Here is a 1,153,433-nt window from a genome sequence, read left to right as displayed (position 1 = left end):
TATAAATTGAGTATAGAATCGTAGCATCATTTATATACTTGACAGGAGAACACTTCCATCTCTCAGAAATACATCTATTTTCAAAATGTATATATAAAACTGAGGGTTAAGCGGGGCTATTTCTATTTACCAATCTCTCTTTTCTAATTACCATAGGTCGACATTGAAATTTCAGTATATGAAATAAAATATGTTTCCAACAGATTTCATATGTTCTGTGGGACTAGAGGAATATATGTTTAATGAACTGAAACCACAATAAATAGGAAGAATAAATAACACAATCTGCTTTGCTGTACTGTTGTGTAAGGTGTTCAAAACTTAACAGAAATATTCTGGAATGAATAAGCTTTCAGCAGTGCAATGTGCATAGAATTCATAATCAAGAAACACTGAAAAATTGCATAGAAACAAAGTAAAGCATCTGTGATTGATAAGAATATGTTAGATTCTGAAATAGCTAAAAACGTGACCTAACATACATAGATGAGCACACACACCACCCTTTCTCTATATATGTGTGTATATACCATATATATGTAGTGAAATCCAACTGAATGTGACAAGACTGATTATTTTTCTTACCCTGACCACTGTAGGATAGACTAATGGGATCATAGCTCTGTTCTACAATTCTGAGAGATTTGCCTTAAAAAGACATTACACTTGAAGTTTTGAGTCTTTAGTGCATTTTCAAGGGATCAGTTATTTTTTTCCACAGTAAGATACTGGTTTCTTCAGAAAAAGGAAAACAGACGATGGGCGACATATTATTGCATAGTGAAAAAAAAATGTGGATTTCTCTTACAAAATATGTTCTTTGTTTTTCATGTAATGTAGAATCATAGAACTTAAAGCCCTTACAGTGTTAGGTCTCCTAATGGCAAATATAATACTAGTTGCAGTTATTTATTTCTTCTGACCTTTTCGCTAGTATTCAGTCACATCATTTTGACACATTGAGGTAGGATAATTACAAAATTGAATTTTTTTTGCAAACAAAAATCTTAAATTAATTTAACCAAAGTAAGAGAGCTCTGTTTAGTACTGCAGTGACTGAGACTGTCAAGGAAGTATCTTGCCTGAAGACCCAAGTATAACAAGTAGGTATGTTTGAACAGGCAAGAAGGTAGGCAATTAGTTTCAATGGTTCTAAATTATTATGCAGCCATGAGGGGCATCAGACAAATACATAGGGATTTGTTCTGTTAAACTGTAAGGTTGTTAGGTCTATCATATATTCTCTTCCTACCTGTTTGCAAGCCAGTGTTATATTCCTTTCCCAGATAGAAGTGTATATGTGATGCATAAACAAATAGTACAGCAGGATCAGATACTTTTGGTCAAACATAACTCAGCAATACAATCCCTCAAATCTTTACATGCATGTTATAGTCATGTTCATTCAACTACTATCTGTGGGCTGTTTATGAGAAGATGGGTTAATTTAAGTTACTCAGATAACTTATCTTCAGCTGTGCATAGTTTGCAGCAAGTCCTACTTTTCTTTTTCAATCCTCAGTCTATTGAATTTGCACTTCTCATGTTTTTTCACATGAAATTAAATACAAAAGACAAATATAATCGCTGTATTACAATGGTTAAGCACATAGCTCCAACATCACCAAACACTTCCATATACCTCCATCCTATAAATTACATTTCATGTGAGTTGAGACAGAAATTACTTATTGTTTGGTTGTGTCTAGTTATATTAAGGCTATACTGCTACGAAAATAAGTATCAGCTTATTGATAGATAGACTATTTATATTTAGTTTGGAGACTGAAGTTTCTAAAACTCCTGGAATAATTAATCCTGCTGGTCTGTCAGCCTGAAATGCTGAAGAACTGAATTATTTGATCCAGTATCACTTTTATGAATGTTGAGTGGTAACCTTCTCTGTTCTTCTTCTCCTGGGCTTCAGAACGGGCACATGATTTTTATCATAAGCTGCCTTATAAATAAGGAATCTCAGTTATCAAAATCTCTCAGGCATGTTACACCATCTGCCTCATGTTATTGAAATGTCCCATACTATGGTACATTCAAAGAACATCGGCACCTATTCAAGACTTCAAAGTGTTGCACAGCTTTGTGGTATGTCATTCTTAAAGGTATCTAGAATATATTGTCCTATTATTGCTTCATTTTTCCAAAGGATAGTTTTATCATTCTCATGGGTTTGGCACAACCATTGAAGAGGAAAATCCCCGAAGAGATTCATAACAGTCTTCTTTTATCATTCAAGCCTCATGCAGCTACAGCTTTCCTTTTTTCACAGGGTCCTGTAGCCTGTGATCATGGCTCAAAGAACAGCCTGGGCATCACTGATTGCCTTGTTGGAGCACAGAAGTAGCCACCTGTGATTCACAGAACAATTATTTGCTGGGTTTGTTCAGCAGCATCATCATACCATAAATTCCTGACATGCTTGGCAATTTTAGGCAATTTTGACTAATGCCTTGGAAACTACAGAAGCCTGAGTCATTTCATTCCTTTATTTCATAGAGCCTTTGTATTTTCAGAAGGCTATTAAAATCCCACCAACTCTTGTTTTACTTCCTATTCTAAGACAAACTTTAAACACCAATCCCAAATGTAATGATAATTCAGTGGTGGAGCAAGGAACCAACCTCTATACATTTTGTGAATACCAAGAGTTTGGTTGGCCTTTGGTGTACTATGCATTAACATCATCTTGTTTGAAAATGCCTTTTCCTGGCCAGCTGCTGCAACCTGGGAACAATTTGCCCATTAAGACTGTAACTCACACATCACCTGGAAAGCGAGAGAATAGTACAAGACTCTTGTCTGTGTGTGCTATAGAGCAAGACCTGACTCTTCACCAAGAGCAGTTAGCAGTCAAGTGCAAACTGGCCGTTATGGAGTTAAAGTAGGAAAGTTGCACAGAAACTAAAGGCAACATAAAGCTGCCAAAAATGGCTTGACCAAAATGAGTGAGACATCAGGCAGAAACTGTTCAGCAAATTGGAAATCGTGAGTCATTAATGATGCATATTGTTCAATTTACAAATTAAATTAATTGTGTTAAAAGTTCACTGTGGTGAGTCAAGTAATTTTTCAGCGTACGCATCATATTTAGACCCATTAAGGAATTTCTGTGGATGGAAAGTGAGCTGTTATTTGATGATTATGTCTCTTTCCTAAGAACCCTAAATTAAATTTTTAAAATGTCAGGCAAATTACCCTTGTGTGCATTTCTGAGGCACAAAAACCTTTTAAGGGTGTTATTTCTTCATCTGGTAAGACCCTGCTATGCCTGAATATACACAGCACAGTACAGCATCTGGCCTTTCAAGCATTAAAAGCTTCTGAAACTTCTTAGAGGATAAAGTCATTATGAGGTATATTTTAAAATTAATCCAATAAATTAAGCAAGAGCTTATTCAATTTACATTTACAGTTTTTCCTGGTGCACAGTTAAGAGAGAGGGAAAAAGATGGCATTGCGTTTGATCCCTGCTCATTAACTACTGCACTGGCAGTGCCTTTATTTCTTTCCAGGCATTAATTTGTTGGTTTGTTCTTTCTGGTTTAATTTTGAACAGCTATTCATTTTTCTCAGGCCAGTACAAAGGGAATAAACCCTTTGAATGTTTTAGTGCTTTACTTCTGTATTTTCATTTTCTGCATGCAAAAAATATAGTTCATATTAAAAGATCTTACTGGAGAGAATTGCATATTAGTGCATTCCTGTTTTGTATTAGATTTCACACTGTAGTCCTGGCTGTATCAGCTCCTGTTAGGTGATGCGATGGTTTCCATGTAGAAGACAGATTTTCATCTGGAAGCTGAAGAAGGCTTTCTCTCAAAGTTCATCATCTAATTTCTCCTTACACAGTGAAATTAGCTGGCAGAGGAGTTTGTGAAATTGCTTTCACTGGAAGTACTCAGAGCAAACCTCAACATTAAACTGTGGAGGTTTGCAGATAATTAAATCAGTTATTAAGATGAAGTGGCAGACACCTAGGGAGATGCAGAAGATTTCTCACCAAGGAACAGCACACAGTTCACCTCAGCTGGTGTTTCTTTATAATCCCTGAGTCACAGTCTCTGTGGTAATACTCTGATTTGAAATCTGATTTGATTCTATTCTATTCTAACTCAGCTACCAGACTGCTGATGGTTCATCACTATTCCCTGACCCTCTAAGTAAGAAACAAGAGTGTAGGTTTTTAGAAGAGAATCAACTTTCCATGATAAAAAAAAAAGAGATGCTGCAAGCATCCTAGTGTGAGGAGTCGTGAGGAAACTGCCAGAGGAGAAGGTGGGGAACAAGGAGGACCATTAGGATGAATTTAAAACACAGTCAGGATGAATTGCTTTTGAAACCCATCAAAACCTTTTTCAAATGTAGACACTTCCATGAAGTTAGGCAAGGGGCCTACAGTGATGCTGGAGAGGGACACTTCATCAGGAACTGTAGTGACATCATAAGGGGTGATGGTAATTAAACAAGGGAGATTTAGGTTAGATATAAAAAAAGAGCTCTTTCTTGTGAGGGTACTGAGGTGTTGTCACAGGGTGCCCAGAGAAGCTGTGGCTGCCCCATCCCTGGCAGTGTTCAAGGCCAGGTTGGACACAGGGGCTTGAAGCAACCTGGTTTAGTGTGAGGTGTCCCTGCCCATGGCAGGGGGTTGGAACTGGATGATCTTAAGGTCCTTTCCCACACTAACAGCTCTGTGTTTCTATGATTCTAAGTCTCCTGAGCCTCCAGAAAACCCTCTGTCAACGATACCCATCATTGATGCAGTTGTGGGCAGTAATGTTTAGCAAAAGCTAAATTTTGGTTTTCAGGGAACACTGTACTTTAATGCCTCTCAGTGGCTTTTTTGTTAAATAAAAAACTCTTTGATTGTCCTGTGACTATGAGCAGCATTGGCCCACAAGCCATGAGATGATAACATCCGATTCTTCACTCCAAAACTGGCATTTCTCTCCATGTGCCAAGTGACTGTTATTCCACAGCAAAGATTTCTGTTTTACAGGAGTGACTCATAGAAAACAGTTGGGTGGAAGACTATAAATATACATTCTGAAAATGCCAGAATATGTCTGTCTCACCAGCCTGTTTCAAAATTAAAGTGTACTTCTTGTATTGAAGAACAGAGTCCAGGATAGTGGATAATGAAACCTCCCTTCCTGTTTACTGGGAAACAGAGCTGAGCAGTAACTATTATTATGCCATTCTGACATGGAAATTTAAAACTAAGGTGCTTCATCTTAGCCACATCTTAGGAACCTTTCATGTCAATAATCACACCAGCATGTGCTAAAATATGGTGGTATTAGCTGTCACAGCATGAATAGGGTGCAAAGATGCTATTTTTGATTCAGTCTGGCAAGTGAAAAAGGCAGATACTGAGTTAATAATCAGGTCCAAGATTAAACACAACTGTTCTTAGCTTCACACTGGATGGTGGATTCATGTCGTATAAATTCCTCCTGTCTACATGTGAGGAGGTGTGGATGTTTTTATTTTTACCCATGTGTGTTGTGAGCAACTTAAGGGGAAGACAGAACACTTATTTTTCCCATTTTACTTCAAGAAGTGATTGATTCATTCCAAAAGCAACAGCTATAAGCTGATTTTAACTGTAACTAAAATGTATGTATATTGTGTGTATAGCTTTGGTGTGTATATTCTGGCTGGTTTCACAATGCATCTGTAGATATATTTTTACAGGTATTTTTACAGATGGTAATTCTTTCCACAGAAATTAGTAGTATTTAGTGCTGATTAGGAACAAATGGAATACCATATGAAAAGAGCATGCAGATTGCTGCCAAATACTTCATCTCTCCTGTATAGGATAATAAAGATTTCTACAGATCAGGGTATGACTGTTGGTGCTCCATGTTTTGTTGGTGCTATTTGGATAGAAGGAAAACAGGAGGGTCTGTGTATGTGGCAACTCACCCTGCTCTTCTTGCAGGGTCCTGGATGACCTTGTCATGTCATTAAGCATCTCTGTTCTCACCTGTATGGTGTAGTGGGAGCAGCCTCGAGGCCAGCTGTGTAGTAACACAGCTCATACAGTTACCTTCCGTCTTACTAATATTACCTGGAGGGAATACAGATACTACATAGGGTAATGACCATATTTTACCTGTTGCTCTACACACACTCTCAATATCTTATTTTCCTAGGATGAGGATGAAACTTTCAGAAATCAGTATTTGGGAGCCTATGATTCTATACAAAGAAAAGTGTCACTACTCCAGTGATCAGTAGTTTAAATGAAAGTGTTTTGTGGCATCTGAGATACCCTAAAGGACCCTGTCTGGTTGCCAGCTAGCACTCTGGAAAGACAGAGGAATCATGTCAGCTCATACCAGTCAGCTCTATTTGGATAATCTCTGATTCCTAATCAGTGTCCCTAACAGATATTAAGTAGAAAATGGAATTTAACCTGAAGATTTCTCTTTTATCTTTAGAGATTTAAACCAGTTTCTGAGAAAAGTCCTTTAGAATGCCAGTGTCATATTTGTCAGCTCCATGTAGATGGAATTAGAGTAACTTAATTGGAATTAAACATCTGTTTGGGCAACTGAGTTGTATGACAGCTTCATAAAATTAAGTAGTGGGATTCAGCTTGCTGTTTTAAATGTCTGAACACAGGAATCTACATGTGGGCGCAATCTGTGGGTTGGGTGATTACTACATAGAGTGTATCCTGGTAGTACACCAAGAGGGGGTTAGAGAGCTATTCAGCTTACCCTAAAGTAGATTCTTACATTCATTCAGTCAGATGGAATTTATCTCTACATGTCAGTGAGTAAATCACTCAGGGGCTTGATAACATTGCTGAAACAGTAGCTTCTACTGTCATCTCTTTCTACCTGACTGCATTAAGTAGACTTCTCACTGAGTTAAACAGGTTAAGGTTTTGTGTAGATACATCTTTACTTTGCATTAATTTGATCTTTCCCTACCTGACACTGTAGGCTGTGTTACAATTGTAATCTATTCTCTACTCTGCCTTATATTGCTCTTGAATCTGTGTTTAGAAGTTTGCCTGCAGTTCAGTGGTGTTATTCCATAGAATTATAGAATCAGCTAGGTTGGAAAAGACCTTTAAGATCATCAAGTTCAACTTTTACCCCAGGACTGCCAAGTCCATCACTAAACCATACTTTGGACAAAAAATGTGAAGTGCTACCTGGGGAGAGGTGAAAATGTATGAAACTTTAGGAAAGAAACTTTGGAATATAACAATATATAACTCAGTGCCTAAAGGAGCAGCTGAGGATGGAAAACAGAGCACCTGTAGGTCAAGGAGCTGAAAGTGGATTACAAGGAAGTCAGTGACCAAAGGGAAAAAATTGCATTTCTGGCAGTACCTCTTGCCAACTGTCCTTATAATAAAGAATTTGGAGGATTCAGATTCAAGCTGCATTCCACTGAAAATAATGCCAAAGGCAATGAAGATGTGAGATTTCTATGATTTTCATTCTGAGGAGGAATTATCTCTCTTTATGGTCTTTCAAGCACAAGGGAGAGAGTGAGACAGCTGGAGACACCAGCTTGAAGATGCCAGTTACTACCCACTCTGGAAGTCGCATGGAGGGCACTTAAAAAAGAAATGATTTCTGATGTGGCCATAAAATAGGATTTATTTTAAGCATGTTTTAAATTTAGAGGCATAGATAACGATGGTTCTATTGTTGTAGCTTCAGCCTTTGGGGTAACACAAACAGATAAGTTACTTCCCCAGGTAACCTGTCCAAAGTTTAAACCCCTTTGCAGTGGGTTGGCCCTGGCTGCATGCCCTGTTCCCCCAAAGCTGCTTTGTCACTGCCCTCCTCAGCTGTGCAGGGGAGAGAAAATATCATGAAAGGCTCGTGGGTCTAGATAAGAACAGGGAGAGGTCACTCACCAGTTACCATCATGGGCAAAAGAGACCCCACTTGGGGAAATTTGTTACCAATCAGAAGCTAAAGTAATGAGAAATAAACCCAAATCTTTACATACCTCTCCCTCACCTCTCTCTTCTTCCCAGGCTCAACTTCACTCCCCGGTCCCCACTTCCTCCCCTCCAGCAGTGCAGGGGGATGGTGAATGGGGATTGTGGTCAGTTCGTCCCATGTTGTCTCTGATGCTCTTTCCTCATCAGGAGAGGACTCCTCACACCCTGTAGCCCCGCTGTTACCAACCCCTTGCCATACAAAACCAGTACACCCAGTCCTGCCCAAATGCTCAAAACAAACATGCTGGTATGCTCAGATGCAAAAAAAATATTACTGCTTTGAGAATAAGTATTTTGATATCCACTCACAAGTCCTTCTTCCTCCATTGTACATACACCTGACTTTCAGTCTTGTATCCTACCACCCAGTCTCCCATTGTCCCTTCAGATTCTCACAGTAAAAACTTAACTTGAAACACATTTACCAAGTACTGCAAAAGCTAGCTACCATCCAGATTAATTTGCCTTTTCAATTTAATCAGTGTTTTGCTTGAGGTAACTGGTTTCATAGAGTTTCTTTTTGAGATGCCGTTCAAAGCAGCATATCACAGAACCGTATGAGATGTAATCTACAGCATTTTATCTTTGCATGCGATAAGGTACATTTCAGACTACTGCATCATATCACTGCGTGGGGTATATTTTATGGCATTTTATCATACTGTTCAACATATGTATTATAAGGCCATTTATGTAGCCATTTCATCCAGTAAAAAGCATAGCCTTTTAGCAGTAGGTAAACTCTTCAGAGGGAATATTTCAGAGTGTAAGCTTAAACACATGTGAAAGTACAGATATCATTGGGTTTTCATTTATGCATGGCGTATGCAGGCAGCTTTTGTGATGGCTGTAGAGAGCTCATTAAAGAAATCTGACGAGGCTTATGGAGGGTTCACCTTGTTCTGTAACATCCATTTCCCCAGCCCGGTAAGTTATCCTAAAGGTGATAGAGTGGGATTCATCTGCTGGGTCAGGTCCTATGTTGCAATCTTCCTGGACCACTAAAGCCATTTGCTTAATCTCTACTCAGCAGTATTCAGTCACCATTGCTTAGGCAGACTCCCACAAATACTTTGTTTGGCTTTCTGCTGATTTTTTCCTCTAATCTTGTCATTTGTAGCAGGTCCCAGAGGGTGACTTGTACATGAAGCACCACCCCGAGGCCCTTTAGATGGTTTTGTCTTTACAATGGGTCTGGATTCATATTCAACAGGATTTAAGGGAGACAAAGAATCATCTTTGCCTGGTTTCTTCTTGCTGGAGTTAGCCTATATGTTTCCATCCCATTCTTCAGGGAAAACAGTTAATTTTCTGATCTGTACAATGTCAGGGGGATTTGGAGTCCACATAAGTACCACCTTAACCTTTTATTCCAATTAACGTTTCCTTTCTTTTTCTTCCAGTAGCTGTTTCTGTAGCTGCTCAATTTTCAAAGGCATTTTTAATTCAGATGCCTTTCTGCTTTCTTTTATTTCCTTTAGGTCCTGTTCATTTTATTGATGGTCTTCCTATACTGACATGTGTTTCAAGGTAGGTGCCTAATATTTTACAAATAATTCCTTTTCCATACTTTATATAGCTCCTGGCTACCTTTTGCTCTTCTTCCACATTTTTCCAGTCATGCCAGTTATTATGAGCCCATTCTTCTGAGAATTGGGTACTTCTGAGAATCTGAGAATCAAACTTATTCCAAGCTTTCTTAAGTAATCCATGATACTAATTACCATCCTGCTGACTATGTGAATTTGTCGCGAATGATTGGTTTAGGTCACTCAAACAATGACCATCAGAGGTACTAGCAAAAGTGGTTTTAATGTGGCGTTGTACAAGTACAACTTAACAAAGTCCAATGGCAAGGTTTACTCTGTTACTTACTACATAGATGAAATACACAAAGGAAAATCAAGTTAGAATCAAGATAGAATGATTTACACAGAGACCAAAGATACAGCAGAGTAAGGGAAACCCTCCCACTGAACGATCAGGTTCAGAGTTGACACCCGTGCTTTCTAAACTCCTAATGGAGTATAGGTTTGTCTAGGTACAGTCTTAGTCTCAGACTTAGATGATGGTTTATGTCTAAAAGAATTGCCTACACAGATTTCATTAGTATTGTTTTAGCATGTTATCAGGAATTTACCAAGTATCTGTTGTGAATAAGAGATCTCTCCACCTTCAGTAAGGAAGGATCTCTCAGTAAGAAATCTCAAACCTTGGGAGGTGTCCCAGTTCAAGGAGAGAGACACTGACATGCAGTCCAGTTGCAATTTTAATTCAAACTGCACTCATCCAAAGATCTGTTGTTAGCAGAGAGGTTTCTCTTCCTTAGGAAGTAACCCTGAGAGGTGTCCCAACTCAAGAGGAGATCACCACTGTGCAGACTCACTACCTGGCATGGAGAGCTCAAAGAAGGCCCACTTAGGCTGTCCTATTTATGGGATAAAGTGATTGGTTTATAATCAAACTGCTTGTGATGGGAGAGGTATGCATGAGACATCTTATATGCACAACTTTCTTTGTTCCTGATGAGTCTTAGAAAAGCCACCCATTATCCATGTGTTAATTGTATGATTCGTGTTGCAAGCTCTTATGCAGGGATGCTCACTGGGTTATTCATGCTATTTGTGGGTTTCCCAAGGGAGTTCTTTGTCTGGCTCCAGCTCAGACCTTTATATCCTTTGGAACCTGTGCCAAAATACTGCTACTTTGTGCTACATCAAGCACATCTGTCACAATACAGCAGAGCAGAGCAGAGATGAGGAAGGAATCTCAGAACACTGCTAACCCTTCTGCTTCTGACAGTATGCAATTCACACATTTGTCTACAGGAAGTACAATAGAAAGTACAGCAGTTCTTTGCAGTGTGTATTCCATTACAAAACACCTATGTCTTGTCTGTTTTTCCAGCATAGATGAGCTCCATCCTCAGAGCGTTTTGTAAGGGACCTGGTTACTGGCAGCCCAGGTAACATTTAGTCATCTCTCTAGATTACTAAACAAATAAATAAAGTGGTTTTTTTGGTCCCACTGATAAGGCATTTGTTCTGCCACCATCAGAAAGGCCTACAAAGCTGCAGTTCCACAGAGTTTTAAAAAAAGTCATAAAAGTAATTATGAAATAGTTCATGCAATACTCGGGAATTATCTCCTTAAATTCTGAGAGAATATTACATAAAGATTAAAATAAGTATTCAAATCATAAGTTTAATAAAAGATTAAAATCACAGAAATGGCCAAAGTGAAATTATCTTGAAATATATCGTGAATTATTTCCTTATATTGCATAGAATATTAATGGAATTTTATTCCTCAAACGTTGTAGTTTTAATGAAGCTTCATAGAAATATTATCAAAATGTCAAACTAAGCATAAAGAAGTAATCATAGGCACAAAAAAACCCCACGTAACATGAAAGTTTCTTTTCCATACCAAAAAAATGTCTTTTAAGAGTATGTTTCTTAAACTCGTATATAAATAGTATACTTGGAATTTTCAAAGAGCTTTTGAAAACACTTCTCTTCAAAGGAAACTAAGTTGTCATGGGATAAAAAGTCATCCCATGGATTAACTACTGATTAATGAATAGGGAAAAGAGGTAGGAAATAATTACAGTTTTCACAATGATGAGAAGGTGGCAACATAATCCCAAAGGATCTATACTAAAACCTGTGCCTTTCTGTGTGTTCGCAGGTAATCTAGAAAAAGATATAGATAGTGAGCTGACAAATGTTACTGATGATTCTAACTTACCCAAAGGAGGAAGAGGGGAGAATGGCAGAAGGAGATCACGGCTTTGAGTGACTGGAAAATAAAACGTGGAATTAGATAATGATAAATGAATATTCCTTACATCAAAAACCATGACGTAGAACTGGAAAATGTACAGAAAAGAAAGAAGCAAAGGGTCACATACATGCAGGTATACAGCAGTGTCTGTGTAAGGGATCGGCATGTATAGGATTTTAAACTTTGAAATGGAGCAATGGAAAGTGCTGTGAACAGAGATCCTAAAATTGCAGGGTTTCCATGTTTTCCATCAACTAAATTATGTCCATCAGGTAAGGACTTAAACTCATCTGAAAATAAGGATTCCTTTGAAAATCAGTAATTGGGACTTTCCCAGCTTCTCTACATCAGCCACCCTCATCACTGATTATGCTCATTTTTGCACTTGTTAAATGGCATCAGGCAAAGTTTCTACCTCACTTAAATGGTCAAATTTCTTGTCTTATTTTTATCTGGAAAAAATAAGAAAGCTTGTACATATTGCAACAAAAAACTATAGGTCCAACATCTGTTTTTTACAGAGGGAGTTTGCAGAGCTGTAACTTCTGCAATGTCTCTCCTACACCACATAAACACGATGCTATAAAAAATAGATCACCTCATGAAAAATCTCTGCATACCACTGTTTAGAATCCTTTCAACCTGGACAAGGCGAAAGAAAGGGTAATTGCTCAACTGATGCAAAACGAGGCTCAAGGCTACAATTATTTAAACAGTGATGCCTGCTAGCCATGCCTTCAGCTGCTGAACAGAGCTGCTTTTGGTCCTTGCTTCAAGTAAACCTGCAAGGGACTGAATATATTAGAACCAAAAATGTTTCTTTTTCATTCTGAGTAAAGCTGTAGTTACATAACTGATGAAAGAATGAGTTTGCCTGGAAATGCTGCATAAACAGTAGATCTTTACTTGTTATTAGAAACAAACCTGAAAGCAATGTTCCAGTCTTTCAGATTACTCTTCTATAAATTGGTGGGTTTTGGTAGTTTTTTCTGTGTGGTGAAACTACCCATTCTTTAATTATCTTTGTGGAATTTCACTGGACTCACTCCAGTGTGCTTATGTCTCTCTTGTACTGGGAAGCCCAGCACAGGACAAAGCAATCTAGGTGTATCTCACCAGTGCTTTAGTAGAGAGCAAGGATCACCTCCCATCACCTCCTAGCAAAACTAGCAAAACTCATTATAAAGTGAGTTTATCCATTTTTAAAAAGGTCTTGTATTATTTATCAGGATTCTTATGAATATAGAATTGATAAATGGTTCTGGATTGTTATCTAGATGTCCATCAGCAACACAAAGCACTGCTGGCTTTAAAAGAAAGCTTGACAAATGCCTATACTACCAAGAAACAGGTGTGAAGCTAGATATAAGTGTAAATGTAAGGTGTTTTCTTAATTGATTTCTTCATCTGTTACTTCCTCTTCCCTCATTCTCTTCCCAATGTTTTTAGAAAGTGTATATTTTCAGGAAGTTAAAAGCACAATTATCTTTCTTTGCTATTAAGGAAGATAAATAGCAGTGTTATATGAGATGATGGGAATAGTATGAAATGAAAGAGTAGAAAAAGAGTCAATATGATAACATATTTGATTTAAATACCTGAATTGAAATGAGTGCTGAAATATAAAACATAAGGTTGAAAAATTCATACAGTTCATATGCTATCCGTACTTTGTGTTCTGGTACCACCTAGGATTCTCCTTGTGCAAGGTGCAGCCCAGATCTAAGACAAAAAAGCATTCTGTGCTCCCAGGTAACACAGATCATGTTCATTTGCAATTCATTTGAAGGCTTCACTGCTTTCCAGAGATAGCTAATATCTGTATTTATTAGGAGATTTCTTGTAATACTTGTGAAATATCTAAAATCTTAATGTACGCAAAATAACTTTGATGATAAAGTCCATAAATTCTCTTTATTATGATGTCCTTTATAATTACAATCAGTGACTTAAAGGCTATTTTGAGACAAAGGGCATCCAAATCTTCATAAAATTTAAAGCTAGAGATGGTGAAGGTACTATCATAAGCATCTAGATGGCCCTTCCTTTGTTGGCCAAATCATTTCTCCCAATGAGAGAATCCTGTACTGATTCCAAAGATTTGAGGTTAAATAAGAACATGTGTAGAAAAATACTCAACCATAAAAATTATCTCAAAAGGTCTGCATTCTAACTTAAGCTGTCAAAAAGGCGTCTGGTATAAGCTACACAAATACAGACTCCCTCTTACAGTCAGTGATGTTCAACCACATGAAAATAGCTGTCTAGGCTGGATGGAACAAATCAGTGCAGAAATACCTATTTTTCTAGATAACTACATTTTTGAAGTCTAAAATTATGTGAAATGCATCCCTCCAAATATGAATTTTTAGGAGTTTGTCCTCTGCATCCATAGCAAGGTAATTGATTATCTGCCTTCACTGCCTGGAATGGGATAATGAATTCTTGGCTCCTAAGACAGGCTAGATGGAAAGATTCTCCCACCTCTTCTCACTTAAATGCTTCCTAAAGATCACAGGCAGCAAGTAGCTATCTAACAAATGCATGCATAAGCCAGCTAAGCAATAAATGGTATAAGTACAGAAGCAGCTACAGAACAGCCTGGGTCTGCTTGAACAGTTGTTAAGAGCAGAGTATCAGGAAGGAGCCTCCAGCACCTGCAATCACTCTGGCACAGGTTGGTTATCAGAAGGAGAAAGCTATTGTATGATAGGAATTGTTTGACCAAATTCTGTGTTCTTTTGTTAAATACATGCTTTACTTTTGGAGTGAGTCTTCAAGCTGAATACACAATATGAGATTTCTTAAATTTTAAGAGCTGTAGGGTAGTGCAGAAGGAGGTATGGGACAGTTTGCAGAGATGCTTTGATAAATCCCAAACTGGAGAATTTTCCTCCTTTTGTACAACTTTGGGCTTTAGTCCCTGGGACTTTTTATTTTCTATTTCTTTAATTTGTTAAACTTAAATAGCAGTAAAAATGTTAAGGAAGCCTAAAGAGAAAAGTGATTTTGTGTTATAACCATTCCAGCAAACACCTGTGAACTGTTGAGTTTAATTGGGTTACAGCTGGTGTAGACTGTGTGTGGAGAGAGGGAACAATGTGAGTGAGGAGGTGTTTAATGACTTATTGCTGTGTACTTACAGTGTAATGTCTTGATTGTTTCTAGCTATGCCCTCTGCTCCCAGCTTCCTTTTTCACAGCAACAGATTGGAGCAGCCTGGACAGCAGAGTAACAGTGATTTAGCATGCATAAACATTCCTCAATCTTTGTAAAATAATGAGTTTACCATAATAATGAGTGTTATTTGAGCGTGGAAGTTGAAGAGGGTTGGGACAGGAGCAGGAGTTGCCATATTAATTTTCCTCAGCCTCTTTAGACTGTGGCCTTCAATAATAGTAATTAAGGTAAAGGGTAACATGTTTCAGCTATTCTCATGGGACTTCATGGCAGGTGTATGGTTCAGGCCATGCAATCAGGATGCAACAAGGAATGAGCATAACTTCAAAGCCTGCTTGTTGCTGCTATATGTTGATTGCAGCCCTATCACACTTACCGTCTTCAAATTCTTTACTCAGCCAGTGATTTCCCAGTAGGTGGAAATGTTTTTTATGTGTTTCTATATGCACAGCTCTATCTGCAGCAGATGATGGTCCTGAGGAAGTGCAGTTCAAAACCAGATGAATTTATTAATGCAGTTCAGAAACTGGTATATTCTGTACCTATTCATAGTTTGTTTAAATTTGCACTATTTCTATATAATATGTTTTAACACACACACACACACACACAAATATGTGCAAAAATCAGTGTTAGGCAGAATGTCAGCTTAAATCATCATCATGGACCTTCCTGATCTTAATGGAATATTAACAAAATGTCTACCAGAGGCTTTCAGTACATGAGCTACATCAAAAAGTCAAGACAATTGATACAGAAAGTCACTAAGAAAGGACAATCCTGAGAGGGTACTGAAAGGTTACCTATTGTAATCATACATCATACCTTTCAAAAGCCAAACCCATTGTGCTTCTTGGCCAAAAAAACCTGAGTAATAATATGATGAAATAAGATCTATTGGATTGCAGCAGAGATATACAAAATATGTCACCATTGAACTCCTCATAACCATGAGATTTGATGATGAGCTGATTTGCTAATTATACTATGACACAGAGAGAATGATTTTCTGAAATAGGCAGACCCCATGAGGCATTTAAGAAGAAAGCTGACATGCAGTCTGCTGTAGCTTCAGTTTCTGAAACCATTTGAGGTCTGAGCTATTGTATGCAGAACATGCTACAGCAGAGTATCTTTCAAGTACAAGAGCATTGTCACAATCTGCCAGTTCTAAAATGAAAACTAAAATGGCCCCACTGATAATTAGATGAACATCTAACATAGGTGGAATTTCAGTATACGCAGGATATAATACTTACTCTTCTGTTGGTTCAGAAATGGGCTAAATCCTCATTTTGCCTTTGATTTTTCTTTCTGATTTGCTGCATTATTTCTACTTTCTCTCTCTAAAGTTTTTAAATGCCATTTAATTCAGTCTCCACTATGGACTGGGATAAAATGGTCATAGAACATGTTCTGATTAAATTCTCAGGCTTATACATCATGAGGTGAAATTATCCATTTGTAGACTTATATGCCACCTTTATCAGGAACTCTGCACACCCAGCAGACAGATCTTGAATAAGTGAATATAGAGGCAGTTGGCTGTGTCTTCAACAATGTATTTTTGTGAAAACTCACTTGTCCAAATGAAAATCTAGCACCTTGGAAGACAGCGTGTCTATTTTACGAGCCTCTTTGGATAGCCTTGAGAACATTTGCATTCCATTTCAGAACACATAAAGCAATGAAACCATATGTGTTGAAACACTGACATGTCTTCTCATTGAAAACAAAATCTGTGTCTTTATCCTGACACTTAGCAATCTCTAACTCTTTGTCCTCTACAACAGCATCATAAGATGATTCAGGATGGAAGGAACCTCAGAAGGTCTTAAGTCCAACCTGCTTCTCATCCAGTCTGAACCTTTCTTGTTTCATCTTATGTTTATGGTCTTCCATTTTCCTACTGTATCTTCTCAACAAACTGTCAACTGGTACTGGAAGACTGATATCAGGTATTCCTAGAGTCTTGTTTTCTCCAAGATAACAGACCAATTCCCTCAGTCCCTTTTCATTGATCTTATTAATGTCAAAGCTAACAGATGGGTAGATGTCAAAGTTACTTCATCATCCAGTTTTGTTACAGGTATGCATCCTTTGTTCATGGGCTCACCCATGTAGTACTTGAATGGATGAGCTTAAGCTTTGCAGCTCAGTCCTGCAAAAGTGAATGGAAAATTATGAAATCAGTGTCTCACAGAACTTCATAATTACTGTTTTCATCCATACTTTTCAAAGTCACAGAATCCTAGAAAGGTTTGGGTTGGAAGAGACCTTAAAGCTCATCCAGTCCCAACTCCAGGTTCATCCAGTTCCTTTATTCCTTTCTTAAAAATGGGGGCTATGTTTGCCTTTTTCCAGGCAGAGGGAGCTTCACCAATGTGTAGCTACTTTTCAAATAGGATGGACAGTGACGTAGTGACATGACAGTTCCTTCAGGACCCTCAGATGTGTCTTATCAGGTCCTATGGACTCATGCACATTCAGGTTCCTGAGATGGTCACATTACCAGTGAGTCACTAAAACATGGGTTCTTTTTAAATGGTGAAGGACGGACAAAGTAGTAAGGAGCTATTTTTAAATCTCAAAACTGCAGAATATCTCATTGAGAGCAGGGCACTCTGTACCTACGTACATGGTGACTGCTTAGCTGAGTTGCAACCTTTCTCCACATAGCAAGGCATTTCATAAACACAAATCAGATTGAAATGATTGAATAGAATGGCAAAGTTTCTATTTATTTTGCCAGGAATTAAAAAAAAAGTAGGTTTGAATTTAGGGATGCTTATTAATTATCAGTAAGGGCAGCTTAGAGAAAGAAATTACACTACACTTCAGACAACTAATTTAAGCCAGGTGAAGATGACCCTTGTCAGAACATCTCATGCCTTTTTAATACATTCACAACATTAGTGATAGAACAAGGGGTAACGGGTTGAAACTTAAACAGCAGAAGTTTAGATTGGATGTAAGGAAGAAGTTCTTTATTGTTAGGGTGGTGAGGCACTGGAATGGGTTGCGCAGGGAGGTTGTGAATGCTCCATCACTGGCAGTGTTCAAGGCCAGGTTGGATGAAGCCTTGGGCGATATGGTTTAGTGTGAGGTGTCCCTGCCCATGGCAGGGGGGTTGGAACTGGATGATCTTAAGGTCTTTTCCAACCCTAACTATTCTATGATTGTATGAACCTGTGATGAAAACATCTTGGTATGTTCTTCTCTTCTTACAAGATGCAGGATGTGGACACATCCATGACATTTCTTAATACTCAAAGGAACTGGATTGAACTTCATTCCAGTAGAAAGGGATTTAGGTATACTGAATTAGATTAGTATAAAGCAGGGACTACTTGAAGGAAAAACCACATCGTTTACAAATAAAATAACAGATAGTGACATTAATTGCTAGGCTCTGTTCTGCCTATTAAATATTGAATGAAGCAGCTTGACAGATGATTTTATAATGATGCATGTGGGATTTTTGGTCATGTTTTTATTTCTAATACACTCAGGATCTCATTGGCCTCATTTGGTTTGAGCCTTTGTAACGTGCAACTTGTTATCCCAGATCAGATAACTAGACCCACCGCAACAATATTTTATCAGCTGCCAATAACTTACAGCTCAAAAGGACATAAAAATTAATATTAACAATAATGTAATAATCAGCTTAATCACCTCACCTCCTGCAGTTGGAACATGAGAAACGTTTTGCTGTGGCAACTATTACTAGCACACTGACAGTGTGCTGTTATAGCAGTCAAATATCCTGATGAGCATCTTGTGGTTATTTATGCTCTCCATCTTTCTGATCTTCCAATTCTTTTCTCTTATCTTGTACTTTGAATACAAGGTCTTTAGAGACATGGTTAATTTAATGTAATAGGATAGGATTGTATTTAATAACCCAGGGGATCTTTCACAGTCCCCATGTTCCTTCTTTGATGGTACACAGGGTAGTTATTAGCTTTGTTTTATGGAGCTTCTGAGAAATGACAAATTTCAGTATTAACATGTCCATAAGGAGATTTTTCTTTTGTCAATCCATATAGAGTATGAAAAAGCTAGATGCCAAGGAACAGGGACATATGCAAGGTAACTAATGTAAGAATTCTAGTTTTAGTAGGATTTTAATGATTTACTGAGGTCTCCGTGCCTGGGGTTTCTTTTAGGACTTGACCAACATCCTATTGAGGTCAGTTGTAGTCAGCAAAAAAACTGAACTTGAAGTAGTAACCTTGACTTTAAAGCAGTAAGGGCTTCCACTGCAGGTAATTGAGCTCATGTCAGCCTAATGCACAGATTGCCTGACTCTTCATCAGGAGACATTAGGAAGATTTCACTGAAAAGCTTGTTTTTAAAACACCATTAAACCCTTAAAGGAAAACAACATAAAGGACAAACACGTAGGAAGAGTGTATCCAACATAACAAGCCTGAGAGTCTTTTTGTATGGGACCTAATTAAATTATTTACATGATAAAAGAGTTCTAACACTGACATTGTTCCATATGAACTGTTTTGATATTAAAATATTGCAACAAAAATGTTCTGAACATCATGATGGCTTTTCTGCATGTGCCCTCACAGTGCAAAAGCTTCAAAACCAGCCACAATGAAAATGTTTTTGGACAAAAAAGATTCAGTATTCAAACTATACTGCTTAGGTTTCCTGCCTCCAGTGGTCATAGGGGAATTACCTGGATACAGAATATTGATTTGCAGGTCATTCCTATGTACACAATACTGCATGACACTGAACTAATGAAAATGCAAATTTGTCTCAGCTCTGCTACATAGGAAATATAAACTGAGGGAAAAATAATATGAATTCAGTTTTTATGTCTTATCCCCAGCAAGTTCACAAGTGCGATCCCCAAGACAAATTTTGCTGTCTGCTTCCCTCAGAACAGTATATCCCAGCAGGTAGTCCCAATGTATTTCTGTCCATTTATCCTTCAGCTTCATCTTCCCAGTGCTGTTTTGCCATATTCCCTTGTTGTGTTTGAGACATTCTTCACTAAAACCTCATGTGAACACTATTCTACAATGTGTACTATTCTAGTTGTTTCTCCCACAGCTCCTTTGTTGTGTTGCCTGCCAGACCCATGCAGACAAATGCTATTCAGGATGGTTTTGAGTGAGATTTACAAGTTTCTCTACAAAATGACTGGCTACTTATCTAGAGTTCAAGAACTGAAATATGTGTTCAAGAAAAACCCGATAGCAAAATATTTCAAATTCAAACTTTAATCATTACATTTAGCAACTTGTAAGTTAATTACACATAACATTGTTGGAAACGTGGACTTCCGTTTGAAGTGCCTTCAGTGCTTGCTAGATTTCTGTGCTAATAACACTAAGTATAATTAGTTCTGTTACCACCTGTAGTATACTAATTTAGTTTTGGTCTCATCCCAGCACCCATCTGTTCATGAACATCAGTTACAAAAGCCTGAAGGCTTCTTGTAGTGTGCCAAGTTCAGGTGTATACATGTGTGTATTATAGTAGATGCAGAATAACTGATAGATAATAGCAGATGTAGAATAACTGATTCAGAATATTTGTCTCTGCTGGGATGAGATGGCTACAGTTCTGCTTTCTGAATGAATAAAACCTTTCAAATGGGAACCATGTCAGTGTTCAAGACCAGGTTGGATGAAGCCTTGGGTGATACGGTTTAGTGTGAGGTATCCCTGCCCATGGCAGGGGGTTTGGAACTAGATGATCTTAAGGTTCTTTCCACCCCTAACTATTCTATGATTCTATGTGGTTGAGAGGCCTGTATAGTCATGGATAAGGTTCTGTTAAACCAAAAGACAGACTGTTGCATGACATCAAAAAAATCTTATCAAATGTGACATGCAAAACCAATTTATTTGCACAAAAACGCTTATACTGAATTATAATGTAAAAATGCAAGTCAGATTCTTGTGTTGAAAGAAGAATGAAATGAAGTGTTCAAGAAATGCTTTAAGGTCTCTTCTACTTCTGTAAGAGATTCACGCCCAGATAAGTTCTAGAGTTTTCATTTATTATTCTGTTAGACACTGCACAACAACAACAGAAGAAGATTACAATAAGAAAGGTCTCTGGTATTAATAGAAAAATGGGAGACATGCTCTGAAATTTAATTTACATTCAACAGCAGGCAAGATAAAAATAAAAATATGAAACAAAACCCAGGGATGGAAATGCAAACATTGAAAATTAGCCTGTAAATAAAATCCCCTTTTTATTTAGTAGTAAAACCTTACCAAGCAAGAGCTTTAACTTCTGCTGCACACATCAGAAAAGATCTAAATTCACTGCTCTAAGTAGACTACCATATCAGTATGCACACAATATTTGGGTTTATGTGTTTCTTATGTAAATGTGTTTCCAACTTTATAAACAAAACTGTAATTTTCCCCATTTTTTCCAATAAAACCCTTTTACTTTAATCTTCCACAGTGTTTAAAGTGGAGTCAAGTGCATTTCACACTCAAAGTGCAGCACTTACACGAAAGCAAAGATTTAAAATAATTCAGCATGCAGAAACAATCACTCCCTGGTTTATCTTCATATCTTAAGAATAGTGGTATCTTTGTCATTAAAGTAAAAGAATCAATTTGCCTGTGGCTAGTCGCAAGCATGAAAAGAAAGACAGAGATATTGCCAAGGATGATCTACATCATTTTGTCAAGGGGCAAACCCATAGTGTTTGGACATTCTTGTAATGTCTCAGTGAAGATACTCAAAGGATAATGAAGTAGGACTACAAAAAGCTCATCATGGGCACAGAAGGTGCCATCAGTATTTAAGTGAATTGTCACTTTTTGATACCTGCAGACTGAGTTTTCACAGATACCTGGAGAACTTAGACTTTTAGGGTTTGAATTTTGAGATCCAAGCATGCTTAACCTTCTGCAAAGCTGTGCAGATTTCAGAACCAATTTCTCAAATGAAAACATAGTTTTATTACTCAGTTTAATAGTTTTAAATTAAAGTTGCCAATCTGTCAGCTTCCAAAGATGTGAATTCAGTGTTGTGAATTCCAGCATTACTATTCAATATCAAATCCTCCCTGCAAGAAGCACTGAGTATCTGATATATAGAACTTCTTCCTCTTCAACAAAGCTGAACACACACACTCTTCCCCTGACACCATTTAAATATCTAAATGTTGGAAGGATTAGTCTCTGTTAATTTTTTGTATTTTCTGAGTAGAAGGTGAGATCTTTTTTCTGGGTTTGTTTGTCTATTTAAAGAAGCATTCCCTGTTGAATAGATTGAGAAATCTGAGGAAGATATAATTGGATTTGTGTCTTGGCTTTAAAAATTGATGCCATCATTAAATTACAGACAGTATCTAGACATCACACATGCAAACAGTGCAATTGCAACCCCTCGATATATAATAAGGTATTCACCTTCAAGGTTCTCTTCATGACCAATAGCACCCTTAAGTTGTTGCTTGGATGCTTTCACTGTATTATAAATAACTTGATCTCACCAAGTCTCATATGCCAAAGTGCATTTAATGCAATTAATATTTATGTTCTGTAAGAGGTTCAGTTATCACTTCACCAGATGGCATTCAATAGGAATTGATAGGAATTCTCAATCCAACACAATATGTGTAGAGACACAGGCTTGTAAACAGAAATCTGTTCATGACAGACTTCAATAGTAATCTCTCTTCTCACATCTCTAAAGCCCCTGAAGCTCATGGCAGTAACTGGGGGACTGAAGTTATAGCTTAGACTATTTCAGTTGGAAGGGACCTACAATAATCATGTAGTACCACTGCATGACCAATGCAAGGCTGACCAAAAGGTAAAGTATGTTGTTAAGGGCATTGTACAAATGCCTCTCAAATACACTGTCAGGCATAGGGCATGAACCACAAAGGTGGTGGTGGGGACTGAACCCAGTTCCGTTTGGATCAGAGTTACACAACCTGACCTCTCATCCAATGGAGATTTCAGTAATTTACTCCTAATTTACACCAGAATAAATTATATGAATCTGCATTTTCAAAAGATTATTGAATTTTAGAGCACATTTAAGGCTAACATAAATGTCAGTGTTCAGCTCCTTGAACTCACAGGTTTTGGTGCTGTTTAGGTAAGTTTTTGGTGGTTTTGTTTGCTATTAGCATTTGATTCTTGAATTTGGTTCAGAAGATAATTTTGGTCAGCCTCAGAATACAAATCTCTGTTAGGATGTATAGTTTTCCTTCCTATTTATGACTTCCATAGTTGTCAGAGTATCTTATTTCCACAGTTATACCTTTTCTAACCTCAAATTAGTAAATGCATCTAAAATAGGTACCATACTTTACCCCTTTACTGAAGATACAGGGCATGTGGATCTGTGTCTGGATGATGATCTTAAGTGATATAGTTTAGTTTCGGTCCCTGTGAGGAGGACTGGAGGACTTAAATGATCCTTATGGGTCCCTTCCAACCTGAGATATTCTATGATCTATGATTCTATGGTGGTAGCAAAATTTTTCAAACAACTCATGAATCTGGGGAGCAAAAATTAAGAAGGTTATAAGTGTCTAAATAAAAAAAAAATCAAACCTTGTGAAAAATTGTATTTCTAGATTAAAGTTTTCTGAAGTTATTCACTGAAAAATTAAGTGCCCAACAACCACTGGCTGCTTTTGAGAACTGTGTCTTCGTACTATCTCGTGTTCATTGCTGTCATCTTTTCTGATTCCTGCAGAAATCTCACTCAAAGCAGAACTAAGACACTCTGTGGATCTGTGCCACAGATTCAATACAAACTGAATGATCTGAGTCAAACAGAACTGCTGTGAGCCTGGCATCATTGCATGCCACTCAGACCTGAGTCCTGCATTAGGTGTGGGAAGTACAATGACAGGGATACTGCAGTCTGCCAGGAAAATCACGGAAAGGCATAGAATAGTGCATAGAAATTAACAAATGTATTTCTAAGTGGTCAGGAATGCATTTGGGAAGCAGTTTTTCAGGGGCCACAAGAAAGAATAAATGTTTTTCTTTTCCTATAATATCTCTGATTGTCTGATATTCTGCCATTCAGAGAAATGTGTATGATCTTTTATTTTCTGTAGTAAAGTTGTTAATGTTGTACACAAATCCTCACCTGGATTTTCTTGCATTTCCTTTATTGCTTGGATCTCCAACAAGGAAACCCAAATGGAATCGTATATACAAAGATACAGAATCTGTGGGCAAACAACTTGTATCTCCTTTCTTTGTAACTGGCCTCTTACATATCCTGTTGCCTATCATACATGAGTATGTTCCACTTACTCCCCTAAAAAAGATTTAGTTTCACCTTAAATAGGGTAATTTACCCTAGAAGTAGGAAATGACAATATGAAAATTAATTTTTCTGCAGGACTGGATGATTATTGTTATTATTGTACTAACGCTCAGCAGTCAAAGTGATAACTCTGAGAAATGGCATGTGTTATGAAAATAACTCTCTTTTACTGTATACATTATTCATGTGTGTCCCCCTTTAAAATCATCTGGCACATAGCCAGGAAGGCTAAGTTCACCAAAGAGACAGGCTTAGAGATAATATGTCATTGTAGCCCTTTGCTAGCTTCGTAATAAATGTTTTAATTACAGAGTAACATCAGACAGCCCAACATCTGGATAAGATTTAATTGTAATTCTTAATTTTCACGACTCAGTATCTTCAGCTGTGAGAGAGTTGAAACACTCTCAGCTAATTATCTCTTGCCATTCAGTGTTCTGGAAATACATTATAAATAGAACTTAAATTTTTAAGGTAGTGTTACATAAAAGCTGGGACTGTACTGTTCTGATTATACAGCTAACAGTGTCCTTTGAAATAGAAAAATGCCAGATTTGTTAAGATAAAGCATGAAATAACAAAGTAAAACACACCCTCATAATGACCTGTCTTCAGTGACATCTTGTAGTCATTTGTCTCTTTAAATGCAGATAGATATTTATTGTAGAAAAGACAATGCTGGCTCCAAAACTTGAGGCAAATTTGTCTTGATGCTTTAACTGTAAGCAGTTTGGGTCCATGTTGGCCTTTCTTAATGTGTTTCTAAATTGTGTGGATCAATAAGATAACTGAAGCATCCATGATCTATTGCAATAAATTAGCCATAATAATAATAACAATAATAATAATTATTATTATTGGAAGGATGTCTTACGACACTTACTCATAACTTAGTCTTTACTCTTTTGCACCAACTTTCCATAAAGAAAGACAGAAAGGCCTGTCTATGAGTAGGCTTTGGTGATTTTTAAAGTCAGATGTACATTAAAAAATTTAAAATATTTTTACATTGTAAAACAAAAGTAAAAAAAACCCAACTTTTTATATTAAAAAATGTAAAAACCTGTAGAACCATAAACCCCATATTCGTACTTTATTTTATATGAAGCACAGTCAACTGAATGCTTTGATACCTAATGCAGAATGGTCACTTGGAGAGGAAAGTAGTAAGAATTTCTTGGTGAAATTTGTCATTATCATTTTCTGTGCATTTGTCAAGCTTTTGAATTTTCATCTGGGAAGGATATGTGTGTGCATGTTCAATTGCATGTTGCTGAATTCCAGGGTAACTTATCTACACACAATGCAACAAAATAAATGCAGCTTTTTCAGGAGGATGCTGTATGCTTTTTGATAGCCTTCAGCAGTCACATTTTGACAATACAAGGGTAGGCATCTGATTACTTACATGTTAATTATATGGAACAAATTATTACAGTGAATTGGATATATGCCTTTACCCTTCAAACTAGATTGCAGATAGAAGGCTCTGGGGAGAACTTGGAGGAGCCTTCCAATAACTAAAGAGGCCAACAAGAAAGCTGGAGATGGGCTTTAGACAAGGGCCTGTAGGGACAGGACAAGGGTAATGGCTTTAACCTGTCAGAGGGAAGACTAAGATGAACTCTTAGGCAGAAGCTCTTCCCTGTGAGGGTGCTGAGGCGCTGGCACAGGGTGCCCAGAGAAGCTGTGGCTGCCCCATCCCTGGCAGTGTTCAAGGCCAGGTTGAACACAGGGGCTTGGAGCAAGCTGCTCCAGTGGAAGGTGTCCCTGCCCATGGCAGAAGGTTGGAGCTGGATGAGCTTTGAGGTCTCTTCCAATCCAAACCATTCTCTGATTCTATAATTCTATGATCTGCCATCTGATACTTTTGAAAGAGGTTCTGCATGCTGTTCTAGCTGTTCCAAGAGAAAAATGAAAAGACTTCTGCAATTTCAGTAAATCACACTAAAGCGGATAAAAAATTATATTTATTGCTATTGCAGAAACCGGTAAGACTGTTCTTCCCTTGCTTCATGGGCTTCCTTTACATACTTTAAAACACTTTGGAGACTTTTAAAAAATGAACGGGATAGAAGGAAAGGAATATGAAGTCCCAGTGTTTAAATCAAAACTAAACTGATTATCTGATTTAGATACACATGACAAAAATACTTTACTGAAAGTTATAAGAAGTTTAGATCTTTAGAAGACCCATTGTGTTTACCAGCTAAATGTAAGAAAGCAATATAATGTAATGTGATGCATCCAATAGGTTCATATCTGCATGCTTTAAAAAAGCAAAACCAAGTTTAAATTTATGTCCTACATTACAACAGACCACCTGGAAGTCCTTGGAGCCTGTCAGTTTAAATCCTAAGAAATCTAAGCTTTCTCTCACCGTTCTAAACAAGAAGTAACAAGGCTTATAAATAATATAGGCTAAAAGGATATTCAAAGGGATGCAAAAGAGAAAGAAATGCTTTATCATTGTGAATAAGGAAAAAAAAATCTGAAAGATCCTCTTCCCTACCCTGTCACTTTGTGTTTTTCTACCATCTGTCTTCACAGACCCCAAAAATTGGTCTATTAGTGAAAGCAAGCATACCAGAAAGGTCAAACATGAGAGATGAGAGAGGAAGACTTCCCTATTACACTGTATGGCTACAGACTCTGCAACATTTTGCTCTGTGCTTGTTAGAATGGGAAAAGAAACAACAATGAGAAGACAACATGAAATGGATAATGGTCTGGAGAAAAGGAGGCTGAGTAGAGAGAGACCTTATCATTCCCTTGTAGATAACCTGTAGGAGGTTGTAGTGTGGTGAGGTGATGGTACAACAAGAGGAAACATCCTCAACATCATCAAGAAATAGGGGATGTTTAGATTGGATATTAGGAACAACTTTTCACCAAAAGGGTTGTCAAGCACTAGAACAGGCTGCCCAGAGCAGTAGTAGGCATCAAGGGCATCATATAATCTCTGAAGGTATTTGAAAGGCACGTAGGTGTGGCACTGGAGGACATGGTTTAGTGACGGACTCTGCAGCATTTGGTTAATGGTTGGACTCCATGATCTTAAAGGTTTTTAATTTCCTACCTGGGTGATTCTGTTATCTTATAAATAACCTCAGGTTTTGTGTTTTTACCCATATTGTTTGAATTTTGAATGACTAGATGGAGGTTTAGGAGCATGCTTGGTATTCTTTCTACTTTTGTTTATGGAATTAGGTGGCAAATTCTTGTTACCCAGATTTTAAATTATGAATTTGTTTCCAATTTCTGATAGATGTTTATCCCAGAAGTAGCTACATTTCATATTATCATTAAAAAGTCACTGAATACATCTCAGGAGACATTGGGACAGAACAGGATTTATAAATGGAATATCCTATTAATATTCTATTACGTTAATAATATCTGTCCAACTGAATCACAGTTATATTTTGCACCAGCTTTTAAATGTTGTTTATTTTATTTTGATGTTCAAATTCCCATTGTGTAGAGCTGTGCTAGTTTCTGTGTGCTGCCTTTTTGCTGTTTATCTTTGTGTTCAACTAAATGTGTGATGGATAAATTTTTGAGCTGGAGGCAGAGGTATAAGAAACAGAAAAGTCTAAGGCAAAATAATGATCTTGACATTGTGTCCAAAGCTTAACCACATTCCTCATTTAATTCCAGGTTCCATCTGATTACACATTCACACACTGCTGGATGCTTGTTTATCTGCTTTGACAGTGGGTCCAGAGGAGTGTTCTATGAGCCTTAATTGCATTAATTTATCTACATTGGGGGCCTTTTCTGGGATTAGATTTCTCATCAGGTTCCAGCCAGACCTCTTCACACTAGTCACTTCACATTTGTATAAAATATGTGCTGCATCATCAGATACTCCACCAGGTTTGAAGAGGCAAATAATAACAAAACTAATAAGAGGGGATCCAATTGCTTCCACTTCTAAGTAAAATAGAAATAACCATATCTGTGATGGAAACCTGCAGAAGGTGAAGCAATTAATGTTATCCGGGCTTTGGAGGTTATTTAATTATTCTTTTCAGTATTGTGGTTATTATTAGATGCAGGCACTTTAACTCTAGGTTTTCTGTAGAAACTGTTCCCTTTTTTACAGATGTACCAGAAAAAAAACTAAGGTAACATTCCAGGGATTTCTTGTGGACGTACGGGCTATATGTCTCTGGTTCTGATTCCCATGTGAGTCTGGAGCTATTTTTTAAAGTTGAAATTGAAAGAGTAGTAGTCTTGGTACCTCATTTTGGATCAGTTTTACTACTCTTACCATGATCCCAGTGTTATCCAGGAATTTTCCTGATATTGATAACTGTTTTGGACAGAGTCTTGGATTATATGGTCCATGTCTTGGATTATGTGGATTATCGGCATCGCTGCTGATGGCAAGGGGGTTGGAACTAGATGATCATAAGGTCCTTTCCTACCCAAATCATTCTATGATTCTATGAGAACTGACTGTATCTAAGCAAGATAAAATTAAATCTAGGTAGATTAATGAATCAAAGGCTAGAAAGGGAACAATAGAAATGGTGATAAAGTTAATTATATGAGGCGACACTGAAAGTAATGCTATGACCTATTGCATAAAGCAAAATAGTAGAGCAAATGTAGAATGAAAATCCAGAAGCCCTGCAGAAAAGAGGAAAATAAGAATTGTTTTAGAAAGAAAGAGGAGATCCAAGAATAAGGGAAGCAGGTAGGGAAACTGGAACGATGGCAGAACAGAAGTGTTTGATGAAGCGGTGGTTGTTCTTCTCCAAGTAGCTCATCAGTTCTTTGCCATAGTTGTTTTTGAAAATCAGTAATGTATATATTGTCCATCTATGTCACCTTTTTTATTTTACTTCAGTCAGTGGTCTCCAGCTGGAAACCTTAATGTTATAAATACAGAGTATTGTGTAGTTGTGAGTCACTGAAAGCAGCAAAAGCAGATGGAGTTTCCAAAGGAAACCTAACGCTAACCTACAGATGGTGAGCTCTGTGCAGACAGCAGGATTTCAGCTCCTGAGCAGTACTTCCTAGCAAAAGCACTTTGCTCTGGTGTCTCTGCAAAGTTTCCAGGGAAACTAATGGCTAAACAGAATATGCACAGACTGTTCTCTGAGATGGAGACATTATTTTCATAGATTCACAGCTCCAGCTAAAATTTCCCAGAGGACGAGTGAGCCAGAACAGAAGAGCTTAGATGCTTACACTGGGATTTCGGTGGCTCATGTTAGTGTAATTTCCAGCTTTGCCAGCTCACCTGTCTCACAGAGGAATAATCTAAACAATTTGATATTACACTCTATTACCCAGGATCTCTAAAATGAGAGAACTTGTAATACTCTTTTAAAAAGAGAGAAAAGATAGGCATAAGTTTACAAGGCACTTCAGCATTGTAGAGGACAGAGGAAAGTGTTGATGGGCAAGCGCTACTTTCCTTCAATTCTGATGTCAAGTAACATAATATCCAAAACCCCATGTCTCTGCAAAAAATGAACAGACATCACTCTGTTTTGCTTGAAATTTTAAGTCTTATTTTCATAACTACTATTTTTAATAGCTCATGCAGTATCTTTTGTTGGTGTTCAAGAATATATATATATATCTCAGTCAATAGATTCTTTCCACTCAGAATATTAGTCCGAAAGTCTATTTTGTAGTCATTTTTCCCAGATACATTAGATAACATAATTTAAAAGGCACTGAAACGCAGTACATACCTTAATCTTCGTTTTCAAGCTAGAAACCTCATCCATTAGGTTACACCGTCATGCTAATACTGTTTGCTTGATAACTTAAAAAAACTTAAAGTATTCTGCACAAAGTCAAAAAGTAGTTCATTAAAAGAAATTCAGAGATATTTACCTCCTGACACATAGGAATAGCTCATTAACTGGTGATTAAAAGAAATCTGAAGATGGCAGAAGTTACAGCACTGAAGTTCCTGAGCAGTCAGAAACTAATAAATCCGCATCCTGCATGAGATTTCATTCCCATTACTCCTGCAACTAATGACAGGCATAACAAATCTCAGTTTGTAATTGTGAGAGGGGTTAGGCATCTGACAGATGCAAAGGATCAGTTTTATCAAGAATAAGATGGATTTGGAAATACTCCAAAGGAAATCTGAGACTCCTGAGGAACCTCTGCATCACAAGTCATGTTGTCTGCAGATCTTTAGGAAACGGGAATGTCATAGGGAGATGGGGATAACTCAGTTTATGTTTTCAATGCAAGAGTCAGGCTTGAGACTTTAATTTCCTTTATACATTCAACCATAAATAGCTCCCTTTTATGATTAAGCCATCCTGCTCACAGGAATATTGTTGCAAAGTAGTGAATTTGACATAGCATGCAGGTAGTAATCTCCAGATGGGGCCATCTCTCCTTGTCAAAGATGCTGAATACATTAAAAAGGGGGAAAAAAAGGGAGAAAAAAATGTTCATCTTTAAATGAAAAAGCTAATTTAGCTTTCTGCCAGAAAGGCCATAATATATGACATGAAATTAATACCGGCAGTGAAGTAACTTATGGGTAGTTTATTACTGATTTAGAATCAATACTGCCCTTCAGAATTAAAAAGAAAACAAAATGAAGAAAAAAATCTGTGCGTAAATAACAGCCTGAGCCAAAATTCTCCCTTATCTGTGATTCTCCCATGCTCCAGTCCTGCATTTGGGATATTTGGACATTTTCAAGAGACTTTATTTCTGAGAGACCTGTGTCTTATCATAGACTGTTATTTTTTGTGACTGTAATTTACTGTAATGATATTCATGTATCACTGACCTTGAGTCTGTAGGCCAGAATGTACATCTGATCAGCAACTCTATGTTCAGAATAACAAAATTAAGGTTAAAACCAGACCTGCAAAAGCCAGACTAGAATCAGGACGGAAATTGCTGCTGGATGTACCTTACTTGGCAACTTGCTAAAGGCAAAAATTAATATATAGAATCATAGAGTCACAGAATAGTTAAGGGTTGGAAAGGACCTTAAGATCATCTAGTTCCAACACCCCTGCTTTAACCTGCTTAGAGTAAAAAATTATCATCAGCAATTCTTACTGCTGAAAAGCATTACTCTGGAAGCGGGAATTGAACCCAAAGTGAGTGAAGTCTAGTTCAAAGACATGATAGATAGAGAGGAGCTGGATATAATTTAATCACACTGTAAAGTCAATATCTATTTGCAGGAACATTTACTGTTTACTGTAATTTCCGCAGGCTTCTTATGCAAAACTTTTTAAATAAATGCTGCAAAGCAGCATAGACTCTTAACAGGAAGTTAAATATAAGAGTATAGATATGGAGAACAAGTACGAGAATTTATATTGCTTTTGTTAAAATTATAGTGGGTAGCTAAGATGTTTGAAAAGACACACACAAACTAACATAAGAAAGCAATAAAATAGGAAGATAAGTTTTTGGACTTATTACTGTCTAAATTTATGGTCCATGAAATGCATTATAGATTTCAAGCCATATCTTCAAGTGATTTAAATTGATAAATTTCTAGGGAAAGGAAGAAATCCATACTGAATTCCACTGTCTCAGGATCTGCCTTACACAGAAATGCCAAGTTTCCTTCTTCACATTCCTGTCATAGGTCACATCCAGGGAGAGAAGCTGACTTTCCCTCAAAAATCAGATTATACAAGGAAGCTGATCTGAGTTGACATGATTTGATTTGGGCTAAAACATTAATCCAGACTTCAGCTGCCAGAGGCTTTTAGATAAATAGCACTTAGCCCACTTATACTGAATGGGGTTTTTTAAAGGAAGGACTATTAATTGGAGCAGTGTAGAAGTGTAAGAAATCTGCAGAGACTTAGGATTCATGTGACAAAGTCTATGAAATACTGCTGTCTTCATAATTATTGTATTGATGTTTGAAATGGGATATGTGTTTTTGTGATTGCGTTAGTGACTGTACTTGTGGCTCTTCTGATGGAGTAAAAAATATGGTATCTAAAAGCACTGAGAAGATAACAAATAGTCTAGGCTGTTTAAAAGGACTATGAAGACAAAAGTTATTACTCTATTTCAAATGCCTGTTCTGACCTGAGGCAGCCTAAAACATTAATCCAAGACAGGACAAGCATTATGACAACATTTCAGTGCACTGGATGGGCGATGTGGTGCCACGTTGCCAGCAGTCAGATGTGCTCCTTACCTCCGATATATCTTCTCTGAAATATATTTGTTTGGAATATGTCATTGCCCAAGTCTCTCATTAGAGCTGGTTGTTACCTAGATAACAGAATCTTCTGCTAGTTTCTCCCTAAATTAAAGCAGGCAGACCAAAAAGAAGTAACTTATTGTAACTAGGAAAAGTCTGCAGTTTGATATCCTTGGTTTAGAGGGCAGAGTGTGGCATTTTACTCACAAAAGAGAAAGTAAAACTTTATTTGGAGAAGGATATCAGCAAATATTGGCCACAAAAAGGATTAGAGGGCTGAAGCGCTTCTCCTATAAGGAAAGGTTGAGATAGCTGGGGTTGTTCAGCAGGCAGGAGAGAAGACTCCAAGAAGGCCTCATTGTGGTCTTTCAATACTTGAAGAAGGTTTATAAGAAATATAGGGGCAGACTTTTTAATTAGGCCTGTAGTGAAAGGACAAGGGTTAATGGTTTTAAACTGAAAGATTTAGACTTGATATAAGGAAGAGATTTTTCAGTATGAGCATGGTGAAACACTGGACCAGGCTGCCCAGAGAGGTGGTAGATGCCCCATCCATTGAAACATTCAAGGTCAGATTGGATGGGGCTTTGAGCAACCTGCTCTAGTGGAAGGTGTCCCTGCTCATTACAGGGGGGTCAGACTACATGACCTTTAAAGGTCCCTTCCAACCCTAATCATTCCATGATTTCAAGGTCTTAAAGGAGGTTAGAAGGAAAGAACAGAGATACAGTAGAAATAACTTGTGTTTATTGTTAACACCACAGTAATGCTTTAAGGCTGTGATGATGTAAAAATCCACTGTGTTAAATTCTGAACAGTTCCATTTGTATATTCTAAAAAGATACAGTGCAACCAAGAGCAATGGAGGACCTTTATTCTTTTTGATTACAAAATGAATTGCATTTCCTAGTGTCACACAAAGAGTCTACGGCAGAGCAAGAAATTTGGTTTTCTAGAGCTCAGGTAACAGCCCATCCATAAAATGCTGAATGAGTAATTAATGTTCTTTGGGATTTCCAAATTACATTATATTAAAACACTGTTCAAAAAGATAAAATTACCATTAATTTCTGTAAAACTGAGGACACTGACACCTAGCTTCATTTTGCCCATATGTCAAGAGCTTAATCTCGGGGAATATTAAGAGCTCCTTGCGGAAGATCACTTGAGACAGGTGATTCAAAGACTAAGTGGGTATGACAGGTAAGCTGATGGAGGTGTGTGAAAAATGTCTAATGGAAGTGTTAAACTTCTTCCTAGATATTTTTAAATCCTAATATCTGAAACTGAACTTGGACACTGAAACTGAATCACCCACACTGAAAAAACGCCATTTTAGCCAGGCTGAGGTAATGCTGAATATACACTGGCACTGTGGTTGAACAATGTTAATTTGTGTGATGGTGTAGGTGAATGGAAGGTCCATTGACTTCGAAGAGCTTTGCATAATCCACTGGTCAGGATTAACTGGATATAGCCTCTCAGGCCCTCAGCATCTGGTGAAGAAAGTCTGCAAAACTTGCAGTTACAAACCTCAGTCTTTATAAATTTAGATTTTAAATTCTGCAAGATATTTGGTTGTTTCACTACCTGTCAGCCAAGAAATCTATAAAAGAGAAAATCTTTTTGGAATAAAAACTCTTGGAAGCCATGTCTATGCAGGCAGACACAGAATCCCTTCCAACACAAAGTATTCCGTGAATGTAGAAGTCTTATACTTTACTGTCCAGATCTTATACTAAATTTACACAAATAAGTGCTGTCCAGCTCCTAGGACATCTGGTTCATTTTGGGAACTTGAATAGGTCCTTTCCCACTTGTTTGTGTTCTCATTCTCTTCATATAATGGTCATGAACAAAGAATTCACTTCAGTAATTTCAAGTTCTGTACATTTCCATTGTATGTCCTTTCCATCTTATACTTGCTCAATGTTTAATTGCTCCTACTGCTTCCTATGGGAAGGAAGGGAAGATTTGAATCTTTTGAATTACCAACTGTCATAATACTAATAGCCTATTTCTAAAATTCTGGCTTATTACATTACTATTTATTTACAACATTAAAGCAGTGATCATTCTATCAATTCATTGTTCTATTGAAAACTAAAACCACAGGTACTGTAAATGCAGAAATATTTAGTTTACATGTTATTTTTATTAACAGCAAAGAAACTCTAATATCAATAGAACTTTCATGAGATATGTAAACACAAAAATCCCCCCTTTGCCAAAAATAGCTCTGGTGACTTATTGGTAACACTAAGAATACAAGGAAGATTGGTTCATTGAATTTGTGATTTGAATTAATTTCAAATATGGCTTAGATAAGACAGAGTCAAGGGTATATCTGCAGCTATTATGGACAAAACGTTGGTCAGGGAAAGGTGAGAAAATAATGGAAGTATAAATGGCAACATACCTGTGAATAAAATTGGGAAGATACGATTTCTCAACTAAAAGTTTTCTGAAAACTCAAATCCTTGACCACCTAATGAATCCCTTTTAGAAAGAGCAAATTATTGTGTAATAAACTTGCAAAGCTGAAATGTACCTTACCTGCATTATGATGGCATATTGCCGATATTTCAAAGCTGTCATGGAAGAATTAATCTTTTTCACACCTTTAGATACTAATTTTGTAGATGCAGCTCTATCTGTTGAAATATGCACACACACACCTGAGATATATGTATATAGCATCATAGAATTGTTTAGGTTGGAAAAGATCTTTTAGATCATCAGGTCCAACAATTAATACAGCACTGCTAAGTCCACCACAAAACCATGTCCCTATGCATATATATATATATATGTATATATATTCACACACATTATCATAGAATAGTTAGGGTTGGAAAGGATCTTAAGATCATCCAGTTCCAACTCACTGCCATGAGCAGGGACACCTCACACTAAACCATGGCACCCAAGGCTCCACCAAACTTGGCCTTGAACACTACCAGGGATATTTACCACTTCCTTGGGCAACCCATTCCAGTGCATCACCACCCTCACAGTAAAGAACTTCTTCCTTATATTCAATCTAAATTTCCCCTGTTTAAGTTTAAATCCATTACCCCTTGTCCTATCACTACAGTCCTTATTGAAGAGTCCCTCCCCAGTATCCCTGTAGGCCCCCTTCAGACACTGGAAGGCTGCTATGAGGTCTCCACGCAGCCTTCTATTCTCCAGGCTGAACAGCCCCAACTTTCTCAGCCTGTCTTCATATGGGAGGTGCTCCAGTCCCCTGATCACCCTCGTGGCCTCCTCTGGACTTGTTCCAACAGTTCCATGTCCTTTCTATGTTGAGGACACCAGAACAGCACACAATACTCCAGGTGAGGTCTTCTGAGAGCAGAGTAGAGGGGCAGGATCACCTCCTTTGACCTGCTGGTCACACTCCTTTTGATGCAGCCCAGGATACGGTTTGCTTTCTGGGCTGTAAGCACACACTGCTGGCTCATGTTCATTTTCTCATCAATCAACACCCTCAAATCTTTCTCTACAGGGCTGCTCTGTATATAATAATATAATATAATATAACATAACATAACATGTAGAAACTATGATAGGTATCATATAATAATATTGTATCATATATCATGTCATATAATATGTCATATATATAATCACACAACCATAGAATCATAGATATAAATTAAATTGCAGTTAGGTACTTTTTCATTAAAATTTATATGTGAAAGAAACCTTAAAGTTTAGGATTTTGTTCTTTTTTTTTCCTGGAGAAGGTTAGTTTTATTACTGTAAGCATCTATTTTGCATTTTTTCTCCTCAAGAACATGGATGTGGAACTGTCTATTAAGTTTTAAAGTACAAATATTTTTAAGGCCAACAAAATTAAGGTTTTGGAAATTACTTTTTTGGAATGGTTCTTCAGTTATGATAAGCTGTTTTTGAAAGCTCTGGCAGGCAGCCTCACACAATTTCTTGTTAAGGTGGTTTATTATTATAGCCCTGTGTGTAAATGAAGGGAAAAAGGTGACAATTTGCATGGGCTAGAGACAGTGAAATTAATCAAGGTTCTCTGTGGTCTGCCAAGATAAACAGGTAAGAAAACTATTAAACTGCACATTTTTACTATTAACAGCTATTTGCCATTTTTAAGCAATAGAAGATAAATGGAAACAGGAATCTGTGGTGTTCTTCACCATAAGTCAGGAAATGATGAAGTTTTTCATATCTCCTGTCTGATGTGTTTGTAATGATATTCACCTACTACCTAGTGTGGTTTTCATCAGTGAACTCCAAAGTGTTTTCAGAACGGGCAATCTTTAGAAAGGTCTGAAAAAAATTCCATCTAAAATATGTTTTCATTAGGTTTTGCATAAGAAGGAAAAATGAAACCATTTTATTTCCACCAATTTTCCCACCCTTTCAAGTAGGCTTGTCACAGACAGTGCAAACTACATCTCAGTTTTATACCTTGTGATACTTTGTGTTGGCACAGACATCTCAATTTCCTGAAAGACAGAGTAGGAATTGTCAGTTTATTTACCATTTCTTTCAAACTGAGCTTTATTCAACAAGATTATATGGAAATAACTTGGTTTTGAAGTAATCAAGATATGGTTGTAGTTAAGGACTTTACATGTGTAAGTATTCTCTGGCTGCAAAAGACAGTGATTAGTGTAGGGAAAGATAAGGGGAGTATGCTCAGGTGCCAAAAATGCTTGGAGAGGATAAGGAAAGGTCACTGTCAGGTCCCATGGGTAAAAGGGGATTAAGATTTTATAAGTTAGCTATTGAAGAGACAAAATCACCTCAGTTCTCTGATGCTCATGTAGCTCCCAATGCATGGGCAGTTCCAGAGATTGGGTTATCTTGCAATTTGTGAAAGACTGTTTCTTTATTTAGAGTCTGAATATTTTATTATTCTATGTCAGGGAGCGGAAAGGTGAAAAAAACCCAAACTGAGCCATTCACTATAGTCAGAATGCTTTTTTCGCTGACCAATCTGACAGCTGAAAAGAGCTGTTGTCAAGCAAGAAGGAGGAGCAAAAATACACCTTTTTGAAAAAGAGAAAGGTTTTCAATGCATAAAAGAGATTTTTGTGTGTGATATGGATGCAGAATGCAGTGTTTGATGACCCTGGAGATGCCCTCTCCTCCTAAGATATATGACACTGTCTTTTATACTTGTCCTGATGGAGTAAAGGACTATATTTCTGCAGAGCTCTTGCACTGCAGAGAGGAGACACATGTAATGATGGCTTCACTGCTGACTGTGTGCTGCTAATAGGAACTGAACTGGAATCTCCATATTCATTTCATAAAGGTCAGTGAACAGATATCACTGCAATACATCCTTTAAGCCAGAGGGATCTGATTCAATGTTGTATCATTTTAAGTTTAGGTCAATTTAACTTCTCTGAAATCAAGCTGACACTGAAATCAGTTAGAAATGGCATAAAACTGGAAGAAAGTAGGGCTGAGTCATACCTCCTTATTTTCACATATAGGAGCCAAGTGTTTACACTGGCTTCAGCATGAAGCCAGAATAAATGTGGAGATATAGAGTAGGTTTGATGACTTCTCTGAACCTGTACCTCAGAAGGCATGTATCCACACAAACCAACACCAAAATGCAGTGCATACACACATCCTATGAAACAGAACCCACTGATCACACGAAGCAGAAGCTGCAAAGTCGCATTAATTTGACATCTTTTCCTTCATGAGTTGTTCACAAAAATCTGCAAAAAGTTAGGTAGTGCTTTTAGGGAAGGAAGTGTTTGTGGAGAGAACATGTTTGCTGGTATATACAGCAGGTAAAAAGAAAACAAATGCAAACAAAATACCCTAAAAACAAAAGCAATATTCTCTTTGCCTACTTGTGATATTAAAAATTGATCAGGCAACTGCACACCTTCAAGCCTGAACTACTTCTGCAGATTGTTGTCTCTCTGAATTAGTGGTAAAATCTTCAGACTCTATGCACTGAATTCATACTTTTAGTGATGTGCAGTCAAGCATGGCATTTCTTTGCGATGGAGCCCACTGGTCTTATTCCCTTATCAGTCATAGAGGTAGTGTTTAGGGCTGAATACTAGTAAGTACTGAGTCAATATCCACCTATGAGTACTGCAGTACTACCACATTACTTGGAAAGTGATGAAATTACTAGCCTGTTTTTTCTCTCTTCTGAAATACATCTAAGTCCTGTCTTAAAGCACTGCAGTAAAAGAGTGTAAGTGTTGGCATGATATACCATGCACTTAGCCAATTTGTGAACTCTAAGTGTGTTTTAAAGATTATGCACTACTTCTATCCAACTGCAGTAAATCTGGATCAATAAAGGTAGAAGCCCTCAATATTTTGGGGAAAAAAAGCAACACATTTTTCTTGCACATTTGAGGATGGAAACTCTTGGTTTCCTTCTCCCTTCGTATACCCAATGCACAGAGTGAATTTCAATAAAAGTTCAACTTATATTAAATTAATCTTTGCCTTCTAGCTTATCTATAATTGGTGACTTACTTAGACTTGATCTATTCTCTGCCATCCCAGCACTGGGAAATACTTTGTAGGTGTGTTTTGATGATAGAACTGTTGTATATCAGTACGTTGTTACTGTTGTATAAAGGCAGAAACTGAGGAGCAAATCTTTCCTAATGCCATGAAAGAAGCCTAGGGCAGAAATAGTTAGAGAAAGCAGGACTGCCAAATCACAGCCCCTTTTCCCTTTGAAAACATGCAATGCAAATAGTGAAATCCTGCAATACTTCCAAGAGAATAGTTTGAAAGCTGTGAAGACTGCAGGTATGGCTGAATACCACCTAGGACACAAAACTTGCTCATGTGAGAAGTTTTTACTCATTCAGGTAGTCCAGTGAAAGACAATAATAGTGTTAAACAAGGAGTGTTTTGGGGAGCACAAGCATATTGGGCTGGCAAATGTAGAACTGCATATCCAGTAGTTGTTTTTAAAAGTACTTGCTTGCACAGGGTGGATTCAATAAACGGCTAAAACCCTTACAGAAACCACAACTAAAACTACATCAGGTGCTAATTCTCTGCTACAAGCTTACCCATTTCTATTTCTCTATTACAAACTTACTGATCACACTATATGCTATACATCATTAATTTAAATATATTGCAAAGTACAAATGTTTAAATCCTACGTTCCCTATGCAGTTAATCAGGAAAGAGAGGGCCTGAAGGAAATGCTACAATGCATAGTACCAAAGATGTGCTAATCTGGATCAGTAGAGTGACCAAGAATTAAACACTACCTTGGAAAGAGGTACAGGCAGAGAATGAAGATAGAACACTAAAGGAAACGGTTAGTAAATGAACTTATGATACAGGGGCTATGTCTTGCAAACCTTGAACAGGAACAAAAACAAAACCAAGACATACCTCTAACAATAAGAAAAAGAGAACTGCCAAAAAGTCAAAGCAGTAAGAGGATGCCAGAAGCCTCACGGTTGTATGGATTGCATGTTCCTTTTGTAGGAACACTTGTATGAACACTTCAGAACAGATCTCTTCTAATGTATTTCCCTCTCCTACAGGAAATGAGGCAGAGAGGGCTCTTCATGGAAATGGACCGCTAAAGGAGATGGTCTGGGATTGTGAAGGAGTTTGGCTGGCAGCAGAATATAAATACAAGACACAGGGAAGAAAAGTACTTGAGCATGAATTATATTGCTCTTGCTGGCCTTTGATTTTTTTTAAATTCTCAGATACTTTCCTATTTTATCCCAGAAATATAGAACTGGGTGGAGGGGCCAAAAATATTTCAGTTTTTCTGCCTGTTTGAAGTAGGTTCCTGTCATTCCTAAGAGGTGTTTGTATAACCTGTTCAGAATGATCTCCCATGTTGGCAACTCCGCGGCTTGTCTGCTCAATATATCCCTGTGCAACAGAGCCCTGACAGTCTTTTTGCTCCTAATATTTAACCTGAATTTTCCTTGCTATAAATTAAACACACTACTCTTGTCTTACCTTTCAAGAAGACTGAAAAAGAGAATTTCTTTTCTTTCTGAAATAACCTTTGGGGGGATTCTGTGATAGCTGTGGTCTATAAGCAACAGTGGGCTATGAGTAAAAGCTGTAAATATCTAAAAGGTGGCTTCAGACAGACCAAAACCCAGGGCAATTCTCTCTCTTTTCCTGCGACTTTGAGGAATACTTTTATTGACATCTTTGGCATTTAGACATTGAATTTGCCGTTGTAAGATGTGCCCCTTAGTCAACTTGAAAAAACGCTGTGTGTGATTCTCATCCGTCAGCTCTCTTGGGGTTTATGACATCAACACAATCTTCAGTTTTATTCTCCATATGAGCTTGATTCCCATCCCCTATCTTGTCATATGCCAAATCTCTTCTTTCCTGCTTCTGTCACTTATGCTATCAGATCTCAGAAAGTCTACAACACTTTCTATGTAAATACAGAATAAAACACCACTTTGGGCATCCATCCCTAATGCCTTTTCCTTTTTTCCCTCCAAATTTTGTTTGCTCACTGTTCTTGTAAGAGCAAGTAGAGTTGAAAATGTGCACAGAATGAATTTTGTTCAAACACTTCTGCATTTTGTTTGGTTGGTTTTGGCTTTACTCACCCTTGTAAGTCCTCATCTATGGTGCTGCACAAAATTTGTTGTGACACAACAAATTCCTCCATGTATCTCAAGACACATGAGCTCTGTAACACAAGATTGTTGGATGAAGTCTTGGGTAATGTGGTTTAGTGTGAGGTGTCCCTGCCCATGGTAAGGGGGTTGGAACTGAATGATCTTAAGGTCCTTTCCAACCCTAACTATTCTATGATTCTATGTTAGATGTGGGGTTGAGTTAGAAATAGAATTGTCTGCCTTACCCTGAAACCTGCTGGTATACACTAAAACCTGTCTTGCTACTTCCCCTCATTACCAGGTTGATACAATTGAATGAGAAAACAGCAGAAATTGGGCAGAGAGAAAAAACAATTATTGAGCATGATGATCATGACCTCACAATTGCACTGTGTGCGTTCATCTCTGGGAAAAAATGAAGGTTCAGTAAGAGGAAATTGTCACAAATATAGGGTCATGATGGAGAAACAAGTTTTATCACTTGATTTTCAGGGTTTAGGCTGACATGGTCATGACATCTCACACTGGTACATGTATCAATCATTCCTCCACAGCACAGAAGCAGCTACCAGCTCCCCAGGGCAAGAGATGTATAGACGTGTCACAGGATAGAAATGACATTTCACCCTATCTTTAGAAATGATTTCACTGAGAAACTTCTCTAAATAGCACAATACCAATTTGTTTCAAACCACTAAAATGCTTGGCAGCAGAATGCATACTGAATTTCACTTACAAGATTTTGAAAGATACTGCATGTTTTACTCCTTCCTTTTCCAACAGGAAAAACATGCACGTTTTTTGACTGTGCAAGTAGTTCCAGTGCAGCTGAAATTTTCCTGTACCAAAGCACATGATGCTGCCAAGGAATCTTTGTCTATATTATAAACTAATTCTTCTTTGTGGCTATGAAAAATATGGAAAAACTATAATTTACATGCAAATATTTTTAGTGTAGGATTCGTAGTTCTCTCTCCTTTACCTGCAGTCACTGTGAATCAGTGTGTATATATGTATATGTGACTACATTTCACACTGTAGTCACAGTGAATCAGTCATATTTTCTACATTCTACATTATATTCTACTACATTCAGATAGCCAGATTATGTTTACTACATCCCTGCTTAGACAGGTACTCTTTTTTCCAAGGGAGGTGTTGCAATACTCATCCCAAAGGAGACTGCACTTGTCCACAAAGATTGCATAACTGAGTTAGAAATACTAAGTTATATATTCTTAGTTAAAATGGGTGGGTACTCTAATAAATCGTCTATGCTGACAGATACCTCCTGCTTTCTGTAGCAACTGAATGAACAGATTCACTCAGTGTAATTGGAGGATCTACCTAGAGGTGGAGCTAGGATTAGGGTTAAAAGAGAATACAAGCTTCTGATTTCAGTCCCAGTTATATTATTAACTTGCAAAATTAAGCCATGTTTTCATCTAGGTATAGGTCTGATCTCCTCTCTGCTTGCATCCCCAGGAACATAAGAAACAGCAGTTTCCTGATGAGAAGAAGATTAGAGGGAAGAATAATGACAATTCCAGGAAAGCAACACTCCTCCTGTGCTGAAAGCTGCATAAGGCAGGGAGCACAGTACTAACCCGTGACTCCAGTAGTGCACTAATACCGATTGTGCAAATGAATGTTGATTGTATAAATAGCAATCAGAATATTTACTTTCTGTCATGATTTAGCTACAATACAGTGAGAAACATGACAATCAGGAAAGACAAAGAGCTACACTAAGCAGATGATTTACTGCTTGATAAAACATTGGCATTTTTGATGATGCAACAATCAATACATAAGTCTCCAAGACTTTAGTACAGAGCTGTTTATCTATGCAGAACACTAAGGGTCAACATTGTTTAGTCCAGTGTCAGGTATGGGTTGTGTAAACAGCTATACAGAAAAAAGCTAAAAGCAGCAAAAGAGAGTAACTATCAGTCAGTCCTGCCCGATGCTAGCCATACATCAGTCACTCATTCCCCTGCTCTTAGGGCAGGAGGATGGATTGCAGCAAAGACAGCTACAACTCGGTGTAGCACTGAGCAGCCCAGCATGGCTTTAAGTTTCTCTTCCCCAGTTTTGCTGACTTCTAGAGATGGAGCAAAGGGGTTGTAAAAGGTGATGGGTTTGATCTCCACAACTGTGCCAAACACCATCATTAGTAAGATCCTTGTGAGCCTATTAACTGTAGATGCAAGATTTCTCCTGCTCTTATGAGGAAAGAGAGAGTTTTTTGCTTTGTCCCAGTGGGTAAATGTGGACAGACTTTAATGAAGTAGACCACTAAATGGACAGCCTTTCCCAGAAGTAATTTTTCTTCCTTCAACCAAGAGTTGCATCTGTTTTTTTCTCCTCCTCCTCCATTGTTGTGAAGCACTGAACAAATTGCTGTTGATTTGGTTCATTGTTTAATCGTGGTAAATGCTCCATCCTTGGCAGTGTTCAAGGCCAGGTAGACATAATCTTGGGGGAAATGTTCTAGTGTGAGGTGTCTCTGCCCATGGCAGGGAGTTGGAACTGGATGATTATAAGGCCCTTTCTGACCCAAATCATTCTATGGTTCTATGATTATAGTTCTGAAAATGATGACAACCTGGAATACTAGGTTACCTGGAATGACCTTTGGAAATTCATTCCCTACAAGTTAAACAGATAGGTGTAGAAAAGTTGCTATTTTGGAAAATATTAGTTTAAATTAATGCTTCAATAAAGCGTTGACTTTATAGCAAATCCTCATATTCTGATGCATATACACAGCAAAACGTTCCAGATAAGCTCTCTGGCTGTAACAGAAACTGCTCTATTTTCTCCCATGTTTTCAAATTCCAGAGTAAGAGGCAGACAAGAGAAAAATGACCTAAAGTACAATGAAAGCTTTTTAGTAGTTTGGCAGTAAAACAGATAACTGCAGTTAGTTAGGGAAGAAAATACCAGCTGTGTTGGTTTAGAAATGAGGCTGATGTGCTGCTTGGCGCAACACGATAACACATACAAAAGGTCTGCCATGAAAATGGAAGTTGGCATTTCTGGGCTATTTCTATGTACATGGTTCCTACAGGCGTACTCACACTTTCTTGGGTCTGAGTATGCCTTAGCAAACATGTCATGTGCCCAGTTTAGACTAAAGATCTGTAGAAAACCTCTGTACAGAGTCAAAATCCCTGTGTATTGCCCCATCCCCAAGACTATGCTTTGCTTCTCTCCCTTACCAAACACTAACATCTGTTATGCAAGGTGTGGAAGGAGGCCTTATTAATCAACCACAAAGTACATTAAAGCATGCTGTCTAAGCACCTAAAGAACTTGTTTATACAAATGATCTGCTCCACCATAAGTGATGAGGTCAAGAGTCCCATTTGTTGTGCTGTGCCATTTTATTGATGCAGCAGGATGCATCAGCAACTGTAATTTTGTCACGGTCTGCTTTCCATTCCTCCAAAGGATGATCACTCTTGGACTGTCAGATGCATCAAGTATCCCAGTGCATGATGCATGTTTGATAGAGCGCTACCTTGGTCATTAATCATGCATGGAGTTAAATTTCCTCTGTCAATATAGTAAATCTGCAAGGACAAGAGCATGTTATCAATTTATATTGAAGAAATGACAAAAAAAGTGGGTCAGTGAAAGGTTGCTTTAAAGCAGTTTCTTAAAATTAAAATCTTACTGACTAGCTAAATTTCATAATATGATTTAACTTCAAAATATTTTCCATAGCCTGTTAAATGCCAAGTCCCTTTCTCAGAGTGTAATATCACTCTAGGCAGAAAAAAGGATGATTCTAAGCATTATCCCATGACAAGATCATTGGCTATGGCAATGAAAGTTTCCAGGGTCTTTTGGGTTTTGGAAAACATGTTTGAAAAACAACTATTTTGACAAGAACAGTTACAAATCCCCTAAACTTTCAATAGTCATTCAGATTGTCAACAGACGCAAAGACTGAAATAAAGCAATATAAAATGTCAGGCATTTCAACTTTACATTCCTGTATCCATTTAGTGCAAGAGTCAAAAAGGTCATGAAAAAATCAAATCAACTTTAATAGCTTCAAAATTCAACTTTCAGAATTATGGATGATTAGTATTAACACAAAAAGATTTCTAAGGGAAGAGATCTCTTTGATCTAACAGACAAATGTATAATGAAATGTTATGGCTGGAAGCTGAAGGTAGATGTATTCAGAACAGAAATAAGGAAAACATGTTTAAGGATGAATATAATTGACCATTGGAACATTAGGAAGACAGTGGATATTTCATCACCTGACATTTTGGAATCAGTTATTTTAGTAAAAAAACACATTAGTACACTTACAAGTGGTTATGAATTTGATGTGGGAGTCAGCCTGGTGGGGAGGGTAAAAATATAGACAGATGAGGAATATCTGTTCACAGATACAGTATCCTGTTGCTAATGTAGTACATCTTTTTCCTCCTTGTATATTCTGCTTATTATAATGATGAGAGCAACTGTCCATTTCTTTTTCCTTACTCCCTATAATTAATACAGCAACAGAAAAAGGGTTAATGCTATTGAAGGTATGTCATCATCAGTAGTTAGTTTAAGGAGCTCTAGTAAGAGACAGAGTTGTTCATAAGAGCATTATTCTGTGACACCAAAAAGAGCAACTGACATTGAGTACTAGCGATGATGATACGAAACCTTAGAGGATGTCCAGGAGGCAGTAACGAGTTTGTAGGATAGGTCTGGGAAGTAGGGACATTAGTAAATATGGTAAATGTCATCTGCAGTAGTTAAAATTAAGAATGTGGATATTGTTCTAGCAGAATCACTTTAAAGAATGGTTAACTAGTGAAATTCTCATCCTCTGAAGACCCTCTGCTCATCTTCCTGTGGAACACTTGAATAATCTCAGCATGCAGCCTTTTCATTTGCAGTCTGTTTAGTTTTTCACAGAAGGAAATTCATGTGAAACAAATAAAATATTTATATTAATGTTAATTTTTTCTTACATTCTCAACTTCTGTACTGAGATACTGGCCAATGTTAAAGAAATCCCACAGCATCCATCCAAAAAAGGAACATTTAACCATATCTGTAGTAGTTTACCGTATGTACAAAGCCATATTCATTTAAAAACTGCTGAATTCAGCTTGAGTGTCACAAAGGACAAACAATACATGATGATTTATTTAGCTGCATATCTGATAAGGGCTCCATGTGTAACAGAGAAAAGGAAGCTTTCAATATTCCCTAAATATGACAAGAGAAAAAAACAGCTTAGGACCAAAGCTGCTTATTTTGGGAAGGATTTTTCTGTTTTACTTTGTTTCTTAGTTGTCCCTGTAAACTATTATTGAACCAGAAGTAACACATGTGACAGTCACAAGCTTGAGCAGTTTTTCTATATTTCAGTTACTGGTTTTGAGTGGAAAAAAAATGAGTCTGCTGATCCCAGGGTTGAGCAGGATTAGATTGATGCCTCTATTCTTTGTGCTAGCAAGTGACCTTAATTCACATATTCTATTTATTTGAATAAATTGTATTTTTTTGCTGCACTGATTCAGTATCATGTTTTTTAAATATTTATGGAAGAAGCCTTTACATATATACAACTGATGTTTGTCTTTGGGCTGCTGCCAGAGAATGAGAAGTGTATTGAACAATGAGTTTGGATTATGCAGGGTTTATTGCTTTTCTATTTTATCTCTTTCGTACAATAGACAGAAACTTTCATCTATTATAAAGTACAATACTGTTTGCTCCACATGATAGTATTAAAGACTTACTAGAGTTTTTCCCTAACCCACCCTGTCATTTCTAGTTTGAATTTTCCTTTATGCATCTACACATCTTTTTTTAATAGAACACAAATATTCTGCTATTTCCTAGACATCCCATGTTCTCCTAAAAATTTAAGAATGTCACACTCCATTCAAGTGTCAGGATGAAGACATCTGGTTTAATCTCTCCTTCCTGTAAGTACTTCTGACTCCTTTTTTGTCTGTATAATTCCATCTTACAAAGAACCTTTTGCAAACTAATGTTCTTAAGAACACGGTAGATGAAAACAGCTCACCTATGGCATTATAAAGAAATGAAACTGGCAGTGGGTGAGTATCTGGGGAAGTGAGATATTACAGAGGAAAAGAAGTAATTTAACTACAATGAAGCAGCCTTAAAGCTCAGAGCTGAAATGTAAGATAATGAATTAAAAATGAGTAATATGTATTTCTTCTAAGTGAGCTAAATTCTGTTTAGAGCTACCACATTGTCAGTTCTGAAGAAGGTGTCTGTGGAAAGGATGCTAAGACTAGAAGAGTACTATTTTTTCTCCATCACTGGGCATTTGACCTGGTCAGTGCAGGTCTTAGTAAGGACAAATTGTGCAGGTGGCTTCCTGTAGTCTTTCTATTAGTGATTTAGATCTATTGGGCATTGATCAGGAATGATGAATTAATCACCTTCAAGTTGTAATTGGTGATGGTTATTTGCATCCTACTGCACAGCTTTGTGTCTCTTAGGTAATGCTTTGTCCAGGTAAATAGGAATAGGAACAAAGTGAACAGCAACAGCATTAATAATAATATACAACTTATGTGGGAGCTTTGGGTAACAGCTTCTCAGTGATATATGTTAGAAAACTCATTAACTAATAGTATGTTAATTTTCTTTAGCAGGCTTTATAAGGCATTTCAAAGGTGATGATAACACTTCCAGTTTTAACATTTAACCATATAAACTGTAAAAATGCCTGATATACTAACATTCTATGAAAAAACAGAGCATAGTGAAGTGGAGACAATAATCACATGAGGGTACATATACTTTGCAGTTTGCAACTGTGGCTAATGATTTCATTAAATTTACAAACCTAACAAGGCAAAAATTGCCACTGTGAAAACTGCCTGCAAAAACTGCGAATACATTTTACAGAATTTACTGAAAAGTAACAGTCAGTCAGTGGAATGTGTTTGTATATTCACATGACACATCAGGATTGAAGCTGATAGATATACTAACTTGGGAACAGTATTATACATACATTTCCTTTCCAAAGAAAATCAAAGAGGATGTATTAAAGAGTTCACAGAAATAAGCTGAAGATTTGAACAAAACAGTAAACAAAGCAGACTTTAAAGAGTTAAATTAAGAGAAATTCTGTGTGTGTCTGAAGGCTGTGTACAGAAATGAGTTACAGAATAGAATTATAGCATGGCTTGGTTGTAAGGGACTTAAAGCTCATCCAATCCCAACCCCCTGCCCTGGGCAGGGACACCTTCCAATAGACCAGGTTGCTCCAAGCCCCATCCAACCTGGCCTTGAACACTGCCAGAGATGGGGCAGCCACAGCTTCTCTGGGCACCAGATTCACCTTGTCCTTTCAAACCCCTTCCCTATGACTTGGAGGACTGATGAGAAAGCTTCCTGCACTCCAGCATCCTTGATGACCCCTACTGCTCAGTAATCCTTCTTGACACTCCCATGGGCTGCTCCTAGCAGTATCACTGGTGCCCATGTGAAACAACAGCAGTGGATAATACTGGAGTATGAGGTTTGGTAGTTTGGTGACTTCTCTGGTATGATTCATTGATAAGCAACACAATTCTCTAGAGCTGGTAAATGGGTGCCTCTGTGCCCCTCAGAAAAGTTGCCTAATAGTGTCCATCACCCATCACTCACTCTTAGTTTTACTGGTTGTTACATTGGCAGCAGATTGGGCTGCCATACTCACCCCCAGCATCTCTCCTGCTGTGGTGGGTCTTCCTACTTCAGTCTTCAGTGCAGTGAAGAGGCTCTTCAAAGAGCTTCAGGGGAAGTCTTCCTCCAGCAGGTCCTTGCCATTGCAAGCTTCCATTCCTCTGCATTATTGGCCTTCCTCCCTTCTGTGTGTGCTATTAGGGCAGTTCTTGGCTATCTGGCTATGGGTCCACTGCAGACTTGGAACCAGCCATCCAGCTACTTCTCAGCCTCTCTGATGCTGTGCAGCCTCCTCACTTCCTCCTGCAGCTCATTCACCCACTGCAGGAGGTCCTCCACTAGGGCACACCATCTGCAGGCAGGTCTGCTGCCCGTCCCTGCCCCAGGAGAAAGGTCTGACATTTCCTGCAGACCAAGGTCTGCACCGCAGCCTCATTTCAGCAGCTCCATAAGTGTTCATTCTTTGATAAATGGTAAGATTTGAAATTAATGAAAAGGTAGTAAAAGTAATTAGATTTTCCCCAGCGTCTTGGGAGTGACTGTGATTTTGCTACTGAGCTCAGATGCTCTTGGGAATGGGGAGAGACAGGTCTTTCTGCCTCTCTGATATGCTGATCTTTTTCAGTGCAATTTAAACCATCTTAATGCCAATAGTCTAAGTATGGTTATTGGAAACATTTCAATCAGCAATAGATAAGCCAAGAATTTCTCACATGAACACCCCCCCCCCCCCCCCCAAAAAAAAAAAAAGGCTACTTTTCTTCAACCTCCTGGACCACAGCTCTGTACAATTGATTATTCTATTGCAAAAAGCATAAAAAGAGAGAAGATGAAGAAACTTATACAAAGCTAAAATCTTGCCCCTACCTTCAGGGAACTAGACTGTCTCCAACAGTATATTTGATGGTTTTATTCTAGAACACTGACTCTGACTGATAACTGATGTTCAACCTATATAGTAGAAGCTCGCTGCTTTTTACCCTTCTGACCCTCGGAGCAGATGGATGGACACCCACTATCAACTGAGATACAAATATTTCTTCTTTACATTTTATATATCTCTTCCCTCAGAAAATAAAAACAATTCCTTAGATATTGTCTAATTACTACAATCAGACAAGTAGCAAAGTCTAGATAGGTAACAAAATCTTTGCTAAGTGAAAGAGGAGTGATTCTGTAAGGATGCAATAAAATATGTAATAAATAGCACAGCAAAATGCAAGAACCAAAATTCATGGCTTAGACATTAGCAAGAATCATACATTATAAAGCATAAAGCAAATGGCTTCTTTACTTTTGTTTTAATTATAAAACCAATAATATTTCAGTGAGAAATTGCATAACCGTGCAGTTTGTAAATATCCATTAATGGAATTATGAGCTATTGTTCATTTTTATTTGTTCTGGTTTATTCTTTCCTTCTGTTTTGGTTGGAAAGAAATCAATTTAACAATGCAAATTAATTCTACATTTACATAAAATCATTCACCAATGTGATTTTTTAATCCTACCATTAAAACATATCTTGCAGTTAGGAATTGCAGGATATTTCTGTGTATATAATAGGTACTATATAATTATTATTAACTACTTTATGACTCAAAATAATGAAAAGCAATAAATTGACACTAAAAGTTCTACCCAGCAGAAATATTTGACACATCCTATCCTTGTAAACCTCCATTGCCACACAGTGGTTTGGGAAAACTGATCTTTATTCTAAAAGTAATTTATTGCAGCTAGAAGAAAAAGATACATCTTAACACACCTTCCTTCCACCCCTCCCTTCTTCCAGGCCTCAACTTCACATCCCAGTTCTCCAGTTCCTACCCCCAAGTGGTGCAGGGTGATGGGACACGGGGACTGTGTTCAGCTCACACATCTCTGCCACTCCTTTCTCCTCAGTGGAGGACTCACACTCCTCCCCTGCTCCAGCGTGGGGTGCCTTCCACCAGAGACAGTCCTCCAGGGACTTCTCCAATGGGAGTCCTTCCCATGGCTGCAGTTCTTCACAGACTGCTCTGATGTGTGGTCCTCACTGGGCTGCAGGTGGATGTCTACTCCACTGTGGACCTCCATGGGCTGCAAGGGAACCTCTGCTACAGTACCTGAGCACCTCCTGCCTCCTCCTGCACTGACTTTGGTGTCTTCAGGGCTGTTCCTCTCACATACTTTCACTCTTATCTCTGGCTATAGTTGCTCAGGGCTTTTTTCCCTTTCTTAAATGCATTATCTGAAAGGCACTACCACCATCACTGATGGGCTCAGCCTTGGCCAGCGGTGGATCTGTCTCAAAGCTGGCTGCATTGGGTCCATTCTCACAGAAGCCACCCCTTGTCATGCAAACCCAGTACATAGTCACAATGGAAAAGAGTGGCTAAAGCCTGGAAATTGAGCTCTACTCCTTTTCTCTTTATGGTTGATAAGAAATGCCAGAAACTGAACTGAAAAGCTTACAAAGCAAGGATGTTCAAACAGAATTTTTCATCATCATAAATCATAGTTACCTCAGCTACCATAGTGAACAATATTACTGCAGAATCAAATATACAGAAAAAACAGTAAGTTGCCCTAAATGCAGCAACCAAGCCTTACATATCCCCATCATATGCAGGATTATCATCTACACATAAATATTCTACGGGGAAGCACTGAGTGATCTCAGTCTTATCACGTTTTATGGATATGCACCATATGGATGAAGGGGAAATGTCTACATTGACAATAGAAATCACTGAACAAACAAAATGTTATCTCTGGGGCCCAAAGACAGACAAATTTACATAAGAAATGAATTACAAGTTTTAAGATGAAGGTTAATTAACCATTTCAAAAGTTTATCCAAGAACATGATCAGTTCTATCAGCTAAAATCTCCAAATCAAGATTAGATGCCCTTTTAAGGGATATTAGCAAGTTTAACCAGATGATTTTAGGGAATTATTATAGGCATCAATGGATAAAATGTTATGAGCAGAGTATTCTGGCTTTAGAGTGTATAAATGTAACAAGGAAGGCTTAACAATAGTGGACGATTTTTCAGACGAGACTCCCACTGATATGGAAAATGACCCAAAAGCTAATTGCAAGCATAAAATATTATCTAGCTCTTGCCAAATATTTGCCTAAGTGGTGTCTTTTGCTCTGGAAAGACTACATTAACATGTTCTCACTTCGCTGTCTTTTGCAATTCATAAATCAACACTCATAAGATAGAGAAATAAGGATAAATTAAGAAAAAATTGATCTGAATGCATATCTGAATACACTCAGGGGGAGTGGGCTGTAGCTTGGATATTTGCCTATTCCTAACTATGATTAATGCTATAAGTGAATCTGAGAAGGTTTGAAAGTTTACTGATGTAAGCATGCAAAAATATTTGAGTTTAGTTGAACTTGTCCGTAAACTGGGTTAGAGGCATGATAAATAAGCTTTCCCATAAGAGCTTCCCTAATATATTTTGCCATGGCCTACTTAATATCATTTTCATGCTTTATACTAAAGATATTTTTCATTTATTCTCTTTTTGAACTTTATACTTCTAAAGAGTTGTTTGGGGTTTTTTTTCCTGATGTATACTAACAGATAGTGTATTTGACATGGAATCTGTATTCCTCCACCTAGTATTATTACAGATGCATGACATAAAGTTATATAAATGTCATCTAAGCCTCAGAGGAGCATGTACTCTGGTTTCTTGAGCCTAACTTTGCGTCTGAAAGAAAGTCAAATTAAGACTTCTAGAAGTGATATGTACAAAGAAAGCAAAGAAACTGGCAAGGTCAATAGTTCTAGCTATAAGATGTGTGTGAGCATTAAGCAACACTTTCTAAGACCTTGTATAGCAGCACTTTTGCTTTGGGATCAGGTTCAAAGCTGCTTTTGTATTATTGGGGATCTACATCCTTGTTTCAGGTTACCTCAAACTTTGGTCATGCTACCAATTTTCTCTGTGTTCCACCTTGACATTTTCCATCTCTCAGCACAAGATGCCTCCTGTTCAGACTTCCTGATTACTTCACAGTGTTCTTGAAGAGCCTACTCAAACTCCTCTCATAGTTCTTATATCACCCAGTCAGTTTCCTATATACCACAGGCCACTTAATGTCATTGAATTACCTTTTGAGTGACATAATTCACTTTCTATTCCATACACTTGTATAATTTTACGGCTTTCAGAAGGCTGAGAAGTTGTCTCTGTTTTTGTAGTTCTATGCAATTATTTTCTGTTAAGGATTTGTGCTGTATTTTGAATTTATATTATTCTGTTTCCAAATTCCATCCATTCTATCTGATTAAAGGTCCTTTAATACCTGGTACTTTCTTCAGTAAGTGTGTTTATGAGCTCCAGTGAGGTAATCTCTCATTTTTAACAAATTAGTCTCTGCCTTTTACATCAGGAATCACAGTCACATCATTGCTCAACAAGTTTGATTTCTGAACTCTTAAATCTTTATACCTTTTTATAGATTTCCAGCAGACAGGGTCTCCCATTCTGCATGGCTGGCATTCATTGTTCCATGATCTCTACTACTTTATTCAGCTGTGCTGACACATAATTTGATCAGGAGATCCAAAGTTACCAAGTAAAACAAACTACTTTGTGTGGTTGGTGCACCCCTACTTGTTTAATGTAACATGAATCTTTGGGTCATTTCCAAATTCTATCAGGGGTAGTTTCAGATCTGTCTCTGTGTGCTTGATCAATATATTCAGTATCGTATAGGAGTATTTGTTGTGAACACTTCCAGCTCAGTGTTTCCTTTCACCTCAATCTTTTTGACTGTGAATTTAACCTAGAAGACCTTCAGGAGTTTCTCTTTACTCTGACAGGAGAATAGCACAACGGATTAAACGTTTGTTGATGTCTCTAGATAACACCAGAATTATAATATCACATTTGCATTTTTGTAAAAACTAAGAAGAATTTGGTCCTTACCGCATGGCACTCATCACACAAACTGAAACAAGCAAGAGCCATTCTGGACAAATAAAGCTGGAAGTTACACATTAGATTGATGGTTTGGCTTAGCAAGGGCTTTACCCACACTTACTACAAGCACGATGACCAAGGGCATGTGGGATATGCAAAAACTGGTTGGAAAAAAGGCAGCTTAGGCAATCAGGAAGTGTCCAACCAGGACTGACATCTCAAGGGCAGTCATGAGCAGCCCATGCCCTGGTCCGCCCGCATGCAAGGTTGGATCTGCAGCTTCCCATGCAACTTGTCACCTGCTGTTTCAACCCTCACCTGTCCATACAGACAAGTGAAAGCAAGCCCTTCCAGCCTGCACAGTGGATTTTTTAGGTGAGGGGAGTGTGCACAGAACTGTCCCCTTTACACCTGGGGTTTACGTGCCACGACGTCACGAGCTTGGACAGTGACAGCAAAGTCCGCAGGTCGTAGGTTTTGTAAGAGTGTCCTTGTCTTAGATGGAAGACCTTACAAGGCTAGATGGGCTCCATCTAGACATCTGGGACACTGGCAAAAGAAGAACCTGTTGAGTTTGACTCCAGTCTGGTGCTGTGAAGAGACAGGAGAGGTGTAGAATAAGTGGGAGGCCAGGCACGTGCTCTGCAACGCAGGACGACCCACACATGAGATTAATATATGCAGATCAGCACATTTGCTTTACAACTGCAGTCTTTGCAAACATGGGAGAGAAAACTGCATTAACAGCAGCTGACAACAGGTAGGATCATGACACAAGTCTGCGGCTCCTGAATTCAATTTGGTCACGTTAAAAGTTGATCTAAGGCTGTATCATTGCAGTCATGAGGCAAATTTCAGGCCTGATATGATTTTTTGGTTGTTGTTTGTTCCATAATTTTATCATTTATGCCTCATACATCAGAAGGCACAGATGACCTACAAATATACAAGTCACAAAGAGCATCTGGCAGCTTTGTGCTCAACCACCCATCACTGCATGCATCACTCACAAAATAATATAGGCATACCTTAGGGCGCTGCTATTCACACCAGCAGCTGCTTCAATGTTTCTATAAGGAATACAGATTTTCATGGATTTTTAGTTGGCTATAAAACTTGCCTTTGTCCCACTGGTGACTGACTGTCATGAAGGGGGTTTTAGTGTTGTTTTAAAAGGAAAATAAAATTGACAGATTTTTAAGAACAAGAGCACCAGCTGTATGTAAGTATTGATATCAGGCAAGTTCCTCAATGCAGCACACAGTATAAAGCCTGAGTTACAGGGCATTTACTGGTTTGTTTTCAGGACCCAGTGATTAATTCATGTTTTGTTATCAGCTGTTCTAAAATCACAGAGCAATTCCCAATATGCTAAAGCAGAGTGGTTCTTTAGATTGCCATGTCAGTGGTTTCTCCAGTAAAAGAATATTCCAGTACTCAGGCTAGAACACGTGAATTTACTGCTCTATATGTAGGCAATTAAAATGCTGAATAGCTCTGTTGTATCTATTAACAGAACCTTAAGAGCTATTTAGTGAAGGTGTCTATTGACCAGCTCTTTATCTGAGCCCCATCAGCTACCATTGGAGCTTAGGGTTCAGTTCGCTGGTTGAAAGCATCTAGCATCATTTGAGACACCCTACATGACCTGCAACCACCAGTCCAGAGTATGAGTATCTTTCATGGTCATGTATCATAGAATCATAAAATAGTTACAGCTGGAAAGGACCTTAAGATCATACAGTTCCAACCCCCTGCCATGAGCAGAGACACCACACACTAAACTATGTCATCCAAGACTCCGTCCAACCTGGCCTTAAATGCTGCTGAGGATGGAGCATGATGCCACAGATCTACTACTGCTTTTGAAATGGCTCCAGATGGCTGGTTTTCAGCAACTGACTCAAGACTCTCACATACGTACATCCACATTTAGATGCATCAGAATCTGCAAGCCGAGTCCCACCCCAAATTTTCATGTTTCTCCTCAACTGGTAGAAGTACTAAACCATACAATGATAAAAATAACAGGAACTTTTGTCCTAATTTTGGTTGCAGGCTGATTTTGAAGTCAGGAAATGTTTTAGCATTCATTTTTTTCCCTGCTGAATGTTTGGAACGGGGGATATTCCAAACACAGACTGCTATTCACTGCTTAATCTTAATTAAAAAGCTCCACTTCACAGTGGCTGTGTGTCTGTACATTTTGTTCTGGTTGAAGTAACTAAAAAAAATAGTAGTCACCAGTAGATAGAAAACACAATATATGTTGTTTCCTTAGATGAACCATCTTCCTGGAACATTTCTGAATAATAAAGTAGTCACAGCCTGTTATTGTGACTAGTAAGAAAGCTAAAAACTTTCATTTAAAAATGCCAGAGCTGTGATTAGCAGTTTTATGTGCAAGTCTTTTTCTGGACTGCTGCATGGCAGTGGTCTTCTCCAGAAATTCTTGATACAAATGACCTGCAAAGTCACAAGTGAATAAAGAGATGAAAGACAAGATTATTTTGGAGAGTTGAAAGTAGTGTGTTGCTCTTCTCTATATAAAATCGCAGTTCAGCAAATCTGGCTATTGGGGTCTGCAAGAAAAGGTTTTCTTTCCCTTCTCCCTATTCTCTTCTCACTTGCTTTTCTACAAATATCCTCCAAAACTTCACTGAAGTTAATGAAATGTCACCAAAGTAAAAAGAATCAATTTCAGTCCATTTATGTTGTCTCACATTTGATCTTCTTCTTGACGTTTTACTTGTCTTTGTCTTCCTGTCTTATTTCCCAAGAGAACAAAATAAGCAGGACCAGAGTCCAGTCTATCACTGGATTTTTACGCCAGTATGAAGCCATTTATTTCAGCACTTTATGCAGGTATGAAATTTGATTTATAATGTTTGGATGTTCACATCCACAATGTGATAAGTTACAAAAGAAGCATGTTTGAGAGAAGTTAATGAGCTGAGATTCACAACGTTATTTTTCAACTTCAGGTTTGTTATGGATTTGTTTTTTATTAAATGTCTGAGAGATAAGGTATAAAGTTTTAAGATTTTAGAACTGAAAGATGGAAAGATCTTTACCTGCCATGACAACAGCAGATAAAGTATCAATAATTTCTGTTTTAAATACAATCTGAAATTGGATTTCTTTCCTTCCATGATAAAGTTGATAACAAAGCAAAATAAAACATTCCAATAATGTACATTCCATATTTCTGAGAATAAATATGATTACTTTGATGATCAACCTGGAAAATGGTTTCATGTACAGCACTAAAGTAGGCAATGATTTGCAATCAGAGAACACTAGAACTTTGAATTAAAATTACAATATTAATACGGTCCATTGCCTCTGCCTATTCCTTATGTTATTACCTACAAAGATCCATTTTCTTTTGGTTTTGTATATGAAGTTTTTGTTCATATCATGAAATTAAAATATAAATTCATCAGCCTAGCTTTGATATTCCTGATATTTAAAATTCCTCTGAAATGTTTTTGAATAATATGTCTTCCTAAAGGATGCACATACAACATTATGTCTACTAATGTTGTGTGTGCCAGTAGTTGCACTCAGCATTACTAGAATGCTATTCAGAGTACAGTCACATTTAACCTAAGAAGGACAGCAGAATTTTTCTACAGCTATAACACATAGTTTAGATTCATTTATGGAAATTGTCAGATTCAGTTAAAATTTTAATAGAAAATGTTTCAAATAAAACCACCAGGCTCCAGGGGTGGGGAAAGAGTTTGAAGGATGCATTCTAAATAGGGTTTACCATCAGAATCCAGTATGTAGTATAGAGTTATGCAATATGAAGCTTTCAAGTGTATCTGTCTTGGACAGACTTCTGTTGATTGGTTCACTCTGTATACCTAGGGGGAAAGAGGAAAACTAAGGGGTTTAATTCTCACCTTTTCACCAAAGCATGCTTGAGTAACACAGAACAACCATCTGTGAAAAAAAACAAAGGTTTGGGAAAAATTTTCTTATGGCATCTAGGATTCTGTGCCTTCAGAAAGATGAACCATTTAACATTCTGCCAATGAAAACTGTACAAAACTTTTCTTGAATATATCTACTAAACTGGAGAATCTGTTTTGTTAAACATTTAACATGTATCAAGCAAATTTAGCCCTTTTTTTTTTCTTCCCATAGGGCAAGTAACAGTTTCCTTAATGTAATTTATTCTGGTCCCAAACCAACTTGGCATTTAAACATGTGCATAACTTTAAATACATGCTTAGTCTCCTCAAAGACAGTAAAGCTTCTCACATGTTTGAGTAGCTTACTAGATGGGGACCTATAGGCCTAGTCCAATTTCAAGCTGTCTTTTCATTTATTTTAATGAGTATTAGATTGGATGCTGTATGAATTTATTTCACCATTGTCATCTTCCAGTATTTTCCCCTAGGGACTGAGTGCAAATACTTGAGATTCAACATGTGTTGCTCATCACTTTCAATTAGAAAATATGCCACGTTTCCTATTTTCCTGTTTTTTGAATGGGTGAACACAGAAGGACTTCCCATAGGATTCCTTCCAGATTTAAATCTCACCTTCTGGAGATGCTCAAATGAGGCTTTGAGTTTCATTTGCTGTGAACATTTGTGCCAGTAAAACTTTATTGTCTGGATGTGTGCAGAAAGGACATGTGAGCATTTGAAACCCCTCACTGCTAAATGTTTTCTACATCTTTCACTGCTGCTAATGAACAGATGAGAGTTGGCTACAGGAAACAGCCAGAGAATTTAATTTTGTCAGTCACATTTTTGAATTAATTATTTGAAGTTTCTCTAAATACTCAAGTGGTGAGAACTGTATGGAGGCCAACACAGAATAAAATCTTTCAAGTTGATACCAGCATTCTGTTCAGAGTGACAACAGAGATGGCAGCCAGTGCCTCACACAAAGGAATATATGAAACTGAATGACAGCTGACAGAAAATGTTTGAATATGCATTAAATTTGGGAGAGTAGTAAGGCCATTTTCTGTTTAAACTCTCACATTGCACAGATGAGAATTGTTAAATAGCTGCCACATTCAACTTCAGGCACTCAGTTTCAGTGGTGAGAAAAGTGTTTGTGAAGTGTTATAAGCACACATGAGTTGTATTCTGAATGATTGTATTTGATGATAAAACTTGTGGGTAAATAGATTATATGTTTTCAGGGGAAAAATCTGTCTCCAAGAGGGGATTATATAAGACAGAGTTTATATTTATCCCTACACACAAACTTAACGTATTACAAAATTCTACAGAAATACAAGCCAAAATAATAAGTTCGCTTTACAGACATAAATCATGTGGTGAAGGTGTTTATGTCTACAAATGAAGGAAGGTCCCTTTAAACTTGAATAATTAGAAGCTGGAGAGCAAGGGCATAGATGAGTAGAAAAGATGAAAAACTGTTTCGTGTGGAAATAATATTCTAAAACCTGGGTTATCAATCCAACAGGACAGATTCCCTAATACAACAGCTACCTTTTAAATTAGCTCCTGTAAATTAACCAGCTCTAGTAAACACTGGCAGGATCTTATCACTGTAATGCACCATATAGTCTACAATATTAAAATTCCACTAAAGAAAACTTAGTGTGAGATAAGGCAGATGGGAATTTTCGTTTAACATTAATCCTGATGACAACCATTTCCACTTTGCTATTGAAATTCCCTCTTTCCAACATTTTCATTCCCAAATACAATACAAACAACATGCTCTAATCAATCACATATACATCCACCATATTTTTTATAGAAGTCCCTGTATCTTAGATATATAAACCAATGAAGATAATTTATCTTGCCACTTGCTTTGCAGTCTCAATAAATGAAAGAAGGTAAGGTGGTACAGAGAAGTAGCAGGTAAAATAGAGAGTTTCAGGGACCATAGGTAGTTTCAACACTGACTTTTGAATTCAGGATTCATTTAATGATGAATCACAGGTGTTGATAACAATCAAACATAATCCAGTCCAGAAAATGTTCAGGTGGGGTAGATGGTACAAAGACCTGTTCCTAAATCCCCAGTGTTTACTCTGAATGGACATCAAAATCTGTAATTATATTTTATGGTAAGCACCTCCACGCTGGTCTACTTATCATAGGGGAATTATCAATAAGAGTAGTTAGCATTTAATATCTCTAAAAGTAGAAATGCATCAGATCACATTGGCAAGTCACCAAGAGAGGTTTTAATTCAGTTATCTGAGCTTGGAATGGTGATTTTATGACCCACTAAAAATGAGGGTGAAAGGACCCAAGTGTTTTCTCCCAGTTCACCCTTAAACCTTCTAGTCACTCTTATTTGAACTAGTCAGCACAGTAATCAAAATTCATTTATTCCTAATATGTATGTAGATGATTTCACTGATCTCTAAGGAGGCTGGCATAGTAGGGAACAGAAAATGGCTCTTTTACTAAAAATAAGGGCCCTTTATTCTGACATCTCCCACACAGATCAGTATAATGGTACCACTGCAAGTTTTGCTTAGAACATGATTTGATAAGAATATAAGTTTCTTTGATTTTTGTCTTTTTTTTTCTGGAAAAAAAAACAATTTGACATAGCTACTGCATGGAATAATTTTCTAAATGAAGACAGCATTATGTTCAGTCTCCATCAGAAGATGCAACTGGACATTTCAAAAGGTGAGGAGAATATTAAATGTGAAGGAAAACCAACATTTTTATCACAATTCACAGTGACAATGGAAAAAGATGTTATGGAAAATATATGTAAAATGATTGGAAAATTAAGCTCATGTAACAATGGCTCTGAAAGAAACATGAACTAAGAACTACGGTGTAAAAAAGGGAGGATAAAATGCAACTGTTATGCAGGCAAACAAGAACAAGGGTTCAATCAACTCATGCAAATGCAAATCAAGACATTTAACATTTTGAAGAAGAGCAATACAATGCAGCAGGAAGAATTTGTAGACAAGAACATGTTCTGGGGACCTGATGAATTCCACCTGAAAAGACATTCACTTATGTTAACCTCAAAAAGAAATATTCAGAATGAGTCACGACTCTGTCTGACTTCACTGCATACAAAGCAGGTGCTAGTACCTATGAAGTATTACGCTTAGAATAGGAAGAGGAAAAAAATCCTTATCAAAGGTATCCTGAGTATACCTACAAGAAGAGAATTGTGTTGCTAACAAAGCATTTGCTTTTATTACTTGCAGGCATGCCCAGGAGCTTAAGTCCCAGGAGTTTAAATCCTACAGTCTAAATTCTGTGGTGCCACAATAACACCAAAATCAAAAACTTCTCACAGCCTAAGAAGAAGAAATTAGTTAGGGCTGTTACATCTCTGTTGTAGCCAAACATTAGGAATAAGACTAGGGAACAAAGTGTGATATTAAAACAAAACCCCAGGACCTTTTCTATATTTACCTTTCAGTTATGTGCTAGCTATTGACAAACCAACCCACACCTAGGAAAATTTCACGCGTTACAATTCATACTTTATGACATGAGATGATCACCTCTTCTATTAGATAAAATACCCTTAATACCGAAACAGGATTTGATGTGTTTCGTATATTTGAATAAACAACTATTACTATCTCTCTATTCACTCTAAAATGAACAATGCTGTAAATCTCTTGCCTGCTCTGGACCGACCAATGCACATGCAGAAGGAAGACTGAATGTGAGACCTGGGGACAAGAAAATGCTTTCTAGAGAAAGAACAGAGACAGTTTCCAACAACACATAAGATGCCTAGGAAAACCCATCTGCCCTGACCAGAAGCATCCGAATCTTCAGTGAACGTGTAAGATCTTCTGTCCATATTGACTGTCTTTGAGGTATTCAAACTCTGGTCAATATATTGTCATCACAGAGTATATGCATTATATATATATATATACACACACACATATATATGCAGTATATATGCATTAGATGACATAATTCTGAATGCCATACTTGAATATGTCCCTGTCTGCCAAGTCACTGTGATATATGCTTTTCAGTGGCAGATTTGGCAGACCACTGGCATTTTGCTTCTTGTTAGCCTCACAATAAGCTGCCTTCTTCTGTAATACCATGAGGCACCAAATTATTCAGTTATAAATATTACAAGGCTTTTAATATAAATATTATAACACTTTCAGGAAAGGCATGTGCTTTTCAATTCCATGTCAGTAGATCCTTGTGAATACAAGCTTCTTGGTACTCAGTATTCTTCATGTTTCCCTTGGTTTTAAGGTTTCACATATGGAGACCTCTCCTGTTACAACATGTCCTCCCTCAGCAGACTACGTCTCACTAGATTATTTGCATGAGAACAAATTACAGTTGCCATTGGGAGGCACAGTGATTGAGCCCTTATAAGATATCTGGTTTCCAAATAGATTTTCCTATCTTTCTAATTGCTTATTGCTCAATAGGTTTATGTAGACAAGGCAAATTTATGTCTGATTTCGCATATACTTAAACCTCCTGCCTATGCATTCTTCTCTTTTTTACAAAGTTAGTCGTGTCTTTCAGATAAGTTTGGTAAAAAACCTCATTTACAATTCCTTGCAATTCTTTTAAGAAGAAAATGTTTCACAAGAAAATAGCCGTTTCCATGGAATTTTAGTTAAGAAAAATGTTTCAGGCTGAGATACATTTCTTTTTGTCAAAATGTTAATTACTTATATAAATGTATTCTTGCATAGAAATATATGTTCTGTACATGCCAATGCATTTATTTCTTATGTATATCCATTGATAAAAATGAGTCAACAAATATATATAGAGAAAAAGAAACAAAGAAACCCAACTAATCAGTAATTTGGTATTCTGCTTACTGCTATTATAGGCTATGAAAACTGTATTTCAAAATGTGTTCTAAATTAGGTGTATGTATTCCAGGACAAATATGCAGGATAGAGATTAATTTGCCTTGGATGGATGTTCCATATTTCATTATTGTTTGTTTGTTTTAATATATCATTGATTTTTGTGGAAAAGTGGTTGTCTTTAGTACCAAGGAACACGCCCACATGCAGTGCTATGTTAATGTATAGCATGGCAAACTCGGAGCTATTACTCTTACGTTCATACTCTTTATTGTCACCTTGCTATTTTGCATTATTACTTGTCAGTTTAAACTTAAGGTATATATTATTTTGACAGTAAATTCACTTTCATTTTAAATAGATAATGAAAAACAAGCTAAGGAAAATGAAGATCATTTAATTAGAAATTAAAAACAATAACTTTCTAAGTGAATAAAAAAATCTACAAATTTGAGTTAATCTAAAATTTGTCACAACATAGTTGCAGATATAACTGGAAACTATCAAAAACACCACAGGATTTTTTCTGTGTAAGAAATTCATGCACTGTTAGAGAGTAGACTTATCTTGTTGCTACCAGTGTGAATGTTCAGTCTTACAGGGTGCACAGCAGCATGCAGAGCTGCTGAGATACTTCAGTGGGAGTCAACTAAACTAATCACTGCAAGCTAAATTTTCTCATGCTTTGATTTTTTATTAGGATCCATTAAACATCAGTTACGCTGCACACTCAAAGAGGTCTCCAAGCGAGTGAACCTACCACCTTGTCATAGAAACACAACAGGGCAGAAGCATATAAACCCAACTCTGAGGGACCTTACCCCAGCTGAGTTTCTCATAATAGCATCATAATAGCTTATAAATATTTAAAACTATTCCATCATCTGGGGCAATGCGAAGTGAACTGGGAGAAGACTTGAAGAAAGTCAAAACTGCATAGACTACAGAATAATGTGATCAGCTTATAAATAAACTCACATGATTTAAGGAAGAGTTAGAGATCCAGAGGTATTTTATGGGCTTTACCTGCCCCATAATACTGGAGAACAGTGAGGATTAAAATACAGAATGTCTGAAATCTTACTTTAAACAGCATTAAACACATTTAACTATATGTTATGTTTAAATATTATAAAAATAATGTCAGATTCCAGCATCCCTCAAGGTGAGTAAAATTCATATCTGCAGACCCACTAAGAACATTCAATCAATTAAAGACAGAAATGCAATCTCCACCAATAACAGTTCCCCCTCCTTATTTTCCAATATTAGAAATTAAGGATTCCCCACTGGAAAAAAAGAATTCTCTTCATTAACCTCTGGATGACTAACATAGTTTCTCCATCTATTTATGCTACCCATTTCTCCCATCAAACAAATTTTGTTGAAACATTTTTTTTTTCACATTGGTTTAAAATCAGGATGCAGATGGAATATAAATAAAAAGTAGAATTAAAAAAAACCCTTATGCTGTTCTTTGATCACCTTTCTAAAGGGTATTGTCTTATGGTCATGCGAAAGGTGTGAGTTGGTAAGGAAAAAGAAGAAAACATGGAAATAATGCTATTTTGGCTAAAAGCATAGGAAGGAGCTGAGCAATCCAACTTCACTTTCCCCTTCAATAAAAACTGGCCACATTCCTGTAGGCATATCCTTTACATGAGATATTTTAAAAGTGTTTTATTAGCAACAACTGAGGACTGACACTCAAAAGTGCTTCATATATGGAAGGCTATAAACATTTGAATAAAACCCAGCCTAGAGGTCTTTTGTAACTTTGATTCTTCAAGCTCAGTCATGCAGTCCTCCCCCTTGAAGCCAGTGGGAGCTGAGGACATTTGGCTTATTGCAAAATCACATTCTGCCTCTTAGTTATCCCTATTTGTAAAATAAAGATAAGAAAATATACTCCCGTAAGCACTGTGCAAGGATAATATCATTAATGCTAGGAAAGCTTTTGAAGATTTTTGGACTGAAGGTGCCTATAACTACTCTTAATTCAGGTACATATTCAAAAACCCAGCTGTTTCTCTTAAGCCTTCCAGCTCACTAAATGTCTCAGTGCGTTTACCTGAAATCTCTCAGTCTCTTTCAAGGCATTTGACATGGTCCCACATGAAATCCTTGTTGCTAAATAGGGGCAATGTGGGTTTGATGGATGGATGATTCAGAAAAAAATAATATTAAGGCTCCTCTCCATAGCCATTATTTGCATTATTAAAACCCATAATTATAAATCTTTCTTTAAATTATCCCATAAAAAATGAGTCCATATATTTCACTGTTTAGACCTGCTGAGATGTTGTGGTACAATCCTCTAAAGTAGGAACTTCCATAACTTATTTACCCTTCTCTCTGCATTTATGCTGTCATTTCTTGCATTATGAATGAAGTATTAACAAAACCACGACAAATTCATGACTGAAACCTTATAGGTCTGTCATTCAGCTTCACATTATAGCTATTTGAGATATCAAAGTAATAATCAAGGAGAAGATGCCAAGTGAGTCTATGGTAAATAACAGATAATAGAGATATGAAATGAGCATTTTATAGCACAAAGGACTATTATGATTTTGTAATTTATAAGAGATATGGGGTGATATGTGAAATAACTTTAAATGCTAACATGAACAGATTCAATTAAAATGAACAGATATTAATACAGGATCAGATGTTTTTGGCTTTTCATGATTCTAGGCATATTTAGGTAGTGAATGAAGTTGCTAAGCCACTGGCCATCATATTTCAAAAATCATGGCAGTCAGGTGAAATTCTTGATGACTGGAAAAAGGGAAATATAACCCCCATTTTCAAGAAGGGGAAAATGGATGACCCAGGGAACTACAGACCAGTCAATCTCACCTCTGTGCCTGGCAAAATCTTGGAACAGATTTTCCTGGAAGGCATGCTAAGGCACATGACAAGCAACAAGATGCTTGGTGACAGCCAGCATGGCTTTAACTAAGGGGAAATCCTGCCTGACCAATTTGGTAGACTTCTCTGATGAGGCTATGGAACTGATGGACAGGAGTAGAGCAGTTGATGTCATCTACCTGGATTTGTGCAAAGCGTTCGACACTGTCCCACACAACATCCTTGTCTCTTGAGACAGGCTGAGAAAGTTGGGGCTGTTCAGCCTGGAGAAGAAAAGGCTGCGTGAACACCTCAAAGCAGCCTTCCAGTGTCTGAAGGGGGCCTTTAGGGATGCTGGGGTGGGACTCTTCATTAAGAACTGTAGTGATAGGACAAGGGGTAATGGATTTAAACTTAAACAGGGGAAATTTAGATTGGATATAAGGAAGAAATTCTTTAGTGTTAGGGTGGTGAGACACTGGAATGGGTTGCCCAGGGAGGTTGTGAATGCTCCATCCCTGGCAGTGTACAAGGCCAGGTTGGATGAAGCCTTGGGTTTAAACTTGGTTTAGTGTGAGGTGTCCCTGCCCATGGCAAGGGGGGTTGGAACTGGATGATCTTGAGGCCTTTCCTAAGTGCTGATTAATTCTTTGATGCTAAGTGTCAGCATTACATCTGCACTCTACAATCATATGTTTCTGATGCTTTCTATTACAAAACCCCAAAATAATTCAGAAGCAAACCCCCCTCATTTCTGCAAATCCTACAGGTCATTTTAGGTCATGGATTACGTGTCAGATACTTCCTATATATCCCAACAGATTGCTGGGTAAAGTTTAGACATTTCAATGTCTGTAAAACTGTGCTAAACCAGTCAGGTTTAAAAAGTAGTCATGGAACAGTTGATTTCTTGCTGTGAAAAAGGCTCTTGAAGTAGTCTTTTGTAGAGCGGAATTCCTTCAAATCAGCAATGCAAATAGAAATATTCTGTTATTCACTGAACCCAAACATAATGCAAGGAAGGGAAAACATTCTGTTAATCAAACTTTCTGATGTATACTTGAATGGGAAATTTGTCCTGCTTTGTGCTTGTTGATCTATAAACATAAGGCATTAGGACTTTTGTGTTGTCTGCTGCTGAGTCTGACACTTGGAAAAAGTGGATTTTTTATTCCTAGATCTACACTACTTCAGTTAAGTGATACCCCCCCCCCCCCCCAATATATACTCCAGACCAGCACAGTAACACTAGGATTAAAATCTGGAAAATTAGTTAAATTCATCCATACCTTCACCCAAACAAAACTGGGCAAATTGAATACCTTGACATAATTGTCTTTTTGTCTGTCGTATTGCAAGGCATAGTGTGTTTAGTACATGGGACACAGGAGAGATCTGGGCTCTTTCCCCTTTCACCAGCTTCACCCAGAAATTCCAAGGGAAGCATATGAACTTCAGTGATAAAGAGGCATCTTTTCTCAGACTTATGTGTGCTATTACTGTCTAGCTGAATTAGCTGGGATGATTTCCCTTCTCTTTTTTAAATGTAATGATCTGTAAAATTAGGATAAAGCCCTAATATTTCACAAGCTGCTTTTAAACAGTGGTTAGTTAACATATAACATGTTTATCGTACTTGAAGCATAGCAGGCTTTTGGGATCACATTATTTTCGTCCTTGAATAACTGATCAAATTTGTCTATGCTCATGAAATAACATTGTCTATAACACACTCCCTTCTTAGCTAATATTTTCAAAGGAATAAAATGCATATCAGTTGGGGGCCAAGAAGAGGAATTTAGTTTACCTATAGTAATTTATAAAGAACCCAACAAACATAAACCGAACAGAAACATAGCTTCAGTAACCTCTATAAGTTTATGTTATAAAAGATGAAAATCAGTAAGGAATATAAGAGTGTACTATCCATTATTAATGGATCTATAATTAATCCATTCGACCAGTTTTAAATGGTAGAATTTTTTGTTCTATCACTGATGCAAATCACAGAGGTTGGATTGTTCATTGAAATCACCAAAGGGCTTTAAAAGCTGTATTTGGGAAGGTGCAACTCTGCCCTGATTACAGAGCATTTTGCATTGTGCAGCAGTACAGGTGTCAGTATGCTATTTACTTTCTTCAGAAAGAATTTATTAAGATGCATTGTATTTTTGTTTGCTGGATATTGTTTCACAGAAACACAGCAAGCAGCAATAAACCACATACTGGAAAGTTTTGGGCAGATTATAATGCACCATGCTATAGGCATTCAATCAAATTGTAACAAGATTTGTTTGGTCCTTAAGAGTTATAGGAAGAGCAATTCCAGGATGAAAAGACTTCAGTTTGTTTGTTTCTCTGATTTTTTGTTTTTAAATGAGAAATTTTTAGATGTGCTGCAGTGATAAAGCAAAACTATAGGTGCGGATTTGGGTGCTTTCTGATATTCCTTCTTTTTTCTATTCTGCACCAATTTCGTTGATAAAAATGAATGGTACTGTTTTTCGGCAGTTGAATCTAGCTTGATATATTTTGCTCTGCCCTAGGGAAAACACAGCTTCATATACCATTCACATAGAACCAAAATTGTTTGTTCTTATACACCATGGTACATGAAACTTCCAGTTCCTTTTATCCAGCCACAAAGAATTACCCAGTAAGACCCATGAAATTAAAGGGAAATACACTTGTAAAAATTAATGATGGAGTGAGGCCACAAAAAACATAGACTTGAGGAATGATTTACAGACCTAGTTTTAGAGTAAGTGTCCTCCATTTAGAACTAGGTAAAAATCTCTCTATTAAGGTGGGATACAGCCTTCCCTATACTGCCACAGCTTAGTAACCACTATTATGATAATTTTGAAACAGTAACCTCTACAAATAAAAGCAAACCAGCATCTAAATTTATTATATTTCCTCTTTTTGTTGTGATTTTAACACAAAAGAAGCCAAGATGTATTTTATTCATTTTGTATTTTTTGTTCATGTTTTGCTTTATGGCCCTTGGGGATAGAGAAGTATGGATGTAAAGAAGTCTGTAAGTATAAACAAGCCATGTTTCATGGTAAATACAACCACTTCTTTATAACACATTAGCTTAATATGAGCAAACAATGGTTTTCATGGTAGTTCATTTGCATTTCCTTCCCGACAAGTTTCCAGGTATTTTGAGTTACCAAAACTTAGCTCATGGAAACTATAATAGCAAGAGGAAAATTAACAACAGCATCCTCTAGATTTTCTCATCTCAACCATTTCCGTTCAAGTCATTTTATAACATTCAGATATATTTCTTCCATCCCCACAGGTGGTGATGGAGTACCCAAATCTATCTGAAACCTGCTGCTCATTTATTGTCAAGACAGTTGGAATACAAAGAGCATGTTAGACATAAGGAAGAGTTAGATATAAGTTAGATATAAGGGTAGATATATGGAAGAAGTTTTTTACTGTGAGGGTGGTGAGGCACTGGAACTGGCTACCTAAAGAAGTGGTAAATGCTCCATCCCTGGCAGTGTTCAAGGCCAGGTTGGACAGAGCCCCGGGCATTCCTGCTAATGGCATCATCTAGGGAACTAGACTGTCTAGGGAACTAGATGATCATAAGGTCCTTTCCAACCCAAATCATTCTGTGATTCTTTGTCTGGAAAAAAATGTCATGGCTTTGGGTGCTTTAAAGTTACAATGTTCTGAACTTCAGATGTTAAAAGTGGCAATTTCATATCTTTAACAGCCATGTAATGATCTCAGTGCATTATTATAGACAGTCTTCAAACAGTGAAATCTTTTGATAAGAAAAATATACTTTTTTCACTACTCTAGAACTGTTCTTAGATTCTCTGCATCAAGGATGAGGACAGGAAGCTTTTCTACTGTGTTTAATGAGGGACTAGGACTAGCATTTCACTTTTCAATAGATACCAGACTACCTATCAAGGTCTTTATTCTGCATCTTTCTTTGCTCTTCTTAGTGTCAGAGCAGTTCTTTGCCAAAATAAATGCCTGCAGATGGCAAAAATCTCACCAGAACTTGTTCAGCAAAAGAGATAGACCCACCCCCCCAAATTGTGTAATGACATCTAAATGTCTATAAGTGATTGTCTTAATATAATAAAATCTTAATATAATAAACTATCACTGATGTCAAAGCGAGAAGGAAATCATCAACTTCTGCTGCTGGAAGTCATGCTCAACTGTCTAGTAGAGTACCAAAAAATGAAATATATCGTGTCAAAAAGGGTTTCTGTCGGACAGACAAATCTGTACTTTGTAAGGGAGATTACATTTCACCCAAAGAGAATGTGCACCATAAATTGTGTGCTTGACACGATTAGTTAACATATATACTTATACATCATTGCATCATTTCTTGTAATGCTTAGTAAGATTTAAACAGCAAATGCAGTCTTATTTATACTGTTGAACAGAAGACCAGAAGGCAACGCAACACTGACTGTTTTAAGTCTTCCATTATTCTGCTAAGAGAAGGCTGCATGGAGACCTCACAGCAGCCTTCCAGTATCTGAAAAGGAGGCCTGTAGGAATGCTGGGGAGGGACTCTTCATTAGGGACTGTAGTGACAGGACAAGGGGTAATGGGTTAAAACTTAAACAGGGGAGGTTTAGATTCGGTATAAGGAGGAAGTTCTTTACGGTAAGGGTGATGAGGCACTGGAATGGGTTGCCCAGGGAGGTTGTGAATGCTCCATCCCTGGCAGTGTTCAAGGCCAGTTTGCACCAAGGTTTTGCGTGGCATGATTTAGTGTGAGGTGTCTCTGCCTATGGCAAGGGGGTTGGAACTAGATGATCTTAAGGTCCTTTCCAACCCTAACTATTATTTGATTCTATGATTTTTTTCTTTCCTTCTCCTTTTCATGTAAAACACCTACTCTTCATGCACACATACATGCAAAGGAGTAGATATGTATGCATATGTAATATGTCCTACAGAAGAAAAACCTAGGAAGAAAATGAAAAGAAATTGCTAACACTTTATCTTTCATAGGTGCATTTCTCTTTCCTGAAATACTCTCAAATTTTCATACATGCTTTTTTTTTGTGCCAAAAATATTGCTATTATGCCTCATTCCTCCTATGGAGATGATGGGAAGAAAAGCAGATCTTCAGTTTCATCTTCATATTATGCAGAAATTAATTGAGTGGAAGAAAGTTCTATTGATTCTAGCTAAAAATATTCTGCTTTCAGTTGTCATCCTCAAGTCACATGCTTATTAGGTTCTCATGCAAGTGCATGAAACTAGTATACACCCCATTTAATCTGATCATGAGTGCCTGCTATTTTAATTAACCTTTATTGGCAAGTCTATATTGCCAAAAAAATATACTTTAAGAAGCCCCATTAGTAAGGCTATTTTTTATTCGGGTGTTTCAGTTTCACCCATCAAATTCTTTAGACAGATAATAACTCTGTGCAGCCTACAGTTACTGGTAGGCTGTTTATTTTGTTGTATTTCTTAACACATTTAAAGATTAATTTTCTGAGAAAAGGACACTTAAGAAAATAATTTCACCTCTACCTTATAGAGAAGAAAACTGGGGTAGAGATTACATGGCTTGCTGCTCCCTGTACAGCACGTCTAGCCAATACTGGGTTCAGTTTGTGTTATCTGACAGATAACGCAGATAATTCAAACGTTTAATACAAATTATCTGGTGATCATTCCTCTCCACTTTGCGTTCCCCCATGCCTCCCATTGATGCATCCCTACCTGATTATGAGTCATCCTGACTGGGGGCAAGGAGGTGGTCCAGATCACTGTTGCAGTTTCAGCTCAATCCTTTCTGACTATGAAGTCTGTATCCCAATAGCCCATATTAGTCACTTCTTTGAAACTTTCTGCTAAAGCCAGAGGCAGTCTGTCCACGAAAGCACCTTTTGAAGTTTCCAGGTCACTGGTTCCCTCACCATAATGGAGTAAAACAAAGCATGTTCTTTTATGCTTGCTCAGAAGCATGATACAGTTTGGTGCAGTCACTGCAGCCACCAAACCATGGTGGCAGTGGAGAGTTTATTTCCTTGAATGGTATCTCTACAGCTAATCACCAGTGATCTGAAAACTTGTGACCAGGAAAAAGATGAGTATGGGGTGTTCAGTTAATCCTTCTTTCTGTCCTAAATCAGGATCCTGGGCCTGTGTGTGTTTCCTACCCCACAAAATGGGTTCCTGAAGGCTGTATTTTGTTATATTTTCCAAGATCTTCAAGATATCAGAATTTTTCTTCTGCTGTTTTTCTTTGGCAGTAGACTCTAACTCCATATGTTGCTTCCTTCTACTATAAAGTTATTAAAGAAATCTCAGCAGAGCTTCCCCACTCTTAGTTGGATCCCTTCCACTTTCATGGGAAAGGCAGAGTACTTTAAATGATAAGTAGCTGATTAGTTGTTCTCAATGGGGTTTGAATGAACCTTCTTTACTATCACCTTGCTCTATATAAGCGCAGACATTTCAGCAAGAGTAAAATCTGATGCTCCACATCCACCATGGATCATACACTTAAAAGAATTAGCCTTGTCCCACTTTTTTTCTCTTTTAATTTTTATAGGCCTAGTAAAATACGTATGTTGAAGTGGGATTTTCCAGTTACTGCCATTTGAATCATAAACACAACCCTCCATACAAGTACAAATCACAGCTTTGGCCTTATGGGCTACTCCTTAAATAGCCTTGTGAATAAGAAATCACAGCACATCATAAATCCTAACCAATAATGAAACATATGCAGAGATAACAAAGAGAGAATGAGTCCTGTTTGCTCTCAGTTATGCTATCACATTTATGGCTGCTTACCTTGACAAACAAAATATTTTCCATTTCAACCATGATCTGCAATCAGGAAAAGAAGGTGTAGTTTAAGGAAGAGTAATACCATGGTTATCTTCTTCAGATTTCAATGTTATTTTGAGTAATGCAACTTATGAGCCCTTGTATTGTTATTTAGTGTGAGATGAGACATAAGGCAAAGCAATTTGTAATATAATATCAAATGTGAGAGCAATGTTTTCTTTAACTGCAAATGTGGTGAGAATTGGAGATGACATGGTGGGAACTGAAAGGAGAAAGAAGCAGTAAGTGTTAGTTTTGGACATACAGTATTTTAAATTCCTCTTGACGAAGTTATTTCTGTTTCATTGTTGATGCTGTGAGAGAAATCCAATAAATACTAATGGAAATATATCATTTGGTTCAAACGAAATGTAAATACCAAATCAGCAGAAGGCCACTGACAAAGCACTGAATAATCCTAAATGTTTTCCTCAAAGGAATCAGGTGCCATATGTTATATGATAAAAGGAAAAACAACTTAATCCTAATAATAAACAACATGAGAATAAACTAAGCAATTCCATTCCCCAAAGTAGTTTTTGTTTCCTCTGTTCACTGTAATACTTATAGCTGAAACCATTCTCAGTTCTCTTCTGCCTCACCACCACCTACAGTTTTAAAGATGCTGTACATGTTTTATTTCACATGCTTCTCTGCTACAACTAAAGATAGAGAAAAAAAAACCCATGTTTTAAAAAATTCTCCATAAGGAATTAATTCACAGGAGTCTTATGTATCTTCTGCCCCTTAATTCTGAGATTTTCTATGTACATCCTGCCCCTATCATAGGGGAATTTCGGGAAAATGCAATGGGCCCTATGTGGAATGCTCAATATGCTCCAGCTCTGGTGGTATGGACTTAGTCATCTGATAGTAGACTCCTTCTGTCTTCTCCCCTAGAAAGTGTGACTAAGATTTCTAATGTCTATGACCATGTATTACTTCTTGACATGGTGCCACGAGATGGCTCAAGTGTACTTGGGTATTTCATGAGTTCTCTAGTACCAAATAAAAGTCTGCTTTAAGAGGCAGATTTGTGGAACTTGTAATACCATATTTCTCATTTTACAGACAGAGAATAGGGGGTATGGACAGTGAATGATTTATGGAAGATCAAACAATGTATAAAAAGTTAAACCAGAAACAGAATCCCAAATGCCTCATTTCTGTATCTGGGTTTTGAGCACCAGAATATGCATTTGGTATTTGTATATTTGAGTGGGAAGATTATTGAGGCCACAGAAGACCCCAAAAGCTCACAAATTGGGTCAGGCATTTAATTATCCTTTCCTTTCTGCAGTCTTCCAGTGGCAGAAGACCACCATAAGACCACCACCATCTATGTAAGGACACTGGATCTGAACATCTTCAGCAGGGCATTGTATGAACTGAGTTAACTATCATACTGCACTGCAGTAAATAGCAAGTAAATAGCTTGTTGTTGAACTTCTTTCTATATGGTTAATTCCAGCAGAGAAAATGTTTTCCATTGGACAGGGCCAGCAGGACCATTTGTTAATAACAAGGACTGTTGAAGAGCTTCCTGGATGAACCATTACTCAATTAAAGGGTTGTCATTCACTTGCTCCATTCTCTCTTTTTTCTCCTGCCATTAATTGTTTAGCTTTCTGCCAAATACAGATTAACTTTTATGTGTCTGTTGAGTGATAGATGGCGAGTTCCAGATAAAAACCGCTTCAGAAAAGCTTGCTCTCAATGCAGTGTCCTATCTCATGAGTAATTATTGGATCCATACCAGGAGGCTCACATATAGCAGCCTTTAGAATGTCTTTTTAGTCTATTCTAGCAGTGGCTTTAACAAAGATTTACTGAAGGATTGTTTTACTTTGGTGCATGCCTATTTTCAATTTATTGTTTAAGTAGATAAATGAAGTTCTGAACAAGGCAGTTTTTATAGTAATTATAACTGGGAGAAAAGGGTAACCACAGTCTACAGGGAATAATTTCCATTGTACTAAACAAATACACAAAATACCCTTATTTAATTAACATTCAGTAAAAATATACAAACTGGGAATCAGAATAATTATAAATTCGGGTTAATTTTCTATCTTATTGCTGTTACCTCACATTTTTTACCTGCCATGGTAGTTTTTCATAAAAGTAAGAGAAGACAGCTTCCTCTAGGAGTCATTTTAACAGCAGTCAAGTCCAGAAATGTTATACACAGTAGGACAGTTACTGAAGGGAAGCACAAGGCTGGCAGGTATATAATGAAATCCTTACCCAAGGTCTTTTCTCAGAAAAAATAAATGTATGTACATATATATATTAAAAAAAAAAGACAACACAAACCAGATAAGAATAACATAAGCGGAGATTAGAGGAGATGTCAACAGCTAAGCAGGTTCAGATAATGAGGCTGAGCACAAAACTAAAGTTGCGTAGCCTTGGGCAAAGCATGATTGCAGCTTTCATGGAACTGACCACTGGAAACCCATTGTTATGTTGATTTTCACAGCAGATGCTTGGCAGAAGCATTAAGATGGGACAAAAATACTCCATAGTTCTGTTACTGTGTGTTACTTGTAAGAAAATACAGACACACAAAACCTGCAATTTCATTCCCATCAGTGGTCCTCTGTGGTTGATGGATGGGGCTTTTGCCTGGCAGCTGAAGCCAAGCAAGTATTCCTCCTTACTGGGAGCACAACTTGGTGTGGTGCTGAGAATAAATTTGCCCACAGCTGTGTTCTGAGTCACTGCCCAGGTGGGGATGGGAGCCTAGAGCTGATTTCACTCTAAAACACTGTGTGAGACCTTTGGCTAATTCCACAGTGCACTGTTCAGTTCAGATTAGGATTATTCAAAGAACTGGTTTTAGTTCAAGTAACAGAAAAGCAGGAGTAGCATAGAAAGAAGTTCCTATATTTCACATTTTCCATGTGCACTTATATATTATTTTAATTAAATCCAGATAAACTTCCAAACACAAGTGTTGTGCTTCGGAACTTTTAATTTCTGAAGTGGTGACATAAACCCTTCTGATTTTCTCATCTCCACTCCTTCCCCTGCTATCAAACTGAAAGCACTAGATTAATTCATTGGGTATTTGTGATTATTTTAACTTACTTGAAACTACATGTAATTTTGGGGTTGGTTTTTACTTTACAAATAAGCTTTTCAGTTTTATACCACATTCTACTGCAGAGCAGTGAGATGGTAAACCAGACTGCATATGTGTCCAATGTATTAAGAAATGCTGGATCAACAAGACAAGAAACAGCAAAATAAACCAACACATTGGCCTGGGTATACATGAATTGTAAAAGGAGTAGCTAGTCAACTTGGTCACGGATGGTCTTAAGGATTTAGGGCATCCTGTTAACCTTATCAAAGGTGGCTGCAAGGTAATGACTTCCTATGCATATCAGATAGTCTACATGTAATAACAACATGAAATGATTTTTTATGAAGAGTGCTATTCTTGACATAACATAGAATTCTGTATCTTCTTATTTAGTCTCAAGTTGAAACGAATTACAAAAAAAAATCAGTTATACCATATATATATACATGTGTGTATATATATATATATATGTAAAGTCCTCTTGTTTTCTATATCTGGACATATTCTACAACAAAATCATCCATCCCTGATAAAAGTTTTCTATGACTTGCATTCTTCCAACTTCAAAAATAGTAATTTAAAAGATAAAGATCTCCAAACAACAAAAGAAGGATGTGCATGACATCATCATTCATACCTTCCACTTTTCCATCTAAGCATTGACATGTCTGGTCATATCATCAATTTAAAATAGTAAAAATAGAGATTCTCAGCCTCAAACGTTAAAACTTTGATAGAGACTTTAAACAAAAAAACCTCCCTTTTCTCTTTCACCATTACTTCATAATTGGAAGAAATATCTAGGATTCTCCCATATTCTGTAGTACTTATTCCTTATAAGTTTAGAATGTTTAAGGAAGAAAGGAATCAATTCACATCTTGGAACCAAGTACTACAGATTTCATCCTTCTTCTTCTTAGAGTTATCCTTATCTGTAGCAGACTGGGGAGCAACCAAAAAAGTTGAGAACTGGAGAAATGAGCTGTTAATGCTACAGTGTGGACAATCCAAGTCTAAATGTTGAAATTCCTCTTTTATTTAACAATTGAGACCATCCTTCAGTAACTGAGAATTACAGTGATAGCTCAGAACTATTTCTAATCACAGGAAGCAAGACAAGTAGTTCAATTAAGGTAAGAGTATGAAATTCTGGAGTGGTATTGCAAAAAATGAAGACTGCTGCTACTTGAAAGCAGGTGCTAAAATCATGTATGTTTTTATGGTAAACTCTCAGCAGGAAATTGTTTCCCATCCAGCCCTAAGAAGTGTTTGAGATTTGGATCCCATATGTAAACTGGTCCCTGCAGGTAAAACAGCAAGGGTTCCACACCTTCTGGCTCTTGAAGATGCAGTTAAAGCAATTAAAACAACAGTAAGTTCACATGGAATCAGGTCTTCTCAAATACTGAGCAGTTCTTTCAACTCCCAAAAGTTATACAGGAAAAGATTGTAGGTATGCAAAAATTCCCATTTCATTTTCTGTCCACATGCCCAAAGAATCTAGGGTCATAAAGAACTGCATAAGTGGAGCTCTCTAGCCTGCTAATGTTGACCTTGTATTGTGTTTGAAGCTGAAGAGGTTGGCTCCATTTCACCTGGCTGTGAAATAATTTAGCACTTAATCCTAGTTGCTTTCTAGAAGTGCTGATTCTAAAGCTGGTGGTGTGCCAAGGTATAAGGACAGGATGAGGAAACAAATGATAACCTGAATGCACTATGGACATAAACCTGTATGTTCTGTATAATATGCTATTATTATTACTGTTAATATAAACTGGAAATTCTAGTCTAGACTGTGATCACACTCGACTAAATGCCACAGGTTTTGCAATAAAAAAAGAAAAGATGACTAACTTCTCTTCAGGAGAATACATGTTATTTTATTCCTTAGGGAGAATTTTCTTTCTGTTAGTAAAGTCTACTAATAAAGATAAACCAGCAGCATCTTAATTTGAAGTGGATGGACTGCTGCACCATGTATCCATTGACAGGAACCCTGGGGAATCCAATTTCATGTCAAAGCAATGGCACCCTAAGTCCTAGCTGATTTCTCGATGTTCCTGCTACCTAGGAGACTTCAGCTTTACAGATGAGGAAACTGAAATATAGAAAGAAATTACTTGTCCAGGTTCTGGCAGAAAAAGGAATAGAAATTGTGGATGGCAAGTCACATCAGCTATTCTAAATATCAGATCAAAGCATTTTCCATCTTCTGATGCATCTCAGCAATTACAGAGCAAATTTAAACTACAATGCTTTTTTAATTTAAGTAAGTTCTTTGTTTTCTTTTTTCCTGAGATAATAATAAAACCAAAGTCAACTTTGTTCAGATGTCGTTGTTAATTATAGAAAACAATTTGTATTTCTTTTGTTTAAAAGGTAAGGTGGAATTAAAACCATTCTATTGAATTAATTCTCTGCTTTTTTTTGCTTAGTGCAGAAAAAGTTTATCAAGTTGATGGGGAAGGAATTTGTAAACCTAACTGTTGTACTTGGAATAAAAATTATCACTTAACAAACAGAAAAGTTGAGAATCCTTAAAATTATGCAAAAGCTTGAATATAATGGAAAATAATGAATTGTTCCTAGATTCCAATAGTGGTGTCTCTCTTTTGCCATGCTGATGAACAATGAAAGAAAAGAATGTTGTCAAAGTGTAATCAAAGCTAGCTTGTTTTGTAAATCTTTGTCAGGGACAGAAGCAGAACTTGGGTTTTGTTCAATCTCACACTAATACTTCAGTGAGACACCGGAGTGCACTGTTTTAACAAAGCTGATAATTCCACAGAAATTTTACAAATGCAAATACACAATATGTCTGTCATTTTGTTATATTAACATAAGTTCAAGTACACCAGCAGAGAAGTAAGAGATAGTTTGTAAACTGAAACAGACTGTCCTGAACTAACACAGTAGGATATGAAATATAAATTACCTAATGTATTTATCCCACCTGAATAATATTTTATACTCCATTGGTAGGGAACGATTGACTGACCAGGGATGTAAGAAATACACCAGCTAATCAGAACCCTCATTAGTTGCAAACGGAAGTAGACTCATGAAGGAAATCGATACCATCTCAGCATCAGGATAATGACAGTGAATCTTCATCTGCAAATCCTCATTTGTGGCAATTGAGGTTTCGCATGTAGCTTGGTCCCTATGCAAGTAAAAGGGGCTAACATCACAGTAAAGATTTATAGGGTGAGATGCACAATGAAGTCTTGATTCTAGTTTTGCACAGAATAAAGAGTATTGAATCCCAAGTAATCATTAAAGCAAACCAAGCAGGTTGTACCATCAGGACAGATCATTTTCTTTTATTAAACAGAAAGAATGAGATGTAAAAAAGGACCAGAAGATTTAAGGAATGGGACTGGTCAATCAGTTGATATGATCTCACCTCAGCAGGCTTGAAAGAGAAGAAGCAACATGAAAAGTTCAAGAGATTTTCATGGAGGCATCTTGCTCTACTGGTACTTACAAATGGGATTCCAGAAGATTGGCAACTAAAATTGTCAAGGACAAGATACCTGCATGCTTTGGAAAAACACTTTATGCTGATGCTAGGGGAGTCCAGTGTATAACTGATCCCCATATGCTTGAACTATAAGCAGTGAAGCATATCTATAATGAATTAAATTATTTATTCCAGCTTGTGGGGTAGGTGGGGAGACAAACTGTAGGCATCGTGTTTCATCTTGAGGGCTGTACATGTTGGGGTGATGTTTATCAAGATTTCATCACAGTTTTTAGGGTGTGATCACTCTAAAATAAAAGCAAGTTCCTTTAGAGAATGAGAGTAGAAGTGTACTATTTTGGTTAATAACTAGCAAACAAGGGTGTTTCTCCTTTCTGTTTCTCTAAGTTAGCATCTACCTTTTTTTTCTTCATTTAGGAACAAATCAACACTTTTATCTTTTCTATAAGCTGGGACTCCTTTATTAATCACCTCAGAAATATATACCTGGAAACCAAGCAGATCTGGGTTGACAGGATGATTTTAATTTTGATCATTCAAAAGAATAAAGTGTTTTGGAAAAGGATGACCTTTTTTCTAACTTCCTTACCCCCCTCATCTGCTATGGAAGTTTATAATAGGAAGGAGGGAATAACAGAAAATTATATAGGGAATACTGTGTTGCCACCTCCTTCAGCTGCCATCCTCTAGAAACTGCTATGAACTAGAAAAGAAGACTTGTGATAGAAATTAATGCCAACCCTAATTGTGCTGCTTTGATGCATAGAGAATTCTTCACTAGAACTTGTATTAAATTCTGAGCCTCTGTATGTAAAGCTACAGAACAGTCAAAATTTATTGTGACTTATCACTGACCCACAGTGAGTAAGAATTAGAATTACAGAATTAGAAGTAAAATGACCTAACATCTGTTTGAAATGCCTTGTATTTCAGAGGCCAACTCTGTCCTGTGTCATATTTTTACTCTGGGTTAGAGGACTTATTGGTTGTATTAATCACTATTTCTTCTTGGTCACACTGTGTTTTTGAATACTAGATAACAGAGCAGACAGTCCTCATTGGTAAGCCAGGCCATGCTGTTATGAAGCTTAATTCTTTCTTCATCATGCATAATTAAAAAATGGCCCATCAACAATGACCTCCACTTTATTTTAAATAACTTTTTTATTAACTACCTTTGGTTTCAAAGCTGGGTTGATTATAATCATAATGTTGGCTTAATATTAATGAAGTTATTACTCCTAGTTTACCTTATTTCTCATAGGACATTTCTGAAGCAAAATACAGATATATCATTAGAAGTTCTGATGTATCTGTCACCTCAGTTCAAAAGCAATTAGTTTTTAATTCTATAATATTTTATTTCACTTAGAAGATTTAAAAGACCAGATTTCCAATACTTAAGGTAGACATTATCTTTCTCCTGCCTTACACTAAGAAGTTCTCAATTTGGAAGCATCCTAAACTAAAACTCATGTGTACAGAAAGTCATAAACTATTGCAAGTTGTGAGAAAACTCAAAGAGAATCTGTGACATAACAGACCAAAGGTACAAATAGAATATTATCCTGTTTCCCATGTTGTGCAACTGTGGATGTTTGAGGAGTGAGAAGAAGAAATTTGGCACCCTTAGTATGAATATTCAGTATTATAACACCTAAGTTCTAGTCCATGTAGAGGAATCAATGATAGTTAGCTTTCTTTTACAAGAAGAGGAGAAGAACTAACAGAAAACCTCTCTAAACCAGAGAACAGGGAAGCAAAAGCCAAGGCAGAACTTTATCTGCCATTTCCATTCACTGAAGATTCAAAAGCTTATCAACTTCTCTGAAGGATGTCTAGATGCTTATTTCAAAATCCAAGTGTAGAACATGGATGTCTTTGCTTCCCAAGGATCACAGAATGGTTGAAAGATAGGACCTCTGAAGGTCATTTTGACTCAGTATCGGAGAACATCTCCAAAGTTCAGAGACTGCTTTCTGGTCATGAACATAATATGAGAAAGGTGTATCCTGTTTCTTCTACTGCTTTCTTTTTTGAGACTCAGAACTGCAGCTCTCACCCACTGGGAGAGGAATTTAATCCCCAGCAAAGAGGTGGTTGCCACTGGAGATAAAGAGCTTATTTTGAATGAGACAGCTACAATCTCTAGGCCAAAAAGGAGAAAAGAAAGAAGGGAGAAAATACAACAGTTTACAAAAGTGATCCAGATTCTTAAACTTCATAACTATAGAACTGCTCTTAAACAGGGAATTTCCATGTTGTAATTCACACTCCATAAGCTAACTGTGCATTTTAGACATCAAATATCCTTTTAACTATGTACAAAGCCCTCAGGGCACAGTCTTGAACTCCTGTATACTCATTATACATTAATCACTAAGCTACGGAGACACATTACAATGTGCTCTTTTTCCCACCTTCCCTGCCAATTGTATACAACTCCTATATAAAACAGTAAATACTTAACAAATTGCAAAATTCTAAGCTGTTCCCCTATTTACTTTTAGTGGGAATAAAGCAACTAATTTGTTGTGATACCCGAAGACACAGTGAAGCTTCCATTTTCATGTTGCTTAAATATACATATTTATACCTTAAGATAGCTGACTTCCTTTGAGGATCTATTCTTCCTGCCTTTTTGCAAGATCAAGGTCTCTAAGAATACCAGAAGAAGGGATGAAAAATCACATACCTCTCTAAAATAAATATTATATTACATTATATTATACTATACTAATTCATCATAAACTGCCAGAAAAGTGACAGTTTCAGATTTCAGAAACAATATCTTTGTCCTCTAATTTTTTTAAACTGAAGAACAGCTTGATGTATAACTGGAAGCTGGAAGAAAGACATTTAATGCAAATTCTGCATTAGTTTTGTATGGAATGGAAATGTTCTGGCAAAAGTAATGATGTCTGATATTGTAACCTAATAGGAAACTTCTCATTTTGAATACTTTTTGCTACACTTGTAATTTCTGATAAGAAAATACTTGCTAGAAATCTTAGCATCCCATCAGAATAATTGTCAGAGTGAAGTCAAGGGTGTAATTATTTTTGACTATATGATTTCTGTGCTATACAGAACTGTGTAAAAAAAGATACACTGATGATAAATGATACTTAGACATAGATGATTTGAAAGTTTCTCCTTTTACAGATGCTTGCAAAAGGGACTAGAATTTTTACCAGCATGTTGAGAGGAATCTAGGAAATTTATTTACTAGCCTTATGGAATGCACTATTTAGTGTTAAGGTCAGCCCTACATAAAGATACTAAGAGGACTCCTTTAGTTAGATTCAGCTTTTCCAGAATGACTCGACTGGTCATGAGAATTTCATAGAATCATAGACTATAGAACCATAGACTAGTTTGAGTCGGAACAGACCTTCAAAGGTCATCTAGTTCACCTCCTCTACAATGAGCAGGGACATTGTCAACTAGGTCAGGTTGCCCAGAACCACATCCATTCTTACCTCATCATGCCACCACTGATTAGCTCAATCAAACTATTTAAATAAGAGTGTTGGTGGAAATGTGTAGGATTGTTTAACTCACTGGTATTATATATTTTCTCCTCTACGCATCCTGTGTAAGAACCTTTGGTCTGCTAATCCTCCTTTTAATTTGTTGAATTTTCTCGATGGGAAGGGGTGGGTGCTTCCTCAAATAGCTCTGTTATATATGTATAAAGTGATTTCTCTCCCTTCAACTACATAGATGCTTTTTTTGGAATGTAATCTGTTTTCTTTGAACACTTGTACCCTCTTTAGACCAATCAAAGGATGAAATAAGAAACAAATTAAGAGAAATATCTGATAAATTTGGGTATAAATTTCTGGTTAAGGTTTTAATGAGAAAACTGACGTTTATATTAATTGAAATCTTATGAATTACTAATGAACTGCTTAGTTAAAAACATCTTTCATTTCCTTTCAGAAGTTGGATTCTGACTTTTTAACCCAACAGTGTCATTTCTCTGTCTTCGCAAGTTTTTGTCTCAGTTTTTATCAGTGTACAAAGTATTAGTTTTTTGTTAAAAGTAAAAAGTAAAATGAACTTTTCAAATGACTTCAGGAAACGTTTATTTAAAGTTTCATATTTTGCTTAAATAGGTTAATCTAAAATAAATTAAAAAAGAAGAAGGAACAACACTATCCTGATTACTGAATTAAATTAACATTAGAAAAAAATCTGTTAACACAGTTTCAGCTCCTATTCAGCAATAAGTGTGTTTTTAATGAGTGGCTAGTTAGGGGGAGGAAATAAGAGGGGTTATTTGGTTTTCTTACTTTCTGAAGAAATGAAGGAAAATGTGAAAGATCAAGATATTATTTTCTTATTATAGACACATTAAAATTTGTAAAGATTAACTGATTTGACAGAAACCTTGCCATGAAAGCGGTTGTGACTTTAAGTACAAAGAAATCCTTGTCTTAGATTTGCACTGTAATAGATGTAATTTAAAATGTCAAATTCAAGAAAGTATAAAGGCATAATACAAGGTCATTAAAACATGTACATGCTCAAATGTTGGTAAAATTAATGCTCAAATTTTAAATTATATTTGTTCAATGATTTCTGTAAATCGCTTTATTAGTCTTACAGCTTCCTGAAATGGTTAGATTTCACAATTCAGACTATAGGCACAAAACAGAGGAAGTTCAGTATTTGTCTAGTGACTTGTTTGTACCTGTTGTGTTTTTATCTACCTTAGCTGTATTCCTACTGATTTTTTCCACTTCATTCATGAAGAAGATCAAAACAGTTGCCTATAATTTCAAGGCCATTCACTCTGGAGAGACATATGTATTTATATTCCCTGTATCTCAGTTTTTCCATGAGGTATCATAGACTCAATTGAGGTTGATAGGTCACAGCTGTGGTCTCTAATGTTTTCTTAAATCCAGAAAGCCTTTTTTCTTTGGTTTAATGCTGATTACAGGAAGACATATCCACCTTCAGCTCCTGTGCTGTCTCTTTCTAGCCAGCATAGGTTAGGTGGACATACACTTGAACAACCTATACAAAGGGGGAAGGGTTGAAAAGCTCCGCTTATGACCAAACTGGAGCTATTTTTGGTGAGAGCAATTAAAACTCACCTCCAGCATCAAACCAATAACACAGCGGCAAATGTTTGTGATGACTGGAGATATGGCGGAAAGGGGGGAGAAGAACATTAAGAATATTTAATCTAATTATCCTAAAACAAAATCCAGATTCTCCCTCTTTGTGTCTAATATATTGTCAACGTTTGCTTTCCTTCCATGCCCAGCAACATATTCTCTTGCCCATTCCGTGTGGTCAGGTTGCTATAGCAGGAATCAGGCTTTTCTTGGCAATGTGTGCTAGTTTTTATGTAAAATCCTATTCTTAAATCTCCCAGGGGTTCCATTTAGACTAAAACCCTCCTTCCTCCCACCAAACATTATTGATCCTTAATTTATTTAGGAGGCAGTTTCAGCACTTCTTCTTCCAGGTATTGACTGTCATTACTGCCTTGGAAATGGTAATGGCCCTTCAGAAAAATAGGTGCTATCTCTTGCACTTGAGTAGACATTAGAAAAATATTAATAGCTCTCCCCCACTTGGACAGACAATGAGTAAATCTCTTTGGGAAGTTTTTCCTATACACTAAACCTTATATTTCATACCAACTTGTAAACTCCTAATCGTGCATCAATGGCACTGATGCTTGTAGCTCATTAGTGGGTGTTGGTTGAGACAGAAGTGAAAGTAAAAAGATAAAAGTAGGTCTCAGTAAAGCTGGCTAAACAACCTAAGGAAAAGAACAAGCCAGGTCTCAGTTCTTTACATCAGGATCTGTACAATGGCAACGTTAGCATTAGCTGTCTGAGGTATCATTTTATCATTATCCCAAAAATAAAAGTTTAACACCTGCAGGCTTTGCATGTCCTGTCAGAAATTATAATTATATCCTGACATGGTTATGAAAGACTACATGTCATGTATCACTTAGTATAAATCTAGTCAAGTGGTTAATTGGACTTCTAAATGCAGAAATGCTCCTTAGAACAACCTCAGAAATGCTCAGAGAACCTGTTGACAATAGCTGACTGTCTTAGCTTTAGTACCCTGAAAACATTTAAAGGCAGGTAAATGTGTGCTCATCAACTCATGGACAAAGGAAAATTTGCACTTGAAAAATAACAGCTCTGAAGAATGGTCTGTCCACATTCTTATATGTCCCTTGTTCCACATCAGTGTCTGAGATCTCGCAGTTGGATGAACTAAGCCTCACACAATGTTAATGATACAGGAAAGTGTCCATGTTCCCCAGCTTAATGGATAAAAAAAACAACTGAGAAAAAGAGAAGTCAGAAGCATCCCCATCCCATGGCACAGAGTAAGATTCAGAGCAGCCCTGCGGAGAAGGACTTAGGGGTGTTTATCAATGAGAAAATGAACATGAGACAGCTTCAGTGTGCACTTGCAGCACAGAAACCCAACTGTATCCTGGGCTGCATGAAAAGGAGTGTGACCAACAGGTTGAAGGAAGTGATGCTGCCCCTCTACTCTGCTCTCAGGAGACCTCACTTGGAGCATGGTGTGCAGTTCTGGTGTCCTCAACATAAAAAGGACATGGAACTGTTGGAACAAGTCCAGAGGAGGCCACGAGGATGATCAGGGACTGGAGCACCTCCTGTATGAAGACAGGCTGAGAAAGTTGGGGCTGTTCAGCCTGGAGAAGAGAAGGCTGCGTGGAGACCTCATAGCAGCCTCCCAGTATCTGAAGGGGGCCTATAAGAATGCTGGGGAGGGACCCTTCATTAGGGACTGTAGTGATAGGACAAGGGGTAATGGGTTCAAACTTAAACAGCAGAGGTTTAGATTAGATATAAGGGAGAAGTTCTTTACTGTGAGGGTGGTGAGGCACTGGAATAGGTTGCCCAGGGAGGTTGTGAATGCTCAATCCCTGGCGGTGTTCAAGGCCATGTTGGACAGAGCCTTTGTTGACATGGTTTAGTGTGAGGTGTCCCTGCCCATGGCCGGGGGGTTGGAACGAGATGATCTTACGGTTCTTTCCAACCCTAACTCGTCTAAGATTCTATTTGGATGTCCTTGTGAGTAGTAACACAGTGTATTGGCCATCCCTTCTCTTCTAGCTTCTCTGTATTTGCACACATGGCTGGGAGAGCAGACACCCTGACCTTTAAAAAATCCATCATGAAAATTCCCTTGGTGTTTTCACTTTGCCTCAAATGAAAGGCAACTACTCTGCGTGACAAACTCTGTTGGGTAATTACATCTGCTGCAAAAAAAGTTTGTTCTCAACTATTGTTCCATGTGTTTATTAAAATAAATCAAGGCTAATGCAGTCACTCTCAGAGTAAATTCATCTTCTGGCAAAGTGTTTCATTTCCAGCCTAGACTATCACTAAACAAGGATGTGGACTTCAATGCATAAAAGCAATATGGATGGACTGTCTGACACTGAAACTCATTATTAAGGTAATAGGTATCATGCCCCATTACATTTAATGGATTGATTGATAACAATTATTGCAGCTCTTTCATAATAATTTTGGAAAGTAATAAATGTGCTAATATTTGGCTTGCAAAAGTAAAGCATTCATTCCTAATTGTTACTGTTTCTTGATCTAGTACTTGGCAGGAGCAACTGTCCTCCTTTAACCCACACATCCTTTGACTGGAATCCAGTGAATAGCTAGATTAGACAATCACTTTCCTGAATCATCCATCTTGTGACTGCCCCTGCATGAAAGCAGAAGGGAGCCAGCATGCTTGAGGGGTGTAAAATTGGAAGGGTAAAGTCTCCAAATTTCTATGCTACCAAGTCCAATAATCTTCCCCCTACAAAATGCCCAAAAGCTCTCTCTAGGAGAAAGAAGCTGAATGATTCATTTTGTGTATGGTGTCCCCTTCTCTACATACATCTGAAGAAATGTCGTTTTCCACCAGAAAGAAAACTGGACATAAACTAGAAAACTTGGTCCTTTTCTTCCCATGTCTTTATATCTGTTCTTTGCAGATACAGTTCAATACCTAAAGTATCTCTTCAGATCATCCATGTTTGATTCAGTTGCCCCATTACAAATGGCTATGAGTGCTGACACAACCATCTGAATGGCTGAGAAGGTTAGAGCTTGTGGTTATATTCTAAATTTGCTAAGCCAAATATGAACGCAGCAGGCAGAAACTCGAAACATCTGTGCAAGAAATGTATAAGATAAACCCTACCTGTCCCACAGGTTCCGGTCACTCTAGCTCATCTTGCTTGCAAACAGCCAATATTACATACATAGAAAAAATACAATTAAGAAACCAAATTCCTATAGTATGGTATTTTGCCAGCATATAAGAAAAGGTACCTTATCCAAGGAGCTTTAAGTCATCTTCAGCACCATTTTGAGGTAGCACAGGAACAGGATGCAAAATAGGTGGAAAAAAGTATTGACAGTGTTTTTCAGCCCTGGCATTAGAACCTTTTAAATCATACTGAGGTTTCACCACTGAGATTTAACAGCTGCTGGTTGTACCTTGTTTGAGGGAATAAAGGTGGAACATTTCTTCTCACTCCACACCCCAGTCTTTACACTGGGCTGGAAGGGGTGTCATGCCAACAAAGCTCTGACTAACATATCCCGCAGGGTAATAAAATCTCCTTGCATTTCCACTTGGGAGCCAAAATGATAGAGGAATAGCAAAACCAAAATGTTCCAGATGTGACTTATTGGTTTAAAAAAGATAAAAGTCATAACCTTGAAAGAAAGGACCAAGTGCAAGTAGAAGGAGCAACCTGCAAGTTTCTACAGTGCTCAGACCCAGGCAGGAATAATCACTGTGAATATCCTAAGCCCTGGTGTCACAAAGGGAATACAATATCTGAAACATGCTGATAGGCCAGCACGTGGGGCCTGCAGAATAATATAGAAATCTCTTTGTGGAATGATTAGTCACAGTTTGAGCCTGAGAACATATAAAGATAAAATGAGATGAACAACAAGAGAGGGAAGTGCCGAGCTGTGCGAAATCCAGAAGTGATTACACATGGGAAGAGAATGAGAAAGGGAGACGCTGCAGGAACTCTGGTAAAATGATAGTACTGCAAAGGAACAAAGCAGCCTTCCCGTAGCCTCTGTTCCCAGATTCCTTACTTCTAACATGAAAAAGTATTTCAACAATAACAGGGTGAGGACCCAACATATGTGAGAAAATGTAGGAGTGTAATGCCATAAACGATTTTAAGGTAAACTCTTTAGAAATTATCTGTTCTGTAGAAATGCAGCATTAAGACACTGACAAGGCAGAAAACTCAAAATAGGACTTGTTATGCAATAACTTTAAGCTTATAACTACAGGCTACTATTTTGCCATTGAATTTTGCCATTGAACGTATAATTTAATCCCAGGTCTTAAAGCTAAATGGGCTTTCCCCTGGAATTAGATACCGGAATAACTTTAAAGATAGAGGCCTTTGGTTTGTAATGCTAAATTGCAGAATAAAAGCAATGTCCTATGTCACATCAGTTCTGAGGGTAACTACAATAAGGATTATAAATAAAATCATGTAACACAACAGTGGATTCTGAATAAGAGCCGTGAAAAACGTATTGTACAAACTCTCTGTGGTAATTCCAGCAGAAGCAGGCATTATTCTTCAGAGTTCTGATAAGATACTGAATTTCAAACCTGAAAACACAGTATGCAGTACCATGCTGAGCTGAGAGCCTATCTGGACTGCAGTGTGCAGAAGTGACTTAACAAGAACACACAGCTCAGTCGATCATAAAATGTTTGTTGTTACCTCCCTGTAAGTTGTAGAAAATCAATATACCCATCAGTGCCAGGCCCACTGGTTGTAACAGGCTCAGCCTTGCTGCAGGCTTTGATTTCATACGCTCATACTGTACCCTGAGCAAGGATGTGCATGTGTGGCTGCCTGTCTATATGTGTATGTGAGTGAGAGAGACATGCAGCGAGGTGGAAACCAATTAAACTGCAGTGTTAGATAGGAGACACAAAGGGCTCTATAAAAGCAAGATGGTGCTAGAAGCTAGAGTTAGTACAGCACCTGGCATACAGTGAATAATAATTACATTAAAAATGTTCTGAACTAATTTATTTGTGGGGGGAATTGGAGTAAAAAGAAGCAAAGTTCAAACAAAATCTCAAGTTCAGGCAAAAAACCTAGAAGAAAAAATGAAAGGATGCCACATGTGATACTTAAAAAAGTGCCCAATAATATAAAAGAGCTGTTAACAGTGAAAGGCTGGGGGACTACCAAATACTGACTGCCAAACCTCTATTAAAAGCAACCCTAAAATGTTAAGTGATTGCGATAAAGAATCTCATTTGTTGCGGTGCAGGAAATAGGAGTCACTACAGCCACTTTGCCAAATCTCTTGAATTTGGCATTGACATGCTCAAAGGATCCTCAAAAGATACAGATCCTCAAAAGCTGGTATGGCTTTTGGGCAGCTGCAGATGTAAAAGTATGATTTGCCTAGGCTTTTGGCTCACCCCACCATTCTTTGCTGCACCTTTATTTCACTTCCCTTTATTTAGGCAGAGAAAAGCTGTAATTCCTGCTGCCTCCTACTTAGCTATGTGGAAGGCAGTAGAGACATTAGCAGAGAATTTACAGCAGGTAAGTCAAATGGCCATGGTCCATCTTGCCTGAAGCAACAACTTGAACTGTCAATGATCATGTGGCAATGGAGACATCAGTGGGGAGTCACCTCCAGAGGCTGACTGAACCTAGAGGAAAACCAATTCATCTTGCTTTTCCTACTCTCTCTCTGTCCTTTATGTCCTTTCCACTCTCTTAGTTTGCTCTAATCTTCATCTCCCCTTCCCCAGTTGTAGCCCAGTAGAAATCTGACCCCATGAGAGCTGCAGCACCAATGTCAGAGGGCATCAGTCTCTCAGACTACTACAAGCGTCAGCTGTACACCTGGGCCAGGCACATCTATCACTTAGTTTTCTAAAGGTTAAATAAAATAAGGCTCTTGCTATTGCTCCATTTAACGATGAGAAGAGTGGAAAAATCTTTCCTCAGCATGTTCAGTCCTCACACTTACCCACAGCTGTAGAAAACAGGATGCTCAGTGAAAGTATTCAGAAACAGCTTCTGGCCCTGAGCTGCCTCTGGCAGGAAGCTAAATAAAAACCTGAACCACTATGATATCCCTAAACAATGTGTAGGGGAAAAGCTAAACATCCTCTTAAACTTATGCACAGCCATACAGCCACACTCACATGTTTGGGCAGCGCATACAGAGCTGTGTACACTAGGGAATGGAACTACTCTGGGAATCATTGGAATGAACATTTCATGGAATCATAAGATGGGTTTGTGTTGGAAGGGACCTTAAAACTCATCCAGTCCCAACTCTTGCCACAGGCAGGGACACCTTTCACTAGAGCAGGGTGCTCCAAGCCCCTGTGTCCCACCTGGCCTTGAGCATTGCCAGGGATGGGGCAGCCACAGCTTCTCTGGGCATCCTGTGCCGGGGCCTCAGCACCCTCACAGGGAAGAATTTCCGTTTAAGAGCTCATCTCAGTCTCCCCTCTGTCACTTTAAAGACATTCCCCCTTGTCCTGTTACTACATACCCTTTGTAAAAGATCCTCTCCAGATTTTTTTGTAGGCTCTTTTTAGGTATTTCTGCCATTAGAACATTTAATTGGAAGTAAAACCACACATATGGACACGTACACACTAAAAACCAGGCAAGAGGGGATTTTTGCATAGGGAATAAGTGGAGCTGTAACTAAACCAGTTGGAGACTGTTGTGTTTATATTAACCAGGCTAATTAACACTGTTTTGAATATTTAAATAAAGAAATAGTTAGGAACAGACATGTCAGCACCCTTAATTAGCATTCTGCATTAAGCAGCAAAGACATTTGCAATATGTTGACACTGGTCATTTTGAGAAACAGGAATAGAATAAAAACTGATTGCTCTGTACCTCCAATTTTACCTGTTGCAATCTTACTGTTTTCTAGATTATTGCACTGACAAAGACATAAACACTGAATTAAGTTCAAAGGTACTCTTAAAATCAGGTGAAATTGTACGCAATATTACTTCTTCACTCTCTTTGTTTTCTTACATAAGCATCACAAAGATTTGAGTGTTTTTTTTAGAAGCTTGCTTGTTCACTCTTTGAAACAAATGTGTCATAGTTTCTGTATTTACCAACCTGACAGTATCAGTGCCTGATGCAGGTTTGAAATCAAAGCTCCACTCGGTTTTGGTGGTTCTGTTCTAGTACTGATACATGTTACCTGCTGTGCAAGGTAAATCATCATCACTGAAATCACCAGAAAGGAAAACACTAATAAAACCCTCAAACCCAGAGAGTTTAAATAGAGAACTGGACTATATCAGTCTAGTATTAATGAAATGAGAAATAACTGTCCACGTTTAAATTTGGAGCACCTACAATCAATAAAGGTGTTTCAAATCTGTGCCCGCATGAGAGCAGCATTGCTTTATTAGCTGCTTTGAACAAATGTGCAGGCTTAAAGAATAGCCATATTCATAGGTTTTGATGTGGTTTCATTAGATGAGCTTCACCATAAGACAAAACAGAAACAATTAAAGCTGGCACTGGCAGGTTATGAATGTAAAACACTTTTGGAGGTTCTTGTCTTTTCAGGAAATCTTAATAATAGTGTTCCCATTGGGATATCCATTTAGATAGCCATTATGGATTAAAAGCATAAAAGATCCCATTTCACTCTCACCTGCTTGCAAGCTGAATAGCTGTTATATTCCTTTGAATCTCTCAACCTTAATGGACAAATACTGTAAGACCGAAAGAAATAATTTCTTCTAACTATCATAGAGATCCAGTTGGTAGCCTACCATTCAGCAATAACTATTCCATTCTGCACCCCCCAGCAAGAAAAATGGGGCACAATAGGATTTCACCAAACTTATTATAATGGTAGAATTATTGGAATAAGTCTACCAGAACACCTGAAGGGACTGATGGAGTATAAATACCATTTCCTTTAGGAAGTAGGTATGAGTCAAGAATACCTGCCAGCCAAAAAGCTCTCACATCTGCCTAGGATTTAGCTGTGCTTGGTATCTCCTGTTTGATTTTTCTGACAGTCAGTATTATTTCTCCTTGCACAACATGCAAGCTTTCTTTTTTCTTTTCTATTATTTTAAGTAAGTATGTAGGTTATTATTTAAGCATGGTAGGGAATAATTCAGTCACCTGTGTATGGAAGGAAAACCACAATGAATGCAATTTGACCGATCATTATTTCCATATGGCTCATAAAGACTGCTATAAGAGGCTGCTAAATTGCTGTTCCTTCATCAGCCCCATTTTGCATATAGAGTAACACCAGAAAATAATTCAGTAGGGCTTCTCTTCAGTTATAAAACATTTTCAAGCCAGTCTTCCCTTCCTCTCTCTTACACAAAAATAACTAATTTAATAAAATGCCACAGAACCACAGAGTAGAATGGGGAAGGACTAATTTTGAAAATAAGTTCTTTTTGAGAGATTTCTAATGCTAAGACACTGTAAAGATCCAGTGCACAAAAGCTGTCTAAAACCTCTGGATAGTTAATAGAAACCCTATGGTCTCAAGAACTGAAATGACTGAAAATGCTTCTTGAGTAACAATGCAAGCCAAACAAAGCAAAACACAAGGGAAAACAAGAGCTGTTTCAGTCCACTGTTTCATAGCAGTGAATGAAACTTGAGCTGACTGCTTGGGATAACTCTTAAGTCTTCTCTAGGTCCCTGCGTTCCAGGAGATATCTCTATCTTGAAAGAGAAAACTGAGTTTTGTATTTCTAAATGTATTCCTCTATGCCAAAGATATCAAAATCTGCTTTGGTGAATTCTGACCATTTTCCCAGGCAGCTCGGTTCATGCCAACATCATTTATATCCCAGCAATCTGCTTCACCCATGATTTGACAAGATACAGGTCATTTGATATAGAACTGAAACCCAGGAGAAACAATTTCTTTAGTGACATCTCCCCATTAAGAACTTAATTTGAAATCTGTCTGTTTTACCGTTCTTAATCCACCTAATGTTCTTTGTTCATTCTATGTATGGAAAGCTTCTTTTATTCAAATGTCAGACAGTCATACGTCAAATACTTTAGAGAAAACCAAAGTTTCTCTATCACAACGAGACCTTTTCAGCTAAACCTGAAATTTTGTCAAATGCCCTTGTTTTACAAAAACCTTTTTCTTTGAAGATAGGCTGACATTCATCTCAAGTTTTTCTTCTAGGCTTTTATTGTTGGAGTCTGCTTCCATATTTGATTAGTTATGTTACTTTATGTACAACAAATCAACTGATTGATGTAATATATTTCCCCACTTAGTTCATTTTGGCCTTTTAAATATTGAAATTAGTAATCTTCCAAACTTGGTTACCACTGAAGTTCAGAAGTTCCCTTGGCTAGCTCCTTTAATGCTTATAAGCTACCTTGGTTTGCTACTTTATTAGGGTTTGAAAGGTTTCTATTCCACCAGTAAGACAAAGAAAAGCTCAATCATCTTTTGAAGCATGGATAAAGAGCTCGGAGTTGACACATGACAAGAAACAGCAGCCTATCTTTTTTCCTCACATTATTTAGGGTGGTATACCAGTATATGCCTCTGTCATGAACGAGCAGCTATCTACTCTACCTACACAAGCAGTGACATCTGTTTTCTTTTCCATTTTAACCTCTCAAGCTATGCCTGGACAGGTAGAATATCTCTTCCCAAACAGAGCAAGAGCCTGTCTCCGCTGTTGCCATCATCATTTACAGTTCATTTACATTTGACATAAGCTGCTGCCTCACCTTCTGCATCAGCATTTGTCTCCTCTTTACTCTCTAAACAAGTGCAAGCAGTCCTCCCTTTCCTATTATCACCAGAGTTGGCGAAGTCAAATCTCTTTTTAAGATGTCCTGTTACATAGTTCTTTAATGCTAAAGCCTGTTGTAGTTCACCACTTCCTTTGATTTCGTTTGTAGCATTCCCACATTTTGTTGTTGGCTACAAATCCTTTGCACAAAAAACAAGCCCTACCAGGCAATAATCATGGGTTACTTGAAGAGTTGCTGTATTTTAAATTAGTGATTAACTTTTTACTGAGAATATTAAATTTATCCCTTGCTACAGGACTTTGCTGTACCTCTGATGTTAAGAGAATTATGTTGGTTTTGTTGCAATGTCTAATTAATATTCCTCAGCTAAAACTGCTCAGCATAACACAATTTTTGATGCAGTTTAGGTCATTCTTTAGAGAGATTAGGTAGTCTATAATAAATTCCTGCCCACCAATTTCATTACATACAGCTTTAATGAATTAGTGTTTAGAGCCCTGTAATTCTCAGTCATCTCCAATTATGAGCCTCTGATATTGACCCAAGCAATTCTCCTTGCATTCTGATTCTTGAGAATCATCAGCTCCGTCACTTTTCCTTTCTGAGTATGGTGTTGGCAACAGTGCACTCATACTTGTTTTCAATAGACAATTTGGGGTTTGACTTTGCCAGACATAAAAGATTTCCAGCCCAGATTTCATGCCTTTTTAGCCTTTTCTCTATTGTTTGTTTGAAGGTTTCTTGACTATGAATAGATATAATGAAGGCCATCACATCACATGTTCTCCCTATACATGACTCAATATTCCTTGGTCGAAACTATCAGTCTGGAGCCATAAACACTTCATTTCAGTATCACCTGTTTCCTTTCCTGTCTATGCTGTAGGATAGTAGGTTTTCTGGGAAATTCATGGATAGCTTGGATATTTTTAACTCTCATCTTTCTACCCAGATCATTCAAGCTTTCCAGACTCTGAGGAACAGTGCCAGATGCTGTGTCATGGAGTCCAAAACACATGGAGCCAGAAGTAGCCTCAGTTTTCAGTCCTACAGTCTTGCTGATCCCTGAGTCATGGGGCTTGCTTTCATTCCCAACCAATTTATTTGATAACCTCCCAACTTTAAATCCTGTTTGCTTCTCTTAGCATTCTCTCCTTTGTGACAATTACAGAGCAGTTGAGCAGATCCATAAGAGCAGTTACGGATGCTGTTAGTCATCTGCACTTTTATTTTCTTTCAGGGCTGTTTTGCCTACGTCATCCACCAAAGACCTCTCTGCCAAGAGCAGTCTCTGCATATCCTCCATTAACACAACTGTGCCTTTGAAGGGGGAAACAGGCTGTGACTCACTTCAGCATCTGCTGACACCATAAGGCAATCTGAATGGATGGGTGGGTGGGTGGATGGACAGACAGAGCTTTCCAAATTCACCTGCCAAACAGACAGAGGAGTCTTTCAGTTCCAGTGACAACTTATGAACATGCCATTTCCCAGCTTTCTTAACCTCTGTTGGCAGTTGAGTTGAGGACCTGACCCGACCCATAAATATATATCATTCACACCAAAGTTTAAGGACAGAAGAGCAAAACTGTGGGGCTTCTGGCATTTGTAATTCTTTTGCTTCTAACATCTTCCTGGCACTGCTCGATGGGGAGTCAATAGAAATTACCCTTCTTGTTCTCAGACTTTCTCTTCCCTACCATATTTGCATGGATCAATATGTAGGGCTCAAGGATACTGGAACCTTCTGCAAAATATATGATTTTCTCCCATTATTTAAAGGGACTATTATTTAATAATTAAAAGGGATCATGAAAACGATGGTGGATAACAGTCATTTGCAAGATTAAGTATGGCACTTCCTGCAAGCACAACCAGCACACTTTAGCTCTAATCACCACAGATCATCTAATTACAGAGCACTGCTGACAATCAAATAAAACCCACTTTCAATTTAATACACTGAAAGAAAAACTGGCTATCAGTGAGACTGGACATCATTAAGACTACAAAAAATATATAGAGCTATAGTAGTTAATGCTAATAAGTTCGGTAAGGTTATTTTGCACCGTCTTTCAGTTTTAATACAGACTTTGAATTTTGGAGATTAGAAAATGTCAATGTAAATAACAGCTTATTACACTTCTGCCTAATGTGAAATTCTTGTATCTTTTTCTGGCATTCCTAGTATTATGCTCTGTAGGACACTGGATTCTGTATTGGACATCTCAGATATTTTCTTGCTAACTTGAGAGCAGATATTCCCAGCTGCTTAAGAAACAGCACTGACAGGCTTTAAAAGGGGATTTCTGTAGAGCAGGAAAGGGAATTCCTTTAAAAGGAAATTCTGTGGGGGACCAGGAATCAAAGCAAGAAAGGTAGGGGTTAAATCATATCTGTTTTTTTGCACACCGCAAGATAACTGTAAAAGCTGACAGATGTAGAAGTGAGAGACAATAGAAAAGGGTTAGAGGCATGAAGGGAATATTTCCCAAACATTAATGATATAAAATTCCACAGACACCCTTCTCGATGCTATTTACAAGTAATGTTTAGACAGCTGAGATTGTTGGATCAAATATATCCCCCAGGCTTTAACAGAAAGATTTGTACAGGATTCAGTTAAGACCTTTGCACTCCTGAAAAATTCAGTTATCCTAGACCAGTTATCCCTGTAAGTGAAATAATTATTTACTTAGAATCATAGAATAGTTAGGGTTGGAAAGGACCTTAAGATCATCCAGTTCCAAACCCCCTGCTATGGACAGGGACACCTCACACCAAACCATGTCACCCAAGGCTCTGTCCAACCTGGCCTTGAACACTGCCAGGGATGGAGCATTCGCAACTTCCCTGGGCAATCCATTCCAGTGCCTCACCACCCTTACAGTAAAGAACTTCTTCCTTATAGCTAACCTAAACTTCTCCTATTTAAGTTTGAACCCATTATCTCTTGTCTTATCACTGCAGTCCCTAATGAAGAGTCCCTCCCAGCATCTTACTGATACAGACTTAGACACTGAGGCAGAGAAGTTAACTATCTTGCCCAAAACAGCATATGAAGTTTATTCCACCCTGCTTTCTTGAAGACTTTTATTCCACCCTGCCACCATTTTTCTTGCTTCTTCACTTGAATCCTATGAGCATGGAATAGTCACCCATATTTAAATAATATCTGTTAAGAAGTTCTCTAACAGGAAGCAGTAACCTAAATGACAATTATCACATTTTCCTCACCCTCTTTGTGCTGTCTTGGAATTTCTTTTTCCTCCTAAAATTTGGTGGTAACTGTATATTATACATCAAAAGTGGTAGCATAAAAACTTACATTTATGTTCATGGACCCAGAGTTTGCAACTTCTCTAAATTGTACAGAAATGCCCTGGGTTCAGTTTAAACCAGGATAAGAAAGAATGGTGAAAACAATAGATAAAAAGGTTCCATATCTTTTGATTAAATTTCAATTTGGTGATAAAGTTGCATCTTTTCTTTGCGAATTTGAAAAAGCTCGTTAAAATGAACAAAATTGGATATTAATTTTTAACCTAAACAAGAGTAATTGTCTTCAATTATGTTAACAAGTCTATCTTGTACATTCTTTACATCTACGGAAGTGTTGCGTTTTTAATATCAAGTAACTGCTTGGTCAGATTTGAATTTCATTTCCCTTGAATATAGGCTGTAGAAAACCAGTCATAGGCCCTGCTGAAAGCTTTTTATGTTATTTGCAGATTTATTCTGTTTAAGAAACCCACAACATCCACAGGAAGTGAAAGAAATAGTGTCGGGTGGAAAACATTTTGAAACTTCTGCATAAAAAATAATACAGCAAAGAAAAATGTCATTAACAGCTGATACACTGGGCACACAACTCAAACTGCCCCTCATTACAGACCTAAATTTATCTCCCATCCCACACAGATTTCTACTCTATCACACTTTTTCTGCTCAAAATTATTCACATCAGCAACGTAGGCTCATGAAATGCAGGGTAGCAAAAGTGTTATTTATGCTAAAGAAGCCAATCCCACTTCTTATTTAAGCTTTCTGACTGTGGGTTTATTGTGTCCTCCCTCTTGGGGCTAAGTCCCATATGGTATCTCATATTTGCACCCAAGCAGATTGAGAATATGGTGTCTTTGCCTCTGAGAGCTTGAATTAATATACTAGGGTTCAGTCATAAAGTACTATAAAGAGCTAGAGGCTTTATTGACTTTAAGCTCTCTGGATGCATTTTTGCCATGTGAATTATTTAAAGTCCTTTGAGAGATTCCCTGGGGCCTTTTGAAAAGAAACTCACAATCATCACCTTCAAACATGCTGTGACCAGCCCTCCCTTGAAAAATCTTTTTTCTCTAAACACCATGAATTCTGGCAGCATCTATCCACCTCTGTGAGGGAAGTGGAGTCCAACAATGTTATTTTTCAGACCACTGTACAGTGAGAAGTAATTTGGTTTGAATGACTGATAATTTATATTGTTTTTTAAGAGAATGGATAAAAAATTCTGCTAATAATTATAGTCATTCTGATGTCCTGTCTTATTTCAATACATAAGATTTATCTTCATAGAGATTATGACAAACAAAGTTATTTGAGAATTGCACATGCATTATGCAGTCACACAAGCTCAAAACTAGTCGGTTTTAGTTAATTTGCATTAAATAGGTTTAATAAAGTCACCATCATTCAGAAATTATTCCATAATAATAATAAGATGTTCATTCCACAGTCTTTTTCAAGAATAATTTCTCCATGAAAATCGACTCAAAGTTATATGGGGCACGGGAAATCATTATGAAAGAGTTCTGATAATAGAGCCTGATGATTACCTCAAACAATGCTTCTGAGGAGCTTTGTTCCCAAAAGCTTTCAACTGATGAATCCGCAAATTTAGTATGAATATTATCTGTAGGGAATACAGCAATAAAGAAGCTAAATCACCACGAATATGCAGATGAATTATGGCTCTAATTTTTTTTCCCATTAGACACCAGTGGAATTTTTTTTTCTGTTCCTAGAAACTGAAGAAACATTTTTTTTGTTATTTATAGCTAATGAGGAAATCATGTTGTAACAAATCAGCCAACACAGGACACAGTGAATAAGCATCACTACCCTGGTTTATCATCTTTGTCCCTTCATCTCTTCTCTTTGTCACCTTTTTTGGTATCAGCCCCATTCAGGCCCAGATAGACCTTCTTCACCTGTTCATATATGCTAGTTAGACTCTGGATAAATGATTTTATTGATAATCCCTGCCCTTTCCTTTCCATTTTCCTTTATCTTTTTGAATTTCTTGTTCAGGCAGGATTTGAGTAACAGGTTCATGCAGATATTACTAGGGAAAACCTGCCTTGACTTACATTTGTTATGCACCACTTGCAGCGACATTCTCAATAAATAATAAGTATTGATAACAAGAACACTACCATTACCCCAGCACTTTGCCTGGGCTGACAACTGTGACACAAGGAGCTAACAACACAGAAAACCACTTTATTCACCAAACCATCTTGACACTAACTTCTCCAGCAACAAATAATTTCCTAAATTATTTGTAAAATTGTCAAGTAACAACCTGCATTTACCTTTGCAGACCCCATTTACATGATGAAATTTTCATTTGCAGCACATTAAAATATTCAAATTGAAGTGTCTTAGATGCTTGTAAGTTAGTACTGTTATTCTGAAGAAAGATCCTGACCTAATGCAAGTAAAGGTTTTTTTTCTCCTTTGAAGTTAATACAAGAAAGCACTGGACAAGTATCTAGGCTACAGTTTTAGTAGGGGTCCAATCGAACATAATGAGAAACCTACCTATTTTGTCAGAACCAATACATTTTTTCCTTCCCTGCAGTGAATTCATGGTACAGAAAGGTGCACAATTTCAAGTAACTGGAAGAAAATTATTATTTAATCTCATATGGAAGGTGGATTTTTGAGATACCTAGATTTTACCAAATCTTATTCTAGGGCTAAAGTTAAATTGTAAAGGTATAATCAGAAAATCTAAAGAATGTATTTCTTCTTAAATTGAGACAGTCTGGTACTGCTGAATACAATGAAATCATGAGGAATTTGTTTTCTACTATACACCTGCAGTAATTTACTTACTCTTCTTTTCAATTCATGTTCTGATTCAGAAAAATAGATAAGCCTGATTCTTACTTCAGTGTTGGAATTTTTGTCTCAATCAAAGAAAGACAAAAAAACCCCATTATGTTGCAGGTCTAAATTTACTTCAAAAAAATCACTTATGGATTGTCAGAATATTCTTGAAAATGTACTGATTCTCAAAACAACCTTTTCAGTGTTCTGGAAATCATTTATAACCATGAAGAAAAATCAGTATTTCCTTTGTATATTAGAAACAATCAATAAGTAGAAGACTTAAATCTTCCAATATTGCAGTTTCTTGCACCACTAAGACTGGTGGACACTGACCAAACAAGTATTAGGACAAAACAAGTGAGTGGAAAGAAGCTTCTAGTTCTTACATTCTTCTGGCAGCTGAACTTCACATGCATCTTCAAGAATATACTGATTATTTTTCTAATGTTATATCTCTATCTGGAAAAAAGTGTTGGGAAAAATCTCTTCTTGAAAGTAAACAAAATAAACCAAAACAACCAAAACAAAATATTGAAAGGGGTGTTTCAGACATATGAAGGACATGGAGCTGTTGGAGCAAGACCAGAGCAGGGCCACGAGGATGATCAGGGGACTGGAGCACCTCCCATATGAAGACAGGCTGAGAAAGTTGGGGCTGTTCAGCCTGGAGAAAAGCAGGCTGCGTGGAGACCTCATAGCAGCCTTCCAGTATCTGAAGGGGGCCTATAAGAATGGTGGGGAGGGACTCTTCATTAGGGACTCCAGTAATAGGACAAAGGATGATGGGCTCAAACTCAAACAGGGGAAGTTCAGGTTAGATATAGGGAAGTTCTTTACTGTGAGGGTAGTCAGGCACTGGAATGGGTTGCCCAAAGAAGTAATAAATGCTCCATCCCTGACAGTGTTCAAGACAATGTTGGACAGAGTCTTGAATGACATGGTTTAGTGTGAGGCATCCCTGCCGACAGAACAGAGGGTTGGAACTAGGTGACCTTAAGCTCCTTTCCAACCATAACTATTCTATGGAGACTCATCAGCCAGAACAAGAAAAATAAATAAATCAAATCAAATAATTTCCTATGCATGTCCTCAAGATATGCCTCTTTTCTAAAAAAGGAACCCAGCCTCAGACAAACACAAATCAGCACTTCAGTGTTTCCAACCGAGGTAATCTTAAACAGGTCTTCTTATCAGAAGTTTTCTACTTCCTGTATGCCTTGCTCCGAAGACCTCCCTATGTAAAAACTAGAAATATTTCACAAACCCTTTGTTTCCCCAAAAGAACCACAGTAAGATTTACCACTTACACACAGAGGGGCATTATCTGTCCAAAAATGATTTGCAGTTAAGTTTTCTTGTCCTAGAAAACAACTTCTTTTGCTTCTTAATGGCAGGAATGACAGTATTCATTTCAGAGTTGTAGGAAAGGAAAAGTAACATCTCTTTCCAACTTACTGATGGAGAAAACTCTTAACTATAACTTTTCTTTGCTGTCACATTCTCCCCACTTCATGCTTAAACAAGAAACAATCTGATCCTTTCTTGTGCCTGAACAGTCATATAATTTTCTGATGACAGACACAATGTAAGCTTTAGGTTGTGTTTCCTTAAATTAAGGAGGAAAAATCTCCAGATATTAAAAAAAATATATATCAATTTAGTTTCCAAGTAAATAATAAATCAGTTAATAAATTGAATTAATCTTTCTTCATCATAGTAATGTAACAAAATCAGGAGATTAAAAATCCTTTAAGGTTGACAAAGTCTGATTTGATAAACAATACATTCTATAACAATGTATTCTAGATAACAAGGCCAGGTTGGACAGGGCTTTGAGAAGCCTGGTTTAGTGGAGGGTGTCCCTGCACATGGCAGGGGGATAGGAACAAGATGAGCTTTAAGGTCCTTTCCTACCCAAACCATCCTGTGATTCTATACTGTCAGGGTCATTGATTCATTGAGCTTCTGTCCCAGAGGTGCAAGTAGTGATCTCTCATTCCCTTCCCTTTAATGGCATATAATTCATCTGTTTAACTCTTAAAACTCATGATTTGCAGACTGTCTGCCTTCAGATAAATATTGAATGAACTTTGACTGGATATTCACTTAATATTCTCATTAAGTAATGCAGTATGACAGAACCTGATGGTATGTTTGCATATTAAACTGTAAACATGACTTTTAATTGGAAAGGTGCAAAAATAAGTGTTCAGAGATATTGATAAAACAAAAGCATGGATCTCTCAGTAAGAATTCACAATCAAATCACACTGAAAATACTTACTGAACAGCATATAATCCCATTGACTTCAAGAGAATGAAATTCTTATTCTCTGAAGGTGCAAGTTACAATAAATCCTACTGACATACCAGTGCATGGGCCCAGGAGCTGGGATCTATTATAGTCTACTTACCCTCTGTGAACCTAATTGCCACTTGAAATAATAATTTAAAAAAAAAAAACACATTTAAACACATTGACCTCTAATACATTCAAAATGTTGGAATAAATCAAGTGGCAGAGTTAATAATTGACTCTTTACTAATGTGTTCTTATGAAAGAAAAGAATTCAATATGCTTAGTGCTATCCCTAATTTGAAGCTCTGTCTAATGGTCCATTCTTCATATTATTCATCCTGCCAATTTCCAAGGTAAACCTTTCTAAGCATTTGGAAGAGGGAACAGAGGTGTAATAAGGGTAAAGTAGCCTTAAAGGCTTGAAAGTGTACATAATTCATTATTTTATGCCATATTTCTCCCAGCAGATAAACAATATTTGTCATTTGTCATTTACCTTGCAATAGAAAATAACACTGGAGCTTCACTGCACCAAATGTTATAAGAAGACATCACATTTTAAATAGGCAAGACATAAAAAGAGTGAAAGGAATCAAGCCACACTCTTCCCATTTTAGAGGATGAAGTACTGCATGCACTACAGGGGAAGCTGAACAAAAGTCATACTAAAAACTTGACAAAGCCAAAAGTGGGGACAACATGTTCTGGCTGTTGATCAAGTAGTCTAAATAAGCTTCCTCCTTCCCCTAATCATTTCAGTGTCTGATGATCTGCACACCAAATGTAAAATGCACATAAACACAACCTTTCTTGCTCTGAAGTTACAAAAAACATTGATAAAAAAAGATAATCAAGTTTACCTATGAAGGAGGAACTTTTCAACATAAATAAACAGGAAGAAATGCAATGCTAAATCATATTTATTATTTGCATCAAGATGAAGGGGACAGAACATTTTTTTGGGGGCAAGAAATTCACTATTTATTAGACACATTATTAGGATTTTACCCAATATATTTAAGAAGGGAAAAGGTGATTTACATTGGTTCTGTAAACAAGTTTCATGTTGAAGTGTATTAAGTTGCAGCACCTATGATAACCTTATGAAATGAAGCACTGTAATAAGCTATTTCGACTGCTGACTTTAACAAGAAAAACATTTTTGACATGTAAACATCAATAGAAGTTCTCATTGCAATATTTTTTTGCTGAATAGGACCATAACATATGCAAAAATCAATGGCAAGCTCCAGCGTAGTTATTTTTATATTCTTTTATTCTATATATTTCAGAAACCACTGGATAACATGCACTGGTGCATGGACAGCCAGACAGTGCTGGGAAGGTCTAGTCTTAGCAGTAAGAAAAGAGAAAGGAGGGCTAGGTCTCCATTCATACCTTCGCTGGTCTGCATAGGTGGCTAGCTGGGGTAAGGTGTTAAAATGAAACCCCAGAAACCCAATAGGAAGGAGTAGGTAAGTACTTTCTTCATGTTTTTAAAAGTTGTGTCTTCCTGGAGCTCTTTCTGGCAAATAAAGGTTGTACCAAAGCATCTTTTCACACAATGCACAGAATCATGGGTTAGCCTTCAGTTACTCATCCATGTAAAGCACCATTCCCCAGTAGAGTTCTTTGCACTCTTATATTAATGCCCATTGCCAAGCTGAGAATGTCTGTTACTAATTAAATTAAATCTATAGCTGTACCTTTGAGATAGGATTGTTATTTTTTTGCCTCCCTGCTGTCTCTGAGGACTTTTAAACTTGAATTTGATTTGCTACTAATCAAAACTTCCCAGAAGTTTCTTTAAAATTCTTTCTTTTGTCTCTTTTTATTATTATTTTTTTAAATAATACTTTATAGGATTCAATTTTTTTTGCTAAAGCCCATGACCTTCAAAAGTTATAGTGGTGAAAAGGTGTATTCCAAAAGACATAAATTTGCCTATTTCAACTTAGAAGCTGGCAAAGGTGAATGTGGATTCCAGTTTGTTAGAAAGTTTAACATATTGAACCAAGCTTTTCACTGTACCTGCCTCTTGAAAAACTGAACTTCTTCCTGCTATGCATCCTAAATCTCTGTGATTTAACCCAACCAGCAATGAAGCAACACATAGCCACTCACTCACTCCCCATCCTCATGATTAGGGAGAAAAAAATGGGAAGGGTAAGAAGTCAGTTACTACAGTTAAAGCCAGTTAACACAGTCACAACACATTGGCATCTACCAAGGAAAGAGTGATGTGTGGAAATATAAATGTCAGGAGTATATATTCAGTAATCTAGAAATAGTTTGCTAATTACTTATACAAAGGAAATCAAGTGAGTATTCATGAATCAGCAGCAACTGTGGCTCTCCAGGGAACTGAAATTCAGAAGGAGATAAACAGTCATATGCTCTGCTTAGGACAATGCAACACTCTTATTACGAAATGCTACCATAGACCTTTGAACACTGGTAAATATTTGAAAGCAACTTAAGCTTGTATTTAGAGCTGTTAGACACACTCATCTCCTAATAGTGTGTGCATAATATGCTACAGCTACTATTTCACACTTCTCCTTGCAGTACAGTAGTAAACTTTTATTATTATGTATGTCATTATCTTGTTATTCATATGCAGACTTGTATCCTGGTAGTTTTTAGGAGTTTCTGTAATGAAACTCATTTGTTCTGCCTGGGTTGCTATATATTTCAGCACAGTCATGCATGTCATAGATTTTTCTCCCTGGATCATTTAGAAGGTGCCTATCCAAGGGAGACTGGTCCAAACACACTGAGCAAACTGAGCAGGTTAGAGCCAGTTTTCTATCCCCTTTGAACTTCCTACTCTTCTGAAGATGCTCTTCCAAACCAGCAGGACTGGTCATGAAAGCAGCAACTGAACTAGTCAAGGTTTAAAGGACAGTGTTCCTTCCTCTTGAAAAGACCTCCACAGTATTCGCTTCGTAACTGCAGGATATCAGAATTGCTGCAATGTGCAGCGAAGTGCTAAGATGATACAGTTCTGATACAGGGTATGCTCAGGGCCTTACAGAAGAGAGGAGACTCTGCTCTAAAAGGTCTCCTAAAAAGATTCTGCTGTAAACAGCTAGGGTTTTAAGATTTGGAAGCTGAAACTGGAAGTTAATGCAAGACAGGCAACAGAAGTCAGGCAGTGAAAACACGTGCATTCTACACCACCTATGAACTATTCGTACAAATTATTGTAGATGAGTTTCCTTAATAGCATTGCAGATGCTCTTCGTAGTGAGAGAAGTCTTCATTATGCAGGCCCCAAAACAGGCCAGGCAGAGAGCTGCCAAGTAACAAGATGACTTTGTAATAAAGAATCTGTTAGCTGCGTTTAAGTAATTCAGTGATAACCAATGATATTGAAAGGTGTGACAAGTGGAAGAAACACAAAACAAGAACTAACACTCCATGGAAGATGTGATAAAATCTCTAGATGAAATTAGTTCTGCTTGTTATTGATATACCTATTAAAAATGGCTAATGAGGCATAGGAGAGGTGAAGAAAACAGAGAAAAACAGTTCTAAAAAGCATCAGGAACAACAAAAGTGACAGCACTAGGATGCAAGACTCAGATAAGAGCTGCAATGATCAGCTGAAGAATTAAGTGAAATTTGTTTGCCTTTGTTCACTGGTATTGGAATTATAAAAGAATTTAGAAAAGACCATAACAAACTTTTATGATGGGCAATACAACACAAGGAGCAAGCTACTATTTGCATGGACACAAACTGTTAACAATACTATTTTGCTCTAGATGCTTTGACTCAGTCAAACAATGCAAATCAGCCACAAGCTTGATTTAACTGTTATTACTGCTTTTCACCATCATCGTAAAACAGCTGGAGGATATTGATGAACCTAGCCCATTTCTGTACATACTTTATAACCATCATCTTGTCCATCTACTTTCATAGAGATTATTTTTGTTATATCAGATACGTTCTAGGTCTTTATTTGATTTTTAGACTACTTTCACAGTCCAATAACCATCCAGCCCAGGAGATGCATTTTTTCTTTCCCTGCATATAGATTTCAATGTGTTTGCATTTGTCATCTGCTAAATGCGCTATGACACACCATGGCTTTGATTCCCTAAAGAATTCCTTATATGACACAGTGATTTGGAAAGCAGCTGATAAAGGCACTCGGCTTATTAAGTTCCTAGTAATAGCTAAATCCACACTCTTCAGCAAGGTAACAGCAGATGTTAAAATGTGTTATTGCCACTGGATAAGTACAGTTTGCAAAAGTAATTTCCAGTAACAGGCTTCCAGTTTTCAATTGCCACCACATTTATTCTGGTTATAAAGTATATACAGAATGCTTTGTAAAATACGTTTAGTAAGCATGCAGCCATTCCAGGAAGCCTTGATCACTGTGTTATCAGGATGGATTTCTGCTTAGTCCAGCTGCCAGACCCTCTTGAGACTATCTGAAGAACAATGAGGCATATCTTCATCTTAAACAAATCTAGTTTTAAATGAGGAGAGACCAGGGGGAACACTTCAGCTCCATGACCTAATTGCACTTTCCCATTCATAATTCCTGCAGTTAAGCCTGTACTACTGGCAATCAAATTTTGCCACCAAGCAGGACTTCAGGGTGTATTTGAAGCAACTCTAAAATTAGTACACAATGACTGCAAAACAGTTCTTGTCTTGGAGAATGAAATAACAAATACAGACAAGGATTTATGTGCTGTCATACTCCATAGTAGAACTCCTAATTTTAGGGAGCTTCACCTTCATTACCCATGTAAGGAATCTACCTGGGCTGCCAAGTGAGACTATTTTTTATATGCTCACCAAGGAGAGCTTAGAGAAAAGCAAGCAGGGCATTCTCAGTGATATGGGAAAATACAAGCTCCAATATACTGTGAGATTCTAAATCATGAGTAGCACTTCACTAGTATTTCATTATCAAAGACTACAGGATAGAGTATATTTATTTAGCAACTACTACAAATTAGTACAGCTATAATTAAGTGAGATGATTCAAACGTCGTGCATCACCACAGGGAACTGTAAACTCTTGTGTTGTTTCTTGATGCTATTAGGTCAGAACCTGGTTCCTCCTGTTTCCTTCTTCGTTTTCTCCTCTATTTATCAGTTTGCTATAGACTCCTAGTCATAACTGTGGAACAAATTTCTCTGTTGGAATAGAGGCATTTTTGAATTCACCTTTGTCAGCCTTCATTTCTCACTTGTTTTTGACTGTCATATCACTTGCTATATTTTCTTGGATTTTTTTCTTGGCTTGGGTTTGTTATTCTTTTTTATCTTGGTTTGTAGACAGATATGCTCTATGTAAAAACAGTCAGACTGTACAAATTACCCTATATTACAGCGTACGTTTTTCTGCCTACTACTTTGCCTGCCAACTCTATGACTGGGTTACTTTAGATTCTGCACTGGAAATAGGGTACCTTTTAAACCTAACTACTCTCCAGGACTTAAGTATTCAAATAGAAGAGGTTTTTTTATCACTAGGCTCCACCAGCAGAAACCATTTACCAAAGGTAGGCCTTTGTGATCTTTCTTTTAATATCACAGCAGCAGACATGCCTTTCTTCTGAAGAAAAAAAAAAAATAGAAGGAAATGGTGATAAAAAAGTAATTTAAAATAAAAGCTTAGTGAGTAGCTTGCAACTGTTGTATAGGGAATGGGGAAACTTCCCACCCCTCTTATTAAAACTATTCCATCCCTAATGGAATAAGTGAAGTTTAAGTGAACTGCAGCTTTCCTCTTAAATCTGCTAAAATAGTCATCTATGGGTTTAAGATATCAACTTTGCTCCAGAGAAACAAGAGCTCTCACCCTTAAATGACAAACCTGTACTTTCTCTGCTGGCCACTAAATCACCCAACTAGCCCCAGCAGTGACATGAATGAATGTCTAATTTGTGGTTCCTGATAAGGCTTAAATACATCCTGTTGAGTGAGATCGTCAACAAAAAACAAAGAGTGAGAAGGAAGATAACATCAGGTATAGATTTAGTAAAGAAGTTGTAGTCTCTACAGCCAGTATTGATATGAATTCATGACTATTAACTCCATGTTTCTCTTTAAGCCACACTCAAACACAAAAGGCTAAATAACGTCAGCAGTAATATTTTCTAAAGGACAGTGTCCCAGAGGTGTGTTGTATGCATCTGTATTGACAATGAGAGATTTGTGAGTCTGGTCATGCCAAGAAGCAGAATTTCAGGTGCTTGGGAAAATAACATTGAAACTAGAGTATAAGCACATCTGGGGTAAAGTGGCAGCAGAATGGGGAGGTTTTAAGGATTGCAGTTTTGGTTTCAGATAGTCAAAACTGGAAGTGGGCTGGAGCTTATGAATGAAGATAGCAGGAGGGAAAAATATATATAAGCTATTTATATATGCCTGTGACATTTAATAATTGCAAGAAATATAGTAAATGAATTCCATCCATCTGTCCCTCAAACTGCCATTAGTCAGTAGATTTCTTGTAAGCCTCATATCAGAAGAGGGTGTTGAGACTTTTTTCCTCCTCTTTTTTCCACTTTCTCTTATGGATCACACTAATAAATCACTATTTTTGCAAGTGTTCTCATTTCTTCTGCAAAGTGGCACTTCATACTTCTTAATTCCAATTTTAATTATCTTTTAAGTAAGAGGCTTTGCTATATGTGATTTATTCTACATAGGAATTAAAAACTAGACAAAGTCTATTGCTTAATTCTTTCGGTGTATTATTTGTACAATGAATTAAAAAGTGGAAGGTAAAAATTGATTAGAGTAGTCTTCCAGTACTTACAAATTTGGTGCCAATCTTAAGATTTCTTAGTGTACAAATTGACTGTGGCTTTATGAAACAGTAAGTTAGAATAGTAATCTGGCTAGTTGTAATTGCTAATAAGTGAAGTTAATACAATTGTAGTCAATGTATATGCATATGCAAATAGCCAAAATACTATATTATAGTCTCTCCCTCTCCTATTATTAACTCCAAATTATTTCAAAGACAGAAATATGTATAATTATTGACTATACATAAAATTCCAGGTCTTATAATTGGGTAAGTCACTGCTTATATTTGTTCTCAGTTAACATTAAACTGTAACATTAAATGGCTGTTCTACCATTTAGACTTTTTCCTAGCAAATTCAAATTCTACTTAGAAGATGGGCATTTTGACTAAAGAAAGCACCAAATAAACAAAAAACCCCAAACCAACAAAAACATAAAACCCCCACAAACATTCATAACTAGAAAAGGATAGATCTTGACAATAAGTAAAATCACATCTAGTTCTTAAAAATACAGTAAATACATATTTCTGTCATGTGTTGATACAGGCAGAGTAAATCACTAGACTATTTGACAATAACAGTATCTTTTTTCACCCTTTTATCTGTAAATTAACACAGTTTAGCCACTTGATTACCTGTTTTGAATATTTTATTAGAAATTTCAACCAAGCCATTGCTACATCCAAATTAAATACTTGTACTTGACCTAGAATGTCTTTTTAGAAAATCATTAATTTTCATATCAGAGAAGATAAATGATAGAGCTGTTGTTGTAAAGACTAATGATACTAATTGTTAAAATTATGCATTTTCAGACTTTTTTTATTTCCTATGGAATAAAGTGCCTTTTATTGTCAGATGTTTGCTCTCCATGTGGATGAATTTCCATAAAACATCAGTGGATCCTTACTTAACCTTCATTTGCTAAAGTTAAATGCTTGAATGTTTTATTTATTTCTTCATTTCTTAGTGTTAAGCTGCTTTTCTAGATTTTTTTCTGAAACTCCTGAATTCAGCAATGTTCATACTTTAATTTATCAATAAACAACAGTTCTGTGTTGCTAGACAATATTGACTTGATTTTACACACAGCATCATATTTGTTAATTTAATGAACTCACCCTCTAAACCTTATTGCTTATCTTACACTAGACAAGAGATTTTTGTAAGAATATACATCTTTCCTTTAACCCACTTCTGCCTGTATTGTATCACAATCTGAAATATGTTTTCTGAAGTTTCAAGGTTCCTTAACGTAGAGCAATAGAATGACATACATGAACACTGAATAGAAGAAGTAAAGGGTGAGACTTAGCTCACACACTAATGTGCTGAAAACTTAGCTTTGTGCTGCGGTTAGCAGGTAATTTGTAGGAGCTGGAAAAGACTATGTCTGTTTTGATCAATAACTGGAGATCAGACTGAATGCAGAATCATAGAATAGTATGGGTTGGAAGGGAACACAAAACCAGTTTGAAAAAATCAGTATTAGGCGCACTGCTCAGTTCTATTTACCATCCCAATAGTTTAAAATGCTGAAATTCTGAATGACATTGAACACCAGGAGAGAAAGCAAAGTAGTGTTTTAGCAAAATTACGGATCATGGATGAAGTAAAATCATATAGGAAATGTATGCAAGATGTTTGTTCTATGGAAATAGTGGAGTGTGATTTTGTGTGACAGGGACATAGATGGGTTTGGCTTTTTTCTCAGTCCTCTCACAAAGCCAGAGGGAAAGAAAGGTTGTAAAATGTGCCTATGCTTCTGCAAATCTGTGAGTGTCTTTGAAAACAATACAGACGGCCAAGCATTGCTGTACTCCAGATACTTGGTAGGGTTCCATAAACTAATGAAATGTCATGCAGATGAAAAGGTCATAAGTATCACAGTGCTCACAATCTTCAGCCATCTAGAATCAACCAGCATCATGATCACTGCACTGTGACAGATGGGTACGTTTAAGTACAGGTGCTGCACTTCATATCTGAAGGTGGTTCATTAAAGGAATATGCAAAAACTAAGATCTGCTATATGCTATGAAATCTCTCATGAAGAATGGAAACACCTTTTTCTGTGCTGGGTTACACTGCATTGCTGATAAAGCTTAGAGCAAGTCCTGAAGTGTGTTAAATCTGTGTATAGTCTTTGAAGAAGGTATGTTGGTATAAGCTTATTAAAAATAAGATTGATTCATTTTATGAATGCACTAGATTATAAACTTTTTCTTTCTATGCAAGTGTTCCAAGTAGACAGTCAATAATTAATAACTCTGAGTTGTACAGGTGTGTCTATCCAATTTCAGCACCAACCTCAATAAGTTATAGCTGAATGGTGGAATCTCTTTTAAGAAAGTTGTTTGGTCTTGATTCAGAATGAACATGGACTAAGAAAATATTTTTATCTTGGACTATTCAAAATCATCATTGTACCCTCCCTGTGGCTTGTCCAGCCTCTGCCTTTCAGCTACAGGATATTGAGATGCTTCAGTTCAAAGAACCCTCAAGTATCATATACTTTCTCACTTGTGCTGTGCCTTATTCAGCTAATTATACTGATTTTGTAAAACTCTCCAAGCTTTGGAGCAACATCTGTATCTATCTCCTTCATGAAATCTCCAAACCTGTATTATATTATGTTTGGATATCACAAAATTTACAATTATGGGTAACATTATCATAGAAGATATGGATAGAACTATATTTTTAACTAGTCACTGGAAAGCTGCAGGGGATAGACCATCACTAATACATGGGAATACATCACTTTCTTTAAAACTATTTTTTGAGGTCCAATGGCAAGCCAACTTTGAACACAACTTATCCCACACTAATCTGAATTGTCCTAAGTATGCCATTATTATAAAGAAATTAAGAAGTGTGTTATTCTCTGAAAAAGAACCAAACATATATGTAAAATAAAAAACCACAGAGTATTTTATTGGGATAGATCATAAGGCCAGTAGTCTCCAGAAAATATTTCACTCATCACTCTTGAAGCTTTAAATTCTCAGAAGGGGAATGTCAGGTTATAAATGTAAAGCACCACCATTGAGAGAAAACCAGCTTTCTAATTATCGGTTCACAGTCACACTTCAAACAAATATCACTGGACATGTATCTTACTTTTAAGTGTTAAGAGCAACCTGTCATTCACAACTTCACTTTTAGTGACAGAACCAGTCTAACTGCATTTCTCAGGTCTGTCATTCAGAGTGTTTAAAGATCACACTTTTACCATTCAAGAATACATTTATCTGAAGCTAAAGATAAAATATATTGAAAAGTTGAAATCAAGAATTAAAAAAATAGAGGCTATGGGGAGAGTGTAAGCAGAACATGCAAAAATCTGCAGGTGGATGTTTCATTTACAAATGTTGGCATACTGTTGGCACTACCTTCTCAGGTAGGTTCCTAATCCTCACAGGACTGTAAATAACTAGATGGAAAGATTGACACATTACATCCAAATCTTACAGCCATTAAAAATTAAACTGTTGTGAACATTGATGCAAATACACGTATATATAACATTTTGGACATAACTCAGGAAAAAAGGAAACATCCTGGTTTGCATATATTTTTTTCCTATTCCCTGGGTTTATTAAAACTTTCCCACAGTTGCTATGATGGAACCAGGAAAAACAAGAACTTTTCTGTCTTGAGGCAACATCCTGATGTACACAAGACCACCATTGCTGCGTCAGGAAAGGCACCATTTTGGAAGACTATCAAGCAAAACAAAATCAACAAAGCTTATCTGAATCTTATCTCCATTTAAGAGAAAGTGAAAGGCAGAATCATGGAGTATATTCCCAAGCATATGTAGGTTAGGCACTAGAGAAATTAGTGATCTCTGTAGTAAACAAGTAAAGGAACCCAGTTTCCTGTGTTCTAGCTCACTCCAGGCACTAGTGGACTGGCATGGACTTCTGAACACCTTACCTGGGATGCTAGAGGTGAGGATAAAGATAAGAAAATGCAATTTATTTCTGCATGAAATATGTTTTTCCCTATATACCAGACAAGAGAATGTATGTTTTTTCTATTCATCACAGTGGCATTGCATCAGGTATGCAATGCATTTGAATTCTGAACCACTTCAAAACCTAGGACAAGTAACTCACACCCAGGCTTCAAAATCTGCAGGCTTAACTTGTCTTTTAATCCAGAGTTATTCCTAAGAGATAGGAGTCTTTGCACTTATTGCCAGCATTCAGTTCCCAGCTGTTCACATTGCTCTCCCTTTTCGTTACCCATACAAGGATTCTGCTCATAAACAGGAAAACCTTATTTCTATCCATAGTCTGCATTATCTTGGACAGGGAAGCACAGAGGCACTTGATGGCAAACTGAAGTGGGTATTTTAGTTCCTATGGGTTCCAGTACACAAACCAGACAGAATATTGGATAAGCCAGGTTAAAAGCAGCCAGAAAAGCAAGCATCACCAATGCAGCGCACTTGAACTCTGTAATTTTTTGCATTTTCACTTTATCACACACTTCATCCAAGGATCTCAAAACTCTTAAAAATATTTATGAAACTTTACAGCACTCCTGAGAGACAAATTATCATGAGTTGCCACTTTAAAGAGAGGTACACTGAAATTAAAAGCCAGCTCAGCACTAGAGCTAGGAAAAGGATTTCACACATCTAACACCTTCCCTTCAGTTCTGAATAAAAATGTCCAAAGTTGTGTATAATAGCAAGTACTCAGAGGCACTGTGGCAGCTCTGAGAAGACACATTTATATTGCATTACATTAAATTACAATTACATTGCATTAAAATACAAAAATAGATATTTTGAGTTAATTGATATTATTTCTTGCTGTCCCTTCTCTATTCTAATTAGCTAGTTATGTGTTACAGTTCTCAAACTGAACAACTATATGCCCCATTCCATCAAATGTCTCAGCTTAAATAGGATTTTTCACAGAAACAATGAGAGAATATGCTGTGAAGTTAAATTCACATAATGCTGAGGGTCTTGCTGAAAAATAAGCATCCAGAACTGTTTATATCCCAATGTAATCTGCACTTGCAAATCTGATGGATTTAAACTGTGATTTTAGTGCAGAGGGTGACTGTTCAGTGACACAGGATGATGTTTTCTTTATTATAAAGAGTCTCCCTAACAAAATGTGTAAATGTAAGTATTAAGTTCACTGAAATGAATAAAAAGGATATCTTTACAATATTTCCACTGATTTGGTTGAAGTTCCTTTGTATTATCACAAGGCAATGGACCAGAATTTGCCAAAAAATTACTGAAAAAAGTACTGAAAAGTGAAACCCAAGAAGGAAAATATCTAGTGAGATAGATGGAATAAGCTACACAGTTGCCAGCAGTAAGTTAAACATGAGTTTGTGGTGGCCGATTGCAGATGTAATTGAAAGAGGAATAAATCTTAAACCCTTACTCTTCCATCAGTATTGGCCTGTTTGCTTTAATGATCCAGTAGCTGTTCAGGAAATGGACAGCTTCTTCATGCATTTTATAGATATGTAGCCCTGCTATCAACGTCTATAACTGGAATCATATCTAACATTAACAGGATTCACAGTCATGATTAAAATACTAAAACCATTTCCAAGCCTGCAGTATGCAGAGTCCTCAAAGGGAATTTTTTATTGGTCAGCAAAGGTGGCCTTTTTTTGTTGTTTTGGTGGTTATTTTTCCCTAAGCTCTTCTTTGACCAGATAAATTAATTCAACAGAGAGTATATATTCATGAATTGAACCAAAGTGAAGAAAAATTGCGATGTTTTGATCCAGTGTTACTTGCCTCCTTGTGCTATTTTAGGTGTGAGCAGTGCATAACTCAGAACCAGCTAAGGCTAGCTGTAAATTATATGGCTGTGTTGTAATCTATTCCTCAGTTTCAGAAAGAAGAGGGTGAAAATGAGGGATGTGTTTCTTGAAAAGTAAATAGTCTTTGGAGCTTGGTTGTTTTGGAGTCTTTTTGTTTGTTTGTGGCTGAGTTTTTCTTCCCCTTTTTCCAAATGAGACCTATAATTTCTTATTGAATACCAGAAATACACACACTCTGTCATGCTTTAGCATGCGCTTGGAATCAATGAGATGTGTAAAATGGCTGGACACAGATTACCCATTATACAGCTTTCTGATTTAAGTTATAGTGAAAGCTGAGATCTAAAGGTTGCGAAGGGAAGGCAGAATGTGCTTTTAATCTTTCTTTAGGGTTCCTTCCCCTATATTTCACATTTAATACTTACAAGGGAATTCTTACCCTATTGTGATAGATGTACCTCATGAACACAATTATATATTCCGACCTTGAGGCTGGAAGTGTTCGCAAAGAGTTGCTCCTATTGCTAAGAGGCAAAGTAAATAAATAAAGCCTTAGAGAGTGGTAACACTTTACAATTTATCAATCCCAATCAGTGGAGCCAACTGTCCATTGATTTACTGACAACCCCTAATAAATTCTTACAAAATGACTCCATGTCCTGAAAAAAAATAATAATAAAATTTACTGTTCAGAATTTTTCAGTCCTGAAGGGTATAATTTTTAATACTTTGTTCTCTGGTGTCCTTCTCACTGTCAGCATTAAGGCTCAGTCTTAAATCAGAACTGCAGACCTGCGGATATTGTTTCTCTTAATGTGATTGCAAGGTAGTCAGTTTGCAGCTCAGCTACTAGTCTGATTTCACTGGATTCACAAGCTAAAAAGGTCAGTACTTGCTAATATTTAGGCAGAAGACTTCAAGATTATTAAAAGACAAACACCTACAGAAGTTGCTTATGACGTAGTCTTAATTATTTCGGTTCTGAGGTAAGGGATTCCTTTGTTAGAGCTGTGCTAGAGTTTATTCTGTTTATCATCCATTCTTCTGCTCTTTCTCAGTCTGTGCTAACAAGATCTAAATATCACATATTCACTGCTGGATGAACTATTTACCCTCTAAGAAAGAAGGTCTTCTCTTTTTGCAAAGAGATGAGGTGACTTGTCTCCCCTGCTTATACAAAACAGTGGCTCTAGGGCTCTTTAATCTGTCACAAAACCATAATCATCCATAGCTAAACCTCTTTCCCACATGCCCACCAAATGCTTCTCCTCACATGTTGACCCATGAGGTATGAATCTTTTCATTCCTTCCTTTCAATCTTTTCCTTTTAATCTCCTTCTGTTCTGTATCTGAATTTCTCTTCCTCTGTGCCTACTTACCATATGTTGTATTCTTCCTGATCCTACCATCAAACTGAAATCCAGGCTCCCATGGTCAGCGCATACTTTTTGCTGTGTCAGCATGCATGCCCTACATGATCACAAAGTTTGACCAGGCCATCAGTACACAGCCCAAGTAAATGTCCTGCATATCTCTTTGACATCTATCATGTACATCTGCCTGACAAAGGTGTGATAACTTTCTCAGTCATGGACTCAACTTACTGAAATGAAAGGAACTGACACTATGACTGGACCCTCATCAGCTTTCTTTGATGCAGGATTATTGCCATTCCTACTATGGAGCTGCTACTATGGAGCTTCATACATTATGGCCTCTGCAAAACACTGGTACAGAGACTGCTTCAGCCCTCTGAAGTGTATGCCAGACCACCCACAGTAATCCATTGTACAGAGTTCATGGCCAGCTTTTGCAGAGATACAGATACTTGCCACTTAAGGAGACATTTGTAGCTACAACAATATTGAGCTGCAACTACTTGAGGATGACATGCCTAATGGAATATTCAGAGAGGCGCAGCCATACACAAACCAAGCATGAAATGGCAATTATTAAACATTCTTGGTAAACCCCAGAAAGTGGTGAAGAATTCCAGATTCCCATGTGATCACTCATCTGGGAGGAAATAAGACAAACTGGCACTCTTTTTCTTTGCCCCTGTGAACCTTTAAAAAGACAATGTTGTCAGTTTAATAAGAAGGAATTGCCTAATTTATTGGTCCATCTTTAAAAATGATGGGTGATGTTGTGTACCTAGTCGTGACATCTCTTTTTAAATTGATGCATTAAGCAAAGTTATATTCAGTTTCATTAAATGATCCCGCTTAATTGTGACAACGGGTAACGATGGGCATTAAAGTAATGACATTTGTCACCATCAGCAGTGGCAAGGATAATGAATAATGAACAAGGCAAAATTTCCACAGAGACTTTATAATCTCATATTCCACTTAGCAGCGGGCTAGAAAAACACAGAAAGCAGATAGTTCCCTGAGGACAAAAAAGTTTCAGGAAGCCAATTGAGAAGCTTCCTATTCAAAATACTACAACACATTAACAAAGAAAAATATAGATTAATGAGGCTGACTGAAAAAGAAACACCAAAACTTACAAATTTTGTAAGAAATTCATCTTATTAAGTCTTCAGTACTATCACCCTATATGTTCTTTTCATAAAGAAACCTGAACCAGTTTTTATATGTGAAGGACTAAGAAAATTTGTTTTTTTCAGCCTGGGGAAGAGAAGCTGTGTGGAGACCTCATAGCCACCTTCCAGTATCTGAGGGAGGCCTACAAGAATGCTGGAGAGGAGCTCCTCATCGGGGACTGTAGTGATAGGAGAAAGGGTAATGAGCTTAAACTGAAGCAGGGGAGATGAGGTTGGATGTAAGGAAGAAGTTATTTATGGTGAGAGTGGTGAGGCACTGGAAGAGGCTGCCCAAGGAAGTTCAAGTGTTCAAGCCCAGGTTGGACTCGTCAGGGGTTTTAGAACTAGATGATCTTAAGGTCCTTTCCAACCATAACTGTTCTGTGATTCTATGAAACAGCAATACATTGTGTACTCTATTGTCAAAAAGATAAAAAAGAGAAATGCATGTTACAGTGCCCGGACAGCCTGGAAGAGTGGGCTAGCAAGAACAGTGTGAAGTTTAACAATGACAAGAGCAAAAGTGTGCACCTGGGATGGAATAACTAAAGTCATCAGTACAGGATAGCATCTGTGTATCTTGCAGACAGCATTTCTGTAAGGGATCTGGGTGTCCTGGTGGACAAGCAGCTGAATATGAGTCAGCCATGCACCACTGAAATAACAAGACATATCAGATGTGGGACTGCATCCACAGGGGCATTATTAGCACAGATATAGATGTGATCATAGAATCATAGAACAGTTAGGGTTGGAAAGGACCTTAAGATCATTCAGTTCCAACCCCCTGCCATGGGCAGGGAAACCTCACACTAAACCATATTACCCAAGGCTTCATCCAACCTGGTCTTGAACACTGCCAGGGATGGAACATTCACAACCTCCCTGGGCAACCCATTCCAGTACCTCACCACCCTAACAGGAAAGAATTTCTTCCTGATATCCAGTCAAAATTTCCCCTGTTTAAATTTCAACCAGTTACCCCTTGTCCTGTCACTACAGTCTCTAATGAAGAGTCTATCCCCAGCATCCTTATAGGCCCCCTTCAGACACTGGAAGCTGCTCTGAGGTCTCCATGCAGCCTTCTCTTCTCCAGTCTGAACAGCCCAAACTTTCTCAGCCTGTCTTCATACTGGAGGTGCTCCTCTACTCAGTGCTTGCCAGTCCACACCTGGAGTTCAGCATCCAGCTCATGAGGAAATGTCTAGGGCAAAAAAATAGCCCATGTACACTACCAAATGTGGTAGTATATTCATTTTCTACTAATATAAAAGCAGATCCCTATATAAAAGCAGACCAAGCATCTTGTTAGTTCTCTTTGCCTAGATTCTCTATCCAGCTGCAGGTCAAAGCAGGGAGGACATCTAAACTGAACAAATCCAATTATTTCAACTTAACCATCTTTATGCATAATCTCTTATATTACCTGCAGGACGTATTACCCACTTAAAAATCGGCAAGAATACTTAAGGCTTCTCTGACATGTGCTTTTTTAAGGCATGACATAGCTCTGCTGATTTAAAAATGAAAGTGCACTTCTTAATAAATGCCTTGCTACCTTTTAATCAAATGATGTATTATTAGCAAAGATTAAAAGATAATTACGTACAGCATAGCTGAATGATGGCCAAAGGGAGAGAGGAGATAACTATCTTGGGGTATTTGAAAACTAAGCATCAAAAAAGAAAGGAGTATTAATTTTTAAAGTAACAAAGAGGGGACAAACATCACTAAAGAAAAACAAAACAAGAACAAAACACAGCTGGAAATACAGTAAAGAGAATTTTGGGCCCAAAATCAAATAGTGATTAGTCTGTAGATTGAACTTCTGAAAGTGATCATGAAATCTCTGCGAATTTGACTACTAAAAACTCAAATATTTTTTTTCTTGTTGAGAATAACCCAAATGATTATTTGTTGAGTATGGAAACTCAGCCAGATATGTCTTAGACATAATGGGCAGCCAAGCCAGCAGAAAGGTCAGAATCTGGGCAGTGAGAACTATAACACCTTCTGCTACTCTCACATGGATGTGATTTAGTAGTTATCATGTGGGGGTCTACAGCCTATTATATGAGGAAGATTTCATTAGAAGACCATAATACCATTTTTCTGACATATAAATCCATGAATATTAGGCTGCTTCAAGCTCAGATTTGGCATCACCTTAAATAAGTGGTTTAGAAATTGAAAGATCTAAAGTGAAGTTTAAATAGCAGTTTTGACCACCAAGGTAGTCAAATCATCTGTTAACAGTGCTGGCAGGCTATATAACTATTCTAATACAAAAAAATACGCTTTTAAACAAAATCAATTGCATGAAAACTATGCTGAAGTGAAACCTATAATACTATCGTTCTGCACATGGAGTGAAATATTTGGATAACTTCACATAGGATGGGTAAAGAGTTTCCCTAATTTCAGAATGGAATTTGCTCATTTTCTGTTTGCCCATGAAAGAAGAGGGTGTGGTGCAACATTCTGGGAAATCCTTTCCTGCCCTACATCCCATCAAGATATAATAGAGAAACCCATTAATGAACAAAGCCTCAGCAGCAATAGAAGTTGAAAACAATCAGCTATTTCTTCTTGGATGGAACATCTATATCCCTGTGTACTGCTAGGCAGCATGGAGAAGAACTGGAACAGCATTTCAGTAAATGCCCTGTTTTCTTTATGAAGGGCAGTAAAGCCCTTCACTTGTCATTCACTGCTTCTTTTTCCCATACTCAGACTATTGTTATACACAGGCATGACTTCATGCTATTTCCCCTTCCTCCCCTGCCTGCTCACTCTAAAGAGCAGAAGTAAAGGGGAAATAGCTGATGTTATTACTCCCAAGGCAAGCTTAGTCCATCAAGAAATCAAAATCAAGCCTATGATTAATGTGATTAATTAATAAAATAAAAGCTCCTTCAGCTTCAAGAAAACCTACCCCCCCCCCCCCCCCCAGTGACTTTTTTAGCTGATGACAGTAAAAACTCTAATGTTCAGTGAGTGATGTTACATTCAAATGAACTGGAAGTGTGAAGAACTATCCAGTTTTGTCCCACAAAGGCTACAAAGAAAGTACTACAAGGAGTGATACACTGAGCAAATGGCAGCCAACCAGCCTAGATTTATGAACAATCCAGACGACAAGGATATGGAACATGATCAAGAACATTAAATATCTGAACTTCTTTAAAATATTGAACCTGAAGAATGTTGTGTTCACTAAAGACTTAATTCACAAAAAATGAACAGGTATAACACAATGTGGATTAGCTTGGAGGTTATTTAGAGCTGAGTACATTTTCCCTGCTCATTTGGCTTTCCTGTTTATAAATTGTCTGTGCATAAGAAGTGAAAAAGAAGAAATAGGAACAGTAATTAGACTAGAATTACTACTTATGACCATATTAAAAAAGTTTAAGAAGCTCAATAGAAATTAAATTAGAAAAAAACCTTTAAACAAACAAAGAAATAGATTATGTTTGACACGGAAAAGGAGGGTTCATGGGTATGTGGGAAAAATAGGCAATATGATCAGAGCAATGAGGCAAGGAGAATATCTTACAGGAGCCTTTGAAGCAAATTGTATGGGTAATACAAACGCTGTCCAGGGCATAAGGAGGGGAGGTTGTGGCAATGATGATTCCAGACAATAACATTTGTGAATACTACTTGCAGTTTTCAATCAGCTCTGACATAAATGCTGTGATCTGTGTGAAAAACATAAGCAATGAAGTTTGGAAGCACATTCTTTTTCCTCTCTTATAGTGGAGCTATACTTTTGTTTACTTTGCAATAGTCTTAGCAGGGAGATAAGAGGCCATGTGCTTTGTTTCCTTACTGTGATATCCTATTTCCCACCCAGAAAACTACAAACAAAACCAAATCATATTTATATGGTTCATCTTCATACTGAGAAATTACCAAATCTGAAATAAAATCAATAGTATGCAATTGTTTACTTCCTTATCCTGGTGCTTCCAGAGTGGAGCAGAGTGAGAACCTCAGTTTGATCTGAGTTAGTTTCATTCTAAATGCCCATATCAGATACACTCCCACATCACAATTTTTGTTATATTTGAAAAGAGTTCAATAATGCTTGAGAAAGTTGACATCAAAATAGGGGTTTAATAAAAAAAAAATACAAACAAACTATGGTTCTTCATGCAATGGGCATATTTCATCCAGGTGTCATTTGTCTTACCTTAATAGCCTTAATAAAAGCTGTCTGTTAAAAAGCAGTCAGATTTATACTGGAAGTGTAAAAACCCAACCCTCTCTTCTTCTCCCTCTCCCTCCAATCCAATAAACAAAGTAAATAAAGTGAAATGACAAATGAAGAAGCAGAACCAAAACTGGTGAAGGGAAAAGTTCACGATTGGCGCAATTTCACATAAGACAGGAATACTAACTAAAGGCAAGATGGTATAAGAAGAAATCTTTTGTGCATTATACTCTCTGATGTGGTAGAATTGAGATAATTTGGTGTTCAAAGATTAATGAAGTCAGAATTATTAGCGTGTGTTTTTTCCTACAAAGAATGAAGCAGATGGATCTGTCAGGGCTTTATAAAGTTCAAATTAAACATGAGGATTTTCCTCTCCACTGTTTGCTTTCATTCTATGGGGGAGGAGGGCTGCGAGAAGGAGGAGTAACTGCTATTTCTTTGAACAAATCAGTTTAGGATTCTGCATGTGTTCTGAAAACCCCTTGGTGTTCCTTTTTTTTCTTTAAGCAGTTGGGTATTCAAGCTGGTAAACTGTATTTTACTCCTCCTCAAGAAATATATATATGCTTATTTCTTAATAACCTATTCCCAAAAGGCTTTTGAGACAGTTGCGTTGCATCGGGGGATTATTGCTATACAGTTGTATTGTCACTAGAATTCAGTCTCTGACTCAACAAAAGGCCTATAGGCAAAACTAAATCAATTTAATCAGACTTAACATCCTCCACAGTGTTTCAACAGAGGTATCATTGTACAGGCATTTGGGATCTTTGTAGCTTATGCAATTGTAAATCAGGGCAAAATACCCATACTGCTCCTGGGATTTGTAAAACAGAAATCCTCACCAAAAACATCACACATGGCACACATGTAGCAACCTTGCTTAACATACATGTCCAAACTTCCTGATAGGTACACAGCTGCCTTTGCTTTTCTCTTCCCTATCAGATTTACTAATTATGGCAACTGGTATTGGGAAGTTTCTTGGTAACACAGTTGTCACACTGCTGCAGCTCTTGCTCTGTTAAGGCTAACTGCCTTCCAAATATTTCAGATCAAGGCAGGAAATCCTCACATCTGCTCTAATTTTTTTTTCTAAATGGAAATGAGATCAATGTAAAGGCCAATGCACACCCAGACATGCAGAGTACTTACTCAGACTGGTACTCTTGCAGATGCGCTATCACACTCCCACTGTCTCCAAATTATAAACTGCCTCTCTATAGGATTTTTAATAGCTTCCAGGTTGAGCAGAGAGACAGATATGACAACTGACATGTATAAATTTGTCTGGCTCTGAGACTCAAGTGCCTACATGGCAAACTGGAGACCTACAGTCTATACGATGTTTTCAGAAATCATGTCCCACAATGATGACCAACTTTTCCCAGTGGGGATTCCTTGTTCCTGGAGTTTTGGGAGTTCAGAGATGGAAAGGTCACAGCTCATGGAGCCAAACCTTCCTGTTTGTATTGTTAAGCTGCAACATTGCCAAAGCCACCTGGGAGCCAGAGCAAAACATCTTTGCACTAAGTCACCCTACAGGAAGCCCAGCTATGACCTTTTTTCTCAGAGAAAAACATTCCTGGAAGAAAGAGTTTGAATTTAGGTTTTCTCCCTGTTCCCAGTAGAAAAGCAAGTTCATACTTTGATCCCCCAAAGCATCTTAAAGCCTCTTTTGCACAGTGCTCAGCTCTACTTGCATTTATTGTACACTTAGCTTTTGCAGTCTTTTTAAGTTGAAGTGTGCTAAAGTTGCAAAATGGGCTAGCTGTGCAGTGCTTCCTCCAGTAGTGTATTGGGCAGGCTCAGGGGGAAAAGATCAGATCCTACAGCAGACCTAAGCAAAAGGAATACCACAGAGGCTCAAGCATTAAGATCTTCAGCCCTAGCAAGAGGTATTGGTACCGGGCATACGCAAGTACAGCTATGGACATGGCAAAATGCAAAGATGTAGACTGGCCCAGGTTGTTTAACCCTTCTCCCCAAAAGCTCATCAGACAAGGATGAATGCTAGCCTATCACATATACTGGTTCTAGTGTTGGCATTAGGTCATTCACAGATTGCATTCACAGTAACTAAGGTATCTCCCTTCAATACTGCACTAAGCCACACAGATAAACCTTAATAAATTGGCTATGAGTTTTGAGGATCACAATCAGGCTTAGGCAGCAAAATGCACATCAAGCAACTTGGTGCTCTCATGGGTTTTGCTCTTCACCCCCAATTCAGATACTTATCTCTGATCATTTGATTTGGAGATGTTAAGTCCTTTTCAGTCACCAGACTAGCACTGCTCATCATACAGTTACTAACACAATGCTGAAAGATGACATCAGAGACTAGAATAAGCTAAAATTAATTAGATTTATCTGGGATTAAAGAAATACTTTGTGGTAATTAAAATGCTTTACTGGACATTATCTCTTTAATCACACATCAGTCTACCTGATTAGTTAGTTGAATCCACTTAATTAATTTTCTACTCTCTACTACCATTCTCTTTATTCTGAAAAATATCCCTTCCCAGAAGATTTCAAACAAGAATTGCATACAATCTTTTGCAAAACTGTACTGATAGAAATTATCTTAATAAAATCTTGATGTAAACTTTGAAGCAAAATGCAAACATGAAGCTATTATCCATACCTCCTATTTAAATATTGTGATGGTTTCAATGTAATTGCAAGCAGCTACCTAAAAAGCTAAGAAATTATGTAGATATTCTTGTCTGTAGGACTAGCCTATGTGTTACACAAGAGAGAACCCACCGTAAGAATATAAACCTCTAATAAGATGAGTGACTTTTACTAAGCCACTCATGCTTGGAGTCTATTAAAAGATAATCTTTGGTACAGTACTTCCAGAGGAGCAGTGAACAGAAATCAATATTCAGTAAAAAACAGATTAAGAGACCAAACTAAAGAAATGAGAAGTACTCAGCAGAACTGACATACATCTTAAAGATTTTTGTTCATCATGAAAGGATAGGGTCTCTTTTAGCTCTTGGGAGAGAACAATTTCTAAGGACAAGACCCTGTCTTCTCTTTCACTGAAGGTACAAGCACATATATTACAATAAATTTTAAATCTCCATATTTTAATTTAAAAATACACTGGAAAAATAAAAGCTCAGAAATCAGCTGATCATGGGAGAAAACTCTGTATTTTGTACAAAAAAAAGGAGCTTCTTTTCCCTCACACGTTTGAATGTCTTTTTTTTCCCCTCTCTATGGAAAGAGACAATTTCTTTCTTCTTGAGATGAAAGATGACCTTGCAGCTGGGAAACTGGATGCACATTCAGCAAAGGTAAGCTTATTGCCAACTTCTTCAGAGGAGAAAATGTGTCAATAGTTATATCATGCATTTTTCCTACTCAGATGGCCAAATCTTTGGACCTGTCAAAAACTCTTACTATGAAAGTAAGCATATAACTTCCTAACAAAAAACTGAGACATAGCATGATGGCATTCCCCAGCTTCTCTTTTAATACATTTAATACGAGGCTCCTATTGTGTCAAAGAGCAGTTTTGCCTTCCTTTCACTGTCCTTTGCTACTGACTTCATATTTTCATTTTCAAACTGTGAAACCCTAGAAGACACTTAACTTTAATTTTAACCTTCTAATTACTGCTATTAAGAAGACCCAAAGCATTTTAGGGATATATTTGCAGAAAAGTCTAACAGTAGACAAAGGTCATATATTTTAACAGCAAGGATAAGTGACATGTTTGATTTCATGCCTAAATAATTAAACAAGAGAAACAGACCTATTCAGTTACTTATTTCCACTGTTACATGATTTAAAACCTGGTCTACCCAGTACTAAGAATTATACATAGGGAAAATACTAGCAGGAATTAACATTAAAATCTATTTTGATTCAGTATTAAAGTGTACTTATTATTATTGACTATAATTTTCGTATTCCCAACATCCATCCATCCATCCATTTTTTACTCCTTATTCAAGAAGGAGTAACTCACAACAGACTTCAAAATAACTTTGGATACTCACTCCAACTGCAAGTATTTAATGTTGTAAAGAGGAAAACAGTCTTTAAAACACATGCCACAAAATTTGCTTGTTTTTTTTCTCCTTTAGATGATTTTCTTCTGATTTTTAAAATCTATTCTTGCACTTCCTAAAAAAAGAAATTTCACATTCTTAAGTGTTTGGTCTTTTTTTCTCATTGTCCTTCCCCATTGTTTTTTTTGTGCTTGTTGGTTATTTTTTAGCTGTAGAATAACTAAAAGTTTAAATTTAAACACATAAAAGCTCCCCAAACATTTTCAACCTTGAAACCCTCCATGCTATAAAAATAAGCCCTTTCACTCTTACACTGATGCAAAGCTTCTCCTCCCACAATGTCCTTCCTTCCATGGCTGCTTGCATCCAATCATTTATTTTCTTCTTATGCTTTCAATAGAAAAAGTAATGGGAAAACATGAAATAAAGGAGAACACAAATTGCCTTCCCAGAAATGCAAAAAGCCTGAAAACACAGATGGGAGACAGCAACAATCAGACATTAGATCTTTTCTCTTTTACTCCTCACTGGGGAGTCTCATGGACAGGCTGGAGTGAGCCCAGCAAAGGGAACAATGATGACTAAAGAATTAGACTGTCTGTTGTATGAGATAAAACTGAGATCACTTGGGTTGCTCAGCCTGGAGAAGAAAAGGATCAAGGAGGAACTTAACATGTATAAACACTTGATGAGTAGTGATGAAGACAATAGTGCTCAGCTCTTCAACTCGAGGTGAGGGAAGCTTCTGTCAGCTTCTCACAGAAGCCACCATTGCAACCCCCCCAGTACTAAAATCTTACAGTGCAAACCCAATGCGCCTTTTTCCTCATAGCTTCTGCAACCTGTATCACAGGATACATGCCTCCTTTGTTCTTCTGACTGTCAGCTTTCCTTTTGTTCTTTCCCTCACCCTCCATTCCCTCTATGTTGAAGTAAAGTGACACTTTACATTGCAGAGCTTCATGGAGTATTTCTTGTGTGTACCTTGCGTCTCCTTAAGTCTTCACAGGTCTTTCACTTTTCTTGATCAAGCACAGCCTTCAGCCTGTGTTTGTGGTTTCATAGACTGGGCCTAGCGAGAGGTTTGAACTTGGGACAGCTTGTTATAGTTCAAAGCAATAGAATATCCACTCTGAAATAAGGAAAAATTAGTTCCTTTCATTGACAGTTGTTTTCTTCTAAAATAGAGAAAATCTCCTTGTGCTTTCATGACCAGGCACATCCTAGTCATGACCCACCCCTTCAAAGTGCAGCTGCATCCAAGAAGGGTTCTATGTAATCACATGTTAAGTGTTTCTGCTACAGTACATAGTCATAAATGTCAGCTGAAAGGTTATTTCCCTGTTTATTAAATGTATGTTAATAATATAATTGGAAATGTAAGTGCTCTATTGATTGCAAACGTAAATTGGCAATGCTGTGGTCTCTATCTGCCAGTCAATCATAGCAGGATGTTAGTGAGGTAAAAGCAGAATAAGGGAGCTGATAGTAGAGACTATTTTTGTATTTAGCAGTCTCAGACTCCCTACAGTTATTCCATAACTCTTCTTGTAGCAGAAGGGCATGATAAAGATCCAATCCCTATAGCTTATTTCTTTTAACTTAAAGCTCAGAAGAGAAACATACACCTGCCTACCACCACCTCTTTTAGGAAACAGCAGAAGTAATCCCAGGTTATGGGAGACCGCTCCTCAAGGAGCCCTGTCTAGACCTGCAGCTGCTAGATGGGATCAAGGACTCTAGGAACTTCTCCTTCTTATTCCCAGCCATACATTTACTGATAAGAAAGGCATAAAACTTTCTGTGCTAAAACTTCTGAAAGAGCAAATAGTAGAAAGCAACTAACCACATCTCAAGAGGGTGATCAGAAAGCCTTATAAAGATGGGCTGGAATTTCAATCCTGCTTGTCTATCCAGGATCTACAATGGCTTTAGCAAATTATTTGTTAGCAAATGTGAACTCTTTAATCCTGCTTGATTTTTAACTCTGATAAAGACTTACAAAGTGCTAAAGTCAACAAGCACTTAAAACCTCAAGTTTATAACTTAACCCTCTCTGCCTTACATTTCCATACAATATAACATTATTTTGTAAGTCTTCTATGAGTGCCTTCCTGTATTGTTTACAATAATCAGGCTTCAAATTCGAATTCCTAATTACCAGTGAAGTCTGAGTAACTGTAAATCAGAACTTCATTATTGTAGTATTATGCAGAAAAGGTCATAAGTGCTATCTGATTGCCGCTATTTGTTTCCTGTACACAAATGAGAGTTTCCCTCTGAGCACAGCAGTTACCATATTGAACTCTATTGTTATGGAGCTAAAGCACTGTAGAGACATCTTTTAGAGGAAAATTAAAATCACTCATAAGCAGCTGAACTAAGGAAACCCGCTTTCCTGTGGATCTGAGTCTTGTCTCCTACTACTTTCCCTTATTATCTGTTCCCAAAACCTTTTCCTTGTCACAATGGTCAGTATAGGACAAGGCACTGCAGTGCTCCATCTGCTTTGTCATGAATATGGACTATTCCTGGGGAGCTGCACCTGGTTATAACCTATTTATTGATCAATAAGAAACCAGTGGGTACTGATTGTGGCACTGGCTGACCAAACAGAATAGACTGAGTTTATGTAGTTCCTCTTTGACTGGAACCACTAGTTTGGGTTGTTTGCCTATTCAGACAGAACATTCACAAAATATTCCAACCTTTATCTGTCTGGAGATGTGCCACTTCTGACAAATGGAGCAACAATGGCTGATTCAAATGCATAAGGAAGAAATAGGGAATCGGATACACAAAGAGCTTGATCTGATCAGCCTCATTTACACACAAATTATTCTAGTCCCCTTCTCCAAATCTTACTCTTAAGATTTATTTCAAACTCAAGCTACAGTGGTAGGAGTCATACCTTTATATGATATAGGTAGGTATATAATAATCAGCTAATAATATAAACACATAATCTGCTAATTTCAGACAAACATGTAAGATAAACCCATGTCAAATATCTAAAATTGGAAAAAAAAGATAAAGAAAAAGCAGATTTGTTAGGTACACAATAACAATACCATAAAAATACCTGATGTCTTAAAATGGCAAGTGACTATTTCATAAATGACTATTTAAGTCATGTAGCAGTTGACTTGATTTTTTTGAAGAAACTATAATCGAAGTACTTCACAATTTTTTTGCTGCCTATATAAAATAAAATAATTGCATAATTAGCACAGAATTACTTTCAGGAGTGACTAATTTTGGATTGTATTAAGTACATATTAATTGCTATGCTAGCAACTACACACAAAAAAAAGTTAAAAGGAAAAAGCCTTCCTTTAACAAGGTCAGCATTTGCATCATAAGACTATCAAAATACTATTAAAATCAATTAAAAAGTCCAATATTGAATGGCTGCAAGACACAAAGCAGTCAAATACAAAAAAGACAATTAGACTCATAAGGTATTGCTGGCAAGATTCAAACTGACCGCAGACTCAAAGGACTGTGTTGCACCCCAATGAAGATAAATACTACTTATGAATTTACTGATGCAGGATTAGGTCCATTGATATGTTATGTATTGACCAATGTTTATTAGCTAAGTAGAGTCCACTTTAAAACCTCTTGTTTGTAATCTATCACACATAATTACTCTTATTGTTTTTCAGCCTGAGGACTTATAGAATTACAGAATCATTTAGGTTGGAAAAGACCTTTTAAGATCAAGTCCAACCATTAACCCAGCACTGCCAAGTCTACCACTAAGCCATGTATCCTAAGTGCCACATCTAGACATCTTTTATAAAACTACAAGGATGGAGCTTTTTAGAAGTCTCATCTGAAGCATCATGATCCTATGATTTCCTATTTTACAGACTAGAATAATGTATAGGTTACACATTGTCATCCAACATGATTGTGGTTAAAGAAACATTGAAATTATAAGATTGCACAGCCTTAGTTTTTCAAGCCTTAACTTGATGCTTGTGTTTGCAATTCCATTTATAAACAAGTAAATGTACAGTATGTCCTTGACTCCTTTGAAAACAAATGCTAAGCTCTCTTTAGACCTTTAACACCACAAGAATAATTTTTGCACATAAATTTTACCATGTTTAATGAAATTCCTGTACTCTCTTGGTTTCATATTTGACTTAGAAGGGGTTTTGGTGGGGTTTTCTTTCCTTCAAATCAGCTGTTGGTCCCCACACTCTGAAGACATTTCAGAATAATTACTCAGCACGTCATGTATTTGTTACCACTCTGCCTAGAAGTTTTTAAGTCACAGTATAAATACAAGGAATTAATACAAGTCACTGGAATAAATACAACTGGGTAACTGTAACTATTAAACATAAGTAGGTAACTGTATTCCCCTTAGAATAAATCACAACTGGTGATTTTCCATTTGTATTTGAAAGCCCGTTTTCTTTCAGTTCGTACACAAAATGAAACTGCTGAGTTTGCATTTCAGATGACCTCAGCATTACTTCTTCTAGGCAGTCCAAATGCATAGAATCGAAAAACATCTGAAATAATGTTAGAAGATATTGATACATGTAGAGCTTCTAACTCACAATATATTTGGCTTTCAAAAAAGATACACACACAAACACACACCAGCAACCAAAGCAATGTTGTTCATTCAGATTTCTTCACCATCCTATTCTACTTGACACTGTGGGTAACAACTGAACTGGGAAGTTAATTGACTATTCTGTATTACAGTGAGGAAGAATTGAGTTAATCACTGGCAGCTTCACAAGTAACAATGTGGAAGTTGTTGTCTGGTTTTGCATTTCCGATCTTCCACTAGTCTGGCCAATTGGGTTTTTCCCACTAGTAATCACTCTGCAGTCACATTTACAATAGTAATTTTGAAGGGAGCAGGATCACCACCATGGATGATAGGCAAACTGGGATCTCTTTCTTCCTAATGCAATGCTTTGGGAAAAAATTAAAAGATACATAAACTGGTTGAGCCAGGAAGGAGTTTTCAAAAATAACTATTCTTTTTGAAAAACAGAAATATGGCCTTAAACAGAAAATTACATAAACTGAGCACAGAAGAGAGCAAATTGCTTTGGAGATACTTTCTCCTCATTATGAAGACTGAGCTGTATATTTCCATCTTGTGTTGTGAAAAAATGATTGCTTCAGGTACACAGAAAGTGGTACATTGAACAGGAGAGGGTAAAAATACTGCTGTATTCAGAAGAAATCAATAATCCTTTCCCTCCCATGCAGATAAATTTAGCAAATCATATTCTTCAGTGACAACTTCTGAGCTGCATAAGAAAACCTGTGTTGATTATAATTAAGAAATGATGTGTTATGAATAAGAAAGAATTTTAAGATGAGTCCTCTCAGCTTCCTTAATTTCAAGCAGACTTGGATATTTAATTTTGTTATGCAAAGTAGATTCTCTGTCATTTGCAAAACAAAGCCTTCAACAGCTTGAATTAGCTTGTAGATGTCTAATAAAGATTTCAAAAAGTGCTACATGTTGAAGTAAATCTGAATGATGGTAATGAGCTATCCCCTTTTTCTGTGGAAGCATCTACATCTAACTCTCAAATATTTTCCTTTGGCCTAAATTAATTTAATACAAAATGTTATGGAGGCTTAAATAATTAATTTTCAAAGATGTTAAAAAAGCAGACCCTTTGCCATAACTTTTTCAAGCCTGCTAAAAACGTTCATTAATATATTTATATTTAGGAGAAAATATCTATATTGTATGGATAGGGAACATGTTAAACATTGTAATATGAATCAAGACCATCCGATTAGTCTTTCATGCTTATTCCTCCATGTTTCATATTCATTAGATCCATATTTTTGCAATTTAAATTAGAAATTAGCCAAAGATTTTTCTACTACATACTACCTTACCTTATCTTAGATATTCATATATGGCACTGGAATTATGATTCTAGTAATATGCTTATAAGTAATGGTAGCTGAAGAAGGCCAAATGATCTTTGGGGAACAGGCTGGGGGAGGACCTGAGTCAATTCTACTAAAGAGAGCTGCTCTGTGAATCAACAAGCTGTATTTGGGAAAACTGATATGAAACAGAATCTTACACAACTTGAATGCAAAATAGGCTATGCTGCAACTTGGGACTGTTGACAGCACAGACATTCCTTGCATTAAGGGGAAAAGGGAGTGAAGGGAAAGGATTTCAGCTCTGTTTCATTTATAGGAATGTGGTCCCTTGACAGTCCTGAAGAGTCATGCTGTGTGAGCTGACCCTGAAAATCACCTTGCCCGAAGTGAGATGACTTATACATTCTGCACCCTTCTCTGAAACAACATTTCAAAGAGAAACCTCAAAACTTACAGCTGAGTACAGACTGAATGAGGAAACTTAACCTGCTTTGTGGTCTACGCTAATTTTTCAGACTGTTTTCACATCGATTTTATCTGAACTGTGTACCTTCACTACAAATCCATATTAACAATAAATATTCTCAATATGGAATAGATGTTTCTCTGACATTGCATCCTGTCCTGTATCTGCTTACACATCACCACTGGACTTTGACGTCTAACAAGTCCAGGCTCTAGTATGCATACACACATCACACAACATAAACCCTGTCCCATCTTGATATCCTTCAGTGTAAAATAAAGGTTTTCCTCTCTCTCTTCACTGTGTCTTGCCTTGATGACAAAGCAAGTTGGAGAAAATCTAATCATTTTTTTAATAATCTAGTTCCCCCTTCACCGACTCATACTTTGTGAATTGTTTTGTTGGTAAAATGCTTTTTGACTGAATAGATTTTCCCAAGAAGAAAAAACAAACCAAACAGCCTACACATGAAACTTAATTTACATACCATTTTTGTCTCTTAGGACAGCAGGAAAACTTAACACGTTCCTACAGTCAACTAAATGCATTTGCGCTGCCTGCGTTTCTGGCAAGACCTTCTTTAACAGGAGGTCAAACCCATTTGGTCTTGAAACTTCATATTTTTTTTTGTCATAGATTTGATAACACCTCTCTCCTCATCCTGAAATCCCCCAAGATAGCTAAGGCACTGATAATATCAAACGTTGTGTTTTAGTCCCCTCTGATTACTATCTCAGCCAAAAAAGACCAAGTTACTATTTGTTTTTAAACGTTGCAATACAGTGAACCTCCTTTTGCATTTCAACCTATGTAAAATAAAACAATATGTATTTATCTGAAGTATTAGAAGGTCTAATTGCAAATTTTCAACCCAATCCTGCTCACATTAACACCAATATTGCAGTGTCTTGCAGGCAGCTATTATTACTTTTGCTATGCCTGAACTGCTCTGTATTCCATCTGTATGTCATGTATGGCAAAGTAATAATTAGCTGTACTGGTCAGTCTCACCTGCAGATGGACCACAAGTCATATAAATGGCTGCGGAGTAATTAAGTAACTCAAAAATCCTAACACAGGTCACTGCTAATGGACAACAACAATAGAAGGAAAACAATGTAAGTGAAAGACCTTTCTGCAAGCCTTTCATGGCTGGTGAGCTTCAATGTACTCAGATTGTGTGAGAAGGCAGCTCCTGCCAACAAGATTAAACTGTCAAAGTGAATGAATTTAAAACATAGGGTTTTCACTTTCTACCTATTTACATATCACATGGCGTTTAACGATTAGCAAATTAGACACAAATCATGTGCAAATCAATGCAAATTACTGGTTCACACACACAATGTAAACTCCACTTTTCATGTTGGGTTGTAGCCAGCTCCAAGTTAACAAGCATATGGATTTCAGAACTGGGGTAAGTGAGCTTCTGAGTCACAAGCCAAAGCTTCCACTCTCTTCCACCCTCCTCCACCTCTCATTCCTCCATTTGGCACACAACCACCCGATTTCTTATTCAATCCACATAATTCAATCAATACTTGCCTTATGTCAGACTTGGTGTAGGCAGGTAATAAACTTCTAGGGTCATTAAATTAGGCTATGCTTTCTCTAATTTGTGCTCTTTGGTTAGTTTTGTGGTCACTTACACTAATTAGAAATGCTTGGTTTATTAACAGAAGATATATATACTTTGGAAAGCCCCTTGAGATCACAGAATTATTTACAGATCCCTGTAATTTTGTTTTCTTGACTTTTGCACTGTGTCATATATTACTACTCAGAACTGAGCTGACAAAAGCCATCTGAGCTCATCCTCATAATTAAAATCCATGCCATTCACTGCTTCTGCATTGCCACTTTCTATTTCAGAAGGGATCTCCCTTTCCCCAAGAGAGATTATATACAATCAGAATCACAGAACTGGGCAAAAGTTGTGTCTGGAAGCAATTTCTGGAGGTTTGTTCTTCAGGGTCTTGCTCAAAGCAGGGACAATGTCAAAGATAAATCACATTGGGATACTTGGGATACTGTGCAGCTGAGTTCGGAAAACCTACAGGGTCTGCAATTCCAGTCCTCCCTTGCTGGCCCCTTTAAACACTGTGATTGGGAAAAAAAGACATTTCTAATATCCGCTGGGATTTCTATTGCTGAAACTTGTAGCCTTTGCCTCCTGAATTTTCATTGTACAACCCAAGAAAAGGCTGTTTCTGTCTTCTCAGTGTCCCTGTAGGCGGTGGAAAGAAGGTTGCTATAAATCCCCTTACAACTTCTCTCATGCCATCCACAAGCATGCTGTGCTGCAGCTCCCAACCCTCTCTGCTGTACTCACATCCATTTCTCAGCTTTGGAGGACTCTGGAAGGTTTTCCACAGACCTCTCAGTACCATTTAACTTATACTGCTGTCCATTGGTGTGCTGCTGCCAGTTATCTGTGAAGTCTGAATAACAAGTTTCTTATGCAGTTACCAGCCACATTCTTTCACCCTCAGAAATCTGCATGACAAAGATCTTCCTTAAAGGCCAGGTAGAGAAAAAGGCACCTGGAAAACTCTCTTAACTGTTTCTAATCTTCAGACTGACTTTGAAGCTTTTCAGATAGGGGAGATCAAAACAGGCAAATCAAGGGAATGTGCCCACTGGCAATATCCAATCCAACTCCAGTTACCTTGCAGAAAATCCCCCACAATACGTATGTGTAACAAACCCTGAACTCTAACTATAGCTGAAGTCACAGCATCCATTTAAACTGCCTCAGGCTGGAGTGTCTAGCTGGTCATGAGTGATTTCAGTCCCTATCAGATGTGAATAACATAAACAATCAGAGAAATATGTCTTGCATGACATGACCCTTAATCACTGCAGAAAACCAAAAGGATACTGACCTTGACTAATGTTGTGCTACTGAATTTGATATGAGAGCTGCCATTGATAATTGATGCCAACTACATTGGACATGCAGAGGCTTTATTTTCTTCCTTTCATTTACTACCTACAGAATTTAAGGTACATTCTAGAAGAATGTTATACCGGCTGCATCCATAATTTTATGCTCCCTGCTGAATATGAAGCTCTCACATTTTTTGTATAAGGAAAACATATACAACCAGGGCTCAAGAGGAAATGCCAGTTAAGTTTCTATTGTAATGCATATGCAGGAAGACAAAGTTAAATTTCTACAGGTAACTCTGCAGGCAACATTTTGTTGACCATTGCCTATATAATTTCTACAATTTAAATAAATGAAATGTGGAGATATATTTATTTAGGTTTATAGGATTTGCCCTTAATAATCTGCCTTTAATCAGAAAGGTATTTCAGTGTTCTGAAGTGTTCAGAGTGGCAGTACTGACACTCTTTTGCAATGTATTAACATTATTATTCATGATTTTTTTTAATTGTTAAAATTAACATTTTTCCATTACAATTTCTTCTTTTTTTAAACTTTCTTATTTCACAGCTCATCCTTCTCCCAGCTAAGTTGCTTTTTCCTTTGCTCCTTGCATTGCTGACAAAATGAATTAATTCGCTTATGCCCATGGTTTTGCATGTATAAAACATCAGATATCAGTGAGCATTTTCTGACCTTCTGTTTCTTTGGGTCCTGTTCATTATTCTGTGGTTTCAAACAACCAGGGACTATACATTTATTTCTTTTTAACTTCACAATCATTCATCTGATGTATCAGATCTTTAAAGAGGGTTTGCCAACTACTATATGGCAAGCTGAAAGGTGTAGAAAGTAGTTATAATCTGAATCACTGCCAAAAATACCTACAATAAATATAGACTTCTCTCATGAGCCCCAGACACAGCAAAAGAGACTGTGGTTATAACACTGTAAGTACTTGGGGGTGTTGGTCCATGAGAAAATGAACATGAGCCAATGTGCACTTGCAGCCCCGAAAGCGACCATATAGTGGTCTCCATCAAAAGGAGCGTGACCAGCAGGTCGAAGGAGGTGATCCTGCCCCTCTGCTCTGCTCTTGGGAGAGCTCACCTGGAGCATTGTGTGCAGTTCTGGTGTCCTCAATATAAAAAGGACATGGAACTGTTGGAACAAGTCCAGAGGAGGCCACGAGGATGATCAGGGGCTGGAGCACCTCCCAGATAGAGACAGGCTGAGAAAGTGAGGATGTTCAGCTCAGAGGAGAGAGGGCTGCGTGGAGACCTCAGAGCAGCTTCCAGTGTCTGAAGGGGGCCTATAGGGATTCCAGAGAGGGACTCTTCATCAGGAAATCTACTGACAAGACAAAGGGTGATGAGTTCAAACTAAAACAGTAAGTTCAGGTAGGATATAAGGAAGAACTTCTTTATTGTGAGGGTGGCAAGGCCCTGGAATGGGTTGCCCAGAGAAGTAGTGAATGTTTCATCCCTGGCAGTGTTCAAGGCCAGGTTGGACAGTCTTGGGTGATGTAATCTATTGTGAGGAGTCTGCCCATGGCAGGGGGTTGGAACTAGATGATAAGGTCCTTTCTAACCCTAACTGCTCTATGATTCTATATTCTAAATTCAGTATTCCTCCTAAATCAGTCCCAAAAAGCTGTGTTGGAAAGGATATGTGGCTGTAAGGTCTGAAAAATGACAGCTGATTGCAGACCTCATTGATTGAGGAATGAGCTCAGCAGTGTCGACTCCTAAGTCATGCTCTGAATTTGCTTCACAGAAAGCTTGTAGGAAGTTTAGATCCAGGTTCAGGTCACCGTGTGTATGCAACCTATGTCATAGGTCATGACGGTAGCAAAGGAAAGGCACATAATGGTTAATTATTTTAATAACAGTTAGTAATTTTGTATCATATGCTGGGAAATGAACAAGGAGTCGCTTTCAGCTTTGGATACTTAAGTTGCTTTAGAAAGCCTGCCTTTTTGCAGATACTCACTTTTGAAAACACCTCAGTGCTTTGGGCTTAAGAGTTAACCTACATGGGGACCACAGTGACAGTATTACTTCCTCAGCTGGGAAAGTTCTTCATTTACAGCCCTGCACTTGAGATTTTTGCCCCTGTTGCAGTATATAAACAGAAACTCATTAAATGAGGTGTCTGTGAGCTACTTGCTTTGTGTCTAAAAATAAGTTCTGTGCCTTATTTTCACCATGTGATCAATCCAAGAGGGAGATGTTTTTCTTCAGAAATCAGAATGTACCATCATGTAACCCATGTTTTCACTTCAGAAAGCATATGGATTCAGAGAGCAAAGGAAAAGGTTGTGGCTTGCCTCCCCCCAAAGCCCTCTTTTCCTTCCTTATACCTAGTTCTTTTTATATCTCTAAAGTCTGGTCATTGTAAAGGAAGGCTAAGTACTAAACTGGATCCACAGAGCACATATAGCAGTAGCCAGGCCTGGCTCCAATGCCTCTGTTGAATCAAAATAAGCTGACATAAGCTGGACTGTAGAATGACTGGGTTTGCACTGTCATAGCTTTTAAACTGCTTTTGAGCTCAGGCTGCGATCAAGTGGAAGTTTAACAAAATAAAGCAAAGAAACCTGCTTGAAATAACTCTCTCTGGCTTTGAATGAGCTATTTTTTCACTGGCAAACTTACACCTTTCTTCTATGTGTTCATTCTCTGCACTTTATCTGCTTCCAGGGTTGCTTCATTGTAAAGATGAAGACAAGCATGATACTGCTCTGAGCCATAGTTCCTTTGGGAGGATCCATCAGACAAAGCCACTGCTTTCTCAGCTTCCGCAGAAAATTCATTCCAAATATTAAACACATTTTCTTCTTTTTTTTCTTTTTTATTATTTTAAATATGTATCCCTCTAAGTAAATGCTGCTTCTGATGTAAAGCCTTGAATCTGAAGCAGGGAGAATCATGGTCAGACTTAGCTGGATAGGGTGAATTGGAGTGCAGCTTCCATTCCAAATTAGTTGCTTTTCTTTCATAGCTTTTCTTTTAATCTTTTCCATCACCTCCAGGCAGTTTTCAACCATGTAGCTATTGGTGCAGTGCCCCTGCCCCAGTAAAAGACAGATGGAGAAACCTAAGAGATGCACACAACAGGATGAGAAAGCAGGGCTTGTTTACCCTGGAAGAGAGAGACTTCAGTAAATGTTAAAGTTGTCTTTGTCTAAAAGAAGGAACATGCAATAATATAGAACACAGTGAAAGCACAAGGGGCAACAGCAAAGTTGGGTAAGAAAAACTGATTTGGCTCTAAGTGGGATGGCAGCTGGAGGAAAAAGGAAAGTCTTTTCCAGTGTGATTGGTTAAGTGCCAGGAGAGAGTTCCAAAGGAGTAGTTTCAATCTTTATCCTTGGAGAGTTTCAAGAGAAGTTCCTGAGAAACATGCTCTGACTAGGTAGTTAAGTCTCTTTTTGAGCAGGAGGTGGGACTACAGACCTCCTAAGGTGCCTCACGACTTCATTTCTGTATGATTACAGTACATAGGCTATATAAAAGGAACCAACCAAATGTGGGTTTAAGTATGTGCAAATTAAATCCCAAAGTGGATTAAGCAGCTTCTTTAGACTTTTTAGTTAATTCTGTAGACTGTTCTTGCTTACTGGTTTCAACAGAAAGGTGGATTGAGATACAGGCCAGTGTCTGCAGGTGGTAGTATTAGATTGTGTTGTTCTTTAGCAAAAAAATATGATGGCATTGATTTAGGGTTTGTGATTTTAAAAAGCTGACAAGAGTCTGTGGATGTGTGTTTTCTACTGCAGTCAAATCAAAATAAATAATATCATAAGAGAGCCATACAAACCGCTTTGGTTATTGTCATTTCACTACATGGTTTCTATTTCTGAGAAACAGTACTTACATTTCAAAGCACTTTTTTTCCTTTTTCCCCCAGCTTTCCATATGGCAGCTGCTATCAAAATACATTAGAGTTAAATGGAAAGAAAATTAAAACAATTTTCCTGGTCTTTTTAAGTGCTCAAAGAAAATCCCAGACAATGCAATCTGTGCTAAGTGTCCAACTCTACCTGCAACTTTACGACCACGCTACCGCCTCCAAGGATTGTCCAAGCACAAGGACCACATCCTCAGCATTATTAAGGCAAATAATAAACTGATACTTTTCTCACACATTGGTTCAGTCGTTCAAACCTGATCTAAAATAGAGGGTTCAAGGCTGAGATCAAGATTCTCCTATTTCATGTGAATGCTAAATATGTCAATATCTCTCCAAAGACAACATGTTCTTCTATGGTGTCAATATGCAGTATTGAAGCTGCAAATAAGAAATCAAAAGGAACAAAAGGAACAGTATATACTTTTATCTGAAGTGGCACTGGGAAAAACTGGCAAAGTAACCCCCTGGATGATTATTCAGGTCCTGTATCTGAAATACCAAATCAAGTTCAGATTGGTTGTCCCATGAAGGTACAATAATATAATAATTGAAGTGCTGGAAGAGAACCTTTAATCATCATCTAGTTCCAACACTCCTGCCACAGGCAGTAACATCTTCCACTAGATCAGGTTGCTCAAAACCCCATCCAACCTGGCCTTGAACACTTCCAATGAAAGGACATCTACAACTTTGCATGCAACTTGTACATACTGACTGTATAGGCAACATAAAAAACACATTTGGGGACCTAAAATAAGACAAAACCCACTTAATCCTTAATTCTTCCTGATGCAACATGAAAAAAAACATTTTACAACTTTTATATTCTCCCTAAGTCAAAGCTTTGCTTATGTCCTTCTTGCACAAAGATTTCCATAACATGGTTCAAGCACCAATGTAGCCTAAAAGTACCTCTGCCCAATAAGTGTTAATTTGAGATATTCAACAACCCCATGGCAGCATCGTATGAATAGGGGAAAAATTTAGTTGATTTCAAAGAAGACATACTGTTTTCATTAAAGTCATACCTCACCTAACAAATTCTGTTTAATACAGAATTTTGTGCACTGTTTACAGCAGCAAGTCCAAATAGCCACTTTTTGAAGGTGATAATACATGGTATAAATGGTTAGTCTGAGAAGTTATATGAGTACATAATCACATATGGTCTTTAAAGTTTCATAAGAATGAACAAGAATTGCTCCTAAACAACAGTTTAAAGCCAATTTCAGGTCATAAGAAAAGGCATCCGTCCAACATGCTTCTGTTTCATCTAAAACCAAGCTCCAGGGAGCATGAACAAACACAATAAGTAGAAAGTGCTGAAACTATTGCAGTGTAAGGAAGAAAATACTTCTTGCGGAAAGGATATTATTCTGGAGTTCTCTTGACCTATTATGGAAAATGGTTTCTGAAAATTCAGGTAAGTGGTAGGTAGTCTAGTGGGCATAATGCTAGGGCAAAGAAATTACTTGCTGTAATTAGCAATATAAATGCAGATTTCAACAGGTGAGCAGCAAGCAATTGCTGAAGTTAGATGTACATTCTGTCTTAAATTGAGATAGTAATATGAGACTATCAGACAGCTACAGCATGTTAATGCAAAAGCTACTCATAAAGTTAAGATGAAGGTTAAAGCCACCTTTGAGCACGTACATTTATGTGTCAAATGTACTGAGGAATACAAATAGAACAGTTTACTCATACAATAGCTTTACAGTGCCTGATCTCATGTGTAGGAGAACACACTAGTGCCAATGTCATGCTAACAGATTGCAAAGAAACAAAAGCAAGGGAAAAGATGATCTACTTTGGCAACAGACAGTGTCTGATAGCACTGCGAAAATTATTTTAGACAGGTTTACACCATGCAGTCAATAAAGCACTGAGCTCGCAAGACTCTGCATATGTGAGCTTATGAGGCCAACAAATCAGTTGTAACCTTGAGTTTGTCACTAGCTTCCATCTATTACTCTTTTCTTTCCTCTTTGCAGTAACATTTACATTATATCTCTTTTTTCCTACAAGAGATAACCCAGATTCCTCCAGTTCTCTTCAGAGGAGACATTTCTAGGTTCCACTTGATCCTTATTAGAGCTCATTCTTTTTTCTACTTAAGCATAAAATTTTGAACTTGTCTAATGAATCTCAACCCATATTTTTCAAGCCATATTTCCAATTTATCAGCATCATTCTGAGTTCTCATTCTGTCCTCTCCTGTACTTGTGATTTCTCTCAGGTTGGTGCAGCCTAATATTCAGTAAGTAAAGTTTTGATTCCATCATCTGGAACTTAAAAATTCAATAGCACTATACTCAGACATATCCCTGAAGAACCTCACTTGATTCATGCTTCCATTTCTGTCTGTGACTCACTCTAAATACTCTCTGAAAACAGACCCTTAAACTACTAATTTTATATTCACCAGGGCTTCAAAGGTTTGTTTTTATTGTCATAGAATGGTTTGGGTTGGAAGGGACCTTTAATTCCAGCCCCTCACTATAAGCAGGGACACCTTGCATTAGACCAGGTTGCTCAAAGCCCCTTGAAGGTTTACAGAGATGGTGCAGCTACCACCTCTTTGGGCAACCTGCACCAGTGTTTTACCACTCTCATCATAAAACATTTCTTCCTTATATTTAGTCAGAATCTATCTTTAGTTCAAAACCATTCACCCTTGTCCTGTCACAGCAGACCCTACTAGATGACGATGATGATGATAATTATTATTTCCCCCAGGCACAAGTATGAATCCTGGAAGACAGTACTATTAGAAATAATGGTAGTGAACGGCACCAATTCTGGTAGTGGTCTCGAGCAGGCTTGCTTCTGAGACTGTTTTATATGAAATATTGCTGCATCTTCCTGCTAATACTTCCTTTAAAAGAAAAAGGTTCTGAGAATGAAGCATACAGCAACTGAAAATCATCAAACCCAGGCAATCCAAATAAGTATGTATTTTTTGCTTCATACCCCTCTTGCAGGAAGAGAATTTACTATCTATTACAGATCCTAACAGATCTAATTGCAATTTTCCTTCCTGGAATGACTGACGCTGAAAATCATTAAACCTTTAAGCCTTCTCCTCCCCTATCTGTAGACAGTTTTCTCTTCTCCAATGTGTGGACTAACAGCTTCGTTATTTCTTTTTCCCCTATTACTGGTAATGAAGTTATCTAGAAAGTTATCTTGTTACCACACCTGAAAACCACAAATTGCTCTGCTTTTGGCTTGAGCTTTTCCAGGTCTACCCTCACAATCTGTCCTGAATAAACCAGACTACTTTCCACTACTTTTTTCCTTTTAAATAATTCATATGAGCTCTTCCTTAGCTTCATTGTTTAATGAAATTAATCTCTGCTACAGTTTCTGTCCTCCTACTACTTTGGGCAGCTTGTACTGAGGTTTGCAATAGGACCAATGCAAAAAACTGAAGGGGAAAGTGGAGAATTCTTCCAATAAGGATCAGGATGGCAAATTTTTCACACTGGTGAAAACAGTATTAATGAATTATAAACTAACACTGCGGAACAGTGTTTTCCTATCTGAATAATCAATTTAGTTTAATTATATAGAGATTGAAAAGCTTAGCATTCTTTGAGGGAAGTGGCTCACAAGTTATATCTTTGCTTATATTTAAGCATATCTTTATTTTATTTTTTTTAAAAAAAGGCTTTGAAACAATTAAAACCAGTTTTAAATGAGCTGGTTCAATCAGTCTTAATCAATCTTTGTTGTGGACAAATTAGCATATTGCCAATATTAATGGTATATGCTTATTTATACAGGTAATTACAGAAGCCTCAATAAAAAATTCCTTTGGGAATTGTACTTTCTGTGGCTAAAGTGTCTTATGTTTCTATTTACTACTTCTTCTCTCTGAAATATATCTATCTGCGTATGCTTTTATGTTTACCCTTGTCCTTTTACACTTACCCGGCCAAATGGAGGCATCGAAGTGGTCTCACCTTAGAGACAAAATCCAAGCTGACAAAGGTCACTAATTCACTGGGCTTTTCTCAGATCTACAGATTTTCAATACAGTTGCAGCTGACCTTGAAGCTTGCTCTCAGATTTGTGGCCAAAGAGATAACGGCAGAAGCACTGATAGACTAACTAGTGTTTTGGGATATGAATCTGTGTTGAGTTTACTCCCACTAGCAGTATATCATTCTTTATCTGAAGTATTACTTATTCTAGTACTCTTACCTCTGTCAGCACTATGAGTAGTTATCTCCCTCCATATCATTAAGGGAGAAAAATCCTGTGAAGTGGCAGGAAACAATTTACACTTGGAAAAAGGGGGGAAAAAAGAAAGCAAGAAGGTAGTACAGCTTGAGTGCAAGCCATAAGCTGTGTTGCAATGAGAAAAGACTGTAGTCTCAAACACTGACTGAAACCAAGAGTGTTTTTACTTTGCTATTACAAGAGATTAAAAAAAACCTACAATGCTCCAAGGGTGTGAAGGAGGAGGGTGAGACAACCCTCACAAACACACCCAAACTATTAGGGAATTTTGTTATATATTTCCAAATAATTGAAGAGTATTGATTATCTTACTCATTTACGCAAAGACAGAAAATAAAGCCTTGACCCCTGTATCAAATCAGGTTTAGTGGCAGGTAATGGGTTCAACATTTCTTCAAACTATGTGACTTATCCTTTAAGATTCTGGGTCTCAAATCCTTATGACAAAAAGAGCAAAGTTAATTACTGGGAACAGACCATCAAAAGAGTCATAGCAATTTGTATGCACCCATGTCATTACATCAACTGATATACCATCATTTACTGAAAGAGACCAAATGCATAACATCTTTTAATAGCCTATGAGTCAATTGCTTGCACTCAAGCATCAAGCAGCAATTGTTTCTGTTGGCAGTTATTAAAATAAGTAAATAAAACCCAGAAATCCCTAAAAGACCACAATGCATTTCTGGATAGTTGTAAGATGCTGAACCATGAACTAGAGTGATCATTTCTGGAGTTTTCTTCAGTGTTTATGGTCATCCAGAATATGATACTTCATGTAGGAAAACAAGCACAGGCATCCACTGTTACCAGTTCTTATCAGTTCAAGATATGTATTTGCCACTTAACAATCAAACTGAGATCTCAAGACTCAGCAGACAGCACTGAAAGAAGCAATAACTCTGCTATAGGAGGGCTAGAAAACTTTTTAGGTGTCTTTCATAAGTATGCCAAGATCTAAATAACTGCCTGCATTGATTTCCAGTGATCCATGCCTCCTGGAAGTGAAGGAAACTTTTACTCAGTGGATGCTACATAACCCAAAGGACCTTCTAAGCAAAGGGCTATGAGACCTGAACAGAGACACAAAGCTTCAAAATGAAGCCTGGTGCAAGTTATTTTTTCCATATTTGTGCAAATGAATAGCTTGTACAGTGAAAACTAAGTATCCAAAAGAGATAAAGCCCATACAACTGTGAATTTGTGACTACTACAGTTATGTTACATCAGATTTAGGGACTGCATCATGAAGTTATAGTTTTCTCAATATTTACACCTGGATTTAATACAGGGTAATCCTTGTACATGCCATCCTAGCATACTCATAACCAGAACAACCATTTCCTTCAGTTCACAGAGGTTCTACTTTTCCTCTTTGCACTTTAGGATACAATAATGGCTCTAGTCATACTCCAACTGATTTCAGTTGCTCAATATTATTCTATTCTGGTATATTCTATTCTATTCTGGTGCTTTTTTGAAGAAACAATACTGGAAAAACCAGACAGAACTTTGGAAATACATTGCAAGCTGCAGATCAGGATGACCAGCCAGGAGAACTTTAAAGCAGCTAATTTTCACATGACCCTAGATGAGTCAAAGGAACATGCTTTTAATCAATAAACCTGTCTGACACACTGCTCAAGTTATGATTTGGAGTTACAGAAGTTCCCAGAATTGTTTGTAAATATTCTGCTACCACCATTTATTTTTAAAATACATCATTTAATCTAAATTCAAATAGAAAAATAAATCAGGGACATTTAAAATACTTCTTAAAATGAAACATGGGAAAAAGAGTGAGTTCCCTGAATTTCAGACCAAATTGATCAAGTACTTTAATGTTCCCATGCTTGCAAGAGCTGAGCACCAAATCAGTCCCCCCAATACACACACTGACTGAGAGGGAAAGGAAGAAAACAGAAGGCCTTATAGTGCCTGCAGGTGACTTGGGCTATGGAAGGATCATGAAAATAATTGTAACAGTCATGCAGAAGAGAAACTAATATAAAATTGAGTTTCCTGTTAACAGGCAGAGCCATTGGTCTGGGGGAGAGGGAAAGCACTCAGGAATACTGGGAGGGAATGGATGTTGCTGGACAGATCCTCAGCCCAGGGACTATGCAACTATCTAGGAAATTGCTACTCTCAGCATGTGCAGAGAAGGCAATTCCTAGCAGCTATTAAATATACTAATGATGTAATGAGACTGACTGGAAAAGGGTGCTCTGTAAATGATAGTGGGCAAGTTACATGTAATGCTAGAATGATGGTTGAGGGCACGAGGATGGAAAGCAAGGAATATAAGAGCCTTTTCTCACAAGCTTGATATTATTTAATTACTCAAAATGTAATACTTTCTCTAGCTCTTTATTTCTGATTAAATTTAGGAAAACTGAATTTTATCCTATTCCTGCATGTTTGTTCTGTCTCAACGGTCAAATAAGGCTCCAAACATATCAAAACACAAATTTTAACAGTACCATAACTAATTGGATAAGACCACTGGAGGTAAAGCAGATAATATCCTGCAATCACAAAATAGCTGCTTTGCCAGCAAACAGGCTGTTTAGTCAGGACTCAAGAGCCTCAAGCTTTACTTTTTGCTCTGCAGTGTGGTTTTGGGCAATTACTTTACCTCTTCCCTCAACTTCCCTTTCTCATCTCTACAGAGGAAAATGATCTGCTTCTATGAAGTGCCACAAGAGATGTCTAACTTTAGAAGCCATGTACCTACTTAACTGTCCCTTAACTCCCAAAGCAAATATTCTTTTGCCATTAAGAAAAACAATAACCTGGAAAAGGCACCAACAAAGAGGTTTTATTTATATTGAATTAAGATTAGCCTTTAGTTCTTCCAAGACTGTTGAAAGTAACACTCTTCCAAGTAGGAAACACAAATTTTATGGCAATATCTTGACTGCTCAAACACTTTATGGTTACAGATTATGCACTTTTATGGAGAGTCCACTATAATTATTGTTTCTATTTAAATCCAATCTCTCTTCAAAAGGGAAAAGCTTCCTAACTGAACCCTACTAGAGGAGATACCCATCATATTCTCTAGCTGTCTCCTAGGATCACCTTCACACCTCTTTCACAACCCATCACCTATCATTCTATGCTGTGCTCTCCTGCCTACCACTGCATCTATAGACTGCAAAAGCACCACTTTATAGCCGTCAGTGTCAATGGCAATAAATTCTAAGCTACTCAGTATTGACAAGTACCTTCAGTCACACAGAAACAGCAAAGCATCACCAGTTGGCCCAGCTTTACTCACCTCACACACACTGTTTGCCATTTACCCAGCTTCCATTATACCTAGACAAAGCAAAAGCAGTTTCGTGGCTGCAGGTAGACAACAGGAATTGTCACCAGTTTGGGTGCAAAAAGAGTTGCATCTCATCAGTATTTACAATTTAGCTAAATTATGTTTTTCAATGTTTGAGTGTCACTGTTGATGTTCTAGAAAGATAGATAAAAGAGAACAATCTGAACTCTACCTAATGAACTTCTATTAATGAATAAAAGATCTGGTCTATGGTGTGCTCTTTAAAATTTAAGTTTTAATATTTTTATAATAACAGAAATTATATTGGAACAACCTCTTTGTACTGAGAAAGTGGGATTCATAGTTATAATCAGAGTCTGTAATATCATACTCTTGATGTCTTCCACATGCACTGCTTATTTATTTCCCAAGAGCCTTGTACATTCTTACTTTTATCAGTAAAAAACCCCAGCAACTTCCCTCAATATCTCTTGGGTCATACAGTGTCTGTATTGAGGCCACCACATGTTGGTTCTTCACCTGCGATGTTGAGGTTTTCCTTGGGGTGTGGTGTGTGCAAAGAGGGAGAGGGAACAGCATTTAAGAAAGAATAGTATAATTGATACTCCATCCTCTAGCTGTCAGTCAGAAACTCCCAGGCAACAAATTGTGCATCCAAGACACTCAATTTTAAATGAAGAGTTAATTACTGGGTTTATTTTTAAATGATGGGGAGGGGGGAGAGGGAGGAGAAGGAAAAAAGAAACCCATGGATATTCCAACTTTCGATAATTAAATATTGAACCATAGTATGATTTAATGCCTCCTATTCCTGTTCCAGCCTGGTCACGTGTTCCTGAAGAGATTTATATGAAAACTGTACATAATCATCAGCAATTTGTCTTCATCTGTCAAAACCCGTACAAGTCTCATCCACATCAAGAGCAATCTCTCTGTAATTCTTTCTGGATGTGCAGCTGACAATTGTCACGTTTTGAAGCTTTAAACAGCATAAAGGCTTCACTTGATACTCTCTCTGATGGGTTCATATACTCTGGCATTCACATTAATACTGCTAATTACTGTTGTCAATACAGAGCAAGTAAATGAATGGTGGGATTCATCTGGATTTCTGAGTGAGGCTAACATTTCATAGCAGTGTCTTAAAGCTTCAGTACATCCCATGAAGTTTTATCAGACTTGTGCCATACAGCACAATGGAAATAAATGCCAGAGGTATTAAAAATATAGTCCCATACTGTTCTTTGAAAAACTAGCTCTATGATCACATTATAGCATTGAATGTAACTTTGTAATTCAAATATTTTTAGTTTCTGTCTGTGTGCATGAGTGCATTGATAAGATAGTGAAACATAAAAATGAGATTAACTGAACAGCTTTCCTGTATGTGCAGCTATGCAAGTTGAAAAGATCAAAATCAGCAGCAGGGCTAGAGCAGCCAAAAAAGAAATCACAGTTTATAAAGGTCTTATGGGAAGATTATTGTATTACCTCCAGTACAGAAGAGGTACAGATTCTGCTTTAAACTGATTCCAAATCCATTTGAACTTCAGAATACTTTGAAATGATCGGTTTTGCTCCATTTTACTGTAAGAGCTCATCTTTAAAACACATATCCTAAATAATAGGGTTTTAGAGAGGCAGAAGGTACCAACTAGTCCACCATTATTTCCCTGGGCTGAATCAGCCTTTCCCAATTCAGTTATCGTGAGAGCCACCTGCCATGGAAAATACTCAGTCATGGGAGTTGGGCAGCATCCTCCAGCAAGTCCCCATGCCATAGCATGCCCTACCTGTGACTGATAGCTGTGGATCATGGGCATGTCAAAGCATGTTATCCTACCTAAGATGCTATGCTGTAGTAGGGTAGACTCAGTCGGGCCTGGATATTTAGAGGAGGTGGTAGCGATCAAAGATACAGCTGATGACTTAAACCAAGCTTAAGTTTAACAAGTCAAACAACATTTAAAGAAACCAAGTAAAACTCACAACAGACCAAGATCTTAAATTAAAGCATACATGTTAACCAGTATTTTCTACCAAATTCAATGGAGTTCAATTACTAGCTTTCATCCAATTAGCTTTTTTTTATCTCTCATTTTTCCTCACTCTAGTCCCTAAATCCTGCAACAGATATCTATTAAGTGGTTAATGGCTGACTTGCTTTCAGCCAGAGGTAGCTGTGTCAGGTACATGTTACTGATCCTCATTCAGATTTCACCTACCAGCTCACCTTAAGAACATCTCAGGTTTAAAGTTCATTTGTATTAAGTTTATTTATGCATGATTGCCTGCTGAATGCATTCCTGCAGTAGAAAAACAAGTGATCAGAAGAGAAGAATGAATTTTCCTCTCTTTTCAAGAAACACTGCAGTCTGCTAAAACCATTCTGCTGAAGTACTTCTAATCCTGAGAGGTTCACAAATAACAGATTTTATTCTCTACACTCACAAGTGGCAAGGTGGTTAGTTTTCAGATTTCATCTCTCCAGCAAGGTCATTTTCCCCAGTGATTCAGCACTTTGGCATTTCATTTTCTCTCTAAAAAGGGAGAAACAAAGTCTAATAGGAGCACACACAGAGAAATTTTGGAGACAAGATAAAGAAGAAAAGGGTCAGATGCTTTCCATTGTGCCCAGGAAATTATTATACTGACCGGTTGCTTTATTTAGATGTAGTGCAGACAGCTTGCTCTTTGTCCATTAGAACTGTCTTGCTCTTAATTACATGGACTTCTGAAAGCTTTGATTGATTACAATACAGAGCAAAGGTTTTGAGCGACGAGTTGATGATGTCAAACAACAGCTACTGATCCTGACCAATTTAGGTTAGTGCTTACAGCATTTTATGTCCCACAATAAGGTAGAGACAAAGCTGTCACTAGCAGGATTGTAGATGCTATGGAATATTTATACTGATCAAAGAGGTTCATGATGGCAGAAGTGTAACAACTCATTTATTTTAATTGAAAGTGAATGAAAAGAGACAAATAATAGATTTTTGGTTCAGTCATTGACAAGAAAATAAATTAAATTAAATACACATATTTAATAGAGAGATGAAATTTTCCTCCCCCCCAGTTTTGTAAAATTCATTCTCCATGTGGGGATTACTTTGGTTCCTGCAAGTGTTTGAGAGCCTACGTAAACTGCAGGCAGTCAGAGGTTTTGCATCTCTCCAGCTCATTTCCATGAAAGCCCTCAGTGGCTTTCAGAAGTTGGTGTTAGTACTTTCTGATATCTATGGCACTATTATAAAAAATTATATGCTTTCCTGAGTTGCATAAGAAAAAAATTTGCATTCAATTCCCTAAATAGCCATAGAAGGTTTACATGTCCTTGAAAGCATCACTTAAAGTAGGATTCATTGAAAGCTAACTGATAGCCAAGCTTTTCAATGGCTTTGGGAAGCCAACAGAAGAAAATTGAATTGCCCTCTGCAAGGGTTGCTGTCTCTCCAGGAACTATAGATGGAAGCTAGATGACAAGGTTAGACTGCATGCATAAAGTTACAGGACCTGTGTCTCTCTGCCTCATTTTCTACACCTTTAATTTGGTAAAGGCAGCAATTCCCAGGGCTGCTATATGAGGCCATATTCATTAACATTTCAAGTCCTCCTACTAATGACAAGTATAGGTGAAAGATTTAAGAGTGACACTCCTGCTTCTTGACTGATTTTGCAGTGCTGATATTTGTGGCTTCTTAAATCACTGTTGCAGCCATTCCCATCTTTTCTGTGCATAAGGGGATTTTTCAACCCCCCTGAATATTTTCTGGTAATATTTTTCTCTTTTACCTATGCATCCTACTCTTTTGAAAACACTACAGTGATTAAGTTCCATTTAAATACCCCCTAGAAATACATATACTTGGATATTTTTTCCCTGTTAATCAGATGTTGGTATTTTTTATTGTCTATAGTTTTAGCATTACGAGTTGCAAACTGTAACCTGCAGTACTAGTTTCCAGACTGAAATGTAAGTCTATTTGAATTAGCTTTATATGACATTTTTCTTTGTCATTTATATTGTTATCCCATCAACCTGCAGACAAAATCTTAGTGGGAATAGACTGTTAGCACCGTTAACTCAGGCTTCTAAATCTCTCTGCCTGAATTTCAAGTTCTGATTAAATCTGAACTACTCCCCAACTTTTAAACTCCTAGTGGGAAGCAGGTCAACTCGGGAAGAAAACAGCATCTCCGGAGAGCATACATCAGCAGTTTTGGGGGTCAGGCAATATAACACAAGAGACACTGAGAAAATTCAGGAGTCAGCTCATGATGTATTGCTTTCCTTACTGTCTTTGAAATGGGGCTCTTTCATGAGCAATACAGTGATATATTGATGCTGCATTTTCCTCATCCACCCCACCAACTCCTCTCTCCAGATCTGCTATTACTCTTGATATGAAATAGATCCTGCACTATTTCTAAAACAGTCTCTGGCCACTGGGATATTCTTTCTGAGTTTACTTTAGGGAAAGTTCACCACTAAGTGTTTACTGGATTTTAGGACCAAGCAGTCACAGGACACTGGAAAAATGAAGCATAAGTGTTACCTTGATGGTAACCACATCTTGAAGACCTTGTAAGCAGTTACCTTCAGAGGAGGCATCCAAACCTCACATTTCCCACCTATACTGGGTCAACAAACATTAAAGGAACAACATCAACACATAACCCTATCTGTTCTTCAAAGGCTGCACCTCAGAAACAAATTACAGAGAAGTAGAGGGCTCATAGCAGTGTCAGTATGGGTAATCAAACCAAGCAGCACTGAGAAGAAAACAACCTCCAATAACCACCACATGAAAAATTATATTCCCTACTTCATCATAGTCACATTGCTTTCCAGTTTTACATTTAGCATTAAACAGAATACCTAATGTTACATATACTGTCTGCATACAGAAACACCTGTGCAGAGAGACAACCACAGGGGAACACATACAGCCAGTAAGTCAGCAGAAGTAACTAAAATGCATGCAAGGACATCTAAGCAAAAGAACTCAAACTTCTTTGCAATTAGACCTTCCTCTCACTGCACAGGATTTTACATCTGACAATAAAGCTGTGAACATCATCTGAAAATTAAGAGGTCCAACCCCTCATGTGCAGTCTTAGTTATAGCAACAAATTTTACAGTTTAATTACAAACATCAAATACCATTACAACCAGCAATTCAATGAAAACCCAAACAATTAAAGCTGAATTATTTATGCCTTTAACAATTGAATAACAGAACTTACCTCTCCTCTGTCTTTCCTTTCAGAGACCTTTCTCAGCAACCAACGTGCCTTCTCTTCCCCCTTCCTTTTACTAGGGAACAGAATGGTTATTTAAGAGGCCTGTCCATGCTGATTGCTTGAGTAGCTGTTTTCCCCTGGCTACCACATGGGTGTTACATACTGCAGTTATGTGCAATAGCTTGCACCTGTTGTAACAAACAAGCCAACTTTCCATCCTTTTGGTAAATTCGTACAATCTCTTCTGCCTTCTCTCCATTGGGTAATAGGTTCATAACAGAGAACAGCACTGAAAGCACCGAAGGATGCCAAGTCCTCAGGAGTACCGAGTCAGAAATTCTCCAACGACCATGGAAGGGACAGAAAATTAATTTTTCCTAATGGCAGTGATCTTTAAATTACTGCCTTAGTTAAACCTTTCCCAACCTGAATCCCGTAGCTCATAAACAGAGATGGGAGCATGCATTTCACCAAGAGCTATGCTGCAGCTGTAGCAGAAGAGTATCCTTTCAGTTTCCTGTGTTGTGGATAACTTCGTTTTCTACCTCCTCCTAATAGTTAGAGTTTAATTTGTTTCCATCTGTGTCCCCAAAGAGACAACTGTCCTCACTCATCCTTAACCCACTTCATTTCTAGAGTGAGGCAAACCTATCTGTAGCACTTTAGAAATCCTTTTCTATGAAGTTTCTGCAGTGACTTTGTGTCCTTATCTGTCTTGAGCCTCTTCTGGCTAACATCTATGACAGTTCTTTAAAAAACTTATTATATCCCCATCAATACCTACCTTCAGTGTCACACTTTGTAGCCACTGTAACAAAGACAGCACAAATGATGAGGCTCCGGAGAACAAATTCAGACAAAATGTTACTTGTGGTTTATTAGAGGAAGGACATAAACAAACCAGAAATAAAAGAGAGCCAGCTAGGCTAAGATTGTCAAGAACTACCCTGAAACTGCTTTTCACCAAGTCCTGCTTAAAAAATGTGAGATTGAAGCATTTGGTAACACAGGTCTTATTTTATATACTTTTATACTTAATCATCAAGTTTAGCACAGGGGTTTTAGCACAAGGTTTGCTTTGGGTTTACACAGGACTTAGCACAGTGAAGTCTGGAATTGCTCTCCCTCTGTGCTACAAATTATGATTACAGTGTCTCTTCCCTCAGAGTAATTTATTTATGTTTTTCTAAATTATCATTAGTGAAACATTATTGAGCTCATAAAAAAAAGGAATAAAGGATAAATTATGTTTCACTAAGACAGACACAGGGAGAGGTTCATATTTTTGTTTTGTATCTCACATCCCCACTGGAATTTACCAGAAGAAAGTCTGATATAATTCCTCATGAAAATTTATTTACAACCTACATACTAATATATATATCTGTGCCATGTAATCTGAGAAAAGAACAATAAGAATATCATAAACAGAACTGCAGCAGTAGGAGTAAAGCCTCTAACGCAATACTCTCAACTCCTGGGTTACACTAGCTCATAGAACTAAAGATTTTCAAGTGCCAATGAAATTTCATTGCTAAAAATCATTCTTTTCAATTGCCAGGAAAGAATTTGATGATTCTTCTGTAAAAGTTTCTTCCTTGTGTTGTTTTCAGCTACTTATAGATCTTTTAGATAGCTCTCGAACTTCAGAAAGAAGAGGGGAGGGTAAAGAAACATTTTAAAACTAAGTGTGAATTTCTCATTATTCCTTGGTCAGCTCTGTCAAATATCTTCTGAGATATTACATTATCTCAAAAGAAGAAAAGAAAACAAGGAAAAACCACCTTGTTAATACTCCTGAAATATATCAAATTCAGAAAGGCTGAAAGCATCCAACAGGGAAAGAACATAGGGAAGAATTTTATAACATTTGTAAAATGCTTAATTCCTAAATCTGCAAATTTCTTTTTATTTTTAGCTTACATCACTGTGGAAGAGGATATATTTTGCACAATTCCCTTAAAGTAATTCATGTCATGACCAGTGTCTCGACTTGTGTCATCTTTGAGCTCATGCAACATAAAGAATGACAGCTTAGAATCTCAATTCCTATTTTACCAGTCATATTGTGCACTTTGCTTTGATCTCAACCAAATTTAGCTGACCTTTCCAACAAAACCAGGACAGAATACAACCAACTGCATGAAAAATTCAGTCTTCTCAATCTACTTGAGGAAGAGAAAAGAAAACACTTGAAGGACTATGTGGATAAATAACAAAACCAAACACTAAGGAGAAATTATTGGGCTGTAGCCAGTCTTGTTCCTAGTAACAACTTCTCTTCAGCTAAATCAATTAAGTTATTATTATTAGTAGTAACAGTAGTTGCAATAATAATATTCAAGGAAGTATATTCTCACTAGTGAATTTCCTTCATGGTAATATATTTTATCCACAGACTGCCCACTTATGTTTGTTTCTGTAATCAATCTTTTCTCAAAAATGTTTCCCATTTTTCCACTCTATCAGTGCAAATTTATTTCAGAAATTATCCTTAGCTTTTCCATCTCACTTTTCTATATGCGGAAACAGATTTACTCTCCCATTTTGTGGTCACTTTCTTGCCTCCTGGGACTCTTTTCATAACATTTTCTTCAAAGATGTGTGATAAAAGGAACTCAAAGCTTTAGTGCCTGTTTTCCACACAACAAAATAATGCATTTACTCTATTTTTCTTTTGGAACAACTGCTTAACCTTTTGGGTCTTTATCATGAGTCATCCTGAAAACACAACTGGGAAGTCACACAGCCTGACTATATCTCTCCCTAGATAGTCTACTGCATATGTGAGGTTAGACCCACATGATGCAAGTCTGCTCACAAACTTTATCACCATCACCAGGTTTAATTCAATAAGCCATACCCATTAGTCATCCATGGGAAGTCCCATTTCACTTTTAGACCAGGATCTCAAAAAAACTTAACAGCACTGGGAGATTTCTTGTCAGTATTCACATTCCCCTGTAAAATACCAGCTGTGGAGAGCAATGTGGGACCTTGACATTGATTCTTCTCTCCTTTCAATTGTCAGAAATCAGTTTAACTTGGTGAAATTGCATTAGTGGAAAACCAGATAATGGTCCTAACTCAATAAGGGACATTATTTGTTTGCTTTTTATCTGGTGCCAGCCTCATTGCAGTTAACCAGCCTTGAGTATATTCCAGAATAGCAATGCCTTTTGAGTAAGGATTGGAAGCTATTTAGCCTGAATAGTTTCCCTCTAACCTAATACACAACTATACGTTTATAATTTAGGAACCTCTGATTTAGGGCAGAGAGAGAGAAGGAAAGAAAATGTTGACATGAATAACTTCATTGATGTGCCTGTTATAGAGAGCTTCCTTAGGAATGGAGAGCCGTTACATAAAATGGCCAAATTACCAGTCACTGTCAAAGAGGAAGCATTTAGAAAGTAGATTCCTAATTAGGAACATCACTTAAAAATTCATAATTAAGCAAACTGCATTTGAACTGTTGATCATATACTTACTGCTAAAAGAACATATTAGGCTTTAAAAAAGACTTCTGCACTTTAGAGCAAAGCAAATAATAAGAAATGTTAGGGGTTGCCAAATCTGGTATCTATATACCCTATAATACACATGTAAACACACCTGGCCATGCAGATTAAAGTCTCATGAAAACACAGATGGCATAAAACAGCCTGATGCTATTATCCCCCTCTGGCTGATCAGGATGATGATCCATTAGTGGAAAATAATCACATATGTGATGCAGATCTCCCCAGTATCAGAGCTTAAACAATCTATTCAGGACCTGGCCCCTTGATTCTTCACCTCACCATGCCTCATAAACATACACACACATATGCAAATAGGCTTCTCAGTTGACCCCTGGGCCCCACAGTTCCTCCTGTATTTGGCTTTGATCTTTCTGATCGCTGTCAACTTGCAGACCCTCTGGTCTCTCTAGTGTCTGGCACAGACTTAGGTTTTCCTTGATATCTGGCTCTCAAGCCTCTTATTCTACTTAAAAGATAGTCCAACTAGATGTTCACTAACAATTACACAGACCTGTGCACCCACACTATCTATATGCATTCATTCTGATCCCTACAGTTGCTGGCACTGCAGATATGTGACCACTCTGACTCACGGTCTGACTCTGTCTGCTGCCACTCAGACCCCCATACATACACATGCAGAGCAGACACCCTCTTACCTAGTAAAGTATTTAGAAATGGAGTTTAATGAGAAGACAGAGCAGACTGCACTGCTCATGTATGTATAGGGCATAGCCAGACAGTTACCCCATCCGGCAATCCCCTTACAGCTCCTTTTATCCCCTTATTACATGCTTGCTCACCCCACAACCACTTTGAACCCTTCCTTTCCCTGTCTTTGTTTCTTCCCTTAAACATCCCATAATAAGCCTTGTTCAAATTCAAATGTTCTTGTGAAGTGTCCCATATTGCCTGGGAAGTAACTCTTGTGGGTCTGTAAATTGACCTGGAAAGCCTCTCATGTTGACTTGTCATGACAGGTGTCATCCTGGCCAATGGGGCTGACAGCTTTCCTGGGACATCTTAATCCTGGAAAATGGGATAGTGATCCAAAACAAATTAACTCAATCCTACTACTGTAGCCAGACAGTGCTGTGTCATGCAGATAAAACCATGCAGGTCTCAAAAGACTCCTTGTCTTAAAACAGAGCTCTGAACATTGAAAAAACACAGTTCACCTGGTCCTGCTATTCTGATGGTTGTCTTGCCCCAAGATTCCTTGAAGAGTTTCACCAGAAATACTTATGGGAATAATAAAGAGAATAATAATGTTGGAAATTATAATAAATGGAAATTTATTGTATAGAGACTTTCGTCTTAAATTGTTTTAAAACAAAATAGGCCATTCAAATTTTTAAGTGTTCTTAAGTGCAGACATAAATACATTGGCTAAATGAGACTGGAATTACCATGAAATGTTGATGATGCTAAAGTTCTCTTCCCATTCCTGTAAAGTTCTGTTCACATTCCTGTAAAGTTCCGTTCACATTCCTGTAAAGTTCCGTTCACATTTCAGTCTTCATAAATGACCATGAACAAAGCTAGACCTAATGTTTAGAGTTTTCTTTCCCCTCTGAATTAGCTGTAACTTACAATGGAAAAAAAATGCCACCAGCAAATACCTGAGAACAAATCTGATTATAAAAAAAAAATCCAAAACATATTATGTAAATCCAGTAAATAGCACAAAAAGAATAGTAGAAAGCAGGTTGCTTTGATCACTTTTAGAAATCCTAAATTAAAGCACTGATGCTGTAGCAAACTCTTATGCATTGAAAGTAAAACTGGGCTACATAGTCTGGAGCATATTCCATCTTTCTTTTCAATAGAGTAAATCCAGGTCTCATTTGTACATGTCCAAATCTAACACACTTCAAACTAACTCACCAGAAAAGATAATTGTGCAGTCCAGAGCAAAAATAACAATCTGAAGAAAATCCCAGTCTTCATTAGTCATTCCTGCTCAATTTTAGATTCCTCTAACTTTATCCCCAAATTAACACACAGTTATTGTTGAACTGGAATCCCCATGGACAGGAGCTCCCTTCCACAGATCAGTTTGTCCTGTCCTATAAAACAAGACTCATAGTAGTCCATTATCCTCCAGTCATACAAAGAACTACATTCCAAGCCTTCTTGGACAAACACAGCTGACTGCCTGCCTTATCTCTATAAGTACCAAGACTATAGTAAATTGATAGTAATTTACGTAGGTGTCCAAACAATGGACTATAGTGAAGAGGAGATCAGAACAGTGTAAAAACTTACATATTACTTTGAATGAATACAGTCTCAAGACAGATTACCAAATTAAAAGAACTGTTTTGATTCATTGAAATCAACTGATTCGTTGAAATCAACTGTTTTGATTTAATTCTATGAGAACAAGATTTTGTCTGCTTTGGAAATGATGAGCTGCTAAACTATATGAGTAGAAAGGAATTTGTGAAGGAGCTCTGAAATAATACACACATACAGATATCAAAAACCTGCATATGAATATGCAAGACTTTTATGTCTGGTTTTGAAGCAGGGAAAACAAAAATATCTTTATATAGCTGCTAGAAGAAAGGATGAAGATTTAGAAGTTGCACTCTATTTTTTTCTGACCTAAAGCCTTCTCAAAGAATAGCAAATGTTTAAAAGTAGCCGAGTCTTTACTGTAGTAAGGATTGTATGTTCCTTTAGGATAAGTGGAGGATGGTTTGGGTTTTGCATTATAACTTTTAAGACAGGTTAATCTTTTTGCTCCTCAACAGACTTTCTCTATGACTTTTTTATCCCTTCTGCCTTAGTTCCCTATTTCTAAAATAGGGGTAATAATAGCATTTTTCTGCCTCTCAGGAATTCTGGGTGGACCAATACATTAAGGATGCAAGACATTCAGATATTGAGGTGATCTGAGCTGTACATCTCCTAGATGGATGGCTGCTGAATGGAAGCCAAAACCAGAGATTTCAGAACATCAGAGATTTATTATTCTGGTCCTTAAACAGTGTAGAGCTGCACGAAGAAAATATGACCTTGAGATTCTGCAACTCCTATTTTCATTGCCTCAGTGCCCAGAAAAAGACTGTAAATTAACCCAGACCCCCTCAATTTTCTCCTCCATTTGGTATTCCCATTAAGTGACCATCCACCTGCACTGACCATTATCCTCTTATGCTGTTAGTTAAAAGGAAAGAAATAGATATCATCCTCTTAATGTAGCCATGTACCTTGCCCTGATGTGATGACTGAGACTGTAACATCAAGTGCAATCTGGTGGTAGTCTGGATCTATAAAAAACTAGAATCTCACACAGGAAATAAGTGTGTCACCTACACATTAAAGTGCAATTCCTCATATATCCGTGATCCTCATATGCCTTTTCCTCTCAGCTCCCCATAAGCCACAAAAAAATACAACCACCACATTATAAAATAACTTCTTTCTTTTCCTTTCTTCTGTCTTACTGGTCCCTCAAGATATTCCAGCAAAGACTACAGCAAACGTAGACAAATGGAACAAAGTTTTGTAAAAATGGAGATGGATATGGTCCTATTTAGTTTAACTTTCTAATTTGCCCTTGAAGATATTAAAGTAAGTGTACTAATGTAGACTACAAAACTTAATACATGTCTAATGCAACATAAAATGGAAAAAAAACACCCTTTTAGAGAGCTATATATCTAAGTAGAGATTCAGTTCAAGGCCAGAAAGCAGAATTCAGATCATTGTTTGCTAAACAGTTAAAGTGGAGGTGGGGACTCAAAAATCCATACCTGGAAATCCAGAAATATAGCTAGAAGCAGCAAGCAAGAATAACTGAGAGGGCAAGGTGCTAGAAGTTCAAGTTTTATATATTCCTTATTTTAACATGAAGGAGGATTAGTAAGTGTTATTGCTTTCCTTATGTCGATTCACAGAACACTGCTAAAATAGCAGAGACAATTACATTTTTTTTTGCACTGAATGAACAGAAGCTACGAAAACTGAAGAGAAGTAGGGTACAGAGTTTATTTTGATCTTAATTAAACACTTTCTCATCACATTCCACAGGAAAAAGTTCATCTGCTTTTACAGAAATATACTGCCAAAGAAAAAAGAAAGACAATGAGTCAAAGTCGCTGAAATCACAGGTAATACAGCATGAGTGGTTACTAGATTCATATTCTTCATACGACAGCTCCTGTAGTTAATGTTTATTGACTCACTTGACCTATACTTATGTTACACACATGACAAATAAGATGTTATGGAAAGCAGTATTTCATTGTCTGCTATTTATGCATAAGCACTCCAAGAATTCTCACAAAGCCTGAATATAAGGTTAACTTAAGCACCAACATAATAAATAAACTATTTTATAGTCAGGACTAGCCGGCTTGGCCACTAGAGCATTTATAAAACAAAAACACGGAAATTGCAGTAAAACATTACTAAGGTCATAGAATCAAAAGAACAAAAATCAGCCAAGGTTCTCCAGTGTGCCCTATAATATAGTTTTTGCTAGTTCCATTCTGTTGCTTTCCACAGAGTGGATAGTACTCAGTTTCCTCCTGAGTTCTTCAGTTGTGTTTATTACTATAGTAACCAAATGCTCCAAAACCATTAATTTTCAAAACATTTCTGTGGAATTAAAGCCATCTGGACCCAGTCCTGGACAACTGATGCTAGATGACCTGCTGGTGTGGGGCTTTGGACCAGTTATCTCCATAGATCCCTTCCAGTCCCAACCATTCCGAAATATCTGAAAGATATTACTGTCCTTATTTTGTTGAACGAGAACTGAGGTAGAGGATGATTAAGACTGTTTTTGTTTGGATCTCCTTTTCAAAAGACCTCTATATAATATTTTAGGCATATATACTTTTGTCCTTCAAAGAACAGCTCTCTCTCTCTTTAATTTAGTATTTTTGCAGATAAGATACAGAGTTTTTCCTCAAGAAGTAAAGAACTGACATACTCAAAACTCAACCAGCACTCACAAGAGGTGGCAGCTAGTAAACTGTTACAGGATTACCTGAGGAGTTGTTAATATGTTCTTGGGGAGAATCCATCTCCAATGAGTTCCTAACCTTTTTTAATCATGAAACACTATAGTCACCTCCATACTTCATTAAATCCATCCATGAACAGCTTTGGGTTAATTTTATATCTTGCACATATGACTTTTCAGTCAGTGAATAAAATAATAGTCCTAAGAAGGTGCAAAGGGCTGTGTCTTCATGTTATACTCACTTATTGTAATTGTGGTACATAAATGCATGGAAACTAATTTAGGGGTTTGGGGACAACAATTGTACCAACAGTTTCAGACTTTTGTGCTTGACTGGAAACATATGTTAAAATAATGACTAAAATTTGCAGTTTTCTAGTATTTACAGCTAACTGTTAACAAAAAATACATCCAACTGCGGCATAAGAAATTATACTGACATCCACATGGTTTGCAAGTATGCTTGGTGACTCATTTCCATCACACGACTCTGTTAAGTAAGCTAGCAAAGTTACTGATAACCCTATGGGATATTCATCCTTTACAGGAATCAATAGAAGAGCAGAATGGATACAGTGTATTTCTCAGATATTTGCTGAAAACAGAACTCTTTCCTCAGATGAGGCTTGAAATCATGCTGAGGTGTAAGATGCCTTACTGGATACAAATGTGTTTGTTCCCAGACTTGAGTTCTTCTACAATCTCTCTTCAATCTTCTTAAATCTTTCTTGATACCCTGTTCAGTTATCAGATCATCTATTCCCATTTTCCTCATTTTATTTTTCACTTCCTTGAAGCTTCCTATTTTCCAGCCAGCTCCTACTTTCAAGTGACCCTCTTGAGCTCTTCAGGTAATACTAGTCTCTATTCTCAGTCCAACTAGTCAGTCTGCAATCCTAACACTAATCAGCCCCAGATCTTTTCTATTTCTTGACTGCATTCCAGTTCTCAGTGAGCTCATCCTAATGTATAGATCCCCAAATGTCACGCTATAGTCCTATTAATGTGCTTTCACCAGATAGTTTTCTCTAAATTAACATGTCTACATTTTGTATTTACCGTAAGGAAAAAAAAGAGATTTCTACAAGTGACTTTTCTTCTCTATAACCCACATAAAAAAATTCAACAGAGAAGTCAGCAAGAATAGAAAACTTCAGCTCAAAACAAAACTAGATCTTGTAATGTTATAAATGACAGAACAGCAGATTTACAATAGGGAGAGTCAGGAAACAATACAGTTAACTCACTAAAATATAACACTTTTATTAAACACCTTTCTTGATTGGTAAGTGGGTTACACATCTAGGTGTGAACAGCGCACTTACCATGTTTGAAAAGGTTATTATAACTTAGGTGACTAAGCTAATTTCTATTCTGCTCTGTCTCTGCTTTGTGTATTGAGGTAAACTTCTTTTTCAACCTACAACACAAGTTCTACAGTGCTAGAACCACACATTCTACAGCAAAACAAAATGGGGGGGAGTATACCTTTTTCCCTCCAATTATTGAATCTCAGATGTTGAAATACTGCTATTATTTCCAAAACATATCAACACCAGAATGTCACTGTCATAGAAATCCATCCCATTTGAATTGGAAGTCACAGACTCAGCTGCTGTGAAGGAGAAAAGGTCAAGTACACACCAAAGCTTTAAAAAAAAAAGGGAAAAAACACCTTTTAAAAGAAATCTAAAAACCATTGTTCAATGCAAATAGAAGTTTAATTCACAAGGCACTTAGCTACAGCAGCTTCTTAATACTCTGTTCCCCAGTTAAGTTACCACTACCTTAAATTAAGTTGGAATTTTGTACCAGCTGAGCTTCAAAGGTAAAAAGAAGCTCTGGGTCTGAGTTTTTGCCTAAAGCTTGGGTTCTCCAGGTGCAATTTTAGGAGCTCAGAAACTTTGCTGAAATAAAAACAGTCAATATTACACCGAGTAATTCTAATAGATCCCTGTCAGAGCCAGGCTTCCAACCCAGGATCAGAGTTACAAAGCATAAAGCAAGGTCCAGTGCTGTGCTGACTTCAAGCTGGGCAAAGTTTTGCAGGTAGGTGGATCCCAGAGCCATACAGCTCCAGTCATTTGTCAGGCAGCAAACTACTTCATCAAATTAGCTGCATTGAATCCAAGTCATGAAACAAACCCTCGGAAACAGCAAGAAATAAGCTACCACAAACTTCCAGTTTTGCTGTTTATAGAAGCAACAACAGCCAAATAATCATATTCTTGGAAGCCTGTAGCCTAACAGGCATATTTGTGTGATTTTTTTCAGTTATGCTGGTGCCAGTCTAAAAATGCAGTAATAAGCAGAAAATACCATGCTTTTTCACGTTTAATGCCAGTTTTGCTTTCTAGAACTTTCCAGTAACTTCCTAGCTACTATTCAACACTTCCCCTTGGTACAACCATATCAGCTTCCAGCAGGTGCACATTCACAACACTCCAAATCCCTATGACATGCTCCTTCCCATCTACCAAGTTCACTGGGATATGAAGAGCAGTTCCACCCACTTGAACACTTGTCTTCACAGAGAGCATATAGCTAGGTCAGGCAGCAATGTCTGTGAAAACAACCTGTTAGAGTTTAGCAACTGAAGCAGAAAGAGCTGATGAGATCCTCAATATTTTCTCAAAGCGCTGACGACAAGCTTGTGGTCTTGAGGCATAGAGCCAGCAGATTAATTAAGTGCTGATGAGAGTCTAAAAAGCAGGACCAAGTAAAATAGGTATTGTTGCAGTGGGAGGAAAGAAACACAGAGGAAAATCTATTTTGGGATTCTTATATCCCAAACTGTGTGGAACACATGCCTTGTTGACAGTAAAGTCTCCATGGAATCATTTCTTCCTGCATTGTCACAGGAGAACAAAACCAAGAAAAGGACAAGTAAAACCAGCTTGCACCAGGTAGAAAAATGAGCATAAAAGAAGCTAAAAGGAGGTAAATATTTTATTTCTTTACAGTGCCAGCTGAATTTTCCTTTTCCCATGCTAATTGACAGTCTACACCTTTCAGTGTACACCTCAGTGGCCTCCCAGTTCTTTGACATCAAGGCCACTCCATGCCTGTCTTTCTCACAGTCCTCATGGGATCCTGCTCAGTTCATGTTGTTTCCTGAAAGTTATTTCTCTGGCATAAATGTCAGTGTTGCACCTTAGGCTCTTACTCATATAACCGTGACCAGAGCTTTAATATGCCCTTATGTAAAGGGCTACCTTTCATATCCGCTGCCCGTCTTGTTTATTTAGGTGACAATTCTTCAGTGCAAGTTTTGTCAATGTCTATGGTTTTGCAGAAAACTGAAGACTAGGTGCTATATTTTTAATGGCAATTACAACACAACATAAACCAAATACAGAAGCCATAAAAGGAGTACTTCAGGACTGAAAATAAGAACAGTCCTAGAAGAAAAGCCTTCAGTCTTGTTAAATATGGAAAAGAAATAAAACATTAAATTTGTGGCATGATTTAGGACAACAATAAATGTGTGCAGTAAGATCCTATGCTGTTTTCATTTTTTGGACTAGCCATGATCACCTGAAAACATTACTTCTTTAGAGTCTAGAGAAACCCAGGATAAGCCTGTTGGCTTTCTTGGAATTCTATAGGACTATGTGGCAATACTGCAAAGGCTTGAGGCTCAGAACTTCTCTAAAAAGACAAAAAGTTTCAGAAGTCTATGGAAGCAGTGCAGTTTCCACTGGTTAAAATTGATCAGGTGGATCAAGAGAATGTGTTTATACTGTGTTAATGCCATATGTGTATCCTATGATTGCATTCTAAAAACTCTTTTTGAGATAAATGTTATTTCCATATTTTAGAGAGCATTGAGATGCAGAAAGAATAGCTTATCATCACACTCAAAACCTGCAGTAGGGTCAAAAACTGAAACAGCCATACTGTTCAAACCATGAGATTATGCTTCAAATGCAAATTGCTAGAAAATAAACATTTTCATGAAGTACTAATTGATTATGCAGAACTGCTGGATGTTGCTTTTAATGTACTACAGATGCTTGAATGTTTTACACACTAGGTTTCAAATCTTTCATAAAACAGATGACCAGGTGTAGTGAACCTCATAAGAATATTTAGTGTGCTAGCTATTATGAGCCTTTTTCTTGCCGTTTCATACAGTGAAGCTAAGGATAACAATATATTTAATTTTCTTTCTCCTCTAATGTGCCTTTATAAGTTATTTAATTGTGCAAACATATATGCAGAAATATAATATATATGCATATGAAAAAGAGCTCTGTGGTATCATAGAATAATAATGTACCCTGCAGCTTTTTATTACTAAGCCTTGAATTGTACCTAGAGAAGCACTGAGATTACTGATGCAGAAAGAAGAATTTTCTCAAGGTAGACCTTTTTTCTCTTTTAATCCAGTATTACACCTGCCATTTTCAGCAAGCGATAAGCAATCATACCTTCTGTAGTGATGTTTTGTCCTGATACAAAATGTCTTCACAGCTCTGTTGCAAATAAAAAACCACTACTCCCATGTAGGGATTTGTGCAGTGGCCAGAGCTATGTCCAGACCAGGGATTATTCAGATTATTTGCTCTGGTGGTACCTCTTAGGTGCCCTTTTAGTTACTTCTTAAAGATTAACATTATAACCTTCTTGAATAGCTATGTGAGCTGAAACTGGGGTGTTTGAGACAATCATATAATTCTGTTGTTGTTGTGAAAAGTGATGGTAGAAGACATCAAGGATATTCATCAACCCAGACATGTCAGATCTGCTCAAGTTTTATAATGGATTGGGCTTGGCAGAGAGCCTGTTCTTGGTTTGCACATGGAGAGGTGAAATAGCAGTTCTCATGTTTGGTAAAGAACAAGCCCACTCACGGGTAAAGCAAGAAAATCTTCAAAACTGAAGGAGAGAAGGCATATGTGTGTCATTTCTCTATTTTGCCCTGTTTAGATGTTGCACAGAAACATAAATGAAGCAAAAGGATTACAAAGAAAACCCTTCCCCTTCAGGATAGGGACACAGGGAAAATATCCTGAAGTCTGCAGATGAGCAGATATTCCACAGACCACATTTGCTACTGCAATGTAGGACCAACACAACAATTAGATGTCTAAAGTCATAAGTGGATCAAAGTGCATTTAAGAACAGAAAGCAAATAGTTAAGTCTTTAGACTTAAGAATTTTAAATAGTGAATATATAAGTATTAGGGAATACATATAAATCCTTCACATTTCTTAAGGAGATTTCCTTGATGCCATGCACAAAGTAACCGCCTACTCTACAGTATTTTGCATTATTTGCCAGGCACCAGCAAGCACAAGATATCAAAGTAAATGAAACTTCAGTTGCAGCCTGATGGCAATTTCTCTTTTCTTATGAATAGTCTAATAAAAAGTTTTCTTCCATAAACAATTCAAATAATACACTTCTTGAGTTTTAACTGCAGGTATTCAATTTGGCTTTTTGGACCAAACCAGATGAAGACCAAACAGATGTGAAGAACCATCGTATGATTTTAACTTAATCTTGTTTTCTGAAGGTTGAGAGAAAAAACCTAAAGATCTACTTTAATCTTAAAATGATAAATAATTATTCCATTCAAATAATCTAAATGGAAGGGTGCAATTTTAATATTTAGAACACAATGTAATTGTGACTGACTTGAGGAGTTGATTATTCACAAAATAATTGTGCCATTCTTCTACAAATAAAATGAGACAAAATGTATTGTATACTTTGGAAGTTCAGGTAATATTAATGCAGTCACTGTATTTACTGATGTGAATCTTATTCAATAGTCAAGTGAGTTGCAATCAATTTTCTCATATAAGCTGCATGTACAAATTTTAACCGACAAATTAGGTAGATGTCATCTCTTGCCTCTTTGGGGAAATAAGAAATCCCACTACAAGCTCATCAAATTAGTTTTCACCAATTCTAAAAAAATATATTAAGTAATACCAGGCTATGTTTTATTTATTCAAAAGTCTGCATCAGGAATTGATAAGTCAAACCTAACAAAATAACCCCAAGTGCAATTTTAATGAAAATGTCTATTTAGAATCATTGAATGAATGTGACAATTTTTAATTACCATAGACACACAACCTCTGTAACAGATTAGGAGACAGAGCTGGACTTAAATGCCAGCTGAACCACTAAGAAACTCAGTGATCTGGAGGCATAACCAGGCATCATCTGCTCCTCCTTAAATAAAAGCAGCAGATTGTGAAGACATCTGAAGTCATCTGATATGGGAGATCACCACCCACCTTTAAGCAATAATGTAGGGATGAGAAAGACTCATAGATCTTGCCAGCAAATTTTTGCATCATATAACTGTTATTTATTAATATTAATCTATTTTAATCATAGAATGGTTTGGGTTGGAAAGGACCTTAATATCACACACTTCCAACCTCCTGCCAGGTGCATGGACACCTTCCACTAGACCAGGTTGCTCAAGGCCGTGCCAAAGCTAGCCTTGAGCAATGCCAGGTATAGAGCATTCACAGCTTCCCTGGACAGCCTGTTCCAGTGCCTCACCACTGTCACAGCAAAAAATCTCTTCCCTGAGTAAAGAATTTTTTCCTTTGTGCCTATTCCAAGCCAATAGTTGTGGATTTCTACAGCCTTTTATAAACTCATTTTGCTTAAAATTACTCAGTTTCAACCTGGAATCAAAATTACTTGTTTCTCAATGCCCATTTGCAATATTCATAAAAACCCCAAACCAAACCAAACAAACTAACCAACAAAGAAACCACCCAGCTATATCCTTTATAAATTCTTGTGGATTTGCTAAAATAATGTGGTGTGCTATCTCTCTATGCAGTCAATGGGAAGAGGTATGTTCCTCCAAAAGACAAGTCACAGCATAAATAATAGCTCACACAGTATAGACTCCTATGGGTCAGATCAGCCAAGGATGTCCTGAGATTATGCTGTTACAGTCTAACCTCCATGGAAAATGAAATATAGAAGAAGGAATCTCTTTCTCTCACTTACTATTTTATAAATTCATTAGGCATTATCTAAGAATAGGCATTCAGGCTATCATTTTTTTAGGGTTTGGAAAGAATATCTGTCTATATCCTTACCACCAGTGCTAATAGATCATATCAATAGCTGGCACCTCTTGCAACCTTCTTATTCAGTGCCAAAGAATAACTGGGCTTTCTGCAGTATGCATAGGCAGACATAATTGTCTGAGGATTTGTCGGTGAGGATTGCACATCTGCAGTCATGCTTCCAAGAGACCCTGAGTACAACTGTACTGCCCTGTACAGCAACAGGACTGGGCTCAAAGGGGACAGAGAGGAGGGGAAGGTGTAGCAGGAAAAACACCCAGTGGGCTGTGTTCCTCTCCAAAGGCATCAACCAACTTGTTCTATTTCTATTTTATGTCATTCACACACATAAAAATGGTATTGTGAACATGCTGAATGCATATAGAAAGATAAGTAAATATATCAATGTTTTCTAAAGATACAGCAAAAAATTACACAAACAGTACAATAACTAGGAAAACAAGAGCTAGAAATATAATTAATCAAAAAAATTGGCTATTTTTGCAAAAATATTGGACTTATAACCAGAGTCCCTCAAATAACTTAAGCACTGTTCTGACAGAAAGTTCTCAAGGGGGATGACAAATAAACCACCATTTAAAGAATATTTATCTGAGACAACAGACAATAAGTAGCTGTAAATACAACCTTTCTGTTATTAAATTATACCACTATAGCTTAAGTTACCTGAAGATACAATAGTTTGTTTTAAAACATCTAATCTTTGTGTATAGTTATGAATTCTTATACAGGAAATGAAATATGCATGGTGAACCATTTATTCAATAACCTGTGATATGTAATCCATCCATACATGGTGAATTAAATCACAAAACTCCCTCTAGCTTCAACGAAGAGAGAGGAGATATGCATAAGTATATGTATGTGTATAAAGCGCCTTGTATAGGTAGCCAGAGTATTAGTTGCTAAATAGAGACTTGGTTCAGAGACAGATTTGCTATTTTAGTCTTATCCTTCTGTATAATGCCTGGGAAGATAAATTTGATGCCACCTTCAGCTGGATATAGAAAGACCCAAGGAATCATTCTGGCATAACCCTCAAAGCTTAACTGTGTGTAACAGCTTCATATTCTTCACTTTGGCAAAAGTTACTTCTGCTTGCATGGATTTAGTGATGCAGCAGAATGTCACTAAGTCTTCTGCTTGTATAAAGAGCCAACATTTCAGAGTGAAAATCTGGCTGTGCTGGAGTCAGAAGGAGTTTTGCAGTATTTATTGCTTTCTTCCTTGCATTTTAAAGTTAGACCTGAAGGCAAATGACTGTCGATGCTGACTAAGCCCTGGCCTGGGGTTAGAGAAAAAAAGAGGCCTTGTTAGCATTGAAAAGTACTTCATAAGATTATACATTAGGCAGAGAAAGGAATGGACCAATCACTAAAAAGATTAATCTTATTAGGATTCAGGTTTAAACTCATTTAAGTGAAATTTTTCTAATGTTTTTAAATGGTTTATCTTAAATATGTTTCTAGCCCAATGGTGTGATCTCCAAAACATTCTGATTATTTTCAACACCAAAGGTTTGAAAAGGTATATTTCTCATACAGTTTCAGCAGGAAAAAAAATGAAGAATATTACAGAAAGGCCAAAATATTTTATTTTGATATACTCAGAGCAAATTTACTAAATTTTGCACATTGAAAAAGTATTCCTTTCCACTACAGCCACAATCAATACAAAACAGTTTAAAGAAGGCTAGATACAATCAGATTTTTTGGAGGGTTCAGCTGGAACAAGTTGAACCATTTTGTTTTGCACAGCTCCAGGTATGAATTGCATATTCAGTCAGCACTGAGCAGCAGAATTAGCATCAGAAAGAGATTAAAATGGAGAATAAAATAATAACTTTCTCATCATGCTCCTTCCAGATCATTCCAGAAGTATACAGAAGCTTTTACTGCCATCCTCTACTTGTTACTTTACTGCTTTGTCATTAAATGGGCGAATCAATCATCAGAGGTCCTGAAATTGCTGGAAAAATATTGGTTGGTGGAGCTATGCCAGTTCAGAAAAAAATGGCCCATTGACTTCTCCCTTTCAGTGACAAAGGGAAATGTTCTTTCCATAACAGGCAGAATTGACGACCTTTTCTTGTTGATTATAAAGGTTTGAAGTCTGAAGAAAAAATATAACAACTGGACAGAGAAAAACTGTCTTTGCTAAAGAGCCTGTGAACTGTCGCTGGCACTGAATGTTTTGCCCTAGTTTGAATTGACACTGTCAGCGAGGTTCACTAACCACCTTCTCTTTGGCTTTATTTACCCAATAACTCTAACGCTATATTAATGGTGCTGACTCATCTCTTGCTACAAATACGATTCCAAATTTGAGAACCTTAGTCTAATCCTTTGGATCAATAAAACATCCAGAACTTGTTTCTATACATCAGCACAGAAATGCAGCAACAGGATGCACAGTCGGAGGTACTGTTGTGTGCATGTGTTTTCCCCAGGTCCTTTCTGAACAGCTGTAATGGCTTCTTGCTGCTTGCACCAGATGAGGCAGAAATGGTCATCCTCTCCTTTTATAATGGGAACCAACAATACTTTGAGAACACACTTTCCCTATGGTGCTGCAGCAGGGAGGATGCTGAGTATACACCAGAATCCAGGCTTTTTAAGTAGCCTCAAAGCCATGGATTTCCCATCATTTTTGCCCCCTACCACAACTATCACAGTGCTTAGCATTCAGATTTCCATAACTAGCAGTCCTTGCACTCTCTATCCTTCTGCTGCCTGGATTTACCACTTGCATCTCCACACTTGCACTTTAGTCCTCATGTGCTTCACTACCCAGTCGGACAAGCTGGGAATTGCTGCTATGGTAAATATGCACATTGCTTTTCTTAATATTTTGAGACTATTTAATTGAGACTCCTTGTTTTGTTCTGGAGAAGCCAATATATCCTCGCAGAACACTAGTGTGTATATATTGGTAGGCCATGTAAGATTACGTAATGTGAAGCTTTCATCAGTTGGGTTTTTCTATTTACACAACTGCTTGATCTCTTTTCAGTGCTAATCCTGTGCAGAAAGCACAGTTGCAACATGTACCACCCCAGCAAGGTTTCCTGGGAGCACAGAAACAAATCTCCTTAAGCAGATCAGTTTATGTGCAACTTCAAGCACGTGCTAATTTGAACAGATTTATTGATACCAGCATCTCACCCAGTGTGTGGCAGTAGCTGCCCCACTTGAAAAGATTCATAATGTACCAACTGGGGTAAACAGCTCTTCTTCCTGACATCCCTTTCCTCTTCCCTGCTCAGGGCATTATCTTCTGTGCTAGCCCCTGGGCTCCGTGCTTTCAGGGAACACAACAGTGTCTAGCCCAGAATAGGCTCTCCGGAGGGAAACTTGTTTGCACTCATCTCCCATTTTCCCAGCACCCACACAGGGTCAGGCACAATCATGCCTGTTGTGTTTGAACAACTCTTCTATTCATTTTTCTCCCCCTGGGAGTTCACAGCTTGAGTAGGAGCTTATCTTTTATCTGGATGAAAAGAATACCAGCTGAATTTAGCAGCTTTTCTTACATCCAGCTTGCACTAGGATGCCTGATCCAAAATCTATGGCAGCTTTTCCAGTTATTTCAAAGTGATTTGGACTGTGCTTTTAGCAACAGGATTTTCTTCTGATGAACCTAATTGTCCCTCAGAGGCTGATGAGGTGCACGCAGCCAGTCTCAGACTGTCATTGCCAGTCACAAGCTAAGCTAGGTGGCCCTGTAAGTACATCTAAGAGAATGAAAAGTGTAATGTGACATTTGTTCCAAGCGCTTATCTGCAGCCAACAGAAGCGTTATTTGGTTTACCCTGGGTAAAAAAAAACAGTCGCTGATTCTGTGTATACTCATTCAGTAATTTATTTCAATAATCTCTTGATTTCGCTGCAACTGCAGAGACCAGTAAATAGAAACCAAGGATTCATTCAGCAGGTTCCATTCAGCCTTCTTCTAAGATCTACCAGTAATTATCCAGGAGTTAAAGCATCCCTGAAAGCTGAACAGGTAAATCTTGATTCAAAGGTGATTTTTAAAGAGAGAATTACACGTTCCAATATTCCCCAGTTTATGCAACATACTTAAGGGAGATCAAATGGTTGCTGGTTCCCTTTGCATGTGTAGCAGAAGGAAAAAAGTTAAATTTCCTTTACAGCCTGACTTCCAGAAAAAAACTATCAACAACAAACACTACCAACAAAAAATTATCTTCAAAGGAGAAGACATAATTATTGTATAATTATATAACATGTATAATTATATAACACAAAACACAAGCAGTGTCAAAGATAAACTGCTTTGGAACGAGTCATTCAAAGCCCATAACCTTAAGAATCGGACCTGGGTATTTTCTTTCAAGCAAGAATACTCTAGTTAGATTTGTCTTGGGTAACCATTTTCCAAAACAAATAGCTACAAAACACCTACTTTCCCAAATTAATTTAAAAATTCCCATGTCCCAGGCCTCCTCAAGTGCACTTCCACCCTGTGACTAAGCTGCACAGCAATTTTACTCCAGGCCTTATGAGAATAGGTTAGGGTTTCTTACTAAGTCACATGCACAGTGATAAAGGAACAAAGAAAAAGCATTAAGTAGCCTTGTACTGCTTGTACCTACATCAGCAATGGAATTCTATCTATTTATTTATTTATTTATTTACAGAGGGTGGACAACATAAAAATCAGTATTTTAAAACCCATCCACATCAAGTGTTGATTCCATCTTGCCAATACTTTATCTACTGGAGCTAAGCCAACCTGAGTGAGCATGTAAGAAGAACTAAGCCATGCCAAGTGGAAGCTGGCAGTTTCCTATGTTCCATAGCAAGGATGAAGCAAGGACCAAGGTTTTGAGCACCTGAAGTTCACAATTTGCATGCAGCTCTGCTTGCCAAATGGCAAAACTGTGCATAGCTCTTCAGCAAGGTCTAAAATCTCTTCATTAGTTGCCCTTAAAGTGTGATTAGCAGTATTTAAAGTCATTTTGTCATTTTACAACCCAGTAGGCAATACCATCTTAGAGAAAGAACATGTATTATATTGTGAAATCGAGATGAAAATTATACATAAACAACAGAAGATATATTGCATGTTTCCAGTATTCTGTGACCTTACATTGTAAAGACTAGAGAGAATGCAATGTACTACAGTGATAAGCAACACTGAAAACTGAAAGGCTTGTCTTAGGAAATCTTAAGTATGATGTTAAAAAGTTCACCCTATGTACATATACTTGTACCTGAATTCAGAGTGTGAGACTGGAGTTTCCCTAGACATCAAATACACTGAATTTTGCACTAAAATGTCAAGCTTCCCCATGATAAGTCAGACTACCCGTGGAAGAGAGCGAAGGGTTAATGACAGTGCAATAGGTATTATCCACAGCAAGAGGAAAGTAGGATCATGTGTCACCTTGCACCACACCATCTCCTGATTTCAGAATGGCTCAATTTCAGTCAGAGCCGCTAGTGACGCAAATTAATAAGGAGATGAACAAGTTGGCTAATGTAAATGGGTTGGCTTATTTGTCAGTATGAATGCCTCGGAAGATTAAAAGGTCTCATCCCTCCTAAAGGCAGAAACTTTATTATAAGTTACAGAAAGTGCATGAGATCTCTTTTATTTTAATATAATACTCCTTTAATTCAAAATGAAGGATTCAGTTGATACGCACATATTTCATCTATTGATGTGATGTTGAACATTATCTTTTGCTGTTGTTCATTTCTTCTTTTGTTGTGCAAAGAATAAACCCTGTATATCTGCCTAACCCTGCTCACCTTTCTGGTCTTATTACATTTTTCCTTTTCTCCTTTTTTTATACTAGCACATATTTTCATGGTGATTAGTGAAAAAAAACCCTTCTGAATTTTTCTTACATTTTCCACCCCCAAAATCTTTCATTTGCTCTCATATCACCCAGTTTCCTTTCTTGCATTGACATCAAACAGTTCATCTGTGAAGACAGTCACTCATCAAAACCACTTGGAGTAATTTCAATTTCACACTGATCACGCAGATCTGAAACCTCTCCAAGCAGAGATTTTCATCATATGAGAAAATTTGGTCTCCTGTTGGGGCTGTTGATATTTCAGCTCTGTCTCTTGTTAGCTCAAGGAATAGATGTGTCATGGGAGCTTACCTACAAAATTGAATTGATTGCAACAATGATTTAGGATTAAACAAGATTATTGTATTTTTTTTCCAAGTAACATTTGTGCTGCATTTCTCCCCCACCCCGATGTTTCATTTTGAAACATGGCCATTTTGGACAGTATAAAATCAGTTTCTGGGTTTGTTCCACCTGCTTACTGCTTTTGATAGTCTTCTTATGTTGTTTTTATGTTAGCAATCATGTGGCAGTTGCACCTGGAGTCCTCAATCAAGACCAGAGAAACAGTGATGACAGTTACTGCACAGACTGTGAAGACTATCCCCATAGCTTTCTAATACAAAAACAAAGGCATAGAAAATGGAGCAGAAAGACAAATGCAGCTCTTACAGTACATGAATGTGTCTCGGCTCTTGTGAATTTTCTGGCCATGCTCTGTTTATTTCTTTTGAGGTATTATTGGCAACATGCAGATTTTCATATATCTACGCACAGATTTGCAGCATCCTGGCCTGTATCAGCAATGGTGCGGCAGCAGGACCAGGGCAGTGATTGTCCCCCTGTGCTGGGCACTGCTGAGGCTGCACCTGAAATCCCGTGTTCAGCTCTGGGCCCTTCACTACAAGAAAGACATTGAGGTGATGGAGTGGGGCCAGAGAAGGGCACTGGAGCTGGTGCAGGGCCTGGAGCACAAGAGAGATGGGGAACAGCTGAGGGACCTGGGGGGGGGTCAGTCTGGAGAAGAGAAAGCTCCCTACAACTGCATGAGAGGAGGATGGAGCCAGGAGGGGCTGGGCTCTGCTACCAAGGAACAGGGGATCGGACAAGAGGAAACGGCCTCAAGCTGCACCAAAGGAGGTTTGGATTGGATATTAGGAACTATTTCTTCACCAGAAGTGTTGTCAAGCATTGAAACAGGCTGCCCAGGGAAGTGGTGGAATCACCATCCCTAGAAGAGGGCAAAAACTGCACAGATAAAGCCCTTAATGATATGGTTTAGTGGTGGCCTTGGCAGTCCTGAGCTGATGGTTAGATTTGATAATCTAAGTCTTTTCCAACCTAAAGGACTTATGATTCTATCTTCTGTCAGATTGTTGATAGTGAGGAAGCCTTGTTTTGCATGTTTGGAAACCAATATATGAATGTAAATCATTAATAATACATAGAGTGAGGTTTTAATGTGAGGTGTTCCTGCCCATGGCAGGAGGGCTGGAACTAGATGATCTTAAGGTCCTTTCCAACCCTAACTGTTCTATGAGTCTATGATTCTATGATAAGTATGATAAATAAAGTGACTAAATTTTATCTTAAGAAAATGTTTACTCCTTTCAACAAACTGTGTAAAACTAGCCCAAACCAATTAAAATATTGTTTGTGAAGTCATTCTCTACAGATAATTCTTCAGACTAGAAGAGTATTAAATGCTTTATGTGCTATTAACATCTATTCGATGTTTCTTAAGATTTTGCAAATGCATTTTTTATTAACTTAAAACAGTTTGGATGGGTGTTTGGAAAGGGGCAGGTTAGATGCTATGATAATGAATGATCTGAAAAAGACACTGATGATCAAGTCACCAGAAAGATTAATTTCCAAAGTAACCTCAACAATGTTAATTTAAATAAATAACTAGATAGATAGATAGATAAATGAATGGATCCTGGGCAGAAAGAATTAATACTAATCTGTCTTCAGAATTCATCAAGGAAGATTAAAGGTAAATAGTATATCAACCTACTCCACTTTATATGACTTCAGATCTGGCACAGGCAAAGTTCAAAAGTTTGGACGTTTATTCACATTGATCCAGTTTAATGAAGTTTTACCTCTCTTTCACACAACTCTATACTTCAAGAGAAGTCTTCAGCCTCTTCTATATTCCAAAGAGCTGTTTCTGGTGAGTCTTTGACTTTTTTTTGTTTGGTTGGGATTTGGGGCTTTTTTGTTTTTGTTCGTTGGTTTTGGTGATTTGGTTTGGTTTTGGTTTTTGTTACTGTTTTTGACTGGTTGGTTGGTTGGTGTTTTGGGGGATTTATTTGCACCCAAATGAAGTTTATAGTACATGCAAAACAAAGCTGGAATAATTTTCCATTCTTATTTGGCATTTTGATAGCACTGTCTGGAGACAGACGCAATACTGAAACATTCTGTGATCTTCTGTGAGATAAATAAATGCAGATGACATGCAAAAGTGTGTGAATTCATGTAGATAAGAATCACAATGGATGAGGCACACTGTTCATTCCAGATGGTATGGAACCTAGTAAGCTTTGTACTCTTGAACAAGAAGTAGTCCTATAGGTAAGCACGCCTTCATTACATGACTTTTCCAGTTTATGACCATTTATCTATCTTTAGGCATGAATCAGATGTCTCCTCATTCAGATCACAACCTTTAGGAGACTTTAGGTGCTTAGAGAATAAATTATGAAGATTTTTACTGGTTTCATTTTGTAAATTAGAAATTATCCCATGAATCACTATAAGCATATTCAAAACTACAGACTGACGGTGTTGGTTATAAACTGAATCAAGGAAAACTCCAATTAAATAGAGAAAACTTGTTCACCATGAGGATATCCAAATACTAGAATGATCTGCACAGAGAAGTGTGAAATCTCCATCCCTGAAGAAATCCCTGAACCAGGCCCTGAATAAGTTGTCTAATTTAAAAGTTAGATGTAATTTTGCTGGCCTGTTCTCAAGAGAATGCAAGTCTTGATGACCTGATGACCTTCAGATGTCCCTTCCATGTTGTGTGACTCCTGAGTCTTTGATGCTAAGTTTATTCTTCAACTCTTGCTCTTACTCAAGAAAGAAAAATGCCTCAATTTTCTTTAAGAGTTCACAACTTAGTGCACTCAGCCAGGATAAGGAATACATGCCTGATATACTCTTTTCTCTGAGAGGATTCAAAACCTTATCTTTCTCCAGGAGAATGCACTAATCACCAGACTCCAATTATTCCAGGGTGAAAAGTAGTAAGGAAATCCTCAACCCTTCTGTTTGGATATGTTTCATTTCATATAATACAATTAAAGATTCATTAGGTTAGAATGAGAGAGAGTTTAAATCTTTAGCCCAGTGGTTGATGACCTCATCTGGAAACTTCTGATTTGTGTTTTCTGCTCCAAGGACTTTTACTACATTTTATATAGTAGCTAATTCATTCAGAAGACATCATTAGTCTTTGGCATTTAGGTACTGACAGGAAGAGGAAACTAAGTTATAAACTATGGTGCAATTACAAAGATTTTCTCTTACATTCATCCCTTACCCTGTAAGATGAATCATTGATTTCTGGATGTCATATGGAAAAGGTTCAAGTCTTTAACCTCATGTTTAGGTTATAGTGGCATGAAGATAAGGGCAGAAGGGAGGTAACTCCCTTTCTTCCACAATGCCTTGAGCACTGAGCTAAGCAAGAGCTTCACCTTGTCTCCTCTCCTCCAGTGAAGGTGATGTGACTTCATCAGACCTCAAGATAGGAAATGAGCTCATTACAGGGTGGCCTTGTCAGTGCCTTCAAGCAATGCAGCAGAAGAGTTCCTCAATTTGTGACCTCTAGCAGGGCTTGGGCACTTCAGTGTTTGGTGTTAGACAGTAGATTATGGATAGAGCCTTGGGAGCTGGACTTTGACTAAAGCTACCCAGGAAATTTTTGGGAAAGTTGAACCCCGGGTTTTATACATGAACATCAATACCATCACCAATGACCTCTCTCTCTACCATCTTCCTTCTTAAGGATGACATATATGTAGGTAAGAACAAAAACAATTATATATGTGTATATCCATTTTAAGTCTTCAGACAATTCCTTGCATCTATGTTGATTTCTTTTTTTGTGACATATATCTAATTTCAGCCTCAGACATGCTATATGAATAAAGTGGAACTTCATACTTCCTAATTTAGAATCTGATAATAACCCATTACAGCACAATTTGTTAATACACTCTTTTTTTTCTCTTTCATATAACCAGAATAATCTTCCAGTAACAAAAACCTTAACAAACAACCAGTCTTCAAATGGCATCTCAGTATTATCTGACAGTTGGGAGACTGTTATACAACTGAATAATGCAGTGAACAAGAAAATATTTTTGTACATATTTGTTATATATAACATAAAATATTTATCTTCTTAGTCTTTAAAGGTTAAAGAAGAATAGATTAAAATCGGGAAGATAAAAGCTGTACCAACTTAGACTGCAGACTGAGACATATTTGTCCTATAAAAAACACAGGAAACACACTAGGAACCATACGCTGTTTCTGAGGGGTAAAGTAAGCAGCTCTTTAAATGCTGGCATAGAGCTCTCTTCTTTTTAATTTTCACACTCCTCTCATCGTTTAGAAAATATTGCACTAGGAAATGTTGGACTTACTTATGAAAACCATTGCAGTAATGCTAATCCTGGCCTCCTTAGCTGTGGAAAGGCTTGAAAAAGCTCCTCACAAGATGGAACATACTTTACTCATCTATGTGCTCATCAAGCTTAATTTATCCTTCAGTAGAAGAGTTGATATAAAATTCGTGTTCATCTCAAAACAATCTTTACAGTCAAGAACCACAATAAAGATTTTTTTTACATTCTCCCACTTCTTCTTATTTAAGATGAGGCATTTTGATTGCCTCCTTATTTTCCTTAACAAAATAGTGTTAGTTACTCACCTACCTATGTATTCCCTAATGCTCCACTTCTAGTGCATGTAGGTTAGGATTAATGTCTCCTAACTTTATATACCTTCACATGCAAGCAAATCACTTCAGTTCCCTTTTTTTGTCAAAGGACAAAAATAGTTGTCTTAAAGTGTGATTTGCTTGACCAAAGGTAGACACCTGCTTCAGGATGCAATTATCAACACCCTACAGCTTGTTGCTTGTTTTCTTTGACTATAAGAGGAATCTTCAGTGACTCACTGTAATAATTTAAATATCTAAATGTATGCAATGTAGAGGTCTGTCTCTGGTCAGATAACTCTTATCCCTCACACCAGATTCATACAATGCCTTTTTAGCCAGATAAACTCAAATCATTGAACATTGTCCCCAGAGGAAGCCTCATCAAGACATAATATGTCTAATACATTACACAAATGATATGGTCCTATACTGTGTATTCTGTGCAATGAATGCAGCACATGAATCCTGATACTTTCACTTTGACTTAAATTCCTAGGCAAAACAAAAATAATTTGGAGAATATCTCAATCTATCAATAGCTTCCTTTTCCCAAAATACCATGGGATTTGTTTTTGGGAAGAGCTAAGGTTCTCTGCAAAATCAGTGCCAGTGATGCCAACATGTTTCTTGGTCACCTCCCCAAGGAACATGAGATAACAGCAGGGGCTGCATTCCCCAGTACACAAGAATAGCCAAACCTTTTCACAAGAGGAAAAGTCTTTTCATAGAGCTGCCCATGAGCATAGCATAGTGAGGATATTCTCTTCAGAGTCTCTTATTCTTTCCATTATGTTATTTATTACTCCCTGTTGAACAGCAGCTTTATTAGAGGATGTAGTTTTGCTAAACTGTTTTACACAGACATATAATCTATTTCTATTTATTTCACAAGAACAGGCCCTCATGTAGTTCATGTATAAAAACCTGTTTGTAAGAATATGGGGGCTTCTTTCCCCCCCTTTTTTTCCACCTAAAGAATTCAGATCGTCAATGTACTCCTTTGTCTCCAAGGAAAAGCTGAGCAGAACAATCTTTTGTCCTCCAGGCTGAATCCTGTTTCATTGCTACTGACAAGTGAAAGATTTTCATGATTATGTAGAAGGGGACAGAAAACAACCACAAGAGGTCTTTCTGTGGTCAAAAAGCACAAGCTACAAATTGCAGGAGGATTCAAGGAGCGACTGTTTAATGGAAACTTAAAGCTGTAATAGCAGGTCATAAAACTTATTTCAAGACAACCGGAATTTTGTTGTCACACAAAATTGCACAAACAATTATGACACCACTGAGGGAAGTGATGTTGTCAGACGAGGTTTGAACACTTAGTCCTGGATGGTTTTTACCTTTCCACTTATGTCAGAGTCATCAGGGTTTTTTTTTCCCCTCTAATAGCCTTTTGTCAAATGACCTATTTATTAGGTAAGCAAGTTTCCCTTTTTGTTTTTAATTGCCTGTGATTATTGGACAGTCACTCATTTTCAGTCACTGCTTTAGCACTCTCCCAGCTAAGGGCTGTGGTTAACTCACTTTATATTACAGTAATTTTACACACATCCGAAATGTTGACAAAATAAAACCAGGCAGTTATAAGCTTCTGTCTATTTTATCACATGCTGTATCCATGCACTGTAGAAGGTGTTCTTCCCTGTAACAGCCAGAAACTGATAAGTTGCTGACATTTAAAGAGGAGGCAGTGTGGTCCGAGAACGATGCGTTTTCAAATTAGAAATGTTGGTAACAGGGACCTCTGAAGCGATGCAAGGAGTTCTTTATGTGTTCACAGATTGTCAGTCGCCATTAGAAAAAGGGTTGAATACATCTGAAAGTATTGAAATTCACCAGATAATTCTATCAAAAACTCATCTAAAAATCCATTTTCTCCTCAAGCCAGCAAAGCTATTACTAAGTTTTCAAACTGAACAGCCCTATCTTAGGTGATTTATGCATCTTTATAAGCACCATTCCTTGAAATTAAATTTCAGATAGTTTGCATGGTCAACTGACCTGCAAAATGCAGAGGCAGGAGTTGTGAGATGTAGAATTGCTATTGGAAGAGTCTGAAAGGCTAAGGGGAGTCAGAGGGTTTGGGGCTAATGGAGTTAAGGGCACATTGGTGGGAATGAGGGATTTGACTGCTGTACCCATCTCTTCACACTACCTGCCCACATGTGTTACTGTGACAGTGTTGGATCAGGGAGTTTTATACTGTTTATCCTCATGAAAACATCACCTACGTGAACTGCATCTCAGAGAGGTGCTCAGAACCCTCTGCAGTTCTTCACACTGATGATGAGTTACGAAAGGCATTGAAGACTTGGCTAAGTCTTCGTAAGTTCTCTTCAGGTATCCAACACATCTCACGTCCAGATCCTGACCATAACCACCACTAATTTAAACTGGCATAGCCCAAGAAATACAATAATCTAAAAAAGAAGTAACATTAGAACTATCCTGCTCGGGGGGATTTAACCCAAAAGCACATTGGTGTCTCCCAGCCGTTCTCCTTCAGTGTTTCTCAACTGGGACATTCCACTCCCATGATCCCCAATGAACTAAGAGTCAGCATGGGAAATTAAAAGCAGAACTACTGGGAAGGGATTCCTCTGTGAAATTTTCCTGTCAACACACAAGCAAAACCTGGACATGGCCAGCACTGGTAGGCAGAAGTATCAGAGCCTGGATAGATAAACTGGTAGATTAAACTGAAACCAGTGAGTTGAAATTAATGGGAGCTGGGATCAGCTTTTCAGCAGTTTGAAGATTCAACTGCAGAAGTGATATTGATTCCTTAAAATGAATACAAGTAATAAAAAATAAAGAAGTGTACAAGCAATCAGACAGAATAGGAAGCGGGGGTGGAGCAGATGGGGGATATGGTGGAAAGAGACCATATTGAGCAAGAACAAGCAGTTCTGAGGAAAGGGAATGCTAAATTATACATCTTCAGCTAGTCTGTGATGTCTGATAGATGTTTCCTGGGAGTTATGTAACACGGTAATTGCTGTTATTTTCTTCATACCACGCTGATTTTATTAAACCATTCAGCAAATGCTGATTTCAGAGTCGCTTTTCCAATTAGTCATGACATTTCACGGTATCTCTGTTAGTGAGCAGCTTCTGCAACCTTTGCTCCTGCTGAGCAATGTTTTTAACCCCTCACATAATGCCTTGTGCTTCTCGGGCTAAAGATGGTAGAATCTACACTCAACCTTTTGCCTTATACAAGTAATTTGCTTAGTCTTAGGGTCAATGAAAAAGAAAGATGGCTCTTGTACAGGATACTCTCCATCCTCAATAGGAAAATTACACTTCAGTCTAAATTTTGTTAAAAGAAATAAATATTTTTGTTTATAATCAGCACATAAATAGAATTGTTTTAAGGGATGGGGATTGAATAAATTAGTACTTTTCCACTTTAACTAGTTTAGATGCGCCTGTTTGCAATATGTAAATTCTCTTCTAAAAGCTGAAAAAACCCAACTTGATAATTCTCACTACCAAAAAAAAACCAAACCCACAAACTCTCCTTTTGTCAGATTCCTGAAAACAATCTTTTTTTTAAAAAAAAGAAGTGTTCAATAGAACATTTTCAAGCAGCACTGTGAAGTATGATAATGAATGGTATTCAATCTTTTTTTTGCAGGTAGATATTGCACTGAAGACTGATGGTTTATGTGGCACAAGCAGAAGGTCTGATTTATTGTATATTTTAACAATTCCTAGTTTATTTAATTGAGCAATGAAGATTAATTTCTTTGTTCTACCTTTATGATCCATGATACTGTGGAATCGTCATTTTATGATACATCAGTCTCTGTTGTCTGTAATGTAAATGCCCTCAATTCTCTGTCTGTAAAACAGAGACAATTGTTCTTATTTCTCTTCCATGTCTTACTCCCTCCTGCCACCCCCCCCCCTTTTTAAAGCTAAAATTCCACTGATTGGAAGTGTTATATTAGAATCAAAGCTCTTACCCCTGAAGCATTTTCAAACCAGTTTTGTTTTAGTTAAAAAACTTCAGACCATAATGAGCATTTGCAGCTATTGTAGGACAGGGTTATTTTCACAGGTACATTGACTATATGAAACATCGGAGACCTGAAGTCTATCTTCCTTCTTTACATTTCTCAATGTAAATTCCAGTAGTCTATCATAAGGAAAATCTTTCACCTCTATTATTACTGACTCAGCCTTGTTCCTTGCCACATCAAGAGAATGACATGACACAGAAACTTGTATTTCTTAGGGACAGAAAGTCAGGTGGTCAGCTTAGGTGGTCAGCTTTACACAGATATTGATACATAAACTATGTGTCTGCATTGATGTTCTGCTTTGAGGTTTCGTGGAATTCTGCACAATAAAATATACAAAAACTTAGATTTGGTCATTGTCTCCTTCCACTGTTCAAAGAGTTTAAAGCTTGGTTTTTTTGAGTAAAATGCTTTGTCCATTTTTTCTTCCTTTTCCAGATGTAAGAGGGCAATTTAATAATTTTCTAATTATAGGAAATTTATGTTCACAGAGTAAAAAAAGTTTTAAAGAAAACTTTCATGAGAAAACTCCATAGAAAAAAATGCCCCAATTTTACACTTATCTGATTACTTGGGGCTCAAGATAGATAGCTAATTGGTTTTGTTTCACACCTCGTTCACACAACAAGAACAACACTTACTTAATCAGCTACAACTTGATACTCTCATCTTTTAGTTTATTGACTCTTCATTTATTTACTCTGCCCTAGTTAACGCCAGCTTAAAAAACATAGTTATTAATTTCTTCCCAAACTTTCTAGGAAGCTCATCACTATAGAAACCAAGTACTTAGCAAATACTAAGTTGCCCTTGCTAGAAGGCAACAATATCGCCATCCTACCAATGGGCAGCCAAAGCACAAAGAGATTAAAATCAAATCCATACACGAATTGGGAGTGGCCAGCCTGAAACTCCTAGAAAGTTATTTTGCCAGGGGTATCCCTATTACACATTTTTTGTAAGGACAGTACTAAGTGACATTGGCTGCTCCTGCAAGAGCTCAGGCCCCTGCCAGTCATCACCTAGGGTCTTCAAGGTGAGAGACCAGGGAGAGAGAGCCACTCAATTAATGACCATTTGTGCAAAGTGTTATGAAAGTGACTTGCTGGCTATCACGCAAGCTGAAGGCAGAGGTTGAAATATAATTAACTCCCCAGAGCAGCATGCAGCTAACCTCACCACAAGGCTACCTCCTCTTTCTGTCATCTTTTGGCTTGCTCAGTGTGGTATCTGACAGGAAGTGAAGAACAAGTCTGACAGAGCCTCCTCTTCTGTGCAGCCATGATATATCCTTAGGAGTCCATCATACATGTAGAATAAGACATGATCTTGTGTGAAAAAAAGTTGTCTGTGCTTAAGTAATTCAAGGTTGTATCCTACTATAGACCCACCAGGGAACAAAAAAACAACTGTACAGGTAGCAGATAGATAGACATCTTAGCTTTGAGTCTTGCCTAATTTTGCAATGTTAAAGATGTGCTGTTAGCTATGTTTTGTATGCATACATGTGTACATTGCCATGTCCTCCTTGACACTTACTAATCACACATCACCCTAAGAAACATTGCTCAGCTGACAGCCTTTGGTATTCTTGCATTGTCCCATTTACCTTCTTTAAACAATATTTAATATGTGAAGTTGACAGGGTGGGCACCTATGAGCAAATGATTTTAAACTGCCTTTATATCCAATAGTGAGAAATAGGCATTTCTGAGTTAATTTCACATATTTCATGATTATATGTTAGGATGTAATGAACTGAAGCTCAGCTGTACCTAGCAGTGTCATCTTTGACTGCAAGATTTACACATCCACATTAGGGTAGATGAATGTGTGTGATTTCAATCTCTGATAAAATAAATCTGAAAATGCAACAATCCTACATGCCATGCATCCACATTCGTCAATTGGAGATTGTGTCAGTATTTAGATAAACCAAGTAATTACAGGCACATCAGCCTGACATTGGTTCTGAGGAAAATAATGGTTGACACAGGATATAACAGATAAAGACCTAAAGGAAGGCACAATAATTTACAATTTCTTCTGAAAGCAGATCCTATCAAGCTAATTTGATACCTTCTTTCATGAAATTGCATATTCGGTTGATTGTAAAATTTTATGGTGTCAGTTTTACACAAGAAGATTTCTATGAGATGTTTCTCATGGGATCACATACCATTTGGGTTAAAAAAATCAGAATACTTTCTCACAAGAAGAATATTTAACATGTTGAAAACAGCCAGCCAATAGCCTATCTCTGTGCTGAAATGCAACTGTAAAAAAAGGATGTGCTCTAATAGAAGGCTGTTCTTATTTTTGTTCATAGAATCACAGCACTATTTGGATTGGAAATGACTTTAAAGATCATCTAGTTTCACCCCCCTGCCATGGGCAGGGACACTTTCCACTAGACCAGGTTGGTCAAAGCCCTGTCTAATCTGGCCTATGATCCATCTTAATTTCCACAGAGCCAATGTGAGCATCTCTACAAAAGCTATGCTTTACTATGTAAAACTCCTCCAGAAGCCATTTGTGTTACTGACACCAATGGCATACTGCAGTGCTCCTTTTACATGGTAAAGGGAACACAGCTCATGCTGGGCAGTCATCCTCAGAGTTACCCACTGGTCACAAGCAAAGCAAGATCAAGCGTGGATTTGACTCTAGACAGTGGAGAGAAAACACACCTTCCAAGGAGACTGACACTGTGCTTAACCAGAGAAAAGCAGTACTTTTTTCCCTGCCTTTATCTTCATATGGAACAGAACTAATCCAGGTGATTTTTTGTTTTATCAACCAGTCCATAAGCACAGAGTGCAGAACAGGTCAACCCTCCAGGCTATACTTTGGCAAAATGTCCTGCATCCAAAAAGTGGGTCTTTTACAGGCATATATTGAGGAGCTGCTCCAGTATGCAGACCCTGATGAATCCTGCTTATAATTCTACAAGTGAAAAATGCAGTAAACCATCATGTTGTTAAAATCCTACCAGGTAATAACTTATAAGATCTTAAAGAGATTAACTTTTGATGTCAGTGTGGCTATTCTGGCTTAAATCGGATGCAGATTCGCTTTGTGGAAAAGCCTCTGATTCTCTTCAAAACAGAACTAGTTGGAAACATATTGTTAAAATTTCTCTTCTACAGAAAAAGTTCCTTTTTATTTTTACTTATTTAGTTCCCATAGAAAGCCTTGTTTGATTTAAGATCTGACAGCAGGAAGATCAGTTGCTCACTGTAATCCTTCAATGCCTCAGTATAGATTTTTCTTACTGAGAGTGGAAATAGATTTGGTATTTTGGGAAACTACTTATTGGATTTTTATTTTTTTTTCTGCAAATGAAATGCTCAAAAAAATTTATGAAATAATGTAATAAGTATTTTTTCCCTCAAAATAAATACTGACAGTTTCTTAGCCATGTCAGCTTGAAAGGGATGCAATTCAAAGCAAGCAGTATCTTTTAATCGTTACTCTTTACTTCTATTTATTTTAAGGTGGAACTGACGAGAGAGAGAGGATTTTGCATAAGGATAGAGCATCAAAATAAAGAGGTTTCCTCTCATTTATAGTACTGCCTTTCCTACTATAAAGTTATGGAGCACAGAAATCTTTCAAGCATTGGATATATACTAAAAACTGAAACATTCACCGGTAGTTTAGAATCTTATTGGAAAAATATTCTTTATTTCTATGGCAGAGGTGTTGATGTGGTGCAACATTTGAATAATACCTTATCTTCCCTGAAAAAAGCTAATAACCAGGCTCTGCACGATGTGGGCCAGGGATCATGACACAGAGACCAGAATTGCCAATGTCTGTTTCTTGCATGGAGCATCAGAAGTCTTCTTTAACTGCCCTGGAAGCACGAAGACTGGCGAGGGACTCCTCAATTTGCTCTGAAATGTGATAAAATACAGAAACCTGACTGTTTCTAGAGTTAATTTCCTCTGCCTATCTGCACTTTTTCCCTACTTGAGATTTAACTCTGTTGATGTCAAGGTGCTCTGTGTTTCATGAGTTATTCTGAAATACTCACAACTGTAGCACAGACACCTGCTCTTTCGTAACATGGTTCTCAGATTTCCTTCTTAGTTTTATGATCAGAGACAGCATGTGCCTTATGCTTGTGGAGAGTTAGTTTTAATGACTGCAGCAAGGCCTCTTTGAATAAAAGCAGTATTCTTGGTTAAGAGTGCAATAATGAAGATACACGCATGAGGACAACTGTAGCGAACATTAAACCCTCAGCCATCAATTATTGATTAAATGTTCTCCTGGTGTTTGCATAAGATGGTTTCTTAGGATCTTAGTAGAATTCTTAGAGAGACCTCATCAAATAAATACAGTCTCCTGCTGTTTGTGTATCTCAGAAGTTCACCAGAAACTTGAGGTTGTTTAATGCTGGGGCCTTTTTTAGTTTATCTGAATTCACTGACTCAAATAGCCTGCTACTAAAACCAAAGCTGTCTAAATAAGAGACCATATTCCTGATCCTACCTGCATCGAGAGAAGTCTCATAAAATTGTATAGATGTACAAGTTTACAAATTGTGATAAATATATATACAAAACTGCATAGATGAATCCGGGTATGATACTGTCAGGTTAAATATCAGTAGTTAGCCCTTTCCCCTGGAGAGGAGCACAACTGGGCTGATTTATGCCTCATGTTGTTTTCCATATGGAGCATTTCAAAGGCACAAGACTCATGGTGTTGGTGATCTTTCTAAAGAGAGCTGCGGAATATGTTGCCAGAAAGAAAATGCAGGTCAAGTATTTTGATCGTGTTCTGCACGCCAGAGATCCCTGCCATGGTGCTAAACAATCCTTTAGCTATTCCTACCCAACAGCTTCCCACCTCCTTGCTCTGGTGCTTCTTTGGACACTTGCATAATATGGATTAGTCACTAGGTTACTTAAACTTATAACCCAGTTTTCTGCCCATAAGAGCAAGAAGCCAAGCTCCAGGGGCCAGGCCCTGCCAGAGCTGCCCACGAAAGATGGTGAAGGAAATGCTGGGTTAGCATTTGAAATTTTATTAAAAAACCCCAAACCAACATTAAAACTGGAACAGGATTTCAAAAAGGTAATGAGTTGTCACTGATTGATATTAAATTGGTTAAAGTAAAGAAAGGAGTATTCCCTTCTTTAAAGTAAAACAAACCAAAAAACACTGCTCATGGAAAAGGTGCCCTTGCCAGTGCAAATTTAAGTCTGGTTCAATTCACTGCTGTTAAAGAAAATAGATATATAAGAGCAAGATTTTTATTCAGTACCAACATATTATAAGCTAAGATGACTTATGACCCATGGGTCATTGTGCCAAAACAATTATAGGCAATTTATGCTAAAGGTAGGGTATTTTGAATTATCTTGTTTAATTTGTATACATAAGGGATATAAAACCACTTTAATGTCAATGCACAGGACAAGAATCCACAGTTATGTAACATTTATAGTACTAAAAGATACATGTTTTCTTAACAGAACCTCAGGCAAAGATAATTAGAATAAAGGATGTTCGTGACAATTTCAAATAAGATTAATATAATCTGATAAAATTCTTCACAAGGGGCTGTGACCTTGGTGATATGACCCATTGCTTTACTATCAGCCATTCTTTACTGGTGCCTGATCTGCCAGGGTATGGATTTTAATATAGAATTAATTGTGGAGAGATTTTACATAGCACATTTCTTAAGTTCCTATTCCTTGATATATATGTATGACATCAGAAGTGTGTCTTTTGCAATTTCTTGATCATTTGTAGTCAAATTTATATTGTTTTCTGAAGCTTCCTGAGGCAGAGAGCTCCTATGCTCAAGTGGCCTCATATAGACATACAGTCAGAACATGCAGGTTAATGAGACAAGCAGACACAAGTAAGAATAAAAACAAAGCAAACACGTTAATAGCATGAATCCCAGTGAAGGTTTGTTTAAACACAATCTGCTTCTGGTAGTAACCTGCTCAGCCAACTCTAGTGCTCTATGCACTGCAGTCATGGATTTATTCTGAACACACAAACCAGGCAGCATGAAAAACGTCAACATCAAACTTGATCACAAAAGGCAACTCAAAACACCTCCATTTAGAATAGAAACTTTGAGTATTTTGAAGGATCAGATAACCTTATCTCCCACACATACTTTTCAATAATGGTCTGGTTTTCGTCTCTACCTCCATCCCACAGCCAATGTCTGCCAGACTTGCATTTATACTTTATGAAAGCTTAGTTGCACTGCCAAATCCAACCCAACACAAATAATTATGTTAAATGCCTCAATACCATCTTTTATGTCCTACTTGCATGAAACAACCCAACAGTTTTTTATTATTCAGCATACACATCTCTATACTGCAGACCACAAGCAATTTTTATGTTTCTTACAAAGGCACAAGCCTAGAAATGGAGCCAATCAATGTCTGTTGCAAATATACCAGCACCTCAAAGTCTCTGTCTTTATGAGAGATTAAAAGCCTAAAAAAAAAGATTTGCAGGCAAAGGAACCTTTTGCTAAGAGTAGTAGCTTCCCACAGTAAGAACTGTGCCTTGCAATGCACAATTTCAGTTCAGTAGGGCACACACATCCCTGTCACATAAAACACAGAAAACTAATCTTTCTCATCAAAGCCTGTTTAGATAAATTGCACCTTGATAGGACATCAAACATGCGCAAAAAGGACTAATCCAAACTCCTGAAAAACCAACAGAGCCAAAGTGATGCTAAACACAATCCAGTATGAAGCTTGAAGTAGCTGGGAAAAAAAGGGTATCCCAAAAATATATGGAACTGCTGCAAAGAATAGTAGGCTCCCCTCTTCTGACTTTATGCTGCTGGCCCACAGTCTCTTAGTTATTTTCCTGGGATATCCCAACCAAGATACTCACAGGTACCCAAGCAGAAAACTGAATAAGGTGGTTTAGCAAAGAGGGTCTCCAGGGTCACTGCTGAGTGCATTATAACAAGATAATACAGAGAAAGCTATTAGCCCTTTTCTCAATGTAATCATCACAGAGAGTATAATCCAGAAAGAACATTTTGCTTCTGACAAATAACACTTTGAAGATGGCCTGGGATAGCCCTGCTTTGGGCAATCATTACTCACATTCCTGTGATGGAGGGCATATCTTCACCTTACATCAGAATGTGGGGCAGAGACTCTCAAGGCAGCTTTAAATAGGCAGAGGAATGCTGGGAAAAGTGGTAGGGAGAAGAAGATCCTCCCCAGAGAAAGGAAGAAATCAGGCTCCAGAATGGGAATAAAACTTGAGTTTCACAGTTGTTTTGATCTCATTTGTAAAGATTGCTACAGAGAAAACATATGGCTTTTTTGCATTGAAACCCTGATTATCTTGGGTGTTTCAGTTGGTGTTTATCAGGGTTTTACATGCACAGAATATGGCTGTGATGCAAGTTATACCTCTTCTGGTTTCAAATGCAACTCAGGCACAACCAGTTTGGTTATTTCCAAGTCATGCTCTATGACACAAGATAGACACAATCTCTGAAAATCACACAGACAATAAAGAGAAACTAAGCTGGAGCATGGACCCATATGAATAGTGCATGATGAAGATCCACAAGAATTTCCTGTGTTATTGAAACCTTTGTATTATAGAGGCACTTGGTCTAAGCTTCCTCCTTCAGAAATGTGTGATAAAGGATAAAGCTGTTTGACAACAACATTTCCTCCATCCCAGGCTGTTGAAAAAGCTTCCTGATGCTATCAGAGAGGGGCATTATAAGATGCCCACTCAATCAGGTTAACTTAAATAATGATGCACTCTCTTGACCACAAAATGCTGAAAAGGGGAAGAAAAGAAGTCACAGCAGAGATACTTGAGATGCAACGCTAGAGAGTTTTAAACCCATAAAATCATCAGTAATTTAGTATTTGTTTAAGCAAAAACAGAGCTTTTGGTAGCTTGAATGCAAACCTAATATCCCATGGCTTGGGAATTGGAATACAAAAGCACAAAATTAAAAAGCAAGTAGTCCTGTATAACTGAATTAATAAGATAGAAAAGAATTCCCAAATAAAACACATCCTAAAAGAAAAAATAAGTATCATCAATCTGAAATGGTTAATCAAGAACAAATAAAAACCACCTTTGAATGAGTTGTTAGTCCACTGTTTCCCATCAAAATGCTGAGTACAGGTTACCTACCACAAGTAACCTTTGCCTTACCACAGATGATAGTCTGCTTTCCAGCTCAGCTGTATTCAACAACCTGACAACGAGCCCCTAAAGCCCTTACCAACACCTTTACAGAAACCAGTACACATACCAAATAGGTAAATGTGAAACTCTCCCTTGCCAATAGGCAAACCTTTACCACATACTCTCAGATGGGAAACACCTTTCATTCAACTAAGTTCACTTTTACCAGGACAGCCTCAGAGGAAGCAGTTAAAGGGAGGTGTAACTCCTAAATAAATGCATCTCTTAGCCAAGGCATCAGGAAGAAAAGCCCAACTTACCCTCTGCAGCATGCAAGATACTCTGAGACATTCCCACATCAACTTCAGCATTTCCATTTCTCTTTTCAAGTTTAATTGATGTCTTCATTTCCTAATGAGCTGCACTAGAGCAATAAGCCTTGATGAGGAGGACATTATCATGAGACAACTTAGTATGCCCAACACATGATGCTCTACAGGTCAATTTTAAGGTCAATTAACAAACCATATTCCCAGTCAGATGTTTTTGGCAGTAAGAACAGTATAAATTAACAGGCTTTTGAACTGCCCTAGTAATTTTTTCTTTAAGTCTGAAAAGCATTTGAGAAGGAGATTAAGGAGAAAAAAAAAGTCATTTAAGGAGTGATTTCTTCACATCTTCATTAAACCAAAGCAGAAGCTTCTGAAATGGAGGGAAATGTCAGTCTTTTACAGTCTGGAAGCAACTTTCTGCCTTATCTTTTTGTAGCTGAGAGAAAGAACTTAAAAACCATTGTAACTAGCTATACACAGCTACATGACCTGGGAACGTGAGTCAGACCACTGTTTCCTCAATCTAACTTATATTTTAACCTAGATTCAGCCTGGCCCTAATGTAAACATCTTTATCTGTGAAGTCAGTTTACATGTACCATGGAATTTCAGACCTGGACTTGAAAATTTCCCGTAATCCACAATATTTCTATCTTGAAAACTTAAAATAGTTTGACTTTGGAAGATGGTGACCACAGAGCCCTTTAAGGAGGTGAATTGCAGGTGTTGTGTGTTGGGTTTATGATATAGTACAGATCTGATATCTGGAAGAATCAAGAGACTACTAAATTTGTATAGAGGTGTAGAAGAGGGGGTTTGGTTTTTTTTATTTTGTTTTTGTTTTTTTGCTTTCTTTTTAGATTTATGCTTGACAGGAAAAAGAAAATACCACAAATGATTTTCTTTTAAGATTCTTAGAAATCACACTAGGTAACAAAAATTACAGGAGGAAATTGATGGTGAAGATGTAGTAACAACGTGTGTCTGAAAATGCAACCCACGACAGTGCAATGAGATGCTGTTTACACTGCTGAAATATGTTGAACAAATTAACACAGATTACAAGTTTACATGTGAATATCTTTGTGGGTGTAGATTTAGATTAATATTTGACAGCTTTGCTTTTCTTACTGTCAACTGGTGATGGGGGTTAGTGGGAGTCTCCATTAACTTTTTCTCAGCATACCATTGTGGTTGAGGGCTTTGTGAGTCTTGGAATTTGTATAATTGTATATATTTAATAATATATACATATTATATATAGATAATAATATATACATATTATATATAGATAATAATATATATATACAATAATGTATAAAAGTATTTTCAGACTTTTCCTAAAAAAGCTTTTCTTTTCTCCTTGAATGTATTTGCCCTGTTTGTGGATCACAGACTGAGCCATGCTGTGCCCTACACTGGTTAAAGGCATCGACTTACCTTGTCCTGACCCTGCACAGCCACATGCCAACTACAGAAATCAAGGCTGTTTATATCTATATTTAATAAGGTTGGTCCAGCAATAAACTCCTACAGCAGACTCATAGCAGTGATGCTGGTACCTGTCCAAACACTACTCTGAGGACCTTTGGTATTTACACAAAATCCAATGGGAAACATTACATCAGCCTGGGCAAGCACAATGTGCTCATCTGACTGCTGACCATGACAAGTCCCAGGGACAATGAAAAGAGGTGGAGAGAGCCACTGAAGACTGATGAAAACCTTGTGTTTCTTCTTTAAGGTTTATTTAATTTTATATGCGAAAAACCCCATGAATTTTTACTTCTATTTAAATTCTTTAAAATTTAACATCAAATCATATACATCCAAATAAATACTGCTCTTCAGTCATTGAACACTTTTCTTCACTTATTTCCAAGGAAGTGGGATTTTTTTTATATGACCTTGACAGAGCTTTGATATGACTATACCTGTCTATTTAGTATTTTATCTCAGGATTTGGGGGTTTTTGGCTTCATTCCAAAGCGCCTTTTCAGAAACACTAGTGCCAAATGCTTTTTCTCCTCCTCTTCCCAAAGATATTAATTTGAAAGCTTTCAAAGTGCAAAGTATCATGATTTTCACACAACACTGTCATACAGATACAGAATATAAAACTCTATTCATGACTCTTAAAATTAAAGGAATTAGAAAAGTGATTCCTTTGGTTGTGCAAAACTCAAATACCAGCCTTAAAATCTTAATAGGTGAAATAGTTATCCAAGTCCCCTTCAATCATAAGACTTTCCATGGTTCCAGCCTTTAGATGAGCTCTCCTGTCTTGTACTTGTATTTACACTTGTGCTACAGCTGCTTGGTGCTGAAGTGATGGAACTTTACTTGTTGAAGAAAAAGAATAGATAAAATAGATCAGTCAAAGCAGAAAATGAAGAAATAAAGAGAAATTTACCAGCAAGATATCACCTACTGGTAAGACTCAAGAAAATACTTGTGATTTATGAATTTATATCATTCCTTCCCTTTCACACAGGAATTTCATCCATATTGTGTACATGCAAAATCTGTACTGAGATGTATGTTGGGTTTTTTTCCCCACTTAATCATTTTACAAGTCACTGTTGTAGCTAAAAGAAAAATAAAGATGATTTCTGTAAGCAATAGAAACACTTGAAGATGCACATATTGAGAAAATATGAAGTCTCTTCCTATGGAATGGTGACTAATATTGAACGTGCAATACAGATGATGCAGAAGACACAGCACGTGCCATAATCTCAGCAGCGAAGGTTTCCTCCAATCCACACAGACATAAATATGTAGTTCAAACTGCTCCCAGTGAAAAGAGCCTTCCCTAGTGTGTGAGATTCAGCTACTGTGATTTTTGAGATATCATTGCCAGTGGAGAGAGATCATAAATTTCCCCCACTGGTCCTCAAATCTACCCAGTTGTGTGAGCACCCAAATCATCTTAGATATGAGCACCAGGGAAAAACAGAGGAGCTTTTCTTCACAGGGCAAATAAATGGCTCACTGAAATACCACAGAGCTTCTCCAAGCTCCTAGCTGTGCATACTGCAAATTTAAAACCCTGTCTTAAGGGACAAATGAAACCACGATGCATATAGGCTTCACATGGCTCTATGACAAAGTTTAGTGATCTTAATTTATTTCACAATTATGGCCCAAATAATGGATCTTCCTTACAATCTCAGTTGTAGAACAGTGCCTAATTAATAATGAATATTGTATATGACAATTAGCAGGCTCTCTGTTAGCTCCTGCAGGTTCCAGACATCAGGCTGGATAACACTGAGTAATGGTGGGCAGTAACGCTGCTGGCAAGCTAATGAAAACAAGGAGCCTATGGTTTACCTGAACCAGACCTGAGTTCCATATAGTCCCCCCCAAAATATATAAACACACATATATATAGATACATATATATATGCATATATACATATATATTTGAAAAGCCAGACATTGGGATCTTCAGAGATATTCAAAACTTAATGCATCCCATACAGAAGGTCTTGTGAAATCCTAATGACACCCCAGCTAAATAAAGACAATACATCCTTCCTGGGGAGTAGACTGCTACTTGGCCATTTAAATCTGTGTGAATCCTGGGATAAATAATAAAACCAGAAATAGTTAAAGGAAAATAATCAAAGAGATTAAGAGAAATTAAGGTTAAAAACCAGATTTTTCTTCAATTTATTCTCCATTAGCAGACAAATCTATGGTTCAGTCAGAAGACAGGGCCAATAAGACAATTTAATATGACCTCCTGGAAGTGTCCTTTCTTATAAAAACCCTTTCTTATAATTCCTGCATGAAATGTTTAAAAAGTAATAGATCAAATACATCCTTATAGCAAAGTCATTGCCTCTGAATGTTCTAGAAGGCTTTGGAAACATTAGTTCGCTGGGATAAAGCAGGTAAGGATAAACATTTCACATTCTGCTGCAAAGATGCATCTAAGTCCATTATTATACAAGGAATTACCAAATAACACCAGCATTTTGAAATGTTACTCAAAGGGAGAAGCTAATACTGAGTAACAGCTACTCACCTATGACACCTAACCTGACATTATCAAAAGAAGGAAACGTTCCTCAAGGAATTAAATATTTATTCCTTTAAAGGTATAACTACAGCACAAAAATACATTTCTACCTCCCACAGCTTTTATCAAGCTGTCAAGTTCTCCATAGCTTGGTGTTAACTGAATCATAAAGGGAAAAATATCTAAAGCAGGAGAAATGTGTGAACTCTTGCTTGAAGATGCACTTGGTCATTCACTGAGAAATTAGGATGACTCTTGACTATTCCTGATCTCTGCAGGTGCAATTCACCAACAAGCTTGGTATGTGCTCCGCTTCCAAACAGATGCTTAAATTCACTCCTAAGATGATACGGGATAAGGTGCTTGTTCTTGCACAAAGCTTCAGCTGTGACCTTTCTCTTCTGGACAAACTGCTGATGAGATTCAAACTGTAAAACTTCTCCTCTATTTCAGCTTCCTTCCTTCTTCAACCACTTATTTATTCTTTGCCTGGCAAAGAAACCCGAATAGACCAAGTCCGATCTGAAAGGTTGTTTGACGGCATATTTATAAATGGAGTAAAAGGAGATACATTGCCTAATTTCCATCATAATCTTTTAGTTTAGGTTCACTGTGGGATTAATTTTAAAAAATCCAAACCCTCACTTGATTTTTGCATGAAAATCCCACTGAAATCCATGTTTTAGTATGTAAAAATGTAATTTTAAGCCTATAAATGTGCATTCTCTGTATTAAACTCAGGACTCATAGAGACACAGGAAACTTGTTTTGGGCATCTTTCATGTGGAGATCTAAACCAATGCACTAGATACAAAAATATCCACCCAGTACATTAGTCTTTGTGGGATAATTTCCCACTGCATTTCCACACCTGGCTCACCTCTTTTTAAAATGTAAAAGAACTGAACTATTGATTGTTATTTCACACTCTAAGGACACACTAGCAAGAAAAATATGGGATCAAAGTGAATCTGCGCAGAGCTTTATCCCCAGCTTATAAGCATATGAATACTATCATTTATATGCAGCCAAGCACTTAAACTCATGTATAAGTTTAATGATGTAATTGAGATGCTTGGGGATTAAGGATAAGAAAGGGAGATGGAAGTTCTGTCTTCTTATTTTACTACACTCAGGTTCCATTTCTTTATCCCATCTAGAGCCTCTATTACTTTGTAATAATATGGTGTCCATTATATTTGAAAAATCATGGCAGTCAGGTGAAGTTCCTGACAACTGGAAAAAGGGAAATGTAACCCACATTTTCAAGAAAGGGAAAATGGATGACCCAGGGGATTACAGAGCAGTCAGTCTCACCTCCACGCCTGGCAAAATCTTGGAGCAGCTTCTCCTGGAAGGCATGCTAAGGCACATGAAAAACAACAAGGTGCTTGGTGACAGCCAGCATGGCTTCACTAAGGGGAACCAGATGATCTTGAAGTCCTTTCCAACCCTAACTATTCTATGATTCTAGTTCAGGGATGCCTATCTAACCTGCATGCTGATCTTCAAACCAGTCACTTGCTGTACATTCATTTGCTGGAAGCAAATAGTTATTTAAAAACAGATAATTGTAATTTCTCGAAACAGCAATGTAATTGCTTCTTTTGCATTGTAGGTGTCATTTGAAGAGAAAATGTTCAAGGTTTTATGTATACAGGCATATGTATGATACCTGTAAGTTTGGCTTGTGAACCAAGCTTACAAGTCATGTGAAACAGATGTGGCTTTCTGATCGAAGGTCCAACAATTCTCCATTACACTATGCTGGTGATGAGTTCTTTACCCCAACCAAGGACTGGCTGTAGTGATCATTTAAAAACCACACACATGCTATTTTATGCCTACACTTTATATTGAACTTAAAGGTCTTCTAGAACTTTAAGATCTGCAAGGTTTTGAGACACAGTCTGTGGGATGAATTCTTTGTTGGTGTAATCAGTGTAATTTTTATCATTGTGGCAACTGTGATGTGGGGAAAATGAATTCCATGATTAACTTATGTATTTTTTTACAGTATTGAACTTGTTTGATAAATCATTGTGTCACACCTAATTTTTGCATTATAAAGACCTGTGATTACATGTTCCTTATTTAGCCATCTCATAGTGTTGATGACCCTGAAGAAACTGGAGGCTCTTACCTTATTTAGACTCTCCTTGTATAAAAGCAGTTCCAGATTTAGTAATCCTTGTGTGTCCATGCACATCTCCACTGCACACCATTTCTTCTTTCAGATGAGCTGATAAAACTGTATGGGGTATCCAAACATAGGCACATCCCTGATGTATAGTATCATCCAATATTTTCTTTTGGCTCTATTAAACCTCTTCTCAACAATCTTAACATTCTGTTGGCTTTACTACATGAGCTAGGCTCATGTAATGCATGTTATGTATACTGTTCCATATATTGAACAGTATGCATAATACATGTCCAGTACACTGAACTAGTATATTCTCATTGATTTTTGGTTCTTGTTTTCATATGCATTACTTTTAATTTATGAATACTAAATTTTATCGTGCTATCATAAAGATGTTTAAAGCACAGATAGACCTCTTCAAAAGTTAAATGATCTGTCCTAAAGTAGGACTCTAATTCACATGAACTAAGTTGCCTGATATGATCCTTGGTTTTACCTTCGCAGACTCTAATTTTGCTTGGCATTTTGCAGACATCATTGTTTTGACTGAGTGATTGATATGAGATTCCTTCTATTACATACTTCTTTTTTAGCCATAAAGTCTTAATCATCAGATACTCTAGAAGACATGTTCATAACTGTCTTTGTCTATATGCTTTCTTCTAAACATTTCTAACTTTGAAATGTCTCTTATAGCAGCAACATAATTTTAAAACAACTGTTCAGTTAGTTCATCATAATTTTAGATCTAAACACTTCTTCAGAAGGGCTAGTACTTCTACTTGTGGCCACTTGTCTATCTTAATTTTTCCATGCATCACACCAGGACAATTTTATTTGTCTGCTATTTGCTATTTTTCCTTTAAACTCACTATCCATCTTTTGCCTCTGTAATTTCATTTGTAAAGATCCCAATTACTTTTAGGTGTTGGTACAAGTCTATGTCAGACTACAGGGCATTATAGAGAAAGCTCTTCAAGGACTTTCCCATATCTTCCAATGTATTTTCATTATGTGTACAGTCACCAGTTCTGATTGAAGAACCTTTTTATTATAGAGTACAACTAAACAAAGCAAAAATAGTAATCCTCTAAAAGGCCTGAGAGTAAATTTCTTTATATAGACTGTGTAGGAGGGCAACAGAACAAATTTGGTAATTTGCTATTCTGAGGAATAATCAGTGTATATGAGACAAGTATCCAAATATATCTTGAAAACTGTAAGAGTTGTACATGTCACTTACAGTATACCTCACTGTTTATCACAGTGCTTCAAATCGCCTATGAGGTTATGAATGTTCTCTTGTTAGTATTTCATTATATATATATATAATATATATATATATTTATATATTATATATATATATATATATATAAATTCTGGCTATTGTTTTATTTTCATATATACCAAGACCTTTTTCATAACAATAATAAAATCTCTGCAGTTGAGACAACTGTTGGGGCTAAAAGAGAATAAAAGCAGATACTGCATTTCTTTGCATTGTGGTCTTCATACAAGTCTATAGTGTGGCACAATATAGATTTCCAAGATTCTGTGATCCCAATCTTATAAAGTCAATAAATTGGACTATTTTTATGCCATTAATTTAAACAAATTAACCTAATCCCAAAACACACATACATCTCTTATGTATTGAGGCTTAAATCGGTCTTAGATTTAAATTCTGGTTTTGACCCACTGACCATGTTTGGCTAGCCTGGTAATAAAACATAAAAAAATAAATATAATGGGTTTAAACTTACACAGGGGAAGCTCAGGTTAGATATAAGGAACAAGTTCTTTACTGTGAGGGTGGTGAGACACTGGCACAGGTTGCCCAAAGAAGTGGCAAATGCTTCGTTGTTAGCAGTGTTCAAGGCCAGGTTGGACAAAGCCTTGATCTAGTGTGAAGTGTCCCTGCCCATGGCACAGGGGCTGGAAATAAATGATCTTAAGGTCCTTTCCAACCCTAACTATTTTATGATTCTTTGATTCTAAGTGCAAAAGGAAAAAAAGGAAGCATGAGGCAAAATTAATCACTGCATACATCAACGATGATGCAGGACACATCTGTGTATTAAAAGAGACAAGCCATATTGAGGATTCCAAGATTAAATGAGTTTATTGAGTTAGTGGTTACAATGGTGTGTCAGATACCTGTAATCCAAGCTACACCTACATATTTGCCTCTAAATTCTCACACTGTCAGTCTCCGTGTCTCTAAACATTCCACCACCAGGTCTTCTATTACTAATATTATAATAATCATCATCATAATAATAATCATAATATAAAAGGCAATGTCAATCACCATATTGTGCTTCATACTCCACCATAAGGAATTCAATTGGCAAAAGTAAACCTCTGGTTATATTAATGGGATTAACTGAAATGTGATCAATCATAACACTACTAGAATATAAAGAACAAAATATGGTTTAAAAGAAGCCTTTTTAAGATGAATTAGTTTGTATCTGTTTTAAAAATTCACATACTATAATGAAGATGACTTAAAAGTTATATCATTTAATTATTGGGCCACACATTTAAGCATATTGGCTAGTACATTTTTGCACTGGAACAGAAGCAATACAAGCTTTATGGTCTACCATTACAATTCCATTGTTTTTCACTTAATATACCTGCCAACCTAATGTTTCTTGCATGCATAAAAATTTCTGGGTTTAGACTTGAATTTATTATTTAACCCACATTTACCCCCATAATGCAAATTCATTGGCCAATTTAATGCTATAGTTTAAAAAGGAAGCTTGGAATAAATCCTTTCCACATCAGAAGAGAATGCCCTAAATTTTGGCATTGCAGAAAGTTAGTTACTTCAATAGTCTCAGGTTGCATGCAAATTGACACGGTTTCCCCCCACCCCATGCCAGACGCATACAAGTCGGCAGGTATGCATACAAAAAGAATATAAAACCCTCCTGGTAAAGCTTAGTGGTTTAGAATGAATCCATAGCTTTAAATTCACTTAAGGCCTGTACAGGGGAAATATGTTTCTTCTGGGACCCTCTTCTCACTCTTGTCTGATATTCTTCTGGTTTTTCTCTCTTTACTAGAGGTTTCTTCTCAGGGGCCTTCATCTTCCAAGATACAACTGGTGAGTTCACTGCAGCAGTACCATAGACCTTCTGATATTTAGTAGATGCCACATATGATGCTTTCACTGTAAGGACCACAGCGTTCATCAGATTTTTAGCTGCCTGGATGAGAGAAGTGGCACTGTCCAGCTATAAACAGAAAAGAAAATGAAATAGAGCAAGGTTAACTCCACAACTGGATTGTTGGATCATTTCCTGACTCAAATCTGGATGCTCTCTGATCTTGTTAAAGATGAAACGAATCCTCTCCCTCAGGATTAATCAAGGAGCTTGCAGTAGCAAGCACCGTCAACAAACATGCATCAAACTGTAAAGGTAAGACTAGTACCTCACATTAAATTTGTTAATAATTTAAAGGAAAAGCTTATGTCTGGGTTATCTTTTTGTTGATTATTTTTCTACAGGTGAAGAAGTTCCTTCTTCTTTCACAAAGAAAAGTTTCTTCTCACCAAAACCTTTAGGTCAGAAACCACAAAACAGGTCAATGGGTATTTTTCCCAAGCGTTCAGGTTTGTTCTAATTATTCCTGTTTAGCCCAGGATCACACCCCAATGATGTCTACAGGAACAGTGTGAGCTTGTTAGAGAATCCCATTTGAAAAGATGAAAGGAGATTTTGAAACCCCTACAGAAACAAAAAGATGAAACAGTTAACAGCAGGTTCTTGTAGCTCCTGTAATATGTGAGCTACTTATATTCACAAGGAATCTTACTTTATGATTAGCAGGTTTTTTTTACATACACCTTTGCATTTCTCCCATGCACGAGGCTGCCTGAGGTTCTTCTGGATGTAAGAGGCCTTAAGAACCTGTTGAATTTCAAACTACTGGGACTTCCAGTCAGGAAGCTTCCATCATACACTGAAATCAAGTACATAAGAGTGGCCAATGTTTTCAAAAGGATTTAAGCTGATAATGGGACATCCAAAGCAATGTCTCAGTGTTCCAAAATGTGAATTAGGCACTTGCCAAAATCAGCTTCATATCTTCAAATTAGGAGGTGCTAAAAATATGCTCTTAAATACTGTAGCAACCCAGGTTACTATTTAGGATGTTCAATGATCCCTTCCCACAATATTGGAATTGTGGGATATATTTTTCTGTGATAAAGCCTTTCAGTTATACCATGGAAGCTGCCTCAAATTTCTATAAGTCTTTCCTAATCTGTAGGAAATATTTTGGATGTAATATTATTTTACTTCTTTAATTCCACCCCACTTTCTCAATAAGTTCTTCACTATTTTTATTCAGTATATAAGGCCTGTCTCCATCCAAACCTTTCCTGCTCCATATTTTGGGAATGTATGATCCTTTAACATGCATGCTAAGCAAGGCACCCAGGATAAATAATCATAAGGCAATAACAAAAACATATACTTCACCTCCAGTATTTTTAGTCATTAACAGAAGAAGAGTTCAGGAGAAACCTCTTTCTGAAGCACCAGTGATTGATGTGAACAAGAATTATCATTACAGAAAACTTGTTTCTGGAACACATAAATCTATAGACTTACCTATTCTTTTTTATTTCCTCAGCTGTGGCCTTATACTCATTATGATTCATTAAATACATAAACAGCTACATACAGTGAGATGAAAAAGAAAGAGCATTTTAATGATTTTCACGTACTTGGTGCCATTCCCTGAAATGAATAGTTAATTGCCTACCCCCGGTAAATATTTTTCTTCAGGACTAATTTGTATTTTCTGTTAGGAAACTAAGTTGAAAGACAGAAAATTACATTATATGACAGAAACATGACTGTTCAATAGGGAGTAATGAAATATAATTCAGTATAGTGTTATTCTATAACCACACTACTGCATGATTTATAAGGCAATCTGTATGTTTGTTGGCAAATAACAGATCATACTCTATTAAATTAGGATATTCTAATTTACTGCAGAGATCTACAATCAAGCATTATTCATTGTTAAATGATTCTTTTTGAAACACTGGTGGATTGATATTGAATTTAAAGTGATACTGTCACATAGCATTTCCTTCATAATCAATGTGGATAAACAGACTGGATCAAGCCTATATTGCACATTCCTGATTCTACTTGTTGAAGGCTTCTAATAGCCTCATATTTTCCAGAGTTTCTTTATGAAAAGAGTTCTGGTAGCTGTTTCACATGGGGCATATATTAAGGAACACAATGATTAAAGGCAGCATTTTGAACTGAGGCAGCACTGAAATGAAATGCTTAAAACCATACAAAGGGTGCAATCTACACCTTTAAACACATTAGTAATTTTATGGAGTATATTGATAAGGCTGTACAGAAGCATGTACTTCTGCAGGATTGGATGTGGATTGCAATGATGTCTTAGAAAACCACATTACAGATTTTGATGCCATCTGAATTATCTCTAGTTCAATCTGCTGTTACAGTAGATAAGAACCCCTATTTTCACCATTATTAATCACATTATAACATGTAGATGCTTAGTCTTTGCTCTTTAAGTCTATTCATAGTATAAAATACTTTCAAATCTTGATATCAGAAAAGAGACATAAAACCTCCATATTGTAAGCTAATATTTTTCCCCAAAATCTGTGGGTAGCCATCCCATATGCCCAATTTAGCTACCTAAGCTCTTCAGGTGCCTCTTGCCTCTGTTGTGGCTCAGTAAAGAAGAATTAAACTCTATGAACCTCATTTCAATTAACATTTAGATCTTACTACAGCACTGTGTGACTTCAGTTTTAAGCTATGCTTTGTAATCAGCGGAGCTACGGTGGCATAAAGCTGGAATGAGGCAGCAGTGAATCAAGCCCTTAGTGCGTTAATTCCCTACAAAATCTGGGCACAGAAACACACACTTTTCCTAACAGATAATGTTAATAATAAATAAAAAAAAAAAAGGAAAATTAACATTTCAAATAAAAGTACTACTAGGAAATTATTGCACAGTACAGTACTTCACTCCCTAGTAATGCTTAGGGAATTATGAATATAACACAGCCTTTGACTTGCTACACAAAGTAATTGTGTTCCACTACTTAGATTCCTTCACAAATACGTTTGCCTCCATTTAGAAAAAAACATCCTTCTTAAACATAAGAGATAAATTCAGGTTATTGGCCCATAAAACTCAGTGAACCCAGAATGCTGGGGAAAATTCAAAATTCATGAAGAATCTAAAAATCACTGCACTGGAGCCGGTTGCTTACCCAAGTTAAAACTGCCATCTACCCAGGGAAGGCATAAATCACTCAGAAAATAATGAAAAAGGATTTTTTTACAAGCTAACTTTGCAATTAGTAAATGCAAGGGTAGAACACTGGAGCAGGAGAGCCTATTATCTGCCAAGAAGATAATTTCAGGGTTTTTCCCTCCCCCCAAATCCTTAAAGCTTTGAGGAGTTTCTGATCTGCTCTTAAGCTGTGCTGCACTTTTCTTGCAATATATGTGGAATTTTCCAGAATCTTCTGACAATCAGAATTTGTTGCTTCTTTTACATACACATGTAATCTAAGTAAAATAACCAACAACTACAATACCAAAATAGCTAAAGAAATGGGAGAGGAGAAAGATGGAAATTTTTCTCCTTAACAGCAAGCAAATGAAAAGAGATGTTCTCCCTGCATTGTTACATCACTTTAATGGGCAAGAATTATACCACAGTTTTTAGAAAGGAGATTTAATTTCCAGAGATACCTTGATATTTATAATCATAAATAAACCACAAAAAGAGAAATAAGGAAAAAAAATCTATATGTCCTGTGAGCAAATATATAGTCTAGGTAGTTTTACAAAAGGTAGTTGTTTGAGAATGTTCTATATTATTGTTGATTTTAATACACATTGGAAAGCAGAGAAAGACATCAAAATAATTGTAGATCCTAGTCTGGAATATGTGAGCAGCATAAACAGAATGACCTATGAAATTATAGACCAGTTCAGCTGACAACACTCCCATATACATGACAAACATTGTGCAATGCTATTACAGATTCCATATATAAAGAGAGGAAAGAAATACAGTTAATGGTAATCAAATGGTTTTGTGGGCACAAATATTTTCAGAGTAAACTACATCATATTTTGGCGTGATAAAACTTTGGATTGCTTAAAATAATTGTGTCATCATGGGTGACATGGTTTAGTGTGGGGTGTCTCTGCCCATGGCAGGGGGTTGGATCTAGATGATCTTAAGGTCCTTTCCAACCCTAACTATTCTATTATTCTATATGTTTGGAACTTTGAAAGGTGTTTTGTTTGGTACTATGTAACAGTTTGTTTAAAAACTCAGCTGATATGAAATTAACATGGCACATACAGAATGATTCCAAATTATCTAGCAGCTAGGTTTCCCAAAGTATGTATACACAAAAAAATCACTGCTCAAGAGTGACTTTTGCAGTGGACTCTTGGAGATACTGTTTTGTCAGCTTCACAATGTTAATATTTCTGTTAAAAACCTGGAAAAAAAAGTCACTTAACTGATGAAATTTGCAGATAATGTAACAACTGGGAAAGCAGTAAGTCATACAGAAGGGGTGTGTTTGATATCTACTAAGTTGGCAAGAGTCAGAGATGTAGATTTCAGTTTTAACTTTATAGCAGATGATACCTACTTATACAATAAGAACTTTATTCTATTCTAATTCTTTCATCTAAGCAATCACTCCTTGAGTATACAAAAAGAAGAACATTGATAAAATAGGTTAAATTATCATATTCAGATTATTGTGTGTCCACAGTTAAGGAATACTGAGTCCTCTTCTCAATGCAAGAAAAATACTGAGGAACTGGTAAGAATTTAAAGAATTCCAAGAGCAAAAAACATCTTTTATGGTAAAGATTCAGTCAACTCTGTTTCTTCCATGAATAAAATGAATGATTAAAAAATTAGTTGCTCAAAATCAGCAAGTACCTAGCAACAGAAAAATGATAGTATTCCAAGTTCAACACATTAGGCAGTTATAACAAAACTTAATGGCTGAAAGGTGAAGTCGATCATTTTAGTTATTACTGAGCTCAAATTTTTTAGCAGTGGTATTAATAAATAACAAGAACTCATGAAACACTGATTCCACCTCTAGAAATGGTGAAATCAATGTTGGATGTTTTTGCTTAATATGTACAGTTTACGTATAACTATTGGACATTTTTAATTTGCATCAATTCAGGAAGCCTATGAATCAGTTATGCAGAATGGCCCATATTGGCCTTGAAATGCATGAATGCAAAAAAAGAGTATTAGTAATTACTGCTAAATTGAGTTTAGTCTGGTTTACTTCGTACAGATTGGGAAGAAGTATTGTCACTTAACAGGTTGAAAAAGAGCCTGCAAGCCTTTGAACACTCAGCCAAGACTTGATTTGCATGCCTTTAGCAGGTAATTTAGGCTACCTTAAGGTAGCCCTCAAGGCTATTTGTGAATTCAGGGTGCATTCCCTGCTTCTGCTTCTCCTTTTCAAAGCAAGTTCATACTTTCACTTTTAACTACAGCTGCTGTTATCACAAACCAAAACGCTATTAACAGCCCTTGGAGCAACTAAGGGTACATGAAACAATTATGAATCTGGACAGTGAATCAGAAATACCATTTTCCCAGATTACATTCTTATGCAACAGAACATTTTCCTCTCAGCTGTGCTTAATATTAAATCCAGTCCTACATATGTATGTAAGATATATGTAAGAAAAAGATCTTATTCATAATACTTATGTCTTACATTTCTGTGGCACATTTAATGCACAAAATGATGCTATTAGTGACAGCCAATGCAAGAATGGCCTATTTGCTATTCAGGTGCACTCATCCCTATGGTAGGTGGTATATGCTGTAGGAGTCAGCAATGCTATGCATTGGCTGAAGCTGGACTTTAATCAGGCACTTGGGAATATGTATAAAGTTTTTGCTAGATATGGGTATATTATGAGAAAACTCTTATATATTTGAAATTCTAAACCAAACCAAATGTTATAATTTGAAATGCAATGTGGTAACAATTGTGTTAAAAAATGCTATGTAGAGAAAATAGTTCTATATTCTTCTTTTCCTAGCTATTTGTTTTCACATTTGATTGCAATTAACTTAGTCCTTTCTACATGTTGAATATTTAATTCATTCTGAGGGTAGCTGTGTTTTATAGCTGACCAATCCACTGAATAACTGTCTTCATCATCATTGTTTTTAATTAACTTTTGGGGATTCCCAAGCCCATTTGGTTGTATTTAATAAAGGCTGCCGTCTCACAGGACAACAAGAAAGCACAGAGCTATACCAACTATGGGTATCTATCTGTCTACTATGGAATTTTGCCATTTTAAAACGTGTTTAATTTACATGGTTGCCTTGGATGATTAACGGGAAAGAGATTTTTATCTGACTGATTTGAAGATAGGCTTTTACCTTATCTTCAAGGAGAAGATCAGATCTATAACGGAGATGAAGTCCAAACTATATTTGACAGGATAGGCTAACTCAAACTATATTACCAGCAGGTTTACTGAAGAAGATTAGAGCAAGAAGTCTTCTGAAGCTCAGTATTAGTTCCAATAAAAAGTCATTAATACAAAATTGTATTTAAATGGTCTCTGTATCACCAGGACTGTATACACCATTTTACACAGGGATTTGTATGCCAGAAGTCTACACAAGATGTGGCATTGTCTGAACCTGATGTCACAGATAGAAAAGCTCAGACAGGACTCTGTTAAAAGCATCTCAGTACAAATTTCCACTGTCATATCCAACTGCAGTTAAATCTGAAAGAGGAAATACAGGATACCCAACTAGTCTGTGCAACTGATCTCCCTCCTCCTGACTTCTGTTCTGGTTTGTATGTAATTTGCACATAGCTATCATTTTTAAAAGTCCAAAATAATCTAGTGCTCTTTCAAATTGAGTTCTGGATGCAAACCTACTGTTCTTTATCTACAGAACAGGTACAATAACAAGAAAATCATGTCTTTCTTACAGTCTTACCTGAAGAGAGTCCAAATCAAGTCTGGTTGGCTGGAAATTGTACTCAGTGATAAATCACAGGAGACTTTGGATGGAAAAAAAATCAATACAGCATCGAAACACTATATTCTTTACATGAGGATGTGTTATCTCCTGCTATTCCTCATGATTTTGTCACAATGCAAACAAAAAGAAAAGCATCATAATGCAGGGTTTCAGACTGCAATGCTGAGAAATGTGATATTTTCCCAACTTCTGTTTGCATTTGTAAAAGTGTCAGAATGGTATCTCCATGTGAGTTATCTCAATGTCTTCAACTGTGAGGATCTGTCACATTTTGAGGCAAATTTGCTCCTTCAGCTAGCTTCCTATCTCTAAAGTTATACTTGCCCAGGTCAGCACAAAGACACTTTGAAGATAGCTGGCTTTTCTCAGGAAAGGGCCTGGAAACAATGCATCAAAGGGAGTCAAAATGAATAAACCAAAATCCTCTTGTAGAATGCAAGATAAAGTTTGCCTGTTATTGTTCATGTATATTTAATGTCTCATAGAAGCAAATAAAGGGCTCAACTGCTCAAGGTATTGATAATTTCTGAGGTGCTAAAAGTCTTTTGTTTCCTTGGAGTTGAGGGTCCTTGCACTGTTGCTCAACTCAGTCTGTGAAAACATTCCTTTCTCAGATTCCCAGAGCACTTTCCAGGACTTTACAACACTATGCAATGAAATAAAGTAACAAAATTGAATCTCTACAGTAGCCTTCAAGATAGAGCCCCATTTCAGCTTTTCCCAGCACTGAAAGAGCTAGCTTAATAATATATGACAAATAATTTGTAAAGGAAATGCTAGCATTTTATTCCAAATACATTATTCACAATTAACTGTTCTATTTGCTTGACCAACACAATCAATGGTTAAATAATATTCACTAAGTGTTCTGTACTAAAAGTTTTTTTTCTGTGTCAATTACTAACTATGAAATTTGTGAATGAATTTGCTTATTACATTTTTAACTTTAGCTAACACTGAACGTTACATAAAAACATTCAAAACAGCTAAGAATTACTGGAGACTGCAAACAAATGAAACCAGAACAAAACAGAAACACTTGCAAAAGCTGTTGCAATTCACAAGCAAACAATCAAAGATGACAGCAAAGAATGAATTGGAATGAGTAAAATCTTGCTCTGAATTGTAAAGGTTCAGTTATATTACTCAGATTTTATTATGAAAATATTAATATAATAATATAATACTTCAGAATAAAAAAAACTTTTTGAAGTCATCTAGTCCAATGCCCTGTTCAAAACAAACTGAGTTAGATTAGACTGTTCCGGGTTTTGCTCAAATTCAGAGATGCACAAGGACGGATAATCTCCCACATCTCTGGACTAGAGACCTCCATCCTCCACTTGAATTTCACTAGCCCTAAGGTAAAACTTATTTCCTTCTATCTAACTGGAATTTTCCATGTTAAACTTCTGTTTGTTGCCCTTCCTCTGGCAAGTCTGGATCTGATTCTTTACATTCTGTTAGGTAGTTGAAGGCAAAAATATTTCTCTTTAGCCTTCTATCTGTATACATGCAAATGTATCTTAAAAGAGTAGTACACATGTCATTGATTTCATTTTCACTGTTACAAGAGCAAGTGTCTTATGCAAAGGGAAAAATTGAGAAGCTTTAGAAGGGAAGAAACAATATCATCAATTATTGACAAATACCTAATATCTCACTCAAATTGGTTAGGTCCTATATTATTCTCTTAAAAATATTTGTGTTAGGAAATTCTGATCTACTTGATCTCTGTTTTCTTTTGCCATTCAGTGCTTTAGATAGTATTTTCCCCAAGGAACAAACACAGAAGTACTTACAGCTTCAGTGATTCACATAACCCAAATGGTTTCTGTGCTTTTCACCTCAGGACAATCTTCCCTACACAAAACCAAACTAATTCAACCACATCTCCAAGTTTTCCATCTAATCCAGAATTTATGTAAAGGAGATGAAGGTATAAACTCAGCTGTTGTTTAGGAGAATGGAGAAATGGAAAAGCATTTGAACTGACTCTTTTCTTACAAAGGTATTAACTTTAATATTGTTCATTAGTCATGATTATCTATAGACGTGTTTGCATTTACTTGGCATCAGCTAAAAATTGTGACTGAGTATCTTTTAATATTAGTCAGCATCCAAAAACTTTTCATAGCTGGTGGCACTGGAACCCCCAGAAGCACTTTTTCATATGTCTATAATTGAAAATTTCTCTAGAATGCAGGCAAGATAAATAAGGGCTGCTTTTATGAGTGCTACTCATAAAAAACATGGAGGTGGTGACCTAAGTGGGGTTTTAAGTTTCCATTTCTATAAATTAAGTGCTATCCTGCACACATCCTACCTAATTCCAGGTGCTGGACCTAGGCATTTCAGGCTCCTTCTGTACTTGGTGGAGATGACCAGGAACAATAGAGCACTTGAGATCTTTCACAAGCTGAATTTATAGGGAGCATCTCTTCTTTTTAATTAGACTTGGAGATCCTAAATTGCATTAGAATCCTAAAGCACAGTGAATCTGGGCAGAGATACTCAACATCTTCCAAAAACCCTGTCCTTGGATCTGACCCAGTAGGTCAAGAATTCAAGCTTACTGACTATTTTTTGAATTAATTTTCCTTAGTTCTTCTCTTTTGATCCCCATAAGTGTCATATGGGGGAAACCCACACACTACAAAACAATCTCTCCAACCTACAGTAGCTAACAAGATGGGGCTTCAAGACAGCTACTTTATATAGATAAATGCTACTTAGAAAACAATTTAAATATTCCTGTCCAGAATGAATCAGGCAGCTTCCTTTCTCCAGCTAAGTTCACAGAAAGTTTACATCACTTCCATATGAATACACATCCTCAATAGACCCCCAAGGCTAAGCCTTCTTCTTCCATGCTTGTCTGGATACATGGTTTAATTCACCTGCCCATCCATGTTTTTGTAGTAGTTTTAAGATGTTACTAATCTAATCAGTCATCAGTGTCTGCCTGAAACAAGAGTATCTACTCTCTAGAAATGGCAATTGATCTCTGCTAATTATAAAGGAAGCCTGGAGTGAACATCTGAGATGCAGATGTTTACACTTGGCTAGATGAATGAGTAGCCAAAAACTCTTCATAATTCAAGTAAAACCTTTCTGAATAATAAAATGCTCAGTTTTAATTACACCATAGGTCTACTCATCTTCTGCACAACTTCAGTGGGGTAAGTTCCCACTGTTACTGCAAGATTTCTTTCCAACTCTTTTTTAAACCATACATCTACAATGAACTCTTTCTCCTCTTATATTGTTATTTATTTTGTTAGTTAATTAGTTTTTGGCCATCTGGAGTGGAAATTGGAGTATAGAATGGAAGACAGAGAAATTCTGGTCTTGCAAATTATCTAAGCCTTAAAGGAGGATGAAGTGCTTGAAACTTATGATTCTAAAGATCTCTTTGGCCCTGAGTATGGCTCAGTATTCTTATTTGCAAAAGGGAAGTAATAATATTTACTTCTTTTTCCATTTTTACAAGGGTAAACCATTGTGTTTGTTTTGATTCACTCAGATTGGACAGATAAAAATCCAAAGGATTATGTTTGAGCAGAATCATGTTTAATGTCTTTGAGATGCAACTGTCCCTGAAAGAGAAAGTCCAGCATGTTTAGGCAGTCCTAGTTTCCTCCAACCACTATACTTAGTGCAAGTGCTACTGAGCATTTTTGTTGACAATTCAAATGAGTTGAGGTCAAAGTTTAAAAGCATTGCAATTTAAATCAACACGAAGAGTCCTCGATACTGCTGTGCACTATCATTGTGACTTCTTTTGCTTAAGTAAGATTAAATCAAAAGTAATTCATTTTGAGTCAATGGTGTTAATACCAGCCTAAAACTGCAGTAGGAGAGGGCAGGGTGATAAGCATCTATCTGCCAGCTGACACCATTTGCAAACAGATGGTGCATTTCACAGCTCTCCCTCACTTTTCATATAGAAAAAGAAGGTAAGAACCAACCCACAAAGTTTTAATTCAACTTGTAAGAGAAATCAACCTGGCAAATACAGAAAATTTGGGAATTTTACATAGCCATCTTAATAACACTGAAAAAACGTTAGATCCCTATATATGACCTTACACCATGAAAGTATTGCTCACACCTTGCTAGTCTGAATGAGGAACAAACCTGTAATTTAAATGCTGGCCTCCTTAAATATATAGGTATAAATATGCTAGTTACTGGTTTCGTTTTGAGTCAGTTATACACAATGTGCTTGCAAACGTAACACAATGCAGTTTGCAAGTATGCCTTATCATAAAGTAACTTTCTGTTTATAAAGCACTTATGAAGATTTGTTTAAATTAACATATATTGGGAGTTGCTCAGCTATTTGCTTTAATAGTTTTCATATTGCACACCTAATAAAATCAGCTGAATTCTAGGCCTTATTATATTTTACTTTAATTTATGAACATGTAAATAATATACAGCAAAAGCAAACATTGCAACTGACCGAATATACAATTAAGCTAAAACAGTAAAACACAGGAATCTGTGCATTTTTTAATCATAGCTGCCTGTAAAATAATTTAACAAGGGAATTAGCTCAGTAAACGTAAAATTAAGCTATTTATTCTCCCAGTGTAAAGTTACTCAGGTAAACTCACATCCTGGGATTGCATGGACTAAAATGTTCCATTAGATTTGGCACAGGCATATTCCGGGCTAATTTTCACAACGGTTAATGTTATTTTGAATATCATTCCCTCACAAATTCTCCCCTACACCTAAGTCAGCCAACTGCTAATTTTCTCATAAGATATACTTAGAGACAAATTTATCTAGATTTGAAATAATCCACTGACATCTCTGTTCCACAATACCCCTTCAGTGCTGACTGCTATCTCTAATTCACCATAATTACTGAATGATACCAATTCTGATTTCCTGTTCCCAACATAGAGTTTCCCTCTGCATGCCACCAAATTGCTTTCATATCATTGAAGTGAGATTAGGGGCACTATACAGTTGGTCCTTATGTTTTACTAATTCTGTGCAAAAATTACAGCCTCCTGAATTATGCAAAAATAATTACATGCAAAGGCAATTTTGTAAACTCATCAGCAAAGGATATGCTTTGGATCTAAATTAAATTTTACCTCGAAGCGTTCGCCCCTGGAAAGAACATACCTCAAATTGTCTTTAGCAACAGCAATTCCGATAAAGTTTTCCCAGTGAAACATTAGGGATTGACTAACCTGCTTTTCATTTCCTATTGGTTTGCTAGGAAATCTAAATTTGCTAGACAAGCTCTTGGCTTTGCAAAGAAATATTTGGACATTTCAATGTTTGATTCACTAAAGGAATAAGCAGTAGTAATAAAACTCCTTGCACACATTATTCAAAGGTAGAGAGGCTTCCACCACTCAGGAAGCCAATTTTTATATTATTTGTCCTTATTTTTCTCTGTGACAGGAAGGGAAACAGTCATTAGTGAAAGTTTTGGTAGCTTTATAAACAAGACTTTCATTGCCCCAGAGTTTCATGCATATTTCCTATACATTTCCTATACAAAGAGCATCACTGAGTCATCAGGGAGGAATATCTATCCATCACTACTGACCAATCCCCAATCCATGCCACTGACTAGAAGATGGAATGGTCCGCATCCTATACCCAATTCCTCAAAGGCACGTAGTCACCTGAAAATAGAAGTACTTCATCAATCAGGCTATGGACCACCTCTGCTGAAAAGGCTGTGATTGCACTCTCTCTGTCTTTCATTTATAGAGTATGCATTCCTGCCTTTTTGTGCCTTTCACTGAGATATGACAAGACCCCACATGGAGCTGGTAAAGAGCTTTGAATGAATAAGAACAGTGAGATTTGTGGTATTCCTAAGGGCCAAAATCTTCATATGATCTTTCTTCTGCCCTTTAGTATGAGAGCTTTGACATCTTGACAGCTTTAATAGATACCCAAGAGGCAGAAAGCAGAAAAGAAGATCTTCGTAGTCCATCTTGTCTTTTTTAAAATGCTGAGGGATATTAAAACAGTGAAGCAGTAATACTTGGGGACAAGGGAAATAGGTTACAGGAACAGTGCTTTAAAGTAAAATAGTAATGTTTAGGTACTAACACAAGAAAAACACCAAGAAATTTGGTTAGCAGCATCCCTGCCCATCTCAAGCTTTTACCACAGTAAAAACCAAATGCTTTGATTTATAATATCAAAGGTTAAATCTCAGTTACATCTTCTGGGGTTTTCCTGCTTAATTTTACATCTTTCTCAATTTACTTTTGAATTTTGTTTCACCTATAAAATAGGTCTTATAATTGGCTTATTGCAAATACATAGCTTCATAAACATTCTGGATAAAGCAAATAAAAACAGTAACAGAGAACACAGAAAATCAAAATCCCACTCTGTATAAACAAGGATAATCCACAGATAATAATGATAAATAAACAAACAACACCATCTATCTTTAATCCCAAAGTTCTTTAGAAAAATTATGGCCCAGCACTACTGTAATTAAATTAGTGGAAGTTTAGCAATTGTGTTCAAGGGGACCAGAGTCTGCCTTGTCACGATGCAAGTTAAACACTGAAGGATCAGCTTAACCAGCAGTAAACGGGCCACCTCTGCAAAGAAACATGATCATTGCTTTATGGATGTCATTAACTCTAGGAGTTCAGAACAGGAAGGAAATTATTTTCTGCAGGTCAGACACATGCAATTCATTCTGTGAGCCCTGTGGTTAATTAAAACAAAAAAACCCCAACCAAACTAAGTAAAAAAATCCCCATTCTCATGTTTTTTCCCCTCCACCCCGAGATCTATAGAGTTAAAAGATATAGATGAGACAGGAGGTTACTCACCGTCGAGGAATCACTGCTTCCGGTCTCAAGCGTAGCTCCCTCAGCACAGGTGGGTGGGTGGGTAGAAAGTTGACTAGCCCTGCCCCCATCTATGACATCACACTCTACCTCATAAAAGGTAGTGAAAGTGCTCTGAACTCCAGTCTGATTTCCGAGAGATACAGAAAAGAGATAGTGAGAGAGAGAGCAAGAGAAAATACTGCGCCGTAGCGTAGAGGTGAGGAGAGAGGAAAACGTGTGCTGAAGGAGCTATGCTTGGTCAAGGAAACAGGGACTCTTCCACGATGAGTAACCCCGCTGTCTGGTGGTTCCTCTCACTTGCTCCCATAGCACGGGTTAAATGTGGGCCTAACAGGGTTTCCTGGTTAGGAAAAGGGATACATTTTGACACCTTTTGATGAAAATCAGAGGATAGAAAGCTCTATCCCCATTAAATTGACTGACATCAGATCGGGGATGAATTTGGTTATAATAAGCTTCCAAGTAGCATTATTTTGTGTATGGTTTTGAACAGCTGAACTGCACAAAACCATCAACACCAATGCAAGCAGCTGAATTTCAGGGACTATAACTGGAATTTCACTTGCGTGCACTCCTGCTGAATAAACATTACATGATCCAGACCTCTGGGCTGACCCTTGAATAGAGTAAGCCGGAGGGTAGGCCACCTACACCTCTGCATGAAGGAGGTCAGGTTTTTCTCACATTGAAAATGAGAGCTGACAAACTGTGCTGAAGGAACAAGTGAGGGAAGTATCAAAATTCTGGGCATACATTTATTTACAGAGCACACTTTAAAGTTCCAGAAAATATCAACAGAATTGCAAAGGGGTGATGTTTTTAAAGACTGTACATTTTTAGGCAATGACAACCTTACAGGCTGAAGCACATCTTTTTTTTAAGCAACCTCCCAAGAGGAAGGCTTAAAATGGGATATTCATTCTAATTTACTGTAAATGGAATTTTTATCATCCAAATTCTGGGAAAGCAGGTTCAAGAGTAAACATAATTGCTTATATTATCCACTGGGATTTTCTTAATAACCTAGCTGTACACTGAAATTGAAAAAAATAGTATATGCGGCTGAACCTAACTCCATTAAACAAAACTGCTCAGAGAATGTGGGACTAGTCAGTGCCTGTAAAAAGGTCTAGCATAAGATCCTGCCTTTTGGAAGAGGAAAAATGAACTCTCCTTAAAATCTCTTTTAAGAGCATGTATTATAAGCACACTGGCTTAATACTGATGTTTTCCCATAGGTTTTTTGCTGTTACAAGGATCATGTAAATTGTAATCTAATCATGATTATATTTCAGCCTTAGCAATGATTAATGTGTATTCCCTGCTCTGTTTGTGTGCTTTTTTGTTTTTCTCTTCTTTCCTTCTATTGAAGAAATAGTGTGACTCATACCTAGTAGTAGTCACTTCACCTAAACAACAGAGGTCAAGTATTTTTCTTCTTACTCTTCAAACCTTTCCTCTCAATCTAACCCTGCACTATCTGAAGATGCTACTTAAAAACTATTTGTGGATTTAAAAACTCAACAATTAGTCTCATTCTGTTGACTAAATGAAGAGCTATTGTGACTGTTAGAGATGATATATAACTTCAGGAACACAATGCAAAACTAGGCTGCATCTGAGTAACGCAAGGTGATGATAGTGCTGTGAATTTCAGTTGGTAATTAAATTAAACATATCTGTCTTAATTCTCATTACATCATCTTGATTTCAAGCTATTTGCATGTATGAAGACAGAGAAGAGGAAAAACACCTCTGGTACCTTGTATTGCATCTATTTATTAAAATATCTGTCTACTAGCATGCCAAAGAGAACAGAAAAATTCAGCTTTTAAAGGCTTTACTGGTAAAAAAGACCAGGCAGATTCAGTTAATTCATAACTTAGGTAATTAGGTAACCTATGACTTGACTATTGCACCACAGTTGTTTTTGCCAAATAAAGTAGGAACATATTTTGAACTCCTGTGACCACAAGACCTCATGAAGCCTAAGCAAGATTCCTCATTCTGATAGAAAATGATGTTTAGAGAATATATCCTTAAATATGAGAAATATTAATCTTGTAGTAGCAGTCCTAAGATCTGCAAAAAAGAAACAAACTGCCATTTATTGGAACAGAGGCATACAGAAGTAGCACAATTAAATCCTAGAAGACTGAATATGGCCAAGAATATTCTCCAGTAGCAACACAAGATGAGAAACACGGAGAAATATGATAATTTCCATCATGGCAATGTGATATAAATGGTTCAATAGATTAGATAGTGGATAATACCACCGATGGTATTCTGGGGCTAGCACTGCTCAAATCTGGTCTTGTTTTGACCTGCTTATTGTGATATCTGTAGTTGATGAAGAGAAAAATAAGGGAAGAGCAAATATGATAAGAATGATTTGTGAGCATACTCTAGAACACATTACTCACCTAAACTGTGAACACAAGTAGAAAGAAAATACCTAACTGAAAACATTCAAAAAATGTATATACATTCAAGAAAGGAAGGAAATCTTCGAAGTGTTCTAAGGGGTACAGCTAAGATTAAATGAATGCAAAGAGACAGTAAATGAAGACTTTTATACTCTCAAATATTTTCTTAAGGAATGGAACTTAAGCCTGACACCATAAGAAAACTTTATGAATGCAGTTCAAGACATTGGTTGAATCACTTGCACCCAGGCACTAGAAATGAAGTTAAAAAAAGGGTCCATGCTCAGTCTGACATCAGAGATTTATTGGAAAAATATCCCACCAAAGTGCTTGCTGTCTTGCTTAAAAAGATGGACAGGTGATGGGGAATGGGTAGGCACCACTAAGGTACCAGTGGCTGCTATCTATAAAGTCTGAGCAGGGCAAGACTATGAAAAGATGAGGAGAACCAATTATGCAGAAACACCATGGGATACTATCGCTACACCTACAGAAGGTAGAAATGGACCTATTTTAAGAAATTGAAACAACAGCTTGAAAAGGCCGTGTACAAATGTCAAGCTGACACATTTCATGAGTTTAAGACCTTAACACAGACACACCTCTGACCCAAAGATGTCCTTTTGCTGCCGTGGATCAGCTCGATGGAGGAATGGAAAGATCTTTTTTGTTCATTATCTGTCATAGCTAAGGAATGATGAAATATGTAACATCCCATCTGAGACTGAGTAAACCTGTAACTTTTCTAAGTTTTTGACAATGGGAATGCTGAATCTAGTTGTAGGTATAAAAAAGGATCAAACTATTTCTGCAGTGTTTTGGATAAGATATTGAAGCTCTAACCCAGTTTCATAGAGTTCTGATTTGGTCTTTGATGAGATTTAGGACACATTTTGTCCTAAATGTATGTTTTGTCTCATTTTCTAGTGATACTATTACCTATTTAGTAACCTATTTCACAAAGTATTTTTGAGGATGCACTTGTCAGAATTATAAAGAAGTGATATTAAAAGAAAACATTTGAGAATATCTAATAGTAAGATGTTAGGATTAATTTTCCTAATATTGGATAGGTTTTTACTTAGACTCCATATCAATGTCTTGAAAATATACAAAACAAGCCCTTTTTTGATGCAGATGCTTATCAGTTAAGATGAATGATGGGATGTGAGAACAGACATATTCTTCCTTTGCTCCTGCGAGTTTCATAAATAATCATAGTAAGAGTAATAATAGCATGTGTGGAAGAAATATTTCAGAGGTTAAAGATATAAGGCAACTTTAAACTTTCCTCAGCCAGTTTGATCTCTTCCTAAAGGCTGTTATGAGCCCCTGCATTTAATGGAAATACATTCCTATTGGGAGTTTTATTAAATACTTCATTGTAAGCAGTTTTGTTTGGTATTTGCAATTGATGCTGCTCAGGCTGGGAAAACCTGTTGATGTTTTCCCTTCAGGGCATGTCTTCTTGTCTGTGAGTGTTTCTATGTGCGTGTTACTCATCTGCAACTCATGTTGTCAAGAACTGTAATTAAAGTCAAAGAAACTGAGGAGTCTGAACTGAAGCTGTTATTCTTTTAATATCTGTAGAAGCATCATCTGATATTACTTTTAGAAGTGAGAATAAGTCTTACCAAATCAAGAACTTAATTGCAACAGCTAAAAGAGCTACTCCTGTCCAATGTCTCCTATTGTGTGTTAAATCTGTTATGTAAATTCAGTTCTCCATAATGTTATGTGTAAAAAACCTAATTTTTATTTAAAGCCTCATGATGTAGCTATTAGCAAATCTGTGCTGCGCATTAACTAGGCCACCTGAGAATGTCCCAGGGCAGAGGAATTCTTATTTAAGACAAAATGGTGAAGCTTGGTCCCAAACCACCTCCTTTAGAGGTGGCAAGATGGGAAAAGAAGTGATCATGAGGTAGCACTGAAGCTCTCTCTTTGCAGTATTTTTTACAGGAATAGTCTTTTAGGACCATACCTTAGCAAATGTTAGAATGAGACCTTGCTAATTATTGTAGGGCTGGTGCAGTTTGTGTATCAGAAAGCCATAATGTTCCTATTTCTTCCCATCTCATTCAGCCTGGGTTGGAATAGGAAAACAAGCTGGATTGAAGCTGTAACTGCTGTAGCAGATGAGTTTTGAATTACGGAGTGGTTATTATTTTTAAAACAAGTGCAGTATATACTGAAGCATGCATATTAGTATTTCCTTCAATCCTCTAATCTTTTTCTATGATCATATTTGTTTCAAGCCTCGATCTTGAATCTGTAACCCTTTGCTTTGTTCTCATGGAAATAAATGGCTTAACATTTGGTATCAGAAATGTTTTATTTTGCAGAAAATTCTTCTAATGAGAAATTTCAATATATGTAATCTTCAGAAACTCATGAATACCTGATAAAGCACAAAAGCATGTTCCCTGTAGCCAAAATGCTTCTTAATAAGGATAAAAGTCTGACCTGTCTACATTTTAACCTACTAAATGTAGACATATTAAAGTGTGTGTGCTCCTTGTCTCCAGGAATATATTCTAATGAAGACAAGTGCAATGGAATTTTGCTTTCCAAATGAAATTCTAGACAACATCTTTCCATTTGTGCAGCATATATTGTTTCATTTTCCTGTGTATCCGTGTTTGTATGTGTCTTTTTACAGAATGAGTTATTTCCTTAGACCTGAAAACAACCTTATAGCAACACATTGTAGCTTCAAAGCAACTGAGATTATTTAATAAAAAATATTTTCTTGTTCAACTTGTCAGTTATGTCTTAAGCTTAATCTACTTTTTCTTCCACATTGTAAACTCTGCCCATCACCAATCTACCTTCATTCTGCTGCCTTGAAGAAATAACCATAACACTAATAAAAATGAATCAACCTCTCCATCTTCTCTGCTGTTTTTTATCTGGGTCATACTTATGATTCCTCAAATGCCCAGAAACTCAGGATATATACTATTGTCCAATCCAGCAAAACTATGTGAACTTACAAACTTAAAACATAAGATCCTATGGGCTTTTTCACTTAGCCTGAGTTAAAACACTGTGTCTAGAGGTCTCCTGTACACCTTTCAACTTGAAATTAGTTGATTGCCAACATGAGACCCATTTAGCTGATGCACTATCTACCTGGGGCTTTTATCCCTTCAAGGATGACAACTGCATACTCTCTTGGCTCCTGGTCTGCATGACCTTTACTGGGAAGCAAAAGACAAGCTTCATCTAATGAGCTAAATCTTTATTATTTTTACATTTTTGAAAGAGGCATTGCAAATGGCTTTAGAGCCAGTATAGATACATCTATTTATGCCTTTTTCTTTTCTATTTGTCTTTGAGCTGTTTCATAGGATAATTAGAAATTCTTCACTGTTTCAACTTTCAGAAAGCCCCAAGACAGTATTTCCGTACAATACATCATATATAATGAATACATGACCATGAGGGATTTTATCAGCACTCATTTTGATTAACCTGCATATAGCTCATTGACGCCTTTATCCTCTAGGAGTAGTAGATTTCATCAGTGTCAGGATGATAAATTTTTTATGTTACCATATCATCAGGTAGTTCCTTTCCTGGATAGTGTATTGAAGGATACAGCCTGTGCCAGGAGACGTTGGAAACTCCTGTATTACTCACAAATAGAAAAGCTCAAACAACTTGTTCCAGATAAAGTCTTATCAAAACCTGTATATTTATAAGTATTATGTGATTCATAAAGCCATATATTTTGGGACAAAGTATACTTGCTATGCCTTTATTTCACCCTTTCATATATCAATATGACTTTATTCAAACACATATGCAGAGGCTACTTAAATATATCTCCATCCCAAAAGACACAGCTGAAATGTCTCCTATATTTCTCATTTCTTTCATTTATTCCAAAGCAGATGACATGAGCTAGTTAAATATACAGTGTAAATCAAGGTCTCTCACTTTCCCCACCTAGCCCCAGCCTCCTTGTCTTTGTACAGAGGCGAAATAAAGACCTTAAGATTTTATTTTCTCTCATTGCTTGTTCTACTAGGGGAGTAGAGATTATTAAGGAGTCCAATCAACTTTATGGTCCTGACTATATCTTGGTCCTTTCCCATCACTTCAATTCTTTGATTTCATATTCCTATATTACTTTTGGTTTGGCTTTTTCTTTCCCTGCCCCTTTCATATCTCATATTTCAAATTCTTTGGCTTACTTCCTTACTATTTCCGAAGTCCTCTCATTTACCCAATGCTTTCAAGTCTGAAAACAAAACTTTTTTCCACCAAGCCCATCCTAAACAAATATCTTTCCATGAAGACCATCTTTTTTGACAAAAGTCAAGTTATATTCTTAGGTAATTTAGTAATTATCTATAGACTCCCTAGGTCAAATTTTCACTTCTCTTTACTAATTCGAGTATATTCACTTGTGTTATGGCCACTTGTCATGTATTACCATGATGCAAACTCTAGTCTTGCAATGATGTCAGCTTAGATATAGGACTGTGTCTCTCCTTTGTGCTCTGTAACTCTTTGAGCACCAACTATGCAACAGACATGAACACAGAAATTACTTAGGAATAACTGCTCTAACCCTCAGCTCCAAGTAAATCAAATCACTAGCAGGCAAAACACAAAAAAATCTATCAGTGATATCTATTTATCAGTAGGTAAAGCTAGTTTTCTACTGAAAACACTGACAGTTTGCCAGTCCAAGCAGTCCAGCCCAGAAATATCTATAAACCCTGATTTTATACTGACAGACTGTTTCTGTTAGTACACTTCATGCAGCGTTCTTCCATTTGTGTTATAAATGAACAGTAAAACTTATTTTCATGCTAGGTAAGTAACAGGAGTAACTGTTTTGCACTCCTGAGAATCTTTAAGAAAAGGGACCCAACAGTTTTGTCAATTTTCAAGTGTCCCCTCAGCCAACTTTCTTTTACATAATGCTAAATTCTTTTCCTGATTCATTTACCAAACTCCAAAACAACACTTTCTCCATACTCTAAAGCATTTCCAATGCAAAAGTTCTCTCTGATTGCCTATTTTAAAACAAACAAAGGAAAAACCCAGAAAACCTTTCTGATGAGGGGAAATGAAATACCATGAAATGCCATGCAATGAAATGCAGTGGCTCTTAAGTAACTGCTTATGCACATGACTTAACCCAAACTCAGGGAAAGATGGCCTTACTTATTCTTAATAGCAGGTGAACTTCTAATTACATGAGTTTTATTTGAGCCTATGGAATTTATCAGTAGCAGCTTGATACGTCACTGCCCATACACATACTGACTTGCTTTTACAGCACAAAGTAGTTCAGGGTGACTCAGCTTTAGACGAAAGAAAAGTAGGACCTTTAAAACATTTTGGATTGCTAGATGCAAGATCCATAGGCAGAACTGATAGGGAAACTGCCAGCTCAACCTGTTTATTCTGTGATAAATTATGAGGCTTATTTTGTTTTGATGAGGATAGCCTATCTCCATTACCTCATTCTTATCCCTGATCAAGGATAAACATACAGCTGTTTTGCAGTATACCCCACATCTGTTAATAATTTTACGCATGAAACCTCCCAGTCCAAGTGTTACAGGAATCTTCATAATTTCCTACCCAAAGTTAATAGGGTGGTCTAGCAATTTTGCCTTTCTTTTTCAACCAAAGTCTTCACTTAAATTCACAAGGCAAGAACTCCTGGATAAAGCTACAGTCTTAAGTAAACTGTCTTTTATCTTCAACATGTTGTGAAAATCCTTCTCTTACATCATAGCTGAGCCTATTATGCTAAGATAAATGAGCCTTCCCAAATAATTGGAAATTGGACACAGTTAAAGTATGTTTGGAGTGTGCTTTGGCTACTGATTCAGTGTTTTTGGACAGTGTTCAGAGGTCCATGGCTGTTACTCTGTATGACACTGCATACTCAGAAGTTTAAGACTCTTTGGGCAAATTTTCTGATAATAAAACTGATTATATCTGTAGATTTCTAAATCAAACCTGAACATGATAGGGATAAGGGATTTTCTCAGATTCTGTTCAATTCAATCTTACAGGAAAGACTGTAGCAAAGCTACTACCATAAGGAAGAGTTTTAAAAAATGCAAGCTCATAGCCTAAATGGATAGCAGATAAATGAGCTGATCAGCTTCAGAGCAGCAGTAAACAGAACAAGTGGATATTTATTCTAGAGGAAGAAATGAATATATAGATCTGCTTTATTGTAATGGTCTAGCTAACAAGAGTTAGACAGGAATACTAAAAAAATAAAGCAGCCCTAGAGTTAGAAGACTGAATTTCTATCCAAATAACAAACATCATGGTTAAAATCAACTCTATTCAACACAAGTAGCTACCACAAAAAAGCTATCTGTCAGTAAGAGCTAAGTTTATGAAAATGTTATTTACTTCATTGAGAGTAGCATATGCTCAGCACCTCAGAGAATTCGTTCCAATACAACAGTGCAACTGATTATGAAGCAAATACACATTATATTAAATAAACCAAGGCAAGAGACAAAGAAAATGACTTTGAAGTTCTTTTAGCCTGTGCTTTTAGTAAAGGAGGTTGCTTATTCTTGGAAATTAGAAATTGAATATTCAATTTAAAAATTACAGAACCATATATCTGTTTACGGACAAAGGTCAGAGAGGCTTTTATTAGGAATAAGGATTTGTAAATATATTTATTTTATCTAACTTTCTCCTCACCCCTTTTCTTTACTTTCTTCACTATAATCTTATTCAAGTTTACAAGGCTTTGCACTGAAGAGCAGGTATCATGTAGTTGTTTCTTATTTTACTTTTCAAAATTCAATTGGAATCAGGAGTCAAGAGTCTCACCTTGCAATGTAAAGGACCAAATCAACAGATAGTCTAAATTTGCCTTGCACCATTAATATTAATAAGGTTAGGATGATGTATGCTAACTCTCAATTGCCAGGTTGTACTTATGTGGTGAAAATAATTTTGCTATCTGCATGCAGGGAATTTGATGGGAAAGATCAAAGGAGAGAAACAGCTGGGGGAAAAGGAATGGAAGAAGGAAAGGGAAAAACAACAGTGGGTTCTTTACTGAAATTAAAATTTACACTTCAGGAGTGTCATTTTCTTACTTTTAGATCTGTTTTTCTATTTGCAGCAAAGTCAATGATGCCAAAAAGAACCACTTCGCATGCTATACTAGTATCATATCAATCTATGGAGGAAAAAGCAAACAAGATCAGCTTTATGCTTATTTTCAGAGATAAACCATACAGAACTACTGAATCTTGGAGGGGGGGTAGAAATACAAGTTTCACCAAAAGATATATAGCACGTTATATGTTCTGTATACAGTATTTCTGGAGTATTTGTAACACTTTTTTCTCTAAGAACTGTGGGGTGGCTTTCATGTGTTTTTTTAGGTTTCAACTAGTTTTATGTCTCTTTCCTTTTTACATATATATACCTATGCCCACATCTATTCATACACTCATATGCATACAATAATTTTAATTTATAAATATATATTAATATTTTTAATAATGCAAAAATTCAAGCAGAGATTGCACTTCCCATAAAAGTTCTGAACCATAGCTTGTCTTTTGGATCAATCTGAATTATACTATGGTTCTTTGAAAGCACAGGAATAAATTGCAATATTGTAATATATTGCAGTGCTTGATATTTACATCAAAACACATAAATATTGTGCATCCACATAATCTTCTGTAGCTTGGGAAGCTTGAATCCTGGATTTGTATTGAACTTCTAACATTGTACTGTATGCAAGTTGCCAAATAATGGTATTTCATTTTAATGTAAATAAAATACTGCTTATTTGTAATTGGCTATCCAAGAGAAAATGAAGAAGAAGATGGAAGCAGAAGCAGCAAGTAGACAAGCAGATGTAGATGTGCACTTGGATACCAGATCTCTGGATAGCAAAGGAGCATACAGTACCCAGCACCTTGAAGATAAACAGCTTGGAAAATACTATCAGGAAAGCACTGTACTGATGTGTTACCTCGGATAACACGATACTGCTCTCAAAGGGGGATGCACATGAGTTTATCTCTATCACCTCCTGTTCAGAGCAACCACAGAAGAAGCAAGTTGGGCAATCTCAAAATATTCTGTATGTCGGTAGACCAAGTCTTTGGAACAGACCCAAATAATTGCTGTGGTGGAAGCTAGTTTTGCTTTTGCAACTGACTGTGAAACCCCAACTGAACAGAAACACAATGATGATGAAGCCTGGTAAGCAGCAGATGCTAACAATGCCAGACTGGAAATGATGAAGTCAAGCAGTTCGGCCACTTAAATTTCACAACGGATGGTGATGTTCCAGTAACGAATAGATGCTAGAGATTCACAATGACTTATTCAGCATCCACATACACTGAATAAAGAGACTTAAAAGAAACACACACAACCACAAAAGCCAAGCTGGTAGAAGCACTGATTTGGGTAATCATTATAGATAGATGAATATGACAATTCAATGCGTATGAAAAGCTGGACCCAGATGGCAGTAGGTAAGAAAAGATCATAGCATTTACTATGCAGCATAGATGTCAGCGATACAAGGACAGATCACTCCATTTATATCAGGGAAATGGAAGAGGATCTTTTCTCTGCTGTGGGAAGATCAAGGTATTAAAATTACATGCGTACATGAGGCAAGAAGCGAAGACCAATTTCAGGACAGACACAGGAACACTGAATTAACTCCTTTTAGGACTGTATATATGACTTCAGGATGTCTGATCCAAGAAAGCCTGGCAAATGTTTAAGACCTTCTATAGTGTTTTGCAAAAAATTGAAAGGTTATGTAGTTGAGAACATTTGCTTTGACTTCTGGTATGTTTGAGGAAGTCCAGTGATTTCACTGGGGAATCTTATGGATGGAATAAAGGGCACAAGTTAGTTGCCCTAAAAATCTTCGTACTTGATTGGGCTTAAACAATTAAAGGGTGCTTTTTCAAAATCACATCTGCAAACAATCTTATTTCAAGTATCTTGGGCCTCACAAATCACCACTGTTTTGAAAACACACTCAGGAGAGTGAAAAATACATTTACATTCATATGGTCTGTATTTGAGTTAGAAGGTAACAAAGGTGTCGTGGGGTTAATACTAGGGTGATTAGTTATAAAACCCCAAGAAAATAATGAAGAGCAGCAACTGTTACTGATTGATTCTAGTAATCTCCCAAAGGCACAGAGTCCAACATTAGGAGAACAGAAGAAATAACAGTTCAAAAATATAGGAAACTCATTGTTTATAAATGCATATTCCTGCCTTTATTTCTGAAAAAGATTGTGTGTAAAATCTTTGTGGTATTCACTGAAAATAACTGAAATAACTGGGAATTAGAGTGTATAATCATTGTGCTTGCCAATAGTATTTGAAAACAGCACGTGCATCAAAACTTCAAATATTTTCCTGGCCTTCCAGAGTTTTTGCTAAACCTAGTGTGCATTGGAACCTGAGTGAATAAAATCCCATTAGTCATCACCATCTTAACAATATCCATTTCATACAGAGCTGGCTTCTGCACAGAGGAAGGAAATTACCAGTACTAACAAAGGAAAGAAGATTTATAATGAGCAAATATACAAAAGCTCCAAATAATTATAATATTCACAGCTCGGCAATGACTTCCTAGGCTATAAAATTATTTCTCTTTGGGAAGAATGAAGATTTTACAAGGTTAGTATAAACAAAGGGTAATTGGAATATCAAACTGCTCTATGCAAGTTATTGTAAGGTCTGAAATAATGGCAATAACATTTAAAAAACTTGCTTATGAAACACTGCATTTTTGTTTTGTACATTATTGTCATAAAAAATGCTCCTTTTCAAGTGCTACAAGGGAAATATAAATGGCTAAATACAAATACCAGCTTACCCCTGATACAATAAGTTCTCCACCCAGGTTCTGAACTTCTGCCTTCACTTTGCTGCAGATGTTGAGTTGGTGGCAGTAGAGGGCAATGCGCTGCAGGTAGGCCAGCAGATCCTGTTTGCAGGCTGAGTCTGGGCACTGCAGAGAAAAGAAACATTTCAATAGATGTAGCTGATTTTATTTGATTATAGAGAGGCACTCAGAGGAGATAGTGGCAATGTGTGCGTATTACATGAATCCATATCACTTCATCTACTTGATGAAATGTGAAAATTCAAACTCTACCTTTCATTTAACTGAAGATTGATGAATTGTAACCTGAAGATGCACTATATCTCTTTGCAAAAAAAAAGAAGAAATCTCTCTGTCAGCCATTGATGAAAGGTAATGAAAATAATACTATTTCTGTGTTTGAGGCTGAGAATCACTTATGGTATCAGTTTGTACAGAACAGAAGAAACTATTGAGCAGCTGAAAGACCAAGTTTGATGTGAAACTCCAGGCTGGCTTCTGGGTGTTGAGGTTAAGTTAAATTCTGCATAAACCCAGTTCTATCTGGTTACATCCAGTCTAATACCAACTCCTGACTATGTTGCCAGCTTCCCTGGTATTCATGCAGACCTTCAAAGGACACAGAAGAAGCCAGTACCATTTCTGACATGCTAAAGACTCAAGAGGCAGAGGTGAGACTGCTTAGGTTTGGTAGTGACAGATTTGGTAAGCTTATTGTTAATGCATCAATACATTAATTTGTGCCAGAAGGATATTATTTAGTAAACTGTGACATATTACAGATTCTCTCAGCAGATGACATCAGTATTGCAGCCCTTCAGAAGAACACAATGAGATGAATTGGTCCCTCTGCATGTCTAATGGGTTAGGGTTTCATACTAGAGGGAAGGCTATCTACAGTCCTGTACTGTTTTGGATGCTGTGTATCTCAAATGTGTTCTGATATGAGTTACATTAGGTCAAATGTGACAGACTCAGTGAAACCTTTATAATCAATATAACTAGAAAAGGCCCAACTAAAATTTATTCATAGTCTCTTGGACTCTTAATAGAAACTGCATCATCTCCTGCAATATCAACAGCATAATAAACAAACACTACTGTAGTTAACATTCAAGGTTTTGCCTCAAGAGAATAGACCTCAGTAATTCACTCTGATGAAACATTGCTAAAAGGGTCTATTGCTAACTGCATGTCTCCAATAAATACTTTTTGGAGCTACCCAACAAAGTCCGACTGACAATGTTCATTGAATGTAGAGCTTGGGGAACAGAGTTTGAGTAGGTCTTTTTAGCACTTTACAAAGTTTATGCTCAGTTTTTGTAAAATATTAGCAGAGCACTTCAACAAAACCTGATGGAATGAAACACACATGATTCAACAGCATCACAACCTCTGACTTGAGGTAACTGCTTTAGCTCCAACAGCTAATGCTGGCAAGTAGTATGTTTGCAGTGAAGTAGTTGCTTATATTATCTATAGCCCTGAAAGCAGTCACTTTGCTTTTTTTTTCCTTCTCCCTTTAAAGCTAACAATAAACAAAGCTGAAGGTTCATTGTGGTTGTTAGGTTTAATCTGCTCTATACTTATGGCAATGCTATAATGCCTTTCTTTCTCAGCTGCTACATCTTTCAAGCATGAATCCTTAAGAGACCTTCTTCCTGCTGGTGACAATTTAATACAGAAATATTTACCCTACTCTTGAAGTCTATGAACCGAAGGAAATGAACTTTAAATACTTCTAGAGAGCTGACAAGGCTTTAAATATAAGTAGCTTGGAGTGAATGAAAGTGTTAGATCTCTCTCATTGGAACACTAATTAAAAATGCAACTGTCCATAAAAAGTTTATATTTCATGAGTGTCCCCAAAGTTCTATAAAATGTCATTAAAGTGCAAACATTGAAACAAATACTTCATTCTCACAGTGACTTTACTCTTTATGATTAAAGTGTGCATGTTACAGTCTTCTGAAATCTAAAATGTGACTCAAGCCAATGCACTCTAAGCATAGCAAGTCACTTTGCATTTCTTTCTTTAGAATATTCCACCTCTGCAAATATTGCAGACGAGGAATTTCAGCTGACAGATGGATTTTTTCTTTCTTATGCTAAAATGATCAGGTGCTACATTCGAAGGTCTGGAATGGGTTAAGTACAGGAAAAGTGCTTGATGATAATGAAGAAAACCTAACCCCAAATTTCTGAGGTTATAGGAAAATGGGCAGCTTCAGGTTTCTTGCCACTCTGGCCCATATTCCACAGCAGGATGTGTTACACACTATGAAATGCTTACTTGAAGAAATACTTATTTTGAAAAGACAGACTAGAGGCAAAGAAGATACTAGTTTCCACTTCCAGCAAAATTTCTCCTGATGACAACTGAAATGAAAGAAACTATAGGAAGTTTACAAGGGGAAAAACAGTTAAATTTAATTTGCCTAAATCTAAAATTAGCTACCTAGAAACTAGATTTGAAATCTGGCTCTTGATTTTTTCACATGATGCTTCCTTTTGCTCTCCAGATGGATAGATAATCCAATCTGCAGGAAAGGGGCTGAATATAGCAAATTTATCTTTCCAGTTGTGACATGAATTTGGGGCTGAGGACACAGCCCCTAGAACATGGAACAGCTGAAAGCACAGTGCAAAGCAGAAGCAAGGGAGTCAGGTAATCTTGAATCTTGAAAAAGATGAGTGCTGTATCAAGGGAAATTGCTGGAAGAATGAGCTGAAAAGAATATAAGGATACCCAGGCACATGGCAAAAGAGCATCCATATCTCTCCCATTTTCATGACAGCAAATATATGTCTAATTCTAATACAATTGCCTGGGTCCAGAAGTGAGGCTGTGGAACAATTCTGAGCTTTAAAGAAACTCATTTATGACTTTCCTGTACTGCAAAACCCAAGCTGATTGGTATATAAGAAAGAACTTCCATTCAATAGGTAGATCAATATCCAGGCAGTGACTTTCAACAGGTAATTTTTTGCCAAGTACAGATAACCTTTTCCTGCAAAAGGCAACTCATTGATAGAGGTCACATTATATATCTGCTCATTTTTGTTATTACCTGATCAGCTACAGCCCGTGCCAATTTGTCCATCCTTGATCCTGCCTCTGCAATCTTCTTGGCTGCATTAATGACATCTGATGTATTCTTCAGGGGGCCTTTACCTCTGTGAAATGCAATACAATTATGCACAATCTAAATAAATCATGAAAGGCAACAGTTTTAGTGACCCTGTTTAGTGTTTGATTTTAAAATAGTAACATAAATGCCTTCTTAATTTATTACAATTTCACCTTTTAACTACTTTACAGAATAGCTTGATTAAGAAATCAGTCTGATATATTTCCTCCCTCCTACAAAATGCCTCACTAGCAATTTAATCTGATGGCACCTTCAAGCACATGAGCCATACTTAATAGTAGATGCATTTTTAAGTGCTCATTAAGCCAAAATTCTTTCTGGAATACACAACTATTTCAAAATCATCTTATTCCCAAGCCAGTGCTAAATGTTAAGCCTGTCATGTCTACAGCAAGTATGGCACATTTTAGAAAACCTTTTAAGTCGATTTTTTGTCAGAAAAAGAAGATCTGTGAAGCATAATCCTTATATTACACTTAAACCATTTATAATTAGCTTTACAACTGATCTTTCACTATATTTTAATGATGATGTACAAAACTCTGATTTTAGTCATTAAAGTTACCAACATTTATCTAGACAAATAGTAAAAAGTCACTGCAGACAGAAATTTGTTTCAGACTCAAAGCTTTAATCCTGTTTGTAATAATATATTTGCTACTGCTCCTGAGAATGGCTTAGTTGGAAGTGAATTGATTTTCCTTATTATTCTTTTCTTATGCTATATGGAGAAAGGCGGCTTAAGACACCTTAAACAGCTACTGGAATACAACAAGTATCCCACTTCTGTTGAACTCAAATTGTAGGAAAAGTCCTTCATAGTGACCTTGGATGCTTCTACATTAATCACATCAGCAGATCTGATTGTCACAAACTCTTTGCATTTGAAAAATTATTCTATTTTAACAGTACTGAGGTTACAGTCAACCAAAAAAGGTGTGAAAGGCTTTGTTCTGTTTCAATGGAATATGTTAAACAAGCTTTTATTGAATCTGATGTAGACAGAGGTGCTGTTTGATTTATTTTTCTTTAATTTACTTCAAATGTGACAGTAGTTTTCACTCATTCTCCTATTAGTTCTGTTCTTTTGATGGTAGAAAATGTAATTACAAAACTTTCAATTTGATGTTCAATGTATGAGAGATTATGCAAAATTGCAAAAAATTGTTCATACTCTGGGCTGCGGCTTTAGAATGTTATATTTTCCTTCCAGGAAATGATGGCTCTATTTGGAGAGTTTTTCACTCTGGTTTTAGACAGAAGGGTCATCAACGCAAAGAAAATACAACTATGAAAGAATTAAGATTCATCTAAAATATCACCTTTTACAAGAGGTTCTACACTGTCATTTGCTATACAGGAATGGTGAGTATACTGCAAAAAAAAAGTTGTAAAAGCACAAACTGAGGGAAAAACAAATAGACTGAGAGATTAATTACTTCAAAAAAGTATCGTAACCATCTATTAATGTAAGCAAACGTTCCAGATGCTTATTACATTTAAAATGGATGAAAATGTTTGCTGTTGCCTATCACCAATTAACTAACCATAGAAGTGCAAATAGTAGAACTATTTGCAAATGAATGGTATTTAAACACCCCCACATCCATCCATCCATCTATTTACCTATCTACCTGCTTACCAATCTACCTATCTATCTATCCATCTATCTATCAGGTATGTGCAAACACTGTATTGTCAATGCAGAGACTGTCTCCCTCTGAAATGTGTTGAAGGTTCCTCCAGACACGGGGCATGTGATGAGCTGGAGATTTAGAAATCTCCTTGAGCATCCCAGTGAGATGAATAAATGGATGCTTTATTTTAATTCTGATGGAAAACATGAAGATTTGTGTCCAGTTTTGTCTAATCACATTTTGATAAGTACCATTTAAACTTCTGAACTCCCCTTAAAAATAATCACTGAAAAAATGTTAATTTATTATGGTGATCTGCAATTCAAAAAATCTTGTAAAATGTTCTCCCTGGTGAGACAGACAATATGACTATATATAAACAGAATTCTTTTGTTTAAACGAGATCACTAATGAATGGCCTTTTGATGCTTTGCAATTAGGGAAGAACAAGACATTAATAGAAAGAAGAAATGAAAGCAAAAAAATCATTGCTGTCAGGCTCCAATAAGGTATTAGATCAAAACATTTTCATTTAATTTGGGATTTTTTTAAGGAGCTCAGCATTCAAACTTATATAAGTAGTTTTGTCATTATTTTTGATTGACACAAATTGTATTGAAATGTTGAAAGTTCAGAGAGGCACATGCATTTATATGGGTACTAAACGAAATGCCAGTTGAGCATCTGTAAGGTCACAGACTATCTTTGCTGCTGAAATTCAAAATGATTTGCAAACAAAACAGGTATGCAAATAAGAGAAAAACTTTATGTGATTAATCCCTTTTGGAGAAGTATCCAGAGCAGTTATGTGTAAAGAACTGTAGAGCCTACCCTGTTATGTATGATGAGTGTTACCTGGATTTGCATCCCTCAAACCACATCTTAATAGCAATAAATTGCAACAGAAAGGAAAGATGGGGGATGTCTGAAGAAGTTCTCAGCTCAGGTTGTTTTGTCCTTACCTAGTAAAGTCTGTCATTTCCATCATAATCATGCACATCTGCTTTGCCAGCACAATGATGTCGTTACCACTGTCATCCCACTTGGCCACCTCAGCATCCAGTTTGCTCTTTTCTTGGTGGAATATCTCCACCTGCTCGGCAATCTTAGCCTTCTCCTCCTGGGGAAGCTGAGCCATGATAGCCTGGAGAAAAAGTGTAAGAAGATGGAGATGAAAAAATGAAAGTTAGAAAATATACATTTCCAGTGGACTAAATGGCATTCTACTTTCTCTCAGTTGAAGATGTCATGGAAAATCCAATGGAAACTTGATTTCTGTTAGGACAGGCAAAACAAAATTCACAGGATGCTCATAGCTCTTCTTATACCTTAAAGAACTAAAAAACTATATATGTGATGCCATGATATACATATTATTCACCAACCAATACAGGAAGAGTAAAGAAAATTCCTATTCAATCTTAACTTTTAGGAAAAACAAAATGAACAACATCTATGGGAAAGGCAGACTAAATTGCCAGTGTCTCCCCCAGTCTCGTTCTCTGTCAGAAAGAAGTTTTCTGCTTAAATCAAAAGTAAAATAATCTATGACATGTAAGATAATTCATTTGAAGTGGATTGTAATGAATGTACCTTTCAATAATGTTGAATGGTCTATTTGTTTCTTGGAGGATATGCAAAAGGCACTACACAGGTTGATCCTAATCTGCCTTGACATTATCAACAAAGCAGATAGCTCCCCACCCCCCCAAAAAGACAAAAGAAAACCCTACAAAATTATAATAATTACTTTTGAAGATCAAATGGACACTTCCAATAATCATTTCCAAGTTGAGCTCCTATTTGGCTTCAGGGGTTCTGAAGCCTACATTATGCATTTAATGGGGTGTGACACATGCTTAAGTGTCATTACATTTTTTCTTGTTTATGTCACTTTCAATCAGCTGAAGTCTTTTTCTACATATTCTTAAAATGCTCTTGGCTTTTAAAAATTCATAATTGACCTTTTCCAAACCCAGAATGAAAAAAGGGCTATAAACAGGAGATCGCAAAATGAGAAATTTGCAAGTTAATCAAATTAAAATTCAACACGAGTTTTAATTAGGCCTTATCAATGTAAGTCAGCAGTTTTAAATGTTAGCATATTAGTCTTTTCACAGGAAAAATGCCATTAAGTCTAATAAATAAATACAGAAAATACACACAAAACAATAGAGCACGAGAATTAACTGAAATCTAAGAGAATTAAGAGATAGGAGTAGTAAAATTTGGAAAGCAAATCCGTATGTCTTAAGTGTGGTTTCTTTCTGTGGGAAACTTTACCCACACTTCTTTTAAACTCATAAACAGTGTTTTAACATTTCTATTCCATCTACTGATGTGTTTTCAAAGAAGTTATATCCTGCAGCAAATGCAGTTCATATATTCAAGTTTTATTTCTATTTAAGACCAACACAAGTCTTTCTACTGAAATACTAATGGCCTTATGGAGTAAGCATATTAAAAAAATACATTACATTCCACAAATAAAAATCCTTTTTTTTTTTAAATACAGAAAAATTTCAAACAAGATGCTGTTTTGCTCAGCAGACTCATTTCAATGAGTCACTCAAGACTGTGGAATGGGCAGCTTCTACTTACCACATTTTCATTTTAGGTTTTCATTGTTTGCTGCTTCTTGTGACATATTGTATTCTACATTCTTCAGGAATGGGACTGTCTTTATAATATATTCTGTTTATACAGTGTGTAGCCGATCAAAGCAGAAGGTTTTAAGTGCAGCAGTGATAATAACCACAATAAATGTAATAGAATTTAAGACTCCTAAGTCCCTAGGTGAACTAGATTCTTAGTAAAAATATTACTGCAGTCCTTACTTGGTTTTCAGATCAAGGAAGGATGTTATGATACCCAATCCTAGATGTAATGAAACAAAAACAATAAAAAGACTATGAAATAACTATACTGTACCTCAGTTCTTTGGTACCTGAGACATACTTTATTAGTCAATTGCTTGAATATATAAAACTGGACTTTTTGCTCTCTAAAATATAAAATTCCCTTAATATAGTCAACTACATCCAGGACACAGTTCTGTTATTGTTCTCAGGGTAAGAGATGCAGGTATCATTCTGCAATCCCCTGACTGCATGGTTTTCAGTGCCAGTTCACCCAGATCTCTGGGGTTGGACCTACAATCCACCTGCTCTTCATAGAAACATAGAATAGTTAGGGTTGGAAAGGCCCTTAAGGTCATCTAGTTCTAACCCCCTTGCCATGGGCAGGGAGACTTCATACTAAACCATGGCACTCGAAGCTCTGTCCAACCTGTGTAGTGATATATATGATATGCCCTTAATATGCAAAGACAAATTTGTTTTGTCTTGGGGATGTAGTGATAGAAACCCAGCTTTTCTGACTCACGGAATGGTTTATTTGCCATGTATATTGAACATTCAGGGAAATTAAGACAAAAAGAAAACTCTGCCCATTCCTCTGTACCTAAGTCTCACATTACTCCCATACCTCTAAGTAAGCTTCATTTAGATTTGCATCACTCTACCGTTTCTTTTCAGGGCGTAAAATATTTGTGTCAAGCCCTAACATACTGTGGGTCTTTCACAGTAGATAAAATATTCTCTTTCCTGGCCCTCTTAATTGACCATTCAAAGCATCATTACCTTTTCGTGTTCAGATTCTCAGCTCTACAAATCATCTTCCAGAAGTCACCATTCCAGTTACCACCTTTTGCTACACTGTTTGAATGTGTGTGTGGAGGATGGTTCTCATTTAGTGTACTACTTCACTTTTAGCACTTATCCAAAGAAATTGCAGACCTGTGCAAGACATCCATGAAAATCACTCCCAGTTGCCTATTGGTTCTATAATGGAAAATCTTATGGCTTTTCTTTAAACTCTCTTTCCAGTCAAATATATTTTCATGATGTTGCTTACCCCCAGAATTCTATTCTGATGTGGGTTTTGCTTGGGTGTTTTTCTTTACTAAAAGCCTATTTAGTAAAAGCCAAGCATTCATCAGAGGGTGGCAAAATCCTGAGCGTTAACAAACTTCACTTCTCTAGCACCTGTGATCCCTGAAGCACTCATCAGCTTAATTTCCAATCCCCATGCACAAGCTGAGGTCGCAAATCACAGTGACTGGAGTTTATCATGATGTAATTACCCTGGTAAAATTACATTGACTCAGTAACAAATGTCTTCAATTACAATTAAATTACAGGGACTACTCGGTAGCTTAAACAGATCTTCTTGACAGGTTTGCACACTGGGAAACATGACTAATGTAAGATTTCTCTGGATACAGCACATGGTGCCCTGATAGGAGGGTTTTTTTTGTTTTAATTTGCTGACTACTCCCATGGTTTCAGCATATTCCAATCCTTCAAGGCCTTCTCATACAGCACTAGCTGGAGCAAAGAGCTGATACAAGGCATCACATAAGCCTGAGGAAGATCATTCAATAAAGTTAGTGCTTTTCAAATAGGTAAGACATGAAAAACCTTTAAACAGTTAGGTCATCTTACTCCTGTTCTTTTTTAAGTGACCCTTAAGATTTTAAAATTACTGCATTGTTTTCTGATGCATAGCATTTAATTTGCAGCTATTCAGACACTTAATTCAGTGCATGTGTTCTATACTCACCCTTGCACTCTGGCCAGCAATAAGCTGGTCATCTTCAGTCTGAACACTTGTTCTGCTACGAACGTCATAATCTTCCTGCTCAAAGTCTGAATCATCCTCTAGCTCTTCAGGGGTCTAGAGGGAAAGAAACAGTGAGAGAAAGCACAAGAGAGGAGATGACAAACTCATAAAGCATACAGACAAAGTCCTATGTACAGTAAGCTCTTATTTCATTGACTACCTGCCCAGCAAATGCTGTTTCTCTTTCCTCTTAAATTAACTTGTCTGCCCCAGCAGTCAAGAACTGAAATTGAATTGTCTTAAAAATTAAGTTGTTTCAATTCTAGTTTTCTTTATAAATGGCATTTATCATTACCTTGCTGCAACTTCCCTTAACTCTGTTAACATGATGAATGCAGTTCCAGGAACAAATATCCTTTAGAAACACTAACAACCGGAATGCAGTATTTAAAAATAATGTTATTTCATATATAAATGGACACTCATACTATTATATTACTGGAATCTCCATGTAATCTTCAAAAGAGAAAGCAAGTACCTAGGAAAAAATAACTAACATCCTGGAATAAAGAGTTACCAAAGCAAATAAGAGATTTCCCCTTGAGAGAAATCATAATTATGAAACAAATGTATAGCTTATAATTTGCTTTATCATGTAGGTTCACATTAGGGTTTTCAGATACAAAACTTTGGAATTTGCCTTATTTCCTAAACCGAAATGATATTTTCTCAATTACTACATATGATTTGAGGGGCAGATTAATCAGATCTAGTTACATGCATGCTGGCTTCAGGTTGTTTAAAATGTTGGAGGAAGGAAGAAAAAAAAGATAATTGATGGATCCATTTCTTTTATTTTTTTTGCCTTCTAGCAAAAAAATCAGGAGCAAAAAAATAATTACTTATATATATATACACACAGAGTGACAGCCTACTTTAAATCACTATTTAGTACTGTATTTAATATAGATAGTTAAAAACCAGAAATAGTCTTTAGAAGGAAGTTTACTTTCCATTTTGTGCTTGAATAGCATCTAGTACAACATTCTAGCCACAAGTAACTTTTATAGGTACAATTTAGGATAGTGGTAATAAGAAAGAGAATGACAACAGCTGTGAAGAGAAATCCTCACCTTAGTGGATACCCATCTGCCTTGGTGTTAACCTAGAGGGCCAACCATTGCAGAAGAAATCATCCATGCTGGCATTTTATGCTTGGAGGCAACGTCAAGTTTGCTAGCACAGGTGCTAATCATTGCCAGTTGTCATTACAGCTCTGTCTTGAAGATGCTCAGTCACTAGGAACTGGTCCAAACCCTCTAACATAATGCAAAGAAGTCTTTTGGCTATATTTATGTTACAGTCCGGTTTCCAATATGAAGTGCACATTACTGTAAAGGGAAATTGACTGCTTTTCTAGCTACATTCTGAAGTGCACATGATGGGGAGAGTAAAACACAGCCATCTTCATTTGGCTTAAAGAGTATGAATTTGATGCTGAGCACTGGAGGGAGACATAACGAAGTATGACAGTATGGTAATGAAAGTGAAGCTGCATCTCGGAAGAGATACATGTACAAATAGTGTGTATAACAGGGTAGACAGGAGATGAAGTTTGGGTGAAAAAAAATAATTTATCTTTTCCCTACTGCCACAGAAAACAAAGAAAAAAAAAGAAATATTGATACTCATCATCCTCATGTCCAATGGTCTTGATTTCCAATCACCTTTAATCAATGTATTCTCTCTGCTCAGCTGCCTGAGCTCAGGATGTGACTTTAATATGTGCCATAAGCAAACGAGCCACTAAGACAATCATACAACTCCCTGAGAAAAGAAAACATTTCCCTCAAAGGGCTCAGCTTTTCATCTGCCCAGGCTTTATTGTGAAGAACAGGAAAAGGGTGGTGAGTTTTGGCCCTTTCATCCAGCTGTTTTTTCGCCATCCTTGAAGTCCATTCAACTAGCTGGTCATTGTAAAACCAGTATCCTTCCCTCTACCATGTACACTCTTCTTAGTTTCTTTTTAATTCTTTGAAATAAGACTGTAAAAGATAATGTGCAGCCCTTTCCCAGGCTTTCATAGGCAATATTTGGAGTAAAGGCGTATTTCTTGAAGTATTACATCTCAACACTGTAACTGGTAAGGACATGAGGATGACTCTAAAAAAGCTCAAATATGCTGAAAATTCACTGTTTCAGGGATTTATTCTTAAAGAAAGATTGAGGAAAAAAGTATTGCTGTTACTGCCTGACCTTCATAACCTCAAAATTTGTGTGGTCTTTAAAAGATTGAAACTTAATGGGCATAGATGTTGAACTTGGAGAAAATGTAGCACAAACCAAAATGACAAGTTAAAGTAACTGTTAATAATATACTACAAGCACAAGAAATCTCAGTGTTCCCCCTTTGAACATGTGAGATCTAATTCAAAACCAACTTTCAGATTCATTCTCTTGAGGTTTTCAAGTGTAGTGAACTTAACACCATCATTTTCTTCCTAAAATAGTTACAGTTTTCACTAAGATGCAGGACAGTAGTTATCTCTATGCTTCCATTTCAAACCTCTTGCATGCTTTTCACTCTTGCACCATTCATTTTATCTGATCTCTTTACAGATGCAGTCCATATTTAATAGGGTCTCCTATTTGTTTAGACACCAAGGTATAAAAAAGGACTATGGTATTTAAAGCTTAGTTTCCAAGACAACAGTGCCTGGAACTTAATTTATACGAGTTGGAAGACCAAAGGATTGAATCAGTCTTGCAAACACCTAAATCTGTGGTCATACAGACATAGGAAATGTGGATTTGAGATTGAAGACAGCTTCCAAACGAAACTCTTACAACCACCAGTGGCTGGAAGAGCTACAATAATTTTCAAACCAAATAGTTTTTACGAACTCATTGAGTTAGTTGAAAAATGGACCAGTTTCATAATTTAATCTGTTTGTAGCACAGGCTCTAAAGGACTATTTTTTTTTAAATACAGTATCTCTAGTACACATAGAGCACATTCTTCAGTTCATTCACCTAATTCAGATGAATTCTCCTAGTGAAGAAGAATCTTTCACAATCTCAGATAAATCACCCAGTAAAAATAGATTTTCTCTTGAAAGATGTATACACTATTTCTAATATGAATTTAGTGATGTTCAGACTTCAGTCACTGAAATATTTTAACTTTTCTGCTTAGAATATCTTTCTGGCTGCTGAAGATTTTGCTGTGGACAAAATATCTCTCATTGAGATAATTTTGAAACTGCGGTATAAAAATGTGAATTATGGATGTACAAGTCATAAAATGGCATAGATATGTGAATTATAAATACTATTTTCTCCATATTTTACCAATTCAGATATATTTGATAACAACAGAAACTTCACTATGCTATAGTGCTGTAAGCACTTAATAATTTTAAGAATTTCAACACTATAAACACCACATCAGGATAACATTGTAAAGAAAAAAAATCTGAAAAGGCATTTCCCCATTTTTTACCATAAAACCAGCCTCTAATTCTAAATGTTAAGGAGAAAAAAAGCCCTTTATAATACACTTTTCTATTCAACTCCATGATATTCTGTATGTCTTTTTTTGTACAAGGGCAGCTGTAGCCTGAGTGACTCAGGTGCTGTGAGCAGCATCTGAGTGGCAGAGAACCTCCCTCACAGCAGGTCTTCAGCTGTTTAATGACTTAAATTAAACTCTAACACTTTAAATTCAACCTGAGAAGCAACAAGCAGTCAATGTAGTCAATGTAGACAATGAACAAAACACCCTTTGGAGATAAGTCATTTGCTAAAAAAGATGATGGGATTTTATACCAAGTGTAGTTTCCAGAGAATCTGAGATGTAGCAGCACTTTGGATGTCACCACAGTGGCTACCCCATGGGTGATCATAGCTAAGACTACATTCATTGAAGACCATACATAGATGCAAAAAGTTAGGGCTGAGGATCCCACATTTGCACTACTTTCATTTCATTTTATTCCCTTTGCTGTAGTCTTCTCCCATGGACTAAAAGTCCCTTAATGATATAAGTGGAACATTTAAGATGCTCCTAGACCACTTCTTCCAGGATCAAAGAATCAAGTTTGCATGCTCTAACATGAACTAAAACATGGCAAGAAGGAACAACTGGAAATTGGTTCCAAAATGCACCCTTGATCCCACCAAATGGAACACTAAGGCTGATGTAGATTCAACTAATAGCAAAAAAAAACAATAGCAAAGGCTGCATGTGAAAAAAAGACGGGCCTTAGAGATGCATAAGAATGCGAGAAGGTGCCATTATGATTCTTCCTGACTGTGGAGAGGTTTTCTGTCTAATGGCTGAATATCATAAGTAGCTATGAAAAAAACAATGTGTAATTTAATCCCTATGCAGTAATAGAAAAGATGTTGGAACTAAGTTATTATTTTCTATCTTATTTTTAGGTTTTATAATTATACTCCTAAATTTACTTATACTTCTTAACTTGTGTAAGAGATTTTTTCTTCTTTATAGATCATCATAATAGTCCTCAATGTAAAAATGAGTCTCCTTTCTCCTCCAAAGGGAAAATAAAATAACCCCTTTTCAAGGCAAAAGAGAAGCAGAGATTATTCCCCTCTCATTCAGCTTACTAAAAGTAATAATACCAACAAAAAATAATTTGCAAAGTGGCTTTATTTCCTCTATGGAATGAGGGAATCATCTCAGATAAATTCAATGATTCATGGCACACACATGAAAAATTACTGCCTGAAAATAATTATTTGTGCCAGATGCTTTAAAAAGTTTGGAAGTGAGGTTTTATTTTTCCCCCTTTTCTTTTTTCTTTTAATTCAGTAAGAATTTTTACAACCTGAATTAAAGGGGTGCGTGAGATTTGATAGATTATTAGAAAGAAGACTAAACACGCTCTTTTATAGCTTAACACCCTCACCCTTTAAATATACATTATGTTTCCATGAGAGATGTTCAGATGGGAATGCTGAGAAGTGTCTTAAAATGAAATTAATTTTGTTTTCTACACAAAATAAGGTTCTGGTTCAGCAAACTTTGGTCTGTGTAAGTTTATGTATGTGGATTTTCCCAGTTAACTCACAAGGATAATGAGTCCCTTTATGTGCTTTGGTTCTCTTCCGGGGTAAGGAGTACTACATTTAGCTCCATAAATAGTCAGAATGCAAAACTACATCTTCCTAACCTGGGTAAGCAGAATTCTTTAACTCATATCATACAAGGAGCAGGAAACAGTAGTGATACAATGGCAAAAATAAGCTGGGATGTTTCTAAGGGGTCTGTGAAGCCTGCATGCTGATCAGCTTTCCAGGCCAGCAGTGAGCATAACAGCAAGACAGCAGTGAAATAGGTGAATGTGCCTCCAGAATTTAAAATGGTGCTTTGAGGTTTTCAGGAACATCTCACCCACTATGGACACTCTGATGGCAAACTCTCCAGAACAACTTTGATGTACAGGGAGATGCTAGAAGGCAGAACTGTGTAAGAGATGGGAAAGCGTGCATCTATAGCAGATCCTGTCTGATAACTGTCTCAAGAAGCAATTTAAAATGACTCATGAGAGACTATAAAAGACTAAAATGTACTTAGAAGTGGTTCTTGTTCTAAAAAAAGTTTGGAAACTGCTGTAATGAAGTAAGGAAATGGATAATCAAAGGAAAAATGGATTTCCTTTACCATGCAGATCTTTTGTTTCCATCCCAGACCAGAATTGTTCCAAATACCCCAATGCTGCACATGTAGGAAACAGGAGGTGTTTGCTTCCACCATCAGTCATGACTGATGTCTCAGGCAGCTCAGGCTACTTGAGATTAGCAATGGGTATGGGAATGGAATTTACGTTTCACAGTTACAAGATTAAGCCTGTCAAAAGCTTGTTCTGTAAAGGTTAATATGCAGTGGCAGATGGCTAAAATTGAGCTATTTTGGAGTGTTCCAGCTGCCTGAATTACTACATCAGTGCCATAATACACTCACAAACACAAGTGCATGTTACCTGTTTGCTCAAAGGGATAAGTTGTTTTAGCACTGTTATTTGCTTTATAAGTTTTCTCTGCAATTTTCACCGCAGGTTTCTTTGCTCATGGTTTTCACTGGGGCAGATTCAAAGTAACTTGTGTTTCAAATAAGAGTTTCAATTATGTGATTAGAATCACATAATGGTTTGGGTAGGAAGGGACCTTAAAGGTCAACTAGTTCCAATCCCCTCCCACAGGCAGTGACACCTTCCACTAGAGCAGCTTGCTCCAAGCCCCTGTGTCCAACATGGCTTTGAACACTGCCAGGGATGGGGCTGCCACAGGTTCTCTGGGCACCCTGTGCCAGCGCCTCAGCACCCTCACAAGGAAGAACTGCCTACGAGCTCATCTCAATCTCTCCTCTGGCAGATTAAAGCCGCTGCCTCTTGTTCTATCACTTGTGCCCTTGTAGAAAGTTTCTCTCTAGCTTTCATGACCTAGAGGCACCACATATGTTCAAACTGGTTTTTTATTTTCTTGTTATTTAGCTTTGATTTTTTCTCCTTTATTCTTTGACTGTAGACTACACTGCAAAACAAGACACAACTACTCTAACAATAATTATGTTCTTCTGTATTTTTTTTATTAACTTATTTGTATGGTTTTTTAGAAGATGCCTAAGCAAAATGAAACAACTGGGTAGTTAACACTGAAATGACATATTTGTTACCTCAGGAAACATTCAAAACCATCCCTGCAGAGGCTCACTGGAGCAGGAAGATAATTTATTTATTCATCTAGATTTTAACCAGACTTACCTCATGTCCCAAGTAGCACACATACATTAGGAGAAAAACCCCAAACCAATGAAAATCTACACAAATGTGAAGATCTGGGCAAAAAGATTGCTATTACTATGGAAACAGTAATGAAGTTTGCATCTATTGGCAGTTGAGATGAAATATTCTCGTAGGTAATTAAGAAATTAATTGTGGTTCATCTCATTTCTTTCCCTACAAATTCCCTTCTGCTGCACATAGTTTTGTTTCACGCTTGTTTCAATATCAATCCTGTCTGGCTTATTATGAAAAAATGTTGATTCTAAGAAGCTTTCATATTCCTCTCATCCAATGAGATACTTTCTTGTTAAGTCCCAGCTTTCTTTCCCCAGTGCTTTACATACCCTTATCATCAGAACAGCTTTCCTGATGTCACGAACTCCATCATAAACCAAGCGGGAAGCATCTATAAACTCATTCTCTTCAAACGGCTGTGGGACATTCGCACTCAAGGCTTCAATGGCAACCTCAACTTGTTCAGCAAAACGTGGCATAACTAGATTAAACAAAATGAAAGGCAGGAAGATTAGACACCTTCTTTTGGAGGATTTTTCACCTGTCCTTGAGCATAAATACTTTCCAGTAGAAATGGTACTAACGTTGTTGAAAATTCAAGACCTAGGAAGGCCCATGGTATGGATTTATACTGATTCTAGACATGCAGAGCTCTGGCATAGTTTCTGACAGCATAAAAGTAGTGATCTTTATATTCTCTTCTCCAATTGCACAATAAAGAAAGTAAAGCTTCCTTTACAAAGCATAATTTACTAAGAGTGCAAGACATCTGAGCTATCAGTAAAGCACATTTAAAACATTTACAGCTAGGAATCTTGTTTATTATGTCTGTGTATATACACACATATATATGTTTGTTCACATACACAGATGAAAGAACAGATCTGTATCATTGATGCAGATAATGCTTGGTAATTGCTAGGGATATATTGGAGAAAACATGGATAAAAGTAACAGCAACAATAGATATAAAAAAGTAAACATTAACAAAACATTGGTAGGCAGAGGGGAAACACTTTAATTAGAAAAGAAGTTTGAGAGAGCTGCAAGTTTCGGAAAGAGTATTAAATGCATATATCAAATTATCTTAATTAAAGGAACACTTGAAAGTGTAGTATGAGACTAATATGATTGCATAAGGAAGTCTTTAGCCTGAAAATCGGAAAGCAATCATTAAAAATACAATGAAAACAAGTAAACATAAAGAATAAAAGAAAATTATTTAGGGTAATGATGATAAAACAAGTAAAGCTAAAAATGCAAAAATGACAACAAAAAAGGAGGCAAAGAACACCAATATTTAGGGTCCTTAAGTTTCTGTCTAGAATGTCCTAAGTAGGAGAGGTGATCAAATATTTAATATAATTAACAGTAAGAGTAATGGATCTGAATTAGGGAAGAACAGTCTGGAGAACATCTAAATAAACCTGAAGAAATGTATCTATTAAATATGTTTACAAGTTAACACAGCATACTAAAATTTACCCTGCAGTTCTTCAGAAAATAATTAAAGCAATTCATGAAACATCTTGGAGAACTCAAGAAAAACAATAATGGTGAAAGTTGCAGGGATGTAGAAGAAGAAAAAGCACATACCTATTTATATGAAGGTACAGGGAATAAAAAGGGAAGAATTATAGGATATTCAGCCTAATTTCAGTACCCAGAAAGAAAATGAAACACGACGTAAAGCAATTAATGTGTAATTATCTTCTAAATAATAACCAGATGTCAGACAAGTGCAGATTTGTCAAAATAGGTTGTGTCATGCTCTTGTAATATTTTCTTTGACAGAGCAGCTAACTAGTGCGTCGGGAAAAGCAGTAGTTGTAATACAGCTTGACTTCGTAACATTTTTGATGTGGCCACGCAGGACATTCTTGAATGTGAAACAAGGGAAATGTATATTAAATTACTCTAAGGTGGACATGGAAGCCATGACAGAAAGCATCTCAAGGAACAATTACCTGTGGCACATTGTCAAACCAGAAAGATAAGTCAAGTGAGTTCTTGTAGTATGTCTAATAATAGAATCATAGAATCATAAAATAGCTAGGGTTGGAAAGGACCTCAAGATCATCCAGTTCCAACCCCCCTGCCATGGGCAGGGACACCTCACACTAAACCATGGCACCCAAGGCTTTGTCCAACCTGGCCTTGAACACAGCCAGGGATGGAACATTCACAACCTCCCTGGGCAACCCATTCCAGTACCTCACCACCCTAACAGTAAAGAATTTCTTCCTTATATCCAGCCTAAACTTCCCGTTTCAGTTTCAACCCATTACCCCTTGTCCTGTCACTACAGTCCCTAATGAAGAATCCCTCTCCAGCATCCCTCTAGGCCCCTTCAGACACTGGAAGTTGCTCTGCGGTCTCCACACAACCTTCTCTTCTCCAGGCTGAACAGCCCCAACTTTCTCAGCCTGTCTCCATACAGGAGCTGCTCCAGTCCCCTGATCATCCTCGTGGCCTCCTCTGGACTTGTTCCAACAGTTCCATGTCCTTTTTATGTTGAGGACACCAGAACTGTACACAATACTCTAGATGAGGTCTCATGAGAGCAGAGTCAGAGGGGCAGGACCACCACCTTTGACTTGCTGGTAATAATGTGCTGCTATTGTAAAAAATGACAAAGGTCTATCTAGAATTATTACAATATATATATAAAAAAAGACTTGAGGGAATATACTGTGAAGCTGCACAGTGAGGCCCTAGTTGGAGCACTGATCGCAGTTTTTAAGTACCTAACTGAGATTTTTGCAGCATGTGGACAAGAAATATGAAAATTAAAAAAGCTGTGTTTTGTGGTTGTATCCAGAGATAAATTTCTATGTTTCAATTGCATAATTTAGCCCAAATAATATAATATACTATTATCTAGCAGCTATATCTGAATCATGTTAAAATACTAGAAGGAAATTCCACAAACTCTTAATGAAAATTATTCACAGATAGAGATCACTGCTCATTTTATGCCCCCAAAAGATGATAAAGATGCCTATTTTAGCTGAATGTTGCATTTAATTTCTCTACTTCCAATATATACTGAAAAATATATAAATAATGTATGTATAAATTCTACACCTAAATCAGAGAATCACCGAATGGCTTGAGTTGGAAGGGACCTTAAAGTTCATCGAGTTCCAACCCCCTGCCACAGACAAGGACACCTTCCACTAGACTAGGTTGCTCCATGACCTGCCCAACCTGGCCTTGAATGCTTCCAGGAATGGACACACCACACAGCTTGGTGTTGGTGACAAACTTGCTAAAGGTGTTCCCAATCCTTGTACTATGCCACTGAAAATGCCAACAGCCATGGCTTCATTTGTTCATTCAAGTAGTTATAGTAAATTTATAAGCATCAGGCCATGAGGAGATGAAAAGTTACTGTATATTCATTTTGATGAAGATGAGGTACATGAGGCACTCATGCTCAATCACATGTATTACCACACTGTCTGCCCATTGGGTGTGAAAGCTTCTTTCAATAATTTTGACCTTGCAGACCTGGCTATAATTTAGTCCTTAATTTACATTATTACAGTTGAACATTATTTGCTGTTTCGAAATGGAAATTGCTATTAAACTGTATTATGAATTGATTGCTTGCCAATTGCATTTTTATGTTACTGGAAAATATTTTTGATTAGACAAGCAAAAATAATCTTAAACTAATAAGACACTATTACTTATAGCTTCTCTAAGCATATGCTGTCATTTAATGCAGTAAAGATTTTGGAAATTGAGTTAAGAACTCTATTATTCTCCAGTTAACATTACTGGGCCACACTTGAGAAGCTCCATGACAGTGATGTATGTAGAAATACTTCAGTTGCACCCAAAAAACTTCCAGTCTTTCTTATCTGTCATTTACTGTACAAAGAAGGATATTCTTATACCAGTAGTGAAAAAGCTACAGGTAAAATTCAGGCAAAGGTATAAAACCCATATCTGGAGTTGAAACTTGTAAATGCTGAAACTTGTAAATGCATCAGAAATTGATTAATTTATTATGTACAGAGATTGGCTACAAATTTCAGATTCAGAAGCAAATCAGCACTTTGGGTGAAAAAATTTAACATATGCTGGACTCAAAAATGTGATATATTAACATCTCTCAGTCTAACTACATGAATTAATTACACACCTGCACAAATGTTGACAGAATCAGGTCTCAAGTTAATAGGAACACTTCTAAGTTACTTTGTCATTCTAACAAATAAAGATTTTAAAGCCTTTCTGTAGATGAGTTTTTGAATTGAAAGTAAGATCACTGCCAACAAAATCTAGTTTGAATCGCTGGAGAAAAACTGGAAAATAACAAAGTTAAAATTACTTCCGTTCCATCCACTGATTACTTTCAAAGATTATTTTTATTTCATCAGCCTAATAGAAAACTAGCACATCACCGTGGGTGAATTCATGACTTGATACAACCTCTATTTCCTTGCTAACTACCTTGCTGCACACAGGTTTTCACTAAAGCTTTTTCTCTCACCCCAGCCATATCTCCTAAGTTTTAAAAATATCAAGCAATTATCTATTTTCTAAATATATATTTATGATTGACTCTTTTCTCTAATGGCAATCAACTTGTAGTGGAATGTTTCTACTGGAAAATAGAGCTGTGTGCTTGGTTTAGTGATATGAGAGCAGCAAGATCACTGAGAAGGGAAAAGTTAGGCTACAAAAAATTATTGAGATAAAAACATTAAAAATGTCATTGTTCATAGCAGTAGAATGTAAAGTTTCATTAATATGCAAGATTAAATGAATGTCTACCTAATTTAATGCACTTTTATGGCCTTATTATTTAGGAACTTGAATTCCTCAGAATCTTAAGTAGGTGTGAATGCTCAGAAATGTGGAAAGCGATAATTAAGACACAAAAAAGCAATGAAGGTTAAAGTTCTTCTAGGTGCACAGGTTTCTAATTCCTAGTGGTATCAATGGGAGTTAGGAAAGTTGGCCTGGTTTCGTCCTACTTCGTCTATCTTGAAAGTTAGAAATCTATGTCTTCTTTAACCAAATGGAGAGCAATAGATGTTTCCATTAGACAATTAATCGCACCTACTTTAAGAAAGCAGTTCAAGTTCAGCTAAACCAAATTCTGATACTGCTCTTCCCTTTGAGGAGAGAGGGAGGACAGATGATTGGCTTAGATTGGATGTCTGTTTTAGACAACCAAATTTGGGCCTAAATGAATCCTATTCCTGCATCAAATCCTAGAACACTTCTGCCTCTAAATCAGAAGGGTGCCTAGCAGGGTACCAGCTGAGCAAGAAGCGGCCACTTTTCATTTAAATCTCATTGGAAATGAAGGGTTCCCAAAGGTCTCATCTTTGGGGTACTTTTCTAGCCAGAAGACTATTGTCAAATAGCATCAGCAGAGCTACTTGTAAAGAGACAAGGACCTACTCAACTCTTTCTAGAATCCAGGGGTTTGGATCTAGGGGAATCAACTTTCTCAAAGACCAGAGGTTGCTCTCTCAAGCCATACTGTCCTCAGATAAACCAGATGTTTGAGCTCCAGCGAAGTGACTACTCTCATACTCTAGTATGCTCAGCTCTTCCCTCTGGCTGTCTCTTTGTATCTCTGCATTCATTTAAGCATCTGTAGCTGTCCTCAGAAAGTTGAATTTCCCTATGCCGTGTTCATAGAAACTAGACACAGAATTTTAGGTGTCAATCATCTGATTGAAACAGCCCTTAAGTGGCTGTAAAAATCTGGTCTGATTTGGGTAATATTATTCAAGAATGACATGACAGTCTAAAGGTCTGAACCTCTACACTGCTGAAAGTTGAAAGAAGAATCCTTGAAAGCTATAAGCTATAGCTTAAAAATGTCAGAGTTCTGGATGAAATTTATTCCCTTTTTTAAATTACTTTTTTTTGGTATTAATCCATTAATTTACTTAACTGAGGAAATATCACTGTCTACTGGGTAGTTTCAGTACATAAAATTAATTCCTATGGGATATCTGACATACTCTGCCAAAGACAGCATATTTTCTCAATGTAATTTGAAGGATGAATAAGGAATCAAAAGAGACACCTTATCTAGCTTGAAGTGTTTGTCAAAGTTTGTTTCTAGAAGAATTGGCAATTTCTTATCAGAAGAATCTAAATATTTCAATAGATGTTTTTTAAGCCCTAGTCTCATAATTTATAACATTTCAGTCATGATTATTATGTTGCTAATTAAAAAAAATAAAGCTTTATAAAACTCTATTGAGCTATTACATAATATATCATAGAATTAGAGAACCATTTAGGTTGGAGATCTTTAAGATCATCAAGTCCAACCATTAAACCAGCACTGCCAAGTCCACCACTAAACCATGTCCCTAAATGTCACATTTACATGTCTTTTAAATACCTCCAGGGACGGTGACTCCACCATTTTCCTGGGCAGCCTGTTCCAATGCTTGTCATCTCTTTCAGTGAAGAAGTTTTTCCTAATACCCAATTTCAAATGCCCATAATTATGTCTGTGCTTTATGTCACTGGATTGGTTTTCAGAGTGTTCACAATTCTGTGCCCAGAGAAGTAGTCACTGATTTCTGTTACAGCTAAATACTCATAAGTAAAAACGTGAATCCTCATCAGTTCTGTGTATCAAACCCTACATGTCTGTCCTGGGTTCAGCAGTAACAGTAATTTTTTCTCCTTCTTAGTAGCTGGTGCAGTGCTGTGGTTTTGGCTTTCGGCTTGGGAACTGTGCTGATAACACTGATACTTTTAGTTACTGCTCAAATGTTTAGAATGTCCAAGGACTTTGTGAGTCTCATGCTCTGCCAGGGAGGAGGGAAAGCTGGGAGGAAGCAGAGACAGGACACCTGACCCAAACTAGCCAAAGATGTATTCCATACCACAGCATATCATGCCCAGGATGTAACTAAGGTATAACACAAATCACTACTGCTACCACTAATAATAATAATGATAAAGGAAATAACAAGGGAAGAGAATACAACCACTCACCACCTGCTGACTGATAACTCACCCCACCCAGCCCAACCAAGCACCAACCCGTACCTAGCCGAGCCCCGTGGAGGAGCCGAGCCCAATGGCTGAGCCCAGCCCCGCAGCAGCCGAGAGCATTCCCTGGCAGCCACCCACCGAGCTCCAGGAGCCTGAGCCCCAGGAGGATACAGGCGACCATGCAGTACAAGTGCCAGTCAGTGAAGGCAGAGGGGAAAGAAGTGCTAGGGGCACCAGAGCAGAGATTCCCCTGCAGCCCATGGAAAGCACTCCACTGGGGTATGTGGATATTTCCTAAAGAAACTGCTTCTCCTGGACAGCCTGTACAGGAGCTTTATTTTCTCCCCATCCTCCTTAGGTAGGAGAGTGAGAAAGCCAGTAGCAGAAGTGAGGTAGGCATCACCTGGTGAGGTGGGCATTTAGCAGCAGGCCAAGATCAACCCACAACAAGTTGTTTTATATGTATGTTTAAAAGAAACTAAAAATTCATCAGTTTACATTAAGCCAGAACAGAATTTCAGACTTGGATCTGCCTAAAGCTTTCAGAGAAGCTTAAGAGAATGATTTCATATTTTACCACTTCTTCCTATTTCCAAAATGCGAAACAGGCAAGGCTTTCAAACACTCATTTGCTATCTATAGGTTGTTTTGCAGAATTACAGGGAAGAATAATTTTGAATGCAAAAACATAATATCAAAAATCTTACATACAAGAGCAAAACACACAAACAAAAGGCTGCTCACAGAATGAACATCCAGTCCTTCAGTCACCAGTTAAGAGGATACTCCTTTAGGCCAGGCACCTGAAGATTCGGCTTTGAGCATATTCTGAAATCAGCAGTCATCAGGGGAATCCAGCTTCATGGAGGCACCAGTGATGGAGTTTCTGAGAGCGTCCTCCAAGCTGCGATCCGCAGACATCTGGGGCAGTCTCCAGACTTGAAGCATGCTTTGTGGAAGCATGCTTTGTGAAATCACGTTTTGCACTCCTTTTTATCCTGGGCATGACGTGCTGTGCTATGGAATACCTCTTTGGCTTACCTTTGGGTAAGGTGCCCTGTCTCTGCTTCCTCCCAGCTTCCCTACTCCCTAGCAGAGCACGAGACTCACAAAGTCTTTGGTTAGTCTAAACATCTGAGCAGTAACTAAAAGCATCAGCGTTATCAGCACTGTTCCCAGGCCAAAAGTCAAAAACACAGCGCTGCACCAGCTACTAAGAAGGAGAAAATATTACCGCTACTGCTGAACCTAGGAGAATGTCTCACATTTGTCACTTGGGAACAAGGAAAAGCAAAATTAAGGAAAAATTTGCAGCATGCTGGTTCATTTTTATGGCACAGAAAAGGATGAAACATCACTGTCCAAAGCAGCCCATCTTTTATCTTTTTCTATACTGATTCACTTTTCCCCCTATAAAATGGTTAAAGGATAGATGTAAAATAATGCATGTGCATACACTAGAGCATTTTGCAGTAAACACGGGACTTTCAGGAAGAGTCAGCCTTCACTGCCAATATAACTGCATCTCTGATTTAGTCATGGACTGTAAACCCAATGTTCTCAAGGTGCCTTGAATTTATGGCCAAGTCCTGATCCTTTGGCCCATATGTGTTAAATCAGTCTTCTGGCACTTCACAAAAGGCTTCTACTTTATCTGTGGGTATACGCAACTATGAGGCATAGGCATGGCAATGCAACTCTTTCAGGAAATGTTGGATTTGCTCACATAAAATACAGGTGAGCTCTACATTATAGAAATTAATGGCATGTCTGGAGTTATGTTACCAAGTACTGTGAGGTATGGACAGAAATAAAATAATAAACCTCAAACCTTCAAACTTTGTCCTCATTGAATTGTCATTTGCAGAAAGATAGAATGTCAGGGGAGAGCCAAGGTAAGTTGTATCTGCGGGGAGGTGCCTTATGGCCAGCACAGTAGGCAATCATATAATGAAAGGGTATATCACAAAGCATACAAAGAAGGATAACAAATGACGGCTGCCCGGACATGTGTCTCACCAATTTCAGATGTCTCATTCTCCTGCCTACCTGTGCAAACAGAGACTACATTCAGTGAGTACCATCAAAATATGATTACTATTAAATGGAGCTCCCTTAAGGTTGACATTTCAAATAAAAGCTAGATGTAGTTCTTCAGAATACCGCCTCAAGAAAACAGTTCCACGCTGTTGGACACAAAAATGGCTTATATAACACAAGCAAAACGCCCTTTCTGGCTTTGGTTATAAGTTTGTGTATATCTGGACGTAGGTGTGTGTAGGCAAGGCGATGCAAGGAATGCCAGTGTTTTTATTTTAAAAGACTTTTGTACAATTCACACTTGTATTTCACAAAACATTCTGCTGGAGCTAGTCAATATTCACTGCATTTTCCTGCCTGTATTTCCTAGATTGGTATACTTTTTCTAACTCCACAACCACCCTCCTCACATTATAAAATGGCTCTTAAGGACACAAAATGTTTTTGAGAAAAGAATTTAACAGTGACTAAGTAATAATGGTTTATGAAAATGCTCAATTCTATTATAGTATCCTACTGTTCATTACCTAAATTATCTGACATATCCAAAATGGATAATCCTAGCCTTTTTAAAGACTCTTGGAACTAATTTGCTTCTAAATCCCCACATTTCTTTAATTTTATCATTCTCATCTTGACTGTCTTCCATTTCTGGAAGATTTTTAGGTTGATCAAAACTGAAACAACTATGTGAGCCATTCAGTGAATGTACTCCTGATTGTACAGGCTAACTTAAAACAGTGATTGAGGGTTGTAGTGCCTGGAAAAGCTATCTTTGCCCAGCTACCCATAATGATGCCATATTTTTTCTGAGAGGATAAATTAGCTGAGATCCTTCCTGTCAATGTAGATAATGCAGTTTAAATTGTTCCATTTATCTGGAGAAACGAAATAAAATTATCTTCTAGTGTTCCCTTTCTGATAAGGAAGCTCCCCTACTCCCACTAGCCAAACCAGCATTCTCCTTTTGTCACATTTTGCTTCTGCCTATTCACCTCTTAATTAATACATTATGCACCAACCACAGCACTGACCCCTGAAGCATCATAGGGTTTATCTTTCTGCCTGCTGAGAAATGGTCATTTATGCTTTGCTTGTGTCTTGCAACCAGCTCTTAATCCATCAAAGGTCTTAACATTCATTCCATGGTTACCCATTTTCCAAACAGCTGTGTGCACAGGACTTTGTGAAAAGCTTTTGAAAATCTGTATCAATTAAATTATATTCTCTTTTAATACTATATTTTTAAACTGTAAAAGTAGAGAAAAAAAGAAATTGTATTGAAGCTTGTAGACACCATGGTGATTTATTGAGCTCTTATGTGTCTCATGTTAACTGTTTTATAATATATTTTATATGGTTTCTCACTGCATTCCTCTGTATATTGAATATGGCCTCTCAGGTTAAAAATTCTTTGGATCAAACCAAGCACTATTGGAACATAATTCTCTGGTCCTTTTGTAAAATACCTTAATAATGCATTAAATAGGTTTTTTTTTGGTGGTGCTACCTTGATCTTTGGATTTCAGTTTAGCAAAACTTTAAAGAAAATGCTACAGCGCATTGCAGAATAAAAGCCGTAATTTCATCAAAACCCCTGGATAAATGATCTCATGTTCTCAGGATGATGGTACCCACAAGTTGTATTATAACTACCAAAAACACTCATAAAACATGAATTTAACATAATTTATTTTTAAAATAGGCTCCATTTTGAAATCTTTAGCTCTCCCTCAGATACAATATGGGGCTTTCTTGGATTACAGTTATGCTTAAACTCATCTTCTTCCTCCTACATTTTGTTTCCCTTCATATCACTGCTGAAAAATCCATCTTTGCCATGCTTTAGTATTAGCTTTGATAACATCATCGAGCTGCCTTTTCCTAGTGATAAATATCTTTAAAGTTTGCCCTACTCACGCTGATAAAATTCTCAGAGGCTTATTGCTGAATTGCCAGTAGTGCTGATGTTCAGCTTTAGTCCATTTTGATAACACAAAATAAAGAAAATTGAGTCAAAACAGAAGTCACCTATTGAAAACCAGATAGTTACAAAGTTATTAGGGTAGTTTTAAAATATGCTAAAAGCTGAAAATCAAATTTCTGCTCTGAATTGGACAACTTCAGATTTCCAATGTTCTTCACAGGAGTGAAGATTAAAACAGTACTTGCTCTTCCAGGATGGTTTCCAGATATCCCAATGAAAACTGAAGGAAAAAAACCCTGAAACACTGGAAACTTTTCACAGTCCTTCCCAGGTAGTTCTGGTTCCATTTGTTCTGTTTTTTCTCCTTCATTTCCCATTCACTCTTTTCATTACAACTCCTCAAAGTCTACTTCAGCTTTCCTAATCTAAATTCAACCCTCTGACCTTTAAAGAATGTCACAGCTTTTTCTCCTCCTTGTGTCTCACAAGTCTTCAAAAATAATATTCAGCCTCGTTTCCTGTTACTTGATTTCTTTCTACAGACACCTCTTTTTACTCGTTTAGAAATTCATGCTTCCTCCCTTCAGTTGTTACAGCTTCTGAAGCAACTGCTGAGTAGACTTTGATCTTGTCCTTCTTAAAAGCAATGGGAGACTCAGCTGGCCTTAGTCATTGCAAGGACAGGGTGCTGAACAGCATGAAAGATCTCAATATTCAGACAAAAATTGTGCTCCCTTTTTACTCTGGCTCTGTTCCCTTGCTTTTTGCCTTTTCTCTTGTTTTTAACCTTTTCTTCCTCCTCTCTTTTCCTTTCCACCTTTCTCTCTTTCCCCTCCCTTTTTTTTCATGGACCATCTGTAGCAGGATAATTTCACAATTCCCTGCAAATGCTGAACACCAATATAACATTTAACAGGAGCCGTCAGCATGACACTGCCTACCAATCCATGCAGTCCATCCCTATCCTCATGAAGGTGGCTGATGCCCAGGGCTGGGACTGCCACTGGGCTTTGTTTTTTAGGAAACTGAGCTAAAGATACTAGTAAAACTTCACAATGCCCCAAACTTCACAGTGACTGAAGCTCTGGTTTACTCTTGCACACAGTTAACATACACCACACTCTATGAGTTTAGTGTTTGTTCCCACCAAGGCCCATAGACTCTGTGGTTTTATAGTTTTCATTTTGGATTTATAAGCAAGTCAGTGAGAGTCAAGTTTTTATTTTAGTTTAAAAGGGAAATAAAAGTATTCAATTTTAAAAAGACATTAACCAATCTGTCACTCCCTAATACTGCTGTCAGAGATAAGAATGCAGTCTATACTGAGTGCTTGGCTATAAAGGCAGTGGGTTAGTCAAGCGCAAGCAAGAAAGCACTAAAACACTAAAAAAAACCAAACCATATGTTCCAAAGGCTGTAAATTTAAAACAATAACACAACAAACAACTGAATCTTTAAGGGGAGACCAGCTCTAAAAGTAAGGTATGCATAGTTTCAATTTCTCAGGGACTACCAATATTGCTTTCCTTATTTTCCTCCACCCTCCCCAACACGAGCAAGGTGTTCCTCTTTCCAGAACAGTGTAACCATATTTCTGCACTGTAGATCAAACCCAGCACTCTTATAACAATAAGAAATCCCTGGAAAAAGAGGCTTACCAGAAGATTTCCTTTCCTGAAATGATAGTTAAAAGTAAATACTAATTATAAGAGAAAGGTAATGTGCTTATTTCCCTTCCATTGCCATTTAACTAAATTGTTTTCAGCTTTCAAAAGCATTTAATTTAAAAATAAACAAAAGTCAAAAAAAAGGAGTAGCAAAGTTGAAAATGAGTCCTCATCATTATGTTTCTCACAGAATTTGATTCGTGCATCTGTGGGTGAAGCCTAACTGCAAATAAATCCATCTCATCACTCTAGTGCATTTGATAAAATCTGGGCAGGATCTCGAGGTGATGAATAGAAACACTATATAAATATACGTGTGCATTCATAGATACTCATATCTCTATATCCATAGCTACACAGATGTGTATGTAGAGACCTTTTCCAAGGGAGAGAGCAAGGTATAAATTTCCAAGGCACAGATAGAATGGTGTATGGGAGTCTACATACCATTTTAACCACTATATTCTAGAGTACAAAATGAGACAATAAACTCTACCAATTTTAATCAAAAATCCTAGAGAAGAAATAATAAATGTTTTTGTACATGGCCTGAAAAGCTGCAGATAGGTAGAAATTGTGCTGTAATATTAATGATCCACATTTGTGTCTGGCATAAATTATTTTAGCTTCATGTGCTCCACTGAATCTGGGCCCATTCTGTCTTCTGAACTTTTGCTGCACACTTTGCACATGATAGAGTTCTTAACATTTAAAATATAACTTTTAAACATGTTTTTACTACTCAAATTTACTCACATTTTACAAGATACAAAATAAATAACTTTAAGGAACAGTGATTCAGTGTTAAGTATTGAATCCCAGAATTAGTAAGTTGATGTTGTCAATATGCACTTAGTCCAGAGCTTCCAGCACTTAATTATAATTCAAATTATACAAAAGTGTATTAAATATGGATGATATTTATTGTGCCTATTATTGATCTATGTAACTGACTTTTATAACTGTCAGTTACTCTGTTGAAAAATCAATATTATTATTAATAATAATTAATATTATTAATAAAATTGAAGTTAGAAAGTTTAGGTGAATAAAAAGCCTAAACATGTATTTTGTGTTGGGTAATAAAGAATCTCATTGATGGGTAGAGCTCTTCAAAATCTCTCCTTTACCAAAAGGGTACTTTAACACAAGAGCACCACACAATATTTTACCATATCAAACTGAACTGATATTTTTTTTTCTCCTGTGAATTCATACCAATCCATAGACTTTTTCAAATAAGCTAAATGTACATTACTTATTCCATTGATCTCTTGTTGGACAATGAAAAATAGAGGGACTAATAAAAACAATTTTCAGACTCACTTTGGCTTCTTCTACTTCAAAACCATGACACAAATAGAACCACTAAACTTTGAGGGGAAAAAACAAAGCAAACCTTATAGCACTATTTTCAAGCTGTACATGGCCAAAACACAACTCTTAAGGTCAGCTGGATATAAAGTGAACATGAATGTTGCACAGAAAATGGCTGTGTAGAGACAAATGGGATGTGCTCTACAGGCTGAAGATCATGCTACTGATTGCTGACCTTCCCAAAAATGTTGTTCTGTAGCTCATAAGAGTCTGTGAAAGTTATTTTCTACAGGCTGGTGTGAACACACAAGCATTGCGGGTGCTTGAGACACAACTTTCTAGTCATAATCACAATCACAAGAATCCACACTTCAGCTATAACTTCCAATAAATGATAATGAAAGGTCAGAAGACAGAAGAAGAAGAAATTCTTGAATTTGGTCACTGGGATTTAGCTGTGCAAATAGGGCTTGGGTTCCCTATTAGGGCTTAAAGATAATAAGCTGGGGACAACCATAATACTACAATAAATCATATTGCTTATTTCTGTTCTTAAGGCTGACACAGAGACTGCCAGAGCTACAACAGATTTTGCTTTTCTATCTCATAGGCAGATGCCTGGCTGTTTTGTCTGAATGTTACATTTGGTACGCCCTGAGCTGATGCCTTCTCATTTGTTTCTTCTCAAATATTCTTGATTTTAAAGCCCAGATGAGCAAGTGTCGCCCAATAGGGAAGGATCAGCTCAGACATTTTCAGACTTCCACACTACATGTATCTATATCATAGCTGGTCACTTTTATGGTGAAGTAAACAAAATCCAAAGTATGATTCATCCAAAGATAGACCACTGTTTTAAGATGAGGGCACTTGATAGCACTGCCTGCACTGAATAATTCAGACACATGTAGCAATAGGTAATACTGAGTATAAAGGAGTATAATATAACCAGCTTACATGTAAACACCTACACTTAGACGAATCCACTCCCTGCTCTCTGAAGGCAAAAAAGGTTAATAATAATAAATTAATATATATGTACCTACATATAAATATATATTTATATATGATATGGATATGTAAATATATACATACAAATAGATATAATAGATTTTTAAATATATATAATTATTTAAAAATATTTAAAAATACTAAAAAAAAATAACAAATTAAAATAAATTTGTGCTTTCCCCAGTCCACCCATCTAGCAGACTTTTCTATTTTGGGGTAATGTATTTATTTTATATAATCTCCACATTTTATATAATCTACCAGCCTTTTATGTTATTTTTTTTTCAACCAGGTAATACATTTTCAGTTGCTTAAATGTATTTTCAATTAAAATTTGTTTTGTTTAGAAACACAGTTTCAGCCACCAACAAGTAGAATCACCTTTACAAACGGCAGACTAATATTTGTAACAACTCATAATACATAACCAACTGACTCAGAAAGAACTTGAAGAAAAGGCTGTGTATTTACACAAATCATTGAAACTTTGAGGATGTAGATTAGCTTTGATGGGCTACTGAATCTCATATACGGCTCTTGGCAACATAGCTTCTGCAATAACATTGAGTATAGAAAAACAACTCACAGCCATAAATCTGTTTATAACTTGATTTCAAGCACAGGTTCCCCTCTGAGTGACATATTTCAGAGAACTAAACAAAAGTTTACGTGACTTAATGTTAAAAAACATTTCAAGCAAGCTTACCTGTTTCAGAAAGTAGTTTGGTAGCTTCCAGCACCTTCTCAGTATAAACTCCAGTTTCATAGTTTTCCATCTCTGCATTAATGATGTGAATAACTCTGGCTGCACGGCCTCGGATGGCACCTGCAGTTCTGTCCAGTGTATCGACATCTCCCTCTTGGAGAGCAATCACACACTTATTCACATCTTCCAGAATATGGTTTTCTGGAATGTAGGAAAAAAATAAGGTTCATTTCATGTTGTTCTTTCTCATAGCAAAGCTTACTGATTTGGGTAAACAGCATATGTCAGTATGCTAAAAAATTGATATCTGTCCTTATCCAGGACTACAAAATAAATAGCATTCTGTGGTATTATGACACATAATCCCAAGTGTGATATTTATATTTCAAAGGGACTGCACTACCCTCTCTTACCTATACTGCAAATACCAACCTGTGATTCTTTGAAAAACAGTCACATTAATTTCAAACATCACACTGAATTTTATTATAATGAAAGTGTAATAGAAATCAATGCAAAAAGGAAAGCATTCAAATATTATGCAGATGCTCTAATAAACAGTTGGGCAATTTTCTGAAGCTGAATTCACACATTCTCATAAACACTTAATATGTTTGGTTCCTCTGTGCCTAAATAAGTTAGAAAAGAAAATAAATCACTTTGAAAAGACAACAGTAAATGGCCTTTGTAGATAGCAGGGTGCCTGTGCATGAGTGGTTCATCTCCTTTACTCTATTTATACCAGAGATTAAGCTGTGAATTTTTAATGACATACAGTATAATCATATGTGATTGTGCATATTCAGAAGGAAGAGTCAACAACAGGGAGTCTGCTCAGATAATGTAAAATCAAGTGTTTTCATTGAAATCTTGGGAGCTGCATTGTTTTCTCGGGGCTCAGAATCGGGCCAACCACTCTCATGTGCTGCAGTATCACAGCTGATGTGATATTCTCACATACTGATAATGTGAAAAGATGAAGCAGATTTTGACCGGGTCAGACATTATTTCCCTGCAGCCAGTACAGTTAAGAATCATTTAAATAGTAAAACTACATCTGAATGTTATATTTGAGCAGCTCACTCTGAGAAACTTAGTGACTAAATAACAACTTTTCTGCCAATGACAGAAATAAACAGAAAATGAAATGGTTTTCTTTGTAATAGTAATAAATAAACCAGAATCAATCAGTTCAACAACTGCTTTTGTTAAGTATTCTTGGCCACATAAACAGCGTGACACATTAATCTTCACTGTTAAAACTCCCAAGGTTGGTTCATTTGAGGGTTTCAGAAATGTTTTACATGCTGTTGAATTTTAAATTGTAACAGCTCCGTATGAAAACAGAAATTCCCCCGAGCTCTGAATCAGAGTAACTTGTAAGGCAAAACTCTTTGTTTAAAAAACACTCCCTATTCACATTCTAAAAATGTTACTTTGCCAAAATATTTATTCACTATTTCTTCCTCACCACTCTCTTTTTTCTTTTACTGTGACGTAGCCTAATTCTGCCCAACAAGAGGAGCCGTATGGATGTGAACACACAGTGATTCAAATTAAAATTATGGTCAGCTTTCTTTTGGCAGCCACAGTATTATTTACAGAGTCTCAGAACAGTTTGCGTTGGAAAGGACCTTAAAGCTCATCCAGTTCCAACCCCTGCCACGGGCAGGGACACCTTCCACTTGGAGCAGCTGCTCCAAGCCCCTGTGTCCAACCTGGCCTTGAGCACTGCCAGGGATGGGGCAGCCACAGCTTCTCTGGGCACCCTGTGCCAGTGCCTCAGCACCCTCACAGAGAAGAACATCTTCCTAATGTCTAAGTTAAATCTCCCTTCTGTCAGCAGCTGTGTTGCCTCTTGTTCTTTCTTACCTGCCCTTGTCAAAAGACCCTCTCCAGCTTTCTTATCATCCCTTTAGTACTGGAACTCGCTCTAAGGTCTTCCAGGGACATTATTAAAACATGCTACAAACTGTGATACTCAGTATGAAGAGGAGGAGGTGTCATTTCATGAGGTACATTTAAGCAGACACTAGTCCATTCTGAATGCTTCACTGTTTTAACATCCAAAACTACTCTGTGTAAGCTGAGGCTTCCAAGATTACAGCTAGCAGCAACAGGTTTTCTGGATACATGTGATGTCTTCTCACATGTAATAGACATGTTTATGCAGAGTATTAGAAAAAAGTCTAAACCCAGCAGAAATACTACATCTTAGCTGCCTTGGAAAACTTGGATCTAAGTCAAGGCTACGTTAGAAGAAAATATGATTAGAGAAAAACAAAAAAAAACTATTTTCTATTCAAATAATTTCTGACTTTATGGATACAAGTGCTTGGAGTGAGAAAAGTCCTCAAAGAAATAACCAAATGGTCATTTAAGCAAGCTTGCCCTCTCTTTGGCTTGTGGACAGGGTTTGCAGTTTAGAGCTTGGTCTACTCTTTTGTTGTAGAACTAGGTCTGTTGAAAAGAGTTTGCCAGCTTCAAATCTCAAATAAAAATGTATGTGCTACCAGATTATGAAGTACCCTTTTATTCTGAGAGTTCATTTTCATTTTCTTGGCATGGCTTGCAGTAAACACTCTAGCATTGGTGCTGAATAATGGAGTGTCATTATACTAAACCAAACCATTTCCTTGTTACTAATAATAGCTGGATACAACCAAATGAAATAAAGGGGAAAGCAAAGAAAGAAAAGTACAGATGTTTTTAATGGATAAATACTTTTTCTTTCTCCAAATATCTTAAACTTTTACTGGGAAACTTAGCAAACACTAAGGAAAAGAAACATAAAATTAAGTCCAAGCTATTTCCTGAAGTTTGACTTTTCTGTGACGTTACAGTAAGCTAAGCACACTTGCCACACTATGTCCTTACTCACAACAACAAAATTCACTTCTTTCAAACTGCATTAGGAAAAGAAGTTGTCTACAACAGACAATTAACACAAGAGATGCAGCACTTTGCAATTATAGTATTCATTGTGTATGACTACTATAACAATACACTCTGCCACAAGTTGTAGCACTTCACAAGGAAGATGGAAAAAAGACTGTGATCCAAAAAGTCAATATCATTCTTTTCACCATCCCATCTTTATGTAAGGACTAAGATTTTTTCCCTGTTTTCATGGAAAAGCTTATTTTGTATTGTAATCCTTCCTAGTGAGGTAAGAGAAGTGTGGCACTCCTCTGTTCTGAGTTCAGCAGTAGCAGTCTTTTTTCTCCTTCTCAGTAGCTGATGCAGTGCTGTGCTTTTCACTTTCAGCCTGGGAACAGCGCTGATAACACCAATGTTTTTAGCTGTTGCTCAGTAATGTTTACTCTGACCAAGGACTTTGTGAGTCTCATGTTCTGCCAGGGAGGAGGGGAAGCCAGGAGGAAGCAGAGACAGGACACCTGACCCAAACTAGCCAAAAGGATATTCCATACCACAGCATGTCATGACCAGCATATAAACTGGGGGCAGCTACCTGGAAGGGCTAGATCACTGCTCATGTCAGGCTGGGTATCAGTCAGTGGGTGGTGAGCAGTTGTATTATGTTCCCTTGTTATTTCCCTTATTATTATTATTGGTGGTAGCAGCAGTGATTTGTGTTATACCTTAGTTACTGGACTGTTCTTATCTCAACCCGTGGGAGTTACATTCTTTCGATTCTCCTCTCCATCCCTCCTGGAGCAGGGGAAGAAGAAGGGTGGGAGGGGAAGGGGTTGGGGAAAGTGAGTGAGCAGCTGCGTGGTTCTAAGTTACCAGCTGGGCTTAAACCACAACAGCAGATTTGGTATTTCTTATGCTACTTTGCTACTGCTCTCCGGTTGCATTTCTACACCAATAACTCTGGGACCTGGAAGTGCTTCCCTGCTCTCTGGAAAAGCACAGACTGGTCATGTCCTGAGAACACACCTAGACTGGACTCACATGTAGTGTCTCCCTTTTTCCTACCTCTCTTCAGGGCATGGTAACCTGGTATAAATAATTGGAGTATATCTGGAGTATATATTGGAGTATATCTGCCCTAGGGTTTAGAGACAGCACACCTGAGCAAAGCTACAAAACATAGAAAGTTTGTCTTCCCTCCTCTTGACTACAACTGCACGAGAACTCTAATAACGGTTTGTGCAAAACTGTCATCCTGACACAGGTCTCGAATACATTTTCAAAAGGTGGCCAAAATCCTAACTTGTACCTGTGTTAAAACAAAACTTCTCTAGAAATAGAAGTACAAATAGGATATTATTCTCTTGGAGATGAAAAGCTAACCAGGGATTAATTACCATGGCTTGGTTGCTCCTGCTGACTGTAGATCAGCATTCCAGTAGGGATGGACTAATGGAATAATAATGCTTTAGTAATTACAGGTTTTCTCTGCTCTAACCATTTACTTTAACTTAGACGTGTATTTTTACAAGAGTCCCTTGATCCTAGTACCTGAAACAGAGAGGAAATCATCCACCGAAGTGATGTCGTCAACAGCTTCAGTGAGAACTCGCACTTGTTTCTCCCATTGATCTTTAAAGACATCCATGTTGTCCTGTGCTACTTTGCTCTGGGGTCTGGCGGCCAACGTGAGAGCAGCATTTATTACCTGTTGTTCAAAATCATTTGTTAGACAAGGGAAAGAACAAAGAGATAACAGACTGTTGAAACCACAGCATTAGACCCCAGTCTCGGGATACAAATGTATTTTTCACAGTTCATGGAAAGCGGGCAACAGCATAATGACAAAGGTAAGGCTATAATCTTCATCTAGGCTGTTTTTCCTGTCTCAGCTAATGAATGTTTTTAATGCCAAAAGAGTTCTTGAGTACTTTTTAGCAGGAATCTTACTTACCTGTGGGCACAGACTATCAATCTGCGTTGCTGCCATACGGACTAACTTCACGCCTTCTTCATTATTTGAGATTGAACAGGCCAGATTTGCAACCTGCAATGAAATCAGCAGAATGGGAATCAAGTTTTAGGCAAGTGGTCCATTTTATTCCTTTCTCTCTTCTTCTTGACCCCTACCTAGAATGAAAGAATTGTATACAAGAGGAATGATACCACATCTTCTATGCTGGTGAGCAGAAACCCATTAGAGTAGTTCCTTACTAGCCATATTAATTTGATTTTTCTCAAAATCTTCCCTGTCAAGTGTTTCACATCCTCGTTTATAGCTAGAAAATCTCCCGAGAAGTCATGTAGAGGATGCAGAGCATCCAGACAATCATCTATACATTTCCTTTTGTCAGTTTCTTTTTCCTTTTACAAATCATGTTCATTATTAATACTGGTAATCAGGCTTATCCATACACACTAAGCTTTGCAAAATGAAGAATCTTTGATGGCTTAACATGTGGAATTGTGCTTTTTCAGTGATAAACAAAACTCTGATACCTTCACTGATACTGGGAAGTTACATATCTCTCAAATATCTTGTTTCAGATTCTGGTTGTTTTTTGCATGTTAAAATAATTTTAATTCTCAGGTGAACCTCTTTATTTTTACATGATTGCTGCAGATTAAAATGTCTATAGCAAGAGTACCATAGCTTGGTCATGTGAAAAGTCTCTTTTGAAAGCTTAATTCTGTAACATATCCCTGAATATCTCACTCAACGATGTAGGTATCTACATGTGCTTGCTCTGGCATAGCTTTGGGAAGTCTGAGCCTCTCAAGACTGGAGGCTGTTTGGATAAGGGAGACTTAGAAAGACACCTGAATGACATCTAGCGATCAGACCTCCACACACTGCAGAGCTGCATCACTGTGGCTTGGATGCAAGTGGCAGAGAATGTTCTCCCACAGCTTATACAGTGCTGCTTGTAAAATATCCACTCCCCAAAGCTTTGTATCAAGTCCATGAACTGTCACGGGTTTTCTAAACGGTAATTCATGTCATAGTGTACACAATTAAGCTCATCGGGGATTTATAAATCATAAAGGTACATCCTGGGATGGAGGAATACAAGGTTTGTTTTTTTTTTTATCAACCTCTTGATAAAAATGGCTCTTGATCCCAATCTACATTAAAACAAACTTATACAATTTTAAATATGCTTCCTTGATATTATTCACTGTGCCTGAAGGCATAACTATCAGTTGGAAATGATTCATGAATTAGTTCAAATACCCCCATCTTTATAATTTTCCTCCAGTCTCCTCTTGTGGTATTAATCTGTTCTCGTCTCCAGTGCATATCGCCACATTAGCCCTGGTCCATCTGTTCTGCACAGAACCTATTTCATTTCACAGTTATGTAGAATGTGGTTTGCATGTATCACAGCGCCAAAGCCCAGGGAAGAAAAGAACCTAAGGTATCAAAGAGTCTTGCAGGAATTTCCTAGTCAAGGTTTTATCATAATGTTGTGATTTTTATTTTCATTTCATGGTGAGACAAATGAGTTAGTCTGTTTTTAACAGCCTTACAGCACTCATGTCAAAAACACTCTCCTAAGCTGACATCTTCCAATTAATTTACCATTTTCTCTAGTAATTTCTTTGCACACATCAAACAGCCCACTTTAATCTTCATGAGAAACAAAAGCTAAGCAGGATAATAATTAGAATGCATTAACAAGAGTGGAAATTACAGACCTTAAACACTAGCAAATGGTAATAAGTTCAGCAAAAGCCATCTTCCTCTATTTTAAATAAGTGGCTTTTCAGATTGCCCTTTCATTTTGTGATTATCATGATGAAAATCTTTCCTAAGGCTTCAGAGACACGATATATCTTACTCTTTCTCAGACAGTAGTGAGATTATGTGGCTGGAAGGGGCTGGATGTCACGAAATGGCAATCAAACTATTAAGCAGGTCTGCGAGTTCTTTTGGAAGAAATAAAGAAATCAGTGAAATTTACTTCTTCTCTGCCTCTGTTAATTACTCTTTGAATAGAATCTGATGAGATAACAGCTGGATATTGTAAAGTTTTCTGGTTTTCCAAGGAAGGATACAGACATAACCACAGGAAACTTTTTCTCCTCTTGTAAAATAATTCAGTGTTCAGAACATTGTTTTGGATGTTACTATCAATAGAGTACTAATGTAAGCTATGGCTACATTAAATATGCATCACAAGAGCATTACAGTTACCTGTTTAAAAACTAAGATACATATTATGTATAATTCAAATCTAAACAGGTGCTGTGATATATTTCAAGTCTTGCACAAATATAGCCCTGTATCATCAGCAGTCAGAAAGCAAAGCTACTTTCACAATTCAGCAGAGTATGCCAGCTTGTACCATGGGAAGATCTGATTATGTCAAATAAGCATAGTCACAATTCTACAAAGGTAGATGCAATCTGGATAAAATTAAATTTAGCAGTACAAATCCAAAATAGTATGACTTTACCCAAAATATATTTTTAAAACATGGCAAGATAGGTTTTCATGCCCACATTTCAGTACCATCATACAAGCATGGATCCGTGAAACAATCCAAGTTTTAAGTGCACTCAATCACCAGATACAACACTATTTAACTATTTTGATTGACATCGTTACCAAATACACAATCAAGTAAGCATCAGTTAAGATTCTTGGCTTAACAATGCTCTCAGTTGATAGAAACTGTGAGATAATTCAACTTTAGCCTACTATAAATTTAGCCTACTATAAATTCAACGACTTCAGATATTTTTCCTACTTAAAACTATAGCCTAAAAAGCTTAGACCCAATTCCACCCCACTTAGCTGAGACATTTAGGTTAGGTGCCAAACTAATCTCTTTGGATAATGGATAAAAAGAGAAAGGGACTTCCAGGGACTGTTTCAGGTGTTTGCTTGACTATCTCATCCTCTAGATGTGTCTAGTTTATTATTTAAACTTAGATTTTAGTTGGCCCTGGTTATTGTTGACAAAGGTATTACTGAAATCACAGATGTTTTAATGGTGCATTATAGAATCATGGAATAGTTACCCATTTTGCATATGCATATTTAATACAATGTGCTTTGCAGGAACCCACTCTTCAAGGTTGGGAATTTATTTCATATGCCACTCTGGAGCTGGATGAAGCAGATAGCTTGGAAAGGAAAATAAAAAGGCTGTATGGTACTGTAGCTGCCAATTTGCTCAGACTTTGATTTGACAGCCTTTACCTTTATGCTTCAAGTGCTCTGCCTCCACCAAAGCATTGAAGAGGAAGTTTCGTAAGAGGCTGTGGAGGAGACCAAGTAATTAACTTTTCTTTCTTCTGTTTACCAAGTTCCTTGTGCACACAGAACTTAAGTTTGTATGAAGATCAATGAGAACTGACTGAAGAGTATTTATATGAATGAAAACATTTTAAATACCAAAATCAATGAACTGTGAATCATCCTTGAAATGCATGGAGAACTTAATAACACTGGAACTGCTGTGTAGATAAACATTATTGTCTAGAATTTCAGGTCTGCTAAGCTACTCTTATACAATCAAAACAATTGCTAAACACCTTAAACTTGTGCTGCAAGAGGATGGAAAAGTAATGAGCAAGAAAATAAATACTCCAGCTTCAGTGATGCTGTATTTTTCTGCAATGACAAAGCTGCTGAACCAATACTAGAACTGGGGAGGTGAAAAAGTGTGTATCAACTCCTTCAGATTAATTTCCTATCACTGGCACTGTAAGCCCAAGATGCAATTCTGCACCTTGCTAAGTATCTATCTTAAACCATGCAAATAATTCCATCAGTTTCAATTATTCAAAACATATGCAGGATCAGTCCCAATAAAATGTATTTGCATGTATTTGGTTGTATTTCAGCCTCAAGTAGTTTTCTGCTGTACAGCAGATGGAGGTGTTGAAGGGCTTTGTTTCTAATAGAAATTTTGACTTCCATTGTAGTAAGGACACACTAATAAAAGGATTTACCTAAAGATATATTTATATGGCAGCTGGACATGTAAGTACACTAGTTTTTTGCTAGGTAGCAATTGAAACATGGATTAGTATTTTTTCAATGCATTGCTTTTTGCCACACATAATACTTACAATAGAAAACCTTTATTTCTGCCATAAAGTTGCACCTCAATTTACAAAAGTAATCAAAGATCTTTCATGCCAATTTACTCAGAAGGTGTAGTTATCTTTTGATGTGTTTCCAATTCTGACTCCAGCTTTTTGTATTATTAAAGATACCTGTGACTAAAAAAATGCATTTTCCTCTCTTTCAGACTTAAATTCAAATATTTAACGTGGCTGCTCTGAATTAAATGTAGAGGAAAAGGTCCATACGAGAAACCTATTGTTTAGAGCAAACATGTAAACAAAAGGGGGAGAGGGGGAGGAGGAAGGAGAAGTATGTACTCTAGCAAAGGAACAATATCAACACAAAGGCTTGCAGAATATTACAGCTAATGTGTATATTCTATTCTCCCAATCCTCATAAATTTCTTAGAAGAAATAATACACAAAAAGCCCTATTCAGTTTCCCCAAACATTTAACCATTCTAAGGTAAAGAATGCAATCCATTAATATCTTGGGTTTGTGTCTATTTTGTAAATATATTTTCTATTCTATTGTAAATACATATTCTATGATTCTATGACTATGTTTTTCTTTTTTCTTTTGTTATATGTATTTCCTATTTATGTCATTTATTTTTCCACTGCAAATAACAGATGGAAATATTAGAAAGTAGAAAATTCACAGCAAGTTATTCTAGTTTTTAGGGAAATATAGAAAAACATAAACAAATCTAAGACACCATAAAACTTACTTGTCTACACCACATGTTTAAGAAACTGAAACTTTCTGAGTTATTCTGCTTGAGTTGAAGGTGGTTTTAAGTCAGAATCTTTTGTAACATGCACAGTGGACTAAAGCCAAGTCAGTTGCTGTGTTTCAGCTGATGAGTGATAACTTGCAGAACTGTGGTATCTTAGCTATTTGCAATTATCTATCTATCTATCTATCTATCTATCTATCTATCTATCTATCTATCCCCTTAGTAATTTATCTAGATGTTGTTACAAATGGTTCAAAGATTGGACATTTATTAATGTTGGTACTGCTGTAGACAGCCCAGTGATATTCATGGAGCTGCAAGTAAGAGTTTTTCTAAAGGAGAGCACAGAACTGAAGCGATGTTACCCAGGATCTTCAACTTGTTTATCCTCGCTCTATTCACTCAAGCATTATATTATGAGCAAAACTCTATTTATCACTAGACAGAATGTTTTTGCACATACACAAACAAGTGCCAAAAATCTAAATGTCACTGAGAGTACATATTGCTCTTCCTCTTCACGCACTGCAATGCCAATTTGTACTACCATGAAAATATTAGACTGTGGTCTCTTCTTCAGTACCTATTCCATATGGTATGGGGGGAATCTCATACTGGATAACACTGAAAATTTTCCCTCATTTATATTAGCCAGTCACATAGTCTTATCTTAATAAGAGATGTATTCTTAAAGGTTATTCACATGTACATACATTCACATGTATTAAAAAATCTAACTATATACACAGCAGTAAAAGAAAAGCATTGTTTTCGTAAATTACTGATGATCTGACTTACTGAATTTGACATTTGCTCTGAAGAATTTTAATATCAAACCCTGAACATATTTAATATAAACTGCTCAGACTTTTACGATAGGTTGCAGTAACATCAGTACATCAGAAAGCTACAGAGAATTTTGGGCACAACAGCTGAATGCTTTATTTCATGTCTTATATGATGCCCACTGAACCTATGCGAAACTTTTTACTTCTCCAAAGGTCAACAGCATATTCACTCATACTTACTTCAGGAATAAGGCTTTTCTGTTCAAACTCCCTCAGACTTCCCCCATATCAGATATACTTAAAAGAGCTTTAAGATATTCCTGCTTTTGGTAAAGTTCAAACTGTGACTTGAATAAATTCAGTGAGTATTAGACTGAGATTTATGAAAGAAACTTAAGTGTTAGAGGCTTCATGTGTACTGAAAGCTCAAGTTAAGATACAAAAATCCCAGCTTTGGACAACTTCAGGGAAGTGTTGTTTATGCAGTCAGCATCTCCCCCATTTTCTGGGACAGAGAATCATAGACTAGTTAGGGTTGGAAAGGACCTTAAGATCATCCAGTTCCAACCCCCCCGCCATGGGCAGGGACACCTCACACTAAACCATGGCACCCAAAGCTTCGTCCAACCTGGCCTTGAACACTGCCAGGGATGGAGCATTCACAACCTCCCTGGGCAACCCATTCCAGTACCTTACCACCCTAACATGCCATATCTACCTCCTATAAGATGGAACAGAAGTGAGAACAAAAATGAAACACCTTGAAAAATCCTTCTACTTTCTTATGTTCATAACTAAAATACATTGGTTCATGTTGAATTACAGAGCTGCCAGTAAAGAAAAAAAGAGTATTGTATTATGTCCAATCCTTTAATACAGACAATAATAATTGTTTTAAATATGAATAAAAAAAGATACTTGCTATGAGTAATTACTGACTCTTTTTCCTTCTTCAGGCTCAGAGCTGTTCCAGTTACCACACACGAAGACCCAATCTCACATTAAAAGTCTAGGCATAAATCTGTTAGGGTTTTTCTGTTCTACCATGTCTATAAATAGCTTGAAATTAAAGGACTTTGGAAAAGCAGGCGTGAATGTTATTTCCCAGAGCTGAAATCAATACAAATGCTTTCTGCTTTGACAGAAAACTCCTTTAGGAATTACAGATGATTGTCCTTTGTTTTCATAAGGTGTACTTCTGTGCCATTCAACTGGAGCACAATTAACTGACAGTCAGTAGCAGTGGGGAACCCGTATGCTGCTCAGCTGCCCAGCAGGGAGGGAGATGAGGACAGCAGAAAGACTGCTCTCCTGAGGTTCACTCCCAAAGGAGTCTGGAAGTGCAGTGGGGCACCAGCTTCAGACAGATGGGATCCCTCCCTTCAATGATTTGCTCACTCATCAATACAACTTCTCAATGTTCTGTCTATACATGCGCATCCACTGCTGAAGAAATAAACAGCAAGCAGCTACAGTAAACTGAGAAGAGCAAAACTTCGGCTCAAGAACGTAGTTACAATCAGATTCCTACTTTGATTTAACACCTCTTGAGCAATATGGAATTGCACTGGTGAAATGCAGCAAGTCTTTCTCCTATAAGAAAGCAGCTTATAAAGCTGTAAGGGATTTGTTCTTTATTTCCCGTCTATTCAGGTGGGCCATGAAGCAGATACCCTTTTGGAGACCAGTGACCCATCTCAGTGCTCTTTCACCTCTGTTAGAAGGATCCTGTTACTTTTCTATTTAATTTGACCATAGGTAAAGGCTTTCTTACACCATTCTTCCATACCTTGTCTGTTCATATTGAAAAAACTGAGAATAATATAGCAGAACACCAAAATACTATAACAACACCTTTGAAATATCAGACAACAGAACCTTTAACAAACAGTAACAGTTATGCCCCAGAGCATGCAAAAAAACAGCCAAAAGAATTTGTTCCAGTAGATCAACAAATGAAGAAGAAATTCAGGGTATTTATGTATTAATTCTTTCTGGTCAATCTGCATTCAAGGCAATGGCTATTAAAACTCATAATGAATTATGAACAATGTATACTGAAATATTCAAGGAGCAAGAGGAGACTTGTTTTCCTATGGAAACAAGATTTCCAAGACTGCAATATGTATGAGTTGATCCCATAAAGCAATTTTGACAACATACCTCTGGCAGTGCTATAATTAATATATATTAATGGCAAGTAGCTACTGAAGCGATCCATCTATTCTAATAACAGTCCACTTTTTTGGCAAACTAGTCAGTGACCCTGGAACAGGGATGCATCCCTGACTGGGTTGTGATAATTAAATGTTATATTATCAGGAAGCTGTATCTTGACAGTTGTTGAAGATAAACAGGGAATTGTGATAAGAACTCAACAGATTTCATGATAGTAACAGAAGCACTGAAAATATTACCACAGTGTGATATTGGACACCCCAGGTGTAAACAAATTGCTAATTACTGTTCCCTAAAGAAACATAACTTGTGAGTCAGATAGAACCAATTTTAGTTAGCTGACCAGTGTGAATGGAGCTTAACTTGACAATGAATGCAAGGGTTCTACAGATATCTCAGCCACAAAAAGAAGGTCAAAGAAAATGTACCTCTTATGAACAAGACTGGCAAACTGGTAACAACAGGCAATTTGTTGGATACAAACAACAGAGAGAAAGCTAAGGTAGTCAATGACTTTTTTGCCTCAGTCTTCACTGAGCCTTCCTGCACCTTTCAAGTGGGTGGACTACAAGGCAGGGATTGGGGGAGCAAAGTCCCTCCTGCTGTAAGAGATCAGGTTTATGACCATCCGAGGAACATCAACATACATAAGTCTATAGAACCTGCTGAGATGCTTCGTAGAGTCCTGAGCTAACTGGCTGATGTAATTGCCATCCCATGGTGTTTGAAAAGTTGTAGTCACCAGGTGAAGTCCCTAGTGACTGAAGAAAGGGAAACGTTGCATCCACGGACCCTAGGAACTACCAACCTGTCAGCCTTACCTCTGTGCCTGGGAAGATCATGGAACAGATCCTTCTAGAAACTATGCTAAGGCACATGGAGGACAGTGAGGTGATTCAAGACAGCCAGCATGACGTCACTGAGATGCCCTATCCCTGGAACCATTCAGGATCAAGTTGGATGGGGTGCTGACCAACCTGATCTAGTTGAATATGTCCCTGCTTACTGCAGGGGGTTAAAACTAGGTGAACTTGAAGGTCCCTTCCAACCCAAACCATTCTATAAGTGTATGAACTTTAGGGCTGAAATTGTGCAGATAAAGGAAGAATTGTATAACCATCTACTACAACTCCTACGATGATTGATAGCAAAGGTGGAGACATCTTTAAATTCTGTATAAGCATACAACATTAGCAACTTGTTCACATGAAAAACCTGAAATTTAAGTATCCAGAACTAGTCAGTCTGCTATCCTGCATTGCTATCTATGTAAATATTATTGATTACCATTAAGGGGAAATGTACCTTTAGTGCTTGTGCTTCATCCATGACCCTGCCTTTGAGGCGAGGTTAAGATTTGTGACCAATGTGCTGGTTATCCTCTAAATTACATGAAAACCCATATCTGTGTCAAGATGAGTGTCCACCCTGAGGGAAAATTCAGCTTTTTTATTTATTTGGCCTACTTGACAGGCTGGAAGCACTGGTCAGCATGATCATTTATTCAGCTATATCTCACAATGCATTTGTCCAGCCATGAAAGGAAATAGATATAGGAAACACAGAAGGAAGCTTTGAAGGCAAGATGAGGAAATTAATGGGGGTGAAAGAATAGGGGCATAGGTAGAAACTGGAGACATTACAAAAGTAGAAATGTGATACACCTTCACAGAGACTGGAATTAAAACTATAGGTATTGAATAAGAAGGAAGATTGCCAGTGTCAAAGAAATCTGATGTTATCATGGTAAAGTGCATGTACAATACACATTTTATTATTATTTATATATATATTTTTAAGAAATAAAGACTTATTTGTTCCCTTGCTCTCAAACAAGGCATTGTAAAATACTATGATTGCCTTCATAGGGGTGCATGAAGAGATTTTTACTTGGAGTAATATTTTAAAGACTTAAGAAGTCACATTCAGAGGAAGACTGATTTTATATGTATCCAATTTTTGTGCAATAATAGTCTACAAAATGTTTTTACAGTAATTTAGTACTGGTTCAACAGTAATACAAAGTGATGTCATCTGCCCAGAATCAGAATATGTAGACAAGGCAACAGAATGAGATGTTCCTTTTTCTATTCCTCCTGTCAGTATGCTTTAACCTTGGAATGAAGAGCTCATATTGGCTTGAAACATCATTTAGTTTATTCATCTGCTTAGTAGCCCTTTTCCCTGCTAATATACCCCATTTTCTGTAGGAAAACCAATATTTATGATGATTATTTTTACAATGCAAGTGTCTGATACCAAGAAACAAAAACCTAGAGTACTTAACAGAAAAAAAGTATGTGGCTATAGGAGGTATTTTCCCATTTCTGTATAATAAAAAACAAGTCAGACAGTTACTTTACTCTCCTCTTTCTGTCCTATCACTTTTAGTGGTATAATTTTAGTATGACCAGAAACAGGAAGATAACTTACACAGAGTTGTTTAACAGCAGCTGCATTTATACCAGTAATCTAACCACAGACCTGAGAACCTGAACACACTTTTCACCTTTTTCAACTGTAAACATTATCCTTAACAGAGTTTTAGCCTAAATTATCTCATCTATGCAATCATAGCACATGATTTCTCTTATATCTGTTACAAAGATGTGGACAAAAGAGATGGCACTGAGAAAACTTACATCTTGATCTGTTCTAACAGGTAAGTAAAGGATAATGAAGTGAGAAAATAATGCATTTATATTTAGCTCTTTCTACTGCTCAGAAAGGGTAATACATAAAAAATGTATTTTTTTTTCAATGTGCTGGAATTCATATAATCAAATTATATTTTCTCTTCAGCTAAGATGGCTTTTTTTAAAAAGAATTTTTGGTTTTGTTATAGTCCTAATAAAAATGTTGATATTTTCATCTGAGTTATAAACTCAATCATATGGTTGATTTGATTAAAACCTGTTACATTCTGACTCAGTCTTACATTTTATCCAGTTCTCACACATCTGCAGTTCTATGCATGAAAGCTGATTACCTTCTCAAAGGATCATCATTAGCTCAAATATCCAAAGCCATTTGAACAAACCCCAGATTATTTCTGGTGTATTAGAGTGCTGTTTCTGGCTTTTTCTTTGACTCCTCCAAAAAATACCAAGTAATTTTCATATGAATGCAGCTCACACACATATTCTTTTAATAATGAGGCTTTATATCAAGAGCTCTTCATATGACTTTTAGCATTAAAAAATAAAATGGGAACAAATATATATCTAAGAAATCAAAACTGACATTAAACTCTAAATGGAACTGCAGACAGAAATCTTTAATTCACTGTGCTTTGATTTATGGGCTTCTTGGCATGCAGAGATCAGCATAAGTCCACTGTCTCTGCTATTACATTTAATGGCAGTATCAGTATGCTTTTGGGCTCTTTGAAAACTGGTAGATCAAAGTCTGTGGCCAGTGGGTCCATGATAAAGCTGCAGAGTCTTTCCACAAGTCAATTTTAATATTTTTTTTAAAGTTTTTGGTTAATTTAATTCAAAGTAACAGATAAATCTCAGTGAACATTAAATTCCTAAAATTTCAATGAAAACAAGCAACTGTTTTGAGGATACAAACCTTGTTAGCCTCTTAATGGCTCATTGAGCAATGAGTTTACCTGACGGGCAGCACTGAGGCATCTGAGTAGGTGAGAGACTTCCTAAATTCTATGGGAAAAGCTTCAGCTGGATCTGACACTTGACCACAAAATGAAAATCTCTAAGAAACCAGGTTTCATAATTTCTAGTGTTTACAGAGCTGCTTGTTTAATAAAAGATTACTCCTTCCTACAAAACCACAGCAAGAGTCACACATCTGAAAAACCTTTAACTGGGCAGTGAGAGAGTTACTGTGTTTCTGAGGTTGGTTATAAGAAGACAGGTTTGGAGTAAGAAGGTGTTTTAAAAGGCTTTTATAGCGGCTCCCAGCCTTATAGCATGTTGATACTACCACTTTTAGTATCACACTGGACATGTGAAATGCCAGGTTGGGCTGAGCAGTTGTTCTGGCACTTTGATTTCTTGTTCCTGTAAGAACTCCTTCAGTAAATCACCTTTATAACTAGCCACAAGTGAATGAATGAATTATGGGAATAGATTTTTTTCCTCAGTGCTGATTGGGAAGCTGTAATGTTACAGGTCTTCATTCAGTTTTCCAACACCTGTCTTCAGATTAAATGATTCCTGAGATATCCTTAAACAGGAAAAACAGTGAACATAGGAAATGCAAAGACACACACAGTAATAAAATACAGCATTATTAAGTCTCTTCTTAGGTCCTTGCCATGTTGTTTTGATAAGCAGTAACTGCACCCGTGAATATGTCCAGATAAGGTGATGAATGCTAACTTTTCTTTATTAACCCATAGATTGTCTATCAGATGGGAAATAACACTTCCCTATGTCCTTGTTTAGGAGTAGGCAAAACAAGTTTCTTTTAATGTAGAGAACATTCTGGCTAAGTTTTATTAGTTTTGTCAGGAGACTGGATACCACAGGAACATCCAGTTCACTACACCAATATTAATACAATATTACTATGAGTCATTGAAATTTGAGCCAAAAGGAAATTTGACAGATGATGCTCCTGTCAGAAGGCAGGATCAGCTGTACCTAAACTATTCCTGACAGATGTTTGTTTCACTTAGTCTCACCAGTGTACATTGATACCAGTTGTATGGATTTCTATTCCTGTATATGAAACATTAAATTAGGGAAAACAAATGGCAATAGTGTGTGATGAGGTCAGATTTACCAGAACAACTGCAACAAGTATGCACTAATCTGCATTCAGGGCCCGTTCAAATACATATTAAGAGATTGAGTAATGACAGCAAGAAGAAAAACAAACCAAGAAACCTAACAAACCCTCATTTTTCTTTCCTCTGCATATTTCTCCTTGGCAGACTCACTGTTAGCTAAATCTGAATCCAAGCTATTACACTTTGTGAGTAAAGAGAATAGAGAAAAACCCCAATTTTTCTACTGCACAGCAGTAACGCTATTTGCCATTAGATCTATCTACATGCTTATAGTAAATCCACAGAACTTTAGCACCTTAAAAAACACAAACCAAACCACCCTTATAATAGGTTCTACTGAGAAGCTTCATGTATCAGCGTAGGTGACATATTTAGCTAAAAGAGATTTTGACATCCTTTCATACCATCTTTTGCATGTGCATTTCTGTGCTTGAAGCACTACTGGAGAGGATTATTGGTTGAGTCTAAACAATTCATCTTGTAAATTAGATTTCCACGTATTTCCCAGGCTCTTATGATATCTTTATGCATTTGGAAGACCAAAAGATGAAAAACTATCAAAACATATTTCTGAAGGATTTTCCTTTCCCTGACAAGTTATGTTCAGAACAGGCTTAATGCGTGGTTATTGCTGTCTCTACTCAGATGTTTGTAGTGTTTTAGACTCCCCAAATGACGCAAATATAATGATAAAATTTTTGATCACTACTTGAGTTATTTAAAATGGACCTTGGTTAACACAGTTCTACTTATTTGAAAGCCAGTCAATGTTCTCACTGTGAGAAACACCAACAGAAGGCCTGAACACATTAAATGTTAGCAAATTTTAAATGTAAATTCTTTAAATTCTGTGTGTGAGAGTAAAAGATAGAGGGGGTTCAAGTGCGCTATAAACAGAAATGATTAAGCACTTACACAGTAAAGAACTGCAGATCACATTCAACATCTCACTCAATAACATAATTCTCGAGTAGAAATACAAAACTCACCAACACTAACAGAGATGACCAAGCTTTTTCACTCAATCCATCCAGTGAGACAAAGCTAAAGATCCCCATCTGATGTACAGTAGCTTTGCTCCATTTCAGCAAAGCTTCAGTGATTTACAGCAGCCTTGGCTCATATAACACACTCTTTGGTCAATAAATTGTAGCTTTGACAAAATAAGGTAGAAATGAATTCCACAATCAATTCACCAGCGATACACAAATGGCAGTAAATGTTGCTCTGTTTCCACTTCTCTGTATGTACAATGACATTACAGAAATTTTTACAGGACTCTGTAGAAGTTATTGTAGTGCCAGTCCATGTACAAGAGGAGCCAAATAAAAAAGGATTTTCTAAATGTGACAATTGATCACAAAAGCTTTTATTTCATTGGCATCAAGAAGACACAATAGGTTGACCAAAGAATGTGCTGTAGTCTCTATCAAAAAAGGTATGTATCATTGCTACCAGATATTGAGTTATGTATTACAAAAATACATTGTTCTTATACCTTTTTATTCTTGTAACCCGCATCTTTTTAATGGTTAATTCTTTATGAATTCACTGAACAGCCATCAGCATATATTTATACTAGTAAAAACTGGAATTTATTCATCTAGCTGTACACTGGGATTTGTTTGGTTATTGGGGGTCAGTGAACATGTAACGCAGTTTTATAAACTGATCTTGAACAGGAAGAAACTGCATTAGAATGAAGCCAGAATGACAATAAGCTGAAGAGTCAGGTGAGTATTTTTTGCTTCAGCTGCTCCATGCACTTCCAGGAAGCTCATGTCTTTATTTTTTAATTACTATTATTTTTTAAATTTACTTTTCTACATTACAATTTTTATTTAGCTCTTAAAACACCTTGACAGCTGCCATGATGACAGCCCCCTGCCAGCTAAAGGGACAGAAATGGCATGAGTGGTCTGACCATGTGGCTGAACCAAGCATGTGAGGGGGTTTTGTACCAGAGACAGCAATTCCCAATTAGAAACGTTGCAACTTTTCAGAGATAAAAAATTTCAATGCTATTTTTCATTGTGTGTTTTAACAAAAATTAGAAATTGCTATTAAAATTATTCTTTTCTTTCTATATATTTGTGACTATATAGGCTGAGAAAGTTGGGGCTGTTCAGCCTGGAGAAGAAAAAGCTGTGTGGAGACCTCATAGGAGCCTTCCAGTAGCTGAAAGGGGCCTATAAGGATGCTGGTGACGGACTATTCATTAGGGACTGTAGTGATAGGACAAGGGGTAATGGCTTAAAACTTAAACAGGGAAAGTTTAGATTGGATATAAGGAAGAAATTCTTTACTGTGAGGGTGGTGAGGCACTGGAATGGGTTGCCCAGGGAAGTTGTGAATGCTCCATCCCTGGCAGTGTTCAAGGCCAGGTTGGATGAAGCCTTGGGTGATATGGTTTAGTGTGAAGTGTCCCTGCCCATGGCAGGGGGGTTGGAACTAGATGGTCTTGAGGTCATTTCCAACCCTAACTATTCTATGATTCTATGAGTCTATATGATTCAGCTTCAGCAGAATTGATTTTGATTGACATCAGTGTGAATGACAAAATACCTCAGTAGTTTGAGGGTAATAGCTATTGAAAATAGCTATTTGACTATACAGGAGGAAACCAATTACATTTCTGAATCAATGGAAACATACCCCAGGCAGTTCCCATCTCAGAAACTACCTTTTCTGAAGGACAGCCAAATAGTCTGCAATATTATTACCTGCTACCTATTCCACTGACTTTATATAGTCTTAAGAAACACATCAAGAAACTATGCAAAATAATAGAGTAGTATGTAGTAACATGAGAGTGCCATTCAAGTCTGGTAATGAATAGCTTGGACAGAAAAGGCCAGGTTGGACAGGGCCTTGAGTGACCTGATCTAACGGAAGATCTCTGCCCATCGCAGGGGGGCTGAAACCATCTTAAGGTCCTTTCAAACCCAAACCATTCTAAAATGTTGCTGCAGTGAATATTCACCTGTTCTGTTAAAAGTAAATAAAAGTAAATAAAAACTAACATCACAGAGACTCAGATACGCTTGCAATTTTTCAGGATTCCAATTCTGAAAAATTCAAAGAAAAAAATATTTTTCAGTGTATTAACTGGGGCCAAAATTCCTAAATTTTCTTTCACTAGAAGTCAAAACCCAATATAAATAATGGCAAATGGACTTGAGTTGAGGATATTTGAATAGAGCATATGTTGAGAAAACACTGGTGAGTAAAGCTGATCTTACGCACATTTTAGAAGTTCATAGAACAGCTGATTTTCATGTCGTGCTACTCCCAGTTTAGGCAAGCATTCAATATGAGAAGGGAGCACAGAGGTGATTTACATTTAATATCTCGATCTCATTTCAAGAGAACGGCTTAAAAGCAAACACAGTCAAGTTGAAAGTCTTAATGTTCTACTTGAATTCACATGATTTATGGAAGGCTGAAAAAAATCCTACATGGTTTCAACAGGCTGAGAAATGCTAGTTTCATCTATATGGGCTGAAGGAACACAAATTCAAACAACAGGCACTCAAACTAACATTTATCACTCCAGCTGACATTTGACACTGACATTCAAACATTCCAGCTAAGAATAAATCTTCTCTTGAAAAACTCAGAATATGAAATAGGGCAGATACTGCATTCATCTATACTGGTATAATTAGACATACTGGACTGAACTCATGTTCTTACTGCAGATATATGCAGTGGAATCGAAACCTACTCTTCAGTCTTTAGGTAAATGCCAAATATGCTGCTGAGGGTGCTCAAGTGACAATTCTATCTCTTAAGGAACACTGCGCAAACTTGAATTAAGAAAAGATGCCCAAATATGCCAGTGCAAGCTTACAGTATTTTAATTAAAGGTTCCAAAGTATTTTGAAGCATTTTTCAGAATCACTCATTGGTTTTATTGAGCTGTTCCTCATATTTGAGCTACACTCTTGTATTCCCAAATGGCTTACAGGGGAGTATGGCTTTCCCTCTTTGGTTAATGAATGGCTCTATTTTTTAAGGGATGAGAGTCTTTACTTTCCAGTTCTTTATATATTCATCTTGGTATATGTGAGGTGACCATTTTAAAGGCAGAAGGTGGCCTTGGCAGTGCTGGGAAATGGTTGGACTTGATCTTTAAGGTCTTTCCCAATCATGTTGGCTCTAAGTGGAGAAAAGCAAAGCTCACAAAACCAATCTAAGGAGCATAAAGAGCTTGCTTTCCACACAAAAGCTAGTCTATCAGTCTACAGGCTTTTATAAAGCACATTAAACATGGGTAAAGACACAACAAATACTGATACCACAAGCTTGAAGCATCTCCCAGAGAGTCTACTGTTTATAAATGGCTAGCATTACTTGGCAGAATAGAAACTCTCTATTCCTTAAATAACTGCACAAACTCTTATTTTCCCCACACAAATTCTAAGGGAAACTCTTTCATTTACACAGTGAATAAACCAATTAAAAAAGAATTCCTACCCAACCGAAATAATAACTATTCTATCAAACTTGAGAACAATTTGTGAGGATCTGTGGGACTAGAGGTTCTTCTCTAGATTGCTGGCACACAAGCTGCTTTCAAATTAACCAGGATAATCATCTTCCTTAAGATTCACTGATAGCACAGCTGCTGCTATCAAGCAGATTTCTTCTCTAACAAGCCAAAACTTCAAGAACAGTGTAAAAAGGCAGGTGATGTAAAATTGACTTGCCTAAATTTGGAAAGCATTTTAATTTATCAGTGATGTCTCAACTCTGCTTTACAGGGAATTTATCTTTTTTCTGTAATGAATACCCCCAAGTATTGACAAAGGCAAACCAGAGACAAAAAGCATAATAGCTTTTTGCTGCTCTGCTGTTTTTTCCGTGTTAGTTCAAGGTATCAGGTGGTTGTGAAGGGCTATGCAAGTCTGGAAGGGAGGAGCAAGGAGGGCTCAGCTTTTGTCCGTGATATTGCAAATTTGAAGCTCGGTTGCTGTAGCTGATGGGTAACTTGTGAAGCCAAAAGTGACTAATTTTTCTCAATTTATTTAACAAAATCTGGAAAAGCATTCTTACTCAGGCTTTCAGATCTCAGCTAAGCTATTATTGCTTTCTACAGCAAAACAAACAGCATTGGAGGTGAAAACTGGGTTCAAGATCTCAGAGCAAGTTTTAAGAAACTAACTTTACAGAATCTCAACCTGGTTTTGTCTCAGAGGACAACTGAGTGAACCAAGGAAAAAATCTCTGTACCAAAGCATTATACCTTATTTTCCAGGAGGTGAGACTGTATGTCCTTTCCCATTCCACCTTCCCAACAACAGGAGTGTCTCCTTGATTTTGAATCAAGAATTCCCACCTTTTTTTTTAGATATCTAGGACTACTTCCATTATTTACCTGAAGGTGCACATACCCACAGCAGTAATCTCTGTAGACAATGTCCAAACAACAAGGTTACAAAGCACTTAGACTTGCTGCCTTTGTACTAAAGTTTTAGCACTAACTAACCTTTAAGATTCAGTGAAAAATAAAGAGATTTTGTTCTGAACTCAAATACAGACAATTATATATAATCCAGAACCTCCTTCAAACAGAATTTTAAATAAAACACAGTCATTCTTTGGTAAAACTCAGGCTAAATCAGTTAAAATTGCTAACGCAAAGAAATTCTAGTTCTGGAAAATCAAAGCAATCCTACCTGTTCATTTATAATTTTGCATAATTCTTTATGTATATGTTCTTGTATTAAATTGCTACATAGTGAGGAAATGCTAACATTTATACTTTTTCTGTGCATTATAATATTAACTAATTTTTTAAACTAAAAATAACCCATACTTTTCACATAAGTAAAATATATTTTTGCAGGATTTCCTTTCTATCTTGAATTATAGATCATGTATTTCAGTCCTTTCACTTCCAAGTAAAAATAAAACCAATAAATAACTTCATTATAACAATGTTTTTTTGCTTCTGGCCAACTGTAGCTCACTGAACATCTTAAAAATATATTTAGATCAAGAAATAACTAGGGTATCTCCTGTTACTTTTTACCCTTCTACTGTATGTATTAAATACAGTGTTTAGATCAATTTTATTTTCTTTAATATCTATATGCTATTTTTCATTGAATTCATAGCTAATAATTTTTTCCAGAAAAGTCTGGGGGTTCGTATAGTGGAGCTGCTTACAAGAAAATCTTGGCAATTTCACATTTCAGCTTAAGGAAGGAAATGAAGAAATATTAACTAAACAAAAATGAGGGGGATTGAGAAATATAGTTCCAACAGTAATTAGTCAGGGCATCATGGTTTGTATTACACTACTGCAGGAAACACAACCAAGTTTCTGAAACATGTGAGACTTCCCACACAGTTTCAAAGGATATTATTAATACATTAATTTATCCTTGCATCGTTCATCCAGATAGTTATTGTTAGTTAAGTAGAATATATACATGGGTGAGGGTTGAGATTTATTATAAACATATATGACAGATTCATAAGAAGAGAATAAAAATACAGCAAGTGTGCCAGACAGACTATCTGTATGGGAAACACATGCCAAAAAATAGAGCTGCCATGAAAAATAATCATAAAAAATTGTCTCAGGTTGACACCAAGTATATTTCTGTTGGCCAAATTCAGTAAATGTTCACAAATAGTGTATGTTGACCTAAACCTGTATTTCTTACTAGGAAACCATTCATATGAGTTGTTTCACGCAGCTTCTCACTAGTTCCAGGTTTTCTAGGGATAATTAATTATACAGTATGAATTTCTGTATTTAACATCTCTGATATATAGTTGCTCAGAGGGCTGGGAAGAGCGTTCAACTGTATGGATTTATTGCATCAGCTTCAGAATGACTTAACCTGCTTCCATGAAAATAAACCCACTATTTTTCACCTGCCACCTACAAGCTTTTCCCTTTATTATCAAGGCTATTCTCTCATTGTGTAGATGAACATCTGACATCGCCAACTACATGTAATGAGCTGTCTTATTTTTCAACTAAGAACCCTGTTCATTGAAGATTTCTACTGATTTTTCACAAAACTGTCATTTTGCTGCACCATCCTGCCATTTTTCACTTAGTCACATACTGTAAATGCAAGTATATTTATCAAACAATTATCGTCAATTACCTAAGAGTTGGAGATTCTCAACCATTTTGGGAATTCCTGAGATTTTTCAGTGTACTGACATGACAAAATACACGTCAGTATGTTGTAAAACAGCTGAAACCATACAGCCAAAAATGAGGTGGAAGAAAAGCCGTTCAGATGAAGTACCACTTGCTGCTGCCATTATCATTCTGCCTGTGCAGACTTCAGTAAATAGTATTCCGGGAAGGAGCCTTTCTTTTCAAGTAAGACAGTCTCACAAGAGTCTCCAGGCACAAAGTGATTTTCACAAATGATTAAACATTGTCTCTCGGTCCCTTTAGATTATACATGTGTTCCCAATAGATCTTTCTTGTCTTTAAAATGTAACTCACTCATGTAACAAGGGATATAAATGGTTGTTTTAAGAAAGAAGATGTTAGGTTATGTCTATATTGTTAAATAAGAGAATTCCACTGAGTGATCTCAGTTTTTCATCATCTCTCTGATCTTCTTTTATTCAGAAAAATAGATGTACCCATGAGGCCAAAAGGCTTGGACTTAGCTCTCCGAGGAACTGCCAAAGGAACATGGATTATCTCAATGTCCATCAGACCAAGAAACTGCAGAGCACAGAGAAGATTAAGCAGAAATGGAAATTATATTGCCTGATAAATCATAAGGAATTATAACAACTGTGACAGGTTACAAACACAGATGATAATCTATCTTTGGAGTCATACTTGTGTAATCAATTTTAAAAACTAAAAAGGCCAGATCAGAGATAAAGCATCCAAGACGCAGAAGCATTTAAGGATGTTGGAATAAAAAAAATAAATCAATAGTCATAATCTGATGAAATACCATAATTTGTTAGTATAAAACATTACAAAACTTCACTTGGAACAGTTGTGTGTAAAAAGAGCAGCGTGAACTGCATAAGTACAAAGAGTTTCTGATGAGGCTGGGGAAATAAGACATTTGAGGATGCTACAATAACATTTTACGGATGCATTGGAGGTTAAGTGCTTCGGAGGAAGAAAAGAGCTCCATGATGTAGTAAGATTTTTCAAAATGACATTTAGGAGATTTGTGATTATTATGGGAATGAAATTCTGGAATCACCTTTCAAAGAGCTCTTTGATAAACAGTTTGAAATTTTCTGGAGTTTATAGATCAGAAATCATACTGGAAAGAGAAATTAGATTAAGGAATATTTAGAGAATATGATCTGATGATTTACCATCCTTGATGGTCTTTCTTGCATTTCATTTCAAGAATTTTCAGCACACAACAAAGGTTTTCAACATCGCTTTTTTTTTTTGCTTTATAGATACCTGCATCTTCAATAGAAATTATTCTGCTCTCCTAAGTGCAGGATCTTGTACATTCTTAAGAAGAATTTAAGAAACTTCTGCCCTAAATGTCTTCTAACACAAAGAAAGGCTCTCTTACACATTGAGATGAAAAAGTAATGATTATAATTATCATGCAAGTATGAGAGTGCTGCAGGATGAATTACAAATATGGTATTTAATTTGATTACAAGAACTGGAATATGATTATTTATGCAATATAAAAATATATTCTTTGTAATAAAGTTTCTTACAAAACAGAGTTTCAAATCACAATACTCTTATTTCTCTTTCTTACAAGCCTTCTACAAATTATCTCAATAAAGATTAAATAACTCCCTCTTGTAGGATTCAGTTTTCCATTTCTTTATCAACAAAAACACAGATGGGCTTTTTTTCCCCCTAAATCAATATTACAACAAAAACACCATAATTACAGTATAGGATATGAAGAAGAATAAACAAGAGTTTTATCTATAGTTTTTATCCATTATATCAGATTTATATGTCTATTATATTATACATATATTACCTATCTAATAGATTTTCTCTAATATATTACTGAAGGAAAAGGGAAGCGGGTACAATGAAAGCAAGTACAAAATCCTGTGCAGAAAAAGCTGCAGAGAACAATATCAGTAAGTAAAAATATAGCTTTCTTCCTCCTTGCTATTTTGTTTGCATAAAGTTGTTTCGTCCTTTGTTTGTTAACATTGGAAAAACAAATTAAGCCATGTAGAACCAGACTTAAATGGTGTGCTTACATTTGGTAAAGGAAAATCAGTTTTACCACATCCATGTTACTAGATCATACCACAGTTACAGTTATATCTGTAACTATATGTACAACATTTGTAGTTGCATTCCATAAATACTGCACATTTGTAAAGAATGTGCCATTTTTTAATATATGCCCATGGATTTGATTATGTCATTTTTTGATAATATTTTAAAGCCTGGTCAGTGTTTGCCAAAGTGAGTTTAATCGAATGCATCTACATTTCAGCCTGACAAATGGGATAGGAGCTGGACGGATGGAGTCTAAATTCATGTATGAAAAATGAATACTAGACATGAGAAGGCATACTAATAATCAGCTTTAAAGATGAAAGTGTTGATAAGGGTAAAAATTGCTAATGAGACCTTTACCCCTCTGTCAGAAACCAAGGTGCAAGGTGCAAAGTGGCCTTTGTAGCTGCTTCTTAATAACTGCTGCCTGATCTTCACATTGCAATAGATACAAAAACTTACAGTGTTTATTTTTATTGAGGGGATGTTATTCTTGAGTTGCCCCAGAGAAAATAAACCCTACCCCTGTAAAGACTTAGTAGTGGCAGCCAAGGGTGTTACAATCCAGCCTAAAAGGAGGGTAAATAACGAGAAAAGGGGGTCCATCTGGAACTGAAAATAATATTACCAAAAGGAAAACCTTCCCCAAAACCATGACAGTCTTGAGATTAAGTGTGTTGATCATTTTTAAGCACAGATTTTCTGCTCCCAATGTTGCAAGCCGTGTTTGTGCTCAGTCTCTTTTCAAAGACACTGAAAAATAACAGTATGACTTTGGAAACACACTGATGAAGCCCTCATGCACTATTATCCATGTTATTTTGCCTTTCTTGTCTTAGAGGAAAACTGAAATTTTCTAGGAATTTCATCCCTATGGTTCTCATTAAAATCAATGGAAATATCTTTCAATCCCATGAAACTGATGAAAACTGACCTCTTCAGCTATTGCAATTAAAGGATTGCAACTGGCACTTGTTACCTTGGCCTACACTGTAAGAAGTTCTTGGAAGTTTATTTTATGCTAATAAAATCAGCTTAGCTATTTAAATGCTGAAAGTAGAGGTCATCCAAGTTGCACTGTGTCCCATCTGCTGCATTAGTTACATGCCAAGATAGCTTTCAGTGCACATTAAGATGGAAAGAGGAGCAGGTCTGACAGACACTGCAGATTAAAATAAGCACAGAGAGCTCACACAGGTTAAGATTCAACTGGCCACAGGCAGTGGCTGCAGGGTATTATTCTTTTGCTGCAGCTTAAAAGAAAATGTTAGCGAAATGTATCTTCAGCATGCATGAGGTAGAAAATGATGATGCTCCCCTTAGATATGTGCCACTGGTTGTCTCACTTTCAGAAAGTCTTGGTATTGTTATTATTGTGCTATTACAAGAGAAGAATTTGATGCAAATTAAGCATTCTGGGCTTTTACAAGAAGGCAATTACAAGAGCAGAACTTCTCACTGCAAGTAACTGAGGGCAGAATTAATAGTGCACCACAGGCAATAGCAGTGACTTCTGTGGCAAAACATCTTTTACCACAGACATGTCACTTGTCATTACAGGTAGAGGTTCACTACATGTAACTCAACATTAGCTATCTAAAAGGCATCTACTGCCACCTAATTGTCTAGAATCCCTACAAGAGAGAAGTATATCTTCAGAGTCAATGCATCCCACGCATTTTAAATGATATCTCTACTTTGGCATGGTTAAGAAACACCTTTTAGAGGTACAACTCTACAGCAATGACCCAGAGGGTGCAGACAATAGCCATCTAAAAGGACAGAAGATCAGTCTAAGGCAAAAGTTGGGCAAAATTAATTTAATCTTGTGTTTTAAAAACTCCCTAGCTATTTGAAATGAATCGTGGAAGTATACTATGTTTACTCTTACTGGCTTATATATAGTAAAGCGTAGGCTGTATCTAATGGCTTCTAAATGCTCGAAGCTTTTTGCTCACTTGTATCTAGTTTACTATTTTAAGTGGTCTGTAAATAGCAAGTCAACCAAAATCCAAAAGATAGTACAGTTAAAATCTAGAAATTGGATAAAGAAGTGTGAAAACTGCCCTGATAACCTAGTGACAGAAACTGCTGCGATCAGATTCTTTTTCTAGATCTGCCACAGGTCTGCTAATACACTCGGGCAAATTATTTCACCTTCTAGGATGTCACCTACAAAGTGGAGATGATATTTATTGATTATATTTAAAAAGCATTTTGAGTTTAAAAAGGAAATTATATGAGGTAAGATAAGACTTTTGGTGCTTTTGAGCACTACAAGATGTTTGAGGCAAGAAGCATCACCCAAGTCCTAAGACAACCTGCACTGTTATTCTAAGTTCAGTCAAGTTACATGCCTTGGATTTACACCTGATTGGTGAAGACTGACTTTGATCCTATGAAGATGAAGGAAAACATCTCTTTTTGCACCACCTGAAAATCTGGTTTTACATGTTTACTTACAGCTTGCAAAATGCCAAGCAATTTAATTTTTGTTAAACATTGCAAAATGAGAATTAATAAAAGTAGCTGTTCTCCTGCTTTGAAGATATGGGAAATAATTGTTCTCTAAAAAAGAAAAGCCTTTCTGAAGGTAAAAATATGGCAGATAAATACAAGAATGGGATCATACTCATTAAGAATATTGGGGAAGATGTTTTTGCATTTGTACCTAACACATAAAAAAAGATGAATCATTCTAATGATTGCTACCAATTCTGGATATATTGGGATAACACCTCAGTCATTTGAAACTCAACAGAAATGAGGAAAAAGATGCAAGTTTCTCAGCAGAAGTCTGAGCTTTACTAAAAATAAAACTATAGTAAAAGATGATTTTTGTCCATGGATGAGAAAGAAGGTAACTTCTGCAGGAAATGGCAGAGACAGAAAGATGTAGGGTATGGCTTAAGGTAAAACTTGCACATTGCTCTCCAGAGCTCCTACTGCTTCCTGGCTTTTTGCCATCTCATTCTCTGTACATCATTTCAGATGGGAAAACTGCTATCAGAAATGAAAATATATGGTGTGACTCAGAAGCTCCTCTCTAATCCAAAAAGGGATGGAGATGATAAAAAAAGATACATTTTTACCTAGGGTGAAGGAGAGGAAATAATGAATACTAGAATATTATAGTACATTTGAAAGATTCATTAACCTCAGTTTTTAATTGAGCAGGCAGTAAATAAAAGACTGACTGAAAATAATCAGGTTAAATTAATGATTTATGGTTTTAATGCTTTTATCTGTTAGGCTGTTGGAAATCATGTGTCACAAATTAGTATAATTAATATTTTGCACTGATGTAGAACCTTTTGTATAAGGTTGCCAGTAATCTATTCATCCTATCTATTTACCATTATTCAATGAAATGGGCAAAGATTACAGTAATATTTTAGATATTTGTGTGAAAACCAAGGTTCAGAATTTTGTTTCTTCTTGTTTTCTCTTACACAGATTGTGAATGAGAAATGTTACAGTTTCCTATCTGTGTTAGTTAAGCGTTTGACTTCCTTTAAACCAGTGGAAGTCAAGATAACTCAGTGACTAGTTCCAATACTACATAGGATTAGAGGTTTAACATTATAGAATATTGTAAGAGCAGTGGTTAGTAGCAGGTATTCCAACCATTATTTGTGTACAAGTCACTTTTTATAACTTAAACCAACAAAATTGCCAAGCATTCTTTGTGTTAAAAGGAAAGGTTTTTGATACTGTTATTATCTGAGAGGACTACCACAAAGCCTCAGCTTTCCTTCTCTCTTACATAAACTCTATTCAGTTATATTGGCATCCCAGCATGAATAATTATCCCACTAAGGAAGTTACATTCTGAGTCAAATAAGGTATTATTATTGCTTCTTTCTCATTTTCCCCTCACTTATTTAAAAACTTCTTTATGATAATTTCCTTGTTCTTTTGCTAATATACATTGGTAAGTAAATTTATTTTCATTCTAACATTATGGCAATAGCAATTTTTGCAGCAAAAACATATCCATAGGACTTCAGTCATGTCACAAACAGTTGTTTAAGATCTTATGGCTGCTCTTAACTGTTTCCTTGGGCATGGTAAAATTTACAGATCCCTTTAAACCACTGAACAATATGCACAGTACACTAGAATTGTGCACTGGAAAGGTGACAGCTAATCTGCTACATACTCCCCACATCTCTGGGTAAGAATCACATTTTTCATTACAAGTAAAAGTGTCATTTAATTGGTGCTTCAAAGGATAGACCACGGAATTATGTACTACACAGAGACACGTAACAAGACCAGTTTGGGCTCTATGATGAAAGGTTCATATTATACAGCAATGACTTTCCCACCCAGTTATAATGACCCAGACATGAGGGTGATATCACTAGCCTGTAAGTTACTCATCTTCTAGAATCAGGACCTCTATCCTGGAATCCTTTTGATGGCAAGAAGTATGGGCAGTGATAGAATCTTGACTTTTCCTCCCTCTATCTTGCACTTTTGAAGCATAAAATATTGTAAAGAGATTATTTCTTACAGAACTTCTTTACCCAGGCTTTTGAAGTTTTGGAAGCACTTTGGGATCATCAAAACACAAATTTTATAACCTGTGTACTGTGAAACTAAACTTGCTGTTGAGATTACCCTTTCATGCTAAAATCCTTTTCTGAGCTACTTAAAAGTTTCTTAAGAAGTTGTCCTCAGGCTGAAGTTCCTCATGCTTGCTCCGAGGCCACAGGGAAAACTTTCTGGAACTTTGAAGAAAATCCACTTAATTATTTGATCAGATTTTCAGAAATCCAAGCTTAGAAATAAAGCAATAATCCAATGACTTTCATGCTAAGCCATGAAGTCAGCCTTCCTTTATTATCATCAATATCTCATAAAGGATTTTCCACTGAAATATGATTCACTCATTTGTTATATTTTTTTTCCTAACAGAGTAGTGAGGTGGTTGGTTTTGATTTGGAAATTTATCTCCAAGTTAAGGTACAAAATGTATTTCCAAACACTGTGGAAATTTGTTATTAGGATTTTAGTATTTTACTTGGTAATATCTAGATGGTTTTTGAATTAGCTTACCACTCTACTTATCTAATGAGATATACCAGGTTTTCAGCAAGATAGATTTTTCGACATCTCCTTCATATCTGAGCACAAGTTTTCACCTAGGAAATTTATGGCTGAGAATATTTACTTTCTGGATCCATATCTACCTGAAATGTTGAATTTTCTTGTTGAATCCATGGGCTGTCAGTAAGTAAAAAAAATCCAGTCCCATATGTACTTGACATTCAGCAGCAGCACTACAGGCACATATAAATAAAATGTGAAAATTCACCCTAAAACCTTCTCTTCCCCAAACAGCCCTCCCTGACTCTTGTTTCTTACAGTCTGCTCTATGTCCATTCATAGCATCACCCTGCTTTCTGCTGCCATTTCCCTCGTGCAATTCTGTAGCAAAAGCTTCCAGCAAGAGCTGTAGATTTTGTCAAAATAGCAAGGATCCTGGGGGAAACAAAGACATTTTTGGTCTGACTCTGCTGGTTTTCTTGAGGATTTATTTTGACAGAAAAATACTTTAAAGGTGCACAAGCCATCCAAGGCTTAGACTATAGGTGTGAAAACGCAATAACAATGGTCACTGAACTTATCCAAAATGGCAAAAGGTGCATTTCAGTACTGAAAATGCTTAGAATTCCAGGACAACACACAATACATATTTATGTGTTTTTTTCTTTCCAGTAAAGCCACGAAACACTTTGCCTACAGGTATTACTTGCATCTAGGAAATGCTAAGTAAAAGTAGGATATTTTATGTTTGTACATAGACATACTAGTGAAACTGATAGAAAAATAGGTGGTATAGATATGAGTCACACAGGTAATTAATCTTTTGGAAAAAAATTACTTATAATAAGAGATACTAGTATGTGGAGATGATGCTTTTTGCAGTTGCATACTGTGCTCTGGATTAATTATTACTCCATTTATTTATTCATTCAATTTATTACTACATTTGAAATTCTGCCACATATATCTCCATTGCAATCTTTTTTAAAATCAAAGCTACTAAGACTTTTGTTCAAAATCATGAGATTTCTTGATTGCAATTTCTTTTTTTCCATCAGTTTAGAACTCTATTATTAAAGGTGCCATTCTCTCCTCAGGTCTTTGACCTGGCTCCTTCTTGGACATCTGCTGATTTTTTGACCATGACTGAATGTTCTCCTTTATTTCTGACTCACTACTTAGAAGTAAATGCTCCTTTCAATTTCCTTAGAAGTATCTTACTACTTGAACTGAACTTTTTTTGCTTCTAAAATAGTTCTGGTTCCTCTGTCTCTGTCCTTCATGTTGGAAATGGCTCAATCATGGATGACAGATTACCTGTCTCTATAGTAATATAAGCTGTTTGTTTAATTTCCTCCTTTGCTATGAGCTTGGAGTACCAGTATAGCTTCTTGTATTTCATCCTTTCTCTTATTCCCTACTACTCCCCTTATTTCTCTTAAATTTAATGCTCAAAGACAGGTTATTTGACTAAACTTTTTTTCTGACAGTGAAAATATAGATGCACCTGTAAAAGCAGAGTTCCACTGTTGAAATCTAACCATACCTAATACATTACAGAACAAAGGCTAAGATGCCAAACATTTTACATAGTCATATAATATTAACCTGTCCTGAGTAGCAAAGATTAATCCAAACATACAGTATAAGTTGAAGCACACTTTTTACAGAAACACTGGGGAGAGAATCAGTTATGGTTAGGGTATATTACCAGAGACATAAATAAAATACTTTATGTTTACTCTTCTATCCTATTTTATATTGGGGCATCAAGGTGGGGCTGTCCAGAAAATATAATCTTTGAACAGCTAATAGGCTTCCTGTCTTCAAAAGCACATATTCCCTTTAGATCCCCACAGCTGGCAAAGATGTCTGCATTACACAACAGATTGAAGATAGTCAAATAAAAAGAAGAGATTAGGAAGTTGATGGACAAAAGCCATTTTAAATATTAAAAACACAAGTCTTGAAGTCAACAATAAAAGGGTCTTGCCCTGGGTTCATCTTGAAAACTTATCCAATACCTTTACTACATCTGAAACAGGTTGAAAGACAAGGAACCTGTGGCAGTAGCGGTATTTCTATCTAATATGTCCTAGCCATGTTATTCCAAAGAGACAGATTTCCTCAAAATAATCCTTGACTTTTTTAGCTCCAACTATGTATCTTATTATAGGCTGATCTTCCTTCTCAAAAATGTACATCTTCCAGTTGCTAGAAAGAACAGTCAATGAGAGAGGAAAACGTAATCTTAGAAGTGATGCCCTGTTGACACATGCATAAATCAAGGCATGTCATATGACTGTTAGAATGACAGGCATTTACCATCTTGTTTTGTTAATCTCCCTCAAAGGTTAGTACCACTTGACGAACTTTCCACTTCCAATTTTAATCCGTATTTGGGGGTAAGAGATTGCTTTCTTCTGTGTTGCCAAGAAACTAATAGGTTGATCAATGCAAATAGCTGACAATAAATTTCATCTAAGTGAAGAGACTTTCATAATTGCTGCCTAGTGAAAAGAAATATGAAAACCCGCCTATATGTAAAAGAAACTGAATGTAAGTAAACTACACACCTGCCAGTAGTGATTTCTAATTATTAAAGAGTGGGCTGAGCAGTCATACAGCTGGGAATTTTATTGCATGTTATCATGGATTCATCCTGACAATTTGAGAGCAATGCCTCTGATAACTAGTTTTACTTCTTTCATTGATGAGAGAGAAATTAAAGAGCTGTCTCAGGAGCTTCCACTTACTTTAACCTCTTCCCTGCTGGAAGAAATTATATGTCTGTAAATAAAAACCATGTCTATAGGTGTTTAAGTTCAAGGTAAAAGGACTTCTGGGTTCCAAAGGGCCCCTTATGCTAACAGGCTTATATATTCACCCTCTTCAAAGCAGTTCTTCCTTTGGAAGTGGTAGGGGATGATTTTCGGCCCAGATGTTGTATGCCATCTTAGTGTGCTAAGGTTACAAATTCAAACAAGTGGTTAGGAGGAGCCAAATCCATAATTTACGTAATCAATTAATTAAAATGACACCATGAGCCACTGATTCTATTATTAACTAGTTTTAAGTCACATAGATTGCTGTGTGATTGGATTATATGTGATAGCAGACATAAAAGGATACTAAAGTTTGTAGGAGTCATTATATTTTGGGATGATGTGTCATATGAATCACATAACACAGTAGCATGATCACAGTGGAAGTGAGTCCCTACTTAAGCAGGTGTTAGTCACCAGAAAATATCTGTTGAAAATTACTCAGCGATTAAAAAGTGAGTAACTGGATTTCATCTTTTACAGAGACCACAAATATGCAGGTTAAAAATGAATTCTCTTAAAAAAAAACATTCAGCTTGCCTGGAAATCTCCAGGAATAGATTTATACAAGAAGAAAAACAAGTGTTTCTCAATAAAGTACACAAAGAAAAGATACGCTAAAGACTAGAGCAAGAAACGTGAAGAAGTGGCTGAAATATTTTCATTGATAGAAAATCCTCCAGCATTTCTTTTTCCAGTGTGTAAAAATATATAATGCAGTCATTTGCTAATGAATGATGACCTGTAGGAACTCAAATAACAGAACCAGCACAGCACTGTCTTTATGTCCACAGTCCCAAAGCTAGAGATTCATTGAAGTCACATGAAGATTCCCTGCCCATGGCAGGGGGTTTGGAACTGGATGATCTTAAGGTCCTTTCCAACCCAAACTATTTTGTGATTCTATCATCCTGCAGTAATTTACTACTCATATTTTTTAGTTTTCATTTTCAGTCTTGTACTTTTCTCCTAGGAAAGAAAACAGAACCATCATTACCCATGAATGCTTACCCACTAGGTTGTTAACTTTACGTAGCATTGGTTTATTATTTATGTTACAGAAATCTGTGTGAACAAATAAAGATGCTACAAGATGTAGAAGCTCAGCAGTCTAAGGAAAGGGAAAGGATAAATGCACAGAAAGTGATTACTCAAGATAATGCTAACAATGTCACAGATTCTGCTGTGCTTGGTTATCTGGGTGTTTATTAAAGGCAAGAAATTTTGGAAACAGAACTACATTGCCAAAGTAGCCTTGAGATAAGGAAGCTCCTTCCCTTTCAGCCATCCTTTATTCTGCAGAAACCTGCAAAGGGCAGATGTTGGAAAGATCAACATCCCAGGCCTTCCACCTCTGCTGTAGCTAAGTTCTTCCTTGCCAAATTGTTTTGTTTCACCCATGCTTTTGTGCCAATGATGCAGCCTGCAAATCACAGGCATGTTCTTCAACTGCTTCCTCCTACAGCAGGCTTTGTAATCAGTCTCTGTAAGCCTCAGAGATGGATCCACATCGCCCAAAGACAGAAATGGATGAATTTCATCCACTGCTTGGATGAAAGCAACATTGAAAACATAGACAGTGGTTAACTCCTTTAAGAACCTATCTACTCAAGGGACAGCTGCACAAGAGGCTCAAAAAGTCACAAAGCAGCAGTTATTTCTGTGATGCACTTTTTCTATAAGGCAATTTGATTTCATTTCAGTACTAATCTAAGAAAACAGAAGAGTTCACTTTGCCTCAAAGACATATAGACCTCTAGGGTGAAGAGACGGACTAACTCGTTTTGGCTGCAGCAGGGACTTGGAAGAAATAAATGCAGAGAATTCAAGCTTTCCATACTCTCATTGCAGATAATTGGACTTGTGGTTTTAGCTATCTTTAATATACTCATGATGTTTACTAGGAATTAAGAACATCTGTTGCCCACACAGGGAAGAAAGGCCTGGGATGGAAATTGAAACTAAAATGAGCAGATGAAACACTAGGACACAGAGGTAGCCCACAGCTTTAATTTCACATAAAATCTCTCAAGTTGAAGGGCTTGAATTAAACTAATCTATGACCTTCTTAACACTCCTTGATTAGAACCAAAGATTATTATCTTCTGGATATTATTTCTTATCAAGCTTAATGTCAACTAAAAGAAAAATACAAGAATAAAAGCTGATTAATCTGCAAGAGGAAACCCAGGGATACATACATTTTTCATGGTGGAAGGTGGATTACAGAACCCATGAAAGAATATTGGCACTTTTTCTACACAACCAGAAGCAAACAGTTAGTTGTATATTCTGATAATACAGAGATGTGCACTTCAATAAAAAGAGATGGAGCATTTCAAGTATGGACAGTATTCGTGAAATGTATCAATAGGAACATTCCTTGATCCTTGAACTAAATTTGAAGAAATAAACAAGCCAATATCTTTTTCTTAGGCTTGTTACTCTGGGTTTTGTCTTTCTTAGATGAAAATCCAACTCAGTTCATGAACTTATACAATATTTACAAAAGCACAAACAAATACGTATTCCTTATGAAGATCACTAGCACCTCCTGAAATTGAGCTTGAGTGCCAAACGAAACTGTCAGAATTCCATCAATCTCTAGTTCATTCCAGATTTACACAGATGATCATCATTCCCTAAAAGAAAGTCTAGCATTGCATACCTTATGAACCAAATACTCTGTGTGCTTTTCATAGAATCATAGAGTCAAATAGGTTGAAAAAGACCTTTAAGATCAAGTCCAACTATTACCCCAGGACTGCCAAGCCCACCACTAAACCATGTCACTAAGGGCAAGCTGATCTCCCATCAAGATGTACCCTTATGTCTGTCTCTTATGATCTCCATTTGCAGCCACCTTTTATCTGCACCCCATAGCTGCTCACACTGTATAGCTGCTGCCTCTATCCCCCATGGCTGCTTCTCACACCCCATGGCTTCCCCTGCTCTCCTCTCATAACTGCTCCTCACCCCTCATGGCCACCTTTCACATCTCATGGCTGCCCTTGCTTTCCCCTCATCATATCTCCTCCAACAAATATTCAAGAGATGTTTCTGGAATGTAAAAATACTGGGTTGGATATGAGTTCTGTTACTGCTGATGTAAATGTAGATGAATTCACTGTCGACCACTATAGTAAAATTTTCCTTCACACTTTTTCCTCTTTCCTCTCACTACTAAATCAAGTAAACAGAGGTCACTGAGCAGGTCCAACTGCTTGTTGGGCATGCTGTGCATGCTAGCAGTGCTTATTTCCTTCTTATCTTCAGTGTATAAGCCTGTTTCACATTTATGAAGGGAAAACATGCTAGCAGTCTGAATTAGGAAGCTACAAACAATACAGTTTTTGGAAAATGAAAGACAGCTTGAATTGTGTCTTATAAAGAAGTTCAAACACTTAGTTTCCCCCCAACCTTGAAATTGTAAAAGAAAATGCCAAACCCCTAAACTCCCTAAATTAAGCTCAGTATCCTCTTCAAAATGGCAATTATATGAGAAAGTTAATAAAGACTCCAGCAAGCCTAATGGACAAAAAGCCTGTAAAACAGAAGCAGAAATGCTGCTGTTAGGTTTCATCTGCTACAAATTGCTATCCAGCCTTGGGATACTATTGATTTGCTTGCACTGTATCAAATTTTAATCACCATAAAACATAGCCTAATACAGTTCTTCCACCAGCCAAGTGTTCTTAGAAGATAACTTTGATTATTTTGGGTGTCTCCAGAAACCTTTAAGTTTGTATGAGATGAAACTCAGATACATGCAGGCATAACAAAATTCTTCATAAAAATTAATGCAAAATTGGTAAGGCACTCCTTTTTCAAAAGGTGATTTTCAGCTGCCTCAAATATGGTGCTGTGTGAGTTCATGCTACAGAACAAAAATCCCCTTCATTCCAATTTCACTGGAAGTACGTTTCAAGGAAGAGTAACACAACTGTATTTAACTTTTGTAAAAGTTCACTGATCACCATATAATGAAGTCCTTCGATAAAAATATGACCCCCCCAGTTTGGACTATAACTGCTTAGACTTTTCTCCATCCTTGTGAGGATGAATGGAAAGCTTGATCCAATCCACTAATTTAACTAGAAGGCTCTAATGTCTGAATTTTCATGGCTCTTACTTAAACTATGAACACTATGCTTCCTACTGAAAGCAACTAAACAGCTAACTATCATGGTTCATCAGTTTGCTGGATGCTGAATTTCATCTCCCAGAAAAACTTGTTTTACTTGATCATTTAATTTTACAAGAAACAGTTCAGAGGAGTAAATGGTTAAACCAAGGGAGCTTTATTAAACAGAATAATAAAAATTAATTAATTAGCCTCCATATAGAGCTTTGATGCATGCACTGAATAAGTCTGAGCTGATTTATCAATCATGTGCCTTTGCATGGTAGGTTTAGAATTATCTGTCATTAACCTTATGCTAAAAATGTAGGTGCCTGGATGCAGAAGTTAAATGACTTCCCAAGGTCACATTTGATGCTGGCAATACAACTCAGGCATTTACTGACTTTCAATCATTAGAGATAAATCTTTTAGAAACATTACAGGGATTCATAAGGTAAAGATCATGACCTGGATAGGACCCATTACTTCTCTAGCTTCGGTTTCAGAAGGTAGAACGATTGAGAGTTGACGGCTGAAATATGCTTTGAAGAGACGTTAGCCATCCAAGCCTGGAATGGTACCATCTAAATTCTGTTTTATTACCTTTTTTTATCTCATCTATCTGTATGACAATGTGAGTTATTTGGAAGATTTACATTATAGTTAAGCTGGGTCTCATTCTTGAGCTGCTCTGTCTTCTTGGGCTATTGGAGGGAGCCTGAGACAAGAAGGCTTCTAAATGAACATATCACACATGAAGGGCCTCAAGTTTCATGGGATGACACCTTACTCTGGCTTTCCAGCATAACCCACAGACAAAACTGGTTTTCAGTGTATGTCTAGAAAAACCAGAATTCCTCTCATTATTACTGAATAATAATAATATATATTATTCTTGAGTTGTTATTCTCACATGTAGCAAGTCAAGTGAAAGGCAAAAGAGAAAACATTAGACCTTAGAGCGGAAAACATATGAATAATGAAAATAGCTCTTAAGAGAAGATCTGAGTATTCCATAAGATTCATTCTTATAGCATATGTTTTTGAAAATATTATCTATGCAAAGAAAATTTTGCCATTTGTATTCATCAAATATCAAGAAATGCATTCTTTTTTTCTCAGAATGATAAAATGTAGCTTCTATATTAAAAAATATTAAAACATGGATTATTTTTCCTGACCTTTTGATAGGCATTCTAATGAGCTCAGTAGAATATCCAAGAAATTCAGATCCCAATTTTAAAATGAATGATTAATATTATAGATTTTTAACAGTATTGAATTTGCAGTGCCAAATTTCTCTAACATAAGCAAGTGCAACTCCACGTAACTTCAGTGAAGCTGTGTTTGCATATATTAGCAAGGAATTCTGGCCCTGTGCCTGGGAAAGAATCTTACATTTCATAGTCACTTGATTATGTCTCATCTTTAAACTGCATTTTACTATTTGCAAAAAACTTGACCCACAAAACCATAGAAGCCCATCTGCTAAGATATTGATGTGCTTCATTAAGTAAAAAAGATGAAACTACTTTAAGTGCAAAATTTAGTGTACAAGGGACATAAATCTATTCCAAATATTTATTTTCTTATGCAGTCTGTTGAACCTGAAACTTGGGTTTCAAAATTCCACTTGCACTAGAAATCAACTTCTTTAAGATATTTTATTACTCCAAACAGGATTAATCCTTAGAAATATAAGGCTAAGATCCATACCATCCTTGGAAAACAGTAAGGATAGACCAACAAGCTAGTACCAGTTGTCAGAGGCATACAAGAATCAATTAAGGATCTGCTTCTAATAGTCTGGAACAACCAAAATGGAAAAAAACCTAGGTATTATAGCAAAGACATCTATTGTTACTATCATCATCGTTTTACTGGTGGGGTACCTAAAGATAACCACATATGCTCAAAATCAGTAACATAGCTCTAGTTTGGACTAAAGTCAATGTACTATTAGAGTTGTAAAACCCTAAGAGAGATAACCATGACCACTTTCTTGTTGAATTTAGAATCCTAGAATTCTTTGGGTAGGAGCTCCAGTCACCAGGTGGCCATAACAAATCTCTGCATAATGCAGAGGGGTCAGGACTGAAAGCTCCTGTCCTGTGCTCCTCTTGTAGATTAAAGTATTAAATCTTATGGCATTCAGTACAGAATACATCCAGAGCTTCTAAATCCTGGGACCTACCTTTAGGTGCCTACAAGTCAAGTATAGCAAACATCCGACTCTCACATTGACCTATCTTGACTCTGTTTTATACATAGGAAGAGCAAGATGATCCAGAACAGCACGTTATTCCCACTAAAAATACCCCCTCATGCATATTTTGCCAGGGATCTGTCTAGCTTTTGTCAATAGTAACCAGGAAATCTTTACTTGTTACTTCAGCTCAGGTACCAGAGAATTAGGACAATGTACATTTTAACAACAGAAGCTATTCAAAGTTATCATTCAATATTTGTCCAACCAGTAGTTCCCCAATAGCATTTTCCTCTGATAAAAAACACATGGTATGGCCAGAAAGAAAGGATGCTGCAAAAGGGCTACATATTCTTCAAAATAATGCTAGTACAGATAAATCAATAATGCCACATAATGATATCAAGCATATCACCAAGTTATATTTGTTCTCAAGAAAAACAAGCATTTTTCATAGTTTCTGACCACTAAAAGGGCAAACTAAGATGAATATTATCATTATTTTGTTACAAATCCACTCTATGAGCATCCAGGTTTCAATCATCATGTTTTGTACTCCTCATAGTAGAACAGAGCTATTGCAATATCACCCCTGAAGACCTAAACTTATGATCTGTTACCTTTACTCAGGATATTTTTTCAGAAAGAGAATATATATACATATATACACAGATAACACAGACCTTTCAAGAGTAGAACAGTCTTAAGATTGTGCTTTCTCTATATTTTAGTTCAGATAAGCTCTTAAGTCTAGAGCAGCCTTTGGCCAGTACTAGATATAGTAATGTGAAACAGCTATTTGTCTTTTACTTAACAGAGATTGTGATTTATTGTACTGTTAGTAAATCTGAACAGAAATTTACTGCTTGTTGCTTGTGACTTTTGACAAAATACTGGAAACAGAAATTTTAACATGCTCAATTGCTTGAATGAATTACTAAAATTAAGCACATGCTTCCCTCTGCCAGTCATCCAGACATTTGTTGTGCAATCACTGGGATACAGCTGACCAAAACTCCTGAAACCTGTGTTCCAGAAATGCTACCTCTTACATTTCAGCCAGTATATGATTTTTCCTGCCTCTCCTAGATAGGCAAGATGGAAATCTAGCTGTATCATTAAGGTCACTTACCTCAACTAACTTGTTGGCGTGTTCACGGAAGACCTGAGCATACTCCTTCACTTCCTTCTCATTACCGCTTTTTGCGGCCTCAATGAGAACCAGTAATGGGACATTGGTCTCCAGGAATGAATCCGATATATGATCCATTACTGCCTTCCGTAGCTGTGACAAAAGAAAGCAGACCAGTAAATGAAAGGAGAATTATCAATACATATTCTTACTGTGTTCATGTGCTACTTATATTCAAGAATTGATGTGTTACACCTCAAGCATTGTATAGGATCTTGGCTTTTTCTTACTTACTTTCTTTCCTCCAAGTCATATATATGCAGCAAGCATACAAATATCAAACACTTCAGGGCCCAGACTCTATGAAACCCTCTTGAGACTTGTGCCGACATACATCTAATCCTCCTGGACTGAGTGGATCTATATAAGATGACAGTGATTACCACATAATACATTGCAAATTGATGAGAATTGAAAGCTGCACACTACTTTAAAAAAACAGTTCAGCTCACTTAAAAGCCAAATATGGATTAGGGGGCTTAACTTCAAGCAACCATTAAAAATATTAGACTGAATATTTCTAAGCCTTCTCTAATTCCTGCACTGAACAGTATTCCATGCAATAATAAGTATTTTGTTTAGCACATGCCTTGAGGCTCATATTCGCTTTCAAGCATCTCCAACAGGTATAAACGGAAAACCTTTCTAAGCCATTTTCCATGCAGATTAGAAAAAATACTACTATTTATTCCAAAGGAAAAAAACACAAGAATCCTACAAGTTACTGAAAATTAAACACCTGTTATTTCATAAGAACATCTGTTTGAGACAGTATTAATGTTAGAAGGATGTCGCTAACTTCTTCCCTACCTTGTTAATACCCACTAATTAATGTCAAACTTCATGAACATTCGAAAGACAGGCAGAAAGATGACTGAAATTCTAAGTTATTTTTCCTGGAAGCTTTATTGCTCTGTAGGATTATGAAGCAGAAACATTTTTAGTGCATTTTCTCCATTTTTTTGGTTAACAAAGAAAAACTGCAGACTGAAACACAAGCTGTGAGCTATTCAGCCTGGAAGTTGGGCTAGCCATTAGTCTCCTTAAATCATGCATTTTTAGTTAGATGAAACATCAAGAAAGGCAATTTCCTCTATTTTGCAGTCCAGACAAGAAAGCTCTATCTAGACAAGGTGTCATCATAACATGCAATCATACTGAAAAACAGGATATTGCTAGGCACTGTAAATACATGACTCAAGATGCATTTGCTGTTCGACAGCAGCAATTGTCAGCTCTGTTTGAATAAGTAGAAAGGTAACTTCGAATATTTCCATTCAAACCCCCAGTGGTGTAATAAAAACAAGCCAAGCAAAATAGCATATATGTGTTTGCATGAGGTATTTCATTTATTTCTATTACAACTAGAACTGCCAATGTATTAGGCAATTCTCAACCCCCCTTTAATTCTACTCAGATTCTACCTGGAAAGTATTTTTCCACTTTCACAATGATTAAAGGCACTCAGAATAGCTAACACAGTGATCCATAAAAACGGGGGGGAGAAAGAGACAAAAAAATAGAACATATCAAAGAAACCTGACAACAGTTAGGAAGCTGGTGTGTGGTTGCTGCTACCTATCACATTGACACCTTGTACTGTCTTTTTCTTGCAATCTGCAGATATCCACTTGCTGACTCTTATTTTATCTTATATTGAAACCTCTTTCACAGTGTCCTTTGGAACTGTTTGCATAGCATCTTATACAATGAGATCCTGATCCATGAATAGTTCTCATAAGTACCATCTCAGTACACACATAAACACTAATATTGCTCCAAATATATCAAAGCATTACACAAAAAGAAAATACAGTAAGATGCGAAGTGTCAGAGAACAGGGCATCAGCACAGCACTCTGCATCATATGGCTGACAGTTTTCCAATCACTATGTATATCAGTCATTCCCTACTAAATGAAAGATTTCAACTACAGCCAGCATTAAAGGAAAGATATTGCCAGAGAGGGTTTGTCTCATGCTTGCTTCATCTCCTTTCGTAGATGTCCATTTCCCCATACTTGGTAGGAAACTGCTCCCAGTTAGATGCTTCACTTTGGTACCTACAGCTAGATTTTTGGAAGCCTATTGTACCAAAATAGGCCAAATGGCATTGTTTTCACACAAATGTTTAAAACAACCCCATGCAGTTTCCATCTCATTCTCAGGGAAAAAGACTTAAAAAAAATTATTACGCTTTTTTTTTAAAAAAAGTCTTTTTTTTTAAAAAAAAAGCCTTAAAAATCCACTTGCTCGAGTTCAATACATGTCAATAAAACCTACTATGTCCTGCACTGATAAAGTGTTACATGAATACTGACATTTTCCTGTTTATGTCGTTTCATGAGAAGGTGTCTATTTCAAAGGGTTGTGTTCAATGAACAAGCAATTCAATTTTTAATCAAGGTAGATGTGGTATAATAGATCTCATTATAACAATATGCCCATGGAACTGTGAGAAAAGCGTCATGATGTTTAAGGACGCAGCTCATTTTCATTGATATTATCTTCTATCTACAACCACATACCAGAAACCAATAAAAAGGACAGTAAGAGCATCAGGTAACTGGCAATTTATGGTTTACAATTGTGCATATACAGTGGAGTTATATCAGAATCAAAATGGGTGAATAAAATGGATATCTTGCTTCTCATAGTAGCTGTATGCTGCCTTCTTAGGTTCATAGCAGCAGCAGCTGAAAAAAACCTGAATTCTGACTGTCACATTTGACAAATATAAAATTAACAAATTCTGTTTCCCTTTGCTGTGTTAATCATAAATGTCAGTAGCATATTTCTGACCCCTTTTGTAAACACACATCATAATTCTGTTGGAAATTGGTTATCTGTGTTTTAGGACGCCCTTGCATTGAAGTTAAAAGGTACAGTAAATGGTTTTTATATACGCAGGAGACCACAGATTTTGCTATCCTTCACCACAAGCTGTAAAGAATGAGTTGACAAAATCATTCGTTAAATGTGACAGGAGTATGAACATAAGACATTCATCCAACAGCTCAAATGGATACATGACAAGGTAATATTAATAGCACAAGACAAGACATTGAAAAGTATTAGCTCACCATTACCAGTCTATTTGATCCAAATAGGGCTATTCATCAAGGTAAATAACTACTGAAAAACTAATCTTTCATGTCCCTCTGCATACTGCAACAAAGTCCAGCCAAAGTGATGGCTTATGCATTGGGATATTTTACTGTTTTGTAAAGGTAACATCACTTTAGAAGGGAATGGGAGAAGTCTGTGACTTGAATTTAAATGGTCATAAAACATGCAGCAAACCCACATTGAGTTTTATTCTAAAACCAGCATGAGACTGTGCACATATGTATATTAACAAATGCCTTTGCAATGCCTTAATTTAACCTGCATTCTGATGTAAATATTATGACACAAACTATTACTCATAAGACAATGCTTTAGGTTGGGTTTTTTTTTCTCCCTACTGATTTTTTAAGCTAGAGGTGACTTCAAAGGTGTGGGTAGTTTCCATTACATGAAACTCCATTTCTTAGAGGATAAAGCACATTAAATAAAGGTCTTGCTTAATTCATTTTGTTATGGAGAAAATGTTATTAATTAACATATAGCTACACGAGTAATAGGTTTGCCAGACCAGCATAAAGACACAAAAGGAAAACATCCAGACCTGCAAATATTTTTAGGAGTATGAATGGTGTAGCACAAGGCAGATTTTATGTCTTTCCAGTTCAGTCAATTTAGTCAGTTTATGGTGCAGAGTCAGTTGCTGTTTTTGATAGCATCGTGTTCTACTGTTCTAAGCACTATTTAGGGCTGTTTTATCATTGTCAGTTCACAGCTATAATTGAGCTCAGAGAGGTTAAACTGCCCACTGAAATGATGTTTTCCGTGGCTATATAACAATTTTAGAACCAAAATGTCTCAGCGCTACTAACAGTCTAGTAGGAATTGAATGTCTAATCCTGACACTGGAATGTAAAGTCACAGCAGGAGATTAATGACTCTAACAGATTGTTAAACTTTATAAAGACTGGCAGTATAAAGCTATCTGTAGCAAAAGTTTACCAAGGAGCACCTTATCCACCACTTGCTATTGAAAGTGCATTACAAACTGAACCCAACTCCAGTTTGCACCTGCAGAGCACTCAGAAACAGGTGTTAATTTAATTGAAATAAATGAAAATAAAGCCTTTTCCATTGTAGTTAAAGTGCCTCTTCTCTAATATGTTGTGAAATTGAGTTCTGGAGAATAAGACAGTGACCATAAGAAACTATTAATGCTGAAGAGAAAGGCTCAGTTGATTCTGCACACTAGAACCCCTGAATATGTGACAAAAAATGACAGACTGGAGGATATGGAAGATAATGTCATCAATTATGTCTTGGTAGATTAAACAACAAAATGATTAACATTGAAAGCATGCATCACATTTGGACACGCAAACTACCTAAATATATTCAAGATTTCAGCTAAGACAAAAAACTGTGAAGAAATGCTGTTACAATACAAAGACTGATCATAGTTCTTCATATATTTTTCTGTGTGTGTAAGCTTTTTTCTCTCTAAAGAGAAAATCCCCTAGTCAGGAAAAGACTAGAGAAGAATTTGCTAATAGAAAGCAACTTGGAGTGTCAGCTTTTGGCCAGAAATTTGAAAGAGCATAAGACACACATGAAATAATATTCCTCCTAGTCATACATCACTACAATGGATTCTTCAAAACACTATATGGCCAGAAGCACAGAACCACCTAGACACCAAGTACTTAGGTACTTTATCCCCATTGATTTAACAATGATATTTTGGGGGGTAGGGAGAGCAGGGGAGTGGATTATCAAGTTTTGTGACTTAAATTTTATACTAACTTCAAAAAAACATCATTTTTCAGCAAGAGCAAGCCTCAGGCTTTCTAACATTAGTGTAGGTACATAAAAATAGAGAAAAATGTGCAAGTTTGGAGGCCAGACATCCACATATCCCCCCAAACATATAAATACTGTCAGGACAAGAAGTCTGCCTTGTTTCATGTCTGGATAGAACAATAAAATCCCAGTGCTGATTGGAATGCTGGGATAGTAACAAATATTTTTAAGATCATTAAAAGATAGGAGATAGTACAGAGATTGCCACCAAACAGTGATGGAGAAACAGGACAGAAAAACAGGTAGGGACTGAATAGTTAGTGGAAAGAATAGTGAAGTCAAAATAATTCAGAAGTGAAAGACAGTGATTAATCTTCACATTCCATATGACAATGAGAGTATGGAAGGATGAAGAACACGATATTACATGTAGGAACAAAGATTGCAAAGGCTGTAGGATATTACTCTAGCACTGAAGAAAAATACCCTTGTGAAAACTGACTGTATAACGTCACAAATGTCACCAAGACTGCAAGTCTAGAGGGTCTAACGTAGAAGAAGTGTGTTGAAGACGAGGGTAACAAGGAGGAATACACATCATGGATTAAACATCCATGGATTAAACCAAGAACCACAACACATTGTGGATCTTTGTGTATTGTCTGAGGCTCTGTCAAAATGATATTTAAACCAAGTAGAGTGGCTTTGGAGCTTTGTGGTTTTTTTACAGTAATTAAAGAAAACAGGAACAAAACTGTTTTGGAGAGGTTAAATAGCTATTTGGTCACAAATGAGAAGGAAGTTGACTATGAAAACCCTTCATGAAATTACCTTCACTTAAAACCAGTTTGATTCAGTAAGCTTTGAAGAGTTATTAGGTAAGTGCTACACATGTCCCACTTGCATTCCCAGCTACCCCAGCTGCAAGAACAGGCTGGCATATAAATATTATCATCAGCTTTCTCTAAGACCATGACATTTAACCCCAGTGAAAGCTGATGACAGCTGTCTGTGGTAAACCTATCTACTGGAGTTCCAGACAATTGCTGAAACAAGGTCAAAAACTGTTTTCTGCAGAAATGAATTTATCATGATCCTTTCCAAAAGTCACTCAAAGTCACAAAGTGATCCTGCCCCATGGACAGAGATGATTGAAATCTGACACTATCAAACGTCATCCATACCTTCAAAAAAGTCCTCCCTGCAGTGAGTTCTGGTTTGTGTTTTTTGTTTTATTCTATTTTTTATTTTATTTTATTTTGAAGCAATTTCTGCAAGTCAAAAGCTGAAACCAACACTTTTTGTATTTCTGGTTGCTTAATAACAAATAACATTAATGCAATTTAATAATACTTTAAAAATAGTGTTACTGAACAAAATTAATGTCAATTAAGAACAAAATGCAATCTTGAAATCCCATCTGAAAATTAAATTTTATTTTCTTCATCATTGCTCATAAATTCATTAAGAGAACAGAATTATAGAAGCCTTTGGAAAAAGACTGTTTGCCATTTATAGTGCTCCCTATGTAATGCTGCTACATCATTGATAATTAGCATCAATATTTGAAGATGTCTTTATGAATCCAAACTTCTATATGTTTCTTTACCTGATGTGACTATAGGTCATTCACTAGCTGACACTACAGAATGGGAAAAGCTTCTTTATGTAAAAGTATTATCAACAAATGACTTGTAGTAGTTTTGGGGGTTGTGGTTGAGATTCTCCCTCATTTACAATGCCTCTCCTTAAAAAGAGTTTTAAAAGCTCCATGCTTACTCCTCTGCAGTGATTACAGAGCTATGCATCTTCTAAAGTTCCTGGAGTGAGGACAAAGATTTGTTGAAATATGTCAGCTTTTATGAAGACTCATTATTTGAGGAATAATAGACAAACTATGTTCAGTAATCTAACACAATATAGCTGTTACAGAGATTTGCCTCATAATTCCTCACAAGCCACTTTGAACAGGCAACCCTCTGTGCTCACAACAATCGGTTGCGTTCCTATTTCAAAACCAGCTATAGCTACTATACTCTTTGGATTTTGCCAGACAAAAATAATCCATCCTAAGTATCATCTCACAGATCAAAAGTTCCCTTCATCATCATCAAATGTTACACACTGTAGCCTTACACAAAACTACCTGATATGAGTCTAGTTTCCTGAAATACAGCACCATATGTGCATCAGTAAACATTATGTGTAGAGTAAATTAAACCGAGCCTTATAATTAGGCAGTAAGGAAATTACTGCAGACCTGAAAGAGTAAATCAGCAGTATTAAACCACTCTCCATTTCCTCTGAAGCACTTCTGAGCACCATAAAAACCTCAATGTCACAGTGATAAACATCCAGAAGAAATGTATTTTGAGGGACATGAAGACATGTGCATTCAAATAAGTTCGAGTCAAAATCACGATTAACTGCAATTTAAATAACAGCTCATTGCCTCTAAGTTTTTTAGATCAGATTTGTAGACACTTTCCTAAAAATCCTTTGCTAAAATAAATACAACAGTTGATCTACCAATGGAGCAGACAAAAGTGGTTGCTCTAGTGAACAGCTATCCTGGAGCTTACAGTTCTTTCAGTCCAAGCTGGTGAAATTTAGATTAAGTTTACTTCTGTGATTTTAAGGAGTGTCTATGAATTCAGTGAAAGCTAAAAGAGTAGAGTGGAGCTTTATATCTCTGCTTATGAGCCCATATTACCCATGACTCCTGCCTAATACCTTTGTACAAGCTGCTAGAGAAACCCAGTGAAGAAGCACTGATGAACACTCAACACAGCACACCCATAGTATGTGAATACAAGAAAGACAAATGCAGAGCTGGCACAGAAATAAATTTGCATTAGCATTTGATGGACTGCTTTCAGAAAGCCAGATTCCAGATTTCCATAATCAAGAGCACTAGAGTCATTGCAGGTGAAGCCATAACCAAATGAGGAACAAGTAACATGTGATGAGATTATAAGGCCACAGATGGCCTTAGGTTCAAAGACATTTAGACTGACTTATGGCTGTCTCACTTCAAAAAATGCCAATGTTTTGACAAGAAGTATTTTCATGCAACAGAATGGGGCAATATCAGGAATCACACTGCGCTTTCTCTTGTGAGCAACTGGTACGTCATAAACTGGTTTAGGTTGGAAGGGACCTTAAAGATCATCTAGTTACAACCCCTGCTATGACAATATAGCACAACCTTAGCAAGACTCCTGTGGGTCATCTATTTAAGTATGACCTTGCTCAAACTTGCCTTCTCAAAATAAAACTTAAGTAAATATTCATGCAGGACTGAACCTTCTTGGAGATTCTGCTGCTCCTTAACACTTGCATGAGGATTTGCATCTTCAAAATACTTTATAACCCCTCTCACAAATTCTCACAGCGTTATGCAAGCTAGTAAGGTCCATGGCCTGTTCTCTCTCTGGTTTTAGCCCTCTTTAAATTATACAGCTCTTGAATTAAGAAAAGTCACCTTTAGGATTTAAAACCTTAACTAGTGCCTCGTCTGCAACTCCAGAACTTACTTTCACACTAATGAGAGGCAGAATTTGCTTTCCCAGCCCTCCTAGAAATACACCTATTGCAGTGTTGATTGGTTTTATAGCTTGAAAATAAAGGGACTATCCACATAAACCTACCTTTAGGCTTCTATCTTTTTGGCACCTGAAATAGGAAGCAGACTCTTTATAAAACTCTACATATAAAGAAAAAAGAGCTTTTGCAAAATGCATCCTTGAAAGCTCAAACCACCCTCTGAAGGTGAGCTCTCTCTTGATCATATAGGAGATTAAAGGAAAACCAGCTTCTTTATATTATCACCCAATTTCCTAAGTTGACATCAGCTGGCATGAATTCTCAGGATTCTCCCCCACTCCCTATCCCCTCAATATGTTTTTATTTCTTTGGGTGTGCTGTTCGGCTTCTTGAAGAAGCTGAAAGGAGTTGGTTATTTAATATCTATTAAGTTCTATTAGAACTGAGTTACTGTTTTCATCTGAAGATCTTGGTTTTGTTTTGCTTTCTGAGCACTCATACTTCCCTTAGGCTTATATTGTAATGTACAGATGCTGTGTATCTTTTACAGCTGATACAAACAGAATACCTAAGTTGGGGGCAGAGTGACCTTCAGAAGCAACTTTTCTGTGTTTCAGATTATTCTTCTAAAACTGGTCAATAACTCTTGCTTGTCTTCAAGAGAATTGTAGAAGGGAGAAAGCAAAAAAAAAAGAATGAATGCAGTGTATAATGATTCAGGGTAGCAAGACTGAATTCCTAGGTGCCACTGGCTCTCCCTTCAGCACTTGACAAGTCGTCTGGTCTGTATATGTGACAGTACCTTGGCTGCAAAATGATAATGATGAAATTTCCTCTTTTGGAGAAGGTCCCATTTTTTCCTCAAAACATTCACACACTGCAAAGAAACAAACTCTGCATATACTTGGAGACAGAGAGATTTAAGTCCAAACCCTGAAATCATTATTATGTAAGTGCCTAGCCACAATACAATTTGCACTGTATGGATAAGCTGTTATAAAAATGTGTTCCAATAAAACACATCTTTTCATTTTTAGGTGTCCCCTTAGTCTAATTGTATGAGCTAATATTAACATCTTTTATTCTGAGAGTTTCTCTAGAGTCTATGTTAATTTTTGGCAGGTTTCAAAGTGCTAAGCATTTTTGGGTTTACTGCAAACAGCATTTATAAACAGCACTGATACAACTTAATCTATGTGGAAGTGACTGATAGAAAGAGCAAATGGAGATACGCTGCCTTTCAAGAGCTAGGAAAAAAGATATGACAAATAAGCTGAAGAACATTATGAAGCCTGTTATCTAATTCAAACTGTTGTAACCCATATTAGCGAAAGTATATGGAACTGTAAGTACTTTCAGAGACCTATGAAGTAGGTAAAAACTGAGTATGATCAAGTTCTTCTCAAGATCTTTCTTTTGTCAAATTTACATAATTACAAATATATAAATAAATTACAGGAGATGTTTGTCTCATCAACCTTTAACTTTTGAAAGTTTGACTTATAGTCTCACATAGCTACTGAAACAGTACAAGGACAAAAGGTAAGGAGTATAGTGATTGTAGCTGTGAAATTGAAGTATGCTAGAGGATATGACTGATAACAGACTAATGAATACTGCATCTATAGACCACCAGGTGTCTTTCAAAGGTATGTAAATGACCAATCAAAAATACATAAGGGTCATGTGAAGGGATGTATTAACTACATGATACATAAAGAATTGATTAGAGGTATAAAAAGGGCAAATATGACATATATATATATTTAATTTGGCTGCTTCAAAGTGTAACTGAACAAGTCTGAGTGTGTGGCTTATACAAAGACATGCTAGCACATGCTTTGTGAATATTAGTCTATGCCCAAATGGCTGAATCTAATCCTGAATACCCAAAAGTGTGTCAGCACTCATAGGGTGCTAGTAGTGGCTATTGGGAAAAAGCAGACGCTTAGAAGAAAGAATCAATATTCTAACTTCCATCAATATTTGGAAGAAAGAGGGAGACAACTCATCCAAACCTATACAGAAATCATGGAAGTGCTATCTTCCAGCTTTCAGCCTACAAAGCAGCTGTGATTAAACAATCAATAACAAGGACAAACCACAGCTACACCTGAAACCCATTTTTAGAAGATCATATGGGAAAGCAAGCAACATGTCACTGTAAAGAGCACATTGAAGGATACTACACCATGTCTTGATCACAACAGCTTTTGTCTATGGACTGATTTTCTGAGGAAATGAAGCTTATTAGAGAAATTCCATCAATTCTTTAAAATACATTTTAATCTACTGGCCAACTTTAAAACAATCTGACAGACAAAAAAGATCTTGAGGATGCTAAATAGCTTGAGTTTGATGAAAAATTATCTGGGTAGGGGAACACTGACCTGAATTAGAGTCCTATGGAGGGGAATTTGTTATGTGAACTCAGCAGCTGGCTGGCCAGTGTACCAACATAGGTACCAGCTGTCTGACCACCATGTGGGTACCAGCTGGCCAGTTGGCAGAGCAGATGCTAAAACCAGCTTCACATCTTCCTGCATCTCACCAACCAGCCTGGAAGTGAGCTACAGCAGATGAGGAAGCAGCTGAGAGCAGGACAGATGAGAGAAAATAAGAATAAATCAGAAATAAACCTGAAAATCAGAAACCATAGGAAGGACCTGAGATTATTGCTATAGAAAGCCTTATAAAGACAGTACAATGCTATATAAAGGAAGGCTTCATTAATTCAGGTGGCTGCAATCCTGTTTTTCAGTCCTGTGATTACACAGTATGTATTCCTCAGAGATTTGTAGGCTGTTGTCTGGAAAAGGCAATCTGAGAAAAAGACATTTTTGACAAAAAGAAATGGTAAATCAGAATGTTTTGCCTCAGAGAATGGTGTCAAGAATTCATCTAGCCATGAGAACAAGCACAGTTCTTCGAGTCCAGAAATGATGACAGCTTTCCATACTGAAAATCACTGTCCTAGCTACCAACTGTATATGCCTAATAATACAATGCTGGTGTTATTTTGTGGTATTTGCTCAAAAGGTTGAACTGGACTGCACCCAACAACACACTGTCTAAGGCCACTAAACAATAATCAGATGGCAAAACCTTTTTGACACTGCACACTTAGACTTAGATATCTAACAATAGTATTGATTTCTATTAGATATCTGTTCCATTAAAACAAAAGCCCAGGGCATCAGTCTGAACATTCAAAGTATTTAGCAAAATGCAAATAGTAATGTGGTTATTTCTGGACTTTTTAATTCACAGGTCCGATTAAAAGATTTTTAATAAAGCTTTGTTGCATAAAACTACAAAGGGAAGCAGAAATCCAACTGTAAGAAATTTTTTTTATTTTTTGCTTTATTGTTTAAAAATGAAACCTGAAAATTTTAAATTATCGAAATGCCTTAAAACAATAGAAAACTTTCTTGAAAAATCTGAGAATTTGGTTTTGTTAATATTTAATTATATTCACAACACTATTCCTATTTATATCTGTATTTAAATCTATATTTAGATGTATATGTTTATTTATATTTATATGTATATGTATAGTTATATTTATTTGTGTTTGGAATGCTAAGGTAAAATAAACAACTAAGTTTTCAAAATGCACATCCGAAACTACTGAAAAAAATCCAAATGTGAATTTTAAATTTAAAAAAATTATTTTCAGATTCAATTTCCGGATAATTTCTGATGATTTTCAGTTTCAAACATAGTGAAACTTTTCTGTTGAGCATTTATTTCATACAGTATTTCTAACTAGCTTGAGTAACGACATAAAACAACCAGCACGTGAATGAATTGTCCTAAACAGCTGCATGAGAGCATCATTTCCATTATGAACTGAGAATCACTAGTAAAGAATCTTCCTATGTCTTTACAGTCCCTTCCACTTGGAGGCACACGAAGCATTAGTCTTGCTTGAATGGACAAGAATGAAGAATTATTTGATTTCAATTGACTGTGAAGAATACTGCAGGCAGGCTGCTCTGTTAAAATGAATAGAAGTACAGATATCTGCTTTTTAAGAGAAAACTAATGGCTTTGGTTATTATACCTTGCAGGGAAACCCAGCCTGAACAAGTTCAACTGCTCAACTGGAACAGGACACAAGGCAAAGAGATGATGGCAGCAGGGCAGGAGGCAGCAGCACTAACAGGTGGGTCACCAGTGGTGGTGACAGCAGAACAGCTGGTGCCCTGCTCAGACAACTCCAAATGATCTATAAACCGTGTTGGTCCTCACTAGGCATCCAGTTTGTGTGTCAGCCAAACTCTTTGGTGTGTCCTTCCTGCTTATCTTTGCTTCAATGTCACAGCAGAGCTGCAATGCTGGGAATCCTGTGTATGCATGCTGCTTTATGATTAGCTGTAGCATTTAAACTATATGTTTAGTATCTTTATTTTTCCCTATAGAGGTAAAACAAAGAAAGAAAATAACTGGCATCAACATGTACCCTGCTGCAAATATAACTTCCCATATTACACAATGAAATATGCTATTGTTTAGCTTTTAGGTTTGTGTTTTTTCCCTTTTATTTATTTATTTAGTGACACACTTGTTTACCAGGGGGGAAAAAGACCCCATATCCTGCCAACTGGCACAAGTTATTATCAGACACAGAACTCTGTGCTTTTCCAGATTGTTCAAAATCAAGTAAGATATGGCAGCGGTAAGCTAATGGCTAGTGAGACTTGTCTGCTTCTAAGAACTTGGTCAGTCTGACTTAGGTTGATGTTCTTACTGGCAGCTTATACTAAGATACACAATTAGATGTCCATAATAGTTTTCCAATGCCCATGAGAGGTTATATGATGAGTATAAAAGGTGTAATTCCATTAGAACAGGAAATATTGATGTGTCTGTAAATCGTGAAATGGAATTTTAACACCTTGTATCCCATCCACAATCATTTCACATGTCTGTGTGTTCTGTAGCTAATAGAATAAAATCTCAGGAATAAAGACTATGTAACCTGGAGAGAGAAAGAAAAATCAGTCTTAGATGGTTGCCTACTGAAGCTTTGCAAGGGAGCCTGACTACCAAATGAAATATAGAAGGTATATATACCTTCTTCATTACCAAAACATATACTATAGATTGTTTTATGATGGCAACATTAAGCTTCCTAAATCTGATGAGCCATCTTCAAAAGGGATCATTAAAACCAAAAGGCATTATGGTATTCAAAGTTGGTTGTCTCTCCCATGATTTAACCCAAAATAGAATGACCAAAATAGCATAACACTGCAATCTCAACTGTGGTTCATTTCTTAATCTTCAAGCCTCTCTACCCAGGCATTAAACTAAGCCCTCACTGACATCCTCACAATCTGAAATTTAGCAGGGGTTGTATAGGCAGGTCTGGATAGACACGCAAATGTATACTGTTGATTATGTATTTGATGAAGCAGAACACTGATTGTGATTCTAAAGAACAATGATTTATAGTCAGAATACACACTGATGAAAGCAGAGACTCCATCTTCCTCTATGCTTGTGCAAAAACCTAGCACAATTATGATCTGATCTTGATTAGTTTACTAGCAACTGCCACAATTTAATAAACATTATACCTACATGATTAACTTTCATAAATATCAGAAACTATATTAAAAGCTTCATTTCAAGCAGGAAACTATTACATATTTTCTTCATTTTACCCACATAAAGAGCTCCAACCTTTCTGAGGTTGAATTCAACACCCTTGGGGCTGAATATACATGAGAAGCAGACAGTTTATTAAGAAAGGTGCCATTTTTATATCACGTTTCAGAGTAAATTTGGCTTTAGAGATGAGTAATTCAGGCAACTGCTGAGAGCCTCACACAGAACAGCAACTCCTGTGTTAGTCTGCTACTTCCTTCAAGCAATAAGAACAGAGGTGGGAGGCAACACATGGTACAAGCTCCACTGCAGAACCTAGGATCCCACAAATTTGGAGGTCAGAACAGCCGAGATCTTTCTTCTGTGATTAGCTAAGCAACAGATGTGATTCTAGGCTTTATACAGGAGTGACAATGATTCATATTGTCTGCAAGTCCATTGCAATATCATTTTTTATTTCAGAAACAAGCCCTGAGAATATGATCCTAAACACATTCGCTGAAAGTTAAGGAAGAGATGAAATGGGCTGGGTTTTAGCAGTGTAGAGCAGTGATTTCAAAATGCCTATAGGGGCCACTCTTTCTGAAACTATCATGCTGCAAACAGGGATCTGAAGGTACATTTACATCTTTACTTGGTCTTGTGTATTTGTGAATTTTAGATCATTTTCATAAAGGTAACCTTTGATTGGCAAGGTACGTAGAGAAACCTACAGAGAACTTCTCCCCTTTGCCAATGTCTCTTCTATTCTTTTCCAACTCAATTTTTCTGAACAAATCTTTCAGTCTTATTACCAAACACAATGATAAATGTAACACAAAAAAGTCAACCTTCATGGTTTAAACTATGCTTTACGGGTACTCATAGAATCACAGAGTAGTTTGGGTTGGAGGAATCTTTAAAAGTCATCTAGTCCAACCCCCCTGCAATGAGTTGGGACATCAACTAGATTGGGATGTTCAGTGCTCCATCCAGCCTGTGTTTGTATGTTTCCAGGGTTGGGGCATCTTCTACCTCTTTGGGCAACCTGTTCTTTATTAACCTTCTTCTTATGTTCTTAAGATCTTTATTTAATATGAAACTTTAGATTTTTTTCTTTGAAAATATTCTGCTTTTACAAACTCTTTCATATTCTGATCATTCCTGTTATTTCATAAGAGTATTCAAATAAATACAAATAAGCACATATGCCAGTGTTTTTATGACGGGTTGCTGGGCTGCAAAGGCAGTGAAGGTCTGGCCAATCTGCCTACCCTCCCACATACTGAGACCACTGGGGGCTATACGTGAAATATGTTTCTATCTCACTAGTTTTTGGCTCAGGAAATACTATTCCTTTGCTTAATGTCATGTGTAATGCAGTGTCATTTCCAAATAAGGACATAAATTCTTTATACCTCTACAGGTGGCAAAACCAGTCTGAAGCTGAAAAGCAATGACTTCCTTGGAAAATCAAGATGCATTATGAAAGGCATATGTTACCTGTCTTCGAAGGTCTCGTGTTTTCTTGGTCATCTTGTCAATAGCAATGTTGAGAGGGTCTCCTTTCTCCTTCCTTCCAGTCTGTTAAAACATGAAATTTTGGAGTTAGAGAAAAATACTCCAGAAAATACACACTTTAACAAAAAAACCCAAACCAACAGTACAGATTTATAAAAGGAAATCTGTGCATCTCTCTTTGTTTGTTTCCATCAAGTTATTATTTCCAATGTAATGTTTTTAACATGTTTGTGTGCGGGGGGCATAGAAGATTATTTTAAACCAATCCTAAAATGATAACAAGAAAGATTAAGGTGAATCACTGGGGAGTTCAGAACTTTTCCACCAATAAATTATGTACATACATTATACCCTATACTCCAAAAATCTGGCAAAACCTTTCACTATAAAACGAATATTAAGAGTTTCTAATCTCCGTCCTGCCAGGCACTGGGAATGTTAAACATGATAATAAGCAGCAACACAGCTTGAGGACAGAAGGAAAATGGTCCCTACGCCTGTAACAGGACTCATATTGGCAGACATTAAGTGCAGTATAAAGAAGAATTCCACTTAAAAGACTTTCCTGCAGGAAGTCTCAAAGCAAAAATCTTCACAAAGATTCAAAAGAGGGGGAAAAAATTCTTTTTTGTGGCTCATAACCAATGAAACCCCATATTTTTTTAGGTTCAATGGTACAAAAAGCATTAAGTGACTTTGTTAGCTGTATTACCTTTCTCTAGGAGAAAACTGCTTCTCTGAAGATTTGTCACATCTCTTACCACACTGAACTCTGTTTGATAGCTTTTCATCAAGAATCAAAATGATCTTCCATTCTTTTGGCAGTACTCATTCCTTCCCAATGCTGTTTTCAAGTACTCCTATTTAGAATTGTTCCTTGCATATGATTAAGAGCAATTTTCTATTTCCAGCTGAGCCTAATAGCATACATTTCTGGAAACTATTGAGAAGTCACTTTTGGGGTAGGATGGGGATTAAACATACCCTTTCAATAATGATTTCACAAATGTGCAGCACTGTTATCAGCTCTACATGGCCACGTTGGCAAGCGGCCTGTGTTCTAGCCTTGTGCTTGAGGCATTCATTCCAGAGAATGCCTGCTTTCTATTACTGTCTGTACTTCTAATTATGATATAAGGCCTATGCATTTATGATCATTTAGAAATCTGTAAAACCTATGCCCTTTTTTTAATTTGGAAATTCAAGCATAAAACCCATAAATTTACCTCTTAGGTTTTTAAAAAGAATCTATTACAAATTATAGAGTTAATTGTACAAATTGACACCAGAAAACAGAGAGAGCATTTGCTATGATACAAGAGGAGGCATCTGTGTAACCCACTGATATTTTTATCTCGCTTTTCTTGTGTTCATACTTTGACTGAGTTCTTCAGGTCCCCAGCTGAAGAACTGCAGCTCTTTAGCCTAAGCAATGTCAGTGTATGCTTTTGAGTTTTGATGTCCTGAATTCAGACCCTGGTATTTTGTCCGAGCCAGCAGCTGTCATATGTGCACACAATCTATAGTTTTTTAAGCTGAAAAACTCATTTTCACAATAAAAATAAGGCAGACAAGTTTGGTATAGAAAGTCTCTCCTAACTGTTGAAATGGTACAATGGGGAGTGCCAAATGAGCTAGTCTCAGCCAGGCTCCTAGTGTGTTAGACTATAAAGTTATATTCTACGAAATCTTTCATTTGAACTCTGGCTGTGTGCTATGTACTAGCTGAACCAAGTATCCTTGGTGACATTAGTGTTCTGGGATGGTTTATTTTCCCAGTCAAATAATTCGATTTCTTTAATATTGTTTAAATTCCTCTCTTCCTTCTCATTGTTTAATCTTTAATGCACGGGCTTAGAAAGATACATAACCACACAAAATGTTTTAAGACATTTTTGATAGGGCAAAGATAATTTATTTTTTTAATTTAAAATAAAATCAGGGAATAATTTGCTAAAGTGCAAATTGCAGTGAATATTAATACAATAAGAATCATCAAAAAGCAAAGGTTGTGACCATTAAGGCTAGATCAGATTGGTGTTTTAAAGCTCTCAAATAAAATAACTAGTCCACAAGTTTTCGTCACTGATCTCATGCAGGGCAAATGTATTTCATGTTCCCATCATCATGTAGGGTCAAGCACTTAATGCTTGGCACCCATTATTGTTGGTCAGAAAATTGTCCTGAATAGAAAGTTGGGACTTCTTCCAGGGTAGTCAGCTATGGGATAAAATAACACTGAATAAACCAGGCATCTGATAACCTGCAGTGTTTAGGAGCAAAGGCTCCTGACGTTCCCTAAGTAGTACTTGGAAAAATAATAGGAATTTTGAGATTAACTTAAAAGTTTGTAATTTGGGTTCCAAACCGTGCTGGGTTTTATCGTTCATAGGAGGAAACTAACACTGAGAGAAGGCCCATGATACATCTAGTATCTCTCCTAAGCCTCTCTTCAAATTTATCCTGTAAGTTTCTTATTCTAGTTTTCAATTACATAAACAGTGGACCCCAAGGTACATCCTATTGTGAAATACAAGACAACTGGAAACCCTTCTGTGACCCTTAGGCCACACAACACCGACTGTCAATATCCATCTGGCCAGTCCCTTCTCTCTCAAACTAGAGAAAAGCCAGTTCTATATTGTTTACTGAATAACTCACTGCTCTGTGCAATTGCCTGAATCATGCCTACATGCTCTTTGAGATGCTAAATGGCATGAACCAGTCTGTGCTGGAAAACAGGTCACTAAATCAAGTGGGCAGAGATCCAGTCGAGCTCTCTCAATGGAAATATTTTATTATAACATGTGAATACAGATGAAGTTGAAGAGACACTTCTTCCATGCCACACAATATTTTTACTTATACAGGAAGTCTGTGTCCTTAACCTGTTACTTATAAAACGGCTATTGCCTTCCCATCTGTACACAAAACCCCTTCTTCACTGTTTGATTTCAAAGAAGTAGAAATTTGTTTAGTAAATCACATTATTGAAAAATAAATAGCATGGCATGTGATGTTACATAGCTTCAGGCAGGTCTGTCAAACACCATCTGTTCTGTGCCGAAAATACAAGTTTATTAAAGTTTATTTATTTAAATCCTCAAATACTCTTATATTAATGTTGCTCTGCGCTAAATTTCTGGCCTTCATTCCTAGAAGGGATAGAAAGGAATTCAGTGGTTTCTTGAAAAAAACATAAAGCTTAGTATCAAGCCTTATAGTATTTCTCTGTTAATCTTTTTCTGCACAGGGAAGAAAGATACTTTGGAGATGGGATAAAAAGGAAGCAAAAATTGCTGCTGGCATTGGGTTAAAAGGAGAAGGAGGAGAAATGCACAGAATTCCTTCAATTGAAAAATATTGCTATTCAGAATTCCTGTGGACAAAATTACGTCTATTCATGGTGTAATGAGGAGAACTTTGCTACAGGAGAATGTATTAATCAGGCCCTTGATTTCTAGTGACCATTAAAGCATTTGCATACTCCTTTTGCTCAAGATATTTTCAAACTATGCTCTCGATCTGTGTTATTCCCATTCTAACTTCCTTAGAGCTTTTCCCTGCCTGTTGGATTTATCCTCGGTTGATCAGGATAAGTTAATTTCTGAAGTCCTTCCCCCATGCATCTTCCATTGCACTTCTACCCTGAGGCTGTAGTCCCCCTCCCAGACCACACAACACAAGATCCAGATCCCTGGATATATTTTTCAGCAAGTTTGCTGATGACACTAAACTGGGAGGAGTGGCTGACACACCAGAAGGCTGTGTTGACATTCAGAGAGACCTGGACAGGCTGGAGAGTTGGGTGGGGAGAAACTTGATGAAATTCAACAAGGGCAAGTGTAGTCTTGCATCTAGGTACATGTACCAGTACAGGCTGGGGGTTGACCTGCTGGAAAGTAGTGAAGGGGAAAGAGACCTGGGGGTCCTGGTGGATAGGAGGATGACCATGAGCCAGCAATGTGCCCTTGTGGCCAAGAAGGCAAATGGCATCCTAGGGTGCATTAGAAAGGGTGTGGTGAGTAGGGCAAGAGCGGTTCTCCTCCCCCTCTACTCTGCCTTGGTGAGGCCGCATCTGGAATATTGCATCCAGTTCTGGGCCCCTCAGTTCAAGAAGGACAGGGAATTGCTTGAAAGAGTCCAGCGCAGAGACACAAAGATGATTAAGGGAGTGCAACACCTCCCTTATGAGGAGAGGCTGAGGGAGCTGGGTCTCCTTAGCTTGGAGAAGGGGAGACTGAGGGGTGACCTCATCAGTGTTTACAGATATGTAAAGGGTGGGTGTCGGGATGATAGAGCTAGGCTCTTTTCAGTGATAACCAGTGATAGGACAAGGGGCAGTGGGTGTAAACTGGAGCATAGGAGGTTCCACGTTAACATCAGGAAGAACTTCTTTACTGTAAGAGTGACAGAGCACTGGAACAGGTTGCCCAGGGGGGTTGTGGAGTCTCCTACATTGGAGATATTCAAGGCCTGCCTGGACAAGTTCCTGTATGATGTACTCTAGGTTACCCTGCTCTTGCAGGGGGGTTGGACTAGATGATCTTTTGAGGTCCCTTCCAACCCTTGGGATTCTGTGATTCTGTGATTTGGTAAGGAAGAGAAATGAAAAACACAAAAAGCACTTAAGAATGGTATGAAATTTTAGCATCTGCTAGAATGATCTCTATAGGACTGTTCTTCCTTTTGAAAACAGACCATTTTCCTCTCATTTTCTTCTCTTCATGAGCTGTTCACAGTTTATATCATTGGAGTAGACTAAAAATCTCACAACTATTAAAGACATTTATCTCCCAAGACTTGCTCATTACAGAAGTCTCTTGATCAGCATGAGGTACTTAGCAGGACACTCATTTCCAACTACAGAGTATATCACAAAGTCAAGACATGGGCAGTCAGGCCGATTAGCCTAGAGACATAGAACATTTTGGATGAGACACAGTCAACTTAGCAAGAAGATGCTCCAGACTGGAACTGTGTTGTTAGATTTCAATAATTCCAAACACCAAAACATAGAGCTTAAATTTCAGCACATGAAACAGATTAAATTGCTACTAGAGGGCTTCAATATTATGGTAATTAATATCCTTGTACTGAAAAGTTAGGATTACAGTTGTGTGAGATATAAACATACTATTTTGAGCATATTATTTTTTAAAAAGGATAATCAATGCCAAAGAACATGGCTGACAATAGCAACCTATTAAAGAAGGTGTTGGAGTGCCAAGAAACACACAAAAAGTGCAGCAACTGCAAGCCTACAACATAATATCACAGAAAAAAGCAATGTATAACACAGCTAAATGAGTGATCTTAGAGAGAGCTACTCCTCTTTTCCTTTAAAGCTCATAATTTAATAGATCAGTGTTTCAATTTAGTAACAACAATAATTAATAATAATAATAATAATGCCTAAAACTGTGTAAGAACTTTTGTAATGACTGTTTTCACACATTTGTTTGTGTTTGCTGCGTTACATATAGGCCAAAATACCTGGGAAAGCTGGGTCTCCTAACATATTACATGTTGCTTGTTCAAGACATACTTACTGCCATTAATCAAGTAATTTAAACTCCGAGAGACAGGTGGAAAGATTATCTTTTGATACAAAACCTACCAGACCTTGAAATACTTTTATGTTTTCATCACCCCCTAGGTAGATGGTCCCAATATTTACAATTTATTAAAAACTTCAATATCACAATGTTTTCTTAAGGTGTAAATTGATGCTCAAAATGCATCTGTCCTAATATCTTATTTTAAATGTTGAACAACATCACTCTTAAAAAAAACTATGCACAGGTTCAATAGCTCTTTTAAAAGTGATGAAGTTAGTGCTAAGAGAAAAAATATTTTGAACAGCAGATATAGGATGGATAAATGCTTTTAAGCAGAACGTTAGGTTTGAACATACCAATTCACAGTCTCCTTCTGACAGGTTAAGACTAATTTTGGGTCAGGAAAAGGCTAAGTTATTTTTTTTCTAGCAGAATTGAGTAGACACTAATTTTCACTGAAAATCCTAGGTATCCAGTAGGGAGACGGATCAGGAAAACACATCTTAGAAAATCTTAGAAATCCTCTCTGAATGAGCTAAAGAAGACATTTTAGTATAAGTAAGTTTGAAAAACAAAAAAGAGAGCAGAGTAAGAAGTGTCTTAGGATCATGGAGTGATTGCAAATTACTGAATCTGCTCAGCTCCGTGATTTCATCCACAATTTATATTTATTCCTATAAATTATTTTGGGTTTTATCATTTATCCGAAGTAACTACATTGGAGGTTCTGCAATCACTTGCTTCCCATCTTCAATTTTGCTAGGGAATCACCTACTGTGGAATGAACATTTGTACCTATCTTTTGCCTTTTAATAATTCATTTTTTCTTGAAAATAAGGAAAGAGAGAATTTTGCATAAAAGGGGGAGAAAAGGTTGCTTAGATACCCTTTTTCTGCTCAGGACTTTTGGCTTGTGTTTTATGCAGTAGCAAAGGAGAAAGGTTCAGTCATCACAAAGAAAGGACAAGACAGATCCCACTGTTTTGCCACTTTGCAATGAAACACCCAATTACAGGCTTTCTTCATGGCATCTCCACAATACCTCTCAGTTCCAGAATGTTATTCACTAACCTGCTCATAGATGCATGTTACAGGCAAGAAGTTCCCCTAAAATCAAACAATTGCTTTCAGCAGTTTTTAATTACCTTACCAAATTGTGACGAGATCACAGCGAGTGTAATTGTTTCCAGTGTAGCATGAATAATCACAGCTGTGCAGAAACTGGGCAAGCCACATCCTTGCAATCCCAGATAGTAAATAAAGTCAATAAAATACAAATGGACCATGAGCTGGCCATATCAGTACTAAGGTGTGCAAATCTTGTCCTGGATCCAAGCAAGTTTTATCTAGATCTGTACATAATTAAAATTAAGTAATGAAATGCAGAAATTATGAAAACTGAATATGCAACTGGTTGAAGAAGAATCTCTTTTTCTATTTTATGTTTTTAGGCAACCCACATCACCACAATATGATGTCTTCAAGTGGAGTGGTGAATTGGTGAATTAAGTGCTGTTTTTAATACCAGCCGTGTGGTTTCTTCTTTTATCTTCTAACAAGAAGGAGGATTTGTGTGTAAAGAAGTATTTTACTCCTCATATACTGGCATCTAAGCTTTCCTAAAAAAAGGACTGTCTGAAGAATTTATATTTATAATGGTATTAGAGGTTGCCTAAAATGGAGAGCTTTTTCATTCTTGGGAATGAAGGCAGCAGTTTGTTGGGTTTGGTTATCTTGTTTTCATTTGTATATATACATATATTGAATATTTCTGTATTTCTGTGATTTCTGAACTAGGGTTTCCAAGATCATTGTGGTGAAGATACCGTCCTCTTGTAGCTACTAGCCAAGATTGGATTTTACACCGTACTGAGGTACCAAAAATGCAGAAAAGGCAACTGGTAGAACTTTCCTAGTTACAAGGCAAGTGTAATGTACAAATCTCATTGGTTTTCATCAGCTAAAACATATGCAGTGGTTCTTTTGTTTTTTATTTTAGATGGGGGGAGAAAGCTGTGCACCTATTAGATGTTCTTCCCCAATACAAGAATATTCTGACATTGTTTAAGAGTTATGTTTTTCACTTAAACTCGGATTATAACATAACAAACAATGCCATGTTCCAGTATTTAAAAGGTGACTACAAAGAAGATGGAGACTCCCTTTTTTACAGGGAGTCCCCATGGAAAAGACAAAGGGCGATTGGCACAAGTTACTCAAGGGAAGATTCTGACTGGGCACAAGAGGAACATTTTTCACACGTGAACAACCGTCATTGGAATAATCTCCCCAGGAAAGCGGTGACTCCCCAACACTGGACACTTTCAAGACTGGCCTGGATAGGGTGCTGGGACATCTAGTCTAGCTCATGCTTTTGCCTAGAAAGGCAACAGACAGATAAACTGAGACAAGTTTTCTGATAAGTCCTCAAAAGATCTTTCCAACACATGTGTAAAGTGGTCTATACCACTGTAAATGCAGGTGATATGAGTTTTAGCATGTCTTTGAGTACTGATGTCTCTGAAGCTTCCCCTCATTCCTTTCTGTTTGAGGGGTGTGACTTTGGAACAACATGTATTAGACTATTGAACTGCAGAATATTTCTTGTAGTTAAAGAGCATCTTTTCCTTTGCAATGCTTACTCAGAGGACTCAAAGAGGAAGCCATAAGGGTTCTCATAAAGTAAACTGCATTTTTCTATTCAGAAGTTATCAGTATACAAAATTGATGCTGTTACACTTAAATGCATATAAAAAATAAAATTTCTGGGGAAAGAAATGTGGATGGTGTAAACTGTTATAAAACCATCAGCTTCACTGAAGCCACACTAATTCACACCAGCTGAGAATTTCCCCACTCATGAGTTAAATTAAATCTTGCAGATGCTTCCATTTAGAAGGTCAAAAATGTTTACTCCAGAATTTAAATTATTCTAATTTCTTCACAGACATCTACTTGCAAAGAGTCCACTACAAACTCCTCATTTAAGCACGAACTGCTTTCCAGCTGTAAATTGCAATCTGCTTTTAAATTGCTTCTGGATGGTTTCTCTTAATCTAAAGTAACGGGAGGAAAAGGATATAGTACACATTTTTTTCTTTCCCTTCAGATTTGGAAGCCCATAGAGAAAGACTATGTAAATAAGTGTTAAAACAAGTGTTAAAGTGTTAAAATTTACCCACTTTAATAGAAGCTCTTGAGAAATGTCTATTCTGTTATTATAAGCATGATAATGAATGTTACTAAGTAATGAATTAGTAATTAAACTTTCTACCATATTTCCTATTAAATTCTTATCTGTTTAAAAGTTGAAGTAATACCAGGCAACCAAGAGGAGTGGTAGAGAAGTGCAGGACATGTTATAATATGTAACAAATAATACAGTATGCACTTAAACTCCAGAAATCTATTGAGTAAAACTTTGTTATGTTTCTGTTATAGATGATTGAAAATACTTAAAACTCTTAATGAAAGTGATATTAATATCTAATATGACCACTGGCCTAAGTTTTATGTTTCACTCACTATAAAGCACTTGTAGCCAATCTTTTCCAAGTTAGCGGTAGAATAAAGGCTCTATCATGAGTCACAGGGATGAGTGTTATTGATGGAATTAAATGCACGACTTCCTAAGACATCTCATCACCTCTTGAAAACATCCCTTGAGTGTTTCTCAGATCTCCTTCTTGGAAGAACAGGAGAACCACATAATGTTATTGGTAGCAGGCAAAGATTTTAGGGTTTGTTTATGAATTTAAGAAAAAGGCTCCACTCGATAACAATATCTGACTATAATGTTGGCTTCATGAACATATTGAAGCTCCAGTGATGCCATTCCATTTAGATGTAGAACTGTTAATGGCATAAAGGCAGATATTATATAGCCTTAGAGTTCAAAACCTCCAGTTCTTGCCTGTGCCTGTCTGTAGGACACAGAATTGTCTTGACTTCACTTACACTGCTCTGATTACCAAATACTACGGAAAACCAAAATTTCAACTAATTCACTGCACTGTCACTGTCTAATAGATCTCTCGTTGAGATGCATATTGAGTATCATACTGCATTTCTTTCTTTTTAATTGCATAAAGTTTTTATTCCTTGGATGATGCATAAGGAAACAAGGTCTTGTTTATTTCCTAACCAAAATGCTTTTGCCAATGTTCACAGCTGAAAGTCAATGCTAACTCAATATTTGTACTTATAACAGGGAATTAAATGCTTTTTCAAATTCATTGCTACTTTCTAGTCCCTTATCTTGCCAGCTCCCTCCAGACCACCCTGGTGGGTTTTTTGTTTGCTTTTCTTCTTGTTTTCTCCTTATGCTCCAACCTGTTCTGAGCACTTTCAATTACAGCCTACACCAAAACAATATTTGACATTATTTCAGTTGATGTTTCTTGCAGCCAGTGAAACCACTGCTACTTTCCAGCTCTGACACCTTACTTGGCAGCGTATTGTGCAGTCTATACAATATCAGGTTAGTAAATGTGTTAAACTTTCTGAGGTAAGCGATGTGTGTCTGGCAACAAGGCTTTTCAGTCTGGCACATCTCCAGTGAAACCCCCACCTAAAAGCAAACTGCACATGAGGCTTAATAGGACACATACTGTAACTTTAGTTGCTATTTAGAATGGAGGTAAAGGAAAGCCTAGGAAAGACAATAACTCAATTCTCATTACAATAAGTAACCATCCGCTTTGAGTACCAGCTTCTTTGTGGCCACATGTTCCTTTGTGGGACATCACAACCATGAGGCATTAGTGACGAAATCAAAACACAATAAACATAAAAGAACTGTTTAAAGTCCATCCAGACTTTCAAAAGAATGCAAGAACAAAGGATGAGCTCCTTCTATTTTTATGGAGCAAAGCCTTGGTCTATTCCTGTCACCACCTCAGATCAATGGGCTAATTGATACCCATTCAAATAGCTTGTCAGTTTAATCAGAAGAAGTGAAACACAATTACAGGGCATTAGTGTAAAAACCAGCACAAAATAACACAATGTCCATGTGGGAGATCTGAAAAAAAGCCTGTTGAAAATTGTTGACATTTTCATGAATAGTCTTTTTACAGAAGAAAAAGAAAAAAAAGCTTTGTAACTGCTATTACAAACTAATTAGGCATAAAATATTGCTTGAAATCTATAACCTGATTGGAGTCCTTATTTCTCCTTGTAGATACCAGAATTTTTTTTCCCTTCTGTTCTTGGAGTAAAACTAAATGCATAAAAAACTTTACTGAAACAACTGGTGCAGAATTACCATAGAATCATAGAATAGTTAGGGTTGGAAAGCACCTCAAGATCATCTAGTTCCAACCCCCCTGCCATGGGCAGAGACACCTCACACTAAACCATATCACCCAAGGCTTCATCCAACCTGGCCTTGAACACTGTCAGGGATGGAGCATTCACAACCTCCCTGGGCAACCCATTTCAGTGCCTCAGCACCCTCACAGTAAAGAATTTCTTCCTGATATCCAATCTAAACCTCTGCTGTTTAAGTTTCAACATTGACAAAGCCTCTCTGCACACTCTCTCAAGCCAGCAGGAATTTTACCATTATTTCCACTGAATGACTGGAACATTCATTTTTCATGGACACTCCAAATTTCCACTGAATATAAGCTGCATTTTTGGAATCATCAAACAGATGACTTGGATTAAATGGATGAAATCGGAGCAGGGAAGGGAAGGGGGCCCTCCTTCTGCCCCTGAAGGCAGGGATGCATGACAGCTGGATTCAAAAAGACAAACACAAACTTTCTCCCAGAGCCTTGCCTGGAGTCATAAAATAGAATCACAGAACAGTTTGGGTTGGAAAGGACCTTGAGATCATCTACTTCCAACCCCTTGCCACAGTCAGGGACACATTCCCCCAGAAAACGTTGCTCAAAGTCCTGTCCAACCTGGCCTTGAACACAGCCAGGGATGGAGCATTCGCAACTTCCTTAGGCAGGCTGTTCCAGCTTCTCACCACCCTCATAGTAAAGAACTACTTCCTTATATCTAAACTAAATCTCCTCTGTTAAGGTTTGAACCGATTGCCCCTTGTCCTATCACTACAGACCCTGATGAAGAGTCTCTCTCCAGCATCTCTGTCTATATGCTTGGGTGGGCTTCCATGCCTTAAGTCCCCCTGATTCTTTCATCTCAAGCTGCATCACAGCTCATTTGCAACCAGATAGGTAAAAAATATACACCCGGTTAAGAGGCATAAAGGAAAAGAGGATTCATGAGTCTCCACAACAGGAAATCAGACCAAGGCCTTTCATTTCTTGGGTGATATTCAACCATTCAGAAAAAGAACAGAACAGCAAACAGGAGTCAGAATAACCCCTGTGTGATTTAGAACCTCACTTAGTGTTTTCAAGTAACTGTCAACACATGCTTTCAGGATAGAGCATAAGCTGCAAAAAGCCTTCTCCTTCCAGCCCTGACTTGCTTTTTAAGATCCAGAAGGCATGGAGGCCTGGATTCTATGAGGCACAGTTAAACTGATTGAGGTGACCTTGGTTTTTTCAATAGTTACAATGCATAGCCCAGGTCCTGGTACCCCTGTGGTAAAACAAAAAATCACTTAAACAGTCTGTGTGGCAATTCCAAGCTCATAGACTCTGGGGTCTTTAATTGGATTTGGCCCTTTAGTCTCTATATTCATGAGACAGTAATTAATATGACCATCTCTGCCTGACCAACAGAGTAACTGGATGAATAGCTCAGCATATCCATACAAATGCCTCCAAAAAGAGTTAATACTATTCAGTGTGCAATATGACAAGTTAACTCTGCTATCTTGAAAATGATGGCATAGAAACTGTTAAGGTAAGTGCCATTGGAGCCCATCTCAGAGCTAACAGAAATGGAAGTATACGAATATGCAACATGCAAAGACCACTGTACAGTTTGCAGTCTGCCTAGCCTTTTGAAATAAAGAAGATAAAATTAATTCTATTTATCAAATTTCCTTGATACACTTTCATCTTCTGGCACAACTAAAATACTCAAAATATTGCAAAACAGGGTGGAAACGAGATAGTTCTTTTGGTAGATTGCCACAAAGACTTCTTGTAGCACATGAAGTGTAAAAAATGTTAAGGAATGGTAAATGAAATCACAGCAGACTGCAACCTGTGGCTCTGCTGCAAGACCTGAAATAACTCTTAAACAGATGCTAATTGGCACTACCTTCATTCTAATGTTCATAAATGAAACCGAACAAGCCTTCAAAGGTGCCAAATGAAGACTAGCTGTCCAAAGAACATTAAAATATGCTTGGCTCTGGTTTGTCAGCTCCAAAGTTATTTATATCCTGTTAAGTTATTTAGATGCTTTTGAAAATTCATTCAATGAGAAAAGTGTGTACTTCTTCAAAAGAACTGGAAGTCTGTGGAACTTCAATTCTTAAATTATCCTGGCTGTGCCTTCCATTATCAATTAGCATTTGCTTTGGTGGTGAACTATTGATCCAGAGTTGAACTGAGTTATTCACTGTGGGAGATTTTTTACTGGGGAAGTGTTCATGGTTTGTATCAAGACAAACACAGTAGCTTATAAGTCTTGGTAGAAATCATGTATTATTAAATGTTATCCACAGACATCTCCAGCTGTTTATAATCTCTTTTAATGACAGATGCATATAGAAACTAATTGCAAGTGGTAAAAGTGCCAACTGACCTCTACATAAGGTTTTCTTCTTTCCCTCCTACGCTGCTTAAACTTTCATGTTTGATATTAAACCTATATTAACTATATAATAATAAATCCAATTTTAAATAGTATTATTCTAATAATCCACTAGTTTCTCTCTGTCATGAGTTCACTATCAGTTTCAGTAGTAATATACTGAAGTATACCACAGTTCCTATTTATTAGTCATTTCTTACACACAATACCCTATGATTTCATCAGTATTATCTACAAAATCATAATTAAGTGTTACCTATAAAAATCAATTATTTCAATCAAACAGGAACAACTGTAGATATTCTCCATGTTATACATGGTTATGATATACACTCACAACAGCAACTGAATCCACAGTCTATGGGAACTAGACTACTTCCAATTACCCGTCCAGTTTTGCTTCTAATAGACTATATTTCAACGAAGGTTTCTTTTGTATGGCAATTAGTGCTGAGGGCAAGTCAATTCCATGATGATCAAATGCCTAAAGCAATTTATACAAATAAACTGAAGCCCAGCAGGAGAAGCTGTGTGGCTTTCCACACCACATGATTCTAGTTGATTCTATGATGCTTTCCACTTCAAAACTGCAAAGTAAATTAGTAAGAAAAAGTTGCTGTGAATAAAATGGGCTACGCTGTGTTAAGTAATTATTTCTAAAGTGTGAAATGGGTAGGAAGTAGCTCATCTTAAAGTAGTGCCATGATGCATCTTACCTCTCCAGTATGAAGTGAACAGTCTTTTTATTTTTTCTTTATCTTGCAGGAGCAAGCATGGGAATCATAGAATGGAACCACAGAATGGTTTGGGTTGGAAAGGACCTTAAGATCATCAAGTTCCAACCCCCTGCCATAGGCAGGAACACCTCCACTAAACCATGGCACTGAAGGTTCTGTCCAACCTGGCCTTGAACACCGCCAGGCATGAAGCATTCACAACTTCTTTGGGTAACTTAAATGAAAACTTAATTCTTCTTATGATAAAAAATCATAAAAATGTAGGAGATAAGTGTAAAGACTTAACCTATGACACTACACTGTGCTCCACGATTTTGTTCTCATGCTGTTTCTGGAAGAATGTTCTAGATTTTTATGAGCAATCAGGAAATGTCCAGTAATTTATATATACATTTTGTTAATGCTGCCTATTTAAGGAATGCATGATATAAGGAAGTTCTTTACTGTGAGGGTGGTGAGGCACTGGAACAGATTGCCCAAAAAAGTGGTAAATGCCCCATTCCTGGCAGCGTTCAACAGGCTGGGCAGAGCCTTGTGTGACATCGTCTAGTGTGAAGCATCCCTGTCCAAACCCAAGGGGGCTTGGAACTAGATGATCTTAAGGTCCTTTCCAACCCTATTCTCTGATTCCATGAAGGACACACGATCTCCCATATTCAAGACCAGCATTTCTGGGAATGTTAAGGGATGTACTCCGCTAAAGAATCTGTGTAACAATGCTTAACACAGATTGTCCTTAAGTATATCTTGCAAGTATGTGATACTGCATGCACATCCTGTTTCTCAGTATTGAGATCAGTAAAAGAACATTTTAATAGAGAAGTTATACTCACAACATGGATTAAAAATACGATTATGATTGCTCCTGAGGAAACAGAGGATTCCTGCATTTAATAAATAGCTAGATGCATAACAACAGGCTGTTTCAACAAGATGAAAGTGTTATCTTTTTTTCCTGCTTAGGTTTTTGGGGGTTGACAACTACTAATAAAAGTTGCAGGGGCTGAGGAGAATGAGGAAAACCACGTAAGAATTAAGAAAGAGCCTTGTCCAAGACAAAAGGTGGCACAGATTGGTAGTAATGAATTGTGTACACTAGTTGGCTAAAATATGGCTGTCCATTTAAAGGATAATTGCATATAAAATAAATTATATATGCAGAATTCATGTGAAATTCAGACAAAAGCCAAGAGGCAGGAAAGGTTAAGCAAGAGTGTACTAGTCTGGGTTTAATGGCTCTCAAGTACAAATAAGAGAAAGCATTCTACTTTAGGAATCTGTTTCAACAACATGCAATACAGGCTTTTGCTTTGTTTTGTTCATATACGTAAGAAATTCTTCCCCCAAAGATCAGAAAGTGTTATTTTCTCAGATTAAATATCATATGGATATCTGAATTATACTTTACAAGGGTATGACTTCTGAACACACACAGAGCCATTTAGTGACCTGCTCAGGAGAAAGAGCAAATGTGTGCCTACGATGCATAAACTCATTTTGGCCTCGGTTCTGAAACTATTGTTGAGGTTTGACCTTCAGAAGAACTTCATATAACACAGATGGGTTGACTAGGTTTGGCCACTGAAAAGCATTTAAGAAGTCAGTGTTGCACAGCATTCTGTAACAGAGCAGAACAAGGCTCTAAATATATCAAGTGAACTCTGCTGAAATATCTGTATGTTAATAGTTTGTTCTCTGGCATCAGGAAGTGTTACCTTCAGGAGGAGAATGGACAGAATACAGTAATTTCAATGCAGGGCTTTGAAATCATATTTCAGCATTTCAAGATTGCAATATGTTCATATTTTACTAGTGTAGTGATGCAATATTTTAATATATTACATAATTTTATAAATTATTATACATCCAAATACAGTAACTGCAGCATAGGGATAGTCTGCATTTAGGCGTAATCAATGCCAAAAGATTTTGTAAGCTTCCCTATAGTATAGGGAAATCAGGCAAAGCTAGCAATACTACACCAGAACAGTTGTTCTGGCCATTATGTTACACTCACTGATGGCTGTAGCCCTGATGTGCATGGACAAGATGAGGAATGAACAACCTCAAATACATAACCACATCAGGCGAGGTGCTTACAACATTTAAGGTGAGCCTGTTTACTAATATCATATGCTCACACAAAACAAAGGAGCCGTGTGTACAAAATCACTGTTTCACAAGCTTCTCTTTAGAAAGAGACATCTGTTTTGCTAAAAAACAACTGCCTTAAATACACAACTGTGTGTACACATCTACAGGTATTTGTATACTCAAGGATGAAATCTCCTTTCTCACATAACTTCCTAAATCAAGATAAGAATGTCCATAAATCACCTAATATAGCTGAAGAGTAGAAATTTGGGGTAAGAGTGCTTTAAACAAAAAAACAAGGCTAGCAGAATGAATCCCCCTGCTAGCATTCATTTTGACTGATGAATTCCAGAGCAGTTTATTACAACAAATAACATCTCCTAGTAAAATTCTCTACTTCTAATATCATTCTTCTCTCCAAAACCGTATATTTCTGACATCAGAAACAAATTGCAACAACACACAGAAGAATGAGCTGTTGCCTCTGACAGCTATTTCCAAAATTCCACATGACTTAAAGTATTATCAGGACAAGAAGAAAGCTGGATGACAAATATTTATGCATTTGTATGTAATGCTTTTATAATTCAAATCCACTATCTTTTACCTTTATACAATCAAAATAAATCAAAATTCAAAGCAGCCGTGATATCTTGACTGACATATTAAATATATTCAGTATTAAGCATTACGCTAAATATCTTATTTCAACTGCCACTTCCTTTTTATGCCAAAATTTGTTCAAATTGCAGAACTAAACACTTGAAAATAAAACACCAGTTTTGGTCAACCCTGGCTGGATGCCCAGTGACCACCAAAGTCTCTCTGTCACTGCTTCCCTCAGGTGGACAGGGGAGAGAATATACAACAAAAGGCTCATTGATCAGGATAAGGACAAGGAGAGATCACTCACAAGTTACTATCATGGGCAAAACAGACTTGGGGAAAGGAGTTTAATTTATTACCAATCCAATCAGACTGGGGTAATGAGAAATACACCCAAATCTTAAAACACCTTCTCCCCATCCTTCCTTTCCTCCCAGGCTCAACTTCAGTCCCAATTTCTCTATCTCCTCCCCCTGAGTGGTGCAGGGGGATGGGAAAGGGGGGTTGGGGTCAGTTCTTCACATGTTGTCTCTGCTGCTCCTTTCTCACCCTCTTCTCCTGCACCAGTGTGGGTCCATCCCACAGGATGCAGTCCTTCAGGAAAAGATGGCTCTTGTTGTTTCTCTCACATATTCTCACTCTTCACTTCAGCTATAGTTGCACAGTTCCCCCTGTTTTGTAGATACATTATCCCAGAGATGCTGCCACCATCACTCCATCTTGAAGCCGGCTGCATTAGCTCCATGGGACACAAGGGAAGCTTCGGGCAGCTTCTCACAGAAGCCACTCCTGCAGCTCCCTGCTACCAAAACCTTGCCATGCAAACCCATTACACTAATATTACAGCTGCCTTCTCAGCTTGATTTTCCCCTGTTTTCGTCCACATTTGTTATTGTATGGTCCTCAATTATACGATCAGATCTTGATTTTTCCTCTGGAACTCTACTAATATGTACAGGATAGATGAGCCTCATTTGTTGCTCAGTTGTTTATATAGCTAAAATATGTTTGCAAAATTAACATAGATTAATATAATAGTCTAAAATTATTGCTGGATATTTCAACAGTTCCTTGTAAAACCAAACCCACAATTTAGCTGTGAGAAAACACAGTGCTTAAGACTATAGGCCTGGCAGAGCAGAGTGACGTTTTCTATTGACATATCAGAGAGAATGTTTCCAGAAGCAAAATGGTATTGTTCAAGTTGGCATTAATATGGACTTACAAAGGAATGCAAAGTTTCACATGGATATTCACTTAGCACATCTACTCAGACGTATTTGCACTTTAGAACAAAACGAACCTCCCTGTGATGGGGACGGAGTTGAGCTGTAGGGATGCTGAACAGTATCAGGAAATTATTTTAAAGTAATGAAAGTAATTCAATATTTAAAAGTCATGAAATAATGAAATTAATTCACTATTAACTATCTGCAAAGAAATGATGTAGAACAGCAAAAAGTGGGGTGGAAGAATATTTTCTTTTGAATACAAAAGGTTTTGGCTAGATATCCTCATGACTTGTGACTTAAATTGACTTTTGAATTCTATTTACTTAACTGCTTTTGCTATAACTTCTGGTATTTTTTCTGATAAGAAAAGACAAGCACTATTATAATTGGTTACTTTTTGTAAACCTTGAATCTAGAGTATTAAATGAGACCATGATTCTTCCCTTTGGAAATAAATCCTAATAACCCAACTGGATTTATATCAGCCTATTATATAGCGCGTTCATGAATATAGAACAATTTTCAGTTTCTGGCACTAGAAGTCATGATAACATCTAATCTCCTGTGCCTGACAGCAAGTTTATGATGGTGAGTGGAAAAGCTCACTGACTTCAGAGGTCATTGAATGAGATCACAAACTATTCCATACAGCATAGTTATTAGTAAGAAAGGAAATAAATGAAAATACAGTAGTAAGAACAACAAATACTCCTACTGCCTTTTGTGTTGCTCTACACTATATGGATTTTAGAGGCTATATTATTACCCAGATGGCACAGTGAAATAAATACAGACATTCAGAGCATATAGAGATTTATTTCCTTTTTCTCACAACTATTTTATGAATTTCGAAGTTCAGCTTTTGTAGTCAGATGAACTCCCATCCCTGAGCAGACCCCATTCAAGGTCAGTTTGCATGGAACCTTTGAGCAAACTGATGAAGTGAAAGATATCCCTACCCATGTCAGAGGGGTTGGGGCAGATAATGATTAAAGGTCCCTTCTGACTCAAGTTATTCTGTGCTTATTGAGATTTCCATACGTATTTTTTGTTATTTTTTTTTTTTCTAATAATGATAATTGAAATTAATCAAATTCTGACCTCTGTATTCAATGAATGAAAATTAATCCACTGGTCTAAGGAACAAAATCTATATTTCTGGAAATGTCCCAGTTTTTTCTCTGCTTTTTCCCATATTATATATAGCAGGTGTGATCCTGGTTGTGCTCCACTCAGTGGGAGGATCAACTGGGTAATTCAGTGAATTGGAATATGAATTTGGGCAGATATTCTCTCTCTCACCTAAACAAGAGACACTCACCTAAACTGTGAATAATAAGAGCCACTTTGTGATCTCCTGCTCAGATACACACCATAAAAATAAATTCTGAAAGTAAAGCATTGTATTTAATTGAACATTGTAAAATCGGTGCTTAGATACAAAACTCTTTTTAAACGAATGCACTGGAAGTGAACAGACCTGTTTCCTGCTTCATAACCAGAGGGTGAAATCCTCTCTTTTGTAAATATGATCTGAAAATATTTATTTGAAAAAGGCAATAACCTAAACAATTATTTTACTCTAATCTTTTTTAAATGTCAATCACTATAGCATCAGAGATCAACCATACAGTTAAAAGATGCTTTAACCAGCTTGCTATGATAAATGGTCTATGACCACAACAGAGTATCTATAAAATATTTTCCATCTGACCCAGTTCTGGACTTGTGTGGAAACAGCAAACTAGTGGAAGGGCAATAAACTCCTTTATTGATTCCTAGAAAACACCTTATAAATATAGCAGGAAAATATCAACTGATTTTCATATTTAATATCTTTCCAAAAGTCTTTTCTGAGCACCGCTGTGGAGTGACTCTCCTCTTCAAACGCCTTGCAGATAACATACTGCACTGAACATGATAGAGATATATTCCTAGACATAATAATGGCAGTCTGAAGAGTTTAAAATTTTACTACAGATTAGGAAAACAAAAGAATATTGCTTAAAATATGCAAGATTTTAAGTAAAATAATACTTTTTATATAATACATATTTGTGTGCTTGCTTTAGGAACTGTTTCAAATAATTCCCAGCATGCCCATTGGTTAGAAGTTTCCTTTATTAAAACAAAATTAAGAATATTTTGCATGAAACAAACATATGAGAATTGTGAGAAAACTTAAGTGAAGATACAGCAACAGAAGAGTTAGCTACAGTACCTACAAAACATGAATAATGTTTGTAATCTTAATTACCCTCCTACTCTCTCATGTCATCAAACCCCTTCCTTATTCTAGGGCACTAACCACCTACTCCCTCAAAATCACTTCAGTGAAGCCTGCAAATGCTAGCTAACATTTATTTGCTGTTATACAAACATATGCAAATGCTTATCCATATGTATAAGCACTTAGACACACCTCCAGAATACAAGTCACATCCCTCCATCAAGGTCAGTGTGCTTAGACTCATAGCTCCCATTTCAAAGGGTCTAACTGTGATCTGCATTACAGGGAGCAGGGCAGGGTGAAGACAGATTACCAACAATAATATTGTCTGAGAGGCTTGTTACAGGCATGATAGCTTGTTGGTTTAGTCATTTGTCTCTTCAGCTCCTAGATTTGTGTGTCTTTTCTACTTTTGCTTACCCATATCAAAAGTATTATTCAAGGTTTGCTTCTTTTAGTGGTATTTCTATTGTTTATTGTTTAGTATCTTTCCACAGAAACAACCCCAATATCAAACTGATCACCAAGCTAGTGATATAAGTAACTTGTTTTACAATAGAATCTAAATTATCTTCATGGGCTTTTTCATAAGTTCAGTATCCCCTTTCCATACATCCATTAAAAAAGTTGGGTCTTGCCTGTAGACATTAAATATTGTGCACAACACCTTTGTGTGCTCAAGATTTCACTTATTTCCACAACAGTGTGTTTTTGTTCCCTGAGCTGAGATGCCGCCATGGTTCAGTATGCTTCCTTATGCCTCCTCGCTCATCCAAGTCATTCTCTGTCACCCATGAAATAGTTTCTGGACTTGAGACCTGCCAAAACCTGAAGAGGCCATGAAGCTTCAAAGGAGACACCTCCTAGTTTATTAAGCCACTCTGCTGAAAATGCAGTCCTCAGAACATCTCAGTTAAAACCTCTCTTCTGCCTTGTGGCTTCCATTTCTTTACTTCAGTGCTGCCCCAAGTTTTTGGATCAATTGACTATTCAGCCTTCAGTCTCTCTCGGGCAGGGTATAGACAAAGGCTTACTTTGAATGACAGGGTTGAATGTTGTTCATTGACTAGTATGACTGCCCTCATAGATAGACATAAATATCAAATAAATGTGGGAAGGAAGCAGAAAATGTGTATGGAAGCATTTCACAAGCCTAGGAAAACATTATTTAAATATTGCAATTCTATATATTCTTTTTTCAGTGATTTAGTACAGCAATTAGTGTTCCAGCTACTTGTATTTGTGCAAACATAATATAAAGAACCAAAACACAAAATGTTGCAAAAATAATAGCATCAGTCATCTCCTGAAGTCATTATTGCACTTGAGAAACATAACAATATCCAAAAGAATTAGACTTCCCTGGAAATTTCCCACGCACTTTTTAAAGACATCTATTCAAAGCAGAAAAGTAGGGTAAATATCTGGAGGGGAAAAAATTCCTGTGTCTTCCTTATATCCCCTACAGATTACACAGTTTAGAGTGATTTCTCTGGGGCATTGTATGACCTTTTCTGCTTGTATGAATTTCTCCTAGGCTCTGGGGCACTCAAACAGAAGCTGTGAATCGGCTCTGTGAAGCTTTTCCATAAGGAGCAGATATGGCCTTCTAGCTTAGCTTTCTGTGTCTACAGAAACAGACCCATATATAATTCATCTGCCCCACTTAAATCAAGTGCTTGTTACAAAGGGACATCCCCCACCACCCACAAGAACCTGATGCTGAGTGCACTGTGAACAAATTCTGTCTCCATGCCGCTATAAAGATAGCATATTGCACTGATCAAAACCACATCGAACACTGCCACATTTACAAACAGAGGCAAAAATTTAATTTAAATGTCATTTTAAATTTACATTATTAGACTTCCTCCCTCTTTTTTTTTCTCTCCTTATTCTAAGGCTACTGAGTATCTATGTTCACAGATTTTAATTGCATACTCAACTATCCCAAATTATTAGGCAACATACCAAGGTAGCAGTAAATTGGCATTATACCATCTTCTCCATATGCCGAGGGTCAAACTGTACCACCCGTATGCTATATTCCTCTCTGCTGTGGGTAAGCCCAATGAATATGGTCTTTGGATCTCCATAACAGACTGCAAAATTGCTTCAGCAGAGCTTGAGGTACCAGCATCCATTCATACATCAGTTGCATTGAACACATTTTTCTTCTATGATTACAAGCGCCAGATCACTAGACATGTATATTCGTACTTTTGTCTCCCAAATTAAACTGTTTCTCCCAGTTCTATCAAATTCCTGCAACTTTCTCACAATGTCAGTACTTGCAAATTTATGTGGGTTTTTTACCCCCTGCCTTTGTCCAATAGTGTTTCTCCATATCAGTAACTTTCTGCTTTAAATCCTGCTGAATCAATTCTGCCTCTATTTTCTCTCTTCTCTCATTACTTACAAGCTCAGCCTCACAAATTCACTGCCCTTACTTTCCTGCCCTTCAAAGCCAGCTGTAATTTCTGACTCCCCATTTAGAAGCTGTGCTTTAACCCAGCTCCTCACAAAAAGCCAAGGAGCCTTGACCAACTTGGGCTTATCCTGGCCATATGAATGGCCGAGATTCACAGGACAGGGGAAAGGGTTTAAAGTGCTGTCAGTGGTTCCTGCCTTTGAACTGCCAATTTGCAAGTGTTTTGTCTCATCCCAGCTCTGAGGTTCCATTTTGGGCTGAAAAGGAACATCTCCAGGTTTACCTAATTTAGGAATAAAAATGCAGGACATGAGAAAGGAAGCTTAGAGAATGTACTGAGGAGGAAGCATAAGGGAGGAATCTTGCAACCAAATTCACATTATTTTGTAGGATAAAACAACCCTTTTGGAGGTGGTGGTGGAAAAACTGTCAGCAAAGCTCTCCCCATGTCTTTGACCAAAGTAGGTCAAGGCATGATGCAGTGGTTTGCTCCTTAACCTATGATTCATGATGAGTGGGTACAAGACATGATGCATCTGAAAATATTCATCTGCTATCCAAGAACTGGCCTACCTCTTTTTCCTAGGCCACTCAAGCAAGACACACAAGGCACACTCTGCGTCACCTGTTTTGAGGGATGTGCGGATCCCAAAGGCATTGGGATTGCCTTTGGAATCTGCCTTTGCTTCTGTAAATGCTTATGCACAGGTGATGCTCTCTGCAAAAACAAATACCACCTCAAACCTGTGCGGCTGTTGGCATGCATCCATCTCCCACAGCACCCCCCCAAAGCAAAGCATTCGGATTGGCTCATGCCCTATGGGAAAGAGTAACAGCAAGATTAAGTGAGAAGAAAATCATAATTAGTACTAAAGAAGATAGATTTTACCACACTGGGGAAAAAATCCCCATAGCATTTAATAAAGAGATGAGATTTGAAGCAGCACTGGGGGAAACTTTGTATTATACAAGCATTTAAAAACTGTAACATGATGCAGCAAAATACTTCTATGGAGATTTTAAGCTTCTGATAACATAAGGATTGAGCAGAATAGCTCTGCTCACCTGCTGGCTCACTCGCCAGCCCTTCACAGACCCCATGGTGGAAATGTATGCCTATAAGGCAGCATAACTTATCTGATCTACCAAGGGGTGACGAGATGTGGCATGTGAGTGCCTGGGTGTTGGAACAGTAAGCAAAATAGACTGTGTGTGATGATGAACCTCTTCTGAAAGGCAGGTTATAATGGAACAAAACCTGAGATAAAAATAAAAGAATGAGAAATACATAAGAATAAGCCAGGTCTGGACAAGCTGTTCTTTTTTATTTTACATGCTTCATTAAGGTCTTACGACCTCATAGGCATGAAAAGCAAATCGCTGTGTGGGGATGAGCTGAGCACGATGCTTTTTATGCAACAAGCTACAAATGAAAAGAGATGGATACCCGGGGTGCCAGTTTATGACTTCTGAAGCACAAAATCTCTGCTTCAGCATAGGATTCCTGTGTGGTGTTATGTTAGTTTAGTCTCTGTTTACTTTCACTCTCTATTTATAAGGAGGAATATTTCACACAGGTATTTTGAAGATAAATTACATCAAGAAAAATATTGGAAGTGTGAAAAACCTATTGTACTGGAAGCTACAGATGTACTTTAGATAGCTAGAAATGTCTGGAGTATTGAACAGGTGTCAAGTAAGTTGAAAGTAATAATATAATAGTTTATTCCACATGGAAATACTGCTTAGGTAACACACAAAACAAATCCTACCAGCTTGTCATTTATTGTGTGTGCGAGGCCTTGTAAATAATCATCCCAATAAACCAAACCAAAACTCTTTTAGTATATTCCCTGGAGCATAGTACTACTGAAAAAACAACTCAGCAAACCAAAGCTGTCTCCTAGTTGAATACATTCTGCATATTGGATGGTTACCGATTAACTGGGATGACATTGACGTGTTACGGTTTAAGGCATGTGAATATGCATGCAGTGAACTGATATAATATATTCCAGGACTTCCCTGAAACAGTTAATGCCTTTGAGAGTCCTCAGGGGCATTGCTGTCCAGCTCCATGATTTCTAACACATAATGCAGGTAATCAGTAATTCAAATGTTATGCTTTGCTCACAGAGATAGGATATATGAATGTAGTACGCCTTCTCACAGAAACTTTACAGCTAGGAATGAGATGTATTTATTTCCATAGTAGAACACTGAAAATATATTTCAGAATCTTATTTCATATTAAAATAAAAGTGAAGAAAATACATAATTCAGCACACAGTGATTTGTGCATTTAAGTGAATGCTTAGCCTCACCAAACTACGGGAAAAGCTGTTACACAACTGAAATGGCAAAGATGGGGGCTGTGGTTGTGCAAGCATGCATGGGATCAAAGCAAACAGGAAGAAAATCCCTTATATTGTAAATCCTTGCAAGTCTCCTTATGTAAATTACAGTGTTTATTCATACTCTACAGACTTTCTGGGCAGGCAGAGGAATGAAGCACGTTTTACATTGGTTATGAATGTTACCTACTCACTCTTTCTTATTACAGAGCTCTAAATGCCCATCTTTGCCTTAGAATAAGAGGAAAATCTCTGTTGTTCTTCTTGTGTCTTCCCTGTGAGCCTTAGATGGTAATGAAAACAGGTATATGACTTCATTACAGGCAAAAATTGAGAGAAGGAAAGGAAATCCTAGTGTAGGTGAGTTCTTCCATCATTGTTGTTAGATGTGGATACTTCCTTCTTTTCACAGTTTCATTAATATAATTATCCATGCCATATAACAAGTTTGCTACCTAAAAGCTATTATCTGACTTAGAAATGCCACAGAAAGGTCTTTTCAGGGTCCATCAATGTTTCAAGCTGTCATTAATGACCTAGGTGATAGAACATGGAATATGCTTATTAAATTTGGAGGTGACACCAAGCTGAAAAGCACTGAAAGTACTGTGGAGGGCAGAATAAAAATTCAAACTGATTCTGACAAATTGCTTTTATATCCCCAAAAAGGGAAAAAAAACCCAGATGAGATGCTATCCAACAGGGTCATGTGCAAGATGTTCACTCAGTCAGGAATAATCGGCTATAAAATACAGAACAGGTAATAGATATGTAGAAAACCGGCAGGAAAGGTTCCAGCAGCTTTTGTGCATCACAGGCTGAACAGGAGCCACCAGTGTCACTCAGCTGCATGAAAGGGGGGCCCTGTTTTTAGGCAGAAAAACCCAACTGCAGCAAGGGAGATATTCTCTGAAGTAGCAAGGTCTCAGCCCAAATACTAAGAAAATGTGGACTAAGTAGAATGGATCCATAAAAGATCAAAAACAGTTACCAAAGATGAGTGAAAATCTCCACTGATAGTAAAAGCTTCGACATCCTGGGCTTGCTAAACTCTCAGAATTCGAAAAGCAAAGCAATGGAATAGATTTCCTTTAGAAGCCTTCAGTTCCGGAGTTTACCAGAGGAGCTGATGTGTCAGGAATGACAAAACTGATACTGCCTTAGAACAAAAAGATGGTCCAGGTGATTTCTTAAATCCCTTGCACTTCTATGAACTAAGAAGTTTTATGTTGCTATGACCTAACCAGCTATAACTAATAGAAAGAATCACATTAAACAGAGCAGAGGGACTTTTAACTTGTGTTCATAGTGGTTTATAGCTCTTTAAGAAAACTGGGTTAGATGGGAACTTCCAAGTAAAAGACTATTTATGAGAAGGCTCCAAAATACTGTCGAGATAAGACTCAAAGTTTTAAAGGTACTTCAGACATCCACATCCCATGATTTTGGTGAGAATCTATTTCAGCTCCAGAGGATCTTTAGAATATCATAGAATCATAGAACGGTTAAGGTTAGAAAAGACCTTAAGGTTTTCTAGGTCCAACCAGAACCCATGCTCTTAAATTCTGTCTATTATTCATATTCTAAAATAACTCCAAAAAAAACCAAACCAGTGCAGTTTAACTTATTTTAAATTTAAAGTAAAAAGATTTTAAAAAGACAAAAAATAAAAGAAGCACCTAAAATAAGCACTGGTATTTTATAGCATCACTAGTGTTTAAAGTGGTAACTAAATGGAGAATGTTCATTAAAAGTTTATGTTTTATATCCTGGCAATTAAATGCAACATATAAGAAATGGATCACAGGGACATGGTTTAGTGATGGACATGGCAGTGCTACATTTATCGATTCAATGATGTTAAAAGTATTTTCCAGCCAAAATTAATTTATTATTCTATATATTCTGCATCTATATTTATTCTTTCTATTCCTTAATATCTTGATTGAGCTAATTGGATTTCAAACTTCATATAAGGGTGTTTTCTTCTTCCTAATATGCAAAATATTGTTTCAGCCTTACAAACTGTCAAGAAAATCTAATGTATAGACAAAATTTACTCCATTAGCCTTACCATGATGTTATCTAAAACGGCATTCTCTAAAATTCCAATACAGAATAAATAGACTGCAAGAAAGCAAATACATTTTTACAGTCTGCTGTAGTTCCTAAACCAGTCTATTCCGCTTTGCAGAGAAGCATCTGGAAAATCTACTTTGCAATGAAAAGTAAGGATGAGGTGTATGGTATATAGCAAAAGGAGGAGATGCTTTTTGAGTTCCTGCAGTTGTTAGGCTAGAAATAAACCGTGGAAATGGTTATAAGGAAAATTTCACTGTATATATAAAAATAATTATTTATACTTAATATTGGGCTACAGACAGCAGTAAAAGTGCAATATCATAACATTCACCATTTGATTCAGGTTTGAATAGCACCTCTTAGGTAATGTTGCATTTGAAATCTCTGAACATAGCACTCAGGGGAAATCCAGTCAGCAAGAAAAGAGGAGAATGTGAATGTGCTTGTGAGCTATCCAAGTAACGTGCTGGAAGACTCTGTCCTTGACAAGCACAAAGAAAAGCCAAACACCTGCCTGCCTCTTATCCATTAGCAATCTCTTTTTTCATATCAAACACCTCTGCGCTTCAACAGATACTTCAGTCTGTACAAACACTGGAAGAGAACAAACGCTGCTATACTACCACAGTTTGTAAACATCATGTGTTGATATCAGACCAGTAATGGGAAAGCTAGCTATTTTTTAGGGGGATCATAAATCCAAAGTAATTTCTAAGCCAATACTTTATCTTACCATCAACATGAGCAGATTTTCCAAACTAGAAAAAAAATCTCCAGCTGTTTTTTCTTATTGAGGAACTGCATATTTCAGAAATACTTGTTCATATGAGTAGGATAGTAATTTTAAGGAAGGAGTGCTTTATGATGAAGGTGCATCCTGATTTTGGCCAAGATGGAGTTTATGAGCATGTCAGTCATTAGGCTGGGTGTGCACAAGAACCTGGGAGGGGACACAACCAGGACAGATAATCCAAACTGGTCAAAAGGATCTCCATATGATCTCCTGCTCAGTATAATAGTGAGGTTAATTGGCCAGGGGGCAGTGGTCACTGCTCATGGATGGTCAGCAGGTGGTGAGCAATTGTATTATGCATCACTTGCTTTGTATAGAGTCATAGAATCATAGAATATTATTGGTTGTATGTTCTTTTATCATCATTATTATTATTGTTATCATTGTTATCATTATTGTCATTATTATTTTCTCTTCCTTTGCTCTCCTATTAAACTGCCTTTATCTCAACCCACAAATTTACTGTTTTTTTCCATAGTCCATCAGCTAGCGGGTGAGGAGGGAACAAACAGCTGTGTAGTGCTTAGTTTTTATCTAGCATATCGCAGTTCACCTACCCATGCCTCCAGAGTTGAGGTAGATTTTCATTCCCACTTCTTCATGCCCTCTCCATGATCATGCAGGTAAAATCACATGGTGGCCTGCGGTGCATACCCACTATATCCTCTCTTTTGAGCAGAGAAATGCTTACTAATAGTTGAGATACTGGTTCCTACTGGTGGGGCTTAAGCCAAAACCAGGACAAGGTGGTGAGATCCTGGAACAGGTTGTCCAGAATTGTTCCCCATCCCTGGAAACATTTGAGGCCAGGTTAGATGGGGCTCTAAGCAACCTGGGCTAGTGGAAGGTGTCCTTGCTTATGTTGAGGGGTTGGATTATAGATGACCCCTAAAGGTCCCTTCCAACCCAAACCATTCTATGATTCTATGATAGGCAATGTTAAGCAATGCTGATCTTGATTGGATTACTTATAAGCAATGACTTGCAGGAGGAAATGGTATTTCCACAGTACCCCTCTCATAAATACTGTGCTCACACCAGGAAAATGAGCTGTAGGATTTTAATGGCTTTTACCAGTAGGAGCATCACGGAAGTCAGTTTGGTGCTTTGTGCTCCATATTTAACTGGAAATAACTGGCAACCATCTCCCCAGTGCACCAGTTCTTCAGGATACAGTTCTAAACCACATCTTCACTGATGCATGTGGCAATTCAATGGGGTTTTAAAGGAGAAAAATATATAGTCATAAAATTTGGGTGCTGGGGAGGATCTTCAAATGTATGCTCTGTATTTCCTAATAGGAGCACAAGGTCTTTTCAAAACTGGAATAGAATTTTTGATGAAGTGCCTGGTGGCGAATTTGAAATACTAGCCTGGGGCCCCAAAGAGACATAATTCATTCCAGTAGCTAGAACAAATCTAGCTTCTACATCCATTCCTCTAAAGTCATTATTGACCCAAGGGAAAATGCTCGCCTTAAGCAAGTTTTAATAAAGACTCTGGTGAAGCAGTTTCTGTAGCACTAAATGCGATAATGAGAAACAAGCCACTTAGCTGCAATAGGCCCAGGACCTGTATATAACCCGAAAGTCAGTTTTCTGAGGTTCTTGGGATTCTTTCCAGAGATGAAACAGGCATCCAAAAGAGATTTAATTACAGCGCTCACTAATTTGTTACATAAAAATCAGTCAGGCTTAAATGGACCAATATTCTGCTTGTCTTATATGAACATAATTTATTTTAATACTGTTTCTGTGAAGTACAAACGTCCATAGACTAATCAAGTCTGGGTTGAAAACTAAGGTTTTTACTAAACCAATAAAAGTGTGAACATCTTAATCTGGCCTTAAACATTGCTCTGCTTTAGAACTTTTTGCAGTTCATTTTAAACTGTAAGTGTTTGTATCCTTCTGTGACCGTAAGACTGAGCATCAAATAGCATCCCTGATGCTACAGACTGTGGCAGTTTGAAAGTTTCTTATGCAATTACTAAAAACTCAACAACAAAACCTGATGAGCAGCATGTATTCTTCTAAAGTTGGAGCTGTATTTATTTTAAAAGAAAATAAAAATCATCTGACCTTCACCATATGCCCCTTTTGAACCATCAACTGCAAAATAAGACCTTGCTAGAAACAGTGGAAGCGATGTGGAAATTAAACTACAGTCTTGATACAGATAGATAGAGAAAGGATCCTTTGTGTGACTGTTATGATCATTAGTCTCCATCCAAGGCAGAGCAAGCACAATCTTCTGTGCCTATTGTTGATGTCTGGCATTCATTCACAGAGAGATGCTTTGTTTTACATCTTCAGATTCTACAAGCAAGTATTTCAGTTGTGAAAGTCAGCAGAGAGAAAGGGAAAAACAGACTCCTCTGCATTGATGCTTTGGTAATACAATTGATGGGATGGAATAAAGCACAAAGAAGATAGGCTGAACATTGCAGCACTTTGAGCAAAAGGGCGAATAGGAGATTATTCTGAAGTCTAACACAGTAACCTCCTGGTCCTACTCTTGCCCTCACCCAAGACAAGCAATATCTAGATACATCATTGCCAAATTCACAGAAAACCTGATCATTTTCAACTTTTTAGAAGTTTGATCAAGTATTTACTATGCAGAACAGAAACAATTTAATATGAATGCTGGGGACTTAAGGACTATACACATTAAAAGCAAACCATCAAATGTAAAGCTACTATGTTGTATTTGCAGCCAGCCCATTCAAGTATTCCACATAAAGGGAAGTTTTGGGTACTAATCCTTTTTATGAAAACTCCTAAAATATTTTTTAAAGTTATGGAGAAATCAGTGTGTGCTTTATGATCCAGGAGAATTGGTGCTTACAGGCCTGTTCTTTTTCTGTTCTTCTTTTCTTTCAGATACAATTTGAGCTCAAATCAGATACTATGTGGTGTTTTCAATAAAAGGAAAATTGAATCAGGTTCCCCTGCAACCCGTAGCCATTTACATAGAGGAGATAAGGGGGAGGCACCGAAAATATTACTAGTTTGAATGGAGATTACATGTCAAGAAGACTGGAGTTGCCATCTACTGGAGTGTGCAAAGAATGACAACTGACATGCCAAAAGCTGAAAGCATTAGTCACAATAGCAGTCTATGCACATCTTATATTGCTCCACAACTTAAAAGAAAAGGAAAAGCAAATCTCCAAAGGCAAGGAATTATTCTGCATTCTTAGCTTTTGAGAAGGTGGGAGATGCACAAGGAGGCTGTGTTAATACAATCTAATTTGCCTGCAGCTTTTACCCACGTTCAGCAAAAGCTTGTATTTATCACTTCTCATCAGAACACAGATCATTCCGCTTGCCAGCTTCAAATGCACAAAACAATGTCAGAATCTGAAAGGAGAGAATTATAAATTCTTCAAACATAAGCATCTAATCAGTGCTGTGCTTTTAAACCGCCTCTTTTAAACACAAGATGATATTAGGGAATATCTTCAGTTGATAAAACACTGAGACACATAAAAACACCTTCTTGGAGTTGCTTATCATCAAAGTTACATAGTCACTGTGCAGTTTCAATAATGTCTAGTAAGTTCATATGCAAGAAGAAAAGTATTCACTCCTATGTATGCAGATGATCTAAAGCATATTTATTTCCTATACACAGGTCTTGCAAAAGACCATTTCTTTACAGAAGCAAATTAATAAAATAAGGGTTTACAAGTCTAGGGCAGTTAAGAGAAGAAAAAAGAAAGCAAGAATGTCCCTAAAGTGCTGTGAATGGAATCACACACAATTAGCAGGGGACATGATGATGATGACAGCTACAGCCTGGAAATTCAGTGTATTTGTAGACATATGCACATGTCTCACGTCACCAGACCAAAACCCAGTTAAAAACTATACACGTGCCCTGGGATTCTTTTAAAGCAGCTTAATATTGGCTCATATTTAGTGAAGATATTTGTTAGTCTCTTACTAAACATAGAATATGAAGTGACTGGACAGAAGTATTTGACATGTGAACTATGTTATTATGATTAATGAAGTTCATATATTAAAGGTTATTTCTCCAGAAAACGTCAGATTGAATAATTACTGGAATTAATCCCAAAGGGCTTGAGAAAATTTTCTGCCCACTTTCAAGTCCCATTTTTATCACATTTTTCTTTTGACTAGAGGGCGATCTTTAATTGCAGTTTTAAGTAAAACAAGTCCTGTAAGCAATTCATCAAACCTTATGAAAAATGATGCATTTCTCTAACAGTCCTTGAAAGTGGCTTTTACTTTTTACCCTCATCTCCAGGCAATATAGCAAAATCCAATCAATAAATAAACTGGTTTTGTTCAGTCTCTGAAAAAAAAAGCAGTCTGCTGTCCCTGTTTTTCATGCATCAGGTTAGGTATAGAAGATCCTAGAATTGATATATTGGGATATTACTGGCAATATTATTAAGATAAGTAGGGAACAGATGATAGCATTATTTGGTCTCTTGGATTTCTTAAATCTAATCAGTATTTAATGGGTACAACAGTGCCAGCAAATCCAGAAAGTCAGAGAACACATCTCAAAGGACTCTGAGCTGAATGTGTTTCAGGAAGTACCCCAAGGTCAGCATTACTTTGCAGAGCTGCAGAGGCATCCAACAGGCTCCATGGTCCATCTGGTCACGCAATAAATGCTTTTATAGCTGTTGTCAATATGACTTTCTTTGGGCAGGAGGCACAGAAGCAAAGACTTCCCAGCTTCATCCCTCTGGCATCAGGGAAGCATTTTCCCAATACATCTTCAATCTCTCATAATGCTTATTACCTTCATGGCCCTCATGCTGTGAAAACAGCTAAAAGTGACTTCAGTTGACCTAATGTCAGTGCATAGTCCAAGCTCAGCTGGTAAAATAGACTCCAAAAGATGACATGAAAACCCCTTGGTTGTATAGATTACATGTGTGGGAGCACCGTAATTCACTAATTCTTGCCTCAAACACCCAGGTTATGCTGCTCACTATCGTGGGTAAAACCCTTCCCAAATCTTCGCTCGCAAAGCCAGGCCATCAATCATCAGTAGGACACAGCAAAAGATAGGTAGTGCTGGGCATTATACAGAGATATAGGAAGAGAATCCCTGAAATTAAGAGCCAGAAACATAAAAAAACCCCATAGATGTAGGAAGAACAAGGGCATAGAATAAGCAAAACAATGATATACAATTAGAAGCAAAGTGAGGATCAGGACACACAGTACTGCTTCCAGGGTTATTTATTTAGATAGGTATCTTTAATGACCCTCTGCTCAGACACTGCTGCTTCCAGGTTTTTAAGTACAGAAATAATGCCCATTTGCCCATCTTGCTCACCTTCTGGTCTCTCTTGGCATATTTGGCAATCATTAACATAGCTTCCTTAGAGTCACATTTTGTCCCGTACCTGCCAATTTCCAAATGGGTCCCCGCTGAGCAACTGGTGTTGTCAGTACAGATTCTGAGGGCTGAAGAATGATGCTGGGGAGATCTGGGAGCAGCTTCTCTGCTCATCCCTCAGAGAACTGGGAGGTGATGGGGAAACACTGGGTACAACACGCTGCTGGACATAAGCCCTCAGCCAGCATTTACAAGACCGCATCAAAGAGGTGCAGAGTTCTTGAGTTTTACAGCAATGATTTCCCACATTTTTAGGACTGCTGTTAGGAGCACTACTGATGCCATCATGAAAAATGGTTATTCTTCCACAGTCGTGCAGGCAACATACAGCATCCACTTAAATAAACACCTTTTCATAGACAAAAATCTCTGAATAATGGGTAAAGAACTACAATATATCTTGAGTCACAGGCATTTCACAGATACTGACCTTTGATTTTGATTTAGAGGCTCTAACTAATAAAGCTTGGCTCTACACCAAATCTGAAGAAGAAAATCAAGCACACTCTTGTCAAATTATAATTAATTTGCACTACAAAAAAAGAGCAGAAGTAAGCCAAGCATTCTTTAAAAATGGTCTCCAGAATTCACAACACACAGTAAAATGTCCTGTATCTTGAAAAAACAGGCTGATCTTTGCCTGCCTTCTCAAGCTGCTTACGCATCTTTTCCACTCATTTAAAATATAAATTGAATCTTAAAAAACAATAAGCTCTTCATTTTACTGGATTATTAAAGATTCAGAACTACAGCAAGAGAAAAAATATGATTCTAAAACATATCTGATGTAAATCTTACTATTTACCCCCCAAATCTGCCTTTTCACCTTTAAAAACATACGTAATGTGAGGGTAATTTACATTCATATAATTGAATGCATGTTGAGAATGTGGTTTGCATATTCCTTCAACAGCTTTGCAGGTAAATTCAGGACCTTTGAATATGTATTAGAATTCACCTTCCTATACATTTATTGAGAATAATGGAGCAACATGCTTTGATTACATTGTACATTTCTTCCTTATAAAACATAAAAAGCCTTTAGCACAGAGACATAAATACACCGAAATAAAACCAAATAGGAAGGCACATTTCAAAGGCTGCCATTGGATCTCACAAAATTGGCTGTTGAGCAAAGCAGGGTTTCTAAGATTACATATACACTACACACAAACCACTCCTACCATATGAAACCGTTGAGTATCGCCTGAGTATTTTTAAGTTGTTTTTTCTTCAGAAAAAAGGTCAGGTTATTCTCTTTTTTTAGAAAGCATGACTATCTTTTGTTATGCCTTTAAATATGTCCTTCTAAGACTCCTGACCTGTGAATATTTCTCTTAGACATTACATCAGTTGCAAATGATACGTAATGAAGACATAAATATTTCAGGTAGTCAACAAGCCATCTTTTTCAAGTCTGCAAAATCACAATGACTTCTGTCTGAAATGTGAGTTTTCAACCTGGTTTCTGCATTATTTCTTCTGGGTATAAGATAATGATTCAGATTCCCTCTCTTCTCCCAGTAAGATACAATACACAAGCAACCAGGATTTCAACACATTTTATCCTGAGTTTTCCCATCAGACTATGGATATCATCAGAACAGAAGGATGGAAACATAAAAATCCTGCCTTCTCTATCTGCCAAAATATACTAAGAAGCACACATAACTGAGAATAATACAGTCTGCCAAAGATCTGACTGCCTGTTCGCTATAGGCTCTCTGCTATGGTCCAACATCTATTTCCATGACTACATATAATCATAGAATAGTTAGGGCTGGAAAGGACCTTAAGATCATCTAGTTCCAACTATTGTTCAGGTATTTAGTAAATCCAGGAGTCAGATCTAAGAACATTTCAAATTGTATTTTTTTTCAGGTAATGTTATCCAAAAGCAGAGTTTCCCTGAAAAACAACCCCTTTGGAGTAAATTCAAAAGATATCCTCTGTGATAGAAGAGAGCCCAATAGAAGTCTTTCTTTGATTTCAACATACTAGTTTAAAAACCACTTTATTACCAACCTGTATTTCTTGAAATAACATATTGGCAAAGGCCAGCATAAGGTTTTTGTCTTTTCTGGTAATGCTGTAAAATACATTTGGAAAGGAGCAAAATAAACGGATTAAGAACAACTGATTGTCTAATACTGAGGAGAACAGATTTTCTGCTCTGGGAAAATTTTCCAAGAGCAGCTCATCCATTTGTAAAAAGACTTTCCAGGAGCCTGCCAGGAACAGTTTTTAACTTGTTCATCTCAGCTTTTAATAACTGATTTAATAAATTCCTCTCAATTCTGTCTACTTGCTACACCTTGAAATTCTAAAGCATTTCTTGCCACTAAAGTTATGTCATTGATAAAAAGAGTGAACTGTTTTACATCAGGATGGCTATCTCAATGGAACATGAATGACTTCTCTACAGCAGGAGTTTGCTGGCACGGTTGTACCTCCATCACCAAGTCAGGCTTTACAACTTTCTGAGCAACAAAAGTTATTGTGGGGAAGAACATAAAATCCCAGTAAATCATGAACACATGATGGTTTTAGGGCCATAACCAGTTTGGCTACAGGGAAGATTTTTCACAGTCCTAACCAGCCCTAATATTCTGTCACTTTGTAGTGTATTCATTGCTGAATCATCATCCAACCTCTCTCAGGCTTGATGAATCTAAGTAAATACACCAAGATCAACCAACCAACCAACCAACAGGAGCCTCAATAGTGTCAATCTTCATCTTGGATTAGATATGTCCATGTAAGAACAGAATCCTTTCAGTGAAAAGGAGTATTAAAACACAAATAAAAGACCATTTAGCACTATAGCTTATTAAAACCAATCTTTACAGATAAGCTATCACTGACAAAAGAGGGAAAAGTAGACCTATTTAAGTGCATGAATAAGCTGTGGCCCTCTTTGCTCTCAAGCTAATTGGAAATCAATTACAGTTCATTTGCTGGCACTTCCAGAAATGCCTGGGAATATCTTGAGACAAACCTATCTGGATTTTCTAGCTTAGCATTTCTGGAGGGGGAACTAATTGATTTCCAATTAAATATGACTAACTAAAACTTTTACAGTTGCTAATCATTGCACTCTACACATGCTGCCTCCAAGACTCCCAAGGTATTTTTAGAGATATAAATTAGCGAGAGTTAATTTAAAACCAAGCTTTAAATTGCCACCCTCCCTATAAACCAGGAGTTCCAACAACCCAGTAAACTTGACTGTCACATACTAGTCTTTGCTTAATCAGGATGCTTCAGCAATGTGTTGATGAATCACAAAAGGATCGCTTTCACTTCTTGCCATTTTTCCATTATAGCTGGACATTCACAAACACTAACACTGTCTACAGCTTTGACAGCATGTCCAGAAATCCATAGACAATTTCACAGATAATTTAAGAGAGTCAGTAACTCTTTAGTTTATTCAAGTAGTCTATCACTAATGAACAGAGGAGAGAGACACTTCATCTTACCACTGATATGTTTTCCTACACATTGACATTTCTGCACCTCATTGACAATTCTGCACACAGGTTTCTCCTGTGAGTGACTTTGCAGAGCTATACATGACTATTTGCTATTGAATGTGGCTGAAGATGAGAATGGAATGACTGCAATGAGACAGAAAAGTGTCTATCACATTGTCAAAAACAATAAGGTGATTTACATAAGCGTATCTGTTATGCAAAGGTAGTAACAAATCCAATGTGTCTGTTCTGCATTACAAGAATTGAATGGCAGTTATCACTTGGACAACTGGAGACACCAGGAATATTTTGGTCAAAGCTTGCATAATATAGTGCATTTTTCTGTTTACTAAAAGAGACATGTTACATAGGTGATGGATTCCTTATCAGATGAAACCCTAAATTCAACACAGAAGGGACAGCTGTCCAAATGTCAGGGATGACCGAGATGTAAGTACCAGAGAAAAACAGGTTTAATTTGTTTTACTTTGCGTCATGTTTTGTTCTTCCCTTTTCTGTTTTTAAATTTCTCCTTTATACAAAATGCCATGGTTCAGTGCACTTGAAAATTAAAGACTACCATGTAAGATCAAGGTTTGAGTCTGTCCATTCATGAGAGGAAATTAAAATCACTACTAAAAGCCCCACTTTTTATTATACTGATAGAAACCACTCAGAAAATACCAGGAGGAAGAAATACACTCAGTATTTAATATACAGTTTTGTCTTTTTATATGTGGCTGGTTAATTTATTGAACAATGTACGTATGCATAGTTAGACATTAATGGCCAGATTCAGGCCTTATTCACTCTGTCCCAGCCTCATCTGTACTGGATGGAACACTCAGACAGGTAGGCACAAACTGGGTAATGACAGTCAATACAAGGAAGTAATAAGGAAGAAATGATTCTGAGGCAACTTAAATGATACGTGACAGTAACCTGAACACAATATTAGAACTGTGTAGTCTAAATACCTTGAAAAAATGCTTTCCTTTTTCAACCTGAACAATTTTGACATTCACTGCAGGTGTTGCCAGGGAATTACACTTGTCATGACTACAAGAAATAGCTTACCAGCTAAACTTCCTAAAACTTCTATTGTTCTTCTATAACCTACTTTTTCACTGATTTAATCAATCTCCCTTAAACACATATAAACTTAGGCTGCACTTCTTAAAATGTTTTATAATAGCACATTTAATAAAGCTAATTTAAATCTGCTAATTTATAGAGATTTGCCAGAGGCTTTGAAACTTCAGAAAATGTGTAAACCTAACAGTTTAGCTGTGATAACAGCTCAGACAGTGGAAATTAAGTCCTTTGCATTACAATCACGTTCAAAGTGGATTGCTAGTTTTATTGCAAGGAAAAAAAGAGTACATCTCAAAAGTATCAAAGAAAAACAATTTTACAAAGATATTTCAGGGCTAAGACATTCATTGACCCAAGGTTGTCTTTGCAGAGCCAAGTCCCACAGTTCTTGAAGTTGGTCACTACTCTGCCTCAACATCACAGCCTCAAACACATCTTGAGGTCTCTCATTTCAAGACTACCTGGAATCTTTTCTACAGAGTTTGGAAATAGAAAAGCAGAGTCATCATGCAATAGACCTCTGACAGCTTTGAGACATGCTTAGGGCCATTAATTCTGATTGTCAGTCTTACAGCTGATACTATATAGGTTTGCTACTGTCTTCTCTAATTTCTCTCTCTGGAAACCAAATGATAATGGATTATATGCCAGTGTGGGAATAGGCAGATTGGTTAGGATCCAAGCTGTATCCCAGGTGATAGCAAGAAGAAGCAGTGAAAAAGAAAGGTATTCAGCTCTTCACAGTGATGCATCAAGGAGTTTCATTCTTCATTTTATACATAGCATTTAGACGTAACTAAGCTATCATTATCATCCCCCGATTTGGAAAAAATGTCAGCTTTCCTTGAATATATAGTTGAATTCTTTTAGGGCTGCTATTGCAGATCTCTCCTCAGACTGCTATATGGGAGAAGGCATTAAGACCTCCCCATGAAGGCTTGCAGGATTGCAGTCTCTTAAGGGATACAACCTTATCACTTTGAAGCTTTTTTCGGTATTTGTAAAGTTCAAGTAATCTTTTTATTTCTTTTTTCCCTGTTAATTGCATCAAAATATTCAGAAATGCAATCTGGAAGATATGACTGGAAAAGGATTTTTTAGTCTTGTCTGCTTCAGTGCTGTTTCTCTTGGCTCTGTCCTTGCTTTCCTTCTTGTTTTTGTGTTCTGAGAAACAGAATTAAGGTGTACTGCAACCAGTGGACACTTGCATAAACAGGCTGCTTTGAATAAAACAGCACGATCGTGGGAGAGGAAAACCATATTCAGCTTTCCTGCCCGAATGCTAACACATATACCAGGTTCATAAACTATTAAAGCATCATATTTTTTACTCTGAGACCACTAAAATGCAAGGGCTGTGAATGGCAGAAAAATGTAAATAAACTGAATGGGGAGCATACAAGCACATTGATTCCCAGGTTCTGAAACCACAGTCAAAATGGTTTATATTTGTAACTTATTTACAGACATTTTTGGTGAATATATTTGTAATGAATCTCCCTCACAAGTTTTTATGCCCAGGAGCTTAAGTTTTCCAGGACTTCTGGAAAGCAACTTTTACTGCATCAGATTACTGCATTCCTTGATCTCGAGCAGCACATGCTCCCAGCAGCCAGCCACACTCAAACACAAGGAACAGCTCTAGGATTTCACAGCCCTGCAACAGATGCTTCAAAATAGATTTCTTTTTAAATTAATATGATTGTGAATAAGAAAGCAACCACCATGATTTTGCCCTGCCTCCAGCATTTCACAACCGATGCTGACTTAAAATTAGCACAATCCACTGCAATCCTTGTATTTCCATGCGAAACTTCTTCATAGCGAATTCCTGCAGAATTGTGAGCTGTCAGCTCTGATCACATTCACCAGCACACAGGCATTAGACTCTATTTCACAAGAGGAAAAGATGGCCAGCGTTTTCCTGATAGAAGTATCATAGATTTTTTTCAGTCAGTCAAAATTACAGAGAGAGAGCTCATTGTCCATGCATTTCCCATAGATAATGAGGACTGCAAATTACCAGGCAAGGATCTTTTTTGGTACATAGAACAAAAACCAGCACGATCTGCAGAACTTAGGAACTAATTGGGTTTCAAACCCCTTTCTTTGCATGCTTCCGACACGGTCAGAGTAACCTATACACTGATCTTATTCCAAAGGCACAGTAATCTTTATGCTGCAAGAATTAAGAGTTTAGAGTGCCGTAGCGTACACTGCAAGAAAAAAAAAAAGCCTTCAGGAAAGGCATGTGCTGAACACACACAAAATATGCAGGATGGAGAAAGACCAAATGTAATTAAAGCTTATATGAAACCAGACATTCCTATTTGCAGAGCTCTGGCTGCATTTCTATGAGAAAGAATGCACAGAATTTCAAATCATGCTCTAATTAGACAATGTCAGAAGAAAAACACATTCTTCCCCCCCCCACCCCTCCATCCACCGCACTCCCCCACCCCAAGAGTCCAAAAGGCAAATCTCATCATCAGAATTAGAGAGAAAAAGCAATCCAAAGATGCTGCTTTACATATTCCTTCCCAAACCAAGAAACCGAGTATCTCCCTCTCCCGGCTAATAGCTTATAAATTCAGTCTTTAAACAAAAGCAAGAAAAAAATGAAAAGAATCCTAATTCTCAAGCTTCCTACTTAGCACTGCCTCGCTTTTGATGATTTGTGCGGCTGTGTGTGCGTGCCTGTTTGAGAAATGGCGAGATAGGCTTAAAGTATTTTCCATTTCATCAAAGAGCATATATTACTTTCCTGGTTCGCTCCAGTGTTGGTTTTATGCCCACCCCTTTTCAATCTGCCCATGTCTGAGATGCACAGTGCAGGCGTACAATCATGAGCAGCTTACGACACTCAGTGAACACTAGGTGCCTCTGCATGCTCTAGCAACATACTGCTCAGCTGAAGGGAAGGGATTCTTGCTGTCTCTCTCTGCTCTAAGCATCACCTAACAAGCAAAGCGAACAAAGAATGGGAAATAAAGCTACCCTTAGCCGGTCAGTGAATGAATGGTAATCTCTCTATGGAGTAAAGGTTGTGCCGGTCAATGGTCGTTGCAAATGATGGACATTAAACAGATTGACAAATCCTGTGGAGTCGTTAGTACAGAGTTTGGAGTTTTTTTCACGCCACAGTGTTAACTGCAGAGAAAAGGACAGAGGGAGAAGGAGAAGATCAAGCTCATGTACATAGTTCTGAAACTTGCAGGTCCTAGGAGTCAGCTAAAAAGCTAGCTGGACAAGCCTTTCGCTCTTTGAGCAGAAGCAAAGTGAGACATTGTGAGCTTGCCAGCCTTGCACAAAATTGAAAGGGACTGAATTTGTAGCACAGAGGGGTCTTTTTTAGCTCTGCATATAATTAGTCCAAACACAAAGGAAGCAACTGAATGGAGGTTGTCACTCTCTGGAAAAGGGTGGGTAAGACACTTTTTAATTAAATTCTTTCATGAAGAAAGATTTTTTTTTTCCTTTGCCGCAGCATTTAACATGAACAAAATCACTATCATTTTACCTTTGAATGTCTGTGAACTTTAATGCTGCACAGCTCTTGCATGCTGTAAAGTGAAATATTTGCCTCTGTGTTTGTTCTGTTTGCTGTTTTGCTTTGGTTTTCTGCCTCGGTTTTGGGCTTTTGGGGTCTGGGTTTGCATTTTTTATTTTTGTCTTTTTCTTCTTTCTTTTTTTTTTTCCTTAAATAAAATATGATGTAGAATTTGAAAAAGATTCAATGGACATTCTCAAGCATATTTGGAAATATCCTTGCTAATGGATTTCCTTCTTATTGGTCTCTGTTTAAACTGGCTGCTGAGGAAGCCCCCGGGGTTGATATTGTGTACGCTGGGTATCTTTTCTAAAATGCTTCCAGCTGTGAATAGTGGGTGTCCACAGCTATGTCGGTGTGAGGGCAGGCTTTTGTACTGTGAATCACTGAATCTTACAGAGATGCCTCGCAACCTGTCGGGCATGATGGGCTTGTCTCTGCGGTACAACAGCCTTTCAGAGCTGCATGATGGACAGTTCACAGGGTTAATGCAGCTCACGTGGCTCTATCTGGATCACAATCACATTTGCTCAGTGGAGGGGAATGCCTTTCAAAAATTGCGGCGAGTTAAAGAGCTCACCCTGAGTTCCAACAAAATAACCCAACTGCCCAACACCACTTTCCGACCCATGCCAAACTTGCGCAGTGTGGATTTATCATACAACAACCTACAGTCTTTGGAGCCTGACCTGTTCCACGGGCTGAGAAAACTCACAACTTTGCACATGCGGTCGAACGCCATCAAGTTCGTGCCAGTGAGAATTTTTCAGGACTGTCGCAGCCTGAAGTTTCTAGACATAGGATACAATCAGTTAAAGAGCCTGGCTCGAAACTCTTTTGCGGGCTTGTTCAAACTCACTGAGCTGCACCTCGAGCACAATGACTTGGTGAAAGTGAATTTAGCCCATTTTCCCAGGCTCATCTCCCTGCAGTCTCTCTGCCTGCGAAGGAATAAAGTTACCATTGTAGTAAACACTTTGGACTGGATATGGCAACTCGAGAAACTGGATCTCTCTGGCAACGAAATCGAATACATCGAACCTCACGTTTTCGAAAGTGTACCTCACCTCAAATCCCTGCAGCTGGACTCCAACCGGCTGACCTACATCGACTCCCGAGTCCTCGACTCCTGGAAGTCCCTCACTAGCATCAGCCTTTCTGCAAACGCTTGGGATTGCAGCCGTAACGTTTGCGCCCTGGCCTCCTGGCTGAGCACCTTCAAGGGTCGCTACGACAGCAACCTGCTTTGTTCCACCCCTGAGTATGCACAGGGTGAGGATGTTTTGGACGCGGTCTACGCCTTCCACTTGTGTGAAGACACAACAGACCCGACAAGTGTGAACACCCTCTCCCCGGTAACAAACAACAGTGACCAAACGTTCAGCTATGGCTTGGCCACCGCCACGTACGACGTGCAGGACGGCGACGAGGACTGGACAACATACGCCATCACCGTCACCATGCCCGGCGAGAACTCGGAGAACGCCGTTCAGATTCATAAGGTGGTGACGGGGACCATGGCCCTGATTTTTTCCTTCCTCATCGTGGTTTTGGTGTTGTACGTCTCCTGGAAGTGCTTTCCAGCCAGCTTAAGGCAACTAAGACAGTGCTTTATAACACAGCGCAGAAAGCAGAAGCAAAAACAGACCATGCATCAAATGGCTGCCATGTCAGCCCAGGAGTATTACGTTGATTACAAACCCAACCACATTGAGGGAGCCCTGGTGATCATTAATGAGTATGGATCTTGTTCCTGTCACCAGCAGCCAGCGAGGGAATGTGAGGTGTGATTTTCCTTGGGGATTTAAACAGTGTGCAACCAAATAACAGCGTGCAGGCAGACGGTGGCACGAGGGGGGGGGGGGGGGGGGAGGGGGGGTGTTGCTGTGCTTGGCTGGTGATTTCTGATGTGCTCCTCTGCCGAAATTGTTAAGAGGGGCTGTCTAAAAGACTTGATATTTTAGCTTTATCGTGTCTTAAAAACCTTCAGGACAGTCAATCTTAAGATTTCATATGCTAATAACTCCCTTTGAAGATCTGTCAATATTCAGGAATCTGAGAGTGTAAAAAGGTACCAATTATTGATCTTTTGTAAACTAAGAAAACTGTTTAAAATAAAAACAAATAGCATTTACAGTTTTTACAGACTGGTGTATATTACATGACTTGTTCCCTGTATACACAAATGCAACAGTTTAACCTCTTTTTCTCTTCATTCTGAGTGTTGAAATGAAAGTCTAGGAGCAAAGAAGCCACGTAAAATAGAAAGCTTAAAATTAACCAGATGGCTTCACACTGTAATTAGCACACGTTCACTTACATCATGTTACTGAAGATATGAAGCATGATACTGGAATTATATTTTTGTTAATGTGCTACCTGTAACTGGATGTCAGTACAACAAGGAGCCAATGCACCTCAGAAAGGCTGAAGTTTTGACTGTGTCCCTGGGACAGGATTTCTGAGGATTTTTAAGTACAGCTCACTTGTTCGTTGCTGTAAGATCCATAAAAACTGCATCCTAACCCCTGAGAGTATTTTGTATCAAAACAGATTATATTGCAAAGTCTCACTAAAATAAAACAACCAACTAAGCCCCAAATGACCAAATCACTGCCAAAATGTCCTCAGCATAATTTACTTTAAAGCAAAAAGGACAAAAAACTTCTAAATTCAAGGGTTTTTACTAGAATTTTCCACTTATGTGCTTGTTTTGACATATGCTAAGAGTAAAGAAACCCTTGCTTTGTGCACTGTGGTGCCATGGTGAATGGAGAAGAGGAAAAGCTATTTGGTTCTCAGTGGTGAAACCTATGTGTCTTTCAGGAGTAAAAGCTTGGCTTTAACACTGTCAGAGTAAGACAGAGTTATTAGAGCATACTTCTGGGTCCTATAGTAAACTGCTAGCAAAGCCTATGTCTTGTCCTTCATTTTCACCACCAGCCTTCACTAACAAAACCACCCTAAAATCTCTGCAAAGGCTGAAAGTATACGAAACCTCCTTACTAATGACTGATGAATGGAATTGATGGATATAAGCAGTGATTTAATAATGTGGAATCACAGAGCTGTTTTATCTGACTGCCCTTAAATAAAGCCTTCCTTTCCTTGTATTTTGGATTTTTCATTCCAATATGTGAACAACCTCCTGATTGATCTTTTCAGCAACTCCTCTCATACTAATGAAAATGAGGTAGTTTTATAACATGAGGCAGAACATCTTGAAATATTCTTCATACAGCATTACATGCTAATAAAATGTTATGGGCAATGCATTGGGTAACATTTCTATGCTTTGTACATATTTTTCTATCTTTAGGTTACCACCAGTAGGGGAAAAATCAGAAATCTAACATGTATTTTCATTTATCACAGGTTTTTTCTTTTTTATAGCATCAAAGTGCCACCTACTCTTAAAAGGCTACAGCAGACTTAGAAAGCAGAAAATAGGCACAGAATAAATGATTTCTTTGCCCTGCACAGCAGGTTTTAGCCATTAACTTTGAATGTAAAGAGTGAATTTTATATTTTTTTTTTCTGACTGACACTATATTTAAGGAGTCAGAATTTATTTTCCCCTATTTTTACATCTTAACCTGTTTAATATTAAATATAATCATAGCCTCTCAAGCAAAATATGTATTTACGGAGACTATAATGTCATCTGTGAAAGCAATGAGATTATGTATCGGGATAGGACCTTTACATAGAAAATTGAATGAAAATCAAGTGCTTTTTTACTAAAGGCAGTGAAAATTCACCCACAGCTTTGAAACAAGCTGGCACTGGTAAAACTAGGCTTTTGTCTCTTTAAGCAAATGTACATTTTAGGTTTTATGCCTCAAACCCACAAAGGCCTGACCTATCCTGAAACTCCCAAGTGATATGAGGGGTTGAGTGTTCATGTGCAAACTTGGCAGTGAGGACAGAGAATAGGCACAGAGCCCCTTGTCTCTTTGGGGGGTGCCTACTCATATTTTAAGAGAAAATACTTTCTGCCATGTTAACTGATGGCCAAACTATATGTATTTTTGCCATTAAACCTTTCTCTAAAATCAATAGGGAATTTAACTGTGAGAAATTGGCTCTCTAACTTTGGACTACATGTTCCTCAAATCAACATGCAGCACTGCAGCCCGAAGCACTGGTTACAGCTAGCTGCCAGGAAGCTTGCAAAAGCATCTGAGGTTGTTAAAATATTGTCTGCCTATGGTAATAAGAATATATGAATTATCTTTACTTCCATACTGACCCCCTGTTGCTATAAGGAATCATGGTTTTACCCTGTAAATCTGATGTAAGACTGATACCAACAAACAATCATCCCATGGTTGTATTTCTATGTATTTTTAGCAGATTTGTGGGTTGTATTTTAAACACACTAGTGATTGCACCCCTCTGGAATTATTCCTGCTGTTTATTGGTGTTAGCAACCTCAAGCTACATTTGCAAAGACGTGAGCAATTCCATCTTTGGAATTTATTCTCCTCTGTGCTTCATGCATCTTGCATTGACAGCTCAAGTAAACTGAACAGCACATTTTTCTTTAAAGGTGCAGTGATTTCCTAAATGAGAGCTGATTTTGGTATTGCCTGTTGCCATTTCCCCTGAAGAGAAGTAATGCCCACCAATGACTTGCCACCCTCAGCAGGATGATGGATGGATCCTTCATATAGAGCACAGAACTTATTTAACTTCAGAGAACCATGTATTTCAAAATCTTCATGCAGAAATCTTTTCTAAGGGTAGATGTCATACAGAGACAGCCCCCTAATGATCTCTAGAGGATATCTGGAGACCTTGTTACCCTCTGAATGGTGGTAACTGGTGAAAACTGGTGGAAAAGAGGGGTGTCACTGCTACCATATGGCATGAAGGTATTCCACACTGTACCCACTCTAATCTGAAAGTTTACAAGAAATACATGTTGATAGTAAAGAAATGAAAGAGCAAGTATTTAATTTCTATCCAGCTATTGCAAATCCAGTTAGTCATCCTGCTCCAGGCTGCTTGCTTTGGTATATATGAGAGTTATTATATTTGTATTGCATTTATAGCAACTGCAGGGGCAAGTTTTCCCTAACTCATTCTTCCATATTTCATGTTCATCAGCTGCCCAGAGATATGCCATTCCCTCTATTTTGATGCCCTTATTCTGGCTTATGAAAAGGCTCCAAAATCAAAGGAAGAAGAAAAAAGATTCTTTTGGGGTTAGTTGTGACAGTATTTTGTTCAGGAGATGCTTGGGGAATATTAAAGGATGGAAAATGTTTTAGATATCCCCCTTTTAATGTTCCACTTAATAGGACTAATCTCCCTTTTATAACAAGGTAATTAACATGATTTTCTTTATGTTCGAGCATCTTTTAACATAGAAGGGAGAGTGAAAGGCAAGCAAAAGAACTATGTTTTTTGAGGATGGTTAACACTAGCAGTGATATAGATCTCTAATATGCAATCTCTTGCTGCTAACATCAATACACACTCAAAGTGCATCCTGTGATGAAGGAACTGTTGCTGAGTATGCTTTGGATGTATATAAGGGATGATTTATTTTCCTTTCTGCCTTTTTTCCTTCCTTTCTGTATTACTTTAAAAAAGAGAAAAGTGATCTGAAAGCACAGGTTCTATGCTAATGTACCACATTCTGTTTCTGGTCTGAATATGTAAAATACAAAGAAATTCTGTGTTAAAGCTGCAAATTCCCTCCTTTACCATGCTGTTTGAGTACTGCAGAGGGTTAGACTAAGGGTATGACTTGTTCCTCCATGTGCACAGCAATAATGTACCAGTCTGAAGATGCAGTTGCATGCCTGGTTCATAAATGCCTTGCATACATCTGCCAGAGAAACATCATTAAGGATATCTAAGGATATTTTTGTATGCTTCAATAGTTTCTGTATGGTTTTATGGCTAAGGCATTGGAGGACATTTAAAATGAGTCTATCTGATCATTTTCCTTGGTTCTGATAAAAAGCCCCTCATTTGCTTTTGAGATGGACTCAATTTGTTCCTTGTCTGTGTCTCATTTTGCATTAATAGCAAAAGGACACTTTGAATAGCCCTCCCCTTCCCCCAGCTTCTCCAGTGGTATTCAGAATGGCAAATATGTAGGACTATGTAATCAGGAAGGTTATTTCTAGTGCTATAATAATAATAACAGTAATAACAATAAGAGAAATAAGGAGGAGACAAAAGATGAGAGAAAAGACTGGGGTAACAGCAATTAGATTGGGTTTTACTGGATTCTTTTTCTTGTTTAAAGCTGGTAAGTCTAAAGGACTAGCACAGATGAAAAAAGCAGGACTGAAGGTGGTGCAGAAAGCATTTTTAAGAACTTTGCAAGCAGGGATGAAACAGCTTCTGGACAGGAAGGTATGGTACCAAATAGCTTCATTAAGCAAGAAAGAGAAAAGGAAAGGGGTGAAGGGACAGGATGAAAGGGAAGATGAGAACCGGTGAGAAGGCAAGGGGACCGCTGTGCACAAATGGAAAATGAGATTCTTTCCAGTGCCTTCACCTCCCACGTTAAGACTGTGGCAAGGACAACAGCAGAGATTCAAGCAAGATACCCAGCATCTCTCTTTCCCTATCTCTCCCTGTCTTTTCAAAGTCGGTCACACACAGACTCTCATTGACAGAGGCACAGGGGGACATGCTTTCCCAAGCACACACGCACGCAGCCCCGTCATTTCCTCTGCCACCTTTCTGCTCCCTGGGAGCACAATGTTCCCCTCATCCATCATTATGTTTGCTGAAGTCCAGCACTGTTCCTCTTCCATTAATTTTTTTGGCTGGACTTCTTAGCTCTCCTAGTCACATTTCATCACAGACTTTCCAGAAAATCAGACTTTTCTACCCAAAATATCTCTTTTTTTTAACCCCATTGCTTAAGAAACAGTCATCTAGAAAGAAGAGTGATCTCAAGCTACAGCAGATTCTCCTTCTAATTATATCCCCCTTCATTCCCCCTCATATTCAGCTTTTGTATTCACAGCTATTAAGACAAACAGATCTGAGATATTTTTGCTGTGTTCAATTTATCATTATGCACCAAGGTTATATTTTTCCTTGACCTGCTCAACCCAGTGTAATATTAACAAATTGAGCATTTATGTGTGTTCCTTTCCAAGCATGAAGTTGATTAGGAATTTAGGACATGCTGGTGATTTAAAGATTAACCTTTCATGTAATTACTGACATAAACCAGAGCTATTAAGGTATTAGAAACAACTACTCGGAGTATATTCTACATAAAAGAATATCACATTTAGAGCCATGTGAAAGACTTCCCATACTAGCCAGTTATTTTTTTTTACAGCAGAAAAACCTGATGAAAGGAAAGGAGTGAGCACAGTCTACCTCTGAGCTTATGTGGAGGAAAGCAAGGCTACAAAAATATTACAGAAACCAAGCAACAATCTTCTGCTGGCAAGACACAACTTGTAATTGGGTGGGTGGCTGTGAAGATCTGAGATGAATGCTGCAGAGCACTGTAATTTTATTGCAGTGTGTCTGCTTTAAAGGGAACATATTTGCAATGAAATCTGTATTTCCGTGAGAACAGGGCAATTGTTTTTTGTTATAAAGATAACGTCACTTGTTGGCATTCAGACACAATTATTCAGCCTTTAAAGCAATTACTGTTCTTACTTGCCTTCGCTGGTGTGATAGTTGGGTGAGAGAGTCAAATGTAACAGGCTGCATTGAAAGGAGTTTGAGTTCAAAGTACACAGATTTGCATTACAAGAGAAGAAATTCAGTTAAAAATAAAGACCAGCTTTTCACCTTTGCCTCCATTTCCCCTCTTCCTGAAAATCCAAATATATACATCACTTATAGAAATGAGAGATAATTGGCAGTGGCTAAAGGATAGCGTTATGTGTGTCTCTGCTTGGCAAATGGCACCTATTATTCTGCTAAGGCACTTTTTATTTTAAACCATTGCACTGCTCTCATGTTCCTCACATCTTCACCAGACACAGCAACCTCCGCCAGAAAGATGTCTTTCAACAAGGGTGCTGTGGGAACATGACCAATTCGGTCCCATTTCTGAGCTAACAAAGACTAACTCCAAGATTTCAATGGTAATAGGTAAGTACAAAAACTCCTTCATCACTGAATCCCCACTTTTAGCACAGCAGATTTCTCTGCCTGACATGGTTAGGCACTAAGCTTGGTCATTTGCTTATTACAAACTTTGTGTGGCTTTCATTATGACTTACATTTATCCTAATAGCAAACTAGAGCGTGACACCGAAGAGAGGACTAAAGATTGTATTTTCAGTAAAATCTGAGATAAAAATAATACACACAGACATGTCCAATTGATTTAAGAGCTTAGCCAATGAAAGCAATGCAGATTTTATATTCCAAATCTCCCTGAAGTAGAGCACCTCTGTACCCTAGTGGTTACAAGAGGGTATAAGCAAACATTCTCCTAATAGCTGGGGAGCTGACTCAAAGTGAAAACAAGTTTCTGAGCATCTTTTAGAGTATATATTTTCCCTCTATTTTTCACTCTTTTTTCCACACTCTCCCATTTTTTATTCCCAAAACCCCACAGAGTAAATCAAAAGCAAGGGGAAGAGGAATAACCTGAAAATCTCAGACTAAACTGCAAGTGATAAATGCTCCATCCCTGGCAGTGCTCAAGTCCAGGAATGAGCATTGGGCAACCTGGTCTAGTGTGAGGCGTCCCTCCCCATGGCAGGAGAGTTAGAACTGGATAATCTTAAGGTCATTTCCAACCCTAATGCTTCTAAGAGCAGTCCACAGCTATTGAATGCCAGAGGATTTGTTTCTTTTAACAACACCCAGCCCTTTGAAACTCATGCACTATAAACCCTCTTTGCAAGACGCGAGGTCAAGTGAGCTCCTAGGAGTAAACCAGAATCTGTCTCACTATTTCAGTGCCTCCACTGACAGTCTGGGTTTGCCAAGACAGCCTGGTAAATATTAAAGAACGCTAATAATGAAATAAACCACCTGGGGAGTGTTTCCCCTCCCTCTTTTAAACTTGGCTCCATGCTAAAGTTTATCTTGACAGAAAGTTTACTTCTCTGATCCAGATTATATCCCAAAGCAATATTTCCAACAGCAAACAGAAATCTGTGCTGCTGCTAAAAGGTTTGCAAACCCCATGCTAAAGAGGCCATTGCATGTCAAATGTTTACCCTAATTTCATGTAAATGTCACACCCCATTGGACATTCTGTATTTCTTCACCAGCATATACACCTGCCTCCATCTCCACAAACCTTCCCCTTGCGCCATAACTACCTTTACAAAGAGCACAGAACCCAACGCTGCTGTCAGATCAAATTCCCCAACAACTGGATGTCATGAATTTATTATGCAGTTGCTGTAGTCTAATAAATTGAATGTGAATCCTGTGGCCGGAAAGACAAACAAATAATGGAGACAATAAATGAGCAGAAGAAATGCATCTGACATAGTATCTAAGGGGAAAAAAATCCACAAACCAAAAATCAGTGAGTGATGACAGTACTTAAGCTTATGGAAGGTTGGAGTTATGTAGGACATTGACCATCAACTTCAGAAAGGTGAATTACACAGGATAGAGAAAATCACTGCTAAAAAATAAAGCAGAAAACTGAAAAGGGGACAATGCCCATAGCAGATTAATCAGAGAATTAAGTGATAACCAACACAGGAGAAACTCACCAAGTGATAACAAAGCACAGTGGTGATACCTCAGGACAAAATGAGTTTATACAACCATCTATTTGCAGTGGGGAAAACAGCCACACATGAAGTCCTATGAAGTTGAAGCCTGAGCTGATTCCTCTGTCATGATGGGCTTTTTGGTGTATTTTAAAAAATCTTAACTATTTGATTGCTTTTATTGTACAGAAATGAACATTTGCAGACTGTGTTTTTACTTTATATGAAATATGCTAAACCAATAGTTGTTTTTTCAATAGGTGGAACTTCTAGTCTGATGTAAACCTTATCATATTGGTTTTGTGTATGCATTTCTCTGTATTTTCAGCAACTGTTAGGGATTACATTAACTTATTCTTGCTGGTGGAATGAAGATCTTCCCAAAAAGTTCCCCTAAGTAGTTTTATGAAGTTACATTGTGCATCTGTCATAAAAAAAGGGAGTTGAAAACTTCACCATTTTCCCCGGTTATATTTTCTCATTATGTAGAATACTGTAGCCCGAATCTGTCATTTTTCATTAGCAAAGGAGTCAAGTTATGGCTGTTAATGGTAACTCTTAACGAGGATTTGATGAATAAGTCCTGGAAAATCAAACCTGAAACAACCACTAAAATCAATCTCAGATCCATTGTTTCCAGGTAATAGAGATGTTAGCAACTGGGAAATAAAAGATGAGTGTTTTAAAGCACTAGGGCATTTAAAACAACAAGAAAATGATGCTTATCAAGAAATTAAAAACACAGGAAGTAGGAAAATGCAGTGGAGGAACTAGTAAAAAAAAAATAAGATTTCTAATAGAAGTAGCAGTTGCACCAAAACCTAACTAAACCACACTGCAGTCCCCCTGTTGCTGGTTAGAGGTGATTGAAATGGACTGGTAAGTCTTATCTCAGTAGCTGTTCGAGATGTACTAAGGTATGTAATACCATACTATAAGGATAAATTGACTGTGGAGCAGCATTGCGCTTCTTTAAAAACCTGCAGTCCTGAACCTTTGGACTACCATGATAATATTAACAAAGTGACAAACAAAAAAGCTGATTCTGTATTTGGACTTATAAAGACCTTTTAACAAAATGCTTTTAAAAGATATTCAGTTTCCCATAAATAAGACAACCTCCATGGTCATATAAACTAGCCAGACACCCAAAAAATACTCTATACAGTGGAAAAACGGAGCGCAGTATGGTCCGAAGGCCAGGGCTGCTGAATCATCCTAGCTACAATCAGGAAATGTGTTGTCATTTTTCAAATGACAGATTATTTATATCACGAAAAAGTAATGAAAATCATGAGAATGTGCAAAGGGACTTCCAAAGGCTGAATTATATAAGGTTTGATGGATGAAATTCTGAATTGTCAAACACAAAGCAAAAGACAAGATACAAAGAGAACTGTTCATCTGTGCCTTGGTGATGTAAGTTGTATGCTACAATCAGATAACTGTTTTTCTGGATATTGTGTTGAAAATCTCTGCTTAGTGTGCAGAAAAAAAGGGAAAAAAGTGGAATAACATCTCAAACATGCGCAGCAGAACAGCTCTCAAGAAATTAAATAGGTTGATATAAATCACTGCTGGGCCCTCAGTTAGAAAGCAGTCTCCAGTTCTGTTAAGGATAAGTTGGGAAAGGATATAACTGCTAGATAAGGCGAAGCTGCTGACAAGTAAAAGGTTGAATGATTTGAGAAAGTTTGCATTTAAGACGAGAAGCAAAGAAACTGGACCTGTAACTGCAGCACAGCAGCAAAACGTGTATCCATTCCCCCTCTAGTGGCCAGTCCACTGCAAAAATCAAACCACGAAGGAGAAAGGCAACACATTGCCAATTGATTTTAAAACAAGAAAATCCCCCCCTCTTATTTATTCCCCTTACAACTTTATGTTGCCTCACTTTATATTATTAGTATTTGTTATTCCTCATTAAACTGCCTGCTGTATTCCTTTGTTGTTTCTTGTCATTACTTAGCGCAGAAGATGTTTTATAGCAGATATAATTTTTGCAGTGTGCCTGTACCTCCCTGCAAGTGGAGCATATGAAGTGTGACATGAGGCTCATGCACACTCTACCATCAGAAATAAACATAAATTAAAGAATAAACTTTGGATCTCATTGTGCAAGACACCACTGATGCAAAAAAATAGGCATAAAAAAAAGGAACGGTTGTATAGAAATGAGAACACTGAATTAATTCTGTACATACATCCTGAATACTTTTTAGACGAAAAAAGGTGCTTTTTTAGGAACAGCATCTGGGACAAGTCACACCAAGCAGTGGAAACAGTGCTTTTAAATTCCTCCTCATGAGCCAGGCACTGAATGTCAGTGTTTCCAACCAATCTGCATAGAACATGGAGAAACTGAGTCACTTGGAGAAACTGAGGCCAGATAAACCCTTCACATCCCCATCTTTCAAATGCACACAGGTTCTTCTTGGCCAGTTACTCTGTTTTCTGTAGGATATTTGCTAAAATTGGAAGAATCTCCATTTTCCCCAATTTTTCTAAAGAATGCAATGTAACAGGACAATTTCTGTTCCTATCTTTTAACAATCCTTCCTACCCTAGAATATTTTGTGGTTGAAAGTTGCCAAGGACTGGAAAGGAGCTGTGCTGTGTTTCAGGTTGAGACAACACCAAACACCTGATTAGGACTGTACCTTTTGCTTAAGTTCCTATTCTCTACAAAAAGAAGAGAACAGGAGCAGAAGTGAACATCTTTTGGCTGCCCTTTCAGGGAGCCTATTACATCCTCAAGCTAATAAACTTTGGTATAACAGGCTGTGGTTATAGGGAAGATGAGAAGTAGCAAGGGATTAAGTTTTTCTCTTACAAAATCATTCCATCACTTTAATTTTCCCAATCTCTGCTTCAAATGCCATCCTTACTGGTGTTTTTCTACATATAGGTTAATTTATGCAGTGGATAGACAAATTAAGTAACCCTTTCTACAAATAACTTACTTAGAAATTGGCCAAAAATGCGATTCTAAGGCTTGGAACACAATGCGTTCTTGTATGCATTTTAATAACTGAAGGAAGGTGACTGCCCTTCTACAGGTTATTCTGAAACAACCTGTTAGCCATCTAAAATCGTGCCTTGCTGTATCTTACTGTGGCTTTTGGTGAAGACTAAACTCTAGTTTAGATGAAGCTCAGAGTTAGTGCTTTTCTGTTCATTTTAATATGTTGTTATTAATTTGTTCGACTGAAGCTAAAGAATGACACAATAAACAAGGCACAGTTTGACTTCCCACATCGCTGCAGAAATGAACACATTCCTAATGTGTCTGAACAATTTTACCTAATTAAAAATATTTAGAAAACAGATTATTCATATGATTGGTATATAATACTGCAAACAATTTGCTATTCCAGCGTAGAATTAACCATTACTATCCAGAGTCAGAGCATGTTTGATAGCCTATCCCTTACTGATGCCATTTCAGACAACTCTTGTATTCATAATGCCTGTTGTCAGGACAGTTTCAAGAATAAGAAAATAAGGAACTATACAAACTCTTTGGAATATAACAAAAGACATTTGAGTATTATGGGAATGGGTGCAAGTATAACAAAAAGCTCACAGAGAAACCTAAAGAAAACTGATTCTCTGCTCAATATGGAAAGAAGACATCCAGACTCATCTGCAAAGGACATCTATTTTTCTATCAGTACTTACGTATTCCTGACAATTATAGAAATGATAAAGTGACTTGGAATATTTGACTGAGCATCTCCTACTGGGTGGGAATATTTTATCTGCTGTTTAAGTGCAACAATATGCTCAGTTTCATAGAGGAAATACATATTTTCATAAACAGAACTTCCTCTTCTCAATCTTACCCTGTCAAAGAATAAGCATTTTCTTTCCCCTAGGTTTCTTCTCACAGTACACATAAGGCAAACTCTGATATTTAGCTGAAAAGCCTTAAGATTCTACAGATTGAAGAAAAGGGCCTTCCTCAGAATGACAGCCTAGGGTAATCTGTGTTTTCTCTTGTATGCCATTACTGGGGTAAATGAAGTGTCAGATTCCAGACTAAATCACCGCTTATTAATTAACAATATAAAAATTCTTTTTTCCATCACAGATAACATATTTATAGAGTACCAGAGGCATTTTTATTACTAAAGTTATCTCAAAAGCTCTTCCCCAGTATCTGCCACAATGAGAGAACCAAAAAAAAAACCCAGAAAACATTCAATCATCATTTTAATGATAGATCATTTTTAGCCTTCACTAAAATGAAATCTTAAAAGCCATTTATTTAAAATGAATAACTGTATGACTTTAACCATGAGAAGAATTAAAACTAAGGATGCTCTACCCCCAGACACTAAAATATGGCCTGTCAATTATTAACCATGAGGAAGCAAACCTGCACAAAGCAAACTATTCTGGACAAGCGTTTCTTTTCATAAATAAGACCAATCCTCAATAACCTCATTTCTTTGCATTTTCAATTGTAAATTTTCCCTTTGTGTTCCTGTAACATGCTAAGACAAGTTGTTCAGGTGTGACCACATGCTCTGAACAACAGCAGAGTAGAACTCTAAACCATGGCCCAGGTTTTGTTTGATAGTCTCATTGGTCTGAATAAAAAAGGACTAAATTTGATGCTAACTACCTGCTTAAGTCTCCTGATGTGCCTTACAAACCTTCCATCATCAAATAGGCCTTGTCTCAGCTGCAGCTTTGCAATATATAACGTATGCATAACTGTGCAACTTCTGCGTGATGTTCAACTGTGCACATAGACTGTTTGCAACCAGCAGTTAGCTCTTAGTTGGAGCAATATGTTTTTCTTCTTAAGTAGCATATCTATTTGCTCCTACTTCAGAAGTTTTATCTAACCTATAGCTAACCTTGGAGGAGTTTGTTTTCTACTTCCAGGAGTTAAAAAGATAAAAATTTCTTTATATTTCAAATATAATTTGCTCAGTTTTTTATGTGTGTATTCTGTGCTTCCAGAGGATTAAAGAAGAAATTTTATCACGGAAAGAATAGGAAAATAGATTTGCAGATGTAGCAATCTTGTACAACCCAGAGTTCAGAAAAACATTCACACTCCCATCAAGAAGGAAAAAATCATTTCCCAAATTGTCCCAAGATTCTTCCTACGGAGATTAAAAGGACAATGATGCAACTCCTACGTGACTCTTTTCAACTGCTTATAACAACAGACCAGCTTCAATTCCGTTCTTGTGATTATGCTCCCGGGATTATTTCACGCCTGTCTCCTGGTTCCTATATTCATCAACACTAGGCATTTTTTTGCAAGGTGACCACAAGTTATTTTATTCAGAGTTGTGAAAAAAAGAACCAGCCCTTGATGCATTAGTCAGGTTTCCATCACTATAAAGTAAAGCATCAACTGGGATTAAAACTCTAGAAATCACATTTTTTTAAACTCTTCCAAACTACATAATTATGCCCCAAATGATTGTGTGCCAGGTGGTTTGGCTAACAGATGGAATGGTATATTTGTTCACCAAGCTCCCTTCCAAAAACTGTGAGCCAGAAGAATCTAAATTATTGATTGACAGTTACATATGCCTAATAATTAATTAAACTTCAGCTACAAATTGCAGTGAGTCCTGTGAGCACTTAAGAATAAAGAAATAATCAAATTGAAAATGCATGATACTGTCTTTACAGTAAGGTTTTTAATTCACGGCAGCTAAAAATAATGGTATGCAATGATGCACTTACAGACAAAAGAGCTTTGGTATATGAAGCGTTTTAGGAATGCTTAAAGCAGGATAAGTTGTATAACATTAAAAAATTGTTCCTGTAAGGGTATTTTTGCTATCCCAAATTTCATCAACTGCTTACTAAAACCAACTAGCAGTATTGACCAGACCTAACAAATGCAGTCAGGTTCAGAAGACTCTTCCCAGACAATATATTCACTACAAAACTTCCATTAATGCTCTGATGGGAAAAATCAAACTGAGATCAAACCATGAAATAGCTGTTACTTTATGCATCCTGAATCAGGAATTATCTGTATTTCTTGCCTGCAAATCCCAGATGGATATATGGACAGCTTTGTCATCCAGTGTATGGCCAAAGAGTCCATTTCATCTGGATGTGTCAAAATGTGCACGTGCTCAGCTGGTAATAATGGCAAAGATAGTAAATCCACTGTGGTCTGAAGGTGTTGGACATCCAGCACACATGCAGATTGACTGTGCTGAGGACACACAGCAGGCACTTCAGAGTGAAGAAGGTAACATGTCATCAGTCATTTTCAAGCTGGAAACAGGCTGGATTTTCTGCTCCTGTGCTGATCAGCCGTGCCACAAAGGTACAAGAAGTCTACAGCAGAGTTGACCCTGTCCCATTAAGCATTTCCCTAAATGTCCGCAAGCATCACTCATTTACCAGCCCATGCACTGGCCCTCATCGAAATCACAGGAAGCTGAGGGTAACAACAGATTCACTTCTCACCCCCCATCCTCCCCATGGGAAAATAGTAATTAATTTCAAACCCAGAAAATGAGAAAAGCTTTTTGTCATAGGATATTAATATCCCTACTTCTGCTATCACAAAGCTGTGCCAGGAACACTGATTTAATATGTGCTGCAAAGCAATTACCATGCAAATAATATTAGCCAGCAATTTATTACTTTTTTTTTTAGTAAAGACCTTGTTTTGGCTAGCAGACCACAGTAACAGATTCCAATAAAAATGGGTAATTGAAAGGAATTTCAAGTGTCTAAATAGCTGTGACACCAAACATATGAAGCAACAGTTCTCAGACTGGCCTCTCGGTCTGCTTGCAATTTCAAGTACAGAGAACCTGGGGAGCCAACAGAGGGACAACTTCCACAACAAGAAGAAAACACTGAAGCAATAGGAAGGAAAAAAATGAAGTAACATTCCCTTTCACTAGTGACATTAGGAAGGACACTGGAGAATGATGCAGAGGTTTTTAAGCCACTCAAGAAATACCATTCCTGTGATAACTCCTTCCTTTGCCCCCACTCTTCATTAGAAACATTTTATTTGGAGCAAGTCTATAATTTCAAGTAACATATTGCCTATTTATAGCACAGGAACAGAAACTTGCTTAAATTCACTGAAGTGCTAAGCTCCGTGTTCAGCTTTAGAAGTTACCTGGCAATCTTCTTGTCTTGGATTGATTTGAGCTAATGATTTTAACTATATTGCTTAATTTTTCTGTTCATTTCACTACCAGTACATGAACAAAGTTGCTTAACTCACAGCAGAGTGCTCTGACAGTCACGAAATTAAGGAAACTGCATATTACAGGATCTAAAATGTTTAATTTCCATATAAAACAGTGACTGACAGTCACAATAATCTGGCTAACAATTAAATGATATCACCTAGAAAGTCTGGGGCAAGAAAATATGTCATGGTTAAGCTTTCCACCCCTGGAAAGACCTATGAAGACCATCATACATGCACACACTTTTAAGCAGGCACAGATGCCAGAAAGATCACTGGAAAGCTCATAAAAATGCCAACAGAAAAATAGATTAACAATTCTTACACAAAACCTTCAGACTATTTGAGACAGTAAAAACCTCATCAAATTTCCAGCACTTAATTCACTACAAGACTGAATCAAGAACGAAGGTAATGGCAATGCGAAGATCCTATGGTGTGTAATGCAGGTTTATGCGTGAGCTCAGTGCCTTTTACTGAATCTATCTTAATAGAAGTGAACAAAGATAAAGGTATATAAAAGGATATGCCTTCCTTGAAATAAATACTAGTCTTCCTAATTCCTTTAGATCAGTAATAGCACTGTCTTAATCTTATGTTATGAGGTTACCTCTGCTGGCATGATAATTGAATTAATACTTCAGCATTTTGCAATTGAAAGCTGCCTCATTTCCTCAACAGCTCTTCAGGCAGAATGGCAGCTGACATGAGAAAATCAGGCAGGAACACATTCAGCATTTGCCACAAACCTATATCAAGAAACACAGTCTTGACTCTCTAACTTTGCCAAGGAGTAGGAGTATTCACAGGCAAAAATCCCAGTTTTAGAGACAAGATTTTAAATACAATATTGGTGATTAATAAAGCACTGTCTACACCTGAATTTAATGCACAATGTCAAAGCTTGTATGTATTTTAAAACATTGGTGGCTCATATTACTGGATGGATTCTGTCTCTGTTATTTCAGGCATGGTTTTTTTTGGTATAACGCAAACCTTGGGTCATTGATGAGTAGCTGCCATTAAGCATTGCAGCTTCCATCTAACGTGAACAGTAGGATGTTTCCCTTTCCAAATACAGATCAAACATCATGTTTTCTCAAGGAATGAAGGTTGGACTAGAAATGCTGTGGCTTTAACGTCTGAAATTGCAATGTTTGAAGGTGAGTTGATTACACTCCTCAGCACAGGAGCCCTGTAGGAAGCCAAGCTAACTGTGCATAACTGGAGCTCAGTTGCAATCTTATTTGGTGTAGGTTTTCATAGCCAACCGGTTATTTCTAGGCCTGTCCTGAGAAGTTGGTAGCTCACTCAGTTAATTTCAAAGGCTGATTGTATTTCAGGGATTGAAAAGATTGACAACTACACCATTATCACAGAGAACACAGAACCTCTTTGGTTACAAAGCTTTTCTGCTTTGCCTCTCTGGTGGGAGTATGCCTCACTTGTACAGATAGGGAGCTTTGCACTGATGATGCTGATTAAACTGGAGACCTCTGGATGGATCTTTAATTTTCACCTGTCAATGCAGTGCTCCTAAATAACCTTGTTGTCTCATTTCACTGTCTGTGGCTACCTTTGTTAGACAGTGCCTAACAGCTAATAGAATATAAGCATGGACGATTAGACCATTCTTTTAGACCCATGTGAAAGCGATTTTAAAATGAATACACAAGAGCCATCAAAGAAGAGAAAAATAAAGTAATTCTTTTGCTCTCTTACTTCTGCCATGGTAACTAAAAGGCTTCATTCTCAGATCACAGGTAGTCTGGTTAATCCAGAAGGTTTCTACTTCTCTACTGATGTTACAGCCTTCATGTGCTGGAAATTTCTGCTAAATCTGTGTATTCAGCTGGCTGGCTTCAGATTTTTCAAAGATGAGTAAAGTTTCTCCAGAATTATGCTGGCAAGAGAGTAGCAGCTCATCCCAGAGATCTGGAGGATTCTATGGACACAACATTTCCTCACACAGACAGAAAATGCATGGACTCCTATTTCAGAACTGAGAGGAAGCAGTCTCAGGTCACACAAGGACACGTGTGCCCTACCAGAGAGGACAGCAGCTTGCTGAAAGTGACTTTGAACAGCTACTTCCAGAAGCAGCCATAATTTCCGCAGCAAATTCCACTGAAATCACTGAAATCACCTCCAGCAAGGTCCTTTATCTCTGACTGATTGTGTAATACAAGATTCCCCATCAGGGCTCAGGAATTGTTGTACTCTAAATTCACAGCCTACTTCAGAGTAATTTCCTCAAGTAGGTAAGTAATGTCATTTGAAAATATAGATTTGCTTAATGTCAGAAAAGAAAAAACGGATTCTTGTAATAAGGTACTGCCACCAGCATATCAAATGGCGGAATTAAAGCTAATTGAATCCTTCCAGCCAGTAGAATAGCATCAGATGATAGTCACAGGATAAGAAACTGTATTCTAGACAAAGGTAGATCTGAAAAAAAACCACAAGGTTTTCAAGTCTTTTGTAAGGGAAACTGTTCAATCGTCCTCTATGCCTATGTAGGGTAAGATAAGAAGTAATCAGCTCAAATTGCAACAAAAGAGATTTGGATTACATATCAGAAAGCATTTTCTAACTGTAAATACAGTTCTGCAAAGATGAAGTAACTTCTATATATGCCAAGAATTTTGGCATTTTAATCCTTTGTTGCAACTGAACTGTATCAGGACTTTCCAAATAACTCTCTATATTATATTGCTTTTTAGGAATAACAAGAACACTTTGTATTTTACTTTGCAAAATTAAGACCTTTTTCGCTTACTATCATCTCACCAATTTCTTAATTCAAACTTCTCTGCACACACCAATATTAAAGTGAAATACATGTGTGGATGCATGTGTATTCACAAGTTTTTGACATAAAGCAAACTGATGTAATGAAAGAATTAAACTTGACTGAGGTAATTGGCAAGGGACAACTAAACTTCATATTAAAGCTTGTGTGTGGAAATCCATATATTTAGATTGGTCCATATGTCTGCACCATTTTGAACTATTAAATTACTGAGTGGCCATCACCCTTCAGTCAGGTAGAGAGAATCTTGCAGCAAGGTTTGATGTAAATGGTGATATCACCCATATGAGCACAAACTCACACTTTCCAATGTAAGTGTTTTTACATGTCACTAATACAACACAGATAGACTTAACCCTACTTATCTTCAGGTTACTGCAAATTCTTGTTGACTGAACAGCACAGCCAGACCACTGCTTAGTGATGTTGAAAGCGCAAGTGTGAGGCAGAAACAAGGACACATGATGTTAGCTTTATTCTATTTTCTTATTTTGTGCATAACATAATGACAGAATAGGACAGATGTATAGGTTCCTAGTTTATAAATTGGACTGGTTTTGACCCCTGCATTTTCCACTTGCCTTTTGTTCCGAGAACTTTTATTCCTTTGCAGTAGTTAAAAGAAGAAAGATGTCCAGGAAAAAAACAATGAGCATCACTATTATATACCTGAATATTACCTATTCAGACCAGGACTAAAATTTTAGCAAGTGCAGGTGGGTCCGACAATAGGGATATGGTACAGCTTAATTCAAAAGATGTCTTTATACATTAATTTCCTGAAACATTGTATACAAGTGCATTAAGTATTGTTATTTAGCTGCTAAAATGATGGGGAAAAAATGGAAAGCATTTTTAGAACCTATTTAGCTCACTTTCCTGCAAAAAGTCAGAATCGATTATATCATTCCTAATAAATGCTTGGCGATTATCAAAACCCTCCACTGATAAGGATTTTGTAGTATCCTCAGGCAATATGCTTCTCTGCTGAAATCTCTTTACTCCTAATACATCGTCCTTAATTCTAAACTGAACCTTCCCTGTTGCAATGTTATTCCGGAACTATTTTTCCTGTCCAGCAGGAAAATGAAACCCGTTTATTCTATTCCACTTTGCAGCAGCCTTTTACATAGTTCAGGACCTAGAGAAAATGGCAGCAATTTTCTCTTCTCCAGATGAAACACCACCAGTTCACTCAATCTTCTCTCATCAGTCATATTTTTCTAGGTCTTTGATCGTTATTTTTACTTTCCTTTTCAATCAGACCTCATCTTCCTTGCCGTCTGTACCCCAAATTGACACAGTACTTCAGCAAAGGTCTTAGAAATGTGGGTAGGTAATATATCCCACTTCTACACGGACGGTCTATGAACAGATTATGGTGTGCTGTAACTCACCTACACCCTTTTCTACAGAATCTCTGTTTCATAATTAGTTGTTTCTTTTTATAAGATGCATTTTTTGTTATGTAAAAAGTCTAGGGAAGAAAAGAGAACATATTTAGGATTTTGCTCTCTTCTGCATAAATACTGAAACTATGCATATCCATGCTTAGAAATATTTAAAAACCCTTTCTTTTCTCACAATAGTCTGGTTTGTGTCATTAATATCTTAGTGACATTCATAAAGTTCAGTTTTCACAGTACTGTGTATACACAAAACTCCACACACGAATACATTTGCACAAAGCAGAGTTCTTCATTTCAGCCAGGCACTTAACTACAGCCTTAACTGGAGATACACTTTACAGTGACCTAAAACTGGGAATAAGACAGTCATTCAATATAAAATTACAAATCCTTCCTCTCATAAACTACAGTCTGGAAATACTTTGCATTGCAAAGCACTTTTAAATACTATTTTTAGACAACAATTTTGTTTCAGAAAATAAGTCATCTGAATGACGAGATATTAGACAAAACGTTACTAAATAATACTGTTTTTTGAAGCATATGAGGAAATTTTTCTGCCATATGAAGACACAGGGGTTCCTTTTCTTATCCCTTCCAGAGCATGGCAGCTCTCCTGACAGCATTGCAGTGCTTCTTCTGGATGTGACCCAAGTGCGCTGACATTTGAGAGACATTACAGAGCAGAGAGGAACGATATTAATTATCATGAAAAGTCAAAGCTGTCTTCAGAATCTCTCAAACAACATCATGTAATTCAGCATTGTGTAAAACATGTTGGGGTTAAATGACACCCCAAATAGTATTTTAAACTCTGATCTTGGGTGTACATCCATTTTATTAAACAAAATAAGCCACACGTCGGGAATGACACTTTCACAAGAATATGAATATTTGGAGGGGGATGTGACTCTGTTTAACGGGTGAGTATGCTAAACTGCTAAACTTCCCTGAATCAAAGCTCACTGAAACAAACAGAAAGACTTCACATATCAATCAGCCCAAGATCAGCCTCAGCAGTTGACAGATGCAAAGGTACTTCACACAAACTTCTCAGTTATGTTACAAATTCTTTGCTTCTTTCCCCTATGCACTGAAATAGTCGTGTGCACACACAAACCTGCCCTTTTCTCTGCCTCCAAGGCTAATGACTTTGGCCTGTGCACCATTCTTATACACCTTCCCCTTTAAACAACTTTCATTTCATCACATTCTTCTTGGCTGAATTTCTTTTCCATCCCTTCTTAGTCTATTTCCATGCCTGGTACTAACATCTCTTCCTTTATTCTCTCCTGTCCCCCACTCTATCCTCTTCCTCATTATGACTAACAAAACAATCTTCACATGAGCTCTCAAGAAAGAGTCCCTTACCTTCTATCTCCCTTGGCTGCAGACCTAATTTTAAGACTGATTTCTTTTATCTAGCCACATCCCAATTTCTTTCATTTTTCTCTACTACAACTCTTCCTTTTTCTTCTTTTTTGTTAATCTAATGCATACGTCTTCTGCAAATGCATCACACCCTCGAGCCTCACTGTTACTCAGTGCGTATATTAAGCTAGAATGACTTCCAAATATATCGACTTTCTAAGTATAGCTGTGATATCAGGTTTGCAGGCATTTGATCCAATTTCTGTTTGGGTTGTAATCTCTTTGGGACGTACTTTGCATCTTCATTTGCATTCTGTATATAACATATGATATTTCTGTTTTAATGTGGGGGTTTTTTTGTTGTCACTTGTGGCTTTAGCATTAAAGCTATATAACAGCTAGCATCTGGAAAAGTTCAGTCTTTGGAAAGTTTCTATTCAGTCCTAATTCAGTCAAAATTTGACTGGGTTTAATGAAATCCTTGACTAAATCTAGACTGATGTAATACTTAGATCTGTGAACACTGGAAGTTTTCCATTACGTAGATGAATCTGAAGACACATTATGAACAAGAATACTTATATATATATGCATATAAAATTTAATGCAAAAAATCTGATTGCACATAATTTTTTTGTACATACATGTATGAGTAACTATAGCCTGGTACTTCCAGAGTTCTACTGCTTTTCCATTAGAGTTATTCCTAAAAAAGATTACTATGTAGATACAGACAGAAATGCTGATTACCACACATTAGAAATTTTATTTTGTATATTCAGGATTAGATGTATTTTTTATGAACATTATTTTCTAACTACCTCATTTTCAGACTTGAGAACAAGTACTGCCAAGAGTTTGAATTCAATCAATTTATCTGGGAGGTCACATGAGTAATCTGTATAAACCACTCTTATATTTCACGTAGACACTGCAAGACTATTAAAAGCAGCAGTTCATCTCCTAACTCCAATGCAATCACCACCTGAATTAATGAATTCACAGCCTGGCCTTGGTACTTTACAATATGGTTTAGCACAGGCAAGGGTAAGTATCATAGATCATCTCTCCCTGCCACCTTTCTACATATAGAAGCATATATAAAAGCTTATATACACTACATATAGAGAGATGGATATATATATTCATGGTGACTGATATTTTTGTTCCAGTCATGCTATTTAATATTAGCCATAATAATTGTGACGAATCATTTGAATTACTTGAATTGCATTTACAACAATTTAATAGTATCAAGGAGTTAATATTTACCAGCTTTCTTTGGAGCTCTTAGAATTACTTTTAACAGCAAAGTTCAGAGTGTGGCCACCCAGCTGGTGGACAAAGGTAAAGTGAAGAAAGTGAGCCTTTAGGAGACAATACTTCCTTTAGGTCCTTATTAGTTATCTAGCTTTATTTAACTGACGCTACTGTTTCGCCTTTTCCATACATACAACCTTAGTGAAGACCTACCAGTGATTTCCAGTCAGAATGTGGCAAAGATCTCCAAGAGATCTGCACTCTTATCAGATAATAATCCTGCTGCTAAAAGCAACCCTCAGCGCCTTTTCTGTGATCTTTATACAGCTTTGCTAAAACATATTTCTTTCTGACATGTCAGCAGACAAACTAACAAGGCATCAGTGACAAATGATGTACTTACCCCTCCAAAAAGGAATCCCAAGTTGTTTTTTCGGACAGTTTTCATTTTTATGTATGAAAGATCAGACAAAGACACATTACTTTTCAAGGAAACGTGATGATGCAACTGCAACCTTTGGAAAATAATCTCATTCTACCTGAGTGTTTTTCTCTTTTTGCTTGATTGCTTTTGGGGAAGGGAGAAGATACATGCAGAATACAATAAAAATCTGATCTACAACAGTGAGATTGGCCTAAGTTTCCAAGATGCTATTTCCCTAATTCAGTAGGACAAACAAATTATCTCCATTTTTAACTTTAAGAGGTAAAGTCTGGAATAATTACATATCTCCACAGGCTTTAAGTGTCATTAATGAATTGATGCAATGACAGAGATGTGCACAAGACCTTTGGAAGTGATTTAGTAACGCTCTTTCTCCTTGGCCATTGTTTCTTCGTGACCCTATGTCAGCCAGAGGATTTTTTGTTTCTGAATCTCAGACTTTTAAACAAAGTGAGTTTGCTTCAGTTACTATGTTTATATTCCAAGAAAGGCAGAGAAAAAGATTTGATAAAGTCTTACTTGGTAAGAGATGTCTTTCTGTAAGGGAGACATCAGCTAATTTTCTTAGATACATAAAGAAAAGAACCAAAAGATAACTGCAAAGTCACCTAGTTCTTACACTACTCTCAGAGAAGGAAACAATATGTTCTTATTGACTTCAGCATAAAGTGTATTGATCCCATTACCAGGAAATTGTTTTTACCTGTAAAGTAAGCTGGTCAAGGGACTTTTGCTCACTATGTTTACTGAGCCTGGAGTAATTCTGTATTAGTCCCGACCTTCTTAATTAAATCATTGTTAAACTTAAGCCTTAATCCTCCTTGGATTCATTTGATTCCTCTCACCAAGTTACACACCACTGGAGCTAACAGTTGCATAATCAGCTTCAACAATTTATCTTTCTTTTTTCCCCATATCCATGCCTTTCAAACACCTACATACATATCACATCCTCCTTAGTTGCTCTAGATCCAATGTTTTAACTAATTCTTTATGACAGGATGTCAATGTCAAGTATTATTGAGCCTTAAACAGTCAGGGATTGCCAAATCAAATATTCAAGCACATTCCCAACCATTATATAGCAAACTGTTGAGAGCTGATTGTAGGGAGGGTTTGATTCAGCTGCACTTACCTCCCTTTCTGAGAATAGCTTTTTAACCTCTTTTCCCTGTAATGTTTGTTTCTGCGTCTTTGTTCTGAAGGGTGCAACAGTCTCTTGTTGTAAGGGCTTATATGAAAACTATGTTCCATTTTCATCACTGGAGCAGAAAAGGCTAGGAAGCCAAGGCACAGCAAAGAAGCTCTTGATAAATAATGTGTGGTCTACTTTCCCTTTCCTTCATGTACATAATAGAAATGATACGATGGTGCAGCTCACAGAGGTCTTTCACATGCTCTTGAAGAATAAATATGAAGCATAAACTTGTCTTTAAACTTGGAGTTAAATGTAATTTAACAATTATTGTTAAGGAGGATGATTCATAAATGCATGCTATAACAGGAGCAGGAAAACAAATCCATGAAAATAAAGCAGATTTATTTCTAAAATTGCTGTAATATATTGCCAAAAAGTTTTTGTATATCTTCTTAAGAAAATAATAACAGAAAATCAAGCCAGACCACACAAGTGGAAATCTGGCATAATTATTACTCTTTTGACAACTGTGAAACTACTACTTTCAATTTGCAATTTAGCTGAGCTGATGACAGATTTCTCTTCATCATCACATTGATTTATGAGGTCATCTTGTCAACTTTCTCTCCCTTCCCACATTATTTACACGAGTTGAAGGAGGGTTTTTTTTTCTCTCAGAACAAATGGCAACATTTCAAGAAACACTATCAAATTGTGTAAATCCATAAATGCCGTTTGAAATTAAACACATTTTGTCTGAAAACTATAACTCAAGTACTGTAACACTAGAAAATAATCAGAAAGCAAAACTGACAGAGCACCATGACATAAGAGTCCGAAAGTCTTGAATGTCTTCTTCTTTTTTACTTTTCCTTTTCTTACTCAAAAACTCTCATTCCTCCTATCAGAGCAACTTTGCTAGGACTGTTCGTTAGGACCAAGTAGATTACAATAGATATGAAATGCACATTTGAATCTAAAAATCCGGTCTTTCAAGATTGCAGGGTTTTGGTTTTTAGCTTGGTTTTGTTTTTTTAGATGAAATCTGATCATTTGTTCGTATTTTATCTTAATAGTAGGAATCTTATGAAAAGCAAATGAATTGTTGGATCACTAACATACCTCTACTAAGCCTATAATAAATTGAGCATTAATTCATTTATTATATTAGTTATATCAATCTAAAGAAATATTCAATTCAATAAGTGTCTTATGTGTTTCTAAGATGCTAGCTGATAATGAAATAGTTCACATACAGGAGTAAGATATTAAACAGTAACTTCAATAGAAGTTGAAGGTTTGAATCAGCATGTTTAATTGATTTATGTTAGTCTTAAAAGATATAGATGGTCAGTGCTCTGGGCTATAAGGGGAATAAGTACAACAATCCCTAGCAGTGTTAAGGGCCAGGTTGGATGGGGCTTGGAGCCAGCCTGGTTCAGTGGAAGGTATCCCTGCCTATGCAGGGGTTTGGAACCAGATCAGCTTTAAGGATTCTTCCAACCCAAACCAAAAGAGTTTCCCTATAAAATGAACTGAGGAAGTCAAAACAAACACAAAAGGAAAGGTTCTTCTTGCCTGTACATCTGTTATCTAATCTTTTTGACTTAACACCTTCAATAGGAAGGATAAGGGTTAGAAGACAGACTGCAGACATGTAATTACAATACTTTTACTAGTAGATAGTCCTTTTATTAGCAGGTAGTATATGTCCTTGTATGAAGTTGGGAAATGATAGCAGGTAAAAGTGCCTTCCTGATTCTCTTGATTAGCTGAATAATCAAGCTGTTGTTTCTTTGAACAACCTTGACTGTTAAAATATATCTTATCATCAGCTGCCCTACATTGCCTGTTCTCTAAATACCATTCTTTCTATTTAATTAATTTCTTTTTGCTTTAATTTATATTTTAATTTCTTTCTTTTTTTTCTGAAGAACGTATTTCTCTATTACTTTTTTTCAACTGAAATTGTCAGCATCTCCCACAGTGCTCACTTTTTGACCTATTAGATCACAGTATTTGGATGCTTATCTCTTATTTAAATGACACTATTTAAAGTCTCATTTTAATATCAGCATTATTTCATACTATGCTGTATGGGGTTTGTGTGGCAAGGTTCTGGTAACTGGAGGATTACAGGGGTGGCTTCTGTGACAAGCTGTCAGATGTGTCCCCTATGTCCCATGGAGCCAATGAAGAAGATGGACCAAGATGGACCTCCAAGATGGACCCACCACTGGGCAAGGATGAGCCCACCAGTGATGGTAGCAGCACTCTGGAATAATGTATTTAAGAAAGAGAAAATCTTACTGCATAAGAGCAACTGCAGCCAGAAAGAAGAGTGAGAACATATGAAAGAAACAGCCCCGCAGACACCAAGGTCAGTGCAGAAAGAGGCAAGAAATGCTCCAGGCAGCGGAGCAGGAGTTCCTCTCCAGCCTGTGGTGCAGACCATGGTGAAGCAGCTGTGCCCTGCAGACCATGGAGGTCCACAGTGGAGCAGAACTCAACTTTCAGCCCTGGAGGTCCACTAGATGCATATATTATATGCAAAGTTCTATAAGCCAGTATAGAAAATTCCTTCAGAAGCACCAGGGCTGGCTGATCGTAGAACCACAGAATCATAGCATTGTTTTGGTTGGAAAGGACTTTAAGATCATCTAATTCCAACCCTCTGCCATGGGCAGGGATGCCTCACCCAAGGCTCTGTCCAGCCTGGCTTTGAACACTGCCAGGGATGGAGCATTCATAACTTCCTTAGGCAACTTTGCCAGTGCCTCACCACCCTCACAGTAAACAACTTCTTCCTTATATCTAACCTAAACTTCCCCTGTCTAAGTCTAAATCCATTACCTCTTGTTCTGTTGCTACAGTCCCTGATGAAGCCAAGCAACATATTACTTCATTTAACCTGAAATACACATACGAATTTGTTAACTGTATTCAGATAACAAGTGATACAAAAACCTTGTAAGAAAAATATTGTGTAAGAGTTTCTCAGGTACATGATCCAGTAACAGTGGCAGGGAAAATGTCTGTGTCTTTAAATAACAGCACTTGAAAGCATAAGGATATTTAGTCTGAATAACTACTAGCCTACGGAGGGTGAGCTCCATCATTTGTATGTGCTTCTCTTTGCTCTTGGTCCTATGGAGACAATTTCGTTTACCTGTCTCAAATTGTAGAGGGTAAGAAAAGAAAGCAAGTAGTTTTTGTTAATGTAATTTACAGACCTAGTTTAGAAAAAAACATATAATGTCAGCAAAGGGAACTATTTTTATCACAGTATATTGTTTAACAACCCTTCACAGTCATCAAATTTAGTGCACCTATAAAATGAAAGGCAGCTGCAGAGGATGAACCAGCAGTTTAAAAACAGTAAAGAGCAAAAAATTATCTCATTCCCCATCTCCCTGATCCACTGATATTGGTAGCTCTGTACAGAAGTGATGTGTATATAATGTATTTACCAAAAGTTGTCAGGGCTTTAAAATTAGATGATTTTTAGGAAGCAGTTTAAGGAATTATTATAATTAAGACAGTGAGTGACTGTCCAGGGTTACAAGCTGAGTTAATGTCCTCAGAAATACTGTCTTTTGAGTTAAGTAGTGAAGTTCCTTTAAGCCTGAGGTAGGATTAGCACCACGGAAGTCCACAGAAGTATGCTGGTGTTAAGCCATACGCAGATTGGATCTAGAGGGCCAGAGTCACACTTAATGTGAGTTGAAGCATTTCATTAACTTCTGAAGAGCTGTGCTAATTTCCATCACAGTAATACAGAAACCTGATGCATAACTGAAGAATGCTAATGGCCCAACCCCTCATAAACAAACACTCTATACAAATAATATTGTGGGGGTTTTGATCTTGACTTTGCTTTGATCTGCTTCCTGATGGCATGTGTAACAATTAATCATCGTGCTCACTTTCCAACTTACTGGGGGGAAAGAAAGGCACTGCTCTAAAAAGCTTTATTTTCCTTGCCTGTTTCATTAGCTTTCATCTAGCCTCCAAATATTTGCCTCCGTGCTCACTATACTTATCTTTCAGCTTCCATTTCTGTTGCTGTCAAGCCCACATCCATTCTATCCCCCACTGAAATCTCCCTCTTCAGTTCTGCCCTTCAACCTCCCTACCTGCTCCTCTTCCCATCACTCTTTCAAGATTTCAGCTCTTCTCTTGGAGCTAAAGATACATCTTAGTGATTCAGGCAGAAAAATACTTCTGTGAAAAGGTAGCTAAAATCCTAAGGAAAAGAAAAATAGCAACAAGGAGTCACAATCCCTTTCCAAGGAGCAATGAAAGTGAGTCCTTCCACAGCTGGCTGAAAAACCTGTCATTGAAACAGTGACTATATTAATGCTCAGCTGAGTAGTATTTAGCTTAGAAATCCACTGCTTATAGTAGCCAGCAAATATTTGCTCTCTACTCTTAAACTGTGTGTATACTGCTTGCAGAGTCTCCGTGTACACTGCAAAACATGCCCAAACAAAAATAGTACAGAGAGGAAGGGATACACAGGCAGCCAAGGAGGATTTTTCTCACCTTGGCAGGGCTAACTTTTCCTAATGAATTTACTAGTGATAGAGCTGGTGACCCCTGATTTTATGTCACGGCAAAGATAATCCAACCCCATCCGAAATCCCACTATTCCAGAGAATAATCACAGCCCTTGCCAACATTTTGTAGCAGGTTGCATAGAAACTTACTGTTTTTTATGCAGACTAACAGGTCAATTTTATCTTATGAATGCTATTTTACCCTCTACTTTTTGCTGAAACCTTCAAAAGGGTAACAAACATCCCTGCATGGACCACAGCACTAGATGTGGAGAATAAGAGTCCATAAGGCGGCTGATCTTTCATTTAAATGGAAACAGCATGGCATAAATAGTTGGCCACTACCCCTAAGAAGCAGCCCTGCCAGTTTGCTTTGTAATCCTTCACTTAAAGATGGATCAGCTGGGTCTGCATTTACTGCTTATCTGGGAGTCATTTTCAACTAATGTTCCCTTACTGCAAGGACCCAAGACCAATTTTTAATAGTCTATTGTATTTGTAGCTTTTGGTCTTTCCCTAATGAACTAGAATTTCTTAGAGGGTGTTCAAAAGCACTTCTTTGAGTAGGTGGCCTATGAATTATCCTGTGGATAATTTTGAACTCAGCCAAGAGAAAGTGTTTTTGATTGTGGGTTGTTGTGCTTTCTTACTTTTGATGATAGATTAAGATCAAGAGAAAATCAGCAGGAGAAGTAAAAAAGGAGTATCTTGGTACCTTTACGACCCGCCATATACTGATTTCGCTGATTTTCATACAGAGCCTAATGCTAGTTAGTAATATATTCCATATTATTTTTCTAAAGCGTATAAAAGCAACAAAACCTATTTAAATGTGACAGAAAATACAGCAGACATAAAGCATTACTGTGCAGCTGCATAGAGCTAACTTTTCTCACATCATCCCTTTGGCAGTAAGTGGTTATTTCTACATACTGATACTTACTAACCCTGCCTTTCAGAAGCCTTAGATGTCTCCTTGCACATTTCACAAAGAGAAATTTGTTTTCAGCTCTAAGGGTCACTCTAAGATCAAAAAGCCACTGTTGATAGTCAAAAGATTGAAGGTGTTTTGTGCGTGTGGATCTTTGATTTCAAAATACCTGCATAAAAATCAGTGCAAAAGGAAGAGCATGGAATTTCACTGGAACTTCTTCAATAATTCATCCGGATAACCTTGCACAGTAACAGTATAGATATAGTGTTAATCACAAATATAATAAATTAATGAGTGCCAAATTTACACATAGGTAAGCTTTGGTGTTACCTCCGCTGAGTTAAGAAGTCATTCAGATCTTTTAAAACCCATTTCTCCCTGTCTTCCCTGCAACAAGACAAGGAGGTGTTTGCTGTTAAGGAAAGGTTTTCCATATCTACAAAAGTATTTTAGTTAATGGTACATATGAACAAATGGACATACCAAATGAAAAAAATACCCTAGCATGAGGGACTGGAATATATGGTGGGTTGGAACTAAATGATCTTTAAGGTCCCTTCTAATCCTAACCATTCTATGCCTGATGATTTTATGTTCAAGATGAAACCTGGTTTACTTAGGAAAGTGTCTATACAAGCTGATAGATGATGTTAGATGAAGTTGAGTTGCCTTAAATCAGGGAGCCCTTTTCTGCTCCCTACTTTCTAAGCCTGGGGGGTTATAGTGGGTTAAAGAGGAATATTTTATGCAAGCATATAACAATATGCTTTCCAACATTGCAGATGTGGATGCTCGACAGCAAACACTTGAAGTGAGACAGCAGAACAATGTGCATTCCTATTTTCCTGTGCTCAAAACTTCTGCAAACTTTCACACTCCCTATATTTGCTTTTGCCAAAAAGATATTTCCACTTCTTCGTATGGAGTAAATAGTTCCAATAAGAACATGAAAAACAGTGACAAAACAAAATGAAAGCAAACCCAGAAAATAAGCGTAACGTAGCTCGGCATTTATAGCTGAAATCAGCCTGCATGTGAGCACCAGCAGGGGCCTCAATGTGAAAGCCCTCTGAATGTAACAACCATAGCTTTGAAGACAAATTGAACTCACAACTGTGAGGAAAAAGAGGTGCCTCCTTCACATTTCTACAGTGCTATGAAATAGTCTGTAGAGTTAATGTTTTCCTGAGCCAATTCTATAGTGTATGCCCAGGGGATGGATACGAATGGATCAGAATAACCAGAATGATATCATGAGATATGAATAATCAGAAATTCAAACAAATGAATGACTTTAATTCAGTCTTTAAAATGGGAAAGTTAGTTATGGCATAAATTCGTTACTCTCAGCTTACTCCCTAGCCTCATTATTCACTTTTCTAGACCTGTCCATGATGCTCCACCTCTCAAGCTAACAGGTGACAACAGAGCTCCTCTAGGGAGATATAGTGATCTACAGACATGTGTTTTTCCATGCTAATCTTCTCCCCCAGAAAGACACAAACAACAGCACTGAGAACTCCTACATAAATCACACAACTCAATAACTTTTCCACCTGCATAGTTTTCTAATGGTATCTTAAAAGATGCTGTGATCTTCCATATATATAGAAAAAAAAGGAATTTCTTTGTAAATTAGTTGCAAACAGAAAATACACACTTAGATAACCTAAAGTTAATATCTGGGATTTTATTTTATTTTTTAAATTAGAAAATCCTGATTTTTTCCGAGGCTTTTCTTCAGTCTCCTAACATACCCTCTGGAAGGAGGAAGATGGACATAAAATCATTCAGACAGACAAAGGGCAGAATAAATAATTCCTCTCTATGTAGACTAATGAATCTTTAATCGTGTATACAAACTGAAAGCTGCAATGGGAGACACTAATTCCACACTCTCATGGTCCTGGTAATTGTTTTGACTGCCAGGTTCATATTCCTGCATCAATTCTGGCACAGCAAAGTCTGCATTTCCCACCTCACTCAGCTATTCTGTGTTATGAGAGTAGTATGGGTCTGTGTCTGAAAATACGGTTAGAATTCCACAAGAAAGCTTCACAGCATAAGAAATGGCTTTTTAATCTCATTTGAGCAATTTTTTCTGGTCTCTAGACACTAAAACACACACACGTATATATGCATGTAGATAAAACAACAAAGGCACCATGCAAATGAAAGGCATAGCTGAAAATCACAAAGAGCAATGTATGAAATTATGATCTGATTAAAAATACTATTTTCATTATTTAAAATAACACTTTTAATATTAATTTAATCCTAAATAACTTCAATACTTAATTTTTAGATTAATCAGGCAGCAAGCTCTTCTTGCATCCTTTCCAGAACAACAAGGCTGAGATCTCTCATGGCTAAAATGTTGGGACAGCAAATCATGCAGAGAGTTTGGTTTTTTTGTCTTTACTCAAGGCTGAAAAATGGGAATTTTGGGAAGGAGGGCAGAATAACACAGTGGGAAGAAAGTCTGGGAAAGCAGACTAGAGAGCTGCACAAGTTTAATAATACACAGTAATGAATGAAACTTGTTCTTTACACAGCAGCCTTACAGTGTCTAAAGGGGTCCTACAAGCATGACAGAGAGGGAATCTTCATCAGGGACTGTAGCAACAGGACAAGGGGTGATGGGTTTAAACTTAAACGGGAAATTTAGATTGGATATGAGGAAGAAAATCTCACCACTGTGAGAGTGGTGAGGCTCTGGGATAGTTTGTCCAAGGAAGTTGTGAATGCTCCATCCCCAGCACTGTTCAAGGCCAGGCTGGATGGGGCTTTGAGCAACCTGGTCTAGTGGGAGGTGTCCCTACCTGTAGCAGAGGGTTGGAACTAGACGATCTTAAGATCCTTGTGAATCCAAACTATTTTGTGATTCTGTGATTCTAAGATTTTGCAATCTAGACATCTTAATGTTAAAAACAAAAGTTAAAAGAAAAAGTTTTCAGATGGTACCTGAACTGAGATTGTGTGTAACCAAAAGAGGATGTGATTTAACTGATTTAAAAGACTTTTAACAGTCTTCCAACCTACACGTCTCTTCCATCCAACTCTGCTTGCTGCCAAGTACCAAAGGGATTATACGGCCTTGCACCTGTCAGAAATAATTGATTTAGAATGAGCAAAAGTCTAATTCTAAGCATAACAGTGATAACCAGCTGTGGATGCAATCCTCAGAGAAATACATATCCTCTGTATGAATAAAAAGTGATTCAGGGAAAATAAATCCTGGATGCTGATTCTGAAGGATGCTGAGAAAGATGCCCAGACTTGAAAGCAATACATCAGTGATATCAATGTTATTCTTAAAAAGAATTGTAAAAATCCAAGGATTGTAACAAAGGCTACAGAGAGAAGTCCTCAGAAGTCTGTCCAAATTGTTTAAGTAAGCCCTAATAAAGCAGAGACACTAGTGGCCATGTTTAGGCTGAACAGCATAATAAACAATTAATAGAATAGAAAATTCAATATTAGGTGCATGGTCTGACAACCACTCTCCTAATAGTTTACTGGTGCATACCACAGAGACCATCACTAAATGTGCTGAGAAAGATTGAGTGTTGCTGATCCCGATGCACACACTTACTCCCACCCTCCTTCTGCCTACATTCAGGCTTTCGTTTCCATTTTCACTACTCCTGAACCTTTAGTAGCTCTTTTCTCACCCCTTTATTCCATATAAATATCATTCCAGAGGCTGCTTCAAAGTTGCAAAAAAAAGGATAATTGAAAATCAAGCAAGGCAACAAATCTAAATACTAATTTTAGCCATTTTATTTGTAAGAAGGGCATTTTTACCTACTCTGACTTACCCACTGTAACTGTTAAATGCTTCATGGAAGAGGCTGTCTCACACCCTAACTCTGCCAATTGCTCGCTGCAAAATGATACTGCATCTCCAACTGTCTCCTGGTGTTTGTGTTTTGTTATGAAATAAGCAATAATAATAGCTGAAAATAAATTAACCTATTAGCATTGATTGAAGGCAGAAGGAGATAATTGAATTAAAAAGAGAGTTAATACCTCCTAGTCAGACACAAGAATCAAAAAGAAAATTAATCAGTAAGATTCCTGCAAAGATTCAGTTTTTATAACAGAAATCTGATGTACCTTTTCCCTTCAGGAGCCTCAAAACAAAGCTGTTTGCTAAAATACCTGTTTAGGAACGATTAGGTATCCAAAGTGATATTTTTTATTCCCTGAAAAGAGATTTTATATCTCTGAAATAATTATATTCAGAGATTTTATATCTCTGAAAGAGATTTTTTCTTTTCATTTAGAGGAAAATATATACCAAATCATAAGACATTACAAATCTAAGACATTGATTTGATCCCTTATTTCAGTTTTAAAAGGTAAATTGCACTTCCTGCTGTCAAGTTAAAGACTGTTAGGAACTCTATAAAAAACCATATTTTTTATAGTATCCTATGTATTTTCTATCATCATTAAAAAGTCATGACATTCAGTCCATAAGCTACAAAGACTCTGAAAATTAAAGGGAAAAGAGGCTTCGAAACAAATGATATGACCTTCAGTTGTTTACCACTGAGAAGTTAAAGTGGAATTACAGGTTCCTAGTACCCAGATAGCATTAACCCTACAAAAAGGAAATACTGGAAGCATTGCAAGAACTCCAGAAGAATGTGGTTCACTAAAAGTCTGTATGATAATATAACATGCTTTAAGTATACGAAGGCAATATACTTAAAAAAATCATTAAAATGTATAATATAACTGCAGAACCCCCCAACTTTTTGGAATGTGTGACCTTCAGTAATTTAATCATATCATAAACACACACATTTCCCACCTATTATGAGTGAGAAACAATAGTAAACACGAGGTACAGTAATTTATGACCTTGATGTCTGGTGACAGATTTCAGACTGTCATCCTATCAAGATCATTTCCTATTGAAGTATTGGTGCATCAAGGCTTGAAATCAAATACTGGCCCCGTGGTCAACACACCATTTTTCTTTCTAGCATATCATTTGGTCAAACTGTAGAAATGTGATCTTGAAAATTGGAAAGCCCTGAGTCATAGATTATTCCACACTTTTGCCAGCTGGATAGGTACTAGAGCAGCTGGAGAGCTCAACTATTTAAAGCTTAACCCGTTTAATGCGACAATGAATACATGTTGCTATCCCTGAGCTATATGTAAGTGCTTACCCTGAGCTGGATGTCTTTAAAACTGTTTTCTCAATATGAAATAGTAACAAAATGGAATACAAAATTTAATTATGTAAATTAAGTGCAAGAAGTTAAATGAAGGTGATAACATCACAACTTGGTGTCAGCTATCTCGTGCATAACATTCACACTAAGTTAAAGGAAGGAGGCGGCGTAAGCTATTCTTTGTGTGGAGTGTGACAGTTTCTGAAACCTAAACAATCTTCTGAGCTAATGAATTTACAACAGAAACTTAGGAAGAAAATATGGTGCAGTGCTGGAGAATAGCTTTTCTTATATATTTTAATTTTCCATTTGTTTTAGCCCCATTAAAATGAGTAAAAAGAGAAATAAGACCTTGTAATAGACCCAAATACATTCCAAATAGAAAAGAGATTGGATGTATACTGGTGATAGTAATCTAGTTTCTTTCTTATTCTCTGCTTCTCATGTATTTTCACAGGAGCTGGATTGTGCTTGAATTGCCATGCACCTAAATTGTAGGATACAGTGAGACTCCTCTCATTGACATAATTCCCCTTTCGGCAAAACCCTGGAGGAGCAAAATGACAGGCAGAAACTCCACATTCTGCTGCTCACTCCTCTGTGCCTTTGCCCAAGCTCACACAGGCCCAAAGGAATGTATGAATATCAAAAAGCTTCGAATGCTGATTGTAAAGTTTAAGGTAAGCTGCTTCTGATTTCTAGAAACGTAGAGCATGTCAATGGCCGCAAATGACTCGGCTGAAGTTGTCTGAAATTGGAAACTCAAAAGAAAAATGAAGAAAAAGGAAAAATAAAGGCATTAAAAACATTCACTCCTACTGAAAATGCTGGCCATGAACTCTGGGTTGCTTCAATACAGCATAGGCATTTTTGCCACTTCACAGCAAACAAGTATAAGCTTCACTGGACAGAAGCAGAAGTTACGTTTTATAGCAATAAACTGTGAATTCCCTCATTTCAACTTCACTCTAAAATATGTATTATTGATAATTCAGACATTATCCACCTTGCACTGGGTAATTTCTTGACTGTACAACTAGACTAGTTAATTACTGACATAAATACTGGTATATATGGTCTAGGTATATAATGCAGTATATACTGAAATAGAATACCTATAGTTAAACTGCAATTATATGCATCCCCATGTAAATATACATATAAAACTACTTCTTTTCTTGTCTCTTTTTCGTACCCTAGTCACTTGCAACTCATTTGCCTTTCTCTTAGCTCTATGCATGTCACTACACCCTACTTTATCTGTTTGCACTGTTAATATTCCTTTCACACATGCATTTCCTGACTCATGGGGGCACAGGGTTATCGGTCCAGAGTTCAGCACAAAGACGGTACTGACTGCCATCACATTTTAATTCATTTGCTTTCAAGTGCACTCAAGTGGTTCTCAAATGAGAATTAATTCTGCTTTATTTTTTTAATGGTTGGATGAGATTTGACTTCGCATTGGTGATTTTTCTCCACCAGGCAGTGCCTAGAAGGTCTTTGAATTGCTTATGTCTACTTTGATTTGACTTTCTTGCACAAAGTTTTTCCTATACCTGACCCCTCTTTTCCTACTACACTTCTCTAGTTCTTTCCTATACTTATATTTGCTCTTACATCTGTTTTCCTAGTTTTATAGTGGATGCATTGGGATTCCGGCTCACCACAGCCTCTTTCCCAATGTATATGACTTTTTGAGGGCTGAACCGTCAGATAATTGTCCATCTCAGTCTCCTTTGCTGTATTACACTGGCAACACAAGCTCATCATCTCTTTGTAGCTTCTGTTCCCCTTTTATAACTCCTATTTTCTCTATTTCTGTTATTCTGGTATTTGTTTTCTGCTATTCTGGAATAGTCATCCTTAGGATATTCAAAACTGACCTAGGTAAGGTCTTGGGCAACCTGATTTAAGATGACCAGAGGCTTGGAGAACTTCTTGGGTCCCTTCCATCCTAATTACTCTGTTTCACTATGCAATGAACAATTACATGGGAAGCAGCATCTTGGTTGTTCAGTCTGTCTTGATGTTGGGTATTACCCATGGAATCTGTGCAGCGCTACCTAACTTTGCCTTATATTTTCTTTACTTCTTTTGTTTTTAAGTCTTGCTTACTTTTCTTCCCTTGTACCAATGCCTTTTGTTGCTTTGTGGATACTGAGATGAAGTCATTCTGTACTCAAATTCCATGTATAGCTCTCTGTCCTTGCTATTTGGAGGCATTTCATTTGCTCAGATCTGCTTTTCTCAGCAAATGATTCACAATTCCCATGAACACTCCTGCTTCTAATTAGAGATTCGTTAACGTTTTCAAGGCTATTCCCAGATATCACAGTTCTAACTGCAGTGTCTTCTCTTTCAGTTTTTTATTCCATGCAAGAGCAAATATAGGGACTCCTGAACAGTGATCACAATCCACTGAGGGCAAGAGTCATCGAAACACATATAATTCCTTACCTTAGTGGCTGTATAATTTCTCATCCCATTTTCTCCCCAAAATAGACTAGAAAATTCCTAATTCTGACCTTGTCATTTTTGTTGCCTCTACATGCTCAGTGCTTTTATGCTGGTGGCATGCCCAGTGACCCCAGTAGCAATACCTATGGAATCTTTTTTCACATTTTGGGATTCACCAGATAGACAGTGATCCCTCAATCTAGCCTGTTGCAGGAAATAGTATTTAAGAGACACTGTACCAGTACAGTGAAACTTTTGCTTCATTATGGGGCACGGGTAGAGATTCTGCAACTGAAGGTTGCCTTCAAAACTGACTTCTCTTTGTCCTCTCCAAACATTTATTTCCTACATCTGTCCATATAACCATCTTGAAGAAATACCATTGTAAATGCACAGTTTTAAAGATGCAAAAAGTATGCACAAGGAACATTGCGGAGCAAAGATTCACAAGTACATTGAGCTTTAGAATATCTGGATTAAGGAAAAAAATCTCTTTTGGTGGGGACCCTTATTTTTCAATTTGGCTGTCTTTATTGATTGGGTTTCTAATGCAGCCCCATACATAGTATCAGAAGCACAGCTGAAGGAAAGTTTTGCACAGCATAATAGTGAAAATGAGCAACTGGGGATAACTGAGATTCTCAAATCACTTGTTTTCTACCAAAGTGCAATGTGAAGTGCACCTCTACAGAACATTCTTTGTAAACTCTCTGCAAATTCTCTACAAACCAGAATGGATTGCCAGCATGCTCTTTTATTGATACACATACCTTGCAGAAATTAGAATCACCAAGAACTCTCCTGAAATTGATGATATTAGTAGGATGCTACTAAAGACACAATCTCAGAACAGTGTGGCCTGATCAAACCCTACCTGTGTCTGAGAGGAGTCTTACTCATTCTTATAAGACCTGATAAATTTCTCATTATAATAGCAGTTCTTAATTACTGGCAGAAGATATGCTGAATTGTTCTGCATTTGTAAATTAACCACACTGATTTATCCCACTCTAATTTCATAGAGATCATTCAGCACTAAACCTGGTTTATTTCATCAGATTATTTTTTCTACTTGCCATTTTCCCTATACCCCAAAAGGATCAAGAAGGCAAACTCTGTAATGGAGTTGGCTGCTTTCACTATCTATCAAGTTGTAGCTTTACACTTAGGGTTCATATTGCAAGGAGAAGGTGAAATAATGCTTCTTTTCAACAATATTTAACAACAGCAATGGAAAAATCACGTTAACACCTTAATTTTCTTTGCATGAGCAAGGTAAAATCTGAGCAATAAAAGTGGAGTGCAGCCACATGGTAGTTTAAGAAGGATATTTCTCAAGTAGTCAAGTGAAGTTAAATCTTCCCTACTGAAATTAAACAATAAAAACTGATTGCAAAACTTACTGCATTCCTGAGAATACTTCAGCTTTAAGTAAGGTTCTCAAGACAAAAATGCAATTTTACTATAAAAGTATCATTTTTTATTTACAGTTATGATAAAAGATGGGGAAAACAGAAAAGTAGGAAAATAAAAATTCGAGAAGAATGTAAATATACTTTAGGGCTTGAAAACAAGATCCAACATCTGTTTTCATAGTGTTTTTTGCATTACTGTTGCACATCTCCAGTGTAGGTTTCCTCTGCTTTACATTTATTTGTCTTTAGGTAAAGACAATATTTAATTGTATGTCATAAAAGCCTATTTTTTGCTTCTTCATATACTCCGTTTCTTACTCTTCTGCCTCTTATTCCATTCTCTCCTCTTTTGCCTAGGAGATAATCATGTGGGATTGCCCTTATGGCCAAACCCATGCAGCACTGCTGCTTCCCTGCTCCATCTAGTGGTACTACTGCAACATGTGCTCCAAATCCTGCATGGAATTACAAAATTAAGAGAATCACAGAACGTTTTGGGTTGGAAGGGACCTTAAATCTCAGCCAGTTCCAACCCCTGCCATGGGCAGGGGCACCTTCCATTAAAGCAGACTGCTCCAAGCCCCATCCAACGTGGCCCTGAATACTGCCAGCAATGCATCCTACTGGAGACAGTGCACAAAACAGCCTGGCCATCTGTAACTGCATCTAAGGAGTGCTCTTTATTGTGTAGCTAGATTTAACTCTAAAATCCACATTTTGTTTTACAAAATGTGGAGCACATCCCAAAATTTCTACTCGTATTACCTGAATACTGCAGCAAGTGTTACACTTCTGAACAGCTACACATTCCACAGAGTGTTGCCACCAGGTTTTTAACTCCCATGTATCAAACAAAAGTAAATGCAGATCAGTAGCTTAATGTTGACACCCAAAGAGCCACCCCTGCCTAAAGATGCATGACTGAAAGGATATTACATGGGGGAGATAAACTGATGCAAGCTCTTCCTAGTTTTTGCAACAGACTGAACACCAATTTGGTCAATAAGGTATTTAAGCCCTCAGTGCTATGTGGGCTGTTGTGAGATTAATTTTTGAAAGTCTTTTTTTGCAGTGTAAAAAGGCCTTTGATTTATTCTCACAGTAGGCATCACGGTCAGCACCAGCACAGGAAACTTGCTCACCAGTTATTCTTTTAATATCAAGGCTTCTGTGAGCTGGTGGACAAGGCAGAACTGTTATCTTTTGCTTCTATGTATATTCACTAAGCATGGAGCTCTGAAGCGCTGACTCAAGAAAGTCTGCCCTTAGCACATATTAAGTAAATACAGTCCTACCATCAGGCTCAGAGTTACTCATGGTGGTGACAGCTGAGTCAGCACGTCGGGTGAATTTGGAACTGAAGTTGTTTGGGTTTTAGGGCCAGCAGACTGAACTCAGCTGCCTCTGTGCCCAGCTAGGAAAGGGTCTGAAAATGGGTTTCTAGAGCCACATCCTATGAGCTCTGACAGCAGTTTCTTCTACTGGGTAATGTGACATTCAGACCACATAAATCACTCAAAAACATGGCCCTGATTTAGTGAAATCGAGATGTGTACGCTAGGGAAGGGTATGCAACTTCTTTTAGTACATGGCAACTTCTAAGTCAGACCCACCATAATGAAGACAACATTCCTGGCTGCCTCTTCTTCAGCAGGGATGGGGTAAGTAAACAGTTCAGAAATGGTTCACTAGGAGGACTTTGAAAGTGCTATCATCCTTTATCAGTGCTAATTACATATGGTTGGTACTACCAAACCCTCACACGGAACATATAAATGGGTATTTGGCAACCAGCTTCAGTATATACCTGTAGCTTGGATTCTTCATATAGATAACGAAGAGAGATATGTGTTGTCAGAAGGGCATTCAGAGCAGAAATCAAATCATTGTCTGCCACTGGTGCTCCTAGTCTTCCCAAGTTAGGTGCCAAACTTAGTATGACTACCCCTTGGTGCTCTCCATGGATGCTTTTATGTGAATGCAAGATACACTGCCTCCGCTAGTGTCCAAGTGTATTATTATCCCAAAGCAGCCCATCTGCTCCGCATTCGCACCCAGCAGTATGTTAATTTGGAGTCTGAACAAATTACATCTGTGATGTGGCCATGTGTCACTGATGAATACTGAGTATGAACCCAGGTTTATGGTGTACCAGCACGGTCACACACATCCTCAGGGATGGACATTACATATAGCCATGAATGCATCGCATGGCACATGAGTAAGTGCCATACAGTGAGCAGCACCACAGGGGACACTGGCTCTAGTTACCATAGCTGCCTCGGGATACACTCTGCCTGCATGTTCAATGGGGTTTACTCCTGGGTATGTAACAATTGGTGGTTTGCATTTTGATTAAATGACAGAAGTTCCTATAGACTAAATTAAGCAAACTATAATGAATGCAAATCAATGGATCTATTAAATTCTTTCACTTCTACTGCATCAGTATTACTTTTTTTTTCTAAGTATGCATTTTAAATCAAACCTTTCAAGAAAACTGAGCACAAAGATACAGATGTGCATCACTACCACCTTCCAACTGCCACATTTACTGTTTGCAAAGTGATCCAATAGACTTGTTAAAATTCATTATCTCAAAGTTGCAGCACATCTATAATCAGCCCATAATCAGAGGATATAGCATGGCAACTCAGAGTGCTGTCTTAGGTTGCCTGCTGATCTAAATGGTTTTAAGCAGTTTTGGAAGCTCATGCTCATACTGAACATAGTACCAGGAAGGATGCTTGGTGAAACCATTGCAAAGCAGAGACCACTGTAGTCATTTTGCTGTGATGCATGTGTATATGTGTTTGTTTAATAATTCCAAGTGTTATCCTGACTTTGGCACCCTCCAGTTCCTGACTCAATATGCCACTCCACTGAGTATACAAGCCCCATGCTTCAGCACAGATTGGCCCACAGGCCCTCTTAGTAGTAAGCAGAACTGCTTGGCAAGCCCCATCTGCTGGAAAGTCAATACTTCATTATCAGACTTAGTAAACAAGAGATTAAAATGGACTCTGGCCAATTTAGCACATCTACCATGGAGCAACATTAACCACTGGTGCTTTCAGGGGAGATGGGTTATTAAATGAAATTTCTCCAGAGATTATAAGAGGTATGAAAGACACAGTAATGCAGCAGCTGCCTCCTGCTGGGCCAAGTCTTCCTGATCCACCATCCCCACAAACATCATTGGATGTATTACAGCTCTATATGTTCACTGAGGTGACTGTGCCCCTATATATATCCTGTTAAGAAGCAGAGACAACTAAATCAACACAAAACTGCTCACTTAATGATCAGACCCAAAACATAAGTTTCTGACAGATTCTCAATGTGGCCCATGAACAGGTGAGTACAACAGATGTGACTTAGACCTATGCTAATAAAAAACAATGGTATAAGAGCCCAAAGGAAACTAATTTCCAGCATGAACCCAAATACTCTTGTAAACAGAAACCAGCATGTATTCACCATGCTGTAGGCCAAGTATGTGCATGCTGGTGAGCATTTGATGCTGCAAATGGTCGTTCTAGTAATTTATTTTAATTTTATTCAACAAGATTAAGAACTGAGCTGTATTTCTATTAGGGAACCAAATATGGCTCTAAGACTCCTATTTTCCTAACATTGATCTATCTAACAGAAAGAAGGAAAACATATCTCATATTTTTTCTTTTCAGGCATTTTGATGCAGCAGTAAAACAGTGCTTAGGGTTCCCAGAACTTAGAAGAACCCCTAAAAACATCTCCTCAGACCGAAGAATAACTGAGTTGTTTGATGAGGTGAAGCTCAATGTAATCAATTGACTATCATTTGGTAAAATGACACTATGTTTTGAGAAAGACCATGATAACCGCTAAATACAACAGACGCTTTCTTCTCTCCAAGGCAAAAATGCCTGTTCCTTCCCCCCCCCCCCCCCCCCCCCCAGTATAGTTTGGTATAATAACTCGCACATAAAGATAAAACACTTTTAGCATTAGAATAAAGATAAAACGTTTTTAGCTTTAGAAGTAGCAAAAAATAGTGTGTTTATAATTCTAAATCCTGCAACCTCAAGTATTAAATAAAGATTGAGTGGGAAAGTGTAGAGGCTGAAAAGGTTTTTTGCTCCCTCTTGTTACAGTTCCCCTGTAACTATATTTTTTTTTACAGGGCAACAAATTTGGCAGGGATATAAAATTCCCATCTCTGTAACTAGAACAAGAGGAACAGTCAGGTTTAATAGCTCCAGGTATATTTCACTCTTTTAACTCCACTCGTGAGCAGTTTTGGAGGCTTAGGTACATTCCTGCAGTTAACGTCAAACTCCACTAGGTGTCATCTACCACTGTATTTCTACAGGGACTATGAAAACGGTGCCGAAGATGTCTCACATTAATATTTCTATATATTAGTCGTTCCTTGTGTTAAGTATCTACAAATTATCATTCTACATATTACAGATACACATATCTTAGTTATTATAACTGATGTCACTAGTCTTAAATAAGGTTGTTTTGTAAGAAAATATACCTTCTTGGTCGATTAGAAGGCTGTCACATTCCCAGGAAAAACATATCCAAACCAACCCCAAAGGCAAACAAAACCTGTTCCATGTCTTTCTATATGTGATTCCTATGCGCGAATGGTGCTATATCTGGATGAAAACAGCATTTCTGAGATACAGCTAGAAATTATTTTAGCCTTGTAATAATACCATCATGGATGATGCTGAGGGCTTCTAATTCAATTTATATTCCTGGCAACATCATCAAAACTGCATTGGTGAGGGGCTGATATCTGATGTTCATTGGAAAAGTAGCTTCAGCAAGCTAACTAGTGCAAAAACAAATCACATTAATCTGGACACATTAAACTATTCCACTTTAGTGTTCTGACTTTTACATATTCAGACAGTCTTTACAACCTCCCCACTGTACAATTTAAATCTACTTTTGGGCATTATTAATCCAACTAAAATGTTCAGCTGAGATTTGAAGCCAATAAACAGTAAGATAAATATGGTTTGCAGATGTATGAATGGGTTCATGTGTCAGCCATACAGAAAAGTATCATTACTGCTGTGTAAGGCATTGATACTGAAACATGATACAAAATTCTACCACTTCAAGACCTATAAACTCCAAATATAAGTTATGAAAGAAATTTGTTGCCAGAGCGCTCAGTATCACAGGGATATCCAGGTAAGGAATGTGGCCCCAAAGAAAGTGCTGTGTTTATAAGAGCAAATTAAACCAGAAGGAGACAATATTATGTAGAGCCAGTACCTCTAGAAGAAAGGAGCAGCAAAGACTGATTGAAGCTAGAGTGCACTTCTGGCTCAAGAAGAACTAGATACGATAATCAATTAATTTAGGTTAATTCAGAAAAGATAAATAACCATTAAAAAGTTAAGGTTTCTGAAATGACTTCTCAGTTGGGATTAGTAGCTGGTGAAATATTTCACGTTATTAAGCTGTATCATACAATTCCTGTTCAAAGAGATTGAGAAAAATAAAACCAATGGTTCTGTGAAGTAATTGAGATGATAATAATTTATTTGCACAGCTGACATAGGTCATGAAAATGAATGCATATCACAAATGAAACTTGATTTTACTTTTTAGTTTTATATGCTTAAAAGTTTTACTATCTGAAACACCTTATCTGTTTTCTACCTCAATGGAACAACACAGCAGAATATAGTCATCATTGACCTGTGATAAAGAACCAGATAGTACTAGTCACGAGTGATTTTAATCTCTTCTTACTCCATCATTTGTTTAGAACTGATAAGTGAGTTGTAGGGTTCTAATACATTTGAACATAAACCAGTGTATTATTACTTGTATTGAATTATACTATGTTAACTAAATACATATGATAACAATATTATATCATGTTTATAATCCCAGGCCCATAATTTTTGAAAGGTTGATTTTAAATACTCCAGATTAACAGCTATCTTCTTCTGCACAGAGCTCCTGATACATACTGGACACTGGATTAGTAGGATTTTAAAGCCAAGACAACTCTTTTGTGATTAACTTACTACTCTGCCTCACAGATTGCTTTAATGCTTGGCTCTAGGAGATATCCTGATTTGTGCTTTATACAGATGGCTGGCACTTGATAGAACTAAAACAGAAAACAAAATCAATAATAGGTGTATTACGGGCAAAATGCAAACATGAATTCTTCAGGCTGAAATGTGAGTTTTGGTAAAAAACTAAAGAAAACAAAGATGGAAAATCTGCAAATTAAGCACAGCTTCCCCTAGATAAGACGGACCAGTCGTGTCAATGGGAAACAGGATAACTCCAAATACTCGATACACACACCATACATATTATAATACACATCAATGCATTTGGTCCCCACCAGACAGTGTCAGTGCAAACAGAAGGCAAGACCCCTCACCACTGCCACTACATGAACACATTTGTTATCACATTCTTGGATCAGTACAATTTTATTACGACCACATAATCTGCAGTTCTATATTTATGTGATGTTTCATAAAATAGCCAAACTATGGAAAAGTTTCCAACTTCAAGGTGACTTTTGGGAATCATATTCAGCAAAGTAACTCAAAATAACAGGTAAAGAAAAGGAAAAAAAGCTCTCTCTGTAGAGATTTCATTTCTTATTACTTGTAACTTCATCCATGTAATCAATGTTTAACTCAAAGGAAAATGTTTCCTTTATTACTAACAGACATGGTGCGGCCTGGGTCACTTCCTATATGGGTCTCTATTGTGTTTCTACTCCTTCAGAGATTATAAATTCTATTTACCTTTTTTCTAGCAACAACTTCCTTCATTGCAATTCTTGTATTAAGAATGCAGTAAAATAACAGTGTGTTGAATAAATAATGCAGTGTCACACCATCTATTTGTGCTTCGAATTTCATATGAATTTGCAAATGAGTTTTCAAATGGCTCCTCTCAATAGTCACTTAGTGAAAAGCTTTATATAGCCCACAGATACTTAAGTATCCCAATCAGCTTAAATTCCCAGTATTATGGAAAGCTTTTCCCCCTTACCTCCCATGTACATTTATTTGCATTATTTCCGTGTAATGAGTGCTTTACAAAAGATGCATTAGTTGTGCTGTTGAAAGTGCTTGCCTTTGAACAAATTAACACTGTTACCTGTGATTTCAGTAGGAGCAGCCAAGTCAGTTCTAACAGCCACATCTTTTTCCCACAAGAGCCTTGCACAAACCCCTCAGGATGGAGAAGTGCCTATTCTAACAGCTGTTCTAGTACCATTCTTCCTTTTCCCTCTCGATCGATTCACTATTAGCATTAACCAGACACATCCCAACTTACTAAATACTTGCCATTTCCCAAGCAAACCCCACAAAAGACAGGTGTTTCCCTCTGATCTTTGAGAGACTTGGATATTTGAGGTTTGAATACCACAGTCTCTAAAGAGGCTTCAAGAGCACACAGGAATCTGTAACAAATCCATCAAAATGGGTAAAAATTCAAATTACAAGTCTAATACTCCCAGATAAAAGTAGAAGGAAAGATTTATTCTGTTTGCTGCTTGGCCTTTCATGTGTTGCCCCTCAAGTATAGAAGGATTCACATGATGTCCATGATTGAGACCATGTATTAATAGTTACAAAGGTGTACACCTAGAAAAGGCATGCCCAGGACTAAATGCTATGGATTGGAAGTAAAATGGAAGAGAAAATGTAACTTGAAAATATAGTTTTAATCAAGAAAAATCAAAATCTGGAGCTTTACCAGAACAGAATATTATATCAAAGTGTGACATTAAGCTTGCATGGGAAGACCTGCCTGTGGTTGATTTTCCAGAGGCATTGTACACTGTCTGCTCATGCAGTTATCAAGGTGCAAGAATTATTTACACTCCCTTCCTTTTTGAAGCCAAATCCTTCATTGCTAAGGGTGAGACTGGAGCAGGCACCTAGTGCAATGGGCTAACAAGCGAAAAAGAAGAGTAATAGTTATCTTGTAATTAAAAAGCATGTATGTCTTTAAAAGGTTAAACCCCAGTTGTCTAATTACAGGGGGAATCTAACCAAGTTTCTGATTTCTCATGAGCACTTTCTATATTCAATGGCAGGGGCAAAATGCAAAACTTCTGCCATGCACGGGAAAGACCAACTCTGTCAGCATTTTCATTATCCCCCTCAACATGCTGCCAGCTTCCATCATATAAATACTTCAAACAGTCATTACTTAGGTGTTTAGCCTGCATACTGGTAGCTAGATAATGGCAGATTTGGCCCAGGAAAGATTGCAAGTTACACAATGAGATTCCAAACCGCCGCACCACGTTCATGCTCACATGAAAATGCCCATTTTATCTTTGTACATAAATACACTGCAATGTTTGCAATGTTTCCAAATTATTTCATTTTCCCGGGAGAGAGAGACTGTAATTGGGTGGGCAGTGCAAGCTCATTCTTCCTTCTGCTTAGTTAAGTCAGGGACATTCATCTTTCCACAAAGAGCCTAAATTGTTCCCCTATGTTTTGTTGTCACATTTTAACTGACCCATCAGACCATAAAGAGCAGAACGAGGCCTTCACATCTCTTAATTGGTATCATTAAGAGTCCTTTCTCATTTACTATGAAAAGGACTAACATCTCCTAGAGAAGAGCTGAAAACCTTATGTGCAGACTCTCAAGTCTGAAGTCAGAGGTGACACTGATTAAATATAATTCTTCATTAAAGGACACCAAGTCTTTGGGTCTGGCTTTTTGAGTAGACTGACATTTCTTATTCAAGTTCAAACAAATAGAGTTTCTCTTGCTGTTTTCTTTATCCTGCCTAATTCCCTCCTCATAGTAGGCTGCCAGCTCACTGTAAAGGAGAGCAACAGAATATTCATGTGACTCTGAAGTTTCACCCAAGTCTCCCAAATAAAATATGTTCTTTCCAATACACCCTCTGCCAGAAAACATAAATCAGCTGAACACTTTTGAAACTTCAATTAACAAATGACCTGAAGGCAACGTTTCCTCACAGTAGTCCGTGAATACTCATAAAGCAGCGTATTAAACCGCTGTTACATTAAACATCTTCACAGAGCGCTGAACACCAGAAGACACCCTGTTCTCTTTCTACATTCACAAAAGACTTTGTTCCTTTACCAATACTGCACGATACAAACTGTTCTTAGCAACATAGCGTGCAAAACACAGCATTGACGTGAACTGATGGATGACACAGAAGGGCACTGAGCTGTGATCCAATCTCTTGAGAGATCTGATGTTATTTCTGTATTTAATGAGGATATTATATGGTGTGAATATCCAGTCATAAAGTCATTGTTACTTGTCTGGCCTTATTAATAAGATAAACTCATGCTGGTTGAGTTGAGGTGGTTCAAAGGACATTACAGTTATGTACAGGAAAGGTGGCTGAAGCCTTTACTGCTATGGCCAGAGCCTGCTGGCTGTGCATACACAGTGAAGTGGTGGCCAAGCTGTGGCTCCAAAGGGGATACAAGAGCAAAGGACAAACTTAAGAGATATTTGGTGTTAGCACTGAAAAGGCCTAAATGTAATATAATTGCCTACCACCAGGCACATTTCTAAGCATTCTGTTTTAGACTTGCTTTACATTTATAGCAGGGAACAAAGCAAAAACTGGAAAATCCTGTAATGTATTCAAGTACTTGATTAAATTATACCACATAACGATTCTGTTGGACTTTCTGGGGCTGATATCTGTTAATTAGGCAGTTTATGGAGCTCTTTCATGGAAACATCCCATAGCTCAACGACTATTCAGCCATTCTCATTCCATAGGTGATGAGGTCTGTCTCTAATGCCTTGCAGAAGCATATCAGGAGCCTGCTTCTTGACTATCTCACTAATTTTTCTCATTTAAAACAAGCAGCAAGATAATTTTTGGCAATGCTGGCAGAGGGAAAGCTTTCTCCTGACTGCTAATGATGCAAATAATAAAAACAATCTGTGGTTTCATTTGCCCTCCACACAAAATTCTTGCAGCCATAGAAATTATGTTCACTCAGTTAACAGCAGAATTTCAGTCCCAGTTAATAAATAAAAGCACTTTCACAATATAGTCAATGAAACAAACAAGTTGTAGCACTTCTATATCTCTTTTCATCTAGGACTATATTTTAACAGCTCTCCAAATAAGACTACCAGGCTGCTCCTTGCTAAGGATTTTTGTGTTTCAATAACCATCTGATGGACCACAGACACAGCAAAATCCTATGTATCAAAGGGATTTCTGCTCTCTATGGTCTCATCAAGTTTCTTACACCCTCATTGCCCTGCAGACTTCCCAGGAATCAATGTGTAGCTGAGACACCAGGTCAACATCTAGATCCTATGCTCTGAAATATCAGCAAGCAAAGGAACAGGAAGGGTCATTCAGCCCAGAGGCTGCTTCTGCAAAGACTAGAAATAGGGGAGATCTCAAAAATACCAGGTTTATGTAGTTCACACCTTGTTTTTCTAATAGGCACCTTCACTGGGTTGTCCTTTATCAGAGCTATTTAAGATAATAACCAAAAAGAATCGTCCCAAATGTGAATATCCTTCACACTGACCCAGCTGGGAGTTAGCCATTATCACTGGAAGATGTCTAAGTTTATATAGGAATAATTGCCATATATTACAAGAAATTTAACATCAAAATATATTAGGAGAAAAGAACAACAGAGATATATTAAGTTTAAAATACGTTTTCAGATTCATTGATTAAAATGCCTTGATATAGAAAGATCCACTATCATATCATCAGCAATCTATAACTACCAAAGACTTACTAGGCCTATCTGTAGTCACAATAGCTGCTCTGAACATGATTTTAGCATGTAGGACAAGTGCGTTTATGGAGTGCTTCCTGCCAGGGGCTGCAGTCCTGCTCCTATTAACAGAAATACAACATGATATGGAAAATATCATTCAAAAAACAATTCTACACCAAAATGCAATTCCCCAAAAGAGCTGTGTAATAATTTTATTGGATTGGTTTTAATGGCACTTGGTAATTATTCTCTGGACAGTGGCAGGTTAACATTAGCAGGATTCATACATCCACATATGGACAAAAAGAATTATTCCGCTGAATAACTATACTTAGAATTGAGGATCTTACAACCCAAGTACTTTTCCTGAGGCATTTTATAATATTCGGTTGGAATATTTTGAAGATCTGACTCAAAAGGTCTTTTCCAACTGAGCTGATTCTATGATTCTAAAAGCAAAAGCCTGCATATGCATAGACTCATCCCAGATAACTTGCAGGCTTCAGATGAAATGTAAATAGGGTGTCCTTCTGATCCAGTTTCATCTTCTTCTTTGTAGGAGAAAATGTTCTGACTTTATCTATGATATAGAGATCTATTTAAAAGATTCAATTCTTGGCTATTGGAGGTAAACAAATTCAGAATACAAATAAACTCTTTAAGCAAAAATAATAAACCCAGGAGGAAACTGATCAAGGGTCAGTGAATTCCTAAGACTGAAGCTGCATGGGAAGAATTCATATGTGCTTACAGTCCAGAAAGACAATCATATCGTGGGTTCCATCAAAAGAAATGTGAGCAGCACATCCCCCTCTGATGCTCTCTGGGGAGAACCCCCTGCAGTCGTGATCCAGCTCTGGGGCAGCAGCACAAGAGGGAGATGGAGCTGTTGGAGAGAGGCTGGAGGAGGCCATGGAGCTGCTGCGAGGGCTGGAGCAGCTCTGCTCTGGAGCCAGGCTGAGAGAGCTGGGCTGGGGCAGCCTGGACAAGAGAAGGCTCCTGAAGGGGAGACCTGAGAGCAGCTCCAGTGCCTAAAGGGGCTGCAGGAAAGCTGGAGAGGAGCTTGGGACAAGGGCCTGTAGGGACAGGCCAAGGGGAATGGCTTGAACCTGCCCCAGGGGAGACTGAGCTGAGCTCTTAGGCAGAAGCTGTTCCCTGGGAGGGTGCTGAGGCGCTGGCACAGGGTGCCCAGAGAAGCTGTGGCTGCCCCATCCCTGGCAGTGCTCAAGGCCAGGTTGGACACAGGGGCTTGGAGCAGCTGCTCCAGTGGAAGGGGTCCCTGTCAGTGGCAGGGGAGTGGAACAAGATGATCTCTAAGGTCCCTTCTAACCCAAACCCACTCTGTGATTTGATCAACTGATTTGAGGTAGCTAAAGTACAAAGCCAGTCCATACCAGAGCACAGGCAGTGGCAATAGACAAGACCCCTATGGGTAGCTCAATTATTACATTTCAAGTAAATGAGCATGTGGGATGAATCTTTCTTAAAAAGTGCCTCTTTCTTCCACTTAAGAAAACTAAGACTATATGTCTAATTTTTGAGATGAAGTTAGGTGAGATACATTACTGATCACCTTTCAAAGAAGCATGGGCTTAATCATCAGACATAATGTAGGTGGAAATTTATGTCCTATGTTATGCCAAAGGTCAGATTACACATAATCAGAATGGCCCTTTTGACTTTAAAATCTATAATGGTTATAGATTAGGAACAGCTCCCTTGAAGGCAACACAGTTACATGGATGGGGAAGTGATAGGAGATAAAAGTCATGCTCAACAACACTATTATATTTCTTTTTAATAATGGATGTCCATAAAGAAAGCTCTGTTCATTTTTAAATGACTGAACTTTTTTGATGTGATCTGCTAACGGCTCCTATGACATTGACAAAATCTGAACATTTATAAGGCATATAAAGCTGAGCACATGGTCTGTACCTTGCATCAGAGAAATTTATCCTAAGCTATCCTATACTTGCTGGCATCATTAAAAAATAGGGTTTTTTTCACCCAGTAAAAATTAACAGTGTCTCAAGTGACAGCTGATATAAAATTCTTCTCTTTCCCAACAAACCAATGTATTTTATCTTTATAGAATATTGGGTTTTGACTTGTGTCTGGAAATAATGCAAACAAGCACTTTAATGAACAGAATAACTCACTGGAGTGTGCGTGGGGAAAGCTGACTAACCTCAGATTTACATCCTTTTTAAATAGAGATTGTCTGACAGTATTGCAATATTTCACCCATTCAGTCTGGATGTTTTCACTGGAATTTGCCTGATGGATGCACCTAAATGAGATATAACCGTGTAGAAGACTGGGAGCTACTGGTAAAATAGATGTATCAGAATAGAATCAGAAAACATATTTTTCTTCAAATGGTCACTGTAAACCCTTCATATTTTGGCATCTTCGTGAGTTGTATTTAAATATGATTATGTTTCCTAGTCGAAATAATAAAAAACTCTCTATTTTCTTTTTTTTTTCCTTTTTTTTTAAATGTTAGGAACTCTCCATTGACAAAATAGAATGATGGACTTTAGTCATATCCTGGCATTTTTATTAATACTCTGACATAACAGAAACAAAATAATAAAACACAAGATAAATTATTATTTAACATGGCTGTGAAGAGATGTTCAGTGGATAATAGAAGCATGATCTTATAGCCACAAATTTCTCTGAAGAATTGTTACCATAATCTCATTTCTCAGTAATTTACTTATCTGAACACTATTAAGAAATTACTAGAAAACCAATTTGGACTCTCAGAGGAAGTTTAAAACTTAGAATTGAACTTGACCACGAGGCAGCCTGCAACTGTTGCCTCAGGAATTATAAAACATCTTTAAGCCCCACTAAGATTAAGGTAAAGATTAATTTCTTCATCCAAAAGTTACCAGTAAGTCCAACAGCAGGAAGAGAACATGGCAGGTTACAGTCGTCATGATCATCCTGGCTCCCTTTTCCCATATGATTACATGGAACAAGGTGGTGCTAAGAAGTAGAGCAGACAACTCAGTCCCAAAAATATCTGTGAATTTTTCTAATGGAGAACAATTCTTACTGATGCTAAATCTTTAACATCCTTAAGCAGAAGAACTTAGTCCCAGCAAGAGCATCATGTCCATAACATGCCTAGATTCTTCAATAGCTCACAGCAAGCCAAAGAGAATCTTCCTACCAAAGCAGGAAGAAAAGTAAAATTTTAATGATCATGAAAAGCCTCGAATTATGTGATAAAGTATAAACACACTCCAAAATTCAGTTATATTAAACTTTTGTATTTTCAATATACATGTTCTCTGGATATAAAAAGTCTTATCATCATAAATGTTGCAAGGAAAAGAGTAAATAAAGTATTTCCTTATAGTTGTCTTAAATTTTTGATTAAATATACTCATATTTAGGTCCTGTTTCTCTTCTGTTTACTATCAAAATTTTCTTATTCAATTGTATATATAAGTTTTCTAGTCTGCTTGTCTCTACACATTTATCAAGTTAGAGACTTTAAGATCCATCTACTGCATACAAACATATCACCGGGCAAGGGTAGATGAGCAAGGTATAATTAAGCTTTTTAAGGCAATTGAGCAGTACTGTCACATCCATCAGCAGCGTTTGTGATTGATTCCTTCACAGAAGCTCTACAAGAAACTATTCAGTACAAGGGAAAAATCCTTCATAGATTTCTACCCTTTTAAAAAATCAAAGATGGTCAATTTCCCCAGTGAAGAGCTATCATCAGCATCCCACAGGGATGTGCTTTGGGTCTTGGCTCATCTTTATATCCATAATTGATCTAGAGCTAGTGAGTTGGTGAAATATTCTTCTGATACCAAAATATCCAGCATAGTCAAAACTAATTGACAGTGTGAAAGGTCTCAAGGAGCTCAGAATCGAACAAAAAATCCCCAGCTGAAAATCAGTATTAAAGTCCTTGCAGCACCCCAACAGTGCATTTACCACACTATTTCCTACTTTAGTTACTCAGGAAGGAAATCATGTGTCAGTTTGGGCTGTTCTCTCAAAGCACAGCTGTAATGGTCTTGGATGATCAAGAACATGAAGAATGGGAGCTATTTTGAAAGGGTTAGAGAAAAACACAGAGACCATCACCATGAAACCATACAGAGGTGGGGTGCGCCTGTACCTGCAATGCCCCAGGTGAATCAAGGAACTGTAAACAAAGACAAGTATAAATATCCTTCTATTCAAAATGAACTTTGTGAAGAAAGAAGGAAAAACAAAAAAGGGCAGGCCTCTGCATTTATAAACTGAATGGAAAAGGTGAATAGAAAGTAATTACTCATTGTTCTCATTATGCAAGGCCTTGGGGATAACTGCACTGAATGATTAGACAAAGGAAAATAAATATTTTCTCACATACAAACATTTCTCACAGATATCTTTGAGCTATACATAAAAGGACGGAAAAAGCAGTAAAGCAAGGCAAGAATTATTATACAACATGTCCTGGATGCAACTTCTATCTCAAAAATTAGTTTAATCCAAAATAGAAGTATCATTCAGCACTTGTCCCACTTTATCATTTACTTAAGTGGGTGCAAATAGCTTCTTTCAGAAACAGTTTAAAGTGTAGAGATCTTTGGTTGCTCTCCCTTTGCAGATACAACTATGTTGTTAATTTGTGGAAAACACCCTAACCTCTCTCCACTCTCACATACGTTCCTCTGAGTCCTCAATAAGTCCTACCAGCTTGTACTGCTGTCCCCAAAGAGCCTATCACTCCATGCTGTCCCCAAGTCCTCTTTATACCATTCATAACATCTCTTCCCGCTCAACCCTCGCAACCTGTGATGGAGCCCATTCATCCCAAAACTTTTCATTCAGCCTTGAGCTCTTCCCATGCTCCTGTCTCATGTCCCTTAACACAGAGAGCCCTTCTTGGCTACTACAGCTCCTCCTGCTTTGTGTGATGAGGATCCAAATCGTCCACAGACAGCCACTGCTGTTGGCTATGCTCTGATGCTGAGTTCTTGTACAAGTTTCGCTATCCCTGGAGAAGTAAAGCCCTTGCACTTGTTCTCACGATGATCAAAACCATACAGAAACCCTAAGGCAGAAAGCTATTATCAAAAAATGACATGACTCTAGAAGCCAAAAAGGAAGACATAAAGGAGAAAAAACAGGTATAGCTTGTTTCCAGGCAGACCAGCCTATGGTGACTAGTTTTCAGAACATTTGCTTTCCTTTTCAGTGCTATGTTTCGGGGGAAAAACATCCTGCATCATTTACTAACAGAAAAAAGCTCTTCTGAAACGTGAATGCTTAGTATCTTTAACAATCAGACAATTTATTCAAATGTCTAAAAATGGATACAATAGAAAATTATTTCCTTTCTGTCAGGACAGGAAAAAAAATCTTAGTAGACTGAGATTCAATGGTTTCTCTACGGTTGTAGGAAGTATCTTAGAAAGGTATAAACCCCCCCTTGAGAACTCCACAACAAGCCTGTAGATGGGTTAGACTTTTGTGTTAGAAATGATTCATTTCCAGAAGGCATAAATGATTGCCTGGAGAAGGATCATAAGTCTCATCCAAAGTCATTACGAAGACTCCTACTGACATCACCATACCTGGATAGAGCCCAAGGTTTGTATTATAGCTTTATGTATTTTTATACTGGCAATGCAATGAATTCCAACAAAAATAACATTTTAAAATGTTAAAGGGGAAAGAATAGGTTACAGTGCTAAATCCAGGCAAATTTTGAAATGGATTTGCTTCCTACACACAGAGCATCAATTCTGCTCTTCTATTCCTGTCTACAACAACATAAAAGTCCCAGTAGGTGTAAAAATCTTCTAAAGCTGTCTGCTTCTCAATACATACAAGACAAAATGCACTCCTTAAATGTATTTCCCTTCAGAAACTGGTAGTTGAGTAACAATTTCATCTCCTCTCCTCCTCCTTATTTAACTACTGCAACCCCTTTTCTAGCTTGAAACATTTAAAGGGCTTTATACCACTGCTGATCCCTGTTTGATTAAATTTGTGAAGCTGTTTATGTCTTGTAGTGATTTGAGAAATAATCTATCAGTGGAGTGCTCAACTTGTCAATAGAATATACATGGGAGAACGTGCTCTTTTCTTTAGGGGATAAATCAGTTTTCTGATGGCACTGCCTGGGTTAAGCCTGAGAGCTATCCAAATTAATGGTCCTGAAATCCTTTGTGGAAGTCTTTTAGTGCAGGCAAGAAAAGCATTCTGATAGAAGTAGCTTTGCTTTAAGGTGGAAACTTTTACCTACAAACACAAACTATCCCCAGATTAAAACCAAAAACTACTCCAAAATGAACTATGTTTTCCAGGGATTATTAGGGATTTCTTCTTTTGCACTTTCAAAACATGCCAGGGTAGAACTGGTGAGCACAATTACAGTATTTGATTAAAACTATAGGGATGTTATGATAGAAAACATAGGATTTGTTTCATCAGAGAAAAAACAGCAGTGAAATCTCATTCTCTCACAAATGTCAGGTCAGCCAGAATCATGAATCTTAAATCTGAACATCATTTTTTTCTTACAGCATGCTAGATGAAGTTTCTGGAATTAGGATGTGGTAGTTGGCTTGCGATCCAGTGCTGGACATCATGAATTTCAGAGTGAAATGTTGTCTGAGAGATGAAAGACTGCAGAAATAAAAGATTAAAGGGCAAGAGGGTGTGAATTCATCAATATTTGTATTTCCGGAGGACATGAACCTTAGCCACATTCTCCTGCAGCATCACTGTAGGGTCTTTAATGCAAATAGCTCTTTTTTTTGTTCCCCATTGCTTGGTGAAAAATGGTGGTAATTATATAAAACTGCATAGCTACCAAGAATTTAATTTTGTGCTTTAACAATACAGAAATTAGGCACTGGCACAGCTTTACTAAATGAGATTCACTTCATTTCCTTGTCTTCTAGAGAGAATGTTCCTCCTTCCAGAGTAAAATATGCAGAAAACTACAATAACCCAAGGGAATCCCCTCAGATCCCCTCCAGAACACGAGCTCATGGAAAGAAAAATGGTGGGAGGCTCCAGCTAGCAGCCTGAAGGAAACCCAAGGCAAATGCATGTCCCCAGCCACCTATTCTTTCCCTTTCCTCAAATTTAAATAGAATAAATCTTCAGCTAGCCCTAACTCTATCAATTCATCCTAGACTTAATATTAAGTTTCTTCAGATGTAGGTTAAACATTTGTCATCTTTTGAGCTAATGCAGAATTGCAGATCATAGTAGGATCTGTATCTTTGCTGGTAAATGACTACGAGTGGATCCAGCCACACTTAAACTCCTCTGAAAAGGCGGTAAGAAAGCAAGGGGGCCTTTCCTGACCCAAAGGGAGGGTTATCGTGACAGTTTTTTCTGACCCTAGCCTCTATGCAGTAAATAATGAAGTGTACTTTGCCATCAAATCTTGCTAAACCACTGTTGCATTTACATTTTACATGCATTGAACTTTGTTAACTCACTACTTGACATCAATAAAGTATACTGTTGTTTCTCTTTTACCACCGCATCCACAACGTTATCAAACAGTGATTCTGTGCTACAACCATAACTGTTTTGAATAGGAGATAGAGAGCTCCACATAAGCACGAAGCCCAGCCTGGAGTTCTCAGCACAGGCAAGACATGGACCTGTTGGAGTGGGCTCAGTGGTGGGCCACAAAAATCATCAGAGGGGTGGAACAACACTCCTATGGAGACAGGCTGAGAGAGCTGGGATTGTTCAGCCTGGAGAAGAGCAGGCTCCTTAGAGCAGCCTTTCAATCCTTAAAGGGGGCTTGTAAGAAAGATGGGGAGAGACTTTGTAATAGGGCTTCTTGAGGTAAAGGTTAATGGTTTTAAACTGAAAGAGGACAGATTCAGACTAGACATAAGAAAGAATCTTTTTTATGATGAAGGTGATGAAACACTGGTGCAGCTTGCCCAGAGAGGTGGCAGGTGCTCCCATCCATGAAAACATTCAAGGAGAGGTTGGACAGGGCTCTGAGTGACATTGATCTAGTTGAAGATGCCCCTGCTCACTGTAGGGGGGTTGAATTAGAAGACCTTTAAAGGTCACCATTCTATGATTCTATATCAAGGTGTTTCACTTGAAGTTATTTGGAGCATTCTAAGATTATGATATCTCTTGGAGACTGTTCACGTTGTTCCAGTGACCAAAGGACACCCACTCCTTGACGGAAGACTGAATAATAGGTATGTGAGAGTACAGTAGCAACGTAAACTGATAAATCTCCCGTCAAATATAACAAAAATAGAAAGCAAAACCTTAGAGGTTTTGGCAGAACACCTGATTCTATAAAACAAAAATAATAATGAAATATACAGATTGCAGCTTCAAGCTTTTTTAAATACAGTGAGTTTGTGGGGTGTTTCAATCTTTCCCAAAGACTGGCATTTGTCCCAGGCTGTGTCAATGTGAGTGCTGGAAGCAGTGCTACTGCTTCTCTACCCACATGGTGGTTTATGAGGTTTTTCAGACAGCAATGCCTGCCTCAGATGCCAACCACATTTGGCTTTTCCATCAGTGAGCTTAGCATGATGCTTTAATTATTCCTTAGGTGCCAGGCATAAAAATATAGAGGTGCTTAATGTAGTGACAGGGTTATAATGCAAGTTATGCAAAATTTATTCCTCTTTTAAAACACATGAGTGACAATTATCAAGGAATTCTATGGATGATTTAATTTCATCTATTTATTCACTTACTTATGGGCAGAAACAAGGGAGATTGGTAAAAGCATAGATTTATAAAAATGAAAATTATCCCGATGTTATTGCCAGGTAGATACTGGACAAGAAGTTCTACAGAGGTTTAAAGGAAGATCATTTGCAAAACTGGGCTCTTTCCACAGGTGAAATTAGCAATATTTGGCACACTGGTTTCTGAGAAATGCAACTTAAGAGAGATTTCACTTCAACAAAACAGCTTGGTTTATAATGAAGCAAACATAAATTGTAGGGAAGAAAAGACCAGAAGCCAATACACGAGGCTGATTAAACATTCTACAGGAGTCAGTTTTATATCGTAATGGAGAATCTGCAAACAAATTTCCATTGCAAATATCATTTATCTATAAATATTAATGCATAAATATTAGCTACAGCTATTTGGTACAGCTACATTAAACCACCTTGCATAGAGCTGACTATTTGCAATTTTATTAGCTGTAAAACAAGATTTCTGGCCACGTTTTATAGAATTAAATTATATAATTAAAAAAAAATAAGATTATAACACCACGGGCACAAGATGGAGCATGGGAATCATCATCACAGGTATACTTACATTTCCTAAGAAAAATATATGCCCATATTAAAGATAACAGTGAAATGTAAACCAGTGAGCACTGTTATATTGCCTCTTAAGATATACGATTAAGAATGCTCTGTAGTTAACTGTAATACTATAGCACCAGTTATTACTATAGCTATAATACTGGCTGAAACCCATTCAAAAAGAAGTCTAAACCTTTCCAAGCTCTGCCAAGTGATGTCTGTTTGGAGGTGGAATATAATCCCAAGATGAGGCAGATCTTTAATTGTTAGATTTGAAAACATCACAGGAGGAGAAAGAACTCCGGGCTTTTATAGCCTGAATTGGTAATGCTCCCCTGTGAGACAGTAAGAGTGAATAAGAATAAAGAATTGTCATATCAATTTGGGATGGATATTTCCACAAAAGAGAACACCAAAAGCAGGACATCAAGGCAGAGAAAAGGAAGGAGCATAAAATGTACCTTATGTGACATGAGCCACCCTAAAGTTGTGTGTATAAACTACATTAGACAGGAAAGAGAAATGCATATTCAGAGCCTGATTTCTCCCATCTTAAGACAGACACCTAAGGCAGTGGATAAAATTACCTTCTTGCCTCCTTTTGCTGACAATATGGAAAACACAGTTTATTTTAATTGTTTAAAGACCAGGTGAAGTGCAGAAAGGGCAGAGCCTTGACTTTGTACTTGCACAGCAACAGCGTGGCTCAGCTGAATCAGCACTGGATGGAAATTAAGAAGAATGGTCTCTAAGCAAGACTGTAATTCATTTTCCTCATGCATATAAAGAGCAACAGAGATAAATTTCATCTGTACCTCCCCCCTGAAATAGCGTAATTACAGGCTGCTCCTTTTTCAGAGTAAAATACCTGAGTTTGCCCCAGACATATGCGGTTGTCATTCCTTTGGTCACGCATAACAGAAAACAAACACAGGAAAGAACTGTGGCAGGTTTTTCTAAGTGCATGTGGTGTGAACTGAACTCCGTTGTCACGCTTTGAGAGTTGGACTAAGCATCGTGTTAACTGAATTATGACAAATAAGCGAGGCGATTCCTTGGCATTGATTTGTGTTTGATTCAGTCTGTCAAAAGACAAGAATAGATAGTATATTGACTGCAGTCTATGTATGGCATGCAATTAAGGAATACATTTTAACCAGTTTAAAGCTTTTCACTATAGACTGTGTTTGTCAACAACAGAACAATGTATCAGTCAAAGAATTCGGTACCACTGTTTCAAACCCAAAGTGCAGGTGTTAATGTAGACTTTGCAAATAGTTTAACACAGGAACTGCATATAAATGACCAATGGGTTCCATGCACACTTGGAAAATCCTTGAAAGGAAATCTGCAGGGAGAGCAGTGATCAAAAACTGAAATAATTCCAGATAAGAAGTCCTTCAAGCTGAACCTATCATTTCCTTTCCAAATCATAACCACAGCATGATATTCTGTAGACTTATTACTTTTACACTGTACAGGGAGACCCAAACCTGCTTGAACCACACTCTGCCAATCAGTGCATAAGGTTGTATTAATTTGCATAGTCTAAGGTATTTTCCAGATGACTGTGGGGAGATGGTGTCAAATATAAGTTAATATTTTTCCTGTCATTTATTAATTTTTATTTTCTTAATCACAGACAGAAAAAAATGGATTTTTCCATTACTTATGAAAGCTTATGCATATTGATCTATCTGCAAACCAACACAGACTGGGTCTGCTTAAAGACAGAGTATACTGCTCCTGAAAAACAGATAAAATATTAAATAGCAAACTCTGCACTGGTAAACCATAGGGTGGACCTAGTGTTAAGATCAGCAAATGTCTTTATTCCCATCCTTTGGAGATGATGCAGTCAGTTGAAACATCTCACTATGCAAACCCCCTAAAAATACTGACAAATGAGTGAAATATAAACAGATTTTAGTGTTTATTCACCTTTTCCTATCATACCAGCCAGTTTCTAACTAGAGAAATGAAGAATTTGCCAGTGCCTGCACAGGCAATCACTTCCATAATGCAAGTAACTTAAAAGTCACTGTCTTAGCTATCTTGTGGCAACCTTCTATGATTCAAATAATTCCACTGCATAAATAACTGTGAAAGAAATACCAGCGTTTGATTAAAAAGTCAAAAATGCAACAGCGGCAAATTGCATCCAATATTCTGTTTAGGAAAATATATAAATGAAGCTATTGCTGTAGGGCAGGAAATGTAATTTTCTTTCAGTATGGAGCATTTAGCACCACGGGATCCAAATCTGGCTGATAAACATGTCAAGCCAAATAAAACAGTCCTTTCCAATAAATCTGAGTACTTTTAATCAACTTGTTTATCACAGCTAAATATTTATTTACTAATTAAAATCTTAAACACAAGGCTTTGAAACTGATAGGAATTAAGCACAGTAGGTCTGTATTTAGTGAATATGAATCCTGTGCTGCTTGTAGCATGCAGTCTCAAGGAATTGAGGTGTGTGCACTCATGTGCAACTGTGAACCCATCCACAGACTTGTGTGTATATGAACTTAAACGCTATCTACCCTTCTCTAAAGAGATTATAGGCACCCCTCCTCAGCTTCATTATAACTTGATAAAAGGGTAATAGCAGCTGAATGTACATACTCAGGAAGGTAGAGAAGAGACATCCTATTTGTTTTGCCCCTTATAAAAAGGCTGTAATGTAAACTCAACCTTTACTATTCACCAGGAAGACCAACCACAAACCCCACATTCCTAAAAGAACTTCAGTTGTTGTTATCCACAGAAGCGTTTCTTTTCCCTTTAGTCTAGACCGGATTTAAGAGTAGACAACCTATGTTGTAGTTTCCATAAGCTGAGATGGCAAAAACCTTTTAAATTCAACTTCGTTAATGACTTTTCCATTTGGGGATGAAATCTTGTCTGTCCAATCCTGCTGATAGTACCCTGAAAAACTGAGCTTTTAGTACTGGTCTTGGCCCAAATCCCATTGCCATCAACTGAAAAGCTGCAGTTTAGGTTTCTTTATGAAAAACCAAATATCATTCATGGGCTCTATACTTACCATATTATTTTTCAGCAACTTATTTTCCTCTCATCCCGTGTCAGTGCAGAGATGAAAAATTATGGTTAAATATTAACATACTACTGAAAGAATAAAAATACTAATACTAAAATATCTACTTTTTCCCTCTCTCTTTCCAGTTGTGCAGGACTAGTCAGAACTTGATCCTGTTCAAAACCCTGAATGACTGGAAACTGCTGCTTCTATCTGATGCTGGTCCAAACCTTGTTGGGCACGTTCTGAATCAGCCTTAAAGTGCTTTAATATCTGCTGGTGCTTTTCACTGTCACAGGATTATTGTTCAAGCTGTTCAGTTATGCAAAAAACAAGTCCAAAATTCATGTTGCTTGATTTACAGCCAGAGGAACAAACACTAAACCAACAAATCTTATTACAATAAAAGCAATGGACAGGTAATCCTGGTTTAAGCTTTTTGCTAGAACCTACCCAGGTTAAACATTTAGGAACTGGTTTATCTGTGATTTTCTGCTCAATCTGCTAAATCCTGCCACTTGCTAATATTTTTACCTGCTACTACAGTACAGGATTATCCAATTTGATATACCAGATTATTATGAACAGTACAAAATACACACAATACTTTAGAGAGAGACAAGGCATGAGTGACTCTATCATAATGGCATTCTCCATGCTCCAGAGAATTTTCTCATTACCATTCCCCTTTTTTCCCCAAATACCATCTATTAAAACTAATACTGCATATGCCAAAAGGAAGACAATGCGAATCAGAAAAGGATCAGCTCTCGACATGCATATTTATTAGACAGGGTGAGAATCATCTTATGCAGGGTTAATTCACAAGTTCACATAAAGGAGAATCTATACAAGAGCAGGGAAATCTTTCTATAATATTTTTCTTGATTCTGAAAACATATATAAATATATAGATATGCAGAGATAGATCACTTAGGTTTGAGCACACTTCAAGGTCTTAATAGCACCATATGCTTTTGTTTGCTGAAGCAGTAAGGTAGTCAGTAGCATTTAGGTAGACATGAATAGTCCACTCAAATGAATCTCATTACTCATAAGTTGGAAGACAGGTATGCATTAAACACCTTTATGGTAAGAAACCTGAATGGTAAGAAACTAGAAATGCTTCTGGCACATCATTTCTGACACAGTTCACGTTGCCTACCATGCAATGATATACATAGTCATGCCCTTGCCTCTCTCTATGTATTTTTAAATGACCTTTTTGAGTTTGATGCTAAATTATGTGTCTGAACATACGACTCAAATGCAGCCTAATGTCTTCTGCTTTTGTTTAAAGTTACCTTCCTATGCTTTTTATTCATTCCTTCATGTCTCTTCGTTGTAAAAAACTCCCTCATGCTTGCCCTCTATCTAACTTAGCCAATTGTACAGTGGGGAGATCTCATCTTCACTGTCACAAAATCATTGAACATAAGAGTAATATATTCAGAGAAGCATCCTCAGGACAAAACAGTCCTCCTTTACTCAGCCTGGAATGAGGTACTCGCACTAACTTAACAGTTCTTTGCAAAGGAAACATTTCTAGTGGAGCTCGGGGAATACACTGCTACTGAAAACAAGTTGAAGCATTGTATCTTGACAGATCACATACAGAATCACTCATATGAAGAACATTTTTATATATAAAAACAAGGAAAAAGATAAAATTAGAGTGCCAAGATTCCAAATTCAGAAAAGTAATTAACACTGGAGGCTTAAAGAAAATCACCCACCTGTGGAAATCTGGTTTCCTCTGGGACCTGCTAATGGAGATACAGAAAATAAAGAATACTACTAATAAAAAGGCCTCAAAACATATGGGAGTTTGGAAGGCAAAGTACATTGACAGCAGCTGTCCATTTTGTATACCTGAGATGACTGTAGTGACAGGACAAGGGGTAATAGGTACAAACTTAAACAGGGGAAGTTTAGGTTAGATACAAGGAAGAAGTCCTTTATAGTGCAGGTGGTGAGGCACTGCACAGACTGCCCAAAGAAGTGGTAAATGCTCCATCCCTGGCAGTGTGCAAGGCCAGGTTGGGAGGAGTCTTGGGTTACATGGTTGAGTGTGTGGTGTCCATGGCAAGGGAGTTGGAACTAGATGATCTTGAGGTCCTTTCCATAATGCAACTTAGAACAAATACCTTCCTAACCACAGCCCAGGCAGGTAACAGAAAAAAACCCTTCCTATTAGAAGTAATAAATTTATCATACAGAAAATGGTTCTTACAATTTTAATACCCATAATATAAATATTGAAACCAGCTATAATTTTAAGATGACAATTAAAGGGGGAGGGAACCCAAACATTTTCCAGAATGTCATGTGAAATAAATTTATATCCATGGTAAAATGGAAATCTATTAAGTTTGTCAAGTGTTTTAATGAGACCTTTTTCTTAGAGCTAACACAGACTCAATGTCTGAAGGGAAGGCCAGCTCATCAAGCTGCACCAGCAATACTTGCTGACATATTTCCCTTTAATAATGTATTATCTTGACTTATACTTTATATGAGTTGTCTTGTCTTAACAACAGTAAATACAGCAGTAAAGCAAAGAGAAATACCAGCAGGATGATGACACTAATTGTACTGTCTTGACATGAATTAAAATTGCTGAACAGTAAATGAGATTACTAGCCTAAAGATAATCTTAATTTAAATGTGCAGCATTTATCTCATCTCAGATGCAATTTTCCAAAGTGCTTAAAAAAATAATATCACACAGCCCTCTAACAGAAACTTTTATTTCTAAAGGTTTTAAAGATAATTAAAATTGCCCTTGGATGTTTGGTTCTATTGGCATATTTTATACCAAGCAGTCAATTGCAGGCCAGAATAGAAAGAAAATGGTAAATTCTTAAATTGTTGTAAATTCTTGGGTCTTTGATGCTGCCTTCTAACTTTTGTTGAACTTTTCCAACATGGAATGTCTTTGATGAATAGAAGATTAAATAGTTAAAATAGATGAACACATTCATGACTTACGGATATGGCTTTCATTGTATTTGGATATAAATCTGTTCCCAGAATTTATGAGACTTCTTTGAAAACATCTTTTTCCCTTTTTCTGTTAATCAGCACTAGACAATATATTGAATATATGCAATTAGAAAGGGGGTTTGTCTGCAGATACTTGAGCAAGAGGGAGGCTTCTGACTGGCACAATGTAAAGCCTCAAATGTAAAAGATATAAACCCCAAATAAACTTTGAAGCCATCTGAGAGAAATACTTCTGAACAGATTAAAATCCCATTTTAATATTTTCAAATGCAGATTTTCTGCATATAAGAGAATCAGCATCTTTGTGAAAATAGCTCACGCCTTCTTCACGCACTCTTCCAAACTTCCTAAACCCTTATAACTCTGAAGTAATTCCTATTACTAGTTATGTTACTTCACAGTAGTTAGGAGTATTTTCTATACCCCAAATATCTTCAAGCACCTTTCCTGTGTAAACTGGATGAAGACAGCATGTAGTTCCATTTGGAGCGGAAAATATGTTTCTCAACTGCAAAGACTTTTTCACATAACATGACCTGAAGCACAGATGGTGTATTAAAAGTTTTAAGAGGTGTGCAGGCTACCATCACTTGAGCTCTCTTTTCTCCACAGATATATTCACACCGGAATTGTATGTCTGCTAATGCGATAACTTCTCACATTAAATATCAGCTTGAAGAGCAATAAATAAAGTGAGTGCTGTAGGAAAATATAACAGTGCAGGAACATAGAAATTATTAGTTAAAAAAAAAACCCAAAACCCACAACAAAAAAGAGGCATTTTAATCTGAGCATAGAATATTTTCAATATAGATCTCTAATAGATATCTAAAGTACCTATACTTAGGGCCAGGGCGCTATAAACTCATCTGCAGATAGATGTATAAAACACATCAGCTGAACCATCCACTAAAATTTCCTGTTTTACCAATTAACTACTGGAGCATTATATCCAGCTCATATGTAAGCTTCTACATTGTGAAGTTGAAAATATGGTGAGACACCTCCTACTGTTGTTCCAAAGGACTGGCTTTCTGGAAGACTATACAACCCATTATTAAGGCCAGGCTGGATGGGGCTTTAAGCAACCTGGTCTAGTGGAAGGTGTCTGTCTGTGGAAGTGGGTTGTAACTAGATGAGCTTTAGGATTGCTTCCAACCCAAACCCTTCTGTGATTCCATGATTATTTACTTCGGTCTCAAGCATGCTACTGCATATCCACTAACCCTTGAGAGGCAAACTTCATTGATAGAGTAGCATAAAATCCTCAAAGGTTGCTTATGTCATTATCATATCCCAATATCCCTTTGCTGTTAGCACAGCCAGAAACTACAAGTACTTTGGTGAATGTCTGCCTTTCTATGAACTCCCAACAGGTCACAATGCTCTTCATGCAGATTTATCCACAGTAGAAAGTGGCCTCCTTCACCCTGTCACTGCTTGTGCTGCCAGAATACAAACACTTCCCTGCGTTCCTGCATTTGAATGCTTTTGCATGTAGATGCTTGCCTCCATATGAGAATCTATATTGATCTTCATTTGAAAGGCAGCTCTTTTTATAATTGATCATTTTTCATGCCTTCATAACTGCAGGCTGACATTTAACAACAGACTACAGCAGACTGGAGAAGTGCTGAAATGTAAAGGTCAAGGACAAAGCAGAAGCTTTCATGAACTGCAGCTCTCACACCATGCTCCTTGCAAATATGCTTTTTTGAATTAGCAAGACCTGTTGATGCTGAGCAGAGGTAAGAAAACGGACCTGGTTTGTCAACTGAGTCACATTAAATAAAACATCTCATTCCACCTAGCTCAGAATGCTTTGTTGTTCTGTCTACCTACAGTGTTGGCTTTGATTTTGTCACCTCTCATAAGACATACACGACAACTCTGAAACACTTAGTTCTCAGACTGTAAAAAACAAATACCAGTTGTATTCCATGGTGTGATAAAATGTCCCAAGAAGGGTGACTTAAGGCCTGTAGCACTAAATTCTGTTCCTTCCTTTAACTTTGATGGTGAAACTAGTTGGAGTTTTAATCAATGAAACTGTCTTCCCTTTTCTAAATGTACACAGACATAGAGGTAGACATACCCATTCCTCAATTACAACTCACCCTCTATTAAAAAAGTAATAATAAACCCATGTATGCCACCCTTCCCAGGGGGATCCAGCTTCTATCCACAAGGATCAATTAACTAACAATCAAGATTTACTTTTTAAAGAAATCCTCTTCCTTCTGGGTAGATGTAATCGCACACTGGTAAAAGCAAAAAGAATTCCCATTTTTCCTATAAACTATTCAGTTATTAATACTCTTTTCTCCCTTTTTCATTCCCACCAAAACATACATGTATGAAGTATAATCATTATTCTTTAATTCTCTTACTAATATTATGATATCCAATGGTATGTTTTAAGTAAATGAGAAGTCTCTTAAGTCAGTATAACTGCCCAATAGCATATACTTTACTAATGGCAGTGACTTCAGATTTTCCGCTTTCTATCCTGATTCCATGAAAGTTGTGCTATTAATTTAAAAAATGTAATTGTCTGAAAGAAATTCTTATGAATTATGCTTAAAACTGACATAAGAGTGATGCTACCTATTTACACAAACTACATAACAGGTGACTCATCAGAGCATATATGGAACTTGATATAAGAAACCTTGCACACATTCATAGGTTTTCCTTTCCTTATATTTCCATTGTTAGTATGCATTTTTAAAGTCTTTCTTGCTCTTTTCTCAATTGTGTGTGGGGTTTTGGATGTTTTGTTTGTGTTTTGTTTTTAATAATTCCTATTTCAGCATTATGTATTTAGAAGACTTCTTCCATTTACAGACCTAGCTTGTGGTCTGAGCAATTCTTTCATGACTATTTGTAAGGATCAACTCTATGGGAAGCAAGTAGATGACTCATCTAATTAATAGGTACAAAGTGCAATAATAAATAAGTTAATTCAAAGCCTTTCAAACTGCCCTTCTCCTCTGCTAGCAACATCTACAGTAATGTTAATATTGGGAGTTGCTGGAAAGAAGACTAACGAATGGAAGGGAGGAGGAGCTGTAAAACAAACACAAATTGAAAATCTCTCAGTTTCCTTGAAAAAGAAAATCACAACACTGGATAGTCTTGTTATTTTCTTTCAGGAAATAGAGGACTACACTGAGTACCTCTGGTCATCACAGTTTCTAAGGAATAAACTATAAAATACTATTACATGTATCAGGTTTTGCCTTCTGTGCCACTAATCATCTATCCTGCTTCTTTATGACTCCTGAAGCGCTGTTTACTTGTATGCTGCAACACAATCAGTTCTCTGTCATATCTAATTATTGCTTCTAAGGGAAAAAAGATGAAAATGAAATATTAATACATTAATTTGCATATGACAAATCCACAGACAGATTAAGGGCTGTTTTAATTTCATCTAACCATAAAGACATAAAATCAAGCATCCAGACTAAGCTAGTTATCTAGGCTGTCTTTAGAAACATGGAAAAGAAGAAGGCTTCTTCGGAAGATACAGTCCAACCAATATGGGCAGCTATTCTAGACTAGAAGGAATCCCATTCTGAATATAATTCTGCTAAATGCAGAGGGATCATAAACAACAAGATTAGAGCTGACCTTTATATTTGAGATAGAGTTTGGAGTCAAATTCTACTCTCTGTGATTTTTCTAAGACTATAAGGGTGGCTAAGGCAGAATCAACAGAGTATTGGTCTCATAAGCCCCTTAACCACAAGAACCTTTCCTGGCCAGCTGTGTGACTCAAGTCTTTTCTGTAACAGACACAGCTGACACATCACACAGGAGAAAATGATAGTCAATTCAGATAGAAATAGTAGGAATAATAGATTAATCTTTCAAGAAGATCTCATCTTGCAGAAGAAAATGTTTAAACCCTTATTATATTAACTTATGGAATTCCATACACTAACATACAACCATAAAGTAGGACATGTGTTATAGGAATAACACAGAAATAATAATAATGCCTGAGTCAGTGAAGTGGAGGTAGGTTAGTTTCAAAAGAAAAAAGGATTCTACCTGTTCTTTCAGAATCCTCTTGGATACTTTAAATTATATGACACATATACTGAGATCCTGAAAAATTAAGGGATACTCTCTGGACAGTAAAGACAAGCCTGAAGAAAGAGTGTAAAAAATAAGTTTACATGGACTTTGTTTCCTTCCTTTCTTGAGGAAAAAGTCCCCATCAAACACAACCTTCACAGCATCTACAAAAACACAGGCTTCCCTGGGGCTACAGAAGCTAAGTTCCATTTTACCTCTCCTTTTACATCAATTTTCTAGCACTATTCTTCTGCCTTTTCTTGTTTTTGACTTTATTTCTTTTCCCCAAGCTCACTCTCCTGTATGATTAATGTAATGTCTTTTTACTTCATTTTACAATCTTGTTCTGTAACTTTGCAAGCTCACCAACAACTGGAGCTTTCCTGACTCAACCAGTCCTACTGAGAGACATGAGATGGACTGAATGTTCCTCTATCACATCTGTGTTAACATAGATGATCTTTAAGTTCCCTTCCAACCCAAACCATTCTATGATTCTATTTCCTTCATTACTGCACTTCCTCACCTTCATATGAATGAAATGGTCCATAAAGATATCTTATATTTTTTCTGTTATGCCCTAAGCTTTCACTGCATTGATATCATCTTGTTTCCCCCAGTTATTTATTGCCATTCCTGTGTCCTCTGTAAACACATGCCAATAGTACCCTATGGATCTTCTATATTCAAATGCTATTTCTGTTTTAATGCACTCTTCCCCTATCGTGAGAATTTCTCCTGATTCTTCCTCTGTTCTGCATGCTAGACCTGTCTTCCACTGGAAGTAAAACAGCTTAACTAATTGTTAGGAGCAAATTCATCAGCACCTGCAACACTTAGTGAAGACAGCACCCATCTTAGTAATGGCTGCAGTCTCTACAGAGAGAGATGATTTATTTTAGCAAAGTGTATTTATTGAGAAAGTGCCCCAAACTTCTTGGCAATGAGCAGGGGAAAAAAATAAAAGGCAAAATTAAAAATGTAGGAATTAAAATGATATAATCTATCTGAAGATACTATTTCAAGACTATCTTGGACTTCTGTGTGATTTTCCATGTTGCGGCAGCAGTGAGATTTGCTTGAGCTCAGTTCTTTGTTCACTTCTCATGTAGCAATGTTAAATACAAGGGTTCCATTCACATTTTGTCAATCAGCACAGAATGGGCCCTCTATGTTACAGGCTAAGAAAACTCGGGCTGGAGAAGAGAAGGGTGCAGGGAGACCTCACAGCAGCCTTACAGTATCTGAAGGGGTCCAGAGAGGCAGTCTTCATCAGGGACTGCAATGATAGGACAAGAGGCAATGGACTCAAACCCAAACAGATTTAGGGTTAGATATACGGAAGAAGTTATTTACTGCAAGAGCTGTGAGGTACTGGAACATATTGTACAAAGAAGCGGTAAATGCTCCATCCTGGCAGTGTTCAAAGGCCAGGTTGGATAGAGCTTGGAGCAACCTAGTCTAGTGGAAGGCATCCCTGCCTGCGGCAGTGTGTAGGAACAGGACGAGCTTTAAGGTATTTTCCAATCCTAACCATTCTGTGACTTATGATTCAAATGTTTAAGTGTACAAGAAGGAACAGTCTTCGACTACTACCTAGAACAAAGGTAACAGTGGAACTTTGTGCATGCATGGAGTAGCCAAGCAGTGGTCAGTACTTACACAGAAAACCTCCAAGAGAATCAAGGGTGTTGCAGGAAGCAGTGGTGTTGATGGGTCTGCTTCTCTCCATGCCAACAGTAAATTAAATACTCAGCACAAACCGAGACAGTTGTGAGCTATTACAGGTACAACTATCAAATGACATGAAAGAAAATACAGTTTAAACAGCCTGAGGTCGATGAAGATAGTGAGGTAAGAGTTGCAAGAAGAAAGGACAGAAATCACAGTGCTGTAATTAAGACTGCTGACGAACAGACATCTTGCATGGCTTGGGGCATGTCACTACATTTCTGAAACAAAGATAGTGCTGTTCAGGTTAATTGTTATTCTACCTGACGGGACTGCTTGTGTAATGAGAAGTTATTTCATGGGACTGTCAACAAAAAGTCTTCTTTCCCGTAGCCCAGCTCTTCATAATTATATGGATACGATACCCTTTACTCATTGCTTACTTAGAGTATATGTTCTTTAGAGTAGAATTCTTTAGGCTGTTGTGATATCTACTGCAATGGGCCTCCAAAGCTCTTGATAATTCCTGTAAACATCCCTATATTCACCACATAATTTGCTTTATTATGTTTCCTTATCTGCATTTCCACTCTAATATAATTTATATTCTTCAATACTTCCATATCTTCCAAATGCTGCTGTATTTTTTTGAATCTGTTACAACTTTTTAAAGGATGCTGTCTTGTGGTAAAGCATAAAAAATGCTGCAAGTGATATGTTTTGTATGCTTTGAAAAGGGATGCATACAATTCATCATGGTTTTAAAAAGTTACATCTTAGGAGGCACATGTAGATATTCTTCTTCTGCTGTTTTAAACCTAAGAAGAAAAGAGAGGGATAGGCACAGAAAACGGGGAAAGGAGAAGAAGACAATGACAAAGAGAAAGAGAAAGTTAAGTGAAATAAATACCATGAACATTGACTGAATATGGAAGGAAAATACACGAATCTCCAAACATCACATCTGAAAGCAGTTATTATCTTCACTTTGCTACACTACCTTCTCTGTTTCTTTTTCCCTTTTTTGGGGCAAAAAAAATCATAAGCTTTTCTTGTTTTGGAATATATATTCTTGCAGCTTAACATTCCAATCTCAGTTTTGCATGATGATGACTTTAATTTCTTTCCCAGGTCCTCTTGACAATTGTCAGAAGACATGAGGAAACAGTATCAATCCCTTTATTAAGGTCATTTAGGAATCCTCAGGATATTCATTTCCCCAGCTGCTTTCTTAATAACCCTAATACTTCGATAATTTGCATTGGTACTTTGAAATTTATCCAAGAGTTAGCAGCCATCAAGGAGATGTCCTCAAGCTAACCTGTTTGTACTAGGCCAAAAATCATTATTTGCATTCTGTGCTGTAAGAGCTTGCCAGAAGTATGCTGCTAAAATCTTGCAAGTTTAAAATAAGATCCAAAATCTACTAACTTGATTTGATTAGGTTTTGCTTGTCAAAGTACATATTGGTGGACTGATCCCCCAAACTACACAAATGAGAAACAGAACCATGTTTCTGATAAAAGAATAGTGATGCAATTGAGTAATGCTCTAAGAGTTGTATGGAAACTGAAATACCTATTTCAGAACAAAAAAACCCAGAGATGCAGAGGAGAGTATTTTTGAACAAATACTGCATTTCTTACCATGTGGAAATACTGAATTTTTTTTAGGAAAACTCAAGCTACCACACAATTACGAAATACTTATAGTGTCCTATAACTATCTGAGTATCTTCCCCATAAGCAATCACTGAAAACCTGCACAGGGAGCATGGGCAGCTGACAGAATCAGAATTTAACCAAAACTGAGACTTCCAATCTCAGTATTTCCCATGGAAAAAAAATTATACTGAAAAAAATTCAGTCTGCTTGGGTTATCTTTTCAGATTGCTCAGTCACACTGAATATCAAATGGGAGACAGATCTAGAGCCACGTTTCGTTCAGATCATACACCAACACCAGAGGTAACTCACATGCACATCTATTATAATATTCAAAGCAGATGTCAGGAATAAAAGAGCTCAGTCTGGGCACTAAGGAAAGGCTGCACACCTTGACAAGTACCTGTGTCGTGGTTTAAACCAAGTCCCCCATCTCCCGAAGAGTTAGGAAGGAGAATCCAAAGAATGTAGCCCCCACGGGTTGAGATAAGAACAGTTTAATAGCTAAAGCATAACACAATAATAATGATAGAGCGAATAACAAGCGAAAAGAATACAACACCCCACCAGCCACCGACCCGTAACTCACTCCACCCTGCCCGGCCGAGCACCGCGTGCTCCCTCCTCCATTTTCCTCCAGAGCTCCCCCCCTCCTGCTCTCTCTTTCCCAGTATGCATCCTGGGCATCACGTGCTATGGTATGGAATACCTCATTGGCTAGCCTGGGTCAGGTGTCCTGTCTCTCCTTCCTCCCGGCCTCCCCTCCTCCCCGGCAGAGCACGTGCTCAGAAAAAGCCCTGAACAAAAACACCCTCAAAACATACTTGCTATCAGCAACTGTTCCCAGCCCAGAAGTCAAAACACAGCACTGCACCAGCTACAAGAATGAGAAAACTGACTGCCATGGCTGAACCCATGACAACCTGTCAAATTTATTTTAAACAAATCATTTAATAGCAAAGCTGAAGGCAGGACCCTGAAGATCACCCCTAAGCTTTCTTAACTCGTTCTTTTGTCTTCTTACTGGCTATTCCCATTTCCAACTATAGTCTTCCAGATCATGCAATTAATGAAGGAACCTACAGAAGCAGCTTCATTCAACATATAACACAGATTTATCTCAAAGCATAAACAGGGGAGGTTTAGATTGGATATAAGGAAGAAATTCTTTACTGTGAGGGTGGTGAGGTACTGGAATGGGTTGCCCAGGGAGGTTGTGAATGCTCCATCCCCGGCAGTGTTCAAGGCCAGGTTGGATGAAGCCTTGGGTGCCATGGTTTAGTGTGAGGTGTCCCTGCCCATGGCGGCGGGGTGGAACTGAATGATCTTAAGGTCCTTTCCAACCCTAACTATTCTATGATTCTATAATTCTATGATAAGTGACTGATCTGTGGTTATGATCACAAGCTTGAATATTTAATTAAAAGACACGTTATACTGAGGCTCCCCCTTGTCGTTTAACCTGGTAGCTGAAACTCACCCTTTATATTGAGCTATTCACCTCAGGAGTTTTCTGGGTTGGATTTTTGGATGTCCTCCCTTGTCCCCCTCTCCTTGTTTCATCTTTCATCATGTATATTTTTCACAGCCAGATCTTTTTGTCTGAGCTTTGAAGTGTAGAAGAGTGAACTAAATATCCTCCTGAGATCTCTCTCCAGCTTATATTTTTTAATGATGGAATTTCTTACGGTAGTCTATCTAAGAGGTTAAAAAAGATGGCACTGGTTTGAAACCATAAAAGCAGAACTATCTAATTAGTGAAAATCAAATATTTCTAGTTTATTTTGTTTACTATATATTCTTTAAGCTTAAATAGGCAGCTTACAAGAGAAGAAAATGAAATGCAACCCTAGCAACTGTAAAAAGTGAACTGAGATGACTGCCATTTAATTACTCAACTTACCTAAAATATGTATATTTAGACAGACATCACTATTATTTTAGGTCAAAGGCAAAAATCTTGTCTAATACATGTAAAAGTGTAAAATAGAGTATTAAAATGTGAAAACGGAACATTATAATTTGGCATTGATTTATCTTCGGAGGAAGCTATATCAGTTTGATAGCTGCATCTTTCTGTTAGGAAAAGAATTTAAAAGACAAGAAAACCAGACAAAACCCCAACAGCCCATTTCTATACAGCACATGCATAGAGAAGAGACTGATGATTTATAAACCTGAAATCCAAAACAGTGGAGGGAGGTTTTATATAGAAAGCATAAAGCTTCACAAATTATTGTTTGGTCACTTCTTTCTCCCACGGTGTACCATTTTTTAGCATCCTATCTTCTTTCACTTCCTACCTCCCACATATATTTTCTGGCATTTTCCAGGGACAGCAGATGCAATATTTACATTGTTTCCTGATAATGCTGAAAAGTAACTTAAGCAGTAAACAGCTTTGTTGCCAACAACTCTGGTTTTCTAATTTTTATATATGTATTTGTACTTTACATATGTGTTTATATAAGCTATAAACTTCCTCACATGCACAAAGACAAGACATACACATTAAGATGCATCTATATTTAAATATCTACGAAAGTTAATGATCCAACTTTGATTGCTTATAAGTGTATTACAAAATGCAGACATTTACATTAATTAATACTAAAATATTACTATTTTATTAAAATATTAAAGGATCTTAATTTTTGCCCCAATGTGCAAATCTAGGGACTGGAAACCTTTTCATCCAGTCCCTCAAACCAGTTTGATCTGGGTTGCACATTTTCTCAGACTGCCATCCCACTCTGCAGCTCATTATGCAAAATGGAACAAAATTACATGTGATTCAGACAATGATTTTCAGATGCAGCTCCGATCCAGTTCTCACTATAACTAAGGTAGGTGAGTTGTGAAATCTAACCTACGAGCCTCATTAGCCTGTAAAAACTGTTATTTTTTCCTAGCAACTAGAGAACTTCTTTTTCTTTCTTTCTTCTTTTTTTCCCCCTAAATTATAGCTATTGATCTTTTAAAGTTAGTGAATGTTTAAAGAGACTGAATTCCACAGATGTGGTACAGTTCCTAACAATTCACAAAGTGCTGGACAAATGGTGTCATTTGGGAATGTGAAAAATCCTCACAGAAAAGGAATTTTCCATGAGATGAAGGATGCTGTAACTTCACAGCAAAGCTTGTTTAGGTGATACATATGAATACAAAGACAAGTTGGGAGAAGCCTTCATACTAAATTTTGTAAGAAGGGCTAAGAGTTTGCAGTGACCACAGTAGAGATTCTTATGTTGTAAAAAGTGGAAGAATTTTTGGGGAAAAAAAAGTACAAAATGGGTAAAAGCTTGAGCCAGGTTGGACAGAGTATTGGGCTATATGTTCTAGTATGAGGCATCCCTGCCCATGGAGGGGGTTGGAACAAGATGATCTTAAGGTCTTTTCCAACCCTAGCTATTCTAAGTTCTCTGATATGTAGCAAAACATAAGTGCTCTGAGCACTGCAACAAATGCTAACCATTAAGATTACTACAAACTTACATTTTGTTTTCTTTCAGTTTTAAAAGAGCCTTCTCACTTTTAATAAAAAAACACCCTTATAAATTATTTCCTGGGAAGTTCTACTTACTGCAGCATTTGCCCTTCAATTGCAGAGTATCAGAAGAGAGGAAAAGTTAAAAGAATTAAGTACAAGAGGAATTTGCTTAAAGGAAAGATGAAAAAAGGAAGAAGTGTACAGCTATTGCACTGAAGTGCCTTCAGTTGTGATGAGCTACCAACATAAATTTGACCTATTAAAGAAATATGAGTAAACCTTTCTGCTAGGATCAGCAACAGGACAAGTACTTAGAGCAAGGGGGGAGGTATGTGCTAAAAGCTGATTCTTTCCTTCTTTCCCTGAAAAAAACAGAAGATATGGTAATTCCAAAAAACATCAATTTTAATGTGACCCCGTGACTGAGAAAGCCATTTAGAGTTTATTACTTTTTTGAAACAGCGCTATAGATTTTATACATGGCTCAATCTAGAGTTATGAGTGGTAATGGAAATCCAATTTGGGTTGAAAAGTTATTGGAAGCAGCATGTTCCAATGGACAAGGCATTAGACATGGCAAAATAACTGGGATATTACTGTAGTCAGCTGTGACTAAGTAAAATAACAGACAGTACTTAGTTACCCTATACGCAAAATTCAAGAGTGATACTTCTTATGCTTTGTCATGTATTTTGACATCTCTAGATAACAGGCATAAAGACAGATAAGTAATATTAAAGCCTTCATTTGCAATGAATGTAATTATCTTCATCCACACAAATTCATATGACTTTTAGATTATTATATTTTTTAATCGGAGCAGTTATTTATAGGGAGTTTGAAAATTCAACTTTCTACTATGCTAAGTGAGATTCTTTTAGAAAAAGAAAGTATAAAAGATCATTGCACTTGACAGTTCAAAGGAATAATTTCATCCCATCACAAATGGGTGTCTTACACAGTCTATGACTTTTTTCCTCCATGTATCTCTTCATCGAGTACAGAAGGATGATTGTCTTACATTAGGTGCATAACTTTTACACAGCTGTAAGAACAAACTTATAAACATATGAAATCATTATTTCAGGCGTAATCTTACAGCTTTTGGGTTGTAAATTACAAAAGTGCACAGAATGTTTCTAGAATGTAATTTTGAAGATACACAGGTTAAAAATATGGAAATGTGAGTCTTCGTAACTTTTTCTGTATCATTAATGTGATGATATGGGGAGTTGAAGTTTATGGCTGTGTTACAAAGGCGATAAAGGGCAACTAGAGATTATGATATAGGGTCTCGATTTCTGCATTTTAAGAGTTTATAGCCAATATTTTATTTTGGCTATGGATTATTCCTCTCAGATGTCTAGAGGAGCTATTAATCACTAAGCCATTGCTCAAGGGGCTTCTGTGGAATTAGTGCATGAGTTACTTTCTTATTGGGGTACAGAAGTGAGCTTGATATGTGTGAATTCATTTTAAACTGTCTTAAAAATCTCCATTGCTTTATTTTTCTTACTAAAGTTTAAAGAAACCCCACAAAACCCACACATTTCATGATTCTTTTCATATGTAGCATTATGATCTTTCTTTAACCCTTTAAAATCTTAAAGAATCCATCTACATGCAGGTAGGCATCTAGATACTTGCATGAAATCCCTTACTATTTAATATCAACTGACTTCAGACAAAAAAAGCAACAAAAAAGTGTTCAAGGGAACTATCTGGATGTGAAACCTGCATAGAAACATATGCATATAAACTCCTTTATAAATAAAGCATACTTTTCAACTCCTTTACAAATATACATAATTGTCCATGCTTGGAGTTGTCTTCCCTTCTGAGCTGAAAAGCTGATATAAATAGCTCTCTCTATACAGTTCAGCTACTCAAAATAACAAAGCATTTTAATATTGCTAATCTGGCTAAAGCCAATATTTGTTCTGCAGCAAGAGCATATGTTGTTTTCTTTGCTACAATATTTTGAACTGCAATAGATACAGCTCTATATTAAAACTGAGGGATTTCAAATTAATTCGACATTTATAATCTGATCCCATTTTCTATCCTATATCTGAAAGGATGCATTCTGTTGATGATAAAGGGCTACAGGAAACAATACTAATTATTTTGAATTAAAATGGCTAAGTTGAAGCTATTTTAGGCTGAAAGGAGCCTACAGATGCCTTTATTTTCAAGATGCAACCACGTCACTGATACAAGAACCAAGTAGGTGACAAATCAAGGTTTAAGTGCACAGGAAGACCTTCTCAGTGCTCAGCAAGGGGGGACACAACTCCTCATGCTTCCCAGAAGCTGCAGTGCCGATGGATTTAAACCAATTGCTACTAGAGTTGAAAACTTGTTCCTGCACCGTTACCATGGTGCGATTGTCCTGACTTCCCCATCCCTTCCCCAGCCATCTTTGCAGAGCAGCCAGGAAAGCTCTGGAAACTTTGTTCTCCTGTTTTCAATTATATCACTGCCAAAAGTGTAATAGCAAATTGCCACATTCCAGTGCCATGGGGTAGCTTAGTCTCATATGTACTGACCCTATGCACCAGCAGTCAACATCTTGTAAGGAGACACAATCATGCGCAGGAGGGCTAAAAAGTGAAATCACACAATATAGGTACCAAATGCCATATACCAATACTGCAGGTATCTATGCATATGCAACAAAATGATATGTAATATTATATACATATATATGTAACACTAGGTACATATTCTATACATATGTATATAACATTATATATAAGTGCAACAAGCATCCCTCAACCCCACTGCTGCTCTCCCGCTGATGCAGCCCAGGACACAGTTATAGCTTTTTGGCTGCAAGAACAGCACTGCTGACTCATGTCACATCTTTTCCTGGGCCTGTCTGCATTTAACGTACAGGCAAACAACACTGCTGCTGCCACTAATAGCCAAATAGAGTAAATTTATGAGTCCTTGTTCTTCCTCATCACTAACATCATTAGAAAGGTAACTACGTATTTGTGAGACAGTGGGAGTTTTTTCCATAAAACAAGCTAAATGTAGCTGCACTACACATTGTATTTAGCATTATTGCCCCGAAACACATAACGAAGACAACTGCCATGGAAAACAGTGCAAGTACCTACATAAGAATCCTTCTGTGGACTAACACAATCAGTAATTGGCACAGCACCGCTTTAAGGTCAGAATGAGGTTTTGACATCACCTGCCCTGGGCACCATTATCTGCCCATTAGATAGTCTGAAGAGATTAGTAAAGCTGTATTACGGTACTAGCAATCCCATTCAGTACTATTAAATAGTCAGAACTTTGAACTTTTATACCTTTTTAAATATATTTTAATTAGTTGGTACTCCACATTATTTGTATTTGTTTGCAGCACTGACTGTTTTACTATTTCTAATATACTGTTGGACATCTTCAACAGGTAATAGGCTATGATCTGCATAAATCAAAGCATTAAAACCCCTAGAATGTTAAGCTTATTAAAATAAAACTATTCAAAATTATGCTTTAGACATAAATCTGTCTTGGACATTTCTATGGCCTTTTTTCTCCGTGCAGACTCTATTTTGACAATTCTTTTACATATGTATTAAAGAGGATTTGAGAGTTTCTGCTTCAGAAATGGTAATGTCCTCCTATTGCTTCTGTGCTTTTCTCCACCACAAAAGATCTGTAGTCTTCTGCACTGCTGAAGGTCATGGATGGTTTTATAATCCAGCCAAGAAAATAACCAGAATTTGGCTGGGCAGCAGAAAGTCGTTTTTCAAGTTCTGCAGCTGCCTGCCACAGAGAGCTGATTGGGCCTGGAGACTTCATTTTAATTAGTCTCTCTTCTCCCTTAAGCTGATCTTCACACTTAATTCAATAAGGGTCAAAACCTGACCTCGTCCATGACTATTGAGATAGTTTAGAAATGTTAATAATACTTCACCTAAAGGTAGGATTAACTGCTTCAAATCTTCTCAGATGTTAACCAGGTATTTTGTACTCAGTTAAGAAAAGAAGACAAAAATCACATTAACTTTACATCTTAAGCTATCTTGCTCCATGCAAGAAATCTTCTCTTACCCAATAAATGATGCTACATATACATAACTTCAAATAAATATTTGTGTGACAGTGAAAGTCAGTAACAATACAGTATTTTGAAACCTGTATCTGGTTACGAAATCAGCTCATTTCAATCATCTGATTATGGTCCTCAACACACACGCTTTACTTTACGATTAATAATGTTTAGAACTCCCCACTGAGACTCATCTAACAATGGCAAATAGACCACGGTGACTATGGACTGGGCTTTTGCCAGGTACAAGCAATGACTCTCTACCAGAATAACACATTTCTAGGTCAAAATAAAGTAAATGTGTGATTCAGCCCTGCGCCCATGCTAGCCAACTGAAACACTGCAAACTCTTACCAGCTCTCATCACCATCCAACAAGGTTTGACTTTCAATTATCAACTACAATTGTAATTGAATCAAGACGAGTATGTTAAAGCAATAACAGAAAGATCTATCTAATTAAACTTAAATGTAATTAATTTTCCAGTGAGTTATACAGCCTAAAACTCATAGATAGGTACTAGCTCAGGACTTTAAAAGTTATTTTTCATTTGTAAAACCTGTAACCAACTTTCTCCCTTCCTGCTGGGCAAGAAGCCATCACCCTACGGGAAGCTTTAGCTTGAAGAAAGCAGCGCAGTGAACAGCACTGATTTCTGAGCCATGCAGGGTGCAGAGAGAACAGCAAACCTGTCCTTCACTCTTTGACAAAGGTAAAACTCTTCACTGCAGGAGACAGTTTTTTATTGCTCAGCTTGAAACTATAGGATGAAAAAATAGCCACAGAAAATAACACAAATGTCTGTGTTTAATAAAAATATAGAGAAGACTAAGGAATAGATAAGGATGCAGATACACAGAGACAAAAATAAAGCTATAGATATAGGAAGATGAGGAAACAGATCCAGAGAAGAGTGCTGAGGAAATGAAACATTAATAATGCAATGCCTATCTTACAGGCAAAAGTAGTTTCACTCTGAAAAGGATTAGAAGAAGGATAAATAGTTTATAGCAGCTGTTTGACATATCACAAAATATATGTTACTGGAAAATGGGGGAAAACCAATACAATGGCAACGAGATGAAGAAGCAGCTTATAAACATGAGGGCAAGGAAATGTAGGGATTTCAACAGTTGGACCTTTTAAAAATAACTGATGTTTCAAATTAACTGCATTATTATAATTTACACTAAGAAAATGTATTCTTTAGGACACTGATTGCAAAATTCTCTAATGCAACAGAGTTATAAAGAATTATCGTTTTGGAAAGAAAAAACAACAAACCCATCTGATTTTCAACAAGGTATTAGAAATGTCAAACGTAAAAGAAACTGGTTGGAGAAAAACATCCTTATGCCTTATGCATTACATTATAAAGAAAATTCAATTTCCAAATATGAGAAAAAACAGAATTTGAATTGGAGGGAGCAAATCACAGCAATGAGAATGAAGCATTGACATCTCCCCTAAAGCCATCACTGGATGACTCTGGCTGACTTTCAGTGGAAGCTGAGCTGTGAAACTGCTGGCTCCACACTCATCACTGTCCTTTGGGCTGGGTTTCCATTTTGACCTTTCTACCTGCATCCAGAATTTTTATGGTGCAACTGTACATCAGACCAGAGCATTACCCTTTCATTTTTCTTTGGCATACAAGGCTACCTTTCATACCAACCCCAAAACCAGAATCCAGACTGATTTTACTGGAATAAATAGCTTATTCTACCTGGCTACCAAGCATTTACTTTATGCTTACAGTTAAGGCATTGGTGATTGAGAATAAAGGAGTAGACTCATGTTTCAGTTTCCCCTAGAAGTTATTTAAATGATGATAAAGCTGTTTTCCAAATCATACTCATTCATCATGCAGCATAATAAAGTCTCATTCAAAAAGACATCATTTTTGTTGTTTTTCTTAATCCGGACTCCTAAATGAAGTCCTCCTGCAGTTAACTCTATTTCAAATTATCTTCTTAATGTGTCATAGGATCCATCTACGTGCGAACACTGTTTCAATTTAACCGCTCACAATTTGATTTAGTTGAATGCAACCTTGCTTTATTTCAATTTATCTTGTTACAGTTTAAGTTAATGGGGAATTGACTGAAGTTCTGGCTCAGCTGCACAGAAGTAAACAGCTGTAGTGATTTCAGATGTTCCTGTTCTCCAGCTGCTCACTCTGTCCCTCTGCCAGATAGTACTGGCCCTAGAAATTCGGATAAAGTGAGCCTGTCCTCAAGCCCTGGCCACTGTCACTGCCCTTTGTGCATATGGATGTAAATGCAGCATCACGGGTTTTCTCTGCTCAACCTACTAAAGGAGCAATAACCTTCAGAGAAAGGATGCAACAGAGCATGGTCACATCTGAAGCTGTCTTTCTGCTGCTTTTCTCTTGCAGAACAGCACTGCTTAACACCACACATAGGGGATGTGATCAAAATGGTCCTTTCACGGACATAAGAAAACCACCCCACATTGCTAAGCCTGCAATAGTCTTCAAATACTTTCACAGATTTAACTGCATCTCCTGGTCTGCTACAATTCCTTGCTCTCATGAAAACTGTATGTCCTGTATCTGCCAGGCTCATTTTGCCTTTTTTCAATACTAAAAACTTACATTGATTAAAACAATGGCGAGAGATTAAACTCTTGATTCCAAAAGTTAGAGAAGATAAAAGCTTAACACAATACCACAAAAGATCTCCGTTTCAAGATGCTAAACAGGATTTCTTTGTGAACTTTCCCGAGTCGCGAAGACAAGGAGATGCAGCGGCACTTCATCCCTGAACCTTTCAAAACTGACCTTTAAAGCAGGGGAAAGAAATGACAAACCTATCTCCTTGACACTTCAAAACTAGTTTATTTTGAGAAGTTTTGTGTTTCTCCATCCTTCCTTTTTACCTTGCCCAAGACAGAAGCCCAGAAATACACTGGCAAAGGGATTACTTTAGAATGTCTTCCTGCCCTTCACAACATTTTCATGTTTGCTGGAGTATTTTTATCAAATGATTGCGTATCTTTCCCAAGTTATCATTTTGCTGTCAGATCTCCCAAAAGACTATTCATGGCATAGTACAGGTGATAGCTTATGTGTGCCAAGTATTTTCTCCAAAATCATCCTCCCACCATCATTTCAGGGCTCATGATGTCATAGCAACTACCTAAACTTCCACACAGCCAGATCTGCCTTAGAGCCCATCTGTCACAACTCTTGTCTAAAATTATATTAGTGACTCTTCAGGGAAAACAAGACTGAATGTGAGAGGTTCTATCATTTCATTTTGTTTAATAGATACAGGTGGAACACAAGATGTACATGCCTAAAGATTTCTATGTTGATTCTAGCAGGAGGTGACTCTTGTGAAATGCAAGTAATCATCGTGGTTAAACATGCTGCTAACCACCACCTCCCAACATCTCCTGATGCTACAGCAGAGTTCAGGTTTAGTTTGTTACTTTTCCTGTGTATTTATCTTTTTCCATTAGAATCGAAAGGTTATTTCCTACATTTCAAAGCACCTTCATAGGCGTTCTATGGAGACAGGCTGAGAGAGCTGGGGTTGTTGGGCCTTGGGAAGAGAAGGTCCCAGGGAGACCTTAGAGTAGATCCCAGTGCCTAAAGGGGCTACAAGAAAAATGGAGAGGGGCTTTGGACAAGAGCCTGTAGGAACAGGATAAGACTGTTATTTAATGGCTTTAACCTGACAGAGGAGAGATTGAGATGAGCTCTTCAGCAGAACCCTGTGAGGGTGCTGAGGCGCTGGCACAGGGTGCCCGGAGAACCTGTGGCTGCCCAACAGCTGGTAGTCTTCAAGGCCAGGTTGGACAAGGCTTGGAGCAACCTGGTCTAGTGGAAGATGTCCCTACCCATGGTAGGTGGGTAGAACTGGATGAGCAATAAGGTCCTTTCCAACACAAACTAGTCTGGGTTTCTATGATTCTATGACACATCTGCACTGGGGCTCCAGCATCACTTCACACTGAAGTCCTGAAAACATTTGCTCTCTAAGGACTATTGTTCCTTAGGTTCTACAGAATTATTTATTGCCTTGAATTTCTTTTCTTAACTAATTAGCTGACAAAACTATATTGTGCAGGGGAAAGAAAAAAACATCTACTTCTGCTTTCACCTATTTGCTTTTAAAGCAAAAGTTATTAAGCTTTAATATAATGGATTACTACTTTAATTCTTCCCTTCAAAGTACAAAACTAAACCAGAAATCCTTTAAAAGAATCTCAGAATATCTTAACATTTTATCTTCCAGCCCTGAAGATTTGCCTATGTTAGATGCAGAAGCCCTTTTCTAAAAAGTACTAATAAATAAAATCCCATATATATATATTTATATATATATACACAGAGAGAGAGAATTTCTTCTTTTAAAGAAAGTTATTTAAGACAGCAGTCTTTTGTGAAGCTAAGTGAGAGATAGGGTTATCTTATGTTTCCTCATTCCATGAATATTGCTATACCAAGGACTTCCTCCAGCCTTTTTCTCATTGCATGATTTGTTAACTGATATACAGTAAATCAAGAGCTACTTCTATCCAGTACTTTTCTGCTGGCCACACTAGACTCAGTGTCACAGGAGACTTTGTTAGCTTGCTTTCATTCACCATCTTGATAAGACTTTGCCTAAGATACTTTCCAACTTATCTAACTGAAAGTTCTTCACTTCACTGGTTACCGTACCTCAACATAAGGTAAAATACCACATACTGTATCTGCATTGAATAAAAGCACAGTACAGCAGCATCTGAGCTAGTGTGGGAGAAAGCTGGAACAGTGAAATACAGTATGATACAAAGGTACAGTTGCTTTTGATTGTGTGGAGAAGTCCTGCTCCTTAAACTGACTGACTCCCACTTAACAAAGAACCCACTCAATAAAGAAGACCTTCATAATCCCAAACTATATAGATAGGAGCTTTGATGAGAAAAAGCCAAACAAACCTTTTGTAATGTAAGAGGAAACAGTATTATTCTTGCATTAAATCACAAGGGCACTCTTTGTATTATAATGTGTGAATTATTTAACAATACAGGTAAAAATGGTAAAACAATAAGGATATTACACAGTACGTGTGTCTAAATACATACATATGTATGTAGAAAAGCATGAAGTCATGCTGAAAATTCATGTTTCCAAAACCTTTCCATAACAATTCCACCTATTCCTCCTACGGCAGTGCTGAAAACTACTATAGAAATGGAAGGGACAATAGGAATTTAATATAAACACATAAAGAAACCAACTGATTTCTTCAGTACACCCATGCCTAGATATTCACCCTGCAACAATATCTTTCCACCCTTCCTCTAGCCCATGTACTCTGTTTTCTAGTGGTTTACTCCACTTGTTGCAAGCAGAACTGAAGACAGATTGCCAACACTAACAAAGAAGGAGGTTGCCCATATCCTTCTACCTCGACATGCTAAGTGACTCTTAGGTAAAAGGAAAATGGAAACCGCTTATGAACACCATGACAGCAGATCACTGAGAAAAGCAGGCTCTGTTAAGCTTTATATAAAACTGAAAAGTGAACTGAAAATTAACAGGAAAAGCTATTTCCCAAGAAAACTGATACAATTTCATGAGTCTGGTTAGTGGATTGAAAAACTGACAGATGTTTCTTGGGAATCTGAAGATAGACAGCCTTAGACAAATGCTTAACACTGTTCAAAGGAGTCAGCTGTTTCCAAACCAGTAAATAAGATATAAAGTCTTAGATTAAATACATGTATTTGCAAGTACTTTCATAATGACCTGTTCTACAGCACACAGGTACTCAGGTACAGAAGACCCAAACTCATCCCATTTCCCCAGGATAGCATAAAGTCTTCATCTCCCTACCAGCCATTACTGAGTTTCATTGCACTTCATCCAGCTCTGCAACTGGATGCAGAAAAGACGGGGAAAGAAGGAACAAGGAAGGGGAATGGTCTCTTTAGAATCTCCCCACAAGTCACCTTCCTACCTACACTCCTGAACTGTTTCCTGAATGGTGAAAGCTTATTCCATACCACAGTGTTAATGAATCTTCTTTTTCTTTTGTCAAAGGAGGCAGAATCTAATTTCTGAAAAGCATTTAATTATGGCATTTAATAATACGGTTTTTCTGAATGCAGAGGGACAACAGATGTGACAATAATTTTTTAACCTTGATTTTGTGTGGGGAAAAAAAAAAGAAACAAAAGAGAAATGCATTTAAAATGAGAAATTGTGATTGAGGGGAAAATAAACCCTACAAATCTCTTCTAATGTTTTGGTGCAGCATTTCAGCCATCTGCAAACCACCTTATAGCCTCCCACTAATCTGACTTTCTAACACACTGCAGGTTGACATCTATTGGCAGCAGACTTTAAAAATGCTTCCATCAAGATCTTTATAATCCTCATATCTAAAATGCTTTTGTTCTGTTTATGATCAAACACTATGGGAAACAGAGCAACCAGTCCCAGCAAGCATTCAAGACGCTCACAGGTGAGTTAAGGCACAATAAAAAAACACAGTAATCTAGCAAATCTCCTTGGAAAATGTGTTGTTTATCACCATGTCTGCAGACTCTTACACTACAAATGTATTGGCAACCACTTCTAGTTGATCATATACAAAGACATGAATATAATTTGAAAAGTTTAGGAGATGCACAGAAAAAGCAAACAGCCTCAACAAGAAATCTCAGGAAAAAGTAAAATGATTTGGTAAACATGAATAATTTTTAAGGCCTTCAATAGAAGGAATAGGGGGAAATGAAGCAATGACCTTTTGTATCCATCCTTCAAGTAGTGGTTTTTAGAAACTTTTGTATTGCCCATAAAATTAGGCAGATGATAAATCTCACTATGATGATTTGCTCTTTATAAGTCCAAAGCCACTGTTCTAAGTTCTCAGTGTATAATTACTTCAATATAGATAAAGCATGAGTCATCTGTTCTCCTCTAACCTTTGCATTTAAATTTGAATTTTAGTCTTGCTTATCTTTTTTCCTAAATTGATATTACCGTCTACTGTGTTTATTAAAAACAACTTAAAGCCACAGTGCATGTCAAACCCTGCACTGAGGCACCATTTGTTGTGTTATTTTAATTAACACATCTCAGGGAGATTACAATTCTAATCATTTCTATTAACTATATCAGAGTTTTCTTTATATTAAATGTCAGATTTTGATTCCTATTTCAAATTATGCCTTAAAACCCAAGAGGCTTTTAGTAAATGCTCTGTACACTCAGGTATGAAACTTGGAGGCACTGTCATTTCCTGCCAACATCACAACCATGGTTGATTGGGCAGTGTCCTTAGCAGGTTCCCAAATTTGCCCTCTCTGGATCTCTTCCCCTTCTCCCATTCTTAGTGAGATAAAATTTCTAAACCCAGGAAATACATTCACTGACCAAGAATGAGAGCAGTGGGTATCCGCCTTCACTCATTAAGAAACTTGTCTTGAAGCAGGATTGTACTCAAAGGGATATTAAAAAGTCCCCCACATCAAGAGTACAGTGACAAAAGATTTTAAGCTTAAGTACTTCGCTGTCTCCACATATTTTTGCCCACCATTTTTCACAATCCTTCTAACCCATACTTGGGTAATAACCTGGAGCTCAGTCTATTTAAATAGCTGCAGGGTGAGCTGCCATGCACAGGGCAAAGTTTCAGTTAATACTTTCTTTAAGTGAATTTCTTGCAAGGTTTGGTCCCAGGTATGTAACAGGGGCTCAAAGCCACTAAAAGAAGAAGAAACCCACCTTCCTAGACTTAAGAGGGTTATGATTATTTCTAAAGGTTCCCTTTTTAAACTTCTCCCTTCCTTTTCAGTGTCCCAACCATGGGATCTGCTATTTTTCCCCAGCCACTTGGGAACTGCACAGCAACACTTTCTGCTGATCTGAATAATTGAAACCATGACACTAATTCAGCATTTTGAATGGGATTCCCTTACTTCATTAAATACTCTTTTCCGTGACCGACAGATATGAGCCCATGGGAGGAAGTGCTATGCAGCAGTAAGGGTTCAGTGCTCATCACTGCTGTCAAGCTCCCCTGACAAGAAGGGCTAGTCAGACTCAAAGTCTTCAACACAGCACACTAAGACACTACATGAAAAACTTCCTTTAATGCCTTTTTTGTTCCTTTTTAATTAAAGACGAATGGTCCATTTGCTAACATAAATACCATCAAGGTATTTTACAGTCTGAAAGACTACGAGAGCCTTTAAGTTCTTAGTTTTGAGATAGTAGGATGTACCAACATGTGTGATCTCACTACTGCTAATTAAATTCAACACTGCTGTTTACCTTTTCCTTTGGAATTCCAAATAAAATTAATTGAATCTTGACTGATTTCCCCCCACACCCCAACCTTAACTAACATTACATAGAGGTTTGGTATAGTAAAGTCAACTACAAGATATACTGTGTAAATAATCTGTCACCATGTAAAAGTAAACATTTCTCTGCAGATTTTTCTTAGGGTTTTGATTCTAAGTAGGGGTCAGGAACTTTGAATGGAAAAGATGGAAGTCTTACCTATGAGAATGATTTCCTGAAGTCTGTGCATGAAGCTAGTGTGTTTTGCCTCCCCTTTTCTTGGGTAAGCCAAGAGAGACTGCAAGAAAAAGCCCATTATTGTGCCTCTATCTGTATCATTCAGATATATGTAATACCAAACTAATTTAAATCTACCCTTCTGATCTTTTCATTCTTACTTAAATGCATGGCATAATTTCCATCCTTTTAATCACTTCTCACTATTTTTTGCTCAAGTCCTACAATAGGTTATCTATTGTTCTCTGAATTTGCTGAAATACGTTGATCCAAATAACTAGAGCCCTAAAATTATTAGCAGGATTCTTGATGGGCTTTTACATATCTTTCTATATCACAGTAGGAATAACTGCTGAAGTCATCAGCACATCACTCAAAGGTTCACCCAAGGAGGGTATCAATTTATTTTGGGGTTTCTAACACACGCATGGATTTCTTCCCACTCATTTTCTCTAAATTGTTTTTTGTTTCTTCTTGACATTTGAATGCAGTTTTGTCACTTGCCCCCCTTCTGGTGAAGAAAATGTGGTTTGGATTTGAGAGTTCCTCAGTGCATGTTCAGAAAGCATGTTCTGAAAATACAGCACACTTGGGAACAAGGAGATGTAAGACCTCTTTTAGCCTAAAGACTTACAAGCAGATATACACATAAAATCAGCTCAAATCCATGAGCCTTTGTAACAGTCCTTCAATGGATGCTCTGCTAACATTCATTTTGTTTACCCACCACTTAGGTCCTGAGCAAGATTTTTCCAAACACTACTCAAAATGGGGAGAATGGAGGTTGACTCCCAAGTGCAAGGCTGTTCTTCACTCTCTCTAGGTAAGTCACCAACGACCAACATAAGAAAAGAGGAAAAAGAATTTCCTGTTTGGTTACATACTGTAGATAAACCTCAGTCTTAGAAACCGCAATCCTTTCTGTCTCAGCATGTATGAAGAGTGACAGTAATTGCCGGGCATAAATATTTCCCATCCTCAGCTGCTGAGGTTTCCTATAAGTGCACTGAAACTGTACAGCCTGTTCTCCATCTCCTGCACTATAGAGCTGAACTGACACCAAACTGGAGGGGAATAAGTGCTTGCCCTGCCCTTATACTCTACTGTAACCCTAAGGAGACCATGACCCAAAGTCTTAGACATCTTTTTTGCAGGCAAGATTGCAGAGAGCGTAAGAAACAATGCAACAAAAGCAAGATTTTAGGCCAGCTGATACGCACATCTTTCCCATCCTTGTTTGCCTCAAGTCCCATCAGTCTGAAGCAACCAAGCAGAAAGGACAATAACCATAAACCCAGACAAAACACTTTTATTATCTGAAACTCAAAATAAAACACTGGCCTTGCTTTTGTCTACCTGGCAGACAGTCTGACAAACTGAGCAAGAGGAAGGGAAGCAGATGAATTTGGACACTAATGTGTACTCTGCAATGTGTTCTCCTGGGAACTGTGTTGTATAAGCATCATTTAAGAGTTCCTAACATCCCTTCCACACCCTTGTGTGGGAGTACTGCATAGGTGAAGGGCTCTCCTCTCACTAAATTAGACTCTGGATTTAGAATCACACTGGTATCATCTATCTCACCTCAGGAACTCTTAAGCACAACTTGGCCATGAGCCTAGACAGCGACTTAGTGAAGTAGCATTTAAAGAATTTCATGGAACTTGAGAGCTTTCCCAAAATAACCTCTTCACTAATTGGGGAGAAGCAGAATTAGTTTTTTCAAACAGCTGGACTCTCCCAAGTTTAGCCCAGATTTTGTTAAAACATAGTGTAGGGAAAGCCTTCACATCTGAGCAACAGCTAAATCTTGCACTTTGGAAGAGGTTGAGGTAAAAAAAGAGAAAAAAATACAAACAAAAAGCAGCTTTCAACTGTAAGCACTGAAGACAAATAACAAAGGAGACATAAACTCTAGAAGCTTATGTTTCAAACCTGTTTCCAGAAGAGGAGAGGGAGAAGCTAAGGAAGAATTCATCCAGGCAAATAATTTTCTGCTCATATCCCTCAGCTTAGCCTTCAATGCATTTGTGCACATTGTCTATCAAATCTTTGGACTTTAAAACATGGAGCTGTTGGAGCAAGTCCAGAGGAGGCCACAAGGATGATAAGGGGGCTGGAGCAGCTGCTGCATGAAGACAGGCTGAGAAAGTTGGGGCTGTTCAGCCTGGAGGAGAGAAGGCTGCGTGGAGACCTCATAGCAGCCTCCCAGTATCTGAAGGGGGCCTACAAGGTTGCTGGAGAGGGACTCTTCACTACGGACTTAGCAACATGACAACAGGAAATGGGTTTAAACATAAAGAGGGGAAGCGTAAGCTAGATATAAGGAACTTCTTTGGTGTGAGGGTGGTGAAGCATTGGAACAGGTTGCCCAAGGATGTTGTGAATCTCTGGTAGTGCTCAAGGCCAGGTTGGACAGATTCTTGGGTGACATGGTTTATTGTGCGGTGTCCCTCCTCATGGACCGGGATTGAAACTAGATGAACTTAAGATCCTTTCCAAACCTATCTTTCTATGATTCTATGACTAATAAGTAAAATATTTTTTGTGTCACACAAAACTGATCCTGAAACAGTTTCCAGATTGATGCCACTGACCTGCACCTACAAAGAAGATACAGATTTTGGCACCATTGCAATACTGAGCAAATTCTTTCAAAGGAGAGTTAAAATACTTTGCTGAAAGTCACAGAGTTTGTCAGAACAATATAATTAATGTCTTGTTGCTTATTTCATCAAAGTATTTAAAATAATGTGATATCAGATTAATTGCTGTTGTTTGTTTGGCAGGTATCCAGCATTTAAACAGCAGGACGGCTGCTGTGCTCAGCGTTGAATTGTCCCAGCACATTGTATTTGTACAATTTCATCTCCGTACTACACAATCAGGCAAGGGAATAACACAAAGTTTTTTAGTATTCTGTCTTTACAGCAAGCAAACAACCTGGAAGAGAGGATTTCAAATTTTGGCTGGGGATTAACATCCAAATGCTTTGAAAATTAAGGATATAATTATGTGAAGTCAATTACGATTTTCAATTATATATTTCCTAAGGCTTCATATTAAGCAATGTTGGGCACCCTGCGCTTGTAACTCCTCTCAGTCCTGTGCATCATCTACCAACAAAGAAACACCGTAATCAAGTGACTCAAAAAGCATGTGGGGTGGTCTTGGGGACACTCAAATCTTTTGCTATGCTGTTAATAGGAATAGAAAGCTGAGGACCAAGATATAATTTTTTCACTCCTGGATCTGTTTGAAGGTTTAATTACAATACAAAAAAAATCCACTGATTAATAAAATGGGAGTTCTTGCATGTGCCTTTCCCAAATTTTATTCACAGTTTACAAGTAATAAAGAAGTGGCAATCAATTAAGTTGTATTGAATGTAATCACAAGCCCATAAATGCTTTTTACCGTATTGAGTTATGGTTCTGCATACTAACGACTCATATTCATTTGAATTTTTTCCTGGAAGTTTTCAGTGCAACATGGTAATTACATAAATTGCAGCATTCTTTTTTAGTGGCTATGGGGGAAAAAAAGTAGTTATGAATTTTAAAAGAATCATAGTCTTCTTGTTTTTAAGAGAGTCTTCTATCTGTACACCCATGCACCACATGTTGAAAGGGAGCACTTCTGGCAAGTATCTGCCATTTGCATGCCTGGAGACATCAGTTCAAATATATTCTGGAATTGGATGAGTCTACAATAAAGCCAGACTATGACAAAGGAAAGGTGACAGTGGCTGTGGAAAAGATCCTCAGGTAAAGCACTAAGTCCATTTAGGACACTGTATTTTAACAGAACTGCAAACTTATTCTTGGAGAAAGGGAGACTGCAAGCATATTTAAGAGATACTGGAAATGTCTTGTGAGAGAAGATTCTTTACTCTTAAGAAGAAAACAAAAAGGATGGATAATTGCACATAAGTGAAGTACAGCTTGAGTAATGCCAATTGCAAGAGTACCTTAGGAAGCTAAAAGAACATCTTTTGGAGAGGAACTCTATTTTATCCTGTCATTAAATGAGAGGAAGTGACAGGGTGATTTCTTTAGGTGTCTTGTAGGCAATCCTGCAATTCCTTAAAAAGAAGATGAAAGGGCAAATCTGAAATCAAAAGAAGCCTTAAACTGTTTTTTTTTCTGGGGTTTTAAGTTAAACAAAAGCCAATCACATTTCATTTCTAGATTACATAAACCGTAATTTCCCATGTATTTGTTACATGGCTACAAATAGCAAGAAAGGATTTAAATTATGCATGGCTATAAGGATTGCCACATTTCTCAAGAAAGTTGCTGAATACCCTTAGCACACCTCATAAACATCTATCTATACTAATGACCAAAGTCATTGTTAGCATTATTTTTCATTTTCCCTCATCACAATCCAGTTTTGGAGTATAAAATGTGCTGGATAAAATAAGAGTTTTCATCAGTTACATACTGCCAGCTAACAAAGCAGAAAATAGAAAAAATGGCCATTTCTATTTCATATTGCTTAATATCCATCACTTCAATGGAAATGAGATGAAGTAGATAACGGTAATAAGAATAGTATTAAGAGCACATACATACATTACATATTTCTCAGAGGTACCATTGTTGTACCATTTACATTGTTAATATTAAAATGTCTCAAGCAGCACAAGCCAGTGTAACCAAAGCTATAAATATTACCTTTAATATAAAGGAGTTGAATGAGCTTTTAACCTTGAATTTGATACAATGTTGAAAATAACTTTTATACTTAGATGACCTAGCTCCTGTGAATAGCTGAGTACTTTTTCTCTCAAATAAATCTTTCTCCAAAGTAAAACTTCCTTGAACTATTCTTAGCTGTAATAATCTATTGCACATTAAGTGATCATAGACCTTTTCTGTACTTCTTGCAAGTGTAACTCAAAGGTAGAAATGTCAATTTCAAAGAAGCTTTTGTAGGTAATATTGAATACAAATAAACACTTCAAGAGACGTTCCATATTAGGGTTATTTCATTAAAGTGTTCAGGAAGGTTATCTACACATTCAAATGCCGTGAGCCCAGGTAGAAATATAATTTAAAATGTTTTTTTAATCAGAATACTTTATAAGAAAGTAAAGAAAAAGGGGAAGGGGGAGACAAAAGGAGGGATTTTTGATTTTTCAAAACAAGCAACACTTGGATCATAGAAAAATTCAACTTGAAGAGCCATCAGGAAGTCACTAGCCCAACTTCCTGCTCAAAGAAAGGTCAGCTATGGCAGATTAGATAAGTGTTCCCAGAGCTTCCTCCACTTCATACTATGTACTCATAACCCCATCAGTTAAACAGGATAGGAATTAGAGAAGCACAAATACATATTAAACTCCTAGTATAGTTCTGTGCCTGTAAAGAAGCGCATTATCACTGTGCTCATCAAAAGGCAACAGGGTCAGGAATAAGGCAGAAATGGGAAGTCTGAGCACAAACAGTAACAAAAGGGTCAGGAAGAACGCAATCACTGGATCCTATCTGCAGGGTGATGCAATATGACCAAGGAAGAAGTGGCAGGGCAGAGCTTGGGTAAGGAAGAAAGAGAAAAATCAGTGCAGGAGGAAAATGAACTCATTGTGAAACGCTACAAGCAGGAACAGAGTATGTGCTATCATCTGATCCAGGCTGCTGGCCTGACTACTTTAATAGTTGATATGGAATATTTTTAATTTCCACTTAACTAAACTATTTTTGTTAAGCATAAGATGCCTTAATTTAATGTAGAAGAGACTAAGCAGGTACTACCATGAGATATCAAGGCTGGCAGTCACAGAATTTGATGGTAAAACAAAATTGGACAGAATCTTCAATACATGTTTGAATGACTACCCCTGTGAAGAACGATATCCATGAGGTTTAAATACAAGACACAGGTTAGAAAGTCAGAGTATTAAGCTCAGCTTCTTACACTAGGTACTATTGGCAAGAATTTGTTGTAAGTCAGATAAACATATGGTGCAAATGGTAATGGAGGAAAGACTATTACTGTAAATAAGTATAATCTACTGGTATAATGTGCCTGTGAATAAAGCAAATGCAATACTAGGAGTGTTGGGCAAGTGGAGATAGGAAATATTAACGGTGATGGGAAAGGAAATGTTGAGTAGAACACTGTGCACTTCTTGTCATTTATGTTCAAGAACAAGGAATTGAAATGAGCTACGCAGAAGAAAAACTAGTTGAGGGTTGCTGAAAGAAAGCTAAAAAGCTGGGATTGTTTAGTTTTAACAAAAGGAAGGCTGCAAGGGAACGTTGTAGGACTGATCTGTTGGGAGATATGATATGAAATGAAACTGTAAGGAGTAAGATTTATTTAAGATGAAGGACAATGTTGGCAGAAAATTAATCAGGTCTAAATTTGCTATGAATAAATACAATAAAAAATAGAATGGTTCTGACAATGACAAGACCAGGGTTCTGAAACAGCCCTTAAGGAAATTCTGGGGGCAAAATTAACCCTTAATTTTAATGAGAATCTTCATGGATTCACATGCAGGATTAAAAGACACATCTGCAGCAGTGGGAACCTGGTCGTAAGAAACGTAAGAGGTTGGTTTTTGGCTTGTAATTCTTCTTCCACAAATCTGTACATAGGCATTTTTATCAGTTCATTGCCTTCTCTCTATATGCTAAGACACGAACTCTTATTTCCATGGTGCAAAAGGAAGAATAGAAAGTTGGTTACAGGTACTGTTTTAGTTTTCATAAAATGCTATGACGGAGTGATACAGCAACCAGAAAAAAAAAAACAAAAGAACTTAATTTCAGATCTCCCAAGAATGACATTAAAAACTTAAGCAACACTTAGCCTTCTTTAAGATGTCATTTTTGTTCAGTGTAACTGTTAGACACTTAATGCAGATAGATGGGCTAAGCAGACTCTGAGAAGACAAAGTTTCCTCCTTTACATCCAATCTAAAAGCTTTTAAAATATCTCTGTCAGGAACAATATGACTGCATATCAATTACATTCCCTTACCATTGCAGAACTTATAATAAGGGAACATCATGGGGAAGAAAAGACATTTTGATAACACTGACAGTAAAATGAAACACTGTCAATCTAATTGGCTGGAATGCTGGGACTGTTCATTAACCTCACTTTACTCATTAAAGTTCTCATTCAATTAAAATAGCAGCTGGGATACGCCTGTGTGGTACCACACTGCCGTGCTGACAGCAAGTTCATTTCTGGTGTTTTGCTGCTGACCTCATGAAGAATGGGCTCTGGGAGTGCAAAGTTTCTAATACAGATCAACTAACAGAATACAAACTGCTACCTCTATCCTTGACACAAAGCATGCACAGTACCTATATGTAAGAAACAAACAAGATGTTTTCCTGTTATTTCAATGTACAATTTGAGGTTTTATAGAGCTCTTCTTTAAGTATAGGTTTTATATAGGTAGAACTTTGAAAATGAAAGTTCTGAAATTGGTCTTCACTTTCTCCTATTATTTTCTCTGTTGGCTTTCTTTCAGAAATTAGAGAACAGATACAGCTCATAATTTAGCCTGGAGTTCTCAAAAGAACAACAACAAAATAGTTTCATCAACAACAATATACATTTATCAACATACTGAAAGGAGAATAATTGAACCATCCTCCATATGTAGCTATAAGAACAATCAAACTGATCCCCAGGGTAAGAGGTACCATTTCCCAAAGATACATTCTATATCTCAGAACAATTATAATTCTCCTCACACAGTCTCCATTTAGCTCATAGTTTTCATAATGTCTCTAATAAACAGCAAGAATGGTGGATATTTCCAAAGGACAAACTGGGGGCTTTATTCTCAGTTCACAATGCTGCCTAAGCAAAAGCAAAAATAAAATAAATGCTAGGCATGCAGGGAAGATGGGAGCAACTCCATTAAAGTCAATAGTTATACATAAAAATACAGAAAGCTAGGGAAAGAATAACAAGTGTCTTTAGATAATGTATGAGAATCACAGTATGAACCCTCAGCAGAGATACAGCTACAAAGAAAAGTTAGTCAGGAGAACCAATTTTTAACTTGCCATTTCAAGCTAAATGGGGAAAGAATAAAAATTTCATAGCATCAGCATTGTCTGAAGAAATCTTTTGTGCCTAAATAGAATGCACAGAACGATTGTAAAGCTCAAAGTATGGAAATCAGCATCACAATCGATTGCATCTACTGCTTTCAGTTGTGAACAGAGGTTGTTATTTAGCAAGACTGTCAATTTGGCATTTTCAGTGACCAATGCATTGCTTAAAAAAATTGGTCTTTTTAGCCAAAGTAAAAAAGCTTTTAAAAGGGATATTTTTTTCATGGTTTAACAGAGTTTGAAGTATCTCCAATTTTCACCCCAGGACCAACTCAGGTAGATAGAAAGAGGAATTTGATTTCTTTTGTCCAAACTTTATAACAACTTTACTTTAAAGAGATGGTTTACAGAGATAACATAAACTTGTAAACAATTAGGATTAGTGTCCTTGTCTGCAGTGCTGATCTGAACTGCAAGTGTGTTGATAAAAGAGACATCGGTGACACTTCTAAAACAGGTCTTTTGACATAACCTTCCACTTTCCTAGGAATACAGAGGAAGCACATGGAATTTATTCAACAGAGAATAACTGTGAAGAGCTGGACAGGAAAACTGGGCTGGAGGAAGGGATCTACAAGGACACAGCAAACAGGAAGACCGAGTTCCAAACTTTTTCAATAGATGCTGCATTTGAGTCTTCATAAAATGCCTTTTGAGTCTTACCCACATCTTCGTTTAAAGAGGTACAATATTTTAGCTTTGTATTTTGTGTTATTAAGAAAAAAACACACAACAAACATAAAAATAAAAGAACCAAAGATGGGTGAATTAAAAAGGTTATGGCACATCTTGACGTGTTTCCACCTGACAAGAGGTAGTTCTCAAACAGCTCTTGCCAACTCAGCATCTCAATCTTATATCCTCATCATGGCAGAGAGTAGGACTTTTCTAACTAGGCAGGCGACTCCAACACAGTTATGAGATGTCTAGCTAGCTGTTGAAGATCTCTTCATAGTCAGTAAGAGGAAACCTAACCTTTTAGTTCACAATATTTGACTCTCTAAAGTATCTCTAAAAGAAGTAATCAGACTGTTTATCTTGTTAAGAACACTTATGTTCTTCTTTGCCCAAAGAGTGAGCCTAAGAAGAGAATGATTTCAGGGAAGATGGAGCTCACCCAGAGTGGCTTGTAGAGGCATACCTTTGTAAACATATGGAGACTGTCCTTTCTGTCCCATTTTCTTGCCAAAGACAGTGGATAGCATTGATGAAAATTGCTCTACCATGACTATGTGTGATTCCTGGACGAGTTTGTTCATGTGCCTATAGCAGTGGTCTGTTTCTCCAAGAAAGGAGGGAAGAACATTCATACTGATCATTTCCACTGCTTTTCCATGATGTAGTTAGGTTTCTGCACTAGGGCAGGCTCATGAGAAGCATATTCTTTACCAGTATTAGTGAAGAGTTTGAAACATTAGAGAGAAGATTAACATTTTTATCACCATGACAGAATTGCCACATACTACGAGGGATAAATATAATGATAAAATGAGTTTTCTTTTTAGGTACCAAAAGATTTTCAATCTCCAAATTCTAATCTGTCTCTTCAAGAAAATAAGAACTATACAAAACATGTTTTAACATACTATTTCCTGGTTTTACTCCAGAAACATGATTTAACCTTAAACCTGGACATCTCTTTTTTGTACAGTTGTTTCCAAGGTCTTTCCCTTGATGACTAGTAACTGCATTTATATGATTCTTCACTCTTTGTCAAGCAGTGCCACTGAGATGCTAAACATGTCAGACCCCATAAAACCAAAGTCTTAAAGCAATAAAAAAAAACATTTGGCTGGAGAAAATCTATTTTAGCAAACAAACAGTGTTCTGCTTTGTCTCTTCTCTCCAGTTTCCAAGTAACTACCCTGTATACTAGCCCTGGTTTCTTCTCTCCTCTGTCTACCTGCTCTACCTTCTCCCTTTGCCAAATCAGTTAGATTGAGTTGATCAGTAAAAGGGATGTTCTCCACTGGGAAATCACTGCTGCAGTGCATCAGTTCCACCAGATTACCCCACTCAATGTTTGCAGAAATGCAACCAAAGGAGCTGTCAGTTCTGACATTTGCCTTTGAATGATGCAGTACAAGTCATAACTCGTTTCTGTCCTTCAGTTTTCCACCTAAAACTGAGTTATTAATACTCAATCTTTAATAAAGTAATTTGAAGTCTACAATCATCATTGACCCCTCAAAGTTTCAAATTTATTGTGGTCCCACTCTTAATTCTAAGTTTGTTGGCAGAGCAGGGGGTAGCTAAGCAGGTTTGGTTGCATGCTGACATATAGTTGTATTATTCTCAGTCTCCAAGATCCAGGAAACTCAAGGAGTGGTGAACCCAATCAGTTCAAATTTAACAAATACATTCAAACTTTATGGTGCTGCAGATGCTCATCAAATTGTTGCTTTTAAGCAAGATTTTCTTTAAGTAAATACATATAACAATCAATAAAATACCATCTTGTGCTGCATATTATTACACAGCTCTCACCTAGAAGTTCAAAATATTCAACAGATTCATAATGAACTTCATTGTCCCCAGCTGCCCATGAGTTTTACATCCTTTCAACCTAATCCTCATCATCTGCACATTCAAGATTAGACATGATCCCTGGTGGACCTCGCAGCATACGAGCAGCCAGCTCAGTGATTCTGACAAATTTCTCTCATCAGTGAAACCACACCCCATTCACCAGCAATTATTTCAGTGTTAGAGGCCCAGCTGAGTCAGAGAAATACATCAATATCACTTTGCAATTACTCAGTACCTGGGAAAACACTACTTTTAAATTACTCATAAATTGTTAGCATATTACATGTTTTCAGGCATTTTATATGTTTAGAACTATATTTTAGTGTCTGTTTATCACTGTGTTAACACAAGGACTGCCTTTTTTAAACTAGGCATAGAATTTAAAATAAACATTTGATTGTTCAAAACAATCTGAGTACAACGTGTACAGAAATACCTTTTAAAGGTCAATTCTAAAATGATCATTATGGTTTTGGCCTTTTAGTTCTCTTTGCAATTATTTGATATCTTAGTCCTAGAGTTATTTGCACAGAAAAATACACAATGTATTTAGACAACTCTAAATACTAAAGACAGCAGGCACCATATAAATCATCTTTCACATCATTCAAAGATACTTCTATAGTTTTCATTAATATTGCAAAGTTTGCAGCAATATTCTTGGCTACAGTGCCTCGGAAGTCATTATTATCTCTGGCTGCAAAATCAAACAAGAAGCTGACATATCAGCTAGCTCATTAAATGCTGTCTCCTTTGTTGTTTTGGGGTTTTCTTTAAATTATTTTTCTAAGGAAATAGTTCTACAGTTCTTTTTCATGTGAAGGTTAAAGCCTGAAGGATGCAGGCCAGAATTACTGCTCATTTTATCTATGTGACAGTCTGTCCTGGGTCCAACAGTCCAATTATGGATTTTTATATGTAGAAATTTAAGAAACAGAAGCATAAGGTTATCAAATTGGTGTGTTTGTTTTTCTTATTGAACATCTATAATTCAACTGAAGAGTGCAGGAAGTAATGGGGAAACTGTTCCAAACCAAGTGACATAAATTTAGATTATAATCACAGTGCCACTGTACCTGACTATGACAGCATCCTTTTAAATCTACAGTATCAGTAGATCTCATACCTCCAATATTTTGGGCTGGCAGAATGGTTTTACTTGCTGGTCTGCACACTGGACCAAATTCATTCCAATGGTCACAGAATTATTGAATGGTTTGAGCTGGAAAGCACCTTAACATTATCCAGTTCTAATCACCTGCCACAGGCAGGGACCCCTTCCACTGGAGGAGCTTGCTCCAAGATCATGTCCAACCTGGCCTTGAACACTGCCAGGGATGGGACAGCCACAGCTTCTCTGGGCACCCTGTGCCAGCACCTCAGCACCCTCATAGTAAAAAATTTCTTCCTTACATCGAACCTAAATCTCCCATCACATGAAGCCAGAGTAGAAAGTGCTTGAAGTTAGTCCACAGTTAATGCACAGCTATTTTCAGTCCTCAGATCTACTATCAGCACTTGCATCTGAAGATTGCAGAGACTCCTGCATCCTAGTGCTTAGGTAAATCTTCTGGGTCGTCTTTTTTATTACTTTAATAGAGTCTGATGTGCACCTGACTGGGGAGTTAAAACAAAGTCTGTTTCTTTAGAACAAGATACTGTTTAAATAAGAAATAAAATAATGATAAAGCATTGGAGCTGGTCACCACCATGATGTAAAATTAGCAATATTTTTAATGTCATGTAAGAACTCTCTTCTTCTCTAATACTGATTTTGTTCTCCTGCATTCTCCTTGTTATTTGCAAAATAATTAATAGTTTTAAATAAGAAAGAAAAGAAGGTTGTAATTTCTGCCCTGGAAAAACACCTCTATTCACTCAAGAACAATGAGCATGGTTCTCATCTGTTCAAGTAGAAGAATAATAGGCATTAATGATGACACTTTTGCTAATTTCATAACCCTTTCTCCCTGGTGAGTGAAATAGGCTTTACTCAGTGATCCTCAATGAATTCACATTTGAACACCACAAAGTAGCATCAATGCAACAGTATCACATGGCATATCTAAATAGTGCAAATACATATATTTTAGCTAGCTGCAGCAGATAATAAATTAGCTATATTTGCACTCCTCAGTAGCAACTGTTAACACACACAAAAAATAAAGCTTTTAGAAAGAATATTTCCTAAGAGTCAGTGAAACCATATAGCTTTGGGAAATGTGCAATGCAAAGTCTGCAATAATATATCCTATAATTCTGCTTTACTGCCTTCAGTGATTTTAACATGGATTTCCTCATCTCTAATTTTAGAAAACAATTGCCTCAGTCATCAGTTTCTTAAACATAAAAGAGTCATTCCTAGGAATGTGAAATACGGATGTCAACCCTCCCTCCATGTACTAGACAGTTATTCTCTCTTAAAAGTAACTATTAAATAGCAATGAGCATTGGCACAAAAGTCCTTGTTCATAGATCTGAAATTTAATAGGAGTTGATGTAATAAATGGGAGTTTTATTATTCTTTGACCTACACAGAATAGGTCAATTTACAATCTCATCCAATGTCAATGTGCGCTTGTTCAACGCATGTAGTACAACATTCAAGTTAAGATACCTGAAATTGTACTGCACCACTCACATCCCAGCTGAGCAAAACTTTCTTTCAACTCTAGTCCTGGATTTCTGTAAGTCAGGTTAGAAACTTGTTCATTAAATTCATCTGTAATCAGAAAGACAGTGCCACTGTCTTCATACAAGTATCGGTCTGTTGAACACCAAGGAACGGTTCTTGAGACATCAAGAAGCAATACGTTGGCATAACTATTTCTTCAGTCACTTCCCAAGGACATTGAGAAGACAGGAAAGAGGAAGGAACCTGGAAATAGGATCAGAAAGGAGAAAAGGACTATCTGATGGCTAAAGCGAGCAGTACCAGAGAGGCTGGCTAAAAGAGGTGGAAATTGGCAGCTCATATGAAGTGAATGAGACAGGTTTTCTGCTGGGACGTCAGCATATGACAGTATAATTAAATATTTACTATAATGAGCAGTCACAAGGGAGTGTCCACATATAAAACTCATATTTCCTTCTGACTGCTTGGCCACCCAACCCTAACATGCTCTTGTAACAACAGGATGTGTGCTTGTGTTTATTAAATGTCATTATACACACACACATTTCACACCACGGGCCAGTTTTCATGGGCTGATATTAACATTCTTTAAAAATTAATTAAGCCTAATGAGACACTCATAATTAGACTGCTAAGGTTTATTATTTCTAGTTTGCTATTGGGAAAGAGACCCAGTGAGATTAAGTACCTTATCTAAGTAAGTGAACCTCTAAATTATGGTGGGAACAGAGTCCAAGGGCCCTGATTCCCAAACAAATGACTATTTAAACTTTCAAGGCTCTGTGCTTGTCTGTGTTTAGCTTTGAATGTATCCTTCACCAGATGAAAAATAGCTTCTGCAGCTGGATATTAACAGTAATAGTTGTGAATCTTTTCCTTAAAACAGTAGAATCAATCCAATGCCTTTCTGAACTTCTCTTCACGCTCTTAATTCTGCGTGTTTGCTGTCAGATGACTTTCAGCATCATGTAGTCCATTTACGTTCATCTCTGTGAGATGTGGGTACAGTACCTTTATGAAGCCACTGCTCTAAATTAATTGAAATGTTTTTACAGATTGACAAATAGATTAGATAAATCACAGTTTCTTCCATCCAGCTGTCTGATCAATTTAGACAGGAGTGCATACAGGCATTGAGGCATCATCGGGTTATTTTTTAACCTTCAAATAGACAGGACTTGTTAAAAAGCAATGAAGTTTTAGGAAACATTTCTTCTTGTAGATCACAAATAAACACTAGTTAAAGTTCTCAAACACAACCTCGAGGTTACCATCATTTTCACAGGCTATTTCTAATAACCACAGATTAGAATATGGAGAGAAACATGTCTATTTTTAACAAAAGCTGTAGGTAATGCAAATTGCAAAAGCATGGAAGAACTGAAAGATCATTAGTCTAACCCAAAGCGGTTGTTTCTATATTCCTAATGAAAAGAAGCCATATAACAACCTAAAGTCAAACCTATTAGTAAAAGTAATGACCTACTGTCATTGACTCCCCTCGAATCATAAATTTTCTTCCGCTCTTCTTAATGGCAAAATCACTGAACAACTGTGATTTCACATCATCTACATCAAGTTCCTTATAAAACTTTCACATGTGGGTGATCTCTAACCAGTCCTCGTGATGGAGACTGTCAGAGAACATCCTAACTTAACTTTGCATACTATTCAAAAACTTGAAGGAAAACCAGACAGTTGTCTTTTTAGGCTTGAAATCCCTCATTATTGATTCATAGAGCATTAGTGTATTTTATGGCTTGTTTGTTCCGTAAAAATAGCAAACAGTTTGTGTAAAAGTGCCACTTTTTTAAAGAAACAACAAATCATAAAACAAAACAAGACAAGCCTCAGTGGGCAATTAGGTTCTGCCGATGCTCTTGGAAAAGGTCAAGACTGTCAACTTCCACTTTGGAAACCCAAAGAAAGTGATGCCTCAACAGTCCCATAACACTGCTCTTGGCCAGTCCTGGGCACCAAGAAGTCTCTCTCTCTATCCAACAAAGGATACAGAAAAGTCCTCTGCTCTGGGGGGAATCTGCTTTTCTATCTTTAAACTGCAATTTGACGAAGTTGGTCTAGTTTTCTCTCCCTCACCTATACAGTCTTCCCAGCGTATAAACCTTTCCTGGCTCTTCATGTTGCTTTTTTAGATTCCCCTGCTTTCTGGCAGGTGGGTGATATCTCAGTGACTCACCTGTATCAGTATTTCTTGCATCGAGACCCAATATGATAAAACATAGAACCAATGCTTGTATTAATCACTCCAGAAAGAGAAACCTGAATTTGTACACCAGATACATCAGCAAACATTTTGTTTTTTATCATTTAGTATAACTAGTACTGTTCGTTCCTGCTGCCAAAGCCGTAGGCACTCCATAACTACTCCGTTGCTCTCTTCTTGCCAATATATTTTCCACTGTGACTTACTGCTCTCCTGCAAGTGCTCTCAAAACAGCCTGGCTGGAGATGAAAACACAGAGAAACTTCAGAACAACCACCACCAGCAGTACTGGGAAACAGAGTAATTTTGACAAAGTGCAAGTACAGCATCACCTTGTCAAACACAACAGATAATGAGCTTGGAATCAGCCTCCAAGCTACTTGAACTAAAAAAGATGAAAGCACTGGTTAGTTATTGCAAAGCATTCAAAATCTGTCAGTCACAGAGAAACCTTTTGACAGCTGATACCTTTTTCCACTCCTAAAAACAAGAGATACAAGGAAAATACCGTGAAAGAAAGATTTTGTTTACTTAGCTCTCCAACATGTGAGATAAAAAGGAGTGCCTGGAAGTCCTCCAGTTTCTCTCCCGATCTACAGAGTCTTCCAGAAAGTCTCCAAAATCATCTGCAGATGTCAAAACTTATGAACTACTTGCTCCCTAGATGCATGCCTGATTTCCAGCCCCAGAAGAGGGAAGCAGGATAACTGGCAGGCAAAAACATGAGAATAGACAATTACTGAATGCTGAAACTATCAAATTTGGCCTGGAAGAAAGTAAACTTTTAAACCAAAGAAAATAACTAATCATTTGGAAAATCTGCTAATGGCTATACTGGATTCTTCGTAATGGGCCACTTAGAAGATTTATTCCTGGAAGATATCCTCTACTATGAATAGTGTGCTGGGCTGACTTTGGATGTATGGCGTCCCCCAAAGCCGCTCTATCACCCTCCTCCTCAACTGGACAGGGGAGAAAAGAGGCCTATGGGTCAAGATAAGGATGGTGAGATACCGCCATGGGCAAAAAAGACCCCACTTGGGAAATTAATTACCATTCAAATCAGAGCAGGACAATGAGAAATAAACCCAAATCCTCAGAGTTGTTTCTCTCACATACTTCCACACCTCTCTTGAGCTTAAGTTGCTCCTGTGCAATAACTTCTCCCCTTCTGAAATACATTATGCCAGAGGCAGGTATGTCTTGGAACTGGCTAGCATTATCTCTGTTGGACATGGGGGAAGCACCCCTGCAGTCCCACCATTACTAAAACCTTGCTATGCAAACCCAGTGTAAATAGGAATTTAATGAGGAAAATTCTTTGCTCTGTGTTATGCAGAGGTCAAAACACATGATCAAAACAATCCTTCCTTGATTCACCAGCTGTAAATCTATGCCTGTCTTTCACTAGGTATTTATTTATGTGCTTCTGAAGGAGGATGAGAATGGAAGATACTTCACTAAGGTAGAACGAATTACAATCTTGGCAAATTATACTTATGCTTCAACTGCAGTCTATAGCAATGACAGCAAAGTATCTTCTGTTGTTGTTTTAAGAAAATACATTGTGCAAAGGCTACCATGTGTTTACTATTATTCATTGCCAAGCAAAGTGAAAGTAGCCTAAATCTAGAAAAATCATTTCAACCTCTTCATAAGTCCTCAACTGTTGAAATAGTGATGGGTAAATTGATCTTTAAGTTCACGCAATATTTAATGGTATATTAAGCAGCACATTTATAAGGCATACAGAAACATACAAAAATACTGGAACCTAATTATAGACTTAACATACAGTGGCTGATCTGATAATTGTAAGTTGTACAATATCTGACTGTTGTCCATTGAAGTTGTGCACAAGATAACGTGGACTCCATGCTTCTGCTGCATGCACACTCCCAACACACACACAAATACATTTCTTTTAGAAGTTACATGGGAATATTTTTTCTTAATAATATGGTACTGGTACTGTCTTGAAGCTTTTTTTTCTGCCTATGTCACCTGGGGTACTACTGCTTGTTGGGTTGTTTTCATCTGTGCTGTTCTCAGTGCTGATTTCTGGTACCTTATACTTAGCCCAATAGAATAATTGTCATAGATTTATACAGTCTTACTGGGAAAAGGCAGGACCCAACAATATCTTTGTTCTGTTCTTGCTAAGAAGCTTAGTTCTAGGCAATAGTATTGATAACTTTTATTCCCATACTTGAAACAAAAAGCTGTCAGAGCTTAAGATTTACAAAGAATGTGCATGACATTCTTCTCACCTATCTCACTCCCCCCTTTATTCTCCTTTATTTTTGTTTTTCTAACTTAGCCATCTAACTAACCATCTACATTACTCTTGTATATCTACCCTCTTTTCTTTCTCTCTGCCTTTACTTACTCTAGTAATTCCTTTCTCCCCAGTCAGAATTTGCATGTGCAGAGACCAAACCCCTTATTTATCAAGAACATGGAGAGAATGAGATAAAGAGGTAAAGAAAGGGAGAAAAAAACAACCCTCACACTTGTAAAATAAATAGAAGTATAATATTTTTAAGCTGAATAATGAAGCTTACACCAAGACCAAAAGCACTGTGAGTAATGGAACTGGAGATCCTCCTTTAGAAGAATTAATGTTGGAAACTAACCCCTTGAATTTCTCTACCAAATAAACAAACAAAAGACCTTACAAGATTGAACTTTTGATTATGGACTGAAATAGAGTAAGAAAATATAAAGCAGAGGAAGAATTTAAATGCTGTCAGATCATCAAGCCAACCCTTCATTTCATGATCTAGGGCTCTGACACACCTTGTCTGAAAACTCAACTTACATTGTCATATCCTTCTTTCTCTCCCAGTTTATAGCCATGAATCACCTGTTTGCTGCTCCTGGGTGCAAGATGCTGTTAACAATGTGACATTCCTCCCACTGTGCACTAACCACATTCCAGCGTTTGCTCCTACTGATTGGGAAAGGAGCATAAGGATCTCTCCGAAAACATATTTGTTATGGTATTACAATGCATGTTTACATCTTTGCCTTGGTGGCTAGCAGTACCTATCTAACAATAAAAATCAATAAGGAACTCTGGGTATAGAGCGTGAAATTTGTGATGGACAACTTATATCCCCTAAAAAACAGAACTGCCTCCCAGTGGATTCATATTTATTGAACATTAAATGCCCGTGTTAAGAAGGATAATAATAGGTTTTATCCTAAAGCACTTATAATCTGAAAGACAAGACACATGAACACATGCAAAGTGATGGGAAATGACGACAATATAAATGTGTGATCAAATTATAATTGCAAATTCGAATACTAAATTAAATTATATTGATGCCAATTGGTGTCCTTGTTGTCTATCATAAACCTGGTGGCCTGAACAAGAGACTAGATCAAGACCAAACTGGCTGGGGCTTTGAGCAACCTGGTCTAGTGGAAAGTGTCCCTGCCTATGGCACAGGGTTAGAACTGGATGAGCTTCAAGGTGCCTTCCAACTCAGATCACTTCGATTCTACGATCCACTAAGTAATTTTAGTATATCAAATTCTTATTTACTTATTGCTTAAACCTGCTGGAGTTTTTAAATAACTTAATGAACATATGTCCCAATTCCTTCATTATGTGTTAAATAAATTCACATCAAACCTTTGCCTCGGTTTCCCTAGTATACCTATCAGCAGCAACAACAGCTCATTTCCACTTCATAGCTATGTTCACCCTCCAATTATCACTAATGACCACCTTGCTTTATAAAAGATCAAGAGTGGTGAAGATACACAAAATAAATACACCTAAATGTGTAAAAAAGCTGGCTGAGAGGTACTAAAAACAGATGGAAGAAGAAAAGCTGGACAGTTTGTTTTTTGCTGTCTAGGGGTGGGGGGCTGAAGTGAAGACAAGAATTTACTGAAATTACCTTGTTAATAAAAAGAAGGGGAAATATGCATGTGAACCAAAAAGTTAACAGTGGCTGATTTTGCCTTTTTATATCTCCAAATAATTCAACATTTGGGTATCATTCGGTTGTGAATTTTTAATTCTTTTCCAATTTCCTCCCCTAAGCTCTAGTTAAAAGAGAGACTAAAACCAACCCTCATTCACTGATAAATGTATGGAAACTTTATTAGTCACCAAAATAAATGTGCCATATATAGATACTAAACTAAATGCTAAAGCATAAAATAGAGCTAAATATCATCCTGCTTTTACCTTCCCCTTCACACATCCTATATACATACATACTTCTTTTGGAGGGGAGGGGGGTTAGGCTTCTGAATTCTAATTCCCATCCAAACAAACACTGCTTTTTCATATAAAGCTCTGCACTAGAGCAAACGTTACACTTAGATCTATCATTCTGTGAGCTTATTCAGCAAGCATCACGCCATTTCAGACAACAACAATCATGACCTAGGAGAGAAGTCTGTCTAAAAGGAAATATCACAGTATAGAGGGCATCAGCTAAAGGAAACCAGTACACCATCAACATCCCTTTATACTAACAGACCATCTGTAAGGAACATCATTTGTCATTCCTGGAGGCAGCTTCCCAAGCATGGAAGCCACAGCCATCACTCTGCAGACACCACGCTAATACTATAGCTTCAGATTTTGACATTAATGGGTTTTCTTTAATGTATGACAGAGAAAATGCCTCATTTCTTCCCATCTCTCAAAGAGATTTTAACTTTCTTTACTCAGCCATGACGATGGCACCACGTATGACCCCATTCTCAGAGTTTGGAAGGGAATTTGAAACATTTCCACAGAGTGCAGAAAGCAAAAGCTTATAGTTTGCAAGGAAAAGAAACCTCCAACTGTTAAGAAAACCACTATTATTTATTTTCATGGGTAGGAAACTGAGGATCAGACATTACTTTAGCAAAGTCATGAAAGTGAACACAAAACAGGGCAAGCAGTAAGTTCAATCGTTGCTGCTTCAAGTTACAGAATCCTTGAATGGTTTGTGTTGGAAGGGGCCTTAAAGCTCATCCAATTCCAGAGCCCTGCAGGCAGAGACACCTTCCACTAGACCAGGTTGCTCCAAGCCCCATCCAACCTGGCCTTGGACACTGCCAGGGATGGGGCAGCCACAGCTTCTCTGGACAACCTATGACAGCACCTCAGTACCCTTACAGGGAAGAATTTCTTCCTAATACCTAATATCTAAATCTCCCCTCTGTCAAGTTAAAGCCATTTTCCTTGTCCTGTCCCTATAGGCCCTTGTCAAAAGCTCCTTTCCAGCTTTTTTATCTAGGTTTAGGTACTAGAAGATACATCAAGATCTACACAAACATCACCAACCATTATCTCTCAGTGTTGCAGGCACATAATAGCTTCTTATTCTACAGAGACCTGGCAATAACCACCAATAAGAGGATATTAGGACTTAATGCATGTTGAACATTGTAACCCATCCCCTTCCCAACATTACAGTTGGCTGGTTGTACCCCAAGGACTTCAAGAGACATCATGCCTGCTGGGCCAGGTACACTGGGCTTTGCCAGTCTATGCTGCCAGTAGGCACAAAGTGAAAGCAAATTAAAAGCTGATACCAGCATGAGATCAGAATCCCTGTAATTACTGATTACAGGAGAGCGCCCTGACTTAGCATGCACTCCTCCTACTCAATCCATGGTGCTCCCTTTCTTCTCCAAGGGCCATAGTTATGGGGTACAGCAAGAAGACCTTCAGAGTACAGAATTTGGAAGAAGAGATTTACTTACCACATAAGAGACAGTTTGCTTCTTTTCTTTCATTTACACCCATTAAAATACAGATATTATTTACCTATGGTCTATCATCTCACAAGTAGAAAGAAATGTGCTTTAGTGCATAAGTGCTATAGCTACAGCTCTTTCTCACAGTCCTTGTTGCGGCTTTATTTAGTTAAGAAATTTGCATGAAACTTTAAGAGGATGCATTATACACATGTACAGACACTTAAATAGCTTTTTTTTTATAAGCCATTCCTGCTGTTGTTTAGTGAAATGATGGCATCTATCACAAAAGCAGCAATAGACTGTTACAACTTTACTAAGAGCAAAAGTGTGAATAAATGATGCTGAATATAGAAAACGGTAGCAAAGATTCTTTAATTGTTGTGGCATGTGCTCCAAGCTACACCAAAAACAAAGGGCAGATCCTTACCACATATTCATTAAGCCAATTTTTTTGCACACAATAAGCTATTAAGGTAATAATGAAGACCCTATGAAAGCAATTTAAGACAGCAGAAAAGATGCATACCACAGCCAAGCCCTTTACTGTAGTGCATCAAACTTGTTTTCTACTTCAGGGGGTACCCACAATATTGAGTTTCTCTTCCAAAATGCACTTCAGAACAAGCCAGAGCTTCTATCCTGACTTCAATCTCTCTCCGTACTAAGTTAGACAGAAAAGGAAGAGCATGTGCTGCAGCACATTTTCTTCTTACAAAAGAAATTGCTGGAAACTTCAGCGAGAAAATAGATTCCTCCAGCATTCAGTTAACTTCTTGGGCAAAACAGTATTTCTAAATATAGCTCCATGAATTTGTAGACAAGAAACAGGCAGTAATATTTAGCGTTGACTTTGAAATATACAAAAAATATTTTATTGGGCCAACATAGCTTTCCGCACCAACTCTCTGCAATACTCAGTAAATCAGAAACCAAAAGATGAGACAAGGCTGGAATTAATTTACTTTAGCACTATAGATTGGCTTCAGCTCTTTACATGCAGAATGGATTAAAGTTGGGGCTGTTCAGCCTGGAGAAGAGAAGGCTGCATGGAGACCTCATAGCAGCCTTCCAAGTATCTGAAGGGGGTCTACAGGGATGCTGGGGAGGGACTGTTCATTAGGGACTGTAGTGATAGGACAAGGGGTAACAGGTTAAAACTTAAAAAGCAGAGGTTTAGACTTGATATAAGGAAGAAATTCTTTACTGCTAGGGTGGTGAGGTACTGGGATGGGTTGCCCAGAGAGGTTGTGAATGCTCCATCCTTGACAGTGTTCAACCACCCAGGTTGGATGAAGCCTTGGGTGCCATGGTTTAGTGTGAGGTGTCCCTGCCCATGGTAGGGGGGTTGGAACTGGATGATCTTAAGGTCCTTTCCAACCCTAACTATTCTATGATTCTACATAACTGTTTCATTTTTGTTACACAGAATGTGGGAAGGGTTTTTTGGTGGGTGCCTTTGTCCTTTTCACATTTCTCTTGGCTCCCAGAGAGACAGAGGTCATTATGAGAGAGACATGAACAAGTTGGGTTTTTTTTCTCCCAAACCCTACCTTTATCACATAACAAATAATGCAGCTTTTACTTATAAGCCTTAATATGTGGTGGTGTGAGATACAGTTAGAAGCTAAACATTTAATGTATCCTGCAGGATGTAAAGAATCCAAGGTTCATTTTCTGATAGGAAGAATAATTTAACCTTTGCTAATAGGTGACTGAAAACTTATAGCTTTCAGGGCTGCTCTAAGTTTGTTTCTCAAAGGTAAAATCCTCAATATAACTGTAGTAATACATTATACTAGTCCAGGGGATCTACACTACTATCAAAGCCAGGTAATTGCAAAATATCCCCTCCCTTTCTCTTTTATTTCAAAATCAAGTAATTTTAAAAGGAAATAAGTATTTTTCAAAAGTTACCTATGAGAATCAGGGGAATGATTAACCAGTCAATGTTAATGATGAGTAAAGAGAGAGTTTTTGTGTGGCCAGATATCAGTAATCAGTAATTTTCACTGACTTCATCAAATCATGCATTTTTATCATTTATGTAGTTCAAACTCAACATCTGACGCATGGTTGCCTTTGATTCAGAGTGACAAGAGAAAGCTTACTGTTAAAGATTAATCATGTTCTTCTGTTCCCACTCTCCTTCTGGTCTTAGATTTAGGAAGATGCACTCAACTGTAGATTTATTTTCACATTATAAAAAATATCTGGTTTAGATTCCATTTCTTTGTAATTTGTTTCTCCACATTTCTTACTCCAGAGACATAAGCATATATTCTGCATGTAATAAACATTTGTTTCATTCATTATTTTTCTGCTTGCCTAATAAATGACGACTATTTTTACCAAGTCCTTCTTTATATCCATTATTCTAAAATGTGTAGTTTGTCTTTTTCTTCTCTGTTCTTCTCACCTTTAAAATGTCCTTATGGTCATTATCTCTCAATTTAGTATCAGTTGGAAATACTCTTACTCCTGCCTTCCCGCTTTTGGTATAGCAAAAACTGCTACTTACAATTTCTCAAATGTTTTAAGGCAGAGCTCCAATTGTCATCATGTTGTAAGAAAAGATACGTGTTGTGCACCCTACTTAACATCCACAGGTTTTAACACCAAGATATGACATTCTTCTCTCTAGCATACATGATTTTTATCTTCAGACTAGGTATAAGTAAGAAGTAAGGTTCCCCATTAAGGTGCTAGATGTTCCATTGCTGGAAACCTTCAAGTCACGTTGCACTCTTGATGTGAATCTTCATAGAATCATAGAATCAACCAGGTTGGAAAAGACCTTCAAGATCAAGTCCAACCTTTATTCCAGTACTGCCAAGGCCACCACTAATCCATAGAAATGAGGGCCTCATCTACATGCTTTGTGAACACTTGCAGGGACTCCTGCCCTGCCCTAGGCAGCCTGTTCCAATGCCTGAGCACCCTTTGGGGAAGGAATTGCTCCTAACCTCCAGTCTAAACCTCCCCTGGTGCAGCTTGAGGCTATTACCTCTCATCCTATCTCTCCTTGCTTGGAAGAAGAGACCCACCCCCCACCTCACTACAACTTTTCAGGTAATGGTAGAGAGCAATAAGGTTCACCCTGAGCCTTCTCTTCTCCAGACTAAAACCCCCAGGTCCCTCAGAGGATCTTCCATTCCAATGCTTACCATATGTTTATCAAATCAGATTCATTAATAGAAAGGAAATAAGTAGTACTTTTTCTGTTCAAAATATCCCATGTGTTTCTTATCCTAAGTTTAACAAAGCCATCTTTCATGGTAAGAAGAAACACTTCCCATCAATGTCTACAGAATACTAGCTTTCATTTTAAATTATATTAAAAAAGAGGTTCTGTTATTTATAGTTGCAAAGATAACTGCTGAAACAAGAAAGCAAGGATGTCAATGCCATAGATGCCTCCTAAGCCTGACAGCTGCAGTGCTTCTGCTGCTGCTCAGGATCAGATGCCAAGCAAACACAGTGAAATAATATAAAAAAATAAAAACTAAAACACAAAAGCAGCTTTTCTCACTTTTTCAGACTGCCTCCTCCCCACTTGCTGCTGCTCCTAACAAACTTGCAAACTCCTTTCTTTTCTGCTTAATATGCTGGTTTCTGATGATAGACAATCAGAAAGAACTGGAATTGAAAAGCACTCCTCTAACAGCATGACCAGCATCCTGAACAAAGGAAAAGAGAATAAGGTGGGATCTGAGTGGAGGAAGGGGAAGGACAGTGGGTCATCTAGCTCCACTCTTATATTCACTCTGCTACTGCAATGCTTTTAGCCTTTCTGGGCTTTCACACACAGGAGTCCATTGCCCTACACATAGTTTTTCAGCTGCAGGCACTTAGCAGGTAGCCCTGACCTAAAGGAAGCAAACACGTTTGTTCAACCTCTACATATGGCACTGCAGTAATCTCTTTTACCAGTGAAGGATGGAATAGCTGTGACACCAAATGGTAGATCTTTGATAACACAATCTGCCCACTCAGAAAATGGTAACTCATCTGAATCTACGGCTTAAAATCCAATTCTAAAAACGTTTACTACAACAAAACCCCCCCACAATTCTCTTGCAATATAGAGGTAAGCAAATACTTCAGCTATATTGCTGCTGATGGGCTTTACCTGATTGAATTACTATTGGGAGGACAGATAAATACATTGGTGTGCTGAGAATGCTGAAACAGTGCAACATAGTAAAAGTACCACACATTCTGTCAGCAAAATCCTGTCAGTGAAGGAGTTAATTGCCATACCAGAATGATACATAGAAAAGTAATTACTTTTTATTGTCAATTATTTGCATATGTGTGAATAATCAAAGGAAATGAATGTGGCATTTTTCTTTTAATAAGCTAAAAACTGGGTACCACGTCACCAATAATTAGACAATTTAGCTGTATGTGAAATGCCTGAAGAAAATGTAATAGTATAAAATACAGTACCTCTTTAAAGAAGGAAGAAACTTTATTTCTTACTAAAGGAATAGGAAACAGTGGAATTTAATCTAGGTAAATCTCGATTATACAATTACATCAGCAATTACAGCAGCCCTACAGAGTTAGTTATTGCCCTATGGTTGACTAAATCTTTCCGTGGTAATGGTCATTACATTCAGAACTGAAGGATGATATCTTTATGGACTGCTGGCTGCTTTTAATTCCTTTATAGCACATTAAAATATAGCCTTTTTGCCATTTTAACCTTGTTTAGCACGAACAGTTGAACTTGAAATTCATCGACTTTAATTGTCCATGGAAGATACCATTAATAATTGCTGTACTGATTGTTTCTTTTTTAACTTGTAACGCATTTAATTATTAATATCCCTTTATCATTTATGGCCCACCGTTTTTCAGATTTTCCACATCTTTCACCTTACCTGCTTAAAGAGTTACAGGAGGCATTACATAATATGCCAGATACAAAGGCAGTCACTGTTATCACTAGACACTGCATTACTCAAAAGCATCTATACTTTGAGTACTGGAGATTATACAAACATGCAAAGGGCAAGCTGAATAATGACCTAAGGGAAAACTGGACAATCAGTTTTAAGATACTATATATATGTTGGTTAACATCTTTGCCAGTAACAAGAACAGTAACTGAGTGCAGTGTTCAGCCTGGAGAAAGCTCCAGAGGGAACTTAGAGCAGCTTTCAGTGCCTAAAGTTGCTGGCAAGAGAACTGGAGAGGGTATTATGAAAAGGGGCTGTAGGGACAGTACAAGGGGAATGGCTGTAACCTGCCAGAGGGGAGATTGACTTCTTTGGAAGAAGTTCTTCCTATGAGGGTTCCTATGAGAACCTGTGGCTGCCCTATTCCTGGTAGTGTTCAAGGCCAGGTTGGATGGGGCTTGGAGCAACCTGCTCTAATAGAAGGTGGCCCTGCCTGTGGCAGGGGTGGTGGAAACTAGATGATCTTTCATATCTTCCAATCCAAACCATTCTATGATCCCCTGATATGCTCACACTCCATAGCATATATTTTTCACACATATACATTTGCATTGTTTTAGTTCTTCTTCCTTTAGGATGACTTCTAAAAGTAATTTTATTTATACTTCTGTGATCTACAGTACAAATTCAGGAATACAGGTTAACTATCTGATTTTCAGTAACGAGGCCCTGTAACCTTCACAGGTTGTTAATTTTCCTAAGCTTGCCTTGAACATCTCCAGTGTTAGATTTTCATCTGTGATCTGCTAAAGCTGATCTCCTACCTGCAAAATTTAAGAACAGAGTGACAAGCAGGATTTGCATTAGAAAGAAAAAAAGGATATCCCATAAAACCTAGCCCCATTTATCTAGTCAATACTCATCTTCTGCATCTATACTTGTCTTTTATGTTTATGTAAGCTGAAACAATCATTTCTTCTGAATATTGCTGAAGGAGTCAAGGATGGTCTGTTTGTTTTTTCTTGTACAAGAAGCAAACTGTATGACTAAAACACCAAAGAAAGAGTTATCTCTGTGTTTCTTTGAATCATTAGTTATTGGCCACTGTTTTGTAAATAAAACTGGACCAGGTTTTCCAACAAACCTCTTCTCTCTGGTTGCTATTTCCCAGCTTCACATCAAGAACTAACTTCTTGTTTCTCATCTCAGTATAATCCACCCCAGGCCCATGAGAGCAGCCCCAAACCAAAGACAGTGCTCTGAGCCTCACTACCATCATCTCCAACATCCAAAGGCAATAGTTGAAGCCTGAAAGTGGATCTAGAGGGAATGAAATAGCAGGAAGCAACTGAGCTGAAGGAGCAGCCAGATTTAAAACACATATGTTGAATTTCCCATGGTGACTGGTGGTCAGGGAAGTTTGGGTTAAAAGGGCTACTGTAGAGGTACCCATAATTATTTCCACTTCTGTCAATGCTACATAACTCAACATGGCCCCAAATACTATCCCTTTGGGGAAAAAAGCAACAACCCAAAAAAAAACTATAAATCAAAAGCCTGAAAGATTATATTGGAGGGAAATAAGAGTAAAGATAAGAGGCAGAGAAACAAGGTAGAGACAGGAGAGCAAAACTCTTCATACTCACTAAATAAAACATACATATGAAAATACATATTACATATCTTGAGTAGAAAAAGAAATAAGTGTTCATTTCATGCAATACAGATCCATTAATACTATCATAAAAAAATAGTATTTGTCTATGCCCTGAGTACAGTTTTCTGTTGAAAGTGCTAATTTATTTAGATTTAAATAGCCTGTAAGATTGTGTTAACATCATCAATGCACTGACTGGGTCCCATCTCACCTGCTTTCTGTCCTGATCTTTGAGGAATGCTATTTGACCAGATACCAGGGGAAGCCCAGAGCTCCCAGACTGCAGGTGATAACACCTTTTTTTTGTTTCCTAAATGCATTTTTCAAAATAAATCTAGAAAATACAGAACATTTGGCACTGATCATCAAACCAATGGGAAGTCCTGTCTTTTCTGCTGTGGACACAACAAAAGCTGGCACAGCAATAAGTCTATTTCAGCTGGCATCTTTCACCTTCGCCAGTGAGGTCAAATGGCTCAGCTTCAGCACCTAGGAATATGTTCTTTTCCTGGGCATGTTCTAATACAATCCTAGTTACTACAAAAGATCAATATAGCACCTTCCAGTGGAGCGTTAAGTGGCACAGCTCACGTCACTTTAACACCAAAAAGCAGAAATACAATAAGGAAAAAGGGAGTGCAGAATTCTAAACTCCTTATAAACTTGACCCCACATCTCTGTACATAAAGTGGGATCAGAGACACTGAAGAATATCAATGTTTTTCTTCTTTCATTTTTTCCTTTTAACTGTTAAAGTTCTTCAAAACTTGTTTTTGATAACCCAATGAAACAAAACTGACTCGTGCAAAAGAAATTATCATGTGAATATGTTAAAAGCAACACATGGACTAAAGATATTTGAAAGCATTTTTCATGGCACAACTCTAGTTTTATGAACTATGCTTCTCAATAAAGCTATATTTTTTACTGAAAAAAAACAACCAAAAACCAAAAAAAAGAGCTGAGATAACAGTAAACTTCAAACTAAAGGAAAACTAAATCTGAATCTGCTTAAACTATCCAAAAATGACATTAAGCCATCATGGATAGATGTCTCCAGCTTGAAAACACATGGATGGAGTCACCTTAGAACATCATTTTATGCATCCTGATGCTGATTTGGATTTACTTACCACCTAAAAGATCAGAACAGCAGAAGCCAGTTAACCACAACAGCTCAAAAACGTGCACATTATATGCACATTTTTAATGTCTGCATGAAAAGTACTCAGAATAAAACTTATCCCCTAACTTTTTAACAAATGTGTTTTCATTTTCTGCCTCATCTTACTTTACAAGCTGTGGTGTAGCACAGGCTGAGAAAGCATTCTAGGGAAACATCACTTCACACTTGTTCTCTGGATATGGTTTTTTTCCCTAGGCACCTCCTGTTGCTTCTGCTGTTCTGTTTTCACAAAGTCATAGCAATCTTATTAGAAAATGATTTTCCCCCCCAAAAGAAGGAAATACAAGAGTTTAGTCCTACAGGTTTCTTTCAGAGATGGGAATACAAAGGAAGCAGTTTACATATGCAAAGGCTGCAGTATATATATATATATGTATATATATATATATATATATATATAGGTCTGGTAATTCAGTGCAAGCAGAATATAAAGCATTTTCTATAAAACAACTAAAAGAACAAAACACAAGTAAAACTTGCTCAGTACGGTCATGGAATACCAAGTATAGTCCTAAAATTTCTGCATGGTAACAAGGAGAAATCAAAGCTTTCAAAATGAAACACCCAGTGCTTTTTATACATTCAATGCCACATCTTATAGTCATACAGTGTTACAAATAATAAGAACACCAAATCAATAACTATGTCTGCTAAGACCATCCTTTACAATTTTATAACAAACTAGAGCTCCAATCATTCATGTCCTCAGTGAGGAGCAGGTAAACTATATATTTTATTGCTGGATTTCTTCAATAAATAATCCATATTTCATAATCAACACAGAATGACAGTAAGTGACCCTAAGACTAGTAAGACTACAGAAAGAACATTTCTTCCAAGTTTTAATTTCTGAAGTTTCATCGGTTTGTATCATAATTGCTCTCTTATCTCTGTTTATCTTTCTTGCATATATATGGTCATAAAAATATAATTTAAATCATAGAATAGTTAGGGTTAGAAAGGACCTTAAGATCATCTAGTTCCAACCCTCCTGCCATGGGCAGGGACACCTCGCACTAAGCCATATCACCCAAGGCTTTATCCACAACCTGGACCTGAACACTGCCAGGGATGGAGCATTCACAACCTCCCCGGGCAACCCATTCCAGTGCCTCAGCACCCTCACAGTAAAGAATCTCTCCCATGTATCCAATCTAAACTTCCCCTGTTTAAGTTTCAACCTGTTAACCCTTGTCCTATCACTACAGTCCCTCCCCAGCATCCCTATAGGCTCCCTTCAGGTACTGGAAGACTGCTCTGATGTCTCCACGCAGCCTTCTCTTCTCCAGGCTGAACAGCCCAACTTTTGCAGCCTGTCTTTATACAGAAGGTGCTTCAGTCCCTGATCATCCTCGTGGCCTCCTCTGGACTTGTTCTAACAGTTCCATGTCCAGAACTGCACACAGTGCTCCAAGTGAGGTCTCCTGAGAGCAGAGTAGAGGGGCAGGATCACCTCATTTGACCTGCTGGTCACACTTCTTTTGATGTAGCCCAGGATACGGCTGGCTTTCAGGGCTGTGAGTGCACACTGCTGGCTCATGTTCATTTTCTCATTGACCAACACCCCCAAGTCCTTCTCCACAGGACTACCATGAATTTCCTTTTTGCCCAACCTGTACCTGTGCCTGGGATTGCTCCCACCCAGGTGTAGGACCTTGCACTTGTCATGGTTAAACTTCATGAGGTTGGCATCAGCCCACATCACAAGTGTGTCAAGGTCCCTCTGGATGGCATTCCTTCCCTCTAGCGTATCAACAGAACCACACAGCTTGGTGTCATCAGCAAACTTGCTGAGGGCACACTCAATCCCATTGTCCATGTCACCAACAAAGATGTTGAACAAGACCAGTCCCAACATCGATCCCTGATGGGCATCACTAGTTAGTGGTCTCCAGCCAGACATTGAGCCAATGACCACAACTCTGTGTGTGGCCATCCAGCCAGTTCTTTATCCACCAAGTGTTTCACTTATCAAACTGGTGTCTCTCCAATTTAGAGACAAGGATGACTTGTGGGACAGTGTTAAGCACTTTGCACGAGTCCAGGTAGATGACATCAACTGCTCTACCACTGTTCATCAGTTCTGTAGCCCCATCACAGAAGGAATTACTAAGATACGTGTATTTAGATTATAAGATATGTGTATATATCTCTCTCTAAAATGTCTTCTTATTCATTACTTTACCTAAATGAAATGTTACGTCACAAAGGCACTAATCTATGACAAACTGTTCCAGAGGGGTTTAAAATGTGCCTACATAATAGTCATTATAAATTGAAAATTAATGAGGAAACTTGTTTTTAAATTGTCTGCAGCTTCCCAGGGGCTTAAGATTAACATTTTTAAGTGCATGCAAGCTCATTTTCATAAGTTACAGTCTTTAGCAATAAATAAATCATATTGTTTCTCAAAATTACTATTAAACTTCTGGAGTATTTGTCATTTTGAATATTACTATAGCATCTCAACAGACTACTTAATACAGCAAACACTTACTCAAACTCTATCACCCTTACAAAATTCTATTATTCATGTAAATAGGCCTAGGAAGGGTTAGACACATTGCTCAAGATATTGTGTACAGATAGATATAAAGTCTAAATTTAGATAGGCCCAATGTGAACTGTGACTTATATATATGAATATACATATGCAAACATAAAGGAAGCAAGAAGAAAGAATGAAAGAATAAATTAAAGATGAAATGCTGGGTCCAGTTCTCATAGGAAGAAGAAACAGCCACACTGGAGAAGAAAGAAAATGGTGATCTTCCTTTTTTAACATAGGTGTTCAAGCCATACAGATCATCAAGAGATGCTTCAAACTCCAGTTGAATAAACTAATACATTATTTTGATTCTAAGACAAGAGTAAGGAACATGATGTTTTTCTGGTTAAATCACTGTACGGGCAGTTATAAGGATTAACTCTACTATAGTCCTACTTTAGGAAAAAATAATACAGCACAATCTTAAAAGACAAGTAAGAACATAAAGGAACTTCAAGCTTGGTAGGAACAACCAGATCTCAGTCCCATTGTCCTGTGTACTGGGTTATCCCAGTTTTACAGAGTCCAAGTTCAGCTCCAGTTTCCAAAGGGATAACAGGCAGAAGCACTGACATCACATGTACTGCAAATCATTTGCAATCAACAAAAAATTTCAAGCAAATTTACTTTCTCATTGTAATTAAAGTCAAATCATTTTCAATCAATAAGAAATTTCAGGCAAATTTACTTTCTCATGGTACTTAAAGTATTTATATACTTAAAGTATATAAGGAGCCAGAAACCCTGCCTAAATGACCACTTGCTAGTCCCTTTTCTCCCATTTTACACTCATAGGGAAATTTTTCCTGTTCCTCTCAATTTCTCACCTATATTTTCTTGCTGTTGCTTAAATGTGTTGCTGGGAGGGAACTCATATGATACTTCACATCCTCTGGTCAAAATCTCAGATAAAGATCTGTACTACTGCCAGTGAGATTACGTGTGGGTATATAAATACTGTGCCTTTTGCTTCAGTCATCGAAAATACTAACATATTGACTTGGCTGGTGTGAAGAAACAATGACAAATATAAAGTTTCATGTTTTCTCCACAAGAAATTACAGCTTGAATTATAGAGCACATGGAGCTGCTCAATTTATCATTACTTAAGAATATCAGAAAATAGAATTTTGGACATGTAATTTTTCCTTTTACTTCAATACTAACAGGAGTTCTTTAGAGCAAAGTGTTACAGAATGCACTGAACATTTCTTTTCTCTTGATGCAACTCATTATCCAAAATGAACTATTAGGTTTTGTACATTATAATCCAATGAAGGTATAATCGAGCTCAATGTGTGTGTGTGGGAGGGAGAATGAGGAGTGTGCTTGGGTCTGAGCATGTTTAAAGGAGAGCTGAGAAGTTTTCTAGTGAAAGGATCTGTTGATAAATGGTGGTTAGGAGAAGAAAATTGGTTATTCAATGAACAAAGTGGTGTGTAATCTATTTTACTTCATTAGATGCTGAATTCTTCAAACACTGCTAGGAATTATAGTGCTTTGAAACTAATTATTGTAAGTACGTTTAATCATAGCTTTGAAGTTACTTTCAACATAGCATGCTCTTTAAGATTAAATTATATCTTTCTGCCATTCCACTGCAACTACCCATTTTAAGAGTAGATGAGAAACAACAAAAAACCTGATAAATGTTACCAGTAAATATAACCATAGTTTTGCCCTGTTTTTTTCAGAAACATTTACATAACCTCCTATTGTTACATGTGTACAAGTTCCCACAGAAACTTGAGTACAATTTTGAATACATGAATGTTATCATAAAATTAAATTATGTTACTGTATATAGTACAAATAATTGCAAGCAGAGAAGTAGCACAGCAGGGAGCACAAAGACAAACAAAAATGCACTTGCAAAGCACATGGATTTGCTGCAGGAAAGAGCAAAGGTGTTTAATATACTCTGTCTCTCCCTTGCTTCCTTGTACTGGTAATTCGAGCACTCAGTTGCATGATATTCTTTATCATGATAAATGACTGCTGAAAGAAGCAATTTTGGTTTGGGCCTGTTCCCTGCTTGAAAGGAAACTTTGGTTCAGTGACTTAAGCGAGGCAGAACACCATGAATCTCCTCCCTAATCATGACTTAGTGTTATCCACGTATCGAACAAGCTGATTGTGTGGACGCAAGCAACTTGAAATTTTACCAGTCTGATGAAAGAATGCAAATGGAGGTTCAAGAAGCTTTGCTGATCTCACTGATTTCCAATCACTTTTCCTATTTTTAATTGTGCATGTTGTACTTCAGTGATTTAAGTGGAGTTTAATTGGTTCTGGAGAAGTCCCAAAGAGAAAGAAAAGTTTTATACTCTTCTCTCTGACTATTTTTCTGCCTTTTCTCTCATTATGTAAAGGACCAATACAATAGTGCAAGCACATGCATTACATTAAATAAGTGCTATGAACTCACAGACAACTATCACACTGAAGGAGAGAAAAGTACTTTTCCTTCTTTCTTAGGTTTGTTACCTATCCGTAAAGCTTGTGGCAATAAACAGTGAAACTACATTATGGAAGAAATTCATATATATCATATTCTAATATCATACATTTTCTAGTACTTCCATCTCTAAAACAAAGGCACTTTATTGCATTAGGCTGAAGGGTTGGGAAGGTCAACTGGGTAAGATTTATCTTGTGACTCTTTGCAGAGAAACCCATACAGCCTTGAATAAACAAAAAAGTCCTCCCATAGACATAGTAAGACATAGGGAAATATCTATTGGATAAGTTGTCTTATTTTCATGATGGTCAAGTGTGGCCTGGAGGAAGGGACTTGTGAGGGCAGTTAGGAATGTTCAGGAAAGAAATAGTGGCAGGTAGAAATATACAACGAAAAGGAAGGTGAAAAAGGTAAAATAAGAAGCAATGTCTTAGGTGATCAAATACATGGTCTTCTTAATAGGGCTGTAACAGTACACAAGAAATTAAATAAAGGGAAACAAAATAAAATATTGAATATTATCTTTGGCATATGGAGAAAAAGAAAGAATATGAGAATATCTCTTCCTCCTTCAACTCAAAAGCATAAAATCCAACAAGCAGCCCATCCCCAAAATGTCACCCAGCTAAACCAAAAATCTTAAATGGCACAACAGTGGTTCTGTTTGCTCTTTGTGCTTCTCTTTCTTAAGAATTCCATCACTTATGAATTTGGCAGAAACAATGATTAGATGGGGGGAAGGAGAAACCCTCTTTTTGTGGATTTAGGTAGAATAGCTCTACCTAAAATGTTAAATCAGCAGTGACAGTGAGTGAAACACAATGCTACCAAAGTCAGCATTTTTTATTTTGTAAGACTGATGTTTAAGAATTTACAAGGCTTTCCTAATCATGCTTTCCAGAACTACCATGAAAGCAGCACATCACAGAAAATGCAAATATTCAGAGGCATCTAGTTCTACTTTGCCATGATCCAAGGACTTGAATATCAATATAGAAGGACTTACAAAACATTATTAGGTAACATTTCACACACACTTGGTGACATTCTTTAAATTCAAGTGCTGGCCAACCAGCTCAATGCTACTTTTTCTTACAAGGTCTTTTCTTTAGAAAGATCCCACATCCCTGCTCATCCTGGCTTTCCCTGGTGCCACCTACCATCATGCTCAGCCTATCTTTGGACATCCAGATCACTCTATCTGAAATAATACCTCAATCGCTTTTGCCCAACATACTGATAACATTATAAGCTTCCCAATCAAGAAAGAAAATGCCATTGTATAATTTAACTGATGGATAATTTCTAGGTGACCTGAAAGACTCCCTAATATTTGAGCACCCTGAAGATGAAGATGCGGCTGTACTGGGTTTGCATGGCAAGGTTGTGTTCTTTCCCCATGGAAGAAGCCCCCACTGGAGCAGTTTGTGAAGATTTACACAGTTTTTAAGTACTTTGAATTCTCTGAAATCAAAGTTTAATACTTATTAGTTTATGAGCCGCAAACTGATGTATTTATTTCTCAGACCTTACTAACTGACAGCATAAAATTGCACAGGACACATCTCTGCTGCAAATATCAAAACCAAACTGCTAAATGAAAAGTATTTTGAAGCCTGTTTGTTGTGGGTCATTTAATTAGGAATATGATTTTAATAATATTCTAATTTTTAAGCCTCTTTTAATGCTAAATTCTAAAACAGCAATATATTGCTTTTATTGCTTTCATGCTCTGTTTTTAATGTAGCAATATTTATGTAAAATATGCCACACTATGCATATCTGCATTACATGGGTTTCGGATTTAACTTATTTCTTTTTCAGTTAGCTACTCCTTCTTTACATTTTACAAAGCCAGATTCTCAAATGTGACAGTTTTAGATAGCTAATTGTAACAACTGTATATTTCTAAATCACAGTCAGCTTTAACACAAAGCAGATTTAGAAAATTTATGGCTATACCAACCTGCTTCCACATATTCAAACTTTTCTAAATTATTCTGATGTGTATTTTCTTTCTAATTCATTATTCTTCAATATTTTACACTGCCCAAATTTTCATACTTCACATAACCTGTACTGTTAGATCTAGAAGTTTAATTCCCCACCATAATTACAATAGACTGCCAGTGCGCTAAACCAGTCTTGCAGAGAATTGTCGACAGCCAAATAAAAGAAGTGAAAGAGATTCTTAGTTAAAACAAAAATACAGATGAAAAAGTTTAACAGTTAAATTCTTAATGTAGGAGGAATTCACCTTAATTGCCTTTTTTTAATATGTATTTTGTTAATCTATTGTGTAGATTGGTATTCTGATAGCCTATGAGATCTACAAGATGCAATCATACAGACCTGTCTGCCTTGAAAAAATTCACCATATTAGGAAGCTTAACAATTTAGTCTTTTACTCACATTGGAAAGAGAACAATCTTTGCTTAAACAGGTGTGGGGGTTAGTTCCACACTAACTTCAGGAGTGTGAAACTTCATAAAAGACTTGGCAATCTTAGCTCAACTCATCCAGGATACCAGGGAGACATACTGATGCTCATCACTGAATTTCTCTGATCAAATTCAAAACACAAAATCAGATTTTCACTGTGTATTTTATGTGCTTTGCATGGAGCATAATATAAATTCTCTTTGGTAATTAAAGAATACAAAGCATGCTTTAAGAAACATTATTCTACAGTAACAACTCTAGATGGTTTACAACCTGGCTTAATAACAATGACTATCACTGTTAAGAGTAAGGATGGAAAGAGCAAGCAAAAATGAATCAACATGGCAGCATCAAAGGAAGACTTCACTATAACAATATTGCATGTGGTGAAATGTAATGCTATAAATTTAATTATTATCTGCACAAAACACTGTACAAAGTAATTGAAAATATCTAACAGAAAATTTAATTAGGAATAGTGAAGCAATGTTGTAACAAATCCATGATGGCTGTGGAAAACAACCACATTTTCAGCCTTCCCTCTCTGCTGTGGCAGATTTTAGAGGACATCAAGAAAACCAAAAAGAATATAGCCTTATCTGACTCTTAAAGGTTTATTAAAGAAAATAGTAACCAAAATGACTGACTTAGTATATCAGATATTCCAGTATATTAGTGTGAAAAAAAAAAGGGACAAAAACTTTTTATCCTGCTCCCAATTTATCATCTCTGGGACAGCAGACAGACAGTGCCCAAGTACCTACAACAAACTGTTTGAGGAATACTGGGGGGTTGATTGTAAATCAGGGAGATTTGTGAGAAATCAGAAGAACCCCAAATATTTAGAATTATATTTCCATTAGGTCTTTACAAAATCTTATCTTACTTCAGTAGTGTAAAACAAGGGATTGGGGATATGAAGCCTACAAACGTGACCAAGCCAATGTGTAACCACATGACTGCAAATTGAAAGAACCGTGCAAAAGCCAACACTTGTTCAGCCTCAAGTATTCTGTAGTTGTTGACAGTTACTCCTACAGAAGGCTCTTCCTACTTTACACCAAAGTCTCAATATAAACTTTGCTTGTGAACCACCAGTCTAGTCTTCAAGTCAAAATAAACCTAAACCTTATAAAACATAAATAATAGTCACTCATTACCAGCATGTTGAATTATTATGGTCAAATTTGATAGTATAATTGTGCAACAAGTAGCATAATTTATAAGTAATTATAGAACCGTTAGGGTTGGAAGGGATCATAAAGCTCATCTAGTTCCAAACCCCTGCCACTAGAGCAGGTTGCTCCAAGCCCATCCAGCCTGGCCTTGAACATTGCCAGTGATGGAGCACCCACAGCTTCTCTGGGCAAAGAGTAATGAGATGTGTTCCTTTTAATATCTAATTGCAACTTTGTAATGAAAACATAAGCTATCTAAGGTGAGACCATAATGCAGACACTCAGCCAACGAGAAGAATCCAATTTGTCTGCCATGCTCATTAAAAAGAAATCAAAGTGAAAAAGATCAAGATCACCTGACAATAGCAGATGGTTTATGATAATTCTTCTCATGGGTTTTGCAATATTTTCCCAAAAAGGGGAAAACCAGAAATAAGCCAATTGCTACTCTTCATTCTCTTTATCGTTATTCATACTCATCTACACTTCTGCAACTTCACATGTAGATAAAGACAAATATATACTCTTCACAGCAGAGAATCTATATGAGGATTTATGAGGACCTCATATTTCTATAGAAAACATCAAGAATACTTCACATACCAAAAGCTGAAATGCTGTCTACAGTCTATTCACTTTAACAGATGGGCTGTTTGTAGTACAGATGAAGGGAAGGGATGAAATGAATTGCACCAAAGAACAAACCACAGTGCTCGTGTGACTGGCTGATTGGTGATGCACAGAGCTCCAGATAACACACGCATCACTCCTGCTAAGGTTCTAGAATATTCAGTATATTTCAGAGGAAATTTGCCGCTACTTTTGGGAAGTGATCCTATGAGAAAAAGAATCACAAAGAACTTCTGTTCTTCTGTTGTCAACAGTCTTCATGCACAAAGAAGAACATATAGCCCTGCACTTTCAGTCCCTTGCTGACCTAGTAGCTAATACCTAATGCCTAGTTGTAACTAATATTTAAGTACATCTAGTAATTGATATGTTAAAGATCAGTGATGTAAAGTAACTAGTTATTGCTCATTTTTACGAGTAATGCAAACAGATTAATAATAAAGTGTCAGTGTGTAATTTCTGCAGTTTAGACACAAAATAAGTCTTAGCTGGTGTTGGTTCTAATGCTTCTGAGATCTGCATCCACAGCAGTATCCAAGCTGCATGAATACTAAACCTTATTTGTGCATCTTAAAAAGTACCTCCATGATTTCAGCACATTCTATTATGCAAAGGTAACCTCAGGAATGCCAGCTTCTCCACAAGCTTTTGTTGCATTCCTTGCAAAGTCCTATCATTCAAAATACACCCCACATTTATGGTGTTCAGACCCACCATATCTGGGTAAGTCTCTGAGTCTCTCCTTACCACCACTGTCTCAGCCTCCTTACTAAATTCCTGGGCTATGCATGCACACAGTTTCTAGTCTTTCCACTGTGGAATTGGAAGAGAGACCTGCAGAATAGGCTCAAAAACACCTAACAGAACTGCAGGTCAAATGTCTCCCAAAAGGGGAAATTCAGAGGTACCCAGTAACTAGAACAAGCATAATTTGTGGAAGAAAAAGTTGTGTGACATTGTAAGTGCGGATACAGAATTTAGGATACAGTGCTTAGGGCATAAGAAGTTTATTGTTGGCAAATGCAAACCGCCTTGGGAATGCTCCATAAACAACCTCAGGCAAGAGACAGCCCAGCCCAGCTGTACTAAAAAATAACATTTCCAGAGCCTTGACATCCTTTGACAATTTAGGAACTATCCAATTTCATTTCTGAGGCTGCCTTAAAGTTCCCTAAAACTTACTTGTTACATTACAAACTGCAACACACATTTGCAAACCTCAGTTAGCCACCACTTGATACAGCACAACCTGAAGTAGATGTTAGCCTTGATGAGCACTGAGAAATGCTCCAAAAGAAAGTTTGGGGTTTGCTTCTTGTGGTACCATTCATGTCTCCTGCATGGGTCTAACTTATTTTTCATAGCTTCAAAAGTTCATTTTAAAGCAGATCATTGACTGAGAATTATAGTGATATTTCTCAAGCTACTTAACATCACACCACACAAGCTGATAAACCATTAAAAGCCACAATAACATAGCCATGATTTAAAATTAAATGTTCAAGAACATTAGGTCATATCTACTATAATAACAAAAGCAGGTTTGTCAGACTATCAATAATAAGAAGAAAATTACAGTGCTTTAAAAATGTAGTCAAAGGAAAAGCCTAGACGCTGTCTTCTTTACATAGACCCTGTTCCAGAACAAACAGCCTATGACAGGTTGTTTTCTGGGTTTTAACTAACCTCATTAATGAGAAAAGTTTGACTAATTGGAAAGTCGGACTTCCCACTTACCTTGCTTTACTATTGCCTTTCTAATTCATTTCTAGATTTTCACAACATTTCTATTTGCATTATTTAACATGACAAAATGATGCCAGTGATTGGACAAGTGTCTTTCTTAATATACCATATGGAGTGATAGCTCATAGTTTGACAATATTTAACAAGAAAAGATCTGCTCATTTCAAATCTACTGTTCTCCAAGACCTTGATTAGACAAAATGTTTCTGTGAAATTCAGCCATTTAATTAGCCTGTTTGATTATTTGAAATAAAAATAAGTCTCCAAAATCATTAAATCACCATGTACTTTTCTATCACATTAGTTTTAAAGCCTGAATACTTCTCAGCACACAAAAGGAATGACAGATCTATGGATCTACACCCATGTGTCCAAGTTAAAACAGCAGTGACAACTTGGCATGACATGTCCATACCCTATTTAAGATAATGGGTGAATGGTTATTCCTGATGCATGAGGATTAGGGACGGACTGAAGCTTAAGACACTTCTACCCTCAGCTCTTTACACTTCCACCTCAGAGAGGACAGCAAAAGCATCTCAAAGATGGAAAGCCTCAGCAGTACTTGCAACCTCTCCTCTTTACATCTCACTCCTGCCTGCTCTTCTCACAACAGTCTCTCTGATGGAGATACCATCCTCTTGTCAAGACTTTAATTTATAACTCTTTTTAAAGCATAGCCTGAGTGTTTACAATGTTCAGAAAGCATCATGTGTGAGGGCATAATATGGAGTGTTTATCACCTGTGAATTCTCTTGACTGATTTTGTATCCTCATGATGCTTGGAATTCAAGGCACTGCACTACTTTGTCATTCACAGCTAGGTCTTGTCACTTGACCTCATCTGCTTAGCAGCCATGTAACACTGTAGGAGAATCCATTCACATGATGGAATGTTTCCCTTTTTAACAGAAGGGAGATAAAAGATGGTATGTTCCACATATTCCCATTTTGCTCTTCCATGTTAGATTTCTATTGGGCCCCCTCCAACTCATGATTAATCTCATTATTCTTCAATTCATTTGGGAAGACCAGCAACTCATTTTACACGACCATAATTGCTTCTAGAAAGCTAACAAAAGCAAATTGCCTTAATACATTACAAATTCACATATGATGGCCCACATTAAAGTTGTTTTCCTCCAGAAAAGTGCACATGGACTAAGGAAATCTAAGGAATGTGCCTAACACAGCAAATGAATGTAGGCAAAATGGAGTGAATGTATGTCAGATCTGCAAACTGATTTTCCCCATCATCACATCCCATTAAACAGCTAGCTGTAACTTTATTACTCTTTCTCATTTTTTTTCCCAAGCATCTTATTTTGATCCCTTGCTTGTTGTTAAAATGGCAGTAATGTTTTACAGAAATAGCCTAAAATTAAGGCATTGTGCTTATTGCTGCAAGTTTTCAATTCCTTCCTCGATATCCTTTTCCAGCATTACAATGAAGCCTCCTGAAAACCCAATTTCAAGAGTAATTAGCAAATTGTATTAAAACCAAATTAAACAGATTCACCATGATTTGTCAATATTATTCAGCTCTAGCTGTCAGCCAAAGGTCACTCAAAGATAATAAACTATAACATCAGCATAAATTTATCATGTTGTTCTTCAGTGCTGCTGTTGGTGGCTGTGAATACTGAAGTAGATACTCAGTGGATACTCACCATTCCAGTCTAGTGCCATTTTCTTACTAAGAACACAGCTAATTCTAAGAAAAAAAACCATCCCAATGCTTGGCTGAAAATGAGCTCTGTATGGATTTGGATTTTACCTCATTCTTTTCAGTTCTATGAGGACACAAAGCAATTCTCTAACTGTCCACCTAAGGTCAATAAGTTGCACTGCATGACTTATCACAACGCCTTTCTTCAAAGATTATATTCAGTTGAATATAAGCACTGCCTCCATGGTTTTTAAATCAACGTAGTAAATAGCACCAAGTTACTAAACATTACATGAAAAAGGAGAGGTTGAAAAGATAATCGTATACATTGGAAGACTAGAGCATTATTTCTTTAAGAATAATATGAGAGAGCAAAATATACATTTGAGGGCTTGGCATCCCTTGAGGGTCTAGTCGATGCAGTAGTTCAGGTTCTAAACAAAGATAATGGTCATTAAGTCAGCAAAAAAGAGAAAGAGAGATACCATTATTTTGTAACTTGGCCACTAATCAATAAATGAAGAGATATAAAATAGGATAATAAGGTAGGACACTTAGAATGAACAACAATAATTACTATTTCATACAATATCTAATTAATTTCAGAAACTCATTCTTGCAGGCAAGCTCAAACATATGAGTGGGTTCAATAAATCCTTAGCAAAATGAGCGTATTATGGGCCCATTGATGGCTATTAAAACAGTGATTCAGATGCTAATTTCAGTTCAAGAAGTTTCTAAATCACAGCTGCATGGAAGCTTGGAAGATATAGCAGGGGAAAGCTCACCCCACACTCTCCTTGCACTCTTTCTTAAACACATACTGCTAGGAATATCAACACCAGGATAGCAAGCCAAAGGTCTATTAGTCTGAGCCACTGTGACACTTGTGTCTTAGTCTTACTTTTTCTTTTTTCAAAATCCCATTTATTTGTATTTTTCCCCATATTTTTTTCCTTTTAAAATAAAAGGAAAATATTGAGCCCCTTGTATTCTAATAGCCAGCAAGAAATGAAAATACTTCATATAGAGTTATGATTCTCTATGTATGATTCTCTTTCTTAAAACCAAAATTCTGCTTATTTGATTTTATAGCCTTTGGAGCAAATATTTACCTGATGAGCAAATATTTTCTGCTTAATTTGGCATATTTGATACACCTTAAAATATTTCCCATGCATGGTTCTCAATTTCCAAGCACAGGCTTGCTTACTTCTGTGGGACACAGAAAGCCAACCATATTCTGGGCTGCACTAAAAGGAGCGTGCCCAGCAGGTCGAAGAAGGTGATCCTGCCCCTCTGCTCTGCTCTTGTGAGACCTCATTTGGAGTATTATGTGCAGTTCTGGTTCCCTCAACATAAAAAGAACATGGAACTGTTGGAACAAGTCCAGACGAGGGCCACGAGGATGATCAGGGGCTCGAGCACCTCCCATATGAAGACAGGCTGAGAAAGTTGGGGCTGTTCAGCCTGGAGAAGGCTGCGTGGAGACCTCATAGCAGCCTTCCAGTATCTGAAGGGGGTTTATAAGGATGCTGGTGAGGGACTATTCATTAGGGACTGCAGTGATAGAACAAGGGGCAACGGGTTCAAACTTAAACAGTGGAAGTTTAGACTGGATATAGGAAGTTTTTTACTGTAAAGGGTGGTGAAGGTACTGGAATGGGTTGGCCAAGGAAGTTGTGAATGCTCCATCCCTGGCTGTGTTCAAGGCCAGACTGGACAAAGCCTTGGGTGATATGGCTTAGTGCGAGGTGTCCCTGCCCATGGCAGGAGGGTTGGAACTGGATGATCTTAAGGTCCTTTCCAACCCTAACCCTATGATTCTATGATTCTGTGACACTCCTGGCTTATGTAGTGGTGTATGCAAGTAGATAGATTTTATCATTTTCCAAATATAACTTTTATGTTCTTCCTAAGTAGAAACCAGGGTTTCAGCAGTAAAGGTCACAGATGCACAAGACAAAGTTACTGACAATGAAGTCTTTTCTTAGGAGTGAGGTGGGCTTTTGCATATTTCTCCCATAAATAAAAGTGAGAACTAAATTTAAGCCCAAACATTCCATTGGCACTTTCCTCTCTACCTCTCCTTTTCAAAACTCTCTTGAGCTTATGCTATTTTACCAACTTTGACACTAAGTTCACAGTGATTCTGGTAATTTCTATACATTTCACACTAACTGTGCAGTAGTATAACTCCAAACAAACTGTAAAGCTATGATAAAAAAAATCAATCACCACTACCACTTCAGCCTATAAATAACTACTGATGTACCAAATATAAATGGTAACAATGATTTTACAGTCTGTGTGAGAGAATTCCGTAACCCTTCAATTATATCCCAGATAGCTTTCATTTTATTTAATTACTGAATGATAGGTAGTCGATAGTCATAAGTGAAGCCTAAATTCACTTCTGTTTAATTAAACTTTACAGTAAACAAGAATAATACACTTGTAGAAGCAGCCCTGCAGAGAAGGACTTGGGGTGTTGGTTGATGGGAAACTGAACATAAGCCAGCTTCAGGGTGTGCTCATAGCCCAGAAAGAAAAACGTATCCTGTGCTGCACCAAAAGGAGCGTGACCAGCAGGCTGAAGGAGGTGATCTGACCTCATAAGACCCTCCTTGGAGCACTGTGTGCAGCTCTGGTATCCTCAAAATAAGAATGACATGGAGCTGTTGGAGCAAGTCCAGAGAAAGCCACAAGGATAATCAGGGGACTGGAGCACCTCCCATATGAAGACAGGCTGAGAAAGTTGGGGCTGTACAGCCTGGAGAAGAGAAAGCTGCATGGAGAATTCAGAGCAGCCTTCCAGTATTTGAAGTTGTTCTACAAGGATGTTTTTTATTAGGGACTGTAGTGATAGGACAAGGGGTGATGGGTTCAAACTTAAACAGGGGAAGTTTAGGTTAGATATAATTAAGATGTTCTTTATTGTTAGGATGCTGAGGCACTGGCACAGGTTGCCGAGAGAAGTAGTAAGTGCTCCATCCCTGTCAGTGTTCAAGGCCAGGCTGGACAGAGTCTTGGGTGACATGGTTTAGTGTGAGGTGTCCCTGCCCATGTCAGGGGGGTTGGAACTAGATGGTCTTAAGGTCATTTCCAACCCTATCTATTCTATGACTCTATATTATGCGAGATGGTAATTTCTTTTTGACTGTTTGAATTGATACAGACAACATCTGCTGGTGGTGCTGGTAAAAGTTCTTACTGAATTGTATCTGTCCAATGAATTAAACCACTCTATGAACTAAACACTTCAAAAAAACAGATCAAAATGCAAAGCACCACAAGTAAATTTTTAATGCCATAAAACTACAGTATTTTGTTAGTGTGATTAAGTTCTGTAGTTAAGATGATAAAATAAGTACCCATCGATCCCAGGAAACTGTTTTTTTCTGCATGTATACACCCATGACAAAGTATTTTGTTTAATTCTGAAGACCATTACCACCCACCAGAAAAGGGATATAAAAATGCAGTAAATCAAATTCTGAGTAAGAACACCAACTTTCCTTTTGGTTTTAATATTTTCCTTTTTTAGTTTAGTTTTGTAGTGACAGCTTTTTCAAATGTAATCGTGTTGTCTGATCATAGAAGAAACAACACCTGGCACTTAGAATTCTATACTGCTTATGAAGTCTCATGGAAATAACAATGATTTGATTAATAGACATCAAGTGGAAACTGCTAGTCATAACATGATAGTAAAGAGAAAAATGTTTAACCAAAGGAACAGTTGTAGCAGACTTCAGAGCCAGGTTGGAGTGGAGATTCATATGCCCACAAGTCTCCTTATAGATAAAACTCCATAAAGAAACTATTTGGGAACCGAGTGTGACTCTACGTTTGCATTTTAGGATTGTGCCTCTGTTGGTCTCTGTTTACTGCACTTCGTTTCAAAACATGGTGTGGTCTTCAGATACCCAGACTGGACTAACTTCAGATAAAACTAAACCAGGAGCTCCAGCCACTGCCAGTTTTCATGCCATGAGTCCACTCTAGACCTAGTTCATCACAAACCCTTCTGAAAAGGGTATGATGTGGATGTGAGGTCCCAGCACTAACTCCTTTGCCCTACAGATGCACTCCTTTTTCTATAGTCTACTCCTACCACACAACCTCCCACCAAGTTTTCTCAGCTCTGACACCAGAGTCTTGCTTTACCCCAGTGTTACATGAATTTTATGTTGCCAAAGAGATTTTTTTTCCAAGGGGAAACCCTTCTATCATTTTTTTGGTTCCATGACTTCATCGCTTCAAAAGCACAATGGAAATTCTTTGGTTTTGATACAACCTTATCACCAATCGGATACTGGCAAGACAGCACTTACACTTTCAGTAGGTTGGAGCTGATTTATGCAGTAAAGCTATGCAGAGAAGTTAACTCTCATTCTATGCATAAGAATTTAGCTGATGAAAATTCAATAATGAGTAACAATTTACATTCTTAATGTGTTGAATTATTACCCTTGTGCTCAACAAATATATATATTGTATGCAGCTTAGTACCAAAAAGCAACACACTGCTTCAAAAGTTTTACATTATTAGAAAATGAAGGTGAACAAGTAAGGTAATAGAACAGACAAAAAACATATTATTTTATCATTGAGGAATTTCTGCACCATTCTACTTTTTGCATGCTGACAGCTCAGTTTATCTTCTACTCCCTCATTCCCTTTCCATGTCTCAATTTTTGCTTTCTCTTAAGGTTCAATTCAACATGTCCTTTTCCATTGATCCCTTTTCCAACTTTGAGGGAATTTAGACATAATAAAGGAAACAGACAACCGAAGGAAGCAGAGTAATTGAACTGACTAAAGAGAGGAAAGTCTCCCTTAGACCTTTAACTTAGAAGAAAGGCACTTTCAAAGAATGTATCTTTGGTGATATCAGTATGGATGCTTTCCACAGGGAAAGTAAATTGAGGGAAAGCAAAGAATGAAAGAGTCCCAGTGGAACAGATGAAAAATGAGAGATTAAAAAGTGGGGAGGAGGGAATCAAAGCAAAAAGATAAGTAATATACATTAGGCTTTGAAAACAAGAGAGGAAAGAAAAGAAGCACGAAGCAAACGATAAAAGATGTTTCAGAGAAGAGCTCAGTTAAGCATTCCATTTAAAATCTGAAGTACCTACAAATAATAAAGTATGCATCCTAATCTTTGAACAGCTTCAAAAATATCTATTAACCTTGAACGAGTTACAAGTTGCACTTGTGAAGTCTGAGGCTTCATTTTGAAGACTAAGCAAAGACAAAAGCAGAATTTGTTGAAATGCATTACTTGTCCGCTACTTCTGAAGCACTGTAATTGTGCTTACTCTGTATTCCTGCATGCAACATTGAATTCATCCAGCCTGCTGCCAGGTTTTCATTCCATATTGTATATTATTGAAGTGTAAAACTGCTGAATGTGTTCCAGGGTGATTTTAATCATATTATAGAATATGTTTCAAGCTGATGTAATCAAATGCCTTTAATTGTGGCAATCAAATGTATTATCAGTTTACTATTGCTAACCCACAGCCAGTACAGAAACCCCCGTCTGAACTACAGCATGGAATAGTGGATCCAGTATTTATACATGACTTAAGCCAACGTTATGGCAAAATGCCTTTCAATTTAGGTACAAATATTTTCATAGTATAATGGAATACCAGGTTGGGTCATCTGGCCCAACCTTTCTTGGCAAAAGCATGATTTAGACTAGATGTCCCAGCACCCCGTCTAGCCCAGTCTTAACAGGGTCTAGTGTTGGGGAGTCACCCCTTCCCTGGGGAGATTACTCCAATGGCTGGTTGTTCTAATGGTGAAAAGTTTTCTTATTGTGTCCAGTTGGAATCTCCCCAGCAGTAACTTGTGCCCATCACCGCTCATCTTCTCCATGTGCCTCCTTGTAAAAAGGGAGTCTCTGTCTTCCTTGTAGCCACCCTTTAAATACTGGAACATGGTGAAAGGGTTTCCCCTGAGCCTTATTTCCTCCAGGCTGAATAGTCCTGGCCCTGTCAGGCTTTCCTCATATGGCTTCCCAGTCCCTGGATCATCTTTGTGGATCTTCTCTGGACCCTCTCTAGCCCTTTGCATCATTTTTGTATAGCAGTGATCAAAACTGAACACAGTATTCCACATGTGGCCTCTCTCCGTTACATCCTGGGCATGATGTGCTATGGTATGGAATACCTCTTTGGTTAGCCTGGGTCAGGTGTCCTGTCTCTCCTTCCTCCCGGCCTCCCATCCCCCCTGGCAGAGCATGAGCTCAGAAAAGTCCTTGGACAAACCAAACATTTGAGCAGTAACTAAAAGCATACTTGCTATCAGCAACCGTTCCCAGCCCGAAAGTCAGAAACACAGCACTGCACCAGCTACCAAGAAGGAGAAAAAATGACTGCTACTGCTGAACCCAGGACACCCTTCCAAAGTGTCCACTTCTCACAATGTTGTTTATTTATTGCAGGTCCCCTTAATACACGGGGGAAAGCATCTCTGGAGGGGACTATGCCAAAACCTTTGAAGCACATGCAGAGCCAGACACCATCTCACATTCTGGCCAAACCTCCACTGACTAAATCCAACCTGTCAATGCGAACTGAGTTTGATTGATGTTCAGGTAAAGCCTAAGACATTGCTAAACTAAGGCTGGCCAAAGAGACTGTGGTGTGTCCACCCTTGGAGAGGACAAGGCACTGAGTAACCTAACCTGACATTGAAGATAGCTTTGCTATAAATAGATTTGAACCGGGTAACATCCTCTAGTTCATTCCATTCTAAATTATTCTCTGATTCTGTATTAATGCAGTAATAGTTGTTCATAAACTTGCATTCTATGTGCTAATGTTGAGGAAAAAAACACCCTAATGTTATTATGCTATTGAGAATGCAATTCACAGTGAGAACTTCTAAGAGATCATTAAGTTTCCTTGTTAAGTACATTGAGTTTGATTATTTAAATAAATTATAATTTCTTACTAATCAGACAATCTTTGCAGCAGAATACAACAAGAAGCCGCCGTAGTTACACAAGTGAATCAGTTTGAGGAGGCTGTGTGAGTTGTCATGATATTAGGAATTCTATTTAGGGAAATAATTATCCACACATGATGAAAACGATCAATCACCTCGAAGTTAGTAACAAATGTGCAATGTTATATGGCTCATTAGTATCCATGATGCAGATACACAAAACAAAGTTTCTTTGTCACCGATAGTTACAAGTACTGCAATATGGTTTTGCTTGACTGAAACAGACAGGAGTTCTGTGGAAGAAGAAAACATCCTCTTCTTGTATCCCAAAATAGCGTGAGGAGTCAGGATTCTTGTACTGTTGGAAGCCTCATCACCTGTGATACATTCTGAATATCTGACAGTATTGTGAAAGTAACTCCTCCTCAGCTAGCATGAAATAATAGACATGTCTGGCAGGACAAGTTAAAATGTACCAGTGACAGAGGCACTGGAATATTCACAATTGGGTAAGATCAGCAAGCTCCTTGGAGGACCTAGTGCTGGGTAATTTAAGCATTTCAAAGACAGGAATGGGATTCATTGACAATACTGACATGAAAGACTGAGTCACTGACAGAGTCACTTACTGACAAAGAGTTTTAAATACCTCCCCCCAAGTGCATTATGCTCTGAAGTTACACAGCTTGGAAAATCATAGTTCAAGAAGAGGTCTGAGTTTAAGCACATAGGGACTAATCTTGGGCCACTGGCACGTGAATATAGACTCTTGTCCTTAAGAAATTGTCTTGTTTGTTATTAAAATAGTTACCTAATTACAAAGGCAGCTCTATTTCTCTGTAATGCTGTGATTCATGATGTGAATTGACATCAATCCACAACTGGTTTTTGGAATTACTTTATTTTGTTGTTGTTTTAACTGTGGGAATGGGCATGTTGTTGTGGTTACTGAACACATAGCACCTCTTCCAGATCCAGAACTGCTTTCTCTATCAGACGTTAGATTCATGTTTTTTCTTGAGATGGTTTTCTGGTGATTTTTGTCTATTCTGGCTGTGTCTACATTAGTAAGTAGTGTAGTATAATAGCAACACAGGAAATAGAGATAACTGCAACATTTTACAACACTCATGAAATCCTGAATTCTGTAGAAAAGTGTCAAAATCACAGTCAAAAGAATCTTAAAACAGAATATATTAAATCCTAACTTATTTTTAGCAATTAAAATTTGACCAAAATTAAATATAACTGCAAGTTTTGGACCACTTAGTATGATCAAACCCTGCTGATATGTAAGTTTTGCAGTTTTGTGAGTGTCAGAAGAAACAGCCTCCTTATAACTTACAAGCTGGACACCACCAAGCCTTACTAGAATATGGCTCATAGGTTAGCACTATCCATATAAATATCCTTAAAAAGACAAATTCATCCCTCAAACCTCTAAAAAGGCAAACAAATTCCTATTATAGATACGTGCTGTAAAGCTGGATTTGAATTTGTACAGTGGGAAAAAATTAGATATTGATTCTGGATTTTTATTCTGACCTCCAAGAAGGAGCATTGCTATCACTGCTGCTGAAGATGGGACCTGATGTGTGCTTGTTCAAAAATTACAAAAGCAGTGATGAAAGATAATAGTCAAACATATCATTTTATGAGTTCAATTGCTTATGAAAGAATATGCATGTAAATACACTGCCTCAAGGCAGGATTACTGTAATGTTGTGATAAAAGGTCAAACATTTCAATTCAGATATCTGGCATTTCTCTTTACGTGTTCCAGTATCTGAAGGTGGCCTATAAGGATGCTGGGGAGGGACGGTTCATTAGGGACTGTAGCCATAGGACAAGGGGTAATGGGTTCAAACTTAAACAAGGGAAGTTTAGGCTGGATATAAAGAGGAAGTTCTTTACTGTTAGGGTGCTGAGGCACTGGAATGGGCTGCCCAGGGAAGTTGTGAATGCTCCATCCCTAGCAGTGTTGAAGGCCAGGTTGGACAGAGCCCTGGGTGACATGGTTTTATATTAGATGTCCCCGCCAATGGCAGGAGGGTTGGAACTGGATGATCTTAAGGTCCTTTCTACCCCCTACTACTCTATGATTCTATGATTTCTAAACTTATCATTTGGCATTACTTATTTCCCAGGACACACTCTGGACCTCAAAATGTTGCCTGCTGAAATACACCTGATGAAAAGCTTCCATTCTGATTTTCTGCTCATGTACTTGCCAAAGTTAAAAACAGAAGTGTCACAATGTTTAGATATACCATGAAAAAAGTGAAAGCGCAAATAGAGTTTAATAAGGGATCACTTAAGCTAAAGCCTCTGCAACTGAAAGGGTATCTACAGCTGAGGTATCTACAGCTGAGCATGTGCAACTCATGACAAAATCATCCTGAGAACGGACAGTGAATCAGTGATCAGCAATGGAAAGAAATGAACACTATCCAGACTTGTTATCTTGAGCTGCTTTGACTATAAAACACAGAAGAACAAGTCAGATACCTGAGAACTCAAGAAGAACAGCTTAACACTCAACATATTTCTCTTTGGCAAGAGAAACCATAAATCAATGACTTTATGAGGCAAACTCCAAAGAAATGTAATAAAGAACAATCAAAATATATTTTGGTTGAGAAAATGTCTATTTAATATATATTTTAGACTTTCAAATATTTTCCTCACAAGCTATTTCCCCTGATGTTTGTTAACTTGCCATTCGTTAAAGAGTTCCAATATTTGCAGACTGCCTAAGACACCTCATTAATTACCTCCTAAAAACACTTTGCCAATTAGTATGTAAGACACCTACCACAACGGAGCTCTGAACTGTGGTGGCGTTACCTGCTTCCTTCTGTAATAAACTCTACTGTCATCATCATTACTTGTAACAGCGACCCAGTGTAGACGTTTTACAGCACACTGGTAAAACACCAGGTTTTAAAACTGTCATCTCTTTAGGAAACAATTTTTTCATGATCCAATTAGAAGAAAACTAAGATACAGGTTCACTGAGTTAATACACGAGTCCCACAAACTGAAAACTCAGTGATGTTTTTCACTCCTTAATAGAAGTAGCTAATAGAAAGAAAAACTCATCTATACCCAACAAGATATCTCTTTAAATCTTGGTTCTGCAAGCTGCACTGACATGCAGGAGATTCATATGCAGCATACCAAAGTAAGAATTTCCCTGTTTTGCTATTAGTGTGAGTTTGATTTAAAAATGAAGAAAAACAGCCTACAGACTGACAGAGGATGATTTACTACAAAGATTTGATTCATTCAAATGAAAAGATGACAATGCCTTTGAAATAAAAGCAAAAATGCTAATACCAAACCTTAGTTCTGAAGAGAAATACAATCTACGCAATGCACAGCTAAAATATCCATAGGTTACTTATAATATTCACAATTAGTAGCAGCCTACACTACCATCACAAACTGCAGTAAAGCCTTTCTTTATGAGAACATCTTCTTTCATTTCCAACTAAGAATGTAAAAATATACCACCTTAACTAAAATATGAATTGCATCACATCTAAAAATATACTGGTATCTATATGTGTTCCTCCACTGAAGACATTTTTAGCATTATAACCAGGCAGTATCCCAACAGCTCTTTCAAGAATTAACAGGAAGAAGAAAGGCACAAAAATATCTATTCTACTTAGGTCAGGCAGCCTCATGTAGCATCGTATGATTTCTACAGGCTGCCAGGCAACAACACACTGTCTGGCAATTCTTAATCTCCACTTTCTCCAATTCCCAAATTCAAGGAGTAGAAGAGTAGGAAATGTGCATTAATGAACAGAACATTCCCCTTTGTGTACCTTCTTCCTATATATCCCCCCCCCCCCATTTCTCTCATTTCAGGTTATGCAAGGCTTTTTTTACTTTTAAAGGTTAAATTCTCGGTGTAAAAACAAGAGCAACAACACCAACAACACGACTCCCAAAACAACAAAAACGGGGAAATCAGAGAAAAATGCATGAATACAGTTCAGTAGTAAATCAATAGTATAGCCCAAAGGACTGTTAACAGGTATTCACTGCTTTCAAAATATCTCGAAATGATTTGAATATTGCTTAGCAACACCAACACTATTTAAAGGGCTGTGAGAATAACATATGTATGAGTAGGTCCAAAAAATAACAGCTTCATGACATTCATACCAGTAAAGCTGGGTGATTCTGTCTGATGCCCTTGCTCTCTCGTAGGAGCAGGTTCGCAACACAGAACCCAAATAAGATTTATAGGACCAGTATGTAGAAGACTAAAATCAAGTTGCACAGGCCATGTACTTGTGGCTTTAAACTGTTTAAAAGAATATAGGTCTAATAAATAGGTTATCACTAAACTTGTCGTTTTTCCTTTGGTAGGAGAAAATACTATATTATCAGGTACTGACCTGTGCTTATGAAAACCCAGAAGATCTTTAAAAGTGGATAAATTGCTTAATAGATTAAATAAGTAGGAAAAAATAGATGTAGTGGGAGTCCTGTTACTATATCAGATTATGAAGAGGGGACTGGGGAGGTGACACACAGATAATCATGCCAGCCTAACTTCTCACAACATCCTACTTCACTCCCACACAGCGTCGGACTATGCAAACAAGATATTAACTCTCCAAAATGAAATGGTGCTAGCAAGTCTCATAGAATCCTTTTACTAAAATAAAAGAGAGAATGGGTGTTTATACAGTTTGGCTTTATCAGTTTAATGCAATGTAACTGCTGCATGTGGTAGAGTTAACTGAAAGTAAGGGATCGAAGACGAGATTCCAGCAACCAAACAAAAACCACCTGATATACATTTCATGATGGAATACAATAGCAGACATTATCAGAGGAAAAAAATATAGAGAGGATGGAGATTTAGGGATATTATTCGTTGAAAGAGGTAAATCAGAGGCAGGAAAGGGATGAGAACTTCAGAGTTACTGCAGGGAGTTTTGTAACAGAAGCCATCTGCGATGCACGGTAAGTTATATTCATCCTAAAGAATCCCCAAACAATGCTGCAGGGCTGCCACCTACTGGAACTTGACAACATACAAATACAAAGTCAGGACTGATAAATCGGTGACTGATGGATGGAGAAAAAGCAGAGGGAGTGCCTGGTTACAAGGGAAATTGTGATATTTATAGTAAGTGCATCCAGATAAAATTGGATTCAATTCATGCACCTGAGATAAGAACACTCTCTAAGTCCTTCAGGCAAAATTACGCTTAAGGATTCAGACTTCAGCCACTTCTCTACACTTCCCAGGGTGGTCTTTTTGCTAAAGGGCTTGGGCAATAGTCCAAGCTATGTAAAAAAAGAGATAGAAGAGCAAACAGAATGCACATGCTAGCCCAGAAGCATTCATCCTAGCATAATACAAATCAGCCATAAATCTCTATCATTATCAGAATTATAATACTATGAAAACATTAGAAAAGACATGAACTGAAGTGAGGTTTTCAGTATTTCAGTCAAATGGAAAAAATAGTCTTTTCCTTTATACAAATTGACCAAACTAATCTCCATTTCAGGTCTGAAAAGTATAGCTTTTCCAAATATGACAGAATTTCTGAACCAAAACAATATATATTGTCTTACAACTTAATGTACTACCTCATGCTTTCCTTTTCTCTTTCCTGCTCTGTGTCTCCTTTGTCTCTACCTTTTCATCTCCTTCCTGCGGTTCCCCTTACTTTTAATGTTTCCATGGCAATGGCAGCAAAGAAAAGCTTAAATATCCTTTGTGCATTTCTTTTTCTTGCATGAAATTTTGAAAGACAACTACGAAAATAATATCACATATCCCTGAGAGAGTGACGCAAGAGTCAGCACAATAATTCATTATGTGATCAAGGAGACTCAACAGCTAACAGTAAGCTCATCTTCATAAATGCTTAAACCAAATATAACAGTTCTAAAGAGATCATGCTAAAAAAGTAGAGGGGAAGATAAGAAAGTATAATCCAATGGAAAGCAAAAGTTAAACTATTTAATTAGAGCTTGAAGTGTTAGAGCTTATTGTATACCTGGAGGACAACCTCCAAAGTGCATTTTTTCATTGAAGTCTTTACATTATGGCCAAAAGTTGAAGATCTACAGTTAAGGATAAATGGGGTTTTGAATCTGAAATGAAAAGTAAAGAAAGACACTTGGAGGAGCCTGTCCAACATCTGCCTTCTTAAAGCACAGAGGTCTCCTTTAATAGCTCATTAGCTTGAAAAGGAGTTCTACAATCAAGCTGCAATCACCACAGCTCAACAACCTGGCAGATGCACTAAATAGGTAACTGAGGCAGTTTATGGTACAAATAGTTTACAATTTAACAAGAAAGAATTCATTCTCTTTTGTAAAAATCTTCTCCTGAAGCACCCATGGATCAAGAGCAGACAGCCCCAACTCTTTCATGTTAAAAAAGACACACTGTACATGTTCGACACAACTTGAAGAAATACAAAAGTTTGCATGCTAACGTGATCAAGAAGAGAACATACAGACTGGGGAACTGAAAATGTGCCACTTTTGCACTTGCAAAGGAGGGGCATCAGTAAACCTGAGCTTTTCCTTCCTCCTGCCCCAAGCCCCATTTCGGTGAATATATTTCCTCTGAAAATGGAAACTTGGGAGACACAGAATCATAGAATAGTTAGGGCTGGAAAGGAGCTTAAGATCATCTAGTTCCAACCTCCCTGCCATAGGCACATTACTTAACCTCTAAACATAATCCAGCTTTTTAGTGTTGTGATGGACAGAAACATCCAAATCACTGCACTGCTCCCTATTCTATTTGATTTAAAAATGATTTATACCAAAGCTATCTCATCTCTCCTTCAAGCTTTTCTTCTAGATATCTACTTTAAAGTCCTTTGGTCTCTGTTTTTAGGAAGAGGAATTTGCTGCAAGGTTTCTCTTTCCATTTCTTGCTTCAGTATTCAAACTCTGGTGAATGCTGGTACACTGATATTTAGAGAACTGGTCTATTTTCAGAGGAAAAAGATATTAATATTTCTCAGGCAGTTCAAGTACCAAATATATGTGCAAGGCTGTATAATATATACAAGGCTGTAAACCCTAGAAATTCCAGTTCCACGACTTAGATGAATTATTTCCCTTCAGCATTGTTAATTTAATCACATAGTTATTGTATATAAGAAGAATATAAACCATCTTTCAAAAATTTGAAATCATAAGGAAACTTGGTTATTTCTTGCATATACAAAATACATCTTAACTTGAAAGGTTCTAATAGTTTGGAGCTATTTTTTTCCTCTCTACCTCCAGCCCATAAAAGATCCATCACCACCTTGATCAATGCAAAAATGCTCCAGTGTTTTGTTCTGGCAAATAATATTGACCAAACAGGTTTGAATGTGACAAATTAACATCATCCCTCCATAAATCTGAGTCTTGAAGAACACTAATTAACCCTTAAATCATATTTTGATCCACAGGGAGTTTATACATGTAACCACAAAACCCACAAGTTCTCCAATATTAAAGTTATGAACATGTTCAAAGCAGCCCTTTATAAGAAGATGATAAGCATTAGAAAAATGGACCTTACTTATGGCTGACTTCCATCCCCTGTCTACAACCGCTTACACAATTGACCTACTGATGTGAAGGTTTCCTATTAATAAGGAATCTGGAATGCATCTTGAAGAAGTTGGTATATGGATTTGTTTCCAGAAAAATAAGCATACTGGCTTGTTTTACATATCTAACCACTTATTTAATGTTCATAACAGAGTTTATATAAATTGAGTAATTCATCTTTATAGACTTTTTTGTGACTAATTTCATTATTTTCCCCCAGTAAAGTACTCACCAAGTGACAATAAATGGAAAAAAAATATGATATAAGGATATACTAAGTTATATTTCAGAATATAATATATGACACCATATGTTTTTCTTAATCAGTAAGGTACATTTGTCTTTCTTTGTAGGCTTGGTGGGCTTTTTTCTTCTCTTTGCAAAGATTATTGCTACTTACAGAACAAGCTTAATTTTGAAACCTTTCTGGCCTCCTTGCCCTCTGATGCGAGTTTTCTGTAGATGGGACTACAGAGTTCTATCACTCTGACTTGGAAATCTTCACAGTTACAAGTCACATTAAGGAGTTTGAATTGCAGCCTGTAAACTCTGTTCTGTTAGAAACTTAGGACAGAATAAATTTCCACCAAACAGAACTGTTTGCTTCCAGAAGCAATTTGTTCCAAAATTCAAGCAGAATTTAATTGCGAGGCAAGAAAACCATTTCAGAAGATGAATATTTCTTTCCTTCTAATATACACACATATTGACTCCTCTGTTTATTAACTCCTCTAAGTATAATTCAGCTTAGTTCCAAAAAATCTCCTGGTTTCACCCAATGGTCTCTCATGCACAGACCCACTCCTTATTTTTGCATTGATCTGTGCATCATTCTGCTCAGGCAGTTGACAGTCCTTTCTCCAGATCCCATCCCTTATTTGCAAGATGAACCCCTTAACTGCCCACCAGGTTTTTGGTTGCTTTCTTTGCCTCTCTTCCAATACTGACACCTGAACTGCTGGGCACTAAATCAGTATCTTTCTCATAAATAATTACCCCAGCTATTTAGGTTTAAGCATTTCCTTTTCTAGGTCATTATTTTGACTGTCACCCACTTTCATCTGACATAACACTGACTAGATCATCATAAAGAGGCAGTCAGAGAGAAAGTATTAATGAAATAATGATACAAATACATTCATACATGCATAGAACTGGTCTCTACTGATTGGTCTGTCTTTTCTGGACAAGATAGTATATAGGTCAGCTTGCACTGACGGATCTGAAGCCTTAGAGATGTAAATAAATGGAAGAGATAATTATTCCGGAGACAAAACAATTTCAAGCCATTTCCCTCATGCTTCTGGTTGCTCAATAGCTTTTTATATTAATTTCTATTCCCTTGGCACTCAGTCTTTTGCTAATTCAGGTCCCTCACTACTCTGCTCATTTACTGAAGCATTAATTTTAAAACACTGCTTTACAACACAAAGAAATACTATTTCTCACCTGCCAACGCACCATTGTACCAACTTCCAAAGAGACAAATAGCACACGTATCTTTTAGGGCTGGGAATACAGACTCCAGTAGCATGATATAGCTGCTAGGATCATTTCTCAAATAAGCTGAAGGCCAAAGAAACCCAGACTCCTATGAGAATAGGAGTAAACAGCTAGGATTGAGAAAAGGCCAAACGCCTATTAAAAGCAAGAACAGCATGGTTCAGCCCTAGATGCCCAGCAGCTGACTATAAGTAGTTTTAAGTGATGTAATCCTTGCTTGATACCTTATAATGCCATCATGATGGTATCAGTGATGACGAATGGATGTGTCCATCAGGGAATCTAATCCTGCCGGACTATTTTAGCACAGAAAGGCTAAAGTAAGAGGAAACTCTCTGACAGTGGAAAATATCAATTTAGTGCATCCTCTTCTTAGGGCATTATAAGAACCTGAATGATTTTTCCATAGATTTTTTCTTTTTTAATAGGGAAATAAACTCTTGCATTAAAAATGTGTTTAATATCAGGGCACTTGTAAATGCGTTGTCCAGAACTGTACACTCTCATGCTCTTACATTTAATTGAGGTTGAAATGACAAAAAATAAGAATCAGAGCTGGCAATATAGAACAATAAACTAAATGCAATGAAAATCAGGGAAAACCAACAGTTAGAGAAGTTCACATCATTCCAAAAAACATTTATAAAGGAAAACAATGCAAAGGGAGGTTTAAACTGCTAATTTCAAAAAACATGTGAAGGTTGTCTATTAGAAATTATTCTTAATGGTATTTGTGACAGCTTAATTTGCCTACTTAAAATAAATATACTCTAATTCTTTTTTCAAGTGTTCTTTTCCCACTCTTAAATGATCCGAGCTCATTTAACAACTGGTAGTCAAACGTGTTCCAAACTGCTGAGGATTATTACAGGCAAAAATAATTCTGCCATTCTAAATAAAGTGGATGGCAATTAGTGATTTCAGTTGGCCTTTCCCCCACAGTGTTTAGCAGAATGTTATATTTAAGCCTTATTAAAATGTGCAGAGAGTCTAAAATCATAAATATAGAGTCCCTTTGCTAATTCTCTTTCAAAGTCAGATAGAGATAACATGAATGTGGAAACAATCTTAGACAAAAGATATGGAAAGACCATATTGGGTTATATATCCTAAGAAATCCTTTTATTAATACACCAACATTGTCTGTATCAATTTTTGTATTCCAGAGGAGAATTTCCTTAACACTGAGTTAAATCTTATTTCTACATAAGAGTGTTTTGAAGCCTACAGGGTCAAGAGAAAATTAAAATAACCACATTCAGAGTATATTTATACGCATTAAAGTCAAGCTTCCCCTCCGAGTTTAAACTCATAACTCCTCACACATCTTTTTCACACACTAGAAAATTCACCGCTTCATTTATGAGAAATAGTCTATTCATAATTCACAGCCTGGAGAAAACATGGGTTAACTAGAAGTTAACCTGAGATCCTTAAAATTATATTCTCAATTCATTTCTACATTAATGTTAGCTTTTGTTTGCATAATACAATAGCATTAAAAATAAAGCTTATTTATTTGGATGTTGCACCAAAATTAAGGGTAGCATCTGATTCTGATGTTGCTACTCAATGATAACACGATGTAAGTGCATCGCACAATGAAGTACTTTCAATTTGCTTTGAAAAAAGGCAATGAGCTAAGCTCTAGCCTTAGACATGACTAGCACAGACTGCCTTCATGTCTTCAAAGGTTTTTACTTCTGCAAGAGGAATCAGCAGAGGGCACAAAACCTCAGAGCAAATTCACAATCATCCTTCTACCATGTTTCCAGAGGAAGAAATTTTATATGGGAAAGAAAAAAAGTCCTAGCAATAACCCTCAATTATATTCCTTGGGGCCATGCATACACAGTTAAAAGCAAAATACACATTCTAGCCTGCCTGTTCCTTGCTCTTACTGCATATTCAAAGATGATTTAAGCATTTTTTATAGTAAAGTTCCTTTAGATTCTACAAGCTATACAGCCTGCATGAAACAGGGAAACAAAGACTGGATCCAAAGACTTGTATTTTTCTTTCTAATATACTGTAAAAGCTGCAAAAAGGGAGAAATCAATCATAGAATCATAGAAACCGAGACTCGAAGGGACCTCAAGGATCATATAGTCTGATCTTTCTTAACAAAGTATAACCTAGAAGAGATGTCCCAGAACCTACATCTAGCTATCTTGCATCACTTATTTGAGTATTATATTTTAAGAGTTTTGCTACTTTTCATCTTCAATATCTGTGGCCACTGCAGCCAGTGCTCTTCCTCTCTCCACCCACAGGTCTCTCACTCCCAGCAACCCTTTTCATAGATAATAAAAAACTTGTCACTATTCTTTCTCTCTCAATCACAGCATGGGAATAGACACAACCTTTGCTGATCTTCACTGCTTCTGTCTTTACCAATAATGACTTTTTCTGCCAATGGATGGAACTCTTATTCTTTTCACCAACACTATGTCACACTCTAGGATAACTATTAGAGAAAACCATAGACCAGACAGAAAGTCTATGTCATCAACCAGTCAAAACCAGATTGCCTTCTGGAATATATGATTGTGGTATCACACTAATATAACAATGCAATACAATCTGGTGCAATACACTAACACAATCTCTGGCAAATGCTTTAAAAGAAACATTTGGAAACGGGATGACATTTCCTCCTTTGCCTTAACCATAAGTGAACCATGAAACCTATCTTCAATCGCCATAAGATCTCTCACTGACTACATAGCAAACACAAGAAATTAGAAACAATCCAATCATAAAGAGTGGAATAATATTAAAATGTAATGCAATTAGCTATGCACTCCTGACTAACAAGCACAAGCAGAATCTTTTGCCTTCTGTACGTGCCAACCTTACAAGTTAGAATGGTCTTTTTGATGAAAATTTCATTGAGCAAAAATATTCTTTGCTCATTAAATAAGAAGTTAGGATATGTAGAGTGAGAAATTAATAAAGGAGGCAAGGCTGCAAGTTAATGTGGTGAAAGTATTTGCAGAATAAGGATAATATTATTTATTGCTTTTCCAAGTTTTATGTCATGCATAAAACCTCCCCAGCCTTATGAAGAGTATTTCAGAGACGGATAATACAACTAACTTACTAGAATGTCTATGTTTCCACTTTGAGAATGTGTGCATATTGTATATGTTAATAAATACCAGTGTTAATAATATTAATAAATATCAGCGATGCTAGTCAAAATAACATATAGGGCAGTTGAGTAAGAAGTTTCTGAACCACTGAGCATTGCTAGTATACTACTTATTTATAGGAGTACTAAACAAATCTGTGATTACATTAAAACACAGGTGAAGGTAACATTAAAACAGTGGAGGTGTAATGAAGATTAAAAACAGCACACCTATACTATTCTTAATGAGCAGACAAGATAAAATGCATACCATTTCTCATTGAACAGGGAAAAACAAGTCAGTTTCTCAGTTCATGAAGAAGAATGAAGTGAAAAACAAAGTTTGCCACATATTAGAAACTGTTCACAGGTTTAAAGATCTTAACAGTAGAAGATGCAATTTTGATCACATTTTTTAGCCTCGGAGCCTAAATAATATGGTATGAAATTCCACTCAATGTTTTGAAACAAGATTATAATCCTTGTCATAGGAAATAAAAACGTGTAAATCTGTTCCTGTGTATTTATACATTATTTCAAAGAGTCAAATGCACATCAGAAAAAAAAGACAAATCTCTTAATAAAGCAATTCAATAGATTCTTGTGCTGCATAGTTGCAAAAGCATGTTTGCCATCATGTAATTATTCCTAAGGCTTGGATGATAGTTCGTCATTTGGTTAGCTCATGGTCAGTTTTGGTTAAGTGTCTTCCTGCGTGTGTGTATGAGATGCTTCACCAAAAGCAATGGGACACCTACTTAAGTGCATTTTCTGAATCAATACACATGTTGTGGCCTAATAAAATACATAACAGCTCAAAATACTCTAATTACCCAATATGAAAGTCTTTCTCTAAAACCAGTAGAGTTTCCAGGCTCCTTACTAACAACAAATACATGCAGGATACACATAGATTTGTCAGCAGCAAACCAACTGCTTTAATCTTCCATCCTTCAACTTCAATATCCTTCTCTTTAGTCAATCTTTGACCTTTCAGACACTTTAAGACCAGATGGATCTCATCTCCCATACAGTCAACCACAACAGATACACTGCCCAGCCTGCCCTACTGAAGATGGAAAAACACCTGTCTTTCAGCTTCCTTGATGCTAAAGAGATGTCCTTCTTCTCTCTGACAATCTCATTTTCCTTACTCTCAATACTTAATGACAAGTTTTTCCTTTTTTCTTGAAGTCCATAGAACCTATTTCCCAGACAGCTAGACTAAGCACTAAATTTTAGCTGCTAACATAGGTACTTTAAAGGAAACAATTACATGCTTTTGGAAGCGACATTACACTTTCTGCCCTTCTGATTTAAATCATAGAAAGGTTTAGATTGGAAATGAGCTAAGGTCATTTAGTTCTAAACCCCTGCCATGAGCAGGGATGCCTCACACTAGACCATGTCACCCAAAACTCCCTTCAGCCTGGCCTCAAACACTGCCAGGGTGGAAGTATTTACCACTTCTCTGGATAACCTGTTCCAGTGCCTCACCACCCTCACAGTAAATAACTTGTTCCTTATATCTAATCTGAATTTCCCGTTTTAGTTTTACCCATCACCCCTTGTCCTATCACTACAGTCCTTAATGAAGAGCCCTTCTCCAGCATTCTTGTAGCTCCCATCAGATACTGGAAGGCTGCTATGAGATCTCCACACAGCCTTCTCTTCTCCAGGCTGAACAGCCCCAACTTTCTCAGCCTATATTCATACGAGAGCTGCTCCAGTCCCCTGATCATCCTTGTGGCCCTCCTCTGGGGCCTTCTTATGCTGGGAACACCAGAACCGTACACAGTACTCAAGCGGGGTCTCATGAGAGAAGAGAGGCAGGATCACCTCCTTCGACCTGCTGGTTGCGCTCCTTTTGATGCAGCCCAGGATACGGTTGCTTTCTGGGCTGCGAGTGCACACTGAAGCCGGCTCATGTTAAGTTCCTCATCCACCAACACCCCAAGTCCTTCTTCACAGGGCTGCTCTGAATCTCTTCTCCACCCAACCTGTAGCTGTGCCTGGGATTGCTCTGACCCAGATGCAGGACCTTGCACTTCTCATTGTTGAACTTCATGAGATCATAGAACAATCTGGGTTGGAAGGGAGCTTAGATATTACACCTAGTTCCAACCACCCTGCCATGGGCAGGGATACATTCCATTAGACCAGGTTACTCAAATCAGACTAAATACAAGACAAGACCTTCCTAGCAGAGGCAGAATTTATACAGAAGAGTTTTGTTACTATCAAGGCACCTGTCATCAGAAGAGGCCTACCCAAGGCACCTAAAACACCCCACATTTCTACTCATTCCTCAGACTCTCAGTGGAAGATGGGTGATCTAACATACGCAGTTTGGTATGTTTAGAGAATTGACCTTTCTCTGATAAAGAGAACCACAGTTGTTTTAAAGCAAACTTCTCCATCTGGATCCAGGTGAAGAGAATTCAGTGAGACATTACCTGCAAGAAGAGCCTAATTAAGCAGAATTGATTTCCTCCCAAATGTTTGTTCCTATTTATGATTTAGGAACGTCACTAGGCTTCACTGCACAGGAAACTGGTGAGGCAAGAAAGAAAACCCAAAAGATGATATAGCTGAATGGCAATTATTTTCTATCCCCCAGCTGGTTCTAGCAGTTATTTCAAAATGTCAGAGAATTCATTGCATTTTGATGAAAGCACTTGTTATTTCTTAGTTGTGAACAAGACAGTCCAGGGCACAAAGTTCAAAACATAGCATTCAGAGAAGGTAATAATTAGAACTACTCAACTACATGAAGATGCTATTGCAATTGAACAGCTCTGTCTGCCAGTAGTAGGGTCAGAAATTTAATGTTGCACCATTTGGTATAATGGCTATGATAACTGCTTGCTTATTTTCACACCTATAGTAGAAGGTAATTAAAGTAATATCATTTTATTCATAATTAGGTGACAGCACTCGTTGAAACTCAACACAAAATTGAGAAAAGTGATTACAAAAATTAAGAAAGATTTTATAATTAGTGTGTCATTACAAATTAGAAAGTTTCCTTCCCTAACCTGAAGTTATGTCAAAACACTAAATTATTATCAAAGGCTTGACAGTTAAATGTCTCTGGACTTTATTCTTTTTCTTCCAAATATCAAAAAAGACTAGAGAAGGATTTATGTATTTTTAAATAGAGCTTTTATACTTTACTCTTAGGAAGCAATTGCTTTAAAATGAAAGTAGAAAAAGAATACCTTTTAGTATCTGGTACCACTTACTATTTTGATTCCACCTGCTCCCCTTGGGATAATGGGTAAATCCTGCAGCATCCATAGACTAAACCAGCCTGTGAACCACAGACTCTTCTCTGTATTTGTAAGAAGTTTCCTTTAACTGTTGAATTTAATTTCAGAGCCTTCCTGGACCTCTGATGAGGTGAAAGCTTGCACAGAGATTAGAAAGGAATCAGCATGATTTGACAAGCCATTTGATGTATTTGCTTCCAATAACTCTGTCATTGCAACCTTCAAGGGGACAGAAAGCTGACAACCAGGGAGAGGAGACAAAGAAGCTAGTTCTGTGGCTACAAACCAGTCTTTAATAAAAGGCTCTGGGTTTTTCTATTGGAAAAAAAAACTTACTTTTAAGCTTCTTTCCTCTTTAAAACAAAGAACATTTGCTTGTTAGATATGCCTAGGGATCAAAATAAAAACTTGTAATAGTTTCAGCATAAACCAGTCAAAATGTTCTGTGCATGAAGATAATTAGGGTATCCAAATGCACAAATCAATAGTGCATCTCTCTTGGAGGTGTTCTGATTTTAAAATCAGATAAGATTGGAGAAAGAGTCTTAAAGATATAAAATTATTTCATTGCTAAAGGGGCAACACCAGGTCAGCAAGAAAACCTCATAAGACTGGTTCTTATTTCTAGGGTTTTTTCTCCTTATTTTGTGTGGTTTACTGCTGCTTTGAGATTCTTGTACTGACCATCTTAAGTAGCTGCAGTTGTTCAGCCTCAAGTCCTCTCAGAAAGGACTTCTCTGTGGTTCATTCTGAAAACATTGAAGATGATAGAGCAGAAATGTGGAAATCCCTGTAAAAATCTGTGTATCGCAGTGTCTAACACACATATTTAGCTCCTGAAGTATTTTATTCTGCATGCAGTCCTGCAGCAACTGGCAAAATTATGCATGTAATGAAGCATATAAAGAAGAGTGAGCAGGATAGCCCAATACACTTATATAAAACCAGAATATTTCTCAATTGAATTTATTGACACATTCCCCATCCATTAATTTGAAATGAACACATAAGTATCAAGTCATTTGAAACCTTTTTCCTTACATATGCAAATGTATCTCCCAGAATTTCCCAGTCCTGAGTCATACAAGCTGTACATAAACATTAAAACATTGAAATACCATAAACTTGTTAAGGGGCAAGTTTTTCCTCAAGGAACTGCAGAAATTAAATAATACCAAATAAATTTCCTCAATTATTTTCCTACTGTTGGGACTTGAAGTAATTTATCTAAGCTTGGCTGAAGACGAGTGTTAATGCTGGGGAGAAGTTCCAGAGTCAAGTTGCCAGAGGAAACAGTAAATATCCTGTTATGCAGCAACATGAACTTCATGTGCAACAAAATCCTAACTCATATCAATGTGTAACTTCTTGTAACTGCATACTCAAGGAAGGATCATTTATTTAATTTAAACAATTTTTTAACAACCCTAGAATTTTAACAGCATTTTCATAGATCAGGGCTAAAACGGTATCAATGTGAAAAAAAAGTAAGGAAAATCCTCAGCATAAGGAGAACATGGAGCTGCTGGAGCAATTCCAGAGGAGGCCACGAGGATGATCAGGGACTGGAGCACCTCCCATAATGAGCCAGGCTGAGAAAGTTGGGGCTGTTCAGCCTGGAGAAGAGAAGCTGCGTGGAGACTTCAGAGCATCTTCCAGTATCTGAAGGGGGCTACAGGGATGCTGGGGGAGGTACTCTTCATTAGGGGCTATAGCGACAGGACAAGGGGGAATGGGTTTGAACTGAAATAGGGGAGGTTCAGGTTAGATGTAAAGAAGAATTTCTTTCTCTTCTCTAAGGTTTGCCTAAAGATACTTCTTTCAGAATAGGCTAATATGGCTATATTTATTAGTGAACTTTTGTTCTCTCATGACGTTTCTGCCACAGCAGTGCTCACATAAGTGTTTATCCAAGAATGAACATATTTTAGTAGACCACAGAAGAAGAAAAACATTCTTTGTAACTATTACTCCTCCTCAATAAAAAGTCTCAGTAACATTCATCATTCATATATATGATTCATCTCCCTTGGCCTTTACTCACTGCTTAATATTTCTGATGAACTTAATGTAGCAAATGATATGATCAGACAAAAGCACAGGAACATCTCTTTCTACCACTATAGGCACAAAAATATTTAATTAAGAATTTAGTATTAACTGAACATATTGGTTAACTATTACAGGTTCAATGTATTGTCTACCTTAGAGAAGCAGTTTCCTCATCAACAAAGAGCTAGGATCTAATTGTTGCCTCCTTAATCTGCTAGGTGCATTAGTATCTCATTAAATGCGGTTCAAAGAACAAAATGGTTTCTTTGATATTATTGGAGAGGATTAAAAAACCATAATAAGTTCTTGGACACTTTTTCCAGGATCCATTTATAAAGGAACAGGTAATAACTACCCATTAATTACTGTATACCTGAAAGCAGCAAGTAAAATTAAATTCCAAAGAGTGAAGCATGGAAAGCAGTTTCAATCTGGCACCAGTATTCATTAGTGAATTTTCCTCTGCAAACAGCTGTTAAAACAGCTCAGTGATAAGAGAATAATATCTAGCACCTACTAATTTTGTTTTCTATTCCTACATACATTTTAGTATAATATTTCAGTTTGATCCCAATATATTTCAGTTGACAGCACTCCTTATCTAGGCATTACACTATGGAATGGAATAAAAGCATAAACCCTTTCATTTTGTGGGTGTTTGGGTTTATTTTTTTTTTTCCTTTTTTTGTATAATTTTGCAAGAATTCAAAGAACATTCCTTCATTTAATGAATATCCCTTTCCTAACTTCCTAGATCTGCGTGTGATTACCATGGAAAACCAAGTCAAATCTCTGGCTTTAAATGGGCAACAGGAAGAGGTTCTTCCCCATGAGGGTGGTGAGATACTTGCACAGGGTGCCCAGAGAAGCTGTGGCTGCCCCATCCCCTGGCAGTGTTCAAGGCCAGGTTGGACAGGACCCAGAGCAAGCTCCTCTAGCAGAAGGTGTCCCTGCCCATAGCAGGGGATTGGAATTGGATGAGCTTTAACGTCCCTTCCAATCCAAAGCATTCTGTGATTCTATGATCTCTCAAGAAAAGGTTCTATAAAATGCTTGGGTTTCCATAGCTAGAAAATCTATTGCCCATTATTAAGTAAGCAAGGTCAGGCATTCAGGACATATTTACTGGATTTTCAGTATATTCTTCTGAATATCAGATAGTAGCCAAGAAAAAAAAAATTTCCATCACCACCACCATTAGATATTTCAAGCAATTTTGACTTTGGGATTCATTGAGCCAATTTGCATCACTGTACACAGAAAACTCTTAAGTCCTACAGTTTAACAACACAGTTAAAAAGAGATGTAAAGTAATCTCATACTGGGTTTTGGACAATTTTCAATAAGTAAGTTGTGCAAGATAATGCTATGGGGGAAAAAAGTAAGCTGACTACATGAATGCTGTAGAAGCCATTTTGTCTGAATAACAATACCTTAAAAAAACAAGGCAATCTCAAAGCTATCAGTATTTTTTCAGACATTGGACTGTTTTTTCACAAATGCCAACAGGTCAGAAATACAAATACCAGGAGATATTCTTTCAGGTTTTTCTACCAGTCTTTAATGAGTAATTTGATCATTGTTGCAGTCCTGAAAAAGTAAATCAAAGTATTTCATATTTAATGGACATGCCTAGAAGTAGTTTCCATTTAAAAAGAAGTAGAGACAGGTTTATTTTCCTTTTCACCTTCAAGAGATAATTAATTTTATGTGAAGGAAAATTATTTCATATTCTTAAGAAAGATAAGAATCAGAAATGTTAGGTTGACTTGCAAAGCAATCTTTTGTTTCCAGTTTATGTTCATGTACTCGCTGTCATGAAGATGGAATTCAAGCTACTTACAAGACAAAAGAAACAAGACAGCTCTCTGCATGATGTAGAATTCAGGAAGATATTCAACTGTCATAAAAAATGTCAAAGGTCTACCCAGGAAGATCACAGCAGCATTTACTTATAAATTCATATTTTCACTGCAACACACGCACTACTGCTACACAGAGTGCAATAAACTACAGATTTGCCACAATGGAATAAATGCCATGGCACTATTTGTCTATTGATTTACAAGATTCAGTGGATATTGTCACTAAATACAAACATTTATATGAATTATCAGGCTTTTCAAAATAAATACAGTGAAACCAGCATTTTATCTCTTGTGCTCTAAAATGTTTTCCTACGCTTCCATGTTTACTTGGTTTTATAATACTTTTCCCAGTGATCCTCCTGCAAAGTGTGTGCAAACAAGCGTATTGATGTTAAGGTCCTTTCCAATCCCAGCCACTCTATGGTTCTATGAAATATATCTTTTTGACACTAGCAAATGACAAGACAAAAGTAAATCTCAGTAAATCTCAGAATCTCCATGTTGTCTACTAAACAAGACATACCAGCTACAGAATCTCTTCATGAGGTTTTTTGATGAGCTAAACCTAACACAAGGAATCTAAAAAAGTTCAAAAGATAGACAAAAAAAATGGGTATGTAGTGTTTTGAAGATGGAAGAATATGAAGCCAGTGAAGAATTGTGAATAACTAGTAAAAAGGGCAACAGATTACATGCGCACTTTATTCTCAGAATTGTTTTTTCAATCTAGAATGTCAGCTATATTTTTCAGCACGTACTGCTGGTCACTGTGACAAAAACAAGTGTAAAGAAATGGCAGTTTTACTTATTTGCTTTAAACAGGAACATTAAAATGTTTCATTATTTATTTCTTTTATCTTTCCCTACCAGTGGGAAATTCTTATCAGTATACAACAGTACCCAAATCACACTGTGTGTTTGCCTATTTTCCGCAGTTAGATTTAATGTCAATGACCTCCAAATTATTTCTACTAATGATTGCACAAGGTCCAGATTTCATCTACAAGCCCAATTTTAAAACAGCTTGCAGGTTAAGGTGGTAAATAATGCACGAGGTATTTTTCAGAGATACATAAAAAATATTAACACAAAATTTATGTGTATATATATATATATGTTCAAATTTGATATAACATATTTAGAGGAGAAATCAGGAATCTTATTTGGGACAAGACTCATGCAAATGTCATTTTTCTTACATCTTTTCCAAGCTTTTTTTCCACTTAACAGTGTGCCAGGAGGAGAGTTGGAACCCTCTTCACAGCTTCATTAGAACATGGTATAAGAAACATATGCCACATATGCAAACGATTGAAAACAACATCAATATCAATAAGATGCAAAAGAAGAAATGGAAGAAATGTTAAGACCTACCAGGGAAAGACCTTAGCCTGCCTTCAGGCAATCTGAAGGTTAGAAGCTCTGTATCTGATTACAGGGAACCATCAGGATTAGACACCACTAAATGTCCTACCATCCTTGGATATACAACCCTTTGAAATCATTTAAACTTTTGCATTCAAACCATCTAAAGATAAATAATTCTATAAATATGACATGAAAAAAAAATGGCTTATTTCTTTTCTGCTTTATGTCTGGTTTCTTAAACATTTGTCTATTTCTTTATGTGTCACAGTGAATGATCATTCCCAACATGCTTTTGCCCTAACATTCCTGGTTTTATCACATTTCCTACAATGTCTCCCCTCAATCATCTTTTAAGCAAGATGAAGAATAATTTCTTTCCTTTTCATAAAGCATCTCCAGATTTCTAGTCATCATTGTCAATCTTCCTTGAACCTTCTCTGTTCTTCTTCATGTATAAAAATAGAACTACATTTATTATCCAAAATACAGACATACAATGAATTCCTACGGTGGGAACAAGGCATTTAGCACATTGCTATCTTTTCCTTTAGCTATATTTCTTTGTACTCCATTTGCATTCTGAGGCTACTAGGCTGTTTTCACAGAAGTATCCACAATGACTCCAAGTCTTTCCCTCTTCCTCTCTCCTGCACTGGCTTAAGTGATAACACTTAACATAGAGCTTGGGACTGTGAAGAGATATTTGGTAATCTCTTTAACCACTGGATGCATCTTCACAACACTGAATTTACCACCAATTAGTTGCATCTAATTCCTTTCTTCTTGTATAGTTGAAATTAGTTGGCCCTCAGCAGCACATTTCATAACATTACTTTGGTCTATCTCTTGTGATTTTATATTTAATTTACCTTTCATTTATCCATTTCCCTCTATATCATCTGAGTTCAACTTTTTACATAATGTCCTTTTATTTATAGTGCACATTTCCTTTGTTAAAGAATCATGCAAGTATGTGGTAATCAATCATAGAATGGTTAGAGCTGGAAGGGACCCTAAAGATCATCCAGTTCCAACTCCCTCAACACAGGCAGGAGCAGATGCCACCAGACCAAGTTACTCTAAAGCTTAAGACTTACAGTCTTACAAGCTTAAGACCCACAGTCCTAGGAGCTTAAGACTCTTTGTTGGGAGTTTTTGATTTGTACCTAGATTTATGTCTATTGTTATATTAAGAAGTTCTCCATACAGCTTGGAAATACGTAGTCAAACTGACTGTTCTTGTAACTAACTACTGATTATGCTTTGGGTTTCTTGTTGTGGGGTTTTTTAATTAAACTGGGGTTGTGTGTCAACCAAAATACATTCAGTAGCAATATCCTGAACCCGTTCTGGTCCCTGAGAACAACCAAATATATTATTCTCTTTCTTGTTTCTGTTTTTCTTCACTAGTTGCTCTAAGAACTAATGATTTTGGTGTCTAACACCTCAATACGATGTCCAGTCTGTGTAGAAACAGATTAATTCCCAGAGGCTCTAAATGCCTTTTGCAGTCACAGGCACCTTCACTAAAGTAGCTGGGAGTCTAACAAAGTGCTGTAATGATGTCAATAGTTCTGTACTCTAAAATTCCCCTGTCAGCACTGAATTTCATTCCAGAGGTTCTATGGCAATTTTTTGCACAGCAACTCCTTTACCTGATTTGACTCAAATGTTTCTTTTCTAAGGCAAAGTGAATCACAAGACTGAGCCTATTGTTCCTATATAACTTCCACGACGGCACTACAGAGTTCACTGCAAACTGCAAGTTCTATTGACAATACCAGAAGTTGTTTTCTGGGTGAGGAAACAGCTTACTACTTAGATAAGTAAATACATACTGGTTTGCTATTGATCCAGAGATCAATATAAAGCAAACCCAAAAAGGATCATTAGATCTAGTGCGATACCTAATATAACTCACATGAATACATTTCATCCAAATACACCAGGTAAGCAGAACTTCAATCGGGTTAAATATTTCAAATCCTCCCTCTCTTATCCTCCAAGACAAACACATACATCACAGTAAGAAAATGAAGACTCAAAGGCAACTGCAATGGCAGAGAACTAATTACTAGAGCAATGCAAAAGCAATGCTGGCAAAAGGGTGGCAGGCAAAGACAAAAGCAAATAAATAAAACAAGAACAGAAAGTTTCCTTGTCTACCTAAGCCAGGAGAAGATTCAATTATATTTTCATCTCACAAAGTTGTCCCTGTAAATGATCTGGGAGATAAATCACAGCAGTCAGGTTCAAAAGGTACATTATTACTCAAACACCTAATCAAAAAGTTTTTTCCTTTAGAAAAAGAAAGCAGGTCTCTGGCAGCAAACTTAAAAGTAAATCTAAAATCTGTGGCTATTAAGGTAGTGTCCCTGACACTGTCTCATAAGTGGATAGCCCAGTTACCTATCCCTAGGAATCAGTCCTCGTTGGTATTTCCGAAGCCACCACTCACATTCACTCATTTCCTAGAATCTCAGTAAAGACAGGTATCTCATGGGGTTCAGTCTAATCCTCCAGGACAAACACATCAGAACAAGCAAGCACGTAGGCATATACAGAAAGGTTTTACATCATTCTGAACTCGTCACTGCTTTGAGTCATTGAATAAAACCCAAGGTGTTAGAGATCAGTAGAAAAATGTTAATCCATTTTCCTGGTTTCAGCTGTGATAGAGTTAATTTTCTCCCTCAGCTGGTACAGCATTGTGGTTTGGATTTAGGATGAGAATAACTTTGATAACACACTGATGTTTTAGTGCAAACACTGCTCAGCAACAATTAAATCAAGGACTTTTCAGGTTCTCATGCTGCACTGTCAGCGAGTAGGATGGAGGGGGGATACAATAAGCTATAAGTCCAACTTTTTAGGGACATTCCAGACAATTCATGATCATATTAAACAATACAACTGGAGGGATTGGCCAGGGGGTGATGGCCAGTGCTTAGGGGCTGGCTGGGTATCAGTCAGTGAATGGTAGTGAGCAGTTGCATTGTGCATCACTTTTGTATATTATTTTATCATTATTATACTTTTTCCTTCCTTTTCTGCCCTATTAATCTGTATCTCAATTCAGCAGTTTTATATCTTCTCTGATTCTCTTCCCCATCCCACTGAGGGGGTAACTGAGGGAACAGCTGAGTGGTGTTTAGCTGCCTGAAGGGTTAAACTACAACAAGAAGAGAACACTCTTGTTGAGAGATACCACTAATTCCCTTTGGTGCTCTGAGAGCCTGCATGTACTGAGGAAAGGCAGGAGCCTACTCCACCTTCTGATGCAAACACCTTGCCATCACCTTGAACAGCAGAAGAGGACCACCAAAAAGAGACAGAATGGCTCAAAGATCCCTTTTATCATTCTCTTGCCCTGCCAAATCACTGATTAGCTTCTTTCAGACAATAATAGAAGATTTTGTTGCCAAGGTGACCTCATTTCTAAGAACACAGATCTCTTCCATGGTGATTACATTTCCATGCTATTGCCTTGAAGGAATAAAAAAACCAAAACCTTCAATACTTGTATTTATTTTAATTTCTGCATTGATCTGTAATTTTTAAAAGAGAAATTAGTTACACATTGAAAATCTGAGTTAGTGGCTCATTAAAGACACACAGAATCTTAATGGCCCACTACATTTCTAATAGATAGGCAGATTTTTCCAAACTTCTATAGTATACAGCCAAGCCTGAGCAAAACATCACCTTGGTGAAGGCAGAGAACAAAGGAACAACTTCTCTGCCTTCCCTACATTTCAATTTACCCACTGAATAACATAATCGTTATGCTTTAAACGTTCACCTGAAGTGCTTGCCCTAGGACATTGGACAATAATTATTGTCTTAGAGTGAGAAGTACTTTAAGCATGTTGAGATCCAAACAAGAAACCTTGTTTTTCTGCACAGCCCAGAGAAAAAAGTGAACAGTGAATAGTGATTTCTCTTACCGCACTGAATGTTGATTCAAAAGATTTTGCTGTAAGCTAGAGTATAATACTAATTTTATTATTCTGGGTGTTTGAAAGGCTGTAAAAACACTTTTGTATCTTTTTTCTATATTAAAATAAAAATTAAGAACATGACACATATGGAAAAATAACTTATAAGAACAAAAGTTGTAAACATTGTCCTGGAAATAAGTCCTTACCCCAAATACACACATGGACTTTCTATCAAATTAAACTAGTTTTAATGTAGAAGTGAAAGGCACTTTCAAACCACCTAAATCATCATTGTAGTGATAGGACAAGAGGTAATAGGTTTAGACTTAGATGGGGAAGTTCAGATTAGATATAAGAAAGAAATCACTGTGAAGGTGGTGAGGTAGTGGCACAGGTCGCCCAGGGATTTGGTAAATGCTCCATCGCTGGCAGGGTTCAAGGTCAGGTTGGAGAGAGCCTTGGGTGCCATAGTGTAGAGTGAGGTGGGGGTTGGAACTGGATGATCTTAAGGTTCTTTTCAACACTATTTTATGATTCTAAACCAGCCAAGTTCCTGGTTAGCATGCTGAACTCCAAGCAGGTAGGCTAAGATTCAGATCATCTCCAAACAGAGGTTGTAACTAACTATTTCCCCATCCTGGCCACATGTTCAAGTGGTGAGGAGGTGGAGGAGCAATTAAATGACATTACTAATCATCAGTCACATCAACACCCTCACAGAAAAGTGTGAAAGGATTAGCAAAGTATAGGAGCTTCTGCTTAGAGGATAAACTGGCAAATAATGCCTTTTGGAATGAAAACAGAATTTATGAACACAGACTTAAAGTTCTTATTCGTGACCATTACTTGAAAATCAAATGTTCTATTCAACATCATAGCTCTAGTCAATTCTTATCAGAGTGTCTTGTTGTTCAGGACAAAAGCAGGTGCAACTTTATTATTTCTGTTCTACATCTTTGAATGTGTTTTAAAATGTGTTAATTCTTCTCATCCTTGCATGGAACATGCAGACCTCTCATGATCACCAATATGTGACCAACATGTAAAGAATGTTTCAGGATTTTTCTGTTCCTAAATGAATGTCTACAGCATTAATATTTAAATGATTAATTATCTACAGTGCCTCATTTACTAATAAAATGCATATTATTAGGAAAGGAATAAGTATGTAAATACTAACACCATGATTTAAAGTTATGTTACTGTGGCTCTTCTATGAAGCTAAAATTGGTGACACTCTCACAACATACTGATTCTATACTAAACTATCATCAAAATGAGCTTCAGTAAAATCTTTTAAATAGCCAAATATGAACTGGGATCTTAACCAAAATTGCACTCTTTCCAGTATCAAATAAATCCACTTCTATTTCAAATATCTAAGTCCTTCATAAAATACTTAGGAAAGATAAATAGGATATTATTGGACAGAGCTATTTAAAAGCTCACTAACTTTAAACTAGAAATACTTTTTTGCATGGGTCCAGAACACTCATTTCTTTTACCCTCTATGATGTTAACTTTGGGGATTTAGCAATCTTTTTAAAAAAAATACTTTAAATATTTTTTAAAGGTTTATATCACACAAAAAAAAAAATGAAAAGGTGAAGAAAAGACAGTATTCTCATACATCACCTTTTCATATTTTGAACATAGTTTATGTGACAGTCAATGTGCTTTAATTTGGGTAACTGAAAACACCACTCACAAGATACTGTCAAAGATTTCAAAGAGCATTCATGAAAAACAAGCAGTGGAAACCTATTTCAAAGGTGAGTCCTTGACTCATAACCTAACACAAACTAATGTAAATGACTCTTTCAACAGATTTGCTATACAAATGCAGAGACACTGAGAAATCTGAAGCACTCACAAAGAATCTCAAGTTATTCTCCAAAACAAATATGGCCATCATTAGTCTTTGACTTCATGAAAGACAAATCAGCCTCTATTGGAAATGACAGTTTGCAAGGAACTTATCTGGCAAGCATTCTTATGTTGCAATGTCATAAGTAACAAGTTTATAACGTTATATCCTAGGCTTGTAGTCATCAAGCTTCAAATACAGCTAATCTATCTACAAACTGAAATTTGATATTGGGAGGCAGGAGAGGTAGCATTCAACATCCTTAGCAGGAATATAAGTCTCTTGATAACATGTTAAACTAACTACAAATTGTCATCGTAAAAGTTTGCAAGTGTGCTTGGGTTTCATTTACACATATCATTTTGTCTCGTAACATGCAAAAGCAAAGTTACACTGAAAAGCAATGACATAATCAGGTAAGACAACAAAAATCCCCTCTGAAAGTCTAACAAGTATCTTTAAAAAATAATATATTATTGTATATTTCCACAATTTTGTTCTATTTTTCTTTAAATCATTTCTAATAGAAAAAGAAATTCCCAGAGAGCTAATGATTGCAAAAGTGTATGTGAAGATAAGACCATTAAGTCCCAATATAAATTCTACTGATGTTAACTTTGAATAACATGTCATAAACATGCATCTGCAATTTCTGAACAGTCGATTTTAATCATTTATATCTTACAAAAAACTTCATATAAATTTTGGAGGAGTACAGAACAAAATGATAAGCATTAGCATATCTAGTTCTGCTTGTAAATTCCTGGTTAACTTAAGCAACTTAAGTATCCCTTTGATAAAATATTGTAGTCATAAAATGAAAAATATATAGACAGTATTTCAATTTGTTCAAGTGATTTATGATTTAAAAAAATAATCAAAAGAGAGTTTTTAATTGTTATTTTCTTTTATCACATACATATTATTCTGAAATATAGAATTGTAGAACGGTTTGGGTTGGAAAGGACCTTAACATCATCTAGTTCCAACCCCCCCTGCCATGGGCAGAAATGCTTCACTTTAGACCATGTCACCCAAGGCTCTGTAGAATTTTGCTTGTAGAATTCAGGGCTCTTACTAAGAACTAATGCACATTTCTTCTACACTAAATTTACTTTACAAAGTTGTCAGACATTAGTGCCAGCCAGTATAGTAAAGATCTTTTTAATTTTTCATAATTTGTGAAAAGAAAAAAAACCCCACAAAACCAAAAACCAAACCCAAGGCACCAGCACTGTGACCCTTTTCCATCGTATTAATAAGCAAAAAAGAAGTAAATGTCACAAAAGTACCCAGCATCTGATTTTAGCTTAAAAATTGGCTGAAACATATGGGGAATCATCTGGGACTTTACTGTACCTTCTACCACACTTCTATAAGAAATCAGTATCCACTTTTAATTAATATCCTACTTTCATGCTGCTTCATGATCTGACAGGAATACCAGTTCTACCACACTCTGCAAAGTGCCAGAAATACAAACTGCTCTCAGCTGGGAATGTACAGGAACTCTAAATGTCAAACTGGCTGTCGCTGTGCCCAAACCCTCTTAACCATCATAGCACCATTAAATAATTCAGTCCAGAGGTACTTCAGAGGGTACCTTGTCTAATGTCCTGCTCCAAGTAGGATAAGCTATGAGACCAAACCAGGGTGCTCAGAGCTCTATCCAGTCTCATCTTTAAAAGCTCCATGGATAGAGATTGAATAACTTTTCTGGGCAACCTGTTTCAATGCCTGTGTTCTTGGAGGAAAACTGATAATCTTGTTAAATACCAAACCCCTTCAGAGCAGGGAAGTTTGCCATGTTTCCATTGAGTTTCCTGCTAAGAGAAAGTTACAGGTATTAGCTAGCAATTGCATAGGGAAACCACCGACTGGAACATCAGCCCTTCTCATATACATAGACCTCTTGGTGACTGTCTTGCTTCCCCTTCTTCAATCCCATTAGTTAATTCCAAGAAAGTTTCAGCCACAGAAGTTCTTTTTACCAGGCTAACAAAGCACTTAATGTTTATGGGCAAGTCAACTCACCCATAAGTCCTATAGCCACCCTGGGTGCAACAGCAATGATGATGAAAATCAGCTACTGATTTCCACCTCCTCACCCCTGATGCTATCCACAGAGCAGCATTCTAAAAGAACTCATTGAGACCGTTCAAAACCTTTCCCAATAGATATGACCTATTTCTGCCTATTTTTCTTAAGAAAATAAATATTCTAGGATAGCAAAAAATTTTATTTCCAGAACCTAGAGGAAATTTGAAAATATTTACAAGTCCCTCAAGCCCATAAAATTTCAGATGGAAGGCAAATAAAAATTAAGACCGACATAAAGCAAAACCAGAACAGTTTAGAACTTCTCAACTATACTTTTTACCATCCCCCTCAGACAACTGCGATCACAGGTGCCAGACACACTTTAATATCATATAGTGACAGACGAAGGTAGCATTTCATATCCCAGTGTCAGGTTCCTTCTGCTCCCTTTCAGCTAGGGCCGTCACGCGTTACGTTCCAGGTAGATCTTGTCAGTTACATGTCAGGAAATTTGGAAAGAAGACAGGGAAATAAAACTGACTCTACTTAAGAGTAATACAGACATCAAGACCGAGATGGAAATGGTAAGAAATGTTGTGAATTCTTAATAATTCTTTCAAAATGTCATTTAACAACTCTGAGCTTCCACAAAGGAGAACTGAATGAACTAAAAAAGACATATTTTAGTATTCCTTTTCTCCAAAACTTACTAAATTAACCATGTCCTTTCATATATACTGTACAATGTGCATAAAGTACATAACTTTTGTTGCAATAACATATCACAGGATTGAAAGCCTACCATCCTGCCTCTTTCTCAGAGCTTGCAGTTGACAGAAAGCTGTACAAAACAATGCTGAAAACATGAAGTAACCATCCAACTATTTGTCATTAAGTCCAATCCTTTAGTAGACCAGCAGTACTCTTTTTGCATTAGGATACAGCAGCTTCGCAAAGGATGCCAGTTTCTCCCTTCTACAGATTCACAAAATGCAATTATAGCAAGCCTTAGCAGAACACCATAAATCAGTTAAGCCGTAATAAATACCCTCGGCAAAGGCTTTTGGTATCCAGAAAATCAATGAAAGCAAAATTTGCATTTCAAGTGATTATTTGGATGTCCAGAACCAAATAATAAACTGGTATTCAGACAAAAGGTCAATAAGGAAGTCAAGCTCCTCCCTGTGTTGGTGACCTGGAAGATCAGGCTGTTAATCAAGGGTAAAGACTGTGTTTAAAGAAGAGTGATGAGGAATCCAAACGATAACAGTAAACCAAAAGGATCTTGACACCATTACTGGTGAATTTACTTGGGGTTGGCAATGTTGGGGCACTGCGTAATGCACATTAACACAGGAGCTTATTTCAGCCTTTTACTATACAGCTGCCCATACAAGTACTAAAACCCACATAGTTACACCTAATGTTTTCAGAGTCTTCATCTAGTACTTCACTCTCTACTAATTCATCGTCTGTCCAGGCTCTAAATCATATACATGTATATGCTTTATCTATATATATATAAGGATGTATGTTGATGTCAACCTCCTGCCTTAAGTTTGAGTTTTAAAGAGTTATCCTATTTTTTTCGCAGCCCTTTATTATTTATATTTTCCACAATCACGACAGTTACAGTGGGGAAAAAAGGCACTTCCCTGACAAGGGCACAAGCTCTTTGGTATAGGAGGAGGGCTGTAAACTAAATAGATGGTAGTTTTTTAATTTGTTTTGTTTGTTTATGGGGTTGTTTGGGGTTCTTTTCTTGATTTTAAGTTCATTTTCTAACGTGACATTCTTCAACTTTCTAGCTTCAAACTCCTTTTCAAGTTATCCTTCTTTCAGTCTCATTGGGCCTCTTGCACAAGCCAAAATGTGCATGGGGAAACAAAAACATGATCCTGCTATCTGTTCATAGCAACAGAGTATTAAAGACACTTCCAAATACTAAAATAGAACTTGGAAAAAGTCAAGAAAACGTAGCCAAGGATGACATATGAATTCTGAATGCTTTAAAAGCCAAATTGCTCTCAGTATCTTGATATTTGTGCGGTCAGTAACATGACTGCAAATATATAGACTAGAAATATTTGGTCTTTTTAGGACAGGGGTTTGTTTTATGCATTAAATAAATTAACTATCACTGTCTGAAATAAAGAGGAAAAATTTCCTATCAAAAGTAATTCTTGAGGTTTTTTCATGTTAAGTCCTTTAAGGTCTTGAAAATTCCAGATAAACTGTATTTGTGTAAGCATCAAAGCAGGGCCAGATTTGTATTTTCCAAACAACACGTTGAAGTTTCTTTGCATGTCAGAATATTTTCACATGTAAATATCTTCATATCTATTTGTATGTACACGTAAAGTGAAGCTATTTGAGAAATATTAAATATTTTGTAGAACACAAAATATAATAGCAGGGTTGGAGATGCATTTATTATAGGAGATTTTTGTTAAGAATCAAAGAGAAATCAATCAAAGATTGGCAGCTGATACACAAAAATATTTGCTGTAACAATGCTTCTTATTTATAGCTCATTGTAATTGAACATTATACAATCAGAAAACTGATTTGTATTCTATTCTTTTTGGACGTCACTTCTTTATTACTGAGGATAGATTTAATTTCATTTCCATCAGCTAGTGTTGCACTTCAGTTATTAGTTCCAATGGGTGTAATGAAATGTCACTTCACTGCAATAGTCAAGTCAAGAACAACTTTACAAAATCAATATAATGCTTAGGCTATTCTTGGCATTTATAATACTTATGCTTTATTTTATAAAATAAGTAGTGAGTGCTAACTGTATTAAGGTTTCTTCCCCTTATATCCTCTAGTTCTCAATTTCATACCATATTGAAAAACTTCAACTGTTCAATGGAAATTCTCCACCTTTGGCTCTACCTAGTGTTAGTATCTTTCAGAAAATCAGATAGCTATTGTCTTTTTTACTAGAGAAAAGATGCAGAGAACAGCAAATTTAACTCAATTCAACCCCTATACCATACATTGCTGAAAGCTCATCCCCTTTCATCTGATTCTTATTTGGGTTCAATAATGCCAATCAGCCTGGGACACTGGAAGCACTTGAGTGGTCACCAAAATGATCCAGCATACATAAGGCTCCATCTGAAATCAAAACTACAGCAACTTCTCTGTGCCCTGTTTCTGCTGAAAGCTGAAAATGTCGATTAGCTCAAATCTGCTGCTGATCATGCAGTAACTTGGGTACTGATTCTTCTAACATTTGGCTTGGAAAGGACCTTAAAGCTCACCCAGTTCTGGCATGGGCAGGGGCACCTTCCACTAGAGCAGGTTCCTCCAAGCCCCTATGTCCAACCTGGCCTTGAACACTGCCAGGGATGGGGCAGCCACAGCTTCTCTGGGCACCCTGTGCCAGCGCCTCAGCACCCTCCCAGGGAAGAGCTTCTGCCTAAGAGGTCAACCTTCTCTCTGTCAGGTTAAAGCCATTCCCCTTTGTCCTGTTACTACATGTCCTTGTAAAACTTCCTCTCCAGAATTCTTGTCAGCCCCTTTAGCACTGGGAGCTGCTCCAAGGTCTCACCAGAGCTTTCTAAAGGCTGAACAACCGCAGCTCTCTCACCTTGTCTCCATATGATGTGCGCTGTCTTTATGGCTTGGAAAAGATGATGCATGGCCAGAACACTGCATCAGGATACTAGAAAAGTTACCATCTACATGTGGCCAAAGGTACTGGTTTGCTCCTTCCCAAACGGTCAGACTGGCTGGTTCTTGCCCCCCCTTTCAGGGACCAAAGCAACAATTATTCAGGATTTCCCTGAAAACCATATCTGTCTTAAATTTGATAAAGATGATGTACATAGGTCACGTATTTATTATCCAATGTCATCATGAATGCTCCCTAAAGTATATGCATTATTTACCTTTATTAATATATTATTAACACATAAATACATTTAGAGAAGTAAACTTCCTTAAAGGGTTATGCAGAACTGGTTACTCTCTTCCAAACATATCAGTTAACCAAAATAATATTGATGGTAAATTAACTTCAGTTGGAAATACAACAAACTAACATGGTCTGTGACTCCGAGTGTGAGACATGGGGAGATAACAGCAAAGATGTGACACAACTCATTAGTGGAATGCATACACAGCCCAGCAAATGCAACCCAAAGAGCTGATCTGAACACTAGTCATAGGTTATTAATCTGATTATCTCTAATTTTCAACTTCTGAGATTATCATTGTCTACTATATTTTAAAGATGTTGACATGGCAAAAAGAATTTGGGTGGACAAGGTAGAAGCCATATTTTAACATAATAAATGGGAAAGAATCTCTTTAACGATTGGAACACTGAGGGTCTTCTTAATCTGTGTTCGTACATTTTGAAGAGATTCTCCTTCTTTAAGTATAGTTTGTGAGACAATAATGCTGCACTTCACACAGTGACTCCAGTCTGCTTTATATCTGAAGATGCAGATCACTACCCAGACACCAATATGCATTGGCTAAATGTCAATGTATTCTGTCAAAACCAGATTACCTTCCACACTAAATTATTTAATGTCATTATCCGCATCTGCCATCTGCAAGCCTAATGCCCTTGTGTTCTGAAACTCTGAGCTCCTGCTGTAGTAGTTTTGTTTTACATTCCTGCATAAATCCATTAAACTCAATACGTTACAGCAAATCCACAAAATCAAACGCAATCTGTTGGACTACAAAACACCAGTTACTGAAAATCTAAGGATTTAATATGGTAACGAGTCAAGAAGTCACTAAGCAGTCTGAAGGTCGAACCACATGATGAGTAAGAAGTCAGACAAACCATGCTGTAAACTAAGGTATGTGTTTGCTATACATAGTGTGGCCTTGAACCCATTCATGTATTTCATATCTAATAAAAATCTGAGCAGTTGGCCTGATTGGATTTTAAGTGATGCAAATTTGGAAATCAAATAGGCAGAGTCCCTTTAGACTTGGTCTACTTAAACTATAATTGTAAAGAACTGCAGATTACATTTACAGTGCAACTGAATTCTCAAGAGATTCACTAAGAATTTTATAGAAGAAAAAGTATTTATCATTTCAAATTTGCTATTAACAAGTAAAAATGTACACGGTATATGACACTTTATCATTTTGTTATTCCAATTTTGCTTGTATGGCAGTAAAAGTGTAACCACTCTTCAGTGAATGGAATCCTCTTTAGTTTTCATAGCCATTTAATTATATGGTTTGACAAAACCTAGTTATAATATTGTCATTCTGTTAGTCTGGTAACACTAAGTAAAGAGACAAAAATACCATTTCCATTTCCCAGGCTACAGCTTAAAGTATGATTTGGAGACCAAATTCACATTCTCCATTAGAAAGCAGAAGTTTTATCTTCACAGATAAATCTTAAAAGCAACAAAGGACTTGAATATAACTTTATTCCTAACACATCATACTCGGAAGAGACTCTGGTTAAGAGAGACAGAAGGTAAAAGTGTGACATATACACAGCCACACAAACCCCTTAATGCACTGTGAAATGTGAACTCATTGAATATGAGCTCAAATCAGGATAAACCAGAAAAAATACCACTTCTTCACTGTGAATAACATCTCCATTAGAAAATGACCCGTGTCCCAGTTCTTGTAGAAAGATTTATGAACACTGGCAAATCACAACAGTGTGAAGATTTACTTGCACTTTCACATCTAAAATTCATTTATATTTTCTTATGTTTTGACACTGTTTTTATTCCTCCTCTCAGGAGGAATGTTATGCATTTTTGGCCCTGATTCTGATTTTGACTGCTTAAAGGAAAACCATTTTACTGAAGTTAAGCTTTACTAACCATTTTACAGTATTTTTGGACAAATAAAAGCAGATTGGTCATGGCCTCATTTTGATTCTTTTTGTATCAGGTTTCCTTTTAACATGGCTTGTTCAAGAAGCACATAGTAAGATTACTATAAGTATTATTACGGGTTCCAGACCACCTCCTGCTCCATGTCTTCCCACCTAATTTTAGGCAGGTCTCCTACAGTGAGAAATCACACTGCTTTCTTTGGAAGCTAATAGTGCTAGTGAGACACAGGTATAGCAGAAAAAGAGTAGTGGGTAAAAATAAAGCGAGCAAATCTCAATATATTAGGCTTGATACACCGAGAAGACATCATACAGCAAGTTCAGTTTAGTTTCACTATCCAAAATGTAAAAGATTGCAGGTTAATCATGTCTACAAAACGTGTTTCAAAAATGCTTTAGCAAAGTGTAGCAGTTTTCACATCTCTCCTTTATTTACTGACTTTATTTCTCCCCTTCCTAATTCATTCTGGTCTAAATATCTTCCAAAACTCAAACAGGTGAAGAGTTTAAAATAAAAGGTGATGGTCAAAGTGATGACAAATAGCTATTCCAGAGACCTCTGTAAATCCCTTAAAATCTTAATGCTCTACAGGCTGTTTAAGTAAGGAAACTAGATTATCCATTTTTGAACAGTAAATATCGCCTTTGGTTCAGAAACTCCCTGAACCATAAATTGCTGGAGGCTAAGATAATAAATTTTGGAAAGAATCATAATCACAGTATGTTCGTCAGGTTCTTACACTCTTCTTTAGTCATCCCCCCTGACTATTATCAAAGATAAGATATTAAGCCAGATAAAGCTTTATTCTAAGCTATTTATGTTCTTATTCCCCAAAATGTAGTTACTTTCTTTGAAGGTAGGGCCAACTTTCAGTGCTAAGAAGCTATATATAATTATCCAACATCAGTGCAACAAACTCCCATAAGATATGATTAAATCATCATAGAAAGTTATTCAGAGTAACAGACAATTGGCTACATCAAAATTTCATTCAGATGTGGGATTGCTGAAAGGACCATGGGTGCACATTAGCACAAGATGTTTGAAACACTTTCAAAACCATCTTGATGATAATGTCCTTCATAAACGTGCCTCTTTTAAGTACTCTCATTTTTAGGGCTGTTCTTTACATAGAGTTTTACATAATTTCTGAACTTGCCTTATGTATGGTTTAGCCAATGGTGAGAGAAAAGCATTCCTGGAAAATAATTCAGGTCACTTAAAATACAGTATGCTTTGAGGATATCAATCAATTCAGCTGACTTGAGGTAATCCACAAAGGCCTGGTTCCTCACTTACATGCCTGAAAAAGCCTTCTCTCATGATATGAATCCAGGCTTAAACCAGCAACCATCCCTCACCCTGATCACCAGAAACAGCTTAAATTCATAAAGACAAGCAAAATTCTGTAAGAAAATGTGTTAAAAAGCAAATATTATTCTTGCACTATCACTTCTTCTCACACCTATTTTCATATGCAGATAGGAGGCCATAACAATGAGTTTGATTAATTATTGAAACAAAATCCGATATAGATGAAAACAGTCAAACTTTCTGTACAAACCAATTTCCAGAAAGGATAAAGCCTAATAGACTCCTATTACTAGAAACCAGAGAAAAAACAACAGATATTGGTATAAACTCCAAAGAAGTCACCTTAGATTTATCTTTTAAGGCAAAATACTTCATTTCCCACACTTTTAGAAAAAGCTGTCCCTCTAGCTCCTGTCTGAGGGAAAAAACAGGAAAAAAGAGGAAAAAAAAGGAAAAATAAAAGGAAAAGAAAAGGGAAAAAAATGGAAAAAGGGGGAAAAAAGAAAAAAAAAAAAAAGAAAGAAAGAAAAGCTATTTGCCTAAAAGAACTAAATCAGCTAATGCAGTTAGACCAGGATGGGTGAGCCATCTGGCTTAGTAGCTCATTAGTAAAGAAATGACCCTTCCACATAAAACACAGTTGGGTCATTCCAAGCTAATGAGCCTTCAAGTTTTATTGTTTGGTACACACAAATGGTTGGATGTAGGTTTATTTTGTAAGTCTAGACTTAAACACACACAATCGGACATACCTTTTATTTATTCATTCACTTATTTACATTGAAAGAAGAGGACAAAAAATACTTCAGGAGAGAAATAAGATTTATGGCCAAAGGTGTGGGCAGATTTCTTTAAACAAAATTCCTCAATTGCTTCTGACAGAGGAAGGGAAGGGGTCTCTAGTTCTTCTTCAAAACATATTTCACTATTAAACTATGATATGAAATGGCCAAACATTAACTTCTATATGCTTTGGGTTTTTAAACATTTGATTTCATGACTTTAAATTCACATGGACAAAATGCTTATAATTCAACATTTGGCTTACCTATGTAATGGCTATCAACGTAGAACACACTGGGAAGAGCCAGCTCCCATAAAAGCCAAGACCTAACTCTAATAATGCATATAACTGAGTTTTAAACCTTCAAAGTTAGCTTTCCTGCCTTTCCTGGTGATAGCTATACATTTAAAATCAGGTATTCTATGTTCTCAACAGAATCCCATACACATTTCTGTAACAATGAATGACTCTCCGCTGACATACATGGGATTTGGCTCTGTGGTACTCACCCCATATGCCAACATCAAAAGTACTGCATGAGGCATAAGGGTTTTCCCTCACCTACCCAGTCAGAAAACGACATAATTTTGTAACAAACTAAAGGATTTATGAACACTCAAGTTTGCATTGCAAGACCTGTAGTCATTAAACATATTTCTCTGCTTTAAATTGTTAAAGATAAAATAATGCAATAACAAATGAGCTCAAATGCTTGAATTTTTTAACATTTAAAACAATTTAATCACCTGAATGTGCCCATATGGAAGACAAAAGGAATTTAGTAGGAGAAAACATGCATCCCATAAAAATAAAAACTCCACTGAGCAAAAGCCATCAAACCATCATGAGGTGGTTCATAGAGAAAAGAAATACAAAAGCAAATGTTCTGGCCATCTCACAGTGCAGCAGCTTCTGCTCTGCTCTATAAGTAACAAAATACCCCACCATTCCATAGCCCCAGTAAAGTCCTGCCACCTTGGGAACTCTGGTTTGGACTTTCTGTTTATTTGTTTCTTTTCCCTTCAAAATGCTATAATAAAATACAACTAATGCAATTTTTTTCCAGTTTCTTGGGTTTATGGTGCTCTAGATAACATGGTTACGATGTGATTACATTGGGTACCACCATTCATCTTACCCATCACTATCAATCTACTCTACGACGACATCTCTTTTCAACAAGAGACTGTACAGTGTTTAATGCAATAGCTTTAGGAGAACCAAAGGTTTCATTAAATTAATATGTCTCTGGTTAATTCTACCTTATCCACTTATTCAGCTTACCCTTAAAACCCAATTAAAATCTAATTTATCTGATCCCAGGATTCAAACACTATCTGGCAATGCATTTGACAGCCTTATAGTAACTGCATTACTACACATCACACCCCAAGGTATTTTAGATCATGTCAGAAAGAGCTCAGCCATTGTCCACTTAAAGCTACAGAATTATAGTCTGTCAATCTCTGATTTTACATGGAAACATATACATTTCCTCATAATGTTAATGGATTATTACAATTTTAATCATAGAATAGTTAGGATTGGAAAGGACCTTAAGAACATCCAGTGTCTCACCACCCGCACAGCAATGAACTTCTTCCTTATACCTAACCTGAACTTCCCTTGCTTTGATTTGAACCCATCACCCCTTGTCCAGTCACTACAGTCCCTGATGAAGAATCCCTGCCCCGCATCCTTGTAGGCCCCCAAATTATAAGACATCTATCTGCATTGATACTCTTCTAGTGTTGTTTTTTGTTTTCTTTTTAAATAAATGTTTAATGAATGAAAGAATTGGCCAAGATAGCAGTCAATCAATCTGATAAACATAAAAAGCCTATATAAAATACGTACTGTGAAACTGCGTGGTCAGTATGTTACCCTAAACTCAATCATAGCTTAGTTTATAAAGCAGATAAGCTTAAAGCTTTATTACAGACAAATTAATTCCACAAAGTGTTTCATTTCATTCTGTTGAAGCCAAATGCATGTGGACATATTTTAACCAGTCCCAATATCTGTTAAAAGGAAGGTTCTCACAGTTTCTAAATCCCATTAAATGTTATGAAAACTGGGTCAGTACTTAAAAATTCCAAAAAGCATCAGAGCTGTTGTGGTTTAAACCCAGTCAGCTACACAGTTCCTACTCCCCCCCCCTTCCCCCCCCTTCTTTCCTCCCTCCCCCTGCTCCCGGAGGGATGGGGAGGGGAATTGAAAGATTGTAACTCCCACGGGTTGAGATAAGAACAGTCCAGTAACTAAAGTATAACATAAATCACTGCTGCTACCACCAATAGTAATAACGATAAGGGAAATAACAAGGGAAGAGAATACGATACCACCTGCCAAAAGGCCCACCTGGACAAGTTCCTGTGTGATGTACTCTAGGTTACCCTGCTCTTGCAGGGGGGCTGGACTAGATGATCTTTCAAGGTCCCTTCCAACCCTTGGGATTCTGTGATTCCTGGTAACTCCCAGTTACTTCCCTGGGCATGATGTGCTGTGCTATGGAATACCTCCTCTTTGTCTAGTTTGGGTCAGGTGTCCTGTCTCTGCTTCCTCCAAGCCTCCTCTCCTCCCTCCAAGCCTCCTCTCCTCCCTAGCAGAGCATGAGACTCAGAAAGTCCTTGGTCAGAGCAAACATCAGTGTTTTCAGCATTGCTCCCAGGTTGAAGGTCAAAACACAGCACTGCACCAGCTACTAGGAGAAAAATTGACTGCTACTGCTGAACCCAGGACACCAACCAAAAGGAAAATTACTTATTCCTTCAGCTTTGACATCTTGAAGGAAATGAAACAATCCTTTCACTCCTTCTCACTAAGAAATTTTCAGGGAACTGATGATGATAGAGATGACTTTTCTGTCTTGTATTTCTCAAGTAAAAGTATATAAATAAACTACATGTGCTCCCAGTGTCTGGCTAATCCACAACTCTGGAAAAAGCGACAAGTTACTGTGACATGAGACACGATGCTTTTGCATTTGTACTGTGTTTTATTCCCACATCAAATATCAAATCCCATTAAACATTGATATATTTCATTTCACAGTATCTTACATTTGAGTCTTGTAGAAAGCAACTTGTAAATTAGCTTGTAGCACAATGTACTTGAGCTCTGTGGCATACATCTACATCTGAGATAATTTTAAAGGGTGGGAAAGGTTCTTACCCTTTGCCTACCAAAGTCTTTCTTGAAATCAAATTATCAATGCCTTTAAAAATGCACATAGAACTTACCACATCATTTCTACTTGATACCTCATGCATTTAATATTGATTTGATTAACATTTATATTCCCCTCCCAAAATAACCTTTTGAATCTATCTTTTTTTCTAAAGACACCATAATTGCTAGTAAGGCTAGCTCTTCATTTTCTATATTACTGCATTTTCTTTGATTACAGCTGTGCCACATCTGCATGCAGATCCTTAGTGATGCATGGAACACTTCTGGTGTGCAAGTGAGCCCTCTTCTGGGCATCTGATACCATCACTTCAGATGACAATTGTCTAAAGGACACTGATTTCTTCCATCACTAACGTGAAGTGCCTTGTTTTCACATTTGTAAAAATACTCCTTGTGTAAACAGAAAATAATGCTGACTAATGCAGGACACAGGAGCTGCAGGTTTACAACACTACTGTCATTCTCTAGTTTTGTAGTTTTGATTTCTTATTGAACTGTAAATACTGTACAGACATTGCTAATACAAAAAGAGTTTTGACCTTTGCCTATAATAAAATGCATCCTTGACTACAGAAATTATGATCTAATGTGCTAGGAGAATAAATTCACTTCACATACTCTATCCTTCCCCTGTTTCAAAGTGTCTTCCTACCATCTTATAATGCATCATAGAAGAAAATCATAGCTTGGGTTGGAAGGGACCTTTAAAGGTCATCCAGTCCATCCCCCCTGCAATAAGCAGGGACATCATCAACTACATCAGGTTGCTCAGAGAAATAATTAGTGAATAACCAACTTACTCTTTATGGTTCCATTGCTACCCTCAGGTTTTCCATGTGAGTACCAGAATCTGGGCACATTATGCATACAAAAAAAACCCCACTCCAACCTTAAGTGAACAGAAAATGTTATGCAGCCTCCAGGAGACAGGGTTTTGATGTGATTTTCTGAAAGCTCACTAATTTCAGCAGGTCCATGCTAATCTTATTTTGAGGCATTCCCAATGACACTTCAGCCATTGGGAATACTTTTCTCTTCATCCAAATGAATACAATGCACAACAATATTAACCTGGACTGCACAAATATTGAAAGCAAGACCCATACACCAGAAGCAGATATACAGAGAGCTAATAATATTGTTATTGGTATAGTATAAAACACACGAAAAACTTCTCTCATACCGATATTAACTTGCAGACATGGAAAAACAACAAATTAATGACCCATAAATGCTAACTTCAGTACAAAGGAAAATTACAGAAGTTATGAATCACACTGTGTACACAAGATTGATAAAAGGCTTTTCTACAGGTGAACAAATAGCTTTAACAACCTTCCCTTCTGATAGCCTAAGTCTTGCAAACGTTAAGGCAATGTTTTCCAGCATAATAAAAGCAGTGATGCAGAAGTCATTACTTCTGTAAGAACACACTTTAGAAAAAACAGAACTAACCAATAGAAAATAAAACAAGTTGAAATGTGAAAATCACCACAAGAAAATACAGTGTTGTGGGAGTTCGCTTGGTTTGGTGTTTATTCATTGTTGGTTTTATTGCCATGGATGATTGGTGACTGGTTTTGGTTTGGGATTTTTGTTGTGGTAATTTTGGTTCTGCCCGTTTTGTAGTTGGCTTTGGTTTTGTCTTTATACACTGAGTTCAAAATAAGGCCACACTTTGACAAGGTGTCAGAAGTATAGCCAGACATTTTGTACACATACATACATGTATCAAGCAGAACAAAGAGGAGTAATAAATACATTTATCCAAAAGGCAAGCTTCCTGCAGGCAAACTACTGATGAACTTGGGGTCCACTTAATAAATGACTTATTCCAATCTATGGCATGTAGGAAATTCACATCACATTTTATAGGAAAGCAGTTTGGGTTGTTGGTCAGAAACAAACAAACCATGTAATCTTCCCTATGACTGCTGTGCACACTTCATTCTGTCCCATATCATTCTTCTCCTGGTTTGCATTTCAATAGACAAGCACAGCAATTCACGTTTGCTATAGCAAACTATAGCAAAGCTTCTGTACAAGTGTGGAGGAGATTCATGTGGTCTTTTTAAAGAGGAAGAAATTAAATTGAGAGAAACCCTCTGTCTCTGGAGAAGTAGACATTATGCGCACTTTCCAACAGTCAAACACTACAGTGATACAAATACTGCACTATTACTACAGAATTTAATGTGGAAACAGAAGGCACTTAAACCACAATCAATTAAGTAAGTCTGGCATGACCACAGTTTTAATGCTGGGCTAACCAAAGCCCAGAAAGACTATGAAGAACCTAAAAAATCATAGAATCATAGAAAGGTTTGGGTTGGAAAGGACCTTAAGATCATCCAGTTCCAACCCCCCTGCCATGGGCAGGGACACCTCACACTAAACCATATCACCCAAAGCTTTGTCCAACCTGGCCTTGAACACCTCCAGGGATGGAGCATTCACAACTTCCCTCGGCAACCCATTCCAGTGCCATATCCAATCTAAACTTCCCCTGTTTAAGTTTTAACCCATTACTGCTTGTCCTGTCAATGATGAAGAGCAAATAACTCCACTTCCAGGCCTGTATTTAAACCATGAGCCTTCCCTACCTATTAATATAAAGGGCAAAGAAGGGAGGCACACATGATTTATAGAATTCTCCTGTAATTTTATTCTTTATGACACTGAAACAGTTGAATCTACATGTGGAAAAAGTATCTCATGATTAGGCACCCAGTACTTTTAAAGACAAAGACATGAATAAAAGTGGAAAATCCAGAGGAAAAAAGATCTAATAGAAATTAGAAATATGAATTCTTAAAGAAAGTTTATGTGAGACACCAAAAATAATTATTTAATATAATTCTTAGAAGCTGAGTTAGCTAATGTTGGATTAACTTCTATTTTATGTGAACTGACAAGGATTTCAAAGGAATGGGGAACATAAAATAACTCTGGCTGAGCTGGTGGTTTGGAACTTGTCAGCACTTGAGACCCCCCCAAAAATGGGTCTGTTGAGATGGTATTTTTGGGCAAGACATTTAAACTTGTGACTAAATTCCACTACAACTTAACTCTAAATTTTAAATGCATATAGGACTGACTGGGGTCTGAGATGATAAAAAGGATGAAAAAAACATTAAAAACCAATAATAACTGCAACAAAACCACAGTAGTTAAGACAAATTTATCTGTTTTAATTATAAATCTGCTAATTCCATATTTTAAAATTTCCCAAAGCTTAGGTTATTTAAAGGGAAATACCATGTCAGAAGCATCATTCAACCTTATATAGCAATTCAGCCTTAGATTCCATAAAACTCATGATTTAAACTAACAAGGCATACAAAACTTGCCTCATGACATAGAACAGTCTGCGTTTAAAGAGAAAAAGCAAAACAAGGCACCTATAAAATATTCTCCAGTGGACACAACCAGGGAAAAGCTATCAGCACTCTAGGTCAGAAACAGCATTTCCTCCCAGAAATACTGATTCAGTATGTTTAAACATCCACTCATGCAAACAAATAAAATACCACAGGGCTGCGTAAATCTGCAACCACCAGAACGAGAAGTCAAGGTAAATTATTAGCTTATTTGTCATTTCCAAGCCATAAAGTCCCACTTTCTTACAGAGCTGTTCTATTTATCTCTAATAGAAAACATCAGTGTGGTTCTCTGGATCTACCAGGAACAGCAAAACAAACTAAACTCGGACTGGCAAAACCAGAAGAGAGAGGAATCGACAAATAAATCAAAGCTCACTTGTGCAAGTCTATCACACTAACAAAAAATACTGTGTGTCCTCTATGAGGCCTTGATAATGTCCCCCAAAAACAGAGACAGAATGCTCCTGAAAAGGTGGCTCAAATACCATTACAGGTAACATATTTAGACAGTGATTTAGGGACAGTCACATAAGAAGTTGAGGCACTCAGAAGAGACATATAGATGCAAAGAAACCATAAGTGACCAAGAGGCAATGCTGTGACACATCATATACATTTGCCCATTTGGGAAGACATCCTATTTCTCCAGTAATAATTACTGTGTTTCTACTTGTTTTTTTCCAAATTTGGAGACAAATCTGCTCTTAGAGCCTTTAAATTAGCAAAGTGAAGAGAAAAATAGCTTGAAATATGGTAGGAAACTTTAAACAAGACATTTTCCTCTAAGAATTATACACAAAGCTGGGAACATTACCACGGTACTGACAGGAAAATTGCCCTATGACCCAGCAGTCCATCTCTTGTCACTCATCCCCAATTCCTCATCTCAGGAGAGCTACAGACATTTCTCTGTCTCATAACTGTAATTTACTGCTCACTGTCACCCACACTGACCTTACACAAGCCAGCACCAGAACTGAAACAAAGACAACAATTATTACATTCCTCTTATGTATGAATTCGGATGGTGCTGTTCAATCTGGAGGCTGACAGTATCTTGAGTGTGCATGGATTTTCATTTGCCATCATGTTTTTCATTCTCCAATCAAGCACAATAACTTCAGCTGTCCGTAAAGGACATTTCATTTTCATGTGCTGCAGCACTATAATTTCACTCGGAGCAATTCAAATGCTTTACTGATGTATTTGTGAAGAAAAACTGCCTGTAGATTCATGCTTCTTCATTCATTCTTATATTTGCATTTTTGAGATATGCTATTTTCTTCTCCAAAGGAAACAGGAATTGAAGCCTATCTTGGTTACAGTGAACAGACATCAGGAATGGGTAGTAATTTTACAGAACCAGATTATGAAGAGCCAACATTCAGCAACATCAGTAATATCAGTTATATATACATATATATATATATATATATAAACCAAAATCTAGCCTGCAGAGCTCTGGTCCTCATATCTAAAAATTAAATAATCATAGTAATACAAGGATTTATAAAAGATTATTCATTCCACTTGGATACATAGAAATACTCTTTGTCCTAAAGCCCAATTATGATAAAAACAAATGCCAAGCTCTTATGAAACATGGGCAGTGGCTGGGATCAGGAGCACTGGGTGAGAGGATAATGAAGGCATGAGAATGAAGGTTGGCTTAATAATGAGCCCAAAGGTTCCTGAAAATAACTTTGTATTTGAACCAGCTGGGAAATGCCTTTTCAAATGCAGACTTGAATTAATGCCAAGCCAGTACTGAAGTGATTACAGAGGTGTTTAACAGTCAAGGCTGACTCACTTGTCAACTGCTTTCCAAATCTCTCTTCAATACACCCCAGATACCCAAAATGCAGTCTGCCTCTGCTTGGCACAGAAACTGATGATAGCAGAGGGAATTCAAAGCATTCTTTTTAAGGCATTTTTTTTCCTAAAGATATCATTTTCTCCCTTTCTTATAATCAGACACCAACAGAGCAGCACCCTGATGCTTGCTAGAAACGGTAACCAGTACCGGTAACGGTTATATGACTTTAGCAGTGTACTTCTAATCCAGGTGTTTAAGAGCTGGGACTCCCAGGTTTCTAGGACTTTTGCTCCCTGACAGCCTGCAATACAAATCATGAAGGATCTAGGACAGTAAACCAGCAGGAAACTAGACCACAATCAGAGCTAACCATCCGCTAAATAATGTTTTCATTTAGACAAATGGGAAACAATTGCATTAAGAGCTTCCGTGGAGCTGTATTTAGTTCTTCTCTGTAGGACACTAAGTCTAGAAATGTAATTTTATATTGAAACTAATTATGGGATTTATCACATATAGATAAGAACCTGAAAAAAAAGAACCCCAAACAAAGCAACCAACATCAATTTTCTGTGAGAGATTAAAGGAAAGTCATATGAACCAGTAACTGAGAGTCTTCCTGCCTGTGCTTCCCAGAAATGAAAGGCTTTAAAGTTCAGCTGAGTACACCATAGAAGAAATAAAAGCCATGCTGGGAAAATGTTTTGACAGTTACTGATAAGACAAATGAAACTAATACATATTGTTAGATATACAGCAATAATGAAACAGTTTACATCTGATCTCCACAAAAGATCTTGCAGAGGCGTTATGTATTGTAAGGCTCCAGTCAATGCAATATACTATACAAACACATAACTATTCATATAACTGTAAAGATCCTCAGGACTAATTTTCCCTTAGCAATTATCACTCAAAAACCTCCTACAACAGTAATTGCTTAGATAACTTCTGAACTGGGACCAGAACATCTAAATATTTGTGAAGATGACTTGAAAAATAGATTTAAGAACTCTTATTTCACAAGTAGGAAATGGGTCAAGCAGGCATTTATCTGAGGAGAAGGAAGAAGGAACCAAAATAAGGAGACCTATAGCGTCTGTCTATCCAGTCTTCCAAAGTGCAAACCAGCTTTAACTTGCTTTGGTAAAATTATGGATAATACACCAAACTATACCCTGGAACTAACTGTAAGAAGAGTCTTCTTGTTAGCCTGTGATTGATCCATAAAAGACGGGTGGACAAATGGGCAAGTCACCACTATCATGTGAGTTATATTTTTACCATCCCATATAGCAAAGCATATATATCCCGTAAAGTCTGGTAAAGCACTTAATGCTAAAACAGATTACAGGGAATAGACCTGGAAATATGATGGAAGTACTGAAAGTTGCTGGAGCACAGAAGGTAAAACACTTAACTTCCTACAGTGAACTTTATAAGAAAGAAGTGGGCACAATTATTGTTCTGCAGGTGGAGGAATTTTCCTTATACATCTTATTCTGCTTAAAAGGTAAAAGTTCCTACATCATTCAATAAGAAGCTATTTTCTTGTCTTGCTCCTTGTATCGCCTTCAGCATTCATTGTTTGAAATGCTAGAAAGTATACAGCATCAAACAGCAAGCCTTGTATTTCACACAGCTGCTTGTAAAGCTTCCAGCTTCCGATTCATGCCTGCAAAACCATCCACTAGGGCAAAAGCGAAGGATCATTGAAGCATCAAGAACATCATCATTCTGAGTACGTTCTTTGGCACTTAATATTTTACTTAGCTTCTATGAAAACTTAATGCAATACATAAACCACAACTAATTTATATACGGCTTGCAGTCTAAACATCCAGCAGGTAAAAGGGAATATATAATCTACATAATAACAAATAGAAATGTTCTTGTATGCAACAATAAACACCCCCACGAACCCAAATCATAGAAATGGATAACTTAAAAGAAACCATTTTAAGCTGGAGAAAGCTTCAACTACCATTAATGTACAACATATTGCCAATACTCTGCACTTAACTGTTTATAGCCATAAAATATTACCACAAAATATTCAAGTTGCTCTATGTTCTTTGTATCTCATGGCAAGCATTAAACGCAATATGCACATTTGATCGACAGTCAGCCAAGGAATAAGCTGTCATTTTCCAGATAATCATCAAACAGCAAAATACCCAAAATGGACATCACTAATGCCTGATTCATTTCACAAGAGCAGATTGCAGTGGTCTAAGGCTGCGTGGGCAGAAGACATTAATGATGTCAGTCTTTCCCAAATCATCTCAGAGCTAACATGTTCTGACAGTCTAGCGAACTCTTGATGAGACTTGTAACAGTGTCGTGTTTTGTGTATGCCTTTCATTTTTACCCTTCTGAAACTCAACCAAGCTCAAAAATATGCTTTCCAAGTGAAATCTTTTATCATAATGGACATGCTCAGCATCCCTGAAACCACAAGAAAACCCATCAATCCCTGGGTTTCAAGCAAACGGTTAAATACCGAGGGAAATTCTGACAGGGAAAACAAATGAGTGGAAATCTGCCTTTAGATAGGCCTAAACTTCATATGATCACCAGGCTATTTAAATCGGTAGTTTAAAACAGCACTAAGCATCTATCTTTAAACAAATGAATTGAGTCCCTTACTTTACCTGTCTGTACTTAAATATAAAAACCTAAATTTAGATGTCTTTATCTGTAGAACTGAATCCAATTCCTTGTATCTGCAAATATCAGCTTCGAAGACAATAATATCATTCCAATATCATTCTCAAATTCTATCACCCCAGATACGTTAAAATTAGAAGCACTTCACTTTAAGTAACTTAAGTGTACATTCAGTTCTTCCAGTGTTTACTCAATAGTTGCAAAAAAATAGCTTAAATGGATTTCATTCCAATATTAAGCAGGAAAATGAAAGAAAATACAGCAATTGTGCAGCTCAGATTAAGTAGAACAGGAGAAGAAAAAGCAATAAGGAAAGAATAGAAATTCAAAAAACATTGCAGTAACCATAAAAAGATGCTCACACAATTATATGTAAGTAAAAACTATGAAATTACACATTAACCATCTTCAGTGAGGTCTTATATTCCTACAGTAGTTTAAAACTCTCCTCACCTCTGTAGATGTGGTCAGAAATTAAACAAGAATGTTTCTGGTCAAAGGGCAAATTGCATTGCTACCAAAAACCTGGGGGCACCACCATAAAATCAGAAGACACAATCCATCAGTTCTCAAGGGTTTTTGGAAGATCTTTAAAGATTACACCTTATAGTAGTAGCTCAACTAAGCAAGGATTCTCTAGGAAGCAAACCAGCAAGTCCTTTTCCACCACAGTCTCATCACCTGTTATTTAATGCTCTCTTTACAATTTTTAATGCCTATACAACAGCATAGGTATTGCTTCCATGCAGTATAAAAACCTTTCAACTCTCACTTCATGAAAACAAAAAAAGTAAATAACATGTTTTTAAATTCTCCACCAAAACCAGTTATTCCATGATCTGACTCTGTTACATGGAATAATACCTTAGAGAAACATCACAGTTAATTTTGAACTGTACAATGACTAAAGGAGTGAAGTTTGCACTATTGATACCACATTGTATCACTACCAACCAACTATAACAGCACCAGTGAAAACAACATTAGAGGTTCATCCTTGAACAGCCTCTTAAACATTATTTTGATGATTCTAGCAAAACAGGATCAAAATGTGCCATCTGATACTCTGGTAGCAATGACAGACAAGTCAGACAAGAAAGCATAGCATCAGATGCTCAGTTTGAAACCTGTTTGCCAACATTTCCATTTAAATAAAGGTTGTTGATGTTGCTTAATTCTTTTCCACACATCCTCCAAATGACACAACAATAGTATTTACAAGTTTTAACTCAAACTGTTGGACAGAGCATTTTCTAGGATAAGTTATGCAGAACAAAAGCACTACAGGTTAACACCATGTTGAAAAACTTAACACCACTTGAAAGCCTACATCAGCCAGTTCTATTTAAAGTACTGCAGATACCTTTCTTTGTGTGAACAGCTACTTTCATAGCAACTAAGTACTTTGACAGCTCCAACACTAAATGAAAACCTTCACTGGTTTAACCCACAGAGCAAACAGACAATCGTACATGAGGTAGCATCCTAATAAGTAAATACAACATCCACCATCACATGGTGGAAATCAACAGCATTCACTTTCATTAAGATAAGTCTTGGGCTATTGCCCACTTCCATTGCTTGTGCTTAATTGTCATTTTAAAGGTACTTTAGCTCAAAAGGAGTACTTGTTGCCTATTCATTGCATAAGAACAAACTTTAATGTGAAAGCCATGGGAAACACAGTTCCTCTGAATATAAAACCCTCCTATGAGATTCTGATTGTACCAAACTTCTGCAAAATACTTGCAATGTATTAAAAAGAGAAATATTTCAAACAGCATTACCATTAAGAAGTCAAATAACTGAAATAGCATTACCATTACTCCTGGTACAAAGACACATTGTGGGTTTTATTAAAAAGTAAAGTCATAGCATTAGCCTCTGAAAGGTTTAATCATCAACTGAAGAAGCAGCCAGTAGGAAAAGTATAACTTACATTATTCATGTACTCGCTGAGCAGATCCTGAAGCGCCTGCCGCACAGCATTGCACTCAGCGACGATGCGCTCCCGGCGGTCATCTCGTGTGCAGGAGGAGTCTGCCATCAGCGCTGCTCCACTGATGATGCTCTCCAGCCTTTCTTCAAGGGATGGTCTGAAGCGGGCCTCACTGAAAGTCATTGGGTCTAAAATGATTTTGTTCTAAAAGACAAAATATGAGTGGGAAAATTATGGGTCTTCGGCACGGATTTTCAAAGAGTGTTTCCTATTAAAGACATCTTAATTCTGAAATTATGATCACGGCTATATGTTTGTGTACCTTATATATAAAATGTATGACCAAACATCAAATAGGACTAAAACACATAGATTCTACCCCTGTCAGTATACAGCCTTCTGTAATGTTATGAGGTTTAAGTCCCTACTAGATTATATTCTGAACTGTTTTTCTCTTTTTGTTGTTCAAGGTAGCAAATACAAAAGCAGTAATTGCGTGCTCCCACTTCCAGGCACATTAACACCACCATGTAATGCAGTAACCTTTTGCTGTAATCATGCAAAAAAGTTTTATAACTGCACATTGCCAAAAAACGCTCTGTAAGAAGATCACTTAATGTGAGCTTTAAAAGAAAATAAGTCATGAAATAGGAAGTAAAATTAAAAGTATTTTGTTTTCTAATACATGTATTTTAAAGCACATCGGATTATTGCTAATGAACCATTTTAATGTTCACAACATTTTGATAGCCTTATGATTAGCTGATTTCCTACAACATCCAAAGCCGATCAACGAATGTTAACCCAAATGATACAGTTAATCTGAAAAAGTACAGTAAGTGCATTAAGTATATTAAAATACAAATCAGGAATTAGGGACATGACATCTGCCTTTAATGCTGAAAATTGCGTGTTTATTATAGATCAGAATATGCTCAAATGAACTGAAGCTAAATTCTTATTCCAAGTGAATATGTTTTAATTTAGCACAAGACTTTTACAAAAGATCTGCTTATTTCTCAATAGAAAACTTACACTTAACTCCACACACAAGAAAGCATAACTCTTATTACTACACAGGGAAAGGGGAATGAAGCCTTGAGCAATCTACAGCTTAACTGAATGCATAGCAGTTAAATAGTAATAAACATAAGGATGTCAGGTAATTTATAAAGATTAATTATTTAATAAAAAGGGCAAATAGAAGAATTTTAACCACATAATGTATTTTTCTAGCTCCAGGACATGCTGACTTGGCAGAAATAAATGCAGCATTACCCACAATGTGAAATAATGTCTCACATGTATCTTCTGAGGTCTGTGTTTCACAGCAGTAAGCAGAGGAGTTTTACAAGCATCTAAATTAGAAAACAACTTCTCCATGACTTTGGCCTATGCATATTTATGTAGCTGTGCCTTTCAGTCGAATGATGATACTTGGGATTTTAAGAAATCAATTATATGAATTCATTTTCACAGCATAATTTAGTAGTAGCAAGAAATTGCATCAAATGAGCTATCTCAGCAATTTATGCCACTACAAGAAAAAAAATAGCTACATGCCTCAGATTATTATCAGTGTTTCCTTATTCAAATGTGGTTGAGCTTTAAAATTACCATAAAATGGTTATGTTAATAGTCATGTGGGATTTTTTGCTTTGTTTCCAAATGACCATAAAAATAGTTATTAACATAGTCAGGAAGTACTTTACTGGAGACTAGGGGATTTCCAATAGCCAACCTATGTTCTACTTGTAGCAAACCCCTTTCTCAAGCCAGAAACTCCATCAAAGCAGCATCCATACAGGACTATAGCAATTTTCATGTTTCAACGATAGCAGCATAACCAGCTCTTCCAGAAATGCCTCATTTTTCCTTCTCTTCCTCACAGCTGTAGGCGTAAGGTTCTCTACCTACACAGCAAATTTCAAAGAGCAGATCATGCACCTCTCAGCAAGCCATGAATCATTTTTCTTCTTAGAAGTTTTTGAAGACCCTGCACTCAATCTTCAGTGACACCCAAAGACCTACCAAGAATGTGTTCCTGGAATGTTTCCATCCTTTTCCAGCCTTGAGGATGAACAAGGTACAGATCAAATATCTGTTTACCAAAACCCCACTCGCTACTTTCACAAGCAGTTATGTCCTACCCCATGAATAAGCTTAGGAAATTCAATACAGGCTAAATACAAACACCATTTACATTTTAAATAATGGATTGTGTATCATTGAGGGTATCAAACAACAATAAATTATCATGAACACTAATAAACAACAAGGTATGGACTTTATGGTAAGGTTACAACCTTTCATGTATTATACTTTAAAGTATCAGACAAATCATTCATACTTCAGCTAAACAAAATGAAAATCACGACATACCCTCCATCAACACATTGTATTATCAGAAAGCACATAATCATTGAAACTTGGGAAACATATCTGCATAGGAATATCTTTTTCAACAATGACAAAAAACCCCAAGGTGTATTAGAAATACAAAGAAAAACAAACCCAAAACACTAAATTTAATTGATCTCTTAAAACAATTTTACAACTCCAAAAGCACTATGATTACTGTATCATTATCTGCATTATCTAATTCAGTATATGCTCTTGCAAAACCTTAATTATTATGGGCATTGCTTTATTGCTCATCAAAAACCGCTCAGCTACTGGGTTCTGTACACAGAAAGACTTAAGGGAATTTCAGCAGAATTCTTCTCCAGAACCACTATTTTTTCCTTTTTAAACACTTAAGTGATGTTAATGATTTCAGGAACAGAAGGAAGGGATCTCCAGTTCTGAAAAAGCTGAAAATCAACCAACACAAAATGTATTCAAATTCATGACTAAGTCAAGGGATCAACTTATAAACTTTAATAGTGCTCAGCATTTTGGCAAGCTGAAAAATCAGGTACACTGAAAGCATCATTTGTTTGAAAACACTAAATAGCCTCAACGAAAGCACAGCACCTTAGAGCTGGTAACAGAGAGATTCTTAAATTATAGCTCTGCTATCACTTGCAATAAACACTATGACAAATAACATTTTTGGAGGTAAAGAAGAGGAACAACCAACTGGTCTGCAGAGTTTTCCTATTTGTAGAGCTGGGTGCATTTGTGTAACAGCAAAGGTCAGATTCTTACCTTCATACAGATTCTTTCTAGAACTCCCCATTCAATTATCTACCTTAAAACCTCTGACTGAGTGGACAAGGAGGAACTCAATATTTCCTTGTACTTCCTTAATTTCTTTTATTGTTAAAAGGATGAAGAGAATAACAATGGTATCTTTGGGGCCCTTTATACAATTATGCGTGTTCTGCCCTTTAAAACACCACAAACCCCCATTGAAACACGTGGTTTCCTCTTGTAATTGAGTAAAGAGGAATTTTAAAAGAAGCTATCAAATCATATAACAGAAATTCTATATCTACTTGTTCTGTTCTAATGGAAAACAACCTTCTTATCTGAGAAACATTTTAAAAGCACTGATGAGAAAAAAAACATACACAGAAAACCCAAACCAAGACTAAAAACCCAGAAACAACTCATGTGCTTCTATCAGGAAGGAAGGAAAGTCAAATTGATTTTTTCACTCATATTTTCAAAGACAGGAAAGGCAACTTTGAAGGCATATTAATAGAGTTGTGAAACTTATATAAGATGCTATAAGGAAAAACAAAACCACACAAACCTTAAGTTTGAAATGTATTTGTACAAGACAACATAGTGGCACTAAGGGGATAAAGGAGCTGTTGCAACCATAGCACTGCCTAGCTGAAACCCTGCAGGGGGAGGAATTATCCTAGGTTGAAGAGGAATAACTTTCAAGTAAGGAACTTCTGTACAAGGCAGGTTTAAGAAAATTTACATCCAACACAATCCCAGTAAACTCAGATGATGGATTAAGTACCATGGAAAGCTGCACAGCACAGTAGAGATACTTAATTGGAACTCAGGGTTTTGCATTTCCCTTATTAACTCTTACATTAATGTTGTATTAAAGGTTGGACCAGGTGATGCTTGAAGTTGATGCTTGAAGTTATCATAGCTGAAGCTATGACGCTATGAATGTTGTTCCACTCTGGACAAATGAAACCTGTTTTCCTCTACTTCTCTTTTAACACTTGTATCAAGTCATCTATTCAGAATGTTAAACCTGCAGGGCAGAGACCATTCCCTAGCATACTTAGTGATTTATCACAATGAATCACACAATTTTTAAGGTAAATACCATTGCAAAGTAAGCAGTATGTCAGAAGAAGGAATCAAAACCACAGTGACAAATGCCATAAAGAAATCAAATTGATAGATATCTTAAATAAACAATATCACAACCACATGACAGTATGAGAAACTGCCTCAGTGTAAAAAGCAGCAGGTAATATACCCAGTGAACCAGTTTTCAGAACAACTTGGGAGACAAGACTGTATAAATAGTGATCCATGTATTTCTTTGTCTGAGGTGCCTGCACTACTTGAAAACAAATGCAGTGTGCTCATAGTTTGGTTTAGATACGTGTGTCAGTGTCCCCCAAAGCGCTAACAATGTATTTACTTCTTGTTTAGTGATAAATCAAATGTTTATGCCTATCACTGTGCTGTGTTCCACTGACACCACAGAGCTATGGTTTGAAGAAATAAGAACAATGTGACCGTATGATACCACTGCAGCTTCTGGTGAGCTGGTCTGATGTGATAAAAGAATAGAGAGCTAATTCAAAGACATAAGGGAATTTCTTTCCTCCTGAGACAGTAGGATGACTAAATTCATAGTAGTTTGATGAATAGGACACTCAGAAGTGCATGTAACACAGAGCAGTTGCAACAGCCACAGCCCCCAACTTCTCAACCTCCTGCTATCCCTATTCTCTAAACAGAAATTGGGATGTTGTTTCCCTGACACATTGCTGGTATCCACAAACATATTTGAGTTAATATGAGCACCCCAGAGGTGCTAAACAAACATGCTAACAACAGCACCGAGTGCAGTTGAATTGTAAAATTTCCATTACTGTTCTTTTTGAGCTGTAATACGTAACTTGGCAAGCATTTAATGTCTTTTTAACAGTTCTAATATTCATGCTTATTATTCACAATAAGCATGGAGAAGGCTTCAGGGAGAGTTGAGAGCAGCTTCCTGTGCCTAAAGGGACCAACAAAAAAGCCTGAGAGGAGCTTTGGATAAGGGCTGCAGGGACAAGGGGGAATGGGTTTAACCTGCAGAGAGGAGACTGAGCTGAGCTCTTAGGCAGAAGCTCTTCCCTGGGAGGGTGCTGAGGTGCTGGCACAGGGTGCCCAGAGAAGCTGTGGCTGCCCCATCCCTGGCAGTGCTCAAGGCCAGGTTGGACACGGGCTTGGAGCATCCTGCTCTAGTGGAAGGTGTCCCTGTCCATGGATGAGTTTAAAGTCCCTTCCAACACAAACTCATTTTAGGATTCTACCTCTAACAAATCTGTTTGGATGAAGATTCACTATAAATTCTCTATTGCAAAGAAACTGGTTACTGTCCTACTACAAACCAGTACTACTACACGTTTTTAACAGGAAAGCACACAAAGCGCCTGGAGTGTTGGCATACTATTTTTCCTACCATCAAGCACTATGGTTAAACTTACAAATAGTATTTTTGCTTATACATCTTTTCACAATACTATTTAACTGCACAGGAGCATTTCAGGAGGGAAAAAATAACTAAATCAAAATAAAGATAGGGAAACCCACTAGATGGTGCTCTTATACAGAAAACAGAGCAGCAGCCGCAGCCACATCCTCATTGCTAAAGGTGACTGAACATAAGATCCTCACTGCCAGTAAGTGAGGGTGTTTCATTTACGGAGCTCACATTTTTGCTATGCATTTGTTACAAAAATCCCGTTATTTCCAGTGCTCCTTTGTACTCTGGAGCTGACATTGCCATAATTATGTATACACATCCTTACACATACATAACCACAGAAAAAGCAATAACAATGTCATAACGCCAACTACTATGTTTAAAGTAGAATGAATTTCTAAAACAGATAATTAAAACAATTTAGAATCATAGAATCACAGAACTGTTTGAGCTAGAAAACCTTAAAGCTCATCCAGTTCCAGCCCCCTGCCACAGGCAGGGACACCTTCCATACTAGAGCAGGTTGCTTCAAGTCCTGTCCAGCCTGGCCTTGAACACTGCCAAGGATGGAGCAGCCACTGCTTCTCTGGGCAACCTGAGCCAGGCCCTCACTACCCTCATAGGGAAGAACTTCTGCTTAAGATCTCATCTGAATCTACTCTTAATGCAAACTCAGTCTGAGTTTCTTGCAGCTAAACTACTCACATTCTGCATGGAAAATTCGGGGGTTGGAGGGAGGGAAGAAACACACAAAAGTAACACACAGAAGGGGTTGTAGCAGGCAGGAAAGTGCAGTGGTAACATGAAAGAACAAGTTTGTTTGTCCCTTTAGCATCATCAGTACCCTTGAAAATTCACACTGCTTTTTCCTCTCTTGAAAGGTCAGTTCAGCATCCTCAAAGACGTTTTTTCTATAAAACAAGTAAAGTTTTTACGGATACTGTAAAATACAACTTTGTGCTGCTGATCATTATTTTCTTAACATGTGGAGGATGACCAGACTGCGATTTTTCCCTGTTAAGGAGAGATCTGAGGAGAGCATAAAGTTCCAGAAGTTCTCACTGAACAGAATCCTTCTATTCTACTGAATAGAAGGAGCTTCTGAAGCATAGGGATGCAGCCTGGCTGCCTTCACACTGATTGACTCAACACCATTCCAGCTTAAAAGCCACTCCGGCTGCTCAAGGGAAAAGAAAATACCCTGCATTTCATTCAAAGTCATATATGAAGTTATCTGCATTTGCAACACGTTTACTCCAGTGCACAGTAACACAAGCATTTCTATTTAAATTCAGTATATAACTGCTACTACACAGCAACAGCCATTTGGCTGTCCTCCCCTAGACACTGAAGCTCAACAAGTCCAGCTTCCAACTGCTATGTGGGATGTGATCAATAGTTCTGAAATAGACTCTTATGATTTCAATACTGAAACAATCAAGCTTCAATTCTTATGTTGAAGCTCACATTTCACCCTTTTATCTCCAGTATCACAAATCACTTCTCTGAAGAACAGATTTACAAGGAAATTGAGAATTCCAGACATATTCCACAAAATCCATTCTCAGGATGAACATCTATAGCAGTTATTTGTCCAAAAAAGCAACAACATTTTACAGGCACTCACTTACTGATACAGCATCTCTTCTGTCCACTACCTTTATGACACATTTTGACTGCTCTTAATTCTCTTGCCAAAATAAGCCAGTATTGCTGTTGCTGTACTCAAGTATTATGTCTTTTCAGTGTCTATGTATTTTTCCCCCTCACTACTTGCATTCACTCCATCTAGAGAGCACTGCATTCACTAGCTCTGACAAAGAGTCCTGAAGGATTATTAATATCTTTGAGAAATACGTTATGATAGTCCACTTATTAAGTATGAGCTCCATTTTACAGCCTGGAGTACAGTGACCAGTGCCATCAGACACTGCTTCTCATCAGATGTAGTAATCTCCCAAATGGTGGAGTTACAGCCTTCCAAAATTTATTAAAGATTGAGTTATTCTGCCTGGAATATTTTTGTTCAAATCCATTTTATAACAAAAAAAATGGTACATTTTCAATACCTCAGCACCTACTCAAATACAGAAATACCTCAAGTACCAAAAATCATTGTAACCACTTCTTTCAGTTCTCAGCCACATCAAATCCTTTACAATCCAAACTGTTTTCATACTCATTTTAGACCAGTATGATTTTGAAATCAGAGAGTAAAGGGGTGAGGCACACAGGAGCAGCAGTTCGAGATGGATCGACATTGTTGATAAGCAACTTTAAAGGCAAATGGATGTGTGCACGCACAGAGAAGCAACAAATAACTGGAGTATCAAAATAACACGTAGTACAGGTTATGTCTGCTTAGCATGTAAAAAGCAAGCACTATATATATACACTTTAACAAATATCATTCTGTTCCATTGATAGATCCAGAACTTGTTAATTTATTATAAACACACACAAATGCAAAACTCAAGCACAGGGTTGACAAAGCCATTAGTTGGAAATAGAAAGAAGGGGTTTTGGTCCTTTTTTTCCTTTAGATATCCTTTCCTCCCCTTTCTAAGTCGGAAGCTTTATTAATGCTTTTTATCCTTGACTCATAATTTATTGTAGACAATCCAAGCCTTGCCGCAAACACAGAAATACTCCTTTTATATGGCTTTGGTGTATGCATAGTAAAGAACTTTGCATTCACAAAAGTGTTAAATCTACCCTTAGAGCACTGTACAAGGATGAATACACTAATTTTTACCCAGTTTGATGGGTAGGTCCTGTCTCTGGAGCACATAATGACGATGCGGAGAGCACAGAGGTTACCATATGAATCAATTCCACAACACTCAGCATGTGACCAGAATAGCTAAGACCTTATCAGACCAAAACTACCATTTTCTGAGTGAAACAGAGTATTTTCAGAATACCCAGTAAGTTTTTAACAAACTTCTCTATGTAACTTGGATAAATTTGGGCGTCTTGAGGGGAGGTACATGGTGCATCTTCAGTTGTAGTAAGAACCCAGAAATATTTAATGACTGCATAATAGATAGCAAATACAATATGGAACACAATAATGAACTCTCCTCATTTCTACATAAATTATCTCTGAGAGCAACAAATGACAAAACTTTGCTGTTAATAACGTACATTTTATGTTACGTATCACAATGTATAGAGTATGATAATTAACATGACACCTATTCAAACACAATAGCTGTAACATAGGATAGGTAGAATAATTACTTATATTACGTGTTTGGAGTGAGAAAGCATTCAGATGATTTACACTGCCAATACTTGAAGCATTAAGCCACAGAGGGCTGATTCTGAATATCAAAATGATAAAGGCTGAAAAGTATGAAATAGTACAGGAAAACATATAAACTTGTTTTTAATATAGAAGAATTATCACATCCAATAATACAAGGTTTAGTATGCAATCCATACCAAACACATTTATCTCAACCAATATGACTGACACTGTAAAATAAGTATACTATGAAGTTATTGTCACTAGAAATCATAAACTTCCTTTCCCTTGTTGAAGTATTATATCACACCAGCATAAAAATCAAACTTGTTTCTTTTTACACATAACATAGTTCCACTAGTTTGGTGACCTTTCCTGCTTTCTCGCTTGTAAAACATAAGGATAAATTCACAATCATCCCACCATCACAGCTAGTAATTTCTGCTTTCCTGGAGTTTAGGGAATGTTGTCTCAGTTGCAAAATTAGGTGTGAATAAATCTCATTCAACAGCTAAACAGTGAGGCAAAACAGTAAATACTGTTAAAGATAAAGCAATAGTTGCAATCTTTCCATCCTCATAAGTCAGACAAGAAAGTTTTCATTCAGTTATTTAAAATTAGAAGGAGAAAACTCTCAAAAATGGCAAGCTGGTTTTCCACACGTAGTTGTGAACAGAACACGATACTATAGATACACATCACACATACACATTCATGATGCCTGCAATGTAGAGTGGAAAAGACTTTACCTGTGGAGAAAAATGATGAACAATATTCTCTCAAAGAGGAAAAGGACATTATCAGATGTCTCACACAGACTTCACTGAATTTACTTTCACTAAGCACAACTCCTCTTTGCATTCAGCAGAAGCCTTTTCCAGAGAGCAGCAGCATCATCAGTTTGGGACTGAGAAGTCACATGTTGTCAGTTACTGTCTGTCAAACCTCTGCTGTCTGTAACATGTAAAGTCCCCCACAAAAACCAGAGTAACAAGATCAAACAGGGATGTTATTTGCAGGATCTTATGAACAGGGGACCTGTGAGCTGAGAAGGACATGAAAACCATGCAGATTCTTTAAATCTTGACCCACAACAACTGTACAGGAAAAAAACATATATCTAGAAATATAGCTATTAAAAAGAAATAAATCTGTATGGTTGATGCAGGCATTGCTGTTTCATTGACTTGAGAAGTGTATGGTGAAGATGGAGTCAACCTCTGCATCCTGCAGTAGTTCTGCATGGTTTTACTGTCTTTGCTTGTCACTTTCTACACCTACCCACACATTTCCTGCTGTTATGTTTCCCCTCTAAACCCATTTCCCTTTTGCTATTATTTGTATACCCATTCTCTGCCATTTTTCAGGATCTTACTCAATCCTGAAGCTTCCCTTGATCATACAATATAATCCTTGATCCCATTTAGGGGGTCCCAAGGGGTACTGGGTATAAAAGGGTATTGATCCTGCGTGGTAATGGGTTAAAACTGAAACAGCAGAGATTTAGGTTAGATATAAGGAAGAATTTCTTTACTGTGAGGGTGCTGATGCTACCACCTTCAAAATAGACCCAATAACAGTAAGCCACAGACACAGTGACAAAACATGAGATGAACCACTTGCACTACACCTTCGCTTTCAGTGCTAAATACAGCAGAATTGAGTAGCTCCTGGTTGTGTTTGACAGATGCTTGTACTGTAACGTATTAAAATGAGAAGTACACCCTTCCCTCATAACTGTAACAAACCCTTACCCAAAGTCAGAATGAAATAGGAAAATATTTCCACAAACTGTCTGCAATTAAATGTGGGAGTTTTTCCTGCTTCCTAAAGAACAGCCCTCAAGTGTGAGATAGGGTAAAATCCTAAACAGGACTGGCGATGAAAGTAAGAGTTCAACACTCAGTTGCTGGTAAGTTGCTTAAGCAAAACCGTAGCTATTGCTGGAACAGAGACTGCAGCACATTGCCTGCAGCTGAAGTAACTCTTCAACTGTGTTTGAAAGATATTTTATCTGTATTTTTGATTAACAGAAATCATGATTCAAGTTGAATGTTAATGTTTCCAGGATGCTCAGCTCCATCACTGTGCATATTTTATTGTCATAGCTACTTGACTTGCCAGACAAACATCATTTTGCCATTCAACTAATCACAGATCTTGGTCACAGAATTAAGCAACCAGATTAATCCAACTTTGAGTTAAGAACTGCGTAGCTAGATTTTTCAAGGACATTAGGGCAAAAGAGGAATGACCCTCTATCACAGCCACTGCATATGAGCACAAATAACTCCTTATAATTCAAATCCATTAGCAGCAACTATTACTCCTTAAAAATAACACAAATCACTGTCTGCACTTTGCCTCTGCAGCCTGAGGAAATGGACCTGAATGAAACGGGAAACATAAGTCCTGTTTAAGAACCACTTAGTTAAAAGCACTGTAAATTGCATGGAGAAGCGCTTCATTTTCCATACACTTCTGATACTTACATCAAATTCATTTAATGCAGCAGCAAGCTCTCCAATGCCAGTGTGCCCCTTGTTCTCATCAGTGGGTGAAGTGGCCTGGGCAGCATTGGAGATACCAGCAATTGCTTCTTGTACTTGCTTGAAGACATAGTCTCTGTTGGCCCTCGTGGCTGCAACGTCAGGGTGACGGAGGAATGCTTGGGATGCAGTGTACAGCATAGTGGCATTCTTCTTCAAAGCACCTCGAGCTGCAGCCATTTCATCCCTGCAGTGAGGATCTTTCAGTTCCTGTAGGAAAAACCACCATTTTTATAGTTGTAAATTAAAGTTCTTGCATTAGAATGTGTATAAGCCTATGCAGCTTAAGCATCCAAGCATAAATGCCATCCAGTGATTTTGCAGAGATGGAATCAATAGCAAAATCTACCATAAAGACCAGGTTGAATGGGGCTTGGAGCAGCCTGGTCTAATGGAAAGTAGCCCTGCCCGTGGCAGGGGATTGGAACTAAAAGATCCTTAAGGTCCCTTCCAACCCAAACCATTCTATGAATCTATGGGAAATCCCCCACCTACCCAAAAGTGTCCATTGTGACTATTACGTTCTGCTTACAATATCTTCTTAGCCAGGAGTCTATATGCTTCTCTTATTCAAAGACCCACAGAAAATCTACATAAAACATTCAAAACTACTCTTCCTGATTGACTGGCTTCACCCTGCTAACTCCATAAATACAATGCCAGTGCAAGAATCCTGTTGCACAAGGGTGTTTGCCATATTTTTATATATACTATGTCTTTTTTAAAAAGGTTTACCTTATAATTTCATTTTCAAAAATCAAAATAAAAACATTACATTGATTAATATGTTTTTTAGTTATTAGAGACCTGTCTTTTGTTATTTTCAGCCTTTATTAATGTTTTGCTCCATTCCTCATCTCATTTAGTGTTTGTTTTAATGACACACTTTGTTTCCCCTGACAACAAGCATCAGATAGTTTACAACATTATGAGGATAAGATGACACTGTATTATTATTTAATCCGTTAATTTCTTTAATTACAGGATATATCAACCTGCCCATGACAGCCTTTCAAACATTAAGTAAGGTAGTCCTGACAGTACTCCTAAGAGGATATGGAGGACCTGAATAGTTATGTTCACAATAGACTCTATGGCAAAAATTAAAGAGCAGCCCAGATATTCTGGATTTAAAGGTTCTACACACTGACAATTTAAACCACGCACGATTGATGGGCAGCAGCTTTCAGAATGAGTTAAGTTCCTAAAAACTTTATCAGGCTACAAAACAGAAAAGATAAATGAACATGTATGAACACATAGGTAGCAAGTTGTCATGCTGTCAAGATTTTCCTGTTGTATGGGAAACCTTCCTGGCATTGTCAAAATGCACCTTAAGAAGAAAGTTTCAAAAGGTTTACAACTGCAGTTTTCTGTTCTCTTTTCACACCTCCAATAAGAACTTAAGAGACCTATTCATTGGCTTTCACATTTTTCTCTTTTTCCCCATATTTGTAGCTATAATTCCACTCAGGATGTCCCTGAACATATGTAATAGGACTGTTCATATAGTGATTACATCCTACATTTTTAAGTCATTTACTTTCAGTCTAACTCAAAAAAAAAGAGTTATATTTTATTAAAAGAATCCTAGAATGATTTGGGTTGGAAGGGACTTTAAAACTCATCCAGTTGCAATCCCTTGCCTTGGTAAGGGACAGCTTCCACTAGACCAGGCTGCTCCAAGCCCCATTCAATCTGACCTTGAGCCCTTCCAGGAACATCTGCATGTGAAGCACATGTGATGGTGGTTGTTTGATAAGCCTATACAATAATACATAAGAAATACAATAACAATACAGAAGTATATTATCATTACTGTAACAAAGAAATTTGTACATAGATGGATGACTATGGAAGGCCAGCTTTCTAAATCCACTGTGCTATGCTATATAAAAACAACACACCCCTGAATGACTGGTTGTACTCAAATACAGCCAAAGCTGGGGAGACTTTACGTAACTCCACAGCAACAGCACCATCTGGACTCTTACAGAGAACAGTGTTCAGGAGAAAATTATCTTTATTGCAAAGTTGTATAATTGCAGGCATTGAATAAATGTTATTATGACTTTCTGCTCTTTTTTCCATCTGCCTTAGTAATGACAGCAGAGCACTTGCCTTTTTTTAAGTATCTGAAAATTAACAATAATGGTTTTAAGCACAAAGGAGATTTCTGCTCTTCCTGAATTTGAATTATGCTACACCACCAGAAAGCTCATGCTTTAACAGCTGTCATAGTGACCTCAAATCAGCATAGGTTAGAATTAAATGGGAATAATCATCAACTGAAAACTATCCTTAACCTCCCAAATCACTCGCCTCTTCACCCTTCATTCTGGTATTAATTAAAGCCACTGAGAAAATATTCTTAAAGATATTGCAATTATGGAAAAAAATCATCGCATTCAACAAAAATCAATAGGATTAAATTATAGGCCATGACACAGCAATTACTTATTGCACATTTTAAACCACACTTAGATGTAAGATACAAGATCTCTAGAACCGAGACTGACATTCTTAATGACAGATTTTAAGGGAACTCACCTGCTGTCGCCTTGCAGCAACATAGTTCAGTTTTACCATCTCTTTTCCAAACTCTTTAAAGCGATTTGCTAAGTCTTGCTCATTTGTTGCATTTTTCACTGCCTCTAGTGCTTCCTCCACCTAGAACATAATATATCAACTGTGTTAGCACTTTAATCCGGGTGTACTCTTTGACAAAGTCTATAACTATTCTACCCAACACTCTCTATTATATGGACCCAATTTAGCTTTCATGTCCATCACTCTAGTGGCTTTATGACAGTCCCACTAACTTTAATTAAGTTTCTTAATAGAGAAGCTGTCTAATAGCCATCCTGCATTACTTTCCATTTACTGTACTTTGGTATCATGTGAAACTAATGTAAAAGGCATAACTATATTAATTTCCCCTGTCATACTTCCCAGATGAAATACAAATTAAATATCTGTGGGGTTAACAAAAAATAGATTAATATGCTCTCAATGGGTGATACAAGGTTTATAGGAAACAAAGACAAGTTGTTCATTCTGGACAAGAAATAATGTTTAAGAAGGAAACCCACACTTACTACTAAGATTTAAATTTACCCTGATAAATGCAAACCACTGTATCTTAGTGAAATAAATGAAACAATAGGTTAAAACCAGAATATATTTATTGTTTCCTTATTCTCAGCTCTCAGTTTTCCTTTCCACTTACTTTAAATTTGAGGAAAGAACCTACCAAAGAAAACATACCAGCAGTTACTCAGTCATGATGTAGCTAGCAGGCAAAGATATAAACCCCCAGTTATACCACTAAGCTCATCTATCAAATCCATTGTGAAACTTTACTTTTTGTACAGCAGGAAAAAATATCTTAAAGGATAAAATGCTCTTTTCGTACAGCAAATAGAGGACATTTTCCTGTGACCGGGTGGGAATTCAAAGTTGTATTTTTCTCCCTCACAAGATAAAAATGCAATTCTGAGCACAAAGATTGAGAAGTGAAAAGCTTCCATTCATCCTTCTACAGCAAACCTATAGCTTCAATTCATGCGAAAGTGCAAAGACTTTCCACATTTTTTTTCTTCGTAGAGAAATGGCTAAATGTGATAGGAAATGCAACAGCAGAAGGTTGCAGCTTTCTCTCCAGATGCTGCTGGGAAACATAAATTCAGCCATAGCTGGTGTCTAATGAATTCAGAATGACAGAGTCCTGTGCTGAACCTGCCTTTTCATCATTTGTGTGGTCCTGTGTTTTCCTACAAGCCAGAGAGGATATTTTTCTTTTGGGGTTTTACCTACTTACTAAGGACCTACAAATTATGGGGCAGTAGAGGAGCAAAACCATATATTTCTATTGAAAAATGTAGAACTCAAGCACATAAATCCATCTCTGTTATGTTGAAAATCTTGTATCAAGCCAAAGAGTTGCAAGCTACACCTTGTTCAGAATCAGTTCCCTTCTCTTTTACTCTCAAAAAGAACAGCAGCTTTTAGAGCTGAACAATGACTGCACTAAGCACCAACACCAATTACAAAAGCATCATTCTATTTACTATTTTGTTTTTGCAGCAAATTCCTTGCAAAAATATCAAAATCCTGCTTTCATATCAAGAAGCACTGACTTTACCTGTAACTTCCATCTTTAATGTATTTGCAATGTCAAGCACAGGCATGAAAAACTTATTAATTGTTTTTGTAAGTCCTGCCAGCTCCCTATTAAGTAAAATTGCTATAGAATCCACTTTGATAATCAGATCTCAAAAGATGCTGATCATACTCCATTGTGTCAATCTCAAGCCCATGAAATTCCAAAATGAAGCAACTGGTTAGAAGTAGTAGAAAGCCCATGAGCACAAACCCCTGTTTTATTACAATTTACATATTCATATTGGACCAAATTCCCTACCCTCAAAACACTGTGACTTCACTCAAATATACAGATGTGTTCCTGATTGGCTACTATGCAATTAATTATAACAGACTCCTGTGTAAGCATTGATCATATACTATATTAATATATGTTATGATTATTACACAAGCTTCACCACAATAAGCACTACTACTTATTTTAGTAACACAAAAGATAAGCTGAAATGACCAAGTGTCCTTCCAGAAAGCATTTGCATATATTCACTCTAAAACAGTAATTAAAATGCACTACTTCCCATGAAGTCTGGGGAAAACTGAAGTCTTCAATGAAAACTGATTACAGTACATTTAAGTATAAATCAGGCTTCATAACTCTGACATGCAAAATGACTTTAGTTTATTAATTTTATGGTTAAATTACACCAGCCTTTGAATGTTACCTTCAATATATCAATATAAGAGCTGTGTCTTCATCAGTTTTGTAAAACATATTTTTCCCCCTAGCAATAGAAATCTGTAACTAGTTTGTCTTATAAAATGGTAAGATAAAAACATTTATACTGTCAACCCTCAGAAATAAATTACACTTTTTAACCTGGGGGAAAAAAAAAATATCAAATTTAAAGTTCTTAAGCTGAATTTTCTTGAAAACAACCAGAGATGACTGACTTCTCAGAAACAGAATTCACAATAACATCTGATAAATGTTACAGAGATTACAAACCATGCTACCGTACACTGCCCTTGCAAATCTAGGGTGCAAGCTGTGTAAGTAAATACACCTACTCACAGAACAGCATAGGATACTTGTGCTTTACATAATGGAGTACCCTGCTGCAACAGAAGGAAGAAATCTCAGATATGAGAACAATATTTCTCATTGCTTGTCAAAGAGCTTGAAATAAAATTCAATCATAGTGTTAGGAAAAAGCTCTTGTTTGTAATATTAAAGTGTCTCCCCAGCAAAAGACTTTGAATTACAGTTGCACAGAGGGTTACAGTGGGGAAAATTAAAAGCATACTTGAGAGAGACAATGCTTGCACTGCACAAAATAAGAGGCACATGCTGACAGCTACAAGAGCAGCACTTTATTTATTAGAGCAGAGCTCGCTAGAACCTCTGTTGAAAAACCTGCCTTTTTCATTATGGAAACCGTTTTCAAACCATTTAGGTTATCTGCACAGTTTGCAAGTTGAAGGGTTCTACTTGTTTTTCTAGAACATATCATCATTGTACAGTGACACTGTGAAAAAGATATTAAAACCAATAAAATAATTTTGGGACAGATGTTACAAGGAACTAAGTCTCCATTTCTTCTGCTGGTCTCACACATGCACTCTGCAGGCTTTTAGCATTTTTATATGATTTGTTGCAAAATTATGTTTTATCCTAGAATCATAGAATAGTTAGGGTTGGAAAGGACCGTAAGATCATCTGGTTCCAACCATGGTGCCATGGGAAGGGGCACCTCACACTAAATCATGTCACCCAAGGCTCTGTCCAGCATGCCTTTGAACACTGCCAGGGATGGAGCATTCACAACCTTCCTGCGCAACCCATTCCAGTACCTCACCACCCTCACAGTAAAGAATTTCTTCCTTACATCCAATCTAAATGTCCCCTGTTTAAGTTTTAACCCCTTGTCCTGTCACTACAGTCCCTAATGAACAGTCCCTCCCCAGCATCCCTGTAGGCCCCCTTCAGATACTGGAAGGTTGCTCTGCGGTTTCCACGCAACCTTCTCTTCATCAGGCTGAACAGCCCCAACTTTCTCAGCCTGTCTCCATACAGGAGGTGCTCCAGTTCCCTGATCATCCTCATGGCCTCCTCTGGACTTGTTCCAACAGTTCCATGTCCTTTTTATGTTGAGGACACCAGAACTGCACAAAATGCTCCAAGTGAGGTCTCACAAGAGCAGAGTAGAGGGGCAGGATCACCTCCTTTGACCTGCTGGTCATGCTCCTTTTGATGTAGTTAAGGATACAGTTGGCTTTTTGGGCTGTAAGTGCACACTGAAGCCAGCTCATGTGTTTTTTTTTCTCACCAATCAACACCCCCAAGTCCTTCTCCACAGGGCTACTCTGAATCTTTTCTCTGCCCAGCCTTCAGCTGTGCCTGGAATTGTTCTGACCAAGGCATAGGACCTTGCATTTGGCATGGTTAAACTTCATGAGGTTGACACCAGTCCACCTCACAAGCGTGTCAGGGTCCCTCTAGATGGCATTCTTTCCCTCCAGTGTCTCAACCAAACCACACAGTTTATTTCACTTTGTTTATTTACTTGTGCCGTAGAAGTAAAATAGTCCAATACCAATCAAAAAACCTATAAAAATTACATATCCCAGTTTCAACTGCAAAGTCTTTTAATATTCCTATATAAGAAAACCATGCATGGTGGCAGCCAAAAGTTAATAGAAATCCACACCAACCTATCTGGAAATCTTTAATTCCTCTTTATTTTTCATCTTTGATAACTGATTACACACTTCTACTACTTTCTCACTCCAAATTAAAGATTCTATCTTTTAAGGCATCCAAAAATCACTCAAAGAAAATGGAACTGTAGTACCTAAACTCAGCCACAAGATAGCAACACTCTACAAGTACTGAAACAGTGGGGATGTGAGTTAAGTAAATGCATCTCTTCCCAGAAGAAAGCTGCTTAACAGTACTAGTCCAGTACTTTTTTACTTCAAGTCTCCTAATATTAACTTCATCAAAATTAGAAAATCAATGAGACTAATGTAGAACTGTGTTCTCTCCTACCTCTTTATCAGCACTGTAATTAAAACATGTGAAATACAGTGTGAAATATGAACACTGTTATCCATTACTGATTGTTCCTTATTTTTCTACACACAAACTGTTCAAAACTGATACAGGGCATTAAAAATACATACGATTTTGAGGTGTGACAGAAGCCTCATGACATCAGCCATATCAGCCAGGATGAGCAAGCGGGTGACAGCAGAAAGCAAGGCACGGGCAGCCCGCACCATGGTACCCCGTTTCACAGAGGAGCAGGGGTCATCAGCAAACTCCGAGGAGGCAATTCTCATTGTTTCTCCTAGAATTGGGAAAATAAAGTAATTAAAGAGAGGTTTTACACTTGTATTTTTCCCAGAAAGTATACACAAACTAACACTGTTAGGTAAAAACTCCAAGGCTTAGTTACTGGGTATTGAAATGCTCAGGAGAAATAGCTTATAAAACATGTGCAACTGCCTCAATATTCCCTATCTTTTCTTCTTTATTACCAAACTGTTCTTATAGAGCAGGGACCTGTAACAACTAAAAAGGAAACCAAACTACCAAGACAGACTGCTGAGTGCAACCAGTACAATGTAAGAAATACAGCAGTATGTGGTACAGAAATATTGAAGTCACCTTCACTGGTAGGGAGAGGACAGAGCAGAGCACCCCATCAGTATCATCCCAATTGCATCTCTACAAATTCTGCCTTCACACTACATCCTTCTGCTTCAACTCCTGCTCCTCAGTCTTACTCTGCTCTCCATGTGGAAGAGTTATCATTCTTATGAAGAGAAGACATTCCCCTCCCTCCAATCATGGACTCAATCTTATAAGGTCTTTTCAGCCTAAATGATTAACAGTTAAACCAGCACTGCAAGTCCACCACTAACTCATGTCCTTAAGTGCCACATCTACACATCTTATAAATAACTCCAGGGACAGTGACTCCAGCACTGCCCTGGGCAGCCTGTTCCAATGCCTGAGCACCCTTTGGGGAAGAAATTTATTCAAACATCCAACCTAAACCTCCCCTGGTGCAGCTCATGGCTGTTTCCATTTATTCTATCACTTGTTACATGGGAGAAGAGACTGACCCTGACCTCACTCCATTCTGCTTTCAGGTAGGTGTAGAGAGCAATAAGGTCCTCCCTGAGCCTTCTCTTCTCCAGACTAAACTCTCCCCGTCCCTCAGCTGTTCCCCATCACACTTGGACCTTTCACCAGCTCTGTTGTCCCTCTCTGGCCCTGCTTCAGCAATTCAATGTCTCACAGTGAGGGGCCCAGAGCTGCACACGGGATTCAAGGTGCAGCCTCACCAGTGTCCAGTACTGGGGGATGATCATTGCCCTGGTCCTGCTGATCACACTATTGCTGATACAGGTCAGGATGCCACTGGCCTTCTTCCCTACCTGGGCACAAGCTGCTCATGTCCAGCTCTGTCAACCAGCACCCCCAGGTCCTTTTCTACCTGCAGCTTTCCAGGCACTCCCCCAAGCCTGGAGCATTGCATGGTGCTCTTGTGACTCCAGTGCAGGACCCAGCACTAAGCCTTGTCAAATCTCATAATTTGCTTTGTGACCATCACTGCCTTGATTTTATTGCCCAGTCTCCTCTACTCTCTATCTATTCAGCATCCCAAACTGTCCAGATACCCCTACTGCTGCCTCTCTGTGGATGAAGCAAGACACTCTTTTGTATAACACATAAAATTTACTAGTGCCTGGACAAATTATTCCTGTTAAGTCCCAGCACAAGCATTTTATTCAGCACGGCATTTGGTAACTAAATCAAGATTTTTAAGGATGAACTTTACTTCTTTTTAGCTGATGGAAGCATTAAGAAAGAATAAATGGTACTTAGTGTTAGCAGGACTTGAAAACTTCAATTCTTTCTGTAAAGCTGAGATCTAATAGCTTCCAGCTAATAATGGAAATAGTGCTTTTAAAGGAGTAAGAGTAGGACTAAGTAGAAATGCAAAAGGAAGACAAGGAGAACCTGAAGAAAATATATGATTAGAGAGAAGGGTGAGACAAGGACAGCACAATACAGAATATGCAAGATACCAGTGGCAAAGACCTTGAAATCAGAAAGTGGAAACTTCCACCCCTATTATATACAGCAAGCAATGCATTGCACAAGTGGGCATTAAAGGTTTTTTTAAAGTCATAACCATCTTTAAAGATTTGATAATCTAATGTAAGACAACACAGAGCATGAAGCTCAACCAAAAAAGTAAAAGTTACATTTACTTAACATGTGGTTAACATCATAACATCAGATAAAATCTGATTTTGAAGAGACTCAATAAGTGAAAAACAAACACCACACCACTATTAAACTAATAGTTTAATGCAGTAGTAATTAAAAAAGAATGACATACATCTTTTCCTTTCATATATGACTCACAGAAGGCAGGAAAGGGACTTGTATGATAAGATGTTTCTTATTTTGTAACCCCTAGAAAAGCATTAATATAACATACACACCATATAGAAGCTGTGAACATATACCAGTTCATAATTTTCCAATTGCAAAAGTTCCCTGCAAATAATATGGTTCTAGATGTAGGAAAATGAACCTGGACCTGTCATTGAAACTAAAATCTAAGTATTTATACAAATAAATATACTGAGAGCATTATTGCAGCATGAGAAGTAAAAGCCAACTGATTCCTAATTGTGATGAGAACATCAAGAATTGACTAGAATATAGAAATAAACTTAATATGAAATTCTGAGGAACCAGAAAAAAAGATTGATTCAAAAAGCTTATTGGAATGTATTTGAATAAGCCAGTCTTAAAAACTGTTATGAACTAGCAGAATATTATTCTAAGGAATAGGGAACACATGCCTGAATATCTACCTTCAGCACTATAGGAAATAGGTGATTACACCACTTCTTAACAGTGTCAGCTGGATACTAATGAACTGAAAATGCATCATCTGCCTTCAAAAATAAAGAAATGGAAGAAAAAAATATGTAGTAATAAAATAGTAATAAAAACAAATAATCACAATTAAAAGATGTGCTATTAATCCAACCTATGAGAAAAACACGTGTTAAATTACTTGTAAAGGCCACGGAAAACAACCCCATTCACAGAAAAGGTCCCTCCTCACCCAAACCATTCTATGATTCTATGAAACCTCTAAACCCAAGTTGCAGGAGCTCACTGTCTCCATGATCAGGAGCAACTAATGTGTCAAGCTCCAGTGCATGACTCTTGCTCAGAGCCAGCTCTAACCAGGTTAGACTGTGCCAGGCTGATGACTGAAGATCCAAGTTAGTGTATCTGCACAGGGCTGCCCTGTAGATATGCAGCTTTACTACCTTCAGACTTATTTGGGTATCTCCAACATAGAATCATAGAATAGTTAGGGTTGGAAAGGACCTTAAGATCATCTAGTTCCAACCCCCTTGCCATGGGCAGGGACACCTCACACTAAACCATATCACCCAAGGCTTCATCCAACCTGGCCTTGAAAACTGCCAGGGATGAAGCATTCACAACCTCCCTGGGCAACCCATTCCAGTGCCTCACCACCCTCACAGTAAAGAATTTCTTCCTTATATCCAGTCTAAACCTCTGCTGTTTAAGTTTCAACCCGTTACCCCTTGTCCTATCACTACAGTCCCTAATGAACAGTCCCTCACCAGCAACCCTGTAGGCCCCCTTCAGATACTGGAAGGCTGCTATGAGATCTCCACACAGCCTTTTCTTCTCCAGGCTGAACAGCCCCGACTTGCAAAAAGTACTTCAAATAAGCCAGCCTAGCTATGGAATACAATCCCATCAATGCATTACTTGGAATTCTGTTGTGGCTATGCCTAATTACTGTCTCAGCTTTCCTTATACTGCTACCTTTTGCTGAAAGCTCTGCATGCAAGTTGCTTGTTTTCAAACTCAGCATTTTCTAAAGCATCATAAATTTCAGCAGTTTCTATATTTAAGTTTGGTTATTATGACCTTCTTTTCAAAACACAATTTTATTAATTTATATAATAACACTTTAAGCCTCCGCAGCTGAATCAAAGATTCATAGAATGGTTTGTGTTAGAAGGGACCTTAAAGTTCATCCAGTTGCAAGCCCCTATCAGGCAGGGACACCTTCCACTAGAACAGATTTCTCCAAGCCCCCTCCAACCTAGCCTTGAAATAACAGGTTTAATTTTCACCTATCTTGCTACTATACTGCAATCAGGCTGAGAGGCAAACACCATTTGAAATGAGATTTTATATTAACCCAAACTTTGCTATTATTAAAAAATGGAAATAATTCTGTTTAGTGTAGAAAGTCAGAAAGAAAGTAATTCTAATGTGAAATCAAAGCATATATACATTGCTTTTAAGAGCATTGTAACAACATTTAAAACACTCCCAAGCGGTATAGCTTCTCTTAAGATGATACAAATAGTGGGGGAAGACTTAGTGAATAATTCCCACAGTGCAGAACACCCATCAGAACTCTTTCTCTTATTATATTACCATTACAACTGTGTGTTTTTATTATGATTTCTGTGTAGTGTATCTAGGATGGTAAGTTAATAATATGCCATTTGAGTAGGAAATTTCTAAAGGCTCATTTCTAAGGCTGATTGCTTAGATTTCCAGAAGGTTGACAAAACTCTCAAAAGGTTTCTTAAGAGACAATGAACAATTACTGTCAGATTAAAAGAAAACAAATTGCTAAACAGGATTGTTGTATAGAGACCTCAGAGCAGCCTTCCAGTATCTGAAGGGGGCCTACAAGCATGCTGGAGAGGGACTCTTCGTCAGGGACTGCAGTGATAGGACAAGGGGTGATGGGTTCAGACTGAAACAGGAGAAGTTCAAATTAGATACAAGGAAGAAGTTCTTTACTGTGAGGGTGGTGAGGCACTGGAACAGGTTGCCCATGGATGTTCTGAATGCTCCATCCCTGGCAGTGTTCAAGGCCAGGCTGGACAGGGCCTTGAGCAACCTGGTCTAGTGGAAGTTGTCCCTGTCCATGGCAGGAGGTTGGAACTACGAGATCTGAATGTTCTTCCAAACCCAAACCACTTCCAGGGATGGGGTATTCAATCCAAGATGAAATGGCAGCCAAAGCAAGCTTTGGATTTTGGAATCTGATGCCTGCAGTTTATTTAGCTTCCATTTTGGTAGTGAAGAGATTCCACCATTTTCTGTGAAATTAATAGTCTGTAACTTCAGGTAAGTAATGAATATTGAACTATAAAAGAAGGAAATAATATTTGATAATTGGCCAGTGGCACCAGGAAAGCAAGCAGGAAACTTATCTTAGGTTTGACTACCCAAGGAGATACTACTAGCAAATATGTTTGAAAACCAACACTGGTGGGCAGAAGGAAAATAGGTGGAGGGTCAAAAATACAGTTTAAAAAGTCTGGATTCATTATTTAATCTTAGAAAGCCCAAGTTCAGTGAAATAAATCTCAAAAATAGTTATGCAGAAAGTATTAGACATAAGCAAATTAAAAATTATTAATATAAAATTCATAGCAGGTTGTTTAAAACATGGAAAAAAACTATTAACAATTTAAAGTCTAATAACCTAGAAAAAAATAGCTGTTATAGTAGAGGAAGGATTGTCTATCTCAGTGCCAATTAACATTTTTATCCTTGTACAGCAATGGTATCAGACCATTCTTAGGCCAAAGGTACTGATGGAGCTACAGCAAGTCAAATTATTTTCCAGAGAAACCTTTTTATCTGGAACAAGCCAACCCTACTTATCCTTTTATTTCAAACTCATTTCAAGTTATTCTGTAATCCATATTAAGTTGCTTCCAGTGAAAATTAGGTCAACACCAGAAACACACACGTCTCAAGTCATCAGGTCTGCTTCCTTGTCACTGCCAACAGTCATGTCATAATATAATTACTAATAATCTTAATATGATAATAACTACACTCATAAACTAATCAAGTTTCCATCTTAGAAACAGCTCAGACATTTAACCCGAATTAATCCTACTGCAAGTAGGAAAGGCATTCCAAAGCGAACTCCAGAATCTGATAGGTTTCTCTTTTCATTAGAGACACTTTAATACCACACTGACTGCATTTGTAGATAGATTATATCTATTTCTCCTCATCCCTTAAATTTAAGTACATATTCTTCCACTGTGTTTCCTACTGTCCCTGTTTCCACTTCATGCATTTTTGCGATGAGCCATGACAGATTAAAGGCAGTACTTCAGTCTCTTGTTGCATAGAATATCCATTCCAATTAGCCATCACAGCAGCCCTATGAACCAATTATGTTTCTGGAATACATTTGATAAGAACTGCAGTTCCTTACAGCATTTGCAGCTATGAGAAATACTCACCTACACCATGCAGCATTCACATAACTTTTTTGTTTGATACAGTGTCAGCCACTTTCTTGCTAGGACCCAAACACTAAGTTATTTGGCATCTTGCTTTGAGAAAAACCATGCATTTGGTTACACGTTGTAAATGAAGTCTTAGTTGGGTTAGAAAGTCATATGAAAACCCTAGAACTTTCTGTGGAGAAAGCCCCTATTAACCACACAAGAAATGTGTATCATAAAAAAAAGAGAGGGGGAAAAACCCCAAAGACGCAGAAAAAAAAATCAAAACAAAACCAATAACAACAGGAAAACCCAAACCAACAGAAAAATCGCACTCCTAAAATGCACCACTAACCAAAAACCTAACAGTGAAGTTCAGCTTCATTCCTGTATTCTAACGGCTACTGCTAGGACTACTACCTGGGAGTGTATTTAGCAGGAGGTTGCAAAGAGGCCAGAGGCAAGCTGTCTTCATCAGCACCCAGTGACAGGACAAGGAGCAGACACTGAGACACAGGAGGGTCCCTCTGAACATCAGGGAACACGTTTTTTGGTTTTGTGAGGGTGACCAAGCACTGGCACAGGTTGCCCAATGAGGTTGTGAAGCCTCATTGGAGATACTCAGAAGCTGTCTGGACACAGTCCTTGGCAAGTTGCTCTGGGTTGTCCTCTTTAAGCAGGGGGGTGGACCAGATGTGTCCAGTGTTGCCATTTAGGTTCTGGGATCTCATCAGCTTTAGAAGGTTCAGACATAGAGCTACAATCTCCCAACATCACTGTCAAACCACTTAGCCTGCTCTGATGGGATCCAACCAGAGGATTCACCCTATCTATCCTTCCCTGAGGGGTAACACAAGATTATTTTTAGTGGTACTCAGTCACTTTGTCATAATAAAATTACAGCACATGGAAATGGAGTCTTTAGACCTGATTCTCAACAAAACCCTTAGATTTTCAAAGCAAGATATCATATAGTTTTGGATATTAAGTTCAGGCACTCATGTGGGAGCAGTTAAAGATGTTTAAATGTAATGAACCAGAATCGCATACACATACAAGTTACTTGGCAATCTGTGCAAGGCAAAGCAAGTGCTACAAGCTTAACTTCTGCATCAAGCTATCAGCAGAGGATTGCAAAGGTCACCAAAATTCTGAACATCCCAGAAAATGAACATCAAAAAGGCAAAACGAATGTACAACATGTCTCATGTTGGATCCTATTCAAATTTCTGTCTCATTATTAAAGTCTTAAAATGAAATAAGGCCCCAAAGAACTGGCAAGGTAGTAACTGATTACTGCACATCAAAAGTGAAAATCTAAGGTGAAAAAAGGCAGAAAACCAAATTAAATCACTAAATTTATACGTTTTGTCTTGTAATTTTATATACATAGACACATGTTCAAAAACTATGTATATATATGCACATCCATTCAGAATTTCTATATTCTCTGAATATATTTCCAGAAACTATTAGGCTGATTGCTTCCTATTTTTACTGAAAATACTTTATTATACCACTATTTAGGAAAAGCGTTAATAAAGAACAGGAATGTCTAAGTATTATGTGATGTTCTTAGATATGTACACAAAAATATATATACATATCTATGCATGTGTATGCATCGTAAGTAACAAAAAGCAACCATGCTATTTTCATAAATGTGGGTTTCCACAGGATGTAATTTACAAATACTCTGAAAAAATAACCCAACAAAAAACTGTTTAAAAATATCAGTGTGGTGATATTAAGTGGAGTAAAAAATTACTAATATTTAAAAAAATAACAACTAGGCTAAATAACTGTCCTTTACTAGTAAGATTTGTCTTTGGGAATCAGAGGCCACTGAGAGCAGAGGAAAAGAAGGCAGGTGCGTTTATCCTTGGTTAGGAAATGTTTAAATAGACTGGACATAGTCATAGAATCATATAATAGTCATATAATCATTTAGGCTGGACCATTAAGCCAACACTGCCAATTCCACCACTAAACCATGTCTCCGAGTGCCACATCTACACGTCCTTTAAATATCCCCAGGAATTGTGATTCCATCACTACCCTGGACAGCCACAACTATTTTAACCTGTTCAAAACATTAAATGGAAGGCAGAGCTCTAAAACTGAGAGAAGTGCCTCCCCAGAAGTCCCTCCCAACCTCTGTGATTCTGTGAGACCTTCTTCCAGATATCAAACAACTTCAGAAGCATGCAACTAAAGCTGGTATCACAACAGTGCTGCAGCAAGACTTAACTGTGCAATTTCTTAACACTGGAAATCAAGACAATCAACTCTCTCAATCTCATCATCAGCTCTTTTCAGATAAAAATCGCATAATGTAGTGACAAAAGCAAAAGAAATACATTCAACCATGCCTTCTTTAGGACTAATAAGCAGTTTATAGTATCCTGAAAAACAAAGACACAATCTCTTTTTATTTAGTTAAAGAATGGGAATCCTGTTTAGAAGTTGCTCTCTTCAACCAATTTCCTTAAGATACATGACTAAGTTGGAGAAGCAATAATTGTACTTCATTCACCCAGCACACACACACACACACACACTCCTGCTGCCTTCACTGTGCCAACTCCGGCAGGCATTTCTCCCTATAAACACATTTTCTATGAGCTGGCAAAAACCTAACCAGACATAAATCTACCAATTTTCTACTTGCGCATCAGACTCAACTGTCTTCTTTTGCATCAGTCAAATGCCAAAGCCAACATGATGGGCTGAAAACACATTGCAAAATAATTGCAAAATGCATAGCACTTAAATTACAAACTATGAACTTGATTCCGTGGAGTTTACAAAAAGGCCCCATAGACACAGATAAACTTCATGTGAACGCATAATAAGCTGACAGATTTTATCCACTATTTGCTATGGAAATCACTGACTGAATTTATCATGGGTGAAAAAGATATCTTCTGATCTACACGTTATAAAACCAATACCTTATTTAGCCTAGTGGAAGTGACTGTGGATATCACACAGGAAAAAAAGAGCAAAGGGAGGGCTGAGAGCTACCAGTGTTGATTTACTGGCATATTTTCTGGTAGGGGCACATAAACATGCTGTGTTGAGCTATTGGAACTTTGGAAACATAGGCAGACTTAAAGGTAACCATCTACCTATGAAGAAAGGAATGGACTAAAGCTCTCTGTGGTTAATACAGAGAGGAAATGCCATTTTCCCAAAGCCTCGGGGTATTTATTGAGAGATAGAAGATGGTGGACACAAAGCCACAAGCTAGAAAACAGCTATAATCAGTAGGGAATACTGACAATCCTCCAAACACCTGGAAATTATAAAGAAAACAATGACAGTTTGATTGGATGTACCGTTCCTGAGCAGTTCTCAAATGGAAGACATTAATAAAGCCATGGTCTAATTAATCCATCTCTTTTGGATTTTATCTTTTGTTGTATATGTCCAAGATTAAAAAGACAGGACCACTGATCCATGACCTAATTAAAGTATTTTAGAGTGTTCTCCTTGGAATTAGAGCAAAAGCATTTTTATGAAGCTATTCTAAATTATAGCAGTATAGACACCTAAACTAAGCTGCAGATTCCATACAGAAGAGTATTGATAATGCTAAATGATAATATCATGGATTTAAATAACCCATAATTGCTAATGGGTACATGTGAAAAATGGAAGCAGATTTTTAATCTTTTCTTCATGGATGTTGTCTTGTTACTAAACCAAACAAAACCAATCCCTTCAGGATTCAAAGATCTGTAATTTTATCCCCTTTTGACTTGTCTAGAGACTCAAGCAGAGCAGAACCACCTGCTGTCCATTCTAGTAGACCTATCAACAGGCAAGTTTCTGATTCAGGAATAATGAACTAAATCTGGTCTTTGATGGGTGATTTCCCATGTCTATATTCCTCTGATCTTAGTAATCATACTGATTATTTACTCCATATCTTAAATCATCATATTTCATTTACAATACTTTAATAACCACTCTCCATAACTGAAAATTGTTCATTTAGTAATCTCTATTTGATATTGTATAATCATTTGGTAACATTTGTTAAGCATTTTATATTTTCATACTGAGGAATGTATACTTACTAAATATAAACATTTATTAAAATGCTATTCAGAATTCAAACAACTTCACACAAATGGTTGCTAAATCTCCATCCCACCGTCCCTAATATTTTTCTTCTAAATCGTTACTACTATTTTCCCTAAGCTCATATCCCTTTTCACTTGCAGTTGGGATTTTTCTCTCCATCTGTGGAAGATGACAACTGTTCTCATCAATAGATTTCAAGGCCAATGATCATAGAATTATAGAATGGTTTGGGTTGGAAGGGACCTTAATGCTCATCTAGTTCCAACCTCCCACCATTGGCAGAGACACCTTCCACTAGACCAAGTTGCTCAAAGCACCATCCAGCCTGGCCTTGGATTTCACTTGATATTTTCCCATTACATTTCATATACTAGAGCAGTGTCTCTCTAGAATTGATTATACAGAACACCTAGTTCACTTAAACTTGTCTTACTTTGCACTTGACTTAGATAGCGATCTTCCATCGCTCTGTTTTTAAAGCACAATGGCTACCCTTAACTTTAGCATGTATTTTAGTTTTAATATTTGCATAGATCCAATAACACACTATCTCATCCATTTCACACACCATTAAAATATGTTATTTTAATTAACCCAACTACATCTTTCCTAAGGGACTGTAAAATACAAATACAGAAAGGTCAGGTATTTAGCTACATATCAATGACAATCTAGAACAATTTATTCCACCAATGTTGCATTTTAGAAAGAACTTTTCTAATTAATTGTCAGATTAATAGAGTATTTGAAACATCACTGATGCACTTACATACAATAAAACATTAATTAAATTTCAATTAAAAAAGAAAATTATTTTGGATGTGGGAATACATTACTGTTTCTGATTCCTCTTTGCAGCTCTCAGTTACTCTGCAGTTTAACATCCTTCAGGGGGAAACTAAACACTGATTAGCCTTCAGAGAACTGGAGAGCTCATGAACATCAACAAGAACATTGGATGTTCAACATTGTGGCTGGTGTAAGGAACATGAAAACACACCAGACCTCCTAAAACATCAATAAATACAGAAGCAAATTTTAAAATTCAATCTCAACTGAATTATTGCATGGCCTTATTTGTACCCTGGGAGAAGTCATGAAGCTGAATTTCAGTGTTGTACAGAAGACAAGGAAAAGGTTTCTTTTCATCTCAAAGTACCATCTGTGTGATAAATTGGCTCTCTCCTTACTTTGCTTGATAAACCTGATAGTCCAAGGGTGTACACAAGCTACTTTGCTCTCATATTCCATCTGGGAGTGAAGCCAATAGTATAATATCCTTTCCAAGGAAACTTTGTGTGTTTGGGTAGTTCTGATATTGAATCATAGAATGGTTTGTCTTGGAAGGCAGCTTAAAGCTCATCCAGTTCCAGCCCCCTGCCATGGGCAGGGACACATTCCACTAAGCCAGCTTGCTCCAAGCCCCGTCCAACCTGGCCCTGAACATTGCCAGGGATGGGACAAGCACAGCTCCTCTGGACAGGACTGTGGAATGTGGGAGGACTGTCTTCCAACAACCAGTATGAAATAGAACAGATGTCTGCCATGCGGTAAGACAATGGGAGGAATGATTTAGCACTGCAGGAAAGCCTATTGTTTCTTTGTTCACTTGTTAGTTTTTTCCCCAACTTCTATATATTTATCCTACAAACTTGAGATTTCTAATAAAATAAAGGAAGTTTCTTTCTTTTCCCAGTACCTGCAGAACTGAGACAAGATGCACATTCAAAATGAATATTTCACCACATAGACAGAACAGAGCTATTGAAATAACTACAATAGCAATCCCTAGGAAGGGCTGGCATCTTTTTGGTGAACAGTGCATAGTAAATTCGTTAAAATAATTTTTGTAAACCAGGACTAAAATAAATGCAACTGACAAAGAAAAATCTTCTGTGAATTCTATCAATTAAAGCCTTGCATTTATTCATTTAATGGGTTTCTGCATAACAATTAAGGAGAATTGAGATGAATCAATTTGAATGAAACATATCAGGTACAGAAAGGAGCAACATTAGAAAAGCAAACATAGCTTTCTAACATACATGGGGAAGGAAGTGTTCTAAGAAATCTACAGTGGCATTATCCATTAAGATACCGGATTCAGTTTTGGCTAATGTTTGAAGATGCTTACAAATACTGTATCCCAAGCAAGTTAGCAGGCAGATTACATCCATGCCCTAGACACTGTGAACTACATTCAAAATCATAATTAGAATCAGTTCCATCATTCTTATTATCACATAGAAAAAAATTGCCCAATGAAAAGCTTAGTTGAAATTGATTTTTTTGAGATAAGCTTCAGTTTCAAAGGGTTGATATTTTCCAGCATGCCATATTTTTTATCAAAATCTATCAGAAATTCACAATGAACTTGGAGAACAGAAGGAGCAAGTTACTAACACCAGCTCAAGGGAAGCACTGTGAGGAGGTGGGTAGGATTGATGCTGAGATTGATCAGTCTAGTGGATTGATCAGCTCACAACCTGTTTGAAGGGGACAGTTTCATATCCCTGCTAATTTATGCTTTTATACTTAGCTCCTATCTGTGAATGATTTGACAGAAGCAGTATGAGAAGCAGAAACCACCTGGCTCTAAATAGAGCATGTTTCCAAGCACACTGTAGCTCAAGGATTAATATAGAACCACAGGATGGTGTCATAGAATCATAGCAAGAAGTATTGCTTCCTGCCAATCACCCATCTTTGTAATGAGCCTGAGATAAAGGACATGGGGAGATCATAAATGTGACAGAGGTATATGGCATTTCCTTACTATTATTAAAAATCTGGGGAAGAAACAGATGAAACTAGGAAACAGCCTTTTTGCAGCTCCCTGACTGGGATTAAGAGAACAGGTACATTAATGTTGAACAATTTAGGGTTCTGTGGCCAAGAAAGGAAAAACAACAGGTAAATTTTAAACAGAATAATTAAAAGAGATACCCTAGTGTGAGATGGCATAGGAAAGGAGAGAAACAGACCAAGGAGAGTCACCAGCACAGGGCAAGTCTATGGTAGAGGCTCATGATAAGAAAAGATAAGAGAAAGCACACAATAAAGAATACAAAGGAGAACACTTGCAGATTTGCATACTGCAAGAGATAGAAGGTACCCTACATCTTCCAATGAATTAAGTTATTTAATTTCTACTCTCTGTTCACATAATCTGCACACATTATTTGTGGTAACCTATATTTGAGACCCAAAGCAGTTATTTTTAAACCATTAAAGAACTTGTCAAGAATTTTTGAAATCATGCCCAAAGCATTAGCCTAGATGAGAATTAAGCCTATCTTTCCATTTTTGAGAATTACATTAAAAATATGATATATATATTCTAAGACTATAGCAATCTTGTATAGCCCCTGATATAACTATATACATTGGGTCAGTGCTTAAAAACTGCAACAGGTTCTGTACAGAGAGATAGAGTTACCTGAACTTCATACTGTGAAATTAGATGCTGGTGCATCACAGAGCTGATGTATGAACCATCACCACCAGCCAGAAGAGCAGATCAGTACGTTTTGTGTGATAAAAGGTTCATAAACAACATGCTTACTGTTAGATTTTTAACAAGAACAGAAAGAAACAAACATTAGGGAGAGCTGCTTATACAGGTGTCACTGTGGAAGCATATTAAGAAACATGAGAGGTGTAAAAACTGTGCTTAAGTATTAGGAATGATCATCAGCTGCATCAATTTGATGTCCTTGTCAGCAGCTGTATTAGTTCATACAAATTTCTATGACAAGCTAGCTAGAGCATGTCTGTTACTAAATCTAACATATTTAGAGCTAATTGAGCATTTCCACCTTTCACTGAACGGCAAAAACCATGCTGAAATTGCACATCTTTAGTTTTCACTAAGGCAAAGGCAGAAAACAGAGATTGGATTAATCAGGAAAAACAAAGGCAAAGAGAAAAGACAAAAATGTGAAACAGAGAAAAGAAGAAGAAACTAAAGACAAAGAGAACATAAAAAGTTTGTCTTTTCAAGTTCGACACTTTGACAGGGTCAAAGGTTTTACTGAAGTCTAGGCAAACACCCACAGCCTTTCCCTCATGCACTAAGCTGGTCACCATACCATAGGAAAAGATCAGGTTAGTTCTAGTTGGGCTTTGGCTCCATTGAACTTTCTCCCTGCGTAACCACAACATCCTTGTGATCCTGCTGAGTTTCCTGGCTCCTTCTTCTAAAAGTCATAAACTCTTCTTTTTCCCCTGGTTCCAGCCAAAGCTCTCTGTTCAGCCAGACCAGTCTTCTTCCCACCAGGGAAGGCTTTCAGCTGCTCCTGTGCCTTCAAGATTTCCTTCTTGAAGAGTGTCCAGCCTTCTTGGACTCCTTTGTACTCAGAAGTGCCTCCCAAGGGACTCTGTCAACCAGGCTCCTGAACACACCAAAGTCTGCCCTCCAGAAGCCAAAGGTAATAGTCCTGCTGACCCCTCTCCTTACTTCTTTGAAAGTCAAAACCTTACATCTCCAGGGATTGGGAGGTACCACAGAACAAGACAAATAACAGGAAAATGGAAACTGCTTCATCCAGTGGGGAATACGTTAACTGAACAGTAACTTAACTCAGGGACATATCTAGCAAGTTGCCCAGGGAAGCTGTGGTTGCCACATCCCTGGCAGTGTTCAAAAGCTCAGGTTGGATGGGGCTTGGAGCAACCTGGTCTAGGGAAAGGTGTCTCTGCCCATGGCATGGGGATGCAACTGGATGAGCTTTAAGGTCCCTTCCAGCTCAAACCATTCTATGATTTTAAGTTGGCCATAAAATAACAGCATGACTAAAGTAATAAAGAGTGATTTAAAAACACAAGGCCCAGATGAAACAGGTAAAAGGAAGATAAGGCTGATACATTTTTGTGTGAAAAAAAACAAGGTGTTTCATCGAATACTGTAGGAATCACATACTACTAATAATAATGAACAGAGGTTATAAACTGACTTGTCTGCAACTAGGCTTTTTAGAAAACACAGTCCTGGCAGACAGGGAGGAGGAATTGCTATTTATGTCAGTGGTAGGCTGGAGAGTATGGAATGCTGTCTGGGGACAGGTGATCAATTAACAGAGAGTTTGTGGGTCAGGCTTAAAGTGAGAACAGCAATGGGAGACATTACTGTGGGGATCTGTCACAGGCCGCTTGATCAAGAGAACTCTGCGGATGAAGCCCTCTATAGACAAATAGCAACAGCTTTACGCATACAAGCCCTTGTTCTCATGGGGACATCAACCACCCTGACATCTGTTGGAGTGATGGTATAGCCCAGCACAAGCAATTGAGGAGGTTCCTCAATTGTGTGAAAGACAACTTCCTTCTGCAAGTAATAGAGACAAGAAGAGGTGCCCTGCTTGACCTCGTGCTCACTAACAGGGAAGGGTTCATTGGAAAAGTAATGCTCCAGGGCAGCCTTGGATGCAGCAATCACAAGATGGTCGAATTCGAGTTCCTCAGGACAGTGAGAAGAGTGTGCAGCAAGCTCACTGCCCTGGACCTTCAAGAGAGCAGATTTTGGCCTCTTCAGGAACCTGCTTAGTAAGGTTCAATGGGATATAGCCCTAGAAGGCAGGGAGACCCAAGACTCTTGGTTGATATTCAAGGATCACCTGCTACAAGCTCAGGAGTGTTGCATCCCAACTAGAAGGAAGTGCAGCAGGAGGGCCAGGAGACCTCTTTGTATGGATAAGGAGCTGCTGAGGAGTCTTTGAGAGAAAAAAAAAAGAAGCTTATAAAAGGTGGGAGCAAGGACAGGTGGCCTGGGATGAATACAGGGATGTTGTCTGGGAAGCTAGGGACCGGGTTAGGAAAGCTAAGGCACAGTTAGAATTAAACTTGACTAGGGATGAGAAAGATAACAGAAAGGGATTTTTTAGGTTCATTGCAAATAAAAAATAGATTAGTGACAAGGTGGGTCCTTCCCAGAAGTTCTAGGGAGAACTTTCTAGGGAGCGCTACACAGGATTTGGAGAAGACTGAGGTTCTGAATGACTTCTTTGTCTCGGTCTTCCCTGGCAAATACTCTGACCGCAGCACCCAAGTCTTCGAAGGCAGATGCAGGGACTGTGAGAATGAAGACTTTAGGCCCACTGTAGGAGAGGATCTGGCTCAAGACCATCTTAAGAACCTGAATGTACACAAGTCCATGGGACCTGAGGAAATCCATCCACGGGTCCTGAAAGAGCTGGCAAATGAAGTTGCAAAGTCACTGGCCATCATATTTGAAAAATCATGGCAGACAGGTGAAGTTCCCAACGACTGGAAAAAGGGAAATACAATCCCCATTTTCAAGAAGGGGAAAATGGATGACCTGGGAATTACAGACCAGTCAGTCTCATCTCTGTGCCTGGCAAAATCTTGGAGCAGATTCTCCTGGAAGGCATGCTAAGGCACACGAAAAACGAGAAGGGGCTTGGTGACAGTCAGCATGGCTTCACTAAGGGGAAATACTGCCTGACCAATTTGGTGGCCTTCCATACATAACTGATGGACAGGGGTAGAGCAGTTGATATCATCTACCTGAACTTGTGCAAAGTGTTCGACACTGTCCCACACGACATCCTTGTCTCCAATTTGGAGAGACATCAGTTTGATAGATGGACCACTCAGTGGATAAAGAACTGTCTGGATGGCAGCAAGCAAAGAGTTGTGGTCAATGGCTCAATGTCTGAGTGGAGAGCAGTAACGAGTGGTGACCCTCAGGGATTGGTGTTGGGATCGATCTTGTTCAACATCTTTGTCGGTGACATGGACAATGGGATTGAGTGCAACCTCAGCAAGTTTGCCGATGACACCAAGCTGTGTGGATCGGTTGATACGCTAGAGGGAAGGAATGCCATCCAGAAGGACCTTGAGGTGATGCCAATCTCATGAAGTTTAACCATGACAAGGGCAAGGTCCTATACCTGGGTCAGAGCAATCCCAGGCACAGCTGAAGGTTGGGCAGAGAAGAGATCCACAGCAGCCCTGCAGAGAAGGACTTGGGAGTGTTGATTGGTGAGAAAAAAAACACATGAGCTGGCTTCAATGTGTGCTCACAGCCCAAAAAGCCAACCGTATTCTGGGCTGCATCAAAAGAAGCGTGCCCAGCAGGTCAAAGGAGGTGATCCTGCCCCTCTGCTCTGCTCTTGTGAGACCTCACTTGGAGTATTGTGCATAGTTCTCATGTCCTCAACATAAAAAGGACATGGAACTGTTGGAACAAGTCCAGAGAAGGGCCACGAGGATGATCAGGGAACTGGAGCACCTCCCATGTGAAGACAGGCTGAGAACGTTGGGGCTGTTCAGCCTGGAGAAGAGAAGGCTGTTTGGAGACCTCAGAGCAGCCTTCCAGTATCTGAAGGGGGCCTACAGGGATGCTGGTGAGGAACTATTCATTAGGGACTGTAGCGACAGGACAAGGGGTAACGGGTTGAAACTTAAACAGCAGAGGTTTAGATTGGATATAAGGAAGAAATTCTTTACTGCAAGGGTGGTGAAGCACTGGAATGGTTTGCCCAGGGAGGTTGTGAATGCTCCATTCCTGGCAGTGTTCAACGGCAGGTTGGACAGAGCCTTGGGGGACATGGTTTAGTGTTAGGTGCCCCTTTCCCATGGCAAGGGGGTTGGAACCAGATGATCTTAAGGTCCTTTCCAACCCTAACTGTTCTATGATTCTAAAACAAGCAAGCAATTGAAACCAAACACAGATCTAAATGTCAAATCTGACGTTACAAATTAACGAGATTGGCAAACATTAGAATCAGTGGAGAATTTATGCCTATTTTTAGTAGTTATAAAGATTCTAAATTTTCTATGTACTGCAGAATGGTCTCCTTTTTCCAGTTTTCATATATAAACAGCAGCCATAATATTTTGCAGACCTAAAGTTTTAGAAGTATTTCTTTCTGATAAAGAAATTAAAACTGAAAGAGAATGAGATACGTGGTTATCTGAATACTTTAACTTAAAACTTCTCAGATGGAAGCAGGTCCTGTTATTTGACTATAACGTTTTGTACTCCCTCACTTTATAATGCATTCCTCAGAACAGAGGCCTTTTTAATATGTGAAAAATCTACTTCAGAGAGAGACATGTTCAATATGTTAAATGGAAGACAATAAATCAAAGTCTTTCCTATATTGACTAAGCACCCTTTAGGATTCAGATATTAGGAAGCGTATTTCAAATTTTCATGCTGTCATCAACTCAACTGCCTCTTTCTGAAAACATATGCAAAATTAAAGCCTTGTCTGCATGGGAGAATGAAGCTTTTAAAGCTGGATGACTGCCATGGAAATTGCAGTCAAAAATAAAGAACACAGAAGGAAACATACTTCAGGCAAAGAGGAGGGTGCAAGAAAGACTCCCAGATGAAGTTTATTGCGCCAAGGACTACTTATATCTTTCTTATTAAATGTAACTGGGTAAGTAGCAGAAATAATCCTGGCAGCATGGATCAGGATCAAAGTTTCCTACTTTTTAGCTGAATGACCACAGTATTTACAATGACATTCTGAACAAAAAAAGCATAGCTTTTTAAAATTGAAAATGTAGTTTATTACCTCATTTACAACATTCAACAAAATGAGAGGGTTTTTTTGTATAAGTTTGTTACAAACTTTTATTCTGCATAATCATTACAAAAATCACTCTTGAAATTCCCCAGCTACAGGTTTCAAAAGGCTGAAAATCCATCTTTCAGTACAATGAGAGAAGAGGCAACAGGACAGGACAACAGTGGTGGTCCAGAGGGAAATTTGTCCTTGCCTTTGGAGAAGGTTTGCTTTGCAACACATCCATCAGCTCTTTACGAAAATCAATGCAACTGAAGCACAAAGCAATGACCAAATCCAAAGCCCATCTTCTTGAATTTCTCCCATCAGGCTACTTCGCAATTTAAATATCCAAGACAAAGTGTCTGGATCTCCAAGTCCTCTCCCCAGCTTGCCCTATCCATTGCTACATTAGAAAAATGGTGCAACTCTTATTACTTTTACTGTGTTAAAAACTTCCATCACCTTCCAAATACTTTCAATGTGACAAACTAAAATAACCAGTTCTCCAGTTCAAAGGGCACATCAGACTTTTCCTTTCAGTTTTTTTAAATGTTGAACAAAATGAAATTCAGTTCAAAATTCCTGTCCAATGAATCAACAGTGATTTCAAGCACTCATCTGCAATCCAGATGATGTTTCACTAGCACATAAATTAGAACAGCTTCAAAAGGAAGAGGCAGAGATGAGATGCTCATCCCATGATTCTCTATAGCTTTATGGTAACAGCACTCTTCTGAGGGTCAAAGTCTTCAATTCTAATCTCCATATTGAATTACACACAGAAATAACTTAAACACAGACTTCATGCATACAAGAAAGTCTTCCTGCAGAACATTGTTCATGGCTATCTCAAAACTTAATTGAAAAGGACATATATTTAATACTACCGAGAATTACTGGCTGTGGACTAAGCCTACAGAGTTTTGCTGGAAGACAGAGCAGGGCAAAATAATTGTCTATGGTGCTTCTTCCACTTTGTAAGATCCTTTTCACTTTATTTTCTTATAAATCTTAGTGAAACTATTTTCTAAATTTAACCCAAATTCAGAAATTATATATATATAGTATATATATAATTACATATATAATATATAATTATATAATATATAATTTTATATATACTAATACTAAACTGTGGTAGAATAAAATATTTACTGAAAAATGTGCCGTAGTTACAATCCCTTCATAGATTTTATGTTTTTAACTGTCATATATTTCTGCATATTTCTCAAATAAAACTTTTCCTAACAGAAATATTGCTTCTGAAAGAACAAGTACTAATTTGGAATTCTAAAATCAGATCCTATTACACTATTTCTATAACTTTCAATTCTGGAGTGTAATTTAATCTTTGACAGCTGTCAAAAGTTGACATTCTAAAGCAATTTCATTCTTCTCTGCTATAGTCATGATAGTAATAAAATCTCCAAGACAGACAAAAGAAATAAATATAGCATGGAAAAGGAAAAATCACCCAATATCTTTATTTTTCAAACATATATCTCTGTACTCCTGTAAAATCTGTCTTGAATGGCCGTATTTGGGCAATGTATCAAATGCCAACTACCCTTTATAACAAAGATATCTGGGAGATTGAAGTCATCATAAATTTAACCTAACATGAGCTTAAACAAAATACTGGAAAGTGAAATGAACACTAGAAAAGCGCCAGCCAAAGCTGCAACAGATATAAATCTTTTGAAAATGGTGCAGAGAACAAGCACAGGCTCTCAGTCTGCTGGATTTACCAAAAAACAGGGTCATCATCAGTTTAAGACTCCTCCAAAGGCCTGAAACATTAAGGACACATATAGGAAAAATCACCTGATGCACTTATTTTTCCTATATGGTTAGCATCCTGCTCAAAAATAGAACCATAGAATCATAGAACAGTTAGGGTTAGAAAGGATCTCAAGATCAACTAGTTCCAACCCCTCTGCCATAGACACCACATACTAAACCACGTTGCTCAAGGTTCTGTCCAACCTGGCGTTGAACATCTCCAGGGATGGAGCATTCACAACTTCTTTGTGCAACCTGTTCCACTGCCTCACCACCCTCATGGTAAAGAACTTCTTCCTTAGATTTAACCTATATTTCCCCTGTTTAAGTTTAAACCAGTGTCAAACACTTTGCACAAGTCCAGGTAGATGATGTCAACTGCTTTGCCTATGTCCATCAGTTCTGTAGCCCCATCATAGAAGGCCACCAAATTGGTCAGGCAGGATTTTCCCCTAGTAAAACCATGCTGGCTGTCACCAAGCACCTTGTTGTTTTTCATGTGCCTTAGCATGCCATCCAGGAGAATCTGCTCCAAGATTTTGCCAGGCACAGAGATGAGACTGACTGGTCTGTAATTCCCGGGGTCATCCATTTTTCCCTTCTTGAAAATGGGGGTTATATTTCCCTTTTTCCAGTTGTTGGAAACCTCACTTGACTGCCACAATTTTTTCAAATATGATGGATAAATACAGGACTCATTATGAAATGCAGGGAAATAACATTTTAGGCCTTCACAAGACTTGTAATGGGAAGCTTGGAGAAGGACCTGAAAGTGGGTAAAATGCACCAAGATGATTTGAGGAGGAACAAACATGGAAAAATGAAAGCATAAGAGCATAAAAGAGGCCACTTGGGAACCCCTCACACCACTTATCTGTGTAACAACTCTGAGATTCTGTACAATGTCTGCTTTTCAGCAGAAAAGTTTTATCTAATTTTAGAGAAGGAACTTTATTGTCTTTGAGAACCAAATTCTCTGAGAGCTGGAAGAGATTTAATGGATCTGAAAGAACTAGCATTAGAATATTTGCATAGAATGACATTTAGTAAGCCATATTTCCTAGGCTGACTGCAAACATGAATAACAATTGAAGTCCCTTCCAAATGTAACAAGCAATTTCAACATAGATGATGAATATTTCTGAAGAACAAGATACAGTTTTCAGGCCACAGCTTCAGGGAGTTACCCAATATAAGGCTTCAGACCTTGATACTCCAAGATGGACAGGCACAAGCCATCAGTGAGATGGGCAAAAAGCAAGTTGCAGAGCACCTCATCATAGATATTATTGGCAAAATGGAGAGAATAAGCTCATTATGCACACAGGTTATTTCGGAAGCATAGGCCAAGATCCATTCCCCATTAAGCCGGGCTGACCACAAGGTTTGCTTCATCTTTCAGAGAGTTTGTCTGAAATAACTGCTTTTCTGCAACTTCTTGCCACATGCACACGGCTTCTCCTTTATCAAGAACTAGAGGAGACTAAATTCTATAAGCAAAACCAGTTCTCATACACTTCAATGAAAAGTATTATAAATGAACATAGAGAGACCATACTTTAAGTGAAAAGATCAGATCTTCTCCCAAACAAAAGAGATTTCTAGCCCCAAATCCAGGTAAGAAACAATAGCTTAGGTTACATTGACAAGTTAGTTTGGTTTTAAAGGATCTATTTATTCCTCCTTCATCCTTTCCAGATTCAAACCCAATGTCCTACAGTTCTTTCCTTCAAGTCAGACTTTAGGAACAGCAACCAGTCAGAAAGGCTCAGAAAAAAAGCCAAGAAAACCCTGAAGTAATCGGTGCTTAGGTATTATACTAAGGGATATCTTCACATATCTCCAGTTGCAGATCAGCACTTCATTTTGAATCCAGTCACTGGGACTCAGGGCTGAAAACAGATGCAGGCATCAGACAATACTTCATCATTTGCTTAATAAATAGAATTTCTTCTTTTCCCACATCAAGTGACAGTTGTATTGTGACAAATCTTTTAATCCCTTCTACAGAAAAATCCTCATGAAGTAATTTTACTTCCATATATTTTATAAACTAGGAAAACTGTGAAAGAAGCAACAGAGAGACTGAGAGAGCAAGCCTACCTCCATTAGTTGAATTCTTATTAACTAAAGTGTAATGTATTCAGCTCATGCTTTTTTATATTTGAACTGTAACTGTTATACCCAAACTATTCCAGCAAAGATTTTACATACTAATGGGTACAAACCTTTTTCAGCTTTTACTTTTCTTTATTCGAACAAATTAAAAGGACAGCAGAGAGAGTAGATTGGGTACATCAGGGTTCCTGCAAAGTCTAGTGCAGCTGACCCTGCTAAGCAAGTACATCAAAGTATCAGTGTAACACAAAATCATAGAATAGTTAGGGTTGGAAAGGACCTTGAGACCATCTGATTTCAACCCCCCTGCCATGGGCAGGGACATCTCACACTAAACCATGTCACACAAGGCTCTGTTCAAGCTGGACTTGAACATCACCAGGGATGGAGCATTCACAACTTCCCTGGGCAACCCATTCCAGTGCCTCACCACCACTACAATAAAAACTTCCTCCTTATGTCCAATATAAACTTGTCCTGTTTAAGTTTTAACTCATTACCCCTTGTCCTATCATTACAGTCCCTAATGAAGTCTATCTCCAGCATCCTTATGGGCCCCCTTCAGATACTGGAATGATGCCTTGTAACATGCTATGTAAGAAGATGTTCACACCCTGGACTTAAACATAAATAAGACAGGCATACTAGGAATGCTTTCAGCATGAGAAAGACAGGAAATTTAGTGGGGAAATGGACACAATGGATGAAAATATGTATAAACAGAAGGATGGGGTAACAGAATGGTGTGACCTGTTTACCCCTGGTCACAATACTTCAGAGAGAAGTATAATCGACCGGTAGAGAAAACAAGGACAACAAACAAGGTACATTAAGTTTACCAAGTAAAGGGGGGTAAAAGAGAGATCAAGACATTTGATTTTTTTTTCCTACTTCTACATTACAAAACCATTACTGATCATGAGAAAAAAGAAGGACATTATGTGAATACGGAAAAGGGATTTGAGGTGAACATGGAAATCGGAAGGGTTACCAGGAATGGGAGATGTAAAGAGACCATGAGGCAGGGGAAAGATCAGGCCTTGAACTGAAGGAAAACAAGTGTATGGCCACATGAAGGCAGCAGTGAAAAGGAAAGGGAAAGAGAGTAGCGGAGACTGCTTGGAAAACAGAGATGGCTGCTTTTATAATGCAGTTAATGAAAACTGATTGGATTAGAGGGCAGAAAACAAAAAAGTTAAAGAGTAGATAAGTTTTGAGGAAGCCAAATCCGAGTACGGATTTTCTGCTTCAGTCGGGAAAGTCTAGACCTTCAGGCAGCAGGTCTTACAGACGGGATATCACGGCACTGAGAGGACTGGGTTTTAGGAACAAACAAAGCCTAACTGAAAGAATATTATACAATCAGGAAAGATCTCCTGAAATTCAGTTTGCTAGACTGAGATATTGGCTTAACAGTCAGAAAATGCTGGGCATTCAGCTAAGAGGTTGGCAGCCTGAAGGAACAAAACTGAAACAGTTTCAAGTGACAGTGTATGTGATATTGCATCTATCAGAATGTCTCTCTCCCTGTCATACTGCTGTCATTAAATCACAAAAGCTCAAACAGCATTATCAATGATTATAAAACCAAACAGCATCTTGTATATGTATATTTCGAGGTTTGCTTTCACCAGCTCAGCCATGCAGATTTCCAGCTTTTCTCCCAAGGTATCTGAAGACAGGAATTAACAAGAAGGAAAAGACCTTTGACAGGGTTTAGTTTAAAACTTTAATTTAAAAAGATATTAAAAGTAGGTAGTTATAAGCATGAGAAGTAATAAAAATATTACTTTTTGGTATGTTCCATCAGAAAGGAAAAAATTACTAGGAAAGTTTAAGTCATTTTTCCATGTCAGATGTTGATAAATACTTTCAAGCCTACAGACAGTCACGGAGTACATGAATCATATTCTTTTTATACAACGTGCATAAATCCACATGAACGAAAAATTAAGTACATCATCTTCAAACACAAACCCCATCAACAGCCATTCTGACCCTCGACTGAAGCATAAATTGCAGGTTATGGTGTGAAGTTGTATCTGCCCTGCCTGAAAAGTGAAAATTCAAAACACAACCACCAGCTGCTGGCCTAAATCATGTGTTTAATGGAAATCTCAGCTATATGCCAGAAACCTTCTAGGAAAATGACATTAAAATCAGGTAGCCACTAGCACATACCTACAAGATAGATATTGCCAAAGTCATTTAAGAGATAGAATACATTTACATAAATATAACCTATTTCCTTGACTTGCTTTCCTCAGCATCCCAGAGAGGTTTTGATAAGTTTAATCAAACCTGGGCCCGATAGAGCTGCAATTCTTTGTAGATTTTTGTGTGAATCAAAACCTGGATGTCTTCTCCATAGGGAATTTCCTTCTTTACTCATCGCTAAAATGCCAGTTGCATTTAAAGATGCTGGGAGAACTTTCCCCTCTGCTCCCCTTCCCAAACTCTATTTCTTATTTCAGTGAGTTATTCTTCACCTCCTGCACTTCTCAGGCTTTGTAGCTTGAGGGCTTAGAGGTTTTTATAATCAAAAGAAAACATAGAAAACCTCAAGATGCAGAAGACTGACTGCTTTCCCTGACCTCTAATGTAAGGAGACAGGAATGACAGACTTCAACATAACTTGGGTCTTGTTTGTCCCCATCTGGGAGATCTTTTACACAACTCTGACAACATCAGAATAAATACACATACAGCAAAGTATTGAGTGGCATAGAAACTGGATAATTTCATTCATACTGCTCTGAACTGTAAGGCCAAAATATTCCTATTAAGGAATTATTATAGGATACATACATATACAGACCTATATACACAGGTATGAGCTCTATGCATAAAATATTTACCCTTCCATAAAATATTTACCCTTCCATAAAATTTGAGAAAAACAAAACCAAAACCACATTACAAATCTTCATAATCTTTGCTTTTTAGGAATTCAATTCTGTAAATCACAGAATCCCAGATTGTTTTAGGTTGGAAGAGACCTTAAAGCTCATCCACTTCAAAGCCGCTACCATGCGCAGGGACATCTTTCACTAGAGCAGGTTGCTCAAAGCCCCATCCAACCTGGCCTTGAACCCTGCCAGGGATGGGGCAGCCACAGTTTCTTGGGGCATCCTGTGCCAGCCCTAGCACCCTCACAGGGAAGAGCTTCTTCCCAAGATTTCATCTAAACTTGCCTTTGAATCACTGCTGTTGATCAAAGTTTTGCACAGCAAATATAATTTACCTTTCCATGTAATTAAAGTAGCAAGTCTTAAAGCTTTATCTTTGCACTCACTTTTATCCCAAAGTATTTTGACAATGATACAGTACATTTGTTTCATCCTTATCAGTGGAAAGCAGCTCTCTCTGGGATGAGCTGCAATAACTGTCTACAGTAGTATATGATAGTATACAGCAATATAGGGCAGGAAATGAGGAGCACACCAGTGCCAGCTGTAACTGCAGGAGGTATTTTTAGGTTGCTGGAGTAATTACCCAACCTGGAATTCTGCCAGATAATCAACTAGTGCTACTCTGGCAAAACACAGCCTCAGTTCATTAATCCAGCTCTTTATGTCATTGAGCTAAACATATCATTTCACATTGCAGCAAGGCTGGTCTAGTTTATAAGGCTCGTGTGTGCTAATAATGGTGTTTGGTCTCTCCTGCTCTCCTAATTATGGACTTATGTTGAAGAGACCTAAAAGAGCTGTTCCACTTTTCTGATAGGCTTTTTCAGGCTTGACAAAAGATGAATGCCTGTATCACCCTGCATAATGCTGTTTGAGATGTTTTCTCCTGGTTTCTGCATCATTCAGTTTTTAAAATACAGATTAATAAAAAGGAATGAAAAGCTTGTTATCAAAAGTCAGAAATTCAGTCAAAAAGACAACCAAAACTCTCCACAGCAAATCCTCTCAGGTGCCTCTGGCTTTTCAAAGCAAAATTCTACAAAGAAATCACTGCTAACTAATGCAAAGTTCATTGGAGCTTTGTATTAGATAGATAATAATAAACTAGATAATAAGAAGCTCTGATACTATGCTAATGGTGTATTTGCCTAGACCAGAGAGCATGCAACAGCTGAGGCTGATGACTCCAATTCAGTCTCTTTGGGAGAAGCTAGAAACACTGGGGCAGCATCACAGCCCCAAAGGGAGAGCCCTATAAATCATCGGGAGCAATGGCACTCAAAATAAGTAATGTCAGCAACAGAAAAATGCAGTAGTTGACAAATGCAGCAGCATGCCAGAACAACCAGGCATCAGCATCAAATTCTAAAATAAAACCCCAAAGAAACCCCAACAACAACAAAAACCAACTGAATAGCAAACTAAAAGCCCCCATCAGAATAGTGCCATAACCATGTACATAAAGTATACAGCAAATATTCAACTTTAGACTAATGTCTGGCTATTGAATATTTAAAGAAAATGGATCAAAATACACAAGAACAGGAAAACAGTGAAACCACAAATATATATACAGTTCATGGGAAGAAGAAATAGCCTCAGGGTAGAACCGACTAGAATATTCACAAACCAAGCATTCGTGTACACAAGATTTTAACGCTGCCTGCTCATAGAAGCATTTGAGTCAAATTTTCATGGACTGAAGCAACCATCCTGTGAGTGCTGGGGGACTAACTGGACTGCAGTATATACCTAAGTCCCTTAGAGTCTATTGAAAAACTCAGTTGGAGATGTGTCAGTCTTGTTCTAAAACCTAGGACTTGTGATACCGGCAGGTGGTATCTTTAAACTATAGGATTTACAATGGAAAAGCAGCCCTGAAAGGTGCGTAATCCTACTGCACTACAGATAATTACAATGAAAGTCAATGAAAGGGAAAAAGTTTTGTTATGTGGATATATATTGAAAACATCTTTTTTTCCTTACCACATGTGTAAATTTGAAAGCATTTGATACACATTTTACTTTTTGAAGGAAAATTTTCAAGTAACAGTCATGCTATGCATATGCATATTTAACATTTTAAAGCCTTAAAGTAATTTTCTTGTTAATACCAATTTAAACTTCAAATATTAAATTGTGCAAAACCAGGATTATTTCTGCCAGTAAAGAAATTGCAATCATCCCATACCTGAGTCCCATGCCCAACTAGGCAATTTCTTGTAGCATTGCATATCTTGAATTTTGCAGCTTAAGCTATGCAGTGAGCAAACCAATGTTAACATTTATCTTATTATCAGCAATGCCCAGAATAAAAAATGCCTTTAATACTGTCATTATCTCTATATTTCCAGACTTTAATAATCTATCTATATCTTTCAATATATACCTGAAACCTATATTGATGTACTATTTTGTTGATAGTTGTTAGATTGTACAGAAATACATACACCATAATCCTAATGCTACCGAAATACATACACCATAATCCTAATGCTACCGAAATACATACACCATAATCCTAATGCTACCGAAATACATACACCATAATCCTAATGCTACCGAAATACATACACCATAATCCTAATGCTACATTTGCCTCCAGAAACTTTAAACCACTGCTCAAATTTAACACAGTGAAAAAAAAATCACATCAGTTTGTTATACCACAGAATAAAAAGCAAGTTGAAAATGGAACACCAAGCTTGAGCTCTGGGCAGGACAGCTGCTAAATAATGTTCAAATTCACTCTTTGGTGATAGGTAACAGGGAAAACTACCCAAACTCATTATTTTCTCAGAGTTAGAACATTCTTCATCCTCATTGCCATTCATGAAGGTATATTTGTATATTTAAATATTTTAATATTAATATGCCTTATTACAGATATGCTGTAACACAGGACATAGTTTTAGTTACATTATCAGAGTCAATCACACACTTACTTTGGGAGAAACCTTGGAAAGCATCAACTGAAGCAGTTACCCCGTTAAGCATTTGGGTCCACTTACCTTGTTTCCGTACATCCTCTACAGCAGCAACCAATTCCTCCTTGAGATCCTGGCTCTCTTTAGCGATTTGATCGCCTTTTTCCAAGAAGTTTTGAGTGGCCTGTTCCACTGAAGCAGCCAACACATGAGCCTTCTTAGAGCGCCCTTTCTTTTTGCCAGATGGTCCTTTATTGCTTGTGTTAACAAGCGTTGTTACCTTCGGGGAAGAAGAACAAGTATTTGTCAGTTTGAAGGATTCTTCAGTTATTAATAGCACAATAGATTGCCACTTCATTCAATACCTCCACTATCTCCTTCACTCTTGAAATGATGCCATGGTCACATGTATTGAATGAATAAAATGTAAAGCCTAAAATTGAATGCATGGCAGCACAGACCTCAAAAAAAGGTTTTTCCTTTCAACCTCTGTTTATTCTGGGCTTAGCAAGTCACAGTCAAGCAGTGAAGAGGAAAAAGATAAGAAATAGGTATGGAAGGGCATTGGTGCTAAAGCATCAGTTTGGTCACTGGTTTTCATTTTTAGAGACATGAACGAGCTGATAAAATGAAAACCTAACACATACAGGTCAGAAATCATTCAAAAAGCAATCATCTCTTGAGATAAGTACTGTCAGGTACAACAAGTGGTGACAGACCGTTGTGGCTATGTTCCAGGCATTAAGTAATGAATAGCTCCTGCTGCAAGAAATACACAGGTTAAAACTATTCAGTTTAGTATTGCTACAGTATGTTTACATAGATCAGCATAAAACAACAGCAGATAGTGAAAAGATCCCAGTATTCAAAAAGGAAGAAAATCTGCTTCCATGTTTGTAGAATCTCATGAAGGAATTCCTTATTGAACTATTGATCAGAAACTTTAAGCACAAAGCTTAACAATACTGCTTTTTGCTATACTAAAAGAATACTGTATCACTCCTGCAGTAAAAGGCTGACATCCTGTAAAACAGAAATACCAAATTGGATATCATCAAATGTTAAATGCATGAAAAATAGCAATGGATCCGTAATGCTCGGGGGCACAAATCTCCTGAACCAGGAGACAAACCAGGGCAGTTAAAATGACATATCAGTGTGTTAAGCCAGAAACTTACTGTAAGAAAATAAAACCCTTTGCAATAAAGGCAGTGCACTACAAAGCAAAAGACTTCAAAACAAAGAGTAAAATTGGCTGTCATCTCTATCACAAGAAGCACAAGGTATTTGGTACAGTTGTGACCAAAGAGCTTTTTTGTCATGCTCTTTCAGCTAGGTTTTTTCTTCAAATCACATCTAAAAACTACAGACTCTGAAAGAAGAGAGGAAAAGAATCAAACCAAAAAAGGATTGTCACAGCTTGAAAACACCATAAGTATGGATGCATTGGGTGAAAAAAAAAGTATTAAAAAGTTTCCAGAGTGTCAAAAGCTCAAACTCAAATAGAATCACACACTCATATAAGAGACATACTAGCAAGAACATACAAGTAGACCACAAATGGTGCCAGAGACATCATTTGCAATGTATCACAAAGATTTATAAAGCTGAAGCAAAGGCTGATGAATTTTGAACTAGGGAGCTCTACAAACATGAAATCCATGAACAGAAACATCTCACCATCTGCATCACAGCACTCAGATGTTAAAGACGTGACCTGGCACACAAAGTTAAGATCGTTTACAAACAAATGGAGGACAAATCTGGAGTCTAAGTGGACTCTGAGATGAGTTTTACATACATTCAAATTGAATAAGAAAATGAATGAATGCATGCCCATTACAGCTATGTTGGTTACTACTCATGATTTTTTTCCAGTATGAAGCTATTTTTGTTTTAGAACTGTAACCTGAGGTTAGCACATTAGGCCATATTGAGGACACTCATTCTAGCTGGAAATGGTCACGGGCTTACATGAAAGCCTATTAGCCTGCTTTTTTGTTTCTTAATCTTCATCAGGGACTGTAGTGATAGGACAAGGGGTAACAGGTGCAAATTGAAACAGGGGAAGTTCAGGTTAGATAAAAGGAAGAAATTCTTTACTGTGAGGGTGGCGAGGCACTGGAACAGGTTGCCCAAAAAGTGATGAATACTCCATCCCTGGCAGCGGCTCAAGGCCAGGATGGACAGAGTCTCAGGTGATATGGTCTAGTGCAAGGTATCCCTGGGTATGGCAGGGCGGCTGGAACTGGATGAGCTTTAGGGTCCTTTCAAACCCTAACTATTCTATGATTCTAAATATTTGCAACAGCTTTAAAAGCAAATGAAGACTGTGTAGTTCCTGATTTAGTTGATAGAACCTACTTCAATAATTAACCTAATTGATGACCAGACAATTTCTTTTCTCTTGCACTCAAGGGTAGAAAAACCCCAACAGGATCAGTTAGACTTTTCATGTTACTATTTAAAAACCTTAAATGTTTGAAAGATAGATCCTTTTTTCCACAAAACTAAATTTCTTAGGGAAAAAAAAACATACTGCTAAGACCAAAGAAAAGGCTGATGTAGATGACTGAAAAACTATTTCTGAAGACACAAAGAAAAGGAAAAGCAATATCATGCTCAGCATGAACATCATAGCATTTCCTACTGTAACACATCCTGCAGATGAACGCATAATTCATCACATGTAGAATTCATCATTCTACATAATGAACATAGACACGTCCTACATGTCTATAGATGAATGCAGGGAGAAAACATCTATTCTAGTTCCAGCTTAAACCATGACAACACTCAAGTTTCACACATCACGTCTCTTTCCTATGGTTTACTTTCATTTCTCTATTCAACACATTTTAATCTGCTTGAAAATTACTCAATATTACATTCACTTTTGTGAATGCAATATATTAGACTAATTATTTTGCTGAGTCAGGGTCACAAACTAATTTGTTCAAAATTGCATCCTTTGCAGAGACAGTCTCATTTCCAGCTCTAGAAGCAAACATTTGAGGTTAACTTCCTTACAAAAAAGAACACAGTGAAGCCCAATTTAACATCTGCATATTTCAGCTAGATTAACAAACATATAAATTGAGACCTCTGCCAGATATAATAATTTGTATTATCAGTAACTGCGATATAGGAGTAAACACAAACAGAAGAGATTCCACTCAATGTAGACTATTCCCAACATACAGTTCCAAAGTCATTGGTATATCAAAAAGAGATAATGCGAGTTTATGAAAACAGCAAAAAGCCTAAAAGCTTCAAATGCCAGAAACTGCATTTGCAGTGCAAATTCTGAGTGAATGTGAATGTCTCTGCCTGCTGCAGTGACATACATCGAGAGCAGACACAAAGTCTTTAAAAATTTAAATGTTTTCCAAAGAACATGAAGAATATTCTTTATCTTGTACCCTAAGACAGAAATCCCCACTGTAACTGTTACTGCTATGCCTATAAGGGAAAACTCAGGCAGTGATTTCTACAAGTAGAGTCACAGAAACATAGAACAGTTTGGGTTGGAAAAGACTTTAAAGCTCATCTAGTTCCAACCCCTGCCATGGGCAGGGACACCTTTCACTAGATCAGGTTGTTCCAAGCCCCATCCAATCTGGCCTTGAACACTTAATGATTTCCTGGACACAATGTTTTTCATTTTGAAAACAGATTTTATTCAAGGTCCCTTAAAATATTATGTAACTTTAATATCATGGCCTAATAAAAACAGCAAAGGAAAGTAGAAATTTGAACCTTCCTGATGCAAAGATCTCCAGTTTCCCAGGAAGTACTGTAATCAATTAACTGTATGCTAACTAGAATGGTGGGGTTTTCCTCTCTCTAAACAACATTGGACGATCGTGCAGCAAGAGACAGAAGACTCATACAACAAAAAGGAGTCGTGCTCAATGTGGCGTTAGGATATTCACCTCAAAGTTCTGGATACCAGCCTTTGTAGTAACATGTTGGGTTCTGTATAATACACAGCCTTTACAGGAAGAAAGAAACACCCATAAAAAACCTGGAGTCTTACAATTTTGCCCACCCTGTGTCAGCTTCTTTTAAATTACATTAAATTATCAGCTTGAACAGCTAAGTAAGCAGTTTCTTCCCAAATCAGAAGCACCATTCAGACAAGTCAGCCACACGGGGAGAGAGGAATGGGGAAGACTTCTTACATTAGGAAAAGACTTAGTATCCTCTTTTAAAAAGCAGTATCAACCTAATACTTGATACGAATTGCATGATAAAAAGTATAATAACCTTATTAACACTGTCCTTGAGTTTTTCAGATATGTCTTACCCAGAAGACTTTATTATTAAAAAAGATAAAATTAAATCAAATAAGAAATGAAAAAAGACAAGAACACAGCTCAGTTTTCTGGCAGGGCTTTAAAGTTACCTGGTTTAAGTATCTTATTCCACCTATGCTGGTACAAAGGAAAGGATGTCTCTGTCAGTTTCTGTTACTAATTAATGCAGACCTCACCCCAAATTCTGTACAATTATCAAATATATCATTTGATAACTATCATAAGCTCATTTGGTAACCCTATAATGATACTGGCTTTGTGATCACACTGGGGAACCTTGCTCTCTTATTTTATTAAAGAAGCTTCACACAGTTCTATCATGGATCTTTGCTGGAAAATCAGAACTTCACTAATTAATAGCTCAGTCCCATCCTGAATTAAGTCTTCCTTACACAGCTTCAGCAGCATAAAAAAAAGGTGAGGATGTCTTTGCTAAAAGCAGAAAACTCCATTAGCATAGATTTCCCTATTGCAGAGGTCATGTGCGGGCAGGGATGCCAAAAGTGAAAGGATATAGAGCTGGATCACATACTCATCCAAAGAATCCCTAGTCAGCAGCTACAGCTCATGCAAGGACATTCCTGGCCCTGTGAATTAAGCTCTCCTCTAGAGAATTCTGAAATGCATGGACCAAAAGATTAAGAATTGCAATAGTTCCCCCCTTCTCTTTGCTCAGTATCTCCTTGAATTGCTAGATTTTCAACAACCTAATGATAAAATGTATTTGTCACTTTTGAGAAGAATACTGATGGGCATTTTCTCATTATTCTACTAAGCCCTGGGGTTTGTCACAAACCTCGGACTGACGCCTTGTAATTATTCTTTCAGTACAGATTGGGTGACAAAAAGGTTAAGAGTAGCCCTGAGGAGAAGGACTTGAGAATACTGGTGGATGAGATACTATATATGAGCTGGCAGTGTGTGCTTGCAACTTAGAACGCCAATCGGATCCTGGGCTGCATCAAAAGTGCCACCTGGAGTACTCCACCCAGCTCTGGGGTCCCAACATGAGAAGGACATGGAGCTGTTGGAGTGAGTCCAGAGGAGGACGTGAAGATGCTGCAAGGGCTGGAGCAGCTCTGCTCTGGAGTCAGGCTGAGAGAGCTGGGCTGGGGCAAGCCTGGAGAAGGCTCCAGGGAGACCTTAAGAACAGCTCCAGTGCCTAAAGGGACTATAGTAAACCTGGAGTGTGGAAAGTGTCCCTGTCTGTGGAAGGGGTTGGAACTGGATAAGCTTTAAGGTACTTTCCAACCCAAACCATGCTGTGATTCTACATTCAATATCAATGACAGATGCTGCTGGAGTTTTTTTCAGAGTGTGAACAGCATTTATGTGTTTGCTCGTTTCTAATAAACTAAAGCAGGTAAATCAACATGGCTATGCAAACACGTACATTATGAAAACCATTCGCACAACTACTTTGGTTTGCTTTGATAGGTGACAACAATGTAAAAGGGTTTTTCTGAAAGACCATTAACTATTTATAGAATCACTGTTCTCTCCTATGTCCCTTCAATTTTCAAATAAATATTACTTGTTCTTCCCAGTGGCATTTCTTGAATGTGAACAGCTACAAGTTATTCCTCACTTCTCATATGCTCATATATCACTAAGCTGCTGGAAACACTCAATGCCCTGAGACAAAGACAGCCCTGACATTTTAGTGTAAGAGCCCTTTTGCTTCTAGATGTAAGGTTACCCTTCCACTTGAATGCACTATCCTGTTGCCTTATGGCTTATACTCATGGTATCCCCTTAAGCATTGTTTTTCAAAATCTTCCACTTTCCATGAGAAGTTTGTTTCAACAAAGAAAATTCCTACAACCATCTGGAAAACAAGAACTTTACTTCCAAACTCACTGTTCAGTTTTCTTTTTCTTATTTCCTTTGGCTGCAGGAGGAAACAGAGACTTTGCAAAATGCTTTGGGAGAGAAACAGATTGCGTTATGGGTTAAAGCACTGGCACAGCTGTAGGAAAATCAGATTCAATTCCATGCTCACAGTGAAGTAGAGAACAGACCTGAACACCATGTTCGTGACCCTCTTCACTCTGACCACCCAGAACCAGAGCAAAAACACATGAGACTTTGTGTTATATATTCCCAACTGCACACCACAAACTTACTTTATGATATGGCTCTCAGCAGTAACACATGAGGTAATCCTCATTCAGCTACAAGATAGTATTGATCAGAATACAGTAGAAAAACAACTACTTAATTCACAAAAGAAATAGCTAATTTGGGGATTTTTTTCTATATTTGTGGTTATTCTCTAGTACTACCAAAAAAAAAAGGTCTTTCTTCCTTATTACACCAATATAAGAGTGAACGCAGATGTTCTGCAGAGCACAATTGAGTCCTTAATGTAAAGCCTTTTTTCGATGATAATCATTCTTCAAGTTCTCTATCAACTTACTCGCCAGTCCTTAGCCCATAAATCATAACAACCTAAATCATTAACTCTTGGAATTATCTTTGCACAATTAGCACCAGCTGTCTACCCAATTCATAAACCTGAAAATCTTCTCCTATTCTATAGAGATATGTAAAGTTTCATTGACAAATAGAACTTTCATTTAAAATACTGAATGTTTTATCCCAGTCTGCTTGTATTCCCTTTCCAGCTCACTTCAGTGTTTGCAAACAGCTGCTTGATAGAAGAGTTGATAAATAAGCAGACTATTCTCTCTTATGTATAAATTATTAGCTAGGATGGTAAAAATACATAGATAACTCAGGCAACACTGATTGCAGCCAGTATATTTTAATCCAGTTTAGCTTGAGGACAGCCAACTGCTCTGATTCACGTTCCTGCTGCCAAATACAAAATCCTGAACACATTTGCATATTTCTATTCTTTCTACATGATGTACCTTTAGGATGGAATTTAGAGATAGCAACGCTGTTACTGTTAATTTATATTCTTCTTATCAGAGTTCACACCGCGGGAAGAGGCTTCCATCCCAGCCAATGTCAATGAATATTATACAAGGTGCTTTTAAAGTTATCCAGTATTTTAAAGTTCTTTCAGCAACTTTTAATTCTCTGTGGAATTTTCTACTACTTGTTCTGCTCCCCAAAAGAAGAAACAATAAAAAGCCTAACATCACATTTATCTTCCTGAAAATTTATCTTCATGCAACACACATACAGTTCTGCAGTATTATTTCATTGACTCTCCCACTTTTAAAACAAGAAGTTACAGAAGTTCAGCTAATAAAGTGTCTCCCCTGGTATATTTTGCCTCTGATTTGTAATAATTTAGGGGCAAACATTTTTGGCTTCTTCTTTCGTGACAAAATTCTCCTGTTAATTGACACTTAACTACTGTGATGCTATTTAGAAGGCTGATATAAATTCCAGCTTCTTTTCTTATAATTCCACATAAAAAGAGTTACCTGGTAGACATGAAACACAAGATAATATTAATAATGAAAAACAGAAGATTTTTCCTCAAGTTTCCTATGGATTTAGTTGCTCATGTACATGATTTGAGGTTCCTCATGCCACTCAGAAAACTCGCCTCAACTGTAACCCCAAGAAAAGCCTTAAAGAAATGGTTCTTTAATTGCTGCAGCTCATTCAACCTCCACACAAAACCTGACAAGATAAACACCAACTAGTGCCAGTTATGGTGGGGCCACACTGTAGCAGGGACACTGTTCAACCGGTAATGCCACCAGCACCAAGTCCAGCTCATGGAACTGGCAGTCCAACAGCAACATTAGTTACAGGATACACTCTCTGTCTCTGTGTTGTTAGGATTGCAAAACCTCTAGGAACTAAATATTACCCTTCCAGAATACAAGTTTCCAGCATCTTGTTAGGAATTTCAATAATTCCAGCTTTTGCCAAGCTAGGAAAGGTCAAGGAAGTGTTTAGTTAGGGCAATTACACAATGATTACTATCACATCAAGAAAACATACTTCAACATAACCACTGGCTTAATCTGGCTCCTAAATATCTGATCAAAGCCTTTAAGTTTAGTGAAATATAGAAGTCAAATTTTAAGATGTTCCTCTCTATTTCTAATTCACTGTATTTTAATTGCACAAAAGGGCTTGCTCCCAAAGGGCAACTGGCAAAGAAATTACAAAATCCATAGACTTCCACTATTTCAGGTTTTTAGGTTACACACCAAGCAAGTCAGGCTGCACCTTTTCAAAAGTTCATGTTAAGTGCTAACCACATCTTTTCTGTCATCTATTGCTTTATTATGAGTAAGAAAGCTGATGAATATCCTAAGAAAGACAGATAAACAAGAATTTTCCCCCACATAATGTCACAATTTTAGCAGGATGACTACTTTACATAGCTTAGAGATCAGGCTATGAACTGGTTGGTGCAGCATTATCTTGGGAGGGTAAGAAATATGGGTTTGAGGTACCTTAGGCTGAGGAGAGAAGTGAACCAAGTTTCCTTCCTTAATGGGTGAATACATTAACATCTAGAATATTACATAAGAAGGTGGGCTGCAACACTAGTGTGGTTGGGTTTGAAGAGAAGTATAAGCATTCTTTCACCCTGAAGACTAACTTTCTTTTACCACTTTAGACTAACTCCAAGCAAACTTGCTGTTAATCACTGTATGACATAAGCTCCCCACTGCAGGCTCAGAGTTAAGAATATAAGTTCCAGAAAGGGATGGCATTTCAAAAAGTCTACTTTCTTTGACATCTCTCCCACTTACCATCTTCCCAATCTCACTCCTAAGCACTTCTCCGTGTGTTGAACAGGGAACCTAATCATATAATTTTGGTTTATGAGTTACACTCCAGGGGCTAGGTGCCTAAAAAGATTTAGCATCTCCATATCTTTGAGTCTTTTTGAGCTCTACATCAAGGATGCTTATGGCTTTTATATAGTATAGATTGAATTCCAATTAGAGCAGCATTTGGGAACACCAGTCCTCCTTGCTTGTGATCTTGTGACCATACTCCTTCTGTTTATCATTGTCCTATTGAGACTACATCACTTATCCACTATGTGGGAACTTAAAATGTTGAAACCAGTAAAGGCAAGTTATTTAGGTCAAAAAATACATTGCTGTGTAACACAGTAGTGGTTAACAGGCTACAATCCAAAACCATCCCCTGAACATCAAAGCTTCTCTTTCCTCAGCTAAAATCAGTCAGTAAGCTAAAATCTACCTGCTAATCAGTAAATACACATTAAGCAGGAATGACCTCAAAGCCAACAGAAATGTTAACTTTCAGAGATGGACCCAGTGATCTCAGCAATAGCTGTGCAGTAATTGAGGATTAATAAAGTTTTTTTGCATTCAATAACTTGATTTAACTTCCCACAGTTAATAAGTTGCAGTGCAAAGCCCCTGCTGACATCTGTTGTTTTCCTTATTCATTAAACCAGCAAATGTCACTGATGCCATAAGCTCAATTTCATGTTTTTCTCCAATTTTACAAACTTTTAATTTGAGACAAAGCTTTCTTCCACTATTATCACAAGCAGAAGAAGAGTCATTATCCTATGGTAATGGATAAATTTGCTGTAAAGATAAAAGGCCTCAAAGAATGCTGTTAGCAATCTACATCAATTATGAGAAATAAAATATAACCTCTTTAATTCCTTTCAAAACTGAATACAGAACTAATAGTCAAGCTTACAAACACATAACATGCAAGGTGTGAGATATGTAGAGTAGCTACCTATCTATTTTCATGACAAAATTAAGTGTTGTGGCACTTAAATGGTATCACGAGACTATAGGTATTGTACAGGAAAAGACTCAACAAACAAGTTTCTATTTCCATACTTATTGTTATCAGTATTAACCACTTATCACTGTTAACCAATCAGAAATGAAGCCACCTTCTCTTAACTACTGCAAAGTGGATCCTCAAAATCTCAAACCCCAAGACAAGCAAAAAGCACACATCTGTTATTGAATCACAACCAAACACAAGCGCATTTGTACTCAACTTTAAGTACCAAATACTCTGAAAGCTGTACAACAAAAATAATACCAAAACCCTATTTTGCATCAAACCATCTCCTATTTAGCTAATAGTCTTTATTCTCCCAGCTCTTCAGTAGGATAGATAATAGATACAAAGAGTGCTTGAGTCAAGTAAGGTCTTTCCTTTAACCACATGAGGGCACACCACACTAGAGTAATAATAAAACAGTCCACTTGTGAAATCCCTGGGATTATTTCAGTTTGTGCTGTTATCACTGGATCTGCAGACTTGTCACTATAAACAGCACAAACTTTACAGAGTGAAATTCCTAGTTGATATTTCATGTCCCGTTTTCTTGACAATTCTTTTCGGTTTAAGGATCTGTTAACAATCTCAGAGGCAGCATTATTTAATATTTAGTTCTCAAAGGAACTCAACAAAAAGCAAGCAACAGTAACAGAGCACTGGAACAGGTTGCCCAGAGGGTTCTGGAGTCTCCTACATTGGAGATATTCAAGGCCCACCTGGACAAGTTCCTGTGTGATGTACTCTATGTTACCCTGCTCTTGCAGGGGGGTTGGACTAGATGATCTTTCGAGGTCCCTTCCAACCCTTGGGATTCTGTGATTCTGTGAACAGTTATATTGGGTGGGGTGAGGGGGAAGAGAAAGTCATAAGAGAAGTGACAATTACCTTGGTACAGTTCCACAGTTTTTTCCCAGTACTACTCAGGTTACTTATGTTGAAAGAAATGTTTTATTTCCTACCTTAATAGATACTGCATCTAGAACAGAAACTTTAATATTATAATAATATGCAGTACCTGAAAGGAGCTACAAGAAACCTGGAAAGGGGCTTTGGACAAGGGCCTGTAGGGACAGGCCAAGGGGAATGGCTTGAACCTGCCAGGGGGGAGACTGAGCTGAGCTCTTAGGCAGAAGCTCTTCCCTGGGAGGGTGCTGAGACTCCGGCACAGGGTGCCCAGAGAAGCTGTGGCTGCCATATCCCTTGCCGGGTTCAAGGCCAGGTTGGACAGGGCTTAGAGCAACTTGCTTTAGTGGAAGGTGTCCCTGCCATGGAGAGGGTTGGAACTGGGTGAGTTTTAAGGTCTCTTCCAACCCAATCCATCCTCTGATTCGATGAGAATACTACACCCCACTCACACACAAACATCAGTGTCTAGGAAATTGTATTAGGGGAAATTACATAACAGAATTTACATAATCCTTAACTGGATGCTAAAACTAATATAGACAACAACTATAAAGAAAGGTAGCACAACTTTTACACTTATCATAGGCAGACTGATCTCCCCAGACTTCCACTAGCCCAAGAGGAGAAGCTGGTCCTCCCAACAGTGCCTTCCATCACCTATTGATAGAGCCTCAAAGAGTAGCTCCCCTAAGGTAATTTTATTGTTCATGAAGTCTCCTTAACAGCACTTACAACAATCTTACACATCACTAAAAACCTAAAGATTCCCAGGAGTTTCCCTTTCAGTTAATGTAAAGTGCTGGAAGTGAAGGAAATAAAATACTTCAGACATATGCAGTGAGTTAGCATTCTAGTTCCTCTGTAACAAGTAATATATCTTTCTAAATGAAAACCTTTCCCATAAAGTACAGCAGAAAATGGGAGCAAACAAGCTTCCACTCTATTTATATAGCAGATTAAATCAAAATCCACCCCAAATGGATATTATTTAATTTTCTGGGAGTTCTATTTCCAATACTATGAAAAATAATGAAATTAACTTATTCTTCAAGTCTTTTTTTTTCTCCTTTTAAATAACAAACAATTGGGCAAAATGAAGAAAATTCTTTAAAATGACTACCAGGAAAATGAAGAAAATCTTCTTTTCCCCCAAGACCACAGTACAAACTTCTTCAATGCAAAATGTGGACAGGTTAAAGCCAGTATTATTAACCACGTCAATCATTATCCAAAGGATATCCAAACCTAATTTATTTAAATGAAATCATACCTTTATGAAATGGTATGATCAGAGACAGATGAGACCAGACTATTAGACTTCATTTTCTTTCCCCACCACTTTTAACCCTTAATCAACCACAGCAGCACACACTCAGCCATCCACATTGGAGAAAGAGCAACCTGAATTACTTAATGTGAACAAAATAACATTGCTGACCATGAATTTCCAGATGCCGGCACATTGCACCCATTTCTTAATGATGACAACCTACAGAATAGGTGCAAGTACACAAGCAGAGGGAAATAACTGTTTCAGTCTTTCCATTTTAGTTTGCCAGTTGTTTCATTTTTTGAAGTAATTGGAAACACAGCCTTGAAAGAACAGCACAACACCATCTAATAGCCACACCTCTGCCTTCCAGCTGCTGTCATGCTTCCACTGACAACAGCTAAGAAAACACTGCAGGGATTGTATATATAGAGCACCTACAAATTCTCACTCGGAGACAGAGAAGAGTATTCCCTGACTGGTGCTTTTTTCAGGCTATTTTGCACATTTCACACACTGTAAGAGATCTCCTTTGCCAACTTAAACCTCAAAAATGTGGCGTTATATGACTGAAAGTTAATATGGGCTGGAAGGGACCTCTAGAGGTCTCTAGCCCAGCCCCTCACCAAAGCAGGGCCAACCCTGATGTAAGATAAGCATGTATTTCAGTACAGCAAGGTCTTGTTTACTCGTGAGGACTCAGTACTACAGATAGGGTCTTATAACTTACATACTGGTTAGAGAGGAGCAATCACTTGACCTTCTGTTTGTTTATGGTAAGCCCACCAAAACAGTTCCATAGGATTCTGGCCTTTTTTCCTACAATATTGATCTCCAGTCTCATGTTTTGGATTTATTGTTCACTAGGACTCTTCTCTTGTCCTTTTTCTTGCAGATCAGTGCCCATACAGTCTGTCCCCAGCCCATGTCATATCAGACTATTCCATCCCACTGCAGGACTTTACACTGACTTTTGTTGAGCTTCATAAGGCTTCTGTCAGCCCATTTCTTCAGCCTGCTAAGATATTTACAATGGCTGCCCCAGTTTTTGAGCCTGTCAATCTTCTTCCCTGATAGGCATTGTCTAGAAATCTACTGAGGGCGTATTTCACTCCCATCACCCAAAACAATGACAAAATGCTTAGCAATACCAGCTTGACATCAAGCCCTGTAGGATGCCCTGGCAACTGGTGGCCATGAGTCTTTGAGCACTAGAATCATAGAACAGTTGGGGTTGGAATGGACCTTCAAAGGTCATATACTCCAACCCATGCAATAAGAAGGGATGGCTTGAACTAGAGATCAGGCTGCCTAGAACTATTCCTGAAGTCCAGAAGTCCAGCTAGTTTCTGACCTGTTTTGTAGTCCACCTATCTCCTATACATTGTAGAGAGGCTTAAAACACAAAGCCTGTATTTCATCTCCAGTGAAGATCTGTTCCTTTGACAGCTTCTCTCTATTGTGTACTTTTTGCACAGCAACACAAGAAATAAAGCTATCCTAAAAACATAAAAGAATACAATTGCAAGCAAACTGTATGAGTGTTGAAAGGTTGCTTTGTTTCTTCTGTTTTTTTTAATAGCAACCGATTGAGCTTTCAACTTATTATCATTCAATTAACACAAGACTCAAAGCTGTCTTTTGATGGTTACCATATATAAGTGTGTACCTGCCACCAAACAACCACCACATCCTCCAACACAACACATCTAGACAACCAACACATTATATGGGCTGGGAGGGTGGGGATGGGTATTACTTTTCAGTAGAGCACAATCCATGTATTAAAATGGTACTGGGCTATGCTGGCACACTAACTTGTTTAATTTTGTTTCAGAAACTCACCACTGAGGACCTGCCATGGCAATACAAACTCACTAATTCAAATAGCCTATTCAGAGACAAAATTCCAGACATGGCAAAAGAGAACCTTTCCAGAAACCACCTTCTGGCAAACTAGAAGCATGGAGTTATTTCCCTCTGCATGTGGTACTTGCACCTATACTCCGGAGTTTGTCATCACCATCATCTGGCTGCCACCCAGAATTTGCCAAGAATAAAAATTATCCCTGTGTTCCTTCTGCTGATCTTCGTTTTTCTTTTTTGTCAGAATAAGGGAGAGCAGCAACATCCTCCCCCACAGAACTAGCAGCTACTTCTGTCCCACACATTCCACAGATAGATCAAGTTGAGTAGACATCAACAATTTTCTCATTGTTTCAACAAAAACATGAGTAATACATCTAATTAGCCTGCAGCATATGGTACCCGAACCTTTCTAATCACAGGCATTTGTCTGCCTACCTGATAACTGAGTTTGGGTTTGTGGTTTTCCCCAAAGAGATAGGTCTGCTTTCCCCTCCTGACACAAAGGAAATAGTCCTTCCTAACCCACTGTATCTTACCATTACTATCACCATCAACTGTTTGAATAGTAACACTGCAACAATAACTTTGGATTACACTTAACCATGTGAAGAACAACAAAATTACAAATTTGAGGGGAAATAACACAACCAGCGGTGACAGTCAATAGAAGTCTTAGAGACAGAAAGGATCTGATTGAGATACATACATATATATATATATATATATATATATATATATATATATACATATTCCCAGGAGTAAGTGGCAGTTGGCAGAACAGAATAGCAGGTGGCAAAGAGAAGTTGTTATGTCTGAAACACAGAAAGTGACATTAAGTTGGTTTTCAACTCATTCTGGCAGAAACAAAGGCACACAAAATAAGCTTTTTACTAAAAAATAAACTTATTAAGATGAAAGTATCTGGATTTCAGCTTTATTTTTCACAATAAGCTATTTAACACGGATGCTATGCGTATAATTTCATATTACATTTTTACACCTATTATCTCAGTAGGCTACGACTGCTAAGAATTTATCCAAAAGTAGAGCTTTCCTCCAGTTAGCTTCCTGACAAGCATCTCTTCACTCTGTTTTCTTTCATTATGGAAAGGGAAGCCTTTCAAAAATGCCAAAATTCTCCAATGTAACTGTTGGAGAAAGAGCTGTTCTGGAACAGAATTTGTTGCCGCTTCTAACTACTGCGCAAGAACAGAAGAGCACGCTACTAGATGTGTGGAACGCCTCCTAACATAGTCTTTGAGGATGCAGTTTAATTGGTTCATCTTAAGAGTAATGCAGTGAGTCAGTGGAAATTTGTACAACTAGGAGAATGAAAGGATTGACTCACAAAAGACAAAAGAAATTATCAGTGAATACACCTGAATGTACAATGTGGGAAGTTCCAGTCAGTTATCACAGGGAATATATAACAGCTTGTAAAAATATGATCTGTAGTATAACCTAGAAGACTCTAGAGACTGGTAATAGAAATATTAAGATTAGTATCTATGAGTGAAAATGTTTGTAAAGCTCCACAGTGAAAGTACAGCAAAAGATTAAACTAACAATCTGCAGTCAAAACTAAGCATATAAATTCTTCCAGTCTGCCACTTGAGAGATTGAACATTAGGCTAAGTACTCTGTTTCTAGGAGCATATCTTTACTTGGGTTGGGTATGGTTTGAGTATTTTTATCTTGGATATAATGAAATATTATGAATTTACTGATTTATTATTTACCTATATGTGAGTTACATTTAAATATAAATGCATCTCCTGCATTGGTTATAGGTAATTTCTCATTTTTCTATCCTAAGCACGTCCCCTATGAAGATAGGCTGAGAAAGTTGGGGCTGTTCAGCCTGGAGAAGAGAAGGCTGCGTGGAGACCTCAGAGTCTCTGAGGGCTATAAGGGTGCTGGGGAGGGACTGTTCATTAGGGACTGTAGGGATAGGACAATGGGTAACAGGTTAAAACGTAAACAGGGGAAGTTTAGGTTGGATAGAAGGAGGAAGAAGTTCTTTACTGTTAGGGTGGTGAGGCACTGGAATGGGTTGCCCAGGAAGGTTGTGAATGTTCCATCCCTGGCAGTGTTCAAGGCCAGGTTGGACAGAGCCTTGGGTGCCATGGTTTAGTGTGAGGTGTCCCTGCCCGTGGCAGGGGGTTGGAACTGGATGATCTTAAGGTCCTTTCCAACCCTAACTATTCTATGATTCTATATGAACATCATTATCAAGGAAGGAATTACAAAGACCTCTAATTTTCCTTTATTTTAGGAAACACACAGTTCTGAGTTGCTACAGAAAGCATTCCCTTGTAATTATAATGAGAATGCCATTTATATAGTGTAGTATGCAGATTAACCTAGGTACATTCTGGAAGGAGCTAACAATGAGCAGTTTTGCTGTTGAATCACTACACATCACCGAACATCAGTTTCACTAAGACTTATTCATCAAGGCAAATTCTATACATTTTTGTTTTGTGGGAATTGACAACAAGATGACAGAATGATGTGTTCAGCCTGTGACCGAAATCAAAACGTGTCTTTATTGCTAATATATGACATTTTGGAGGTGTCACCAGGTGTTCTTGAAAAAGAAAGGATGAGAGATATTAAAGCCTAAGGTAAACCAATGGTGCATATTTGGTATATTCTTATAGAACTATATTTGAGTCCAGATCTGTACTAGAAAGATTGGCTGCCTGAAAATTGTTGCTGATGGAGAATCTCCTTTTCCATAGGCATGGCTGCTTTGCACTCTGCAGCCTCAACAGGGATGTTATAAGCCAACTGGCCCATCATGAATCAGAATCTATGATGTGCAGCTCCTGATCCTGCTATGGTAGCAGACCATAACCTTACTGGATTTTCACTTGGCTCAAATAAATTCTCTTATTCACAAATTAATTGAGTTAAACTAGTGCAAAGCCCACTATGGCCAGTTACTGTGAATTTCCAATCAAGCATACTTCACCTGATAGTTTTGCCTGACTATAAATAGCTTAACATAAGTAACTATACAACGTTAGCTAAGTAAGAGTCCTTGTGCAAAGATTGATTATATTACTTCAATGGTTAGATGCTGCTTGGGATGTAGCTATCAAAAAATTATGAACTTGCACTTTTTCCATTCAATATGTAAATCTTGGACTTCAAAGCAATTTTCTTCAGTTGACTTGACATTTAAAATACAATCATGGCAGAAGGAGAAAATGAACTTCCATGCATTTAGTGCAGGTCAATGCATTCAGACCCTACTTTTATCCATTATAGTGCTGCATTTAAAAGATCAAGCACGGCTCTACCCCAAGCTGATTTTGCTCTTTTGTTCCCATTTTTTTTTACCTTTTTTTACTGCTTCTGGCCTCAAATTCTATCATAAAAAAAAAACCCATGCATACCTTTTTTGTACATCAAGTTTTCACGATAGAGCACTAAGTACAAGGTGTTTCCTGACTACTAGGATCGAGGATTCAAGATTAAGTATCAGTCTTCCAAATTATACTTATGTGGTACTATTTATTAAATAAACTATTTAGTATTAAAAATGTCTTTTTAAGTCTGAAGGCCTTTGTTGAGTGAACTAGTTTTCCATTAAAGTCTTTGCCAAATAAGTGTGATTCACTGTGTTGACAAACTGTCAGAAAGGTGGAAAGAGGTTTTAGAAGCAGGTGTGGGAGTATGATATACAAAAGCACATGTCTAACAAATGTTGGGGTTTGTCTGATTTCAATGTGTGAACTGGAAAAAAAAATATGGAACACATCCTGTTGATTACCCATTTCAAAAAGTTTGAGCAGTTCTACAGTGTTATATAGTGCCAGTTACTTGTATTCCTCTGAAAGCTAAATGCACGCTAAATTTAAATAGGTCATTAAACTATATTTGGCATCATTTCATTTGAATTCTAGGTTTCACCTTATCTCAAATCATTACTCCCAAGGAAGAGGAAAGGGACTGCTCAGGGCATATATTGCAGCCAAATAAAACGCTCAGCACACTGAAACACAAGAAACTGTTAAGTTCTTAATATCTCTATGCTTTACCATGAAAACAAAGAGCCTGCATTTCCATACAAACAGCTCGAAGCCTGCTACGTAATTTTTTGGTTGGTCAGAGTGTTTCTAAAGCAGGAAAATTAAATCTCCAGAAACAGAAAATACTCCTCTATGGTGAATCGTTGAGATCTAATCCACAGCGTCAAGAGAAATCTCACTCCACTCATCCCAGCAGATAGTCACAGGGGTTTAACAATAGTGATGCTCAGAAATATACTAAGAGAATTATTAAATTTATTAATTTCTGTGAAACAAATAAGAGAATTTGGCTTGAACTGTTGTTACATGGCAAGAATCAAAGAATGGTTAAGGTTGGAAAAGTCCTTAAGATCATCCAGTTCCATCACCCTAGCACCGGCAGGTACACCTTCCACTAGAGCAAGTTGCTCCAAGCCCTGTCCAACCTGGCCTTGAACACTGTCAGGGATGCAGCAGCCACAGCTTCTCTGGGAAACCTGTTCCAGTGCCTCAGCACTCTCACAGGGAAGAATTTGCTCCTTATATCTAACCTAATTCTCCCCCATTTAAATTGGCACCCATGACCTCTTGTCCTACCACTACAGCCCCTGATGAAGAAATTCTGTAAAGCCTGATGAAAAACTTAAACATCTTGACAACATCAGCAATTGAGAAGGATGTTTCAAAAAGAACAAACATCTTTCTGAGAACTATTTATGTGAAATTAGTAAAGGGATTATACACATTCAATAGCAGGAGATGTTTCTTTTCAGGAAGATAAATCCATCAGTGTGCCACAGAAGAACAATTAGGAAGATCCACATTTCCTGGGTGTCACCCTCTGTTATCTAATATTCTTATTTGTATTCAAGCTTTGTTGTTATTGTTGGTTTTAATAAGCAGAGAAACTGTCACCCATGACTGTGAATACAAAGAGTGTGGAAACTGATTCAAATACAATCAACAGGGAAGGTTCCATTCTTAAGTAACTGTATCAACCCAGAGATATCCTTAGTATTAGACAGGAACTGATTCTATTAATACATTCAGATATTCAGAAGAGCTAGAAGATGCTTAGTACTGGAATAAGCATTGGGATGTCTATTCCCCCAAAACAGCTTGTTTGGAAAATTAAAATTCACAGTAAGTTTTGTGGGGATTTAGTCTTTTCTTTAATAATATTGACTTCAAAGTAGATAAGATATAATTAAGTTGCATATAAAGAAAACATAGCATTAAAACAAGTGGCAAACAACAAACTTGCCTCTAAATGAGGCAGGATTTGCCTCAAAATGACAGATTTATTTTACAAGGAGATTTCACACAGTCCTGCAATATTTCCTGGCATCAGCATATACATCAACAATAGTACCTGGCATCAACAATCAAACTTGAAGCTAAAATCTATATAATCTGATTGTTTCTTACACAGGCAAAAGCAAGTAGAAGTGAGGTGTTCAAGAGGCTTAAATACTCACTTTTATATCACAAATGAAATTGAAGTCAGGAAAAGGACACCAAGCTAGACAAAGATAGAAAATGACTCTAGAAATCCATTTTTTGCTAATTATTTTTAGCCTGAATAAGAATACAAGTAGTTAAGTATTTATGATATCTTAAATATAATCTGTTATTAATGGAAAATTAATTCATTTTAATATTCATTTGCACAAGCAAATATTTAACACCTATTAACTTTTCAAAACCAAAATATTTCCTATTTACATATGCTCTGCAGGAGGTTTCCCCCCCTCCTCCCATTTAAATTCCACTAGACCAGGAAGGGACACCTTCCACTACAGCAGGTTGCTCCAAGCCCTGTCCAGCCTGGCCTTGAACACTACCAGGGATGGGGCAGCCGCAGCTTCTCTGGGCAATCTGTGCCAGTGCCTCACCTGGGAAGAGCTTCATCCTAATGTCTAATCTAAATCGACACACTTTCAGCTTAAAGCCATTCCCTCTTCTCTTATCCTTACAGGCACTTGTCAAAAGCCCCTTTCCAGCTTCCTTATCAGCCCCTTTAGGCACTGGAACCTGCTCTAAGGTCTCCCTAGAGCCTTCTCTTCTCCAGCTGAACAAGCCCAACTCAACCTGCCTTCCTAGGAGAGGTGCTCCAGTCCTTGGATCATCTTCGCTTCAAACACTTCACTCAAACAGCCTTATAAAAATTCCCAGCTCGGAATTTAAGAGGCAGATGCACAAAGAATGAACAAAACAGGAAAACAACACAGACTAAAGGCATGAAAAGCTCTTGAAAGTATGAAGAATAACTTGGCTGTGAGTTCATAGAGTACACAGTGCAACAGAGCTCTGATCCACCGCAGCACAAGCGAGAGGAGACTGAAGTCCAAATACATGACATTATTCAGTAAGCATATGATGCTAATGCCTGAGCATTTTGTAATGAATCAGAACTTTGCTTTGTTTTGACTCGGGGGCACAGCTTGCACTCAAAGATAAAGTCCCCATTGAAAATACTGTTACCATAAGAAGAATGTTTGCTGATTTATCTCCAGCTGATAAATTTCCCAATTTTGAAGAAGGCATTAGGTTCCTTATTAATCTCAAACTTGAGCACCAGCTCTAGGAGGAAAACAGAACTTCCTTACCAGGAATATTAAGCTCTTTCAGACTAAGTGGAAGGGAAGACTTTGTTACGACAATAAGAATCCTCAGTGGTGAGTTTATGTAAAAATATGATAATTGAATAATGAAAATGAAAACTTACACATACACACACATTCTCCAGGAGTGCATTCCCTTTTTGGTTTTAATATGGAGAAAAGAATTGGTTTTTCAAGAGATGGCAGAGAATATTCACAGAAAAAGGCAAAGTACCATGAAGACTCCCACAATATCTAGTTAAAGTCTGATTGCTCATCACTTCTGATTATCAGTCTGAGTGAGGCCAAACCTTATGGCTGTTTATTTCTTGACCCATTCCTTGATCCTGATTCCAACACTTAAAAATCTTACAGCTTTCTTAGAATAGTAGAAAATATTAGAATCTACCAATCTTTTTCTTCTTACAAGAAAAATGTCTTGAGACTTGAAATGAAAGGTACAAAAAAAATGCATTGCGACCTTTCATCTGTTCTCTATGACAAATATCTCAATATTATGCCTTGTGTTTGTTCACATTTTTTTCCAGGCAATTGCTCAGATTGCAATCATAACTTTCCATAAATCCCAGAATAATATAATTCAATAATAAAAGTAATTAAAATGTAACACCTAAGTTCCCTGGGTCCAAGATCTTACATGCAGAGTATCTTTGATCAAAGGTCTCCATCAATATCAGTTTTATTCTTCCTTGTGGGCTTCTGATAGTGATTTTTAGCCGAAATACTTCAGCCTTCAACCTTAGCAAAGGAGACAGAATCCCAGACTGGTTTGGGTGTGAAGGGACCTTAAAGCTCATGCAGTTCCAACCCCCTGCCATATTCAGGGACACCTTCCACTAGAGCGGGATGCTCCACCCCCTGTCCAACCTGGCCTAGGGCAGCCACAGCTCCTCTGGGCACCCTGTGCCAGAGCCTCAGCACCCTCACAGTAAAGAACTTCCTGACACAGGAAAAATCCTGGAAAATTCAAGAACAATTCTGGTGTTTGATATATGAACAAAGTGGAAAAGAAACAGATGACACATTATGCATAAAATGCAGTAGTATGCTAATGATATTAAAATTAAAGCTGACCACAAAGAAGCACAAAGGACACTTGCTGCATTTAGTGATTAAGTGGTAGATAAACTTCAATACTGGAAATGGAGGCATGCATAGTGAGGAAAAAAACAGTGATCTATATAAATCTATCACTATTAAAGAGAGAGTTCAAGGAGATGCTGAATGCCACTATTCATTGATGGCCAAAAAGGCAAAGTCTTAACAAGAAAACACCATATGTGTGGAAAATTTGTCAAACACATACATCAAAACAGGATTTGCCCTACCTCTGCCATTGCCAACAGTAGCATGGCAGAACCATCATCTACTCCAGTTTTAAAGACCTCGAACACGATCTGTAGCCTGACTTTGGAACATCTATTTCAGTGCATTGCTAGTCTTACATACGAGAAAGCTTTTTCCAACATCTATAGGGAATCTTCCCCTTTGCAGTTTAATTCCATTCATTATTATCCTCTCCACTACAGGCATGGAGAACAAACTGTTGCATTCCGTTTCATTTACTCAAGAAGGGTTACTTTCCACTTCAATCATCTTTGCTTAGGGTAACAGCCCCAGTTTCTCCAGACTCTCACTGGAGGTCATGTTTTCTAGACTTCTGATCTTTATCTCTCTTATCTAGTCTTGTAACTCATCCCAACTGTACTAATCTTTCCTGAAATGCACTGCTTAAACTGGACATCACCTTGCATCTTACTTGACCAGCACAGCCCTCCTAGGGCTCAAAAGCATGGCAGGATTATTTTTCAGGAAGGCGTATTTCTGTCCTAAAGCTGAATTTAGTGCCAGCCCATTCAGTAAACCATAACACTCTTAAAATGCTCAGCCACGATCCTCTACTCAGGCAGGTCACTGGCGTCTACTTATGCAGTTCATTACGCCTGTCCAAGTGCAAAGCTTTCTAATTGCTTGTACTGAATTATTCTATATTATCAGATTATCACCTGCAATTTGCCAAGGTTATGTTGACTCCTAATTCTGTCTACCAGCACACTAACAGCCTCAACTCCAGCTCTGTGTTCTCTGTAGTAGGCGTCTCTCCATTCCATTGCCTGGACCATTAGTTAAATACTGAAAAATATCTGAATACTATTCAGTTGACTCACATATATTGACAGTGAAATCTGGTAGCAAATCTCATTTCATATCAGCTTCACCTAAACCATGGCTTCCTCCTGAGAATGTCATTTCAGGCAGTATTGAAGTCTTAATGAAGTCCAAATACACGGCACCAAGCTTTAGTTGATCAAGTGTAGTCTCCATTTATAGGAGGTAATAAGTAAGAATCCACATTTCTTATGGCTCAACAAAAGGTGCTGTTGACTACCAGCAGAGATTGAAATAACTCCCTCAAAAAAAGATGTGATAGAAGAGGAACTAAAACAAAAAATGAAGAAGAAAAGTGACACGAAAGAGCAAATCTTTCTCCCTGCACACACACCTTCACAATATGTGCAAAGGTTTCATGAACTCTGCATTCTCCTCCCTCCTTTCTACCCTCAAGTCTAAGTGTAAGGAAGTCTTTGCTCTTGCCAATCAGCGCTTCAAAGACAGTCATCTCTACACAGTCACTGAGCCTTGCAATATTCCATAACTCTTTGCTGTTGGACACTAGTGAAGGCAGGAGACATGACAAACCACCACTCAGCCTGACAGCCCATACAAGCATCAGCTTCTATCAAAGCCTCTATCCTTGAGGGGGTTTTGCTGGTTTGTTACAGGACTTTCAATTACAGGTTTCACCTCTGAAAGGGGCTGCCTGGATGCAGCAGGTCTCTCAAAGCACTAGTAATTCCTGTGTCAGTGTGTTGTAATGTTAGAAGGCTTGAAGAAAAATTCAATACAACCAATTAAATTCTTTGCTATTGAAAAATTATTTCTTGGCTACCAGAACACTAAAAAAAACATACTCAGTCCCACTGAAAAATCTGTTTAGAAATTGCCTAGCAACTGGGGCATTCAACTCCAATGATATATTAACAAATGGTAATAAATCTACCCCCATCCACTATTGCATTTGCTGGTGACAACAGCAAAGACAGGTTGGTTAGAGTAGCTGAATGAGTAATGTACAACATTACTCAAATGTGCAGTGGCAGGGCATGGCAACAAGCACCTCTTCTGCAGCATTATTTTTAATTGCTTTTTTGCAGTCTCTGCATATGGTCATACCATGTAATTTTCATTCTAACATCTAGAAAAACAGATTTTCAATTTACAGTTTGAATGTCTTTTAGTAAAATACAGAATTGAAAATGAAAAGGCTTTTATCTATAACATTCCTTCACAAGAAAAAAATCACTTGCATTTACTCAGTCGGATAACTTGATTTTACATTTAACTGTAGGAATCAATTTCTACAAAGTGTATGCGATGTTAAAATAAATGTAAGGATACTTGTAGAATCCACAAGCTAAACCTTTTGTAAGTCCTAACTTCTTATTTTAAATTTATTTTATAGGCAATTTACTGTCACACGTAACAACCAAGTTAATGTAAATGTTTCAAATGTTGCCATGCAACTACAGAAGGAATTAAGATTATATCACTTAAGAATAGTGTCTATTTATTTAGCAAGGGAAAAAAAAAACAATCAACCCAGGACAGCCTTATTGATTTCCACTGTCAGCAGCTAAAAGGAACTGGAACGTGCCTTCGCCCCCACACCTTCTCTTTAGCTGCCACTTGGTACATAACAAACAAGAGCTAAAAAGAAACAGGGGACTGAAATTTGCAGTTCTATCAAGAAGGCATCTCAAAGAGACACCTGTAGTCAGGATGACACTTAAGGATGTACTTAGCATTAAACAAGTACTTGTGGTAGAATTAGCAGGAATTTCAATTGTTTTCATAAATAAGTGAAAAAGATTAACCCAGTGCATTACTCCCAGGAAATCCCAGTCAAGCAACAGGATTATAAGAAACCATATCATAAATGAGAAAGATAGAAATACAGTGGGTAAGAAGCTAACAGTAGAAACTTGCAAGAACAAGCAAGTAGAAATTATAATTACTCTCAGCTCATAAACATATAAGTGATGAGCATTAGACTTGAGACCATCTACTACTAATACTCTGTCGTGGTTTAAACCAATCCAAACAGCTTGTGCACTCACTCCCCCCCCTTGTTCCCCCAATTCCTGGAGAGTTAGGAAGGAGACTCCAAAGAATGTAGCCCCCACGGGTTGAGATAAGAACAGTTTAATAACTAAGGTATAACATAAATCACTACTGCTGCTACTACTACTACTACAAACAATAATGATAAAGCAAATAACAAGTGAAGAGAATACAACACCTCAGCAGCCACCGACCCATAACTCACTCCACCCTGCCCGGCCGAGCACTGACCAATACCTCCTCCATCCCCCCAGAGCTCCAGCCCTTCCAGGTCTCTCCCGGTTACATCCTGGGTATGACGTGCTATGGTATGGAATACCTCTTTGGTTAGCCTGGGTCAGGTTTCCTGTCTCTGCTTCCTCCCAGCTTCCCCTCCTCCCTGGCAGAGCATGAGGCTCAGAAAAGGCCTTGGACAAACCAAACATTTGAGCAGTAACTCAAAACATACTTGCTATCAGCAACCGTTCTCAGCCCGAAAGTCAAAACACAGCACTGCACCAGCTACCAAGAAGGAGAAAAAAATGACTGCTACTGCTCAAACCAGGACATACTCTCTTTTCGTATTTATAAATCAGCACAGAAATGTATCTTCTGTCTTGCTCAGTGTTCCGTGCTGGATGTAGTCATTATACTTCATTTGTGAAGAGGTTCACCCAAAATGGTTTTACCATTTCCAGACCAATATTACTCAAAACACGTTATTTTGCCAATTTCCTACAGCCTTTCATTGAGGAAACCCAGTGTCCTCATCTCTTGCATTGCGGACATGTAATTCTGAACACGCAAGACGAAGAAAATGCTACCCAACAAGAACGTTGGTTAAGTGGGTTTTGTTTCTACTGACACCCTGAACATTTTCCAAAACGTGGCCAAGTGATTTCCATACCTTTCTAATATGGAAATCTCAAAAGGAACAAGGAGGAATAACTCAAAAGCTCACAGGATCTTGGATCTTATCCCAACTTCTTAGCTTTCAAGCATACTGAAATATTAATAATTTCACTCTCCTATATCAAACTATAACAAACCATTGCATCTTTTGCATAACACGGTAATAAAAGTTAATGCTTGAAAGTACTCTGATTTTGGATTAGCTGATAAACCTTGAATGTATTATAACTGCATCCCACAGCTGGGCAACCATTCCAGACAAAACCCCCAACCAAATACTAATAAAAGCCTATGAAACAAACAGTGTTTCACAGAAAATTTATTTCAAAGTACATTGGTGTATCATCACCGCAGTGCCACTGCACCTCATAAAAGACCTCACAAACCAGCAATCTCTCTTCTGACCTCTAAACATTTGAAATTGCCTACGGCATTCTCCACACACTCAGTTTTTTGTTAGTTTTTGCCTTCTTTCGAGAAGCGAGAAGACTGCTCATCTGTCTCACGCAGGAGTGTTTTCTCCCCCCCCCCCATCAGCCACATCAGTAGCAAGGCAAAAGCAGGTCAGATTTTCATTACAACTAAATTATGCTCATCTTTCATATGAATCTAGAAAGAGACTCAGGGACAACATTTTTTGTCATAAAAATTTACCTTGGGAGGATAAGCCTTAAAGTAGTTTCTTCGTTTTGGATGAAGTGCTCAGAATAAGCAAGACTATTATGTGAGTACCTGTTCTATGAGCATCTTAATCCCTAAAAGCATTGTGTTTTCCCAGCTCCCTATCACTAACTTTCCAGTAAACACAATCCTCATCCCACCAGCTGCCAAGGGGCTGAGGGGCTCACTACTGCTTGCATGGGAATTGATTTCCTGGCTGATATCTCCCTGTGTGGAATGACTCATAAAAAGAAAGTGTATATAAAATGAATAAATATGACATAGCAAGCATGAATACCTTATAAATAATAATCTTTCGTACACATTTCATCTCTAGGTAGAGCCAAGGTTAGAATATAACTGTGCTGGGGAATATCATATAATGTAAAGTTTTACATGGGAGAAAAAAAAAATATACATAATATATTTACAAATTCAATATGATGAATTAAATTGGTGAGGGCTTTATGGAGAGGGATAATGATGGTAGATGACACCCCTCTAAAAGGCCACCTATAAAAGGAAAACTATTTGATTAATGTGTGACCCGTGCCATAAAAGTAACTCAGGGCTAAGGTAGTTAATCAGAAATGGTCAACAGAACACACTGACTTGGTCAATATGGAAAATATAATTTAGAATGCTAATATTTTCTCACCTTATATCAAGATAAGATCTTTACTAAACCCAGAATCTATTAAACATAAATCTCTACTACATCTCAAAGGTTTGAAATACACAGATTTTTCTTTTTAAGTAACTAAATGTCAAACAAGAATAAAGCTCAATAGAAAAGCCTCTAATCATGTTATTTATATGTAGTTCTTCAGTATCTTGTATAAGATTTACTAAATTAAGAACACAGTAAATTAATTCACAAGGACAAGCAACTCCATAAAAATCTCAAGTATAAATGAAATATGCAGTAGTATAAAACATAATTATACATCTTACTGAAGGCTTTATGAATATCAAGTTTCCCACACATTCTCAGTGGACAAAAGTGGAACTTAATGAATGCAGTATAAGGCACATTTTGATGAACAATTTGCTTTTTGATAGTTCCACCCTACATAAATGGAAAAGCAGGAACCCAGCATAAGTTTCCCTGTTGGACTTTGATGAAATTAGATGGTGATTACGTATACTTGTTTTCTGGCTAAATAAGCTACCTGCAGAGTGTTCAGATACTATGGTGACAAATATATCAGTGACAGTGTCACATAACTACATAGCAAACCATCCAACCTCAATATATACTTCCTATAAGCTTACAGCAACCACTGACAAGGAAATCAATGAAGATAATGTTCTGTACAGCACTGGGTAGTGTGACAGAGAAAAGAGGTATTAAAAAAAAGGAAAAGAGGATATACTACATTGAAATATATATCTTAATATGTGGTCTTAAAGCCTCAGCTTTTTGATGGCCACATCAGTGAAAGACATGGATGTTAGAAGAGCAGCTGACTCACTGCAGCTCAGTTGACTCATAGAGAGTATACATTACTTAAGTATTTGCCAGCAGTTCAATGGAAAATTTATAATTAAATTTGCAGTTCAGACTGCCAAGTATACAGAACATTTGTTACATGACTGATTTTCCAATGAATGAAGGAGACTTCTTTAAATGAAGCTTATGAAACTCGATATATAATGAGCCAATGAATTCAGCCCCAGCAGCCTGTTAACCTAAAATAATTTTCTCTATACCAGGAAATTCTAAACCAAAAAATGCAGCCCTGGTGATTTCTGCCTTTTTCTATAATACAAAAATACACCAGCCCAAAGGCTGTGTCAGAGCAAAGAGCAAAGTAGTACCTAGTGAACAGATGCTACCATGGGAGCCTTATGGAACTACTGATGTACGTACTCTTAAAGCAAGGGCTTACTAAGAGTACGGCAGAGAAAAATATGAACCACCAGAAAGTGTGGCAGAAGAAAGGCACAGGAATTCCTGGGTTAACAGCAGCTGTGATATTCTCAATGCAATGATTTTAAAGGAGTCTAGAGTACCCAGATACTACAACCAGCAAGAATAGGGAGGAAGAACAAAAGAGAACAAATTGTCGGTGTGTTAGGTATTGTCACTTATGTGTTAGGTATATTGTGATGTAGAATTGTCACATATGTGTTAGATAATAATGATGTAGTAACTGATTTTTTTTTGGCTGAGGGAAGTATATGAAGGAGTAGACAGAAAGGGAATGGGAGTTGAATGTTGAATGGGAGTAGTAAGACAATCCTGCATTAAATTACTACCAGAAGCTGAAAACAGAAATTCAACTAAAACCATCACCTCTGAAGTTCTAAAACGGCTTCTCTACATTTCCGCTCCATAAAGAATGAGAACTTAAATGTTTTCAGTAGTTTTCCTGCCAGTTCAAAAGTATTTAATTACACTTTCTTGACACATTAATTCATAAGTTTTATTGGTATTTTGGAACAGAATGGTGCCTGGGGACAAAACCAAGCAATCAGCAAAAGATTGGAAGGGAGGCCAGGAGGACAAAGAGATGAGAGGACTACACTATGTAAACTTAAGAGATCCTTTGGTTTCTCCATCACTGCTCTACACTGGGTATCAAGTCCAGTGGAAGCTACAAGCTGTAGGTGAGCAGAAGCACCAGCAGATAACCATTTCAGGTCAAGGTTTTGTCCTTCATAGCGGCTCTGCAGTTGCACCAATTCTAATATTGAACAGAGAAACACTCTGTACAATGACTTCTCTGCTATCAGAATAGACACCCGAGAAGCACCAAGGTTATTGCATTTTGTAAACCATTTTAGAAAGCCAAGTGCTTCTTCAGAAGTGAGATTTAAGAAGAAAATACTACCCCAAATTAAAGGGTTTGATTAGTTTTCTAAGGATGTTTAAAAACATACTGTGGGTGTGACCATTGGCTATTCTTTAGATTACTTTATATTGGACAAGCCTGGAATCTCAATTGGATGCAACTAGTACATACTGATTAGCAAGTCGTTCAAAACCATGCAATACTTTAGAATAAAAATAAAAGATAAAGTGACAAAGAACATTACTCCAAGTGCAAGCACTGTGATCACTGAAGTCTTTAGTCTCATATAGTAGAGAGTGCAGTGAATAAGGAATTAATGGAATAATGGATTGCAACTGCATCTGAACAACTACCTGCATCTGAATAACACATTAGTATGTATCTTCTTCAACTGATGATTTCTAGATACCCAAAACCAAAAAGCTGTCTTGACCATCACAGTCAGGGCCACACCACTCATAGCAATTTACACTTGGATTCCTCACAGGAGTAATGATTCCATTTCTAAAACAGGTAAGTGCCAAATTACTGGCTACTTAATAGGACTTCTAAGGTCATAAGCTCAAAAGAGCATTTACAGAGACATCTACAGATCCGACTGCATCCTACAGTCTTGTTTCTCAGCAGACTCAAAGTGGAAAACTGCAGACAGAAGACCTCTGAAGGATGCATCCCCCTTCAAGGTAAAAAAGCTTTAGAACTAGCACTATTAATGAAGAGGAAAGCACCACAAGCCTCTTCATTTATTTCCACTTCATTTCCAACATAATGGTTTTAGAATTCTATGCTGACAAAAGTATGCATAAACCCACACCATTTTAACTATGTGATTACACACAAAACTCACAGGGCTCACTACAATCTGATACTCTGGGCTTCCTAGCTTATTTCCATGAGAGATGTAAAATAAGTGATCTATGGATACTTAATGTCCTTGGTGGCTCATCCAGCCTGAAGGGCTACTGCTGCCAAAACAGTCACAAAACAAAGAAAGAGAAAACTAAATAAAACAGAACAAAAATCCACACAAAAAGAAAACCCACAACCAGAAAAATCCAAACCCCTCACATTGAGGTCACTCCTCTAAAGCTAAAAAGCCAACTGCAGGACCAATCACTTGAGAACACAGTTGTATAACTTGCATATACCAATTTTACTTGTGAGCATTTTCAGATCATTAAAAAAGCTGAGAGGTGTTAAGAACATGCATTCCTAAGCTCTCATTGAAAATTTTTAACATATTATGCAGTGACTACTACACTGAGCTCAAAATTTCAAAGTGCTTGGTAACTTTTGTTCAATAAAATTTAAACACCTGCAAAAGTTCTAGAATGATGATTGCAATGAGAATTTCGAGTCTTGCTGTTCATCTATTGAAAGAAGAAAGTCATTTTTATAGAAGACTGAAGATCCTAAAGACCAGTACAAGTGCAGCAATTGTATTGGTGTCACAAAGTACCTTCCCCACTTTTCCTCTAACAAAAATCTCTCACTTTCTACATAATTTTCAAAACAAAGTAAAACAAATAAAGATAAGAATTCACTAGATATCCTTTGAGAGAGAAAAATAAATAGCTGAGCTGCATCAGTCAATTCTGTATATTATACAACAGTCCTGTGTCAATCCACAAAGGCAGTATGGTAATATCTACAGCTTGAATCATCTTGCCCATTTGTGTAACCATATACCAATAACAAAATTATGTGCCTTGCCATGTTAGCAAATACACATAGTCTGAAACCAGTTCTGGCCTTTTCATTTTCAACTAATGATCCAAACTAACAATGGCTGAGGAATGCCATTATGGGCTAGAAAGTGCCTCAAAGCTCATTCAGCTCCAACCCCTGCCACGGGCAGGGACCCCTTCCACTGGAGCAGCTGCTCCAAGCCCCTGTGTCCAACCTGGTCTTGAGCACTGCCAGGGATGGGGCAGCCACAGCTTCTCTGGGCACCCTGTGCCAGCGCCTCAGCACACTCACAAGGAAGAATTTTCTCCTAATATGCTGTAGCAAAGGTGAAAGAGAAGACAGGAATGCCTCTTCAGCAGCAGCACACACAGGCTGTTTTAAGATGATGGAGAAAATGGACAGTGTGCACCTTCAGCATCCTTATATTGAGAATAATGTAAAAAGTGACAGCTCTCTACACAGAGAGTTATGTAAAGAATACAGAATTCCTTACAGCAGGATACACAATCTTAAGTCAGAAGGAGAATAATCCTGACTTCAAAGACGTATTTATGAGCTTCACTACATGCCCTTGTAAAAAGCTCTCTCCAGATTTCTTGTTGATCCTTTTAGGTATCAGAAGGCTGCTGTGATGATAACGTACATTTAATAAAGTGCTGAGACTTTTAAACTGGATTAAAGGGAACAACATTTCACCCTCCACAGTATGGCACTGTAGCTTTCTACCTGGCTTTACTGCACGCGAACAATCCAAGAACATCTGACACACAGTCAAGCAAGCTGGGAACACAATAAAGCCCCTAAAACACAGAGACCAGCATCCTCTAGCATTGAAAACAGAATATAATGTTCCTACGTCCCTTGTACTTCTCCAAGCATGCTAGCAAGTAAGTAGAAACTTGTCTCCAGATACATTTGCCACACGGGGAAGTGGACATATGTAGCTTTCTTGTTCTGTGTACAAACACACACACAAATGATGTTTCTTGAATTCTTGATACTTGCAATAATGCAGTTAAAAATCTGCTCAGGATGAGAATGCACGTGTATAAAGCAGCACTGATTTCTGCTTGGAAATAAATGATGCATCCCAGATAACTCTTCAACAAACAAGCTCGAACATGTTAAATCCAGAAACTCAAATAAATATATCTATTTGACGTGAATTTATTCTTCCCATAAGTGGCTCAGAAAAAAAAGCTTATGTTATAGGGCATGAACCACACTATAAAATGAACTAGTTGGTCATATTCAGTATTGCATCAGTGATACACCTCCATGTTTTCAGTTACTCTACCAAGTACTCCAGTTGTGTCAGACAGGAACTTCCCAAATGAAGCCCATTTCCTTTTCTATAAAGGATAAAACCATTGCCACAAACCTTTTTAATCCACCACATTCTAGTAGTCAACAGTGTCATATTGCACATACATGGAAACAGAATCCCTCAGTTTAAAAAGCAATAAAAATATGAATATTGCAGATTTATGGAAGCATTCAAAGAGATTTATGTGGTGGAACATATGTGGGAAGCAGATTTAAAGAATATGGACTGAGTAGAAGATGGAAAAGCAAATATATACATTCTGTCTCATGCCTGCATTTCCCTCAATTTTTGGAGCCAATTGCTTTTTCAGAGAAGTACATTACCTGGCAATTAAAGTATTTCAAGCAGAGTAGTAAAAGCTTAATCGTTCTGCACTACAAAGTGCAGATACATGTAATTCACTGTGAAAAACTGAATAGGTTAATACGTATCCCCTGGAAACAACTCAATGTTCAGCAGCCATTCAGTATACTGGGTTCATTTTGCTTCTACATGAATACCTTCTAATAAAAGAATTCACTATTAGCATAAGCAGATACAATACATTTTCATTACTAAAGAGCAAAATGAAACGAATCAGGAAAAGTAATTCTTATCGCAAATCTCATTTCTCTAAAATCCTTCTCTGAAAACTCACAGTTTAACTGTTTGTACAAGCAGATAAGGTTTTAGAACAAGAAAGTGCACATCTCATAATACGATGCTCACAAGCACAGGTCTAAGCTTGTGATTTCATAATTTAAAGGTCACTATATAGCTTTGTATCCTAGGGATCATGAACTGAAGGAAAAATGTCTTAATTGTCAAAGAAGAAATTCTTTACTGTTTAAGGAAGAAGTTCTTCCCTGGGAGGGTGCTGAGGCGCTGGCACAGGGTGCCCAGAGAAGCTGTGGCTGCCCCATCCCTGGCAGTGTTCAAGGCGAGGCTGGGTTCAGGTTGGAGCAAGCTGTTCTAGTGGAAGGTGTCCTGCATATAGAAGGAGGCTCGAACTGGATGAGCTTTGAGGCCCCTTCTAGCCCAAACCATTCTGTGATTATATGTTTTCACCGAATACCCTTCTATATATGAGCTAGTCATCAGCCAAGAGTGAAAATCTGAGCAACTAGTGTTTTGCTACACACTGACCCAACAAGCTAAATGAGAATGAAAATTCTCATGCTGACTTCTTCAGGATTTTAGAAAGATTTATGGTAAAAAAACCCCACAGATCTACAAAACGGAAAATTTCTACTCAGCAGAGCAATATTGCTTTTGCATTCTTCAAAGATTATATGTATATTGAACACATCTGCATTGAATACACTAAGCATGAGTTACATATGTTTAATACTCCCATTATAGAGTCGTAAAAGGTTTCAGAAGTCTCATCAATGAGTACTGAGTGATTACAGCACTCCACAGACATACAAATAAGATAGAGTCTTCAGTACATCAAGGGAAAAGTATTAATCATCCCATTAAGAGACAAGTAGAAGAGAACATTTCCTCAAATGTGAGCATTTGCTGCTCAGACTCATAATATTCAAGAACACCAACCGCTTAGGAGGTTGTGGGAAGAGATACTAAAAAATTAGGTTCTCAAAGAGGAAACTAAACATGGTAATTTCAACCACGTGCTTAAGGCAAAACTGCAAAATTTCTCTGGCTGCAAATCAAGGTCTTGTTTAAAATACACCAAAAGCTCGGATCTCTCTAGTTCCATTCTACTGCATCTCGTAAAACATCCAAAGATAGCTATAAAATTCATGTGGATGCATTAAAAGGTGCACACCCAATTGAACCAATATTCCAAAGAAATTAACATAGGGAACAAAACCAAATAAAAAGGAAAATAAGAGATTAAAATAAAAATCCACATATCCATGTCCTGAATGCTTTGAACTGCAAATAAATCAACCAATATTCAGAAATACCTATTGCAAGGAAAAGGAACAAAGATAGACACTTCTTTGCAGAACATGGGTCTATTGTAATTAGGTTAATTAACACCTTAAAGCAAAATCTTGTAATTAGAGTATTCTTTTTTGTAATCAGGATTATTCTGTAGCCTGTTGCCAATTGATGACATACAGCAAATTAAGTTACTGAAAAATAAGAATGCAAACATGATGTCTCCATCACTCTCAAGAATGAGCCTAAGAAAGATTATAAACTTTAATAGCCAAATTGCTTTTAAAGTCATTAGAAGAATACATATTTAATCACTTGGGTTGTGTATATCTGTTTTCTCTTTTTCCTAGCAATTCTGGTCTATGACAGAAAACAAAACTCTGCTCATTCTTCTTCCCCAGTTCCTAAGTGAAAAGTGCCACTATTGTAAGGTTTTTTTTCTTCCAGTAATTCTTTTCCCAGTTTTATAATTCCTGGTAGACCTAATGTATATCCTTCAGAGATATATCCAGTTCTTAAACAATGATTCAGATAGAACTCAGTTGCTCACCATTCTAGGAGAGCTATCCTATCTAAAGGAATATTTCCCTTTCACTGTGTGGATGGCATATTTGATTTTGTTTAAATTCATTCTAAAGTATTATTTACATTGTGCTACCAGAAATAGTCTTAAAATCTCTACTGCCAGTTCATTTAAGACAATTTACTTTCATTGATAAGCCTGAATATAAATGAAAGACATCCAGAGGCTTTCATCTGTTATTAAAACACAAAACTCAAATCATTCACGTAATTCTTCTCTGATCCCCTTCCAGCTTGTCAACATCTTGTTTGCGAATGAGGAATCCTTCCAATAGTAATCTCAGTAATGTTATAACAATACTGCCTCGCTAAATTTACTTCATACCCACCAGCTCATCCACTTAAGGATCACATTATCTTTTCCTAACTATGAGCTCACATTCTGTTGGATACCATAACATCTATTTTGAAGCTGCTGCTTAACAAACCGTATCAACACCCTGCTCATACTGTCTGACATACTGACATTATTTATAATGTCATACTGATATTATTTATAATAATAATGTCACACTGACATTTCTAATACATTTGATTCACATTTGGTGATATTGAAAGCATTCTTTTTCAAGTAAATCCCTTGTTGAAGTACTCAACTACAAAATTACCCTAGACTTTCCAATGTTCTAGAGATATTACATCAGCAGTTATATCTGCTGCAATAATTTTAATGTCTCTTTAATAACTGGAAAAAAAAATGACAAACACTTTTAGGAAGTATTACTTACTGGTAGCAAGTTTGCAATACCATCAAGAGTTTGCTTATAAGCCAACATGAAAATCCATTACTTCATGTGTAGCAAGGTCACCATCTACCATTCAATCACCTTTTCAAACATAAGCTGCCTTTAAAGTAATTAAAGCTATCCTGCTTTAATTACTGTTTCTGTCATAAAAGCCTGTAACTTGCTAATACATTATACTCTGTTTATATATTAGTCAAGGCCACACTTGCCTTTTTACTTCTAACTTAAACTGTGTTGAAAATGTTGGAGTTTATTTAATATACCACAAAAAGCCAAAAAGACTTTCTGGTAATGCAGAACCACTATTATTTTCCTAATGATGACCAAAACCAAGGAGTTTCTCAATGGATGGAAAACATAGCATTTAATACATACAATTACACACTACAGAAGGTTCATTTTAGCCCTAAGATTTTCAGTCACCACTTACTGCACACACGCGATATTCCCACATAACTTACATTTCCGGCTATAATATACCAATAAATTTTCTCAGTATCTCTCCATACTGGCTTCTGTGGCAGAAGAAAAAGTAGCCATTGAATCGCATGGCTCTGAATTTGGGCACCATTATTCCATAAAAACAGAACATGGGCAAAATCACAGAACAGTTTAGGTTGGAAAGGACCTTAAAGCTCACCTAGTTCGAACCCCCTGACATATTCAGGGACACCTTCCACTGGAGCAGCTTGCTCCAAGCCCCCGTGTCCAACCTGGCCTTGAACACTGCCAGGGATGGGGCAGCCACAGCTCCTCTGGGCACTCTGTGCCAGTGCCTCAGCACCCTCACAGGGAAGAATTTCTTTATGTAACAGAAAAATAGATGAAATCTAAAGTCTTTATTCTCCTTCAGCAATTACTAACCTTCATATGCATAAATTCAGGAGTACAGATATATACAAACACCTTTAAACAATGACTAAATTCACTGGGAGGCATAGACTGACAAGGTCCAGACCTTACAGGACACTACATACTATAAATAGCCTAGAGTTTTCAAGCAAGAGAGAACAAAAATAGAAAAGGTGAAATTTAGCTACGGGTCCTCTTAGCCAGCACAAAAAGCCTGCATGCTAAGAAGATCCTAGCTAGAGCTGGCAGAGGCACAGATGTCAGTGGATCTTATGCCAAAGAAGATAGCGATGGCCAGCAGATGTTTCTTGGGGAATCTAATGGATGAAAAAAACCACCCTGAAGTACATAGGCACCAGCTAGTTTTTAGTTCAGAAGTTATTGTAAGAAATGCATATCATAGTGGTAGAGAAAGTACAGTGGATTCTGTACCTTTCAACAGAATAACTTCATAAATAATGTTTAGAGTTCAGTTTCCATTAGAAAATACAAAGCCCGCTTACTTTTTCCAATAAGATTCAACTTTGATTCCCTTACACAAATGGCCATCACTATTAATAAAGGTACTTAAATATTAGAAAGAAGTTCTTCCCTGTGAGGATGCTGAGGCGCTGGCACAGGGTGCCCAGAGAAGCTGTGGCTGCCCCATCGCTGGCAGTGCTCAAGGCCAGGTTGGACACAGGGGCTTGGAGCAACCTGTTCTAGTGGAAGGTGTCCCTGCCCATGGCAGAGGGTTGGAACTGCATGGGCTTTAAGGTCCCTTCCAACACAAACCATCCTATGATTCTATGAATTAGCCCAAAGCCAGCAAAGAACAATGCACAGCCCAACATCCCACACTCTCAGAAAAACCACAGATCTGGGAGTGTTCTTATAGAAACAGAGCTACAACAGACATAACTTCACAATTAAGCTTGAATGATCAAGGGAAAAAAAGCCTTTATGATTCATTTTTCCTTAGGTCTGTCTTGAAGATGACTTCAGCTGAATGCAGCTATCAGATAGAGAAAGTGTTCAATTACTAAAACAAGTGGAATGTGTATCAGGTAATACAGTGTTCCATTACCAGTTACTCAGCTTTTCTCCAAATTGTCTGAAACACATGTACATATTGACAATCCCTCCAGAAGGAAGGACATCTGTGTATGTGCATAGGTGTAGTTCAGGTACAGCTCCCTAAAAATAGTAATAAATTACATGTTTGCTATAGATATTAGTTACTGCACCAGATTCAGGGTTCAAATGCAATAAAAACGAGGCTCACTGAACACAATATCTGATTAAGTGGAACTTTTGGGAATACATTTATGTTTCTTCTGGCAATATAGAAACTAGCCCTTTATCGAAATACAATACACAAGGAACTAAATCAGGCACAAGTTCATGAAGTATAACATCAGCCATAATTATTTTGATTTTCTAAATATATAGCACTAATTAAAACTATTTAGGGTTTTATCTAATGACTTGTTTGTTTTATAGATATAGGTACTTAATTTTAGTGAGTGATACTATATACAAAAGAAAGCCAAAATCATTAATCAGCTCTTTTTCTGCCTTACATTAACTTAGAATGAAACAATAGTGCACTGTAACTGGCACCTTAAAACTCACACTGCAATTCTGCATCAGTTCTTCACAACAAATTTAGAAGGGTAGAAATGCATTATATTGAAGGAAAATATAATCAGTCACAAAAAATACACAACAGGAACTCTCACCATTATTCATGTTACTTTTAAAATGATGTAACAGTACATAATATCTTCAACTAGATCAGAGAGGTGATGGATGCACCATCCCTGGAGACATTTAAGGCCAGGCTGGATGTGGCTCTGAGCAACATGATCTAGTTGAAGATGTTCCTGCTTACTGAAGGGGGGTTGGACCAGATGACCTTCTGAAGTCCCTTCCAACCCAAACTATTCTATGATTCTATGATAATAGTCCAAATATTTAAAGATCCTAAAAGGCACAACTGCTGCATGGCTCTGATAATAAAGGCATATGTGTAAAACAGACACTCTGCCACTTACGATACCTAGAACCACAGACTGACACTAGAAAATTGAAATCTCATCACAACAGCAAGTCTTACCTTCAAAAACCTTCAAAATTCCTTCATCTTTTCATCTATGTGTTCACACATAAGTCTTTTGGGTGTTATCAATTGCATTGGAGTTACTGGTATATGTCCGGGTTTTGTTTGTTTTCCCTTAACATATATAACTTGCATTCATATTTGTACTTAATTATTATGCAAAATCACTAGAAACAATCATTAAAAAAAATCCCTGATTCTTACGGGCAACCTCCACAAGTGCTATTTTCCAGCTACAAATAAATTAGCATCTGATGGCAGTTAAGCCCTTCCTAAAAATGCAATTCTTTTTCCTTATGAAAACCATCCACAGTCTAACAAATGCAATTTTAATTCATTTTGGTTACTATGCTTGCAGGTCAGAATAAGAGGCAGTAACATTTGGAGACATGAGACACTGGAACAGGTTACCCAAAGAAGTGGTAAATGTTCCGTCCCTCACACCATTCAAGGCCAGGTTGGAAAGTCTTGGGTGACATGGTCTGGTGTGAGGTGCCTCTGCCCATAGTGGGCAGGGGTTGGAACTGGATGATCCTTAAGGTCCTTTCCAACCCAAACCATTCTATGATATATTTTAGTTCTACATTTCCTTATAAAAAAAATCATAGATTTAAAATTGTAAGATTTATAGTAAAAAAGGGTGGCTGTTACAAACTCCCAGAAAGCACAACTAGCAATAAATACAATTAACTTATGCTTTTAGCTAATTGTGACATTGAAGCCAGAGAAAACATATTTCAAGTATTAAGTTCAATATTGTTGAGAACAAAGATTCTAATAAATGTTTCAATCACACATTTCTCACCAAATCTCAGTGATATTAATGTGATAAAAGACATGTGGCAGGATATAACCTGTTACTCTTCAAACATGACAAGCACTGGGGAAAGGGGTATGATGGCGAGCTCCAATACTCTTATATCTTTGACAGCCAGGGAGTTTTAATCAGTTTGCTAGTTCAGGGCTTCCTAGAATAAAAGCAATTTTGTCATTTTTCATGTGTTCTCATCATCAGTTAATGGATTTCATTATTTTTTCTTTTGCCTCCAGCTCAGACAACCTTCCCGTCTTATAATTTCTTCTAAATCAATTCAGAGGTTATCCGTATTTTCTCATCGGGAACACTAATGAGCTTGTCTAAAATTCAGTTTTAATGCAGCATCCTCCTGAGTCACTGAGGTGTTCTATTTGAAATCCACATTTCTGTGTTACTCCCTAAAATTTCAGCAGATGCACCGCCATTTGAGATTCTCTCATTCTTGTGCCTATATATACACACTGAGTCCAGAGCCTAAATCCACACACAAATACAGAAGGCTTGATTAGCATTTTCAGAGCCCAAAGTCTTTGTACAACTACTTCTGTTTATTCAAGCATTCTCCAAAATCATGCACAGCTTGGAGAACAAGAGGGTAATCTAAATGTTCAAGTGTGAATTCCAAAATTAAACATGGTTTTGTCTTGGTGGTGTTAGAAATCACAGAACCAGACAAAATCTGGCTGTACAGGATGTCAGCTACTCCAAACTCATGGTCTAAGTAAGGCTGCCTTCAAAGGGAGATCAGGCTTTTCAGGAATTTGTACACCACAGTTTTACTACATTCTGTGGTCATTAAACCTCTCTCTTCTGTCCGTTGTCCTACTTTAATGACTTAAGGAAGAGCTAGATGATCTTAAGGTCCTTTCCAATCACAGAATCCCAAGGGCTGGAAGGGACCTCAAAAGATCATCTAGTCCAACCCCCCTGCAAGAGCAGGGTAACCTAGAGTAATACACAGCAACTTGTCCAGGCGGGCCTTGAGTATCTCCAGTGTAAGAGACTCCACAACCCCCCTGGGCAACCTGTTCCAGTGCTCTGTGACTCTTACAGTAAAGAAGTTCTTCCTGATGCTAGCGTGGAACCTCCTATGCTCCAGTTTACACCCATTGCCCCTTGTCCTATCACTGGATATCACTGAAAAAAGACTAGCTCCATCATCCTGACACCCACCCTTTACATATTTGTAAACACTGATGAGATCACCCCTCAGTCTCCTCTTCTCCAAGCTAAAGAGACCCAGCTCCCTCAGCCTCTCCTCATAAGGGAAGTGTTCCACTCCCTTCATCATCTTGATGGCTCTGCGCTGGACTCTTTCAAGCAATTCCCTGTCCTTCTTGAACTGAGGGGCCCAGAACTGGAGTCAATATTCCAGATGAGGCCTGATTTTATGAACGTCACATCAAAAGGCTCCTATGAACCTACAGCAGACTTCAGAGTTCAAACTGAACAGGGTTTAAATATTTATGTATTTATTTGCTATGATCAACTTCCAAATTAGATGTTCTCTTTAGGAAGAAAAGTGCTTTGAAACTTTTTAAGGAGATCCAAATCTTCCATGTGCTATGTGCAACATGGTGGAGGTTGTCACTGCACAGGCAGATTGCAATCTAAGCCCAGAGGTAAACGAGATACTATTCTTGTCTTGACCAGACTGTATATGCAATTTTAAGCAGAAAAAAGTAAAGCCTTTAGACTGAATGTTAACTTATCTGGGAAGAACAGAAAGAGCAGCAGAAACCAGAATAACTTAAGCTAAAAATGCAATGGATAAACACAGTCGGAGGGTAGCACATTTGTCGTCACTTGAAGCTTTTGTGATTATGTCTGTGCAGCTCACAAAAATATGCTGTAGTCAAACATACTTTGCTAGACTCAAAGTAAAGGAAAAATCACTAAAACTACTTATTTCTCTAATACAAAAAAACCCTGAATTACATGTTCAAAAAGGTTTTTTAACATCTTCATATTATCTATAAACCTACAAAAACAAATGAGAATGGAAGTATTTATAAGTGTTGAACAAAACAATAGCCCAACATTTCCCTTCTCCCTCTTGACAGCACTTTAGTTTCTCTAGTCTTTTTGACATACTGCTAAACTAGAAATACATTGCTCCTCATCAAAATACAAAGGTAAGGATCTTGGGCACCTTCTTTTTCACCAGTGAAGATATCCAAGTCCTCTAGTTCAACTTGTAATTTCTTTACTTACATTTGTTGAGGCATGTTATCAAATAGAAATCTACCTATACCAAAAGTTAAACTAAACAAGTTGAGAAACTATTTAAATAACATGTTATTTTCACTTTTTAGATTATATATTCTCTTTTTTGAGGCAAAGTATTGAAAACTAAAGTGAAAAGATAACAGGAAATTCACTCATAGAAGACTCAATTATTTGCTCTTTTCACAACAGGTCATAGCAGCTTCACTTCATATGGCTACATCGGAAGCAGAAGAAGAGAGCTAATAACCTTTTTTTAGTTGGCATCAAAATGAATTCAGTTCCATACCAACAACAAAATTATCAACGTTTATAACGAAACTCATAGAAAGATAATATACGTTTTGATAAAGATTTTTATCAAAACCAAAGAATGAATAGGTGTAATTTGTGGCAAAAAATGACACACTGTAAGTAGCACAGAAACCACACACACATCCTTTTTGAGGAATCAAAATACTAGTGATTTATATTTCATCTCCCTACATTGTGAAAACAAAAACATCAACATCACATTCAAAAGGACTGCATTTCTACCAGTAGACCAGTCCAAGAATCCACAACATCCACAAGAACATGGTTAATAACAGGTGGACTGGCATTCATTTTTAATATAATGAGCATTCCTAGAAGAAAAATTACTTGTGTATTTTAAATCATAGAATAAAAATATATAACCAGCTTCCCGTTATTAATGACAACTCAGAAACAGAAAGGCACTAGGCCACAAAGTCAGCAAATTGGACTAACAGTGAGGGAGATTTGATGTCTGCTTATGAGACCGTACAGGCCTGCCCCTCTGCATATACATTACATGGTTAAAAAATGGGTAACACCAATATATACATTATGCACATTACGTAGCATCACTATCACATTGCTCATTTTAGACCACTATTCACAGACCTATTCATAAACCACTATTCATACACCTTCTATTCGCAAATTCTACTCAAACGCTAACTGGTTGAGCATACACCCCTCATTGATCACAGCATGAAATGAAACAGGTTACAGGTTCTTTATTCGGTTGATTTGGTTCATTTTTAATGTGAATCTGTCTTCCATGATATAACAACAAACCAAGAGCATGTGCTCAGTTAGATCCCTGTCTTAAATTGTCTGTTTCATAGTCTATACTGCTTTTAAAAGACAAACATAAGGTAAATGGTTGTTGCTACTGTATTCCCATTCGTACTTTGAGACTATAAATTATTTAGAGCAAGAACTTCTAAACATGTTTGAACAGAGCTTTGCACCAGAGACCACAAACAAAAACTGTTCAAGTTTCTATTATCAAAGCTTATTAAGATAATTATGTAAAATGAGTAAATATAGCATCTGATTAAAGGAAGAACAAAAGAAACTGAAGGTACTTGCCTGGGTAACAAGTGGCTCCAATAGCCTCTCTACTGTGAGAGTCCTGATTTCCAAACTTTTGGGGTCCCATTTCAAAATGATAGGTGACGTTGCAGAAGTCATACTCCCTAGAACAGACAAAAGCACAAAACATCAATGAAAATTATTAGTGTAATATCCATATACTGCCTATAATTTATTTAGGGAATAACATATACGCTGCTCCCATTCACATATAAAACACTTCTTCATAATCTTGCTAGCATTCCTGTACTGAGAGCTGGGAACTCACAGGTGTACCACTACCATATCTGCCAAGTCCTTAAACATATATATTCAGAAATTTCTTCTATCCCACTTAATAACAGATACCCTATCATGCTGTATACATGCTGTACTGGATGTCTGTGATAAGGTTTTAACAGTGGTGTGTGTTGAAAATGGGCTCTGTAAGAAGAGGGCAGGGCTGCCCCATGCTAGACACAGCATGGACCCACCACAGGACACAGCTGAGCCCACTAGTGATGCTGGTGATACATCTAGCAAGCGCAAAACAGTGCTGGTAGCATGAGGAGTGAGGTAAAGAAAGGGTGAAAAATCACTGCAACCCCAAGGTCAGAGGAGAAGGAGATGCTACAGAGATTCCCCTGCAGCCCCTGGAGAACACCATGGTAAAGCAGATATCCCTCTGCAGCTCATAATGGACAACAACACAGCAGATATTACTGCAGGTCATAGAGGATGAAACACCACAGCAGATGGAAATGTCCCAGGAGAAACTGCATCCCATGGTGAGCAAACACAGGAGAGAACCCATACTCGACCAAGAGAGAAGTGTGAGGAAGAAGTGGCAGAGATGAAGTATTACGAACTGACTGCAGCTCCCATTCCTTAATCCCCCACTTCACCTCCCTAGGGAGGAGAAGCAAGGAAGGAGAGGAGTAAGGAGTGAAGCTGAGACTGAGAAAAAAAGCGAGGGTGAGGGAAGGTGTTTTAAAGAGACAGAAGTATTTGGTGACAATTAATGCTCCATGTAAGCAAACTTGTCCATGAAAAAAAGAGACACAGAAAACTTTGGTAAAAAAAAAGAAACAACAAAAAAACATTTTAAATATTTCTGCTTTAAATATTTCTCTTTATTTTAAAATTAAACCAAAAAATTAGAAGTCACATATACCTAGAACACCATGAGAACTCTAACAGGGAAAGACAAAGCATATCATATTGTACATTGCGCAAGGTCCAAATCAAGCCCCTGTATATAGGAAAGAAGTAATATATATATATATATATATATATATATATATATATATATAATATATATAATAGCCCAGAAGTATAAAACTGTTTTCTCCAGAAAACTGTTTAACTGACAAGCTCATTTCAGTGACACACAAAAATACCTCCAAAACCCAAAACACAACCCAGTGAACACATTCAAAAGTTCATCTGCTGCTCCTGGAATAATAATCTACTCCATAAAGCTTAATTCAATAAGGTACATACTCAGTACTTAGCGACATCATCTAGCATATGCAAAATAAGTTCTACTGCTTTATTCAGGAGAACATCTTGACTAATTGCTGCAACTCCTAATTTTTTACCAGGCTAGGAAATCTATGCAAAAATCATTCACAGTCTGCAAAAGCTTTTCACCGTGCTACTAGCAGACAACTTAAAATACTTGCTCAAGAAGAGAGGCGTAGCAGAACTTCCTAATCAATGTATTTATAAATCACACATAAAACCAGCCCTCAGCCTCCTCGCCTTTGCAAACATGTGGTAGCAGAATCATCTGATAATAACTAGTGTGTGCCCAAACTGCTATCATTCTGTTTCCACTCTTCTGTAAAAAAGCTGTAGGCTTCATGTTTGACAATGCTGCAAACACCCATACATGTGATTAAAGAAAACCAAGAGACAGGTTCTAGTTGCTGTAAGCATGGTTAATGTGGGAGACATCCTCATTTTTCCAACAGTTTGATCATCTTTCACAAACTTTGTCTTATAGTTTCTAGTCCAGCTGGTCTCTGTATTCAAACAGTAAGTTTTAAATTGACTAGAATAATTGCCTATAATTTATGAGTTATAACGCTTTTAAATGTGTCAACCATTTGACTTTAATAAGCACACTTTTCCTCACTATTAACATTGGCTCTGAAACATACACCTCTTATTATACGCAAATATATTGAAAAGCATAATGTAGTCCAAAACCTACCAAAGCAAACTAATTTCAGAGGATAGCAGTCACACACATAACACAAAAGATAACCTGGATGATCAGTTGTTTCAATCAGAATACAGCCTCAGTTTCAACTTGTACTAAAAATATCCTTCAAAACCCAGTATGAAAGGGTGAGCAATACTTTCAACTATAAAAAGGATACACACAAGAAAACGCCTTATTATAAACCCTGTGAGAAACTCATTTGCAGGGAAACCTACCACACAACAGCAAGGAACGAAAAATCAAAAGTCAAATTAGGGCATTTCCCTCAACACTTTCCCAGCTGCTGTCACAAAAGCAATTTTAAATGGCAAAAGACTAAAATGAAGTTACCTGTACACACACAAGTAGGTGGAATACTTCTTACTTGGCGTTTCCAGAGATCTCTCCAGACTGAGCAAGTCAACAAGGACTTGGATAAAACAAAGGACAAAGCAAAAGCTCCTAACCCCATCTTATGACTATCTGACCAAGAACTTCCCAACCACAGCTTTAAGTACTTCACTGAAAATATAAATTGCTTCATAGCTTACACCTGGCTTTGGGTGTGCTTCACAACATACACCTGTGAGGAAGAGAGCCTGTGTGAGCAGGTAATGGTAGCACCAATACTTCTCATATAAAGATAAGCATATTATGATAGAAAATAGTAACTGCAATAAGTAAGAGTTTCCTTTCTTATCACCTTCTAGACTAGACAGATATCCACTATTTTCTTAAGTAGCTTAAAATTTGTTTCTTTCCACTGAAATTTCCCTATTATTATCTTTTTTTAAATGGCAACATACTCGGAAAACAACCTATTCTTTCTTCAGAATGTGAAACTTGGTTTTCTCATCTGAGTTCCAACCCCTGTAATTTAGAAACATACACTGATTGGTTTGGGGGTTAAATCACGTTGAATTAAAATGCACATGGTGTTTTTATGATTGCAGAGTTAAGCAAACATTTTTTAGCAGAAAGTTTCAGTGAAACTTAATCTGTGTTGTTCACATATATTATTATCAACTGGCAGAGTGTGATTATCAAGTCTGCATTTAAAATCTGATATTACTAAATAAGGAAAGTATGTTAATAGCACGGTAATAATACTGCTAAAGAAGCACACTCATGATTACAGCCCTAATCCTGACACTAGCTCTGCACTTTTGCAATAATATATTTACTTAATTCTATTTCTTAGCTGTGCTTTTCCTTCCCTGAGCATGTGCCAAAATATGCCTGTCTTGCTTTAAGCTTTTGGTTTTCCTAAATACAGCAATACAGAAGTGTCTCCAACCAGGCCAGTAGCTATGGCTGAATGTGGACATTTGTTTAGGCAGTCTATTTTCAAAGCCTATCTGTAAAGCAATTCAGTATTTACTTTAGTCAACAAATCATTGGATTCCTATATGAAAGTCAAATTCCATGTTAGTGGAAATCTTTGTTGACATAAGAGTCGCCAAAGATCTTACCCCCACCACCCTGATCACACACCTTTCTCACACTGCAGAACTTTACTTTTAGGAGCCTTCTACAAAACCAACACATTCTGCACATGAAATTACTTGCTGGTCCATCACACTGCACTGTGTTGTTTTCCTCTGCAACAGATCCACTTTCCATGCAACTTACACACATGTGCATTCTGATTGCCAAAAACTGCTCACAGGTGACAGTCCATCTCACTTCTATGCTGCAACTTCAATTTACATGAGCAAAGGTAACATTTGCCAAAGCAAACTGATTATTTTAATATAACTATAAACCTTGACAGCCTAGAACAGGCCTCCAGGTGTTAGTCCAGTTCACATCTGCAATGCAGAACACTGCAGACATTGAAGACATGCTAAACATTTCATACTGAATAAAGTAGAAACCCATTCTACCTGATTCATAGCAGATCTGTAGGATTAATGCCATGGCAATACTTTACTGCAATACTTGTACAATACTGCACAAGTCTGTACTTCTAACGGTATATTTGCTACTGGAAGGTAAAACTTTAGATTCACTGATGAGAAAGAAAGACGTCCAGCAAGGTAGAAAGTAAGCTGAGGGGATGCAAAAGTGCCTCTTCAGTAGCAGCATACACATAGATGACTGTTTCAAGATGACTGAGAAACTGAACAACAGACAGTTTGTGCTTTCTTGGTTTGCATCTTTGTATTGATAACCATGTCAAAACAAACACCTCTCTACACACAGACAGATTTATATGAAGAAGACAGAATTCCTTACAGCACAATGTAGAGATATAGATTCTACAGCTCTTGAGAGAGATGCAGAAAAATTCTGACTTCATGCATTTATGTGCTTCACTGGGAGCTAGAAGTCTAAATACATGAAGGGTTACATCCTTAAGTATGCCTACAGAGTATAACTGCATGACATGAGAGATGCCCAGCCTGGCTCTGAATTCCCTCATAAGGGTACAGGGTAGGCTGGAGATCAGGACAAACTAACTTGGGCATTAGAAGTACCAGCACTGCACACAGTCCTAGAAACCCATCATCTGGCTCATCTGGCTGGCAGAGAACTGCAGTGATACCTGGAGTTATATACAGCTGTGATTCTGCTCTTTCCATATGTTAATCTGCACTATTGAGCAATTCAGACATATGCTGAGATCTGACCTGAGAATTGTAAAGTGCCCCTGCAAAAGCTTGATGCTCAAAAGAGTCTGGTTTCCAAGGCTATTCTCAATACATCTGCCCATTCTTTGCTTCTACTAATAGGAGAATACAAGCAGAGACAGAAGGACGCAAAGAAGAACAACTGCATAACAGTTACAAAGAAGAGAAATAAAGGGAAAATGCTAAGAGGACAGAGACTAACAATGAGAACTGAAAGAGCAATAAAAATGAGAATACAGAGCATCCCTTTCTACAGATAAAAGCATCTACCATTACTCAATGACAGCCTAGTACAGCCTCCAGCAGATCAGTTGAAACAATCAGTTGACATGGGCAGTTCCCGTCACCTTTCTTAAAAAACAAGGAGAAAGGGGGGAAGGGAGAAAAAAAATGGAGCAAGATGTTTTGTAGGAATACTTGTAGGAATATCTGTCTCCACAAGTTTTAAACTTAAAGAGTTGATTTAGATCAAACATTAGGCAGGAGTTCTTCCCTGTGAGGGTGCTGAGGCACTGGCACAGGGTGCCCAGAGAAGCTGTGGCTGCCCCATCCCTGGCAGTGTTCAAGGCCAGGTTGGACACAGGGGCTTGGAGCAAGCTGCTCCAGTGGAAGGGGTCCCTGCCCATGGCAGGGGTTGGAACTGGAGGAGCCTTAAGTCACTTCCAACTCAAACCATTCCGTGATTCTGTATTTGAATAAGGTTTTGACATTCTTGTTTAGTTTGTTTCATATAAGACACTTCTCTCTTCTTTCCTAAAACTTAGGCAGGAAAGAAACAAGCCAAAATAAACCTTTAGGCCCCACTCCCAAGGTTAACCATGCAGAGAATTTTTAATTTGAGGTTTAAGCTCTCAGCTTTCTTTTGGATTCACAGCCCTTTCCTATTCTGTGAACCCTCCACCTCCAAATTGGGCTCATAGTCTGGTCTGGCCTCAACAAAACAAAGCTCTTAAAGGGAAGCAGCCCATTGGGCAAACTCAAGACTTGTAGCCAATAAAGCACCAAGTAAGGAGGAAAATGGCCTTGACAAGGGAAGGATTATCTTGGTAAGAAAGCCAGTGGGAAGGTGACCAGGGAGTGCCCTGACACAGAAAGAGGAAAGCCATAAAAAGGCAATGGCTGAGTCATTCACACTTTTCAGTCACATTAACCAGCTCAGTCTTGGAGGCAACTGCCTACACCAAGACCTGACTGAGCCAGGAGAGCAAATTGCCTTCAGAAATCAAACAGAACACATGAAGAATTCACAGGGAACATGCAAACTGCAGTGTAAGGGGTAGTGTAAGAAAAAGGTTCCACCTACACCCACCTGCTCAACCTGCCTGCTGCTGCTTATGCTTTAAATAAACACATATTTCAAAATTGTGTGCAAAGCCTGTGGATTTAATGTTCAAATTGTTTCATATATGTTGTGGTTTAAGCCCAGCCATAAATCAGAACCACATAGTCTCTCTCTCACTCTCCCCCCACCCTGCTTCCGAAGGGATGGGGAGGAGAATCAAAAGAATCTGACTCCCACTGGCTGAGAACAGTCCAGTAACTAAGGTATAACACAAACCACTACTGCTACCACCAATAATAATAATGAGAAGGGAAATAACAAGGGAAGAGAATACAAACACTCACCACCTGCCAACCGATACCCAGCCCAACCGAGCAGTGAACTCACCCTTCCAGGTAGCTGCCTCCAGTTTTACACCCTGAGCATGATGTGCTGTGCTATGGAATACTGCCTCTTTGCCAAGTTTGGGTTACATGTTCTGTCTCTGCTTCCTCCTGGCTTCCTCTCCTCCCTGGCAGAGCATGAAACTCACAAAGTCCTTGGTCAGACTAAACATTACTAAGCAGCAACTAAAAACATTGGTGTTATCAGCACTGTTCCCAGGCTGAAAGTCAAAAACACAGCACTGCATTAGGTACTAGGGAGAAAAAAATGACTGCTACTGCTGAACCCAGGACAATATAGTGTATATTATTAGCTTTCTATTCCAATATGGCTTAGAAATATTCTAGTTTAAAGGCTCACACATCTACAGCTGTAGACTGACTGTACCTGTTTTGAATCTCACATCAACATTGCCAGAGTCAGCCCTGAGGAACATAATACCACGATGTGGCAAGGAGCTCTACAAACCTATATCCCCCTTAGCACAGAAAACCTTAGAGCTTCACCCAGTCCTCAACATGCCCTTTATAAACTCCAGAAAGAGGTTTCAACAAACTGCAATTTGAATCTGAGGACACTGGGACAAAAAGCTGGACTATGAATTCAACTCTGAGATTCACTACATAGAAGATCCTCAGCCTATGAGCATGTTAGATACAATACCCCATTCTTAAAACACCTAAAAATCTAATGGTTAGTTGTCCATAAATAACTTTGTGATATGGAGAGGATTATCCATCCCTAGGAAGGGTGAAAAACAGGGAGATGTAACAATGGGTAAAGGGGTAATGGGTTTAAACTGGAACAGGGTAAGTTCAGGTTTGATATAACAAAGAAGCTCTTCACTGTGAGGGTGGTGAGGCACTGGCACATGTTGCCCAAAGAAGTGGTAAATACTTCATCCCTGGTGGAGTTCAAGCCCAGGCTGCACAGAGCCTTGGGAGACTTGGTCTAGGGTAAGGCGTCCCTGCTCATGACAGGCTGTTGAAACTGGATGATCTTAAGGTCCTTTCCAACCCCAACCATTCTATAATTCTATATGTTTGCCATAATACATATTAGAACTGTTTGATGTGAAACAGTTCTAGTCTTCTACTCCAAGATCTTTCAGCAATTAAAAGTTTGAAAACTGTTTTAAACAGCCACACATAGAATATATTCAACTAATTTATCTTGTATTACTCATAAGAAGATGCCTTTTTCCACTAACGACCTTTTGCAGTCAAAGTAGGAGACTTTACTAAAATGCTCAGTGAAACAATTTTAAGGAATCTATCCCACAAGAGAGCCCAAGCCCCAACAAAAGATTGCCAAGTCACTTCTGTGCAACCAAAGACTTTTCCACAAACCACTCTGTATTCACACAGCTCTAATAAAAGTCTTCTCACAGAGTTCTGGATGCGATCAAAGCCTCTGAGCTCACTGCTGCTGGGATGCTGGTTCATGCAGGGTCACACTGCAAGCCCAGGAAAACCAAATTATTTTAAATCAGGTCCTTGGTGCAGATCCTTTGCTCTGCATTATCCCTCCATCATATTTCCCCCCAAATGACAGCAAATTTCTGCATACAGTGAAGCAATACATGCATGAGACATTTATTTGGCTATAGCTACGACCTGTTTATATAAATGACACTCCTTTCTTAGTAATAAAACTATGACTTTTAAACACATTTTTCAAGTTCTGTTCCTTCTCATGAAAATATTAATCTCACATCTTGCAGGGGACAAGGCGGGGGGGAAGTAGAAATAAACTTTTGGTCTCTAAATCTATGTAACCTCTGGTTATTCATTGTATTAACTGGCATTAGTTAAACCTTACATTTTACAAGAGCAGAGAAGCATTAAACATCTTCGGTTTAAGCAAATGCACATTTGCTTCCCTTACAACACAGAATTTGCAGCTCAAATTCCAACTGTTTTTCAAAACAAAGTTGCTGACCTTGGCTCTAATCAGGACTTGGCACACTTCTGCTTCTACATGCAGGGGTCATCCTTTCACTAAAAATACCCTATTTACAATTCCTCATACTTGGAAACTCTGATTAACCTTACTTCTATATTTCCCTGCAGCTTTTCTCGAGTTCTTTGAAAGACAACTCTTTATTCCACAAGATCAACCATTGCTACCTGCAGATGAAACAATTTACATGTTTTCCTATGGAGAGTCAAAGCTTCAGCGGGTTTTGTGCTGGCCTTTCTTTGGTTCCTTTTTATGAAGACTATTTCCCTGCTAGTTTTATTACTATAGCAATGCTGCTACTATCATCTCTCTGCCTCTTTCTCCTTCATTAAGTCTGAAATTATCTAACTCTTAATTCTTCTAATGAAGACGGCTTTGCTCTTGTTTCTACAGATGCAACATTATTTTCCTTCACTGAACAAAATCATTTCATTATCTGAACTATAGATACAACCAACCCAAAGTTTGTACAATTTCACTGTGACACACTAGATGACAACAGTCTATCCTTGCTCTTGTAAAGTCCACAAGCTTCCACACTATGGAGGAGCTGTTCCATTTCCCAGTTCCATAATTAACACAATAAACAGAACTGTTTTCAAACAAAGCCCGTGGGAGCACAGTTGACATTTTCCTTGGCAACTAATATGAAGGGCCATTAATAGCCTTACTGAACATTCCCACCAGCTTCTAGAGGCACACATTGTCTTGCTGCTGCTATCTGCGTTTGTCAATCTGTTCATCAATTGCCTCTGAGAAATTCCTATAAATCTTAGCAAAAAATTGTCATTTAACCTTGTGCTCATGAAATTTGCTCTTTCTTTAAACATGTTAAAGAAAGTTGCTTTGTCCTTAGTAAAGCCAATCAGAACAGGACTCCTATTCTGATAGAAGCTATATGTACCATCCCATAATTACTTACCACTGTTCCACTAACCCCCCCAAAACAACAAAGTAAAAGTCTGTAATGATGGAAATACATTTTAAGAATAAAAACTAAGTTGCTTAATTCTGATTCAGCTCTTAGTACAAAAACTTTTCCTGATGTTAATCTTATGCTGATGAATGTTTCATATAAAGCACAACACATAGATAGTCTTCCAGCACATGAAGGGGGCCTACAAGGATGCTGGAGAGAGACTCTTCATCAGGGACTGTAGCAACAGGACAAGGGGTACTGGGTTCAAACTTAAATAGGTGAGATTTAGGTTACATATAAGCAAGAAATTCTTTACTGTGAGGGTGCTGAGGTGCTGGCACAGGGTTCCCAGAGAAGCTGTGGCTGCCTCATACCTGGCAGTGTTCAAGGCCAGGCTGGATGGGGCAAGGAGCAACCTGCTGTAGTGGAAGGTGTCCCAGCCCATGGCAGGGGGTTGGAACTGGATGAGCGTCAAAATCCCTTCCAACACAAACCAGCCTGGGATCTATGATCCATGATGCTATGCAAAAACTTCAGTCATTCCTAGTTGTGTGTTTGCAGAATTCAAAAACTTACTTTCATAAGTATGGAAGCACTTGGAAATACATGAAATGTGCATAAGAAAGAGATCACCATTATATTCTCAAATGAATTAATTTAATTAGAGACACTAAAGGTCTGTATTTCGCATTTGGAACAGTCCTTTGTTCAAAAAGAAGAAATGCAGGCAATCAGAGAACACATACAATTCCTAATGAAAAAGGTGACATGCAAAGCTAGAACAATGCAGATGAAATGCCTAATGAAAATAACTTAAACTAAAAAATACTTTTTGTCCTAAAATCTACACACAACTTTGGAGGAATGAAATTTCCCTTTAGAAAGACCAGACCTCCTAACCCCTGTTATCTGTCTTTATTTTATTATAGATTTGGACTAATAGGATTTTTCCTTATTTTTCCTTAATCTATGGAATACTGAAGGTATAGCAGAAATATAGGGGAAAAATACTGTGCTTTTCCTTCAAATTTGTAGACAGAATTATCTCTGAGTAAGGCTGACAAGTCAACATTAACCTCGCATGAAATAAAGGGAAAAGCAGACACTTGAATCTGTCATCAAAGTATTACACAGCGGTTACAAATTACTGTTGCTATCATAGATTTATAGATTTTCAATTAAGGGAACTTTAGAGATCATAGAAATAAAAAGCTTCTCGTAACAGACTCCTCAATCCAGGCCAAGGTACAGTAAAATCCAGTGTGTGAAAGCTAAAATTAAACAAATTCCTCATAGAAATAAACAGCTTTCAATATATTTTGAAATAGGGAAAATACTTACGGGGAACAATTCACAAGGTCCTGAGATGGATTTTCTACCACTGCTTATTTGAAATCCAGAACTTTACTGCCTCAGAAGTAAGGATTACTTTAAATAGGACCGGCTTCATTAAAAGATGCAGTGCATGTTATGCAGGTGATTACAGTAATCGCATCTCTTCCTTCCAGCATGCCATTTCTGACAGCGTATGAAAACACACTGCTTCGAGTTCAGTAGAGGGAATGCTTGGCTCAATCAAAATATAAACCTATCACTGCATTGCACCTGGAGAACTTGCTACTTAAGTTTGCTTAACAAGACATGAAAAACCCTCTACAAAACAAAAGCAAAGGAATTTGGCTTCATTTCAGACAATTCTTCACAGCCACGTGAACACAGTGCAGGTCATTTTGTGGTACCCAACAAATACCCATGTTTCCAGAGAAGCCGATTCACACGCTCCAGCAAGAACTTCAGCTTTGATCAAACTGAATTCCAGAACCCTTGAACTCTAGCAGTGAACACTATATATACAGCAGTACTTTCCATTAAGATAAGAAGCATATAGATTTAAGAGCTCCTGCTAATTACAACTGAGCCAGTACAGGTCAGACAGGCCAGCAACATCCAGAGGTTTATGCTCCATGGCAACAAAATTCATATGTCTGGAAAGCAACTGGAACTGACTGGTACTATCCATTATTTGTTTAAAACTGGCCATCAAACAAAGAAAATTATTTGATGTGAAGAATAAACACACTGGGATTGGTTTGTTTAATGTTTCTCCAGCTTTAGCTAAACGGATTACTTACAGAAGCAGGAGGTGGCAAGATAATCTAGTGACAGCTGATATTTACATTATACATACACAGCAGTGGCATAAAAAGTTAGCATCATTGTGTATATCAGTGTGTATCATTTCCTAACCATGCCACCATTTCAAAGTTTCTTACTTTGTATTTTACCAGGAAGAACAGTTTTCAGGAGAGACAATTTGTTTTCTTTGCCTTACATCCATATCTTTAAACTCCGGTGTATGCTGTCAGTCATCACAATGATGCATGAATGTTCTTGGGTTTTACTGAGGTCCTCACAGTAGAATTAAAGAAAAAGAAGGTAATTCAATAATAGCAAGTGTTATAATTTTTCTCCTCATTGCACAGGCATGGAAAGTACCCAGTATCACCATGTGTCCCTGGTCGTGGTATGTTCAACCTTTAAGCCTAAACACTTCTTTGTTTTTAATACTGCATTCAAATATCTACTCAATAGCTGATTCTCCTGCTCTCACTAATCCATAGCATCCTATCACTGATTTTGCTACTACGGACAAAGCACTCTAAGCTTGCACTTTGTGGCTATTTTGTTGTTGTTGTTCAGTTGTTTTTTACTACGTGTTTACATCATTCTCTTGAAATTCCCTATTCATCTGCACATAATTCCACTGTGCCATACAGCTTGGGTTTTAATAATTCTTATCACTGCAGCTCCATCTTTCTAATGTCTGAAAGCAAACTAGATGTGGCAGCTTCTAGTCTACTCAGCAAATCTACTAATGCTCTAGCTTGGAACATGACACCTAATGTGTTGTCATCATATTTTTTTTTGCTTTCTGAGCAGTACTCATAACTGAACATGTTTTTCCACAGGTCATCCATGAAGGAACCAATCATTCCAAGGACAAATGACAATCCACAACTATAATTTATCTATTCATACATCTTATGACTTATTCAATCCTTTCTGTCTAAAATGTAATTGTGTTGTCTTCTTAGCATTAATTCGGAGCCCAGACCAACATTACCTGTGACACTTACAGAGCACAAATGGCCTTTCAATATTTTACTTTTCAAAAGCCCCAAATTATATTTAGAAGAACACAATTATTTCCTCAGACTTGTGTTATTAACCAATATCTGAAATAAGGAAAACAAAACTAAAACCATACAGGCCATTTTCTAGTTTTGGTCATTCAATTGTCATACACACGCTCTCTACACTGGCTATGGTCAGTCCATTGTCGTGCACAGAGACATTTCTCTACACTAGCTACAACTTCTACAGTCACAGTTCCAGAAATCTTTAAAATTAGCTCCTGATACCCATGGTACAACCAAGAGTGAACACAAGACAGCTGCAATAAAATCAGCAGCTAACTGTTGCTAACAGATCAAGAGAATTTATCAGCTCCATCATTGAAACATTAGGCCCTGCATCAAGCACTACTTTGAGCCAGATCTACTTGTACCTTTTCCTTCGATTAAGCAAACCAAAAACACTACAGGTGCTTTGAACGGGTAAAACCAGATTTTATTAGAACAGAGCTTGGTCAAAATAATAAAGAAAATTCAGAAAGAGATAATCAAAATGAAAGGGATTTCTGAACAATTGTTTCTCCCTTCCACAGTGTCCTTTTGAGGTAAATCTTTTTCTTTTAATCTTGCTCTTAGGTCTAGTATTTTGTGGAGGCTTGTTGGGTAGCAACCAACATATTTTACTATATCTTTGATAGCCTGAGAAAATCTATTTCCAACATTGTTATAACACATCTTCTTGGGTGTCTATTCATAACTTCTCTAAGAAGGCATCAGGTTTCCGGTAATGCCACAGATTCCGCACTTGCTCCTGTATCTCACACTGCCTTCCTGATCCATCATACTCTTGTAATTCAAACATACTATAGATAGTCCAAGCTTTATTATTTTCCTTTCCTTTTAAGCCCTTTCCTCCTTCTATTATGTTTCTGGCAACAAATTAACTGATCTCAGGACTAAAACCAACATCTACTGAAGTGCAAAACACCAACCAGCATAGTCTAATCATTATATAGATGTTTCTTCCTTTTTCCTTCCCTGCAACTAAGCAAGAACAATGGTGCAGAATTGCTCTTCTTCATCTTCTTAAAATGACTATGAAAAAAGTAGATTAAATTTAACCCTGATAAATGCAAAGTGATAAAAACCAGGAAAAAGGACCAGGATCCTGATTACATACCTAACGTTAGACTCTGAATTGATTATTAATAGCCAGGAATGTAATCTGTGAATTATAATGGCTTTATGTAAATGCCAGCTTAACACAGAGTAACAGCCAAAAATAAAGTGAGGAATTATTCTGAAAGGGAAAGAGAACAAAACAGAAAACACCATTAAAAATCCATATCATGAATACTATTTGGCCATCACTTTTCTACACAGAATACAGCAGTAACAAGGATGATCAAGGGCTTCAAGGAACAACAAAATAGATCAAAAATCTTCATTATGCAGAATAAAAGACTGAGGGAGAATACAATATAGCCAACAAAACCTGATGGATAAAGTGAAACAAGCTTTTGCTTTTGTCTTTTTCTAAGAGAAAAAAGTGCCAAATGAAAAGCCTACATATTACCAGCAAAGAGTTCGGAATGTCTCATGATAGGGTACTAGGACGCTGGGAGTTTGCATTAGCTCATAAATTAACTCAATACATTCATGAAAAGGAAAGAAAGAGAAAAAACTCCACAAAACAACACAAACCTAACAGATTGACATGAAGCCCCTGAACTGCAGGGTGTCAGAGGCTGGGGCAGGAGCCTTTCTCTACACTTTTACCCTCAGGCATAAACTATTTCATCTCCTCATTAAAAGGAGTCTAAAGCTGTTGACACTGTGGCCTACTGTCTATTCTGGTATAAAGAGAAAGCCAAATCACTTGGAGACAATCTCCAGGAAGATAAGGAAACCTCAAGGGAGTAAAAGATTGGGCCAACATTTTGGAGTGAGAGAAATCTTCTTTCCTCTTCTTGTCTGAGAAATATACCAGGGCACATCATGCCAAGCTACTACAGAAGGAACAGCTTTGCCTCGACAAGGCAGGCCAGGAATCCAGTAGATAGTGAGGGTAAACACAGAGATGACAGCTCCAATTTGCCTTTCAAACATGAGCACCATCATTTACTAAAAGAGGCACATAGAGGGAACAATTCAGCTTAGCACACAGGCACTCAAGAAAATTACTTCATATCTACAACGTTGCTAGAAGTGAGGAATCTACCGAGAATGATAGGCACAGAATAACTAAGGCACATGAAAAACAACAAGGTGCTGGGTGACAGCCAGCATGGCTTCACTAGGGGGAAATCCTGCCTGACCAATCTGATGGCCTTCTATGACGGGGCTACAAAAGTGATGGACAGGGGTGGAGCAGTTGACATCATCTACCTGGACTTGTGCAAAGCATTCAACACTGTCCCACATGACATCCTTGTCTCTAAATTGGAGAGTCATCAATTTGATAGGTGGACCACTCGGTGGATAAAGAACTGGCTGGATGTCCGCACACAAAGAGTTGTGGTCAACAGTTCAATGTCCGCCTGGAGACCAGTAACGAGTGGTGTCCCCCAGGGATCGGTGTTGGGACCGGTCTTGTTCAACATCTTTGTTGGTGACATGGACAGTGGGATTGAGTGCACCTTCAGCAAGTTTGCCGATGACACCAAGCTGTGTGGTTCTGTTGATACAATGGAAGGAAGGAATGCCATCCAGAGAGACCTTGACATGCTTGTGAGGTGGGCTGATGCCAGCCTTCTGCAGTTTAACCATGCCAAGTGCAAGGTCCTACACCTGGCTTGGAGCAATCCCAGGCACAGCTACAGGTTGGGCAAAAAGGAAATTCATTCCGGGCTGCATCAAAAGGAGCGTGACCAGCAGGTCAAAGGAGGTGATCCTCCCCCTCTGCTCTTGTGAGGACTCACCTGGAGCATTGTGTGCAGTTCTGGTGTCCTCAACATAAAAAGGACATGGAACTGTTGGAACAAGTCCAGAGGAGGCCATGAGGATGCTCAGGGGCTGGAGCAGCTCCTGTATGGAGACAGGCTGAGAAAGTTGGGGCTGTTCAGCCTGGAGAAGCTACGTGGAGACCTCATAGCAGCCTTCCAGTATCTGAAGGGGGCTACAGGGATGCTGGTGAGGGACTCTTCATTAGGGACTACAGTGATAGGACAAGGGATAACGGGTTGAAACTTAAACAGCAGAGGTTTAGACTGGATATAAGGAAGAAATCCTTTACTGGGAGGGTGCTGAGGCACTGGAATGGGTTGTCCAGGGAGGTTGTGAATGCTCCATCCCCAGCAGTGTTCAAGACCAGGTTGGATGAAGCCTTGGGTGCAATGGTTTAATGTGAGGTGTCCCTGCCCATGGCAGGGGGTTGGAACTAGATGATCGTAAGGTCCTTTCCAACCCTAACTATTCTATGATTCTATGATTCTAACTCAAGTGTTGATCTCATGGTAACACGGTTGAACTGCTTCAAGGCCTCTCACACCAAAACAAGTCAAGAGTGACTTGTGTTCAGATGACACAAAGAAGTTAAGAGGGAGTGTTCAGACAACACTCTATGGGCTATGAGTGCCAATGGACATAGAAAGCACATCAGAAGCAACATGTATGTAGACCATGTAGGTGTATACATGACCTATTTATTAGGCAAAGGGATGACCCTTTTGTCTTGTCTTGCCCATAGAGGTAACGTACGTCTCCTTCTCTCCCTTGTGCCTCACTTTATTAACAAAATATAAAGACCCCTTTTAGTCCACATGAGGTTGATCAGCTGCTCACTATCACCTTAGTTTGACAGTATAATGTCATATTCAATCAAATCTTCACTTTTTTTCCCAGTACTTCTTCCCTTCCCTAGTCCAGGCTTTTAAAGAACCTTCAATAGTTCACACATTCTCAAAGGAAGCAATATATATTTAAACCCTTTTTACTGCTTTTAATCCAGGATGATCTTGAACAATTACTTAGTGGTAAGATAGTAGCTAATGAGAAAATACTAAAGAAAGTGAACTCATTTCAAGAAATATGATTCTCTTTAACAGCATTTAATTAGTTGCTCAGACCACAGAAAGGAACTCAAACATTCATAACAGCAATTAATTTTTTAACATAGGGGCAAAATCTTCTGAAACGAGATATTGTTAAGAAAATACTTCCCTTTTGAAACTTTATCTCATTTGTGTGTGTCATGGATGGAGAAGCATCCCACCACAATATCTGAAAGTTATATAATAGTATTGTTCAATATATTCCTTAATGACAGAGCAGGATTGAGTGCATCCTCAGCAAATCTGCAGATGACTCCCAGCTGTGTGGTGCAGTTGAGGCACCTGAGGGAAGGGATGGGATCCAGATGGACCTGGACAAGCTCAAGAAGTGGGCTCATATGGAACTCATGAAGATTAACAAGGCCAAGTCTTAGGTCAGGGCAAACCCTGGTCAAATAGAGGCTGGGAACAGAATGGATTAAGAGTTACACTGAGGTGAAAGACCTGGGGCTAACGGCTTATCATGTAGGGATAAGACAAGGGCAAATGGCCTTAACCTGCCAGAGGGCAGATTGAGATGAGATCTTAGGCAGAAGCTCTTCCCTGTGAGGGTGCTGAGGCGCTGGCACAGGGTGCCCAGAGAAGCTGTGGCTGCCCCATCCCTGGCAGTGTTCAAGGCCAGGCTGGATGTGGCTTGGAGGAACCTGCTCTAATGGAACTTGTCTCTGCTCATTGCAGAGGTGTTAGACTAGACGACCTTTAAAGGTCCCTTCAAACCGGAACCATTCTGTTTCTCTAATCTGACAAATCAAAGTAGTTTGCCTTTTCATGATTAGCAAACATATTCATTTCTTAATAATTTATTTTATAAATTATTAATAATTTATAAAGTATCAATTTATTATTAAAGAAATAATTTGCTAATATCTTATTAGCAAGAAATATTCCAATTAATGCCTTGATAACTCTTAATGTCTTTCATTCGTCATCTACTATAAAGTCAGCGTTAGACATTGCTTTTCTCCAAACACTAAATTAATACCAAAATAACCAAGTCAATTTCTCTTTAATTAACTCTACAGTATATGCCATTTTTTTTGCTACAACTTAACTTTTCAAATCTCCCAACACATATAATACACGATAATCAGAAAGTTATCAAGAAACGACTGTTCTCATTTTTCCAGCACAAAACTACCCTAGGATTCTTAAACACTCACAGTGGGGGAAAATTAATAATCTCTGGGGTCATATTATGAAACCCTATCAAATTATCTCTAGCATTCCTGTTGCTATTTTCTTTCATTCTATTACAGTGCTTACAAATTTAATTGCTAAGAAAAAATAGCTTCTGCAATGGACAGATATCTCACCAAGTCTGGCTTTGTTACAAAAAGGACTGCAGCATAAAATGCCAGAATTATTACAACAAAAGAAATCCATCCATTTCTTTTTACTTATCTCTGTTGTTATATCTCCCTGAAGTTATCTCTAGTGACAGCATCTATGATATTAAAACTTTCCGAGCACTGTAGAATCAGAAATTTAATGGGGTTTAATCCATTTTGTTCTTTATATTGTACCATTAAAACCACTTCCTCAGCTTCCCCTAGAAGTTCATTGTTAATTTAAAATACTGAACTTTCCATAACTTGGAAAGTTTCAGAATCATAGAATGGTTTGGGTTGGAAAGGACCTTAAGATCACCCAGTTCCAGCTGCCCTGCCATGGGCAGGGACACCTCCCACTACATGAGGTCACCCAAGGCTCTCTCCAACCTGGCCTTGAACACTGCCAGGGATGGAGCATTTACCACTTCTCTGAGTAGTCTATGTCAGTGCCTCACCACCCTTGCAGTAAACAACTTATTCTTTATATCTAACCTGAACTTCACTTGTTTAAGTTTGAACCCATTAACTCTTGTCTTACCACTACAGTCCCTGATGAAGAGTCCTTCTCCAACATCCTCGTAGGCCCCCAGTTGTTGTTTAAGAGCTGGATATGCCTTTGGAAACATCACCACATCCTAAGGAAGTTTTTGGGCAAGGACTGGTAACCACTGATGCAGTTGTGGGATCAAAAATTAGGTCTACATAATTTCATTACTTAATTGCAAGTAAGCAAAGTAAATTAAAATGTTAAGAAAAGATAAATCTTTACTATGTAAGACTTGAAACAATAATGCTTCACAACAAAGAGCACATTTAGTCAAATCCATAAATGAATCTAACCTGTGAACACCTGGAAAATTCAGTGTATTACTGAATGATGCAAAATTATAATTCCAGAAATCAATCATTATCTTGCCTACCTCTGTGTAGAAAAATTTCTTTACAGAAACTCAGGTTAGAAATCTGTAACCACATGGGGACTTTAAGGTAGTATAGGTTAAAAAAAACAAATAATGGAAATAAGATTTATGGGGCAGAGGTTTTTTGCCAGGATCACCACAGGAATACATATGTGTGCATTAAAATCAGTTAGACAACTTAATTTACTTATTCTTTTTCCTACCAAAATAATAAGTGACAATTACAAAGAGGAAAAGCTCAACATTTTATTTCTATTGTCACTTAAATTCTACACTCAAAGCCTGAGTTTAAGAAGATCAAATAATTCTATTATTGTTAGTATCTCACGTTATCACACATCTTGATAGCATTTATGTGGGAAGTGCTGACATAATTTAGGACGTGTCCTAGTCTTGCCTCTCATTTGGATTCAGCTCAGGACAAAAAAAGCATTGCCTCCAAGAGTATGATGGCCTAGAGGGAACTGACCTTCAGCATTCATCATCACTTTTTATCATTATAATGTCACCTTTTCCAATTTCTATACAATTCTCTTCAGATGGGGAGCCACAAACTTATCTCTTTTATTCATAGTTTGGATTCTACCTATTTCATTTAGAAAAACAATATTCACACCTGAGAAAAAAAAACATGAAATCAAAAGAGATTATTTTGTGCAATTAATTTTGATCCTGTCATCAGTGAGACAAGTGTCTAAGAGAGTAAAAATGACAATTCCTTAAGTGTTCTTGATGCAATCAACATCCTAATCACTGCTGCTGTGTCTTTCATTCAGACTTATCTATCCATCATCCATAGTTCTATTCTCTCCAAATGCGTTAACGGAATCTGTTTTATTTTACCAGCAAGAAACAGAGGAATGAGAAGTAGCTCAGCTTATCCTGGCCAGATAAAAGCCATACACTGTAAGGACCTCACTACTTCTAATTCCATTAAAATGAGCTTAATTAATTTAGATGTAACATTTTCAGAATACACTTTGTCCACAGTCGACCTTGTTCTCTGAAAAAACCTTTTAAACTGTCTTGTTTGAATCACATAAATTGTCTCCTTTGTCACTTCAATTTCCTATGACTGTGATTTTTCCTTTTCATATCCTGTCCTTATCAGCTGCTTAACTATAAACGTATCACCTCATAAATTACCCTCCAAGACAATAGTATAATTTCCTATTGTTGTTGTAAACTATAGCTTAAAATTACAATAAAAATGTATAGAAATCTACAGTTATATACTAAGTATTTAATTTATCTTCTTGTGGCACAATATATTTTCATGGTTGAAGGATTATTGTTGGCTTAGGAATGATTTCCTCTATTTATTCTTATTCTCCCCCAAATACAAAACAAAGAAAAAACTAGGTGTTCTTCAAAATAACCTAGGAAATTCAAGTTATTCCTAGTAGGCAGAAGAAAAAGAAAAGCACATATAATAGTTCTACCTGAAATTCTAAAGATTAGTTTGACAAGTGACTCTTAATTTCTGCATTCACCCCAGAAGAACACCACATATGGTTAAGTTTTATTAGGAACACAAAACCCTACAAAGCCAATCTTCTAATATAATAAGATAATTCCACATTTTTGTGCTTTTCATTGTTCGACAATGGAGAACACTAACTTATTTAGCAAGCATTTATACACTAACTCCTTCTCCTCAAACATGGCAATTACTGAAGTGTTTAAACACAAAATTACACATAACAGCTTTAAAATTACATATAAATCTTTGCACTCAGGATTACATACTTGCATTGAAAATCAAATTCCCTATGAGTGCTGGTCAACAAAATGGCAAAGTAATTTAAAGTCTAACAATTTAATTTCTAACAACTTGATGGGGTTTTTGGAGGTTCCACTCATCACCTGCCTTTCCCACTGTCTACTTTCAGCTTTCCAGTGTCTACTGGTTTTCCAGCCAAAGCCAACAGAGGCACACACCATTTTTAATCTCACCCCTTACAGGGACCTCCATCACTCAGACTTGCCAAGCCACCCAATTCCAGCTGAAATGGGATTTGTTACACAGGACGTCTTCATTTAGTACACAAAAAGCTTAACACTGCACATTGCTGATCCAACAGAACATTGTACTGTCAAACTATAGCGAACCCTGAATCCAAGAAATCTGAATCATGGCTCCTGTTTACAAGTATCTGATGAGTTCTCCTTGCATTTGCCTGTAAGTTACCATTTTTATTATGCACTGTTGGGCGTGAGTGTTTAATTAGATCTTCCCATATGCCAGCACATACATAAATTCCAATTATTAGCAGTGAGAGCTCATCAGTTTACACAAATTATCTTTAAATCCAGTATTTGCATATTTTCTAGCCTTCATAGCCTCCTCCAGACAACTCCATAGATGTTTTGGAGGACTTTGCTTGTACTTTGAAGAGATATATACTTCCTGATATTTAACAAAGTACTTAAATTGTCATCACGTGCATCTCCAAGGTCTTCATTCCTTCAGCTGAAAAACTATGATTTCTCCTAGGCACATATTAGTAATAGAAAGGCACAAAATGCTGTTTCACGTATAACATTTCTGCTCAGTGCAATGCTAAACATCATGAACCCGAGAGCGCTGCAAGGAATTTCTAGGTAAGGTGAATGGCAATTCTAATTTCACTAATACAAAGACATAGCATTCAAATCACTGAAATCTCTATTTATTGAACTCTTTCTTTTATTCTTCCCTTGTGGTGTAAAACAGAATAAGAAAAAGCTATTTCCAAAAAGAATTTGGTTGAAGGACAGAGAAAGAGAAGGAGGAAACCAACCTTTTAAGGCTCCAGGGAGACGTATTACACACTTCCAATACCTAATGGGGCTACAAGAAAACCAGGGAGGGAGTTTCGACAATGGCCTGTTTGACGGGGCTTGGAGTAACCTGGTCTAGTGGAAGGTGTCCCAGCCCATGGCAGGGACGTTGGAACTGGATGAGCTTTAAGGTCCTTTCCAAAACAAACCAGTCTGTGATTCTTCTGTTCCTTTGTCCAAATGGTAGCACATGCCAAATATGGAGCAGTTATGTCATGGTTTTCATTTCAGTCCAAGCAGAACAAGATTTATGCCTGGTACCAACACAGTTTAGAGGCATTAGCACGTGACTGCATGGTCATACCACAAGACTAAGTTTCACCTTGTTGAATGAACATGTTTGCCCAAGCACAATCCCAAGTTATGACAATTTTTACTACTTTGAGACCAAAAGTGTATCACCATTTCCCATCTAGAAAATGAGCAATGCCATCTGCCAGCTGAGTAATTACATCTTACTCCTTGAACCTCATCTTGAAATATCTCCTGGCTCACTGTCACAGTGTGGCATAATCAATGTGAAAGAGCATGGAAAACAGGACCTACAAAGGGTATTTGAAAATGTCACACTTCAGACAGAGATATTACCTGAACAGTTTCTTCTTTATCAAGAAAATAAGGAATTATATTTGATTAATGACTCCACCAGCTATGGTGGAGTCCTCTGAGCACAAAACACACTTGCCTTCCTACTGGTGCTATAGCTTGATATTGTAGGTAGCTGCTTCTTTATAACCTTTGTGTTGACCCCATGGTTAATTCATGATAAAATGCTCAAAAACTAGATTATAAATAAAATACAGAGTGAGGCTCTCCAAAGACTGTTTAGAAAGTAAAATGGGAAAAGTAGTTAAAATATGCCAGCAACACAAGAAAAACTAAATGAAAAGCTAAGTTCCCACTGAGAGATTATGATTTTTGAGATTTTTCATGAAAAGCCTTAAGGGAGAAAAAAAAGCTAAGCTACATAAAATAATAAGCAGAACAAATCAAGGTAAAATATACATCTACACATTTCACTTAGGACTCTAGTATTATATACATTTCAGTTAGGACTCTAGTATACACTTCAGCTTTGCCTTAGGCTGTGTAACTGCTACAGAAACTACCGAGTCATTTTCCTGTACTGCAGCAAAATGTAGGAATATTTCCTAACATATCTGCTGGGTTTTTCTGCTCTTCTCTGCTAACTACAGAAGCCTAAGCCTTAGGTACCAAGGAGATATCCAAGCACAGTTTTGGATGGAAAGAATTACAGTTATCAGCCATCAATACACATATGCTTAGTCATACCAAAATGTTCTAACAGCAATCACTACGAAACACAAAAGAAGCAATAATCTGAAAGGACCACACAGAAGACAACCTTGTACCCAAGGAAACAGAAGAGGGAAGTATCTCATTTTTCACACCAGATTATACATGCAGTTACAAATACTAAAGGAAGTATGCTAAATGGGCTACTTTCCACTAAAAGAGAAAGGATATGATTTTACAAGCCCAATATTATGTTTCCATTCATAAAATCTGGGAACAGGGCCAGACTTGACTGCATACATTCAATTTGACCTTTCAGGAGCATTAATTTCACTGCAGAACCTTCACACTAATCCATAACTGTGAATTATACCACTATTGCCAGTCACAGGTATCACCTCCCAGTGAAGCAGTAGTTATTTATAAAATCATTCTGGGACCACCACTTGTAAAGTATCCATCCTACAGATTACACCAGTGAGCCTGGTTCTCTGAAGAAAGGGACAGTTCTGGATGGTAGTGATGCAATCCACTAAACTGCATTGATTAACACAGAAACTTGCAATAATGGTAGTGACAGCATCCAAGAAGATAACTCCACTTCCCTACGGCTGTTCAGTTCAGTGGTGCCCTAACTTTTCAGCCAAGACGACTATATGTTAGCTGTACCCTATTAACAGGAGGTGGCTGCAACTAGAGCAAGATCAAGCCAACTTACTCATATATTGAAGTAATTGTAGATAGAAGAAAAATAAATCGTGATTACCAGTATAGCATGCAAATCTACAGTGCCCACAAAGATGCATCCAAGACTGGGATCCCTTCCCCTAAACCAGGTTGATCCAAGCCCCTGTGAACAACCTGGCCTTGAACACTGCCAGGGATGGGGCAGCCACAGCTTCTCTGGGCACCCTGTGCCAGCGCCTCAGCACCCTCCCAGGGAACAGCTTCTGCCTAAGAGCTCAGCTCAGTCTCCCCTCGGGCAGGTTCAAGCCAACATCTCCAGGTCTCTTTGCTGCTTTTGCCCCAGAGCTGGATCAAGACTGCAGGGGCAGTCTCCCCAGAGTGCAGCAGAGGGGAAGAATCCCCTCCCTCGACCTGGTGCTCGACACTGGGGGTGCAGCTTGGGGCTGTAAGCACACACTGCCAAGTCATGGGGAGCTGCTTGTCAACCAGCACCCCCAAGTCCTCCTCCTCAGGGCTGCTCTGAATTCCTTTATACCTAACATGTGCTCGTGTTTGGGACTGCCCTGACCCACAAGCAGGACCTTATACTTGCTAAACTTCACAAGGTTCACACACACCCACCTCTCAAGCCTTCCACCTTTTGAATAAATAACCAATTTAATGGCAGTAACCAAAAAAATAAGTATACAATTATTAATCTTGTGAACCATGATTCATTCAAATCTCGGCAAATTAGATTTACAGAATCTGACCTCTTGCATAGTGTACGAACTTCATAGACAAACCAGCCTTTAATTGCCTTTTTCCCCATTCTTTTTATCAAGATCTTAATTACAAACCTGAGATTCAAGTCTCAAATAACACCTCATCATTCTTAAGATCATTCTAAACAGCATTTGTTTCCTTTTTATGCTATACTTGCTGCTACTATAGGAAATCTACCACATTTAAGTTATAATTATGACCCTGAGTGCTGCAGATTGAGATTGCATTCATCAGTTACTTGGCAATTCTGAGTGTGTCAAACACAAAAGGATCTTAGAAGTGTGGGGATTCTTTTCTCCCCTTACAGACTGATATGGGCTCAAACCTGTTTTACTGAAACCATTAGTAATTTTCTCTATTGCTTCAATGGCAAAAAGATTTGCCTTCCTATTATGTACAGCTGATGATGACTACATGGTGAATAACGCATCTAAAATTGTCATGCATGATTTAACCCTTAGTCTTTTTGAAGTCCATTATTGCTTTTCACTCTTTCCAATTCCCTTCCTACTGTTACACACAACCCATTGCTTTATTAATAACCTTTGGAGAACATTCCTTAATTTGGTTTATTGGATGGCTTGTCCCAAATCTATCTTCTCATAGTAGCTCTCACATTTCTAAAGCCACCTATTCCCATCAACATAGTATTTCCGAGACATGTCACTTTCTGTTGTTTCTGATTATAATAACTGCATTTTTGTTTGTTTTCATTTCAAGTACACATTAAACACCACACATTTAAGTGTTTGAAAACAGAGTTATTCTGTACATACAAAAAAGCAAAGAAATGGGGGATCAGACTCCATTCTTGTCCCCTTTTATAAGTTGTTGCACTTAACCGAACTGAATTGTGGATTCCACATGAAACCTTCACAATAACTTTCTTCCCAATATCACACATTTCAGAACCAGTGACACAGCATAATGGCTGTTAAATCATAGTGTCAGATGTTTGCTTACCAACTTTGTTCTAGAAAGCTCATAATGTTTTCAGATCTGATTCAGAGAAAGAAAACAATCTCTATACAAAGAAATAAGCATTACTGAGGGTACTTGACCTAGATGCATTCAGTTCTAAAGGTCAGGGTAGCAAATGCTGTGCCACAGAGCTTGAGGGGAGACCTGGACCTCGAAGCCCACTCGTTGTGTTGGGTCAAGAGCAACTTTATTCTTGCTAGCTTTGGAGAGGCAAATATAAGAACATCAGCTATATAAAGCCAGTTCCTAATGTGTCCTGTTTATTCCATTTAACCAAATTTTCCTGGAAAATTATCTATTGTACCACTAACACTGAAGTGGACAGTCAATTGGTGAACAGCAAAAAAGGAACAGGACAGTGCGAGGCAACTAGGATTCAATGATTATTCTGAATACTTCCACTAAAAGGTTTACGTCTATTTCTTGAACTTGCTCTGTGATTTCTTCTGTTATCTAAAAGCCTCATAGCACAAATAACAAAAACCCTGAAAAAAAAGAATTTCCATAGCAACTGTTGCAATGAATACAGTTCAGCAATTCATACTGTCAAAATCTAATGTACTTTGACCAACGTTTTTCTTTATGTAGATGGATTTCTTTAACTGTGTTCAAGAGGAAATGCTAATATTGGTCATGAAGAGTTCCCTATTAATGCATTATTAAAAGCTAAACTTCACCAAAAGGATGTTCTATGATCCCAAAAGAAAGTGTGATGTTAACTTTCCAAAGTTAAGCATTTCTAAAATACTAAGTTGATTCTAAAGACATTTCAAGCAAGAATTTGCTTTAACAATCGAGATGTCTACAGTAACATCACATGAAAATACAAACAGAATTTATACAGATATTTACATTGAGAAGGAATTTTCCACCACAACAAGATGTAAAGCTTCTGATTAAGAAGCCAGAACCTATATTTAGACTACCTTTTATTTAGAATATCTTTTTTCATTTAAAATTACTCTCTTATGGTTTGGAGCATGGTTTTACAAAGATTTCTGGGATTCATGCACTATCCTTTTGTTCCCTTATGGAAGCACATTACTACTGCCTGCATGCTATATAGCGTATAGCCATTCTTTTAGACAAACAAATATCAGCTATCAGTCTCAAACACCTCAGAACAGATTCTGATTCTACTGTGACTAGAAAAATCATCAGTATAATCTTAGCCTCACAGCAGGGCACTTTTAGGCTAATAATATCAGAGCTGACAATATGCTCCATATTGCAAAATAAACTCATTTAAATGAGATTATTTATTTAAGATATACCTGGTTGTATTTTTTCCCTATTACAAAATATAAATATAGTAATTTTCCTGACAAAAAGGGGGGGGGTGTTCTTACAAGGAAAATATGCCTATCCAACAGCGCAAAATATTGTTGCCTTTCCTTAGTAACAGATTCCCCTACTTTAGAAATGTAGGCACATAGAATCATAGAATCACAAAAAGAAAGACCTTCAAGGTCATCAAGTCCAACCTTTACCCCAGCACTGCCAAGGCCACCACTAACCCATGGCACTGAGGCCTCATCTCCATGGTGTATGAACACTTACTTCCAGGTCTGGTGACTCCAGTCTTATCGTGGGCAGCCTGTTCCAATGCCTGAGCACCCTGTGGGGCAGGAATTGTTCCTCAGCTCCATCTAAACCTGCCCTGGTGCAGCTTGAGGCCGGTTCCTCTTGTCCCATCCCTTGTTCCTTGGGAGCAGAGCCCAGCCCCTCCTGGCTCCATCCTCCTCTCAGGCACTTGGAGGGAGCCATCAGGTCCCCCCTGAGCCTTCTCTTCTCCATCTGAACCCCCCAGGTCCCTCAGCCGTTCCCCATCTCTCTTGTGCTCCAGGCCCTGCACCAGCTCCAGTGCCCTTCTCTGGCCCTGCTCCAGCCCCTCAAGGTCTCTCCTGTAGAGAGGGGCCCAGAGGTGAACACAGGATTTGAGGTGCAGCCTCACCAGTGCCCAGTACAGGGTGACTATTTCTGCCCTGGCCCTGCTGCCACACCATTGCTGATACATCCATCCCAATGCATCCCAAGTCTCTCCTTGGTGCCCCATGTTCCCCCATGGTGGAGGAAGAGAATTTGAAGGTTCAGAGGTGATTTGGAGGTTCAGGGGGGATTCTGGAGTCTTGCCAGAGCCCACCAGGTCCTTCCCATCTTCTGGAATGCCTGGTGGGTGTTTGCAGGTATCGGCAGTACCTTCCAGGGCCTCCTCCTCCTTTCACAATGTCCAACATCTTAGGGCCTTGCTGGAGCCGCAATGTTCCCCTCTTGCCTGCCATAATTCTTGATGGGCACCCACAGGCTTTGCCTACTCCAACAGTTCCCATGGTGCCTTCTGGAATGCTTGGCACAGGGATCACTAGAACCTACCAGGGCCCTTGATGCATTCTGGAATGCCCAGTGGGCTTCTGGGCTGCACCAGAGCCTTTGTCCCCTTCCAGAATGCATTGCTCGAGCCCAGCAGAGCACTGGAGCCTGCACACAGAAGGCTCCTGCTTCACCCCCAGCACCTCTGCAGGCAGAGATGGGCTCCAAGCACATGAACAAGCCCAGTGCCTCCTCCTGACCCATCACCTGCTCCTACAGGTGGGATGACACCAGCACATCTCCTGACAGCTTCTCCTTCCTTTAGGGCACGAATGCAAAAGGAACACTAAAATACAAATGAAAAGTCAAATGATGCATACCTGGATCCGCAGAGCAGCCAGGGGAGATGCAGCCTCCCAGAGGAGGGATCTCCTCTGGATTCCAGGGAACTCACTGCTTAAATAGACCACGGTCACCATGGGGGCCCCCATCACAATGGGCACCTCCACAGCAACCACCAAGGCATTGTGATGGCGGCAGCATCGTGCCCATGGCCACTGGGCAACCAGGGGTGCTCCAGGAGCCACCACAGGGGGACCAGCCTCTGCCCAGCTGGCTCAGGGAGGTCCCTAAGGAACTGCTCTTCCTCAGTGCCTTACATCCAGAGGTGCAGCATGTGAGGGGTCATACCTCAACCAGTGTGCCATGCTCATTTCAACAGTAATTCATGTTAAGTAAACCAGCCTGGAGATGAGAAACAGGATTGTAGATACTAACACGCAAGTGTTTGGATATTTGTTTTTACACAACCTGTACTCTGTTGAAGCCACTGGATTCCCATGAGAATCTCTCTAAAACTTCCTTATTACTGAGTAATGCCTCATGTCATTCTCTGTTGCAATACAGAACACCTATGAAGGAACGCAGCAGTAGAGTTGAGTATTTAAACTGCCTCTGTGAAAAACAGAGCCTCAAAGAGCCTCAAATTAGCCACATTCAGAGCAGAATCCCATCTGAAATAGCTGTTTTGAAACAAAAATATATTTTAAGTCCATTTTTACTCCAGGGCTTTAAGGACTTGGCTCCAGATAACAGTGCTGCACATGGCAATTCCGAATGGGAAGCCCCCTCACACAATAATCCGTTCCATCCAAACAGGATCAATGGCCACTCCGAATTTAGAGACATAAGAAGCAGTCATAAAATCACAGAATCGTAGCATTCCAGACTGCTTTGGGTTGGGAGGGACCTTAAAGCTCATGAGTTCCACCTCCCTCCCACGGGCAGGGACCCCTTCCACTGGAGCAGCTGCTCCAAGCCCCTGTGTCCAACCTGGCCTTGAGCACTGCCAGGGATGGGGCAGCCACAGCTTCTCTGGGCACCCTGTGCCAGCACCTCAGCACCCTCCCAGGGAAGAGCTTCTGCCTAAGAGCTCAGCTCAGTCTCCCCTGGGGCAGGTTCAAGCCATTCCCCTTGGCCTGTCCCTACAGGCCCTTGTCAAAAGTCCATCTCCAGCTTTCTTGCCTAGCCCCTTTAGTCGCTGGCAGCTGCTCTAAGGTCTCCCCAGAGCCATGGTGTCTCATCACCAAGCTCAGAGTTACAAGTCTTCCTAACAGACTAGGAGAAAGCTGCCTTTGCTGGTTTCCCCAGCCCACAGTCCTTATTCCCTAGGAAAACAGCCTAAGTAACAGACCACAGCCTCCTCTCCCCTACAGCTCCCAAATCTTTTTGTCCTTACAGCAACAGCACTACCCAACTATCCTTTTACAGGTGTGCTACTTGAAGCAAAACATCATGAAAAAAGGGAGCATAGAAAGGATTTTAAAATGATTAAGAAAGTAATTACAATTAAGGGTATATAAACAGCGAGATTGAAGCCACCTCATAATTCATAATAGTCAGACTGAGAAACTTCTCAGTCTGACTATTATGTCTTGTTTTAAGACACTAAAGAAGAGTCGTGGGTGGTTTGGGTTTGTGGGAGTTTTTTGTTACATTCATTAATAGATAATGACACTTAAATGCAAAGATATCAAAGCATCTAATGTACCAGCAACACTGAAAGAAAACATTAGCTAATACTGAAAGTGAAGTCTTCAATCAAAACCAAGACAAAGATTATTCTTAGAACTGAATGACCACGGAAACTGTTTGATTAAAAGAACACAGAGAAATGTGTTTACAGTTTCATAAGACTCACCAGTAATTAAGTAACAGTAGGGATAGACAAGTGACTACAGGTATCTCAACCTTCACTTTAGGCTGCCTTGCCATAAAGAAATTGTCTTACTGTTTTTAAATAGGATGTGTTAAACATGGCAGAAATTCATGTAAACTTCAAAAGAATGACCAAATAAAGAAGTGACAGCAGAAATAAGAAAAGGAAAGTTTGCAACCTATCTAAGAAGATTCACAAAGTCAAAGGATAAAGGAAAATTATGGATTGAAGGAAGTAAAGAAGCTTTACAAAGAGCAGACGGAACTTGAGAAGAAGATGCACCAAGGTGTCCATCTGCTGCTTTAACCACTGCTGGGGGTTTTGGGTTGTTTTCTAAATAGCACAGAACCAGGAAATCCAAATATAGCCCAAGGTATTAAAGTCCAAAGGCTTTGAACTGTGAATTATTCGCACTGAGAAGTCTATAAATAACTGCGATGTAAAGGAAAAAGAAAGGGGGAAATAAAAGTAAAAGAAATTGAATGTAAAAAGGCTAAGTATAGAAACACAACTAATATTCCCTTTAATCACATCAACCTCTTTGAAAGAATCACTTACAGAAATGCAGGAACAGTTGTCAAAAAGAAAATTCTACTAAGCATAAATTCCATATACTGGCAATATCTAGACCATCAGCTGTAACACTGAGGTCTTCACATTAAGCAAATATTAAAGCAAGAAAGGCCAAAAAACTTATTTGATTATGTAAAATGTCTCATTTTAATCAAGCAATCAGTTGATTACGCCAGAGTGAGAGGTCACTTAAAAACATTGGTACATTAGAAAGAGTGGGGAGGAGAGGCCAGACCAAAGAAAAGCTTACGGAATCACGTAATGGTTTGGGTTGGAAAGGACCTTAAAGCTCATCCAGTTCCAAACCCCTGCCATGGCAGGGACCCCTTCCACTGGAGCAGCTGCTCCAAGCCCCCGTGTCCAACCTGGCCTTGAGCACTTCCAAGGATGGGGCAGCCACAGTTTCTCTGGGCACCCTGTGTCAGCGCCTCAGCACCCTCACAGGGAAGAATTTCTGTCTAAGATCTGAGTCTACCCTTACCTAAAAAAGTGCTTTTAAAACTTGCTGTTCTCCAGCTTCCCAGTATGTTCTCAAATACAGGAATGTGTTCTTTATCTAATGTCAACATTTATGTGCTTTACAAAAATGTACATATACACTTATGGACGGTCTGAATTGCTACCTTCCAAATGTGGTTCAACATCTTTCATTCTGCCATGCTCCCGTTTCAAGGAAGAGCAGCTTTGTAAAAAGCTTTTCCCCAGAACCTGCTACAGGGAGCTCCCACAGAAGAAAAGGAACAGATGGTTTCCTGTCAGTAGGCAATTTATAACAGAGGATTTGCAGGTAAGAGCAAAAAAAACCTTCTTCCACTGATACATACCCCTCCCCCTAAAACACAGTGGAAGTACTTGTGATATGTATGGATTTCACATTTATCACTGTGTGGGAGGAAATAGTCATTTTTTCTATATTCTGTGTAGGAGCTGTTTATGGCCTTTTTTTACTCTAAGTCAGATACATAGTTCAAAAGAAATAAATCTGCCTATAGGCAAATGCCAGTTGCAGCTGCATTTGCTCTATGTCCCTCATTTTGGTATACCAGTTCTGGAGTGAAACCTGACTTCACATTCTTAAGAGATGACTTTAAAATAATATAACAGAGAGTATTTGCTAGCAAGTTATCAATATTATATTAAATAGAGCCTCATAAATTAAAATTAGTAGGATATGATGTGTCACTCCATGTCCTTGGTACCTATTCTATAACATGAATTATTAAATCTGCATTAAATCTCATCCATCTGAGCAAATTAACACAATTCTATTGTATTTTGAAGCAGAAATCAGATCACAGATACAGCCGTTTGGGTTGTCACACAGTACTTGAGGTTTATAATCACACAGGTTTTAGAAGTTCTGATCAGTACAATGCATTTTTAACTCTAAATTGAAAAATAATGAGCAAAACTAATTTAATACGTTCATTAATCCATAATGAAGCCACAGATAAAAATGTTGGCTTTTTTCAATAGCATGTCTTTGGAAACTAAGAGTTTGCTTTCAGACAATTTATAATGAATATCTTGAACAACTTAGAGGAAGTAAGAGAATACTTCACTCTAAAAATTAAATCAATAGTTTAATAAAGGGACTGAAACCTGTCAGGCAGGTGAAAAGAAAGAGTGGGAGTTAAAAAGGCAGATTCAGAGGAGTTATTTACTGAAAAAAAGATGTTTCTTTATTTCCTTATTTTATCCAGGAATTTGTCAAAATCATGTTACATTGGGGGAATTGCCATAAACACAATGTTAAATTTTAAGCCGATCCTCAATACACTTATTACCCCTGTGCAAAATAACGAGTGCAAAACTGCTCTATTCTCTCTGCAGGAATTATCAAGGTCAGAACCAAAATTCTAGCTGCATTTTTTAGTGTTACATATGCAGTCTTAAATCACAGTTGGTTTTATGTTTCTACTGTAAAAGATATTTCGTACATAATACACACACTACAAAACCCACCAATATAAAATTGACATTTAAGAAAACTATTGAGGAAAAAAAAGATATCATAAAGGAGTGATGAAAAATAAATAAATTAATATCTAAATATAATACATTCCCTCCACATGAAAGCCAAATTGTTAAAGGGGAGGAATTTACTGCCTGAGTAGCTGGAAACTTGTGCTCATGAGGTCAAGCTTTTCAGGAGATGCAGGGAGAAAACTGGCTTTATTTCAGTCTGTTTAGTCTAATTCCACATCTTTTTCTTTCGGTGTTCAAAACCGAACTAGTATTTGAACATGCCAAAAAGTTTTGTTTCTTTTACTCCTTTCTGCATTTATAGAAAGAAAAAGAGAGAAAAACAAGGTGTAATAACATTAAATCTACCACATATTCACTTTTTCTAAAACCAAAAGGATATGTGAACATACACGAAAAATAAAATCATTCATAACTACGGAGAACATTTGTTATAGCGATTTAAAAGGTAGGAAAAATAACGGATCCATCCTGTATACACATTGTTTTAAAAGAAGAACCATTCAAATGCCAATTTTCTGCATTTTCATTAAAATTGCCATTGAAAAGTTCAACGAAAATCTCAGTCTATCAAATAACGTTATCCAGGACCTTTGTGCATGTAACTTATTAACAAATTAATAATTAAGCAAAGTAATTTCAAAAGCTCATAAGCAGACAGCCAAAGTGAGAAATCACAAAGGAAATTTAGCAGATAACCACATTGGGCCAGTTTGTCAAGTTTTGACTTCTAATTTCAATCTTAATAGTAGTATTTTCCATAGTTATAAGGTTGAGGATAAATTCTTTTTGTAGTGATAGACAAAGGCTAATGTTTCAATGTGAATATTGTGGAACTTCCTGGCTTCATTTTATTAGGCATGCAAATGAAAGACCTTACTTAAATGTAAATCAACTACTTTGAAAGGTCACTGATCAAGAAGAAGGTTTTGCCTCTTAGAAAAGTAGAGGATGAGAAACAAAATAGAATAAATGTCATATTTTATTTTTTCTAAAATCACCATTCTTTAACATGAATGAGAAGACAGACAAGGAAACCACAGAACTGGAGATCTATAAAGCCTCTCCAATGTTGTTCTGTATTTAGAAACTGGAAAAGTCTTCTGGAAGGAATGTGTGACAGGCACACACAGTTGAAAACGTTATTTAAGGGGAAAAAAAACCCTGAATTGTCAAGAAAATAATCTGTACAAACTTGATAGGTCTTTTCCCAGTCTAATTGCTTGGATTTTAGGACTTTGAGATCATACATTACCCCAGAGCAAGACAGAGTACGAAGTGTTTAAGACAGAACCACCACCTAAAACATCAGCAATAAAACACCAGAAAAGGGATGCTCATTTAAATTGTGTCTGCCAGCAATATGTGCTTACATTATAGCGATTCACTTTTGGCATTCTTGTGCCCTTTTAAACTCTCTAATGATGAGAAATGAAAGCACATAGATACCTATCTATCTACTACATGTTTACCTTTTCACACAGGCATGCCATCATGTTCCATATCAAATACAGAACAACTTTTCCCCAGTTGTAAGAATACTATTCATCTAAACAAAAGTAAACAGAGATGCTATAACCATTTTCAGATAGAGCAAGACTTCTGTATTATTCTTGAACTACCTAAGAATAGCTCTACTAAATGAAGCTTTGAGATTTTCAAGTAAAAGAACTGTGTTCATGATTTATTTCCACTATTTAAAAACATTATTCCACAGTCCAGATGCGTGTTTTAGGCTATTTTCAACCTTTATCTTCTTCAAAAATAGAAAGAAGTCTTTTACAGCTTTGTAAAGGCAGCTTTAAATCAGCCAATTGAAGCTATCCTGGGTTTAAATAAGTATAAATGCAACAACTTCTTGGAAAACAGTTGAGACAAAGATGAGCAATAAATTCAAACTAAGTGATTAAGCATCCTTCTCATGCATAGTACTCCTGAATCAAAGGTGAAATATCTTACTGCTGGCCTTTAATTTCAAGTCCTTATAAATGTGAGTTTAGCCTCTAGGTATTGCATTATTTCTTTGCTTTATGTTGCTTCTGGTTGGTTTGTATCATTGTTTCAGAGTAAGGAGGAAAGAGATTTTTAACAGGAACGATTCAGTGAATTCATGAACCAGAACCTGGGGGAAGGAGAAAAAGACCTATATATCTAACCTCCAATAATAAGAGATTCAATAACTCCAAAGGCTGAGGTGGAAAAATCCATAACACAAAAAATACTGGGGTTGGGAATATGTCCTTTGGGCAGATGTTCACTGGCCAGTAGATTCAGTTAGGGTGTAAGCAATATTCTTCAATCTGAAAACTGAGCTCCACACACAGAAAAATGTAACCTCTAACTTCAAAGCAAAGAAAGATTCTGCTCTCTGGGGAGACACACACACACCCCCCACACCACCCCGCAGTCCTGATCCAGCTCTTCAGCAGAAGGATGTGGAGCTGTTGGAGAGAGACCAGAGGAGGCCATGGAGCTGCTGCGAGGGCTGGAGCAGCTCTGCTCTGGAGCCAGGCTGAGAGAGCTGGGCTGGGGCAGCCTGGACAAGAGAAGGCTCCTCAAGGGGAGACCCCAGAGCAGCTCCAGTGCCTAAAGGGGCTGCAGGAAAGCTGGAGAGGGGCTTGGGACAAGGGCCTGGAGGGACAGGCCAAGGGGAATGGCTTGAACCTGCCCAAGAGAGGGGAGACTGAGCTGAGCTCTTAGGCAGAAGCTCTTCCCTGTGAGGGTGCTGAGGCACTGGCACAGGGTGCCCAGAGAAGCTGTGGCTGCCCCATCCCTGGCAGTGCTCAAGGCCAGGTTGGACACAGGGGCTTGGAGCAGCCTGGTCTAGCGGAAGGTGTCCCTGCTCATGGCAGGGGATTGGAACTGGATGAGCTTTAAGGTCCCTTCCAAACCAAACTATTCTATGATTCTACAATCTCTCACCCTTTAATTGAAAGAAGGGCAAAATCGGAATCTCCTAGTAAGCAAAAAGTGACACACAGTTTCTACAAATCTTCATCCCTAGTTTCCTAGCCTCCCTATTTATAGGACTGGTCTCAAAGCTATATTTCTGCATAGCAGAAATGATAAAACCATGACAACACGTGTATGTTTGAAAAGATAATGTGTTTTCTGAAACACATTCTTCTGCAGTGCCAGGTTGTGCTCCAGAGCATCTAAACCCAGCAGGCAACAACCATGGGCAGAACAGTATCATAAACCACAGAAACTGGGCCCAGTATGTCCTGAGGAGATGGTGCAGCAGGAGGGTAACAACCTCACCACCTGCTCTTTCCTGCTTTTCTCTGACCTTAAAAGCTGTGACTCTCTACAAAGGATCTTACATTGCTGATGCGGCCTGACCTGTATAAAGACCAAATACAATTTATATGAGCTATTCTTTTACTTTTCGTTTTGTTCTTTATGACTCTTAAGTCACTGGTTATTTTAATTTGTTTTACCATGTTTTAAATATTTCTACAGCAATTCCAGACACACAGAGTTCAAGAACTCACAGTATTGAAACTAAATTCCAGCCCCAAATTTCCATTTCTAAAGCACTGAAATAATAAAGGAATAATCAGACTAAAAGAGTGATGATTAATTTTTCCTTAATATATGAAAATCACTATGCATCTATAAATTCCATATTCTCCAGAACTGCCAAACTTTTCACTAAACAGACCAAAGGAAGAAAAGAGAAAGCTGTCATGGAAATTGATTAAAATGCCTGACAGAAAAGAAAGGCTTTTCAGTTTAATACTGGTAATTACAGAAATGAAATAATGCTGGCAATGGCATGATAATAATTACATGCAAAAAAGGAGTGGATTAAAGGGAGTAAACTAATTTTAACAATACTTAGAAAAGCTGCTTCATGAAAATACATATTCTTAATTTTGTTATGACTTAGGCAGGAAATGGTAATAATGCTTTTTTTAGAAGAGACATTATTATTGTCCATTTCCCTTAGAAAAAAGGATTTGTGGCATTACTTAGAGATTTCTGATCCATGTTTTCCAAAACCATCAGCTTCATGTCCATAGTCACTCAGCAAAATTTAACACAACTAAAAAACCTAAAACTTAACAAAATCAGCAGGTTGAAGGAGGTGATCCTGCCCTTCTACTCTGCTCTCGTGAGACTTCACCTGGAGCATTGTGTGCAGTTCTGGTGTCCTCAACATAAAAAGAACACCAGAACTGTTGGAACAAATCCAGAGGAGGCCACGAGGATGCTCAGGGGCTGGAGCAGCTCCTGTATGGAGACAGGCTGAGAAAGTTGGGGCTGTTCACCCTGGAGAAGAGAAGGCTGCATGGAGACCTCAGAGCAGCTTCCAGTGTCTGAAGGGGGCCTACAGGGATGCTGGGGAGGGACTATTCATTAGGGACTGTAGTGATAGGACAAGGGGTAATGGGCCCAAGGAAGTTGTAAATGCTGCATCCCTGATGGTGTTCAAGGTGAGGCTGGATGGAGTCTTGGGTTACATGGTTTAGTGAGGGGTGTCCGGGCCTATGGCAGGGGGTTGGAACAAGATGATCTTATGGTCCTTTCCAACCATAACTATTCTAGGATTCTATCATTAAGCCCAAAATGTAATCCCAATCAAAAAAAATACTTGAAGACATTTCTTTTTCTTGAAGCAGAACTACCTTGTTGTGCTGCTTCAAAATCTAACAGCACCCTAAGCACTGAAATAGTTTTTTAGGTCTAATTTACTACACACTGACACCACAGCGAGAACCCGTTCAGCACAGCCTGTTTGTACATGGTAGATGCTGCATAAGCAACATCACGGTGCAGGACTCCTTGTCTTCTCTTCCCACGTTTCATCCCACCTCAGCTCTTGCACCGTATGACCCACCAACATTTCTTTACACTCTGTAATGATGGGCTCCTTGAACATCCAAATTTTCTGCATCTGTGAAAGAGATGCTCCAAAGAAGTGTTATGCTGATTTGTAGACACTAGTTGGAGGGGTTCCAAAGAGTGGCAAACTTGATTTCTTGCTCTTGCATGCTAGAAGAGCACATGGCTACTGCTGTGGGTGTCCTGACAGTGCTCACATCCCACTCAACCAGACCTCTCACCAGTTACTTATTCCTCATCAAGAAATAGAACCATAGAACATTAAGGCTGGGAAGGACCTTAAGATCATCTAGTTCTAAACACCCTGTCACAGGTAGGGACACATTGCACTAGATCATGTTGCTCAAGCCCAATAAAGCTCACCCAAAACACTACCAGGGATGGAGCATTCACAGCTTCCTTGGACTACCTGTACCAGTGCCTCACCACTCTCACGGTAAAGAATTTCTTCGTTATATCTAACCTAAATCTCCCCTGGTTAAGTCTGAAGCCATTGCCCCTTGCCCTAATTCTACAGTTCCTGATGAAGAGTACCTCTCCTGCATCCTTGTAGGCCCCTTTCAGATACTAGAAGGCTGCTATGAAAAAGATGTGTGGTTTTATACATCTCTGATGTGGGTCTATTGAAAAGGGAAACCAAAGGCCTTTTCTTCAGCTTCTGATCTTCCTGGTTGCAACCTGAGCATCATTGTCATCCTCATCACGAACGGCCACATCTCCTGAGCCACTTCCATTGCATACTTCATGGACAACTGCATGTGAACAAATGGTGTCTGAATTACAGCAGCAAAATAAAAGGACTAAACAGGTGAAGCTGCACATTGTAACTTCTGGTATTTTGTTTTATGCTTTCAGTGTGTGCAAATTAATGACTTGTTATTAACCCAAGTCAAAACTAAAGTGGAGGAAGAGATGGGAGGAAATTACAGGTGCCACTGAACTGGAAACATAATTCTAAATGTAAAAATTTGAATACATCCAATACAGTTATCTCATGTACCTAATAATAGGCCCAGGATTTTCCTCTGCCATCCCACACTTCTGATCTGCCATAGAGGGAAACAAGAAATCTCTCCCTGTCTCTAAGAGCAACTGCCTTTTTCTTCTAGCTTTGCCTTTGCTGGTACTGTATAAGATTTCATAATCACTTCAGACTTCATGCCACATAAAGAAGTTTCCCATAAAGATGGGAAATTCAGCATTTTGGCAAATCAGGAGGTCTTTTCAACCCAATCAATATTACTTTTCCAGACAAATAAGTTTAGAAAAATATTATACAAATCAACTCTCCAGCTTTTGGTCATTTACTTATGTTCTGCAAATCAGAAGCACACTATGCTAACTTTAAAAGTATTTGAGAGCAGCTTTTAATATCATATTTTCAGCATGGAAGAGCTTGACTATATTTCTGTTACCTTGTAAATGGAAAGTTAACTCTCCTAAGCTTGCTAATTCATATAATGGTCTTCAAATCTGCTAGTTTATTTTTTAGGGCAGATTTTTACTACAGAGGCATTTTCAGACTTATTGAAGCTAATATTTAAATTCGACTAAGTTCTTTCTGCCATTATTCTCCATTCCCTCCCTCTCTGAGAACATCACACATGCACATTCTGCATGAAATCATTCATGAAATTATAGCTAGAATATCCCAGATTTGGGGGGGGGGGGGGGGGGGGGGGGCAGGGGGAGAGGGAGAGCATTAATATCAAATACTAATTGAGTATGTTCTTCTTGATGATTTTCTTTGCCAACTTGCAAGTTTAATTTAATTTCCTTCAGAATCATGTATGAGGGGAAAAAAATAGCATCTGAAAATCTGCACATCAAAGTTTAATATGAAGCAAAGGCTGACACCAGCATTCAGGTGACCAATCTAAATAACCCCTCGGAAGGATGCTTTACTGTTTTACCTTCCTTTCACCATGCCCAATGAGCACTGACCGCATCAAGGCCTTTAACTACCTGCTACGAGACTTGGCAGCACAAATATCTTCCTGCCATAACCAATATATCCATCTGCCTCAGGAGAATCAGTTTAGTTGCTGGTATCATTTTCCAGGTAGAAGAAAATCCTTCAGCCTCTTGAGGCTGGCGATCCATTACTTAAAAGAAAATATTTTCCCCAAGCACCTTATATATTTTCTACAGGAGAAAGAAATGAAAAAGGAAAGAACAGGTAAAAACTGCAAACACTGCAAAGATAAACCCGCAGCAATGAAAGCAGTTCAGCCACAAAATCTGAGTTCTTTGGCAAATTGGGATCATTCAAGGAAACTGTTGCAATGTAACAAAAATGCAAAAGTATAAAGCAAGCAAGAAAAAACCCTCCTGCTTCTGAAGACAGTGGGAACAGTGTGAAAAGGAACGACTAAAAGGTTTCAAAGGTCATATGGAAAGAAACAGAGCTGCCACCCTGCATTCAGATTTTAGAGCAGTTACCAAGAAACTAGAGAGATACAGAAAGAAGTCATGTGGCTTCTATACTTTGTGTCTGGATAATCATACCCTTGGTCAAAAAATGAAATGATTACTTCTGTCCTGCTATATAGGCATTATTTTGGTTTCCATTTCACGTCACCCAATCCAAACTATACCTAAATCTTCCAGATATTACACTTAGGACATTTTGATTCATCCACAAAGCTGAAGCAAAGCTTCCTCCCCCCTCCTTGATATTATCATCATGTATCTCACTTTCTGTACTTTCTGTTAACAGCAATCTTATTCCATCATCTGCACTCAGAAAACAATTACAAAGACACTTTAGGTTTTGTAAAGTCAGTGCTTTCTCAAACTTCTTCCACTAACTAAATCACCTTTCTGCATCATATTGCTCATCCTCACTTTTAAAGCTTCTCCAAACTTTACTACAGACACCTACAGGCTGTTGTTTAATGAGCCTTTCCTTCTGCGGCAGTGATGGTTTCAGCAGCGTCCACCTCCTCATCACCACAATTTCCTACCCCTCTGCTTTGAGCTCTTCTCATATAAGTACTTGTGCAGATACAGATTGAACCAGATGAAACCAAGCAAAAAATAAATATATAAATAAATGCATCCAGGTTTGAAATAAGTATTTTTAAGAAGAAAGTTAATTTAGCACAAATCAGCTATGCACAAATAACACAGCACAGCTCAGGAGGTGGTACAGAAGGAGACTCACCAACAGCACCTGCTTAAGTTAGCCCTGGAGCTAAAGAATCCCTGAAAATAAGCCTCCTGCAACAGGAAGTCAACATCAGCTATAAATATCCCATAAAGCAGCTGAATAATTGTTAAACAGGTAACGTTGTACCTTCTCAAAAGCTGCACTTGACACCTGCAAGGAGTTTCTTCCAAGGAATGTGTTTCCTTGTCACTGCGTTTCAGTCCTCCCCTAGTATTTTTCTTGGCTGCACCATGTAAAAGAAACTCCATAGCGGCTGGGTTGGGACAGGCTGTTGTCACCAAGCCTTACCTTGCTGATCACTTCTAACACAGCCTGTGTTTGCTCTCCATCTGTCTAAATCCAGCTGTTGTCTTTCATTTCAAACAGAGAGACTTGAGTCTGGATTTGCCAGGTATTTACGTGGCATTTAGCACAAACTGAGCCAGATCTTTGTCCAAGACTCAAAATCAAAGGTACTAAAATAGATGAAAACCAGCCTAATCTTCTCTCTTAAGGAATCACAAATACCATCACTACTCACACGTGTATGACAGCTACAAGGTGAAGTTCTCTTGTTTCCCCCTGCCCTCCCATTTTTTAAAACAGGAATTAAATCTGGAAGCAATTTCATAATGTTATATATTATGGATGAAGTTCTTACTGTATGGATACATAATAGGAAGTAAAGAGATATACAATAATGAAATAGGGATAAAAATAACCTTATGGGGGATTACTAAATAGATGTATCTATAGAACAAGGGGGAATGAATTTAAACTTCAACAGGGGAAGTTCTGGTTGGATATAACAAAGTTCTTCCTTGTGAGGATGGTGATGTACTGGCACAGGTTGTCTAAAGAAGTGGTAAAAGCTCCCTCACTGGCAGTGTTCAACGCCAGCTTGGATGAAGTCTTGGTGACACAGTTTAGTGCTATGTGTCCCTGCCCATGGCAGGGGGATGGAACTGGATGATCTTAAGGTGCTTTCCAACCCAAACCATACTATGATTCTATGCTTCTATTTAACTTGTAGTTCTTGATTATTTGTTAAGTTCAATCCATGTACACCACTAGATAGTGAACTTTGAGCATACAGATAGAATTAAAAGGAAAATAATTACTGAAAAGAAATATCTATTAGCCCATAAGCTAAACTATTTCTTTTCTCCTCAGACACAGAACTTTAATCTGACATTTCCTTCACTCTGCACTAAAGGGTCTGCATTTTTTAGCCAACTGCTTTCCTAAAGAGGTGGAAAGGCTGGAAAGAAAGCATTTTTCTGCAACTAAAATACGATTGGTTCAACATGGGCCTTCCATGTAATGTTCTTATAATAAGTAAATTAGTAGGTGATATAAAACTCTGAGAACTGAAAGCCTGCAATGAAAACCTTTATATGCTTTTTAGAGCGACGCTGAATAAAAGGGATGCCATGTTTAAGGTGATCGTGGTTTAATTCACACCCCCAGGCAAACCAGCAAAACCTCAATGAGGGGTGTGAGTTCTATTAAATATATTTGTAATGAACAATTTTCTTCTCCTTATAAAATAAGTGATGTGAAGGAATGATGCAGTACAGTGACTGCCAGCTGACGGCTGGGTACTACAAGCTTTCCAGTTCACACAGGATTTCCTATTATTGACTGGAGGTGAAAGAATCACAAACACAGAGAAGAGAAAAAGCAGTCTTAAGAAACCAGGAGCACATGAATTTTAAACAGATGAGAAAAGTACAGCGACGTTGTAGGAGTTGGTGGGAAGCCTACTACGCTTAGAAAGCTGTTCAAACATCCCCTCTGCTGAGCCTGTAAGAGGACGCTCAGGACACCCATTGACTTCAAAGAAAGCTGCAATCACCACGGATTAGAAAGTGCCTTGATTGCATCCATTTGTCCCAGAAGCAGGACAGCACTTGTCTTGTGAAAGCACACTAGGAAATGCTAAAGAGAATGTATTTGCTTTCCAGACATAAATCTCTGTTCTTGAGCCAAGGGGTAGCAGATAGATACACAGAAGTTACTCAGCTTACTTGGTTTTGTCCTAACTCTGCAGAGGATAAAAAAATAGCTGACTTTGACAATACAGAAAAATCCATATGCCAGAAAACAAGTAGTATTTCAATATGGGCTCTTCCTATCTCACTTATATAAAGAGGCCTGAAGAACAGAGCTTCATCCTTAAAATATCCATCATTCTTCAACTGTACTTTCTGAACCAGCAGACATATAGAAACACACATGGATACAGACTGTACAGTTCCAGGGAGAGAGAGACATTGTCAGATATTTTACCGAGAATCCTCAAAATTCATTCCAATGGAAAAATAACATCCATATCCATATGGGCAGGCTACTTAAATCTGAGATGCTTTTGGTTCTCCACTAACAAGTTTTGTAAGCGACCATTTCAAAAGAAACATGAAAATTATATAAGAAAAATATATGTTATTAAAACAAATCGGAATTTCAGACATTAAAAAACTCTAACTTTAAGACATGAGGTTCTGTGCAAGGATGTTTTAAATAATTAAATATATTTTTTTCACTGATGCTATGGTGCTACACGCAGAAAGAAAATGGATCTGAGAAGAATCTGGAGAAGCAACACAGAAGGGAGGATCCACTCAGAAGAGTAGAACACACATAGGTATACAAATACTTAACAACAATAAGTATTTTCCACACCTTCAAATCCAGGACAAAAAGGTACAAGAACTGTGAGGCTGTATTTTGAATTGTTTGCAACCTGTCCAAGCAATTACCATCACTATCTGCCCTGACCAGAAAGGAAAATAAAGTATCTAAACTGTTTCTTTTTCAGTCTTCAAAAAACCTTTCCAGTTTGACTAGAAGACAGCTCTTACTGGAGCTGAAAATCCCCTAAAATGGGGGGAAAGTGAAGAGAAAGGGAGGAAGAAAGAAAAGAGGAACGGGAAAAAGAGAAGAGGAATGGGAGAAAGAGAAGAAGAACGGGAGAAAGAGAAGAGGAACGGGAGAAAGAGAAGAGGAATGGGAGAAAGAGAAGAGGAACGGGAGAAAGAGAAGAGGAACGGGAGAAAGAGCAGAAAGGGTGAAAGAGAAGAGAGAAAATGCATTTTCTTCTTTACCACAATTAAAACACAAGTAACTTCCTGCATAAATACATAAAAACCTGCACATTATGATGGGATTAATTAACAAATGACTAGTAGTTGCAGGCTGAAGGAAATGCAAGAAGTAAACAGGTGACAATGAAGTGCTACTTCTTCAAAAATGCAATTTATTTAACGTCAGATTAATTTTTCCACAGGAAAACTTTGCTTTTCAGACACAGTTTCCATCTTGGGAGTGAATCTTTGATCAGTGTGTCTGAAAAAAATTACCTCTGTGAAGATTAAGAGAACAAAGGAAACCAGATAAACTCAAACATGGCAATGAAGCTTTTCAGGTCATCAGGTAAATAAACTACTACAGGCAGCTCAGTGGGATACAAAGAGTTTTCCTGCTAATGGAAAATGAAGTGTTTTTTAAAAAAATAAATAAAAAACAACCAAACAAACAAAGAAAACAACAACAAGGTGAAAGTGTCACTTATTTACCTTTTCAAACAAAATAATACAATCATAGAATCATAGAATAGTTAGGGTTGGAAAGGACCTTAAGATCATCCAGTTCCAGCCACCTGCTATGGGAAGGGACACCTCACACTAAACCATGTCAAAAAAGGCTTCATCCAACCTGACCTTGAACACTGCCAGGGATGGAGCATTCACAGCTTCCCTGGGGAAACCATTACAGTGCCCCACCACCCCTACAGTAAGGAACTTCCTTATATCCAATCAAAACTTCCCCCATTTAAATTTGAACCCGTTACCCCTTGTCCTATCACTACAGTCCCTAACGAATAGTCCCCCCCTAGCATCGCTATAGGCCCCCTTCAGACACTCAAAGGCTGCTCTGAGGTCTCCACGCAGCCTTCTCTTCTCCAGGCTGAACAGCCCCAACTTTCTCAGCCTGGCTCCATACAGGAGCTGCTCCAGCCCCTGAGCATCCTCGTGGCCTCCTCTGGACTTGTTCCAACAGTTCCATGTCCTTTTTATGTTGAGGACACCAGAACTGCACACAATACTCCAAGTAATAATACATTAAGCATTATTAAATATTGCCAAAAAACATAAAATCCCAGACTGGTTTGGGTTAGAAAGGACCTTAAAGCTCATCCAGGTCCAACCCCCTGCCATGAGCAGGGACCCCTTCCACTGGAGCAGCTGCTCCAAGGCCCTGTGTCCAACCTGGCCTTGAGCACTGCCAGGGATGGGGCAGCCACAGCTTCTCTGGGCACCCTGTGCCAGCGCCTCAGCACCCTCCCAGGGAACAGCTTCTGCCTAAGAGCTCAGCTCAGTCTCCCCTCTCTTGGGCAGGTTCAAGCCATTCCCTTTGGCCTGTCCCTACAGGCCCTTGTCCCAAGCCCCTCTCCAGCTTTCCTGCAGCCCCTTTAAGCACTGGAGCTGCTCTGGGGTCTCCCCTTGAGGAGCCTTCTCTTGTCCAGGCTGCCCCAGCCCAGCTCTCTCAGCCTGGCTCCAGAGCAGAGCTGCTCCAGCCCTCATAGCATCAAATCAGACAATGTCAATCCAGGAATTACAAAGGATGAAACTAATCCATGCTCACTGTGGTATGAAACCCAGCACTTCAGCCAGTACTCATATCTTAGGTATAGAGAGAAGCAAGAGTGAGACTGAACATTAAAAGTATACATTGTGATCTAAAAAAAAAAAATAGTTTAAATTAGTGACAAGCTTTCAGGAAGGTAAAGCAGAACCTCATATCTTCCCCATAGTTGTATAGTATCAGACTGAATTCCTGCCACCCCTTGGAAAAAGGGAGGCAAAAAGTGAAGTGACTATTTGCTAATGATAGATGCAATAAAATAAAAGCAGAATAGTCCCATATAAATCCCACTACACACAACTGCAGATTTTCTCAAGCTCAGTGGCAAGGATATCAGATGAAAATGCAAAAGATGGGAAACAACATGGGGGAAAAGCAGCCCTACTTCACATGAGAAATGATTAGCTTGGAGTTAGCAACTGATCCTAGAGTCACAGTTGGAAGCCCTCTAAAAACCATCAGCTCTGCATAGCTTTGTTCAGAAAAAGGAAAAAAGAGGGTGGAGAAGAATTCTTGTATATCACTGTATAAATCTATTGCACATCTATATCTTTAATGCCATGTGCCCTTCCACCTCCAAAAAAGGCCTAGTAGAACTACATGTATCTATAAAGTCTCCATAATCAGAGGCATTAAATGCTTTCCATATGAAGGGAGTCTAAACACACTTCAATCTTCAATTTTCACTATAAATCACAAAGAAATACAATTAAAGCCACGTGAAGACAGATAGCACAGAGAGAAGCAGAACTCACAATACTCCCTGCGATACAAGAACCTAAATGCATCTCAAATACTTTATTCACTGGGTTTCTAAGTATTAAAAGGCCATACTTCTTCCCTCAGATTTGTGGAACAATTGCAGCAGAATGTTTCAGAGATGAAGGGAAAATTAAAAGAGAAGTTATAAAACAATACCACATCTGTCCTCAATTAAAAGCTATTGTCCAGTTGCTACATTGAGACTCCAGAATTCCATAAACTGCAAGATCTTAGAGGCTAGGGTGGAACAACCAGGGATGAAACAACGCAAATACATCCTCTTCATTTTTAGCTACCATTACAGAAAGAACATGAGATTTTGTTATTAACTTTAGCTGTAATCACTGTGGTTAATATTTTCTGAGTTGCAGAAGTCCTTGTACAACATATGCTTGGACTGAGGAAGACTTTGGAGTTTCATATGTGTCATCAGATCAACTCATATTTCTGCTAGAATCCTACACTTGCTCTAGTACAAGCTACTCAATAGTCAAGGAGCTTCATTAAGGTTGTGAATGCTTCATCCCTGGCAGTGTTCAAGGCCAGGTTGGATGAAGCCTTGGGTGATATGGTTTAGTGTGAGGTGTCCCTGCCCATGGCAAGGGGGTTGGAACTGGATGATCTTAAGGTCCTTTCCAACCCTAACTATTCTATGATTAAGCTTTTGGTGCTCAGTTCAAACTTCTTAGGCATCCCAGTGTTTGTGTTTAGGTTTAGAAATCAAAGTCCCTTGAACAGTGTCAATGGATCCACCTCCAAAATTTATTCTCAACCTCTTAGGCAGATTTTCCTAGTCATAGAACCAGAATCCCAGACTGGTTTGTGTTGGAAGGGACTTTAAAGCTCATCCAGCTCCAACCCCTGCCACGAGCAGGGACACCTTCCACTAGACCAGGTTGCTCCAAGCCCCTGTGTCCAACCTGGCCTTGAGCACTGCCAGGGATGGGGCAGCCACAGCTTCTCTGGGCACCCTGTGCCAGACCCTCAGCACCATCACAGTGAAGAATTACAGTCATAGGAAAGTTGTTTAAATCCAGTTCATCCCGATATTTGCAGATTTATAAATGTGCAAGACAGCACTTCCCAAGTCTAATTAAAACTTTCCTAACATGCACATCTGTGAAAAGCTAAAATATACCAAAAAAAACCCACCAAAACCACAAACCAAAACATAATAATAGCAAACTACACGCTCTACTTCACAAAGCCGGATTTCATTCACAAATATATCAGGTTTTATTCTCAACAGATGACTCACTGCATGTTCACTCCCTTCAGTCTTCAAACATTTTGTTAATATATGCAGGAAATAGAGCTACAATAGTTTGCTTATGACAAGGGAGGGTGTTTTATAAACTCAGAGCTTGCAAAAGATGGAAGAAGTCTACGTGTACAGAAAGGAATATTTATGCAGTAGAATATTTAGTAACAAAGACGTACTTTTATTGGGATTACTCGCAGAGTAACAGAGAAATGAGGAATTATTACTACGTGAAAGAGAAATTATCCAATCTAGGGGGAAATATCAACCGGTTTTTGATAGTGATTGACTGAGATTACCCTTTCATTTATGTTAGGAATGAAGTGAAAGAAACAAAGCCACCACAGCTTACTCTTAGTCTGAATTTCATAACAATACACTACTCTTGGCCAAAATGTAATGGAGAAGGTGAGACTGCTGAAAACAGTAAAAACCAGAATTCACTCTAAGCCTTTCATCCCAGTCTAGTTTATGTTATTTGATAGGAAGCCACCTTAAAAAATAAGAGTCACAAATCTTAGTTTTATTGCCCTTTCCATAGAAAGTTTCTCAAAAGCTCATGTTTCATGTCTTCTAACTCAACACTTCTTTAATGTTAGCTTTTTAAACATACAGGTATTTTAAACTGCCTTTCTTGTTGTGTTTCCCAGTTGCACATAATAGCATCTAACCTCTCTCTTTCATAAGTCAAAATTCCTTCTCCTCATTTTTGTTTCTTAATGCAAGCCAGAAAAATGCCTCAATTACTTTTGAACTCCCTGGTCTGTACATAGCAGCAATCTCTGATTTCAAATGAAACAAAGGAAATGCAGACAGTTGTAAGAAACAAAGCAGCTTCTTGCAGTAACAGAGGAAACATAGACACAGTTCTCTGCTTTTCTCAAAAGCACTCAGACAAAGACCTATAATTTTACCTCTTATGGAGAAGAAATAAGCTCTAGGATTCCCTTAAATCAAGCCACAGGCCTATATTATCAATTGTAACTATTACTCAAACCTAACCAATTCCAGCATCCACAGGCCTTCTCTTTAGGTATTGTTACTAAAAGCAGTAAGACTGTTTTTCACACTAGAGATATTAGTCAACTCTAACAGTAGCAGATAAGAGAGAGCAAATTAAAACTAATTAAAATGAACAATATGCTTATGTAGGTCCTATCATCCTGCGGTAAGCAATGAGACTACTCTTCTTCCTCACAAGTATTCCAGGAACTGAAAGTTTTCATCTGCTGGCTCACAGAGTTGGCAAAACCAACTCGCAAATGGGAACATGGAATTTGTAAGGTAAAATTCAAACTTTTCCTGTAAGTAACTTCCACCATATTTTCTGGAAGGCTGATTTTCTACAGATGCTTGGAATGGAATGGGAGACAGATTCCTGCTGACTCTTATCCACCTCTTACTAAATGAATTCATTACCTTATACCAATGTCCTTTGGTCTAAAACCTGTTTTCCACAAGATCTGTGCTACCCCACCTCAAAAGCAGTCTCAGGTAAGGCAAGACATGGTAGCGCAGCTGTAAGACATAACACTTGACATTTATGACTACTTTAAGTTCTGATAGCCTGAACCACGTACCTGATCTCCACAGCCCACAGGTTATCACAATTTTAACAGATTCTAGTAGTAAAACAAACCAGACAAATATCTCTTTAAAAACTGTTTTTCTAAACTTCATCTTTTATGGATCTTTGCCTGAAATAAAATGACTGCTGTTTTCAGGTAACTTCTGTTTAAAATTGATCACAAGGGCTTAAAATGTCCAGTGAGATTATTCTCTCTCTACTTTCCCCCCCCACCATTTACCACTATATTAACATAGAAAAGATTAGCTCATGGGGTAGTTGTGCCTGCTTGATCTCAAGATTCAAACTGTTCAACACTGCTTAATGCAGGTAAGTCTCAGAAAACTGGTCACTTGAGCTACAGGTTCCCAGGTAATAAAAAGCTGATCACAAAGCGCTCTCCTTTTCTTTGCCTTCAAAATAGCCCAGTCTTTGAGACAGATGCCACACAACTCTTGCTGAAGAAAGGGACCTGCTGTGCAGTGGGAAAAACCTCATTTTTTGGCCTTAAAATCTGTTAAACCAATTGATCATTAAAAAAGCCAATTAAAATTATTTAGCTGTTTCTTGTTTGTCACCTCTGGGATTTAAATGGAAATAGTAGAAACAGGGGTTCTTTAATCATCACAAAATGTTTATGAAGCTCCATGGAAATAATTCACAGTGCTGGACCGTGCCAGCAAAGCTGTTGGGAAACCAACAACAAAGCAGACAGTGATTTAATTTCAAACACACCTCAGTGAACTGTAAGTGGCTGCTACTAGAAAAAACAGAGAGCTATCACTGCTGACAAGACTGCTCCAACCTCCGCCTAATCCAAGGCAGTGATTTGGGTAGAAGGGCTATAAAAGCCAGGAGTCATGGATAAAGAGCAACATTCTTTCCAGAGGACAGGGAGCTGTTGCTTAGAAACTTTACAGGCAGATCCTGCTGGCGTATCTAAAAAAAAGAAATAGGTCATTCTTGGCTCTAGGTGGGAGAGCTCTTCAGTGATATAAAATCCTCCACATCTTCTCTTTATGTTCGCAGTCAATAATTAACAATGCTTTGGGAAAGCTGCTTGGATGCTCCTTTTGCCAATGCCAGCACATTCCCAGTGGCAGAATTTACAGTCTTGGAGCAATCTGGTTGCTAAACAGCATGGATTCACATCACGGTTCACATAGGGGGCTGAGACCAGGCTCCAGGCATAGACTGGACCGTCTTAGGTGGGGACTAGCATCAAAAGTGAAATCAAAAGAGCAGGAGCAAAAGTGCAGTCAATCACCTCATGCATCTCTCAATTGTTGCAGAGGATAAAAAAAAGACTAAAATTAAGAAAAGAACATGCCACTAGATCAAGAAAAAAGCCCCTTAGTTCTACTTTTAAAATGTATGATGAAACCAGGTCTGCTAAAAATGAAAGGGGAAAGGCCATAACACTTCTTTGAAGCCACGAGGGAACAAAGTTTGCCTTGAAGAACAGAAGGCGAGGTTTGAACCGGATCACTTTATCGAGGGAAATGGTGCAAGGAGCTCCTAAGTGTCTAAAACAAAGTTGCAAACATATTGAGAGCTCACTGTGCAAAGAAAACAAATTAGTTCAGAGAAGATGGGAAAGAAAAATTATATCAATCCAGAGCCAGTTTTCTCCCCTGCATAAATAATCCACACTTGAACAGTTTTTCCTCATATAAATAACTATATTTGTAAGAAGCCTCAAGTAAGAAGGCTCTTATATCATTATTCACTTAAAAACCACTCCAAAAAATTCAGACAAATCACTGCTTTCTAACTAAAAGAAAATAAAATGCACAGCTTGTGGTAATAAACAGCTCATAGTCATAATTCCAGAGAAAGCCATTTTTTCCCCTCTTCACTTAAAAATAAATGTAGCACGGGCTTGGTTTCTTATATTAAGCAGATCACATCAAATGGATACGAGGAGATTAAGTACTACCACATGGCACCTAAGGTAGTGAAGGCCCAGGTGCAAGGGTGATAACCCCAAAAAACAAAGCTAGTGTTGTAGAACAAGTGCCTCTGGTTTAAACTTCATGGGCAGATCTCAAATGCAGCTATCAAAGCACACATTCTCTATAGTGTCAACATAAGGTCACCATATAGTTCTTTATGCAGGGAAAAAAGGATCGTGACAGCATGTGTAATTTAATCATTGCTGCTTAATTCCAAGGACAAACCCAACCCTGTGTTCTGATGTTATGAGCGACAAAAAAGCTCTCTTAAGATAACTTCTGGCAGCTGTAGGTGGAGTTAACATATAAGATACATGTTTGGGTTTTAAGGGTTATCACAATACAACACAAGTTCAAAGTCTGTGAAAAGTGTTTAACTCCCTCATTCAATGCATGGCTTTGCAAAGCAAGCAGCTCATGGGATAACATCTTACTCCCCTGTGCGAGAAATAAAGACAAAACCAACAAAAAAGACCCTTAAGAACTACAACTATTATTATCCATAAATTAATCTAGAAACATACTTTGGATAAAAATAATCACACAGAGAATGTTAATTATTCACAAAATTGAAGATAACATGGCCCATTTCCCAAAGGTTCATAAATCCACGCGGGAGACTTCTGAAGCATGGAGGAGAGGCCAACCTGATTCTTATTCTTGCCTTTCTAGGCTTATCTACATGAGAAATAGAATTATTTTCTATTTAGCCCTCTGTCAGGTTTTTTCAGTTTTAAAATAACCGTTAATGAAATCACAAGGCTTCACCACAAAAAGCACTGCTAAAAATAGCGACAGGACAGCAAATATTGGACTGTAGCAACTGTTAGTAAGCGTAAAGCAAAAAAGCATCTCCCTTACATTCAGTTCCCTTGAAATAAAGCCCAAGGAATAACAGATTACATTTTACTGAGGCCTCACTACAGCGATAAGCATTTGCTAACAGTTTTCCCAGAAATACAGCTCTTTAAGAGCTTTGGCTTAAGAACATAGCTGAGTATAAAATATTTCAGCAGTGGAACTGTTCATTATGTTCACACATAAGATATCTGGAAATCACCCAAAACATACATAATTTATGATAATAAAAATAAGGTTGTCTGGTTTTTGTCTCTGCCACAGTATTCTGCAAAACTCAATTAAACACATTCAAATGTTTTTAACTTTAAAAATATTGCCAACACATAATTTTGATTAAAACATTTAGAAATATAGAGACATCTTTTTGGACTTACATTTGGAGTGAAGTTTAGGAATGACAATAAACAAATATTTTCTTCAACAGAAGTAAAATGTGGTGGGCTTTTTGTTTTCTGCTTTCAAATGAGAAGATAAATATGTCTAAAAACCCAGCATTCTTCAATGGCAATTAAACATGTGCAAGGACTGCACATGGCTGTATCGCTATTGTGACAGAAGACATCTTCAGTGATTACAAGCCTTCCTCAAGTTCATCTCGTTTATTTAGTGGGATCCAAAATTGAAAATGCAATAGCTGTTCTTCAGAGACAAAGATTTCCTTGGAGAAATAAATGAAACATTTCTAACCTACTGACTATGATCACCACCCTTGAAATGACAGGAAAAGGGGAATGACTTTAACCTGCCAGAGGGGAGATTGAGATGAGCTCCTAGGCACAAGTTCTTCCCTGTGAGGGTGCTGAGGCGCTGGCACAGGGTGCCCAGAGAAGCTGTGGCTCTGCCCCATCCCTGGCAGTGTTCAAAGCCAGGTTGGACACAGGGGCTTGGAGCAGCTGCTCCAATGGAAGGGGTCCCTGCCCGTGGCAGGAGTTGGAGCTGGATGAGCTTTAAGGTCCCTTCCAATCCAAACCATTCCATGATTCTATGATATATCTTGCATCTCATCTTGTAATAGTTTCCATGGTACTCTCTTTATTTAGAAATATGAGCCCACAACAAATATTATATTCTTTATACAGGATATTCTGCATATAAGATACAAGCATCCACAACATACTTTAAAGACAACCTTCATAATTCTCCCTATTTCCACTTACATAAAGGATCTCTGAAATGTCAGTACCCTCACCAAACTTCATCATTATTTAATGTACCTCGCCACATTAAAGTCTAATTGTGAGTTGTGGTTCCTGTAACTAACTGAAGAGCAAGTTTAGCACTATAAGTCTGTACAAGAGTGTGCTGTGAGCTTGGGTGTAGGTAACTAAGTCCATCTGTAACGGTTTGTTCAACTGGCCCAAACAATAGAATGAGTTTCTCACTTCAGAAGAAAACCTCTATAAAGTGAAGCAGATAAACATTTGAATTTCTCAGAGATTTAAGCAATGTATTATGTATCATTGTAACACTACACGGGTCTGGCTCCTGCCACACTTAGAAGACAGAGATGCAGTCCACAGCCAAAGGCAAAGCTAGGTCCAGAAGTGTTGGGTAAGAGCTCTGCAACATTAATGAAAAATCTGCCATTAATTTGAAGGGATCAAGGATTTAATCTTGCAGAATCTGAATAACCAAACCAGTCCCTTAGCTATAACACCCAGAAACCCATCTGCAATGCTAGAAGAGGCCCCTGGTAAAATAAATCTATTTGGTCACTGTGATGTCTTTCTCATGTTTTACACATTTCTTGAGATTGCAGAAATTTCAGATTCGAGGCACTTAATTAATATCTCCGATTTGAGGCACTTAATTTGCTGCAGAAGGACTATTATGTGAACACCAGAGCTAAGATTCATCATGAGTGCTCTTTTTTTATCTCTAATACATAAAGGAAGCTCATCTGCTCAAGACACAGTAGTGGGTTTTTTTATTATTTACATAATTTCCTCTTATTTAAAGGAGCTCTAAGTACTCAAAGCTATTACAAGTCTTATTGCAACTCACCTTTCCCACTGCAGCTGTGCTTTGCCTCTGTTTCCTCCACCTGAGCTGGAATAGCCAACAGGCAACTTTAGTTCTAAGCACTGTTAGACATTTTGAATTAAAGTTAGGTGGAATTTATTACAAATGCATTTTTAAAGAGTGATTTCAAAATTATTTCCTCACTTACATGATCTTGGTTTCACCCCAATGAAAAAAACCTTCTTAATCAAGAACAGCAAGGCAAGAGAAACATCCAAACCATAGCCAAGAGCTGAGTGTGCATGGTCACTCCAAATCATGGAGATCCAGGTAAAAACTGCCCAGGGCACACCACTAACTCCAAGAACACCTGAAGTGTTTAAAATTAAGTATCTTATTTATCTGGGGATTCTGGCTCTCAGTTTTTTCTTAGAAGCTGTTCCTTTTCTGTAACTAAATACAAATTGTTCTGACCTGCCCATGCATTAATCATTACAGAGACCAGCTCTCACTCTGTTTCAAGAAATGCTGTATTCATAGAATCATTGAATGGCTTGGGTTGGAAGGGACCTTAAATATCCAGTTCCAACCCCTGCCACGGGCAGGGACCCCTTCCACTGGAGCAGCTGCTCCAAGCCCCTGTGTCCAACCTGGCCTTGAACACTGCCAGGGATGGGGCAGCCATAGCTTCTCTGGGCACCCTGTGCCAGCGCCTCAGCACCCTCCCAGGGAACAGCTTCTGCCTAAGAGCTCAGCTCAGTCTCCCCTCTCTTGGGTAGGTTCAAGCCATTCCCCTTGGCCTGTCCCTACAGGCCCTTGTCCAAAGCCCCTCTCCAAGTTTCCTGTAGCCCCTTTAGACACTGGCTCTGCTCTAAGGTCTCCCCAGAGCATCCTCTTCTCCAGGCTGAACAACCCCAACTCTCAGCCTGTCTTCATAGCAGAGGTATTATTGTTGATTATCTCCCAAGGGTTGCTCGGGAAAGGCTTTAGCCACCACAAGTCCTTACGTCTGCAGCATCCTTGCATACAACAAATCTTTGTTTGGGATATCCCAGCAACCGAACAGACCTCACGTTGTCTCTGACACTTTTATGGAGCAGAGAAGGCTAAAAGAAGAGATCCCAATCTTTACATCATTAAGGAAAACTGATTTAAAAATAAATAAATAGTCAACTCTAGTGCTTCCCCTTCCTCCTGACTGATCTTTTTATGGAAAATCAGCCAAGAAGCTGTTCTTGGGCTGTGTAATCTTTTTTTGTTTGTTTCTTTTGGCTGCCTGTCAGCACCCAGCAGAAATAAACTCATTACGCTGACAGAAGACCTGAACACACTCATGTTGTCAGTGCATCTCAGCATCATTCTCGTGAACCCAAAAGCCATAAAGCAATTAAAATAAAGATAAGATTACTCCATCCTTCAGATGCAACCAAGTTTGGAAGGATCTGTCAAACCAAAGTGAGACTCTCAAGCATCTGAGCTGAAGGGTTTCTCTGATCACATGAAGGAAGTCTTAATTAAATATAATAAAAATTAATAATAAAGTGTTATATCTTGCCCTGTCAACTAAAGGTAAGTATTGATCATAGGCATCCAATATAATTTCTGGTTCTTGGGCTGAATTTGGAAACAAAAATCCTGTTGGTAGCAAATACAGAATTAGCACAAGGCAAGCCAAAATATATTTGTTAGGCTGTAAAAAACACTGTGGAAACCTATTCAGTTATTTAAAAGATGAGGAAAGCATGCAGAGGAATAATAAAATTCATATAATGTTTGAGCATAAGTAGAAGACGATGCTCAGGACTCATATCCCAGCTGCCCTTTAGCACCTAGGAAGCACCTATAAAGTTCATTGCCCTGCCTTCCACTGACCCAGTATTCCCTAGGGTCAGGCCTGAACACAAGGGTTCGAATTGGAGTGTACAGGAAAACAGGTTTTCAAGGATGAGAGTCATCCAAAAACTTTTTAGTGTTCAAGAGCAGATTAAAGCACCCAGGGATTCAGTACGGCTGTGGTAGCCGTGCACTGAATTCTCCCTAAGCTACGCAAGTAAAATTAAATCGTAAGATAGCAACAGTTTTAAATGTTCCTGTTCTTGCCAGATATCAGATGTGACCCAGAAACACTATTTAGCAAGTCCAAAAGTCCAAAACATTTTGTCAAGTGAATGAAATCAGCCTGCATTCTAGGGAAAGCATGGGCAAGTGATAGCTTTGCATACTGCTGAGGCCTCTGACTACTGTTCCCAGTCGACTGGAGTATTTGTTTGATTCTATTTATTCCTATTCTATCCTTACACAGCCTCATCCTCCTTCATTCATGGACTTCCTGACAATTTCTTTTTCTTAGAAGTATTTCTACGTAGCATCTAAGCACTGGGAATGTAGATTACAGAGATAATAGATATGTTTAAAATTAGACTAAGCAGCTGTAATTCTGAATTTGCATTTCTGACTTGATTATAGTACGCACTCAAGACTATTTGTCTAAGAACTAGAAATGAGTTCACACACTGCCATAAAAATACATGAGTCTCTCTCACATTGACCCCAATCAAAACCATTGCTGGGTAACAAATGGCAATTGTTTCTTTCTAACTGGTAACAAATGGCAGTCATTTCTTTGCAATTCTGTAACTTCATTTTAAAGATTCACCTGTGGATTTTAATTGCAAGAACAGAATTTCCTGTATTTTACAAATAGAAGAACTATTCTCCTACTTACTCTGGATTCTTCTCACTGCAGATTGTAGCTGTTATCTATTTTATGCCTTTTCTCAAAGGGCTGAACAGTCTTTTATCTAAGAAGTCAACATATGTAACCATCAGGTAACCATTTAGAATGTGTTCTGATAAATCCTCTTATCAAAATCAAGCACATAAGACAATTTATTTTACTCAAATATTCTGACACAATACAAGAATACATCCTGTTCTATTTTGGTAAAAACTGAAATAATGATTTTCATCATACCTTTTTTTGCAGAGATACAGGAATGAAAAGAAAGTAATTGGGTTCTGTATTCAAATGTGCTCAATAAATATGGTGGCCCATGTTAAAGCAACTGCAGGTTTTGCTTCTAAGAGTTTTATCATGAGATTGAGTCATCCCAATAGGAAACATGTATTATGCCTCTTCTATATAAAAAACCAAGCAGATGTTCTATCACACAACAAATTTCACCTCCATGCATTAGCTCCATCTTGCTTACAGAGGCAAAATTGCATCGCGGGGACACGTAATGGTACTGATGTGAGCACCCCTCAAGAACTAACCATTGGGAACTTATCACAGCTGATCATATTTTATACCAGAGAGACTTAAATAAGCATTCAAGAAAGACAATATTTAATCACAAAGCACATCACACCTATTCTCTATTTATTTACATCCATTCATTTACTTAGTGCTATTTACTCACAGAAATCTCTACAGCAACTCTAAATTTAGAGAAGAACTTTAAAGAGGATCTTTTACTACACCAAGAAGCAAACAACAAAATGTTTTTTCCAGAGACAGCAAAAGAGCAAAAATTATCTCATCAGATAAATATGCCTGCCTCAGATTATTGCAGCAAGTTAGAACTGCAAATAATTTTTATGCCTCTTTTCAAGAGCTTTTATTCATGTTTGTTAATGTGGTTCCTCTGGAAAGGACACAACTATTGCTACTAAAATTATGATGCTACAAGAGAAATAAAATCAGTGCTTGCTAAAATTTTGTAACCATATTTTTACTTTATAATATTAATAATTTCATAACTTTTCAAAGTTAAATCTTTAGGAAAAGGCTTTTCAGAGTTTGTTTTTGTTGTTGAAAAGATTTACAGAACTGCTAAAAGTGATTCTCAGCTCCGCACAGGATGGCCACAGTTTTTCTACTTAAAATATAAGGAATAAAACATTTCCAATGAATCATAAAATCATAGAATCATAGAATCCATTTCTTATAAGTGAAAATTAGAGAATGGAGAGACTTAGTTGCCCCTGCTGTGCTGGATTGTCTTTAATGGAGAATTTCCATAAAGATAGATACAATGGAGTGTAAAGGTTTTGTTAGCAAATAATGGAGCATTAAAAATTAAAGTTGATCAGTTGTAGCAAAGAGCAAACTGATTAATCCATTTACAAGAAGCTTTAAGTAATTTAAAAGCTTAAGCCCCACTTGCACAGGTCACCTGGGCAATGTGAGCCTAACTTGACCAAAGCCATTTCCACTTTCTGCTTATAAAAGTATACGCAGAGCTTGAGTTCCATTTACATTCAAATTGTCTTCTGTTCTAATATTCTTGCCTACTTTAAGCATAATGTACCATATACTTCTATTTAAAATACATCACTTCAGAGAAAAGGACACGTGCATAGGCGAAAGAAATGTCACATACTAATTATTGTAACACCAGTGACAACAACAGATTGGAATAGCCATGAAAACAGCTTTAAAATACTCTGAATGCAAAGAGCCTTTTGTATAACCGCAAAATCTACTGGGTTTTTTCTACCGCTCAGATGAAAACCCTGTGAGATGTTCTTACTGTTACAGGATTCAGCTTCACTTAAGCGAGTAATTCTCATTACTTAGGAAGCCTGAAAACTTGGGCAGTCTCTGCAGCAGTGCTGAAAATGTTTCTCTCTTATTTTCAGTACCAGAATACTAATGCAAGGGGTGATGCGACTGAAGAGCATAGCTAGCCAAAAGTATTCCAAAGAGAAAGAACATCCAACACCTTGCTGTCAGAAAATGCTGATTCAGCAGAATTAAAGTACTTCAAAGAAAGGTGTGTTTTCTCGACACAACTGATGAAAAGCTATTGAAAAGCTTCCTTCTGAGCCCTATAAAGCCAAAAGTCTTTGTCTCATCAAGGGCATGACATTTGAAACACAATCTGGAGAGATGAGGGATTGGTGGGATGCAGAGATATTCCTACTTGGGAAAACAGTTTTCGAGGTCCTTTCCAATCCTAACTATTCTATGATTCTACGATTCTATAATTTTGCTGGAAATTTTAAACTTCACCAGATTGTTCCAATCCAATTGAAAATATGATTCCAAAACAAAAATCCTGACTTTCAACCAACTTTACTGGTAACGCTCTCAACAAGAGATCACAAGTGATGCTCACAATTTCATTTTCTAGAGCAGATGATTTAGGGTTATGTAAATGACTTCCACCTATCTTACTGTTTGAACACTTCCAAGAATGCCATCATGTATACAACCATATTTTGGAGCTGAATATCATAGTACTCTCTCAACAAGCCAGGTATGATACTGAGGAAACTAATTAGAAAACTGAGATGTAGAGCTTTTATCCAGAAACCTGAGACAAAATCCATTTACGTGAGTAGAGTGCTGAGCCTTCGCAGCTGAAAACTTGACACAAGAATTTTATCACTCTTCAAGATACATATAGATGTTTTATGAATGCCCAACAGACAATAAGAAGCTGGAATATAAGAATAACTTTGTTATTAATCACTTCTTTTAATATGCCAAAACCCTGTTTCTGTTCTTTGCTGCCATGTCTTCACCTCATTCGTTACAGTAGTCTTAAATACTTTTGTCCTTTTAGTTTCCAGCAATGCTCAAGGCACACTAGACTTTGATCACAGCCAGGTTCACAGTGTTGTTGATACAGCTGGAGGATCTTATCCATCACTAAGGGAGCTCCAGAGGAACTAGAATCTCAGCCACTTCTGCTTCCTGCTGGAGCCTGCTGTGTTGGAAGCCATGCCTTGGGAAAGTTCTCACTGGTCAACTGATACACTTTACTATTTATCTAATCCCTCAAGAAAGTTTATCCTCACAAATGTTATGTTTATACAAAATAAACACGTTTGTTTTAGTCAAGTATCAGCTTTTAGCTCAGCTGCTGAAATAAAACTGTCATTTGGTCACTTTTACCTTCACACACACCCCCCATTCTGTTCTTTTAATATCTTCTTCTTGCATCTTACCTCAATAATTACCTTTCAGTGAAGAATTTCAACAGACCTGAGTCACAAGAACTCCAGTTATGAGCCAAGTGTGCTACTTAAATTACTATCAGGTTAATGCTGTTACTCTTTAATTCCGTATCCGTGCCCTTCCTACTTTCAACTACATATTGTATTATTTATATCTATATACTTGCCCTTCATAATCCCACTACCATTTGGTATTATACCTAAAACCAAAGTATGTCCTATGCTGTGTACTGCCTATGAACATGCCTGGAGAACATAAATAGAGTTTCGTTTTCTTTAGCCAACCCCTGAAACATGCTATATTAAAAGCAAAAGCCTCCTCTGCTCTGAAATGTAATAAATTGTATGGTACTGTCACTGTACACAGGGAACAGATCTCACAGTGGTGTGTTCAGAGAGCATGTAATACCTAGAAGGCATTGTCATAACTACTACAATCTGGTAACAGAATGGATTTCAATAAATACTGCTATTAGAAGTAAAAAGCCATACATAACAAAAAGAAAAGTATTAAAGGGTAACAAATTCCACACTTACTGACACAGTAAGAGTAAAAAATTGATAGGAGGAGATGATGATATCTCTTGGCAACAAGAAAGAAAGAAAACAGACAGGGATTTATAGGAACAAAAGAAATCACAGACCTCACACAGGTGGGCTAAACAGGGACTTGGATCTACACCAACAGTTCAAAAGGGCAGAAACATTCAATAAGTAATTCAGCATTTGTAAAGAAGTGGGATAGTTTGCTGGTACCTCATGAGAATGATTAATTACTTCTTCAGTCCAAGTACAACATTAAAACAACATTAATTTGCAATAAACATTCATGGTCAGAAGGACCAAAGATCATAGTAGAGGGTTCTCACAGAAGCAATTCAGTTGCAATGAACACTCATGTTACAACTGCACTGTAAAAGAGTATTGAATCAATGTTTACAGCCATTGGAAGGTTGTAAGGATGGCAGTCCTGAGCAGAACAACAATTTAAGAAAAAATATATGCAATTCAACAGATACATCAGAGCTATGTAGCAAATAGTAGGAAGAAAAATCAATGAACATCGATCTTCTTTAAAGAATGTGGTTTTATTCTTTGATACAATTGCTATTTCCAATTGGTAAAAATACCACTATGGATGTATAAACTTCCATGGCACTCGATGTGGTGTTCTGTAACAGCCTGATGGCCAAATAGCACCAGTTAAGCAGGTAAAGAAATGGTTAAATGACATCTCAAAATGAAAAAAACAAAAAGCTGCTTTAAAGAAGAACACATCACAACATAACACAGATTAACACAGAGTTCCCCAAAAGTGGACCCACTCTCATGAAACAGCTTTCCAATCATTTGTAAGTCTACACAATCAACTGTGACAAAACTTGCACAAAGTATAAATAGACAGAATGCTACATAAGGAAGGTAAATCATTTACAAAAAGTGACCAGCTTGGTGTCTTCAACCTATGTTAAGAAAGCAAGCATGCTTTAAAAAAGCCATGTACAAAGTTATAAAGCTACAACCAAGAACCACATACTAGACTACGGAATGATAAACTGCCCCAGTGAGCATACCCAGTGAAACTGACATCAAAACACAGTGTTGCAGGTGGAGGTGTCATATGGAAATGCTATGTAGAAACAGCAGAGTAACACCACAGGGATAATATTTAAACCAGGCTGTACTCAGCTCACGTTTTCACAAAAACACTGAAAAAGTGGATTCAGGGGAAAAAAAACAACACAGAAATGGAGTTGTGAGGAAGATGCATGCAGTGATAATATAAAGAATTTTACTTCCCCCTTTCTTTTTTTCCAAACACAAAAAAGAAAGGGGATACTGAGTTACAGCAAATAAATACCTCCACAGTAAGAAAATACTTTGAGTTCTTCAGCATAGTGGAGGAAAGCACACCATTAGCCAGTGACTGGAAGCTGAAGCCAAATAACTTAATAAACCACAGATTCTCTACCTCTTACTGTCTTCCGATCAAAATTCCAATTTTTCTGGAAAATACATTTCAGCCAAATGCAAGTTCCTGCACTCAAAAGTAATTGAATAAAATCCAACTGGCTGTAATAGTCAAGGGTCAGAGCAGCAGATCTAATTGCTTCCTTTGGCTTTAAAGTCTCAGGCTATGAATACTCTTGGTTTCCAGTGTTCAAAGGCATTTCGGTAGCACCGTACATGCTCAGCACTAATATTAAAAGAAATCTCCATAAATTAGGGTTGCATTTCCTTTTAAGGGCTCAAGTGACACTGGAGCTTTCCCATTGAGACTTTTGTCATCAGCATAGCCATTAATGGAATTACAGCCATCTCATACACAGCTGAGGTGGTACAGCTGTAAACAGTGATTTACACAATTGAGTGCAAAAGTTCATCCTTTACATCCATACTTTTTCTCCTCTAGAAAGAATTCTGTTTGACCTGGAGTATAAAAAGCCTGGCACAATACATGATATCAATCATAGATGCTGTAGGTAAAAGGGAAAACCAGCAGTATTGTAGTAGACACAAAGCCAGCAAAAGCCGTTGTTCGCATCAGCAACATCATTTGAGACTACCCCTATGGATGCTACTTATCTGTTTCACACTCCCAAGCACACAGCATTCACTGCAATCTTGACAAGTGAACAGAATCAACATTTCTTAAAGAATGCATGCCAAAATAATGCATAACGTGTGGTCTGGTATTATTCAGGCTAATAGAGTTTTGCTGTAGCATTGGCTGCTGTGGTGTCCATAGATTTCTAAAATAACAGGGGTTTTGGAGCATATCTATCCCGATAAAGTGTGAAAAAACTTCTAATTCAGCAAACGGAAGCTTAAAGAGGCTGACAGCATCTGAAGCACGCTAACAATCCAATAAACATTCTGCCACCACACAACCGATGAAGGGAGAAACACAGCCACCAACTGATCATTTCAACTGACGGAGCATCACCTTAAAAAGGAAACAGGCACCACACACAACGGGCGAGACACAAGGGAGTGCACTCACCCTTGCAACCTATGGAGAAGCAGGTGCGTGCCACCTACTCCTCACACTACACCCTGTTGTAAAGATGGAAAAGTTACTTTCCCAAACTGAAGGCACATGGATGTTCCCCATAGCACCCACAACACCAGCTCCCAATGGGCAAGGCAGCCGGGGAGTTCTTGCACCAGCGACACCGCTCCCCACCACCACATCCATAGCAAAACTTCCACTCCAGACATCACACAATGAGACCCTTTGGCCACCACCTCTCAGCCAACATCCATGCAGCTTTTCACCATCCCCAGGGAAAAGATAAAGCCACGTTTTAAACTTTAGCTCGTTGCCACCAGAGCGAATCCTTGGTTGCGAGCTGGCACGTTTTGGGTGGGATGTGATGAAGGTGGTTAAGAGGTCCTAGCCCCTGCAAGAGGCCTAAAGGGAAGGGATAGAGGAAGCTGCTTTCTCCGGCACCCCCTCCCCACCGCAGAGCCCCGCGCCCCTTCACTGCCATCAAGCAATCAGAGCAGCAGCAGCCACTGTAAATTACAGAGACACAGTGGATGGAGAAAAGGGAGGAAGAAACATCTGATGCCTAAAGAAAGGAGAATAATGTAAAACAATCAAAAAATGACTTAAAATAACACAGAGCTAGGTTTCACCTCGAAGTGATGCTAGGCAAATAGGTGAATAAGTGAAACACCACACCTCTGACCCTTTCTTTTCTTCCCTACGTCTAATCCCCCTCTTCCCATAATACACACACCAACAAAATGACCATTAATTCAAATCCATTCTTTAAAGGAGAAGGATTATCTCTGTGACAGACTCTGTCGCTTTTACCGAGCAAGAATTCAAATTGCATTTAAAGGAAAGGAAAGGATAGGGGGAAGAAAAGGCAGCATGATCATTATTTCTGGTGGGTGCAAAATATGTGCACGGGGAGAAGGAGTCTGGGGGATGGGGAGGAGTGGAGAAAGGTGGCTAAGGAGAGAAGAAAGAAACGGAGGACCAGGAAGCGCAAGGAAGGATGAGGAGAAGACGAGATAAGGGGGAAGTAGGATAAGGAAAGAAGGATGAAAGGAAGGCGCTCGGGGAGAAGGGGGGTGGGAGGATGAAAGGGAGGAAGGGATGAGGGGAAGAAAGGAGGATGCTTTGCCCTGGCCTCACCTCGGCTCGGTGGGTGGGGGTAGGAGAAGCTCTCGCCGCCGCCACCGCCTCCTCCTCCTCCTCCTCCCCAGCAGCGCCGGTCACTGACGGGCTGGCTGCGCGGCTCGGCTCCCTCACACAGCGCCCGGCCCCGGCACCCGCCTCCCCGCCCTCGCCGCCCGCCTCCCTCCGCCGGCCCGAGCCGCTCTGAGGGGACCCGGGCGCTGCCGCCGCGGCCGCCGGCCTCCCAGCGGCAGCCACTAGGGGAGGAGGAGGCAGCGCGCCTGCGCCACCGGCAACCCCCGGGCCGGGAGCGGGGAGCAGGGGGCTGCCCGCTGAGGGGGTGGCGAGTGAGGGGAGGCCTTGTTGCCGCTGCCGGCCCCGGCTCGGCCGGTCTGCAGGCCGAGTGCTGGCCGCCTCGATGCGCAGTTGCTGTGAGTATGGAGACGGCGTTACCGGGGGTGTGAAGGGAGGGGAGGGGGGCTGGCAGGATGCGCCCGAGGGACCGGAAGGGAGAGGGCTGCGGTGTAGGGCGGGGGAAGGCTCGGAGGTAGACCTGTGGTATGGCCGGCGGCAGGTGGAGAGCCGGGCCGAGGTGAGGTGAGGGTGCTTCTGGTGAGCGGGGTCTATGGGGCTCTGGAAAGGGGCCCCAGGGGAGGGATGGGGGTATCGCGCATCCCGTCAGTGCGGTTCGGTGCCCGTGGAGTGCGCGGGTGGTAACGCGGAGGAGACCGAGGGTGGGTGCGGGAAGGCCGCGCCCGGCTGTGGGGGCTCCGCTGGGGACCGGCACTGGAGGCTGTGATAGAAGGGACTGATGGACAAAGAGCTCGGGGGAGCTCATGGGGCTTTATTCTCGTCCATCATCTCTTGTGCTGCTTCAGATGCTCCGCCGGGGGAAGGTGATTGATGTATGAGTACCATCAGGACTGACTCCAAGAACTTCGGTTCTCCTCTTAAGCTACATCAACTTTGCTTGTGGCTTTCTTTTCTGCACCAAATGCAAGGTTTTGTCCCTCTCTGAGAAGCATTGCGCTTTTCTTTGCTAATCTTAACCAAGCATAAAGGTTTTTGCTATGCTGCAGCACCTTCTGCTGTTTCCTTTGTGGGGGGGAACAGGCTGCCACCCTCCTGCTCCAGAATCGCCGAGCCTGGAGTCCCGCAAGCCCTGCTGGTGAAGAATCCCTGTGCAGTAGGTGTTGTTGAAGGGACTTTGCTGTTTTGAGGCAGTGTGATCCCACTGATGTGCCGTTGTTCCACACACTTCTTGTGGAATCCATCTGCTTCCCCAGCTTCTACGTAAACTTGGAGCCAACAAGGAGGGGAGGATGATGAGTCCTTCAGCGTTTTTACCTTTTGCTGCCTGTTTTAGGCTTGGAGGGAACTTGCCAAAACAGTTTCCCTGCTTCAGCCTGTAAGGGAATGATGTGAGTAGTACAGGTATCTATGAGGCCTCAAGTAGAGGCAGTAACTGACAGTCTTTTTATTCTCTCTTCCCCAGCCTGACAAAAAATATAATCAGGCTCTGTATTCATTTTTGCAATGAATAAATGAGGAAAGGAGCTGAATTGGAGCCTTAATTGCCCCTATAAAGGCACAACAAGGGAGTCTAAGGGAGAGTTTGAAGTAGGGGAAAACATTTCTTAGACGAGAGCTTATTTAAATACAAATTTAAATGTGGTTGGATTCATCATGTACAGCCATATGACATATAAGTAGTCACAGTCAGTAGTATACAGAAATACTTTGAATTATTTTAACCCCGTGATATCAATTAGGACTGAAACATTACCTATTCTGCATATGTAAACAGAGATCGTACTAGGCTGACCTCCCCTTTATGATGATGTGTAACTCACTGCTGTAAGGCAGACAAGGCATTTAGTTTGTCTTCATTGGCTTTCAGGTTGCAGCAAATTAGTTTTCTAGATATCGTCTTTCCTATGCTATTGAATGGAGCCATGTGATGTTAGGAAACCTTTACTTACAGACCTTTGGTTTCTTGCCTTCATTTCTGTTCCATGTCTTGGATTGCTGGTACTTCTTTGTTGTAACTGGCTAGTCTATTGTGGAAATTAATGGAAACAAGGAAGGTTCCCAAGCAGAACATAGTGAATTACCTACTCCTTTATCACAGTGCATTACACCATCAACTGGAAGTCAGCTAGGCTTCTCCAAGCATTTGACAAAAATGAGCATGAGCTATGGTGTATATATAAGAACCACAAGTAGTAAATAAGCATGATTATGAAGAATTATACAACTTCTTCCCTAAGCTGCAAATACATCTCTTATAAATTCAAACCAAAGGACTCATAAGATAACAAAAGTATTATAAGATAACAAAATCACCCAGGTTGGAAATAAAGACCTTTAAGATCATGGAGTCCAATCGTTAACCAAATGCTGCAAAGTCCACCACTAAATCATGTCCTCCAGTGCCAGATCTACATGCCTTTCAAATACCATGCAGCTTTCTATGAGTGTTTCTGTTTAAAGTGTGTCAATTTAACAAACAAATCAGATTACCTGCCTAGTCCAGATTACTTTATCTAAGATGGAAGCCATGGATTGCTGGGCTGTTGCTGAGAGCTCTGACAGAATGCTATGAAGAAATCTGAAAATCTGGAAGAACTGTATGAAGTTATATTTCTTTCATGGTCCTGAAATAGGGCTTTGTCTATTGTTCAGATATTTCTTTCCTTTAGGTTATTAACCAGTTTTTAAAACTACCCTTATTTTTTATCACTGCTAATTGTCTCAAAGGAAAAGAGGAAAACTGAACTTGTTACCACTGTTTACTAAAACCAAGATAAGATGCTAAGCTGCACTGTAAACTAATGTGGCTCTCACCAGCCAAGGGAGGTCAACTGACTGTTCCTAAAACACTCTTGCAACTGCCACCATTCAGATACATGTAGAAAATAGACATCACCTAAGCATCAGAAATATTGGGCACTTTGATCAGCAAAAAAGGCAAAAAGACCATTCTGCTTAAGTGAAACATGGGTGGGTGTTTTTTTAAGTTCTGTGCAGGCTGTGGAACTGCCTGTCACAAAACAGAACCCAAATATTAAGCATGTGCATTGAAAATAAGAATGATTAGGGCAAAAACCAAAGGAAAAAATACAAAGAGTCCATGTTTCACATTCATCAGTGAGACTGGTCTCTGTTGGCCATTTAATCTTTAGCTTTCACTACGATCTTCGTGTTGAGTTCTGCAATAGTTACTCAAAGAGTAACTAGTTGGATACAGTTACCTTCACTTTAGCTTTTACTAAGAGTGCAGCTGATTGAAGTAGGAAGTTCAGAGGGGATCACACCCTTGGAGACACATAAATACACATGGACTAAGGTCCTGGAAGAGTTGAGATTCTTGAAGCAGCATCCCACAGCCTTAGTCCACTATGACACAAAAACAATCTAATTGTCCTGTCACCCCATGTAGGTGTAGTACGCCTTTTCTATATAAAAGATCATCAGGAAATGAGTAGTCTTATTGTTGAAAGGTGTTAATGCAGGACCTAGAAGTGGTGTGGTCAACCAGAAGGTAGTAGACAATGTGCAGTATTTACATTGTGGAGACTGCATGGCAGAATGAGCATTTAGGTCCTCTAAGTGCAGTGCTCTTTGCTGCTTTTAAAGAACTCAAAGCTGTGTGATCCTTTGGATAAAAAGGAACAGAAATCAAAAGGGTTTTAAGTTCCTCTGCTTAAGGAACTGCATGTTGGCACCTGTGGTTATATAGACAGATTTTTGGTTCCAAGGGTATCACATAGCAAATTTCAGCACCTGGTAGTCCCAGTTTTCAAATAGTGACCTGTTTACTGATACCTTGTCAGATCTGAACTTGATTTTTTAAATCAAGTATCTTTGTAGCCTTTTTATTTCATTTTATGGCAACATTAGATAGCAGGTACCTTGCCATAATGTAACGTACTGGAAGTAATTTTCATCTGTGTGCTGTTTGAATCTGTAGCAATCAAACAGTAACTTGTTACCTACTATTGCAATAGCTGTGGATACAAGTGTTCTCCATACAAATACATGTGTTCTCTGAAAAAGTTCTTTTTGGATAGTGGAGTTGATAATCTAGGGTTTTTTACATTCTCCAGCATACAAAGGAATTTACACCTAGGGTAGATCTAAAATTAAACTGAGCAAATTTATATATATAATCACAGTATTATAGCTTAATGTTAATTCCAGCTTTTTTTCTTTCTTCTTTTTTCTAACATAACAATCAATTTATCCTTCCCCCCTCCCCCCACACACACATTTGTCTTAATTGCTGGGCATTTAAGCTTTTCCTATATCTGTCATGTCATTTAGTTCTTTTTCTCAATTTTTTTTCTCTTTTCCAAGCATTCAAATACTCTTCAATACCAAATTATTCAGTAAGACTTACTATTTGACATGTTTTCAGTCTTAAAATAGGTTAGTCCATGCCCTGAAGTATTACAAAGTATGCCTTTATCTTTACATCTAGTTCTCAAGAAAGTACCACAGCAGGAATTACCCCCCTTATTCCAGCATATTGTCAAAGCACTGGGTCTGCATACACACACACACAAAAAACACCCCTCCACACCTTCTGCTCAGCTTTTCTCAGGCAGAACAGAGATTATTGCTAAAAATGGTCTCTATTGTTTGCTTCAAGAATATGAACTTTTTTGAGTTCTTATTTTCACTGTTACTACCTCAATATCTCTTTGTGTCTAGGTAGACTTTGTTTCTTTCACTACTTAAACCTGATCCCCTGTTCCTATTTGTGCTTTATTGACAAGTATTTCTGATAATAGAAAAGCTAAAACTAGCAGGGTTTTAACAGAAATAATCAGTTAACTTATCTAAAGGAGAGAAATTGAGGAGGATCTGTATCTTAGGCAACTCAAGCACACTTTGAAAGCTGCAGGTGGAACCTAGAATACTTTAAGCTTCTTTTAGGCTCAGTTATCTTTAAAGACAAACCAACTGTTTCTTTAAAGTAGATAGTTCACTGCCTATGCTGAAGAGAGATTGTCATGCCATTCTGAAAGATATTTCGGTGCCTTGTATTAATAAAACATTATCTCTCAAACTTTATTCACTGAGTGAACATAAATATACAGAGATTGACTAAAATCATTCACTGTCCCTGAACATACTTGGGTACCTTTTACATAGGTATTTTAGAGACCTGTATTTTGTTTTAGGTATCTCATTTTTAGCACATTTGCTTGAGCAGTGGGTTGCAAATAATTCTTGCTGCTTCTCTGCAATGAGGCACTTCTGTGCTAGATATGAGTGTAAGCAGCACGGTAAGCAACAACAAAACCTTCACAGCCAGCAGGTCATTTAAATTGGGTATTGTATAAGGAGTCATATGCAAGGTGGGTTCTGACATGAAGAGTCTTCTGCCTGCCATGCCCTCTGTCACACCTTTTGACTGTTTTCTCTGGCTCAAAAGCGTCTGCGAGTCAGAGCATCCAGGGATGTACCCTGACTTGTATCTCTGAAGCAGCTAAAAGGCACATAGCAGATGCAGTCTGTTTTGAAGAAAACACAGGGTTTTTTTTCAATCCACTTCTTTATACTGAGAGAATGGGGCTACTCCCTTCACTTCTTTCAGAAAGCTGACTTCAAAAACACAACAGAAACACAAAAAAGACACCTGCTCTTTGCTGTTGTCAGACTGATGTTCACTAGATTAATGATCTTCATAGCAGACTTTTATAAGGGCTTTTCCTTAACTGGTTTCTTCTCAAAACCATGGAAATGTACTCTAAATTTTGTTAAAAGTTGGAAATACAGTTGATGCCACCTATTAGCAGGGAAGGGGGTGTGTTTGTGGAGGCCTTTAGAGGGTAAATTTAGACTAGGTCTTAGGCAGAAGTCCTTACCTGTGAGGGTGCTGAGGTGCTGGCACAGGGTGCCCAGAGAAGCTGTGGCTGCCCCATCCCTGGCAGGGTTCAAGGCCAGGTTGGACACAGGGGCTTGGAGCAGCTGCTCCAGTGGAAGGGGTCCCTGCCCGTGGTACGGGGCTGGAGCTGGATGAGCTTTAAGGTCCCTTCCAACCTAAACCATGCTGTGATTTTATGATCTGTCATCCTTTAATTGCAACAAGGGCAATGTGTGGTAGGTTTATTTCACCTCTGTATTTTGAAAGGGGGCTAGAGAAAGAAGGGCTTTTAAATCTCACATATGCTCAGAGAATGTGCTACAAACTGTGGAATATTCGATTCAAATGTGATAGAATCTCACACATTTATAAGATTTATAAATTGAGACTCAGAAAAATAAATTCTCAGCTCTTTCCCAAGCCTCCTTGAGTAACTCACTTGACTTCTTTAAAGCTGCCTCACTGCCTCTACATCTGTTTTCTTAATTATACTTGCATTGGAAAACTTGGGATTTATATCTTAAAGCTCTTCTCTCCTACAGCAATCTTGATCAGATAAGCAGCTCTTAAGCAGTGAGTGCTGATTTCCATGTGGACCACCACCTTCTAGCTGTTTCCCATCTGTTGTTTGCAAATACTTCATGTCTTGTGCTGCTGCTGTTGTTAGCTTCCTGGAAAACAACCTCAATTTTCTTATGTTTGCACACAGCATCAAAACAACAGGAAATCTGTCCATGACTGTGAATCCTACACAATGCCAGAACATTGTGTATTTCAGTGACTGAAACTTATTAGAGGGAAACAATTATGTTGCAAGCTGTAAGATAATGTAGCTCATATGTTCACAGAGTATATGTTTAGTTTATGTCTTGGTGAGCGGGAAGAACAAGGCAAGTGAGTGAGAAACCAAAGGAGGGAGCTGGGCTGAGAGTGTGAGAGAAGGGACAGGAGGTAGTACAGGAACCCTGCAGAAGATGCACAAATTAAAAACTGCAGGATATATTTTTGGCTCATGCCTTTGCAGTACTACATAAACTTGTCTTCTATTACTGCTCTGTCTCTGGAATGCCTTTCTTTTCCTAACCACAGGAAGGTTTAGGGAGAAAGATTAATATCCGGATGCTAATAACTATCACAAAGTAAGACTCTTAGAGATTTTCAGTCATAGGAACAGAAGGTGTTTTTGTGCTGTCAGGGCTCCAAATGCAGTTCATTAAGTATTCCTCTGTTAAAGAAAACAGCCAATGGTTTTGCTTCACTTCAGGGAAACAGTGGTCTTCATCCTTCTGCTTTTTCAATTATTACATGCTGTTTGCTTTCTATACATACGAGGTGGGATGGAAAACTGTCTGGTCCTCGCTCATCCATGTGAAAATTGATGAATTCCTCCACTGAATCATAGTGCTTTTCTGAAATGTCATTTGCAAGTATAGGGCTAAATTCTGATCCTTTCTCAGGCCTTATTATACAAACTCCTGTTGCCTTTCTGTGACTTTTAGTAGACAAAACATGACTGGGAATATCCGTATCTGACATTGCATCTTGGTAATCCAGAGGAAACTAGCTGCAGAAGCTTGCTTTTCTTTTTATTAACCTTTCCTTCTGTTTATAATTTACAGTTTGCACTATATTAAAGATTGTCTGTGCTTAAGTAGGGCATAAAACAGACACTTGTGATATATTACCTGCTAAACATTGTTTTTGTCAGAAGAAATGCAATCACTTAAATTCATTTTCCATCTTGTGGGCACAGAGTCATGATGAGATACAATCAAGTTTTGTTTGAGACATAATAATGTTTACAGAAATTATCTCCCACATCTTGAAGTATGTAAAATTCCTAATTTCTTTTTTTTTTTCTGTTGACAGAAGCCCAAGATGAAGCATCTTTCCATTCACATCTTTTAAAATGCACTAAAGACTTTTAACTAAAGCATGGCCTGAAGAAAGGTAATGAAGTTGTTAGTAGGCTGCGTCACAAATGAAAAGGTTATGGATGGTTCTGGTCTTTCCCTTCAGGCCTTCATGAATCATGAAAATAACAGAAAGTTGATATTTCTGAAGGAACAGCAGCTGTAAGTAAAAAAAGAAGAGGAAAAATCAAGAACAAAATTAAGCAATGGAAAGCTGATGACCAGAGCCACTACTGGTGGTGACCAATCTGTTGCAGGCTGAAATTTTCTTGTATCTTAATGGACCTTGTGACCTAATTTATAGAGTCTTGTTAATACCTTTTTTAAGAAGGGTCAAACTTTTTTTCCTGCTAAAGATCGTGTATTTCAACCAAGAAATCTTTCATCATCTACAGTATCTACAGTATACATTACAGTATAATGTGTTCATACAATATATGAACACATTAATAAGTCATAAGCAATAGTCCTGGAGTATTTCACACCCCTTTGCCCTGTCCTCACTTTTCATTTCCAGTTGATATAAAAAATTCCTTTCTGTGTTTGCTTGTCATGACCAGTGTGAACAATCACATAGGCTTATGAAGGCAGACAGTTATCTATCAACAGGTTCATCCACTTCCAGTTTGGAGATGGATGTAGTTTCAACCAGAAATAAAATGACATTCTGAAAATCCACAGATTTGATCCACAAAATGGACCTATCAATAGTGACAGACATAAGAGAAGCGTGAAAAGAATAGTCCATGTAAAATTTAACATGCCACATTTAGGTAAAAAATCTTGATTTCAACATCAAAAATACTCTGCACATTCAAATTGAATCATGCAGATTATTACTTCTGAAAATGCTTGCACCTCTTGATCGATGGGGTCAGGAGTTACATCAAGGCCTTACATACCTTACATGAAGCACACTTCAGATGGGAAGGACACTGCAGGACTATTTACTTTTTCAATGCATTCTTCATATTTGAATTACAGCTGAATGAGACATCCCTTAAAGAAAGAAAGAAAGAAAATAGATAAATGCTTTTTCATTAAATGAATGAACTAGCTCAGAAATATTGAAGGAATGTCTAGTGAACTATAATGATCTTAGGACATGCAATAATATGTTGTAGAGGGAATACACCTATCACTATTCTAATCTGGATTCCTCAGCCAGGATACTAGGATCCATTCCATTTCATGATTTGTTCATGCAGACTACATAAAATGCACTCTAAAAATGAGTTATTTTCCATAACAGAGTTTTGGCAAATGAAATCAAAACAGGTTGCTATGACAGTTCCTACAAATCTTTCTATTTTATCTGTGTTTTGTATTATAAATATGTCAAGATGAAGCAATTTATGTCAAAACAGAAATCTTTCCTTTTGAGAAAGTTTCCTTGGCATTTTTTAATGCCTTCATTTTCAGTATTTGTCAAAGTCAGGATGAAGACTAATTTCAAATGCTCTAACTTCCATCTGCATCATCGTAAACCCATGAGAACATAGCTTTAGTATTATAAATGAGTCATGTCATTGGATACAGTATTGTTAGTTTAATTGACTTTGTTTACTGCTCTGTATAATGAGTGACTGAAAAATAAATGACACTTAACATTGGCTAAACTGTTTCTAGTGGTTCCTGAAATGAAAGTCAATGGTGTAGATATGAGCCACTGCATGAAAATATTAACAGGTCTGGTTTTTGTTCCAGTAGCACAATTTCACGTGACATCTTAAGTGGATACAGGGAATTGCATCTTGTCCTTTGTAAACAAGAATTCTCAAAGGTACAGACATAAAAATAGCACAGATCTATTGTACAGACTTCACTGATAACATCTTACAGAAGGAACTCATATAACATTGGTGCTGCTGGACCACTGTAAGTTTTAGGTAATAGTGCAAGTAATAATTAAAAACAATTGTCTTTTCTGTGCCAGTGCATTTACAGGATAAAGTTGATTCAAAGTTTTTATGAGGGACAATATTTACCAAATGGGGATAGTCTTCACATTCAGAGGCATAGAAAGGACTGGGTATTTTCAGGTGTTGGATTTTTTGACATCAGAACATAAGGACTATAGGTTGGAGAAGGAGTTGCCAAAAATAGAATTCACTTGATAAATTTTAGTTAAAGATATCTCTTTAATTAATATTCATAGATGTGCCTCCCTGAAATTAACCTGGGTGTGCCCTGTATGCATGGGTTAATCATAGGGTTTAATGCAAAGGGGTGTTTTGGATTACCAATTGATTGTATCTCAAAAGACTGGCTGCCAGCTGTATGTTGGTTTATGCCACAGTTTCCCAAAATGTGATCCAAGAACTACAACATGACAAAGATATATGCTTGAGTTGTGTCAAGAAATTAGAAATCATTTTATGATGTCTGCTTATTTCTGGTGCTGTGAAGTTGCTAAAAAAGAAGGAAAAGGGAATACCCTGAAGCAAGGAAGAAGACAACCAGAAAGCTTATAGAAAAAGAAGAGGGAGACAAGCAGAGGGTGTAATATTCTGAAAAGGGAGGCAGGAAAGAGCTGATCAATGAGCTGAGGAACTGCAGGAGCCAGCATTAGTTGTGTGTCTCAGCATATGTTGAAAGACATTGTGCTTGCAGGGATAGAACACAGACTTTTCTCTTGTTCTTTTCTCACCCAGACTGTGGAATTGTCTCAGAGATGTTAAGCAGTAGGGAATGGGAAAATAAAAAAAGATGCTCCATACAACTGTATGTGACACATTCTGTAATGCTGTAGAAAAATATTATCTTGAAACATTAGAAAAACTCCTGATTTATTTTCTTTTTACTATTCAAACTCTAGTTACTTTCACTCTTCTTCTCCCTTTCATGCTGACATTAATACAACTTTTGCAGTTGCCTTGCAATGAGGGAGATACATTTATTTTATGCTTTTATTTTAATGTTTTGACATTTTTGTCCTGTTAGCTGGTTATAAATGCATATGGTTTGGGAGAGCTTGGAGTAATAGAGAGTAAAACTGAAAGTGCTCCCAGAAATAGGTTATTTGTATAAAGCTGATGAGAAAACAAGTGCTTTGTGTGAGGGCTCTGACTCTGTTAGAGGCCATTTGGCCCAAGGACAGCAAACTTGTTGGCACACACATTTAGGTGTATCTGTCAGTACACTGCTTTGTAACATGCACAGGAAAACAGCATGTATCAGTTGCTTTTTGTTATGTATTGGGGATGTACAGACAAATTGATTTTGTGAGTGTGTATAGAATCACAGAAATAATGACACAAGAAGCAGGCTGTGAATAAAAAGCAGCTGCAGGCTGCCATGAGGGAACTGGAGACGCTGCTGAGTGGGGGGTACCTGTATAATATCTTTCATAAAAAGACAAAGGAAGAAGTTCTTTCTTTGTAAAACCTCATCAGCTAAGTACAGTAAGAACACGTGGCCAAAGACTTCTATGACTCACCAGTCCAGGACACTGTGCATTTAGTCAGGTTCTAGACATGGAGAAACTGTAAAAGCAGAAGGCAGCATGTATAAGGCAACACTTTCAAAGGCTCCACAGGTGTAAATTTATGTAGGGGTAAATAGCACGTGGGTACTAAGAGTATCTGTAATTGCTGTACTAGCTATAAACATGTTTGAGGGGGCACAATCATAGAAATATAAGAACAAATGACAAAATAAAGATGTTCAAGACCATGTAAAAAGGCAAAAAAAGAGCTTACCATTCAACACCTGAAAGGTGCTTAAGTTGTATGTCACTGATACTTTCTCAACTGCTTTATTCCTTCCCTTTAATTCTTATTCCTTACCTAACAGTAAAAAGCTGTGAGAGTGGTTCAAATCTGTGATTTATTTGGCTCTCTTAATGTTTTAATAATCTTACTAATAATTTAAGAAAATCCATAGAAGCAACCATAAAATATGAGCATTATTTAAAAGTATAATGACCTTTTTAGAATATTAAGAAGTACGCTGCTGCCTGAAGTATTGAATATATATTTTCATTATTTATTGAGTGGCCAGAAGTATCTTAAGAGCCTCTTAGGTAGTATGTAATAACATCCCTTTCCCAAAAGTGGGTCGCGGCTTATGTAGCTTTCAGTTACAACATGTGTCCCTCTTCAAAGTCCCAGCCTTACAGAAGGAACTAACACAATAAAGGGTCCAAATCCTGTACAACGTGAGTATCTCCTTTTACTTTAATATGCCTAAACCTGGAGTAATAGCCACAGGGTATGGTCTGGTAAATGTTAATGAGAAATTATCTTGAGCTCTTGTTGTCCCCAGTGCTTCAGATGCCTATGATGTGATAGTGTACACTGGCTCCTTGGTCTGCCTCAGGTGAAACTCTGTCTTTCACATCACAAGAACAACAGGGAGCCACTGATGATGGGAGGGATGCTGCCAGGTCACTGCCCACAATGCAGGACTGCGTAAGAACAAAGGAGTAGCGTGGTCTGAATTTGACTTAATGAAGCACCTAATGCTAATAACAGTGGTGGAAGGAAGGAGTGAGCAGCAGTTGTTATCACAAGATCCTCCGTTTGTTCAGTTAACACCTTAATTATTGTACCTTTTATTAGTTACAGGCAATTATAAAGATGTAAATTACAAGGTAGTTTGATAAGTTACAGCTGTGTGGACACCATATCTAAGCTGAAACTGCAAGAGTAAGATACAGAGCAAATAAGCTTTAATACTATCATATTATGCATCTCACCTCTCCCTCTGAGAGTTTTTGGTAATCTTATTTCCAATCAGTATGTTGGAAAGAACATTTTCTTAGTAAGCAAATATTTAGCAATACCAATACATTCTAATATGTTGAGGACTGATTTTATAACAATCTTTCTTTATAAAGTGACAGTGGATATCTCTTGAAAAATTGCCTCATCTCTCTCTGTTTTATCTCCAGATTCTCTCTGAAAACAGCATCATTACAAATTATAATGAAACTCAAAAAGTGATCAGACTAGTAATTGAAAGAACCTTTGACATCTTCAAAAAGAGACTTAGATGCTTAGATAAATGTGATGGAATGGTACTGGACTGCCCTTCAAGAAAGTTCAGTGGAGTCCTGGTGGGTTGTATGATATGTGATACAGCCATTAAATAATGTTAATCTGTAAAGATTAAAAGGAAACAGTTTAATGAGTCAATCCAAATCACTGAAGTAAATGACCATAATGATATACACTTGGAAAATTATGTCATGATAGGGCAGAGGAAATTAAATTTAAGGTGTTAGCTATGTGGAACTAAAGTGTAAGCTGGAGTAAAAGTAGTGCCTTTATTCCAAAGTGGTGCAAGAGTAATGGGATGTGTAGCCATGGGACTGCAGCACAGGAGAGGAGTTGCTGCCTCTGTCTGTTAGGCAGACCTCCTGGTGTTGGCTCATATGTGCCTTCTGACTCTCTCCTGTGTCTGCATGTTTCATCCTGGAACTATTTTAGTGTCAGTAAAATGGAAATTAGAAATACCATGTTTCTAGAAAAAGTGGACTGCAGACCAGTACACTGCAGTTCCAGGCAGTAAATGGGTTCCAAGTTCTTTAATTCTCATGCCAAACAGCAGGTCTGGGAACTTCTCTACTTCCCCTCACCTCCTGCAGTCAACTCAGTGAACAAGAAGGCTCTAGCAAAGGGTACAAAATTAGGTTCCATCTTTTTTTTTCCTTTCTATCTTCAGAAGACCCCAAATTAAGTGGTTTTGTATTATAGAATCATAGGATGGTTTGAGCTGAAAGAGACTGAAAGCTCCTCCAGTTCCAACACCCTGCCACAGGCAGGGACACCTTCCACTAGAGCAGGTTGCTCCAAGCCCCTGTGTCCAACCTGGCCTTGAACACTGCCAGGGATGGGGCAGCCACAGCTCAGCTGCAGTTGCCCACTTTCTCCCCCTTCTCAAATCCATAATCCCAGAGACGCTGCCACCATCGCTGATGTGTTTGGCCTTGCCCAGCAGTGGGTTTGTCTTGGAGCTGGCTGCATTGGCTCCATCAGGCACAAGGGAGGCTTCTGGCAGTTTCCCACAGAAGCCAACTATGTAGCTCCATGCGACCAAAACCTTTGCACACAAACCACTGCAGATAACCATTGTGAATAACCACTGATGTGATCAAGATGATCATGCTTTGTGCAGCATAGGAGAAATAACATGGTTTAGTAAGTAATCTGGGGAGAGGATGTATGTGCTTATAGCTTCTTAGGAACCAAAGTAGTTAGGCCTGAAGTAGTTAGACTATAGTAATATCCCTCTTCAGGAACTGGCTCTGACAATCAAGTAAATATTCGTTATCACCCCTTATCTTTCCAAATCCTTTATGGTCCTACAGGGACAAGAATCTTTTCCCTGACAAATACTGTACTAATGTGAGTATTTTTTTTTTTTTGCACTGCAAATTTAAATAGAGGGAAGGAAAAGCTTCCAGCTGTGGACTTTATTTATAAAAATCAACTCAAAATTGTTTCATTATCAGAGACCCTAAGATGGGCAAGGAATTGCAGCTTTTCTAAGGAAACTCACCTTAAAAGGACCCAAATATCAGTTATTTACACATAAGGTACAGTAAGCTCTTCCATGGATCATAGAATCATAGAATAGTTAGGGTTGGAAAGGACCTTAAGATCATCTAGTTCCAACCCCCCTGCCATGGGTAGGGACACCTCACACTAACCGTATCACCCAAGGCATCATCCAACCTGGTCTTGAACACTGCCAGGGATGGAGCATTCACAACCTCCCTGGACAACCCATTTCAGTGCCTCACCACTCTGTCCTATATTTCTGATACATGCTACTCAAAATCTTTAAGTCTTCCAGCTTTTAATGTGTCCAGGTTTTTGACCCTCTCATTGCAAGAACTGGCACATGCTGCATGAAGATTTGTGTATGCCAGTTGTCCTGCTAATACACATGCCCTGTCAGACCAGCTGGCTGTTGGCAAACAGCAGAGGTAAATGTCACGTTCTTGCCTATCCCCCTGCTATGAGGCCAGCACAAACCTTTTTCTCTGTAAACAGCACAGTATAAGTAAAGTCCACTGATTTGGTTTTGTTTGGTTTTACAATTTTAGATTACATTACGTTGTATTTCCAGTTTGCAACACTGCAGAAAGTAAACAGCAATCAGAGGGTCAAAGACACATAAAGAAAGGAGTGCATTGCACTTAAATTCTCCTAAGATATTTAATTCTAGTTTGTTTTAATTAAGTTTTCCCAACCTAATCCAAGTAATGTTACACCAGAAGTGATGAACAGTCTTTAAAGCTGAGGGGTTTTTTTTCCTCTGTCCATAAAAGTACATTTAGTTCTTACTAATGTGAAACAAAGGGCCAGATCATCACCTGGGAGAAAGCTGCATTACTCTGCTCGACTAAAAGGAGATCAGTTTGTACCAGATTTATATCTGGCACTTGTTAGTTCTGGTCTGCTTATATGCCTCCAGGTTTGAAAGGGAAAGAAATCCTCCTACATGATTTTGTCAGAACTGTCTTGTTAGGGATCAATTTAACCTCCTCCTCTACCATTCACATTTGGAGTTTTTAGCCAAATCAGGGCCATCAGCAAAGTGAGAGGATTATGGAATAGCAGGGGAGACATGCTCTGACATTTTGGGGGGTCCTGCACAACTGTGGGATGAGTGAAGATGGATGTGACTGCAGGATTAATTGTGGATCATAAACCTGGCACAGAAAATGTGTTGGAAAGGTTTTTTGTAGGAAAAAAGAGTGAGGAATATTCTTGCTTCCATGGACTGGGTGGGCTGTACAGGCATTCAGATAAATGTGGCTGCTGAGCCACAAGTGACACTACATGAAAAGAGCTTTAGCAGGGGTACAAAAGTGAGACTGTTTTATTGTTGCAGCTGATTAAAGTCTGTAAGTGCTGTATCTACAAAATTGCACACATTTTAAACAAAAGTCTGCAAGATATCACAGGGTGCAAGGCAAAGCTTTCATCCAAGGCATTAATATTTAATCAGGCTGCTGATACTGTCCCTCTCTCACAGTGACTGCAGTGTCATCTGAGTTGTGGACTTACTGGATTGTGCCAAACATTCACTGTAATGGAACTGTTTAACACTTCCCTTTGCTCAGTTGAGCCACAATAAATACAAGTGTCATGGTTTAAGCCCAGCCATAAATCAGAACCACGCAGTCTCTCTCTCACTCTCCCCCTTCCCCCCATGCTCCTGGAGGGATGGGGAGGAGAATTGAAAGAATGTAACTCCCATGGGTTGAGATAAGAACAGTCCAGTAACCAAGGTATAACACAAATCACTACTGATACCACCAATAATAATAACGAGAAGGGAAATAACAAGGGAATACAACCGCTCACCACCTGTCATTGGATACCCAGCCCGACCAAGCAGTGATCTAGCCCTTCTGGGTAACTGCCCCCACCCAGTTTTACATCCTGGGCATGACGTGCTGTGATATAGAATACCTCTTTGATTAGTTTGGGTCACGTGTCCTGTCTCTGCTTCCTCCTGGCTTCCTCTCCTCCGTGGCAGAGCATGAGACTCAGAAAGTCCTTGGTCAGACTAAACATTACTAAGCAGCAACTGAAAGCATCGGTGTTATCAGCGCTGTTCCCAGGCTGAAAGTCAGAAACACAGCACTGCACCAGCAACTATGAAGGAGAAAAATGACTGCTACTGCTGAACCCAGGACAACAAATCTGGAGGAGATAGAAGGTTTTTTAATGGACATTACCTTCCAATAGATAGCTTCATCTTGAAATAACTCAACATACCAAACATCCCCTCCAAATATTAAAAAATCTATCAAACAACAGAACACCAGAGAGACAAAGATGAAAACAGAATGCTATAGGAAAAATAATCAATGATATACTGTTAAAGAAAGTCATTCTGTGTAAACGACTTCGTGTAGCAAAAATCAGTCATAGTTTTCAACAGGGTAGTACACAGATAAGAAAGTCTGGAGAAGCTCTGGAGAGAGGTTTACTGGATGTTAAATGATGATGAAACATCTGTACTTTCCATCCATCACTGATTATGTGAAAGGACATTTGATTTAGCAACTTTTACAAAGAAGAAAAAAGAGGAACAGGTTACACAGCTTTGAAAATAGCCAGTTTTTCTTTTGTGCGCATAGAAGCAAAATGATGTATGAGGTTTTGTACTAGGCTGCTGCTGAACAGATAGTCATTAAAAAGATCCACTCTTTTCTCTTAGAAGGAACAGGTTTCAAGTATACTAAGAAAATGCATTTAATTCTTCAAAAATAAAAAGCTTTCAGTTCTTTATTTTCAAACTTGGACTTGTTCTTATAGTTGTACTCCCAACATTTATTCCAAGCTATCTATTTTTCCTTCCATGTGTTTGTGCAGAACTATCCATAACCCTGACCCTCAATGAAGTCTTCTCTACCCATTTCATACTGTTCTATATTCATGTTTATTAACTCTTTTTTTCTTTTTTTTTCAATTAATTCCCTTTCAAACAGCAGCTTTCCTTACTAGTTTTCCTTCAAAGCAATTAGAATATGACATCTGGCAACAGAACCCCTGCTAGAGTAGGCAACTACAAAGTAACACCTGATTTTGTAAGTTTTCAGTCTCATTCACAAAATAGCAATGATGTTGAATTTTAAGGTATCCCACAGAAGAAGCTTTGAACATTAGCCAAAAAGTAGTCCTAGCCCAAGTATTGCTTTCCTTGGTCCAATCTCTAATGTCATGTTCAGATCCAAGAGGAAAGTGCTAAGTCTTACAAGTTACAGCATGTCGTTTCTTCATGTGTGTGCCCTGTGAAAGAAGAAAGACAATGCAGGTAAGTTTGATTCTCTTTCACTCTATGATGGCTTAAGTTGAATTAACGTGCCTTTGCTATGGATGCTGAGGCAGTTGTACTCACCCTGAGGAAAGGACCATTGAGCCACAATATTTGGGTAACCACAAAATCTGCTGATTTTGGCTACAACAGGGTTGTACAACTGCACATGGCTAGACCCACACTTCAGTCGAAAGCCAAGAGCCATCAGACCATACTTTTTGACCACAGATCAGATTCACGGAGGGTATAAATGGGGTCCCAATGGACTGGAAGGGTTGAGTCCTTCAGTCCCCCTCAGAGCAGCAGGTCTGCAGTGGACAACTCTCCTCTTGGGTGGGGACACTGCCTGCGGTAACTCCTCAAGGTTGTGAGTCCTCATTTTAACTGGTGAATGAAACATGTTTTGGCTTAATTCCCTTTAAAATTTATGCTTAAGTCAGCCATGCAGTATTTGATTCCACTTGGCATTTAGAACCTGTAATTTACTGATGTTGGAGTATTAAATGATTTTTGGTTTGAGTAAGTTTCTCTTGGGGCTTGTAACCTATCTAAGTCAATTTTGTGGGCCTCCGTGACAGTGACTAATAGCATGATAAACCTTGATATCTCGAAACCTCGACTAAGTGATATAAAGGATTGATTGTACGTATACATATCTAATGTATTCCTTTAGACATGAACCACTGGAATGCATCCAGCTGCACCCAAACTCCCTTCTGAGAAGGAATTTAGAAGACAAAGGGGTCCTCTCTGAACCTCATGACTGAATGGGAGGATCCCCCTGACAGTTCTATGTATAAAGTCTGTCCCCTATGAACTATATTATCTAGTGAATTTTGCTGTTGAATCATATTCAACCACTGTCACATTTGTTTTATCAATAAATCATATTGCTGCTTCTCTCTTACAAGTGAAGTGTCCGACTCCTCCAGGACAGATGCACATTGGGACAGTAAACCACAATCCTGTCATACGTAGTTACATGCTAAGAAGTTAGTAACCATCACGAAGCTTTAGCAGATGGCTAAGAAATGGAAAGCTAATCAGCAGATCGTGTACTAATGAGTCTGTATAATATGCTCCCTCAAAGAACATCTTCAAGATCGAAAGTCTGATTAGACTTTGCTCAATCTGACACAAAGATGGGTTGCTTGAAATTGCTTTTTGGTCTGAATAAATGCTACAGTGCAGGAGCAATGTTGCAGCAAAGGCAGTTTGAGGGAGCTTCAGAAAAGCATCACCCCAAAGGAATTACCAATTAGTTTTCTACTTCTACAGTGTACAAAGTTCAAGACAAAAGTTACTTTGGGAACCTGAATCAGGTTGTGCTATTTCCAAACTGCACAGCTAAGCAAGAAATGCCACTCACCCAAGCCATCATCAAAATGTTTCTAGTTACATCCCTGATAATTACATTACCTTTTAAGTACTGGTTTTAAAATTACAACACTTGGCTCAGAAGTGATTCCTTATTTTTAGGGAATTCTTCCTATCAGCTTGAACCAACAGTGCTTAATCAGATGATAAGTTTTCACGGAGAAATACTGATTATAGTCCCAAACCAGCAAAGTGCTTCAGGATTAGAGGAGGATCAAAGGAGGAGGGAAAAAAATAAAAGAACAAGATCATTTCATTCTATAACTCAGCTAGGAATAATTAGTGCAGTTATTTTATATGATGTCCTAAGGAAATACTGAAACTCTATGGCCTTTTTGTGATATTAGGAAAGGGCACTGCAGATTCCAATTGAAAATAGGCCCTACATTTGAGATCATTGCTCCCCACCACCATTTCTGCCACTGAATGGGACATTCCCATAGAACTAGGAAGTCCTGAGTCTGCAGAACACGTTATATACTTCAGCTGGGGAGCATAGGAGATAAATCTAATGCTGTGCCATTATCTTTTCTTCCTTAAACAGCCAGTTTGGCTTTGATGGCATGTAGAAGCTAACCATCATTCCAGAAGCCTACAACTCTGTAGTGTCCAGTCCCTGTGTACAGTCCAGGAGTAGGTACAGAGCATCAATTGCTTTGGATAAACAAAACCTGCCAGAGTAAATCCTGACTCAACAGCAATATTGTCTTTTCAAATGCCAATTAAAAAATATATATGTGTATATATATATGTGCATATGGACTCTACCCATTTTTTATCTGACTGCACTGTACATCTAGATAGATAGTGGGTTGCTCCTTTTGGATGATTGGTTTTCTCTTCTACCCACATCTCGGAACAGCAGCCATGTGCAATCAACTCCATACTCCTCAAGTAATTGCACACTCATACCCAAGAGGATTTAGGTTTGAAACTGGATAAAGCATACCGAAAGATGAATTTTCCTATCCAGAGCTTCTCCAACATTTTTCAGACCTTTAAGCTGACACCTGAACTATATTTTCTGCTCTTGTCTTGCTAAAGATTTAAACTAATGGGCATAGATAAATCCTTTAAGGAATGAATCATCACTTACCAACATTTTTGGCAAAATTTATGTCCTTGCTAATGGTTTTGTGCTTATACATTAGAGTGCACTAAAGTGCTCCCACTTGACTGTATAAATATGATTATTTTATTCATGTGACTATTTCTCTGCAGTATATTTGTTGTGAGATACTTGATCTAGGTTTCAATCTGGAAAGGACAGGAAAAGAAAACAATTTTCATCCTTTTCTGGCATTTGGGTTGGACCATGGGTACAAAGTCAATATGAAGGTTGTGGCTGGTATTGCACAAACACCAAAAGGAGGCATCATTGCCCAGCAAACTTTATAGATTAAAACACAAACACATGAAGACTGAATTTGCTCATAAATGAACGTAGCTAAAGAAGTATTGTAATGAATTCTGTTTCATTTATGTTTCTGAGCATAGGGAATATTTCCTATCAAATCTTCTTGATGAAAACAAAAAGAAGCTGAATCATGTCCAGTGAAATAGGCACATATTTTCAGAAAAGGAAAAAGATGGAAAAAAATAAGTTTTATATAAAAAGAATGCTTTTTTGAAGAGAATTTATTTACAATGAAAAATATAGCATAAGAAACAAATTGAGTTACTTCCTTTAGGGTCAAGCAAGTGCTTTTTCCATTCAAAATAATTTCATCTTTCTTTTCATTTTTGCCAGACTGACTAGAAATGAAACTAAAGTGAATTATCAAGAGAAAATAGTGATTTTTATTTTCCACGTCAGTCAGCAGACAACAACAAAAATGAAATCAGGTATTCAGTTATTCACACATTCCTAGTATTTTTTGTGGTTGCTAATGCAAAGGTAGAGGTTGGAAGTAAACAAGCAGCAAAAAAGTAAGACGTGAGTAGGTTACGTGAGAGATGTGAGCTGTAAGTGAGGATTTGAAGAAAGATGAGGTGATGGATGCTTGGAGTTTAGATGGAGCTTTTTCTTTAATTTGAGAGTAGTACAAGTGAAAGTGTGGATACACGGGACAAGCTGACAGTTTGACAGTGCAGTCTGATAACATTGGGAAAGGTTGGTGTTCTAGCGGGTTAATGGGTCAAATAGGCTGGAGCTGGGTTAACAATGAGGCTATATATATGTAGTCAAGAAGCTCTTACTTGATACAGACATGCAGATGAAGCTTACATATCAGTTATTCTATTCTGGGCAAGATCCCCCATATAAGAAATGAAAATACACAATGTTGTGGATTGAAATGTGCCCCATTTGTTTTCCTCTCTCCACTTTTGTTGTCAAAAAAGCCCAGTGGCATGAGGCTACCCTGGCAAGTATATACCCAGGTATATAAGGTATATGGTTTAAGCTGGCTTTTCAAAGTAGTTCTTATATGCCAGAGAAGAGAACATTTTCAAACCCCATATTTACAGGACTGTTTCTATTGTACTAAAAACGTACAGTGTAATCTATCTGTTATTTCCCATTGCCACCAAGGTCACACCTATCTGGCAAAAAGCCTAGATTAGAGGCTATTTTCCCTCACACATTTTAGCTGTTCAATGTTAAACATTGTTTTGCTATTGTGTGGACAAAGATTATAGTGTTTAAAAAACATGTTCACCTCCTGATAATTTATTTGTCTTTATTACAGTAAATTTATATATTGATCTTTACTACTGTAGCATCTAACATAATGTTTAGCATCCATACCCCATCATGCAGGGCTCTGCAAAGCCATGAGAAAAGGATGTAGTGTAGGTAATATAACATATAGGGAACAATATATTTATATGATTATAGGGGATGATATATTCATATGATTATATATATACAATTTAGAATTATATATAACATAGGATTATAGATGTATGAAGAAGGAGCATTTTGTTGGGATCCCACTGACTGTAACACTTAGAAAATGCTTTCTTTAGAGTTCTTTTATTCCCCTTTCATGAGGTTTTTTGGGTTTTTTTTCCTTAAATTAATTTCGTGTCAAGTTTCTCAGGAATTTTCTACCAATTATACACCTCTACTCTTTTCTTTATTTTTTTGTTAAATAATCTCACACTTCTTTGCATCTGGAAGGATGTCAAAGTACTAAAGCAGCTATGCTACTTTCATTGGCCTTTTCAATGAAGAAAAATGTAGGGAGACATAATAAATAGACACAGAAGAAAAGTTAAGTCCTATTTCTCAGAAGAACATATAAGTAAGCCTATATATATATATATATAAGCTCAAGTCATATGCAAATGACTTGCATATTTTTATTTTAGTATTTGAAGGAAGATGGATTTCAGCCCATTAAAATTAAAATTTTCAGGAAGACAGGCACTCTGATATATCATCTGTCAAGGTAAGGGTACTAAGAACCACTAGCTGACTGATATGATGGATTCTCACATTCTTACTTGCTTTTTGAAAGAAGAAAGTGTGGCACTGAACAGCTGGTAACATTTGCTAAAAGATGATGGTGCTGAGATTCTCATTTAAATTTGACTTCTTGGCCATAAACATATGAAAAACACATGAAATGTTCCCATTCCTTAACATATTTTCACATGAGAATTACTTCAACTGCTTCCTATATAAACCATATAGGATTAAAGAGCAAAGTGGTCTCCAATTAAAAAACCCAACATCTCTTTCCTGTAAAAGGAAGTCATGCAAAGCTTTCTTCAGGGTAGCTGCTACCACCTTCTGTAAGACTGTTGAAACACATGTAAATGAGAAGAAAGGTTAATATTACATACATACATACATAAATACATATATATGTGTGTATATATATACACACACACATACTTGGTAATATAGTAAGACTCTTCTCTGAATCATCTCCTTTAGGCTTAGAGCTACCAAAACCTTTCCTTATCATATGTGACAGAGTAACCAAGTCAAAATATCTCTGACTCCTCTGCCTTATGATGTAGCTTGGAAATATTTTAGAGATTATATGGAACTAGCCCATATGCTGTCACAAATACTGCTAGCACCTCTCCTATGTGCAAGTAAAGAAAGTAGTCTGTGGTATTTGCAGCCTTTGACCAATCAGTGTGTAAACTCTACTACTATTTTGGTCAAATTTAGAGGAAGATGTTTGCTCACTCAAACCAGACCAAGACTGCCAGACCTGTTAAATTCAAAGAGAATAAATAAGTAAACCAAGTCATAGTGTTTTCCCACCTTGCCATCAGTGTATGAAACAGCTATCCAGAAGTGAAAAGCTGAACTAGAACATGAAACTGTGATAAAAAGAAATACAAGGAAGGATTCTTTTGTGTTTTTCTGAGAGGAGCTGTTTGCAAACATAATGTGATCATATTCCATCAGAACTCTCTAAAACCTGAATAAAGTCTGGATCATAACTGGGCTGCACTGTAGGTCTGGGGAAGTGATCAGACAGCATCCCTACACTAATTAATCATAAGAGCTTTGAGTTTTAAGAAATAATTGCAATGAATGACTGATTTCACAGAGCATTCTGAATCATTTGATGAGGTGGCCTGATTTAAGCTGCAGAAATGCCAATAAAACCAGGAAAAGTCCTACAAATAGAAGCAGAAGATACATTAGATATTACAGATATGAAACCACATCTTGCAAAGCAAAGAATCTAGAAGACTGTTGAGATTTATAGAGGTCTGGAAAGCCTTCTTTACAGTCAAAGACTAAACATGGTAGATTTGTTTAGTTTATCTGAGAAAAGATTATGATTCAGTCACCCTCTAATCTAAGAGTAGGATCATGGAGAGAAGACTTCTGATAATAGGAAGCTCTTTAACCTAGCTGACAGAAGCATGGCAAAACCTAATGGACAAAATCCTTTGATTCATTTTGGACATAAACCACACATTTTTCAACCATGGGGGTTCTTTGCAGCAAATTTTAAAGCACATTATTGATTCACCATCACTTTATGGCTTTAAGTTGGGATGTTTTTCTAGGAGAAGAACCCTAACACTGCCAAAAGTTATGGATGTGATGCAAGAAGTACTCAATGGAAGAATATATTATGAACTCTACCAAAGGTCAAACCAGGTGAACATAATGGTGTTTTCTGAGTTTATAAATTGTCAATATTAGGCCACAGTTTATGCATTTTTGTAGCTTCTGTGATAAATTGCACCGTCCTTTGGGGAAAATTAAAGTAGATAATTCCATTGTTTTCATTTTCATTTCATGGCATCTTCTAATCTAGTTTTACCTGCTGGAAAGGAGAACTGGTATCACTCAGTGCTTCACCAACATGTGGCTTATGTTCCTGGGCTTCATTTTGTATGTTACAGCTCAGTGACTCTAAGAATTAATATCCCATGTCCCTTATTCTCCCTCTTATTCTTTTTTTTTGTTTATTTTCATTCTTGTCTCTGATATTTGTAAGAAATCCAGAAAACCTCCTGCCAGACAATTGCACCTAAATACCCTCATAAGCTTCATTTCTGTGATACATTGGGTCATCTCTGCATCTATTGCCTGCAGCTGAAGTTGTGGATGCAGTTTTAAAAGTCTCAAGTAGGAGCAGTCTTTATGGGAATATTAGAAGATCTTGCTAAGAAGCAATATATTGATAGATCAATAGAGCAGGATGCAAGTATTTAACAGGGTTTGCTAATATCAGTAGTTTATAATTGTTTTGTTGCGTAAAAAACATTAAGATAGGCTGTTTCTGTACAGAAAAGCAAATGCAGGTATTCAGCTGGTAGGGCATGTATGGGGGGTGTTTAAATTTAGGTTGTGTTCATTAAGCATTGAAGGACTTTAGTAAGCAGAGGTTTGGTAGCTGAAGTCTTCAGAGAGGGTACATCAGTGCTAGTAAATAGAATTGGTAAGAAGTGATTTTGAATGAATAATGCAGGAAATGTCAGTAATTTTAACAAACAGCTCTGCCAGTAGGAACTGACTCACTCCAACACAGTAAAGACCTTGTTGTCAGAAGTACTTTCACTCACATCAGGATCCTGGCTACCTGAAATCATCTTTGAAAGAGCAGGAAGCATTAAACAGATTGGCCAATGCAGAGCAAATAACCATACTAACAATTGCTGAAAGTCTCTTCACTAAATAACACATCCTGCAGTTAAGTCCAGTGGCTTTTAGTCTGCACATACCAAATCTACAGCCTGTCATTTCAATTCAATAGCATAAGTCTGCAAAATTTGCCTTTGGGAGTGTAAAACTGTAAAACTAGTAGATGCTTTTGGGCAAGGACTACATAAAGACAGAAGCAATAACAAAACTCTTTTTCCATAATGGGGAGGGAGACCAGTATAGCAAAAGCATGATTCATCCTCCTTAACTTTAACCATCCAAAAGGTAGGTGTTGAAGCAAAGTTAGTCATCCCTTTTTTGTCATTCGTGAAGGAATATGCATCCTGCCTGCTTTAGATAGCTACTTTGGGAAATGTTCTTTAGAAAGGGTTCCTTCTCTACATTGCTGGTGGAGGAAACCCAGGGAAGCAGCCATTGGAAAGTTACATCTTCAACTTAAATCTGTTCATGGAGCTGTTGGAGCAAGTTTAGGGGAGGCCATGAGGATGATGAGGGGGCTGGAGCACCTCCCATCCAAAGAGAGACAGGCTGAGAACATTGGGGCTGCTCAGCCAGAAGAGAAGCTACATGAAACCTCACAGCAAGTTCCATTATCTGAAGGGGGCTTATAAGGATGCTGGAAAGGATGCTTCATCAGGGACTGTAGTGATAGGACAAGGGGTGAAGGGTTCAAACTTCAACAGGGTTGGATATAAGGAAGAAGTACTTCCCTGTGAGGTTGGTGAGGCATTGGCAAAGAAGTGATGAATGCTTCATCCCTGTTAGTGTTCAAGGCCAGGTTGGACAGAGCCTTGAGCCACATGGTCTAGTGGAAGGTGCTGGAACAGTCTAGAGGTGCTCTACGGGAGCTGGAACTAGATGAGCTTTAAGTTGCTTTTCAACCCAAACTATTCTACAGTTCAATGATTCTAGGGTATAAGGTTACATCAGTTTCAGTGCACGCACAAGTTTCACTTAAATTACTAAACAGAACACAAAGTGAGGGAGAGCCAGAGGCAAAGCAAAGTTAAGTTAACCACAAGACCTCAAGAATCACACTTGCCTTTTCAGCCTGTAGCAAAAAAAAGAACATGATCCTAATCTCAATGAACTGAGACAAGAAAAAGTGTGTTCAAGCGAGGTGATTCAACCGATATACTGCCCTAGCATTGCTGAGGGTTCTGAAAAAGTAAATATCAGCAGAGAAAGTATAATAAAGCAGTGAAAGAGCAATTTGCATGGGCATTGGATTGGATTGACATGGGCAACAATCAGGAGGAGATGAAAGTCATTGTGCCACAGGGAAATTATGACAGTTGCCATCAGGGAAGCATGGTGGGATGACTTACACAACTGGAGTGCTGCACTGGGTGGTTGTAAACTCTTCTGAAGGAGGAAAGGCTGGATATTAGGAAAAAATCATTCACCCAAAAGTGTTGTCAAGCATTGGAACAGGCTGCCCAAGGAAATGGTGGAGTCAGTATCCCTGGGGGTACTTAAATGGTGTGTAGATGTGACAGTGGCACGGTTTAGTGGTGGACTTGGCAGTGCTGGGTTAATGATTGGATTGATGATCTAAAATGCCTTTTCCAACCTAAACTGTTCCATGATCTCCTGATTTCACTTTTGAACAGCTCTCTACTTCAGAATGATTTACTTCAGGGTTTGTATTGATTTACAATTATTAGACAGTTGTTGTAATTTATGTTGATAAAGCAATAAGGGAGTCCTGAAAATATTTATTAAATATGAGGAACTCAGTAGCACTTGGGCATTAATCATCTACAATATATGTGCTAATAAGCCATTAGCGAATATTTAACCTGCAAGCACAATACAACAAACTGATAGATTACCTCCTTCAGGAACAGGTAGACTTCATGGGAATTTAGAATCCTTTAGCTTGGGACACAGCACAGGATTTAAGAATGGGAAGCAATTATGCCATGTGAATTTCTTTTTCAGTTATCAAAGTTCCTTAAGAAAAGAGTGCTAGAACTAATTTTGTTTCTTGTTGATTTAAACATTCGCAATTCTGGGGTTTGAAACAATCTTAAAGATATTTATAAGGGTGAGTCAGGTACTCTATTGTGTAATGTAATCAGATGACCTTACCAGATTTTCATGCAGAAAGCATAATAAAACTTGGGTTTGAGAACAACTGCATGATAAAGGCCCAAAGGAGCTAAGGCTTCTCAGCACTTTGCTGCAGGTGTCAGAGGAAGCAGTATTAGGGGTCAGTTTAGCACTTGCGTAAGTGTCCCGATTATTTAATTGGAGATTAAATAATCATTTATTCAGCAAACAGTGCAAAGGACTGGGTACACTTTTCTGACCAGCTGAGCTAGTCTCTTGCTAGGCAGATCTCCGGGTTATGGGACAGTCTCCATGCTCCTCTGTCCTTGAGAAGGTGGAGGGGTGCTGGAAGGGACACTGCCTAGAGAAGCATTAATCCATTAATGTCTCCTGGTTGATTCATTTCCTGTTTCAACTCATTTTAATTCTCATTCTGCTGATTGTCCCCTTTCAGGAAGGGTATTTGTGGAAAGGTTTTCAGCTATTTGGAAGGACATACTAAAGCCACCAAGCACAAAACTAGCCCACTTTTCCAAATGAAATGAGGTATAAACAGCCGCAGACAAGTCCTGGCCTCATTGATGTGAATGGGAGTTTTCCCATCAATGAAGATCGGAATTTGGCCTTAAGCAAAATGCTTCAACTCTGAGTGACAGGTATATTATTAACATTAAAAAATTGTTGCTTTTAAATTAGGAATAGGGGAAGAAGGAAATGAGCTATTACAGATCATATTGGGTAATGCTGGGCCATATAATGAAAAGCCAGCAGTAGTAGCAAACTACTGTTGTCAGGGATGCATAACACAGGATGTGGAACATTAAGCTTTATAGATATGGAGACTCACTACGCAGAAGTTAGAGTTGTAATTACCAGAAGAAATGATAACATTACAGCAGATACTGAGGACACCCATGATGCATTTAGGAGAAAGGAATTAGTATGAATTGCAAAGACTTCCTTTAAACTATCTTAACTAAAGGTCTGTCAGATTTTCCATTAACACCTTTTTTAGTTAGGCAGCAAGAAGTTCACCATGCACTAAAAATTTCTTCTGCAAAGTTTCAATCTGAGAACCAACAATATTTCCTTTAATTCAGCTTAAATTAAAGCTAAATCAGAATTGACTGCCTATGGAGCTCTGGCAGGTAGTTATTCCATTATATGGAATGATTGCTTTTGTTATTCTCCACCACCCTCCCAGTTAAAACTGCCAGAGTATACTACTTACACACAGGAACGACTCTTCATGAGGATTTTTATGCACCAACCACAATATTGATACAAAATAGATTCAATTCTTAGTAGGTACTCAAGGCACACACTGTAACGGTCCATCTGTTACTAACACCCTGCTATGCATAATGTTTCAACTGCATGACTTAGGGATAAGAATGGCTAGGATTTATTCTTTTTAACCATACTTGGCATTTGCTTAGCACAGTGGGCATAGGAGTAAGGAGAAGCTTGCTTGGCTGATGGGTAGGTGCTGCTGAACTGTGTGCTTTAATATTATCAACATGAGGTGCCATTGAAGTACATGTAATAATAATATAATCAAGCATAACTATAGGCTAGTGGAACTATTAGCAGAGATATTGTCTTAAAATACTTAAAATAGAGATATTCTGATATAGTTTCTCTGACAACACTGCTTATAGATATAATGGATGATAGAGGAATGACCTGTCTTATATATCATGTCTAGTTACATAAGCACCGATAGTTCCCAAGCGTTTTTGCATACTGTTGTGTCCTCTTATTATCTCACTTTGACATTCACAGATCTGCTTCTGTTGTTCAATGTAAAGATATCTAAAGGGAGACATCAACAGCAAAAAGGAACAAAAGCTACTTTTACTTTATACTACTTAGTGATAAATTTATAAACCAATGCAAAGCTGCAGCTGTTTGTGTTTTGTTTCCCCAGAAGAACCACATATCCAGAGCTTCCAATTATGTCTCTTGATGTAAGTATATTGAGTGATTTTCTTCATGGCAGCATTTAAAAAGGGAAACAGAAAAGTTAATTCAATACATACTTCAATGTGGTTATATTTAGACAGAAACGCTGTTTGCCCCAAAGGTTTTTACAAGTTCCAGGTGGAAGTTCTATGGCCTCAGTGATTCAGCAATATCTGGAGAAAGCTCAAACTCATCAAAGGTGCAGGAATTATCCCAATCCCTCCTTTCTGTTGCCAGTAGGATATACAGCTAACAATTCCCAAAGCCTCCCTCCAGCATTTCTCTGCTGGATCCACATAACATGTCAAAGAAATGCTTTTTCTCTTTGATTACTGCAGTAAAATAAAAAGCACTGAAAAAGACGTCTCAGAAACTTACATTGCCGTTACATGAAAAATCTAGCTCCCTATAAAAAAAACATAACAAGTAGCGAGTCACAGTTATTACTCCTTGTTATAGCACTTTATTATTAAAATGCCATTTGAGACCCTTACAGTATGAAAGTAAGAAAGAGCAAGACATCAATTGACTTCATAGGCCAGGAGACTGAGATACATCAACTCCAGTTTCAGTGCATTCTGATTCAGGAGAAATTCTCTTTGTTGGCAGAACTGCAGAGGCTGGAGGAGAACAACATTCTTCTATCCTGTTGGCTTTTCCTACCTCTTTCCATCTGGCAGTGGCACTTCATAGCTAAAGCAGGACATGGAGTTCTGGCTCTAAAGGTGTAAGATTTAGTTATTGTCTTAAGTAACCATAGACAAATATATATATAGCTTTAAGTGTATTTAGGTGCTTGAGTTTTACTAAAGCAATTTGGAATTAAGCAACTAAATGCTTTTCAAAAGCTTGCAGATCCCTTTCAAGTTCTGGTGCTGCCTTTTTCCCTTCTTTTCAACTTCTGAGACAAGAAACATCTGTGTTTGTGGCTTTATTTTCAACACAGCCAATTATGTGTTGCTCTAATTAGAGTCAATGAGAGGTGTGGGGTAATGTAAAAACACTATCGAATGAAACAGAACATTTTATTCCAGTCTTCTCTCTTGATTCAGCATAGAAGCAGGGTGGTGAAAATGTGAACATGCTTTACAAAGACCCAAGAGTGAGAAAATCTGAGGGAAGTGATCTTCTGCATTAAGAGCTGTGATACAGCCATTTAATTACTCTAGGTTTACAGTAGGACTAAGGTAAAGGTGGAACAAACACATGCTGACCCAGAGAGCACACATTGACATCCAACACAGCACAGACTCAGCTCTACAAGACTAACTACAAAAAAAACCCTTTCAAGGGCTCAAGATAACTTCACCTTATATTTACATTATTATAAATAACGTGACAACTTTATAATTAGCTTGATATTTTCAATGCAAAAGGACATTTGAGGTAAAAATCTCAGTATCCCCTGTTCAACACCATTTCCTTTCCTCTCCCCAGCTACCATTGCTGCTACTAGACTTGGCTGGCTCCACATCACACTGAATTGGCATTTATTTCTCTTTGCACTGAACCACAAATTTAAATAACAGCCATGTGTACCAGGGATAAGAAGGCAGAGAGGGGATTTAAATCCACTGGGAAAATCCCAGATTGGAAATGCTTGTTTGTAGCAAAGGGAAACTAATGGGTCTTACTCAGTAAAGCAACATTCACCTCTGCTTTCTCACCCCTATTACCCACCAAATAGGGCTGCAGTTACATATTTATCTGGGGAAGGGTAATGAAAACAAAGAGCTTGTTAGAAGTCAAAGATTAGTCCATGTTGTAGCCCTGCAAGCAATATAGCCAGCGGAGCATAAAACTGTGTTTTACTATTCAAGGTGCATTCAAATACTGTAGCAATAGCAGAAAAATACATGGATTTTAACAACACAGCAGAACAAGTTAGTTTTCTTATTTGGCTGGGAGATTAATTTACCCAGAGCCACAATTTGCCAGATATTCAGTAGAAAAGCAGATTCCTCTTTAGGGTTGTTTGTCCCATTAAAACCCAATGAATTTAATTGGTTTTGGGAGGAAACCCTCAGTCTAAATGAGGGGTTTATATACTAGATTCCTCATTTGGAGATTACTAATCAAATTGAGACAACATAGCATATGCTTATTTTGGAACAATAGTGATGATACTGATGCAGGAAGATGTGTTATACCCTGCAAAATGCTATAAATGAAAGTCACCAGTAGTAGATGATGTTAAGATTTGTCACAGAGCATCAGTGGAAGAGAGTATGTGATAAAACATCATTCAGGATAGGAAAGAATGGATTCTTTTTGGCTTTGTGATGGTTTCTAATGAATTATTTGGGAAGAAAAAGAAGAAAGTTCCCATTGGAAATAGAGAACAAAGTTATTTAATGAGCCACCAGAAAACATAAACAAGGTCAGTTGCCATTATGCAGATAGACTCCAAGTTTTTCAGGCTATTTTAAACAATGCAGCATACTTCAGAAGTTATAATAACATTACCTCACAGCCCAGCTGTTTACATTGTACTTCCAGCTTCTTTGAAATGATGCCAAAATAAAGTAAATTTGAATATTATCTGCAGAGAAGTCCTCTATGGAATAATCACCCGAATGCTTTTCATTATAACACAATTATATCATCAGCTTCTAATGATCAGAATGCAGAGCAGCTGATTATTTTCATAATGCAATTAGTTTATAACATTTTAGGAAACTCAGCTGCATGCAAACAGTTCTCTCCAAATACCTCATTTGTCTGATTAATCATATGATGGGAGATCCTCTCTCTTGCCCCCCTTCTAAGCATTCACCTGGTTTTTATGGGCTTCCAAGCTAACTTGGTCACTACAATAATAATCACTCAGAAGGAAGGTGATTTGCTTCTCAAAGCATACAGGCTGATCCTAATGGGCAGATTTTCCAAGTGAGGTGAATGCAATTGTTCACAGATACTTGCCCTTGCAATTTTCTATGTGGGAAACCCCAAGGTATGCATCTAAATCAGGGATTTGTGCATGGGTTTTATTAGCTTGCCAGTGCAGATAGCTGACATGATGCTCCACCGTATAACACCCAAGTACTTGATGTATCTAATGGGTATTTTTAGATACAGACATTTCCAAATAGCTGACTTTAACCCTCTGGTCCTCACTGTCAACAGGAGTCTCTAAGGCTTTTGCTAATAGCTGCTGTCTTTCATGTATATTTTAAAATAACTATAATCCTAGTGGAACTAACCACATAAGAAACTATAAAAGGCTGTGGTATTTGATTGTTCAGCAAGACATTTATAGATGCTGGAATACAAGTAATTAGCACTTCTAGGGACTGTCAGCTGAAGATCTGAAGCCTTATTTGTAAAAAATGAGCAAATCTTTCATTTAGTCCCTTCCTTTTGCAAAGCTCGCTGTCCTAAAGAAGACACGCATGGGCCTCAGACTTAAACAGGGGAGATTTAGGTTAGATAAAGGGAAGAAATTCTTCCCTGTGAAGGTGCTGAGGCGCTGCCACAGGGTGCCCAGAGAAGCTGTGGCTGCCCCATCCAGTGTTCAAGGCCAGGTTGGACAGGGCTTGGAGCAGCCTGGTCTGGTGGATGCTGTTCCTGCCTGTGTCAGGGGATTGGAACTGGATAAGCTTTAAGGTCCTTTCCAACCCAAACTGGTGATTCCATGGTTGTCCCGTTTCACTGCTGAGGCTCTTTCCTTTTTGGGTGCTTTGATAAACTTCACAAATCTTTAGGGAGAAGGCCAAGAGCAGGACTGCAAATCCAGGCTCCTAATCCCTCGCCCAGATGGATAAACACTTTACCTCTAAGGATCAATAACGTTCTCAGAAGGTAAGAACTATGAAAACCAGATTTCAGGCAGGTATACTGGCTCCTAGACATAGCAAGCAGATATTTAGCATTCCCATTTAGCAGAAAGGGAATGTGCATTAAAAGCATATATGAGAAACAGACTCATGAAATTTTAAAAAGAAAGTTATTGCAACAATTAGAATGGTAATAACAATGCTATTAGCGATAAGGCTCTCATTGTAAATGCCCATGTAATTTTGGGTGAATAATTTATTCTTTTTCATTTCCTTAGACTGAAAGCATGCAGATTATCAGCTTTACTCAGAAGAGTTTCTTTGCCATTTGGAAGGGGGAGAGGTTTGTAAAATAGCAGCTACTTAAGCTTAAAATCTAATTACAGTTAGAGAATTCCCTCTGCCTTACAGTTTAGTTCATATTGTTCCAAGTCACATATTCCACACCTGGATTTCTCTACAGCCATTAACACCTCTGCATGTTAATTTTGCTAGGTAAGTAATGAACAGGAAGTCTAAGCTAGGTTTTTAAATAGAACCTGACACTGAATACATTTCTATCATTTCTTATGTAAGAAGGAGAAAATAAAAGCCAGTGATATCCATAGAATCATAGAAACACAGACTGATCTGGGTTTGGAAGGAACTTAAAGCTCATCTAGTTCCAGCCCCACCCTGCCATGGGCAAGGACACCTCACACTAGATCATGTTGTCCAAGTCTTTGTCCAACCTGGCCTTGAACACTGCCAGGGGTGGAACATTTGTCACTTCTGTGTGCACCCTGAGCCAGCACTTCACCATCCTCACAGTAAAGAATTTCTTCCTTATATCTAACCTGTTATATCCCCTGTTTTAGCTTGAACCCTTTCCCCATTTTCCTATTGCTACAGTCCCTGATGAAGAGTCCCTCTCCAGCACCCTTATAGCCCCTTTCAGACACTAGAAGCTGTTCTGAGGTCTCCATGCAGCTTCTCTTCTCCAGGCTGAACAGCCTCAACTTTCCTGCCTATGCTTTATTCTGAGAAGTATGGACCTCACTTAGGACCCAATGATTTGTTTTAAACCAGCTCCCACCTCCTACCTGAACAGCTGTGAAAAGAATTCTTGTCAACATCCAAGAGAGATTTTCCCAGCATCCCAGAAAATCCTCTTCAATATGTGACACCTGGTTCTGCCCTCCGGGGGACATCACATCAGGAGCATAACAACAGTCAGCATGTTTTATCTGGGGCTTGGACTCCAATCCAATGCATTCAAGTGGTTGAACTGTCTCTTTATGCAATCCAGTTATAGATTTGAAGGAGTTCTTTAAAAGGGTTTACCTAAAGCCAATGTAATTGGGGAAAAAATGGCAGAGAAGAAAAAGCTTGAAAGTCAAATAGAGCTCAGAGGGAACTTTTATGTGTGCTCTTGAGGATATGTACATCTTTGCTGGGTGGCTTTTAAGTGGTCATTAGGATGCAGGAAACCATTTTAGGGAGCTTTAACTAGAGCTTGGGATGTTAATGATTTGAGCTTTTGAAGCTACAATGCTTTCCTCCTTGGTGTGTCTGCCCCTGGGTTTCAGGCATACATCAGGAGCCTTGCATACTGAAAACACGTCCTGTTAAAGCAGTAGGACACAAAGCTCTTCCTAAACCTGGAGCCAGGCTGCACCTCACCAAGCACTAGGCAAGATGCTGCCTTTTTCCTCCATGTAGTGGCAAGCACATTTGTTAAATATAGAAATAAATTCTTCAGGGTTCTTCTTGGGATTCTCCTTCTCAACTGCTCCTATTCCTAGCAGCCCTGGGAGGCTGTTAGTTGAACGCCTTCCCATTTTCTTCAGCATTTTAAATCAAGCCAGTTTCAGTTAGTCATTTTTTACACTGTTTTTTAAACACATTGTCACCAAAAGATAGGCTGAATTTGTAACAGAAAACCTACATTTGTGGCAAATAAAGCAGTTAGACAATCATTTTGGAAACATCTAAATAAAAAATACCGATGGATGAATCATTTGAAAGACACAAACTCCTCATAACATTCAAGGAATGAAAAAGTCTTTTGGGTCTTTCCAAAAGAGCGTGGGAAACATGTTGATGCAATGAAGTAACTTCACATCCTACATGACAGGCCAACCTACAGTAATGGAAAAGCATCTGTATCCTTCATTAGCTGCTCTGTGTGTGTATGTTGTTTAATGAAGCATGTCACTGTGAGTGTACAAGGGAAACAGTACCCTGCACAAATCTCTCCTTTCACTCAACTGGACTTTTGCCACTGGTTTCAAAGACAGCATGTTATCCCATAATTAGAGAAAGCCCAGCAAAACCAGAAAAATAGGTCATCATGTTCAAAACAACGATGATTCTCTGCTTCTGGCCAGTTATTTTTGTACACTGTGATTAATTTAAATTAATTTAATTTAGCTTGTTTTAATAATTGCATAAGTTTTATCCGGATGCCCATGCCAGATGGCTCAACCAGCCTGAAAACAGGAAGATGCTGTAATCGTGGCAGCGTAATAACATTTATTTACTACAAGTTTAACTGCTTCTGATGCTCATCAGAGCTCTGCAATATTGCTCTTTGCAGTATGCTCCTTCAGTGCATTTTATCCCCACAATCTTTTTCCTCTCCAAAATTATTGGAGTAAATCTGAGAGGTTTAACACAGTTTTGTGTTTCTTGGGAGAACTCCACCAGGTCTCCCAATTCTGAGTTCTACTTCCATGCAAATCATCATCACTACTTCAGGGTCAAACTGGTGTCAGGCTAAATTCCTGTACTAATCATTTCCAGGATGATATCTATGCTTTAGTGATTCTCTCATAACACTTGCATGATTAATGTATCTTCAGGTTGCTAATTCCCTGATCCCAAATTGTGGAATTATTCTACCTCTAAGCTGTTACAAAAGATCTTTCCTTTTTAGAGCTGGAAAATCAGGAACTTTCTGCTTCCTATTGGGCAGCATTGCCTTTGGCTTGTTTCTGCTTTTTAATGTACATTTGCACACTGTAGGAAACAACAGTAATTTTTAACCTCAGATTTAACATCAGTGATTTCCATTGTTCCTCTTCTCACACCTGCAAGTGTGAGTCTCATTTGCCTGCATGCACCTGAAAGTTGATGCCAATACTCTTGCACGATGTTTTGGAGACTGAGCAGTCATTTAAGAAACATGGAAATACTACTGAATTAGCTTGTTGGAAGAGAAACACCTGAATTCTGGGGCAATTTGGGTGCATTCAGGTCTGTTAGCAACTACTGCACTGCAGATCACTTGCCCTGACAGTTTGTTAACCCACTGGATGCTCTCAGGCAGAAGAAGCACAGGCAGCTACCAGGAGCTACCAGTTGTTCACCACTGTGCACATTGCTAATGGTTCTGGTCTGGAAGGAAGTCATAGATCCATTCTTTGCAGGCAGGAGCCTTGGGTGATATGGTTTAGTGTGAGGTGTCCCTGCCCATGGCAGGGGGGTTGGAACTAGATGATCTTGAGGTCCTTTCCAACCCTAACCATTCTATGATTCTGTGATTCTATGTAGACATACCTGCTATTCTTGCCCTCAAAGAGAGTTATGAAGATACATCTTTCAGTATGTTGATGCAAAACTCTAGTTTAAATAATATAAATTTATCGATTTGCAGTTATTTGGGGTATTTGATGCTATCATGCTCATCTGTATTGTGTTACAAGGGATCCAAGTGCTTTTATCAGGCACACATCGACAAGACTTGGAGAACCAGCTTTTTTCTCACTTCCTCTGTATGTGACAATTCTTACTGAAATAATGGGTAATTTTTATGAGCTTTTTAGGTAATGGGGACAGTTTTTATTGTTGAAGTAAATGAACCTATTATTTTCCTTCCCTGCCTGTGGCAGGGGGGTTGGAACTAAATGAACTTTAAGGTCCCTTCTAATCCAAACCATTTCATGATTCTATGATTCTAAGATGAGCTGCTTTCAGTGAAATCAGATCAGTGGGAAAATTGCTATGCATGACCAGGGCCCACATTCTAATTATAATTAATCAGTTATCCAGTGTATTTGGCTGCTCTTTTTCTCTTTGCAAATAATTTGCAAATCACACTGATTTTCTTGCATACTCATTTCTTGTTTGTAATTGTTCAGTGACTAATTTAAGCAAACACATTTCGGCTCATGATGTGTTCATGCACTATTTATTTAGATTTCATGGGGAGGGGGGGAGTTTGCTGTGTCTGAATGAGACACGCTACTTTTCTTCCTTTGAATAGATGTCTGGAAATTTCAAAGCAGGGATGATTCCGAAAGAAATGATCATAATTAATTTAGAACACTCATCTCAGTTTGCTTATTGACAGGAAAAAATGCATTTGGGTTCTCATTTTCCTTCCCTATTGTCTATTAAAAGTAATGGCGAAAAGAAAGATATAGAAGAATGAAAAAGACAATAGACAAAAATACAGATGTCTCTTTTTTCTGTGTGAAAAAACAATCACTGCAAAATGTTGGGCACAGTTAAAAATAGGGTTCCTTTAGAAATTGTGGGGTTTTAATATAAAGAAAAAAGATCAGTGGTGTCTCATAAGAGGATAATAAATAATGAATGACAAATAATAATTCTTTGCACATAAGAATATAGGCGCAGAACATAATAAGTTAATAAGAAATAAGTAAGAAAAAGTATTTTCTGAAGTCTACCTGTTTCTTTTTCTTGAATCTTCCACATTATGGCACAAGGATTATAGAGTTTTTAGTAACAAAAAGGGACTGAGGCTCATCTGAATTGAACAATCATTCTGACTCAACTGTTTATGAACGCTGAGTTTACAGCAGTTAGCTCTAGACTTGTTTCTTGAGAACAGGTAAATTAGGATATGATCCAATATCCATTGGATGTCAGTGAAAAGTTCTCCTTGATGTGAGTGGACTTTAGGTCAAGAAAGGAAATAATGAAACGTAAAATTATAAAATAATAGAATCACAGAATAATTAGGATTGGGAAGGACCTTAGAATGAAAAGGATCAGTAGTATGGGAAGCGACTGTTAGGGCAAGTAAAGCCAGTCCATAGTTGGGCTCTTGTTTAGATATGCATAAACCCCAGTTTTCTAAAACCAGCTCTGAATAGGTGTCAGTGCTGGGGACTGGCATCCTGTGAACACTTTGCAGGGTACAACGCAGACGCTTTCCTTTTTAACATGTAAATTACCCAACCGCCTCCAGTTTGCTATATGTAGCATGTCCTTCCATGTATCACCTTGCTTCCTGGTGTTTTCACAGGGTTTATTTAAGTCATTCAGGAAAACTTACAAATGAACTTTCCAGACATGTTATTTCAGGTTCTTCATTGGATTTGCCTTTATGGTGTCCCAGGCTGATTAATTATCTTCTCTAAGTGCTATGTGTATCTCAGACTTCTCTTTTACTGAGTTTTTAGTGTTACCTCTCTGTTGCTTGAGAGCACACCTGCCTCTAATTATATGCAGATGATATACAATTACATCTTGAGAGGGATTTAGATGACAATGTTTCCTTGCCTTATAGTGCTGCCTTTCTGATATAAGCTCAAGTTTAGTGCAGGTATTAACAAAGCTAAAATCAATTAACCATACACCTCGAAATACCTCAGCTTGGGCATTGCAATTGAAAAATACTGAGAGCTGAGGACTCCTAATTAAGAGGCTGGGCAAGTATCAGGGGAAGAGTGCATGAATATTTTCATTTTAAGTGCTTTTAAATCACTCTGGTATTTTTTTCAATAATTCCCACTTTTACAGACATCTATACTAGAAGAATTTTGCAAATCAGCTTAGTAACAGCCTCATTAGAACCTAATTCTTTGATTCACAGTCATCTAAAAAGTGATTTTAAGCATATAAAATGTTGTATTTGAGCATCAGTGAGTCTTTGAATACAGAATCATTACAATCAAATGTTGACTAATGAGCCATAGAAAATATTCAGCTACAGATACAAATAATTTTTCCAAAGTAATCATAACATGGATAATTCAAGAAAAAGAAATAGGTAGAATTCAGAAAATCCTTTTCTTTTTACTTCTTACTTATCGTTTTAATAGATATCTAATTGCAGTCTGCATTTTGGTGGCATGTATAGAACTAGGACATGGCAAAATGCGTGTGTGTACAGAAGCGTTTACTCACTGCATACTGTATTACCCCTGCTACTTTCAAAGCAGAAATGCATCAATCCTAAAAATACCTCCTAATTCTCTCCTTCTGCCAGGTGTCTTCATCTACACTCTGCCAGATCTGCAGGCATGTTGCCAGGATGATATCTCATGCCAGGAGATACTGCATTTCCACAAGCCGTCTCCACCTTGACAAGTAGAGATTAGCAGATGCTTCAAGTCAATTCTTGATTTACATTAACCATTTTGGAGTATCATGATTAAAGAAGGCAGCTCAGCCAAAGCTGAAGATACATTATGGTTATTTAATAGCTCTGTAATATCTGTAGTAGCAATTAAATAATAGTGTTAAGGGCATATATATAGTTTGGCAAAAAGTATCCATCCATTCGTGGTGCAAAGCAACAGATTTACTGACAAATCATAAATACCTGGTGCACTGGTTTTGGCATCATTTATTTATATCTTACCTATTAGCTAACACAGAAGGATAATTGTCTTTCCTGGCTATCCTAGACATGAGGCAGGGATTCCTCTATTACATTTGAATCCAGTGCAAATATTTGTCTACAGGGTTTCGTAGCTCACAGAGACACTAAAAGACTGATCCAAAAATCCTGGTTCAGGGTCTTGCCTTCAGGTGGAAGGTTGTTGATGAAATCAGGTGCAACATCCATAGCTTAATGAAGCACTGATAGATAATTCTGCACTGTGTGTCACAATAATACTTAAAATTTATTCTATTTGGCTGGGAAAGACATGCACAGACCTGTGTTTTAAGGAGGTCTGGCTCAGATAAAGAGGAAAATGGTTGTTTCATTATACAGTGGCTTCTATCATTTGATGCCCATTGATAAAAATGCTTGCAAACCTCTGGCTGAGTGATGATACGTTCCACATCTGCCCTTCCATTATGCTGTCTGTCCATTTTGTCTACTTATCTGGAGTTATTTATTACCTTTTACAGTGGAACACAACTGACCTTGTGTTTGTAGAAAACTTCTTTTGACTCATCCACTTTAAAGGAAAAAAAACACCTCCAATCACTTTATAATGGTGAAACAGAGGGAGAAATACCATGGTATTACTGAAATGGATACAGGAACACTTAGGCAGCATTTTAACTCAGTTGTAGTGTGGTTTGCATCTAGTAAAATTCTTCTCAGGAAATTTTTTAGGCTGCCCTCTTCAAAGTAAGCCCCAGCATGAATCTCTGTGCACCACAGAGCCAGTTTTCCTAATGAGAGAGTGTGAAATAAAGTGAAATTGCAGTGAGACATGCAACTAGAAGACAATTGAGAACTGTGATCCCACTAAGAGCAAGTGGAGAAATTCAATTATTACCCTTTTTACTTTAGGAAGGATCAGTGAGGATGAAGCCTTGGGTGATATGGTTTAGTGTGAGGTGTCCCTGCCCATGGCAGGGGGGTTGGAACTGGATGATCTTAAGGTCCTTTCCAACCCTAACTATTCTATGATTCTATGCTTTATATTTGCTCAGAATAAGAAATGGCATTCAGGATTTCAGCAGTCAGGTCTTAATGCTGCTGCTATCCCTCTAGAGGTGATTTTGCTATTGAAAGCACCATGGTTCCTCTCCGGTCATGGTTTTCTGGAACATCTGTGACCACAGCTATATTGCCGAGTAATGTGGTGCTTTAAGAACAGATCTATAGGGTGAGATATTCATGCTGATCACTCAGTGCTCATGCTCTATATGTTTTAAGTGTTTTCATGCTGAGGTAACACTAGTCCTGCAAACACATGTGCAGCAGCTACTCCAAAGCCAGTGCATGATGTGTACAAACACTTGCTAGTTGGACATAATTTAACTCCAAATCAAGTGGCTATCCAAACTAGCCATGCAACCACTTTGAGCCTTATACAACCATGGATTATGAAACATCCCATCACATGGCAATACTTCAATGATGTACAAAGTGCTCTATTTGATTCTGAAAACTGTGGGTGAATTCCAGGCTGGTCATCCGAGAAGAAGACTCGAGTTTTAATGCGGAGTTCTACGTGGTAAGATGATTTGCAATAAAACCACTTTAAAGAAGAAACAACTTTAAAACCCTTCTCAACTTAAGCTCTTCTTCCTTCTCCCCAGACTCAATGTGTTTTATTTACTGTTTAGATAGGAATCTACTTATAGGATAGTACTGGATGGGTGCCTCAGTCAGACTGTGTTGAAACTATATTTGCTTACTGCATATGGCATGTTATGAGGCTTAAGACAGCTTTTAAAGGAAGAAAAGTCAACTTCAGTTGCCAATAACTTCAACTACATGATCCTTATTTCCTCAGATTCAGGGATCAAAATGCAGAGGGAGAGAATAATGAAATATCAGACTCATTTATAAATCTTATAACAGCAAATATGAGATAGAAAACAAACCCTTACCTACCAGTGGTTTGGGTGCAGGCCAGGCAAACAGAGTTGAATATATTTCTTTTTCCTATTGAAATTGCATAGACAAAAGAAAATGAGAAGACACAGATCCTTCTCTTCCTCACCCTGTTCAGTCCCTACCCAGGTATTACTCGTCACCTTGATGGGAATGGCTGAATCCTCTTTCCTGCAAGGAAGAACCATCGCTGTTTCCTTGCTGTGTAGCTTGAATTGATTGCAATTGGTGTTGCTGACATATGCCAGTCTTCTTAACATTAAAATCAGACTTTTCTCCACCGAGTTGCTGTGGGAAATACACATACGGGCCTGTGGGAGTACAGTCAAACTCCAGAAAAAGAAATCAAAACATCATCACAGTTATTTATAGGGAGGAACCCAAAGTGTCTGGAGTCATGAGTTGGACTGAATCACTTTCTTGTACTTTCCACATCTTTGCTTAGGTGCCTACTGCCTCATGTCCAGTTATCTACACCTGTGACAAGTGGTAAAGATATTTAACTTCTCCTTGTACAATTGACTCTATTAGCCCATGTACCTTTTTACAGTCTGTTTAAACACTGAAAGGGTAGGCAGTGGAGAAGAGGGCTGCTGTTCCTTTCCTGATGGCAGCTATCTCCAGACTGGAGGAATAGGGTGAAGATGTGACAGAGAAAGATTAGATTGTGGTTTATGGGCAGATTGAAAGACCTTTGGGAAGTATGATCTTTTTGGAAGGGACCCAAAGTTAACCAAAGCTGCTCTGTCACTGCTCTCCTCAGCTGGATGGGGAAAGAAGATATAACTAAAGGCTCATGGGTCAAGATAAGGACAGGGAGAGATCACTCACCAGTTACTATAATGGCAAACCAGACCCCACTTGGGGAAAAGAGTTTAACTTATTACCAATCTAATCAGAGCAGGGTAATGAGAAATAAACCCAAATCTTAACACTAGCACACCCAACCTCAACCCCCCCGCTATCGAAACCTTGCCACACAAACCCAATAGAGGCTACAAACAACCACTGATGCAATCAAGATGATGATGCTTTTGCACTGTAGAAGAGTTCTCTTGTTCTAGTTTAGCTGGTTTGTGCTACAATAAGCATAATGGCAGCACTTATAAACCTTTAGGGTCAGTTCTTGTAAATCAGCATGATGTGTGCCTGTGTATATGCATAAGCAAGTGAGTGAGAGAGGAAATGAGTTTCATTCAGGATATAGATAGGCTTCACAGACCTCTCTGAAAAATGGACATCATCTTTCCTATTTGCTTGAGGTTGTTCCTCCTTTGTACTCCTTTCAAAGCAAAAACTGCAAAGGACACACAACAAAGGAGAATTTGCCATTTTTCTTACTCATTTTGCTAGTAATTTGATTGCATTTCTGTCCTTTTAGCTTGGCTTCAAAGTATTTTCTCAGGCTGATTACAGAAAATGAAGCACTGGTCTCTAAATTACTAGATTTCTGCTGACTCCAGGGGAGCCATAATTTTGCATGTGCCATATCTGGTCTTCTGGCAGCAAGCTCTGTTAACACTATGTGAGGGAGAGATTGGACTTCTACCTATTGTCAGATTCCTAAATCCTAAGAAGATAATCCACTGAGCCACAGTAAGGTCAGCCATCTATGTTCTTATCTGATCAAAAGGCATTTTACTCCCACAGGAGTTTCAGCAGCAGCATCACTTCATGTTCAAGGAAAGTGTAGCATTTTCACAGCAGCCAGTGACATGAGATAGAAGAAATTAGAAGACAAACAGAATGGGAATGCAGAAAATATCTTGTTACAGGAAGAAATCCTGATCTGTACAGGTGAATTGTCATAACACAAAAGTTCTCCCATGGGAAAAGCAGGGAAATTATGAAAGAATCATAGAATCATAGAATAGTTAGGGTTGGAAAGGACCTTAAGATCATCCAGTTCCAACTCCCCTGCCATGGGCAGGGACATCTCACACTAAACAATATCACCCAAGGCTTCATCCAACCTGGCTTTGAACACTGCCAGGGATGGAGCATTCACAACCTCCCTGGGCAACCCATTCCAGTGCCTCAGCACCTTCACAGTAAAGAATTTCTTCCTTATATCCAATCTAAACCTCTGCTGTTTAAGTTTCAACCCATTACCCCTTATCCTATCACTACAGTCCCTAATGATAAGGAAATGATATAAGGAAATGATGTAAAAAAATGTTATAACGAAATGATGTAAGGAAAAATGATGTAAGGATATGATATAAGGAAGTGATGTAAAGAAAATAATGTAAGGAAATCATGCAAGGAAAAATTGTGTTAGGAAATGATGTAAGGAAAACCCACAGAACTGCGCACCTACACTGGCCCACACTCCTTATTTTCTTGAACTCTGTATTCATTTACTGTTGTTCAGTGTATGGATAAAAGGTTAACAAACCAGGATGGGTCACTGGGCCACCCCTGCAAAGGTGCCTAATTGGACCATCCCCATATTCTATCATTTTCACTCTCTTATTGATCTCTTGCCACAGAAGACATTCACAGCATTGTTGATGCCTTGCAAAAGTATAACAATGCCAAGGCTGCCCCAGAGCCAATAGCTGGAAAAAATGTGCTGTTGCTTTAAGGTGAGTTTTTATGTTAAAATAATTCGTCACAGGGAAAAAGAAAAATCATGAGGAATATAAGAAGCCACTAGAACTTCCAGCACTTTGATAGTGCAATCTGTAGTGCTGCATACTCATAAGGACCCTCAAACGTTTCAGATTATTGGCCTTATTCTTGTCCAAGTGGCTGTGCACAACTCAGCTTTCATTAAAAGCAACATTTCTTTCATCATGAGCTTTTTAACGTTTGAACTTTGAATTTGGAAATCTTTAAATGCAATCAGCATAGAACCTGTTTTTACTGAGGCTTTTCTTATCACTAATTCTTCTTTGTGTTATTCTCTGTCATGACAGCTATCTATCAACAAAGAACAGCGTGGTGAATGCTTGGCTGCCACTACCTGTGATTGTGGTTTAGGCTCAAATGGTTAGCATGAAGAACTTCATTCAGTGTAGAAAATAAATACATTCCCACATTGCATCTCAGTGCCTGCCAGAAATCATCTTTCTATTTACAACTGAATGACTTGAATTACCTTTTATGTATATAAAATGAACCAAGACTCTGTAGGTAACCAAAAGACCATTGCACAATTTGAGATGCTGATTTCTGAAGTAAAATAGCAAGAAGTGCCAGAATTGTGTTTAGTGGAAAATTCAGGTTTCAAACTATATTTTCCAGCCTGATGCAGAGAAGAACTGAAGTTTTGCAAATGTGTTTTCAGTTACATGTACAAAACAACCCCTTGCCTTCCTTAGAATGTGCTGGCAGTCTGAATCCTAGAGCCCTATTCTGAGGTGTGAGATGGCCGAATTCAGATTCCTCTGTGTACATGTGGTTGTGGAGGTGCCTCTTTTCTCTTTGTGAGCACACTCTGCCCTCTGCTAACCCAGGGTATCACTGGGATTCTGCTGGCACAACGGCACATCCTTCTTCAGACAGAGACAGTGGCAGAGCAAAGCACCCAACAACTACAGCCCCTGTGCCTTCATGAGATGTGCCTTTGAGCTTGAGAAACCCTCATTAAAACTTCAGGTATCCACCACATAACTGTGATTATCTGCAAATTTCTTAGCCATTCTGACAAGATTTGACACCAGGCAATGCAAAATGCACATTTATCCTTCTTTTTTTTTTTACCATTATAAAATATTGACTCCTATCATCAAGCCATGCCCTGGAACTAAAGAAATTGAAGCTGTCTGTGGCATGCATCACCTTAAACATTATAGAGTGCCTTCCACTTTTGCTTTTCAACAACCCACTAAAGATGTGCTGTTTCACAGCTTGGGGCTCTAAGGCATAAGAGTTAAAGTGCATATTGGAAAAGTAAATTGTTTGGGTTTTTTTACTTTAAATTGAAGGCAAGTCATCATTGGGGTAGAGAAGAAATAATAAATCTGCTTTCTGGAACAAATAGCAGCTCTCATGGTTTCCAGCAATAAAACCAGGAAGAAAGGCCTGAAGACATGAACATTTAAACAAACAAGTTGAAGATCTTAAAGAAGAAATGACAGTGGGAACTCTGAAAACTGTTGCCAGTTTTCCAAGAAAGCCTCCATTGTTTGTTTGGGATGTTTTTGGACAGGAAGGAGGTAGGGGGAGAAAAAGCATTTTAAGTACGGGTTTCCTAACCACATGGGTTGAGGTAGGAGACGGTGCTTTCATGCTGGTTGCATGCAGAGAAATAGTTAGTTTAAAGTTTTAAAGGGGAAGCTGTTAAAAAATAAACAGGGGTCAGAAAACCAGAGAGTAATAATGAAATAACAGCAGAACCTCTGAAATGTGAGGCTTTGGGGAAGAGTAAACAACCCAAAATACTGATGGATGTTTCCTTACCATATGAAAAGTTCAAGAAGAGGACATTGCCCTAATCACTTATTCATGTCTTCTACACTCTTTGGTGTCCAGAGACCCAACTATATGCACATGTATTTGCATTTCTTTTCTGGGCAACATGAGCTTTGGTTCCTGGAGTCTGTGCTTTGTAACCCGCAGAGCATCTCCTTCCTTCATACTCTTGTGATAGCCAAAACCCCACATATAACTTTCTGTCTCCGATGTACTTCTGCCTTCCTAAGTTAAATTCTTGAGGAAGGAAAATGTAACTATATTACAGGTTCTTTTTCTCTTTTTTTTGCCTTTCTTTCTTTGTTTCATTTATGACCCTTTTGCAAGTGACACTGATGACAGAGACGGGTCCTGCTGTGAAACTAAAAGCACTCTATGAATATGCTACTTATTTTTCACATCTAATGGATTCTTTTAAAATCTCTGCTCTTTATTTGGAAGCTGAGCAAAATGGACCAGACTCCACTGTGATATTTTATTAACTCTGGTGGAGCGACAGCCCTCCTTTGGTGTGCAGTGTTATTTAATACTTAGCCACAGCCTCCACTGTCAAATGCCAGCATTCTTTCCACAAAACCCACTATTCATGTTAAGAATTCACATCACCATTTAATTATTAATTGAGCTTTAATTGGCTGTCATAAATCCATGTGCCCTTTTATCTACAACAATGATTCTTTGGAACTGTTATGACTGCCTGCAAAGATGAGTAATGAGTTTGAGTTCAATGCAAAGATGTTAGAGCAGTGTTGCTGTTACAGCCGAGGCTACTGAAGGAAGTGGAGTTATGGAGGTACTGGGAGGATAGAGAAGTCACAGCCTTTCAGTATTTCAAAACATGATGATTTCACACCACTGAAGTTAGGTGTAGAGTAACCTTGAGCTAATCTTCACTAATGTCTGTTCTTGCAAATGAAAATCAATAGGAGATAAAGGGAAAAAAACCCATGAGCTAAAAGGTGCTGCCCATAAAAAAGAGAGGTCAAGTTAGCTCACAGGTCAGGATAACTGGGAGGTTGCTCTGCAGAGCTGAGCTCTCTGTCTGAGCCATAAATCTGAGATGGCTTAATGCAATGTGATACCAACACACAATTGAAATAGCAGGTAATGCTTTATAAAAGCTTCATATATCCTGAGGGTATGGCCGCAGCACACTGGAGCTAAGGAGAAGAGCTCTTCAGAAAGCAGTCCTGGAAGAAAGGCTCTGTGCCTGTCCCAGCACAAGCAGCTTGGCAACAGATGTGTAAGCCCAGCAAAGTCTCACATCCCTTCCTGTCACTCCTGCACATCACAAGACCCAAACTCCTCCATGAAACACCCTATAACAAGCACAGATACTTGCACAAAATGTCAAAAGCCACATAATTATATGGAAACACATAAATATTTTTAGCTCTAATGTATAGCTATATATATCTAAATCTGTAAATGAATATATTCTTCTCTGATTTCTCTAATAAGTTTTCCACTGGAAAATGCATGCAATAACATAACATACCCCAAGCCAGCACTAGAACCATCTGCTGACTTCTGTACAAGTAAGTTGGTGGCAAATTTGATCCAGGTCAGCAGTTAGAGCAAGAACATCCAATTGAATTACGTAACTTGGCAAACTCCTTCCTTTCCCAGTCTCCTGCATATTCAATGTACCTTACTCCTAGCAACTTGAAAGTACAGGAAAGATTTAGCTTAACTTTGGGTTTTCTACATCCTGTTCTGAAATAACCTCACCTCTTATCACCATGTCCTACATGTTCACTTGAGGGAAGCTCCTTTCAACTGAACTTTCAAGATGTTTTGTTGACACAAACCCAGCCAAGCCAAGGCCAGATGACACCTTCAAGAATGCAACTTCCCATTGTGCTTGCTGCTTCAGACATTGCTGTCCATCTCCAAGGAAACAGGCAGGGGGAGATGCTTTCATTTCCCTGCCTCTTTCCAGACATGCCCAGGAAGGATGGGGCTCCCCTCTCTAAGGCAACGAACTGGGATTTTCACAGCCATTGCTATCAAGCTGTTGTGTGACCTTGGGGTGAGTGATTTCCCCTTCTCACTTCTTGGCATGTCTAATTGCTGTCAGGAGAGCTGCTTTCTTCCTTTCTTGTTGTTTTTTTCTTTATATATTTATATCATTTTTTAAGTCAAAACACAGACACTTTATGGCACTCTGAAGTTCGACTTCTTGCAAACTGAAAATGAAGGCAAAATAAGAAAACCTCTCTAATGTCTGCCATAAGCATCTTCAAACAACATCCCTGGTGTCCTAAGGGAATCAATACTTCTAAATGCCAGAGGAATTCAAAGAAAGAATGAAGCTCCATCCTTCTACACAATTTCTCTTTCTTGCAATAAACAGTAGTGAAGAAGTTCTCAATTTCTTTATCAATCTGTGTGTGTTGGGGGTGGTGGAGGGTTGGTTTTAGTTTCATCTTTAAAGGAGAGGGTCAGCCTCACACAGGAAAGATTCAGAGCTCTTCCTCCTATGATATCTAATCCCATGTATTAAGAAGCTCGTGCCTCCAGCCCACCCAGCCACCTGCCTGGCACTCTGCCATGCACTCAAATAAGCAGCACTCACCACTTTCATACCTCAAAGTGTTGAGAGGCTTCTCTCTTAGCAACAGCACAGCAAGGAATTTGTGCCTGAACCCTGCTGGGTGATGGGAAGACAGAAAAACCCCACAGAAACACAGAGGAACAGCAAGGAATCCCTCTCTGATGTCAGTCTATTGTTCCAGTTCTATAAGGAAAGCAAGAGATGTCAGACAGCCCTGACCTCTTATTTCTGACTTGTGGTCTCACCTTTTAAAACCTTGATTCTTCACTAAGAAGATGGAAATAAGCCTCAAATGAAGGGGATATGAAGGCAATCTATCAGTGCTCAAATGGTGCTTGCAAGAGTGACAAATATTTTGAGTAATAAAGAAATAAATACAATATTGAAGATATTTTTTGGGTGTACTGAGTTTATCAGGTGAAATTGTCAGCATCAATTGGAATAAGTCTTCTGGCTCAGTCATTTCCCCTTTGTACTTCTCAATGTTGCATTGCATGTGTGGAAGTCCATTTTTGAGTCCTACCACTAATTATGACTGCTTCAATTTCTGGGCACTCATTGCCTTTACTGGCTGGTTAATAGCTGCAGACTTAACTAGTTTCAACTAAATTTGTTGGCATTGAGTACCTTTGGAAACTGGCAGCCTAATGTATGTTTCATGGCATTCAGAACCAAGGGGCTTTTTTTTCTAGGCTTTTTATAGATTTAATAATCTGATCAAGGCAACATAGAAACGATGTTATCATAAAGCAGGAAAAAGAATTCAGAGTCCAAACTTCCTGAATTAAACTTAGGAAAGTTTTTTATATTCTCCATTATTTCTAGGGAAATAGCACATTTTCTATTTCACTTAAAGGAGAGACAGCATATGTTCAAGTATTAAAGTTTTCAAACGAAAAAGAAGCCATGAATGTACATCCTTCTCTCCCCAAACTCTCTTCATTTAATGCAAGTTTTACATATAATCTAACTTTCCTATACCTCTGATATCGGACTTTATTCTTTAGTAATTACTGGAAGAGCACACAGCCATTCAGTGTTAGTGCTTTTTCATCTCTCTGAAGGATTGAAATTTCCATGTCTAGGATAAGAGGTATTCTTTGCCTTTGATTCATTTAAAATCAAAGTGTTTTGCACTCAGAACAAGTACAACTGTTTAAACAAAGTGCTTTTCCTCACCAAAGTCTTGAAATCTCCAGTAATGACAGCCTCAGAGATGTACACTGTCTCCAGCACTTGCGATGGCAGCACCTCACATTAGCATCCCATGGTCACTCATATTTGCTCATATTGTCTTCTCTTCCATTTAGCCTTACATCACCTCCTCATGGGAGCCTAGAGGCAAGCTGGGCTGCAAGTCACCCACCAGCAGCTGAAAGCTGTTCAGCACCATCAAAACCTCAACCCTACTTTAACCTTTTTGTGTTTGGAGAGGTGGAGAATAAGAAGAAGCATCAATTCACCTCATGAAAAATGGAGTTTCTCATAGCTGTACAAACGAATTTGGGTTTGCGCTGGTGTGTTTACAGTTTACCTTTACACTGTGTTAAGCAATTTCTGTCACTTCTGTCATGGTTTAAGCCCAGCTGGTAACTCAGAACCACACAGCCACTCGCTCACTCTCACCCTTTTTTCCCCCCTTGCTCCCAGAGGGATGGGGAGCAGAATTGAAAGAATATAAACCCCATGGGTTGAGATAAGAACAGTCCAATAACTAAAGTATAATACAAAAATACAAAACTACCACCAATAATAATAGTGATAAGGAAAACAATAAGAGGTGAGAATGTAAAATTAAAAGGGGAAAAGGAAAAGAAAGCAATAAACACGAGTGATGCACAATGCTCAGCACCCTCTGGCCAATACCCAGCCCAACCCAAGCAGCATTCTGGGCCTTCTAGGTAGCTCCCTCCAGTTTCTATACTGGGCATGACGTGCTCTGGTATAGAATACCCCTTTGGTTAGTTTGGGTCAGATGTCCTGTCTCTGCTTCTCCCTGGCTTTCCACACCCCCCCCCTCACTGGCAGAGCATGAGACTGAAAAGTCCCTGATTGGAGTAAACATTACTTAGCAACAACTAAAAACATCTGTGTGTTATCAGCTTTGTTCTCAGAGTAAAGTCAAAAATACAGCACTGCACCAGCTGAACGGTCGCAGCTGAACACAGGACAGCTTCTCTTCAGGCCAGATTAGCTGCCCTCATTCCCATCATTACATACGTTTTATGGCTGATTTTAAGGGATTGATTTCCAGTATAAAGCACTTCTCAGTGAGGAAGTGAGGCTGAATGACACCTGCATGTGCTCTTTCGCTTAAACCCTGCCTGGTAACCTCTGTAGATGGAAAGCCTCAGGGGCAGTGATGTAAGCCTCAGCCCTATCTCTACCAGCTGTAGATTTTCCAGCCTTAAACAGATCTGTAGCAATCAGCAGTTTCCAGAGGGACACAGCTCCATGTTCCTGGATCATTGCTAGTGGTATCTGAAAGCATTTCCCTATGAAAAAAACACACCAGGGCAAAACCTCACACACTTCAAGAACTGCCTCTTTGCTCAGGTTCCCCTGAGCCTGCCTAGTGTCCATCAGCCTGTTATCACAGCTGCCCAGCATGAAGAGCCCTCTCTGAAAAGTAAGACCAAAACCCAAAGAAATCAAACATAGGTGAAAAGGGGAAAGAAAAAGAGAATGGCCTGACTCTGCCTTCCAAAAAAGTGATGTTCCAGAATTTTAATACAAGAGAAGCTTAGATATTCTGAATGCTTTAAACCAGACTTTATTATTTTATATTTCCTTGTGGATATAACATCTTTGTTGAAAAATGGTTGGTTTAAAGAAAAAAAGTCTTCCAAGGCAAAAAATGCCCTTTGAAATTATTGACTTTTGCAACGTGGCCTATATATTTTTAGTGCAAATATTTGTAGTGCAAACACAAGGCTAATTCATTATAGCAACATGCAGCATACTGCAAACATGTAAAGATGTGAGAGGGGGAAAACCAGAAGTGTTTATTCCACACCAGGAAATGGAAGACATCTCAATTTTCAGGAAGATGATTTCCCCGTGGTTTTACCTGTTACACTGAGATATGTCAGACAACTGAAACATGTAAGTTCTGACACGTTTTTGGAGTGAGAAGCCTAATCAAAAGCCTGAGCTGCCAGGTTATATAATGCAGGAATGGGAGCAAGTAAGGTCAGGCAAAGTCTGATGCTCGTGAGATATAATGGTTATCCAAATAAAACCGATGCTTCTGAATTGCTGATTTGTAATGGTTTTGGGGTATATACATGGTGAAAGAACAAGGGTATTCAAGAAGAAATAACAAACCCCCTAAAGTGGCTGACATAATATAAAAGGAAAAAGGAAATATTCTCTTACAGGTATTTAATTCAGAAGCTTTAGTTGGAGCTTGATGTGGCTTGCAGATGAAAATAAATCTGCAGGTCTTAAATGTGCACTGATATACACAGGAGATGAAACAAAAAACCTCACAGGTACCTCACTGGAATGAAGTCTTTATCATTTCAGGAATTCCAAGTAATTGATCATTACTGCCTTTTGGCAAAACTCACATCTGGTATGCATTGATTGGCACTAGAGCTGGGAGACAATGGGGTGATGGCTCCTGATATAGAGGACGGAGAGCAGGTCCCAACAAAGGATAGAACCTCAAAGAAGAATTTGAGAACATAGCTCACAAACTACAATACATACAATCCCCAGCTCTGTTTTTAACTCTGCCTAAAAGTGTCCAACCATGCATGTCCTCATACAGATCCACTTGTCCTGTATCAAGAATTTAACATCTGTTTCTGACTTAGGATAGAATAGGAATGTTGAGGACCCCCAACTAACACGTTCATAGGATACTCAAGGATAGATAGATAGATAAGGTCTTTGCCTTAACATGTCACAACTTAATGACTAATTCGTTCATCTAAGAGGTGTGGGTCCTGAGCTAAAATCCATTCTTAGCCCAAGAGCTTTCAGTCTTATCTATTCCACCTTACAGAAGACAGTAATCAACAGCTGAATATTTTGATCATGTATGGGATCATAGAAGAATGTATAAGATCAAGTAGTGTTAGGACAAGGGGGAATGGCTTTAAATGGCTTTAAAATGACAGGGTGTAGATTGAGATGAAACATTAGGAAGAAGCTCTTCCCTGGGAGGGTGCTGAGGCGCTGGCACAGGGTGCCCAGAGAAGCTGTGGCTGCCCCATCCCTGGGAGGGTGCTCAAGGCCAGGTTGGACACAGGGGCTTGGAGCAGCTGCTCCAGTGGAAAGGGTCCCTGCCCATGGCAGAGGGTTGGAAATGGAAGAGCTTTAAGGTCAGCTTTAACCCAAACCATTCTATGATTCTATGAATATTACAGGTAAGGTACTTGCCATCATGCTACTTTGAAGCTTCTACTCTTTGTAGCTGAGAATGAGGACATCAGGGGGACAGAATGACAATCATGTAAAAAAAAGGTGATTGCAAATTTGTTTTGAGAGATCAAAGAAAAAAGTAATTCTGGGTTCTCTCCATTTTATTTGGACAGCAAAATCCTGTTATATGATGACTGTTAAATTACAGAAACTGCCCCAAGAAGCAACTACTACCAGAACTTCCCATGTCAAACGCAGCACCAGACTAGAGAAAGACATGCTTAAGCCATTTTCCTCTCCTGTACACATGTATTGAGTAGTATCAATAGGAAGTGAAGTACAAAGTATCCACAATAGCCCACAGTTGAAAAAGATTTAACTTCTGTTCTGAGGTGAAAGATGTGGGCTGATACCGTTTCTGAATGAAAGGGGCAGTGAACTAAATTCTGCTTTCATGTTGGGTTTTTCAGCCACCACTAAACAACGTTAGAGGTGAGCAGTGCCACAGCTCGGTTTTAAAAGACAGCAGTGAACTCTGACTGTATTTTTCAAAGAGAGGGAAGATATTTCAGTAGAGTCCTTTCAGGCAAGGACAAGTTAAATATTTGTGCACAATGGAAGGACTTGGTGTATGCATCTAGCTCTGGCATTTATACAGGGTGGAATCCTTTCGAGCATCAGCTTTGCTTTGTCTCCTTACACATCTGTAGAAAATGAGGTTACATGAATAGTACTAATTACCTGAGGCTGGACTGCTCAAGTATGTCATATTATGAAGAAGAAAGGGAAAGGAACAATGCAATAGGTTCTAGAAAGAACAAGACCCACATTTAAAATATAACAGAAATGTTATAGAAGTAATGGGCTAGCTTATCATTCACAAAGCAGCTTTGAAGGCAAATGACTAATGCCTTAAGCTTAGTTGCTGAGTAACTGGAAAGGTGGGCACAGTTATCTCTCTTTGGTCCTGTCTTCCCCTCAACGGCAGGGAACCCACAGAAGACTGAGGTGACCTGAAAGACTTAAAAGGTGCCACATGATAGGAAACAGGGTCTAGAAGTGGCGGCGCACTTGGATCCATGGTGTCACTGAATAGCCACAGCCAGAGCATGGACACCCAAACCTGGGCACTTATACTGCTGTGTCAACACCTCCTCTACCCCCAGAGGTGTAATGAGGTCTTGATTCAGCTCTGATGCAAACCTCACAGGTGGAATTGGAGTTTTCCAGAGCTTAAGGACTTAAGGAGCTCCTTAAGGAGCTTTCCTTAAGGACTGCAGGAGACCTCTGAAGAATATCCTGTCCTTAGGAGAGAATTTCACAGTCCACTGGCTCATTTTTATCTAAGACGCTTCATATTTCAGGGTACTCAGATTTAATCTCAGTGAGTTTAATTTTGTTTTGATACTTGCGGAATAACTCCCAAATGATTTTCAAAGGGCATGTTTACTTTCTGTGTTGTGTTCTCCTTCTTCTGTGCAGCGTGTGCACCATAATTACTTTGCTCATTTGCTATGCTCAAGTTGTTGGTACAATTTTGCTGGCTCTCAGCATGTCCATTCTTTCAACATTTCTTATGATGAAAGAAACCAATGTTGTATTAGATGCTGTTCTGTGGCAGGTTCACCAAATTAGTGGTGGGGTAATATTATATCAGATTGCAGTATAATACTGAACTGATTTTGCTGTACTGTGTTCTATCTTCCAAGGAGCAAATGCTCTCATTTTCTCCACTTTTTCTCAACTATAACAGGCTGAAAAATGTCAGCTTAACACTGCTCTGAAAATACATATAAACAACATGTCCCATTGCAGAACTACAAGATAACAAGTCAGATTTTGCCCCAGAAAATGTCTCTAAGCAACACACAAACTAAATGAAGCCAATGACCATAACTATTTATTTCTAAAGCAGTTTCACTGGATGCTTTGATGTGAGCATAATTAATCATATCATTGTGCAACACAGTTGGACAAATAGGAGAAAAACATTTTAGACGTTTATGCATTCAAAAGGCTGACCAGTTTGTTGCTGAGATGTCTGGAACTTGGTTTTGTTCAAGAACATTCAGGTGGATGCTCTGGTATTTATCACAATGCAGGCAGAATACAAAAGCTTCCCATACACTGTAAGCGTGCCAGAATAGTCTCAATGGGACTGCTCTCACAAACAGTTTAGAAAGCTCCCTTTTCATAAAAATCACTTTGCTAGTGGATTATATCATGTTGTGGCCACATCTCATCCTTGCATGTGATTAGATTTAGTGGGTCAGTGAAAATGGATTTAGGACACACAGAAGTTGCTCCCTGTCTGCATCATGGGATGGTCTAACGAGGAATAGAGGGAAATATAACACTAGTTTGAGAATGATTCCACAGGATCACTCATTTACACTCCTAATGCTAGAGGCTGGGAACCTTTAATGCCTGGAGGGGGCAGGGGGGATTTTCTTATTTTAGAAATATGCCATAAAAGGATGGTGATATATCCTACACCATGGATAATCCGCTATGTTCTCATCAAGAAGTTTAGAAGTAGAAAAATCTTCCTACTAAAGGTAGTTTGATATCAGAACAGGGAAGAAGATGGATTCTTCATCATCATATAAAGAAGTGGTTAAGCTAGTCTTTGTTAGGTCAGTTAACACATATTGAATATGTTCTCAAAACATTGGTTTCACCTCTGTGACTGGATTCTATTGCCCAATACACACAGTGTTTGTAAAAAGGATTTCAACCTATATGAGATAGAAGTGGATTCAGAAGGGAAGGAGAATATGGCTTTCAAGCTGAACCAAGACAGACAATTGCCTTTTGATTATGCAGTACTTGTGCCAACACTGAATGCCTCATGGAGCAGATATTGTGTGGAAAACTTCTCTTGTCCAGTTTGCTATAGCTGTGTGGCCGCTTGGTTGCTGTCACCACTTAAGAGAAAGAACCAATGCATTAACAAATAGATGTCAATAAGCATAAATTTGTCGATTGGAAGTTAAATCCAAAGGTGTGAAGGTTGCTTTCAAAACCAGTGTGATTTATCTTGATCACTTGGTCAGGAAGGAAGATATGCACACTGAAAAACGGGGGTCTTTATAAGATTTTAAGGAACTTGCTTAATCTTATTATAACAAATATGTTGATTACTCAACAAGCTAACAGAACTACTGCATAGTGAATAGTGAATAAAAATAAACTATTGTCTTAACCCACAAACATCACAGCCAGATGAAACAATACATGTGGCTATCGTTCCAACTTAGCTTCGTTTCTTTAAGTACTTACAATAGTATTCATGATTTATAGTGTTTTAGGAAAAAAAAAGTAACTACAATCAAGAAAGCTGAAGCTATAAACTGATTAACTGACTCCTTTACTCCCTTCCTTCTTTCCTCCCTCTCCCTTTTTTTATGGCAAAAAGCAATGGAAAGTGAATGCCCCTAAGCCAGCAGTAAGAAGTGCTACATGCACAATTAATGGCAGTTGTCTGTTCCATGACAGTAGTAAACCAGAGGGCACAGAAACATCTCCAGGATCCTAGAAATCAGCAGGAGAAAGAAAGGGTGCAAAGTTTTAATAAGGTACAGTCCATATGTGCTTTGGTTCATATATTATCAAAATAGCAGGAGGAGAGCAGTTTTTAAGGCCATCTAACTGCAACTGTCCTTATATAGCAAGACCTCTACTTCCTGTTAAGTGAAGCTCTTCAATACATTATTTATGTTCTCGTAAAGACTCACTGTATGTAGCGATGATGCAATCACTGCTGTCGACAGCTGCTGCTGGCCTGGGGTGCAGGATGTATTCATGGTGACTGCTACACTCTTACCTTGACCTTGAGCTGAGAGATGGAAATCAGGCAAGAGAACTGCAAAATTTCAAAGGGAAAATATCAGAAAAACTCATTTTTTACCCCATTTTTAGATGCCGCCAACTGCAAAATGCTGTCTTGTTTACACTGTATGCAAACAGGTGAGCACCAAACCCAATGCCATAGGGTAAATTATATCTTACCAAGTGTTTTGGAAAGGAGTGCTTTGACTGAGATGCATCTAAATTTATTTGAATTAGTAAACTTGAGCTGTCTGGTTGTTCACTCTTGAGATAGTAAAATTTTATAAGTTTTTAGTGATAAATGCATAATATGCATAATAAAATTACCCCCCAAAATCTATCTCAATGTATGGGTAAACAAGCATCTGTAACTATTTTACCATGAGTTATAGACTGTTCTATCAACAACACTCTCCCTGATTAGAAGAGACCTGAGGAGATCTGTAACTCAACCTTCTGCTCAGAGCAAGGTCAGCTGAGAGATCAGGCCAGATTGCTCAGGGCTTTGTTCATTCAGCTCTTCAAGGACAGTGTGCACCCATTCTCAGGCTGTCTATCTGATACACATATGAAATAAAATGTGTTCATTTAAATTAGGAAGTTTTCCATTGATTTGTTTTACCTTTTATTTGCAATGGGTAAGTGCATGCGAAAGAGCAGTAGAGTGCATTTTAGCTGATAAATGGTACTGCATTAACCATGGTAATGTCAACGCTTGTAATATTTCCAGAGGGACATACCTGTACAAACAATATTTTACTAAAGAGATTGTTGACCCAGCTTACAGCTTCTAGATGCTGATGGAAACTAGGAAATGAACACTGCAATAATTGAAGTGAATAATCAAGCATCCTATGGGCTTGAGTCATGTTCTTACACAGTCACCTTTATAAATTTACTGCTGTCTAACTTTAGTACAGTTGCAGAGTAGTTTTTAACATCACATAATTTTAACATAATCTACAAAATAGATTTCATTGGTGACAGCAGTCCCTTTTTGCCGGGAGGTGGTGTCATCAATGCACCAAAACATAACTCTACTACTTAGCTATATGCGCAGGAGTAGCTACCATGTGGACATGGAGAGATTATGCATCTGAAAGAAGAGCTGGCTAGCAGTGTGTTTCTACAGTGTGTACATTTTTAAGGCAAGGTAAGTCTCTGTAAAGAAACAAAACAAAGTATTGCCCAGGGCTGCCTGGGACATTTCTGACAAATTGCCTTTTCTTTGATAAAATGCAGTCTCATCAAAATCTTTCTCTTTTTATGGCTCTTTAAGCTGACTGGATATCAGTTTTCCCAGAAAAGACGTTTGGATGAAGGCAGAATTTCTTGTCAAACTGAAGAAGAATGAGGCTAAGGGGCACAGAGACACCATCAGCTATTCCAAAGAGCCATTAGTTCAGTGGAAAAGAGGTACCAGGGACTGCATTTTGTATTCATAATGCAAGTAGTAAATTTGTGTTGTCTAGCTGCTATAAAGTAGCAACATATAACACCACTTGGTTTCCTCCATCTATATTTTTTGTTTATACCAGCTTGTAAAGGGAGTTCAAGAAGAACCTGAGCTCCAGCCATTTCCCCTTGAGATAACCTCTGAACTACTCAGATGCTGATAGCATGAAATCTTTTGGGAATCTTTCTGGAATTTACATAAAATGGAATGAATATTTCTTAGAACATATTGCCTGGTCTAGTGGAAGGTGTCACTGGCCATTGCAGGGGGCTGGGACTAGATGATCTTAAGGTTCTTTCCAACTCAAACCATTCTATAGTCCTATGATTAGGACTTACCTTTCAGTCTGTTCCTTTCCAGTCTTCTAACCAACAGATTTACTTGTTCTTCTTTTCTTTCTTTCTCCAAGTTTTCACAGTCAATGTTGATTTGATGTTCAGTTTTATACACACAGGTACCATTCCTCAGTTGCTTGCATTTTTTCAGAGACAGAAAAACTGCTTCCTGCCCTGCTCTGATATTAACTGGCTGCTACCTCAGTTTTGATCCCATTGTTGCACTCTGCACATAAATCTTGTTCAGTCAATACAATTTGCCTGCCTGAAAGAATGTATGATCAACTGCATAGAGAAGCATAAAATAGATTTTTGTGCTTCAGATCCTTAAAATGATTTTGCTGGGTAATAATTCCCAAAGCTGTATTTGGCTAATATTTCTTTTCCTTCATTGAACTTTTTTCTTATACTTTTTGCTCACTGAAGCTTATGAATGTTAGTATCATTTGTCAAGTCTTTTGGTCTAAATTTTACCTTTCCTTCTATTTTCTGATTTTGCTGTATTTTGGTGTTCATTTTGACATTTTTATTTTGACATTTTGGCATGGTATATTCTCTCGCAAGAAGCTTGTACGGACTTATGCTCATTCAGCAATCATTGATTCAGATAGGTTATTCTAAATCAGCACAAAACCAACATCGCACATTGGAGCAATCTGACAATATTGGCTCTGTCAGTGACGTACCTCTATATGTGCTCAGTATGAAACATCTGCACATTACATCTGTTGTGAATGACAGGATATTCTCTAAAACACAGTAGGCAAATTGGAGAAGCCACAGTGCAAAAATCAGTGAATAGGAAATAGAATCAATAACCTGGCCAGAGAGGATGCTTCTCTGAATGTCCTCATCTGCCATTTGGCTGGAATCCTTTTGGTTGGTTATGTCCCTTTCAGTGATACTTACCTCTAAGTTTGAATGTTATTGACAGTTCTTTTTGAAAGTGGGTAAGTTCTGGAAGTGAGTTTTTGTAGGAACAGGTTAATTTATAATTTCTTATGTCATTATAGTGTTAATTATAGGTAAAGAACTCTCAAAAATTGACTTCTGTCGGTCAGCATTTTCAACCGTGGCTAACCCTAGAGTGTGTACAGCAGTACTGGGGAAACTGAGCTTTTCAGTTCACACGTTTATGTTGGTTATTTTAATGTTACCTTCACATCTTTATTTTTTTCTGAATCCTTTCTCTTTCCAGTAAATTACTTCTGAAGAGGGGTGACTACAACCAATGTTCAAGGTGACTGCACATCATTGACTTAGGCCATGGCATTATAATCCCTTCCAGCCTTAAAACCCAGCCCTCTCTTAATACATTTTGACATTATGTTTGCTTCTTGATCACTGCTGTGTGCTGAGCAGATGCTTTCATGGAGCTGTCTATAGTGACAGCAAGATCTTTTCTTGGAATGATTACAGTTAATTTACAACCCAGCTATGCGTATGAGGGGTTGAATTGTCCTTTCCAGTGCGTATCACCTTGAATTTATCTGCAGTGAATTTCACCTATCATGAACGCTGTGCAATTTAGTCTGGTCATCTAGAATGCTCCAGTGTTATTTAATCGTGGGTCACCTGAATTATGTCACATAAAATACACTATTCCCAAAAAAAAAATGCTGCTAAAAGCCTTGTTCCAGATTATTAATAATATTTATTTCTATTTGTCTCAGCTATTGCCTGGACTATGCAAGATATTTTCCAAGTCAAAGAGGAATCAAGAGCTATTCTCCAAGGAGTTCAGCTATTAAGCAAAGTTTTGGGTCAAGAGATACAACATAACTGGAATATTCAGTATAGTCATTAGATCCATCTTGTTAAAATGAAAAAGAAAAAAGGAATTCTATATATTGTAATAATTTAGTAGAAAAAAACAACTGTTTCCAGATACACTTCAGGCTACTCAGTGTACATAGCTAGCAACCCTGTAGGCAACATTACAGTTTCATTCCTATTGCGGATTCCTGTGACAATCATCCCTCTGTGATGAAATGCAGCTATCAAGCCTGACCTGTTTTTATCTTTTAACCAGTTTTTAACCTCAGGCAGAACATTACCCTGTGATAGATTATTTTCTTAAGCATCTTTTTGTAAGTAATGCTGTTAAAAGCTTTTTAATAAATAATGTTAACTGCATCTCCTCTAACCACTATTCTAACAACATCCTCAGGCTCAGATTCATCAGTCAATCCATATTTAGCAGGACACTTTATCACAAGCTAAAAACTAAACACATGCCATAGTACTTTGTTGAAGAGAGTTGGACTTGAGCATGTTTTCAGCTTTGCTGAACTGGTGACTTATAGAGTAGATTAAGCAGAAGCTGAGTAGAGACTTTCACTTCAAAGGTATAAGATTATATTAATCTCTCAGCCTTTGTCTTTTTATTCATCACAGCTACCTTCTGTGTGTGTAATACATTGATTTTAATCGTCCTGGGACATTGACTGCTTTGCTTTGCTGCTTGCCTGCCTGAGACCTACTTCAAGAAAACACCTATCCCCAGTTGAGCTTTCTAAATAATATTGTAGATATCTATGGCAATACTGCTAGTTATCTAATAGCTAGTACTCTTCCCAGTAATTTGGAAAGGCAGAGAACCCACCTATGTGCTTGATTACTATTTTTAAGTGTAATATCTTCATGGAACTGATATTGCCACATTCCAGTCTTGTATAGCCTTGCCGGAGAAGTGGCTATCCATTTTGCCTAACAGATAGATGAAAAGTACTCCTCCTTCTGCAGCTAACTCCCAGTGAGAGGAAGTTTCAGTATGCCACTTGTACCTGCAGAAGTCTAACATTCAGGGCAGCTCACACATCACCCAAAGAGCTTTTGGATTTAGTTCCTTTTTTTTCCTTTTCTTTTTTCCCCCAACTTATACAATACCAATATGCTGCAAATTATTTCAGTGTCTGGCAACACAGAAGATAGATGTAGATCAGGGTTTTAAATTTCTCCATCGCCACCTTGGCAGCAATAGGCGAAGAGAAAAACCTTTTACAGCACTGAATGAAGAATAAATCTATAAAAATTTAATTAACCTCTGCAGAGCTTATTGAATCCTAACCAAGTTTATTCACAGTTTTTATAAGTTAGGAAATGCTTGGCATATTTCTGAAGCTTGTACAATAGTTTCAATTGGCTGTATATACAAACCAAATTTGTAAAATGAAATTAATAGATGCTGTTATTAGGATTTACTGGTGTAGGAATTGCCACCTACATGCACAAGCAAAAGAAATAATCTCTGATATAAACACAGCTTTTATTTGTTTTCTTAAAATAGAGATAACTAAAAAAGCAGAAAAACAAAATCAAAGAATGTGACATGAATCAATGCAAGGAAACAAAATAGTAACATACTTCATTTTCTACTGACTGAGCTTAACACGGCTTGTTGTCTTTTGGTCCCATAGATGTCATTGTGAGTTATGTCAGTTCAGGCTGAAAGCGTAGATTGAAAATGTTGGTCTGGATTGATCCATCCCCTTCCTCTGTTTCAAGAGGATTAAGTTAAAAACTTTTACTGTGGAACTAAAAACCTATCAAAGCTACCTTTGCTATTAATAGTTGTTTAAGGTTGTCACACCTCCAACTCAAGGTCATTGACCAAGACTCCATTGAGCCAGGTGTACAAAGAGGGGTGGAAAGGAATATGTTTTGGCACTTCAGCTAGTCAGAGGTTAGCTCTGAGAATTGAAGGAGGCAACTGAGTCAGATGGAAGTATAAGGAAAGACTAAAACAGTACTGATCAGCTTGGTAGGGTAGGCAGCATGGCTCTGCTGAGCTGCTGAGGAGTCAGAAGGCAACTCCTTGCTATGGGGACAAGCACAGGTAAGCATACACAGGCACAACCTTCTTTTCTATGTGCAATCTGTCCCCTTCACCCAAGCAAAGGAAGTGAAATACAACTACTGGTAGGTCTGAAGTGTCCAACCCCTGGATGAAAATCTGTCCCTGAGGCTGTCATACACATTTTCTGGATCTGATGCACATCTTTCTCATCCCTTTTCTTTCTGGCTTTCTCTCTTATGATGTATTTCTCTCTTTATAATTTTGCTTTTTGCAGAGATTTTAGCTTCTCTTCCTGATTTCTTTGATTGGGACTTGAAGAGTAAAATAAGGATATACAAAAGCTGTCATCCTTGCCCCCCATTTTCACTATTAAAAAGATAACATTTTCTGTCTTTTGAAATTAACTCTGCTTTTTGCCTATGATAGATTCATCACAACTTTTCTGTTTAAAGAGTAAATAATCCATATTTATTTTCCATTCATGAACTCATTATCTTCAAGACTTGGGATGTAGGCTTGGAATATGTAAGACCATGTAAACCTCCAGAGTAAATGCCATGGCCAAAAAAGTTCATTTCTTTGCCACACTATGACTTCAATACAGTAAAAGGTCAGATGTGCAGTAAATTCACTGAAGCCAGGACACTCTCCTTATCAATTTCACTCTCTTCATGTCAAAGTGCCACCCCTCCCTAACAATATTTCAATTTCTTATAAGACACCCATCCTCCAGGTACCCAAATTAATAACATTCTAAAACATAAAATCAGAACCAACCAGACAACACTTTGAAAGAGAGGCCCTTCACTGCACACATTTGTCTTGCTACAGAGACAGAAGAAGAGCAAACGTGACAAACGATATGGTGTTGCTTAGTGCCATGTTGGATGAAGCCTTGGGTGCCATGGTTTAGTGTGAGGTGTCCCTGCTCATGGCAGGGGCGTTGGAACTGGATGATCTTAAGGTCCTTTCCAACCCTAACTATTCTATGATTCTATAATGTAGTGTTATCGGAAAGTGTTCGGATATTATGGAGGTGATCTTGGCATCTATATGAGAGACTCCAAAATAGAAGAAAAGTGATCGTAGAACCATAGAATCACAGAATGGTTTGGGTTGGAAAGGATCTTAAAAGCATCCAATTCCAACCCTCTGCCACGGGCAGGGAAGTCTCACACTAGACCACGTCACCCACAAGGCTCTGTCCAACCTGGCCTTGAACACTGCCAGGGATGAAACATTTATCACTTCTTTGGGCAACCTGTGTCAGCACCTCAGCACCCTCACAAGGAAGAACTTCCTTACATCCAACCTGTACTTCCCCTATTTAAGTTTAAACCCATTACCCTTTGTCCTACCTCTACAGTCCTGATGAAGAGTCCCTCTCCAGCATCCTTATAGGCCTCCTTCAGGTATTAGACTAGTCCTGAAATTTCAAGTCTACTCAAGAAACATAGAACTTTTTTTCTCTTTCTAACTTCAACATACTTATTTCAAGTGCTGCTGTTCACATCATGCAGTGTTTCTTTGCCTAATCAGAAATAGAAGATTGACAATGCTGAAATATCTTATTTCAGATCATCAGCTGGCAAATATCCAGTCTCTATTACATATCTATTTGCACCAGCTGAGGTTCTGACCACAGATGTTTCCCTTATAAGGAGTAGGAAATGAACATTCATATGAGGCAATAAGAGTAACCTGAAAGCTAGAGAGCCCTTTATAAACTATTCATGACTAGAACAAAAGAATTTCTATATGCTCCCCTTTACAGAAGCTCTTGACTTTTGGATAAGTCTATAACAGGCAAGAGGGAAGCAGGACCATATACACTTGCAGTACTGCATTCCTTTTGATTAGGGAAAACAGATTAAATCTGGCTCAGAGCTTTTAGTGACTCATTTTTCATTCCATATGTGCATTCATGTGCTTTAGTTACTGTTAGTCCAGCTAGAAAGGATGAAGAGATAGGAGAAATCTAAGTTGTTTCAAAACCCTTTAATGTAAAATAAGCTAAACTAGTGTTCCTGTAACTGGAGGAAAACATACATTATATATCATAGTTTGGGATCTAGAGGCAGTTGCTGGACCTGTTATGGGGCTGAATATCTTAATTTTGTAATGACAAAATTGCTTTCTTATAGACTCTGTGTATTATAAGGTATTTGATTTTCTACTTACATAGAAACACTATTGCTCATTCTGCATTCAATTGAGAGGACACTCATTTCAGCGAGAAAAAATCCACTTTTAGGCAAAATGGAGAAAAAAAACCCACAAGCTTTACGTAGTTATGTTTAAAATAATATAGTGGCTTGAAGCCACTCAGAGATTTTGAAAGTTGGAAGGAGCTCAGGTAGAGAGATAAACTAAAGGGCACCACACAGGTGAAGAAGGCATAAGAATGCAATTTATCACCTGCTTGTGAAGTTTACTGCATGAATATTAACACCAGGTGGGTTTTTAAATAAGACATACATACATTCCTCAGCCTTGCCAGCAAAACATCATCAGCCTTCACAGTAGTTCAGTGGTGGATGCAAGTGCATTAGAATACAGAATACTGACACTTTTCAGTATGTCAAATATATATACTCACATTTTGCAGTAATGGCTATTACTGTAGGCTATAGGACAAATAGGTTTCAATGGGTCTTTTAAAATTCCATTTTAAATACTGCCAGGAAATGACCAATGTGCTATCTAACTGCAGGGAAAGCTTGGGAAAGGAAAATGTATTATCCAAATATGCCTTTAGCTCAGAAAGGGCACTGAATATTCCTAACACTTTTGAGCAACATCAGGAGATTAGCTTGATACAGGCTATCAAAGGCTTGCCAATTTATAATGTTTAATTATAGATATCTTAAGTTATAATTACACCTTGTTAGTAGCTTTGGTTGTTGTCAAAGCATTTTAACTGGAACTGATTCCCAGTTCCAGTTAAACCATAACCAAATAAAAATTACCTATTGAGTTTATGATTTTTTCTAGTAGAAGACAATTTAACCCAAATTATTTTATTTAAAGGGATGCTAATTATTTATTCTTTTCCTGCTTACTTACAGGGCTTTTTTGCCAAGAGCAAATATCTTTTCTATCCTGGTTTTTCACCAAGCAAATTAAAAAGCTGGAGTGTAAAAGAAGAGAGAACCTTGGTCTTCGATCCATGAACATACAGGCATAACAGTTATTTATCACTTTGTTCTTCATTCCGCAGGTTGGAAAAATAGCCATTACTAAGAGCAAGGATTTCCATAGCTTGTGATATGTATCAAGTATAGCCATTGTTGTCAGTTGGCTCTTATTATTAAGAACAGGATTCCTTTCCAAGCTAAATTTAATTTCATTTACTGTATGTTGGAACTTTTCCCAATTTCACTTTGTTACTCAAAGCACCATAACTCAAGATTCACAAGTTGCCTTCTATTGATCCTTAGTATTTTTTTTTATAGAGAAAGGCACTTCTACTATTAGAAGCTTTATTTAGGAATTATATGTTTAGTCTTCATTCCGTATCTAAGTGATGGAGAGAGACAGATCCTTGGCTTGGATGCTTAGACCTTTGGACTCCCCGTGGGCCATAAACTCTGTGTTAGTACATAAGTTAAGAGGAGTAAATGTCTCTTTTACAAGAGCTTATCAAAAAGTCCCATTTAAGATCAGGGTCTTGCTAACATAGGTAAGACAAAAACACATAGGAAGATATAAGCCTTACTTACCCAAAGAAGAAAGAGAGGTACAGAAACAGGAATTGGCATTGCTAGTGTCCTGGGTTCAGAAGTAGCCAGTTCTGACAACACCTTTTATTGGCTCTTGATGCTGTCCTCTTTCTGTCTCTCTTGGATTTTCTTTACAAATCATTATAGAGAAAACCAGTATAGAACAAATAAGCATATGCATTGCTACCAAGAAGAGACTCCAAATCCTGCTCTGTGACCTCTAGAAACAAATTGTCTTAATAGAAAGGTAAAGTTAAATTTACATCCAAAAAAGGGGAAATTATTAATCAGCTCTCTTTTTTTATACTATGGTCATCCTTTAGATGTATTAGGTCCTATGCAAATGAACAGAGACTAGGATCAGATCCTCAGATAGTGGAAGGTATTTTAGCTTTCAATGGCTCTTGGGTTTGTACTACACAGGAATTACACTGGTTGACAGAAGGTGTAGATGTGACCATTTTTCTAGCAGGCATTTTCATCAGCCTGTAATTCATACCTGCTCAAATGCTACTGAGGGCCTAAAATAAATACCCTGAGGTCATAGCTGTTCTGCACATGGAAAGGATGGGGTGGAAACTTCAAGGCAATGTGAATAAAAAGGGATTTACCAGTATTCTGGTGGTTGTCAGTGGGAACTCAGCCTGCCAACATAGCATCAGAATCAAAAAACCCCTCACTCTATGACCGATTATAATGGGTTTAAGCTAATCCAGGTTCTTATAGAAGAGTTATGAATGAAGAAGTGGAAATGAAGAATGGCGGTGTCTTGGCTGCACCATTTGAGGTTTTGGGAGGCTTTGTTACATTACATTTAAAGGTAGTAATGTACAGATCCTCTAGCTGTCTGGAGCTTTTCCACTGGTGAGATGGTGACTGGGAACCAGCGAGTGACTGAGAGCCAGTTCAAGATTGTGATGGGTAAGAAGGAGAATTTGAAGTGAAGCCTCAGGTGAGGTTGTTTTATGGCTCTTGTGTGCAGCTTAAGTGTGTAGAATATAATTGGGAACTAGCCATAGCAAGCTTAAGGTGGGACAGAAGAGGAAGGAATAGTGCTTGAGGTTTATAATACTTGTATCTTCCTTTCTTGCTTACATAGTAGAATTTTGGACATGGTAAAAGAAGTTGAGTCTCTGTAGAGATGTTGGGATAGTAGTGGGTGTACTAGAAGGGAAAGTGATCCCTTTCTCTGTACTAACTGATCCCTACCGCACTGCTCCCCTCCTTTGCACGCTGCAAAATCACAGTCTTCCTCAGGACAAGCTCCATAAATTTAGGCCTCAAAGTCATAGAAATTAAGATGCAAATGTGATTTAGCTACACTGGGGCATGTGTATGCTCTTAATTAGGCTGGTTCCCAGCCCTTTCCCAAGGCCAGATGATGTTTACAGAAGCAGGGATGTGCCACAGGGCACAACCTCTTTTTGGGAAGCCTGAACACGTTAGTGTGCATACAGGCTCTCATCCATGTGTTGTGGATGCTCTTCTGCTCATTAGCAGCTTGTGATTAACGGGATGCTAGGACTAAGGTGTCTCTTCTGAACCCATGTTACAACAGGGCAGCTGTTGTGTTTCAGGTCTTAGGGTGCCTTTGTTGTCTTCTCCTTAGCTCATAGGACACTAGGAGTCCAGAGCAAGAATCTCATTTACCAGGAGGCAAAATATCATGGGATGTGATTGAGCAGGACAAGCCCTCGGGAAACTGGAGAACAGCAGAAAAGAGCAGGATAAAATCAAGGGTAGCATGGGCCTGCTTTGCCAGCAAGCAGACACTACTTATGATACAGTCTCCTATTAAATAATGATGACTCACTCTCCAGACAGTAATTTATTTATATGCCTGCTTTAATGTTTTGCAAATCACTGCTTTAAAAAATGCCCATCTGGAAGACAGGAAGACTTGGGAGACAGAGAATCAGCTTGATAGAGAATGAGATTAAATACAAATGACATGGAATATGACAGGGAGTACACGTGGTTGGAAATAAAATACATAACCATCCCCCAAGCAGAAATGCAGCCACATTGCTGGGACTGGTTGCTGTAGCTTGAGAGACCAAGTATCTAGTGAATCAAAAAATGGAAAAAGACAGGAAGAGGAAAAGAGACATTGACTTATATTTAGTGACAGCATTTCTTCCAGCCTAAAACAATGACATACTTTAGAGTTTTTCCAGCCAGAAGGGACTGCTTTGATATCATAGTCTGAGTTTTCAAAGATAAGCCTTTGCACTGTAAGGACAGACCAGTGGATCCAGTGAGAAACAGAAGAAACTTTTAAAGTGTAATTAATGTCACAGAAATGTGTATAGCTCAGAGATAGAAAATTAGCATAGGGACCACAGGGGAGGCTTCAATGCGTGTTGTAGTGAGTGTGACAGTCTGGGATTGCTATCCGGGTTGGTAACAGGGTAAGGACAAGTGGATAAGACAAGGCCAGAATTCCTATTTGATTTCTAATTGTGCCACAGAACATTTCCCATGCCTGTGTGCCTTTATTGCCCTGAGAGTGTGTGGAGGGTAATGCCTTCCTTTGTGAGTGTATTCAGCTTTGTAGGTATGAACTGTTTTATAAATGGCCAAAGTGGGATTTCCAAGGGACTGATTGTTTCAAAGGCAGTGGGGTTGAGCATCAAATGTACTATTGGTGCTTTTGAGAATCTTCTCTAACTGCAATTAATATTAAAGCACTTCAGCTGATGTCTTCAGTCACTAACCCAGGCAGTTTTCCTGTTCCCTTCATGCTTAAGATTTGCTGGAAGTTACTCCAGTAGCTGAGCACTCTGGAACAGCTCAGCTTCTCCTGGCATTTCACTTTGTGATGATTATTAACTTTAATATAACCTGCTTTTATTGACACTACTTCCGTATCTATCCACCTGACTTTAACCATGCCTGCATACACAACCTGTAATTTGAGCTATTCTCATTGTTTAGAGCTAATGCTTAAAATCCACACAGGAATTTTGTTGTTTGCTGGACAGCAAGAACTTGGCCAACTGCATTCACTCCCTTTATAAACTGAATTACAACTTCTGCAACAACACGGTCAAACAGGAATGTCCAATGCTTCTCTTTAAAAGGGGTCAGGTTCATCATTGCAGATTTAAAGGTAACCAAGGTCATGACTCCATGGGAGGCTCAGACAGTCTCAACTCCTCTGTCCAAGCTCTTAGCTGGCTGGATATGAGCCAGCTCCTGTCAGGAAGCCATAAAGCTCCTAAGTCTTACATGGCTAGTCTTCTCCAGAAGGCCTAATGTGCTAATGTGCTTATGCAACTTCTGGATGGGAGTGCAATGAGAGAAACTCAGGTCTTGGTGTGTGTTGATACAGCAATGCTTTCTCCTCAAATGTTCACATACTAATGCTTCATGTAGTTTGTGCTTTCCAGAAAGCTACTGGGAAAGTCTGAACCCACAAAATAAGGAGTAAAACACAGAGTAATCAATCACCTTCTCATCATTTCTCATCATCAATTCTTTACTCCTGTGAATATAAACTTATTATTTGTGCTGAGCTTTTGCCATGAACTTCAGTGGTGGGGAAGCATTCACTGTAGCAACTGCTCCTCTTTCACACTGGGATAAGTCAGACCTCAGCCAGGTCTATGTTTTTGTGTGCTGTGATCTACCCCAGACCACAGCATAATCTGATTAATGCTGTATTTCTGTTTAATATGTCTTCCAGCAATTCACATAAATCTGTTCCATCAGTTGGTTGCAAAGTGCTCATCAATAAATCCTAGCCTAGTGGCTGCTTTAAAAAGTAGAAATCCATCTGGATTTGGGGCTCAATTGTCTGTTTAAGCCACTGCCTGTAGAAGGCAGGACAGTATGTGAACATACAACACCATACAGGAGGGCTGCATGTGCTGTAGCTGATAGTGAGATTCCCTCAGGAATTCTGGGATAACAGAGGTGACAGCACCCTTGGAAACTGCCAGCATGGACACAGGCAGGGGTGTGTGTATGCAGGGGGTAGTTCCTGCCATCTGCTTTCCTGTACAAATACACGCATCCAGGACCTGCATGGGATCCAAGCAAATGCGACCTTTCAAGGTGCAATTCAATTGCTTTCATTATGATTATTGCATAGGGTGCTGTTATCCTCAATTTGTCTGCTTTTCTGCTTGTTACTCTCTTCTTTTCCCCCACCCCTTGCTGTTCTGCTCTTTTCTTAGATGGCTGTTGAGAGCATTCAGCTCCACTTAGTTTTGATTTCAGTGGAATACTTTTTGACATACAGAAAAAGCTCGGTTGGGGATTTTGCTCTGTCCTTTCCTGAGGTATGTGCATTTCCTTGTGTGCTACTGTGTGGACTATGTGAAGGTTTTTCTCCTCCAGAGAGAGGGAGGAATATTGTTTTGATCTCCAGTTGCTTTGCAGTGTCACAATCTCTTTATGCAACACATTCAAAATTTAACAGTAAGAAAAATGAGGGTATGTGTAGGATGGACTGTACATCCCAACAGCGAGTTTGTAATTTTCCATCTTAAATGTGACCTTCAATATGACTTAGTTTTCTTTTTCCTTTCCTTTGCTTCGGAATTCATATCAACATCACAACACTGTTCAATTCCTGTTTGCTGAGCCTGCTTTTGTTTAGACCTGGAGTCAGGGTCCTGAATGTAGTGGAATTACTCCTATGTAAGACCACAGAAAAGAGGGAATTGCAGCCCTTCAGCTTTGTCTTTTTTCCTTAGGGTTCCCTCTATTCGTTATCTCAAGAAACATACCCTTGAGGACTCTTTGTGGATATCTGCTAATACGTTCATGGTAAAGGTCTCAGCATTTGCACAAAATATGATGTAGATTATAAAAAATATGGCTTTTTGGCAAATCAGCTGCTCTCTTGTGTCCTACCATTGCAAACAGCTGTGGAAGTTGTTGCAATGGAAAACGGTCAAGAAAAGACCTAAGTTATAAAAAGCACAGCCTATCAGCACAGACTGCTCCTGTTGGGAAGGTATTCTTGAACTGATACCTATAATTACAGCAGCAATCAGTAGAAACTTACCTTCCCTCCAAGCAAATTAAAAGTAATATTTCCATCTAGACTTATGCCTGAGCTCTGTTGGGTTTTTTCACTTTTACTTTGATAGATACTTTTTTCTGCTCACTGCTCTTGTCCCTGTTTAAATGCAGTCTAATAAACCCCAGCATAGCAGTAGATTCTTCTTTAAGAATCTGGCAAGCTTTAGGCCAGGTCACTTATTTGCTTTCATTCCCTGTCTTGATCTTCAGCCTCCTTATTATCTACTTGGACTCTTCTGTGTGCAAAGCTGGATTTTAAAACCATGCAATTCCATCCAGGAGGCTTATGCCACTTTTATCTCTTGTTCTAGCAGTGCAACCCTCATCTTGAGCACAGTGACACCACCAGCAACTTAGAAAAGGTTGTTTATCTTGATCTTGTTTTTTGTATTCTTAGTTCATTTACACAGAAACAACAGAAAAAAAACCTATGAGAAAACAGAAAAGAAACTAATTTCCAGGATTTCACAGACCATCAGACACAAGTCTCAGCGAGGTATGTGGTTTTGATAATCCAAAGCTATTCAGCATTGTGGGATGTGTCTCCCTTAGCCAATCAATATGGTTTTGGCTGATGGCACATTAGTTGACACTATCAGGAGAAGTTTTCTCTGCTCGCTGTTTAACCCACACTGACTAGTGCAGGCTAGCTGAAAGCATGCTCCATCTGCTTCCATCCCGTTTGTGCCAGATTGCAGATCCCATGGTTTTAGAGGTGAATCACCATCCCTGCCTGTGGCAGGTTGCTGGAACTAGATGATCTTTAAAGTCCTTTCCAGTCCAAACCATTCTGTGATTCTGTGCTGTTGCTGAGGAAAGAGTATGTCCATGTTTGCCACGATGACCTGAGATCTTTCTTAACATCAGATGAGCCAGAAGAAAACACTTTCTTCTAAGAAAACAAAGGTGTGGGCTGCATATACAACAATTCTAACAATGTTAAAGAGGGAAGCACTATTTAAGTGCAATTTAGATAATGATTTCTTAGCTGCTCCAATCCTTCAGACTTTTAAAGCCTTTCTGTCTGCTTCCCCCTACTCCCAGTCTTCTTTAAGCTCAGAATGTATCACGAATCAAAGTGGAATCTCTCTTTCTCACTTGCATCTCATTTTAATTTCCTCCTTCTGCTAAAGAAGAGTGTAATATTATAAGTTTAATATCTTTATTGCACAAGTGGATAAAACTGTACATATAGAAAAGACTGCTTTAGAAAACACAATTAATACTTCCTGATATCTATTTGAAGCATTCTACCTGATACCCCTTAGAATCCCATTTGTGTTTTAAATGGCCATACCATGTTGCTGGCTCACAGCCGTACTCTGATTGACTGACATAACATGTTATATTTTCCTGGCAACTGTTTTCACTTTAAAGCTTGAAGCTTTACTAGATTAATTGTTCCTAGTCTTCAAGTCTATGACCTTATAACTTCAATGTATTAAATCTCATCTCATTTCTGTTATTTCACTTCCCGTTTAATTATTTCAGTGGACTGCACTTCTTTGTGTCAGTGATATCTCCCAGTTTGTCATCAGTATAATTAGTGTATTCCTAATTTTGCCAAGTTTATTAGTGAAAGCAATAAACAAGATCACTAACAGCACCCAATACTTAAAAGTCTTCTCACAAAGTCTCCTCTTTCCTCCTCCTTCAGCCCAGTCCACTGACATCCTCTAATTGCCTGTCATACTCTTACCTTTTAGCTACTGTCCTTCCCTTGTTCTTCCACTGATCTAAACACTTTATTTGGAACATCTTATTAAAAATTTTATGTATATTTCAATGAGTTAACCTGACATCTAAATCAGCTCTTTCCAGAGGATGAGTGTATGTGACAACAAAGAACTCTTTTCCATATGAGTGACAAAGGAGAAAATGCTTTTCCTTTTATATCGGGATCATAAGTGATGACATATGCTGTGCAGTGCTCTATCCCCTTGGAAAGATGACATCTGCTTTGAGTACAAGGTTTGACTGCATAAATCCCTGAGGTCTTCTTCAAAAGGAACTTTTTCCATGACAAAAAAGTCAGCCTTGAGAGCTGAGGAAAGGAAGACAGATCCACTGATCTTGAGAACAGGCTTCCCATATGGGCTGCACAGTCTCTAGGCTGGACAAAGCCTTGTACAACTTGGTCTGACCTCAGAACTGATCTTGCTTTGAGCAGAGGCATATGATGATCCTTCCAAACTGAATTTTCCTATGACTATATGATCCCAAATCTTACTTTACTTCATCTAGCCAAAAGTGATGTATCTAGGCTCCTGGTTATCCACGTAATTGATAGAGAGAAAGAAATGTCTCCAAAGGCTTCCAGTTGGAATGAATAGGTTATTGGTCTTCATTGACTTCTTAGAGGTAGCTTGTAAGATCAGAGCTTAAATTAGCTGTGACTTTACTTAGTTAAGCTTGTGAAATGAATCCCATCTCAATCCACTACTTCACATTGCTAAGTAAAACATGATGCAGTAGACTGAATTTGGATTACAATAACATGTAAACCTTCACTAGGGTGCCTTGACTGACATTTTTTTGGATGGATATGGATTTTTACTCCCAGAACTGAGAATGTGAAGAAAGGGGAAGGTCTTTGAACATCTTCTGTTGTGTTTTTGTTGAGTGATGGTTTGTTTTTCTTTCCTTTTCCCCCAATATCGTTTGATAACAAGAAACTCCTCTTTCACCACTCTGTCTAGAACTGTTACGAAAAAGCTTTCTGCATGCACATGTTCAGAGAGCGTAAAATAAAGCTGCCTGAATTGTTAGGAACAAACCTCAAGCTCCTCAAATACACACAGAGCAAATCACCACGTACGCGTAACATACCACACTGTCTGCACTCTCTCCCAGCCTATAAACCGTGACCCTGGAGGGAAAACATGGTAAAATATCACCTAGGGATAGAGTGTTACTGGTACTATGAATGCAACACATAAAGGCTGAAATTTCTTCATATAACACTGAGACAATTCTTATTCTGTCCTGAGGGCAATATTTCACTCTGCAGTTCCTTAAAACAAAAGGCCAAAGAAATATTATGACAACTCCCCCTGTGATTTTTTTGCCACACAAACATGTAGAACCCACATGGTTTTATTCCATTTCCTTTTAAACACCAACTACTAATGAATAATGTGCAGGTTAAATGTGTTTCATATATATAACAGAAAAATAACTAGGAGAAAAAAATGCTTAAGCTATAAAGTCAAATAAGTAAAATTCAGGAAATGCCACAGTTAATGCTGTTCATGCAACTTGACCTTGACTCTCTTGTGGCTGGGTTGCAGCTATGGCATGTTATTTTCCAAAGGCACATGTTGCAAATATGCTATTTTAATCTGCTTCTTTGTGCCCCTACTAAAAGAGTATCACATTTCCAAAAACTCCTGCTTGGAAAATAAGTCTGCTTATTTTCACTTTGGGTCTTCAAGTTTTCTGTCCCTCTTGTCCTCAACTTCTGCCCTTCCAGGAAAAGAATATAAACCAAACTAAATGAATAAATCAACCAAGGAAAGTAGACATAAAGTACGTTTTACAAAATGTTTTACTGTCAAATAAGGAAAGCCAAGGGTTATTACTTCATGTAGCACTATTTTGGTGCTTGTGTGAGAAAGGTCTGTTTGAAATCAAGTGGAAGATGGCAGTGGAAATCTTTACATCCTTCCACACTGTATTGCATTGGATTACTTCGGTTGGTGCTGCTTTGAGGAATTCAGAGCTCCAGTAATGAATGTTGTTTCTGCAGCCTATGGAAAAGTAAATCCCAAGGTTACAAAGGGTTTTTACTGTTGTAGATATAGGAAGGGAACAAGGCTTGAATCACAGCTCAGCACCTTAATTGCAGGACCATTCTGCCAATTCTCCTATTTCCTTCAACAAATACTGAGATTGCCCTAAGGATGAGCATGGTACAAATGCCCGGACAAAACATCCTGCACTGCTTGTAAGATGGTTTATGAATGCCTTGTGAATCTACCTCTCATAGATTTTTGGAAAACTACATTTCTCTCTCTATTAGTTTTCTTTCTTAGCCTTGTAAACACATACAGGGTGAATTAATTTTACACAGTTATTGTCTGCCAGTTATTACTTTCTGCGTCATGAGGTTTACTTGGAAAAGAAAATGAGGGTGCTGCTCCTTCAAGCATCAAGCAGATGTTCAATGCTAGCAGTGAAAGCAGCCCCTCTGAAATCAATTGGATTATTTGTATGTGGGAGGCTGCACAAACCTGCTTTTGCAGGAATGGGGACCTCTTAGTTAAAAATAGTACATGTATTGGGTAAATGTCCAAGATTTCCAGTTAAGACAGCTGGTCTAGGACTAGTCTTAGAGATACTGCTTGTGCTGTTCTCTTCCCCAACCCCCCCCAGCCTCCTTATTAACTGTATACTGGGAAAAGGGCAGCAGATAGACCTAGACACAGAAATAGCAATGTTTTATTGTATTTGCCTGTGTACATTCAGCTATCACCAGCATATGGTGGCTCCCCCTCCACACCCACATTCTCCTCCGCCATTCTAATTAAAATTGGCTGAGAAGGGATCTATGAATCTTTCTTTTTCTCTTCTTTGGCATCACGTATTAAAAGGTGACAGCTCTATCGTATCATAGCAGTGGACCTTTGCCTGATACTTGAGTCATATTACATTTCTCCAGGCAGAGAGACCAGTTATTATTCTTAAACTTTCAAACACATGTGGCCACATTGTATAGCACATTGTTGCTCTTATATGTGTAGGAATTTGTGCTGCCTGCACTTTATTGCTGTAGTTTTAGAGCTATTTCCATGTTGAGTTCCTTACAACTGAATGCAGACCCATTTCAACTGTTCTTATTAATGCCTACCAGTAATTTTAGGATTCCTAAAAAATATAGATATTTGCATTTGTTTTTAACTAATTCTTTAAATAACCAAAGAAACAAAATGTATGCTTTTTAAAAATACTGTATTTGGTTCTCCATTCTTTTAAATAACAGATAACACAGCCCTTATTTTCTTTTTGATAGGAAAATGGAGCAGAAATGGAACAGACTCCAAATTTTACCCCATGACAAGAATCAGACCATATCACTTAAGTGCTTTGTGTCTCAGTTTCCTCATTTGCAAAATAAAAATACTAATTATATTGGTTTAGAGATATGGCCCATATTAAAGACATGCCCAAATTTTATAAAATCATAAAGTCATAGAATGGTTTGGGTTGGAAGGGACCTTAAAGCTGATCTAGTTCCAATTCTCCTGCTATAGTTAGGGACACCTTCCACTATACCAGGTTGTCCAGTCGGGACTGAAAATCATTATGGTCTTGAATTTTCTATTATTACAGGAGAGGAGATTTGCTTTACTCCAACTCTACCCAAATATCATAGGGGAGAAAAAAACCACACTCCTGCACTGCCACTTTTGCAGTTGATTTTATGTAGAACATTTCTAATTTCCTTGATCAGTTCAGGCAAAGTCCATCTAAGAACTCCTTCTCCTTGCCTCATGCCATGATATGCCTGAAGTCCCTGGTGGAAAGATTGCTTTGTAGCCTAGTAGCCCTCATTGAAATCACTCTTGACTTTTGGCAGTGACAAAAGCTTTGCAAATCCTCCTGCCTTTGTGCCACAGAGCCAGCCAGCACACAGTGCCTTAACTTTGTATTCATAACGAGGACCAAAAAAGCTATAGGCACACACCCAGGCAAATCACAGAACCTGAGATCTTCACATCTCTCTGAAAACTTCAGCTCCTTCAACAAAAAGCTGCACATCCTAATTTTTCATGAACAGCAGATTTCTGGCCCTGAACTGCAATTGCAGATGTAGAAACAATTGCAGCAACAGCAACAAGAACAACGAAAACCCCAACAAAAGAAAAGAAAAAAGGAAAAATAAAGACCATTGTTTCTTTTATGCAGGCTTATAGACCTCTACCCTAGCTAGAAAACCCTAGAGTTCTCCTAAATCATGCATAATTTTCCTCGGGTGTTCATTTGCATGAAACCGCAGCAAGAAACTGATGGTATAATTTGACTATTTAAGTTAAATTTTGTTTAATGCCTTTAAAATGAAGGGGTTTGGGAAAGCAGGATTTTGGAAGAGAAGGGGTGAGAAAACAATGGAAAAAAACCCTGATTAATATTGCCATGAATAAATAGCTTCCTTCAGGGGACAACAAACTGGGTTGATGTACTGTGCATATCAGAAGCTGAAAACATTTGAGTGGCTTGGGAATTCATATGCTGCTTTTTCTAGTGTAATTTTTATTTCCTTCTTCTCCCTTACTCTTAGTCAGGAAAACAAGCTATTACAGGGGTTTGGGAACTGAGATGCTACCTGCTGGCGTAATTCATGCAGTAATATTTGTTGAATTTTTGATGTGGAGAAGAAAAACTTGCCTTAAATGCCAAGCACATCCATGCATAATTATGTTTGTCTTAATCTTTTGCTCCACAGTTAGTCTACCAAAAACCAGAGGCCTGATTTATACAAAATAAGAAAACAACACGCATCTATATGAAACACTGCAAATTAGGTGGCAAGGGCTAAACATGAGGATGACATTAGATGATCTTACTTTGGAGACGTATGAACTCCGTCAGAGGTCTCAGAGTGCAAGCCTGTACAGACTCAGGCCCACATAGCTGAATTAAAACGTTAAGGATAGGATTGCATTTTTTGTGCCTTTGGATTCTTGGCCTTGTTGTCTTTATGTAACAATTTCTTTCTTGACATTGTCATCAGCTTTTATTGAGGGGTTGAGGCAATATCAGACCATACTTCTTCCTCCTCTGCAATGACCAATCCCATAGCACTGAAAAATGAAATCTTTCCCTGCTTACACTTTCTTTTTCTTTCTCTTTTTGTATTTCCCTCAAAGTGATGAAAAGGGAAAGAAAACAAACTTCTTCCAAGCCAAGACACTGTAGAAGCTGATTTGTATCCTTAAGAAGATTAATTAATAGTAGGTCAAATTTTAAGCCTGCTTTATAAGGTGGTGACCCTTTCAGGGCTTCCACCAGGGCTTCCACCTTGCAATATCATCACAGACATGCCTTTTGTAGCCAGCCTGTGCTCCTTGTATCTAAAAATTCTTATTCCAAATGTTATACATTAAAGATAAAGATGAAAAGGGAAAAATCATTGTGAAATGGAAATGAAAGGTTTGTTCTTGTGAAGTGGTTAATGTGATTAGCTTTATTGTAAAGAAGAGCTAGTGAAGCTGATGTTTTGATCCCTCTCTAGCTTGGGAGCCATAGCCAGGTTGTACTTAAAGCACACTTTAAGATCTCAGTGCTCTTAGACAAGGGGACCGGCTCTTTGAAGCACTTTTGTTTTCTTCTCCCTTTCTCTCTTTCTTTTCCCAGATGGACAAGAAAACTACAGAGTATATTTAAACAGCCTAGGTATTTTCACAGTCTATAAGACTATAAGTCTTATAGTCTATATAGACATATAAGGCTTATAATTCTGTAAGTCTTATAAGACTAAGATAGAGAGCCAGTCTATCGCTATCTAGCTAGTATAGTCCTCGTGGTTTGCATTATGACCACCAGCATCAGGACTGATTGTTCTGAGCTATTGACTTTGCACTGAATATAGTGATAACAGTCCCTTAAGTCCCAAAGTGTTTTAAAGGGGAAAAGCCCTGAAGAGAACTTTTCATTTACTGAAGCAAGTCAGTAATGGAGCTAGCAATATTCACCATGTCTCCAGCCTCTTATCTACTTATTTTGGAGACGAAGAACAAGATGTAAAAAGTACATGAAGAAAACAGCAAAATCACAGAATAGCCTTGCCACAACCACCATATTCACCACCCCTGTGTCAGGCAAAGCACATGTTTTCTTTAGGAGCTGGAGCAACTTGTACTGGTCCTACTCTGTGCAGAATAGAAACATTTTCATACTGTTCCCAGAGTAAAACATTTTAATTTTCCTAAAGAAAACACGTACTTTACCTAACACATTAGTGATGGGTGTGGAATGCTCTTTGTGATCAGCATTGCTGAACTTTCCTCTCTTTCTCAGCACAATCACAATAATTGTTGCTTTAAACTAGATTTTAAAGGTGAAAGTCTGTGCTTTGCCAGGGGTTTGTGCATGCAACATTTGCTTGAAGTCAATGGAATCTTTACAAACAAAGTTGATAAATGCTACTTGTTATTAATGAATTAGTCAAGAGTTCAGTTTTTAGTTAAAGATCTGCCTTCATCAAGGTTGGTACAGGACAGACATAGCATCATGTCCGTCTGTTCATATACTGTGCCTAGGGAAAAGAATGAAGGACAAAGACAGCTCCTCTGGCTTAAGGCATTTACAGGACAGGTAGTTTTCCCTGAGATAGCTGTTGAGCACTGCTTTACAGGCAAGAGAGGGAAAAAATACTCCTACGGTATACAGTTTGCTTTACCACAAGCAGGTACCTGAACTATTGTCGTGGTTTAAGTCCAGGCTGCAAATCAGAACCACACAGTCTACTTCCCCCTGCCCCATTTCTTCCCCCTGCTCCTGGAGGGATGGGAAGGAGAATTGAAAGGCTATAACTCTCATGAGCTGAGATGAGAACAGTCAGGTAACTAAGGTATAACACAAATCACTGCTGCTACCACCAATAATAATGATAAGGGAAATAACAAGGGAAGAGAATACAACTGCTCACCACCCTCCAACCAATAATACCCAGCCATACAGAGCAGTGAACTAGCCCTTCCTGGTAACTCCCAGTTATATCCTGGGCATGATGTGATGTGGTATGGAATACCTCTTTGGCTAGTTTGGGTCAGGTGTCCTGTCCCTGCTTCCTCCCAGCTTCTCCTCCTCCCTGGCAGAGCATGAGACTCACAAAGTCCTTGGTCAGACTAAACATTTGAGCAGTAACTAAAAACATTGGTGTTAGCAGCGCTGTTCCTAGGCCAAAAATCAAAACCAGAGCACTGCACCAGCTACTAAGGAGAAAAAAATGACTGCTACTGCTGAATCCAGGACAAAGGCATACTTTGATGGTCTGCACTATGAACTCCTGTGACGGTCACAATTGTCCAATTCAAATGTGGGCATCAACACTATAGAAAAGTCAAAACTTAGAAGAAAAATTAAACCCACCAAAATTCCTTTTCCTACACAACATTTTTCCTAACTTTATTTCTTGGTTTGTTATAAGTATTTTCTTTTGCCTGAGTTTATGTGAATTCTATCAATGTCTATAGGGTTGGGAGGAGAAATAATTACAAGAAATCAAAGGCTGAGTAGAGGAAATATATGTGTTGAGAATGAAATTTATCAAGGATATTATACATCCTGGAGACTAGTATGATCTACAGGAGCTGGTAAAATCAGGAGCCAGGAGGACGGCAGAAAATTGCTTAGATGAGAAAACTAGTCTCTGTAGGTAGCTCTTAGGAGACCACACCACTGAGAGGACATGAAGGCGTTAAGAAAGCTGGTGGGGAATGGTGCAGAATAGTGAATAGATCAGACGGGTAATCCATAGCTGGTGAGATGTGATGTACCTGTGCCCTTGGCCTCTACAAGGCAGAATGCCAGAGGCTATGAGATGATGGACCTTACCTTTAACTCAAATTACATTTTGGCACAAAAGGTCCCAGGCAGATGAACTGTTGACAGGGAAATCAATAAGGCAGGATTAGACAGACCTGATGGCTGCAAAATCTCATTATCACTAACTGTCAAGGAAAAAATGACTGATGCAACTTAGTCATTACTAATTATTTGCATCTCCTAGAGATGCTACCCGACATTCACAGAGGCAGGCCCTGGCCATATTGACAGTAGGAAAGTCTGTACCTCGAAGACCTTATTCAGCCTTATATTAGAATGAGAAATGGGTGCAGAAATTACTTGTTCAACAGAAGACCAGAAGCTGTCCTTCTACATAAAGAGTTTAGTGGCCTTTTTGCTGTTTATTACTGTAAATGAGGTCCCTCTGCTGAAGATAAGAGCTTAGTGGTATATGCTGCCTTCTATATGTTTTATTTCATTTGTTTTTCTCCTTGATTATAACAAAAGTCATTGTTTTAGAAGGACAAAGTTTCATGGAGGATTTCAGCACCGGGATATAAGTTAAATACACCTTACGGAGCCGTTCTGCATATAGAAAGTTAAAAATAAGGCAGTAAGTGTATATCCTATTGGTGTCTGCAGCTCTTTGTTTCCACCATCAGCCTCCCTGTTTTATAGGATTTATAAATCATCTTTGAAAATTTTCTCCAGGCTAAATTTTGGCATAGAAGGTCACAGCCAAGACTTGGTTTCACTAAAACTCATTAAAAATGGTTTGATGTTTTAAATTACACTGAAGCAAGAGAAGAAAAATTCTATTTCTGTGGCTTTTCGCATTTCCTCCCCCACAGTCCCATCCAATTTGAATTAAAATGCATCTGAATAACTGTGTTATGGTACCACTTTCTTTTTTTGTGGTGTTGCCATCCAGTCTCTCTGTGGGTAAGACAAACCCTTTCTAATCTCCAGAATGTGCAGCTCAGCTGCTGAACACAGTTGGAAAACACATTTCTATTTCAGAAGCAGTTTTCCTCTTTGAAAATGTTGTAAAGCCTTTGACAACCTAATGCCATCTGCACCCAACTGCAAGCCCATCTCATTCTCCCTGCTGACCTCAGTGGACACTGGAAGAAGCAGTGTAAGGACCAGATGTCACTGCTTTGGATGATTGTTTCATTTAAGTTATGACATGGGTGGCTGGAAGAGGGAATAACAGATGAAATTAGGCATTGGTAAACACGAAGTAATCCGAGTGGAGAGAAGCAACCATACATACCCATCCTCAGAGAAAGGCTCTACATTAATTATTGTCACTCTGAGCAGGGATCTTGGAGACACTGCAGACTGGTTCAGCACTTGGAAGCTATTTAGAGGCAAAAAGGATCTTAGGGATCATTAGGATGGGAATGGAGATCCAAATCTTTACTGCACTTCTGTTTAAATACACATTTGTAATGTCTCTTGAGAGCTATGTTATCTCAGAATAGACAATTCCTCTCAGAAGGAGGGGATAAAAAGCCACACAAAGATGGCCAGAGGGGTGGAACAACTTCTGCAATAAGGAAGAACCCTATAAAACAGTCTCTTTACCTTGGCAACAACTGGGAAGGGCACAATTAGAGATGCAGAAAACAAAAAATGACATTTAAAAAATGCTCAGGGATTTGTTATTCTTCCTGTCTTGAAATACATAAAATAGGGGACACGCAATTCAATTATCAGACAAGCAGTTTAAAACAAACAAAGTGAAATGCTTTTTCATATGGAGCGTAATTAAATTGCCCCAGAAAGTTGTGGAAATTTGAATTAATGTGCTCAAAAACTGACTGGAGTTTTTCAATGAATATGTATCAGTTCACAGCTATTAACTGCAGTGGCAAGTCCTTATACCACTGCCTGCTGGAAGGATTTGCCAGGGAAAAGAATTGACTATACGTGTCTTCTTAGTTATACGCTTTCCCTAAGGATTTGCCACTGGCCAGTGTCAGAGATAAGGAATTAGCCTAGATGAATTTTGTATCTAGCTCTATACACATAGTTTTAAGTTATTTTCTTATTTTTGGGTTTATAAATTCCAGCACTGGAAAATCTTATTTAATTAATTGAGTTCTATAGCCTGTGGGAAGGGAAGTCTGTTCCGAAAAGCTTAAAAACACACATAAATCTACCAAGGAATGTTCCACTTGGAGAAACTATAGAGATGCAGAGTGTCAGTTTTGAGCAATGACTGTAATTGGGTGCATTTAGTTACTCAACCACTTAGCCCTCATCCTGCATCTTTGAAGGCAGATTCTATATCCACACTGAAATCTGCAACCATCCTTGCTGTTGGATGGTCAGGGTAAGGAATGTGAAGAGCTGCTGTATTCCAGCTACAAAGAAAAGGAATGTGTACATTTATGTCAGCTTTGGAATTAGGATGGGAACCATGGTGACACATTTCATAACCAATTATTGCTCCTGAAAAACATAACCAGTTTATTTATCAGGAATGACAAGGTACTAAATTGGTTTTGCCAGCTCTTGAGGTGCTATCATTCCTAGTACTACATATCCAAAAGTCATATTATCATGGGGGGAAGCTCAGTTTACACTTAAGAAAAAGAAATGTAAGCAAGAGATTCATGCTATATATTGCTGGACAGCTAGAAATGGGATGCTTAGTCTAGATTTCCTCAATGGTCATTAAAAATAATGACATCAGTGTGTCCTTTTGGATTCTCTCTACCCTGTGAGGCTGTTGGAAGGGTTTTCTTTCTATGCAGATTGAACAAGCTAAATTTAGCTAGACCCCTAATTGTCAGAAAGTTGGAGAAAGCAGAGATAACCTTAAACTGTAGTTGTTTCTAAACAAATACTGCTAAAAATAAGCCAGAAAGGGCAAAAATACACCAGATCACCAGGTAAAGTAGCAAGAAATAAACCTCATTAGTCTCTTTTTTTTAATAGGGTTGAAACTATTTAGCTTTGTCATACATCAATGACTAGCTTTGGGAATGCATATCAGGAAAAAGACAGTCCCTATAAAAAGAGAAGTTCAGAAGTGTTGTGAGATTTGTAAGCATGAAACCTGTGACTATGCAGCTTATTATTGCTCTATGATGTACACATTAACTTAAGTAACACAAAGCAGAAAAGATGACAGGTAAAGAGGATTAAGTGTTTGTGGCAGTTTACCTGGTTTTCCCAATGTGATAGCAAGAGATTCTTGTCCGTTAGCACAGGTTCCTCCAGAGTTTCTTTATTGGAACAAAAGCCTTATTGAGACCAGTTTATGAGTTATTTCTTGAGTCCCATTTCGTGATTTATGGCATCAGGTTATTGGTTTTTTCTTAGAGCATCATATTGTGTAATGTAATGAAGTTTTTGAGAAAATCTCTGCTTTTACCTAGAAAGGAGCTGCTGTTCTCATAGTAACTGAAAAAAAAGAAACTGAAGAGACTACCTTGCAATAACATGAATGCTCAGAAATCAAATAAAAAGTGTATCAAACTTATCTGTTCTAGAACCTTCATGAAATAGGGGTTAAGCTTTGTGTTTGCAATACCTTTAGAAAGTGTTTATCTTTCTAAACATTCCTCATTTATCCTTTTAAATCGTTTTTAGTACTTATGATGTATAACAAGAATTTCTGATGCTTATGATTAAGTGTGGAGTCAAATAACAGAACATCAAAACCCCTGCTGTGATTCAATAGGTCTGACTTTGTTAAAATGCTCCTCTACAATCTGCTGTGCTTGAGAGGACAGGAGTAGATGTGCTATACCATTACAGTACTTTATCTATGAGGAGTTATCACCTGCTTAACTTAATGCACTGAGAGTATCTGGGCTCCTGAATTTAATCTTCAGAGATAGTGAATTTTCATTCTGGGTATGCTGCTTTTACTTAAAATGAAAAATTGTCTTCAAGAATATAAATTTCCTGTTAAGATTTGAAGGTTGGTTAGGGTTTTATTTTTGGTTTTAATTTTAGTTCCCTTTGAAGAGCAATAACCACTAAGCCTCCTTTAAGATCCCCACTGGAAATGCATTGTATTTTGAAACTGGTTACCGTAATCTAAATCAATATAATCTCAGAACAAATAAAGGAGTTTTTTAACCCATATGAAATGCTTTATTTTTCTGAGAAATTATATTTTACTTCAGGGGCTTCTTCTTTTTCTGATAGATATCCAGACAGTACACATAAAACTCAAGAAACCTGTTTCTCATCAGAATCTCTTGTTAGTTGAAAATTGGTTTCGACCAGTTCTACAACACATTCCTAAAGATGAACATTTGTACAAACTTGTTGACACAGACTTGTTTTCTTATTTGAGACCACAAACTCCTGTTGCTTTTGAGAAAGGGCCCTTGAACACATCAGCATTTCTAAGCCTCTCTGTCAGAGCTTTTGGTTGACATTGTCAGGTATTATTCTGCTGGCATTTAGTCAGAGCATAGTGACAAGGTTTTACATGGTGGTGACACCACTGGTTTAAGTCTATTTGCTTTGGCTCTAAATACTATTTGGCTTTTTTGTCCTAAACTATAGCAAAGTCAAAGTAATGAATTGCTAGACATGAGCATTTTATAGCCTTTTGTTATTGCAGACAAGAAGAAAAGGAATCTGGCTGTAATGTGTTTAATAGTTGCTGTGCACCCAACCAATAATTATTAAAAGATGCAGTGAAATACCAATATGACCTGAAATGCTTCATTGCATTCTGCTACCATAGCTGCTGCTTGTGCTTTATAAACCATGTACATAAGGATTGAAGTGCTGAACCCAAGTAATATTTGTGTGAGAGTGTTCCCCAAGGAAAACTCAGACACTGCAGTAAGTGATGTTATCAGACAGTTAGCTGCACTATTGATTACACTGAGTCAGGATAAACCACCCTTGCTGCATGGAATAAAGGGTTGCAACCCCAGAGTTATTCTGCAAGTGGAGGGAATGACTAAGGGTATGACTGGATGAATGAAGAAGCTGTCATATAGCAGGAAACTCAAATAGTTTCATATCCCCACAATGATTGCTATACTATGCCTTAGTTAAGTTGTGGGGTGTGGAAACAGCTATTTGAGCTGTAACACAAGTTAATGTCTGACACAGGAATTAAACATTTTCATTCTTAATGTTATTGGTGGGCACCTAAATGTTTCCCAGTGGAGCTGTGAACACTGTGAAGTTAATACACATCTATTGAGGCTGTGCTGGCTGAGAGGCCTCCAGAAGCTCTCTGTAGACTACCCAGTGCCTGCAGATCACAGGCTGAAAATCACAGTTAGTTACTCAAACACATGATAAATTCAGGATGGAAATCAAAATGAAGCTTCTAATTGCAAGAAACCTGTGGCTGTTAGAGCCTTCCAAAAGAAACAGTGGCAGCGTGAATCCAAATTGGCTTTCAAGCTTGACTGAACTAGGAATGAGACAGTAAAGGCCTTAAGAATTTAATTTTAGGACTACTTTATAATTATGGGTTTTTTTTGCATGTGTCCTGGAAATCTTCCTTGAAAGAAAAAAATGGCCAATGTGGGAAACCTTTTAAAATTTAGCTGGAAATTTTGATCATTTAGCAGTCCTAGAATAGTCTTTTTTCAGGCTGCTGAGCATTTCTCTGGGGGGAGTTTTAGATAAAGCTAGAGAATATGTGCATGGTCATACATTTAGAGCGGCTTCATAATTAAGATTTGTAGATATATGGCAGCAAGCCGGAGCAACTAATCCCTCCATGCTGAACATATGGGCAAATGCAATAATTCTGATGATTTTGGGAAGCATCAGTCACTGCGTAGATTCTGCATGCTTTTATGGACCTGCTGTGTATGAGTTGCCCATTTTTTAACATGTCTATATAGGCCATAAAAGGTCTGGCTTAAATTATAAACTGCTGACTTGAAAGATAGCAAGATATGTTTGAGATATTTAAAGCAACAGAACTAATGATCGTTTAGAAATCTCCACTTACTCTATGAGATAAAGTAGCTCAATGTGGTCTGATTTTATATTCACTTATATTTTGAGATGAAAACAGTTTGTCTTAGATAATCCAGACTGCGATGTACCTAATCCATTTTATTGTGTAAATAACATGACTTGATCATGGCATTGCCAGGGTTACCTTCTCTGCCCATGTCACTACTGTAACTTAGAAACACAGAATCATAGAATAGTTAGGGTTGGAAAGGACCTTAAGATCATCCAGTTCCAATCCCCTGCCATGGCCAGGGACACCTCACACTAAACCATGGCACCCAAGGCTTCATCCAACCTGGCCTTGAACACTGCCAGGGATGGAGCATTCACAACCTCCCTGGGCAACCCATTGCAGTGCCTCAGCACCCTCACAGTAAAGAATTTCTTCCTTATATCCAGTCTAAACCTCTGCTGTTTAAGTTTCAACCTGTTACCCCTTGTCCTATCACTACAGTCCCTAATGTACAGTCCATCCCCAGCATCCCTGTAGCCCCCTTCAGACACTGGATGCTGCTCTGAGGTCTCCATGCAGCCTTCTCTTCTCCAGGCTGAACAGCCCCAACTTTCTCAGCCTGTCTCCATACAGGAGCTGCTCCAGTCCCTGCTCATCCTCGTGGCCTCCTCTGGACTTGTTCCAACAGTTCCATGTCCTTTTTATGTTGACAACACCATAACTGTACACAATATTCCAAGTGATGTCTCACAAGAGCAAAGGGGCAAACTAAACTTACTTTAGATCCATTCAGAAAATACATAAATTTGGTTATGTAGATTTGCAATATGTTTTCAACATATTAATTGTTGAAACAATTATTGAAATACATTTTAGTCCAACAAGCACATTTTTATCATATGCAATACATTTTTATAAGCCATCCTTCTGCTGACTTGAGCCGTGTTGCATTTTAAAATTCAAACAACCTGGGATGAGGCTTTTCACTTGAGTCTTTATTCTATTGAAGGCAGTGGCAAAAGTACACTACTTCAAAGGGAAAAAGATCTGGCACAAGCAAAGAAGCTTGGCTAAAGCGAAAATCGCTTGTCTGGGATGTGATCCCTGTTTTGCAGACAGCTTGGGTTGCCTCTCACAGATCAGTCTGCTTAGGCACAATACACAAACTTTATACTTATGTGGCTGAATTGTTGATGGTGACAGTTAAGCTAAGCTCCTGTTTTACAAACCTAATTTATTCTTTCCTGACTAAGCTGGAGTTGAGTGACACAAAAATGTCACAGGAGGCGTGAGATCCTGGAGAAAACATTTGCTACCTTTAAGGCAGATTGGTGCAATGCAGTGCATTGACTCACTTTTAATATTGAGCCAGAAAGGGCGACTCATGTTTTTTAAATATCATATGTTCCTGCTCTGCCTCTAGGATATATTTGTGCTTCACCAGAGTCAAGTAATTCAGACAACTGCTGCTTCTCCCCTTCCACCTGTCCTAAGCGGTAGGCAAAAAGGTTTTTCTTCAGATTAAAGGGTTTCCTTTCATCCCATCCTTGTGGCAGCAATGCTAAGAAGGGAAAACTTGCTTCCTGGAAGAATATCCTATGAGCTGGTGCTTAAATCCCATCTGGGGAAAGACACAGCTAACCTAGGTTTAATTTCCACCTCAGTCCCAGGAAATAAAAAGCTGTCTCCTGGGATATTGATCTAAGCACTGCCACCGTTTGAAGGCTGCTGATGTGCACTTTTTGCATAGATGACCTTAGTGATAAGTGTGCTCAACCAGACCCCCCTTGCAGCCAACAAGTCTTGCTCGATTCCCATGGACAGGAGCTGTGACTGTAGCCTGCTGACTAGGACATTTAGGTAGGGGTAAGGAAAGCAGGATCCTTTCCTTTCACCTCATTTGCTTTTCCTATTTCTTTAATCCAGTAATTATCCAAGGTAAAATAAGGAATAAATTGGAGAAAATACTGACTTCAGTGACTGTAATAATTCCCTGCTCTTTTGGTCTAAGCAGCCCTTGAAGACATGTCCTCAGCCATGCAAGGGACAGATTGAAAAGCAGACAAAAATACCTCCTGTTGATATTTCTTCTTGGATTGTCATATTAATGCCATGACTCTCAGGGTGTTAGGGCTATCCCAGAGCCCCTATAGCTGCATAGGTGCTTTGCTTCACTGTGTAATACTTACTCTAACTTTAAACAGTAGCCAGATCTGGTGGTTGCAATGTCAAATTCCTCTTGTAATTCAGTGTCTGCTCACTAACGGAAAAGTATTTTTTCATCTCCATGACATCTTGTGAGGCTGATGCATCTTGCAAGGAACTGGGCAAATTAGATCAGGGTGTTCAGAGTCTTGCCCAGTTCAATTCTGAGTATCTTCAAGGAAATTACTCCACTTCTCCAGGTCCCTGTGACAATATTTGTTGGGAAAATTTCTTTCCATCTAATTGGATAACAAGTTTTGTCTGTTGCCTTTTGCCCATGGACTGTGCACCCTTAAGAAGCATTTGGCTCTGTCTTACCTGAATCCTTTCACTATGTAGTTTGGGACAACATTAGCATCAACCCGAAGACTTTTCCTCTGAAAACTGAGCAAATTCAATTTCTTTATTCTCTCCTTAACTACCACATATGATAGAGTGTGAGGTGTCCCTGCCCATGGCAGGGGGATTGGAACTGTATGATCTTAAGGTCCTTTCCAACCCTAACTATTCTATGATTCTATGACTCTATGATCACCTAAGATGCCACATGAACATATCAAAAGAGAGGGATTGATGGAAAGGCCCTAAACAGGAGGGCTTGTCCCTCCCTTTTTCTCCAGACAGGACAACTATTTCCATACCATTTCTAACAGATATGATCTACCTTATTATAAGAAAGCATCCTGCAATTGTGGTTTCACTGTCTCTTTAAATGCAGGTCTCCTATGATCACTTTTGGTCTCAGCCTCCTCTTCCTTCAGCTTAACAGTTCAGTCAACAACTTGATCATTCTCAGTTGTCCTTTCTGGATTCCCTCCAGCTGGACCATATTTTTCCTCAGCTGTGGTGTCCATAACTGGACACAGTGTTCAGTGGAGCTGAAAGGCCTGTTTATGCTTCCCAAAGGATGTTTTTCTCTGCAAGTGCCTTTCTCATTTCTAAGTAAGTCCTTCACTAATCCTAGGGTTCCAGCCAAGAGGCAAAATGTTTGCTCAGGAAACAGCAGGATGCAAATGTGTAGCAAATCCTTGCTTTGGATAAAGGAAAATATGTATAATAAGGTTTTGAATTTTCCAGTGAATAGAGATGTCAAGAAAAAATGTATAGAGGGGTCATTTAACCTTGTATGAATCATAGTAGACTGCTTTATTCACTTGTCCACTGCAAACCTGCCTCTATCTCTGACTACTCTCTTCTAGGAGGTACAACAAAGTGTTACCCTGTCTTGATATAAGGAGCTTTAACATGCTGAGGTGTGAAATGTTAGGCTGCCACTCAGAAATGGGCTTCTCAAGTCAGAAGTCTGTAAGGTGCTATTTGTATCAATAACTTTAGAAGCTGTTGGAGGATTTGGTTTGGCTTGGAACAGCTCCTCACAGCTGGTCACTTGCAGTGGCCTGATCCTCAGCTTGGTTTTCACTTGGTTTCTGGTTTGCCATTCACAGTAGTAAAGTTTTATTGAAATCATAAGCTCTGACCAGAATCCAATCTTACTAAAAAGAAAAATACTATAGATATTCATAATTTTGAAAGTTAATGTCTAAATAGAGAATAAAAATTAATTCAAGCCAAATCTAAATAAGAGGGGTTTAGAGAGAAAATACAAGTATTTTGGGTGGTCTTCCTTAAATTTTCCTGCAATATTGGAATATAGTATCTTTGTGACAGGCACTTATCTTATATCTCTAGTGTGTATAGCAGACTGCAGGCTCTAAGCTGAATCATATCTAATAGTTTTAATTCCTTGGGTATGTGTGCTCATGACTGATGAAATTAAGTACAGTTCATAGGTGGCAAACACTTATTCACAGATAAATCTTCTTAACTGTACATCACTAAGGTTTTCTAATCTGGGAGTTTTAACTTAAGTGATTTTATACAAACATTTAAGGAAATGTCCTTATTTCAAGAACAGTGACTCCATGGGAGCTGTTTTTCCAGAAAGGCTCTACAAACCCCTCACTCACAGTTTATTGATTCATGGGGAATTAGTATCAGGTACACAAACAGAAACAATTTGTTTGCAACTAAATTCTTTGTTTGAAAATTGGAGCTGATTTTACTTATACCTTAAATTTAACCCTTGGATTTATAATAATGGTCATATTGGATATACACCTGTCCAGATTAACTGTCTATATAATAAAAAGTGACAGTTCCTTCTCAAGTGAAGAATTTAAAGGTCCCAGATCAGGAAAGCTTATGAGTTTGTATAACACTTCAGGAAGCTTGCCAGCATTGTAATGAAGGGCTGGCTTTTTAAAAGCTCACTAAATCGTATAATTAACCTTGAAATAAAAGAAAATATAGGACCATTTACAAATCTTATCTTGATGATTAACATGAACAACTGATAGAGAGCAAACAGCAACCTTCCCCTGGACACCTACTCCTCATTTGCACATTCTAATGACTTACATTTGCATACACATATGAAAACACAGCACTTTCCCCATTAGTATTGATCACATTCCTCATTAAGTTAAGTAAATACCCCCAAAATACAAACACAGTTGTAGCTAAATTTAACATTATTTTACACCCACTAACAGCCAATGACTTCTTTAACTATAAAGGGAAAAACACAACCACATTCTTTTATAAGGAATTCAAACTCTGTCGGGGTCATCTCCTGCCACTGTTATGGTTTTGGTCTGCAATGTCAGATGTTAGGAAGCTGGGCAGCTGCTAACACAAGCTGCTCATCTCTGTGCAGCTAATAATATTTGTTCAATGGGAACTGTGAATAAAGCTCTAGTCAACTCTTGTGGCACTTCTGAATCCACTCAGGCTTAACAGACCTTTCTGTTCTAAACATTGAGACAGGTTGGAGGGGAGGTTGTGAATAAAGAAATTACTTTTATGCCTTTAAGCTAAGATAGACATTGGATCATAGAATCATAGAATAGTTAGGGTTGGAAAGGACCTTAAGATCATCCACTTCCAACCCTCTGCCATGGGCAGGGACACCTCACACTAAACCATATCACCCAAGGCTTCATCCAACCTGGCCTTGAACACTGCCAGGGATGGAGCATTCACAACCTCCCTGGGCAACCCATTCCAGTGCCTCACCACCATCACAGTAAAGAATTTCTTCCTTATATCCAATCTAAACCTCTGCTGTTTAAGTTTCAACCCGTTACCCCTTGTCCTATCCCCACAGTCCCTAATGAACAGTCCCCTTCAGACACTGGAAGCTGCTCTGAGGTCTCCATGCAGCTTCTCTTCTCCAGGCTGAACAGCCCCAACTCTCTCAGCCTGTCTCCATATAGGAGCTGCTCCAGCCCCTGAGCATCCTCGTGGCCTCCTCTGCACTTGTTCCAGCAGTTCCATGTCCTTTTTATGTTGAGGACACCAGAACTGCACACAATGCTCCAAGTGGGGTCGCACAAGAGCAGAGGGGCAGGATCACCTCCTTCGATCTGCTGGGCACACTTCTTTTGATGCAGCCCAGAATAATTATAGGTGCTAGCTCTGGGTGGGATTGTGGTGGATCTGTTTAAGGAGAATTGAGATTGTTTAAAAAATGCATTTTGAAGTCATTCAGATTATCACTCAAACCTCTTGCCGATATAGAAATTTAACTCAAAAGATTGTGGATGAATAAGTCAGATAATATTTGGCTTAAACCCACAGTTACATTAGAGGAATAATACCTAAAGAGGGACTTTTTATAAGAGCAAGTAGTGATAGCACAAGGGGAAATGGCTTTTAAACAACAGAAGGTAAATTTAGATTAGACATTAGGAAAAATCTCTTCCCTGGGAGGGTGCTGAGGCGCTGGCACAGGGTGCCCAGAGAAGCTGTGGCTGCCCCATCCCTGGTAGTGTTTAAAGCCAGGTTGGACACAGGGGCTTGGAACAGTTACTCCAGTGGAAGGTGTCCCTGCCCATAGCAGGGGTTGGAACTGAATGAGCTTTAAAATCCCCTCCAACCCAAACCATTCAGTGATTCTAAATATATTACACACTCTGAAAATAACTCAGTGCTAGTCTGGTCTGGATTTTCCAAAGACATGGGCTCTACAGCAGTTCCACTGTTTTACTACCCTGACCTGAGCTAGCCAGCCAGCTGAGCTGGCTTTACATCTGCTCTGCATCACCAGAGTTATGCAAAGCAGTCGTGGAATACTAGTATATCTAGCTTGGTCTGTTAACATGTTGCTGTTTCCAAGTATACTGCTGCAAGAAGTGCTGGCATAAAGATAGCAGATTGCTGAAACCAGTCAGTATTTCATCAAGGAGTAGGGACAAGCTCATTTCTCCTCATGGCAAGAAGCTATCAGTGGGGAGCTGAAAGGTGCACCTCCAAACATTGCGGGTGTTTAAAGAATGCTTTAATAATCTACTAGAGACAATGAGCAGGGAAAAGGGAATTTGCAGGTGACAAATACCATGATTTCTAAGGTAGGAGAAATTTGGTTATCAGACTGAAAGAAATGAGGATAATATTCCTGCTTGTCCCTAAAGAAATAAGGTTTGCTCTAGGCTGCAGTTTAATATTCATCCTGGAGGAGACTGATCCTGAAATGCCATCCCATCTGGGATATTGCAAAAGATATGCGAGTGTTGCCATTACTGGCTAAGCACTGAAGTCAGACAATGCTCCAGCATCAGCTTGATGGGGGGTCAGGAATATGTCAGTGATGAGAATGGCACTTCTTTTGCCCCAGCTTCAATGTCAGCTAGAGGGGCATGTTTAGAGATGAAGAGCCATGACTGACTGATGCAGAGGATCAATAAGTTTGCTGGGTAAAAGCCAAGGCTGAACCCCAAATCTGATGTCTGAGAACATAAAGAGTTGCAGAGGAGCTCGATTAGGAAATTTTGCATATGTATTTCTGTTTGTTGGAAAGACCATGTGTCAAACTAAGCTTTCTAAATGCTTCCTATATAGAGTTATATTCTCCAGTAGTTATGGATATTTACTTTATATTCAGATAGCTTTTTATTCTCTCTGACCTTTTCTCTGAGAAATAAGGATGGTTTGTTTCTGATACTCCTTTCTTGCAGTACTAAGAGAACATATACTGTTTCAAAAAAGTGAAGAGTTTGTGCTTGCAATCCAACATCATTTACTTGGGATCAAGCAAAACTATATGCAAGAATAATATGTCTTCAAGAGTCATTTAATTGTCTGTACACATCTCTTTTGTACAAAGGCAAAGCAGCTTGGAAAATAAAATGTCTTTTGCCATCACATACAGGTAGAGATTCTTCAGAATCAGAAAGTGCAATAAAAAGTAAAGTTTCCTGAATTGTGGAGCATCTTCTGCAAGTAACCAAGTTTTTATCTTCACCTTAGTATTATGGCATTAAGACAGCAGTGCTGAAAGATTTAAGTGGTACATTTTGATCTAGAGCCCTCTACATTTCCAGTTTGCACAGAAAACTTTTCAGTTAGTGCTTCTTAAGCCTACTATGAAAGAACATTAGGATCTGAGCATACAAGATGTGTTGCATCTTCTTGATCTGCCTTTACTGTAGGGAAACAGCAGTACATTGGGTGCTGTGATAAGTTTTGAGAAGCAGGTACTGTGGGCCTCCAGTGAGAACAGATTTCCCTGAAAAAGTCCCATTTGTTACCACTGGTAAAAAATCTGTGTTTGATAAATTTAAAGGTAACTGTACTCTTAACTGAGTACAATATCTGTAAACTTACTGAGACAGTCCTTTTGGGGGATTTACATCAAAAAAAAACCCCATAGAAATGAATGAGTTTTACTAAGAGGTCAGACATATTTGCAGCTTATTCAATGGAGATTAAGTAGCAAGACTTTGAAGTAGGAGGTGTAGAAATGCATCCCTGAAATTCTCATTTTTTCTGTCATTTTAGGAAATGCATGTGTGTGCCAAAATATCTAGTTGTTCTTCTGATGCTTTTATCAGATCCATGCTAAATGCAGTTGGTTCCAGCCTTGAAATGCAAATTTGTCTTACACTGCTCTTGCTGCCAGTAGGAAGACTAAAAATACATATGTAATGATGTTCCTGGAACGCTTGCAAATGCCTTTAGATGATGATTCCAGTTTTTTTTTTGCTGCTATCCAAAATAGTGTTAATTTCACAGGCTCATTTTGGCCAAAATGTATGGACTTGTATTTAAATTAAAATTACCCCTGAGGATAAAATAACTTCACTATTAGAAGAACTTTGCCAACTAGGTAGGTCCCCAAAACGGAGCCTGAATTTATTATGCTTACATCTGGTTTCATGATTTCCTTGTTACTGTAAACATTCTTTGCAGTATTCGAACCCCAAAACAGCCCACAAGCCTGGTAACTCAGGAAGGTTTATAATTGAGGCAGGTCTATTTCACTTCACTGAACAGAGAAAAATGAGAAAAGTAACAAAAATGTTAGAAAAAGAAGCATAATCATCATAACCAAAAGCAGTTGTTACAAAGGCTTCTGACTAATGCAACAGAGCTTTTGAGAGTGGGGACATTTTAAGGCTGGTGCCTAAAAATGCAGATAAATCATAAAGAAGTGACTATTTAAAGCCTGGAGTCAGGAAACTTTTTCTTCTAAAAGCTATATTAAAAGACAGACCTCAGTGAAGGCAGAACTTGATCGATTTCAAGAGCCAATATACTGTTTTTCAAGGAGAGTATATGTCTTATAGGTCCCTGTTTATTTTGATGGGACCTTCTGAACAACAGGCATTTTAAAGATTTTGATTGAATAAACCTAGAAGGGTAAGATATGATACATTTAAGCTGGGCTCAATGTCAAGTTTTTAAAACCAGCAGTTACTGTGGAATTCATCTTGCCTAACTTCAAGTATAAAATGTGGATGTTTCTGACTTATTTGTCCACTTTGCCTTCAGTCAATGTAGAGAAGAGACATGGTAACAGCTGGATTTGATGATCTTAAAGGTGTTTTCCAACCTCATTGATTCCATTATTCTGTGATTCTATGATAGAGAATTAATCACTTCATCCTTAAGTAGGTATCTAAAGCTGGTCACATGAATCTTCCCCTGTAAGTGCACATTTCTCTCTGTGGCTGTAAAAGGAGTGTAGGATGGGTGTCAAACCCACAGATGTCTGTAATTTAGAGATACATCTTGCCCTGGATAGTAAAAGCCAACTACCAACCTGTGAACATTCTCTTCAATCTTTATTCTTCCTTTCACTACTTTTAATATACAATATGATGATGGTCCTTTAATGATTTCTTTTCCATGGTGTGCAGAGGTAGAATTGATTTATGCTACTTGGCAAATTTAACTTCACACTTGGTGCAATAAAGAAAGCAAAGGTGCACTTAAGAGTTAAAAAAAAACTTGGCTTTCAAACCCTAAAGTGTCTGCAATGTGGGTATTTCAGGTGTCTTACTGCAGAAGGTGCTTAACAAAGCCTAAATGGTCATCGATGACAGGAAATCAGCACTGGTAGTATAGTAAATCTATGTGTTGTCTGGGGAGCAGTGAGAAGTTAAATAGAATCAATTACATCAGCTAATGGTACAGAGTTTTAAGAAATACCATATACAGAACTCTGGAGAAAGAAGCTTTAAGGTGAAGGTAATAAAACAGATAAGTAACCTGGAGTGATTCAAGGTGAAATTCTCGGTCCTCTGACAAGAGTGCAATTTGCTGTTGTAGCTACAGTTTCTAGACATGCATGGCAGTACCACTCAGACTTAAACCCAAATTCAGTTAAGTAATTAGCTGCAGAAAAGGCTTTAAAATTATATACAGTATCAACTAAGAAAATAAGGAACTGAAATGCTTAGGAAAAATACAGGGTTTTAATGAGAACCAACTCAGCTTCATTTTAAATTGCTGTAGAGACTGAAGGTCATTTCAGTCACCAGTCATGATTTATTCCCTAGAAACTAATAGGCACACTCCAAACCTAAACAGAAATGAAGGATTTGTAGACTATTACAGTATTACATATAGGCACTTAGGATGAAGGCATCTTGCATGAAGGCAAATGATTTTTTTTTGCTGTGGAATGGTTATTGTTTGAAGGAGAATGACAAAAAAAAACCAACAAAAAACCATGAAGCTATTCCTGAAATATATTGCACCAATATAATAAGAAATGGAATTGAGTGAGAAAAATATATCTGCTAAGGAGAGGATCAGACAGGAGGGAGAATTTATGGGTCTTTGCTAATTTCATAAGCTTAGGCCCTGTGCAGGGTGGAAGAATGACAAAAAAGGACCTTATCTAATAGATGTGACAGAAGTGATGAGATTAAAAGATGATAATCTTCATCTGAACTGCTACCAAAGATTCATATTCATAGAGCTAAATGTTAAACTCTCTCATAAAAGTGAAGTGTTTGCACTTAATATATTTAGAAATCAGAACCGGGAAGAGCTTCTTCCATCTTATTCTCCATAGCTTTTGGCATAAGCTCAGTGTTTTAAATGTGTTAGGGAAATCAGGTAAGTGCATGCTGAGCCTGTTTGCTCATTCACTCACAGTACTAAGCTGAATGGTTTGTATTGGAAGGAACCTTAAAGCTGATCTAGTTTCAACCCCCTGCCATGGGCAGGGACACCTTCCACTGGATCAGAAGGAGCTGAAAATGTGTTTGCAAACAGTGAGCTTTGGCCTTATGAATTTGCTGTGCTTTAGGATTACGCAAGTCACACAGTCCAGTACACTTGCATCTTTCAGCATTTCAATCCAAACAAGATCAGGCGGGGTTTCTAAGGGAATGGGAGGTCCGCTTGCTGAAGAAATGTTAGGGTCAGGGTTTCAATAGCTGGTAGTCTGCCCTTTAAAATAGTGGAGAAACAGGGAATGAATCAGCTCTACCAGTATTTAAACTTCAGCCATTTACTTAATTTCATAAGTATAGTTTGGTCTGTTTTAGTTAAGCTTCTCAAAAGCTCATGAAAGCTACCAGGATGCCTGAATTGCAGCATAGCTTTGGGGTCTCTTTTGCTTTCAACTCTTGTACCCTCTCTTTCTTGTTGTAAGGTCATCCTAGCCAGCAGCAGCTCATCTTCAGTATTTCCTAGCTTGATCTGTGGTGTTGTCCACCTAGAAGTTCCTAGTAGACCTAAAACCAGTATAGTCAAAATTCAGCTTTGATTCCTTTCCCTACCAAACATCCACTGTTTTTCTTCAGCCAGAAGGAACTTGTGTGTTCCCTGTTGCTCTGCTGGGTAGGTTTGGCTCAACTCTGACTCATTCCTGAGCCTTCCTGGCACAGCCAGATCTATTGCAATCTATACAATTCTGATTGTATATCTAATTGTAATCTATACAATTCTGAGTGATGCAGTATCTTTAGGATTGAGCTTCTCTGCAGGGGAAAAACTCTTGTTCAGGTCGTTCTCATAGAATCACAGACTAGTTTGGGTTGGAAAAGACCTTAAAGCTCATCTAGTTCCAGCCCCCCTGCCATACTCATTGATACATATGTAGCTGAGCAGACTTTATGTACCCTTGGAATGCCACTGTCACAGATACAACGGTGGTGTCATATATTGTGATGCTGCAAATCAAATAAATTCTAAGAGGTACATATTTCTTTTTAGCCTCATTCCTCTAATCCTAAGTGTAATAAAAATTGTCCACTAATATAATGAAATAAAACCAGAAGGAATTAAATAATGCTTTTTAATAGTCCATAAATCTGTGGAGCAATTTCCAGTCAGTTCAGATGCTTGTGCAGCTCAATATCATGTTTTTTCAGCAGATGCCCTGCATTTGGTTTACTTTTGCTACAATAGCTATAAATGGGTCTATGTCCTGTGGACTTGCAAGTTGCATAGGTGTAATAATCACATCTTTCTGACTGCCATGTTCAAAAGTTGAAAACCAGGGTTCTGCAGTTTTCAGAAGATGTGAGAACATTGCATTGGCATCGTGTTGCAGGTATTCATGATTGAACATCCTCATTTTCTCCTGACACCCCTGACAACCTCTTCTTCATACTTGAATATCCTTTTAAAATAGAACCTAAATGACTGTTCCTGTAGTTCATCATTTAAGGGAATAAGGCACCTTATCCCTTTTTGACATCCCTTCTTTGGAAATCTGCACAGTGTTCAGCCCAAAACATTTGTGCACTTTCAGAGGCTGCCACAGCCTTTCCCAACCCTGATGATGGTCTCCTACACTTACTAAGACATTGCCATGCAGGCACAGCCTACAGACTTCATGAGTGTTAAAAATATTAGCTACTTGTTTTCCTTTCTTCTCCTCAATCTCTTTAACTGGAGAAGGGGAACTACACTAGGTGACCTCCCCAATGTCCTTCCAATCCCAGTTTCTGTCATTCTGTAGGTAAAACCCACAATCTATTCATAGAGCCAAATTACTGCTCATAGAATCATAGAATAGTTATGGTTGGAAAGAACCTTAAGATCATCCAGTTCCACTCCCCCGACATGGGCAGTGATGCCTCACACTAGACTATGTCATCCAGCCTGACTTGAGCACTGCCAGGGATGGAGCATTCACTACTTCTCTGGGCAACTTGTTTCAGTGCCTCACCACCCTCACTGTAAAGGACTTTTTATCATCAAGCTTTGCTTGAAAACTCTTTGTGGTGCTGTCGATGAGGAAGGAAACAACCTTGGCAATACTAGGCAGGCAGTTTAATGAGGCTGATAATGTTCAGGCTGGTCAGATTGATGATTCTCTCTACACCTCCTACATTCTACAAAGTCTTATGCCTGAACTCTCTGTAACAGCAACTCCCTATTCGATCAGGTATTTGCACAGTGCAATGATGTGCTGGCTCCCTTATGCTGCTAGGGGAAGATAAAAAGTAAAGATAATAGTTCTGAGTGGGCACAGATTGAAGCTTTGCACCAATTATGAGCAAAGGTAAAAGATTCTGTCCTTTCCAGGATTGGTTCTCACTTACTGAAGTGTACCTGGTTTATAATGGTTTATAATAGCAGCCTTGCAGTATCTGAAGGAGGCCTATAAGGATGCTGGGGAGGGACTCTTCATTAGGGACTGTAGTGATAGCACAAAGCCTTGGGTGATATGGTTTGCTGTGAGGTGTCCCTGCCCTGGCATGGCAGGGGGTTGGAACTGGATGATCTTAAGGTCCTTTCCAACCCTAACTATTCTATAATTCTATGATGATTTTATAATGGTTTATAACTGTGGTTTATAATGAGTCCATAACCCAGTCAAAGAATGTGTGTGTGTCTATTGCATAAAGTAAGATAAAGGATATAGATTAACAAAATGAATCTGGAAATTAAACTCCTCCATCCAATACCTATCGTCAAGAGTGCAGAAAAAGTACCTACTGCTGTTCCTAGACGTATCTGTGTGTTTGGTAAACTCATATATCATTGAAATATTTACTGTATAAAAAGGAAACCCTGCCAGCAATGTCTGAATGGGAGAAAATTATCACATTACTTTTGACAGATAAAGACTCATAGCTACAAACAATACAATCAGACATAGGTCTGTAGCATGGGCCTGATGTACCCCTATTCGGGCTGATTATTAGTATTAATTCCCATCACCATGTCTCATAGGGCACAAAGTTAACTTTAGCTCAGGACTGAGTGTAAGACCTGGGTGCAGAATTTATCTTTCTGCTCTCTTTTGTCTAAATATAGATGCTCAGATCAGTTATACAATATCCAGACTCTTTGCTGTCTCATTTCCCTCTTAGCTAGCAAGCACACTCTCCAGAAGTTCAGTACAACACATTATCTAATGGAGACTGCATACCTTCAGCATGTCTGAAACCATGTATAAAATGAATTCAGCTGCCCAAGATGTGTGATTACTTCTGCATAGCTATATTGCTTGAGGCATCCTGCTGTCTTTATTGCAAATGAATCCTCACATTTAGAAGGATATCACACATTTGTTTTTCAATGTGAATGTGACTAATTTATTTTCTTTTCCCCGATCTGGAAGCAAAAAGATACCAAATAACTGTCTGCTTCACCTCTTATTGGCTGATATCATGATGATGCTGAGCAATGAAATGGAGAAAAAAGCCTGTTGGATCCAGGTAAGATAAAGGCTCAGAGTGGCATAATCTGTTTAACCATTGACTGGTTAGAACAGAGGAGTACAGAGACTCCTGGCAAGATGATGAAACAGATGCATGGTTTTGCCCAAATTGGAACTTTTTCTCTCAGAGAAAGGCTGGAGAATCTGTGATGAAGGAGGTATAAATGAATATTCTAGGAAACCAATAAGATTTGGGCTGTATCTTTAACTAATGCAAACTGGGAGCTCATGGAGCAGTGAATCAGGGATTAGACCTATTGCTTTCTTCCCATCTTTGAGTGATGGAGGCAAATCAGTGATGCCCCTGCCCAGGTCAGAAAAGTAATATATTTGCATGGTTATCAGATAAGTCAGTGGGAGAGCAAAGAGAACATATTCCATGATACCTGGAGCATATGTGACAAGACAAATTGGGATGCTATGGCATACTTTGCAAATGTATTCCTAGCCTTAAATAAAGCATTTGCTACTAAAGTAACCATTTTAGAAGGTAGCTCAGAGCCAGACTGTGGCTGAAAATCAGTGAGATAAACACATGGCAGTGTTGCCTGTTAGAAATACTGGGGTCCAAATTCAGCCCTTGTGCCAGCTAGGGAAACTTCTGCACTCCTACACTGGGTCTGGAGCTGGCAGACGGTTTTTGTGCTTTCACTGCATCCAGAATCATTACTTCCCTGCCATACAGCATTGCCCATGGGCTGCTAAAGGATTATTGGTAATTCAGGTGATTTGCAGAGAAATCAAATAACAGTTTTTCACTGAGTCCTTTGCATGAGATAATGATGAAAATGTATTTCAGGCTGGAAATATGCCTCCTATCGCTTACCCAGTCAAAAGCAATTCTACAGCAGCAAGGTACTGTACTCTGAGATGGATTTCAATCTCCCTTACACCAGTGGAAATTAGAGAAACTTCAGGTGGAATCAGTAGAGTTGCAGGAACATAAATTCCCTTTTCAGCTGTGCATGGATGGAGAAAGACTTTTTTCCACATAAAGAAGGATTGAGAGGCAGAATTCTCTCTCCTTGTATCTTTGTCCCTCTGTATACTGATGAATTTCAGGTAGAATGAATCAAGACAGGGTGAAGCACAAAGGAGATCAAGTAATGTTGAAAAGAAGTAGTTGGTGACAACAGCAGTTAATACCAACGAGGCTGAAAGAGGATTTAGTAGTTATGGCACTAGTACACAGAGTACACAGATCGAGATAAGGCAGAAACTGTCAGCGAAGAAGTAGAAGGAAGTGTCAGCAAAAGACAAAAAGAATGAAAGGAGCAGCTCAGTTATTAGGAAAGTAAACACCACTTAGAGGTATTTGCCCCTATCATCCTATGTGCTTGCCTGCCATTGCAGTACAAGAGGACTGTGTCTTGACAGCAGAATTGAGTCCTTTTAGTGAGAAGATTATTCACTGTGATATATATAGTCAGGTAGTTATATGGACCCATTGCCACTGGTTTTGATCATAGAGGCAGTACTAATGTTCAGACTGTGGGATGCTGCTGAGGTTGTCTATTCTTCATGGCAATTTCCCCATGCTGATAAATGAAGAGAGGGAAGATTTCACCTCACAACCCTACAGTGGGCTAACACGGGGGCTAGTGAACTGAGAAGCTGGCCTTGTGACTCTTATCATTTGGGTTTTACTACTAATACCATACATGAACTTTGTACTATAATTTACTCCCTTAGCCTGTGTCAGACTATTGCTTTTCATAAGGTCAGTGGCATTTTCTAAAGAGCAAAGCAGCAATTTTTACAGGATGCTGCTGCTGTGCCCTGAGAATGAATGTGGATGCTATCACCAGCCAAGCAATGGGGTATTCAGAGCATTTCTGTACCAATATGAAGCAGAGAGAAAAAAGAGAGTTTTGGTGTGCTTTTGAACTACCTGGAGCATTCCTTCAGCTAGCACATTCAAAGGATTGGAGACAACATGCACAAAACTGTGCTGAACAGGGATAAAAGAAACACAGATTCAATGCTTTCACCCACTTGAGCGCATCCTGTTGTAGCTTTCCAACAACATTCTGCTGCTGTCACTTAGTTCTGTACAAAAAGAAGCCTCTAAAGCCCTGGCCCTGCTGACCAGCACACACCTGCAGACAGAACAAGCTGCAGGCCCCAAGCACAAGTTCAGCCTAGAGGACTCATAACTATAATCTGCCTCTTGAAGCACCCGGAGGCTGTGGTTATGGTCCAAGACCCACCTAGAGTTAAGTGTTAATCCACCCCAAAGGGTAAGACTCTTTAATAAGACCAAGCAGGTGGAAGATGGAAAATTGTGACTTTTAGCTAGCAGAACACCACTTTTAGTACTTACATGTTTACTTAAATGTGAGCATTTATAAAGTACCATAAAAAAGACACTCATCCATGTGTACTCAGCTGTACTTTAGGCAAGGAAGGATTTGACAGATTTCACCTTGCAAGACCAAATCTTCACCTCCCATAACTGAATGAGACTCTCCTTTTCCTCCATTGCAAGTAAATAGTTTTCAGCATTGAGATCTCAAGTATACAATATCGAGAGTAACACAAAAAGAGTTTAAAAAGGGTGGACAATACCCCAGCTTAGCAGAGACAGAGGAAAATAACCTTCTGCTTTTTTTTTGTTCCTTGCTTTTAACTTATGCCAACTGCCTCAAAATCTGTTGGCAGCTGGGTACCAGCAAACCACGTGCATCCCCATCAGCAATCCATGATCCTCAGCCACATCCTTTGTTCTGATCAGGGTGAAGCCATCACTATGGTCATGCAGATATTTAGGACTGTGATTGCAGTCGTCCTGAGTACACAGTGACCCTGGGGCTAGTTTGTACTAACAAGCTGTGTAACAGTTACAGTACAGCTGAGGATGAGGCCCATGGATTTGGTCAGTGTAATTATTTACATTTGGAACAAGCATCACCCAGCTCCCAGCAAAGCTGTGCCAGAACAGTTGTGAGAGCTGCACTGCATTTAAATGAGGGTCTGAAAAGCATTTTGAGCTGTTCAGATGGTAAAGACATCTGCATCAATGTCCTTAGTCCACGTTTATAAAGGCATGTGTCTCTAAGCACTGAAGCACAATTTGAAGTTCACTACTGGCATGCAGAAATCAAGACAATACAGTTTTGGCCACTGATCTGTTGAATCTATTACCAAAAAGAACCAAAACACCACCCCAAGAAACCATTCAGCACAGATGACTTCTATGAGACTTGCCCCATCTCCTGCAGCAAGTTTATTTCCCACAGAAAAGAATTGACAGGGAATGACAGTTGCAACCCTTGTGTGTGTGAGAGACTGTCTCTGGATCTCAAAGCATATTTCTATGAGGTTCTAGAATGGAGCTGGTCTGGGATAATTGTTGCTGGAGACACTGAGAGGCACTGAAAGCACCAGCAGGCATTTTTTGACTAAGCCCAAGACATTCCTCAAATGTAAAACACAGTGTGAAAGAAGAAAAAGAGAGATGAAAAGAAAAAATCCCACTAACCTCCCCTAACCCAAACCATGCAGCTGTGAAGCAAAAGGAGCCATCTGAAGACAGGCAGTTAAGTCGACTCCCTGCAACTGAGAGTTCTTGCAATCAGAGAAGACAAAAGTGTGAATTTTTCTTTCCTCATGCCCTGGAAAATAAAAAGTCTTTGATATTCTGGAGGGAATTGGGAAAAAAAACCCCAAAACAACAAGAATTTGAAAGCAAGTGAACTTCAGTAACAGCTTTCTCCCCTTCCGTGCCCCTTGGCAAAAGCTTTGGTATTAATTTATGCAGTTGCTGTGTAAAACTGGTCAGATATTTTCTCAGAGAATGTTTTCCTGTTTGAAAATGCTGTTTTGTCTGATATTAATTATTTTAATGGAAGCTTCTTCTCTGCTTTCTGAAGCCTGATCTCTCTGATTTATTCATACTTCTTAATGTCCAGAGTTTTACACTATGTGTACCACTTGAGTTTAATTGTGCAGCTGTGAAAAGGGCCTAGAAATGTGTGATGCTTGGGTGAGAGTGTCAACACGTGTAGAAGACCTGTAGACATCCTTTAAAAGCAACGCGAGAAATAAGTAATCCACTTGTCTCAATTGCTCCTGGTATTTTATTACTTAGCTAGAAAATTCAGGAGTGAATTAAAACCCAAGTAATTCACTTGCCCAGTACACGCTTCAGTCATCAGATGGTTTTTCCCCCATCTCCAAAAGCTACCAAAAAGAGGATATACCTATCCTAATGACATGGTTTAGTGGTGGATGTGGCAGTCCTGGGGCAGAGTTTTTTAAAGGTCTTTTCCAACTTGGTTAATTCTATGATCTTTGAAATACTTTGTCTTTTCGTATGAAATACAGGTAGATTTTAAGCCTCTCCTCTACAGCACGTAGTAAATTAACCATATATGCAGTGTGAGGAGCACACCAGCTGTTTTCCAATATGGGGAATGGTAGGGAATAGCACATGGGAATTTTTCTTCTCTGTTTTAGTTATTTGTCCAATATAGTTACTTTTAAGATATAAGACACTGCAAGAATGGGAATATTTCATGGGATGTGAGTGGTTCCCTAGCACTGCTCTCCTCACAGCTGATATTTGGATCACACACTGAAACAAAACAGACATCAGCTGCAAAATTGCTTACAGTTTCCCATTAAAAGTGACTGTTTCTCATCTCCATTGAAAAAGAAAGTATAAAGGATTTTGCATTTCATTTTACATCTTTGGTCTGTACATTTAAGACTCTTTTATGCACCTGTCAGTAACATAATGTTGCCTTGAGAATGAGATTTCCTCTAAGCATCTGTTTCAGCTGATTGAATACTCTCTTACTGTACAAAGACTAGCCCATTGTCTAATGAGAACATGTTATTTATTTTCTGAACAATGTCAGGACTCCTATGTCTTGTGTATGCAAAATCTTCAAGTCTATTAAAGAGCCATCATTTTTGCACCTTGACAGATCACTTTTAAGGTATAACATAGATAATTAGTTCACTCTATAAATCTGTTTTAAAACATAAAAGCGTGATTTAACACAAAAAACAAGTAAGTAGATGTGAAAAGTTTGCAGAATTAAGAGCACTGGCAATGCAGATTGGGGCTTACTCACAAAGAGCTTTTGTTGTGGACACATTGATATTCTAGATAAGTCCAGACCCTTCTAGGTTTCTTGTGGGTTTTTATTCCTGGGTTACTTCAGGTTTTTTGTTTCTTTTCTTTTTTTCCCTTACTTTGAGGTTGTCTGAGGTTTTACAGTGGCAATTCTGAGATGTACAAATTACACTATGCTAAACACAAAATGAAGTGGAAATGGGAAATTAGTGTACTGCACAGGAAAGACTGGCTGATAGGTTGCTGCAGTTCACTTTAAACTTGCTTTGAAAACAACGCTGCTTTAAAAGTCGTCTTTGTGATCTGACTTTCCTTTTCACTTAGGGAATAAAAAGATGGGTGAGAAGAGACTTACACTCAACTTGATGTCATTACTATGAGATAAAGCCCTAGCAAAGACAAGGCAGTTTGGCACTTCTGCGCTAGTTACCACTTTAAATTAAAGCCTTCCTGAACAGCCAGCTCCAGGCTGGTGTAAATCAGAAGTAGCCAGAGTAGGGGCTGGGAAAACATGCTTGGATCCAGTTGGCATATGCCAGTCTCATGACTATCAAAGCACAGGAGGTTGCTTTGGCTACAGAGGAAAAAAAGGTGCTACTTTTCCAGCACCCCTCCCACAAATCAGTGATGTCCAGCACTAGTTTAGCAAGTATACTTCAAGCAGACATATATATATATATGTATATCAATGACTGCATAGGAGACAATATCAAAAAGCATCAGTTTATCTTAGATGCAGTCTGTTTGCCTGCCTACCATCCAACCATTTAGTGGCAGTGGAGTTGAAATGTTGGCTATGATAGTCCTGAAATGGCTAGGGGTAAAGTTTCTCCATCGTGGGTGACAAACTCAAGGACTGGATGTGCTGCCTACAGTAAATGCTCAGTATTACTGTAAACCTGATATAACCCTGTCCTCAGTGAGCCCTTTCATAACTGGGTAAGCAGTTGTCTCGATGAAGGCATTTTGATAATGCTTCAGACCTAAACGCATGCCTATAAGGTGACACATTTTCAGTGCTATTAAAGAATAACTCTGGCTGCAGCAAAACCAGCTAATAACAGTCCCTCAGAGCCCTCCAAAATCAGATATACTTAATTATGTTTTTATACACCACTATCAGAATTCCCATATCAACCTCATACAGTGAAGAGTAATGCAAAGATTTTCTTTCTCATACAATATTTAAGTACTCCGAACAGGTTTAATTTAAAGAATAAGGGTTTTTCTTCACATACTGATTCATTCAGTCTTCTTTCTGGTACATAGAAGAGGTAAAAGGCTAGAAACAATTTTGGACTAGTTGCTTGGAGGACTTAGAGCAGGTTGTGGTTGTTATGGGGGGTGCATGGGTCTCTTTGTCCATATGGTGAATAATCTTGTATACGACTGGAATGCATGAGAAGCATTAAGTTTCCTTAGTCTGCTGGGTAGATCCCTTCGTGAAAGCAAGAGCCTCAAGAATGTATTAAAATAATACAACAAATGCTCACTGCTTCCTATTTATGGTATAGAAGTGTATATGTTTCAAAGTCATTAAAAGGAATGGTCACACTGTGAGTTTTCTGACCTGTTCATTATAACAGTAAAAATTTTGGCAAGACTTTTTTTGATCATGATTTAATCCCTGTGAGTTGTAAGTTACTGCCTGGGTACTGACAGATACTGCTAAACCCCATTGCTTCATCTGCCAGGTCAGTGGTTGTTCTGATGTGTGTGATCCTGCTATGAGGAGATAGTTACCTTCCTGCCTTGCTGCTGTATGTCCCAGACCTTTCCAGGGCACATTTGGCCTACTCATATAGACACATACCTGTATATCATATATGTATATATATAATATATATATGATGTATAATATATATATGATGTATATATGATATATACAAAACTATAAAGAGTCTCCTTCCCTTGTTTCCCTGTCCATTTGCTGAATCTCTGTTTTCTCAATTTCATACTTAAACATTTTCAGACTGACACTATTGCTTGGCAAGCTTATGGCATGCTTGTGTCTCTTTCTACCATTTAACTGTTAATAGTGACACCAGCACAAACTACCACAGAATAAATTTATAGAGAAAGAATGGAATTAAAGGTGAATCAAATACTATCCAAAATGACCCTGAGTGTATGAGATACCCAGTAGGACTGGCAGATACATCACAGTGTCTTACACACAGTGGGAAACTAAGTGTCTCTCTCTGAGGTGTCTAAAATAACACTGGACACCATACGTCTTTAGACAGCTGCATACCAATGTGAGTGACTCACCTGAAGCCACAGGTTATAACCTGTTTATCTCAACCCATTGCCCTAACCATGGGAGTTAAACTTCATCTCAAATCTCCATTTGTCAGAGACGAAAAGGATGCTCAGCTCCTTGCTGCCAAATTGCATCATCTAGAAGTATGCACTGCCTCTCAGTAGTGGTAGCCTGGAAGGTTAAAGCAAAGCTCCTGGTAAATGTAACTGAGCAAATAAAGGAAAAGCAGCAGATTGTTCTCACAAGTGGTAGTTTATCATTGGATTTGACAAGGAGACACTTAGCAGGGAGTGCATATCCACATGGGAGGTGAGGTAATGCAAGCAGAAGCATTAAGTTTTTGTGGGTCACATTGTCATAGCTGATGGCACAAAATGCTATTAAAGAGGAAAAAAATTAGATTTAGAGACTTTTCATCTATAAAAACCATTTGTTCAAGCTTCATTTTACACCAGCTGCACAATGAAATGTGAAGTATTGAGTAACTGTTTAATTTGAGAGACCAGCTCCTCAAGTTTTAGGTCAAGATAAGAAATCAAGCCCACTTATCTTACTGTGGAGGAGATTAAAGATTAGAGATTTCCTTTTAAGTATTCATAGAGTGCTTGAAGCACTCCATGGATACCAGTGCAAAGAGAAAAAGACAACACAAACATCCTCTCCCCCCACCAGCAGTCCTTGGATATGATTTCATTCTAAACTTCAGACTCATTAAAGATTTTTTAGCCTGAGTAAGTCAGGCCCAGGGAGGGAGGAAGGATCTTCAATTGTAGCAAAGACAATTTCTGTCTGAAACAGAGGTGTTTTACTGCAAATTTAATCATCAACTTCCTTAAACACTCTTGGACCTACTTAACATTTGTGATGTCAAGTATCTACATAACATCTGACTTTCTTCTTCAGTTTTAAAAGGAAAATAATTGTTTAGATTTCAGATCTTGGTCTAAGGTTTTGAGGATCTGACGTGTTCAAGTTGGTAAACTGCAAAATGAAGCTCTGATATATGCTTGAGTTCCTAGGAGTTACAGTAATGCTCTCTTTCTCATAATGACCAGAAAATGGGTTTATTTTTGTCTAAAATCATGATCAAGGAAAGAGTAATTGGGTTATACTGATGAAATCCTTATTTTTAGATAGCTCTATTCTCAGGTATGTGCATCCATCATAATGTAAAAACTTGCAAAAATTAAGAATATTATTATTCAAACAAAATATTCTAATACTAAGAACAATGTATAATCCCCTTAATGTGTCTTTTGTTCATTTGTTCTTTAACAGAAGAAGTTGTCAATCCTTTGTCAGCCCTCTGGTTGGCTGCCATTGAGAAATTAAATGTTATAAGGTATTTGTAATGTTATTTAAGTTATATCTAGAATAACTGTGTAATTGCCTTAACCCTTAGTTGAAAGCCTTACACTGAGGATTTCTAACTGAACTTTAGCCACATAAGAGTTAAGTGTTTGATTTTAGTTGTCTGTGGGAACAGGAAAGTGAAGGGTGTTTTTACAAGGCTATTCATCTTGCCTTGAGATAGATAACCAAACCAGCAGCTCCAGGTAACAGGTAAACAATGTACCAGCAAACAGGTACATTGGAAGAGTGTACCTGTTTCCAATGAAGGAGTTGCTTAACAGGATATGACTTAATTAGTTGGTTTTTGATATCTGCCTCTTGGATAAACACTACCAAAGTGAACGCTTTTAAAAGACAAATTAAACCCACATCACACAGAATATTCACATCAACAGGAAGACATTTATAAAACAGATAATTTCTTCTCAGACATCACCACTCACAAATCATCTTCAATGTATGTTATAGATATAATGGCCCAATTATAACTTATTTTTCCCCCACAGTACTTCAAACACCTGACGTTTGTAGATAACACTCAGAAAATCCCAGAAAATGTCTATTTGTGCCTGTAAGACCATGGAAATCTCTGAAAATCTGGTTCCAAGGGGATTTTGAAGTGCTGCCCTGTGTTTTAGACTTTATTATGTGAACTTTTCTGCTGTCATGCTCATCCCTTCCACTAATGAAATGTAGTGTGGTAGAGAGACTGAGTGTTTACCTCCAAATACATGTGGCTGCTACATAGCAGCATTTACAAACTGCTTTTTGACTGGAATGATTCAAAGGCAGTGATTTGTTAATTCCGGTAATATATTGCAAATCTGGTCTGTTAAAGAATAGCTTTGCCAAACAAATCACCACTTCCCCGGCTTATATTAACCTACTCAGCACGTATGTGTAGCAAGGATGTTAAAGCTTGGACTACTTATGCAACAAGATTAGAATGCTGGTAGATCCCATAATATTGTTTCTATCTTTAAATAAAATATGGTGTGAATTTAACATAACAGCACACATCAAGCATGCTGCCTGATAATTTAGTTTGGATTCTAATCAACAGTATGTTTACTCAAGTGAAACACGATCATAAATACACCAAATCTGAGGCACATTGTGATTCAGTGCAAAATGCTCAGTGTTAAATTGGCTTGGGGTTTTTTTTTCTCCTTAATTCTCTTTCATTACAAGAGGCAACAGAAAACAATATCTTCAAGGAATTTTCTCAGTCAAACACTGTATTTATCAAAGTCTACCCAATGAGCCTGAAGCTTCTATAACATTACTTGTAAAGAAAGAATTGTCTGAAGATTGTTTGCATTGAAAGTCCTGGTTTGGGGTTGTTTGGTTTTTTATTGGTTTCTTTTTGTTTTTTTTTTTTATTTCCTAAGAAAAATTGTCTTCAAATGCTCTTCCTTATTATTTTCCCTGATTTCATTTATAAGAGTGAGAATCAGGAAAGCCAACATCAAGTCATGGAGAACTATGAAAAGCAGAAACCTTCATGTAAGATTTGTCTAGATTTATTGTGCTAGTTGTAGTGAAGATTTAAAAGACTTATTCCACAGCTATTGTATTTTATTGCTTGTTCTGGGTAAATTTTCCCCTACCTTCCTTCTTTTCCCACTGTCCTTTTCTCCTTCTTTCCTTCTTCCCCTCTCAGCCCTTTAGATTCTCTAAATACAAAAGAAATAAACTCTTACAACAAGCCAGCAAAAATACAAATCCTCATGAACATACTTCCCCGAGTAGGCACAGCCTCTCTAACTGACTGAGGATCAGAAAGAAAGATGAGCCCCAGATGAAAGCACCCAGTGAGTCACTGGGGGTGCGGTTCTGCCTTGCTCTGCAAGCAGTAAGCCACAAATTCAGAAGTGCTCAATTCTGTGACATTTATGACCAGATTTTCCAGCTCAGTTCACTGTTTCATGTCCAATGTCCCGAGGAAAATCTAGCCTTTAAAGTCATTCTTCCTACATGACTTTCACTCAAGTCCATATGTTAGTGGTCTCTGAAGGTCTAGGGACAGCCCAAAGGACATGTAAGGCTGAGGGATGAAGACAAAAGCTAAGCCAGAGGAATTTTGGCTTGTTTTCTTCCTAAATGTTAGTCGAGTTCTTTGGAAAAACTTATCTTTAGTCTGAATTTTCCATCTGTATGATGCAGATTTCTCCTTTCTTCTACTATTTACACATCCTGCTTGCATAAAATATAAGCTCTTTAAGACAAAATGGTTTTCTGTGAAGCACAATGGGACCTTGATTCTGCTAAAGTTCATAGATGCTTCAACAATACAGAGAGTGTAGAATCACCTCAGTTTCCACAAATTAGTGTGGTGCATACAAGATATTGACTTTTTTGCTCTTAGTGAGTTCCCTTTTTCTTCTCTCCTTTTTTCTCTGATCTTTTTGATGGATAAAGAAATAGGTTTATGAGGTCAGAGGCATAACACAGAAAGAGCAATTTAACTCTGCAACAGTAAAAAGAAATCTGAGCACAGTAACAACCTGCAGAGGAAAAGAGAAATCTAAAGATAAATAAGAAGCTGAAGAAAGAACAACTTTGAAAGAAAATTCCCCTCTAAAGGAGATGGAAGATGAAAGACGAGTGGTCTTTAAGATTAAAAAGAGCTACTCATACAGAAGTCCAACAGCATTTTGTTCTGAAGTAGTAAAGGGGAGAGACAAATAGATATGAGAAAGATGGAGGGAACTGTAAATCAACAGGTAACAATGACAGGAAAGAGAAAAGTAGGGTAAGTAGGAATTAACAAAAAAGGAAGAGCTTTTGTAGGCCAAGAAGTCCACACATCAGAATATTAAAGAAATAGGTCTCTTCTTCCTTGAAGCTTCATGGAAAAAACTTAGTATTTCCATATCTCAGCTGTCATCTTACATATCTGATCTGTTATTTTAACTGACAGCCCTCTTTCCCAGCAAAGCTCTGTCCCTACTTTCCCCCCTCCAGAAGCCTTCTCTTATTTATAGAGCAGCAATTTGGGGTGAGTGAATATCCATCACGACTGCTTTACATCCATTAAGGGTCTGCTGATACCTACCTGTCTCTTATAACACAATAAAGGTGTCAGGACAAGCTGTACAAACTGCAAACTTTGATAACCTTTTACGTTATTAAACTTCTTATTTTGTCTCAGTGTCAGAAATAAAGCAGGGGAACTCTAGTTCTTGTGGAAAGTGTCTTTAAAACCTCTTAATAGACACACTTGAAAACAGTGGTCAAGTGGCTTAGTACTGCAAGGCAAGGATGAACTTTTTGATGTCTTCCCTAGCTAAAAAGTGATCATTACACTGTCAGACCCTATTTATCTGAAATAACAATTTTTACTATAGAATCAGAGAATGGTTTGGGTTGGAAGGGACCTTAAAGATCATCTAGTTCCTACAATGCCAGGGAAGGCTCACATGTGCTAACATTCATTACCCCGCTGATGAAACCAAGCTCTTGGTCCATATCTTACCTAAGGAAATCTAGACAGCAATATCTGTGCAGAAAATGGGTTTTCACAGCAGAGTTCATTTTAGTGGTGAGCCTACATGAGAAGATGCTTGGCAATATGCTAAAATCCATTTAAAAATGCCATCTTGAAGCATGGGATGAAGGAAAGCAGGGCACAGACTCCTGAAAACATAGGTCAGAGGTAACTGGGTAATTTTACTTTGGATTTGAAATAAGGATCCATACGCATGTACCTTCCAAACTAAACCCGTGTCTGGCAGAACACATACAAACCTTACTTCTAAATAAATGTGTTGCAGCCACCCTCCTCTACACACACACAAATATAGGACTTTTGTGTGCATATAACTCAAAGCAATTTTCAAGGCAATTTTCTATCTTTGCTATGATTTGCAGTATATTTAAATGTCCTAGCAGTGGGTAAATTATAATTCTTACCTTTCTATGGAAAAATAACCAACCAAAAAAACAAGAAAAACAAAAAAATCCCATTTTCTTTTATAAAATGTTTGCTGAAGACCTTGATTTATTCTTAAATAGCCATGGAAAGGGAAGACCTGTCTGTAACCTGTGAAGCGCAAAAAATGAACGTTAAAGAATGCATGATGGGACCCAGCTAGCATTAAATATTAATAATGCAAGTAAGGCAGTGTGGATATTGCAAGCCTGCTGCCATCTAATTAGAACATATTGTCTCCTAGCAAAGTTATAATACAAATGTTTTTTTCTGCATATACCCAAACTCTCCGCTTTTCACCCACAAAATGCCTGTGAAAATTTAGCATATTTTGTTGTTGTTTTGGTTTGGTTTTTAAGGAATTACAACCTTTTGTCATTAAGTACCAGCTAGAGAGAATGCTGGAGGTCAACCCATCCTGGGAATTCAAAATAACACATCAAGTACCCCTTGATGGACATATAAAACACAATATGTGGGTAAACAAAAGATAGCCTTTCAATATTGCTCCTACATCCTTCACTGCCACCAAGTAGAGGAAAAGGTACCCAGTATGTCTTAGTCTCATCACATTGATCTGTTGACTTTTAAAGCAGGAGATGAGGTTGGGAACACAGATCCTTTCAAAACCTGAGCTGTTACCAGAAGATGCCCATTTCTGTCCTTTGTCTGAATAAGAGAGTGCAGATGAGAAGACCTCTGGATTTCTTACTTACAAAGAAAAAGTTAGGTAGGATCTTTGGTCATTCTTTCCAGGCTAAAAAAACAAATGCTGTGAACTACCCCTAAGGTATGAGACCATCTGTAAAAAGAGTGTGAAAAGAGAAGGATCTAAGCACTTTAAGTCAAAGCTTGCACTTACAATATTGACAACAACTGGCGTTTAAAAACCATGAGCCAGCCTGAAAGACGCTGCAAACTTGGCTTATAAATAATCTATCAAAACAAGACATTTTGGTTTTAGCCTTGCAATTGTTTTGGGTTACATTTGCAAGCTTTCTGTCTCATCACAGTATTTCCCCATTTCCTCAATGCCATATTTAACATGCCTTGCATTAGCCTGCTGGTATCCTACTATGCAGTGTCAACACCTCAACAGTGTGAACCTACGCAGGGCACTGTGGGACCCAAGATGAGAAATACTTTATCAATGTAAAATCATAATTACTCTAGTCAAAGATCCATGCACATCTGTGGGTGCAAATTTCACATCAGGATTTCTTTCAGAAGGTCATCCTCTTTCAACACCCCGCATGAGCATTTCACACAAGACTGCTGCCTTCTTCATAAGGTATGGCAGGGAATGTTTCAGGTCTTGCCAGATGGCCACTACTACAGAACTGGAAATATTCAGATGCTAGTTTCTCAGTTAATTCTGTGTGTATATAAGCTCTTTTCAACCACTGCAATCAGTGAAATATTTCTTCCCTCTCTTATAATAGCATCCTGATTGTACTCCCTGATTGTAGTAATAAAACAACCATCTAGACTACAGATTCTGAGTGTGTGAAATAATAAATCACAAGCATAGTTTTGTTTGCATCATCTAGATAAGGACTGCAAAGAATTTCACAAGAAATCTTGTGTTTGAAGCAACGCTTATGAAAGTGTTAACTTGAAAGAGACAATCTTAAAAACAGACCCCAAACTGCTGGGAATTTGCCTATGATGAATGTAGGGCAAGATCAGCCACTGAGATTTAACAGCATTTCTCACATGGTCTATTAAATGTGGTTGTCATGTCCCATCTGACATGATCTCATTTCTAACTTTAGGCTTTGTCAGTGATAGTTAGGGCTTTTCCTGCAAGTGAAGACAGTCTCAGCCTCTGGCACTGACTGTACCTTCTACGAAGCATCAGATATTTTGATTGAAGATGTTACATGAATTGAACTGTCATTAGTGAAGGATTTTGTGGTATGAATGAGCAAGAACATTCCTGTTATTAACAGACTCAGATTATTAGTTTGGGTTTGGGGTTTTTTTGTATTAAAAAACCCACAAATGGTCTTTTAAGATGTGTGCATAAAACACTCAGACTGCAGAGAGCATCCCAGACCTTTTCACACTTACAGATAAGGAAAGTGTCTAAATATCTAGTGTTCACAGTTTGTAGTACTGTGACTGGAGATTCTGATTCCTGAAGATTCTGATTCCTGTGGTGACAAATAACAGTTCAGCTCACTTGTTATCCATCCTAGTCAGGGAACACTTAGCAGCAAAATGTGTGACTTTAGTCATTAGCATCTCAGTCAGAAGAGTCATCTTTCTAATGATTGCCCTGATAAGCGTATTGGAACAGGTGTCTTCTCTGGGTGGACATGATGAATCTCCATCTATTATAGATAGAATGTTCATTAGACATTACTTTTACATTCAATATTTCATTTACCTTCTGTCATGGACCAGCAGCTTTTACATCCTGGTTACTTACAGATCTCTAACTTCTTAGAATATGTCAACATCTCACACTGGAGTGGAGTACCTGTCTCCCTGATCTCTATCTATCTCATCTATCTAGTGAAGTGGAAGAAATATGGCTAAATCAGAACTCAGCTGGAAAATAGGACTTCGTATAGCTATTGTAACACTGCACTAATGTTTTTTATTGTTAGGAAGACCTAAGATGGTATTTCAGTTTGGTGCTGCATTGTTTTGCATAAAATGAACCAAACAATTGTTTCTTTGCTGCACCCGCTTTCAGCTTAAATGACATTGTCTGTGCACCATACATAAAAATGTCTTTCCTCTTCCTAGAAGGTGTCAAAATCACTATAGGTCTCAGGACTCAAGGCCATAAGCTGCTCCAGAAGACAACCTATATTTTTGGCATAACTTCTTATTTCTCTTGACACCATGCTGGAGCATGATGGAGGCTGCGACCCTGGGGGAAATCCACACTGGAGCAGGACCCTGGCAGGACCTGTGGCTTATGGAGAGAATATGTGCTCCTCGACTGTCTTTTATGTGTGTGTGTCCATTTACACATTAGCAATTTTCTTATTTTTATTACTTTTTCTTTTTTCTAACCTTTGTTTGTACTTTTTAGGATTAAAAATTACTGCCCCTGTTGGCAATAGGCTCTTGTAGAAGCCAGTGTCATCAAGGTGGAAGAAGCTGCACCTCAAGCACATATTTTATGATTAGCTGAACCTGTTAAGCCATATGGGAGAAATAGACTTTAATAAAGGCATAGATTCAAGTCTTCCAATTCCCTGCCTGAATTTCTTTCAATGTCAGCAAAGCACATTTGTGTTGAGCTTCTTTCAATTGCCTGGAGTTCAGTGCAAGGTTAGGCTTGCACTAATCTTTGAAATTGAAAGTGACCTTAACATTTACTGCTAGAGGAACTCAGACACAAGTACAGGAATCATTTGAATGTCATACAATTACCTCCCCTCTCCTGTGTGTGTGCACATATATAAGAAAATAAACAAGGCCTTACATTTTGTCTTGTTAAAGAACTTGTGGAAGCTTTTTTCACTGATAGGCTGATAAATTGAGTGTTTAGTTTCCTATAGAGGCAATCAAGTTTTGCCTGCTTTTAAATCCCGTCCTCAATTCCAGCTTCGTCTTCCTCACTCCACATTGACTCCAAGTGAACAACATATTTGTCTTCTGAATTCAATTACATATGTGATGCATATTGAAGTGGGAGAAAGGAAAATATATGAAGACTGAACAAAGTATTCAGCAAGGCTTTCCATGGTCTCAGACAAACCGACCAGATTGTTACTCTGTCACAACCATGCTCCAGCCTTGTGCTAGCCAACAAACTCGTTCTCAAAAGTGGGGAATTCATTCACGCAGAAAAACCTCAATAAAAAGTTATGATCCTTGTCCTGACCTTTTCAGATCTAACATTACCAGGCCTGCTTCAGGGCTCTGCAGAAATGTCAGGATCCATCTGCACTGATCACATTACTAACCCAACGCCTTTGTTATGTATTCCCAGTTTGCCACTGAGTAGTTTCAAAAGTGGCAGGAATATATCTCATAAGTCCAATAACCTGAGAATCACAGATTCCACTGGGCATATAAGAATATGCTTAATTTCTACTTCTGCCACAAAGCACTTAATCATATGTTTAACTTGGAGCCCCATCAAGAACGATTACTGTTAAGTGCATGCTTGGACCATCAATTGAAGACTCATGACCTTCAGAAAAGAGACATAAGTTTTAGTTCAGATATTTTTTGATCTGGACGAGTGAGAAGTAACTTGTGACATGCCAATTATTAATCTGCATAAGTTACAAAATATTGATTGTCAAATGATTCAAAACATGAGATAAAGCTACTGATATATGAGGCAAAGCTTACTGGCTTTCAGACGCAGGAAACACAGGCTGTTTTTGACATTCACAACCACTGCTAACCTAAAAATCAAAGCAAAGGAAAGCATATTTGCATAACATGGAAAGAACAGGATAAGTGCTGGAAAAGCGAGCAAATGTCTTAAACAGAGAAAGGACAAAATTTTCATTCAGCTGTGGGTCATAGGGCACAAATAAAATCTTCATGCATGGTGATAATAGCACAACTAATGCATTTGTAATGAAGGCTGAATCAATATTAGCAGAGACTGTTTACAGTAGAATAGAATTTTACTGTTGTGGAAAATATTAAAAAGAAAAAATAAATCACAACCAATATAGAAAAGAAAGAAGAACACAAATGATAAGGAAAAAGAACTACCTGTAAGGTGATCAAACTGCTGCCATTCTCTTGGAGGAACCACTACTACTACTATAAGGAGGTGGAAGGTGATGGTACCTCACCATCATCCCTTTACACACTTGCTCCAGTGCCCCATCCCTCCACCCTCATTAAAACACACAGGTGTTGTGCCCATCCCATAGAAAGGACTGATAAAGTCTGTGGCAACTACCACTCCTTACTCCCAGTGAGCTGAGTAGTGCTAACCACTGATTGACCAATCATTATGCTGAGGTGTTTCCCAGCAACACCTCCAGGGTGGTCAGATTGCTGCCTGCCTTTCTGGGAAACACCACACTGCAGCTCCCATAAAAGTCTCCCAGTGAGATCCTCAAACTTCATTAGGGTATTTATCCCCCCAGTGTTATATGTATCAGTCCAGAAATACTTAATGTATAGGTTTTTGTTCATGTACCTAGTAATAAACAACCATGAAAGAGCATGTGTACACCCACATGCACCTCTCTAAATTTACTGTCATAGTGCCCTCAATTCCATCCTTTTCCATGTGGTCTTATTCCCTGGCTTGCATTATCAGTGCAGCACAATGACACAGCTCAGGAAAGTGGACTGGCCAAAACCTAGCCTGACGAGTTTCTAACTGCATCAGCTCCCAAAGCTAGCTCACTGCTTGGTATTGCATAAAATATCAACCTTTATAACAAATCTGCTAGTGTGAGCTTAAAGATGAAGGTAGGAACATGAGGCTGGGAGTAAAAGACAAAGAGTGACTGCAGCAGCTCTGGTTTAGATTAGCTAAAGCACTGTGGAATTGCACTCTTAGAGTGTAGTTAGGATTGCACAGTGATTTATGGGCATCCTGACGCACATGCATGCTCGGGAGCGTGTGCAATAATAAATGTGGTAGAAAACCTTGGACAGAAAGAAGAATTACTGTTAATAAAAGCATTAGGGAATGATGGTACCGAGTCTGCCTGCAAAGTATCCAGCACACAATAGCAATCAAAAAAGATAAAATTAAAAAATAAGAAGGCCTCTAGAACTGAGGAGGCTGGCAAGGGAAATGTTCACAGCCTCAGAAAGTTCACAGCCTCTGTGTGTGGAAATGAGGTGTGAGCCCTGCCATCAATTTGAACTGTAGCACAGTTGATCGAATACAACAAACGTGCTCATGTTAAGGCAGCAGAGACACAGAACCAGATGATTCACAGCCACATGGTTTTCATCCTATTAAATGGAAATGAAGCATTCTCAGCTGAGGCACCAGCTCAGGGGGAACATTGGCTGTGGCCGTAAAATAGTAATGGGTGAGTGATTTTCCAATTATTCAAACAACAGTGAATGAGAAGGGCTGCCCTCCTGCTCAGAGATGCCATGCATGTTGTGACCACAACCACAATTCCAAAGCAGTTATTGACAAGCCTTTATAAGCTTCCTTAGTTCACACAGAAACACAGAATCAGAATCACAGAATAACAGAGTGCACTTTTAACCTACAACTTTAGGGCTATGGGATATAGGGACTCATCTGGATCAATAACAACCTTTCCCTTACCCAGAGAAAAGGTTTCACCATACTGGAGACCCACAGTGGGGATCTCCTGACTGAGGTCCAGGCTTCCACTGCCAGTGAAAAGTTCATCAAGTTGAAGGGAAATTTCCCTATAGTTTTCAATCATCTTTAGAGCAGGCCTTTTAGGAAGCCATCTGTTCCTATCCATCTTCATAATAGAAAGACATTGCTCTTCTCTGTGTCTTTTTTATCATCCTTCACCCTCTGCTTTCCCTTCCACGGGTGAATAATAAGTCTTTAGGTACCACAGAAAGAGATGATCAGTGAGGTGCAATCAGGAAGGTATGAGTGATGCTCCATGAGAATCCTGTGGGTTTGTGAATATAGCCCAGAGATAAAGCTGTCATACAGGGACAAAGGCTATCAAACAATAGAGGCTGCAGCTCCTGTTAGTGGTCCTGCCTCAGACTGCAAACTGTCTGCAGCCCCACAAGTGTCCGAGTTATCATGTTTGCAGGGAAAGATGAGGCACTTTTGACACTCATTGTTGGAAGGTTTCTCTCTCTTAGTTGTGGCACCCACTTCATTGGCAGGGGCTGCTATCATCAATTAGGAGGTCTTTACAAGGGTCTAGGGCTGTAGAAGGAATCTGCTCTGCCCTAATAGCTCTAGCAAAGAGTCAAAAATCACTTCCTTACTCATGTGGTCTTCCTGGAGTTGGTATTGATGTTCCTTCCTGATATGAATGACACACTTCATGGGGTGTGGAGTTTAGCAAGGCAGGAAAGACCTTGGATAGAAGTATCAGATTTGAGCTCTTTGAGGTAACCAAAGGCATGATGGAGTAGAGACAGCAAACATCATACCTCACCCCAAAGGCAAGCTGAAGAGAGGTGAACAGAAGTGACAGAGTTGAGAAACAGTTAATGCACAAAACAATACTATGATCTAAGCTGGGGGTATGGAGCATCCACCAGCCCTACCAGAATGGGTAAATATGGGGTGGCATAAGAGCAGCAAGTATGTCCTAAAGCTATTTCTTAGCAGGATTGTGTATACAAACACACAGAGGTAAATGCAAGCATTGTAAACCCTACATTTCAGGTTGTATCACCTCACCAGGTATACGGCAGTGCTAAGTCAGTTCACTATGATTTTTGATGTCTCTTCCTTAGGAAATAGGTACCAAACCACACGTGTCTTCAATCAACAGAAACAAGCTGACATTTAGTACTGAAATAGGAGAGCTAAACAAAATCAACTCAAATGAGATAAAAACTATACAGAAACAGAACGCCTCCCACAAAGCTTGACCATCCTCAACTCAAGATTCATATAAGCCGGAGAAATATTAGGATTTCTTTTTCACAGCTCATTCTACCCTTCTGTCTAGGTGCATCAAATATAACTGCTGAAGATTTGCTGCTGCTGTTACCTTCCATGTATATTCTCCCATCTTTGCTGATTGGATGACACATCGGATGTTTTTTGTATAACATATCACCTATAGTCAATAAAAGACACAACATCGTACCTATTTGAAATCAATATCTAAGGATGAGATGAATCATACTTCCAGAGGTGCCAAAAACCTTTCCCATTGGCTACTGAGAGAACCTAGACAATGACCTCAAATTAGGCACTTAGATTCCAGATGCATCTACATCAATGAGTAGCTTTATTTGAAAACTCTCAAGGCTTTATGTTACATTCACTGATGAAAGAAGAGCTTTCCTTTCCTCTGATACTTTCTGCAGGATAGCCTATGAACCAAGCCACATAATGTTTACAGACATAAAGTGATAATGTGATTTTTTTTGCTTATACAGGAGGAACTGTAAATGTTGTCCTCTTTGCTTTTTTACTTCAAGCTGCAATAGATAAGGTGGTAAGATCTTAGCAGAGAGGAAATGAGGTTCAAGGAACATTCATTAGAATGTGTTTGTACAGTCATGTCATGTAGGATTGATGTGAAGTTAAACTCTTCCCTGTGGTGGAGATAAAACCTGTCAAGTCATGGCATGGATGTATATCCCTGTTACCAGGGGCATCGTTTCAAATAATATGTTGCTCCAGGTCATTCTTAAATCACACTGGCTGTTGAAATGACTAACATATAACTGTGGTTTAACCCCAGCTGGCAACTAAATACCACAAATGGGATGGTGAAGAGAATAGTGAGAAGGTAAAACCCACAGGTTGAGATAAGAACAGTTTAATAATTGAAATAAAGTATAATATAATAATAATAATAGAAACGATAATAATACTAGCAATAGTAATGGGAAAATGCAAGAGAAGGAGGAATAAAATTCAGAAAACCCAAGTGATGCACAATACAATTGCTCACCACCCGTTAACTGATACCCAGCCTGACCTAAGCAGCTATCAGTCCCTTCTGGGTAACTCCTCCCAGTTTATATACTGTGCATGATGTACTGTGGTATGGAATATCCCTTTGGATAGTTCAGGTCAGGTGTCTTGTCTCTGGTCCCTCCCAGCTTCTTGTGCCCCTCCTCACTGGCACAATACGAGAGACTAAAAAGTCCTTGATCAGGGTGCTACTGAGCAACAACTAATACATTAGTATGTTGTGAGCATTGTTCTCAGTCTGAAGCCAAAACACAGCACTGCACCAGCTCTTAGGAAGAAATAACTGTGTTGGCAAAAAACAGAACAGTATAAAATGTGAATTGAGAGACTCATGGATATTCTTACTGACAAGAAGAATATTAGCTTACTTTTTTCTTCATTAATAGTCAAAAGTAAATTAGAATTGCAATGGGAGAATATGAACTGAGTTGGCTTTACCTTCTAGCTCTTTTACATTTATCTGGAGAAGTGCCCAAGTGTCAGTAGAGTGGCATTATTTCCACAGTTCTCCCTGACATGACTAAATCACAGACAATGCACACAAGCTCATCACAGAACAAAACTGATGTGGGATCCCACTGAAGTGAATAGAGTCTTATCCACTGCCTTAGATGGCTGTGAGAAAACCTTGAGCACTTAATTTCAGAAGCAGACAGAACCTGAGGGAAAAATGAGACATTTTTTGCTGTCTGGTTGGTTAGAAAAGTGGATGAAAGATTCATGATGCGTTTCTACTCTATACTCAAACTTGGCTCAAATCTGAGCAAATCACATCTGAGACCATCTGTCCAGACAGTACATTTCTAATTTCTGCTTACTGTGGTCCTCTGTAGGTCTGCTTTCCACTGCTGTGCATTCAAGTAACCTTCCTTTAAAGCTGTTGATAAAATTAATGTGAGTGTAATGATGCAAAAATGTTGTATTAAACACCTAAAATTGTCATTATTGATCTTTTGCAGTTAAATCAAAAAAGCAAAACAAAGTTAATGTGATACTAACAGTCAGCTGAAAATCCAGCTGGGATCTCAAGATAATAGATCAAAAACTGTCACTGAAAACAGAGCAAAAATAACTGCAGGTGAACAAGTTGACCTAATATTTACAGGTCATTTTAAACAATAATGATGTCCTTATTCTTCCCCTAATATGATCCCTTTGTATTTGAAATATCCTGGGTATTAGCCATATGTGTGCATCTGATATAAACCTTCTGCTACTAGCTAGCTGACACAACAGGAGGATATATCATCTTCTGCTGCTGGATGTGGCAGAAAGATACATGAAGACATGTGAGATAGGGAAGTCACAGGCAGAGCTCAGTGGATAAATAAATGGTTCCTTGAGGACCTTTGCTAGCTGGTATAAGTCAATTGTCCAAAGGGAGAAAGAACACTTACAAAAGCCACAAAAATAAGTACTTCCAGAACAAACCATCACACATAAAACCTTTGATATGAAACAATTTACATCCCATAATTGCAGTCTGAACTTTCAATTTACTGGGCTGGTCAAACCAGAAAGAGCTGGAGGTCTATATACTTGCAGAGAATTCCCTGATCTTCCCTGAAATAAAATATCCAAACATATTTATTGTGGCTTGTATCTACTAATATGAGCTCTGCTAATGATATTTTAACTACAGCTAATAGCAAATGTGCAGATACTGGGTCATATAAGTCCCTAGATGCATTAAGACATCAGAAAAATGAAAGTGCCTTTTATCTATTTGAAATTCATGGCAAAGAAATCTTTACAAGATTAAAACCAAAAGGCACAACTGGTGATTTTTTCATGTGTTGAACTAAAGAGTGTCACAGTAGAGCAAGCAAATGTGCTGTATTGTACCTATCTTAATCTTAATAGCTGAGAGGGGATTTCAAGTGATATTTCTGTTTTTGAAGTGTCCCAGGAGTTTATTCTTTGCAATAAGGAATATATTAATGAGGTCTACGCAGATGTGAACATCACTGTAATTTCCTTCTATGGTTTAGCTCTTGTCAAAACATCAGAAGCAGGTGGAATGGGTAAGTTTCTCTGAATTTTGACCCAGAATTTGAAGGAAAGAGGACATCTTGATGAATATGTGTCTTCAAACATAACTCTGACTTAGTGGGAAGACTAAATTCATTGCTTAAGGAAGACTGGACATCTTTAGAGGACACTTTGTGAATGTATTTCAATGATACATGAAATATGTTCAGCAACACAGCTTCAGTGAAGGAATAAAACATTGGCGATTAGAATGAGGCTTGAAAAAGATACAAACTAGTTATATTGTATGAATGTAACTGAAAAAAATATCTAATTTTTCATCAATTTGTTCACTATGCACTAGAAAGGTGTTAAAAAAATTAGAGAGAAACGTGTGTTTAGATATGGATTCGATATGGATTGGGTGTTTAGGTACAGAATTAGGCAACAGAAATGAGGTACCCTACTCCATCTATCTAAGAATTTTTGTCGTAAAGAGCATATGGAGATTCCACAAACAGAACTAGAATGTAAGGGTGTTCGACACCTCTGAAAACTAGATCATTTTAACCATGTGCTAAATATAACAAAGGGTGCCTAGCTCTGTGTATTGCTTTTGGAAAGTCTGGCCTTGGGTCATAATTACTTATGCAAAATGCAATCCAAGATTAAAACCACCCAAAATAATGGCTTTTAATAACAAAGATAATTAACTGACTTGATCTAAGCTTAAAGGGCCTCATCCTTTCTAAAATGCACTGACTTGGATTCTTAACTATGAAAGGAGGTGTAATTAGGTCTGCATATTTTAAAATCGTAACCTTAATGAATGTAGGAATTAATATATATCTGTATCTACAAATAAGGGGATAAGATGGCAGCAGCTCTCAAGCATTAAGCCACAGTTTTCTCTTTCTATGGGACTAGAAGATGGTGATAAAAGTGGGGACCAGAATGGAAAGAAAAGAATATAACAAGGATTTACTAAATAAAAACACTGAAAGCACAAATGCGTCTGGTTTGTCATCAATTGAAGCACAGAATGAAGTGTAAGGAAAAGCTTGCTTTGGAAGATAAAATATATGCTAAGAATGATGTTAAACTTTACCCTTTGATAATGTTATCTGACATCCAGGATCTCTGCTGCATCACTCTTCCCTTCCCAGACATTGCCATTTATGTTGTTGAGTGTCAAATCTCTTTGTGTCATCATGAGGATTTTCCCCTGACTGCAGCCAACAAAGAGACTGTATTGCAGTAAAAAGGGAATAAAAGCAAGTCTTGATAAAAAGCAGGAAGAGTCAGAGTACAGAGTGAGAAGAACAGATGAAATGAAGAAGTAGAGAAGGACTGAGTGGTGGAGTGACCTTTTCCACATTTCTAGGGCTGCAACACTGCAGGATAGCAGCTAGATCCTAAACTGCCTTCAGGCTGATTGAGAGAGACACAGATTCATACTTCATAAGGATCTCCATAGGTAGAATCCCTCTAAAATTGGTGGAGACCATCCCACAACTTGAATAACATGGAGATACCTATGGGAGAAGAGATACTTCTCTTCCTTTGGTGGTTTTGAGACCAAAGGTATATTCATGTTGCAGAGTTCAGCACTGATTTTTGAGGCATGGATTATGACTTTCTGAATATGGGTAGTTGCCAATACTGAGATAACCTGGAGGAATGCAGATGCTTTCAAGAAAGGGTTGTCTCTTTTCCCATTACCATCTCATGTACCGAGGGTTAAAGAGTCACAAGTAGCTACCAGAAGGTGTCAATCATCTCTTCAGTGAGAGGAGGAAGAATACTATTAGCCTGCAATGACCAGCAGTTTCATTCCAACCAGCAAATATAAGAAAAGGACAATCAAATACAGACCTTAATATCTATTCAGCTGGTAGGAAGAAGCACTTTCAGGTGGTGATTAAGAACTGAAGATATTGTGTGCTGGAGATGTCTGTCTCACATTGTGTTAGGAGGGGATTCTAGAGTGGCCTTTACAGTGATGTGCCACACGAAGTTAGACAGGAGCAGTCACATATGCACAAGGTCTCCTCATCACTACTACAGAGGCACAGAAATATAGAAAAAGTCCATTGGAGCAACATTTGAGACAATACCTGATGTAAAGTCAAATACTTTAAATAAAAAGTGCAGACAAAGGGGATTTTTACCTTTCAGTTGATCTCATCCTGAGGAAGCTGAAAGAGGAGACAGATAGATGCTTAGTGGGCAGCAGAAAATAAGCTTCATGTTGCAACCTATACATGCAAATGAGACAGAACTTCCTTTTGGTAGAACTTGTCTTCTCTAACACATTTCCAAATTGAGATCCAAGGTGAGGTTTGAGAGGCATTTTTGAAAGGTATCCATAAAAGGTCTGTAAATTGCCCCTATTGCCCCACACTGGCTGAAATCCTTAAGGAAACATCTGATAGTTATACAAACAGCATTAATGCTAAAGCAGAAGCAAAGCACAGATCCCTGCAGGATCAGGAGCACCAAGAGAAGAAATTCAGATGTGCACAACCCCATGGGAGCACATACTCCCACTCTGAGTCCCCATGAAATCCCACATCTCTTTGGCCAGAGCTTTGGTATACCACTGTTTCCAGTCATGGTATTTTGCAGCAACCATTCTGTGCACAATGTGCTGCTCATAGAAATATTGAAACAAATCAAACTAAGGGAGAAAATCAAATGTTCTTTAAGATCTAAATGGTTGCTGGCTGACACAGTGTAGCACAAGACACAAAAATGGCAACCAGGACCCACACTACAACCAAATGGAGTAACATTCCACAGCATATTTAGAAAGAGCTGAGGAAAAGCAAGGCTCATCATTTTCCCATTGGCTTTGTCATGCTTTTAACAGTTCCATAAACTGAAAATTTTATATACAGATATTACATCTTTATTGCATTCTATTTGAAGGGTGTAATGGACATAGACATCAATCTGAGAAGTTAATTTTAGACTTAAAAATCCAAGTTCATTTTATATGAATTCTCAAGTGGACTCCTCTACTTTTAATGTCAGGAAATTATGACAAATGGCATTAAAAGCTAAACTTAATATCAGGACAAAATGTAGGCAGTTATAAGTCTTTTGAAATCATGGTGTGATTTTCATAAATCTTGGGTCAGACTTTTTTCAGAGCACTGTGCTTGGTAGAATAAAATCATACTGTGTATCTTGAAAGGGTACAGCAGAGTGCAATTAGGCTGAAGTGAAATAAAAGGGATATGTATAGAGAAAAGTTCATAGTGAAACAATATACTGTATAGCAGTGATTTATTTGATGATTGAGTGGTTAATTCTATAGAAAAAACACAATTCTGGTGCCAATATGAGAATTATACAGCTCTACCCTGCTGGAACACATCACAGATCTGTCAGTGGTGGCTTTTTTTGACTGGAAAATGGATGGTTTACAGGGAAAGTGAACGCACTCAAACCCCTATCAAGGGATCAGAGTGACATTTCAGCTTTCGTTTTAAGCAAAATGATTCATGTTTGGAGGTTGTAAATATAACTATTCAGCAAAACAAATGTTTAAAACAAAACATATAATGCAGCCTTTTAGGACTGACCTTTCAGTCCTGCTCTCTATAAAACCCAACCCAAAAAACAGCAGTCCAACAAACAAGTAGAACCCAAATGGCTGATAAAATAAATCCATCCATGTGAATTTAAGATTCAGGCCTTGTCAGGGAGCACCAGGAAAGCCAAGATTTTTGAAAGCCACTAATTATAATCAAAACATAGCACATTCTGAAACTCAGCCTTCTTCAAGGTGTCTCTAGCTGAGCACCTAATACCTGAAGCACCTACTTTACTTAATTGCTTTTCCAAAACCTGGCCTAGGACCCAAATGCCAGTATTTACTCAATGTCAGGACAGCAATATGTGGTCCTTTAATGAGATTTCTTTCTCATGCAACACTCTTCTGAGATGCATGAAAGGGATGTAACATGCGCTTTTCAGAGTGGTACTGAAACTTATAGTGAGCCTGGAAATATTCCAGCAGTATTTTAGATGCTATAGCTCTACAAACAAATCCAACAGTAACAAACCTTGTTTGGTATTAGATTATTTTTAAATAAACTTGGAAGAAAAATTGTCAGCAAATTGGACCATCTGAGGCTTTTTACTTTCCTCCTGATTTATAGCTATAGCTCCCCTGCAAATTTTAAGCTAGTAACAAATCCCTGCAGAATCTTTATCCATCTTAAACCAAATAATTGTCTTCTGCAGTAATACCAATTTTCCTGTGCCTCTAGGCTTGTGGGTTTTGATAGGAAGTTCTTTGGGGTTCTAATTTATTTGGTTATATTACAGTGAGACAAATCTGCTTGCAGCCAGTTTCTGGGAGGATGAAGGAATATAAAACCATGGCACCAGTGTATATTCCAGAAACATTATGAAAATCAGAAAAGGAAGAGGAAATTATAGCAAAATGGTACTTCTGAATATATTGGATCTCCCCATGTAACAGAATTATTCATTCTATATGGCCATGCTGAGGGCTATAAAGGACAGTGAAGATTAAAGCAGAGGCCAGGTCCAGGGAGGCTCAGGGGATCAGATTTATTCTTGAGCAGTTGCAGCTCTCCAGAAATTTGGCACCTTGCAATGTGGTTATCTGGATACTCAATAGCTGATGAAAAGAAACAAGCATCTCTGGAGGATTTGCTTCTCATCCTAAGGCAAAGGTCTGTAACAGGTAGATAATTTTTCTGCAGAAACACAGATCCAGCTAACACCATCCTGAAATGAACTTCTGAAATGAGAAATTTCTAACCCATTTTTCATTCAGCTTTAGTTTGTATGTAGTTTTAATAATCCTTTCCGTTAAGAAAGTAGTGGTGGGCCAAAAACCCATTTGTAGCTCTGCTGTCCTGACATCTGGGCTGGAATCAGAATGACACCAGCCCCCTGTCGTTTGCAGACATGTCTTCCCCCTGGTTCTTCATGTACCTCTGCAGCTTTTCAGGCTGAAATAGCATAAACATCCTTTATTTTTCTCCTACAGTCTGTTGGAGAAATAGCTTCAATGGTAAAGTTTTGCAGCTTCAGTTGGCTTCCTTATATTTATATCTATGAAAGTGGAGTTATCTGTTTTTTGCATAAGCAAAGATAGTAAGCGCAAAACTAGGGTATTAATTAGCATGTCTCGTCTTGTTCTTCTATGCAACACTTTTTTAATGTTAACAGACTGAGATTTATATACCCATCCTTACTCAGATTGATTAGTATCATGACTTTTAAGCTTGGGTATTTGCCCACAGATATAGACAGGTTCCTACTTTTAAAGATCTGTCATCAAGCAGCCTAAATTCCTCTGATAGGGGGACTTAAACTCCAAATTCCCATGGACTTTTCAGCAACGGGCAATTAAACTCTTCAAGTTATCCCTGTGAGTTCAGACCAGTGACACTGACATCCCTGTTCCTGCCTGAGTGGAAAAGGGATTTGTCTAACCTAAATTAGAGCATAAATAAATACCCACACACACTCCTATATCAAGGTACAGCTAAACTATTATAAGCAGTAAAATACCCATATTAAAAGACTTAGGAATCAAACCCATAAACTAACTGGGTGTCTGACTCATAATACTCCATTTAGGGATTGGCTATTTGTTCCTTTTGGAAAATAAGCTTATATTTTAAAACATGTGAGCTGGATTGTTTTTTTCTTTATATTATTTAAAACCAGCTCATTTGATATTTATGCACCTTGTTCTGAGCAAACAAAAGAGGCCCAGACTGTAAATCTTCAACATACTGAGGTTTTTTATGTTGCTCTTTTACGAGCCTTTGGACACAATTGCAGCAACTTCATTGTTTATCTGCAGACATTTTGGAAACAAGTCATTGTTCCTGGAACTCTGCAGGCTGTTTGAAACCATGGTTTTCAAGCTGTATTGGTCTCAAGAAACCAGCATTTCAAAATCTTTATTAACCATAGGTAGCTGCTGCTCCAGTAACCCTATTGAGTTGTTCTTCTCTTTTGCTAAGCAACAAGACAATTAGCTTGACCTCTGTCTTCGTAAATTTAAGTTGGATCTTCAGCAGTTAATTACAGCAAAATGATAGCAACATTACACTTCAGGCTGGGTGGTTTTCATTTCAGCAGGGGTGATGTTTTCTGAACATCAGTATGCACTGAATTGCAGCGTTAATTTGAAATGGTTATTGTAATCTGAGCAATGATTAAAGTTTCTAGGACAATTTGAAGGCAAAAGGGACACCTTGGTTGTATTAAAGCAGACAATGAATAGTCTAGATGACAGTCAGACAGTAACGCAGACAGATTGTGGACCATATTGTGTGATGATTTACTTCCCTCAAAGTCAGGGGAAATTTTCTCACAGGAACTTCAGTTATAAGCAATACTCTTGCAAATATGTAACAGGACACTCAAGGCACATTGTTTAAAATTCTCCAGAACTTTAAAGTTAAAAATCATGTAATTCCATCGTTTCTTCCTTTTATGAACCAGTCGTAAAACAAGTTTCTGCTTGTGGGATTTTCCTCTCGATGCACATCATACAATGCGGCATTTGCTGCTGTTCTGATTTTGCAGCATGTCTACTTGAACAATCCTGCATCATTTGTGAACTGAAAGCAGCAAGCAGGTTATTTTGTAAAACCAGTTCTCAGCTCAGGACTCAGGTATATATTCTCACTCATTTTTAAAGGACATCAATAATTTGGACTGGTGGCATTTTATACAAGTCCTATACTGCATAATTGGCTTGCCTTAAACAAATATTAATAAGATATTCTCCTTGGTAAGCACCTGTAAATTGGCCTTTGCAGTGATGTGCTGCTGCTGCTGCAGACCATCATATGCTGAAGGCATTTCCTGTCTTTTTATTGGAATATTTTAGGGGTTGTCACTGCTCTGACTGCTACAACTGCAGTTCAGCTTTGCAGGTTTGAGTTTAAGTTGCCCTTAGTCCTTCAGAGATCCAAATTATGGGCCACTGAATATCTGACTTTTAAACTGAAGTGCAGCTACACCTGTGTGACTGTTTCAGCACAAGTCTTTATTCCTCTGGTGTGTCAGAGGAAAATCACTTCAGGGTACTCCAGTGAAACTATTTTCTCACTACTGCAGCACATCTATATAATACAGGTTTATGCAACACAGATGCAAGCAACAGTTACATCAGTGCAAGAGCCTAATGCAGACGAAAACCTCTTTACCTCTGTAAGTCATTGCTCCTCAGGGAAAGTGATTTTATAAAATCACATAGGGGTTTCTGTGTCCTCTGTTATAGTCAGTGCTTATTAGGGTTTAACTCTTCTTGAAGCATCCCAGAAAAGGAACTAGCATAAGTATAGCTGATAAAACTTCTAATTTCTTTTCCTTAAACCAACAATGCTGTGCTATTGAATGTTCTGGACCATAAAACAGCTCCCTAGCAGGCATAAGTTTAGTTTCCTTGTTGCAGATAGAAGGCTGCTCTCATTTTTCCCCCTTTCCCATGTAGGTATGGGGGAATACTGTCAGCCCACACCAACTTTGTAAAACTAAAGTGTTCCTTTCCAGAGACAACCTTTTATAGAGACATTGAAGCTGGTTTTCCACCTCTGCATATGAACTCACTATCCTGTCTCCTTTCTAACCTCCTCCCTGCTGGTTCTGCAAGGCTTGCTATGGTTTAGACTTTGGTACACCATCAAAACAACTTTGCCTCTAGCTGCTTATTTTCTGCGTGTAATTTCTTTGGTAATCACAGTTGTGTGGTTGTTCCTCTATCTAAATGAATGCTGCTGGCAATGCTACTGCAGGGCTTGTGAAACTGGAATGTGGGAAGCAAAGCTGGTGTTTCAACAGGGGAGGGCAAAAGAGGATTGAACTCACAACAAATGTTGAGCTCTTAAAGGAAGGCTTATAGGGAACACTGCAGCTTTGCAGTGGCTGGTGAATACATTGTAGAGCTCTCAAAAATACATGAAGCTACACGGCTGCACTGGTAGTTTGAAACTAGGACAATTATAATCCCAAATATCTAAAAGGGAAAAAAAAATGATTTTAGAAATCTTCCTACTGTGTTTTTGATCTGTGATTCGTCCAGCATTCATTCTTCATTTTGTTGTATTGAGATATATATATATAAATCTAGTATGGCTTGGGCCAGCATCTGACCCTGTCTGGCTCCAGAAGTCGTATTGCTTGAGAATACAAGCTAATGTAATTGAGATGGACATTTTTCCTCTCTGTGTTTTTTTCCCCCAGAGATTGAAGAATAAAGATAAACATTCTTCCATTAACTTGATTCATTCCTTCTACAGTCATGTTCACATTCGTAAACTTCCTAAAAATCCATAGCTATGTGACCTGATGTATACAAAAACCAGCTCTCCTCTTGCTCCTCCTTCCATCCCCTCTTGATGTTTGGAACCTGTTAGTCAATCCCAATCAGAGTTGAGGGGAAAGAGGTAGGAGATTCTGAGAGAATTCAGTATCCATGAGGGTGGTGAAATCTGTCATTGGGCAGAGGAAAGAGAGGGGAATTAGCATCCTCTAAATTGAAAAGAAAGGAAGAACTCACATGAACCAATTTACTTGGTGGCTGCTGGCCAGCCTTACAGGTACTGGCCTGCTAGCTGGCACACATAGCTCTGAAACAGGTACAACACGTGTTGTTTCTCACTCAGCAAGATACTGAGAGTATCAGAGGGAGAGCTAGACTTAGTGTTGTGAAGGCACAAACCTATAATGAAGCTGGTTTCATTAGCTCTTCTGCTCAAAGAGTGCCTTATTTCATCCTTTCTTTGACACTGATCCTGGAACCACAGCCATTTTCATCAAACAGAAGATACTGAACTTAGGAGAAATCAGGTGAAATTTGGGAAACTTTAATTAGATGACCCTAGAAAACTTCTGGCTTTACATCCTGGGAAGTTATGAGAAAATATACAGATCAAAAGTGATCTCCAGAATGACCTGTGCCAGTGGATGGTAGAGATTGACTGTTTGGCTGGTCAGGGTCATCTAAGTGGGGGGTTGAGGCCATGCAGCTTCTACAGCCAGTCACAAATACGCAATATGCATTACATTTTAATATTCTTGATCAATTTATGGCATCATATTTCAGCAAATGCAGCTGTGAAGTACAGTGAATGAACAGAATAAGTTAGTGATCGTGAAATCTTTTGTTCAACTTTAATAATTTCCTTTCGCATTATACACGGGATTGACAACGATAGAATTTCAAATGTAATGAATAAAACTTTTACAATAGGTAGCACCTTGGAGGAGGAAATAAGACAAGGTAGGTAATGTATGCTTGTGTTTTAGCTTTTCAACTCTAGAGACTTGATTTCCAATCTCTTTTAGATCACAATGGGGAAGCGGAGAGAGAAGAGGGGAAAAAATAGAGGCTGCTGTTAGAGTCCTTGTATAATATGCATCCTTTGGGTAATATTTGCTCAATGACATCATTTGCACCCAAAGATCATTCCCATCAGATACCCTGAGCCCATCGCCCCTGTGTCTTCCCAGTAATAGCATTATCCCTAATTGTCATTGGTGTGATAGGAGAACCAGGCACTGTCTGTATACAGCCCCTTGTGAGATGCCAACAGGGGACAGTGCATCAAAGAGGATTGCATCTGACACAGCTCTTTTAAGGAGTTGCTTAGTTTCCCAGAGAAGTGGGAAGCTTGACTAATCCATAACAACCCAAATCGTTTTGCAATACTTTCTTTTAAGTGAGTTTGGCCATGTAGTTTCTCACTGACAAAATCCCTTGTTTTTCTAGGGGTGTAGAGAAAGATTAGTGCATAAAAGACCATCTGTCTCCTTGCAGCTGACAGGCTAAAAGATGGTCTTTTTCTTCTCTCTGGAGCAGGTTGCAACCTTCCCAGTCTGGAGGCAGTGAGCATTTGTTATTTCTGTGAAGCATTAGCCTGCAACAAACATTTCTTTTCCTGTGGTTTGCTGTCCTAGGATAATCATTTGGCCACTTAATGGGCTCACCTATGTGTGAGCTCCTGAAGCCTCTCACACCCGAGAGACACATACTCATATGTTAGGTATTGATGGTTAGGCTTCAAGATGGGATATAACTGTGTCTTTCCATCACATACACAAGCTGGCTTTTCCAGTGGGAAAGCTTTCCTTCCTGCTTACTGATAAAGTCTTTTGGGAAAGGAGTGAGATTTTTCCATCTGTCAGAGGTATCAAACCAGACACCATTTCCCCTATTGTGGTTAGTTTCATTCAATGAGAAGCAAAGAACTGTGTGACTGTGTGACTAGCTTACACTAGTACAGCTTTTGGAGCCTAAGGCTTTTCCATGGTATGTGCTTTGCAAACTCAAAATAATAAGCTCTTCCCTTCCTGGGGGATTCTAGTGTGAATAGGTGAGACAGACAAAGAATATAGAGACAAATATTCCTGATTCATGGATGGAAAACAGGCATGGAGAGACTGAGCAATTTGCCCAGAATAACACCAGGATATAAGGTCAGTAATGGGAGACTTATTCAAGTCTTTTCCCAGTTTCTTTACTGCTTTTATTTCTCTGCAGCTTTCCAGTTGGTGTTCATACCATTCCACCCCAGGCATGTGCTTACACTTGTGTCAAGAACATATAAATACATTTGATAGTCTTTAACATTTACAACAGGTAAGTACAGGAAGCATAATCCAAAATTCTAGGTTATTCTGTCCTTGGTTTAGGGTGTCTCATAAAAAAAATACAGTTACTGCCTTATACATCAGACATGCCCAGGATTAGTGTGTTATCAGGTTAATATTTAACAGTCACAAAATTGTATGCTATCTTTGGGGAAAGATGCTTTCTAAATGTAAAGTATAATCTCATATTTGGTGGATTTGAGCTTTGCACATGTCACTGGATCTGCTACTACCAGATAGGTTTATCTAGATACTTACAGAGCTAGAAATTGCATAGTGTATCATGTGTATTGTGGTCTGTATATCCTATCAGCCGCATTCAATTGCTCATTTCTGGGAATCAGGGATTTTTTTCTTGGAAAGAAGACTTGGTTTCTTGCCTTCTCCTCTCCCTGCATGATTTTTAGGCATCTGGGTTACCAACATGCCTATTTCCCATCCATAAAATATGAACAATAATATAGGACTGTGGATAGTATGAAATTGAAATCTCTACCTTAGTCATGACATCAAAATGCAAGCCACTGTAGCACTGGCATTCCAAGTGAACCAGTCAGGGCAAGAGAGTGCATGTAACACTTTCTTCTTGGTCTGTGTATTTTAGGAATAAGGACAACTTCAGTTGTAAATTGCTTAATGGAAACAAAGGGGATATTTTTTTAACTAGCAAAAGGAAGGCGAGTGCAGGAAAGAAGTGGGAATCCAGGAAAATCATAGAATCGTAGAATAGTAAGGGTTGTTCAGCTCCATATCAGGTGGAGAAGTGAAAGAGGCTCCAGTGCTGGGTTTTTCATCTCAGAGTTCACACAGCTCATAAGAAAACACATTTCATGCGGCAAATCCTCTTTCTCTGGAGTAGATAGCTATAGCTTTCATTAGCCAGACCTTCCATACTTTCCAAGAGAAAGGTTTAATAGTGCTTTTTGTTTCCACCATGCATTCAACATGATGCTGTGTCAGAGCTCCCTTCACACCAGCTGCCACTGCTTAGAGCCATGCTGTGTCTTGGGCTTGCTTGGGAAAACAGCAAAGTCACGAGCTGTGGTCTTGATACTCCACTGCTTTTCCCTATATCTGCCCAAGTTCAAACTCAGCATAGTGTTTTCCCAGCTCTCTGGCTGGTTATTTCTGCACAGTTTGCCATTAACAGAAGACTGTGAGAATGATCACGCTGGGTCAGACTAAAAGCCCTGCTAGCATCCTGTTCCAGACAGTAATCAACTCTGGATGCTCGGGAAGAGCATAGGAGCAGACATGCATGTCATCCTACTTCCTCGGAGGACTCATTCAACCTTTATCAGCTTGTGGCTTAGAGCTCTGCTAAATGAGAGGTGGTGGTTTCATATTTAACTGACCTTAGTGTAGGACATTTCTTTCCTATGAATCTCCTCAGTTTCTTTAAGCACTGATGTTAATAAGGGCAGGTCCATTACATCCCCTGCTCACTTAGGCTGAGCACTTCACAATTCTTTAAATGCTTATTCAGACATGTGGGAGAAGCTTTCTGCTGTGCAGAGAAGGATAAAGACTCTCTTTTATGCTGAGTATGCTGTACCGCTTTATAAAGAATATAATCCAGGATCTTGCAGCCAGGGAAGAGGAGATGCTGAGTTTTAAATGCTTGTTTACAAGCGTGTGAAATTAATAGGTTTGATTTTTAATACTTGAATTATTTGTGTGCTTCATAACCTATATGGTAGAAAGGACTCAAACTCATTTCAGTTACTTTTGCTGCCCATTGTATATCCACAACTTTCTTGCACTGTCAAATACTCCCCCTTCCCAAGGGTTTTGCTTCTACTCTTATTTTAAACAGCAAAATTTGTTGTTGTTGTGGAGTTGGCAGAAACAGAATAACGTATGTTCAAACTTGTGTCTCTACATCTGTCTGAGAGGGGCAGCTGTAGCTTTAATATGGTCTTTCTTTCCTTGCCAGCAGATTAGAAAAGGATTATGGAAAAGAAGGATACCAAGGGGAAGCATCATTTCATGTCTGTACTGAGGCAATACTCCAGCTGGCATCAGTCACTATTTACTCTATGTTTTACATGTGGGATCAACAACGGAGATGCAGAAACTGAGACCAGGAAAGCCTGGAAGTATAAAGCATATTGTCTGGCTGTTTTCATTCCATTATATTTAGTGCCAGCCTGCAAGACAACTACAGTACACACAGGAAGGATGGATTAAAGATTTGGGCACTAGCTGGCATTTGTTTTTACTCCACTACAAGATCTTCATGTAACCTTAGGCAAGATTGGAATAAAGTGTAACCACGGTAAGCGAAGAAACACTGTGAAAGGGACCATCAGGTGAGTTGTGATATCTCCACAGACAGTACAGAACCATGTAGAGACACAGCTCAGGATTGGGCAGAGAGAAATCTGGTGTAGACATATTGGCTACTTCCAGTTAACATGGCAGACATATGGATATTTCAACATCAGAATATGATGCAAGGCACAAGAAATACCAGACAGATAAAATCACAGAATCATAGAATAGTTAGGGTTGCAAAGGACCTTAAGATCATCCAGTTTCAATCCCCCTGCCGTGGGCCATAGACATTTGTAAAGGCACTTGCCAGTTGCTGCAGGTTTGAGCTTAAGTCTCTTCCCAAGGAATTCAGATCTTTGTGGAAGGAAAGCTGTTGTGCCAACTAACAGCAAATGACATACTTTAAGTCCACTACACTGAGCCTTTAATAGTTAGGAAATTCATTTAATGTCTAGAGTGAAAGAATAGTTCCACTGGATATGTTCTTACTAGGAAAAGCCTTCCAGATGTAAGACAGTGAATCACTTCCTAGGGCAGAGGAGAAGTGCAAAGCAGAGCAACTCTTTAAAACTTGTCAGAGAGCAGGGCATCTGCACCAGGGAAGGCATTACACAAATAGACATGAGATGAGTTAATAGGTTCTTTTTCTCTCCATTTGAAACACATGGTCCAGAAGAAAATATGCAATCATCAGGGCCACCTACTACTACCCAATTATCCAGAAAAGATAGAGTCCAGGATCTGCCACAGAGAAGCACTTAGACTTTCCCATCAAAACCTGACTCTCTGGCAAAGTGAATATGCTGGCAGATCAGATGCATTACCACTCAGTGCAGTATCACTTCCAATAGCCTGAATGAAGGATTAATGAAGATGACTTGACATTTACCTAGATTTGTGTGCAGCTAATAGGGTTGATAAAAGTGCTCCATGAATAATTCATATTGGGTAATTCACAGACGGAAAGATTCATCTTCCTCCCATAAGCAGAAGGGTAGGGGGAGGGTGGGATGTCAGACGGAAAAGATTAGTCTCTAGCTCCATAACACCCTTAACAACAGAAAGAGAGGTCAAGACTTCCTGGTTTAATACCATGGTTACTTCCATTAAGAAAGGATGTTTAATTAAACAGAAGGTTACAGCTCCCCCTTTCTTTTTGAGGGAGAGGGGGCTTATTTGGAGTGATTAACAAAATATCTTGTAGCTGAGATCTTTGTAGATACATAGAGAGGCTGGGCACAGTATCACAGAATCTCACAGTACCACAGAGTCGCAGAAAGGACCTCAGTGGTCCAACATCCTCAATCAGCAATACAGCAGCTACACTAAGTTATCCAAGAAAGAGTCCAGTTTGGCTTGAAAATCTCTAAGGATTAAGACTCCACAACCTCTCGGGGCAACCTTTTCCAATTCAGTCATAGCGAATCATAGCAGATCATAACATACCCTCATAGCAAACATGCTTTTTCTTGTATTTAAATTGACTTCTTGTATTTCAATTTGTGACCACTGTCTTTTGTCCTGCTGCTGGGCACTACTAGAAGGAGTCTGCTTTACCCTCATTACTCCCTCATCAAGTATTTATACACATTGAAAGATGCTCCACCACTTCCTCACTTGATTGCTGAACATCATGTACCAGAAGAGAAATACTGAAGAAGAGCAGAAATTATAGTGACCTCCTCAAGCCAGTACTATCATCATCTGTTGGGAAGGTATTTGGACCATGGGTGCAGCGAGTCCTTGAGTTCATAGGAAAGGTGAACACAAGCCTTTGGGTGAACACTTTCATGTTCCAGATTACAGTTAATAGGAGCAACCATCCACTCTCTCCTGCAGTTTATAAGAGGGGTGACAACTACCTGTCACTGTTCATCTGGTGTTCTTCAAAATTCTGCTTGTCAAACCTCACAGCAAATATAAGAAAAGCTTAGAGAAAATATGTCTTGCCTGGAGCTAGCAATAATGAAGCTGGTTCTTCCACAGGCCATAGCACTCTGATTCAGTTTGGAAAGCGTGGCTGTGGGGTTTTGTTCATTACTGTGATGAGACCACAAATCAAGCACAACTTTCAGAAGGATGTGTCTAGATAATTTATTCACATCCCCACGAAGACCATGGTGCCCTTTAAACTCTGAAAAGCTGGGTGGTGCACAGACTAGAATAATTACTTTCTTTAACTAGGACAACTCAAAGCAATTAGGTAAAGCAGAGCAAGAATGAGGAGTTTTATGAGCAAGACACTGTGTCCTGGCTTCTCCGTTTGATTTCAGTCAGCTCAGTGGTTTTCTGGGTTTCAGCAAAGTCTGCACAATTTCTTTGTTCTCTTCATCAGTTGCCCATCTTCATCTGTAGCCTTCCAGTTAAGCTCTCAGTATCTGCATCTTCCTGTGCCTGCCATATCCTTCAGTCTTGAAGCCTTCTTGAGAAGGTAAATTTAGTCCTAAAACAACTCCATCTCCTTCCTCAGACTTTCATCTGACCCACTCACTTTTTAAAGGCATGCAGCATATGTTACAGCTTAAACCAGGCGGCCTTTGCCATAATCAATCTGCAGAAAAAGCTCTGTCATGTTGATGCAATATGGTAGCAAGCTGAGTTTCACTAATGACCAAAATTCTCCTTTCCTTATAGCTGGGTTGATTTGTACTCCAGTGCAGTGTCCTTGAACCAACTGGTCCCACATCTCTGTCTATCTCTACATTGGAGCTGCATTTTAGTCTGCAGGTGCATTTAAATGAATGGCAAAATTACATCTGCTTTCAACAGAAGCAAAATTTCTTTGCTTGAGTTGAATTTTACTCAGTCAAGAGTTCACCCTTGTCTTGGTAAATAGGAAAAGACATAATCAAGCTTGTGTGAGGGATTCTGACCAAGCTCCCTGAGGCTGCACAGAAGGGTTAGGTCTTCAGGGACATGAAGTCAGGACATTTGCCTCCAGCAGTAACTACAGTCTGCTTCTAACTCAGTAACAGGGCTTGGGCATGCCTTGACTTTACTGACACAAAGCACACACAGCTCTCTTCAATATAAGTGATACTGGCCCTCCTCCACCACCTTCATGGGACCTCAAATAACAATGTTAAGAATTAAGATTTTAGAGTTTTTAGACAGCCTCAACACAGCCTGGGCTGTGCCCATAGACTGGTCATAAGCAGATAAACCAAATATTGCTAAGAAAGGGAGAAGCAGCACCACAGTACAACAAACACAGTGAAATATGTTCTGCACAAAAAGCTCTAAATTACATGGTTTCTAAAGCATGGTGTTTAATTAGGGATTGGGTTCCTTTTTGTAGAATGAACTGTCAATGGTTGCAGAGCCCTTCATGTGGTGCTTTGCACCACTTCAGTCAGCTCTGGCTCTTTGTATATTCAGAATCTGTGAGAGACTGTGTCTGTCTGCATGTGTGACAGTCACTGGCAGCTGTGTCTCCTTTGGGACATATTTGTGGAATACCAGCTATTTAGTGCCATGTTGTTTGCTCAGTGGGCAAAACAGAAATCACTATGGAACAAACCCAAACAAGCCTTTCATCTCCTGGAGGACCCGGTGGTCGTGAGCCTCTCTTAGCTTGCTAGACCACCAACAATGGATAAGGTGAAATGAAATACTGAATGTCCTCAGGAGACTGAGGTTTCTTGCACTGTTGGATGTGTCATGTCTCAGGCAGGGTTTCCACACAACTCTGGTACTGCATCCAAGGCAAATATATTATGTACATTATGTATATTATAGCTGAATTTTGACAAGGGGTAACTTCTGGTTCAAGACTGAATTGTTTCTGAATGCACAGGACTGAATGCAAAGGGACCTGAGATTTAACTACCAAAGTGAATAGAGTAGTGATATGGGAAATAAAGGAATCAATTTGGTAAAAACTGAAATAAATGGGGGAACAGGAACATGTTCACTTCATGCCAAGTGAAAAATCCTCTTGCTGGGTACAAAAATGACGTATTTCTAGTTTGAAGCACCAGGGAGGAACACAGATAAGAAACAAAGGACCATATTCCCTAACTGGAGATGTTTTCTCTCCCCAGCTGCCAAAGCATTGACCCTGGTGCAGGAGGCACAGATTTCACCCCTGCTTTTGTTTTGGTATGTGTAAAAGCTTTCTGTATGCTTTAATCCTTCTGCTCTTGGATACATTTCTGTTACTACTTTTGCAATATGCTGGTACATTCTGGGTCTAGGTATTAGAAGACGGGTACCTCACCTCCTCTGTGGGTGTCCCAGCTTATGCTTGGGTCAGGGAATATTGAACACCAAATGGGACCACTCTGACAGGAAAATTGGAGTGAGAAAATATCATTACAATACACACCTGAGACCGTAGACTGTGAAAGAAGCATCACATAGCTATAAAGCTAAGACTCCAGCCTCCAAGGAATAATAACATGCCCATGCAGGTATAGACAAATCTGAGCTGGAGCTTACTAAATTACAACTTCATTTTTGCTAAGGCAGGGAAGAAGAACGAGTTCAGCAGTCAGGACAATTAATAGTCAAACCCTATGCCAGGTGAAAGTTTAATTAGCAATGCCAGATGGAATTGCATCAACAGGAGACATTGAATGCTCCCATTCCCTCATAGGAATATGCCACATTGCAGCTACACGGATGCTCCTCTGGGACAAGCAGAACATGGAACTGGATTTAGGTTTTCATGTTTGGGCTGATTCCATAAGCGCTGGACCATTACTTAACATTTCCTGCTGTGGCTATTTTGCAACTGTAATGATCTTCACTCTCCTCTTTGTTTTTTACTTATTCTGCAGTTACTTAATGAGTGGTCTAAAATCCTGAATAGTTTTGGGGAAAAACTATCTGACTTTTTCTGTTGGTAAATTAACTTATTGCCCCTCCATTTCTCATCCAGTTTTGAAGTATTTTTCCATGGAGAAAACTTCCAAAGTATTGTAAAAGGTTTTGATGGTTTTTAAACAAATCCTTAGTAAATAAACTGCATCACTCTAGACTGCTCACTTCCATATTGAAGAGGTGGAACTCGTCTAATAATCATTACAGTACAATGCTTACCCTCAAAGCACTCCCAGGAGGCTCTCTTTATCTGGGAAAGGGTAATGGAATATTCACACCTAATCACCATGACACAGAAATACAGTTCTTTAAACAAGAAAATAATTTTTTTCTTAATATTTAGAATACTAGCAATGTACTTTGCTGGAGCTAAGCCATTAGATAAGATTCTGCATTCAGTGCTGATGATCAGGAGCATAGTGTCTGAAAGGGAGCAGGCAAAAGGAGACATACTATGGGGTTCAGTGATAATAACAATGGTTTGCAATTAAAAAGCATTTTATTAAAAAGGAAAAAAGGAAAGAAAAAAGGAAAGTATCAGATGATTCTCTCCTCAGTTCAGTTCCAAACACAGTTTCAATTAAGATTTATTCCTGCCATGCCATTGTAAAAACCCGACAGTGTTGATCCCTTGGGTTTAAGACCTCTTTTGCCACCCTTTTCTGACATTAACAGGGTTTTATCAGCCAGTGGTATCTATGACACACAGACAACTTCTCAGCGCTCTCCTGGGATTCTGGTCTGTTTTCCCTTTATACATCCCCACCATAAATTTGCTTATAAGTCATAGTGGTGGCAGCAATTCTGTCCTTTGAGATCACATTAAGAATTTCCATGGAAATTCATCTGGGAGAAAATGGGATCATCAACTAAACATGCTTTTTTTAAATGAAGAGTATTTCCTTTCTGTAAGGAATTTATAAAGTCCCTTAAAACAAAACAAAACAGAACAAGCCCCAAAGCCTAAATAACTTCCACCTCAAATCTCTCATTTTATTATTTGAGAAATCTATAAGGGTGAAAGGGTTGGTTGGTTTGTTTGTTTAAGAAAAAATCCATTATCCTACTCAATGAGACTGTATATAGGGGCTAGCTGAACCAATCTGACCCATTTCTTCTGTGCAACATCCTTGTCTCCTGTGAATTTCAGTAATGTCCCATTTGTCCCTGTAATGAGCCTGCAATGCTTCCTTTCTTCTTGCTTGCCTTCTGTTTCTTTTTATTCCTTCTTCTTATCCTCCTCCTTTTCTAAGGTCAGTCTGAAAAATCCGGTCCTGGGAAAACATGGAATAAATCCAGCATTCGGCATTATTGTAACCCCCAACAGAAACTAGGTTAAAAACTGAAGCTCAGTGATTCTATGCGTGTATGCATGTAATAGGAATGATTTATTGGATGTTTCAGGGGACCATTTAATCTTTAAATAAGAAAGCCACGATGTGTAACTTGATGACTTACTAAAAGAATGGCACACTACCTAAAGCAGAGTGACACCATAAAATACTTAAACACAAATCAATTTCTGAAGAGGGTCTTGTCAGAACAATATCCCAGCATAGCATTTAATGGAAGACAATAATTATTCACAGATTGTTAGGCTTGCTTTTTACAAACAATGAGTACAGTTAATTTTGTCATATCACTTGCTCATGTTTACAAGCTTCAATCACTCCATTAAAACAGCCCAACCTTCCCAGGGCACAAGGATTGAAAAGGCATCATTTTAATGGACTTGTAGCTAATTAAAAAGTGTGACATTCAGAGCGTGGCTGGAACATGGCATAAAAAAGTAATTACAGAACAATACATCATGTCACGGCCAAGTGACTAAATGTGAGCATGTGCTGGCAAATGTTATGGAGGAAAATCCAGATCTTGCACACAGTCAGGACCCTGCATGTTTCACTTGAACACGAGCGCTGGATGTGTTTTCATTACAGATAAGTTTCAAGACCTGTTTTGCAATCCTTGTAAGGTTCTGCCTTTGAGGCTGTGGTGCAGATTGATCTCTATCTTAGCAGTGGGCCAGCTGCTGGCAAGCACAGTGTGGCAAACAACTTTTGATTCCCAGGGGCAGCATTTTGTGCAGTGAGCAGCAAAGATTTCTGTTCTTTGTCTGATGTTCTGCTTTACAGGCTCCTTGGTCTCCTTGACTGCACCTAAATAAACACACTGGGCTTCACTAGTTCCCATTTGTATAGGCCATACAAAATTTGCTTTCCTGAGCTAATGAGGGCTGCTGAGCATCCCTGAGGGACATTCAGCCCCAAAGGGCACCAGCTGCCATTGCACATTGCTTTCCATGTAGAAAAGCAGTTTCATAGAGCAGTCTGGGTTTCAGCAGATAGCTCACCCACAAAAGCAGCCTGAATAAGAAAGGGTATTGAAAAGGATTTAGAAAAGATAAAACCTTTCAGGACAAGGTCCTGTGTGTGATGCCTTCTTATAGCATTAACTGCAGCACAGTCATTATGTCACTTTTGGATAATGCCTTCTCACCTGAGCTATCTGTATAGGTATTTATGTAAATCTCTATAACTATTCTTTACATTGCCATAATGACTCTGAGTCCAGAGATGGAACAGGAATGTGGTACCTGCACAGAGCTGGTGGCAAAGTGTGCTGCAGAGCACTTTGAAGGAGGCAGGGAAGCTCAAGGTAAGGATAGGTCAGCTTGTTGGAAAGGAAACAGAAGGTTAGATTATTCATTTGATTTCTAAGAAAAGTAAAAGAAAAGACAGAGTGTAAGTAAGGGCATCACCAGCAGAGATAAAGATGTCATTATCCCACTCAGTGCTTGCCAGGCCACAGCTGGAATACTGTGTTCAGTTTTAGTCCCCATTATATAAAGAAAGATGTGGACAGTCTAGAAATGGTTCAGAGAAGGGCGACAAAGATGCTCCATGGAAAAGACGAGGAATGATGGGCACAAGTTACTTCTGGGGAGATTACAACTGGACACAAGAGGAAAATGTTCCACACTGAGAACAATAATCTATTGGAATAATCTCCCCAGGGAAGTGGTGACTTTCCAGTGTCGGAGATTGTTAAGACTGGGCTGGACAGGGTGCTGGGCCATCTAGATCATACTTTACCTAGAAAGGTTGGACCAGATGACCTTGAAATTCTTTCCAACCTGATATTCCATGATTCTATGATTTGTCAAAAACTTAGTCAAGTCAGGTGTAGATCGTCATAATTGAGGTCTCTAAATAGATGATGAAAGGAAATACTGCTGTACACACTGATTAAATCACATATTTTTGTGTGCTAACCTTCATCCCTCCTGCTTTTCAAACTATTTCTATTTATTGCAGTTGCTTGACTCTTTTTCTTTCCTATATGTGCATACTGGCTCAAGGGGGTTGGGTATTTCCATTTAATTAGAATTAACCCCAGATTCATAACTTAGTAGTCAAAATGGACTCGATGCTGAACTCAGCAACCCCTTTTTAAGAAAATTAAGAGTATGTATTTGGCTGGTTTTCAAGGAGAGTAATTCAAGACAGGGGGAAAATGGACTAAAGAAGGAAAGAAAAAAGTATGAGTTGATTAACTGCTTTTGTTATAATTTCTTTGGTTTATATATATTTGAATGAATATTTTCAGACCATTAGTCCACAATATAAACTATAGTACTCTTTGTACTTAATTAAAAATGGATAGGTTGCTACAAGAAGGATGAGATTTCCAGTAGTCAAAGTTGGTCAAATTCTGCTTTGGAAACTCCCCTAGAATCCATTAAGAACAGAGTAGAGAATGGCTGAGCTTTTCTGAAAATCCCAAATAAAGTGTGGTCAAAGGTGTTTGCAAGGTGTTTACCATTGTAGTTTCCTTTAAGTTCTGGGTTTTGGGGTTTTTTTGGCTAAAAAGTGGCTTGAACTATTTAAAATATACATCCCAGATAGTCTGCATGAACTTTAAAGGATTCTCTTGAACTGTTGCTGTTGAAAACTGGCTAGCAGAGGAAGGTATTTAAAGCATACATAAAGAAACTGGGAGACACAGCAAGTAGTGGTATTTGGAAGCTAAAGAGAAATAAATAAATGCTGCAAGAATGGCTTTAGAAAGTTTAATTGATTTATTACTTGCCACTGACACAAGCCTCTAAGGGCAGTAATATCTTCCTCACCTCTGCCTTCTTGAAAACCAAAGTAAAAAGCAGAAAGCATAGGATGAACCAAGAAGGGCAGATGAGTCCTGGTACAGAATTGGGAGAGAGGAAATACATGTCAACATCAGAAAAGCTGTTTTAACCATGATCTTTAGAACTTATATAATTCATTGAGATTGAAAGCACCTGGGCTGGTGGGTCAGAATTTCAAGCCAACCTGTGCTGTCTACTATAGAGGCCCATTTGGTTTATGCTTATTATTAGAAAAGACAAGTTGTGTTACAGAAGACTCATTCCTAAGAGATCAGGTTGAGAAGGAGATATAAAGTAAAGCAACTGACCTGGCGGTTGTATCCCTAACAGGCCAAATGCCAGTGAAAACGTATGGTCCCTCTGCCACCACAGAGGCTGGAGGAGAGGCAGTTTAACAGGGCTTTGAACAGAAATATTAGAGCCCTACATACCACAGATGTAAATAATACATTTCATCTTTATGCCACCCTCCTAAATCACAAAAAAGTAAATTCAGTTAATGCTGAAATGCAGACGCCTGAGCTGGTGCTTTGCTTTGCTTTGCTATTTATAGTGCCAGGTCCAGCTCTGGCTTAATCTTGCAGATGTAGTTCAATATATTTCTGACCAAATCAGGTAGAACAGAAGCCTTGGCTGTATTTTCAAGCTCTCAGAGGTCTTAAGACAATCCCACAGCTTTCGCTGGAAGTCGTTTTCGCAGCGCACTGATAAATAATCTTATAGAGAGTATAATGGTCCACAGGAAAATATCAGCTGCAGAGCAGAAAAAAAGCCCCAACACACAATACTGAACAAAACAGACATTAGAAAAGGGATGTACTGACTTTATTTTCCCAGCAGATGTCTTTGCTGAAGTCCCTCCCTTCCCTGGCTCTGTTTCTGCCATGTTAATTGCCATAACTATCCCCTATAGTTCCTTGGTAAGAGAATGGTGACAATTAGCTCATGACTTTACACCAGCTGCCTTGGCATAGACAAAAGTAGTGTGCTTTGGACTCTGAACACCTGCAAACTCAGTACATTGTGGATGTTTGGATGCTAAACCAAACAGCTGTTGTGTTTCAGGCTCATTCTCTTGGGGAGGGCAGGGAGAGAGAGATGGGAACATGTCTACATGCGCGAATGCCATAATTTCCCCTTTCTGAGGCTTATTCTGTGCATTCCCTTCCAGTATGCTGCATCTCAGCTGATTAAGGAATGGCTCTAGCAGTTATCTGGAGATTATACAATCTGTGGGGTTCCATATGTTACCAGGCTTTGTGAGTAGCTCTGAGTAGCTAAATAAGGGGGGGGGGGGGGAAAGGGGGAAGAGAGAAAAAAACCCACATTCATTTTGATTTATTTCCAATTACTCCCATTTCAGAGTTCTTAAAGGACAGTTCAATTTGGTTGGTACACTTCTCGATGAGTGTAGTCTGGAAGCTGGCAGTTAGCACTTTGGCAGTTTTACCCCAGTGAGTTTAATAACCAGACAAGAACTGCAAGAACAGTGATGTCGAATTGACAGCAAGAGCCCTGAATGCGTTCCTTTTCCCTGGTAACTGTTCAGTGGGATTATTCAAGAGATTTAAATGTGGGTGGCATCAATTTGAAATGCAGATGGTGTATCTTATTAAACACCATTTTAGCTATTTGTAGTGTTCAGAACAGTATTTGCCCTGAATTTAAATAACGATGTACAGTATTTGTTAAAAAACATGCTTGTGCATGTTTTGTTTAATTAGTGGCTCGAAATTTCCTAGCATATGGCTTGTCATTTGGTAAAAAGTTATGCAATTATGAACTTCTTTCAAGTTTTACTATTTAAAGGCAAAATTAACTTCCTATGTTCAACAGTTAATGGCAGGCCATTAAATATAGTATTTACTAAACAAAAGACATATATGAGCAGCTCAATGCACTTATGCCATCTGTACCTATATTACTGTGCATCTTTTGGTTGGTTCAGTGGAGGTGGACTGGACCCAGCCTGCTCCCACAGTTCATTACCAGAGTTTTCTGCACGTCAGTGCAAATGACTTCACGTCTGTTTATTATCTTTAAAAGGCTGGATGCTGCTTTAGAAACACCAATTTAATTCTTATTCTTCAGGAAAGCAAACAGACCATCTGCTTACATATCCAGTCTGAAATGCTGGAGATTATTTTTTCCTCCGTCAGATTTTGGACGGTCTTTTAAAGCTTTCAGAACTTTTAGTTGCTTGCCTGCTCATTTTTCATTAGGAACTGGAAATGAGAATCTGGAAGACTGAAGGATGATGCATGTTTCTTTTTTACTTCCATAACTTACCTGCTTAGTTCCTACTCCTCATCATGACGGATGACTAATTCAGCATCTGACTCCCACCAGCTCAAGCCAGTTCCTCCATCCACCACCTTTGTCATTACCCAGTTCCAGCAGAGCTGATGAAAAGACTTGCCTCAGGCCTCTCAACCAACCTTTACTGCAAGCAGTATTATGCACTCAAATGACTCACAAATAGGAAGATTCTCATTTTTACACTTGAGAATGACTGATCTCAGGAAGTAAAGGGAGAACCAATGAAGACTGATGAAGAAGTGTGAAAGGAATGACCTCCAGCCCAACTCATTAGTTTCCTTCACAAGTCTTATTTCAGGGCTTTATCACACACTGACAGCAGTATTCATCTCAGTGTATTATAGACACCTACTTATGAACCAGGCCCTCCTAGGCTTAGCATTTATTTATGAAATAGACTTTTTCAGGGTTTTACCTCTTCTATACATTCCCCTCTGGAAGAGGTTAATGATAGCTGGGAAATGCTTGTTTCTTATCATTAACTATGAAGTGTAGGTTTCTACAACGTACATGTCTGCTGTTGGAAATACAGACACTAAGTGCAAAGTTCACAAAACATCATGGCTGAAATCTTGGCTGCTGACATCAGTAGAAAATTCCTGTGGACTTCTGGAAAGTCAGATATTCACTTTATTTCCGTTCTTGTCACCACTGTATCTTGCTTAGTAAAAGGAAGATGCTCAGCACCATCAGAGGCATAACCAAAGCTGTGATCCTATGCAAGATGAGCTGGCAAGCAGACAAAGGGAGGAAAAAAACAAAGATGGGAAAATGTGAGAAATCAGAAGCATTAACTGATATCTCTGCCTCTTTGTAGATGGTATTTAATCTTCTTACTTTAGCCACAATTGCCAATACATTAGTTTATGTTTTTATCGTCTTTCTTCCCACCACTCTGACCATGGTCTCCCTTTATCTCACTGACCTGCTTCGCTCCCTCTTACTGTGGCTTTCTAAGGTTTTTCTTTATGAATCACATAGATGCGATTCCTGGCTTTGCTTCCTTCTGATCACTCCTCAGTCTGCCTGCTTTACTCCCTTTTCTGATCTTGCTGTAGTTTTTCTACCCTGGCTCTGTATCACCATTACTTGTCACATACCTGGCTTAATCTCTCTGCTTAATGACAACTTGTTTGTCTCACAGCTCTCTCCTGGTTAAGATGGAGAGAGCTTTATCTCTTCATTCATAGAACTTGCTTGGATGTTTAAAAGGAGAGGAGAGAAAAGGAGAGGAGAGGAAAAGAAAGGAGAGGAGAGAAAAAAAGAACAAACAAGGCAAAAAAAGAAGGGGAAAAAAAAAAGAGCCACTACCTCAGGCAAAATGTTGGGTTTTTATTAGCAAGCTCGATATCCAGCTTGGACTCTAATTTATCCTTCCAATGAAATGCTTTAAAAGTCCAAGATCCTCTAAACAAATGTATCATATTTCCAATCCAAAGACAATTAGTTCTGGGCTGCTTTATCCTAGATCTGTCATTGTCTAAAACCCTGCCAAGATCAGATAGGAGCTTCCTGAGATTTTTCCAAGGTTCTTATGGGCACTTTTCCTTGCCATGGTCAGCAGCCAGTCCCTGGGAACTTCTGAATACCCTGATAATGCCTCTCTGCATCCAAGATGTCTGAAGACGTTACATGCTGTTCCCCTGAAAAATGCAACTTCCCAAGTTTTGGGGAATAAAATAAACCCATCCATGTGAGAAGAAACCAATGAGACTTAACAGCAAACCATTAAAGGAATGGTGGAGGGAGGAAATAAATCAAACGTTTAAAAGCACAAACATATTCTGAAATAAAATGAAAAGATGACTTTATCTACCCACTCACATCCAAATGGAATTCATTCTGGTGCATTTTGTGACCTGCTCAAATACCACAATGTCTTAAGCAGTGCTGTGTCACTCAGCCAGAGGCAACCAAAAATATAGCCACTATTAAGAACAAATTATACTAATGATTCACCATGGGGAGTTCTTTCCTCTGAGTTGCTGTAAACCAGTATTCAAGTGGGAAGTTGGGGTCTCTGTGTTTCTGAGTGTCATTTCTGAAAAAGGACACATAAAAGACACCTTGACAAGTTGTCATTAAAGATTTCATGGCAATATCTCTAAGTGCAGGGATACCTACTCTGTTACCGTGGCAAAATTCACATTCAGATGATTACATTTTGCCTACTTACACTGTATTTTCAATTCCATATGTCATTCTTCTTGGCTTCTCATCTTAAATTGCTCTATAGCACTGCTGTGCATTATTAAACACTTGCCACATTTCACCCCACTGGATCTCGCATTCAAATGATGGATTTACAAAGTCTGTGCTGCTTTGTTAGGTTTGCCTGTACAGCTGGTTGATTTTTTTTCCCCGGAAAAAAAGTTCTTCAGAAAAGACTTGAAAATTTACAGTTTTTCATTAAAAGTTGTCAGAATCTTTTTTTCTTTTTCTTTATTCCACCCTCCTCCCCCTTCCCCCCCCAAGTTTCTGACTCTCTCAATAGAACTTGAAATTAAGTAAATGTATATAAAAAATGGTGTTCAAAAATCAATCTTATTATTAACAAGAAAGAAGAAGGTTTTCCAATTAAATACTGAAAATTATTCCAACAGTGTTTTAGACATCTGTTGTTTGGATCTCAGAAAATTGCAAATGAAAACAATGCCAGAACTGCAAATATCACAGCAAAAACTTCCAGCAAGTTCTTTTTAAGCATCATCTTTTGAAACTTGCAAAGTATTGTACCATTCAGAAAGAAGAACTGTCTTTAATTCTGTTTCTCAGTAGATGCATACATAAAATGAAACCCAAGTGCAATTTGGTTTTTAGATTAGAGACACAATGAGACAGGGATCATTGCTCCATGAAATTAAACACGTTGTATGTAGGCTAGAGAAACGTTCCTAAAAAGTATTAGAATCTGTCCCAAGGAGGATGCAGTAGCTGTCTAGGGGGACTGAAGAAATAGATAATGTTGTTTTGGGCAATGAAATAAGAAAATATGTATGTTAGGGAGGTAGCTGAAATAAAATACTGATGAGAGGTGTTACCTGGTGATAGCTGTTATGAGTTAGGTACTTTTCAGTGGTGGCAAATGAGGAACATTGATTGACCCAGAGAGGGAAACCATCACAGTGTGTGTGTGTTTTGTGCTACCTCGGGAACACAATGATCCCCAGATGGAAAATTAGAGCAGAATACCCTCAGAAGAGCATTTAGACTATTTTAAGATGTGTGGATCCCTAAAGACACAGATTCCCTTTAGAAGTCTTTAAAAAGCTTTAAAGCTTATCTTTTTATCTATAGACAGCTTCATAAGGTCAGCTGCTAAATGTGTTAAAATAACCTGTATTGTAAAGTCCTTTTAGCAACAATATGTTTGTCAGGATCAGAATTCTAACTGGGGCTGAACTCTCACTCAAATGTTCATATCTTCTATGGCTCAAAGCATCAACTGCAGAGGAAGCCCTAGCCAGCCAGTACTGTAGAAACAATATAGGTGATTTTGCAAAGCAAGAGTGAAGCCAATAAGATCCATACATTTAAAAGACATCATTATGTCCTACAGGTTCCTTTGTTTTTATTAAGACCATGGCTTCCTTGGCTGATTGTAATTATCTTCCTTCAGCTCTGAGAACAGTCCCATGGCAGGGGGTTGGAACTAGATGATCTTAAGGTCCTTTCCAACCCTAACTATTCTATGATTCTTCCTTCTGGATTTTGTGTAGGTTTGTTCTGGGTATTAATAAGATATCAGGAGTTCTGTATTGCTGATGCAGAAAAATAGAAGCATTCCATCACCATCTGTGGTGGATCCAACCTATGTTTGAAAGCAAAGCTGAGATTGCAAACAATCTGGTTCAACAAGCAGGGGTTCCAAGCAAAACGTCTGGGATAAAATCAGGAATCAACACTTTAAAGCTGGAAGAAAGCACCACCTTTCACCATATTTACCACACTGTACAGCTGGTCCATCATCACATAGCTCAGGAGAGAAATAGGCAAGGTTTTACCAAAGACAGTAATTTCAGATGTACAGTCCTTGAGACACTCTCTCCAGCCAGGCACAAATAATGGTTTACAAATAAGCTCTAAACTGCTTTTTAACATTGAACTAGATTAAGAGATGTTGCTTCACAGTTATTGATGTCATTGTAGGTGAGAATGGGTAAACAGAATATAGAAGTCTTCTGGATGACTTTTGAGGGACTGCTGTTTTTCGCATCCAAGTTCAGCAAGCAAAGCAGCATCTACACAAGTTACATCTTCAACGACTTTAAAGAATACGTAAGGGGTTTGTGATAATCCAGTTTAGATGTCACCAATGTGGGGTTAAAACAGACAAGGTTCCTACTGGATGAGAACTGCACAGGCGAATTTCAACTATGTAGCATGATCATTTAATGAGCATTAAGGACATGTCAATAAATATTTAATTTCTTTATGTTTAATGGACTGTTTTCATGGATTAATTCCACAGGTGGATTTCCTGGTGTCAGACCATTAAAAGGAGGAACAACTATGATATGATAGCTAAGGCACAGGTGATGTAATGTTGCAAGCAGAAATCATTTATTTCAGTGGGATGCTGCAGAGAACAAATGAAACAGTAAAATATCCAGTGACACAGATGCTCAGGAGATGTGCTTCCGAGGCTCCCATTTTATCTTTAACTACAAAGGCAAGATTGTCCCTTATGTTCAGCAAAGATGTGCCAGAGGAGGGTTGCCATGGCAGAGGATAACCACATGAATCCCAGACTGCTGCATGTCTGCTCCTATTCTCACCCACTCACCCATCTGGCCAGGTTGTGGAGAAGGTAGAACACCTCAGGGCCAGGCAGACAGTACCACTAGGGAATTCTTGTCTGGGCAATTTGTGGCTGGATTATAGCATTTCTTATCACCACCTCTGTTAAAAGGGCCAGGCACATTGTGAATCTGACCCACCAGATTTTCTATCCTGGCATATGCTTTGGCCATCTTCCAGCTATACCATTTGAGACTATACTTTTGTTAAATCTGATTCTCTTGCAGAGTCATGACCGATCATAAATCATAGAATGATATAGGTTTGGGTTGGAAAGGACCTTAAAGATTGTCCAGTTCCGAACCTCTGCCAAAGGGATACCTCCCATTAGACAAGGGTGCTCCAAGCCCCACCTGGCCTTGAACACTTCCAGGGAAGAAGCATCCACATCTTTGGGCAATCACTTCCAATGCTGTCCTATCACTCCAGTTCCTGATAATGGGTCCCTCTCTGACATCCTTGTAGGCCCCCTTCAGGTACCAGAAAGCTGCTATGAGGTTTCCACACATCCTTCTCAACACAAGATATTTTTGGCAGCACAAAGCAACATTCTTTGGTAAAATCCTGTGCCTATAGACTAAGTCTCCTTTTGCCTTTGTAAAGGTCAGCTTTTCAAATTACTTTTGTGCATGTACTACATAATTGTCCACCCAGGACAATAAGTAAATGAGAAGAGGTGATGAACACCCTTGTCACACTGAAAAGAGGGAGGGCTAGAGTTAACTCAGCACCTTTCAGGAGCAGTGCTCCAAGACCATTTTATTCCACTCGAATCAGGATTGCAACCATACTCTAGCTTCATGCTAGAAGGAATCCTGATCATTTCTTGTGGCTTTATTTCAGAAGAAATGTGAAATCAGTCTGCTGGATAAATTTCAGTTTGGATAATTACATTTTGCTCATATAAATTGCTTCAATACTTTCAAAGAAGGGAAGTTACTTTCTGCTTACTTCACAAAATCTATTTTTTAATCTTGGTAGGTGAAGTGAAAATGGCCAGCCCACCAGAGAGGTGGGAATTTTGTGCAGAAAACTTCAGCCCATGTCCAGGCTGCATGAAAGATGGAGAGCTATTAACATCTTTCTGAAACTTCGCAACTCTCAGCCTGTGATATATCTCCCTCAACTTTACTCTCATGTATCACACTGTCTCTGACAGCTCTTCTGGAATGGCTTAATAAAGCTCTATTCTTAACTCCTCATTTTCTCATTTTAAGCTTACTGGTTTCTTCCTTTCATTCCTCCATCACCAGCCCACTTCCTTCAAGATCCACTTTCACCTGGGCAGTTATCTCATGTTATTATCTACTGACATCTACATTAGCTGCAAGGCTGCTTGGCTCTCCATCCATCTCATCTCAAGTAGCCAGGGTATTGTAGACAAATAAATATCTTGTCATTGACCTATGCACCCAGTTCTGCATGCCAGTGTAACACCATCCGTCCTTGCCTCTGCTTGTGACAAACTGCAGATCTCAAATTATTCCCTTCTTTAAATGATCATTCTAAGTCTGGCTGAGGAAATGATGTTTTTATCTATCTTCATCCTCACATCCTTCTGATATAAGCTGATTTTCCCCCTCTCTCTTAATCCAGTATTCTTGTATCTCAGGCATCACAAATTTAATCTTTCTTATTCTTTCTTGCCCATCTTAAATTTCTTCAGTGATCCCATCTATCACATTGCTCATTCCAGCCTTGATATTTCTGTTGTCGTCACTTTGAATCTCATTATCATACCTGGAATGTCCTAATTTTTCACATCCTTTAAGTCTGCTGTGACCCAAAATGACAGTCTTCCTGAATCAGGGAATCGGTTACATTATCTTTGCAATTATTCATTAAACAGAACTTTTAGAACAGCTAATGCATTTGCATAGACTTATTGTTCACAAGGTCTGGTTGTTCAAACACTCATTCTGTGAATTCATTACCTTAAGATGAAGTTTCTTCAGTGTATGAGGAACAGAGCAAAAAACATACATAGACTCATAGAACCATAGAATAGTTAGGGTTGGAAAGGACCTTAAGATCATCTAGTTCCAACTCCTCCTCCATAGGCAAGGACACCACACAATAAACCATATTATCCAAGTGTCTGTCCAACCTGGCCATACATGTAGGATGGGAACATTCTGAAGTGTAATGTGCAAAGTTTTCAAGCAAAACACGAAGTATTCAGAGGCAAGAATTATGCTGCTAAATGGCTCTCTTTCCCAGTTGCTTCTTGCAGAGAAGCACGACAGCTACTAATATGGTGTACTGAATGGATTATCCCATCTGCTTAAATACAGAAGTCCTGACATCCCTTCTCCCTCCCATAACCTCCCTCCTGCCCCTTGTCAAGCTTGTTCAATTGGACAGACCTGACATGCTGCAAAGATTTATGCACACCTAATCTGACTACTGCCAGTAGTCCGACTGATTATGACTGATACTTGCACAGTAAAGTATTAGTCTAAATCGTTGCATGGGCTGGACTATCTGTGGGGAAGGATTGTAGGTAATTCTACTGACCAGCTGCGAACTGATATCATCTTAGGTGTTAAAAAGTTTCTTTTTTAAAAACAAATTTTGCAGTTTCTGGATGTTGTAGCATTTTTAAAGGGTTTGAGGATTCTGACCTTCCACTAATATTTATACAGATATGAACAGCACAATGCTGAAAAAGCACAAATATATTCCCTAAATAGTCTGATAAAAGAAAGAAAGAACTAAACTTTCATATAGAAAATTCCCAGGAAAATATGTTTTGTTCTCATTAACTTAATTTCAAAAACTGTGGATCTTAAAAACCTTGCAAAGTGGAAGATCTTTCTCATAAGATGCTGCCTTTATCAGTTACTAATGTACACAGCACTTACTATTGCACGATGTTCTTCTTCGGAATATCCCCATAACATTAATATTTTCTTACTAAATATATAAATACATTTTTCCTTTACTTTGTGGGTCTTTTCCTTCTCAGTCCTCCCATGGGCTTAAATGTTATATTTGCATATTTATGTTACAATGTGATTTGAAGAAACACTAGGAAGCAAGAAGATTCATCAGTGATGGACAGCCTATAAACATAAATTCAAGATATCTGACCTAAATTAAAGCAATGATTTGGGCTCCTGTAATCCAGGAGAGCTTTGTTAAGGTCACCTATGTGTCATGCAATAGGCAAGAGCTGCCTGGAAATGCAAATTCAGGTTCCATAGATGATTCTAAAGACATGGAAAATCTTACATTAATGGCAAAAAGGAGAATGCACCGCTTTACTTTTCCTCATTGCATTTTTGTTTTGCAGAACTTACTTAAATATTCCATCATTTCAAGGAATCATCCAAATCACCAAGGTAGTCTGATCACACCAAAACTATTCCTGTTCTTCCAAAGTTAGAATGTGATTCCCACTGTCCCTGCTTGTTTGTTGGGATGAGCTGGAGAAAGGGAATCTGCACACTCTGTGGAAAATGGTTAAACAAACTGTCAGGGAACTGGAAGCTTAGAATGTGTCCAGGTTTGCTGCCAAATGCCTGATGGGCTGGGAAATTTGATTTTTACTTGGAGGACTTAAAGTTTTCATACCTCTCCTATGAAAAGAGACCAGATGAGAGCTCATTGTCCTGGAAAGCTCAGAAACATCTGAACCTAAAATCATCATATTAGGAAAAACTCTTCCCTGTGAGAGTGTTGAGGCACTGGCACAGGGTGCCCAGAGAAGCTGTGGCTGCCCCATCCCTGGCAGTGCTCAAGGCCAGGTTGGACACAGGGGATTGGAGTAAGCTGGTCTAGTGGAAGGGGTCCCTGCCCGTGGCAGGGGTTGGAAGTGGAAAAGCTTTAAGGTCCCTTCCAACCTAAACCAGTCTGGGATTCTACAATTATATGATATTATGATCCATACTCGGAGCTTCTTGAAATCTACCAGGCAGTCAAGGAGTCCAAGTTCACTATTACTTATAAGCACAATTTTCATGGTCTTCATTAAAAACTTATCCACTAATTGAAGTTTCAGCTATACAATTTCTAATGGTGAAGCATTTAGTGTTGTCCTTGAGGTAAAAGTACGTAAATACCTGCACTGTATAACAGCACTGTCAGTTATTAAGCACTGTCTTGTAATCGGCTAGAAAATGACAACTTGTTTCAAAGCCAAAGAGCTGGTTCTGTGAACCTCTAGGTAACAATAAATACAAGAACAGGAAGAACTGTAATAATTTAAACCCAAAATATATCCAGTTCCTCTTTTAAATCCTAAGGATATATATATATACATAATCATAGAATCATAGAATAGTTAGGGTTGGAAAGGACCTTAAGATCACCCAGTTCCAACCCCCCTGCCATGGGCAGGAACACTTCACACTAAAGCTTGCCACGCAAGACTTCGTCCAACCTGGCTTTGAACACTGCCAGGGATGGAGCATTCACAACCTCCCTGAACAACCCATTCCATATATATATATACCATATATATATACCCATATATATACACACATATATATACCCATATATATATTTTTTTAATGATATATATATATGTATTTTAATGATAAACCAATCTTGAGATTTTTTCTGTTTCAATATTTAGCAGCTGAGTCTTGAAAAGTTGTGGGGATATTTATTTGATTTTATTTTATCAACGCAGTGCTAACTTGATGTAATAGTTCTCATTTGTGTCTTAAAAAAAGAACGCTCAAGAGCACTTCTTGTACTTAAGCACTTCTCTATCATAAATCAGTAGAGCTGCACTGACTTGAGAATTGCTGCCATGATTTATATGAGTCATGGGTCCAACTCTCTATTCTTTGGTGCTTGGTGCCAGCACAACAGTTCACCAAAGTTTACTAGAATGTAAGAAAAATCTCACTTATTTTTTTACTTATTTTTTTCATTATGACGATTTCTACTTCTTTTTTTAGAATTCTGACCTTGCAAAGAACTTGAACCCACATTTCCTGTTATTTGCGAGGGCCTCTCATTGAATTCAATGGGATACTGGGGCTCTTGACCCTCTGCAGGACAGTACCCTGATAGCTGGAAAGAAATTGCCTTGCATCTTGTACAGCCTGCTAATGTGCTGTGCATTCATGCACAGCAATTGATCTTACAAGCTTCTGAGTGTTCACTGGACTTGCCATTATACCATGAATATTTTATAGCTGCACCACTATAATAACAGTAATTACATTTGCCCTTTTACAGAACCTTTTATCTAAGGATTTCTAGGTGCTTTATGGATGTTAATTAAGCTCCATGGTCTTCTTGTGGAGTAAGAATTATTATCCCCATTCTGCAAATGGGGAAGTTGAGGTACAGAAAATCTGAACTTGGCCTTGCCCAAGGTCATATTGTAAATCCCTGCCAGGACCAGATGAATTTAAAGGTCTTCACTCTAGACTTACTGTAATCGTTTACCTGGTTTTGACTATGCCACCAGATGAAGAAAAGTGTTTAAAGCAGAAACTTTGGGTATTTTCCTATTATTTGGAATATTGATTGTTTTACTGCTCTCAAGACTTGCTATGTCTCTCAATACACCCTAACAAACTATTCCACATGTCAGAAGATACCCACTAAACTGAATTTGAGGTGCTATACCCAGAGGACCCAATTCTTTATTGGGGATGCCAATGGAGACATTTCACTAAGTATTAGCCTAGTCTTGCAGGTACCAATACAAGCCCATTAATGCCATCATGAGCCATCAATGAGCTGTGAACAAAGTCCATAGATGAAAGTCACTTTCCTCTCAATGACTTTACTAATAGTGAAAAGATCTCCCAAGGTATATTCTAATGTTATTGCCTGACATTTAGATGAATGAAAATGACTCACTGTGATTGCTTCATTGATAAACTTATTTACTACGAGAGTACTAGCCCTTGATTGCTTTGTAAAAAAAAAAGTGTAATTATGATACAATGATTATACAGTTAGGTTTGTGTTTAAAATGAATGTGGAAAACACCTATTCATCCATGGGAAATGAGCACGTTTCCTGAGTGGTACCTTAATTTACCTTAACCTAAATGGGATGCATGCTGATAGTCACAGCAGGGCATGATAGCCTTTGGGAAGGTAAATGTTCAAAGAGAAATTCCAGATCAGCAAGCCCACATGTACACAAGAATGAAGCTGCAGTGGTTTTATCTATCACAGCACTGAGGGAACATTAAGTGTCTTTTAATTTCCAGACATAATTTGACCTTAATGTGACCAAAACCACAAGTGAGATTTCCCTGCAGCTGAGGAACAGGGAGGTGCCAGGTTATGCAGTGTGGTAAGTGGGGCAGTGGTCCCATGCCCAGAGCTGCACCTTGCCATGGCACTGAGCTGGTTTGGGATAGTAGAACCCACAGAAAAATGTATATAAATACAGTGTCCTCCCTAGTTCTTAAAGTGGAGGAAATCCTAGCTTCACAAATGATCACTCACTTTTGACCATCCATTCACTGAAGGACATCCTTCAGTGAGTTCAGAGATACCTTTACCAGTTATGAAGACACTGTAATTATTGTAAAAGATGTAAAATCCTTTAAGCCATTAAAGACTTGACTGGTCTAATCGATATCTTGCAATAGCAAGGTTTAGCCTAGTAAGAACTATTGTGCAGTAATAACATTGTTTATGATTTATTCTGCTTAACTAAGTTTTTAGTCCAACAAACCTGTCTTTCAGCAAAACAGTGTCACAGAGCAGTGCTGGTGGGCAGAGTCATTTGGATATTGCCACAAGTGTGTTCCTTTCCTGGATGGAGTTTGAATGGGGAAGAGTGGGGTCCCAGAATATTCAAGGTCAGCAGGAATAAAGCAAGACCACCCTTGCCACAGAAAAAAGCCTGGTGCAGACAGCATGCCTTGAGAAAGGAGTTATTCTCTTAGCACAAGTTTCCCATCTTGTTTCATTTGTTCCTTTCTTTCCTTTTTTCTTCCTTGTGTGATCTGTGTATGGATCCCATGCTAAGAAGGGATGGATTTTCCTGTCACTATCACGGCTGTATGAGCAGCCTTCCCTTTCTTCTTCATAAAAGCATTATTCATGGGAAAAACATCCAAAGGAAGCTGCTCACTGTTGGACATAGCAACAGAGTACCAAGTAATGTTCCACAGAGTGCTAACAGCAGCTCTCTGAACTGGATGTTGTGAACAGAACTGTGTTTTAAGTTCAAGATCCAATTTTCAAACACCTTAGTATAGTCTGACAATTTCACTGTTGCTTTTACTTATTCTTTCCAGCTCTTCTGCCTTAGTACCTCTCAGCTTTGATGCCCTGACAATTATTAAGTAAAGCACATTTAGTTCATGTTGCTGAGTTTATATTTCTGAACAGAAGCAAAACCTCATACCAGTTATTTATTTAGTAAGCCAGAGACTTCTAAAATGTATCTCAAGGAAGTTCACAGATTTGTTAATTTCAGGTGATCTTATTTGGAGTTCCGTTATTGGGACTTTGGCAGGTGAATAGCTCTTTTATTTTTACATGCGTCATACTCAGTTTAAATGTCATTTCATTAAAAGCTGTTTATGAGCAGAACACTTGAAAGTAAATGTGAATTGCCCAAAGCATTTTTCTCCATTGTCTGCGCTTAAGCTGTTCCCCAATATCTGAGATTGGATGGATTTTTGTTTTGCTTGCATTACAAGCTTATATTCCACGCATGTAACAAATGAAAAACATGAATTGGAGTGGACATTGCATTTCAAAAACCACAAAGCACTTGATTTATTCAAATTATGTTTACATAGGAATTATTTCACCCATCAGTGAAATGCAGCTGTCTCTGGTTTGAAAGACTCCAGTCTTTAAAAAGAAACATTGCTAAGTGAAGAGAACTTTACCTAATATAAAACTTGAAAAGGAATGTAGACTTGCAGAATGTAATTACTCATTTGGATCTTAGCCCAGACACCAAAGCTATCATTCCTTCTTTAGCAAAAGTAACTTGGAATCTTAAGTGGTTACAGATAATGAAAGCCTTGATTCTGCAACCTTTCTGGAAAGTAACCTTAATCAAGAGACCTCCAAGCGCTCTATAAAAGTAAAGGTGCATTTAATATTGAGACCGGTATTATTCACTACTTTTGGTTCTCTATGTTTCAAAGCCTGAATTATTTGCTAGCAAATAATTGACTCTGGTCTGGCCACTGAATTAAAGCAGAACATCTCAGTATTTCTGGCAGTGAAGTTTTCTGCATGGATCACTGGCAGATGTAGCCACAGGGATATAGTCACAGTGACTATGAGTATCAGGTTTGGTTTAAAGGATTGGTTTGCCTTCCAGCTTATTGATTTAGAGTTCTGTAGCAGCATATTTAGAACTGGTGTCAGAGTCATGGATGGGCTTGTGATAAAGCTTCTGTGGTATTTTAAAAGCTGTGAGAGTGAGATATCAATTTACTGCGTGATGTACAACATCTATGTAATCATTTCTATCCACAGCAAAATGTAACCTATCAGTTGGTGAGCGTGTTTCAGCAGCAAGGATATTACCTCTTTCCTTCTGTGTCATTGACTGTTTCATCAGTTTCCCATAGGATTCTCTGTCTTCCCTTCCCAGATTTTGAGCTATTGCTGGACTGTCATCTGAAGATCTGTATTATCTTACAGTGTCTTGGGAAAATATCTGTCCCATAATTGGAGGAAAAAGGAAATATCATCCAAACGGTACCAAAATCCATATATTATGTACTACAGCAGTTTCATAAAACCTATTGAGAAATAGGAAAAGAGACACTATGGAGAAAAGGGTGGAAGGTTGCAAAGAATAACTGAATGTTGTCTCAATCTTTACAAGTAAGACCAGCCTTTAGAAATCTAAGGACCCAGAAACCAGGGATAAGGTTGGGAGCAAGAAAGATGTGATTCTGGCAGAAGAAGATCAGGTTAGAGAATACTTAAGGAAATTGGATATGCGGAAGTCTATGAGCTCTAATGAGAGATAACCATGAATGCTGAGCTGGTTGAAGTCACTGCAAGGCCACTCTCAATAATCTTCGAAAGACTGGGGTGATGGGAAGAAATGCCTTAGGATCAGAGGAAAGAAAGTGTCTCTCCTGCCTACAAAAAGGGCAGGAAAGAAAATCCAGGGAAGTACAGGCTGGTCAGGCAGCCTCATCTCAACCCCTGGAAATTTATCAGGAGCAGCTAATCCTGGAAACCAGTACCAGGCATGTGAAGGTCCTCAAGTGTAGTCAGGCACTTGAGGGTACATGAAAACATCAGGAGTAGTCTGCATGGATCCAGAAACAGGAAGTCATGCTTGACTGACCTGATAAACTCCAATGAAGTCACTGACATGATAGATGAGGGGAGAATGGTGGACATTGTCTACCTAGACTGTAAGGCTTTTGACACTGTCTACCATAAGATAGTCAGAGAATATGATGAAATATGGACTGGATGAGCAGAGTGAGCTGGACAATACTGGCTGCACCACTGGCTCAGGTTGCCCATGGAGGTGGTGAGGTCTCCATCCCTGGAGATTTTAAAATGTCATCAGTTCACAGTCCTGGACAACTAGCTCTAGGTGATCCTGCTTGAGCAGGTCAGTCAGGCAATATGACCTCCAGAGGTCCCTTCCAACCTCAGCCATTGTGGTTCTATGATGCAGTAATTTTGTGATTCTGAGTCTGAATAACTTTCAGCTTTATGAAACTGAAGAAATCTTCAAAATAAGATCAGAGATGTAAAAACATCTGGCCTTACAGATGCCCCCCAGCTGCTAAAATAACGTGTTCTCCTAGGTTTACCAGGTGGTCTGAGAATTCCTTTTTAAATGTTTTAAATTTTCTTAATTATGCATAGCCCCAGGGAAGGAAAATTGCAGGTTCCCTGGGTCCTACCTGGTTGGATTTTACCCTGCCCATCAGGAGGTAAAAGATAGAAATAGGTCAGAATGTGGCATAGCAGAAAGCAACAAGCAAGAACGGATGATAGAGGAGTGTGAGAAATTGCTAGTTATTGTAGTCCAGCCCTTGAAGAATTTCTGTCAAGAGGCAGCACCAGACACATGCTATTTTGCAAGCAGAATCATAGAATCATAGAATAGTTTGGGTTGGAAAGGACCTTAAGATCATCCAGTTCCAACCCCCTGCCATGGGCAGGGACACCTCACACTAAACCATGGCACCCAAGGCTTCATCCAACCTGGTCTTGAACACTGCCAGGGATGGAGCATTCACAACCGCCCTGGGCAACCCATTCCAGTGCCTCAGCACCCTCACAGTAAAGAATTTCTTTCTTATATCCAGTCTAAACCTCTGCTGTTTAAGTTTCAACCCATTACCCCTTGTCCTATCACTACAGTCCCTGATGAATAGTCCCTCACCAGCATCCTTGTAGAGGGACTATAGTCTGTGAGCTTCCTGTGATAATGAGAAAAGCTTTTTTTCTCCCTTTGCTCTGTGTGCATGTTTGTGACCATGTTGCAAGGATGAGAAGGAGCTATTCATTTCCTTGCAAAATGATATTTGAAATCTTATGCCCTTTTAACAAACTCATCCATCTTCACAGCAGCTTTGCTGCTAGGCGATTTCTACAAATCAAGCTGAACATTCGATCTGTGTTGCTTTTAACGATCTTTTTTCTTGCCAATATTTACAATGTGCCTTGAAAGCTGAGGCAGAGCTGGTTGGATATTTAGTATTAACTAATGTGTGGCTCTCCAGAATGTGCACATGCTGTGGAAGCTAGTAACCACTTTTAATTCTACCAGAGGGACTGCAGGCACTTTTAAACTGTTAATATACTTAAAAGATTGTCCTTCTCTCCCATTCTTTGGAAGTTGAGTTAATTTCTTCATGCTTTCCTCTGCCTTTTAATTGCTGCAATCTCACTTCTCCAACCTGAATTTCCCTCTTGTCCAGAATCCCATTGCTCCTGACTCTAAATGCCTTAACTCTCCTTCTAACATGCTTATTAGAACTTTTAGTAATTGCTATCAGTTGTTATACAGCACCCAATGGGGCAGATAGACAGTTTTGGAAGGTAAGAGAAGGCTCTGGAGAAAAGAATCCCTGATACAGTGAGGACACAGAGGTGAATGTCAACTCAAAAAAGTCATAGAATCATGGAATACCAGGTTGGAAGGGACCTCAAGGACCATCTGGTCCAACTAGTGTTAAGATCATGGATGAAAATCCATATTTCAAATAGTCTTGACAATTTTAAATCTTTTTGGTCAGTTCTAGTAGAAGTGGATGGGTTATTTCTACACTAGTATATAAATGAGGGCTAAATGTCATTTAAGAAAATCTAAGAAATGTACTGCCATTGATAAAGTGTGTGTTAACACTAAGGTATTTGATAGAAAATATAGCTATTTACAGGATAATAGATAAGGCAAAAGAACCTCAATAAGACAGTTCTGGTCAATGAGATAAGGAAACTGTCTTGGTATTATGGAGACAAATCAGTCTGCATAGATTTTCTGAAGACAGAAAATCAGTCTTCCGTTTTCTGTAACATAACTAAAAACTAGAAGCCTACAGCCTGATGAACCGAAGTCTTCTCTTTGTCCATTCAAGTTTGTCCTGGTCACCACAGAACCCTGTTTACCTTTTCGCTGTCAATCAAACAGATCTGCAATGGTTAAATGTAGAACAAGAGTTTTTAGTCTAAACTCAGAGCATGTAGGCTCAAGCTGAAGCATGGTGTTAAGTCTGTCCTATAGGGAGGGGAGCACAAGTGTCCATATTTAGCCCCAGATATGGCTGCATTTGATGGCATATAATCCAGCATCTAGAATCTAGTGCTGTAAGCTTAGCCTGTAGTCTGTCACAGGGTTGTGGTCTACACTCAGAGCATGAAGGCTCAAACTGAAGCATGGTGGCTTTCATGCAATGACATCACCTGGTATATCATTGACCAACCAGTGCAGCAGTGATTACACCCATATCTTTCCTGCCCCTCATGATTATTTTCTGTTTTCCTTTTCCAAAGCAAAATGTCACACAGCTTGTGCTCAGTGTGTCTCAGTGGAAATCAAATAGAAGCAGTGAGGTAAATTCTTCCCCTCTCTAGCAGGTTGAGTCTGCAGGAGCTGTTGTTGGATGTTATACTCAAGCTCAGTCCCTGTGATTTTCCCATGAGAACAGGTGAGAGAATGCAAAAAATGCATGTTGGAATTACTCATTTTTTTGTTAAATGCCATGTAAAAGCCATCAGTCTGAAATAAATTCTTAATTTAGATAGTTTCTTTTCTGTATTTATCCTTTTCCAGTAGATTACTATCCATGTGTAGTCTCAGACATTTGAGCTCTTAAAGGACTCTAAATCCCTTCCTTAGGACATGAATAGCCCTTCCTATATTGTTGCTTCTCTTCAGCTGCCTTATTCCTTCTTTAGTACCTTCCTTATCATCTCAAGAGAAAGTTAGTGCATTTTTAAGGTCTAGTCTCCCCTTTTTGGGTCAGCGTGGGATAAACCTAATCATAGTTGCTATTAAGAATGATACAACACTACCAACAATTAATAAGAAAGGAATAACAATAATACGTTTTCAAAGTCCACCCACCTCTGTCCTAGAAAGTCCTTCAGATGGGTACAAACTGAATGCCCTTGTTTTAAGACATATTAACAAACCTCATTAAAAGCAACTAGATTTCACCAAGCTATGCATTTCTGAAGCTCACTGTTAACATCCCTCCAGTGTATTGGTGATGTGCCAGCAGATTGATTTGCAAAATTTCTGTCTTTATAACAAGCTATAAGGTACTTTACAGGACCAAAGGCAGATTTATCCCTGTCCTAAGAGTGCTTCCAAATTACAGCTTAATTAAAACACCGTGGGACACAAAAGGAAGATATGGGCATAAGATAAAAATCAGGGGATTCTATTCTTGCACAATGGATTCTCATTACCCTAAACAGAATCATACCAGGGATTGTATATCTCTCAGCAAGATATCGTTTATACCACTGTAAATACAGCTAGTAAATGCTAGAGTTTCCATCCTGTTGGCCAAGGATAAATGAAGGTCAGACAGAAAATGAGAAGGTGTAAACCTGTCCCTAGCACAGAGTGACAAAGAGCCTCTTTGGGCTGATTCCTGGTAAAAAAGGCAGCAAAGCTGAATGGTGGAAGCCAGACCAAGGCAATGAAAAGATAAGGGAAGAAAGACATTTCTGTTTGGACCAAGGCAACAAAATCACCTCCACAGAGCTGCAAGTTCTGCATCACCCTCAGTCTCGCTGTTGAGGGAAGCAGCTCCTCACATTGGTGTAACTCCTGCTCTGTTTATCTTTCTTTAGGTTTGGGTACTGGTGCAGAAGCTATTACACAAAAAGTATACAGAGTAGAGAAGAGAATGATAAGCTGTGTGATAAAGGCATGCTTATGTCATTACATTTTAAAAATGTGATATTGCCTTTATCAAGGAAATAACAGCCAAACTGAAGGTCTGTGGGGCTCAACAGCAAAACACCCATTTACTTCAGCCTAGTCCTAAACACCTAAGAGAGATAAAAAACCTATTCTGGGGACATAGAAAGGCAGTATCTGGCTTTTTTTTTAAAGGTGAGACTGTGTTTAGGTGAATCTAAACTGCCAATAAATATTAAAGCTGTTAGGTTCACTTATTCAGAACTGCAATGTGGGAAGATAAATAGTCCTGTGTCAGTTCAGGATGCCTGAATGCCAGGATGAGGTAGAACAAATGACACGCAGAAACAAGCATGAAATATTATTGATTAAGGTGAAGGGACTCATTTAAAAAGAAGGAAAAGGTGAACCTAGAGTGATGTAAGACAGATTGCTTTAGCGTTTCTTCTGCACTGGAGACACATGATGCTGGCCTTGCAGGTCATGTCTGTAATGTAAGTCAGAATTTAGCTCCAGAATAAGACCCCATATTTAATCATCCATATGTAGGGATAGTGTTTGGGGTCCTCGTTATTGCATAAATGCATACACTACATACAAAATGTGCAGAGAAATTGTACCCTTGAGTGACAGATATAGGTACTGACATTGTTTGGATTGATCAGCCACAATTTTCTACCATGAAATCCTAGAGGAATGAAGCAGTACAGTTCTTCTGGAAGGTTATATCATACAAGGTCATCCTGAGCAGCATAATAAGTTGGTTTAATTCACAGCCTCATAATAATATCTGAATATGCTCAGTCAAACTGAATTATGTAGTAAAACCACCACAAAAGCAAATCAAGTATGTTTCATCTTGCAACTGCTATGAATTGAGAACCCAACTGGTGGTTGTCAGGGATCCTCCAGTTAGCTATAAATCAGTGCTTTCAGTCATGTGTCCACATACACAGTATTTGGGAACTAACAGAAGCAAAACAATTCAAATGAAGCTAGAGGGTTTTGCTGAATTTTATTGAACTGGAAAGGGAAGTATGAAATGAGGTTGAACAGGATGTATACCCAGGAAAATTTTGACTTCAATAAGTATTGGTTGAACATTAATATTAGAACACTAGACTGGGAAAAATTAAGGAGGAAAATTAAGGAGGAAAAATTCCTCCTTCTGGTACATGATACATTGCAAGAAAAGAGAGAAAATACCTAAAGCAATATATAATTAGTTAATACCAGAAAACAGTTCTTCTTTGTTAAAGTCATCAGCTTGTGTTGAGATCATGCATAGTGCCCTCCTGGGGCATTGTTCTCTTAGCACTATTAATTGTAGCTGATGGTATTAATTGCCTTTCACATTTGTATGTTAAATGTGGTAAAAGCTGTATTGCAAATGCAATTTCTTTGTGATCTTCATTTTCAGAAATAAGGTTGACGAAGACAGAGAAGAAAAGGTTTAGAGAGATACTAGCCCTGTGTGAGAAGTCTCAAAAATCTCCCCAAGAAGACTTTGTAGCATTCATGTTCAAACTTTATAGTAAAAAATGGATTTTAGTTTAATATTTTATGGAGGGATTATTTTAATTGGATCAGAATTCTGCCTTAAGTCTTCAGTAAAAAAACATCTGCCCCCTCCCACACATTATTCTCCCTATGCAGCTGTAGATGCTGCTGATTTTGTCTTAGAGATAATAAAGCATCAGATGTGCTCATGAACAGCACTCATTTCACATGTATCAAAATAGCAGTATGTTTCACTGTGTGAATGATGTTAAGTCTGTCCTATACAGCAGCTGGGGGGAGAGTACAAGTGACTATATTTAGCCCCAGATGTGGCTTTATCCAATGGCATATGCTCCAGCACTTACAATCTAGTGCTGTAAGCCTAGCCTGTAGCATAAACTCTGTCACAGGGCTGTGGTCTGTGTCTCCAAAATATATGTTATAGCTCAGGAGTCTATAAATGCAAAAGTCAGAAGGTCTTAGTGCAATCATTTTCCATTATCTCTTTTACAGCTCAGGCAAGAAAATCCACTATGATTTATCCTGTAAACACAGAGCCTGCCAACAATGTTCCTGAGAGGTTCTCCTTGCAGCCACTTTACCCTGGTCTGCATAGGACACAGGGGGAACATTGCATAAACATGTGTAGAAAATGGCATAGGTCATTATTGAAGTTCCTCACTGCCTTGCACCTTATGTTGTCATTTATAGATACACACATTAAGTTCTGAGTGGGTTTTATATGAGACAAACAGGATACCCAACAAAAACCCTGGTGCAGTCGATCATGCAAGGGGGAGAGGCAGACCCTACCTACTCTTCTCATCCATCTTTCACATGTGTTTGCCAGTGTGAGGATTGGCTCCATGCAGATAGAAAGACAACAGCAGAGCAGCAGAGTCTGCAAACGTGAACCTGGGTTTATCAAAATGAAAATCTATCGACTGTCTTCACTTGCATTTGTATTGGATGTGTTTGCTCCTTAACTGAAAAGGAAAATCAACAAAGTCTTAACATTTTTAGATCAAACTGTAGACCTCCATTAAGTCATGCTGCTATATTAGGATGTTTGATGCCAAATTTGGAGCAGTAATCAGTGATTTCCAAGACATAATTGGAATAGCTCAGCTGGCAAAAATACTAATTTGAGCACCCACGTTCCAAAAATGAGCTTTCTTCATGTTTCCAGCTTAAACTTGAAGAATAGAGGAAACCTTAGTGACTGCTGAAAAATCTGGCTAAGCATAATTGTGTCTTGATAGTCATGGGCTTAAGCATCGTGAAAGTTCAGAACTTATTATAGTGTAATGCAACATTTAAAACTCGATTATCTTCAATGTATGCATTTCCTTGTGTTTAAGATTGTTGGCAGCATCCCTGCAGGACTGGAAGACCCAAGGGGGACAATGGTTGCTCTGTGACAATTTCAGTCTAAGACTTCCTCTGAAACTGCCACAACAGCCAGGGGAAACAAACACGGAAGGACAGAGTGATTTGTTCTAAGATGACACAGAAAGAGAGATACTGGAAAACTGAGCTGGGATAACACAGATATTTATCCAACAGGCAGCACAACCTGGAAATTAAAACCCAGGTTGGGAGGGAGGGAGGGAGAGAGAGGAAAGGAAGGGGAGGGAGGGGAAGGGGAAGGGGAAGGGGAAGGGAAGAGAGGGGAAAGGAAGGGAAGGGAAAGGAAAGGAAGAGAAGGGAAGGGAAGGAAGAAGGAATTTAAGGAGGGAAGGGAAGAGGAGGGAACAGAAGGGAAAGGGAAAGGAAGGAAGAAGGAAGTTAAGGAAGGAAGTTAGGAAGGAATTTAGGAAGTTGCAAGGAAGGAAGGATGGAAGGAAGGAAGGGGGGGGAGATAAACAAAGAAAGAGCAAACATAATCAAGCCTGAAGCAATGGGAGATAGAAAGATAAACTCAGACCTAGACAGCTAAACTCATTTAGCAGCCAAAGAATCCAAGGATACCAGCTCTCTGTTATCAGTGTGAGTTGTGCTTCAGGCAAAATTTCCTTGGTGCATTATTGACCTTTAAAATTAGATCCAACTCCCAAATATTGCTCCATGCTGCTATTTTTTATTATACTTGGCTTTCTTACAGCAGTTGTTTATCAGTCTGTGCTTCTGTGTTTACCTTAAGCCTTTCAGAAGCAATTATATAAAGGATGGACATAAGCCAAAGTAACAGGTATAGCAAAAAGCAAGAGAGAGGCTCAGGATGAAGGAGAAAAATGGGGAGAGGACTAGAGCTGAAAGAAGTAAAAGGTAATATAAATTACATAGAAGAATCCTTTCACTTCTCATTTGTTTAGAAGCAATTAGGATCTGAGAGCAGTGCAGCATAAAATATAGGATAGATACAAAAATGACCACCCTTGATCAGAGCAGATGTCAGGCACACAAAATGTGAGTAAAATTATACCGAGAGATGCTGATTCCACAAGACCAGAAATGTTTTTGCTACATGACCCTTTTTTTCTACACTACTTCTAAGCTGCCTAAATGCTGACTTCCATGCAAAATAGATGGGCCCATAGATGGCAAAAGGAGGCATCCTACTGCAGCCAAGCAGGGTTTCCATGTGATTTCAGACATCGCTGTTGTGCTGGGTATGGCTCAGTCTTGTTTTGCCTTGAATCTTATAGTGAATACAAACAAAATACAGCTTCCTTCTAGATGTGATGTCCTTCAAAGGATTTTCTTTCTGGGAGTGTTCCCAGGACATGAAAACTTCATTGCTCCTTTTCACTTCAGTCTACAGTTTTCTCCTAATCTTTAGTTAGAGAGAGAAAAATAATTCTGTGCCATTATATTAATGGTTAAAGCAATAGACCCATAAATGATAGCAAGGGGGAGAGAGCACTATGTGACTTTCCAGGTCCTTTGCACTGCCTTGTGAGGTAGAAAAATGCTATTTAAAAATAAATTAGAATAAATTAGAATAAAGTACATTAAAATAAAATTTAAATAACATAAAATAATAAAATAAAATATGAAAGGCTCCAAAAAATGAAAGCCTGCCCTTGAATTTTTATCGACTTTATATGCCAGCTTGTTGTTTTGTCTAGTCTGATTTCACTGTCTCATTGCACAGGGGTGATATGCATAATTCATATGCAGGCTCATGTCAGCCAGTGGATGGATGCTGAGCATGTGGCAGAGGGATCTTCCTGTATTCCTTGTTGTTCATTCTAAATAATGTTTAGAATTATGAGACTTGTAAGACTGACAGCCAAGGAAGCACCAAGCAAAGTCTTCCAGGCATAAGGACAGTTTCTCCATCCATTGTGGCAACTATGCATCTGAAAACGTGGTTAATAACTTATATATAAAATATAGGTTTAATAACATATAAGAAAATACATCTGCAGTCCCTGGGAGTTTCTTTTAAGAAACTTAGTTATATCCTTTGTGATCACTGGTGAGTTCCGTTCAGCTCAGTAGGTGACAAAACTGACACAGAAAGTTGTAATGGGATATCTAAGCCCCACATATCTCTTACACATATCTCCTACACAATTGTATTATACCAACTCATTTAGTGTGCTGGCATTTCTCTTTCATGTATAGGTAAAACTAAGCACAAGTCATCAAAGAGTTAGATGCTTCATGCTTGAATTCAGGAGACTAGTCATCATAGATCTGTGGAGACCTGTTTACATCAGATGGATGAAATTGCCCATCACCTTCTTACAAAAGCGTTATGCAGATAAATGCATTATAAAGATTACAAGGTGCTTGGAGAAGGTATAAGCATTATTAGCAGATTATGATGTAGGAGTTGCACTGAGACCCTGAGCTCATTTTCATGTAGACCTAATAGCTATTTGTCAACAGCTAATGATTTTTTACCCTCACCTGCACAGACTAAATTCTAAATTATGGTGTAGAGTTCATCTGCCAGCATACCACAGTCAGATCCATTCAATTCTGGGGTTATTCCAGACCTAGGATTCTGTTTTCTCAGTGCATTTGTTCAATCAGGGCAGATTTAGATGACACAAATAATAAAACAAGTTATATTTTCCAGTTGCAGGCTGACAAACTTTGAACTGTGATTTGTTTTCTATGTGATTTTTCCATCTAAACACTTTTTAAGGTGACAAGGCATTTTTCACACTACATTGCCCAGAGTTTAAGAGGGGGGATATATCTTTTTTGAGAACTTGCAATCAAGCTTTTCCATGAATTAGCATGGAGGCCACTGAATACAATAGAAACAATTCCAGAGACTTCAGTAGACGTTGTGTTGAATCCATAGCATTGTGGGATAACAGTGGATTATTACTTCTTCACCTAATAATCCCAAAGAGAGCTGGTGTTACACATATTACATTGCTTTACAAGGATAAAATTAACAACCTGATCAATGTAGCCTCTGTGCTAAATTAGTCTGTCTATAATTCTGCAGATTTTATTCCCTTCATGATGACTAACCTCATAAACACCATTCCCATTTATATCCAAATATCTGTGTGGAATATCTGGAGTATAACAAGCCCATTTTATCACAACAGACCACAATGGCAAATATGTACAGGTTGAAGATTGTGTCTCTGTGTTTTCTATTAGAAATTTAACTCATTTTGCTGTGATATCATTATGTATATATGAGTGTTTTAGGACTCTGGAACTGCATTTTTCCATGGTTTCATTAAACATGTCAGACTTTCAGTTAAATTTAATTGTAAATGCCAGTCTGAAGAAATTCATTTTGTGGCTATTATCATTAGGCAGAATGCTTAGTGGTTTAATACTGCCCTGTAGAGGAAACCCACAGAGTAAAACATGAGAAAGGTAATAGCTATTGCTTTCTCATTTTGAAGCAGGAATTGCTCATTAGCTGATTTTTCTGCTTTAAGCATATTTTGTCTTAGTTATCCATGCAAGGGAATTACAAATGTGGGGGAAATGTATCTGGATAATCCTTCACCCTGCGAAGCATTAGCACAGCATTTTACCCCAATGCTAACAGTGAGTACGGTAACATGCTGGCAATGTACTTTAGACCTGCAGACTGTCTTTTGGCTTACCCTCTGGTCTAAACGGTTCTTGCACAGCCTGGTGCACGGCATCTGCTTTGGTTGCAGTCCAAGACAGAAGGGAGCCTTGCTGTGTTAGGGATCTTCACAAAAACTCTCCTTTCTTTGCACATGGCTCAACTCTTATGCGTGCTAAACTCATATTCACTGTTTCAGCTGTGTCAAGAGGCTTTAAATTTAGTGTAGATAAAAATAATGCCCCTCAGGCCAGACCCCAACTCGAATAAGAGTCAGGGCAAATATTTCTTTCAACTGTGATTAAGACACATGTTTGAGAGTGGGCTGGAATTATTGTTTGCGGTTTTAAGATGCATGAAAACTTTTCTAAGAAAAAAAGTATGTTTTGGGTGAAAGAGTCTTAATATTTTTCCCATGAGACCTTTTCATGATACATTGGTTTTGCCCTTATAACAGCAATGAATATTATTACTGTACTTTCCTCACTCAGCCTCTGCTTGTCCCTTGTACAATGACAAGCTGTCAAGTTTGCTTGTGGTGGTACTTGGAGTATCAGTCAGTGAAGGCTGGAGAGTGGAGAATGAACACTGGACATCAGTTGCAATATTGATCTCTAATTTTATGCACTAGCCTCCATACCAAAATATCCTCCTATTTCTTATCTCAGACCTGGCTTCCCTCCACGTTTTTTTCCTGCTACAGTTCACCCCAATGCCTTCATCCTGCCTTCAAGCAGACAGGTTGGCTCACAGTCTTCCTCCAAAGACTGATCACTGCTCCACATTCTTTCCCACTCTCTAAATGCCTTCTTTACATGCTTACACTTATTTTATTGCTTGCTAATAAAGACAGAAAAAGGGTTCTGTTGCTATGCAAAATCATCACCATTGCAAAGTACACAAAGGATTTGTCAATCAGGAGCACCCACCGTTTAGTTGTTGACTTTCACTCAATTTCTTCTTATCTGAACTTTTTTACTAAGGTTTAGCAGAAAATTGTCTTCAGTAATCATATATCTGTCATGCTTAGGATAATAGAATCACAAAATGATTTGGTTTGGAAGGGACCTCAAAGCTCCTCCAGTTCCAACCCCTGCCATGGGCAGGGACACCTTTCACTGGGTTGCTCCAAAGCCCTGTGTCCAACCTGGCCTTGAACACTGCCAGGGATGGGGCAGCCACAGCTTCTCTGGGCACCCTGTGCCAGCGCCTCAGCACCCTCACAGGGAGGAACTGCCATGGACAGGAATGCTTCACACTGGACCATGCTGTCAAGGGTCTGTCCAACATGGCCTTAATCTCCCTTTCAGATCTTATGCTGATTTCTGACAACAGAGTTTGCATTGGACCACACGGCAGCTCAGCATCAAGAAATTATTTCAACACCTTAACAAATTCCACCCTCATCCTTTTGGGCTCTTTACTCAATGAAGGCAAGGTTAAATAAGAACTACAAACATGTCTTTTCTTATTCTGCTGTTTCTCCACTCATAGCCTGATGGTTTGCTAGAGTATTCTCATAGGAGATGAAAGTTCAAATCCCTTCAAGCAGAGAACAAAATTGAACCTGGAGAAGTGCTGTAACAATTCAATTTTGGGTTCAGCAGGTTGATTTGTAGAGTTCTTTCTGCACTCCAGTGCTTTGATCTCATGCTCACACTGCAAGCCTGTTAGATTGCTCTCTGGTTTCCTTCTCAGGAAGAACAAGTCCCAGATCTGGACTCACCACACACTCATGGGTGTTTTGTGTAAATGACTGAGGCACTCAGGCAATGAAGAAGAATGCTGACAAGTAATTTGGAGATTCATATGGGAATTAGGTACAAAATAGGTACTAGCAATCATAGTCTTCCACTCCAGCAAAAGTAACACATTCATGAACACAAGAGATTACATATTTGGAATACTTTCAGATAAAAAAATCCCAAATGCCTATGGATTTGGGGTGCACCAGTTTGTGATAGCAGATGAATGGGAGTTTTATGATAGCCCTGTACCTCATACAGTCCCCTGTTTAATTTTCATTCCTGTTTTGTCCTAGTCATGTCTGTGTTATAGACTTAAAGTTTTGTGAAAGGCCCAAAGACACATTGAAGTGGTACCTGAATCACAAAATTTGTTATTTCTCTATCTTCACCTTAACAAAGAACCACTTTCGATCAGAAGTACTTGATAGGCCAAGTTTCAGACTTTTACAGTGACCTTTAATGAAAAAGTAAGGGTAGTTTCTCTTTGAAATGGGAATGTAAGAAATGAGGCAAGGGGCAAAAGGGTCTCAAATATTACAACTGGGCTGCAGTTGAAGATGGAAATGAATGGAAATGTCTTGCAGAAAGTATGAGCAGCCTGAAGACAGCAGTGTCCAATATAAATAGGTTTTTCAAGCACACACAGTTCTTATTAACATGCTCTGGGGCTTTGTTCCTCCCCTGTGGTAGGTTTGCAGAAGGGTTTGAAAACTTCCTATTGCTTGTAGCAAATAAATAGACTTAATTCCCCATTTAAAGACCATTGAAGTCAGTGAAAAAAAGACTCTCATTGAGTTTGGTGGACCTTGCCTCAGCCTCCTTAGCATTTAGCTAAGGTAGCTGAAACTTGTACCCCTTGAGCCACCCAGAGGTTTTGTTGAACTGGTTTTTCTCTCAGTGTGAAGTATAACAGGACATAATTGAACACATTAGTGAAAAAGGAAGGCCAGAAATCTGCTTCCTTGTTAGCACTGTGTGTGTTGTGGTTTAACCCAGCAGGTAGCTAAGTACCACACAGGCATTCAAACATTCCCCCTTCAGTGGGATGGGGAGAATAGGAGAAAGGTAAAATTCACGGGTTGAGATAAAGATGGTTTAACTGGACAAAAAACAAATGGAAAACAATGATAATGATAATAATAATAGTAGTAGTAGTAACTATAGTAATGATAACAGAATTAGAATGTACAAAACAAGTGATGCACGATGCAATTACTCACCACCAATGCACTGATGCCCAGTAGCAGCCCACAGCCAACTTTCCCCCCCAGTTTATATGCTGAGTATGACGTTCTATGGTATGGAATATCCCTTTGGCCAGTTGAGGTCAGCTATCTCAGTTCTGTCCCCTCCTAACTCCTTCTGCCTCCCCAGCCTACTCAATGGTGGGGTGATATGAGCTGAAAAGTCCTTGACTTAGAGTAAACATCACTTAACAACAACTAAAACATCCATGTGTCATCCACATTATTCTCCTCCTAATTCCAAAACACAGCACTGTACCAGCTCCTAGAAGAAAATTAACTGTATCCCAGCTGAAATCAAGACACACTGCTATGTGAGACTTCTGAAATCTCTTAAACACTCTGGAAGCTTTTGTCACAAATTAATGGGGAATATGTGCATGTGAAAGCCAAGAAGCATTTGGAACCTTTTAAACTGTTTTCTCTGTGATTAAAGGAGATGTAAAAGAATTTAAAAAGAAAAACAGAAAAAAGGCAAATATTTGCTTCTATATTGCTGTAAATATTTATTGTAGCAAAATAACACTGATGCAGAGCAAGATGTATTGCAGGAGATCAGCACTTGGCCTGGCAGAGCAGTATCCATATCTCTGAAAAGGCCATGGATTTTCCTATCTGGTCCCACACTTCTCTGAAGTCAAAAGCCATAACTTCAAATCTCATCCTCTTTTAGTCTTTTCATCCAGCCTGGACACTAAACCCCATTCTCCAAGGCACTTGGTGAGTGCTCCAGCCCAGGCACAGAAAGGGTGCACAGCATCCCCCTCCATCACCAGCCATGACAGAAAGCAAAACCTTTCCATTCCTGTGTACTGCATGGAGCCTCATCCAGCTGGCTGTGCTCTGTGTATCCTCCCCATTCCAACTCCCTCGGGCAGCTGGACAGAGGTGTCCATAATTCACAGGGCTGGCAGGATTTAGGGCTGTGGGAGGCTCCAGAACTGAGCCATTATCAGGCTGAAAGCTGGATAAATGGTTAGCCTGCCAACCTGAAGCTGTGGTGCTCTGTGTTTGCATGCAGCATTTCCCCCTACTACTGCAGTAGTATCAACAACACTCAGGAGTACCCATATTTCCATGAGAGAATGATTTAAAAAACCCCAGAATAAATCAACAACATTGATCTGGAAATTCACTGTGTTTTGCAATGAGCCTGCAGCTTGACCTCTGCCTGCATCCTCCATGCACTATTTTTGCTATAATGGGACTTCTGTGTCAGACAGTTCTGACTGAAGATTCTGTAGGTTATCTTTCCTCAAAAAGCTGAACATCCACATCTTCAATTGCTTCCAAAGTTATCTTTCCAAATAATTATGTTAAAGGCTGTTTCCCTGTGTGAAGCTAAAGGCAGGCTGTTACTACTCCCTACAGAGCTTGCTCTACCTTGACAGCTATCTTGTGCTGGAGATTTTTAACACAAACGATTCACCTTTTCAATCTTTTGTGTTAGTACTTCTTCAGTGGCAATATAAGGATGCAATAACTTTTTATGAACATTGAAATAGAAGTGTTAAGTTTGAAAGCCCAATTTTCATTCTATCGCCTCAGTTTAAGCCCCACAGCATCATCTTCACTTACGTAACATGCCCTGCACCAAACAGAGCGGCAGGAAGCGTTACATAGCTGGTGTGATGCTTTGCACAAACCTGGCAAACCCTCACTATCAGCTGAACAACTGCAGGAGGTGTTATTTTCACACATCCAACTCGCAGATTCTCCCCTCTATCCTTGCTGCACAGAAAGAGCAGTTAGAAAGGTGTCTATCCCAGAGATGAAGCTTGTTGGGCTAAGCCTTGCGAAAGAAGAACATCATTACCACGTTATGCCTAACTTGCCTGTGAAACTCTGATCGTGCTGTTGAGACAGAGACTATCTCTCAAAATTCTTTCACTCTTTCAGGATCCAACATACTGTGTCCATGTTTCCCGTTTTCTCATAGGCACTGCTGCTATAAACACAACAAATTGAGTTAATTCTCTGTTCTGATGTTTTCGTGGATGTCTGTAGGTCTAGATCATGGAAACTAGATAACATATATCCTTGCAAAGACCAGCTGGTTCCCTTGCTGGATTGCTTATGGGTGGTTTAAGTCTTAACATGGCTGGTTTTGATGTTTCATGATCTTTTGGGATATGTAGGAATAGAGGTTTAACATGGCTGGTTTTGATGTTTCATGATCTTTTGGGATATGTAGGAATAGAGAAATATGGCAACAAACGAAGAAAGATTTTAGTTATAAAACACAAGTTACAAGACAAAGTATATTGAGGGAGAAATACAATTTCTAAGCATTTAGAAGCTGGCCAAGTGGGTAACAGCCTGCAGGACCAAGTTATTATTTTTTGCTATTTTATACAATTTGGCAGGAATGTGAAATTGTAGGTGTCAGAGACACAGATAAGGAGCCGCTGGAGCAAACTGCAAGCCTGAAAAAAACGGAGCTATATCTCCTCTAGCAAAGCATAAAGTCACAGCTATCCAAAGAGAGAACACTTACTGAAGTGTGGAGTCCATCTCCCTTCAAGATTTGCCCCTGCAATTCAATACAACCCATACTGTGATACACAGTCCGAATATATTAGTAGCCTTTTAAAGCTGCTTGTGAGCTGAACAGTTATTCATGTCTCCAGCTGTGCCACAGTGATTTCTTTGTATTGTTTTTTTATTGCACGTATAGAGATACATAACACCTGCTGTATCCAGCCTAAACTAAATATGTTGAGCAATAGGATTTCTATCAGTTTCCTTATGAGGTTATTCTGCAGCCTAACAGATCTCAGTGTGTTGGAACATCTTTTTTGATAGCTACTTCTCTAAGTTCATCCCTTTACTCTCGAAATCTGTGAGATTTCAGACCTTTTCATCATCAGAATGACTGTTCCTAGGGTATATTTTCACATTTTACTCCTGACCAAGAGTGAAGAGTTTTATCTGTGCAACAGGGAATTTCACAGCTATTGGGTCACCATTTTTTAGCCTCTCTGGTGCTATTTGCAAGCCTCCTCCCTTATTCCTTGGTGTTTTTCTTTAAAGGTTTCTTAAATCTTTCTTACCCTGGCAGAGATTTATAACAAGCTCACATATCTTTTAACCTTATTTATAAAATCAGACTTCAAATACCCCCTGACATGAGGAGAAGTGGGGTGGGGAAACAGTTACAGAAATCTTACTGACTGGGTGTTAGAAGTTCTTTTTTATTCTGATTTGGCAATCGATCCTGCAAGGGTATCCTTAGCAGAATTTTAGTGTGTGCAAATTGGTGACAAATGCTAGTCAATGAAGAATGCCTGAAAAGTCTCTATTTATTGACTTACAGCCTGCAGAATTGTATGCTCTTCCTTCCTTAACAGCAAGACATGATTAATGGCTTTCAACTCTCCGTAGGTTCATAGCAGCTAGATACAAGTTATCTAGTGTAAATCTGCAAATGAAGTATTTATTAGAGAAAATAAGAGGAACATCTCAGCTGTCCTACTGACACCACAGTGACATATAAGGGTATCTGGCTCAACTGCCTTCTCTGAGGACTAAGTTCAACCTACTTCTTTTAAAAAACCTAAGTTTTGTTTGGTTTTTATTTCTTTTTGTTCTCCTTTTTCCGTCTTGGATTATTGCATAACAGATCTATTAAAAACAGTTTCTTACCTTGCACCATTCTTCTGTATCTTCATGCTCTGCCTGGAGCATGGGCTTGAAATAGGATGTCAGATTTAGATGTCCACTATTTGCTAAGCATAAAGACAAGATGAAAAGGATTTGGAAAAGAGCTGCAAGAGAAAATCTATTATAATGCATAACTAAATCAGATACTTCTTCAAGTTTTGCAGACAATTCATGTTAAAGTAACAAGCTTACGCTTTGAATATTGTTGACATCCAAGTGTTCTGTAGTGGAAACTGACAAAGTTAAACTTTGTATCTCAAGGTGAATTTGGAGAAATAATGTATATGTTTCTACTTAACAATTAACACCTGGAATACTCTTAATTGTGATGAAGGGAGTTGCCTCCATCAGCTGATAAAGGGAGTTTTCTTTAAATTGGAGCCTTTTGGTCATGGGTGGATAGTTTTGAAGAGTATAGGAAATAGGTTGGTATTGCTAGCAAGATATTACTGTCTTTTTTATCTCTGTCAAAAAAACATCATGAATAGCTTTCTTTCTGAAAAGCTGATATCTCTCCAGTGTCCTTCAGCTACCTATAAGCAAGGTGGTCTTTGAGGCTTTGTTTCTAGGCACAACTTTTCTTGTGATGCTCAGTGCTAACCTACGATCTATACCTTACCCAATACAACTCATGCTGGAGCTGGAGAACATGTGTAACCCAAGATCTATTCTACTGCCGATGATGGACAGCCTAGAGACAGTATGGAATCAATGGAAAAGGTAAGTTTGCAGACATAAGTAGCAGTTTCCAAAGAAAAAGTCTCTGTCAATAGGAAAATGAGTATATATTTTGAAGAAAAAGGATCAAAGGGCAAAAAAAATCATGAATTAAGGAAGGCTGTTACCTATGAATTTGGAGCTGCTAAATCAATGTTCTTGCTGTTTTTCACTGCATAGGTTTTGAATGAGAGAGGAAGTGTCTATCATCATGTCTACAAAGATAAAAAAAGAAGTAACACAAAAGTGTCGAATAAAGGATGTATTCAGATCAAGGACCATCTTGCAATTAAAGGTAGACAATTTGAGGGAAGAGCAATGTCATGATTGCAGTTGTTGAGAGGATATTTTTGGGGCTGATTGATTGCTTCATTCAGTGGGGAGATAGCCAAACAACTGTTGCTCATCCCTTTACCTTCAGCCCTAAATGGCTGTGAAGCATGGAACACTGTTAATCCTGATGATGGAGACCTGCTATACAATGCTACCAGGAAAGGCACAGTTTCAGAAAACTCGCTTGCCAAAAAAGAGGGAAGCAGAAAAACAAAAGATTGATTAAGTACCAAAATCAATAGCAGTAAAGATCACCAACTGGCTTCCCAGCAGAATAAAATAGCTAGATGTTTGTGGAAGGAAAGCGTTTCAGTGAATGCCATCAAGGTCTACTTAAAGAAAAGCATCTTTGAATTCAGAATTCACAAAGCAGATGAGCAGTTTCAATAACAGAAACCAGCCTGTGCTTGTTCCCTGCTGAACTGCCTATCCAGTTGCTGAAGATTAAGAAATCATCAGGGTTGTAATTGCAGACTCTTGTGCTGTGTTCAGGTTGCAATTCCTAGATGAAGAAATAACAACAGCATCTGAGGCTCCTTGGAAGGGGTCGCTGCAACACTGGTAAAAGGGGTTTGACAGGATTTGAGGCTGTCAGTTGTGCACTTACATAGGCATCAGGTTGGAGTACTTCACCCTGATCAGAACATGTGCATAGGGTGGAGATATGCATTTTTGGCTTTTCTTTGTGCCCCTTGTTTAGGTAGAACTAGGGGATTTATAAAGGAAGAATGTGAAGATTAGCAATGGGAAGTTATTAGATTTATAGTGTCAACATAGAAAACCAGAACATGGGATGAATGGGAGAGATGAAGTGACAGAGCAGGATGCTAAATTGAAGACCAAAAACATCACACAAATCTTGTTCTTTTCTTATTCTTAATTGTTTATTATTAATTTATTTTTAATTTAATATGACATAACTCTAGCAAAGCTTTTGGATATCAGTTCTTCGTAGACAATGCAATACACATATGTCTACTATGGCTTTCCTGTTGCTAAACAAAGTATTTTCTGATTCCTGTTAGAAAGTAAACAGTCTGCTGCTTTTATACAAGGCCACAGCTGTGGCTATTATTAGTTCATTGCTGTTAATTGCAGGATGCCTTCTTTCTCAGTAGGTATTGACCACATGAGAAGCAATGGGAAATGTTTGACTCTGTGTAAATAGTAAGTTGTCATGCATTATCTAAGCTGCTGGTTTTGCAAAGTATTAAATCCACATTATGTCAAAACAGAGGAGATGAAGTTGTAATCGCACTGATGTGTGACACACAATTAAAAACTTCTATAAATTTGCATTTATGAATAAAACTCAGATTCAAATGGATATTTAACAGATGCTAATGAGGTTTTAAAGACATGGCTAAGGTGTTTTCATACAACAAAAATCAAGGAAGCATGTGTGCTGAACAAATGTGAGCATGGATAGCACAGTTCCTTAATGAAAAAGTCAGAAAAATATCAGCAATTTGAGCACTTTCATCATCAGCCTTCATGTGCTTTTGAAAGGGCTATATTTTGGCAGCAGGACTTAGTGTTGAATCAGCTTGAAGGACAGTAAATATTGCCCTACTTGGATGAATTATGAAAACGTGCACAGGTTTCTCATCACTCTTCCCATGCCTGATTCTCCCCAGCACGAAATCCTTCGCCATCCCTCACTGTTTACCAGATCAATCTGCGTTGAGATTGTGAGTGAAGGAAGGTGTTACAGCACAGATGCTCTGAATGTGCAGGAAAATGTTGGTAGCTTTTTTCTTTCTCTTAGTTCCTTCTAATTTGGTGACCCTCCAGTGATTTTCCTTGTGATATTTCATATAGACAGGTTTGGCTTTATTATAGCCTCTGGCATCTAAGCACGCAGATGTTTGGAAGTATTGAGTATGTGTATTAAGTTTTAGCCTTAGGCAAATTTGATGAATGGTTGAGTTGGACAAGAACTGGTATTTTAATGAACACAGTAATGTAAAATATTCAGAAACTATGAACTATTAGAAGGTGCTGGGACATCCAGGATGTGTGCTTTTCCAAACCATGCCTATAAATGAGCTACCTGCAATTTTTCTAGGGAAAAAAAAGAAGGGCTAAACGGACCTTTGCCAGCCTGAAATGTGTTTCAAGGAGATTGGCAAAGCAAAGAAACTGAGCCAGAAATGGCAATTGCATGAAAAATAGCAAACCCCAGCTATCTATGAAAGGTAGCTATTGTCACTGGCTTGCAATTTAACACAGTATTCACTCCTTAGCAGCTCCTGCCCAGGCACATGTTGATAAATTGGAGGCAAATCTAAGAAGAGAAATGATTAATAGGAAGAAGGGACTGACTTCTGAGAGAAGATCAGAATAACTAATTAGGTAGAGCTGGCTGAAGTGGAGCTCAGGAAAGAGGCACAAACCTACCTGTGTATGGAAGCTGAATACCAAATCAATACTGAAAGCAAAATTGCTTAAGTGGGATCACAACAAAATTGGGAGAATGGGGAAAACAGTTCAGTCACTGGAAAATGCATTTTGAGAGTGGAAATGAAGATTCTCACTAATTTCAGTTCAATCCAATCTATAGTAGACCTCCTGCTCCAAACCATATTATTTGAATCCTTTCAGTTCATTGTGTTTAAATGCCATGTTTTGACTTTGTCACATTTTGAATGATGCTGTAATATTGCATATAGTTATATTTCATTGCTGGCAACATTTGGAAAAAGAAAATGAACCAAATCACTTTGGTTTAAATTAAAGATCTATTTTGTTTGCCCTGGAATATTGGGGTGGGAGGGGGGCTTTTTATGGTAAGAAAAGACCAAATGTTTTTCATTTTCATCCAAACTTGAATAATTCCCCTCCCCCCCAGTTTGGCAACAAAACAACAACAAGAAATAATCAATTATTCACAGAGCTCTACTCCTGGGGGCACAATTAAGAGTAATTGGGAGAAATTAAGCAAGAGAGAATGTAGGCTTCAACAGTAGGACTAGCTTTTCCCCTGGTGATAAATACAGGCTTGATCCTGCAAGATGCTGAGTGTTGCTTGTGAGATGCTCAGTCTCATCACATCCCTTGGGAGATGCCAGCACCATTGGGCCACTATTGTCTTGAGAGCACAGTTCAAAACAACACTAGTCATAAGTGCTTGGAAATACTCTTTGAGCCATCAGACATCCCAGATGGAGACAACAACCCCAAAACCTCTCACTTTCTATCTCGCACCACTCTGTAGGATAGCAGCTGCTATTTATAGGGCTGTAATATCTTTTTTTTTGCAGGATCTTTGCTGTAGCAAGTCAGGCAGAATTTCTGGAGTTCCCTACTGGGTGTTAGAGAAGATCTATATTTGAGGAGCATAAGGCTAGAAGGGATGCAGAGGGACTGTAGGTCAAACTGTAATTGAACCATGCACTCTGACCATCACATATCATGTTCACCTGCATTTTGCTCCTGTTATCAGCAGATATATCTCTGTCTGTATCAACGGGTTTATATTTGCTTCCCAAATCTGTGATTTCCTCATAAACAAAACATGTCAGTTATGTGGCAGGGTGTATTGATGTTGTGTAGTGCTGTATTTTTAGTCAGAAAGTTGTGCAATATAAAAGGAAGCACTTTAGGCAATTTTGCTACACTTCTCAGTACGTTTTCCAACCAAAATAGTTTTCTCCTTAAAGAGGAAATCTGGTTTGTTTGACAAGGCCCTTTTTCCAGAGACAGTTTTGAGTGGCATTAATTATATTTACAGTCTTCACCAAATGAATTTCATATAAGCTTTTCTATTATTTCACTTCGGAGTGATAGATGTCAGCTCTCCAGCTTCTGCACCTCACACAGTATTATCTCACATATAGTAGCTCCATCTTTTTGGAATTTCAGTGGAATGAAAAGATGTATTAATATTCACAGCAATACATAAACTACCTCCTCTGCTAGCGCTGCCAGAGCCATCTCAAAGGTGTCTGAACTGGCTGATCATCAGAAAGGGGTGGTTTTGGTAGGTTTGGCTATTTATTCCTTGATTTACTAAAATACTTACAAACAACACTGTTATCACCAGAAATATTTAATAGCCTCTTGTCATTTTTTAGGATGGAATTGCTTAGGGAGGATTTATTGATATTGTAAATGATATTGATATCATTCCTAATTGTTACCCATGGCTCTAGCAAAGACACTACTGATAAGAGTTCTTTTGCTCTTAATGCACTTTTTCTGTAACACTCCTTTGCAGTGTTTTTTTCCCTCATGCCAACAATTTCTCCTATCAATTATCTTAATCTTGTGCCTTCTTGGAGATAACAATTGCCATTTATTTTCATTTCTTATGTTTCTAGGATTTGGTCATTTTTATTTTGGTTTGAGTTTTATCAACTTCTATTTTTTATTATTGAGATAAGAGTCTTCTTTTTGATAACCAATTTCTTCTTATTTGATCTTAGTGGGGTTTTTTTGCCTTTGAATCTATTTACTAAAAGACAATCCTATTTTTCTATCCTTATTTTTATTCCCACTTTCTTTGGCTCATAATTTTCCTCAGCATTGAAATTGCCCTTTTGAAGCACTAAATGAAAATATTACTGCTTAGGGCTGTCCTCTCTTTATCCTGTATATGAGAAGGCCATGACCACTGGTGCCTTAGCAACCATCATTATCTAGTCCAGTGATCCAATCATTTTTAGTCATCATACCCAGATCCCAAATAGAGTTAGCTTGCATTCTGTATGCTACCTTCTCATTGAAAATTAAGGCTGGTCTGGTGAATGCAGCCTGAAGGATATTAAACTAAGAGCAAAAGTGAAGGCACTGTGGAAACTCAATATATAGTTATATAGGTGCTTCACAAAGAAAAATGTGGGAAAAAAAAGAGTTCTGAAGCTCTTGGAGAGGATGCTGAGAAGGGAGGCCAAGTAACTGGGCAGAAAAGAAATCAAGTCATCTTCTGAACTGGCCCATACATCAGTTCAAGAAAGTACATTAAAATACCTTAGCATGTGAAGCATGGGTAATGAAGACAGTCCTGGAAAGATGGTATCTAGAAACCTTTATCTTTGAGCAAGCTATTGGGAGGTGAATGCGTATTTATTTGGTCTTCCTCTAAAGTACTTCCAAAAAGCAAATGTTTTAAGAGTCCATTTTAAGACAAAATCCATCTGTTTCTCGAACAGTCTTAAGAAACAGTTTATTTTGTCTAAAATTAACTTGTCTGACACATTGTCATGCTTGGTTACCCCAGCAACACTGGCAACAGCTATGCCATATGATATTTATTCTATATAAGTTTAGCCACCTTACTTTTTACTTATGTACACATATATACACATGCATATAACTTGATTCTGCATCAAGCTCTCACCCAGCTGGATGTACTCTGCTTAGCTGACAAACTGTATTCCCAAAGCAATATTTCTATCCTGGGATTTACTTTTTGATCCTGACAAAGCCAGCAGTTTTTTAGTTCTCTATAAGCACAATATGTAGGGCTCTTTCCTGCTGAGCCACCAGTTTCATTCAATCACACACACCTCAATCCTGACACCTCCAGAGCGCTTTGAGTAAGAGCAATAGGGCTGAGGATGTGGAAAAGCATTTGAACATCACCAAAACTGTGTAAGCAGCACAGGTTGAAAATAAGGTAATTTTTTTGGCCAGCGTTTTCCCAGCACATTCACCTGTTTTCCCCACTGGAGTATTTCAAATTGGAGGCAGTACTAATGGGTTCCTAACATTACTGATATATAATGGGAGCTCAGAGGCTTCCTCACGATAATATCACTATTATAACAGTGCACTGATACTGTGGTTTTTAACAGCCTGCTCCAAAAATATGTGCAAGACCTTTTCTTGTCCTCTGCTGCTCCTGTAATCTCACCATCTGCCATCTACATCCACAGGAAACAAAACAGCCTAGTCACTTTATAGGGCTGGAGATTTCAATGCAGGCAAAGCAGGGGAAAAAATAATCTACTATCATTTGTAAAGCCTTGTAAAGGTAAGCTTAAAATTTAATTTAATATGACAGAGATTAAAAGGGTATGTTTGGCTTTGGCCTTTCAAAGCTGTCAGTCTGTTGGGCAGCCTTAGAAAGCCTCAACCTGAGAGAACCTGGAACTAGATGGGAAAATCAATAGGGAAGTATGCTATTGCTATCAGTCTTGATAATTATTTGAAGGATCTCTTCCTTGCCCAGGAAAAGTGCAAAGCAAAGGATAAGAGGGACTTGGGCAATCTGCCCACTGCAGAGGTGAGGAGAAGTGGGAAAGCTCTTCAGATCCCACATGCCATCTATCATAGCTTGGAAAGCCTTTCAGTTAAGTGCAAGGCAAAGTGGTTGTGAATTTAATTCCTTGTGTATAAGTTAGTGATGTTAAATAAATGCTTTCATTGCTTGCATAAGCTAATACAAGTTCCTTCTTAGGTCATATATTTGGCTTGAATCAATTGTATCAAGGACCATAATCTTAATAGATGTTAATGAAATGGGAAAATAAAAAAGGTGCTAATTTGCTGCAGTTACTGATCGAAGCTCTATAAAATAAAATTACTGACATCCACACCAACGGCTTATCCTCCTTTCCCGTTCCTTGTGCTCTGCCAGTTAGATCCAAGAGGAAAGTCACCATTGAGTACCAACTGGTGCATCAAAATGTGGAACAGATGTGATTGAATAAATCATGCATTTATAGTGAACAAACACAAGAGGGTGCAATAAGTCCAGAAACTTTAGCTGTCATGGAAACAACTTCGGCTCAGAAACTGCAGCTCTAATGCATATCCATTGATTTGTGTCTGTTATTTAGAGGCCATCTGCGTCAGAGGCACTGCTGAGTTATTCATCAGCATTCCATGTAGAATAAGAGGCACTGAATCTGGATTCACGAAGCACATGCAAAGTAGCCCTGTTCTGCAAAGAAAGGATGATGCTCTGTCTGGGTGCGGATGAGAGAGAGCAAACCAAACAGCATGCTAATGAATAAAAAAGGAAAGGATAGCAGGTAAGTTATTACAGAAGGGATAGATCACATCTATAGACTTGCTGTCTTCCTGATTGTGAGGGCTACCTTCTTCGAGTCACAGACTAAATAGTAAGGATGCTCACCTACTACGAAATGACAGCATGGGTGCTCTTTGTCATTGAAGATGACAAAAGCCATGATTTTTTGTGCCATGATATTCAGTAGCCTCCTAGTAAAGCCAGACAGGACTACAAGTTCCTATGTCCCAGGTCACCCAGCCAGGTGGTATTACAGCCAGATCTCCCAAGTGCCTGTCTTTTCCTCTAGAACCCAGTCAGAACTTGCTTTTTATTGTCTGCCTCAGTTTGTCCCAGCTGCATTGAGAGCCTTAGAGCCAGATTTTGAAACACTGTCTGATTTCCCTTGAAATCATGGGGCCTTTAATAATAATATTCCTTTGAAATCCCAGTTGTGGTCACAAGACTTTTCCTGTAATGCAAATGGTAGGTCCTGTGTGTCATCGAGAGAGTTCTCAGATGTCCCAAAGGACATCATGTTGCCACTGGAGACAGAAACAACACTGAGTCATCCCAAATTGTATGGAACTTTTATATAACAGAGAAGCCTGAGGTCCAGGGCTGTGATTGAAGTCTGGAGCCAGTGCTGATTTCTGATTTAATCCATTTGATGAAAGGGTGGACCTCAGCTGGCATAAGTAAAGACAATCCCACCACTGCTAGCAGAATTCACTCTGCAGCCAAGGATCCAGCCCATTGGCCTTCGTTGCATACAAAATAAGATGAACATCTAAAAAACACAGCTTTAATTTTCTACTTGAGAACTTTCTCCAGCTGGGCACCTGGCTCAGTAGTTTTCTACCCTTGACTTAAGTAGTACAATGGCTGCAAATTGATTTTTATCAGGATTTAATTAAATTTGTGCTGTGTTCTGCAATGTGGCATAATGTACACAAGAAAAATCTGATTGCAGCAAGGCTGAGCATGGACATAAGGCACTGTTAATTGGAACTCCTGGCAATTGATAAGGCTCAGAACAGTCTTTCTAGTTTACCCAGCATGGTCCTGGGCAGATGCAGATTGATTCTCTAGCTGCATCCTGTCCACTTCATAGCATATGAGGCAGATTAAATAACATATCCAGAAACCCAGATCATCTACATCAGCCTCAGACTGAGATTTCCTGAGGGAAGTTCTTCAGTGGCAGGACAAATATCAACACTGCCATTCTCTTTGGCTGCATCTACTTCCCACATGTAAAACTCAGTGAGAAATCGATGGACTATTGGCAAATCAACTGATGCGAATCCTTTGGAACTGAGACTCGGATTTTGCTCACTGTATGCAACAGTAATTTTTCTAATTACCACCACTGTAGCATTAAGAAGGTACTTGAAATGCCAAAGTAGGCTGGGGTTTTCTTTAATTGAACTATATATTATGGCTGCACACAGACGTGATATGCATTCAGTACAATTCACCTTTATGCGAATGTAGCTATAAGTCTGAGTTCACATTCTCAATTCACTGAATTTGTGTTCTTATGCCTTTTTCCACTTGCTTTTCAGAACTCAGTCTACTGCATTAATGTCTGTGCTTTCTTTTGGAGGAAGCTTCATTTCCAGAGGGGAAAAGAAGTTTCTAATCACTGCGCTCTCCCTGGAGTGCAGAGGACAATTCCAATCACCTGAGCCACTGAAGACATTTGGCAACTTGAAAAGCAGGGCTGGTGCCCTCAGGCTGATTCAATATTCTGTGGAAAGCTAAGTAGAAAGCCAAGAGCAGGCTCAGTTCCTGAAATGTGTCAAGCACTGATGCTTTAGGTCTAGATATACTGTGCTGTCACTGTTACGCTGTGAAAGTATGAGTATATGGGACTCGGTTACCCCTGGCTAACCAAAGGTTATATATGACAATTTTATCAAGGGGAGATGTTACTACAAACTTTGGTGCCAAAAAGGACACCAGGAGCTCTCCTGAGTATTTTCTCATGCTAAAGCACAGTGGCTGGTACAAGGCTGTGGGTACAGACACTGATGGGAAATATATTTCAACACATTTGTTTTTGTTATTGTTTTATAAAGAGCTTTCAGTTTTGATAAAATTCAACACAAAAATGATATTGCAGATTCTGGCTAACCATTTTATCTGGCTAAAACTATTTTATCTGGCTAACCACTCATGAGGTCACTGGAGATGGCTGGATACCTGCTCATAGGGAGATGGTTCTCTCATCCTAAAGCAATCAATATGGTTCACCTTTAGAGATGCCTATTCCTTTCTGTAAGCTATAGAGAGGACCTATATTGTGTTAAAATACAATATACTTTATATTACTAGCATCAACCAAAGAAAGAAAAATAAGAATTACAACCACTACAGATGAGCATTAATATATCTCTTGATCAAATTCACAAATTAATGATTTATTAATACTCAAATATCTCAGAAAAAAAATAGTATACACTTTGTCTCCAGTGTATATGATTGTTTTCACTCTACCGCTTGCAAATTATTTGCTGTTGCCAAACTATTCAGAGGGGAAAAAAATAATATTAGAAAGTTGAAAGATTTTCTAGCAGAGCTTTTACTCTTAGTCCCTGATAACCAAAGAAAATCTGAAATGAAGGAGGTTTATAACCTCGTGTCCTGAGTTCAGCAGTAGTAGTCCTTTTTCTCCTTCTTAGTAGCTGGTGCAGTGCTGGTTTTGACTTTCAGCCTGGGAACAGCGCTGATAACACCAATGTTTTTAGTTGGTGTTCAGTAATGTTTAGTCTGACCAAGGACTTTGTGAGTCTCATGCTCTGCCAGGGAGGAGGGGAAACTGAGAGGAAGCAGAGACAGGACACCTGCCCCAAACTAGCCAAGGAGGTATTCCATAGCCCAGCATGTCATGACCAGGAGGTAAACTGGGGGCAGTTACCTGGAAGGGCTAGATCACTGCTCAGTTGGGCGGGGTATCAATCAGCAGGTGGTGAGCAGTTGTATTCTCTTCCCTTGTTATTTCCCTTCTCATTATTATTATTGGTGGTAGCAGTAGTGATTTATGTGTTATACCTTAGTTACTGGACTGTTCTTATCTCAACCCGTGAGAGTTGCATTCTTTCAGTTCTCCTCCCCATCCCTCCAGGAGTGGAGGGAGGAAGGGTGGCAAGTGAGTAAGGGGACTGAATTGACAGGCTGGGCTTAAACCACGACACCTGAAAACTGGGAAGCTGGTTTATACAGTACTTAAAGCCAACAGTTTTTAATTTTAATGCTAAGTTACCTGCTTCAGTGTGGACTTCATTGACCAGTTTGGATTCTTTATTACGGACTGTAGTGATAGAATAAGGGGTAATGGGTTCAAACTTAAACAGAGGAAGTTTAGATTAGATATAAGGAGGAAGTTCTTTACTGTGAGTGTGGTGAGGCACTGGAACAGGTTGCCCAAGTAAGCTGTGAATTCTCCATCTCTGGCAGTGCTCAAGGCTAGGTTGGCTGGAATCTTGGGTGACATGGTTTAGTGTGAGATGTCCCTGCCCATGGCATGGGGTTGGAACTGGATGATGATTCTATGAATTTCAGGCCTTTCAATTTGAAAGCATTAACTGAAATCTAGAAAACCCTGTCCCAAGAATGGTTAATCAAGCACAAAAAAAAAATCCAATGAATAATTCACAAGTATTTTATGTACTGAATAAAGAAAAACAATTTCTGCAGATATAAGTTGAAATAATGTTTAAAACATCTTGCCTGAGAAGTCAACAAAAAACCTCAATATTTGCCCACAAGTATTTCATTTAATAGATTTTGTGATCAAAGGAAACCACTATATCATTCTGTACATAGAGGTATCCAAGAATCTAAATTATGCTGGAATAAAAATCATGATTCTGGTGTTGGGGCATTTTTCATCTGTTTTCAGCCTGTCCCTAAAACTTGGCTGACATTTAATGCCTTTGTGTTTTAGTATCTGTAGCTATGAAATCAAACTCATATTGTTTCTGACTTATCCATTTGAAAATTCATTAATCAATAGTTTTAAAACGGTTTGGGGATCTCCACACAGAAAAGCAAAGCATTATCACTGTCATTGTGGAGTAATCAATCTGCATCCTGCACTTTCCTGTTTATACTGAACACAATTGAATTTTTCTTGAATTGAAAAGAATGTTTAATGTGTTATTTTGATGTAAATAGTTTTATTTGAGTGGCTGAGCAGAAATTCCTGCATTGCTTGTTTGACTGGGTCAATACGTGAAGAGTCATCCAGAGCTTATGAATGTACACCCAAACCAGAAGACAAAATGTGACTTCCAAAAGACAGCTCCTTCTTAATCCATATCCCACTGGTATCCACTTGTGGTTTGCAGAAATTATTACTGTATTGCATAGAGGTCCTGACAAAAGACATTTTCCACTTGTTGAGAGTAACTGGTGTTACTGGTGTGTGCTGGAGAAAAGCATTCAAGCGTTTTATCAGCTTTTTTTGTGACAATTTTGGATCTGTAATCCGCTTGGAGACTCTGCATGTGTTACCTATGGGACTGATTTAATACCTTTCACTTCCTCAATTATCAAGGTCAGGTATGCAATTTCACTTTCAGGGATTGCCTTGTTCCTATATTGTGCACACTCTGAGCTGGAGCATCTTTTTACTTTAGCAGGTGTGCTTGTGTTAATGCTGCTCTTCATACTAACTGTGTACTTTGGGTGATGGATAGCCATTACAAGCTGCTGGTTCTCATTTATTTGTTAAACAAGTGCTGAGCAGTGTTGACCATAACAGTTAAAAAATGTATTAATACTCCTTATGGCATTAATCTACTGGGAAAGTGGTTTAGACAGAAGGAGAGTGGGACAATGACATCTTTATCCCTGCTGGTGATGCCTCTGTTGATGTTACCCAGCATCCCATTGAATTTCTTTGCTGTGGCTGCACACTGTTCACTCACATTGAGCTTTAGTCCCCAGATCTCTTTCCACAGTGCTGTTATTAGCCAGGCAGATCTCAGACTGTTCTGCACTCTTGGATTGTGTTTTCCCAGGTGCAAGAAAAGAGGAGATAAATCAAAAGGTAAAAGTAGGGAATTTCTCTGCCAGGATACAGCTTCTTTCCAACCTCTTAGCTTCGGAACAGTGAGTAGAGAAATTCCTAAGGCAGTCTTTCTGCATCAACTTGTGCTGCAGAAGCAAACAGCTTTATTATACTACACTCAGTGTGAAAAGCTCTCCAAGACAAACCAGGTAAATTAGCTCAAGCAGACTGCCTCACTGCCAAAGGCATGCTTTCATTATCCTCGTATCTCTGTACTGGTTATTGCACAGTACAGATACACCCAGATGTACTCTATGGTAATGGTTTAAATTCAATCCAATAACTCAAACCTAGCACTGTGACTTCTTTCAAGATGGTTTTTTCCTCCACATATGTTGTTTTTAACATTATAGAAGGTTATCATCGAAAGGATTTTTTTGAAAACATGGCTTCTGAACAAGGCATTAGGAAGAAGTGGACTGACACTGAGAATTCAGATCAATAAACAGCTCTCTAAAGAAAAATGGGTAAGAAAAAGAAATTTGTCTCTGTTTGGCTGCAGATCAAGTGGGTAAGGTATTGATTTTTTGCTCTCAGCACAGTATGACCTAGGAATGAATTGTATTAGGTTACAGAATGCATTGGCTTGGACCTCTCTCTGGATGGCATGCATTTTTCAGCAGGCTGTGGAATACGAGTGAGAAAGAAGGTAATGACTACTAAAAGAGATAAAATACAACAAATTACAATGTCATCAGTAGAAACACATCTAGTGACAAATGTCACTTCTTCAGAGTGTCACTCATCCACCTGAGAAACATTCCCCTCCAGAACTAATCCTGCAATTACACGAATGTTTGCTTAACTAAACACAAAATGCCTTTTTGCTGAATCGAATGCAACAGAAGATTCCCGGCTTTATACATCCAGCAAAGAGAAAGTGAAGCAACTTGGCCAAGCGCAATAATCTTTTGATGGATACATTCAGCAAACAATAGGCTTCTGCAGAGTGTTTACCATCAGCCTCAGGGGTACAGGCTCTAACGGGGCTGAGGCTTCAGGCTGCATCATTAAGATAAAATGAACTCAGCGGTGGCTTCTTACATCCCCCATCTTCCTTAATTTTTAAATACTTAGGGGAGCAGATAAACTGCTAAGAATCTGCTGCCTCTTTGAAGCTTTTCTAATGCCAGGAGGCCCCCAAAAGACTGTAAGAGAAAAGACCTGCAGGCAGGCAAAAAAGAAGTAGATAATTCAGCCCATAAGGAGGGAAATCACAGAGAAGGAGCTCACAGGTGATGGCAAAAATAAACTGCTCATTTTCTGCATGACAATAGCAATTGTATATTAAAATATTTTCAAATATATAGGTACTTTTTTGGTTTGTTTTTTTTTCCACCATAATGAAATAATCTTTCTAGCTTATTTTCTCTTTCCTACAAAAGCCAGTTCTGGTATAATGCTGAAACACTGAGCCTGTTCCTCCCCAGGGTTTGTGGTGTGTGATTATCATTTTTGATTTAGAAACAAAAAATCTACCCAAAATGGATAAAACACCCCTTAAAATGTCATTGGCCATAAACCAGGTGCAGGTGCCTGTTGTATATAACAGGAGAAAAAATAAATGTTTTGTTCCTTTTGTTCCATGGAAATCTCATGGGAAGATACAGCAGCCTGTGGATGAAATACATGGATGGTTATCCTCAAAAAAGAAGCCAAATCTTTTCCCCTGGGTAGGACTCCCTAGCTAGAGTTTTAACATCACATTCCTTATCTTCTTTCTAGGTGTAGACTACTGCTTCACTGTATTCAGGTTCAAGCAGAAAGGTTTCATTATGTATGTCTTTTATCTGCTCTTTAAGGCATCTGCTGAGTAGGTCAGATACCAAGCTAAGGCAGAGGCTGTTTACTGTGTCAAAGAAAATACCATTTAAGGACTCTTCACCTTTAACATGATACATTTGCTCGCTGTGAGTGAGCATGCTGGTGCTTGCTGAGGGATCTGTATACTTTTCCTGGGCTTTTGTCTTTCTTGAGGTTGCTCTACTGTTATCTCTGATCATGGACAAAGGGACTAACTGTAGCTTAATAAGGCTCTTCAGTCTTAACTGTGATCCATCACTACTCTTTAACAGAGTTGATCTTTAACCCACAGCCCATCAAATAACTATTACAGCCAGCCAGGGGTAATAATTTCTTACCAAGCAAGATTATGATATAAAATAGAATACTGATATTTTTAAGGTGCTCACTCTGTGTTAGTGAGTATCAGAAGTACTCATAATTGGATCTACAAATGGATTGTAGAATTTTTGCAGAGTTGGCTGAAGAGATCAAGAAGATTCTCATGAAGTCTTTGACACAAGGACAGTTTATAGAAAGTTCTGGTTAACTAGAAATTGATTTTTTTAATACATATGCTCCTAATTCCAATTGTTTTCAGTGAGAAATACTGAGAAGTGAAGAAGGGAGTCCCCTTTCACTAGCAGTTCCTGCAACAACTACCTCTATTAATGCAGTGGCATATTATATTACTCAAAATAAGAACTTATAGAAAATCAGCTATTCTACAAATAACACCTCAATCTACCATATATCAGAAATTTTAGAGTTAAGTCCCATCCATCATGTGAAGTTCTGATATAGTTATTATAACAGTACTCTCCACTTTTTTTTCTCTCTCTAGCTGCAAGCTATGACCAATGTAAAGATTTATAGACTTATTTCTTCAGTGATATGGAGGGAAAGTTCACAATGGTGAGTTACGGACATGAAATCCCCTGTACACTAATAAGGAAACCAGTCTGGTTGGTTTTTCCACATTTGAGAAACAGTAAGAAGCCATCTTTCTTTTTCATACTTACTTATTACTGTCTAAGCATATTTGAGACAATGTCTGAAATAATAGTGCTTAGAGGGTCTCAAAGACTTTGTGAAAATGACCAAAAATGTGTTTCAGTTGTGTGTTTGTGAATAAGTGCCCAGTATTTATTCACTGTCAATCTTAGATTATACTGTTTCACTTCCTCCCAAAGCTAGCTAAGGTAACTTAAATCTGGGAATCTACAATACATTGATTTCTTCTTCACTATGCTCCACAAAAGTGCTTTTATTCTTCTTTTTTTACACCAATAAATGGAAAATGTGATGCTTCTGAAAAGTTTGACTCAAAGAGGCTGGTAGAAAAGACAGCTAAATATCCACTTGTCTATAAGTAGGCCTGCTGGGAAAAAGAAAGAAGGAGTGCTTTCAGGTGGTGCGTACGAATAGAAGCCTCACCATTAATGTGAATGCTTCCCAGAATTGCTCCTGCAGTAGCTAAAGACTATTATGTAAGCTGAAGGAGTGATAATTTGGAGTAAGAGCATTAAATTCTGCTGATCCAAAAAAGCAACATGTCCATCACAGATGATGTCCATCATGTAATCCAGTTAGGGGACTGAAGCACCTCCCATATGAAGACAGGCTGAGACAGTTGCGGCTGTTCAGCCTGCAGAAGAGAAGCTGCGTGGAGACCTCAGAACAGCTTCCAACATCTGAATGGGGCCTGTAAGGATGCTGGGAAGGGACTTTTCATTAGTGACTGTAGTGACAGGACAAGGGGTAACGGGTTAAAACTTAAATTGGGGAAGTTTAGATTGGATATAAGGAAGAAATTCTTTACTGTGAGGGTGCTGAGGCACTGGAATGGGTTGCCCAGGGAGGTTGTGAATGCTCCATTCCTGGCAGTGTTCAAGGCCAGTTTGGATGAAGCCTTGGGTGATATGGTTTAGTGTGACGTGTCCCTGCCCATGGCAGGGGGGTTGGAACTGGATGATCTTAAGGTCCTTTCCAACCCAAACCATTCTGTGATTCTATGATTCTGTGTATAGCCTGGGCATAGAAACTTACCCTTTCTTCAGTCAAAAGCTGTTCTGGAGTTTTAAACTCAGTTTAATATATAGATTCGGCCACAAGAGCCTGCTTTTGGTTTCCAGTGGATTCGACTCTAGTGGTCCTCAAATTTTAGTCAAAAAAAGCAAGACTTGCCGCATTAAAATGAGCTGCGTTACTGTGTTTTTATGCAGAAAGTCCATACTGCAGCTGAGCTTTTATAGGTTGTTTTCTTTTTCATTCCCTACCTGCAAAACTCTGTCAGGTGAGCTTGACCTTACGCTTAATTGTCAGTGGTAGACACAAACTTGCACATTGCTTTTTGTCGCAGTTTAGTTTAAAGTACTTGGGTGTTAAACTCCTGTGCAAATCTGAGATATGCCTCATAAAATGTCATGAAATATTCAAGTGCCAGTTACTGTCTAATTATCGAAGATGACAGTCTCTTCCCAGTGGGGTTATGCAAGGAACAGAAAAACACAGAGCCAGAAAAGGTTCTTTAACAGACAAAAACCCTCTCACTTAAATGTGACTGTTATTCATATAGCAGTTTCCTAACTTTTCTTAAGCTAAACTACTAGTGATCATATAGTTTTTTGAAGTCATCTTGGTAACTGTGGAGCTCTGTTTCCCAAAATATCAATAATTTTGTTAACATGGATTTATTTTTAATTTATCTGGTACTTGCTAACATTTTCCTTGTTAAATTCTTGCAACTCAGTAACTTATTCCAGCTCTCCATATAAATCATATTTTAAATCCCTGTGCTTTATCATAAAATTATTCCGATTTTAAGCAGATTATTTCCGCCTTTTTTTGTCTTGGCCACATCAGAAAGCTGAAGCACCGGTTGATATAGGAATCAGTTCATTATCTTAACCTGCCTCATTCTCATTGCTAAAGCCCTCATGTTTCTCAGCCTTTTGCTACCCAAAAGAATCTCAAGGAGGCTTGCAGCAATTTCAAGTAGCTAGCTGGGACACCTGAGGAAAACATATGGAGGAAGTAATGAGGTCTGGGAGCTGTACACTTTTTATCCCATTTAACTTCACCCTGAAGACTGAAGTTTTATGGATGCGTCTGGGTCCTTTCTTGAGAATTAGACCAATACAGTCTTTCAGCACGTCCTTCAGATCAACCTTCACACAAATCTCCCTTTTTCATTTCTCCAGCTAAAGCTCAATGTGAGTGAGATACAGCCTTAAAGAGCAGAAAAGCATTTTGGAACTCTGGGATCCTGTGTGGAGCTGTTTCATCTGTGATTTCTCAGTGGCAAACTGCTTCCAGAAGTTTAGGCACTTGTCTGCCCAGTTCTACTTGAGCACCATATGCTACCAATTTACTGCAATTGTCTCCACTCTTAAGGACTGGTACAGACAGTTGTTTTGATCCAAATAGTGGTGATTAAGATCCTGAAGTCAATTATTTTTTTTTCCATTGATTTTCATGGACCTTGGATCAAGTCTTGATGGCTCCTGAGCAAAGTGAGGAACATAATATAAAGCAGCCTTGTGCAAAGATATTGCGGTAGGAGGAGGAGAAGGAAGAAAGAGAAAGAAAAGGAGGAAAACAGCCTCTTATTTAGTAGGGTTAAAAGATGAACTTTTGAAACATTCCTGACTTCTCTGAGATTTAGTCAGAATCCTTTAACGTATGTGCCTGAATATACTGCAGCTGAAAAATACCATTTTTTGACCCCTTCAAGACCTCTGCTGAGTTCTTGCCATGTTTGATGAATTCTTCTTGAAAACGTCCTCAATAACAAGCCTAGCAGCATTTGGAAATAATTGGGCTCCATGTTACTTCTTACTTTTTCCTGGAAGTCAACCTAATTTTCTCCCTTATTCCAATTCTTATCGATGTTCACATTTTGCTCTCTTAAATCACAATGGAAACTCTCCTTTTAATACTACTAGTGAACAAAATGCTCCTATCAGTAAGAATCTAGTCTATGAGCCATTGCAGTAATAATCTGAGAGGCATCTCAAATGGTATCCTGCTCATCTTCAGTTGTACCTTATTTATTACCCAACTTCACACCATGAGTTTTTTCATGTTATTTCCCATCAGGAAAAGGTTGAGAAGCAAGGTCTGAAGAAAAATGCTCAATGCAAAGATTCTTAGCACAATGGGCATGTTGGCATTCCCAAGACTGTTCTCACTGAAAGTCAAGGCAAAGCTAGATAAAATTGTAACTGATAAGAGAACCATAAAAGAATGTGGAGAATAATTTCTGTAGGAACCTTCCACCCTAGTAGCTTGTTCCCTGCATAACTGTTCTCCATCAGTAGCACCAGTATCCAGCCACATGTTCCATGGCACTGGAATATCCAAAGCCAATCGATAAATGATCCCCAACATAGAATCATAGAATCAGCTAGGTTGGAAAAGACAAGACCATCAAGTCCAACATTTACTCCACCACTAACCCATGTCACTGAAGACTGAAGACCTCATCTACATGGGACACTTTCAGGGACAGTGATTCCACCACTTCTGTGGGAAGCCTGTTCCAATGCCTGATCTTACGTGAAGCTCTTTGCTTATATCTAGAACCAGCCCTGTGAAAGAGTAACTCATAGCTTAACATTTATCTCTTAAAAAGAAAAACCTTCATGGGGTTGAATGGAATTTGAGCTGACAATATTCCTCTTCGCATGGCAATGTAGTACTGTTGTAAATTATCAGTCCCAAAAGTGGAGGATACAAGCCCAACAAACCAGTCTTTAATCTTGTTTTTCCACAAGCTGCTTCAGCAGTGTTTTTGCACCTATTGCAAGGGATCGTTTTCTCTTATCATTCTCAGCAGAAATGACAGGCTGGTCTTTTTCCACATCCTTAATATCATTCTTATCCATGGCAGCATGCACTGTGAAAAACGGAACTTTCATTAGTCTGATCTGTGAGAATGTATGTTTTCTCACATTTTATCCAACAGATGTGGGTCTGGGGTTTATCCAAATCCTTTCATAATGTCCTGTATCCTTTGCTACAAAAAGCCCTGGATTCCTGTTTCTATATCCAGCTACCACAGCTCTCCATCCCCAGTTCATCCTGCATGACTGCATCTAACACTGACAGAGGGATTTCATTTTGCAAGGAGAGAATCGCACATGGCTTCAAAATAGACCTCACATCCCTATTCTAGTTTTTCCACTTTATATGTATCATGAATAGTTGTGTGTAAAGTTTCTGTACTCCAGTTGGACCTACAATGTGCAGGTGAATTAGGCTGCTAATAATGCTGAAAATGAATTGACTCCTATTAGAATGATGTGAGCCCTTTATTCTAAAAATCAAATACTTATTTTTCATTTTGAACTACATTAAAAATGTGTGAAGCAAAGCACGAGGTCATACTGAATTGGAAAATTGACACTGTGTCTCTTTGAAAATAATTTTGAAATTTATATTATATTTTGATTATTTTATTAGAGTTGCTTTATTTTAAACAGTGGCAAAACCCAAATGTATTACCTTTTCATTGAAAAGCAGACTCTGTGGTGAAGCTTCAGGCAGTGTTTCTGCACAGCTAAGATAGTATTCTAAATTAAAATCAGTTGTCTTCATGATGTACTTTACTGTTTTAAGGACCTTGTTATGATGGCTTCTGAGAGCTTGTAAAGGATATGGGACCATCCCTATCCTGGGACATCCTTGTTTAAACAGGAAGACTTATTCTCCAGTCTTCTACTATCATGGGGCTGAAATGGAGAAATTAAGATACTGTTCCATAAAAGTCTTAGATGCTGTAAGTTTGATGCTGTGGCACATAAATGTCAGAAGTATGGTCTGCAAAATAGATCCTGGAAGTGAAGCATGTTAGGTACATACAGTTCCCAAAGCAGATGAGGAAAGATAAATCCTCCAGCATGAGGCTCGAAACAACCAGCCTGATCAGTTCAGAAAAGCTTAAAATAAAAACAACCTATAAGCAAGATAAAGATGTCTCAGTTAATCGAAAGAAGGCTTCTAGGAGGGATCTCTGGTCACTTGGTGATGTCCTCCTTGAGATGAAAGTGTTCACAGCTATGCCTGTAGTAGCAAGACCTGAGCAAGCATCAGATAATCAATTATTATTTAAAGCGTAGAACACAATAAAACTGAGATGTCCCTTCCCTAGGAGGTTCCCAAGGGGCTGATGTGTGGATCCTCAGCAAATATTTGAGGACCTATCTGCAGGCTGAGCAATCTGAGTCGGAGTCCCAAAAGGACTTAAGGAAAGCTGAGCCCCAGTTAGGATGATAGGGTAATAATGTTTTCAATAAATGACGTGAACACATATTTCAAAAGAAAATGAAAATATCTTTATACATCAAGAAATGCCGGGTTCTGCCAGTATATTGTCATCTTCCAAGACCACCTTTATTTGACTACATGGAAAAAAGCCTTATTTTGAGGTGCTTGGTAGCAAGAGGATCACTGAGATTTAAGATGATGAAGGAAAAAATAACCACCTTATCCCAATATTGGTCCTGTCTGTCAGTGCACTGTAAATATTTGTAACAATATGACTTTCCATCAGCATAGGTCTTATTTAGCAGAATGAAGAAAGTAAGATTAATGTTTATACTTACATTTAGTGAAGTAGGCCTTCACCATCTGTGAAGTTAATGTAACAAAACAACATTTTTCACATGCCATTTACTTTAAATTTCTTTTCTGCTATTAAAAATGTATTCTAATTAAGGAAGGGATTGTGAAGGAGAAGAGCAGGAGGTGATGCAGTCTAAATGAAGAGCTTGAAAGCACCATATTTTAATTTAGGATTAGACGAAGAAGAGATGAATTTGCATGATAATGCCTTTTATATTTATTCAGTTAAAAAAGTGTTTATTGAATGCTTTAGTCAGGGAATAATGATTATAGACACGCTCAGGCAAAATAACCAACTAAAATACCCTTTTTCCTTCTTCAGTGGAGTAGATCTAATTCATAGGTCCCCTTGTACCTTTATCAGATCATAAGCATGAGATGTTCCAAGAATCACCAAAATCTGCTTTGTAATCCTTCAAAGGTTTCTTTTCCAAAAATACTTTAACCCTTAATTAAATGTATTGAAGTTAAAAATTAACTAGTATGGGGTGCTAGACTAAAGCTTTTGTTTTCTACTATTTGACAAGAAAAACTGAATCAGGAAAGAAAAATCACAAAGGCTGATATAGAATATAAGGGAAAACTGGCCAGAGCCACAAAAATGTGATATTGGAAACTGTAACATTCATTAGTAGCAAGTGAAAAACAAGGAAAGTTTTCACCCTGCTTAAACAGAAAATGAGACTTGTCAACAGATAATACCAAGAGGTCATGATGCTTAATGTCTTTTTTGTTTCAGTCTTCGCTAAAATAATCTGCCTTGGCCAAATAGACTAATAAGACTCGCACAGACCAGAAAGGCCAACCCAGCTAATGCAAGAGGTAACTAAGACTAGAAATTGAAAACAAGTAGACAGTGGTGGGAGATATTAAAAGTTTCCATCTAACTTTATATTGTTTAGTTACCCAGTGAACTGGTTGAAATCATTTCCAAAGAGCTTGTGATTTTTCTGTAGACTGGATAGCTGAAGCTACAATACCTGGAGAAGAAATACAAAACCAAAACCAAATGCCAATGTATTGACTACCTTTTTAAAGAATTAAGAGCAGCTCTAAGGAATTATCATCATCCGTTGTAATCTCTAGTTGCTAAAAATCAAACTGGCTCAAAATAAACAATTGTCCAACACCTAGGAAATCAGGAGTTCAGGAGACAACATGAATCCATCCAGAAAAAAGATACTTCAGACTAATCTATAATCCTTTTAAGGTACAGGAACAGTCCTTAGGTAAAAAGCGGTTGATGTTGTACCTTGTCTTTAATTAAACTTTTTTGTTATCCTATATAACGTACTTAGTGGTAACATGTGAAAGCATTTGCTGGTTATAACTACTCTATTTAGGGTACAAAAGTTGCTGAAAAACTGTCCTCTAATTATTAAAGGTTTACTGCCAGTTCAGCCAGAGCCACATGGCAATGGAACTGTCTTGGGGTAGGTGCTATTATCATAGAATCATAGAATCATAGAATAATTAGGATTGGAAAGGACCTCAAGATCATCTAGTTCCAACCCCCCTTCCATGGGCAGGGACACCCCACACTAAACCATATCACCCAAGGCTTCATCCAACCTGGTCTTGAACACTGCCAGGGATGGAGCATTCACTACCTCTCTGGGCAACCCATTCCAGTACCTCACCTTGATAACTTTAATGAATAAAAAAATATAATTTTAGGTTTGTAGACAACCTAAATTTTGTATCAAAGACAGACTGCCAACATACTGGAAGGGACAGTAGAATTCTGCATATTCTTGATAAACGTGGTACTATTTATTACAAGCGCAAGTTCTACATTTAGACAGTGATTAATTTACATTGATCTCTCTACAAATGTAGAAAAAGGTAAAGTGGTTAAAGAGCAAACCCACTGAAAAGAGATTTACTGAACTTAAAATTATCAAGCACTAAGGAAAACTCACAGTAAGAAAATTCACTTTTCTGGATAAAGACAAACTTTATACTGGGATGTATAAACATAAGTGGCATCTGTAAGACACACGAAATTATCCTTCTCTCCCTTTATAAAGCCTAATGTGGGATACTCTGACCTTGATTTGAATGCCACACCTCAATAAAGCTCTGCCTCTTTGTTTTGTGTCCAGAGGAAAGCAGAGAAAAGACCAGAAGTTCTGAAAATACACCCCAAAAGGAAAAATTGAGGAAGCTACAGGGATTGAGCTTAGAGAAAAGAACAGCAGGTGAGTCTGTGGTAAGGATCTTCAGACACATAAGAGGAATCTACAAAGGCAAAATATTGTTTTCAGTATACACAGAGATAAGAAAAGCTATTAAGAATCATTTGCAGCTAAGGAGATACTTGAGTTTAAGAGGTAAACTAAACTACCCTTTAAGATCCATTAGCATGTTTATTTTCTATTTCTATTTTCTAGAAGAGGGCAGAATTTCATTTTGCAGGAGTTGGGGTTAAACTTATGCATTTTCTTTCTTTCTTTGGATGGTTTTGGGAGTGACTCCTGACAGAAAACTTGCTAATATGCAACATAAAAGGAGTACTACATCATTGTACTCTTAGGAGTCTACATCGCTTCTTCCCAACGTGAGAAGAATTGTTTTAGTAACTCTTTTGACCCTAATTGTTAGTCAGTTGCTACTTCTAAACCGTGGTGGATTTCTCCTGAGATTGCAATAAAACCATAAATGAGAGCAATTTGACAGTGGGAAGCATTGTTAAAACTGCAAGAAACCCAGGGCAGTTACACAACCAACAGCTCATTCCACAGGCATCATATGGCATAAATAATGGCCATTTTATTCTTAGCAGTGTGTAAGCTAGATTGCAGATGCTTTGCTAGCAATTTTGAATGCCTACTCCCATGGGCCAAAGCATTTAGAAATCTGGCACTTTCATGTTAATATGGTATTTCGAGCAGGCTCCTCAGGAAATCTGACATCATGTTTTGTGACATATCTTGCAAATAGCATTTTGTTTTCAATTGCTCACCCAAATGTTATACACAGCTCAATTTAATATTGCAAGCTGCTTCTATGCCCTGCTGTTAAGATGTCATTTGTTCTCTGTGTTTCCTCTGTAAAGGGTTGGTGGCATTTATTCCTAGTGCTCAAATTAGACAAAAAAGCTCAGAAGTGAGGTTTGAAATTAGACTAGGAATTTGAGAAACACCAAAACCTAAGAAACGGCCATTTAAAACCAAAGATTGAAAGAAATTCTAGAATATATATGCATTTGAATAACCATTCCTGCATTCATAACGAATGTTCCTAAAATGAAAAACCAGAGAAGTTTCTAAATTCAGAAGATGCTCAATTGCAGAAAGAAAATGCTACTTTTACAATAACGGTGTAGAAAACTTTAATTATGTGTCAAATATTGCCTAATGTCATCATTTTGACAAAAATAGACAGAAATGAAGACACAGCCACTTTAATTTAAAAATCACACAGAAAAATTATTTTGTCATTTGAAAGCAAATGAGTGAATGAAATGTCAACAAAAATGGTGATTTTATTAAAAATAATTATATCTTACAAAGTTACTATGAACCAAGAGGAACAGTTCATTTAGCTGCAACCGAAGGAGCCTTAGTACAGTTTTCATATTTGGAACTAGTTTTCTGCTTTTTGTTTGAGCTACAGCAAAGGGACCTTTCTTGGAATTCTCTACACTTTGATCACTAGAGATGAAATGCAGAAGTAAATGCATAAAACGAAGGGTTTTGTCACATCAGGTGACAAAACTATGTCATTTGATCCCATGACATTAAGCTCCTTGAGCTTGCAAAATATACTAAAAGAAGGTGAGCACAATTCATTAGTCTGTAATTTATTACTTGTCCTGATTTTATGCTGACACTATAGAAGAAGCTATAGAAACTCATTTGAAATCTGTGAAGTTTTAAGGAATAATTGCTTGAAGCTCTGCTTCCATGTTTTGTAGTCTTCCCCTTTCTTTACAAAGAGGTTTAGAATCATAGAATCATAGAATAGTTAGGATTGGAAAGGGCCTCAAGATCAGCTAGTTCCAACCCCTCTTCCATGGGCAGGGACACCTCACACTAAACCATATCACCCAAGGCTTCATCCAACCTGGTCTTGAACACTGCCAGGGATGGAGCATTCACTACCTCCCTGGGCAACCCATTCCAGTGCCTCACCACCAAGCTCCAGCTCCAAATTTACAGGGGGGAATTGTGAGCCATGGCACCTTGCAAAACATTTCTGCTCAGACACTTGTGGATGGGTGGGCAAGAGAGGTGTGGGTTTTAAGAGAGATAATGGCAATGAACTACTGCAGCACACAAACAGCAAACCCTTTGGGTTGGTCTGGTGACTGTTGCGCATATCCTGCTGTGGCATAGCACGAAGTGAAGCCCAGTGAACAGGTAGCAATGCTTGTGCCAGGTTACAAAAATACGGAAGAAAGCTCAAACCCAAATGTAAGTTTTCTATAGATAAACACGTATGTGCTCAGCCTATGCCTGTGCCTTTTCTGCAGGGTGGTGGGAGGAAGAGAAAGCTTTCATCTTTACTCACATTTTGTGTGCGTGGGGAAAGCTTATGTGAGAACAAAGCCAGATGCTGAATGCAACATCCTCCCCTCCTATTGTAGATGATACCAAATGTTTATTTCCTTTCCCATTTACTTTCATTGCTTCAGGAAAAGGAGGAAAAAAAACCCAAAAACCTGTTGATCACAGGAAAGCATCCTGAATGCCAGTGAGGAGGAAGGAAAAAGGGTCAGGGCATGGTGATCACACTATCTGTTAGCACAAAGGAGGCAACAGGAGCAGGACTGTCTTTGGTGAGGATGGTCTGTGTCACAGTCACTGTCTGCCCTCTCCAGACATTTCCAAGCAGCTAGAGCTGTGATGGAGACCTTTAGGCTCATAATTTCACATGACACAGTGCAGGGATGTGCAAAGAAATGTATTTTAATCCAGCACTGCTACATAGCTCAGACAATTAACCTTGCATATACATAAAGCTGCACCACAGGTATATCCTTGCACTGCCTCAGCCTACATCCCCTCAGGGTCCACTCCAGCCTCGCTTCTCAGCATTCAGAAGGAGTCGTGCATTTTTATCTTCAATTAAATTAAGCAGTAAATTTATCTTCACTGCAGGCACCTCAGTTTGGCTTGAAGCAGGAATGTGCTCCCAGGTCTCTCATATATCCCTAGTAACATTAAGTATTTACTAGTCCAAATCAAGCCTGAGATTTGCTCTGTGACTTAGCTTCAGACATTTCTCCCAGGCAGCAGAAGATTCTGGCACAAGTCTCTTTGCCAACTAATATTTAATTAGTTCTAACTGGAAGAGGAAAGACCAAGAGATCCCCATTTCACAACAAGGTACAACTCACAGGCTCAGGTACTGACCCAGCAGGTAGGAGGAATCACTATAAGTTTATACTTTCTTTTCCAGCTACAGCAGTTAAAAATGAACTCAGCTTTGCATCAGCATTTAGGTTTGAAGTGCTGCCTCTGCAGCAAAACCTGGCAAGATGACAGTCTGGGAGATTTTACAGGTTTTTTAATACAACCCCTTTGTATTTTGACACCTGCCACCTTCTCTGCCGGTACTGAGTAGGAAGCTCAGGCACTTAGTTCAGATTTGTTGAATCTGTCACATAACTGGAGGCCTAATGGGCAGAGATGAGTTTAAGTCTTCTTTATCTGTCTTGCAGAAAATCTTTGTCCTCAAAGGCTTTTCTCTTGGGAGAGCTCAGTAGTTCTTGTTACCAGTGCTTGCAGCAAAGAGAAGTCTGCAAGTTTCCATAAGCAAAGAAATAATGGTAAGATGCTTCATTTCTGCCAGTTATTTCCTGAGACTCCTTCACCCACTAACCAGAGTATACTGCAGAATACATTAACATTACAATAGTTCTTGTGGTCACAGCCTGAGACATGGAATACTCATCCTGCTTCCAGAATTTTGTTTTTCTAGCAGGAAAAAGACAAATACGGTGCTGTTATAGCATATAACTGCACTATGCACACACAGGAGCCATGCATAGCAAGACCAGAAGAAAAGACAAAGTGATACCCACTGGTCTCTATAGATTTTTTCCAGCAAAAATATGTGTATACCCAAAATATTAATCTTAGTATATAAATTAGATGATGGAGGTACCAGAAACATGATGCAGGTGATTTTAAGATATAAGTACAGAACAATCATTTTTCCAAGACCCTGGATATGCAGCAGTCTGCATGAATCACTTCCTTCCTCCACAGCAGGGCAACGTATGACTCGCAGAAGCCACAACCTGCAGCTGGAGACAGGCAAGCTGGGAAATAAGAGGAGTGGAAAGTGGGAAATGAAAACTTTCTTATAGCAGCACATCAGAGATTTGCACAACCACTTCAGTGTGTTGGTGGTGAAAGTCACATGTTCATAGCTGCTTTGACAGCTTACTGAAGTTGGTTTGCTTAACTATACAATGGACAGGACCTGTGGAAAGGTCCCAGTTGCACAGGCAATAAGCCAAACTAATAAGATTAATGTTTAAGTTCTCTTCTTGCCAAAATACCATGGTATAACTCAATAGTAGAAGTATGAACATCCTTCGGCATACACAAAGACTCTGAACTTCAGTTGCTTTATTCAGTTTAGGAGGGTAAGGATGCAGAGAGAAAAATTAGAAAGAAACAAACGTATTTTTCTTCTTTTTTAAGTTGTTCAGAACATATTTTCACAGCTGGTATCAGGGCACTGTGATTTTATAACTACTACAAATGGCTCCCAGGCAGAGGAAAAGCACAGCATTTAGAAGTGAGATTGCAATGTGGCCAGCAAAGCATGGATGAAACTTCATAAAAAAGTGAAGATTAGCTGGTCAATTTATCAGAAAATTAATCCTTTTTTCCACAAAACAGTCCTGGTCAAGCTATATGACCAGTGTGTTCAATTAGCTTCCAGAGTAAATATAAGCTATTTTTACGTGATCCTTTCCTATAAATGAAAGAAAAAGGAAGCTCCAACCAAAAGAAAATAGTATCCTAGCCGTTTCAACCTAACTCTGAGTCTTCTAGGCTCCTTTGTGGTGCTTTTTAGTGCTCATTTCACTGAAGTTTTAATCTTTCACACTGCAAATAGGCATCTGATAATGAGAGAAACATGGAAACTGCAGATACACAGAACTTGTCTATGATTCATCAACTTCAGAATGTCACAAATGGTTTCAGTACCATTTGCAAATAGAATGCCTTTTCCAGAGTCAAAATGAGCTGAGGATCACAGTGACCAAGGATCCCATACCCTTCCCAACAGACATGACTTTGAGCTTAGATAGTCTCATCAGGGAAGAAATATTAGCCATTTCTGTAGTGTCTCTAGGAGACGAAACATGGTGCAAGAGCATTTTGTGTGCTGCAATGTGCATTTTGGTTCAGAAGGTAGTTTACGGGGTTCTAGTAGATGTCCTTTGGTTAGCTAGGTCTGCAATTTTGGTCCAGCACTTTATAGATGATAAAGTCAGACAGCTCCCAGCAAAAACTAAAGATGAGCAACCATCTAGTTGTTTTCTGTGACCACACAAGTACTCCTTGTTGGAAGTTATTTACCATCTGACTGTCCTCACTTGACCACATCCAGGTACTTTATAAAAGAGCACTTATCTCTTGGGATGTATTCACTATTCAGTTTTCAGATTAATTCCTGATTACAATGTTTCACATTGAATTAATGTCTATACCACAGAAAAGCTACCTGAAGAAAAGGCTGCTATGAAACACTGACGGTATCTTGAAGGGTCTATATATGTTGGTTTGCTTGTGTAAACTGAAAAAGACAACACAGAGAAAGAATCACTTTTCTAAGCAGCTGGTTAAGAAAAGAAAAAGGACTAGTACTTTCAATTTAATATCTCAGTAGAAGATTTTTGTTGTTTGTCAACAATAAATCATTTAAATCAGGAAAGCTCAAAGAAATCGTGATGACTGGAAAAAGGGAAATATAACCCCCATTTTCAAGAAGGAGAAAATGGATGACCCAGGGAATTACAGACCAGTCAGTCTCACCTCTGTGCCTGGCAAAACCTTGGAGCAGATTCTCCAGGAAGGCATGCTAAGGAACATGAAAAACAACAAGGTTCTTGGTGACAGCCAGCATGGCTTCACTAGGGGAAATCCTGCCTGATCAATTTGGTGGCCTTCTATGACAGGGCTATAAAAATGATGGACAGGGGTGGAGCGGTTGATGACGTTTACCTGGGCTTGTGCAAAGCGTTCGACACTCTCACACAACATCCTTGTCTACACTGGAGAGACATCAGTTTGATAGATGGACCACTTGGTGGATAAAGAACTGGCTGGATGGCCACACACAAAGAGTTGTGGTCAGTGGCTCAATGTCCAGCTGTGTTGGGACCAGTCTTGTTTAACATCTTTGTCACTGACATGGACAGTGGGATTGAGTGTGACCTCAGGAAGTTTGCCGATGACACCAAGCTGTGTGGTTTGGTTGATACGCTGGAGGGAAGGAATGCCATCCAGAGGGACCTTGACACGCTTGTGAGGTGGGCTGATGCCAACCTCATGAAGTTTAACCATGCCAAATGCAAGGTCCTACACCTGGGTCAGAGCAATCCCAGGCACAGCTACAGGTTGGGCAAAAAGGAAATTCATGGTAGTCCTGCAGAGAAGGACTTGGGGGTGTTGATGAGAAAATGAACATGATCCGGCTGCAGTGTGTGCTCACAGCCCAGAAACCAACTGTATCCTGGGCTGCATCAAAAGAAGCGTGACCAGCAGGTCAAAGGAGGTGATCCTGATCCTCTGCTCTGCTCTCGTGAGACCTCACCTGGAGCATTGTGTGCAGTTCTGGTGTCCTCAACATAAAAAGGACATGGAACTGTCAGAACAAGTCCAGAGGAGGCCACGAAGATGCTCAGGGGCTGGAGCAGCTCCTGTATGGAGACAGGCTGAGAAAGTTGGGGCTGTTCAGCCTGGAGAAGAGAAGGCTGCGTGGAGACCTCAGAGCAGCTTCCAGTATCTGAAGGGGGCCTATAAGGATGCTGGTGAGGGACTCTTCATTAGGGACTGTAGTGACAGAAAAAGGAGTAACAGGTTCAAATTTAAAGAGGGGAGGTTTAGATTGGATATAAGAGTGAAATTCTTTACTGTGAGGGTGCTGAGGCACTAGAATGGGTTGCCCAGGGAGGCTGTGAATGCTCCATCCCTGGCAGTGTTCAAGACCAGGTTGGATGAAGCCTTGGGTGCCATGGTTTAGTGTGAGGTGTCCCTGCCCATGGAAGAGGGGTTGGAACTGGATGATCTTAAGGTCCTTTCCAACCCAAACTATTCTATGATTCTATAAAATTTTTCTATCTGTCTGGGTTATATCTCAATCTTAGCACCCCAAAAGTCACACCAGTGATGAGAAAATCTTTTCTAATAGATTATGTTTTTTTAGTTCCTCTGTGATTCCATGAGAGATAGCAAGGTTAGAAACTTAATAATAATAAACATATAAGACCACAAGACAGAATAAAGCTTTTGCGCCAGAATTCACTTCTTGGCCATCATTAACAAATGGCAGTTTCTTCTGGTAGGCACTCAAGTTGTTGCTCAGAAATGTTAATTTCTCACAGTCACCAAAATGGTCAAAGATTATGGAAACTGATTTGTTTTAATTTATTTGGCTCATCCCTAGTTGGAGCAATGCAATGTTGACAGTGTATCCTCCTCCTACACATGAAGACAACTGTTGTTCTATTTGAGCCAAAAGAGAAAATATGGGCAGACTCTGTGCTATTGCAGTGTTCTGGCAAAATTAAAAGTCTTCAAAAGGCTATGGGAGAAACAGTTGTGGTTAAGATATTGGGAAGTTTCACAAGTAGTACATCCTGAGCCTGCATGAAATTGGGCTGGGTGGGCATTCCTCTGTGACCAAGCTGCAAGAAGACATTTTAGACTGGTAGGAGTCTGAGGCAAAATATTTGCCTTAGTAGAGGTTTCTCTTTATTCCCAATGAGTCTTACTCTGAGAATAGCAATGGTGTGAGTATCAAAGCATGGTGAGTAAATGTTCTTGAAGGACTTTTTCCTCAGCTGGTATCTAAGAGGTCTTGTCCCATTTAGACTGAATATGGAGGGCAAAGTCCCAAGAAGAAGGGAGAACTGCATAAACTTTTTCTCACATTTAGTAGAAACCAATATACTGGATGGAAATACCTTTGTGAAAAGTAGCTGGAGGTAAATGCCTAGATTAAGAATAATTCACTTGAAATCAAGCCAAGTCCAACACAATTTGGCACATCCAAGGAAGTGCAGAGTAAGGACTTTCCATTCTGTTAGCTAATGGTCTGGCAATAGGGTAGCTTTAGGCACATGTGAAGGTACGATTGCCCCATCCCATTCTTAAAATGGCTCAGTTTAGTGTACCACATAGTGGATCTTACTCAGCACTGGTGAAACCTTGTCTCTGTATCCAGATTTAGGCTCCCAAACACATGTGCAGCATAGTACTAAGCTCTGACAAAGAGTGGAATATAGCAAAAGCAGAAACTTGGATGTAATTCAATTGGTAGCACAGGGAAGTAGAAAGTAAAATCTATTTCCTTACCACTCCTAGAGCTTTTCATTAAATTTTCCATACAAGACATAGTACTTGCTTAGATGTAAGATGCCTATAATATGCACAATAGTAATAGAAACCCCATACAAACACACCATATTCCAACATTTTGTAAAGCAATCCAGCTCTATTGAAATCAGTGAAGGTGTAGCTAAAGCATTAGCACAGTTGTGCTTGTAGCAAGCAGGGAGCACATGCAATAGCATGATGTGACTGAGAATGGAGTAGGAGAGTTTGGGAGCTGACTTGTAATATGTATACACTAGTGATGAAGCTGCAAGATTTTAATCAACTACACTGTTTTACGTGCACCATGCACATCATTTGCTTATTTTGGGAAGAGCTTATTACTTTGGCTGGCCTGCTGTAAATGTTAATGCATGTAACTGCTAATCAAGGTTCTTGCTCTAGTTTCCCATCTCACCTAATTGGATTGCATTAGAGCTTGTCTGGAAGTTTGCATTCAGAATCACAAATAGGGCTGGATCACATCTCCCTTGTCTCAGCATGGTGGCAGCTGTGCTGGAGAGAAAGAGTGCAAACTAACAGGAGCAAGGCCAATACCTCAGTGAAGCCAAATCCTTTTTTTATGGACATAAATGTCTTGCAGAGTTACTTGGAAATGGTCACACACCTCACTTCAGAGCGTCTAGCAAAATTTAGGACCTCTATTATTTTACAACAAACAGATGGATTTGCAATGGTTGCAGAATTTGGGTGAATATGGTACATGCAGGAGTCTGTTTATTGAAATATAACACATGAAAAATACAGCATCCAAGCTCAGGAAGGAGGAAGTATGACCTTCTTCTGCTGCGAGTTTGGTTTGGCTGGTATTGAAATCCGAGGGAAGCCACATTAGCTACCATTTGGTTCTCAGTGCAATATTTCGACTTCATGAAAGTAACTACTCCAGAACCACAAGAAAACAAAAAAGAAGTTTATTATGTAGCTAAATGTCTCCCAGTTTTAGTGTGCAACTGTTTCTGCCAATGCTTTCTGCAGATTTATTCACCTGCTGCTAAAATACATGGGAGACTAAAGAGTACTTCAGATTTGGTCCTTGTACATGGTAATGACATCTTCACTGGTTTTGCCCACATACTTAGCTAGCTACCAAGACAGAAATCAGGCATTTTATGTATGTTAATGTTATTCACTATATTTAATGTATATAAGAATATTATATAATAATTAATAATAATATATAAGAATTATATACTGCATTCACTCTATATAATGTTATTCTCTGTAAAACTGTCCTAGGCAAAATATTTTCAACTATTTGCTATTTTATTATTGATGGAGCTCAGGGATGAGAAAGTACCAGAAGTCTCAGATATGGCATTTACCCATTTTTCCTTCTAACACTTCAACTTACTAACGTACACTGTCTCCCCTGATTCAAACTGCTGTCATTGTACAATTTTTCTTACATCCTGGACCAGTGGCAGGAAAGAAGCTTCAAAGCAGGACAACAGCCTCTCCTCACTTCAGCTCTTCACAAAGAGGAAAACTGAATGAGTCCTCTTAGTGAGACATGAACCTCAGGAAGCTCTCTAAATAGCCAGTTTGAACCCATTCATGTGCTACACAGAGGTTCCTAGCACACCAAGATGATTCAGCATTGAATGAACAAGACTGGGAGTAAATTTATTTGTGGGGAAAAAAAGTAATTTTTCCTTTAACCTTCTAGATTCAAAGAGGAGGGTGAGCATTAGAAAGAGAAATAAAAAAAAATGGTACTGAAAGTTAATTGTTTTACAAGAAGATGAAGGTGTAATAACCCTAATACGATGAATGCCATAGTCCTATAGCTGGCTAGTTGTATCGTACAAGTTTAAGTTCAGAGACTGCACAGTAAAATACCCTCTGGCTTTCTTATAAATCAACTCCCCTGTTTATTACAAACTCAATCTGACTTGGGAACCAGCAGCAACAGTGATGAAAGAATTACCTCTGCTCCTCTGAGAAGTTTGGAAGCTTTCCCATTGCTCACGCTTCTTACATCTTCTAACAGTTCAGCCCTATTTGCTCAAGTCTTCATTGTGAGTGCTGAATACTCAGTGTCTGTCATATCTTTCAAGCCTGACACTGAGTAATAGCTTTCTAAAAACACCTTGAAGGCCATTTTAAATGTGGCAAAATGGTCTGTAACAAAATAGGTACATGCAAAAACCTCATGGGGTTTAGATAAAAAGCCCTTGAACAAAGGAAGGAAACTAATTGCTGTCTGTGTTTGGCTATCTTGTTAAAAATGCCTTTTGCTTCAACATTTTTCATTGATACTGTACTAAAACACATTTTTCCCGGGGAAATGTAGATTTTTTCTCACTAGAATGTCTATCACCTGGAGAATAAGATAGTATTTAGGTCAAGAAATGCTTCAGGAAAGAGTGAGAACAGCTTCAGCTACTTTATTATTTTATTAGACATTGCAGAGCCTTATGGAAGATCTTTCTATGTGTCAATCATCTTTGCAGACACAGATTATGATTGGGAGGTGTAATCAAATCTCTTGGAAAGGCAGAAAACAGCAAAAGAGATGAATAAAAAAGTCTTTCATAGTTGCATATACTTCAATTTACATAAAACTAACTATGATTTGTATGTGCTATACATGGATTTTTTTTGCCACATGTGTTTAGGGTTGATGGTGACCTACACAAGATGAAAGAATTGTCTTTTAAATAACTGTTTTTTTCAGTAACCAGCTTCCTGGAGCTAGAAAGAAGCAAATAAGAAGCAAAATAAGCAAATAAGATTTTTAGGATGAAAAAAACTATTGGATGGACAATTGTGAAAGATTTTATCTTTAGATAAATATCTTTTTCTGTCTCCACTGAAACAGGATTAAAGTCAAAAAACTTCATTGAGAAGCATTTTATGTTTTGTTATGACCATTACACACAATCTCTGTATGCTGTCAAAACGCTTTGTCAAGGTTGAGTAGGGATAAGGATGCCACTGAAGTTCTTACCATAGGTGGAGAATAGTATATCACCAATATCTTATGGCAATAGAGCTGAGCATGCAATGAAGAAACAATGACTTGGCCATACCTTTTTAAGCAAATATATCAATGATCTTGATATATAAGCCACTCATTGTAGAATGGAATGTCATTAGTGGTGGCAACCATGGTAACATGCATGTGATCATAGCAAAAAAAGGCTTTCATAGGGTGAAAAATAACATATGCAACAGTGAACATTTAGAGGATCATCTAACACTGCCTCTTTTATTAGCAACCTTGAAGCTGCCTGCGTGGTAGCTGCTCAGTTACACCATATCTCTCTGGGGCTCTTGAGACTCTTGCTGGATATGGTCACCCACCACTCATCATGCAGTGCACATCAGACATAATGTCCCATCTGTCAGGAGTACAGTCACTGCCCACAGCTCACAGGTATGGGCCAACCACAAGGTATTGCTGTATTTTTGACATAGGGAATGAAAGAAGATATGTGATTATGGACCACTCTTCCTAACAGAGTGAGAAGTGCCCTAGAGGTGCTTCTAGCAAAGCAAATCTGGCAATCAACCTGATACCTTTCATTTAAGTAAAAGCATTATTTCAATCAGCCACATCCTTACTCTCTTTTTTCTGAAGTAGAGACCTCAGGGAGCAGCCTGAGATGTCCACATTTTATTTCATAACCATTCTGCTTTCTATTTCATTTGGTTTAGCTTTATTATTTTTTACAGTCTACCAAATGCATTGCTGGGTTATAACAACCTTTTTCAATGTTTTTTGTTTATCCTTGAGGCAGTTCCCTCCTGCCTGTTGCTAAACTGCCTTGAGTAATGTGGTTATTCAGAAAAATAAATACATCTCCTTGAAACTCATCTAAATATGATCCTCTGTAAAATGTTATTTAAATTCTCTACCACATCCTTGGCTCAGAGTGTTTGGGATATTTGTTTAATCCCTCTCTCTCTCTGGTCTTTTAGTCATGGATGGACTTTCCAGGAATAAAAATTCCAAGAGTCTTATTCATGATACGGTGAACTTCTGCTACAGAAATGACACAAACTTGTATCCACTTGCTGGAGTCAGATTATCTCAAGAAACGTGTATTGCTGTCCCTGCCCATAGCAGGGGGGTTGGAACTAGATGATCTTGAAGTCCTTTCCAATCCTAACTATTCTATGATTCTATGATTAAGGTACCATCATGTTCCTCTGCTGTACATGTTTCTGAAGTGGTCATGGCTTTCATCACTTTATGTTTAAAGAGTCTTCTGCTATTTCTCAATATGCTCTCCTACAAGCAGGGAGGACCTGTCAGCCTGAGTTACTTTCATTCTCAGAGTTACTATCAGGAAACAACAAGAAGAGAGTCTTGTTAAGAGATAGCATCATCTGCTTTTCCATGTAACCACCTTTATTATATGTTAAAAACCCCAACATCTTTGAAGACACCTGCTTTGAGCAACATTCTGAAATTAGTAAAGAAGGGTAGAGGAAGCAGATCTTCATAGTTTCCCAGTTGCATCTGCTAAATTTCATAGAATCATAGAATTATGGAATAAGTAGGGTTGGAAAGGACCTTCAGATCATCTGAAAGCTCTGATTCATACCCAAAATATTAAAAAAAAAAAAGGTAAAATAAAAGCATAGCTAATTCAGTGAAAAGATAGAGGTCCAAGGAAAAGAAGATTTCAGGTAGGTGATTGCCCTGTTTCAAAGGCTGGGCCACACGATCCTTGAGGTCCCTTTCAACCTGGTATTCTATGAACTCTCTTCCTACAGCCACTCCTGTTACTGTGACCGCAAGTGCTGAGAATCACAGACCAAAAATACTTCTCTGCAAGCACTTTTCCAAAGTTAGGCTTCTGTAGTCCCATGTTTCCAACAGTTTGTTATGTTAGCAGGATTGCAATGTCCAGGGCAACAGGACCTTGCACTCATGCTCCCGTGCTGGAATAGTCCAACAAGTGGGCATCACACAGAGTTGGATCTGGAAGAAAAGATCTGCAGAAGAAAAGACCTACAGCTCAGCACTGTCCTGCAAATACAAGGGTGGGCTTGGTCTGGGTAGAAAGAGTGTGACATGCAGAAATAAGAGGATAGAAAGCTGTGCTGGAAACGTGAACAGTGTTTCAGGTGGCCTAAGTCAGCAGCTTCTCTATTTTGTCATAGAATCATGAATAACACAGAATGTTAGAAGGGACCTTAAAGCTCATCTAATTCCAATCCCCCAACCCACCTTCCACTAGACCAGGTTGGTCAAAGCCTTATCGAGCCTGGCATTCATAGCAGCTAAAACTATTTTACTGTGGAGGGTTAGGGAAATCATTTCCAACATCTTGTTTAAAATATAGCTAGGCCAGGTTGGAGAAAACATGCGGAGGTATCAGGAGACGATTCCCAGAGCTATAGTGTGGATCTGCAGCTGCTGAGGAAGTCGATTTTACCTGCTACAGGAGGGAAGCTGCTGATCAAAAAGGTTGTGTGTACTGGCAGTTTGCATTTCTTTAGCAAACTTCACTTTCTGGCAACAGCTGCACAGGAAACCTATTCCGCTGTGGGATGCTATCTGAAGGAAAACTACAGTTACTGATGGAGAAAATGGTCTATGTCCAACCAGAAAGGATTTATCCATCTGCTGCCCACTGCTAATAGATGTCTGGTTATAATGGAGAAGGTCTAAAAGTATTCCTAAATCTTTGACTAAACATTTCACTGCACAAGGTTTTCTTGGGGCTCATCCTCAGCCTTTCTTATTTTCAGATGTAGAGAGACATTTCTTTTTAAAGTTATTCAATACCAAAATAGAAATAAAAAAGGAAATCTACCAAAATTCATCTGTAATCCAATTATGAACAACTCTTTTATAACTCTTTATGTAAAGAAATGAAAAAAACCCCAAAGTAATAGAGAAAAAGCTAGGAGGTTAATAAGATCAACATGAAACTTCACATTGCAATGATGCTCCAGTGTTTAGCTGTGAACATATATTGCTTTTGGCCCAGAGTTAGACTAATCACAGAACTGGAATGATCCCAGATAATCCAGCACAGATTTTTAATTGAGCTCTGCTCATTGCTGGGACAGGGCTCTGGGAATTTAGTCATTTCTGTAGGATTAACAAACAGCAAGTTAATGGCCAGAAGGGATCAACAGATCAATCAGTGTGACATCTTGCAAAACAAAACTCATGAGATTTCACACACTTGTCCTGCACTGCTTCCAGAAACACATCTACCCTTGGTCTGTGGATAGCCAAAGATGGAAAATCTATTGCCTCCTTTGGGAGCATGTTTCACTGCTGAAATGTATGTCCTGATGGCAATCTGAATGCCTCTAATTTTATTTTTCCAGCTGCTTTTCTCTGTTATATTTCCCTTCCTGGTTTAAAGTTTTTTTTGTGTGTTTGTTTTTTTAACTCTCTAAACTAAGCAATCCTGATAATCAAGCTCTTATTCAGACCTCTGCTTTCCACCTTAGCTGAATTTACTGATCACATCATATTCCTCAAGGATAAGAGCCTGTTTAACAGAGGCTGTACTTTCTGATTTAGAGTTGACTTCTGAAACTGCAATCACAGTTCTCATTGTAAGAGGCAAACTGTAGCTCACAGTCAATGGACTGAATAGTTCTACTTTTTGAGCATACTCACATCAGAGTTAGAGGTGGATGTCTAGAGTAGAGGCTGGGAGGAAAAACCAGCTGCCCATTTCAGTAACATCACCTTGACGTTAGGACTCCAAAACAGTCTTTATAGATAAACTGTCTCTCATATATTATGTAACTTCTCCTGTTCACTTTTTCTTCCCTGCAGACAGTTACCAAGCCTGTGGATATTGCTTTTTGATCCTACCCTGACAGTCACCTTTCTGGGATGCACCCATAGTGTTTTAAAGAGAAGGGTCCTCTTCAGTGAGGACACAATAGGATTTGATGAACCCAATGAGAAAATTGCAGAGGCGAAAGAATCAGATTCTGATTGCCTAATTTTCACAAAATACAGGCAGACAGAATGCATTCGTATAAAATGTTGCTCATAATTGTTTTCCAGACCATGACAAAGCAATAGTGGGAACAATGCTTTTCTTATGGCAGTAGAGCCCATGTCATAGAATCATAGAATCATAGAATAGTTAGGGTTGGAAAGGACTTTAAGATCATCTAGTTCCAACCCCCCTGCCATGGTCCAGAAGATCAGAACAGCCAAGAAAGAGGCTCTGTGGGACACCTATGGTTAGGCTATCAATCACATTCACAGCCAGGGAGGTTTTTAAACTCTGATGTGAGTATGCTCAAAATGTAGCACAATTCAGTCTACTGACTGTGAGCTACAGTTTGACTCTTACAATGAGAACTGTGATTGCAGTTTGAGAAGTCAGCTCTACTTGATGATTCATCCTTTCCTAAAATAGGGAGAATTCATAATTTTGTGGTGCACATCTTTTTCATTAGTTACAATCTTGATAAACAGGTTACAGCATGAAGATAACTCTTAGCTGACTAGTATGGTGAGATGAGCCCCACTTCATATTTGACTGCAAACAATGAGAATAGAGAAGTGACCACACCAGGTAAGACCAGTGGCAGTCTGTCTCAAATAATACCTAAAAGCATCTTTCTGTGGTACAAAACCAAACAAAAGTGGTATTTCCCCCCAGAAGTATTTCTCCCAGTGTCCAGACTTCTCAAGCAAGACATGGCTTCCTTCTGCAGTTTAAGGTTAATATAACTGTAAAAATATATGACACTGCTCCATTAGAGATGCTGACCTCCTATTCATCCACCTCACATCACTCATGACTTTACTGATCTATATCATAGTCCTCCTTAGCTGTCCTTGTAGTCAGAAAAGTCCTACCTTATTAAACTGTTCCTCATATGGGAGTTTCTTTCATTCTGCAGACTAATTTAATGTTGTCTCCTTTTCATTCTATATCATTATCTCCTGAGCAACCCAGAACCCTTCAAGTGACTTTGTGAGTGTTGCTCCCTCAAACCATTAGTTTCTGATGCCAGAAGGAACATGAAATGGTCTTGTGAATCAGAGCAGGTCGGTGGCACAGAAGTATACACAGAAGGTTTTTAATGTTATTTGAGATTTTCTGAGCAGCAAAATGCTCTGATGATCATTTATAATAAAGTCTCAAGACTGTTACATGAGGTATCTTGCTGATGTACCCCATCTATAGAATTACCACATCATTTTTATTGCGTGATGAAATAAACCTGATATTTGTGAGATTACATTGTTGCAAATTAAATATATATTAATGTAATGATTTTTTGTTTGTTCTGAAAAAAAACCAAAATTCCAGTAGTTTCTCATTAGAATTTTGCCATAAGTTGTGTATTTATGATACCACACATTAGTCAGAGAGGAAATGTTACTATTTGCATCAGAAACTATTTATATAGCATCTGCAAGTGTCATTTTATTACTTTAATAAAAATCACTCCTATTATATGGTAATAATGAAGAAAAATCTATCACACTTTGTTTTTTCAAAGTATGATTGTTTCAAAATGGGTTTTATTATTGAGAGGTTTTATGACAGAAATTTAAAAGTCATTGTGCACACATTACTTCACTGCACCCTGGAGTCAATGGCAGCACCTGCTGGTTCTGGTGAGAACGTATACACAATGCAAAACAGTTTAGATATTGAGCTTTACATATTTACTTCTTTCACATCTCTATGCCTTATTTGTCCCCTTGTTTTCTCACCCATTTCAAACTAATACCCCTCAGTAGCCACCCATGTGGCATTAAGCCACATTCACACACATGACACTGTATCAAGTGTCTGTATTAGACTAAATGAAGGCATTTGGCATCAAGCCCCTGCCCACAAGAATTCCCTGCACCCTATCCACATGCCATGCTCAGCTCATAGTTTCACAATCCTTTTGAGTAAGAACAGTGGAAAATGGTTATTTTGTAGATTTTTGCTATAAATCTGGAGGAAATTTTGCCTTTGGAGGTGTATTAATCATTTGAACTTAGAGAATTGCTCACACACATGAATAAGAAATAAATTATTTACCCAGAATTGCCCTGTTGAAACAGTCACATTTTTTGCACATTGTTGGTTTTTTACTATAAAAAAAAACTTTTTTATATATTTTTTTAAAGGACAGAAATATTTTATAAAGCAGCTGAAAAACCTGGAGCCAAAGAGAAAGGTGATTGGAAACTAAGAAATACCCAGTTCCAACTCCCTGCCTTGGGCAGGGACACCTTCCACTAGACCAGGTTGCTTCAAGCCCCATCCAACCTCGCCTTGAACACTGCCAGGGATGGATGAACCAGAGACATCCTGGTCACCAGGTGTGAGAATAACTAATGTAGTCACCTCCTGGCATTTGATTTTCTCCTTGCTTAAATAAATTTTGTATTAATTCTGATATAATGTGACTCGACTTTCAGGTCACATTTAAACACTCCCCAAAGTTGCTTTAATCTGCAGCACATATTCATTGTGTCAGTGTCAATCTTTATTCCAATTATTACCCTCTAAATCCCTTTGCCAACAAAAATCAGAACACACAACTGACTGTGAGACTTTTTGGTGACAAGGAACAGAATGAGGTCTCAATGGAAAGGTCATTCCAAGTCCATGCAGGACATCTTTCTCTGTTCTGAAGCTGCTGTGAGGGGATTCAAGGTAAGACAAACTTGAGTGTGAAGTCTGACCCTTCCTTTGAGTGAAAGGGGGTGACAGGTAGAGGAAGAGGAATAAATTAATCTTTATTGTAATTTTGTATAAATTTATTCACAAACAGAAAAGTTGAACACTATTTTTAATTTTTGTCTTTTATTTATTTAAAAATGAACCTCTTCTTTCTGATTAACAAAAATACATTTTAGGTGTTTTAATCTATCTAGTTACAGGACTTTTTTTGCTTATAGTGATACTGCAGGTATCCAGACAAACTTCCTGGGAACTTAAGAGCTTTTTGTAGGAATTTGGAAAGAGAAAAGCACAGGTTAAATTAGCTTCACAATTCCTGAGAAACAAGACCACTTTCTCTGAGAAAGCATCAACAACAGTGATATGGTTTAGTGTGAGGTGTCCCTGCCCATGGCAGGGGGCTTGGAACTGGATGATCTTAAGGTCCTTTCCAACCCTAACTATTCTATGATTCTATGATTCTATGATTCTATGATACTTTAAGTGCAACAAACACCTTCACCCAGGGAGAACTCTTCATGCTTTCAGGACTCCTTTTTTTCTTCCTTAGTTATAATGCAGTTTTCTTCTTGAAAGACAAGACAAAGTAATAGAATATAGAAGAATCTTCTTCACCAGAATAAGTCAGTGAGAATTATGAGGATGACCTATGTTGTTTTCAAGAACGAGATGTCTATATGAGAGTTATTATACTCTTTGATACTTTGTGCAGCAATCAGGCAGGAAGAGAAGTGATGGTTTTCCATCACAGGCACCACAGTTCTCAGAGCTCCTAGATACTACTACCCATACTTCATGGATTGACCAGACTGAGTCTGGAGCCTTAGGGAAGTAAATAGAAACATTAGGTGGTCAAAAAGCAGAATCTGGTGAATAAAGGGATTCCAAAGGTAGCAAGTGAAGCTCTATGCCGGGGAAGCAGTGGCACATGGGACAGCCCAGGTCTGCCTTATTTTTTAGGGAAATGGTGAGATTCTGGAAAAACTATATCTTTATAAAGCCTCAAGTGCTTTCACAATTCTTTAATGAATGCTATTTTCCTTTTAAAACATAAAAATGGTGCTGTGCTCCAAAGAGACTCCTCTGAATCAGTGCATCTTTCAGAAGAGGCTTTTGTAGGCTCCAAAACGTTCGGAACTGCTAAGAAATCACATCTTATAAACCAGGTAAAGCATCTTAACAACATGCTGTGAAAGCCAGAAAATCCTTGGAGTTGGGCCTGATATGAGAGCAGTGACAAGGCTGAGTCACCAGGGAGGGGGCATTTCAGAAATGCTGAGGAACTGGGTCAGAGACAAGGTGATCATTGAACTCAGTAACACGTAATTAAGGGTTAGGTCTTTTCAAGTGCAGTACTCAGTATTATCTTTCAATGGATTTGCTTCTGCAGAGGTTTTAGTGTGTGGATATATATTTAGTTCACCTCCCCACCATAGCATAGCTCCTATCATTTTTGTCCCTTTACTATGGATTTATTTGCTCACAGCTCTCATTTTATTATTAGTTTATATCACATGATGTGCTCATCTACACAACAAAGAAAGACACAGTGACTGCTTAATAGAACATACAATAGAAGACAGACAAAATGATAGGTTGGGAAGCCTGCAGTTGAGGATCCAAGCTCATGATATGAATTTTGATTATTCTGGTGTTTTGGGGTTTTTTTTCAACATAGGCATTGTTTGTAGGATTGGACACTTAAAATGTTTCATGCAGACATCAGAACATAACCCTCTGGATGTTTTTGATGAGATTTATCTCCCTTCAGTTTAGCTATCTCTTTTATATTGAAACCTGAGGGGTTGTGGACTTTAGCAACTCTATACCAACTGTGGCACGACCTTACACGAGGTGGGCAAAAGAAGAATCTAAGATAAGGATTTTTCTAAGGAAAAATGTAAGTTCAACACCTTCCATTTTTTGGAGATTATTGATGAAGACCAAACATCTCAACCACTCTTAAAAAGCCAACAAGTCTTGGAACACAGTCTTTCAGGCTGGGAACTAGGTTTGAGAGATAATGATATTTACATTGAGATATGGAGTTATGCTGAGAAGAGCTTTTGCCATCAGATGACTATTGAAATGGGGTGCTCACAATAAAAACTCCAACCCTAGTGGGACTGTAAAACCCATTCAAATCAACCCTGCTAATCAAAAAACCCATGTAAATTCAAACCACGAGACACCCTTATTGGAGAATAATTACAAGCTCTAGATCATAGCCTACAGAATGGGGAACTATGAAAACTTCCACTGACCTTGCTCATGTTTTTGCAGAGTGACAGTGTCACAGAATGGTTGATGCTGGAATGGACCACTATGGCCATTCAGCCCAATCTCCCTGCTCAAGCAGGGTCACCTAAACCACGTTGCTCATGATTGTATCCAGACAACTCTTGAATATCTTCAGGGAAGGAGACTTCACAACTTCTCTGGGCAAGTTAGATTATTTAATCTAGTTAAATAGTAGTTAAAGTAGTTAAATAGAAGTATCTGAACTCAAAATATGTATTTTTTTCACAGCTTAATAACAGTAAACTATACTGTTGTTGCCAGGCATGAATTTACTACTGCAAATCCAAAGAAAAAGAACATAGAAGGGGTAATTATAAATATGTTATTATTTTTACAGGCTTTTTGGGAATGTAACACTGAAACAAATCTGTGAGGTTTTTTCTGATTGTCAAGGAGACCTGAAAAGAAATAAAGTAGGGTTAATGATTAAAAAAAAAACCCAAACCCAGTGTAATAGGTAAAAGAAAATGATGGAATTCATTGAAAAATGTCAACAAATTTAAGGTGAAAAGGACAGCACTTCAGGAGCATGATTTGTGGAGGATATGCAAGGGGAGGTTGATGTTTATATGCAAAACAGCATTAAGTTTTCCAGCTGTGTTCAAAACCATAATTACCTAAGTGGAGATTCAGAAAACTTAATATAAGTGGACATACACCATGTATTAGTCAAAATTGAGATTTCAGCACTTCCATTCTTTTCTAGCTACAATTATGCTGCCTTTCACTCAGCCTTCCAGGTTCCATAGATGCTGCCCAAGGGAAGAAAAAACACATCTGGTCTGTGAAGCATGATGATCTGTAGGATAGTGTTGTACCTACTCATAAAGGATGAGGTAGTATTAGGGGTTATGGCACATAACCAATCATTTATCTTACACTAGGCAACACACTATGTTTCTTACAGAGTTTGTCCTCGGCAATTTCCTAGGCAGCAGATATGTCAATGGCAAGAATATCTGATATGAAGTAAAATAACCCAAAACATATCTCATAAATCAAGATAAAGCAGAATTAAGCAACAGTTTATTATGGACAGGGCTGTTCCCAAGCCTCCCAAAGGTGACAAATAGACTGACCACACTGAGCACAGGATTAAACGAGTACTTTGCATTTTGGCATGTTTTCATTTGTTCACTTGTAAATTATATCATCAGAGCCAAGAACTAGTATTAGGCAAGGATCCACCTTGCTGGCTATTCAAGGGCAGTGTCTAAAGACCTGCAGTGTGCTGTTTTCACTGTCTGAAGGTGCCATTGCAGCACTTTCCACAGCAGTCTTGGGCACTCACCACGTACTGAATTGTGGCTACATGCACTCTTGTGACCTGATTAACTGTATTATCCCCAAGAGGTCTCTTCTGAAGCTCCTGGCAATGAGGAAAGCACTGCCAGTTCTCACTATCTGCTTTTGTAATGCGGTGCTGACTCCACTCCAGTGATCCTAAAAGGGGTGAAGGGCAAAAGTCACCAGTTTCCCTGCTGAGCTCAGATCTCGAGGCATCTAAAAAGAAAGCTCCAGAGAGCTTATCATGTCTCTTACTGAAGATTTATTAATTGCAGAAACGTAAATCCTGCTCAAGAATTCTGACTTGGCACTTTGCATTGCAGATAATTTGTGAGCTGTGCTGGCGGAGGGGGAGGAACTGTTAACCTAGCAAAGGCTTCAGCTGTAAGCATCAGGGAAGAGCTTTCAACCAAACTTTCTACAAATACTATATGGAAAATGTCTTGACATGTATTCACATAACAGCTTTAGCTGAGATTATGACTGAGTTCAGAGCATTCTTGCATAAGCTGAACGGCAGAATATTATGAGTGGCAGATGCAATAGATGCACATCCTTTATCCCTGGACACAGATGGATGTGAACTGCTCACTAAACAATGATCTACTTCCCTGAGGCTCCTTAAATGCTAAAATATCCACATAGGAATCTACTTCCTAACCCAAACTTCCTCTGTTAAAGTCTGAACCCATTACCCCTTGTTCTATCACCACAGTCCCTGATGAAGAGTCCCTGTTCAGCATCACTGTAGCCCCTTTCAGGTACTGGAAGCTGCTCTGAGGTCTCCATGTATCTTCTCTTCTCCAGGCTGAACAACCCCAACTTTCTCATCCTGTCTTCACATGGGAGGTGATCGAGCCCTATCTTTAACATCTATTGCTTTTCTTTCCTTGCATTGCAAGGGGAAGTATGAAACTACAGGATCGAGCTTCTGAAATGTGTTTTCAGTAACACCAGAGAGGGCAGAGCCAGGCAGGGACAAGGTTACTGTGGGATGTTAATTAGCTGCCTGCTTGACTCTGTCTGCAACCCCGAGTGTGTTTCTGTATTTAATTTGTTTCACACATGACTTGCCCTTACAATATTTTTCCCACAGTTCCAACCACACTACATGGTAACCTTAGGCTCTGCTTCTGATATTAACTGCTGTGCAGTGTGCTGAGTATGTCTGTGCACAGATGTGCATGTCAGGTGCCATGGGGAGCATCCTTTGTTTAGTGAAATGGTCCATGTTTCTGAGGCAAATTGCTCCTGGTCGATGGATCAATAGGCAGAAACTTTCATTCTTATGGGTCTATCCATTTACAAATGAGGCATAACCATCCCTCCCTCTGTTACCTTTAATCAATGCCTGCAAAACTAGAGTCAGTACCACATGCATCTTAAAAGCCGTTGCATTGAGCATCTCCTTGAAATATCTAGGAGTCTTTTGAAGTAGCACTTAATAAGGAACTTATTGTGCAAGTGGTTTGTATTGCTGCATGGGGAGAAAAACAGCTGAAGAGTGAATTGATGGCCACACAACAGCCAAGGAAATGGCAGTACATTGTGAGGTGCTGGGATGAAAAGAAGATTTGTATTTCCTCCAGTCCCTGCAGGAAACCCACAAGTCTCAAACCTTAATGATACTGCCAAAATTTAGAGTCATGGGCATTTCCTGGCCTGCAACAGAGGTGCCTCATGTCACACCATCATCCAGGAGAGATAACATAGCACCTTGCAAGTCTCTCCTCACTTTTCTGCCCTGCTTCCTTTCCAAAGGGAAACATGTGGTGGACAGAGGACATGCAGGCTTGGACTAGAATGAGCCACCACCCTGCTCTGCTCAGAGCAGACTAGGACCATAGCAAGGACAGTGGTCTGAGATGTTTTCAGGCTCTGGTTTAGCAGCAGTTTGTATGGATGGTTTAACACCCAGAACCAAACATCCATAATGACAATAGGAGTAAAATACTGCCACCACATACTCAGGTATCCATGTTTCTGACTTGGATTATTTTACAGTTTAGTGGCTTCTGGCTCTGAGCATAGTCTCAATGTGTAAGTTTCAGGTATGACCTGGGTTGACACTGAAGACCAAATAAAAGTGCACGTTTTGTCACCTATTACTGTTTCCACTGGTCCAATGCAATGAGAAACAGTTGTGAAAGTTAACAGCAGCACAAAGCTCATCACAGAGGAACCCCCAGCCCTTTTGCCTTCCTTTATCCAGTTTAACTGCTGCAGATGGCTGAGCCACCTCATTCAACGGTGGTTTGGTTATGTCTAAAACCTCTACCTGGTGTTGGCTCTCTCTGTGCTGCACCAGGTGACTGGAGCAGAGATGTCCCTAGGTGATGAGTGGGAGTTTCCAAAGGATTAAGGAAAACAATCGACTGTAGGATTCCAATGGGATGATTTGTTATTGTGTGTGAAACATGCTTAAATGAAATAATGATTAGACATACACAAAGGGAGCCAATGGGATGATTTGTCATTGTGTGTTAAACATGCTTAAGTAAAACAATGATTAGACATACACAAAAGAAGCCACAGGTAAGAGGTGATTAAATGTAGTTCTTGCAGCATATCGCCTGCTTCTGAATTCCATATCAAACAAAGCACATTATACTCATAACACATAAAAATAATGTATAAAACGGGGAGCAATTTTTCTTGTGTATGTGTTGAGTGGATATAACACTACATAGAGTGAAGAGCAATCTGTAATGTGGAGTATTAAAAACATCAAAGCAAGGAGCTTCAGTTTGGAAAGTGATGCTATAAATCAATTTGCAAAAGGAAAATGATTAAGCCCAACAAAGATCCAAGGCAAGTAAACAAGCACACTGCTGTTGGAAATTGTTTGTCTGGTGTAATGTCTTTCAGGTCACCATGACTGCATGGGTAATTACAATGAACTGCTCTTGTCAGCAGCATACATCTCATATACATCGTGATATGTATCTGCTATACGCTACCACAGATTCTCACTGGTCATCCATAGACCTTTGAAGAGCAAAAGGCTGGGGAACTGTGTGATTCTTTTTAAAGGGATAAATGTAGAATGAGGACAACTGTAAGTAAGAATCAAGGCCATGTGGTTAATCTGGCTATAGAACACCTTCCTCCCCTAGCACAGAAAAGCATCATGTCTAGGTGAATCCGTTCTTCCCAAAGCTAGTGATCAAGTGTACGTTTTAAAGCTCAGCTAAACAGAAAAGGTCTGAAGGAAGACTGGAAAATGCAATAGTTGTCATTTATTAATTGGCTGGGCTTTTTGCAGCCAGACATGAAATTACAGTCTCTACTTGGAAAAGGCCTCTTTCATATCATAGGTTTTTGTGGGTCATTTTCACCTACATGAAACACTATGGTTCCTGAATACAAATATCTTTAAAGTACAAGTAAGGAAATACATCAAGGTTCATGATGTTTTTTAAAAAAGGAAAATAGTGTTTGCATGAAAGGATCAAATGAGAAAACTGCATATGGCTCTCTAGTGACTGAGATTGCAGCAACATCATACAGGTTAAGGGTTGCTCATCAAGAAGTTGTGCTCATTATGACAAATTAACAAAGCAGTACCTGACCCTTAAATGAGGTACCACTTTGCCATGATGCATGTGGAAGCACAACCAACAAACAGAAAGAACACTGGGTCATTCAGAGAGTTATTTGGGCCACATTAATGGAGAAGGCTGCTCCCTACTCTGCTGAAAAACTGTAGTGGATGCTTGATGGAGTATGATAGGGTATAGAAAAGAAATGTCTGGTTCTAACTGTAAGGAATGACATGTGCCAAGAGAGCTGGGCTTGTCCAGCTTGGAGAAGAGGATGCTCTAGGGAGACTTCAGAGCAGCTCCAATGCCTAAAGAAGCTACAGGAAAGCTGGAGAGGGGCTTAGGACAAGGGCCTGTAGGGACAGGCCAAGGAGAATGACTTGAACCTGCCCAAGGGGAGACTGAGCTGAGCTCTTAGGCAGAAGCTGTTCCCTGGGAGGGTGCTGAGGCGCTGCCCTATCCCTGGCAGTGCTCAAAGCCAGGTTGGACACAGGGGCTTGGAGCAGCTGCTCCAGTGGAAGGGGTCCCTGCCCATGGCAGGGGTTGGAGCTGGATGGGATTTAAGGTCTCTTCCAACACAAATCACTCTGGGATTCTGTGAGTTTTTATTCCAGAGTCAAGCACTCCCATTGTCATTTATGTCTTTGAAAATACCCCTCCCAAGCCTCTAATCACATCTTTAATGTAGCAGGATGGGTCTTGTAAATAAATGAAAATTAGCTGCACAGGAAAAGCATCATTCCCAAGCAATTTTGCATGCCTCTTAAGTGCTTTGCAAACATCAGATGATTAGGAAGGCTTAAGTCTCACCTCTCCGGGCTGGAAAGATGCTTTAGGAATGCATGGCAGGGGGTTGTGGTTCCCTGAACACCAGGTGTCAACATAGAACAATATTTCATTTCAGTGGGGGTTGAGTCTGAATAATACAACTCTGGTTACTCAGTTGTTAAATTGCTTCCTGGTGTGTGTTTAATGCAGTCTGTAAATGCCCCTTTCTGCTGTAATTTCTTTCATTAGGGCTCAGTTGTGTTTTTCTCTTTGCTGAAATGGTTCTTTGTCTTTTTAGGCTGCACAACTGCTTGATTATTTTTTCCATCATTTTCTCAGACAGAAATATTTAATGTGCAGGAAGAACAGGGTCTGAACAGAAATTAAGGCTGCACCACATAACACAGGGTGATAAATGGCTCAAAGACATTTAGAAACATGATTCAGCACTTAGATGATGGTTTAGTTACCAGTCCTTAAGTCCAGATTTAAAGGCATTTGAGCAACATTAAAGGCATTTAAAGACAGCTGAGCTCCAGTATCATAACAATAGTTATCTAGTACCTATCTTTAATTTAGATTTTCATCTTTGAGCTCTTGGGTGGTATCAAATCCTAAAGACAGACTAGTCTTTATCTCTAGGTATTTTAATGCCCAGGCAAGGGGGAGAAGGTAGAGAAGAGATACCACTTGGAAGGCAGAAGACAGGCTCACAAATCTCTGTTCTGCTCAATTTAGATGCTTTTTTAAATCCCAGAAAAGAACTATGAGTCTCAAACCTTTCTATAAAGACATCTCTTAAAATTACTGTCTAAAGCTATTCCTTTCTGTATAAATAAGTATTCATTGGAACGAGTGCCTGACCTTGTCTCCCTAACAAGATACTGGTAAAATACTCTAATAACAAGATATTAACTTGGTTTTTGCTTATTTACTCTTATGTGGATCAGATATTGAATTATTTATACAAAACAGAGCAACTTCAGTAGGACTAATTTACCCAGACTGACCCAACACTTCATGATTAGAACAAGCTCTTTGACCTTAGGAAACCTTTATCAGTTCTTTGTTTTAAATCAAACAGTGAGTGGTAACAAAAACAGGTTTTCTAAATGCTCTTAATTATTGAACATCCATCAATAAATAAAATCAAATAAGGTCTGTGTTGAAAGGGCTTATCCCAGGCTACCCCTTAGTGACGTGGTTTAGTGGTGGACTTGGCAGAGCTGGATAAAGGTTGGCCTTGATGATCTTAAAGGTCTTTTCCAAACTAGCTGATTCCATGATTCTATGATTCTATGACTTGTACAGTGATGCCTCAGCAGGATGTTTAGGAATGCCTAGAAGATCTTTCCAGGAATGATGGGATCTCATGGAATTTTTAGGACAGCACAAGCTGTTAGATGATGGCATGCATGCCCACTGGCAGACAGAAATACCTGGAAAACACTGTCACGGAAAATCAGGTACTGCAGGAATACAAGTCACAATGAGGTCATGTGGAAAAGAAGTGGAATTTGGAGATCTTTTCTGCACCCAAACTTCAGGCTTCATCATCGAAAATAGATGTCGGGTATCCCTTTGCTATACCCATTCAGATCAGGTGCTTGTATTAACACATTTTCTGTCTTATACTTGACACCAGAATGCTTGTCAATCTGGGCCTGGTGACCCAAATTGTTTCTGCATTTAATCTGAACAGCTTGTTAATACCCTTGCTGTTCCCATTACAAGGAGAGCTTGAGATTGCCTCCGGCTTTTCTTTTGTTGCACTTACAGAAAGTGCTCACACAGTCCTGTTTCTTTCTGCTCAGGAGGAATTTCCTCTTCCACATGCCAGCACTCTTGCTATAAACCTTCTCCAAATTGTCTCACTGAATTATCTGCTAATCCACTGCTTTCTGCTGTGTCCTGTATTTGCTTGTGGGCTCTTTCTAGTTCTGTCTACTTATATGCCATTTCTACGTCTATTATGTTCATCAGTACTCACCTCTGATTTCAGCTGATGGCTCCTGTTGCTCAAGTTACTTGACTTTGGAAAAAGTGGCTTATATTTCTGCTAAAGGAAGGATAGACATGGCCATCAGCTTCAAACTGTCGCTACCCAATGCCCAGCATAACAATACCTGAAATAAAAATGACACCAGGATAAAACCCAAACTGATCAATCTGCCCCTTTGTCTTTCACTGCTTCTTCCCAGCATTATGCAAGTCATCTAAATTCACTGGGACGGGTTAGAAAGTGGAAAAAACTGGAGGAACTTAATCTTTTGGAAGCAGTTTCCAAGTTTTATCAGGAAGGAGCTAGATCCATTCTCTTTATTATGCTCATGGCCATATAAATGCATTATACTGCCTTTTTTAACTGGTAGAAATACAGTCCAGAACTGACCAGAACCAAAATCCACTAAGCCACAGGGTACACTTTTACAGATGTCAGTGGTTTCTGGGTAAGGATTTGAGGATGCAAGCAGAAAATCCAAGCATCTGCAATGAATGTAATTGAATCATAGAATCACAGAATGGTTTGGGTTGGAAAGGACCTTAAGATCATCCAGTTCCAAACCCCCTTCTATGGACAGGGACACCTCACACCAAATCATGTCACCCAAGGCTTTATCCAACCTGGCCTTGAACACTGCCAAGGATGGAGCATTCACAACTTCCCTGGGCAACCCATTCCGGTGCCTCAGAACCATTACAGTAAAGAACTTCTGCCTTATATCCAATCTAAACTTCCCCTGTTTAAGTTTGAATCCATTACTCCTTGTCCTATCACTACAGTCCCTAATGAAGAGTTCCTCTCCAGCATCCTTATAGGTCCCCATTCAGATACTGGAAGGCATCTATGAGGTCTCCACTCAGCCTTCTCTTCTCCAGGCTAATAGAGCTCCATTTCTGCTCTGAGATCCTGCTTAATGGACTAGGAAATCATGCTCTTTGCAGTAAGATACTTTCAGATACTCCCACATATAATCCTAAATGTGCCTAGAGTAGCTGACATTCTAGGACAATATCATAAGAAATTACCTTGCTACAGAAGTCACTGTATCTTTGCTGGTACTTACAGCCCTTCCAAACATGCACCTTTCTGTCTACTCTTCTTGCATATCTGCTTAGACTGTAGGATTTAAGTGTCAGGAGATTAGTTTTTGTTGTGTATCAATATGCCATCCTCTACAGAGTGGCTTTGATCAATTTCTGTGGTTCCTGCTGGAGAAAACCATTACAAATACAAAAAGCTAATGGTATCATAATGAGAAAAATGAATGAGAACACATATCAAAGCATGTTAAAATTAAGAGAAGCTGGTAAAGCAGAACCAGAGAAGCCAAACATTAAGAACATACAAATACTGGCTTGTTATGGTCTAGTTTCTAGTAATGCAGGTAGTCATATGATTTAGCGTTGTCCACAAACACGACAAGCTGCCTCTTAAGACCAAACAAGTTTCTTGCACCAGCATTTAAGTCTCCCAGCTTTAAAAAACAGTATTTATTTAGGTCATTTTTCTGTGTTTCTAGCAGGTTGTACAGGTATTTCATGTGCCTTGACAATCTTGAGCATTTGAAAATGCTGTGTTACATGTGTTGGATTCATTTAAAGACAATGCAGTTGCACAGCTCCAGCCCTGTGATTTGTAGACCAACTCCAGACATCAGAGCTTATACAGGTAAGAGAAATTGCAGCCAAGTTTTCCTGAAAGGGAAAGTGAGCAGGGGCATGGCCAGCAGTGAAAAGACCTGGCATCTGACATAGAGCATCCTTGGTCTCCCTCTTCTGGCTCAGTGTGAAGGAGCGCACTTCATCATCAGCATGCTGCTGCTCACCATCACTATCACCATCACCATCACCAGTGCTGTGAGGTGGTGAAGGGGACATGTGTGAAGAGGATATGTCAAGAAGATGTTTTTCAGCACATGGTTGCAAGTACTAACATGGAGCACAGAACAGTGGGTGTTCTGAGATCAGCTGTCCTGCCCTCTTCCTGTCTTCTGTTCATTGGCTTGAAACTGAGAAAGTCACCAGATATCTGTTTAATACACACGGTAGGGGGAATGAAGGGGATTGGAAATGTGAATGGGTAAATATGTACAGGTTGTTTTACTCAGTGTTCTGATGTAGCTGTTAAAGCTCAGCTTTGGCTAAGTTGCACATTTTACACGCAGCACAAGCAGCTCAGAAACTCTAAGTTTTAGTTACTGATTTACCAATCATTAAAATATTCAGAAAGGCTTTTGTATCAGTAAATTTTGTATCAAAAGTTTTGTGTCAGCACCAGTGCAGCAGCAGGGCCATTGCAGTTATTGTGCCCCTGCACTGGGCACTGGTGAGGCTGCACCTCGAATCCTGTGCTCAGTTCTGGGCCCCTCACTGCAAGAGAGACATTGAGGGGCTGGAGTGGGGCCAGAGCAGGGCACTGGAGCTGGTGCAGGGCCTGGAGCACAAGAGAGATGGGGAACGGCTGAGGGAGCTGGGGGGTTCAGATGGAGAAGAGAAGGCTCAGGGGGGACCTGATGGCTCCCTACAAGTGCCTGAGAGGAGGATGGAGCCAGGAGGGGCTGGGCTCTGCTCCCAAGGAACAAGGGATGGGACAAGAGGAACCGGCCTCAAGCTGCACCAGGGCAGGTTTAGATGGAGCTGAGGAACAATTTCTTCCCCAAAAGTGTTGTCAAGCACTGGAATAGGTTGCCCAGGGCAGTAATGGAGTCACTGTCTCTGGAAGTATTTAAAAGACATGAGATGTGGCACTGAGGGACATAGTTTAGTGGTGCACTTGGCAGTGCCAGTTGAACTTGGTGATCTTCAAGATCTTTGCAACTTAAACTGTTCTATTCTTCTATAAGTAATTCTGACATCAAAATCAGATGTGAATTTAAGTTTTCTGTAGAGCAACTTTGACATAGGAACACTTTTTACAGTCTTTCTCATCTTTGGTTTTCTGAGCCTTTCTGCCACAAACCTGCCTGTAAGTAACTTTGTTCAGCTCTTTAAAGAAAAAAGAGAAGGCTGTTAACCTCTGACTTTGAAACATGCAGGATCATCAGACTGAAATATGCAGGATCATCAGACTTAGTGTGGTTCACAATACCCAGGTTTTTGTGTTTTAGGCATGAAATTGTGAGAAACAGCATCCCCCATTGGAATTGGTTTCCTTTTCTCAGCACCTGGCTTACAGATATGTGACATTTCAAAGGGGATTTGGCAATGGACTAGAAAAAATGGACGTTGGTAGGGAGTGTAAGCTCTGAGACATGGATAGACCACCAGGGATATGGTTTGCCTCTACTTTGGGATTGCTGCCTTTGCAAGACAGGCATTTAAAACCCATTGCTTGGCTGAGACTCATACAGCAGCCATGTTCCTGTAAAAACAGACATCTTTGGGACTTTTTACTTGAAATAGTATAGGACCAGCATCTGCTTATATATATATGTATAATAGCCATATCAGGAAATCTGGACTTAATTTTGCTGTGATGCCTGTTGTTTCTCCTGATTTTTTCCCTTAGTGTATGTCTCCTCACTGATAACTTATATGTGAAAGGAAAACAAGACTTCCAAAGTATGGAAAAGAGCATGTTTTGAGTATGTTGTAGGTTGAATTGCCCACTGCATCTTCTGTCTTAATACTGATAAGTGCTTTGGGGAGAAGTGTGGCACAAGGTGGAAAAGTCCCTCAAGGACCTATGTTTGGCAGTGACTGCAGCCCTGATATCCTATTTATCAGGATGAATAAGGGAATATTATTCTCAGCTTAAACCAGACAAGGTACAAGCCACCAGTTCCTACTTGCAGCTGCACACTTGTACTTACATATCGATGCCCTTTGCTCAACTCCCTATCTCTCTTATAATGACAGAAGGATTCCCCTTTGCTACAGCCCAGATAAAAGTTGGCAGGATAAGAAACTAAAAAATGAGATAAAACCCCCAAAATGTAGCAAGATTGGAAATGGGTCCCACTTTATCAAGAAAGGGGAATGTTGGCTTTAAGACAAAATCTCTTTAAACTGGGGGATTAGGAGCACAGGGATGTAAATTGTACCTTCTACAGAAACAGATTCATGAGTAATTGTATCTGTAGGCAAAAAGCCCGTGTCCAGCCAGCCAACTGTGATGTGGCACAGTTTATGTGCTGTTCCTTGTTCTCTGAAGTCTAGTTAGATCAGTACTGAGAGCATGAACTAACCCTAGAGGGCTCTCAAGACTCAGGAACAGACTGTTCATAGAAGAGAAAGGTTTGGAATATCTGACAAGAACCTTTTAGATCAAGCTGTAAATTTTCTCCTTTGAAAAGGAAACACCTGCTATCAATGGGGATATATCCTTATATATGTGTATTGGCAGGAGTTTTGGTGCAACACTACTCAGTTTGAAATATAGTTATGAAGTCTTTGGGGTTTTACTATGATATTATTCTTTCCTTTTTATGCAGTCAGAAGATTTTATGAAACACTAAACAGGACTTTTGAATACATTTGGCAAATCTTTTGACAATTCTGTAATAAAATATTAAATATCATTCATGTGCTTCAACTGTTGGAGGCTTTTGGGAGAATTATATAAATGTGAATTGGAAGATGCACGAGCAATTTGTCTTCCCTCCATTCAGATGAACTTGATGCTAAAAAAGGCAGATACAAATATAAGATCTATCATAAAAAGCAAGGAGGGCTGTAGACTTTCAGAAATAGCACAATGTGTGTATTAGCTATTGAATTCTCCAAACCAGAGCACCTAAGTCAAACTTCTTAGTCTTTTTGCCATACAAAAGTTAGTAATACTCCAGCTCTAACAACAGAAATGATGTTTGTGTGAATGGTCAAGGTATTTAATAGGAAGTTTTACAGCTGGCTTATTTTTGAGCCAGCATAATAGCTGATGCTGTTAGTTAGAGTACAATACATAACCATTGCAAGGGGCTATGTCAGCAGATGATGTAGCACCCTGTGGCAAGGATCCCAGCACTTATACAGCAGGAGCAGGTACATCACTGGATCCAAGTCACCCCAGAACTTTGCAGGAGCTATTGGTCAGTCAAAGATTTTTCTCATTCGAGTAAGGGGCTTCATTCAAAGGACAAAATGGCTGTGTTTTTCTGGCTTGCATCAAACCATTACAAAAAGGCAACATATTGACATGACTTTGTTGTGAAAATGAAGCCTAAAAATGGTGCATATCACTTAAAAAGGTGGTTTACCAAGCAGTAGTAGTTGCCAAGGTCATGGAGGAGGAGAAAAAGACACAGTGGCACCAACAAGAAGGGTGATTAAGAGTTAAGGTTGGTGCATCACCTCTGACAGTCCAATAGAACTTGGTGTGCCCCAGCCAGATACTTCTCAGCTTTTGTCTCTCTCACAAACATACCTTTAAACTACAAATATTATTTCATAGATCCACAGCTTTCAACCTATGGGGCCAAGGTTAAGTCCCATTAATCATATTTACCTAATCAATAATGTTCTGTTAGCACAGTTTAGAGTGCTGGGTGGTTTTTCCATAGCTACTGGCTATATCTGCTATTAAACCCTTGAACTTGAAAGTGTTCTGATTAAAGGAGTAGTTCTGGAGCATTAAGAACACTTTTCATTAAGTCTTTTCAAGTGAGCATTTCTATATTAAAGTTTTCAATCCTGATGAAGACATTATGTCCTGCTCCTCCAGAAGAGAAAACCTTGATCTCAGCGCTAAACTGGTTGCAAGCTTTTATTCTTCCTGACATTCTAATTATATATGAGAACAAAAACAAGACAGCACTTTTGGCATCTCAGATGGAAATTCTATTCCTTTTTTTTTAAAAGAAAAGAATGGTAAGGAATTGTTTGCAGTCAAGCCAGAATATCCAACATTATGATGCAGGATTTATTCCTTTGTTTTAGAAAAAGCAGGAATGTACTAATGCCAGGCATATTACCTTGATTCAACTATATTGGCTGATCAGAAAACATATTAATGATGTGGTTAAAACATGTTAATAATATGGTTAAAACATTAAAGATAACTGGTACCAGTTTATTAAAACCAAATAAAAGTCTAAAATGAAAATAAACCAATAAAACTGATCTACCAGATTCATAGATTTTTAATTATTTGTACTTTCTGGCAAAAACAAAAACATTTCCTTTCTGTGACAACTTTCTTCCATTAAATAAAACAGTATCACACAGAAAGCAGTAGGAGAAAGTAACTATTGCAGTCTCAACATCAGCTGAACCAAAACGTGTTGTTGCTGGCGATTATTGAGTTGTATCTAAATGTGATATCCACTGGGGTATATCACTACATTAAACCAGAATTCCTATTAAAGACATCATTCCTGTTAGACATAAGGATTTAACCTGAAATAATAGCTGGGACAGGAAAGAACATGCATTCATAATTGGTTCTCCTGGGAAAGGAAATTTGCTGGTAAGGGATATTATTTCACAGCTTAGGAAGGACTGATTGGCAAAAAGGAGCTGGTTCATAGAATCATAAAATCCCAGCCTGGTTTGGGCTGGAAGGGACCTTAAAGCTCCTCCAGTTCCACCCTTCTGCCACGGTCAGGGACCCCTTCCATTGGAGCAGCTGCTCCAAGCCCCTGTGTCCAACCTGGCCTTGAGCACTGCCAGGGATGGGGCAGCCACAGCTTCTCTGGGCACCCTGTGCCAGCACCTCAGCACCTCCCAGGGAAGAGCTTCTGCCTCAGAGCTCAGCTCAGTCTCCCCTCTCTTGGGCAGGTTCAAGCCATTCCCCTTGGCCTGTCCCTACAGGCCCTTGTCCAAAGCCCCTCTCCAGGTTTCCTGTAGCCCCTTTAGGCACTGGAGCTGTTCTAAGGTCTCTGCTTAAGGATCCTTCTCTTCTCCAGGCTAACCCAGCCCAGCCCTCTCAACCTGGCTCCAGAGCAGAGGTGCTCCAGTCCTTGCAGCATCATACACACCCTTGCAAAATTAAAGTTTGAATATGTACTTCTAAAACATCAACCTTCATGAATACCATTCAGTGCAAAAGAATAACCAGAATTAAGCTAAGAAAACTGTCATTTATTTATTGGTTTTAATTCTATTCCACTATACCTTGTGTTCCAACCTCCAATCCTGTCTGCTTTTCTGCAAGATAAGTGAGAAACAAATACCATCCACTAGTTAAAATGCTAAACTAAAAAAGAGTGTTCAGTTACAAAGACTCTTGATTTCTGGACAGCCCAAGTTAAGCATCATGTCCAAGCCTTACTTCAGGCCTGAAGTTCTACATTATTGCTGAATTAACTATATAATGTCAAATTCTATTTTTTTTTCATTGAGACTATTATGGTTTCTCAGCCTGAAATCCAGCTGAAGAGAAAATTCTGCTTCTCATAGGCCCAAGAAAGGTCTAACGGGTCTGTGCTGTAAGTATAACCATCTTCAAAGAGATGGTGAAAAGATGCAGAATATTCAGTGCAAGTCACTGTGTTTCATTGCTGGATTAAATCATGTCTCTACTGAGCAGGCAAAGAAAAAGAGGTTTCAGAAGCTTATAACAACTTGGATTGTTGGACAATATAAAAAACCCCAAACTGATAGATTTCAGGACTTTGCTTCAAAAAATGAGAGGAGCAGCAATTAATTGGACGTGGCTTTGGTTTTTATAAACACTGATTCAAGATAGGCAAACAAAGCACAAATTCTTTAGTAAATTCTTCCTGAAGCACATAGAGAACTTTGGACAAAATTAAGGAAAAGAACCAACTGTCCCATCCCCATCTTATGTTTTTCCAACCCTTAAGAAAGCAAAATAGAATTGCTCAAGGATTCTAGAAAATACTATGATGGGAAACTTCAGCCCAGACTCATTATAGTTCTTATTTTGGATGACCATCAATTTTTGCAAGATACATTCTGCAACCCTGTGCACTGACTATATAATCTCATTGTGTTACTACCTTCCCAATGACACTGATTTAACTCCTCACAAAGGACCATTGTTGAAAACCAGTGATACTGCAGAATATAAATGAAGAATTAGCAGGCTTCTCTTTTTCTCTCCAAAACCAGTCAATATGTTCAGGAGCTCTATTTAGGTATTAGAAGATGGATTTTTTTTGTGTCTGTACTCATTGTTAGAGGTTTTAGGCATTGTGAAATTCCAGCCACAGCTGTGATGAGTTCCTGGAACTAAGGTCAATTTTCTGCATTTCTGCAACTTTTGCTCACTGCACATCCTTTAATTTCATGCCGTTGCTCCAAGATGAGGTAGATTATGGATGAGATCCTTTGGAAAACCTAATATTTTGGCCTGGAAAACATGAAAGACCACATTGCAGGTAAGGAGAGTAACCTCAGGTTATAATGAAAAATCAAAATGAAAGGGAAATTTTTAATTATAAGTAAACTCTTTTGTATTTAATAATTACAGAACAACAACAGCAAAATCAACCCACCTCTGTATGCACCTGGATTAGCTCCATCAAAGCTGGGGTATTTCTTGACCCAGACTGCAGTGGAGGGCTGTTTCTGGTCTACAGACTGAGCTGACATTGAGAAGTAATTGAGCCCACAGGTCCCAGTGCTTGAAATCTAGAGAACCAAGCAGATCATTTCTAGTGTTAAGTGAAAAGCAGAGAGAAAAGAAGGGGTCACTTGTGCTTAGGATACAGAACTGATGTGCAGGAGACTTGGGTTTCCTGCCCTGATTTACACTAAGTGGCCTGTAGACACTGTTTAATTTGATTGCCAAAAGTATTATCACACCAAATACCTTGAAATGTCCCGTAAAATGGGTTTCACAGAATGGGAGACAGAGACAGTCTTGCATAATGCTCCTGAAAAGGCAGCACCAAAGATTACCTAGATGAGGATGTCCCTGTTCATTTCAGGTGGTTGAACATGATGACATTTGAAGGTCCTTTCCAACCCAAACTATTCTATGATTATGTTTAGTCCTTTATACCATTTCTCAGTTGAGACAGAATAATGTTCTGGTCACCTTCCTCTGTCTTTGTGTGTGACAGTTTCCCAATAATATGTGGGAACAAAATTGCAATTCATTTAGTAAGCAGTCTGATGATAGACTGTTTTCTATACCAACATCCACTCAAAGACTTAGTTGTTTTACCTGAAACCTCACCACATTACTGCAATGTTTGATAAGGAAGCTCCTTGGCAAAGACCTCAGATCAATATCTCCTACAATGATCCTCTCAATGTCTTTGTCATTCCTTCTTTGAAACCACTTCATTTCCTTTATATATAAGTCAGTATTTTTTGCTCGATTTTTATTTCATTGCCCACAACCCTATGGGTAAGAGTGGGAAAGAACCAGAGAACACATCCCGTAACATGAGGCAGTTATAAAACAATAGTCCAGGCAGCCTTGGAGTGAGAATAGAAAATACACGTTAAATCAATCAGAAGTTACTCTGGTCAACAAGTATGAAAGCCAAGTTACTGGGGCTGTGTCTGGGTTGCCTGTCAATCTCTGGGTTTGTGTGATGTTTGCATTACACAAAGTTGATGGCACTTAATCTAACGCATTGCTACAGCGTGGTCAGAGGCGGCACGAAGAGTCTACATGCACTGCAGTTGCCTTGGTGCCTGCAGTGTGATCAATCTTCGTGCCGCACTGATTGACACCACCTGAATATTTGGCCCAACAATCATGGGACAAGTAATCAGATTGTAGAGCTCTCAGTGGAAATGAATTTTAAAGAGTGTTATTCTGGTCTCTCGCAATGCGAAACTAGGCAGGTTGCTTAATATTTCTCTCCCTTTTAACACAACAACAAAATCCTGGCCTTTAGGGATAGATTTTAATTAACAACATTCTCTGGTTGCACATCAAAGAGCTGGGGAGAGAAAATGAGTCAAAACCTGAGCTTTTGGACCCTACGAGTTTCTCCATCCTGCTAAAATTGCAGGAAATGAAAATTGTTTATTCTTTTTCCTTTGGCCCATACAGAATTCCAGAAGAATTCAGTTGAATCCAGTTTTGTTTTGGTTTGGGTAGATCAGTAAAAGCTATTTAGAAAATGCGTAAGAAAAAGGGCAGATACAAACAACTTTTTCCTGGCTATCTATCTCCTGCCATTTTTCCAGTAATTCACAATTTAGGAACATCCAGGAATACTTGCTTTTCTACACTCACTAAAAAAAATGGGGGAAAAAGGACTCAAATTAGTGTTTTTTCTGTAGCACATGAGCCAAGATTTGTCTGACACAAGCCTCTCTGGGACTTCATTTCCACTTTTGCAAATCCGAGATTTTTATTGTTGGGATCAAAATGGTTCATTGTTTTTCAGCACTTAATGATTTCCTGATTCTTCCTTCTCTGTTTCCCAGGTTTAAACCCTGCAGGTATCCAACACAGCCACCTGCTTCTCCAGAAAGGTCTCTTTGGGGACTCCAGTGTGAAGGTTACAGAGGTGCCCACTACTGTTCCTCCAACAGCCTGAGACAGGGACATGGCCAACCTTCTATGCATTCACTAGTGCATGAATTGTAACTTTCAGAAACCTGGTTGGGGATATGTGACCAGATTTAAAACCCAGATTTACTTTTCAGTCTTATCCTTCAAAAAACATAATATCTTGAAAGTTTCTCTATGTATTCTCTAATAAACAATTTCTTATGCTGCCACTGATTTTCAACACGCAAGCCATTCAAAAGCTGGAGTTTGATGTCAGTAACAAGTCTTGATTCATTCTTAAGCAGAAGGAATTTAACATGATTAGGAACAAGAGAATAAGGAAAATTCCTTCTGGCTCCAAATTCTATGAATATCTGCATTTTTCCATGCTTCTTTTGTTTTTTAACAACTTACAAACATTATTACAAGCTTGTCAAAGGAAACAGACTGGTGCAGTTTATAGATAGCTTAAAGCATGAAGCAAACATGGCACTGTTGCAGAAGCACAGAGAGAAGTCATATCCATCAAAGTATTTGTTTTAGGATATTTCTAAGTGGTCACACTTCTAATTTGCACCCTACAGACATAAATTCTGAGAAACTATGAGAAATTAGAGTCTTGCTTTCTTTTTCATACTGTGCAATTGAAGTTCCTTCAGCCAAAACTAGGTAATAAAGTCAGTGTTTTACCAGGGTTTTTTGTCATGTAATTCAAAGAAGCCAAGAGCTCACTGCACCAAAGGAGTTGCCCAGAAATCACACAGCAAAACACTTTTTCTTGCACAGCACAACTCTTCAGATTTGTGCCATTCACAGCCTGAAAGGACATCAGCTCTTTAGAGACAAGCAATGCATCAAACCCTCCTGCAATTACTTGCTCCCATGAGTTTAGTGTCTCTAGATGAAACTTCGTGCAATCTTATTTTCAATGTGTTGCAAAATATAAAGCATAATCTTTGACTGGGAAAGCTCCCAGATATCAAATTGCTGCTTCTCAAGGCGAAGACATGAGTCTTTCCTCCAAACAATGAGTAATTGCAGCCTTTCTGTTTCAGAGCAAACACATCTTTGCCAGGATATGGCTATAGTCAAAGGTATCAACTTCTGCAAGAGGGATAAGGTTTTATAACCTCTTTCCTTTTGATCATGTGCCTTTTCAATGATTTTTGGGATGATTTGTCCATATTCTCAGAACCAAATAGGAAGGATTTTTTATTGCTTTCTGTTATCTCTACACAAGACAGCTGGTCTAAAACATTCACGTGAACATTTAATTTGCTAAAACACCTGTATGTGTACATAGAGATATGGGGGGGGGGGGTTTATACCCAGACACACTCACATTTACAAAACTTCCAGAAATAGCTTCAGGTAGGTGCAGATTGCAGAGATCATTTGTATTTAAATGTTCTCGGGGACAGGAATGAAGAAGAGAACTGGAGCACCTCTCCTGTGAAGACAGGCTGACAGAGCTGGAGTTGTTCTACATGTAGAGAAGTCTTCAGGGAGACCTAAGAATAGCTTCCAATAGATAAAAAGGATGACAAGAAAGCTGGAAAGGGGCTTTGGAAATGGGCCCGTAGGGATAGGACAAGGGGGAATGCCTTTAACTTGCCAGAGGGTAGATTTTGATTAGATTTTAGGAAGAAGTTGTACTGCCAGTTAGATTACAAATGTCAAACCAATGAGTTTGTTCACCTATTACCTGAATACAGTTCCCCAAAACCATTCTGCAGTTAATCTGCACATCAGGAAGTACCTGGGTGAATAACATTGATTGACAAGATTTCTAACCGGGACAAAAGATTCTCATTTTAGCTCAGTTTCCTTTCAAACCTCTCTGAGAATGACAGATTCTTTTACCAACAAGAGTGTTTTCATAGCTCCTATCATAACAGCCAGGAAAGACAGTGACATCCAAACCACACTATTCTAGCTTCACCTGTAAAGTATCTATCGAGTTTTTGCCAAAGCAATTGATGCATGATGTTAGCCTCCTTCCAAGTAGTGTAGAAGTTTGAATTCCATATTTTACTCCCTCTCCCTTTTGAGTCTTTCACTATTCTGGGATTCAATTTATAAAGGAGTGGAAAACAAATCACAGCTGGTCCACTCTTTATGGCTCTAGGATCATGTGTAAGTCTATTAGAACCACATATTTTCCCTTATACAGGGTGCTAGGTAAATAAATCTATTTCTATGCCATAATGAGATCATCACCATCATGAGCTCCATACCACTTCAATATCTCGAATAGTTCAACATTCTGTAGATGTAGTTATCCTCTTCCTTCCCCACCAGAAGTCAGAATTTACCATTTCCCTTAACATCTGGTTTGAGATGTATGCATTTTGAAAGGTTCACTGCCATGAAAATCAATTGTAATACCTGATAACATTGCTTGTATATTGATATTTTTGTAATTTTCTCATTTGTAATCCATAGACCAAATTTGTCATCAACTAATCCATTGTATAAGCTTAATGCCTTGCATGAGTGAAACAGGATGTGAGTCAATGCAGAATGTGATTCCATGAGTGCTGTTCTTTATACTTATCATTCCCTTAGCAGCTTTGCCAATTCTCACAGAAATATTTGCTATTCCACTTTAGAACACCAGCACCTCCTTGCTGTTTATTGAATAAGTTTCTAGGGGAAGAAGGGAAAGAAAAAGAAAGCAAAATTTTCTAGCTAGATGTTGGGATAAAGAGTTCAAGTGCTTCATGAAAATCCCACTGCTCTCTAAAGTTTGATAAGGATCTTCACATCCTAGTGACAACAAGAATATTAAGAATATATACATTTTTCTGAAAATATAACAAAAAGCCAAGCAAAACCTGAGGAATCTATTTTTTTTGCTGGAGAAAGACTTTTCCAATTAGTATATTAGTGTTAGCCCAGCTCCAGTTGTTACATAATTTTTCATGTCAAAAAGTATTTATTGAGGAACGGGTTGAACCTCCTCTATGTATCATAGAGTCATAGAATAGTTAGGGTAGGAAAGGAACTTAAAGCTCATCCAGTCCCAACCGCCTGCCATGGGCAGAGACACCTCACAGTAGATCAAGTCACCCAAGGCTCTGTCCAACCTGGCCTTGAACACTGACAGGGATGGAGCATTGACAACTTCTTTGGGCAACCTGTTCCAGTGCCTCATCACACTCACAATAAAGAGCTTTTTCCTCATATCTAACCTGTTATGTCCCCTGTTTTAGTTTGAACCCAATACCCCTTGTCTTGCCACTACAGTCATTGATGAAGAGTCCCTCCATCATCCTTGTAGGACCCCATCAGATATTGCTCATATTTCACTGATTCCACCCTTTCCACTTCCAAATCTGAAATTCTGTGTGCTTCATCTTTAGTTCTTTGCTTGGGTGAGTGGTTTAATTTTGTTTTTCACTGTATTTAAAAAAAGGACTTTTAAAAATATCCTATCCCCTTTCAATCAAAATTGATGAGGTAGCCAGCCTGTGTCTGAAAACTGTTTGATTGTTATAAGTATCCTTAAGTGCAAGTGTCCTTCGTTGTAACTAAACACCTCTGTTTTAATGGACAGGTCAGGAGTGCTTAGAAGCGTGCTCAGAAAAAGCACAAGATTTCCTCATTAATCAGGACATTTTGAGGTTAAGTAAGATGCAATGTGCTTTCAGACTGTCTAATAGTCAGGTTTTCACCTCAGCCTTTTGCTGTTGGAAGTCAAACTAAACATATATAAGAATAAAAAGTGAATTGGTGGTTAAATAAGTACAAAGTAAGGTTACTGCAACTCATGCCCTTTCTCTCTCTTACATCTACCTACTGTATACTGTAGTTTAATTCTTCTTTTAAATAGAGACTTATTCTCACCTTATGATTCCATCTTTTCCCTGCAGAACAGCGCGACCTCCTTGGAATACAAGTGATTCCTGTGGGGTTTGCCCATCTACTAGAAAGTAAGACAGGATCCATGCAAATGAGAAATAAAGTACATGTTTAATTTCAAGGACGACAGCTAACAGTAGTGAATTCTCCATATAAAGAGTGGATGCCTTTCTGGAAGGTAAACCTTAGCCAGAAGCAATGCACAAAGGAGTGGGTGAGATTATCCAGCTGATGTTATGCCAGAGGTCAAGTAAGACGATTATTTTTTTCCCTTCTCCTTCCCTTCCAGCTTCCATCTATGAGTTTTGTAAGACTTAAGCAATGGTAGTAATCATCTACATAATCTTTATCATGTGTTCCATGCTCTGAACATTTTTACAGCAGCAGATGGCTTTGTTTCACTGCTAGTCTGAAGAGTTCACATGCAAATGTGTCACTTATAGTATTGTCTGCACCATCTAAGGACATTGGAATTACTTGAATAACCGGTTTGTTGCATATTCCACTGATTGTCATCATGTGGAAAGCTGTAAGACTTTGCTTTTGCTCTTAAATCATATTGAAATCTGGCTTTGGGATAGGAACAGAGTTAGCATAAAGTATTGAATGGACTGGCTCGGAATTTACCTGAAGTTTCCAGGGGTGTCATGAAAGAAAACAGTCTAGACCTTCATTTGGTTAGGGCTGGAAAAGACCTTATGATCATCTAGTTAAACCCATCAATTTCATTACACCAGCTGTATGCTTTATTAAGTCTGTTGTTTAACCTTTGTTTTTGGCAGCATTACAAAGTGGTCCTCAGAAAGCTGCCTCTGAAAAGATAAGCATTTTATTCCAAGTGCATAGGAGTGGAGCGCACTTGTCTGAGGGCTGATATAACTAATTAAGCTAAAGACATTTGTTTTAGATATTTGGTTCACTGGTTTTCACAGCTGAAGTGAAGGGTAAAATCAGCTTCTTTATGTATTTGAAAAAAAGAAAATCCTTCTTTTTCTTTGTATTAAATTAGATTTCCATTCCAACTGAATTGAATGGGCTTCCTTCATGTGCTCCTTTACCCCCACTCTTTCATGTTCGTATACCAAGGAAAGCTTTTTCCAGATGGAAAAAATGAAAAGCAAATATAACAGTTATTTCCCTGTAACAATTCTCTTTTTTCCCACATGACTGGTTTTCTTCAGAGGGCATATGCTTACTGAAAAATAAACACAAGGACATTAAATATATATTTGCCTGTAAGGGCATATGAGATCTGATTTCCTATGAAAATTGAAACTTGGCTGCGAGGCATTCAAGCAAAACTGAAAGGCTTTCCAAAAGTACAGAGAACAAGCAGAAAGAAGAAATTCCTTTTCCTGGTTTCAGAAATTGTTTGGCTGGAACCAACTTAGAGTTAGAGAATGCTGTAATTCATCTCCCAGGGTCTGTCTCCCTGCTGGCCTTTCAAGCTAATGTGATGTTATTGAAGTAGTGCTGTGATATGTTTTGAGAAGGCAACGTGAAGCATTTGATTTAGTGAGCATCTACAGAATATGAAATATTTTCAGTCAGGATAAGGTATATTTATATAGATTAATGTTGTTTATATCCTATATATTTGTCACGAAGAAATGACATTTTATTCTCAACCATGATGCCCGTGGAGTCACATTTAAGATTCAGATTGTCCTTCATATGCTATATTATAGATTACTAAGATATTACCATCACACCATGGTACAGATTAGGCACATATGCCTAAATATATAGCCAAAAACAGGTGAACTAGGATCTAAGTACTCTAGGTTGCTCAATGCAGAGAAGTAAGTGCCAGAGGAACTGCCACATCGTAGGTGGGCTGAATTGTCTTGTATCCATATGATAATAACAGAGGAAGCCTGTGACAATTAGACTTTAATGTAACTGTATCTGCTGTCTAACATTAAACAAACCTTCCACCCTCGGTTTTGAGAGGCAGAGTTTGGGGGGTTCCATTTGTCTGTTTTTTCCAAACTGCTCACGCTGCTTTCTCAGCCATTTTTCAGGATACAACAGACCCTCTGCTACTGAATAAATGTTGATGGTTTCATAATAACTTGTCTGAGATTAACACTTAGTTCTAATTGAGGTATGTAAGAGCTTGGAGGTGAAAGACAGACATAGTTCTCAGAATTTCCCTCAGTGTCTTGAAAAAGTCTTTGTTTTCATTCTGCTAAACTAATTGCAAATTCCACTACTTTGTGAATTAAGTTTACCAGAAAAAGAATCTTAAAAATTAACAAATTAATTTTGTCCTAATTTGCGTCATTACCCAATAGCTTCGTGCTTTAAATTTAAACCCTGTGTCTGCAAAATTATGTTGCTGACATTATAGCATTTAGCTATTCAAATCAAAGTACGGCACTCCTCCACCTTCAAAAGGTAGGAAAACAGCATTCAAGTTATCTAATGAAATATGCATTTTTTGGTGATGATGCAAGAGATGTGAATTTTATTAGGGTGTTAACTCTTTCTTTGCTGTTAAGTTTTTGGGGTTTGCAGCTGATAGAATTAGATACTTTTCTATCCTCATGCAACCATCAATGGCTAGTGGAAAAAGTCTTGAACATGAATCTAAAGTCAGAGTATGTTATTTATCTGAACTCTTCAGCCTTCTATCCAAGCTAGCAGTTGTCAAAAAGGGTCGTACAATCCAGGCTGCTAGCTTCTACAGTGTTTCAATGAGCAATTTTGTTAGCATTGAATAATTCATGTAGTGCAGTCTAAAAACATAACCTGAAAAGTTCTTCCCATTTCTACAACACAGCCTATCTGAAGAGCTTCTGTTTTTTTCATCAAGTAACATCCACTCATTTTAGATGCTGTATTTAGTGGACTGGACATGCTTCCAATCTGATTTAACATCAGCAAACTACTAAAAACTGGACATAAAAAGCATCAACGTGGTCATTCAGACACAAATTTCTATCTAGCAGATGAGGACATATAAAGATTTAATGGCTGGAAACTAAATCTAGTAAAATTCAGACATAAAAAAGTCTGAATATTTCTTACAGTATTTCAATTAACCATGAGAACAGCTTGGTAAGGACTATGTGAAATTTGAAGGCTTTAACTGAATCTTATGGTTCCAAGTAAATCACATGACATGGGCTTGCTGAAGGGAGACATAAGGTAAAGTACAAGTTTGTGTTAACGGGATGATCTCAATTTATAATCTGAGAAACATGCCATTAAAATTTAAAATATAATTGAATTGGTTGGTTTAATAAATCAATACAAAAAAAGTTGTCAAATTGACTTAATTCTTCCTCTTTAGCCTGAGAGTAAAACAAGCCCCAGACTGTGTAAAACAGATATTCAGGGCAGCACAGAGCATAAAATTGAACACTTTTCTCCATGTCTTTAATGCTTCTGCTTTTCCTCAAAACAATAATTGCTCACTGTGTCAGAAACCCGATAAAATCTATGGGAAATGCCATTTTCTCATCTGATATTACTACCCACAAGACCAAACCCTTCTCTGAAACTCAATAAACCCACCCAAAGCCCAAGTGATTCTGAGCCTGCTGAAATTTCCCCCAGTTGGCTATAAATAGCAGAGCAGAATGCAAGGCTAGCAGTGTGCTCTGTCCTCAAGTCACTGCAAATACCTGTGACAGAGCAACTCCTGAAACCAAGAGCACCAATTAACTTCTACTGTCATCTATTAACTTCCTCTGTCATCAGTCATCTATGATTTGACAGTTTGTGACCCTGCAAATGTCTGCTCACATTTTGCTGATCATGTTTTCATGGGTTCAGTCAGAAAGTAACTACAGAAATGCTCCTTATTCTGCTTGTCATCCTACACTGTCACAATTCAGAGATTTTCCCACTATATAATTTTCCTGACCAGAGACAGACCACAGAACATTAGCTTCATTTTATGACTATTAAAGCAAAAAATAATAATCAATGATCCTATTAATTGGTACCCTTTCATTTGAGTAGGTCTTCCCTTGGTTGAAAGGGACTTTTTATAAGAGCAAATAGTAATAGGAAAAAGGGGAATGGCTTTAACTTGACAGAGGGAGATTGAGATGAGTTCTTAGGCAGAAGCTCTTCCCTGTGAGGGTGCTGAGGCGCTGGCACAGGGTGCCCAGAGAAGCTGTGGCTGCCCCATCCCTGGCAGTGCTCAAGGCCAGGTTGGACACAGGGGCTTGGAGCAGCTGCTCCAGTGGAAGGGGTCCCTGCCCATGCCAGGGGGTTGGAACTCAATGATCTTTAATGTTCTTTTCCAACCCAAACCAGTCTGGGATTCTATAATTCTGTCACTATATTACAGTGTCATTTTTCCTTAGTACAGTTGGGTTGGACCACTTTATCTGGTCTTTATGATATGTAAACTAACCCCATTAAACTGTTAGAATGATTGTTTTGCCAATGTTAAAACATATTTTTGCATCATTAGATTTCTTGAAGGAAAATAAATAGGAGATAGGAGTGGGAAGAAAATGAAGAGTGATGAGAAGCTGATCTTATTTCAGAAAGTGATTCATTATTCAGGACAGTAAAGAACACGCCATTCCATGCCAAGTAGCTACAAACAAGCAAAAGAGCATTTCTAAATTGATAAATGTGTATTAATAAAAAACATGTTTAATAGGTCATAGAATCACATAGAATCATAGAATAGTTAGGGTCACACCTCACACTAAACCATGTCACCCAAGGCTTTGTCCAACCTGGCCTTGAACACCACCAGGGATGGAGCATTCACAACCTCTCTGAACAATCCATTCCAGTACCTCACCATCCTTGCAGTAAAGAATTTCTTCCTTATATCCAATCTAAACTTCCTCTGTTTAAATTTTAACCTGTTACCACTTGTCCTATCACTACAGTCCCTAATGAACTGTCCCTCACCAGCATTCCTTTACCTCCCCTTCAGATACCGGAAGCTGCTCTGAGGTCTCCACACAGCCTTCTCTTCTCCAGCCTGAACAGACCCAACTTTCTCAGCCTTTGAAATGTCATTTTTCATCAACAGCACATGGAAAGGTTGAGAGTAGAAAAGGCTTTAGCAGAAACCCACTCCAAAAGACACTGTTTTGAACAGAATAATATTCATAAGCCATTCCTTGTGTCTCTGATATACCTCATACACATGCAGTAACCATTGGAAAGAAAATAATTCACACAGATTATGAATCTGTGCTTTTTTATTTCTCACATCTTTCTTCAACTCTATTCCATTAAATGTAGACCTTTTGTGTTGTTAGATTAAAATCACAGCTTTCTTGTAAGTTGTGTTTGCAATGTGCCCAAGTAGACTGTGAGCACATCGCATTGAAGCAGCAGATCTAGAGAAAATGGTGTTAGAGGACTTATCTTTCATTCTTTCTCCTAATCCAGACAAAGACAGTATCATGGAGGCTTGAGGACATTTACCCAGGGAATTTCAAGAGTTTGCTTGATGTGTGAAACCCTTTCAGGTACATCTTGGTTAATGTACACTAACATGCATGAAGAGGCAGCCGAGCAATGCTCAGTAGCAGGAGAAACCCATTGTCATAAAAGCTGCCAACAGCAGAGGCTTTAGCTCAGATTGCCAGAATTTAAGCTCTGAAGGACACATCTGAGAGGGCAAATGGGACATGTTTCCTGGCTCAAATAACAAAAAGGAAACATTTGGCTTTTCCTGTATTAGCTACCTCCTCAGTGTTCCTGATACCCACAGCCTGTGCTGCATAACTCTCCGCAGTGCCTATGCCATGGGCATACCACATCCTCTTCAGCTGGAACCACACTATATTATTCCTCTGTCCTTGAAAGGTCATTTCTTCTGCACACGTTACACCAAACAATAGCTTTGCCCTGAAGTGGAGCTTTACACCTCTCTATAGCTTCATGTATTGAATAACGACACTATGTTGTGATGGTATCTCACCCAGGTATCATAACTGTACAAGCCTTCACATGGACAATATTCAAGGCCTCCAGCCTTTGATGTGTCCCAAAGGGCTTGCTTGCTTCCAGTAAATTGCTTTGACTATCAGAAGAATGACAGAATGAAAATTAAAGTGAAAAGAAGTGATTGTTCATTAATTATGATGAGTTGTAGAATGAAAGTGTTGTAAGAATAGTTTGATCAGTGTTAACATTTCATGGAGAAAGAGTATTTCAATGAAATGAGAGTGTTTGATTCTCTGATACTTTGGAGATATGCAGTTAGCAAATATAAAATACAGACAGGAGCAGGTGGGATATTCTGACTAGTTTCCTGGATTTAGGGTTTTTTGTCTGAGTACTGTTGAAGATGCAACAGTACAACTGAAGATGATGACAGAAATAGAAATAGAGGAGAAGAACAAACTGCATTTGCACTTAGTGCTCATTTGCCTGGGAAACACATGAGGTTGTGTTCTGTGGTTGCGTTCTATGGTTGCATTCTGAGTTCTAGCAGCACAGCTTTGGCATAGCCATTTATTTTAAAGTAAATGTCAAGCAGAGGTGTGCAGGGGATAAAAAAGCCGTATTCAGAGAGTGATTCAAAAGCATTCAGCAGCTGTCTCCCAAATCATCCCTGTCATCTCTGCAAATATGTTTATTTTTATACACATACTTTTCCAGCTCATTATTGAGTCAGTCGAAAAGCCACATTGACACTGCAGCTGCAGCACCTCTGAGGCATTACAAAGTCAAAGGTGTGCCCATCACCTTATTCCACTCATGAAATTTTCTTTGGTAAGTCCACAACACTGCCATTCTAGCTGGAACATAGCATTGCCTGGTTCTTACATAGAGCACCAGCATGCCTCTTGGGTTGTATGGTTGACCCCACACCAACAATTCTGGCTGGAGCTCCTGGGTCCATCTATATTCCCATGCTCTTGTGTCATGCCCTAGAACTCTCAAGCTCTTAAAGGTCCCTTCTAAACAGAACCATTCTATGATCCTATGATTTCAGAGTGGTATTATATATAAAGTTATTTTACATTAGAATCATAGAATCCCAGACAGCTTTGGGTTGGAAAGCTTATCCATTTCCAACCCCTGCCATGGCCAAGGACCCCTTCCACTGGAACAGCTGCTCCAAGCCCCTGTGTCCAACCTGGCCTTGAGCACTGCCAGGGATGGGGCAGCCACAACTTCTCTGGGCACCCTGTGCCAGCGCCTCAGCACCCTCACAGGGAAGGGCTTCTTCCTTATATCTAACTCGAACTTCCAGTTTCAGTTTTGACCAATCACCCCTTGCCCTATCACTCCAGTCCCTGATGAAGAGTCCTTGTACTGCGTCCTTGTAGCCCCCTTCAGATACTGTAATCTGCCCTAAGGTCTCCATGCAGCTTCTCCAGGCTCAAGAGTTCCAATTTTCTCAGCCTGTCTTCGTGTGGGAGGTGCTCCAGCCACTAATCATCCTCATGGCCCTCCTCTGCACTTGTTGTATCCAAACACAGATAGATGCACTTGTTTTTTCATATAAATATATACATATGTATATATATGTATTATACATATGTACTTAATAATTTTGGTTTGTGTTATCAGGTTAAAAAAAACAGTGTCTTTTATTCCCACTCAGAACAAAAATGAACAAAAGCAAACTTAAATCATGGAACGAATTAAATAAAACCAGATACTTCTCATTTATATACAACAGGTTCTTCTGCACAGCAGCATGATCCAGTTCAAAGATAAAAGCATTGTCTTCCTGATAATGAATGGAGTTCACATGCTTCAAACATCACCTACCCTTCTTCAGTACAGTGATCAGATAATAAAGCTCATTCACTAACCTAATAAGTAGGATGGACTGAAGCCAGTTGTGAACTAGCTGAAAGTGATATCCTCATAACTATGGCAATTCCACTGCAAAGAGTGGAACTGTGAGATGTGGACTGTCAGGAAATAATTCTGAGGTTGGTTAACATGCCTCAGTAGAAAAATCAAGGGATGTCAGAGAGAAATGTCAGCAATCACTGAAGGAGGAATTCTCTAACTATCTGATGGCTCCCTAATGATTACTCATCATCAGGGAACTCAGATAGCATGCAGGATGCTGGAAATTGACCCCTTCTGGGGGACAGTCCTTGATTCATGGACTGGCTTACAAATGAGTGATATAATTGTTCATATAGTAAAGGTTTAAAGACATTTTTACTAGGCCTACAGCAGCACAACTCTGCTTTGCTCCTGCCATATCTATTGCTGCAGCTGATGCTGCAACAGAGTGTTACTCTCAGGCACATTTAACCTTTATAGACTTGCCCCAAATATCCTCTTTTTGCAGAGGAAGCAGAAGCTGCTGTCAGCTTGTTCAGCAAAGGAGTGAATACAATACCCTGGATGACCAGAGATAGACAATATTGAGCTTGGAATATGCATTTGCTTAGAAAGTTTGTTCTGGGAACTTCAGTTTTTTCTGGGCTCTACCACTTTCTTCTGAAGACTTCTAAGTCCAAAACTTTGCCAGATGAGTTTGCAAGAAAATGCAAGGCTGCTCTTCATCCTTTTGGACCTCTCACACTCACTCTGAATCATAGAAGAAAAAATAGACGAAGTTCTTTACTGTGAGGGTGGTGAGGCACTGGAATGGGTTGCCCAGGGAAGTTGTGAATGCTCCATCCCTGGCAGTGTTCAAGGCCAGGTTGGACGAAGCCTTGTGTGACATGGTTTAGTGTGAGGAGTTCCTGCCCATGGCAGGGGGGTTGAACTGGATGAGCTTAAGGTCCTTTCCAGCCCAAACTATTCTATGATTCTGTAGAGTCATTCTGTGACTACAGAATCATAGAATAGAAGAGTTCAGGTTGGAAAGAACCCTAATATCACCTGTTTCTAGCAGCTAAACTGCAAATAGTACCTTGGTAGTCATCACCAGCAGGCAAGTGAAAAGTAAGATAAATGGGAGAAGAATTTTGCACTTCTCAGTTGGAGTAAGCTTGGTGCAGGATGTTGCATCTCCCAAACACTACCTTCTATATCTTTAGCCATAGAAAGGTGAAAAACTGTCTCACAAATACTTCATAGCTAGTTTGTGCAATGAGCACATAGTTCTTGTGTTCTCATTTTGTCATAGCCTTCCCATATATGATATTTGCCACCAGTTCTGGGCTTACATAGTAGTTCTTTGGCTCACCTAACAATGTATCTCAGAAATGCTGAGCTTCAGCATTGGTTACTAAAGCGGATGGGAAAGTTTCAGCCACAATATTGATGGTGACTGGCATGTCACACACACCTGTATCACTTGGCCAGGCACATGGGCATCCTGCCTTCTCTATTTGGATTACAAATGTCCCGATTCAGCTGCAAAGTGTGGACATTCAATCTTCACAGGACTAAATTCAGATATCATACAGTGCAGCAGTGGGAAGGAAGGGCCAACAGAATTCTACATCAGGCAGCACGATCACTCATTAATTCATCATCTGCTATGCTGTAAATAAGGCTGTGATTCCCAATATGAGTTTTCAGTCTTCTAGAAGGTTACATTGACTTGTCAACTAATTAATCTGATCAGTTCATTGCTGAAACGTCTATTTAGGGTGAAGATGCCCAGTTATAAGACAAAAAGTAAAAGTCTGTTTGGGACTGTGGGTGACAGAATTGTAGACGCATTTTACACAAAGGGAGACCAGTGTTATCAGTCTTCACTCAGTGGTGACAGGACCAGTTTTCTCATCCTTAAACTATATGCTGTAAAGGCATCCAATGCTTTAGCACTGTGTGTGTAGGAGTTTGTCAGCTTTGTCATTCTTGCATACACTGCGGACTGTTCCTTCCTCCCCATGGTGTTCTTCTAGAGAGACATTTCTGCTGGAGCTTGATGTGTTTCATCACCCTTAACTGCAATGAAGATCCAGCTTGGGAAAAATGTGTGTCAGAATGGGGTGGTGAAGATCGGGAAGTTATTTAAAGCTCACTGCTTGAGGCAGGCACCCATGGATAGCAAAGGGCTGACTAGAAAGAGCCTGAGACTGCTTTCTGAGGACATCATAGAGGAAGAAAAACAAATCTCTGAGTCTAGGGACTGCCCTGGTCCCTGCTGAGTTTAAAGTCTGCAGAATCTCTCCTTTAAAACAAAATGCAAGAGTCTGACTGTGGCTTGTGCTGGATTAAAAGCTACTTCTTTTTCCAGAGGAAGTCCCTTGTGTGAGCTGGTCCTCATCACATTCAGGGATATCATGGGCCCCAAAGAGGCACAAAGTTTTATATCGGAAGAAAAAATAAAGGAAAGGTGGTGGCAGCACTTGGGGATGTTAACTTTTGAGATCATTTGGTCACAACACTACTGAAATAAAACTAGCTTCCTAAATTAACATTTGATCTGACAGAGAATTTACTTTAGAGAGATTTAAGCGAGAGGAGATGGAATGACCTTACTTGTAACTGTGAGCTGCTGCCTAAATGTGGCAGCTTGAATCTGCACTACCCATGCTGAACCGTTTATACAGCTGTGTGCCTTTGATCTGAGAGTCTTGAATGCTTCAGAACATGGCCATGAGGTGGGAAATATTCTGAAGGTCAGTAATGTTTACTCTTCTATTAGATAAAAAGGAGTGTTAGTCCTGGCAATGAAGCAGACATATTTTCACAACCATGTGGGAGAAATTAGATTCATTTTGAAATTAATTTCTTTTTTGGAAGAATCTGAAAAATATTTATAAAATCTCAACAATTTATGTGTTTTCTATTTTTTAATACACTAAAAGCTAGAGTCATGCAAAAAATCTTTGTGTGTGGCCCCCAGAGATGAGTCAGTCTGTCTTTCTGTCCCAACATAGGACCAAGTACAGTTTCTGACCATATGATGTGTTTTGCCCAACCTGTTTTCAGAGGACCCCATTGATAGAGATTTAGCAATATCCCAGACAGTTAATTTCTACACTAAACTATCCCTACCTTTGAAAAGTTCTTACTAATGTATTTTGTTGTTGTTGTTGCAGTTCATGCTTTTTATTTCTTTTTCTCTATGCTACCAATATGGAACCAGATTTGTTTGCTGGAACACTTTCCATATATGAAAATTCATGGCTCACAACAGAACATGCTGAGTGGTGAATAACATGGGGTTGGCAGCTGTGGATAATCTTCCCTCTATAACACATTGCAGAGAGCTCCTGATGTCCTGGTAATAGCAAATGGCTCATACAAGAGACTCTGCTGGTCCAGAAGTAGTGAAGTGCTCAAATCATAGTTTTGATGAATTCCTCACTCTTACAAACCTCTAAGCTTTCTCACTGAGAAGCTGATGTATACAAAAAAGTCACACCTCTGATAATAATCACATTGCAAGGAATGGGTACCTGTGTGTGTTCCTGTGGGTGATTACAGTGGTTTTCTTCATTGCAGTAAGACCCTTGTGTTTTTATGTGAAGCTGGATAAAGTTGATATATAAGACGCAACAAAAGCATCCTCACAATACCCACTGAGGTGCAAGAATGCAAAAAAGAACACAGATGACATTTAAAAACACATAGGAAGCATCTTTCTCCTCATGTGTTCTGTCAGGAGCCAACTCATAATACCAATAACTACTTTAAGGTCAAGTTCAACAGTAGCTGAGCTGATGAGCCTACAGATAGAAACAAGCTGTCTTGTTGTAGTGAATCAAGTTTGTTCCTATAAGGCAGGAAAAGCTTGCAGCATGGCAGGAATTGCTGCTATTGCACATTAGATGGCACCCTTCCTTTATGTTTGGAAGGAAAGGAATGGCTAGTTGAATTCACTACAGTCTCTCTAGCTAGCACAGGAAAAAATAGATTCCTCCCACTTACTGTCACTGACAATTCTGTGTATGAGTTGACCCACCACCCACACTGAATTCACCTCACCCATCCCAACTTTCCCTGCAACAGCAATCCAAATCCATTCCCCTTCATATATGACTCACAATGATGCTGTAAAAAGCAGAAGGTGAGCATATTCCTCCATCTGAAGACACCTCCAAATCACTCTTGGTTGAGGCAATCCCTAGAAATAGATTTATCTATAGAGTTCTCCCTGGAATATTTCCAACTTGAGAGTTTCAATCAATGCATAATAATAATATGTAATTTGGGAGAATAATATGCTATCACTGAAAAGTAACAGAAGAGAGAGCCCTGAATTGTAATGCAACATATGGTATCATTGGAAAGGGTCAGTGTCATGTTCATGGAGCATAAAATTCATCTTAGTGACCTTGGTTAGATGTTTATTAGACATCAAGCTCTGCTTTCAAGCAATTCATGGGGTATTTTTACTTTGCATTAAAAATTGGAGTTAGGATGCCTATGCTAATGGATTTTTGTTGCTTTTTTCACCATTATTTAACAATATGAAACATTCCCTGTTCATTAGCTGAAGATTTAAGTTTACAGTGAAATATTTCAATTGATTTCTGGTATTCAAGATGCCTTTAATTGATTGCTTGGTTCATGATTTTAATGCCAGGTCTCTATTTTAGCAGGGTATCCCCTCTATTTTCTAACTCTGAAATGCAAGTTGTTAGCTGGCAAATCAGCTTTATTATTCTTCTAGAGCTGACTCAAGAGAACTTTGTTAATAGAATAAAAACTAAACCAAAACAAGCACTGTGATCTATTAACCACTGACACTTTGTTTTTGATGCATAGAAATTGTTTTATAAATGGCTATGAAACAGTTTACAACGGGAGGAAGTCACAGCTAACATACATCTCTAGCTTCATGGCACTCACAAATGAAGCAGAATGAATGGCATCTGAGGTTAGTAGCCCATGCTCATTAGAAATCCAAGTGGTGTGCTTAGTGAATTTACTGGTGCACCTGATAGGATGTTAAAACCAACAAAGCAGCTGTCGTTTACTAGTTGATAATACAATAAAATATGATGTTTCAGTACCTACAGTTTAGCAATTCTCAAACTGATGCTCCTGCCACTGTAAATTTCTGTGAATCATTTAATTCTTCTGCACACCTGCTCTGCAGTTTGCTTACAGACATTTTGCCATGTGAAAGAGCCCTCATTCATCTGTGTTCCTGTTTGCACCTTCCAGCTCACAAAGCAAAAAGGAAGAAGAAAGCTCCCTGACCCACTCACTCCCTTACTGCTATTACTGCTTTTATTATGTTTGCCTAAGGACCTAGTGGTCCCTGATGTGTCTGGCATTGCACTAAGAGGAGCAGACAGTGTTTCTACTAAGGAGCTTATGATTTAAGTATAAAGGTTACAGCCAGGATGGAGGAAGAGTTGTAGCACACAAACAGAGTGTGACATCAGCTAATGTTCTCTTATCATTGCCTGCCATTTTTGAGAGTAAGGGTGGACAAAAAACAGGAGGAGGTGAAAGAACCAGATAGAGAACAAAGGAAGCAGGGAAGGTGGAGAACTGCAAAGGGAAGGAAGGACTGAGGAATCGAGGGAAAAATGAGCAGAAGAATTAAATTGCACACTACAGACATCTCCCTCAATCCAGATGTCTGAACTCAGGTGGATTCCAATCAGTCATTCCACCAAGGCACCTTTTTTAGAGAACCCATTGCCTTGCATTTGCTACAGCCAGTGGATGGAAGTGGAAGCCAAAAATATCAATATTCCTTTAAAATTACTTCTCTGTCTCCATTGATGATGAAACAGTTCCAGAGAGAGTATAGTCTGCTTGGTAGATGTGTGTTAGGTGGATATCTAAAGCTAGATGGGATCAATCCATGCTTTGGTGTTTCCAAAGGCTGTGTGTCTTGGCTAGAGATTTCCACACCCAATGGGTTATTGGGAAGAGGGATGACTTTGGTTATTGACTTTTACAACCTTATTTTATCACTGAATCTTTGCTTTGCCTGCTGCTATTTCTGCCAGATGCAGAGTTTAGATGTTTCTTTCCCTAGTCCTTCTTAATCCTCCAACAACACATGGTGGAGCCTACTGGAGATGGAACAGTATCCTGGTGTAGCATGATTAACCTGTTCTTCCTCCAGTATCATCTGCAATTCAAAATGGGCAATCAGTTCCCAAATAATTTAAACAGAAAGCGTCCCATTAATGATATTTGTCGGAAGTCCTTAATATCATACTTGCCTTTTAGCCTCACTCCTCAACATCCAGAGGGAAAAAGAGCCACCGAACCCACAAAACCTTCTGGTTAAATCAGATTTGACAGACTTTTCTTCAAGAACAGAGCAGCTTTAAAACCAGCTAGAAAATAGTTCTAAAAATAGATCAAATCAATGTTGCCTTTGAAAAAAAAATCAATCTTAAAAGGAAATAAAAAAATTCTATTATTTACCTTCCACTTTCTCATAATTATTTTTGAAGTCTGGGTTTCACCAAGAAAGCCACCTCAGTGAGTTCCTTTAAAATAGGTTGGAGAGTTTTTCCCTTCTTTATCTTCCTTTTCTTCCCCTGGTGTAGCATCATGGTGCACAGCAACTTTCCTATCTGTACTGAAATAAAGGATGTAAATGTCAGTTCTGAGACCAAAAAAATGTCATGAGGAAGAACCTGAAATTAAGTGTACTCCTCCTGCTGCCAGACTATGGGAGTTACTTCCATTTACTTACATATTAATTTACTTACGTATTCATCTACTTTTGAATCTCCCTCTGGCTAAGAAAATCAGTGTAAGATACATTAATAAACTTCAATTAACAATCATTTTTCTATGAATCCTGGTAAGTTCATGGTATATACATTCCTGCAGGTCCAAAACACCCAAATGTTGGATCTAATGTTCACCTGAATCTATGGAAGAGTGGTTGTTGATTGTAATGATTTGAATAAGATTCACAATTGCAAGCTACAGCTAAATGTATCTGCCACCTTTCAAAACAGACAAATGATGATGAGAGAAGAGAGGTTTCTCAGTCTGCAGAGGCAAGCTCACAGGGACATAGAAATATTTATATGCAAAGCTTTTGGAGGAAAAACACTGGCACGCATAGATAGACTATTACAGGAATCTTATTATTGCGTCCCAGCTCATTAGTTGCTCAGAAAAGGGACTAATAATCACTTGGCACCAAAGATCCTTGATGCCTGACTTCAGGCTCATGAGTAACACAGCTTAGCCATGCTCACAAGCTCAGTGTTAGTGGCATGGGGATCTTTCTAAACAGGAGCATCACAAACTGGCTTTGAGCTGGACCAGGCCACTCACTCATTTTGTCCTGAGCTTTGAGAACCATCAGTCTGTTTCACAGGAAACTGCGTAAGAAAGATTCAGGATAGAATTCTGCATTAAGTATTCCCCATTCCTGGAAGTGTTCAAGGCTGGGTTGGATGGGGCTTTGAGCAACCTGGTCTAGTGGAAGGTGTCCCTACCCCTGGTCCAAAACTAGATCCTCTAGTTCTGGAACTAAATGGTCTTAAAGTCCCTCCCAACCCAAATCAGTCTGTGAGTCTATGAGAAAATTACAGAATAGACCATGTCCTGAGAAAGCCTTTTCCTAGCTACAGTATATGGAAATTGCTTTAAATCCTGAGTCATTCTGTGGATTTTTTGCTGGTTTAGGCCTAATTATTTGTTATCTGACTCATTCAATCAAATGAATCTCTCTCTGGAGTTAAGGATACACTTTTGTCAATATTTGTTTGCATTACTTGACAGTAAGAAGCCCTCTATGATTTCACAATGTAATTACTGCATTAATCACCAGGTGAATACGTTAATCATCAAATAATTGCATGACAGAGAAGCCTTCCAGACCATACAGAACAATGATTTATCTGTCTTCTGTGCTATTAAAGTTCTCACAGTTTGGGTTAGGGTTTCTTATTCTAGGATCATTTTTAGGGTATCCCTGATTCTTTTTGCTTTCTTTTTTTCCCAATTCCTTTTCCCAGAGTATGTTGATACAGTTTCAACTCTTGTAACTAGCTGCTGCTTTTGTCTCTGTCTTGGGATAACAACAGAACACTGAAAAAATCCTGATTTTAAAGATTTCTTATTAGCAAGTGGAATTTATAGAGGGATGCAAAATCTACTCCATGTCTATTCATCAGTATCCTTCATTTGTTCGTAACATGCATGGTATCTTTTGCCTGTAAGCATTTAATTGCGTTAGCTTTTTCTTATGTCACTCTGAAAGGATGCAAACACTTTTTTCCTGGTCACTGTTTTAAAAGTGATAGCTGACACACTGCAATGTCCTCTCAACTTGTTGCTTGTTTGACAGGCATGGATTTATCCTGTGAGTAGAAAAAGTGAGGATGAGGGATAAAGATTTTGAGGTAGCTTTAGTATTGACTGATGTGCCAAACCCACACTTGTAATTACCTCTAGTATATGGCCTCTTATTTTTCATGTCCTGGAAAAATCTGAGTGTAAAATCCTACATGATTTGATAAACATAAATTCAAAATTCCTATTGTGCTGCAGCCTGAAGAATTATGTATGCAAAAGACTTACAGAAAATGCAGTATCTTCACCAGCTGGTACATGGGCAGTGATCTTGGCTCTCTGTCTCTATGGCTTCATAGGAGATGCTTCACCTTCCTGTGCTGGTTTCCCTTCCTGAAATGCATCTGTGTTGCTGTGGGCAAACCATGACCTCCCTGGAGAATTGAGATTGATATGGAAACAGCACTAAATTCCTTATAAGGGTTAACATCTGATGGAACTCTGGAAACCATGCTGCAAAAAGTCAAAAACTGAAATGCGACTTCTGGCATATTTGTGTGTGTGTATTTTCCCATTCTTTTGATTTATCTTCACCTTCCTAGACTATTATTTAAGGTGATGAGCTTGTTGAAATAGAAACTAGAAATGAAGGGATAATGGAAGGAATTTGATGCCAAATAGGTCTATTTCTCTGAGATAACTCTTGACAGTTGCATCCTCTGACTGAAAGCCAAAATTGCTTGGTCTTTAAGAGGGAGCAAGTGTGAATTGTTGGATTCAGAACACACACAGGTTTTGATTTTGAGATAGTCAGCCAGCACTTTGCATTCTTGGCAGGACTTAAAAATGCAAATAGTGAAACAAGCTGAGAGCAGCTCACATTAATCAGTAGTATCAGAGGAAAAGGATTTAGTCACATTAACACAGTAATTTTATCTCCTTTATGCTTAATTTCTAAGAACTCTTCAGGTAACAGTCTTTCAGGTGGTGATATTAGCCTTCAATTTGCAGCAGAACAAAAACATCCCACAGGCTTTAAACGCTAAAGACCTCAAACACTTTAGCTGTGATGTCTAAAATCTTGGGGATAGGAGAGACCTCACTCTATATGGGGTTTGCCACATGTCCAACATCTTATTCCAGTTTTGTCTGGTTGCTACCATTTAGTTCATATTGCTTTGCTTGCCTAAGATGTTTTCAGTCCCACACTTCAAGCAAAGGAACAAATGATCACAACATTCCCATGAGCTCTCAGGGGTGAAGTTATCTACCATCTTAACTTCCAGGGTGAAAATAAAGCATAAAAGGGAAATGGCATAATCTGAGTCTGGAAAGAGGTGTTTGAGAGGTTTTTGTTTTCTTATTTTCATCAGAAGAATTAGAGTTGTCCAAACCAAAATGACTACCCTATCTTCTTAGGTTAATTATCATATCTCTTTATTGTTATTATTGGTTGTAACACAGCAGCATCTTCACATTGTAGCATCATCACAACACTGAAGACCAATCTCACCACATCCATGCAGAAATTCTCTGATAATCAATTTTAATATGGCAGAATGCATATTTTAAGGATGTTTCCCTCTGGGGAATTAAAAAAAAAGTGATAAGAAGATGAATGTGAACTTATTATTTCAGCATACTAAAAATTCATACTAAACTTTATGCATTATTGAGATTTTAATACAATTTCCTTTAAAGAAATAGCTTACTGTTTTCACTGAAGCTGTGTTTAATAACAACAGTGTTCACAGGTCGTAATTCCTTCTTTGCCCAGAAAAAAAAAATTCATCAAATATTCAACATAATTTTTTCTGCACCAAATATTTAATTGTGTGTATATAGTCTTGCAATTGTAATGTAATGATGTAGTTCAATATAAATTCCCTCTAATATTTAAGTGTAATTTAAAGCAAAATAAAAGCTCAAGCAGAACTTATGATGGATATTTAAAAAATAAATAGCATTTTAACCAAATGTGTTTTTTTGCCAACTCTATAAACAGGTTGTCACAGGTAATGTTTTCAACTGATTTAAATTAATGCAACATGCCCAGTTTGATGTACTAAATAAACTGGATGACTCTGTGGGAAGTTCATTTTGGAGAAGGAATACGGGAAGAGATTTTGTAGTGATCAGTATCTCTTCTGACTCCACACCTCTGAAAGTAATTCCTCCTCTTCTGTTGACACAACAGACTGCAGTTGTGCCGCTGAATCACAGTTACAGTAAGGGATGGCTTCACAAAACCTTTTAGCCATCCTGCAAATAAATATTACAGAGTTATTCTTTTTCTGCAAGAAAAATTGAGTTACAAACTAATTTCCTTGTGGAGAATAAAGCAGAAAATGCATTGAGAGTAATGGAAAAGAAATGAAGCCAGCCCTCACAAAATGGCAGAAACAAAACTTAAAGTACAAATCAAAGCATGCAGACCACACTTCAAGCTAATTAATCCAAGACTGGCTAATTGGCTCCTGTGTTAAAGAGTAGTGATTCTCATGTAGTGAATGCTGCATGGGTAATAAGGACAGGTTCGCAATAGGGGAAAGCCAGGCAAACTGCCTACGCATGAAAATGTAGTCCCAGGGAATATCCTGTGGGTTAAATCTGTAAGGTATAGAAGCTTCTCTTTGGGATGCTGAGAAAAATGAGAGTGAGGAGATGAAGACAATACAAGTTACTGTGTCAACCTATGATGAACACAATTGAAGCAAATAGCATTTGTGGCTCTTACAAGAGATCCCATTAGATTGTGCTTTAACTGATGTTGAACTGCTGAGCACTGCAACAACAGACAAAGCAAGCAAACAAATAAACACCACACCAGTCTAACTGACTCTTCATTCTTTCTTTCTGTCCCACCTTTATTGGTTCTTGTGGAGGAGTTTTCTCTTTTGGATAGGTACTGAAGGTGGAGTGTAAGTGGAATAAATATGGCATAAATATCAATTATAGAATCATAGAATAGTTAGGGTTGGAAAGGACCTTAAGATCATCCAGTTCCAACCCCCCTGCCATGGGCAGGGACACCTCACACTAAACCATGGCACCCGAGGCTCAATCCAACCTGGCCCTGAACACCAACAGGGATGGAGCGTTCACAACTTCCCTGGGCAACCCATTCCAGTGCTTTACCACCCTTACAATACAGAACTTCTTCCTTATATCCAATCTAAACTTCCCCTGTTTAAGTTTTAACCTGTTATCCCTTGTCCTATCACTACAGTCCCTAATGAGGAGTCCATCCCTAGTATCCCTATAGCCCCCCTTCAGATACTGGAAGAGTATATCAGTATATCATTGTCCTGGTTTCAGCTGGGATAGGGTTAATTTTCTTCCTAGTAGCTGGTACAGTGCTGTGTTTTGGCTTTAGTCTGAGAATAATACTGATAAACATGTTGATGTTTTATATCAGTGATGTTTCTTCATGGAAAGGCATTGGAACAGGCTGCCCACAGATGTGGTGGTGTCATCATTCCTGGAGGTATTCAAGAGCTGTGTAGATGTGGCACTGGGGGACATAGTTTAGTGGTTGACTTGGCAATGCTGGGTTAATAGCTGGACTTGATATTAAAGGTCTTTTCCAATGTAAATGATTCTTTGATTGTATGATTCTTTAATAAACATATGATTAACAGAAATCCAGACCTCAACATTTTGCTGAATCAGCACATGGGTTTATTTTACCTTCTGTTTGTAAGATCCATCTTATTTTAATATCCAAAAATGTAAGAAGGGCAGTTTCCTTTAGGCTGAAATGGTAAGTAATGGGGAGAGAGAGGCACTTGCATGACGTTCTGAAACATATGTTGATGTTGCCATCTAGAGAGATTTGATATTATTAGGGGATTTCATGCAAATAAATACTGACAGTGCACTGATGTGTTGTGACTTTCTCTTACACGAACTGTTCTCCAGATCTTCAGAAAATGCTATTTTGCTTTTGTCTGCAAAATCACTTCTTTTTGTCTTCCATAACATTAGTCCATTTTTTTTTTCTGACTTGGTACTCACAAGCTCAATTTAATTTCATTTTATCCTTTGATAGATGAGATTTCCATTTATCATTTCTGGGAAACAGATACAGTTTGTAAGGGAAAGAAAAAGACAAACAGATTGCCCAGTTTTGCAGACTTCTTATAATTTATTATGCTGTGCCAATGTGTAAAGAAATCATCAATGAAAATGCCAAGCACCTTCATTATTTTCTATCTGCAATGTCCTTAAGGAAGCTGCCATGTTAATGTGTGAGCATATTCCAGTTTAAGCAGACACTTCAATCGGGAAATATAGATCTGAGCTTCTGCTCTGTGAAACATTTGGGATCCTGGTCCTGTTTTCCCAGCTCCATCTCCAACCATGGCAAGGTCAAATGTATGCAACTTCTGAAATGTGCAGACATGAAGTATCAACCAGTCCCCAGACCCATGATTATAGAGACAAGAACTATCAACAAGTCCACAGAAGCATGATTATGCAACCCAGCTGTACCTGTAGCCCAACAGGTCATGCAGATCCCTGGAGTCTGTAGGATCAATGGTATCCAACGAGGAAGGAAAATGTTCCCTTCAAAATCTGCCTCAGAGGATTTGATTTACTTTCAGACTTACATAAGCTCTTTCATTTGCTCCTATGTCAAAGCAGCTCAAGCAAGTAAGTACAGGAAGGAATGTTACCACTGAATAAGACTTTAAACATGTCTCCACCCCTTTCACCAGTTTTACCATAAAACATGCAAAAGTTAAAACAAGAGCATGGTCCTTTACAGGACAAATCTGTCCAACATAAATACTCAATACTGCTAAAATGCATTTCTAGGTCAAAAGACATAGAGCAACCAAACCCCTACCCTAAAAATTTTTGTTTGGTTTTTCTTTCCTCTCAATTCCCAAGCTTTAAATACTTTATTCTTCCCCAAACTTTAGCATTTTCTAGCTTTTTCCAAGACTAATGTAAGTCTGTACATTGTCATTGCCTCTAAATCTAGTTCGTGTGATCACAGCTGGCTCTGACTAAAACCAGACTGTTCTACTTTGCATCTATAAAGCAAGTTTCCACCTTCTGCAACTCTGACGTGTAAACCCTGATAGGCATCATGTACTCCTGAAGGCTCAGCAACTTTAATATTAGAGTTCTATCAAACTGGATTGAATTACTTTTGAGATGAGTTTATTTGCTCTCCTGTCCTGGTTTCAGCTGGGATAGAGTTACTCTCTTTCCTAGCAGCTGGTACAGTGTTGTCTTTTGGCTTCAGTGTGAGAACAATGCTGATAACACACTGATGTTTTAGTTGTTGCTCATCAGCACTTACCCTTCTCAAGGGCTGTTCTGTCTCTCATGCTCTGCCAGTGAGGAGGGACATAAGAAGCTGGGGGGAGCAGAGACAGGTCACCTAACCCAAACTAGCCAAATGGGCATTCCATACCAAATCATGTCTTGCCCAGTATAGGAACTTTAGGGAGCTGGCTAGGAGGGGCTAACTGCTGCTTGAGGATGTACTAGGTATCAGTCAGTGGCTAGTGAGCAATTTTGTACTGTGCATCACTTGTCTGTCTTGGCTTTTATTTCTTTATCTCTTTTTGTTGTTTCCCTTTTCATTACATATCAGTTTCTTCCCCCATTTCATAGAAAGGAACAAAGACACCATAATCAACATGAGTGCTCCATCTTGCTTATATTCTTTTGGAAATAACAATAGAAATATCTAGCCCAGAATTGCACAAAACGTGTGTGATAGACTAGATAAGAAGCCAAATGCCCAATATCTTTCTGCATCCTGGGTTGCTGGGTCCTTCTCTTGTCTCCTGAGCTTCCCAAGTTGCAGTCTACAGGCTAATTTGGATCGTTCTCCTTGACTTCTTTTAACTGTGTCTGTATTTAATATTGCTAAGTAGTCATTTTCAACATGCATATATATTTAAATTTATTCCTACTCCCCCACCTTTCAGTGTATTGACTCAGTAGTGTCTGCAAAGCTTGCCAATTATTGTAACTTACAGCACAATAACAGCCTAATTGATAGGCAAAGTAAATGGAGAAGCAATGAAGAGATCATCAATGCTGCAAGGTAGTCAACAACACAAAGTAGTCATCAGGTATTGTGCTACATTGAGGAGCTCAAAGAGCTAATAGAAATGATATTAAAATGCACAGACAAGTGTCACTCTGCCTGCTTCACTCAGCTTGAGGCAGAGTGAGCAACTTCAAATTATACAGGATTTTAGAGCCTAGTTCACTTGTATTTGTACTGCCCTAAGTTTTAAGGGGGAGGACCATATAGAGTAGTATCTCTCACAAAAATTTGCTTGAGCTGTGGAGCTCTGTATTGCCTTCAAGGGCAGACAGTGTCCAAGCAAAGCAGCATAGTTCTTTGTCTTGGTATAAATGTATATCTTTTCAATATTTGGTTCTCATTTCTGCATGTCAATGTAGTGGAACATAAGTGTCCAAATACTCCAGGTATGGAAATATTTATCTTACCATTACAAAAGGGCATGAGATAAGCAATTCCCCAAACGGACCTCAAATGGCAGATCAGATCTTTTGTTGTCCTCTGGATGGAGGGCAGCTGATTTTTACGTTCAGTAACATCTGCCTCCTATATTCTTGTTATGCTGATGGGTTGATTTTACAAATTGCTAGAAGGAAATAAAGTCTTGGGTGAAAGATTTATGAAACCTTTATGTCACACTTGTCCCTAAAATCTGGGACAAATAGCATCCTCAAGAATTTCTTTGGGTGCTAGAGCAGACATTTAGGGTTTGGATCTGTACCAGTTTGTCTGGGATATCCAAAGGGTGTTGCCTGGTTACCAGATGATACAGTTATATACAGTCTGTCATCTTACTTTACTTCAATTACAATTTGGTTTTATTGAAATGAAAAAGCCTATGAGAAAGATTTTAGGACAGTAAAAAATTGTTTTGCTGAGTTATTTACATAAGGTCTGGGGAGCTAATATTTCTCATAGGCAACTGTGCCAATATTTCCCCCATGATGACCTCTATTCCAGAACATATCTAACTATATAAATAAAGGAAGTCATATTTATAATATACCCAGGCACTGCATCATTGATTACAGGATGAGTTGTCCTGCCAATTCCTTGCTGTAAGGCAGTGCTAAGTGTCAGAAGACGATGACATTAGCAATGGAACAGAGTTTTCTAGGAGAAGTACATTAGTGCCTATATCTTTTCAGCCAAAAGGAAAAACAATAGACAGGCTGGTAGAAATTAAAGCAACCTAAAAAGACAGGGATATGAATACTTGAGGGTACTCAGTTTTGCTGTCTGAGGTCCTGAAATCCATTAGAGGGGAAGCATCACTTCAGTTACATCTGCAATCTAATCTCACGGATTCCTCTATACTGGACTGGGTGGTGTTTTGAGCTTCATGTGGTAATTCACCTAAGCACTGATTTACCCCACAAAACACCTAGATTGTTGAGATGGGAAGATATTGTCATTGAAGATAAGCCTATGGGCATCTCCCTGGGCAGCAAATCCAAAGAACAACCCTGATATGGGTAAGGCTACTCCAAACCTTGAGTAAAATAGATAGACCCAAGAAGTACAAGTACTGACAATGACAGGGAAGCGAGAGAGATAGTCACCTCCTAAGTGGTTGCACTGAATTACATAAAATCAATGTTCTAGAAAATGCCTTGGAGAGAGAGAATAAAAACCTTACAGCTTTCAAAAGTTATTATCAGTCTCTGAGGGTCTATGAAACGGATTGCTTTCTAATAATCTTGAGGTAAAAATTACAATGAAGAGAGGTTCAGTAGGAAAAACTCTTAGTTTGTGAATAGAAAACATGGATACTATGTAGAAATTTACAGGCTGAAATGACAATTTTAGTGGTCATTTAATCTACTCAATAGATGTAGGATAAGATTTATAATTTAATCAATAACAACAACAACAGCATAGCTCATCTATTCCTTTTCTTCAGAAAATCACTAAACACTTTACCAAAGGAGGTCAACACTATTATCATTATTTTAAATTCTAAAAATCACCTGAAAGAGGATTTTAAGCAGAAGTCCCTCAGTAGGCTGCTCTTGGAATTTGCACATGATGCTATCCTCTTCTATCCATCAAGAGCAGTTGCAAGTCTAAGCAGCATAGCAAAATTGTACTCAGTTTTTTTCCCTGTTTAAAATAGGAATGACATTTCTTTCTCTTTACCATGACTCATCAGTGCAGAATAATGGAAAACAACTTTGCTTCTACACATTTCTAGTGTAAAATAACAGGGTTGATTTAAGATTTTCCTTGGAGCCTTTTTCTTTCCAATTAGTATAGACTGGCACCACGTTCTCCATCCTGAAGTGCTTTCAGGTAACTCAGGATCATTCCTTGACCTCATAATGGCCTTCAACCCATGGCTCATTTACCTAGAAACAAGCTTAAATGCAATCATCCTAAGGCGATGGTGCCTGTAATTCAAACAATGAAACATTATGAAATCCAATTAATTCCTTCCATCGTTAGCTGTTATCACTGGGATATTTTTAGCTAGCTAAAAAATAGACTCTTTATTGAAATGTAATTGGTTACATGTACAGAGTTTGCAAAAATGTGTTTTAGGAGTGCCTTGAAGTGCACATCTTTTCAAGTGCGATGTTAAGCTATGCAAGAAAATGACTGAAAGTATTTCCTTGAGTGGAGCAATCACTTTGACTTTGCTCAAGCAACACTAGGAAGAAAAAAAAGGCAACAACCCCAAATAAAACAAATCCAAACCCAAAATAAAACAAACCCAAAATAAACCTAAACCACCCTCTGGCTAATTTTTGTTTTATTGACTGCAACATAGCAAATGGTTGCTCTAAACATCTGATTGCTCAGAAGCTTGGAAGGCTGGAGGAGGAATTGCTCTGTTCATGCCCTATTTACCACTTATCTCCTGCAACTCCCTTTACACACCACGTTCAGAGGTGGGATGTTATACTATGTGGTCCTTTGGGCTGATCTAGGGTGGAGGTTCCTGAATGCTTTTGGGCGGAGGGAGAAAAAACACTGGGAATGAAGGATTACTTCTATTCTTTGTGTCAGAAAACAATTTCAGTCAAAACTACTAAACCATGAAATTTTATTTATGGCTACATAACAAGAAGGATATTATGCCACACTTGATTCAATTTCCTACTGTTCAGCCACACTTCGCATCAAAGAGGAAGAGCCCACATTTCCAACATGCTTTAAGTTATGAGGAAGAACTAGCATTCCACAATTGAAAAAGCCACAAGACTAAACCATTATTAATCTGTGACCATGACAACCATAACCTGAATGAAATTAGACCTCTCTAAGACTTTAAAAACAGATTATTTTGGAAAGCTTGAAAAAAGAACACGGAAGTGATTTGGGAGCCAAAACATTTTTCGAAGAGAAGAAAATAACATGTATTGTATATTTCCTCATTTTCTCTGCATGCTACATCATTATGAAATCACAATTTGGAATTTGTTATGAAGTTTTCATCTCATGGGCATAGTCAAACGTACTGGGTCTCTGTGCCGGGTTTTCTGTAAAAGGAAATGTGTGTGTATGTGAACACACTTGCACATGGTTGCTTTTAAGTCTATTTGAAACATTGAGAGTACTTGAAGTTTGGAACTGAATTGAATAGTTTACAAACATCACTGTTTATTTCCTAAAATTCTTCCAAATTTTGAGTGCATCTCTATCTTCCCAAAAGAGATTGGAAAACGCAGATAGAAACTACATTACTGCATTATTGCCACTCTGCCCTAGCAGAAAGAGGTTGTGAATCTTGAGAGTTTGCTTTCTTATAGAAGTGTGCTCCCAGATGGATTTATAGCCCAAAGAGCAGGATGATCTCATAAGAGCAGCTCAACAAAGAGAAAAAGAGCAATACCTTCTTATGTGGATAACTTACATGTGTTTCCATCATACAAAAAGCTTCAGAAAACTGAAGTATCCAACCTACATTTGGACCTCTTTATTTGAGTATCAGAAGGAATCCAAAGCACAGCAACACAGACCAAAATCTGAGTAAGTCTATACCACAAGGCCCACACCATAAATCTTAGCTGCTGCGCACTAGATTGCACTTGTGTGCAGTCTTCAGGTTTATGTAATCAGGATTCCTCTGACCCTAAAGTGACTTGAGACAATATCATTTAGTCCCCATGATGCATGAAATTATCACCTTTCATTTCCATCAAACAACTATATTTTCTTCAACTCGTTAAATTTTGGGCATCTACACTTGCTTCAATCTTGTTTTAACTGGAGCTAGTATAGAAGGAAGCTGCATATTTGGGAGCTGGACAAGTGTTCTTTGGAAAGCAACTGAGAATCCTCCAAGAAAACAAGATCTGATCTTCTGATCCAGGTAAAAGGCTGATTGTCTGGTGAGAAAGATCACTTTAACATTAAAGTTGGGGCTGTTCAGCCTGGAGAAGAGAAGGCTGCGTGGAGACCTCAGAGCAGCTTCCAGTATCTGAAGGGGGCCTACAGGGATGCTGGAGAGGGACTCTTCATTAGGGACTTTAGTGACAGGACAAGGGGTAATGGGTTCAAACTTAAACAGGGGAAGTTCAGCTTGGATATAAGGAGGAAGTTCTTTACTGTGAGGGTGATGAGGCACTGGAATGGGTTGTCCAGGGAGGTTGTGAATGTTCCATACCTGGCAGTGTTCAAGGTCAGGCTGGATGAAGCCTTGGGTGCCATGGTTTAGAGTGAGGTGTCCCTGCCCATGGCAAGGGGTTGGAACTAGATGATCTTAAGGTCCTTTCCAACTCAAACTATTCTATGATTCTATGTGATTCTTTTAATATATTGCATGCAAAACAATTGCAATTTAGGAAAAAAAACTTAAATCTCTTATCTGTAGCATAAGACAAGGTTGTACTTGTAAAGAAAAGATAACCCCTAGGGATAAAGGAGACAACAGCATCTGAAACAGCAAGCACCATTAAACTTTGGATATTCTGAACTCAATTTAGCCACCATCTCCCTTCTTTGCAACTTCATACATTCCTCAAGTTATCCTGGGGTGCCAATGCCTGTCTCACCTTTCACACCACCTTCAAACTCCGCTGTTTTCCTTAGCCATTGAAAGCAGAGTGCGGAAGAGGTCTCCAAGCAGATAGATCCTATACAGCCCGAAAGAACTCCTCGGCATAGAGCAAACTTTCATTCCCTATCATTCACTGCAGAGGGTGCTGTCTGCCCACATTCCTATTCCTTAGGAAACCGGTGGGGAAAAAAATGGGTGGTGAACTATTTAAAAGTTGAAAAGGCAGGTCACAGTGTATTACCAAAACGCACTAAATATTTACACAATTAAAGGCACAAACTTACACCTCATATTAATGTTAAAGTGGAGGAAAGCCACTGATTGATAATCTAAAGAGAACAAGGCAGTCAACCCTGATTTCCAATGCAAACAAAAGAGGTTTCCCCTCTACCATTAATGGAGTTTAAGTCTTTCTGAAATCATCCATATAGGCAGTGGTGCTAAAGTAAAAACAACTCTTTCCTGGAAAAATCACAGAGTTTTAGGAGTCTGTTTTCATATTAGGGTTTCACTCCAAACAGCAGAAGATATTCTGAGATCCAAAGTTCAGATTTCTTTTTATGAAATGAGTAATTCTGAGAAGATATTTTCTCAGTGTAGCTGCAGAGTTTGATTTCGATAAGAGCAGGGTTTCATTCAGAAAGTAGCACCCGGTTCTGAAAGAAAGCCAGTCAGATATGTCTTTTGCATGTTTCTGGGGATGTCAGGGGAGGTTTTGCTTTCAGCTTAAGCCAAAAGCAATTGAAAGAAGAAAAGAGCAAGAGGCCAGTTGTTTCATGCCCTACATATGTCTATGGACTACTGTGCAATTACTTACAGAAGGTAGAATTAGAATCATCATTAGGATACAAGAAGGAAATGGCTCTATTCCTTAAGGTGGGCTGGATGTTGTCTGGAGGGAAGTGTCCAGCATTTTCTGATGGTTGCCCCTACAGTCATGGGAGAGATAGCATAGATATCCCATCAGAGATAATCCATGCTGCCACATCCTTCTTTGACTTGTTAGTAAAACAGTGAGGACCATCTCTAAAGAGGGGGGTGAAATGCAGTTCGTATCTAGTCATGGTCTTCCACACAACATCAGCATGGGATTTTGTGATCTTACTGTCCCATGTACCCACATCAAGTGTGGAAATAAGAGTCTTATGTGGAAATTGAATCTTGCAAAGTGTGATATTGCAGACATTACTCCTTCCCTGAGAAATCTCTCTAAGAAGAAGCTTCATGGGTTTTTTTGGTTTTTAATTGGCTTTACCACTTTAATTTTTCAAGGTGCAAGTAGACACATCCTTAAAAGCTTTGGCCATTCCATGGTAGTTCTGTCACTATGCTTTTGCACTTAAGTACCTTCATATATCAGGTTCTTTCTGAACAATGTCCTTCATTCATTGTAGCCAGGAGATCTTTACACTGACTTTGAGTCTGACTATTGCCTGTCCAGAAGCAGAAAGGATAAATGCATCTGAGATCCAAGAAACACCAAGTATCATCAAGAAAGTTCATTCCACATCTTCAGGAGATCCTTTTGGCTACCAGTTAGTAGAAAGATGTAACACAAGAGCGAAGTGACTGTATATAACACAACAGGCAATTTGCTATGAAGAGCAAAAGCAGTCAAGTAGCACTTGTGGCTCTAAAGGAGAATAACCACACTAGTGTTATGTGAATCATAGGAGACCAATGGTTATTAGAACAATTCTTAACTCAATTATGAGAAACAAGTTAAAAATAGCACTGTATTCTGTCAAGTCAGAATTGGTGAATTAGAACCAGAAGGCTCATAGGTCTAAGGGTGCATAGGATGGAATAATGTGACAGTCTTTGGAGTCCTTTTGAGAAAAAAGAAGAAAATGCCAAGTGGAACAAAGGAGAAAAGAGCAGCTCCATCTGAACCTTCCTTTTCATCAGAAATAGACTGAAAGATCATGGAGATAACAAGAAGGATTTCAATGCCAAGGCAGGATGCAGTTGATTCCTAGGAGGACAGGAGCTGCACTATTCATAAATAACCAATGGATATGGCTGTTCATGGAAATTTTGAATGATTTGTTGAGCTGTCCATGTCCAAGTGAGCAGTGCTGAGATGGATTCTTTTTATCTGGCCAACCAGTCATCAGGGTTCAGTGAACATTCCTGTGCTTTGTCTAGTCACTTTGTGGTTTTGGTATTCTTGTTATAGGATGATGTGTTTGCATGAAATACCGTGTTTTAATGTGGAAAATACGGATTTAAGAGATTTTATGAATGAGGTCCTTTCCTGCCATTTCAAAAGTTGTGAAGGTTGGGTCATGGTGTAATTGTTCCCCATCACTGAGATACATAATCTTTAATGAAAATTCAGATTCTTTGTTCCTAAGTATGCAGCACTTTGAAGCTCTATTCTGTTGCCAAGGCTAAGTGCTACTGAAGTGGTCCTTTTCCAGTTTGAGAGGAGAGCAGTGAACACAATGAAGGAGGGCAAGGTTTAAAACTGAGAATAGCCTTAATAACCATGACAGCTAAAATAAGGACACAAGGAGAAACGAGTAATTCTGACTGCTGTTATCCCTGGTCTTCAAGTCTTCAGTTCTTTTCTTAAGAAAGTCTTAGATTTGACCTGCATGAATCTGAGGACATCAAGGCTTGACTGAGAAAAACTAAACTCCTTGAATACAGTATTAAAGCCAGTCATTTACCTTCCATATAAGAAATTTGCCTTGACTGCTTGAGCAAAGCTCATGAATCTTGGGTTGAATCAAGTGAAGAATCTCTATAACATCGTAAATTTATTTTTCATTGCACTAGGCTTGTAAAAGTGAAGTAGTAAAGATTTGGAACCTTTACCAGTTCTAATGAATATAAATTACTTTTCCAATGATCAGTACCAGTTCATTGAATTAACAGCCTTCCCTCAACTGAACATAGGTATAAATCATACTAAATCAATTAATCTTAATGAAAAACATCACAAAAGGCCACAATTTTATTCATTACATGCAATAAATATTTCTCACGGAAAGACAACAAATGACAGCTTCTTGGGGTTTTACCTTTCCAAATCCTTGCTAGCAAGAAGTTACTGAGCTCAATTGGGATTTTGCCTGAGCAAAATTTCCAGATGTGAGTCAGAATCAATCCCATAAACCAGCCAAACAATATGAAGGTAAACAAGTCATCATCATGTTACTCTGAAGGCAGTGGTGCTGACTCTTCTTAACAGTACATGTGCTGTTATTGTGCCTCCTGAACATTAGCACAACCTTTTAATTAACTTTTTGTATGAAGCTAATTACTTGGATTAACCATAAGCACTAATTCCAGAAATGTATGTTATTCTTCTTTCTGAAAAGGCTGCCCTCTTCTCTTTCCTTGTGTTTAGATGATCTGTGTATGACTGAATCATCTTTATAGCCAAGAATATTACAGTGAAGCTACCATGCAGCGAAATCAGTGGGACTCAGTGTGCATGAACAGAGAGTGCTTAAACTGGCCAGAGAAAAACAGTAAAATCCTAAAGGATCACAGGAGAATGAGAATGATTGCTAATGGCTCTTAGAAATAGCAGGATACCCCACAGTGTTAAGCAGATCCCTGTTCTACTGCAGCACATCTGTGATTTATAGAAATCCTTTGCATAAGAAAACATCACCATTCTGTCAGTAACACAGTATTACTTACCAGCTTGCCAGGATGATAAAACAGACTGAACCTGCACTGAATGCATTTATACCTTTGAAACATTAGGGGTTTTACACATCTGGAGATACCTCTTATAAACTGAGGGCCAAAGGGAACTTTTCATGGAGACATAGAATCCCAGGTTGGAAGGGACCTTAAGAATCATCTGGTCCAAGCTTTCCAGGCAAAGCATGACCTTGACTGGATGGTCCAGCACCCTGTCCAGCCAAATCATGACTATTCAACAGTGGGGAGCCCACAACTTCCCTGGGGAGATTATTCCAATGACTGATAGTTCTCATTGTGAAACATTTTCCTCTTGTGTCCAGTTGGAATCTCCCCAGGAGTAGCTTCTGCCCATCACCCCTTGTCTTTCCCATGGGACTCCTTGTCAAAAGGGAGTCTCCATCTTCTTTGTAGCCTCCCTTTACTGAACAGTATTTTCTGAATGCATAAAGCACACACCAGACATGTCATAGATCTTCATCCCATTGCTGCTGAGCAGCACGTCTGAGCATCCCCTGAGAGATAAGTGTTGGTTCATATAGAAAAGCTGTTTAAGGAGCAGCTGTGGTTGTGTAAAGATAGACATGAAGAGATCTTTGAGATGTACCAGGATACTTCAGACATCAGCATTAGCAAGCAGATGACTCACACAGCCAGACAAGATGCTCTAGCTTGTCTGTGATTTGAAATCAAGCATGTAAAATTAAGGTAGAATTCAGGTGTTCAATTGTTTTTAGTGTAACCTGTTAGAAAGGCCAATTAACCCCAAATTAAAAGGACATATAATAGAACATTTAGTCATCGAAAACCTTAAAAAGGGATAACTCCAGGGAATTTTTGAGAAGATACAATAGAAAATAAAGTGATATTCCCAAGTTTGGAGAATTAGAAAAGAAGTGAATGAGATAACTGGCATTTTGGTGACACAGCTTTTCACAAAATAGTCTTTTTCTAGACAATGTACACTCTACGATAGACATATAGGAATCTGTTTTCCATACCACAGACACCTACTGTCTTTAACTTTGGCCTAACCAATGTCATTGCTATTTAATACTTACTGATCTGCCAATAACAGCAACTCTTTTTTCTCTTTCCCTTTTTTCAGTTTCTGTGGAGATTTCCATTGAACTATGACCAAAAACATCTCCCTTTGCTTTTCACACCAACAAGACTCACCAACCTTATCAACAAGGGCTCTTTTATAGCAATAATTAACCAATCAAAGACCATTGAGAATAGTTCTCATTAAGAACACACTGAGTGTGGCAGACTGCTGTAATTTTGAGGCCATGTTTTGGATAAAGAAATTCTATTCAAATGGGCAATACAATGAAATATTCTCTTTCCAATATTACAGCTGTAAAATTCATTATAGAATTGAAGTCTCACAAGACCCTGAAGGATTTTTCTGGTCACTGGTTTACGCATCAGAATTCAGCCATATAGAACTTGGATGATTTTTAGCAAGTGTAAAGAAATCAAGGGAAGTATCTGTTGTGACCCTCAGACACACAATAGTCATTGGAGACATTAAACCACATTTGACATTAGTATTAAGGTACACTAACAAATGGAAAAAGGAAAAATGCATATTTAGTACTTCAGCATTTGTTCAAAGATCACTAAATCATAGAGCAGAGATACAGGATGAAATGGAAACAACAGAGATCCTTTGACCTCTTCATTCACTCCACTAAAAATAATTAGCATACTTGTGAAACTAGGAATAGCAGCACTTATAGAGGTTATTAACCTTACCATCACTTTACACATGATGAATTGCTTTATACTTATTATGAAATGGATTTATGCATTGCAGCAGTATCAGTTGCTATTACCTTCACTTATGACTTTGAGCTAAGGTTCTTAGAGATAACAAAGAGCAGCTGTAGACCTAAGGATGGAATGTTTGGAGTTACAAGCTTGGAGAACATGGCTGACCTTCAGTATAGATTATCATTTTCTCTATGTACTAAAGGCAAACATAATCCACTGCTCAATTTTGTTAATATGTGACATTGCTGGAAACAGATATTCACTATGAGGACAGAAGCCAGTGAATAGATTCCCTGTCCTCCAACCTTGTGGCTTGTGATTCAATATTAATTCAGTGCGGATATTTCGTTATTTATGTAAGCTTCAGACCTGCTTTTAAGTATAATCACATTCATTACAAGGTTTTCATGAAATTTCTGAAATACCATAATAATGTAGAAGGTGAATATCTGAACTGCTATATTTTCTTATCCAGATTCTTCTGGAATAAGCCAAAGAAATCCTTTTGGTTTTTCCCTTGTTCTGGAGAATTGCATCAAGTTTTTTCCCACCTTACAGGTCTTGTTCTCAGTACCTTCATCACCTCTCAACTTCTTGCTGAATAATAAGCTCAACTTAAGAAATACTTAAGCTGACTCTATTTATTTAAGCATGGTGGAAGTTTTTAGTTTCACTTCCTGTCAGAATTAATTGCAAGCTTCATGTCTCCTCATTACATGTGACTTTGCTGATGTTTAACCAGTCTTTTCTTCACGGAAGAATAGGGTTTTAATAAAAGCTCTGATTGTGTTAGAGATAATTGCATCTCGGTTTTTGGAAGATTGTCCTGCTTAGGGATGTATGCTGACGTGCTTACAGTCACGGCCACAATCTCCACAAAACAACAGCCAAAACAATATGAATGATTAAATAACAATAAGTCCCCAGTAGTCTGATTCTCCAAGATGCAAAATGACCTCTTGTGAGAGGTTCACCCTGGCAGGACACCATGTGCCCCCCAAAAGGTGCTCTGTCACTGTCCTCCTCAAGCTGTATGGGAGAAAAGATATAGCTGAGGGCTCATGAATTGAGATAAGAACAGGAAGGGATCGCTCACCAGTTGCCGTCATGGGCAAACAGACTCCACCTGGGGAAATCAGTTTATTGCCAAGGAAATCAGAGCAGGAAAATGAGAAATAAACCCAAATGTTAACACTTCTCCCCACCTCTCTCTTCTTCCTGGGCTGAACTTCACTCCCAAATTTTCCACTTCCTCCCTTCTAGATGTGCAGGGGGACAGGGAATGGGGGTTGAGGTCAGTTGATCACACCCTGTCTCTGCAGCTCCTTCCTCCTCAGAGGAGTATCCTCACACTCCTCCTCTGCTGCAGTGTGGAGTCCCTCCCACTTCAGACAATCCAGGGACTTCTCCAATGGGAGTCCAATGGGCTGCAGGTCTTCATGAACTGCTCCAGCGTGTGTCCCTTCCATGGGGTGTAGCCCTTTGGGAACAGACAGCTCCTGTTATTCTCTCACATACTCTCACTCTTCAGCTACAGCTGCACAGGGGTTTTTCCTCTTCTTAAACACATAATCCCAGAGGAGCTACCACCATTGCTGATGGGCTCAGCCTTGGCTAGCAGTGGCTTTGTCTTGGAGCTGTCATTGCTTCCATCAGACATGAGAAAAGCTTCTGGCAGCTTGTCACAGAAGTCACCCCTATAGCCCTCCTGCTTCCAAAGCCTAAACCCAATGCTCCATTTTATCTATCTTAGCTCATTCAATGTATGATCTAATCAGTAGTTCTGAGTAGCTTATCAGTGATTTTGTTTATAGATGCTCCATCCCAGGCAGTGTTGAAAGCCAGGTTGGACGGAGCCTTGGAGAGCGTGGTCTAGGGTGAGGCATCTCTGCCCATGGCAGTATGGTTGGAACTAGATGATCCTAAGGTCCTTTCCAATCCTAACCATTCTATGATTCTATGTATTTGGTAAGCAAGTATCCTTTTTAAGCTAATTTCTTTCATTCTTGAACTGAATTCTGATTTCTATGTTCTTTCAAAGAACTGCAGTGGCACTTCCAAGTGTCACTTTGTTTGTCTAACCTGTATTTGTTTTATCCTAGGTTCCTACCTAACATTTTTTGGCACATTTCTGATTGCTGCTTCACTTATTTTCTTTCCCATTTTTCATTTGAATGTCTGGACACAGTAGAAAAAGGACCAGTGACCTGCAGTCAACTACAAACCCATTTTGGTTTTTGTTTTCTACTCTTTGTATGTCCTGTTTGTCTTCTGACCTTCACTATGGAATGTGCCTGTCAGTTTGTATGGATTTCCTTTTTCCTTTTTCAGTCTTCCCTATTATTTTTCCCTGTATTGATGTCCTGCAGCACATTGGCACTGAAGATCCTACTGCATCCCAAGTAATGAGCTGAGAAACAGGCAATTAAACAGGGAAGGAAGGTAGGAAGGAAGAAAAGAAATAGGAGATGGTGACTATTGCTTCATATTGTAAAATTACCTCATTCCAAACTACTCTGTGGAGTAGTTTCTGCCAAAAAGAGTCATTGCCAGGGAATGATAAGGTGTATTTGCAGCACGTGAATACAGCTCTTAGCTTGAACGTATTTAGGAGCAATGCAATAGGATAAATGTAATGTTTACATATGTCTAATGGGTTTTGTTTCCTTCTGAAGTGAGTTTAGTGCTTTACTGTCTATCTGCACACCAGTAATATAAGAAACACGATTCTTATCTTATTCCAGCAGGACAGCCAAGTGGCTGTAATTTCCTTCACCTAATTTTTCTCACATGATGCACTTTGCTTTATAAGATGAAAAGGAAGAGCAAAGTGGTTCAAAGGAAAACCTCTCTGGTTTCAGATTTTGAGATTTCATTTTCAGGCACATTGAACACATTTGTGTTTATTATATTTCAGCCTTTCATTTTTTACCTTCTATAATTAGTTGTCACTGTGAGTTAAAAATCACCTGAATATAATTGAACACTACTTTAAATTAAGAAATTAAAGGAATTAATTGCAGCCATCCTTCCCTGACTATGAAAGAACAGTGTTTATCACACTGCTTCAAAGAATGGTTAGGAAAAAGGCTCCATTCAAACAGATTCAATACTGTAATGCTAGAATGGTCCATGTTCTCTCTTTCCAGCTTCACTTCTATGGATTGAAGTGAACTGAAGATAGCCTGATAATAATACACTCACCAGAACAAAATTTAACAGTAAAAAATGAAGGTTTTCTATTTCTAGGGTCAATACTGGTGACTTTTTGTGCAATACAGGAACTTTTTGGTTGGAAGTAAGTGAGGAGAAAGACCTGTGTACACTGACTGATCACAGAACAGCTGCAGCACTGACTTAGTCAGGCCTGTGCTCATAGTCTTCTTCATGTCTTTGGGATCTTCATACACTCCTGAACCAGAAAAATGCATGGATGTCAATTAGTTATGCTCAGCATTGTACAGATTTGAACAAGTTCTCCTGTTAGATGGAAATTCAAATATTGCAAACTTTGTTGAAACAAGATTTAAATATATTCTAAAAGTTGCAAGATAAAAAGTTCTGAGAAAACTTTAATAAACATTTTGCCATAAAATAGTGTCCTCCTGTACTGGAATATTGTAACATACAGGAAAGGTTCAGCCTCCAATAAGGAATGGATTCAGTTGTTCGTTTATACATTAAATATCCTCAATAGCTTATGATAAATTAACTCCACTCCCAGACACAGAACTAAGAGATGTTAGATGTTATTTGTGACTGCTTAAGAATGATGATTGAGCTTTTAAAGATGGTAAAATCTGCCATAAAACTGGAGATGAATATCACTGCATGTAGAATGATATCTGTTTTTAGAGGCAGCCTTCACAGCAGAAGCACCTTCATCTCTTTCTAGAAGCATCCTTCAAAATTAAGATTTTAGGCTAGAAAACAATTATGGCACAAAGATACTTTCATATTAAAGTAAACTGAACTGGTATCCATAGGTGTTGGTGGTTTGTCACCACCAGAATCTGATGCATCTGATACAGCTCAGTGCCGTAGTAAACAGGTAGCAGAAGTATTTGATCTTTAGTCTTTGCAGTACCTAATGAAGGTGACTGGTATCTGTGCTGCCTCAGTGCATCTGGTCTTCAGGGTCTCCCCGAGTGAACTGGGGCTTCCTAAAAGGAATTAAAAAGAAAAGAAAGATAAAAAAGCACTGAAACCTTTAATGGCATCTATGCAAGTGCTACAGCAGCAGATACATATCCTGAATGGATTGAAATCCTTGCATGTACTTGGATAGGACATTTTTATCTGGTATTTCCAACTAGAAATATACACTGTTGCTGCTGAGTTCCCTGGTGAAATGTAAGAATCTGCTCATAATCTGGTGAAACAGTTGGTACTGTCATGTTGTGCGAATGATACAGATAGTCAGAAAGAAAAATACAGTTTTGTTTACTTGCCTGGGTGTGCATTTGTTATTTTCACTTAGGAACTCAATTTGGGCATCCACATTCAGGCTTTTAAAAAGTCTGATTAAATCCTTTACTGTATGGACCACAATAATATGAAGTTATTTCACGAAATATGTGCCTGTCTATAGCAATAAAGATGAAGCACAGTGCAAACTGAGAAGCAGATATGCTGCAGACCCATCTAATACACACTTCAGACAGGACTCTTCCAAAAGACTATGATTCATCAATGAAAAGAACAATTTCCATGCCTAAAGCTCTTTTTCATTGTGTCTCTAAGTACCTCACAATCAGTGGAGAACTGTCATTTTCCAGCCCACTTTATGTCATGCCTAAGTGACTAACGTACTTGAAGTGTTTAGTGTACAGCTTGGAAAACATAGAAAGATCCAGACAAAAGGAGAAAATTAGCATCTTGAGGAGTACAAAAAGCTCCTGTAAAACTGGAGACTCAGATAATCTCCATTCCAGTCTTCTAAAAAATACCCAAAGTTCTCTGATTTTCGCTAAACTTGTGGTTGATGGTATATCTGATACTGAGTTTTCATTAAAAATAAAGTTTTATCATGCTAGAGAAGTTGCTTTTTAGACTGTGTAAAACTGGAGGAGTCATTGGACTGTTGTATGTAAAGAAATAAAAACAAGTGAAAACCAAGATAAAAGCATGCTGAATTTACCAGGGGTAGATAATGTCAGAATAACTTGATACTTTTCACTGGAAATATGAGGTTTTCCAGGAAAAGTGATGCACATTTAATCTGAGTGGGGTAATAGCATCTGATGCTATGCCACGGAGACACTACCAGAACTTGGTGGTAAGAAAACAGTAGAAACAGGGGAGATGACAACAGGCAGCAGGTAATCCCTGGGGAAGTTCCCCAAGAAATAAGGCTAAGGCCTCATCTCATTTTATGGTTTCTTTTATGAGTTGACACAAAAGGACACTATGTTAATTCAATTTCCCAATAACATGAAGCTGGGGACATCGGGACCCTAAAGCTATCCTAAAGGCTGCATGACCTTGAAGACTGGAATTAAAAGAAAGCTCAAAGGAAATTGAGCAACAATGACTAATGTTATATAACAGCATGATAAATAATGGCACTTCTAGAAGTTTTATTTTACCATCCTATAGTAAGGCACAATGACAAAAGACTCTTCTCTCAGGAACCCAGGAAATGGTTACACATGCTGATGAATTCCTATCTGACTCACACTGATCAATGCTCCCTGCTCCTAAGCTGCTCAATAAGTTCACATATTTATACCACTGACCAGTACTAATAATTTAAAAGTGTGGCTCTACTTTAGAATCTTGCAGTTTCAGACACTTTTCATAAAGCATAATATTGGCTCCATATGACCCCTTAGCCACTGGGTAAAAGTCCTGTGTATTATTTCATGTATGCTCAGCTCCTAGTTGTCTCTGGGTGGAAGGAGAGATATACCATACCCTCATCTTGCAAAAACGTTTTTTTTTTCCTATATAGATATATATAGCTATATATATAGGTATAAATTCAATTAAATAAAGTCAAATTGAAAAGGGAGAGGGATTTCCATTTAAGCCCATTGCCTTACATTTGTCTAGCCACTGCTCATTGCTCCTTGTATTGCTGCTCCACCTAACTTTGACTCCTGCTTCTTCTACTCTGTCTAAATGAAAACTGTCACTGTAGGCTTTTAGTGTGCAGCATGGAAAGGTGCTTTGTGATGTGACTTTGAAGTTACACTTATGACAAGAAATAAACCCTGGTGTTTTCCCCTGGCCTATTCTTTTGAGACAAATATTGGAGATTCTCATGTGTACTATGTAGATGCCCTCTCCTTTATTACTTTTAAACATGTACAACATGAAACATACAACTGATCTAGACTGTCTTTCTTCTCAGCTGGAGAGGAGCTTGTAAATCTAATGCATTTTGATAGGTGTTCTCTCAAAAGTCACATTGCACCCTTTGCACTTCCCCCATTTTTCCTGGAGCTGTTTGTGTCTCATCAACTATCTTCTAAGAAGGCACTTAATGTAACAAGTACCTCTGAAAAGTGCAATCTGGGATCCTTTTCTTAAACTAAATATCCTTTTTTCCTATCATTATTTCCTTATGTGACAAGCTCAAAGCCCTGCTCTTAGGCCCCTATCTCCTGCTGATCAGCAATTGGGAAAATCAGAAGCTTTAGAGGCAGGTTGAGACACTATCCTGTTTCCATCTCTCTCTATCTTTGAAGGAGGGTCTGACATGGTTGTTAACAGACTTTGACAAAGTAAAAACCTTCCTGGTCACTGCTATTGCAGGTGAGACCAGCTTTCACCTTACAGCTTTGTTTTAACGGGATGACACCGAGAGGAATGTTTTCCATGGTGGGAATAAAATATGCAGGATCTGTTTCAAAGGAAAGCCAGAAAGATGAGTCCTATTTCATTGTTTTGTTTTGAAGGATAACTCATTTGAACCTAGTTTCAAAAGCAAGTTTTAATTAAAAGCATATTGTTCAGATCTGTGAAGAACTGGCTAGCTGTTAGAAGGTCAGCTATCTTGTAAGCAGCAAGTCATGGGAAAATTGTGCTATTATGGGTTACATAAGCATAACAAAGCTTTCATCTCTAATTACTATTTAAATTTGTCCTCTTTGAATAAATTGCATAGCTCTGTTGGCCTTCGGGGCTTTAGTTAGCATGGGTTTTGACTTCTTGCTAGTGAGAGATATGTTCCAATCAGAAAAGAACATAATGAGACCTGTTTCTTTGTATTCAGTGGGCAGAAAAGAGAATACAGTAGAAGGACAAAAGAAAACAAAGATATCTGGAACACCAATTGCACCAGACAAAGGTCAGCTGGTATTTCAGGACAGACCAAATTCAAGCCCAGAACATTCTTTGCTCACTTATGAAACATTGAAGAAGGTCATGTCCTGCAATGCCCGCTAATAAAATGGAGCATCACTTGTCATCTGTGAAGAGTAGACAGGTCTAGAGCAGCATGTAATATTCAGAGGAAGAAAAATTATTACTGTAGCAAGCAATTGATCCATCCTCAATGTCAAAGCTTGGAAGAAAGATGAGCATCACAGAGGCCAACCATCAGCTGTAGAGAAGAAGGTAACAGAAGCAGAGGGCTAATGTCTGGAAGATGAAAGTAGCATCACAATCTGTCAATATATACCTCTAGGTATAGACCACTGGCCACTTTGCAGAATAGAAGAAAGATCTAGATAGACTTCTAGCTACATGTTGTATTCTTATAACCAAGAGCAGAAGAGCTCCTATACACACACAAACACAAATGTATATATGTCTATATATATATATCTTGGATGTCCTTCACCACAGAACATTTGCTTAGGTTCTGCTCAGCTCATTGTGCTGTCCAAATGTTCACTGAATAACATCTGATATAATGCATGCTTGAAGCTGGACATTAACTCTGAACCACTTCTTATACACTGTTTGTTAGTTGCTTTTCCTTTTAAACTCCCTTTTCTCAGTTTTAAACTCATTTTTTCCCAATCAAGAAGTACACTAGCCAATTTCCAAGTGGTGAAAACAAGTTAAATCTGAAAGACTGGGATGACCCCATTGAAACTGAACCAGAAGTACAGTCATTTCTCTGCTGATTGGAGATGAAAAATGCAGTGTAAGGTTTATTTAAACGAAGCTACATTTGTTGAAGACATCATTAGCTTGGGTGTAGCACTATGCAAGGCAGCTTCATTGACAAAATAGTGACTTCTGGAGCAAAATTCTTTATTCATAAATACTATATATCCAAAGTTAATGCAGTGAAATTCTGGGCAAATGAATGGGGTTTTTAAATGGGTTGTATTAAAGTTAAAATCTTAATGTTCACACAGCAGGAGATTGGGACATTGCTTCTTCCAATTATTTTGGCCATGGACTATGAATCTGTTAATTCTTCTTATTTACCAGTTAGGATAGTGCAGATTGTATTCTAAGTTTTGAAGACAAGCTCACCTGGAGAGCAGAAAGCTTCCATAACATTGCCACTGGTATATAACCAGCCAGCTGTAATGACTGCACTATTATGATGCTGTCTGGTACACAGAAGTTCTTTGGAGAAGATCATCCCCTTTTGTCCTAAAGACAAACTCAGGTTCTCCTGCCTGTATGTCATCCTTTGGACATTACTGTGCTAATTTCAATAGATATATTATTAGATATTTTATTTTTATAGTAAGATTCTTTATTTCCCTGTATGTTTTCAATCTCTAGTCACTGGGTGGAGACAAATGTATGCTTTTTTTCCTTTATTAAATAGCACAGAGCAAAAAAAAATATTATTTCTTATATTTATTACATTAATTTTACAATATTTAAAGACACATTTGTTTTTCCCTTAAAGGTTTCCATAGATGTGTAGACTAAGACATGCATAAGTTCTTGCTCTGGGGAAACATATGCTTAATTTTACAGATAAACACAAGGGGACCACCTTTGGAGAGGCTTTTGCTAGACTGGAAACTTAATGTGCCATATAAGAATAGCTGAAATAACTACCTTTCAAGGAACAAAGCATGGAATTGTGTTTTCCCAGCAGGTCTATTTGCTTTAATGCCTGCTGTCACTTCCTTTGAATAGTCAAAAATTACTCCTTGAAAATGCATTCTCAGATTGGAAAATTAATAACAAGTATGTCGTGTATAACTTTCATTATATGAAAACAGCATGAAAACACTGTTTTGTGCATACACATCCAGAGAAGTATTCTTTGTGCTTCATTAGAACTCAAACATGTACCAGCTCCCTCATCTTGAGTTTTCTATGCCAGTTTCCACTACTTGAGCAAACAGGTAATTTGTGGTTGACTATTGGAGCACAACATTTCACATATCTTTCCCAGCAGTACTTCTTTCCCAAGTTACTTTTGGTCTTTTTCCATATTAAGGTTGCAGCATTTGTCTTTACCTGCAACCCAGAAGGCAGTGCTGACTATTATCCTCCATAGTCCATTTTTTCATATCTTTGTCTCTTCCAAATAACACTTACTTTCTCTTCCCTGTTTGGCTTTCAGTTTTGGAGTACTTATCCAGGGATTCTTGGAAACTTATGGCACTGGAATGAGATTTTATTTCTCTATTAAATACTCTAACAACAGGATTTTCAAGGCAAGTATTGCAACAAGCTGATACAGGAACTGGAAAAGAGAGATCTTCAGTACTATTAATTGAGGGAACTTCTGCTTTGCTTCCTCACACTTACAATATATGGCTCAGGAAAAAAACCCAACAGATATTTGCTTGAAGAGTATATTTACAGATATAGAAAGATATATTAATTATTACATGCCAAATATTAAATTATGATGAAAATATATTTGTATTTATAAAAATAATATTTATACCAAAAAAGACTTGATGATTCTTATCTTTCAAAAAGCCCCATACCTATGTAAAACATATTTCTTCCTCATAATTATGAACCTTGAAAATTGAGGCCAACAGTGTGAATGAACACTGCTTATTTCACAGCAGTTAAAGGGCATCTGTACCAGTGATACAAGATATGTTGTAATTCCAAACCGAAGATGTCTTTTTTATCAAGTTTTCAGACCAGTACTTGCAAGCAGAAAACAGAAAACAGTCGCAATATCCCCTGGCTTTAGATCAGTTTCTATTGATCATAGGCTACTTTGCTTCTTACAGTGCATTGAAAACAAGTAAAGCGGCAGAATTTCCTACTCTCAAAGTTTATTAGAGATTTCTTAGTGTTATCAACCATTCCACAGTGCTAAAGATTCCAGATATCTTGTAAGAAATACCAGTTTTCAACTGCAGAAGGTCTTGAAGTTGGAAAGAAAAGTTGTAAACGTGATTCTGCAAATGCTAGTACAACTCAGTATGATAATATTAATCCAATCCACCTGGTCATGATTTCTGAAGATTTGAAGTTGACTGGACCAGAAAGATTAAATAAAATTGAATTGACGTTGGTGCTTTAAATCTGCTTAAAATAATCCAGGATATAGGCTTAATCAAGGTTAGCATTTTAGGTGATGGGCTTATGTGTATGTATGAGGTAAAAGAATATCCTGAAATAACAGTACCAAAGCTGCTTTGAGGGTCTACCCCTACTTTTCTATTATGTACATCTGGATGTAATGTAAATACAAATTAAATTCCAGCCCCATTTGGGGGGTTAGGGTTTCCCTCTAACCCCTGCTTCTTTTCAGCTGAAGAGTAGTCTTAATCTTATGCCAGGGCCAACTTCCAGACATTGTCCTAGGAGCTCTTTCATGATTTCCCTCTTTTCTTCTGTATTTCTCTTGGTTAATACTTATCTTCCCAAAACACATCCAGTCTTCATCAGAAGTTAATATTGCTGCTGTTTTTCCTGGATAGACAGTTCCCGTTGCTGTGACAATTGATGCTGTAATTCTCTTTGGAATTTCTCTATAGTCCATTCAGATTTTGCCTGTTTTGTTGGAAAGCATTTGATTCCTTTGTGTATCTATCTCTGTGCAGGTACTTACATACTTTAACCAAAGCAAATCTCCATCTTCTCCTCTGATAAACTTAAAGGACTGATCTTTTTCCTCCTCTGTGATATCTTTAAACCAATTTTTGTGGCTCTTTTTTGAATCATCTGCCATGCTTTTTCCAAGACTTTCTGATGCATGAAAGGCACGTTTCACAGAACTTTCAAAGGCAGCAGCAGCAAGAAAGTCAGTTCAGTGCTTAGAGCCAAATTAAGAAAGCTGTTAGCTGTTTTTAAAGGAGAATCTAAGAGACAGATTTCTGTAAACACAGAACAAAAGTCCTCTTAGTGAAAATAGATTTAATCTGGGCAGCGATGTTGGTTTAGCTGACAGACATGAGATTCCAGATGAAAAAAGTTATTACTATTATTGTCATTATAACTATAATTATTTTATTATTATTATTATATTACCATATATTCATAGAATCATAGAATAGTTAGGGTTGCAAAGGACCCTAAGATCATCTAGTTCCAACCCCCCTGCCATATTATAATTATATACATCATTATATGCATATCATTATATACATCATTAATATCATTATTTATACCATTATATACATCATTAGTGATATCTATAACATATAATAATGACAATAAAGATAACAATTATTATCTATTATATGATTATATTTCATTATCATGTTATATAATTATGACAATATATAATTTAGTAATAGCAATAGTAGTAATAATAACAGTAGTAATAATAATCCTCCAAATTAGACATGTGAAGAAATAAAACCTATAGAAGATATAGTACCCAACAGCTAATGGAAGTGATACAAATATAAAGCAAAAATAAAAGACCTTAAGGGTCGCAAGCTAACTTCAAACTGAAGTTTGAACTGCAGTTCAAAGTGGAAAACATGGTTTTATCTCAAGAGGCTGGAGATTAAGATCTGCCACCTGCCCTGAAGGCTTTGCACTCAAAGTAAATCAAAACATGACAGTCTGGGGATTGCTTAGTGCCCTGAGAAGGAGCCTTATGATTACAACAAAATGCCTTTGGACATTTTGAGTGAAATCCTAGTTTAGAAATACATGATCCAAACTCTGTTTTCTGTTATCTTGCAATAAATCCATCATAACTTTCCTGATAAAAACTTGGCTCATGTCTCTTCACCATATCTAAAATGTTAACAAACGATGATGTTGGCAGATTGTAACAAAAGTTGTAGAAAAATACTCTCCTGGCACAGTAAATCCAGGAAGATTAGCTGGAAACTCTTGAAATTCTTGGCCTGAAGATTTCAGTTTCTGGCCATAAGGCAGAAATACAGAAACTGAGGCATAATTAACAGCTGAAGGAGACTGATTTGTGAGCCCTATTCTCTCCCCATGTGCTGAAAAATGAAGGCAGTTTCCTGGCTTTAGAGAAATGCAAGTTTTTCCTTCCTTTTTTCTTCATTAATGATTATATAGCTGTCCTGCAAAGTGCTGGTTTGACAGGCCTTGTTTATTCCCAGGGCACTTTAGTCACTTGCACTCATTTGTTTTTCATGGTTCAGTTCATGAGATATATGTAAATTCTGGGGCTGCTCCTCCTCCAATATAGATGGCAATAAGAAGAAAGGAGGGAGAATAAAAGTGTATAAATAAAATTTACCCAAAATCAGTGGTTATTTTTCCAGGAATTTTGTGTAATCCCAAGATTTTGCTTGAAACAACCCCCAGATGTGGGATGGAATACCAATAAAGTGGAGAGGGAATGAGGAGGAAGGATGGTTTTTGACTTAAAGACACAACTAGCTAAGTTCCATCCTCATAGCTAACTGACAAACACTGGCCAAGCTTGGTCCCTATATGGGAAGTCCTTCTTCCTGATCAAGAACTACAGAGGGGTCAGACTGTGATCTGGGATCTTGCAGTGCCCAGCAAGCCCTGAGCTCAGGGGAGAAACCAGCTCAAGCCAAAAGGAAGGTTATACAGTCAAATAGCCTCATGTCTTCTCTCACTACATAGGGGAAAACTGGCTGTAAAGTTATCTGATTCAAACATATATCCATCCCTATGTGTAATACTTAGGGCTGGAGCTGCCCAAAGCTTCTCTCCCCTGTGATATGCTGTGTCCAAGCTGTAAAACCATGTCTGCATGTGGCCAGCTCCCATGGCCATGAAGCAACCTGGTCTTCACAAGGCAACACTCCAGGGTCCACATGTACCACTCTGGGATCCCAACCCCACCACAAGCTTCCTTAAATGGCTCATTGGGCTTTCATTTGCTATTTGCAAAATGGGGACAATGATACTTCCTTTCCACCACTCAGTTCCTTAGTTTCTAATCTATATAAAAATCATCCGCATAACACCAGTGCTATGGATTCCCAGCTTTTCCAAAGCTCTAATGCCATAGCTAATAGAAGCAAGGAACAGATATCTAGCATTAAAACTGTCTTTACACTAATGAAGCCTTGCAGCAAAACACAACTGCCAAAAGAAAAAAAACAGGAGAAGGAACATAAAATCAGCATAAAAGGGGAAGTAAAAAGGGGGGGGAAGCAATAATTAGCAGCAAAATCATCAGGAGAATATAGTTTATTGCCATAAGCCATACTGTGACACAGGAGACACCTGGGCTAGTAGGTTCAAAACTGGGCAAGTAGGCAGGCTGCAGGAGAAAAGTGTTCCCCTTGAGACTGTTCAAAAGGAAGCTTGTAATGGTTTACAGAGCCCAAGACCCCTCAGAGGGACAGGACTTCAGAGTATCTTAGAAAGAAATTCACTTTCTTCCCATTCAAAAGGGCACATATATGCCTGGGGGGGAGAGGGGGAGGAGGTGAAGACTGATGATTGATAATACGAGAAAGATACAGGTACCCACTGTCAACAGGCAGCTTAGTCACCCATAATAATCCCCGAGGTATTAAGCCTGCAGGTTAGAAAACCCATTTCCTGGAGACCTACTTTGCACACAGGATTATTTCCACTAGTTCATTTTATGGCAGGCTGACATGAGAGGAAGCAAAGCGACTGGCAGAGTTGATGCTCAGGGACAGCTGGTAACAAGCCAGGGGATGCTGTCAGAGACGGTACTGCCTGTCTCACCACATCCCTCTGCCTCCCCAGAGTGCATCAGATTATTAGCAGGGGGAAGATGTGCTGGGGAACGGCTCACAAGAGACAAGGATATTGCATTAAAACTTCAGTGCAAATCAAAAGCAACAAACTCTGGGTTTCTCTGTTGTCCCAGTCTGACATTTGTTTGCTTTGGCATGTTGCAGGTGCAGTGTCCCATGTACACACTTGTCCATCAAAGCACTATGGTGAGGAGTTCAGCACATTAATTCACTTCAAAGAAAAATAAGGACAAGCTCAGTGAAGTTTCAACAGGTATTCTTTGCTTTATTTTCATAGTTCATCTTGGACAAGGAAAGTTTCAGCAACACCTTTGTTTCAGTTCTTATAAGATCTGCTTTCAGTCCTATGCAGAGTGTTAAGATGCACAGTACAAGACAGTCCAAACACATTGACCAAGCCTCTCACCTATGTTTTTGCTGCAAAATTAAAACTGGGCCTAAAGCCTGCCTCTCACTAGTGTATTTTTCAAAGCTTTCAATAAGCAACAATGGAAAAAGATGTTACTCTGCTGTTACACCAGCACAGTTAGGAAGGGATGTAAGGAGGAAGTATGGGATGATAAACCAGACACATGGGAGATGCCCCTTGCTCACATTCGGAAGTGTCTGAATAGGTGATTCAAATGAAGAACAAGTATACACAAGACAGAAATAAGTATCTCACACATCAATGAGTTGCAAGAAGTAAATGTGTGGCAGTTGGTGTCAGTTTAAATACAGCTCTAAATTATAAAACTGAAAGCCTTAAATACTTTGACAGAGGAGTTTAATCACATTACACAAAGGGCAGTATCATGACATTGACAGGGCTGGGAAGTCTCCACTGTACCTAATGATAAAATCTCCTAAGTGGCAGTATACACAAAGAGTCTCCTTTGGGGAACCACAGGAAAGAAGGAAGGATACTGCAAATTTGAACTGAAAAGTCAGAGAAGGTGATTATGTCCCTTTAAAATACACACTGCTGGGCCTCTGTGTGACATGGATTTCAAATGGTCTGCAGCAGTAAATATCTGCTAAACAAAACAGTATTATTCCTGAATATATTTGGATGAGTAAATGCCACAGTTACTATGATTACAGCCCCCAGACTGTGTTCTCACTGTAGGATTTCATCCAGAAAGGCTGCGTTCAAAGCATTGAGAAAAAGCTGCATCCAGATGAGAGCAATAGGAGACAAATGACAGACAGCAAAATTGGAAGATGAAAGCTTCATGGCAATGCAGCCTCCTACTTCTCCACTCCTGCTTGTCTTCAAAGGAAACTGAAAGCAGGGGAACTTGGGAGCAGAATCCTGCTCAGGACCTTTGCAGCAGGCAGTGAACCACCAGGGAGATGGAAAACAGTGGCTCCTTCAGGCTCCTTCTTCTGACAAGTATTCTTCTTCTCATCTGAGGGTATGTGCAGGATTTAGGCACACGTGGACCTCTCCTTGCCCCCACAAGATAGGTTTTCATTTTATATGGTTAAGAAACCAAAGCATGGGGATGTCAATTGAGTCCTGACAGCAAAACTCATTCCTACAAAACATAACCCCTCTTCCAGCACTCTCTGTTCTGGAAAGTGAACCAGGAAGATATACATTTAAATATTTAGCAGAAATAAATGTTTAATCCATCTTAGCACCCATTTCTTTGTTACATTCCATTTCTTCATTCATTTTCTATTTCATGAGCTCCTTTTGCCTCATCCTACATCCCCGTATCCCATGGTTTATGCCATTTTTACCCTGGCAGTCATACCACTGCTGCTTCTTTACCCCTTTTGCCTATAACCCAAGTAATATGGACTGTTTTCCATCACACACTTACCTCTGCTCTCTTTTATGTCTTCCTCTCCCTTACCCTGCTTTCTAATTTTGGGACTTATTTGATCTTTACACAGCTCAGTGCTGTGTAAGGGGCACAAGAGACTATTTAGATCCTGTGAGGGGATGACTGTGATGTCAATTACCATAGCAGCTCGTGAACTGAGGGACCCAAACACCACCACAGTGCTTCCAGACAGACCAGCTCCAGGTCCTTTGTGAGTGGAGATGTAAGCATGTCTTTGCAAAGGGCTGGAGAGCTGCTGTCACTTGAGGGCCACTTCAGAAGATTGACATCTTCATCTCTGCTGGCTCCCAGTGATGTTAAAGGGCTGCTCTGGAAATCACTATCTCTCACTCATGCCTACATGTGAACAAAGGATGAGAGAGAATGAAGAAGCTCATTCACTTTCCAGAGCATGCACAAGAGTCCAGAGGAGGCCACGAAGATGCTTTGAGGGCTGGGGCACTTCTCCTATGGAGCCAGGCTGAGAGAGCTGGGCTGGTTCAGCCTGGACAAGAGAAGGATCCTTAAGCAGAGACCTGAGAGCACCTAAAGGGGCTACAGGAAACTTGGAGAGGGGCCTGGGACAAGGGCCTGTAGGGACAGGCCAAGGGGAATGGCTTGAACCTGCCCAAGAGAGGGGAGACTGAGCTGAGCTCTTAGGCAGAAGCTGTTCCCTGTGAGGGTGCTGAGGCGCTGGCACAGGGTGCCCAGAGAAGCTGTGGCTGCCCCATCCCTGTCAGTGCTCAAGGCCAGGTTGGACACAGGGGCTTGGAGCAGCTGCTCCAGTGGAAGGGGTCCCTGCCCGTGGCAGGGGTTGGAGCTGGATGAATATTAAGGTCCCTTCCAACACAAACTATTCTATGGATTCTATGACTTTATGACTATATACAGATGTCAGATTGTGCAAGTGAAGTACTCTTTAGAAGAATGAAGGTGTCACTGTCCTCACTAAAGCAAGTTAAAAAACCCTAAACATGGCACAATGGTGATCTGAAAGTTATAATTGCTATTTTTTAAACACTTTGGAGGCAGTGAAACTTTCACCATTTCATGTTTATTATAATTTTGAAGACTTTCAATTGTGTTCTGCAAACAGAGAAGAGGGATAGTTAGTTGTCTCATGCTGGTGTCTGAGGTTATTTCTCTTGCTCCTCTGAGAGTTATCCTGTAATTTTCCAAGTCATAAGTTGGGGTCAATAAGCTATTTGATCAGAGCTTTTCTGTTCTCTAAAATTCTATGTTCTCACCCACTCAGAGACAAACAAACGCGTGTCTAATTCCATATATTGCTCAGCTACAATATTACACCAACCTGTCCTGAATAATTGGGTATTAGTCACCTTATGTTTCTATTCCTTGGGCTTCTACATGGAAAAACAGTGAATAGTCAGTAATGGACAAAGACTTTTATTGTTTCCAGATAAATCGGTCCATCCACAGCTGAACAAGAGTGTTTGTATGAAAAACAATTGTTCCATAATCCCCTGATTGAAACGAAAAATGTATCTACACAAAGAATTACAGCAACAGAATACCAAAACCAAGCAAGTTTGACCTGAGCATCTGTTAGGAATTGGGGTATTGTTAATTTTGGATATTTGCAATCAAGACATGCAAAACTGTCCTTTTCAACCCAGATTTTCTATCAGAGGAACTCAAGAAGGTTTTACTGGGAGATATAAAAACATTCCCAGTGACACTGGGGTTGGATTTACAGCCCAAGGACTTGCTTAGCTTTTCTATAGCAGAAGGCAGTGTTAAAAGCAAAGCAAACTAACCCTGAAGCTTCAATGGAGAGTACAAAATAGCTTTTTCCTTAACAAGGGCATTGTGCAGGGTGTAAAGAATTGGGCATGTGCTGCCCACTGGCACTGCAAAGGACAGTAAGAAACCTCAGTTCTCTTAAGCCCACTCTAAGTGTGTGTCTGTTAGCCACCCTGAAGCATTTCAGATCCTGATATGAGTGTGTAGTCAAACATTGTTTTTACTTCCCTTGGACTCTATGAAGTTTCCCTTCATCTTCAGATATCAAACACAATTCTCTTCCTTCAGGGCCAGCCTTTTTGTTCCTGGATTTCATAGTGCTGGGCACCCCTGGCTTCTGAGTTGCCTGCTGAAGTCCTACAACACTAGAGACAATTGTTACTGTTAGTCCCATTCCTGATTCAAAGGGAACTTCCCCAGGCAAACTCCTCTTTCATTTCAGTGCAATCAGTTTGAAGAAAAGTAGGTTGAAAGGATTTTGAAAGGCAGGATGGAATCAAAAGGCATGTGACAAATCAAGAAAGATGTCCAAAAATGAAAGAGAATGAACTTTATTCTGCTCTAAATAGTAGGACACTAGGGGGAGTGTCTGTCCTTTTCCTACCAAAGGCTTCCAAGAACACTAAAGGGAAATAATTTCCTGCAGCAACAAGTTAAATACAGTTCATATCCAATCGTATCGAATCATTTGAGGTGAATAAAGCCAGCACTGAGTCATCACAATGACATATCACCATGACCTCTGCTCCACCGTGCTGTTGCTTTTCCCACATCCAGTGTGTGGTTTTCTTCTTTGCCCTGTTTTCCATTCCCAGATAGGACTGTAACCTGCCTCAGGAGGTGCTGCCCTGTTCTCACTCTTCCATACTCTGCCAAAATCCTCTTTCTGCCTTAAATAATCATAATAAGAAACTGAGGCGCTAGTGTACTCATCTGGCCAGTCAGGTTAGATGATAATCCAAAGTAAATCCTTAAATGCACAGATCATAAACTGGTGGTAGGGATGCAGTTTGCAACTTTTTAGTTACAGATGACACATAATAACATTGCAAATATTAAGGAAAGACATTTACTTAGCCATGCTTCACGTACTTGTTTCTAAGTTGGATTTCATAAAGATATATATATATATGCATTAACACATAAAGTACCCATATAGTAACCAAAGAAAAAGTAATGTGTTAAGACTGATGATATGTTTCAGTGCACGTTGCCTGTGTTAACCTGAGGCATGGCTAAAATTCAGGGTGAAGCACATACTTACCTCAAATTAGCTAGAGGCTATCAAGCCAAATAACTCTTTGACTTCCTTTTTTTGTGATCTTGTTCTGCAAACAATATGCAGAGGAGAATCCATTAATAGAAACGGAAAGCAGCAGTGCATGGGCTGTGATTTGCAAGCTCACTCAACTATCAAAAGGGCCATGAACTCAACAGTCACACTCATAGGAACTGAAAGATAAGAGGAAATTTCTTAACAAGCACATGCCATTAATTTAAGAGGCTAATTGGTGTAGGAAGGAACATCCCAAAAGTTCTTGGAGAGATTACATGGAAATTAATTAAATTGATTTAAAACACTTTGAAAAATCAGCTATCCTAAGTGACGGCCTTGGGTTGGACCATAAAATAACTGAATAAGTGGAATTAAATACAATTGGATTTAGGTAATTAAATCATAGACATCCAAAGGGGATGGATTAGAAAGCTAATCTTGAAGAGCAAATGAATAAGAGGAACTTTCAAATCCTTAAGCACTGTTGGTATCTTTGTTAGCACAGACAGTATTTGGTTTTAAACAAGTGGGGCATAAGAAAGAGTCATACAAACTAATAAATTATTTAGCAAAGGTAGGCAAGGCAAGACACTCTTCTTATATGTCCCATTTTTTGCAGCAAGGAAAAGGAAGGAAACCAAAACCATCAGAAGGTAACAGGTGAGTGGAAATGTTTCCTTAGAAGACATTGCAATATTGTCAGCTCCCAAATCTTTGCAGAAATCCTGGGAGTATTAGAAGTTCATACAGATGATGCAAGCAGGAAAAATACTGCAACTTGACAGGAAAAAAGGTGTTACAATCACCCTTAAAGGTTAGATAATAGATGTCCAGAGTTAGGAGCAGCTACATCTATCTCATTCCCTAAATTACCTTATCTCAGGAAGAGCTTACCAGTTTCTGGGCAGCAGAGATTAACATATTTTTCTGTTATTTCTCAGAAGAAATGAGAACTGAATAATGCAGCACATTGTTTGTTGTTCTGTCCTATTTGGTGGTTCCTAGATCCTGAGACCTTTTACTGGTATATAAAGAAATGGCAGTAACTTCTCTTTGGGTATGTAAGCTGGGAATTCACAAGCTGGTCGTATTCACATGTGCCATAAAAGGTTTACAGCTTTTTCAAACAGAGCATAAGGAAATATGAGGGAGAAGGCAAAACTTACTGCAATATTTCAATGTGATGGTTAGCCCACAGCAGCTTTTGGAATGAGCTTTCGGAAAATATACAACCTTTCATGATCATGTCATATTGCCTCTTCTTTCTCTGAGGTTTGTGAGTGTACACAGCCACTGCAAGAGAAAATGCAGTGACTCGAGTGTCATTTGAGAGCCATTATTCACAGAATTGAATAGTCAAACCTATGAGAGCACTACAGACTTCAAAAGCTACGAATACAGAGGGGGGGAAAAAGATGAGCTGGAACATGATGCCCTTCAAAAAGACCTCATGATAAGGTATGGTTTAGAAGTCACACAGACCACAGTCAATGCCAGGATCTTCCTGTGCTGAAGTAAAGTGCAAACAGGCACATAGAGCCTTCCCCAAAGCTAGTCAAACACACAGCATGTGGTAGCACGCAAACAGAAGCCTACACCAAGTATCAACATAACTTACAAACAAGCAACAGTTATCCATTTAGTGTACATATATAACCAGTAATCCCCATCCTCATCTCTGGAGCCACTGTTCACTCTTGAGTACTCAAAGATGAGCTATGTAGAAATATATGGTGGAACGATTGGCCAATGCTTTGCACATCACGGACAAAGACGAGACACCCTTGAGATGCAGATCTGAACAAATAAGCTCAATTAAACACTGATTCTCTTCTTACTATGCATCTTGGTGGTTTACTTAAGAGGAGCATTGAGTCGGCAGATGTACATAGACTATGGGATTCCTGTGCCATTCTGCATTGCTCACAAAATATCCCAAATGACCTTCACCTACCTTATCTTTGTTCTTCAGTAAATTGTAACTTCTTCACCTATATGAATATCCACTAAAGTACAGACTTTTTATTATCCTATTACCTTATAGAAGGACTATATCAGAACTCTGGAAATTTATGAGTTATGAGCCCTCTTCTAATTCCTTCCCAACTTTATCTGAGAGCAGATAGGTCATGGAAAATATTACCGTTTTTTGCATTTGTGCCAACATGTTCTTTAGCACCAACAGATCATTTTATTTTCCCTGTTGTTGGTTGTCCTGGAAAGTATATAGAGAGAAATTGTATCCTCTCTCAGACCTTGTTCTCAGATAAATAAGTTATTTTGGTGTCTTCTCAAGAAGTTTCCTATATTCTTTGTACTTCTAAGTACAAAATCTTGCAACTTTACATAGTGATTTTCAACACACTTTGTCCCATTTTTAATATTGTTGCCTTTCATTAGTCATGCTTCCCGCTTCTTAATATTACAGCTGTCATGAGAAAATTATGGGACTCACCTATCTGGAGCATGTCACATTTTCCTTCTACCACTGTTACGCCATGTCCTGGTCCTACTGTTCATCGTCTCATTCGCTTACGTGTTCTTGTTGCAAACTGAGGAGGAATATTTATTTTGTCTTCTAGCCAAATTCAACATAATTTGGGGTCTTTCTGCATAGTAATATCTTTTATTCCTTCCTTATTTTCTTTTATTTATAGGACTAAAGAACTTCTGCTAATTATTTCATATTTATCCACTTGACTTTTGGCTATTGACATTACAATCATATTCTCATCCCTAAGAGCTTGCTTATTATTCTCAGTTGATCGGTCCTTTTTTCTATTCCAATTTAAGTTTCTTGTTCATTTTTTAAGAGATAGGTATTCAGAGAGAGAAGCTTAGAATTCTTCCTTACTTCTTTTTGCTTAATACACAACTTCCTTCTTATTTTTGTGGGTTTGGTTTAAAGAAAATCTAGAAAGCTTCGATATAGAAGTCTTCAAAGCTCTCAGTTGAATTAACACCACTAGGCACTTCTTTCAGCCATTGACAGTTTTGCTTTGGAATTTTTAAATTGTATTTTCAGTCAGTCTATTTTTATCCTTGCATAAGTATCTCAATGCTATTTAAACACCATTTTTTTCTTAAATTGTTTTTGCTGAGCCAGACAGTTGAGTCTGGCTTTCAGTGATTGTCTTTAGTTCATTGTCAAATCATTTGCCTGTTTTTTCTTGTCTGGACTAATATCAAACTTCTCCCATTCTTTCTTATTCTAAAATTCTTTATCATTTAGGTTCTCTTCCCATAAAATGTACTATTTGTACTATTGTAGGGCCATGTATAAGTTGAGAGAGACCCTCTTTCCAGTAGTCATTATCCTCAAACCTCCCTGAGAACACCAGTTCTTGAACCAATTGTTGACCATCACCTTGGTATCATATTTTCCTCCTCTGTGAAGTGCAAGATTGCCATAATAATGCCCCAAGACTCTGAAAACTAGCATTTCTCCCAGAGATACAGAGCCATTATTTGGAAGCATCTTGCTTGTCCCAGGTGATGTCTACATTCTTCTTAGTTCCCTTCAGGGTATTTTCCAGCCTCGGATCTACATCTGTGCTCTTCCTTCTGGGAGACAGCACACTTGGAATGCACTCAGAGGCTGCCAGTTCGTAATGAGTGCCTGGCTAGCAGATTTGCTTCTTCCTCAATTTGGTATCACTTTTCCAGTTCTTGTTTTCCTCCCATCTGTAGTTCCTCTGTTGGTTTTATGCTTCTGGTTCTTTTTTGAGCTCTAATGCCTGGTTATATCTATTTTCCTCTCCCTTGGCACTGGCACTTCTACCTGTTTTTCCAGTTCAGAAAATTAATGAGTTCTTTTTTCTTAGTCTTTTTCTTCCTTTGGCATCGCAGTTATTTTTTTTATTAGGACACCATTGTCAGGAATGTTCTCTACCCCAGAAAAATGCTTCATCATTGTTAGATCCTTGAGCATCTCCTCTTCACACATATGCAACTTCTACCAACACTACTTCTGCACCCCATGATCTTTTAAGAAGAAAACCTCATCCCTTGCAAACTCTCAAGCATTGTGTGAAAAACAGCAACAGCACTTAAAAGTGAAAAGTGCAACTGAAATAAACTCTTCCATTGTACCCTTTACTCTAACAACTCTATTTAGAAATAAACATCTCTCTGTACGGATCAGACTGACTGGAATGGGTTGCCCAGGGAGGTTATGAATGCTCCATCCCTGGGGGTGTTCAAGGCCAGATTGGACAGAGCCTTGGGTGCCATGGTTTAGTGTGAGGTGTCCCTACCCATGCCAGGGGGGTTGGAACTGGATGATCTTAAGGTCCTTTCCAACACTAATTATTCTATGATTCTATGAGCTTGAACACTGCACCACACTGGTGGAAAGGAAACTAAGCTATAGCTCATGATGTTCTCCAGGCAGAGTGTGGATGATAGTTACAATCCAGCCAATAACCTGATCTGAAGCACTTGGCGCTGCAATACTTCACTCTTAATTATTCTCCTTTTCCTTGCTTGCAGTAGAAACAAGTACTATGTCAGGCTGGCACAGCAGGGCATCTACACAAGAAGTTCCCTATTTTCTTCTAAAAATCATATTTAAGATCTCAAACTGGCAGCCTGAGGGGACAAACCACTTACTGCATCTTCTCTTTTGTCTTCCTCATCTGAACGTACCAGGTTTCAACATAGCCTAGAGGAACATTGTTCTTCCAGCAGAAGAACAAATAGGGACAGATGGGAGATAAAATAAATAGCCAGAAAAACAGAACAATAATATGTTAGCATGTACCACAGCATCTCCCAGGCAGTTACAAGAGCACAGTTTCAACAGTGCCCATGTGCAAGCTTTCTCCAGCCCTGAACAGACTCTTTTCTTGAACTATTTATGACCTGTAAAGTTGAACAGCACACTCCAGGAATGCAATCTCTACTGATTTTTCAACTAGTTTGGAGCAGAAATGCTTGTATCTTTAATCCATATGAAAACCTATTCATGCTTGCTCGTCATAGGATAAATGTAGGCAAAGTCATGGAGTGCTTGAGCATTCAAGCTATCCAGAGCCCACTGAGAGCCTTCTGGTGCAGATCCATAGACCAGTCTGAAACATAGAAAACAGGACTGGAGTGTCTGTGTAATGAATCCCATAACCCCACACAACATCAGGTGTCATTCTGCAATATTTTTCTGTGTTGTTCTTAAAAATATATAGTGATAGGCATTATATAAGCTTTCCAGGCAATACCAAGAGACAATTTAGCAGGTTGTTTCAAACTTATGCCTTGGTCTAAATGAACCACTATGCTGCAGCACATCCTACCTTGTCATAAATTAATGCCCCTCTTTCCATACAATATCTTAAGCGAATTTCTGTCATACTAAGGAATGGATGGACAGGGTGCTTGGATATCTAGTCTAGGTCATGCTTTGCCAAGAAAAGTTATGCTAGGTGATCCTTAAGATCTCTTCCAACTTGTTATTTTATGAGTCTATGTGAATGCTTCTTCCTGCTTGGTTCTCAGTGACTCTAAACTCACAAACACCTGAATACATATACTTTGCTTGCCGATCAGTTATTATTTTTACCACAAAGAGATTTACAGTCTCTTAAAACCCTGCTTATGACACCTACTCAAAACCTTCTGCAGCTGCCCAGGTGGAGTGATGGCAAATAACACACTACTTGAAATGCAATGTAAGTAGGTTTCATTGTGAATATTGTCTTAAAGTTTTTGTGTTCATGCTGAGAGGGAAAACAATAAAAACAGTATAAAATTGCATGGGCAAAGGAAGTTCCATAGTTGTCTACTCTGATACCCCCATAAAAATGTTGTCACCAAATGACTTGTGCACAAAACCGTGTTTTTGACTGGAATCAGAACACCTTTGGGAAAAAAAAGCATGGTCTTACAGAGTTTTTGGTAAACAACTCAATTCAAATAGTGTTTTATGGAGAAAAAAACTTCCTGCTTCGTGGATTATACAGAGGGATAAGACCTTGTAATTCAAGCATAGACTTCTGCCATTTGAGCTAACATCATAATTCTTTTTTTAATGTTATGTTCTTAATCTGGATGTTGGCCAATTGCTAGACTGACTTCACATCGTTGTTTTAGTAATATTTATCATGTAAGCATAGTCGGTTTCATCAGTTTTTTGTGAAAATCTTTAATCTTTCCTTTCACTTTAAGCCATACATAGTTCATTTTAGATGAGTACAAGCCCTCTTACGTACTATAAGCCTATATGTCCATCATAAATCAAACATGGTATGACTAAATTACTTTGGTTTCATTTCCTAATCTGAGCAATGCTAGGAAATGAAACGACAGAGCAGCTTTTTACATAACAGAGTCACAGAACTGTCTCAGATCTATTTGCTGAAATGCTTTTTCTTCTACTTAAACTCTGGTAATATTTAGCAAAAACATTTCCCACCCTAAATTCTGAATTTCTTGAGGGAATATTACCAAATATAACTGCATCCCTGTGCAATTCCGAGTTGCTCGACACTTGTCAAATTTAATCATTTCACACACATTAGCTTTCTTCAGCATAAAATTTTATTACCAAGAAATGAATCAGTCATTTATACTGAATAAATTAATTAAAAAGAAGAAAGGGAAATCTCCTTGCTTGAACCGATTGAAATTTTGAAGCTAAACTTTACTTTATTCCAAAAAACATAAATAATTTATCTTTTTTACTGTTTTACAGCTTAGTGCACACTAAAGGTATCAAAATGCATTTTTAACTGAACTCTGCAGGCTTTCTGGAAAACACAAGTCAAGATTTACTGCAGAAGAAGAAATCAAGCAATGAATTGAAGAGAAAATTGAAAGCACTTACAAGCTGAACATTTCCTAGAAAGGATAGTGGATGTCTTCTATAACCTGTGGTGGAACTCAATTTTTTGAGTTTACGATTTAACAGGCTTTTGGTTGAATGACAATATTCTCTCTCATTTATAAGCAGTGCAATATATAAGCAAAATTACATGTCCCTTTTGGCCACAGAATCATCTTTCCCACAAGGCAATAGAATTGTAACACAAACCAAAAGAATATTCATTGCACGTTCTAAAAATGCAGATACAAAACAAAGAATTTTCAGTTCAGAAGTTCGAATTTTATGCACCAATTGAAAACTAATTTCTGATTTAAAAATTCATACATTGGCTTTGTTTCTTCATTTACATATCTGTATTGGAAAACATTGTTCTGGGACTTGGTGCTTATGCATTTCTACTTTTGATTGCACGAGTCACTGCCAGTCAGAAGCACCAGGAATTTAGAAGTTAGCCATCCTGTTATTTACTGCTATACTGTTGACTGTCAGCCTCTTTTCACCACCAATTCACTCATTCAACAGGGAAAGAGAAGTCATACTCCCTGTTAGAATCTATCTTGACAGCTATATGTGACCAAAGACCAAGGACAACTACTAAAGCCTCTCTCCTCCAAGCCACATCCCTATTAGAATTACCTGTTCTGCAGCTGTTGTCCTTCCAAGTCCTCTCTAGTGTTGCTTGCACTTTTTGCACTTCAATCTTCCCTTATCCCAATGATTTTTTCAAGGTAATGGTGATAATAGTGCTTTCATCCAAACAGCTCCTTGGAAAATCATCTTTTCCCTGCAGGACAATACTGATAAGGTAAACTTTAAATCACCTCTTCACTCCTTTTGACTCTCAGCAACTCAAAATATGTGTGTAGATTAAGAACTGATACAAAGCTTGGACCAGGGACACCAGGATCTGCTCTGATGTGAAGGCTGGTCATGGATAAATGAGTAATTGAAGTTCTCAAGTAACCTAAAGTTGGAGAAGTTTTTCTGTGTTCTTACAGAAAGATGTTGCCAGAAATTCTTGTCATATAGTTACTGAGCAGAAAAAAAACAAACTGGTTTTTGAGTCTAAACGAGAATGGAATAGGATACCTGGGAAATTCCCTAAATGTTCTTTTACTGTATGTTGCTAGAGAATGGTAGGGGTAACATAAAGCTGGAGGTCTGAATCAAGAGACCTCTGCCTTCAAAAGTCACTATAGGCATATTTGTCTATATTTAATTGCTCCTACAAACACATAAAGCAAAATTTTAAAACACGGTTGAGATCAAGCAATTTTTGGTTTAAAAATCTAAACTTATCATCAGCTGTTCATGATACTGAAGAAGAAAAATCACAAGGAACACAGAGTGTGCTCATGTGTTTCTTGTATTCTTGTACTCATGCAGGACACTACTGCCCAACATCCAGAGACACAGCAGCAACTTGCCTCTCCTGCAATGGAGATGGATGAGAACAATCATCTCTAATTATCTCTCTTTTTCTCTATTAAAACTAAAGGAAAATTTATAAGAATAACTTGTACCAAACTACAAAATTTCAAGAAAGGAGAGCTCTACTCACCTACCATTAAAAGCCATGACTAAATTAATTGCTGTATTGCTTCCCGGCAGAGATATAAGGACTAAATGTGACAAAGTGCTTTTCAAAATGCAAGTAATGGTTCAGCATGCAAACACCTCTATTACCACAATATGAGCCAAGCAAGAGCTGTTAAAAGAAGAAAGACAATGTTCACAGTAGAAAAAAACTTCACCTTTTCTAAACATTCTTGAGAAGAACGTTCCTGGTAAACCAAAGCAACATTTTGATGTGAGGAAACTGAGCAGTGAAGATCATGGTGTGGAACTCAGACCCGTTTGGAGTTTGTCCATCCAACATGTTGCATCCAAAGTACAAAGGTGAGGAGGATAGTAAGACGCATTGAATTGGCAATTAGTGAACATTACAAACTCACTCTCATATCTCTCTGGGTTTCTTCTGTGTGATCCTTGAAATTATAATCAATGCCAGGGTTATATTACCAAAGATGGATTTTGTAAAAGACATGGAAGAACTACTCACACTGTTCAGGATGCAGCAAATAAGTCATGAAGGGCAGAATATTTTTCTATGTTATTTTATTCTTTATTATTGTTTTTTTAATATTCTTATTTAGGTGTTCAGATCTTCTGGACCATGCTAGTTTCTTAGAGATGAGCACTAGATCCATTTTTTTGACAGCTTGTATGTGTACAACAGTAGAGTGCTGTAGCAGCAGATAACCAGGGAATAAAACGGGTGTGTGGATGGCTGAATTCTGCTATTGATGAGTTGCCAGTCAAAACCCACATTATTATACAAAAATAGGTTGCTGCATCCACAGAGATGGCTCTTGCCTGTCAATCTAAAGTATTCTACATAGACACAGCCTCAGACCAAGGTCTAAAAATGGTTTGACTGACAACTGCACTCCGCAGCGAAGCAGAATTCTCTCTTCCCAATTCTAATTACAAGTCTCTTGGAAATACATATATTCAAAAACATTAACTAAGATTCAGCTGTGTTGAACTATGATTTTCTTCCTAATCTTCCAGAGAGTTCCTTGGTATTTGTGAAAGACTTTGAAGGACTGCCTGACATGGTAAGTGCTATTGTTATGCTGTCTGCCTCTCCTGAAAATTACAGCATAGCAAAAAGAAGCAAGAGAGTTTCCAATATAGCCCATGACTGTTAGATACTGAAAACTCAGAAAACAAAAGGTTTCTTAAATGTGAAACTTCTCCTGTCACTCTCTAAGTTGAGTAATGTGAAGGAAAAATACAATCTACTTTTTTCACTTGACATTCTAACTCGTTCGCTGACTCCCTCTCTTCTCATGTTGATTCAAACTTACTTCACAGCTATGCCTGCAGCTACAGTGCCCTGACTCTGAAAGCCTGTGTACATAGTGATAATTCAAGGGCAATTTTGGCAGAAGACCAATTGGATATAAACCAACTTGGAATATGTTTAGGTGGGAAAAGAGGAGAACTTCTGCTAATTCTATGCAGTGTATTATGCTCTGTATTAGCTATAGTAACAAGGATGGTCTATGAGGTTAAAGGACTTTTCTATCTTATGCTAAACTGGAAACTAAACTTTCACAATAGTTTCTTCCAAGACAGATACATTTTGTGAGAACTTTTGCAAAAAAAAAACCCTAACATTTGTAGTGATATTTTTTTTGTCTGCCTTGAATTTTTTACATTTCTGGTTTTACAACTGCTATATGGGCACCAGTTAGGATAATCTGTGTCTGGTGCTTAGGTATTTTTGTACATCTGCTTTTAAAATAGGCAGATGGAGTTTATTTGAATTCTGCAGAGCTATAAACAAGTGTGAATGAAGCATGGAGTGAGAAAGAGTGTGCTAAGCTTGCTCCATTTTGCTTGTTCAACCTCAAGAAAGATTTAAGCTCCCTAAGGCATATTGTCATCACTGCTGAATAGTACAAGAAAGAACAACCAAAGGATCCCACATCATACCAAACAACCTTCACAGGCACAGGAGGAGGTCCTGCTCTATACACTCTGCCTGGCAGAAGTGATAAGCACAAAGGAGAGCATTAATAATTAGACAAGAAAAGACAGAGAAAGCAAGGAACCTCCAATAAATTTGCCACATTAGCCAAAATAATGATGTTCTCAACCCTCAAATTCTGGATTTTGTCAATGTTTCTGATGTGCTCATATAGATATTGAATGACAAAAATATTTTGCTTCCTTCCATCATGAGAGCATAAAGAAGCTACCAGCTGGAGATGCTGAATAAACAGATGTCCAGAAAGACCTGCTTCAGACTGCTCTGAAGCCATCTCTGGTCATCTCATATCATCTCTGATATGAGCCAAGGATACCTAAGCTCCTCATCACACCTTCATGCTGAGTCTTATTTTCTTGCTACCACTAGCCATCAGGCAGGGATTGACAGAGATCTCTTTGTTTTCAGAAAGGAAAAGGCTGACGTTTTGGTGTTGGCTGTGAATATAAGGATGACCTTTGTGGTTAGCCTGGGACCTAGATCCTTTCCAGAAAAAGAACCAGACCATAGGCCACATGTTCAGCTGCAGAGAAATTTATGACCTATGACTGTGGTTCACACTCTTTCATTATTAGTCCTTAGATTATGTTAGGATAAGCTTATCAATCAACATCTGTTCTGGAGACAGTATGAGTAAGTGAAAGAAAGGAGAGGAGAGAAGAGGAGAGGAGCGAAAGGAGAGGAGAGGAGAAGAAATAAGAGGAGAGGAGGGGAGAAGACAGAACAGGACAGGACAGGACAAGACAGGAGAGCTCATTGCAGAAGTCTGCAAGCTTCTTACAAGTCATGTTCTGAGAAGTGTTTTGTAGTCTGTGACATATGAAGTCAAAGCTCTAGGGATGTGGCAAGGCTTAATGTCTATTACACTGGGGCCAGTGCCCAGCAGAGAGTGGAACTAATGGCCCTGATAGTTCCCTTTGATTTTGCCCCTGCAAGGGCTATATATGAGTATAGAGTAAATTGAGCCATAACGGACTTCCAAGTCACTCTGTGCATCCATTCACCCACAGATAAGAGGGAGACTCTTCAAAAGTAGCCCACAGCTCCTAGTTCTGAGCAGCACCTAACAAACATCCCTCCTTCCCTTCTGCTTAGGTGCTGGTGGCCAGTTGAGGATTTTAGCAGCCCTTTGGAAAGTCAGGAATTTTGTGCCCCAACACTTATCCTTCTGTCTTGTTTACTTATACTGGGAATTCTATAAGAGAGTGGTCATCCTACCATATGATACAGCACCACACGTAATACAGGAGGCCACAGTCCCCGTCAGGGCCTCCAGGGAGTATAGCTGTGTATAAATAAATGCTTATTTCAAGTACCTAAAACTGTTGGTGTGACTTATATCATTATCCTTCATCAGATTTTTACTAAATGCCATAGCGTTTTAATACAATTTCTTGTGCTCTTGTGTCAATTTTGGAGTGCTTTAGGGCTCTGAGATTCATTATAGATATGGCTACAGTGACATTTGGTTTAATTAATATTGCTATTATGTCACAGCTTGAATGAGAAGCAATCAGATATTATTAAAAAATGAGAGCACTTTGCCTATTCCATACTTTGGAAAAATCTTCAATTGCTTATGAAACTACCTTTGAAGTAAATATATAAAATAAAGTAGTTCTACACTCCTGACTGGGCTTGTTGGTTTAATTTCCCATTTGCCTTACAGAAGAAGGTGGTGTTGATAAAGTAAGAGTACTACTAGTGGTAGAGCCTCCTTGTTCTTGTTTCGAATAGCAACAAGTACAGGGGGATTCCTGCTTTAAGATGGGTCTTCCTTGGGATTGCTGCTAAACAAATATTGACTAGTAATTATCAAAGTGGAGTGTTGGGTTCAGCTCCCAGAAGACTGATTCATCACACTTCTAACAAATAAGGGGTAAATATAAAACAAATTCTGTCTAATCCTAACAGTGCCTGAATCCAGAGTTCCCTTTCCTTTGCCCGGCATTTTCTACACTCAGGTATGTGCATTGTTCCATCCATCCCAACTAGGCAAGTCCCAAAAGCCACAGTGACAGGGCTATTGCTGACACTAAGGGCTACAGAGACTGCTAGTAAAAACAAGCCAGTAGAAGAAGGTTTCCTATCATGGTTGTTATTCCATCCTTCCAGTGATGCTACATAAGTGGCAAAAGCAGTGAGTGGACAGCACAATCACATCAACATTAAACATATCTATTGCAATGAGGAAAGGTGAGTTTTGCCATACTGCTAGATGGCAAAATCACTACAAAAGAGCTGTAGTGGAAGCCTGACCTGGAACTGCAGCCCTTTTCTCAATCCAGACTAAGCAGAATCCAGATACAGGTGCCTTAGGGGATGCTAAAAGGCAGGCTGCAACACCTTATCCAAGTCAGCCTCCATCTAACACCAGAATGCTGGGCCATTATCCAGCAACACAGCTACTCTACAACAAAATTAGGCTACTTGCAATATGCACTGGTGGTCATTATTTTCTCTTAGGACAGGGGCAATATGTGAGAATGTAGGATGCATAGGAAATGGGGAGCCTACCTTCAGTCCTGTCCGGCCCTGAAAATACTGCAGTTTGCAGGTTGAATTCTAAGCGATCCAACAGCCTAGGTACTTAAAACAAATAACATAAAAATCAAGACTTACTGAGTCAGAGACCTGAGACTTGTAAACCTACCTGTGTATTGTAATCACTGAAACACCAAACTCACAGGGGACACTTAGATGTTGATCCCAGCATCTGTTTTGCATTTTACTCAGTGACTTTTTAATGCAGCAGTCAGAACACTAGTATCTCCCTTTCCTTTCCATAGGTTGGCATATTTCTGCTCCACAGTGAGTTATATGCCAGCAAAAAAATGGCAAGCAGATTCATGTGGAAAGGTTTTAAATCATAGTGATAAATGGCAAATATTGCTTGGATAAGAAGTAATTAAGACTGTAATGATAGGTTTAGCTCAAGAAGGTGGGGAAAACAGAAATAACACCTAGTATTTGCAGTCATTAAACACTGAAGTATTTTGCCAATTAAAATCCTACAGTGAAGGGAAAGCATAAAGCACTTGCAGGACGATGACTCAGTTCTTGCTCATTCAAACCTGCTAATGAAGGATTTTTCATGCTTGCACAACTAGATTTCTTCTCACCTGAGCCTCATGTAATAACATCAGATTTAAAATACCCCTGAGAGGGAAATAATCACAATCCTTTTCAAAACCCACCTCTACCTGGACAATAAATTCAGCTGTCATCCTAAAAGTCAGATTATGTTGATGGATATGGGGAAGGTTTTGGTGTGGTGCAGCCTATGCTATCAAACCTGTGTCATAAAATAGGTCAGTATGACATTACTGTTAACATAGGAATTCCATTAAAAAAGGAAAAAAAGAGAATATATATATATATTAAAAAGTAATAAAAATTAATTTTCCCACAGGATAAAAACTTTGCATTGAATAGAGAATGAATACATGCCGTGTGGGGGTCATTTTACACCAAACATGAACACCATGAAGCTTAGTTTGACTCAAGTCTGATGCCTTAGAATCACAGAATAGAATCATAGAATCAACTAGGTTAGAAAAGACCTTTAAGATCATCAAGTCCAACCATGGCCAGGACTGCCAAGACCATCACTAAATCATGTCACTGAGGGCCTTCAGATGCTTTGACTATTATAAACACTTTTTCATATATGAAAACATTTCCTTACCTTAAAACTGCCTATCCCATGATTGCTGATAGTTCTGAAAACTGCTAAAAAGAAGCAGTTATGCCTTTCTGCTTTATTTTCCTTTTGACTTGAAATTTATATAGAGCTCCTAAGCAGTAATGTGAAAGTGAGAAAGATAAGTGCAGTGGCTTGTGTTTTAGAAAGAAACAAGCCCTTTTCTTTCCAGCTTTACCCTGCTTCCCTGAAAGTAGCTTTATTGACTATATTATCATTAGGTCAATAGTTTGTTGCATAAGCTATCACATTCTGTGTCTATAGAAAACCCACTGGTATTTTACAGGGATCTTCTCATAGGGTGTCTTTGCCAAGGCATCTTTCCTCATGTCTCACATACGGCTGGGTGGTGATCCTATGTGCCCAGTCCTACTCATGCATGATTGATTGTTATTGATTACCTTAAAATGAATGCAAAACAATTCCTAAATATCTTGACTGTGTAAAAAGGACTGTGCTATTTGTCTATTTCTGCAATTGCAAGAAGAGTTTGTCGAAAACTACCTTTTCTACATGCACTGGTCAAGACAGCCAATTGTCCATTGACCTTTTCCTCATATATAATCTCCTGGCATTACAGTCTCACAAGCAAAGGGGAGAAATATATAGTTCCAGGCAACTGATTATAGTTATCTGACCATCACTGAAGTAAAAAATACTAAATACCATTCAAGTACTCTACAACTTGCTACTATAAACATCTATAGGTAATTTCAAAGTAGGATTTTAGCCTGCTGAGGTTCTTCAATAGTTGAGAAAAATGGACATAATGTTTTATATTGTGCTTGTTTGCAACACATAGTTTTTAGAGAATTAACCAAATGCCTTCTGTTTATTTTAAAGCAAGGTACAGAATCATAGAATCAGCTGGGTTGGAAAAGAACTTTAAGATCATCAAGTCCAACCATAAGAAACTAATACTCTGGTTTTATCTGCAGCTTTAAAATGTTGACATAAAAGCAGCAAGAAATATCACAAAATAAATTGCAATCAACAGATAATCCAAAAAAAACCCATTAAGCAGATTTTTAAGACACTGTGGTAATATAAAGGTCATACAAACTTAAGCTAAGCTCCTTAATATAGGTATTTAAACATTATGGAAATTGGATTTTTAACTTAATGTAGTACGAAAAGGACTTTATCCTAGCAAATATATGAGTAAATTTGAATGTTAAATAGAGATTACTGGTTATTAAAGCTACCGTGAGTACAGATATATTGGTAGCATACATGAGTCATCCAAACTGAAGTCTGTGGGCATTGATTTCTTTGACTGAAAAACAGTCATGTTTTTATGGAAAGAAAAATTAATTAAAAGTAGATTAGCATGTTCCTGGAATAAAAATGCAGTGTCTACTAAAAGAGGTAACAGTAGAGTGTTATATTCACATAATGTAGAGTGCCATAGAGGGCAGGATATTACTGATTCTTTTCTGAGCTACAGTGATTAATCTTCCCTTATTAAAAAAAATGTAACAATAAATTAAATACTCCATAGACTCTTTGGTATCCACCATAGCATAAAAATGTTGTGGATAATTTAATAACCATTCAAGACTATACTGGAAGTGGAGATGTCTCCGATTTCAGAGGCAAGAACATAGATTAGCCTGTTAGCAACCACCTGGTCAAGAAGACTAACCTTTTAAGATATTAACAGACATTAAGATATTTTAAGATATTGACTGCAGTGATAGGACAAGGGGTAACAGGTTCAAACTTAAACAGGGAAAGTTTAGATTGGATATAAGGAAGAAGTTCTTTACTGTGAGCGTGGTGAGGTACTGGAATGGGTTGCCCAGAGAAGGTGGGACTGCTCCATACCTTGCGGTGCTCAAGGCCAGGTTGGACAGGGCCTTAGGTGACATGTTTTATTGCAAGGTGTCCCTGCCCTTGGCAGGGGGGGTGGAACTGAATGATCTTAAGGTTTCCAACCCTAACTATTTTATGATTCTATAATTCTACATCAATTAGCAGACCAGTTTGATTGTTTCTTTCTCAGTTTTTTAGAGGTGTCCTAGGAGGTTGCAGCACAACCATTACGTCTTAGAGTGTTTTGAAAAAATAAAGGAAGCCAAAGCCAACTGCTTTAAAGAGAAAGCCAAAGCATTTCAGAAGCCATGAGATAACAGGGTTACTGGTCATTGTACGGAAGGAGAGTGTGTGATTTCCTTCCATCACACTTGGATTGGAAGGAGATTTGTGCAAATGTGGAGGAGTTTGCTCCTAACAATCACTCACTCTCACGTCTCAGCTCTCCAAAAGTGACAGGCAAGGAGGAGCATCAGGAGCTAAGTACTAACATTGGCCTTGCTGTGTCACACATCTTTCTAATGTTATTTTCCTATTTGGTCTTATTTACACTTCATTCTCAGTGGGATTTCATTATCTATGAGCATTGCCAAATGAAAGCATTGAAATAAAAGCAATTGTAATTAAAAATGTATTTATTAACCTTCAACTTTCCAACTTGCACAGAAATTGAATTGCCATAAAAATGATAATTTTTAGAAACAGGATCTTTAAATCTGCTCTTAGGTTCTTTTAATTAATAAATGCTCTTGCAATGGAGATTTGTGTCATTTAAAAGGCCATCTACTTATGTAAAGAATCAGATTTTCACTCTTTGCCAGTTTCGTGTTGCTAAAAATGCTATTTGCCCCTTTGCAGCTCCTCCTGCAGAAATTAAGTCTTGTACAAGTTGGGTGAACAATACATTGAACTGTTTCTGTGTTACCAAGGGGAACATAAAGTCAGTGTGGGGTAGCATTCATACCTATCAAAACAGCTCCCTGGAAAAGATTGCTATGTTATTTTGTGGTACATGTCTTCTCTCGAAATGCCATTTGGCATTATGAGAATCCTGGATTGTAACATTTCAGAGTAATGAGTAAAAGACATGACTCATGGCTATTTGAATTTCTTCTTTTTTCTTTGGGGTGAGGGGAGAGGCTAATACAGCTGCTTCAAATATGATGTGCTTAAGAGAACTTCATTTAATCCAACAGGGACCTGGGTAGTAAATCAATGTTAATCAGGTAATACACCCAGGGAAAATGTGAACCATTGTCATATTTGGCACACTGATTTGTTAACGTTTATGAGCTCATCCAATTAGTTTATTATTATGAAACTCACAGTATGTCAGAGGGACCCTCTAAGGATCTTTCTCTTGGCTAAAATGCATCTAAAATGTTTCCCAGCAAGGGTACAAAAGTTATGCAGTTTCCAATTTTCACTCAGTATCTACACAAAAGTCTATTTCAAATGAGTAACATGGGCTAGAGAACAACCACAAAAACTTCCTATAAAGCCATTAGGTGTGAAATTTTCACCTGTTAGATATCTGTGGCAACATCTGCTCTCATCCCTAAAGTTTAATCATAGAATCATAGAATAGTTAGGATCATAAAAAAGAGTACCATATTTTGGGGTAGGTTACCAGGTTCTACAAGACCAGGACAAATCTGGTTTGTGCCTAAGCACTAGAATAAATGCAAATGGAGCTAAAGAGCTGTAAATCCACATTCTATAGAGTTTATTTTGTAGAAAACAAATTCTGCTGGATAAATCAAGATGAAATTCCAAGTGTAGGCATAATCCTGACTGCATTCTGGGAAAGTCTGGACCTGCTTCAGGCACCTCTATGGCAACCTTCAATAGTCTTTAAAACTGTATCCAAATAAAGTTTTCTATTCAGAATTTACTTAAGTTCTTATAAGCTTCTAGGACTAAACAAGCTTGAACTACATTGTCATCAGAGGTTCTACATTGTTGTGTTGTACAAGGATGTTGTCTTTCTGAGTACTTATACTCTGCTGAATTTGGAGGATGCACATCACGAGTCAGAATCCTGTTTCCAGTGCCAGTTTGGGCCTTTATTATTTATTGTGGCCAAATACTCTGGACTTCTATGGTGGGAAACAGAAACTGGGAGTTTTGTGAATTGAGGTTAAAAGTAAAATAAAACCATCTAATTCTTTATACAGGAAAGGAAGATGGATGTATTTTATACATTCAGCTCTGAGTTTGGGTGGATAAAAATGATTAGGAGCTGGAAAGGCAAAGAAAGCCCAAATAGACAACACAGAAGTAGATCAAATCATAACCATAATGTTAATATGTTCATCTGTGAAGAACTTGCTGACATGTTCCTTTAGAAAACAGCATTCAGAAGCGTAAAGCAGAGTGGTTCTGACATGGGTTGAAGGTGTCTCTTCAAGCACTCCAGTGCAGAAATGGGGTAGCTGGTATCAAACAGTAGGCTAAGCACCCTTCCCCTCCTACTTAAACAGCTGAAAAAGGATCGCATGAGGTTTAAAGATCTGCACGAACTAAAAGATTAGGACATTTACTGAAATAAGTGAAGTCCAGAAGCACCATTGCCAAAGCTCCTGCTTCCATGTGCCATCACCTCCACTTTTGCTTACTGAGTGAAAAGCTTCCAAAATTGTAAAGACAGAATTGCAAAGACATCTGTAGCTTTAGAGTAACTACAAATTAAGTTACCTCAAACCAAAAAAAAGTAATTGATTTTCCAGAATTGTCCAAAACTTTAAATCTGATGACAAGCTACTTAACCCTTTCCTAGCCTTGTCTATTACACTTTTACTTAATTCTTCCTAAAAAGAAACAACAAGCTCTCTATAGCCTGTGCACAAAAAGTGTATGTTCTGAGTTTTCACCTGGCTGTTGCTGTCATTTGCTTTTGAACTCAGGTTCCAAGATCTTCTCCTTTATTTTAGCTTTTCCTTTTATTTCTCTGAGCAAATTAGCGCTCAATCCCACCTTTCTTAATGCACTTGTTAATAAAGCATCTTGTTTGAATTCACTTCCTGTTTGATTTTGGTAAACAGTGCAGGGGAAGTTGTCTAAAATAATGTGAAATAAGTTTTGAAAACAGTTGCAGTATTTAGAATGACAATTAGATTGGCCAGAGATGAGTCATACCTAATGAAATGCAAGGAATAAAGATTCAGTGCCTTCTTGTTTGGCTGAAACCAAGTTCTATTCCTTCAGGCCAAACCAAGTCAATAATTATGTCTTGTACTTTCCATTTTTATTATTTTTTTAGTTATTTGTTCAATATAATGGGATTCTGCATCATGCTAAAAGGAAAATGTGGTTGTTATTAAGCTTACTCTAAAACCACAGCTATTTTTGGTTATGATCTCAGAATTATTATTTTTCAAGTCAAAGTCAATTCACTGCCTGTTATACATTATTACATTAACATCACCTGTAAGATTTATGGAAAATAGTAATGAAGTAATAAATACTATACTTCTGATATCAACCAGCCTTTACAAGGGACAATACAAGAACATGTCTTATTTTTACAAAGTCAAGAACCAAAATGAGGCATTTTAAAACCAGACTTAAGTATATGAAAGATGAAATAAAAGAAGAATTGCTTGACAACAGTGAGTTAAATCCTTTGCTTCTCAAGTTGATGCACAGCTTCTCTGGCAATGAATAGACAAAATGCCTTTGTGAAAACAGTTTAAGAAATGATTTGCATGAAGCAATTCTGAGCATGTTCATATAGTTTACTGCTAACATCAATCATGGTAAAAAGATCGTAAATTGAAATGCTTGGAAAAGTTTCCACATGGAAAATATTTTGCAGAATTATCGTATAGACAGACAATAAAAAATCATTTGGTTTGTGTCTTCCAAGAGACTCCAATAGGCTCCATTTAACATAACCAAAGATCTCAGGACCTGAGCCTTACATCTAGACTTTCTTCCTAACCACTGGGAAAGACTTAATCTTATACTGGTAAATCCCACCTTTGTGTGGAAATGAATTGTGGCCTGAAAGGATCTATTTCTCTCCATCTCGTAATGACAATCTAAGTTCAGATGCATATATATAAATGATGTATTAATATGATATTATTAACTACCATTTAGTTTCTTGCTGGTATTGTTAATGCCAATTATTAATATCTATTAACATCATAAATATTTAGTACCTAAGTAATACAGAATACTTGTGTGGGAACAGACTTAAATCTTCCAAGTTTCTTAACTCCTAAAGGAGTTATGCTCCAGGGAAATTAAATGCTTGCTATTTTGCAATATTCTGAAATCACAAATTAATTGCCCTATATCAGAGCTATCCACAGCAGAAGTGTCCTGGGTTCACATCTTTTATAAGAGGCCCAGCACAGGAGATTGAGGGATGATGAAACCAAGACTGCAGTCTGTTCAGCTGTGCTGGGATCTATCATTCCAAATAGGAAAGCCAGGGTGCATAAGCTTCACAGAGATAAAGGGAAAAGAATAAACTCATTTCATCTAGTTATTACCCAGAGAAACAGCATTTGGAAAAAGCATGCTACTGATGTGAGATGAAGAGCTCTGTTATGTGAATATCAACCAATGTGAGGATAATTTAAAGTAAATTACTAAAATAGTTTGACTGGCAGCAGAATATAAGGCAAACTAGCCCAGATCAAACATTTTATGCTGATCCACATGATGCCATAATAGGTTATAAATTCCCAGTTCCAATATTCAAGAATAACTAAATATATACAAAATATTCAAGTATGGGGAACGTAATATTGTACCCAGCCATTTGTAGCATTATAAACATTAACTTTCCTTGCTTTGCTGAAACAAATTAAAAGAGATTAGAGTAATTGGAAAGACATTTTTATAACTTGAATGTTGGCACATTAAATGTTATCAAGATAAAGGTTCTGTTCAAACTTAGTTCTCTCTGTTCTGCCCTTGAGTGGAGAGAAAACATTATGATATATCCCGATGGTAATTGGCAAATTTATCTGGAGTGGAAAATTCACTGGAGTTCAAAGGAGAAATCATCCCCCAGTCTTTCACCCTTGCTCTTCTCAGTCTTCCCATGAATATCAAGGTATTAAAGAATATGAGTCAATGCCTCCTGCCTGGGTGGCAGAGCTGCAGCAAAGTGCCAAGCTACATTGATTCTCAGTGGGGTTAAGCAAAGTTGAGTGCGTTCAATATCTCTTGGCATCAACACCTTCAAATGAGAAATAAAGACCTTTCTTTCCAGTCAACATCTCCACTGTACCTGTTTTCAGACCCATTTCCCTGATTTTCTCAAATAATTGTTGCAATTAAGTATACAAACTGGGGGAACTGCAGACAAAAGAAAAGACAGCTTCAAGATCTCAGTTTTATTTATACTTACCATCAAGAGTGACTCATCTTAAGGATGGAGAAACAGCAAAACTAATGAAACAGACACATTTAAAGAAAAATCTATTAGTTTACCTGGTGCTTGCAAGAAGTCAGAAGGTTGTTAATGCTTGGTATTTAGTTGGTAAGTTCAGCCTTATCTTGGAAAATAGGATTTGTTCCTTCTCTGTATCTGAAAAGAATTAAGAATTCTGGAGTATTTCTGTGGAGGAAAAACAAAGTTTGGAGTGTCAAGCAGAAATGAAACCTTAGACTGGGACCATCTTGGAAATCTTAGGCTGCAAATCCATTTCTGAGAAGATTTTTGTTAGGAGAGGAATTCATTGCCGTGAATCAGCACATGGTGATTATCACTGAGGCAAAACTCCCTCTTTTGGTTTTACTGATGGGAAGTTTTGCCATTGCTCCAGACAGTTGTCATGGAGTAACCTCTAAGTCTGAACACAAGGCCAATTGTCAGATTTATTGCCAATTCGTCTAGAAAACCATTGTCACTGTTCCAATGATGCTGCAAGGGAAAAAAAGTTAATAAGTTCCTCTGGAAACTTGCAAAATCACTGACATTCCCATTAGAGGTTGGGTGGACACAAGAAGGATGTCTTGGACTGATTATCTCAGACTGTTGATATCCAGGAATGTAGAGATTGTCCTTAAAAGCAATGACTGAGATCACCTGGCTGGGTTGTATTCTGCTTGCTTTCTAGTGGGTATTGGTAAAAGGGGACCTCAAAAGAAGCAAAAGGTCCAAAAGCAAACCTCAGAAACCTAGAAAACTTCTTCAAACGATGTTTTAAGGGCATACACGGAAGTAAGATGACAAATTCATGCCACAAGCAGGAGTTCAGTCAGAGCTTTGCTTAACGTTGTCCCTTTAGTCATGCTTCAAATAACTCCAGAGATCAATGTGATTTTTTCCACCTGCACAAAAAACCAAAGGCCTATGAATAGTGGAGAAAGGTCTTTCTTTCAGTATAGGCATAGGTGACCTCGCTGAAGAGGTTATTTTCCCTTGTTTAGGGACTGCTGGAAGGAAAGTTGGCCTTGATATCTCTGCTTAATATAAAAACTAATCATTTTGGAAAGAAATGAGGGTGCAGGTTAAGATACTCAATTCTGTACACACAGAAATCTATAAACATGGAGGCAATTGTGGATGCATAGCATGACATTGCTTTCTTAAAGTGAACCCTACCAGTAGGTTCCTTTGGCTGGCCCTCCATCCATAACTTCTCTGGTTAACAAGAAAACATGATATGGGCTTGGAAAATGTCATGGAAAGGACCAGCTGTTTAGTTTCTAGACCCCGAAGGCACTAAAATGATGTCAGAAATAACTGATTTCTCTGACAAAAATAAAGTAAGAGCCAAAACCTACCAGGAGAGCAGGAAAATGCAAATGCTGGGGACAGAACTGAAAAGAAGACTAAACATTATTCACTCTGGGTTATTTATGTTATAAATAGTAATAGTAATATTTAATTATTTTAGTCAGCACTAAAAGTAAATCATTTAGTGGCTCATTAAAGTTGTTACTATTATTATTATTGTAAGAACGGAGACACAAATGTAACATGGCAGGTTTGCTCTTAAAACTCTGTGTTTAGGTAAGAGATTCCTCACTGACCCTGAAGTTAAGGGTTCTAAAACTAGGAAATATCTTTTTCCAGTGAACTCTGTTATTAAATGGGGAAACTTGGATGGCCACATGAGGTTTGTAGAAACAAACTATCTGTTTGTTTTGTTGATGGGAGAAATGATCCAGACTTAGAAGCAGAGTGGCCCCTTGTAAAGAAGGAATCTGGGCTCCAGGGTGTCCTTCTGAACTCTGAGCTCTGTTCCAGCAAGTTGGCAAGACCTGAAGCATTTGGAAAAGACACATCCCTGGTGGATCTCTATAATACTTCTCTTGGAGGTCTTACAAAATTCCTATCTTACCTCTCAGTGGTTGAAGACTATTTTAGGCATGTATCTAATCCTGCAATGACTCAAGAATAGCATGGACTGAGAGAGTTATGATACCACCACCATTCTAGCTATGGAGGTTGGTGCTTGCTTTCACTGACCTCTCAAAGCATTTATGCAGGTTTGTGTTGAACTTTTATAGCCTGGACAAGCTGCTTGTTGCTCTGCCTTGTAGACTTCCACTAGATCTCTACTAAATAATACGAAAGATAGTGCAGGGTAAAGATCTTCATCACCACATTAATATAGATGAAGTTGCACCTTCACTGTCAGGGAAGGATTTGAATTCACAGATCTGAGGCTGAGCTCTTTAATCCTTTGCATTGTTTGTGTGTATATTTACCTTTGGATTTCAGTTTGGAAAGAGCCTGCTGGATATTCAGATGGATGAAACCACATCAGGGCAGGCTTGACAAAGCTTGTATAGGCAGAGACTAGCCCTGCAGCATCTTCTTGCACCCCCACCAGAAATCAGTAGAGGAATCCAGTCCTTCCTCCTTCCTTCAGCTGCGCAGCAACTGAGCATCCCCATAAGATTGCTGAGCCTTATCTTCACTCTTCTGTATATGAATCCCAGCAGTGAGTGCTTCTGCCCTCATCTCAGGGTCCACTCCTGTCTCCCCTGGGTGCAACCCAAATTGCACATTAAGCCCACAGACATTTCTGCTCAGTAAGGTATAATTCAGGAGCAGATAGAAGAATAAGGCAGCAGAGATCAAAGACAATCCTGTTTAGTACTGGAAAACAATGGGAAACCAATTGTTCTTCACAGACCAGCCTGAATAAGAACAGGTATTTAACAGGTCAGTCTTAGCAAAAAGCAGATAAACAACCTGTGCTACCCACACATTTCTTTTTTTAGGTCTTCCATGTGATCAAGGTGGAGGCATATGTTTTATGGAAGAAAGCATAGATTGATATATATACTGCTAGCAGAGAATACTGATTAACACCAAAGAGCTTTTGAGGAGCACATTGACACAATTGGAAGCATCCAGTCAGGCATTCATATTCTAACATTCAGGAAAGTCATGCAAATGATTCAAGGTGAGGAAAGCATGCCTATGCTGAGAAAGTGTTTAGCCCAGTAGTTGAGCTGCTGGAGGGGTTAAAAGGAGTTATAATTCCCTTCAAGGAGGGACAAGGTGCCTGACACTAGGCTTCCTAGTGAGCACAGAGCAGCATCACAAGGCTGAGTGTTTGGAGTTAGAACAGGAAAACTGACTGTGACATCAACATGCAAATCTCTTAGGAAACCAGCTAATCACTTGTGGTACCCACCAAAGCTGCTGTCGGGTTAGGTTTTTTTCCTTTTCTTAAGTAAGTTATCCCAGAGTTCAATGATGGGCTCACCCTTGGCCAGTGGTGGATCCATCTTGGAGCCATCTGCATTGGCTGTATTGGACATGGAGTAAGCTTCTGGCAGCTTCTCACAGAAACCACCTCTATAGCCGCCTTGCTACCAAAACCTTACTACACAAACCCAATGCAACTGCTTAAATCATTCACCCCATTCATTTGACATCTCCGAGACTGAATTAGGAGAAAAGGTCACTGAAAGTAATTGTTTTACATTGTGTGAGACACTTCCAGCACACATCTCAGTCTAAGCCTAAAACTGCCCAATCAATATTGACTCATAGACTGAATAATTACTTCAATCCATATTTTTTAATTAATCTCAGCTATAAATTCAGCAATAAATTCAGCCATAATCTCAGCAAAAGTTCTTTGGACTAGGGACAAAACAAAATACACCTGCATTTCCCTCAAAATGCTCAGGGTAATTCCTGCTCAGCATTAAAATAATGATAATAATGAATATTCATGTTGCAGAATTTTGTGTCTCCTGGGTGAGCTGTGCATGATTTAAATTTCCCTTGGTACAAAATTTCCCTTGGGCTGACATAGTTGTGTATCTGTGATTTGTTTTGGCTTCATTGCTTGTAACTGAAGGCAGGATGGGGAGCAACACAGGTCAGCGTGCACTGGAGCAGACAGAGAACATATCATCTTGAAGCCTTTACTCACATCTATGTGAACAGCATGCATCAGGCTGGGATTCAGGAAGAAATCACAGGGGTTGCTGCTATCCACACTTTGCACCTTTTGGTTTTGCTCAGATCCATCAGGAATTCCACACCTATTCCTTTTCTGCAATAGCCCTGGTTTTCTCCATGTTCACAGCACAGGGAAGCCTTTTAAGAAATTAAAATCATCTTATTATAGAACTATAGAATCATAGAATTATGATTTAGAACTTATTCTAAAGCTTCTGGACTAATGGCATGCTCAAAATCAGGGCACATGATAGGCAAATGCAAACATGCTTTCCTTCAGACTAGCTGGACATAAGCAGGTCTTAATCCCAAATGTACATGACTTCTATACTCAAGTTAGCATAGCCTAAATACATTGCTATATGATGGTGTGGGGCTGGTTTGTATCCTACTAACTCAGGAGCTATTTTGCATCCACCTGAAATCTGTTTTCTGTACATAGAGGTATCCAGGATGTAATAACCAGGATATAATAACCAACCCCAGCCTTTTCATAAAGCTTAAGGCTGGGGGAGACCATGACGTTTATTCTTACCTCCTTTATATTACAAGTCCTAAAATGAGAATGCCAAGTTAGTAAATACATTTGACCTTGATCTGGCTGTGTTTCAGTTTCTAATCAAAACAAGCCCAGGAATAAGGGAACCTGTGCTCACCCCAGTTAGGTGTTGTGAAAATTAAATACATCCATATTCAGAAGGCAGAGCACTATATCAATGAGACTCACTGTAAAACCCAGGAATAACTTGATGTGTTTGAACCATGTGTTGTACAGAAGACAGAAGCATCAACTGTAGTGAAAAGGGGAAGATAGATAATGAATAGTTTCTCCTTTAGGAATGCCATCCAACAGGGGTCACAAATGAGGCTGTGCTCCTGCAAAAAGAAAACCAAGATGTGAGTCTCTAATTTCAAAACACAGACACATAATGGATGCCAGAATTAGATGATCAAGGAATTATCGCTTTTTCTAGCTGCAGATTTGTACCTACAAAGGTAGGTGCAAGAAGCAGAACAAGAAGGATGCTGTGGGCATATGCTATTATACAAAGACTGTTGTTTGACTGTGTTTCTTCCATTTCCCATAGCTCTGACTCTTACAGAATTGTTTTCAATCCCCTTGTGATTTTCAGGTCTCTTTCCACATCTCTTTCCTTTGTGTATATAGGGCTGCATGGATTCTTTTTGTCATAAAAGCACAGGTTTGAGTTGCATTAGTTACTTGGTACCGATTATATTAAACATCATCAGATCAACATCTTCTTTTAGTTAGACCAACATCAGTAGCATTATTAGGTTTTACAGCTATGTAAATTATTTGCACAACGAGCTATTACTATCCTAAGTAGTTATTCCTTAAGAATTTCAGTTAGTTTTGGGAATCCATCCCTGTGGGCACTTCTATGGCACCTAAACCTGTCAACCTAGTAGTGACAGTGTTTGGGCAATATAGCAGTGTCCTTGTCATTTTGCCTGATTTCTGAGACACCACTGAATGTCTCAGGCAGTAGTTATGATGTTCTTTCAGTTCTTCCTATTGGGATTTTGGGACAAAACAGGGAGTAGAGCCATTATCTCCAAGGACTTTGGTTTTCCTCCAAGACTTTTTCTTCCCTTGCCTGACTGGAACATATGTTTCTAAACTGTGAGTGGGTAGCTAAAAGCATCTGTCATTGTTCCTTTAATTTATGCATATCCACAATGCAGATGATTTGTACATAAAATACCTCCTTCTGGGTATAATGGATGGGAACGTAATTGGGAGTTGATTCCATCTCATGACTGAGAGACACAACAAATTATGCTTTTTGTCAAAGTGTATTATTTGATAGAGTATATATGTTTATGTTCATTGTGACTATTGGAAAGAGGCAGGAAAACAGAGGTGTGCAGCTATTCTATAACCTTCATACTTGGCTGCACTGGGGTGCCTGGCCAACAGTGCTCCCGTCATGGACAACAGTGAGATCGTGAGAAACAGCATGGCCCCATGAGTAAACAATTAGAGATCTGGCATAAAGCTGGTTGTTTTTCTAAGGATGTAAAAGTAAGACCCTCTTGTAGCCAAATCTGAAGCCTCACCTATGGATAGATGCACTACTTTAGGAGTTTTCCCAGTTACCTGAGACACTATGGCATTGGCTGCAATGGGGCTTCCCAGCTGGAAGTGTGGGCGTGGATGATGGTTCAGTAGTAACTGGTGATGTATTCTTTCTAAATCTCTGCTCTCTCTGAGCAGTAATGACTTGATGCATAATTAATTTTCTTCTAACTTTGCTTACATATATATTTATCTCTGATTTGCTTTATTGTACTTCTTTATAAGTACAGTAAGAGAGATAAATTCCCAATAAACCCAATTCACTTTAGTGTGCTTGTTTAATACACTGTGCATATTACACAGCTAGTGTGTAATTGCTCTGTTGCATATCCTGCCTGTCAGCAGAACACTGGGCTACAGAGCTGGTATTAAATGCCTAGGTGGGTTAACTCATGAGGAAAAACTATTGGATGTGTCTGCTTATTTAAAACATTAGTGTCAATCTAGCTGCAATAGTTCTGCAGCTAACATATTTAGTGTATTTGTAATTAAGTTTCAAATAATATTCTTCTCTGTGAAGAAAAATAACTGAGTAAGTGACAACTCCAAAGGAACTTTAGATTTAATTCCATCCTTAGTCACTAGATAACTTAGTGCAGCTTGAAATCCACAAAACATTCAGTATTTGAGGGTACAGCTTTGCAGCTCCTCAGATCAAGCAATTACCAGCATCACCTTGCTTTTTTTGACATTTTTAAACTTTAAAATCTATAGACTAGTGAGAATTTCACTGTTCTTTAACAGAAAAAAGGTGATGCATTGCCACCTTGGAAGTGAAGCACACATGTCACAACAGAAGAGACAAACAGGCTGTGAAAAGGAATATGTATAAGCTGCTTAAGTATATGCTGGGTGTGTATGTATATGTTGGGAGATGAAATGCACATAGACACAAATTTGAATTTCCAGATTGCAGGAAGGAATACTCCTGTAAAAAAAACAACTGAAATTCAGTTCTTTAATGAACACAAGAAGAAAGATCTTTTGATTTCCTATATTTTCTGCATAATAGCACAGTGTGCCAAAGTAATAGGCTTTAAGCCTTAGTCATCTTTAGTACCCATGGACACACTAGAGTGCAGAGACGTCTCCTTTCTGTTACACAGAGGAAAACATTCTTGCCATTAGGATGTTAACCCAGGACATAGGAATCCAATGTTTCATTCACTTCTCAATCACTATCTTCCTATAAAGCATCTGCCAATTTACTAAGCACCAATCTTGCCACTCTCTTGAAACCAACAGAGAAAAACAAGGCTCTTCTGTCTTCAAGAGCTGTTGCCATGATAAATGTTTTTAAAGTTGAATGGTACTTTGCAATTCGTATTCCCTACAGTCACTTTAGACAAATCTGCTAGCTTACCAGGGTAGCTGAACAAGTGCAGGAGAACAATTCATAGTGAATATGAATTGCTCAGACTTCACTTTAAAACTTCTGCCATGAACCAAAAAGTCATCATAAACCTCACCCCTCTATAAAGAAGATAGAAGGTATTCTCAGTTCTTTAGACAGCCAAAAACTATTTAAGTCCAAAAAGTGTGGTTTTTCCATTCTATGGACACAACTAACTGGTTAGAGGCAGTATTAATTATTCTCTTCCTTATTTTCAACAATGAGCCTGCTGCAACAGATGCAGAACGTTAAAAAGTAATAGATAGAGGGCTTTTTTTCTCAATGGTGCTTCAACACCAGATTCTCACTTTTCTGATGAAATGAGCATTGTCTCTCAAGTGCTCTTCATATTCTTTTATTAACCAGAAGTTTTTTTCTGACTATATTGATTTCCAATGCAAAGTCAATTGGGATTTCTTCAATAACCCCAAAACTGAGCTTCTAGGTGATGGGTGACTTTGTTCCAAAATACAGCAATTCAGTGATGGAAATTATTAAAGAATGCTTAATCTAGAAAGGCAAGATTTGGGGAAGTCAGAATAAGTCTTTAAAATAAGTTAGCTGGTTATGCAAGAAGAATATAATCATTGGGGTTTTTTTATCTACTGCAGCTAAAATAAGCATAAATGTCAGTTTACTTGACACAATGTCTAAGTCAGGTTAAGGAGGAGGACACTTTTCAGGCAAATACCACTGAATTATTCAGACCTCCTGACTGTGATTTCATGGAATGCAGTAATGCAAAGAGTTCAGTCCTCCACTTACTTTTTCTATGCAATGCACCCATCCAGTGGTAGATTTTGGTCAACCCAGATGTCAGAAAAGCTTTCCCTAAATGCTGTGGGGCAAGATATTGTCATCAACTGCTCACTTTTGCAGCTCCCCTCCAGGCATGGGAGTGTGACAGGAAGAGTTTCTGCTGCTGGAGGGCACAAGGAGCCAAAATACATTAATCAAACCTCTAGAAAGCACATTTTATCCAGGCACCTTGTGATCTCTATGTTTTGTTGGCCCAAGCCTGTTTTTAATGTCACTTCTAGAACGCCATTAAAAACAGAGCTCTTCAGGGCCTGGGCTAGGTCTCTTCAGAGCTATATGTCGCATCAAGCAGTTTCTTGAATGCTATTCATCACTATTTTGAATGTTAAATGGTATTGAGGCATTTCAATGCCTCAATGAAAGTTAATACATTGAATACATTGTCCTCTGTGTAACAGAAGGGGACTAAATGCAGCATCCATTTAAAGCAAATTATGATGAGCAATCTAAAAATATGCAACACTAAGCATAGTCATATTTTAAACAGCAAGAATTACTTTCACAGGACTAGAAAGGTTGCAAGCCATTAATGTTTGTATTCCAAGAGCTTTTACAAAGCTTTGTTTTGAAAGTTTTATATTAACTCCTTTGCCTTTGTGCTTTGTCTTGCTTACAGTGAGAAACAAAGGTCCCAGGTGCTTTCTACCTGCTCACTTTGCAGGGATGCAGACCTGCTAAATGGGAATGACAATAGCTCTAAAAAAGGTAAAAAGCTCTGGGAAAATACCCAGGAATTTCCGTCTGACAAAGCAGGTCCTTATACCCTGCCCTCAGTTCATCTGTGATGCCTTGCCTCAAATAGCACAAGTGAAGGCTTCCCAAGCATTGTTTGATATCAGCACATTCTGGATACCTACAGAAGGATTATTCAGTGACTTTGAGCTTGCAAATCTTTGGTTTTGGGTTTCTTAAAGCAAATTCTACTGAAAAAAGCAGGTGACACATTGTGATGGGCTGACACCATGTGCCCACCGAGCTGCTCTAGCACTCTCAGCAGGACAAGGGGGAGAAACGAAGATGGAAAACAAAAAATTGTGGGTCAAAATAAAGGCATTTTGTTAAAACAAAAGCAAAAGTCACACCCAGAAGAAAAGGAAAATGAAAGATTTTATTCTCCACTTCGCATCTGCAGGGGTTATGTTGTCTGCCCACTTCCCAGGAAGCAGGGCTTCACTAGATATAGTGATTGCTCTGGAAGATGAGCTTTATACATGACAAATTCTCCCCCTTCCTCCTCATTTCTCTTAGCTTTTATTGCTGAGCAGATATCATATGGTATGGAGTATCCCTTTGGTCAGTTTCTCTTGGCTTTTATGCTAAGCAGACATTATATGTTATGGAATATCATTTTGGTCAGCTGTCCTGACTCTGTCCCATCCCAAGACCTTGCCCACCCCATTGATGAGGAGGAACATTGGAGATACAACCTTGTTGGTATGGGAACACTGCTTGACAGCAGCCAAAACACTAGTGGGACATCAACACCTTTCTACCTACTAATACAAAGCACAGCTCAATGAAGGCTGTGATGGGGAAAATTAACTCTATCTCAGCCAGACCCAACACACGCATAGGTGTGAAGCTGGTTGTGATTACTGGCAATGTTGTTTGGTCTTAGATTCTTGAAATTTTAACCTGCTGCAGCCTTTGAATCTTCTTTTGATTTTTCATTGATTCTCTGTCACTATAGCAAATTTTAAAGCCAAGGTGAAAAGTTATTTACTATCATTATGTTCAGTCTCCAATCTCTTCCAAGTGCTCAGGGTTATCATGGGAGAGAAGACCTAAACCTCTTTTAAAGTTTGTAAAATTCTTAGGAAAACAGAGATCAAGATTTATTCTTCATGTCTTAAAATATTTCCTTTTTATCCACTGGTGTCCTGGAGGACAGGAAGAGGTTCCTAAGGAGAGGTTGTCTTCAATAGGCACAGCTCATGGGAACCTTTTTCACTTTGCTATGTTGGAAATACTCAAACCGCTTCTAACCGAGGTCAAAACACACAAATCCACTTCTTTTTCACTTTCTCCTCCATAATAAATAACATTAAAAATTGCATTAGTTCTATTTTCTTTGTGTCCTTGCCTTTTAGAAATGATAGTTAAAAACTCAACCCCCCTTTCAGCTTTTTTATCAATTAGTTTTTCATTCATAACCAAAAGTGTTCTTTTAGTTGGCATTAAGGTTTCATGCCCATGTGTCCAACAAAGCTGACATCTAGCCCAAAAGAGGGTTAATGATGATCCAGACTTGAAGAAAGACAAGCCTGAAGCAGAGGGACCTTTTTCTATTGAGAGTGAAATCACTGCTTAGCACTGGAGAAAATAGAAGCATTTAAATAGGATCTTACACTTATATCAGGGTTTCAAATGACTCTGGGCTGATGCTGGAAGGAAGAAGACCAGAGAACAGTGAATGTGAACCAGCCTCAGAGCAGGAACTATGTTATTTCCAAGAATATTCCCTGGATAATTTCAAGTATGCCTGGGGTCTATCCTACATAGATTTTTCAAAGCAAAGATTAGGTATGAACTAGAAACTCTGCCTTCAGCTCCTGATTCAGACAGGCAGCCTATGAGCACACTGTTTCACTAAAGGAAGAATGTGGGCTTCATGCTCTCATACAGGGGAACATCAGCTCCATGTCCTCCAAGCACTTCACCTTTTGCAATATAATCCAGCTACAGGTTGTAGTTCAGAGTCTACTGCTCTCACAGCAGCAAACCTAGCCATAGAGATGTAGACCCTGAAGTGCAATGTATAATCACACTATCTGGTTGGCCTGCTCTACATCAGGCACTTTGAAGTGAGAAAAAGGGGCTGTTTTACAGCCACAGACACCCTTCTCTTTACCCTGTAATTGCTGCAGTAAAGTAAGAGCTGAGGATCATAAAGCTGTCTGTTTTATGGATGAGGAGGTAGGCAGCCAGGACACATCTGTTTAAGCTGCTGAATGCTCTTGAGGCTCTGCTGAAGGCTGTACTGGAAAGATCAGAAAGTAGACAGTAGTAGAACCCCATTAAAGGAAAACCTCTGATTACTGGAATGTCAGTAATGTATTAAAGTTCCCCAGAGAGACACCTCACTGCTACTGATGCACTCATAGGAGAAGTACGGTGACATTTCTTAAGTTGTGTCTATACCCAGGATGATGCAAAATACATCCAATAGACAGAATGGAGCTTTTCTTTTATGCTTTCTTTATTTAGTTGCTTTAAAAAGCTGAAAGATTGCTGTATATCTTTGAGCCAGGTCCACCTGACCTATGCAGTCTCCACTGTAGGACAATGTACTGGGTCTTTTCTAGCCTTCCTCTTCCCCATTTTTCTTGTCAGGATCCAAACATCTTCCCATCCTCCCCTTTCATGCTGTTCTGTATTTGACTACTACACCTTCTCCTGTATTTGACTACTACTGATATTATTTTTCAGTCTTCTCTTGCTTAGAATGAAATGCTTCATTTCTTTCAGGCTTTCCTCATTGGGCATGGGTTATTTTGGCACTACTCTGTATCTTACAAAAGCAATTTTCTCCAAGATAAAGGTTTCTGAATGTGCATTTTCTCTGTAGACAACTAAATACCAACACAGAGCATAACCTGTTAATACTTCCTACCTTTCAGAAACTGTTCTGTATAATTAGAGGTTCACCAGAGGCCTTCCTAAGCCAGATATCCATCAGAGGAAAAATTGTTTATGATTCATACTACGGCATGAAATCCCAGAAAGCCACAAGAACAAAGCTAATTTCCTGGCTAATAATGTTTTCTCATGAGACCAAGCTTACCTCTATTCACTGAAACCACCAAAAACGCATTAAATTAAGCCTGAAAACTGAAGGGGGAGTATCTGCAAGTGACTGGAGGCAGAAATGAAGAGGTAGTGCCAACAGTCTGGTCAACAACTGTTTGTATGAAGAGTTATCATCTCTTAAATCACAGTCTATGATCTACTTATTTAAGCTTTACACTTTTAGAGGTGTACTGAAATTTGTCATCTTTCCATATAGCTACTGGTATAGAATCATAGAATCACAGAACAGCTAGGGTTGGAAAGGACCTTAAGATCATCTAGTTCTAACACCCCTGTCATGTGCAGGGACACCTCACACTAAACCATGGCACCCAAAGCTCTGTCCAATCTGGCCGTGACCACTGCCAGGGGTGGAGCATTCACAACCCCCCTGGGCAACCCATTCCAGTGCCTCAGCACCCTCACAGTAAAGAATTTCTTCCTTAGATCCAATCTAAACTTCCCGTTTCAGTTTGAACCCGTTACCCCTTGTCCTATCACTACAGTCCCTAATGAACAGTCCCTCACCAGCATCCCTGTAGCCCACTTCAGATACTGGAAGCTGCTCTGAGGTCTCCATGCAGCCTTCTCTTCTCCAGGCTGAACAGCCCCAACTTTCTCAGCCTGTCTCCATACAGGAGCTGCTCCAGCCCCTGAGCATCCTCGTGGCCTCCTCTGGACTTGTTCCAACAATATGTACTGATATATTGACATGGATACACTGCACTTGATTTCCAAAGGAGTTTCACAACTCCACAAGGAACTTGGCCTAAAATGCAGAAAAAGCTAGAGAACATCAACAGCACTGCTTACTACTGTCTAGGTTTGCTTTACTGATTTCCCACTGTGCTCTTTTCCAACTGAAAAGAGACTAATAGGTCTGTCTTTTTAATGCGTATTCTTTGCACTCACTTAAGGCAGAAAACATCATCAGGTACACTTCATCATCTCATTCTGAGCTGCTCACTTCTCAGTCAGGTTCTTATTTCTTACCTTATTAACCTTTAACCTGGAGATAAAAGGGCTTATTGATTTATTTATTTGTTTGCAGGAGGTGAAGGTTTTCTGAACCGGGTTTTGTAATCTCTGGAAGCTCTGTGGTGAAAAAAAGAGAGATCAGTATTAGCATCCTTATAAAAATTGGGTGATTTTCACAATGAAAAAGCCTCAAATTAGTAGCATTTCTCTCCAGTGGAAAAGTGTCAGACTGTTGACCCATGCAGAGACCTGACAATGAGTCACTCTGTCTCAATGGGCAGAAGTCACAGAAAGTGGTATTGATTGACTTCAGTCGTGATGCATAATGCATTAGTAAGAGGGACATTAACATGTACTGCTGCTGGACAGCACATCACTTAGGGAGTGCTCATGTAACTTTCCATTTTGTTGTTTCAGAGCTTCAGGGTAGTTTATGCCAAGTTCCTTCCCATTTGCAACAGGGCTCTAAGGACATGGCCACAAGCACTTGTTGTGGCCCAGATGAGGACAAGTGATCTATTATTTGGAAGTAACTTGAATGTTTATGGCCATAAACGCATGAAGTTAGGTTGGAAGAACAGCAGCGATTTGGGATTTTTGTATGCAGCACAAACATACTCTAGTTTGACCAAGCTGAGTTAGATGACTGCTGGGATGTCCATTGTCCTTATATAACTCTTTTTTCACTCATTTCAGGCAGAGATCTGGAATAATGCTCCACAGTTACTCCATTTTGTCAAGACAAAGTTTCTTTTCTGAAGAAGTCCATAACAAAAAGAAGCTACTACTGCAGACCAGATTTATCTACTGAACAGAGAGGTACATGAGTTTATTTACATTGCACTTCCCTATACAATCACTGGAGGAAGTTAATCATCTGCAGAGACTTAGAAGAGCTAAATCAATCACCTGCCAGAGGCAGGTAGAATTCAGTAAAGAGGAGACCAGCTTCCAATTTTAGTCATCTAGTTTTGGATTTAGAAATATAAAGGTGGAAAAAGCATCACTTTTCTTGCTGGTTTGACTGTGACTCATCACTGTACTGAGTTTCATAAATCCCTGCAGAGCATTGAGGTAAAGCTAAGGGCAGCTGCAAGAAGGAAAAAGGCCTTGATGCTGGGAATAAAAGAGAACACAGTTCTCAAAGCAGGCTATGAATTAAAGTACTCAGGTCTTAATCTGTTGGGGATACCTGTGTCCCACTTGCAGCATTTTGATCCTGTAGCTGCCAAAAGGAAATTTCCTTCTCCCTTCTGATTTTCCTAGAAAGCAGCAAATGGATATTCAGGTAATATCCACTGACCCAGCTGTGGGACAATACATTGGTAAGCAAAGAAAGGATCATCAAGACACTACCATTAGATCCCTATGGAGAAGTGACAGGGCCTGCTAAACACTCATAGATCTGCAGTGTGACACCAAACCAATGGCTGTCATGAATCTGGCCACTGGACATGAATAGATCAGTCTTCTTTGTGAAGAGCTATCTCACAGAAGACCGATTCAACCCTCAATCCAATCCTAAACCAGAAACAAGATCTTATCCAAGTGGATCATGGCAGGGGAGTTGGAACTGGATGATCTTAAGGTCATTTCCAACCCTAACTATTCTATGATTCTATCTGTGATCAGCAATTTGTCTTTGTGATTTAGCCTAAATCTATACTATGAAGAGTATTCTTATAAAAGACTGTGGAATCCACCATGAGCTATGTTGTCATGAAGCAGTGTGTTGTTCTTATGGACTTATGTGGCCATTATGTGAGCTTATGTGACAGAATAGATACTGGCAGATGACAATATGAGCTCTTTAAAACCTGACAGTGAACTATCTATTTTACCAGTCATTTTCTACTCTGAAGGATGTTTTGTGTGTCTAATTATAGCAAAACTGCACAGATTGTATTAAATTACCTACTATTATCCAAGTTGTATGAGCTACGGCTGACGGAACATCTACATATCCTAATTAAGAACATTTTAAAACTGACTTGAATAAAGAAACCTTTTTGACAACTTGTTCTGAGGCTTTTGTAGCAGGAGAAGGAAATAAATAACATTTTAGGTTTCTGCCCTCATTTCCTAACTGTATAGAGCACTAAAATCAGTACAAGGTGCAAACAGTATGTCAGAAATGAAGCCTTTGGTTTGACAGATTGAAGGGCACAGCAAAAAACCACTTGTGCTGCTCTGAAGATCTGAAGTACAGAATGTAACATGCTTTAAATACTTCATTATCCCAAAGATCTCCAAGTGTTTGGACATCACAGGTGGTAGCTGACTTCATTCATCCATTTAAGTTAATGGCATGTTTCTCTTGCTGAGCTCTTGTGTGAGCAGAACATACCTTTTCTAATGGTACAGGTGGACTTCTAGCTTGGCCTTCTGAAATTGCAGTGTGTGCAGGGAACAATGTGCCATGAATTTGTGGGTAGTGAGCAACAGCAATATACATCACTTACTTTATATAGTCTAATTATTTACAATAATAATATTATTATTATTACTATTATCTTCCTTATATGTCCCATTAAACTGTCTTTGTCTCAACCCATGAGTATTCTCACTTTTACCTTCACAATTCCCTTCCCCATCCCCTTGCATAGAGCAAAGGATTGAATATCTGTGTAGTGCTCAGTTGCAGGCTAGGTTTAAATTATGACAAACATAACATGATGGACTCATCTAGAGATTTTCCTTCAAGAAGAAGGTGTTAATTTCAAAAACCTACTGGGAAGCCATTAGATTTCTGGTTAAGATCTTCAGTACTGAAGGAGATTATTATGGGCTTCAAACAAGCACTCAGCAGAAAAAGATTTAGAATGAAAATATCCAGCCTTCAATCCATTATCTTCCAAAGTTTATTTCAGAAAGAGAGAAAATGTCAGTTTAAAATGTCTTGCCAAAAGGTAGTTGTCCAACTTCAGGCCTGTTGGTATCTCACTGGCTTCTACAGATTCATTTTGCAGCCTTTAATTGCATGGAAATCTAAGTACAGAGCACATGAAGCAGGAACTATATTAGATTTTTATTGTGAATAAAAGTAAAGCTCCAAGAAATATTTAAATTTTTAAAACTATATCCCGTGATAAACCAGCAGAATTTGGAATAAATATTGCTCAGAGATGAGAAAAGCTTTTTTTGTAAAGAAAAATCACATATATGTGTATTTTTGTGATAACCTTGTATTATTAATAACAGTAAATCTTTTAAAGCCTAAACTGAATATACACTCTGAAAGTTCATGGTCTTTATGTGATGTGATGCTTTAAAGTTTGTTTTTTAAGTCTCTCATAAGTTTGTGATGCTTTTTCATTGTGATTTCTGGGCTCCTGATCTGTAAAAAACGGATACATTTAGCAAGGAAATAATTTAAGGAGAACAAGGTTAAAAGAATTTGATTTGCAAGAGAGTAAAATTGAGGGGAAAATACAGAAAAATTCAATACCCTTTAGTCACACTTTGACCCTGGGGTCAGTATTAAAGCAATTCAGAAGCCTTGATGAAAACCACTTTGAAATCTAGGTGAAGAAATTTTCCATTTCTGAGCTGGATCAGAGTTCACCTCAATTAAACCAAGTGAAAGCACGACTTCATGAAAAATCCCTGCTGCCTACAAAGACTGGCACATTGTTTTCATCACTCTTGATCCTTGTTTTGAATACTGTATTGAGTCAAGCTGATGTTTGCAAAGAGGGAGAATAGGTGTGAGACACTGAGATTCTCTTTATAAAACACAGTTATTTCTAGTCACAGACCAAGTGTAGAAAAACACTGAATATTGCTACACTGCTGATACTACCATATCTGCCATAAAATTTATCCTGTTCTCTGAAGATAACAGGGGTCATTAAGCTCGTGAATTACAAAACAACTTCATTTTTCTTTCTTCATACCTTAATCAAGAAACTGCAATATTATGTTGACTCAAATACTGTGTGGAGACATCGCAGCCTTCCAGTATCTGAAGGGTGCCTACAAGGATGCTGGAGAGGAACTCTTTATTAGGGACTGTAGTGATAGAATAAGAGGTGACAGGTTGAAACTGAACAGGGGAGGTTGAGGTTACATATAAAGAAGTAATTCTTTACTGGGAGGGTGGTTAGGAACTGGAATGGGTTACCCAGGGAAATTGTGAATGCTCCGTCCCTGGCGGTGTTCAAGACCAGGTTGGATGAAGCCTTGGGTGCCATGGTTTAGTGTGAGGTGTCCCTGCCCATGGCAGAGAAATTGGAAGTAGATGCTCTTAAGGTCCTTTCCAACTCTAACTATTTTGTGATTCTATGATTTCTTTTCACTCACTTAAGACTTTTCTTACTCAAGGAGTCTTACTTCCAGTTCTTCTTGTCCTGCTGTTTTCAGGTGAAGCTGAAATGTCAAGCATTTCTCTAGTTTTATTTTATCCATTCATTTTTTATTCTAAAACTTAACTAGACAATCTCTTTTGGAGATCTTAGTGTATTGTTTGATAATTGCATGACTACTGATTTTGGGCAGTTCTGTTTTGCATAGGCTGATGATTTTAACACAGCCACTGAAAGACGATAAAGCCTTCTAGCTTTATTCTAGACAGTTGATTTACTCTTATCTGAAGAGAAAGAGCATGACCTTAAATGTAGAAAGGAATTAATGGATTTCATTCTACCCATGGAACACCAAGACAGAAGTAGTTATGAAAATATCTTCTTTAAGTATGGAATCCTGATACCTGGAGAGATTTCAAATGCTCAGAATGTCCAACATGGCTTTTCTTCTTTTTTGCACCTTGAAGCACAGCTGCCAGGATCATGGAGATGTATATTCCCTTTTGGTTTTTGATATCTCTTTTTCAGGCACTCATCCATACTAGTGTTGCTAATTAAACTGCAAAGGTTTTCATAACTGCTACTAACAAGCACGTGAAAAAGGAGATGTCTGCATGACAATTTGCCTTCTGATCTGCAAAAGAATGAATTACAGCTTCTTTACTTCAGTTATTTCTCAGTTAACAACTGTTCTTGTCAACTGAGCCTCTCATTTTTGAGGTACATAGAAGCAGGAACAGCTTCTCTTCAGGTAATGAATATAAGCAGTCTGGATTTTTCCCCCATTGTAACCTTCCTGCTAGGAGCTACAAGCAGGATTTTTAGGAATGTGAATGCTTCCTGACCTGATGTTGTCCTGTCCTTACTATTTATCATGGATAGAGTTGACAGTCCCATCCTTTATTAACATAGGTACTGTACTCAGCAGGCCAAAATGGGCTGTGTTACCCCAAAGAGACATACTTCAGACCTAATGATCAAAATCCTGCTGCTTCTTCTTGGCTAGAAATGTTTAATTTTCCTGATGTATTCCAAATACATTAATCAGATGTCCTGAGAAAAAAAGGTGTGTATCCCCTACAGTGAATAACTGTGATTAATCTTTTTCCCCCATAGCTTTATAGTTCCCTCCATAGAAGAAAACATCTCAGCAGGCATTGGGTTATGGATTTTATGAGAGTCAGGAGCATGCTAACCACTTTCACTATGCTAATTCCTGAGGGCCAAAGAGCTCCAAAGGCTCACTGTGATAAGTACAATCCTTATTGCAAAAAGATGATATCTAAATAAAGATGACATAGAGAAAAGAAAGGACAGAAATTGCAAACAGAATTAACAATGCAATGACAGTATCGACTGGATGAGTCTATTTAGGAAGAGATAGGACACTGAAGACAAGGATGTGCTCAGACAGAGCTGAAGCCACAGACTGGCTCTGTAATCATATCATTGCCTGTACTGATTTTCCAATCAAGGGTTTAGTTTTCAGTGCTGAAGAATATCTTATACTGAGAAGCTGAGACAATGAGGGGTTTGACAGAAGCCAGGGGTGTATCTGACTTGAGATGGCAAGCAGCTGTCCAAAGCTATGTTCATATTGGCCTGAGCTGCAAGATGTGAACTGCTTTGTCAGCCGTCATATCCATTTGCATTTACAAGGTAGGTTTTTAGCTTAGGTACTTCATACTCAATTGGTTTAATGTCAGTCTGGATCATCCTTTTTCATTATGTTCTCTTTCACAGTGCCAATACTAACTGGTGGTGTCAGACACGGGTAATTGATCTCTCCTGTTTAAACTACAGCTAGGTTGCTCCAGATCGCAGTGGTGAAATCTTGCAAAGCACATATTATCTCAGAGAGCTGGAAAGAAGGATTAAGAGGAGGCAGTGACACATCATGAAAATGGCAAGACATTAGCTGCTCTAAAAATGTCTGGAGGCTTCTTCAGCAGCTGCATATTTATTTGGATGCTGTAAGACTGAATTCAAAGTCTAGATTTAGAAACTGAGTCCCTTGTTGAGAGTGTTTTTGGAATCACTGACTCACAAATACAGGTAGACACAAGCTCAAATTACAAGCTTAAGGCTTCTAAATCTTAGAATCAATGAATCAGAATCATAGAATGGTTTGGGTTGGAAAAGAACCTTAAAGCTCATCCAGTTTCAACCCCCTGCCATGGGCAATGACCCCTTCCACTGGAGCAGCTGCTCCAAGCCCCTGTGTCCAGCCTGGCCTTGAACACTGGCAGGGATGGGGCAGCCACAGCTTCTCTGGGCACCCGGTGCCAGCGCCTCAGCACCCTCATTAAATGCTATATAAGAGAGTAATCTAAAGCAGGAAAGGCAAGCATGGTAAATATATCAGAAGAGCATTCAGAGGCTCTTCTGTGTTCCCAGGCAATTACCAGTTTATACATTTTTGCTAACAGAGAATCCTGTGATCATAATTGCTGGTTTTCAAGACCTGAGAATTCCAAACATGTCCCTAATTTGCCCTGTGCCTGCAGCCTATAATTGTTTTAACAGGGGCTGGAACTAGTTGATCTTAAGGTCCTTTCCAACCCTAACTATTCTATGATTCTATAATGTCATAATAAGGACCTATGGACTGTGGTGGCAGGCTTCTTCTGAAATGTAAGATACATGGGACGGTTTCACATAAAGAAATGATATTGTACAAGTCTAAAGTATATGCAGAAGAGCCAGTCTGACCTCTCTTCCTGCCCAGCAACATGGAGCATTCTTTTGTGTGATTAGTGAGTATAATCTACTAACATTGACTGAAATTATGATGATTGTAATTTATAAAGGTAGATAATAATAAGAAAAAGAAAAAAAAACCACCAGTGTCTTTAGACAGAATTATTCCATCTAGAATTTTACTTTTTTTCTTCCCAGACAGCCATACATGAGCTAATCAGCCAAGGCTCCCTTAAGAATTAAAGGGAAGAACCAATTTTAAATCATGAATCATCAGACCAACTGTACACACCTGCATCATGAGCTGACTCATCCTCCACTCATTTGAGTTTGTTCACTTGGTTCCTATCAGTTACTAAGGGATTCTACAGTGATTAGCCATGATATAGATGTTTGCAACTCTACATAGAGTTTGTGTCATTCCTTAGCAAGAGACTGATTGCAAAGCTCAGATTCCCAGCACCCAAATTTTCATGTTTTGTAGAAAGGGCTGAAAACAGTCATGAGATTACTAAGGAGAGAAAACAAGTTTTTTATTTTTGATGTTTCTGGTCACTTGTAAAGAAAACCTCTTTTTCACCAGAAATTACACAAAAGTTCCTCCATAGGCACATTCTTTTCTCTCCCGTAGATCCAATCCAGTTTATAGAAAATACTTTCACTGGAAAATCACTGATGTATTGTCTTTGTAAAGAAATGGAAGGCACAATCATATTCCCTCTTGGGACAGAAGAATTCCCTTGTGGGCTTACTAAGCTCCCAGTGAAAGCGTGGGTAGGACACCCATCTCTCCTGGGTAGTCAACCTCGGTAGACTAAAACTCCCCAACTCAGAATGGAAGAAGTTGTTATCAGAATATTCAGTCTGTGTTGTATTGGCTTTAAATGGTAGAAGAGACTTCAGTAGCCAATAGCAATTACTCTCCATCAATTTAGGTTTACTCTAGATCATTAGCTAGCTCTGCTGACCATCTATACCAACCTTTTCCTACGTTAAACAATGAAATCTGATTATAAGAAATTGATAGCAAAGAACAAATTCTGCTTTGCAGAGAAAAAAGTAGAGAAAGGATCAGTAATATTGTGTTACTTCTTGGCTCAAGCTTGAAGCAGAAGGTCCAGGAGACTGTACAGACTGTCTATTCTCCACAGTATACCATATCTGAAAAATAAGCCAAGGCTTCTATAGCTTTACCAGCAAATTAGATCCAAACCTTTCCAATAGAGCAATGGACACTATACACTGGTCCTAGAGATTCAGGTGTTAGTTTTAGAAGACCTGGAACTGAAATTGCAGGTGCTTCAGTGCAATCATGTATTTTCTCAAAGCCATTGATGGATGTGAGCTTCACCTGCATAGAGAAAACACTGAAACGCACTAGGAAAAACAGGGGCATAATTCTCATGTTGTTTGGACAGTTCAGATCACAGGGGTAAGAAAATATATTGGCAAGACTGCCTCAGAAGAGCCAATCTACTTATAACTCAGTTAATTAAATGGTATCATTAACGCAGCTTTAACAAAACCTTTTAATCAGTGGTTATCTCTTCAATCATCTGTTCTGACATTGAAGAGTTTTTCTCCACTGCAACCATGCAAGATGGTGGCATTTCTCATTTTCTAGGCATTTCTTTAAGAAATGACAGCAAGATAAGCAGTTCTATCAAAACACTGATTAGGAACTTTGATGTCCCAGATGCTGGAACAAATCTGAGGGTTGTTTCAAGTCCTTGGCATTTGTGGCCAGAAATTTGGTGTAATAACAGCATATTCACACATTTACTGCTAATCTTCTGAATTCCAACTTCTCTAGACCGAAAAAAAAACAAACCACCATATGTTTTTTCTCCAGTTCTAGAAACACCTATGTTTTCCCAAAATATATCCCATCATCTGATTAAAACCCAATTAGATTTTTTTAAATTCCAAGAAAATAAGTTTATTGGTATAATTTTGCATTTCTCCTTCGGTTCTTATTAAAAGAATATAAGATAAAGCAAGTGTGAAACGAAGTAGGAATATCTTGAGACAGCAATTCCCTCCCCTAGTTGAAATATGTATTAGCTGACTGTCTTTTAAGTAGAGTCAGACTGCAGTAATACTGCAGCAAAGCATAGGCATTGCCAAGAAAATTGTATTGGCTAGTGAAGAAGCTATAAGACAACTTGTTTTTAATTGGGATCTAGGCAGCAGTTTGGAGCACTGTGTACACTAGTGAAAAAATCCAAGTTTTTGAAACTTCTAAATTAGTAAATTTTAATGGTCATGTTTACTTGGTTTTAAAGAGAGTTTAAAATTAAACTACCCATTTTAGTCATTAAGCATATACAACTGAATGTTTTTCATAAGAAACTGCAGCTTTAATTTATGAACTTACTTTCCTAAAAATCCCTCATCAAGAATGCACATCCTGCTATAGTCAAGAATATGTTACATTTCTTTTTCTTTATGAAGGTAAAGCCCACTTTGTGCCTTTCTGAAAGCCCCATCACAGTCAGGCTTTATTCTTCATCTAGCATTAATTAGCATTTATCAGTGCAAACAGAATAAAGATGCAGCTTGATTTAATCAGCATTCAGGACTATGAGCGCAAAGAATAATCATGGAAAACCTAGGGAACACCTTGATGTGAGATTTTTCTCAAACCCTACATGAAGAAGGGTTCGGAAAGGGAAAGGTTGGTGAGGTCGATAGTTCCTCATTAGTAGTAATATATCCACAACTACCAGCTACGCCAACTGTAATCAGCATTGTTCTTAAGTTGAGAGCACAGCACTGCACAAGTTACTAAGAAGGAGAAAATGAACTGCTACAGCTGAACCTAGGATACCAACTCATTGTTCCCTTCCACAACTGCTAAGTTGTCCTTATCCTTGTTGGCAGCACGAACACTTTGCTCTACAGATGAAAACAAATGAGGGTCAGCTGTTAGAAAAAGCATTTCTCCAAGTGCTTGACCAGCTCTTCCCAAAAGCAGAGTTTTAGAAGAGCAACCAGCATGTGCACTAGGTAGTATGATATCCATTGAGTCATATATGTGCTGTCTCTGGTAAGGCTATGGAGATCCAGACACCAGCAGAGGTGCTCAACACCTTCTCATACCCAAAGATCAGCAGGATCTTCAAGCCAGCAGTAACAGGGCTTTTTCTTCCTGTGCTATGTGGCTTTTCTTTCAACATTTTAGTTATGACTATATGGAATCATAGAATAGTTAGGGTTGGAAAGGACCTTAAGATCTTCAAAAGACATCCAAAGACTCTTCAATTTCTACCTGGAAAATAAAGGGAGTGTTTCAGGGACCAGACTCAGCCTTCAAAAACCAAAAAGCCAAATGAGGTGAGGTGATATACACCTCACTCACTTTCCCTGACTCCTGGAGATAGTCTTTTGTAAGGGAAGATAGAGAGCTGCAGCCAGGAAAAGGTGCTGGAGAGGGCAGGCTGTAAACAGCTATAAAAGTTGGCACGTCACACATGTAAAAAGCACAGCTTACTTGTCATAGTGCTTTTTGCACTTTAAATGTTTAATTTTCCAATACTAGACAGAATTGTGAAGTAATTGGTGAATTTGTCTGAGGTGAGATGTACGTGTACAGGGACAATGGAGAAACTGTTATTTTCTGATTAAATAGCTCCTATTTAATAAGCTGAAGAAACAGAAGTCTGGAGCTACACCATGAGATAGTCTAAAGCTTTGAAAATCTGATAAACTATAAAAATTATTAGATAGACTTTCAAATGATTTTGTTGAAAATAGGCAAAAAAAGGCAGGCGTTAGTTGTGTGCTTCCTTTTCACTTTCAGATCTAATTCCAGAATAGTGATGCCTGTAAGAGGCATAGTGCAGCCTAAAAGTCACCAGTAAACAGTCTCCTCTGATGAGAAAGGAAGCTTGGTGCTAGGATACCAGGGCTTGTTTGAGGTGACATGATGCTATTACACCTGGGGTTGTGCAGCTCCTGAAGTTATTCATATTCCTTGGCTATTTCTGTATACAAGCACTTAGGAGAATTAATGGTGTTATTTCTCATAACCTGCAAGCCTGTGGATTGCTCTGATTTAATCATACCTGTGTATTGCCTCTATGTTTCCTAGGATGTAGGGACTTTGAAAAGTCTTAGTACAAGAAACCAAAGCCTCTGATGAGTCATAGCTGATTAGTCATATTTGGGATTGGCTTTTAAAGGTTTGCTGCCCTCTCGAAGACCTGCTCTTCAAACTTCCCAGCAGTTGTCATGCTTTATCCCACGCCGCCCTCAAGAGTGGGAAGATCTCAGTAAATATCCACATAGCCGCCTTGCTGTCCTTTAAATCCAGCTCTCAAAGTACTTAGAGAAGAAGGAAACAAAGTCCATGGGGTGAGTCCATTTCTGCATGAAAATTGTTGTATTTCATGACAGCAAAAATATAAATTTTCTTATATTGTTCCTGTTGATGATTTTGTAACATATTCTGCTTCGGTTTACATAAACTTTCTGGGACAAGGACAGTCCTATACATGCAAATTTGCATATTGCCCAGCCATACAGAGCTTAAGGCTCATCTTAGATATATATAACAACAGGTAAAACACCACATTAACATGGCACTCTTAAGTAGTGAGCATATGCGAATAGTATACACTTTAGTTAAACCTGGACTAAGTATGGGAGCTGTATCAAATCTTGTAGCAGATGAAGAATAACCCCTCTTTTTCTGATAATGGCCTTAGCAGCTGAGCAAAGAACTCTGAATTCAAATAATAGTTCAAAAAACTTCTTCACATACTCCAGGAAAGAAGGCTTTGCTAGTGCCATCACTGGTGACAAGTTAGATTGAAACAGATAGTTGGACCACTGGAACAGGTAAGCATTTTCACAGTGTCTTCAAATAAGATTGTTTCTCCTTAAATTTCCTTCTAAATTTAAAACTGAGAGTACTGGCTAATAAATAGGTGCCTCAACCTTTGATAGGGATAGAGATTCTTTCAGTTGAAGAATCAGGTAAATTATTTGACAATAAGCCCACATCTAGTTTAATTAATCATATCAGCATTCTATTGAGACAAGAGACTGCTTGCATAGAAATGGTGGCCTCCGTTGCTATAGAAAATAACTTATATGTATTAAAAATACATGGCCATATACCTTTCCCCAGTTATGCTACTGCTACATCTCCACCAAGGAGACCAAAGTATCCCTCAGTGATACTAATAATAATACAACTCATCCAGTATACTGAGACTTGGTGAACTCTACCATGCACTCAGAAAAAAAGCCATGGTATTGGGGATGTCTTCTATGTGGAATAGCCAATGCTCTGATGTTCCTTATGTGAGATAATGGATAAAAACCATCATAGCTTCCTCTGACAGATCCGCAAACATAAGGAGACCTATGCTAAAAGAACTGTGGTTTCACATTAAGCCCACTCACAACTCATTTACAGCTAGTGACTGTAAGGTTTTCAAGGTAAACACTGAAGGCTTGAATACAAGAGCTCCCTGCAAGTCTGGAAATTACCTAAGATTCTGGTTGATCTTGAGTTGAAATAAGCAGACTTGGAAAAAGAATCCATAAAAATACGGAGAAATGATTTCTAACTGCTGGAGACACAGGGAAGGAGAGATGTGTTATATCTGACCTCAAAGCTCTGCGAGAAAGCTCCAAACTACCAGTATGTGCTGGTAGCTCCTTTGAGTTAAATGTCCTGTAAATAAAGTTAATTCAAACAATAAACTAAGCTATGAAATAAGGCTGCAAAATGGGGCGTTTTAAAAATTGTCCAGCTAGCATTGATCGGGATATAAATCACAGCAGGATACTTGACTGGGAGCTGCTGATAGCCTTTTAGTTTAGGTAGCATATACCCCAGCAGGGGCTTTTGGAGCTGGAGCAAGAACAGTGTTAGAATGATTCACAGGCAACGTCTTTCATGCCTGAAATATTTTAGGCATCTGCCAAGTTGGATGAAGCCTTAGGTGATATGGTTTAGTGTGAGGTGTCCCTGCCCATGGCAGAGGGGTTGGAACTGGATGATCTTAAGGTCCTTTCCAACCCTAACTGTTCTATGATTCTATTATTCTATTAAAACAACAATCTGAATCTAGAAACAGACAAGAACAAGACACATGGGCAGACTATCAAGACCTTCATTTCAAGGATGAGCATGAAGAACTTAAAGCTTGACTTAAATTTGCAAAGGGCAAATAGTCATGGACATTACTGTCTGCTGTGAGAGCAAACCTACTGCCATTAGGGATGCATCTGTAAAGAGTTTGGGAGCACAGTATTTTGAAAGAACAAGTGACACCAAGCAAAGGCCATCAAGATCACCAGCAAGGTCAAGAAAAGCTGCTGGCTTTTCTGTAAGAAGCAGAGAGAAACAGTATGTAACTAACTAACCACAGATCATTAACAACACAAGGGGTTATTCAGTAAGAAAGGTAAAGCTGGATCATTAAGATTTTAAATAAACTGGGGAGAGTTAGTTTGCTTGGTTTTATAGATATGGGAACATTTCAGAGCTTGGATGGACAGCTGGTCAGGACTATGCATGGGCTGAGGACTAACTGATGGAATCTCATTTTAAATGCTGGTCACGTTTGTTGGGGATAGAGTCATGAACTTCACTCATGAGAGAGAAGCAACAATATTGTTATAATGAAGTTCAATGCTAAATGCGACACAGTTTTGACAAGATTTGATAGGCAAATACACTTGATTATTTACTCCATAGAGGACAGGGTGAGATAAATATGTCTTGGAGACTCACCTTTTGAGTCAGGAGGGTCAGAAAGGACCCTCTCGTGTTCTAAACTCCTCCCAGAGAGAAGTCTAGGTGAGGTGTGTCCTTACAGGTAAAACAGAGCCAGACTTCTTAAACAGGCACAGTGCAAGGACAAAAAGCAAAGCAGCAAAGAAATTCCCTTTAGACATTCCTTTTAGGGAAATGTTATGAATTTCAGCAATAGGTTGGGCATGGGAGCAGGTTCCCTTAGGAGATGTTAAATCTCTACCCTGAGGGACATGCAAAATTCAGCTGGGCAAGGCTGAAACCAGTTCAATCTGTCTCTGCAGCTAGCTTTGTTTTGAGAAAGGTTTGACCAGGGATGCCCAGAAGTTCTTTCCAAGCTGATTGTTTAAATTCTATGTACGAAGTGTGGTGTAATGCAGAGGGAGTATCCATGCATTAAATAAGGTAAAATTAATTTCCCTTTAGTCACATAGCTATTACCTGATTAATACTTCTTAACTCTACTTATCTGAATACACTGCAGTTCTAACTTCATTCTTAACTCCACTTTCTTGCTTTTATTTTGTTTAATTTTGGATTTTTTTAAATTTGCTGTTTCTACATTCAGCCTTAGTGCCGTCTTAATTTTGTTTTCTTTAAGAATTAATGAAATGTAGTGAGTTAATCTTGTTTTTTAATGTTTCAGATAGTAAAAAACATTAGATCATTAGACAACGCTATTGATGCCCAAAACATCTACAGCACAGCTTTGGAGAAGCAGTCACAACTGAAGGGAGGATTAAGCAGGGTTAGGTTGACTTGATTTTGGTAGAAAGAAGTTTCTTTTGTTTTTAGAAAACACCAGTAATGGGCCAAGCCAAAAAGTAAGACATTGACTTCTGCAGCTGATGATTCCCTCTTACTCAAGAGGGGTTTGCATCAATCTATTCTGCCTTTCCAACTTTTATACAGATCTCCTGTATGTGATGTAGCTCTTTTTCTCCCCTAAAAGGCCCAGGCCTGTTAAGAGTTTTTTCACCAATTTCCTGAGCATCTCCTATTTTAACAGCCTTAATTCCTCCAAAGTGCTTTATTTTCTCTGAGAAAGAGGTACACCAAGAAAGAAAAGGCAACCCAGAATGAGTGTTCAAGAACAGCAAAGAAGTGAAAGGGATCCTTCAAATTCTTTTTAATACTGCCTATGCCACAAGAGAAGTTAGTAACCAGACACAGAAAACCAAGTCGTGTATCTTCATACGTGAGATTCATCAGCCATCTTCATTCTCTTTCTGTCTCTTGTTTAATATGCAAGCCCCAAAGATGGTTTACCTGAACAAAGGGAAAGTTTGATATAAAAGTTCTGAGATGGGATGACTGCTCAAAGAAGCCTTGAAATCATTAGTATTTCTGTAGTTACTTTGGCTACAAACAAGCCAGAGGGATCTTACTTAGATCAATATCCATAAAAGCAATAGTAATCTTGAGCTGTTACAGTTTTGCTCTGGAATTGCCTCTTATTTATTTCACTCACTGAAATCTGTAAGCCCACACACATGAGGATTAAATTGTGAGATGCCTGAATGGAGAAAACCAATCCAATTTACCAAAACCAGCTGCTGGTTATGGCTGGATCATAGGAAGTGGATGGAACAGGTTCATCAGTGCCTTAAGTCTTCAGGGGAGTCTTCCCATGAAAACAAAATCCATACTACTGATATCTAAAAGGATCTTGTTGGGATGTGTACATCATATGTTTGCAGAAGTTAGCAGGACTGATACTGAAGATCTATGAGTTTCCGTCCTGGTCTGTGCTTCTAAGTGAAAAAGCTACCTGTCCTTGGCCTTCAAAGCATATGCAGTGATCCACTTAATCTGCAAAGTGAGCATAGAGAAAATTCACCTGCCATAACTAACTCTATGAAATATATAATAACTGTTTCAATTTCTTTTTAAACAGACAGATATTCTAGAATAAAGTCCTAAGCATGTAATAAGCTACATTTAAAGGATGACTGCAACTAAAAATACAGGAATGAAGCTGCTCTATTTCAGTAGTTGTTCTCTGAAGACCAAGAAAAATCAAGTCAAACAAGAGGAGGCTTTCAGAAGGGCTGGGAGGATTTAGACAGACCCAAACCCCACCATGGGAAGAAACAAAACAACTTTGTTCATTGAGTCTATGAATGTGACAAGTTGAATGGAAGATCTGATTGCCATCCATAAATGCACTGGGCTAGAATTTAAATCACTAGTGAAATTAAGACAGGGTAGGAACAGGAACAAACATGACCGGTAATATATTTGGGTTGGAAATGAGTAAGTTTTTGCTATTTTAGAGCAATGAAGTTCTGGAACAGCATCCCATTAGGACTTGCAAAAGAAATTAGTTTGCAAAAGATAATAAACTAGTAGGTCTCACAGATCCCATGAGAACTGAGGAAGATAGGCATAACATTCAAAATGATCTGAACAAATTAAAGACATGGTCTGAAATAAATAGGATGCGGTTCAATGCAGGAAATTACAAGATATTGCTTATAACTGGGAATAATCAACTGCATGGAAGCAAGATGAAAAATTCCTTGCTACAAAGTTCCATAGAAAAGTAAACTGTTACAAGTTATACTGGAGAAAATAATAGATGGAGATAAATGAAAGCTCCTTACCAGGAGAGCCCACACTTCTTACCAAGATGCCTACAACGTCGCTGCCAGTGTATATGTATGTGAAGAAAAGCATCCTGCTTTTCTCAAGCACCAGAAATATCCCAGTCACAGTTCAGACACAATAACTGCAGAAATACATGAAGGGTTCAAAGTCTATAAAAAGGCAACAAGAATGCCAAGAGTTTTGGAAAATGGAGCTTCTAAATAAAAAGCCAGACGAACTCAGTGAAGTTTAGCTTGAGGGAAACAGAACTGCTTCAAATAAATGTTGTCAATGTGGGGCTGAAAAACACGATCGATTTTTTCCCTCTGAAGTTCTGCATTCTGCTGTTATTAGTTTATGTGGGACTTGTGCCAAGCAAACATTTTAGACAATCTCAAAACAAAAGAGCAATGATTCTTAATCCGGTTTTGCACATCATGGGCATATTTCTTAAGAATGCATTCATGTCACAAGTAAGACACTTCTGGAGTTATATCTGGAGTAATGTATCAAACTTTTCATATACCAAAAACTAACACAAAAGTAATAACTAATAGATTCCCAGAAACCAGTCATCAGTAGCAAAATCAGGACCGGCCTCATGCTCTTGTAAGACCTCACCTGGACTACTGTATACAGCTCTGGGAGTCCAGAGTAAGAAGGCCATGGAGCTGCTGCGAGGGCTGGAGCAGCTCTGCTCTGGAGCCAGGCTGAGAGAGCTGGGCTGGGGCAGCCTGGACAAGAGAAGGCTCCTGAAGAGGAGAGCCCAGAGCAGCTCCAGTGCCTAAAGGGGCTGCAGGAAAGCTGGAGAGGGGCTTGGGACAAGGGCCTGTAGGGACAGGCCAAGGGGAATGGCTTGAACCTGCCCAAGAGAGGGGAGACTGAGCTGAGCTCTTAGGCAGAAGCTGTTCCCTGGGAGGGTGCTGAGGCGCTGGCACAGGGTGCCCAGAGAAGCTGTGGCTGCCCCATCCCTGGCAGTGCTCAAGGCCAGGTTGGACACAGGGGCTTGGAGCAGCTGCTCCAGTGGAACTGGATGATCTTCAACCATTCTGATTCTATTTGTTATGCAACAAAACAAAAATTCTACACAGTAAGAAGCCATTATTAATCTTCCTCTGTAATTTCTAATTGATAATATGACATAAAATTCTCAAGATGTTCAGTGGTGTGGTGGACAATTACCATAAAGCAAAACCATCATATGTAACTGACTTGTAAGTTCCTATGCTAATAGCAAACCTGCCTCTTGAGGCTGTTATAAATATTGATTTCTCATGTAATACCTCCTTCAGCTTTTTCATTTGGACCTTTCAGTGTTGTTTATTATCATGGTATTCAAGTATATGAGGACATAAACTTACTTAACATCTTTTACCATTAGGAGGAGAGTTAGGCCCTGAAATAGCCCTACAGGAAAACATTTCTGTTTCTAATGTACCATATTCTGACTATGAAAAAGCCTGGAAGTTAATCACTGATAATAAGAATAAATTTGAATTTAGAAAGATGACAGCAAGAAGTACTGGTTTTCAGTACGCATCAGTAAATATGCAGAGCTTTTCACTTTTGCTCTGTTTTATGTGTTCAAGCAAGTAGGTCACTGGGAAAAGAATCAAGTATTAGAGTAAAACAGAACAAGGATGGGATCACCTCGTGCAGATGGTGTCATACCTTGTACCTTTCCCAGTAATCACATTGTACTCAAAATGTAAGCACAGATGTAAGAAGATGTAAGGGTAATTCTGGCCCCATAAGAAGCCATTTGTATTGCAATTGACATTGTGGAGCTAAAGTCACAGTGCTCTGACCAGTGTGAAAGTAACAGAGGTAATTTGAGTAGTAAAAAAAAACCAGCCCAACCTCTGAGAATTAAGTATGCATTAGAGAATACCAAGGGGATTGACAGATAATAGGATTAGAATGACTCAGAATGGTAGAGCTTATTAAAACTTTGTATTCCACCCACATAAAGTAGCAAACAAGCTTCTTCACCAGGGGTCCAGAACATTTGCACCATTAGAAATCAAACAGCTTTTTTGTGTGTCTTCTGCAAAACTTCAAGGACTTACTTAGGTCAAGATGCTCAAAAAATAAGGTGATTATTTCAGGATTACCTATTTGCTTTCCCTTTTGCTTTTTCATTCCTGTTTTTTTTCCATTTCTTGGAAATAGTCTTTGCCAACCCTTACACGTATGCTCAAAGCTTTAAGAAGCTGGATGAGAAAAAACCATCCCAGTTTGAATTTGAGCCTAGCAAAGGCGCAGTTCAGTTCAGAGTGCTTTCAAGAGAAGAACTGTATGGAACGTATACCAATGAGGGCCATGCTAAAGCCAGAAGTACCTTTAGGTGGCTTTCCAAGCTCTACAAAATACAACTAGAAAAGTTCACCTTTGCACACTTACCTTGTTCTTTATACTTGAATATTTCCAGCTAAAGAGTTTTGTCTTGAAAGCCTCATTACAGGTTCAATCTGCCATAAGCATCAAGGTTTTTTCTATTCATTGTTCAACACTTGGTGTTCAAATGACTGGAGGTGGGTCTGGAGGAGACAGAATATTCGAACCTTCCTCATTGCAGGAATGAACACATTTTAAAGCACTTGGTATTTCTAAAGCTAGAATTGATATTGGGAAAGGGTAGACATTACAGATTCTACAGTCTGAAAAATCACAGATTAAACTGAATTGTTCTAATAGTAATGAGTCCATTGAAGAAATAAGTAAGCTCTTTTTCAGGTCCTCAAGGTTTTGTAACAGATTCCTCTCTGCAAGGTATAACTGTAGACACAGCCCACTAGGGGAGAAGTGCATCATGCAATATGTAGTTAACAAAGGAGAAAACAGAAGAAGACTAGGAAGAAGAATATAGTACTTCTGGAAAACAGCTTCCGAGAGGTGATAATAACAATGATGTTACTCATGAGTTTTCAGCTGCCTTGTAACAAAAATCAGTTGATCATTTCAAACTGAACTATTTTAGTGTCAGTCACATTGACCTGACATACATCACTTTAGTACTCAGTTAAGAACTGGGAAATTTTGGTTAGAAAAGTGAAAATTTTCAGCAAAAGTATATTTTTCGTGATCTGCCATTGGTGGTGGTGGTGGGGAACCTCATTAGGTTAATGTTAAGTGAAGAGTTGTCTAAAATGAACCTTCCAGTACTGGTTCTTGTTGAACACTTTTCCTGTCATAATAGGATAAAATACAGCCGCATGCATTCACCCTAAGGCTTCTTGGGAATGCCTACCTTGTTTTCTGTTATTATGTGGAAAAGGAAGAGAAACGACTGCACTTCAGGAGACATTTTTGATGTACTTTGTTTCTCACTTATGAAAAAAGGGTGGTTATGATCTGAGCAGCTGCTTTATACCTTGCTTGTTAGCTTGTTTACTTGGCATTGCAAGGTTGTTTTTGCCCTTTTTTTGGTGTTTTTGATTTGGTTTCAGGAAGGAATAGTTCATACAGAACAAAAAAAAGACTCAAAGTGTATTATTCTCAGAATACTCAGTTCCTGAGTCTTTTTTTCCTTGCTGAGGGCTGTAGAGAACATTTGGTGGATCACATAAACACACACTTTAGTGGTCTTTATTATAAAGACAAAAAACCTCACATGGCTGCAGGCTATAAGAAATGAAGTCTTAGATTTATCTGGACTCCTCTTACATGTTGATTTGTAGCTGAAGTCTCTTAAGGGTACTGTGCTAAATGTATTTGCGCACTGTGCTAAATGCTTTAATGGGGATTTTATAGCACTATTAAACTGCATGTATTCTATGCATATACTATATATTTCATGTATATAGATACAACTATATAAAATAAATACACAAGCTGAGAAAACAGTAATCCCTCAGCTTTAGAACAGACTTTGGCTTCACCTCCAGTGCTCAAGATTTCGGGATGGAGTCTGTAGTGGTATTGAAGAGTGTTACTGATAAAATTAACCACATTTCAAATCTGGCAAGTGTTTTTAGATCAAACACCACAGGAATTAAATAGAAAATATTCCAGAATATGATTGCTACATAGTATTATTTAACATTCTTAATTATGGTGGGACACTTATAATTTAATTGTGGTGAAAATCTTTGATGATCTGCCCCTGTATCCTTCCAACACCAGCTAGTTAGCTATGGATGTAGAAGACAGGAGCAGTAGTGGACTGACATTCTGGAATGAGCTTAATTTATCCTGACTTTATTACTCTGTGTTTGTTTAATGCATTGTAGAGCTTGCCCATGAAAAAGAAGTCACATGAGAAATCTTAACTTCAGTGAAACCTGACTCCAAAGCAGAGCAATACCTATTGCCAACAGATTAGCACTGAACTTTAACAGGCACATAGATGAAAAAATAAGATACAAATGAAGTTATGCTTCATTGTTTCCTTTAATTGAAGCTTCATTTGTATTCCAGCCTAAAGAATGGATTGTAAAGAAGAGATGCCACTCAAGTACGTAACATGCTCCGTAGGGTTTGTTTGTGGGGAGTGCATAGTACTTGTCAGTTTATAATGGTAGATATTAATTTGCTATGATATTAATAAAGTCAAAGAAAACCATCTGATAATGAGTATAGAAAAACAGCAATTAAGTTTCCCAGTTTGCCAAACCCATTTACAGAGGGTCATCTGATGTGATTAATCACTTTTAGGCCTTTTTCCCTCTAAGAAAGAAATAGCATTTCTCACCAGTTGCCTTTAAATTATGGCCAGAACTGTTCTGAGATAACTGAGATACAATTACACAGCTTTATTATTATTTATACCTTTCTTAGGCTCTTTAATTTCAGCTCAAACATCTCACATTTTATCTTCAGAAGCCTGAGTCATTTCTGCAGCTGCCTCCAAGATTTGCACCTTTCCTGACACTAACAGCCTAATTTTACCTCCCTGAGAAATAAGACATGGAAACCGATCTCCAAAGCATACCTCATCTCAGGTTTTAGACATGTTGGGCTTTCACAATCTTTTCCCTCCCTACCTTGAATACACCATTTTGTACAGATGGTTAGGAAATCTACCCTTAAAAAGCTTTGGTTCATGGGAGAGGGGAGAGGATTTAAGAGAATGGCAAAGTTATGCTTTAAGGCAGAATTGGAATTAGCTCTGTCAAACTCCTGAAGATTCAGTGTCTGGAAATAGTTGAATTAAATTATTAAACATTTCATAAACACATTATAGTCAGGTGATAAAAACATGGCCAATTAGTAACTTGGCCAATTAGAGAACAAATTATGCTAAAGTAACCTGATTTCGCTCGTTGATCATTTAGCCTATGTAAATGGAGAGAAAGACAAAGGGGCAACAGGTCGTCAAAGTTTTTCATACTTCTCTGGCATGAAGTTCTCAAACAAACTAAGGAATATGGACAATATTTTACATATAAATCAAACAATCACTGCCTAGAAACTTGGAGGAGAAGAAAAAGACATCCTTTTGCATTTCTGTAAATGGAAGGATGCTTCAGGGGGAGGTCTTAAAGAACCTGTTCTTGACCTGGCTTTATTTAGCATATACACTGGCAATGGTGACCACTATGGAGAGACAGAGTATCCCCATCTGATACTGTTTGCAGCTAATAAGTTAGAGAAAAACCCAACCTAAAAATACTCTAGAAACCAGAACTAGAGTTTTAAGTCACCTTGGTTAATAAGACAAAAGTTCAGATATCCTGAATATACACAGTGGTATAAGAAATAAGCAAGTGAAATCATGCAAAAATGGGGTCTTTAGAATTGTCCCTTCTACAGCCAAAATAGAAACAGCATGGGTCCTGCTAGAAAAAAAAGCAAAATTCCAGCCCAAATTATGTTAGTATAAGGCAATTATTATTCTCTATTTGTACAGTGATGGCCTCAGCTGGAATACTGTATATTATATTACAGTATTGGGCATTGTAATTTCAAATTTAGTCAAACTTGAGAGGTCAGAGAACTGTCCTAAAAATGAGAAGTGTAAGAGCATGACTTATGGAGCAAGGTTTGGAGGACAAACAAGAGTTTGTTTAGTCTAAAAAGGAGAGGATTAGCACGGAAAGTTTCAGGGGTTTGACACATGATGTACTATCATACAAATGAGAATCCTCAACATTCCCAAGTAGAAAGGGGGTGAGAACAAATCAGTGTCACCAGCAAAGGCTGCAGTGGTAAGAATAGCAAAGAACCCCAAAAGTACAGTGGTGGTAAAACAACTACAACAGTCTGAGGAAGGTTAAAGTACCTCCTTTACCAAAGAGCTCAAAGGAGACTTGGCAAACATGTCAGTAGATCCATCTCTTTTTGCTTCTTCCCTTGGAGGTGACAACAGGGCTAATTGACCACACAAGGTTGCTTCAGACCTCATGTGCGTTTGATGAAAATAGGCAGGAAAGCACTAAATGACAGTTACTGGACATCCTTACCCTGCATGTCATGTACCCATTAGTATGATGGTATTGGAGAGCTGTGATCTCACAGCACACTACAAGCAGCAATCCACTGAGCTCAAAACATTCACAAGTTTCTATTGCTCTGGAGTCAGCTTTTCCAGGAAGGCAGTTTTGAACTTTTAGCACTCATCCAAGCTCTTCATTTATCGTTCCCTTTGAAAGCAGAATGCATCCTTCTGTGCTGTGGGGCCAGGACACTGCAGACCTAGATGCTAAAGTCAGCTATGGGGCCCCCCACACTACAAAGCTTCTTTGCTTGGAAGAGAGTGGGTCCAGATGACTTTCCCTTCTCTGATGGTTCAGTCATGCGGATGTGGGAGGGAACAGTGGGTCCCCCTTCTCAGTCAGCAAGCTCTGCTCTGGGCCTCTGGACGTAGAAGGGAGTGAAAAATCTACATTGCAAGCAGATCAAAATTTACCTCCCAAGGCAAAACGTCACCCAGGACCATTATGATTGATGAAGACACTGTAGGCTTTTGAAAACCCCATGTGCATGAGTGGATACTTTCCCTTCATTACTTGATGTAGTACTCAAATGTCTAAGATGAAAAGGAGACATACCTATTTCCGTTATTATGTCAGGCACACTGACACATCCAGAAATTATGTCTTTTTTTACCCCCTGAGACTGACCTGCTCAAAATGGAGTGAAATATTCAACATGAGTCAAACCATTTACTCAGAAGTTTCAGCTTTTAAAACATCATCCTTTCTTGCTGCATGCTCAGCATGAGCCAATGCTTTTTCTTTCCCTAACACTCAATAGGGCTCTCAATATATGAGCATTTTCAGTATGTAAGCAACACACAATTCATTAGTGCTTAAATAACCATAAAAGATGTTTGCAAAATTCTGTTTAGTGTAGTGTTTATTTATGTAAGAAATCTTAGACTGAAGAAAGGTAACAGAAATGAAGCCAAGCATCCAATGGAGGTTTTATTGGGAAGATTCTTCTGTAACAAAACCTTTGCTCAGATATCTGTATTCTGTATAGACAAAATTCACTTCTTGACTGAGACAGCAAGTACAAAGGCATATATAAACCCTGAAATCACTGCCTGTGTACTCAAGGCATAGCCAACATGCTTTTATGTGATATCTCTGCAATCTCTCACTTTGCACACTCTGTTGAAGAAGACATTTAGTAGAGAAACAGAAATAGAAAATGATCCAACATGAGCTAACTCATGCTTTGGATGATACAGGAATAAAACCCTACAACTATCCTCATGAATCAAAGCTACAAAAAGATATAACTTCCCATGGTGAATTCACCTCTTTAACCTGCCGCTGAAGAGCTCTACTGGGACTGTTCTTGACCACTTCTTGCCCATGGAAGCAATTGCAGCATTTTATGATTCAGCCCCATCAGTGAAGCTGCTGCCCTGAGAGCTATGGAGAACACAATATACTCTTGTCAGCTCAGCCCCTGCACTAAACAGCAAGTAACCATCATTTTAGCCGTGTCTTTGCCAAGTTCTCCCTTTTGTTTTATATGTTGTGCTTTTCTCTGAGAGATAAGTGTGTTGCTGGCCAGCAGGTCAAGAGCTTCTGGATTTGCAAACAGCTCATGTAGACTGTTACCAATCCATTATCTTATGCAGTGGTCAGAAAAGTACAACAGACATCAGTGGAGGTAGATGTTGTTGCAGAGTGGGAGTTGAGACATCTGTTTAAGATTCAGCAGGAGCAAAGAGGAGATGCTGCATCAAAATGGGATGTCTAAGATAAGCTGATGAGAAGTGAGAAGCATCTAAACTCTGTAATTCAGTATCTCCTGACCCTATTTGATTTCTACAAGCAAGTTTCTAATGTAGAAAGAAAACTATCATTTGTTTTCTACAGATGTGTTTGAAAGACTGTCAAATCCTTTAGTGTCAATGGCTCTCCAGTATCCTGTCTATCATAATGACCTTGAGCTTTGAATTGCTTGGAGTTTCTTTTTGAAGAACGGGAGAACTTTCTCCGATTTTGCCATTTCAACATACTCAGAGGAATATGTTAAGAAGAAATATGCGTTCCTCTTGCCAAAGAACAATTATGTTGTCATATTTTGCCAGGGGCTCAGGAGAAGGGAATGGAAAGGTGCAGCATCTTTGTTTGTACGGATTAAAATGCATAAATGAAGTTATTAGGATTGAGTTTGTCATTATTTTTCTGTCCTACAGAAATTAGTTAATGGCATAGCCAGATTTATATAAGATTTCTTGAGAGCTTTGGAGATTCACTCCATTTTCTTTTTTTATCCCCAGTTTGGGCTCTGCAATTGCAGATACTCTTCTTATTTGTTCTACTTACAGAGAATAGAATGCAGTGTTTTATGACAGGAGCAGTTGTCACAGAAAAAAGTCCTGAAGGTCCAAGTGGGCACAAAGATGAATAAAAGTCCTATAAGTGTGACCCTGTGGCCAAAAATATCCAGCTATACCCTTGGATTGTCTAGAGGACAAGCAGCAAGTCCAGTGACCTTGTCCCTCTTGTGTTGCATATTTGACAGCATTCAGTTTAGGACCTCCAGGCAGAAGAGAGACTGGACTATTTCTGCATAAATTGTCTTCTGCATGTAGACAAGCAGAAATGCTTATTGTGCTTATCTTAAGCTATTATGTTTTAATGTTTAGCGTAAATTCTCAGGAAATGACACGCATCCTGTACTTCTATCACCTTTTCATCTGTAAGTTCTTCAAGTTATATGAGCCATTCAAATTATTTCTCAAGAATTCTCTATTTCTGTTTTTATGAAACATTTTTTGCTTCAAAATGTCTCCCATTTCATATTGTCTTACGTTTCACTAAGTTTCACTGGATCTTGCTTTTTTTCTCTCTCTATAACTGAGATTTCTAGAGATGTTCCCTTTTCCTTTAAATAATTCCTACTCTGACATGTTAATTTTGTCCTAGGATCACTGTCTTCCCAATACCCCAGCAATCTATCTGCATGTCTAATGCACTCTGCACGATACCTAAATGCCAGCAAGGCATTTAACCTTGTCATTTTACCTTGTCATTTTACCTAAAATTAGGTATTCTAATGTTTTCTTTGCTTTTTATTATTTTGATTTATTAGTGAAACCTTCCAGTTGGAAGCTGCCATTTCCAGGATTGGCTCTGAAGGCATTTTAAAAGCAGAGATGGAAAGAGGAATTTTCTACTTTAGTAAGAGTTTGACAGAGATTATCCATGTGCCAAATTAATTGGTATTTGGGCCAGACTTGATTTAAAAGGTTCACTTCATTATTTTAGAGGCACATTTAAAAAGCTCCTCATTAATTTAACTTATTGCATTGCTTTAGAAGAAAGATGCATTACAGATTATCTAACGCTTTGGCTAGATCCATACAGAGCTACAACAATATTTTACCACATACAAAAACCTGGCAGGCACAGGGTTGACAGGCATTCAGGAAGTGTCTGTCAGTCAAAGGGATCACAGGTTCTTGGATGACACCAGAAACAAGGAGGGGTCCTTAGCCTTTTATTTTCCCCCTTTTTTCTTCTTGATTTTGTGATCTAATATGCAAAGAAGTCTATTGCAAACAGGGAGATGTTTCTCCTTGCCAAACAAGAGATCTGTAAATATATTCTGTCAAGACCTCAGTAGGATGCTGCTAATAAACGACTATCTATCAGAAATTGTTACATCAGCTCCTCTTCCTCACTGGTTGCCAGTCTTCTCTACATTTATTTATTCACTAATATGCTGCAGATTTCTATGCAATGCTTCTCTTATAGAAGACCTTCTTTAAGTCTGTTACAAGAGCAAGACTTTCCATATAGAGAAGCCATTTAATCCTTGCCATTGAAGAACTGTGTCAGGAGATAACCCTGTCCTACAGTCTTACATAGCTGTTCAGATCCTAACAAGATGATTGGCACCATTACCTTTATATTAACTTGGTTTAGATTCTTTCTAACTTGAAAGGATGGTGAATCTTTCTGCCTAAACCTTGAGCATCATTTTGAGAAGCTCTTATTTACAGTTGCAAGTTTTGCTCAATTTTCACAGAGTTCAAAAATCTCCGGTGAAGAACTTGGAATTGCAAGGAAAGTTTTCTATATTACTAAAAGGAAAGTACTGAAGGCATACACCTTAACATGGTCAATTGCAATATGCAAATGGCTCTTCTCCCCAGCCTTGAAAACACTGCTAGACCATTCCTCCCAACTCTAGAAGATCAAATCATTATCTCACTGAAAAAACATGAAGTCTGACATGATCAAAAACCAAGGTTTCTCACTTGTACTTGTGGGAATGGACAAGTCTAGTGTTCTCTTTTTATACTTCTTTTATATTCCTAAGCAGCACTCTATGTCCATCAAGGTGCTCTTAGGAGAGACATAATTTACAGAGACTTGAATAAACTTTCCAGAAATGCTCATAAGAGGCCTGACTTTTGCTCTGCTGTGAAGGCACTGTGGTACACCAACAAGTACAGCCACAATTTGAATGCAAGCAGCTTCCTTGCCAAAAATTACCCAGTAAGTTCTTTTGGCAAAGGGGCATCATTTTCTTAAGTGGTTTGCACAGCACACAGCACAATGAAGCTTTTCTTTGTTGTGAGCATCAGACCTTGCCACATGAATACAGAAGTGAAAGCACAGGGAAAGTTCATACCTGCTTCTGTTTTACGTGGTGCAGCCCTGGTTTCCTTGTGCAGCAAAAGTCACTGTCTGAAAGCTCCAAGTTTCACTTGACAGTGAAATTTTACTGTCATTTTCACTGTGCATTTTATAAAACCACTGCCAAAAGTCCATAGCACAGTGTGAGGCTATGTAACTCATATGGGACATGCAGGCATTTAAACCCAAGCAGGCAAATTATAGATCCTCATTCTATCGCTTTTCCTGAAATCCAAGCGTGCATCGTATATTCAGGACTGCTATCATAGTCCTTTCAACAGGATGCTTCTGCCTTAAGCACTGTGTATTTCCTAGCTACATTATTAATAGGCCTTATCAAAGCCTAAGAAGGAAAACTTTGTTACTTCCTTCACTGTACACAGATTCCTGACTATTGGCACCCACTCCTACAGCTGATATGTCCCAATCAGAGCTTTTGCTGGGCTGGGTAGAACAGGCTGATCTGTGTCCTTCTATCTGTACTTGTGCCAAAGCAAAACAGGACTTCGATTAGAGCCTGATAGCTCTCATAATGATCTCTTCCTGCTAATTCCTTCTGTGTGCAAACAAATTGTGACACAGAGAAGCCCAACACTGGCATCTCTATTTAACATGCCTGTTCCCAGTGTGTTGTGACTCCTGTCAGAGTGAGAATGAAAAGCATCACGAGCCTTCATCATTTGTTTTCATGCTGCAGCACTGGCGCCAGGATTTCATTCAGAGAATTGCCTGCTGAATAAATCTGAAAGCTTCCCTGACTGCTATCAAGAACAAGCCTCTGGGGGAGGACAGGAGCTGAGCTAGGTCAGCTTCAGGGCTCTGAGAAGCTTTACACTACAGGAGCTGCTACTCATCTTCACCCTTACAATTGTTTCTTGCTCTCAGCCCTTCCCCATGTACAACTGCTGTTCTAACCCCCTGTAATTAAAATCCTGAGCAAACACTCTTCATCAGCTGGGCATTTCTTGTGCTGAGTGAGACCACTGGGCCCCATTCCCCTTTTTCTCCTGTTTTTCCCCCTGTTCCAATGTACTTGGGTTTATTCACAGTTGTTTTTTTCCTGGAACAGGGAACAGAAAAGGAAGAGCTGTTTTGATATGGACATTTTTGCAACCATCTGATGTTTTCAGTAATCTCCAGACAGTTGCCTCCTCAGAAGCACATGCATACATATCATACAGGTCATATATTCAGAGTATTTATTTCTACCATCATTTACAAAAGTCAAAACCCCTCAGTTGAAAAACATCTGTAAGGCAAAGGGTCTACCATGGAGAGACAAGAAGATCAGAGAGATTAGACTGAAAGAGAACAAAATTAGTGAGACTAAAAAACATTTGAAAACCAGGGCAGAACATGTATGTGAACAAAAGAACAATACACATACATAAAGCTATCAGCATGTTCAGGGCCTTAGTTCTTAGTCACATCTACAGTAGCATTTGTCAAAAAAGAAATCTTAGAATCATAGTACAATTCTTATTTCTTCCCCCTCTTTAAATCCTATTCACATGCACTTTTGCCATGCATTGGTTTCATTATTCACTGCATTGTCATTGCCTGTTGTTCACTGAATTCTGACCTTTTCTTGTAACTCAAGGAAATTCCTACTGCAGACTAGAAAAAGTCCCTGTTCTAACAGATGACTCATTTCTTTGTTGCCACATCAGCTTCCATACCATACTTAACTTTGAAATACTACTGGAACAGGGGAAGAGGAAAAGAATGAGAGATGGATCGAAAGGTCATTTGTAACTAGTGTTCTAGGAAGGGATGAGTGAATGTCACAGGTGTAAAGGTATAAAAGGACAAAACATTCATTGATGCAAATCCAAAGGTTAGCAGTGAGAAATGACTGTCTGTCTTTAGAGGAGATCACAAAGTAGAAAAAGCCCAATACGAATGTCTGATTAAGAGAACTAGTGAGATGACATACAACAAAAAGTCCAAAGATATCAAATCCTTTGGACAACGCAGATCTAAGTGGTGCTTGGAAGGAAGATTATGAAACTCAACCATAAGCCAAGTATGAAATGTAAAAAGAGTAATCAAAAAGTGGAGAACACCGTAGAATCAGAGAATCATAAAATCGACCACATTGGAAGAGACCTTTAAGATCATCAAGTCCAACCATGACCCCAGCACTGCCCAGGCAACCACATCATGAAAAACTCATTTTACAAAGCCTTTCCAATATGTGAGGAACAACTCACTCCTCCCCTTTTCAGCTGTAGACTCCCTAAACCCTATCTGGAAATTAATGAAAAATGAGCTTCTAGAAGCAAGGAAATGGTATTGAGTGTTGCTTAGAACTATACCTCTCTGGCACTGGAAAGAGAAAAGAAAGGATATTTTGGTTCCTGGGACTAGAATTCTATTTCCTTCTTATTTCTAATGTATGTGGAGAAAAGAATTTTCTTGTTGGATGTGGGCTCTATCCTACTAAGTTCATGAAAAACATAAAACGTAAGAATGGAGTTTGATTGTGATCCCAGTGAGAGCTTTGGGACTGTGGTCATATTGGAAAGTACGAAGATGAATTAGCCATACCACTATTTAGAGCATTCAGATGAAAAAGAAAAAGATGTGTTTAAGTAATTTCTCTCACTTCATGACAAAGGAACAGCATATACTGGGGAGGAATGGGAAATACAGAGGAGATTTTAAACATCTCCACTCTACAAACCTCAAGGGGAAAATTAAAGGTATGAACGCATCACTGGTGTCTTCGTGGTTTAAACCCTGTCAGCCATAAATCACACAGTTGCTCTCTCACAACCCCCCTTTCTTGCCCCCCCCTCTTGCTCCTGGAGGGATGGAGAAGAGAATCAAAAAGAATGCAACTCCCATAGGTTGAGATAAGAACAGTCCAGTAACTAAGGTATAACACAAACCACTGCTACTATCACCAATAATACTAATGATAAAGGAAAAAACAAGGGAAGAGAATACAATACCTCATCACCTGCCAACCAATAACTCCCCCCCCCCAACTGAGCACCGATCAATACCTCGTCTAACCCTGCAGAGAGCTAGCCCTTCTGGGTAACTTCCAGTTACATAATGGGCATGATGTACTATGGTATGGAATACTTCTTTGGTCAGTTTGGGTCAGGTGTCCTGTCTCTCCTTCTTCCCGGCTTCTCCTCCTCCCTGTCAGAGCATGAGACTCCCAAAGTCCTTGGTCAGACTAAATATTTAAGTAGTAACTGAAAACATCGGTGTTATCAGCTCAGTTCCCAGGCTGAAACTCAAAACCACAGCACTGCATCAGCTAATAAGGAGAAAAAATGACTGCTACTGCTGAACCGAGGACAACTGGGAAAAGAGAATTGAATTTTGGAAGAACTAAATATGATCTATAAATTTCACTGAATCAGAAACAAAAGTCACACCCATTCTAAATATATATAGCTAATTATCTTAACATGGCTTAAAATTGTAACAAGATAAGGTCCATCATCAGACATCACATGCTACAGACTTATCTCATCTAAACTTTTCTTTCCCTCCCCTGGTATTTTTAGGCCTTTAATAATGCAGAAGAAAGTTTTATTAAATTCCAATACTGTCTCAAAACTCCCATTCAAGGCTACTCCTGAACTGCAGTCCATGGGATCCCACCTTCTTCTGCTTTCTGTTAGCACAATTTTAGTTCTTCCACTAAGCATAATCACAGATTCAAGGTGTTTCTTTTGACAACAAGAAGTTCCCTCTGCTGGTGTTGCTCAGTGACCATATTTTATTCATTAAAACAACAAAAACAGCTTACATCAGACCTTCTGAAGCTGGCATTGGAGATCCATTATAGCTCAACCTTCAAACAGAACCAGCCTCAACTAGGAAAAAAAAAGCTTTCATGTCAAAAAACCTACTTTGCAATGTTTTAGTGTTTACATACAGAGATTTATAGGTGCTATTTGAGCTTCTTGACAAGAATAGGCAAAAATGCATGTATAACTATCAAGATTTACTGTGTAATATGCCAAAAAATAAAATAAAGCTCACTAATTCAACTATTAAGGCATATGAGGTGATCCCAACAGCTCTGACTTATAAGCAATATAGTGCAATCTGTCAAAACAGATCCTTAGTTCATGAGGAAATTCTCCAATACAAAAATAACGTTAACAATGTAATTCTTGAAAAGCTCAGTCTGGATAATCAATATTGTGCACATACTACATCACAAGCAGCAAGGTATTCTCTACACAACTTATCAAATACTTCAAACTCAGGACTTGAGCAGAAGGCAAGCACATCCATGACTCCTTAGACCTACCAAAGCTTTGCAAAAAGATAAAGGCACCAAGGTGTTTTTCTAGCCAAAAAAAACATGACCAGCTGAAGCAGAAAGACCCATCAGGGACAATATCTACTATGGCAAAGATATCTGCAGGTCTTGTTGTAGACTTTGGTGTTGTTTGGAACAGGCCAACAGAGCTTTTTGATTTGCATTGATCAAAACCACAATATGAGGTAGTCTCTCAGAGTGTAGCTGTTAGGTGCTGCCTTTACTTGTTTCTTCTGTTTCTATTCATTTCAGCTTCCACCTTTGCTTTGTCAGCTTGAGTTTGTTTCAAAAGAGTTCTGCTTAATTAACTAATGTTTGCAAAGCAGAATATGTGGTAAGCACTATTACAACTACAGCAAAACCTCCTGATTGAGATTCAAAGCACAGCCAGAAACAGTTGTCAGAAAAACCTCTTGTACTGCTGGTGTCCTAACAATGTAGATAACACTGGATACAAATTCATCAGCAATTACTTCTTCCTTGAGTCACAAAATAAATTCTAAATGCTGTCTCAATAACATGATTTTCTGCTTCTATTTTTTGTCACCAGATCCATTAAGTAGAGGCTGGTATTCTGCCTCCTTGCACACTTTTCATCTAGTCAGAGCAAGAATTTAGCCAAAGTAAGTGTAATCAGATAGATAATTCATTTAACAGCTACTCGCTGCTGTAAACACTTGCCTGTTAGAGCAATTGTTCTGAGACAGCTTTTGTCATTGGTGTACAAAGAATGAGCTGGACCAAAAGCCCAAGTTGATACAAAAATCATCATCTCCGGTTAAGCTCACTCATACAGACTGTCACCAGCAGAACTGGTCTATTTATATTTTCAGTACCAGTTAAGAAACAGGAAAACTCACATCATTTATACGATCATAAAAATTTCAACGTTTTTCTTCTCTGTTACTTAAAAAGTTATCGATTCAGTTTAACACTATTCTAAATTAGAGGTTTCTTTCTGCAACTGACCTATGCTGAAATCCCAAAAGTAATCTGCTCAGACCTTCAATCTTTTGTTAATCTCAATATTTGTGCTAATGGTTTCATAAAAATTGTATCATATGGAAAGTTATTAATATATATAGCAGAATTCACCTGGCATATTTCTGCCTTGGATTCTTTTTCAAATCACTGTGAATAGAAGAACAGAGAACACAGAACGAAGAATCTGATCTGATATACAACCAATGAAATAATAATCATTATCCCAACCCTTAAAGATCTTTTCAGAAGAAAAGTTAATCTTTACAGGATGCAACCATTCCTCCTGACCTTGAATTAAATTAGCTGTTTCCTTTGGAGGCTTATTCTTTAGAATCACATCATTCCTGGCTGCCTTTACACTTATTTGCAATAGCAGCTAGAGTCTTCAATCAAGTTCCTATTATATGTTCAACTGCTGCAGCACCATATAGTAAAGAACAGAAGTACTGGATAGGATGCAGAACAATTCTACGATAACGTGTCTAAGAGCAATTGGTGAATGTCTATATTAAAGTCACATGGCTTTTACAAAGGGTATGCATAGACACATCCAAAATACCTAAGCAAATTAGTGATGGGTTCCTCTTTCTCTTTAAAACTATTTTCTAAGCTTGTAATTGCAATGTTCTTCTTGTGCCCTGCCTTGCACACATTAATTCTCTCTTCATCTGATTCCAACTAAGCAGAAGTGAATTTAACCCTTCTGATAATTCTGGAACAATCTTTGCCAAGATAGAATTGGAGTCTTTCTTTTATTCCATACAGGAAGATCTGAGAATCATGGATCTGTAAAGAAGTTTGGGTCCTGGGGTTTTTACAGTTGCTTTCCATATTACATTTCTGTTGCTGGTAACTCACTCTGAGACATCATTATCTTCAGTCACATTTTAGATAGTGTAAAGATTCCTCTCTGGTCTTGTCCCAAGTATGTCAGAGGGAGCTAGCATGTGTGTTTGAAAGCATGAATAAATCCATCTGCAAAGATAAAACTAAATAACTGGTGTATGGAAGAACTATAACAAATATTTGCACAAAGCCTATATATATAATACATATTTAAAGCCTTCAAACCTGAACTTTTTCTATTCAACCTCCAGTGAAAACAAGGACATCTTTCATCTTAGATGAAAAGTGCTGGGAATGAACCTAGAGAAGATGGAGATATATTCTCAGGGGAATCTCTTCAAATGCTGAGTGAAAAGAGCATCGGGGTTTTCAGAAGTGGCATCAGAAATAGCTGCTCTCTCCCCAAACTTGATTGTAACCTTCTGCAGCTTGAGAACTAAGCAGAGAAATACAGATGTTTAAGTCTCATTGCGAATCCTGCTATATATCTTATTAATATTTTTACATATTATATAATTTTCGTTAAACCATTAGCTAAAAATATTAACCAAAGACTGAAGCTTTGAGGCAGAATTCTATTTGGGAGAGTTTTAACTCATACCATTGTCAGGAGCATATTATAATAAAACAGTAAATCTCTTGAACAGCCAAGAGACTTTTCTGCCAAAGTACAGGAAAAATGGTACCTATCAAGTTAAAAAATGAGCATTTAACTCATTCAGTCCTGAAACAAAAAGGACAAGAATTGAGTGTAGAACAATGAGTTGCATCCCACAAGATAACAAAAGAAATGTGTTCAGTAATAACCTTTCTATGTTTAATGAAAATTTATCAGACATGCAAGCAGTTTGCACAGACATCAATGAAAAGCAATAAAACCCTGAAAAAACCCTGCCATTGGACAAGGTTAATGACTTTCTGGTGCAATTGGAGTCAATGCAATTTATTCTTGGATCTGTTATTCTTAGTCAGATCTTCATATATTTTTCTTCCTTCTGAGATATTGTTTGGAAGTTTAACTTTCCTCAGTTACAATAGTATAAGGAGAAACCAACATGAAGATGCATTCCTTTGCTGTTCCAACAGCCAGACATTTGCTCTTTCACTTTCACCACCTAAGTAATTTATAGGAAGCAAGAATCTTTCCTGGAGATCATCTTGACCTGATTGATGTGCTTTCTGAGACTATCGGATGACAAATGGGCTGAGCTAGAAACCACTTGTAAGAAGTGACTCCCAGAAAAGGAGGATTAAGTGATAGAAAGCATCAATGTATGTTCTCTGTGAGATTTGGTAGCTGGAAGAAAGCACATGCTGAGCCTAGTATTGGGTATATCATCTGCAGATTGTTTAGAAGTGTACCATAAAATCTAACTCTTTGGGAGAGATAAATAACACAACATTGGGTGAGCTACTTTCCTCTTGGTCAGTTTTCCCACTTCCAAATATCAATAATTATTCTTCCCACTTTGCGTTTGACCACTGAGCTCTGAAGAGGAAAAATAGGATTAGGCTAGGTTGGATGGGGCTTGGAGCCACCTGCTCTAGTGGAAGGCTTCCCTGCCCATGGCAGGGGGTTAGAACTGGATGAGCTTTAAGGTCCTTTCCAACCCAAACTATTCTGTGTTTCTATGATGTCACCAAGTGTTAGTGTTACACTGACAATGACTGCAGTGAAAACACCTCCATACTTTCAGGTTGTTGCATTATCTTTCAGCATAAGACTACAGATTATTAGATCAGAAAGCAGGTATGTTCTTAAAGGCATGAAATTAAAATTACATATATAGGATCAAGTGAAAAAAGTAATCATTGCATGAAAGAATGTAAAAAAATGGAGAACAGGTGATTTGGTCAAACAACAGGTAAAAACTGACAAGTGAATGTAGTTAAGCAGCTAAAAGGAACAAGTTATGCATTTATTATTGTAAGATCTTAAGAACAAGCATATAGAAAATCACCTACTAAGAAACAGCTTTAATAGATGTGACCATATCTTGGAGCAAAAATGGGCTAGATGGTCCCTTACAGGTGCTTTTAACACCATGCCCTGGGTGGTAATACTTGAAACTAAATATAAGAAGCATTCAGAATGCTAATATTAAATCAGACCACACTGAATATCTAAATGGTTTTCTCGTGCTCATACCTATTAATAGTTGAACACCAGCAGCTTCTGTCTCTGTTCCACTTCGAAGCAAAAAAGCACTAAATATTTTTCATCTTAAGGTAAGCACTTTGGGCAATTCCAGAAAGCAAGTGAATGTAACCTGCTCTGACTATAATAGCAACTTAGATGGAGATGTCCAAGATGTCAGCAATATCTGACACAATCCTACCTTCTGTTTCAAAATATAGAAAAGTATGTGCAGCACAAAACAGAAGTATGTGCAAGTAGTGAAAATGAAAATACTTTGAGGCCGGAAGGCAGATTAAATAGAAACAACAGTTAAAGATGTTACTATTCTGCTTCTCATAAAAAATACAGAAGGACTTCCTGAAGTATATTGTGGAATCACAAGGGGTTCAGAAACGGGTTATGAAAACCCTGGCATCCTGGAATAAAAATTTCATCAAAAGAGATTGAAAGATTGTGTGACTGGAGAGATGGATACAAGGAGTTACAATGAAAATATATCAAGATTTAAGAAGTTAGAGGAAAAGCTGCTTATCTTTCATTTTGCCATGTCCAAACACTCAATTTTCCATAAAAGAATCTCCAGATGATAATTATCATTAACTGAAACACTGCTTCTTGAAATATGCAAACCAGTCATGGAACTCACTGCCAAAATGTGACATTGATGATACCTGAAAATAAGTATTAAGTATTTGTAAACTATACTAATGATAGTTGCAATGATTGTAGCACTGATTGGCATCTGAAATGCATTGCTTTTTGAAAGAGATAAGCCTAATTTTACATCTTTAAGAATACTTGAAATGCAGTACACACCTATCCCATTTCATAGAATCATAGTTTCACAGGTATCCTTGCATACAGATCATGATGGCTATCTCTATGCAAATAAGTATAATAGACAAATTAAGACGTAGCTTGGTTTTTGCCCTTCTCTCTTGATTACCATGATTACCACTGTGTGAAAATGTCCTGGCCAAGTCGAACATCACTTGGTCTAACACACTAACCTGTCTGCCACCCAAAACAATATCTTGCTTTGTAATGCATTTTACCCCTACAGAACTCTCACAGGGTAGGAAAATTATATTAATTTAATCTATTTATGTTCTTCCTCGGATCACACTCAAAGAATAACCAGACAAAATTTGCTCAGGTACCCAAAATGAATGATAATAAGCAGCTCCTTAGGGCTTTCGCTTTCATAAAGCTGTATTTCACAGGATGAAGGTCCTTCCCAAGTTGCCTGTTGCTCCCACTAGCTATCAAAGAGTCCCCATGCCTTTCCTCTTTGACTCGTCTCACATTTACATTGTTGAATTTAGGTAAAAACTTGAATTTGATTAAATGATAATGGTTGTGAACTGCTGACAGGAGACTGAACTGAGCTCTTAGGCAGAAGCTCTTCCCTGGGAGGGTGCTGAGACGCTGGCACAGGGTGCCCAGAGAAGCTGTGGCTGCCCCATCCCTGGCAGTGCTCAAGGCCAGGTTGGACACAGGGGCTTGGAGCAGCTGCTCCAGTGGAAAGGGTCCCTGCCCGTGGCAGGGGTTGGAGCTGGAGGAGCTCTAAGACTCCTTTCCAAACCAAACCACTCTGTGATTCTATGATAACAGCAGTGTCAGTAGCAATTTCATTTTCTAAGTGTGTACATTTGTACTGGCAAATATAATGTTGATATACTGATTTGCTTCCTGACACCTTGATATTCAAACTATGGGTACAGCTATCATCATCGGCTTCCTCCTGGATTCAGGTAAACTTGTTCTGAAAGCTTCATTCAGTCATCAAGATAAGATGCCTGTTGATGAAATGATTAATTTTTCCTTTTCTTCTACTGCAGCCAGTGTCTCTTGGAAAATTGCAATGCAGTGCCTGTTAGGGGTGGGGGTGTTTTTGCCCATCTGGTACCAGGATGAAAGGTTAAGAGCTTCAGCACAAGCATCTGAGAGCACCAGTGAGTAATGAGGTGGAACAGGGATGAGATAGAGGTCCTGCTGATATCAAGGAGTTTGAGCACATAATCAAAAAGGAAGACTTCATGACAATACAAGGAAACAAATTTCTGCCTCATGCCTGAAAGACACAATGGTCATAGGAAGTAAACAGCACCTATATTTCTAAACACAGATTTATAACAGAGGAACATTGCTTCTGTATCTGAACAGCAACACCCAAGCAGGCTGCCACTCAAATGTACTTCTGGAGTGTCAGGTCAAACCTTGACATTCTTGTTTAAACAAGCCATTCACTAAGCAAGAGGAATGAGTCACATAATTAAATGTTTATGGTGTGGAATCAAGCCCTAAAGCTCTCTAGTATTTATATTACACAGATAAAAATATATTAATCTACAAGATTATGGAATAATTAATATCATTATTGAGTAAGTGAAGGAATTTAATAGGAAGGCTTGTAGATGGATGAATAGAAACATTAATTTTTGGTAGTTTATAGCAAACAAGATGACCATTACACAGAAGTTATTTAAAACTTACCACACTTGAGCATTTAGAATAATCATAGTAAAAGATCCAGTTACAAAGCCATCAGAATTGCACTAAACCTCAGGCTGAACTTCTAAGAGCATGAACCCAATTTGGAAGTAGTGTTTTCCTTAAGAATCAAATCACTGAGTTTGGCAGTGGTTTTCACTTTGATTTAGGATCTTTAACCTTTGTTACTGAAGGATTTGCGTAAAGCTCTAGTAAAGAACAAGAACTACTTCAGGACAAGAAATACTTCAGAAGTCCACTTCCATTTCATCTTGAGAACCTGCTTCATCACAGGACATCTGTAATTCCTCAAATGCATGAGATGGATCATTAGAGAAGCTTATCCTTTATGAACTGGTAGAACATAAAAATAGAATTAGAAGAGGTGGAAAATGTGTAAATAGTATCTAATGCCACAGCAGAAAAGACACAGGTCATGAGGATTTTAATGTGTGCTAAAACAACGCTCCTGAAGGGTAATTTTAGTTACCATACATCAGGTCACCTTGTCACCATTCACAGCTTTACTGCAAGACTCAGTCTGATACTCTGCTTCAAGCTTCAGCCCTTGCAGTAATACACACGAGAACATATTTCCTACAGTGAAGTGAAATGTAAAATGACAATACTTATAACAAAAGCTTGGTGGATTTTTAATCATAAACTGTGGGCTTCTGAAAACTAGAACAGGACATTCTGCATTGGGATAAATTCACCCCTGGATTTCAATAACAGGAAGAAAAAAATCAGCTTGAAACCCAAATAGACAAGACCACTTATTCTGATATCCATCATTACAGGGATCTTGCTGCTGCATTTGTATCAGGACCATTCCATAACTGATTCCCTCTTTTTCTTTAAATGCAGCCTGAGATTAGTCACATCCTCACTGCATGTTTTCCTACAAGCTTGTAACCCAATACCTGGAGGACAGATACTATAGTGAGAGGTGAGATCTAAGCTCCTCCAGCTGCAAAGCTTGAAGTCCTCATCCCATGCTGCTCCATGGATTTGTTTTGGTCAGTTGTACACCCTCAAATCTTACTTTCCTAAGAAGAGCATCCTTGCACAGTCATAAGATACCCACTACAATAGAACAGCAAATGTGATTAATGCCTTTGAAATGAGGGAGGACTAAAAATTCCACAAGAGCTTACATGGTAGTACCCTTAGAAAGGAAGACATTTAATAGCAATAAAAGAATAAAGTAAAAGGAAACAGTTGGAGTGTGAGGGGGGGGAAAAAATACAGATTTCCAATGTACAGGATGCCCAATTACATTAATTTATGCAAATATTAGGGAAACACAAGTGTAAATAACAATAAAGGTTCCCAAAAATAATTATTTGTATGCTTTGCCTGTAGTTTCAAGGAACTGATTTCCAGGAATGAGTAAGCCTGACAGGCTTTGTATTTTCTTGCAATGATGTAAAATTCTGCAATGCTTTCCAGTCCCAGCTTGATGGAAAACAACCTGGCAGATCTGAAACCAAGCTTTGAATCTGATTATTCTAACACTGCTATTGAATACCTTAACCATAATATTTACAGTAAAGTACGTGAAAAGTTAGAGTTGCTTTGCCTTTTCCCTCCCAATTCCTTCTATGCCTGGGATAAGAAACTTGTTGTAGTGGGACACAAAGCCAAGGTGCTCTAGTACTAGAGCCCAAGTTCTGGTTTGAAACAATTTCAGACATGTTGTAGCCAATAGGCTACATCAGATCATCTAACTTAACATCTCACAGCATCTGAGCACCAGGTATAAACCAAGTACGCTTGAAAAGCTGACTCTTCTGTATTACAAATACCATTTCTTAGGTGACTGCATATGTAAATTAGCAACCAAGCACCTAACTCTTCCAATATTTTATAAGGAACTTTAGACTTAAACTATAAAAACAAATTATCTTATTATGTTGTTATTTAATAATGAAACACTTTATTTCTAAGAGGCTAAATAATAATGTCATATAAGCAAGATACATTTATTTGTATGCAACAATTATTTGCTATTAAACAAGTAAAAGAATCATGGAAGGATTTCTTTAAATAATATTACATCTCATGGAGATGGAAATCCTACTTTCAGCCTAGAACTCAAGAGTATTTTAACAACTTTTACTCTTCCTTGCTGTGCTTGCAGAGAGAACTGTGCACTGAATATCTGTGAAAGATCTGAGAATTACAAGCTGTAATCTGCACTGTTTAGCCTCATCTTAATAACATTCAGAAGAGATTTGTCAGTTGAAAATGTGATTTTAATTCTTTATTTAACAAAGCTACTTTCCTTCTCCTTTGCATATAGGCTTAAAAGTATCAAAAGAGCTTAATTATTCTACTTCTGCCTAGAAGTACATGCTTTCTTATTAAAAAACTCAAAAGTCTTAGTTTTCAATAGAAAAAGCTTAGCAACAGCTAATATAAAATGAGTGCAAAGTACAATAAGAACAAACAAAACAAGTTTTACCTGCTCCTTTTCTTCTTGTTGCCACTTCAACCCATTTATAGCTTATCTTAAATACATATAAAGAAATAAATTAGACTATAAAAGAACTAATATGATTGAAGAACTCATTTTTAAGGAGAAAAAGCCCCACTGGGAGGAGCTCCACTAATTAGCCAGGGCATTATAAATAGAAAGAATACCCACAGCTGTGTGTATGCTTTGTTGAGGGTCTTTGGGTCTTTTAGCTGTGTATAAAGGTGGGGCATCTGGGGTAAGCAGAAAAGCAGCAGCTTTGTTCAAGGTTTTCTTAGAACTAAAATGCTGGTCCTAAAAATAGTTGAGCATTTACAGTAATTAGAAGGTGTTAGTTTTTCATAATGAAGTGTGTTACTCTTAATTTCTTTTTCATGCTAATTGAGGAAATGAGAAGCTATTTGTGATATAAATAATTTCTTAGGCTGGTTAATGACTGTAATTTTTCTGTTAGTATGTTGCTCATAATGTAATCTTACTGGTTTGCTCTATCTTCTTTTTACTACGTAAATGCTTATAGGTTATATGAGTTTATTTTAGTCTCTACTTCATTTGGCAGCAACCTGTACAAAGTTAAATGGCTTGTAACTTATAATCTTCTTTCACAAATAACATGCCTAAGTGGTTTAGTACTTGATTATTTGGTTTTACAGTCCTGAATCCTAGAATGTGACAGGTTTTCTCAATGTATGAAAGGTACAATGTTTGTGTAGGACTTTTCCAGCTGTGGTTAGAATTCTTGAGGGACTTAAAGGTTTTCCACTTTAGAAAAAGATCTTGATATAAAGTAAGGAGTAAATAGGTCTTCTCACCTTTGAGCCATTAGTTGTTCTGTGGCCTGTATAGCTTTTGTTGTAGTAGAGAAGTGAGTACCTGGTAGCATCACAGGATCCAAGTCTAGAAATGATGTTTTTAAGATGAGAAGGAAATATATTTCTATGTCTTTTTTCATTTCCTGTTACTAAGGTGAAAGACAAGCTGTAAAGTAACTTTCCCTTATAGGCAAAATAAAAACATTGAAACTCAAATTGTTTCAATTACAGTTACATCAAAAATGTTGTTTTTCATTCAATTGACTTGCTGTAGGTCTTACTAGCAACCACTTTGTTAGGTGTGCTCCTTCCTTAACCTCCTTATCTCAGGTTGTATCTGAGAGAACTTAGAGGCAGATGTGCCACGGAATGGACTCAGTCAGAGATCAATATTATCAGACCAAAATCCTTTTATTGCAAAGCATTAACTCCTTATATACTATTGCTTGCATACACTTACAGTGATTTGGCCTATTATGATTGGATACATGTCTTGAAGACCCTTAGTGACTAGCATATAATTGGTTAAGCACAGGTGTGCGAACTCGACCTCAAAAGCTTGCCAACAGTCCACAGTTCTCATAACACGGTGAGTTCCAGTTTCTTCTTATCTTGCTTCCTTAAGCTTCCTCGGGCCTCTCATGGCCTTGCTGTCTCTTTTGGGGTTATTCAGAACTGATGTACCAAATATCCATTCTCTTGTGAGAACACTGTCTCTGTACAGATACATTTTGTTAACCTGAATTCTTAAAGTGTTTTGGAGTTTCCCTCCCGGATAGTTGTTCTCTCCTCCAGGAGATAATAAAGCTGCTCAGATTAATAAATTCAGTTTGGAAATATAAATGCCACTGAGCTCTATAGCTAAACTTGTATTCAAGCCATCTCCTAGCATAGTTTAAGACTCTTGTATGCATTTGCATATACATTGCTATGAGGAAACTGCCTGAAGCATCAAACTAGGGAACAAACTGAGAAGATATTGGAGTAGTTTATAATTCATGGTTTATCCCATCAAATTTCAAGTGAACAGTATTAAACACACTGGTGGTAGCAACTAAAGTAATCATTACCCTAAAATTTAACTTGGTACTTTACTTTGGATGACCAAAAGCCATAAACCTGCAATATGGCTTTGTCAATAACAAAATCCTTTACCTGTTCTCAACTCATACAGGTTTTCCCCAGTATTAATAAGTGAAGGAAAAGAAAAACCAAGTTTCTGCTTACTGGCTGTAGGTAGTGAACTGAGTAGTACACTGCTTCTTACATACGATCCCCTATGAATGTGTGTTGGGGAGAGCCTGTGTCTGTGGAGTTATGCAAAACAAGGTATCTGTAAATGCTTTCCTATCGAGTTTGTCTGGAGACTTGACAAAAACATCCCTTTTCTGATTTGGTGTTTGGTGCTGGATAGTTCTGCCCTCCTGACATTGAAATAGCTCTTACTGGGTGTGAAGAGGGAGATTCGACCTTCTGTTCATGGGCACAGCTTTGAGATCCCAAAGTTATAGTCAGGTGGGTAAGTAACATGGGACTGAAGTCTCAATTTTATATGAAATTCAGCTGCCTGAGTCCCACTTTATTTCCAGATTCTCTACATGAGTGTGTTTTCTGCTAATGGCAGGAAGAAGAATTGACCCATCTTCTGCTTAAGCAGGCATCTTATATTCCAGAGTGCAATGGTTTTACTTGTGTTTACATTTAGTTTAAAACTATCTTAAGAAATGAATACAGAGGTTAGAGTAAGGTTATGTCTTACTAAGGTTTTAATTGGTCACTGATTCATCTGAATGCCAAGTGATGGGTTCCCTGTGGATTACTGACTTGTTGAACTGCAAGCATGGAATTAGTTTTTTTCCAAAGCCCTTCAAGAAAGCTGCATGTGTTGTTAGTGAGCAGATTGCAAACATAACTGGTCACCTTGTGCTCTGGGCTCTTTGTAATTGCTGCCTCTCAATGGTGGCTTGAAACCTTGTTTGCTTGTCTGTCAACACATCTCCTAAAACAAGGTTGTTGTGTGTTTTCAGAAGTGGGTTGACAGTGGGGAAACAGATGGTTTGTAGGAAGAAGCTGTCATCAGTTTGGGATTAGACAGTAAACCTGAAGTACTCATTTGCTAAACAGTCTCCTTGGACCTGAGATTTGTTAACAGCTTGTGTCTAATTTCCCTTCCTCTGCAGCTCTTCTGTGGGAGAAACCGGTTGGATTAAAGCTTGCAATCTTTTCTTTATAAATAAAATATTTGCTTAAAATTCTTGAAATTGCTGCATATTTGTCTTGAGTTGGGGGATGTGTATTTCTCTTTGTGCTTCTTTTGTTTTGATGCCTCTCCCATTCTGCATTTGATTTCTTCTTACTTAAACACTGCCCATCTGACTATGGGCTTGTAATTCTTGGTTTGCTGTTGGCAGTGGTTGTAAACACACTATTTGCCAGTAATTCTCTACACAGGTGAAATTACAGATCTAATCCTCCCTTCTTGAAGGGTGTTCTTGAATAACCACCCCAAATAATTCTGGTGACCACCTGGTTTTTCATACTATTCTTTGCCTTAGCTGGTTCAGAGCAACTTTACCCAATCATACCACATCACATGGGTCTTATCTTGTCCTTCTACAAAGCAATAGCAATATGTGTTTTATTAGCCAGAACTAACTTAGCCAGTTCTTTCCATGGCCTGGACTAGCTGGGTACGATGGGGTGGAATGAACAGCAAGATGTTGCACTTCTTCCCTCTTGTTTTGTCTCTCTTCTGCACTGAAGAGTGTTCTTCCACTCAAGAGACCATAGTCACTATGGTATTTTCCAAATGTCTACCCAGCAAGTGTGGCCCCAGACAGGTTATCAGCATGCCCAAATTGTCAAATAATAACTTTAGGGTGTTTAAATGGCAGGGTACTGTTTTCTGCTAAATCCCTGTGATAATAACCCCATCTGAGTTTCAGCTCTCTCTTAAGAGCTGAAAAGCTAGCTGCTTTCCCACGAGGCAATGACTTGCTGATGGAGGCAAAAGCTCCTGTCATGGTATGCGATGCTTTATAAATGTCAGATATTAGTGCCTTGAAAAATAAATCTGAGTTTGACCGTGTTCTGCTTTCACACCATCTGCAGATCTGTTCTCTCCCTTCCTCCTTATGTAGAAACCACAGAGATATCACAAAGAATGCACACCAGATTGATGGTTACTGTAATGTAAACGCTTGTCAAATGGCATGGGGAAGTGAAATATAGTCAAGGACTCTGTGCCCTGAGCACTTCCTCTGAGGCCACATACCAAGCAGTTCAACAACTTAGTGTTGAACCCAAGCTATCAGCTGTATAAATCCAGCATGATCTATTGAAAGGAAACTTGCTGGACTTGCTCTTCTCAATGTAGAAACCAACTGAATTCATCTAAACCAGCAGGTTTTCACTGATTTTAACTATTTTCCCTACAGGCCAACTTGATTTTTCTAGTTTAAAAGGAATCTAGGAAAAGTACCTAAAATTACTATTTTTAATAAGGAAAATTAAATTGGTAATTAAATCAGGCTATTGATGAAGTATCTGAATTTTGTGAATGAAGTTAAACCTTCCTATCAACATGCAAAAATGGACTGCTTGTCAGAATTCCTGTTATATTCTGTTATTTTTAAGGGAGCTTCTATTTCTCTGATAGAAGGAGATGAAGTTACAGTGGTTAATTCCTGGGTGCAAAACCATGAGGGTTTCTCTTTGACCTACAATACTTTCAGCAGGTGATATATTATTAATCATCTCCTCTCATCTGAGGCACTGGAACAGGTTGCTCAAAGCAGTGGTGAATGCTGCATCCCTAGCAGTGTTCAAGACCACGCCGGACAGAGCCTTGGGAGCCATGGTCTAGGGTGAGACATCCCTGCCCATGGTATAGGGGTTGGAACTAGGTGACCTTAAGGTCCTTTCCAACCTTAACTATTCTGTAAATCTATGAACTCAACTGCATGTAATACCTGAAATGTGATGGTGTCTGTGTTCCTGTAAGTCTCATGACATCTGGGGTGCAAGTCTTGACTCCCATGACTCTGTAGTCTTTAAATTCTTGAGAAATAAGAAAAGATTGAATGAGGGTTCTAGGGTCAGAGAACAAACAAAAAGAATCTCACATTTTTATCCCTTAATATCCTGCTGCTAAAATTTGGGACATTTTAAATACAGCTTGTTTTTAATAAGATAAATTATCCTTCATTTTGTCTTCTTCAGATGTATATATATATATATATATATATGTATATATATTCCCTCAAATATGAAGATCTGACTTTTTTCTTGCACCCTCTGGTGGCTGTAAACACAACTATATTCAGTGGTGACTGACACCTTGACAAGATTATCCTTATATCAGATCACTGCCTGTCTAGCTGTAGCCTTAGACACGGGAGCTTTTGAACTAGAGCTTGGGTCAAGGAGAGATAAATGTAAGATTACATCTACAGGCTTAAATTCCCTACATCCCCATCTCCTTTAGAAACAGATTTGGGAATCCTGTGAGTCACAAAATGGTCCTAAAATATAAGCAAGATGTAACTTAGCAGGGAGATTGGAACTAGGTGATCTTAAGGTCCTTTCCAACCCAAGCCATTCTATGACATCCACCTTTCCAGCTACAGATCAGACTGAGAAAGATGCTTTGACTTCAGAGTTTGGATGTACAGCCTTCATTTAGCAGGACTCTTTTCCTGACTCCAGTGGAATATTTTTCCTTTGCTTTTAGAAAGGAATGTAATTCAATGGCAGTTTTAAACAAACACTGCACACACATGCCAAGTGTGATTTGCTGCCTGTGAATCTTAGCTGTCAGTCGCTCTGCCAATACATTAACCATGAATAAATACAGACACCTTTTATGTGTCATTTTGGTGAAATGCTTTTATTTGATGGAAGTGTCAGTCTGTAGTGACTCTGCACATCATGCAGCACTTAAGATTTATGATCAGATGCAAGCAGTGATAGAAAATACTGTGCTAAAGCCAGGTAAAGCCCACGAGGGTTAAAAGTCATCTTCGCCTTTGCAGTACAGAGTTCAGCAGGGCTTAACTTAATCTGTTATTCAGAAGGATTCTGTAAACCTAGCCTGGAATCCACTGCAGCCAAGCAGTCTGAGTGCCTTAACTGGGTTTTTTCCTTATGGTTGGCAGTTGCTGTCAATACTGCTGATTGCTCCTAAGGACTCTGCATGCAGGTTTCCATGTATGTGCACACCAGAACAGCACTGCTTTGGCCTTGGGTTCTCCTCACCAGTTATGATCCCATCTCAGACAACACCAAGAGGGCTGACAAATGGGAATGGTGTGCTGTGTCTGTGCTGGATTGCTTAATTGGTTATCCTTATTAATGTGACCTAGAGCAGCTTTGTGTTCTTTCATTAAACTGTTTGACTTCCCTTGCAATTACACATCTGCTTTTATTGTTCCTAATTTTAGTCTGTTCCTAGTTCCCTAATAGGACTTCTACCAGGCAGAGCAGGCATCAATCTTCCTTTCACTCTGAGCTGATTTGTTCCTATATGAACATCTCAGAAATGGGTTTATTGCCCTCATTAAGGGAATGGGTAAACTTGAAAGTTAAAGACATATGGCATTTCTGTGTTGTTGCAATAAAAATGCAGGGAGCTGTGAATCCCTTTTCACATATGTGGGGGCATTTCTACTGTTCAGTTTTCAGTTTTATTTTACCAGAATAAGATATTCAGAATTTTATTCCCATAAGAGAAGATGGACAATGTCAGAAAGAGAAATTTGGCCTTTTTTCTCCTTTCAGAGAAGCAGCCATGTAGGTGGATGATTTCTGGTTCTTAGATACTGAAATACAGGCATTAACTTTTAGTATTGTCCTCCCACCTTTGTGGAACAAAACAGTTAAATGGCATGTAATGAAATGTCCTTATTACCTGTTTAAAATCATACCTGCAAAATTGCAATTACTAAAGCAGTTATTCAGTCCAAAAGTAGAAATTACAATGGCTTATCTTATACTTAATGAAGTCCAATTGTACTCAGAAGACCCAAATTGGAATTTCCTTCTGCTGGGTGAACTTAAAACACACAGGCTGGAATTTTCTGTAATTCCAGTCTGCCCTGTGCTAGGTTTCTCTTGTGTAAAGCTTCAACAGTTTCATGTAGCAGAATCACATCTTGAATTGGTGTTCCTGACACAAGCTCCCTCTTGTTTGCAAGTTTGAAAGGATGCAGATGCTGCCTTCACAAGGTGTATGTGAGAGCTAGAGCACGAGAGGAGGAGAAAGAACTGTTATGAACAGGGACTGTAGTGATAGGACAAGGGGTAACAGGTTCAAACCTAAACAGGGGAAGTTTAGACTGGATATAAGGAGGAAGTTCTTTACTGTGAGGGTGGTGAGGCACTGGAATGGGTTGCCTAGGGAGGTTGTGAATGCTCCATCCCTGGCAGTGTTCAAGGCCAGGTTGGACAGAGCCTTGGGTGCCATGGTTCAGTGTGAGGTGTCCCTGCCCATGGCAGGGGGTTGGAACTGAATGATCTTAAGGTCCTTTCCAACCCTAACTATTCTATGATTCTATGATCGCTAAATATTGCCTTGGAGAAGTCAGTCCTGTTGCTTTGTGGTGGACAAGCCATTACTTTTCCAATCAGCTGTTCTTTGTTCTTCACTTCTTGGATGCCCAGGATCAAGGGTACAAGAATATGAGCCACTGCTCCTAACGTGGATCAGTTGCTACTCTGTGGCAATTGTGTGCTTTGAACATGAAAATTGTTGCAGAAACATCAAATACTAAAGGAAATTGTGCTTCTGTGTTCAGTCTAGGTATAGAAAACTGTCTATGTATGAAGGGGGGTTTATCACTCTTTAACTGTGAACTCCATAGAAATGTTTGAGGAGATATGGACACATTTGCATGAACCAAATGGGCTCTCAGTCATGTAAACGTGAAACACATTAGTGAGCTAAACCTGAGTGGACAGTAGGACACAGATTCTTCCTAGACCAGGCCTAGGAGATGAGAGGTTGTCCCTTTATCTAAACACCCCATAACTTCTCTACATCCCCAACATTCTCTATGCCAACCCCAAATTCTTTGTCCTTGCATCCCAAAATAAGTTCTATACCTCTGTAGGTAATAGCACACATTAGCTTGTACAGCATTCTGAAGATGGAGTTCCTTTGGTTGACTTGCTGTGGTGGGTTTCACAAGGAGGACAATAGTCTAATCTTTCTCCTCCAGTGGCTGTGGGAGTTGATTTGTCATGGTCTGCATACATATCAGTGGGTACCTCCACCTAGCATCCTTCCTCTGATCCTGGTGGAGCATTTGTTTAGTTTGACTCGCTTCTATTCAAAGATATAGTACACAAAACAGTCTCTGAATAAATAGTCATCCATTAAAGGATGCATTTATTCTATGTAAAAGTCATAAACATTGTTAAAAACAGTTTCTTAATGCATATGCAGGGGCGGGTGTAATAAAGACTTCCTGGATAAAGCTTAAAGTTGCTTATTATTGATTTATTTTTCTATAACCCCCATTGTACCTGAAAACCTCCTGATGCTCAAGTACATTAACGTGTCAAGCAGGGCTCCTTATTATATGTGTTACCTGTTCATAAACACAGGCAATCTTGTTTCCAAACCTACCTCTCAGGGGAGGGAAGCAGCGGTATTTCTTGAAGCAGGAAGGAACCTGAAAGCCTCTTGAATAAGAAGTATTCAAAGGCATCATTTTTAGAACTCTGATACGTGCCTGAATCCTAAAAACAGAATTAAATTGTGATTCAACACTTACCTTTCATTAAGCTGCTGCAATACAGCTTAATTCTAAGAAAGAAGAAGTCATTCTTACTGTATCACTGAACTGACAGGAGTGTATTGTGAGCAGTGGAAGAAACGAGCAAAAGATATGGGGAAATAAATCAGTAAGATATAACCAGAAATGATGCTGACAGCCTTGGCTGACTTTTGGCAGATATTCCATGTGTCATTTTGCTGTCAGAAGAGGCATTAAGCCTTCTTTATACAGAGCTCTGTTTGTGTCCTGTTGCAAAAAAAGGCATTTTCCCACAACCTATTTGTCAAATGAAACAGGGGAAAAACACACAAACAGCAAAAACACCCTGATAACCTTTTCCCCAGTGGGCAAAAAAGCATGCAAGTCTTGTTTTAAACAAGCCACAATCAATGAAACTGAATAGTTTGATAAAACAATGTGTTACATTCAACCAGCTACACCTTTCAGCTTTTCCTATTTTCAGACTTGCTGCTTCTGGTTTTGCTCAAGTTGATGTAGTTATTTCTCCTTGCCCTCCTGCAACTGTGCCTATATTCTGCATCCAAGGAGGCTCAGTTCTCAACAGTGGTAATCTCTTTAACATATAATGTTCACTACGTGAAATGTTAGGAGGGACATAACTGAACAGCTAATAGCCTGAAGAAGAGAAGGCTGCATGGAGACCTCAGAGCAGCCTTCCAGTATCTGAAGGGGGCCTATAAGGATGCTGGGGAGGGACTGTTCTTTAGGGACTGTAGTGATAGGACAAGGGGTAGCAGGTTAAAACTTAAACAGGGAAAGTTTAGATTGGATATAAGGAAGAAATTCTTTACTGTGAGGGTGCTGAGGCACTGGAATGGGTTGCCCAGGGAGGTTGGGAATACTCCATCCCTGGCAGTGTTCAAGGCCGGGTTGGACAGAGCCTTGGGTGATATGGTTTAGTGTGAGGTGTCCCTACCCATAGCAGAGGGATTGAAAGTAGATGCTCTTAAGGTCCTTTCCAACCCTAACTATTCTATGATTCTATGATTTAACAGTTGTGAGCACAAAAATGATTTAGGCTTCTTGTGTTGGGTCCTTTTCACAAATACTCCTTTGTGAGACCTCCTGATAGGGAGAAACATGCCTAAACTTTCAGGGATTTAAAGTTTTCCCCACTGTTCAAACAGCTGAGCAAGTGGAACTGGAGTAACCAAGTGCTGGTAAGTGAAACCTTTTTTTCCAGTAATGATAAATAGGGCACTTAACCCTTCAGCATGAATGTCCTTCACCCTGAGCCTAGAGCTTCTGGGGTTTTCTTATTTCAATTTGAAAACACCAAGCTGGACAATAGTTTTACCCTCTTCAATAGAAATTACCTAACTGGTCTTGTCAGAGCAGAGACCACAGGATAGTTCATGTTGGGAGGGACCTTAGGATGTTGTTGATCCTATCTCCTGCTCAAAGCAGGGTCAACACTGAATTTAGACTAGACCATTCAGGGCTTTATCCAGTGTGGTCTTGAAAGTCTCCAAGGATGGAGACTGCACAACACTGCTGAGAAACAGCTTCTTTTGTATTAATTTATGATTGCAAGTACCATGCAATGGACATTATTAGCTTCTATTAGCATATTTTAAAAGCCCTGAGCTCACACAGGTGCATGTTTGTTTTCAGTGTCATCAACTTTTAAACCATGGAGTCAATGCTAATGAGAAATATTAAACTTTTTTTTTCCTTAATGGTTTATTCATCAACTATTTAAATGAAATTAACTCCTCTGGATTCCTAGAAGATTATTTGTGGCTTTTATTCAGCAGAGTTTTAATACGTTTATTTCTCTTCTGCTGATATTTCTATGTGAAGCCGCTTGGATCAAAAGTAGATGTTTTCTCAATAAGATGTGATGAGTGATGCCTGAACTGGGATATAAATATTCAGTACTAAAAGTGGTGGAACAAGAATATATTCTTGCATTCTGGAAACATGAGATAGACTTATTCATTAATTTAATTTTACCTCCAATGAGGGTTATAAATAGACAAATAAGGTTGTATAAGAAGCTCTAGCTATATTGCAAAATGTTGGTATGAGTTTCTTGACTCAATAGCAAAAGACCAAGTACAGTTACAATCTAATTATAAAAAGGCTGATTACTGCCCTACATCAATTCTTTTTGCATGCACTGAGGAGCTGATTCAATACCCCCAATGGGCTTTTGTTTTGATTTTGCATATGCTTACAGGATATTACATAGCGGTTAAGACTTCTCTGTGACATTTCTTGAGGCATTGAGTCACTCGTGTCAATATTGCAAGGTGACTTTTTCTAACCTGCATTTCACAGAGGGTAGGAAACACAGTTGTTTGATATAAAGCTCAGGTTATTCAGCCGTGCCATTCATTCCGATGATGAAACCAGGGTGTATAACCATGTCCATAATTATAGCAAACTTCCTCCTGATCTGCCAAAATAGTTATGGTGTGTGTCCCAACTGCTCTTCTGAAAAATTGTTTGGAGTCTTAACTCATTCACGTGGAACAAAGGCTCTTCATTTCCATGCCAGCTCATTCAGAACAAGCTTATTTTATCTGCTCTTGTACCAACTGTGCCCTTAAATTTGACTCTTCATTCCTGATATTTAGTTAGTCACTGCATATTTCATGGACAGCAATATCCGTCATGTATTTAAAATTAACAGTAGGAACATTCTGGCTCTCACTTAGTACATAATTTTAGAGACTCTAATTTGGAGAGGGTTTTTTTAGTTAGGGGGCAAGAACTGCTTTATAGAAGTATCCTTATATTCTCCCGGCCTTACTGGTGACAGAAGCAACTCAAATAACTTCAACTTGGATGTAAATATCTAAAGACAAGTGAAAGGATCCTTATTCTCAACAAATCAAACTCCTTTAGCTGCTTAGTGTCAGATAGTGAATTGTCTCCTGAATGCAAAGTACACCAGTGTTCAGTACTTTAGATCAGGCCTCCTCATGGTCCTGCATGGTCCTATACTTCTCTGAGGGTACTTCTACTAAGTCATATTTCTACAGCAGTGTGATGGGCTAAAAATGTGCACCAGTTCTTCATCCCTTAGGCTGCACTTGTGGAAGTACCTTTGTGCCTTCCAGTGCCACCTCCAATATATAAAGACATTCAGGTTCTCAATGGTGAGGAGGTAGTTCACTGAAATCTCTCACTAAGCTAAGGCAACTGTGAGCTTGCTCTAAATAATACTTTCCCATGGTGCCACTGCAGATTTAAACTTATATATAAAATTCGATTTAATCTTAGATATAAACTACAGATTTAAAGTTAAAACATTTTCATTGTCTCCTTTATACCTGTAGCAGCTGTTGAGATTCTAAAACCTTATTCTGTTATTAGTATAGTTTAGGTGATGCTTTGCATTGATCAACGACAGTGTTTAAAACCATGTAGTTGCTTACCAGGCTAAATTTTCAAATGACAGGTATTAGTAGATCTCAAGTTAATAACTGGTTGTATAAAAGACAACACTTCAGCTGGCACCAACTCATTCGTTTCATAGCTTCACTGCTCCGAAGACATGTACTTATACTGAATTAACTCAGGTTCATGTTCAAGTAGATTGGATTCTTAATGCAATTGAGCACAGCAGTGAATATGAATAGATATTGGTGCTAGGCTAAATACACTGACTATTCTTCTGACACAAAATTAATGTGTCAGCATGAAAACTGTATCTTACATGTGAGAGAAGAGATGATTGTTTTTATTTTTCTCCCTTGCGCATTACTAAATTTGTGGATCATGATCCCATTTATAACATGGTGCACACCAGGGATATGATGGGCCTAAAGAGTTATCCCCAGGTGTGAGCACTGGTCAGCACATCAGAAATGAGAAAACACATCAGAGATGAGAAAAGCAGTGAATAGTATTAGGAAATCTGAAAAATACTGGGAAAAAATAATAGCTTATCATGATAAAAGCATGTGACCCAGTGGAAGGCTGAATGTGCCCAGGTTAAAAACACAGGGAGAGATATGGAGTGAAAACTTGGAAGAGAACCTCTTTATCTTTCAACATAGGCAAGATACATTATTGCTTCACCAAATATATTGGAAAATACAGTTAATATCTACACTATTCCCAAATATGTGCCCACAGATTTTCATTTATCCATAAAACTTAGCTAGCTAAATCTTTTATTTCACAATAACTACAGTGATGAAATCACCTTGATGGGAAGGGTTGACCTTTATTCTTTGGTTCTTCCTGTCAAAGTGCTCTGACCATTAGGTATTTCCATAGAAGACTAGGATATCAGAACCAATGTGCTGGTCCTCCAATAGACACATCATAAAATCAGCCAGTTTTTTATCTTCTTTGGTTCTTCCAGCTGCATTACCATGTTGTAATGACTGACTTCAAGGATTATGAAGGTTTTCTACTAACTGAGACATTCTGATGCTAGTGTCCAAAGATGAGCAACGGAGCTGGTGAAGGCCCTAGAGCACAAGTGTGATGGGGAATGGCTGAGGGAGCTGGGGGGTTCAGTCTGGAGAAGAGAAGGCTCAGAGGGGACCTTATCTGTCTCTACAACTGCCTGGCAGGAGGATGGAGCCAGGAGGGGCTGGGCTCTGCTCCCAAGGAACAAGGGATGGGACAAGAGGAAATGGCCTCAAGCAGCTGCACCAGGGCAGGTTTAGACTGGAGGTTAGGAGCAATTTCTTCAATGAAAGGGTAGACAAGCACCAGAACAGGCTGCCCAGGGCAGTGGTGTAGCCACCATCCCTGGAGGTATTTAATAAATATGTAGATGTGGCACTGAGGGACATAGTTTAGTGGTGGACTTGGCAGTGCTGGATTAATGGTTGGATTTATCATAGAATCATAGAATCTTAGAATAGTTAGGATTGGAAAGGACCTCAAGATCATCTAGTTCCACCCCCCCTGCCATAGGCAGGGACACCTCACCTTAAAGGTTCTCTCTGTGCTAAATGATCCTATGAATCTATGAATTAACTGTATTCTTATTCAAGGCAACATACTGTCATCTTCTCTTCCAGTTTAGTCAATCATCAACTTCTTCATAATCCCTGTATGGTTTCTGTCTTAGTGTTGGCTTTCTGAATTCAAATCACAGTTTCTCTGAAGTTCTGCCTTCAGGAAAACATGAATAACAAACTCTGGAGTGCCAATCTTCTTGTGTTTGTTACTGGAGATATATTCTACTCCTCAAAATATTATTAATATATCACAAAATTATTGTTCTAACAACTAGTCTTTTGTTGCTGGCACCCCAAAACCCTTTACCTGCAAATAGAAGAAAAAGTGCTTGTTAACAATATGAGAAAATGTCTTTGGATATTTGAGTTTCTTAACATAAAAATAAGAGGAAAATGTAAATGCTGATGAGAAAGATCCTCAAGAGTAAAGAGGAAGCCTTAGGTGAACCTTATACTTATATGACTATAAAAGTATAAAATTATACAAAGGAAAACAAGTTATGGGTGATTCCTCTCGCAAAGCAACAATTGCTCTAACAAAGATCTTCATGGGGAAAGAGCTTATTTGGTGTACGAATTCATCACTGGAGAGCAAGCTCTTCCTTTCTGTCTGGTTTGTCCATTTTCCACATGCATTTGCTGATTGTTATTTTAATCTTCTTGGCAAAAGAAGATTAACTTAACACCAGTAGTTTCAGGAGATCTTGGCTTGCCAGGACCTATGGAGATGCTACACTGGATGTCCCCAGATGTCCCCTAAGGCCTCTAGGGTAAGACCCTTAAGGTCTCACAGTTTTTCATACCATTCTCCTTAACAATGAAGGAAAAGATCCTATTAGTAGAGGTGTGAGTCACAGGAGAAATCTGTCAATGAATTCTAACTGTATCTGATTATAAATTGGTCAATATACAGTTAGAAAACTCAGCAGAGAAAAAAGAGAGAAAAATTATTTAGTGTAAGATGTGTGGTATAGAACAGAAGTATGCTAAAAATATTCTGTTCTGTTCTTGTATTGTTCTGACTCAATGAGAAATTGTCATGGATTTGTTTTCTTACTGAATGCCAAACTCTGAAAACATCTGCCAGCATCTTTTAAAGACTTGTGTAACTGCAAAGTTGTATTGTGCCTGACATGTTCCCCAGTTGGGAGCAGTCAGAAATAGGATGGAAAATGCTTCTTCCTTGGTCCTGATTTCCATTAATAAAATTTCTTTTACATATGGCACAAAAATGTTAACAATGCAAAATAAAATATCTAATATTATAGTAAGTAAAAAAAACCCCAAAACATGTTTTTCTTGTTCTTCAGTGTTGTTTTAACAATGTGGTGTTTTTTCCAGTAGTTTTCGCATCTTGTTCCATGGTACATGATACAAAATTCAACATAAAGTTTATCAGGTAGATGTGACTGATCTGCTTGAATTAACATCAAACTCCTGGACCTAGATTCTGGACTGAGCCAATGTCCATCTGCTTAGGATTATATATCATGGGAAAAGGCAGCATGGACATGGCATTGAAGCATTCCTCTGAAGTTTATGCCTTTCCAAATGTGATTGCATTAAGCTATAGAATAGCAAGTATTAGAAAACTGGGAGATGGGGCACGAAGGTCTTGTTCATAGACTTTGTTTTTAAGACTGAACACTGCACTTAAGTAATTTTGTCAGTATTCAGAAAACCCAAATTAAGGTGATGCATCCTACTCAACAGAAAAAAAATGGTACAATTCTTCAGTTCTTTTGGTTTATTGATATCAGTCTTTTCTCCTTCCTACTGTGAACTTGAACTCTGCACTCAAGTCTTTGAATTAGATAGAAGGAAGAAGAAAAGAGGGAAAAAAAAAGTCTTAAAACACAAATCTGGGCTTTTATTACCACTGTTGCTATACGATTTTGTGTAATTTGCTCACAAAATGAATGCAGAGTTGTCAGTTCCATTAAGAGGTTAAGAAGTCAATCACTTGTTGGAATAATGGTGATTGCTTTCAAGCTGTGATGCTATAGCAGTGACAACATAAAAGTGGGGTTTTTTTCAGTGGAAAAGAAGTTGGGTTTTTCCCCCATCATATAAGTCAGTGGCTATTGGAACTGAGCTTACAGGTATATTTGTTTTCACAGAAGCAACCTGACTCATCTTCTCCTATTGAGATCTCTTCTACTGTCTTCTACTGTCATCATATAGTTTCTGTTGCTGTGGTGGTGAAGTCTGTCTGGAGGATATTTTTAACTCTCCTACTTCAGTGAGGGAAAACAAGTACTTTTCCAAACAAACACCTCCATGCTCATTATTCCTTTCTGCCATACAAGCTCATAGAAATAAAGTGTTGAAAGAGACATGAAGAGCACAGATAGTATGAGCATACCTAACAACTTCAGGGGATGATTGATACAGAAAATTAATTGGAACCTTATAGTCCTGTTATCAAGACATGTCATCAACTACGTTGGTGTCTGAGCACATGAGCAATCATAGCATAATAGAATGGTTTAGGTTGGAAGGGATCTTAAAGCTCATCCAGTTGCAACCCCTGCCATGGGCAGGGATACCCTCCACTAAACATTTCCTATGTTCTGGGGACAGAGTGCACTTGAGGCTGCTTCTAAACCAGATTATACCTCTGTCAAACAGCTTTTAAGAGACTTGCATGTGCTTTCAGAGGGAAACTTTGTTCTCTCTCTGCTTCTTGTAATACCTTCAAGGCATGTAACCTGCCATGGCCATCGATCTAGTCCGCTGTCTCACCTGGCCAACATCACATTGAGGTGAGATTCAGTAGAAGCTTGCTAATCTTGGGACATTTCTTGATGGGTCCTGATACTGCTGAGTGCCAGGTTTAAGGTGCAGACTGGCTGCTGTTAGGCACAATATAGGTTCATGGGGCTGGGAGCAATATCCCAGGATTTGAGAAAATCATGACCTGCCTCTTCACTTGGCTGCCCTGGTGAAGTGTGTGACTTGTCTTTGACTTTCATGCTGCTTACATGAGTCAGGGTTTGGGTAGGCTGTCCTGGAAGGAAACAGCAACACTTATGTTACGCTTGCTTCCGAGCAGATGGATAAGAGGTGTTGAGAGCACTGTGTTTACTCAGTTGTCTGAACTAACAAAAATACCCTGCAGTAAAACCAAACGTCTGCTGTTCAGGGATCCAAAATGCTCGTTTTGCAAATGAATTTTCTAAACTTTCTTTTTCCCCAATGGCTCCCAAAGGAAAAGCACCCACACTGTCTTTGTAAACTGTTCCCACACACACAACAACAAACAGCTAACAAGCCTGCTAACAATTTCCTTTGCAATGGGTGTAACTGAGCCTTCCCGGGACCAGTTAACTGCTGCTGGAAAAGTCTCAAGGGAATGATTAGAGATGTTCTGTTGAGAGCTGGTTCAAGGGGCCAGTGGCTGCCTTGACAGTTGGAATGCAGGGGAATCTGGTTTACCAAAAGGCATCTGAGCCCTTCTTGACCCTCTGGGATTGAGTACTCATGGGTATCTGCTCCAAGGATAGTTTCAATAGTTTAAGAGTTTCTTTTCCCTTGCTCAACAAACTGGCAAAATTTGGAATGCCAGAGCAGGAAGATGTGTTAATAGGGAATAGTACCAGGGAGGATTATAAACAGAGTATTTGTAACAAGAAAAGTGGGTTTTGATGAGAAAAAGTATGTCAGAATCTTGGGTCTTGAATCAGTCTGTGGTAGTCTGATAGGAGAGGATGTGTCCCACCCTTTGGGATGGGACAAGTGGATTTTATAACAGTAGCAGAAAGTAGTAGAAACTTAACTTCAAAGGGAACTCCTGTTCACAGCTACCCTGATTCTAAGGCACAGGAGGCATCCTGATTTAGCCTTGTTTTCAATACCACTAGTTGTCATTAATGAGAATACACTAAGTTTGCCATAGGAATTAAAGCGCATGCAGACTGTTGCATGCCCAGCTAACGATATATGATCCACAAGAGGATTACAACATGGGTCTGTGAGAAGGTGGTCAAATACCAATGTAAACCTGTATTCTCCTTCTGTAGAATGGGGATTGAAGCTCAAGGGAGACACTTTCCTTAGCTGAAGGCATAGAACCTTCAAGATGCCTCTTCAAGAGTTCTCAGAGGAAATTCTGTCAAACTATGGATCAAATTATGACTTAAAGTAAACCCAGACAACTCCTCTGGGTTTGCAATGAAGAAAGTAGAGAAAGGAGGAGGTGGAAAGAAAGCTCAAAACAAAGCACTGTATGAGACGATGTGGCTGCTGCTGACAAAGCTGCAGCCCAGACTGTGGCTCAGAAACAGCTAAGAAAATACTCCTCAGTACTGTGTAACCAACTAGAAAATCCTTAATAGAGGACCATAAGCCACAGATGAAACCTGGCAAAGGATGAGAAAACAGAGAACAACTTCACACTTGTGTATTTTCTACTTGAGTCACAGGTGGTCCCTTTACAGTCACAGCCCAGGACAAGAGCCAGGGCTCAAAGGCAGCATTGGAAATGTAAGGTGAGGATGTGGGGTTGAAACTGTTTGGTGCATCAAATCATACCGTTTGCCTTCTGTTCTTTATAAACCTACCTATCTCCTATGCCAATCTCCTTCAGGTCTGAGGTAGTCACTTCTTATTTCTTGACCAGCAACCAGGTATTGTACTGCTATCACCAAAATACCCTGTCACCTTTCTCATACCTGCTTTTCAAACACTGAACCCTTTGGCACCTATATATATGCAGCTGGAAACCTTTCAGCAGATCCTCAAATGTATGTTCAGCCATGGTTTAATTCATACTTCTCCCTATACCTTCCTCTGGTTCCTTGGCCAGGGAAAGCAGTTGAACTGCTTGGAGAAGAGCAAAGGCTAAGGAGAAAACTGCTGTCTTAGCACACACATCAGTTTTCACATGACCTACAATCCTCAAGTTTGATGTTTTCTGTTAGCTAGACATTTATGTATACATTGACTTAACAGGAAATGCTGAATAAGGGATGTGTGTGAAACTGGAGCTGTATTCGAATGGCACGGAGTATCCACTCCCTGACCTTGTGCTCCACTGTCCCAAGCCATTGATCCTTTCCATACCATTATGCTTTTGTTTGGTCAAATGTAGGCTTTCTCATATGGCTTCTTTCAACAGCTTTTTCGAGTTGAGTTCTCACAGCTGATGCTACTGCCTGGCCAAAATCCCTTCAGAGACAGAACCATTCTGCAATCAACTGTCTTAGAAATTGATTTACTTGTAGAACAGGCTGGCTCGCTTCTCCTGTAAGGATTCTTGTACTCATGAAATAAAGCCAGATAACATCTACTACACTACCTCCTGAGATGGTGCATTCTTTAGCACTGACAGGTAAAGATGACTTCTGTAACTCATACATATTAAGGAGAAAAAGAATACAGTCGTCATTCAGTTTCATTCCTATCATTGCATGGGATAAATATAGTTTTTCTGACTAAAGGCTAGTTGCATCACTTAAACAAGTTCAACCACTTATATACAGGGTGGAATCTTTCCAATGTATCTGCCACAAATACTATATTTGAATGTGGTGAGATAAAAATAAGCATAATGTTTATTTCTATGTTTAAATAGAAAGCTACAGCCAAGATTAATTTAGTAAAGTGGTCTGAAAAAAATCATCTGCCTTAGCTGCTGCTGCAAGCTGCTCATCAAGTCTAGTAGAGACATATGAATGGGGAAGTTCTCACCCAATAATGTGATTTATCCAAGAGCAGGTGCATGTGACAATAAATATTTAGCATGCTGTGGATTTTATTACTGCCTATGGCATTGCAGTGAGTAATGTGTCTCCTCTTACTCATTGGAAAACTACTGCTGTTTCACTTCTTGTTTTGTTGTGGTTTTATGATTTGGGTAAAAGGACATTCCAAGGTATTGTGCAATTTGGCAAGATCATTTCTGCTTTGTTTCCTTTTGTTTCTTTTACAATTTACAGAGGAAAACTCTCTAACTGGGGAGAGGATTTTCATTCAAATCTGTCAGTAGTGTTTGGTTTTAGAAATGCACAACTGCATTTCTTTATTCCTCAAGAGCATGCCTAAACAGATGCATATAGACCTGGCGGAAAGTGTAACCTGTCTGTGGCTCTTGCTGCTTTAAGTGTGGTGTTTATAGATGAATGGTCTCTTATGCATGGTTGAAGAGACTCAATCACTCACAGCTGTAGCAAACATGACTTGTTTCTTTATGCTGGCAGGGAAGTTAAATGATGATCCACTTCCAGCATACTGTTTGCTCAGTACCACCATGGCTGAGAAGGAACTATTCATGTAGCTCAACTCAGTATAAGTGTTTTGAAAGAAGTTTTTGCTCAGCATTTTTACATGTTTTAAGGTCAATACACAGCAATTCAGTAACTGATTTAGGTCAAAGTTTGACTGAGGCTAGGAGTAGAAATTTCTCTATACCTTGTTTCTCTGCCCATATTATAAATTCCTTTTATATGTATAAAATTAGGTTTTCTATATCTCATGTTCGCAGAACAAGAAAACTAATGATGCCTCATGAAGAGATTTGTAGTTGCTCTCCAATGGGAGGTTCCAGCCTTTCCCCATGCTAAAGGAGAATAACTTTCTTCTGAGTATTTTTCCAAAGGTGTAACGTTACTACTACTAGTAAAATCCCCCTACTTGATTGTCTTTTCCATTCAATCTTAGTTTCAGGGAGAAAAAGATTTTTACTGCGACTGTTTCTTAAAATGAGCATTTTTCTGTTCAACAAACCATGAGTGACATTCAGGATTAGTCAAACAGCAGAACGACAGCTGCTGTGTCGACGTCCAAAGAGCTTTTATTTTTAACAGCAATTAATTTGTGCCCAGAAAGAACAGAGATAAGCTTGCAGTAAACTTCTCAGAAAGGCTTCAAGAAAATACACTTTCCTACTTTGGGTATATAGGAAAAGGCCTGTAAGTTTGCAGTGAGATTTGACTGGTATGAAAAATGAAGCGAGGATGTAAACGTTTCACAAAGATATTTGTATTATTGATGCCTGAAGATGCAGTGATAGTATGTCATGTGGCACAGTAAGAGATATGTGTTCTTTATCTCTTTTGTGCCAGAAGATTTAAAAATAAGTATATGTAGAACTCAATATAATGCCTTTATGAGCAAGACCAGCCAAGACAAGAGAATGCAATTGATTTTGGGGATGTTTGAGTTTATATACTAAGTTCTGTTGTCCTGGAAGTGTTATACACTTTGCATTCTTGACTGCTGTGTTGAAAACCAAGAACTGCAACACTCCAAACTCCTCTTCTGACTTTGTAAATATTTTCTAGCCCTTTTTTAGCATCAGTTTGGATTCTGAATCAGGAGTTGGATTGGAGATTATCAATCAGTGCTAGAGAATTATGGAATCAAAAAGGAGCCCCAGATCTATTCATTTACCATCTAGAAGCTGTACTGCATCCAGCCTTTAAAGGTACAAGCCTTTAAAACATTCCCACACAGGTTCCTAACTAAATTAAAAGCCAGAAATACCAGCACAGTCTTGACAAGGTGTGACAGACTGGTGGCTTGCAGAAATTAAATTAGGTGGCTTTGGTTTTGTCCTACAAGATACTGAAAATATAATGGGTCTTTTATGCCAAATTGGTCCTGAAAATCACATTTCTTTGCTGATTCTCAAGCTCATTCCAACCACCACATAACAAAGAGATCTTCTGAAACTCATTGTCCTTTTTGGACCATTGTGATTTGCCCACATGGAAGGATGGGAACAGATTGGTACCTTGAGGCAGTTACGCTGAAGTAACTCAGACCTCAGACCTTTTTGGATGATTTGGGGTGATCTGAAATTGAGTACAGTCCCTCCTAGTGCATAAAAGACTTTACAGAGTGTTTATGCCCTTCCTGCTTTGTGAGAGGCTGTGAACACCCTATAGATCCCCTGCTTCATTGGCTTATCATTTATAAAATACTTCAGCCCTGGATAATGCCTTTGCCTTCACTCACCTGCAAGGCTTAGGGGCCAAGCTCTCTCCATGATATAGAAGGCATGACAGGCCTGTAGTGAGACTGAACACTCAATGAGCTGGTATATGAATCCCTAAGAGAACTGTAAAGCAAGAGGGAACTGGCTGTTGTGTATAATTAGTGCTAAGTTTCACCATTGCAGAATGAAAAAGATTGAATGAAAATCTACCAGGGAGAGCAACATCCTCTACACTTCAGGTTTCCTGCACTTCTCTGTAACAGGAATGCACCTATCACACTAAGTACAACTCCTGTTTTTTGCCTGGGTGAAGAAATCCTTCCTATCTTAATTCAGTTTTGCTGTAAATAGTCCTAATGTAGCAGCAAACTGAACACGAACAACCTTCTGCTGCCACCGGTGTGTATTTGTGCCACTTGAAAACTTTGCCTGGCACTAGAGACCTCCAGAAGCTTCTTCCAACTAACATTTATATAATTCCATGCATTAAATGCATATAAAACCTTAATCTGTTCACTGTTTACCAGTGCTTGAAGATCTAACTTTAAAAGCAAACATTTGTCTTCCAATTTCTTTTCTCTTAGTGTAATCAGGAAGCAAAATGCTCTTCACTCTACGCAATGACAGGCAGCCACAGGGATAATATTCCTGCAGAGTATTGTAGCTGATGCCCAAAATGATATCCACTGTGGCAAGGGAGTGAGCAAGGATCTGGGGAGGAAATGGGGAATACAGAGAGCACCAAGGGGGGCCAGTATTCTCTGTGCAGGTAAACTATCATGTTGTAGAAGCCAGCAATATGAAATGCTTTCACTAGGAAGGAATGGTCTTTGAGACCTCACAGCAATTCAATATTCTCACTCAATTTGTCCTGCTCTTGCCTTGCAAGAGTGGAACCAACAATTCATCAATCCACTGACAAATGGCTGAGGCAAACCCAAGTTGATTTGAGGCCAATCACCAGCCATGGGGTGCTCATGACTGTGGATCTTTGCTTTTCTTAAGCTGACAACAGGCAGGATGCTTTAAATAAAATGATAGGAAACTGGCCGTTGATTTCTCTGAGGGCATTTGGGATCTCTCCAGTAGGTTTGGTCTGTGAACTGTGACCAGGGAAGTTTGTGCAAGCAGACACCCTAGCTGGCAGCCTCTGATCCAAGTCCGAAGGGAAACTGCACAGTTCAATACACTGATAGGAACAAACAGGAAATGTGATTCTTGCACATGTTTCTCAACCTTTCTACAATAAGGGGGTTTGAGACCTTTTTTAGTGTGTTTTTAATGAAATAGACCATCTTGTGGTGGAATTTAAGCATGGACAGGAACCCTATGTCATTAACATTTGTCCATTACCACTTGGCTGCTGTATATCTATCACATTTTTCACTGGGTCATTGTTCTCTAAGGCAGTCTCTGAATATACCAGAGTGTGTAAGAGGGTAAAATGTGGAAACCATTGTCACTACATGCATAGGATTGTTGAGAAAAGGGCTAATGTGATGATGTGAGAGCTGTGGTGGAGTAATTGGGAGTATGGAAATGATCAATCTTGGTGTGAACTGAGGGGGAAACTCCATTCTTAGGATGCTGCTTCAATTAAATGGTTCTGCATCAACTGGCTTAAAGATAAGTCTCCATATGGCATGTTCACATTATGTCATAGATAAAGCTTATAATGAGAACACCCATATGTTAGGATATATGTTTAGCAATACTTCATTATCTTCTAAATAGGTTGTTCAATTGTCCTTACCAGCATATTCTTACACAATGAGTGTCTGAGGGCCCTGTTTGACCGGACCCTCTACCATAAATAATGACAGGTATACACTGAACAGTATACAAATGTAAAACTAGGCATTTTAAATAAATATTGCCTTCTAATAAGCTTCCAATGATGTAGAACTAGAAAACATCGAAATATAAGTTATTCTTTAGCTTCTACAGAGCTCATGACAAATGTAGTCTGTTTACATGCTAAAGCAAATCTCTGCTAAAGGAGTTGCAAACGTATTTCCTAAGACATTAATTTTTACTTTGCTTTTTAGTAAGTCTAAATTTTATGCACAAATTAATACATAATTTTTTTAATGCATAAATTTTATGCATTAAGAAGCTTAATGGTAAATGGTACATACTGAAGAGTGCACATCCATAGCCAAAATCATGTCTTGAGACCTGATTTGAATCAGTCGTCCGTAAACTTCGGCAATGGATTTGTCCATCACCATTGGCAATGGGCACACACTGAAATGCAGAACGTTCCATCTGAACAATGTAAAATAATCAACTGTCCTCAATGTTCTCCCTTCTGAAATTAAACCTTAACAACACTACACATAAATATCTTAATGGTTTGCAGTATGTGAACAGTATTTTGTTTGAAAGGTTGATGTAAGTATTTTGTTCACTACCTCTAAATGCACAGAACGGTGAACTTCAGTCTGTCTTACAAGGACAACACAACATATCTGCCAAGGCTGAGCAGTCAAGTGTATAATTACCTCAATCTGTAGCTCATGCAAGCTGTCCACTACTTTCTGTAGCTGAGTGGTTCTTGGAGGGCTATGAAGGCCTTAATACCCTTGTAGATATCAAGAAGTGGCCCCAGAAGGAAACCCCAGGAAAAAAATCTGAATTCAGCTGCTTGTTGACAGGAATGAAACTTGCCACCAGAATGAATCCATTGTTCTATTTATGTTGGAATGATAATGAAATGGATTCTGTTTGTAAACATGTTTAGAATGTTACAAAAGGCTTTTGAATGCATCACTGACAATCAGTGACGCATTCCAATCTCAGCACTAATAAATTGCCTCAGCCTGCTCAAATCACAGAAGTAGCTTCAAGTAAGATTGGGGGGATGAAATTGGAAATTGATAAGAACAATTAGAAACATCATTAAGAACTATATTGTAAAGGCAGGAAAAAGAGCAAAGTGGAGGAGTTTATAGCAAGTGTTGAAAAATGGCGGCTTCTATCTTGTTTTGCTTTTTGTCTTTTTCAAACTCTAGGAAAGGGTAAGTCCAGACTTAAATGAGCTCCTAGGAATACACTGAATACTCATCACATAATTGTTTTTCACCCTGTCTCTTCTTACAAAGGTAAAATAAGGACCCACTCTTTGAGCACAGGGATAGTCTAAGTCAGAGATATCCATGCTGAAGGCAGATACGAAGTCAGAAACATGCAACACAACAGCTGCCTGACAGAGGAAAACGAACCTTGATCAAGGGGTCTTGGAGATAGAGCTGAATAAGAAATGAATGATTCTTACAGCCAGCTGGAGAAACGTTATCACCCTTCAAATCACACCATGGCTGAATGTGAAGCTGAGACTATGCTTTCTTATCAGATTCCCCAGGGACAATATATTCCAGGTGCCTAATAAAGAGAGTTTCCTTTGCTGGAGGACTGTTGTTCAAAGGCTACACCACAAGACTGAATGATTTTTCTTATTAAATAGTAGCTTTGGCCTTTTTCATCTTTACTTTTGGAATAAGAGAGTATCTTTTCCCAGTAGAAGGCTCAGATCCACATTTTCATAAACACTAATGGCCACCCCGCTTTAATGGTGCAATAAGGAAAGAATTGAGGGAAGTTATTTGGACACCTACAGCTATTTGACCTTCTACTCTTTATTCTATAGCAACATGACTGTTGGGGGAAGGAAGGAGAGAGATTGGATTCAGGGACTGATCTTCTTCTTCTGATGTCAGGAGTGCTTTGCCACAGAAATAAAAAGCTCTGCAGGATATGTGTAATGAATGGAACCAACAGCTCATTAATTACAAAACAGGATTGCAGGGATCCTTGGTGTTTCATTGCTTCGTTAGCATTTTGACTGCTCCCATCAAATTTGGTACATTATTGGTGTTTCACATACTTGTTTATGTTTCTAAAATTGATCAGTTCTTTAAGAGGACTGCACCTGTATATAGAAGCTGGCAATCCAAACGCATGGATTAGGCTGGTTCGTGATTTCTGATTTCTTACTCTGATTTTACTTAGGATAGAAGAGGTGGAACGAAGTCACAACTGTAACTTGCATACCTCTTTCAAAGGCAATATGTCAACTTATGCATCAGAGGAAAGATAAACTTTATCTAAAAGATGCAGTTATGAGCTACAATATCCTACACTGATGTAAACTTGTGTATTCTAGTAGACAAACTGGCTTCATGAAGAATTTTACACACAGGTGAAGCACTCAGGTGCAGATAGTTGCTTCTTTATGCTTCTAGCAATTATAACTGACAAAAATAATAAAATATATCATCCTTTGTGATAATATGTATACATATAATTATATTTTATATATTACACAAATCAAATATCTCCCATTGATGAGGTTTGCTTCTGTGGCTTTAGGACAGACATTAAATACCCAGTTGGTGCTATAATGACTAGGTCTTGCTGGTCAGAGTAGTGCCTACTATCTTCAACAAGATTTGCATCACTTTGCAGGGAAAGGTGCAAATTAACACCCCTGAACTGAAACAGTCTGCTCTTCTAAAATAAAAGTGTATGTCCAGTGTATTCCCAGTAACATTAATGCTGTTCCCACTGTAAATATCCAAGGTGTTTAAAAAATGAAATTATTCAAGTCATGCCCAGCTGGTGAAGGAATTTACCGACTACACCCCAAAAGCATAAATGAGGTATGAAGTTGTGTCACTGATGGATTGATGGATGGGTGGATGGATGGATAGATGGATGGATAGATGGATGGATGGATGGATGGATGGATGGATGGATGGATGGATGGATCGTGGGCTTCAAAAAGACTTGCTTGTGCGTTTCAAGTCACATATATAGATGTGCTTGCAGACCAGTAATCTAAGGAATCTAAGACAAACTCATGGCCTTCCTCTGCTTGGAGGCCAGTAATCTAAGGAATCTAAGGAAGCTAAGACCAACTCATGGCCTTTCTAGATTCTGGGTCATGCTGGAGTAAATACTCATACAAAGTACTGATGCTATTGGAAAGGATAGAAAAATAAGTACAAACCTTTTCTGGTTGTGATGGGCCTTGGAGAGGATAGAGGTTGTATGAATTTTGCACTAATTTGACAGAATCCACGTGGCACACTCTGAAGATATTCCAAAGATGTAAGGAGGAAACAGCACTACTGCAAATAGTTGGCACATTACTGCATGCTTAAGTGCTTGCTTGCAACAGCCAATGGACAGCATGGGCATTGGTAAAGCCATGAATGCTTTTAATATAATTTAATGGAATTTTGAGCATTGTGAAGAAAAATTGACACCTCAGAACAGGTCATAAAACACTATGGAAAAGTACTTTGATCGTGAAACGCAGCATGCTTAAGCCTCCTTTTTCCTTTTGTGGAAAGGAGGTACAACCAAGTGTACATCTTGATTTGAGTCCTCAGGGACTATTAACACTACTTTATGCTTACCAAAGCTTTCAAATACAGAGGAAAAGAATACCAGCATTCCCTAATTTCAACTCCATTAGACAGTCCCATGCAGAAAAGAGAGCTGCTTCTCCGTCATTAGTAAATCTGTCCCCAGAAGGGAGCTTGCATTCATCTTAGCCCACACAAGCATTCCTTATCTTCTAAAACCTCTACCTGAGATTCATGCATAGCTTCATTTACTTCCCCTGAAATCTATGTGGTAAATTTAGAGCAAGCTCTGTGCCTAGAGTGTCTTGAAATACTGTATGCTAAGACATGAAAAGGAAAAGAGTGATGGCATGTGCCTTGCATTGATCCTGTAGAAGCATTGCTTGGATACTTAAAAGCAGTAATTCCAAGAACATGAAAGCTTATAATGTGTAAAAGTCAATATTTATTCCAGGAGTCAGAATGGGGTTTTCCACACGAATAACTGCACTATCTATAATGCAGTGATGCAAAATTACTCAAGAAACTCCATTAAACCACAGAAAATTTGCTGAAAGGGACAATAGAATTAAGGATGACATCAAGCTGCAGAACAAGTTTGCTGAGGAAGGGGAAAAGACTTTTTGCAGAGATCAGCAGCTGCAAAGGAAAGACATCAAAGACAAATGGGGCCGTAAAAATAGCGTCTGTTTCCCAATATGTCTTTAGGTGATGGGGGTGGTGTGTGTGTGTAATATATATATGTGTGTGTATATATATATATATATATTCCTTTCATTTTTCTTCCATTTACACTGCCATGTTACAAACCTTTTTGCGTTTTAGAATTGCACAGAAAAAAAACCCAAACCTAAACCAGGAAAAAGGTGTGGAAGATATTTCTTTTGCTTTCTTCTTCTGAAGATGGCACTCACTCAATTTTCTAGCCCTGTCCTTTCTATCCCTTTGATAGAGATCAAAAGAAATAAGAGAGATTTAGATTCCAAATAACACAAAGTGAATGGCAGGACTGTCTTGTCTGAACAGATATCTCTGTAATTTTTTGGTCTTAATGTATGATTCCATAGGAATATGATCTTATGCTATTGATGTTTTGTTCTTCAACTTCACCCTTGATCTTGTGTCTAAAATACTTGCAGTATGGTTATTTCAGAAATGGAGCTTTCTCATGTTTCAACACATTATGGTCATCAAAACTTCTTATTCCTGAAAGTAAGATCCAGATATTTTCTTGAGGTTTCTGAAATTACAAGAGGTCCTACAAGACATCCCTCTATGCTCTGTAGTGAAAAGGCAGCCCTTGTCCTAAAATACAGAGGTTATTATGACAGCATGTTTTAGTAATTCATCACAGATACTTACCTTTGTATTGTCATCTCATAGCTCAGGAAGATTGCTAAGGCACTAAAAAGATGATACCTACAATGTCTGTGGGTATGTGCTGCATATGCTCAGTGGATGGAAGCCTTGGGCTAAGCGGTATTAATTGGAACATCTCCATTGACTTTGGTGGAATGCCAACAGGAGAGAGCTCAATCCTAATTTCCAGAGCTGTAAGTTGCTCATGTTGAAGCTAGACTAATGTCTTGATTTCTGTGGGGGTGTGATAATTTGCTGGCTGTATTAAATGACCCTGACAGCTCCTGAACCCACACAGCGAATCCTGAGAAAGGAATTCACACTGGTGTTTCTCAGGAGACCTGTACCTCCTTTAATGACTACAGCATAATTAGTTCTCGTAATTATAACTAAGGTTTTGATGTTTCTGTGATTTATAGCAAGTGTTAAGTTGAGCCAAAAGTACATAATGCTCTTGCCTTAAAATGGGGAGCATCAGCAGATGTGTTATTGATGAGGTTTCCTATAATAGCCTAGGTTGGTTCTCTTTAGGACAGTCTTCTATTCCTTGAAAAATGAAATCTGCTCTTATGAATATTAACTTGCATTCTCTGCATAACTCAGGCATGGGCATATAATTCACTGGGAGGACACTGGAATGCTTCCATTATGGCTATGCTGTAAAAGAGTAACTCAAGACCTTTAGAGTTCCCTTTCAGCATTTCTACATCTGTTAGTTAATAATGTGAATGTGGAAGTTGCTGTGTTTAGAAGAACCTCCATTTGATCATTTTACTCATGCCACCAGAATGGGTCAAGGCTAAACCTATCTTTTGAGTCTGATACATAATTAATGCAGTGCCAGATCTTAGATAACACAGAAATACTCTATATATCCTATAAATATCCTCCTTAATACTTTAGTCAATACTATTTATTGATTTCTCAAATAGAACAGGATGCAACACTTCCTTGTAATCTTGCACAGCTGCTGTATCCTCCTGAGCTCTGGACGTTTCACAAAGGTGGGTAAAATATCTATTGCTAAACTCAGCTCTGTTTCATGTAGATGCAATACCTATAAAAACTTCACTGCTCATTCCAGGTTCATAATTTCATCCCATCCCATCAATTTGGCTACTTTTATGAATTGCTTTTAATCTCAGAAAGATATGTTTGCCTATGGCAATCCATTCTTTCCCAGATAATTACTGCCTTCAGGTATTGTATGGCAATATCCAGAACTTCTAGAGTCTCTCACAAGTACTGTGATAAAGAGTTAGTTACTCTGCTGTTGGGAAGTGCTTTTGGGATGACAGCGCTCCCTCTCATTCAGTGCTCTCTGTAGTTACTCCAGCTGCCCATAATGACAATGAGCTGGAGCATCAGGACCAGAGCCAGTCGATGGAGACACTGCCAACTCTCCAGGAGTCTATTGTGACACTCATTCTATGCACTGCTGACAGAGAATAACCAGCAGGAGGAGATTATGGATCAGATGTGCTACTTATCTAGTCATTAAAGGATGAACTGCATGAGGGTTTGGCAGCTTTCTTGTGAAGGGTTCAGTATGATTGGTACGCAGAAATCTTCACACCAGGTAAAAGCAAAAGCAACTACAAATTGCATGGTTTGGATGGAAGAACAAGGATGCTGTACACCATCTGTAACAGGGGGAGAGCAGTCTTCACCATGTGCATTGTAAGGTGAAAAGATCAGCACCCTTGTGCAGTTACGCCAATTTATCCTCAAGTTGGAGATTCAGGACTGAATATCCTCTGGCACAAGAAAGAAATTGAGATCTAACAAAATCCTTTCCTTTATGTGAGTGGCTGTATCTGGACAGCAGCTGATGCCACCTCCCCTCATCCCCACAGAGCAGCCAGGAGAGATTTGAGGGATGGAAATCTCCTGAATATAGCTGCCTTCTCTAACTCCAGTCAGCTGTCCTGACCTCATCTGGGTTTTGTTGGTTAATCTCTTCTGGTCCGATTATTTGGACCACTTCCATTTATAAAGATTTACATCTGATTGCATTTAAAATCTTTGATGAATATAGGATGCTCTACACTGTCAACCTTCCTACCCCTGCATCAAGCTTGAGCTAGTTTGTATTTGAAAGACTTTGTATGTCCTGCAAGAGATTCTGTCAGTCCATCACAGAACACACTCCTCTGTTGTGAAGCTTCACCTTTCAACCATTGCATTTGGGTACAGCTGCTCTACCCACCTCCACAGTGAAAAACCAACTGCAGCTTACCAGAACACCAGCAATTTGGGATCTGCTTGAGTGGGATTCCTAGAAGGGAGGGGTTTTCCCAGTATAAGCAAGGTTTTGAGGTCAGTCCAACTGATGCAACATGAGCTCCTGAAACCTGAATACTCATACCAGAACCATCATCTCATCACAAAGATGATGAACAGGACACAATTCCCCTCTTGACTGGTAGAGTTCTGCCAGCAGAAAACACTTCATGAAATGAAAAACTATTTCAGCAAAACTGTACTGTTATCAGAAGGGTTCACTTCATCAAAGCCTTACATACTATGAGTTTTTCTGGGTTGATCACAGCTACATTTATGTGAGACTAACACTGACAGTTAAGCCAGCTGTCAAGATTATCCCTGAAATCAACAAATGCCTTTTAAGATACCCCTTCTATGCTAAAATAGGCAGATGGGAAAAGAAAACCCTTTTTCTGCAGACCATAGAGGAAGATTTGAAAAATCAAAGTTAATATCTAGGCTCATTTGATCCAAGATGATTCTGGCTTTGGACATGCTGCATCAGTGAAAATTTCACTGGATACATGCACTTTTAGAGTAAGGAACTTTCAAGACACGGTGAGGCAGGAGAAGAACATGGCAAAATCCACCTCTAAACCACAAACTCCTTCCAAAATCCACAAGAGAATTAGCCAGGTGGAGTTTTCCTCAAGATTTTAGTCAGTCTACCAAGGATAAGAACCCTTCTTTCAACCCACTGCAATACACAGTCTAATGAGCTACTCTACAGAGCAACAGGAGCCACTTCAGATGTGTTTCAGGATGGTTCTGCTATTATACCTGAAAAAATGAACTGTGCAAGCATGCCAGGAGACCTGGTCCTGATGTGGTTAAAGGATGGGAACTGAATAGTAGGAGTAAATGAGTGTCATTCATAGCAGAGGTAAGTAACAGAAAGGAAACTGTGCTGCTGAAGACATTCATTAGTGACCTAGAAAGAGTATTAACAGGCAAAATTTGCTGCAAATAGAAAGCTATCCCAGAGCAATGAACGCAAAGACCACTTGTGAAGAATTGGAAAAACACTTTACAAGGCTGAGTGAGAAATAAAATCAGAATAAATTCACTGTGGATAAATTGGAAGTGAAGGGAGATGACTGAAAACAAATCCAATGGGCTCTCATCAAACCATTATGATTCTAGCGAGTGCTTGATGTTACAGCAACAGGTCCATGAATCCATCAGCTCAGAGCTTAGCAGTAATCAAAAAATGCTAAATGAAATGCTAAGAATCATTAGGAAAGAAATAGAAAGCCAAATAGGTCATTATGGTATTCTGAATTCATGGTTCTCTCAGATGCTCAATACCATGAACCATTCAGCCACACAGGATGCAAAATTACTATATTATAGACAGAAAAGCTACAGAGAAGGGCAATGAGGACAATTAAAGACATGGAGCGGCTTCCATAGACAGTGCCATTGCATTGACTGGGTCTCTTCATCCCAAAGGAAAATATGAATCTGGGGATTGGACAGAGGCCCACAGAATAGTGGAAAAATGGGACTAGGGGATTACTTATTTTGTCATCAAATTCAAGGCCCAATCTAGGAGGTGGTAAGGTAGGAAAGGCAGTTTTTCTACATCTTGATGTAGACCTGGGAATTCATTGCCAAAGGGTGATTTGGATGGTAGGACTCAAGAGAGAAGACATCTATTGTTTATTATTGAATTATTTCAGAAAGCCATTACTTCCATGAAGATATGGATTGGGTAGCTTGGCTAGGAGATTGGTCTTCTTTGAACTTCCTTTTTGTGCCTGAAATATCACTAAAGAACATCTATGTTCTGAGGATATTCTAGCAAAAGACCAGCAACTCATAATGCATGCAGGGGGGGACTTTGGGCTCACTGATGGAGCTGCTGGTTGAACTATTGTGCTTGGAAGCAGCAGAGAAATGTACATACCCATGGAGAGCCCTCACCTTTCCCCTTTTTACAGAGGGACTCTAGATGCACACTTAGGTTAGGTACCAGCATTCTAGACATCTAAAATGACAGAAGATGAATCACACCTTTTTCATTTTCTTTCTCCTATGCAAGAAAGAAGCATATCCCTTCTGTAATATATCCTTAGAGCACACATGCTGCCTTGCCAACTCTCTGCTGCCAAAATCCTCTCTACAAACATGCTTGGCTGCATTACTTTGCAAGATGACAGGTCTAAAGGCAAAGGGGAGGTCTCCTCCAGTTTAACAGCAGTGTTGCACATCAGGAAGCAGCACACATCCCCCATTGGCAGCAAGTTAATGTCAACTTATTCTGCAGATGGGAGCTGCCTCTCAGCCCTAGCAAGAATACAGTTGGTTATATTTTTCCTACCAACATCTATTCTCCTTTATTCTGTCTTCCACCCCCCTCTGGCCTCTTTCCAGCACTTGACAAACAAGTGTGTTCTGTGTTTGCCTGGGTAGCTGTCAACAGCTCTATTAGGTTTCAGAGCAAGCATCTTTCCAGACTGCAGTCATGATTTCTGTGGAGATGAAGAGATGATGGTGACATTATCATCCTATCTTCAGTCTTGCAGGCTACCAGCTCTCTTAGGGCTTTCCCTTCTCTCAGGAAGAAGACAAAATGACCCTAAAGAAGGTGTCAATAATTAAGGCTTGAGATTCACACTTTTCCAGTAATAACTTTTCTATTTTCTTGCAATCCTGCTGCAAAGTACAGCTAAGAGCAACAAAAAGTGGATTTAAATAGTCAAGTGTAGTTGACCTTTTATTGTTAACAGACATAAATGGCAGGGTGAGTTTAATGCTTTCAAGATGTCTGAGAAAAAAGAGTGTTTTCCCTCAATTCAAGAAGGACCTATGGTAAATGTAGATACAGTCAGGGTGTGGAGCCAAGGCAAGGGGGATGATCTGTATTTTAATTGAGACAACAATGCCACATTGTTTTATAGAGAAGTGATGAAAATCTTGCAGCAGTTTTGCAGGATGACCTGGATGGGAAATTGAAGTCCTGAGAATCATAGAAATCACATAGAATCACAGAAAGCTGAATCTTTCTGTAGCCAGGTTATATTAATGTTAAAGGTTATTGTGGAAAGCAGTTCTTCAGCAGTAGTTTTCTGCCAGCACCCAGCAATATTGCTTCTGTCAGCCTTGTCCTACATAATCTTGTATAAAACTTGCAATGAGCCATAGGATTTAATGAGAAAAATGCAAAGGTCTTGCACAGGGGGTGGGGGTTTGCTATCCAAATGGTTTGCTGTTGTCATGCAACTTTTATACCATCTCTAGCACTTCCATTCCAGTTTTTCTCTCCTGTCTTTTCCTTTGCCAAGTGAAATCTTTTCCATTTGTTTGCAATGATGGGAGTATGGAGAAGAGGGAGCATGGAAATAATGTATTCCCAATTTATGTTTTCAAGCAACTCTTCCTGATATTTCTCTGAAATTTATTGTTGAGATTTCATACTTATTGCCTGTTATGGTTGCAGTTATTAACTGGGTTCAGTATAATCCTCACTTGATGGAAATCAGCACAGCCACAAAATTTATAAAATGGGCAAGTGTTTTTGTCAGCTTAAGACCATAGCACATAACAGTCATTCCAGCTTCTAAAGCCTAAACTATTCAGAAAACCCACCCCATAACCCTTGCAATAAGCCAAATAGCCAATGACTGTAAAGAAGCTCATAGCCTCACCAACACCCTTTGCAATGTAAGCATTATATTTACTACCTAGATATTGAGAGAGCTCAAGAGCATCTTTCAAATGGTGTGATTCTTTCAAAAGAAGGAAGAGCAACAATTTGGATCATCTTTATTGTGGGTCATGGAGTTACATCTTCCTTTCCATACCCTGTTAGGCCATGGGATCTTTTATTTATTGCAAGCTTAATAAGGTAGCTTGCAGAAGATGGAACAATGAATCCAATAATTGGAAATCCCTTTGTGGCAATAGTCAGTAATTGCAAGCCCACACCTATTCAGCAGCAGCCTTTCATTCCTTTTGCTCATATAGGTTGGCTCATTCACTCTCCAAGAAAAGTGATTGATTCACTTACCCTTTTCCTCCTGAGAGGTGTGAGAAAGCCATTTATCAGCCAAACTCCCTGTCTTCGCTTCAGCATAACTTGGCTTGGCTTTTGTTTGCCTTGCCACAGTTATGACAGAGGGCATCTGTCTGCAATATCCAGTTGATTCTGGTCTCTTTCTTTGGGTTAGACAGTGTAACTCCACAGTTTTCCAATTCCCATTGAATGTATTTAGAGTAAGCTGGCACAAAGTGGGAAAAAGCAATGTCAGCTCTTCCAAGTTTTTGAGGTGAATACTCATTGTAATTTAGAAGACAACCCTAATAGGCCTTAGGGCAACCCAAGTGAGGACTCATTCCTGCAGTCTCCTCAAGAATCTTCATTGCCATCATGAGAAAGAGCAGCCCTATCCCACCCTCTGGTCTGATGCTTCCTTATTAAGACACCTCTATTCCTTTCCCACTAGCCCCTCCACATCCTCAGGTTCAATGAATACTAAGTTCTACTTTGAGTACTTATATGGTCCCTGCTGCTGAGAGATGGGTTCATTATTCTGAATCTGATGGAAATTTTTAGTAGTTTTAGAAACCAGTGCCAGCTGGAATATTCACTCTTTGTGTGTCCAGCAAGCAGCATTTTCCATTTCCTCAGTAAAATCCTCTTGGCTACAGTCAGTGCTGCTACAGAAACCCACACACTCATGCAAATGAGGAATGACGCACATTGGGATCTTGCAGACTGGAGCCACAGATGTGATGACAAGGAGCAAAATCAGTGGCTTCAGAAGATGAGGTTCATCTCCTCCAGGTGCCAGTCAGGTCACCATCTCTCATCTTGGTGATGTTATACAGCAATAACATTTGTGATCTGTGCAGTCAGGCTTTGCAAGCAGCATTCTTCCCTTGTTTTAGGCAATGGCTTCTCTTGGTGCAGGATCATGGATTTCCAATAGGATCTGTGAAAACAATCTTGTTTTGGAAAACTTTTGCAGTAAGAGATTTGAGGCTTTCTGGATAAAATACTCAGCCAGTTCTCCAGCTGTTGATAGAAATAATTAATTACATCATTTGCACATATTTCTAACTCATTGCTTGTCATTTCCTGTTTTAGAAAATTGGAAGTCTCTGATTTAAGGCCAGATTCTCAACTGTTTTGCTACTAAAGAGACACTGATTAGAACTAGTTAAGAACATGGGCATGAAGATTTTCTTGGATCTGGAAGGGATTTTCATGCTTTGGCTTCTTGGGCAAAATATATTTGCCAAAGAACAACCTGCGGGTGAGATACATCCTTACTTATAGTCATACTTAAGCTTAATATGCCATCCAGCCTTCTGAGCTGTGCACCCCTTGTGCTCTTACACATGAATACAAAGAACTGGGAAAATGCCCAGAATGTTGAAGTTTGGTGTTCACTGGTGGAGCTGATGACCCACATAGACAAAACTGGAATTCAGGGCAATGATGCTGATAACCAAGCTATATTTTTAGCACTGTCTAATTTTGACTGAGAGAGACACTATTCTAGTTCTGCAGAATAGATGCCACTCCAAAGACCTAGGTCCCAGTTTTTCCCAAGCTGTGCAAGAGCCCCAGGATGCTGGAGATCAGAACCAGCTTGAGCAGGGCACTATAAACCCAGCTGGATGTCATGGGATATGAAGTCTCTCAATCATCACCTACTGATAGAGCTTTACACATACAGCTCTGGAGTACCCAAGAATTCTGTCTACACCTCCTGGTGGGTTTTGTGTTCTTAGTCTGCCATAGCTTTCCATATGCAAACTCATGATATTAGCATACCTTTACTGAGTAAAGACATTTTGAGGATCCCTTCAGCAATGCAAGGGGGTGTAAGCTGCTTGGAAGAGAAAGTGCAAGGGGGCAGTGAGACTAACATCAACTTTTGCAAAGCAGCAAGGCTGAAGGACATCTCACAACAAACAGCGTGAGCAAGGAAACTGCTCAGATACCTGCTTAGCCATGCTAAACATTATGAGTCTATAAACTTACACTTGAGAAAGTAACTCAATGAGCAGTCTTGTCTGTGTTAGCAGCAGCGACTATGCTCTGAACACCAGCAAGGATGGCTCTTGAGAGTAGTAGTCTTCAGTAAAGCAACACTTAGAGTGTTACCCTGTTCACATTAGAGCAAAGAAGGTTTTAAAAAGGGTCTGGACCTGATGAAAGCTGCTGTGGAGAGACCTCTGCTTAGTTTACCTTGGAAAAGACTCTGCTTCATCTGTTTCGCCTACCTCAGCCAAAAACATCACCAGGAACAGTTTACAAGGGAATACTTGACAATGCTTCCGTGTTCTTGAGTGTTTTATAAATACGGAATCATAGGATCATAGAAGAGTTTGAGTAGGAAGGGGTCTTCAGAGGCCACATAATCCATCCCCCTTCAATGAATGGGGACACTTTCCACTAGAAGAGGTTGCTCCCAGCTCCATCCAACCTAGCCTAAAATGTTTCCAGAGATGGAGCATCCATCACCTCTCTGAGCAACCTGTTCTGCTATTTCACCACACTCACTGTAAAAAGCTTATTCCTTATATCCTAAGTCTACATTCTTTCAGTTTAAAGCCATTCCCCTTGGCCTGTCCCTCCAGGCCCTTGTCCCAAGCCCCTCTCCAGCTTTCCTGCAGCCCCTTTAGGCACTGGAGCTGCTCTGGGGTCTCCCCTTCAGGAGTCTTCTCTTGTCCAGGCTGCCCCAGTCCAGCTCTCTCAGCCTGGCTCCAGAGCAGAGCTGCTCCAGCCTTGAGATATTGTTTGTGACCCTCCTCTGGACCCACTCCTCTTTCCTGTGCTACATATGAGCATTAACACTGATATCTAATTGCAAACTCACCCAATGCAGCCTCAGCTGCAGATTATGATCTTCCCAAAAGATGGACCTCTCCTGGTGCTCTTATCTCTCCAGAGCACAGCAGGGAGCCCATTGTATATAGTGGGAGGTCTGTGGGTGAAAAGCACTGGAGAAGCACAAGGTATTCTTGTATTCTTTAGATGTATTTTGCCAGGCCTTGGCCTTTCAGATCCCTGCTGAATGCCCTCTGAACAAGGGAAAAGAGTTAACATTTCACTCCTGCTTTTCAATCTGGGCAGAATTCTTTATGACAGGTCAGTGAAAAGAATAAACCTTGTCTCCTTCCTTTAATCTTTAAAGGGAGTTTCGTCCTTTCAGGAACTCTGCTTCTGCTTTGTAATTTGAACTTGCTATTAGGAAACTGGCATTTTAAAACCTATTCAGCTTCCTGATCAAAGATGCTGGTGGTTGAAAGGACCTATGTCCCTGAACCTTCTCCCTGGCTCAGCTGGTGTTATTTCCTGAGTTCTTGACAGATTTTTCCTTCTTAATTTTCTCATTGATCTATCTCAATCCTTATTCCAATACCTTTCTCAGTCAAGGATATATATATCACAGAAAAAAGGTCTTCTGGTTCCATGAGCTCTGTATTGATATCAGGCCATGGCATTCATGATATTCTTCTCTCACTTTCTACTCTGCACTCACAGCTTACTGTAATGCAGTTAGGATGAGACATAACGAACACTCTCAGGAATGCTTATGTTGCCCATTTCCATGTGTTTTTGTCATGTTTAACAACTTTTTATGATATATGACCCCTTCCTTGAGTAGCACTGCATGATAGAGGAGCTTGGGGCTTTTGAAAGACTTCTCTATTTGCATTTCTAGGAATCAAAGAACTTCAGAAGAAGAAATAACCTGGCTTACACATGTCACATTTAAGATATTGTGACCTAACTTAATCACATAAATTTGCAGTCCCTAATTTTTAGTTTGATTTGACTCAGATTTCAAGGTTATCCATTGACTGTTGTAGTATTCTCCCTGAAGTGAAACTTGGGATAGGTCCTAGAATGGTAGATTTTCCTTAGTAGCTAGACTATATAGTCTAAACTCCTCTCTCAACTATTTCTTGGTAAATGTGAATTCACTCTCCAGATCCAGTTAAGGTTTACTTGGATTTGGACTAGAGCAGTACAGATCAGAGCCTACAAAACTACAAAGTCCTCCTATATGAATTTGGACACCTATTGATTGGATCAGTCAAATTCACCTCTACTTCAACAGAGCTAACTCAATGAAATGTTTCAGAAAACAGCAAGGATGAGTCAGTGATACTCAGTGATTATAAATGGTACTGTGTCAGAGATTTCGATGCAGTTGCACATATCTATACCAAGCTGGTTGTCTTACTAATGTCTTCAAAAGAAGTTGAAGACATAATCTATTTACTTACAGTTCTCTGCAACTGCTTTGCTGTATGCCAGAAAGCAAACACTGACATTGCATCTCATTGTCTTTAAAGATGCTCCTTTGCCAGTTGTACATGATTTGCAAGATGGCAGGAAGATGCTAGCAGCTTTCTTTACCTACTGGTTCACTATAGACAGGGTTTAAGACCATACCCCTAACCAATGGAACTTCTCAGCTCATACCTCCTCTTATTCATCAGTCTTTCTAGAAGTGGCAGAACACTCAGCAAGAAGAGATGGTTGGTTGGTTGGTTGGTTGGTTGGTTGGTTGGTTAGTTGGTTATTTGGTTGGTGGGTTGGTGTGTTGGTTAGTTGGTTGGTTGGTGGGTTGGTGGGTTGGTTAGTTGGTGGGTTGGTAGGTTGGTTAGTTGGTTAGTTGCTAAATGTTCCCTCCACACGGATTACAGTTCTACTCCTCAGCAAATCCAGGAGACTGAAGAGAAACCAGGGGTAGAATTAGCTCTCTTTTGTCTCGTTCTTTTACATTGTCCATGAAACAACAGCCTGAAGCATAGACTCTTCAGTGTAAAGATCATACATCTTTGTAGGATGACTTATAATGATAAGCAATAATATTTGAAATGGAAGGGCAGACAAAAGGAAAATCCAATTAGGAGAAAGTGGAAGTTTGGGTGACAAACAAATAGCTGGGAGGGATGCACTGAAGTGCTGAGGAAAGGAACTCTGGGAGAGTGGCAGTGCAACTGTGATGTGACTCTCAGAGGCATAAAAAACAGTGACAGCTCTCACCGCCTGTTCTTTTCTAGAAGTTTATTCTATTGAACAGGGCCCTTTCTCAGCCCAAACTGCATTTAGAGTCTTGGAAATCTGTCAAAAATGTCTCCTGAGAACTGGTCTGTTTCCTCTCTTTCCAAGCTGACCTTTTAATGAGGTCTCATTTAGCTTCCATAAGCTGAGAACACAGTGTACGAGACCAGCACAAGTTGTGCATTGTCTTTCTAGGATTCCACATCTGGTTCATTCTCCTGCACATTCCAGCTTTCTAGGGGCCAAATCCCAGAACAGTTGTCGTTGCTTTTCAGTAAGAGATGGTGTCCTTTGAGGAACCATCATAATGGATATACTTATCCTTAGACCTTTGATATTCTCAGAGGTTCTAAAGCAGCCACATAGGCACTACATCTTCTTTTTGACTTAGAACAAGTCTTTCACTTTTAATCTTTTTGTCTCATTGTTTCTTATGAAACAAATAAAGGGAGCCAAAGCACTGGTTGTGTTCCTGAAATAAGGCCCATAAAAATCCTTTCATCTGATCCATAACAAAGTAATACCACATTCTATGAGGGATTTTGCAATACAAGACCAAATCCTGGCATTATTATAAGGATGCATAAGAAGGAGCTAGAAGGAAAAACTAAAACAAAGGCTACAGGTCAAGACCTTGAGGTGCTGGAGCGGGGCCAGAGAAGGGCACTGGAGCTGGTGCAGGGCCTGGAGCACAGTGTGATGGAGAACAGCTGAGGGTCCTGGGGGGCTCAGTCTGGAGAAGAGAAGGCTCAGGGGGGACCTTATCACTCCTTACAACTGCCTGACAGGAGGATGGAGCCAGGAGGGAAGTGGGCTCTGCTCCTAAATAACAAGGGATAGAAGAGGAAACAGCCTCAAGCTGCACCAGGGCAGGTTTAGATGGAGCTGAGGAACAATTCCTGCCCCAGAGGGTGCTCAGGCATTGGAACAGGCTGCCCAGGGCAGGGCTGCTGTCACCATACCTGAAGGTATATAAAAGATGTGTAGATGTGGTACTTACGGACATGGTTTCATTACGGGCTTGACAGTGCTGGGTTAATGGTTGGACTCGATGATCTTAAAGTTTTTTTATAGCCAAAATTATTCTATGATCCTATTATCTGACAGAGGATCACACCACAGTGCTGTGCACTGCTCCACTGCAGGTGCAAATTCAGTCCTTATGTTACTGAATTTTTAATCAAAACCTCAGATCTCAACATGTATGTATTTCCTGCAGCTTAGCTCAAAAAGACAAGGAGTAGAAAATAACTGCTTGATGGGAGACAGGGATTCATCCTCCTGCTCCTGGTGATAAGTGCCAGAAAGTGAAGTTTTCTTACTTCTGCTAATCATGATAAAGCAGATCTGGGAGCTTGTATGGTTTTGGAAAATTAAAGTGATAATATTGCACAGATGTACTCAAACACATATAATCCATGTTATAGGACTGTTTCTTAAATGATGTTTTGGGCCAGTAGGTCTCAGAACCAATTTTAAGTAAACAAAATACATTCATCTGCAGAGAAACAGATAAATTGGTGCACAAGATGATGGTCTGGGATATTCCAGGCTGAGACATCAAACATATGATTTCTTCCTATAACTCCTCCTAGTCTCTACCATTGCAAGAAGATGTGGATTCAGTACAAGAGGTCAAAGGAGCTGGGCTATCTCTTTTTCTAACAACTTTGCTGATAACTGCACTATAAATGCACTATAAAAAAGCTAATAACCGCAGTAGCCAGATGTGTTTCTAGGTTTGAAAGACACCTTTACTATATAGATGTAAGAGAAAACCAACAAATGTTTAGCAGATGTCTTCAGAGAGAGCCACAAGGACAGTTGGAAGTCATGAGGCAGCGACCAAAGACAGGATTTGCAAGGCTGCTCAGGCCAGAGACTGGGTTGCTTTAGGCTTTCCAAAGCCAGCTGGCACATCTCACTAGTTGAAAGAGAAAACAGTCCCCAAACAAACCAACAGCTCAGCTCTGGACAAATACAGCTCCTGGGAGCTTTGTAAACTGGATTCTAGTGGTGTCTCACGTCAACAGCTAATTATTGTTCTGTATAAAGTCCCTGAGATGGTAAAATATGAGGGACTGAGGCTATCCATCTTCTGGTTGTTCCAGATAAGGCTCACAGGCTTAATAGAGTTGGTACTGAGTTACTATATTTAGAGATGCAGCAGTTTACCCACTAAAGATATTTCTTGTGCATATATTTTATTACTTTCATTCTGCATTTAAAATAGAAAGTTCATAATCAGTGCTTTGTGGAAGAAAGAATTGCATTGCATTCACATGGACTTCCCTCCTTCTTCCATGAGCCTCTTAATACTGTTTGCTACAGGAGCACAAAAGACTCATTTGATCTTGTAAAATATGTTCCTATAAACTTTAATTTTACTTTTTGCTTTTCTTCCTTCTTATGAATAAATGTGGTAATTTATATATATGAAAACATTACCTCTTCAGTCTCTTCCTCCTTTCTTCAGCGGAAGCTCATTGATTTTCTCTAGACAGGTCCTCTAGGAGCTGCAGGGAGATCAATATCAGAAGAAAATGTGAGGTAGCTGTAACATCACCAAGTCTATCCAAAAGAAATCATTCAGTATTAACTCCGGCAATTTTTTACTTGTGGTTGACACAAATGGACATTTGAAAAGGTAAAAAACTATGAATATATTTTCAAACAAAGGTTAAAAGTAAGAGGTGAACACACACAAATACACAATGTTAGCAAGATGCACTCCAGCCAAAATGAATTAAAGCAGTGACCACTGGGTCAGGCCTGTAGCTGTGTAAAAGGAAAACTCCATTAAATTCAATGCTCAAGAGTTCCATTTCAATTAATTCCTTTTAATTGAGAGCATGTCTGGGGAGGTTGCTGCTACAGCCATGGACATCAGATTGCCTTGCTTTGGAAACTATTTTGTGTTATAGGACCAACATTCCCCAGAGTTCAACAGTGAGAAAAGAAACACCGTACTTTATTACAGTTGGGGTCAGAAACTGGAAGGGGGAAGCAAAAACTCTTGGCACTTGTTGGATACTCAGATTTTCTGTGCTGTCTAAATGCAGCAGGTCACAGTAGCATGAGGAAGATGATACTGAACTGATGACTTTTGTTCATGGATTTTGGGGTTTGGACCAGATGATCCTTGAGGTCCCTTCCAACCTAGTATTCTGTGATTCAATGCAGTGTTCAAGGCCAGGTTGGATGAAGCCTTGGGTGATATGGTTTAGTGTGAGGTGTCCCTGCCCATGGCAGGGGGGTTGGAACTGGATGATCTTAAGGTCCTTTCCAACCCTAACTACTCTATGATTCTATGATTCTTTGATTCTTGACTCTATGATTAGCTTCAGTGAGTGTAAAGAAAAGGACTGGAGAAACCAAAGAATGATAGATCCTAAGATGTGACCCCATCCCCTGATAATCTGTTTCCTCTTCTTTGATATGTTTAGAAACTGGTAATAAATACTTTAGATATGGACCAGGCACCTTACAGATTTCTATTAACTACTGTCAGAAACCAATAGATGTACTGATTTAATAATAATTACAAGGTCTCAGTAATTCTAACCATATCCCATCCTGGTTTTGAATTGCCTAACTGTTATGCTCACTGCCTAAATGGTACAAACACTCTTGCACTGGTGGCTGTGAGTTCATGACCTATTCCACTACTGCCACTCTCCCTCTGTGAATGTACAACTTCATTTCAAAACCTATGTCTGTTGTGAGTTTGACATAAAAATAGCTTGCAAAAGCTGCCTGGTCCACTGTGACTCAAACACAGGGAATAGGAAAACCTATTTTAGTAGTAAGTTAACAACATCAAAAGAAACTGCTATGTTTTTCCATGTTTGACAATCAAGGCATTGGGCCACTAAATATGATTTGGCCAAGACATGGAACCACAACCTCCCTGCCGCTCAAGCTCAGCACAAGAGCAAGGACACTGATTTCAGTCAACAACTGTAAAGACATAAGAGAGGGAAGGAAAGAAACCAGACTGCAAAGGAGAGGGTTTCCTCCTTACTCAGTTTGGGAGAGCAAAACTCACTGTACTTCTTTTTGGTGACACATACAAGCGATTCTGAATGGATTGCTGAACGTTTGTCTGATGCTTCTTCCTTCTAGGGAATGGTATCACTTACACAAATACCCAAGCATACCTCATTCAACTCATACTTAATAACCTCTAATGATAAAGACTTTCCAAAGCCAACAAGACTTAATTTTGAAGTTAAGGGTTTGGCTTCTAGATTTCTGCTTTCTGGCACTCTTCGATTTCTGCTGGCATCATTCAGTGCTTCTTTCTCCCATCAAATGTTGAGTACATTGGCTTGAAATATGATATAAAAATACATATTTGAAAGGTTATTTTACCTTTTGTATGATTAGTGACATTTCATTCCACTATAACATTGATCCAAGATGACAAATTTATGATGGGAAAGGGTCAAGACGTTTAACCCTGCAGAATGCAAAAAAACCCAAATAACCAAAATGCAACAATAGCGATTATTTTAAACAGGGAATTTAATATCCAACCTGAAGAAGAAAGCCTCAGCATTTTGCTGTCCAGCTAATATTAATGTAAGCCCCAACAGAAATGCCAGCTCTGGGTTCCTAATGTAAAGGGCTCTGTCAAAGGGATATTTTTGATACTTTTCCTTTCAATGAATGGATTCCCTCTTGACCTTTCCTCTTGCCTTCTCTGACAAACTACTATTGACTTAGTGCAAAAGGAAAGGCTAAGGATGACTTGCATTTCTGGAAGTCCCATGCAGATTAATGCACATATTGATGTATGCTTTGCCAAGAAAAGATTTTAATCTTTTTCTGGCTTTTGCAAAGGAAGCATTATATAGTTTAGCCATATGACTCTGGCCCTGAAACGTAAAGGCTTTCTCCTCACCACTCTTCACCTGTATGCTGTGGGTGCTCCAACAAAATCCACTTTCCTAGCAGTTTACTGGGTCAAACCTCTTCCCTGCAGATGGTCTGCTCACAGTCTGTGCAGCTAAATTATCTATTCCGAGTCATTTGCCCAGCAGAAGACATGAATGAATAAATTATTGGCACCATCTATTGGTGAAAAAGGCAAATTATACAGGATTTGTAGGTTAGGTTATATATTTGGACTAAATATGGCTTCAAATGTTCCTCCTGTTATGATTTAATGATGCAACCCAGTAAAACCACTCAGGCTTTCCCTTTCCCTGGGCCAGGGAAGTTTGACCATGAGTTTGACCATTTGACTGGAGATACGACTGCCACAGGGGTCACCCAGAGGCAGGGCATGATGCCATGGGTGAAACAGGTCTCACTAACCTGAATTTCAGGTTCCTTTAGGCATTTTTCCCCTAGGATGCGAGCACAGCTCTACAGGATTTTCTTCTGCTCCATCACACAAGCACCAGCCACAGCTGGTCAATGGATCTGAGCAGCTTTAGCTGCCTTTGGCTCTTATGACCAGGAAAGAAGCTGCGTGATACAAATATGCTGAGACAGATGCCAAACTACGAGAGCCTCATAAGCAAAGCCCAAAATAGCCAGCTATCTTTGCAAATGATGATGATGTGAAGGTAACCACAAACATTGAAATCATGATGTAGGGGCAGAAGAATGTACATTGTTAGTTCTTGTGCTCATCCTGATTCTTATGTCTGCAATAAGCTGTAGCTATCAAGTATCTCTAGAATATGTTTTACTAACTGAAACACAGCTATGTCAAGTTTTTTTGTGATGAGCCCATAGAGCATAAAGTAGTGGAATGGATCTGGAAACATTTCAGGTGTTTTGGGGTTTTTCCTGTCAAGAAGTTCAGACTTGTCTACATTAGGCTAGAACAAAAGTGATCAAAAACCTCTGGGCTATGGGACGTGATGGTTCTTTGGGGCTACTGATGAACAGACTTGTTTGAATGATTTGTATTGTCATTGAATAGAAGAGAGGGGAAAAGGGAGAATGACATTTTGCTTCAGGCTACTTCTTCTCAAATTCCAAAAAGTTAGTTTGGGATGATATTAGCCCTAAGATATCTACTGAAAGGAATTTTTAGCTCTTGGTGTGATAAATTACGTATTCAGGCAACAGCATTAGGTTTTGGTGCAGCATGGGCTAATTGAAATGTAGAAGAGGTCTGCTGGCTACTTTAGCACTATCACAACTTATCCTCTGAAGTTTCCTTGAGTTTTGTTTCTTTTTGTCTTCCTAGGCTTGGAAAAACATTGGTATGTGTGAACCACTTCTCCTCTCTAAAATCTTCCAACAGGAGGATATGTACCTTGCCTGTCTTGGTGTTGCACATGAGTTGATTAACTCATATAATCATAGATAAAAGTAATCCTTTGCTGTTATTACCTTGCCCAGCAGGATGGGCTCCACTGCTCCAGTTCTTTGAAATAGTAGGAATAAGTAGAGGACACTTGATAGACACAGAAAGATTCAGGCACTGAAAGCATAAAGCACTGCTTGATCTCTCTAAATGCATATCTAGGCACTGCCATGACCTAACCATCACAATATCTGAATGCTTATACTCTGTGGAGGAGGACTGACTGTGATACCCAGCAAATATTTAAGCTCAAATATCCTCCTTCCTTGGTCATTAAAGATCCTATTGTTCTACACATTCTTAGATGAAAAGTGGTCAATTTTAGCCAAACTAGCCCATACATGAGGCAGTTCTATTGGCAGAGCAATTTTCATTTGCCAGTTGATTGTATTTACCTAATTAGAAAGAACATTAATAAAGATGTCTTGTTGTGTCTGAGCTTCTGCCTTGAATAATTAAGAGAGCAACTTCAGCTTTCAGATCAGTTTTCACTTGAAAATACATCTTTCTCTACTTCTTTATAGTAAGTGTCTGTTATCTTTAGAGAAGTTGATGATAAAATATGAAATCTTGGAGACTGAACTTAGAAAGTGGCAACTTTTGTTATTATTATTATTAAGATTTATAAACCAGCCGGTAAACTACAGATCACCACCACTGTATGAATCCTGTTTAAATGAACTGAGAAGAAAGCAGGAATTTAGCTTTTCCTTAATGCAACTGCTAGTAGGATACAAAGCCTCTGTGCTTAGGGAGACTTAGGGCATCCTGCGCAGTTTGCACCCATAACATGCAGTGAAGTATTAAGCATGTATTGACCAAGGAGTCATCACACAGTGTGATTAAATGTCTGCAAAAAAACCCCAGAGATGATGGCATAGAGGTAAAATGTCAATGAAATCACATTTTCCAGCTCAGGTCTGGTCTTCAGTGTGCATGTTTAGGGATAGTTGGGGTATGTATGATGGCCTGTCCATAGTCTAACATCCTCCATGGGGAGAGAAAACGCCTGCCATGCAGAAAGCAACAATTGTTCCTGTGTGTGATTTATCAGGTTGAGTCCAATAGTGTCATTCTTAATTGATAATGACTGTGCAGCCAGTTCTGTATATTCCTGGTCAGATGGTGGCAGATGAGCTGTAGGGATGGCCTTTCCCAGAAGTCTGCAGCTGTTTAAATAGCCACCCTGCGGGAGCCACAGCATTATTATACCTCAGCAGGGACAGGGAGAGCCATGGGGACAAGGAGTCCTTCCCATTTCCTGGCTTCCATAGATAATTTTGGCTGGCAAAACTATGCTTCTGTCACTGGAGATGACATGGCATAAAACAAAACATGAACAAAATCCTGAGCCTAAGAATTCATTAACCCTTCTGGATAAAGCTGTGTCTATGGGGAGTCAGAGCACCAGCAGAGAGAGGAATCCCTTGGAAAAGGGACAAGCTTGTCACACCTCTCAAAGGGGGACCTAGTAAACAATCTCTATGGCTTCCTGCCAGACTTCTTTTCCCCAATGATGTTTGGCTTTTCCACCTGAAAAAGTACATTCATCCTTAATGCAGAGTCATCATCTTTCTAGTGTGAGAGAAAAATAAAGCTGCTTATCTGTATGTGTGTGTTTGTATGCATAGATGGATGTTAAAGGGACATTGTTCTAGTGAGGTGCCTTTTTACTGCTTTCACATTGAATTCAGTTATGAATATGAAAGCATGACTGAAAGTGGTACATAGTAGCTCTCACTTCCAAGCACATCTTTCTTTTCTAAAGAAAAACGTTTTACTGGAACAAATACTTCTGTGACTAAACTTTAACAAGTGCTGTTAAACAGGTTCTAGGGACACAATAAACTTTATGGTTTTAAGAACAGAGAGAACTAGGATTTGAAGATAAACTATGCTCTCTATATCGTAATCTAACAGTTTGCGGGTACTTTGTTTCATACAGACAGTATTAATCCTATAATAGACGTGAGATAAAAATCATCTTTAGGTGCTAAAAAGATAAAGTAATCCTATTACAATCCTGATATTGCCTACAGTTGTTCTAGAAACTTACTCTACAGTGTCTCTGCACTGAGTTATTCTGTATAAAATCAGTAAAGTAATTCAGATGTTCTTGCTTTTAAATTTGCTGCTGAATGATAACTGCTGTTCTCCTGAACCTAGTTCCCTGATTCAAAACCGATTGATTTACCTGTTGAAAGTGCCTTTGCAGAGTGTGCTCAGGTCCTGCTCCTCGAGCTCCAGCACAGCCTGAACACGTCCTTGCTCTTCAAGCTTAGCACTGCATAGGGTGAAAGGGCTTCTTTCACCACAGTTTTGCTCCACGGTACTAAACCATTCCCCTTTCCAGGCTCAAAAGGAAATAATTTACTTCTACAGTGCCTCTAATGTGGCTCTGAGATCTTTTCCCAGTCTCCCAAAGGTCTCTGCATAGTAGACCAAGACAGCACGGTAGAGCTGGTGTCCATATGTACATACTGCTCATATTGTGTGGAGTTTTCCATAGACCTAAGGCAATATCCTGTAACCTGAAATCAGCGAAGGTTCAGTTACTAATATGTTTTAAAGCCTGGCTTTGAGCTTGCTGCTCACTGAACTTTAGCAGGATGGAGCAATGTCCATAATATTTGTTTCAGTCATATATTTTTTAGTTTAACTTAAAAACTTCAGGTATCTTCAAGATTAGTTCATTGAAAGCAGGATTTGATCAACAGTTCAATGTTGCTCTGATAAATCTGGTTTAAGAGTATCTGACTTTCTCTCATTCATGCAATAAAGGAGAAACAGAATAGTCTTTAATGTAAGGGGGAAATGGTGTATCTGACAGCCTTTAGACTGCAAATCCATGACACAAAAGCATGGGAGATGTTGTCCCAATATCTCTATGTCTCCCATTCTATAAAAGCTCACTGTATAAGAAGTTCCCATGACCGGAACCCCAAGTTTCATTCCATAAGCGTTTACTTTGGAAAGAAACTTGTTCCTGCAGCTTGTATCCGTGTGATCTCTTCCAGCTTCTAAATGCAACTTGGTTTTATTCCAGAAAGTGCTGCTAGATTGAAAATACAAGAGTGAGAGATTTCCTGCCCCTATCACATAATTGCAGTCGGATGGAGACAGAATTGGTGTTTGATCTGCAAGCTGGCTCCAGATTTTGCCTCTCCAACATGAACCGTCCCATATCTTAGCTCCAAGCTTTAGAACCTATTTGTGCAACATAGGAAGGACACCACGTAATCGTAATCAACCCTTTAAAATTTACTAGATAATAAGGTATAAATAGCTCCTGGAACAGGAACTGGAAACCAGCCTCCGCATTTCAGGTGATGGTCCTATTGCTTTGGCTAGCAGATGGTCTTCCTGTTACCCAGATTTGATCCCAGATTTACCTCATAAAGGCTAGTTTTCAGCATGATAGGCAAAGAAAGCTTCTCCTTGTCTCGTCAACATGTAGACTGTCTGCTGACAAAGCCATTAGCAGAGCCTCATAGGAAAGTTTGAACCTCCACAGATAATGGGGGCTGGAATGCTTACCATTCCCCAGAGTATGATTGAAACGGGGCAGCAAATGTCTCCCATTCTGCAGAACCTGAAGAGAACAGATAGATCCTGCTTCATGCTTTTAAAAGCAATAATGTACACATTGATGCTAGAAGAGGTGGTCTTGTGTCTGTGAGCCCCACATGAAACCTATGGAAAGAGTTTAAGACACTTTCGGAAGTAAGATGCTTTCAGAGGTTATTCTGATGTCTACCACTTTGTGTCTGTCAGACACTGAATATCCCTTTTGGAGCCATCTCTTTTATTTGGGCCTATTGAAGCCCTGAGGCCAAAGGAACCAGCTCAGGAATCACAAACCTCCAAACTAGATGTTATGTGTGGTGTTCATCTCACCTATTAAATTCCTTGTAAAGCAGGCCTTTGATCAAAGACTGTCAGCTAACATAAGATTTGTGTAGAAAGGGGCTCTTCCAGGGTAAGACTGGTTGTATCATACTGACAGACCCAGTGTCTTACATCAAAAAGTTTTACTTTTGATGAAACAAATCCTATCTGATTTAGGTGATAAATCCTACCAAGAGCACCTAACTTCTGCTGGATTTAACCTTTCATCTTGTTGAAGGAGGCTTTTATAAAAATGGAAGGAATGAAACAGCTCACACAGATTTTTGTCTGCTTTCTCTATTTAGATGGCAATTTTCCCACCGTAGGGGTGCCTTTTAGTGTGTGTCTAACTTGCTTGCACAATGGCATCTGAATCTTAGAAATGTGACAGGCTGGAGGTGTGCATTTTTCATGTACAACCTGTTTCATGTTTAAGAGCAGATATTCTGCTTTTAGCTTTCCCCATAGACTTCAGCTTATCTCAAAAGTGATATATCTTTTGTAGTAGGCACTTTAAATACACAAATTATCCAATTAACAACCATTATGGTTGTTCCCAAGTCTCCTCTGTCTTCATTATTGGTTTATTTAGCAGTGGTTATTAGAGTAAATGTTTATTAAAACATTTTCACAGGGTTCTTATGGGTGAATTTTAAATGGATGCATCAGATGGAAAGTGTTGATTTTTCAGTCAATTTCTTTTAAAATCCCCACACAATACAGCACACATTTTACAATGGAAAAGTTCACACAGGAAATAGAGAAAAATGTTTCCTTCCCAGTTCAGCACAGGAGCTACACAGCATGTTCCAGCTCAGAGAACACACAAACAATGTTCAGTCTTCAGGCAAGGTCAGCAAAGCAGATGTGACTTTAAGTTTACCGCTTGTATAGCGTGAGAACAATCCCCGGATAATGGAAAGACCTTATGGGGAAGCTATGGAGTGAGTTTGCTAAGTGTCTTGGCTACACACACCATATGATTCACTGTGTGCCATTTCCACATTGCTCAATGCTCTTGGGGCTACTGGAACAGCAGTGATTGAAAAAGAAGAGTCACTTTGAGATAAATATCTTTAGCGATTAGGGGGGGAAGGAAGAAGAAAACATCAAGACTCCAGAGCTACAGTTGCAGTCTTCCATCTTCTACTGAGTGTAGATCACTTTGCAGGATGCTTTTCTCTCCATGTGCTGGTTGCATTACTAAAGAGGTGTGAAGTCATTCTAGGATAAGATACAGCTACTCTTGGCTCTCTCATTGGCATCTGTGAGACAAGACTTTTAGCATAAAAACTATATGTACACAGGCCTTAGTGTTTGTTTAAGTGATTTCAGGTTCAACATTTAGTTTATTGGAGCCTTGATCATTGCCAGAGATTTGTGTATTGTATTTCAAAGAGAACAAGGAGATGAAAATATGAGTTAATATTATGAGTTAATGTTAGAGCAAAGAAGAGGGGCATTTTCCTTGGAAACTTCTCACAGACAGTTCAAAAAGTGGGACCTGTCCAAATAAATATGCAGCTCACTGACAGCTAAAGCTTATCTATTTGTAGTCTATTAGCGGTTTATCATAATGCAAACATTAAGGAGATGGTATTCCCATTCAAATGTTTTGGAGGGGGAAGAGCAATAACATTGTCAAGTGATGTATGTGACAGAGTAAATTAACCTTTGTCACTCTGAACAAGGTCAGGTGACTAAGGTTGGAAAATACATCATAATCCTCCTCTATCATGTGGGTGCTAAGTTTTGCTAGCTCTGGATCTCACTAGTACCCTCATGTGAATCAAGCTCTAGCTTCCTGCTAATCTCCTGTTCCGTAAAGTAGTAATGAAGTGGAAGCTGAAACTAGCGAAGCTCTAATGTGATATTATACAGTTGGGTGTTTTTTCTCTAAGCATATTTAATCACTAGCACAAGCACCCACAGGCGCAGTCACATTCTCCTTCATGCAGGAGACTCTGAACTGGCAGTCTATTTTTCCTGGAAAAAAATTAAATTAGGCAGAACTGAAAAATCACTGGCTTGAGGTCTGCTTTTTATCAGCAATCAGCCAAACTGGTTTAACAGCATTTATTCTGCAATTGAGGAAAGTAATGGATTTGGATTCATTGGCACCCCTTAGTGAAAAGAATATCCATGCAAATTAGTGTAGAAAATTAACCAGCAATGATCCCTTATCCAAGATACATGTCATACTTTGAAGATAATTTTACCTTAGTCCAGGTTCTGGAGCACAGATATTCACCTCTTAAGAAAATAACCATACTTAAAATTATGATAAATAACCTTTCTCACTTGTTTTTCTTACCTTGTCTTCAGCTGTACTTCTAGCATTAGCTGATTTTCCCCAGATGGAATCTCTGGTAAGGCAAGGTGGAAAACTTGCCAGCTTCTGCAATACAGTCATCGAATCATAGAATGGTTTAGGTTGGAAAGGATGTTAAGATCATCCAGTTCCAACCCACTGCCATGGGCAGGGGTTTCTCACCCTAGACCAAGTCACCCAAGGCTCTTGCCTAACCTGGTCTTGAACACTGCCGGGGATGGAGCATTAACCATTTCTTTGGACAACCTGTGCCAGTGCCTCACCACCCTCACAGTAAAGAACTTCTTCCTCATATCTAGTCAACTATTGTGTGAAAAAATAGGCAATTTATGTCTTATAGGACTGAAGAGCTTTGAATTAATTTTCTTTTACACACAGAAAGACTTACAATTAATCAGTGTCCAGTTGCCCTATTGTAGAACATGGGCCAATGGTTGCAGTGACTGAAAACCTCTTGAGCATCTTTAGAAGTTTAGAAGTCAGAAATCTGGTCTGTGATTAGTTCATAGTCTTTTAGGTGCTCTCATAAAAATAGTCAGAATTTTCCTTTTACCCCCACTCTGTGCTAGAACAGAGACAATTGGAATGGTTTGCTTTTGGCATTTAATTAACTTTTGCACACCAAATTTAATTAACGTTTTAGCACACATTTAATTAACTTTATTCATTTAGCAGTAAGGAGTGAGATGCACTTTGACTCCAAGTACGCCTACTTCAAAGTACAGCTCCTGAATAAATGCATCATCATTTTCTGCATCTCTCATTCTGGTGATACAGAACTGAAAAGACCTCGCCTTGAAAGCAGTGAAGTGAGTTCAGAATTAACTTTCCCCACTATGTGCTTGACCAAAAAGTCATATCACAGCAGCTATTCCTCCTCCTGTTGTTCCCTATAGGACATAGGGGTTCATGGATATGAGAGAGTATAGATGTTCAATTTAATTTATCCAGCAGAAAGTTAGAAGCCATCTGATAACAGCTCTTTGGCCAAGCCGAGTAAAGGTTCCTGGTATGTCTGCAAACTTTCATTTGTCAGAAAGATTCACAAGAAGATTGAATATCTGAAAGGAAAGTTGAGCAAACATAGATGGAAGATCAAGACTCATTTTTGCCTTCTAAAGTAACTAAACATTACATCTGTTTACCACAGGACATAACAAACTCACTTTTTCTTAAGTCTTTAAATCAAGGCAGGTTAGTTTTCTAAAGCAACATGACACAGCTCAACCATTTAGTGCTCTTAAAACTCAACTAATTCTCCCTCCCACCTCTGTTCTGCAATACGTCAGTCACTCCAGATGACTCCTGACCTTAAAGCATAAAAGTCTTGGAATGTTCAAAAGACTGAATTGAAAATGTACAGAATCATGACATTTAAAGGACACACATGTATTTGCTAAAAATACATAGTCAATAGTCATCCGTTTGGATGACTGCTTCTCTGCACATCATTCTGTTCCCCGATGAAGTGATCTTTCTGCTTGTTTATAGAGGAACTTATTGCATGTAGTGATAATTTTCTTTGAAAAACCTAGGAAGACATGATCCTTAAACAGTAATAAAAACTTGCCTTTTTCTTCTGAAAACAATGTATGGGATTTTGTGGTTCAGTGTAGCAGCATTGCCCATTGGGATGACTTTCTCTATCACAGTGTCCTCACAAAGAAAGAATGGTATTTCTTCTGAAGCATCAAGAGTCTCCCTGTTCAGATGACTGAAGAACACAAAAACTAACATAATGAGTCTGATGTCCACACTAACACATACTTTACCCTCCATGGTCAACCAATAAGTCAACACTTGCTTTACCTCAAACCTGGAAGGAGACGACTGTCCATTCAGGAAGAGAAATGTTGGTCTTGGAAGCACTGTCTTGCACTCAGTCTCAGTCCTTGCACACAATATGAGCACCCACAGCCAGGACATTTTATGTCTTCAGGAAAAAAACCTGACAACACCAGTGGATGAACTATCGCAAGGCTATCACAAGAACAGCCCTCAATTTGCCAAAAGAGAACTTTCCCTATCGGGGTGTCTTGGATGTTTGCACCATTCAAACAGGCTCAATAGAAGGATTTTCCAACTTAAACCCCAGAGACACATTGCTACACTTTCCATGATGACTACATTGTGAAGATGTAAAGAGATGATGGGGGACACAGGACGTGTCTTTTTCTGCACTTGTGTCTACAGGGCATCTCGGAGCAGGGAATGATGGACTACCTTCCCCACTGCACTGTCCTGCCTGTAGAGAAGAGATCTGTTCCTCCCATCCTTTATAGAGATATAAAAGCGAACTGGGTATGATGGCAAGATACAGGAAAGCTGGACAGGCAGACAGGAAAGCAAAGGTGAAGGTTCAAGAGAAGGCATCCTAGCTTCTCTCTGCATCTCTTCTTTCTGAACCTTCACTTTCCCCCCACACCTTTAATCACTTCATTATCCATATATGAACCCTGTGCCACTTGCACCTTTATCATCCCTTGGTACCATTATCCTTGAAGAACTGAGAAAAATTTATTGGCAGGTCCACTGATGGATCTTCATTTACGGTCAAAAGTGCTTCCTTACATAGGTTCTCTGTTCATGTGTGAATAGATCTGTATGCACACCCCCTTCCTTGCTTAAAATCCTGAGTCTATAATTACATAGTAAAGATTTCAGAGTCCTTTTCTTTTGCTGGGCTTCGTACCAAACACTTTTGTATTGATTTTGTTTTAATCTTTTCTATGTCTCCAAGAGATTAATGGCACAGTTTTACAGTTTCAGCATTTACACAGGAATAACTTTCTCAAGCTGTCTGCTTCCATAGATGACTGCATCCTGATGATTTTGCCCCACGATGGGTTTTTTACAACGTTATCCAGACAGTCATCCAGATAGTAACCACTGATCATCGATAAAGATGTTGGTATACCCAGATACACCTCTGCCTCTGCCCAGGTGTTGAAAGGATTACCCAAAGCATGAAAACTATACTCTGAAAACCATGGAATGGGCTTGGAAATACCTTTAAAACCTTTAACTCAAGCTGTCTGTGGACAAAAATTGGCTAGTTCTTAGTTAACTCGGAAATATAACAGTGGTGTGAAGCTTAGGAAAATTAAGAGATAATCTGTTTCTTTCTCTTTTATATGCTGCCTGATGCAATGTAAACTATGAAACGCCTGTAGCTGTATTAGGGAAAACAAGTGTTTCACCTGATCTTGCATGTCTCTGAAATAAATGCCCCAGAGCTGTCAATTCTTCAAACCTGGATTAGACACTGGAAAAAGACTTGTTGAAGCTCAATGTGTGGATGAAACTAACACTGACAGGTGCTTCCCCTACTCTACAACTCTTGAACCTGTAAGCCAACATCAATAAAGTGTGATGGACAAAGAGCAATCTCAGATATAATGCAACTTCTTATGCTTTATAATTATGTGACTACGCAGAAGAGGGGAACTCTGCTTAATGACCTCTCTGAAAGAACCCATTCAAACCCTCACCAAAAACCACAGGTCAGCAAACCAGAGTCCACCATTCCTTTGCTTATGAACTGAGCTCTGTATCTCATTGTAGTATTTTCTTAGAGATATAGGATTCCTGGTACCCAGCCACAGCCTATGCTAGAGAGAGCTATCTTCAGTCCTGGAACTGTGTTCTCCATGTAGAATGACTACAACACATCTTAAGTTATTTTCTTCTAAACCTAAAAACATTAGCAGAATAGAAGGGAAAATATGAGGCTGAGGATCTCTTAGGAATAGATAACAACAAAACTAGAGTCAATTCCAAAAACAATAGAGGTTTGACATGATGCAGTGTTGGTTTTGAATACTCATGATTTAGATGAAGCAGACTTGGAATCAGATCCCAGGACTCCTAACAGTTTGTGGCAGGTGTAATGCTAAGAGGTGCCAGGCATGTAATTTTCTCCAATTAAAATAATTACATGATTGGTGATCAGTTACTCCACTTCTGAAAAATAACAAGGAATCCCTCATCCATAGATATCCTGAATGACTGCTTAAGACTTTCCATCAAAGAGATACGATAATCACTGCTCTGTGTGGAGTATCATATCCACAAGCTCTCTCATGCCCAGTTGCCTTTCGGCAGGTTATTTCAGCTGTATTAAAATGGCTTCACAAACATGAACAAAATTCCCATCTCTCTCTGGCTGCAGTTTCTCTTGCACAGTATCTTTTCCCCTTCTTAAATCTTATCCCAGAGGCACTGCACTGTTGCTGATGAGCTCAACGTTGGCCAGTATTGGGTATATCTTGGAGCCAAATGCATTGGCTCTATTGGACACAGGGGAAGCTTCTCAAAGGTTCTCACAGAAGGCACCCTTGTAGCTCCCCACTTCCCAAGCTTTGCCTTACAAACCTACCTTATTCCCTCTGACAATCTCAGCTCCTGCACATCAAACTCAGCTACAGCCTCAAGACAGTGCAAAGCAAACGGAGAAAACCCTAGGATATGTATGAAGTCTTTATTGCCCCAAGACACCCACAGAAGACCAAAGTTGAAGGTGTAACCTCAGGCATCAAGGCTTGAATGTGGACAAAACATGGCTGAAAGCACTTTGAGCTCATGAGATGTGTAAAATATTGTGTAGAAGTAGCTTTAAGTATAACATTTTGAGTGGCAAGGCTGTTCTCCAAACCACTGTGGAACTTGAGGCATTGGCCATAAACATTCAGCCTTCATGTGACACTTGGTTTTCATAGAATATGGTTTCAAGACAATAAGATGTGCCTCACAGAGCATACGAGGCCAAACACTTCCTGGCTTACCTTGAGCTCAATGCCTGATCTGGGATACTTAATTCCTATGCTTATCCCATTTTCAGTCATGAACAGCTCACAGACAAGGGCAGCCTTTTTTCCAATGGCTTTTCTTTTAGGAACATGGGCTAAAGGGTTAACTGTTCTATTTATGAGTCCTGCCAAGAGGCTAGAGTGTTTCAAATATATGGTGGTATTTTTAGACCGAGAATTATAAATTTAACCATTCAGCCTTCCTAAAAATACCCTGCCACCCCTCAATAGTTCCCATTGATGAGTCATGAATACAAAACACACTTTAATTTCCTACCACCAAACAGAAGTGAAGGAAAAGGTTTTTCCCTCTAAATAGAGGGAAAGAAGTCTTGTCTTGAAGTGAGAAGTCTCACATCTCAACCCTGATATCTCTAGAAAGCCCTGTTTTGTGAATCATTGAATTTATGGGAGAAGGAGACCTTTTGCACTTGAGATATCAGGTGGAAGGCATAACTCTTTTGAACAAAACATCCTCTCCAAATCAGATGTAAAAGAGGAGAGGTATATGTTGTTGTTTCATAAAGTGTTCGCTAATTTCTCATTATATATCCAGATTTTTGTCTAGCATTATCAGATGTAAAATCCTGTCTCCACGGAAGTCGGCATTCCTGATGGATTTCCAAACTTTCAGTGTTTCACCCATCATCTTTTCCTGTTTCTTCTCCAGTCTTTAAAGAAAAAGTGATGTGTGCAAACAAAACCCTCAGCTCCCTCACAATTCAGGCACCAATAATAAGAGATGCTCAGCTGGTTAAATCTATGTAATTCCTTCAGCGCTGCAGAGCTATGATTATCCCTGACTTGACTGAAGCTTTCAGCCTTCCTCTGACGTCTTCAGAGCTTTGATACTAATTGCAGCTGTAGTCCAGGCTCAGGCAGGGGGACTACGGTAGCTGACACTTGAGTAGAAAAAGATGTATGAGCTTGGGAAGACAGCTCAAATACTTCCAGTTATGAAGCATCTTGCCCACACTGCAAATTGCCATAACTGCTTGGGGAAACAGGACACTGGGACTATCCTCAGCCCTTTCTATCAAACAGCTGAACTCCCTGTATTGGTTTCAAAATCCCACATCTTTTTCTCTGTGTAAAATCAATTATAAAACTCTTATATGCTCCTTGGAGACACTTTTCCAGCTGATTTTTTTGGAAACCTCAATGTCTTCCCTGGTAAGTTGTCATCTTGTTGAACAGAATAACAATCACTGTCGGTTTTATTCAGATCCTTTCCCATAACTGAGATTCCAGAATAACTTAAAACCAGGTTTCATTTTCCTTGATGGAAATTTTAGTCTTGAATACCTGGAATCAGCTTGTCCCCCACACTAACCGCTTTCTGATTTCCTACCATGTTATTACAATCAGGGATATGTAAACATCTCTTTTAACAAGTAACTATCATTTCAATGGCCAACTGGATCAGTGCTTACTGTGGTGGTGTATCAACCCAATGTTTCCTAATTACTTACGTGTTTAAAGTATTTTTGCCATCAGGATGAAAGCTTTCTGAATAAATGACTTTTAGATGATGTTTGTTAGCCCAGTTGGGTTTCTGAAGAGCTCCAGAGAGACCAGGTAGAGCACTATTTTTATAACCTGGTTGAGAATACTTTAAATGGAAATAAATGGACTTTTAAATCTCCATCTCAGGGACATCTTCTGAGACTACCACTTGTTTGTGCATGCAGGATCGCACGCACTGGCTGATGAGTGAATCATCCTCCCTGCCACCTTATCTGCACAATACCATGCAATCTGGAGAATACGGTCACATCAGAAAGTGATTTTACTACTCCTGGCTGCCCAAGCTAAAAGCTGAAGCAGAAGAAGGAGGCTTTTTCCTTTCCGTGTGTGATGAAAGTGCAGCACACTCTTCTTAATTTCCTATTTTGACTTGTAGTTGAAAACTGCCAGGAAATAAACCTTCCTTTCCTCTGCAGCTCTTTTGCTCTTCCTTGTCTTAGAACCGCATCTCTAATTTATTCTGATAATTAATGTGGCAGCCTTCCAAAAGAAAAGATCTCTCTTATGTGAAAAGCACGCAAGCTTACTTTCATACTGCTAGCCGTGCAAGCAAAATCAAGGCCAGGTTCCACATGCACTCAAGGTTGGGCACAAATGAGCAAAGCACTCCCAAGACCAGATAAGACCCATGCTAACATATTTACTACTTCACACATGCCAACTGCTGGGGCACCCAGTACAATTCCTGGCTTGTGCAATCCATTCTGTTTAAAACAGAATAATGCATTTTTATCCAAGCTGACACTTCCCGACCCATCGAGTCATAGAATCATAGAATAGTTAGGGGTGGAAAGGACCTTAAGATCATCTAGCTCCAACCAGATAACAGAGCTGGATGACAAAATGCCCACAGCTTCACTTTGAGTGAATACATATCTTTTAGGAAAAAAAACCCCCAAACACATTTCCCTTGTGATTTAGAGAAAACAGGTGATGAAAAAACATACAGTCCCTAGAGGAATTGTTCCAGTGATTAATTTCTCTCCCTATAAAAACATCTCTTCTTCATTTCTAGCTTGAATTTCTCCAGCAGTTCTCTCTAGCCTGACCTCCACCTATTACAACATCCTTTTCTCCTAGATTAAAGAGCTGTATTCTCTCAGGAAGGGTATTTCTGTAGAGATACTTGTGGAAATGAGACCAAGTCAACTATTAACTCTCATGGTGAAGCCAAAGAGACTCTCTCTTTAATCTCTTGATTAAAGCCATCATTTAGAACACGCTTGCTGCTTTTAAAAATGTCCTTTACATGTTTCAGTATTCTCACTGAAACATAAATATCAGGCTTGAATAAACACATATGTAATCCTCTAACTAAGGCTGAATTCAAGATAATACTACTTATCTGAAAATCCTCTGTTAGTATGTCAGAGCATGGCATTGGCCATTTATGAAAGGCTTCATGCTTCTCAACAGTTTCTCCACCATAACCTTGTTGTAATGCTCAGTAGATGTTATTGCCCCCTTTACTGCTGTAGTTTTAAATCTTCAGGAAGACACAGAGAAACGCTGGTGTTTATGCCTCCTATGATCAGAAAATACTGTTTCCCACAGCAGTGGAATAAAGTCATAGATGCAGGAAGTATCACTTCTCCCCAAGAATGGGAGGAAGATAAACTGGAAGAAGGTGCAAGTGTGTTCCTATTGCCTCTGAACTCAGGATATATTTAAGGGTTTAATGACACAAAGTTTGCTGATGGTGTCACTGTTTTTGCCTTTGCTTGTTTAGTTGTGGGATGGTGCCTGCCCTGAAAGTGCCGGGAAAGGTGATCTGGCCTCTCCAAACAAAACCTGCCTATGTGGGAACGCCACATCCATCGGAGTATTGATAGCTCATCTCTCACTTCAGCTGCCTAACCCCTGAAATGCTTTCATTTCAATCAGCAGGCATTGCAGTGCTATTTCTTCACTGTGCTCTTGGTGGCATGGTACCACACTGAGATGACACCTGACACAGGGATTTGGACACAGAAGCAGTCACTCAGCAGGGTGTTTCCATTTACATTTGCTATTGCCTGGTTTTGTAGGCTCCCATTTATTTTGGGTCTGTTCTCCCAGAGTATTTTACTTCAAGGAACAGAAAACTAACAGCTGAATGGATAGTGAACCACTTCCACTTTCCCTTCAATATAGCTTAGCTTAGTCTGGAAGTGTCTCTGAATCAGTATTCTGAAGTCAGGAGCCTGGTACAGTTAAAACCTTTTATTTCACTTCTCTATTACATTGTCTGTCTAGACAGGATCTATTTATACTTGGCTGTAGCACCTAATTTAGACAAATAAGTTAATTTTGGCAAAAGTCAAGTCATAAATGGCCCAGACATTTCTTTCTTTGATCTTTAAACCTGAGCCATTTTACTATATACCTATCAAGGTTACTGCAAATGAGGAACTGCCAAGCAAAAGCAGATGGCACACTAATAGGAGGGGATTTAATGTCACACAGCTCCTCCACTGAATGCAATATCACAAAGAAAATCTGTTCTCAATGTAATTAATCTGTGAAGCCTCTTCGAAACCCCTCTTTTTCTCCTCTTCAGACTCCTACCACTGTTACTAGGCTTCATTCTCTGATTAGTGCTATCTGCTTCAAAGGAACACCTGTAATGAGTCATACCTACTTGTAGTATTCTGTATCATGGGATGAATCTATTTTCACACCCATGTGATGGATTAGCAAAAGTCCAGGTTGCTTATGTCTTAGTAAACTGCTGTATTCTTTGTCCTGATAAAAGACCAAAGCCTCCTTAGGGGGCAGCTACAAAAGCGTTTCTTTTTCTAATATCTTACAGTAGCACCCCTTTAATCCCTTTCTCCTCCAAAATGCTAAAGGAAGTCCCTAAAGGACCTGGGAAGAGGAAATGCTCAACTATTTCCTATGGCACAGGATGCTTTTAGTAAAGTTTATGTTGTTATCTGTGAACAGGAATCAGGGAACTGGGTGTGCCAGGACACCACTAGCTCTAAGATGGACTTGCTGGTGGTTGTCACAGAGCACCATTGAGCTCAGTCTGCTTGGACAAGCAGCTATTTCCATCTAATTGCACAGAAAATGTTTGCACAGGGTCTCTTTCCAACCCAAGCATTCTGCAATGCCATGAACCACATCAGAAGCAATTGGAGAGGGCTGCAAAACACCTATTCTCTGTGTTGCTATAAAACTCTTGCCAGTAAATGGGGGCACCTAGAGGAGGCTTGCTAGTTAAAACTGTGCCAGGCTATGGAGAAAGCTGTTGAAAGCAAGGCTGATAACTCACAGGTAGGAACAGACTAAAAGGAACTCCTTAGCATTCTCATTCATAAACCATAGAATCATAGAATCACAGAATCATAGAATGGTTTACGTTGGAAGGGACCTTAAAGATCATCTAGTTCTAACCCCCTTCCCTGCATATATTAACAAGTTGGTGGGGGGTATTTTTCCTCTCATGGTTGTTTTTCTCCTAAAGAACCATATCCCTCCATCCTCACCAGGTTCACCTGTTGAGCAGGGGCTGTGACAATGTGCAGTTGTTAATGAAATGATGACAAGATACATTAATATTCCTTTTGCTTGCTCTGTCAAAGGTTCTTAGGGCTCACTACAAAGTTTTGGTAAGCCAGGAAGCGCTCTTGTATGTGCAGCTTCTCTTTCTCTCTTTTTCATGATGGTGGCACCCTTTAATGGACAGAAAGGATCATAATGACATTCCAACCTACTGCTGTCCAATGTCTGGGACCCTTTTTGTAGGTACAGCTTAAAAGCTCAAGGTTAAGGGGAACATTCCCAAACTGAGGAGAGCTCCAACACCTAAGTCACTGCTTACATAAAGGGGACCAGTGCCTTTGCTCTTGGATAGGTTTAATAGAGAGGGATTGTGGATCTAAGATAACAAACAATAGGATGAGAAGAAATGGCCTTAGGTTGTACCAGGGGGTGTTTAGACTGGATATTAGGAAAAGTGATGTCAAGCCCTGAAACAGGCTACCCAGGGAAGTAGTGGAGTCACCATCTCTGAAAGGATTTAAAGGATGTGTAGATGTGACACTGAGGGACATGGTTTAGCGGTGGCCTTGGCAGTGCTGGGTTAATGGTTAGACTTGATGATTTCCAACCTAAACGATTCTATAGTTCTCCTGCTCTTTGCTTCACTCAGTACTGTCAGTCTGTAAACATGGTATGATCATACCCATGGGGTAGCCTGGGCAGAAAGATCTACCCCATGAATCCCAGGATTATTTAGGCTCGACATGGTTTTGTGGAGTTCCTCAGTCTCAGATCCAGCTTGGATGAGAAGCAGAATATAAACTGTGGAAGGTTTTCTGAGGAAAAGAATGTAAAGCCCCTTGTTCCATTTTAATTGCCTAAAAATGCAAAGGTAAAAGTTAGACATGTATCTGTTGGAACCATGGGCTTTGTCTTTAGGTTCTCTAGTACTCAATGACACCTCTGCTGCAGTTCTTGCTCTGCTCTGCCTTACAGGGGTGTTGCAAGGATAAATGACATTTGAGTGCTGCTCATGCCCATCATTAAGAGGACCCTGTCAGTTCCAAGGAGGGGTGAATGGCTTTTGAAGCAAGCCCTGGGGACATGAAAGAACAATTTGCACAGATCATGTCTTCTGTTAGGTTTCTCTTTTGTCAAAGTCTCCCCTTTGGGAAGGCATAAGGACACCAACTGAATCTGTTGTGATAAGAAAAACCATGAAAATGATTCAATACTTAAGTCATTTAAGCCATTGCACTGGTTCAAATGCAGCTGGTTTCAGTACCCAATGTTCTTCTTTCTTATTTTTCTAAGGAAAAATACAGAAGTGGCAGACAATATACCAGCCTCTGAGCTGTTTATTTTGTTTGCAATACATAAATAAAATGCCTGAAACTGGAGAAGAATTAAAAAGGACAAACTGCTGAATACAGAGCTCCTGCCCCATCACATCCCTGTTTCCCTGCTTATGCCTCACTTGCTGTATAAAGCTATTCCATAAAAAGGGCATTTTCCCCTCTTCAAGTGGGAGCATCATGATGGGACAGGGTCAGGAAGACCCACCAAGTGAGCTGCAGCTGTCAGGAGCTGTCTGGGTGTGTAGTGTATGTGTGCTGGGGGGCACTTCAGTGGATGCCCAGCAGTCAAACCATGTCCAGAATAAGTTCGTTGTAAACCTACTGCAACTAGAAAGACATTTTTGCTTAAGATTAGTGGGAGATATTTGTTTTTTCTCATATGACTGTTGAAAAGCATTCAAGAAATTGTGTAGAAATCCTCATTCTGGGGCTGAATGAAGATCATTTTATCACTTCCCACAAATAGCAGGGAGAAAGGAGAATAATGAGCCTGAAAAAGCACAGCATTTACTCTGTGCAGTGTCTTTTACTAATAACCCTTTCTCTAATGCCTCTAATCATTACCCATACTGCAGCTGCTTAGTTAGAGCAGGAGACTTTCTAGATGGACTTGAGGACTGAAAGTAACTCTGCCTACATGCTGAGGAGCGCAGGGATGAGGCTATAATCAGTTACCAGTAACAAGAGCTACATAACATGCAAAGAACAGGGTGTTATAGCACATTTGTTAGAGAGGTTTCCAGCTGCGCAAGAGGACAGTTACTGCAGCAAGGCTCCTACCTTTAAAACACCCTTGTTCTTTTCTCCCTTTCTTTTCTTCCTATTTCACCCAGTTCCCACACGCAGACAGTGCTTGTTAGCTGGAAAGCATCACCTCCAGAGGCATTGAGTCATCCCACCCTCCAAACCTAGTTACTGCTGACTGCATCCAAAAGGCATGCCATGAGTGCCATAAGAATGCTCTCTGAACCTCACCAGCCCTCTTTAACTTGCTGTTTTAAGGGGACAGGAACATGATTGCTGATATATTGGCAAAGCATGGGAAGAGTAGGTTTGTGTTACTGCACCCTGCCTCTATCTATGGCTTTTTCCAGCCCTTATGTTCTTGCAGAAGTTTTCACTAATTAACTTTTCTGCACTTGATGCTGATTTGTTTAGTGCCATCATGGAAAACATGATCAATAATATAGTCCCAAGTATGTTCACTGGTGAGTGCTCTGACCACACCACCCAAGTCTTGAGAGGCAGATGCAGGGACGGTGAGAATGAAGACCTTGGGCTCCCTGTACAAGAGGATTTGGTTCGAAACCATCTTAAGAACATGAATGTACACAAGTCCATGGGACCTGATGAAATCCATCCACGGGTCCTGAAGGAGCTGGCAAATTAAGCTGCAAAGTCACTGGCCATCATATCTGAAAAATCATGGCAGTCAGGTGAAGTTCCCGGCGACTGGAAAAAGGGAAATATAACCCCCATTTTCAAGAAGGGGAAAATGGATGACCTGGGAATTACAGACCAGTCAGTCTCACCTGTGTGCCTGGCAAAATCTTGGAGCAGATTCTCCTGGAAGGCATGCTAGGGCACATGAAAAACAACAAGGTGCTGGGTGACAGCCAGCATGGCTTCACTAGGGGGAAATACTGCCTGACCAATTTGGTGGCCTTCTATGACGGGGCTACAAAAGTGATGGACAGGGGTGGAGCAGTTGACGTCATCTACCTGGACTTGTGCAAAGCGTTCGACACTGTCCCACATGACATCCTTGTCTCTAAATTAGAGTGTCATCAATTTGATAGGTGGACCACTCGGTGGATAAAGAACTGGCTGGATGGTCACACACAAAGAGTTGTGGCCAACGGTTCAATGTCCGGCTGGAGATCAGTAACGAGTGGTGTCCCTCAGGGATCGGTGTTGGGACCGGTCTTGTTCAACATCTTTGTCGCTGACATGGACAGTGGGATTGAGTGTGCCCTCAGCAAGTTTGCCGATGACACCAAGCTGTGTGGTTCTGTTGATACACTGGAGGGAAGGAATGCCATCCAGAGGGACCTTGACATGCTTGTGAGGTGGGCTGATGCCAACCTCATGAAGTTTAACCATGCCAAGTGCAAGGTCCTACACCTGGGTGGGAGCAATCCCAGGCACAGCTACAGGTTGGGCAGAGAAGAGATTCAGAGCAGCCCTGAGGAGAAGAACTTGGGGGTGTTGGTCAATGAGAAAATGAACATGAGCCGGCTGCAGTGTGTGCTCACAGCCCAGAAACCAACCGTATCCTGGGCTGCATCAAAAGGAGCGTGACCAGCAGGTTGAAGGAGGTGATCCTGCCCCTCTGCTCTGCTCTTGTGAGACCTCACCTGGAGCATTGTGTGCAGTTCTGGTGTCCTCAACATAAAAAGGACATGGAACTGTTGGAACAAGTCCAGAGGAGGCCACGAGGATGCTCAGGGGCTGGAGCAGCTCCTGTATGGAGACAGGCTGAGAAAGTTGGGGCTGTTCAGCCTGGAGAAGAGAAGGCTGCGTGGAGACCTCACAGCAGCCTTCCAGTATCTGAAGGGGGCCTACAGGGATGCTGGAGAGGGACTCTTCATTGGGGACTGTAGTGATAGGACAAGGGGTAACAGGTTCAAACTGAAACAGGGGAAGTTTAGATTGGATATAAGGAAGAAGTTCCTTACTGTTAGGGTGGTGAGGCACTGGAATGGGTTGCCCAGGGAGGTTGTGAATGCCCCATCCCTGGCAGTTTTCAAGACCAGGTTGGATGAAGCCTTGGGTGCCATGGTTTAGTGTGAGGTGTCCCTGCCCATGGCAGGGGGGTTGGAACTGGATGATCTTAAGGTCCTTTCCAACCCTAACTATTCTATGTTTCTATGATTCTATGTTCACATACAGCATCTGCAGCCCCTGCAATGGTCTGGAGACCCTCCAAGAGGACTTCCTCTGGGAGATGGCTCTGCAGCCAAATAGCTCTCACTGCTATGAAGCATTTCCTGATAAGCTGTGTGTTTGTGCCCAAGGGGACACCCTCACCATTTCCTTTCCCTCTGGTATCTGTCCCCTTCACACGCTTCAGATTGACCCCTGGGCATCCTCAGGCCTGGCCATTTGGTGACATGCTTATGCCATTTACAGCTTTGGAAAGATGGGTCCCAAGTTTATATTTAGGTCATTAAATACAAAACATTTTGCTTAGTGATGGTGCTGTCATGAATGTTCCTGCTCATGAATGCAAGCCCATGCCCTACCACTAAATTCTTCATTCTGAGCCGTATATTCATCTCCATACAAACTTAAGGAACCCATTGCTGCATTTTATCTTCTGATGCAACACCATCAGAGGCAGAGAAGGGAGGAAGAGTGAGTATAGGTTATCAAAAGACACTAGGGGTCATGAAATAAACTTCCTCATGTGTCCCATAGCTCCATGCAGTCTGCATTGTTGTGGAAGAGAAGGGTTTACATTTAATAACATCTGGAAGATGGAGTGTGAAAGGGTGGTGCCATGGGATATCATTTAAGGAGAAAAGTTTGCATGGTCAGAACATGATGAAACAGAGCAGCAATGTACCTGCTCTGAACGAGGGGCTGAATTCCTGGTGTAACAAGGCATTTCCACTGCTTTCCATCAGTAGCAGACAAGTCCCAGTGCATAGCAGGATGTTCTACCTTGCCTCTGCATGTGGAGTACAGGGAGTTCCTCTAAATGCACTAAGATTAGAAGGCTTTTTTTTGCAAGGTTTGGGGTTTTTTCAGTCTTTTTATTTCATATTGTCAAATAAACCCCAGAAACCCCCTGGAAAAATGACGAGAGAATGAGATATCACTTAGGGTAAGAAGTTTTCACTGATTACCTTCATTCCTTTGAAAAGAAGGAGGAGGAAGGCATCCTCCAATGTCAGTTCCTGAAGAATAAGCTACTTCAAGAAACCAAAGCAAAACAAAAAGTGTGAGAAAGACCTGTTGCCATGGCAACAATGTGCATCAAACATCCTGTGAAATAACCTCGCCACGTTGTAAGATGCGAGGATGAAGCAGGCTACTAAAGGGGTCTGTTATACCATCATTTGTATGCCTATGTGCCTGTGTGGTGTGGGTCTATCATGTTACCACTCAGCACACAGGTGTCCTGAACTGTCTTAGCTCTGCTGTAGAAATTCAGGGTACAAAGAGGCAGGAAGGACAAGGAGAGGAAAAGAAAACAGCATTCAGATTTGTAAAGAGAAAGATAACTGCATCTTTTTAGTACCAGGTGAACATTAGGTGAATGGGTTAGTTCTCACCTTGGTTATTTGCTGTACAGGTTTCAGTAGTGTAGATCCAGGTTTTTATGCCAGTAGAACTGAGATCAGAATAAGCCTAATATATGTTAATAACTTCTTTCATCTGTGTGCAAGTGTCAGTGCATGAACATCAATCGATCTGAAGAAACAGGGTTGGGGATGCTGTGTGAAGCTAAGTCATGGAATCACAGAATGGTCCAGACTGGAAGGCACCTTTGGAGGGCATCCTATCTACCACCCCTTCTCAGATAGGGCCACCCAGAGCTGGTTGTCCAAGACCGTATCCAGGTGACTTTTGAAGATCCCCAAGGATGGAGACTCCACAACCTGTGCCAGTTCTCAGTCACTCTCACACTCAAATGTGCTTCCTGATGTTCAGAGGGACCCTCCTGTGTCCCAGTTTGTGCTCATTGCCCCTTGTTCTGTCACTGGGCAAAGAGCCTGGCTCTGTCATCTTTGTACCCTCCTCTCAGGTATTCATGTACATTGATGAGACCCCTGAGCCTTCTCCAGGCTGAGCAGTCCCAGTTCTCTCAGCCTTTCCTCATACAAGACATGCTTCAGTCCATCCATCAGCTTCATTGCCCTTCACTGGACTCTATGCAGTGTGCCCATGTCTTTCTTGCACTGGGGGTCCCAGAACTGGACACAGAACTCCAAGAAGGATCCCCTTCCTCTACCTGTTGGCAATGCTTTGACTAAGGTAGCCTAGTACACCACTGGCCTGCTTTGCCCAAGGGCACATTGCTGTATCATGGTCTACTTGGTGTCACCAGGACCCCAGGTCCTTCTCTGCCAAGCTGCTTTCCTGCTTAGTGGTCCCCAGCATGTACTGGTGACTGGGTACAAGCGGCCCCAGGAGCAGAAGACTTCAGTTAGGCAACAGAACAACTGACTTGTCTTCATCACTTCATGTTTCCAAAGGAGAGACAAAAACTGTTAATGGCACAAAATGGGCCCAGTGAGCATCTCACAGGACAAAACTGAGGCTTATAAATACTAGCATTAGTGTTTCTCCAGTTGCCAGAAGAAGAGTCTGAGCCTCCTGATGGGATCTTGGGAAATCAAGAGGAGAAACCATGATTTGCAGCAAAGCAAGCAGAAGAGAATGAGCCGTCATCCCTGAAGGCTGGTGTGAATTTGGAAGCAGGCAGCAGCTTTAGCAACCAGCAGCTGTTTTTCTGAACAAAATAAGAATGTTTTTTTCCCATTTGGCCTGCACTGACCTCTGTGTATCTTGCACTTTTTGACCTTCTGTACCTGTCCTAACCAGGTATAGAGATGCAAGCACATGTATCCATCTCTACACAGTCTCTCTAAATCACCCTGTTATTCCCTTTCCTTTTTCTGAGAGCATTCATTTGATTCATTAATGCACACCCTTGGCTCCAATAAGCAGTAGTCTCAATACCACAAGAGTTATTCTGACATAACCTCTTGACTTACCTTTGTTCTGTGCGCAGACATGTTCCTTCTTGTTCTTACATCCCCTTGCTGCCTTCTTGCCCTACCATTGAATCTCATACTGTGGAGCTTGGTAAACTTAACCACCTTCCTCAAGCTCATTGTCGTCCCTCTTGTCCTTGCATGGACCAGTCCTCTGCCAAAAGCTGTGCCGATCTCCACTCCATTCTTTGGCTACCAGGCAATATCCCACTTTACCTCAAAACACACCCTACTGAAGGGTCTCTTGCGAAGACCAGACACCCAAATTACACCACAAAGCCAAGTCAGAAAAACATAGATGGGTGGTGTTGTAAATACATAAAGGGAAGGACAATAATTACAGCCACTGTATATCTCAGCAGCCTCCTTGTTCCAGGTGACACTTTGGTTCTTTACACATCTGCAGGGGACATATGTATATACGACACCTCCTTGGTGACCTCAACGTCAAATTTAGGGGCATAAGAGCTGAACTGAAATATTGCACAAAATTATTCAGATTTGTCTTTTATTACAGAAATAGGATTTTGTTCTACACAAAACCAAACATCTTTTTAAATTATTATTATTATATTTTCTCCTTTATTTCATGTTTCAGTCGATCAAACCTCACCACAGACAATTCTGTGGAACAAAAATAAGGTTATTTTGGATTTCTTTTCAGGAGCACACCGATTTTGTGCAATCAAAACCGTTTACAGAAAGCACCTGATTTCAGTCAAGTGCCTGGGTTTTAAACAGAAACTTTGTGAGAAAGCAGGAGGAAAACTGTGATATTACACACCTCACCTTTGACACTTCCACAAGAAGAACTTGTGGAGCAAACTTTCATGATCAAACAGCTGGTGCTTCATACAAGTATCTCCACTTAAAGGTTGAAACATAGATAAACAGAGCCATCTTTCCTCCTCTTTAGCAGCTGGCCTGTGATTTGCAAAGTCAATTTACAGCTTTGAACTATATGCAGAGAGTCACACCAGTAAATCCCAAGCAAACCCATTTAACACCCACCTTTGCTAGCAACCTTACCCTGAAATGAAGATGAAATATCTTCACTATGTGATATTTTGTTCTTCAGTCTTAGACCTTTGGATTTAACAGTGATCTTGCTCACAAATATGCAATGCTGATCCAACAGTAAAGCTGTGGGGTTAAGCATACAACACTCAGAGAAATGTTCTCTCAACCATGCATGGGGCTACCTAATGCTCTGTCACTGAGCCATGACCCTGTCACCCTGGTATCTGAACTCCCTTGTGCATGATGGGCTTCAGTGGCAGGGCAGTATGAACACCTGATCCCAGCTGATGGTCTGGAGCTCTGAAAGAGATGAGGAGCTCAGGGGAGTTTTAACCTCCTGATGTGGTGCTGTAGAAGGGCAAGTTATGTTCTCTATCAGGCATCTTCTAGGAGATACCCTCATTATAAGCTGAAAATGAGCATTTCCTTTGAGCTTGGCTTTATGCTGGAGTTTTATTATCTGCCTACTGAACTCCACATGAGTTAAAAAGAAGAGAGGGACCATTACACCTTCATGTGTTCAACATGAAGTCATTTTGGAAACATGGAGGAGCAAAGGTTATCTCCTCTGTATGTAACTGCTGTGTTCTAACATCTGCTAGAAAGTCTGGAATTCAGTGCCTGGAATTGCAGAGAGGATGGGTGGAGCTTTCATGGGTTTTTTATTGGGGGGGGGAATGTTGTTGGGTTTATTTTTTCCTCTTTGGAAACAAGCTGAAGTGATGAGCTATTATTTAGAGCTGGCCCTTTGCCACGCTGTGATTTCAGAACTCCAAACAGCCTGAGGGTTAAGCTCAGGAGAGAGCAAGTCTTGTGCATTTGCTCAAACAAATGAACACTAGTGCTGTTGTTTTCCTGGCTTCCAGAAGAAGAGAGGTGGAGGAGTGACGTGGTTGTAATTTAGTCCAGATTGCTCCATGGTTGCAGTGGAGTCAACAAAATGATGTTTAAGTCAAGTCTCCCATTCCCTCTCCTGCCACAGTTCATATGCCACTGCTTGAGAAGCACAGTGTCAAGGAATGAGATGGGTCTTCATGCTTTAAGGCTTTAAGAATTAATTTTCAAGTTATTCCAAAAGGAGAAAAAAAAAAGACTTTTAAAACTCAAACGATGTAATGGGCTATTTTTGAATATCAAATCCCCAAGACAATGTAGTGAAGACCCCATAAATGGCAGTAAATAGGCTTAGGTGGAGTTTAAGCCCTTTGTAGATCACCCTCTCATTTTATCCAATGTTCCTTTCCAAGCTTGAACCTGGCAATAGCAGTGGTAATAACATATGGGCAACTCTACTGCCTAACAGGGATGTTTCTTTCCCTTCATTCTGGGATTCGATGAAGTCAGACCACAACAGAAACTCTCTATGTGGCTGATGTGTAGCACTTGCCACATCCAATCCATTGACTTTCCAAGTAGGAATATGATAATGGTGTAGATGTGGAAACAGCAGTCTGTGATGGGGAGCATTACAAGCTCTACCACAGACACATCACCTCACATAGTGTCTGCCCTTCACCCCTTTATAAGTATTCAAGTGCAGATCTATTACAGAAAATTAAGCATATCTTAGCCCTCTGCTTGTTCTGGTATTCCTCCAGACATTCCTGCTCTGTTTCTGTGCATTCCCTCTGCTTCAGACCCAAGAAGACAGTTTTGTCACTCTTGCTTAGAGGACCCTGAGATTTGAGTGGCATCATGAAACATGTAAATGCTACAGATCTCCATCAAACTGATAAGATCCTGCAGAATAGATGGACAGGATTTGGGGCTGAAACAAGGTCTAGAAAGCACTGAGTGACCTAACAAACACCTCTTGCATCATAAGTGCATCCTGAACATACATGATCTTTCGTTAACTAGATATTGTACCTCCTTTCCTTAATTCTCCTGCTCACTTCCCTGGTGATCACAGATGGGAAGAGCAGTAGTGACCATAGATGGGAAGAGCTTTAGTTACAGGAAATAGAAAGAGACATACTGATATTTTTTAATCATAGAACTCTGATAATAAGATAATAAAGCTACACCTGGATTCCTGGAATGACATGTAAAATTGGCATTGCAAGGAGGTGACATGCTAGGTAGAGTAAAGTCAAAATTTCCTTGGGGTCTTCATTTGATGGATGTATGTAAGCAAACATTATGGATACATAAAAACATCATCAAGTGGACTAAAACCACTTTACATAAATATCATAAATACTTTACATAAATACCTTTGCATAAAAAGATCATCAACTGGACTAAAAATACTCTGTGAACAAAGAGCTGTAGAAAATAATGGGGTTTGGTGTTTCCCTTTGTTTATTCCGGGTGAAAATTGGAAGTTTTCCATTTTTTGGGATTAGTATTTGTGTCAGTGAATGTAGAGAACTACTAGTCTTGACTTGCCAGTGGTTTCCAACTGCAATCCATGGACCTCTCTGATGGGTGTGGGAAAGATCCCTACCTATTGTCAGTCAGCTGAAATCCATAACACAGATGCCTCTAATTCCACTAATGCAATTTTACAGCTGCGCAAGCTGGAAGAGGTTGGGAAATCACAAGGTCCAGATGCTCAGCTGGTGCAAGCTGATAGTACTCCATTTCAACGTCAGCAGACTTGGCTGTCTCTCCTTGGCTGTATCAGGAAAGATCTCATTATTTGCCGTCATGTAGCTCTTTGTACTCACAGCTATTCAACACATTTAATCAAGAAGCCACATCTGCCAGGCAGACAAGACTCTGCTGCAGAGCTACAGTGCATCCAGGGTCAGTGTTACCCAAGCAATGGTCGGTAAATCAGGATATCAAGTTGGCAGACTTGATTCTTACAGCACAAGTGAAGTCCACAGCTTTCTGTGTTCACATGTCCAAAAGGCTGAATATAAAACGTGTGCCACAAAGGCAAATGTTTTGCCTTATTTGTTGGACAAAAAGTGTGTGAGTGAAGGAGTTGGAAGCTGGAAGGTGTTTGAGGATTTCTCCCTTAGGATGCCCTGAAGCACAGACTAAACAAGCGAACAACCTTGTTCTGAAGCAGTCAGACTATAATACCTCGATGGCATCATTGCTTCTGCCACAGGGGATTCTATAATGGAAAAATGTATTTTTTTGAATGATGTTTTTAGTAGAAATTTATTATTACCTGGAAAATTTCTTTCTGGTGAAGAAAACCCCTTTTTGGGGATATCGTACAGAGCCCTCTGTAGGCAGTTAATGAATGTAGAGTGGGTTTCATGCTGTTTGTGAAGTTGTTACTCACAAAGGGGAATTTTGGAGCATCACAGTCTGATTCATCTGCCCTGAATCAGCGCTTGGAGCCCTTTAACTCCCTTCCACTGTCCAAATTTAGTCTCCTAGTGATGAACCTAGCATGAAGCACCCCCCAGGTACCAGCGTCGCACAAAACTGAAGGTGATCTCCAGCCCTCTGTGTGATAACCTCAGCCTCTAAAATACAAAGCAATACAAAAGAGAAATGGTCAAAGCACAAGTTGCAGAGGAGAGATGAGGTCGCACCCCAAGTGGGTTGTGAATTGGCTGAGCAAGGCTCACATTACAAACCTACACTGGGTGAGGCCAAATCTGGTGGATCAATCCCTGCACCGACATCCACCTTACTTCCACATGCATCATCCCGGTACCAACTGACATTCAAATCCCTTTTCTCACAACCTTTGGGGTTAGTGAGCAGGGCCACATGCCTCTGGAAAAGTCTCCTTGCACTGCAAACAATGCTGAAGTCTTCTTGGCTGTACTTCCAGCCTTGATGGAAGATTTGCTGGGCAGAAAGCTCAAGAAACAGTCATTGTGGGGAGGAAATGGCTTGAACAGAGTATGATACCAAACCAGGCAGCATATGGTTGTGTTTGGAGAAGAGACTGTAAGTAAACACCAGTCCTCCAACCTGATTCACCAGGGACCCTGGACCCATCCAAACTAATTACTGCCCCCAAGAAGATGTAAAAATGACATAGGAGCTTTGGGACCTAATTAAATTGTAAGGGTTGTCAAGCACTGGAACAGGCTGCCCAGGGAATTGGTGGAATCACCATCCCTATGGGTATTTAAAAGATGTGTAGATATGGGACTGAGGGATATGGGTTAGTGGTGGACTTGGTAGTGTTGGATTAACAGTTGAACTTGATGATCTTAATGGTCTTTTCCCACTGAAATGGTTCTATGATCATATTATCTGATAGAGCATCAGAACACAGTGCTGTACACTGCTCTACTGCTACTGCAAATTCAGTCCTTATGTCCTTATTCAGAGGTGCTGGCTCCTCTGAATGGGGACTGTCATATTTATAACCAGACAGAACAGAAAACACCATGTTGTAAAAAAGAAAACAACTCCAGATTGTAATTCCTTTTACAGAGAAAGCTTTGGTCCATGCTCTATAAAAGCTACAATTTGTGGGTGGGCAGAGTCTTGGTTGAAGTTGATTCTGTTTTGGTTTTAGCTTAACAAAGAACATAAAGGAGAGCAGAACCAGAAGAGCAGATAGAAAAGAAAGGCAGGTTGAGCATCTCTGTGTCGAGGAAGGGAAGGAGCTACTGAAAGCTCTTCATAGGAGCAGGAAAAGGAAAGCTTCGTGTCTCCCCCTTTCTACCATAAAAAACCCTGAGTCACCCAACATAGTGTCATCACTGTGAGTTTTGCTCTGTTTTAAGGGGAAACTGGGAGAATCTGTATCAAGATCTCATCCCACAAGCCTGTCCTCACAGTTTACTTGGACAGACAGGAGCAGGGAAGCCTGGATGTACAGCAACAAGTCAGCAGAACAAGCAGGTTGATTTCCTCCCTGACTGATGTCCTAGAGAGCTCATTTTATAAAGCTGAGCTTCTCTTGTCAGGGTGGGAAAACCCATCCCTAGCAGGGAACAGCTCCACCAACCAGATACGACAGGAATAATCTAGGTCTTTGGTATTCATTCCAAGCTGGTGTTCACATATTAACACTGAAATCTTCACTGAGCTTTAAGTATTCTTAATCAAGCTAGACTCTGTGCTAGGTTTACCTTGCCAGATCCTTATGTAAGGCAGGGCTTGCACACCCTGATGTAGGCTAGATGTTTTCTGCAGTACATAAAAGAACACTTCTCCATCTGTGAAAGAACATATTTTGTCCACATCTGTTGAAAAGATTAATGAGTCCTCTTGAACTTGGTTTATTGCAACTCAGATTTCCAAATTACAAACATTCCTTTTTTCCAAAATATGTAACAAATTAAAACAAACAAACCAAACCAACTTTTGGGTTTTTAGAAGCAGTAAAACTAACCAGCATAAAAGAGAAAACCTGGCTGGAAATGAGATTTAACCTCAAAAGGGAGCTTCATAACAATCAAAAGTGTTATTCCAAGGCTCTCCGGCTTTATCTGTATTTGATGTTTTCAGCATTGCCATTTAAAAAATGCAGAATTAGGGCAGGGCTACAAAACACTGCTTCAGCTGGGAATACAGTGGGAAAACTTGCATGTCAGTTTGCTTTTCCAGGCACGCTACTCAACCGTGCAGCCAGGGCATCAGTCAGCCCTGCTTGGATTTCAGCACTTCTTTCACTTCAACTCTTTGTCACTGAACCCTTCGTGTCAAATAGAAATGTTTCTGCTGGGCTTGCTGATGTCCCAGACCTGACTCAACCTTTAAGGGCATTGCCCTGTGCTGTTAAATTGCCCTCAAGTTCCTCTCCGCAGTGATTCCCAGTAGTTGGATGGCGTGAGCAGGAACTACTGGGGAGGAGCAGATGTTGATTATTTAGATTTTCACATGATTTGTCATCTTTGGACCATGAGACCCATTTAACTGTGCCGTCTCTGTCTTCATTCATTTTGCCTGTTCTCTTGAGCTATTCTAACTGGAAATAAGGTGCAAAGTGCCCATATCAAGGATTAAATTCACTTTTTGTTTTCAAGTGGTTAAGGGATTGTAGCCAAAGCAGGGAACAAGCAGGCAGTGCAGAAACCTCACATCCTTCTGTGTGGACACAGAGGGAGGCAAAGACTTCTGAAGTCCAAGCTAGTGCAGAAAGATCTATTGAGAATCAGCAATAACTTCAGGAAGACAGACCAGAAGCTGAAGACAGGTTATGAGCAGTGAGGCTATTTAGGAGCTGGCTGGGATATTATGACCAAAACAGGCAGAATCTGCCTCTCATTTTGTTATATCTGCTTGGCTGAGTCTTTTTCAGGGTTTCTTTTCATGCTCTTGTAAGAAGGCACCTATTAGTTCACAGGGTGATGGAGCCATCCAGAGGATACTGGCACAGCTCCATTCTTCACTGGGGGGAGAACGAAGCCAACACATCCCACCAAGCAGAAGACAGAAGGCATAGAAAGGGAATCTTATTTCTCCTTCAACAGCAAATCCATGCTTCCCTGCAGTGAGTATTTTGTCAAAGCTAGCAGTTCCTACGGTTTGATTTAATGTGAGAGGCTGTGTCAGATCTCCGAGTAAAGCACAATAACCTCAGTGTAGCATCAGTAAAGAAAGCAGCACCAAAGCAGTGTTGCATTGACAGAAAACAAGTGTAATAGCAGGTGCTTTCTATTGAAACAGGTTCTATTTGTTGCAGTTTGACACTTTGAGACCTTACAAATCCTTATTCTCCCCATTTCCAGTATTGCATTCAGTTTAGTTTCTATTAATAAGATAAAAGACAGACATTGACTTGAGTCAGCTGGGAGTAAAGCGTAAATGCATGTCTCAGATCCTCAAGCATGCTGCTGAGTGCTGAGATGAAGCTGGGCAGAGCCAGAAAATAAGGATGATTAGAAAATAAGAAGGATTTGGGGGTTCTTAGGTCTGCTCCAGACTCAGCAAGTGAGAATGAGTCAGGAGTCATCAGTTTGCATGGTGCAAGTTAGTAACCCTTAGATCACTTTAGCATCCATGAAAAGCTATATAGACATAGTCGAGGGTGATGCATCTTGGAGATAACTTGGTTATCTCCAGCCTTTGGGAAGAATTTTCCCCTGCAGGCACCAGTTGCTCCTTTTTCACTCTAATGGAAGATCACAGTGACTGGCTTAGAGCATTTAAGTTTCTAAGAGTTAAGTGAGATGAATACCCCCATGTAAACTCTCCTTGGCGCCGTATCTGTAAAATGAGAATAACAATTCTGTGCAACTCAGGGAAGCTTCAGCAGTGAATGGTTGAAGACAAAAAGAAAGCTTCATAGGAGAATGGGAAATGCTTGATGGTGATGTATGTCACCCCAGCTTTGAGCCAGACCAATCTTTGCTCATGAGATTTGATCTCATCAGTGTATTTGCAAAGCAATATACCCAGGCATGCAGCGAGCAGGAGTGCTTGGCCAGAAGAGAAGGTCTGCTGTGGTGCATCATTCAGAGCCAGCCTGGAGGGACAGAATCTTGTTGTCAAAGGAATGGTGGAAGGTGGTGGGGAGCTTGCAGAACAGCTCTTCTGCAGCCAGTCCAACCTCTATGCCACTGCTCCTTAGGGCCTGTCTTAAGGGGAGTCTTCAAATCCTCTTTTAGTTATGACCCTGATTTAGAAGACACCTAGCACTGAGTTTGCCCTTGTTGGGACATCATTCTTCCAATCTTGAACTAGTAGAGGACAACCCACAACAGCCCACTGGTATGTTCACCCATTCCCATTGCTGCCAGGGGTTTCTGCCCCTCATCTAGCACCCAATGCCTTTACTATAGTATTTTCCCCAGGAAGTGGAGCAGAGCATGGAGCTGTTAGGACCTGCTGAAGGTCAACTGAGTTGCACTGGGACAAGGATACAGCCCAGTTCTTGGCCAGACATGCCTTTCTTCATCTGCCTCCTGCCCACAGCAACCTTCAGCAAGGTGACTTCACTGACATGTGCCCTGGGAGGATGCAGCTGCAAGTTTTCTGACATTGGAGCCGTTGTTGTTTATGCCGTTGTCAATGCAGAGAGGCAGGGATGGTGTGGATGAAGCCCAAGGGAAACCCTCTGCTAACATCCTACCCTGAAACGACTGGAAGGTTACAGTTAGTTTCCCTGCATCTGCCAGAGTCCCCCCTCCCTTTCCCATCCTTCCCCCTGCTCTGTGGTCAGACAAACCACCCATGCCAAAGGCAAGTTAACCCCAAGGTTCATCACAATGTTTCTGAAGAACAAATTTTCTGCTGCAAGAAGCCAGATTGCACAAACAGGCAGATGTTTGCAAGCAAAGGTCCCAAGGAAGACTAAAATCCCAAGACACATTCTTGTCGTAGCTCGCATCTCAACCACTGTCAGGATGCTCGGATTGCTCACTGGAGACAAAATATACAGAAATCACCAGTGGAGACAAAAAGAGGTGGAAATTTCCAAATGTTGCCTTCAGTCGTGATGAGAGATGAGGTTTGTCTATAAGGAACCACAGAGGAATGATTCTTGTTGATCAAGAGTGCAGTAGAGCTCTGAAAACCCACCAGAGACTGAGACCTCAATATTTCAGAAGCAATGAAAGTCTGCCCCTAATCTGGGAACAGGTAGATCATAGAATCACAGAACAGTTAGGGTTGGAAAGGACCTTAAGATCATCCAATTCCAACCCCCCTGCTGCTCCAACCCACCTCTGCTGTCCAAGACATTGACAGCCAATTGTGTCTTTTTTAGAAGATCCACTTTACTTTTATCATGCATCCTTGTTCAAGACAACACCTCATCTTTTCTTTGCTCAAACGGAGTTCTAGGACACATTTCAAAGCATTTATACTGAACTGAACCATTTCTTCCTTCCCAAAGACATTTATCTCTGCAACCCAGCAGGCTGAAACACCTTTCAGGTCTCCAAGGTTCACCTGCAGATTGGGCTTTGCAGCATGTCCTGCCATCCAGGAGACAAAAGCTGGAATCAGTAGTTAAGTGCCTAAAGATCTGTAAGATGCTTGTAAAGCTCTCCTCTCCCATCATCTATAAAAGCAGGATGACTTACATAGACCCTAAAGACAGACTTACATAGACCCTACAGCTAGTCAGCTAAAGGCTTACCAGGGTGCTATGTCCATCCCTCCTCTTCTTGTGGGAAATCATTCAGGTATGTGCATGCAACTAATAGACAAGCATCTTCACAACCTAACACATATTGTAAAACTAGCATTTGTTGTTCACACATACACATTTGCAGTATTCTTACATGACTTCCCTCATTTCCTCAGTCTAATGAGACAAAGAGAGTTGATTTTCCCATCAGCTGCATGGGCTATCTGTGGAGGAGCGCAGTAGTGTCATACAGATGTAGACACATGGATCTCCCATAACAGAGGGTGTTCTTTCCCAACATGAGCAGGAAAATATAACTGAACAGTCCTCTTCATTTCCCCATGTGCATTTGGGATGCAGGCCCTTATCTGGGACTGGTTTTAAGTTTTGGAGCTCCCTGGCTCTAAATAGTGCCACCTTAGCTAGCATCTCTCATGATGATGGATGTGAATATTGAGAACTCCTAAACTCAGCAAAATTGCATTTGATTCTTGTATTCTGTGACAATCTCAATCTATCCCCACAGAAAATGGGATAGAGATGTTAAAGTTAGAAATTATCCTCTCCATATTTGCAGGTGCTACAAAACCTTCTCCTGCAGAAGTTTCTCCTCCTTCACTTCCATCCTTTCCGCTGGTCATGCAGCTTCTGTGTGCTTCTGTTTTGCACCTGATGCTCCCATCCCTCCAGAACAGCAAAAGCTTTCCCATGGCTTTGGGCAAAAGAAATTGCAAACATATTTTATTCAGCCTCTGAGGGGACTGGCAAAACTTGTATCCAGCAAAGATGGCTTCATAAACAGGGTCAGAGAACAGTTGTACCCGAGAAGCTGCCCTTGGCGTAACTATTTATTTCAGCACATACGAGCCTGCGACTCCAGTTATGTAGTCATTGCGCAAAGGGCTGCGTGAGACCTTGGTGACTCACGCTCAGTACTTCAAATCACCCCATGAGCTATTCTCTTGATACCATTGCCTAAATAAAACTAGTTTTCATTTCACTGCATAGAATGCAATACATTAATGTCACTAGACCACACTTTGGCTGAGGAAGCAGCTCCCTTAGCCTTTTGGAAGGACTGCAGGCCTCCGCCTGTCTATCTACCTGTTGTCTTTCCAAACAAGCTGGGCATAAGCAACACAGCCAAGCAACCAAGTGCCCAGTTACTGGGGCGAGACTGCCTGGAGCCTTGCATAAAATATGCCTGGGAGGAGTCTGAAGCTTGAAGCCAAAGCTGGTTAGGGAATAAAAAAGCTCCTATTTTGGGTGCTCTTGCTGAACATTCCACTTGAAGGAATTTCCTTCTTTTAAGAAGGAACATGAAATGGTCAGACACCATCAAACTGACAATTGTGTGTTTTGATTTTGTGTGTGGTTTATTTATAACCATAATTCTGCACTGCAGATCAGGTAATGAAGAATGTCCTAAGGATAACCCTTAGCCATATCATCCTTGTGCATTTTCTTGTTTATGAAAGTAAGGTCTCACATCCTTGATAGGTAGGGATGGAGTTTTCAGCTCTTATATTCTGTATGCATTATAAGGGCTTCCTTATAGGTTTTCAAATATAAAAGGAAAGGGAAAGGGAAAGGGAAAGGGAAAGATAAAGGGAAAAGGGAAGGGAAAAGGGAAGGGAAGGGAAGGGAAGGGAAGGGAAGGGAAGGGAAGGGAAGGGAAGGGAAGGGAAGGGAAGGGAAGGGAAGGGAAGGGAAGGGAAGGGAAGGGAAGGGAAGGGAAGGGAAGGAAAGGAAAGGAAAGGAAAGGAAAGGAAAGGAAAGGAAAGGAAAGGAAAGGAAAGGAAAGGAAAGGAAAGGAAAGGAAAGGAAAGGAAAGGAAAGGAAAGGAAAGGAAAGGAAAGGAAAGGAAAGGAAAGGAAAGGAAAGGAAAGGAAAGGAAAGGAAAGGAAAGGAAAGGAAAGGAAAGGAAAGGAAAGGAAAGGAAAGGAAAGGAAAGGAAAGGAAAGGAAAGGAAAGGAAAGGAAAGGAAAGGAAAGGAAAGGAAAGATGAAAATAAGAGGAAAATATTTCCAAGTCTCCAGGATGAAGCAGCTCCTAGTTCTGCAGGTCATCATCTTCCCAAATCATCACTCTTTTGTGAGATGCTAAACTGTGTGTGGCTGAGATTTCACACAGCAGCTTTCAGCAGCATCACACCAGGGTAGCAGAGTAACCACAAGACCTTTGCAAAGCCCTTGTGATTTATTTCACCTTTTGTAATAAATAAGGCAAAACTAGTCTGAAAACCTACTGTCCCAAGCAGGCCAGGTTTACACTGTCCCCAGTATTGTATAGAAGAATCCTGGCTGGTGTAGGCTGAAGATGTGTGAGGAAACACATTAAAAGTTGAAGTTGGGTCAATCATAGGCTGTGTCTTGGTTCCATTTGCTCTTTTAGTGGAGATGCAGCAATAGGGTGAGGTGAGTTTCTGATTTTCTTTGTGCACACTTAAAAAACAGGCTCTTTTTGTCATCAGACTGACTTGCAGGGACAGATGCAGTTACAAACTGCAATCTGATTGAGCACAGATAGTTTGCTTAATCCTCTGCCTTCCCAGTTCACACCAAACTGAAGGCAACAGTACTTATCTTCTTTCCTTTGCCTCTGGAAGTCTCAGGCTTTTAACACCTCGATGCAATGCACATCATGTGATGACATTCCTCAGATCACCGGGTAATTCTCTCTGCTAATAATGGTCTGATCATAGGATCACAGAATCATAGAATAGTTTGGGCTGGAATGGACTTTCAAAGGTCACCAAGTCCAACCCCCCTGCAATGATCAGGGACATCTTGAGCTAGACCAAGCTGAACACCAGCAACACAATGGCTTAGAGACACTGAATTACAGCCTCTACTTCTTGCTATTAGCTTTCCCACTTGAGCTTAGGATAAGATTCTGCAAGAGGGAGACATCCTTTACTTTATTCTAAATCCGTTTCTTCATCCCCTTTTTTGCACCCTTTCTTGGTTGTCTGACATCAGAGAGGTGAGCAATGGTAATTTCCCCCATGTCTGTGCTGTGCTAAACACAAGTGTCCCAATCTGACCATGCATTACTGCAACATCATGAACAACAGTATTGCAGTGACACATGCTGGGGTATGAAACTCAAAGGGTTGTCTGCTGCACTGGAAGAAGAGATATGGAGATACTGCAGAGCATGATAAGGCTATACAAGCAGTACCAGTTAGAAGTACAATGTCCTGCCAAATATCTCCTATGCTACAGAAGACAGGTTGAGGTTTATGGTACCTTTTCATTAGCAGTATCCCGTGGGAATCCTTCCATGTATCTGGAATGGATATAATCAACTTTTATTCCTTGGTGATGGGTAAAACCTCTGATCTTTGCCTTCATCCCCTTCCTGCAGCCTATTTCCTCCTTATGTTTGTATTAGCCTTTGCTGAGACTTTCAGCCACATCATTCACCAAGTGCTGGCAACCTTTGTGTAATCACCTTCTTCTTCTTGGCTGCTCCATGTCCTCACTCCCTTTTTCACATGTGGAGGCAAAGGAGCCTTTGCTCCTTGTACTCATCCTGCAGGGTCTGATTCCCTGACACCTCATGGCACCCAACCCAGGATCCTGTGTCATTTGCTGGACCTTTAGGTTTCAGATTCCGTTCTGCTTCCCATTTTGAACAGGAAATTACTCCTTAAATAGCCTCCTCCAAGCAACTGTGGCTGAAAATAAAAGGCACACTCCCTAAGGGGCTATCCCATGTGGAGAAATGAAACTCCACGCAGGAATACCTGTCCTGTTTCAACAGTATTCAGGGAACAGGCTGATCTCTGGCAACCACACAAGGTTAGGAAGCACTTGTAGAGGCAGAGGGGAAGTAAAACAGGGAATTTTGCATTGGGAATTCAGTGCTAATGCCTCTACGATGGAGCCGTATGGGTTGGTGATCACCCAAGCAGCTTCACAGCCCCTGTCCTGTGCTGTGTGCAGATATCCAAGGTTTTGGCTTTGTTTCCCATGTGCAGACCTCCCCTAAACAGCTTGACAACCTGATGAACAAGGATACTCACTCTGCAAATACTTATGGCTATGCATATCTGAGTGCCAGAGGGTGAAGGCTCTCCATAACCATGGATGGACTCAATGCTGGTGTCAAAGAAAGATACCCTCACTTTTTCAGAGTTGTTTCAGGGACATTCCATGGTCCAGCAAGTCCTTTTTGTGGCAGAAGAACTGCTCTTATTATACTCACAATGCACCCATTGGTGCTCAGTGGTATTCCAAATCAGAACCCAGTCCAAGGCTGGGCACAAAACAAATTCCACCACCAGGATCTTGGGTAATTCCTGACTGAGCAGACCCCACACAGCAATAGGTTTTCAACACTGCTTTGACATTATTTTAATTTTCTTGTGAAGATCAAGCTCTGCAAAATTCACTGATGACATGAAAATAAATAAAGTGCCAAAACATCACTAAAATACCCAATCTGTAAAATGACCATAAGAATGTAACGCAGACAACACAGAGAAGAGTCAGCATGGGTAAAACAGAGAAAGAGGAAACCAATGCAGACAAGAGCCATCTGGTTCCCCATCAACTTATGGCTGTAAAGATTTGAGATTTAGCACATTTTCATCCTTGAGGCACAACACCCACACAGCTTTTGCAGACTTATATCTATAGAGCGGAACGTGCAGTGCATCAGGGATTCCTCCATAAGCAGTCAGTTTGTAACTGCTGTCATCAGAAATCACAGAACCTCACTGATCTACTGAAACATCCAAGAGATTATCTCATTTTTTCTTGTGTGAACTGCCATTTGTGAATGCTTTCACACTGTTAGAACCTGTTTATTGCCACGCTGCACTGTCATCTTCTTAACCTCCAGGTCCTGAATAACTCAGCTTACAAAAACCCTGGAAATAAACTAGGGATAACTCACTGTATGGGATGCAGCACTGACAAGTGTGATGCTCTTTCAAATTTCATTGACTTTGTTGGTTATATTTGTTGAATCCCAGGCACTGTTTGTGAAAGGAGAGAGTTCAAGGAACATCCATCAAAGTGATTAGACTTCCACCTAGAAACAAGAGATTTATATAATAACATACTTCACAATGTAAAAAGTAAATCAAATGACAATGTGTTAAAACTAGGATAGGACCAATACATATATGATGCTGGTGTGAAATGTGTATGAGTACAA

General features: G+C 38.3%; 2 protein-coding genes and 1 long non-coding RNA gene across 4 annotated transcripts; 2 read left to right on the top strand and 1 right to left on the bottom strand.

Moving 5' to 3' along the window:
* Nucleotides 1-198,531: 198,531 nt before the first annotated feature.
* CTNNA2 (catenin alpha 2) lies at nt 198,532-697,981 on the bottom strand. 2 transcript variants are annotated; one of them, XM_034064746.1, is made up of 19 exons: nt 697,896-697,981; nt 634,357-634,463; nt 591,563-591,758; nt 562,934-563,100; nt 558,197-558,316; nt 555,590-555,856; nt 544,225-544,428; nt 315,186-315,266; nt 299,617-299,769; nt 262,452-262,544; nt 262,049-262,205; nt 257,621-257,821; nt 242,292-242,443; nt 235,139-235,252; nt 231,478-231,659; nt 228,798-228,903; nt 225,718-225,852; nt 213,382-213,525; nt 198,532-199,683 (listed from the first exon to the last, which is right to left on the bottom strand). In XM_034064746.1, exons 2-19 carry the CDS (start codon nt 634,456-634,458, stop codon nt 199,396-199,398), a joined length of 2,862 nt encoding a protein of 953 aa, XP_033920637.1. In that variant the 5' UTR covers nt 634,459-634,463; nt 697,896-697,981; the 3' UTR covers nt 198,532-199,395. The 2 variants fall into 2 exon arrangements, with proteins under 2 accessions (XP_033920637.1, XP_033920638.1); XM_034064747.1 differs by lacking the exon at nt 213,382-213,525.
* On the top strand, nt 356,749-358,314 carry LRRTM1 (leucine rich repeat transmembrane neuronal 1). The gene has a single exon (XM_005144607.3). It carries the CDS (start codon nt 356,749-356,751, stop codon nt 358,312-358,314), a length of 1,566 nt encoding a protein of 521 aa, XP_005144664.1.
* A 161-nt stretch (nt 697,982-698,142) lies between the features above and the next one.
* LOC117436517 (uncharacterized) lies at nt 698,143-707,284 on the top strand. The gene is made up of 2 exons (XR_004549858.1): nt 698,143-698,308; nt 705,622-707,284. It is a non-coding gene; the product is annotated as an uncharacterized lncRNA (long non-coding RNA).
* Nucleotides 707,285-1,153,433: the final 446,149 nt, after the last annotated feature.

This window comes from Melopsittacus undulatus, chromosome 7 (assembly GCF_012275295.1).
Source record: "Melopsittacus undulatus isolate bMelUnd1 chromosome 7, bMelUnd1.mat.Z, whole genome shotgun sequence".
In the NCBI taxonomy this organism is placed as follows: Eukaryota; Metazoa; Chordata; class Aves; order Psittaciformes; family Psittaculidae; genus Melopsittacus; species Melopsittacus undulatus.
Note: the sequence above shows the minus strand (reverse complement) of the source record. Positions and strands in the feature narration are given on the sequence as shown.

Bases quoted from the DNA above. Each gene is read 5' to 3' on its own strand.
- CTNNA2 (XM_034064746.1), bottom strand. From the start codon at position 634,458: ATGACTTCTGCAACGTCACCTATCATTTTGAAATGGGACCCCAAAAGT. The intron at 563,101-591,562 runs GTAAGTGGACCC...TCCCAATTCTAG, and splicing joins AGAGGATGTACGGAAACAAG to GAGAAACAATGAGAATTGCC. The intron at 262,545-299,616 runs GTAAGTGACCTT...ATTTCATTGCAG, and splicing joins ACGCCAACAAGTTAGTTGAG to GTTGCAAATCTGGCCTGTTC.
- LRRTM1 (XM_005144607.3), top strand. From the start codon at position 356,749: ATGGATTTCCTTCTTATTGGTCTCTGTTTAAACTGGCTGCTGAGGAAG.